Consider the following 1,061,708-nt stretch of genomic DNA (forward strand, 5'->3'; position numbering starts at 1 on the left):
AACGGGATCGGGGGTTATTACAAAGACATTTATTCCAGAATAAATTAGAGTTAAACAAGGTCGCCAGCCATCACAAGGGCGTTTATTTGGAAATAAAAAGCAAAGGAAAAACAGTCCGAAAAGCCACCAAGGATCATCTTCTATCAGCCAGATAGAACATCAGATCGCCCTGTCAGAAACAGTGCGATTATCCTGAAGAAGGCGATCTGGCATGGGCCACACTAGCTGCAGACCAGCTTTCTCCCAATCCTCCGAACGAATCTCCAATGCCCTAATCGTTTGTTCGACCTCATCCAGACGAGTGACGACCCTTCTTCTTTTCTTCTTCAGCTTAGCAATCAGAGTCTCGAGCTCCTCGAGACGAAAGTCCACCCTTCGTTTCTTGGTTCGAAAGTACTGCAGCTCGCGGCATTGATCCTGATGCAGAAATCCAACCTGAGAAGTCAAAGCAACGAAATTCTTTAAAAACATCCCGATATCCAAAACACAAACCAAAGCAATCCTTACTTGGTTGACGAAGTTCTGACACTCCGTGGTATCAGCATCAGTAGCAGCCGGCCCAAGGTAGAATAGAGAAGGCGTCCTGGGAATGAAGTCCCCATCAGCAATGATTGTTGGATGCTTCTCCTTTGAGACGGCAGCGGCGTCTCGATCACAGTCCTCACAATACGACAAAAGAATGCCCGGCATCGGAGCCAGAAGCTGAAAACCATTCTTAAGCCAATGGCGAGGATGTGACTCCAGCATAGCCATTTTTCGAGCGATGTCGGACCTTCGTTCGTCATAGTACCTTAGCATCTCGCGGTATTCCTTATGCCTAGACTCGACGCATGACAAGAAACCCTCGGCTTCACGTCTTTCCTCCGAGCTCGCCTGAAATAGGAGAGTCCAGGGAACTCGAAGGTTATTGAAAAACGGCATCCCTCGTTCAATCGCCTCAGCATTCGAGAAAGTCGGAATATTTCTGCCAACAAAGGGAGAAGATCCAACACTCTCCATCTTGCAAATAGAAGGAAGAAAGGGCCGATGAAACAATCGTCGATCAACAGAGAAGTATTTATAGGGGCAAATACAGAAATCGAATTGGGAATTTGCCTTAATGCGATCTGGAAATTCTCATTTTCCTCTTCCGAGACGTTAACGTTTCCATTTTCTCCAAATTGGGAAAATGGAAATTTACTTAGTTGCGGGTTGACTTCCTCAATTTCCTTTTCCAAAAAAATGACAAAGCTCATAAATGGAAGAAAGAACCATTCTGCTTCAGAAACAGGCAAGATAGAAAATCATCGAAAATAGAAGTTAAAATTAAAAACCGCCCTGGAAGTGGGTCCACGGTTAAATAAGAGTTTTGAGATCATCCCGAAAATTGGGTCCACGATCGATATTCCAAAATAGATTACAAAAGGCGACCTATTCAGGTCGTCTGGTTCGTTTCCTCATCGCTTACACGACGAATATCGCTTCCGCTAACGAGGTCGACATTTGAGCCAAGCCGATCTGGGGACATGTTCAGATCACCGTCCCCGAGCTCGATAACGTTCAAGGCATTGACTTCGTCGGTCGCCCTTTTTTGGTTAACTCCTTAAGGCCGCTGAGTTCAGATGCTACAATCTTCGCGCCTCTCTGCATAAGGATGCCCACTATCTCCTCAGCGCCTCTGGCTTGATTCTCAGCATCCACCTTTGGCCCGACGAGGTCCTCTGGCTCGAGATAAGCCTTCTCTATCAAGACGAGCTTAGGTTTTCTTTGTAGTACGGGCGACGTTAGCAGCTCGGTCATTCCACAACCTGTTGCACTCCCTATCCCCGTGCTCCCTTACAGCAACCAATGCGACCTGATAGCTTTCAACGTCGTCATTTCCTCGAAACAACGAACGTTTACCAGGTAACCTTCTTCAGCGCCGAAGGTCAGAGCGGCAACAAAATTGCAGATCGCCACCAGAGTAAGCTGGGAGAACGCCATACGACTTACGAGGTCATCGTTAATCTTACAAGATGCTTCGGTTCCTGAGCTTCACGCGCGCGTACAGACGCGGCAATTGGACACGTGTCAGTTACGAATCGATTCGGAAATCTAGTGATTAATTCACGCTTTCCAAGATTTAAATCGAATATTCAATTTCTAAGTTCGGATGTTTCGAATTAAGCAACTCGGATCTTCCGAACTGGGGGGGGACTAATTGTTGGTGCAGGAATTAGCACCTCCGACAATACCGATTTAAACCAAGAAATAACATGAATAAAATCGAGAATTCGATTGAACCGGGAAATCCCGGTTAGCCTGTTAATGGGCCTGAGTCATGAGCTCGCCCGAAATTTAGATCGACAATTGAGATCGCCGTAGGCGGTTTCTAAGGTCGTGTGAAGGAAAAACTTCTATTTTAAAGAGGGGAATCTCATGAAGAATGGAAGTAATGGAGATTTAGATCTAAGATAATTAGAAGTTTATCATATTTTGGTATGTTCGACCCATTGTATAAATAGGGGGGGGGGGTCAAACTCCCCAAAGGATCATCTTTAACCTAATACAAGAGACTACAATTATAGAGCAAACCTTAGCTTTTTATTCAAGCAATTTTGTTCTTTCCCTTTGATTATTTGTGAGCTAAGAGAGGAGTGAATTTGTCTAAATCCCTTAGTACAAATTCATTGTTTGATTACAGAATCAACAATCCTGATTCTGAAAATCACACAATAAATTTGTTTAAAGGGGATAAACAAATTTACTTAACTCTCTCGCTATTTAGTGACCAAAGATTCAATGAAAAGAAGAACAAGGTTGCTTAGAGACAAAGTTAGGGTTTTTGAAAGGCCCCGATCCGGACTGCCTAAAGTCCGGGCGAGTTCTCTCGACCCAAGCCACTAAGTGCCTCGGCCCTATCCGTTTATGAGGTTCTTTCCTAGTCTAATCCGTTTCATATGATTCCGAGATTCAATATATGAGACGAATAGAGTAAACAAACAATCGGATACTTTATTAATTAAGCAAAGGATTCGATACAACCTATGAGTTTGCATATAAGCTATTACAAGTCATATAATCGATCCCTAGACTATCCGAACTATCACCACCCATCATCCCGGCCTTGAGTCTCTCGCGCCTAAGCCAAGTCCTTCCCACGATCACCATTCGTTCCTGAAAGTCACAGAGCCATAAGTAATCTTATTTACTTAATCATATGCAAGTCTATACAATGCTCTATATGCCATACACTACTCGGATCCGTGGAGAGAATTCAGAGAGGGGAAGATCGCGCATCAGTCCGGCCGATTCTCGGCAGGTCAGTTAAGACCCGCCGGTCCTCCGCCGAGCCGCGTCCCCGCCTCAGCCGATCCCTACCCGGACTGAGTCTTGTGTAGGATGCACATGACCCGGATTCTACTCAGCCCTCTAGTCGGTCCTTTCAAGGATCCGACTTCTAACTCACATCCTAGAACCCTTAGACTCAAAGTCTAGGATCCCTTACCTTCCTTCTCGAGGTTAGGTCGATCCGACCCTCCTTCTTTATTGCCGGCCACAGCCCGGCTACCGAATCCTAAGACTATTTATTCTCCCAAGAGGGAGAGAGTTTTAATGGTGAGTTTCTTGTGTTTTCGGTGTGTTGTGGTGGGTGGAATGGTCCTGGGCGCCCTTCCTTATATAGGGGGCGAATGGATGCTTCCCGAATCAACACATCCGTTCCTTGCACCTTTCCGAAGAGTTGCACCTTTCCGAAGAGTTGCGCCCTTCCGAAGAGTTGCACCTTTCCGAAGAGTTGTATCTCTTCGCCCATAACCGCCCAGTTCGTCCGTCACTCGTCCAGCTACCTCGAGCTCGTCCGTCACTTGTCCAGCTACCTCGAGCTCATCCGTCACTCGTCCAGCTGCCCGAGCTGGACTGTCACTCGACCTGAGTAACTGTCACTCCTTCCAGCTGAGCTTGAGCTTTGGGCGAGCTGACCCAAGTGATTTCCTTACGATCCTAGCTTAGCCTGCATGATTTCCCCTTTGTCCGAGCTTATAGCCAGCTCTTTCTCACTTGTCCGAGACTCCACCTTCTTCTCCCGGACCAAGTCCTAGCCAACGATCCTATTGAGGATCGCGGGCGTTACAAGTCTCCCCCCCTTGAATTGGATTCGTCCTCGAATCCGCATCAAGTTGATCTTTACCCATCTCCTTGAACCACTCCGGAAAATTGGCCTTCATCTTATTCTCGGTTTCCCAAGTGTATTCCTCACGGCCTCCACAATTCCACAAGACTTTTAACAAATCCCTTGATTTTTCCCGAGTCCCTTTCGTCATTCGGTCCATGATCCGTACCGGCCATGCTTCCACCGTCATATTTTCCTTTAACCCGGGGGGTATATCTTCCACGCTTTCTTCTTGATCACTTAAACACTTCCGTAATTGTGACACATGGAAGACGTTGTGAAACGCATTTAATTTTGGAGGAAGGTCAAGTTTGTATGCCACCGCCCCTACTCGTTTGATCACCTTGTACGGGCCAACATACCTTGGGCTTAACTTTTTCCTTGAGGTGAATCGCCCTGCCCCTTTGTAGGTCATCGCCTTTAAGTACACCAAATCTCCTACTTGGAATTCCAATTCCTTTCGACGTTTGTTGGCGTAGCTTTTCTGTCGATCTTGGGCTTCCTTCAACTTGATTTTTAAGAACTTCATTCTCTCTGTGGTTTCATCCACGATCGTAGGTCCAAACAACCGACGTTCACCCACGGGCGTCCAACACAATGGTGTTCTACAAGCTCGTCCATACAACGCCTCATAGGGAGACATACCAATACTAGCTTGAAAACTATTATTGTATGCAAACTCTACTAACCTTAGATATTTCTCCCAGTTTCCTCCCCAATCCAAGACGCATGCCCTCAACATGTCCTCGAGGGTTTGAATCGTTCGTTCGGACTGTCCGTCCGTCTGTGGGTGGTAGGCAGTACTTAGGTTCACTCGAGTTCCTAAGACCTTTTGGAAAGCCTTCCAAAACTTTGACGTGAACCTTGTGTCTCGGTCTGACACTATACTAACCGGAATCCCATGTAGCCGCACGATCTCGTCTATGTACTTCTCGGCAATGATTTCTGCTCCATCCTTATCCGAGATCGCCATGAAGTGCGCAGACTTAGTCAATCGGTCTACCACAACCCATACCGCATTGTGTTTGGACTTGATCCCCGTTGGCAGTCCGGTGACGAAGTCCATCGTTATGTGGTCCCACTTCCATTCCGGTATAGGTAGGTTTTGTAACAACCCACTTGGTACTTGATGCTCTGCTTTGACCAGTTGACAAGTCGGGCACTTGGCCACCCATCTGGCCACGTCTTTCTTCATTCCTACCCAATGGTAGTACCTTTTAAGGTCGCAGTACATCTTGTTCGACCCAGGATGGATTGAGAACTTCGATTGATGGGCCTCTCTTAGGATCTCCTCCTTTAATGCCCTATCGTTCGGCACACATACTCGACCGTTCACCACGATTGTACCATTATTCGAGGTTTGGTACTCGGTCTTATTGTTTAGTGCCCATCCTTTTATCTCCTCGTCCCGTTCCTGAGCCAGCCGGATCCTGCTAAGCAGGTCGGCCTGATCGGCGGCTCCCAACCCTAAGGGTTCAACTTCTTTAGACAAGGCATTCACATGCAATGTCCCCATCATGTTAACCAAGTCCACTTGGCTCCGTTCCGCCTCAACTTCCGAACGCCTCCTACTCAGGGCGTCGGCGACTTGGTTGGCCTTGCCCGGATGGTACGCTATATCCAAGTCGTAATCCGCCACAAGTTCCATCCACCTTCTTTGCCTTAGATTCAACTCCGGCTGGGTGAATATGTACTTTAGGCTTTTGTGGTCAGTATAGATTTGAACTTTAGCACCATACAAGTATGATCGCCAAATCTTCAAGGCAAATACTACCGCGGCCATTTCCAAATCATGTGTAGGGTAGTTCTTCTCATGTTTCCGCAATTGCCTTGATGCGTATGCGATAACACTCCCCTTTTGCATCAGTACGCATCCTAGTCCCACTATTGATGCGTCCGTATAAACCGTATATGGCTCACCTTCCTCCGGTAAGACCAATACTGGTGCATTAGTCAACATGGCCTTTAACTCCAGGAAGCTTTTCTCGCATTCATCCGACCAGTTGAATGCGGTGTCTTTTCCGGTCAGTCGAGACAAGGGTTGGGCCATGCTCGCAAAACTTCTTACGAACCTTCGGTAATACCCCGCTAGTCCGAGAAAACTTCTAATCTCGGTGGCATTCCTTGGTCGTGGCCACTCCTTTATCGACCGTATTTTCTCCGGATCAACCGATACTCCTTGGTCCGAGATAACATGACCAAGAAAACCAACGCTTCTTTGCCAAAATGAGCATTTACTTAACTTTGCAAATAGCTCATGTTCCCTTAGCCGTTCCAGCACCGCCCTTAGATGTTCTTGGTGAGCTTCCCAAGATTTCGAGTAAACAAGTATATCGTCAATGAAGATGATAACAAACTCGTCTAAGAAATCCCGGAACACCCCATTCATCATTTTCATGAAGGCTGCTGGTGCATTGGTCAATCCGAATGGCATGACCACAAACTCAAAGTGGCCGTACCTTGTCCGGAAAGCCGTTTTCCTCACGTCCGTTGGCTCTATGGGAATTTGGTGATATCCTGAGGCCAAGTCGATTTTTGAAAACCACTGTGCACCTCCAAGTTGATCCATCAACTCATCTATCCGGGGTAAAGGATATTTGTTTTTCACCGTAACTTTATTCAATCCCCGATAATCGATGCATAGCCTAAAGCTACCATCTTTCTTTTTCACAAACAGAACCGGCGCACCCCATGGTGAGCTACTCGGCCTGATGAATCCTTTATCCAACAACTCCTCCAACTGTTTCTTTAGCTCCGCCATTTCCGCCGGTGCCATCCGGTACGGAGCTTTAGATATGGGGGTTGTCCCGGGCTCGAGTTCTATCGTGAACGGGTCTGACCGGTCCGGTGGTACACCACTAACGGCCACAAACACGTCCGAGAACTCGTTGACGATCGGAATGTCTTTCAACTCCGCACTCGCCCCCACTTCCTTGGTTGTGATCGTGGCTAAATATGCCTCACATCCTTTCCCGAGCATCCTTTCAGCCTGGATTGCCGAGATTACCAAGCTTCCCGAGGTTGTTCTTATTCCTTGGAATTTTAACATACCCTCGTCCCTCTCGAATTGTATCCGTCCTCGGTGACAATCTATGTGAGCCTTGTATTTCCCCAACCAGTCCATCCCTAAGATAACATCATGTTTCTTTAGTGGAACAATGATTAGGTCCGCGGGCATATTGACACCGTTCACTACAACCGAGATGCCCCGAACAAGTCCGGTCGGATACATTGCCTGTCCGCCGGCCGCTCGTACCATTCCATAATCGGTGTTTGGTTCTTTCCTGAACCCACCTATTTCAACCAATTCTGGACTAACAAAACAATGTGTAGCCCCAGAATCAAATAGAGTGTGCGTTACTACGTCACCTACTCTCAAGGTCCCTACACATTCCCTTAGAATGCTGAGTACCTCCCCTTTCCCATATGCATGATGCAATGCAAATGCAGTTATTGAAATAATGAATAGAGAGTTGTGAGAACGTACCAGTGATCGCCCTGAAGTTTCCGGCATCGTTAGCTTCCTCCGACAACTCATAAACTCGCGGTGCCACGGCTTGCCGCTTTGGGGGAGGCGGCAGTCCATTTCCCCCGCGGTTGTCCCTTTGTCCGGCCTGCTTCTCCGCAGTCAACTTAGGGCACTCTCGCTTTAGATGTCCGGTCTGCCCGCAATAGAAACAAGTCCTTGTCTCTTCACCGAGAACCTTGGACTGCCCTGGTTCCATTCTCGGGCAACTTTGGATCGCATGGTCCTTGCTTCCACACCGGCCACATGCACCTATGGCCTTCCAGCAAGTTCCGCTGTGGCTCTTACCACAGGTCACGCATTCCCCGGTCTTAGCATCGGACTTAGTGTTATCCACCTTGTCAAATTTCCTTTTCTTATCCGCGGGTTTGGTGGATTGATTGTTCCGGATCGGTGCTTTCTCCCGGTTCAAGTACCTCTCCTCCTCGATCCCTTCCTCAATCATTGCTGCCCTTTCAACCAATTCGGAAACCGAGTTGAATGTCCGGACCAAACAATGGTTGCGGATCTCTATCCTTAGTCCACGGATAAATCGGCGCACTTGAGCTTGTTCCTCCTCAAGTTCACGTCCCACATAACGCCTTAGGCGGTTAAATTCCTCATCATATTCACGCACCGTGCGGTTCCCTTGAACTAGGTCGAGGTACGCACATTCAAGCCTATCCCAAGCCTCTGGTGGAAAGTACTTCTTGTTAAACTCGTCTTCGAAATCCGCAAAGGACCGGACCTCGTCCCCTCTGCGTTTCTCGACGGTTAACCACCAATTATGGGCGTCTCCTTCAAGGAAATGGACCGCAATGTCCCTTTGGTAATCCTCAGGGCAGCGGGTAGACTTGAAGTTCCTCTTGAGTCTACTCCTCCACTCATCGGCCACAATCGGGTCCGTACTGCCCATGAAGTGTCTCGTGCCCAGCCTTGAGACATGTTCGAGAAGACTTAGATAGTCTCCCTTTTTCCGCCCATAATTCGGTTGTGGATTCACTTCCACAACTTCCGAGTCATCGTCCTTTTGGTTATCCCCTTTTAGGACCACCGGATCAGCTACAACGGCCTTGGTCAATGTGGCTAGTTGCGCCATCATTCCCTTCATCAAATCCCACTGTTCTTGGGCCGTTGGAGTATTGTTCCGGTTATCCGTGATGTCCCTTGCACCACTACTCTCCGGTGCTTCCTCATTCATGGACTTCTTCCCGGCCTCAGGTCCGGCCGAGTCTGTCCCATCGAACACTGTCCCGACTCTGGTTTTCTCGTTGATCATCGTTTCCTCCTCAACCAAAGTCTCCTCGACAATGCCCTTGTCCTTCTTACTCTTTCCCGTTTTGCTGCTCTTACCCATCTGCGAAACCTCTAAAGTTAATCCACATAACTCCTAGTAAAATCGCAAAAGAGTAAAGAACAACTACCGCGAGATTCTCAAGCCGACGAGTGGTGATACCCCTTAACCCAAACACCTAGTCCTAGAACCAAGCATGCTCTGATACCAACTTGAAAGGCCCCGATCCGGACTGCCTAAAGTCCGGGCGAGTTCTCTCGACCCAAGCCACTAAGTGCCTCGGCCCTATCCGTTTATGAGGTTCTTTCCTAGTCTAATCCGTTTCATATGATTCCGAGATTCAATATATGAGACGAATAGAGTAAACAAACAATCGGATACTTTATTAATTAAGCAAAGGATTCGATACAACCTATGAGTTTGCATATAAGCTATTACAAGTCATATAATCGATCCCTAGACTATCCGAACTATCACCACCCATCATCCCGGCCTTGAGTCTCTCGCGCCTAAGCCAAGTCCTTCCCACGATCACCATTCGTTCCTGAAAGTCACAGAGCCATAAGTAATCTTATTTACTTAATCATATGCAAGTCTATGCAATGCTCTATATGCCATACACTACTCGGATCCGTGGAGAGAATTCAGAGAGGGGAAGATCGCGCATCAGTCCGGCCGATTCTCGGCAGGTCAGTTAAGACCCGCCGGTCCTCCGCCGAGCCGCGTCCCCGCCTCAGCCGATCCCTACCCGGACTGAGTCTTGTGTAGGATGCACATGACCCGGATTCTACTCAGCCCTCTAGTCGGTCCTTTCAAGGATCCGACTTCTAACTCACATCCTAGAACCCTTAGACTCAAAGTCTAGGATCCCTTACCTTCCTTCTCGAGGTTAGGTCGATCCGACCCTCCTTCTTTATTGCCGGCCACAGCCCGGCTACCGAATCCTAAGACTATTTATTCTCCCAAGAGGGAGAGAGTTTTAATGGTGAGTTTCTTGTGTTTTCGGTGTGTTGTGGTGGGTGGAATGGTCCTGGGCGCCCTTCCTTATATAGGGGGCGAATGGATGCTTCCCGAATCAACACATCCGTTCCTTGCACCTTTCCGAAGAGTTGCACCTTTCCGAAGAGTTGCGCCCTTCCGAAGAGTTGCACCTTTCCGAAGAGTTGTATCTCTTCGCCCATAACCGCCCAGTTCGTCCGTCACTCGTCCAGCTACCTCGAGCTCGTCCGTCACTTGTCCAGCTACCTCGAGCTCATCCGTCACTCGTCCAGCTGCCCGAGCTGGACTGTCACTCGACCTGAGTAACTGTCACTCCTTCCAGCTGAGCTTGAGCTTTGGGCGAGCTGACCCAAGTGATTTCCTTACGATCCTAGCTTAGCCTGCATGATTTCCCCTTTGTCCGAGCTTATAGCCAGCTCTTTCTCACTTGTCCGAGACTCCACCTTCTTCTCCCGGACCAAGTCCTAGCCAACGATCCTATTGAGGATCGCGGGCGTTACAGTTTTGCCCAAGAACAATGAAGAAAACTAGGGTTTTTAGTATTAAATTTCGGATCCTTAGAATAGAGGACAAACCCCTCTATTTATACACTATTAAGACGGTTAAAAGAGTTGTTAAACTTTTATTTCTTCGAGGATTGAATCTTCTAATTTCCTTTATCTCCAAAGACTTCCTATTTTCAAAGGAGAAAACTTCTTTTTCTTCGAATTAGGAAGTCGGCTAGACGGTCTCCCTACTTCGGGCTAAAGTCGGCAAATGACCTCCTTATTTTGGCCCATTAACAGGCTAAACCGGGATACCCCGGTTTGATTGAAATCTCAGTCTAATTCGTAGTTCCTCTGGTTTAAGCCGGTATTGTCGGAGGTGCTAATTCCGGCACCAACAATTAGTCCCCCCCCCCAGTTCGGGAAAATCCAAATGCTAAACTCGAGTTTTTCCGAATTAAAAGAAGTGAATATTCGGCTTATACTTTAGGAAGATGCGAATTAAAAATTGATCCGTTGAACCTCCAAGATACGTCAGTTTAGCTTGGCACGCGTCGACGATATAAAACAAGGCTAAGCTTGTGGGTTAGGTAGTCTGATGGACCTCATGAGTTGTTGAGGAGCTGTGGGATGCTCTCCTAGATGATCTGAATGCCTAGCAGAGAAATGACCTGACTGATGAGCCGAGCAGTGAGATAGGTTACCAAATGATCTTGCTAACAAGCTGCAAGGCAAGCTATCAGATGATCTGACGAGCGATCTGGGATATAGGTTGCTAGATGGTTTGTCTTGCGATCTGCGAGATAGCCGGGCAGATGAGCTAAAAAAAACATAAGTTGCGATGAGCTGCAAACATGCCATTATCATTTGGTTAGCAAGATACGTGAGCTTTTGAGCTCTTTTTTTTTTTTTTTTTTTAAGGTGCGAGGAACTCTCGGCTTATCCTGTTTTGAAGACTTAAAGCAAGACGAGGTCTTGGTTTTTGTGAAACATTTTCACATAATAGCAAGCGTCGAGCTCGGCTCAATTTATGTGTGACTGCAAGCGTTGAGCTCGGATTAACTGCAAGAATTATTTTTATCTTTTGAATGTAGTTCGATACTAGGTGAACTAAGCTTTTTGAGTCGGGACTCAATTTAGAGCTTGACTTCAACAATCAAAAAATGTAAAGCACGAATACTTATCTTGATGGGAGAAGAAATGGCGAGAGGCTGAGCTCAGAATTGCTGTTCCAAAGGTAGAGTTGCATTGTTCGTCTATGAAGAGTCGTTCTTATCAAATAGTGATTACCTTGCAGCAGAGACAGAAATACTGTGATAACTCTTTGTCGAATTCGACGTTAAGGTGTAGGTTGGTCTTTCTAGAAAGCTGAGCCTCGGGGCTTCAAATTGATATGCAGATCGCCATGAAAATTCTTTTGGATTGCTAGAAATTTGCTTTCTAATTTGGTTGATCGTGCAGTGAGGATCTGCGTTTCGCTGGTTGCATCTGTTGCAAAGAAAGAGTCATAACCTTCAGTGTAAATTTCTGATTGAGGCGAGATTTGCTTCTTTTGAAAGCTAATTTTCGGGGCATTCCGTGGATAGGTTACACGCCACGCAGTTCGTCGGAATCTTCCTGGAAATTGATTTCAAAGTCGACTGGTTTTGTAACTTTTGACCAGTGTTTCGTCTTGCTGTATCTGCTGGAGAGAAGCGCATGTAACTTTCGGCACATAGCTTCGATTGGAACAATATTGGACTATATGGAGAGCTGTCTGTCTGGGCAATCTGTGGATATGTTTCCTGTCTCTTGGTTCGCGGGTCGTACAATGTCGGAAAATTGCTCACGAAGTTGGTCGTTTGCAAGTGGTGTCAGTCTGAATTGTCTTGGAAAAACGATCATAACTCTCAAACCATAACCTCAAATCGTGATCCGCTTTTTTCTGTGGCTTCGTGTGACTGTTGCTGATTATTCCAGAAAATATCGTAATTTTCCGAGTTGTTTTGTTGCTCCATTGGCGATCAGAATTCATGACGACGAAAGCAAAGGTTACTTTGTGCTGCTTCAGAACTTTTAACGAAGGAGGGAGACATGCGATGCTGCTCAAGTTGAGATCTGGAATTTTAGAGTCTTTGTAAACTTCTTTGGAGCTCTCCACATTGTTGACTTGTCTTGTAGAAAAAGCTTATTATTTTTTTTTTTTGGTGCTACGAGATTCTGTTCTTGACGGGTGTTGCTATCTCGAACTCAAAATGTTAGCTGTTGACAAGTTGAGCTAGGAAAGCTGCTAGGCGACTTGTTGAAGAACTCCAAGCTGTTAGGCGGGCAATAGCTAGCGAGGAAGGCTGCCGACGAGCTGTTAGCTGGGCGAACTACGAGCCAGAGAAACTGCAGACGAACTGTGAGCTAGGAAAAGTGCAGACTAGGTGCTAGCTAGACGAACTGCGAGCTAGGAAAGCTACAGACGAACAGGGAGCTAGGAAAGCTGCAGACGAGCTGTTAGCTAGGCGAAGTGCAGACGGGCTGCTAGCAAGGAAACCTACAGACGAACTGGGAGCTAGAAAGGCTGCAGACGAGCTGTTAGCTAGGCGAAGTGCAGACGAGCTGTTAGCTAGACGAACTGGGAGCTAGGAAGGCTTTAGGTCGGTTGACTTATGTCGACCACTCTTATCTTTCAGACTTTTATATTTGAATAAAATGTTTTTGCCCTTAAGAACAAGTTCATGTTTGTTTTTTTTTTGTGAACCTCCGTCGGTTGATTACGTATTAACCATATCGGATTCCCAATCTTGAAATTAGGTTTTAGATCGACTAAATTATAAGCCATCTGCAAGCTTTGAGCTCGGCTTTCGGGCGGACTGATTTTCCCAGCTTGGAGTTCTTCAACAGCTGTTCTTCTGAAAATCACACAATAAATTTGTTTAAAGGGGGTAAACAAATTTACTTAACTCTCTCGCTATTTAGTGACCAAAGATTCAATGAAAAGAAGAACAAGGTTGCTTAGAGACAAAGTTAGGGTTTTGCCCAAGAACAATGAAGAAAACTAGGGTTTTTAGTATTAAATTTCGGATCCTTAGAATAGAGGACAAACCCCTCTATTTATACACTATTAAGACGGTTAAAAGAGTTGTTAAACTTTTATTTCTTCGAGGATTGAATCTTCTAATTTCCTTTATCTCCAAAGACTTCCTATTTTCAAAGGAGAAAACTTCTTTTTCTTCGAATTAGGAAGTCGGCTAGACGGTCTCCCTACTTCGGGCTAAAGTCGGCAAATGACCTCCTTATTTTGGCCCATTAACAGGCTAAACCGGGATACCCTGGTTTGATTGAAATCTCAGTCTAATTCGTAGTTCCTCTGGTTTAAGCCGGTATTGTCGGAGGTGCTAATTCCGGCACCAACAATTAGTCCCCCCCCAGTTCGGGAAAATCCAAATGCTAAACTCGAGTTTTTCCGAATTAAAAGAAGTGAATATTCGGCTTATACTTTAGGAAGATGCGAATTAAAAATTGATCCGTTGAACCTCCAAGATACGTCAGTTTAGCTTGGCACGCGTCGACGATATAAAACAAGGCTAAGCTTGTGGGTTAGGTAGTCTGATGGACCTCATGAGTTGTTGAGGAGCTGTGGGATGCTCTCCTAGATGATCTGAATGCCTAGCAGAGAAATGACCTGACTGATGAGCCGAGCAGTGAGATAGGTTACCAAATGATCTTGCTAACAAGCTGCAAGGCAAGCTATCAGATGATCTGACGAGCGATCTGGGATATAGGTTGCTAGATGGTTTGTCTTGCGATCTGCGAGATAGCCGGGCAGATGAGCTAAAAAAAACATAAGTTGCGATGAGCTGCAAACATGCCATTATCATTTGGTTAGCAAGATACGTGAGCTTTTGAGCTCTTTTTTTTTTTTTTTTTTTAAGGTGCGAGGAACTCTCGGCTTATCCTGTTTTGAAGACTTAAAGCAAGACGAGGTCTTGGTTTTTGTGAAACATTTTCACATAATAGCAAGCGTCGAGCTCGGCTCAATTTATGTGTGACTGCGAGCGTTGAGCTCGGATTAACTGCAAGAATTATTTTTATCTTTTGAATGTAGTTCGATACTAGGTGAACTAAGCTTTTTGAGTCGGGACTCAATTTAGAGCTTGACTTCAACAATCAAAAAATGTAAAGCACGAATACTTATCTTGATGGGAGAAGAAATGGCGAGAGGCTGAGCTCAGAATTGCTGTTCCAAAGGTAGAGTTGCATTGTTCGTCTATGAAGAGTCGTTCTTATCAAATAGTGATTACCTTGCAGCAGAGACAGAAATACTGTGATAACTCTTTGTCGAATTCGACGTTAAGGTGTAGGTTGGTCTTTCTAGAAAGCTGAGCCTCGGGGCTTCAAATTGATATGCAGATCGCCATGAAAATTCTTTTGGATTGCTAGAAATTTGCTTTCTAATTTGGTTGATCGTGCAGTGAGGATCTGCGTTTCGCTGGTTGCATCTGTTGCAAAGAAAGAGTCATAACCTTCAGTGTAAATTTCTGATTGAGGCGAGATTTGCTTCTTTTGAAAGCTAATTTTCGGGGCATTCCGTGGATAGGTTACACGCCACGCAGTTCGTCGGAATCTTCCTGGAAATTGATTTCAAAGTCGACTGGTTTTGTAACTTTTGACCAGTGTTTCGTCTTGCTGTATCTGCTGGAGAGAAGCGCATGTAACTTTCGGCACATAGCTTCGATTGGAACAATATTGGACTATATGGAGAGCTGTCTGTCTGGGCAATCTGTGGATATGTTTCCTGTCTCTTGGTTCGCGGGTCGTACAATGTCGGAAAATTGCTCACGAAGTTGGTCGTTTGCAAGTGGTGTCAGTCTGAATTGTCTTGGAAAAACGATCATAACTCTCAAACCATAACCTCAAATCGTGATCCGCTTTTTTCTGTGGCTTCGTGTGACTGTTGCTGATTATTCCAGAAAATATCGTAATTTTCCGAGTTGTTTTGTTGCTCCATTGGCGATCAGAATTCATGACGACGAAAGCAAAGGTTACTTTGTGCTGCTTCAGAACTTTTAACGAAGGAGGGAGACATGCGATGCTGCTCAAGTTGAGATCTGGAATTTTAGAGTCTTTGTAAACTTCTTTGGAGCTCTCCACATTGTTGACTTGTCTTGTAGAAAAAGCTTATTATTTTTTTTTTTTGGTGCTACGAGATTCTGTTCTTGACGGGTGTTGCTATCTCGAACTCAAAATGTTAGCTGTTGACAAGTTGAGCTAGGAAAGCTGCTAGGCGACTTGTTGAAGAACTCCAAGCTGTTAGGCGGGCAATAGCAAGCTAGGAAGGCTGCCGCCGAGCTGTTAGCTGGGCGAACTACGAGCCAGAGAAACTGCAGACGAACTGTGAGCTAGGAAAAGTGCAGACTAGGTGCTAGCTAGACGAACTGCGAGCTAGGAAAGCTACAGACGAACAGGGAGCTAGGAAAGCTGCAGACGAGCTGTTAGCTAGGCGAAGTGCAGACGGGCTGCTAGCAAGGAAACCTACAGACGAACTGGGAGCTAGAAAGGCTGCAGACGAGCTGTTAGCTAGGCGAAGTGCAGACGAGCTGTTAGCTAGACGAACTGCGAGCTAGGAGAGCTACAGACGAACTGGGAGCTAGGAAGGCTTTAGGTCGGTTGTTTTATGTCGACCACTCTTATCTTTCAGACTTTTATATTTGAATAAAATGTTTTTGTCCTTAAGAACAAGTTCATGTTTGTTTTTTTTTGTGAACCTCCGTCGGTTGATTACGTATTAACCATATCGGATTCCCAATCTTGAAATTAGGTTTTAGATCGACTAAATTATAAGCCATCTGCAAGCTTTGAGCTCGGCTTTCGGGCGGACTGATTTTCACCTGACGTCACAGCCGATTTTTTCTGTCTAAGTTCGGGTTAGATGTTAAGTGCGAGACTGAGCTCGGCTTTATAAATAAAAGTATTCGGCGTGTACTGGGCGCGAGACGTCTCTCGGCTTATGCCCAGTAGGCCTATGTATAATTTAAAGAGGGAGTTCTGGGCTCTGTATAAAAAATAAGTGAGGCGGACTCAGCATATTAGTTGGGGAGCGAGATGCTGGGCTCGGCTTACTCCCCGTAGAGCATCTGTTCGGCAGATCGCGAAATACAGGGTTCGGCTTATATTTCTGTCCGAACCAGAGCTTAAGTGCGAGAAAACTGGTCTCGGCTATCCCTATTAGAAAAATTAAGTTTCTAATAGGGCGTGGATTATTTCACCACTGCATCCATGTGAGACGCGCATCGAACACCTGGCCAGGGTGCCGAGAGTTGATTTATTACAGATCTTAAAGCGAATTCCGTATTGAGAATGCAAACTTTAATTTTATTAAGTGGTATAGCTGCATCCTTACGAAGGATTGCCTACGTACCCAGTTAGGGATCAAGCCATTCGTAGTTCGAGTTCTAATGGAGAGGTCGGATTACCGAGCTCGTGCTTTTTTTTTTTTTTTTTTTTTTTTTTTTTTTGGCATAGACGAGTGTTTCGAAAATCTATGCAAAAGAAAATATAACAGATAATGCATGTATATGATTGAGTGATGTTTGTTAGATTATAATCGATAACACTTATCTCAGCGGTTTGGAGATGGAGATGATGACATCAACGACATGGACGATCTGAGTATCCGAAATTGTAAACGTCGATGGATGAAAATCTACATTTGAGATGTTGTTCGTTAGAGAAGATCTCATCTTTGCGCAGAAAGAGAGAAGCAATGATGAAAGCTAGTGATATAAGCGAAAATGTCAATCAAGCTTAACTAATATGTAAGAAAGTAATTGAACTTATCTTTTATGTGGGAGGTCGTCGAGACGGAGACAGAATTGGAGATCGCATCATTGATGAATGAGTGGAAGCCTTGAGCGATTGCTAGTGATGATCCATTCTGTACTTTCTTTTGCTGATTTACAGAAGAACTGATAACTTCCGTTTGAACCGTTAAATTATTGATCCCACCGTTGAATCTTTAGCTGATAGTCCCACGAAGATTTTGTCCGAATTTTAGTCAGATCGGATATTGCCTGAGGCTTCTACCGTCTTATGAAGTTGCTGTGACAGTGAATTTTTCTTCCTTTGGCTGATTCGGAGATGCATTAATAACTTTATTCTGAACCGTTGATTTCTCGATCCCACCGTTGAATCATTATCTAGTAGCGTCAAGAATCACTCTGTAAATTTATAGCTAGATCGGACGTCGTATGTATCTTCCATGATCCTCTGAAGTCACTACGACAAAGTCGTTTTTTCCTGATTTCTGCAGTTTGGATGATTCTGGGCCAACTTTGAAGGTGATTTGCAGATGTAGATTAACACTAATTGGTAATCCGCTTACGGAAAATGATTCCTTGTAGTGAGATATTTGCTAAGAGTACTTAGTTAGACCTTAGGTCTTTCTGATGCGTCGGGAAAATGTCTCGCAAAAGCTCTAGTTGCACATCAGATCTTGTTTCAGACTTGGCAGATAGGTATATCACTGCCTAGTTCATCAGGATTTTCAAGGAAAACGATCCCGAAGCTGACTGGTTTTATAGAGTTGGGTCTCATGACTGGTTGCACTTGCTTAAGGTAAACGTTTATATCTCTCAGCATATATCTTCGATTAAGGCGAGGTCAACTTCTCCGAAAAGACGACTCTCTGGGCGATCCGTAGATGTATTAACCCTTACGAGATTCCCTGTGATTTGTCGGGAAATCGGCCCCGTGGTGAGCTGGATTATTCAGACGGATTCGTAGTTCTAAAGATCGCATCTTCTGGATAGAAGCAGGGATAACATTCGATAGACAGCTCCGATGGAAGTGAGGTCAGCTTCTAGGGACACCTGACTCGCTGGAAAATCCATAGATGTGCTACTAGTTTCGAGAATCGTTGAGACTTGTGGGGGAATTGATCCCTAAGATGACTAGTCTTCTTAAGAAAGGATTCTATGTCAAACGAGATTGCATCCTCTGCAGAAACATGGAGATAATTCTCGGATGAGATATCGGATCGAAGGCTAGTTAGATTCCCTGGAAAGCTAACAACCGGGGCAATCCGTGAACATATTATTCGATGCAAGAGTCGTTGCGACATATCGGGAAATCGGTCCTGAGGTTGACTGGTCTATTCAGACGGATCTGTGTTGAAACAGACAGCATCGGCTTTACAAATACGGTGATAACTCTCAGAATAGATATCCGATTGAACCATGGTTAGACTCCCTGGAAAGCTGATCTCCGGGGCAATCCGGGAACACGTTACACGTCACCCGGTTCATTGGAACCTGACGGGAAATCGCCGAGCAAATAAACGGATTGGATTATCTTGGCTTGATGAGCGTTCACCGAAAACTTGGATGAGTAATATGCGAAGAGAGTTGTTTGTGTCCCCCTACCTGGCGCGCCAATTGTTGATTCTGAAAATCACACAATAAATTTGTTTAAAGGGGGTAAACAAATTTACTTAACTCTCTCGCTATTTAGTGACCAAAGATTCAATGAAAAGAAGAACAAGGTTGCTTAGAGACAAAGTTAGGGTTTTGCCCAAGAACAATGAAGAAAACTAGGGTTTTTAGTATTAAATTTCGGATCCTTAGAATAGAGGACAAACCCCTCTATTTATACACTATTAAGACGGTTAAAAGAGTTGTTAAACTTTTATTTCTTCGAGGATTGAATCTTCTAATTTCCTTTATCTCCAAAGACTTCCTATTTTCAAAGGAGAAAACTTCTTTTTCTTCGAATTAGGAAGTCGGCTAGACGGTCTCCCTACTTCGGGCTAAAGTTGGCAAATGACCTCCTTATTTTGGCCCATTAACAGGCTAAACCGGGATACCCCGGTTTGATTGAAATCTCAGTCTAATTCGTAGTTCCTCTGGTTTAAGCCGGTATTGTCGGAGGTGCTAATTCCGGCACCAACACCATACCGCATTGTGTTTGGACTTGATCCCCGTTGGCAGTCCGGTGACGAAATCCATCGTTATGTGGTCCCACTTCCATTCCGGTATAGGTAGGTTTTGTAACAACCCACTTGGTACTTGATGCTCCGCTTTGACCAGTTGACAAGTCGGGCACTTGGCCACCCATCTGGCCACGTCTTTCTTCATTCCTACCCAATGGTAGTACCTTTTAAGGTCGCGGTACATCTTGTTCGACCCAGGATGGATTGAGAACTTCGATTGATGGGCCTCTCTTAGGATCTCCTCCTTTAATGCCCTATCGTTCGGCACACATACTCGACCGTTCACCACGATTGTACCATTGTTCGAGGTTTGGTACTCGGTCTTATTGTTTAGTGCCCATCCTTTTATCTCCTCGTCCCGTTCCTGAGCCAGCCGGATCCTACTAAGCAGGTCGGCCTGATCGGCGGCTCCCAACCCTAAGGGTTCAACTTCTTTAGACAAGGCATTCACATGCAATGTCCCCATCATGTTAACCAAGTCCACTTGGCTCCGTTCCGCCTCAACTTCCGAACGCCTCCTACTCAGGGCGTCGGCGACTTGGTTGGCCTTGCCCGGATGGTACGCTATATCCAAGTCGTAATCCGCCACAAGTTCCATCCACCTTCTTTGCCTTAGATTCAACTCCGGCTGGGTGAATATGTACTTTAGGCTTTTGTGGTCAGTATAGATTTGAACTTTAGCACCATACAAGTATGATCGCCAAATCTTCAAGGCAAATACTACCGCGGCCATTTCCAAATCATGTGTAGGGTAGTTCTTCTCATGTTTCCGCAATTGCCTTGATGCGTATGCGATAACACTCCCCTTTTGCATCAGTACGCATCCTAGTCCCACTATTGATGCGTCCGTATAAACCGTATATGGCTCACCTTCCTCCGGTAAGACCAATACTGGTGCATTAGTCAACATGGCCTTTAACTCCAGGAAGCTTTTCTCGCATTCATCCGACCAGTTGAATGCGGTGTCTTTTCCGGTCAGTCGAGACAAGGGTTGGGCCATGCTCGCAAAACTCCTTACGAACCTTCGGTAATACCCCGCTAGTCCGAGAAAACTCCTAATCTCGGTGGCAATCCTTGGTCGTGGCCACTCCTTTATCGACCGTATTTTCTCCGGATCAACCGACACTCCTTGGTCCGAGATAACATGACCAAGAAAACCAACGCTTCTTTGCCAAAATGAGCATTTACTTAACTTTGCAAATAGCTCATGTTCCCTTAGCCGTTCCAGCACCGCCCTTAGATGTTCTTGGTGAGCTTCCCAAGATTTCGAGTAAACAAGTATATCGTCAATGAAGATGATAACAAACTCGTCTAAGAAATCCCGGAACACCCCATTCATCATTTTCATGAAGGCTGCTGGTGCATTGGTCAATCCCAATGGCAGACCACAAACTCAAAGTGGCCGTACCTTGTCCGAAAAGCCGTTTTCCTCACGTCCGTTGGCTCTATGGGAATTTGGTGATATCCTGAGGCCAAGTCGATTTTTGAAAACCACTGTGCACCTCCAAGTTGATCCATCAACTCATCTATCCGGGGTAAAGGATATTTGTTTTTCACCGTAACTTTATTCAATCCCCGATAATCGATGCATAGCCTAAAGCTACCATCTTTCTTTTTCACAAACAGAACCGGCGCACCCCATGGTGAGCTACTCGGCCTGATGAATCCTTTATCCAACAACTCCTCCAACTGTTTCTTTAGCTCCGCCATTTCCGCCGGTGCCATCCGGTACGGAGCTTTAGATATGGGGGTTGTCCCGGGCTCGAGTTCTATCGTGAACGGGTCTGACCGGTCCGGTGGTACACCACTAACGGCCGCAAACACGTCCGAGAACTCGTTGACGATCGGAATGTCTTTCAACTCCGCACTCGCCCCCACTTCCTTGGTTGTGATCGTGGCTAAATATGCCTCACATTCTTTCCCGAGCATCCTTTCAGCCTGGATTGCCGAGATTACCAAGCTTCCCGAGGTTGTTCTTATTCCTTGGAATTTTAACATACCCTCGTCCCTCTCGAATTGTATCCGTCCTCGGTGACAATCTATGTGAGCCTTGTACTTCCCCAACCAGTCTATCCCTAAGATAACATCATGTTTCTTTAGTGGAACAATGATTAGGTCCGCGGGCATATTGACACTGTTCACTACAACCGAGATGCCCCGAACAAGTCCGGTCGGATACATTGCCTGTCCGCCGGCCGCTCGTACCATTCCATAATCGGTGTTTGGTTCTTTCCTGAACCCACCTATTTCAACCAATTCTGGACTAACAAAACAATGTGTAGCCCCAGAATCAAATAGAGTGTGCGTTACTACGTCACCTACTCTCAAGGTCCCTACACATTCCCTTAGAATGTTGAGTACCTCCCCTTTCCCATATGCATGATGCAATGCAAATGCAGTTATTGAAATAATGAATAGGGAGTTGTGAGAACGTACCAGTGATCGCCCTGAAGTTTCCGGCATCGTTAGCTTCCTCCGACAACTCATAAACTCGCGGTGCCACGGCTTGCCGCTTTGGGGGAGGCGGCAGTCCATTTCCCCCGCGATTGTCCCTTTGTCCGGCCTGCTTCTCCGCAGTCAACTTAGGGCACTCTCGCTTTAGATGTCCAGTCTTTCCGCAATAGAAACAAGTCCTTGTCTCTTCACCGAGAACCTTGGACTGCCCTGGTTCCATTCTCGGGCAACTTTGGATCGCATGGTCCTTGCTTCCACACCGGCCACATGCACCTATGGCCTTCCAGCAAGTTCCGCTGTGGCTCTTACCACAGGTCACGCATTCCCCGGTCTTAGCATCGGACTTGGTGTTATCCACCTTGTCAAATTTCCTTTTCTTATCCGCGGGTTTGGTGGATTGATTGTTCCGGATCGGTGCTTTCTCCCGGTTCAAGTACCTCTCCTCCTCGATCCCTTCCTCAATCATTGCTGCCCTTTCAACCAATTCGGAAACCGAGTTGAATGTCCGGACCAAACAATGGTTGCGGATCTCTATCCTTAGTCCACGGATAAATCGGCGCACTTGAGCTTGTTCCTCCTCAAGTTCACGTCCCACATAACGCCTTAGGCGGTTAAATTCCTCATCATATTCACGCACCGTGCGGTTCCCTTGAACTAGGTCGAGGTACGCACATTCAAGCCTATCCCAAGCCTCCGGTGGAAAGTACTTCTTGTTAAACTCGTCTTCGAAATCCGCAAAGGACCGGACCTCGTCCCCTCTGCGTTTCTCGACGGTTAACCACCAATTATGGGCGTCTCCTTCAACGAAATGGACCGCAATGTCCCTTTGGTAATCCTCAGGGCAGCGGGTAGACTTGAAGTTCCTCTTGAGTCTACTCCTCCACTCATCGGCCACAATCGGGTCCGTACTGCCCATGAAGTGTCTCGTGCCCAGCCTTGAGACATGTTCGAGAAGACTCAGATAGTCTCCCCTTTTCCGCCCATAATTCGGTTGTGGATTCACTTCCACAACTTCCGAGTCATCGTCCTTTTGGTTATCCCCTTTTAGGACCACCGGATCTGCTACAACGGCCTTGGTCAATGTGGCTAGTTGCGCCATCATTCCCTTCATCAAATCCCACTGTTCTTGGGCCGTTGGAGTATTGTTCCGGTTATCCGTGCTGTCCCTTGCACCACTACTCTCCGGTGCTTCCTCATTTATGGACTTCTTCCCGGCCTCAGGTCCGGCCGAGTCTGTCCCATCGAACATTGTCCCGACTCTGGTTTTCTCGTTGATCATCGTTTCCTCCTCAACCAAAGTCTCCTCGACAATGCCCTTGTCCTTCTTACTCTTTCCCGTTTTGCTGCTCTTACCCATCTGCGAAACCTCTAAAGTTAATCCACATAACTCCTAGTAAAATCGCAAAGGAGTAAAGAACAACTACCGCGAGATTCTCAAGCCGACGAGTGGTGATACCCCTTAACCCAACACCTAGTCCTAGAACCAAGCATGCTCTGATACCAACTTGAAAGGCCCCGATCCGGACTGCCTAAAGTCCGGGCGAGTTCTCTCGACCCAAGCCACTAAGTGACTCGGCCCTAACCGTTTATGAGGTTCTTTCCTAGTCTAATCCGTTTCATATGATTCCGAGATTCAATATATGAGACGAATAGAGTAAACAAACAATCGGATACTTTATTAATTAAGCAAAGGATTCGATACAACCTATGAGTTTGCATATAAGCTATTACAAGTCATATAATCGATCCCTAGACTATCCGAACTATCACCACCCATCATCCCGGCCTTGAGTCTCTCGCGCCTAAGCCAAGTCCTTCCCACGATCACCATTCGTTCCTGAAAGTCATAGAGCCATAAGTAATCTTATTTACTTAATCATATGCAAGTCCATGCAATGCTCTATATGCCATACACTACTCGGATCCGTGGAGAGAATTCAGAGAGGGGAAGATCGCGCATCAGTCCGGCCGATTCTCGGCAGGTCAGTTAAGACCCGCCGGTCGTCCGCCGAGCCGCGTCCCCGCCTCAGCCGATCCCTACCCGGACCGAGTCTTGTGTAGGATGCACATGACCCGGATACTACTCAGCCCTCTAGTCGGTCCTTTCAAGGATCCGACTACTAACTCACATCCTAGAACCCTTAGACTCAAAGTCTAGGATCCCTTACCTTCCTTCTCGAGGTTAGGTCGATCCGACCCTCCTTCTTTATTGCCGGCCATAGCCCGGCTACCGAATCCTAAGACTATTTATTCTCCCAAGAGGGAGAGAGTTTTAATGGTGAGTTTTCTTGTGTTTTCGGTGTGTTGTGGTGAGTGGAATGGTCCTGGGCGCCCTTCCTTATATAGGGGGCGAATGGATGCTTCCCGAATCAACACATCCGTTCCTTGCACCTTTCCGAAGAGTTGCACCTTTTCGAAGAGTTGCGCCCTTCCGAAGAGTTGCACCTTTCCGAAGAGTTGTATCTCTTCGCCCATAACCGCCCACTTCGTCCGTCACTCGTCCAGCTACCTCAAGCTCGTCCGTCACTCGTCCAGCTACCTCGAGTTCAACCGTCACTCGTCCAGCTGCCTCGAGCTCGTCCGTCACTCGTCCAGCTGCCCGAGCTGGACTGTCACTCGACCTGAGTAACCGTCACTCCTTCCAGCTGAGCTTGAGCTTTGGGCGAGCTGACCCAAGTGATTTCTTTACAATCCTAGCTTAGCCTGCATGATTTCCCCTTTGTCCGAGCTTATGGCCAGCTCCTTCTCACTTGTCCGAGACTCCACCTTCCTCTCTCGGACCAAGTCCTAGCCAACGATCCTATTGAGGATCGCGGGAGTTACAAGGCCCTCCTCTACCTCAGCAGCCGTCTCCACCAGTGCCGCCTTCGTGGCGTACTGCGACACTCTACACCGCACTCTCAAATCCGGTCGAAGTCCCCTCAAGAACCTCCTCATCTGGGCCTGGTCATCCTCCATGCCCCGACCCGCATACGCCAAGAGTCGGTTAAACTCCCGGTCATACTCCCGAGCCGACCGCTCACCCTGTGTCAGCTCAAGAAAACGCGCCTCCATACGGTCGAGCGCCTCCTTCAGAAAGTACTTGGCATTAAACTCAGCCACGAAATCTGCCCAAGACATATCCGCCTGCCTCCTCCTGGCAGTCACACTCCGCCACCACAAATGTGCATCCCCCTCTAGAAAATGCACTGCCAGATCTACCCGATACTCCGCCGGGCATCTGCTCGAACCAAAGTTCCGCTCAACCCGCGACCTCCAACTGTCGGCCTCCTCAGGACTAGTACCACCAGAAAAATAACCGGTGCCAATCCTCTGCAACTGCTCCATCATCCTCAAATAAGATGGAACCTCCTCAGCAACCGCAGCCCGCTGCTGCACCTCCGCCACTCGTGGCGCAACTGGAGCCTCCACTGGTACCACACCTGGTAACCGCTCCAACAACTGCCTCAACAGGCCCGCCAAACCAACCTCTGGAACCTGGGCTCCGGCTGCGGCACCCATCACTCCTGGCCCCTCAGCACCAACGGCATGCACACCGGTACCGACACTAGCTCCACCAGCCCCCACTCCGGCTGCACCAGCTATATCGGCACCAAGACCGTTCCTAACCCCGGGCTCAACAAACTCAGGCTGCGAACCCACACTCTGCTCAACTGTGGCACTGTGGCCATCACTCTCGCCGGTACCCTCGAGGACTCATCCCCTACCGCGACCACGACCACGAATTCCAGCTCCTCTAACCATCTGCGCTACTCAAGAACAAATAGCTAAGAAACTAAAACAAACGAATATATCACGAACTCCTCGGAGAAGATGATGCTAGGACTCCAACAACACACAATTGACTAAACACTCCATAATCAATCCTCAATATGCTAACACCCTAGCTCATCCTGTGAGACCCCGTCCCGGACGTCTCGGCGTCCGGCGACGTTGTACTCAAGTTCGCGCCTCTTCCCGGCCGAACCTCTTAATTTTTCGCGATTCAACATAGAATTGCCTTTACGAGGCTAAATTCTATAATCGCTCTCTTATTACACAGCGGAAGTCTTTCTAACCTTGGTTTAATTCTAACCAACTCTTGTACCGGTTTCATCGTCTTTGTTCCTTAGACTTAGATCGATCTTTTACTCGGTCAAGACATGCATATGTTCGCTAACCATTCTAAGCCAAACAATCGCATATTCCTTTATCCTACTTTCACGGTCAATTACCAAACGTCTATCTTAACTAATAAGCTAGATCGTTACATACCTTGGTCAATATGCGGATTTGATTCCTTAGCCCGTTTGTCGCCTTACTCCATTCGTTCAACGACTCGTCATCGATCGTGAATTGATGAACCAATCCCTATCGTACTTAGCCATACAACCAACCAACCCCACTGGTCTAAGTACAACGATAGAGATTGGGGATCGTACGATTTCCTTGGTTCACGATGGCCGAATCAAGCTCTTGGCTTATTGGTCCATTCGTTCTCCAAACGTACGCCCCTCCGGCTACATGGTGGACGATTGAGCCCTCGGCTTATCGAACCATCCATGTTTCCGTTTCGGTCGTTTAACACTACGACCGCCCATGGTTACTAACCGTTTACCCGTCCGGTCCATGGTGGTCGATAAAGCTTTCGGTTTAATGATCCATCCATGCGGTCCGAACGATATCCTTATCACACCCAAGGGTCCGTGGATTCATCCACTGGATCATCGTAGGCTAGCCCATGAAATCTTTCTTCCGTCGGCCTTAGGTTTGCTCGCGGGTCCAACATCCGTTTTGTCCATCGGTTCCCACCGTGGACTTTCCCGTTGGTTATCCGTCGAGTCACCCTTTGGTCTTACCGATCTCTGATCGGTTTCACCATGGCTGAGGAGATAGATACATGAAGGCGGCCGCGATGTTGATCCTATATGGTGAATCATGTTCCTTACCCATTCTTGGTGCTTTCTCCCTTTATCAGTAAGATTGCATCCATGGGCGCCCCTTGGGTGTGTTCGGATGCACTTATCCTTGTGCTTCCTCGAACACTTTTCTCGATCCATCCCATCCGACGATCAGTCTGTCCGACCCGATCCGTCAGACGATCGGCCTGTCCCATCCGACCCGTCCGACGATCGGTCTGTCCGATCCGTCTGGCCGATCCGATCCGTCTGACGATCGGTCTGGCCAATCTGATCCAACGATCGGTCTACCAGATCCGATTCGTCTCTAAGACGAACGGTTTACCCTCTCCATCCTCTACACTCCATCGAACCGTTGGATTGGGAGGTAGCATGCGCATCAGTTCGGTCGAGTTATACTCGCCGAGCAGCACCCCCTTTCCGACCAACAACTCTAGGATGTGTTGGAACTCCTTTAAGAATGTTTTATGGTGTTTTGGATGTTGTGAGATGATGTGAGATGCCTTGGGCGTCCTCCCTTATATAGGAGGCGAATGGATGCTTCCCGAAGCATCACATCTGGTCCTTGCACCCTTCCGAAAGGTCACATCCGTTCTTTGCATCCTTTCGAAAGGTCACATCTGTTCCTTGCATCCTTTGGGCGATGCAACCGTTCGTTGGTACCCGCTCGACCTTACACCTTTGGCCGAGACACCTCTTCACCCGTGAGCTACCACAGTCCACCAGCTCGAGTGTCAGCTGACCGGACCACCCAACTGGGTCAGTACTTGATTAGCTCACCGAGCTCAGTCGAGCTGTCGGTCAGCTCACCTAGCTGAGCTAGCTAGTCTTACAGCTGGTTTAGCTCACCTAGCTTAGCTAGCTAGTTCATCCAGCTTGTCCAGCTCACCTAGCTGGTTCGGCTTGAACTTTCTCGTTCTTCCTACTAAGTATTTTGGTCTGTTCCTCGACCATGATCTAGTTTTCTCCTAAAACAAACCGACCTTTTTTATGAACGCGGGACGCGGTCGTTACACATCCCACATCAATCATCAGGAAAATAATTCATCAATTAATTTTTCTACACATCCTAGAACCGTAATCGCTCTGATACCAAATTGAAACAACCCGACCCATTTTTAAAAAAAAATATATAATTAAATATTCCCATAAATATCTAATTAAACCAACCAATAACATAATAATTAAACCGCAAGTCAGAAATACTATTTTATGAATAAATAAATAATTCGATCAAGAAAACCAAGAATAACCGGGTTCCAATAACCAAAAAGACCAAACATAAAACAAACGAGTTCCTAGATCATCCTCTCTTCCTTGCCATGATTCCACAATCACACTTTATCTTTACCTGCATCAACAACACAATGAGATGCGTAAGTATTATCATAAATACTTAGTGAGGCGATCCTCCCATCTACGAGCTATACACACAAGCAAATAAAAAGGTATAATCACGAATACAATACAAACAAACCAGTCATTGAACAATTCACCCAAAACACATTCACCACACCTACATATCATCACACAACCCAATCGCTCAGATAAGCTCATGGTCACGCACTCACCTTAATAAATTGATTCTAATAGCAATTAAACCCAGGAGAGTCTCTCCTTGCGTCTGAAACAGTCCAGAAACGTCCGTTAACTATTCAATCGCTCCGGTGAAATCCTAGCTGCAGACGTCACAAAGCTGCCCACAAAATCTCGTCTCGATCGAAAAACAGACGAGACCACGATCTCAGTTTCAATCTCCGCTGGTCCTAATTCGCGTCTGAGAAAACGTGTCTCACGAAACTTTTACCACGGTTTGATATGACGAAACTGATTTCTCCCAAACCCTAACGATTCTGCTCATTCTCCTTTTCTCTCTTTTTCTCCTTTACAAAACGAAAAGTGGCTAACTAAAGCCCTAATTTCGAGTTTCCTTCTTTTATAGGCATACTCTAGGGTTTCCAATTAACCCAACCAATTAAACCGGATGATTTAAAAACAAACCCTAACTGATTTTCCGGTTCACGGCCGTTACACATCCACTCTATAAGAATTATCAAACCCCAGGCCTCGACAGATCCTCTCTGCTCTGTTCCCTCCAGCATGAGTTTCGAACAATGCAAGCAGGTCTGTTTTATAATTCTTCAACATAAATCGAATTGCTCTTCGAAAATTGGGTTTATTCGCCCCCCCTGCAGTTCCAGAATAGACAATCCATTAAAAATTGTAGAGTTAAATACCAAACTACCGGGGAAAAACGTCATGCCATTCCCTCACTGGAATTCCCCACTTCCGATCCTTCATGACTCACAACAGCTATTTCAGACATCAAATCCTCCCGCTGGAACCGCTGAGACAAAGTCGACGATGAATCCAAGTCGAAACTAGCCTCATGGGCATGCGAACCCATCGCACTTGAATACACACCACCTGGTCTCCCAACATCTCTTTGTTCCACACGCAGTCGCTTCCCGTTGGATAACAAATCCTCCCCAACTGGTACTGAGTTTGCATCTTTAGTAGGCCCAAATATTAATCCCCTAGCAGGCTTATTTGCGGCCCCATGTTTCTGTTTTGGCCCAATGGGCTCCAAAGCCTTCATCCCTCCATTACGCTTCCATTTAAAACCACCTTTACTCCCGCCTTTCCCTTTCTCCATCTGCGTAGAACCCCGAGCTTCCTTAACTAGTGGGACACCCATAACCTTCCCCACATTCCTCCCATGATATTCATTTTCCTTATTTGGCCCTTCTGTAATGGCAACTTCCCTTAAATCAGGCAAATCACCATTACCATCCAATCCACCAAATCGATTTGCGAGATCCACCCCCTGATTTTTAGGGAGTTCCCTTAACCTCTGTTTTGACCTACCACCAGACGCACCCACCGCAAACACCATCTTCTGCACCGGTGCCGCCGGCCGTCTAGCGGTGCGTTGAACCACTGTGAACCCGTCATCTCCCTCCATCCCAACAGGCACCACAGCTCTATCCGTAACCGTCTCTGCCCCAGCCGAAACTTTCACCACCACATTTCTTGGACAAGAATGAACCAAATGACCGTAAATACCACACGAAGAACAGATTTTAGACAGTCCTTCATATGCTACGAAGTATCTATCCCCATTGATTAGCACAGTCCCTTTTAAAGGTTTTGCTAAGTTAACCTCAATACACACTCGAGCAAAACGACCCTTGTCAAAGTTAATCGTATTCATATCAACCTTGAGTGGTCTACCCAACCCACGAGCAATCTCCATGAGTAAACACCGATGATAGTAGTTATACGGGATATTCGATAATCTAACCCACACCGGGGTAGTCACAATATCATCCCTCAACGGATCAAACCTTGACGACCAGTCTTGGACCAACAGATAGTTCCCAAGAACTCTCCATGGACCTCCGGTTAAAGCAGCCATATACTCCTCTTCCAGTTCAAACCTAATCATGAAAAACTGGCGGGGCAAATCCATCACTGTCATCACTCCCGACGGTTTCCAAAGCTCCCTTAGCTTGCGATTCAACACCGAGATCGGAATCTGGCTCCCAAGCACCTTCACTATCATACACTTCTTCCAAAGCCCATTCATGGCTTCCAACACCTCCTCACCAATGGTAATAACTGGCTCCTCGTCCTCACCATCTGGAAACTCCAGCCCCACCCGCTCCCTCACAAACTCATCATCAATCACGTCTTCTGGTTTCAAGATACCTCCCCCAGCACTACCCTTCACTTTCGTAGCCCACGACTCCAACTTATCCGGAGGATCCCCTGGTGGACGCCCCTTTTCTCCGACGTCAAGCATCATAGCATCTTGCTCACCAGATCTCACCGCCGTCGCAGAATAATTATATTAAAATATACTGTATATAAATGTTAGGATCCCCATGATACTTTTATCTAAAGAAATGTTAGAATACTTACGGATTTAAGATATATATAAATCCAAATTAAATTTTCAATTTTAATATTTTCTTCAACAATTTTAAATAATTATATTAAAATATACTGTATTTTCATATTAATTACGAATTTATATATATATATATATATATATATATATTAATTAGATTTAATTTTTTAAATTTAATTAATATTTCAAAGATAAAATCAAAATAATTATATCACTTTCTTAAAAAAATGAACAGTTCAAAAATGTCCACTCTGTAGAAACTCGTGCATGATTGGTTGGGCTTTAAATCTGACTTACAGCCTTAATTTTTCTTAAAGCCCTATTTTCTTGCTAACTTACAAACCAATGGTGTTGTAGCTTTCTTTTTAAACTTACAGCCCAAATTTTTTTTATTTTGTTTTTAAGGCTGTACTAGAGTAAATTCTCAAAGCCCTATTTTCTTGGCTATAGAAATTTTAATTCATTAGATAAATACAAAAAAAATTTATCAAAATATATATATAACAAAAACAAAGATAAATTCTAAAAAAAAACTGATAATTATCAAACCTAAAAAAAAAAAATTATATTGCAATAAATTTATGGAATAATCATAGATAAAATTTAGATTTATTTTATTAAAAATTCATAGGAGTTTTTTTATTTTTATATAATCATAATAAATATATCTAAGTTAGTAATATAAGACATTTTATTTACTATAAAAAAAAAATTTTATTACAACTATTATATTTACTTATCATTTTTTTATAAATATTTAAAAATAAAAACCTACAGCAGTAATTCTACAGCAATAAAAGTTACAGCTACAGCCAACACAGCTACAGCAAAATCTCTACAGCGAAAATTCTACAGTTACAGCCCAACCAATCACCCACCAAATATAAGTCGACTGTTTTGATATAGTCGGTAGAGAAAAAATTAAGTCGATGAAAATAAAATATAAGTCTACTAAGATTAAACAAAAAGCTGATAATTCAAAAAGTCTATCTTATTAATAAATCAACGTAAAATAAAATAAGTCTACTAAGATTAAACAAGTCGGAAAAACAAATTATAAAATTAATAATTAAAATAATAAGTCAACAGTTGAAAAAGTCATCTATGTAAGAAAAACAATTAACCAAAATGTAAATCGACTGTTATAAAATAAGTCGATGAAAAATAAATTTAGTCGACAAAAATAAAAGAGAATATTACATCAAGGGGCACTTTTTAAAAACATTTGACGTGTTCCAACACTTAAAAAACATTAGACACTTTTCCTTGTTAAAATGACTATTATACCCCAAAATTATTAGTAAGGCATATAACTGACGATTTTCTTATTTTTAAAGTCCAATTTCTCTTTAATCTTTTAGAAAATCTCAATATTCAAAATCAAAATTGAATCTCTTAGGGTTTCTCATCATCTACCATATTTCTCAACCATCTATCGCTTCTCTTCTTCTTCTCTGGAGATCTTTAAATACATTCATGAATCTGATTCTAAATCTCTGAAAGTCTCCAACTTTATTACAAAATTTGGACAACAGATACATGAAACATATGACGGTTTCTGTGCACTTCTCCTCCTCGTTTGACGACGTCGTTTATGGCCAAAGCCAACAACTTTAATTTCATTGTGTCCCCTTCAATCCATTACAGTCTATGATCCAATACAAATTACGAACCATTTGCTTGTTATCAACAACATTGTATCATATTCTCAATAAAATGTTTGTTGATGGATCTTGTATTAAAATATATAAAACGAACTGTTTAGATAAGTCTATGTGGCCAGTTTATATTGGATACACAATTAGAGACATTTCAGTTTGTAGAGACCTCCACCTTCAAGATCTTATGAACATGGAATTTTGGTTTTTTTACAAACCACAGTTAATCGAATCTTCTGTTATTATGGACATGGTATATAGAATGGATATGGATCAGTAAAAAGGTTTCTGAATGAATATATCTTAATGGACTTGTTATTATGGATACAAAACTATTGTTTGTTGATTTTTCTTTCAGTTTGCAGAGACCTCCACCTCCAAGACCTTATGGACAAGAAAATTTGGTAGCTTTACAAACCACAGTTAATCGCATCTCTTTTATTATGTACATTGTATAATGAATAAATATGTATCAGTAAAAAGGTTTCTTAATGGATATACTTAAATGGACTCGTTTTTATGGATATATTTAAATAGACTCGTTATCTTCTTTTTGTCTTCATGGGATTTAATCGGACGACTATTGTTTAATTTTAGCCCTAGATCTCGGCTGAATGATATTTCCGACGGTACGAAGGCTATGAAAACCAGATCTTCAGGTAACATTTCGATCATCATCTTCCCGAAGAAACCGAGTTCGTCGGAGATGTCGTCTCCGAGTTTGCAGAGATGGTTACCAGCGGCGAGAGGTGTTTCCGGTAATTTAAGAAAGGAGAAGATGAGTATAGTTAAGGAAGAAGCAGTGATGAGAAGAAATAGGAAAAACATTGGATTCTTCAAAAAATGAGGTTTCTTCATCGTTTCTATTGCGTTGATTTCATGGATAGATGTCTGCTTAAGGAGAAAGAAGAAGGAAGAAGATCTGAGAGAGAGGAAGACCTTTTTCATCAGATATAAGATTAAAAAAAAAGCAAATTTCATTTCTTTTTAAAGAAAATATTACGTGATTAGACAGTTATTTGGAAATGATATAATTGTCCTTTTTACCTCCAAAAACAAAGAAAAGTGCCTCATCCCTGAAAAGTGCCTCAAAAAGAATAAGATTTTGTAAAAGTGTCTAAACGTGTCACATTCCCAAAATAAAATATAAGTTGTCAATTCAAAAAGTTCCTTATTACACTGATATACTAAGTATTTTCTTATAGTAGAAAGAGTGTTTTATATGAAAGCAACATTGTTTCTTAGAAAATATTAAATTTTTATTTTGTTGATCCAAAATAGTTTATTTATATTTGAGAAATTTAATATATGAGAACTGTAAAATACAACGTTTGGAGAGAACGTAACACTAGAAAATACCATAAAGAACACAACCCGTGCACTCACCTCATTACCGTCATCGACAAGACCATTCGAGATCGCATCACCAGTCTTTATTATCAAGGCACCAGCAAATATGCAAACCTTCAGAACGGTGCAGGCTTCACTAACGTGATAATTTGTAATGTTCTGTTTTGAGATCATCTCCAGGCCTAGCTAACTTTATGCTAGGTTATTCAGCTGTGTATGTTTAAATGCGGCATGCGTTACTGTTTTGATAAAGTAGCTTTAGAAGAATGTAGTGTGTTGGGAATAAGAGTAATTTTGTTTTGTGTTTACCAAATTACAGCACAACACAGACATATTCATTCTTCATGCTCGTGATAGTGCCTAGAGAATTAACGACTTGTGATCACATTATTAGAGGAAACTCCTAACTAATAAGGATTAGGATAAACAACACTACATGTGGTACACTCAACAACTCAAAGATTATCTCCTGAAACCTTATCCAACTGTTCTTCGGCCCCAAGCAGTGATGTAGATGGCTGGTCAAAGGCGAGGACATGGTCTGACTGATGGTAAGAAGTGTTCAAGCCTGATTCTAGTATTGGGTGACCCACTACAATATCAGGTGTATAACCAGCTGCACCTCTCACCAATCGAGGCTTCTTTGATAATCTCTCCTCTCCTGTGCTCTCATCTGGAGACCCAATGTTACACCCTGAGTCTGGTGTTAAAGGCTCCCGGTAAGATGAGAGAGACTCGTCAACTGAGAGACTTTTGTCTGGTCCACAGTCCTTGCCAGACTTGTCTTGAAGAGGAGACTCAGATGTTGGGGCAGGGGTTGCAGGATCTGAATCGCCCGTTACTGGGGCTGAGGGTTCGCCGAGTACTCCACTGAGTCGTTGTTGCTCTTCAATTATCTTCTTCAAGTACTTTCCTTGTGCTTCTATCCGTAGTTGCAGCTGTCTTTGCACCTAAGAAAAAATCACATCAAAGAATAATGTCATATGTAATGCAAAATTCAGTGCTACACTGAAAATCCTACTAATTGTTTCGTTGTTGCTTGTCTTTCTTAAGTAGGAATGGTGAAGCATACTTCTAGTTGCTCGTGTAATCGTTTCTGAACTTCCATCTGCAACTTGAGGGCTTCAGTTATCTGCATTCCCCTGTAATCTCGAAACGATATTGATCACTTAATCTGCGGCGCGAGGTAATATATATATAGCATCACAAATCAAGCTCAAAGAGGGAAATTTCACGTACGACGAGCCGTCCAACCCAGAGAGCATATCTCCAGATTCTTTCTTATCAGTTTTTTTCCCTGAAAATTGAAAAAACCAGTTTTCAGGTATATAGGAAACTGGTAGAATGAGAAAGAAGATGAAGAAAATCAATGTCCACACTACCTTCAGAAGACGAATCTGGAAGATACTTTGCAAGTCGATATTTCTGACTCAAAATACACAAATGCAAAAATCAGCAAGGGTAAGAGAAAGAGAGACGAGACAAGATGCCACACAGTTTGAGAATACCTGTAAGTGACTCTTGACATGATATATAGTTAAGCCTTGTACACCCATCACTCTAAGAACGCCTTTGGGTGTAGCTCCTTTGGAAATCAAAGGAAGAAAAATGTTTAGGAACCCTAAGCAAACAGACGATAGGCTTTCCCTCTCATGGATAGTAGTAAAGCATACAAGAAGAGCAATTTGATTATATTGGTGTGCATATTATTACCACAGATATTGATGAGGAAAACATGAGTTACTAAATTTACCATAGACTATACAAGAAAAAAGGAAACTTACTATCAGGGCCACCAAGTTGAGCAACGGCATCAACGAAGCGTTCATGTAGCTCATGCGTCCAACGCAGACGTTGTTTGGATGCATGACTAGAATTGGGGCCTCCGTTGTCTGCTTCCATCAGGGCTAAGATATAAACACGATAAAGGGAAAGTAATGAGTAGTGGCAAAGCTAGGAAATGATAACATATGAGGACTGGCCAGAGAGAAAGAGATAGAAATGGAAACAAGGAAGACGAAATAGCGCCCAGAATTAGCTAGTAAAAACAGTCCAAGTCAAGTTTAAGACTTGCTCCGGCAGATCCACCACAGGACACCAAAATCAGAGACATGTTCACTAAAATCGGAGGAATTTGTCGCCGAGAAAGCAAAAAGAAAACACAATCCAAGGTTATGGAATCTACGAACCTGTGGGTGGTGGATCTATACACGACGCCCCTCCATTTTCGGAACTTGCTCTTCTCCAAGCTAAATCTTATCTGAAATAGAAGATATTGTGTTACAGACTAGTTTACTGAGTCCGGTGGGTTACAGGGCGGGCGGCGATGGAGCAGAGTCCTCCTCAAAAAAATTCCAGTCTTCTTCTTATCGCTCGATCGACGAATTCCAGGCAGTGGCATTGACTATTGCTGCATTTCTTTCTGGGTAAGCCGGGCCTCTCGGTATAGGCCCAAACCATTCTAAGGCCCAAACCATTATATTAAGTTGGTTGGTCCACCAAAGTCAGCAGCAGCTAGAACAAGAGCGACTCTGCAGCTGCTCTTCTCCCGCTTCCTTCCTGTTAGTTAGCCTCAGAGATCCTCGTTCCCCGATAATGGATTTGGGAAAACTGATCCAGCTGTCTGCGCTGCTGTGCCCATTTCTTCTATCATTACACTTTAGAATCGCTGGGGCCTCCGCCCACATCTACTCTTCCCAGCCCTTCCACGATGTCGGTAATTCTCTCCTCCTCTACGGTGGCAGCGAGGGCATCTTCGCCTCTTCCCGATCTTTAATCAGGTATATTCTATGGATTACATTTTCAACTCTTTTGATGCTCTCTACTCTACTCTACTCATCCTCCCTCCTCACTGCAGGTTTGAGAACATCACTCTCTGGAGGACAATTACCGGTAAGGGCCACCGCAGCAATGGGTTAGTTCAAGCAGTGATCTTTGAAGCCTCCGATCGTAACAATATCGGTGGTTCAGCTTACGGAGGCCAAAGATCTATTTGCTGCACTCCAGATCTGGCCAAGCTTCAAGGCTGTAAGCAGGGTGAGATCATTAGGATTCCTTCTCCACATGACCCTCAATGGCCTATCCTCTTACCTGTCCGCTTTAAAGGAAAACGCTCGTCTGCTAAGATGGCAGACACTGAGATTCTTATCACCAAGACTGGAATCTATAATCTCTTATTCATATCTTGTGATCCACAACTTAAGGGCCTCAAAATGACCGGAAAGACTGTTTGGAAAAATCCCGACGGCTATCTTCCTGGTAGGATGGCTCCACTCGTGAATTTCTATGTCTATATGTCTCTCGCTTATTTGTTGCTCAGTGCCGTCTGGTTCTTCCAGTATTTGAGGTTCCGGATGGATATATTGCCACTTCAACATTGCATTACTGCCGTCATTCTTCTAGGATTGCTTGAGATGCTCTTTTGGTACTTGGATTATGCTAATTTTAATCACACGGGGATGAGGCCTTTAGCCCTTACTACATGGGTTGTTACCATTGGTGCCTTGAGAAAGACTGTTTCCCGCATTCTCATTCTCTGTGTTTCCATGGGATTTGGGGTTGTCAAATCTACTCTTGGTGGTCTCACTTCTAAAGTCCTCCTTGTTGGAGTTACTTACTTCATAGCTTCTGAGATCCTTGATATTGCTGAGCACGTTGGCATCATTGACGATATGTCCGGAAGATCAAAACTTTTTCTTGTCCTTCCTGACGCCTTCCTCGATGCATTTCTCATATTGTGGATATTTACCTCTCTTTCGAAAACACTGGAACAGTTACAGGTATCTCTTTCTTTCTAAATATAGCCATCAGACTCTGTAAGTTGTAAGGGTTTTGAGGCAAGATTCATCAGACCAGCTATAAAATTCTTTATTACTGCAGATGAAAAGGACCTCGGTGAAGCTGGAAATTTACCGCAAGTTCTCAAATGCACTCGCTGTGATGGTTGTTGCCTCTGTTGCGTGGATAGTGTATGAGGTACCATCCTGTCAAGCCTGATTTGATGCTGATTTAGTAAACTCAAATCTTACCTCTAGGAAACAAACTGCTCAACTAAAACTGGCTTTGTTTCAAGCTAGGAAAAAAGAAGCTCCTTCTTTCTTGGAATATACCCAGCTTGCTTGCCTGATGATTTGTCCCCGTGCAGGTGTATTTCAAAGCAACAGATCCATTCAATGAACGATGGCAGACTGCTTGGACTATAACTGCCTTCTGGGATGTTATCGCATTCTTGTTGCTATGTATTATTTGCTATCTCTGGACCCCCTCGCAGAACTCCCAAAGGTATGTTACATCAACTTAAAAGGTTTTGATACCTCTCGGGCATACCAACAAATAAGCATGGTTTTGTGGAAACGGTTTCAGCTGAGCATGTTGTGGGAAGTCTTGGCTACATGCTAGTGGTTCTTATGTAGTGGTCCAATTTTGGTGTTCCTGGGTGTGATAGGGATGCTAATATGAAACTAATGATGGACAGATATGCATATTCGGGAGACGTGGATGAAGAAAACGAGGAAGCTCAATCTCTGACAGGGGGGAAGCAAGATGGTGATATTAGCTTAGTTAAGCAAGAGAAGAATGCGGAGTCGGACAGGGAAGAAGATGTTGAAGAAGATAAAAGAGAGTGAGGAGAGTCAGTATAGAAACGACGTGGCATCTGTGTTTGATCAAGAGTTGACGAAAATATAAATATCAGCAAGAGGTCAGCTATATAGCACAAAGCAACGACGTAATACATATATATGATGTAACTAAAGGATAGTAACTGTGTGTTTGTATTTGTTTGTTTTTTTAATATCAGATCCAACATTTTTTGAGTCATCTCTAACCCTTGTCTGAGTGTGAGATTTGCCTAAAATTGCTGTAAATTACATTATTGATATTTTTATTGGTGGTTAAAATTGTGAAACATTAATTTGTCAATAATACTAGAGTCCAGACACGGAAACAGGGTCTCTCTCTCTTGTTGTGTATAATTTCAACACCGCTATTACAGAAGAAGAGTGAAAAGGGAGAGGGAGCTTCCTGCTTTCACTTACTATGCCTCCTCCTCCTTCTAGTTCTAGAGCAGGTCTCAACGGCGATCCGATTGCTGCTCAGAACCAGCAGCCGTATTACCGGAGCTACTCATCGTCGTCGTCGGCGTCGCTGAAGGGATGCTGCTGCTGCTTGTTCTTGCTGTTCGCGTTCCTGGCGCTGCTGGTACTGGCGGTGGTGCTCATCGTAATACTGGCGGTGAAGCCGAAGAAGCCGCAGTTCGATCTGCAGCAAGTGGCAGTGGTGTACATGGGGATCTCCAACCCAAGCGCTGTTCTGGATCCAACCACCGCCTCCCTCTCCCTCACCATCCGGATGCTCTTCACCGCCGTCAACCCAAACAAGGTCGGAATCAGGTACGGTGAGTCCAGCTTCACGGTCATGTACAAAGGCATGCCACTGGGGAGGGCGACGGTGCCTGGATTCTACCAGGATGCGCACAGTACGAAGAACGTTGAGGCCACCATCTCCGTCGACAGAGTCAATCTTATGCAAGCCCACGCCGCCGATCTCGTCAGAGATGCTTCCTTGAACGACCGAGTGGAGCTCACAGTCCGCGGAGACGTGGGGGCTAAGATCCGAGTCATGAATTTCGATTCACCGGGTGTTCAGGTTCTTCTCCCTTCTTTTCTCCCCGCATTTTGCTCGCTCAGCGATCTGGCCTAACCAGCGCAGTGTGAACACTTTTGACAAAGAAATTACCACACTTTTTGAGTAAAAAATGCGGGTAAAAAAAAAAAAAAGTGGTTGCTAAGTTAAATAGATTCCTTACACCACTAGTCATGCTCTTGTCTGTCCCCACTCTGCTTTCCTTTTGGCCTTTGCTTCTCCTTCACTTTTGATATTTTTTCTAGGATCATTCATCCACGTCTATGCCACCACCTAAAAAGCTATTATATGTTATATATTGAGGTGTAAATTACGAACAACGACACCATCTCCTTCCTTTCACTGGTTTATAGTGTATTGATTTAAACTAATAATTTTATCAAAAAAAAAATATATATATATATAAAAAGATTCACTCTGCTTGCTAATATATTGATGCATTGCAGGTATCCGTGAATTGCGGGATAGGCATTAGTCCCAGAAAGCAAGCTCTCATTTACAAGCAATGTGGCTTTGATGGCCTCAGCGTCTAATTCCAAAACTGTAACATAATAATATTATTATATATATATTTGTACTGACTACTCCCAACTGCAGAGGAGTTGCAAAAAAAGATCCAGCCAAACTGGTAAAGAAATGTAACAAGATCCATCCTTCCCCTGCCTTTTTTGGGAAATTTTTGTTTCTACTAGCAACAATGTTTGTTTACCATAGATACTAATCAGTAGTTTACTCACGCTGCAATCGCTTGGCCTATCTAAAGTGCATACATTTCTGTTAATCAATTAGAGATATGCACTCATTTTCCCACATGGACAGTTACGTCAACACTCAAGTTGAAATGAACTGCTCCTGAATTGACATATGGTTTTATTACTGATTTTCTTGACGAGAGCACCGGCAGATTCAAAAGTAGTCTCAGAATACTTAGTCTTGGTTAATATGTAACTGAAATGACCCGAGACTATTCTTTTTGGATTACATATATGAAGATAAGTGATCAGTTCCTACATCGACTATCCTTTTTTCAATCCTCCTATCAGTTTGTAGCTTTCTTTTTCCTCCAGAGCTTCCGTCAGTTTACCTTGTATTGCACACTGGGAAACCTATTCACAAGTCACAACCAACCAACCTCTGCCCATGAATCAAGAGAATATTGTGTGTATGTATCATATACAATCTAACTCGGCCTCTCCTCTCAACTCAAATGTTACCATCTTTCTTCTGACTTTTATTTTCTACACCATGGGCTTGAGGATGTTGGACATTAACGGGCTACTTAAAAATGTTACTTGGTACAGGCCCATATTGTTCACAACGGAAACGGCAACTAGACGTAGAAGAAGAGGAAGAAGAAGACGATGAAATTGGAGGAAATCGAATCGAATCGAAACATTTAGGGTTCCTCCTTCCTTGAGGTAATAATGTCAATTCTTTCTATGTATCTACTTTGGTACATAAAACATTGTCGCTCACATAAATTTTGATCCGTTGTTCTCTCAGAGTTCAGGTCAAGCTTTCTTTCCAATTTCGCCATGTAAGTTCCTTCGTCTTGTCTAGATTCTGCGTTATACCACCGTTAGGGATTTTTCTCACCAATGTCCTTTCTTTATTCTTTTGCTCTCTTCATTTATTAGATCTCTAGCAATTTCTCTCTAAATTGAGTTATCCCCTTAAGCTATCAGATAGTATTGGTATTCCCGTCTTGACACATAGTAGTAAGCACATCCTCTACAGTTTAGTTTGTTGGGTATTTACTTAATGGCACTCTCCGTTTTCTTGCTTTACATAAAAATCTTGAAGAGCTTTGTGTGTAACATGGGAAGCTTAGCTTCATCCCTTAAACAGCCTCCTACTTTGACAACAAAAATTGCTATGTCATAGTTATGAACGTTTTATTCGTTCCTTAGTTTGCTTATCTAACCTTTGATTTTCCATCCTACTCGATGGTTATAATTACAGGCCAGAAGAAGATGTTGTTGATCAGAAAAGATACTTTGAGGAATCTTGCAAACCAAAATGTGTGAAGCCACTACTTGAATATCAGGTGAATACGACTTGAGCTGTCACTGGTCATAACCTTGTTTTGCATTATACGAGTCATTTGACATAGAGAGAGAGTTGATTGCTTTCGGTGCTGCTTATCTATCTCACATCACATGGCTTCTTAGTGCTGCTCAGTTTTAACATCTTGTTGTTGTGGGTGGTTCAGGCGTGTGTCAAGAGGATCCAAGATGATGAGTCTGGCCACAAACATTGCACTGGGCAATATTTTGATTACTGGCATTGTGTTGACAAATGTGTAAGTGTGTGAGTGCTGTTTTTCTGTATACACCTAAAGTTTCGCGAAACTAAAATGACAAAGACAGCTACTTGGAGTCTATTTTTCTTTCCAGGGTTATATAAAATGATGTGGATGCTTAACATTACTACTGCAAACCATAACTAACACGGGCTCCGTCCGTGTGGGTTTTGTTTCTCTGGCAAACTGCGATTGCTTTGTTTTCGTACTGAGTTTGTGATGCGTCCATTAATGTTTAATGATAAGTGGAGTAATAAAAAGGAAGAATCCGATTCTATCTTAGCTTAGGTCCATTTTATTCAACTGTTTGGTATGAAATCATTGAATTAATTCAAAGCACGTTGGTGTTAAACGTCTCCAGTTTCAAAGTGCAAACATATTAACAAGGCACGATGACAAAACGGCACGCTGTGCTTTGGTTTTGTGCATAAACGGCACGCTAACCAAATGTGTACTGTATATAAATACATAAATACTAATAATTACAAGTCTTCAGAACAGAAAGGCAAATTTCTCAAAGGAAGCGAAGCCCTAGCGTCCTCTCTCTGTCTTCTCGTTTCTGCGCCGGTAAGCTCTCTCTCAGATTTTAGATCTCATCAAGATCTAACCCTTATATCTCTCACGGATCATCATCGATCTTTCAGATCTGTTTTCCAATTTTCCCTGCTGATAGCGTCTTGGTTTCTCTAAATCCGTTGATTTGTTTTCGTCTCTAGTTTTTTTTTTTTTTTTTTCGTTTTTACATGCCTGAGTCTAGCGTAGACTTTCTCTGACTTGACCCTCTTTTGCAGATTCGTAGTCTGTTGTGCGCTTGCCTCTCCTCTTTTGGATTAGCATACCTCTCACTCGCATCAGGTAAGAAGTTTGGTTCAGATTTAGTGAATCTCATTGCTTTAGTTTCAAAGCTTATTAGCTCTCTGTGTTTTTGCGTTGGTTATTACGTTGGAATACTTAACCCTTATAGCAACTACTGGAATTTTGCTGAAACATAGTTAGTCTCTATGCTTTGTTTGGATTGAATTGATTATGATGGAATGCAACATAGTTATCGCTGTGCCTTGTTTGGATGGAATGTTTTACCCTAATAGCAACAACTGTGATTTAGCTGAAAGTGTTTTTTTTATTCCTTCTGTATTAGCATTGTGTAGTGTTCTGTATTACCATCATGTAGATACTCTCTGTGCTTTGGCTGGACTGATTGATGGAAGAGCTAACATTGTTTTTTCTTCTCTTTTGTGAGATGCACTTTTGGTTATCCTCATACCAAAATGCAGATTTTCAGTTGCTTTTTCTATCCAAATGGACTGCAAGAAGTTCATCCAGATGGTCGAGGAGAAGAAACGAAGAGTTCTTGAGAAGCAAGAAGCTCCTTTGAAATGGGAGCAGAAGCTAGAGGCGGCTGCGAATGCCAAAGCAGACACAGAAACTAAAGTGAAGAGATCAAAGGGCCCTAAGAGAAAACAAAGGGCTGCGTCTGAATCTAGCTCAGAAAGTGATAGTAGCTCTGAGGTGAGAAGAAAGTCTAGAAGATCTCACAATAAGCACCGAAGACATGCACACTCTGATTCAGATGACAGTGATAGGAGGAAAGAGAAGAAATCCAGGAGGCAGAAAAGAAGGTCCTTGAGTCCAAGCGATGATAGCACTGGTGATTATGAAAGTGGGTCAGAGGATGAGCTGAGGATGAAGATAAAGCACCATCGGAGGCACAAGTGGCATAGCTCAAGAAAGACTTGCGATGATGACAGTACCGAAGATGTGAGAAGAAAACATTTAAAGCATCACAGGCGCAGTGAGGTGGTCACTTCAAGTGATAGTGAGGAAGAGAGTGGAAGAAGAAGGCGAGGCAAATATCACAGGCACAACAGAGGTTCAGCCTCCTCGAGTGGCTCGGAAGAAGATAGTGGGAAAAGTATGAAGAGAAGGCAACATAAAAGGCATCGTTTGGCTGAGTCTTCAAGTGAGGAAGATGGGGCAATGAGAAGGACTAGGCATCATAAACATGGCAGAGATTCAGCATCTGAGTCTGATGGAAGAAGGTAATCAGATGAGAAAAGAGAGCACTACTTCGACAAATGAAAATGGAAAATGTCTTTGTTTAATTCACATCATAAGAACTGAATCTTGTGGTAAACCATCAGCACATGATTACTACCCAGATGTTGGGACCCAAATACGATGAATATTGTGTTGAATTACTATGGTGGCACTCTGTTCTTAGATTTTCATTTTTACATTTGTAGCAAGAATGGTACACAACCAATTGAACTCTGAAATGCATGTGCAGATGATGGTTTTTATTTTGATTATACCTCGTAGTTAAGAGGAGTGTGTTACAAAATAAGATCAAATCATCTTGGTTTTTATACTCTGAAATGTAGTAAACTATCTTTGATTAACACCCCTTCCCTCTGCAGCGTCTTAATCATATCTTCAGCTTGTAGTTACCAGGATTGTGGTCTCTTGCTCTTGATACTCTCAGCTATGCCTATGTGTTGCACGCGAAGATGTATATATATGCCAACCGGCTGGTCCAATTTGAATTTTCTTCATTCTTCTGAATATGGAATCACTTGTATGTTTCATGAAATGCAGCCCACAAAGCCATCGCAGCATCTAAAGATTAGACATTCATCTCCTAAATCTGAATTATCATGTATCATATAATAGAAAATAAATGCCCCTCCCCTTAAACCTTGTTGCTGTTTTTGGTTGCTAAATTTGTACATATGAAGAAGATGAAGATTCAGATAAACACTTTGGGTACCAAACTGTGGTGGAAAGTGTGATATACTCTACAAGATACATGATTTATTTTCGTCTCTGAACAACCAAGTTTCTCACCGACCTGTGAGCTTGACCATCCATGCACCACCCAAGTAGAGCCCCAGAAGCGGTGTTGCTAGGAGCATTTGAGTGACAGGGTCTGTCGAGGGTGTGACAACAGCTGCTGCAACCACCGCACCTACCACCACATATCTCCAAATTGATAGCATTTGATCTCCCGACACAACCCCTACTTGTCCCAGGAGTAACTGAATGACTGGAACCTGTAAACCAACAAGAAGCAGCCAAAATTCCAGGTGAAGATGGCTAAAGCAACGTTTAGGAACATGTATAATATCATATTGCCACATACCTGGAAAGAAAGGCCTGTGCTGAACATAAGCACTAGTACAAACTCAAAGTACTGGTCGATAGACCACAGAGATTCTACCACACCTTCAGCGTAATTCACAAAGAAATTCAAGGCTGCAGGGGTTAAAACCCAGTAGGAGAAAGCAAGTCCAGCATAGAAGAGCAATGAGGAGCCAAATACAATTGGCCCCAGAAACCTTCTCTCAGCCCGTGTCAGACCGGGAAGGACAAAAGCTATAATCTCATACAGGATCACTGGGCTCCCTAGTAGAAGCCCGCAATAACCGGAGACCTGCACCGCAACACAAGAAAAAGAAAATCATCTATCTTGAATATGATGCTATCTGTCGTCAATCTGATCATTACCTTTAAAGTTGTGAAGAAAAATTCGCCAGGAGCAAGCTGGAGAAACCGTACACCCTGAGTTTTGACGGGAGCTTCAAGAAAGACAATAAGATCTTTGGAGAAGGCGAAGCATCCCAAGATTGCAGCTCCTACAGCCAAAACAGAGACGAATATTCTCTCCCGGAGCTCCTCGAGATGGTCGAAAATAGTCATTTCTTTGTCATCAGGGAGCTCCTCTTTACGGGGATACAGAAACTCATAGACCGAACTTGATCTATCTTCAGATGAATCTGCCACAGCAGCAGTGTGTAATTCATCACTAACTAACTAACTAACTATATCAACAACCCGGGGAGATGATAATAAAAATCAATCAAGAAAGTGGAGTTTCTCCTAATAATAAATACCTGGTGGTCTGTCTTCTACAGCAGAGCCAACGCCGGGGGTGGTCTCTGTTGGTGAATCGTCGTCATTGAGAGCTGACACCGGCCCAAAGCCTTTGCTCCGGCGTTGCGTGACGGAGTATCGGAGTCCAGCTTCCCTCCACGAATTGCAGAAAGTTACAGCGTAAGGACAACGCTGCTTTGTAGGCGAACCCAAGTTGCGAGTGGTGAGGCGGAAATGGTGGATAAGAGCAGAACTAGTGCTTGTGCTGCTCATCTCTCGAAGAATCCTCTCTCGTATCGTATGTTGTTGATTTTCAATTGCAAAGAGAGCTTCAGAGAAGGAACGATTGGTTCCGGTCGAGTTTCGTTGCCCACATTTGATATTTTCCAAAACAACCCAATCCTTTTTTTTTTCTCCGTTAAACCTTCTTCCATCACAAACTTGCTAACACAATGTAAACGACGTCGTTATTAGGAGAAAGCAAAGGAGCTTTATTGGGCCTTTTATTGCTTTATAAGGCCCATTACTACGGCCCATAGAGTAAGTTTATACTAGTAGTGATGATGGGTGTTCACTTCACAGTTCACACAGAGGGCTCGCTTGGCTTGTCAGTTTTCCCGCCAGTCCGATGGGCAAAGAGACTCCGGCGGAGAAATCCCTAAATCTGATTCGCGGGAGACTCTGTGATCCTAGTTATGTCTTCAGACCTCTTTCCGCTTCGTCAGATAGCAATTACAGGTCTGATTGCTTCACTCACTTGTCGCTTAATTTCTCGAAACGAATTTGCTTTTAACCTAATAGTACAAACAAATTTGTCAACACACAGTAAATTGAAGTTCATTGTATCAACCTCTATCACGGAGGGATGCAACAACTCGATGTTGCTTCTCGGCCCTCGCGGCTCTGGCAAAGCTGCTGTATGTCGAACCCTGCTTCCTTCTACTCTCTATCTCCGTCATTGGCGTYTGATTTCTTCTTTTATTTCAAAAAATGGGTTGATTTCAGGTCTTGGATCTCGKTSTAGGTGAKTTATTGGAGCAGTTTCCTGATTCAGTATCAGTAGTATGTCTGATTTCTTATACATTTGGAACTATCTCCTATATCTAATCTCATCGTTATGATCTTACTACCATCTCAATGTGATTGCAGATCAGATTGAATGGACTCTTGCATAGTGATGATAATTGTGCCTTTAAGGTCTAAGAGAGGGAGAGAGCCCACCATTCTCATTTCCTACACCTAATCTATTCATTCACTCACCGTCTTACATTGATTTTTCAGGAAATTGCCAAACAGTTGTGCATGGAACACCACCTACTATTCTCCAAAATGGTATGACATTGTTCTCTCCGAATGTTCTTTCTCTTTGCTGTGTAGCCAATGTCTCAGTTGACTTGCTTTCTCTCTTGCACTTCCAGGCATCATTCGATGACAATTCACAATTCATTATAGCCATGTTGCGGTCAGTATTTTTACCTTTACATAAATGAGCCTTTTTGATATTCAACGCAGACAAACTGATAGAGATATTTCAGGGCATGTGGACTAGCACATAAGACTATCATCTTTGTGCTTGATGAATTTGACATGTTTGCACAGGCAAGAATTCTGGTTTCTTTTAACCTTTGATGAACAAAGGAATTGGACATTGGTGTTTTCTATCCACTCACCCTATTATCTGCTTATATATATATAGGGAAAGCAGCGGTTGCTATACAGTKTGCTGGACGATGCTATGCAATCTGTAACCTCACAAGCTGTTGTCGTCGGTATTAGTTCTCGACTGGTATGAGCATCGCTATACAGATATATGTGCTTTGGGCTTTACAAACTGTTTCTTGTATGTATTTTTATGTTTGATGACAGCTGACTTTGGTTCTTGTTAATACTACTCTGGTTCAAAATCTTATAATATGCAATCTGTCACCACAGGACGCCGACCAACTTCTGGAGAAAAGAGTGAGATCTCGCTTTTCACACAGAAAATTTTTGTTTCTTCCTCCTTCCAGGGAAGAACTTGACGGGTAATGAGCAGCTTCTTTTCTGTAATAGCCAGTCAACTATTTTTCCAATCAACTTATTTAACTAATAGGAACTATGTTTCTAGTTTGTTTGTACACCTGCTGTCTCTACCAGCAGACTCAGGCTTCCCCAGTGGATATGTTTCTCGGTTCAATGATAAGATTAAGGTTCTAATATCCAATCCCAATTACTACTATGACATGCTTAGCTTTTAGATGATGTTGATTCTTGTTCTGAACAACTGATACTAACCAATTTCAAAAAAAAAAAACCTATTGTGCAGAATTTAACATCAGACACGAGATTTAAAGACATACTTAAGACATTGTTTAATGCTAATTCTACTGTGAACAGTTTCCTGAAGTTTATGTAAGTTCTTCGATTACAATCATGAGATGTTTCCTTAAGATATCATTTTCTCTGTGTTGAGTCTATCTCTTGATGTTAGATTCTGCGCTGTTTCTTTAATGAATTTGGAATCTGGCCTCCTCTCTCTTGAGAACTTCAAAGCAGCACTTTCAAGTATGCAAAGGCAACCAAAGTTGGAAGCCGTTAGAGGTATAATAAGCTGCGGTGTTGCATATACATTTTCCTTGGGAATATCTATTGACACTATCTTTGTTGAGCAGATTGTTCCGTACTGGAGCTTTATCTTCTGGTCTGTATGAGGAGGTTAGAAGTGAAGGAGCAAAGCTCATACAACTTCATCAGTGTGATGAAAGGTAATCTGTAAATTTGGTTTAAACCATGGCACCACTATGAAAATGACTTGAGATTCCATGTGTATTCCAGAGTATAAGGCGATACACGATTCTTTTCATACCTCAGACTACTACGCACAAAATGTCTGCCTAAGGGTATGTTTATAGCTCTCATGAGATGCCATGGTTTAAAGGTGGTGGTCTAAATGGTTGACATGACAGGCATTTGAGCACCTGAGAGAGCGACAAGTTATATGCTATGCAGAGAATAGAGGACAGTCTCAGACAGGAGAGTACCGTTTGCAGAAGCTTTTGATATCAGCCTCTGAGCTTCATCAGGGAATGAGATCTCATGCTTGTTGCCCCGTAAGTCTCTTTTTCATCCATACCCTCCTATTCTTCCCCTTATTTTTGTAAACAGATTTCAACTTTGTGACATTTTTCCCTCCGATGGAACAGGCCATCCTTCTCAAGTTATTGGACCATTGATCTCTGTGTTTTTGTCCCTTGGGAATAAGACAAGTCTCTCAAGGCCCTGTGATATGTATGTTTATTTCATGGTAAAAGCTACTTGGTTTACAAACTGTATCTTTAGTTTTTGCTTTGTGTTTACGCTATATATATATAAAGGGAGAGTGCATGTCAACACATACCCGTGATTACACAAACAACTTTCTCTACTACACACAAACCCATTTGAGTCTCAACATCAAACCCTTCAACTCATATAATTACACATCATGCTAACAGTTAAGACCCGCACAAATTGGAGATCTTAATTCACCATATCCAGATCGACTCTATCTCTCTCAGACTCTCACTTTTGTGCTTGCACCAACGAAGTGTGCTCCCCATCTCCACCCTTTCTGTGTCATATTATGAGCATTTATCTCCCTTCAGCTCCGTTTGATCACAAAGAGATGCTTGGAGTCTATCCTTTGTCTTCCCAGTTTTGCTCTGTCTCGCCCAGAAAAATTATGGACTCCATAAAAATGCCTTCTTTCTGATAAGATTTGCTTATAGAAAATGGTTTTTCATAGATAATAAGACCGATAATTACAAGACCTTGAGGAATTTGTTGATGGAGCTCCTCCCACTCCCCTAGATTACTCACTAAATACTCATAAAACTCTCCTAACTCTCTTAGACTTCTTATATAGATAAGACTCATGAGCACAACATAAGCTTAACCATAGTTACTTGCCATTACCCACACCAAACCATGGTTAATCTATAATACGTGCAATTCTAATAGAGCCTTTGAGCCTTGAAGCCCACTGACTGTATCACTTTCTGCATTGGTCTCAATCAGAGGTGATCTTTCTTGCCTTTCTTCAGCAGCTTTGACATATGATTCACCTGCTCATGACTTTCCTTAGCCCCTCCCTTCAGCCATTGTATAGCTTCAGCTGCCGCATCCTTCTCAGCACTCTTCTTGTTGCTGCAAGGCTGTCCCATGATCTGTGTCTCGTTAAACTCTACTGTTGTTTGGAACTTGTTGTTCTTCAACTGCTTAGTCTTATACATCGGTACTGTATAACCAGCCCTCGTGAGTATTGTTTGGAGCTGACTTTTGGAATTGTCACCCCCCGGCCCACTTTCGGTCCTTGAAAACAATGACGGTTTTGTTGACAACGCCGATATTTCCAAAGGCCTAAGTATTTGGTGACCAAACACAAATCTTCCATCACATCCATCCTCAGAGACCAACAACCGTATAGCTGATAAGAGTTCACGGTGTGCTTGCATATCCACTTTAGGATTAAGTAGCTGGAATGTTTTTAAAAAGTATCATAACTCAGATGTCCATTGCCTAACGAGATCTGATATCACAGTAGAAATACCTGACAGAATGAAAACAACAAAGGTGGGTACTTTTGAGATTTTAAGAAACTCACTTTGTTCTGTATTAGCTCGTCAAGCTCTTTCTTCAAGGTTTGGTATATCTCTGCAACATCAGGTTTCATGAAAAACTCCAAGTATCCTCCCAACATTTTCAGGTGGCCATCCTGCCAAAAAGCCCAAAAACAAAAGTTGACAATGAAATTGCTGTCAATCCTGATAACAAAAACAAGAGTACAAGCAAGTCCAACAGAGAAAAAAGGCTCACAGTGTCTCCTTTGGAGATGCTACCGCCAAAGAGGATAAGAGTAGAGTCAGAGCAGGCTGTCGAATCCCTCAAGAAAACGGAGTTCACTTTTATCTTCTCGTTGAAAACCAACCACGGATATGGTATTTTTGTCTCCCTTGCATTTTCAGAATTCTATGGGGAAAAAAAAAATGAATGTAACAAATTTCCAACCAAACTGTTATGTTAGGTATACCACCATCATTAATTTTAACTGGATGGATGCGTACTGAGTAAAGAAGAACTTGGCCATCCTCCATCGTCTTCAGGGAAAATGATCTCTCATTATGCTGCATGTGTCATATAGATGCTCAATAAAGCTAACTGCTGAATACAGAGAGGCCACTGCAGGGCAAATAAATTCAGGAGAAGTACTCACCACAACTGAGCAGATTCCTGGATACATGCCATAGCAAATAACTGCTCGGGTAAGATTTGCATCATTCCCCTCTGAATTGCAGATCGATGGGTTTCCATCTATAAGTCCAGTATCTTTGAGTAATGAGAAGAACTCTTTTCGAAGAGAATCAATAGCTCTCAGCGACTGTATTGACAGAAAGTTTTTCCAGCAGTAATCATATACAGCAGACTCTTCCTCAGCTTTTTTCCACCCCTCATATGCCCGAACAAGTGCAAGATGATCACTGTGATCACGTGAAAACTGGGACTTTGCGGCTTCTGCGAGCTGGGAAAGTTAAAAACGAAACATCATATTCTAAGGTCTTTCAGAAGACACGAGAATTCACAACACTTCATACCATCTGATTTCAAGACAAGATCTCTTTGGGAAAACTACGTCCATAATAAAAGTATTTTCAGAGAAGAAGATGGACGGTCAAGTCACCTTCACTAACAGAGAGACATGATGTGTTAAAGTTTAGTGGAAGAAGGGGCTTGCACGGGTATAACAAGAGACCAATAAATGGTATAACTATAAGTCTATAAAGTGCTAGATAAGACGTTGAACTGCATTTTATCTTATACATGGTGGGAGAAGGACTTACATCTTTCTTGTCCTGAGGTGTCAAGAAAGGATCTCTCACACTCAGGCCAGCCGCAACAGTCAATATGGGATCAAGGCAACCAAGAATAGCTCCTAGTATGAGCATTTTTCCAAGCTTTGGCTCCATGGGAAGCTTGGACAAATAACGACCTGCAAAGAATATCAACAACATGAGATAAATTTCAGTCCAGCTACCAAAACTGTCATGATTCAGCATATTTCCTCTAACCTAGAGTCGTGAGGTCTTCATTCTCATCCAATGCGCCAATTATCTTCAGAAATGCGATGGCCTTTTGAACCTGCGGGCAAAGGGGAAGAAACAAAATTACTGTATCATTGATTATTATAAGTTTGGTTCAAATCAAACACCTTCACTTGAGTAATGTTTAAAAACAGAAAACCTAACCAAAGAATCAAACAAATATGACGTACGGCTAGTAGTTCAGGAGATTGCAGCGCCCTTGACAAGAACTCGGATATGCTTCCGAGGTTTAAGCTTTTGATTTGCAGGCACAGTGAGTGTAAAGGCGTCCTTAAAATTTCAGGCAACTGATATTCTGCAAAAGCATCATATACGCACTTTGGGTAAAGATGGTAACACTGTCCAGGTCGAACACGACCGGCTCTTCCTCTTCTCTGCAATCACAAACAGAGCATGAGAATCAACAATAAATATCACTAAATGTAAGCCCACGGACCAGTCAGATAGTTAAGATTGTTGGCAGTGAATACTTATACTCATTTTTAGTAGTCCAGTGTATTTGAAATGCAACTACGCAAAAGACAAAGAAAGAAAATATAATAGCTAGTAGATTAACGTCTATGTAAACAGTACTACTAATCCCTGTCCTTGTTCCTGCGTTTCTTTTATTGAAAAAATTGACTAATGGTCATTCCTATTATGAATCTAGGGGGAAATGGCTCCGTAGTCTTATTAATAGTTTGATTCTCAAAAGCTAACAACTCTAACAAACTATAGCAATACCTGCTGAGCTGAAACCTTGGAAATCCAAGAAGGAAGCAAACAGGGGGTATTGTTTAATGCATCATAGGAGGTCTCTTTTGCCTTTCCACAGTCAATGACAAAAGCAACATCATTGATCGTGATGCTCGTTTCTGCGATATTAGTGGCTAGGACTATCTTTCTTACTCCACTTGCAGGTTCTTCAAATATTAACCTCTGCATTTACTCAAAATAAAGTCAACGGTTAATGATAAATATGGTATCTTTCAAATACAGGTTCTGGTTGCAAAGAACGGAGAGGGAAAAAGAGAAGAAATTGGTATCAGCTCTTCAACAGATGAACTCGGTTATATTCGACGGTCATTCTACAATGCAAACTACACTAGCATGTGTTGTCATCAGGAGAAAAACATTATAAATCACCTGCTCAAAAGTTTCCATAGAACCATGGCAGGCAAGCAACATAACCAAATCTGGGTTGCCAAAGATCGGATGAATCTGCAGTTTTTCTTTCAGAGAGCTGATATCATCCCACCCAGTCAAAAAAATTAAAATACCACCAGGACCCTCATTCTCACATATATTGCAAAGGAGAAATTCTATGAGGTTAAAACCAATGCAATCAGGATACCAACAAGATAAAGACTCTCGAGTCTCAGGGCTAAACTCCTTGAAGTCAGCTGCTCTCAGTGCGTCCTGTTTGCATAAGGGAAAAAGAAATGAGGACCTAACATGTAGAGTTAAGCTGCTGATATTCTTTTTCTAGATACCTCAACGACAAAGGTAATTTGGCTCTTCCGTTTTTTTGGGATCTGTTTGTTCATCTTCCACGTTCTTTCTTGACCATAATCATCAATTTGATTGTATGGAGTCAATCTGTACCGGGTCATCTCCAGAATATCCTCTAGGAAATGACTACGAACTGGATATGTAAATCCCTATAGTGAAGAAGACAATATTAGTAGTTTCACTGGGGTTAATCAGAGCATATAGATCCAAGGAATATTGAACTCAGCAAAAGATTAAATATCTTGAAATGTTCTAAAGAGGATAAACAAATATGTTTCTTACTTACTGGAATATAAATGACACCTGCCCCACCAAAGTATGACGAGAAAAGCTCCGCATCTAAAGTTGCACTCATCAAAATCAGCTTAAGCTCTGAGCGACGAGATAGCAGATCCTTAAGAATGATAAGAAGGAAATCTAAAATACAAAAGTAATATAGTAAGACACCTAAATCAAGTTAAGCTAAAAATGAGGAGCTGCTTGATAGCAAAAGTATACATACCTTCATTCATTCCACGCTCATGAATTTCATCCACGATAACATGAGTAACTCCTCTTAAATTTCTATCTACCAACAAGCGTCTCAACAAAATGCCTGTGGTGCAGAAGAGTAAGCGGGTATCTCTTCCTTTAACACCTTCCAATCGAACTTTATATCCAACCTTCACAAAAAAGTAAGAAAAAAGCAAGAGAGCTTAATCAGTAAAAAAGAGAGGAATTCAAAGTATAAGAAGGGTCCACGCTAACTAGATATAGGAGCATGCAGGGTGAAACTCACAGATTCACCCAACTGCTCTCCTCTCTCGTAAGCAACCCTCTCCGAAACAGACATAGCAGATATTCTCCTTGGTTGAGTACATATGATACTGGAAAAAGCTCCACGGTTTGCTTCAATCTCGGATTCTAAAATAAACTGCGGGATTTGTGTGGTCTTGCCGCAACCTGTTTCTCCAGAGATAACAATAACCTGCAATACGAAAATTTATGTGGGTAATCGGAACTAATACAAAACCAAGACGACCGTCAAGTTGATATTCGATTTTCTATTTGACACAGATGTCACACGACTGAGCTCAAGCATGCTTCCAGTTATCTTCTGTGCAGACCTGATTTTGTGAAATAGCTGTCAATACTGAATGCCTTTGCTTGAAAGCAGGGAGACTTGTACGAGAATCCAACATTCTTTGGCCTTCTACGGATGCCTAATCAATGGAACACATCAAAACTAAATGGACGATGAAAAAGCATAGATGAAGAATATATTAAGGACCTAATATAAACAGAACCTGCCAATATTGTTGTCGATCACGCAGCTGCAAACTCCTTTGCCAAAGAATTTTGGTGGCAGAGATGGGTAGTGGTTGCTCAGAAAACCATTCATCAGTACTGCTAATGCTACTAGTTCTTGAGACGGAATTGGCAGGGACTCTATCTATCCTATTAGAGCTTTTACTGAGGTATTCTGTGAGGTAAGCTTCAACTCTTTGAAGAAGGTCAGTATGCAAATTCACCTGTAAATATTTTTGTATATATCTGCTCTTTAAAGAAAAACAAGCCGTCTTGCGTTAAGTGTAAGAGAAGAGAGTGAGGAGCAGCGGATAATACCTCCCTCTGTGGCTTCTTGTCATCTAAATCAAACCTATAGTTGGGGAGTGGGATCTTACTGAAGACAACAACCTTAGCATATGCATGACTGCAAAAAAGAAACAGAAATGGTTGTACTAGTGAGAAAGAAGAAAGAAAGGAGCAGCATGATTGATGTACCTATACAATCCCAGGGTTGTAGCCAGAGCAGCAAGTTTATCAAAATCCCGTCTATCTTTTTTCTCCCTGGAAATAACTTCTTGCTTTAAAGAATCTTTCAAAAGCATTGAAAATCTCTTATTCCAATCATCCAAGTCGGCACAGTGAAAGGTACCCTCCTGCTGCAAATTGATATGGTTCCAGTAGAAAGATAAAGGGATTTTTATAAAATGCTACTCGAGAGCAAATCGAAAACTAGAATCGCCATTGTAAGAGCATCAATCAAAAAGCTCAGAGATGCATGAAAAAAAGATGAAGAAGAAGTTAACCGGTTGGCGATCCTCGGAAACGCGGTCATCATAAGCGGAGACATAGCGAACTGGAGAGAGAGGAACAGGATTGAAGCCGTAATCGGAACCAAGGCGCTGGTGAGGCGGAACGTACAGCGAAGGAGGAAGACGATTCGTCATCGGAGCCAAATTCAAAACTCTAAACTCTCTCTACTGTAAGTCAAAAGTAAACTATAAAGAGGGAGAGAGATCTCCGCTGCTTCTTCTAACACTGAACTTGCAACTATGCCAATTTTACCTAATCGCCCTCCAAAAATTTTGTAAACTTAAAAGAAGAATTACACAATTTGGTTTTGCAGTCAAACAGTAATCAGTCTTTCTGAGAGGAAATATAGATTTAAGAGGATGTTTTCACGTTGCTCACATACATATATGATATGATCGTGACTCGTGACTGTCTTTCTTTCTCAGAGACAAAACAAAAAAGGGAAAAAAAAACAAAAGACAACAATGGTCCTTAATCCTTATTACGATCTCTGAAATTAACAAATCAGTAGGTGTAACCCTTGACAAACATTCCTTTCTTGGCATCCTCGTTCTCTCCCTCGGCTGAGTATTTGCCGAGCTGGGCCAGTGAGTTGGCCTTTGCCCTCACCAACAGTGCCTTCTGCGAGGCCTCAATCTTCTCCGGCTTGCCTTGCCATGTTCTGAGCACGGAGTTCTGCAGGGCACGTGCGTATGAGAAGGACACATGCCATGGGTTTGGGCTCTGGTTCATGGCGTTCAGGTTCAGTGTGGCCTCTGCCTCTGATTGTCCTCCTGACAGAAACATGATCCCTGGGACAGCCGGAGGAACCCTCCTTTTCAGCATGGTGAGCGTGAAATCTGCAACGGTCTCGGGAGAGGCCTTGTTCTTGTGCTCAGCGCCTGGGGTGACCATGCTCGGCTTCAACAGAATGCCCTCAAACATGACGTTGTTCTGTGCCAAGTAGAAGAACACCTCTGACCACACTTTCTCTGCCACCTCCAGAGTCCTCTCTATTGGGTGGTCCCCGTCCAGAAGGATCTCTGGCTCCACAATGGGGACAAGACCATTATCCTGAGAGATGGCTGCATAGCGAGCCAGCCCCCACGCAGCTTCCTTCACAGCCAGTGCTGAAGGACCGCAGGGAACACTCACCACTGTCCTCCTAGACAAACACACACAAACATCAAAACTAGGAAGAGCATTTTCACATCAAACCAAAGAGTTAATACCATATGTAAGATAACATGGTGAAATATATGACATACCACTTGGCAAAACGAGCGCCTTGCTTGTAGTACTCAGCAGAGCGTGAGGCCAATCCATCCAAGCCTTGGCACCAAGACTCTTCGTTGGAACCGGCTAGGGGAGACAAGCCCTACGCGGTGGATTGCATTGTCAACACTTCACTCAACACACATAAAAACTCAACTACTTATGATGATGATGACAGAATAAATGGATAAAAAATACCTTGTCAACTTTGATGCCAGGGACGATGTTGGCATCGCGCAAGCAATCGACAAAGGTCTTACCGTCCTTGGTGGACTGGTAAAGAGTCTCCTCGAAGAGAATGGAACCAGAGATGTAATCGCCGAGGCCAGGAGTGGTAAGCAGAAGTTGCCTGTAGGCCTGACGGTTGTCCTCGGTGTTATCCAAGCCGATAGAAGCAAGCCTCTTCCCACAGGTTGCATTGGACTCATCGATCGCCAAGATACCTCTCCCAGGGGATGCAATGCTTTTCTATTACGCAATAATCAGAGAATCTCACTCTACGTTTGACTTTGAGAATTACGGAAACGAATCCAAACTAATAAAGCATCAAAGAGAGAGAGAGGATAAGGAGGATACTCACGGCGGTTTTAACAAGCTCGTCGGAGTAAGCACCGGCGCGGATCGCGAAGGAGACTCGAGGAGGAGGAGAAGAAGAAGCAGAGGTGTGAGCAAAGGAGCGTTGGCCGATCCATGGAGAAGAGAGGGTGTTAGGCTTAACGAAGCTAGCAGACGCCATAGGTAGTACAAGGAAGGTACAAAAGTGATGGTGATCAATCTCTCGGGGACTCCGCGGGACAGAGACAGAGAGAGATCTGGGATTTGGAGGAGAGTGTTAAAGCCAAAGGTTTTGTTTACTACTATTAGTAGTCGTCTACTTTGGCATCACCTACTCCCACCACCAAAAAGCCTCCTTCTCTTTACCATTTTATTCCCCAATTTACCGTAAATGACGCTTTTAACCTTGAGGGAGATACTGGTAATTTTTTCTAGTAGTTCATCAGTCTCTCAACAACAAGAATCTGAGAATAACCAAAACTCTACCGTTTCGTCTACCCAAACTATCCTTCTCCTACCATTGCCTCTTCGTCTAACTCAATCGTTTTTCTTAATTAATCAAATTACATGACCTATCACCTCTTCAAGGAGTGTGATGAAAGAGAATGGGCCGGATATTCCCTTTTTTATCTGTTGGGCCACAATAGTAAACAACTTATATAACAGGCAAACTCTTTTACGTAATTGATTTTTGGGCCCAATAGTAATAGGGCTTAGTTTCAGATAAACAATAAGAGCCCACGACAGCTTTGGTGTTCTTGGGTCTTTTTCTTTTTTTTTTTCCTTTTTATTAAGGCAACCATCCAATAAGTCCAAATATTGGTGTTACTCGTAACAGGCGAGGAAGGTGTAAACAAGAAGAGAGAAAATGCAAGTTCCGAGAAACGTTATATATATGCGACATGAGAAAGTGGCAACTTTTTCTTTCTTGTATCTTACACTACTTTTTTGTATTTTTAAAGTATCTTTGATTTGATAACAGTTTTCTAAAACTGTTGGCCACAATTTAAATGCATATTCATATGTATGTTCAAATTTACAGCAACTCAGTTTGACCCCACAAAAAAAGGGAAAAACAACAACAAAATTCAAGACTATATGACTAAATATGTTCAAGTGCTTCAATTATATATTAGGTACAAGAATATGAATATAATGCCAATCTTATCTTAATCAGAGTAGGAACTAGTAATTTTCATATTTTAAGACAAGTTTGAAAGTTGTTTTAATTAAACATGCGTAAAGTTCCATTCTCTGCTCTCAGATGAATGGCATATCGATCATAATTCACCTAGTACTTCTTCTAGAGTGTTCTACGCTGCCTCTACGTATTAGAATATAGTATATGTAAAAGGTGTTGGTGCAGATCTTTGATTAACACTTTGGTCAGTCACATATCTAATGATTTTTAAACGATAAACCCCAAAACGCGTCTTCATACAGTTCACATGCATATGTCACCCAGAAGAATTGACTCTCAGATCTTTCTAGGTGTTTGTGTTCACACTTCGCCACGCTCTCTCTGTTAGAAACGATTTAAATATACAAACAAAGCTAGTCAGTGTTTCCCATTCGAAAAAAGAGAAAAGACAAAAGAGAGTGTGTTATTTGTCTTGTAATGAAACCTATTGAGTATGGTTGACTGGTTGGTGCGTAGGGAGAAGCAGAAGGTGATAGGACCACGTTGTTGTTTATTTGGCAATTCTTTTACAAGCCCTTGGTCCTGTTTTCTCCATCTTCTCTACTTCATTTGTCATTTTCATTGTTTACTTATTAAATTTACATCCATGTTAACTATTTTCATTTAAACAACAACGTACGTGGACCTATCGACTGATCATCCCTTGGTCGACAAACAATGATGGATCGGAACTTGATTTGGTTTTCTTGAGTTATGTGAAAAAGCATCGCATTATCAATTTTAACAACTTTTCTATAGCTCTTAATTCTGTCTAGCTAATAGACCTATAGTTTCTAAAACAAATACTATAGTCTTGCAAGCCGCATGCTACCTAATGCAGTATATATTTGGATAATTTCAAATTGTCTTTATTATTTCCTCATATTTTTATTTAATTATTTAGATAATTTTTATTTATTGTTTTATGAATTTTCTAAAATTTTGGATTTATTATAATTAAGACTTTTGAACTTAAAATTGTATTCAGTTAATTGATTAATAAAATTAAGCTTTTACCTTTTCAGAGAAGAGTATTCTCTAATTCCTTGCTTTCGGTAGATCTTGAAAGATTTCAACGGTTATAAAAAGATGTAGGATTCGGTATTCGAAGAGAATCAACGAATTCCTTACGTTCTCTCGTTTCTGTTATTCTGAGGAATCAACAGATCCAAAAAATTCTAGTTTTCTGGTATTCCGAGGAATCAACGGATGTCTAGTTCTATCCATTAAAACTTCCGCTACTTCAGTTGGTATCAAAGCTAGAACTAGAGATTCGTTGATACACTTAACAAACAAACAAAAAAAACTTAAAATCAAAATTTGACACACACACCAAAATGAGTTACCTTTTACTCATTCATGTTCATACTATATAAAATATATTTTCGTCGAAACAATCACTCCTCCTAAAATATTTTAAATTTTTAATGCAAAAAATATTAGTTGTGTTTTGTTTATTTTATAATAAATGATTTAATCATATAAACAACGAGGATCGATAAGACACTCGCATGCTATTTTTACCAGGATTACATTAGAATGAGAGTCACAACCACATAATGAAGACGATCGTCTGCTAGCTATGTGACGAGAGATGGTAAGTGGTTTCAGATTTTATGATGTAAAGTGGAAGGAGTGGTCAAATAATTAGGTCAAAGAGAGTCGAGGTGGTTGTCACTGGTTGGCTATATCGATGACTAAACCACACACCTACACCTTCAATTTCTATTTTAATTATGTTTTCTGAATAACTTAATACTATCTTATATGATCGTTAGTAACAAATATTTTTTTAAAAAAAATTTATGTACATTCATAGGTAGCACGAAGTGAACAAATACTTGAATTTTCTTGCGTCAATATAGAACTAAGATCATACATACATGATACATAATGAATTTATGTTTATATTAGATATGCGTCACAAGGGAGACAAGAAGCGAAGCGAGGATCGTGCTAAAATCTTGGTCAAGTTCACAAATTATGAATTGCTTTATATATTAAACAATCTCTCACAAAGGATGGATAATTTAATTAGTTGGTTCCCTGTCAGTTGTTAATTAAGAATTAATCACAAACCGCCCACTTCCTTTTTATATTCCAAAAATGCTTCTCCAATGTTCTACACTTAAGTATATCATATAATTAAATGAAACTATGAATGAGTAAAATAATTGAAACATACTATTTAACTAGCTAGCTGGGGGATTTGTAAATAATATAACAAAGGTCGACAATTGATACTTTTTCCATGTTGGGAAATTCTGAAAACTGATCAATATATATGAGTAATCGACAAGAAAATAACTAAAACTTAGACTTTGAATGGTTATAGCGGTTTAAGAAGACAAAAATGTCTATATACCAAATCGTGTTTTATTTACTATTTATAAATTATATTATGTAATAGTGCGGATTCCAAAAAATAAAAAATAAAAATTGTTGTGGACTAACTACGAACCGTCTTTAAATTAAATTTGCAGCGGATTGTTGTTCGATCTAAAATTAGTATGGACTGAACCGCTAACGGATTAATCTGCACTAACCACAACATCCATTCAAAGACTTAATTATTTACTATCATGTTATATTTGTGGGGCATTAATAAGTGAAACATATTAATAGTAATTAAAATGAATGATATGAGCCATGATCTTAGGACTAAACATTGGGCATGCTAAATTGCTAATAATATCTATCACAAGAAGAAGCGCGACACAAAGGAATAGATGCGATCATGAAAGATCATTATGATGATTCAGTGTTTTTCTTCTTTAGGTTCTAAAGCTCAATGATTGAAGGCCTCTGTAAAATTTTGTTTGGTCTTTGGAGATAGAAAGGAGCTTAGATAGAGATATGAAATCAGCATCCAACAACATTTTAGAGTCATTCAATTTTGACTTTAGTATCTCTTTCCAATAAACCGAAAATGTGGGTGAGAATAAAGAAAAGTGAAATGTTTTGGGTCATATTCATCATAAAATGCAAATAGCGGGGCGAAAAGTATGAAGATGGGAAAAAACGAAAAGGACTGAAAGTGAAAGGGCTTAACCAAAAGCAAAATAATGGGTCCCACAACACGTGGCCTGTGTCATTTCTTCTTCTTCTCCATCCATATAAAGAAGAAGAAAGAGATGAGATGCAAGGTAGTATATGCAGCAAGAACAACAACAAGAACCAAAGTAACAAAAACAATCTCTAAAACCATATCAATGGGACTACAAGGTCAGCTCTCCGACGTGTCATCAGATTCGATCCCACTGATGCTACTGGCTCTCCTCGCAACTTTCTTCAGACACGTCCGGTCTCTTCTCCTCTTCCCTTCTTCTGCCCCCGTTGTTGTTGTTACTTCAAACCTCAGCGTCCTCGCCGACCAGCTCAACCTAAATCGCCTCTTCTCGTACCGCTACTCCGACAACGCAGCCTCTGACTGCATCGTGTGTCTGTCTAAACTCAAGACCGGAGAAGAAGTGAGGAAGCTAGATTGCAGACACGTCTTCCATAAGCAGTGTTTGGAAGGCTGGCTTCAACATCTCAACTTCAATTGCCCGCTCTGTAGATCTCCATTGCTACCTCATCATCATCAGGGACATGGCAGTGATGCGTCGATCTCAGCCTTCCCTCTTCGCTCTACCTCTACTGCATCATCTCATTGATTTTTATGTGAAGAAAGAAGAAAGAAGAAAGCAAGAGAGAAGAAGATGGAGGGAGGATGCTTTTTTATTTATCTTCCTTCTCCTCTTTCCTTTTTAGGAGAAGATTCTTATTTCTTACTACAGAAGATTGATTCTTCTTATATATCTATATATATAACCTTCTATATTTAGCTATGTTTTTGAGGAATCTCAGATCGGAAGAGAGGTCCTTTTGTTTTTCAGATTTCCACTCTGTAAATTCTTAGTATGAAAAGAATCAAATTAAGCTTCATGTATTCCTCCTTGGCTGGTAAATCTTTTTGTAGTATATTTGACAAAGCCTACTACTATTTAATTTTGCATTCTAGACAATCTTGAAGCTTTACACTATGGACTTTGTTCTGGTTTCCACACTTTGCATTATTGCTATTGACGTTAAAAGGTAGGTAACACTATTTATTGTGTCGAAATTCTACAAGAAAATATCATAGCACCTCATTTGGTAACAAACTACACTTGTATTAATTTTGTTATTGTAAAGACTGTCTGTGTCTAAAGTTTATCAAAAATATCCTATATGTAGTAATGTGAGTTGCAAATTCGTCCAATCTTTTAGTAACTAGTTGTAGCTCCGCTAAATAGTTTTCGTTTTCTATAGATCCGCCCATGATAACACCCACATTTCAACTTGAATAAAGTTGTACTAAGCGATCAATACAGTATTACAAGGTGTTTCTGAACATATGCTCAACTAACAGTTAACACATTATAATACAATATGAATAAGACTCAGTTAATCATTTAACATTTCTATTTGCGAATAAGAATATGCTCTAGTTTCGTAAACAATGTGTACCATATCCTTTTGAGGATTGAGGTCCGTTTTGGCAGTATTCCTAACGAATTCTAAAATATTTAGCTAATTCAGATAATCAAAATGCTGGAATAGCTCAGTTGGTTAGAGCGTGTGGCTGTTAACCACAAGGTCGGAGGTTCGACCCCTCCTTCTAGCGATTACTTTTTTTTTTTTAACTCGTCACGTAGTTTCCTTAAATGGGCTTCGTCGAGGCCCATGCCAACACTTTGTGTTGATTATTATTCCATTCGCTTTAAAGTTTAAAGTTGTGGCGATGAAATAAAAATGTGACAGATGTGTTGTTGCTTGTTGAATGTATAAAAGGGTAAATATCAGCTAGCTAACAATGGCTTTACTATAAATCAACCCCTGAAACGTTGTTTCAGCTAAGAATGTTGGAGATGGGACCCGTAAACCAGTGGCGGGCACTGAAAAGCCAATATGAGAGGGTTATGGCCACCAAACCAGCAACTGCCACCGGAGTGTAGTTGAGTGTCTCTGCTGTTATGGGATATGCCACGGGTAAGGAGAAGAGGACTGATATGGTTACAACCCACAGGACTGCCACCCACCCGACTACCATTCCGTATTTTCCCAGGCTGAATGGTCCAGGTACGAAGGTGTTGCGCGCAAGCGTCACTCTCAATATAATCGGGATTGCGTATGCTATGTACAGTCCAATCGTTGCGATCGACACCATTGCTTGGAACGCCACTATGCTCCCCAGTGACTGCCAGTTTCATCTCATCAATCAGCAATCCCAACACACAAAAGAGAGATACACAGAAAGAGAGAAGGGGACTTACGGTGAGGGCCATACAAAATGATATGAGAGCAGAGAGCCAAACCGCATTAATGGGGACCTCTCTGCTGTTCACTTTGTGCCATAACGGCGACATTGGCATCGCTCCATCTCTCGAAAACGCATACGCCATCCTGATTAACCAAACACACATATGATCAAGTCCTAAATGCAGACAGAATATGTTTTAACCAAACATGAATGTATATATATACCTGGAATTGCTGGTGACAGAGCTCATGCCACAGAAAAACACAGCAACCGCAACAACGCCTAAGCACACGATTCCACCAGTACCGCTCCCAAACCTATTCTTGAAAGCTAAGTAGAAGATCTCAGCAATGGCATACCCACCAGAGTTGTTGGTCTCACTCAGAAGAGAAGGTATGTCTGTGACGGCATAGCTTATGCCCAATATATAACCCCATCCAAACAGAATTGATATACCAATTGCACTGATTATTCCTCTGGGCCCGTTCTTGTCTGCGTCGACTGTCTCTTCTGTCTGCAAATTTACTTTTTGTTCAATCCTCAAGAAAAGCTAATCAATCATTAAAAACAGAATCCATTACACTCACCATGTGGGCAGAGGCATCATACCCTGTAATGGTGTACTGGCTCATGAGGAGTCCCAAAACGAATATGTAAGCGTAGCTGGTGATGCCAAGGCCATTATCAGTGTTGAAATTGGTAAAGACAAACTTAGTGGTTGCTCTTTCCGTAGAAACCAAAGGAATCAGAATCATGAGCACCAAAACCCCTGAATATAAGAGATGCTTGATTGATGATTGTTGTTGAGACATGACATGAAACACAGAGACAAAAGAGAGATTGGGTACCGAGGAGATTCCAAAGAGCAGCAAGCTGTCCAATGAAAGACAAGACGGAGATGGGGAGGCTGTTGAGAAGAGCGTGGATGAAGAGGATCCCACCATGGATACCAATCACAACAAAGTCTGATCCTTTATAACCGCCGCCGTTTCTACCGCCGGTGGAGAGAAGGACGATCACCTGAATCAACTGTGCCAGAGAGAAGTCAACGCTGGCCGTCACTGCCCACTGCAAACACACCACAACCTTACTTTTAGCCCCAATGAGAGATATATCTAATGAAAACAAGTCTGCTTGAATGAATGTTGCACCTGACCAACGATGTTGAACCTGAAAAAAGATTTGTGAAAATGAGTCAGAGAGAGACGCTCTCTTGCTTCCAATTCCAAATTAAGAAAAAGGTGAGAGAAGGGAGTACCAGCCAGTCATCCAAGAGGCAAGAGGAGCCCAACGAGGGCCAGCGAGCATAGCACTCCAGTAGTAGAGACCACCGGAGGTAGGGTAAGAGGAGCAGATCTCGGCCATAGATAACCCAACGCACATTGTGAAGGAGCCGGCCAGGAACCATCCGTAGACCAGAGTGACAGTGCCGCCGAATCTTAAGCCGGTGTTGTAGGTGGTGGTGATACCAGTGAGCACCGATATGATGGAGAAGGAGATGGCGAAATTGGAGAAGACCCTGAAATCTAACAATTGTTTAGCTAACACAAATCAAAGAAGAAAAAGGAAAGAGTGGCGGAGACAGACGAGAGATCGCGCTTGAGCTCTTGCTTGTAGCCGAGCTCCTTGAGGCGGACTTGGCCGGAATCCATGACGGGAACAAAGGATTGATCGCCGCCCAATCCCATAGTCTTCCTGGCCTGAGAGTCCAAAGCTTTGGTTGTTGAGAGCTCTCTCTCTGATTCAGACAAGATATTTATTTTTCTGTTATATTACTTTTTACATACCCCTCCAAACTGTCTTTTTATTATTATTTATTCTTTAAACTAAATAAATATGTAATTCAAGTAATATAAAAAAACTAATAAGCAACCCCAATGGTTAAGATCCTTAAGGAATCCTTAAGAATTTTCTAATATAAATTTTGACAAATATAAAGCTAAGGACTAGCTTAGGGACTCTCAAAAATATTCATGTCCAATAGTAGGAATTCTTAAGAAAGACAAATTTGAAAAAATATTTTGGTATTTGAGTTTAGATTGCTTGAAAAGAAAGATAGAGAAGACAAACTATACAAAAAATTTGATACATTTTTGATAAACACATTTTGAATAACAAAGATTCATGACAATAAATATGACAAAGTATACAAGATTCATTTGAAAACATATCAAAGACAAAAACTATACAAAAAAACATCATCCTCTTCTTGAAGATACTCAGAACATGGCCTACTCTTTGATACACAAACCTGGTTAATTTGCCACTGATGAGGATGACTGTGTAGAATGTTCAAATCATAAAATAGACAACTTTGTGGTTATGTTACCACGATCCACAAAATCATGTTAGTCTCGAGACTAACAATCAAAGATTTGCTATCCAAAACAAACTAAAAAAGATTTGATGCAATATTGAGAGGAAAAACTGAACCTGGTTTCTCTGATTTGAATTCCATTTTATCAGACTCTCATCCGTGCAACAGAATTTATAACACATTAACTAACTCTTGTTAACCACTCGTAATGCTAAAACATTATATAACCACAATCTTTGAACTCTCCTTCTTCATAACATTAGAGAGACAGAGAAGATTAAAGACTTGACACAAAAGTGTTTCAGAAGAAAGAAACAAACAAACCGAAGCCAAAAATCCTCTAACATGAGACACACAAAACAAATCTAGTGATGTTGTTCAACATTACATAACACATCTAAAAATACACTAATTTCGTAGACCACAAACATAAATCATATATGCTCATTGATTAAGAACAATAAATCATTATCTGAAGCCTTATGCAGAAGCAAGATATTTACCTTCTTTGAAAAAGGGGACCAACAAACCAAACAGCAGATGGATGATCAACGACATAATGAACCAAGTTATCACCGGCTGGTCTAGCAAGGGCTGCACAAGTAGCCAAAGAACCAAGAAACCCAAGTGCCCATAAAGCTTGAAGAGTCCTCTTAACCTCCATAACATATATACGAATTAGAAACAGAGATAGCCCCAAACCACTAGCACCAACAAAGTAAAACAAATCATGGTTCTGCTTGATTAGTTCACTTAATCAATGATGACAATCAAACATTAGCATCATCATTGGTCTCTTGTGTTCCCATACATACAACATCCGCTATAATTTCAGAGACACATCCAATTCAGAAATATAACCTTTGTTCTGATTATGATACATCAATCATCAATCGGAAGAAATCGATTGAACCTTCTCAGGGAGAGACAGCGCACGACTCTATGAGTAATATACAAAAGAAACGATTGAGAAGATTTACCTGGCGACACTGAGAAGAGACGATGAGGGAGGTATGTGACTATACAAGCTTTCGACAACTGCCGATGGTTACATGCGCTGCTGCTCCGATTACCTACCATCACCACTTACGAAACTTGGATTGATTCAATCGAACAAAGACCAGTGAGATCAGAAGCTAAGACCATCCCCATTGGTTAGGTCCTTAACCATGATCCTTAACTTTTTTTTTTTTATTAAAATTTTGCTTTTTGTAAGTTAAGAAACTAATAAGAGTCTTTAACAAATTTCTACTCCAATGGTTAAGAAACAATGGGTCCTTGAGTAAACAAAAATCAAATTTTTGCAAAATAATGTCTTCCAATACAAGCATGAAATTCATAATAACAAAGAGAAGAGATGAAATTTGAATTGCTAGTATCATCATTTGCTCAATAAAACACAATATAACAATACGCTAGCATGACAAAAACACAGTTTTCAGTTCTGTTCCAATATTTTCAGAAACAGAGAACCATTTTAATATCTTGAGTGCACAAAAGAAACGGTTTCCAGTTGTGCTTCAATATTTTCAGAACTGATTTAATACCTGCAGCATAGTTGGCAGCGCATGTGCGTAAGCACAAGTGTCAAACTTTGTTCTACACTAAAATAATAGCTACCCAGAAATTAAAAGAAGAAGAAGAATGAGAGAAACGAAGGGAGAAATAGAGAGAAAGAGAGATTACGCATGTGGAGAGCTCGAGTAATTTAGTGTTGTGGATGATTGAACCAGCTATGGCTATGCTAACAATGGCTTTGCCATCTTCAACCATCAGATTATAAGAGAAAATGTTAACCCAAGAATGATTACGAATTAAGAAATAACTGATTTCAGTTTAGATCACAAACATGTAAATACCGTGTTCACTAGAGCCGTATTAGTCTATTGGACGAGATTATTCGAGCGACCCAAGCCTCTCGGACACCAGAAAAACGTCAATTTCATGAAGAGTGGATTTACAAAAATGTAATGGTACAAGTAGAGTTTTGAATACACATACAGTATGTAGCTACACCATTCACAATCTCACGACGACGGCCAAATCAAAATGAAAAACCAAATAATGAATCAAATAATAAGAGAGGAGGATCATCTGGGAGCGGTGGAAGTGCCAGATTCCATGTTTTCGAGAGATGTTGAATCCATCTGCAGAGACATAGCCCTCAAGGCATCTCCGTTTTGGGAGGAGGTCACAGGGACTCCTCGTTCTTGAGCTGCCTTGAAATAGGCGTAGGGACCCCATCCTTCTTCGTGGTAAGGGTTGGGGTAGAACTGACGGTAGCAGAAGGCGGCTACAAGGGTGCCAATGAGAGCTCCTGCGAAGACATCTTGCCAGTGGTGCCAGTAGTCATCCACACGAGATATCCCCACAAGACAAGCGGCAAGCAGAGGGAAGATCACGAGGCAGAGTTTCGCCACATGTCCTTCATTGTTGAAGGCCTTGATTTTGCCAGAGAGGTAAAGGGAAAGGAATGTAAGCCCCGCAAAGGACCAGGAAGTGTGTCCGCTCGGGAAGCTCTTGTGGCCTTCCTTGACCTCAGCTGCCTTGCCGTGGCATACCACACCTCCCAACGCATCATACAGCTCTTTGCCGTCGGGGAAGCAGCGCCAGTAGAAGTTAGGACGAGGGCGTCCGGTGGCTACCTTGATGGAGTCAGTGATGACACCAGTTATCAAGACGGCGAAGAGCAGCCCGAGGATGCTGTGGTGCAGATCGTACACACATGTCCTCTTCAGGTAGAAGCAGACGAACACTATGATGGGAAGAAGCACAGCGTACACAGGGACAGACCAGATAGGTACGGTGTTGTCCTTGAAAGGGTACTTGAGGTCAGTCATCATGTCTTTTCCCACGTAGCGGTAGAAAGGAGAGATGAGGTTCAAGCCTATCTCGATGGCAATCAAGATGACGAGTATGATCCAATCGTGCTTGTGTTTAGAAGCGACTCTTCCTCCATGGGACTTTATAGTGTGAACACTAAGATCTATCTCCTGCATCCTCCCTCTCTGCGCCTCCTGGTCCTGCCACCAAAAACACAAACAATCATCACAGTCAACTAAACCTTCTTCTAATTGGATCTAAACAAACAAAGAATGGCTCTCTAAGAAATACTACTTGAGGGTTAGGGCTTGACATCTCCGGTTTGGATGATAGTAACAACGGAATGCAATTCATTCTATCGGATGAACAAATTGGTTTAGGCAAACAAAGAACTTTGTCAAAGACACGACAACACTTTGCTCTACGGATCCAGACACTTTTTGTCTGTCTGATTCGTTATGCTAAGCACACCACTGTTTCATTAACAATGTTTTCGTTGACTCTATTTAACTACTTTATTTTCAATGTTAGGATTTTTAAAATGATAAAGAAAAAAGGGAGTAGAACAGAGAATAGTCGATTGAGGTTACCTGAGAATTGCGCCAGAATAAGAGAGAAGAGAAAAACGACCCTATTGTCATCAGAAAGTGAAGATCTCGACTAAGAGATGAGATGAGGTTAAAGAGAAATGTGGATCTCGAAACTTAGGAGTAAAACAGAGGAATTGATCTAACGAAGACTATAGATAAATAGTCCGATGAGGAGGAGGTAGAAGACGCGTTGTTAAACTTGCGAGTTTTGTTTTGTTTCCCAACTTGACGGTTTGATAGAAGAATAAGAAGAAAACAGAGAGAGACATGATTAGAAACTCCTCTTCCTCTTGAATTTTGACTTTTGACTTTTCAGTTATCGCCGGTCTGATATGGCCTTCGTCTTTCTTCTCAGCCGCGTAGGTCCCACTTTTTAGGAAGGTTCGGAAATCCAAGCCCGTAAGTATATTTCTCTGTGGGCTTACCTTACTTATTAGGCCTTATTATGGGCCTTCCCTGCTCGTTTTGTCAGATGATCCAGTTTTCAAACTACATAGGGGGTTTATAATTTCTTTTTTGGACTTAACTATTTACTAATATGTATCCATTACACACATATCCAGAGCCAGCCCATATCTAAAGCCCAGCAAATAGAATATATAACTTTTTAGAATACAACAAATTTGTGTAAAAATAGGAAAGAATCCAAAAATGGAACTTATTGAGGAAGAAAGTGGAAACTACTGTTTGTGGGTGCCAAATAGAAGATGAAGTAAGTAAGTACATAATGAGGTCGAAAAGTCACAAGTCTAAAGTCTTTGTCTGTTTTTTATTTTATTTTGGAGAGTGCATGGCAACTTGCTCCGACGTGAGAGATGCTTGAGGACTCGGAACCTTTCTTTGTTTATTGTAAAACGAAATTTCAGAAAGAAAAAAAAAGATGATGATGACTTGGACGTTCAAATTATCTTGCTTCTATTGACTGACAATTATGGTTGAACTAGAATAAGGGTTTATGGAGCACGCAATTAGACCTTTTCTCATATTCTTTGCATCTTTTACCAACCAATAATAATCCTACTTAAAAACTGGAATCCAGATATGTGTAGAAAGAAAAGAAAAAAGGTGGACTACTATAATTGTGTATGGGTGGAAATGGAATTGTATACCCTGAGTAGGGGTTAGTGGGTCCAGTTTGGTGGTGGACTTAAAAATTGGAAACATCTTTTTTCCTCACAATTACACTTTTATGTGTGATTTTTTTTTTTTGTTAATGATGTGTGATTTATTTGCCTACGCTTTTGCACTCATCAACACACCAATTTTAATTTGATAGGGCAAAATCATGTCTTCTTTATTAAAAAAATAGCATAACGGCTTTAATTTTTAAGGTTTTGGTTTTGAATGGTAACCACTTAACACTTTAAAACAGTATAAATAGTTTGACATTTACCAATCACAAAATTGTTACCAAAAGTGTTATAAAAAATTTTATTCTCAGCTTTTTTTAACAGTTTTTTATACAGTTTTTTCTAACAGTTTTGCACTATTCCGATAAAATTAATAGCTAAAAAACTTGCACAACTTTTAGTTACTAATAAGATTTCTTTTATATATTTTATGGATATAAATATATAGTTTTAAAGTTAAAAAGTAAAAGAAGAAAAAAAAGAAGGACAATAGAGAGAAAGAGAGAATGTCAATAATCAATATACATCTTGAATGTTTTGACGACATCACGGTCTCCAAAAAAAGTTACCAAAAACCTTAAAGTAAAAACGAATTAATATTAATTAAATTTTAAAATGATTTAAATATTTTATTGCTGATTTGTTGTTTGTTTGCTTACTCTTTTAGGTTTCCTTGTTTCACTTTTGCATTTCTTGAAACATCATTTAGTTATCTCACTCGGTAATGCACAAACATCATCATTACGTCTCTCTATTTGCTAATTTGCATATTGATCGTAAGAAAAAGAGAGAAGATATACAAACTCAAAATTAATGTTTAATACCTAATTCCAGATATACACATTAACACGTCAATTCTGTAGAATGGTCTTTCGTACAAAAGAGATTCTGTTTATACATTACACAAACTTTACGCCTGTCTTTCCAACAGCTAGATCTTCGAATTTCATTCCCAACCATAAAATGTAGTCAAGTCACCTCTTCTTATAACTTAGGTTTCATAGAGTTCTTATTATAAGGGCTTTTCTTGAAATCTCCTTTTAATCGTGTTTCTGTATAATATGAGATCGACAAACATAAACCAAATCACGATCAAACGAGAAGGTTGATTATATTCATCCTAATGGTCGAACAAACCCCTTCGTACTCACCAAAGTTAAATAACGTTCTCGGTTCTCATAAGAACAATCCTTCTCTAACAACATTACCTGCTGATGTATCCAAGATTATGTATGTCTCGTACATGTTTTATAGTTTACTATTTATTGATCAAACAAAAACATGTTGCGGAACAATGTCAACTTTTGGAATTTCCAACCTCCCATCTTTGTCCAAAACAACCTCTTTTGGATGCATCTTATCGTGTTCCTATGTATGAAATTAATGAAAACGTTAGTTTTTGAAAGGGACGTTACTTACTTTATCTCAATTTATGCTTATCTATTTTTATATCTATTTTTTTTAAATGTCGTAATCTGCTACACACAACGAATTATATAATCGGTTATTGTCATAGCTATAGAGTTGACCCGGTGGAAAATATAGAAAATATGAAAATTAGTGTAAATTAAAGTTTGACTCAAGTCTAAAACCTTTTTTTAAAAAAAGATAATGGGATGGAAGAAAAAACTACTCTCGATTAGATCGGTAATGTAATGGACCATTTCCAATATTTAACTTTAATTTTTTCTATATTTTAGAGTTGATTCTATTTTAAAGAAAATATATTTAGTTTTGCTCTATTGTATGTTTCTAAAATAGAGTTAACTATAAAACATAAGAAAAGTGTAAAGATTACTCTATATATAGAGTAAAAAAAAGGAATTTCTACATTTTTTCTCTATTTTAGAGTTAACTTTATTTTACAGATATACAATGAAACAAAATCAAATATATTTCCTCTAAAATAGAGGACATTATAAAATTATGCATTGAAAATGCTCTAACTATATAGTTAATGTTTTTGTATTACTTGCAAGATTCGTTTGCCCCTGGAGACTTATTTCTTGATTAATCAACCTACACCCACCCACCAACCCACCTTCTTTGATTTCAATAATATGAATCTATGTTTCATAGCCCGACTTATTGTTTTCAATATTGAAAAACTTTATCCACAAGCTACCTTGTGACCTGATCTTATCATCCTCGTATTTATTATATTTTTAAGAAATGATGTGATATCATTATCATTTTCATAATTTAGGTCAGAATGAAATCGTACTTTTTTTTTTATGTGGGTGCATAAATAAAAAGGGCTAGCAAAGTGTAAATGACTAGAAAGGTGGTGGAGTAAAGTGCAAAAGATTAAGAGTAGGGTTTTATCGATGATTAACTTGTTCGTTAGGTGTAATTATCATTAGACTTTGCAAAATGCAAACTGTAACGAATGCTTGCATGAGCGCCGTCTGGAGCTTTGACGCGAGTCTTACCCACGACCCTTTCTTTGACTCTCCAACAGAGGTCGAATCCAATGCAAACCACTAGCTTCTTCATGTCTGTGGCAATTTCTTTGGTTGAAACCATTAATGTCATCTTATGTTATTCAATTTGTAAATATTATGATTTATGAAGGTGTTAGGCAGAGGGTGAATATTAAGAACACCTTCAATGGGGATTTCTAAACAAATAATAAAAAAATTATATGATTTAAATCTTACATGAATCTCTTAAATTTGATGAAACCTAAGCCAATTGTTTCTTAACTAAAAGATAATTAGTCTTGGTTTCACCAAATTTAAGAGACCCATAATTAAAAATATTATTTATCTATATTTACATTTTAATTTTGTTTAAGAAGGGTTTTTAGGTAATTCTTATTGCATATGAAAGTAGAATAGGAAGATAGAGAATAAAAAAAAACTCTTATCTAAAATTTATATAAGAGTCTAATGAGACACATGTCTCTTTTATATTGGTTTATTTTTTTTTCTAAAAATTAAAATTTAATTATTTAGTAAATTATATTAAAATAATAATATATAGGTATTTAGAAGAAAAAATTAAGAGTCCTCCATTGAGGATGCATCCCTAATGGTAGTTTCTAAACAAAACTCTTAATATATAATAAAAAATGTATATTATTTAAATATTAGATGGGTTTCTTAAATTTGAAAAAACTTAATTCAATTGTTTTTTAGTTAAAAAACAATTGGGCTAAGTTTCTTTAAATTTAAAAAATCCTTCATTAAAAATTATTATTTATCTATACTTATACTTTAATTTATTTTAAAAAACCTATGTTAAGAAACTCCCATTAGAAATATTAGAAATGGTCTTAACTCTTAAGCTTAGAAAACTCCATTGAAAATGTTCTAAGGACTTAATTTAAAAGCCATGAAAGGTATAATTCCTTTTGTAACTAATAAATATAGTTAAATAATACCAGTAGTAGTAGTACGTGAAGAGCCGTCGGATGCAATCTGAATCGCAAAATAAGGAGGAATCTACGGACAGGATCACAGTGGAAAGATGATACAGAGTAGAGAGATTTCTTCTTCTTCTTTGGCAGATTCCAGCGAGGAACCAATTAGTAGGCCTGCTGTCAAATAATGTGACCCACAACTTCTTTGATTCCTTAATTACAACTTTTGATTAGTAACGCTTATAATGTCTCACCTTTTACTAATCAAAGTAATTACGAATCAGCTTTCCATAATCATATCATCGTCCAATTTTATTCATTACTTTGCTTTAGGAAACTCTATTCATCTTATTCCTTTCTAAATTGTTGATTAAAGTGATTTGAAAAGGTAATAATCTCGTGCATTTGTTGCTAATGTGCCAAAATATATTTGTTTTGGGGTTATTCACCATTTTCATGTGACCTTGTTGTATGTTATAACTTATAACCGTTGGGTTTTTTTTATAACTCTTTTTGGTAATATTATATATTTATATATATTAATATACAGTAGTAGTAGAAAACTAAATTATCATCAGTTTGTTGCTTTTCTTTAACAAAATAACCAATTAACTAATTAAATTATATTAACATTGTTTGACTGTTTGTAGTGGGTATACTAGTTTACTAAATAAAATATTTTTGTCACCAGCCGTACTACAATAGCCTAATGATACGTTAAATTTAATCATATTTGCGATCATTATATTGTGAGTTTTTACATTCTAACTAATAACAAAAAAATACTACCTTTGTATTAAAAGGTAGGATGTTTTAGCTAAAATGCATACACTTGAAAAAAATAAATTGTTTTTGAAAAGAAGTATTAAATAATTTAATTCAAAAAAATTCAGCCAATGATATAAAGGCTGCATAATACAAATGGTCATAAAATATCAAAATATTTAAAATTTGCATAAAAATTGGTAAAAAGTATATATTATTTTAAAATTTTTCTAAAACATCTTATAATTTGATATAAGGGAAGTAGTGTTTATGGAAAATCCCGACATATATGTAACCACATTTATGGAATCTCCGTCTCTCAATTTCCAGTTAGCTCACATACACAAATTGTATTTACTCGTTGACAAACGGTTTATATAGTTGATAATGCATTAGATGTATCCATAAGAAAGTCGACAAAATAACATTGAGGCGATCATTATAGTGTGAGTTTTTATTTCCTAACTAATAACAAAAATTTTAAGATAGTGATAAATCTTACTCTCTTTGTATTAAAATATTTTTTTAAAAAATAATTATTTAATATTTAATTCAAGAAAATTTGTCAATGATATAAAAGATTGCATAATAAAAATGATCATAAAATATCAAATGTATTTAAAAATTTGTAAAACATGATATATATTTTAAAAAAAAATCCTAAAACATCGTATATTTTGATATAAAGGAAGTAATGTCTATGAAAAATCCCGACACGTATGTAACAACATTTTTGAGAACTCGGTCTCTCGATTCGCAGTTAACTCGCATACACAATTTATACTTACTGCTTGACGGATGGTTTATATAGTTGATCATACATACATCCATTTGAAAGAGCATGTTGGTCTTAATTGCATCAAACATTCTTATCAACACAAAATGATATACATGGCATCAGATAAACCATCACGAACAAATACAATTTTGAAAGGTAATACACACAAATTCACTAACACTATTAAGGTAATACACACAAACATTCTTATCAATTTCATGATTTTCTATTAAAATGTCATTATAAAAAAAAAAAAACTGAAAGAAATTGGACTGAAAGAGAAATAAATTTAACCATAATTGTTTGGTAAAAATAGTAAAATATGCCAAAAATGAGATTTAAGAGGAAAATAAAAAGAAGAAAAAAAAAACAGCTGTAGTCTACATTTACATACAAGTCGTGGACTAACAGCTATACTACTACTAAGTACTAACTCTTTCTCTCTCTAAATATCAAATTCAATTTAATTTTTCTTCTGCAAATGGAACCACCGCCTTCTTCTCTGTCCTCCACCGCGGTGGCTTCCACCTCCATCTCCGCCGCCACTGCTCCTGTTCCTCCTCCTCTACCTCCTCACGTGACTTCTTCTTACCCCGAATCTCTCGACTCCTCCCCTCGTTCTCGCACCACCGATGGCTGGGATGACCTTCCTGCTCCTTCTGGCGGCGGCGGTGGCGGTGGTGGTAGCGCCGTCTCTTCTAAACTTCGTTTTATGTGTAGCTACGGCGGTCATATCCTTCCTCGCCCTCACGATAAGTCTCTCTGCTACATGGGCGGTGACACTCGCATCGTTGTCGTCGACCGTAACTCCTCTCTCCCTTCTCTCATCGCTCGTCTCTCCAACACGCTTCTCGACGGTCGTTCCTTCACCCTCAAGTACCAGTTACCTAGCGAAGACCTTGACTCTCTCATCTCCGTCACTACCGACGAAGATCTCGACAACATGATCGAAGAGTATGACCGTACCATTTCCGCTTCCAATTCCACCAAACCTTCGCGTCTCCGGTTGTTTCTATTCACCTCCAAGCCTGAGGCTACTCAATCTATGGGTCAGATCCTTGAGAGCTCTGCCAAGAGCGACGATTGGTTCCTCAACGCACTCAATAGCGCCGGTCTTCTCAATCGAGGATTCTCAGATTCTGATACTAACGTCAATCGTTTACTTGGTTTGGATGATGCTCTTGCTCTCCGTTCTAATTCCGGTGACAACAACAATCGAGATGGTGATGATGGCTCTGTTAAAAGCGCCAAGCAACAGCAACCTCCACCGCCGCAGCAGCAAGAACAACAGCAAGGAGGCCAAGATGTGAACTGCTTACCGGATTCTCCGATGTTAGATACATCCTCTTCTTTCGGCTCCACTTCTTCGTCTCCCTCGCTCGCCAATTTGCCTCCGATCCGTGTCCATGTAGAGGAACCAGGCGGAGTAAGGACTTTGCCAGATCAGAGAAATCTGGGAATTGAAGAACAGTTCGCACGATTCAACGTCGGGAACAAGCATCAGCTACATGACGACGGATTTGCTGCGATCTCTTCACCACCGCCGATGCCTGTCACAATCGCCCTTCCTGCTGCGCCTGTGACTGCAGCCACCGTCTCTAATGAGTTCCAGGCCAGGGTTTACTCAGATGACGAGAGATCCGATCACGGCGTGCAGGCTGGATACAGGAAGCCTCCGACTCCGCGATCGCAGCCGCAGAATCTACCGCCTCAGCAGGCTCATCAGCTGAAATCAAATAGCGGTGGTGGACACGAGCTGCCATCACCCAATTCCGTTTCCAGGTACTCTTTCTTCTTATATTGGAACCCTCATGAGCCTTAATTTGATGCTATAGAAGAACTAAGATTGGTCAGAACTCTGATTGTGTGTTTGCTATATAATGAATGCCTCAGTGATAGCAGTATGAGCAACCCAATGTTTCACCAAAGACCATCTGTCTATCAAGAACCAATTGCTCAGATACCTTCTGGCTCTACCGTTGTTACTGGTATGATCAATCCCTCAGATCCAAGCACACTTTTGTCACAGCATCAGAATCAGGACCCAGCCTATATCCTTCACCCCCAGTTTGAGCAACAATCTGCACAATCTCAGCCACAGCAGCAGTTCATACACACTGCTGCTCCTCCTCAATACATTCATCACCATCCGTCTAGCGGCCTTCCTGTCCCGACTTACATCCAGGTTTACCCTTCGCAACAGCCTCAACAGTCCTTCCATCAACACGCAGGTCGACTGGATCAGCAGCCTTATCCTGTTTATTATGTCACTGCTCCTGTCCCACCTAGGCCCTACAGTATGCCTGTGCCACAATCTCCAAGTGTGAGCGATGCTGCAGGGTCTATCCCCTCTAACCATCCCAACTCTACCATGATGCCTCCACCTCCTAACAACCACATGAGAAGTGTTAGCAGTGGCAAACCTGAGATGGGACAGGCTGGGGTTTACACAACAGCCCCAGGTGTGGGCGGTGCTCAGATGGTTCACCAGATTCCCACAAACCAGCAGCAATTCATGGGGTATTCGCAGATCCGTCACCCTCCTCAGTCTGGTTCAGCTGGGAATCCAAACTATGGATATGAATATGTCGACAATGCTCATACACAGATATACTACACTCAACCTATGGGACATGCACAGTACCAGACAATGACTGGGCCTCCACCTGCCATGGTGATGCCTGATGGTTCTGCTGCTGCTAAGCTTCCAGCTGAGAACATGACTCAACAGATCCGGAGTTCACAGCCATTGTGACACACACAAGGAACACATGAAGATGAACCACAAAATTTTGGAGGAAGAAAACCCCGGGTTGGTTTTTAAACGTATAAATATATAACTTTTACTTCTTTTTTCTTCTCTTCTTTTACAAGTTGCTGCATCAAAAAAAGAGTCTGGTGTCATGTTAAGTTTGGTATTATGGGTTGTGTTTAAAAGTGTTGTGTGAGTAAATTAAAAAAACAAATAAATAGTGCTTCTTGGTGGGATTTTACATTATATAGTTGCAATTGATACATGTAGTGCTTTACCATTTTCCTGGATCTTATATCATATTATTATCATTCATTTCATTTTGTAAATGTATCACTTTTTTGATCATCATCTCTCTATCTTGTTTTTTCAAGAGACTTTGAAGGCTATAATATTGTTCAGAAAGATTCTGAAATGTTATGTATAACATTTAATATTTGGAAGAATGTATGTCTGGCTTCTTGCTATCCATGGGAGCATAGGTACAGATATTAAAACATGTGTGTGGTCTTGCAAAAGTACACACAAACCCTACAACTTCTAAGAGACAAGGTGTGGGTGAAAAAGGTAGTGACAAAATCGATCTGTCTTGCAATTTAGCAACACAACTATCTCTTTTGAAAGAGATAGGCATTTGTATCTTTACCTAAACACCAAACCCAGTCCTTTTTATCTCTCTCTCTATACATGACTCAAAGATATTTTACTCTTGCACTACACTATTCTCTCATAAGCAACACAGAGCCTCACTTTGAATCGAGTTGTCAATAGTCCCAGATAATATTTCTGCAGTGTTCACAGAGTTGAGATGTGACTTTGTGCATCAGAAGCATTGGCAGACCTGGTTGGATTACAAGATCTGAACCAAATCTCTCTCTGTGGTCAGCTCCCCATCCCTTGCTTCAAACCAACTGGATCTTAATGGGTTTTTCTTGTCTTATGTCTCTTTCATGTCTGCAATTCTGTCTTTTTTTCTTTAACTCTTCTGACACTCTTTTAGCATCAGCTCATACTATAAATCTTTAGAAGTGAGCTCTCTTTTTCTCATCTCACTTTCCCTTCTCTGCATCTTTAGAAATAAAAAAGCATCAATGGACCCAAACACACCTGCAGACTTCTTCAAAGGTTCTTCCAAGTTTCATACATATTACTCACAGACCAAAAAGGGTGGTGGGGTAATCGATCTAGGCCTCAGCCTTAGGACCATACAACATGAAACTTACCTCCCACCGGCGCGAAGTGAGTTTTTTTTTTTTGCTGAATAGCCGTGCTTTCACCTCATCATTAGTTAGTTTTCTTAATCCTCAACTTGCTACCTTCAATATCTATATGTGAATCAAAGTGATAGGTCTCGACGGGTATGGAGAGCTCATAGACTGGTCGCAGCCCAGCTATAACAGCATTACACAGTTGAAGAGTGAGGACACTGGACACCAAAGACTTGCCCAAGGATATTACAATAATGAAGGAGAGAGCAGAGGAAAATATGCTTACGTAAAGGTAAATCTGGATGGCCTAGTGGTAGGGCGCAAGGTTTGCCTTGTTGATCAAGGAGCTTACGCAACTCTTGCTCTTCAGCTCAATGATATGTTTGGTAAGCCGTGTTCTGACCCCCAAGCTTCCAGCTACAAGTATGTTTCAGAAGGTTTTGCCACATTAATTCGAATCTGCAGGGATGCAGACCGTGTCGGGATTGAGGTTGTTCCAGACTGAGTCTGAGTTCTCTTTGGTCTACAGAGACAGAGAAGGCATTTGGAGGAATGTTGGGGATGTTCCATGGAAGTAAGCTCTTACATTTTCTCTATACAAAAACTAAGCATTTTAAGTTAACCACTTTGTAATTTGTCTGAAACCTGTAGGGAGTTTGTCGAAAGCGTGGATCGGATGCGAATCGCAAGAAGAAACGATGCTCTTCTTCCCTTTTAAGCTTTTAAGTCCAAGCTTCTTCTGGGGCGTTCACTGATTATCTAAGATCCAAATTAGCTCACTTGTGGTTCTATTGTTCAATATCTGATGTAATGGAAGCTTTAAGCTATAAATACGATTATGAAGAGAGGGACATCTTAATAACCAACCACCAACAAGACTGGGACAAATAAAAGAACAAAATAAAACAAAACAAACGGTAACCACATTAGTGTCATCAGGCTTATGCTTCAAAATACATTGCAGCTTCAAATTTCAAAACAAGCTTTATGTGCAATCTCTAGATGTCTCAATCGCCGGCCACGGGTAATCTGTCGAGCGTATCAGAAACGTGCCTCATGGTAGGCCTTTTCTCTGGACTGCTATTCACGCAACTGATTGCAATCTTAAGAACAGCAACAATCTCGTCTTCCGTCTCTGCCTCAGGAGCCAAACAAGGATCAAGAACATCACACAATGGTTTCTTCTCCTCAATGCATACCTGTACCCACCGCACTAGATCCATTTCCGATGTCCCCACCTCCACTGCGGGAGACCTACCCGCTATCAATTCCAGTAAAATGATCCCATAAGAGTAAACATCCCACTTCTGTGAAGGTTTTACCATCTTGAGAGTCTCAGGTGCTTGATAGTAGGATCCAGAAGAAGAGTGAGCAGTGAACTCCGAAGATACGCTCTTGTGATGGTGTTGTTGCCTCTCTTGCGGCTGTTGATCCGTTTGGATGATTCTGTTAGACTGTATGGTCGGAGAAGATCCTCCAGCGATGTTAGCTAACCGTGCTAGTCCAAAATCTGAGATCTTAGGTTCCATGTCCTGTCCAATGAGAATGTTGCTTGGCTTGAGATCTCCATGGACGTATTTCTTGGGACTAAACTCATGCAGATAAACAAGCCCTGTAGCAATCCCTTTCATTATCCTCAACCGTTCAGACCATGTCAACGGAGCGATGGTCATCATCCCCGGCTTTCCTGCACATACACACACACACATTTACGATGATGTAACTGAATAATGCATCTTGAAATGAGAAAAGAGTGACTCACCGTGGAGGGCGGTTGCGAGGTTACCGTTGGAAACATAGTCGTAGATGAGAAGCTTTTCATCGACAGACCAATAATAAGCTCGAAGACTAGCAATGTTAGGATGTTTTAGTTTCCCTATGGCTTCAACTTCTGTCTGAAACTCCTTGAATCTCTGAGACCCTCCTTCACCCAATCTCCGTACGGCCAGTGTGAGCCCGTTCTCTAGAACCACTTTGTAGACAATTCCGATTCCGCTCTTCCCCAGAACGAAAGCTGACGCCTTTAGCAGCTCCTCCAGGTTAAACGCAACCTGAGCGTCGAGGGGAACAATGTCGCAATGCTCCACGTTTTCAGATGGCGTTTCGGATTCGTCTTTACGGAAACACAGACACTCAGAAGCCCTTTTCTTGGATTCTTTCTCGACTCCGAATTGGTTCTCGCGGTTACAAGCGCAGAACTTTGAGTAGCAGTAAGTGAAAAGCAAACCCACAAGGCAGATACCAAACACGTCGCAGAGAACAATGGCAATGACGGCGCTTTTGCTCAAACCACTTGATTTCTGTTTGGTTTCAGAGTTAGTACTATCAGAATCCTCAGGTGGGTTGTTGCTTGGGATAAAAGGGTAAGAGGCATTGAGGCCAAGTTGATATCCTTGGCAAAGGTCCTTCAATGGAGGCCCGCATAGACCAGTGTTGCCGATAAACGCTGTTGGTCCTCTGTTCATAAGAGCACCGGTTTGAGGAATGGGACCGGAGAGATTATTGAAAGTGAGATCAATGTAAACCTTTTCAGGAAGATCTCCAAGGGCAGGTGGGATTGAGCCGGTGAAGTGATTATGAGAGAAATCAGCAGTTCCTTGAAGGTTGGAGAGGTTTCCAATGTCGCTGGGGATGGAGCCGTTGAATTGGTTGAAGGCGAGGTCGAGTTTCTCCAGAGAGACGAACGCTGAGCCAAACCCATCAGGCAAAGGACCAGACAAGTTGTTTCTGCTGACATCGAGTGTTTTAAGTCTGTTGCATTGCAGAATCGAAAGTGGTAACGACCCGTTGAAGAGATTCTGTGACAAATCTAAGGTCTGAAGAAGCTTCAGCTTACCGATCTCTTCCGACAATGACCCATCAAAGGAATTGCCGTAAAGGACTAGACTTTGGAGTCCCTGAAGATGGAAAAGCTGAATAGGCAACGACCCATAAAACCTATTGCTCCGGAGATTCAAGTGACGGAGACTGGAGAGAAACCCTAGAGACGAAGGGAGAGAACCGTAAAGATTCTTCCTTGGAATGCTTAGAGACACCACCCTGAGTTCTTTGCAAGTTACACCGTTCCACGAACAGGCGTTCTCGTCTGATGAGTTCCAATTGTTAAGAGAACCTGTAGGATCATCGTGAACGCTTTGTTTAAACGTTAAGAGCGCAAAGCCTTCGTCGTTTAAGCCACTTATGACAGTCACATTGCAGAGAAGAGCAACGAAGATGATCAGCGAGGCCAACATTATCAGATGCAAATTAGAACAAAAAGACGAGTGTTGGCTTTGTACAAAGCAAAGAGAGATAGTAGCAAGAAGAGTGTGATATTGATGGAGTGAAGAGTAAAGTGAAAAAGATACTCTCGTTGAAGAAAAAGGAGAAAGAAAGAATACAAAAAGTAGAGAGAAAGAGAGAGAGAGCTCTGTTTTTGCATTGGGAGAAGAGAATTAACAAAAAAAAAAGAAATGACCAAAGAAAGAGGTGAAAGTTGGAGAAAAGAGAAGGCCATGGCGAAGTAATCCATACGCTAATTTGACCACTAATCTAATGGGTTTGAATGGTAACAAACTTAAGCTTTATACAGTTTTGAATCGATCATAAAAACTTTATTAAAAGTGTTACAAAAAGTTTTACTTTTAGCTTTTTTGTACAGCTTTTTTATACAGCTTCTTCTAACAGTTTTGCACTATTCCGATAAAGCTAATAGCTTCAGCTAACAGGTAAAAAACTTGTCCAGCTTTTGGTTACCAATCAGACCCAATATCTTTGTAATCTCTCCTATATACAAAATGTTACAAATGCAGATATCTTTATTCAAATAGTTACATCTTGTAATACCTTTTGTCATGATTGTTGTTTTATTCCGAAAAGTAATATATTGGGGTCCTTTGATTGATCTGTCAAGTGTCAATGTAGGTAACATTTACAGTGTTTGTCCTTTTCTATTAATCTATCTTGTCAATATATTACTACTACAGTAGTATCATTCATTTTTTATTTCTTAGATGATGTTGCTCTAGCACGAAACTCCATAAAATACCAAGTGATGCATATTAATAGAGTGTAGCAAGTGTAGTAACAAGTAGTAACAAGTGTAGTTTCAAATGAGCATTGAACAAACTAGTTACGATTGGGAGAGAGCAAACATAACAGTGGAGTTTACTAGAGAAGAAAGGTGCCACAAGATACCACCACGCTCTTCCTGCTTTCTTTATTCCTCGAGTCTGCTTTTACAGTACTAGTACTACCTCTTTTATATCTTACTTTACCATATAAATCACAGCTCATCTTTCTTATTTTACTTAGAATAGTAGCTTGACATGTTTTTTCGCAAGAAGAAGATTCATATAATAAACGATTATAAATGTGGTTTAGATTTAGCTAAAGCCTTAAAAGGGTAAAAGGAGAGGACATGTGTACAAACATTAGTCCGGCCCTTATTGTCGTTATGGTGATACGATAAAATTGTCGATAAGTAGACTTGGTGAAGTGTGATGTCTCCTAGTTTCTTAGGATAGAGAGCCCCAAAAAAACCTAAACCTAAACCCAGAGAGAGTGTGCCAGAGTGGGCCTATTTTCTCCTCACGGACTAACGGCGACGACTCCGAGGCTACATACTAGTAAATCAAACAACTTGGGTTTTAGTGCAATATAAAATTATTTTGGGCATAAATTGTAATTATGGAAACGTTTGGGCATGAATTGTTATTACGGAAACTGTTGGGGATAAATTGAAATTACGGAAACTTTGGGGGGCTTAATTTGGCTTTTTGCTGGCACGGCAATGGGAGGAGACGAAACCGAGAGAAACAATGGGAGACGCTGCGATCCGTACCGTCGTCGAAGCCATTCACTCATCTCCGACGCAGGCCGTCGTCTATCTTTGCGGCGGTGCCTCTCTGGTTTCACTCTCTCTCTTTATGATTGATTCGTATATACACAAGTATGTGATTGCTCTGTGCTTTTGAGTGATCGAAATTGAATTCTCTTTCAGGCTTTAGGTTGGTTGATGTCGGTTCCTGGAGCGTCGAACACGCTTCTCGAGTCCGTGGTTCCTTATTCGAGAGTATCTATGGTTCAATTACTCGGCAGGGTTTGTTCATAAACCTCTCAATTTCATTATAGCAATCGATGTTTCTCTTCTCTCCATTAATCAGCTGATTTTCGTTCGCTCTCTTTTAGGTTCCGAGCCAACACTGTAGCCAAGCATTGGCCAAGGAGATGGCCTTGTTAGCCTACAATCGGGCGCTTAAGCTCTCTAAACCAGGTACTTGCTCTCTTTCTTCACTTCACCATCCTTTGTTAGCAAGAAGTCCTGGAATATAGTAATGTGGATTGGTGTAACTTCCTTAATCTTGTGGATAGGATATCCGGTTCTCGGTGTCGGGTTTACGGGATCATTGGTAACTTCTCGTCCTAAGCGTGGAGATCACAGGTTATGCAATTTTGTTTCCTGCTCTTTATAGTAATATACTTGTTTGCTTGAAATGAAAGCTATCACAATAAGCTAGTTCTCTAGCATGGCCCTTTATTCTTTCTGTCACTCATAGTTTTTGTTTGTTGCGCGAGAGTATAGGTTCTTTTTGTCTATGAGAGCATCCGACCGGATTTTGGAATCTTCAGTCACTCTAACTAAGGTGATTGCTGCAACCTTCTCTCTCCCATATTGCTTTACTCTTTTCTATCAACTACTCAATGTATGTTATTCTTATTGTGGAAAACTTTAGAACTTACGGAGCCGAGAAGAAGAAGATAAGGTGTCAAGCTGTGCACTGATCCAGGTGTGTTACTAAGCTAATTACAACCTGGTACTAATCTGCCTAGGCCATTGCTATCTGATTTTCCTTTCTCTAGTTTTGTTAGGAATAGTGACAAGTTAGTTTGGTTACTGGTATTACAAACAAGTACCTGCAGACATTTCTTTTTCATAATTTTGTATTATTTAGACTATATATTCTTCTAGGCCAGTTTTAATCCAAAATTTCCACATTCTCCAAACGCATTGTTTTCTGAGGTTCATCATGGACTGAGTTGTTAAAACCTTTTCTGGTCATTATCTTAGGCTATGGCCAAGGCATGCCAAGTTTCTGGGACACTTGACTCTGGCTTGACCGAGTCTGAGGTGCCTTATGAGTCTGAAACCCACTTTACTGAAGAACAAGAACTAGAGCAGCTTATAAATGGGCACTTGTGCTGTAAGATTTATCCATTTTCTGGGGGTAAGATTTTGGTCATTTGTCCCAATGAAACTTTAGAATTTTTTTTTTCAAACTTCATCTGGCATTTGTTGCCACTAATGATGTAGTTCTAACTTTGTGGCAGAAGCACACGGGTCTGATGAAGACAGAAAGATTATACTACCTGGCTCTTTTAACCCATTACATGAAGGTCATCTCAAGCTGTTAGAAGTTGCTATGAGGTAAGCTAGTATTTGCTTAACGATAACGAGTACCTGTTTCTCTTTCGGGTGAACATGTTTAAAAGAATAACCGTTGTTAATGTCAATCATTATGTATAACCTGAGTCTTCTGTGTCTTTTGACTCTTCGCTGTCTCTATGTTTCTTAGTTAAATCTGATATGCTATATTATGCAAGAGTAGTAATTGATAATATCTTTCGTTGTGGCCACATGTTGTGACTGTATGAATTGATTCCGTTGTTGGATTTTGGAGAGGCCTCTGGCATTTTGACAATTTTACTATCTCCAAACAACAAATCAGATAACTGTTCTTTTTCTCTGGAAAATAAAATAGAAACAATCTCACAAGCAGATTTGTTGATGCAGTGTTTGTGGGGGCGGCTACCCATGTTTTGAAATATCCGCAATAAATGCCGACAAACCACCGCTTACAATTGCACAGATTAAAGATCGTGTCAAGCAATTTGAAGTAGTTGGTAGGCCGGATCTTTATTTTTCACTATCTATTTATCTTTTCAATCTTGTGCACCACTTTTTTGGTATCTCTATGATCCAATTGTTTCCAACTAGAGAAAGACCAATCAGTTTTATGATCCAGAGTCGAGCTATAATTGTTTCCAATGCATTTATTTTGTCTATATGCTTGTGCCATGATTTGATATTGGTTTAGTATCCGGTTGGCAGGAAAGACGATAATAGTTTCAAATCAGCCATACTTCTACAAGAAAGCTGAACTCTTCCCAGGAAGCAGTTTTGTAATTGGCGCTGACACTGCAGCGAGGCTTGTCAATGTATGTAAAAACTGAACCGTTCCCTGATCCTCTTTTTTTTTTTTTTTTTTCCTTACAGTTATATTTATACACTACCTGTTGTGGTGAGCGACCTGAAACTTAGTAAGACATTTGAAGTGCTCTATATCTTCCTGTTCCACACTATCAAAGAAGATTAAGAAACTGAATTTCTTGCAGCCAAAGTACTATGAAGGAAGCATCAAAAGGATGTTGGAGATACTTGGTGATTGCAAACGGACAGGTTGCACTTTCCTTGTTGGTGGCCGCAATGTAGATGGTGTATTTAAGGTTTGACCTAAGCACTAGAATCTAGAGCAATACAAATTTAGTCCCTTTGAGAGTTGTCTATGAGATTGTATGCCTAATGCCTTATCCTTGCTCCTCTGCAGGTTCTTGAAGATGTTGATATTCCAGAGGAAATAATCGACATGTTTATTTCAATTCCAGCAGATATATTCCGGATGGATATATCCTCTACAGAGATAAGAAAAAAACAAGGGGGTGGTACGAACTAATGACTTCTCAACCCGCTTGAAAGTCTTGGCTCGCAAGACAATTTATTTAGTGCAGTTACTTTTTGATTTGATATGTATTGTGTTGCATTCTGTTCTTATTATGGAATCCGGATCAATGGTATGAGCATTTGCACATGACATCGAAAGAGCATTGCAGAGTTGCATGGGAAACGTTTAAAGAGTGCGAATATTTGTGAATTGTGACAGAGAAGCCTTGTTAAATATTTATGAATGTGAGCTGATTAGAATCTGTAATCATATTACCAGGGCTCTACCTATAAGTAGGGTTAGTGAAAATCTTGTAATAGTAGTACCGAATGATCAAATTGTGCTGGTTATTTCACAGGTCTCTGCAAATATAACAGTTTAAGCTTCATGTACGAAAATGCTATCAGCGCTAATGAATATTAAAGCATTACATTGTGCTCTTATTGGGCTTTTCCAATATATGTAGGCCTATAATCGTTTGGAAACTAATCTCAATGGATACTTGGAAAATATAAAAGTCGGCCCAAAAGTGAAGCGCGTGATTTTTTAACTGCAAAACGCAAGTCGTTTACCGACCCTCAGATTGAGCGCGTCGACGCCACCTCCCCGAAATCTGTGGGCACCCATGCAGAAATTTGCCGTTTTTCGTAAAATTCTAAAAGTGGGCGCGTGTGGGTCGTTTTAGTTTGAGGCAAGGAAAAAAGAAGAAGTAAACTTGCATTTATCAACTACATATACTTTTTTGGTAAGGATTTTGAGAGATTTTGAGACAAAAATCTTAAAATAGTATTTAGCTTTTATTTTCTACAAAATCTTTTTAAGACAATTATTGTTCTAGATTTATATCTTTAAGTAAATTTTATCTTTATTTAACTATATTCAATTAATTGCTAATTTCCTAAAATCTTTTTATATACATTATATATAAATGTATGATTTTTCTTTCACTTTTATTTGTTCTGATCTCTAATTTATTTTGATTTTTATATAAAATACATATAGTTAATAAAATATTAAATTTATTGCGGCATATGTAATTTAAATTTTTTAAAACAAACATATATTACTTAATCGATGAAAAAGTGTATAAGGTCTCATATTGCTTAAAACATTGTGCAATAAATTATATTCATACTATTAAAAAGATCAAAATAATTTTGAATACGAATTAGCAGGAAGCTTGATTTATCAGAAATCCAAAATTAAAATGTTATTCGGTTTAGTCCGGTTCTTTATTTTAAAAAATAAAATCATTAAAAATTCAAAAGATTACAAATATTTAAATTTTATTAAATATTAAAAATTTAAGACTTTTAAAAAGTTAGACTTTATAAAACATTTTAAATATTTCTAATTTTATGAAGATTTAAATATTGAACTTTATAAGAAGTTTAAATATTAAAAATACTTAAAAATATATTAATATGAGACGGTATTCTACAAATGAAATCTTAGATATAACAATCAAAATAAAATTATAAAGTTTGGATCGATATTAAAACTTTTTTTTAAGTTTCAAATATTACTTTATAAGAAAATAAAAAATAATGTTTAATTTCAAGATATGGGGTTATATGGTGGGACATGTTTGAGTTGATATTAATACGAGATGGTATACTATGGGCGGAATCCTAGAATTAACAATCAAAATATAATTATACAATTTTAAAAACTAAACAAAAATAACAATATTAACAAAACAAAAATAAATTAAAACTTCAAATTTTTTAGTTATAAAAATTATTCCAAGTTGTATCATACATAGAAAAAAATAATAGCATATAACTATAGATCATCTTTAAAACAAAATTTTAATTTTTGTTGATAAAAATATATGTCCGTGATATACTTTTTATTATGTTATTTATATATAAATAATATTAATTAAAATAATTTTTTTAACTTTCTCACAAAAATATCAATCTACGGTGTATTGTAGATCAATCTCTAGTGTGTTATTATTGTCAGGGTTGTCTGATAGTCTCCCTCCAACTATATACTGAATGTTATATATAGTCTTCTTCATATTGTCTTTTCCTATGTGACTACCATTTTTTTTGGTGTTACTTTTTTGTTTCAATCCAGTAATAAAGAGGAATCAAACTTAATCAATCAATGTAAGAACTGCATACATCTGAATATCTGATTATGTAGCTCTATACTTTTTACACGGAATTTTACTACTAGGAATATGATAATAGCATATAGAGGTTGGTTGGCTTTCAGTCCGGTCATGAACTACTCCACCTTGGGGGCCCTAGGAATTTTAGAGACAACTTGTTTGAATACTTCAAGTAAATTGTTCTTCTCTTCTGATACTTTCCCCATGAAACTGTCAATGAGCTCTTGAAATTGCATGTAAACAACCGGGATTGTCATCGAGCAAACCAAGCCTGCAAGGATGTGCATGGTTATAATAATAGTTATTAGAAACAAATAGAAGGACGACATAAAAAGACAAGGAGATCGATAACAGGTCATGAGTTATATATATGTGGTCTTACATATATACAAAATTGTGAGGAGGCTGATGTAGCTCCCAATGTTGTATATGATGGCCACATAAAGGATGGTCTGCCACATGAATTTTTATATAAATGAATCTTTAAACTTGTATATGGAAACTAGAAAGTTATGATGTCGACTAGTGAAGATTCACACCTTTAGAAATGTTTTGTTGTCTTTCCCATATGCAATCTCATAGAGCATGAGGAGATGCCCCTCCATCATTGAAAACAAGGCTTTAAGTGGGGAATCTGGTTGATTTAACTCTTCTGGAGTTGGAGGTCTCCTGTGTAAGATCACATAATTGGTGAAACGTTAAGTAAGAGCTAGCTCTATCTACTGTTATATTGTAAAGACGTGTGTATTTGGTAGGTACCGAGTGAAAAAGACTTCTCCGAACTTGGCCCAAAGGAAGAGAATGAGCATGAGGAGTAACAAGATTGAGCAGAGAAGCGGAACTAATCGAGCTTCCATGAACTCCAAGAGGAACCAGAAGAGTGTGGCCATTACAAGTGTTATCCCTGAGTTTATCTTGTCCTTCCACAGACATAGATCTGCCACTACAACAACATTCCCAATTGGTTATTAATCGTAAGGTAAAGCCGGTTAGTCTCTTCTTTGAATAGATTTTGTTTTCCTCTACAAGAATGTCAGGTCTTAATCATATTCTACTAAGTGAAAGGATTGTGCATGGATTCATATTTAAAAATGATAAGTATTTGATAATGATGTAACCTGCTCCATCGCCAAGTATTTGATCCACAAGAGACATTTTGGTTGTGTTGTGATAATTCCTTAATTCTTAAAGGAGACCTGCAATATAATCTCCATAGACCATACTCAATCGGGATTTTATAATTAAAATAAATCACCATTTAATTTGATCTCTTCTTAACTTTTTTTTTGTTGGCATGCTTTTTAGTCTTAACTCTTAATTAAAAACAATAACCATTGTTTAATTTAACAAACAATAACCATTGTTGGCATGTTCACATTTAGAGATGATGATACGTGTTCTTTTTATTCATGCCACAAATTCATTTAAAAATATATATATTATCTTCTATTCACTATTAATCTATTATTAATACGATTAGATTTATTTAACATTTGCATGCAGAAATATGATAACATTTGTTGATATTTAGCTATATCCGGTCGCACATAGTTTGTAAATAGAAATATATTATTTTTTCATTTTATTTATTTCCATTTTAATTTATTTTATACTTTCAATATATTTTCAAATAAGTGTATATAAAATTTAAAATTATATAAATATAAAATATAACTTTCCAATTTCCTAATTAAATATTTATTTGTCTATTTTGCAAACAAGATTTTATTTCTCATTACTTCTATCCAGCTCTACATTTTGGTTCATTTTGTTTAAATAAGATTTTGTTTAGGGATGGGCTTACGGATTTTCGGTTTGGTTTCGATTCAGATTTTTTGGTTTTACGGTTTTTTTAGTTTTACTAAAACTATAACTATATAGAAACAATATATAATTCGTTTTGGTTACGGTTCGATTTTTATGGTTTTATGGTTTTTCGAATTTATAAATATTGAAACCATACAAAAACCATATACATATCGGTTTGGTTCCGGTTTGAACACAATTTTTTTGGTTATTCCATATTTTTACGAATGAATAAGTTAAATATAATATCTTTTTATAATTAAATTTTTGGTTTCTAAATTACTAAAAAGATCAATAATTTTAACCCTAACACTTTATTACTTCATAATACACGAACTATTGACTTCTCAACCCGCATGAAAGTCTTGGCTCGCAAGACATTTTATTTAGTGCAATTACTCTTTGATTGATAAAGTATTGTGTTGCATTCTATTCTTATTATGGAATCGCATTGCAGAGTTGCATGGGAAGCGTTTAAAGAGTGCTAATATTTGTATATTGTGACAGAGAAGCCTTGTTAGGTATTTACGACTGTCATTATACTACGAGCTGATTAGAATCTGTAATCGTATTATCCAGGGTTCTACCTATAATTAGGGTTAGTGAAAATCTTGTAATAGTAGTACCGAATGATCAAATTGTGCTGGTTATTTCACAAGTCTCTAAAGTAAAACAGAACCTTAAACTTGCTTTAATGAAAGAGAATAGTCTGAATGATTCGTGTATTGAAACAGAACAAGAACAATGGCTTTTATAAAAGCCTTACAACAACTGAAAGAGAGATTGCAGGAAATAAAAACGGAAACAAACTGCAACAGAAAATACTTATTCAACTCCTAAATAAACGCTTGACTTATTCAGCTTCAGACTTTGTCAAACATCCAACAGTCTCTGCAAATATAACAGTTTAAGCTTCATGTACGCAAATGCTATCACCGCTAATGAATATTAAAGCATTACATTGTGCTCTTATTGGGCTTTTCCAAAATACGTAGGCCTAAAATCGTATGGAAACTAATCTCAATGGATACTTGAACAATATAAAAGTCGGCCCAAAAGTGAAGCGCGTGATTTATTGAACTGCAAAACGCAAGTCTTTTACCCACTCTCAGCATGAGCGCGTCGACGCCACCTCCCCCAAATCTGTGGACTAACCCATGCAGAAATTTGCCGTTTTTCATAAAATTTTAAAAGTGGGCGCGTGTGGGTCGTAAACTTGCATTTAATCTGATCTCTTCTCAACTTTTTTTTTTGTTGGCATGTTTTTTAGTCCTAACTCTAAATTAAACAAACAATAACCATTGCTTAATTAAACATACAATAACCATTGTTGGCATGTTCGCATGAGAGATGACGATACGTGTTCTGTTTATTCATGCCACAAATTCAGTAAAAAAAAAAAAATATCTTCTATTCCATTATTAATCTATTATTAATACGCTTTGATTTATTTAACATTTGCATGCAGAAATATGATAACATTTGTTGATATTTAGCTATATCCGGTTATAGATAATTTGTAATTAGAAATATATTATTTTTTATTTGATTTATTTCCATTTTAATTTATTTTATACTCTATATTTTCAAATAGGTGTATATAAAATTTAAAATTATATGAATACAAAATATAACTTTTCAAATAGGAGTATTTATTTGTCTATTTTGCAAACAAAATTTTATTTCTCATTACTTCTATCCAGCTCTTCATTTTGTTTAGATAAGGTTTTGCTCAGGAATGGACTTACGGTTTTTCGGTTTGGTTTCGATTCAAAATTTTTAGTTTTACAATTTTTTAGTTTTACTAAAACTATAACCATATAGAAACCATACATAATTCGCTTTGGTTACGGTTCGCTTTATACAGTTTTATGGTTTTCGAATTTATAAATATTGAAACCATATAAAAACCATATATATCTCGATTCGGTTTGGTTTTAGTTTGATTCCAGTTTGGACACTGGTTTTTTGGTTATTCCATATTTTTACAAAAGAAAAAATAAGTTTGATGATATATAAATAAAAAATAAATGTAAAATAAAAATAATATATCAACCAATAAGTTAAATATAATATATAAATTTTTATAATTAAATTTTTGGTTTCTATATTACTAAAAAGATCAATAATTTTCACTCTTAACACCTTTTTTTTAATGCTACTATTATTAATCACATTATAAATTGGACACTTTTTTATATATAATTATTTCTAAATTAAAAAAACAAAAAAAAAAACTATTCGGGTTTTACGATTTTTAACCAAACCAAACCTCGATAGAAACCTTCTAAAAAATTATTATGAAACAGATTTTTATACAAAACCATAACTAAACCAAACCATTTATTTATGTTTGGTACGGTTCGTTTTTTTTGCCGACCCCTACTTTTTCAGTTATAATAGTGAAAAACAAAAACAAGAAAACAACATGTTTATGTGAGGGTCATTGGATTACTTAATCCAATGGGCCACAAATTAACAAAAAAAATACATTGCTCCAATTTAATGAACAAAAATAAACCTTCATACAAAGTGATCCTTGTTTTACTCCAAACAAACAATGAATTCGTCAACAAAATGAAGGCAACCATTTTGAAATTGTCCAGGTAAAGAGATTTTGAAGAAACAGTTTCTTAAAAATCCTATTAAAGAGAAATGTAGAATCACTTGCAGTAATCAAAGCACAAATTAAGATCCAAAGAGAACAAAAGAGAAGATTCAAAATGTCTTTTAACTTGAGAAAGAAGATCAAAATCCAGGAGGAGGCACATAATGAAAACGCAGAGAAGTTTGACATTGAAAACGATAACATTCTAATTCATCCTCCTGATAAGCTCATTGATGAAGTTCTCACGGTTTCCGGCATCACCACCTTCCACGTAGTGATTTCTCTTCTTCTTGAGGCCACCTAGTGGTGCCTTAAGCTGGAATGGCCAAAGGAAGTTGTTGGCTTCCTTGAAATGAGGTCCTACTGTTAGAATCTCGTGGATCAAATCCTCAGTGCAAATGATACCATGCTTTCCAAGAGCCTGATTTTGGTTTTGTATGGAAGAAGAATTCGTGAGTCTTAAACTTGATATCAGAACAAAACTAAAGAAGCAAGAGCCACAGAGAGACAGATCTCAAACCTGCTCTACAATAGAGTTGTCAGTCAAAGCTATCCTCTGGTGGTTAAGCTTTCCGTAACCTCTCTTGTAGATCAATTCCTTGACACTCTTCAAGTTAGGGAATCTGAAAAACAGAAGAGAAAAGTCACACTCTTCAAGACTCTTGTTATCTCATAGCATCAGATTAAAGGGTTTAGGATGAGAGTGTATATACATACCCGTAAGTGACATAGGGCTCAACACGGCGAAGCATGTTCATCGTAGCCTTGTTGACTTTAAGGAAAACACCATTGAAAATCTGCATTACACAATGCCAAAATCAATCAGTATACAACACTGATAGAATCATTTCATATACTAGTCTTTGCCATGAAATGTGACATTATCAAACCAACTGATTATCAACAAATTACATGGAAAGATTCCAACTTTCAAGACCTAACCTAAGACTAATAACAACATTGTATTGAAACAACCTAGCAGTTTATGCCAATTCATCAAAAGACTAATCTACACAAACACAATAATACACGAACCTGTCTCAAACGCAAGAGCTGGAGAATCTTCTTAGTCTTAGGGTCAATGGCATTGATACTGCAATATTAAAAAGAACAACAGATAAGAACAACAACATAGACACTGGCTTTAGAAATGCTTATAAGACAAACAACAACAGTATAACATACCCACGGATACGGATGATGAACAAGAGCTTAGCTTCAGGGTCAACATAGAAACCTCCCTTAAGCTTGGCCTCGCGTTTCAACGAGATCAACTCCTTCTCCTATCAAGGATAAAAGAGAAGATCAACTACAGTTTCCAAGTATTTGTATTTGGAGGATAAAAATGTTTACCTTCTCGGCATATTCCTTGGAGTATTGCTCGGCTCTTTTGAAGATAAGCTTCCTGTTCTCGGCGTTCTTCTTCTTGGCGGCTTCAACATTCTGCTTCTTCTCCAAAGCCCATTCCTCCTCTCTCTTCCTCTTCTTCAACACCGACTCTGGAACTACAACCTTTGACTCAACCATTTCCGAATCCTGCAGATCAACAACCCAGATTCAATGATTAACGACGATAAATCGATAGATGATGAGTGGAGAGAAGAGACTCGACGACACTAACCTCTGTGGAGCTGTAATCGAACGCAATTTCTCAGAGGCGGAATTATCAGCGGCGATGTGAGTTTTATATATATGCTTCTCAAATTAGGTTAACTAAATAACCTATGGGCCTCAGGAGCCCGTTTACTTAAAAAGCCCATGGTTTCTAAAGCCCAAGGATACTAAATTCTATAATCGAAAAACTGAAATCGAATGGCTACGTATCAAAAATATCCGAAATATAAACACATTTTCAAAAATATTATTTCTTTCTAGATTAAATAATTAAAAATAGTTGAAAATATTTATAAAATATTTAAAATAATTGAACTATCCGAAAATAACTGAAAATATCCAAAAATGACCGAAAATCTCCCAAAATAATCGAACTATCCGAAAATATTAAAAGTATAATAACCGAGTGGATACTAAATTTTAAAACCGAAAGAATCAGAACCGAAACAAATATTCAAAATAACTGAATGAATACTAAACTTTATAACCGAAAAACCCGATAACCGAATGAATATATACTAAAACCGAATGGATAACCGAACGCCAAGTTATTGGATTTTCTAAAAAAGATTAAAGGTTTCGAGCGAAATTATTATAGCTGTTTGGGATATATAGCCTAAGGGAAGGTCATGCAGCCAAAGTGAACTTTCTCATGGAGAGAACATATGAGATATGGCAATCTGTGGTTACTCTTTAACCAGACATTAGCATGTCCCAAATTCTATAACCGAAAAATCGAAACCGAATGGCTACGTATCAAAATATTTCGGATAGCCAAAAATATCTGAAATATAAATATATTTTCAAAATATTATTTATTTTTAGATTAAATAATTAAAAATATATATAAATATTAAAAATATTCGAAAATAACCGTAAGTATGCTGCTGCTAGATTGAACATTCACATTTTTACTCCAAAAGTTTCTATTGCAAGACAACATGGTATAGGTATACAACAACACGAGGTAAGCCCACGGTTCACATACATTATCTGACCAAACAAAATTCGTTTTATCTATAACTTACAGACATAAAAATCAACTCGTTTTTAAACCTGAATCTGACAACAACCCTCCATATCAACAGTTTTGAGTTTCTTTTTGAAACTCTCTCAAAGTGCGTCACAACTTCATACCCTACTCAACGACGGCAGAAGAAGAGGAAATCAGGGTGGCTGACATGACAAGAATGCAGCCATTTGTCAGCGGCTTGGAACAGAGAGTTCACGAGCTGGTGCTCCGAACCCCCAATGGGTGTCCATAATGAACCTCTGAACTTGTATGAAGCAAGCCCAAACACAGGCAATGACATCTTCTCGCTCTCCCTTGGTTGCGTAAGGCTCATTGATTGTTCACTGCCTTCACCTACAACAGCCAAACGTTGTCAATAGTTCTATCTACCAAACTATTATCCTACAAACAATTTGAATTCGCACCAACAGTCTCTATTTCTTCTAATGAACACACCTATTTATGTTGTCATTGTGATTGATAGTCAAATGATGCTACTCTAGCCACATGTCACTCTAATCAATTGGAACATTTTGGATCCACTCAAGTATTCTGATTAGATATAGTGTAAGTTGTGGAACAGTGTAAACCTACAACTTGTTGTTTTGATAAATAAAAGAGTTTTGGTTTACCTCCAAAAGATGTGTGTAGGGAATGATACGTCAAGAAACAAGCATCCAGGTCCTTCAGTGTCGGTCCTGTGGGTATTCTGTAAATTGGGTACCTGCAAAGTATCACATGAATTTTTAGAGACATGAACAACATATTGCAGCAAGCAAGTGCATGCAAAATACAAACAACAATACCATGCAACAGAAAACCAGCTTGACCGAAGTAAGTCACAGCTTCTCAGCGTCATTAGCTCGGGAAACTGAGCTGCGAGGTCCAAGACCTGTATTGCAACATAGGCAATAGTCAGGAGGAGGAGCCTAATATTAACAACAGACTCAAACAAGTTCCCAATTTTTTTGTGAGTTAGAATGTGGTCTAGTTTGTTGACTAAAACAAATAGAAAAGAATGTGGTTTAGTTTAAGTTGACGATGACCAGTCCCTGAGCAGATTGAACATTTCTGATTAGTTGATAGCCATCAGTTGAAGGTTAGAAACAACAAAGGCCATTTCTGAGCATTAGTTTTTAAATTTGAAGTTACCTGGTATGATATAAGAGCATAAAAGATGATAATAATATATATCATCATCTTAGTATATAGTATCTACACCATGCTTTCGGTTCTAGTAGAGAAATGAACGCACAAACCTTATCAGCAAAAGGTTCACGGATGTATGGAAGGTCTCTTTCAAGATACTCAAACATCAAACGACCTTGAGAGCCTAAAGGTTCGCCATCATCACTGGAAGAGTCTTCCTGATGTTGATCCCTCAATGAGATACAGTCTACTCTAGCAGAAACCCGCTCGGAATCACTATCGCTGCTAACATCGCTACTTGAATCCCGAAAATCACTGTCGCTACTATCACCAGGACGCCTGCCATAGGAACCGTACATGACATAATGAAAAACAGCTTGTTATACTATAATGCTGCTATGATGAGTTCACAAAGAATTAAGAACCTTGATTTAAGAGATGAATCCAAGGCATGAGAATGAGCATAGATTTGAATGGCTGACAAAGAAGGGACATAGTATTGGATAACACGATCCTTGTTGTTATTCAAAACAAGAGGCACACCGGTGCCGTAAGCACTCCACTCTGCAAATGAGTCCCATATATCACCAAGCACAAAATAAGGCACAAGTTTATTATAATCATCATCTGCTCTTCTTTCTCGTAGCAATGTCTACACAGAGATTATCACCATCACCATCAGAGAACAACACAGACTTAGATTAAAAAAAAAAAAACATAAAATAGAGATTGTAATAAACCTTGGATAAAAACTGAGCCGGTACGGATGGTGTGACCGACTCTAAAAACCGATCTAGATTACTGGAAGATAAATCGGACGGCTCGAGTTGTTGTTTATGCGGAGAAGGAGCTGATGATGGAACGTTAGAGACGTCGCTCTGAGCTCTACGGAGCTGATCGATGCGCTGATTGGCCCTGCGAGTTTTTGCGGAAGTGTAGAAAGGATCGTCGCCGTGTCTGCCTCTCGTCAACTGAAATCCAGCACCCAACATCTCCGAGTAGTCGTAGTTGAGTTTTTACCTATATATCTATATATCTATCTAAGCTTAATTTAGTTGATTTAGCGTGAATATGTGTTTGTCTCCGATGAGACGGCGAAGAAGCTTGGTCGAATCGGAGATTCCAAAGAAAGGGGTAAAAATGGATCGAATGAAGGAGAATTGATAGAACAAAAACCTTCTGATGATATCTAAGCTCCGATTAAACAGGCAAAAGATTAGTGGAAGAGGAAAATCTGAAGAAGAGATTCGCTGAAATGGAGAGAGATTTGGTAATTTCAAAAAAAGGGGTCAATGAAGAGAGAAAGACGATTGGTTAGTAATTGGAGGGGGAGAGACAAAAACCATTGAATAACACATGAATCCCTCATAAGTTAGTGTTTTTACATTTTGGTCCTTTTCATTTTGATGATTGATTACAGTTTTACCCGAAACTTCTTTGTAATTCAGTTATACGCTTACTTATAAACAAGTTAATCATACGGTAATGCAAGGTATTTTAGACTGCTCAGATGCATAATGTAGATGGTGCATAGGAATGATTTGGGGTTATGAATGTAACATTTTAAAATCTGATGAGAAATATGTGACTATGGGAAATATAAAGGGGTTAAACATTGGCAAAAGCCAAAGGCCATATGTATATTAGGAGGCTCTTTAATTTAATGGTTGATACTCGATGCTTGCTTGCTAGATGCTGACAAGATTATAAAGAAATAAAAAAGAAAGGCTGTAAAACATTTGGTCTTTCTTTTTTTGTTCATAGATAAGCTTCACAATGTTCAAGAGTAATCAAAAACTATACTACCATTGAAGATTCGACTAATGCATGTACACCAACTACATTCATCATTCATTGACAATGACATAAACGTATCAGAACATATATATTCATGTATTTAGTAACACTTATATGAGATTATAAGGAGTTTTTTGATAAGTGAAATGAATGAATTTTCACATATTATTGAGCACCTGACTCTGCATTCTGCAATAGGCGGCTAGTTTTTATCAGCCACATAAGTAGTCTTTTATTATTTGAAGATATGCACATGACCAACACATTATAGTGTTCTTTTTGCCTGGCTTCGATAGGTCCACAAATAATGGGTTTGATAGAAAACAATTCTTGCATAATGTGGGGGATTCGCCTAGCTAGACATGAAGCATTTTTTTGGAGTATATAAATGGGGATTTTAGCAATACTATGATTAGTATTTGGATTATGTAATCTGTGATACTTAAACACATTGCCTGCATATAAATCCATATATTATTTAAAATATATCATTTTTGATTTTTGACAGAAATCATAGAGATTACGGAAACAGATAAAAGCACACTCCAGAAAATTAGAGACAAATATTACTATTCAAAAAGATTCAGATCGCTACTAAGTGAGGGTCGCCAAATCGCGAGTCGAAACACCGATTTTGAGTCCGCGAAATTCGGAAATTTGCGTGGTTGCCACAATACCGAAGTACTGGAATCCTCATCGTGAATGGAATCTCTATATGTAATGTTTCAGTGTAGTAAAATTCAGGTCTTAGCATTTGCTTTCTAGATTTGTATGTCTAAAATAAGTGTTAAGCTTGAATGTTTGATAACAGTATCGACCATAAATCTCCCATCTAAGCCGATAATGTGTTTTGATCATCATTGTGAATTTTAAATCAGTGAACCATAAGATAGCCCAATTGGGCCCAAATAATGTTGTCTGAATAAAGCCCATTATCAACAGTAACGGAGTTCAAAGAGTGGGTAAGAGATGTGCGACGTCGTTCAGGAGCTTCTATATCACAAATCTTCCTTCATTTTCTCAGTGGAAGAGGAGGGAAGCTTTCTTCTGTAGATCTTCGCTTCCTCTCTCTATCTATCTCTGTTGAGAAGAAGAATCGAAACTTTGAAATCTGTGAGAGGAGGGGTTCATAGTTCGATTGGATTTGATGTCTTTGGTGCATCTGCTTTTGTTCGCCGGCCTTGTAATCGCCGCTTCCTCTTCTTCCCCGGGCTCGCGCTTGATTCTCCGGGAAATCTCCGATCAGAAAGACAAAGCTGTTGAATTGAACACTACCAACTTCGATTCAGTCCTTAAAGACACCCCCGCCAAGTATGCCGTCGTCGAATTCTTCGCTCACTGGTCAGTTCTTCGATTGCTTTTCACTTTTCACTTAAATCTCCACTTTTGGTTGGTGGGTTTTGCAGTTTATCTACTACCTACAGAGTTTGGTGCTGGATCTAGCGTTGGGTTCTCTTGCAAGTGTGTTCTTATAGGAAAAGATTTGAACTTTATGATCCTATTAGTGTGCTTCTTCTCTAATCATTGCTACTAGAAGGCTTTATATTTTCTTCAGTTACTAGTTTGGGCGTTTACTGATGCGTGTATCGTTTTCAATTGATTCTAGGTGTCCTGCCTGTAGAAACTACAAGGTAACATAAACTATTCAAAGCCTCAACTTTGGAGATTTCCGTTGCCTAAAAAGTGTTACTCTTATGCAGCCTCATTACGAAAAGGTTGCAAGGCTCTTCAATGGTCCAGATGCAATACATCCAGGAATCGTTTTGATGACTAGAGTTGATTGTGCAATGAAGGTATTTACTCCATGCTCCGAATGTTTTTATGAATCATGTTAAATTCTCTTGGTTCACTGTTTCTGAGCTAAGTCGGTCCATTTCCCTGGCAGCGCAGACGAATACCAAGCTCTGTGACAAGTTCTCTGTTTCTCACTATCCAATGCTCTTTTGGGGTCCTCCTACTAAGTTTGTCTCTGGCAGTTGGGAACCTAAAAAGGATAAAAGTGAGATACTTGTTATTGATGACGGCCGCACTGCTGAGCGTTTGCTCAACTGGATTAACAAGCAGATTGGCAGGTTTGTGCCACAAATCCACCGGACGTTTATCTTCAGCATTGACTCGAAATATATCTAGCAGATTCAAACTATGTTTCATCTTTGAAGTGTATCTATAATTTTCCTTACCGAGTTTGCCAATATCACATCTTACTTAGTCTGTTTTGTTTCTCAATAATTTGCAGTTCTTATGGCTTGGATGATCAGAAATTCAAAAACGAACATGCCCTGTCGAATCTAACCGACTACAACCAGGTTTCTAGACTTATCTCTGCCTAACTTTGCTGATATTATTAGCGTTTCGTCTAAGATTAAACAGCTTTAAGATAACCGGGTGTTGATTTGCCACAGATTTCTCAGGCTGTGTATGATGTCGAGGAAGCAACCGCAGAAGCTTTTGATATCATTTTAGCACATAAGGTTGAGAGATGTGTATGTATATGACCTTCTTCCATTCGCTCAGTTTCGTTAAAAAATAAGTAGTTTCATGTCGTGTACAGGCCATTAAGTCATCTGAAACAAGTGCTTCATTTATAAGATTTATCCAGCTTCTAGCAGCACATCATCTTTCCAGGAGGTAAATTAAAGTGTCATTATCCTAATGCCGTCACAAGCATTTTGATGATCACTTTCTTTTTCCACACTAATTGTGAAATTTATATTCTATAGGTGTCGGAAAGGAGCTGCAGAAATTCTAGTGAACTATGATGATTTATGCCCTTCTGGAAATTGCTCTTACGAAAAATCTGGAGGGAACGATACCCTGGGAAATTTCCCTATTTGTGGAAAGGATGTTCCGCGTGGATACTACGTGAGTGCTAGCAACCGACTCTATTACTGTTTTCCTGTATATCCGCATTAGAGATCTGATTGTCCTAATATCATATTTGGTAGATGTTTTGCCGTGGCAGCAAGAACGATACTCGCGGATTTAGGTACTGTAGTTTCTTTTTAAACTTCATACCATGATCCTTCACTTCAGTTTAGTGAACTATTCCTTAAATGCTTGACTGTAGCTGTGGATTATGGGTTCTGATGCATTCGCTTTCCGTGAGAATTGAGGATGGAGAAAGTCATTTTGCATTCACGACAATATGCGATTTCGTCAACAACTTCTTCATGTGTGATGAATGCCGCCTGCATTTCAATGACATGTGCTTGAGGTAAAAATAATAATAATAACTCACAGTTCGATTTATCGTGGTATTTGCTCAACTGAACCTCATATGCATGTGTTTCATGGACAGCGTCAAAACCCCTTTCAAAAAGGCACGTGATTTCGTATTGTGGGTGTGGAGCACACACAACAAGGTCAACGAGAGACTCTTGAAGGACGAAGCTTCCCTTGGTACAGGTGACCCCAAGTTCCCCAAGATTATATGGCCACCAAAGGAGCTTTGCCCATTGTGTTATCTTTCAAGTAATCAGAAAAGCATAGAGTGGGACCATGAACATGTCTACAAGTTCTTGAAGAACTACTATGGGCCTAAGCTCGTATCTCTTTACAAGGAAAAGAGTGTCAGCCGGAGCAAGGAAGAGACCGTCTCAGCCACTGAAGACTTAACAGTGGCCACCAATGCTCTGGTTGTGCCGATTGGAGCTGCATTGGCAATAGCCATCGCCAGCTGTGCATTTGGGGCGCTTGCTTGTTACTGGAGGACACAGCAGAAGAACCGCAAGTATTACTTCCATCTATCTATTTAAATCTAGTGGTAGCTACCAACTCCTGTTTTCTTACCATTTGTGGGCCATCGTTTATTTTCAGGCCGAGGAGAAGGTGAAACTAAACTACAAGAAGGTCTTGATGTTTTCATAACTTACAGACAACAAACACAAAGGCTCTTGTTTGGAGTTGATATACCAAAGTCGCTTCCTGCAGGTCCTTTCCTTGTAACTTTTGTCTCTGATTTTGAAAGATAGTCCAGATTCTTGTCTTGAATTTTGGGATACAAACACAGAGAGACACTTGTGAATGTTGGGATCTTTATAGGAATCTTTATAGTGGTTTATAAATTTGTATTGGATCATATGGTTAGAGTTGTTGTGTAAGAATTCAAGATGAGTCTTCTTTGTCTATCTATCTGCATTGCACAGCTGGGAAAACACTTGAGAAGAGAGCTTTCCTAATGAGATACTTTTTTTTGTTTCAATCTGTTAAACCAATCCAACATTTTACATGTATAAGCCAGAAGTTATATTTACAGTGTCATTTGACTTTGTGTGTGTGTGTGAAAGAAAAGAATGAGTGATCATCGTACGCCTATAATGTAAGATTGCGTTTGAGGCAAGCGCCATGAATCTGTTTCTTCATCAGATGAATCATCGGAGGGAGAGGTGTCTAAGGTCCGAGAATGGCGGCGGCAGGTGGCGACTGCTTTGGTGACAACGTAGATGGGTAGCATGATTCCGAGTATTCTCAGAAATAACAACTGAAACCAAAAATAACAACACTTAGGGTTCATTCATTCAAATTATAGTCCCTTGAATCTGTTGTGAGATAATAATAATCTCACCGTGAACAAAGGGAAGACATGAAGGTTTGATCCGGTGAGGACTAAAGGGAGGGTATGTCGGAGAATGAGAAGAGCCATGAACTGCAAATTACAAACATTATGAGTAAAGACAAAATCAAAGTGTTGGTTTGGTGGGAAAACAAGAAGGGTCCGTACAATGAGAACAAGGGAACGGCAACAGATGAAGCTTGTGGTGGAAGAAAGAGGATATGGTTGGTCAATAAAAGTGGAATCAGCAGGTACAACTGTGATGAAACGATGCTCCCGTTGAGAGATTCCCCAGTTTCCCCTGAAATGGAGAGGAACATGGCCTAACTCTAGCAACGGAGGCGGCGCTGTATAATCCGGCTTGAATTCCTGAACAAAAAAAAACATACTACTTATCATCAGATTTCATTCAGAAGGACAATAGAAAGAGAGGAGACAAATAGCTGTTGGTCCAGTGGTAAATCTTCCAGGTGGAAGTGCTGGATTCAAGGTGGGAGGGATCTCTTCTCCGAAAAAGAAGAAAAAAAAAAAAGAGAGGAGACAAACCTGATGGCAAATCTCGCAGGTGGTATCACCTTTCTCGTTACACCATCTCTGTACGCACCTCCTATGCGCATACTGCCAAGTTAAACCAACAACATTGATCATCCGATCCAACCAATGTTCTCTTAACTTGGGAAAAATGTTTCTAATTGTGTTTACCTTGACGCTGCCGCTGCAAGAACAAGGAGTCTCCATGTTGGAATCCAAGTCCTCGTCGTGACAGATCCTGCACTCAGCCATTGACAAATCTCCGTTACGCAGCATCTCAAGTGTTTTATCGTCCAAGATTGTACATTCCTCAACGGGTATATTAGCTTGCAACATCTGGTTCCTGCTCTGAATCGCAGCCTCAATCGTGGATTCTGTTATCAACCGATCCACCAGCAGCACGAAATGATCTCCCATGTTCTCTGTTCTCACGGTATAGAAAGAAACGTGCAGCTGAAGAAATGATAAATAATGGGTTGGGGTCAGAATTTGCATTTAATGCTAAGGAGATTCCATACGCAACATGAACATGTGAATTAGAAGATGCGAATTAATGAAGAAAAAGTTTGAAACATTGATGAGATCAAGGCGACTTAAAATAAGCTAAAGAAGTTTAATTTGTGGATTAATTGAAAGAGCTAATGATAGATGGTGGTTTAGGTAAAGCTGAACCAAACCTGGTTGGTTACCAGAACACAAAAGCTGTACAAACTAAATATGTTTCTTATTGTTTGACCAAACTAACTGCACAAAAGTTTATCAAAACGGTTTAGTGGAATTTCGCACCCAAAAAAAGAAAATTAAATCTAAGAATCTGAATTTACCGTAGTCGAATCGTCTATATAACGGTTTTCATAATTTGCAATAAATAATAAATTTAAGACGGTAAAACAAATTGGAGAAAGTTTTGAATGAATGAAGAATACACTTGAGACAAAACATAAGACAACCGAAAAGAGAGGGAGAATCGAGAGGCAGACCCAAATTTTAGGAGATGGAGGAGCAAAAGAGCTTTGTACCGTTTTCTTCTGCTTTTGAAAGAAAGAAAGAAGAAGAAGAAGAAGTGGAAAAGCGAAGAAAAAGGAGACTTAGAAGAAGAGAATCGTATTTAGTTTATTCTGACGCTAAAGCCTTAACAAAAGCTTCCTTTCTTTCTATCTGATTTCCGAATTATTCAGTCAGGTTATATAAAGTTATGTGTGTTTAGAGATGAAGCAAAGAGATGGAGTAATAGATTCTCGAATCTTTTGATTGTTTTCTTACTTTATACCACCAAAACAAAATTGACATTGGAGACGTATCCGTAGATGTACATGTATGCATACATATACACGTGGTTATTTCATCACTAATTAATATATGGGCAGAGAAAAATGCCTTGGAAAAACAAATAGATGAAATTGACAACAATCAATAGTAGTATGTTATGGATGAAAGAAAGAAAAGAGAGTAACCCACAACGATGTAACTTTTTCAGTGTAATAAAAAAGCAGTTTGACGACAAAAAAAAAGGGTTAACAATTGTTGGATTATTGCATGATGACACGTGTTAGTGTTGCGAGTGTGAAGCGTATCACGGTGGAATGAGGTGTGACATCATTTGAACGGTTGATAACTAACCACTAACCACAATCGTATCACTTTTTTTCTTTTTGTTAATCATAGTATTTGATTGATTGATTTATAATTCTGTGTATTTTTTGACGTTAAAACTAAGGTGTATGAGAGATTTTTAAAAGTGTACAGTTTCGTGTTTACTATTCTCTGCGATGTCGATTGCCGATTCTAGTAGGTTTTTTTTCCGGCAAACCAAATCTCAATCAAGCAAAGTGTCCATGGTACGATACGAAGAAGAAGATTAAGATTAACGCCGTGAAGTATGATCAGGCGATTGCTGCGTTTTTAACGCCGAAGGAAGCGTTTTGCCGATTATAATAAACTTTGTTTTTGTGGGCCAAATCCGATTTATTAATGGGCCGATTAATGGGCTTAAAACAAATAAAAGCTGAACTGTTGTATTGAATACTAGTATATATACAAAGGAAAGAGTGGGTTTAGTCGACTTCCAACTTTAGAGCGTTTGTGACTCTCAAATTTCTTCTTCTCTTCCTCTTCAATTGTGCAGAGAAAAACTTACGGCAGGATAATCTAGGCAACGTTGAGTTCAATTTCCGGTAAGAAAAGTTCAATTCTAAGTTTGTGAGATCGCTTAAAAAGTATCTGACTTTGTATGTATTTTTTCTTGAAGCCCCTGTCTTTGAGTTTTACTTTTTAGAGGAGGCCATGGTGTGGTGTAAGCATTGTGCGAAGAATGTTCCCAAAATTCGCCCCTTCGACGGTGGTTTGTAAGTGTTTTCGAGATTTTTAAACTCTTGCGGTTATGATTTCACTAGCTCCGACTTATGAATGATGAGCTTGTGCTTCTTCTTTTTGTTTTTGGTAGGGCATGTGATTTATGTGGGAGGATTTTGGAAAACTTCAATTTTTCTACTGATGTTACCTTCGTTAAGAATGCCGCTGGACAGGTATGTATACTCTCTTCACTATGATGCTATCTTTTTTTCGTGCCTTTTGAAATTATTTCTTGTGCCTGCGTCAGGTAATATAGTGACGAGTGTTGGGAATTCAAGCTCACGTGATAGGAGAAGGAGAAAAGGTATATAGAGATGAGCTTCCCTTTTTCTCAAGTATCAGTTCATTTGGCTCATCTTTTGTTGTTGGTAGCTATAGATGAGTTAAGGAATTTGAAAGATGCCTTAGGAATCGGTGATGAGAGAGATGATGTGGTTGACATGGCTGCCGTATTCTATGAAGTATGTTTAGTTTTTTTACATATTGATCTGTCACGATTCTTACACTATCAAACTTTATTTGTCTTCTGAAGGCGGCAATGGACCAAAACTTCACCAAAGGGCGCAGAGCTGAACTTGTACAGTCTTCCTGTCTCTATTTGGCTTGCAGGTTAGAATCATGCTGAGTTTATGTTACGAGTGATGCGTTATATTGCTGTATGTTAACCAAATACTTTCTATACCCGTAGGGACATGAAAATTTCTCTTCTTTTTATTGATTTTTCAAGCTACCTTCGAGTTAGCGTGTAAGATGAATTGTTTTTTATTTCCATACTACTTTTCTCTCTATTTGACAGCCTAATTATCTGTTAAGTCTACTGCAGAGTCGAGTAATGCTGGTATTGGTTTCATGTCTAGTTACGAGTTAGGTTCCGTGTACTTGCAACTCTGTGAAATGCTGTACCTTGTGCAAAACAAGAACTATGAGGAGCTTGTTGATCCTTCAATCTTCATTCCTCGATTCACAAACAGTAAGCATGTTGTCTTTTGGCTCCCATTCTTCTTCTTTATCGGGGTTGATGCAGAACATTCGATTTTTTTATCAGTTGGTGTGAACATCAGTCAAAATACAAAATAGTTGTATCAAATTCTTGTTTCATTATACACTGTAGGCTTATTGAAAGGTGCACACGCTAAAGCAAAAGATGTCGCAAACACGGCTAAAAACATTATATCTAGTATGAAGAGAGATTGGATACAGGTGTGATAGTTACCTACATGTTCTTTGTCTTAAGAGTTATATATTATGGCTTGTGTTAATGTTGGCCATCTATTCGCTTGCAGACAGGCCGGAAACCAAGTGGAATATGTGGAGCAGCAATTTACATGGCTGCACTTTCTCATGGTATCATGTACTCTAGGGCAGACATTGTAAGAATCTGATTCAAGCTTCTTTAAAGAATCTTGTTATAAGATGAGAGCAAAGATGTTTCGATTTGATGTGTTTTTCTATATAACTTTCAGGCAAAAGTTGTGCATATGTGTGAAGCAACAATAACCAAAAGATTGAATGAATTTGCTAATACCGAGGCTGGAAGTTTAACTGTGAGTAATTTCATTTGCAGGATTATGTTACAGATCGTTTCTAGTTGGTTCTTTTTTAAATGTTGTACAATGCTTGTCTAGGTTGATGAGCTTGATGAAAGCGAAGAGATATTGCGTAAAGAAACTTTTACCCCAAGACCAAATTCTGACAAAGGAGTAGTGAACTGTAAACATAAGGATTTAAAACGCTTTGGTTATGGATTATGTAAGAGCTGTCACGACGATGTAAGTCTCTTTCCATTTTATTGTTTTGATGCTTATGCAACTGGTGACAAATGGCTCCGAGAGTTGACAATCAGATGCTTCCAAATTTTTTCCGGCAGTTCATTATAATTTCTGGTGGAGTTGTTGGTGGGTCGGATCCTCCTGCTTATCAGCGAGCAGAGAAAGAGAGAATGGAAAAAGCAGCTAGAGAAGAAAACGAGGGAGGAATTGGTAACTTAAACCACGATGAACAAGTTAATGTAAGCAAAAGGGCAAAAAAATGTTCGGGTGAGTTTACTTCATGTCTTATCACTTATCAGCTTAAAGTTTTTATTTGCTATCGTTAGAGCTCTTGAGAATCTTTTGTGCGCAGAGAAAGGCGAAGGAGAAACATATGGGGGTGAAAGACATGCTGAATATTCGGATGAATCAGACATCTGTTCGGACGACGATGATTCTGAGGTCGAATGCTTAAACTTTTGAATCTGAAACATGAAATGGAGAAATGCTCTAGAGTCTTTTTCCCCTTACTAGAGTTTCACTTGTTCACTGTTTTCTAGGTGGAACATGTTCTTCTCGGTGAGGACGAAACGCGGTTGAAGACAACGGCCTGGAATTTACAAAACAAAGACTATCTTGAGGTGATTGATAGGCTATATCATTTATCTTCTCTTGGATTCGGACACTCGGTGAAGAATTTATATTGTTTGGTAGGAGCAAGCAGAAAAGGAAGCAGCTCTGAAGGCTGCTAATTGCCCCGAAGATGCAAGAAACCTTGTGGAAGCTTCTAAAGCAGCTGTGGCGAATTCTAGAAAGGAAAAGCGACGAAAACGTGCTGAGGAAGCTAAGAATGCACCTCCATCAGCTACAGCCACGGAAGCAGTTTGCAGAACACTTGAGAGGAAGATAAAAATATATAGCATCTTTTGAAGAAGTTTTTTCTTGGGTTTCTGATTTTGAGTCTTATACAGAGACTCAGCGGGTTAATCAACACCATGTTTTGGACGAGCTCTTGGATACTAGCGTAAGTTTATTATCCTCTCTTCTCTTGTCTTGTTGTTTCCTTAGTTGTCATCACTTTCAGGTCTATACAATTTTGTTCTTGTTTCTTCTTTCAGCCAACACAGAAGAAACCGAGAACCGAGACAGTAACGGAGAAGAAGAAGGAAGAGCATGAGATTGTTGAAGATGAAGAAGATGAAGAAGACTACGCAGCACCACACGCAGATGAGAACTTCTATGAAGACGAAGTGGAAGAGGAAGAGAATGGTTATGATTTTGGATTGTATTAATCATACTATTACTATTCACTGCGAGGTCGATAGTTTTAGTTTTGTCACAACATGGATTCACACCTAACACGATTCATGTTTCGGCGAAACAATAGTTTTAGTGTTTAGTGTGCCTATGATGATATATAACAAGGAGCAAAGCCCAACACAGGCCCAGTAGTAAAAGAAGAGCATTCAAACACAACAAAGGCAATGAAGAAGCAAAATGCTGTTTACAAGATTGATTGATGATGATGACGACGATGTCAATGCATCCAAAACTCTGTCAAAAGAAAGTCATTCATCCTCCTCACAGTGACATCATCCAAAACCTAATCTCATATCATCTAAACCATAGAGCAAACCATAATCCTCTGTCTCCTAATACATAAAGGCCAAAATCAACGAGAAGAGGTGTGGTGTGTGTTTCAGTGTTTGTTCTTGATCTTAACACCAAGCTCACCTGCAATGATAACAGTAGAAGCCATATCCAGAAACATCCCATGTTCCACTACTCCCGGTAGCCTCAGAATCGCATCACTCACTGCTCCCAAATCTCCCATATCCTCTTCCACATGCATATCCACTATGTAATTCCCATTGTCTGTCACAAAGGCCTTCCCTTTCTCTCCCAACCGAAGATTCGCTTCACACCCGTATCCTTCCAGCAGACTCCGGAGCTTCTCCGCCGTGAACTTCCAGCAAAAGGGCACTATCTCCACCGGAAGAGCAAGCTTGCTTCCACCAATATGCTTCACCATCTTGGAGTCGTCAACAATCACCACAAACTTCTTAGAAGCTCCTTCGATCATCTTCTCTCGAAGCAGAGACCCTCCTCTGCCTTTTACCAGGTTGAGAAAAGGGTCGACCTCGTCTGCGCCGTCGATGGAGAGATCGATGACAGGGTGTGCGTCGAGATCAGAGAGAGGGATGCCGAGAGACAGAGCCTGCTCCTGCGTCTTCTTAGACGTTGGTATACCAACGATGTTCTCGAGTTTGCCTTGACGGAGAAGCTCGCCGATTCGGTCGACGGCGTGTTTGGCGGTGGAGCCGGTTCCGAGACCGAGAACCATGCCGGACTCGACGAATTCCACGGCTTTGTAAGCGGCGATACGTTTGAGCTCGTCTTGTGTTAAATTCATGGGCTGAGGCGGTGAAGAGGCAACATCAAAGGCGGACAAAGATTTGTCCGATGTAATGAAGAGAGGATCATACGCAAGCGCCATTCGAAATCCCGACAGATAAAAAAACAAACAATCAGGATTGTCGGAAAAAAAATCGAAAATTGGACAAGACTAAGAGATGAATTTGGTGTAAAGGAAAACAAAATTGCAGAAAAAAACGAAGGAAGAAACGTTGTGGATTAAGGAAAGCAAATATGAAATCGATGAAACGTTCCTAGGAAGGAGATTAAGGAACCCTCGACGGGAAAAATGAGGGAGAAAGATAAGATTTTTGAGAAATTAAGAATGAAGAGAGGAGGTCGAATGAATATATTGAGGAAGAATAGCGTGAAAGTTACAAAGAATGAAGAATGTATTTGTGTGGTGGCGGAGAAAAGAAAAGAAAGTGAAGACTGAACGAAGAAGAAGAAGAAGAAAAGATAGGGTTTGTGTTTTGTGGGCGACAACGGTCTCACTTTCGAGGTTACACAGACCTGAATTCGTTTTTTGTTTCGGTCCCATATTTTGTCTTTATTTACATAAACTAACCCAACATTTATTTACATTTACCAAATCGGTGCTTCACTTTCCCCATGATTCCCAAAATATTCTGTCTTTTCTTTTCTTTTTTCTGACGCACCCTTAATTTTTGTTTGTACGTAATTAATTATAGAGTAACGTTTAAAAATATGAATGGGAGCTAGAAAAACTATAGACACCGTTCACAAAATGAAATTATCAACCACAACATGATGATCCTATTAAAAACAAAAACACAACATGATGATTACGTAGTATATTTGACCAAACATATCCGAATGTATAATTATAAACCTCATTTAAGTTATCAAGAAACACTTTTATAATTAGATGTATTTTATTAGTATTGTTTCATCGCATTGACATATCAAGAAAATATACTTATCCCACAAAATGAAAGCATAAATAACGATAATTAATTTATACATATTTTATTTTCTTAAACCTTTAAATTTTGAATGATAATAAAACCGCATAGTACAATGCAGTTTTAATAGTAACTAAAAAAAAAATATATATATATATATATATATATATATATATATATATATATTTTTCCGTTATTAGTTGATCTTTACCGTACTTTAACTGTAATTAAATCGCACGTTTTTATTCAGTAGCGAATATAAAAAAATATTTAGAAAAAATGATAAAATAATAAAAGAATATGGTGGTTTACATATCTATATATCCACATAATTAAATATATAAAGAGAATTTGTCAGCAACTAAAAAGATAAAGAAAAATATGAGATCAAGCCACGTGGGCTGATGTTGCGGCTGCGAGAAGCCAATGCAAAAGATCAATAAGGCGAAACGCGATCACCGTGGAGGAAACGGGAACGCTGACGAGGAGGAAAAGCAGCGTCGCGATTGCTACAGTGGGTCGAGAGTTCATGAGGAAGCTCTGAAGAAGACCAACGGAGTCGCAGATAACAGAGTCGTAGCTGTTGTAAAAACGTTTCTCCCAATCCATCCAGTGAGAAGGAGGCTCGTAGTTACGCTCGACCATCTTCATCTCGTGGATACGTTTCCTAAGAACGATCATGTTCTCGTCCACCAATCTTCCTCCTCCATAGTAATGATCTTTTCCTGATGACGCCGCAGCAGAGACTCTCATCGTCATCTTCTTCTTCTTGGGAATGATGGCTCTTTGAGAAAGAACCAGTGGATGGAATCGGAGTGGTGAAATCGAAGGCGGTGAAGAAAACAGTGTAGCTTCCATTGTGATATTGATCGTTGTTATTTTGGAATGTTGTTGATGGAGAAGATGATGGACAGTTGGAAATGTATTTATAACATTTGGATAATACTATTGTAACAATATTATAACAATAAAGTGGATGATTTATGATTAGCGCGTTGCCATTCGCAATTTGATTAATGGAACCCACTTGCCTTTACCTCCACGTCATTTTCGTTTCCCATCATTCATGTTTCAGTGGTTCTATTAAAATCTGTTTACACGTTTTTACTATTCACCATCTAATCAAACCAACTTGTATAATCTTTTATGGATTTTAATTCTACTAAATATCTGTTGGATATAGGGAAAAAATCCGAAAAAATCTTCATTTATTTTTAATTTGCCCGTTTAATACCTGTATTATTTAATTTGCCCGTTTAATACTTAAATTCATTTTTATGTCTTTTAAAAACCTTCATTTTTAAATTTTTTGGCAAAATCAGACATTCGAGTTAACGGCCGTTAACATTGATAACGGAATTACTAACCGCAGTTAAAACTTAACCCTATGATATTTATTGTTTATATACAATTGTTTTTCTAATAATAATGAGCATATTATCTTAGTCCAGTGGTTTATGAGAATTTACATTACGCATCAACTCGAGATCGAATCTCATATTTAACAAAAATTTTGGATTTTTTTTTTTGTCAGATTTTTTTTGGATTCCTCTTCTCAATGTTAGATTTTGATTCTAGGTCAATAATAGCCACCAGAGTTGACTTAATCTGTTTAAGACTCTTTTTTTGCTTCTAGGTTTATTTCTTCTAATTGAGATTAGATAAGAGATTGACATTGGAGACGTTTAGAAGCTCACCAAGGAAAACTCTCTTCTTGTTGAGCCGATCTTCATCAATACCCATCGCCGTCGAAGCTTTGCGTTTTGCTGCCGCTCTTGTAACCCTCACCCATATCTCTTGCTCCATCATGGTTGAATTGAGAGAGGGAGATAGAGAGAGAGATGAAGAGATAGAGAGAGAGATGAGAGATCGGATGAGTGAAAGAAGAGAAGGGGAGAAGAGGAAGAAAAAGGTTTCGAATTGATAGAATTAGGGTTTTTGGTCGCTTCAGATAATTTGTGGATTGTGGGTGAGAAGAGGAATTTTTGAAAGTGAAAAATACAAAAAAAAATATAAAAAAAAGAAAAATCCAAAAAGTTGGCTGGTTATGAGATTCGATTTTTGGTTGATGAGGATTACAATCTCTCACATAACCACCGGACTAAGATAATATGCTCATAACTATTAGAAAAACAATTGTATATAAACAATAAACATTATAGGGTTAAGTTTTAACTGCGGTTAGTAATTCCGTTATCACTGTTAACGACTGTTAACTTGAATGTCTGATTTTGCCAAAAAATTTAAAAATGAAGGTTTTTAAAAGACATAAAAATGAACTTAAGTATTAAACGGGCAAATTAAATAATGCAGGTATTAAACGGACAAATTAAAAATAAATGAAAGTTTTTTCGGGTTTTTTCCCGTTGGATATATGTTTTTATTGTAGTTTTACTTTGGTTTGTTTTTTTATATATAAATTTTATCGGCTGATTCGGTTAGTTTTAGAAGAAACGCATCAAAATGTTTTAGAGTTAGACTTTTCCTTGAAGGACCATAATACTATTTAGATGTGCATATATCTGACCTAGCTCCCGAAGTTGGAACATACTTGAAAAGTTAGATTCTATTTGTAACCGGTCGACAAATATTAATTCTATGAATTAGAAAGCGCAATTTAATAAAGAAATGTTAATGATAAACAGGGAAAGAAGAAGTTATAATTGATGCATTGAGAAAACTCCTACGGTACGTTAGATCAGCTTGTTGGAACGGGAAACACGGTTATCGGAAAGTGAAGTGAAATTGAGAGAACCATCCATGAATTATTAATGCACATGATTTGCCTAATGCGTATAACGACTCTTCTTCATACTAATCGTTTTTATAACTCGTTATATTATATTGTATCTATTCTTTATAGCGAAATTGACCTCCCATTACAATTTGTTTTATGTAATTGCACCTGAAAAAGCGTACAAGTCGGTGATCTTTTTAATTTTGTATGCGCTTACTTCTCTGAATATTTTAATAACCATTAGACATTTTAAGCAAATTAATGGGAGAGTTTTATATTGCGTTTCAAACTTTCAATGCTTTGATTTGTCTTACATGTCCATGAAGACTCACCATCACATACATAACATAAAAGTAGATCAGTAAAATATAAACAAATTCATACAATGCGATTATATACTCTTCAATTGTAAAATTATGGGTTTAGACTAAAAGAAATTATCAATTATTAAATGTCTAGAATGCAGGCAACGTAAGGTACGAGAATGTTTGGACCGGACGCCACGTCCCATTCTCACGAATCGGATGGTGTGTATTTGACTTTTTCCCAATGGGCGGCTTCTTAAAACTTATGATCATCTTATTTAATTAGGGAAATTAATTCGGTTATTAGTATAATAATTAAATAATCTAAAGTTTGAGTTTGGTTGGATCAGAAACTTCTTCAGACGTCGATCCTGACGTTAGCACAGTTGAGTTTTCAAGCCAATGTTCAAAGTTCCCCACATCTCTCTATACGTTTTCTCTCCTTCCTCACATTGTTTTTGGAAGTCACCGCATTAGACCTTTTCTTCTCTTAAATCTAATACAAACTTATGAATAATTAGTGCTAAACAGGAGATTAGTCGAGTCTTACATTGGTTTAAAGGCAAAGAGAGGTAAGAGGAGCAACCACTTTTATTCGAATCCCTTTATTCTCACACTTTGCTACCTGCTGAACAATGGAGATGAATCCATTATCACCACTAAGCTCGAATTTATTAACAGTAAGTGACAAAGTTATCACAAGTGTGTGTGTATGTATAGTGATCTTTCTTTCACCTTTAGTTTACTGTGTTGTTGTTGTTTTGTATTGGGATGATTATTAACAATTACAATTTTACAAACCTTCGAGGACAAAGGGACGGATTTCGTCAAGCTCATCATCCGAATCCGATGTTTGATTTTGATCGTCAAGTGGTTGATTGATATCATCGTCTTCAGGTTTCTCCGTTTGATCAACCTCTGCTTTATCCAGTTGGACTCCTGAATTACCAGTTTCTCCATTGTCAACAAGAAGCTCTAGCTTTTGATACTTTGGCTTGTTTTTCTCCAGGAGAAGGTACGTGGCGCTATACCAGAACATCAGAATCCGGCTTTGAGCTGCTATCGTCTCCCTTATCCGCCTTCCTCCAAACGACAGTCGTTCTAGCGCCTGCCAAACATAATGTAACCTCCAATTACCTTATAAACAGAGGCAATGAATGGGGTTTGACAGGAACTAATTGTTACCTGTTCTCCAGTTTGGACGTCAAAAGTGTTCTGATGATCAAACTTGAGGCCGCTGAATTCGTTGATACAGAGTCCCTGGAAGGCCCTGAACAAAGACGAGTGGATGCTAAGACTTAAGTGAGTTCATATATAAATAAGGTCATCATCGCTGTATAGTAATTTGGTATAAGGTGGTTCACCATCTGATCAATGAAGCACGAGGAATCCAACGGAAGATGATTGGGGTGTTGTCTGCATTGACATAGTAACCTCCAAATACGATGAAAACTGTCATGAGAGATGGTCCCACGGCCATTGCAGCTTCTGTGCTTGGGACCATAGCTCCAACAGTTAGACCCATTGCAGACGCAGCAAATGACTCCACAGTCACTATCCCACAAAATTTTCCAAATCTGGCAAAACAATTTCTTTGTTAAGGACATAGTTGACATGTGCATTTCTCACTGGGGTTAATGGGTTGGTCAAATATACGAAGAATGCTCAAGAATGGCTTATCAGTACCATTGACATTTACCTCATGGCCACAGGAATAACAAAATGATAGAAAGCTTACGAATTACCTTGACAAAGTGGGATTAAGGCGAGCCATGGGGTATAGTACAGCACCAAACATCAAAGGAAATGCAGCTCCAATAGGAATTTCAGCTATTGTTTTGGAGAGCAGGTAAGGGCCTAAAGAATAAGACCCTTTGGATCGTTCTCTATCCACTATGGCACGCTCTTTAGGAAAGACACCAACTGTCTTTGTAAGAGCTGCCATTGCCGTGTTTATTGCAGCAACCTGAAGTATACAGTTATCATTGCTTAGTATATATATAAAAGATATTCAACAAGACAGAAAAAGAGAGATGTATATAGCAAAAGCAAAATGTGTAAGACCTGAAGCAAACCCATTCTGTCCTGAATTGACGTCTGAGACTTCCCCATTCTCCAGAAAACAGACCCAAATATCACAGCAGATGCAACAGACATTCTTGCACGGACTTTGTTTGTTGGCCCATCCCGAGAAGCCTATGAAGTCAAGTGAAGAAATCAATCAGAAAAACTGTTCAAGTTAACCTTGAATAAGATCGTGTGTACAATTCAAGGACCCTTCTATGATGCCTACGGAGTCGGGTGAAACATTTAGAAACACAAAATGCTAAAAAATTGTCACATGACAGAAAGAGACAATTCAAAGATTTTCATATCGTTCTTAAGCAATCATTAGTAAAAATCATGCAACTATTTAAAACCATTATCAGATATTCCAGGACGTCAGAAAAGGTGTTCAAGCCCAACATGTTATAGAAAGAATTCTTCAGATCATGCATAGGAGAATACCTGCATCCATGCACGTTTAAGCAGCAAGAAAAACTGCCTCCACCAACCATCTGTTCTCTCAACAATGGCTTTTCTGCGAGGTCTCATGCCGTTCTTTGTTTCTTCTTTCATGCTGAGGGGAGTGGCATAAAGAACCGATGATGAACGCTGGGAGAATGCATCAACAAGAGCATGTACTCTCTTCTGCGAAGAGTAGACCGTTTCCGAAGAGCTATAGTCAACAGATATAAGATCAGCAAGAAACTCAGCAGGGTTCACATGCTCAGGGCAAAGGAACCTGCTCAACGATCAGAAGAACAGTTGTCAGTGGATAATCCTAAAGCACTTGCTTAATGGAGACATGTGACATATAAGGGGAAATGTTCATAAACCCAACCCGAAGTTCCCGAAATATGTCAGAGGTTCTTTTCCTGCAGGGCCGGCATAGACTAGAGTTCCTTCTGTAAGTAACACAATGTCGTCAAATTTAGCGTACACCGAACCTCTAGGCTGGTGTATGGAGCAGATCACAGTATGTCCATCCTGTGCAAGCTTTTGCAATGTCTCCATCACTTTCTCAGCCTGGAAGGCATCAAGCCCTGAAGACCACAAGAATATTTTATCATCCTCTAATTCTTTTTTAAAACAATCCATCAATGTTCAGAATCAGACAGACTAGGCATTTACCAGTGGTAGGTTCATCAGCAAATATGACAGAGGGACTAGCGATCAATTCACACGCAAGTGACAGCCGCTTCTTCTCTCCACCGCTGATCCCACGAACTTTAGCATCGCCAACACATGAATCTGCACAGCTGACCTTTTGGAGAGCCACAAAAGACGATCAAGAAACATAATTCCAGGATTTCAATCTACCACAATATCATCCAAAATGCAGAGATCAATGAAACCTCACCAGACCAAGTTTGAGCAAGAGGTTGTTGACATACTCATCCCTCTCCTCAGCAGAAGAGATCTCCGGAAGCTGAAGCTCGGCTGCAAAAGAAAGTGTTTCCCTGACAGTTAACTGAGAAAAGAAGAGATCCTCCTGTCTCACAAACGCAAGCCTGCCATTGCAAGAAACTCTCTCAAACAATGATCAGATTTTCACACAAATATAGACTTTGTATAACTCATAGGACATACTTATAAGCTTTGCTAGAGCTCGGTTTGCCATTAACCTCCAAGAGACCTGACAAATGCAAACGTGGAGATAAACTAAGCTGTCCTGCTAAAACATTGAGCAATGTTGTTTTCCCAGAACCAGAAGGACCCATAATCGCTAGCAACCTCCCAGGTTTTGCTTCTCCGGATACATTTTTCAACAAAAACCTCACCTGAGAATCACATAATCAACCAATTCTGATTCGGCTATTAACGTGAAATTGGAAAGACTAATATACGCGCAATCGAAACATGCAAAAGGAGAAGAAATGTGCTCACCGATTTGGAGGACTTATCGGAGAGCGAGCAGGTGATGTTCCTCCAACGGATTGTCACCGGACGAATTGAATCACCACCACCGTCTTCCGTCTCAGCGTAATCATCTTCAGCTTCGTCTTCAGGTAAGAGAGCGATGCCAGGTCCAGCGAAGAGGCGGACCAACAGAGCGGCGGCCACCGCAGCCAGAGCCCCGCCAACACCATTCCCTCCGATGCCAGAAACAACGTCCGCTAAAGATTTCCCGCCAAAAGGCGCCATAATTTGTATCCCTGTGTCAGTGACTCAGTGTCGTCTTCTACTTGGAAGCTCCGGTGAGGTAAAGCCTTCAAATCCGTACGAAGCAAAGTAACAAGTAAGAACCAACCAAGGCTCCAAACATTATCTCTTCTTCTAATTATTTAACCTTTGTTTAAATTTTCCCTCAATACTTAATTAACCTTTGACTCGGCACTAATCAGCACAACAGAGTAAATTTGACCATATAGATTTAGACACGTGTGCATTTCATGATAAGAGATACTCAAGCTTTAATACAAACAAGCCATTGTCAAATTAATATATAGAGACTACAACTTTCAAGGACGGTTAAAAAAAAAGCTTATAACGACAAGTCACTGAGGTTCGATATGCCACAAACGAACGGAAGCGTCTTCTCCGGAACTTGCTACGGTGCAATCATCAATGAAGGCGACTGCGTTCACTCCACCGAGATGAGCGTTTCTTGCGGTTATGCGACTTGAAGCTGGCTTGTCCACTTCATATACAATGACGCAAGTGTCTATGGACCCTGTGGCTACCATCTTGTTGTTTGGTGACCATGCCAAGCTGTTTATACGAGCCGTGTGGAACAACATGTTGTTTAGCTTCACCTGCAAAACAAAAACCGCACTTCCAGGTTAGCGTTTAAGCATGATTGAACATATAAGACATACAAGAACAACTCTAATCACGTCACCTGTTTGGTCTCGCGATCCCAGACTACAGCTTCGCGGTTGGCATCACCAGAAGCAAACATTGTTAAGTCAGGAGAGTAACGTATCACTGTCAAAGCACCTCTGTGTTTCTCCAGGACTGCTTCCTCTTTGAGGTTGTTGTCCCCTGAGACTGAGTATATGTGTAACTTCCCGTCTTGCCCTCCTACAATCGCTTCTTTCCCGTCAGGTGAGATCACAGAGGCTGCCACAGCAAAACCCAAATCGATCTTGCTCAAAATGTTCAGACCATTGAGCAATACAACTCCGGAATCAAACGAGACTAGTGCTGTGGCTTCGGGAGAATCAACGGCTATGCTTATGTCCAGAGGCTGATGGCCTATATCGACATGTTCTGCAGCTCCATATCCGTTGTCGGTTAAAGGAATTCTCCAAACCTGTCAAGAAGTGAAGATGTCATATGCGATGTAACATTGACTTTAACACAGTCCAAACCCATATCTCATTGAACAATTGTTTTGTTAGCAGAACTTGTACCATATTATCATATCCAGATATGAAAATGCTAGATTCAGTAGCCGCTAATCGCTTGATTTTGGTGTCTTTCATTTGTAACTTGCAACTGTACCCAACCCCTTTTAGCCATTTGACAATGAGACCATCATAGCTACAAGACAGAATCGTCTTCTGGTTTTCCCCAAGAACAGCCAAAGAAGTGACGTTCTTAATATGTCCAGATAACAGCAAGGGAGGCTTATCCATATCATCTGCAGAGAACAAGGACATAGTACCGCCAAGAGACACGGTAATGAGATGATCATTCTGCCAAAGACATCCCACAAGCATGTCTTCTGCTCCACCAGATTCCATAAACGACAATGTCTTAATTACAGAGCCAATAGTTCCATCTTCAGCTACCTCCCATACTTTGGCAGACTTATCAGCAGACACAGTAAGCACCTAAAAACTCATCAAATATCAGTACTAAACATTGCATAGCTTGGCCACACATTGATATCCTAACAACAATTACCCGTTTGCTGTCAGGACTCCAGCTAACAGCGTAGATACTGCCTTTGTGACCATCTTCTGAGGCCAATTCTCCAACTTTATCTCCAGTCTTGCCATCGTAAATCATACCCTTTTTGTCAGAGCTTACGGTAATGAATTTAGTACCATCAGGTGAATATCTGATGCAGTTGACGAAGTTGGAATGCTCCCTGTGTAGCAGATGGTACTATTAGTCAAGAAAACAAACTGTTAATATCTAAGAGACATATATGAATTGAGAAGAAGAAAGATGCCTGTGAGAAGAGTGAAACTTAAAAGGTGGTCCATCATAAAAGTTAACCAAGAAGTCTTCACCGCATGTGGCAATTCGGAAAGGTCTCGTTGGCTTGAAGGCACAACTCAAAACCCTACGAGAATGGCCATCAAAATCCCCCATTGTATTGCCAGAGTCCCATCTACATATATAAAACAAACACAAATTGATCAAGCCCTAGAGATCATTCCATTCTACAAAGTCATCATTAAAACCTAAATTGTTTGCCTAATTACCAAGGACTCGAAATTGAATCTCAAAATCAGGAAAGAAGAAGAAGAAGAAGTGGAGGAGAAACTCACGCGAAGGATCGAACAAGAGATTTGCCTTTTCCATCGCCGGAAGCAACAATTCGAAGTCCATCGAAAGACCATTGGAGATCATCGACACGACCAGCAAGGACTCTGAACTCGTTCTTCAGCACGAAGCCGTTGTGCGTTCCCCAAACGCGAACAGTACCAGAGACATCAGCGGAAGCGATCCATTCGCCGTTGGGAGAGTAGCGAGCAACGGTAACAGCATAGCCATGTTCGCCGTAAACTTGGACGTCTTGGAGTTGGCGGAGGCTCCGGATGAAGACAGAGCGGCCGTTGCAGTAGAGAATGGTGTCGGATTTGGAATCGCCGGAGATCAAAATGCCGCGGCCTCGTTCGGTGGAGGGAACACAAGGAAAGGTCTCGAGGAGTTTCGCCATCGTGGAATTGTTGGTAGGAAGAATCGGTGAAGGAGTGCGTCATTTCTTCTTCTTCTTCTTCTTCTTCTTCTTCAGAGGAGGAGAAAGTTTAGGAGGAAATTAAGGGTTGGGGATTTTGAACGATTCATCAAACATTTGCTAATTTTGAGTCAGCTGATGTCGAGAGACATTGTACCGGCTTTTTCTGGTCTGGTTTGATGTTTTTTCGGTTATTAGTTAAATCACAAATACTGAACCGGCAGTGGTTGGGTTGGGTTTGGTTGGGCCATAGCCCATAGCTAAATCTCTTTCCTAGGTTCTTTGCTCTTTTCAGCTACCAATTCTCTTCTCGCTTGTTAGGCCTGGCCAAATAAACCAAACTGAATATATCAAACCCAAACCAAAGTAAAATAATCGAACTGAAAAATTTAAAATAACTGAATGAATACTAAATTCTATAATTGAAAGAACTAAAGTCGAATCGGTACTATACCGAAATATTTGGATAACCGAAAATATCCGAAATATATTAGTTATTTCTATATTAAATAATTAAAAATATGTGAAATATATATATAATAGTAAAAATAATCGAAAATAACCGAAAAATATCTGAAATATCTAAAAATAACTGAAATGTACGAAAATTTTGAAAGCAAAATAACCGAATGGATACGAAATTTTAAAACCGAAAGAACAGGATCCGAACCGAAACCTAACCAAAATTTCAAAATAATCGAATGGATACTAAACTTTATAACCAAAATATCTGATAACCGAATGGATACAAACCGAAACCGAATAGATAAAAATCTGAACCGAATTGATAATCGAATGGATACGAATTGATAACCGAATGGATATAAACCGGAACTATCATTTGGTATGTTTTTTGTTTTTGTTCTCTCAATTGTTAAATCACACTACCTAGCATTAAATATATACTTTTGAGACACGTTTGATCATTTTTGACTAGTTAGTCACACATTGATATAATTGGTTTCTTAATTCATCATAGAAAGTAATCTGTACGTATATGATTGGTTCATTCGCAATCCATTTTATTTGGTTATCGGATGGGTCATCAATGGAGATTAACAAGGTTTTGAAATTTAATTAACTAGACTTGGAAATTGAATTATTTATTTCCCCCGGATAAGACACAAATTTGACAAATATGGATAAAGCACGTTTTGATAATGTGTATTCGAGCTGTTTAATTTGAACCACGATGTACATATGATTCATCAGTCAATACATAATATTTATACTACTAATACACAAATTGTGTGCAATATCGTATTAATAACAATAAAAATGGAATATATATATACTTAGGTTATTGACCAATATTGACGACAAAAATTTCAAATGAATGTATATATATTCGTCATTAGTGGACGAGGAAGGCAACTTCGCAGGAAATGATATTGCGAGCTTACATACAAAAAATATAAAGGCCACATGGTTTTCACGTAGCTATCACACTTAAACGTGATTACGTGACGTACCTTGTTTAACTAACGTAACCTTCATGGTCTTGCTTTTTTTTGTTCATAATTATTATCTTCATGGTCTTACCACGTTCTTTGAACGTTTCTTAACTCTTGACTTCTAATCAGTAGACAAATTATTACACATTAGACACATCATATATAGACAATAGGCACATTATTATTGTATGTAGTGATCAAAAGTTCATGGTAAATCTTTTGAATTAGTCAATAACTGTAGCCTAAACATTAAAAACAAAGATTCAAAGCTACATATTTCCGACTGACTTTTAACATTGTACGGATCGGACCGTCAAGTTGATTTAAACTATGATTAGTGATGATTTATGGAAACCCTCTCTAACGTACATGTGGAGATATTGTGTCAGCTGTTATGTCATTGTTTATAGCTTTCCAAGTTGCAAAGGAGACCATCATTTTGGACTTTTTTCTTTCTTTCTTGTAACATCTGTTAAGTATCACTAGCTAGACACTTGCTATTAGGTCCACAACCTCGTTAGTGGACGGACCAGACCATAATTAAGAAATTAGACACGAGTGACCGTAGTATAAAAGATTAAAAGTGAGTTTAGAAATGTACCTGACTAGTACAATTTCCAGATTTCATCGTGACATAAAAGGTGCATCTAAATTATAAATGATGGATAATAATTGTCTTAAGCATGCACCGTTAATTTTCCGTGATCAACGTAAAAAAGTAGCAATCGAGTAATAATATAGTAATGCAAAAGACAAAATGATTATCGCAAATAATTAACCAACCCATTAAGCTTATAATGCATGCGTATTATATCAATCAAATCAAAGCATTAATATGGTCCACAAGAGTAGAAGACTTGTACCGCGCATCCGCATGATGTTGTTAAGTTGAAAATTGCTTACAAAAGTCCTGTTTTTTTCAACCTAGAATCCATTTCCCACAAAAGTTAGCACTTTTATCACTGTTATTTTCCTTTTAAATACTAGCGACCCTCGATATAATCTAAAGAACGTTAGGTATTTGTAAAATACAATTTTGGAGTTTATGGCATATTTTTCTTTCTTACCTCCGCTTTATTATTTTGTCTTGTTCATATTTTAGCGAGTCTAAGATTTTGAATGGATGCAGCGGACAAAACGGTTTAATTTGTCTGCTATTCAGTCTACTTCATTTTTGGGCGGACAATAAATCGATGCGGATCAAATTTATTTATATGTAAAAACGGTCCGTAGATGGTCCGTTGCGGTTTTCTTCTATTATTTTTTATCCAGACCACTGCGTACTATAATTAATGAATGGTAAATAAAAAAAGGTTTGATCCATTGACGATTTTGTCCGCCTTAACCATCATAACCATCCAAACCCTAATTCTAAAATTTCAACGTGGCAGAAAAGAAGGTAATTGAATAACAAGGTGATATACTCTTGAAATAAACATGAATCTACAAGCTATACTTAATAGTTGCATGTGATGCGCACGAGTACCATCTTGTTGAAATAGTGGTAGTACAATTTAAGAGAAATCCAAATACTAATTAAAAAAGCCATCATGATTAAAATAATTAGGCTTGAAATCGTACGTAGTCAAAAGGTTTGTCCATTAATTAAGAAATTAATAAAAATGGACCATCATTTCCACGTATCTACAAATCTCTCTTACCCCCATATGCACATGTCTGCGAACCCCATCATTTAAAGCCCCAACGTAGCAACCTCACCGCCTTCAATCATCAAACATCCAAACTCTATCCTTTCGTTTTCTTGTCAGACAAAAACTAATACTAGATGGGTAACAGTTTAGGCGGCAAGAAAACGACCAAAGTCATGAAGATAGACGGCGAGACTTTTAAACTGAAAACTCCGGTGACGGCTGAGGAGGTCTTAAAAGACTTTCCCGGCCACGTCTTGTTAGACTCCGAATCCGTCAAGCACTACGGTGCCCGAGCCAAACCACTTGAGGTATGTTTTTTTTTTTTTTCTATCAGAACTATATGTTATGTTTCTTGTTAAACTATACGAATCATGTTTTGATAGACAAAGCGTTTAATGTTGTTTGGTGTGCAGGCGAAGCAGAGGTTGGAGGCGAAGCGGCTTTATTTTGTGGTGGAGCCGGTGAAAGAGTGTCCACCGAGAAGGGTAAGATCAGGAATTCACGTGAGTGCAAAGGAGAGGCTTGAGAGTCTCATGCTGGCCCGGAGATCGTCTTCCGATCTCTCCATACTCAAACCACCAGGAGGATGGACGACGGAGGAAGAAGAAGGAGCGGTGAGGAGGGTGAAGGTGAGGATTCCCAAAGCTGAGCTTGAAAAGCTCGTTAAAGAAGGAGCCACCGAAGCCGAAGCTACGCAGAAGATCGCTGCTCTCTTTATGGCCAAACAGAGGCAAGAGGAGGCATATCAGAACACACGACAGGACGAGCCCGCCACCACGGCCACCGCCACCGCCACCACCACCGCCACAAGAGGAGTCAAATCCCGTTTGGTGAGTTCCTTAATTTTTCTCCTCCATTTGTTTGTTTTTTTCGTACAAAGTAAATAAGCAAAAATATTTTAATTACATTAGAGTGGCATTTAGCTAGTCTTGACTTTAATAATATTGAAATTTTTTCACTTTTTATAGGAACTTTTTTGTGGTCAAATTTTGCATGCTAACACTTTTATATTGTTTCAAAGATATAGGACAAAATTTATTACACAACTTTTGATTTTGTCTTTCAAATAATCATTTAAAAGTTTCATTCTACAACAACAATGGTATTGATATGTTTAGTAATGATGTTGCAGAAACGAGTGAGTTTCATGGCGGAAAGAGGAGGAGGGAGCGAGATCACTGTAGCTTGAACCAATAAACATATGTATTAGAGAATGCTTCCCAACGTTTCTGCAAATTCTATGTACATAAAAAACGCAGAAAGTTTGAGAGAAAGCTTATTCAGATATTCATCCATGTCTCCACTCTATTGTACTCAAGAGTTTTACTATTATTACATTGTAGAAGAAACAGTCATTTTATAGGCAGATTCATTCGTTTGCCTCTCACCTTATTGATTACATGTTTCCCGGAAAATAAAAAGAAAGTAAGTATACGAGGAAGACGATGTTCTCTATGCTCGTTTGGTCCTTCTTCCCACCTCGAGAGCCAACTCTGTATCGATCTTCAGAGATATGTCTAGTGCTTTCACCGAATGCGTAAGAGCTCCACTGCATTCATATGATCTTTCAGTTTTCAGCTGACCAAAAACCAAAACATTTGTATCAAAAACAGATTTCGAAAGTATTCTTACCTGCTAATGAATGTAACTCCACTCTGTCCGATCTTGTGTACTGTCTCAAGTGTAACATTGCCTGATGCCTACATCATGAGATTTAGAGTCTGAGTTTCACTAAAAGAAATCTGTTATCTCTCTTTCTAACTCACACATACCTCTGTCTCGAATCTCCCGTTGATTAGCTCTACCGCATCTTTAAGCATTGTGACATCGACATCTCCATTCTCTAAGGGCACAACCATATTATCCAGCATTATTCTCGTCAACCGAGTCTCGGATCCACTAGCATACTCTAACACTTCCTTCACTTCCTCAAGCGTCCTCGTCTCCACCTTTAAGTAAAGATATATAGTGATTACAACTTGTTTGCCATTTAACTTGCAGCCACAAAACGGTTTGAAAGCTTTAGATTAGTTACCTCTACATCCATTTCGAGATTCTTTTGCTTTAGATATTCGTCTACGGATTTGACGGCGTTTACTATACCGCCTGCAGCTGAGATATGGTTATCTTTTATCATCACCATATCAAATAACCCCATCCTATGATTCCTCCCTCCACCAATCAGTACCTAAGCTAAGCAAGAAAACTTGAGGTGTATCATAATCCTAATATTCCAAAGATGAGACAAATATAGCAACAAATGTGTCTCAACTCTCAAAGGTTGGGTTTGAAATAGGTATAACAGTAGTGTGGAACGTACCGCCCATTTATCTACCAACCGCAAACCAGGAGCAGTTTTTCTTGTCTCCAGTATACATGCAGGGGATGCAGCATCTGCCATTAACTGCAGGAAACAGACTCATCAGCTGGACAAAGTTCACTACTAACACTGTACTATAAAACGAAATAAGGAATGGATACTGTTGAGTTACTATAAACCATGTACTAAGCCAACAAAGCCTTGTCATTATAAGATATAAGCTCACTAAGTTAATATGAATGCAACCACACCAATCACTAGAGAGAATCTATAGAGACACAAAAAAAAGACCTTGGTAAGGGTTGCAATTCCACTCATCCTCTGCATAAAGTTGAGCAAAACTCTTTCAGCAACAACAATCTTATGTGCATTCCCTGATACTTTCCCAAACTTCAATCCTTTATGAACATAATCTCCATCCTTTCGCATCCATTCAACCTGAGATATTAGAAACTAAATCACTTCAAGCTAAAAGACACATACAAAACAAATCAAAAGACTTCAAGTAAGATGATGGAAACACCTTCAAGGAGGGATCAACATGTTCAAAAATCATGTCAGCAAGAGCAACTCCAGCAACAATACCATCTTCCTTGGCCAAGAAATAAGCTTCCACTTCCATATCAAACGGTATCGTAGCCATACACGTTACATCTCCTTCACTCAAATCATATATTTTTGACCAACTCAATTTCACAAATTAAAAATCGAAACTTTAGAAGGTGAAGAGAGAACCTGTATGACCAGCATCTTCAGCTAGGGCTAGTTTGATAACAGCTTTCAAATCGTAAGTAGGGTGTGAAGGAGGCTTGATCCCCATTGAAACTTCTCCGGCCGTTTGAGTCGCTGAAGCAGACATTTTTACGAAGCTCCTGAAACAATTGAGATTGAGTTTGGTCGCCACGATTACAGAAATGAACAAAGGAGAGACTTAAAAGATTGGGTTTTGTCGGATAAAACCTTGGAATTGCGTAGAATTGAGGCGACAAGAATCGAGAGACAGAGATCATTGTAGAACTGATTCAACTCTGTTTCTTGTTGGTCTTCTTTGTGTGAATATAATAAACAGCTCTCAGAGAAAGAAATGATATTTGGGTGAACCAACATACTATTGGGCTCCCTACCAAAAAAACATACTATTGGGCTTTTATTTGTGAAGCCCATTCCATACTAACGTCTGCATTTTAGTTAAATTCAACATAAAACATAACACTCAAACATGTAACAAGTACGGAGTTCTAACTCAAAACATATACTCTTGTGTCTTGTGTGTGTTTTCTGTTGTGTAATATATTTCTGATTTCGTTTGTGTTGCTGATGGCTTGTCTTAGATTGTGGAGTTCATTCATGTCTTACTGAAAACTCGAAGTGAAGCAATAGGAAAAGAACTAGCTAGCTCAGGAGCTATTAGAAGAGTCCTTGATCTGTTCTTTGAGTAAATACACTCCCTGGATCGATTACAAAATTTTAAACTGTTTGTTATTCCTGCTTGGCTAAATTCATCTTTCAATTGTTTACTCCAACTATGCAGGTACCCGTATGGTACACCTCTGATCAAACATTTATGGCTTCTTGTCACACTATTGATGCAACTATCAGTCGTGCAGTTACACTTTCAGAATATTTGCTAGGTTGTCTTAGTAAAAGCATAGAGATATAATAGGAAACCGTCCAAACACTTTTGGGTTTGACAATAGTTGGCACAGTATCTAGTACTGATTTTGTCTCTTAATGACTACTAATAGTTGGCACAGTATCTTGGTTATTTACTTGGCTTCGTTGGCTCTTGATTGGAGCTTGGAAATGGGAATTCATCTTGAGAAGTCAGCGTATCTTGCGTTAGCTGGTAACTTTCTGAGATCAAACGAGCTCTCTAAAGTGATTGATGTGGTCAAGGAGATGGTGAAATCCCAACACTCGCTTGGTGTGTACCATGGAGCAATGCTGATCCACATGCTCGGGTTTGGGAGAAGACCTAGCTTAGCTGCAGAGGCTTTAGACTTACTTCCGGATGATCAAAAGGGTCTATCTGCTTACACTGCGCTGATGGATGTTTATATCTCAGCAGGGAGTCCAGAGAAAGCAATGAAGATATTAGGAGAGATGAGAGAGCGAGAGATAATGCCTTCGCTTGGGACATACGATGTTCTATTGTCTGGTCTTGAGAAAACCAGTGATTTCCAGAGAGAAACATCGTCATTGAGGAAGGAGCAGAAGAGTCTTGTTGCTTCTACACGTTTCCGGGAAATTGTTCATGTTGAAGACAAAATATGCATGTGATCTTCTGTTTGCTTGCAAGATAGACAAAATCTGTTGCTTCTGTTTGATTACAAAATCTGTGATCTCAGAAACATTGATGCTTGTTGACCCTAAGCAAAGTGAGAGGTATCTAACAAGAGTATTCTGACCAAAATTTAGACCATAAACCTTGACCACAATTGGATGCATTAAAATTTAATCTGCCGTTCTTCCATAGTGTTTTTAACAACACAATCCAAGTATCAAAAACCAATAACAAACCAAATAGAAAAAACAGACTCATATGGGATGGAAATGAAAAAGATGCATTAAACCTCTAATTCGATACTTGTCTAATTTGTTGCTTCAATGATCATAGAGTTGACCTTTTGCAAAAAACTTGTCTTTAGCCGTAGGTTTTCAGATTCTTCATCTTTCAACAGCTTGAACTTCTCTTCGACCTCCTTCTTCGTCTCTATCGGAACCATGCTCCAACTCTGTTTCATTACGTCTTCACTCACCCCTAACCTCGCAATTGATCCTACAAGATAAGAATTTACAAACCAATCTCCTACCTCCTCCACCTTAGTTGTAGGTTCCCAAATTACTTTGGAAAGTTGAAAACATTTCCGGTCGTGAGCATTTACAAGAGAGTTCTCATCTACACCATTGTTCCATTTCTTGAGGAACTTGTCCTTCAAGCGACGGATTTTGGTTGTGAATTGATGTTGATTCGCTTGAAAGCTAATGAAGTTCTTCACCGTATCAATAAAACCAGTCATATCATCATAAGGACTCTTCCCTTTATCATTCTCAAAATCAACCATGCCTTGCAGCAAAACAATCTCATCATCATCACTCCATATTCTTTGAAAATAATTCTTTTTGGTATCTGTTGACACCATCTCATCATCACTCGTCTTGGTTACAACAACTGAAACCTCCTTCTCCAGCGAATCTGAATCAGAGTCTTGACGCCTCTTCACCATCGATGGATCTTCCTCCGGTTTGAGACGCTTGTTCGTCTCTCGATGAATCTTCCTCCGGTTTTTCTTGGCCGTCAGACGTTTGAGAGAGCGGGAGACCAAAAGTTTTTTTGTTATTCCTTTCATTTTTTTTTTCAAGATAAAAAAGTTGTAGAGATAATATCAGAATAAAGATCTTCTATTTATATAGCCGCTTAGCATTAGGGTTAAGTGTTTGACAAAAAAAAAAAAAAGCATTAGGGTTAAGTAATTGTGGCTACAACTTCCAAAAAGAAGGGCTGTCAAGTTTTGTATCTAATGTCACTAATGATCGATCATTTGTCCCAATATCAATTTTTTCTTCTGTTTGGCTACAACTCAACACTCCTTCACGAACTAGTTTGAATGGAGGCTGTGACATTATCTTTGTGAGTTTCTAACTCTGATGGAACCTACAACAATCATGTCAGTGAAGACCCAACCCAACCGGTTGCTTTATGCATATTCAGTTTCAGGACACTAAGTACCATTTTACAGAAGAGATTTTTCCATATATATGAATCTCACCTTTTTCATTAAGGTAACAGCAGAGAAAATGGGTCCTTGGGTTCTATGACTGGTGGCTATGTATTTACAAAGAGCGTTTTCCATCTTACAAACGTGTAGGCGACAAGCAAAATATGGTATTCAAACAACACTGACTAGAACAACTTTTAGGTGAATCCACTTGCCTTGCTTGATTCGCCAACCAGTTCTAAAATAACTTACACGTACATACTTCCTCTGTTGTGCTACCATATTCCTAATAATAACGCCAAAGAGCAAAATGATAAGTACCTTTGTGAAACAGTACAACTTCTTGTCCTTTCCTTGCCACAATCTCCAAGCTAGTACGTACTCTCTTGACGTCAACAAGGGAAACTTTTTAATCTCAATTCCGCTATTACTATCAACCTGCAACTGACAGTCTTATCCCATAGTTTTCTATAATCATTGTCCATGTAAAAGTCCCTCACAATCTCCCTCAAATACCGTGACACTTAGGTTACTTCATAGGACCACCACCATCCTAAAAATAGAGCCTAAGGCTTATTCATACTCAGTAATCAGAATAATAAAGACACTTTTTAAGACGATTTAAAAAAAAGGACTTTGGGTTTGCAGCGATCGTTGCTTTTGTGAATAACATGTTCCCATATCTCCGTGGAATATCATTTGTTTCCCCCTCCAAATTCTCGATCAGAAATTTCAATAAATGTGTGCAAAATTTATTAGTGTATGACATATACTAGTGTAAGGTAGGTAAACATGTAAATAAATGTGTGCAAAATTTTAATAAAATAAAGAAATTGTTCTAAATAGGCTGCTAAAACTAAAATGAAGGCACTAACAAAATTCAACATAAAACGTAACACTCAAACATGAAACATGTACGTAACAAGTAAAGAGTTCTAAGTCAAACAATTACAAGAAGCTGCCTCGCTCTTTCGTTTACTTTGAATATTTCACAACAACATTCAAATAAAACCATTGTCTCTCTCCCTCTCCATGTATCTTTATATATTTCCTCCATCAAAACTTTTATCTCTCATCCTTCTTAATTCCCTCAAAAGATTCATTATTAGCTAACTCAACGTTTCCTCATACTAATCAACCACTAGACCATTCATCCCCGCGTTACAAGGCCGAGTTATCATGAGGATCATGTGGAAATTCATTATAGTGATGTTGTGTTTTATAGCTTTGGTGGGATCAAGAGGAACATCGGCAACGTCAAGGCTGAGAATGAAGAAGGAAGATATAGGTAGAAGGTTTGCTTTGCAGAATAAGCTCCAACGAGGTCCAGTTCCTCCTTCACAGCCTTCTCCATGTCACAACAAACTAAACCCTCTTTCTCATTCACAAGTTTATTCTTCCCACACTTATGTTACTTGCCCTTGAAGCTTGATCAACCACATTCTTTTATTTATTGTCTCTCTTCTCATACATATATGTATCCACGATTCGACTCCTCCAAACTCGAAAGAGTCGAAATTGTAATACCTTTTGGACATAAATTATACAACTCTTTGTGTTATTTAACCATTTGATCATTAACTAACTAATTCACACAATTTTGGTGCCAAGTATTTGTTTTTGTAACTTGAAAATTTCACAAGAAGATAAAAGTGGACAGATAAGCGAGTAAAACACAAGTCAAATTAGGCGTGGGCATAATAACTGAACCGAAAGAACCGAACCGGAACCGAAGCAAAAAGAACCGAACCCGAATCCGAACCGAAATGGTAAAATACTTAAATAGATCCTAAATTCTAGAACCAAAATAATAGGAACCGAACCCAAAAATATTTTAGATATCCGAAATATGATTATATTATCCAAAAATATTAGTTATTTTTAGATTGAATAATCAAAAATACCTAAAATACCAAAATATACTTGAAAATATATATATAACACCACAATATCCAAAAAAATACTCGAAAATATCCGAAATATCTGAAATAAAATATCCGAATAGATCCCAAACTTCATAACCGAAAGAACTAGAACCAAACCCGTACCAAACTGAAACTGTTTCGGTTCATATATGGATTCTACACTCAAAAACCGAAGGAATCGGAATCCAACTAAAACCGAAGCGAATACCCGAACGCCCAGGTCCTAAGTCAAATTATAAACCCTAACTTTATAATTGTGGTTAAAGATTTGCTTAGATTTTTGAATTTTTTTCTTTGAATCTAGATTTTTGAAATTTTACTTGAATAAAAAACGGCGTCTTATTCAAACAAAGCTTTCTAATACACTGCAAGGTTGGAGTTTAGAATTGGTTATCTCTCTGGGCAAAGCTTCATGCGCTTCTCTAGCATCTTCCGCAATACCCCAATCCAATTCTCCAATCGCCGGAGCTCCGTCAAGCTACTTCACTCTCTTCCTCGTCTAAAACCCACCAACTCCAAGCGATTCTCCCAAAAACCCAAACTTGTGAAAACACAGACCCTACCAGATCCCAGTGTTTACACAAGAGACATTGTATCCAACATCTATAACATCCTCAAGTACTCCAATTGGGACTCTGCTCAAGAACAGCTTCCACATCTCGGCGTCAGATGGGATTCTCACATTATCAACCGTGTCTTGAAAGCACATCCTCCGATGCAGAAAGCTTGGCTCTTTTTCAACTGGGCTGCTCAAATCAAGGGTTTCAAACACGACCACTTCACTTATACCACCATGCTCGATATCTTCGGAGAAGCCGGTCGGATTCAATCCATGTACTCTGTTTTTCACCTTATGAAGGAGAAGGGTGTGTTGATCGATACGGTGACTTATACATCGCTGATTCACTGGGTTTCAAGCTCCGGTGATGTGGATGGAGCAATGAGGTTGTGGGAGGAGATGAGAGATAATGGGTGCGAACCTACCGTTGTGTCGTACACTGCTTACATGAAGATGCTTTTCGCTGATGGGAGGGTGGAAGAAGCCACGGAGGTGTATAAGGAGATGTTACGGTCGCGGGTTTCTCCGAATTGTCACACTTATACTGTATTGATGGAGTATCTTGTCGCCACAGGTCAACTTCATTCTCTTGCACACTAAGTGTTTGTTAAAATGCTTAGCTGAAAATCCAAAACTTTTGCTTTATGTAGATGATTCTGGTATCTGAATGTTTTGTAGCCTTGTTGATGATGATGTGTTAGTTTCTTCGTTTGATTTTGCAGGAAAATGTGAGGAAGCCTTGGACATATTCTTTAAAATGCAAGAAATTGGTGTGCAGCCAGATAAAGCAGCTTGCAATATTCTGATAGCGAAAGCCTTGAAATTTGGGGAAACATCTTTCATGACTCGAGTTCTTGTGTACATGAAAGAAAATGGAGTTGTCCTACGCTATCCTATCTTTGTTGAAGCTTTAGAGACACTGAAAGCTGCAGGCGAAAGTGATGATCTGTTAAGGGAAGTCAACTCGCATATTTCCGTTGAATCGTTGTGCTCCAGTGACATTGATGAGACTCCAACAGCGGAAGTTAATGACACTAAGAATTCAGATGATAGTAGAGTTATCAGCTCCGTTCTCTTGATGAAGCAGAATCTGGTTGCAGTTGACATTTTACTTAACCAGATGAGAGATAGGAACATAAAGCTGGATTCTTTTGTTGTTTCAGCAATCATAGAAACAAACTGTGACCGTTGTAGAACAGAGGGGGCTTCGTTGGCTTTTGATTACAGCTTGGAAATGGGAATTCATCTCAAGAAGTCAGCGTATCTCGCGTTAATTGGTAACTTTCTGAGATCAAACGAGCTTCCTAAAGTGATTGAAGTGGTCAAGGAGATGGTGAAAGCCCAACACTCGCTTGGTTGTTACCAAGGAGCTATGTTGATCCACAGGCTCGGGTTTGGGAGAAGACCTCGTTTAGCCGCAGACGTTTTCGACTTACTTCCGGATGATCAAAAGGGTGTAGCTGCTTACACTGCGCTGATGGATGTTTATATCTCAGCAGGGAGTCCAGAGAAAGCAATGAAGATATTACGAGAGATGAGAGAGCGAGAGATAATGCCTTCTTTGGGGACATACGATGTTCTATTGTCTGGCCTTGAGAAAACTAGTGATTTCCAGAAGGAAGTGGCGTTGTTGAGGAAGGAGAAGAAGAGTCTTGTTGCTTCTGCACGTTTCCGAGAAAATGTTCATGTTGAAGACAAAATATGTGATCTTCTCTTTGCTACAAATCTGTTGTAATCTGGTTGCAGGTGAAAGTCAACATGTACATGTTTAATCTAGGCCCATTAAATATGAGGCCTATACTGTTTTTAAGCCCATTACTCATCATTTTTTATTATTATATTTAATTTAATTTCTTCATTTTATTGACATTTCTGATAGATTAGCGGTTGCTACTGACGCCGGAGAAGAGAGATGGCGAGATCGTGCTCTATCTGGACACCTGTTTTGATCTCACTTTCACCAGTGACCGGAGAATCACCTAAAATTTCACGGCGCCGGGTGATTTTAGCCACAAGTATAGGATCTCCTCAGGTTCGTACAAGTACAACAGCTTTCGAAGATCCATATAGTTAGTTTTCTTTTCGTGGAGAAATATGTTGTGCTATGTGTGTCAATGAATTCGTAGCCTTTTAAGTTTAGATTGAGCTATTAGAGATTGCTTTCTCAGAGATTCAGCTGTTGAGATTTTGATTCCTTTTTAAGCCTAAACTTGTGCAGATAATCTTTTCATTTGTATGGTCTGACAGATTTATGATTGCTTGGTCAATAGAAGAAGAAGATTAATATTGAGTCTGCATTGGTTTTGTTAGTTAGTGTATATCTCTGAAGTCAGTCTCTTATGCCTTGTCTTTGGCAGCCTTTACTTGAAGCAAAGATCAAGGAACCTCAGAAGCTTCAAGTCCTTGATTCCAAAGATGTTTCCAGAAGAAACACTATGCTGTATCTAGCTGCTGGATTTCTTGGAGGGATCAACTTTCTCAATGGTGAAGCCGCAGAAGCTCGAGTAGGGAGAAAGGAGAACAGAAAGAAAGCATTGGAGAAGCTGAGGGCCAAAGCTAAAGAGTCAGAGCCCAACAACAAGTCAGGTAACCAAAAGATAGAGAAAGAGTTAGAGAAAGAAGAAGTGTTTCCTCTACTTCCTCCACCTCTTGTCGTTGAAGCAAACTTGCTACAATAAGCTCTCTCTCTCTTTTAGCTACACAAATGTCAGAATCAATACCTTTGATTTCAACACTACATGCTGTTCTGTGCTAGGTTTCCTACTACAAAACGTGTAAGATGATGAAATACACAAGTAGAGAAGAGCTAAGTGATCTTCTTGTCCATGTTTGTGATGAGCTTCTTCATCTGAAATCTCCAGAAACAGAAGTAAGCGAAGCCAAATCCAATCAACACATACAACCAAATCTTATCTTCACCACCTTCCTTCTCCGACCAAACCTCTTCTATACCAAACCATTCCCTCGCTCCTTCTTCTTTGTAACTACTTCCCATTATCCCCTCCATCACTCTCCCATACAACACATATATCCTATCCCGTCCCGCAACCGTCACCGCGGTCGGAAAGCCCTCGATGTCGAGGTCAATTTCGTCGTAAACAACTCCTTCGCTCCAGCTATCTTGGCTTTTGAGTAACCAAAGCTTCTTCTGTGACACCACCATGACTGTGCCGTCTCTCCGTCTCCTCGTCATCCCGTCCGCCGCAATCAGATCACCGTTTAACAACACCAGCCTCGCATTCCCGCTATCTTCGTCAACTTTGAATACCTTCCCTGTGTTGCTCTGCACCACCAGGAGATAGCCTTTGCTGATGTACACGATCCCGTTCAAGCCGCAATCGCGGAAACTTGCGTCCGCGTCTGCCGCCACAGGCTGCGAATTGAACAACGGCGATTTGGAGAAGATCGAAGCTGCGCCGTCGCGATCGACTTTCCAGATGAAGTTTTTGGCTGAGTTGGTGACGTAAGCGTTGCCTTTGAAATCAACCGCCACGTCATTGGCGACATCACGAGCGATGTCTTCGTCGTCTCCGGGAAGAGACGGGAGAGGAGAGAGGAATACACGACGGCCTCCGCTGCGGAGATCGTAGGAGGCTAGGGCACTGAAGGGAGGGAGAGGCGGCAAACTCTGGATACAGGCAAGGAGACGGCGATTAGTAGAGTCAACGGCGAGACCGAGGATAGTGGAGTTCTCCGGTAGATCGAGATCGGAGATTAGGGTTTCGATGACTCCAGCGTCGGAGACGGAATGAATTGTGCGGCTGTGGAGAGAACCGACTAGAAAATGCTGGTCCCTTGGATCCCAGGTTAGTCCCTCCGGGTAGAGTCCCGGCGATCGGAAGTTGATAACGTGGCGGTTATCGGCGGAGGAGGGAATCAGAAGTCCCAGGAACAAGACGGCGAAGAGAATTGGGAAGACGAAGAAGGATCTGTATCGAGTGGAAGACGACGACGACATGTTCGCTTTCATCTGTGATTTCGATTTAGGAAAATAATGAATGGCTCATTTTTAGAAAAAATAAAACTTCGATGTATAAAAAGATATGACCAAGCCCATTTATGTAATAAACGGGCCACATTTTGCGTGTAGTATAAAATAGGGCCCATAAAGTTTATTGGCCTTCCTTCATTTGCTGTGTTGATGTCAAAAAGAGAAGAGTAGTGCATTGCTGTTTTATTGGCAGCTACTAATGATTTGGTTTTGCTGATGGGCTCTTAATAGACGTCTCTCCACTATACCCTATACTTAGACTATCAGGGCGAATCATGGATATCTTTGTTACTGTAATATTCTTAAATATAGGCCCACCTTTCAAATCTTGAATCAATCGGTCGGCTTTTTAGGCCCAAATAAACCTTTTTATTACTAGACCAAAATGAAAAAAATGTCAAAAAAATCATAAATTTTTAAATTTGAAGCGGAAAAACGTAAACTTTCAAAATGTTATTAAAATTCTAAAGTTTAGTTTGACTTTATTATAAATTAGTTAAATTTGATTGATTGGGTCATTTTAGGCATATTGATAAATTTCCATTAATAAAAAGATGACATAGTTAACTTTTCGTAGTTAACTTTTCGTAACGTTTGGAAAATCTTGTATGAGGTATAAATCAGGTATGGTGAAAAATCAATTTTATACATACATATGAGGTATCGTTAAAAAGAAAAACTAGTACAATGTATGGTGAAAAAGCTTGTAAAGTATCTTTCTAAATACATATAAGGTATTGTTATAAACCCAAACGTAACGGAAAATTAATAAAGTAAGTGATTTAGCCTCCTAGAAAAATACAGTACATGATGGAACACATCATGCTTTGAGGTGGTACGAGAGCCATTGATACCGCGACCAAGCCCGGTCATGACCTAGAGGCGAAGCCCATCAAGTGCTTTAGGCAGCAAATATATTTAAGTTTTAAGAAGCTAAGCACGAAATTTTGAAAAAATCATATAATACAATGGTTATTTTTTCACCTTTTAACATTTTTTGTATTTGTTTTTAAAAAACCAATAATTTTTTGGACCGGTCCTCATCGCGACCAATCAAATAAGCTTATTCTGATAATGTGTTCTAGAAACGACTAAATCTTGCAATGAACCTATGAGCGAGATACATTATTATGCAGAAGATTGAATATAGTCAATCTATTCACCCCATAAGCTGATGAGTGATGACCCGGTAACAAACCCAGTAAAAAGTAAATACTAAGATTAAGCATTTTATACCTCAAAAATGTGAGACTAGTCTAATCTAATCTCAAGGAAAGTAATATTCTAAGGCTACAAATATTCTACTAAACAATAAAAACGTATGCACCTAAGTTTGCTTCTTTTTTCCCTTATTTACAAATCAAACTCATCTAACTTGAACGACATAAGTTCATCAGTTAACATTATACGTATGTGCATTAGAATGATAAATTAAAACAAACAAAAGTTCTATATACTAGACGATGTTATGGCCACCACACGAGACATATAAGGCTTTAGTACTTGGTGTTTTGTAGTTTGTATACACACGCATGGATTTGTTATCCATAAGACATTAAATTGGAAATGATAGATACGTACGTGAGATGTGAATCTTATGCATGTTATGCAATTTGGACCTTTGCATCTAAATGTAAGGAGAACGACCCTACGACTAGACCAGTGTTCGTGGTTCCTCATACATTGCCCATCACCTTTCTCTCTCAATACCCCCATTAATTCATCTTTATTGTTTTATTCGATTTATATCTTTATCGATTGTGCTTTTTGATTTTGTTTCAATCCATTAATTCAAAGCATTTCATCTCACAGATTAAAGAGTCATATTATTAGATACTACAACAAAGTAGACATACAACCCCGGAAGTATGGAAATTTGTTGATAGTTATGATTCCTATTAGTATCCACTCTAACCTCAAATATGAATTTTTGAAAATATGAAAGTTCAGAAAGTTCAGATTCGTCGATGGCACTAGCTCTAAACACTAAGAGCATCTCCAATGCTCAACTCTATTTTTTCCTCTATTTTTGAGTTGATTTTATTTTAGAGAAAATATAGTTGATTTTGCTGTATTGTATGCCTCTAAAATAGAGGAAAAATGTAGATATATTTTTCTCTATTTTAGAGAATTACAATGGAGCAAAATCAACTATATTTCCTCTAAAATAGAGTTAGTCATTGAGAATGGTCTAAGTAATTCTGAGTGAAACGTGACGTCTATGGGTAAAATATTCTTGATTTGATTAGTAAATTTATCGAAACAGTAACTAAGAGTTAACGATTTATAGTCACAATTAAATCAGTTAAAGGAATAGCCAGCTGCTACTTTCAAAGTGAATGCATGATCGAAGTTGTTCAGTTTTGAAGGAATGAAAAAAACTTTTTGGTGATATTATCGATACTATGTGGGAATATGATAAACACAATATTTTGACTGTTGATTAGTTCCACGAAAATATGATAAACTCAACATTTTGACTGTTGATTAGTTCCACGAAGATATACATGTTGATATAATCGAAAATGTGGTCCATGTTGTTATAATACTTTGATGCTCGAATTTTGATGTTCGAAACACACGTGGGAAGTTTTTCTTTTTCCATAAAAGTTTGAACTCTATAGGTTTAAAAATGTATAGTTCAAAACGAATCCTTTAGAATTTCCCAAAATAAAAGAACTCACAACTTCTATGGGCATATAGATAAGAATAAGAATATCGGGGCATGTGTGTAAACGAGTAACACAACAAGTTTTACTTGCAAAAGATATAATATGGCAACTTTTGTCGTCAAGTGAAATGCGTCGTCGCTTTCGGGCGAAGCCTGCATGTTGGTCCATCTTAGATTTTGCATTCCATTGAATTTTCTTCACATCCACTCTCCCATTAGTTTTGATGTTAGTTTCGGAATATTTGCTTTGTTTTCTATATAGTATATTGATGCCTCGTTAAATTACTACTTGTTGGATGAGTAATCATACCGTATTTGAATGACCAATCCTAATACGAAAATCAGATGATCAATTCATAACATTAAAAATGTTTGAAAAATGAGATTCACACTACTTTGACATTATAAAGACTACGTTTGATAGTCTCGGGACCATTTTTTCTATAAAGGGTGGTCTTTAGATTCATGTGCGGAAGTTCACAGAATTTGAAGTTAACATAAACTTTTTGAGATTTTTTTCTGCTAGAGATCGTGTATTCTTAAAAAAACGGGACCGTAAACATGCATCGTATGATCATAGGATTAATTAATTAGAGATTAGGATTTTGCTTCTGTCGTAAAACAGTGTTTGTTATCAAGGAATATGCTTAAATTAACTGTAATAAAATAAAATTACTGTCTTTTGAAACTTTTGCTTCTGACTGTTCAGACCTGATTTCTATCATTGACAATCAAGACGATTGACCGACATTCGCAGCGGAATTGGCATCCTATCGCTCCTTAGTTTGTTTTTTCCTTTCTTTCCGTATTAGATTTTTTTCTCGTAGTTTTAACACTCGAACTGATTGTTTAGCTAAAAAAGCTCGGGGTAGAAATAATATTTTCTCCTATGTAAGCATAATGGTTCATGAATGGCTCTCTCTAGCGGAGAATCTCTTCCCGATGAATTAATATTAATGGTATTTGTGGAAAAAATAAATCAGTACGAGGGTGTATATATATAGTATAGGACTATTTCAATCCAACTCATAAGCTAGTTTCAGTATAAACCACTTAACTAGAAACTTCAATTAATAAAAAAAGGTGCATATTACATATCTGCTTAGCCAAAATCTACACATAAATTAACAAAAACAGAAAATGAAAAAATAAAGGTAAGGAAGAGAGATTTTTTCTTCTTGGCGTCTAATGAAGACAAGATCCTTAATCCATTCAAGTCTTGTTCACTAAATCCTAAGTACTTTTGTTGTGTTCCACAAATATTGGAACCAAAAACCAAAGGCATATCTTCTTCTTCACCTTCCACTCTTTCCCACGAAAAATAAAGGCTTTGCTTATTTCCTCGTTACCGAGAAATAAATAGCCCAATCTCCGAGGCTCTCTCAAAAGCCAGTTGATACTGAAGGGACCAATTCAAAGGCCAAGAAGAATATAGTAGACCAGAGTTATAGGTAAGGCTATTAACATTCCAAATATGACCCTGCATCCATATTTTTCACCATCATTCACACATTTGTTAATATATTGTAAGTTTGTAACAAAAATAAAAATGTGGCTGTAACATAAAATAAGTTTGGAACTTACCCAGTGCTTAGAATCGTGGGATGCACATTGTACTCTTTTGCAAACACAAACGGAACTATTCCTTGAGGCAACGCAGCCTAATAATTCATGCATTCATCAACATCATCATCGTGATCATGTAATATTTATAATAGACCTAGCTATATCATGTAACGTTATAAATTTGTATACCTGAACGATGGCTATACGGAGAAGGTCGCCGTGTAAGCCAATGGCAATCCCAGCAACAGCCATGATGGCCGGACCGGTTATAAATCTGACCGCCATGGCAAACGTGGCGACAGAGTTCCCACAAGCAATGATTTTGGGTTGAAGTGCCATGAATAAACCTTAAAATTACACCAAAAATAAGCAATTCATTAACTAAAAGGATTTGAGAAAATTGACAGCAAAGAGTTAGGTCATCTACTTGGTGAGACCCAAATAAGTAGACAGAGCCAGTGGGGACTCGGCGTGGGGACCGGACACACCAACATGTCTGGGTCAGAGGGTCAGGATTCTCTCTTTGGGTAAGTGCTTTGTACAGTTTATATGACTTTTACCAATTACAAGCTGGACAACTACGACTAATTAAACACACAGACCCACTTTGCATTAAATGAATCTTTTTTAACAGATAAGATGAGAACAAATTTGAACCCAACTTTAAAGATTAGATCATCATCAAAACAAGTCTAGATTTGCATGAAGCAAGGTTAGTGTTTACCTAAGCTGAACATAGCCATTCCAAGACCAGCATCTGAGAGTATGGAGATGGATTGTTGTAATATTTTGGGCATAGCCACATGCCACCTGCTTCCAAAAACAACCCATACTCATTATTAGTTCCCACTACAATTATTCCATGCATAGATGATTATATTATTTCCTTTTCTTATTATAACATTTATCCATAAAATCTGTAAGTAAGAAAATGATTGGACTCACTGACCGGTAAGCAACAAGAGCCCATATGAGACCGATTAGACTGGAGTACGTGTTTGGGTTTCTGATCAGCTTTCTCCACACCATTATCAATATCAGTCGTGTCATCACACTTGTCGGCGGCATATGTGTTCCGTTGTTGCCGCCGCCATCTCCACCAGCCGCCTCTAGCTCCGCCGTGGAATTAGACCCCATTTTATTCAGCCCTGCTGTAGCTTTCTCTATCTCTCTTTCTCCCTCTCCACTATCAAGACCGCCGATATCATCACCACCACCTGAGAAAACCAAAAATCATGAATACATACAAAAATAATAGTATTCGAATAATAATAAAATTAAACCAACAAACCTCTAGCATATTATTTATGTAAACAATTTTCCGCAATTTTAGCTAAATAATATTTGATGACAAAAAAAAAAAAAAAAAAGAACCTCTAGCATTACTCTTTCGAGGTTGATCAGAGACAACCATCCGAATCTCCTTAGCACCTTGTTCAGATTGTTCCGTTGCCACGTTGTCGCCTGCACCTCCGCCAAACACGTCGGAGACCGGAGAAGCGCTTGAGCTCCAAACAAACATGTGAAGCTCCTTAGCGTCATGGCTCGCTTTGCTATCTTTCTCTTGCAGTTGCTGTTGGTTTTCTTTAGGAATTTTATTCGGTTTAGTTGAAACACCCGTACCGGTTGAAAACTCCGGGTTCGGAGCCGGGTACGAACCGGCCGCCGGAACAGAACTGTTAGTGTTATTGTAAAATCCATATTTAACGGCGTTGTTCTCTTCGAAGTTCGAAGGCCGTGGAGTCGGACCACGAGAAGATTGAACGGAGTACAAATCCGCCGGACCAAAATTCGAAAGCCTCCCGCCGGGAAACCCCATAACAGAGTAAAAATCAGAATGGTTAAAGTTAGAACCTCTCGGAGTCGAACTAAGACTATAGATCTCAGCTCCGGTAAGATTCGAAGGCCGTGGAGTCATCATCAGTGACCGTCTCGATGCGTTTGATTTCCTCACGGTAACATGAAGCTTCCCGTCGTTTCCTATCTCAGCATCCGTCTCAAGAAAATCATGACCGTCGAGAGAAACGACGTCGGATTCAACTTTAAACGAAACAATAGACGCACCAGTCTCCGGGAACTGCTCCATAATAAGAAGCTTAGCGCCACGGTACTCGAAGAGGAAGAGAAGGAGAGTGTACCAAATGATACACTGAAGAACAACGACTTGGACCATTAGAGAACCTGCGTAGGTTCCGTACATGGCGATCAACAGAGGGATCCCCATGACAAGAGTGTTTGGGAGAGTGCTGAGAGAGAAGATTGTGATCATCCACTCCAAGCTACCGTTCTTGGTTAGGTTAGCCCATAGAGCAAGTAAGACGAGCATGATGATTTTTTGAAGCGTGTCGGCGGCGACGAAGCGGAAATTCATGGCGTAAGGATCGTTGGTGGAGATGAAGTGGAAGGAGAGGAGAGGGACGGCGAAGATAGCGACGAAGCGGTTGATGCCGGAGCACTGGTCTGGTGAGAATATCTTCCACCACTGTACGGATCCGTAGGCGAGAATCATAGCTACGTAAAGTGGTACCACGGCGGTGAGGACGGTGTACAAGTCGTGCCACGTAATCATTTTTTCCGGTGGGTTTTGGAGTTTAGTGAGAAGACAGTGGCATTTGAGGGGGAATTAGAAGGAAGAAGAGGGGTAGAATGGGAAGAATAATAAAGAAACCGTTAAGAGAGAAAAGTACAGTAATGATTTACAAGGATTCGGTGAAGAGGACTAATTTATAGAGGTTTTTGAGGCAGTGACAGTGTCATCATCATCATCAGCACACGATTACGTTTTTTAAGTTTGATTAATAATTTGATTTAAAATGGCTTTGTGTGTAGTTGAGTGGGGACACGTGGCAAATCGCATGTGGGGGGAGTTTTCTGGAGGGACGTGGACAGTTTTATGGAATAGTCGTGCTTTTTTGCTACTATCTTATTACGAAAAAGTGGTCTTGTTTTTGCACTTTTTGAAAGTTGCAAAAGGAACTTTGGCGAATACTACGAATTACTGTATCTGTGATCGTTTTTCTTGTAAATGTAATTTGAGTTTTGATTCCAAATAGAATCAAACTATTGTCTACGTACTTGGTACAAGAAGACAGCCACATAAAAATTACAAGAAGAACAAATGTCATTAGTGTTAGGTCCAAGCCACTGTTGGACCGTTGAATTAATTACACACATTTATTCCCTTTTCAAAAATTCTCACTTGCTATGACTAGAATAATATTTTGTTTTTTGTTTTTGTTTTGTTAAACTTGTAAATATCATTAAAAATAAAATTTGAGGTATTACAAAAAAAATATTACTTATAGTTACTTATATTACAAAAAGTATTTACAAGCTCACATCTCGTCATTTTCTCACTCTTAAAATTTTACTCTCCCTTATCTCTAAAACTTCAGCCGCCGCCTGCGTTTAGGGTTACCGGTTCCGGTGGCTTTCTCAGCACCGGAACCGAAGTCTTTTGTTTTGCTCTTATTCTATCTTTTTTCTTTAGACACATCTGAGAGATTTTTTTCCAACGGTTGTGAATCTGAATTTTCAGATCTAGATATTTAAAGTCTAAAACTTTTTCTTTTTAGGTTTTTGCTGTTTGTCTTTTGTCTTTTTCAAGAACAGAGTCAGATCTGGCCGATCCATCCAAGGCAGAAGCGTTTCTATCCAAATTTTCGCCTCAGACTTCTGAAATTCCACCTGAAGATCCCGATCTCGTTCTCTCCTTCATGAGGCTCTCACTCCTTTGGGTCTCTGGATGATGGTTTTATCTCATCGCCCATTCGTGTTTAGGTTGAGTTAAGTGAGGCTTCTAGTCTCAGATCTATCAGTTTATCATTGTTGTTTTAGACTTTGTATATTTCGTTTGAACTCTTGGATTTTGGGTCTGGGAAGTACTTGATCAGATGTGATGTAATTTGTTAGATCGGTTTTTTTCCCCTTTGTTTCATTTAAATATGTTTTTAGTTCCTGGAAGGTCCCATGTACTCTCCGGCTTTTAGAAGAGTGTTTCTCTTGTCAGCTCTTGTACTCAGATCTTCTATCAATGAAATCTATATTTCCAGTGAAAAAAAAAATAGTTATAGATAGATGTTGGTCTGAGACTCTCCGACTCATTAGACCATCCTCATCGAATAATTTTTCATAGATGTATTTCATATAAAATAATATTAAAGGTATAGATGTCTTAAATGTTTTAGGAAGATATAATTTTCATTTTAATGACCCTCATATTTTTTATTTGTTTTACTCTTTTATATTTAAAAATAGCCATCTAAAAACACTCATAAAAATAACCAATGTGGATACTCTTAAATCAGTTTGGACATAACCAACAAAAAGGAAAGAATAAAGAAGTAGGTGGTCGCAAAATCACTAGGATTTGATAGATTCAAGCAGAAACTAAAAGGAGCGAGATTTCTGGGAAATATCAGAGAAGCAGACGAGGTCAAGTCCTATAAATCTGATGGAGAGTAATGTATAGAGGCATCAATTGTACACTAGAAAATCCCTAATATTACTTACTCATCTAGCTCTAAGAAGTAAGAACATCTCAGCGAAATCTTTGTAACTTTATTTCGGTATATAAAAGTCCAGTTTGATTCTTAAAATTGTGATCATGTTTGATTCGATGGAGGACTAGTTATGCGATCTTGCATCCACAATAGAGTAATATTGACCAGAAAGAAATTACAAACAAAGTTACAATAGTATGACATGGAAAAATACCAAATCCAAAGGATCATCAACGTTGGAATGTAAAAATTTTGATTTGTGTAACTCATAGTCATAGGATGTGTTCGAGGAGTGAATAATCTCCCATGCTTAATACTAGTATATATCTGGATGCGAAATTCGCAATTTTTTTATTTTTGTAGCGAAATGGTAAAAAGAGATTCAAAACATTCATCCAGCAATCACTTTAATTAATCCGAATGATTGCAAATGAAAATAGATTCTTTATTGAACACATATGTTTACAAAACAAGAATAGTATTTTTTTCTCATAAGCCTTCCGGAAAAAGTCTACTTCATCATAGAAAAATGAGAAAAATGATCAATGATCATCTATGAGATCAACGATCATAGATGGGATTTGTAACACAACAACACAATAACGGGTTTCATCAATTTTCAAGTCTACTTCATCATCCATCAAGACTTTGGTCTTTAAATATACAATGGAAGCAAATTAAAATGATCGTTCAAAAATCTTACAAACCAGGAAACATAGAAAAGTGAGAATGTGGAGATCAGTTCAATGATATTGTAACTATTGAAAAACGGTTTTTGATCGGCTTCACTATCTCCGAAGGCAACGTTCAACTTGTCTTCGAGCTCCCTGCAAGCCGTCTTGACCCGTGATCATTGATCTCAACATTTTCGATAAAATCAAACTTACATCGTAGCCGACTGAAGAAGTATGGCATCCGAATGAATTGGTAATAACAAATTATAGTTTTGTTTCTCTCCACAATATATATGTGTTATTGTAACAATGATTATTGCTTGGTAACCAAAATATATAGTCGTAAGAATATCATTCACATCTTTATCTACCAGACCTGTGATGTAGATAAACTTGCTCAAATTCAAAGGATCATGGATTAAGCACTTGAGTACTGTATATCATTTCCCGTCCAAGATCATATTATTATTATTCCGCCCGCATAAGACACTTCAATTATATGTCCAACCCAATCATGTCTGATCCATATATTTATTTTCTAGACAAATAGAGTTTGACCTAACACTACTTGATAGTTGATACGACCAATCAATAATCATGGGATATTGTTTAGGAGATTTGAGTATTTTCGGACGAGGGGGTATATTTGTTATAATTAACGACATATTTTCTAACACACACCTAATCACATGGCGAAGACTGAAGAAACGAGAGCACGAGTCACACTCACCATTAATCGTTTTTTTTGTTTGTTACATTAACTACAAATAAACTAGCATTCAAACACATATTATAGTATCAAGATTACGATGATATAAATAGAATTATAGACCCTTAGATAGAAACGTATCGAGTTTGGCGTACCTACAAGATCAATGCTCTTTTCATATATATATATGCTTATAATAATAAACATATGCATGTTCGTTCGTTACATGTAATATCTCGCAATGGATCAAATCTTATGGTAAGACACGATGATCTGGATTCTGGTCCCATGCAAAAGAAAAGATCACAGCTGTGATTTTCTCAAAACTCAAAAGAGCTAAAGCGTCCTTATTATTCCCTAAGCAGACGCTTGATGGTTTAACAAACCAATGAGCTAGAGGGGTATGTCTGATGTCTTGATCAAGTCTGGTGTCTCGAAATAAACACAAACTAGTTTTAGGCCTCGGCCAAATTTATTTGGTACCGGACCGAACCGAATTTAACTAAGAGGTACCAAACCACTGAACTAGTCGAAGGCCCAAGTTATGATGGGCCACTAAATTTAACGGCTACAGTGTTTCGCGTTCTTATGACTTAGATCACAACATTAATGCAACTATAATTTGTCTTCAAAGAACACAAGTTTTCTTTTTTCCCCAAAAATCAACATATGTCATTTAGAATTTAATTAGTTAAAAATTAGTTTATATACAATGTAGCACTCCCTACATTTTTTGGTAAAATGTAAAGTATTTATACCATTTTTGAAATTGTGACAGAAATTACAAGAAACACAAGAAAAGGAAAAAGATCAAAATCTATAAAAAAAAGATGATAACAAAACAGTAAAAGAGGAGAACGAATGTTTATAGCGAAAACGAAAGAAGAAACACCAATTCAGAGAAACTCAGAAATTCGCGTGATTTCCACAACTCCAAAAAGCTGGAGTCCCATCCTAGTTACCGCGAGCAAACTCTAACAGAGACCAATACAACGAACAAATTTTACGGGTCAATATGGGAGTAATAAACTCAACAATTGAATTTAGTAGACTTTTGTGATAATGATCTGAGATATAATTTTTCTAAACAGTATCTTATGTTATTTCAAACAAGATTAAATGATAAGGGACTTCTGGTTAACAATAATAATAATAATATTTACAAAGCGGAACAGAGTCTCTTAGTATTTACACGAAATCATGTGATCGTTAATATTTTGTAGGCTCAATAGCAGACCTTCGTTGACTTCTAAACCATACTCAAATAATTAAGATACACAAATCAACGATCACGCTCTTGCGGCGGAAACGTTTTCTTAGCCGGAACCGGCACCACCGCCCTCGAAGGGCTCGCGGCAGGGGTAACTCGCTCGCAGCGAGGACACATAGTAAGGCTCGAGGCAGAGTTCACCGTTGTTGGGCCAACCTTCATGGCTCTAAGCTCTTCTACTTCTCTATGGAGCCTGTGGTTTTCTTCCGTTAATGAACCAAACCACCTTTTGAGATACTCGCATTCCATCTCGGTTTGCTTCAATTTGCTCCTAATCCAAACAAATCCAAAAACGTACAGTACGATACGTTATTTTTTGACATGTACGCGCGTAAACACATTAAACTCATAGATGTTTTTGTACAACTTGTAAATTATAACATGCAAGCAATGATCAAATGCTAGGTGACGATGCAAATATAAAAAATCATGGAATTAAAAACGCATGAACTGCCCAATGAATTATGAGTCAAAGGGCATTGATGAGAAAGCAAGTACACGAGGCACAAAAAAGAAAACACGTTGATTGATTTACTTAAAAATTTATTAAAAAATAAAAAATCAAACATATAAAAAATTCAAAACGAAAAAAGGCTTTAAAATACTTCTATTATAAAAAAGGGTGTGGTTATGATTATAGACTTATAGTTATAATTTGGGAAACCGTCATAATAGTTATACGACCAATGTTGAAATTCTTCTTATTTATTGCACCATACCTTTCCCATCTGCTCACAATTATTGTGGGATCTAGATAAAGGAACTATTTTTATATTGAGTCTAAAAAAGAAAAGACAATCTAACCAATTTTCAGTTTGAATAACAATGACTATCGGATTATATAGATTGATTACTAATATGTGTGTTTACACATGAACAATATATATTCATGCAGAAACTAAAGACATATAACCTATATACGTTACCGGGAAATTGTAATAAAACGACTGATGCGTAATGAGTTCATGAAACATTGAGACATATGCATTGACACGTGAATATTTAGGTAAATGAAATAATGTATACACGTATTGACGTACACGGGCCAAAGTGTTTTGTAAAACTTGCTCCAAGTTACATCACACATTAAACATGTAATGGATATCACAATTGGCGGCTCCAAAATGCTGTTGTCACTTTTGAAAGTAACCATGCAACAACACATATGTACGTGATGTTGATATATATAACTACTTCAACATTAACATATTACTTTTATTAATACGTGTGGCTGTTAATTAATCTCTTTCCGTAATTTCTTTGACTTCAAAAATTTAGGAATTGACATTTTCCTTCTCTATGTGTAACAACTAAACAAGTGGTGACTCTTCAAGAATTTAAGAAGGACCTAGAAGGAAAACATTATAAAACAAATATTTGATTTAGGACAAGATTAGCTTTTTATTATTTAAGGGTACGACTTATATATACACGTTAACGGGGTGGGTCGAATCCGATTCAGATTTCATTTTTTCTGCTTTATTTTTATATTCCGTCAACGTTTAACGCTTATATTTTTGTGAACTCTCTCGTTAATCATCAACCACCCACCAATGATGTAAGAAAACAAAAGTCTCTTAAGAAAGAAACAAAGAGGAAAATAAAACCGTACCTTGCTCTACGGTTTTGAAACCAAACTTCAATTTGTCTTGGCCGTAGCATCAAATGCTTGGCAAGTACTTCCTTTTGTTTCTATGTTTCACAAAATAAAAAACAAAATAGATTAACATTCAATACAATTCTTTTTGTTCTAAAATTAAAAGATATAAAAACAGCAGAAGTAGTTATGTTTTATTGTGAATAATAAATTACGGGATTAAGGGTATGATTCTGTCTGAAACTATCTTCAAGAAGACGTGACTGTTCTCTGGTTAGACGGAGTTTCTTTCGCGGAGGAGCAGAGCCATCATCGTGACTGAATTCTTCATCGTCTCCGTCTTCAGACGACGGTAACCGATTCATGTCTAGCCTTAGCTGGTCTCTTCCTCCGCCACTTCCTTCATCTGAAACTTATTGCGTGTATAAATTATATTCACAAGGACAAAATGAAAAAATATGTGATCATAAAGAAAAAAGACGATGAAAAAACTAATTATATTTTTATGATTGTCAATATCTGTTTAGAGATTTTGTTTGTAAAAACGAAATAAGATAATCAGATCATCCACCAAAAGAAACATAGAATCCAAACACAAGCCTCATCATAAATATATACTTGGTTGGTTCATATAGTAGTTTCTTTAATCATATTGAAGCATGTATATATGTGTCTTGTGTAAAGCTTACCGGAGAGAGGGGATGAAGAGAAGCCTGGAACGGAGATAGTAAGATCCAAGTTTGAAGAGTTTTCCGGCAAAATCGCCATTATTTTGATCAATGAATTATTAGGGTTCTTAAGAGCTAGGATCGAAGAAGAAAAGGTAAAGTTTGAGAGGAAAACTCTCAGTTTAATATAAAAGAGACAAACTTGAAGCGTGACGATGCCTTTATATTTATACATACACACGCATGCGTAATCCATATGATATAGAGCATATAGTTTATATGTGTATGTGCATATGTACGTAAATAGTAGTTTTATCATAGAAAGACATAACCAAAGTAAATTAAGGAGAAAATATTAAGATGCGTTTGGTATCTCATCAACCTATGAAATTATTTTTAAGAAGTTTTTAAAAAAAAAAAATAGTATGGAAAATTGGGTTTTAAATTAAAAAGCTAAAAAAAGTTTAGTCATAGTAATAAATAGAAGAGAGCGGGGCTGTTGACTGAAGTCTACCGGTCAAAGGATGAATTATGAGAAGAGTCGTCGGAAAATTGACACGTGTCAATCAGTGAAATGGAGGAGTAAAATGCTGACTCCGTGTGGGAGACTGACCCAGCAGGTTTTTTACATTCCATTATCTAGATGATTATGTTTGTTATTAATGGGAGAGTGAGAAATATATAACTGGTGAAGATTATTGAGATAGAAACGCATATTCAATCATCCTAATTACTTACATTAACTTGGGTTTGTTGAATTTTTGTACGGTTTAAAGTAGACGCATTTAAGACAACATAAGAATTTGTTTCCAGATTCAGTAATAGCTTATATATTAACTCTCGGTCAATATTCCAATGGCTAACCATGGAAACATGTAACGTTCCATCTATGGTTTTAAAAGTCTATTATCTTAACTACTCTCTAACTATATTGACTAAACTAGCTAGTTAACAATTCTACGTGTATCGTTCGTTTCATTAAGAGAATTAAAAAAAGATAACATACTTGACCGGTCTAGAACTTTTGTGGTGCATTCTTGGTCATTCATTTGCATGAGTCATATATTTTTATTTGCATATAATAAGCATTCTTGATCACACACGTTCCTTTAACTAACTGCTTAATTATTTAGTTGTGTCCACGATTAGATTAGTATATCAAAGTTTCGTGATTATGACAATCATATAGTATTTGCTCATTCATATTTCATATTCTATAAAGAGAAAATTAGTAAAAAGTTGACAAAAGAAAAATAGTAATCATTTTCTCTTTTCTGCTTTGAGAAACACCATGAGTCCAATATATTCTCCTGCTAGCTCGTGAAACGCATGAGAATAATGTTTCATTGTACAATCATACTGACCAAATTAATTACAGCAAAAAAAGCTTATTATTCAAAAGGTAAGGATTTATACTTATGTTTATACAAACATTAGGACTTATACACAACAAAATAAAGGTTAAATTAGGTTAAATAAAGCATATACCCCTTTATTAAGTAGTTTACTATGGTGGCAAAATAGGAAATAAAGGGGTATGTCATTTTTCGTGTGGATTGATGAAAATATTTGTATGCACTTTTGTGAAATTATGTTGTTCAAATAGTAATCAACAAAAATGTAGTTTAAAGGTCAAGGTCAATTATCAATATATTATAAATGCAGGATTATCTAGTGTACATTTCCAAAATAAATTGGTACTACTGATTATCATTATTATTTTCTTACTTTTTTATGGAAAGAATGATTCTACTTGTTGGTGCATGATATGATTTGCGTTTATTACGTTTCAAAAAGAATAGAAAATGTTTTAGACAGTTGTTACATCAGCCAGATTTGTGTAGTCACCACCACCATATTCTTTGTGCGGTCGATTAAACACATCTTACATTAATCATTGTCTACTTCTTTTACTGGAACAACCGAATACATATATATCTGTAAAACACAGTCTTCCAATCAATGTTCTCCCAAAATTTATGGTTAATGGCTTAAAAAGCAATGGTAAAATTAGACATGGGTATTTGGATAATTCGGATTCGGATAATTCTGATGAGGGAGTTTATTATCCGTTTGGATGATATGACTTTCGGTTCGGTTTCGGTTCGGATGATGTCGGATTCAGATCGGTTTCGGATCAGTTTTTGAAAAAAAAAACCTAAAAAATTGTTTAATTTTGTAAAACATTGTATAAGTATAACAAAGATAACTAATAATAAATCTGATATCAAGGTTATTTCGGATATTTTTGGGTATAAATTATAGCTAAATATAACTAATATTATATATATATATAATTTTATTTTGGGTTTAGCGGATATCCGTTTGGTTTTTGGATCGGATCGGATCAGTGGAAGAATTTATTTTTCGTTCGGGTTTTGTGACTATTCGGTTCGGTTTTGGAGCCGGAATTTTTGGATCGATTTTGAATCAGTTTTCGAATTTCGGATTTTATGTCCATCCCTAGTTAAGATATTGATAATTTATATAATTTAGTATGTTATTCAATAAATATCGCGGTAAGTGTAACAGTGCTATAGTGACCACTCTCTTTCAAGTTTCAACAGTTCAAAGAATTCATTTGTATGGATTTTATTTAAAGCGTCAATTATTAGTGTCATGGAAATGGAAGGAGCAAATAATTTGAAAGAGCATAGTAGTATAAAATATTAGGTCTTATAGAAAACGAAAAAGAGAATGATCCCCAATTTGTACAAACAGCTTTTGTAGCTTCCGATGAGCAAATCATTCGTCTTGGGACGTACACAGATTTAACTTCCGACATCGCTATCTTCTAAAGTCAAAAAAGTTTCTGTCTTGTCTCTTAATCATTTTCTTTCTACTCTTTGGATCCAAACCTCTTGTTACCTATTTCATCTTCTTTTGCTACTCATAAGCAGGTTTCAATTAAGGGATTCTTAAACTATAGTAGTTAACAAAACAGGGATTAAAAGCCGGCATAGTTATGTGTGATAGATAACTTTTGGTCTTGTAGTGTTCAAATTAAACATGAGAATTGTCTTTTCATGATTGTCTTTATCAACCCACCTCCCATGCTAGTTTCTCATATATCCAAAATGTAAAATTTTATTAGTCATCAAAATATTTGCCGACCAACACCAATTATTACACCTATAACAACAAAAAGACACCAAAAACATGTGAATATTTTGTATATGGTTCAATCTCAAACATGATCCTTGATTATACAAATATATGTTTGATCCCTTATAAACTCGATACAATCTCTAGATTTAGCTACAATGGAGTGTTAAGACACACACAACGAAGACGCAGAAGAATGATTAAGGCACAAGCAGTGTCAATGAGATGTGGAACAAGTTGCCAACACTACAAGTTTCAATATGGAAGAGAAAGAACAAAGGAGGAGACAAGGAGGTTAGTGGGTCCACTGTTTGATGATTGGGTAGGAAACATTTAGTGGGCCACCACTTGTCTCTTTGTCCCTCCCATCGTGAATCAATCTCCTCATTGGTTGCTACACAAAAAAAGAAACTCCTGTGGGTCGGTCACTCGCCATTCCTTATTCCTCTATTACCACTTTCTATATTACTTCACACTCCACAAAACTCTTCTATAAACTTAGTAAGAAGCATAAAGCTACCACTAATTTTTCTGCTTTTGTAGATCCCATTAGTTCACGTCCTATTCAAAGGCATCAATGCCAAGTCATACATGAATGGGTCTCTTGTTGGACATAAAACTTAAAGCGTAGACGACACCAAACATGTTGGATCTATGCTATTATGGCCACATAGGCTTCACCTGATGAATTTGAACACCAAAAGACTATACTACTACTACAACATGTCATAGTACCAAATTACTTAACGGACATACCAAGTATGTACTATGTACATTGGCCTGTGCAACCTTTCTTAGTCGCCCAGAAGACAAAGTGGCTGTCTCATGCTAAGCTCAGCTTTCAGCGCTGGAAACTTCTCCAGGTCATGAGAATCTCCTAGAACGTTCTGTGCAAACACAAGATCAAAATAAATCCAGAGACGTAGATATATATCAATTCACTGTAATGTCATGGGAGAATGAATGTATACCAAAGCGGCGATGTGGGCTTCCTGCAACATATTGCCGTCTATTTCTAGCCTAGCGACCGGGAACTCTGGCAAGTGCCCAGACTGTTTCTTCCCAAGCAAATCACCAGGTCCACGTAGAAGAAGGTCTATGTTTGCCAAGTAAAACCCATCTGATGATTTCCCCAACATGTTCAACCGTTTTAGGCTATTGGTACTTGACCCAACTAATAAGCACTTGGATTTTCTGGTTCCTCGCCCAACACGTCCTCGGAGTTGGTGTAACTGAGCGATTCCAAATCTTTCAGCATTCATTACAACCATCATTGATGCGTCTGGAACATCAACACCTATCTCTATCACCTGGGTGGACAGAAGTATCTGTGTTTCTCCACTTCTGAATTTGTTTAGAGCCTCTTCTTTGTCGTCACTCTTCATCCTCCCGTGTAACAGTCCGCAATTGTACTTTGGAAATTTTTTGGTTACTATTTCGAGCTCAGCAGAGGCAGCACGGAGCTGTGGCAGTTGCTCTGATTGGTCAATAACAGGATACACAACGTATACTCTGCCTCCAGACTTCAGGTCTTCCAGCATCATCTGTCAATGGAAAGAAGATATGTTCAGATATCATTTAATGTTGAAAGTTTAAAAATCAATGATGCCTTTTTCTATGATGAGAGTCAAGAAAAGAAATGTAGTTATTGTCATTGGCCTTACTGAGTAGACTTCTTTGATGCCAGTCTCATTTCCTTCAAAAATGTGCGTCTCAACTGGTATTCTTCCAAGTGGCATACCAGTAATCTGAAGAAACAAAGAGTTGCAGTCACAAAAACTGCTTATAGACGTGTAACACATGGAACAAGTGAGTTTCAACCAGATGGATAAAAGTGGAGACGTTTGACATACTTGGGTCAAAGATATATCTCCGTATAACGCTAAGGCAAGTGATCTCGGGATAGGGGTGGCTGACATGGCAAGAACATGAGGAGCCATACTGAGATCAGCTTTAGAAGTATCATCAGAGTCAGATGAGCCACTTTTTGATATCATAGATGTTCCATATAACTGCAGAAGTCAGGCCACAATAAACTTCAGTTTACTAATTATATGCTTACGTCGATAAACAAGAAAGAAAACTAAAGAGATAAGTTCATTTAAGGTCACCAATCAAATGATCACCATGGATCATTACTGTTTATTTTTTCGAAATAGTTCAACTAGAGTGATTAAAGCAATTATCTGATAGAATCAAAATATACTAGGAACCTGACCTTGCTGTTAAACTTTCCTCTCTGGATTACACCAAACCGTTGCTGCTCATCAACTACGGCAATACGTAATGCAGAGTACTCTATCTTTTCAGCTATCAGACTGTGAGTTCCAATTATAAACGATATAGCTCCACTTTGAAGATCCTGTTATCAATTATCAGCTATAAGGAATACAAGCCTCTTGTATCATTTAAAACGACATATTAGCTGCATGACTTGCCTGGCGAATCATACGTGACTGCTTTGCCGGGGTTGAACCTGTGAGCAACCCAATGGTTGGCTTGGAGCTTACCCCTTCCATATTCTCCAACAGATCACGACACTGTTCATAATGCTGGATGGCAAGTAATTCTGTGGGGGCCATGAAAGCTGCCTACAGGTGAGAAAAGAGTAACTCAAAAAACAAATTCAACTACATGAAAAGAATGAGTTATTAGAGGATTTATTGAGAAATTAACTTCACATGGTGCAATTTATAAAAGTCGTAGAGAGATTTTTATTAACCAACCTGGTAACCAGATCCTATGACCTCCATACACGCTAAGAAAGCAACCACTGTTTTGCCACATCCAACATCACCCTACATGATAAACCGATCTATTAAGGAACTTTTTGGTTAATAAACAAATTTGGCAACAGTTAAATCTGATTCTGAAAGTTTCACCCAATAAAAAAAATCTGATTCTGATTGTCTGGTAAGATTGGCTAAAAGCCAACAAAGAAAGAACTAAACTATAACCGAGAAAAAAAAGAAATACCAGCCAGCTCAGCTGACAAACTTACCTGCAAAAGCCGATTCATTGGAACCGGACGCTTTAGATCCCATATTATTTCTGAGACAGCGCTTAGCTGGCTAGGAGTAAGGGAATATGGTAGAGCTTTCAGAAAACTCTTCGTGAGAGTGGACCATTCTTCAATATAAACGGAATTAAGTACTGGCTTTCTAAACTTTTCCAGCAATACATCTTTCTCTATTTTTGTGCCAAGGCTTTGAAGCATTTGGTACAAGCGTGCCAACTGTATGAAAACCAAAGACAACGGATTAATCGCTTCTTCACTAACAAATTAATACTTAGAGTTCTGTTTATGAGAAGACAATTATTGAAGAAGCTAGTTACCTGTAGGTAAAAGAATTCGTCAAATATTAGCCTTTTGCGAGCTAAATCAGCCTCATCTAAAGTCTTGGGCTCGTGAATGCCAACGTAGGCCTACATTTACAGCAAGGAAGGAAACTGAGAATGAAAACAATTGAGAACATAAAATTTTGTTATGGATTAAAGAAGAAGTGAAGCAAAGAGCATGCTTCAAAGAGAAGCAAGACTTACATCATTAAGAGATGGTAGGCCAAACACTTTAGTAATTTCCTTAGGAATCGGATCCATATTGGCGGGGAGAACCCGCAGAGCCCTAAGAGATAAAAAGTGGGTGAGGTGTGATAAACAAGCAGACCAATCATCGAAATGTTGTAATGCTTAGTTCTGAGAAGTTCAGGTACTTTTATGATATATGAAGAAATATCCTTATACTCAGGCCAGTATTGAAACACTCAATCAAGGTGAGGCTTTTACTCAGAACTGCTGTTTCATTTACTTTTCAATTTTAGATATGGAAACGCATAATGTCATATTTTACTAACCAGTGAAGATCACGGAAAAGAAAAGAGAATCAAAACCTGGAGATGACATCGCTAAGGAACTTTGGGTTCAACCCTCCTTTTGAAGGATATATAGGATATGGTCTCCCCTGGGCTCGATGAGATGATTCTTCTTCATCTTTGAGTACATCTATATTGTATTCCCTCATTTCAAAATGATCTTCTGCACGCAATGACTTTACCTAGAAGTAGAAGAGATTATTAACAGATTATTGAATTAGCATAGTTGCCAAAAACTTTCTTCCTCGTAAATCTGTTTCTTTAGGGATCTTTTATCGTGCTAAAACAAGTCTAAGCTTGAAAAGTTGACTTGAAGAAGAGAGCTAAAGACTTATGAGGCAGTCTGATATGCAAGTAAAATACCAAAGCAAGCAATACATACACATACAAAGACAACTTTCAGGGAAGCAAAGGAATTACCTTCCCACTAATGCATACAAGGTCCCCGACTTTATGTTTCTCTTGAATAGAATTAAGAAAGGGTTGCCAGGTGAAGCGAGTCCCCCTAAAAAACTTCTTCAGATGCAAAAATATTGATTTTCCTGCTTTATCTTCAGCATTATGACTCAGATCCTCCGGAGTTCTGTCTCTGCCTGAGACTTCACAGCTGACAATAACCTCGAGAAATGAAAATGAAGAGCTAGCTCTAACTCCCCTGCATATTGAATCGCACAGAGTTCAAATTTGAATTTCAGAAACGTGTAGATGCGGCTCAACACAAAAGGCATAAGCAATGGTTGCTGAATTGAGAGATTCTCAACAGAAAAACAGAGGCAATAGAGACGATTTCTTGACAAAGATTTTTCTTTGATTATGTTTGAGATGAACTTTAGAAAGATATCAGAAAGAGATACTCACTTTGAAGACAAGACTTTCCCAACAAATATCAAATACTGTCCATCCTCAATATCAACCTGTGCATTCTGCAAATCTGCATAGGTTCGAGGAAAATGATGCAATAATTTCTTCATCTGCATGGAAAGACAGTTTGAAAATTGGTCTTAAGCCCTTTCATTGGGAAGAAACTGTTGTTTCTATGTATTCAAATGCATACCGTGTGAAAACCACAGCTGTCTAGCTGATTACTGTGCCTCTTACTTAACCCAGGCATAGAATCTATACTAGTAGCAAGAAATCGCTGAGCGGCAAAAACATCATCAGACGTTGCTTCAACTTCAGAAGTAGCAGTTTTGCTCGTAAAAGAAGAACCATCATCTAATATATCTTCTCTTGGATCAGAAGAATCATCATTCTGTAAAAGCTCAGGACAGAAGGAAGATAATGTTCTCGAAAGATTATCCGGATCAAACCATCCTCCATGCATAGGAGTAGGAAGGAAACTGTTATCAGTTGGCGTTTTAAGAATGCTACTTGATTCACCGTAAGATTTGCTATTGGAGTATAATTCCACGGGACGAGAATCACCAAGAATGATAGAAGGGAATCTCTTACACGCCAAAACAAGATCTTTCTTAACTTGTTCATCAGATTTCTTATCAATAAAATCATCAACATTATCACACTCCATCAAAGCTGCAACCTGATGCATAGGGAAAACATGAATCTCAAAATCTATATAGAATGTTTCAGATGAGACAATGAAACCTGGAGTTACCTTAGTAATCAACTTGGACTGATTCTCGAGCCGAGCAGAGGCATACTTCTCAACTTGCTCAAGAAGATTGTCAGAATATTTATGCTTTGAACGATAAGATATGTTCCAGACTTTGGAGAAGAAGAAATTACTCAACCTACAGAACCAGCTTGATTGATCAACAAAAGCAACCTAATTTCAACAAACAACAAACACAAGAACTCCTACAAGTACCTGATTCTGTTCCAGTTTCCTCTCTGAGCTTGGATTACAATGACACTACGCAATCTTCTACTACCACAACACTAATAACAACATTTCAAAACCAAAAAATTACATCAGGGAAACGTTCTACGACTACGAAGAAGCACCATGATAGATAAAATACAAGGGGACGAGTACCATGCTACAGGGTGATAGAGTCACTGCCGCCATTGGAAGAGATCAAAACATAGCTTGCTTCAAGTCTACAGACACGTCAATCGAGCGGTAATTGATTGATCAAACAAAGGATTCGAATTGGGTTTTAGGTTAATAAGAGGAACTCCCTGAGAAGGGAACCTCAAATTCCAAGTTCCTGAGCACGATTCGAGTTAAAGTTGGAGTCTTTGACAACTTTGTGAGAGTGAGAGAGAGAGGGACTACAAGGGTTTAATTTGTCTTATTTCTACAAGAGTTAAAGTTGGAGTCTTGGACAATTAAAAATTACTCATTTTGAGTTTTTTCATGTATGTTTATTTGATCGATTCATAGTCCAAGTTTGAATTTGTTTATGAACTCAAAATCATTTCTTATGAAGATAATAGCAAAAGATTATGCAAAAGATTTTAGTTTTGCTTGCTATTGTTTATTGTAGATATCAACATCTAATTTAAGTAAATGATGATTTAGGTAGATTGTGGTAATAAGAATATATATATGAATTTCAAGTTCCAAGAGAAACCATTACACACGAGATTCCAATATGAGCAGAGAGTAAGAAGAAGAAGAAGAGAGTTACAACAATGAAAACACTCAGGAGAGACATCATGATACAATAGGCAGAACACAACAATCAATGGTTTGCTGCTAAACAACTTGAGAAATCAATTTTTTTCTGACTATGACACTGCAGAGGAGACACCAACACATCTTGAAGCACAGATACTATCACTCCTCATTAGACATGCAGACCGTTTTACCGGAGTTGCTGCTTTGTCTACTTGTGACGCCTTCTGTGATGATAAGCCAGTTGCTGTGTTTGGAGTCTGTGGAGGTGTAAACACCACTGAAGCTGAAGACGATTGAGCATGAACTGAATCAGAACCTTCGTCTTCTGATGAGCACACCCGTTCTCTGCAACCAAACCCAAACATGTACTTATAGCCTGATTCGCTTAAAACTCATGATGGTTCAGTTTCAAGAAGTAGTAACTCACCTAGGGAGTGAAGTGTACTTTCTCTGATGTGGTGGGGAGTTGTGTTCCTCTTCATCGTCGTTGTGTTCTTCGAGTCGGGCAAACTCTTGTTTGAACTGATCAACTCCGCTGGATATCAAGATTGATTCACCAAAGTAAGACACACTTTCTCTTTATAAAGAACCAAGTTTATTGGAAAAATGAGTCAAACCTTGGGTATAGAAAATGAGAGTTTATGTTCTCTTCTCCTTGTAGATACTCTTGCAACATCTGTGGATGATACTCCAAAATCTGTTTCATATCCAGAAAGAGAACAAAAAAAAAAGTTTTAAGAGATTCCTAAAACTCAAACCATACTTTTCAGTCTCATAAGAACATGATGTCTTTATTTACCTCTCTGTACATGAGTTCCCTCACGTCATCGCGAGTCAATTTCCTCCTCTCAAACTCAAACTCAAGTTTCGAGATAGGTTGCCTCGATGGTTCATAGTCCACATTTGCCAATCCTTGAAAATACGGATCAGCCAATGCCTGCAGAAAGAAGAAAGCATCATTAAAATGAATGCAAGTAACACTGGACAAACCAAGATTTCAGTGTCTCTTTTTTCCTCTTAGTTACCTCTTCTGCAGAGGGACGGTCCTTTGGGTCAAAAGCGATCAAACGCTGAAGTAACTTCAGCGCCACAGGATCGATATTGGGGAATTTATGGGTGAAAGGTACAGGATCCTTTCGCCTCATGTTTCCCAAATACTTTCTAGCCTTCTCATTCCGAATCTACACAGATTCATTATAAACAACTTCATGACACACAAAGCTAATAAAAACACACTTGCGTTCAAAGCAAGTCTATCTCTCGGAGATAGAGAGAGAGAAGCCTCTGTATTGGGAGAGTTAGTTTAGCTTCCGGGAAAAATAAAAACAAAACAAACCCTGGATAGAGTTATCGGCGACGGAGTTCCAAGCAGATCAGTCACGAGTTCTAGCTGGTGCACAACGTTTTTGCCAGGAAACAAAGGTTTTCCAGTTAGCATCTCTGCAAATATGCACCCAACACTCCACATGTCAATCGCCGGCGTGTACTGCACACACACATCAATTCCATAAGCTCACACATCATCACAATATGCATAAGTATATGGAAACAGGACAAAGAACAAGGCTTTACGTTAGAATAGAAGGAACCACAGAGCTCTGGCGCACGGTACCATCTTGTAGCAACGTAGTCCTTGCAAAAGCACATGACAAGATTGGTTACTTAATGAAAGCATTGAATCATTTGAACTAACATACTATGCATTATTAAAGAACATATGAATTGAGAAAGATAGAGGAAGATACATACAGTCCAAAACACAGCAGAAGGGGAATCAGTAAAGGAGACACGAGCAAGTCCTAAATCACAGATCTTGATTTTGCAATCAGCATTAGCGAGGATGTTCTTAGGCTTCAGATCTCTATGGAACACATGAGCTATAATACAAGAACAAAATATGATAAGAAGCAAGATTCAAAGAAAAACACACAATATATCTTCAGATGAAAATGTAAGAGCTAGAGAAAACAACAAGGGAACAAAGAAACCTTACCTGAGTGCATGAATTTTAAGCCACGAAGAAGTTGGTACAAGAAGAATTGATGATGCTGAGGAGTGAGGTCGTCATTTACCTTAAGAACGTGGTGAAGATCAGACTCCATCAACTCAAAAACAACATATATATCTTTGAATTCCTTGCGACAAGGAGGAAGCATGATATGCTTGATCTCCACGATATCAGGATGTCGAAGAAGCCTGAGAAGCTTGATCTCTCTGAGGATACGAATAGCATCTGAGACATGTTCAAACACATTTGTCATCTTCTTGATGGCTACTTTGCCTCCCGTGTGTGGACATTCCGCAGAAGCAACAACTCCGTAGCTTCCTTTGCCAACAACTTCTTGGATCTGATATTGACTTGCTTCACCATACTCCGTGAAAAACTCTTTCTCCAACATCTTATTGATTTCTCACTGTTCACAACAACATCAACAACATTCCATCAATACAAATCTTCTTCTTGGTCAACAAAGAACCCAGAAATGCTATAATAAAACCCTAGATCCAAAAGACAAACCCAGATCCTGATTAGTTTCCTAGATCAAGCAATATTCACAAGGAAGAACCCTAATTTTAGGACAACAACAAAAAAAGAAGAAGGATAAAAGACGGACCTTTAAGATAATAATGGAAGAGAAAGAGAAAATAATTTCCACGAAGCTGCAACGAAGAAGAAGATTGTCTGAAATTAAAAGCAAAGAGGGCACACGCTCTTTTATATATGAATCCGCTTCAAGACAAAACAGCTAATTTCACACCTTTCGCCGATCACTCTATTATTAAACACCTTTTAATTATGGAGGAAAATACCTCTTTTTAGTCATGTGTTTTCGGTTATTTATTCGGTTTCCGTTCGTATCCATTCGGTTATTAATTTTTTCGATTTTAAAATTTAGTATTTCGGTTTGATTTTAATTCGATTCTGTTTTTTTTTTTTTAAATTTAGTATTCATTCGGTTAATTTGTTTTGAATATTTGTGAATATTTTTGGTTAATTTCTAATAAATTTACTATTTTATATAATTTTTCAAGAATTTTTAATTATTTAGTTTGAAAATATAATTATATTTTGGATATTTTTGGTTACCAAAATACTTTGGTTCGGCACCGATTCAGCTTCGATTCTTTTGGTTAAAGAATTTAGTATCTATTCAATTATTTTCTAATTTTTAATTTGATTTAGTTTAGTTTTATGTTTCGGTTAAATATATCGGTTCGGTTTATTTTTCCATTCCTATTTTTAGAAAACAAGTTGCCTTAAATAAATGAAAAAAATAGATAAGGACTTTTTGCTGAAATCAGAAAATTGAAAATCAGGAATGAGCTGAAATCAAATCACTGTAAATGAAAATTAGGAGAAAAAAAAAGATAAGAAACGCAACCGAAGATTAAACAATACCTAAAAATGCGAGCCATACCTTATCTTATCTTGTTGAGAATTATGGAAGACACGGCTCATTTGCCCTTCTGTCTTTTTCATCTACCCACTAATACGACAGCGTTTAGCAGGCGAATATAAGAAATCTCGAGGAAAGTCTCTTTGTTGTGCAGAGGTTCCCACCATTGTTGACCATCCTTTGGAACGACGCCGTTTTTGTGACGGTGCTCAAGTTGGGTCGCTTTTTGTGTTGCTTGCTTTTTGTCTCTTCATTACTCTAATGGGCCGTAACAACTGCGTAGACTTGGGTACTTTTTTTATATCTTATTATTGGTCAACTGATTTTAGTAAATGAAGAGAAAACAACCCAAGAAGGAGTGCATATAAATCCATGTTTATAGTAAGGTATAACAAACATTCTTCTACGAGTTAAGAAGCTCAAAAAATGGATGAAAAGTATACTTAAACCTATATCTAAGTTCTATATAGATTGGTTTCCTCGGTCGCCGATCACGAACTGAAGAGCCATTATATCTGAAACGCATTGTTTTATATTTTCTCGATTTCTAACTAAGTGTAATTTAAATATTTCTTTTTTTCTATTATAAGTGTTGTTCTCACTTTTCTATGCAAACAAAAATATATTTAATAGTTTTTAGCTAATTATATTTTACTTTCTTATTGGTTAGATTAGTTATAACTAATGATGTTTTTATAGGAAATAGATAAATTAAATAAAATTTATATATTTTCTTAATTTACTTGTAAAAACCTTAAATTACAAATATTAAGAAACAAAGGAAGTATGATTCAACACTAAAGTCAACGTTTTATTTTGAGTATTTCTTCTATACCAAAGGTCAAATATCTTCAATACTTATAACTTTCATCATTCAATTGAAATAAATGAATAAACTAATTGCGCTTTGCTACGCCACAAATTCTAATTGCAAAATCAACTTACATTGATTAAAGAGTTGACCTCACTTGAAAGTGATAATGTATCAAATGAAAAAGCTTCCTATCTTGACGGAAGATAATGTACGAAACACGATAAGGACATAAAACACATTCATATTTTTTTCTTATTTAAGAACTACACTAAATGAAATAATACTTGTGGAGGCAAATTATTCTGAATAACTCTTCCATAGGAGCTCCAAAGGTATTCGATCTCTGGACCTATCGATGTGGTGTCTTCTGAAAACACTTCTACGTACGTTTGCGTTAGTAGTGGATTAAAACTTACGTGGATCTCGCGGGCTTGATTTATTTACGTGGATGATATGTGGTTAGTACTTAGTAGGACTTAATGACGTGAATTGACCTTGTTATATATGGTGGCCGGGTACAACTTACAAGGCTAATACATATTATGGCTCTCAGTCACACATTTGACGTTTCTTTAGCTTTCCGAATCGTTAGATCCTCCAACACTCACCATATATAGACGATCACGACTATCTCCCCGATTAATGTCAGTGCGGGAAACCATACTACGAAGGTCTCGTCTTGCATGAATGATCACGTCACGTGTCATACGATTGATTTTTTTTTTTTTTTTGAATATCAGGAGATTCTGGGTCGAAGCCCGTAATTCCCCTGGTTCGAAACCACGACATGTAATATTAGTTTCGTCACAAACGTCAATCGAATCGGCGATTTTTAAGTTTCGCCTACGATCTTTACCAATTGATATGTCTTTATACAAAATTTAGTTTCGACAATAATGACTAGAAATTTTTCTCTTAAGATTTCTTAATCGTTAGGTGATGATCGCGATTACAAATAAAATGCTAATTAATGGTCGAGTCCTACCATTTCTTTCCCCACCTATCTAAGTTTCATCCCAATTCCAAATTCAACTCGTAGACATATGCCTTACTCTATGATTTCTCTATCATTTTTCGAAAATATGTTTTCAAGTTGACATCATTGTAGAGTTAGCTAATGGGCCTTCGACATTAACTCCTGAAAGCCTTATATGGGCCAATCTATTGAACTTTTTCTCCTTCCATTTTGGGCTGATTTATTAAGTTCACAACACACCGATTAGGACGTGCTTAGTTTTTACTTTTCTCCTTCCATTTTATTATCCATCACATAAAGGCATGTTTAAGAGATGAATTTTACATAAATCCTTTTTTCTCTGCAAATTCAAGCTCTTCTTTAAAAAAAAAAAATCATTTCATTTCCTCTAGTAAGAATTAAATTTATATTTAGCGTGTTCTTTTAGTGAACGCAGCCACAACAATAGCAAAGAAGAAAAACAGTTCTACGGTGAGAAGAAAATATAGTGATAAGAGAGAACTATCACAAAAGATGAACTACGATGAAGATTGAAGTGTCGCTGGTTAATTTCAGCGATTCATCGAATGCAGTTGCAACTCAATCGGCGACTCATCCAAAGTTGTTATTTTAAGTTCTAATGTCGTTTTACTTACCTGCTACTTCTCATGACAATTCGTCTTACTCCGTTGTTGCCGTTGTCGCAACGTTCAGTAAAAGCACACGCTAATTAATTTTTAAAAAAATGAAAAAATAGCTATATTCACACCTATAATCCAATCCCCTTAATAGAAACGTAACTACTTTTCCTTTTTTTCTTTTTTTCTTTGTCAACCATTGAAAATCAGCCTAACTTTAAATATAATTAATATTACAATGGAAATTAACCAATTAATTATAGAAATATAATTAATATTACATTGATTAATATATTTTTTTAAAAAATAAACCAATTAAAATGGTATAATAGTTACAAAATCTTAAAAATAGAGTTAATTTCAGCTAAAAATTTAATTTCTTTTTGGTTTGAGGCATTTTGAGTTTGAGTGCTGAGAGAGTTGAAGCGGACGGGGAAGAACAAGCGGGAGACTTGATGCTTGCAAGCAAAGTGTTCCTCCTAATTTTTACATATAACTAAACTCTTAATTAATTAGAAAAGCAAAAGAAAAAAGTTGAGAACTCTCTGTTTTTTTTTCCTTTCTTTTTAATTTCACTTTGATTCCTAATTTTTTTTGTTTGTTCGATCTTCAAACCCAACACTCTTTCTTCTCTCGATCCTTCCCATTTTCCGATCCTCGGATTCATCGGAATCGTCCTTTGATTTGCTCCGAAGATCATCCCGACTAGCTGAAGCCACATGGACGACGAGGTTGTTCAGCGAGTTTTCCAAGAAGGAGGACGAGATTTCTTCCAGCAACAACCTTCTACTTCTTCTTCCTCTTCTTCGATTCTTCAATCTCTTCCTCTTCACGTGGTACGCTTCTTCTCCCTTTCCTAATTTCCAGAAAAATTTACAAGTTGAAGAACATCAATCATCGCTTTTGCTGTAGGCTTTCGATCATGGCTATTATCTGTTGGTGAAGTCCATTCAAGAGCTTAGAGAGAAGAAGGACGGCATTGTTACTGTTGGTATTGGTGGACCTAGCGGCTCTGGTAAATCTAGGTAATCCATTGTTTATGTTTAGTGTCGAATTTCTCAAGAGGCATGCTCGATTTCATGGTTTTTTGTTTGGTTGCACGAAGCTTGGCAGAGAAAGTTGCATCTGTAATTGGCTGTACTGTTATTGCCATGGAAGATTACCGAGATAGTTTGGACGATGGTAATGAGTTGGAAACATTAGATTTTGATGCTTTAGTCCAGAATTTGGAGGTACTTCATTACTCAGAGATTTGTGTTTGTGAAACGTCTGTTGAGTAATGACTTAGGTTTGACTAACTCGACTCTTTCTATAAATAGGATTTGATCAATGGAAAAGATACTCTTGCTCCGGTTTTTGATTTCCAGCAAAAGAAGCGTGTTGATTCCAAGATGGTGAAGACATCCTCTGGTGTGGTAAGTCATAAATGTGATTTTGGTTTTGGTTTTGGTATGGCTCCTATGGTTTTACGTTTTGGTTTGTTGTAGGTTATTGTTGATGGGACGTATGCTCTCCATGCAAGATTGCGTTCCTTACTGGATATTCGGGTTGCAGTGGTAAGATTTTCTCCTCCTAGAGCAGTTATTGGTCTAGCTAATGTACAACCATGATATCATTTATTCTCTCTGTGGTTAGGTTGGGGGCGTTCATTTTAGCCTTCTCTCTAAAGTCCGTTATGATATTGGAGATTCGTGTTCGCTTGATTACCTTATCGACAGCATTTTCCCTTTGTTTAGAAAGCATATTGAGCCAGATCTTCATCATGCACAGGTTGAATTGTCTTCTTTTTCCTCCATTTAAGTGTTCAGAAGTTTGACTTCTCCGTTTGTTGGGCGTGTGCAGATCAGAATCAACAATAGTTTTGTTTCATCATTTCGGGAAGCCATATACAAATTGAAATGCAAAACTGAGGTCTGTAGTTTCTTCCAGTTGTTGTGGTTTCATGTTGGGACGTATGTTTACCACTTGACTAAGATTCATGTAACAGATAGTAACTTCCTTTCCTCAAGAAAGCGACGTGCAGAAGGATAAGTAAGAAGGATTCTTCTATTATGTGTGAATAGTTTAAGATTTTTAGTTGGTTTTCATAGGTATACTGACTTGGTGAGTTGGTTTTCAGTTTTATTGAGATGTACCTCAGACCACCTTCTGCAAGCGAAGAGGCACGGATAAATGACTGGATTAAAGTTCGTCAAGCTGGTATAAGGTACTATCTGTCACTTGGAGACCAAAGGATTGTTGACAAGCATTTCATTATCCGGCCTAAAGCTGAGTTTGAGGTGAGTTATTACATGTAATTGCCGAAGTTTCAGTATTTCTATGGTGTTTCCTTCTTCCTAGTTCTGCAATTTTTTATGGAATGTGAAGTATCGCTACCTCTTTATTGTTAGCGCAAAAGATAATGGTAGTAATGGGGTTATGTAGGATTATACTGTTTTGGAGACTGGTCCAATACTTTCCTTGGTTGTGTTAATTTCTCATATTATCTACAGAAGAGGCATGCCTATATTTGTGGAATCTGGATTCTGGTCAAGATGACGGGCCGCTTGCACACATCCTATTAAAAGATACCCCTTACAATCCTTCTGTATGTGACTTAATTTCTAATGTCTAGCAGGTTGGACGGATGACACTTGGAGGGTTGCTAGCTTTAGGCTATAATGTTGTTGTGAGTTACAAGAGAGCTTCAACTGCTGTCAGTTATGGTAATTTATCCCTATCACGTGAAACGATTGATACTCTTGGAGAGACTTTCCTGGTTCTGAGAGGGACAGATAGGAAGGTAATAACCCATTATTCTCTTTAAGAACAAGCGCATCGATCTTCAATGCAGAAAAGACTTTAGTAAACATATCTTTTAGCTGGTTTTCTCTCTCTCTCTCTCTCTCTCTCTCTCTCTCTCTCTCTCTCTCTCTCTCTCTCTCTCTCTCTCTCTCTCTCTCTCTCTCTCAGTAGTGAGGAGTTTAGCTTTGTCAGTATCCCTTTTGATATACATGTTTTAATAGATCTTTTTGCATAGAGTGTGGGAGCTGAAGCTCTGAGAATGGGCATCACTGGGCCCTGGATCACGAAATCATACCTCGAACTGATCCTTGAAAGCAAAGGTCAGGGAATTTGATATAGCATGTTTGTTTCCACTATCTATCCTTTCTTGTGCTCTGCAGTGCAACAGAATCTTAATTTCTGTAAGCTTACCCATTTTGCAGGTGTACCACGCTTGAATACACCTCCACTTTTGCAACCGTCTCCTGTAATCACTAACCAAGAGAAGCAAATTGTTGCACCAAAACCTATCCGAACTACCCCAAACATCGTTACCCGCCTTGAGGATTTATCGCAGCCTTGGACTAGATCTCCTACGAAATCCCAAATGGAACCGATGGTTGCAACTTGGCATTTCACCTCTTATGATCCACCTCATTCAGTAAGCTCTGTAGTAGGTATGTCCGAATTTTTTGAAGATTGATGGTGTTTTCCCTTTGATATTTTCCCTCGCTTAGTGTTATGGTCGATGAAATGTATTTCAGTAGCATTATTATTGCATTTATGCCTAGGCTTTCTCATCAAGCAGCTACAGATTCCTCTTTCAGGGATAATATGCGGCTTGTTCCTATGCCTGATTCATACGACTTGGATAGAGGGTTGCTACTTTCTGTTCAAGCAATACAGGTAATGGGGTTGCAAGAAGATAGAAGAAATAATCGTCTGTTAAGTAAAAAAGTTGCTACTTAACGCGGAGAATTTGTTCTTTCTAGTAAGGGTTCTTTTGCTTGTAATTTTCAGGCATTGCTGGAGAATAAGGGACCCCCTGTTATTGTTGGAATAGGTAATATTGCTTGTTTGCTGTTTGTGCTGTTTTGTTTTAACACGGAGCCTAAAGCTTATGTTTAGTATATATTGTCACACTGTTTCACTGTAGGTGGTCCTAGTGGGTCTGGTAAGACTAGCTTGGCTCATAAAATGGCAAATATAGTTGGCTGTGAAGTGGTTTCCCTTGAAAGTTACTTCAAGTCTGAACAAGTCAAAGATTTCAAGCATGACGACTTTAGTTCCCTTGATTTGCCTTTGCTCTCAAAGGTAATGCTTTGGTTTGCGAACGTAAACGGATAAGGTAACTTGTCAGCCTTTGGGTTACTTTTATTGGAATTAGAATCTCTCTCTACTTCATTTGCAGAACATTTCCGACATTACAAACAGTCGAAGAACCAAACTACCTATATTTGATTTGGAGACTGGCACCAGATGTGGCTTCAAGGAACTAGAAGTTCCTGAAGAGTGTGGTGTGGTTAGTGATCATAGTCTTCACATATCATATGGTGATTGTCTTTGTTGTTTTCTCAGCGTGGATGATTTTTATACCACATCGTTTTTTAGATCATCTTCGAGGGGGTTTATGCATTGCATCCAGAAATCAGACAATCTTTGGACCTTTGGGTTGCTGTTGTAAGATACTTTTCTACTTTATTGTTCCTTCTTTTCCTTCCATTCACAAATATTTTTCTTATCAAAAACATATTGATTTTTGTTTCTTTCACTAACCAGGTGGGAGGTGTTCATTCACATCTTATCTCTAGAGTCCAGAGGGATAAAAGCCGAATCGGGTGTTTCATGTCTCAGAACGAGATAATGATGACCGTATTTCCAATGTTCCAGCAACACATCGAGCCACATCTAGTGCATGCACATGTGAGTACACCTGAGATTTTAGATTTCACCTACTAGTGAATTGTTCTGTACAATCTTTCCTTGAATCTGTTACTGTTGCTTACTCGTTTTTGTGATTACCATTAGCTAGTGAAAAACAAAAAGCAATCTGAATTCTATAAACTTTTGAGTATATATGATCTGTATCGATACTTAACAAGTTTTTTTCCCAATGATACAGGTTAAGATTCGAAATGATTTTGATCCAGTTCTCTCTCCCGAGAGCTCTTTGTTTGTATTGAAGAGCAATAAACAAGTAAGGGTTAAAATATAATCACATTCTGAACTTCCTTAATTTACAGCAGCACTCACGACTCGTCATGTGGTTGATAAGGTTCCATATCAGGATATTCTCAGCATCCTTGATTCGACAAAATTCTGCAGTTCCGTTCAGAATTTTATCGATATATATTTCAGGCTATCTGGGCTTCCTGCGAATGGTCAGTTGTCAGATAGTGACTGCATACGCGTAAGAATCTGCGAGGGCAGGTTTGCAGTGCTTATACGTGAGGTCTGGCTTCTATTTGTAAACTCATGAATGCATTGTAAATTATTGAACTCATCACTTCTTTTTCTAATGTCTCATTAATCTTCTAACGTAACACAGCCAATTAGGGAAGGGAACTTCATCATTCAGCCCAAAGTAGATTTTGACATTAGCGTAAGTACTGTGGCGGGTCTTCTTAATCTCGGGTGAGCAAGAAATCATTTAAGTTTGTTTTTCTTCAGTCATCCTCGATATTTTTCTACGTTCTCTATATCCGAAACTCAATATAGTTTCTATTCTTGGTTTCAGGTATCAAGCAGTGGCATATATCGAAGCCTCTGCTTTCATTTACCAAGACGGAAAGGTGAGTATACACATTGCTATTAGTTTAAAATGAAAAACAAGCTTCTTGAGATTAGAAAGCCGATTTTTTTTTTTTTTGGTTGAGCTTTTAAAGATTCTTATTGAGGTTGATCATCTCCAAGATGTGCCAAGTCCATACATACAGATCAAAGGCGCTAACAAAGAAGCAGTGACGGCTGCTGGTTCAGCTCTCAAACTAGATGGTTCATACACAACAAAGGTTCCACTTCTTTTTCGAGACAACTTTAGTTCGAACATCGTTTACCTATTATATACATAAGTCAATATTTTTTCCGTTTTGTGTTTTCTTGAATGAAGAGTTACCTTCAAATAGTGTTGGAAAGACTGCCACCGGTCCAGAGAAGTTCAAGTGGAATACATACACAGCAAGCAGCGCGGTTGCAAGAGCTTGTGGAATTCATACAATCGCAGGTAATCAAAAGTCTCCTCAATCCTCTTTATCTCATTCTAGGTTTATTGTCTCTAAAATGGTTCTTCTATGCCTTTTTGACGACTTTAAGGGAAGTAGTAACAGTGTGTCGGAATCATCACCAAGAAGAGATGGTTCTTCCATAGACAACGTTTTAGAAGATATGCAATCAAGAATTAAACGACTCGAACGTTGGCACACCATCAATACGGTATCATATCAACATCATTGTGCTTTAAAAAAACTAATCACATTATGTTTATATCAATGATTAAAAGTAACCAATATGGTGAAATCAGGTACTATGGACATTTTTGATGTCTGCGCTCGTTGGTTACTCTCTCTACCAAAGGAAGCGTCAATAATTAAAATCTTTTCTCTGGTAATCTTCATTTCTTAGTTTTACCAAATAATCTAATCGCAGAAAAGAAAAAAGGTTACTAACCTGTGGGAATATTCAATATATAGTCTCCAGACATTGTAACTATCATTGTTTTAATATGAAAAAAGCTGCAATGAAAGTTGAAACCATATGTTTATTTTCTGTTCTTTAAGATTGATGAAGTGTTGAAAGAGTCTTACTGATCCATCATATGATAATAGTTTTCTAGTTTACTATGTCTACAAAAAAAAAAAGAGGAAACAAATTGTAACTTTTGCTGTTTTAGTGTTAGTTTACATGTTTTATTGATATAAAGCAAGCAAGTTTCTGGTAGATGTCAAACATAAAAAGCTAACTCAAAGCGTAATCGTATGATATGTTGGTTACAAGCCATTCCGCTGTATCGTCCTGTGTGGTCACTTAAAGGCCTTTCTAAGGTATGATACCCTTTGCCTTCATATAATAGTATGCAACCACGTATAGCAACACTATCAATAAAACCAGTAGCCACCACCTTACTCCAGCTGCAATTGCATCATCGAAAAACCACATTTTAGTTTAGTTTTCTATTGGAAACCCTTTTGTTAAAATGGAGAAGCAAGAGGGGAAACCATAAATATATACGTACGTTTGTCCCCCTTTTGTTCAATCATGGTCAGCCTTGCCCTTGAGTCAAAAGATACCGACACTAATCCCCTGCAAAACCAAACCCAAATTCAATCTATCTGCTTGTTTGGAACCATTCAATGATTTCATTTTCTTTGCTTCAGAATTTGTATATGTCTATTTGCTTGTTTGGAACCATTGAATCAATAGTTCTAGAGTAAATACTTGAGCCCCAATGAGTAGAGAAAAACCTTGAATCAGGAGAGAAAGTCAGTGCTGTGACCAAACCAAGATGCGCTTTCTTGACGACTTGGATAGTTTGCATTCTTGTCGATTCAAGTATTAAAACATCTCCTTCAAGGGTTCCTCTGCATTAAGAATATATTATGACTACCAAAAACAGTATCATCCTTATCTGTTGGTCCCAAAAGTGAGAAGACAGATACACTTACATTGCAAGAAGCTTCCCATCAGCTGAGACATTAAAAGCTGATATAGAGTTCTTTTTTATAGGCTTCGACCATTTTCTTTTCCATAATTTTGTATCACATGTTATAATACTCCCACCACGTTCTACGCAAAAAAATCAATCCTCAATCGTTAGCAGTGACAAGAAGGAAGGATTTATAGTTCAATATTCTTGTAATGTCAGAATATAAGTTTACCAGTGTTTGCAGCAATGTAAAGAACTTCATTGCCTGCACTGTCTACAGAGAATCTACAGGAGGCAAACATCTCGTCCTTCATTCAATATTCAAACTCATCAGATCCAATACAATAATGTTGGAAGTGTGTATGTAAAGTTGAAAAGACACTAAGAGCCAATTCCAACTGACCTTCTCTTTTGATAGACTGGCAACAGCAGCAGAAGCATTCACGTCCCAAACTCGACAAACTGGACCGCCAAGAGATACAAGAAATTGACCACTTTCGCTGCAGACGAAAATTATCATTATCAGGATATCTGTTTACAATCACTGTTCAAAGATGATTCCTTTGTCATCCAAGAGAATGAACCACTTTTCGGATAGCAAGTATTTCCCTTATTTGATAAGAGAAAGCAAACCTGAAAGTAAGGCATTTAACTGAAGAATGAGCCTGGGACTCATTAAGTAAAGTATTCATGCTAGGCCATTTAAAAACCCTCAAAGTCCCATCCTATACTGCATCAAAACAAAATGCATAAGAACCACTAAACGTTTTATGTCTCTGTTATTAAAAAGAGATTGCATCAAAGATCCTTTTTTTACCTCCGCACCAGCAGCAAGAACAGACCCCTCCGGATTAAACGCCAGAGCCAACTGTTGTCCAACATCTCTTAACTCTTTAATCACTTCCTCCGACTCACCAGCCTGATTATCCTCTCGGCTCATAATGTCTTCCCAATGAAACAGTCTGTGTATCAAGAGAACATCACTTATTACCACATCTCTTGTAAATTTCTCTCTACTCCAAACCATAAACTCACAGAACTTCTCTCTAAAATCTCATGCACTACGACTTTGTATACAGAAACTTCAAGATCATATGCTTTCATTTGAAATCGAATTGAGAATTACTCACTTGCAACTGTTAGGCAACGCGCAAATAAGACCACCTTCCCGAGGATGAACAGCCATCCGATAAGGCAGATCAGAGCCAACCACAAGCCTACCCAGCTGAAAATAAGTATCCGATCTAGTTATAGGAAATACAAAACCTTGCAAATGCATAAGATCTGCTCCTATACACTCATATAAGAACAGAATATAAAACCTTTCCTACTTACAGGTTGTTCCGAGAGAGAATTGGTGTTTAGATCAACACGGCATATTAATATGACATTAGAGATTCCACTTCGTCCCTCTCCGCCTCCGCCGGACAAAACGATGCAGCTCCGGGAAGAAGAAGAAGAAGAAGACGACTCATCATCATCTTCAGATTTCTCCGGATCCATTATGATTTTGGATCTGACATCTACCTCCGGAATCCAGTCGGCGGCGTAAATCGGTACACCGTAAGTCTGCATATTCGACGGTTGATTCGTCTCTGTACTCTGATTCGCCATCCTCCGTGTCTGTCTCTCGAGCTCAATGCCAAGTCCCCACTGATTCGTAAAAATACTAAATACAAAAAAAAATATTAATGGGCTAACTTAAGGCCCATTACAGTATTTATAGGCCCATCATAATATTTCATTTATCGCTGAATTCCGGTAAAGTGATAGCGGTTGGACCCGGTTCACGGGATAGAGACGGGAAAGAGTACGGCGGTACGGAGGTCAAACTCGGCGAGAAAGAGTACGTATACCGGATCCTTTAATTTTTATAATATTTTCATTTATCACCCCAATACTATTGATTTGATCTAAAAACACCCTATAGTTGTGTAAAATTCTTAAATCGATGTGTTGGTGATTTTTGACGTAGGTATCATCTGTTTCGGGACGAGGACATCCTTGGTACATTGCACGAGTAAAATGCAAAGGAAGTCTCTGAGTCAGCTAGTGGGTTTCTTGGTGGAATAATAATTTTTCAGTGACTCGTTTCGATACATGTTGTTGAAATTTGAAAGTTTTGTTATTTCTCATCATTTTGTTCCTCCTTAAATTTGGCCCTTTTATAACTGTCTTTATCTTATGTCTAATCGTTTTCTGTGATTTATATCTTTGTATTTAGTGTGCTACTTATATAAGTTAAAACTCTACACGAATAAAACTCAAGTAGTGAGATTTCGAAGATCAAATAGTTTGTAAACTACGACGAAAATTACAAAAATTGCAACTTGCAAGTGTCACTAACTATAAATCACGACATTCTTCCCTTTCGAAAAATCTTCATTTCTCGACAAAAAATTTAGGTTTCCAATGATGACCACAAAAAGTGGAAAAAAACGATTCTCGTTTCTGAAACGTTTCGCTTCCGCGTTTTCATTACTGTTTCTATGCTAGAGAGTATTAGTGCCTTGTTGTCATGGTCATATATCTCAATTGAAAATCTCCTAAAACTATATATAAAATGACATATAGTATTTTACTAAATTTAGGAATCTTTTCATTTATATAGTAAAAAAATAAAATAGTGTCGCTGTTGCCAACCACTCTCTATCCATCTCAGTTTGCACATGCAACACAACCACATGCTAATTGCTAGTGAAACTCTCATACTGTTTAATTAACTCCCTAAATATTTATCAAACAAATGATATCTACGTTTTTTAAAAAAAAAACATATCTTTAGATTATAGAGTTATACAATAATTTCCACATACATAAGCTTCCACGTATCCAAATTTAAATAAATATTTTTTGTGTATAAAATGTAATCCAAAGATGGAGATCTAAATCTACTAATTAACTCACAAGTCAACATTTAAATATGCTTAGAAAAATAATTGTTTTCGATCTATGAAATTATGTGGCTGCATTATAGTATTAACAAGCAATCATGCTTAGAAAATTATAATATTGTTATCAATACAATTACACCCTAATTCCTTACCAAAAATACGTGCCGTTTCAAGATTAGCTAAATAGAGCATGGAATCAACATTGCTTGTCGTGTTGGCTTTCTCTTCGGAGTTGTTAATTTTTAATTTAATATTTTTACTATTTTCATCACATTATTGAATACGAATAATAATTGTATTAAACAATCATTATTGGAATAAGACTTAGATGATAAAGATATTCTAATCATTTATAAAATACGTAGATGTTGACTTTTTTTTTTTGGCAACTATTTGAAATATATTTGTTTCCAACGATTATTATTTTATAAAAAATAATCATAAAATTTGTGACCTGCAATATGACATTAATAGTTAAAAAAAATTTCGTCAAAAGGAATAATTCACAATTTTAAATAGATAAAAATTGTAACCAGAAGATATACCATCATATATATTTACAAATTGTATTATTATCTATTCATAATACAAAACATGACAAAAGAAATTGGTTGAGTTCTTGTCGGGTATTTTCCATATCTCACACAAATAAATCAAAAATTGAAAAAGATTACAAGACACAAACAATCCAAAAAATTAAGTATCAAAAGGCAAATTTTTTATTTTTATCTTTAGTTTCTCGTAGTGCAAATATTAAAGCGGTTAATTTGATACGTAAAATTCGTGTTCAACCGCAACATATTATTTACGTAAACAACATTTTTCAAAAATTGCATTAATTAATTTTGGATAATAAAAAAAAAGGTATATACTACTAAAATATGGAGATTAACTAAAACTGTTCATCAAGAATCTTCAATATATATCTTTAAAGAGATTTATTTCGAATTTTATTAAAGAAAAAAATTTGAAATCTAAAGGGCAACCAAAAAAAAAAAAAAAAGACAAGAGGAGAAAGAAAAGCAAAGGAAGGGCATGTGACTGATCACGGCTTTGCCTCCACCGCATAAAGCTCCCTTCACAGATACATACACTCTCTTTCTCTCTCTTCCGGCGTTTATTCTTCTTATTTCGCCACCGTCCTCCGCCGCCGTGGTGGACTTATATCTCTGCGTTTCACGACCTGCCGCCACCGCCGGCGATAGGTTTCAATGATGAATTAAGGCGTTGGCCAGAGAGAGAAGAGAGATTGAGATCTGTCGATATGCTAGCGAAGAATCGGCTGCCGGGAAGCGGCCACACTACTCCGTCTCCTCCGGCATCTCCTCGCCGTTCTCCTCGTTATCGTCACGGTCGGTCTAAAGCCGCCGCCGGTAGTAGATTTCCTACGGTTCAACCAAGTCGGACCCTCGCTCATCGCCTCTCGTGGATCCTCTTATCGGTTCTTCTCCGTCGTCAGGGGATTTTCTTATTCGCTCCTCTAATCTATATCTCTTGTATGCTGCTTTACATGGGAACCGTCTCCTTCGACGTTGTTCCAATCATTCAGCGTCGACCTCCTCCAGGATCCGTTTACAAAAGCCCTCAGGTTTACGCCAAGCTCCGTCCTGAGATGGACGCCGATAATTCCACCGCTGATGCCGTGAGTTCTCTTTTTCCAGCTCCAACATTGTCTTACATAGAGATTTTGATTCTTAGTGAATCCTTAGCAATTTCTTCTGAATGATTAGATCATGATATGAGGTTGTTGGAAGAAGAATCATTAGCTGATTCGTTGCTCTTGTGCTAAATTAGTGTTTCGGATTTAGTGATTGAACTTTCTCTAGAGGAATTCTGGTGATGGTTCTCCTTATTCTGGGGACATTTAGGTTGATGAGAAGATACTGTGATATTAGTTTTAGCTCTATTTACTTGTAAAAACTTATCTAAGTACAAAGACACATTGAGAGAAAGAGCATTGACCAGGAGTTTTTCCTAGGTTCGTATTGGTTATGTTCCTTACCATTACAACCACTGTTAGATTGGGAGATTTTGGTGAGTGAATACTTCCATGTATCACGATCTCTACTGTTATTCTGTGGCTGCTTTGGCAGCATCTTATACTGTTTGATTGATAAGATGAGAATCTTAGTATAGAGTGGATTGCCACATAACCACTGTACGTGCGATCAATTTTCATGTATCATCAATGGAATTGTATTTACCGCAGATAACAACCATCTGGAAACATTCCTATAAAGGTGGTGAATGGAAGCCGTACGTGAACAAGTCTACTGGAGGTATTACATTGTTTTTGTAATAATTCTAAGCTTCAGCGTGTATGAAGCATATCTTGTCAAAAAGTGGAGTATGGAATTTAATATGCAATAGTAAAGTGTTCTGTACGTTCTGCAAAGTTTTGCCTGGAGCTCAGATTTAGTCTGTTGTTTGGAGCATAATTGATTAATTGGGTATCTGCTTTTTTTTGTTTATAATTGTAGACTTGCCTGAGTCAAACGGTTACATATATGTTGAGGCAAATGGAGGCTTGAATCAGCAGCGGACATCGGTGGGTTTGTTGATCTTTTCATGATACTTGAAATTTATGCACATCGCTCAATCATTTTAGCAATCTTGTTTATGTCAAAGCTGTTGACTTATCTCTACCATGTTATGCTTAGATATGCAATGCGGTTGCTGTGGCAGGATATCTTAATGCAACTCTAGTAATTCCCAACTTTCACTATCACAGCATATGGAGAGATCCAAGGTTTTAGATTGCTTTCTTCTGAAAATCTTGTTTGTGCAAATCAAAGCCATCTTTTGTAGATTGCTTTCTGACAGAGGTTTTTCTTTCAGTAAATTTGGGGACATCTACGATGAAGAGTTCTTTGTCAGTACCTTATCAAATGATGTGCGGGTGGTTGATACAATTCCTGAATATCTAATGGAGCGTTTTGACCATAACATGACAAATGTCTATAACTTCAGAGTTAAAGCATGGTCACCTATTCAATATTATCGAGACTCGATCTTGCCGAAACTTCTTGAGGAGAAGTAAGTTACAAATTGTTCTTTAGAAGTTTGTTTTCATGTGGTAGAGTTAGTTACACATTGTTGGTAGGGTTAAAAATATAGTAACAGGATAAACCACCTTTTTTCTAGCGGAAGATATGTTTTGGATCTGTTTAGCACTTGTCATTGAAGAACTGTTCTCTTTGCATGGCACAGGATTATACGAATATCTCCATTTGCAAATAGACTTTCTTTTGATGCTCCTCAAGCTGTCCAGAGACTTAGATGTTTGGCGAATTACGAAGCCCTGAAGTTTTCGAAAACCATACTAACCCTAGGAGAAACACTGGTGAAGAGAATGAAAGAGCAAAGTGCAAACCACGGTGCAAAATACGTGTCTGTACATCTGCGTTTTGAAGAGGTTTGTTCCATGTAAAGGAGAGACATCTATAGAATCCCCACTGGTCTTTATCATGGTTGTAAATTTTTGAATGGAGAGTTTTGTGTCTGAGTTGAAAGATTAAATAAGCTATATCTACATGTTGCAGGACATGGTAGCTTTCTCCTGTTGCATATTTGATGGTGGGAACCAAGAAAAACAAGATATGATTGCAGCAAGAGAACGAGGATGGAAAGGAAAGTTCACAAAACCAGGCCGTGTTATACGACCTGGTGCTATCAGGCAAAACGGAAAATGCCCTTTAACTCCTTTAGAGGTATACTATCACCACAATATATTAGCATTCTCGGATATTTTCTTAAGCTAATCATCCATCAGAATAGTTCCACAAACCCTTGTGAGCAATAGTGTGACTTGTTCTGTTTGGATTATACTTTTCTTGTAAATTATTCAGGTGGGTTTAATGCTTAGAGGAATGGGGTTCAACAAAAGCACATATATTTTCCTCGCGTCTGGTGAAATATATGATGCGAATCGAACTATGGCCCCGCTACTAGAGATGTTCCCAAATTTACAAACTAAGGAGATGCTTGCATCAGAGGAGGAACTTGCTCCATATAAGGTTTGCTTCTTTCCTGGTGTTTGTTCCAGAGTATATTTCTCGTGATGAATGATAAATCTGACTTGAAACTCTGTGTTCAGAATTTCTCTTCCAGAATGGCTGCAATAGATTACACGGTCTGTCTCCACAGTGAGGTATTTGTGACCACGCAAGGTGGAAACTTTCCTCATTTCCTCATGGGTCATCGGAGATATATGTTTGGAGGACATTCCAAGACCATTAGACCAGACAAGCGAAAGTTAGCAATCCTCTTTGACAATCCAAACATCGGGTACTCACTTCTTCTACTCTTCGTCTTCGATAAACCCTACCAAATCTCCACATGAATAAAATTTGAATTGTTACCTTTTTATTCACCATACCAGTGTTGCACTCACCTGCAAACCTTACACCCTGTTACTGTGTTATCACTTATTGCTCAAACGATGTTTTGCCCCGCAGATGGCGGAGTTTTAAACGTCAGATGCTAAACATGAGGTCTCATAGTGACTCAAAGGGGTTTGAGCTAAAACGACCTAATGACTCCATTTACACATTCCCTTGCCCTGACTGCATGTCCCGTAGGAACAAAACAACAACCCCAGAATCGAGACCACCTCCTGCCACCTGAAAACACACATTTGATTACCGGCCTTCCAGAATCTGCTTCTACAGGCTACGTTCATTCCTTGTAATTCTAATTCTTTCAAATCAGACACAGGACCTTAGTGACTCGGCCTGCCCAGAATTTTAGGGAAGACAGCGTTTGAATGGGCCGTGGAATCATCTATTTATTCTCCGGCGAGGAGTAACAGCCACAACATTGTTTGATACCTTTGACACATTGAAGCTGATGTATCTAACAGGAAAGACGAGATTGAAGTTTTAACACATTCCCTAGCTGCTGCTGGGCAAAGAATAGGACAGCGTTTGGATTTTGGTGTTTTTTTCTTGGGGTGTTTTGGTGGTTTGAAGAAGCGTTTGCGTTTTGTACATTTTGTGAACGCAGGCTTTGTGTTAGGAGATATGTAGAGAGAGACGGACAAGGGGGAGAAAAGAAGCTGCCCTAAAAGTTTTGTACATTGATTTGGTTAGAGATCATTGTCTCTTCTTTTCTTTTCTTTTCTCTGATCATAGGGTTTTTTAATTGTTTCATCATCATATTCTTATGATTCTTTTCTTTCACAAGATAATTTTTTCAATAGTGATTTAATTCATTTTTGCTTCTTCCAGTCGTGTTCATGTTTTTCATTTGTTCTTATATCAGTTTTAAATTTATTCACTTCATGTACAATGGGGTTTGCTTCATCTCTAATCCAACAAATACAAACAAACAAAAAAAGAATCACCTTCCTAGTTTATTTCTATGCGCTACTTAAGCGCGTGAGAAAGTACGATCCACGTGGAACTAGCTTCTTTCGCCAACACAACACAGAGTTTGGCTCACGAAAAAGTGTGCGCGTGGGGAAGAAAAGGGTCTCATATATAATTGGAGTGTAAAATGTTTGACCTTTTTGTTTGGGTTTATCTCTTTTAGACTCAACAACAGATAAATTTGTTGGTTTCAAGTATTATCAATTTCCCGGCGAAATCTCCACCAGAGTTATGGGAATCACCGGAAGTCTAACGCCAGATCAGCTCGATTTTTTCCACTCTCAAGGTTTGTTTCTCTGAAATTTCATTCCTCGTAACTCTCTATGAATGAAGAATGATTTTGTAATTCAATTCAATGGAATGGATATAAAAAAAAAAAAGGGTATTTGGTAATCGAATCGTTCGCGAGTGAGGATGAGATAAGAGGCTTAAGGAAGAGGATGGATGAGTTGCTTAATCAGTTTGATTGTTCCGTCTCCTCTATCTTCTCCACCAAAAATCAGGTTTTTATTTCTTTACCAAAGGTTTTGATTCAAAATCATCATCATATTGTTATAAGAATGGTTGTTTTGATTATTGTAGAAGCACACCACAGATAATTACTTCTTTGAGAGCGCTGAGAAAATCTCCTTCTTCTTTGAAGGTAACAATATTCCTACTTTTCTTCAATTGCTTAGATTCTTGATTCTGTTTAGATATAATCCAAACAATTGTTTGGTAGTGAATCCAAATGAGTATGTTTTTACCGGTTTTATGTTCATGTTTGTGTGCAAGTGCTTTGTTTATAACTATTTCTTTTGTTTACTACAATGGAATATGAATATGAATCTTAGTGCAATGTTTTGGCACTTTTTTTTATGTGTGGGAAGCTTCGGTCATCCTTTGATTAGGATGCAATTGTCTAGACTAATTCTATATCCTTGATTCATGTTCTAGTGTGCTTTTGTTCTACTCCAGCTATAAGCTAAAGGTTCCATGTGTTTGAATCTCAGAAAAAGCTTTTGGTGATGATGGGAAATTGAAGCAACCCAAACAACTCTCTATAAACAAAGTTGGGCATGGTATCTTTTTCTTTCTTTTGGCTCGCTTATTACATACTTTTCGTTGGATCACGAATGTTAAAATTGTTTGTTGGTGCAGCACTGCATGAGCTTGACCCATTGTATAAGGATTTCACATATTCGTCAAAGTTTTCAAGTTTGGCATCATCCTTAGGTTACAGGAGACCAGTTGTCATGCAGTCTATGTATATTTTCAAGGTACTTTTATTTACTTATAGACTTTTTGTTCTAAATCTAGGTTGAGTTTTTCAGCTTAGTTTTCTTATTTTGTGGGAACTTTCACTATGCAACTTTGTAATTTGGACTGCTGATTTTACTAGCAACCTGGAATTGGAGGCGAAGTTGTGCCGCACCAAGATAATTCTTTTGTGTACACGGATCCACAGAGTTGTACTGGTCTCTGGATTGCTCTTGAAGATTCTACATTAGTTAATGGTTGTCTTTGGGCAATTCCTGGATCTCATAAGAGTGAGTTTTGTTTTTACCTCTATTTCTCGTGTTCTTTCTTATTTACATAGGTTCGCTTAGCTAAACAGACTTATTTTTTTCCGCTGCTTTATTTCAGATGGTTTAGTTAGAAGGTTTATCCGTGGTGACAACGGTATAACCTTTGATCAGCCATCCCCATCTTACGAGCAGAAAGATTTTGTGTCTATTGAAATGAAAGCAGGCTCATTGATTGCCATTCATGGTGATCTAATCCATCAAAGGTTAATTTCATCTCCCATATGAAGTAGCTTGCTTGTAGTTTAGATTTGGCTGAGCTCTGAAAAATCATGTTCTCTTCAATGTGGATTTTGAGATGCAGTTTCGAGAATCTATCCTCGAAGTCAAGACATGCCTATAGCTTACATGTAGTAGAATCTGATGGATGTAAATGGGCAAAAGACAACTGGTAAGCCTATTATTTAAGTTTTCCTCATTTCATTCCAAGTCTTTTCAGTTTGTTCTTTGTTCTTTTAACATGGAATGTTTTACAATTTAACTATATGCTAGGATACAAAGAGCAAAAATGCCGGAGCCTCTCTATGTTCTTCCTTGATTCAAGCCAGTCGTGGAAAAACACTGTGAGTTACTGTTTATCAAATTTCTTTTAAGATCACTATCTTTGTGAGAACTATGAACAGTAATAAGAACATGGCTAAAAGGGCCTTCTTGTGTCGTTTACTTGTTGAAATACAATTTGTTTCTTCTTGGTCTCTGTAGTTCTGTCTTTAAATAACCAAACTCTGTGGTCAATAAAGTGTGACAGTGATTACTTGATGTTTCTTTGAATTCACAGTAATTAGACACAAGAGTAAGGACTCATAAACAGTTAAAGAGGTAGAAGAAAGTTTGAGAAATAAGTGACCATTGGATTTTGTTTGAAATGTTATTGTGATTGGAGGAATGGGACAAAACTATCTCTGTCCTATCGTAATTGTACCAGGGCAAAAGAAAACGTGGGACAGAGATCTTTTGAGTTGCAGAAACAATAGAGTCAATTAAAGAGTTATGGTCGTAGTGATAAATGCTTTGTGTAGTTGTCTTTTGGAAGTGTTCTTGATCCTCTCTCTCTCAGAAAGCAATTTGTCATACATTCATGATCTTAAAAGTACAAAAGATGGGTCGATGTTCTGTTTCTGTTAAATTATTATTTCAGAATTTTGCACAAAAACCCTCGGAAACTATAGACATTATGAGTAATCCTTTATGTGATTAAAGACCATTTGAACAACACATATCTATGAGTAAACTCTTTTGTTTCCATTAAATTCAAAAAATAAATGAGGAATAGGCAAAACATTAAAGATGTTTTGTCTTCATTCCATCAAAACTCAAATGTAGCCTCAACGGTACGCACTTTTTTGATAATAAACCTCACATTTGCTAAATTCTCTGAAAAATCTAAAGTGGTTCTAAACACAGTGCAATGTCAGCATCGAATGTCTCTCGGAGAGAGTCGCATATAAAATTGCAGTGGAACAAGAAAAGAAAGAAGAAAGCATGTGAACAAGTAGAAAAACATCAATTACTAACAAACATCTAATTAATATATATTCCTTACATTGACAAGGAACCATCGAAGCTTTCAGTTTCACTTTCAGACATATGTATAGATAGTTGCAACTCCAAACCCAAGCCCCAACATGGTCCACCTTCTCATTTGGGTAATAACTAACAATAATAATCTTCAAACGCTCCTATATAACATTTACTACACGTCTCCATCTTCAAACGCTTCTCTTCTATTATAAGAACACATCACTTACCATTCGTGGACAAAACAACAAATAAAACCTTCATTAAAGTCCTATTTATTATTCACACATGGGTTTTTTGTTTCAGTTCTTCAGAGGCATGAACTCGTAGTAGTAACAGTAGTTGCATGCTTTCGTCTTCTCTATCAACCGGCCTGTTTTCTCTTGGTACTCCCTAACCGGAAAGAGATTTAAAGTCCGGTTGTCCCTCGTTTCTTCTTCTTCTCCGTTGACATTTTCGTCGATATTAATCTCTTCCGGTTGTTGAGTTATCGACCAAGTAACAAGATTTCTCCATGTGGCGTATTTACCAACCTCTGATGCCCTCTGATCAGATTCTTCAGTCGTCCCATGATCTTCATTATTAGCATTGTTGTCTTTATTGTAACTCGCAGGATCTAATTCATGCTAAGCAGAAAAATACGAAATAATTAATTCTTTTAGGATGAGCAAATTCCTTCATGAGCTAGATACTACAACAAAATAATAAATTATTTTCGGGAGACGCCTATTAACTATTCTAAAGTGAAATGATAATACATATCAAGTCCCAACATATGATGAAATGGATTAAAAAAAAAAAAATTATGGCCTTTTGAAAACATCTTTGTTAATTTCCTTATTGTTCTCAAGTCCCAACATATGATAGAAAAAGCTTCTCTATAACTCTATTCTGCACCCTATTTACTTGTCTCCCCAACTTTCCACACATATTTAGTTATTTACACTTATATATACATCTATGTATTGTTTTGGTCACCTATTTATTTATGCATGCATGATTTGTGAGTATCTTTTTACATATAACTATTACACGTAAACATAATTCAAAGAAAATACCTGTGGCTGTGGTCGGTTTGTGTGTGGAAAAGATGGGCAGAGCTTTGTCTGATCAACTCGATGACCACCTGCAATTGTCACGTCATCTTACATATATCTCCGAAATTAGCATGTATATCCACTTTTAAGTTTTAAGGAACGTTCCATCAAATTTCATCAATTTTGATACAAACCAAAACTTTATATCCTCTTAACCATTTTTAAAGAAATATTCAGAACCGAAGGAGATGGGTATTTAAATCTCTAGATATAAACCGAACTAAATATTTATCGTACCTGATGATGAATCCTTGACGTCTTTATGTGGTTTGATAATAGCACCACCTTCACGACGGCGGCGTTTTAGTCTCTCTCTAGCCTTATGATTCTGAAACCAATAGAAAACGTTCTTCCCTTCGATTCTCCCATATTTACGAAGCTTAGATGCTATCTGTTGGATCTGTTCCGTCGTCGGCGTCCGTGTTCCGCTTCTGTAAAGCTCTTCTAGCGTCGTGATCTGCTCTGGCGTCGGATTCCATCTCAAAGTCGCCGCCGCAGGAATGTTGTTTTTCCGTTCATCAATATCGTGTTCTCCTGATGATGCGGTTATGAGCTGATGGTGATCATTGCCGTTAATATCACCTGAAAAAAACAAAAATATTAACACATTGATATGAATTAAGTCTATAAATGAAGAAGTAAGGATTTTATTACAGTGGGTGAGAAGAAGAGGAGGTTGAGTAGTAGAGAGGGGCAAATAGTTGATGAGGTTGTTGTTGGAGATGTAGCCCATGCTATGTAGAAATTTGCCCTAATAACTCTTAATTTAGAGAAAAGATTCACAAAATAGGTCTTTTGTTGTTGTTGTGGAATTCCGAACCTTTTAGCTAGGGAAATGGGATTCGAGAGAGCAAATGCTCGAGTTTCAGTGCTGTGTGGAAATGAATGATGAGAGGTTTACTTGTGATGCAAGAGAGATGAAAAGGCTACCAAGAGATTGTTTTTCGGGTCTACTATACTTTGCCTTTTGTCCTGTTTTATAGATAAACCAAAATCTTTATGCACATGTGACATATATGTATATATAGAGAGAGATATACACTTACACTCTTGTACTTGCTTGACAATAGAAATAACATGTATTATTATGCGTATAATTTGCAAGATCAAAAGGAAATGAGTAAACATGATTTCAATATGGCGCGAAAACTTTATCGAGTTATTACACCAAAATTTAATAAGTTAATAATAAGATTAGATTGGGTTTACGAATTACTTTTGGACTATGTAGAACTTTTGCATTCTTCTTATCAAACAACTCTCTCAGAAAATTTTATTACCAAACAAAAAAAAAAAATCTCACAAGTCACAACCTGAGAGTGTTTCAGGAAAATCCCACGCGCGGTCCTCACGCGGGAGGCGCGTTGCGTCATAATCGCCAGCTATAGTCCACGGATTTAGGCCACTTTTTAGCAAAATCCACAACTGAGCCCAATAGACGCGCGTGGGTCGAGTTTTTTCCTTTTCCCATCTTAAATGGGCTTTAAATTGGACTAATCAAATCAAACGGACCGAATGACTCGTTTTGTAGCCCATATTACATGTTCTAAAACAGTAATAAATAAATAAATATTCTTTCTGTTTTGTTTTTGATTTTTAGGTTTTCTATATAATATTAATTGATTATTATTGATGAATATCAAATTTCAAGATAAACAATTAAATATTATTGGTTTAGAATTAAAAAAAAAATATAAATCACAAAAATAATATATTTATAATCAGCTTTTAATATGTTTTTTCAATATGTGTGTTTTCTAGAAATTCAAGTATTAAGGAACAGAGGGAATCTATCAATATTAAAAATACCATCCAAAAAATTGAATTTTAGAAGAAATTTCTATAATTTTGTTAGGATGAATTTGTTTTGAGAAACAAAATGGAGATGGGAAAGGGGGGTAGTTGAATAATGAGTAAAGCTCCTTAAATCTCTCCATTTATGGCTCACCACACTGTGCAAACATTCATTCCACATTCAACAACCTCTCTCTGAGGATATTCCTCTTTAACCAAAATGGACCCAAATTTTAAATTATTGTATTCATAATGAGTAATAGATTTCAAGGATGAAGAAAAGAACATTTTTATTTTGATCTAATTATGTATACATTTTGATGTGTTTGTTGTTTATAATCAATGTATATTAGTTAATGTAATAAAAAAAAACAGGGACAAGTATCGAAGTTTGCATATATTTGGTCAAATATTAATTTGGTTGTGTATAATTGGAAAATTCTGTATTTAAAGACTCATATACCTTAACAAAATAGAATTTTAATCCGTGAGTGAATAGTAGTAAACAAGTATTCATATATGAGCATTACTTATGTTTGTACGTTTGTAAATAATACTCAAAAAAGAGAGAAAAAAATATAGAGGGGAGGCATCACCATCGAGAGAACCGTATGCATTAAGTTCAAACACATTCAAATGATACAAATTTTATTAAAGCTAAATGGCCTACTCTATTAAATAATATCTTTTTCCACACGTCACAATAATCATTTAGCAGATTTTTCGCATAAGTTTATTGTACGTTTTTTTAACTTATATCTTTGTGTATGGACTTGTTTTCACAATAGATTAGATGTAGTCAATCAGAATATGTAATTTTGATTAATCAAACTATACATTGATTATATTTACTACTAACAAAAAGAAAATACTTTGATTTACTAAAAATGAGTATGTTAGATTTAGTTTTCTAATAATTGCATTTGTAGGCTTTTTATGATATAAATCTTGGAAGTTCCGAATCTTTGATTCATAATCTTTTTCAATGTCCAAATTCAACAATTAACAATACTACGTGTAAGCTACAAATATAGTTGAAGTAGTGACCTTGAATACTTTCAAGAACCACTAGACCACCACATATTTTTGGATCCATAACTTTTGATCGATTTTATATATTGTTAGGAACTTTTAGGGCACCTACTCAGCATGTATATGATGATTAGGCTGAATTTACATCCATGGCCGTTTTAAAAAGAAAGATCGGATGCTTAATGCACGACCTAAGAAGTATTTTTCACCTAGAGTCTACCATATTCTAGCTAGCTTTATAATATGTAGGAAAAATCGAAAATGCATGAGTTTCACCCAATTTCAAGTCTCTGCTTCTCCCTTTGTCATGCTCGAAGGAGCAGTCAACACCTTCCATGTTCATGTATTTATAAATTTATCATTTAACAATACACAATTTTGGACCCATTCAACATTGATTTTAATAACTTATATGTTATATGGTTAAATAACAATAATTAATCAGTTTAACACAAAAAGACAACCTTCTTTTTCTGCATAGAACATGATCTTCGAAGAAATCCATGCATTCGAATCTTCAACCATTTTTTTTTTCTTGCTTACAATATTAGTATATAAAAAAATTACAAATTCCGAAAACATACTGATTTAAGTAAATAAATACAAAACTATATAATCAATAATAATTCATTGGATCTTGATGATAGCCATTGAAGCAAAAGGAGTTACAACAAGTGAGAAACAAGATCATTAACTCTTAGCCTCACAGAAAATTAAACAAGGCTAAGGATAATGATCCACATCTCATTATGACTAAAACATAAAGATTGATTCAAAGCAGAATCTCAAGGCAGTTTCTTGGAGAGAGACCAGACACGTGTTGCTAATTAGTGTTTCAGTTGTGAAGAGGATTTGGACCTGTGTGAACTAATCTCTTGTCGTCTTTATAAACTTCATCTCTGTTTTCTTCTTCTCGACGTTGACCCGTGAACGACACTGTAGCTTTCGGAGCTTGAAACGACGCCATTTCGTGGAAATGACCAGCCTTTCTCGGTAGTGAAGGATAGTGATCAGGAGCAAAAAGAGCTGATGAAGAAATACCAAACTGAGCAAAAACAAAGATTCCACAGAAGAACACAGCGGCGTAACCGGTGGTGCTGGTGGTGTATGCTCGTCTCCTTCTTCTTTTTCTGGAACAAGCTTCCATGGCTGTTTGATTTGAGTGAAAATAGAAGCTTTTTATGAGAAGACCATGAGGTAGTGAAAAACAGAGTGTTTTGAGTTTGTATCTATCTCTGTTTTCTTGTGGCAGAAATTGGTTTCTCTTTTTGTCGGTGTCTGTGAAGTGCAGAGCAGGTTTTGGATTCAAGAAATTGATGAGAAAAAATGGGCTTTTGAGTAAACTATAATAATAGTCTTTTGAAATAAAGTGAGTAAAGTGGTAAGGAGATAAACCCAAAAGACAAAACTCTTTTCTTTGTTTGAGTGAAGTCTAAGTAACAAAAAAGTTTGTCTGAGTCTCTTTGGATAATGAGAAAGAAGAAGAAGAAGAAGAAGTAGAAAGAGGAGAAGATGAATAAAGATTTTTATTGTTCAATGGAATTAGATTTGTGTTTCCTTATCTTATGGGTCTTATCAAATGATCTTGACCCTTGATTCCTGGGAGAACCTTCTCATATATCTGTACTGTGAAAGTTAATTTATTTATCTAACCTCCTCCAATGCTTTGATTGTTCTCTTCTCTTCTCTCTGCTCATATTTTTAATTTTATTAATGAAAAATTGCACATTATTTTTCAAAATTCAAGCCATGTTGTTGCTTGGAGATGGTGCAGTGGACAGTTCAGTATTAATAGCCGTTGTCCCCGGTAAGAAAAAAAAAAACGATTTTATGTTTTCTGAGAGGAGAGAAAGAGAAAGTGTATTGAGACAGTAAAAATCAAATTTGATGATACTAATGTAAAAAGTGTTTTTTACTAGTTAAAGCAAGTAGCTTTTAATGGGAGGATTGATTACCTTAGTTTTGCTAAATTGACCAAAAAAAGATACCGTTGTTGCAGAGTCTTTTTGCTTGGAATGTCTTGACGACAAGTGAGATAACCTCTCTTCTTTGTTTTGTCTCCATCTCTCTCTCTCTCTGTCTTTCACGAGAACTTTTTTCTATTTCTTGCTTCTTCCATGTCTCTGCTTTTCAACTCTCAGAGAAAACCATTAACAGAGGCAAACTCTGTTTTTGATCAGTGTCAATAGAGCAGCATCTAATTACTGACATCAACATTGAATTCTTATTCACAAATTTTGACCCTTCTTTATCTCCTGCAAAAAGGGTTCAATTTCAGTTGTTTTTACATCATAAGAGATACAATACAAAGGCCTGTTAAATCAGTGGAATATACTAAGAAAGATACAAAAGCCATTAGTTGGCAAAAACGTGTGGTCAGGTTTAATTAGATCTAGATATAATTAATGAGCAATTAAAGATCAAACAAGCATTAATGAGTATAGTGTGATTGACTTAGCTACCTTATTCAGGCTTCTGACTTGTGCAGAAGATTAAACAAAAGCTTCACGATTTGTTGCCATATGCAAGTTTAGTGGATCAGGAACTTGGTTTTGGATCAACTGGTCTTTTGATACTATTCAAAGCTTCAGATACATTTAAAATCTGTGGATGCATTTCTCATCAGACCTCTTTTAATAATAAGAGCACCAGTAAGTGAAGTCACCAGAACTCTTTGCAAGAGCAGACACCATTCCTGAAGTGGTGAAACCTGTTCTTGTCTCGCATGATGATTTCTGTCGAAGTAAGACTGGAAACAAACTTGGAGAAAGCGTGGCAATCATCACAGGTTCTCAAGTTCTTCATAACCCGTATAGGATGTCCCGGTCTCCCTTTAATGAGTCCAAATGCAATAGCGAGCTTCTCACTGTGATGACTCAGAGAACATTCTTTTTCCTCCATTTCCACATCATGAAATACTGAACACGTATCTGGAACATACCCCATTTTCCTTATCTTCTTCAAGATTTCATCCAATTTCTCATATATCGCCTTTGATTGCGGATGTGATTTGTCTCCTCTATTGAAAAAATGGATTTTGCCCTCGAATTCAACAGAACTATAGGCTGCAACCTTTTTAGTGCCCAGCTTCCTCATTTTACTCCTTACTTTGTCAACACAATCCCATTTACCAGCAGCTGCGTAGATATTAGACAGTAGTACGTGGTATGAACCAATATCAGGAGCTGTTTCAACAAGAACGTCTGCCACTTTCTGCCCTAATATCATATCACGATGAACTGCACAAGCACCCAACAAAGCTCCCCAGATACCGGTATCTGGTTCCACTGGCATCTTTTTGATAAATTCATAAGCCTCCTCTAGAAGACCAGAGCGTCCCAATAGATCAACCATACATGCATAATGCTCTTTTCTAGGCTCCAGATTCTTATCATTCGACTGAACCATGAGACTGAAATACCTTTTTCCTTCATTCACTAGTCCAGCGTGGCTACAAGCAGATAATACCCCGAGAAATGTCACGTAGTTAGGTCTAAGTCCCTCATTCTGCATCGTAGTGAACAATGTCAAAGCTTCTCTGCTATCTCCATTCATTGCATATCCTACAATCATTGTGCTCCATGAAACCACATTCCTCTGTTTCATTTCCTCGAATAATACCCTGGCAGCTTCAGTGTTACCACACTTTAAGTGCATATCAAGCCTTGCATTTTCGACTATTATGTTACAATCAATCTCTTCTTTCCTCGCACGATCATAAATTTCTTCTCCAATCTCCAAAGAGCCTAGCTGACCACAAGCAGAAAGCATACTCACGACAGTAAACGAATCAAACTGAACTGCATCCGCGCACATTTTGTTGAAATACTCAAGAGCTATAGCGGAGTTCCCCGTTTGAACACAAACCGCAAGAAACGCATTCCAAGCCACTAAATCTTTGACTTGCATTGACTCAAACAAAAACTCAGCCGAACTCAATTCACCAAACTTCATGTACATCATTACCAACTCAGTTGCAACAATCCCAAGACACCCAAAACCATATTTCACCACATGGGCATGAAGAGCAAACCCACAGGAAAAATCCCCAAGCTGAGAGATCGCTTTCACCACAAACGGGTAAGTAAATTCATCAGGACGGACACCAAGATCACGCATTTTCTTATAAAGTAGGAGACTTTCAAAAGGGAGCTGGTTTCTAACGTACCCTTTGAAAAGAGTGTTCCAAAGGAAGATCCTCGGCTTGTGCATTTCGTCGAACACCTGGCGTGCGTAACACATGTCACCAATAACTACAAGATTCTCTAACAGCTGAGTTAAAAGACTGTTCTTTTCAGAGAAACCTGTCCTTAGTACAATCGCATGGATCTTCTTAAGCTGCTTCGGCTTTGAAGAACTTGCTCGTAAGAGCTCGGAGAGCATTTGTTTTGTTAATGGCGTTTGTTTCGCAAGCATCTCTTCCGTCCTTCCTCCTTACTTTCAAGTGTCTTAAAATGTAATATACTCGTCTGATTTTTACAAAGCCCAATTTCTACAATAAAAGGCCTAATTAAGTAAGCCCAAATTAGATATATTACAACAACTATGGGCCTAAAGACCCAATGACCCAAAATCGTGAATTAGCTCGACGCCGACTGGATGTTCGGAAAAGGTTTAATACCTATCTAATTAATTGGATTTTTGATTTCTGTATTAATGTCTTTTTTTTATAAGTATTATTAGTGTTGCAATAAAATTAGTATGTTAAAATATATATTTTAATCCAGCCCTATATTCATCTATTTACTGTAATTTTTGTATTCATCTATATTTTAATATGTATGAATATATTTATAAATTCCATTAATTTCTTAAGAAAATAGTAGGTCCAATATCATGCCTTAAAGAATCTTAAAAATAGTAGAACCACAAAATAATGGTACAAAAAAATGATTTCTTTTGTTTTGTTTTGTGGTTCTACGACCATTTTTGCAAAATGTAAATAATTTTCAGTTGTGTGTATATTATATATCTAATTGCAGCTTCATTGTAAAATGTAAATAATCTTCGATTAATTTTATACTTTTATTTTTTTGGGACGGTTTTTGTGAACCAAAAATATTGTTTAGGTCTTGAACACTTTCATAGACTACATATAATCCATCAAGACTGGAGACCGGAGAACGTGATGATTATGTATGATAGGAAGACTGTAAATGAAAAAATAGATGACATGGACATTGCTAAGATTGAACATGGACATTGCTAAGATTGAACATGCACCATTCTTGAGTCACCTTGCCAGAGGTTGTTATGTTTCTTATACCTTATATTGATTTGATAAACTAAATGATATGCCGTAATTGTCAACACGTGATTGAGTTTTCAAACAATCTTTAAGAATGCATGTGTAAAAATTGTAGGTGAGCGGAGTCTGGGTCTCCAACCACTAGAGCAATTTGACGGCAAAAAGGAAACCACTGCACCTGATTCTCGGTAATATAATCTCCAATCTCTTTTCAATTTTTATTCCGCTGATTATTCGCTAAAATGTATATACTCCTTATTTGTTGTCTGATCGTTAATGAAGTGCTTCTTCACCCCTTTTTTGACCTTACAACAGTTATTGGAGATGCAAAGTAGAATGTAAAGCTAGATCGTAATTTCTTAGAACATAGCGACAAAAAACAGTGTAAAGAACTTGAACGCTCCAAATAATAGCTACATATATTTGATAAAAGATTACAAGTATGACAATGTGATTGATTTGTTAAGAATTATTCCCAACATTGTGCATCACTTTGGTTGACTCCCGAAAAACATAAAAGTATGTTATTTCAACTCTAATTATTTGTCCATATCTAGAACTAGATCGGAACTTTCTACACAAAAAAAAAAGAACTAGACGTGAAATAATGAAACAATTCAATGAGACCTTATTAGTGTTGTAATAAAATTTAGTATTATTACTTATTAGTGTTGTAATAAAATTAGTATGTTAAAATTTATATTTTAATATAGCCCTATATTCATTTATTCACTATGGTTATTTATCTATATTTTGATATATGTGAATATTTGTGGGTCCAATGTCCTCTTAAAGGCATGTTCTTTGATTGCTGGTTTGATTATAAAATCATTTTTCTTGTACCATTTTTATTTTGTTTTGTGATTTTTCTTCCACTTTTGCAAAATGTAAATAATCTTCAGCTATGTATATATTATTAGCTAATTTGGTCATATAAACGTAGCTTAGTCTATAGTAAATTAATCATCTACATATGACTTATACATGCATAAAGTGAGTATAAATGTATGTTTACATGCGTAAATCAGAAGAACCTAAACATATTTCATTTAGTACTACATGTTATTGATTTTTCTACCTAGACATGGACGTTGAACCCCATCAACATATTAAATTCATTGTCTGATATTTTCTCAGAACATATATACTTTTATTGTTTTTCTGCCGATGTGGACAACAAAAGCATGGAATACGTTCGACCAATAAATCTTCGTCTCTTATTTGATTAATGTGAGTGTATCACCAAAACTTGAATTATTTGCCATTTATTTTTATATCCGACCGTGGACTATAATTTCTTTTTATTATTTGGTTATATATTGTCTCCGTTTTTGGTTTAAACGTCGATTCAATTTTGATTGACATTTGAATCGAAGCCAAATCACGAAAACACACATTCGAGAAAGCTTAGAACTGAAATGAAAGAGTGCAAAAAAGTTACACCAATATAAAGTTGTTGAAATTTCGGAATCTTGTAAGATTAAAAGATTGTTAGTAGAAAAAACTCAACCTCCCAATCAAAAATTACAAAAATAGTAAAATATTCATCCACAAATTTCATTTTTTTAAAAAGAGAACATTCACACACACTTCTAGATTGATCAAAGATAAAACACTTATATAAGTTCGACTAAACCTAAAGATATTATCCTCATTAATTAGTCACAACTTCCCCAACCAATTTCTTAAGTCAAGTAATTCCTTTGCTCCGGTGGAGGCATTCTCAATGTTTAAGGAATTAGTGGCGGGACCAAGAAAAATCTTATCAAAGTCAAACAATAAAATGGAGACAAAATTAAGTGCAAACCTTAAACTTGAACGGGTCATACACAACCAAATCTGCCAAAAAAAAAAGTATTTTATTCAATGAAAAAAACATATATTCTATAAAATTTGAAGGCATCATTTTCAGTTTTTTCACCCTCTTCTCATAACGTAGGTCCCGACCATATTTGAGATTTTATCCATCATAATGAAAAATGAACTAAACGGCTCCCTTTCAACACCACATTACCGACACCCAATCAGCTTTAAAACTCAATTCTATGGTTCATTTATTTTGAATCTAACCATATTATTAAGATGTGGTTGGCTTACACAATCAATAGTTATGTACTATACCAAATAACTTATTGACCAATCCTATAAAGAATCGTTTCAAAACACTTTTAGAAAGATGCTTTACTTTCTAAAACGATCGTTTTCAGTCAGGTTTTCTATCGGTTCACCTATTTTCTCTTTTGTAGAAAGGCGATCGTGATTGTTACCGGCCTCACTAAATTATGGTTTATATATTATAATTATCTATGGATTGATTATGATTTCCTAGGCATGTACGTACGTAATATTTTTTTTGTGCGACGTTTCAGTGAAAGTGTAGTTGATAGTGAATGTTTCGAGTTCAAGTTATAAATCATATCAATAGTAATCCAAATCTTTTTTTTTGTGATACGAACTTGGTAAACGTGAATCACATTTTGTAATAATGCAAGATGACAGAATCGTGGTAAGAAAAAGTAACTAATGTAACTTATTTTTACGTTTTAACCGTTATATTCTCTATATAAACGAAGGAGAAATGAAAGTATTCATCAAGTAAAGAAACAAACAAACAAACAAAAAACACACTTCACTCGCTACACAAGGAAGAGAGATGGCGACGTCAGGAACATATGTGACGGAGGTTCCATTGAAAGGATCGGCTGAGAAACACTACAAGCGGTGGAGGAGTGAGAACCACCTCTTCCCCGACGCCATCGGCCACCACATCCAAGGTGTCACCATCCACGACGGTGAATGGGACTCCCATGGAGCCATCAAGATTTGGAACTACACATGCGGTAAAAATATACACTTATTTTAGTTATATAACTCACGTCTGAAAACTAGAGCTTGGAATAATACTCGAGGTTAATCACATAAAAATGAATATATAGTTGTACGACTTTGTCACAAGAATACAGAGAATCCATTTTTCAAAAGGTTTCACTGCATATATGTAAACTCATATCTCTCTAAATTTGATTCACTTTATTAATTTATGAACCCGACAAATTTATTCAGAAAGCTTCTCCAAAAGTAGATCTGCGGATTTTTTCGAAAGGAATTACAAGTAACAACTACACGTGATGGAATAATCTCTTTACCTTAAAATTTAGTTGAGTGTTACATATATTATATATATAGTTCCAACATATATATGCACTTTAGTACAGAAAAAAAAAACATATATATGCATGTTGCTAACTTATAAATGGAACACATATATGAAAAGATGGGAAACCGGAGGTGTTCAAGGAGAGGAGAGAGATAGACGATGAGAATATGGCGGTAACGTTCAGAGGACTCGAAGGTCACGTGATGGAGCAGCTTAAAGTGTATGACGTCATCTTTCAGTTCATTCAAAAGTCACCTGATGATATCATCTGTAAGATCACTATGATCTGGGAGAAGCAAAACGATGACATGCCTGAGCCCAGCAACTACATGAAGTTCGTCAAGAGCCTCGCTGCTGACATGGATGATCACGTTCTCAAAGCCTAAATATCCCTTTCACATCAACCCATCATCACCTAATATCATGATCATCATCACCCTCATACGTACATTGCTCCTTTTGTGTGTGTGTGTGTGTATCGTTTTTATGGTGTTTTCAATATAATAAATGGGGGTTTACATGTATGGTTTCATCTACTATAATATGCTTTGATGTTGTTTATTATGGTTGAGGTTTCATGTATGCTCATCTACGCATGTATCCTTGTTAATTAATGATTTTCAAGAGTTATCAATCAATACTGCCCTTTTTTAAAGTGTTGCACTACGTATGTATCAGCTTCCACAAGCTCACATTGTATACAGCATTTGTGGTTGTATTATTCATCATTTTGTACGTTCAATTATGGTTATTATTCATACACAGTATTCATTATATTTATAGTGGTTGTATAGTATATTTAGTTGCTGTTGCTGTCTTTGTATGTTCATTTAGTGTATAGTAATTAATGCTGACTTTATAAGTTCATATAGTGGTTGTAACATTTATCATTTCTATGAGTATATATTATTACTCATGTCCTCCGAAATTGGACAACATTTAAACGATACAAGCAAGGAAGACAATAAAAATACAAAAATATTTCCTTCGAAACTCTAGTAAAGAAAGCATATAATGAAACCAGCATTTAGCAAAGATGAGGGGTCTATGTGGGATGGGGGTCTTGTTGGTTCAATGATGTAAAAAATCATTACGATTTGTTTTAAGGCTATTGTTTTTAATGGGTTGATATATGAATGACGAGGACAATGGTCATGTATATGGATTTTGTCAAACCTACTAATTAGAATTGTGTTGTATGATAAGAACTTGGAAAACGTGAATTATGTATGGTATACAGCACAATCGCAAGTATCAGTAAATATCTATTAATCTAACATATAAATTTTGAGTTTATATGATTCTATATATCTTTGTAAATAAATAATGTTTATGCTGTGCTTGACAAAAAAAATGATTATGTGTACGTACGTATGCTAAGAGATGATCAAAATTATAACTAGAGACATTATTAGAGCAAAGTACCAGATAAGACTTTTAAAGATATTTGGAATATTATATGAAATATGAAAGTATCAGTTTAATAAATACTAAATGTAGAAAAATTACAATCGTGACAGTTAGCTTAACTCAAACTTTATACTAAAAACTATCTATACTATTAATTGGGAATCATCGGAAAATTTACAACCTTTTGAAACCCGCACGTATGTGCGGGTCAGGATCTAGTGATTCTTTAAATTTGGAAACTCGAATATCTCAAACGATATTAATTATTCAGGATATTGATATTACATGGATGGATCATGGAAATAAAGCGACAAATTGTTTGGAGCAGAATGGTACTATACATCATCAAATGGAGAGACGTCAACCATGAGAACTGCAAATCTTTAAGAAGTCTATCCTCACTACATGCAGAAGTGGAAGCGCTTCTCTGATGATGAGGTGTATGATTGGCGCTAACAATCAAGACGTAGCTTTTCTAATAGACTATTCAGATCAGGTGAAGATGGTGTCTTTCCTAACCGAATGACCAGCCTTCTCAGTGTATTTGGAGGATTTGAAAAACGACAATGAAGAATTTAAAAGTTTTCTTTTATCTTTAAATTTTAGTACAAATGTTAAAGCGGATAATTTGGCACGAAAAGTTCTATACCAAATCACATCATATCACATATGCAAACAACATTCTTCGGGAATGGATCTTTAATTTGAGTTCTAACTAATATCGGTTGACAAAAGAAAAAAGTTTAGAAATAATATTATCTCATTTAAACTAGATACATAAATGAAACAACAACACACCCATACACACAAAAAGCGACTCTATTTTGTTAAATAGATGAAGAGCCTCCTCTAGAAGATGAAGTGATATCTCTAGAACCAGCACTTTCAACCTAGCCACATAGTGATGGATTGATTAAGGACAACACCTCAGAAAAAGACTTGTCTATGCCATGTATACTTTCGCTAAGAAGTAAGAAGGGAGTGATTTGGCGCCAGGTAATTGCAATGTTTGAAGCGGTCTTTTTGGGGGTCTAGCTACTTCATCCTTCCAACTGTAGCTATCTTGAGTCTCAGGGAAGATCATAACCATTGTGAGCTTGTAGAAAAAGGCTTCTACATTGTCACTGTGGGCACTCGTGAACTGCCAGCCAATTTTAGAGGTCTATATAGAATCTTTTTTATCAAGAAAATGTGTATAACATATAAGAGCACCCTCAATAGTGTATCTTAGCAAAATCTTAGGATTAAAAGCAATTAAAATAAAGCAAACCAACAATCCAAAGCTAAGAAGTGTATTTTTCTTTAGATGTTTTTCTTAAGTTAAGATGTTTTTCTTAAGTTAAGATGTTTATATGTGTTATTTGATGATTGGTTTAAAAAATGAACAAAAATAGAAGATATTGTTTTAGAAAAAATGAACAAAATAGAAGATATTGTTTTAAAAATATCAATGAAAGTCACAGCTGGCAGGAAATCTACGGTATCGTTATCTGGTGGACTTTTCGGCATTCAAGGAACAATACATCATATCAACAAACAATAATTATGGTTTGTTTAAGGTTTAAATTAAAATTGATGTATGCATTTGTCTACTCTAATCCTTATCATTGATTCATTATATGCTTCTTTTTTTGTTGGTAAAACCATTATATGCATTTTGTCAAACCTATCCTTATCTTAATAACAAACAAAATACATTGTATGATAAGAACTTGGACAACGTGAAATATGACTCATTCTAAATATATTAGCAGTAGATATCAAATAAGTATAAAACCCGGCTCATCTATTTTACGTCTAAACCGTTACACACTCTATATATAAACGAAGGAAGATCACACGTGAAAATAGTCATCAACCAAAGTAAGAAGCGCACACACACAACATATTTCTTTCACTACCCAAAGAGATGGCGACATCGGGAACATATGTGACGGAGGTTCCATTGAAAGGATCGGCGGATAAACACTACAAGCGGTGGAGAGATGAGAACCACCTCTTCCCCGATGCCATCGGCCACCACATCCAAGGTGTCACTGTCCACGACGGTGAATGGGACTCTCATGAAGCCATCAAGATTTGGAACTATACATGCGGTAAAAATACATTTATATGGAATCCAAAGAATGGTGCTAACTTAATGAATGAAACAAATATGTACGCATATATGTGCAGATGGGAAACCGGAAGTGTTCAAGGAAAGGAAAGAGATAGACGATGAGAATATGGTGATAACGTTCAGAGGACTAGAAGGTCACGTCATGGAGCAGCTTAAAGTGTATGATCTCATATATCAGTTCAGCCAAAAGTCTCCCGATGATATCGTATGCAAGATCACAATGATTTGGGAGAAGCGAACCGATGATTCGCCTGAGCCTAGCAACTACATGAAGTTCCTCAAAAGCGTTGTTGCTGACATGGACGAGCATGTTCTCAAAGCCTAAATCCCTTTCGAACCATCGTCATCACCTATCATCATCATCATCATCATCATCATACATCTCCCTTTGTGTGTGTACTTGTATGGGTGTTTGAATCTTTCATTTGCGTAGTACAAAATCATTTTTAAATAAATTATGGTTTGAGTATACAGATGTTACAATGGGCCTGGGCTAAGCAGATATCTCAAATTATCCAAATGTTTTTCTTGATCATGCCATTGAAATGGTCATCAAGAAAACACACTTAATTGCTTATACATATATCGAAATAACTACAAAATTACAAATCATTCACAATAGAAAGGATAAAATAGTTCACTAAGTGACAAAAAATTTAAACGTCAGTCATACCCAAAATTTAGTCGTAACCGTATTTCAGAGAGTACCCGAACCGTTTTCAAAAAAGAGTAAATAATATTGCATATGAAAAAATTATAACATATTTTTATCTTATTAAAAGCAATAAAAAAAGCTCGATGATACGTAAAGTTTTGCGTCTATCTTATTATATAAAGTATGGTTTTCAAAGTTGCTAATTCATAGAATTTTGCCACGTGTCAAGTCAAACAATCAGATGTTTATATGTGTCATTCCAAATTTTACTTTTTTATTCTCTAAAAAAATAAAAAATCTTAAAAAGTAAACAAATTTACATATACTAATTTATATGTCTATATATTTATAAACAATTTACATTTATTCAACAAAAGGAAAATTAACAAATTTGTCTTTAACTCATGTAATCATAAGTGAAAAATAAAACGATCAGATGTTTACATGTGTCATTCCAAATTTTACTTTTTTATTCTCTAAAAAAATAGAAAATCTTAAAAAGTAAACAAATTTACATATACTAATTTATATGTCTATATATTTATAAACAATTTACATTTATTCAACAAAAAGAAAATTAACAAATTTGTCTTTAACTCATGTAATCATAAGTGAAAAATAAAACATTTTGAGAAAAATAGCTTAGCTTATAGGATTTAACTTTTCATTTATTTTTATTTATTAATTTTAACTCATTTAATATTAATTTGCATGATGTAAAATTAACTTACAAGATTACGACATATATACAAAATATATTTTCAACAATGTTTGGTTTCTAAATATTTTTGTGGATTTCTTTTTTTATTATTAATTATTAGCCCTAAGCGTTTGGGTATTCGGATCGGGTATTTCGGGTTTGGATTTTTGGGTTTAGAAGTTTAGGACCCGTTAAGGTAATTTAAGATTTTAGGTCGGGTTCGGGTTCGAGTTTATTTATATATTGAAATATCAAATTTTGTGTGCAAATCTATTAAATTACTTGAAAATTTCAAAAATTCCCAAAACAACACGAGTAGTTTTGCTTGAATATATCTAAAAATACACAAAATAACTAAAATATCAAAAACATCCTAATATTTTCTATATATAAGTATAAATATAACTAATATATACTTATATTTGAGATATGTTTGAATACCTATTCGGGTTCGGGTTCAAGTTTTTCGGGTTTTGAAGTTTAGACCCGTTCGAGTATTTGAAAATTTTGGGTACACCCGCCTAAATAGGCGGGCCTTATCTAGTTCTTAAATATATTGTAGTTATTAAATAACCATAAAGCATATTTAACCGTAATCGTTGTAACCATAACTGTATTCAACTGTAATCTTAACCGATGGTTAATAAACACCGTGGTCATGCCTACGCCTACGTCATAGAAGAGAATGCAAATTGCAAAAGACAAAACAAAATCAAAACAGAAAGTGAGAAATCAAAAAGATATTCAAATGAAAACATACAAAAGAAAGTCTCAAATTTTCCAGCTTTTCTTCTTGATTATGCCATTGAAAATGGTCATCAAGAAAACATACTTGAGTTGCTTATACATATGGAAACAACAACAACAGATTGATACACAACAACAAAAAAAGAAAGAAAGAAAGAACAATAATAAGTTTAGGTAGAGGAAGAGCCTCCACCTTTGGAAGAGGAAGTGATACCTCTGCAACCAGCACCTTCATGCCATTCAAGCATGATCTCAATCTCGCCACATTCGACATTGTTAAGTCTAAGGATCAAGTCTTGTGTGATCTTACCATTGTTCCAAACAATGCTACTCTCATCAGATAAACAATTGTGCCTTGATGGTTGAACCCTTTTGATAGCACACCCATTAGGTAGCCTCAAAAGCTCCATCCCCATTTTCAAAGCCTCTAAGTATGGTTGAATGTCTATGTTCGCATCTCCCATTTTGTCATCTCCTGTGAACTTGTCCCAATCAAACACTGTCTGAACGATTTCAACAAAAAAACAACAATGTTATCCCCAAGAACAGAACAAAACAAGATTTGTCTTTTGTCTGAATCAAAAGAGAGAATCTTTTTAAGTTTACCAAGCGGATTGGGACATTAGGATCTTTGATAGCAACAGTCATTTCTTCATTCCATACTGGGTTACAATTTTTTTTCACCACACGTGTCTTCAATGTCTGAAAGATTTCATTTTTGGTTTTGTATTAGACAAAACAAAACAGAGGATTTGAAGAAAACCCAAAGCAGAGGAAATAAAACAGAGGATTTGAAGAAAACCCAAAGCAGAGGAAATAAAAACAGAGGATTTGATAAAAAAAACCAAAGCAGAGGAGATAAAACAGAGGATTTGAAGAAAACCCAAATCCTGAATCTATATGAACAATTCAGGAACAGAGAAGAATCGTTATTCGGAGACTTGATTCATATAAGGCAATTTGTTCTCTATCGATTTCAAGGAGAAATGGAACCTGATCGGCGACGTTGAGAACGATGTAAGGATCGCTGCTACGATGGTCGCGAATGGCGAGATTAATCCCTCTCTTGACGTGGATCGTGAGCAATCCAAGAGGCTTTTGATCCATTTGAGAAGAAAGACTTTTTGACTAGGTCCGGTGCTGGAGATGGTAAAGGAGGAAGAAGAAAATTTTAAGAAGAATTTGGAGATGATGCTGAAGATGAATTGGTGCTTGTAATCTCGTCCCCAACTATTCAACACGTTCTCGTTCCCAATTGCTCTTAATTTTTCTTTTATAAAAAAGTTTAGCGAATTATAGTATCATTTTTTCAAATGATTGGGTAACTTGTTGTTCTTAAAATTTATTTATTCACACTAATCAAAAATGATTAGGAGTTTAGGACACGAGACTAATCTAATAATCGACTCGAGAGATAAAACAATAGTCATGGACTGAACAAAAGAAATATCTCGTCACAATGGGCTCGACGACTCCCTTTATAGATAGGAGACTAATCTAATATGGGTCTACTTTTGAACGTCAGTGAAGTATTACTACCAACTTGTAATAAAATCACAATAATGGGCTTGAGTACTTGATTAACAGGCCCATTTAAAAGATTTTACGTTTAAGAATCTTTCAAATTTAACAAACAAAGAGATTATTGCATGGAGAGACGGTTTTGGTGCTTGTAATTTTTTTTCTTTTTTTTAATAAAATGTTAAATTATACTCAAAAGAAAAAATGTCGGTTGTACAACGAGTGCATCATGGTGTTTAAGAGACTAAGCGTAGAGCTAAACTTTACAAGTTAACTACTAGATTTTAACCAAAACTGAAAGCCTTGGTCATATCTTCTATCACCCATAAGTTTGATTGCTGAAAGTTGATCACGTATTTGCTTATCTATCCATCGAACAAGTTGAGCTGCTTGATTCGGGTTGCGCCCATGCTTCCTCCTATTGCGCTCACGCCATATTGCATAGACTGAAACTTGAAAGATATACCGTGCGATAAAACTTTCTACTCGATCTTTCCAGTTTTCTTGAATCTTTGTGAGTAGGTGTCGCCAATCCGTAGAGTAGCTTGACTTGTAGATGCTTTTTGCTGACATTTCCCAAACTTCTGAGCTAAAGCTGCAAGAGAAAAATAAATGATCTCTTGATTCAGTTGCATTTCTGCAGAGAAGACATGTCCCCTGCAAACCTCTGTTCCAAAGAAGCATTTTATCTCCTGTGGAGAGCCTATCATAAACTGCAAGCCAAACACAAAAAGAAAACTTCGGTGTTGAGTGAGTGAACCAGACCCCCTTGTGCCAAGGGACCTCGATGCCCATTGTTCTGGTATTGTTCCACGTTTCCTTCGTCGAGAAACAATGGCGGTAGTCATCATTTTTGCCTTTCCAAAGAGTAACGTCATCATTTCCATTTCTACGTTGTCGTGTGAGTTCAAGAGCCTCCTCCATCTGATTGAGAACATTATCCCTGTGTCGTCTTTGACGTCTACCATTCCATGCCTCCTCAAGAGTCATCTTTCTACTGATCCCCATATCTATTGTCCCTCTATCTCCAGCAATTTCAACCAGCCTGCCCAAGGTAGACCAGTCATCATACCAGAAAAAAGTGTTGCGGCCAGTGTTTACTTCTTTTTTGCAAAACTGCTTCGCCATATCCTTGAACTTGATAAGTTTTCACCACATCCATGAACCTTTGCTTGTCGATTCTTTGATAGACCAAAAACTTTCCGTGTTTAAAAGATAAGTCTCAACCCATTTTACCCACAAAGAATCTCCTCGAGAGAGTATCCTCCATATCAGCTTTAAACAACTCACATCATTCGCCTCCTTTATAGACCTTAAACCGAGTCCACCTTCTTTCTTCGGCTTACAAACATCGTCCCAAGCTACCTTAGCTTTGTGAGAATTTAAATCCGGACCAGACCAGAGGAAAGTAGAACATAACTTATCGATTTCTCTGATACATTTTCGCGGGAGCCGGAACGCAGCAAGCCAAAAGTTACAAATGCTCCATAGGACCGAGCTTATCAAGTTTAAGCGACCGGCGTAAGAAAGAAATCTAGCTGTCCATGACCCAATCTTCTTTTTAAGCTGTTCTATGAGAGGTAAGTAATCTGCAGCGGTTAGGCATTTGGTTACTAGAGGGAGTCCCAAATACCTCACCGGTAGAGTCCCTACATCAAAACTGAACCGGTCTTTGATCCATTGGTGAGACACTTCTGAAGTTCCCGCTAGATATATGGTTGTCTTCTCCATACTAATTTTTAAACCTGAACTTTTAGCAAAAACGTCAAAAACTTTCACAATACCCTCTATAGATCAAACTTTTCCGTCCGAAAGGATCATGAGATCATCAGCAAAGCTCAAGTGGGACAGACCAATACTTTTACACCGCGGGTGGTAGCCAATTTGCTTTGCTTCTGTTGCTTGATCAAGCATTTTTGATAGAACATCCATGCTTATAACAAATAGATAAGGGGAAAGAGAGCAACCCTGACGTAGACCTCTTGAACTTTGAAAATAGCCTGCCAATTCTCCATTGACTTGCACCGAAAAAGAAGCCGTAGTAACACAAAGCATAACCCAATGAACAAACTCCGGTGGAAAGTCCAAAGCCGACAAAACGTTTTTAAGAAATGACCACTGAACAGAATCAAAAGCCTTTGAAATGTCGATTTTAATAGCACATCGACCCGAAATTGTGTCCTTGTGATAGTCCTTTACTAACTCTGTGGCTAATAGCAGATTCTCAATTAGGAGCCGGTCTTTTACAAATGCAGATTGGTTTCCCGCGATGAAATTCGGGAGAACATGTTTCAATCTATTTGCAATGATTTTTGAGATGACTTTGTAAATGACGTTGCAGCACGATATCGGTCGATAGTCTTTCATTTCTTTCGCCTCCAGTTTCTTTGGGATGAGAGCTAGAATGGTAGTATTAACACCCTTTGGTAGAAAACCCTTTTCAAAAAACGATTTGACTGCCAAAACAAATTCCGCACCAATTATATCCCATGCCCGCTTGTAGAATTCAGAAGTGTAACCGTCTGGACCCGGAGATTTATCATTTGGCATTGAGAATAAGGCTCCCCTTATCTCTTTTGCTGAAACTGATGCAGTGAGCATATCCTTTTCCGCTGGGGAACAATGATAAGGCAATAGAGATGTTAATTTCTCCACTGTTATTCCCTCATAATCATTCGGGATTAGCTGAAGAAATTCTTGAAAAAACCTTTCAGTCTCGTTCTTGATATCATCTTTAGTTGTGGCAGTACTACCATCTTCCTTCTGAATTTCGCGAATAGAGTTTTGAGCTGCTCTAGCGGTTGCTGCGCGATGGAAAGTTTTGTTGTTTTTATCCCCAACCTTTAACCAATGAAGCTTTGATACCTGCTTAAGATACTTCTCTTCAATGCTAGCTATCCTGTCCCAACGAACATAAGCTTCCGATTCTATTTCCATGGCTCTTTGAGATGGATTTTGTGAATTACTCTGTTGCGCCTGACAAAGACTGAGATAGGCTTCTCTCGTCCTTTTCACCAAATTTCCCATTTTTTCCTTCGCCAAGCCTCGAAGTTTTGGTTTAAGAGCCTTGAGCTTCTTAGTGAACCGGAACAGGGACGACGTGGACATGTGTATAGGCTCTGTTTCTCTCCAAAAATTTTCCACCAAAGGTTTAAACTCCTCCATATCGGCCACAGCATTCACAAACTTAAAAGGCTTATTTCCTCTCACTTGTGCACCAGAGTTCATATTTAAATTGATACGACACCGTAAATGGTCAGAACACCCTCCCGCTTCAAAAACATTATAAGATTGTGGGTAGACCATCTTCCAAGCCTCATTCACCATAACTCTATCCAGTTTTTTCCAAATTGGGTCATTATCTCTCTTATTGCACCAAGTAAAAAGGGGCCCGTGAGATGCCAAGTCTGAGAATGAGCAGTAGTTCACCAAAGACTGAAAATCTCGCATACCGGAGGTAACTGCTGGGTGATCTTCCATTCGAGAGTGCTCATCCATATCCAAAATCTCATTAAAATCTCCAAAAATTATCCATGGTTTATCACGAATGATCGGAGAGTCCATATGGTCTCGAAGATCATTCCACAAAATCTTTCGTTCCTCTGCAAAGTTTGAAGCATATACAAAAGAGTAGAAAAATTCTTCTTCTTGGCTTTCTAGTTTCACCGAACAAGTTATCAACTGGTCACTCTTGTAAAACGGAGTAAACCTTACATTCTCCCTCCACACTACCCAAAGACGACCTCTTCTATTAAACTCATAGTTAGTTAGCATGGACCAATCCTTGAACAACTTAGAACCCAACCACTGTGAATTTTCCTCCTTAACTCTCGTCTCAATGAGACAACCAAACTGAAAATTCTGCTCGTCCACCCATTTCTGAATTACGGAATGTTTATTTGATTTGTTGAGGCCGCGAACATTCCAAAAGAAACCCGACATTAATGATGTTTTGGAGGGAGCCCTTTACTCTGATCTTTAGGATTATTCCTAGTAGAAGGGTTTGATAATACTTTATGTGCTGACTTTGATCCCCTAGGCAAAGAATGACGCAAAATCATCTCCTTCTTTGCTAGTCGATTCTGATTTTCTACCTTTTCCTGAGGCGGGTCTTGAGTTGAGTTTTGTGTTTCCTCCGCTTGTTTCTCAACACTATCCGCTGTTATGATGTCCTCTCCACTTTCATCCTTACCATTCAGAGCAGAGTAACTATTTGATAGAATAGAGACCTCCCCAAATTGTAAACCTTCTTGCTTTTTCGGTGGACTACGACCAAATTTAGGGGTAATCCATGACTCAGCTCCTTTCTCTTCTTCCTTACCATCTTCAGAGATTGGTATGATTGGTATATTCTCTGTCACACATTCTGCAGTCACAGAGGCTGCAGTCTGAGAATTAGACAAGACCTGACCCGTCTCTGTTTCTTCAACATGAATTGGGTCTGGATTTGGCGTGTCTCGAGAGCAGGTTTTTAAGGCAGAGAGACAAGAGTCACGGAGGTGACCCCATTTATCACAACAACTACATCTTGGTGGTAACCAAGGGTAGGAGTATTTTATCACTGCAGCTAGTTCTCCCTCCTCCTCGCCGGTAAACACAAACTCCTTAGGTAACTCTTTCGTTAGGTCCGCTTCCACCAGCAACTGAGCTTCATCGAAACTCGAACAAGATTCAGTCTTGGGGTGCAATCGAATTGGCTTACCCACTGCACTAGCCAAAAACTCAAGACCTTTATCAGTGAATAGTGATGGAGGAACATCCGTTAAAGTGATCCAGAGCTGAATTGACTTCATAGCTGGCTGAGTTTCTTCCGCAAAAGGAGACCACTTTGACACCACCATTGGCAAATCCATGATATTCCACATGCCTCTGTTTAAAGCTCTTCGTCGCATGGCTTCGTTTCGGATACGAAACTTTATCGTCGAGTCATTGACGGCATAAACATCAATCAGATTTGACTTGTCCCCCAATCTCCAAATTTTATTAACGATCATGTGAATTTTCCCAACGTGTGGGGCCTTTGCATTGAGAAAGTGACCAATTAGAAAATCTTCCCATAGTGGTTTAGCACCGAGAAAGACCTCTTTTGGTACTACCACCGTCGCTTGACCATCAACTTCTTCCGATACGAACTTTTGTTGAGTGAAGGTGTGTTTTCGAGCAGCGTTTACCCACGATTTCTTCGCAGGCGGATGTGACATCCTTTGAGTCGTCTCTAAAGCACTCTGACTGAGTGCAGGAAACTGGTCTGAATCTGAGACAAGTAAAACCCTATATGTGCTTTGGTTTGAAACGATGAGATCACCGTCCTGTCTCTCCAAAGAGACCGGAGAAGATACAGGAGACCCCTCTCGCAACGGAACCTCTCCGGAGAGGCCTGGAGGAGCCGCCGCCGGCAGCATGCTTGTGAGAAACGTAAGAAAACCCTAGAACGCTTCTTTTTTCGCCCCTGCCACGTCAGCTGTCCTTCCGACCTAGTAAAGACACCCCTTTTTTAAAACTGGATTTCCACGACCACAAGGTTAAGAGCCTTGCGCTCTACCAACTGAGCTAGATGGGCTTTGTGGTGCTTGTAATGGGTTTGTCTTTCCTTGCGGAAGAAGAATCGGGTCAACCATTCTCATCCTTCCTCTACATCAAAACCCTAATTTCTATATTACATCTCTAACCTCATTCATATTTGATATATAACACCATTCATTTCCTTGATCTCTCACTCATCACCCTCACCCACCACCACCATCAAACCCTAGTTTTGTTTTTCCCCCAATTTCGTTTCCTTGATCGTGGATCATTCTTGCTCAGATCTCTGTTAGCGTCTTTGAATGGTAGAAACAACTCCGATCACCAGAGAATATATGCTTTCCCATTGCACAACCGCAAGGGCGAGCTTTTTCCTTCGTCGTCTCTCCGCCGCATCTTCTTTCAAATTTGGCTTCTCCAAAGAAGGCTGGTACTACCGTTGCATCGGCGTCGACCCTTGAACTCCTCAACACGGTTTGTTTTTTTAATAAACCTTTCTGATTTTGAAATTTGATAATGTTGTACAACAACAAGCATCAGAGAAACCAGAAATCGAAGACTACCAACAGGTTCCTTGTTAGCATCAATGTCTTAGGAAGTGCTGGTCCGATTCGTTTCGTTGTCAAAGAAGATGAAACTGTATCCAATGTCATAAATTATGCTCTCAAATGTTATGTTCGTGAAAGCAGGCTTCCACTTCTCGGATCAGATTCCAGCTTTTTCCGACTTTATTGCCCTTACTGTGCCTCTGAAGGTATCTACAGTTTCCTCTTTGAATTTGTGACTTTTCATCAGTTTTACTAAGGTTAATGTTTTTGAATCTCTTATGTAGCATTCGATCCATAGGGGAAAATCGGTTCAACGGGATCAAGGAACTTTGTGTTGTCTAACAAGTTAGAGACTCAAAACCTTGAAGACTCTATGATGACAACAACAACAACCCGGAAGACTTCAGGGAGATGGAAGGCTTGGCTCAACAAGTCTTTTGGCCTTATGGTTCCTTCTCATTAAGATCATGCATCACAACATTTTTGTTCTGGTTTTTGTTGTGATTGGCCATACAATAATATGGATTGAGATTTGATAGAATATATATACTGGTTTCTTCTCTTTTGTAATTGGTACATGGTAACGTAACCAACAATATAAAGTCTCATAGAGCTTAGGAATATATTCTGGTAATCACAAACTAAGCATGCTAATGTAAGAATATGCTCTCTATCAATCATATAGTGTATCTTCTTCGTTGGAGTTGTCGCTAGCTTGATTCCCCGGGATGTCCATTCTCGGCATTTCTTGTTGGACTTGTTGATTCAGATCATGAAGCATCTCTGCTTGTTCATAATCACCTCTCACTTGTTTCCATGATCTCTGTTTCTTGAGGGCTTTAGCAGCAGAAGGAGGTGGTCCAAGTACATTACTAAGTAGTTTGTGTACTTGTTCTATGATACTCTCAAGCAGTCGCATTCTAGTTGAAATCTGCTTCAAAATTATCTCAGCATCAGCAATAGGTACCTCAGCCCTCTCAACATCCGCAGAAGTCCCTCTTGCTAAAAGGAGACAAAGACAATAAATGTTGTTAGCAAAACAAACACAGGATGAGAAACTGAGGAAAAACAGAGAAGTTTTGATTACAAGGAGAACATGGAGCTTGTTGTGACTTTTCTTGTTTCGCTTTCTTTCGAGCCCTGAACCGCCTTGCTTTACTTGAAACCTTCTCCACAGGAATTGGGGTATCACTAGAATTAGCAGTAGCTGCTTCTTGAGGCACTTGTGATGATGCATCATTTGGAGCAGTCTCGATCACTAACAGAAGCAAAGACCATGTCAACAAACAAATTTATCTAGATTTCGGAAACCACAATAAGAAACAAGAGAAGTTTAATTACAAGAATGAATAGGAGAAATTGGATGTTGCTTCTGTTTATTTTTCCCCTTTGAACGCTTTGCTCTAGGTTTGTTATCTGGTTTTGTAAAGCTTGTACTTGCCTCTGCTAAATCTTCAAAAGCTACACAACAATAACAAGAGATTCAAACAAAAAGAACTCAAAACCGATTCTGATTATTCGTTTTTCAGGACTTACAATTTTCAATCTCTACATTAGACGTTACTTCTTCACCTGTACCCAACAAATGAAACTTGGGTGAGAAGAAACAAAGGGTTTTTTTCTAGGGTTTATTGGTTTCTGTTATAGCTTACTTGGTGCATTCTGAATATTCTCGCAATGTGTTTTGAAACATCTGAAGAAATCTGGATTTGCTTTTTCAAGAAGATACCAAACTACAACATTAAAGATTCAATTTTTAAACGTTTTGTCTCAGACCCATTGATGATCGAATAAAAATGAAGTTGCTTTTAGATGAAGAATTAACCAAATCTGGTAAACTTTAGTGAGACTCCAAATGTATCGAATATAAAACTCGCAGTTTCTTCTTTGCTCATGTAGCCTTGTATACATTCCTCGACTCTATAGTGAACCTGAAAACATAGCAAAGAAAGAAGAGAGAAATTGTAATTTGAATTTGGATCATTCAGATAAAAGAGATTTGGATATAATAAGAATGAATCTTACGAAATCTGTGAGATCGTTAGAGATTTCACAACCCTTAGGAAGATCTAAAACATGCGGACTCATTTTCTGAAAAACTATTTCTTCTGATTTCACAGATCAAGAAATCTCTTAGCGATCTTTTTCTGAAGTTTGAAGAAAGATCCAATCTTTGAGAAGGAAAGAGAGATTCTGATAAGATAGTTAGTCAAAGAGGTTTACCGAAGAAAAAATAGAGAGACAAAAATGTGAGCGGGAAATTATTTTGCTTCTTTGATTGATTGAATATTTATTGACTTTCTTATATAAATGTGTTGACTGTTGACTGTTGTTATTTGCAGGTTTTTAAACATCGGCCCATTTATTCTTATTGGGCCGAGATATTATTACACAATTAATTTACCGTATGTAGCAAGAAAGTATGGAAAGCGAAGTTGACTTTACATGATCATAATTTATAGGTAATCCAATGTATCTAATCCTTTTTTAATTACGCAAGCTATCATATTATTTAATACTAAATGTTATTTATATATGTAATTTTAGAAATCATTTTCCAATAGTTCAAAAATTAAATATAGAAGAATACTTCAGTTTTACAAAACAAAATGTTATTCATATTATTATTAATTTTAATAATTTTAATATTTTTACTTACTTATCCTCAGCAGTTGATTTTTTTTTGCCGTCTAAATTTATATTTATTAAAAATTATGAGAATTGTTATATAGACGATTTTACCACGAACATTTCTTTATATCTTTTATTAGATTTAGGACAAATGAACTTTTTTTTTCATTATGTTGATAGACATTTTCAATGAATTCTCTCTTGTACATCGTTGGATATATCCTACATATTTGTCTCAGATTCTACTAATAGATCGCATTATTTGAAATTCGAACCTCATACTTCTTGATATAAATTATTAATGAACTATGAGCCAAGGAATGAACCAATGAGACTTCCACATCCACATTAGTTAATTAAAAATCAGATGCTTTCAAATTATTTATCAGGTAATATTTTGGTCAAAATTTATTATGCCCTTTGTTACTTTCTAAATGTCTAGATAATCCGTCAAATTCTAGCAAAGACAACATATTTCTTCTCTTTTGTTCTTGTATATGGCGTGATATTTTATTACTTTTGCTGGTATTTTTTCCAATAAACGAGTGCAATTATTTTACATTCGAAATCAATGTCTTCAATAAATGTGAAATTGAATACAAATAGATCGTCATGTTTCACGGGCCATGGCAAGTAACTGCGATCGAAAAATATATATACAACTATGAAAGGCCATTAATTCTTTCTTATCTTTGTTGAAGGAGTTGAATTACTATTTCAAGGACTGATGACTAATCATAAGCCATGTTAAATAAAAATATCCAATAAAGTTTGAGGAAAAAGGTCATATCATAAGATGAAAAATTGAAAAGCAAATAAATATTAATAAATGAAACTGTTCGTCCGAAAAAGTAATAAAATAATTAATATTGGACCTCTCGAATATGGATAATTCAGAATTAGGTCAAATATTACATTCATTTAACTGGTCCTTGACATACACGAATAAAAACTTTTTTAGCTATCTTTAAAATAAACCTCTACAAATTTTTATTATTCTTATTTGAATTCACACATTTTATAAGTTACTGAGATTTATTTATACGTAAAATTAATCCATTTTTTTTTGGTGATATTACTCAATTTCACATGTTATATAGCTGCTATAAAATGTAACCCGTATGTCTTACAAAGTTATAATTAAAAGATATAAATAGAAAGGTGAGTAGTATATTTAAAAACCCAAAAAAAAGAAAGTGGCATTATTTAATCTGGTCCGCCTACTGTCCCAAATAAATTTCTGACGTTACACACAAATCAATGGATCGTTTTCAAATATTTTCTTATGCAAAAAATGATCATATGGTGTAAGTAAATTAGAGATTAGAATGGTGATGCGATCTTGACAGGGTTGTTATATCGGGTTTAAAGATTTGTTTTGTTTTTAAAAAACTTCTTTATTTCCTATCAAAGTTATTACACAAATAATATTAAATGAAAATTCGATTCACACTATTATAAAAATGTAGAAAATCGAATCTTGCAGAGAAATAATTGCAGAAATTCTGAAATTCAATGTTTCTATGTTTCTATATGGAGATGAAATTATAAATTTATAATAGTATACTCTGTGATGAAATATTTGAAAGGACAATGATCGATTAAAATATGGACCCTATGATATAAAAAACTTGAAACTCGATATGAAAGAAATATTTGTTTAAAATCAAGCGTGGGTCAATGGAGAATTTGAACATACACATGCAAGTTGGCAACTTGGTGGTTAAAAAGCATTTCATGCATGTGGGACCTTTCTTTTGTATCTAATTAAAATCGCATTTTTATAAGATAAGATTAATAATTCTACATCAGTGATTAAAAAATGTGGATTATTATTCATTATTAATCAAGATTAGTGGAAGCTCCTTTGGTCCAATAATTGACGAAGGGTTCATTAATGTTTCTATACCAAAAAGTAGAGGTTTGAATTTCAATTACTGCGATATATTAGCAAATTTGCAGATTAATGGAGGTAAGTATGCAAGAGATCTACAACAAAATACAATTCTAACCATTCGTTAAGATTTTACACAGAGAAGATATTGAAAGTGTCCATCAATCACATGAAGAAGAAGAATAATGTGTGGTCTATCGTGAATCTAATAAAGATTAGAAAAAATTGTTCGTAGTAAAATCGTCTATGTAACAATTTTCATAATTTATAATAAATAATAAATGTATATGGCAAAAAAAAACTGAGATTATTGATTTAAATTTTTGATAGGTCGGTTCAATACTTTTAAGACTGAGCTTCTACTAATTTCTGGAACCTTAATTATAATAATCCTCTAACTAAAAATAATTCGAGCTCATTTAAAATACTTAGGAGATTATCTTATTTCAAAAGTTGTTCCGGCGGTTTATAAAAATATCATGTACTAATTACACATAAACTATACATCTAGACCAGGTTATAGACTTTAATATATATCTCCTATGAGAGTCTACGAGACTACACGAGGGTTTGTTTAACATTAATAAGTTACATACGCCTGCAATTAGAAAATACTAAACATTTCTAAAGATTAAAACATCGGATCTAAAAGTTGATGTGTCGATCTAAATAAATATTTACTATATTCTTCACCACAATTCATAAACTTTGGCTTTTCGATATGATTACAGCCAATGAGAAATTAGTTAAAAATATGAGCCAAAATTGTTAAATCACACTCCACTAAAAAAAGTATCAAAACCTTTTTCATGAAATTATCGCTTAGTAGTTAGTACTCTTTGTAACAATAGTTATAACTCACTATCATCCCTTTCTCTTTCTCAACTTTACTTTATAAAATAAACCTCATTAACAAATTAGAAATATCTAAATTCACTAATTATTAGTTTATTACTGTTCATACTTAGTGAAGTCGATAAAAAAAAATTATTTTGCCAAGAAATTGAGATTAATAAAACTTGATATTAATTTTTTTTTAAATGAGATTAAAACATAGTTTTAGTTTAAAATTCATAAAGATAATTTATTAATAAATACAAACTCAGCCTATTAAAAATTGATCCCAAAAAGGCATAAATTAAAAATGACCTACCAAAACGATATATATAAGAATTTTAAACAAGTGAACGAAAATAAATAAAATAAACAAAAGGCAAAACGGTTCGATTCAGTTCGGTTTAGGTCTTGGTCCGAACATATGTCATCACCGGTCCACTGATCTCAATCTCAAATTCACTCGACTCGACTCCACCACCGTCGTATGCTTCGAGTCAAACTCAGTACGCCGCCGTCGAGAGTTTCCAAGCGGAGGTGGTAATGAGTGGACGAGTGTGCCAACCCAACATCAAACATCCATTACTCTCCTCCACACGATAACCTTGGCCACTATTAAACACAGACAAAAGCATACTCGCTTGCTTAAACGCGTTAGACCCAAGATGTGCCGGCGCTAAACCGGACGAACCAAACCGGTTTCCCCATTGACTCAACGTTTCGTGTCTCTCGACTCTGTCAGGACCTTCACAAGCCACCAGATTACAAATCTGTTTCCCTAAGTAAACTTCAGACATGACTTTGTCTTGACTATTCGGAACTCCTTCCAACGAATCAAACAGAGTCGAATAATAATGTAACGATTCAGTAAACCGGTCTAAGAAAACCGGTCCGTTATGGTTCGATTCTTGCTCAACCACCGTGAAAATCACCGGTTTAATCTGTTTCACAACGCCGAGAACTTTCTCTATCCCACCGGGACGACCTAAGAGCTTATGTAGCTCAAAAACAGAGTTCACCGCAACAGCTTCCGTATCGCTCGGTCTAAGCTCAAGCATCGAAGCATCGAGATCGGCTAAGCTGTTAGCAACGAATCCACGGTATTCGAATTCTACGTGAATCGCCTCCGCAAGCTGAGCTAATTTACAACCAACTTCATGAAGATGATCAGAATTATCCGGCGCCGGTGGACCAATTCCGGTTAACCGGAAAGTTGGAGGACCTCCTTCTCGAAGCGCAAGAGCTTGCATAAGTGCAGGCCATTGAAGACCTTGGTTCATCGAGAAATCAATGACGTGTACTCTCTTCTTACCTTCAAAAGCTTCGAGAATCGCTTGGTTCGCCGTGAAGTGAGCGAATTTAAGATAAGGACAAGTCTCGTAAAAGTGCATCTGAAGAGTATCGGAGAGACAATGATCGATCTGATTCTGCGGCGGAGAGAGACGGTAGATCCGCCGCGCTAAAGCTTCGGCGAAGTAAGTAGCCACTTTTCTCATAGCTCCGGCTTGAGACACAGCTAAGCATCCGATTTGCTTCACAAGAGCTTCCGCTAGAGTCAAATTGTTCTGCTGGATTGCTTCTGCACAAGCCATAAGCGCGTGGACTAAACGAACACCGTTCTCTTGCGAGTCAACCAGGATAACAGAACGAGTTGACTCACCCGCCGCCGTCGTTGTCGTGGTGGTTGTCGTCACCGTCGTTCCTATGACTCCACCAATCTGCGTACCCGTCGAAGTCGATGTAACCATAGAATCAGGACTCGAGCATGATTTCAAACGCTTGTTCTGATTATTCGACGAAGACGAAGAATCAATCGCCGGAAACTGATAAATCGCGTTTCCGGGAATGACTTTAAGGTCATAATCCGAAGCCGGAAAACCACAAATCTCCGGCGAAGGAAGAACCGGATCTAAACCGTTAGAACTCGCCGGAAGAGGAGGAGGATTAAGCTCAGAGAGCATATTATCAAGCCAAGAATAAAGCTCCGACGGATTATAATGAACAGTATCCGTCGCGAGATGAGATAAACCATCTTCTTGAACATTACTCATCATCGTCTCTAATTGTTCGAGTTTCAAAGCAACCTCCGCCATCTCCGATGACCTAACTTTGTAACCTAAAACAGCGAGAAGCTCGTCGTCCATGTTACCTCCACCGTCTTCTTCTTTTTTCACCATCATCATCTTATCTTTAGAGATTGATGATGATGAAGAAGAAGTCCCGTGGTTGGACAATCGACCTTGGAATTGGTGATGATCTCTCTTCATTTTTCAGCTATGAGTTTCGATTAGATTAGGTCTGATCTTGGATCTAGGGTTTTGCCTTTTTTTTAGTTTGTGTGTGTTTGGGGATGATGAAGGAAGAAGAAGAAGGAACATGTGACTTCTCTATGTGAAGAATCTTAAGAGCAAATGGGTTTGGGATTGGATTGCTTTTGTTTTTCACTGCTACTACCACTTCAATCATCATTCATACCAGAACTAATAATAATAATTTCTCAAAATAATAATAAAAAAATTTCTCAAAAAATATTTATTTTATTTACCAGAAAATATAAATTTATTAAAATAAAAAGATATTTATTCTGGATGAAAATTAAAAAAAGAAAAGAAAAAGAATGGTGGTGATGGGGCTCGACGACCAATGAATAATGTACCAGAAAGAGTAACATACATACACATCTAAAGTGATAAGGCTGTGAAATTACAACACACATTACTAATTTTATTTTTATTTTCATATACGTAAAAAAAAATAAAGTGTGTAAAAACATTTAGAATTTCTGTATATTTGAAGTGATATTTACATTCATTGTGATGTGTATTTTTTTGTTTTGATTTACAAGATCTGATGGAGTAATATAAAAAATTGTGGATCTACTGAATAGATATATTATGAGTTTGTTTTTTTAACTATATAATAATTTTAGTTTAATTGATGAAGAAAGTAATTACAAGTCTAAGAGAATCATTAAACTTTTGTCAAATCTATAAAATAGGAGATTTAGGGCTTTTTAGTTGATTCTTTTGATGGAAGAACTGAAGATGCTCTTTTTCAGAGGATAATTAAATTCAACTTAAAAAGCTGAACTCACTTCATGATAGCATGATACTGTTTTACTTCCCAGTTTCTTTATGGTAATAATAATTTAACCATATGTCTTGGATGTAAAAAAATAATGATATATAATCACATTTTGAATTGTAAGAGATTATTATTTTATTTTTTCCAACAAGTTGTTTGAAGCTCAGCCATCGAAAACATAAATCTAAAATTGCGTATGATCAGATAAAAGAATAGTAAATTTTGGTTTTAACAAAAGTACAGTACTAGTAATTTTACAGTAACTTTAAGTCCTACAGGTTCAGTTTATGTACAAAAAAAAATCTCTAAAAGGGATTCTATAATTGGGTATTGAAAAATCATCGGACCAATGTATTTTCAATTTTCGAGTTCTCTTTTATAGAAGTAACTTTCAAGTATTAAACGTTAATTAGGTCATATTTTTTCTTCTAATTTCCAAGATGCATATAATTTTAAAAGCTTTCATAATAATAATAAATATATATCGAGATTTCAGATGTTGTATCTTCGATCTTTTTAACTTGACAAAGTTAACTTAGGCTTATGCTAATCTACTGTTACTGTCAAAGTCTAAATAAAAAATATAACTAGCCACTTAAAACTTACGAAAACAACAAAAACTAAATAAAACACGAATGAAAACATTAAATTTAATGATATTTGATGACAATATTAAAGTTCCGACTATATAAAAAAATCATCAAGCAAACAAAACCTAATAGTGTAATATTACTAAGCATTCATAGCTCGAAATACAATTAATTAAAGGCAAAAAAAATGGTGTGACAAGAAAACCCGTTTTTAAGCATAACAGCCGGCGTCCGTCGACGTCAAATCATTCAAAGAGATTCCCGTTACATTGCTTAACGCCGTCATTAACGGCCTCTTTCTATCAACTGTATTAAAAAGAAAAGAATATATTCATTTGTATCCTTCAGGAAACTCAAACTGACAGCACGTGATGGATCCACGTGTTAATGGGTCCCACAATATAGCTTTCAATAACTATACGCGGTTGGAACTTTTGTGGTCTCTACTAAAATTCATGAGATTTGAACACGTGTCCTATTATTATTAGATCTAAAACGGTAGGGACCGAGTCTGCTTCCTTCATCTTGACGGCCGTTTTTACGGATCCGTTTTTTTTAATTTCATCTCTATCCATTTGTTACATGTTATATTGTCATGTTACGTCACTTTCTTTAACTATTTATCATTAAATTCACTTTTTTTTTTTTTTTTTTTTTGGGTTCATATTAATTTTGTTATTTCTTCCATGCAAAACCATGGTTTTGTTTCTGTACATAATATTTTTAAAAATGTTATATTTTAAGTCTTCTCCATTTTTTATAAACATATTTTTCAGTGATAACTCAAATATCCATAACTTTTCCACAATTTCTAGCAAACATCACTCCCCTATAAAAAGTCAATTACTAGTTACTCGTAGTCGTACACCTCGTAATATATAGTTTTCAAGGTGTCAAAATCGAATTTATATTTTTGTTTTTTTTTAAATTACGATATAGGTTTTCTTTGGCAAAAGTCGCACTTTCAGAATTGAAGGTTATGAACTAAAAACATTTTAGCAAAAATGCTATACACAAACAGCCATTAATGACGATCTAGATAGTCATGTTATTCTTATGGAGCTGTATGGTATAGATTATAGAATAATAGAACTATAGATGGATGAGGTTATAATGATCAAAGATTCAAAGTGTGTTGTGGAGCTAGATCGTTCTGGTGCGTGAGTTTTGAACATATACGACATTGATTTGGTCTGAGCATATTTGAATCGTTTGGGTTATATACGTCAAACAATTGTATACTAGCTTAGATTTTTTTATAAGAGTTATACGTGCATGAATCGCAAATCTGTGTTTATGATATCGATTGCACAATGTTTGTTATATGTGATCTAATTATTGTATATGTGCATGAGAATTCATCGACCTGCAAATCTGAACGAATCACCATTAGTTCATAATACACGTATTATCGTGTTTTTTCTTTGCCAACTACGTATTATTTATGATTTTTCGTTCGCGGATACATTGTATTGTTTGTGATTTACTTAATCACCTTAGATTTGATACACCACATAAGATTTGGGTAAATAATAATGAAAACAATGATACCGAGCAAGCATAAATATTGACCAGGTGTCTTTTCGATTTATAAAACCATTTACATTATACTTTCTAATATTAATTAAGAGTAATCAAAATGTACGTATAACAACAGACACATATGTGTTGGTTACGCTAAATAACAACTATGTTTAATACACAAACACTATATTCTTTAAACATTAATCATATGATATTATTAGTAGTACTAGTAATACCCGACAGAATAATTGATGTATAAATGCAATTTTCCTCGTTCACTGATATAGATTTTACCAAATACAGACGGTTAAGACTTGAGAAGTTGATTACTATCACTTTTGGTGTTGATCATTACTGTTGTGACGAGTTTTTACTGTAATAGATAATCATTTATTTTTGTTGCATTCGTTTATTTCATGTGCTAAAGGTGCCATAGCACAGGGTCTATTCCCTTTTTTTGTATTTTTCTAAAGAAAATAGGGTCCAAAAAATTTTAGTTCCAAAAACATAGAAGAAAATGACCAATTTTCCTTTTTCAGCTCAGGGTCCTAAATTTTAATGAGCCGGCCCTGGTTCCATGTAACGAAGAGCAACTCCTAAACATCTTTGCCAAGCTTCGTATACGTACTCTTTTTGAAAATTTTATTGTATAAACAGTAATTAGATTAAGAATTATCAATTTATGATTATTTCAGCTAAACGATTTTTTTTTTTTTTTAATGGATTGCAATCAAGTTCTCTCATTGATTTCTCCTTCTGGTGGAAGACATGAAATGAATATGGTATCAAATCATCTGTCTTTTTTTTTGTAACGACCAAATCATCTGTCATAAAAATAAATAGCATACCAAAAAAAAACTATAATAATTGAGAAACAAATACATATATATATATATATATAAATGGATTTTAAAAGTAAAAAAAAAAAACACATATAACATACCAAAAAGCTATAATAATTGAGAAACACACACAAATATAAAAATGAATTAGATAAAAAAAACTAATTTATACAAATAAAAATTATGAAATGCCATCAATTGATATGAGGTGGCAGAGAGACCACTCATAGTTGGTAGGGGGCACCTAAATTGCATGAATTCCAGAATTAGAATTATTCCCTTTACTTTTTTCTCACCTAAATTTGCATTCTATTTTATTTTGTAAAGAACTTTGCATTATTTAACACATTTATGTGTATATTTAAAAAGAGAGAGAAAAAAGGTTGACAATGGTGTGATTTGAAGGCATTTACGAAAGAAAAAAAGCATATAGCAAAAGCCTTTCAGTCATTTCATTAATGCAGAAAATTCATGATTATCGGAAGCATTATTTTACCAACTAATTTAAAACACTGACGATTGAATATGGACCCAAATAATGTATATAAATGTATCAGTTCTTATGATATTGTAATATTTATTCTTGTCGAAAAACATTCCATTTAATTACACTGCAGATTTTTTTCAATAAAACTTGTTAAGGAAATAAGAAAGTAGTTACATTATATTATTATCGTATGAAATCAAATTTATGTGGACAGACGAATAATTAGTACTACCTTAATACTATAATAAGAAGTGGAGGCGCGTGTTTTGTACGAAGCAATGAAAGTCGCGTCAAAGAAAGACAGCTTGAGACAGCCTGGAATTTTGCATACGTGTCGTCCAAACATGGAAGTGATCACCTTTCTCTCTTTTACCACCGCCGCTCCGGAGTTTGAACTGCACGCTCGGTCTCTATGCCACGTGGCAATTTCTGTAAATTGTAAGTAAACCGTAAAGTGATAATAATTAGTAAAATGCAGAAAACATGATGAAAAATTATCAGAAATGACACTATTCAATAATTCATTAGAAAAGTATCTTAGACTTAAATACAATTTGAGATAGCATCGCTGAAATTTTTAATCAAAGGACAAGATTATCTAAATTAAATTGGTTCACAACAACAAAAACTCATAATCATATAAGGAAATAACTAAGCTTAAACACAAGTAAATTTTTAGGCGTATTTTTTATTGTAAAGATAAAAAGTTAATGAATAATTTTATTGGCATATTCTTGTGGTTTGTGATCATTTATTCATTTACATTCTTGTAAATGGTGTTTAATATTCTCTTTTTTCATTATATTTATAGTTTAAGATTTTCTCACACATATTAAGAAAACACAAAAAAAAACTTATTTAATTTTTCTTTTGTTTATAAATATATTATTAACTATATCTAATTCAATCAATAAAAAAATATGCTGTAAAATATAATTGACCAAAAATTATTAAATATATTTAATTTTTGCATAGATAAATAGAAACAAAACTTATTTTGTGAAAAGTATTTGCTTAAACTACATACAATATAATCAAAAATAGAGGACAAAGGGAGTATGAAACTGCTTGATTTTTGTTTAGAGGAAAACTAATAAAAATGTATTTTTTCGAAAAGTAAAATCTTATGCAAAAAATGAAAAAATGAACATTATATTTTGTGTAATTTTACCATTAATATATTTTTTTGTATAAAGCTACTGTTATCCATATTTTTCAATTCAAGGAATCTATGCAGAAGTCGGAACACACTATCACTACGCCCATGTGAACTTCACATTCACATCTCGAAATTCGTTTCCCGAAGTCCTACATGCATGTGTGTGTTAAAAAATCTACAATATACAAAATAAAAGAATTGTATAATGTACGGATTACATGAATACACGTGCATGGTAAAAAAAGAAACATGGTGAAGAGAAGAATCGGTTGGCCAGAGAGGGGACACAAGGCTTTAAGATAATAAGATTTGAGATCTACGACGTCAAAACGAGTGAAAACAAAACTGTTTTATATATTTATCTTATCATCTTCGATTTGCTTTATGAAAACGACGATACGCAAAAGCAATAATAAGAGGAAGAGAAGTGAGGACTGAGGAGGAGGACCAACAAATCATGCTTTCGTTGGCTTCAGGTGCAAGAAGCATGAAGTCCACATGAATAAAAGATGGCTCGTACGTCTTATAGACTTATCCATATTGTTTGGTGTATTTAATAATTCCGTATTTCCGTGTGTGTTTTTCTACTTAGCCAATCAACATAGGTGACTTTTATCAACAGAACTCATTTTATTACATCATAATAGTATTATTACACACAGCAAAAAGTAATAAAAGCTGGTCTGAATGGAATTAAAAGACATTTATTTGCCGACATGTAGAAGATTGCGGCCCAAGAAGGCGACATGCGCAAATCTATTTGATAAGACTCTGACTCGGAATCTTTAGTCACAAGATTTTTGCTTGGTCTATCTTTCCTCTATTATTTCTTCTGATATGGTTGGTTTATCACTTCACTAGTAGCATGTCTGAATTATGTACGGAGATATTTTGAAACTGATCGATGAGATTCAGAATCCAAATCATCTCATGCATATTCGTTACTACGATCACTGACTACTTAGAATTCTCATTAACCGAATCTATTACACAACCCAAGAATGTATATACTGAAAAACCTAACCCACATATTGAATACTGATCGATATAATATACATATTTTTATCATCAAAAGGAGATTCACAAGATTGAATACTGGCAACGCTGATCACTACTTAACAAGCTAAACATTGTTTAGTAATTGATTAAAAAAAAGAACATGGTTTAGTAATCATTTGAATTTGTTCATGACCAATTTCTTATTCACTTGTACGTCTTTCAGCAGCTATTAATTATCTATAGCTTGTTGTCAATCTCCATCAACAATTTTTCAAGTTTCTTACGTTTGTATATATAGATGGATCTCGATTATCTACCATGTCTTATTCAAACAATCTGCATCAAAAGCCCCGTATCTTTTAACTTTTCATATGCTACATATAATTTGATTCAAAAGTATTCAATGCTTTTGCGTTAAATTAGCTGTTCTAATTCATATAACGCATACTATATATTAACAAAAACTCTCCTACTATCTTTCAATTGCTTTCACAAAACATTTTTTCTACTTTTCCACAAATTATAAATTCACGAATACTATGGTCTATGGCTGCTCGCGCTCTATGTAACTTTTGGAGCTAGAGCTTAAATGGTATGGTGTAAAAATGCAATGGTCTAAAGGCCATGTTTTATATAAAAAAATAATTTAATGTTTGGCGTCAAAGGGATGAAACCATTATATATATACGCTACTAATTAGTAAATTCATTATGCACGAAAGAAAGTCAAACATGATTGATAAGTAGCTTCTTGTTTTGGTAACGTATTTTTTTTGGATTTACCAAATATAGACCACCATATTCATGATTCCAAGTCATCAAAAAATGACTACAAAATCATGATTCCAAGTCTTTTATTTGGGAATATCTAATCATATACGTAATCGTAATGTACTAATGTGGATTGGAAATGTTAGTGCAAAAAAGTCTTGTGACACCTGATGTAACAAGTACCAACCGACGTCGTTTAATTTATCCATCAGAAACATCACAGGTAAGAAGCAACCCAAAAACATCGTCGTATTTGCCATCAAATGAGTAAAGGCAATTATGTGGGTCTTTAAGATTCAACCAACTACACAGCAATGGAACGGACGGGTTCGCACCCAAAGCCCACCCAAAGCCCAAAGGGTCTCGAGAGAGCTTCAAGGAAACACTTTGCAACGATTACCTAATTTCCAAAGATTACCTGATACCTTTGGTATGATCTTTTAGTCTCTACTGATGACCTAATTATCGAGTAGACATATTATATAATTGGTTTTGCAAGAGAATGGCCTAGTTTCGCAGACTTTTACATTCTCGGTAACAATCTTATCAACCGATACATATATGTTTGCATTATGTTTTTAAACATTATCGAGTAGACATATTATATATCGCTTATTTCACAACTATTTGTTACTCTACAACTATCAATCATTTCCTGAAAGAGTAGAACACTGTGAAGATATAAACACTGAGAGCAGAAGAGACCAATACCACAAGCACCAGCACGGTATGAATCGCCAAAGCATTGCCGCAAGAGAGAAGCCCCAGACGGAGTTGTATAACATCAACAATTGACAACAGAAGAAATACACAACCCAAGATAGATCCACCAGCTGCACCAACCACACCGAAACGAAGCACATCTCTGTTGATATTCGCTTTAAACACTTCGTCCGTTTCTTTGCTGTTCAAAAGGTTGATGGCTAGCTTCATCCCTTGAGCCACAAGGGAGGAGAAGAGAAAGAAGGCAAATGAGATGACTTCAAACACAACCAGGTCACGTTCCACGTCTCGTCCTGCACTGCACTCTGTTCTGTCCGTGAGGGTGAGGTCACTTGGCTGGTCGAAGGAGATTCCGACAAAGACTGCAACCGTGAAGAGAGAATTAGCACTTACAATCCCATCGAGAGCCGTAACATGAACACTCGTGGTTGAAGTAGTTGAATGGCTGGTGTTGCTATTGCTATTTTGGTTGCTGCTCGTCTCTATGTCGGAATCTGCCATTACCAATGAATGGATCTCTCTTTCTTTCTTTTTTGGGATAGCTAAAAGCTTCTTTCTAATGGTGGATCATAATCTTCTGTTGTGTTCTTATGATTCCCTTTTGAATATGATTTGGTAATGTTGTTTAAGAGTGGGTGGTGTTTGGTTTAGAACGATTAGCCTTTTGGAAAACGATAGCTCTATGTTAATTGATAATTTAATCTTTTTCAAGTCTTGGAAGGTACACACACCTTTCTCCTTTTGTTATGAAAGAAAATGGTTTCTTCTAGTAACCAAAATTTTGAACTTTATTCACATGTAAAACAACACAATCTTGTAGCAAATTTACACGTTAAATTTAAAACGGTGTTGCGTATTTGAAGAGACAATATCCTAAACGTTATCATATTAATATTATTTTTGTTATTTTTCCGTCAAACACCATTTTTATTAAGTTATCGAAAAGATACTATCCGTTAGAGAAAACTATTAAGGAACCGACGTGCTTACATGAGAGAAAATAACATTTTCAGTTTTAACTTTTTTGGCTAAAAGGTCTACTCGAGTGTTAAATTTTTGAGAAAAAAATCTAATACGAAAAAAAGAAAAATAAACAATAAAACACCGAAAAAGAGGCGAATTCCGCTGCAAAAGTTGGCTAATCTTTTTGGTTATCCAGAAGAGATATCAAATCGGAGCATAGTACTATTATTAACTTTGTTTTAACCTAAGCGATGTGGGATAAAAATCCTCTTAACAAAGACAAACAATCAATGACGTCATCAATCCAAAAATTGGCATGTCCTCAAGATTAAAAAGACAGTCTTAGCTGACGTGGCCTGTTCTCAAGTTTTAATTGGCTGGAGAATTCAAGAGGATGAAACATAGAAATCCTCTTTGACTAAAATATTTTAAACCACACAAGAGAAGGAGGAGGCAATGGCGGTGTTATCCACCATCTACTCCATCACCAGAGCTTCAACGCCTACTATGGCGTCTCTAACTAATGACTCACCGTCTCCACTTCCTTCTTCTTCACCGTCGAAGCTTCCCTCTCCTACTTCTCCGTCAAAGAAACCGTTAAAACTAAGACAAGTGAGCAAACAAATGGGAAGTCAAAACCAGCAACGACGAGGCAACAAGCCTTCGATAGCACAGATTGAGAGAGCTTTTGGCTCTGGATCATATCGTGATTCCGAAGGGTAATTAAAGACACTAATTACATTTTCAAAATGTGTACTTATATACAGTATCGTATATGCGCGGTTTTGATATTTGTTTTTTTTTGTCTCGTGAAAGGGAAATGGATATGAATACGGTATTCGATGAGCTTCTATTAGGCCATGCTAATAAATTCGAAAGTAAGATCGAGAAGAAGCTACGGGAGATTGGCGAAATCTTTGTAGCTCGAACAGAGCCTAAGCTTCGTTCCTCGGGTTAGTTTAGTGATTATAATCTCATACTAATCATATTCCATAGTTGCGTTGGCTTAGACACATCTACTTCATTGATATTGCAGGGAAACCAGTTTTGATGTTTACAATTCAATGGATTCTTCCAATATGGATTATGTCACTGCTCGTAGCTTGTGGAGTTATCAAACTCCCTTTTAGCATCCCTTTCCTTGATGACTTGATCATGTGATTCTTCTACACAGTTAATACACATGTACTCTTACCATATTTCGTTAATAATACTTTTAGTGTATTAGTGTAATACCATACCTCAAACAAACTCATCACAGATAAGTCTCTAGGGAAAGAATGCTTGTTATTGGTGAGATATACTTTTCAGCTCACGGTGCACTCGATATGGAAGGAACGGAATGGTCGTCGACATGGAGAAGTACCTATTCATATCTCCCAGTTAACTCGCGAACTCGACAAGCAAACCCGAAACAGAATCTTTTCTATTCGAGAGCTAGGTGATAGAAGATATGAAGATTCTATGGCAATCTGGTTTGGTTCAAAATAATCTAGACATCTTCTTAATTCTTGCTCAAACACAAGCTGCACTTGATGTAAAACAGTTTTTTTTTTCCGAATGATTTTACATAATATTCCAAAAAAAAAGTAATATACCATACCTTACCTATATAAAAATCAGTGGCCAATTTACGTAGTTAGTGTTAGGTGGCCAAACAATTCTGAATTCTCACTCTCAACATCTGTATTTTTTTTAATATCTAAAAGTTCAAATCTACATTTTCTAGAGGCGAGATCCACACATAAAGATTCCTCCCGACGGGCGTCGAACCTAATACTTCCACCTCTAAAATTTATCATTGGACCAACACAAAGTTGGTTCAAAATCTATATTATCCACAACATTTTAAAATTCTTTGCTTAGTAAAGTAGAGAAGAAATAATCGTCATCTTTATTTAAAATTGATGACTGTAGTATAAGCAATTAAGCATCTCTTGACTACATTATTGAAATATACTCCCTAATATACACATGGCTTTGTGATTTTATTATAGAAAAAAGTGCTCTATAATAGATGATAATCCAGAGGAGCATATTCGATTCTAATTAGGTCCATTACTGTCAGATTTTCCAGAGATATATATCATTACCGTTTATGCTTTTGCGTGACCTTTAATTATGAATCACATTGAGTAAAATAAAACATTATTATTATGAATCCGATTTCTCTTTGATCAATTATTATTCAAATTCTACCTTGTCTAAATTATTATTATTTTCGTTAGTCAAATAAAAGTAATTTTATAAACGGACAGATATTAAAGCCATGAATGATAATATAGATCGCATTCAAAACCGCACCGCAACAGTACTGTAACAATATCAAAAATTATATATATATATATGTATTTATGTATTTTTGTTAATATTTGAACTGTACCGCATTTCTCCAATACCGCAAAACGCAGTAACCATTCGAATTAAAGCATAAAGACAATTCAAATTTGGTATTTTCATATCATTTTTATTTTTGACTCGTTTTATATACAATTGTTTTTTGTCTGAACAAATTGACTTTTAAATGAAGAAAATTAGGAGAAATAAAATGAAACGGAACGAGTCATCATCATAAACCTCGCGTCCCTTTTTTTTTTTTGCTTCCTTCACTTTCTTCTTCTCTGTTTCTCGTGAATTTTCCCGTGAATTTTCGCGGAGCTTTTCTCGGGAAAATAATCTAAAGAAGATTCGAGATTAAGACACGTCATCTCCGGTTTCGTAGAGAGATCTGAAGAACGAGTCTCTTCTCTTCTCCGATGGGAACGCTACAGTCATGGAGAAAAGCCTATGGAGCCCTAAAAGACTCCACCAAAGTCGGACTTGTCCGTGTCAACAGCGAATACGCCGTACGCTCTCTTTCCGATTTCTTTATCTATTTCTTTAATCTTCTGAAGAAAATCTTCCGATAGATTCGGTTTTTGATTTGTGGAATTTTCAATTGGAATTTTAGGATTTAGATGTTGCCATAGTCAAAGCTACCAATCATGTTGAGTGTCCTCCCAAAGATCGCCATCTCAGAAGTGAGTGATTCAGTTAATTTTTCTGGGGGAATTCTTAGATCTGGTTTTATTCTGAATGAATTCGTTTCTTCTGTTGTTGTCTCAGAAATCTTCGCTGCAACATCAGTGACTCGTGCTCGAGCAGATGTTGCTTATTGTATTCACGCCCTTTCACGGCGTTTGCATAAAACCAGGAATTGGACGGTACTTATTGATTACTACTCTCTCTTGTGTTTCTTGATAACATGGTCCTTAGTATTGTCTCTTGGGTTGCTTCAACAGGTTGCTTTGAAAACACTAATTGTGATACATCGGCTTCTAAGGGAAGGAGATCCAACTTTCAGAGAGGAACTATTGAATTTTTCGCAGAGAGGGCGGATTTTGCAACTTTCTAATTTTAAGGATGATTCAAGTCCTATTGGTTAGTCTATTTAGTGTTTCTCCTTCATTTGTGGGTATATGTGTTAGAATCAAAAGAGTTTTCTATAGAGAGTGAATGTTAAATGTATGTTTTGTTTCTCTTACAGCTTGGGATTGTTCAGCTTGGGTACGTACTTATGCATTGTTTCTTGAGGAACGGCTTGAATGCTTCAGGGTTTTAAAATATGATACTGAGGCCGAACGTCTTCCGAAATCTAACCCAGGGCAGGATAAGGTATCATGTTGTTGGTTTGCTCTTTTTTCATTTGGTGTTCCTTCCTCTTTTTTTTTTCTTCTGATTGTTTCGGTTTTGTATATTGTGGATGACTAGGGGTATAGTAGAACCAGGGATTTAGATGGTGAAGAACTCTTGGAGCAGTTGCCAGCTTTGCAGCAGCTTCTCTATCGTCTCATCGGTTGCAGGGTACTTTTCTTATGTTATTTGTTTTTGATGGTGATTGTTTGTGGCTCCACTTGCTGATTAATGAACTGTCTTTTGCCCTTTTGTTTTTTTTCAGCCGGAAGGTGCCGCTAACCACAATCATGTTATACAATATGCACTTGCTCTGGTACGTTACAAATTATCTTTGGTCCTAGGATTAACATTTCCACAACTGGACACAGTCGGTGTCTTGATCTGCAAAAGCTTTCTGTTCCATCTGGAAAAGTGAAGCTTGAAAATTTCTAAAATCTAAACTTCTTTGTCATCGTATGATAGGTGTTGAAAGAGAGTTTTAAAGTCTATTGTGCTATTAATGATGGAATCATCAATCTCATTGACAAGGTAGGTCTAGTTTTTATGTTTGGCATCATAGCTATCATATCTCTCTATCTGCTTTCCTTTTTCCCTGCTTAATTATTCATATGTTGCAGTTCTTTGAAATGGCAAAACATGAAGCCATCACTTCCCTTGAAATATACAAGCGTGCGGGTCAGCAGGTGATATTTCGTTGGACTGTTTCAGTTGGTATATATTTTACTTGTCGCACATTTTGTGTGTAACAAGGGATAATGTGTTTTTTAGGCTCGTAGCCTTTCTGATTTCTATGAAGCCTGCAAAGGATTGGAACTTGCAAGGAATTTTCAATTTCCTGTTCTAAGAGAGGTACTAACTGTGGACAACTTTGATAAATTAATTTGGCAACCGTTGCTTGTTTCTGTTACTTGATGCATTTCTTTACATTTGTTTACTTCAGCCTCCACAATCTTTTCTGACAACAATGGAGGAGTATATTAAAGAAGCACCGCGTGTTGTCGATGTCCCAGCGGAACCACTGGTATGTATGCATATTTCTCATATTAGTGATCCAATATTTTTTGGCTTCTTTTTTTCTGTGTCTTATGTGCTAATGAAGTTTTCTACATTCAGCTTCTAACATATAGGCCGGATGATGGACTGACTACCGAAGATACTGAACCGTCGCATGAAGAACGTGAAATGTTACCTTCAGATGATGTCGTTGTTGTATCTGAAGAAACAGAACCTTCTCCCCCGCCTCCTCCTTCAGCCAACGCTCAGAACTTCATTGATACCGATGATCTATGGGTGAAAATTTTATATGATCACTTTATGACTTTGATTTTAATTTTGATTCTTCATGCGTTTCTTATGTCTCAATTTCTCTTTGTTCAATTTTCCCCACAGGGTCTGAATACTGGTGCTCCTGATACATCAGTGATCGAAGACCAAAATGCACTTGCTTTAGCCATTGTTTCAACAGATGGTGAGCTTCTTGTTGGACCATTTACATGTCCACTAATATTCTGCGAGTTTGGAGAATGTGTTACTTTATAATTTTTTCCCTTTGCTGACTCATTTCTGATCTCTGTGTTTCCAGCTGATCCTCCAACTCCTCATTTTGGTCAACCAAATAATTACGATCCTACAGGATGGGAGCTTGCCTTGGTGACAGCACCTAGCAGCGATATCTCTGCATCCACTGAGAGAAAACTGGTAAGCATTATTCTCTTTGTTATACATAATGCTATATGCTTAAAAACAGTAGATCACAGAAATCAACGCCAGTTAGTAGTTGCCGGCTAATAATTTGGCTGGAAATGGAACTTTTCCTGTTCAATCTTTAAATCTTTGAGACTAGGAACCTTGTTAATAGAAAATTGGTGTGTTCATAATGAAAGAGTCATCACAAGCATTGTTTTACCGAAATTTGTTACATTAAGACTAGGAACCTCGCTATTAATCTAGTTATGGAAGTTGGAAGTGTAACCGTGAGAATAGGAAGTTCATTGTTGTCTAGGTGTTTACATTGGAGGATGTTTTGTTAGGCTGTAAGGTAATCTTGGAAAATCATTGTTTTTGTGCTTAAAAAATGTTTAGGCTGGAGGGTTAGATACGCTTACACTTAGCAGTCTATACGATGATGGAGCCTACATAGCTTCCCAACGTCCTGTCTACGGTGCACCAGCTCCCAATCCATTTGCGTCCCATGACCCGTTTGCATCGTCCAATGGCACAGCTCCCCCACCTCAGCAGCAAGCGGTGAACAACCCATTCGGTGCTTACCAGCAGACATATCAGCATCAGCCCCAGCCAACGTATCAGCATCAGTCCAACCCTCCCACTAATAATAGTAATCCATTTGGTGATTTTGGGGAATTCCCGGTTAACCCGGTTTCACAGCAGCCAAATACCTCCGGTTATGGTGATTTCTCGGTAAACCAACATAACAACCCGTTCCGTAGCACTGGCCTCATTTGATCATGTTGTCTATTCATGTTTGTATCTTCTTCATTGGGTTGGTTGAGGGAAATGGTTTTATTTGTGAGTAATAGAACCACATGATTGGTTTGTTGATGATCTTTGTTGTTATTGCTTGTAGAAAGATTATATATATGGGATATATATAATGCATATATGAGTTAAATCCCCTAAACAACATTCGTAAAATTATTGTTTATTCTAAATGGGCCTGTTGGGCCTTTATCTTTCGTACTTTTTAATGCTTCAATCGATACGACGTGTCTCTCGTTTTAGGTTCTCATTTCCTATCATCCTTTTGCACCCATTGATATTTCAACACGCGTTGACATACAACACGCCCGAATCCATCGATTAATTGGCCCAAATAGTTTATCCTTTATTCTAGGGCTTCTGTTGCCAAAGCCGAGGGAGTATGGAGGCGAGTTGTTGAACCCCGATGAATAACCCTTTGATCTTGAGCTTTAAATATCCATTCCATACCGCAAGAGCCAGAAGATGCATTCCAGGCCGCATCTGTAAAACAGGAAATAACATCAGTCGGAGGTAACAAATTAGAAGCCTCAACACGAGGTAATAGATGAGAAAACTCCTCAACAAAAGGTAAGGGAGGTGGTAGTGCCTCAGAACGAGGTAATGTAGAGAGTCTGGGTACAGGGATAGCTTTAACTACTAACTGAGCGGACTTCCATTCCTTAGCTGCAGAAATAGCCTTTACCAACGAGTCAGTTTCCGAGATAGATGTATTCTAAAAAACCAGTAGATTCCTAGAAAGAGAAGTGAAGAGGGCTTAAAATCAATTTCTTGGACCGATAATGAACCTAGAGAATACAGTGAAAACGGAAGTTGACAAATACTTGAGAAACATGTTAGCCAAAAGGCATTCTAGCTACATATAGTATAACTTCAATAAATTAATAACTTTTTAAATATTTTAATAATAACACAGTTTGGCATAATAATAATAATAATAATAATAAATGTTAGACGAGCATACAAATATAGAAGAAACAATCTACACAATATAATTCTCACTTCTAGACTTCTAGTTCTATCTATATATTCTATCTAATATAGTTAAATAATAGTCAAATCTATCTACAACAGTACGTATAATTCATTTACAAACCTTGAACTCTTGATAATATTCCAAAGAAGAATATATATAAATAGCTTTCCAAGTTCCAATAAATATATTTTCTCATAAACAGTAGCTAATAACACCCTTTCCATATGTACCCAAAAACCGGCATGTAGTGAACAAACCAGTGTGATCAATTTGGAAACAGTGCAATCTCGTGAGTAAAAGACAGACGTTTTCTTTGTTCTTGTCCGGAAGGACTTGCGTGGGCCCATCAACAGAAATTTAGATCACACTCATAAAAAGTGTATATGAAATGAGTATGAACACATCGATCATGGTCTATATTGGATATGTGATATGTCCTACTCGTTTCACGGGTCGAGGGAGAAGAAGAAAAACACAACAAAACTTATAACCACTCCATGTGATTGTTGAGACATATATATCTACTATATATATTAAAGGGTCTTTATATTAATATCATCGTGCAGTTTGATTAGTAAATCAAAGATACAACATCTCTCTGAACCCTTTAAACATAAGAAACTCGGATGATACAAAAACAAATGTAAAACATGATGAAATCGACACATAACTCTAACTTAAACCCCACAATGTATTAAATTATATAAAGAGACACTTAAATCAAAGTTAAAACTCCTCATGGTCTCATGGTCTCATGGTCATGGAGCTCCATTGTTGGCGTAAGTGTTGACAAGGGCAAGAGCATTACTCGTTAGCCTCTTCACTTCCTCGAGCCGATCACAAACGGTCGTCTTAATCAATCCTCCTTCGTCCATATCTTCAAATCCATCCGTACACGTGTCCTCATCCGTCAATGCTGCACTCATCCACGTCTGCACGTTACTCATCTGGAACCTAAACGTTTCTACCGACCTCCGAGCTGCCGTGCCGCCTCCTCTGCCGTTCATGTCGCGTAGTTGACGGAGAGATCCTCTCATCTCGTCCACCGCGTCTTCGACGTTCGAAACGCAGTCTCGGATTACGGCGGAAGCTGTTTGGTGGCCATCACCGGAGTATTTAGCGGCAGAGCGTGAGAGTTTGGAGAGAAAAGCCGCAGTGGATTTGGCTTGTGAAAGTGAAACGCCGATTGCGAGCTTGGCTAGCCTCGCCGGACTGTCTTGAACGGCAGAGGCGTAGCCGGAGAGTGACGTGAAGCAGACGTCTGGATATAGAGTAGCGTTGCAGCTTGTTCGGATGAAATCTAGATCGTTGGTTGTTGTAGTGTTTGGTCGTGGAAGCAAACGGACGGCTGAGATTGATCCGAATATCAAGAGAAATGTGGTGAAGAAGAGAAACGTCGTCGTGTGACTTTGGCTTACGGTTACCATTTTCACTATTTTCAAAATTTCTTCTTTGTTCTCTTCTTTCGTAAGATTTTTAGAGGAGTGATTGGCGGTTTATGTAGGCCTTATAGGGATGGGTCGTTCTCATGTTACATTTTTACCCATCCTTATTATTTGGATTTGCTAGATTGCCACTAATCATTTTGTCTGATATGTGTGAAATCACGGATATTATTTTTTCGGTTATAATCTTTAGTCAAAATAGTAATAGTAAAAGAGTAAGACCTATATAGTTTCACATTACGATGAGCCATGTCGTTATGGAACTACATACTTTTTTGATAGGAGGAAAGTATATCTTTGGTTCTATCCTTAAGATATCATTTCAAATAAATACACTAGTTCAAATGTATTTTTACTATGACTGCATTTTGCGGTGCGATTCAAATAGTAACAAAAATACATAAATACATATGTATATGTAAAGATTTTGATACTGTTACAGCACTGTTGCGATACGATTTTGGGTGCGCCGTATATCACCATTCGTATCCATAATGTATCTAAAGATGGAGAAAAAGAAACATTAAGACTAAACCAGCTACTATTGTCGAACAATCTTGCGAACAAATTAACTACAACCAATTAAAAATCAAAGTTGATATTGCATCACATGGTCAATAGTATATATTATACAAAACAATGAATGTTTATATAATTAACTTCGAAATTTTATAATTGCGTAATAGATGTTTAAACTAGATGGTGGATATAAACTTGTAATAAGATGACACCAAAAACCTTAATATTCTAATGGGAGCCACAAAACTTGGGAGATTCCATGGAGATTCGCCTACCTTCTTTATTTTGCGATTGTGGGGATGGTGTTTTCATCTGTCGTACCAAAGTAATTAATACGTTAGTGTAATGTTCGGTCACGCAATACTTAAAAACCATTCATCTCCAATAATTTCAACGTTCAATCAAATTAGTGCGTACATATGATGTGAAGGTTCAAATATTGTAATCTAATACCAATGAATGTTTACGTGACTATATCGCATTAAATTTTTTTTTTTTTTTTTTTTTTTAAATTCAGGAGGTTCTGGCCGAAGCCCGTAATCCCCCCATGCCCGAAACCACAGTATGTAATATTAGTTTTGTCCCAAACGTCACTCGAACCGGTGACTTCTAAGTTTCGCCTAAGGTCTTTACCAATTAAGCTAACGACACTTGGTATCGCATTAATTTATTGATAACAAGCAAATCACTTATATCGTATATGAAACCTTATGATCAACAAATTATAAACCTTTTGTATACTGTTGGACATTTTGTTAGAAGATTATCAATTTGGAATTAACTTCTTATGGTATTGGACCAACCATGTTTTTAAGGAGACGTAGGAAACTCCGCATTATGGTATTTCTCTCTAAAGCAAATACTTTAGGGTTATGATGACTTATATGTATAGTGGGGAGGTAGCCGACTCATTGTTATTGCGTAAGACGTAGTGTATATACACACGCATACTCGTTATATATAGACTAATTTTCCTTTTATCCACGGTTAAATATATTTTCCAATTGATGTATATAAATATTTTTAGTTTGGTCTTTTGAAGAATGTTGGTTACGAATTGTGATGGAGATGGAGGTAACGACTTCTGTTGCCTTCTTTTAGAAGACGGTCCTTAACATTATCTGTGACTATGAGGAGGGTCCATATTGGTTTAGTCAACTTTTCAAGAACCAAAATAAAATCAAATACATAATCATGATTTTAATTGATTACGGACTTTTAACTTTGTAGGAATTCGTGGCGAGATTGGCTCAAAATGTACACTCGATTAGTTAAATTTACAAGAAAATAAAAATAAAAAAAGGATAGGACATAAAGATAGATGCCACATGGGAACATTTATTCTTTAATGTTACTGTAGCTCCAAGCTCTATCTAGTTAACTAATTTAACTACCTTTTTTTTTTTTTTTTTTAAATAACAACCTCGACCAATTAGTAGAGAAAAACGAACGATACTTTTATTGATTTTCTTTTGCCGTCTTAGATTTATTATTGATTGTAAATTATGAGAACTGTTAAATATACGATTTTATAACAGATAGGTTTTTCTGACCCTTATTAGATCCACGATAGACGACACCTCTTTCTTCATGTTCATGATAGACATCTTCAATGATCTTCTCTGCATAGATTCTTTGCGAACGAGTATAATTGTACATCGTTGAAAATTTCCTGCAAACTTGCCTCTATTAATCTACAAATCTGCTAATAAATCACAACATTTGGGACTCGAACACCAGACCTCTTGATGTAGAAAATTAATGAATCCTTACTCAACCAATGAGCCTAGATTTTGAATGAATATTGGATTATTAATGTTAATTTTACTGAGAATTGAATTTGTGTGGTCAAGTAAAAAAGTAAAATAGAAAAATTATTGACCAGCTATCGTTCATATCCACTTCATACGTTCGAACGCCGTGAATTATGGTAGCAAATAGATGATACAATCATGCATGAGTTGTTTAAAAGCTGTGGTTAGGTTTTGAAACAAAATTTCTCATGCATTATATAACTTTTTCTTTTTGAATTCAGACTCTTTTTCAGAGACAGTTTTTTTTTTTTCCTTTTCTATGGATATGCCCCCAAAAGTTATTAATTTAAGATTTTCTTTTTTGTCTGCAATATGATAATACAAGAAATTTAATTTAAATTTATTTGTTGAAATCTAAAAATATTCAAGTTTGAGATTCAATTTTGTTTTAATCGATTTTTGAGAAATTTGTGTATGTTACAATTTGTTATATTTTTCATTTGAATCGCAAACTAGAATCATTTGATTGTGAACAAAAGTTAATGAAGTCAAAAGTTGTTCATGAAGCCAAAACATTTTCTGTATAGTATATATTATCACCTTAAATGAATACCACATGATTTTTTTTAACTAGTATTTAAAAATCAATGAATGAATAAAATCTAATGATTGTTTGACCAAAAAAAAAACAATAAAATCTGATGACAAAAAAAAGAAAAAATAACAAATGATTACAATTTTTAATATTAAATAATAGATCGAATAACACAAATTTTACTTTGGAATGTTAAATCAATTAAATCCATGAACCAATAAATCATTTTAAATGGATCTGAAAGTGAAAAATAGAAGGATTTAAATCTATGAGTAAAAGAACATGCATCATTTGTAGTTATTGTCATTCTTCAGTTTACAGAATTTATGTATGGGCTTTAGGCCCAACGTGTTATAATCCACAAGGGAATTTGGGCTCAAAGCAAAGCAGCCCAAATAGCTTTCGACGAGTCAAATTATTCAAACATTTGGCTTCTTCGTAAGATAATGCGAGTGGCATTGATTCATCTGATCAATGACAAAGGATAAGAAAAACTAAAAGAGAGCAAATTCAGAAGCTGAGAATATGAAGACGGAGCTTGAAGAAGAAGAAGAAGAAGAATGGAGATCCGTTCACGAGGTTTTATTAATCGTTCTTCCTTATCTTCATTCTCTGTTCGAGCTTCTCTCTATGATTCGCGTTTCGCGATCTCTCAGAGACGCGATCAGAGACGAAACCGCGTTATGGACAAAACTCGTTATTGAACCACCGTTGAGCTCTCGTCTAACCGATGATATTCTATCGGAGTTCAGTTCCAAATCCGCCGGAAAGCTGAAAACTCTGATTCTCCGGCAATGTCTTATGGTCACCAACAAGGGACTCCGTCGTGTTGTGGATGCTAATCCTCTCATCACTAAGGTATATAAATGGATTTAACTCTTGATGAAACCCTAGATCTATCTGAAACGTTTTTTCTCTTAGATAATTGTGCCTGGATGCTCTGGATTGACTCCTGAAGGAATCATGGAATGTGTTGAAAGCTTGTCTAAGAACAATCATAAACTAGAGACACTTCACATCAATGGCGTCAATGGCTTTACCAAACAACATCTCTCAGCACTGTATACTTACCTTTCTTCCGAGGGAACGATTGACCTCGAGGTCTGTCCCAAATGCGATGAAGTAAGGATGATTCCGTCTTGCTCAAGAGAATCATGTGTAAGTATAACTCTGTAGATAAAGATCATTGAGAGTGTTTTGTGATTCTTAGTACTAATATCATGTTTTTCTTGGTTGAAGAACCAGAAGCAACGCAAGTGCCGTGGATGCTGGCTTTGTATCCCTAGATGTGCAGAGTGCGCAGTGTGCCTTGTTGGTTCAGATACTGAGAGTCAAGAAGCAGCGTGTGGTAATGATGATGTTCTGTGTCTTGAATGTTGGCTTGTGCTTCCCAAGTGCAGATTCTGCAATAAACCATATTGCACTAATCACAGTAGTCGTCGACATGAGATTGCAATCACTGATGCTGCATCTCGGCCTTCGTTTGAATGTGAAGCTTGTTACTATAGGGCAGGTACAAACCCATATGAAGTCGACTATCAAATCTAAACAAACACTTTGTTGTCTGCAACTTTGTCTATTTTGTATATGACAAGCTTGGATTGTGAAATATTCAGCCATAAAAAAGAAAGAATCAAGCTTTCAACACAGGAAATTAGTTACAATCATCCATGATCTTGAAGCCGAACCTACATGCTACCCTCAATGAACTCCATGTTAAAAGGAGATGATCAACAAAACTGGGTAGACAACTAGACACAGAGAGAACAAACCCACCGAGCTCTTTTGTCTCAAGTGTTGCAAAGAAAGAAGTTAAAATTTAGAGAAACAAGAATTGAGAGTTGTTGTTCTTTTCAGAGTTTCTACAAGAATACTAAGGCAATGATCAGTAGAAGGGAGAGTAATGTTAAGTCACCGAAAGATGCGTGAGGGTGATGATAGTACTTTGGGATACATCCAGAGGTTGTAGAGTTCGCTGAGGGGGCCAACGCCGAGGTGTTGTTTCCAAGTGTCTGATTGCTTTTTGCACTGCAAAATGTAGAGAAGTCGATGCAAAAGCGTTGAGCTTGATTCGTTTGGATATTTAAAGTTGAATCTTTTGTGAGAAGAAGAATAAGAATGTTACCTTCCAGGGAACACGCATGTTCCTCGACCTGCAGAGACAATCAGAAGAACACAAACCCCATTTTCAGACACAGATCAAATAGGTATACTCTTTGCAAAGAGGTGAATGATAATGTTTGAGAGATTCACATACTTGGATCAGTGGTGGTGACTGTAGCAACTCCTTTGAAATCACAGCTTCCTGAAGCTTTTCCCATCTTCTGGTAATAAGCATTAAACGCATAAGTAGAATGTGCAACCACATCGTCGGGTTCATAACATGACTCTCCCTGCATCAGTGCCGAGCAATCGACCTTCCCTGGACCGCAAGCCCAGTCAAGAGCTGCTTGAAGCATCTTTCTATCAACCTTTTCCTTCGCTATACAAAATGTCTGGTTTGTAGTATCATTTGCCAGAATCGCCCCTGCACCCGCTAAACGCAATGTGTAAACCGGAGTCCCGTTTGTATAAAACAGCCCCCAGTTCTTCTCAGATACCGGTCCTGGCCTCGTATCCTCGTTGTAAAGCTCGTAGATGTATGTAGTAACTGCAGTTCCCGGGTGTTTTGGCGTTCCAGTCTTGTTGATCACATGCTGGATCAAATTGCTATTGTAAGTGTTTGCATTCTCTACCGTTGCGTCGTGCTCAGAAGGGCCTCCTTTAGATGGCCATCCAGATTCTGTGACCACGATTGGAATGTTGGTGAAGTTAAGATAAGACATTGCAAAATAAGCAGCGTCTACGATTGCATCAAAAACGTTTGTGTAATGTAACAATGTGTTGGCGTCTACAGCTTCTTTGTTGGCTTGGAGAGGCTGGAAAAGCGCGTAGTCAAGCGGTATAACTCCATTGGACTGAACATAGTCGAAATACGGGTAAACGTTGAGCAGCAATGGCGATCCTGTGGACTGTAGGAATTTGAGGAGAGGGACAATAACTGGATCCCAAGTCTTGTTGAAGAAAGCTTGCGAAGGAGGGAAAGAATCAAGAATGATGGTTGAAGAGTGCGGTGTCGATACTTTGATCTGACGGTCGAGATTGGCCGTGACGAGAGCAGCTTGTATGTATTTGAGGGCTGAGACAAGGACAGAAGCTGCGTTTGTTAGGCTGGTTAGGACTTCTGATCCGACAGCAATTGTGGTAATGTTGGTCGCAGGGTAATATGCAGCTACATTTCTAGTCACCCAATTGGCTGCGGTTGCATTTGATTGGCTGATACCGAGAAGCTGGTCGTTAGGTACTGAGATTATAACTTGAACCCCGGTGTGAGCAAACGCGAGAAGCATTGAGCGGTCTGCGTCATAGAGGCGGACGCGGTTGATGTTCTGTGATTTGAGGAGTGCTACTACTTGTGTTGGACTTGGCATGTTTGTCACTTCAGTACCAATATTCACACCGATCAAAGAATCTGAAATAACATATTTAAAACGAAACAATTCACATGAAAATCCGTCAACTGGTCGGTCCAATTCTCAATAAGCATTAAAACCAAATGCAAATGCAAAGAGTCAATAGGACTAATCTAAAATCTAAGTATGTGGAAACACAAAAAGAGAAGCCATTGGCTTAGTGCGCAAAAGTCGAAAATGCCCTTAGAATGAAGTGTATGGTATTCAACCAGCTCCGAGGACAGTTTGGTCCAGTTAGATTGCTGAGTACTACTACTGAGCTGGGATGCAATATCTTGAGATTCTCATTCCCCATTAAAAAGAATGGGAACATTGGAATATTTATTAAAAAAAAACAGATTTTTCAATTAAAGTCTTCATCTTTTCTTGGGGAAAAGTAAAACCCTTAATGACATGAAGAATACACAGAAAGAACACATCTATCAAATTGTTTTTGCATTAATAGGAAACAAAGAGAACTCATCTATGGTTATGGAGTTGTTAACAAAAGATTTACAAAATGAAGGAAGCAAATGAAACAACACAGTTTCTAATTAGTAGAAATAGATCCTCTGTAGAAAGAACACACAAAGAAAGAGACAAACTTCAACCACTAAAAGTAGAAAGAAGATTCCACAAGTGAGAGTGAGAGAAGAAACATAGACAAATCAACCTTTAGAGAGAGCTGATTTAAAGATTCAAGTCAAGAAATTTCAGAAATTGTTTACCTTGAGAGAGAGCAGAGCTTGCGAAGAGGAAAAGGAAAAGGAGAAGAAGGGCAGCCATAGATGGAGCTTCAAATCTTGGAGAGATGCTTTGATTTGCTTCTGAAGCATAAAGACAAGACAGGTCTCGAGGTTCTCTCAAGTAAGTAACCCACGAGAACAAAATCCAACCAAGACAAAATATATATCTATAAAAAAATAGATATAGAGAAATAGAAAGTGAAAAATTAAGAATCAGTTCGCTTCAAAAGAGTAATATATATAACTTCAAGCCTAAAGGCTAAAAGTTGGGTTTCTAATTTTTTTTTATTTTTTTGCTGAAAAGATGTATCGTACCACTAAATATTAATAATTTATTTTTCGGTGGAAAAACAATTCTTTTATTTTCGTTTAAAACTAACCTTTAAATAAATGTTCTAGGATTTTTTTTTTTTTTGTTTCTTCAAATTTATGGTAAATAGATTTTCTTGGTGAATTTTATAGCCAATGCCCAATGTTTTAATTGTGTGGCAGTGAATCACACTTGATTCAGTTCAACGGTCATCTAAAAAAACAACAATTAAAAGAACTCGTTGTTTCTTTTTAATTTTGAGTCTCAACTATTTATATACCACACGAGTAATCATTCAATTTCTGTTTGTTTGTCAAAGCCAAACTACGTCAAAAAGAAAAAAGAAAAATAATAACTTATTGTTGGTCTAATGATAATGTTTTTAGGTGGAATTGTTGTGTTCGAAGCATATTGGAAAAATTTTTTTCTTTAAGAAAGATGAATTTAATCTGGTGTAAGTTTCGCCGCCTTTAAAAAATATAGAGTTTTTGAGCCTGAACTTTCAGATATTTTAAAAAATATACATATAAGTTTGTTTATCTTTAGTCAACAAAATGCAATGATCATTAATTTGTGTTTAGTAGTATGTGCGAAAACAATGACGTAATTATTTAACAATGACGTATTTATTTAACAACCTTTGGGCTCATAATGGGTTGAAAGATATAAGTCTGGCTAGGCCCAAACATTACTGATATAAACAAATTTCATTTTCCGGGTCGGGTCATAAGATCCGAATTTACAAAGGCATTCAAACTTTTACTCTCTTTGTTCAATCAAAAACCCTAAATCTTGTTCGATCAGAGCATTCGCCATTATTAACCCGAGTTTGAAATCGTTGAAGATTTGAAGACACAGAATGGGCAAACCAAGCAAAGGGTAAGGCTTCTCTTATCTTCTTCGAACAGTTATTCATCTGAAGTTCAGATTGTTTTGTTCTTGACTGGTTTTGTGTTTGAGATTTGATTTCGGACGTTATTTCTCAGATCGGAAGTGACAACGAAGTCTGATAAGAAGTTTGAGAAGAAGCTTCAATTTTACACAAGTAAGCTATCAAATTTGTCTCGAATTTGAAAATTTGTTCTGCTAAGCTATCAAATTGCAATGTGTCTGAAACTTTGTTTGTGAATGCAGAGGTCAAAGATACAGTTACTTCTTTGTCTGTCCAAAAGGAGATTGGCAAGGTAAACACTTCTCTATGATTAGAGAAAGTATCAATCTTTGTTAGAACTTGTTAAGAACGTTGCAATTTGAGTCCATTGTTTTGTTCAGGACTTGTAGTTGTTGGTTGCTACTTCTACAATGGAGTTGGTTGCTATTGTGAAAGCTTTGAACTTTTTCTATATACATATGATTTGCTAATGAGGGTAACTCTAATTACGGTTTAATCAGAAGAAGAAAATCCGCAGCCGACAAAAGAAGCTAAAGGCGTATGATCTCACCAACCTGTCGGAGTTTCTTCCCGAGTTCAATGCTCTGCAGAAATCAGCTCTTCCTGCACCCGAGCTGAAAATGAACTGTAAAAGGCGACAAAAGCTCGTGTAAGTCTCCGTTTCCTTTGTTGTTGTTTCTTGCGATTTTCATCTGAAAGGATTGTGTCTTTGTGTGTTGTTTAGATTGACAGAAGGGGAGAGATTGAATAAGGTTCTAGACCATCCAGCTTTTCAAGCTGATCCAGTTGGTTCGATATTTCAGCACTTGCTGAGTCAACAGCCACCGGTGGAAGAGAAACCGAAGAAGAAGACTAACACTAATGGAAGCAAGAAAAGGAATAAGAAAAAAGGAAAGACTGATTCCATGGATTTCTGATCTTGTCCTATAAGTTTACTTATGTTTTGTTTTTGTTGTTTTGTTATAGTAACATGATTTTGGAAATGAAGAATCTTCAAATTTGATTGTTATTATTGTTCAAATTACACAAGTTTTGATCTGTAACAAACTCGTTTACAGCTTTCCTTTAAGAACACAGTCTCGCCTGTGAGATCTCTCTATGCAGATTTATGTGATACAGGTCTCATGCTTGAGATTGATGAGTAGTAATCTAGAAAAGATGATGTTCTAGATTCATTGCTTCGATGAGTAATAAACGACGTCGTTTTAGACACGTTATAAACCAGGTGTTCGCAAACAAATAAATTTAGGTACAAATTTGTCTGGGTATGAAAATACACTCAGAATATAGTACGGTATGAAAATACCCTTCTCCCGATTATAGAGTGTAAGTTTTTTTTTTTCTTTCTCTAAAGATTATTCATCTGAAGAAAAGACAAAGGGAAGCAAGAAAAGAAATCGGAACAAGTGAACGGCTCAATCCATGGATTCCTGATTTTGTCGTATAGAGACATAAGTTCCTAACAAATGAAGGACCTTCAAATTTATGATCTATTTTGTCGTATAGAGACATAATGATCTATTTTGTTGTTTTGTTATAGTATTAACAAATGAAGGACCTTCAAATTTATGATTCTTCTTATTGTGCAAATGACACAAATTTCTTATAAACCTATAAAATGTGCTCGAATCACAAACACAAATCATCATCAAATCACACCATATAAGAGAGAAACCTAAATTTGTAAACTTATTTCATGGGCTCAAGCTAAATCATCAGTGGAACACAAATGATCACGAGAGTGGTTCACTGATCTCCAGGAGTTCATTGCGGAGTCCTGTAAAGACGAGAGAGTCTGTTTCGATCGGTCTGAACCTGATGAGCGCTGACGGAACAAGCTCTTCGTCCTCTAACGTTATCGGTTTCTGTCCCGGGGCTGGAGTATGTGGAATCACACGCCGTTTAACCAGCACAGGATCCAGAAGCTCAAACTGCAAACTTGGTTCTTTCAAAGCAGAGCTCACAAACTGAGAAGAAAACAAAAACCACAGAAATTTCAAAAACTTTGGCCTTCATTGAGTAAAACCCAAAGAGAATTCAGATGTTAACCTCATAGAGAGCAAAAGTAGGTTCCCATGGAGCAAACACACCTTGAAGCACAACTCCGTCAGGAAACTGCACTCTTATCATACTTCTTTTGTATCTCTTTCTAGCTGCTTTCGCTTGTTTCTCCTTATAAGATCTTGGAATCAAAAGCTGTGACTCCGCAATCTTTTTCCTCCGTAAATCCGCTTCTCTCTTTATTTCATCCGCCGAGAGACTATAGAACGAATCAGGTACCTCTATTCTCGATGCTACGTTTTCAGAAACCGAGAAAAAGACACGAATCTGAACCAAGAAACAACCATTCTAAGAACAAGTCACAAACTAAACATATTCATCACCAAAAATGTGATCAAGCAAAGAACTATACCTCTCTATCAATCTTCTTTGGAGCCACAGGTTCCATAACCTGAGCTGAAGATCCTGAACTCTCTGTCTTTCTCTTTTCTAGATATCCGACAACTTTATTGATCAATATAGATTGTTCTTCACTAGGAACATCCATAACAGCCCAAATCTCATCATTTTCCTCTTTCAATTCAAAACCAACCAACTCAAGAAGCTCGACACCTCCAGCAACATCACCAATAGCTTCTTTAATCTTAGCATTACTCATTCTAACTTTTCTAAACTTAGCATTCTCAGGTTCTTTCACTATGTTCTTAAACAACCTAAGCAAAACATCAATAGAGCTCTCACTTGGCTTCCCAGAGAGATACACAACCACAAGTTTCTCCATTTCGGATTTATCGTTATCATTATTATCCTTCTCAAATGAAGATTCGTCTCCATTAGTGTCCCCAAGACAGCTCTCGACATGAACAGAGACTTCTTCCTCTGACGTGAATGGATTTTTACAAATCGGACACTCGAACATGCTCAGAGAATATCCGTTCTGAGATCTGTTCGAAGACGTTATGAAAGCACCGTACGGGTCAAACCCATCTTGTGGAGCACGAACCGGGTCATGATCCGGGTTTCTCGTTGACCCACTAATCTTCTGATCGGAGGAGGATAAGGGTTTCTCAGGCAACGGATTTGGATTGGGTTTGGGTCTAGGAGTCGGATTGGGAGCTTGGGAAGAGTTAAACCGGTTCTGAATCGGGTTAACGGGTGGTGCAGAGGAAGAAGAAGAAGATCCGAGAACCCGACCTTGGCCTTTGAATTTGCCGGAAGAAGAAGAGAGATTGACTTTTTTCATGAATCCCTTTAGCTTATCTTTAACGTCATCCATCTTCTTCTTCTTCGTGTAATCTCAAGCTAAGGAAAAAGCTACAAACTTTATAAATTACAAATATGTGTCTGAAAAATCAGAGGATGATCTTGTTCTTTGGTCGTCGAAGACTTTTGTGTTTGTTCTGTTTTGCTTCTCTTCGCAATTAAGCCAAAAAAAAAATTGACCTCGTTGCGCAATAATTTTGATTAATGGGCCTTTTGGGCCAAATCATTGTATATTCAGTGCGCCATAATTTTGATTAATGGTCCTTTTGGGCCAAATCATTGTATATTCAATGCGCTTAGATATACATCTTTGCTAAAAGCCTTGTAATTATTAATACCACCAAGTATGTTTCTTTGGGTAATCTCATATTGGCCCAAGTAAAGTTAATAAACAACAAGCCTTTGCACTACATATCTAATTTGACTTTATTTTTTGGAGTTTTATTTAAGAATAATAGTATCTAAGACCACAAAAAAAAAGGTTTTTCTTTATCTGATATATTTTTCTGTATGCAGGAAAAAAATAAGAAGATATAAATGAAATTGTATTTAAAGTTTATCACTCTTTTTGGTTGATGATGATGGGAATGAACTCGTCCAACTTTGGAAAATGTAGTTTTGTTCCTTACTTCTTTAATTTATCTAAAACATTAGCAAAAATCAGAAAAATAATATATATAAAAATCAAGACTATGTAGATAGACATACATATCTAGAATGTATAAGTTGTTCTTTTTGGAAAGAATGGAAGAGAAGTATTCATATATGAATTTTGAAGTTAGTATAAATTGGCATAAACTTGAACTAAATGTGCATTAAATTCATTAATTGTCAAACATTTTAAAGACATTGGTCTTTTGGCATATGTGACAATCGTGGATATATGCTCAAAAACAAAGATGCCTTGTTTTAGATTGTATGATTTAACATAGCTCTTCGCGAGATTGTTTGTTTGCATTTTATGATATTTAACTGAAATTTGCTTAAATTGACTATAATTTTAACAAAAATAAATAGAATGACTCCTCTTACCAATGGTTAACTAGAATGACTCTATTTTTAAGTAAAAAGACTAATTATCTTTAATCAAAGTTAAAAGCATATTTTCCTTAAAAAAAACTAAGAAAAAAGAATTATGAATTAAGTGAAATAAAACTCAAAATGAAGTTACAAAGAGACTATAAATAAGTACTAGGTTTTTTTGCGGTCACTTTTGTTCTTCTTCTTTTTCGATATTAAGCGAAAACCAAAACCCAAAACCCCGATCTCGAAATCATCTTCTCCGACCACAACAACGACAGCAATATCATTCCGATTTGGCGATTTCTCTTCTCCATTGGTGAGTGATTTGTTTCTTCTCTTATTTCCCCCTTCCTCCTTGCATGTCTCTTCTTCTTCTTCGATCTTCAATCAAAATCAAAACCTAAAACCTAACTGAATCCGCCGTCCTTTAAGTGGCTTAAGCGTGAGAGGTCCTGTCATTTATGTCGACGATTACCATACGAGGAAGATTATGAAACAGAGTGAAATCATCACAGAGATTTGAAGTTAGCCTTAGGTTTTATGATGCATTACTTGTTCCTATGTTTCAAACATTTTCTTTGATTTATTATTTGTTTGCAATTGGTAACTTTTGGTATAAACCTAATCCATAATAGAGACTAGGAATATGTAACATTGCAATAAAGGAGAGACCATTGCACAACAATTTAGAGTTATCAAGAAGATTTGATTGATCAAATAAAAATGTAAGTACAAAGATCTCAATTTCTAACTGGTTATATGAAAAGACATGAATCTTTGGAGTGTGGTCTTACGAAACTAATTCAAAAAATAAATATATAAGATATTAATAAAATTGTATCCGAAGTTTATCACTCTTTTTGGTTGATGATGATGGGAATGAACTCGTCCAACTTTGGAAAATATAGTTTTGTTCCTTACCTCTCTGTTGTTTTATATAAAACATCAGCAAAAATCAGAAAATAATCTATATAAAAATCGAGACTATGTAGATAAACATACATATCTAGAATGTATTTTTCTTTTTTGGGCAAACATATATAGAATGTATAAGTTGTTCTTTTTGGAAAGAATAGAAGAGAAGTACTCATATATTTTGAAGTCGGTCAAGGGACAGTTTAGTAAAAATTAGCATAAAGTTGAACCAAATATGCAATAAATTCATAAATTGTCAAACATTTTAAAGACATTGGTCTTTTGGCATATGTAACAGTCGTGGATATAATAATATTGCCAAGTATGCAATATATTCATAAATTGTCAAACATTTTAAAGACATTGGTCTTTTGGCATATGTGACAGTCGTGGATATATGCTCAACAACAAAGACGCCTTGTTTTGGATTGTATGATTTAACATTGCCTCTTAGTGAGATTGTTTTTTTGCATTTTGTGATAAATTTAGTACTTCCTCTGTTTCTATATAAATGTAGTTTTAAGAGTTTTTATTTTTTTTCAAAATAAGTATTGTTTTCAACTTTCTATGCAAATAATAAATGTATTTAATATTTTTTAAACCAATTATATTTAACCCTATATTTTTCTATTGGTTATAATTAATGATACTGTTATATAAAAGAGGTAGATTAAATAAAATTTTGATAATTTTTTAATATGTGTGTAAATACCTTAACCCACAACTAATTTGAAACAGAAGAAGTAATATTTTATATTAGGATCATGAACTAGTCTTTAGAAAGTTTTTCTTGACGTTACTCAGCTGGGTCTTAATTGCATATGTCGTCTCTTTGGCTTGCGTTTGAGCCGCAACTTGTTATTCAATGGGAGGCTGTGACACCCTCTTTGTACAAGTTTCACATGTAAGACATAGAAGTCTTGAATCCAAAGACACCAACAAAGATGACAATGGTACCGACGGTTCTTGAAAAAGCCCTAGAAGCTGTGTGGTGATCATATTCTCGGGCTGATGAAAATATTGCTTCCTCCCTCATGGCCCCGCGCATCACACAACACTCACACCTCTTCGTTGCAGTCACCAAATTTATTAGTTTCTCCACCTTGTGCGAGGAACAATCCCAATTTTTCAATCGACGCTCCAGTCGAAAAGAAGAAGCCTCAATGAAATAGGCATACGACTGGTTGTCAGTTGCCTATTTAGCAGAATCCATGATATTGACACTGGGACCGGTGCCATTCCCGGATGAGAAGCTGTGATTTCCACCCGCGATAGCACTATAACAACTTTCCCTTGGTATCAGCGTTCTGAATCATCATCGTCATTGTCTTAAGAAGTTCTTTAATATATTATGTACGATAGCGTCTACAATCGCATGTGTAATCTCTATAGTAGACAATACTTTTTTTCTCCTTTAACATGTTTTGTTGGTGTCGATGTTGAGTCTAACTATATTCTTTCATTTCTTGGTAATTTTTTTACTCGATGTTTAAAATCGAATTTTATTTCATTTTTACAATGTAGTTAAATTAGCCAGTATGGCTACTTTAACATTGGATCGAAAACGCAGTGCCACATTGCCGCTAACACATAATTTTAGCAACTTTTTTTTTTTTTTTTAAACGTAAACTATAAAGGAAACTTAAAATCAAATGATCCACACACAAATTGTTTTATTAGTGTAGCTGCATCTATTTGGCCTAGGATAATATCGATTGCATAAAATGATAAGAAATACAAAATAATTAAAACATTTCAAACAAATTTTAATCTACTTGAGAACAAGTTTTATTTTTTTGGGCAAATCTAATATAGAACATAAGGCGAATAATTGATGATAGAGAATTGTGTCACGTAAGCCGATTGTTCCACCAATTAGGCAATTATGCTTGTATCCCCCCTTACTTTTGTATGAAACATAATGATATAAATTTGAACACTTTATAAAGTTCTACTTACTAAAGACGTATTCATATCTTTAGTATGATATATTAGTATCTAATTCAATCAAATATATACCTACCATTTGACATTATTTTACTTTAAATCATCGTGGATGCGAGAATTCGTTGTAACGAGTTAAGATTATATGAATTTAGAAAAGGGATTTCAAAACTTAGTTATACAACATGAATAGACTTCTTTGATTGATATATAGTAGAAATGATACACCGATGCGTTTTGCAAATGAAAAATCTAAGAGAGAAATTGAAGGTAGTAATAGTTTAGAAAGAACAAAATTCTATTTATATACTGGAAATAAGAAAATGTATAGCTAACTTTGGCTTTAAATTCATAGAACATATATATACATTGTTTTGTCACAAACAGTAACACAAAATCAACAATAATTCCTTTAAACTACAACGTTAAGTGATTATGATAATTAGAAATACATATCAAAGATAAATTGCATATGCGCCACTTTTAAATGTTCTTACGTAAAGATACGATCACAAATCTAAACGGCGTGAGTTTTCTATACATTTGAAAAATAGTAAAACTTCAATTAAAGTGGGTCAAAAAAGAAACATCCTTTAGGATTTTAGTGGAGAATATGAAGAATCTCTTCGCTTTTCTTTCTCCTTTACGCATTTGATTCTTTTTTAAAACCATAAATTGATGATACAAGTCAAAAGTCCCATAACGTTATTTACTTCCCACCTGATATATTAAAAACAAAAACATTAATAGATGATATAAACAACAACAACAACAAAAAAAGTCGGATCATAGTGCCTTATCTTTGGGCTCCATTAATTACATATTGATCCGTTAATCATAACAATATTTGATGATAATGTTCGATTAATTAGGGATGGGTCATTTCATTTACCTTTACCTCTCTCGCACGATTTTGCCATAAAAGAGAGAAATACGACGAGTAACGTAACTCCAGCAATTAAGCCAACTATGATTGCAAGTGTTTTCTCTATCTCATCGTCATCATTGTTATTACGATTCCCACCTAATTACATCCCAAAAATAACACATTTTTAACAATACAATTATCAAAAATATTATATGCATAAATTGTAAATTCTATGCAAAGAAGATGGAGAAAATAAACGAAAAAAATAAATCTTGAAAATAAAAATCTCACATAACCACATGACTAAGACAATACGTTCGTAACTATTCGATAATAAAATATATATAAATAGTAAATACTGTACAGTTAAGTTTTTACTGCAGTTATTGATTCAGTTACCACTGTTAACGGCTGTTAATTTGAATATCTAATTTTAACAAAATTTAATAAAACGAAAGTTTTAAAAAGATATAAAAATTAATTTAGATATTTTTTGAGAAAATTAAATAATAGAGGTATTAAACAGACAAACTAAAATTAGCCGGAGATTTTTTCGGGTTTTTCCCTTAATTAAAAACTTTAAAATCAAATAAAAATCTTTATAAAAGAAATAAAAAGCAACGGAGCAAAGAAGACATTACCATAGCCGTTGGCTCTAGAGTGACCTCCACGCGCAGAGTAACGCGCGTAGCACTTTGCTAAGTACACGTCACCCCAAGCAGCTCCTCCGCAATCCGTTCTCAGCCGTCCGATCGCTTCCATCAAACAGTCTTGACACTCAGTCGCACTAAGATCTCCGGTGCACTGCGCCACACCTTGCAGTTCCCCCGACACTCCTACTCTGTATGAACCACCGCTACTCGCCGCTAAAGAACCCACCACCGAGTCTCTACGAGTCATCTCGTCCGAGTTATAACCAACCGGTGGTCCACAACGTCGAACCACCACCGTCTTATCCTCAACACCGAGGAACGTCGTGTTGTCGTATTTAACGAAACAGCCTTCGAGCTGCAACGCGCCACCGCTTGCCATGGCGCAGAGACTCCCTAGACGGCTTACTGCTCGCGCGACGCATCTTGCACAATCTCCCGAGCCGGAGGAGAGATCACCGCGACACTGGTACAAACCGTAGACGGAGGAACTGTCGCCGGAGATTCCGTTGGTGGTGAAGTTGTTGTATGTGTAGAGAGAAGCTGAGCTAACGAACGAGGTGAGTAGAGAGTTAACGTTTGACTCGTAAGGCGATCCCGGAAAGTACTTTTCTTGTGAGCAACCACCGTAGATAAAAGTATCGACAGCGGCGGATGAAAACGTTCCGAGAAGTGACACGACGGCGATAAAGAGAACTGTTTTTGTAGCGAACATGACTTTCGACGATTGCTTCTTTTTGTTCTCTCTCTCTCTGTGGTATGATTCGAGAAAGAATGAGAACGTCGCGACTTTTTTTTATGCTTGGTGTTTAACTTTTTTTTTTTTTTAATGATTGGTGCGTTACTATATGATTATGAAACACTTTGATTATATTGTATTTTTATCATCTGTTTATCAGTTATATGGTTTGGTAATCGATATACTATATGTCAAAATTATTTATTTGGTAATCATATATATGAAAGTTGGCTAACTTTCTTCATATGAGTGACACATCATCACACTAATGAGTGTCACATGTTATCCTAAATTAATATTATTAGAAAAATAATAAAACTTGGTGATAAAATTTAAAAGTTTAACATTGCATTGAATCATTCATTAATCTTATTTTTAACAAAATATCTTCACTTAAAAGAAAAAAATATAAAAAATTATGTTAATATATCAAATACTATTTTCATTTTACTTTTCTTATTTTGCTATTTTTTTTAATAGTCAGTATTTGATAATGGTTAGAAACTTTTGGGTATTGCAACTTACCTGGTACTTAACCTTTTTTAATTTAGTAATTTTAACTTAATTTTTCTTATTATTACATTTTTTGGTCTACATGATATTATCATGGTCTTTTTGTACTTTATGATAAATTAGTAACATTAATAATAACATGCATGTTTTTTAAAGTAATGGTCTTTTGAGACGTTAGATATACCAAAAAATTTAATATACGACATTCTCTCCAATATAGCTAAATGCAAATGTAAAGAGAGAAACCTAAAAGTATTAACTTAAAAGACTGTTTAATTTTTGCTTTCTTTTTTTTCTTTCACGTGAAAACTTTTAATGCAAATGAGTAGTTAGTTATACATATGTTATTTATTTTATGTCAATCTAATACTTAGCCATGAGTTTATCATGATGTGATTGGGATATTAGATTAAGAGAGAATACATGAAACAATAAATTGTTTGCTTAGAATCAAATTAGACAACTTTCAAACTAAATAAGTAACATAATTGCATACCATTGTATCATATATTGTTGATGTAAGTAATTCATGATAGTTAAAAAAAGATTAGAATTTTGGGTATAGAGATAAAAAGATTTATACATAAAAAATATAATTGATATGTGAATCAAAAGTGAATCTAACTCTACAAATATAATTACATAAAATAAATATAACTTTATTAACTACATAATAACATATACGGAAAAAACATAAATTAGCAATCAAAATAGTTAAACATAATTATTTTTAAATAATTTTTAAAATAACAACCTATACGTAGTGTGAGTATTCACCTAGTGTAATTTTATTTTTGTTAAAAGTAGTTGGTATATGCGCACATCATGTCATCATCCTACACCGGGAAATTGGGAAATTCAGGACTGCCTAAATAATATCTTAGCTTTGGCCAAGAACCGTTACTATAATATATATAGTCGTAGAGAACCAAATGTAATGGCAAATACATTAGCAAGAGAGGCTCAACAAAAGCAGTATTATTCTACAAAATTTATGCAATCAACATATTTTAAAAATAATTTTATTCTACAATTTTTCATTTTACAAATTTTTATTTGGCAATTTATATTATTATGCTATTATGTAATGTTACCAATTGGAGTTATAGTCTCTTGGGTCTGTTAAATGTATTTCTGTACACACTTTCATTATCTAATGGATAAATTGGCCGACTAAAAAAAATATAATCATGCACTGATTAGTTTTGTTAAGTTAATTTTACACACATCTATGGACAACTCGAGGGCATTTTTGATTTAGGTGATCTTTGTTACATTGCAAGAACAATTTTTTCATAGATTGTAACTATTATCTTTTGATCCTTAAGATTATTTCAAACTATCTAAAGTTAATTTAAACTATGCCAGAAAAGAAAATTGTTAGTATTTTGTTACCAAAAATTTAAAAATTGCTAGAGGTCATTTTTATTTTTCATTATATTTGAATCAAATATCTATTATCAAAATTAGTAGAATCAATCTTATTAATTAGAAATAACTTTTTGCATAATAGATTAGAAATTTTCTAAGTTATAAAATTAATAATATATAAACTCTTTTTTAGTAAGATATTAGCTTAATTAATCTCTTTATTGGCTAAACAAAAAGATTGGAGTAGTTTGTTTTTCATGTCTATTTTTCTTGATTAATTTTATATTTTCCTAATATTGCCTGGTTACTCTCTTTCTCTAAAAGTGGTTGATATCAAAATCTTGTAATAAATTAAAATTTCAATTTTTTAATTTTTAATTACATGCAAAGAGTGTATCTAGCTGTCATATTTACTTAATCAAATCAATTAATTCTACTACTTGCAATCTTTGGCAAATAAATAAAATAAAATAAAAAATTTAATACCTAAAATTATTGTCCAAAAATAGATAAATCAAAATTTAACTCCAATTAGAAGAAAGTATTTTTAATCCATTATATAACATAGTAGTAACCCAATTTGATCTATACTAATTTTTTCATCAATACAACTCAACAATTTTAATCTTTGACCTTAAAACTAGCACTATGAATTGTTCAACTGTTTTCACCATTTGTACCATATTTTTGGTGTTTTCAATGCATTTTGAAACTTCTGTTGAAGGTATAAGGTTGCAATCGGCGGAAATGATGAACCAGAACCTTAATATGGCGATGAAAGATGACATTTCATATACTGTTCCTAGCCGTATTTCCCCTGGTAATACGATCTTACCTCATAAGAACCTAATTCACATTTTCTTATTATTAATGCTTATGTTATTATTCAAAACACAATTTATATTTTTTTCTTTCAAAGATTTAAAGTATCCCCAATCTATACAATGGGTTCATCTCTTCTTTTTCAACTTTAATTTGAAGGTAGCATATGAATATTATAATTAATTGTATATTTCTCACTACGTACAAAATCTTTTTGTGATAGCCGAAATGTATTTTGGAATGGAGGCGACAGTAGAATCCATAAACGATAGTGGGCCAAGTCATAGAGGAAGAGGCCACGACAGCCCACCAGCGAATGGCATCGTTTAATCCTATGTAATTTAAAAACATTTCTCTGTTGATTCATTGTTTGGGAAATAAATAAGAAAACTTTATATGACTTTGATTCATGTGAATATGCCCAAATTTAAATAACAAGCCTCACCCAAATGGAGCTGATCACAGACTCACGACATGGCACAATCCAAATTTTATTCAAAACTCATCAATTTGATAAAATTAAAGCAAATATGTGAATGAATATTAAAAATGACTAGTAACGAAAAAGCTTTAACGAACAGAAACATAAATAATTCAATATACAAAATTTTAAAAATATTTATTAGAAAAATGTGATAAATTACTTCTTTACATATGTTATATTAGTAAAAAGAACAAATTAGCTGCTATTAAAATGAAAATAAAAATATAACTAATTTAATTCTTCAAATGAACTAATAAAACATAAGAATTAATCAAAACTCTTTGTCAACCACTAGACCAAAGAGGCTTCCAGAAATAGAGTTAAGTTTTTATTTATTTGGGCAAACCTATGTAGTTAAGTTTAAGTCATGGATTTTTCACATTTTCCCAAAATTAATGGGACTAAAATCAACACTACCAAATATTGTTTTTTTTTTATTACGACCTTAAGTTTTTTTTTTTAAGCAAACAATCTTGTTATGATAATAATAGTAATTAATACCATCTAACTACATGGCTAAGATGTTGGTTGGTGACAATGAATAGGTAGGTAGCTGGGAAAAAACAAGTTACTCAAAATGTGAACCAAAGATTTTCCAAAAGATAAAGCCAATTTTGATGATGATGACTCGTCATCAACATTATTTTATATTTTCATAATAAATTTTGAAAATGACATGTTTTTTTTTTCATATGATTAGAGTAACTTATTCTTGCTTTGTTTCTTGTAAATCAATCACATCACGCCACGTATCATCTACTTGCATAATTTAAGTATCTCTGAATCACAAAAGCATCATGATGAAATCAAATGTCTCCATTGCAAATTCAAAGAGAGAGGAAAAATAAACAGAGGGAAACACAATTATACAGGTTTTGCTTGCACTCTAAGTTTATCATCTTCCCTCTTAATCATATCTTAAGAAGTTCTTGCAGAAACATTATAAACACAAACACAAGACTTCTTAAATCACATGATGTTAATCTTTCTGATCCAAAACTTAAAACTCTACCATCTTTTTCTTTGTCCATGCTCTCTGCATCGGCTTTTCGAAATAGATTTTTTTAGCCGTCTCAATAACTAATTGAGACCCATCTATTTAATACCTACAGAGATCCATATTAGCTCATAAAAACTCCCATCAACAATCAGCAATTTAGCAATCATCAGCTTCATCATCAACACATTGTTTCAATAGAGATTGACATAGTCTTCTCTTCCTTTGGTTGATTCATTGGTGATGAAAGTCTCTCAACCAAAACATCTAATGCTTCTTTCATCCACCAATCTCTACAAGCTTCTCTTGCTTCGGTTACATTCATCTGTTGTCCCCAATAAATTCATATCAATCAGTAAAACACTAGATATGTTACAAAATATCTAAAGAAAACATAGTTTTATTTAGCTACTGACCCAGATTCTTTGCCTAACATGTTGTTCAGGCCAAAGCTCAAGTTGTTCTGTAACAAGCATAGGGAACATTAGTCCTTCATAGTATGTTCCTCTGCTTTTGCTTAAAAAATCCCATTTTCCAAGTTGGTGCTGAAATAATCAAAACCAAACAAAATTAAGAACAAAACAATACAACAAATATCAAACAAAACATAACAACAAAAAGATTTTAACTTTAAAATACCTCAACGTTGCCAAGAACTCCAGCTTCTTCAAGACATTCTCTTGATGCAGCTTCTTCTACAGATTCATCAAGCTCCCAACCACCCTGAAATTTATTTGTAAAAAATCACAATCAATATCTATGAAATTTCAAATCTAGCTCATCAAACTTTAATATTTATAAGAAGATGATTATAATACCTTGGGGAACATTAAGGCGTGGCCTTTTTGGGAAGAGATAACAAGAACTTCTACTTCATCACTTATTTTACCATCATTAGATAGCTTGAATCTGTAAGGAACACATCTGCAAAATTTCCCCAAAAATTTACCATTTTAGAAACTCAACTTTTTTGGGTAAAATATGTGAGATCAGATCTATATGTATGTATATGAAGAAGAACGTACCCAACGACTTGACGACGACCTTTGTTGTATCTCTGAAACTGACGACCCGTACGAGAAGCTAAACACACCATTTTCTCAACACCCATTTTTTTTAGCAAGATTTCAAAGAACCCTAATGTTTCTTAGATAAAGAAGGAAGAGAAGAGAAGGGTCTGATGTATAAAAGCAAAGATGAGCGTAACAACTAAAACGGATCAAGAATCTGTCGAAACTAAGAAGAACCCACGAATCTCTATGGTCGGTTAAAAGATCCAAAGTTTAGTTTTTGTTTCTGCGTAAGTGTTTATGATTCGATTCGTTACGCCTGAAAAAAAAGATTTGAGAAGGAGAAGAAGAAGGAGATGAGACAAAAAGCGTTGTATCAACCTCCAATAGCTTATCTTCTTTTTATAATAAAACGGCCGCTCTTTTTTTTTGTTTGAAAAAAAAACAATTATGAATGTTTCTTTCTTTTCTTGGAATTTTCATCATTGGTCGAGAAGCTAAAGCTAATGTTGGGGTTTTTTAAAAGAAAAATGTATGTTAATTTTAAGTACCAATAAGCATAGCTACAAGTCTAAATTTATCTCATTTCGTAAATATAAATTATAAATTTATCCCTTCTCTATCATATCCATTTTTAGTTAATTTATGTTAAATATTGTAGACATATGTTTATCAAATTATCAATGATCTCATCTCATAACCTTTATTACATCTTTAACAAAAAAAAAAAACCTTTATTACATCATTATTCATTAAAATATCAATTTTGTTTCACAAATAATAATTTCAGCACACGGATCTGATTTTATACTTTAGTGTTTTATATACTCGGAAATTTAGTTTAAAGTTTATGTCTATCCCTTAATAAATCCAAATATGATGATGATTTGATCATGCTTAATTGCTTATTTCCATCATATATATTTTATAATTCATATGGGAAATAATTCGATTAGTTTGTAAATTTCGGGTGTAGACCCAAATAACAAGTGTTAGATATTAAATAATGAGGACAAACCAACAAAATTTTGGATTATAATTAAAAAACACTTCGTATTGCAAGTGTGGAGCAATTTTTCTGTGTATCATTTAACTTAACGACATATTTGCGTGCATCAGTACACTTTTAACACTATATGATACTCTATAGAATAATGCTACAAGTTGAGGTATTTAGTAAACAAATTGAGCTATGGTCATTTATTACTTATTAGTCAATAGTATTTTTTTTTGTTTCATTAGCTCTTACTGCAAAATTTACGTGGTAGTGCAGATTAATAATAGTAGCATGGGTTTCAACATTAAACGCCCGATGATACAACTTTGTAAATATATATTGGTAGGTCAACAAAATTAAGAAGTAGTAAGAGAATCAATTTAAGGCATAAAGGCCAATAATTCAACGTAATTAATAATTGGACGTTGTCTCTGTCAAAGTGTTTAAGGGGTTTCTCTGTCGTTTCGTGGTCTCTCGATTTGTAGGGTTTAATTGGTTAATAACTAGAGACATTTAGCCATTAGGTTAATAATTAAACACGTAAAATTTAGTATAAAATTAGAAACGTAGTAAAACAACAACAAAAGTAGTCTCTATCCTTACGCGGCACATTTATGTTGACTTTGGAAGAGACATGGTCACGTGAGTCGACGCCTCCTAACCTATGTCCTAGATCGATCAAGTGCGTGTTTGAATCGCGGTTAGTGAACGCGTCTGCGTTTGATGTATGTTCGATGTATCTACGTTTTTTTCTTACCTGAGAGTGATGCAGTCGTTGCATATATTACAAGTAATCCGATCGTTTTATTCAATATAAAACTCCTAATGTATAAGGCGTGGTTTGGACCGGTTTTTAATCCAAGAAGATTCATATTTTTGCTCCCTATTATATACCAACCTCATGGGTCGAATTTGATTATATTAGGTTCTTGTTTGACTACGATATATATAGCCCCATGCATCATGCATGGAACATACAATACGACACAAAAATAGGACCTACCGATGCCTTTAGTTCACTTAAACTAAAACCTAATGTGGTTACTTCAAATTGATAAACAATTTAATGTTCTCATTACTTCTATTCCTTGTTCAAAAAATCGCTAGGTGCTACTCGGGTGGTGAGAGTGGACATAGCGTCTAGCAGGAAAATAGGAGATTATAGGGGGATTAATCGTGGATTAGTTTTAGGGTTGTTTAATATTTTTAAAACATATTAATCCATTATAATTAAGAAATTTATATAATATTATTTTTAAAATAATATTAGACATATGAAAATAAGGTTTTAGGTTCAAATTTATAATTTTTCATATAAATTACGAATATAAGTTGGATATTTTAATATAAAACTTATATATATATATATATATATATATATATATATATATTAAGCGGGTCTAGCGGATCTATACGGACAAAAATCGGATAAACGATTAATCTTTCTGATTTGGACAAAATCGCTGCGGACTCTATCCGATTTTTTGAACAAAGCTTCTATTTAGTTGATAATTTTGTAAGTCTAATTGTCAAATCAGATCGTAGAAAAATACGAAAACAAACAATCTTCATGGTTGAGTAGGTATAATAACATAGACATATAAACTAAATGCACCATAAAGGTTCAATGAATTTCTAGATAAAACTATTATTGTAAGTTAGACTAATCGGGTGCATAAGAAAGAAGAAGTTAGAATTATCGAATATGAAACCTTCCTGCAAATGTGTCGATATGAATTGTTTTAATGGTTCAACCATCATAATTACATTTTAGCCACCGATTTAGAATCTTTCCTCTTTAGTCACCCAAAAAGGATTTTCTTTCATCACGACACATGAAACTTAACGCATAATAATGACCTATATTACGCATCATGGTTCTTCTGTGTTCTAATAATAACTAAAAATATATAATTCAAAATTGTCAAAGTTTCAATTAATCATATTCATTAAGCTTATTAATCGTCTATATAACAATTTTTAACGATATAATATTATATTGGTTTGCTATATATATAGATAAGTTTGAGGAATAATTTATTCTTTTTCACAATATCAGGCTAAATATAAGACAAACGACGCACATCAAATCATTAAATTATGTTACTACAAATGGCAAGTAGATTAGAAGAGCCCCACTTGGTGATGGATAACTAAAAGTGTAATACTATTCAAAACTTTATAGCTATGCGAAAATTCTAATATGCCAATCCAAAACACACGCCGAAATATTTTGTTACCGGTTAAATTGTGTGTCTACAAAATACGAAAAACATAATCAAATTCGAAGCTACTTCTCTGGATAAACTATGACAACCATAAATGGAATATAATTGGTCAGAGATAGAGATACCGCCGCACAATATGTTTCTCTCAGCCACAAAGACATTAAGACACTCGCTTACAAATTTACATGGACAGAAAATAGTCTTAATAATCATTAATCAATGATCATTTGATGTCTTTTTTTTATAAAGATTAATATCATTCTCATTTTTTGCTTGCCCTAATATATATGGATTCCATGCGACTTTATTACAAACACATTTGTTTGTTGGAATATTTAGCAAAATATAATTGAATTCTTATTTTTGGCTGAAATTATGGATATGAGAATAATTTCCTAAAAATTAGGAAATAGACACGACCACGAGGGTATCATGGGATTATAGATCGACAATATGGCATTATAATTAATTTATTTTTATTTTCGATTTAAAAAAAAACATATTTCTGAATAATCTAAGTTTTCGCACCGAACTTAAAGATGCAAGTTCAATTTGTTATGCAATAATTAACTAAACCACCATTTACCAATAGCAAAAACAGGCCAGCTCAAAAATAGCAAAAACAATTATGGTCCATGTTCAATTTTTTGAAATATAGATCCTAATTACAAATGTAAATAAGATTTTGACCTTTGTGTACACTAGTTTTTATGGTAATTTTATTTTTTCATATTTTTAGTATTTTTGTTGCTATTTCGTATCTTTAGTTCTTTTTTCGTTATAGTAATTTTTGATGCTATCTTATCATGTTGGAAAATTAACCCCATATGCATATATGTTTTATACTCCTCTTCTAAAAAGAAATTACTTATTTCTCTTCTGTTTTTTCCCACACTTTAATTAAAAACATCATTTTGTTTACATGCAACAATATAGCTAGAGATGTATATTTAAAAACCCAATTAAAAGTTTACATAGAAATTCATAAAATATCTAACCATATAAAGCAATAAAAACATTTGGAACATCGACGTATATGAAATAAGCATAATTGTTTTTTCCCTAATAAGTATACTTCATATAAATGTTCTTCCAAAATAATTTGGTGTAGTTGTTATGTAAAATATATATTTGGATTCGGCTTTGTTTATTATGACTTTATGAGTTTCTTTTATTCTTCTTCTAGAAATATTATTTGCAGTCTCTAGAAAACTAACGATTTATTAAAGAATTTTAATTTGCCGATTAAAGTTTTCTTCTAGAATTAACATTGAATTTTGGAATACTTTCTACGATTCCATGCATTTTAAATTAGAAAACCATAAGAATATCGAGAAGAAGGAAAACGACTTTCTAGAATTTGATTTGAATTTTAGTTGCTTCAAAAACATCGATTTTAATTCATTGTTGAGTAGTAGACTGAGAAGCTAAAATGTATGAAAATATAATATTTTACTCACAAAACCTAAACCTAACCCCTCTCCCTCTCACATACTATATTTATATTACGTACTATTATGAAAACGACGTTGAATCTTGAATGTAATGTCTATATATAAACAGTTAATATATAATTTAACGTGACATGAAAAAGCGTAGAAAATTGGTTACACGAGTTAAATATAACCATTTCTTTCGGTTGGTGGATCGAACTTTGCATCGACCTTTTACTGGATTTGTTTTCTTAACCACTACAAAGTTTATGCATCGATCGGCTGTAGATTTGTGACCTTAGTTTGAATTTCGGTTTAAAAAGTTAGTAGCTATATCAAAAATGTTAAACTAAAATATTGGTGAGATATTAATTATAGGACTAGAACCCACAGTCTATAAATTTAAGAGAAGAAAAAGAAAAAGAAAGAAGATGTCGGCATCAGAGGAAGACCGGAGCAAGTCGTGAGAGTTGAAATGGTCGGACACCACATGCTCTCTTTCCCTCTCTAATAATACATTATGCAAGTTATCAACTCTCTCTCTTTCTCTTTTTTTTTCATTTATCACTAATTGACAAATTATAATTGTTATAAAAATGCAATATAATTAATGGATTTCAAATATTATCTATTTTTTCTTCCGATATTTGATTAGAAAAATTACTTTTTAGTGTAATTTTAAGTTTTGGTGTTAAAAAAAACTATAATTTTAAGTATTATTTCAGAATATAATTTGATCTGAGATGGGGATAGTTATTGGGTAGGCGGATTTGCCCTACATATTGACAAATGCTAGGCACTTTTAATGGAGTTGTGGGGAATTTACTATGGTCTGCTGATTGTTTGGGAGAGAGGCTTAGGAAAGTGGATTTAGAGGTAGATTCAGAGTTGATAGTAGGATTTCTTCAGTCAGGGATAAGTGAGGCATATCCGATAGCTTTTGAGATATGTTTGTGTCATAGTTATTTTTCAAAGAATTGGTTAGTCCGAATTTCTCATGTGTATAGGGAGACTAATCGTCTAACAGACGAATTAGCAAACTATACGTTTTATTTGTAGTTAGGTTTTCATACATTTGATTTTTGCGCTGATGTAGTCCATTTGATTATGTTACAGGACGCAGTGGAAACAGACGTCGAGTTTGTTTATAAATTTTTTGTAATTTAATCTAATAAATGGTGAAAGGCAATTGTTTCCTCCACCCTACCAAAAATAAAGAATATTCCAAATGAAGTTCCATAATATTCTTCGGGGTGTAGAATAGAGGTGTTTTCTTACAATTTAGGACGTCTATACTAGTAGCTATGATTGAAACCAAGACAAATCCAACAATTGTGGTCCAAAACAATATTGTACATTGCTTAAGGAAAGCGTTGAAGATAATAAATCAGAATTAACCAAAAAGAAAGAAAAATAATAAATCATTGTTATGGTCGTCTTATGGATCCTAGTTATATACGAATTGAGTTTTCATTCATAGTTGAGAACGAATTCGTTTGCTCGCGTGTGAGTTTAGATCGTGGTTGTTTTTGTTTGATCGTCTACTAGTGTTAATTAAGATCATTATTTCTTAAACCCTTGAATGGTTCTTCTAAAACCTATGCAATGACCGTGAAAACGTTGATGATATTAGTTTTAACCAAAGAAATGTTATGCTAATAATGATATTGTGATGTTAAATTAATAAAGAAAAGGTTATGCTTAGCATGATCCCAAGCGATAATTCGTGTGTCCTATCATTAGGTTTGGAAAAACTCTACCAATCATAGACGATTAGACCAGTATAGTTGATTATAGTTTTCAGAATTCAGATTTCAGACCAAAGATAGAGTTGTGGACGTAGGTTTCTTGATTTTTGTTTTGTTTCTGTTTATGTTTTTTTGTCGTTATACATGGATAAAAAAAATTCCAACCAATCGTTACCTTGAGATGTGTAGTTGGACTTTTATTGCCTCATCAATACACTTATACAAAAGGTTCAATTTTCTGTCTAATTATGGACATGTTTATTTCAAATGTATGGTAATCTTCCAACACTTATAATACCATAATGAAAAATACTTCTGTTTATATATATATTGAACTGAGATTCAATTAGTGCCACCCATGTGACCTGATGGACTCTCCGTAGACAAATGTGGGGGCAATTTTGTTGGATCAACCAAACCCAACATTTATTTTATATCTGATTTGAAGATTACATTAGTAAATAAACAATGGTTAGAGTCAAGTTTATACAAATATATGGGACCCAACTAATAAGAAAAAAAAATTATTGACGTCAGATATATACTAATAAAGTATATAACAAAGGACCCTCAGTGCATGTAATTAATATATATTTTCCAATAAATATCAAACTATAGATTTTCTAATGTATTTAATGTTATTATTTCTAACTAGTAATTAATTGATAATTTGACAAATAAATTTTTGTTTCACATTATTCTTATATAAAACTGTAAATGATTTGTAGCAAAAATACAAAACTGTGTATATAATATACTTTATAAATAGTTTCTATGTATTGGATCCAAGTAGGATTTCGAAGACTTTGAAGGGCACATCTTTTTCAAAGTTTACTTATACATATTTAATGTAAGATAAAGTCATTGTTTATATGTTTTTTTCTAGAACACTTAAATTTCCACAATATGATAATTTAAATTAATTGAATTTTGTTTTACTTTGGTTGGTTTGTGGATAAAATCCAAATATTACAGTCACTATCTTTCGACGTGTCTCACTTGCAACCTAATCCTTTTCTGGAATGTAGCTTTTTTTTTGTTTGTCAATTTTATTTCTTTCTCTCTTAATCCATAAAAATTTTAGGCATTTTTGTATTACTGTCAAAGAACTGATTAGCTATGTCTTCTATATATCTAAAATAAACCATAAGAATCATAGTTCATACTCATTATGGTATTCTTAATTTTCTGAAACTATCGATAAAATGTTAAAACGTTATATACAAAAAAGGACTATCAACGTAGCAATAAAATGAATTTAGACTTATATGAAAGCTAATGGTGACGAAGAAGTTGACGGTGATGCCGGTCATTTGGGTCGGTGGTGGTTCCGTCACGGAGACTTTGACGGTGCATTATTGACGTCAACATGAAGTAGCTCTCACAAAACACAAAAAGGACCGTTTAGTTTGCTAGTTATTAAAAATATAATGGGCTTCAAGCCCATAATAACATGTCTTTTTACAAAACAGAAGCCACGTATTATATAAACCCATTTTTTAATATATAAATAATTGGGCTGTACTTGGGCTTGGACGGTTTCACTCTTTTATTTTTATTTTTTTAAAGTTTTTTCTATATTAGTAATGATATATTTACAGTGGAAGCCTTTTTGGCGGAAAGTTCTATTAATACTTATACACAAAGAAATTGAGGTTCAAGTCCCAAATACTGTGATTTATTAGCAGATAATGGAGATAAGTGTGCAAGAGATCTCGAACGATGTACAATTATAACTGTTTGCCAGGATTTGAAGATCTTTCAAGGTGTCCATCAAAAGCATGAAGACGGAGAAGAAAGTGTCGTCTTTCGTGGATCTAATAAAGATCGAAACAAATTACCCATAATAGAATCGGCTATATAACGGTTCTCATAAATCATAATTTGCAATAAATAATAAATCTAAAACGGTAAAAGAAAAATATATTTACATGAAAATAACATGTCATTTTAAATATTTCCAGAATTAAAATATAATTCCAACTGTCAACGGTCCATATACGTTATCTATAGACTATATAGTACATAAATTATTTTAAAAAGACAAATAATTTGTTTCGAGAAATAATGTTGCTGTCTCGTCAAAATTGGAAAAAAAATACATTTTAAAATACAGAGAAACGAATTATTGAGAGGAGAAATTTAGAGACCATTCAGGTTTTGATTGAAGAAAAAAAAGATTCCCATTTTATCATCTTTTTAGTTTTTAGTGTCAACTCTCCAACAAAAGCAAAAACCTTAAAGAATTTTGTTCTTTTTTTAAAGCAAAAGAACCAAACATGGTTTCACATGAATCCCAATTTCATTGCAAAGCATAACTAAAAATAAAGAAGAAGACTTTTTGGAGATCGAATCTGTTCATGTTGATGGGTTTTGGCTGAGCTTTCTAGAGATAGAGCTAGAGAGTACTGGGTCTGTGTAAAGTTGATAACTTTTTTTGGTTTAGAGAGAGAAAGGACAGAGCTTTACAGAGATGGAGATGAAGCAGATGAAGTTTCTTACTCACCAAGCTTTCTTTTCCTCTGTTCGATCAGGAGATCTTAGTCAACTTCAACAGTTAGTTGACAATTTAACCGGAGATGAGCTAATCGATGAGTCATCGCCGTGTTCTGCTGTGGCTGAGCTTATGTCTGTGCAAAACGACGCCGGAGAGACCGCCGTCTATATCTCCGCCGCAGAGAATCTTGAAGACATTTTTCGTTACTTGATTAGGTTTTCTAGTTTGGAAACAGTTAAGATCAGATCCAAATCCGACATGAACGCTTTTCATGTCGCTGCCAAGCGAGGTCACTTGGGTATGTCTCACTAATTCTGACTTCAAATCTTCAAACTTTGGCTCTCTGATTATGATTTTGAATCTGAAATTGCTGAAAATGGATTTGAATTTCGTAGTTTGAAGATATTTTGATGTGGCTCTGCTTATGATCTCCAGGAATTGTGAAGGAGTTACTGAGACTATGGCCAGAGCTTTGCAGAATCTGCGACGCTTCCAACACGAGTCCGCTTTACGCAGCTGCGGTTCAAGATCACTTAGAAATAGTAAATGCAATGCTTGATGTTGATCCTAGCTGTGCAATGATTGTGAGAAAGAACGGGAAAACATCTTTGCACACTGCGGGAAGGTACGGGCTTCTTCGGATAGTGAAAGCTCTCATAGAGAAAGACGCAGCGATTGTTGGTGTTAAAGATAAGAAAGGTCAGACTGCTCTTCACATGGCTGTTAAAGGACGAAGTTTGGAAGTAGTCGAAGAGATTTTGCAGGCTGATTACACAATATTGAATGAGAGAGATCGAAAAGGGAACACTGCTTTGCATATTGCTACTCGAAAGGCGCGGCCACAGGTATTACTCCACTCCTTTCTTAGCTTCTTGTATTGCTAGTTAGCTTTCAAGAACAGGGGTTGACACATAAATGCCTTTTGTGTTTTGTTTATTAGATAACGAGCTTATTGCTGACCTTTACGGCGATTGAAGTGAATGCGATTAACAACCAGAAAGAAACTGCTATGGATTTGGCGGATAAGCTGCAATATAGCGAATCTGCTTTGGAGATCAATGAGGCTTTGGTAGAAGCTGGGGCTAAGCATGGGAGGTTCATTGGTCGAGAAGATGAGGCGAGAGCATTGAAGCGAGCAGTGAGTGATATCAAACACGAGGTGCAATCGCAGCTTTTGCAGAATGAGAAAACCAACCGTCGTGTCTCTGGGATCGCGAAAGAGCTGAGGAAACTCCACAGAGAAGCGGTTCAGAACACGACTAACTCCATAACGGTAGTGGCGGTTCTGTTTGCTTCCATAGCGTTCTTGGCCATATTCAACTTGCCGGGTCAGTATTTCACGGAGGGGTCGCATGTGGGACAAGCCAATATTGCAGGGAGAACCGGATTCCGCGTGTTCTGTCTTTTAAACGCGACATCTCTGTTTATATCGTTAGCGGTTGTGGTAGTTCAAATAACTTTGGTGGCGTGGGACACACGGGCGCAGAAGAAAGTTGTGTCTGTAGTGAATAAGCTAATGTGGGCAGCTTGTGCTTGCACATTCGGAGCATTTTTGGCGATTGCATTTGCGGTTGTTGGAAAGGGGAACTCGTGGATGGCGATTACCATAACGTTGCTTGGAGCACCGATCTTGGTAGGGACATTGGCAAGTATGTGTTATTTCGTGTTTCGGCAGCGGTTTAGGAGCGGCAACGATTCACAGAGAAGGATTAGGAGAGGGAGTAGTAAGTCGTTTTCATGGTCTTACTCTCATCATGTATCCGATTTTGAAGATGAATCAGATTTCGAGAAGATTATTGCTCTTTGAATTAAGTTTCTTAAGCGTCTTTGTATAGATCGTCTCTTCTCTTTGCCTTTCTTCCAACGCAAGTCTGTGTTGTATTCTTAGAATAAATCTTGTTGGTACATATTAGTATCATATATAGCAATAAAGTCGCCACAGGCCATATCTGTATTGTTTCTTTTGTTCTACTACTGGAAGTGGTTAGTATATGTACAATTCATTCGAGTACTAGTGAAGTGTAATGTCTCTTATTAGCAAACATTGTATAAGATGTAAATCATTGTGAGATGAGGAAAATGTAAAAAGGAGCATCATTTGACATAAAATATCCAATAAGTGACCTCTACAAACTCATGTGGTTTTCCAGTTATAAAAAAACAACACAAAACCACATGATCACTTCTTTTTCTTACATCTCCACATAAGGTAAAAATATAAAAAGCTCCAAACAATGAAACAAATTCAAAGAAACGAGAAACCCCCAAAAAAACAATATAAAGGTAGACTGAGGGACTGAAGAAGAATCTCTCGTAAATAAAAAAAACCCGACAGAGAGAAAGAGATGATGGACACGACCGTAGCTTTTCCACAAGTTCCGTCGAAACTTGAAGAGTTACTAAAAAAGAGAGATATACAATTTTACAGGAGACAAAAGGGATCGGTGGTGTCCACACAAAGAAGATGAAGATGATGATTGTCGGGGATGGAATATTATTTATTATTTATGATTACCAGGTAGGTTAAAGCTGTAATTGACCAGGGCCTTTTCTTGAAGTTCTTGATGGAGGTCTATTGTTATCTGCAACTGATGATGATGTCGAAGAAGGTGGTGGTCGTTGTTGTTGTTGTTGTTGCTGTTGTTGTTGCTGCTGCTGCTGTTGTTGTTCTTCAGATCTCCTCACCTCCTAATACATCAAATTAAAGCACAATGAGACTATCCATATCTCTTAACACTCCAATTGCTAAGGGAAAAAACCGGTAAATCTTGCAAAAATGGCAATAATGTTACACCATCCTGTTATATTATACCGCAGGTTAACAGACAAAAATGTGTAGCGTTATGTGTACCTTTGATGTAGAAGAAGAGGAAGAGTGATATGAGTAGTTCACTCTAGTCCTTGCCTGGCCACGATGTAGATTCTGTACGTTTTCGAACTGTTGTAGCCGCACAGCAAAATTGATTCCTTGGTGAGAACTGTTGATGTTATCGTCTTCTAAGTCACCGTCCTCGTTTTGATGCTTATACTGAGAGAAAGGAACTCCTGAAGTTGCTCTGCCTATTTGGTTTCCAGTACTGAATGAGTACGTTGGCACAGTTTTGAGTCTTGTCCTAAGTATCTTGAACGCCGCACTTTGCTGCATATATTAAAAAACCAGGAACTATCAATTTTTCAAAAACAAAATAGTAATTATGTCATAAACCAAATATGTCTGATTCTTCTTTCTTTTCCTTTTACCTGAGGAAGTAACATAAGAAGACCATAAAGTGTTTTCAGCAACCATGTGTACCTTCCTGGTTCCAGAAGCTGCAGAAGAAAAGAAGGTTTTGGTGGAAACGAAAGAATCCGGAGAGGATACAGATTGTTTGAGATAATTCAAGCAAACCTGCAATCTAAGGTAAGTAAAGATTGGAGTTTCCAGAAGCCGGATCAATTTATCAAGCTGTACTAGAAATTTGACGTTAATGTCTTCTTCTACCAATGATTGAATCACGACACTCGCATGCTGGTAAGCCTATAAATAATCATTTCCTCGATATTCAATACAGATGGTCAACAAAATCATATTGTATCAAGTTTACATTTATTTTTGTTTATTTACCTGAGCTAATAAGCAGAGGCTTATAATTGCCATGGGTGAATGGCACCATGAAGTATACAAGGCAACGAAAAGTTCTTTCCCTTCGCGATTGACGAGTGAACCTTTTAATAGTTCTCTCAGTTTCGATAACTCCGGGGAAGTAAGCAAAATCAAATTCAATGCCTGAAACATTAGAAAAAGACATTCTATTGGTTAATACATCAAAGTGGGAAAACTATAATCGAAAAAGCCAGCCAACTCTCAAGGGGCCATATAAAACATGCAGAAAAAACCAATCAACCCACTGTAGTGACCTTAGAACATTCCTTAATTGAAGAAATGTAGGAAATGAGATAATACCTGAACCATGGTAGAAGCAAAGTCAAGATTATCTTCTCCCTCAAGAATTGTAGAGAGCTCTCGGTAGACTCTTTCGGCATCCAAAAGTACACACATTCTTCGGACAATAAGGGCACCGCGCCTATAACGAGATATGTTTTGACCAACTAAATAATATGTTCTTTCCAGATACCTAAAAGGCGGATTATTAGATGCAACTAACCTTTCCAAAAGAGAATTATCAGCTCGGAAATTGTGGACAAGAAATACGATGAGCTGGCGAAAGTGTTGTGGATCTTTTGCTACACCAGCATGAACCTCCAGAACCAAGAGCACCACCTAAAGTATATTTCCAAGTCCAGATAGTTCAAATATCAAATAAGTTTATTACTAGACAAAACCAAACCTTTATATTATAAAGTTCACCAACCAATCAAACGAACAGTCAGGGAGATAGAACTTACGTCATCAGAAGAATCAGATAGTGCTTTTAGAAGGGTGTCAAATATGTCATTCAGGAAGCACAAGACCTGTTGCAGCATTACCAATTTAGCTATAACGCGATAAACAAAAAGGCTAACTAGAAAAGAATGATGCCCAAGCAAAAACCAGTTTCTTCACCTCAGTACGATGCTTGTTTAAAAGTGTTGATATCCAATTCAATGCTTCAATCCGAGTAGCCTCAAACTCACTTGATAGCTGCCTGCTCAATGCAAAAACTCACAAATAAACAGGCGCGATTTAATAATATTCAAACGGATATAAAAACAACAATAGAGAAAAACTAACCTCCTTGCAACAGAGAGAATTGCGCCAACATCAAAACCATCTGAGGGTTCAACATGGATTGAACGAAGTTCTTCATTGGTTTCACGAGCAACCTTATGCAAATAAAAATCAAAAAACAAAGAAAGTAAAAAGATGCATACAAAACCTACAGTTTCCATCACTGAGGAGGAGAAGCAAACTTACCACCCTGATTTTCTCTTCTTTGTCAGATATGCAAGGCAAGATAGCCCCAAGAATGTCAGCATAATAACGCACGAGCTGGTCTCCCCCAAGTTTTACGAACTCGTTTATCTACAACATTTAATAAAAAGCAGATATTCTTAGTATATGAATCTCCCGAGAAGTCAAAATAGTACCAATCTATATAACTGGAAGACGCCAAGCAGAAGCATGGTTTATTCTGCTTACCCACGTGATGGCTGTTAATCGAGTGAATTCATCAGGAGAAGCAGCCCTCTGCACCAGTATTTCAGCCATGCGACCATAATCTACAGACTTCAACAATATTACTGCCCCAGTCAGTAATATACCATTGAAACATAAAAACAGTCTTTAAAAACAAACATGAACTAACAATATAAGATAGATCCACAGAAAATGGGATTTTTATAGCAGCATTTTTATCTTAGTCCCAAACTAAGGACGAAACAGAAGTCTTACTGGTGAATTTTTTATCTCTTGAAGAAACTCTGAAAGAGCTGAATCAGCTTGCTGTCGTATTTCATGACTAGAGTCGCTCAACATATTGAATAACCCTGGAAATTTATTACAAGTTGAGTCAGCTGAGTACACAAATAACTATACTTGAATACGGTCATATACATCTAGCTAAAGTTATCAAATTGCAATTACCATCGAGAAAGTCTGGCAGAAACCCAAGCATGTCAATGTCTGGAACACTATCAAGAACAGTGATCCATCCAACCAGAAATTGCCGGACGTAAGGGTTGAGAACGTTCATTCGCTCTTTTAAAAGAGGTATGAATTCCTCAATACTGCAAACCAAATCCCAAAAAATCGAGAGTCGAGTAAAGCTAATACTAACAGATTTATTTTCATAAACAGACAAAAAAAGCCAACTGAACACACCTGAACTGATCACTTTCCGTCACAATATCCTGCTTTACAAGGTATTAAATCTATTCAGCATATGTTTTAAATTAAAATACCACTCAAGTTTAAGAAACAAAAATGTCCACACCTTAACAAGGCGATCCAAAAGATGAGCAGCACTTTGGACATTGGCATCAGAATCTGCTGAGAGTTTGCATAAGGCATCAAATATCTTATTGAAGAAAATAATGAAATCGCCTCGCACAACCTGTAGCAAACCAGAAAAGAAGGCGTGGCGCATCAATACCTGTATAATACTACAAGTATACAGGTATAATACTACAAGTCTTTACCTTTGCAATGTTATAGAGAGCTTCACATGCATAGTACCGAACTCGGCTATCTTGATCAGAAAAGGAATTAATCACAGGTGGCACTATTTGCTTCACATGTCATAGATCAAAAAGAAAAATTAGAAAACATCCTATAACCCAAGAACGAAACTACACTAATACAACAGATGGATTTATACATAGAAAAGATTACACTAAACATAACTTTTAAAATCTTAATATGAGCAGATTAACTATGGGTTATAGTGCAAACGTTTGAATAATTTACAGTTATACCTCAAGATATTGAGCAGCTTCTGTAGACAAACCAACAGTTACAGCAGCTAAGCCAATTAGACCACCCTATACAACAACAAAGCAGCCGGAAAATGGTTCAATGATCAAAATCCTATTCTCAAAATCCTGGGATCTAAGTTAACCAAATGCAAATGCAAAGCAATAATCTCAAAATTTGGAGACCTTCCGATGATTAGCTTGAGGAGATTTGGCAAATTCCTTAATCAACATCTCAATGACTTTCGAGATCTTGTCATGATCACCCGAAGAAGTTAGATTCTTCACAATATTCTCAAGCTACAACAAAAGGCATAAAAAAAACACTATAATCTCAGATACTAGAAAAACCCTAAGAGGCAAAAGAAAGAAAGAGAGAGGAGATGAGAAAATTGAAACCTCAAGCGCAGCATTTTTGCGCTTCTCATAGAGTTTATCGGAGAGATTGCGATGAACTGCGGCCGGAATCGCAGAAAGAGCGTCTGACATGTCTGTCAGATGAAATCCACCGAAAATCAAACCTTCTCTCGGAGTCAAAATCCACAGCGAGAGAGGAGAGCGAGAAACCAAAATCGCGATCGGAGAAATCGATGAGAAGAAGGAGCGGAGGATTATTTCAACGGCAAAGACGAAAACAATCAGATCTGGTCAAAAACGATGAACTCATCTGTGGCTACCATAGTTACTCGGTTTCTCCAATTCGATTTCTGCACAAACTAATTTCTGATCTTTTTTTTTTATTAATTTGTTTTTCTTTCTTAGTGGATTTGTTTTTTGGTCACAAGTGATGTCTTTAAAAAACAAGGAAAAAAAACTAATAAAGAAGACAAGTGAAAAGTGCGTGATCACTGTATCAAATGACAACTTCACCCTTAATGTTAGTAGCAGCTAACCGGGGTAATATTGGTATTTACTAGAGTGGTATTTTTTACAATTTTAGGTTACAGTATTTGGTTATATTAATTTTTCTATTTTGAAACATTAGCTAAAACATGATTATTCTTTATTTATTCACATCACATTGAAAAGTAAATAAATTGTAGTTGGAAATAATATCATTTCTTCATATCAATATGAATATTATTATCAATATTGATAATTATATTTTTATTTTTAACATTTTTATAACATCTTCAAACACATACATTATTTCAAATACCATTAGATATTATATTATTATTTTAAACATTTATTATTATTTCATATCATGCTTTTTTATAGGTGACTTAAATATGGACTTTGTTTCCAATAATATAGTTATATCAAATTTTATTTTTTAAACATTTAATATCATTTCTTATCATGCTTTCATTGCTTTTGTTTATAGTTTGAATGAACGAAAAGAAAAAACGATAATCATGTTTTATTTGTAAAGTTTGTTGTGAGTAGTATTGCAAATAAATTTAATATTTTATTCGGCCGGCAAACGTTACAAATAAAAAATAATTATTATTTCCATTTTATTTGTACTATGTACAACAAATAAATAAATTATGGTAAGAGATAATATTAAATGTTTTTATAATTTTCATGTTTTATTTGTATTATTTTGTGAGTGAATCAAAGATGAACTTTTGTTTTGGTAGGTAGTCATAGATGAACTTTATTTCTGATTTTTTTTTTTTTTTTGTCAACAGATTTTATTTAGAGCTCAAAAGAGCCAATTGTGAGGAAAATTATTTATAAAAGTGACATGAAGCGGTTCAATATGAATTTTTCGTGCCAATTTGTCCGCCTTTACATTTGCAGTTCGAGAAATTAAAGATAAAGAAAACTTTGTGAATTCCTCCTTATATCGGTCTTTAGTTCCTCCAAATAAGTTGAAAACGCTGGTCATTCGGTTGGAGAAGACACCATCTTCACCAAGTCTGAATAGTCTGTAAAAAATGCTACTTCTTGGTTGTCGGCACCAATCATACACTTCATCGACCAAAGTAGTGCTTCGACTTCTGTATGGAGTGGATAAAGACTTCTACGAAGATTAGCAGCTCCCATGGTTGGCGAGTCTCCATTTGATGATCTGCAAAACCACCCTAATCCAGAAAACTTATCGCTTCCTTTCCAAGATCCGTCCACAAAACAACGCAAACCAGAATAAATATTATCGTGTGATATATTCTGAACCCGAATTTGTTTTTTCGATCCCATGGAACCGTTATTTTTGGTATTGAGCTCAAATTGAGCTAACTGCCATAATTCTGCCTCTTTTTCTGTTAAACATAATACGTCTAACTTTATTTCCGATATTCTTAGCTCTAGAAAATTTTCATTCTTAAAACATTTAATATTATCTTGACCATATATTTTTTAGTTATGTTGTCTGAATAAGATGAATAAACAATAATTATGTCTCATTTATAAATTATAACTCTCTAGTGAGTCAAATACCGACTTTATTTCCAATATACTATAGTAATTTTTCCTTTTATTTACCTTTTTAATGTAGTGTTAATAAAACCAATAAAGTATATAATCATATTATTTTTGTAACTGGTGACACAAAGCTGGATTTTATTTGCAATATTATAAATATGGCGAAATAGGAAACGAATTGTAAGTAGGTAACATTATAAAAGGGTGAAAAATAATAACATAAAATAAAATTGTGAAAAATAATAACATAAAAATGAAGAAATGATTTTATTACTAAATAAATTTGGTAACAAATAAAGTTTTAGTTTCCGTTTACTCCAATGTTACTATTTTTTTTCCCCCGACCATTTTTACACACAGCCAATCAGAGCCTTGTTTCATCGTCTCTTGTCGAGGCGATAATATTTAGATCTGCTCACCATTTCTCCGCCATCGCCGACGGAAGAAGAAAGATGGGAGACAACAACCCTAACCGATCAGAAGCAGAACGTCTTCTCGGAATCGCGGAGAAGCTTCTCGAGTCACGAGATCTAAACGGTTCAAAAGAGTTTGCAATCTTAGCTCAAGAGACAGAGCCACTCCTCGAAGGCACCGATCAAATCCTCGCCGTCGTCGATGTCTTACTCTCATCAGCACCAGAGAATCGTATCAAAAACCAACCAAACTGGTACAAAATCCTTCAGATCGAAGATCTAACTGAATCATCAACAGACAACGATCTAATCAAGAAACAATACCGTCGTCTTGCTCTTCTTCTCCACCCTGACAAAAACCGTTTCCCTTTCGCCGATCAAGCTTTCAGATTCGTGCTTGATGCATGGGAAGTTCTATCAACACCTACGAAGAAATCTCAATTCGATGGAGATTTGAATCTCATCTTCACTAAAGTAAATCTCAACACTCAGAAATCGAAGAAGAAAACAACAACGAATGAGAAGATGTCTACGTTTTGGACGGCGTGTCCGTACTGTTACAGTCTTCATGAGTATCCTAGGGTTTATCAAGAGTATTGTATTAGATGTCAAAACTGTCAAAGAGCGTTTCACGCTGCGAGTATTCCTCAGTTGCCTCCGTTGATACCTGGTAAAGATGAGTATTATTGTTGTTGGGGTTTTTTTCCGATGGGGTTTGTTGGTGGTAAAGGAGGAGAAGCTGCCATTGCTAATGGAGTAGATGCAGCTAAGTTCCCTAATTGGATGCCTCCGGTTTTCTCATCCGGCGGCGTTGCAGCTCCTCCAAGTGGTAATGGTGTTAGTTTTGATGGATGGTCAGGTGGTGCGGCGAAGAGAGATAATGAGGCTGTGAGGAGTAATAATGGTGTTGGAGTTAATTCAGATGGAACACCGAAGAAGAGAGGAAGAGGAAGGCCGAAGAAGAATCCGGTTTAGTGATCTCTTTTCAAACTCCGGTCATGATTGTTAAAATTATGGAGACAAAATTTTAAAGGCAAGTTTTTTTTAAGGCAAGGAAGTTTAGGATCAGCGTTTGTTGTCTTAGTGTAAACTTTATTATGCATTTGTTGTTATTACCGTTGTGTAATTGTGTTATCTTGATTTACTTTGAAACATTTTCCTCATTACATAATTTGGCAATTCGCTCTTTTCCACTTCACTTGTTGGATGGATTAAACACTTTAGATTCTCTGTAAATAAAATTGAGGAAAAATCAAGATTGGAGAGCAAAGTAGTGTCAAAGATATAACTCTACTAAAAGCAGCAACACCTACAAAGTTTAGTTCTTCAAGTGATGATCAAAAGTATTTTCTTTTACGAGTCTATAAGTGAAAGCGAAGGACTGTTGATAAGACTTCTACTTCCTGACGATATTGAGATCGATGTGTACATACGCAAGCGAAGCCACAAATACTAAGAAGAAAGCCGATACAAGCATGAATGGTTCCGCTAGCATGTATATTGGTTTGAATGTATAGTACACCTGCAAAATCGTCACACATGTTAAGCAATTTTGTAACTTATGGAACAAAATGAGCCTATTGCTAATAACACTAATACACTCAGATTTTTAGGGTTCTTCTAATACTACTACACATAGCAGAAAGAAAGGAATTGGCTCATTATGGTGATATAGTTAAGTCTGTGGAAATTGCTAGTTAGCTGTAAGTGTTAAGGTATTTTTTTACCTGGAAGGGTACGTTGTGAGTGGGAACTACGTTATCTTTTTGCAACACAACCACGGTTCTTCCCACAATGTCAAGGTATGAGTATTTGACCTGAGACAAGACCATTATAGATACATGTTGTTTTACTAACCATAGTTTGAAAATGCAATTCATGTATATGTGTGGCTGATGAAGTACCTGCAACTCTTGATTGACTGTAAAGGGCAAAACAGCAGAAGGGTCCTTTGATCCTTCAGGAAGCACGACCTGAAAATGATATCTTCCTGTGTTAAGTGTAATCTGCTAACAATATAAGGAAATTACTATTAGTAGAAAATGCTAATTAAACCCACTTTGATAGTCAACTTGTTAACAATAGTTTCGACGAGCGGGCACCCAAAGGTAAAGTTCAAGTAACGTCTGCCATCAGATGCTTCAAAGAGATAGTCTTCCAATGGAACTCTATAGCCGATGATAAAAGTTGCACTCCACCCTCCAAATAATGGGTAGCGGGGTTCAAATTCAAGTTCTGACTGCAAATACCAACAATTTTTTTATAAGAACTTAGAGAATAAGAAACCAATTAGAGTTATACAATTAGAGCCTAAGCAGAGTTTCTCAGGGAGGAAATATCACTGCCTAAATGGCTACAGATAAAGAGAAGTGGGCAATCCAAGCATACCTTTCTAAAGCCTGTACGCAAATGTGAAGTAGAGATGTTTCCTATCTCATCCCTGTAGTAGACAGAGTTCACTCTGGGAGGTAGGACTGCAAGGAGCGCATTGAAAGAGGATGCACCACTGACCGATCGTTTAGATTGATAATCAACCCTGCCAAAATTGAGAATTCAGAGAAACATTTTCAGCATAACAGCATACATATGAACACAACCTCGCCATTGACCTCTTTCACAAGTAACAGTAAAATAGGTAATTAAATAGACAGTTTTCCTTCAATAACAGAGAAAAGTTGCCTGCAGAAATGGAAAATGGCACCTTAACAGTTAGCTCAAAACACATAAATCGAAATTCTGCAACATCTAACTCCTAGAGATAAATTTTCAGATGTCACCTCATACATTATAGAAGTTATTAGTCCCATTACATACCTTGAGAAAACACCCTTATGCCTCGCTCCCCCATGAGTCAACCTATAATTTTCTGTAATCTGAAGGCTACCCCAGTGTGAAATCTCAATTTCACGCACAAGCTCCTCAACAACAGCAAATGGACTGTTATTCTCGAAGTGAATGATGACAGGTGTGTAAGAGTATGAAGCACGATTTTCATATGGTCCATATTTGATCTCTTTGCCAGCCCGGTTAGCAGGTTCAATGCTAGTGAACGACTCTACTCTAGTACTAGGAGTCTTAATAAAAGTTGTCTGTTGCTTAACATGATACGGTGACAATATCACTGCACTATCATGATAGTAAACCAATTGAGATTCTGACTGGGTTATCTCCACTGGGAAAGGTTCCAAGGAATGAGTCAATATGTAAAGCACCTCAAGTGAAACAGTTTCACCCGGACCTAAGGGGCTAATAAACGTAACACGGTAGTATCCAGTGTCATTTGGTGCATCAGGTTGTTCAGTTGGTTTTACATCTAATGGCAAATAAGTTTTCTTCTTCTTCTTGCCAGTAGTTGCCAGGGCTTGTACCATAGCCAAATTCTTGATCTGGGTAGGTGGGAAAGCAAGAAGCATTTCTGCAGCAGGATCTTTCCCAATATTTTCAACCTGAAGAAAGAAATCCAGACAAGAAAATGTCACCTCCTAATAGAAAAACTTAAAGATGATGAAGGAGAAAAGCGATAATATCAAATTAACTGTCACAACGAATCAAAGCCACTAAAGTTCCAACCTTTACAACAAGTATCACTACAATAAACTAAATTTGACTAAAAGAAAAACAGCTGCAGTTTCATATAACATATCCAAAAAAGCTTTAATTTTCCAATTCTAAGTTCCAACCTTCCAGTGTATATTCAATAGGAATAACTATTATAAACATTTGCTTATAAATACCTTGAGAGTCAAGAAGGCCTTCACGATATGTGAGCTTAAATCAATCTGTAGACAAAAACAAACACAAAGGAGAAGCATTTCAGTTTCGGGCAAGAAAATTTTGCAAACAGGTTCTATCATTAGACTTTCTAATTACTCAAATCAAACGTATAACTGATGAAAAGTCACACTATCTATCAATGTACATACATATGAAGCCTATCGATGATGATCAACCATGAAGTGACCAATCACACAGTAATTCTACAAACCGAGTATAGATCGGAGAAACAGCAAAGCCCAACGGCAACTTCATTAACTTGAATTTCCATAAATCGGAGAAACGGGATCCATTAAGGAAGTTTATGAATTGTAAGAAGAAGATAGATCGGAGAATCTTACCCTTCGCTCGGCATTTACGATCTGGAGATCCTGAGCTGAGGAAAATGCAGAAATAGATAACAATACAGCTACGAAGACGGAGAAGATCCCGATACGAGCAGCCATTTTCGTCACTGCAGTAAGAACAAAACTCAAATCAACGAAAGAGCTCAGAGATGGTGAATTGATAGGATTTGGAAGATCAGTAAAAAATTACTCACCGATGAAGACAGAAACAGCAAGAGAGATCGTGGATCGTAAATATAGATACCGACGGCGGAAGGAAGAACGTCGGCCGGCGAAGTGAGAATGATCCGGTCAACTACAAAGTCTCAGTGTCTCTCACTTCTCTCTTGATTTAGGGATTAGTTACGAGCTTTTTTCTTCCTCAGATTAAAAACGACATGAGACGTTGTCGTTTCAAACTTTTAAATTTAATGGGCCGTGAGAAGAACTATTATTGGGCTTCACACCACAAAAATATCGACGGTTGGATCAGACACGTGTAATAACTCCGAACGGTTCCGATGTCACTGAACACTTTGCCGCCATTCAAATTCGTTTGTCGACCTAACTCTGTTTCTTCTCTCGCCCCCTTCAAAATTTTCTCCGGTCACTTGAATTTGTGTTCTGATTCAACGAGTAAGATATTTTTGACCATCGACGAGTTTTGAAACTCAAATTGTTGTTTATTTCTTCAGTAACTATGGCTATCGATTGTCTCGTACTTGGTAACAGTTTTTGTTCTTCTTCTTCTTCTCTCTTTGCTTCTTCAAAGTTTCACAATTTCAATTTCTGTATAATTCTATCTTTTTTGTGTTGTATCCAGGTGCTGGACAAGAGATTGGAAAGAGCTGTGTGGTAGTGACGATTAATGGTAAAAAGATAATGTTCGATTGTGGGATGCATATGGGCTGTGATGATCACAATCGTTACCCAAATTTTTCTCTCATATCTAAATCCGGTGATTTTGACAACGCGATCTCTTGTATCATCATCACACACTTGTATTGATTCTTCAAACCCAGAATTTGTCCCTTTTTTAAAATTCACTTTTTTAGTTTTTGTGGGTTTTAATTGTGAGTGTTAATAGCCATATGGATCATGTTGGAGCGCTTCCTTACTTCACGGAAGTTTGTGGGTACAATGGTCCGATTTATATGTCGGTGAGTTATATTGTCCTCAAGGTGTTCGATGAAATGTTTGACTGACTGTTTTTTTTTTGTGAAGGTAAAGGTTGTTTACTTTGATTTGTCTCTTTTGTAGTATCCCACAAAGGCTTTGTCTCCATTAATGCTTGAGGACTACCGAAGAGTGATGGTGGATAGAAGAGGCGAGGAGGAGCTATTCACCACTACCCATATCGCAAACTGCATGAAAAAAGGTACTTGAATATTGGATTTAGTTCATTTGAGGTCTTTGTGCACGAATTCAGATGCAGTGTCTATAACTTGACTTCCTCTTGTTTTTTTATATGTAGTAATTGCAATAGATTTGAAGCAAACAATTCAGGTTGATGAAGATCTTCAAATCCGGGCTTATTATGCAGGGCATGTAAGACATTCGTTCTGGTTTTAGTGAATTTCTTTCTGTGTTTTTTATATTCAGAGTTTCTGTATTTTTTAAAGCTTATTTTGTATTGATCATAAGGTCCTTGGAGCAGTGATGGTTTATGCAAAGATGGGAGATGCAGCGATTGTGTACACTGGAGATTACAATATGACGACAGATAGACATCTAGGAGCTGCTAAAATTGACAGACTCCAGTTGGATCTTCTCATTTCAGAGTATGGAAAACAAATACAAACTTGTTCGCTGGTATTTTTCAACAAACTTAGAAAGAACAAGTTTACCTGATATAGGTTTAACTATGCCGTTTTAGGTCCACATATGCAACTACCATTCGCGGCTCAAAATATCCCCGGGAGAGAGAGTTTCTTCAAGCTGTATGTCTACTTGTAACTATTAACACATGGTTTCTAAATTTGTTCTTAAATGGTTTTTGATTATAATTACCCGCATCACCTTTGGCTTGTTTCTGATCAATATACCCCTTCAGGAAATGCTTAAGCTTTCGTTTGGTAATTGTCTGATATCTCAGAAAACTCTTCCAGGTTCATAAATGTGTTGCTGGCGGAGGGAAGGCGCTGATTCCTTCATTTGCTCTTGGAAGGGCTCAGGTCTGTCTTCTTACAGAGCTTTGAAGTCAGTTACTTAAACTTGTCTTTGCTTCTCTTATGTCTCATTGACAATTGCGTTTCCTTTTTCAGGAACTCTGCATGCTGCTTGATGATTACTGGGAACGCATGAATATAAAGGTTCCAATTTACTTCTCATCAGGTCTGTTAAATCACCACCAATCCTCATATGAAATCAATTCTGCAGATTAGTCAGCTCAACAAAGTCGTGACTCTATTTCATGAATAGTGATCTCTATCTTCTGAAAATTGCTGTCCCTGAAGATAAATTTGTACTTTTGCAGGTTTGACCATCCAAGCAAATATGTATTACAAAATGCTCATCAGCTGGACAAGCCAGAACGTTAAAGAAAAGCACAATACGCATAACCCATTTGATTTTAAGAATGGTATGTGTACTACCATTTGCAAATAACTTTAGAACGTTGAAGATGAAATTTATATCATATGGAACCGAAACTCTGATGTGCTTGAAAAATAAGAACCAAACTAGTGGTTCTAATACATCCTTTGCGTCCATTTTTTGTTCTTATCCACTACCTTAGCTGTACAACTCTGCTTGCTTTCTAACTACTACCTTCACATTCTGCAGTTAAAGATTTCGATCGATCTCTTATACATGCTCCTGGGCCATGTGTTCTCTTTGCCACACCTGGTATGCTTTGTGCTGGCTTTTCACTTGAAGTGTTCAAGCACTGGGCTCCTTCTCCCTTGAATCTTGTTGCATTACCCGGGTACTATACCTATTGTGTTTCCCCTTTATTAGCAATTCAGTTTTTTCCTAGCATAGCATCTAACACGAAATTGTATCTCTTTTCATCCATTTATGGATCCGTTTTTTACAGATACTCTGTGGCTGGGACCGTTGGGCACAAACTGATGGCTGGTAAACCCACGACGGTTGATCTCTACAATGGCACCAAGGTCGATGTCCGTTGCAAGGTTTGTTTACTCTTTCTTCTGGTTCTCACAAAATTTATGTAACCTTAACACGAAAACAGCAATGCGTCCAATTCACACGTTGAACCTAAACTAAAATGTCTTGTTGATTCTGTTGTTATCAGGTACATCAAGTGGCTTTCAGTCCTCACACAGATGCAAAAGGAATAATGGATCTCACAAAGTTCCTTTCCCCAAAGAACGTTGTACTCGTGCACGGCGAAAAACCCAGCATGATGATTCTTAAGGAAAAGATAACCTCAGAGCTTGACATCCCCTGTTTCGTCCCTGCCAATGGCGAAACAGTTTCATTCGCTTCAACCACTTATATAAAAGCAAACGCTTCTGATATGTTCCTAAAAAGCTGCTCCAACCCGAATTTCAAATTCTCAAACTCTACTCAGCTCCGTGTTACAGACCATAGAACCGCAGACGGGGTTTTGGTAATAGAGAAGAGCAAAAAGGCAAAGATAGTTCACCAAGATGAAATCTCTGAGGTGTTACATGAGAAAAACCATGTGGTCTCTTTAGCTCATTGTTGTCCAGTGAAAGTTAAAGGAGAATCAGAAGATGATGATGTTGATCTAATCAAACAATTGTCTGCAAAGATCTTGAAGACAGTGTCTGGTGCTCAGATCCATGAATCTGAAAACTGTTTGCAGGTTGCATCTTTCAAGGGCTCTTTGTGTCTAAAAGACAAGTGTATGCATCGAAGCAGTAGTAGTAGTAGTGAAGCTGTGTTCTTGTGTTGCAACTGGTCTATCGCAGATTTAGAGCTTGGCTGGGAAATCATCAATGCTATCAAACTAAATCACTGATTCTTGTAACACTGAGAAGTGTTTTCAGTTTTTGTCGTTTTTCTGTCGGCATATGTAAAAGTTTTGATCCTAGTAAATTAAATTAACCCAGTAGTAACTAAACTTACCAACTTTAGCGCCAATTTCTATCTAACAAAGTAACACCCGTATTAAAAACCGGAACCAATTACCCGAAACTGAATCTGAATCCGAAAATTTACTTGTGTCCTAAATTCTTCTACCCTAAAAACCAAATCTGAAGTCGAACCCAAAAATACATGAATATTTTAATCAAAAATTTAAATTTTATTCGAAATCCGAAAAATTTGCATATTTACCCGCAAAATCAAGTATGGTTCTAAAAAAGGCCTAAAATCTATACACGAACCGATATTTTAGATTTACCCTATAGAATCCTAAACTTCTCTACCCGAAAAACCGTATTCGATCGAATTTTACCCGAATCCGACCCGTTTATCCGAATGGCCACTCCTAACCGGATCCTTTAAGGTTAAAGACGTACGACTTATTGTGATAATGATAATTAACTTATAAGACTGTGTCTAATCTTCAATTAATGTTAATTAACTAAAACCATTTTTTAAAACTGTCCGCCATGGCTTAGCGTTTTCTAGAGCAGAGAGAAAGAAGAATCTCAATTCTCTTCGTTACTAATGTCATCGTATTCTTCAGATTCCACGGCGGCGCGTGATCAACATGCGCCTCTACTCCGTCCACGACACGACGGCTCTTTTTCTTCTTCTTCTTCATCAGCCAGACCTACAGCTCTCGCCGTTCTATTAGGACGGATCACCGGCCACCGAGCACCGTCGATGCTGGTTAGAGAAACAGCGGCGCGTGCTCTCGAGGAGAGACGAATCGATTGGGGTTACTCGAAGCCTGTAGTTGCTGCTGATATACTATGGAACGCTGCTTTAGTTCTTGCGTCAGCGGTTATGCTTGTCGGTACCGTTGAAGAAAGACCTAATGAACCGATTAGGGTTTGGATCTGTGTGTATGGGTTACAGTGTTTGTTCCATGTGGTTTTGGTTTGGTCTGAGTATTGGAGAAGAAACTCAACTCGTAGAGCTAGGGATTTGGAGTCTTATGATCATGAAGATTACAACATTGAGTATGATTATGAACAAGACAGTGATGACAATTCAACAACTTACAGGTTTTGGTTATTGAAAAATCTCAATTTCATGGTTTTATGATTATGAAATTGATGTTTTATTGTAATCAGTTTTGTGAAGAGATGTGAGTCGATAAACACAGTGATATCATTCATATGGTGGATAATTGGATTCTACTGGGTTGTTGAAGGTGGTGATAAGCTTTTAGGAGAAGCTCCTAATCTTTACTGGTAACATATTGCTCATTCAAAAGCTAAGAATTGCTTTTGTGTGTTTCCCAAATCTTACGGGTTTTTTTTCGCAGGTTATCGGTGATTTTCCTGGCGATTGACGTCTTCTTTGCTGTTTTCTGTGTTGTTTTGGCTTGCCTTGTTGGAATAGCTCTTTGTTGCTGTCTTCCTTGCATAATTGCTCTTCTTTATGCCGTTGCTGGAACGGTATGAAGCCATCTCATCGATCTTTGTTGTCTACTACTTTAAAGAACTTAGAGACGCCTTTTCTTGCGGGTTTTATACAGGAAGGTGTATCGGAGGCGGAGCTCGGTGTTCTTCCCTTGTACAAATTTAAGGCTTTCCATAGCAATGAGAAGAACATTACTGGACCTGGTAAAATGGTTCCTATACCGATCAATGGCTTATGCTTAGCAACTGAAAGAACACTGCTTGCTGAGGATGCGGTAAACACGAATCTAGTTTGACAACGATTTGTTACTTATGAACTCTGCTTTTGCTTAGTTTCAAAGGCTTCTTCTACTTGATTTTTCTTAACAGGATTGTTGCATATGTCTGAGTTCATATGAGGATGGCGCAGAGCTTCATGCTCTTCCTTGTAACCACCATTTTCATTCGACTTGTATTGTGAAATGGCTTAAGATGAGAGCAACATGCCCTCTTTGCAAATACAACATTCTTAAAGGAACCACTGATCAATCTTGAAGACAAAACTCAACCAACCAGAGGGAATAAGATTCTGCACATATAGAAACAGATTCCATTTCCTCAATTAAAAAGCTTCTGTATATATTTATTTACATAACTATCAAAGTCATGTGTCTTTTGTTAAAAGCATCCATTTTAAATGTAAAAGATCACACTTTACAAATGCCCTTTTCTATATTTGCCCATATTTGAGAATACAGCTGATGCTCATAGTCATAGCTCAAATCATAAGAAAGTTCACGAACAGTTCACTTCATTGCCACACTGTTTGCTGCAATCCGCATCACTTACTGCTGTTACAAGCCCCCTTCTCTGCATATCAAGAAGCAAATCCGAAGCAGCGGCCATGTTTCCCTCCTTTTCATAAGCTCTAATCAAGAGATCAAAAACAGCCGAATCAGGACTTATTCCGCTATTCAACATTTCATCGAAAACTTGTCTTGCCTCAACCATCAAACCCTTGCTAGCTAGCCCGTAAATCAATGTAGTATAGGCTAACAAATCAAGCAAAAGACCTTCCTGAACCATTCTGGTTTTTAACTTAAACGCATCCACCAAATTCCCTTGCTTACACAAACCAGCTATCCAAGAAGTGTACATGAACTTATCTGGAACAAGTCCAGCCTCTGAGATTTTACTAAACAATCTCTCAACTTCTATAAAGTCTCCTTCTTTGCACAAAGCATCAATAAGCACAGTGTACATAACATCATTAGCTTTCTCTATACAGAAATAAACTATAGCTTCATGTAGTTGTCCATTCTTCGCAATCCCATCGATCATAGTCGAAAGAGCTACAACATCGGGCTCAAAGCCTCTCTCAATTAATTTGTGGTACATGTTAACCGCAGCCTTCATGCGTCCGGATTTAAAATATGCATTCATCATTGTAGTAAAAATCACCATATCAGGAACTAAATCACTTTTCTCCATATCTTCTACAATCTCAGTTGCCTCCTTTAGTTTACCATTACCACAAAGGCCTGATATGATTACGCCGTAAGCTGTTATATCAAGTCTCATCCCTTGATTGAGCATTTTGGCCAGAAACTTCATGGCATTATCCGAATCTCCTCTCTGAAAAAAACCATCGATAATCGTAGTGTATACAAGAGAGTTTGGCTCAACTCTATCCTCGACCATCCTTGAATACATTTCCTCAGCTCTCTGCATTTCCCCCTTCTTGCAGAAACCATCTATCAAAGCAGTATAAGTAACAACATTCAAAGACATCCGAACGCGTCTCATTTCTTTGTATAACGAAACCGCAACCTCCAAGTCACCAGCTTTACAGTACCCATCAATCAAACAAGTGAAAGTAACCACATTTGGAGATAAAGCATCTCTCTTCATAGAGTGAAAACTCTTCAACGCCAACTGCAACTCCCCGGATTTGCAGAACGTGTCGATCCAAGTACTATAAGTAACAACATTCGGCGAACAACACTTCAACATAACACCCATATACACAAAAACCTCATCTAACATCTTCATCTTGCTAAACCCATTAAACAGAGAATTAAAACTAACTATGTCAGGCTTGCAGATAAACCCATGAGAGGCTCTTAAACTCTCTAAAACCAAACTAGCACTTCTGATATCTCCATTTCTACAATGCCCATCAATGAGAGAGTTATAAGATATAACATCTGGTTCACACCCGAATCTAGGCATCGAGTGAACGATATCTTCAGCGAATTTAACTTGCCCTAGTTTACAAACAAACGATACGACCGAATTGAATGAAGAACGATGAGGAGTGTAACCTCTGGAGACTAAGTAAGCTAAGAATTTGAGAGATAGAATGCCGCAATTGGAATTGATTAGCTGATGAATATGCTTGTTGCAGGTGAATGGGTCTGGGAGATTCGAGGATTTTCTCAGGCGAGAAAGAAATTGAAGAGCTTCTCTGACCATTCATGGACATGGGTTTCTTCAGAAGATTCGAAAGGTTACAACTTTGAAAAGATTTTTAAACATCAAAGCTAAATCTAACGGAGAAGGCTTAAACCCTAGAAGGTTAAAGAAGACCGTCGTTCGGTTCTAAACGACAGCGTTTAATTGTAAGCTTATTATTAAATAAACATGAAAATGTAAAAAAAATCTGAAAACGGTAATTATCTCTCTCTACTCGCTGTGACTTAGCATAAACCTCTTTTAAATCCTTCTCTACCAAAAAAAACTTGCTATTTCTCTTTTGTTTTTGTAGAATCTCCGGTGAAGCCGAATTCAAACCCTAACACTTTTGGTTCATCAGTTCTTCTTGACGATTCAGTGTTGTTGCGCGTCTTATTTCTACATTTTGCTTTCTCGATTTGAGAATGTGCTGATTTTAGGTATGTGTTGATTTTTTTTTTTTGTTTCTGGTGGATGGATTTGAGACTTCAATAGATATGGAACTTTTGATGCCTGTGTAGATTAGAGAAGTAAGGGTTTTATAGATCGGGAATAAATGGAGGAAGGTGGATATGCGTTTGAGGTTAACAATGGAAGACCAACGGCGAGTGAGTTTGGTACGACGGCGAGGATTTCGTCACCGTCATTGACTATGTCATCGTCTTTCCGTGAAGGAGGAGGAGGAGGTGGAAGTAAGGGTTTAACACGACGGAGGTCAATGAAGCCGAGTTTTGACGCCGATAATGAGTTCATTACTTTACTCCATGGCTCAGATCCGGTTAAAGTTGAGCTTAATAGGCTTGAGAACGATGTCAGAGGTACTCTATGATTCTCGATCTGTTTTATTCTATTGGTTGATTTCAAGTTTCCGTTGACATTTTTGATTTTGTAATTTGGTATAATTAGGTTTTTGGATATATGTTTGAACTTTTCCGTACGTGCATGAATGTCATTTCTTGGTTTTAAACTTTGACTTTTTGGTGCTCAGATAAAGATCGGGAGTTGTCTGAATCCCAAGCTGAGATCAAAGCATTGAGGTTGTCTGAACGGCAAAGAGAGAAGGCTGTTGAAGAGGTTAGTGTAATATCTGCACTTAATCTGTCTTTTTCCTTACATTTCACAATGTCCTGTAAAGGTTGTTTGGATTAGACTTGATTCAACTGAATATTTCACATGAACAGAAGATTGAAGATATAGCTTGACTTAATGGATTATTTGTTTGGGTCTAATCAATGGTTAGGAAGAAGTTAAATTTGTGAAGCACAATTTCAATATTTAGATTCTGAAAAATGTTATCCTTCGGCTCTAAGTTTTTGCGCAAGTTGCATTATGTAGTATAGGTGGTTGAACTGAATTACTCTTGGGTTCGTTTCTAGACCTTCATTAGTTTTCCGATATGTGGCTGTAGTTTTTTTCTGTTACCGTTCCTTTGTAAGCCTGGTTTCACTCTTGTTTGGCCTGTGGTCAGTCGCTCCACGAAGCATATACATATTCCTGAATCCTTGTCTTAAGAAGATGTATTATGATTTGGCTTTCATTATTGTTTATAGCTAGATCTTGAAATGCTTTGCGAGAAAAAATTGTGTTCATGCCTGCAAAATCTTATATGAAGTTTATATATTAGGTCACATAAATCATCTTTTTTTATCCATCTTTGTATATTCTGACGCTCTACTCTTTCATTTGATTGTTTAAGCTTACTGAAGAGTTGGGAAAGATGTCGGAGAAGCTCAAACTAACTGAAAACCTTCTTGACAGTAAAGTATGTTTGCAATGTTTCTCAGTTGCTTTTCATTTTCCAATCTCTTTTATTTTTCTGGATTCTGTATTTGATGATATCGCATCTTGTCACAGAACCTTGAAATCAAGAAAATAAACGAAGAAAAAAGGGCTTCAATGGCAGCTCAATTTGCTGCAGAAGCCACTCTTCGAAGGGTTCATGCTGCTCAAAAGGATGACGATATGCCTCCTATTGAAGCTATTCTCGCTCCTTTAGAGGCTGAACTCAAGTTGGCGAGACATGAAGTATTTTACTTCCTTTCAATCAACTATATCTCTTATTTCCTTGCTTATTGAGTCTTGGAACCTTTTTAATAACTGGGCATTGCATTCTTCATTTGTAGATTGTTAAACTTCAAGATGACAACAGAGCATTGGACCGTCTAACCAAGTCGAAGGAAGCAGCTTTGCTTGATGCTGAAAGAACTGTTCAGTCTGCTCTTGCAAAGGCTTCAATGGTTGATGACCTCCAGAATAAAAACCAAGAGCTAATGAAACAGATAGAAATTTGTCAGGTATCACTTTCGCCTCCTTTACCCAGCAGTACTATAAATTCCTGGATCTCTCTCCTTCGTTTTCGTGAGCATGCCTTGTTTATCGATTGTTCAAATTAGGAAGAGAACAGAATTTTGGACAAGTTGCACAGACAAAAGGTTGCAGAAGTTGAAAAGTTTACCCAGACCGTACGGGAGCTTGAAGAAGCTGTTCTTGCTGGTGGTACAGCTGCAAATGCAGTGAGAGATTACCAGAGGAAATTTCAAGAAATGAATGTAATAATTAAATTACACGTTTAGTGCCTCATTAGCCTATTGCTACCCTTGTACTTAAAATTCAATTCCTGTGCTAATCATAGCTATGGCCATTAATCCTTTCATTAGGAAGAGAGGAGAATCCTTGATCGGGAACTGGCTCGTGCCAAAGTAAGTGCAAGCAGGGTTGCAACTGTAGTGGCAAATGAGTGGAAAGATGGTAGCGATAAAGTGATGCCTGTGAAGCAATGGCTCGAAGAACGAAGATTTCTGCAGGTTACTTTTGATATTTTATTTTTGGGCTTCTGTTACTGCTTCGAGTTGTGATTCATATTCACAGGAACCATTGTAACTTGAGTAAGTGCATTCTTTAACCATTTTCCTGTTTCTTTTTGGACAGGGAGAAATGCAACAACTACGTGACAAACTTGCCATAGCTGATCGAGCTGCAAAATCTGAAGCTCAGCTAAAGGTAAGAATTCGGAGTTCAGATCCATATAGCTTTAGTCTTCTTTATGTCCTTATGTATCAAGGCTTTAATTAGAATTGCTGCTTTTGCCTTTTGCAGGAGAAATTTCAACTGCGGCTTAGAGTCTTAGAAGAGAGTTTAAGAGGGCCTTCAAGCAGTGGAAACCGATCGACACCTGAGGGAAGAAGTATGAGCAACGGGCCTTCTCGAAGACAATCCCTTGGCGGAGCTGATATTATTCCGAAACTGACATCAAATGGATTTTTCTCCAAGAGGTCACCAAGTTCTCAGTTTAGATCTTTGAATGCTAGTACAAGCACAATATTGAAGCATGCGAAAGGAACATCCAGATCATTTGACGGAGGCAGTAGATCTTTAGATAGGAGTAAAGTACTAACAAACGAACCCAGATCGAAGTTTCCATTGAACCAATCTTCTGAAGGAACAAGCGGAGGCGGGTCACCTAATTCAACAAAACAAGGAGATTCAGAGAAAGCAGCAGGGACAAATAATGATAGTGTCCCAGGAGTATTACATGATTTGCTTCAAAAGGAGGTGATAACTTTAAGGAAAGCTGCTAATGATAAAGATCAAAGCCTTAGAGATAAAGACGAAGCTATTGAGGTTAGTCATTAGTTTTACACCTTTCCAAGAAACGTTTGCTTATATTTATTTATATTCTCTGATCAAAATACTTGGGCTTGTGTTTGCTTTTAGATGTTGGCCAAGAAGGTTGAAACACTAACAAAGGCGATGGAAGTGGAAGCAAAGAAGATGCGAAGAGAAGTAGCAGCAATGGAGAAAGAGGTTTCAGCTATGCGTGTGGATAACAAAGGATCAGATAGTAGAACGAGACGTCACTCTACTAACTCAAAAGGAGCTTCAACAACTGCACAGTTACTTTCTGGAAGGTACCTGATGTTTTCTTATTATAATGACCCAATGTAACGATTATAAGTTGGTTAGGTTAGTTTTCTTTAACACTTGAACGTTTGCTTTGCATTGTTGTTTTAGCAGAGGCTCAGGACGAATGGGGATGACGAGGAGCACGCAGTGATCAAAGAAGTCGATTCCACGAGCAAAATATGAATCTCAATTCAGTGGTTAATAGATTGAAGGAATGACAAAAAGCATACAAATATAGAAATCCAATATGGGAGGTTTGTGTGCTTCTTAACATAGTAAGATTTCAAAGTTAAAAACTGATTTTTAATTTCTTGGCTGATGTTTATTGTTTTCCTCATATATAGAAAAGAGTTAGGTTTGTGTTTTAACTACTAACTTGAGCTTAGTGTGTGATTTATTGTATCTCTCTCTATCTTACCTTTGTCCATTTTTCTCATTTTGGGGTATGTTATAGATTTAAGAAATTAGTTCAGAAACAGAGGTGAGAGTTATTAGTGAAAAAATTGAAATTGTCATTAGTTTCATTGATCCAGACACAACATTCACTAACATTAGTTGAGTCTGGTCTCCTTGAAGGCTTGAAAAGAGATGTCCCTTTGAATATAATGAATCTGTGAAGGATCAAAAGGACCTCTCACTCTATCAATCTTTGTAATGACTGCTCTCTCCGGCAACACACTCCTCGCCGGATCCACCGCCGTTTCTCCGCTCAAGCACGACGACACTCCTTTAAAGATTACAACTTCCACTTCTTCATCGTCGACAATGGCCGTCACTATAAGCGCTTCTTCTCTACACGACTGGCTATATATCTCCAACATCGCCATTTCCTCGTTGTATCCATACATTTCATCTTCATCTTCACCACCTCCCTCGTCTCTCACCCTTCTCCGAGCACCGCACCAGAACATCTTCAAAGCTCTTCTTCTCTCCGCCACTGGAGGGACGGTGAAAAGTTTTTTCCGGTAGTTATACGAGTTTGTGAGCGAGGGTATTTTAGTCATTTGATCTTTCTGTCCGAAAACGAATAATCCGGCTATGCCACCGGATAAATTCGCCGGCGTGATAAGCATTCTGATATTGTAGTGCATGAGGACCGTGACTTTGTCTATAGATAAGATTTTAAAGGACTCGTGTATGTTTACAAATAAGGGTAGTACCAATTGGATTAATTACAACAGAGTGCCACTACAGCTATTACCAGTCGCTTTCGTTGCCTCTCTCTTCAAACCAGTGGCTACTTACTCAACACTGTACGTCTTCAATCATTTCTTCTTCTTTCTTCTCCAACCAAAATCTCTTTCTCAGTTCTCTAGGGTTTTCAATACTCACACCAAAGCTTAATGCCGATCAACGATCAGTTTCCTAGTGGGTTAAGAATACTCGTTGTAGACGATGATACTTCATGCTTGTTCATTCTCGAGAAAATGCTTCTCCGTCTCATGTACCAAGGTCTAATTCTTTATCAAAGTTCCCACCTTTTAATAGATTTTCTCAAGAAAGTTTTAACATTTTTGTTTTATCTTCTCTTTGTAGTTACAATTTGCTCACAAGCTGATGTTGCGTTAACCATTCTAAGAGAAAGAAAAGACAGTTTTGATTTGGTGCTAAGTGATGTTCATATGCCTGGTATGAATGGTTACAATCTTCTTCAACAAGTTGGTCTTCTTGAAATGGATCTTCCTGTCATTAGTAAGACTCTGTTGTTATGTTTTGTCTCTAAAGATTGAATCTTTGCATCAATGTTTCTTACATTTGCTCTGTTTCTAGTGATGTCTGTTGATGGAAGAACAACTACAGTCATGACTGGAATCAACCATGGAGCTTGTGATTATCTAATCAAACCTATTCGTCCTGAAGAGCTTAAGAACATTTGGCAACATGTTGTTAGAAGGAAATGTGTGATGAAGAAAGAGCTTCGAAGTTCTCAAGCTTTAGAGGATAACAAGAACAGTGGTAGCCTCGAGACTGTTGTTGTTTCGGTTAGTGAATGCTCAGAGGAAAGTTTGATGAAATGTAGGAATAAGAAGAAGAAGAAGAAGAGAAGTGTTGATAGAGATGATAATGAAGATGATCTTCTTCTTGATCCTGGAAACTCGAAGAAGTCACGCGTTGTTTGGTCTATTGAATTGCATCAACAATTCGTTAATGCCGTAAACAAACTTGGAATTGACAGTATGATCCTAAACACTATCTTATTGCTTGTAGAAGAAATTCAAAGTAATTTGTGCTTATAAGAATCTCTCTTATTGTTTCAGAAGCTGTACCAAAGCGGATTCTCGAGTTGATGAATGTTCCTGGTTTAAGCAGAGAAAACGTGGCTAGTCATTTACAGGTTTCTTTGATTGATTGATTGAATCTTTCTTCTTATTAGGGTCTCTATAAGGGTTATGACTGAATCAATACCATTTGCAGAAGTTCCGATTGTATTTGAAGAGATTAAGCGGTGAAGCTTCGCAGAGTAATGACTCTGAGTCTACCAAAAGATATGAAAACATTCAAGCTCTGGTTTCCTCAGGACAATTACATCCACAGACATTAGCTGCATTGTTTGGTCAACCAATAGACAATCATCACTCTGCTAGTTTTGGAGTTTGGATTCCTAATGACAATCTTGGTAGATCTCAAAATGAACACTTCTCGGTTGATGTATCATCCGCTTCTAACCGTCCTGTTTCTGTGGCGGTTCATGGTCTATCTTCCTCAGCAAATTTCAGACAGAGAGGTGACGTTAACAACAACAGAATCAGACAAGGGTATGGATCAAATGTCAATGAAGAATCTTGGATCTTGGAAAGATCTTCAAGACAAAGATAGTGACCAATATGGATACGCTTAAGAAGAGAAGGCTCTGCAACTGTTTCTTTTAAATCTTCAGGAATGGATTAATGTCAGAAGAAAACTTGTGTGTCTGCAATGTTAGCTTAGGAAAGTAATTATGTAACCAATATTTTGAATTGTTATCTCTCACTTTATTATGGTTGCCAAAAGTTTTAGCCTGATAATAACCACAAGACATGCAACAAACAAGTCTCAAAGTACACAAAACATCAAACGCAACACTAGTTTTGTTACTGCTAATGTTGCACAACTTTAGCCAAACAAAAAGCAGCAGCTGAAGCAATCGCTCCTATAAAGGCGGTTTCAAACGCACTTCTGAGGGGCTTGCTTCCAGTGAAATGCCCTTTTGCATAGCCAAATATGAAGAGCGCAAACAGAGTTATAACCACAGACGCCACTACCGCATCCATGGCATGCGGTATGAGCATGTAGGGAAGTAACGGTATAAAACCGCCAAGAACATAAGCGATTGCAATCGTGAACGCGCTTTGTAACGCTCTTTTTGGATCAGGCTTCTCTAATCCCAGCTCAAACCTGTAACGAAACAATAAAGTCTCACTTATATAACAAGTTACATGCTTATAGTAGGAATATAAACATTTTGTGATAGGTAAAGAGTGTTAAACTTAACCAAATCAATAAGATAAGTTTTTATATTCACGTAATTTGTTGTTTTCTGTTTGTTACTATTCACGTACTTTATTTGTTGCAACAAAAAAGATTAAAATTGGAAGTCGGACCATATAAGAATCTTGCCCACACCTGGAAAGTATAAGCTCAGCTTTTGCAGAAATCTAAAAGTATCCCTCGATTTTCTCTTTAATTAAGACTATATAATATACATAAAATAATACTAATGGACTATATAGTATACATAAAATAACACTAATTTTCATTAGTGAGACTAACCTCATCATAAAATCAAGCCAAGCTTGAGGATTCTTACGAAGAGCATTAACTACAGGTGAATATTCATGTGGCTCTATCCCGTACTGTGCCAGAATCTCTGCCACTTCAGCTGCCTCTGTTTTAAATCCATATCGTAATTAAAATGTGTTAAACCGGATAATTTTCTTATATATGGATGGCTTAGATTGAGTGTAATTTGGTCTTACCAGTTTCAGGAACGGCCACGATCTCTTCTTGTTCTCGTTTCATCTCCCTCGCGTAATGATCTTCTTCGCTCTTTGCCGCTAAATACCTAAATTTGTTATCCAGTTTTTAATCTTGCATTGAACTCATATAGTTATAACTCACTACTTTTCTTACAATATGATTACTCAAGAGACTAACTAAATATGAATTTTTTTTTTATTACATATGGATGCATGCATTGTATATGATCATGGTAACATGGTTGCATGATCTAGGACTATTTTTGTTTTGGTAAATTAGTCTAGGACTAATTTAAACCCAACAAAATTATGTGGGACTTACGTGTAAATTTAAACAAATTAGTATTCCATTGAACAACTTTTATACCACAACTTTATCATACGTTATTTATGTTAATGTGTAGTAGTAATTACACCACAAGTAGGAAATGAATCATCATTTGCATGTAGCCATTATTTCAAAACTATATAGAGAGTTTACGTGTCAATTAAAACGGAACTAGTAAAAAGAGAAGTACCCGCCGAGTCCCATGGAGATAGCACCGGCCGCGACTTCGGCGATTCCAGCGGTAAGGACTATAGAAGAAGAAGCATTGGCACCGGAGAGACCGGCGGCGAGGGCAAAAGGAACGGTTAAACCATCAGAGACGCCGATGATGATGTCACGTACGATTTCTCCGGCGGTGAAGTGTTTCTCGGTGTGATGATCGAGAAGTGTTTGCTTCTCCGGTTCGATAGAGATTCTTGTAATCTTATCTTCCTCCGACGACATTGTTGATGATCGATTCTCTTTCTCTCTCGTTTTTTTTCTTTCTCAAAGTTGTGAAGTGTGTGTGTGGGAACATGATATATATATATATATATATATATATATATATATATATATATATATATACGTAAAGAACGAGGGGAAACATATCATCACATCATATTAGTTATTTTGTAATTTGGTTTCAAATTTACTTAAAAAATTTTCCTATGAGTTTCATTTAAGTATAATATATATCATATTATTTAATTATTGATTTGTTACCATTATTTATAAGAAAGCCATAAAAGAAAACACTAAGCAATATGCCCACAAGTAGTTTCCATGAGTTTGCAATTAAAGTGTGTCAAATCCCTTACATATTAATTCAAACACATATTTTAAAGGAAAACCTTTATACTGTAAGTAAAAGTATTTAATCTTATAAATATTATTCCAAGTTATTTTCTAATATAATGAAGAGAAAGTAAATTGTATATTAATCAATTTTTAAATACGCTTTATTAATCAATTTTTAATTACGCTAAATCTAAGAGCATCCACATACCTTATACGTATCATTTTTTTTCCGTGTTCATGTTGAATTGAGCATCAAATTAAGTATCTTTAGAGTATTGGTGCTGTTATGCGCAAATTTCCAATAATCAAATTACGGATGAACAATATCATTATACCTACTCTAATGTTATTTTTCGCTTTTAATTAAACCATGTCTTTTTTTTTCCAACATGGAACCATCTCATATGAGTTAATTTTAACCGCGAGAAGTCTTGTGAGTTGTGACCTCATCTGTAAAACTTTATTCACCGATTAAGATCCTATATATGCTTTCCACACAAGTTCTATAAGACAAGGAGAAATAGGTTTGAGTTTTGAACTTTTTGATCAGAACTTCAGATAAAATTGAGCGTGTTTGCCACATGCTTTGCCCACGGCATGAAGCTGGCCATATGTATGCATTTTCTACGTGGACACGATAAATTTTCTGAAAATATAAAAGAAAGTTATATGAGAAAGCAACAAATCTTATATGAGTCTGCAAAAGAATAACGCATGAGAAAAAAGCTAATTTACATGAAGCCATATGCAACGCTCCAATTCACACACTTTCATGTTTTTCATCTTTAACTTCTGTGACCATTTATCAGATTATTAGAAACATTCAAAGTCTCATTTGACACATAACATATAACGAGAATGTTATATCATCAGCAAATTCCCAATGTTCACACGGTTACAAAATAGTTACAGTTGGGTAAATGTCATCTTCATTTTCTATATAATTAAGTATTAGATTGATCCATTTAAAAACTTTAGTTTAGCTAATTAAAATACAAAACCAAAAATATAATTAAGAAACTAATCTGATGTTTTATAATTTGATATAAGTACTTCCAAAAACTATCAACTAATTTGGTTGTTGATGTTTTCATTCTTGGAATAAGATAAGGAATTTTTTAAGATTAAAGTAAAAAATATTATTACTTTTGATATGTAATTAAATTAAATGCGTTGGACACTTTTTGGATACATAATTGGTTTTTTTTTTTTTTTGAAAACACATTATTGGGTTTCTATTAGTTAGTTTTGGATAAATATTATTACTGGTGCCAAGAACCAATCCATCTCTCTACTGTCTGGTTCCATGTCAAGCGCTGTAAAATTCCGGGAGGGCTTAGGTTCAATCTTGTGAAGATGCTGTCGTTGTAAGCCGTGAAACTGACCTCTTGTATGTCAGCTATGTAAATTTTATCACTTAGAAAAGTTTTATCCATTAGACTCTGTTCTTTTTGGTCATCCAAGGGGCCTGGTGGTACTAGAAGATCTTCATACATTTTGGTGGTATTCAGAAAGAGGTTAATAGAAGAACCAGTCCCGTACAGTCGGCCCTCATAGTTAGAAACGAAAAGCTCAGGGAAGCTTGAGGCAACATATTCCTCTCCTCATCTTTTAGGTTCGAGGTTTAGCGTGTAACTCGATTTGGACGGATTATCAGGGGTTTCCCACGCCACCAAATATTGATTGACGCCCCAATGAAAATTCCAACCCAATGCCATTTTTGGAAGTAAGTATCCGTCGGGAAATGGAAGCTTTGCCATAAGAAACCTCGCTGTGTCGTTATCCCCTGTGTTCTTGATAGCGAAGTTTCCGTCAGCAAGCAGTTTTTTTTTTAAATGAGTACATTACATACTTACACAAATTACAGAACAACAAATCAAACGACCGAGTTGAAATAACTAGAAAATGAATAGAACAACTGCATCAAACCAAATAGAACCGAACCGAAACCACATAATACGGAAATTCCCACTCTCCCCTTAACCAAAGGAAAAAAAAAAAAATCAAGATCGCCGGTAAATGAGCACACACCACACGAAAGACGTGTTGCAACAAATCAGCCAATGTCACGTAGTCCCAAACTCTCTCTGATTTGCTTCGGTTCATGCTTGGTTTCATATCAAAAGCTCCCATTCAGAAAAAGAATGCAATGGCACTTGTAGGCTTTGTAGCAATGTCTTTAGATCATGTTTCATTTAATATTCTTAGAGCTGATGAGAACACTGAGGTCTGCACATCCCCTGATCAGGAATTAGATGATAACGGATATGAATAGAAGCAAATGATAATGAACAAGTGTAATTATTACTTTGAGGCTTGTTCACGACCAAAATATTATTACTTTTGATATGTAATTAAATTAAATGGCAAAACAAAAAAAAAATCTAAGCAAATGATAATGAACAATGTAAAAGTACAAATTGTAGATGTTTAGTCAGTTTCACCGCGGAAGTCACTACTTTGTATACCAAATTTGCACTATATATAGAATATGTCATAATATATATATGGTCTATCTAGTTTTTTTTGTGCAAATATGGTCTATATCTACAAAAAGTTCTTGAACGTACAAGTGACTAACCTCTATGCCACCAAGTATCGATTGATTCCCCTGTGAAATTTCCAACCCAATGCCATACCTGGCAGTAAAGTATCAGTCAGGAAATCAAAGCTTTGCCATAAGAAACCAGCTGTGTCGTTGTCCCATGTGTTCTTGATAACAAAGTTTCCATCATCAAGAAACTCTTTAACCAACGATGAGCCAACAACTCCCATAAAATTTGTGCCCCAAACACGGATACCAGCTTGATCATCAAGGACAAGATTATTGTTGGAAAACTTGAAGGTTCCGAAAGAATTAAAGGGTTCACTAGACTACCTCCTCACCTACTTATGTAGTATAAGGCCGGGTTTTTAAGGTTTCTCATTTGTTTCAAGGGTGAAATACAAAAATGTACCTCACCTAACCAGTGAGAGGCTTTGCTCGAGTCATACAATCCTATGCCCTTCTTGCCGCTTACAGTTTCAAAGAGCGAGACTCTCAAGGCATAGACAACAAATTTAGGGGAAAACTTAATGTCCCTATCATTGCATCCACGTACCGGTGCCATGTAACCGCTGCATAGGTACAATGAAAATCAAGAGACTGGTTTTAAAACTAAATGATCGTTGTTGTTTCTAACGTGAATACTTACTTACTAAGTTTCATCCCTCTTTCTTTTGTTGGCTTTTATATCATCCTCTCAAATGAGCCTAGCCAAGCCTAAATCCGATATTTTTGGGGTCATGTCTTTATCAAGCAAGACATTACTTGTTTTCAAGCCCCGGCCAATGTTCTAAAAATATATAAGAAGAATATTTATCAGCAAATTCTCATTGTTCACACGAATAAAAAAAATAGTTAAAAGTTTTGTAAATGTCATCTTCAGTTTCTATATACAGAAGTATTCAATTGATCCATTTTTATTAAAACTTGTGAGATCCCAGTCCCGAACGTCTCGGTATCTGGGACCATGGACGCACATTCGTACTTATTTCCTGCCAAACCTCTATATTTTTCGCGATTCAACATATAAATGCTTTTACGAGACTTAATTCTATAATCTCTTTCTTATTACACAATGAAAGTTTTTCTACCCTGGGTTTAATTCCAACCAACCCTTGTATCAGATTCATCGTCTTTGTCCCTTAGATTGAGATCGATCTTTTACTCGGTCAAGACATGCATATTGTTCGTTTAACCATTCTAGGCCTAACGATTGCATTTTCCTTTGTCCGCTTTTTCTTTCTAACCGTTTAGATTTTTCGTTTTCTGCCACAAGTTCAGCATGTAGTCTCTTGATAGTAACAACATCAGGATCCACATTCTGCAAAGCACAAAAACACTCTTGAGTTGCTGCGAGCTTAATTTTCAACCTCTTTGATTCTTCTTCCTCAAAAGCTAGTTTTTCCTCAATATGTTGCATCTTACTTTCCAGCATCACTTTATCTTTGATAAGATCCAAATTCTCTTGGCTGACCTTCTGCCATCGCTCACATTCAAGATTATCACCTAACAAACAATGCCATATCTTTTGATATGGAACCAGACAAAGAATTGTGACATGGAAGGATTAAAGTTATAAGAAAATGATCCATCAAGTTGTGGGAGGATTCACATTAATTTCATTGGAATGTGATGTCACATGGAATTGGCTTTGGATCAAAGGAAACAAATATACAAAGTGGTCGGTCCATTTTTTATGGTTTATTTTACCAACAGTTATTTAAGCCTTAATGAGAAAAATATAAACAATATTTCCTCTATTTGGGAATTACTTTGGCATCTTAAAAAAATGATTAGACACTCTTAATACTGGATCCAAGTTTGAAGGTAAAATGCTACATTTCTGATTACTTGTTCATCAAGAAACAAAATGCAATACATAAAAATAAAACACAGCAAAAACCTCAACAAGTTCTCTTGATTTTCCACAGGATTGAAAAGACTCTGTTTCAAAACGAAGACAAAAACAAACAGACCAAAACACAAATTAGATCCAAACTCTGTCACAAGAAACATCAGCGCAAGAACTCAAGCAGAGCATCCATGTCTGCACACTTCACCTTCAAGTCCTTTAAATCTTCCTCAATTTCTTGCAATCGACTCTTACCAGTCTCTTTCAGTTTCTTCTCCAACCAATCCAACTTAAACCCTGCTTTCGTAACAAATCGTAGTGCAGAATATGCCTCGGCCAGATCACCATTAGAGAGTTCCTTAGTAGACTTGCACAGAATCTCATTCAGACTTTGTACAACATTTTTCTTTAAACGTGGGGTCTTGGGACAGAGTTTTGATGCAAAACATGGGTACTTTCCAAACAGACTGTTCACAGATTCTACCTACAAAGAAACAAAACAGACAGTTCAAGTGAAAACCATATCGAACAGCGGTTTTTGAAGACCTGAAAATAAACCAACAAAATACATGCAGCCTCCATCTATATATTGTACTCTAGTGAGAAACTGTTACAATTTCGTTTCATTGTTTGTTTTCTATGTATATAGAAGTATTTCTCTTACTTGTGAAGCAAGGACGTCAAACCCATTGCTATCAATGCTTTCTGATTCCTCTGATACATCTAATTTACCAATAACTTCAACAACATCTACTTCTGCAACAATATCGACTTCTCCGTTTACAAGAAACCCTTTATAACTGCTTTGAAACACCAAAAGGCGAAACATAGATCCAAAACCCTGGGTTGTGTTCTTTTCATCAAACCAGTATACTCCTTCTGAAAAACAAAACCACAAAACAAACTTGAAAGCATGACAAGAGCTATACTCCAACAAAGTGGAGAGAGTAGTAGAAACAATCACCTTGTTGTTGGGAGAGTTCTCCCGTAACTTGATTTACCATAGTGAAAGAAACTTTAGCGCGTCTTCTCCATCCGGAAGGCAAATACTCAGAATCAGGAACACATAGATACAGAGAGAAATAATCATAGATATAGTTATTGTTTCCCTCGGGAAGGGCGAGTAGACACCTACAAGCAAAAACCACAGAAACTCATTTGCTTGTAGCTATCGAACACAAATATATATCACTTGCAAACAAGAAATGTTCTTACCATTTGCAGCCACCGACCACGAATATATCAGAATAAACTCTATCGGAATCCAAAAAAGAGAAATTGTTAATCACCCACAACTTCTTAACAGCTTGATGATTCCCCATTGTTCTTGATGATAATGACTCCTATAAACACACAATTTTTTAACTCAAACAACCATATCGAGAAACAAAACCAAAATATAGAACTAAGACTACACTATGGAACAACATTGTAAAAAAAACAGTTATTTATTTCACATGTTACCAAGAGGAACGAACAGTCAAGGAAATGAAAGAGTAAGACAGATAGACAATGAACTAAATATTTTGGAGCCACAGCTTTTAAAGGCATGCATGTGTGTAGACGAGAGGAATGCGAATCGTTTCGACTCCTCGTAAGTCATACTATAGCTCATAGGGTTGATTTTATAATATTTTAAAAAATAAAAAATAATAATAATTGGGGTTTTTTTGTCAAGAATTTTTTTGTAATAGTTATTGCAAGACGAAAATTAAACTTTCTCATAAGTAAATTTAAAAGGAGTGGAAAAAAGATGTTCCCGAGAACAAGTGATGTGGATTATAGATGAGTTTTAAGAATACTAGAAATTGCAGCGATACAAAGCTATGGTGGATTTGACTACTAATATTCAGAGAGAAAAATGATTTTGCATGCCTCGTCAAAATACTAGAAATTGCAGTTGAAGGTACAATGAAGAATTGATGGATGTTATTTTATTTTTTTACATTTATAATTTAAACGGGTATATGAGAATGACAAGAGAGACATGAGTATAGAAATTGCAGCGATACAAAGCTATGGTGGTGTACCTATGTGTAGAGCCATGATATGGTGGTGTACCTTCCATCAGTGAACAAGGATATGGCGTGGAAGATATCATTTCTCTCCTATGGTTCAAATGTAATCTTTAGGCCTCGATTGTTTGTTTTCACATATAAACGCAGACAATTGGTATCTGAAACAGTTGACTTTTTTTTAAAGCAGCAGCAGAAACAGAACACATTCTATTGTGGAATGTTTTTCTTACATCTAATGGCCTTTTCTAGGATAAAGAGCAGAGACAAAATAGTGGAGCTGCTTCAGAAGTTAGCACGGTCTAACTTCCCTGCAGTGAAGTACATGGAATACGCAGTCCAAGTAGAGACACACACACTCTCTCTAAAGCTAATAACAGATATGATAAAAGAGGAAATAAATTGCTTAAACCGGAAAAAACATAAAGCATCAAATGTTCAAAAGACAAAAACCAAAAGTTCAAAAGAGAAGCGATGAATGATCCTGTTAAGTGATAGGAGACAATACTTAAGCATCCTCCTCCACAACGTTCAAAGACTGCTCCTCCTTGGATCTCTTGCTCGGCTTCTTCACAACTTTATCCTCATTCTCCTACGGATCTCTCGCGACACCATCTTCCTCAGCGTTCCTTGAGCTAGAAGCAACTAGACCATCTTCTTTAGTCGGAGTCTTGACTTTCTTTGCTCTTTTTTTCTTTTTAGGCTTCTCAGATTTAGCCTCCTCATCACCATCTTTTTCCTTGGCACTCATCTCAGTTTCTACACAAAATTCAGCAATTACGACTCAATGGAAATGATCCATTGCCTATTATGCCACAGAAGAAAAAGTATGTATATACAACCAAGAACTGAAGTTACCGTTCTCAATAGCTTCCGGAGTAGCATTAACAAGACCTATGATCTCTTCTTTCTCAGCATCATCAGTAGTTTGGTGTAATTCAGCTAGAAGATTATCTACAACACTTAAAGCTAATCAAGGCTTACTAGTGTGTACACAAGTAACATCTAGATTCTAGAAATAAGAATCAGAAACTTCTACTAATATAACAAAAAATAAAAAGAACAAAAGTTTACCCTTTTCAAGATCCTTGTCTTGGTCACTCATGACTAAATCAGCATTTGTTACCTCCTTTTGAAGGTCGTCTATTGAACACATAAATCATACATACTATACCATCTAATAAACGAACACAACACTCTACAATTGTTATAAACTATTTTACCTTGTTCCATTGTCCCTGAAAGATCAAGCTTGGCCTCAACATCAATGGTATGACCATCGACAGGATCAAGCTTGACCTCAACATCAATGGTATGACCATTGACAGGTCCCTCTTGATCTGCATCACAAATATGCTGATTCTCTCCCATCTTAGTGACATTTCCCTCACCACTTTCAAGGCCTTAAGAAAAACAGATATAACAACACAACGGTAAATAAACTGATACTCTTCAATAACATGATATAGACTATTCAATAACAGAGGTTACCTTTTGCTTCTGTTGGAGTCTCTATGGAGGGTTTCTTTATACTTTTGTTGTCACTTTTCGATTTTCTCTTTCTTGCTTTCTTCTCAACAACTTCACCAATCTGCAGCTCACCTTTCTCCTCGACACGTACTAGGTCGACTGATAGAAACCAGTCCTTGTTACGGAGGCCTTGAAGAGCGGTTTTTAAAATCGTACAATCTGACAAGTGATAATCATTACCACCCAAGTTAACCTACAAACCAAAAACAAGTACTCCTTCCTTAAGTTGTTGCTGGTGTTGTTTGGTAAACAAAAACGTGTTGTTAGAGAAAGTGTTGTTACCTTCAAGGCAGAAATAGTGATGTTGCCAACACTTGGGAAACATTGTTCATGCTCTTTGCAGATTTTCTCTGTAAAATAGACAAACAACAATAAACATGAGTTTTAGAGTTTAGTTACTACAAAAAGTTACCAAGGTAAAAAAAAGGAAGAGATTATGAAGAGTTACCTTTGAAAGCATATACACTATCATCACTATCAAGGAGGAGCGCCAGACGAGTGTCAATACTAGTCTTCACAAAGACGCATTGAGACTCGTTTCTTCCGGACATAGCTTGAAGAAGTAGGGTTTTGAAGTAAAAATAAGTTTAGAGGATATGAGACTTATTTCTAAGGCCTCCTGTAAATAGGAAAGGACCTTGATATTACACAAGCAAAACCCTAGGCATAAATATGAATATGGAAATATGACAAAACTAATAAAATGCAATAATGAAAACTAAATATTCTCTTGATCTTCTCCACGACATACATGCCTTTTCTCTGTCTCAATCCTTTTCCACGGTGCTGAAATCATCGGAACTTTCGTTCTCCTTTACACCGTCTTCTTCGTGACTCACACGTCCCGGTACGGACCCCTCTTTAAGTTCCGGTTTGCTGATTTTATTGGTTAGTTAGTAGTTAATGAGCCAATTAGTTCAGGTTTATATATAATAGACTACTTTCAACTTTTAATTAGTGTATGAGGCAATTAGTTACAGTTAAGACTAATAAATTGGTCATGATTCTTATATGTTAATGGTATCTCATATGGATCCATTTAAGACTAGTGAATTTCAGCCCATCTTAGTGTGATATGGAGGCCTGTTAAGGGTCTTCTAATACAGCTCAACAAGCCTTTTCGTGTAACTTCTTTATGATACGAATATGTTTTGAATAATTAGCATTGTGATGGATTGAAGAATAACTTTTATACGATTATTAGACTAATCTACTAAACTCATATTATCAATACTCACACGAAATGCCTTTTTATATATATATATATACCGAAAAATAGCAAATCAGTGATGTTTTGCATGCGTGGGATGAACAAACTACTCTGTAAACTTGTAAAGTGAGAAATGAAGTTAATTACCAAAGTGGATTACCCATCGGACTGCTCAAAAGCCCTTTCAAGTTGATCCTTTTGAGTTAGGTAAACATACAGCTACGATTTTTAATAAAATGCTTAGTATGATGTCGACTTTTTACTATAGAGGTTAGTCCGTTCAAGAACTTTTTGTAGATAGACCATATTTGCACAAAAAAAAGGGTAGATAAACCATATATATATATGGACATATTCTATATATAGCTCAAATTTGGCATACAAAGTAGTGACCCCCGCGGTTAAAATGACTCAAAATCCACAATTTGTACTTTTACACGTATTTCATTATCATTTGCTTAAATTTTGATTATGTTTTGCTTAGATTTTTTTATTTATTTAATTTAATTACATATCAAAAGTGATAATATATATATATATATATATATATTTTACTTTAATCTTTAAAAGTTTTACTTACCTAGTTATCTTGTTCCAGAGGTGAAAACATCAAAAACCAAATTAGTTGATAAATTTTGGAAGTACTTAAAAGCTTAATCAAATTTTAAAACATCACATTTGTTTCTTATAATTTTTTTATTTTTTTTGTATTCTTATTAGTTAAACTAAAGGGAAGATGGAGATGAAGATGACATTTAGCAAACTGTAACTATTTTGTAACTGTGTGAACATTGGGAATTTACTAATGATATAACATTCTAAACCTTCCCGATATTATGCGCGGACAACGAAATAGATTTCACATTGTTTATCTTTATGTGAGCAGACAGAACAGAAGATAATGATTTGATTTTCTCCATTATCCAACATTAGCTTCTCTTTGGTTTCCCTTGATTTGTTACTCCCATATACGAAAACGATTACTATTCAAGTTTTTAGTATCGGAGTAGAATTTGAGAATTTGAGAGGTATTTATACAACAGCAGTTGCCTCATAGGAGATAACAACGTATCGGAGTAAATATAGAGAAACAGAAGATTGACATATATCCTAAATCTAATACTATTTAACCTTCTATAAAGTTATTTTCATGAATACACCATATGGCCAACACGAACACATATTCAGAAATCACATTGAGCAAAATCGTCAATCCACGCAAACCCACACGAAAGACATGTCGCAACAATCAGCCAATGTCACGTGGTCACAAACCAAATTAAACCGAACCAAACCCTCTTTAACCGGAACTCCCACTCTTGCAATAAAATAACAAAACCAATGAACCAAAATCGCCGCCGAAAGGGCAAAAATCGTTAATAAACAAACCACACGGAAGAAGATGAGTCCCGTCACAATCAAATCAGGCCAATCTCACGTTATCCCAAACCAAAACCAAGTAAACCGGAAATTCCACTCTTACTTTTAACAACAACAAACCAAAAAACACGATCGCCGCCACAAGGGCAAAACCGTCAATTCACAAGTAGATCCTGTCACGTGATCCCAATGATAAAACCAATCCTCTCTCTCTCTCTCTTTTCCCGTAGTCCTTTTTCAGTCATGGCGATAACCGCATACGACGCTCTCACGGAGAGACAAAAAGCCCCCAAAGTCCTCCTTATTAACGATTTTGCCATCTCTTCTTCTTCATCATCACCACCTTTCTTCAACCTCGCCGCAACTTTCCGCGACAACATCAGATCGTTCCTCCGTGAATATGCCGAGATTGAAGATTACACCATCGACGGAGCCACCGTCTCTACTATTTTCCTTGGAAGCCAAGCAAATGGCGTCGTTTTCCCTCTTTACATCATCGAACAACAAATCTCTGATTCTTCTCCAAACCCTCTCTGCGATTTCTGTCGATGCTTTGGTAAATAATAAATCTTAGGTTTTGTTTTTTCGTTGTTCTTGGTAAAGTTTCGATTTTGGATCGTTTACGTGTGTGTATATATATAGGTTGGGGTCATCACTATGTAACGAAGAGGAAGTATCATATGATAATCCCAAACCGTGATGAATGGAATGAGCCATTGAAGAGAGAAAGCTTGACGCTTTCTTCACATTTGATGCATGGTTTGATTCATTGCAATGGTTTTGGTCATTTGCTTTGTATCAACACTGATCTTGATGATCCTAATCACCTCTCTGGTGACCAAATCATGGACTTTTGGGACCGTCTTTGCTCTACTCTCCACACTAGGTACCACTCTTTGTTCTCTAGCTACATTGATTACTTAAAAAGTTGTTTGCTTTACTACTTATAGGAGGAGAGATTGTGACATTCATGTTAGATATCTTTTTGCTAATCTTAGTAAAGATTTGAAGATGTTTTAAAAATGGACAAAACCAATTATAAACCAAAGTGGATAATGTTAAGTGAGTTGTTGATTAGTGTTTATGGAGTTGTTAATCAATGATTATGTATTTTGGCTGCAGGAAGATATCTTTGGATGATACATCGAAGAAGGGAGCGATGGATCTGAGGCTGCTCCATGGTGTTGCATATGGTCGACCATGGTTTGGGAAATGGGATTATATGTTTTCTCATGGAAGCTTTGGGGTCAAAAAAGATCTGTATTGGCGAGCTATTCTCACTCTTAGCTCAATAGAAGTTGACAAGATATTGGAAGAATTATCTGGAACAAGTAAAGGGAGAGTGATGAAGAAGATCATCGATTTCTACAGAGGATCCACTGAAAGCCCTTTGGCCACTCTCTCTGATTTGCTTCGGTTCATGCTTGGTTTCATATCAAAAGCTCCCATTGAGAGAAAGACTGCAATGGCACTAGTAGCAATGTCTTTAGATCATGTTTCATATCCTACTCTTAGAGCTGATGAGAACAGTGAGGTCTGCACATCCCCTGATCAGGAATCAGATGATAATGGATATGAATCTGGCAGAGACACTGTCCTTGATGATCATAATACTACAACATCGGGCATAAAACCTCCTCAGTATTACTCATTTGATGATTTGAGCAGGAGAGAACATTCTAGATGGCCTGGAAGGAGGTTGAATGATGCAGCCCAAGCGGTTCTCAAAGTGTTTAAAGAGCGAAATAGCACCATTAGTCGCCAAGACCTTCGGGAGGCTGTTAGAAGTAGCATTGGTGATACGGGATTGATTGATTTCTTGCTCAAACACATTGACAAAGTTCTAATAGGTGACCAGATAGTGCAGAGGTCCACAAACCCGAAAAGCAGGATGTTACAGTTCTCCCTCCGGACAATCAATTCCCGTGTTCAAGAGCAAAAACGGAAAAAGAAAAGGAAAGTGAAGCCGCAGGAAACCAGTGAATGCACATCTACCACTCCTGGACTGAGTCCGTACGATGATATTCTCTATCTATATCAGAATCTCTTGTTAACTTATCCTGATTCAGACTTATACAGTGAAGCGTCTCAGGTTATCTTGAAGTGCAAGAGCTTTGTAAAAGAATGGTCTTACCAGGAACAAAATCATTTAACAGTTAGCTGCCAGGTTCTTCCCAATCATGAAGAACTACTCAGAGACTTCACTCGGTTATTACCCCCTGGTGACCTCGTGGCTGTTCCGGAAAACGCAACCATCAGAGAACTGAAATCTGCAGCAGAGAAAGTTCTGAGGGACACTTACTGCATAACAGAGACATTTGAAGTGTTGGAGATAAGAAACAGGTATCTCGAGAAGCTAGACGACAACGTGAGTCTAAAATCACAAGGGAATACAGAGTTTATGGTGAAAGGGTTTGGTCTGGACATAGGCACAGAGTTAAGGTATGAAGGCGGATTTGATGACTGGACCGTTGACTGCAAATGCGGAGCTAGAGATGATGATGGTGAGAGAATGGTGGCTTGTGATGCTTGCAAGGTTTGGCACCACACACTTTGCAATTCCATCGAAGACGATGAAGCTGTGCCCTCCGTGTTTCTCTGTAACATGTGTTATGGAGATAGCTTGAGATCCAAGAAACGCAACCTCAGCATTCGCTAGCCCTAGCTTGCGCAAAAAGTCAGCTTGTGTTGCAGGAGATTATATATCACCCATTATTATGGTCAAAACTTACCAACCATAGCCATAGATCTAATTTTATAATTAAGACTTTTTTGGCATAAAATTTTATCTGCATAAATATATGTTTATGTAAATACAATCCGCACATTTTTCTCCAATTATTATGCTCCAAACATTGAAAACAACTCTTTATTTAAATTACATTTTGAAAAAAAAAAACATCATCAAATATGTGTATATATGTTCATATATACTTGATCTTTCTTAAAATTTATTTTTTCTTGATTTTTTTCAGTATATATAAATCAATCTTACTAGTTTTCTTATTTTGATTTCATGAATTTTTATTTATTTTTGGTAAAAAGTGAAATTTTATACCATTTTTGATTTGTGACAGAAGTTACAAAGAAAAGTAGAAACGGATAAAAGCACTACAGAAAATTTAAGACAATATTACTACTCAAAAAGATTCGGATCGAAACATAGTGAAAAATGGCCAAGTCGCAAAGTGAAACACCGATTCCGAATTCGTGAAACCCGGACATTTGTGTGATTGCCATAAAACCGAAACTTGGAATCCTCATCGTTGTTGCCACGAAGCTAACTATCTGAGGCCCGTCCACAAAACCTCAAAGATAGAAGTGTAAGACTTCTCCGAAAACTAACGCAAAAAAAACACTTAGATCTATGTGTCGCCTCTATTCAACATTCAGGAAACCTTGCCATAGCACCCAGGAGCTCACCTACACCAATTGAACCAATACCAACTACACCAATTGATTTCATGAATTTTATATACTGACATCATACATGATGAAGCCTGTTTACCATAGGTTTGATTTTCAGCATATTCAAGTCATATATACTAGTTAGTTGTGAAGATGCGAGAGTTAACACATTCGCTTTGAGGACATGGAGATGTAGTGGAGAACTCAACACGTGATTGGCACGAACTAAGAGGTGGTTGCTGAATTGGAAGCTTAGAAGAAACATTGGAAGATTTGAAGAGTTTTATTTGTCAATGAAGAGAGATGTTGTTATACATGGCATGTGGAACATGCATAACATTGAGATTGAAAAGCACATGCATTATTATTATTCTCTCGTCTCCTTCAGTTAAATCTGTGATATATATCCTCCAATTGGCTCACAGCATTCCTCTTTTATTCTTAACTTTTTGTCTGCCATAATCATACCCAATTAATAGTTTTTTTTTCCTGCATTACTTTTACTTCTATTTGATATTCTAATTTTCTAAAGTGGATTTTGCTGCCAAAACATTATGACCATCATTCTTCTTTATCTATTATTGATTTTTTTTGGCTTGATAATGCGACTCAATAATTATCAAGAACAGTGATCCAGCCATAAGACGAGGATGCTATATGATTAAAGATTTTTTTTTTTGTTGTTGAGTTGGTTTTAAAGATGATTATGGTATTGTTTTGGTTTTGTTTAATTTCATTTTTGTTCAAGACAAAGATACGCGACAAAGGTCTCTGGCCCCAATAAACGCTCCATGTTGACTAGTGAGCCCCAGGTGGTCAATATTTATTTTTCTTGTTTTCTAAAATGTTTTATTCTTTCTAACTAACACAATTAAGAAAATTTCTCATCAAAATATCTTTAAATAAAAATTTATGTATTACATAATATTAAAAGCAAGTATATGTTCATCTTTTTATTAGAGTTTTCAGCTAGGGGCGGGCATTCGGGTAAGCGGGTTGGATTCGGGTAAAACCCGATCGGGTACGAGTATTTTGGGTAGAAAAATTTAGAATCTAATAAGATAAATCTAAAATATCGGTTTGGTTTCGATTCGGATCTAATCGGATTCGAGTCGGTTCGGATATAGATTTTTGGGCCTAAATTGGAACCAATACCCGAATTTTTGGATAAATACCCAGATTTTTCAGGTAAATACCCGGATTTTCGGGTAAAATTTCGGGTTTCGGGTAAAATTTAGATTTTCGGGTATTTTTGGATTCGGGTCGGGTTTGGATTCGGTTTTTTGGGTAGAGGAATTTAGGATCCAATAAGGTAAATTTTTGGATTGGGGTTCGGTTTCGAATCTAATTTTTCAGATCGATTTCGGTTCGGGTTCTCGGTTCCGGATTTTTTGCCCAGTCCTATTTTCAGCTTTGTAATTAAATAAACAAATTTGTATATACTTAGATACTTGTTAGGTGTGATAATATTTTTTTATGGTGGTATTTACAAGTAACATAAAAAACTTTTATGGTGTCCTCAATTTCAGATATTTTATAAATTATAGCATAAATATCAAGTTAAACTTATATTCTTTCACAAAAAAATAATAATTAAATCTATATTATGTATCATAATCGTGAATCGTGATGCTTCCGTGCTTCATTTTTCTGTTTGTCAATCTCGGTTCTATCTCTTTAGTTATGAAATATTAACATTAGTATATTCAAAGATCTACAATAAATAGAAGAAATGATAATGATAGGTAATACTATTTAAAAGAAAAAATAAAGTTGTTTGATATGAAAAATATGTAAAACAAGTTGCCATAGACCCATTATCATGATCATTCATTCATTTGTTAAAATGTACGCTATATCTTCGTATACTTCTGTTAAAGAATGATTTATATTTAGTCTTTGTGATATACACCAATGATCATGGAATTTTCTCATATACTTGATACTTTATTCTTTTTTTACGGAAAATGACACATTTGCTAAACACCCAAAAAGTCACGATAACAACTACGGGCCATTGCTCCAATTTGTAACAATGCATATTGACATATTGAAAAGTCGTTAATTTAAAGAAGAAGAAAAACTACTACATAAAATGGTAAACTCGTTAGCCCGAATAACTTAAATGGAGTGTTGAATCGTATAATTTTTCATTTTTATTATAAACCAAAAAGAGAATGTTGCAAAAATACAGGAATAGGAATTGAAATATGGAGAAGTTTACCAAACCATGTAATTTTTACAAATGATAATATCGTAGAAAAATTATGACTTGGCTCCGAATGGTAACGTGCGGTTTAACTGTGGATAAAATGCAGTGCGGTTCTAATAATAACAAAAATATTTACATATATATATATATATTTTTGTTACTGTTCGAACCGCACCACATCATACCGTTCGGCCTGCATTCGGAACCTCAGTCTACGACGAATGATACCATCATTTGTCATTACAACGTGTATCTATCAATTCATCCCAAAAAGCGTTAAGAATATTGCATAATATTCATTTTTATATATTGTATTTCATTAAAACTGTGGGTTCCAGTGAATCAACACAATCTCATTCTCATGAACCAAAAAAACTTTTTGGGCCCATATCTCTCTCTCTTTTCTCCATGATGAATAATAAATAAATCACTCATACATACGCATTACACATCACTATTATTATTTTTCTTTGTATCACTATTTTTTTAGCCTATTAGCAAAAAAATAAAACATCACTATTTCTCATCAAAACTTATTAACTTGTTAAAATAATATTGATAGCCGATATAATATCTTTTTCATAGATAAAATACACATAATGTATGGCTTTGATGACAAATCCAAAGAAAAAAAAAAATCAATAGAAAGGAGATCTTCGAGAAATTCCTTTTCTCTTGAGTATTCTCAAGAGTGGTCTAAATGAAAAATCACTCAATAAAACTTCAGAATCTTCTGAAACATCAGTGAGGGACGATGTGCACGATTTTTTTTCTTCTAAGCTTCCTTCTTGAGTAGAGTGTTCTTTCTCCAAAACACTCTGTTCTAGTTTTGGAGAAAAACAAAATTTATGCTTTTTTGAAGGAGTTGAAATCTACAAAAAGAAAATATATTAAAAAAAATGTCTTTCAACTATTAGAGAGCATGCTCTAAACTCAAAAGCAAATTCTTATATTTGACTTCAAACAATATACGCAAATTTAACGTTTTAAAGCGTGTTTATACAACTCACATGTATTAAGTGATTTCAATTTGTATTAAATGATACTTGTTAATGTAGATTACGTTTTTCGAAATTATATATTGTAATTTCAAAACAATGATTTTTAAGAAAAGTATTAAAATGAAACACTTTTAAAAAATATTTGCGCATCTTCTAACCGAAAACAAAACTATACACATTTTTGAGTGTGAACAAGACAATGTACAGTTGAAAATGTGTACAATTCAAATCACTCATAATTTTCCTATATACTATGTCAAAACTATATGCCTCAAGACTAACTTTTTTTTATCATTTCAAGATTATTCTGTAAATGATTGTTTTATATGTTTGATAACTACCAATAAATAAAAGATTAAGAAAGGTAGATGACTACCAATAGACTAATCAACACAATTCAAAGGGAAATATAAACTTTAACAAAAGATACCATAAATTACCTTGCAGGAGATAGAGCAAAAAAGATTAGGATGATCCTGAATATATCTTTTACAAGTCACACATGAAGCACCATTCTTGGCTTTTGTTGAAGGTCTTGCATCTTTTGCTTGTGGCCTTGAATTCAAATGTATTGCCTTCTCTCCATTTATTTTATATGTCTTTTTCCCCCATACATAAATTATTGCCAACCAATACCAAAATTAAAAACATTAATTTGGAACTCTAAAACAAGAATTCAAATGATTATTTTATTAATTATTGAATGATTTAGATATTTAAAGAAAAAAAAAACCTGAATCTCGGAACAGTCGAAGTAGTTTTGGATTTCGAGGAGACGAATAACATCTTGGTAAACGTATTTGCAGATCTGAAGACGACGATGGAGGAAATGAGAATCTGTAACTGTGTTACAACAATGTCTGCATATTTCCACATTACAATCAATGCAAAACACATTCTTCTCGTTCTTTCTAAGATACTTATGATTCATACATATCCCAAAGAACTCTGAGTTCAGTAGTGTTTCAATCCAAACTTCTTCACTTCTTCTCTTCTCACTCTACAAAAATTATTGCTATTACTTTTTTAGATTTGCATAAACTTAATTATGATTTATAATGAATTACTATGAAGAAGAAAAAAACATGAATATTATCCGGAAAAAAACAATCTGTACAAATTTGAAACTTTATTGACTTTATTTTTTTTATATGAAGAAATTTAAAACTTGAATTAGAGAGATCAGTTTACAATTAGGAAAAGAAAAAAAAAATAAAACTACATTTTTGAAGGATATGGAATCTGCAGAAATTTTACTTTTTATTGAAATTTATAAAGAATTTATAAATGGGCTATATGAAGAAATCATAACTATAAATTTTGCAGAAATTTTCTTGTTTCTAATTTATATTGAAACTATGAACTTGAATTGAAGGGATTTGTTTTCAACAACAACAACAACAAAAACTAACACTGCAGAAATTAATAAGAAAAAATGAGCATGTACCAGATTCATTTTGGTATGAGAAACTGAGTTCCTTTGATAGATCAGATGAGAAGATTTTATATTTCTCCGATCAAAATCATCCAAAAATATTTTAGTGTTCTTGGAGGAGAAGAAGAAGAAGAAGAAGGCCAAAAGCAAAAAGAAGAAGAGAGATGTGATTTGATTTGTAGTGTGAATAAAAATAGTAGAAGAAGGCAAACGAAATATTAAAGAAATGATATTAGGAATGTTTCAATTAATTACATATTGTGTTTTGTGGAGAATAATAAATTAAAAAAAAGGAAACTAAATGACAATTAATATTAAAAATGAGGGAAAAATCAAAAGTCCACAGAGTCAACAATAACTGTGACTCTTTAATACCTAAAATGGATACCAGGCGGGAATATGAAGCATGTGTAACTTTTAAATTACTGTTTTGTCTCTAGATAAATCGATAAGTATGTTTTTAATACGAATGAAATCCACTAATTAGGTCATTAATATGCAAATTGTAATAATTAAAAATGAGTGGACATAATTTGACTTTGAGGGGCAAAAAGTTAAGTCTTTATAATTTAGATGGTGCGATAAAGGTAAGCAAAGCTTCCTATATTTACTCCGAAATTTCCAAGGAAACAACTTATCAAATTTAGAATTATATCATTTTCTACATATACATAGATAGGAATATTTGATGTCAAAAATAACCGTTCCAAAGTGCACATAATAATATCTTAGGCAAATTCAAATCCAGCACATACATACTATACTTATGGAGAGACTAGATTATTGCTTGATGTTCGCATACATAGACAATTGAAATTTAAATAGATTGGTGAAATTTGTTACAGATTTAGTTGAAAGTATCCTAAAAAATATCTTATCATTTGCTCATAATTTATAAATTAAAAAAAAAGTATATCACTTGAAAATCGTTAAGATGAATATTAAAACCAGAAAGTAATAGTAAAGTATTTTGATAATGAGCATAGTAGCATTTATAGATTATATAAAATTGAAATTATAAGTTTAGGTAGATGTTTCTATGGCATTCCATCTTCGATACAACATATGACAGAAAGTTTTCCCTATTCGAGATAATACGTATGCGGGTTTTCACGTTTTTACGTTTTAGAAATATGATTTAGTTGAATACATACCATTTGCAAAAACTTGCGATGATTATTAAAACGTGGAAATAATATGTGTTTGTTCAATTTATCTTGCACGTTTTAATACAGATTTTTCGTCTCAACGTTGTTGATCTATGCTGATAGTAGCACTGGATGAAAGATTAGAAGAAATACAACAAAAATGAACATACCACTTGGCATGGTGACTCAATGATGTCTTAACCCTAACTTTATTTTTTGTTCTTGAATTAATCTAGTGTAATATTGAATACAAATCCATAAGATAATAAAATAATATATATTTTTAAAATTATGTATTAAATGTATGATCACATCAATATTATAAGTTAATAATTATACAAACTTATCAATATATATCTAAAATAATTAGTGACATATGAGTATATAACTCTAGTATTGTTTTTGTTGTTGAATCTGCATTATATTGGAGCTCATATCTAATCTTTTTTAACTACATCAAAAGCTGTGAATGGTTTATAAGTGATAATTGGTTCCTTACATGTAAACGGTTAAGTTTGCCTAACTTAGTTCCAATTATTGGTGTCACCTTTGATGTTTAGATTTTATATCATATGATCAGTGAACCTAAATAGTAGATGCTTAATATTATGAAGATTGGATTGGACAGTGTGCTTTATAAAATGAGGGACACCAAAATCATGTATTTCATTAGAAGGGAAGGACCAACTGGCTCATAGCAAATTGAATGAATACGGAGACTGCTTTGATATTCCAGTGGGTGTATGGTCCAAAGTCCAAACCCATAAACACATGGCTTTATTGGACTTGTGGGCTTGGAATACAAAATGATTTCTCATAGAAAGTGTACTTATAGTAATCTACTTGCTTAAACCCCTAAACACATGTTAATAACTTAAACCGCAGTGAGTTCAAAATACTGTTTGGTTCAGCTTTTACGGTTTATGAGTTGGATTTTACTGACGAAATATTAAAATTTTAAGAACTCAAAGATTGTTATCTTTGCATAAAAACTACACAAAGTAGATAGATAAATACACTAACCAAAAGCTTGCAGTAGATAAAAACGAAGTCATAAGTAAATATGCTTCAGAGAAAAGCAAAAAAAGGGAGAGCGAGAGAGAGATTTATCACACAATGCTTCATCTTCTTCTTCTACTAAAACGTTTTACGCAATCTTGATTTTTTCAACGTCCATCCACAGAAGTGAACGAGTCAGCAAATCCAGATGGGCGAGTTGGGATACTTGTCTGCGTATTGTCTTTGCTTCCATAAGCCGAAGACGAAGATCCCGAGTCATCCGCGGTCTGGCTTAGTCCCTCGAAAGCTTGCCATTTCTTAAGCACCTGCGGAAGCGGCATATCGTAGTCTATCCCATAGACGTCATCAGGGTCGGTCTCAGTTGGTTTCCATTGGACGGTGAGTGAAGAAAGGACGTTAACGATGTGAGCCATGTCAGGTCTTTGGTAAGGCTCACGGGCACAGCAATGACCAGCAAGCTCCCAGACTTTTTCAATACTGGCTACGGTATCGTCGTCGAGGCTGATGTTTGGGTCTATTGCGTTTTTGAAGGCATTTTCGTCTTTGCTGGCTGCTACCCGACGGAACCATGTGACTAGATGGACGCTGTCTTCGGGTTGCGTCTCGTCTAGGGCTTTACGACCAGTGATTAGCTCCATAAGTATGACCCCAAGGCTGAAAATGTCTACCTTGGTCGTCACTCTTCCCGTCACTGCCAAAATCAGAGTATAGAACAATTGCCAAACGATCAAAGGATGAAACTATAACATTTAGGAAAATGCAATAAGATCAAAGCATGAAAATTTAAGTGCAAAACGGCCAAAGTATGAAACTTTGACACTGGGCAAGTGCAAATCAATTGAAAGGCAGAGACTTTAAAATTTGGGTAAGTACAAACCTGCGTATTCTGGGGCAAGGTATCCGAAAGTCCCAGCTACTCGAGTCTCAATGGAGTATTTGCCATCAGGGGCTAAACGTACTAACCCAAAGTCAGAGACTTTAGCGCGCATATCATCACCAAGAAGGATGTTTGATGGCTTTAGATCCCTATGGATAAAGCTCTGATGCGCAAGTGTGTGCAGATACTCGACACCTCGAGCTACATCCAATGCAATCGCCAGCCGTCTAGTCCAGTCTAACGGTTTTCGCCCTTCCTCTTTCCAGTGGAACAAATGCTGACTTAGTGTCCCCTGTGGCATGTACTCGTAGACAAGAAGCCTCTCGTTCCCGTCAAGGCAGTAACCGAGAAGCGCAACGAGATGACGATGACGCATTTTAGTCAGAACAGTGATCTCAGATTTAAACTCAGTAAGTCCCTTATCACTCACAACCGAAGACTCCATTCTCTTCACAGCTATTTTTGTTCCATCGTGGAGTTCGCCTTTGTAAACTGTCCCGAAACCACCTCTCCCGAGAATATTCTCTTCGCTGAAGTTATTCGTCACATTCCTCAAGACCTGTATCGATATAACCAAGTTCCCAGCTTCAACAACGTGAATATCACTCGCTGCACTTCCGCTGTGACTGTAGCTATCACTTCCTCCACCACTGTTAAGACTAGAAGCTGCAACAGTGAGTTTAATGTCATCGTTGTCACCCGAATGATGCGGATGAATAACCATGTTGCTGCTTGGACTTTGAACTCTAGCAGGTCGCTTCCTTTTCTTCGCATAAAGACACACACCAAGCCCAACCAAACACAATGCACCAACAACCCCACCAACCACAGGAACAATAATCTTGACATTGCTTGATTTCTTAGAAGTTTCACTGCCATCACTTCCTCCTGAAGGTTTACTTCCTGGTGAAGCTCCAGGAGCATCACTCGTTTTGTTAGGTCCATTCTTCCCCATGTTAGCGTTCCCTTCAGTCACCAAAGTCACAGTATCCCGAAACTTTGGCGGTATTCCATAAAAATCGTTGTTAGACACATCAAGTAACCTAAGCTTAGACAATGTGGTAAGCTCATCAGGTATATGCCCGGAGAGTTTATTATCAGCAAGATTGATAGTCTCCAATGAAGTAAGCTTAGCTAAACTCGGAGAAATCGTACCCGAGAGATCCTGTTTCCTCATATTAACAACCGTAATGTTACCTCCAGAACAAGTAATCCCAACCCAGTTAACACAAGGATTGTTTCCTTTCCAACTTTCCGCAAGCTTCACTGGATATCCAAATGATTCAGCTACAGATACCAAAGTATCCACACGAGGATCACAAGCCTCACCAGCTACATTAGTACAAAAGCTATTCATGTTGTTGACTATATCAACACCAACGGATTTGCCAAACAACGGAGTCGGTCCTTGAAGATAATTATTAGTTAAATTCACAGTAGTAAGCGAACTCAAACTAACCAAAGACTGTGGAACAACACCAGTGAGCTGATTCTCTCTAACATTAAACACACGTAGAGATACCAAACCAGAGAGATCAGGAATTGGACCTGAGAACTGATTTCCTTGAAGAGAAACCTCAACGAGCGAAGTCATGTTCCCCAATACCGAGATCGATCCATTAAGCTTCTGACCATTCAAGAACAGAGACTGAATCGAAGTACCAGCAAAACTCATCGGTAACTCTCCTTCTAAACCATTCTGAGATAGTTTCAGATTCGTCAAGCTCGGAAGTGACTGAGAACCGAAGAAATCTGGGATCTTTCCAATAATGCTGCAATTGGAGAGAGTTAGATTCTGCAGAGACGTAGCTTCTTTAACGGTGTCTGGAATTACCCAAGGATCAAACGGATTGTTCTCGAGATACATTTCTTGAAGAGAACTCATACCAGAGAAGAGATTCTTCGGTACAGAGGTAAAAAGATTGTCGTGTAGATTCAGAGTCTGTAAACGAGATAAGCCAGAGAGATCAGGAATAGGACCAGAGATACGATTGAGAAAAAGCTCGAGAATAACCAATTCAGAGAGACTCTGAAGATTAGTAGGAAGAGTTCCACGAATCCCTTTTTGTTTAAGCTGAATCTTAGTAACACGATTACTTCCATCGCATTGAACAGATTGCCATTTACAAGGGTTAGGGTTAGACCAATCGACGTCTGATGTAAGATTCAGACTTGATTTGAGAGATTGCATAGTCGAATCATCGAGACCGGTTTGAGAAAGTGAGAAATTGGCCAAACCCAGTAAAGAGATGATGAAACAGAGAGTACCCAAATGGGAATTTGACATTTTTTGTTGGAGAAAGAAACAGAGTGGAGGAGGTTAAAGGTGTCGCCTTTGAGAATTCTGAGTCTAGGGTTTTAGGGAGGCATTGAAGAAGAAGAAGAAGAAAAGGTTTACAGAGAGGAAAGGGAAAGACGAAGGAATCGGCGGAGATCGAGGAAGATAGAGAGACGAAGAAGATTAAAGGTAAGAGGATCATAAAAGCATTGCCTTTTTATTTATTATTCTCATTCAAATGAAATATTTATTCTTCTGTAATAAAATGGATGAACCATAATTAATAAAAATGCATACTTTAAGTTTTGCTTGTGTAGAGTGTGTGTGTGTGTGTGAATACAGCTGGCAAGGTGGCATAATTAGTGGTGAAAAACAATAGTGAAAATCGCCGAATAATCCATAATTATGAATAATGAGATTATCTACTAATTGTGTTTATAACTTTATATTAAAAAAAAATCAGAATTAGGAATAAGATACAAATTTTATGACATTTAGATGTTTTCAGTTTAGGTGAATATATTATTAACATTTGTAAAGTTTGTAAATAAAAATCACGTTTGAAATATTTTATTTATATATTCAATTAGAGAATTTTACTTTTTAGGAAGTTTTAACAATTGATTTGTGTCAAAATTGGTAATAATAAAAGTAATATCTCTATGATTGAGTGTATTTCGGCATTTTTCGGACTAAACTGCTAATAATATCGATTGTCTTTCCTAAATTTTTAAAATATTTTATTTTGTAATAGATCTTGGATTTTTGTTCACATTATTTCCATTTGCTTCTATAAAAAAAGGATATTATTTCCTCCTTATGAATATTTGTGGGACGAATACAATACGTGGAAACTTATCTGTATTTCTTAGAATAGAAAAAGCATTTAATACGGTGACGGTGGTTACCTATTGTTTAGGGTCAAAGATTAGTCGAAAATTGAAATTTCATCGTAACGTGCTAAAGACAGTTTAAGATTACACCGTTTTATTTAATTCATTTTTTGACTCATTGTGTCACGACTTCGTGAGTAATTATATACTTTGAATAAAAAAAATTAAAAGATTAATGAGTACTTTGCATTGCATGGTCTTAATCTTCTCATGACTAATTTTGACCAAACAAGATAAATGTGATTTTTTTGCAGTCCCGACAAAAAAGTTTTTAACTGTAAAAGACAGACGCCGTGAAATCCGGAGCATATTAGCCACGCATTAATCTTCATTCGGCTGATTTTTTAACGGTCGTTATCTTACGCCGTTTACCACAATTTTTAATGTTTGTTAGGTTGGAGAGTTATTATTATTACTTACCAGTTTCACTCTAACCTAGAACTATTCTTCTTCTTATGGTATTGAATGTCTGTTTTTATTCACTAGTAATAAATATTATAACTATACTATTTTAAAAATAGTTATAGTACGATATGTAGAAATTGGGACATGTATATTGTTGTTGTTAATCTTATAGAAAAATAGTAAAAGTAGCTAAAGATTGGTGTATTATACGCACCAACCATATACTATAAACTCGCACGAAATGTAGATCGAACACTTGTGTACGTAGAAAGATTACGTGACAACAACAACTAGTCCACTTTGCTGTTCGTTACGGTCACACATCAACCACATTTATTTCACTTACTTCTTTTTTCAATCATTTCTTAAATTCTCAATAATTCTAAAAATCAGATATTTGTCCAAACCTCTTTGGTGTAGTGGCACAAGGAAACTTTAACTCCTATACCTGAGTTTGATTTTTCATGAAAACAATAACAAATTTGTTTAGAAAGTCTCTCAGTTGTGATTTGGTCCAATTAATTTATTTGGTAGTTAGAAATGCAGACGGTATGATTATCCTTGGTATTAGTCGGAAGGCATTTCAAATTAGAACCTAACAGTGTGGTGATCCAATTCTACCTAAATCGGGAGAAATTCATTCTGTAGTATTTCGTTGCGTTCCTACTGAAACTGATAAAATAAGTCGATAGAGTATATAAAAAACAAACAAAAAGTCAGATATTTTCTATATACTCTTCTTGGACAAGTTCCTAATTCTTCTCATCCTTTATAGATTACATCGAGAGATCCGATTAAAGGGTTGTTGATTGGCTTTGGTTATCTCACTCGGTTTAGTGAGATCGACGAACCAATAGTAAAACGCAGTCGTTTTTAAGCTTTGCTCTGTTTCTGTTGTTTGAAAGCTCAAGTCGTCGACTGAGCTATAGCTAATGAAGAGTTGTTTGAGCTCTTTCTCTGATCTTCGTTCAACTAGCTAACCGATTTGGTTGCTAAACAAGCTCAAAAGATGAATCAAAATGGTCTCGTCTCAAGTTATAAGAAGATGTTATATATGGAAAAGTTATTATTAGAACATTACAATGTTTAAACGACTAACCAAATCTGATACAGTACAAACGATCCCGTGGGATTAATACTTACGCTAAGATCAACACTGAACCGTCGTCTTAGACGTTGTCGTTTAACAACATACACTAGTCATGGCAAGCTACATTACTTCGGTGAAAGAAAAAAAAACCTTCAAAATCTCTAGATTGTGAACCTACTGTATGTACAGAAACCAAAATGCATATCAATCAGCAGAATCGGTCCACTCTTCCGGCTGCGGAGAGAGAAAAAAAACTCGCCGGAAGATTGGATTACGACGAAGGTGAGATAGGATTAGGTTTGAATGATTTGGCAACGGATTTATAGAGATTCTCTTCTTCAAAAGGTTTGGAGACGTAACCATCCATCCCACTTTTCAGACATTCCTCGTAGGTCGCGTGTATCACATCCGCAGTCATCGCTAGAATCGGTAAATGCCATTCGAGATTTGTCTTCTCTTTAGTTTCCTTCTCCATCATTCTTATCTGACGAGTTGCTTCAAATCTGAGAATCAATGAAGTTTATAAAAGATTTTAACCGAATCCGAACCAAACCAAGTCAGTTATAATTTGGCGGGAAATTTTTCATACCGAACAATTCAAAAACCGAATAATCCAAAAATAGTATTAGTTGTGATTTAGTTACCCGTCCATCTGTGGCATTTGAATATCCATGAAGCAAGCATCGAAAGTGTGTGGAATCTGAAGCAAACCCAAAGCAACTTGACCACTCTCTGCACAAACCACTTCTGCTCCAAATTTCTTGAGAGCTCCTGCAGCTACTCTCCTGTTAACTATATTATCATCAACCACAAGAATCTTCTTCCCTGTAAGCAAGCTCTTGAGAGTTGCGGGTGATGATCCTTCTGGATGTTGTTGTCTTGTTTTTCTCAGCTCGAGAACTTGTTGCAGACACGCCCCAATCATGCTTGCTCTTAACGGTTTCATTATTACCGTATCTGCAAATCCTGCGGATTTAGCTCTGTCGAACTCCGAATTTGTGATGTTTGTTGCGAATAGAGCTAGTTTCGGAGACTTGTGATGAACGTTTCCGTTGGTTCTTGAATTCAATAAACGAATCTCTGAGTCATTATCTTCAGTTGAAATCCATGAATCTTTCTCTACTAAGATCATATCAAGTTGCGGTTTTGTTGGGAGAGGAGAACCGTTTCTTTCAAACGCAGCAGCTGCAACAACAGCGGTTTTGAGACTTGTCACGACATCAACATTGATTCCGAGTCTTTTCATATGGTATCTAGTCACAGCAGCTCTAACAGGCTTAGCATCAACAACTATAGCTTTCATTCCTTTAAAAGTAGAAGGCAAGTGTTCCACATTAGGTTTCTTCATATGGTTAATCGCACTGCATTTATCGCATTTCTCTAAAACAGCCGTGAACCAGAACGTGCTTCCAATATGAGGCCGGCTTATGAAATTTATCTGACCACGCATAAGTTCAACAAGACACTTGCTTATACTCAAACCAATACCAGTACCTCCATAGTTTCTTGAAGTCGAGCTATCTGCTTGCATAAACGGCATAAACACACGGCCTTGCGCAACTAAAGGGATTCCAATACCCGTGTCTTCGATTGAAACCATAAGCCTAACATTGCTAGAAATATCAAACTCCGATAATGACTGCTCCTCAGAGACCAAATGCTTGAATGAATCCCAGCTATTCCGACCATCAGCAGCTTCGTAACCGCTCAATGTGTTGTAACTTGACTGTTTGGAAACAACGATCATTTCTTCAGACACTCCACCATTCAATGCATTTTTCGGTTCAGATTCATCTTTTGATTGTTCCGCAAGATGGACTTTAACAAAGATATGTCCTTTCTCTGTGAACTGTCAAAAAGACAACATCTTGATCAAACAAAAATCATATACACAAGCTGCCAACAAAGGCAGAGATTGAAATAGGGACTAACTTTAACCGAATTTCCAACAAGGTTTATGATTATCTGTCTAAATCTCCCTGAATCTCCTTTGACTATCTCTGGTACTTTGTCTGAAACGAAAACCGCGAGCTGCCAAATTTGAAATCAAGAAATTAGCAGCCACAACTCCAAATAGATGTATCTTTATTCCTTGGATTGAAAACTTACCTCAATGCTTTTGTTCCTTGACTCCTCAGAGAATAGAGAAAGGACATCATCCAATATTGAACGGATATCAAATGGTACTGATTCCAACTCCAGCTTTCCAGCTTCAATCTTGGCGCGATCAAGAACCTCATTTATCAATGCAATCAAAGCTTTACCACATACTTGAGCGGTTTGAGCGTAATCTCTCTGTGTCGAGCTTAGTTCTGTATCTAGGAGCATAGCAAGCATTCCTGCAGAAAATTTTTAAAACAGAATCTTTGAGGCAGTTTGAGAAACCAAAGATGAAAGGCAACAGTACTGGAATTTGTTTGAAGATGTAGTACCGAGAATGCCATTCATTGGTGTCCTGATCTCGTGAGACACGGTAGCAAGAAACTGCGATTTAGCGACATCAGCAGCTTCTGCTCGAACTTTAAGCTCTTGCATTTCATGGAAATCATCTTCGACTTTTACTATGTGCATAGCTGCACCATACAGTATATAACCCACCAAGAAACCAATCGCAAAGAACAATGGCACAGTTGTGAGCACATTCAACGGTATTGGTGCCTTTTGGTGGTACCTGCACTCGAAATTGTTCAAACAAGATATCAGTTTTTAGATATCAGAGAGTATTTTAGCTTTAAGATTTTCTGTGTGGTACCTGCATATCATCTTATGTTTCCTGAAGGGGTCTCCAAAATCGAGCTTGCTCTCATGAGAGAGAGATCTGTCGGCTTCTTCATCTTGATTACCATACATGACAAGTGGATCTGATGCATTGGTGATATCATACACATGCACAACTATTGCTTGGTTACCAGCAAGCTGACCAAGTAAATTCTCGACTAGAGACTCCACATCAAACGCACCACCAAGGTACCTGCATTTCAAATTCAAGCATCAATCTTTACTTTACACACAAACCAATCTTGAAATCTCAAAAAACCTCTTTCCTTTACATGATCACACACATAAACCAATCATGAAATCTCGAAAATCTCTTTTTACATGATCACAAGCAAAAGTTTGCTCCAGTAATCAGATGGGAACTTTACCCTGCAGTGGCTGCAATACGCTCTTCGACAGTCGGATTTTCAGGAAGAGAAGACTTGTAGACAGGGAATGTCAACACAACTCCGAGATGGTGAGTTTCCAACAACCTAAAAGGGCTAGTCAAGACAGCTTTTCCGGTTTCTCTAGCTCGCAAAATATTCTCACGATCCTCCTGCAGAAAAGATAGCCAAAATTCAGAAGAGGTGCAGGTCGGATACTTAACCGAAAAAACAAAACCATAAGTGTCTGATAATGTTTATATTACCTCGCCTGACATCATATCGAGTGACTCAAGGTAAGAGACACTATCTTGAGAGAATATAACAGGAGCATACTCATCCCTAACCGGTGAAGGCTCTCCTCTATCCATTGTCTTTATAACCCAATTGTGCTGCCGCTCAAACATCTCCCTCTCAAAATTCACAACTTTTTCAGCATAAGCCACTCCACTTAGCAACGGTCTCTCAAATGCTGTTCTTGCCGTGTACTCCGCAAATGTCTCCTGCAAAATTAGCCACAAACCAATGAGTAAAGCAAAGGCCTAAATTTCCCTTCATTTACTCAATAACCAAACATAAAAGAGTAAATTTCAAAAACTTCTGGTTCCAAAAAAAGTCAACTTTGCATTTATGAATCAAAAATTTCACCAAAGCTTTGAGCTTTTAATAAAGCACACACTGACCTGATCAATTGCAGAAGGGTTCTTGTGGTAATGAAAAGTGGAGACGAGAATAGCCAAAGCATGAACATGATTAACACTAACACTAAATTGATCCTGCAACATTCTAGCTCTTTGATCACACATGCTGACCAAAACCTCTTCCCTTCTAATCTTATTAGCATCATCCATCCACTGATAAATCCCACTGCTTATAAACCCAACAATGATGATCCACAGAATCAAAGCTTTTGGTAACAATGCTCGATGTTCTTGTATGAAAGTTGACCCTTTTTTATTACCCATTAGATCGTTATTATTATTATTGTTCATCTTCACCGCCACTGAATGCTGAAGCTGTTGCTGCTGCTGCATCTTCGCAAAACCCATCAACCCCGAACGCCAAAAATCGATCTTTCTCGGCTTTTCTGACGAATTCAGAGCACCACCACCACCCAGTTGATAAAAATCGCTGCTTTTCAAGTTTTCTAGTGACTCGGAATCAGAAATTTCAATTCTTCGTGGCTCTTCTTCTTCTTCTTGATGATTGTTGAGTGCCCAGTTCATATCTGAGCTACAACAATAGAGAACAAAAGAAGAAACAATAGTGAAAGAAAACAAAAGTTAGAGCCTTTTTTGCATACATATAACATAAAAGCATTGGTAGTGTAGTTATGATTAAGAATGTTACCATAAACATAGTTTATAGTACAGAAACAAACCCTAGAAACCTGTAGACGAAAAAGGACATGTTTTTGCGAATTCAAGAACAAAAGAGAGAAAGAAACGCATGGTTCTCAAAAGAAGCAACTTTGCTCAGTTTCCAAAGGTTTCTTACAGAGAAGAATTAAAAACTAAGTAATTATTGTCAGAGAAATTAATTAATACTAAAAAACACACTAATCAATCATAAGCTCTTTACAGGCGTGATTGTTTATTATTGGAACAAGAACATAGCTATGTTCACTGTCTCAAATCCAACAATAGAAAAAAAATTAAAGCTTTGACCAAAGAAAGAAAGAACACAGAGAGAAACATAACATTAGGAAGAACGACTAATAAGCAAGCACATGGAGAAATTATTTTAGTTACCTGTAATGAGTTGTGAGAGGATTGAACATTGCATTATTATTATACACAAAATCTCTTCTCATCACTTCAAATGTAGGTATTCCATTTTCTTTCTTCTTTCTTCTTCTTTTGTTTTAGTGAGATTTTTTGCTTTTAAAAGTAAGAAAAAAATTGAATCGAATTTTTTAGATTTTCTTCAGATACGTTTCTCTCTCTCTGTGTCTCTGTCTATATCAGTTTTTTGCCATGAACTTTCTTTTCATTTTTATATCTCTCTAGCTCTTTTTTCTTTTTCTAACTTGAGTCCAACTTTGAAGAAGAAAAGTTTTGGACTTTTTCTTAATGGCTCATGATATGATCCATCCAACAAAAGTTATTATTTTACCCAAAATCTCCTCAAAGTTAACATTATTATACGAAATAGATATATTTTCTCTAACCGAATTGTCGGTATTTACTGTGTATTTAGAGAAATTGCAAAGCGACAATGAAGAATTCACAAACTTCTCTTTATCTATAATTTTTTATAATGCTAATATAAAAGCGTATAATTTGGCGCGGAAGATCCGCACCGAACCGCATCATATCACATTTGTAAATAATATCCCTCAGGATTGGTTTACTTGAGCTTTAATAATTTTGGATGACAAAAAAAAAAATATAATTATTGTGACACTAACTAGGTTTGTCTTACTAATTAAAACATCTTTAAAACTACATTTATTCAATTTCATTACATTTCTTATACATCATTTAACATTTAAAGTAACATTTACCATGTTTAAATTTCTTGAATAAGTGAAGTAATATATAGTCACCAACTTCTCAAAATTTATTATCTATTTTTTCCTTGGTATAAATAAGTTTTCTGAACTTTAGAAATAAAACGTTTTGTTTTGTTTTTTTACTTACACCAAAAGGAAAATAAAACGTTTTTTTGTTGAAATATAAGAAAACAAAAAATATAGGTGAGTGAGAGACTTTGTACGAGAGTCGCTATCGCATATCTTTGGCGATAATGACATCGCGACAAAGCGCAGATCTGGCCCCATAGACCTTTTACCTGAAATACCCACCATTCTAGTCTCTTAACTACGAAAATACCCCGGTTAAATGGGCCTGACTCATAAGCCCATGATTTATCCACGTGTAATTCTTAAGACAATTGCATGAGTTGATTCAGGAGATTTTAGAATTCAAAATTTATGAATAACAATCAAATTATTTATTTACTACTAGTATTATACGGTAAACTATTTTTTATATTATTTAGAGTGTTTCTTTTTTTTGTAATAGCAAATTGTTATGACCTAACCACAAATTTAAAATGCTCATGAATTTCTAAAAACGTTAAAAACAAAAAATCATTAAATTATTACATGTTTGAGGCAATAGTAAATCAATCCCATTAAATTAGTACCATATTAAATGATAACATAGTTATGAGTTTTATAATGAAAAATACAGAAAAAAACATAGAGCTATTATTAAAGATACATGAAAATATTATTATTACCTTATATGTGTAGATGGAAACTGACGTGGGTTGTGTAGCTTTCTCTCGTGCGCTTAGAGACAGTAGCTTCTATAACTACATGATATTTGAGAGAAGTTTTTGAATATTCAAATGGATTTTAGGAACACTTGTATGGTTCCTTTGAAATATGCAGAATTAGAACTTAAAGCAAGATTGATAAACATAGAGAAGATACGTGTTTGGGATACCTTAATTTCATGGCTTGATCAGAAGCTTTCAGTCATAGATGAATGCAGTGTAGTTTCTTTTTCCGCTATTGATTCTTTGATCGCTGCACATGTCACAGAATTTTAGTAATGATTTTTGTTACAGATTTCTATATATGTTTATAACAGAGGCCAGTGAAACTCACATTGTGCTCTTCCGAGAAAGAAAAAACAAACAATGAATCTGGAATAAAGTGAAATTAACCTAAGAAAAATAGAAGACAATAAACTTGGATCGAATACCATTTTTTCTATACAATTTCATATCGATGGATCTGGGAATGATTTTTTTTTTTTTTTGGAGGAAGCAAGAGCAAGAGATAGATTTAACGTGAATTGGATTTTTGTAGAGGAAGATAAAACGGTTTGGAAAATCTTGAGTTGGTTACAAATTTCCAAAGATAATGATGGTGTGGTGTGTGAGAAAATCTAGGAATATTTTTTTGTTTTTAAATATGTAGAAAAAAAAAATGAGCGTTTTTTTTTTAAAAAATTTTAAATAATTCTTTAAATTATAAACAAATCTTATGTGGCATAATTTTATTGGGCAAGGGACTTGTACTTTATATTATAAAGGAAAAAGAATTTATTTTATTTTCTTTTTTGTTCTTTTATTTTATTTTTTAATATATATATATATTAAAATTTAACTCAAATGGGTTTGGGTTAGACCTTAGAGAAACATAAATGGTTAAAACCTAACGAAAATAATTGAAAACAAAAATACAATGTGTGAATCCCTATACATTATTAGTCAATGCATTGAAAAAAATTGTTTGAAAATTGACAAAATGGGTCGATGGAAATATCAAATATCCTTTTTTTGTTATGTATGGTTAATTTAGGGAAATGTCTTATAAAAAAGGTGATCCGTTTGGCATTGACCATTGTTTCCTCTTTTTCTTATACTTCATTCTCTTTGATATCTATATTTCTACTACCTAGGATGGACATTCTTTTGTATGATATGGAGTCGAACCAATCTCATTTTACTTTTAGTTTCATCTTCGCTTGAACCATGTTCTACACAAATATTCTTGAACTTTTTCTTTTAATTTAAACACTCTTTTTCGCAACTTGTTGATGATCGATGTTAAATGTGACTAGATGAAGATGAAGATGGCGACGTTGGTGTGGCAATATTGCTACTCAGTTTCTATCAATTATAGTTTTCCGACGTGAGATTCATATAAAGCATCCATTTCATGTTCATGTAGGACACACTCTATTTTTTCGACAAGTTTGCTAATTTTTATCCTTTATTCACAAAGATGTAAAAAAGTAGAATATATGGATTTAGTAGTACACAAAGATAGGGGGAAAAGGGGGTACACAAAGGAAGTGGTGCTAACAAAATGTGTGTGTGTCGGCCATGTGAGATTCATGTTTGACTTTATATCATTAAATCATTTAGTGGTTACAATTTACAAATTCTCCTTATTTATTAAGATTTTATAAGATTTTGTAACATATTCTATTTTTCGGTGTTTGTATTTACTCTCAAATTATGTTTTTTTGTCACATGCTCGACAATCACTCCCATTCAACCAATTCATTTATTTAAAATAACACCAAAACCAATCCACTGTATTTCATAAATTAATTTGGTTATATTTTCGTTAGTTCTTATACTGCATGTTTATAACTTTTAACGATTCTTCATACAAAGTGTTCACTATTTTGAGTCAAAAAAGCAGACTAGTGTAATCGTCCTTTCTTCAAAAGTTTATATAAACAATCACGATTTAATAATTACTATCTCAATCAATCGTAATTCGAAAGTCCAATAGAATATTTTATAGAGATAAGATCAACTACATTCATTAAATAAGATATCCTATGTTAAACTATAATTATCACTCATAAATCAACATCGATCAATGATTCTTTGACCAAGATAAAGTTATTGTAATTAGGTGAAAAAATCCAAAGATTTCACACTCAAATGACACACAAAATCTAGCATATTTGTTTTCAAGAATAAAGATTGTCCATGTTCATGAACAAACACAAACGGATGCTTGAAATTTCATAAATTTACCTAAGATTAAGAACATTGTCACAAATCATTAAAAGATTATAAAGTTCACATATATCATTAAATATATACTAACAACATTGTCAAAAAGATATTAAAAATTAATTTTTGACTCACAATCATTAAAAACATGAAGCCATTTACTAATTTAATACTAATATATGATTTGGAAACAAGTCTTTGAATCTCTCTATACATTGTTTTGACACCTTAAATAGCGATTACTAGACTTTCCACATATTTCATGGAATCGTGTGGACTTTGGTACGAGAAATATTTTAAATCATATTTAATTTTTTAATGGTTTTATTTTCCATTTTTGAAAATATTTTCTCTTTTGAAATGTCATTTTCCAATTTAGTTTTAATAATTTATGCAAAAGAGAGATTAAATTTCTCTGATTATACTTTTTTTTATATAACCTAACTAATTTCTTTAGTTTTTCTTTTTTACCTTCTTACATTGCTTTGGGCCGCTAAATTGTACATTATGTTCGTAACAGAGTCATAGATCTAATACTTAGAAAATATTAGAACCATAAAACTACCATTAAGTGGGCTTTTACGTGAGATTTCATAATTGGACGAGTATTTCGTATTTGGGTTGGGTAGCCATATATTAAAGAACTTATTGAGCTGGGCCGGTTTGAAAAAGACGAATATAGTTCCTCTGAAATGTATATCAGATATTTGAGATAGTAGAAGAAGTATGGGCTCTACTGGGCTTGATAATTTAAGGCCCATATTCGTGCCCTGTTAGTTTTAATTTAAATGAGAACATTCCCATAAAATAGAGAAATTCAAACAACAAAACAAAATAAAATAGATTTTGTTGTTTAACGATAATAAATAATTTTAAGAATCCTACCCATAAAAAAAAATGTTTTTTTAAGAGGATGACTAATACCAGTATTAATTAAGAGATAATGATTTTATAGTGGTTGTCACTGTATTTGCCACAATTCTCAAAGCACTCTTCTCAATATTCTTAGTGCCTTTGTTAATCATTTTTCTCTTTTAACCTTTTACTTTACATAAAAAAAAAATTCATCAGACAAAATAAAACCAAACTATATTTTATATTTTATAAAATTCCGTATTTTCTAAAGTGATTTTTAATGACCACCATCAAGTTGATCAATTGGAATGGTTATTAATTTTCCGTTTTTAACATTTATACGTGTCCTACATATGATAATTGGTAATCATTTCTTGTTTGATCATTTTTTTTATCTACAACATCATCAACTAATGCGACAGCCTCACTAATTAGTAATTACACTAATCTTATCATCTTTAAAATGTTATGAGGAAAATGATAATGAAATTAAATAATCTGTCAAATATAATGATATTATTTTCCTAACAACTACTTACTCTATTTTTTTTTTTTTTTTAACATCTGACTTTATTAATTTGTAAAGGGATAGTACAAATAGAGTTGTAGCCATCTTGGTGGTACATGAAAGGTTTCATACAAAGAAGACATTGAGTTTGCATACTTTGTGAGTTTGTCCGCTGCCAAGTTTCTCTCCCGATTGACATAACCAATTGATGAGAAGGGTAACTTAGTCATCCAAAACCGAATGTCATAAAGCAGTGTTTCAAGGAGATGATGATCTTCAGTCTTGTTAATTAGGTTCGTTAGCTCCAGATTGTCGCCTTCAAACCACACATAACAGTATCCACGTATCCAAACCATTTGTAGGGCATGTAAGAATCCCAAGGCTTCTGCTTGTAGGGCTGAGTATGATTGTTGTAGTTTCGCACAACCTGAATGTAGTACACGTCCATTGCAGTCACGGAGTATCCAACCTGTGCTTGTATAATCCCTTCCCTGAACATAGCCACTGTCAAAGTTACATTTGAGAAATCCCTCCGGTGGTGAACTCCATTGTTTACTTCGGCTCAACGGTCGATCATTGGACTGTGCCGTGTTGTGTGAGATAGCCGTATCATTAACCATAGTTTCGACCCATTCGGTTGCTTCTTGTTCTGCTTTCTGTGCCACCTTCCAAGGGAAACGATCAAGCTGTTGAAAAAGGTATTCGTTACGTGATTTCCATAAGCGCCACATTATCCAAAAAGGCATCAAGCCATTAAGAATGGGAAGGTTTTGGTTTTTCTTCCCCTGCAATATTAGTCGTATATTCTCTTCAAGATTATCCGTGAAGCAAAGTCGATTACTCCCAGAAAAGTTTGCACTTCTCCATACAACCTGCGCATAAGAACAAGTAAAAATTATGTGGTTAATTGTCTCGTCGGCATTGCAGCATCTTTGACAAGTCGGGTCTGCTGGAATGTTCCTGTTCCGGAGTTGAGTGGTTGTGGATAAAGCTCCGGATAAACAGCGCCAAATGAAATGCTTGATCTTTGGAGTGATCTTCAATCTCCAGATTTCTTGTTTTAATGGAACGTCTCCTTCAAGGGGATTAATGATTTCCTCCTCTGTAAGATTGACATGAGTGGCAACCCAATACCCCGATCTCACCGTATATTGAGTATTGCGAGTATACGCCCATTTATAAGAGTCTCTAGCGGCATAGTTAGAGAGATACAAAGATTTAGCCAGTTGTTGATCCTCCGGATTAAGAACTCCTTCGAAAATCACAGGATCCCATTCTCGTTTATTTTCTCTCCATAAATCTGCTACTTTCATGTCCTCATCCAGAATTGGGCCACGAGCAGGTCGCGGGGGAAGTGTTGGAAGCCAAGGGTCTTCCCATATCTTAGTAGTTTGGCCATCTCCAAGCCTTACCCGTAAGCCTTGTTGTAGTAACAATTTCCCTTCTTGTATTGAGTTCCAGCCATAAGATGCATGTCCTCCCTTATTCGCTCTTAAATAGGTAGTATTGGGATAATACAATCCTTTATATAGACGAGCAAGAAGACTTTGAGGGTTAGTGAGAATGCGCCACGCTTGCTTCGCAAGTAAAGCTCGATTGAACTGATGGAGATCTTTAAATCCAAGATCGCCTTCTTTTTTAGGGAGAGTCATTCTTTCCATGCTACCCAAGGGATTTTCTTTTTACCATTCTCCTTTCCCCACCAAAACGCCGTTATCAAACTGTTTATCTCATTGCAAATTAAAGTAGGAAGTAAGAAGCAGTTCATCGAGTAGACCGGTAGCGCCATTGCTATTGCCTTAATAACAATCTCCTTTCCAGCTGGAGATAAATAATTATATGCCCATCCTTCTGTTCGCTCCTTCACCTTCGTTACAATGTATTCAAAAAGTTCCACTTTTCTACGACCTAACTGTTCGGGTAAGCCCAAATATTTACCTCCTCCCCTAACGTTATCGATTCCCAGCAATCTATGAAGTCGTTGTCGTCTCATGGTTGGAATTTTTTGACCAAAAATTATTGAAGATTTCGCGTAGTTTATCTTCTGACCCGAAGCTTCTTCATATTTCTTGAAAATCAACGCTAGCTGCTCAATATTCTGATTAGATGCTCTACAGAAAAACAAGGAATCATCTGCGAACAAGAGGTGAGATATGGCAAGGCAATCTTTGGTAATCTTCATCCCATGAATCTGTTTATTAACTTCAGCTTTACGCAGCATATTACTCAAGACTTCAGCGCAAAACAGAAATAAATAAGGGGATAGAGGGTCGCCTTGTCGGATACCTCTCGATGGGAAGATCTTACCATAGGGTGATCCATTGATAAGCACCTCATAAGAAACGGATGTTACGCAAGTCATTATCCATTTGACCCATCTCGGTGCAAAGCCTAATTGTATCATAACCTTTTCCAAAAAATTCCACTCAACTCGGTCATAAGCTTTACTAATATCTGTCTTAACAGCCACGTACCCACTTTGACACTCACGTCTTGATTTCAGAGAATGAAGGAGTTCATGAGCGACCAAAACGTTGTCTGATATATTTTGTCCTGGGACAAACGCTGCCTGAGAGTCCGAGATCACATCTCCAAGACACTGCTTTAAGCGCTTAATCAAAATCTTAGAGATAATCTTGTAGCTGGCGGTACAGAGACTAATAGGACGATAATCCGACATGTGTTTAGGATCGATGATCTTAGGGATGAGGCAAATCTGAGTTTGGTTGATTTGATTATCCATGACATCTGATTCAAAAAAATGTCGCACCATCAAACAAACATCATTCCCAATCAGATCCCAAAGATGATGATAGAACGCAGCCGTGAAGCCGTCAAAACCCGGAGCTCTATCTGCACCAATCGCAAACACTGCATCTCTAACTTCCTGGTCAGTTACACTCTGAAGAAGCTCATGATTCATCTGCTCTGTTACTTTAGGGGCTATCCCTGAAATAATCTCCTCCCAGTCTGAAGTCTGAGTTGTAGTAAACAAGTCAGCAAAATAGTTTTCTGCCACTTTACCTATAGTATCATCTCTGAAGTTTTCTATTCCCTGAGCATCAGTGATTGCCTTGATCCTATTGCGAGATTTCCGAAGCTTAGTGGAGGCATAGAAGAACATTGTATTTCGATCTCCTAGTAGCATCCATCTGTTTCTGCTTTTGAGATGCCAATAAAGTTCTTCGTCTCTATAAGCTTGGTTAAGATCCTGTCTGAGTCGAAGAATTGTTTGGTGTGGCAACGTGTGGTCCCTCTCCGCCGCATCTACTCTATATTTTAGCGTCTCAATTTTCTCCGCAGTATTCGTCTTTGTTCTTCTCTTCCACTTTGCTAGTTCTTGTCTGCAACAATGGAGCTTCTCATAGTATCCACCATGACTATCTGATCGGCCTCGATTCCAGCCTCTTTGCACGGAGTCAACAAAGTCTTCAAATTGAAAATGACGACGATCATATCGAAATTGTCCGCGTTTAGTGCACACTTCTTCTGCAATGTCGATTATGACAGGGGCATGATCTGATCCAGCAATCGGTAAAAACTCTGTTTCAAAAGCTGGAAATGAAGCTTGCCAGTCAGAATTGATGAAGACTCTGTCAAGGCAAGATTCAATGGTCTCGTTCTGCCTCTTTCCTACCCAGCTGTAAGGGTTTCCTTTAGACTTCAAGTCCTTCATATTGCAACAATTGATCATATTTGTGAAATTTTGCAGGCTGCCAATACTGCGACGTCGACCGCCTTTCTTTTCATTCAGATTAAGGATCTCATTAAAATCCCCACACATCATCCAAGGTCCTGAACGATGTGCTGACACTCTTTGGAGTTTTTCCCAGAGGTGGTGGCGTTCACTAGGTATTGGGTGCCCATAGATGCAAGACAAATAGAAATTAAAATTTTTATATTCAACATATAGATCTACTAGCCTTACATCATGAGAAATAACTTGAATTGAAAGATGCTTTTTCCAATACACAACTAAACCACCACTTAAACCTCTAGGTGAAATAATACACATGTCTTCAAACCCCATCTTAACGCCCAAATCCCTTGTGTAGTTGTCTTGTTGTTTTGTTTCAATCAGGAACAACATGTCCAAAAAGTACACTCTTTGTACTTCCTCTAGACGTCGAACTGTCAAAGGTTGTCCCAATCCTTGACAGTTCCAAAATCCAACTCTCATGGGACTTGTGGTGGTACCGGCCCCACCGCGGCTCTGCCCTGGTTCTGTTTGTTGATGTTGTCTTCGGATCCCACTGAATTCTCTGAGTCATGACCTTCAGAATCCTCTTGAGAAGTTATCTTCATGCGGCGAGAGGAACCAGAAGCTTCACCCACTTCAAAGTTATGTTTCCTTTTTCGCAGCTCTTGTGATAGGAGTTCCACAGGTCCCAGAATATCACCTGTCGCATTAGCAAAAGAAGGAACTGGGTTATAAAGAAGATCCTCATCACATGTCCATTCTCCATGGAACATGTTACGGTCATTGTCGGAGGAGATGTCCTCTAATGCATTATGGGTCGGGTCAATGTCGGAGACCTCCTCTTTTGCTTCATTGACATCAGCACCAACGGGACCTGGAACAATTTCTTCACCCACTTCATCACCATCTTGAATTGGTTGACCATCATCACCAATCTCCTGAATGTGTACTCCAGGATTTCCATGAAACTCTTGGTCACCATCGGCATTGTCATCATCGCCATCAGAATCATGGAGAGCTCCATTTTGGAGGACACAACTTCCAGCATCATGAGTCATTCGTCCACAAACATCACAGAAGCCACGAAGACGTTCATAATAGAAGCTTAGCACTGTGTTCACGCCAAGGGAGAACTGGTAGTTGCGTTGAAATCGCAGGGGGTGATTCACATCCCATTTGATTTGGATCCGAACAAATTCGACTCTGGTGGTTGTAAAAGGATCGAAGTCGACCGCTTTTCGCTCACCAAGGGACCCTGCTATGTTATCAATGACTTCGAGATTCAGAAACTGTAGGGGAATTTCTCGCACTTGGATCCAGAAAGGTATGAAATTGAGCACAAGAGGATCCATATCCGGTGTCCAGCGTTCCACCACCAGCATACGATCCGCAAAAGACCATGGACCGCGTCTCAGAACAGTGTCAAGAGATTCTTCAGATGGAAAGATAAATTGGAATCGTCGATTTTGAATGATTCTGCCACGGACGAAACCAACCAAACCCCAAGTTCGTGGAACCGTAGTGAGGATCTGACGGAGATTCTGATTTCGCGGCATGAGGGGTCTACCCAGGAGGCAAAAGCGGTTATCATCCACCGCCCTTTGAACAATAGCCTGAGGGAGAGCAACGGGAGTTTCGTCGATACCGAGATTGATGTTCTGAAGGGCACGACGAACATTATCAGCCATGATTAGTCGGAGAGGATAGAATCGAAAGAGATAATTGATTGGAGGGGTTAAATGTGAGGGAATGGAGAAGAAATCTGCAAGTCTCTTCTTTAAATAGATTCGAATCCATCGTGGAGTAACAACAGAATCGTGGGGAACTCCCACTATCCTATTATGAACAACCGCCTGATCATGGGAGAAGAGGAACCGCCCCACTCCGGCGTAAAAAACTGTCAGAATCTTCGAGAGAAGATGACGAAGAAGTAACCGTAGCGAAATCGCCTTAACAATCGCCATTTTTGTTTGTTTTTCTGAGAGTCTTTTTTTTTTTATCTAGCTTTTTGTTATCCTCTATTTTTTTATAAAGAATTTTTTCTAATTATAAATGTAAATATTTACTATCACCTAGTAATAAAAATAAAATCTCTAGGAAAACAATAGCACTCCTTTGAAACATTTTTTATTTTTTTTAAAATACGCACTAGCCATTTAAATTCATTCAGTTTTGGAGAAAAATCATTCAAGTTACATACTTTATAATAATCTGTAATCATAATTTCAAACTTTATTATTCCGTTGTTAGGTTGCATGGACCCATCGCCACAGGTGTTGCCCTATTTAAGAAGGTACTTCGATTAATCACGATGACATAAAAATCAACATTAATATAACGGAAAAACTATATTTGAAAATATAATTTTTCCATTTCGTTCACATATTCGAACTTTGAGGATAGATGTTTTGACTCTTAGGTACATAAAATGGACCCATTGGTGTCTTTGGTCCACACGAGCTACATTTCAAGCTATATATGGATAAGATAAACAATTTTTCATTTAAAATGTTTTAATAAATAAGCTTCATTGATTATATATTGGTATCAATTTATCGCACTGCTTTCCCAAATTTTTTTCTTTTCAAAATAAAAATTGTCATGAGGGTTATGATATTATTATTTATTTTTTAATATCAGGAAGTTCTGCGCCGAAGCTCGTAACCCCCTCAGACCCGAAATGACCGCATTTAATATTAGTTTCGTCCTAAACGTCATTCGAATCGGCGACTTCTAAGCTTTGCCTATACTCTTTACCAATTGAGCTAATGACATTTAATGAGGGTTATGATATTGCCACACAATGGTTCGAAAAATGAGGACGTGACAATATTAGATTGAGACAAATTCACATCCACAAAACAATATAAACAGTCTATCCATAACACGACTTCATACTTATCTTCGCTGTCTTTTTCTCTCTACCAAATAGTTTTTCATTAAAGTTACTTGCAATTGCACGTAAGTTTAACTATACCAACAACGACATTATCATGTTTATAAATGATCCTTATTCATATGACATAAGATACAATAAATCACTACGCTTTTATAAGTATATGTCAACTTCTATATAACAGTATAATTTACAAACAAAGCCTTGATAACAGTGATTAACTTAACCAGATAGATATACGATAAATAAGAGCATTCGTGCATGATCTAATACAACTAGTTTAGTTACACCCATTTAGAATCTAAATACATAAAATATTTTAGGATCATAAAGTTTTGTGAACTTTCAAGTTTTGGAGAAATAAAAAGCTTATGATTTGTCATGGGATCATCCAATGACCAATGTGATGAACCATACTGCTTAATCATAACTATTCATCCACTAGCACTCAGCCACTCACGTAAAGAAACAAAAAAAGGAACTACACAAAGAGCCACTATTAATAAGTTTAATCAATATATTTTTTGTCTTTTTTCATATATAAGCGGCAAATAAAATCCGCCATGGGGCCAGAGACAGATGTTCAAAATCACCATGTAATATTGTAAATTTGTAATCATTAAATATGTAAGCTTCTTATCGTGTATGTACATCATATATATGTGCTAGAAAATTTGTAATCTTTATAACTAATTAATTAAGAACTTATTATCTACAATGAACAAAAGAACTAGATACATCATATACATATAACAAAGATTCATAACATCTTTAACCAAAAAAAAAAAAAAAAGTTTCTATAGAAACAACTTTATTTTCTTCATCGGATTTTGAGAGACGTAAATTTTTCCAAGTAACTAAAACGTTCGATTCGCATAGATGATGCAAGGACTAATGATGCATTGGAAAGCTCACGCACGATTAGCCGTACCTGAGTTACACATTACGAGTTTAAGGAATTCGTAAATTGTGTCACTTACGTTTTATACAATATGTGATTCAAGGAAACTCAAACATATACCGCATTTGGAGATAAATTGATTAACACTCTAGTTTTTAGACATATTATATATAGATGAAGTAGTTGTTACAAAAATTGCATTGTATGTTTGTGATGTCGGGAATATATGATGAGAAACGGACCTACAAAGAAAGAACAAAAATTCTTCAAAACAAAATAAAATAATTAACAATTATGAATGAATCTTGTGTATATGTACTCAATTTGTTATTGATAAAATTGCACCCCACCACACTACATAACGTTTGGCCTCATTGCCATTGGTTCGGCGGAATCTAATGATTTTAAATCCATCCACTTGCATACTATACAAAATATAATTTTGTGGACTGGAACGTTATATATAACAGACCGAAGAAATTAAACAAATGAATGTCCATGTTCAAACTTTGAAGCTCGAGTGATAAAACCGCTTGAGAACACCAATCATCATTTTCCTACACTAACAACTATTTAAAGATATGGTATATATGATCAGGAACATGTTAGCTAAATACAAAGCAATAATTATTCACATGATGCAGTACTATACAACATTGATCAATATAATCACATGGTTATTAGCTTTATCATTTTTCGTTTGTGTCAAAAATATTATTATATAACTACACACCTCATTAAAATTTAGAAATAGTGAACCGGCTTTGTTGAAACTATAAAGTTCCTCAACAAATATTGACAAATAACAATGCCTTAAGTAAGATAACAAAATAAAAATCATCAACAAATATCTTTTTGATATAAGTGTGCCTCGTAAAAGAATGTTTTATACCATTTTATAGGTGATGATATTTTTTTTATTGACAGCTTGAAGGTAATGAATTTTTCATATAGTTTCATGTTATTGTTGATCATATGTAGTATAGTTTGTTTTTACGGCAATTAGTATAAATTTAGGAAGAAAAGATATGATAATATTTGTATTTTTCACGTAAAATATGATTTGGTTTGGTAAGCAATAAGACAAAAGACGTTGGTTGTAAAGTAGTAGGTGAATCCAACGGAGACAGGTAATATGACTTCACTGACAGGGGCAATTCAGTCATATTTTATTTTATTGACAAATTACAAGTGGCACTAATATTCGTTTATTCAAGAATATTGAAACAGTAGAATAAATTTTCACTGATCAAACTATATTTTTTTAATGTAAATCCGCATTTACCTAAACAATTTGTCCTTGTGTGTATAAGTAAGTACGTGTACACAAATTTGTATTTTAGTTTTATTTCCTAAAACAATTAGGATGATCGTTTTACTCTAGTTATGATTTGAATGGTAGGTGACAGAATCACAATTGTTTTGTGTGTGGCTCATAATACAACTGCATTTAATAAAAAATGGAATGGATAATATGTTCTTAATTAACTACGCCCAAGGAACATTTTTATTTTTGATAAAAAAATGTTTTTTTTTTGGCTTTATTTTGGAAATCTTTCTTACAATTTCATTCATAAAATATAAAGAAAAAGAATTACATTATTTAATTTTTTTATTTCGTTTTTATCATTCAAAATATGTACTTACAACTGTTTTTTTTTTTAAAAAAAAACTGTCTGTAGTTTGTATATTAAAGATAATGATTCAGAACTGTTTGATGATATGTATGACTGAGTGAACACAACATCTATAAAATCTGAATCTTTGGGTCCGATTATGATAATCGTCTTTATGTTTTCTTGCAAAAATTTGAAAGTTCACTACAAACGTACTTAATAACACTTAATAAAGTATGTAATTCATTTGAATTTGGTATTACTTCTTTAGTTTCTTCGATCTGAAATATACATGATTTGACACTGATTTTTTTTTTTTTTTTTTTTTGATAATATACATTTTCAGTTGTTTTAAAGGAAATTCAAATGTGTATTTCACTTGCACTCTCATCATCATTTAGCTAGGAGGTTTACAAAACAGAAGTTCTTGACCATGAAAACTCTCACCAAAGTGTGTTGGGACACCGAGAATCAAAAAAACTTCTCAATTGTTACATTTTGAAATAGATTTTGCTAATGTGGCCGATGATATGATCATGGAACAAATGGATAATTGGTTACTAAAAACTATAGATAATGGATTATGCACTTATGCAGTGTATCACCTCTGTTTCTAAAACAGCAAAATATACAATACTGAAATATGTAAAGTATTGGGTAAAATTGTCAACAAACATCTTGAGATATTTCTTCCAGAAAACTGCTACAAAGATTCTAATCACCATCGACAAGAACATTAAACTAATGTGATTATGTGAACAACCATTATTCAAATTATTTAGTTCCTATATCAATGAAAAGAAAGTTCAGAACGTCAATCTCGTTTGATACATAATTCTAATTTTCTTTCTCATTGCTTTATTTAAGTAAGATATCAACGGCTGTGATTCTCTCTGATGACATACTGATCCGTGCGGATTAAACCCATGCAAAAACCACACGTGAATATTCCACATTGTCACATTGGGATCTTCTAATTACTACTAGATTCACATGTGCTTATGCTAATTAACCTCGCACACGTTACACTAAAATACGCCTATCAAACTTGTTGGGACGATGACCGTTGTGACCTCAATGAAATTATTTTTTCCCATCCACCAAATATGAAATTAAAATAATACTGATACTGATTTTACATGTAGTACTAATTATTAGTATCTATTTACGCGTGAAGTATTGGACTTCTCTGACACGACTGTTACCAAAAATGGAGTTAACGGCGTTAACATTGCTGTTAACTGCGTGTCTGCTTACTAGATATGTTAGTGGGCCCAGTAGAGATTTTAACGGTTGTTATGTGCTGACGTGGACTCATCTTTCTTAACGCTGCTAATTAACTCCGGCACAGGTAACAGTAACCAGTACGACACCGTTTTTGGGGTTGCATTCATTGGCAGCACAGAGCCGCGTCGCCAAACGTTAGCGTTTTAAAATCCACCCGCTCCACATATTACTCACCACGTGTCTTTATTTAAAACCCGCGTTTCCTTCACGCGATTCTCATTTAACGGAGCCGTGACTTTTTCAAAAATTGTTTACCGTTGGACAAATGTCTTATTGTCCTCATAATGTCAGCCTTATTTACGGAAATACCATTGGACGGTGGTCGTGAATTTTATTAACAAAGAAGGGTATTTTGGAGAATTACATCAGGGACGGCGTATTGGGGCGGCTAACCCCATCCGACTTTATATGCACTTTATGGGAAATTTCAATTAATTAAAATATGTAAAAACTATAAAAATATGAATTAAAAATTTGAAAATTCAATGATACGCCTTTTATTTTTGACTGTGAAAGTCTTAAAAAAAATTGTTTTTAAAAAACCCAAATGATTCACCTTTTCTTAAAATGTACCCCGTTTGTCTTCGAGGAGAGATCTCTGGTCCACAACTTTTTTATTAGACAACTCAAAAAAATTATATTCTTTTCTTTTCTGTTTTGTATTATGAGTTTTTATTTGGTATTTTTGCACTTTATCCCTTCTCAAAGAAAGCTCTACAAAGCAAAACCCAATTTGAATTAAACTTCATATTTACCATAAATGATTACACCATGAGGCGATTTTTATACCATTTTCAAGTTTTGTGAAAATATTAGTGAGTTTGTAAGTTGTGATTTTATGGGTTTTTTTTGTTGAAAAGAAATTGTAGTGTTGGTAAGAATAGAGTTGAGCTGACACAGCACCTGTGACTATTTGTCGGGACACATGTGTAAGAAGCAAAGCCTCTCATGCTTTCTTGCTTCTCTTTGTTTTCCTCTCGTCGTCTTTTATATATCCTTCAATTATCATTTTTATGTATATATCTTTTTGCTAGAAATTTAAACATATATATATATATTAAACTAAAGAATCTGTATCTCCTTTTTACATTGAAAAGAATAAAAAATTAATTATGGTATTAGCCTAACAGTACCGATTATCAAATATAAATGTTGTTTTTTTTTTCGTCTGAAAATACCAAAAGCCCGCATTTATATTTTTATTTTGTCATCAGATATTATTTAAAACTCAAACGAGCTAAAATTGCGGGAAATTACGAGATACCGTATTTACATTTTACATTCTAATATTCTATAGAAAGGAAAATTTTGACAGGTATTTAGATTACTGTTTTTGCAAAATTAAAATCTCCTAATAAAAACCAATAATACAAATATCACCAAATATGATAGAAGACAACACAAATACACTAAAAAAGGAAACATATTAGGTAACATGATTTATTATAATTTTGCCATCTAAAATATGGTTTACTTTAAATATGTAGACTTCTGGACCATATAAAATTAACATAATTTTGGAAACTATATCCAATTATATCAATCAAATATTAAAAAACTATATAAATTTTAATTATTATATACTCTAAATATCTATACAGCTGGACATATAAAAATTTAACAAAATTTTGGAAACTAATACCCAATTATATCCATCAAATATAAAAACTAAATCAATTTAAAGATATTAAAAATTGTTGAGAATTCGTTAAAATAATTTAAAAAATCGAAATATAAACGACCCAAAAAGACAGATGGAAACCATATTCACTCTCTCTTCTTCATTAGCCTTTCGTCTCCTTCTTCTCTTCTCTATCTCTCTTTAGCTTCTCTACGCAAGCTTATTATCTCTTTCTCTTAAAGCTTTTTCTATATACAAACAGAAGCGTTTGATACTGTAAAAAAGATTTAGAAATGGAGACTCTGAGTCGTTTATTGGTTTTCATGTCTCTGTTTTCCGGTTTAGTTTCTGGATTTGCTCTGCAAAATCTTCCAATCACATCTTTTGAAGAAAGTTACACTCAACTTTTTGGTGACAAGAACTTATTTGTTCATCAAGATGGCAAATCTGTCCGGTTAACGCTCGATGAAAGAACCGGTACGGTTTAATCTTCCTCTGTTTTTTAATTTCCTTCTCATTTTCTCGGTTTAGTAATGATTTTGTTTTTGCAGGTTCCGGTTTTGTTTCAAATGATTATTACTTGCATGGATTCTTCAGTGCTTCAATTAAATTACCTTCTGATTATACAGCTGGAGTTGTTGTTGCCTTTTATGTAAGTAAAATCTCTAATTTTAGCTTTAGAACTAACCAATTATGATTAGTTTCACTATTTGATTTGGGTTTAGTATAAGTACTAATGACTTTTTTTTATATTGTGGGTTGTTGTTATGTATTCAGATGTCTAATGGAGATATGTATGAGAAGAATCATGATGAGATAGATTTTGAGTTTCTTGGTAACATTAGAGAAAAAGAATGGAGAGTTCAGACAAACATTTACGGTAATGGAAGTACTCATTCAGGAAGAGAAGAGAGATATAATCTCTGGTTTGATCCTACTGAAGATTTTCATCAATACAGTATCCTCTGGTCTGATTCTCACATCATGTAAGTAAAAAAAAAAGTACCAATTCTCTCTTAATCTTTGTTTGTTTGGTTCAATTTAAAGGAGGTTAGGCTATTGACCCCATTTGATTTAAAAGCTTTATGGATTCAATAATATGATCTTCTATTTAAGGAAACCCAAGTGGGGTTTTAATGATGGGACGATCTTTTTGTTGAAAAAATATGATTCAATTTTCTTTGGTGGATATTAATTCTTATTACTTCTTGTGGAAAGTTTTGTGATGCTTGGGACATTATTTGCTTTTGGTTGTAATGTTCCTGTCAATTTTCAAGTGTGTGTGATCGCCTAAAATGGTTTACAGCTTTCGTTTTTTGGCATCAACAATGACCCCATAGAGAGTATGTTTGGGGTCCAATTCACAAGTTGAGAATCTTTACTTAAGTTCATCAAAAGCTACAAATTTTTATGCCAATAATGTTATCTTTCTAAGCTTACAGAATCTAACTTACTTAATCCAAATAAATGTTTTTTTTGGTTATAATTATGTAGTTTGTACTAAACTACTGATCAAAGTTGTGAAATTGTTGTTCTTTTTGGTTATGCAGATTCTTTGTAGACAATGTTCCTATTAGAGAGGTCAAACGTACTGCGGAAATGGGTGGTCACTTTCCATCAAAGCCGATGTCTCTCTACACAACAATATGGGACGGTTCTAAATGGGCAACTAACGGTGGAAAGTACGGTGTAAACTACAAATATGCGCCTTACATTGCGCGGTTCTCGGATCTAGTCCTGCACGGCTGCCCCGTGGACCCTATCGAGCAGTTTCCGAGGTGCGATGAAGGCGCGGCTGAGGATATGCGTGCGGCGCAAGAGATTACTCCTTCACAAAGGAGTAAAATGGATGTTTTCAGACGGAGACTCATGACATATTCATATTGCTATGATCGGGCTAGGTACAATGTTGCTTTATCGGAGTGTGTGGTGAATCCCGCTGAGGCTCAAAGGCTTAGGGTTTATGATCCGGTCAGATTTGGCGGCATTCCGAGGCGCCACCGCAATGGAAAGCACCGGAGCAAGAGAAGCCGGGTTGATGGAACCGAGTCGATATGATAACATATATAGGCAAAATAGTATGGGTGAGATTTGGGGGTTCTATAATAAGTCCATTATTTTGGTTATTTATGATTCAATGCATTTTCACATATAGAGGAGGCATTTTTGTCATTTGTTAGTTGTATATCATTATAAGAAAAGAAAAAATAATTAATTTATTTATTTGTGATATTTTTTTTATATATGATAAATTGTTTCTTGTTTTTGTGAATACTTTACAGTTGTTTACGAATATTATCGGTGTAAATAATTTCAGATATCTTGGAATTTATATTTGTATTCAATTTTGTGTACTTTATGTGACGAGAGTTTTGTCTCGCTTGTACTTGTTTTATTCAATGGGTCCGACGAATATTGTTTTAATTTTGTGTGGTCATGTTCATGCACATATGTAGTATTATTATTACATACAACAAAATTTTTATGTGATCACACATGGTACCTTTCGCATTCGAACAAAATTTGAGCTTGAGTAAACAATTCATTTTTGTCAACAAAAATAATGTTTGTTTCGTTATTAACAAACGATTTAACTATAAGGAAAATATCAAAAGAAAAGTATGGAGCAAAAAAATTGTTTTTTATATACATATAAGTCGGATTTGGCAAAATTTTAGGGACCATCTAAAAGATAGAATTGTGAAAAACTAGACAAAATTGGCTTAGCTCATTATTCATTTGTGTTTAGTCGTTTTGAAGTTGATGGTTTTGCTTTTTTTGCCAGCTATTTTACAACTGTATAACACTCTACTTGCTTCCAAAGGTTTTGCCACGTAAGCTAATGTTTATCCGCAAAACTACTTTTAAATAAATTAACAAAAATATCATTTTCAATTGGGTCGGGTCATTTCGGGTCGTGTTTACCGGGTCGGATAATTGATTTCTTCTTCTTCTTCTTCTTCTTCTTCTCTCTATCTCAAGCTCGCTAAGATTCTCATCAAATTTCCTCTTTAGACTAAGATAGTTCTTTCGTATTCTTCAAGGGTTTTTGTTTCTAGACCTAAAGTTTAATCCTTTTTATAAGCTTTGTGTTTGATTTCAAAACCCTAGCTGTTCCGGATTCTATTGTAGAAACGATTACTTAAGGTTCAATCGGAATTAGGGTTTGAATTAGAACCGTAACTTCGTGTGTTTTTTAGGAATGATACTACACTGTCCTGTCTCTTTGTCACTTAGCTTTCACTTGAATCTTCGAACCAGTAGAATCGGAAACATAGGAGTAACAAGAGTCAACGCTAGTCAAAGGAATCACTCTAAGAAACTCACTAAGAATCTCCGTAATCCACGCCGTACCAAGCTTCCTCCTGATTTTGGTGTTAATTTGTTTCTTAGGAAACCCAAAATTGAACCACTAGTGATTGATGATGATGATGAGCAAGTTCAAGAATCAGTGAATGATGATGATGATGCTGTTGTATGGGAACCAGAAGAAATCGAGGCTATTTCATCGCTGTTTCAGAAAAGGATACCTCAAAAACCCGATAAACCGAGTCGAGTTAGGCCTTTACCACTTCCTCAACCTCACAAGTTACGACCTTTAGGTCTTCCAACTCCAAAGAAGAACATTATCAGATCACCTGCATTGTCTTCTGTATCGAAGCAAGTGTATAAAGATCCAAGCTTTCTCATTGGTTTAGCTAGAGAGATCAAGAGCTTGCCTTCTTCTGATGCAGATGTCTCTCTTGTTCTCAATAAATGGGTTAGTTTCTTGCGTAAAGGGTCACTCTCTACGACTATTCGAGAATTGGGTCATATGGGTTTGCCTGAGAGAGCTTTACAGACGTATCATTGGGCTGAAAAGCATTCTCATTTAGTCCCTGATAACCGGATTCTTGCATCGACTATCCAGGTTTTGGCGAAGCACCATGAGCTGAAACTGCTTAAATTCGACAATAGTTTGGCTAGCAAGAATGTAATTGAAGCTATGATCAAGGGATGCATTGAAGGTGGATGGTTGAATCTAGCTCGGAAGCTTATACTGATCTCGAAGAGTAACAATCGAATACTTGACTCGAGTGTTTACGTGAAGATGATTCTGGAAATAGCTAAAAACCCTGACAAGTACCATCTTGTTGTTGCTCTTCTTGAGGAACTGAAAAAAAGAGAAGATTTGAAATTGAGCCAGCAGGATTGCACAAGTATTATGAAGATCTGTGTGAAACTGGGAGAATTTGAGCTTGTTGAATCTCTCTTTGACTGGTTTAAAGCATCAAACAGAGAACCAAGCGTTGTAATGTACACTACGATGATACATAGCCGGTATTCGGAACAAAAATACCGGGAGGCAATGAGTGTGGTATGGGAGATGGAAGAATCAAATTGTCTTCTTGATCTTCCAGCTTATAGAGTAGTCATTAAACTATTTGTAGCATTGGATGATTTGGGAAGAGCAATGAGGTATTACTCTAAACTCAAGGAAGCTGGATTCTCGCCAACGTATGATATTTATCGCGATATGATTAGCGTTTATACCGCTTCAGGGCGATTGACAAAGTGTAAAGAGATATGTAAGGAGGTTGAAGATGCTGGATTGAGGTTGGATAAAGATACTTCATTTAGGTTACTGCAGCTCGAGAAGCAAACAATGTCTCTTTTGCACTGAAGACAAAGTTCCAATTTTGTTTTTACTATCAGTTTCATTTGTGTGAACATTTCAGTATTGAAAACAGTGAAGATGTAATATACACGAGATACACTAAGATTTCTACTGTTTGAAAGTGTTTTCAGGCAAAGATGAAAGTGGAAACTTAACAATGTCAGAATCAGACATAGCAACACTGTTTTCTTCTGGAACTGATTCTGGTCCATCCATGGATGGTTTTATCACTGTAATGAACAAAATGTTGTAGAACAAGGTAAGAGCTAAGAGAACAAAAGCTGAACTTGTGAGGAACGATCCGGAGATCTCAGGTGGTTCTTCAAACATGATTGGATCATTGTTGGTTCTGACCACATCTGATGATGTCTTGTTGATGATTCTTGGTTTCTCATCAGCTTGAGATTCTATTTGTTGATCAAGCTGTTTCAGAGCTTCTCTAGCTTTATCTCTATCGATTTGGAATGAATCTTCTCTTTCAGTGGCTTGGACAATACGCATCAAATGTCTCTTCTTCTTTGTCTCCATGATTCTTCCATGTGTGTACCATTTAAGAGACTGTAAGCCTAACACCACCACCATTATCAGTTTCCTCTGTTTCTTCTGCTACACCACTCTGGAAGATGATATTTTTTTCTGTGTGGACATTGTTGATGGCAAAGTTGTAGATAACTTTACTTCTTAGGGAGTTGTTTTTACATAAAAGTCTTATATCACCAGACATTCAAAATTGGGCCCATTTTTAATGTGATAATTCCAAGTATAAGGCTTTAAAGGCCCAATTTTAGTCCCAAAAAATGTATTATATTTCATATCAAGTATTTTTATAATTAGAATACTATGAAATTTAATATTTTCTTAAAAGGTATATAAGAGAAATACTATGAAAAACAGCTGAATAATAGAATAGATGAATCACATTTAATACCGGACAACAATTCTAAGCTGAATAAAAATGATTTTTTGTTTCAAACACCATAAAGTTTTTATTTCGTAGATTAATGAACTTTCTAAAATTTAGTAATAATTTTAAAACATGCAAGATAAACTGAAAATTCGCTTGTTATTTTCATATTCTATATATAATTAAACACAAGTTTTTGTATAGCCCTGGGTATGTGGATATTTGGGTCGGTTCGGGTCGGATCTTTTGGGTTCTAATTTAGAAATTTTAGACTCGTTGGGTTATATGTTCAATTTCGGGTTGGGTTCGGTTCGGGTTTACTTTGGGTCCGCATAATTCGAATATTGGTTAAAGAACCCATAAATAACCAAAACTATTTCGGGTTTAAGTACTACTTACCCAAATTTTGTTCAAATATACCGAAACATACATAAAAATATCCATAAAACCCAAAAATCTGAAATTATAACAAGTTTTTCTTTAAGACAATAATATAAAACAAGAAGTAAACCTTATTTTGAGCTTGTTCCATAACTCAAATCATTAAATATGTCACAAATTCAAGTTATTAGTGAATATATGTCCTATATGTATATATATGTTCGAGTAATAAATATTACTTACGAGTATCGGGTTCGGTTCGGATAATACCGATACCTACAATTATTTGAAAATAGAATCCGATCGGATAATTAACCGAAACTGAAATAGAACAGGTTCGGGTATTTCAGATCGGGTTCAGGTATTATGCCCATGCCTATTTTTGTAAATGATATGTATTCAACGGAACCACGTTTTCAGAACGTGAAAAAACTCTATATTATTCAAGACCATTGTGTTCAATAATCATACATCAATAAATTTATTGTAAATAAAAACTTAAATTAAATTGTGTGCAAATTTTATTCTTAGAAATGTTATTTAAAGATGAGCAGATCTTTTGGACAATGAGGATCGGTGAAGAACATTGCCGGAAACATCATAGTAGATGAATTTAGCTTTGGAGTGAGTGATGTGAAGAGACATGAAACCTTGTCCATCGTAATACAGTTTGAGTTCTTTTGGATCCCATGGCTGAACATGTCCTCTCCATGCCTTTGATCCTCCTCCACTTGTAAGAAATTGGGTTTTACTTCACCATTTCCAAAATATATGTTAAGTTTTCTTTCTTTCAACAAAATATAACAACTTAATAGAGAAAGAAACATTTTAAACTCAACAAATAAGTACTTATAATTTTACCCGTGAGAACCAATGTGTTGCAAGCAGTGATCATGTCCATTTATGTACAAGTCCACTTTATTCTCCTTCAGTAATAAGTGAAAAAAATCATGAAAAACTATCGTAGTTAATTAAATTGGGGTACATCAATGTAGAAAACAATAAAGATAATATAACATGTAATTAGCATAAAAGTGATATTATGAATTTTACCTCTAGAATTGGAAGAAGTTGATCTACAAGCTCTTGAGTCACACCGTGATTACCTGCGGTTTTGATCCCGTGATGTCCCACGACAAATTTCCATGTGGCACGCGACTTTTTAATCTCTAAATCTAAATCCTGATATTTCAATAACATAAGTTATAATTAGTAGAAAATTTCAAAAAGAAGATTGAGATATATATATGTGATTATGAAAGAAAATGTATTACATGTAAGAGGTTTGAGATGTATTTATTTCTTGGTAAGACATTTCTCCAATCATAAGTGTGATCTTCTGGTTCAGTGAAGTATTTTTCTACAAAAGGATTTGTGTCCGCGAAGAAAAAATCCACCATTCCTATAACCACAACAAAACATATTCACTAACTAAAACTTTGATTTAGTTATGATAGTTTAATTTTGTTTGTTTCTTTCCTTAAAATCTACCTGAGGATAAGACAAAAGATCTGCGACAAAACCATCTCCAATCTTTTTGGGTGAGAACTTTACTTAGTTGTGCTTCAACATTTCCTCTGTAATCATGGTTACCCAAAACTGCATTAACACATGAATCAATATCAGATTTTGCCATTTTTCTTAGTGGCATTTATAGATTTTGCCTTTTTTGAATAGTTTATGGATTTTGCCATTTTGCAAGCTAAAAAATTATAATTTAAACATGCATTTTACCCGTTATGTTTAGGTCAGTCGGTTCCATCTGATCTTAAGTTTAGTATTTGGTATAAAATATGTATTTTTAACAACAAAAAAATTGAAATACGTACGACAAATCTGTAAGATCTTAGTAAAAATGACATTTTCCAAAACAATTGCAAACTACACAATAATCCCATAACACATTTGAGTGTTTAAACTCAGTTAGGCATATAGATAAACAATTAAGTAACTAACTATTAAACATGTGTATAAACTTTGATTAGAAGGAAGTAAATTACCTGAATACCATTGTTTTTGGAGACTAGGATGAGTGTAGATATGAGAGAAAGAGGCTTCAAAGGAAGGATCATTGACTCCTTTTAATCCGTCGTCGTAGAAATTATCTCCTACTGATATCACAAAATCTATGTCTAATTTCTCTCCCACAACTCCCATCTGCCAATTTTTCAGTTTTACATTACATAAACAAAATTTTATTAACACTGGTTTGTTCATGTCGATATTATAAGCGTGAAATATTTTTGTAAATTGATTTAAGATATACAACAAAAAAAAGGATTTGTTGCCAAACAAAATGATAGTCAATTTTCTGTTACATCTCATTTTAATTAGGATTCTGCTTTCTAATGAAGCGTATCAATTTGTCAATTACAAGAATACTTTACGAATATGCTTTCTCAATTAGTACTTATTGCGTAGGATGCACGCAACATACGACTATGTACTCATAAATTAATAGATTGATGTTTACATTTTCATACATATTTCAACTTTCAACACTATAAACAATACGTACATTGTTCAACAAAAAAAATCAAATTCAAATCCTTTGGGTTGTATTACTCTATATTGTTGCCTTGAACAAATAATTGTCACTAATTAAGTTGTATTTTTGTTATTCAAACGAATTATAAATGAAATAATAAATCTTGTATTTTTATCAGATTTACAAAACACAAACCACTAGTCTACATATACTTGTTAAATCTTTCTAATACATTATAAATATTGAAAAAGTGATTAATATTACTAACCTGATGTGCAACGAGAGATTGATTAAAACCACCTTTGCGTCCCCAATCTCCGATAACAAGAAAACTCAGAGAGCCATCAGATTTCTTCTTCACCGGATGTTTCAACCTTTCAAGCTTCGACAAAGCACCATTGATGAAGAAGATGCTTAGAAACATCAAAATCACACTAAAACATACGTGCATCTTCATCTTCTTCTTACTTTGTTTTATCTGGTATGAGACAAAATCACAAAAGAAACAAATGATGCCTATATAAAGAGAGATGAAGATGCCTTGCTAACAATTAATATAGATGGATCCATAAGAAGAACATGGTCGATACATTATTTAATCAAGGATGTTTCTTTTTGGTCAACTCTTGAAGGAAATTATAATCATTTTACTAAATTAATTAAGAAGACTCTACAACTTTTTGTTTTGTAATCATATAGTATATATTTTGTTCAATGTATGGGCCAATGCTGCGTGTTACTTACACGTTTAGGTCAAGGGATATTTCCTCCTGTATATGTTTTTATTTGTTTCCTACTTTATTTCTTAATTATATATCTTTCCCCATAAATGTCTAATATTAATATCTCTCGGATATTTGATACAAATGTATAAATTTGGTATCCATAGTTTTAAAAAAATCAAATTAGTTGTCTTTTAATGTTTAAATCATAAAGAGAAGTATTAAGGATTTCTCTCTTTATGTGAAATATGCAAAAATAATTCTTTTGAATATCAATATATATATAGTGGAATATGATGGTAATGAAAAATGTGAACACGAGAACCATGCGTACAGTATAATTATATATTAAACAAGATTTTAACCCGCGGTATACCGCGGCACGATTTATTTTTAAAAGTAATATATATTAAAATTTGCAAATTTTATTTTTACAAAATATTTATATTTTACAGTTTATAATTGTAATTAAGTAACGATATACCACGAATTCATGAGACAATTGTTAAAAAAACTGAAGTTTTGACCCCTATTAAAACAGCATATTAATAATATTTTAAAATTTTATAAATATTGATTCAAATACATCCACCATATAACCCAATTCCAAAATAAAACACGTTTTGTAATTTCTTTACCCGTCCCATGATTTTTTTTTTAAGTAGTAATTTTTATAATTTTAGAATTATTTTTTATATATAAAAATTTTGCAAATTGTATTATTCTCTAATACATTTATATTTTATAGTTTAATTTTATATATAGTAACATTATACATACCACATAACATTTTTGGTTCTATATAATTTTTCTAAATTAGGATGATTTGATATGTTTAATATTAGTGGTCTTAAAAAATAATAAATTAAAGATTTAACCCATATTGAAACGGTAAATTAATTATATTTTACTTTTTTATTAATGTTGATTCAAAAACTCGTTCCTCCAAATCCGTCTTGCCAAAAAGTCATTTATTTTATTAATATTAGTTTTATTAATGATATGACTCTGAATTATAATCTAAACATTTTAGCTAATAACATAGGAGTGCACCATATTTATTTAATAGAGGAATGTACCATATGACCCGAATGCATTTTTATCCAAATCCACCAAAAAAGTCTTGCAAAAATACTATAGAGATAAAAAACGATAGTCGGTTTTGATAGATATAAGATTAGCAAATATATTAGTTAGCTTAAATTAGTTAAAGAATACAAATTAAAAAGGTATATTACACTTTATTCAAATATAGTATCAAAACTTATATAACACAGAGATTTGATAATTTTTTAATTGTTGAATACTTTTTTTTGTGCTAATTTTATGTGATTAAGATTTAATTGATTTCGTATATATAATATTAAATTGACTTATTTGTTTATAATTTGGTAACAGATAGATATTTGAATATTCAGTATATTTTGCTTCAGTTTAGGAAATCTTTGATGACCCGTCTTTAGATCCAATAAGTCCTATAATCTAGAGATTAATCTGCAGTATACCGCAGGTAGGCTTATATTTTAGTTAAACTAAAAACTTTTATTGTAAAGATGATTTAAAAATATATAATATTATTTTATTTAATTTTAAATGTATAGTAGACTGTGAGTTGTATATGTTTTGTTGATATTATCTATATTGTTTAGTGTTTAAGATTATACACTTGTAGTTTGATTGTTAATTTAAGAGTTTCACATGTAGTATACCATCTTGTATTAATATCGATCTAAATCCGTCAATTCTATGATTTTCCAGCTTGTATTAAAAATTGAATCACATCTAATATGTTATTAACTATTGTAGTATATAAGATTATAAATTTTCAATATAATATGTATGAAATTGAATATATATATTTCAAATTTATGTCCCGTTACTCAGTAGAAAGTTTTCTTAAATATCTTTTTCACCCGTTATAATATTATTCATGTATTGAACAGTTTATATTCGTTTTTAAAAATTCAAATTATGGCATATGCGAAAAAACTCTAATTATTTTTTTATAATGATGATATTATTTTTCCGTAAAAATAGAATCATATCAAGATGAGAAGTGAACTATAATAATTAAGAAAAAATTAATATGATAATTTAGATACCAAATATAGTTTGTTGATTTTAATTGGCTACTTTTTTGGAAATTAATAATGTATTTCGTTTTTCTAATTAAATTAAATTAATTAAAATTTAGATATCAAATCTTATGTGTTGATTTTGATTGGCTATTATTTTTAGAAATTAATAATGTATTTTGTTTTTTAATTAATTTAATTAATTAAATTAGTATTTGACTTTTTAATCTTTAAAGAAATAAATATATAATATTAATATCTCTCGGATATTTGATACAAATGTATAAATTTGGTATCAATAGTAAAAAAATCAAATTAGTTGTCTTTTAATGTTTAAATCATAAAGAGAAGTATTAAGGATTTCTCTCTTTATGTGAAATATGCAAAAATAATTCTTTTGAATATCAATATATATATAGTGGAATATGATGGTAATGAAAAATGTGAACACGAGAACCATGCGTACAGTATAATTATATATTAAATGTAAACGAAATCAAAACCAAATCATGAGAAGATATGTCTCCATGTATTAAGATACCATTAAGAATTCGAAAATAATCACACAACATTAAAAAATGTTTAACTCACATGAAATATCAACATAATAAACAATGGACTAATTAATATAAATAATTATGTCGTAACTCTTAACTACTTTTTTGTCTGACCATCGATTAGATATCGGAATAAACCCCATTCTTAAGAGTGCTCCATCGATGCAAAACGTGACCAAGACCATCATAGAAAACGACGCGTAGTTCAGCTTCGGATGTGTAAACCGACATGAATCCTTGTCCATCATAGTAAAACCTCATCTCTTGTGGGTTCCAATCATTCACATCTCCTTTCCACGCCTTGGAGCCACCTCCACTTGTCATAAATTGTATTCCACTATAAACAACAAAAACCGCATCTCTATCTTACGTTACTAATCCATAATTAATCGATTAATAAATTATACAAACTTATTATAATCACCTGTTGATGCTGCTTATGTGCTCCAAGCAATGATCATGCCCGTTTATATAGAGATCCACTTCATTAGCCTAAATATATCAAGAAAACCAATTAAATTGTTTTTTTTTCAATTTTTGGTATTACATAATTCAGTAGTTTATAATATAGTAAAAATTACCTCGAGGATAGGTAAAAGTTGTTTCTCAAGCTCTATGGTATTTCCGTGGTGACCTGCACTTTTGATCGTGTGATGGCCTACCACTATTTTCCATTTAGCCATTGATTCTTGCAATGCCACATCCACATCCTATATATCATTAAATTAGGTCAATGATAATCACATATTTTGACTATATTGTAATCGAGACAGGTTTTAGTATGATGCCAATTTAATTATTCTAATTTTCAATGAATTTGATGATATGACTAGCTTATGGTAGAGTAAGAAAAAAAAAGTTACCGTTAAGAGACTGTTAAGGTATTTATTTCTCGGTAATACGCCTCTCCAATCATATACATGGTCCTTTGGTTCATCAAAATATCTATCTACGAACGGTGTTGTATCCACGAAGAAAATATCGACAATCTCTACAAAAGAAAAAAGGGTTAACTAAAGAGAAGTTTTATTAACTTGTGTTCTTGGTAATTTACTTACCGGCGTTAACAACATAAGATCTTAAACAAATCCAACGGCAGTCCAAATCCCTGAGTATGGGGCTGAGTTGCGCATAGACGTTACCTCTATAATCATGATTTCCTAATACTGCAAGAGAAAATAAATGAAAATCTACTAATAAGTATATAAATTTTTGATAGTCAAATAACTTTTTCTCTGTAAGTGAAAGAGAGATAGTTTTATGCTCAGAGTATAAATACTATTAATAATTTACTTACCATTGTACCATGGTTTTTGTAAGCTAGTTGCTGTGTAAATATTGGTAAACGAATCTTGAAATTGAGAATCATATGGACTGATTATTCCATCATCATAAAAGTTATCTCCAGTCGAAATGAGGAAATCAATATTTAAGTCCTTCCCTATTTTTCCCATCTGATCAATGCAAAAAAATATAGACAATAATTAGAAATTGCTAGCTGCGACAAACCTATCCATTTAACTACAAACTAAAACAAAATAATAATAATAAAAATCTCTAGTCAGTGTCTTCCTTAATCCAAAGCATTTACTCATAGGATTATAGAAGCAACCAATAATTAAAGTGATGACGTAGAATTGCAACACTAATGGACAGCCTTAAGATGATTATTAGTTCCACGTAAGTTACGTAATGAACTAAAGATTATGTATGCAACTTCATCTTCACGGCTCCTTAATTAACAATGAAATATGCCTCATATATTATCATCAACTCACTCATTATATATTCAGATATTATTACATGTTAATACAACCCAGGCATTACTCAGTGCAGTTTTATTATTATTGTTCGTTACTTGCTAATATATAACTACAATAGCTAATTAATTTGTAATTTACTCAAACGATGAATTCGACGTCAAGATAACATATATATGATTTCTCTTATCATTTTCGTCTTCTCGCTTGAATTCTCTCACATATTTTCTAAACCACACCATTAAAAAGAACTTGAAACTAGCTTAATTACAGACAAGGAATAAAGTTTGATTGTTCATAAAAATAAGGTCATATCTACATAAACACACACATAAATATGTACCTGAAGAGCTACTTGGGACTGATTATAAGAACCTCTTCTTCCCCAGTCGCCGACAACGAGAAAACTGAGTGAACCATCGGGTTCTGGTGGTTGGACGAACCGCGGTAGCTCTGCCGTTGAATTACAGGCGGATAGTATAATAACTAGACAGAAAATAGAAAATATGAGTTTGATAGGCTTAACATCTCTCAAGCTATCCATTGAGAGACTTTGGAGAAAAAATGTAAGAGGTGATGGACCTGATGGTGGGTTTTCGTGTGGCTTTGTTTATTTATAGCTAGTCCTTATGTGGACAAGAATTAAAAATAGAAAAAGGCAAGAGAAAAAATAATGTAATGAACTTTGTCACTAGAAAAATAACTCTTCAAAATAATTAATAAATTTTAAAGTCGAAAAAATTGTTTTTCTTGTTTCAATCCGAGACTATATAAGACTAAAATGGACTTTAGACAATTACGTGAAAATTATTTGCACGTCAATGAAAAGGGGCGGTGGATAGAAGTAGTCTGAATATTCCATGTTTAGGTAATTAACGTGGTATATATTGTTCCACATATAAATAACATTTTTAGTTCCCATATATATTAACAAGGAAATTAAAGAGAATTTTGAAAGAAAAAAAAAAAAGGTTGACCGGACTTTTTGAAGGTGATTTTATTTATTTATTTGCTAATTGCCTTACATATGTGAAAGGCCATTGTACGAGTTGTTAATTTATACACAAAAGGTTTGATTCATAATTTTTAAAAAAAAATCTGTTTGTCATAAAACTTTGCTACAAGGAAAAAAAAAATTCGTGAATAATACACAAGTTTCGAATAAAAGAGAAAATTGTTTTTTGTTTTCCTTTTCCAACAAAGATTATTTGATTATGTCACTGGAAGAGTGACAGAGTCATTATACAAACAAATATGACAACCATGAAGGAGCTAGGAACCTCCTTTATAGTTTTAAAACTGTTATAATTTATAAAGATACAACTAATTATTAACAGTAATTGGAAATAGGCCTCTGCACCAATTGGAAATGTTTACTTCCTCGTTTAAACTTAATGAAAATAGTCGTTGTCAACATCAAAAATTATTTATTGTCAGTTAAAAATTCATATTTAGAAGCTTTTTTGGTTCATTGGTTGACCGAAGGTTCATTAATGCTTTTGTACACTAAAAAAGTCTGGGGTTCGAGTCCCAGATACTGTGATTTATTAGCAGATTTGCAGATTGGTAGAGACAAGTGTGCAGGAGATCTTCAACAATGTGCAATTATATCCATTCGGCTATGTAACAATTCTCATAATTTGCAATAAATAATAAATTTAAGACGGTAAAAAAAATTATATTTTTTTGATAGATATTTATTCATTTTTAGGAGTTTATCAGTTTAATTCCGGAATTATAAGATAAAAATATTAATTTATCATGGATGTATATTTCCTCCACCATCCGAAGTCATGTCATACAAGCCAAACGGGAACCCATACCATATTCTTCTTTAAGATTTGCAATTATTGAAATTTGTGTTCATGTATTGTTTTTCTTATCTAGACAAGATCCAAGAGGCGTCGACTACAAGAATATCCAAAATGCATGTGAGAGTCGACGAAAACTTCCAAAATCTTTTCAATTATTTTGAGATTCCATACATGAAAATACACATGCGAAAATAAATAGTATCCACGTATATATGATGTCCGATCTATCCGAAATCTCAAATGAGATTCTATGCTTCGGAATGATATGATCACGAGCGCGTATGATATAAAGTATGTTGAAACAAAAGAATGTATATAAAAATTGGTAAAGAGCATCATCATATGCTTAAGCAATGATATTTGTTTAGAATTTCTCTTCTCTTTTGTTTGTTATAACAATTACTTTAACCAACGGAAGCCCAAAACAATTTGTAGTAGTTAATTAGAAGCCCCAAATACTTGGTCAGATCACTAATTGGAAGTAGAAGCCCAACAGTAGAACAAATGTGTAGTTGCTTGTTGAAAGTTGAAACAGATTTTGAGTAAGAAGACCAAATTACCAAACTCGTTTTGGTTAGCTTTCATTGACTTGAACCAAAATTGTTTTCCCACTCGAATGAGCTCATACCAATAAAATTCAAATAGACTGTATAAAATTGATAGTATGGTTAATAAGTTCGAATAACCTTTTCCCATTTTCTCTTCTGATTTCCATTGTGTTGTTCTCAGTTTTACCAATATGATATAATATAAATCTTATAATTTATGTTGATTTATTTGTTATGAAATTAAAAACTCACAATTTTGGTAAGATTTTTTATTTATTAATTTTTAATAGACAATTTATCACTTATTTTTATTTATCCAACTTATGTGTTGTTTGAAATTAGTTTATTCAACAAATTTGCATACATAAAACAATCTTTAGTTTTCCATCTTATTATTTTATAATCATGATTATGTTTGAATTTTTCCATGTTATATATATCTTCTGGATCATTAAAACAGTAAAACTATAATGAATATTGGGTTGCATTTGGACATTTGGTATAGGATACCAAACTTTTACAATCCAAATTAAATATGTTATACCAAATCAAATATACAATTAATGTTATATGATTAAAAATATAAATAATCATGTATAGTGCCTAAAAGGAATTTATGATCTCAGTGGTCCCAAAATATTAATGAAATTGATGTAGCGTTGTTAGCTTAACCACTAATAGCTTTTTACGCAAATTTATCTACCTCTTAATAAGTACTGTATTTTTACAATCCATAATTAAGAACTACTAAATATCTCTCGAATGAAAGTAATATGTAATGCAATATCGGCATCTTAGATATTTATAATTGGACAAAAGATGAAGAAGATATTTGACATAATTTTTTCTAAAGTATTTGCACTTTCTGTCTAATTAGTAAATATCCTCTCGGCTGGTAGGAAGAATTTAAAATTGTACGAAAATAATCAAATATTGCACCGGCCAGCCAATGAGATTCAATTCAATATATATAAAAAATTAAATTGATCAAAGTTATACTAATATAAATTATATAGACATATAGTACGTATAGCTATTGTCTCCTTAAACTTGACACTATTACTAATTGTGTAAAATATTTTGGTATTTGACAGGTATCTATCGTTCACATATATATAGGTAACAATGTGAAATGACAAATCACATAAATAAAAATATACCAAACAACATGATATAAATCATTATTGACAAAAACTTGGCTAGAAGTTTACAAATGACATTTTTAGATATATTTATTAATTTATGAAATGATTGACATAAATTGTGACACAAAACTTATGCAACAAATAAATTGGTAAACTTGCAGGATAAAATTATTTGCGATGAAAAAATGCAATGGTTACATATACAGTATTTGTATAGATTACACTCAGTCAATATAAAAGAAAAAAAAAGATGACAAAAATAGGAATATTTGACCTTAATTCAGAACCCCAACAATTCTTAAGATTATCTTATAATTTTTTATTATTTTATTATTATTTATTATTTACTTTTTTATTATCTTATAATTTTTATTGATTATTGGTTATCAATATTAATAGACATGCCGCAAAAAGAAAATTAACCAAACCCTGCCTTGCGACAATTGAAATCCAACTTTCTTGGAATCTTTGTCAAGATACCATAATCTTTGTTTTTTCTCACCGGGAAAATATTGAAGAATCTATTTATTTTTAAGGAATCAACCTATTAAGAAAAACTATTTACAGTACTGTATTTGCTTGGTTAAACTTATCGAAGCAAAAAAAGTAGTAGATTGATTAAGATAATATTAGGGATAATGTTCCACATCGGAAGTTAAGTAGGATCTTAAGTGGTATATATAAGATATGGGCCTCTCCACCTATTGCCAATTAGTTTTAGGTTGGAAGCCCACACTCTAATATGGTATCATAGCCCGATCCGTACATACTCAACCCGATCCACATCGATCCGGCCCAATACTTGGCTCGCCGATCCATGCCCAAACATATCGAGATCAATGGCTAGAAGAGCCATCATCTCGAGGGGGCGTATTAGGAACAATATTCCACATCGAAAGTTGAATAGAATCTTAAGTGGTATATATAAGATATGGGCCTCTCCACCTATTGCCAATTGGTTTTAGGTTGGAAGCCCACACTCTAATAGATAGAAGCTTCGATAAAAGAAAAAAACAATCAAGCTATTTATAGGTTTATAATCTTATCACAATAAAACGAATGCAGGGAATAATGGACAATTTGTCCGGTTGTAATCTAAACATTAAACAATGAACTATGCTTCTAATTATATATTGTTATATATTTTGAAACAAATAAAAGGACGACATGTCGACATGTGCATTATAATACTAAACAACATCTATTTTCTTTACGACAAGAATACAAAATACATAGAAACACTGAAACGTTAACATATACAACTTACACACCTGAATGTTTCTACAAGGAGATGATCTTAGATCAGTGGTAAAACTATATTTTCTTTTTTTATATAATTCTTAACGGTTAATCCGATAAAAATATATAGAAGTGTTTCAGAATAGACTTTTCTTTAATATCAGCCGCCTATATTTCTGACTAGCATTTTAACCAATTAGGTCAAAAAACAACTAATAGATTTTCTAAACAAATATGTTTTTGTTTTTTCTTTTTTTTTTGAAAAATACAAAATGTTTTTGTTTTCTTTTAGTCTTAGTGAAGCAAGGGTTGTCTAGAACCAATTTGCCAATTTGTTGTTAGTATATAATTTTGATTTACATCATTGTAACTGCCACGTGTTGCATCCTTACTTAGCTTGTCTAATATGTCCTAACAATACAATTCTACCATAATTTTCTCACACCCCTTAAAGAACTTTTTGACTATATAATTCAAAAGTATATAAAAGTATGAAACTAATTTTGAACAATAAAAGAAAATTCATATCGTTCTTTTTCCTTGTTAAAGTAAAAAAATAAAAATCCAGATAATATTTCTCATCATGTAATGATCAACAAGAAACCAATTTAAGACTGCTAAACATCGATGATTAATGCTGAAAAAATTCTTATCGTGAAACTGAGACTACTAACATCGATGATTACGCTATTCTAATATTCGTTGAGACAACCCAATACTAATTATATTCTTGTGTTTTGTGTATGTATGCACTGATACATATAACATATATTGATATATATAGCTTTCGTGGAGTCACCATTGAGAATGGTTGGATCCAGTGCAAGTTCCATACTCGAAACTTAATTTGTTTTCATGCAAGTTGCTCCATAATAAGATACATTTATTTGTTTAATAGGGCAGCAATATTTGCTTTGTCAGATTTAAAATATTTTCAAATTCACAACAGTTAAACAAATATTGCCGTGATAAATAGTAATTATTAGATTAATTTTTATTTTTTACTTATTTTAGTTTGAATTGAAATCTTGATCCATACTACCAACAAAAATAAACCACTAACTAACATACTACGTGTAGTTATTTTTAAGTTTTCATAGTTTATTTTGTTATGTATTAATTACTTTTAATTATAAGTGTTGATTCGATATTTTCTGAGGAAATCTATATTAAAACTCAATTATATACCATATTTATTTATTTTATTTAATAAAACTATAAATTCTTACAATTTTATAAATAATACAAACTTGTGTTTTAGGAAGGGATGTTAAAACTTTATGGTTCTTTTGGAATTTTTTTAAAAATCAATGGTAGTTTTAGAAAACAAAATTTAAATAGTACTATTTGCGACCTTTGATATATCACCCTATATATATATATATATATATATATATATATATATATATATATATATATAGGTCATTTGATAAGAAGCTTACGAACAAATTATCTTCTCGTAACAGTTGCCATTTTAGAAAGAAAAAAATCAAATTCCATCTCTCCTACTGCCAATTGGAAAATTAAAATCTTATTATGCAAGTTACTAACTCCTCTGGTTAGTACATATACGAGTTGCATAACTTACTGTTATTGTTCTTTCTTAGTTAGGTTAGATACTATTGCAGAGTCATGTGCTTCTGTGTACTCCATAATATATAATTTGAGGGACCTATTAAAAGACTAACAAAATAAAACTGTTGAAATGACTTGCAAGTTACAAACAGAGCACCAAAGTGATACGACGAATATTTCCCATACAATGTCACCACTAGCCATCATTATTGGTGAATTGATTAGCTGCTCAAATTATAAGCCGAATAGAGAAATTAATAATATCGAGATTAATATATCGTTAAACAAATAAAAGTAAGCCTTTGAATAAAAATATGTAGAGGTCCACAGTGATTAGACCGACCAAAAAATAACAATATTTAATTTCACTGCTATAAGAAAGTTTATGACATAATGATAAGATTCAAAGACCAAAATAGTAGAATTCTATAATTAGAGGAAAATACTATTTTCTTTTCTCATTATACTATACTTGCCAGCCCATTTTGTCATTTATCATGAAAATTAAATTGTTTTACATATCTTCATTTAAATGTTTATAGTAACAAGTTGGACCCTCCTCGTTATCAAAGGTAATCGCCTTCAGTGTTTAATAAAGTAATACGATTGAGGACACAAAGTGAATGGTTTAAAATTAATTTCCGTGGGATTTAAAGACGAATACAATGTGATCAAGGTGGTTTGACGTCTAACTATAGCTAGTCTAAACTAGCTAGCTAGGCTAACAACCAGTAATAATAGCTGACCAATCATCAACATTCATTTCTTTGGATTTAATAAAGAAGCTCAATAACATCGACTGACTAATTATTAAAATGATAATAAAAACTATTTAGTATAATAATCGTCGTCCACGTCAGAGTTTCACCTCTTTCTCTCCGGCTTTGCATGGCTCTTTGTTTCTCCTTATCTCCCTCCCTTACCTATTATACTTCCTCTACAATTTCATTGCTTCTTGATAAGAGCTCTCTCTTCTTTCTATCTCTTGTTCTTTAATTTGTCTCTCTCTTTTTCTCTAGCAATGCTTGGAAGCTATAGAGAAGTGAGTATTAGTGTCTCTCTCTTTACTTTCACTATCTCTGTTTAGATGTGTGTGTCGGATATATAACCGGACTAATATACGTATAACTTATAGTTATTCTATCTTGACCATTGATATATGCGAATCACTCTATGGTATTAATAAGGTTATGTGGCCAAGACTTGTGGCCAACAAGATCCTAAGGAAAAGCCTCGGGAGCAACAACTTCGTTGCCGATTTCCCACCTAATACTGATCAGAAGCTTATAGAAGCTTCCGGATTAGCTGATGAACGATCTAAATCAATTCTCCACAACCAACACAAAACCACTCTTCTCAACTACAAGTACGTAATACATTTACCCTCTTTGATCACATTTTCCTTAACAAAAACCAGTTATCTTCGTTTATATTGTTAATACATTGAATACTTGGGCAGAGAAAAGAGAGGATCACAATACCGTTTTATTGCCATAATTAGTCACTTTTCTTGCGTCGCACTGCATTTAAACCTAATTCCGGATACGCATAAACCAGTAGAGCTTAACACGTAGATGACAAAATTGTAATCTTAAGGAAACCTTCATTTGATTCCTCTGTGTTCCATGAGTTACAATGTTTTTAAATAATGTAACGTTTTCTTTTTCAAAAAAAAAAACAATAGTGTAACGTTTTGACAATTTTTGTTTTAAATTTAATTTTAATTATCTGTTTCTAGGGTTTTTGTAAGCACATGGAACGTGGGTGGTATCGTACCGGACGATGGACTTGACATGGAGGATCTACTGGAAACACATAAAACACCGTGCGACATATACGTGCTTGGGTAATTGATAAACACTACAATAAAAAATTGAATATATATAGTTATATAACGTGTGGATTTTATGTCTAAAATTTAGTTTAAATGAAAATCTAGGTTTCAAGAGGTTGTGCCTCTACGAGCTTCGAATGTTTTGGGATCAGATAACAACAAAGTCTCTACAAAATGGAACTCTTTGATAAGAGATGCTTTGAACAAGAGAGCAAGACCTCATCGAGACGAAGACTTGTCGGAATCAAAGGGCATTAATGGTATTTCACAAGATTTTAGATGTATCATAAGTAAACAGATGGTCGGAATCTTGATCACCGTTTGGGTCCGAGGTGATCTCTGGCCGTACATCCGTTATCCTAGCGTTTCATGCGTTGGTTGCGGCATCATGGGTTGCTTAGGAAACAAGGTAACATATATTTAGAATTTTCTATCTTTTTAATTATATAAAATCTCACTGTTATAGATGTGGACTGATTTAGGTATTGACTGTTTATAGAAAATGAATACGTGCGTTTGCATTTGTATTCATATCTGATTATTTTAATTTGTGGTTGAAAATGAACTCACATTATGCATCTTTGACTAAGATTATAGCATAATGAGTTTGATTGATAACCAAAAGCTGTACAAGTTTTTTAGCTGTTATCTAAAGTTCTTAGCTTTATCAGAATAGTACAAAGCTGTTAGAAAGAGCCGTATAGAAAAGTTGTTAAAAAATGCTGAAAGTAAAACTTTTTATAACGCTTTTAATAAAAAATTTGTGATTGGTAACTGTCAAAACTGTATACACTGTTTAAAAGTGTTAAGTGGTTATCATTCAAAACCAATAGTTAAAAAAAATATATATATATAGCATAATAGTTTGTACAAGACTACTAGTTACCACCGGCATAGCCTAAGTTTAATTAGCCTGGAATTAGGTAACTAATATTTGCATTTTGATTAAAAAAATAGGTAACTAATGTTTTGTTTGCCCCGTATAATTTAAACTGACTTCTTACATTTTTTTTTCTTTCTTGATCAATTTAGGGATCAGTATCGGTTAGATTTCAATTGCACGAAACGACATTTTGTTTCGTTTGTAGCCATCTAGCTTCTGGTGGCCGCGACCGAGATGAAAGACAGAGAAACTCCGACGTCAACGAGATCTTAGCTAGATCTAGTTTTCCTCGAGGCTCATCTCTAGATTTACCCAAAAAGATCCTTGATCACGAGTAAGCTTATGTTATACTATAATTTTTCAATAATACTTGGTTCATATATTTTGTGTACGTAAATTAAAATATTCCAACTTGTTAGTAATTAACTATATCCCAAGGTCAGACAAAAATGATTATAATGTTAAATAGTTGACCGATTAATTATAATAAGACTTGATATTGTGAAGTGAAAAGGCTAGTTTGGTAAGTACTTATTAAGAAATTACCAACTTGTGGTATTAATTAATTTATTTTTGTTTTGTTTTTGTTGGATCAAATTCTATAGTCGGGTGATTTTTTTGGGAGACTTGAATTATAGAATTTCATTACCGGAGGAGAAGACAAGATTATTGGTGGAAAGCAAAAAATGGAACATCTTACTAGAAAATGATCAGGTAATTATTTATATATGTATTTTTTTTTACGTGTTGAAAGTTGTAAACTCGCTATTATTTTCTTATACATATATATGTTTTGTTATATTAAAATTAAGCTGAGGATGGAGATCATGAACGGCCAGATTTTCAGAGGGTGGCAAGAAGGAATTGTCAAATTTGCTCCAACGTATAAATACGTTCCAAATTCGGATTTATATTACGGATGCATTACATACAAAAAAGACGAGAAGAAACGAGCTCCTGCATGGTACGTATAACGTATTATAATTTACATGATACTTATATCATATATTTAAATAAAAGTTTGATCCCATGGATGCATATATTTAAATAGGTGTGATCGAATAATATGGTACGGAAATGGACTGAAGCAACATGAATATACAAGAGGAGAAACGAAGATATCTGATCATAGGCCTGTCAAAGCAATTTTCACCACAGAAATTACTGTAACACGGCGTGGTAAAAAGATTCGTAATTTCTTTTTCTCGGACAGATTTGAAGAAAGAATTGGTGACATAGATTCTAAAGACTACTCGTGGATATCTACATAGTTTTATTAATCGGGGTGATATCTTGTCACTTGTTAATATACAATTCACATAGATTTTATATAAAAAAAACTTATACATATGGAGTTTTTGTTTTATACATTTTTAGTTCTTAGCAGATTTTAGATTAAAAAAAGCTTATAAAAGTTGTGTAATAAGAGAATCTATAGAAGAAGATTTGTTAAATATTGATTATTTATGCAATCTTGGCGACAAGTGACAGTTGTATACTTGTATGGTAAAATATTATTCATGAATTTCGAGTTCTTACAATGCTTATGCAATACGTTTATGCAGTTCAACAACTATATGGTCCGCAGTTATATTATTCTTATTTCGATAAATAATTTTGTTGATGCGATTCGAGATAACAAAATCAGCATTTATTTTGTTCGAGATTAATTTCTAAATTCTAAATATAAATTATTAAGTTATATATATCATGCAATAGCATACAAGACTAATACTTAAACAACAAAACAAACTAAGGCTGTTGAACAAGCCATATGGTTGGTTAATTTGGCAATTGGCATTATATGTGGACATGAGGCTAGGAGCATGAACAATTTGGGGGTATTTTATATAATATTATATAATCATATTTTATTTTATCTTGTTTTCGCAAAACAAATAGATATGGTTTTGTTAATTATAATGGCAAGTGGTTTTAGTAAATGCTTGAGTTGTTGTCATTTGTCTACCAAAATTTTAGTTGTTGGAAATAGGATAATATCAAATATGAATATCGAATGAACTTTTTTTAGTATAAATGGGAAAAATACAAATGCAAAATATCTCATTACTAATAAACAAATGAATTGTTGTAAGAAAAAGGGAAAAATAAAATAGACAATAATCTCTTTACCAATACAAAATTGGATCGTTACAATAATTTTGTTTTCGCTAATCCATAATTATGTACTTGCAAAATACCAACAAAAAATTCGCTTATGAAAATTATATTTTTAGTGGACATATCTAAGATAATCAGAAAAATAATCAATTTCTTCAAACACAAATACTGTACATCTAAATGGGAAACATACAAATAAAAAATATCTAATCAGCCAATCACCAATAAAGAAGTGACTCGTTGTCAAAAATTAGGGAACAAAAATATCTCATTACCAATAAATAAATGGATCTTTGTAAGAAAGTTAAAAAAAAAAAAAAGACAAATGAATCCAATGTTCCACTAAATCACTAAAAAAAATTTTGTCGAAAAAAAATAAAAAAATTGTATATTATTTACTTGCAAATTGCGAAAAAGAAAAGAAAACTTGGGATTATGAATATCAAATTGTATATTGGGCCTATTTAAGATAACGAGCCCAGGCCCATCTAAATGATATGAAAATGAAATTATCGGCATTTCGAGTTTCAGCGCCATTGAAACGTTTCAAAATTTTCACGGAGAGCTCCAAAATCAGAGAGAGAGAGAGATGTCTACAGAGATCGGTCATCTTCGTCGGAGATTAGTCGAGTTCTTGATTCAATCTACTACTGTAAGTTTGATCTTCTTCTTCTCAATCGTTATCTGTTGATGTTTTTTCCCTTTCACTTCAAAATTTTCTCTCCTGATTTCTTCAAAAATTTTGTTTCTCATCGTGAAAGCTACTCGAACTTCCTCCGATCGTTAAATATTCAGCTCTATCGCTATTCTTCGATCGATTTCGTCCTAATTTAGTCAGGTATTACCATTTTCCTCTTCCAATGATTCCTGATTTGAGTAATTTTTAGTGAATTCGATTGATTTTAGGGTATAATTGACGAAATCGGTAATCAATGTCGGTGTATATATTTGGATCAGTGCTTGTTTTCGGAGGATTGATAGATTTACGATGTGTTAGTATTTGACTCGAGATCAACTAACATTAGGCTTATATTCATGTTGGATGATTTCATAATTTTCAGTTTATTAGCTTTGGATCAAGTCTTGTATAATGGATTCTAGAGTTATGGTGAAAACTATAGTCATGTTTGTGAATCTTTGGGTTTATAGGTTTTTACAGAAAAAGAAAGCAGAACATTGGCTATTGCAACCTTTGAATGAAAGCAATCTGCAGTTATTTGTGTTAATCTCCATTTGGATCTCATGTAAAGTGGGTCTACTTCTTTGCTTCTGCTATTGTTTTTTGTGTGTTTGTTCTCTTATATGTGTACCTAGAACTGAATTGTTTGCTTCTGCAGATGCATTGTACACGAGGTTTATCGGTTCATAGTTTGAAATCCTTTGGGGATAAAGTGATTACTGAGCAACTCTTCATGGTTCGCGATTTCTTGGATGCAGTAAGATAGTCTTGAAAACCTTAAATCTGTGACTGAATTTTGTTTGATGCTTTCAATGAGTTTTGAGGTTTCTTTTGCAGGAACTGGTTTTTCTGAAGGTAACCATTGTACACTTGTGGGAATGTTGTTTACGCTATAGAAGGCTAGAAGCTCATTCGAACTAAATGTCTCTCTTCCTCATTGAACATGAGGAGCAGGTTCTGAAATTTGAGATTGGCACTCTAAATATAGCTTATACACGGCTTGAAGATCTTCTTATTCAGTTCAAGTAAGTTGTTTCATCCTTATCAAGTATCTAAAGTCTTAACGCTCCTGAATGATATTGTGCTAGTCCATGTTGTTATTATCTAACTCCTTAACCATATTTTCTTCTATCAGAGAAGTTGCAAAAGTTGGGGAACAGTTGAACTTTGAAGCATGTATGGACATGATGGATCTTCTTTACGAGAAAGAGGACACATCCCTTCTTTATCAATCTTCAAAATCTCTGGCTGCTTCCATTTTGGTAAACTTATTTGCTCTCCATTACCCTCTGTTTTTTTTTCCTTAATTGCTCTCCATTACCATCTGTTTGAATAGACATTAAAAATGAAACTAAAATGGTGTTATTCTCTTGGCCACAGGTCTCTTCTTACATAATAACAGTGCCTAAACAGCAGTACGAATTCCCTATTCTCCCCTGGGGTAAGCATTCATCTTTCTGCTCTTTCTATCAAAACCATTTTATAAATACAATTACCAATGATAGATTTATATTAATCAAGTCATAGGATACTGAATAAGTTAGAAACAGGTTATAGCATATAGGATCAATAAGGCCCAATGTTCACCTTTTTGACAATGCATTTCAACATCACAAAAAAGAGTGTCTTGTTCACACTTCAAGGTCTTCTTCAAATTGCCCCTTAGACCTGGACATTGTATGTTCCTCACCTAATACTTAATTATTATGATAATGAGCCCATCAAGGTTGACTTATCAGTTCTGACCACCGGCCATATACGTATATACGGTTTACGGATCAATCAGATCTTTTGTGGTCCATAACATTTTGCTAAACCTAACATATCTCCGGTCCGGACCACTCAAATATTGTACCGGACCGTATAAGATATAGGAGACAGTAATAGTAGAAGTCACTAGTCAAACGTCAGCATTTCCTTTATCTTATTGAAAAAACATACCTCATTTTCATGGAGTTATAGCTGTTACACACTCACACACATACACAAAAAGATAGAAAGAAGAAAAGTCTATTTCTATTTATTTCTTCGGGTCCCTCTCCAAAATTTATTCTTCTTCATTTATGGAGTCTACACTACATTGTTCTGAGATTTGTTCTCTATATACTCCTTTTCAGTTTTTTTTCACATTTCATGGTAACAAATAGGATCTCTTTCGAACTATACCAAATTCTAGAAGACATGATTTCTGTCTAAATCTTTCACCTACTCTTTTATATACACATGTACATGTTGATCCACGTGGTAGAGTCTTTAGTATAAAGTTAAAAAAATGTTAGGCCTATCTTATTTATAGGGACCATTGTCGAAACTAGAAAGAAGTAGAGTGAGGTTTCTAAGGTTAGGAGAGGGTAGGCACTAGACATAGTTTTATTCTGCTTCTGTGTTACATGACTCTGTTACTAGAGAATAGAAACAACAAAAATTTAAGACTTGGAGGCAATGATGACCCTAATTTTTATGAGTAGGGGATGTATAGTTTAATTATTCATCAATATTATTTGGCCCTACTTCGACCACCTACCATTTTCATTTTCAGTTTGATTTTCAAAAAATGGATATGATGTTGTGAAATAACAACAACTTCAAATAAGTATTTTTGAAATTCAATAGATAGCAAAAGCTTCCATTGAGATTTTTAGTTCTTGGGATAATGACAAATATGAGCTATTTTCATAACAAACTTTAAAATTTTTCTAATTCCATTTTATATTTATGTTATCTTGCTTTCACTTAAAGCTCGATTCTTTGTTTGTTTGTTTAAGAGGCTCATACATAAAATATAACCAGAAATGTACACCAAAGATGTTTGTTGAGTTAGGAGTAGTTTCCAAGGAGTCCTTTTGAGTTTTGAGTAACAGTCCCATCTTAAATTGTCTCTTTATCTTTTTTAATATGATGATTATGAATTTTGTATTTTTGGCAGTTAAAATGGTGACAAATAAGGAAGAAAGGGAGGTGGTGGAGCTTGTTGAATACATACTTGCTCATGTCCTTTACTCGAACTCTCCTTAAACCCTACAGGTACACGCATCTTTAATCCCTTCCTATCTACTCCTTTTTTAAAAAACACAAATTAAAATTTAAAATAGAAATTGTATATATATTTTAAAGATATATATGAACATGTAGGGTCTATATACACACACACATGCTTATTATATACACATCAAATACGCATTTTCCTACTTTTAAAATTTAATTTTCTCGCCTTCAAACTGTTTTATATAGATCGTTAAATATAAATTCCACTATATCATTATCACCTATAATTAGAGTTAAATTCTGCACAATTAGTGATAGAACTAACAGAGGTTATTCAATTGAAAAAACTGTAGTAGAATGATAAGTTTTTTTGAAGTATGAAACATCCTAATAAAAATGACAATTCCGCACAATTACATCATTGCTATAATATTGCAAAATCTTTAGAGTCATTCCACTCTTGATATCACTAAAAAGTTTTGAGAGTTGGGACACGTGTATTCTATAACGTTTTATGAAATTTTAAATCGTATAAATGTGTATGTATATATGTAAATCGGATAGATTGATCGATATGCATAATACATGTGGATCTAATGATATGTGTATGCTTCACAAGGCAATGACGGTTGCGATGCGACATACCATGCATGTGAGTTACTAGATCCACTTCGAACCATCTAAAATAATTTTATTTTCACCTACATAAATGTGCGAATTTATTATATCTTCTCCTAAATGATATTGGTACTTTAACTCCGAATATTTGTCCTTACTGTACCCACATTAGGCTTTGTCTTCTCCAAATAATTAGTTTCACTATTTAACCGAAAAATCTCACCCAACATAAGAGACAAATAACTAAAGTTGACAAAAGAAAAGACAAAAAAATGTGAAAATAAAGAGAGAAATAACTAAGTTTGCTTGGCATTTATAGATTTTTGTTTGCAAGCTTTCTCTGGCGGAATCCTAACTTCACTGTAATATTTACTATTACACAAAACAAATGTGAGCTGTGCTATAACAAAAATTTCAATAAACCCTTCCAAATTGTATAGTTTTTTTAATTATTATTCTCAAACAATCAATAATTCAGGACTGTTGAGTTGTGAATTGGGTGTGCCATGTCGATGATAAAATCCAACCACTAGATAAGTATATGATTAGATGATATGATTAGATGATATGATTAGACACTTAATCCCAGTAGCATCCTAAGGGGGTTAAGCACATTATTAAAGTGATTTTATACCTCTTTTCAGTATTTAAATCTCATTTAGTTTTGTTTTGATAAATAATTCTCTTTGCTTTCTACTTTATCAATCTTAATATATAAAACGAATAATGTGATTATTAGTTAAGTACATTCCTCTTCTAATAGTATAAAAGTGATTATGTTTCTTCATAATCGTATCACGACTGTATCCAGCACGACGTTGACTTTTAATATTCAGTCTCCCACACATGCGGTATTAAATTGGGAGATACAGAAACAAATCCAAAAAAAACAAAAGTTTTCGTAAAGATTGTTAGTTTATGTGTCTAATTCTGTTTTATTAAGTTACCCAAGCCTAATTATTGAGAGAAGTATATATAAACTACTCCCATAATTATTTAGATCATATACTTAATGATAGAATCATGGAATTTAAATTGCTACGAATAAGTCTTATGGTTATTGACTTACTGTATAATTGCATGGACCGTATTAAAAATTTCATTACCCTACCCAAAGTTGAAACCTATTCTACTTGTTGTTTTCTGCCCAACCACCTTAAATGTTATTTTTCTGGTTCTTTATGTTAGGAGTTTATGTGTCATCTTTTGTCTTTTAATTCCAAAAAATTATAGAGATATATATAATTCAGTTAAACAAAAAAAAATTAATTAGACACTTACACTGTAGAAATATATGGTAAAAGAATTTGAATAAAAACTTATGTATGGTAAAATGATACGTATACTAATTTTATAAAATTATTAAGCTTGATCGTTACTCGTTTATAATAAAACTATTTTGGTAAAACAAAATCTAATATATAATATTGTATATGTATATATATACATATAATGATTTGCAGCTTGATTAGTTGGTACGGGGAGCGAGCAATAATTATGTTTGGATGGGAATGGGATACTAAAACAAAAGTTGTTAATTAAATTAATTTAAAAAATAGACATCTACTTTTCTCGATGAAACTGGTGGAGAAGAGCGGTAATGAGAGAGACCATACTTTTGATTAGACCAAATTGGCATCTTTCTTGTTATTAAGAGGGGTACATAGTATCATCATCATCCTTAATTAATTAGAGTCCACGCAATAACAATAGAAGACTCTGTCCTCCCCATTTGTGGTAAATCCTCTTCTCATGATTATTGTTTGGTTGAGTATATGTTTTATTCTATTACTACTCACCAGAAGAACATTTTCATATGTGATTCGAATACAATGTTACATTTCTAATATGAGAGATAACATATGCACCTACTTTTTATACATGCAGTTGTATATTGTGTGATGTATAGTTATATATTTTCGTCTAATTTCTGTTGAGTTCATATGTCATACCTAATTTGCTATAGGATTTTATTGACTGAACAAAAAAAAATGTATACATGGTCTTTATCTTAGAATAATGGATATATCTATTTCTTTTATTTGATTTGCTTCGCAAATGTACGAATATTCGATCTTTCTAAATCGAATTGAATCAAATAACAGATCGAAACAAATCTAACGAATATTTTGTCCAACCCTAATATTTTTTTTAAAAAAAATGTTAGTTGTTTAATTATATTACTAAAATCATGAAAATATAATAAATGTTGTAAATGATAGAAAAAAAAATTGAAAGAACGTTTTTCTGAAGAGTTTATATACCTTGTATACAAACATCTTTTAATAAAAAAAACAAATAATTCATATTAATGGTGACATAGACTGCACCCAAAACCGCAGCGCAACAGTGCTGTAACAGTATTAAAATCTTTACATATACATATGTATCTATGTATTTTTGTTACTATTCGAACCGTATCGCACTTTTTCGTAAAACGCAGTTACTAGTCAGAAATTAAAAATATATAATTTTAAATGAAAGCAAAAAATTATCGTAAAGTTTACACTTCACCGTCAAAACACAGCTACTTATGTCAGTGACTCTTCTTCTATCACCACTACACGACACCAAAGAAAAACACTAACACACTCTCTCTGATAACTCTCGCGTGACTCTCCTCCTTCAACTCTAACTGGTTCGTACCCTTCACGCTCCATTACCGGCAACGCGCTTATCGTCTGGCACACTCACCCGCACCGTACCCGTCGTCGGTCTTTTCGCCAATTTATCGTATTTTTCCGTGAAAGAGAATAATATAATACTCTAATAAAGTGTTATAATAAATTACAACGTTACTATTTACAACGATTTTTAAAAGAAGCTGATTATTATTTCTTCTGTAACTCTCTTCTCTGTTGCTCTACCTGTTCTTTTCTCTCTGTTCATTCTCTTTTCTTTAGCTTAATTCAGCAAAAAATTTATCTTTGTTTCTCTCTTTTGTTTCTTTCCTCTGCAAAGTAAAGTTATGAGAGCTTAATAATGTTTGTCTCATCTTCAAGCTTCAGATCTGATTCCTTGTTTCTACAAGTAATTGTCTCTTTCTTTTTCGATTAACCACCATTTCTGTGAAGAAAACCTTTTTGCTTGCTTCAAGATTCGAGTGAGGAAAATTTTAGCTGAAAATGCTGGAAATTGGAAGTCCCAATGCTCTGTTTTTCCGTACGAATACTACTTGTAATAATCTTCTCCGTGAGCTTCAGGTTTGTTTTTCTTCCTCTCTTTTTGATTTGTTGGTTTCTTGACGATGACGGTTGATGATAAAAAAAAAAGTCTTTGTTTTTTTTTAACTCTCAAGGGTTAAAGGATTGGACTCATAATGAGTTTGGTAGAGACAATTTAACTGAATTTTTAGTCTTTTGTTTTCATTATCTTTTCTTCTCTTAGGTCAAAAGGATTCCTGTGAATTTTGACTAAAACATGTCAGTTTCTGGAAATTTCTTTACTTTTTTTTTGGTCTTCATGTGTTGATGTTCTTTGGTTTTAATTTCATGCATAAGCTCTTGTACTAGAAAATCTCTGTTTTTGTGTTGTATTGTGATTGATTTCATGAGTTTAATGGGGTTTTTTTTGGGTGTATGAAACAGAAAATATGGGTTGAAATTGGTGAGACTGAGACTGAGAAAGATAGAATGCTTATGGAATTAGAGAGAGAATGTCTTCAAATCTATCAAAGAAAAGTTGATGAGGCTGCAAATTCTAAGGCAAAGCTTCATCAGTCTGTTGCATCAATAGAAGCTGAAGTTGCTTCTTTAATGGCTGCCCTTGGTGTGTTAAACATCAACTCACCGGTACATAGCTATCTTCATGATAGATCGATTTAGATTGTGTGTTTTAGCTTAACAACTATTGCTAAAAAATTTGTGTGTTTTCTTGCATTTTGATGTTCAGATTAAACTGGATAAAGGTTCAAAATCATTGAAAGAAAAGCTTGCAGCTGTGACACCTCTAGTTGAGGAATTGAGAATTCAAAAAGAGGAGAGAATGAAGCAGTTTTCCGATATAAAGGCGCAAATTGAGAAGATTAGTGGGGAAATCTCAGGATACAGTGACCATCTCAACAAGGCCATGAACATTTCATTGACTCTTGAAGAACAAGACTTGACTTTGAGGAACCTTAACGAGTATCAAACACATCTCCGCACACTTCAAAAGGAAAAGGTAAGAGCAATGAACAACAAATATCCATCATTTCTGTTTTCTTATAAACATGATTATGTTCCTTTTATGCAGTCTGATCGTCTCAACAAAGTGTTGGGTTATGTCAACGAAGTCCACGCACTATGCGGTGTTCTTGGAGTTGACTTTAGTCAAACAGTTAGTGCAGTTCATCCAAGCTTGCATAGAACAGACCAAGAGCAATCTACAAACATTAGTGATAGCACATTAGAGGGTCTTGAGCACATGATTCAAAAGCTTAAAACTGAAAGAAAATCCCGATTTCAAAAGGTAGACTTGTATTTATATACTTGTTTGAACAATACTATTCTTCTATGTCATATTCATTTATTGACTTGTCATTTTTGTGTTCTCAATAATACTTCTAAATCTGCAGCTAAAGGATGTAGTGGCTTCACTCTTCGAGCTATGGAATCTAATGGACACACCACAGGAAGACAGAACTAAATTTGGGAAAGTTACTTATGTTGTAAGATCATCTGAAGCTAATATCACTGAGCCGGGAATCCTTTCGACCGAAACAATTGAACAGGTTCAGTAGAAGCACTTATATAATTCTACATCTACATCTTTAACCTCGTTCTTGATTTGAGTCTTTGTTTTGGTTTTACAATAGGTATCTACGGAAGTGGACAGTCTCAGTAAACTGAAAGCAAGCAGAATGAAGGAGCTTGTAATGAAACGAAGATCCGAGTTAGAGGATCTTTGCAGACTAACTCACATTCAACCTGACACAAGCACTTCCGCTGAGAAATCAACGGCATTAATAGATTCTGGTATATGTGATTGAGGTTTGGTTTTTTTGAATAGTTGGTTTATTCTTGCCACTTCAACTTGTTTTTAAGCCTAGCTTCCTTATGTTTCTTCAGGATTAGTGGACCCTTCAGAGCTTCTTGCAAATATTGAAATGCAAATAAACAAAATTAAAGACGAAGCACAGAGTCGAAAAGATATCATGGACAGAATTGACCGTTGGCTCTCTGCATGTGAAGAAGAAAATTGGCTGGAAGAGTATAATCTGGTATGAGAACCTTAAAACAAAAAACTCATAAAAGAAAAATGTATTCTAAAAATTCTTTATTTGGTTTTAGGATGAGAACCGGTATAGTGCTGGAAGAGGGGGACATGTAAACCTCAAGCGTGCAGAGCGAGCTCGGGTTACAATCAATAAGATCCCCGGTACTTTGCTCCTTTCGCATTATACTAGTTTTTGAAGATTAAATCAAATGAATAATTGTAAGCTTATACCTTTGTGTGTTATTTACTTCAGGAATGGTTGACACTCTTATCAAGAAAACACTTGTGTGGGAAGAAGACATGCAGAAGTCATTTCTATACGACGGTGTAAGCTAAAACTATTTAAAGTAAGTGCAGAGTCATGAACTGCCAAAGTCCTTTCTTTGATTCTTGTGACTACTTTTTGTAGGTTCGATTGGTTAACATACTAGAAGACTATAAACTGACAAGGAAACAACAGGAAGAGGAAAAGAAAAGATACAGGGTTTGTCCCAAAACACTCTCTTAAAACCACTCAAGATTTTTTCGTTTTCCCGTTTTAAAACAAGCTCTATATCCTTTGTGCAGGATCAAAAGAAGAGGCAGGATCTCCTACTAACCCAAAGGGAATCCATTTACGGATCAAAACCGAGTCCAAGAAGAAGCAGCAGCTTCAGAAAGCCCAATGGTTTCAACATTAGCAATGGGAATGGTTCAGTGCCTCCCACGCCTCGTAGAGGCTCGGTAGGGACAACAACTCCTGACGTTCTTCTAACCCCAAGATCTTACTCTGGTCATCATCGCCAAAACGGGTATTTCAAAGAAGTTAGAAGACTCTCTACTACTCCCTTAAACTATGTGGCCATGCAAAAGGAAGATACTGTTTCTACTACCTACACATCGATTTATAGCTCTGAGCCAGACTCGCCTCTCCAAGGCTGACTTGACTCTCTTTTCCACCGGTAAGAGAAATAATCAAAACTTTAAAGCATCAATTGTTCTTGTGGTGATCTGAAACTTTGTGTAGACAGAGATTGATGTTAGAAGTTGGATCTATGATGCAGGATTTGTGGAGTAATGTTAATGGTAAAAAAAGAAGGAAGTGAAGAAGAAGGAAGGAGACTTGTGAATACAGAAGGTGACTGACTTTTAGGAGATATGGTGAGATAAGAGTAAAAAAAATAAATGTGAAATTTGTTATTCTTTAGAGGTTACAAGTTTTCTATTTTGAAGTGAAGAATACTATTGTTTTGTGTAATGCCAGTGTGAAAGTGTGTGAATGGTCATTGTTGTGCGTACGTATTTGTGTATAATATACGTATTTGCTATATTTTTGTGCTTTAAATTAGTCTTGCTTTTGAAATTTAACCATTTTGCGTGTACTTAAACTAGAGAATTAAGATGGATAGATTCATTATGTGTTGCTGTTCAGTTTTTGTCACAAAGAAAAAACAGAGCCAAGTTCATCAACAACTATGGAAATGAAGTTTTTTTTCTCGTACTTTAGAGATTCATGCGTAAACAATTCATTGTATTATGCATATTTTTTTCATTAAAATTTTACTCAATAACATTGTGATCACTTAACATTGCATTCTCTGTTAACCTTAACTTGAGAAGCACATTCATTTTTTGTTTTGCGAACATCTTTGGTTTGGTTATACGTATTTGCTTTGAGCTATGAAGATGTGCGTATGTGCTTCTAGTAGAGAGCTTTAGATATCACATAAAGCACATCTTTACTTCGCAACTCAAATCAAATGAATACGTAAACCTGGGCATAATACCCGAACCCAAAGAACCGAATCAAATCCGACCCAAAAATCTCGATCCGAATCCGAACTCGTACCGAAGTTCAAAATATCCATGCAGATCCTAAACTTCATAACCCAAAAACCTGAACCCAAACCCGAACCAAACGCGAACAAGTACCCGAACATGCCCGAAATATAAGTGTATAGTTAAATATATTAGTAATATTTATATTTGTAATAACCTAAGTGTCTAAAATATTTGAATGTAAAGTTTTTTCGAATCTTTTAACTACTTTTGGCTCTAAAAAGCACTCGGGTTTGTAGATTTTTTGGGTATTATCCAATAGTTTACATAGACTCGAATACAAAAATTCGATATTTGGATACTTTGGGTATACTCGATTCCAAACCCGAAATACCTAATCGAACCCGACCCAAAGCTGAAGTTTTAAAATATCTGAACAGATTCTAGATTCTAAATCCAAAAAAACTTAACCCAAAAAATCAAACCCAAGCCCGATCTGAATATCCGAACGCCTAGACCTATAAATACGTATTCCTCTTCACATGTTTACCAAAGACAGTAGCGAGCGTAAAAATATGGTGCAAGTCAGCAAGATCATAAAATTGATGGGAAAAAAAAATATATATAACAAATTATTTGAACTTAGAAAGTATAGCCCAGTTAAGCCCATATATTGACTTTCATAAAACACGGCCCATTCTAACGTAGGATTATACTGAAAATGCCCATGCACTCATAAGAAACTAGAAAAGTAGAAATTATAACATTTTTTAAGCTGTTAACCGAATCTGACCGGACCGGTTATCACCGAATAACAATATAAATAACAAGTATACCGAAACTTTGGTACTACATAGAACTACTACATTACCCCAACATAAACATCTCAAAGAGATTTGATATTTTGTTACGACTCGAACTCCTGAACTTGTTGAAGAACTCGGTAGAACGTGACGTTGGATCTTCGAGAGGTGGTTTCGTCATCATCATGAGATCTCGTGAAGAAATTGTTGTTCCCTTCCACGTCAAACGAGTTGTGTCTCTTTCGTACGTTACGTACATGATGACGTGGCGGTGGATAAACCGGAGTTTCGTAGCTGCTGGCTCTGTGTTTAACCCACCCCGGTTTCGATTTCTCCTTTGGTTTCTTCACAATTTAAAAGCTGTGATTTAATTGGTTATATGAGAAATTTTTGATTTGGTGTAATTATTTTCACTTACGTGGATGAGAGAAGATGATATTGGTACGGGACATTTAACCGGACGATCTTCTTCCTCCGGTTCAATAGGATGCTCAACCGGACAAAATTCAACGTCGAATTGATTGGTTTCTTCATCGTATTCCATCATCACTGTCTCCTCCACACTCTCTCGTTTGTCCTAAAGAAAACAAAACAGATAATAGGGTTTCCTTTTGTAATGTTCAAAAATTACGGTCCAAATTTGTAAAACAAATGAATTCAAAGGGTTTGTTTATATCAAAATTAATAAGTAGAGTAAAGATTTGGTTAGGAGAGGAAATAAAAACTCACTGCGGAATCGAAGTCCATGAGAGTTTGGTGAAGATGAAATGAAATGAGAGAGAGGAGGAATGTGAATGTGAATGTGAATGTGAGAAGAGTTTGTGTGTATAAAAGGGTAAAAATAAAAGAGAAAGCGAAGAGGTAAAAAATAAATAAACAAAAGTTGGTTTTGGCATGAAAAGGAGGGATTTTTAACCCCACAGTGAAAAAAGATGTGAGGCAGAAAAAGATTCCTTAACCTTCCACTATTTTTTCTTTCTTTTTTCAGGACCATTTTCATATCGTTCAAATGGCGTATGGGTGATCAAACTTTTTGTAGATTGTCTTTTTTTTTTTTTATATTAGCAATCGGTGCCAAACTTCAAAACATGCATTGTGTTAATGGAGTGTATAAAAAGTTACAAAACATATCACATTACAACCCTTATATAACCAACAGCATGTTGGTCCTGTGGTAAATTTTAGGATTTTCTAGGTGGAGGTGATGGGTTTGAGACACGTTGAGAGATATCTTTTTTTCCAAAGGAGATGAATTTAACCTTTTCGGTCCCGTCTCTTGAAAATGTATGGATTTTGGGCCTGAACTTTCAGATATTTTTAAAAAATATAGATATATAACCGCTATATATAAACAAATTATCAAATATATATATGACAATCACAATATTAATGTAAAAGAGTAAAACAAACAATTTATTTGTCTCCTTTGTAAATCAGTCAAACATTATAAAAAAATGTAATTTTTACTGTATTTGTGGAATTGTATCACTATTATGTTCAGGGTCTAAAAAGATGACAAGAACAACTACCATATATTATATACACTTTTCTTGCTTTTAACAAAAGGAGATGCTATCTTTCTTTGAAAATCCGAACAATCTTTCGCTTTGTTTCATGTCTTACTTTTTTTTTCCTTTCTTCTTTCCCTTTTAGGGCTTTGAAGAAGATTGGTGATGTAGAGAAAAGCTATTGATTTGCTCGTATTCCGTTAAAATTACAAATTGCAAAAAAGGAAAACCAAAACACACTAAAGCCGGCCGTTAAGGGGAAAGCATGAGGTACACCACTTTGCTTTACTTCAACAAGCCGTTTTTGTATGCGAATGGAAAAAGCAAGCTTACTATAAATACACCAATATAGTCTATATAAAATACCATAATTATACGGTAAAATATTAGCGGTATTTCTATAAGTAGCCACAAAATTTTCATACAAAACAAACATTGTTAAGCAAATTTTGCTAAATAAACACAAGAGATTTTATATTTTTGCGGCTCGAACTCGTTAACTTGTTGAAGAACTCGGTCGAAAGTTTAACAAAAGAAAATTTTGCTGAATTACTTATATACTGATTCTGATTTTATCAAAGGTCCAACAATTTGTTATGTAAAAATGTATATATGAATCTCGTAGTGATTTGAAAAGAGTGTTATAGGGTAATAACTCCTCGGGGATTGAGTTTAAGTAATTAGCAATGTTTTGAAGTTTAGCTTTTTTTTTTTTTTGAACGGTTGTTTGCTCACATATGCTATGATTTCTTTATGTAGGTAGGTAAGTTTCTTAAGATGACAAGATAAATCGTACAAAAAACATTTGCCAACTTTTTCTCTTGTCACTTGTATTTTCACTAGTGTTTTCTTTTGGATAGACAAGAAAGAACATGACAACAAATGCGAATCGATTGCCTAAACTAATATTATATTGTTCGAAATTAAATTCGAGGGAAGATATCATCGAGGATTGCAACAATATTAATATAGTACTCCAACACCTTAGTTTCATCTCCATCTCTAGCTGCATAATCCATCTACCATTTCCAAAGTATAGTTAATAAATTAATAGTAATGAGTATATAGTAATGAGAGCAAAATGAAGATAAATGTACCTTGGTGATTGAGTTAAAGAGAGAGGAATAAAGAGACCTAAAAAGAGGTCTATCCTTAGGAGGCTTTGCTTGGATGATTAAGTAAAAGTCTTGCTTCATGTTTGATGCACTTCTCCTTAGCTCTTTCCCTCCTTCTTTCCACAACTTCTTTTCTATCATAATCTCCTTGATTCTTTTTATATTCTCTGCATTTTTTCTTAATCCTTCCTATCAACCATATATACAAAATACACGAAGAATTCATAATTTGTAACTCTTGCTACAAAGAGTCTTCCAGAAACATATTACGGAGGATTAAAACCCCAATAATACAAAGTGATTGATAACTTACAAATCTACTCTCTTTGTTTCACAATATAAGTTGTTTTAGCTAAAAGCACGCAGATTAAGAATATTTACTTTTAAAAAGTTCAACCAATCACAAAAGAGACTACATAATATAAATAATCATAAAATATTAAAGTAATATATAATTTGCATAGAAACTTGAAAACAACTTATAATGAAACGGAGGGAGTATGTATCAGCCTTAGCATTTAATATCCTCTAAAATAAAGTTTTTGTAAACTTACTTTGGAATTCGGATAAATCAGTAGATCAAAATTCGGTAATCTTAAAAACAGAAAAATGTTTGAAGAAGAAAATTGAACCTTGTGACTTTAAGTTTACATTGGAATATAATTGTAAAGAGCTTTACCATTTGTCCATGTAAGTAAACAAAATTTATTGTTGTAATAACACATTGTCACTCAAATGTTTAGCAATTGTTGAGTCGAGACAACATCTAAATTCTAATATAAAACAATAGGATCAAAGTATCACTAAAGTGAGTTTTGATATAGTGGTGTTCTCTAAATTCTTGCAAAAGTTACATTCTCTAGTTTGATTTTCATTTAGGAGACTATTGAGATAGGAAAATGTATGGACCTCCAAAACTATTCAATGAACCACAAATAATGTAATTAAAGTAAAGACATAACTAGTTTAAACCTGAGCAAGTTCCACGGTGCGTTCAGGCTCAGGTGGAGGAGCTCCGAAGTTGAAAAAATCAGCGGCATTCGCAGAAGAAGAGCGTTTGCGATCGAAGAAGAACAGTTGAGGGATTAGTGTACCTGAAATTGTGAGCAAAACGTCTCTTCGTCTTCTAGATGTATCAATAGAAAGTGCTAAGTTTGAATCCGATGTATCAATTGAAGAATCTTGATTGTGAAAGAAAGTGAAATGTAGTGGTGGTGGCTTTGAAATCGCCATGTATTCACGTTTCAATGAAACAAAGTAGCTGCACCATTGAACAAACCAACCTCATCACAAGGATAAGAACCAGAGATTAATCCAACGGCCACTAGTGATAACACGTGTCAACTAGTGCAGATAACACTTACAACTACCCGCCAAATTTTCATTTTTTTTGTTTGTTATATGAATTATCTCAAAGGTGCTAATTGTAATTTACAGATACATAACGTAACACGTAAGATACTAAAAACTCTCAATTTGCGTTTTGACAAAAAATGTTTCAAAGTAAGAAACTAATTTTGTTACAACAACTAAAAGTCTAAATTGAAATCATAACCAAATCATCTTCGTAGAATAATTACAAAACATCAACAACTAAAACATCGTCATGAGACGAAAAATGAAGTTGTGGAGACGCGTCTCCGGAGCTATAAAGGACAAACTCAGTCTCATCACCGCGACGGATGAAAAATTCACGGCGGCGGTTATCAAAGCGACGAGTCATAACGATGTCTCAATGGACATCGAAAACGTTCAATTCATCTATAGATACATACAGAGCAACCCTTCCAGTTTCAAACCAATTATACGCGCCGTCTCGTTACGCGTGGAACACACGCGTAACTGGACGGTGGCTTTGAAATGTTTGATGTTATTGCACGGCTTGTTCTTCTCCGGAATCATGACCGTCGATTCGATCGGACGGTTACCGTTCGATCTTTCGGGTTTCGGGAGAAGGAAATCTCGGTTTAGTAGAACCGGTCGGTTTAACATCTTCGTTCGCGCTTATTTCATGTTTCTTGACGAAAGATCGATTCTCTATTATAACAAGAACATGATTCGATTAGAGATTATCGTTAAGATGCAACGAATAGTTGATTCATTGATGAGAATCAAACCAATTGGTGAAACACCTCTTGTAATCGAAGCTATGGAATATGTAATCAGCGAGGTTGTTTTGATTAACGGTCATATATGCCGCGGATTCGCGGGTTTCTTATCCGATGTACAGTCGAATATGCTCGAGATATCGTCCGCGGAGGCGGATTTGGCGATGAATATCGTGGCGAAATCTTTGTCGCAGAGAGAAAAACTCTTCAAGTATTTCGAATTCTGTAGAGGTTTTGGTGTCACCAACGCTCAAGAAACCTCTAATATCTTGCGAATCACGGAATCTCAAATGATAGTTCTCGACAAGCTTCTCCATATCGCCCCCGAGTTAGATTGGAAAGCCGCAAAAGTAACGCCGGTAACCGCGGCGGATATGGTGGATTTGGTGACCAGCGAGGAGCGCTCTAATACTCCATCAGATTTTCTTACCTTCTAATCACGTAATTAGTAGCTAATCATGTTATAGTCTAACGTTGTTTGTACATCTGTGTATGTTAATGTGTATAAGATAAGGTAAAAATGCAAATAAACAACCTTGAAACATCTTATAAAAAGATTTTCTTCTTCATTAAAATTGTTTAACATAACAACATTTTTTATCAAAACAACATCTAATGTTACAAGTCAACATTTCAAACCTAAAGCTGAATGAAATAGTTTCAAACAAACAAAACAGAATATGAATTAAGATATGATCAAGCCCTAAAAACGAAGAAGTTACCTTGAAGAAGAAGGAAAAACAAAGGTCACAGTTTTGTTGTTATATACACGATCAATGAAGAAAAACAAGAGCTTTTCAAACTTTATCTGATCGTGACAAACTTATTGGTTCCATGTCTAGCCCAATGAGACTTCAAATCAATCGCATTCCCAAAGCTATAACCTTCTGTTGATAACTTCTCAAGAACCTTCTTAAACGCGCCTTGACTCATCTTCCTACCCGAAATCCTTGCACCGCGTCGCTTAGTACTCATCGGTAATGGATACACCGAAATGTTAGTCGTACAACAAGCGGATTGCCATCCGCCGCAACCCCAACGGTAACATTGTTGAGGAGTTCCAGTACAAGTACAAACCGGTACAGGTAAACCAGAAATGTCCATACTCACACCGTTAATCACAAGATCAACACTCTTCTTAACCGGTTTCACACGCTGCTGCTGCTGCTGAACATTGTTGTTAGTAACATCTCTCTCTTCTTTCGGTTTACGCATCTTCTTAGCTTTCGGTACCGTTGGTGTTGCGATGCTGCCTCTCATCTTTCTCTTCTTACCAGTCTGCTCTTCACAAGGAGCAGGAGGAGGAATCGGATTCTCCTCAAACCGGGATGAATTCAAAACCGGTTGATGTATCATCTGAATCGAATTCGAACCAGATGTTTCCGACAACACATTACTATAACTCGGTGTACTTATAGGCAACATGTTGAAGAACTTGTTGTCCTTTGGTTGATTAATCCAGCTATAGTTCATGTCTTGCTCTCGAGAGTGATACGAACCGTTAGAACCGATCATAAGATTCGATTCACGACCGGGTAAAAACGGTTTAGTGTTCCGGTCAATAGTAGACATAAGCTGCAAACCGAGATTACCTTTAAACGAAGAAGCAGCCGCTGGTTCATAGTATCCCCAATTGCGAAATCCATCATCGTCCATTGATGATTATAAAACTACAAACAATGCCATTCAAAGTCAAATCTAAACACAATTTGATCCAAAACAATAACAGAACACAATTGTAAAAGTTTATAACTTTGTGGTTGAATCTGATTCTAAACCTCGAATTCATCGAAATTTCCATGAAATTAACATAAAATCTATCCATTTTCTAACGAAAGCACAGATCTTTGAGGTACCCAGAAACGAAAATTAGGGTTTTTGTAATCAGAATTCAATTTTTGTTTGAGACCCATATTGCAGAGCTCTAGATCTGAGAAACCCAGAACCAGATCTGAAGAAACAGAGCATAAAGTTTCGATTTTTTTTTTGAGAGAGAAATGTTTCAGATCTCGAGTTTTATTAGTCATAAGCTTCGATGAGAAGATCGCTAGAAATGGGAAAGACAAAGTAAACAGTACAAAAAGAGGACGCAAATGATAATTTTCGAAAGAGAGAGAAAGAGACATAGATTGATGAGAGAGAAATCTCTTACATGGGTTTGGTCTAAACGGCTCTTTAAAGAATTTTTTGACCTCCTGGAGAGAGGAGAGAGAAACCTGAGAGAGATTGAGAAAGAGAAAGAAAGATAGAAGAGAGAGGAAAGAGAAGCTTAAAAAGATCTTCCCTGTTTTTTTTTTCTTCTTAGAAAATCCTAAAAATGACACTTTAATATAATATTTTTGGTGAAGAGATTATTTTTGGTTATTTGTAGGGTAAAGAGATTTGGGGGAAGAAGAAGAAGAAGACAAAAACAAAATCAAAGCCCACTTCTTCTCCTTATCCTTTACATTGTACTATTGATAAAATATACAGTATTTGTCATAGCATTGAGAAGGCAAGCTCAATACCACTTTTACTAATGAGATCTTAGTCTTTAACCCATAGCCACAACTAAGCTTGACCAATATCTAATCCTCAAGTAATGAAAACATCAATTACCTTTTGTTTTCATTGTCTGACGTATGAGCTAACAAGACGAAGATTAACCAAATATTATTATTTTAATTGGTAAATATTCTAGGCAAAGCTTAGAGGTCGCGTTACATGTTGTACTTTTGGGTCTTCGGAAATTACGGCTTTGGTTCAGAATGTTCTGGTATTCAAAAAAAAAAAAACAAGAAGAAGATTAAGCATGTAACTAATTAAGAAGATGTACAACATCCAAACAGAGAAATTCAACACTTGATCAAACATCCAAAGATTTCCAATAGCTGGATTCACACTAGATATGAAGATAGAGATTTATGTGTATGAATCTCCGGAAGAAGCTTTTTTTTGTTAAAGTCTCTGTTTCCATGCAACTTTTTGATTTCCATGGATAATGCTCAACAACTGGCCCATATGCGACTCATTTAAGAGATAAGAGACCCAAATACTTAATATCAAAATTACGTCCAGTGGACTCATATTCAAGGCCGGTAATCATTTCGGCCCATAACCACTTTTTTTTTGTTTCACCAACTTAATTTGATTTTAAATTGAGTAGCCAACATTATAATTACACACGTACATTTTGACTAAAAAAATTTTGTTGACTGAAGTTGTATTTTATCTTAATTCGATTTGAAAGATTGAGTACAATTATACACATTGTGTTTATTTTCTTGGCAACATTTTATAGAGTTTATGGATGTATGCGAAACTTGAGAATGAAGGCATGAGACCAAAATATCCGAATAAAATGAGTAATGATGTATTGAGAATGTTCTTTTCAGATAAATAACTAATTTTATGTTTATATATATGGTTTTTTATTATTAAAAACATTAATAATTGAAGATAAAAAGAAAAGATAAAGAGAGAATCAAAGGGAGGAGTTGGGGGAGATGATGGCATTTCTTTGCTTTGTAAATTTGGAGCATGTGACTTGATCCTTCTTTCCAACTCAAATCTCCTACTTATATTATTTTATTCATTCTCTTGAATTAACTTCTAATAGTTTACCATTGTTATTCGAATTTATCTTGATTATATAGTTAATATTTGTGAGATATATCCTAGGTAAATATACCTGAATGTCCAAAAACTAGGTCTAAAGAGCTCAATATTTTTATACATTAAACTTAGATTTCAACTTTTATGTATAACTTTTAACCTTGGATCAACCACTAGGCCATTGTCGATTTATTTTTGACTATTAAAAATCAGACTATTGTATTTCATTTAACATGTTTTTGTTTCTTTTTGAATTTTTGCATTCATTTAAGATGTTGTGGTCTCTCAAGTCCATATATAACGATTAGAAACTACAAATTTATAATTTTGTAGCTCCGAAATAAATATCATGCATTATGTATCAGCTAGAAAAGATCTAATCAGTGGTAATAATCGATAAGCAAAGGGTTAAGTAAGAGATGGGAGAGTAATCTCATCTTAGGAAATGATTACAAACACGATCTCATTTCTTTCCTTTATACAAAGCTGTCACCGTAGTAACTCGATCACATCTTCTCGTCTAATTTGTTCTGTTTTTCCTTTCGGTCCATTTAGAACCAATTTTTGACAACTGACAAAAAACATTATGAGGTATCTTTTGTTTCTTTTATCTGCAAATTAATTTATTATTCGGCAATAACAAAAATAAAAACAACTAGTAGCGAATAGCGATCAAGCTAAGGAAGGAATACATATGGCATTTACAATTGAAACAGAGAAAATGTGTTAAAGTAACAAAACTTATGATTGAGAAAATTTAAACCATAATTGAAACAGAGAAAATGTGTTAAAGTAACAAAACTTATGATTGAGAAAATTTAAACCATAATAATGATTAATTTTGGTAGTCTACATATGAGTTCCATCAAAAAAAAAAAAATGTTTTCATATAAGATTCATTTCATTCTTGATCCAGTAACATTCTTAGATCTGTTAATGAACCTTCTTAAGGAATGACTGAGAAGAAAGGCAATAGCCTAAAAGGAATCGACAGTGGAGAGTGGAGGGAAAAAGAGGTCACGTGAGTAAGACATAAGGTCACGTGCGCGAGGGATCGAATATGAATTTTACTAAAATAGGGTTTTATAAAAACATACTAATACTACTTTCACATTTACTCTTGGTTTGAATTATTTTTATACGCATGTATAATTTGATATATTTGTCTTTTTTCTTCCCCTAACTATGTATGGGCACTAGTACATCCATTATATAAGCCAAATAGAAAGAAAAAATAATAGTTTGTCTGCATTATTGTAAACTTACAGAATTTGGTATTTAATGCAATAATGCATTTTTATCCTTGGATTATTCACAAGAACCATATACCTTTTTTTTTCTCTCCTTGTTTCCAAGTGTAATTCGAAAAGAATCTTAACATGTATGTGGACCAACGTTGGAAACATGATGACATAACATTCATATATAGTTAACAATGACAATTTTTCTTAAATTGTCTATATATTATTGGATTGCTTTAACAATAATGAAACGCAAGATGTATTAGTGATGTATAATCACACTATTTATAGGACTTGAGAGTGACAGTCAAAAAGTTAATTAGAAGTAATGAAGTATCTTAACCTTATTATTTAATTGCTTCTTACATCATCTAAGAGTTAGCACCGTATCGATATTCATAAATTCTCTCCTAATTTGCAGATACAATACAACTATTGCTATTTTAAGCCTCTAACCTGCATAATATTTTGATGAAAGGCAAGCCTTACATGTGGACGTATGATCTCATATATTTTTTTTTTTCATTTGTTAGAAGAAACTCATGTAGATAATCTCAAACATAAAATAAAATGTTTCAAAAAAAAAAAAAAAAATAGTTTGTGAAGGTTCAAGAAAATCAGACAAATTCATCAATCAGACAAGATATGGGTCCAAGCCAAAAAATTCATATATCCAACATGCTCAAAGAAACAAAGTCTAAAAAATAAATACAAAATAACAAAAAGAAAAATCTAAAATCTACATCTAAATCTAAATAAATACACCACCTTCTCTCTCTCTCTCTCTAGCTACACGAGTGTATGTATACATTTTACGCAATGATGGCATAGTGCAATGAGCTTTATAAGTAGAAGCAATATAGACATCAAAGACCCCTTATTTGCTCTCAACTCTCAAGTGTATGAGAGAGAAATAGGTTTTTGAAGAAGAGTCAAAATATATACCCAAAGAGAGAGCTAGAGAGAGAGAGACTCAAGAAAATTAAAAAGCTTTCATCATATTAACATAAGAGAAACTTTGAAGAGCCTAAGAAAAAGTTTTGAAAAGCCTTTGTTGCAGAAAGCTTAAAAGAACTTTTTCTCTCCCCCTATATCTCTCTTTATCACCCTTCCTCTTCTTTGTAAAGCTGAATCTCCCACTATCTCTTCTTCTTTCATTTTTTTTTTTTTTTGGTCTTTGGGCCTTGTTCTTTCATCAAATCAATCTCTAGAATCCAAATACAATAAAGTCAAAAAGAAAGATCAAGAAAAGTAGAGTAATTGATGAGAACAGATCAAGTGATGTTGTCCAACAAGAACACAAACACATGTTGTGTGGTTTCTTCTTCTTCTTCTGATCCTTTCCTCTCCTCTTCAGAAAATGGGGTCACCACCACAAACACATCCACTCAGAAGAGGAAAAGAAGACCTGCAGGTACCCCAGGTAATAATAAATCCCCACTACAGAAAATTTATTTTTCAAAATCTTTTTTTCTTGTTTTTATTTTCTTATGAAAATTTTCAACTCATGGGTACTATTGTTTTTTGTTTTTTTTTTCTCTTAAACCCCATTAGAAATACAGGTTTATTATAGGTTTAGTTTTAAAATTTCTCTTTTTCTTATTGCCAGTTTCAAAGTTATAGGTACAATTAATGGGTTTTCATTGTTTTTAATTCTTAAACCTCATTTAAAATCTCAACTTTATTAATCAACTAAGACATGTGTTTTGATGGGTTTTGCCTTATCTCCTTTTCAGATCCAGATGCAGAAGTTGTGTCTTTATCACCAAGAACTCTTCTTGAATCAGACAGATACATATGTGAGATCTGTAACCAAGGGTTTCAAAGAGACCAGAATCTCCAGATGCATAGAAGACGTCACAAAGTTCCATGGAAGCTTCTTAAAAGAGACAACAACATAGAGGTGAAGAAACGAGTCTATGTTTGCCCTGAACCCACTTGCCTTCACCATAATCCTTGTCATGCTCTGGGAGATCTTGTCGGCATCAAAAAACATTTCAGAAGAAAACATAGTAACCATAAGCAATGGGTTTGTGAGAGATGCTCTAAAGGTTATGCTGTTCAATCTGATTACAAAGCTCATCTCAAAACTTGTGGTACTAGAGGACATTCTTGTGACTGTGGTCGTGTCTTCTCCAGGTATAATTTCTTGTTCCTCTCTATCATTTGATTTTTTTTTGACCCATTTTATAAATTAATTATTGGTATTATTAATTCTGAAAAGATATGCAAACTTTTGGAAGGATTTGTTAAGTATTTCTAAAATATACAAGTAATTTGACTCTGTTTGTTTTGTATATTTAGGAGATCATATAGAAAGACAAATATAGAAAATTCTTCTAGGGACCAAAGACTAAGATTGATAGTTATAGTACTATTTGATTTGACTATCCTTCATGATTTTTACTAATTCTGTGTATTGATGTGTATGCATCAGAGTTTTTTAATATATCTCTTGACTATTTGTTTGGTTTTTGTGACATAAAAAGAAAGTTAAGCACTTAGATTAATGACATTGACCCCAATCTCTAAAGAAATATTTTATGTATTTAGGTTATTATTGGACCTTTTTTCGACACAAAGGTTATAATTGGACCTAAACTCATATTAATAATATATATTTTTGAGTTCAAAGGTATTTAATAAACGACGTTTAAACAGAAAAACTTAATATAAAATTATTAACTTTGTCACATTTTCATAATCCTACGTCATATAAATTATGTAATTGATAGGTTTCTTTTCTTCTTTTAGGGTGGAGAGTTTTATTGAACATCAAGATAATTGTTCCGCACGGAGAGTTCACCGTGAACCGCCTCGACCACCACAAACCGCGGTAACAGTCCCGGCATGCTCTTCTAGAACCGCCTCAACCGTCAGCACTCCGTCTAGTGAAACCAATTACGGCGGTACAGTTGCGGTTACGACTCCTCAACCTCTAGAAGGCCGTCCAATTCATCAGAGAATCTCATCTTCAATTCTCACCAACTCATCAAACAATCTCAACCTCGAACTCCAACTTCTTCCATTATCGTCGAATCAAAACCCTAATCAAGAAAACCAACAACAAAAAGTTAAAGAACCATCTCATCATCATAATCATAATCATGATACCACAAACTTAAACCTCTCCATTGCACCATCATCATCATATCAACATTACAACAACTTTGATCGTATAAAAGAGATTATGGCGAGCGAGCAAATTATGAAGATAGCGATGAAGGAGAAAGCTTACGCTGAGGAAGCTAAAAGAGAAGCCAAGAGGCAACGAGAGATAGCGGAAAACGAGTTTGCAAATGCCAAAAAGATTAGGCAAAAAGCACAAGCTGAACTCGAGAGAGCTAAGTTTTTAAAGGAACAATCTATGAAGAAGATAAGTTCAACGATCATGCAGGTCACTTGTCAAACATGTAAAGGACAGTTTCAAGCAGTTGCGGTTCCGGCGGCTACGGCTGATGAGACGTCTCTTGTCGTGAGTTACATGTCGTCAGCGAATACTGACGGAGAGTTGGAAAATGGTTTTTAAGTAAAACCGAAGAAAACATAAGATATTTAAATTGAGGTTAACTTTATTATACTTTTGTGTATTAATTACCGGTTGTGTTAATTTTTTCAACTACCATATATTATGTAATGGTTGTTATATAGTTGTTTCTTTGGTCCAACAATATTAGACTATGTTTTGTAACTATGTTACTGTCATTTCCGCCACATTACACTTTAAATTGTTGAAAAATGATTTTATCCTAGGTTTCATATAGAACCTTAAAATTAAATTTTATCAACAAAAAAAAAACCTTGAAATTAACTATTTAAATTTTTATATAGATATTTTTTCGTCTTGAACGTCTACAGTAGTTTAGAAGGAGTTAAGAGTGGAGATCCGTACATGCGTGTTTTGATCTTTGGCCTTAGATTCGCTTAGAACTTTCAATGGATATACAATTTTTTTAATAAAACATGTGATATGCGGATTTGAATTCGGTTAAATATACATTTGCTTATCCTTGATTTGTCTACATTATTTTTGGTAAGCTTGAGGTGATATATTTGAAAACAAATCTCACGTTTTAAGGATCAAAACAGTCCCTGCATGATAGAGATTATCGACATCTAATGTATACCAGTATATTTAGTAAGTTTGAAAGAGGGTAAGTAGTTGCTTGGCACGAGTTGATATATGGAGTGATGGGAAATGTACTATTATGATGTCGTTTTGGTCCGTGACCGTTACACTTATAACGAGGTTCATAAACAAACATCGTTTCATCTTTCGTTAGATTCGGACAAAAAGTGTTGATCTATAATGATGATAAAACAGCCCGACCCATTTTCACTTGTTGTTATTACAACTTTTAGCAAATTTTCTAGCTACTCATTTATTGTCTCGAAATAAATTTTTACAGAGACTTCTGATTTTATTTTAAGTAAAATTTTACAAGAAAATGCATGTCAAATAATTCTACTGTTCACACATATGACCAATACTCAGAGTAGTCCATATCAAATTTTATATAGAACTGGTCGTTGGATTCTAAGTAATTAAGTATTTAGTCTAGTTGACCTTAAAAATAGATAGTTAAAAACACCTAATATTCATGAGAGATAAATAAATAGCCACTCATCAAATTGTTGTGCATTATTCATGTGTGTTTAGTATAAAATTTGAAACCCAAGACTACACTGCGTTAAGAAGATAACTCCATCTGAAAACTTTGTGGTGATAAATAAAATTTGGTGTGCAAGTCATACAAAGATAATACATGTTTAAGCCACATGATTCATATAATATACCCATTTGAGATTTCTTAATTAATACATAATGGTGATTATTCATGTTTCTAGCCAAACATTTTTTAGATGAATTTTTTTCTTATAAAAAAAAACCCAAATATTTTTAGATTGGACAGGTCTATGATGTGTGAACATACATAATAAATGAATGTCGATACATGAAAGAGAAAGAGTTTGATTGGGGCAAGTATATAGATACATACATATACGCATATATAGCAAAGAAAATATAAAATAACAAAAATAAGACGATCTTTTGCGTATGAGATTGAAGAAGCTATACACTACAAAAATCTAAAATCCGAGGTGGGTTTGGTTTTTGTACATCTTTTGGGACCAATTTCGATGCAGAAATTAGGAGGATATAAAGACTTTAATAACGAGGACTTGAAGAAATGACATGAATGTCTGTCTGAGAGAACTAAAGAAGTGGGTTAAGTAAATAAGAGAGTGACAAATGCCTGCCCGTTACTCCGTTTCAACTCTATGGCACTGAAAACGATGACGTTTTTTTCCCGTCGCATTTAATGTGCACTCAATTGCATTGAAAGTGACTATTTATCTCTCTCTCTCGTTTTCATCATTTGTGCTAACACGCAGAGAGGTTTGCAGATTCTGCAGCTATGTTTGTCACATAAAGAGAGGTGGAGAGAGAGAGAAAGAGATAGCATATTAGGCTTTCTCTATACCAATGGCCAAACACATGTGTGTGTAATATAATGCATGTAGAATATGTTTGATGATGGTTTATGTCACAAACTCGTGAACGTAAAACAATGTACGTAATAATGTCTAACCATGTGTACATAAAATGATGGAATTCATGTAATAATGTTATAATGTATAAAAACGATTCGTTATGTCGCTATATGCATGCAATTAGCGTACTTTGAGATTATCAATTGTAATTGCTTCAAACCAAAAGAAATAGATTAATAATTATATGGCTCGGATCATCTATAATACATAGTTAGGTTAGGGAGTTGTAACGAATTAAAATATAGAAAAGGAAGAACAATGGAACGTGCAACACAAAAAAAGGTTTTAGCTTTTTATCTCTTAGCATTTTTTTTAAGAAGAGCATGTGCATACTTGCTTCTCTTCCCCCAAACTTTCAAATGCTCATGCCTTTCTCAACCCAAATGAATTGTTCCTTCTTCTCTTATCTTATTTATTTGCATGTGTTATATGATCAAAAATACCAAAGAATTCACTACAAAAACAAACCTTTTTCATCTAAATAAAGTAACTACATTATCAATTAGAAGTTTCATGGAAAAAAAAATCATTTTTAAGCCAGAGATCTTTGTTTGTCAACAATATTGAAAAAGAAACAATATTTAATAATAATGTACTTAGTTGTTGGATTTGGAATTGGCTTAGCATGAAAATCTCTCATCACATGCGATTGCCTCATACTTCCCACAAAGGAACAACCATATGCTTAACTTCTATGTCATGACAAAAATACCCCTCACTTCTTTGATGGGATGTATGAGTCGACACCCTTTACTCAATGGGTATTTCCGTCTTCTCTGATTTGTTTACTACTACCATATTCTATATTGATTATTTTTTTATTTTTTTATAAAGAGATCCAAACATTTTCGTTTTGCTTAGCTTCATCTTATATACAATCTCTTATTAAATCAAGATTTTTTTCTGTATTATTGTTTTATTTCCGAATTAGAATTGAACGTTTTATATCAATTTTGTTCAACAAATATTTGTTTTAATTACAAATAAATTTCAAAAACTATGCACATATAACATAAACGTTGTGTATTTGCTGGCTTCTATACTTTATTTAATTATTATTGATGAATATCAGCTGAGGTTTGTCTTTATTTGCTTAAATATGTGTAAGATAAAATATTAAATCTCCCTCTATTATATGGATGGACCCTTTTGCTATATCTGTGTTTTGCACTGAAACTTGAAGCATTTTATTATTTTGTCTTTTTCAGTTTTGTTCTTATATTAGCTCTTAGTAAATCAAAATTTGGCATTTTCCTTTCTCATTTAATTCCAAATATATATTTTAAATCTTCATAAATTGTTCAATCTCCATTATTAATATACGTGTACCTTGATAATTTTTGCCCATGACACAATATGTTCTTTGTTATCTTCCATTTAGACACTTTCCATTGTTTTCTCTAATAATTCAATCACTTTTTTTTTTCAGATAAGACATGCAACATGCACTACAAATATACAATAGGACGTGTTTAAAAGATAAGTTCATTTTAACCTAAGAAAATATTATGCTAGTTTTAACCGTTCAGAATAATTATCGGCATTATATGATCTATGAATCAATCTATCATCCATGATACTCATGAAAATGTAGTATTCGTTTGCTTTCATTTATTTCTTAACCCTTTTATACGATGTGACAAGTCAACTGTACTACCATTTATTTTCCAGAAGAATAAGGCTTATTTATATATATCGAGGATCCGAATGGTGACTGCGTTTTGCGGTGCGGGAAAAATGCGGTGCGGTTCAAATAATAACGAAAATACATAAATACATATATCTATATATAGATTTTGATATTATTACAGCATTGTTGCATTGCGGTTTTAGGTGCGGTTTATATCATCATTTATGACCTGAATTACAAAACAAATTTTGGTCCTTATAAAACAAATTTTGGAAACAAATTATGTTTAGTAAGACCAACATTTTTTTTTTTGGGTTAAAGACCAAAATTTGTTTTCAACAGAAAAGAGATAAGGCTGTGAGAAAGTGTCAGATCACACAGGAAAGGAAACATGCATTGTGGCATTGTTAGCTAAAAGAAACAAAATTCGAATTGTGACATATAAAAACAAAAGAAACATCAATATTCTTGCGAGGATTTGATACACATATCTTACTGTAATATTTTTTAACTTATATATCAAAATTGCAGGGAGGGGAGTGTTCTTCTAGATAAAGTAGAGCAAAAGGACGATAAAAAATTAAAAATATAACAGTAAAAAAAGTAAAGTAAGACAAAATTATTTACATAATTTTTTTGATGTAACAGAGGAAAGAGAAAAACTATTTGATTGCCAGTGTGGGTTTGCAGAGACAAATATACCCCGCGCCTGCAAAATCCTTTACTCTGTTTTGTTAATTTACAAGTTTACCCCTTAGATAGTTACTGGGATCCCACCGTCGAGATGTCTTGTCACACGTGAATTCTACTACTAAGATACTATTATTTCTCTGCTCTCCACTTTCACGTAACATCTTATACTATACAGTTTTTATACATTCTATACGATATACAATCTACGAAAAAAAAAACGATATACAATCTACCGAAATAGTATAGTTATAGGTCTGTTTATATAGTCTTATAGATTTGCACATTTTTCAAACAATGATGATATGAGACCTAATTTTCTTAGGGTATTTTCAATGGTCTTTCTATATTTTTCTTTATTTTTAAAGGTGATTCTATTTTAGAGGTATTGTATTCTAATAATCATCTCTAAAATTAAGTTTTCTTATAAAAAAAAATAGAGATATATTTTTTTTTAAATAGAGATGTTTACTTTTTGAGGAAACTCTATTTTATACGTGACTATTGGTGCACAATGCCTCTAAAATATAATCACCTCTAAAATAAAAAAAATTATAGTGGTCACTTTTTCAAAATATTTAGAAGTTGCATATCCGAAAGCATGCAACTTCTAAATATTTTGAAAAAGTGACCACTATAATTTTTTCTATTTTAGAGGTGATTATATTTTAACCTATATTCTCCTCCATATTCTCCTTTTATATTTTGAAAAAGTGACCACAGTTTTTGACCTATATTCTCCTCCATATCCAAAAACAACCGTTTGATAATACCGTTGTTAATGTGTTAATCATTTCTTTCAATTAGAATGGAACTATTGAAATTTGAAAACTCTAAATTACTAGACAACCACCTACTTGATTCACATCAACAAGTATAAATTCACACATACTAATGAAGTAACACATTGAAATATATTCTCTTTTGTGGTTTGAAATACTATTCTCACAAAAAAAAATATTCTACTCACGAATGTATAGTCTTATAGTGTTAGATGTTCATAGGCCTGAAGGAGAAAGAGTCATTATGGGCCTAATGTTTCTATATTCTAAATAGTTCTTTATGGCCCAAATATAATTTTGAAACTTCAGTTGTTGAGCCCATTTGTATGTTCTCTATCCAAAGCCTAATCGTGTGTATTCGAGCGTTTAATAAAGAACAATTTTTTTTTTTTTTTTTTTCTAATACCAGGAAGTTCTGGGCCAATGTCGGTAATCCTTTCATGCACGAAACCACATCGTGTAATATTAGTTTCGTTTCAAGCGTTACTCAAATCGGCGTTCTCTAAGCTTCGTTTACGGTCTTTACCAATTGAGCTAACGACACTCGGTAATAAAGAACAATTCACCAACTAAGACTCTGATTTGTTATAATCTGCATAGTTATTTATTAAAGGAATCAGAATTTAAATTACATTAATTAAGTCTTGATACATCATGAAATTTTAATCATTGATCAACCACACATACACATTCTCACAGGAAAAAAAAATGCATTGAAAAAGCCAGAAAAACAAAAAAAAACAGAGATCTTCATGTTGTTACAAGCTGTTACTGTGACTGTGACTATTATTTTCACTTCCACGAAGTTCTCTCAACGAAGCAACAACTTGTAACATATTAGGTCTCTTTGATGGGAAATCGTCAACGCACCGTAACGCTATCTCCAAATACCTCAACATTTCTTTCACAATCACTCCTCCTTCAAAACCTTCTTTCTCATTCAGAGACTCCGAAGAACCTTCTTTTAGAAGGTCTTCATCAATCACTTCCATGTGTTTCCCTTCTCTTGCCTTCATCTTCGACCAACCTACTAAATTCGTATCACCAAACTCTTCTTTATCCGTTGGTCTTTTCCCGCTTAAGATCTCGAGCATCACTACTCCGATTGAGTACACGTCGCCTTTTGCGGTACATCTGAAACTTTGGTAATACTCTGGTGGTACGTAACCTGGCGTGCCTGCCAAGGTACTTACACTCAAATGTGTGTCTAATGCGCTGATCAGTCTCGCCATTCCGAAATCTGAAACTCTTGCTTCCATGTCTTGATCGAGAAGCACGTTGCTCGATTTCATGTCGCGGTGGATTATGTGAGGGATACAATTGTGATGCAAGAAACAAAGTCCTTTTGCTGCTCCTTTTGCAATCTTTTTCCTCTCTTCCCAACCTAAAATCCTCCGTTTTTCGCCTGTTCTTGGTCCGTGAAGCACCTCCTCGAGGCTTCCGTATTGCATAAACTCGTAAACAAGCAATCTCTCTTCCCCGATTTTACAGTATCCCAAGAGCGGTACGAGGTTTCGGTGTTTGATCTTCCCTAAGGTTTCCATTTCTGCCATGAACTCTCGATCTCCTTGACAACTAAGTCTAATGAGCTTCTTGATCGCCACGGAAGACCCGTCTTTAAGCGTCGCCTTAAAAACCTCACCGAATCCGCCGTGTCCGATCATACTCGCGGCTGAGAATCCGTTTGTCGCCTCGATAAGCTGCGAAAACTTAAGCTTTCTCAACTGTCGCTGAAACGTCGCTACATTAATACTCAACGGCTCTTTCTCCTTCTCTATCTTCCATGTAGTGGCGGAATTAACCGCCTGCAAACTGTGAAGCATCTTCGCATCATCCGCATCTCTCCTCCTCGCACGAACCGCAATCGCCCAAACGATTAAAATACAAACCGAAGCAGCGGAAATCAACACTCCCAAAACAATGCTATTCGCCCAAGAAGCTGCCCTAGTTCCGTGCTTAGCACGTTTCCCTTCCTCTGTTCCAGCAGGAAGCTGATTGTTTCCATTCTTACATTCCGGTAAAGGAACACCGCAAAGCCCCGGATTATTCGCGTACTGAGTCGCCGGAAGCGTGCTTAACTGACCTCTCTGAGGAATCGGACCAGTTAACTCGTTATTCGACAAATCAATCTGCACCAAGAAAGACAAATTCGAGAAAGATTCAGGGATTTGACCCTGCAACCGATTATCCGAAGCATCGAAAACACCGAGATTCTTGAGCTGACCAATCGTAAACGGAATCTCGCCGGAGAGTTGATTATGAGAAAGCTCAAGAACTTGAAGAGCAATCATTTCTCCAATCTCATCAGGGATTTTACCTCTAAGCTGATTATAAGAAAGATCAAGATACTCAATGGTTTGATATCTTGTGAATAGACTCAAAATTGGACCTGAATACATTCTTGTGAAGTCACAGCTTTTAAGAGATGGAATCTGAAGAAGCCTCTCTGGTCTGATCCCTGAGAACTCAACCAAACCTCCAACACCTTTACATGAGTTTCCAACGTTTCTAACAAAAGCCATTGTGTTTCCTGAGAGTAAACCGGAAAGTGCTTTTGAACCGGGTTGACGACCTAACCGGGGAGGGATTTCACCGGTTAAGTGGTTTGTGTTAAGATCAAGCCAAACCAGAGTTGTGCATTTTCCTAGCTCCGGTGGGATTTCTCCGGTGAAATTGTTGTTACCGAGCTGAAGAACGGCTAACCGGGAAAGGATTCCGAAATCTTTAGGCACTTCTCCGGTTAATCTGTTGCTTGTGAATGAGACCCATTCGATGTTACTGCAATTGAAAAATTCCGGTGGGATTTCTCCGGTGAGTTGATTGTTGTTGAGGATCAAATCTTTTAGGTTTTGTAGTTTTCCGATCTCCGGTGGGATTTCTCCGGCGATGTTGTTGTACCAAGCTATGAATTGCTCGAGTTTCTGGAGGTTTCCGATCTCCGGTGGGATTGTACCGTTGAGATAATTGAGACTGAGATCAATCGTTCGTAGCTCAGAGCATTGAGATATCGCCGGTGGAATCTCTCCGGTGACGAGATTATCCGGGAGTCTTAGCTCTTCTAATGAAGCTGCTCCGGGACATAAATCCGGTGGAATCACACCGGAGAATCGATTCGAGCTGAAGTCAGCGATTCTCAAGCTCTTACAAGCAGAGATTGAAGTCGGAAAGTCACCGGAGATTAAGTTGTTGCTGAGAAGTAAGATTTGAAGAGATCCAAAACTCCGGAGGATAGTGTTCGGAAACGGACCGGAGATGTTGTTGTTTGAAAGGTCAAGACTTTGTAGCCAAGAACATGAGGACAACGACTCAGGGATCACACCAGTGAAGTTGTTGTAAGAAAGCCGGAGGTTTTGTAATGACCGGCAAGTATCTCCGATCTCCGGCGGGATCCAACCGGTGAGTCGGTTATGAGAAAGATCCAAACTTTGTAAGAGTTTAAGCTCACCGAAAGATTTTGGAATCTGCCCATCGAAGTTGTTGTAAGAAAGATTCAAGCTTTTGAGGTTGGTGCAGTTGATGAGTGAGTCAGAGATATAGCCGGAGATACTGTTACCGGAGAAATCGAGATAGGTCATGGAGACGCAAGAAGAAAGAGGAATGGTTAAACCGGAGATTGGACCGGTAATGTTGTTGTAAGAAAGATCAAGGGTTTGGAGTTTCTTGCTGCTTAAGAAAAGATCATTAGGTAACTTTCCGGTGAAGTTATTGTAAGAGAGGGTGATGGAAATAAGATTTGAGTATTTGGAGAAGAAATTTTCAGGGAGGGTTCCGATTAAACCGGAGGAAGAGAGTTCGAGATGAGTTAGGGTTAAAGGAAGAAGAAGAAGAGAGGTTGAGTTTAAGACGAAGAAGTTCTCTGAGAGTTTGAGAACAGAGAGAGAATCAAGAGAGGTGAAAGCATTGAAGGAGACGATTCCGGAGAGGCCACTACCGGAGAGATTAATCTCGGTGACTCTTCCTCCGAGACAAGTGACGCCGGAGAATTGACAAGGGGATTTACGAGGTGACCAGTTTGAGAGAATGTTGTTTGGATCATCTTGGATCATTGTTTTGAAAGAGAGGAGTGATAATGAGTCGGTTTTGAGTGAAGATTGGTCGGAGGAGGAAGATTGTGAGAGATGGGTAAGGAGGAAGATGAAGGAGATTTGGATCCGAGTCCGGATCCGAACCCGGATTGGTGAAGTAGTCATTGGAGGGAGGTTTTTTGAGTTTGAATGGAGAAGGAGAAGTAAGTAAGTTGAAACATTTAGATGATAAAGAGACGATGCTAAAGCAGAGGAAGAAAAAGGGCTTTTTTTGAAGAAAAGAAAAAGCTGCTTTTAGGTAATTTATTAAGTTTTATTAATTGTTGATGCTTATTATTTTTAAAACATCTTTGTCGAATCGTTTTTTTTTACATATGATGTTTTTCTAATAGATGATTGATTTATTAAATGGTTATGATCAATCTTATGATTTTGTGGAATTGTGATCATGACTTGTAGTGATTTGTGTAAGTGACATTATTAATCTAATAGAATACATGTTGTTTGATAATCAAAAAAATTAAGTTCAGTTTATAGAATAAAACTCTAATATTTAGAAAAATATGTTTTCAGTTTCATTTAGTCCTATATCTATTTGTTTCTAATGGTTTCATAATTTTAATTCATTAAAGCTCCATGTGGGGATTTTGAACCTTAGAAAGAATTATGATCACTGCTAATTTTCTAAATGGGAATTGTATCTATGAGATGTTTCACAAATTTCAATGAAGAAAAAGTGTAGTATTATATAAACTTCCATTTAAAAATTTAGCTATATACTATTGTTGTATAACATTTCTTAAAATGATTTAAATATTAGTTGTATAACATTTCTTAAAATAATTTAAATATTAGATGACAAGCAACTAGATCTAATAAGAGTCGGAAGGAATTGTCCGTTGTAGAATCGTCTATGTAACAGTGCAATAAATAATAAATCTAAGACTGGCAAAAAAAAATAATTGACAAGCAACTGAATATGAATATAGTTAGTGATATAGTGACAACACTAATAAAAACGAACATAATAGAAATTCTAGTCTATAATCACATCAAGTTTGGAATTTTGGGATAATTTGTTTTGTTTTTGTTGTGTATTGTATTAATACTTTATTTAAAAAAAAAACAAAACCTTTTACAAAAGAATGGCAATTATATTGAAAGGAATTTTGGGAGAAATTATTCCAAACCGATATACAAATATTTCATATGGTGGGGTGTGTGGTCAAAATAATTGGGACCCAATTTAGTCATAATATGCATCGCATATGAAATGGTCTTTTGTAAAATTTGGTTGATCCAATGTTCACTGTCGAGGCAGAGGCGTGGGGGAATGAACAGAGAAGTGACTTTACAAATTACAATAACAAACTTTAAGGTGTAACCATAATGTTGCTCACTTCTTTTTCCATTTTTATGTGATTTTAATTAGTTTAGTTTCATATAATATGCCATAGATGAGCCTTTATATCATGTTCCATGTCACACACTCCATCCTTTTCATCATTACACTGCCTTCTTCCACCAAGTTTATGAGTAGATTTGTATGACTTAAGCAAAATATTAGCTTGATTATTTCAGCCAACGAGAAAATGCTATTTTGAAATGTTCATTGATAAATAATCATATACACATATTAAAGAAAAAAATATACACAAGTCATATTTTAAAATGTTTCAATTGGTTATACCCTAGCTACCATTCAATTGCACAAGAGACTATTTCTTTAAGATCAATAGTTTCTAGTAAGAAATAATTATTCTTAGAACATTTTTCCATTGCAATTAATAGTGCAAATCTTATCACCTATAGTGTGATTTTGTGTGTTATAAATTTGTAATATATCATACTGTTGAAGACTATAGAGTATATTTTATTGATTCTGTTTAATAAATAAAGGACCGAATAGTGGAGAGTAATAGAGAAAAAGCCCCACAAAAGAAACAACATCAATTAGCTCGTGGTTTAGTGGCATGAGAGGTTATGATTCCTTTGGCCCCAATATTTTTAAATAATTCTTTATGTAAATTCTTCTTTTCACTACCACTAATCCTTATATCTGTTTTGTATGAATTTTGTTCTGTATTCTCTTGAACGTCAAGTTATTTGACCGCTCAACAAGTAATTCCAATCGAAATCAGACTAATTTGCAATTTTGTATGAGTAGTGAGTAAATACAGTATACCACAAAGATTGACTTCTCCCCATGGCCATAAAGAATCAACATTGAAAAATATTCGGTAAACGTTTTAGACTTTTAGTTATTTTTTTTTGTCCAAAGTGTGTAGTATTTGAATTCTATTTGCATGTGAGTTTTAGTGTGGAATCACTAAGTATTTGATGTGTTTACGAGTGAATTACTTTGACGATTCAAGTTGGTTTAATAGTGTGTTGTTTGAGGATTCATTCTATTAGATATGTGTATATAGTTAGTTGATTGTATATAGTATAGTTGACATTTACATGTGCGTATTGATACTTGTATATATAGTTCATTGTACACATACTTTACAATTAATGAGAATCAGAAGTTATTTAGCTAAGATCTTAATACATTAAAAAAAGACCACATCTCTATGACTCTATCGATACTTTCTTCCATCCGACCACTATAGTTTCAAATCTTTGCTTCCGTTAATTGAATCATTAGGTGGATTTCTGTGTGTTTTTATAGTAGATATAATACATTTGGGGTTACCATAAAGTTTAAGAGATCTTAAGAGCAAGATTTTGTCTTTATTAAAGGGAAATAATCCAAAATAGAAATAGTAGATGTTGATTTTTTTTTAAAATTTTTAATAATAAAAACGGAAATTACCATATATTTTAAAGAATGCGGAAAGAGAGGTTTTAGGCTTTTGCTTCTATAGGTGTTGCAACTCAATCTTTTTGTTTGTTGCTAAGCTTGTAAATATCATTTAAAACAAAGTTTGAGGTATATTACAAAGAACACTACTCAAAGTTATAATAGAGTAACTTTGGCAAAAAGAAAATAAAAACAAAGTTATAGTGAGATTTTGGAAAATAGAAGTTATCGAATCCAAAAGAGCATTAGTACTCGTTAATGCTTCATATGACGCCTTCGGAGATGATGTTGCGAATATCTCTGACAATAATCTTGAAGATAGATGTGTGAGGGATTTGTTGATCGTTGTGCAACACATTATTTCTTTATCGCCAAATATGGCACACAGAAGTTTGTCAACAAATATTACATATATGAATGTATACACATGTTTTTGATAATTTTGTATACGCACACGACCAAAAGTACTAATTACTCCTTAACGATATCATGTATTGATATATGTTAACAAGCGCATTTACACGTCTACCTATAACAAATAATTGAAAGATATGGTATATTATTCTTTTTAAAATCATGAAAAATATATAGACATGCTATTGTCTCGGTGGTACAAATCATTGGTGTATTATATAATTTTAAAAACCTGGTAGCGTCACACATTCTTTTGAGACCTGATAACAAATATTGTTAACAATGCAATGATAAAATTTAGAAATTGTGTAGCCAATAGAGCTGGTGGTTCTCACCTAACATTGTTACTTAGGCATGAAATGGTAGTCTTCCCACTTCCCAGTGTGATAAAAATATGTGGAAAGAAGAAAATACTGTATATATTGTTATAAAAACATTGAATTCAAAATAATGTAAATAGTAAAGGACTCTTTGATCATATTAGCAATTTTTGTATTTGTCTTCCTTTTTTGTCTAGCTGTTGTGGCCATTTAAGCTCTATATAGTGGAGAATATATTTTTACTAAAATGTGTAAAAGTCAATGGTCAACCAAGCATGACTTGAAGTTCAAATGATTAAAAAAACTATTTGAAGAATCATTGTTGTTCTAAATCATAGGTTCAGGTCAATAATGATAATTGGATAATATCTTTGAGTATGGAAACATCATAATATATATATACGTAAATGATGTCAAATTATATCAAAATTAAAAGAATATGGTGTATATTACTCGAATATATTCAATATCATTAATTACAGTCAAAAGCATAACCGTATCTTGTTTTTTCTTTTTCTCACTGAATTATATTTGATATTAGATTTGGAAAGGATACAATACATATGAAAATGAAGAGTTTAGACTTCAAAGAGACACAAAGTTCGACCTATGAGGAAGGGTTTTTTCGAGAACATTGCAAAAACCAAACTAATCTTAACTCGAAACTAAACGAAGCTTTCGAAGCTCACCACAAGGACTTCTCGCACAACAAACTGTGAAGACTTGCTTCAACACTTATGGCAATAACAAGATAGTGAAACTTGGTTTTCTCCGGAAATGATGCTTCTTTTTCAAAGAGTGCCTAAGTCAAGGGTTTCTCGGATGAACCGTAAAATAATCGAGAACCACTTAAACCTTTCAACGCCACAACGATCAATTAATTAAGCTAACCTTTGCTTAATACAACAAAAGAAGAACTGATAACGTAATCCAAGAGCTCAACCCCAAACTAACAAAATCTAAGTTAGTCGGGAAAGAGAAGCTAAACCCAAAAAAGGGAGACAATAGCCCAAACAAGAGAGATAATTTAACCTAAGCTGCTGATGTTACCAGATCTCACGAAGACAAACTGATCAGAGCAACAAGTTTCACAAAAGCAGAAGACATGAACCGTATCTTGGTTATGTGATTCAAAAAAGAATTGTCAATTATTCGATGAAAAATAGATAAAATATGACTTTATGCATTAACCGTAACTAATTTAGATATATGCTTTCAATTATTAAAATCATCCAAAAAACATAGTCAATCTGGTTCTGATTAAATAGTTTGAAAATTGTATGTCATGAATGGGTTTAAATGTTGTAAGAATATGTATAATATCATAACCTAATCGGCTAATCAAATTCTCCATTTTTAATTTGTACGAATCAGCTATAGTCATTAGTTAACCCGATCTGATTACATTTTGGACATTTACTCTCACACATATATATATCACTTAATATTATATACTTTTAAGAGTGTGAGTGTCTACAACAACTACAAATGAGTGAAAGAAATCCTCCTGTGGTGGCATGACTGTGACAATATAAGATTGAAGGACGTAAATGATTTTTGCTAAGATTTTGACTTGGAAATATGCAATATTTGTCTGATTTTTACTTTTGTAATGTTTCAAAAACATTTCATGTTAAAAAGTTGTTTTTGACGGGAGGCTCGAGAGAGAGGGACCAAAGATGTCGTGAATGGCACGCGTTTCTTATCCACTTTTCTCTTTTGTACTGTGTTCAAATGATTGGTAAGTACACTCTAGTGTTTTTGTTTCCTGTTAAATTCTTGTCAAAACATTCAGCTTTTTAACTTTTTTACTGGAAACAGTAAACACACCCACACACTCTCTCTATTTACACACACACACACTCTATCTAATTACACACGTGGCATAGTTATTACTTTAGGTGTTGGCCCGTCAAAACGATATCTTAATTATTACCATCGATCCCAAAGATGTGAATTTTGAAAAACTATAAACAAGTTGGAGAAATGATGATTTCGATCATCCCTATAAACAAGCATGCTTGTCTTTTTGTTAAGTCTTCTATCTCTGACATGACGTCAGATTGTTGTTTAGTAGACTATAAGGCCTATTACAATTTGGCCCAACTAAACGAACAAAACCGGCCCATATATATCACTGCCGAAAATATCAAATTTTCTTTAGTTCCTAATGCCTTATTGTTTTGGGTAGTCCTGGACATTCGGTTATCCATTCGGTTATCAGTTTTTTCGGTTTTAAAATTTAGTATCCATTCTGTTAATTTGAAAGTTTGGTTTGGTTTCGGTTCAGTTTTAAAATTTAATATCCATTCGGTTATTTTATTTTGAATATTTTCGGATTTTTGGTTATTTTTGGATATTTTTGAATATTTTCGCTTAATTTCGAATAATTTAACCATTTTGTATATATTTTCAACTTTTTTTAATTATTTACTATAGAAATAACTAATATTTTGAAAATATATTTATATTTCGGATATTTTCGGTTACCCGAAATATTTCGGTTATTATCCATTCGGTTTCGGTTCTTTCGGTTATAAATTTAGTATCCATTCGGTTATTTTTCACTTTTCGGTTCGGTTCGGTTAATTTTGTTTCGGATTCGGTTAGGTACATTCGGTTCGGTTTGTTAGCCCATGCCTAGTTTTGAGGTGAATTTGCCACATGTCAACACTTGATTGCGTAAGTAACTCCTACAAAAGGATATTTTTGTGGGGATAAATACTCGTATAGGAGATTTGATCATACGAAAATCAAATCTGTCCTTGAAGCTCTCCAATAATGAAGTCACAAAGCCATAAGCCATGGAATCTAGTCGCCGGAATCTTCTTTCCGATCATCACTTTCTTCCTCTCGGCTCCTCTTGTCGGCCACGCCTTGTATCTCTTCTGCATGCGTAACGACCACGTTTACTACCGCGACTTCCAAAGTACGTTACCACGTGTACAAACACTCGTCAGCGTCTCTCTCCTCGCCTTGTTCCTCCTTAGCAACATCGGTATGTTTCTCCGACCACGACGGCTCAGCTACTTCCTAGTTATTGTCTTCTTCATAGGTTTTGCTTACTCCGGTGTGTACAAGATGGAAAGCCGGCGGTTTTCTCCGACACCAATGTGTTTCAAGGGAGAATATAATAATGGACAAGGAGAACGTAAAACAGAACAATATCAAGTGGTTAAGATAGAACAAAGTCAAGGACGCTTGCAAAGAGTTCACTTGCGGTTTGTCAACAGCTATGCCTTGCCACCGTATGATAGAAGATTGTTACCATCTGTTAAGGTACTTACGAATCAATTACTCTTTTTTTTTTAGAATAATTATTATTTATTACTTAGATATATATCAAATCTAATATAGGTATCAACTTGTTACAATTTTGGTTGGGATTTAGATTTTATTTAGATATGCCTATTTTTTTTTTTAGTATTTTAGTTTGATTTTTATATCGTTGTTATTGTAAACAATTTGTGGATTTGAATTTTAATAATTTTGGAGGATTCGAGAGGATTTCTTTAGTTAAAAATATAGAAATCCAAATCATATGGTTTAAGGTGAGATTTGAATGGATTTTACAAAAATTATATAGACTTCCCTAAAATTATCAAAATCATTTAAAAACTCAACAAAATTCAAATCACTTTAAATTCTAATTTGAATACACCCGTAGTAGTTTTTAAAAGTATTGTTGGTTTTTGTTCCAAAAAAATCTTTTTATTTATCCAATTAAGATTTTGAAAAATTAGTTTATTTAAAGTACATATATTAATTTGTTTTAAATATTTGAAGCCGTGATATGCAAGATTTAATACCACTAAATCCTAATAAGATATGACGAAAGAGAAAATCTTTTCTTGATATATTTTTAAAAAAGTCATAATCTTTTGTTCTTGTTGTTTGTTGTGTTAGACTGGATGCTGCAATCGGCCAGGGAATTGCAAACTAGAGACGGTCAATGCAACATTGTGGGTTACAAGAAATCGTGAAGGACCACCTTTGGAAACGGCAATGATCTATGATCGTTACGGTGGCAATGCAGACATAAAGGATTATTACGATATGTGGAGACACGAGTTAAGTGTGTTGTACTATGATTGTATGACTTGTCAGGTTAGGATCATTAAGTCTCCAAGGCTGCGCAAATGGTGGCAGTTCGGTGTTTTCTTATCTTCCCTCACCTCTTTGTTTAGATAGATCACAAATTCATAGATGATTTTGATCGAATAGATTAGCGATTTGGTTCAAGAGAGTTGTTATTTTTTCGTCTTTAGAATATATATAGATCAATAAAAAAAAGGTTACAAAGTTATCTTAATTAATTACCAAAAAAAGAAGATAACTCTCTAAAGTAGTAGAGAAGAGAAAGACTTCACCTAAACAAACATAGTTTCGTCTATAAATCATATCACAGAAAACAAACTGCCACAAAACATTTTAACAAAAAGGAAAAAAAATGTGACCACAGAGCGATTTGGTATTCAGTTTCTGGCTTCGAAGAAGTCTTCTTCTTTATCTACCTAAGAACAGATTATCATCTTCTTTGTTCTACCAAAAATCGTAAGGGGGAGGGTGATTGGCAGCAACAGTTTTACTCGCATTTAATCGACCGGTAAATGTGGCGGACGAAGAGGAGAGCAGCGCGGAAGCCAACGGTTCCAAGCATGAGGAAGAAACCGTAACAAATGCAAGCCATGTACCCGAAGAAGAAGGATGTTTGCATGAAACCAGACATGTCTGATCTTGCGTAGTAGTAGTATAAGCAGTACGCATATATAAACAGACCAGTCGATCCACCACATAGGAATGATCTGCAACAAAGAATATTAATAACTATAACAATGTAATTTTATTATCACCAATCCAATTCAAATTCGAATTTAAAATCTACGGAAGGATTTAGTAGATGTGCCTAATCAAGCCAAACTGAAACCCTACGTAAGTAATCAGTTTGAAACTGATACTAAAACGAAACACAAACCATAGCAATTCTAAGCTATTTGTATTTGGTATTATCATTTGGTTTTCTATATTCCATATACCAAAAACCGAATTAAAAAACCAGCTTGGGTGGAAAAATTTACCTCCACCACCATTCATGATCTTCAGCAGCGAGTTGGAAGTAAGTAAGGGCAACTGTTATAAAAGCAGTGACGATCAACAGGATGATGAAGACGATGAAGAGGATGCTGTAAATGGTATAGATACGATGGCCCCAAACACTGGCAAAGATGTAATATAGCTCGATGTAGATGGCACTGAAAGGAAGAAATCCAGCCATGGCCATCTGCGGTACAGCACTCCTGTACCATGGGAGTGGCGGGATCTCCCGAGGATACTTAGTGGTGCGGACTGGAGCTTGGAACTCAGCTTTGCTGTTTTTACCGGCAATACCACCCAACACAAGTAAAGGCGAAGTGACTAGTGTCCATATGAGGACGATCACTATGATGGTTCCAAAGGGAAGAGCGGCAGTTGCACTGTATGCGATTGCAACGGTGTTTAGGAAGCAGAAGGTGAGAAATAGTGGGCCACAGAAGAGACCTCCAGTTAGCAGCAAATTTCTCACCTGAAGAGGAAGAACGGTGAGAAATGAAAAGCTTATCACTTTAAGTTGAAAAGAGTAAAGGGAAAGGGTTTACATACCCAATTCTTTCCTTCGAGTTGACAGTAGAAAGAGGAGGCAGTGTATCCGGCAATTCCAGATGTGAGAGCATAGATAACGACCAAAGCAGTGAAGAGTGCTCCACGGTTGTATGGATAGAACACTCCAACAAGTGAAAGCATGAAAATGAAGATGGTCCTGATGACATATGAGGTATATTACAGTTAGTAATGGCAAAGAATAACTAAAGATAAACGAAGGAGGCTGAAAAGAGACTTACAGAGTGAACAACTGGGTACCGCTACCAAGAGATGCAGCAAAGAGAGATTTGTTCTTTGGGAACCGGAAGACATCTCCATGAATGTATTTCCATCCGGTTTCCTCTTGATCATCAGCAGCTTCCTCATCTTGAGCATACCTTTGAAAGTTAGGGGAAAAGTTAATGGTTGGAAACAAAAGTGTGCATCGGTGAGTCAAGCACAAAGAGTTAGCATTCAAAACTTACTTCATGAAATCATTCTTGAGGACCCGCATCAGGATGGTTGCAAGGAAACCAGTCAAAAGAAGGACAGTGACGCAGGAGTTAATAATGGAGAACCAGTGGATTTCCAAGTGATGTGGAAGAGAAGAAGACATAGCATACTTATCCATTCTTTTCTCAAAAGAAGTCTCAGTTTCCTTCCACTTCACAGTGTACATAAACTCAGCATCGACTTCCTTATCCTCAGTAAGATCCACAAGCGAATGAGGATCCATTCTAGCATTGATTTCAATCACCCGATCCTTATTGTACAAAATCTCAAACTGGATGTGTTTGTAGAGAAAATATTTAAACTCGCTAGGATCAGATTTGCTCTCTTTGTCCACCTTCCCAATGAATCCCCAAATAGGCAAATCATCATAATACATCTGAAAGTAATAATCTTTTTCAACAGCTCTTCGAAAGTGTTCAACTTCTTCTCTACTAAGCTTCTTTTTACAGTACACCTCTGAGTCTTTCTCATCTCTAAAGTTAAGCTTGTATGGAGCACTAACAAGCCTATCCCCATTCAAAACCTCACCAAGAGCTTCCTTCTTATCTTTCACACCCTCTACACAAACCAAAACAAATGCATATTGACACCAAAATACACAAATCCGAAAAAAGTGAAAAACCACACATAACAGAGACAACATTGAGCGTGCTCGTACCTGGAATACAAAAGGGGAGATCGAAATAGCGATACGTCTCACTGCAACAATCATCAAACACAAGTAAAAATCAGTCATATAACAATGCAATCGAAGATCTATCACATTTTAAGAACACGAATCGAATTTTTTCAAGGTCAGATACAAAAATTCAATACCAACGCAAGCTTCTACAGAAATTTGCAACGATCAATTTATCACTCATCAAAGAGAATCACAGATCTAAGCTACCGACAAAGGAACTGAGATTAGAGAATTGGATTTACCTGGGATTGTGAAAGGGGCCGACCTTGTTGGCGTAGAGAGGAACGGAGTCACCGTCCTTGTAACGGTGGTCGGAGGCATCGGATCTGACAGTACCGGCGCCGGAGAAGATGAGAGCTCCGATAAAGAGGAGCAGCGTCGTTGGTAATCTCATGATGATGTGTGTTAATGTGAGAGGAAGAAGAAAATCGTGAGATCTGAGTTTGCTTTATATTTTTGAGAGCAACGCTTATGGCAAAAGGACGATTATATTACTTTTATTTATTTTATCTCTCTTTTTAACGAATTTTCTTCTACTAAATGCTTAAGAAAAAATATTGCGAATAAAAAGCATTATGTAAGAAAATAAAATCTGCGACATTTTAATATTTTTTTTAGAAATTGAAATGATTATTTTTATATATTTTATTTTTGGTTGTTTTCTTAAATCTTCTAAACAAAATTCGTATTAATTCACAAAATTTTAAATTATTTAATACGTTTCGTAAGAAACTTGTGAATGGCAGAGGCAAGTGATATAAACTGAAGCAAATAAAACTTTCTATAATCGATATTTTTTGTTACAATTGTCGTTTTTTTTTTAATAAGTAGCAATTTTCTATTGGTAGAGTGATTCTCTCGTTCTTGTGCTTTCTACTATTTATAGGAGTTTTATTGCATTCCATGTGACTATAACAATCAGTAATGTTCTTTTTACTCTTTAACAAAATCATGATGATGAAGATACAAATAAAAAGGTGGTCAAAAGAAAAAAGATCAATAGTGCCTCGTTTTTTTTTTTCACAATAGTATCTCGTTTATGAAATTGATTAAAGCAAAGCAAGTAAAAAGTATTATCAATTGGAATATAAACCAAATTTTTTGTACATAAAATGAATGATGTAGTAATTTATATACCTGATTATCTTAACTAAACTCAATTTTTTGCAACCAAACCAGATAAATAAGAACACTATAAAATTAAGATGTTAATTACACAGACAATAATTTTATTTATTTATAAAGTTTATTTTTGTAACAGCTCTGATACTTATTGATTTTGCACCTTCTTTGATGGTGGTGGCGAATCATACACTCATCAGCGACCATGATATGTAATCCATCAACGAGTTCTCTCTGAATCTTCTCGCCTGGAACCAGTTTTCCAGAGCATAAACATAAGCCTTAGAACAAAACAAACATCTACTATCCCCTGAACTACTAATGATAGAGTAATCAATGTAAACTCTTTTCCTATTGTAGAATTTACCATTAGACAAATTATTATGCATGTTGTTAGCATCTCTACTCTTGAAAAATCTTCGTAAGCTGATTGGAAAATCAAAGAATAACAAACTAACTAACTAACAATCACTACTCTATAAGCAAATCTTGAATACCAATAGAGATTCTTTATGTTGGATTCTATCTTTGAGCATTTCATTAGGATCGACGGTTGGTCGATTAATCAATACTAACCCAAACAGTCTTTTAACATGCACACTTGATACCTTGTAGGTGCTTCTGGGTAGCATGAAAATGATAATTGGTGTTATTCTGATATGCGAAATTGAAAATGTTGTTGTGCATCAGCTAAGCATAATTGAAAGTTTAAAAAATATTATAAATTTAACGTGAAGAATTGAAAGGTATCAGATTAATGTTTTGGATCAGCCGAATAGAGTCAGGCTAATCCAAATTCTCAAATATTTTCGAAACCTTAAACACATCAAACTCCACGAAGTAAACACACTCACACACATATCAAAATCCACATTATAAATGTATTTTTGGTAGGCTAGTCGTCTAATTCTAAAATAGCCAATTTACATTTGCAATTGTTTATTCAAAAAAGTACAACAGTAAGAGGTCTTATCAATTAAATCATAAGAAAAATATGTCCCAAAATGTCAAAAAACCAACTACGAATATTTCTTTTCCTTTTAAGGCCAAACCAGGTTTTGGAATACTTATTACAAATAAACTCAATTTCAATAAATTCTTGTACACAAATTAAGCACTAATTTCATTGTGAAGATACCATAGTCACATTCACATCTATATGACATCAATCTATAAAATCCAAAACAAACTATATATTATATTTATATTATTTTTTTGTCATCATTATATTTCCATTAATTTATCTAATTCTGGTTCTAATATACTCTTGGTCAGAAAAAATATAAACATTGAAGAATTGGTCGGCTGAAAATTGTGAAAAATATATAGCAGAAAAATATGATAATGTTATCATAAACAAAATTAATAGTAAAATTTAATTTTAATTTAACACTACAGTACTATACACGTGTGTATGTATAGCTCTATAAGTATTTACTCTCTTTCAGCTATTTATTTTTTCAGTGAACGAGCATTCTTCTTCTTCCTCTGTGTTGTTGCTTCTTAGATATATTCAAATAAAATGACGACTGTAATCGACGCGACGATGGCGTATAGATTTCTGGAGGAAGCGACCGATTCGTCTTCTTCTTCTTCTTCTTCCAAACTAGAATCTAGCCCTGTCGACGCCGTTCTCTTCGTCGGAATGTCTCTGGTACTCGGTATTGCTTCTAGGCACTTGCTTCGTGGAACTAGGGTTCCTTACACTGTCGCTCTTCTCGTTATCGGAATTGCTCTTGGATCTCTCGGTTCGATTTCGTTCCATGGAATTTCTGATTTCTTCATCTGTTTTAATCCTTGAAGTCAACGTAATCATGCTTAATTGCTAATTCATGTTGTTTGGTGTTTCAGAATATGGAGCTAAACATAACCTTGGAAAGATCGGCCATGGAATTCGTATCTGTAAGTTTTTAGTTTCGAATTTTTCTTCTCTTCCATGGCTGGCTTTGTAAGAACTATAGAATCAATGTTATTGTGCAGGGAATGAGATCGATCCAGAACTTCTTTTAGCTGTTTTTCTTCCGGCTCTTCTTTTCGAGAGTTCGTTTTCAATGGAAGTTCACCAAATTAAGGTTTATTCCTCTGGCTCTAATTCCTAGTTAAGCTTAAAGGTTAAGAGAAATAGGTACTGAATACTTGCATGATTCTTTAGAGGTGTCTGGGACAAATGGTGTTACTTGCTGTCCCTGGAGTTCTTATTTCAACAGCTTGTCTTGGATCGCTTGTGAAGGTATGAATTAGCCTGGTTGGTATTAAGTAGCTGTCCTGAAAACAAAGAAAGACAAATCGATTATTATGTTATGAAACTATACTTGCTATATGCAGGTCACGTTTCCGTATGAATGGGACTGGAAAACGTCCTTGTTGCTTGGGGGACTTTTAAGTGCTACTGATCCGGTTGCTGTTGTTGCTTTGCTAAAGGAGCTTGGTGCTAGTAAGAAGCTAAGCACCATAATTGAAGGGGAATCCCTGATGAATGATGGGTAAATGACGTTATCTTCTGTCATGGTTTGGTTAGTTTTGACATTTATGCTCACTCTTCATGATTTTTAACAACAATTCCAGGACGGCGATTGTTGTTTTCCAGTTATTCTTAAAGATGGCTATGGGGCAAAACTCTGACTGGAGTTCTATAATCAAATTTCTGCTTAAAGTCGCACTTGGAGCGTATGTCTTGATCTTTTTTCATCTGTTGTTAGTGATATCAAGTTGCTGCTGTGTTCTTATCAGTCCAACGTGTTCTTCTGTCTATTTAGTGTAGGCATTGGTCTGGCGTTTGGCATTGCATCAGTTATTTGGCTCAAGTTCATATTCAATGACACTGTAATAGAGATTACTCTTACAATTGCAGTGAGCTATTTCGCATACTACACTGTACGTCTTTCTGTAGACCTTGAATTCCTGTGCTAAGATATTCTCTTTGTAGTAAAACTGAGAGTTTATTGTGTGACAGGCTCAAGAGTGGGCTGGGGCTTCTGGTGTTTTGACGGTCATGACTTTGGGCATGTAAATTTCAGTGATCTCGTTATTTTTTTTTTCCCTTTCTTTTGTTATCATTTAAGAAGTCTCTTCTCATAAAATAACTGTAACAGGTTTTATGCTGCATTTGCAAGGACAGCCTTTAAAGGTGACAGTCAAAAAAGCTTGCATCACTTCTGGTATTTCCAGAACTTGTGGAATTTGGACTTGTTTTTTTATATTGTAACTCTATGTAAAAGGTTGATCTGTGTGATATAAATTTTCCCGGTAACTTGTGCAGGGAAATGGTTGCATATATTGCAAACACTTTGATATTTATCCTCAGGTAAGGGTAAATTTTATAGACTCATATCATGCTTGTGCTTGCCAACCCTAAAATAGAAGCTCATGGGTAGAAAAAAGAGCTATTTTACTGCAGTCTACTCTTTAGCCTGGTGTTGCAATATTGACTGTGTTTCTCGTTTTATGTTTGCAGTGGTGTTGTCATTGCTGAAGGCATTCTCGACAGTGATAAGATTGCCTACCAAGGTGCCATTATTTAATGTTGATAGTGTACAGTATTTTTTTCCTAGCTAAAGTAAATTTTGTGAACATAGTTTTGTCTGCATTTTCGACAGTTCACTGTTAATTGAAGATGAGATCTAAGTCATTACATAGGACTCCCACCTGTTATCATAGTTTTCTGTCGTTGTTAACACACCTTACTGTTCATGGTCTTTGGTTCTCGAAGGATCACTAATTCCATAACGTGAATCAGTTACAAGAATAAGAAAAAAACTGGCATTATTGGTTACGAAATATTGAGCGAAAGTTACCACTGTGCTAGGACTGAGACAATTGTATTCTTTCACCAGTCTGTTATTATTATTAAGTACCTGTTAGAGATGTACTGTCTTGGAACCATATATTTTTTCTCTGGAACCATATCTGCATAAGGCACATGATATACTTAACTTTAACTATTTTTTATATTTTGGATCTAACAACTCTTCACGACCCAAATTTCTTACAGGGAATTCATGGCGATTTCTTTTTCTGCTATACGTTTACATCCAACTATCGCGTGTTGTTGTTGTTGGAGTTCTATATCCACTTTTATGTCGTTTTGGCTATGGTTTGGATTGGAAAGAATCCATTATACTCGTATGGTCTGGTTTGAGGGGCGCAGTGGCTCTTGCACTTTCTTTATCCGTGAAGGTTAATTTTAAGAACATCTGTTAAAGTTGTTCTTCTCTCTTAAATTTCTGCACAATGTTTTTTTCCAGCCACATTGATTCTGTGCTGACTTACTCGCACTCATTTGATTCAGCAATCAAGCGGAAATTCACATATCAGCAAGGAGACTGGAACATTGGTAAGTTAGTCTAAAGATGTTATTGACAACTTAAAATGATTATGCAAATTATTGTTTTGTCTCTTCATATTCTCAGTTCTTTTGCAGTTTCTTTTCTTCACGGGTGGAATTGTGTTCCTAACTCTGATAGTTAATGGATCCACTACCCAATTTGTTCTACGCCTTCTTCGCATGGATATTTTACCAGCCCCCAAGGTCAAAAACTTCTCTCATACGAATAACTTTCCGAGTTTTAAGTAATCAAATATATGTGTAAACAGAGATTTTTTTGCTTATGCTTTGTATTCATGTGTAAGTGACCGTGTTAGCCTGAGTCTGAGCCTTTAAGCTGTATAGTTCAATAGGGTCTGTATGTTCTAGTCAGTAATGTATTCGAAGAACCTTATTAGAAACCACTTTCCTTTTGACAGAAACGAATATTGGAATATACAAAGTACGAAATGTTGAATAAGGCCTTACGAGCGTTTCAAGATCTAGGAGACGATGAGGAGCTAGGACCTGCTGACTGGCCTACAGTTGAAAGTTATATTTCAAGCCTAAAAGGTTCAGAAGGGGAACTAGTTCATCATCCTCACAATGGCTCTAAAATTGGAAGTCTTGACCCTAAAAGTTTAAAGGACATACGTATGCGGTTCTTAAATGGTAGTTATGATCATGTACCCTCCAATATACTATTTTACCTGGTAGATTATTGACACTTTGAAAATTGGTTGTGTCAGGTGTGCAAGCAACTTACTGGGAGATGCTTGATGAGGGCAGAATATCTGAAGTTACTGCTAATATTTTGATGCAGTCAGTGGATGAGGCGCTTGATCAGGTTTCTACAACTTTATGTGATTGGAGAGGTCTAAAACCACATGTCAATTTCCCAAATTACTACAACTTTCTTCATTCTAAAGTTGTCCCACGCAAGTTGGTCACATACTTTGCTGTCGAAAGACTAGAATCTGCTTGCTACATTTCTGCTGCGTTTCTTCGCGCACATACAATTGCACGACAGCAATTGTATGATTTTCTAGGTATGTACAATCCATACTCTGCAGTCTGCATCACACTTTGAAAACAATGACTAAGAATAAAACTTGTACCGTATCATCATTAATTGTCAGAGTTTTTGTTTGCAAGTATCTCAACTTAGTAAGAACAATACATTAACCCAACCCTAGTTTTGTCTCATACTTATCTATCTTCTCTACACAGGGGAGAGTAATATTGGTTCCATTGTAATCAATGAAAGTGAAAAGGAAGGAGAGGAAGCAAAAAAGTTCTTGGAAAAAGTCCGATCTTCATTTCCTCAGGTTGAGAGTCTTGTCATTTCTTTCGGGTGACTTATCTTTCTTGCGGTGAGGCACATATAATCTTTGATTAACATTGGTTTCAGGTTCTCCGTGTTGTGAAAACAAAACAAGTAACATATTCAGTGTTGAATCATTTACTCGGTTACATTGAAAACCTCGAGAAGGTTGGCTTGTTGGAGGAAAAAGAAATCGCTCATCTTCATGATGCTGTCCAGGTACCAAATTAAAGAATCTCATTCCTTCAACTATAGTCTTGTCTCTTTTGTCTTATGCTTTTGGTCAAATCTATCTCTGCAGACCGGCTTGAAAAAGCTTTTGAGAAACCCTCCAATAGTTAAACTTCCAAAATTGAGCGACATGATCACCTCACATCCGTTATCGGTTGCTCTTCCTCCTGCATTTTGTGAACCTTTAAAACACTCGAAAAAAGAACCAATGAAACTGCGTGGTGTCACGCTTTATAAAGAAGGTTCAAAGCCAACTGGAGTCTGGCTTATTTTTGATGGCATCGTTAAGGTAACCCAAAACTTATCTTTTACTTTTAACTCGTAAGTCTGTATGATCTATTACCTTCATAACTGAATGTTATAACAATCCTACAGTGGAAAAGTAAGATCTTAAGCAACAATCACTCGCTGCATCCAACTTTTTCTCACGGTAGTACATTGGGACTCTACGAAGTCCTCACTGGGAAGCCATATCTGTGCGACTTGATTACAGATTCTATGGTTCTTTGCTTTTTCATTGATAGCGAGAAAATTCTATCACTACAATCAGATTCTACCATCGATGATTTCCTTTGGCAGGTACGTCTCTATTAGAATCCATTTTAGAGAGACTCATTTCTTGATTGTTAAGTTGCTTCAACTTTTTTCGGTTTTTTTTGTTTGCAGGAAAGTGCATTGGTTCTTCTCAAACTCTTGCGTCCTCAGATATTTGAAAGTGTGGCAATGCAAGAATTACGAGCCCTTGTTTCAACTGAAAGCTCGAAACTTACAACATATGTGACGGGAGAATCAATCGAAATCGACTGCAACAGCATTGGTTTATTATTAGAAGGATTCGTAAAACCGGTTGGTATCAAAGAAGAGCTTATATCATCTCCCGCCGCATTATCACCTTCTAACGGGAATCAAAGCTTCCATAATTCATCAGAAGCTTCAGGTAATTAATTGCACAGTACAGCAGGATCAAACCTTTTTAAATGTCAGCGAATGATATAAATCGAATTAAATCAAAAATGTGTTTTGTTTTTTTGACCACAGGTATCATGAGAGTCAGTTTCTCACAACAAGCAACACAGTATATTGTTGAGACGAGAGCAAGAGCAATCATCTTCAACATTGGAGCATTTGGAGCTGATAGGACTCTACATCGAAGACCATCTTCGTTAACACCACCACGTAGCTCAAGCTCTGATCAGCTTCAGAGATCATTTCGTAAAGAACACAGAGGTCTCATGAGCTGGCCTGAAAATATTTACGCCAAACAACAACAAGAGATCAATAAAACGACATTAAGTTTATCTGAACGAGCAATGCAACTCAGCATTTTCGGCAGCATGGTAAAAAAGATCTCAATGTTGATTCTTTTAAAGGTTGTTATCGATGAACTTCTCGACTAACCTGAAGGTTTTTATCTTCTGATATTCTCGAATATAGGTTAATGTGTACAGAAGGAGTGTAAGTTTCGGTGGGATCTATAATAACAAGTTACAAGATAACTTGTTGTACAAAAAACTTCCACTAAACCCAGCTCAAGGTCTCGTTTCAGCCAAATCAGAAAGTTCAATTGTGACCAAGAAGCAGCTTGAAACCCGTAAACATGCGTGTCAGCTTCCTCTGAAAGGGGAAAGCAGCACAAGGCAAAATACGATGGTTGAATCAAGCGATGAAGAAGATGAAGATGAAGGAATCGTTGTGAGAATCGATTCTCCGAGTAAAATCGTTTTCAGGAACGATCTATGAGAATTGAGATGTTTGTAACATAAGAAAACAAAATTGTTAGCTTACTCTTACAGTTTTACTCATTCAAATGTAAAAGCAAAATAATAGTAATAGGCAAAAAAGAAAGAAAGAATAAGCTAGTGTATGTTGATAAAAGTTGTGAAAATCATTTAAAGTTATTAGAATGTATATGCAATTCTGCTTATATTTTCGAGTTGTTTTTTTCACTCAACCGATCAATTGTTATCTTTTCCCTATCTATCACTCGTAATGTAATAAATTTGTTTTTTTTTCTGGGTAAAAGTTTAAAACTATATCTGCCAATTTGAAAACAAAATTCGTATAATATTCGTTTATTCATATTTACATAATCAGTGTTTTAAAAAGCAGTTTAGGCGGACCTAGGCGCAAGACGCTGATGCGACGTCTAAAATCGTGTAGTTCGCCTAAAATCGTTTATACCTTTAGTTTTCAATTAAATTTATATTTATATAAATAGTTATAAAGATTCATATAATGTTTGATATAGTTAAATAAATATTTTTTCTAATTTTTGTTTATGATTTAATATATGTATTTTTTTTAGATATTTATATATAAAATTACATTTATAATATTTATATTATAAATGGTTTAAACGTCTAAAATCGCTTAGATCCTGATCACCACCATGTCTAGCGTTTTCTTAACATTGATCATAATATTTCTCCACTTTCTTTATTTCTTTGGCTACGGTCAATTTTCTTCTTTAATAAGTGGGCTAATAATTTTTCTGTATGTTGTCAAAAAGAAAACGTTGGACCCCGACTCCACTAATAAGGTCAAAACTTCAAAATTCGCATAAAATCTGTAACTATCCAACTAAGCTTATATTGCCACGGTTCGTTAAATACTTCACTCAAGACAAACATTCGAATGTTTTCATTACGATTTCAATAATAATTAGCTGATGTGGAAGTTTCAAATTGTAAACATATCTAATTAAGTCTCACATATGTTGGAGGTTAGTTGACATGTGAAAGATCATCCAGTTAATTCTAAAGTAAAAAGTATGGCTAATCCACCAATATGATAAAGAACCGAATTTAACTCTCATCACAAAAACAAGAAGAATATCACAAAATCTTAACCAGATCCACGATGAGCCACATGCATGCACTATCTTAGGCAATATATAGGCATATGACCACTTATCACTTTTCGTACAGAGCTTAGTGGCTCATGCCGACATAAGCATTACGTAAGTTATCGTATGTAAGCTTAAATCGTCACCGTTTCATCTATACATCGATCAAGCAACGGCTATGATCTTTTTTTTGTGCAACACAAATGTTATTATTGCCATATACTGGAATTAATGACATGGGCTTGTTATTATTGCCTACTACTATACAATGAACTTTGATTTTTAATAATCATTCAATTTAAAAATCCTGATACTTTTTCAATTAATGTATTCTTAGATATTTTCTTTCTTTTTGTTCTCTTGTAATATGTTGTATTATTATGAGTTTAGTAGAATTAATATCGATTCTTTTTATAAAAAAACTGAGACTGAAAGCAAACTAACAAATAATAAATTGTTGACAAACAAAAAAGAACTATTTAAAATATTTCATTCTCTTTATCTTTTTGCCTTTTACCCTTTTTATTTTTCTTACTTATTAAAAATTACATCTCTTCCTTTTCTTTTTTATTTATTAGTGGTTCTTTATTCTTTCTTTTTTTCTTTTCTTTATTCTTGTTTACCAATCATACTTTATGTATGATCTATTAGCTTGTGAATATTCTCCTAATAAATACCAAAATGCTTTGCTTATTGAAAAAAAGTATAAAGAGTAAAAATCTCAAAATGCGAAATCCAAGAAATTCAAAAGAAGATAATAAAACAATTCTCATTAGAATGATCCACCGGATATTGTACAACATTGATCTTCAAAATTTACCTCGCCTGATTTTTCTATACAAAAGTTGAAAGTTTCTCTCATAGCCAATGATCACTTTAGCTTTCTAAAACCTCATTTATGTTACACATATATAACAGCCCCAACTAATTACCAATATAACACAGTTTACCCCTTAGTTCTGATTATAGTAATTGTACCCCTCCCTTGTGTTTGGATCTTAGTAAGAGCCACCACAGCTTTTCCGGAGAGGCCCGGTCCACGGCCAGAGACACATGGTCGAGAGGCAAAGTCTCCTACCGGATGTCGAATCGGTCGAGATGGAGCCATCAAAATTCTCTCGTTGATATCATTTAGGGTTACATCATTTTCTCGACCACCTGGTTTCACCAATCCAAATGGGTACACTAGTTTCGTGATTAGTCTTTTGTTCTTATTACCACAGTTGGATGAGGATGGTTCGGTTGGAGATTTTTCTCGAACATAAATTTTGTCATAAGAGACAGAAGTGTCGGGAGACTCGTAAACATTCGATATCGTCTCCTGACAGTAACTGACTCCACTTATACGTTCACCTGTACATTAGTAAATTTTAAATAAAAGGCTTTATTATATTTGACTAAGTAATTGTAACAAAATTAAACTTATAAAGGCTGGAAATGTTTTGTCATTTGGATTCATTCAAGAGGTCTCAAACTATTTAAGTTTTGGGACCATAAATATGTTTTCAAAAAACAGAAATGTTTGGACGAAATTATTATCACAAAAAAAAACAAATCCTTTTAAAGTGCTATGCTATTTCCTTTCTTTTTTCGGACAAAAAATAAATAAAATTAAAGACTACTTAGCCTAGCCTATAATTAGTTCAAGCTATTTATTTTTCTTATTTGAGTTCTTAAATGACTAATATCAATTAAACTTAGGTTTCGAATGATAACCAAATCTCATAGTGCGGTGCGTTTTAAATAGTAACGAAATTTTTTGCATATATATATATATATATATATATATTTGTTACTATTTGAACTGCACTGTATCCGCAGTTGAACGCACGTCTCCGTTCGGAGCTTTAATAATAATAAACCAAAGCCTTAATAATAATAAACCAAAAGTAGGTCTCACCTGTGTTAACATGTGGAGTGACAAACTGACTATTCAAACAGCTATAACTCTCATGCAGGCCCCAATCGTTCTGCATATTCAACCATAAACAATTTTCAAATTAATTAGTTATATTGTTACCAAAACATTTGGAAATGATAATTGAAGAAAAGTTCCAAGAAAATTAAAGAAATCAAATAAACCTGCGAATCATCATCGTTAAAAGATTTGGACGGATCCTCGAACAAGAGACGTCTCCTTTTGCTTCTCTCACCGGACTCGATAAGTGCGTCTTCGAGGTAACCTGTGGAGACGTCGGAGTAATCAATCTCCGGTGATCCGAAAATATGTTCCGGCGATCTATTCATGAAACCACATGTATCTGCAAACATATTACACTTTAATAAGAAAGTTCTTGAATAACTTGTAAATAAATACATGCGCGTCGATTCATATATTACATATGCGTATATGTATCAATATTTTACGATTGAAAAAACACAAAATATGTTTGTGTCTATATATTAATGTATATATTACCAAGATTAAAATCGGGCTTGAAGAGTGATCCAAGGTTATGGATATCCCAAGTGGGGAGAGAGTAGAGAAGCTCACTCATCTCTTCTTCTTTCTTTCTTTTTCTTTCTTTTTTTTGTTGTGTTTTCTCTTCTGAATTATTTTCTGATTGTTTTCTATGATATTAACTTATATCACTGCCTATTTATGTTGGTGGATTGTGTGTCTAAAGTGAATGTAACTGAGAATAAACAATAAACTTGGAAGAAAAAAAAAGTTAAGTAAAAAGTAGTGGAGAGGTTTAGAAGATGAAGACGAATTTGTACTCAATACAGTCAACGGAAAAAGAAATAAAGCAAAAGAAGAAATGTTGGATGGATAGTGTTTTTCCTCCTTGAGAAATGTAAAGGTGCTAAAAAAAATTTTCTCTTTAACAAACACACATTTTATGAAAATTTGAATTTTTCGGATGGATACACAACCCCGAGATTAATACACAATCATTAGGTTATATATTATAACCATGCAATAATATATATATATATATATATATATATATATGTATATATATTTAGATTAGTAATATGTTTGCCATATATCATATGGTCACAATTACATAATCTGCATACTATATTAAATTTATGTGACTCCGCTACTTGGATGGTTTCAATAGTAATTAACTACTAGAAAAGACACACACACACAAAAAAAAAAAAAAAAAAAAAAAAAAAAACAAGTATTCGGGTGATCTATGTTATCTAACTTCGTAAATTCAAAAAACAAATGTATCAATTTTGTTATTATTTCAACGTTAATATTAGAGATGTTCCTGTCTAACTCCGTACATGTGTTTGAATTTTGTTAGGGTTTGGTTAGATGGGGGACCTTAATGCTAAAGGTTATGGTATCACATCATGCTGTTATTTTTACTGTTCCGCTTTAAGCAAATTTAGTAAATAATCTTATAATTTGACTCACACAAGATTAAACTAGAATAAGAAAATATCACATGTGAATAGTAAATAATGTCGGCAATTTTTAAACGTAATTGAAATTTAAATATATATAATGGTTGATTGCGTGATTAAATGTTATTAACAATATTGTGAAATCATTTTAAAAAAATATTAAGTAATCAATTTTTCGGAATTAATAATCATGTGTGTAATGAGCTATGTGCACATAATCTAAGATCATCTTCAAATTATAGTTGTTACAAATGATTAAAAAAAGGATATAAAACACGTTCATTTCACTGTTCCTGAGTTATGAAGTGGATGTTGTGTTTGTTTTACTAACGTTAGCTCAGTGGTAAAATATTGCTGATATAACTTTTGCTGATATAAGTTATAACTTTTACTGTTATATAACGTTTAATGTTTTACATTTTACTGATATCAACGTCATGAGTAAAAAGAACATATATATGGTCAGTCAAGATTAACAATATTTGTTGTAATTGGATTGTTAAGTCATAGAAATTAGGGATGACATTTTCAAAAAGTGATGTATTTCACAGTTCATTAAACCATTATCCTCAGTTTCAAACAAAAATAATGAACTATGTAATATCTTCTTTTTCTTCTTCTTTAGTTGATCAAAAAAGTCATGTATAGAAGAAATTCTGTCTAGCTTATTATAGATCTTGATTCTGTTTTGCTTCTGATTTGGTGAACAACCGTTCTTCTTTTGTATGCTTTTCTTCATTCTTCACAATGGTGGGGTCGTGTCACGTCCTATCACGATTACCTTCTTCCATTATTACATCCCTTTATTTCAATTTGTTTTCATATATGATTTTTTGACATGGTTTGACTTTATCGATTTGATTTGATAGGATGATGAAATTGTTCGGAATGGTGGAAACTGTTGAAGCAATGTAATCACTATAGAATAAGTTTGGTCGTGTTCGTTTAGTGTATTAGAATTGTTGTTATTAGACGATGAATTTATCATAATATATAGTAATGGTTTAGTATGGGTGAATATTGTTAGAGGTAGAGTAATTATATGATATTGTAATGAGATAATAAACTCTTTTGAGTTCATTTCGCTTCATGTTTTATTTTGTAGGTAAAATCCAAAAATTTTGATCGGAAAACAAAATTAACAAAAGAAAATGTTATAAATAAAACTGCTTTTGTAGAACCACGAGACAATTAACTATTTCGAACTGTACAAAATAGTGATGTGACTACAGTGTGTCTAATGCGATTGAGTGTATAATCATAATGTCAATTTAAAACCTAAAAAATATTTCTTTCTATAACTATACTACTATTCATTTATATTGTTTCCTTCATTATTTGTCAGTATGTATTACTTTTATCGATTTATCAGTTTCTAGACATGTTCCCCCGAGTACGATTATTTTCTTTAATGGGCCCAAATGTAGGCACGCTTGTGGGGCCCATTTATAAAAGACGAAAAAATTTGCGCCGATATTATTCGCGGGGACCCACATTCTTTAATTGGCCTCTACTTAAAATAGGAAAGTATTTTCAGATGCAGAAAAAAGAAACTAATTTTGTTTGTCTAAAAAAAACAAGAAACTAAAATTTGATTTTTACTTGTAGGGTTTCTTTAATATATTCCTCTCTTTTATTTTTATTTTCAAACTTGACAACATAATTAGGTTGGCTATAATAATAATTTACCTATAATACGTTTTTTTATTGAGAATAATAATTTACCTGTTATACGTGTTTTGCAAAAAAATAAAACTAAAACTAAAAATGTTTTTATTACAGTGTTTGAATGGTCTGAGATCGAATGGTGCTGATTTGCTATGGTGTAGTTGGGCCTTTAGCTAAAAAAAAATTTGTCTGCACCCAATAATTTGAATATACATTTGGCCCATCATTGATTGGTAATACTTGCTACTAACGGAACGCCGTTCTTGTCAGTCTTAGTGTCCACAAACTTCTTCCAGTAGGCCGTGACTTCTCTTTGCGTCTCCTCTGGCGTCTTCTTAACACCGTTAACTTTTCCACTAGCCATCTTGGCGTGAACCCTCGCGGGAAGCGTATCGAGCTCGTGTAGAACCTTCTCGAAATCGGCTACCAATCTCTCAGCTAAGGTTCGAGAGAAATCTTCTCGGATAACAACTCGAAGGACCGTGACATGTTGCGCATCCGCAGGCATCGTGTAGGCCGGAACGATCCAGCCGAAGCGACGAAGCATTTCGGCCACCTCGAACTCGTTGTGGCGGCTACTATCTTTGAGAGAAAACGCCACTAACGGAACACCGTTTTCTTTGGAGACGATGTTAAAACGTCCCGTTTTCTCTAATCCTTGTCTTAGTACCATCATGTTCTCGCGGCAATTATCCATCACGTTGCGATATCCCTAAACCAAACAAAAAGATTATTAGCTATTCTACAAAACCAAAACTTGTCAATTTAGGAACGTTTAATCTTATGGAATGTATTTAGTACATTCTTGGTTTTGAACTTTTGTAGTCATAAAGTATAGTAACAACTTGTATATTATACTAGTACGTATACGATTGGATTTAGTAACGTTTTAGTTTCTTTATTGAGTTATTATTTACCTCGAATCCAAGACGAATCAACTGGTAGTACTGAGCAATCACTTGACTTGACCCTGGTAATATACAAGAATTAACAAAACATTAATCTATAAATATATCTAAACTTTACATAAGATATGGTAATGTACCTTTAGAGAAGTTGAGGGTAAATGTGGGTTGATCAGCTCCAAGATAATTGATATGGAAGATAAGTTCATCAGGCAAATCGGTTTTGGTTCTCCATACGACCCAACCGATACCGGCGTAAACCAAACCGTATTTGTGACCACTCACATTTATGCTCTTAACCAACGGTAACCGGAAATCCCACTCCAAGTCCGGATACAAGAAGGGAGCAATAAACCCACCACTCGCTGCGTCCACGTGAATCGGCGTATCCCATCTACAAATATATTAAACCGGAACCAAACCGGTTAAATAAATTAATAATCAGTTTGTTGTTGTTTATCGGTTTGATATTAGAATGCTTGAATATCTCACATTATAAATTGTTATATTTTTAAGCAAAACATTTTTTAATCAGTATTTAAAACACCATTCGATACAAGGAAGCATATAATGTAAACATATATGGTTTTGTTTTGGTTAATAAGTTTTATATTCATTCAAAAAATAAAATATTTCTAAGCAAATATATCTCACGTTAGAAATTGTAATATTTCTAGGCAAAAGTATATAAAATTAATTTGTTAGTTGGTTTTGATTCAATTACCCGGTTTTCTTGTTTTTCTCGACTAAAAGGTCGTTGAGGAGCTTAACGTCTTCGAATTCTCCGGTTAGTGTCGAACCGAGGATGGCCACGACGCATATAGTGTTTTCGTCTACCATTTCAACCGCTTTGTCAGGGTCCATCACGTAATATCCTTCTCTCAGCTTCACTTCCTTAAGCTCCACTTCAAAATACCTTGCAAATTTCTCCAAGCAAACCTGTATTGAACCGGAAATTGAGTCAATGTAAACATAGACCTAAACCGGTTTAAAATTTAATCAATTTTTGTTTTGGTTTACCTGAATATTGGCTCCGGTTACAATATTAGGTCTATCATAAGGCAGCCCTAGGGCCTTACGCTTGTTCTGCCACTGTCTCTTAAAGGCCAGTCCGGCCAACATCACTGCCTCCGATGACCCCACCGTGCCAACACCAATGGCGGCTTCACCGTCACCTAAAGGCGCGTTGAAGAGACGCGCAATCATGTTAACGCATCGATTCTGAAGGTCGGTGGTAACAGGGTATTGGTCCATCTCAACGTTGTTCTTGTTGATGGATTCCATCATGAGCTTGTCACATTCTGGCTCCATCCAAGTGGTCACAAAGGAGGCCAGGTTTAGCCTCGGGTTACCGTCAAACTTGAGCTCGTCGTTGATGATTTGGTATGCTGCTTCCTTAGGGATCGAGTTCTTAGGTATTTCGAATCTGATGAAAAATTGATATATTTAGCTTAAGATTAAAAAAGAAAATACCTCTTATATAGTAACACACATTATGCTCGGATCTTTCAGTGCAAGTGGTTAATTTCGTTAGAATCTAGTATTCTTTCTTATGTACCCAAAAATTAAAATCTGGAACTATATCGTATATTAAAAATAAATATTTCTGTAATAAATATTGAATCTAGAATCAAGATGCTGTGTATCGTCGTCTAGGCTAAGTTTTAGAACTCTAGTTACCAATGAAAACATTAAACAAAATAAAATTGTGTTTCAACTTCTTACCGTGAGATAGAGTTGCGGACATAACGGGAAGCAAAAGTTGAATGGATTGAATCATCGGATTTGGAAGCTGTCTTAGATAAAACCATCTTCTTGAAATGAGCTAAAGAAAAGTAAAGGGAAAAATGTGCAATGTTTTTGTTTTGTAGTTGAATAATATGTGAAATTAGAAGAAGAGGAGCAAATGGTATATATAGGGACGAGAATGGTTCTCTTCGTTTTGTTTGCAACGTGAAAGGAAGCATCGCTGGTTTAAGGATTCCTTTTATAACTTTTTACTATCATTTAGTTTAAAAATAGTAAATAAATTATGGGCTACTTTAAAAAATTTAAAATAGTAAGACCAATAAATTATGGGCTACTTTAAAAAATTTAATTTTCAAAACGAATCATATCATTTAGTTTGCTATGTGTCTCTTTTCCCTTATTCTCACTCTCTCTTATTTTTCGTTAAGACGGACTGCTTAACCCGCTATTCTAAACCTTTATTTTCTAAAATTACTTTTGTATAACTGAAATCTGAAAAATACAAAATACTAAATATATACAAAAAAACACCTAAAACACTATTTTCTTCAAAGCAATTCTGTAATTAAATACTTTGTGTATTTAATACTTATTATTTTTTCCTATCAACTCGAGGAGAGGTGAAGAAACCATATGTATTTTCAATTAAACCATACTTTTGTTTGGTAAATTATGTTGTGTGTTGCAAATCATGTTGGTTAATTTTCTTCATATTAGTTTGTCTCCCTTTCTTGTTTTGCTTTGTGACGTAAAAATTGTCTCATTGTTGTATTGTTTACACTAAATAGGCCTCTTGTTTGTATATGTTAGGTCCCTATATCCTATCGAGATAGTTATGTTTTATATAATAGAGAAAAATCCATCAGAAGCAGTTGATAAATTTACAGGACTCATATATAGATCGGTTTAGACGATTTATAATATGTTACGAATAAAATAAAATAAAAATAAAAATAAAAACAACGGTCAAAAAATTAGCGGAAGCCAGTGAGTTTAGTACTTGAAACTGCCAAATTAACTCGTGCTTTTTAATTTGTAAATCAATAGTAATATATTTTTCTAAAACCAATTCAAAATCAAAGTTGAATCAAAAATCTGCCTAACCGTCCGAATTATTTAAAACCGCTTAAACTACTGTATAATATAAAATCAACATGTCCAACCATCGTACGTGTAACGTCGTCTACGCTGCGTTTTAGAACACTAGTTACTAAAAACATCATACAAGATAAAATTGTGTTTCAACTTTCTTACCGTGGAATAACGAGAAGCAACATTTATGGGCTACTTTTAAAAATTATCTTAAAAGTGAATCATATTATATCATATTCAATAGAATACTAAAATGAAATCTCTCCAACTAAGTGTCTCATTATTAGTTTATTAATTTTCTAAATTTGTTTGCAAAACGAATAAGAATAATACTAATTAAGACTAAATTTATTGTTATAGACTGATATGTCTCTTTGCCAAAAAAAAGACTGATATGTCTAAAAGTGGCTTTAACAGATTTCTGAAATAATACTGCATAGAGTGCCACTTTATCACCTTTTTAAAACGATATTTGATTCTTAAACTGCAAATATACAACAAATAATTAAATGTATATATAATTGGTGGTGACAGCATTAAAGATAAAACAAAGTTGATCTTATTTTTATCAGTGAAAAGTGAAAACCAGTGCGGAATATTACCATGTTAAAGCATATGTATCGAATAAACAAACATATTTTAATAAGATAAAATGTCATCAAAAAATATACTATGTTTTTTCGTTGAAAAAAATTCAATTTTGTATCTGGTAAAATAAATGACTATTTTTTTAAAAATTTTTTTAATAAATGATAATTGATTTTGCTGATTTAGACACAACGTTAAGTCATAAAACAAAATGGTCATAGGATCCGGGACCGGTCCAACAGATTTTGATGCCTAAAGCATTTAAAATTCTTAAACATTTTTAGCCCATTTATAATTAAAAATCACAAAAACAAACGAAGGCAAGGTTCAAATCAAACCGTTCACCAAGGAGTCATTAACATATGAAATTCAATAAATTTGTGAATTTTTGTGAAAGAAATATAAATACTTATACCTTTACTTTTTTATAATAAATATTGAATTAATTCGTGATTCTAGAAACTTGTTAGTTTAATGGTTAATCCAATTATGTGTCATTGTGTGTTCTTTACACAGAAAAAAATGTTGGTGAAAACAAAAACGTTTTTACATACCCACAAAAATATATATATATATATTTTTCATTGATTTAGTGTATATCCATTAAAAATCACTCTCCATCAGCAATATCAAATCCCAAAACTTAACAAAAAGAAAAACAAAAAATAATCCAAACAGCAAAGAAAGAAAAAGGTCCATAATTATGGAGCGCAATTAAGGACAAAACAAATAATAATATTAGTTTATAAAATAATCTTATTAGCAAATTGTGTTCTTGTTGGTCTTCTTAGTCTCCAACAACTTCTTCCAGTAGGCCGTGACTTCTCTCTGCGTCTCCTCTGGCGTCTTCTTAACACCGTTAACTTTTCCATTAGCCATCTTGGCGTGAACCCTCGCCGGAAGCGTATCGAGCTCGTGTAGAACCTTCTCGAAATCAGCTACCAATCTCTCGGCTAAGGTTCGAGAGAAATCTTCTCGGATAACAACTCGAAGGACAGTGACATGCTGCGCATCCGCAGGCATCGTGTAGGCCGGAACGATCCAGCCGAAGCGACGGAGTGTATGGGCCACCTCGAACTCGTTGTGGCGGCTACTATCTTTGAGAGAAAACGCCACTAACGGAACACCGTTTTCTTTGGAGACGATTTTAAAACGTCCCGTTTTCTCTAATCCTTGTCTTAGTACCATCATGTTTTCCCGACAATTATCCATCACATTGCGATAACCCTAAATCAAACAAGAAAAACATTATTAATTACACAATACCAAAACTAGTCATGTTAGGAACGTTTAATTCAAAGTATAGTAACAAGTAACAACTTAAATATAATACATTCTAGTTTCTTTATTGACCATTTGGTAAATATATTGCTATTTTGAGTTATTATTTACCTCGAATCCAAGACGAATCAGCTGGTAGTACTGAGCAATCACTTGACTTGAACCTGGTTTATACAAGCATTATCAAATGTTTAGTCTATAAAACAATTCCATACACCAAAAATATTATTGAAAGTTATATATGTTATGGACTTATGGTAATGTACCTTTGGAGAAGTTGAGTGTAAAGGTTGGTTGATCAGCGCCAAGATAATTGATATGGAAGATAAGTTCATCAGGCAAATCGGTTTTGGTTCTCCATACAACCCAACCAATACCGGCGTAAACCAAACCGTATTTGTGACCACTCACATTAATACTCTTAACCAACGGTAGCCGGAAATCCCACTCCAGCTCCGGATACAAGAACGGAGCAATAAACCCACCACTCGCTGCGTCCACGTGTATTGGCGTGTCCCATCTGCAAATTGTGTTTTAGAACGTTAAAACCGGACTCCAAACCGATTACAATCGATATTAGCTTGTTTCTCGGTTTGGTTTAATTACCCGGTTTGCTTGTTTTTCTCGACAAGGAGGTCGTTGAGGAGCTTAACGTCTTCGAATTCACCGGTTAACGTTGAACCGAGGATGGCAGCGACACAAATTGTGTTTTCGTCTACCATTTCGACCGCCTTTACAGGGTCCATCACGTAATAGTCTTCTCTTAGGTTCACTTCCTTAAGCTCCACTTCGAAATACCTTGCGAATTTCTCCCAGCAAACCTGTATTGAACCGGAAATTGAGTCACACATATAACTTAACCGGATTGATAAATTCAATTTTGTCTTGGTTAATATTTCATCAATTTTTGTTTTGGTTTACCTGGACATTAGCACCGGTTACGATATTGGGCTTATCATAAGGAAGCCCTTGGGCCTTACGCTTATTCTGCCATTGTCTCTTAAAAGCCAAACCGGCCAACATAATCGCCTCCGACGATCCGACGGTGCCAACACCAACGGCAGCTTCACCGTCACCAAGCGGCGCGTTGAAGAGACGTGCTATCATGTTAACACATCGGTTCTGAAGCTCAGTGGTGACAGGGTACTCGTCCATGTCGACGTAGTTCTTGTTGATGGACTCCATCATGAGCTTGTCACATTCTGGCTCCATCCATGTGGTCACGAAGGAAGCTAGGTTCAGCCTTGGGTTACCATCGAGCATTAGCTCGTCGTTGATGATTTGGTAAGCTGCTTCTTTTGGGATTGAGTTCTCAGGCATTTCGAATCTAATGATGAAATGATGATACATTAAGTTAAAATAACGAAACATGTCCTTCCTTATAGTATATAACACATAATAAATCTACAACATTAACCACGGCCAAAAAAAAAACTATCCAAGGTTTACATCATTACATGTTACTATTGTTGACGAAAACATTAGACAAAAGATTTGTGTTACAAGTTGTTACCGTGGAAGAGAGTTGCGGACGTAACGAGAAGCAAAAGTTGAATGGATTGAGACATCAGATTCGGAAACTGTCTTAGACAAAACCATGTCTTCTTTCAACTTCGAACTTTGATTTTTGGGTTTGAAATGAACAAGAGGAAAGAATGTGTAGTAGTGTTTTTGTTTTGTAGTTGAAGAAGAATGTGTGGAATTAGAGGAAGAGGAGCAAATGGTATATATAGTAGAGAGAATGTGTCTCTTCATTTCGTGTTTTGCATCGTGAAAGGAAGCATCGCTGGTCCTTATTTATGTGCTCCTTTTTCAAACCTTTTCCTTACCAATGACTTTTCCTCATTATAATATTTAGACCAATGAATTACTAACTTTTAGAAACACGAATACTTTTATTACTATCGTATACAAATTCCGACCGTCATCTTTTTATTGGATCTTTCTAAGTTATCGTGAACATTTTATTAGTGATTTTGATTTTGTTTATTTAGCATCTCCCGCGATTTGATCAATTTCACACTTACATAATTATGTGAATATTACAAACGCGTTACGCGTAAAATGTGAATATAGTACTAGATTATATTGTTTTCGTGATTCCTTTTTGCTGTCAATGGAATTTATACCAATAAGCTAGAAACCAAATTCGAACTTATATTGGTATCACCACTAAAGGACATTGACTTTTTGTTGTAAGATCTCATATTACCATCTCTAAAGTATAAAAATTCAAATAAACATCAAACCCATGGTCTGACCTAATTAAACAAATAAAGTTAGGCGATTTATCAAACCTCCCACATGTTTAGACTAGCTTTAGAATAGCCCTAGCTTGGGTTAATTTTGTTGAAAACTAGAATCCACTAGCCCTAGCTTGGGTTAATTACGTTGAATACTACAGCTTGATCAGCATTGTTTCTAGATTACCTTTTTTTTTTTTTTTTCAATTGTACATAGGATTTACTTATATTTTCGAATGGATACATGAAACAAGAATACTTCATCATATATGTTTATATTTTTTAAAAAATCAGATTTTATAGACAATTCTATTTTGACTATTCAGGATATTATTAAATACAGTTTTCATTTTCTTTATCTATCTTGTTTTTATTTTTTGACTGAAGGACTTGTCAGTAACAAAAGTAAAACAACAGGTTTGTTATATCTTGTTTTTTTTTGTCTCCCCCAAATGATTTTCAGAAATAAAAATATTTGTGAGTGGCACTCATACGTAATTAAGAGGCAGGGAATGGGGCATAACTGGCAGTAAGAAACAAAAGAAGAAAAATAGTAAAAGTCAAAAGTCGACCCATCAGTCACTCTCTAACGCGTTAGTCAATGGGAACCGGCAAATGGAGACCGAGACGCCACTCGCCGAACCGGCAATTATGGGTAACCGCCACCGGTTTACTTCTCTAAAGTTCTGACTTTCCTTAATTATTGCAACACGAATTTTGAAATGGCCAATTAATACATGCTCTGTTCGGTTTTGTTTGTACTAGTCAACTATTAGCGACCGAATTATTGACTATTCAATAGTTCAACGTTAAATTATTAAGGACAATTCAAAACTATTCCTTTCATATTCAACATTTTTATTTAGAGACAAAATCACCAATCCATAATTTAATTTATTTATTTATTAATCATTTAAGCGGTTCGAAAACTATATCACTAAAATCAATTGGTAAACCAATAAATTACAAAACGATCATGATTTACTAGAGCTTCTCGTTTTTGAGGTTGAAGACTGTTGGTCTCCCAAAAAAAAAAAATCAATTTACCCCAAAACTATTTTTATTTTGCATTAATTAATTATTATCATAAAACTTTATTAACACCATAAATTGCATTTGGTGCTTCAAAAAATAAAATAGTATTTATTTACTTAATTCCTTACCAAATATTTTATATCCAAGTTGTGGAGGTCATAAAATTGGCCCAACAAGTACAAATTAGGAAACCCACTAATATTTAAAGCCCAATAGGTCCACTCAATTTTGCAATTTCTTAAAACGTGTTGTTAACAAGAACACATTTTATGGTCCAGTGGTCACCGCCACCAACTTCTCGACTTCGAGAGAGACAAGAGTAATCCAACGATCTGGTTGATAGTGGTAACACTGTTCCAATGAGCATTTTTTGGCATATCCCTCAATATATCTTTATTGGGAACATCTAGCGTTTTGTTCTTTCTTAGTCGGCTTGATTTTTTCTATGAACAATCTCTAGATGCAAAATTTGTGTAGTGCTTGGACTCTTCACTCGGCTCATTGATTCTTACACTTGTTGCATATTTCACGACAATGAACCTTAGTAACGGTCATCTTGATTACTATTTTTGGCTTTTGGTCTGTCTTGGCTTTGTTAATTTACCGGTTTGGCTAGAAAGGTTTCGTAAGATTTGTTTGATGTCTTCTTTAAAACTTGAAGTCTCTAACTTGTTTGATAACTTTTGTTGTGTTAGGGGAAAAGTGTGCTATGGCTCAAAATTTGCTTAATGCTTAAGTCTAATCAGATTAATAAAGTTTGTGTGGTTTTATATTCCCTCTTTTTTTTTATAACATTTTTTAAAGAATGTGGTTCTGTGGTGAGTGACCACTCACACCACCAACAACAACTTGGTCAGTGGGAGGATCATTTTATTTGATCCTTCGTTGAGAAGCTTAAATCAGCTTTACGTGAAAATTGTCATGTTGAGGAGAAAGTAAAAAATGGCTTCCATTGATGAAGAAAGGTCACTTCTTGAAGTTGAAGAATCTCTTATACAGGTTCAACCTCATTGTCATTGTTTCTTTAGTGTTTTGGGGTCTAAATCTTTGTTGACTAATTCGTTTTTCTCCAGGAAGAAGTAAAATTATATGCTGAAGATGGTTCAATAGATATTCATGGAAACCCACCATTGAAGCAGACAACAGGAAACTGGAAAGCTTGTCCATTCATTTTTGGTAAACACTTTGTTTTATTTCACTTGTAATGTACTTGTTGTATTCTCTCATGTTCTGTCTTTAATCTCCAAAAACTGATATCTATGCTTTGGTTGGTGCAGCAAACGAATGCTGCGAACGGTTGGCTTATTATGGAATTGCCAAGAATCTCATCACGTACTTCACAAATGAATTGCATGAGACTAATGTTTCTGCTGCTAGACACGTCATGACATGGCAAGGAACATGTTACATCACTCCTCTTATTGGAGCTTTAATAGCTGATGCTTACTGGGGAAGATATTGGACTATTGCTTGTTTCTCTGCCATTTATTTCACCGTAAGCATTTTCTTGAAAAATAACTTTGCTTTATGTTCTGTTCTTGGCTTGATGTTCTGTTCTTTGATGTTGTTTTAAGGGAATGGTTGCATTGACACTCTCAGCTTCAGTTCCGGGTCTTAAGCCAGCGGAATGCATTGGCTCTCTATGTCCACCAGCAACAATGGTTCAGTCTACGGTTTTATTTTCAGGGCTTTACCTTATCGCTCTTGGCACTGGAGGAATCAAACCATGTGTCTCATCCTTTGGTGCTGATCAGTTTGATAAGACCGATCCAAGCGAACGAGTCAGAAAAGCTTCTTTCTTTAACTGGTTTTACTTCACTATCAACATTGGTGCTTTTGTTTCATCTACTGTTCTAGTTTGGATTCAAGAGAATTATGGATGGGAATTAGGATTCTTGATACCTACCGTGTTCATGGGACTTGCTACTATGAGTTTCTTCTTTGGCACGCCGCTTTATAGATTTCAGAAACCGAGAGGTAGCCCGATTACTAGCGTCTGCCAAGTTCTTGTAGCCGCATACCGTAAATCGAATCTCAAGGTCCCTGAAGACTCCACGGACGGTTACAAGAAAATCTTTTTCCCTCTCATTTCTTGTTTGAATTGAGCATTAGTCTATTAACGGTTAAATAAACGGGTTGTGATATCAATGTACAGGTTTCTTGACAAAGCGGCAATTATATCAGAAGGAGATGCAAACACTAACCCGTGGAAGCTATGTACCGTGACTCAAGTCGAAGAAGTTAAGATTCTGTTACGTTTGGTCCCCATTTGGGCCTCAGGAATCATCTTCTCAGTTCTCCATTCACAGATTTACACTCTCTTTGTTCAACAAGGACGGTGCATGAAACGAACCATCGGCTTATTCGAAATCCCTCCCGCAACTCTCGGGATGTTCGACACTGCAAGTGTTCTCATATCTGTCCCAATCTATGACCGCGTCATCGTTCCCTTAGTGAGACGGTTCACAGGCTTAGCTAAAGGATTCACCGAGCTACAAAGAATGGGGATTGGTCTTTTTGTCTCTGTTTTGAGCTTGACATTTGCAGCTATCGTTGAGACGGTTCGGTTACAGTTAGCTAGAGATCTTGATCTAGTGGAAAGTGGAGACATTGTTCCATTAAACATCTTTTGGCAAATCCCTCAGTACTTTTTAATGGGCACTGCTGGAGTTTTCTTCTTTGTTGGGAGGATTGAGTTTTTCTATGAGCAATCTCCAGATTCAATGAGAAGCTTGTGTAGTGCTTGGGCTCTTCTCACTACTACACTAGGAAACTACTTGAGCTCGTTGATCATTACCCTTGTGGCGTATTTGAGCGGAAAAGATTGTTGGATTCCTTCAGACAACATTAACAATGGACATCTTGATTACTTCTTCTGGCTTTTGGTCAGTCTTGGATCTGTTAACATACCTGTTTTTGTCTTCTTCTCTGTGAAATATACTCATATGAAGGTTTGATCTCTTCTTCTGGCTCTTGTGTGTACTTTCAAAATTGTTTTTTTTTAAACCAGCAAATCAGTTATATTAAATCATAACGGTTTACATGATACATACAACAACCATTCAAATATAACTATTGAAACAAATAAAGGAAATTGAACACAATTTTGATGAAGAAGTGTAAGTGACCCTGCTTTCGAAACGGAAGCCTTACAGGCAACAAAATAAATCTGTTAAGTCCTCTCATCATACACTCGCAAAAAGCTAACATCTTATAGATGAAACTCCTAAATGCTTTCTGCATTACTTTAATAAAACGAAGAATTTGGTAAGTTGCTCGAAATGGTTCTGAATCATGCTTTTTGAAACGCTCTGCACCGGTTAATGACTATGGATTTTCCTTTTACAAGACTCACTAACGGATTCAATCCATTAGTTTTCATTTTCTCTTGCGCCAATTTGTCAAATCTTCGAAGACATAATATTCCCGGAACCCATATTCGTCGACCGAAGCACCAGTTGTGAGGAAGAGTCGCTACGAGCCTCATTTGATCTTCGGCTAAAACCTCTTGCAACGGTTCACTAGGAAGCGCACCAGAGTCAATCGAAGATTGGCAATGTATTGCCAAATTGACATCGCAATGGGATGTTCCCATCACAGACATAAAAGATGCTTAGCGGATCCGTCGAACAACTTCTCCACACCGGCATCGAAATAGAAATTTACCGTTCCCATGAAGAGAAGGAGGCAAAGAAATCGGCTCCATTGTAATGGAAACCATAAGAAAATTTTATGAAAGAGAGACATGGCAGTTACTATGAAATGATTAAACCGCACCAAGAGAGAAGAGAACAACGCACTGGTCGTATGTTTGATGCAACATACGTTGGTGATGGTGCCCATGATGTTTGCGACAAGATCTGCTTCTTCATGGTGATGATGGTCACAACAAGTTATGTTAATCTTGCTTGACGACGGATCGTGATTTGTTCGAGACAGGCCCGTCTCTGGGGGTGGCAAGGTAGGCAAATGCCTAGGGTTACTAACTAATTTCAAAAAAATTGTTAAGACTAAAAGGCCCCAATATTTCAAAAAAAAAAATTTACTAAGAAATTTTATTTTATTTTGGGTTTTGCCATAGGTCCCATAATGAATTGAGCCGGGAGACTGTTTGGTCAGTTTCGTCACGACAGATTTTGGACAACCCAACCAATGGTGTAATGAGTGGCAAAACCAGTTCTCGCGGCCAACAAGATGAGATATCCGGCGAAAAACATGAACCGACACCAACGTAAGGAGAAGAGAGAGAAAGACGATAATCGCCAAAATAATCACTCACAAATTTGTTTTTATTTTATTTTAGGGGAATTTAGTTAAATTTTGAATTATTATAGTTCTTGGATTCAGAAGTTATTTACGTCAATCTAAGATTTGAGTTAATCTAGGCAAATCTTAGTATTATTTACTATGTAAATGAATTACATTATTCCAATTAGAGATTTGTTCTAACAATTTTGTAGTTATTTTAATCTTAAAAGTTTGAGGCTTTGAGCCATGGATAATAACGGAAAACAATTCTCAAATAAAAAAATAACAAAGAAACATTAAACTATATAGATATATACATCATAATTCACGTTGATTCCAGCCACTCTTTATGACGGTTACAAAGAAAATATGGAAACAGAACTTATAAATTCAGCGCACATTGAATTTCACAAGAGTCAGAAGAAATCGATGGAGAAACTCCTTACGATCAAATAAGTTTCTTTGTCCGCAAGAAAAGAAATCAAACGAAGAAGAAAAGAGTTTGAGAAGATCCATATACCTAACGAAATCGTCGAAGAAATCTTGGTGAGGCTGCCGGTGAAATCGCTCACGAGATTTCAAACTGTGTCAAAACACTGGAGAACTCTGATCACGTCGAAGTATTTCGGAAAAAGACACATGGCTCTTGAGAAAAGCAAAGGATGCAAACTCCTTTTTGTTTGTGATGATTTTGTAGATCGTGCAGAGGACACTCTGTTTTTAAAAACAGTTGCCTTGGAGAAGACGTCAGTTTCTGAGGGAGATGAACAAGCTTTCGAATTCGAAGGATATAAGGGGTTTCTCGATATTTCCGAGAGCTGTGATGGCCTTGTCTGCTTCTACGACACTACAAGAGCAGTGGAAGTAATGAATCCGGCCACAACAATGTTCATAGAACTCCCTCTATCGAGAATCCAACAGCTTTGTATATACAAGCCAAACCCGGAGGTGGAGCTGGAGCCAGTTCAAGATCCAAATCCTGTTCTAGACCCAGTCATGACATGTTCTCAGATTGGAGTTGGGAAAGACAGCGTTAGTGGAAGTTATAAACTAGTATGGATGTATAATACTTCTCCTGCTACTCCTCCTACGTGCGAGGTTTTGGATTTAGATGGAAAAAAATGGAGGTTCGTGAATACTACTTCTCTTGATCATCATCAGATCTTGTGCGATCAGAGGCCGGTGTTTGCAAACGGATCACTCTACTGGCTCACGGGAGATGAGGAAGGATATGCAACAACACAAACCAAACTCATAGTTTTAGATTTACACACAGAGATGTTTCAAGTCATCCAAACACCGCCTTTTATTACCCGTGATGCCTCTGGTGACAAGATTGGTTTATGCAATCTTGATGGTCGTCTCTGTATTTCAGAGTTGAAGAAAGATTGCAAGCAAGAGTTTTGATGGAGAGTTGAAGATAACAACACATGGGAGAGGATCTTCTCGGTTGATTTGGTTTCTACTTCCACTTGGTTTGGTGGTATCACCAAGCAGCCTCTCACACCTTTAACCATCTCCAGGGACACCAATAAAGTCATTCTCTCACTTCGCTGTCAAGATAATCTCGTTGCTCTCGATCTTGATCCAAACTCTTCAGTTTGCCATTTGTATTTTTCTGGTTACTACGGCTTAGTATGTCCTTATTTTCCAACTTTTGTCACTTGCCACTGAAATTTTAGCAAAGTTTGTAGCTCTTTTCTAGACAAAAATTAAAAACTGGCCATTATATTATATGGTCTTTATCCAATAACTTGAATGAAAATCAAATTGTATGACTTAATATATATACTAACTCCGTTAACACAATGCTCGGTAGGATTCTGAAAGAAAGAAACCAAAGAAACACTCACTACTATTAACTCCTTTTAAAGTAAAAACTTTGTCATACCAAATCAAACAGTATGTAGAGTTAACGGAGCATAAAATTTTGACAATATTGTCGTCACACCACTCAGTGTAAAGGCGAATGCTAGTACCAAGAGCAACTCCAACCATAACACACCAAATTAGGTGTTAATGCCATGGAGGCTCTTGTGAGATACACTCACAAAAAGGCTTGATCTCTCTTATCTGGCATTGGGTTAATGCCATGGAGGCTCTTGTGTGTACTTTCAAAATGTTTGGGCCTTTGTGTTGCAAACTGAAATTTATGGCCCTCTGTTTTGGCTTTAGGATATATTTACAACATAATAAATTACACAATTCCAATTAGAGATTTGTTCTTAGTTTTGAGGCTTTTTGACTTAAAATTTGAGCCATGAATAATCTTTCTTCTTTTTTCATCATAGATAATCATAGATAGAGTATAGAAATATTATATTTGATTTTTTTGTGTGTGTTTAAACCTGAATTATATTTGATCTAAGACTAACTATTTCAACTGATTATGAGTCCATCAAGTGAAACTACCTATACCACATACGACATTTATGGTTTTTTTTTTAATCAAACAAAAAAAATTATTGTATATTTTGGTTAAGAGATATGAAGTGAAATCACGTGTGAGTAAGAAGAAAGAGACATGAAATCATATATTAATTAATTATTGTAAATTTTGCACAAAAAAAAGAATTAATTATATATAAATATATATATATATATATATATATATATGTGTGTGGTATCTACATAATTAATTATTCTTCTTGTGATTGTAATATTTTGTAATATTTTTCACTATATGTAAATATGTGTGAGTTATTCGACATTTATGGTTTTATAGTTTCCAAAGGTATCAATATCACTGTTTGGATATTGAAGCTAAAGTAAAGAGAGAACGTAAACGAAAGAGTAGAGAGAAACTAACTCAGTTAACTAATAAAACCAATTGTACAAGTAGATTGATTAATTCAAGAAAACAACTAATTTGTTAACAACTCCGTTTAACAAACTAACAAACTCACAAAACTAAAACTAAAACAAATTTGTTAAATTATTATATATTTTTAACACTTTTATGTCTTTGTAGTATATATTATTGAATTTTCTTGTCAAGTAAAGTTTTTGGATTTGTTTGGATAAAACTGGGAGTTTAGGAAAATAGAGCAAATCAGCAAAATGCATCAAATGAAAAAAGATTGAAGATCACGACCGACCTTGACAATCGTAAGAGTCAGTACATAAGATGTCCAGAACTGATCGGTTACATACTTGTACCGATCATTATAAAAAATGTTTCTTAGTTTAGGATTCCGACTCATTGCATATAAATTCTTAACACTTTGTAATCGTATAGGCAGATTGTTTTGTTTTTTTTTCTGTGATTATCTAGTTTTTCTATATAAAATTTTATAAACAAAATGATCGTTTGAAGAATTAGAGCATATTTGTCATTTGTTATTTTGACTAATCCATCTCCATTCAAATTGTCCAATTATGTTTAGTCAAATGAGTTTGAAAATTTTGCCTAATTTAATCATCCAAATGAGCAAAAGAATAAAGCCACACATTACTTACTAATAATATTAAAGCCCACATTAAAATAATTTCTCACGTAAAAAACAAATACTTACACAAACCTATATAATCTAGACTCTACTTCACTTGTTTGCCCTAAACCATCTATCATCTCTCTTTCAATTCATCTACACCTTATTTTTATATTTCTCAAATACTTTTCGAGAAAATTATATACCCTTTTTAATATACGACGAATGAAATCGCAGGAAGATAATCTTCTACTTGTTCTTCTACTCGAGGGGATAAAAAATTACGGACTTAAGAGATGGGATAAGATACTAGCATCACTTCTTCTATCCCAGCGAAGTATCGCTAAATGTAAAAAAAAATTCTAATCTTTCGTTAAACGAAAGGTAAATTATTTTCTCGAAAAAATTTGTGTATAGAATTAAAGGTTTTCTTTAGTCAATAGCTAATCAATCTTATCATTTATTTTCTACTAGTTTCTTATTTGCACAATACATTTGAGAAAATTATGTTATGTTTTCAAGAGTTTTGGGTTTTTGTAGAGTATTAGATAAAATCAATATTTTCTCTCTTGAGACTAGTTTCTTCTTTGCACCATACATTTGTGTTCTTTTTCATTTTCTCAAAGCTGTTTGTTTTACCGAATTTTCTCTTGGGTTGTGGAGAATATTTTTTTTTTTTAGTTTTTATAACACCTTATCTTATATAAAAACAAAAGAGTTTGTTTTTACAAGGGATGATGGATGATGAATCTATAGATGGTCGTAGTACCACACTCTCTATGGACTCAAGTTGTGGAGAATCTTTTTTTTTTTAGTTTTTATAACACCTTATTTGATATAGAAACAAATGATTTTGTTCTTACAAGAGATGATGGATGATGAATCTATAGATGGTCGTACCACATTCTCTATGCACCCTATGAATCAAGTTGTGGAATCAATCAAAGTTGGCCACATATAGTTATGAAATGATTTTGTGATAAAAACACAAATTAATTTCTATGTGAATCACAAAGAAAATATATATATATATATATAATTCCCATTTGAAGTTTAAGCACAGACCTTAGAAAAATATGTAAACAAAGCCGATGTCTATAGTCCAATAAAAACAAATTTCGCCGGGAAAAGGAATATAAAAAATTTGTCACATTTACCAAAAAATAATAGGAGAGTTTATATAGTTTCAACGTACAATTAATGATCTAGGTTATCGAGTTTTAATTTCCATTTCTCCTAATTTTGCTGACTTGAGCTACATATTATTGAGCATTCTTGTTCTTTCAGGGTTTATAGAGAGATTGGCTGATAATTACTGTTTGTTATCTGAGTCCCCAAACGATTTACTGATATCAACAACGTATTGATGATGTATTGTTTTAGAAACACATATATGTAAAAAAAAAATTCTTGATTAGAGTGATATCAACAACTTGAGACATGGACAGGTAACAGGTTGATCCACAATTCTATCTTTACGTCATAATAATAACAAAAAATTCGTAAAAAGATGAGTTTTGTTAATTACTTCTCTTATTATAATCAAAGTTTTGATTTTTATTTTCCAATAAGTCGCCGGGAAAAGTAAAATAAAAAGCCGTCACGTCTCCGATAAATAATAGAGTATCGTTAGATAGGTAGCTTCAACGTAAGGAATCTAAATTGGTTCAGCTCAAAAAACGAAAACGATGGGTTCCATCGAAGAAGAAGCAAGACCTCTCATCGAAGAAGGTTTAATTTTACAGGTTTGTTCAATTTCAATTAATCACTTAGGTTAGCGAATTTTGATTTTACTCAATTCCAAAATCTTGACTTTAGATTGATCTTATGCATTTTCTTTCTGGGTTTATTGAGATCTTTTCTGGGCAATCACTGTTTTATCTAATTGATGATTCCAATGTTTGAATTTTGCAAGTAGATATAGATCAAAGTTTCGAGCTTTGATACAGTTATAGTTTAGTTAGCTAATCAAAAATGTTTTGTGAATTTGTTTTAAGTAGGAAGTGAAATTGTATGCTGAAGATGGTTCAGTGGACTTTAATGGAAACCCACCATTGAAGGAGAAAACAGGAAACTGGAAAGCTTGTCCTTTTATTCTTGGTAATGAATGTTGTGAGAGGCTAGCTTACTATGGTATTGCTGGGAATTTAATCACTTACCTCACCACTAAGCTTCACCAAGGAAATGTTTCTGCTGCTACAAACGTTACCACATGGCAAGGGACTTGTTATCTCACTCCTCTCATTGGAGCTGTTCTGGCTGATGCTTACTGGGGACGTTACTGGACCATCGCTTGTTTCTCCGGGATTTATTTCATCGTAAGCATTGCTTCTCTGTGTAATGTTTGGTTTGGTTTGTTTGCTCCTGATTACTGATAGGTTTTTGTATTTGTTTAGGGGATGTCTGCGTTAACTCTTTCAGCTTCAGTTCCGGCATTGAAGCCAGCGGAATGTATTGGTGACTTTTGTCCATCTGCAACGCCAGCTCAGTATGCGATGTTCTTTGGTGGGCTTTACCTGATCGCTCTTGGAACTGGAGGTATCAAACCGTGTGTCTCATCCTTCGGTGCCGATCAGTTTGATGACACGGACTCTCGGGAACGAGTTAGAAAAGCTTCGTTCTTTAACTGGTTTTACTTCTCCATCAATATTGGAGCACTTGTGTCATCTAGTCTTCTAGTTTGGATTCAAGAGAATCGCGGGTGGGGTTTAGGGTTTGGGATACCAACAGTGTTCATGGGACTAGCCATTGCAAGTTTCTTCTTTGGCACACCTCTTTATAGGTTTCAGAAACCTGGAGGAAGCCCTATAACTCGGATTTCCCAAGTCGTGGTTGCTTCGTTCCGGAAATCGTCTGTCAAAGTCCCTGAAGACGCCACACTTCTGTATGAAACTCAAGACAAGAACTCTGCTATTGCTGGAAGTAGAAAAATCGAGCATACCGATGATTGCCAGTAAATATCCGCTTCATTGCTTTCCAGTAATGTATAGCTTTACTTGGTTTAACAAGTTATTCTGGTATGATGCAGGTATCTTGACAAAGCCGCTGTTATCTCAGAAGAAGAATCGAAATCCGGAGATTATTCCAACTCGTGGAGACTATGCACGGTTACGCAAGTCGAAGAACTCAAGATTCTGATCCGAATGTTCCCAATCTGGGCTTCTGGTATCATTTTCTCAGCTGTATACGCACAAATGTCCACAATGTTTGTTCAACAAGGCCGAGCCATGAACTGCAAAATTGGATCATTCCAGCTTCCTCCTGCAGCACTCGGGACATTCGACACAGCAAGCGTCATCATCTGGGTGCCGCTCTACGACCGGTTCATCGTTCCCTTAGCAAGAAAGTTCACAGGAGTAGACAAAGGATTCACTGAGATACAAAGAATGGGAATTGGTCTGTTTGTCTCTGTTCTCTGTATGGCAGCTGCAGCTATCGTCGAAATCATCCGTCTCCATATGGCCAACGATCTTGGATTAGTCGAGTCAGGAGCCCCAGTTCCCATATCCGTCTTGTGGCAGATTCCACAGTACTTCATTCTCGGTGCAGCCGAAGTATTCTACTTCATCGGTCAGCTCGAGTTCTTCTACGACCAATCTCCAGATGCAATGAGAAGCTTGTGCAGTGCCTTGGCTCTTTTGACCAATGCACTTGGTAACTACTTGAGCTCGTTGATCCTCACGCTCGTGACTTATTTTACAACAAGAAATGGGCAAGAAGGTTGGATTTCGGATAATCTCAATTCAGGTCATCTCGATTACTTCTTCTGGCTCTTGGCTGGTCTTAGCCTTGTGAACATGGCGGTTTACTTCTTCTCTGCTGCTAGGTATAAGCAAAAGAAAGCTTCGTCGTAGTAATGCTGTTATCTATCTACTTTCATTACATACAAAAGTTTGTTTCTTTCAACTGTAACTGTCTCTGTATCAATAACAACATTGCTGTGTACTTTTCCTTTCAATTTCAAAAGTTTAAGTCGCATTTGCAATATTATAAACAATTCAGGGTTCGAATACTAAATTGAGAGAAATTGTCCATAGGCTTAGTAAATCAAATGGGCTTTTGGCCCATATCAAACGGGCACAAATATGACCCGGAGAAGAAGAATGTTCCGGGTCAATAAAATCGAAGAAGAAGAAGAGAGTATCGTTGTGAGGTTTGGGGATCGCGAAAATGGAGGTTCCAGGTTCATCGAAGAAGATGATCGCAACGCAAGAAGAGATGTCTGCAGCTAAAATAGCACTTGGATCTAGAGATATGTGCGCTCATCTCTTGATTCCGCTCAACAAATGTCGTCAGGCTGAGTTTTACCTTCCATGGAAATGTGAAGACGAGCGTCACGTTTATGAGAAGTGTGAATACGAGCTTGTTATGGAGAGAATGCTTGCGATGAAGAAGATCCGTGAAGAAGAAGCTTTGGCTAAACAGAATAAACTACAAGGAAACGCTGCTGTTCCTCTTATCCCTAAAACTGCTAATGCTTAGGATTCGATTCCTTCTCCAATTTGCCGATTCCAGATTCCGGTTAGTCTATAGTTTTTCGATTTCTTGTGTTTTGGTTGATTTGATTGAATTGGTTTGTTTCTTCTGCTACATGATCAGATCTTCGTGTTCTTCAAATTCCAAATTAGGGTTTCATTGGGAATAAATGAGATTGCTTGTTCAATTAGATGTCTAATGCATTATCTTGGTTTTGAATTGTGAATTCTCTCGTCTTAGCAATTTTGTTGCCTCTGTTGTGAACATTTGACTACAATTGGATTCAATTTCTCTTAGACTGCAATCACAATTGTTCTGTATCAATCATGTTAGAGAAATGTCTGGACTTTGTACTTCTTGTTGTAAAGTATCTCAATGATATCTGAAGTTTGGATAAGGAAAATTCCATCATTGACTGGATTTTCTACAGATTTTGTTTTTTCATGATGTTTCCTTTTCAAAGCTTAATAGATAAGTCTTTAAGTAATCAGTAGCACTAATTTGCTGGAACCTTTAGACTATATAAGGATTTAAGTGTGTTTTACTGATTAACAGGACACAATTCAATTCGTTAGACTATATCTTTTATGTTTGCAAGTTATATGTTCGATGAACTTGTAAATAGTGTCTCAGATATCATGACTAGCAATTGTTACAGTGACTTTGTGTTACAGACCCGTAGAGGATATAAGAGTGTTTCACTGCTTAACAGGACACAATTCAAGTCGTTAGACTATATCTTTTGTGTTTACAACTTCTTTTGCCCGTTCTCTGTTTTAAGATCTTGTAATCTGATATCATGACTAGCAATTGTTACAGTCGCTTTGTGTTACAGACCCTTAAAAAGGATACAAGAGAGTTTCACTGATTAACTAGACCCAAGTCTATTCGTTAGACTATATCTTTTATGTTTGATTTATGATCTCACACTTCTAGGCTTTGAAATTCTTATGATTGATATATATCTTTTGTGAACTTGTAAATTGTGTCTCAGATATTCATGGCTAAGAATTGGTACAGTCACTTTGTGTTACTTATAAATCCGTGAGAAGAATTGTATAATTACAGCACCAACTACATACCTGTGTCTAAACGTTTTCTGCTTTGTTGTTTTGGTATTTTATGTCACAACAGCTACAGAACAAATCTCTTAATGTCTCTCATCTTCTTGTTCTCACTTGCCATTGAGTACTCTTGCATGCTTGTGTGATTCTTTCCTTTTTCATATCGTTCTTATGTGTTTCACTACTTGTTCATTGTATATGCCATTATGATTTGACACCAATGGGTGTTTTCTCTGTTATAAAGATAGACCCCTAAATACTTGGTCTAAGATTCTTCAACATGACAATGATTTTGTTTTCTCCTGATTTGATTGTTTATTCATTCTTCTGAGTCCTAATTCACACTCTGAAAATATTTGGACAGGGATTCTCTGGAACTGTGAAGATGGTGGGGACTCTGCTTTTCAATCTTTTTCTTCTTGCTAGTGATGAAAAATTGTTGCTACATTTTCAGATGTGAATGTTCAAGATTCTCTATCTTTTTTTTTTTTTTGAACTCTTTTTAACTTGGAGTGGTTTCCCAAAAAATAAGATGCAAAACTCATCTTTTTGTTGGTTTTCTATCTTTAATCTGTGAGAAATAAAAAATATATATGAGATCACTGACACATTGCTTATAGAACCAAATCACTTCACTGGAAGAACCATCTAACGAAATTAGTGAAATACTAGAAGTCTAAACGGTAATGGTGATTAGAGGAATCCGACAGAAAATGAGTTGTCATTTATGATAGAATCAAAAGAGGATTATAGATACGAAAAAAAGTATACCACTTTGTAGTTATATATTCCTTGATATGTGGAAGGCATAAAAACATGGAACAAGAATCGTAGAAGTTACGATAGATTGGCTCTCATATTGAGAGTCATATTGATAGGAGGTGGTTGATGTTATCTTTAGGTTGGCCGCGAGCATTTTTGGTAAATCTCATCCGTAGTTGCTTCAGAAAAGAGGACTTGTTGATTCTAGAGATTAGTAGTTTAAAAGGGTTTGTGCCTTTGTTTCTGCTTTTAGTTGTTGGGTTCGACCTCTTTCGATTTAGGTTTACAAATCTCTGTTTTGTGTTTTCATTAATTACGTTTTCCTTCGGCTTTGACTCCGGAAACATTTATGTCGTTCGCCGGTTTTAGTTTTCCTTTTTTGGGGGTTGTATTCTACCTTGGTTGCACAACAAGTTTATCAATAAAATTTCATATGAAAAAAAAAAAAAAAAATTGCAAAAGTTACGCTTTTGAAAGAAAAAGAAAAAAAAAAGGAATAAAAGAGGTTATGCTAAGAAAACATATCAAATCTAATTCCAATCCTTAAGGATGAAAAGTCAAGAGTTGTTTGGTCCTACTTCCAATAATTATGCACTCACACTACTCTAAACCTTTTCACATAACCATGCAATGTCTATATCTATCCATGTGTACATTGTTGTATATTATATTCTCTGTCTTGTAATTTATATATTAGTTGTGTAATTTTTTTGGTGGCCCAACCATTCCCAAATCAAACTTTTAAACAACTCTCTTTCACTTTTGTTTAATGTTATTTTAGGTGTGAAAAGGCTAATTCTTCTCTGTTCTCTCTAGGTGTTTCATGGATTACACCTTTTATATTACTTTAACCATCTTAGAATTTGCCTTGTTCTTGCATGTGCTATGATTGAATTCAATCAATGGGTGATGAGAAAATTGACCCAATAGAATAATAAATTAACATTGATAATCGTCGAATGGTTCGGTGAGATTTGCACATCCAAATTTTCCACACACAAAAAAGAATGTTATGTTTTTTATAGTCCAAAATCCAGTTGGGTTACATTATCTTACATGTATGTACAAAGTTTTATAATATTAATAAAAAAACAAGCAAAGAGAATTATTGAATGTTTTGATTGTGGTAAAAGCCATGAATCATGGACCTCCACAGTCAATTACTCATTCAATTTCTCTTGGAGCTATTTGTCTCTGCCAGACTCATTTAATGTATTATTTTCATTTGCTTCCACTTTCTCTCATACATGTATTAGTACTAACCATTTTGATTTTTGAGACTTGAACTCTCGGTTAGACATTTTATCCATCCATGCAATTGTGTTTATCGATCAATGATCATCAGTAGGATAATAAAAGGCTTTATTAGTGAATATAGTAAAATTGTTTCACTGATAAAACCTTTTGGAATGTGTTTACTTGATTATTTTGATCAATGATCATAACCTAGGTAGCTTTTTGTATTATTCTTCTAGTCAATATATAGGTAATATAAGCAACTCGTGTGTCTTTGACAAGCTGGTGACTGAATATTATATTTTAATTACCGTCTAATCAAACACTAAACCATTTTTAAAATCGTTAAAGCGAATTTTGGCATATATGCAGAGAATTCCACGTTTTTATAATAATTTAGAGAATGTGCATAAATGAGAAGAAAATGCAAAGCACAATAGGCTACATTTTAAAGGTCAATGACCTCACTTTGTGTGTAGATTTTATTATTTGATTGTTTTTTTCGTTGGGTATAGAAATGTCTGATTTATGTGTGGAATAAAGACGACGACTTTGTTAAATTATAAATTATTAAATTTTGTTCTCTTAATTAATACTCAATCGGCTTTTTCTTATTTTTTTATTATTATGGCTGATACCACGTAAACCACGAGTAAGTATGTAGTACAAATCAATTACTTTCTAATACTACATAAAAATTATATACTAGTACTTAATTTCTTACAAGAAATACATACATCATTTAAAAACAGTATTTGATGTTAATATAAGTAGTTAATAGTAGAATAGCTGATAAAATAACGTGATTTATGTCCACAATTCGTTGATTAAAATATTGAATCCATGGTTGGAAAAAACTGGCGAAATCAGTAATTATTGTCGGCTACCATATAGGGACATGATGGTTTTGGTTCGTCTTCCATGTACACCAAATCAGCAATGAGAAAAAGAAAAATGGGGAAAATAAATAATTCTTGTTATAAATATTATCCTAAGATTTATTATCACTTATTATGGGAGTGAAAAAGAAAACAATAAGAAGGAAAATGAATGGGAAATGGGAGAAAATGTAAAGGAATTAGGGGAATGAAGTCAAAACGGTGGTCCAAAAGACATAACGAAGGACCATTGTAAAATTGTGTGATTTATTTGAAATCAGAAAGTTTAACACGAAACCCTAAAAAAACAAAACAAAAAACAAAAATAGGAATAATAATTATGCTATATGGTCAAAGCTAAGCAGTTGGGCTATTTTCATTTAAATTTATTCGTTTTGGTCTAAAACCTATCGTGAAAAAAGTGAGAAAGTAAAGTTTGAGGTACTGTGGAGGAAACTTCTTCATTTGGGTAAATCCCAAATCCCTATAAGGTAAATATTATGTGTTCTTACAAAATTTGGTTTTTCTATGACAAGTATATTCTTTTGACCAGCTAAGCTAACAAATGTATGTTCAATTGGTTATATATCGATCGGGGCAAGGGTAATACTCGAATCTATGTTCTTTTCATGCAAGTTATGTATGTAGCCTTGTGTAGTTCTCTGGTACGTTGATATGCAATGATTCTCTCGAAAACTATTTAAAAAAATTATTTAAGATAATAATGAATGGGGTCACGAGTCAAGACTAATGTAACCAAAGTCAAATGGATTTTCGTATGATTACTACTTTTGTAACCAAAGTCAAATGGATTTTCGTATGATTACTACAAGCTTGTAGGTCAAAAAACACATGTCACCTCTCTGTTTAGTATAATAAACCAATTTTATAACATCATTCTTTTTATTTGCTAGTTTAATCGTCTAAATAAGTGACCCAACCATAAACCATATCAGATTATGAAATTTTGACTTTACGATAGTTTACGTATCCTCAAATTCCTCACGTATATGTCATGAACAATTCTTAAACAACAAAATTATAACTCTCTTTTAATTAATGTAGTTTTTTCGTAAGAACTCAAATTGATATTTAACAAAAAAAATGAATGAAACATTTCTCAAGTTTTAATAATTATTTTTTGGAATTTTGCAAAACATATATAGAGAGATAATAATAAGTATGAATGAATCCAAAAAGAGACAAAAAGAATAGATGGAAAAAGAGACAGTCATCTTTAAGAAAGAAGCCAAAAACAAAAACTTGCTCTTTTAATCCCAACCCACACACCTCTCAAATCCTCCTCTCCTCGTTTCTCTTTCTCTCCTCTTCACAGAACCAAAACATATCAAACCTTTTTTTCTCTTGGGTTTAAGTAAAAATCGAATCTTTGTGTCGGTTTTTAGGGTTCTTGAAACGATATGGGTAAGTCTAGTGGTAGAAATGGTAACGGAAGCTTTAACGGCAATAAATTTCACGGAGTTAGACCTTACGTACGGTCTCCAGTTCCACGGCTTAGATGGACGCCGGATCTTCACCGTTGTTTCGTTCACGCCGTCGAGATTCTCGGTGGTCAACACCGTAAGTTTATTATACTTTTTTTCTCTTCAAATCTTTTGTGAAAAAAACCAAACTTTTGTGTGTTTGTTTGCTTCAAACATCCTAAAGTTACGATATAACTAGAAAAATTGGACTTTTCTCATTCTTTTGTCTCAATCATCGTAAAAAATCAGTTTTTGAATAAAATCTTCACACTTTTGTTACTTTGTTTCATTCTTATCTTCAAAGTTTGGATTTTTATGCTAAAAAAAAGGTTTGAAGTTTCCTTATTGTGTTGTTTATCTTCATCATCGTAATGAATCATCTTTGTCAAGTTACCGAGTCAAAACCTTCACGCTTTTGTTGTTTTGTTTCATTCATAAAGTTTGAGTTTTTGTTTTTTTTCATAAAGAATCATCATAGTCACCTTTTTGATATTTTGTTGGGTTTGATGAAACAGGAGCAACACCAAAACTTGTTCTTAAGATGATGGATGTGAAGGGACTTACCATTTCACATGTCAAAAGCCACCTTCAGGTAAATAGTAATTAATTTTACCAAAAACATCAATTTTGTTTTCTTCTTTATTCATATTTCATTCATAACACCTTGTTTTGATTGTTTTGAACATATATATAAACAGATGTATAGAGGAGGTTCAAAGCTCACTTTGGAGAAACCAGGTATTATTTTTTTCCTTATAATTATGAAATGAATCAATGATGATATTTGGAAAAAGAATGGGACCGTTGATTTTAATTTGAACTGTTAACATCAAACACATAATAATGGATGGAATTTAATTATTTTACTGTATCTGTTTGTAGTATGTACTATTGGTCTAGTGTCATGATTCATAAGACAAATGTCATAAATACATTTATATATTTTTCAAGAGTAATAGAACAGAAAATAAGAGAATATTCATTAACTAGTTTTTATTGTTTCTTACACAGAAGAAAGCTCATCATCTTCAATAAGAAGAAGACAAGACAGTGAAGAAGATTATTATCTTCATGACAACTTGTCTTTACACACAAGGAATGATTGTCTTTTGGGTTTTCACTCTTTTCCTCTTTCTTCACATTCTTCATTTAGGTATTTATTTTTATTTATAATTGTTTTCTGACAAAGTTTTTTAATTTTATTTCAGTAAAAAAAAAAAAAAAGTGTTTTGCTTTTTTGTTTGTCTGTATTTGAATTGTCCTTTTACTTTGGTGCAGAGGAGGAGGAGGAGGAAGAACAAAAGAGCAGCAGACTTCAGAGTCTGGTGGTTATGATGATGATGCTGACTTTCTTCACATCAAGAAGATGAACGATACGACGACGTTTTTGTCACATCATTTCCCCAAGGTATAAATAAATTTCTCTTTTGTCAACCGGTTTGGAAATTTAATGTTGCAAAACAAAATCAAGTCCGGTTATGAGTTCTAACCGGTCTGATTGAGACTGGTCAAATCCAAAGGGATTGAGTCCGGTTTAAGTACTACTTGTCATTGAATCTAATTAGTTTCATATAAATGGCATTTAACCGGTTTTAGTCCGGTTTGGTAACTAATTTTGTCTTTTGGTTCATTAGGGAACAGAGGAGTGGCGGGAACAAGAACACGAAGAAGAAGAAGAAGATTTGTCGTTGTCTCTGTCGTTAAATCATCATCATTGGAGAAGCAATGGATCATCGGTGGTGAGCGAAACGAGTGAAGCAGCAGTCTCGACTTGTTCAGCACCATTCGTATCCAAAGATTGCTTTGGTTCTTCAAAGATTGATCTTAATCTGTCAATTTCTCTCCTCGGTAGCTAAATAAGTTATGCAAGATTTAGGTTCAGAGAAACTATTCGGATGTGTTTTTGAAACTAGGATATTGAATGTTAGTAGAGAAACCTAGAAAATGAAGTTTAGATAAATTATCAACGCAGCGTTTTGATCGCCTTTGAACGGAAAATTAACAAACAGAGCCAAACGCAGTGTTTTGATCTTTGAAGGATAACCCCTAAACGCAGCGTTTCTATATCAAGATCCTACGGTTTAGAATGTTCATTGTTATTTTGGTCGGCAATCCTACGGTAGAAAAAATAATCTCGCAGATAAAACCCATTAAACGCTGCGTTTCATCGTTGGAGGGTAAACTCATTAAACGCCGCGTTTTACATTCAAAAAACTTGAAACTACCTTATAACCGCCCAGACGATGACCAACGTCGTCAACGTCGGCGAAGATGAATCTATCGAACCGTTTTGGCTCCAATTCCAAGACGGCGATACTCAACGATTCTTACTCCGACGAGAATCATTCTTCCTCCGCCGCCGCCGCCGTAACTTCCGTCGTAATCCCACCGTGCTCCGGCAATGTACTCCGAGCCGTTCTCTTGCTCTTCTTCATCTGCTTCTGCTTCTCCCTCTACAGAACTTCTGGTTATCTCCGAATCGTCTCTGACTCTTCCTCCACCCTCTCTCGCATTTTCCCCTCTGTCAACGATTCTTCTTCGTCTCCGTCTCCATCTCCGTCTCTGTCTCCGGTGAGTATTCTTCTTCTTCCACATTGTTTCTATATATTTGGTGTTTATTCATAAATCCGATCTTCGACTTCATTAGACTTCGATTCTAGGGATTTGATTTGGTAATCGAAATTGAAATTGGTTCGATTTTGATTCTGATTCTGGTTTTGGTTTCTTAGGAGGAAATTGAGGAACCTAAGCTAGAAGAAGTATTGCGTAGAGCAGCAACTAAAGATGGTACAGTGATTTTGACAACTTTGAATGAAGCTTGGGCGGCTCCAGGATCTGTGATTGATCTTTTCTTTGAGAGTTTTAGAATTGGTAAAGGAACAAGAAGGCTATTGAAACACTTGGTGATCATTGCTTTGGATGCTAAAGCTTATTCACGTTGTCAAGAACTGCATAAGCATTGCTTCAGACTTGAAACAGAAGGTGTTGATTTCTCTGGTGGTGAAGCTTATTTCATGACTCCTTCTTACTTGACAATGATGTGGAGACGAATCTCTTTCCTTCGCTCTGTTCTTGAAAAGGGTTACAACTTTGTTTTCACGGTATAAGTCTCTCTTTCACTCTTGAAAAGAACTTGTTGGTTGGTTGTTCTATTGAGTGATCTATTGTCTTTGTTCTCTAGGATGCTGATGTGATGTGGTTCAGGAACCCTTTTCGACGGTTTTACGAAGACGGTGATTTCCAGATTGCTTGTGACCATTACATAGGAAGGCCGAATGATTTTAGGAATAGACCAAATGGAGGATTTACCTTTGTGAGAGCCAATAACCGAAGTATAGGCTTCTACAAGTTCTGGTATGATTCAAGGACCAAGTACCCCAAAAACCACGACCAGGATGTTCTAAACTTCATCAAGACAGATCCTTTCCTTTGGAAACTAAGGATTAGGATTAGGTTCTTGAACACAGTGTATTTTGGTGGATTCTGTGAACCAAGCAAAGATTTGAATCTTGTTTGTACAATGCATGCGAATTGCTGCTTTGGTTTGGATAGTAAGCTTCATGATCTTAGAATCATGCTTCAAGACTGGAGAGATTTCAAGTCTTTACCACTTCATAGTAACCAATCCTCTGGTTTCACCTGGAGCGTCCCACAGAATTGCAGGTTCTTGTTTTGTCATTTTTATTATCTTTGAGATTGTTAGAGAGGATCAATGACGTTTTTGTTTTTGCAGTCTTGATTCACTTAGGCCTGTTGATTCTAAGGATGAAGAAGAGAGTGAACCACCAGGAGAATCTACACAGTGAAGTGTGTGGTGTTAACATTGTATATAGAGAAACTGGTTTGAGATTTTTTTTCACACGAAGAAATAGAAATATAGAAGATTAAAACTGTAGAATCATCAATCATTCTTAAAGAGATATACATAACACTAATGACTAGTTCTCTCACTTAGTACAATGTTCTTGTTGTAGTTCATGAATGGTGTCTGACCTCATACGCCTCACACTTGACTCGATTCAATTCTAATATCACTTAGTTATTATGCATGGGTTAATCTAGTTCACGGGCCTCCATTCACCCATTCTTTTTATGTGGGCCTAGTCTCGTCGCGGCAATCAATACATTATTCTAAAGTGGTCGTAAATGTTGTGATTTGTTATGCATATCGCATACCACAAAAAAAAAGGTATGTTCTTTTGATAAATATGATACTGATAGTTACTTACTAATCCTACGATATTATTTGGGAAGTACATTTTAAATGTAACCTTAATTTTTGTAAGTAATTATATAGGTATGCCATTAGAAATAAAATTTTAAAGAGTAAATTAATTTATCTCTTTAAGGATTAAAAAGTCAAATACTAATTTAATTAATTAAATTTAATTAAAAAACGAAATATATTATTAATTTCCAAAAATAATAACCAATCAAAATCAACATATAAGATTTGATATCTAAATTTTAATTAATTTAATTTAATTAGAAAAACAAAATACATTATTAATTTCCAAAAAAGTAACCAGTTAAAATCAATAAATTATGTTTGATATCTAAATTATCATATTAATTTTTTATTAATTATTATAGTTCACTTCTCATCTTTATATGATTCTATTTTTGCGGAAAAATAATATCATCATTATAAAAAAATAATTAGAGTTTTTTCGCATATGCCATAATTTGAATTTTTAAAAACAAATATAAACTGTTCCATACATGAAAAAATATTATAACGGTGAAAAAAAAATTTAAGAAAACTTTCTACTGAGTAACGGGTCATAATTTGAAAAATTTATATTCAATTTCATACATATTATATTGAAAATTTATAATTTATATATACTACAAATAATTAATAACATATTAGATGTGATTCAATTTTTAATACAAACTGGAAAATCCTAGAATTGACGGGTTTAGATCGATATTAATACAAGATGGTATACTACAGGTGAAACTCTTAAATTAACAATCAAACTACAAGCGTATAATCTTAAACACTAAACAATATAGATAATATCAACAAAACATATACAACTCACAGTTTACTATACATTTAAAATCAAATAAAATAATATCATATATTTTTTAATCATCTTTACAATAAAAGTTTTTAGTTTAACTAAAATATAAGCCTACATGCGGTATACTGCAGGTTAATATTTAGATTATAGAGCTTATTTGATCTAAAGACGGGTCATCAAAGATTTCCTAAACTGAAGCAAAATATACTAAATATTCAAATATCTACATGTTACCAAATTATAAACAAATAAGTCAATTTAATATTTTATATACGAAATCAATTAAATCTTAATCACATAAAAATTAGCACAAAAAAAAAGTATTCAACAATTAAAATTTTATCAAATCTCTGTGTTATATAAGTTTTAATACTATATTCCAATAAAGTGTAATATACCTTTTCAATTTGTATTCTTTAACTAATTTAAGCTAACTAATATATTTGCTAATCTTATATCTATCAAAACCGACTATCTTTTCTTAGCTCTATATTATTTTTGCAAGATTTTTTTGGTGGATTTGGATAAAAGTGCATTCGGGTCATATGGTACATTCCCTTATTAAATAAATATGGTGCACTCTTATGTTATTAGCTAAAATGTTTAGATTATAATTCAGAGTTATATTATTAATAAAATTAATATTAATAAAATAAATAGTTTTTTGGCAAGACGGATTTGGAGGGACGGGTTTTTGAATCAACATTAATAAAAAAGTAAAATATAATTAATCCACCGTTTCAATACGGGTTAAATCTTTAATTTATTATTTTTTAAGACCACTAATATTAAACATATCAAATCATCCTAATTTAGAAAAGATTATATAAAACCAAAAATGTTATGTGGTATGTATAATGTTACTATATATAAAATTAAACTATAAAATATAAATGTATTAGAGAATGATACAATTTGCAAAACTTTTATATATGAAAAATAATTCTTAAATTTTAAAAATTACTACTTTAAAAAAAAATCACGGGACGGGTAAAGAAATTACAGAACGTGTTTTATTTTGGAATTGGGTTATATGGTGGATGTATTTGAATCAATATTTATAAAATTTTAAAATATTATTAATATGTTGTTTTAATAGGGGTTAAAAACTTCAGTTTTTTAACAATTGTCTCATGAATTCGTGGTATAGTGTTAGTTAATAACAATTATAAACTGTAAACTATAAATATTTTATAAAAATAAAATTTGCAAGTTTTAATATATATTACTTTTAAAAAATAAATCGTTCCGCGGTATACCGCGGATTAAAATCTAGTGACCATTTATTCATAAAGTTTTTCACTTCAAACACTCTAAAATATAGAATTTTTAATGATATAATAAATTGTCAATTTTTAAGCATCTTTTCATGATATTGTTGTTAAAATCAATCACTTCAAAAATTCAAATACGTTTCAAAAATTCAAAAAATCGAAAATTTTTATATGTTTATTACTCTTTACTAAATTCAAAAATATATGCACCATCTTTTAATATTTCATGATATATATTTTATTTTTAATGATATCAATCACTTCAAAAATTCTGCAATTATTTGCTTTAGTTAAACTAATAAATATACTATTTTTAAAATATTTTAGTATTCAAACAAATGTTAGTTATACTTAAAATAAATATAAGAGATTTATAAAATCTCAATGACTTACACACAAACAAATTCATAACTGTATTTCAGATAGCTATAAAAGATTTATAACCTCGCCATGACATACACGTAGACTAATATTTATTAGTCAATAAAAAAATTCAACAGTCATTATGGAGAAATTTTTTAAAAGTAACTTATAATTGACAAATATTGATTTTTTATTATTTTATTTTTAAAATTCCTTAGTTTTTTAATTTGAGTCATTTTACAACCACCACTTTTAAAAATAAATAAGAAACCCCTATGCTTATTAAAATTTATGTAGTCTAGTACTCTTATTTGTTTAAAAATATATATATACAATTAGCATCAAAAACAATTGGAAAATTATAGTAAAAATTATTGGTTTAAAGTGGTTAATAAAAATTTTGATATCTTATGGATATATTATCTAATCATTTGATTGACCTATATATGATTGCATTTGATATCTTACTACATTGGCTATATATCTTTTCAAAATTTGCTAAAATCTATTAGGAAAATTGTCATTGGAACTGATATTTACATGGTGTATATATGAAATGGTTGATTTGTTAACAAGCCAAAATTAAGAGTTAGATTTAAAAAGTAAACGAATTGATTGGACCAAATTAAGGGACTTATTCTGTGATTTTTTTTCATTTTCTTTTGTTCTCACACTTGGAGGTTAAACTGGTAAATACTAAAATAACTAATTATTTTATTATTATTTTAAAGTAATTTAATTTATAAATGGTAATTAAGTCTAACACCTTTTGTCCAGTTATACAATTAGTCAATAATTTACTTTCTTTGAAAGTAATTAATTAAAGTAGTTAATGATTTTGCAAAACTGCCTAAATAACACCTAAATTTATTCTTAACCCATCTATGTATATGTTTACTATGTATGTATATATATTTATATATATATATATATATATATATATGGCCCTCTACTTCATACTTAGAAGCAAGAAGCTCATAGAAATTTACTTCAAAAATTGACCTCAAACGACAAGCTAAAAGAGGTGAAGTTCTTTTTCCTATCTTTTATTTTAAATATGGCTCTGTTTATATATCTATATTTATATATTACTTACTGTTGATTTGAAAGAAATTTTCTATTCGAATATGTATGTGAGAGGAAAGGATATGGTTCAAGTGTCATTGTTATCGGGAATGGCAAATTATATTCCTTTCCTCAAAAAATTTAGCATAACAAAACTAATTATCCATCATATAAAAACAATCACATCGTATTTGTTTTCTATTGTCTTATGCTAAACAAGTTTTATATATAACTCATGCTCACGTTAACGAAGACCCATACAAAAATGGGTTGATTTTCTTGATCTCCTTCATTGGAGAACATGACTGATTTTCAATAGTCACTAAAGTATATACATAGATATATACTATATAGTTGTTTTTGATATTTTAAATGGATAAAAAAAAAGATGACGGGATCTATCATTTGGGAAATTATTCATAGATTTATTTAAATAGTTCCTAACTAATTGCTTGAATATGGGAAGAGACGACGAAATATAGTTAAAAAATTGGAGTATCCTTTTTGGTTTTTACTTTACCATATACATGAAAAATATATACAATCATTCTTCTTTTTGTCTTCTTTTATCTTTGGAATATTTCTTTTCACATTCAATCTTCCATGACACACAGACAGACATATATATATGTGTGTATGTATGATATGATAGGAACTTTTTAAAACCAAAAAAGAGAGACCCATATGAGATGATGATGACGATTGAGACAAATAATTATTTTGACAATTTAAGAAAAACATAAGATGCTTTGTGGATTAACTTTTGAAAATTCAAGAAATCTGTCCCTATATATATGAAAACATTAGCTTTAGAATACAATTTTATGAGATTTATTTAGTTTATAGTTTATAGTTTTAAATTTATATTTATGTGTTATTAAAATTGTAAAATTATATGAAAACATAGTCGCTTAGTTTTACAACCGCTAATTTATTTCAAACTCAAAATATTATATTTTTATTCCTTCTTCGGTTACGTATTTTTCTTATGAGATATTATATGGTCAAACATTTAAAATTAGTTAAATGTTACATACACACAAATTCCAACATTTTCATTTCTTTTTAAGGAAAAAACCATTTCATTTCTTTAAGATATATAAAACCAAAAAAATTATGTTTTTATATAGCTTAGATCGTGATGCTAAACTTTTCTTGTAAGAGCAATCTCGTATAGATATTTTATGTTAGTGTCAAATATCTTCTTCTACAATTTCTAAAGTCATATTACACTATGGTAATTGTTTTCTAAACCCTTTTAGATCCAAAAAAAAAAAAACTTGAAATTTATTATTCACATATGTTAGCGAGAGAGAGGAGCTGTTGAGGGTTGTCTCACGCACCATCCACTGTCGTTTTGTGGCAAATGGATTGGGTCCACCGACCTCTGTAGCTCTCATAGTTTCTTTTTTTTCTAAAATTAATTACATATTTAGAAAAAATGATATCAAAAATAATTAATAGCTCTGTATATGTGTTAGTGTCTACAGGCGACACCAAAATTATATAAATATTCTTATTTAAATGCGTTACAAACAAAAGAAAAATTATATAAAATTTTACAAATAAATGTATAGAGTTTTTAGTATCATATGTATCATACATATGAAATTAGAGCTATACCAAACTAACCAAGCTAGATTTAAATTCAGTTTGATTATCTTACCCTATTTTTTTAACCGAATATGAACTTTTAACACTCTAGGCTATAACATTGGGTGGTGACTTATATTTCTTCTTTCTTTTTACTAGCCTACACTCTTTTTCACCTGTCACTTTCAACTTCTCTCTTCTATTACCTCACAAGAATTTCTATGTTTTTTTAATAATTTTATATCTATTAAAAAAAGTATAACCAATTAATTAAAAATCTGGAATATCCCAATTTTAGGGCTTTATTGAGATAAGATATCAGTGGAAGTCAAAAAAGAATTTAATGTTAAAGAGTTTCTTCTCTCTAATTTCATTTCATTTCTCTTTTTTTTTTTCTTTTTCTTCTTTCTCTCTCTCACCATCACATAGAACACAGAAGAATCCATGGCTGCTTCTTCATCCTCCGCTGCTTCCTTCTTTGGAGTCCGACAAGATGACCAATCTCACCTCCTCCCACCTAATTCCTCCGCCGCTGCTCCTCCTCCTCCACCTCCTCACCACCAGGCACCGCTGCCACCGCTTGAAGCTCCACCGCAGAAAAAGAAGAGAAACCAACCAAGAACTCCAAGTAAGTTAATTACCTCTTAATTCAAATCTTTTATAATCATGTGATCATTTCTTAAAAGAACTTATTGATTGGTGAAAAAGATAAATCCCTTTTCCATGTCCTTTTTTTTCTTCTCCCTTTTACATTTTTTAAAATCTTGAAATAAGCAAATTAGCAAACCCTAGCTTGTAGTTGGTTTTTCAAAATTCAGATTTCAATCAATTTATCTTCCATGCAATATAAGACTTTTAAAATTTAGTTAATAATTTTCCTCTTGATTAGATTCCGATGCGGAAGTGATAGCTTTATCTCCAAAGACACTAATGGCTACAAACAGATTCATATGTGAAGTATGCAACAAAGGGTTTCAAAGAGAACAGAATCTACAACTTCACCGAAGAGGACACAATCTTCCATGGAAGCTCAAACAGAAATCGACCAAAGAAGTGAAGAGAAAAGTGTATCTTTGTCCGGAGCCCTCGTGCGTCCACCATGACCCGTCACGTGCTCTCGGAGACCTCACCGGAATCAAGAAACATTATTACCGTAAACACGGTGAAAAGAAGTGGAAATGCGATAAATGCTCTAAGCGTTACGCTGTTCAATCGGATTGGAAAGCTCACTCCAAGACTTGTGGTACCAAAGAGTATCGTTGTGACTGTGGTACACTCTTCTCTCGGTTAGTAATCCAAATCTTTCAAACTCTTTAAATTATAATTTAATCTATTGAGCTGCTATAGTGATATGTGTGTGAATATGTGTCTGTGAGTCATTCTTCATGAATTAGGGTTTTTTTTAGGTTCACTTTCTGTTTCGCCTCGAAGTCTTCGATGCTCTTATCGCTTTCTTTCGTGCAGTAAATGCAACTTTAGTTTTTTTTTTCTTTTTTTTTTTATAAAAAAAAATGATACAAGAACACACGTGAATGTGTGTGTGTGTCTATATAACTATATCTATAGATGACACTGAAACTGCCATATTTCAATAGATGCTTTCTAGCAGAAACTCAAAACCAAAGAGGACCAATTTCAATTTCAGTTTTTTTTTTAAATATTCTTTTGCCTTGGAAACACCGCCCTATTTTCTGTCATAAAAATAAATTAATATATTTTTCTCAGGATTTTTTTTTCTTGGATATGAAATTATACTTATACTATATGGGCAATTCACGTGCTGCTAAACTATATAATATCTAGGGAGGTTGTTGTTACAGTGTTTGTTCTCTTATGTGTAAAATTTTACGAAAATACAATTATTTCATATGATTCGTTTGTACTCTGTACCATAGCCACATATTAGTTTGGTTCACTACTCTACACATTTTGCATAAAATGGCATAAATTTGCATAGACGTGATAACTAATAGACTAAATAATTATTTCGAATATAGAGTTTTTTTCTCAGTCTTGGCTGGCATTGCTGTGTTTGTGTGTGTGCGTGCATTTAGAGGAGTTCTATAAATAGAATGAAGTAAATAAATATGTGGTGCTGCAAATATATATAAGTAGCTAGTTTTCTTAAATAAAAATATAAGTAGTTCATTGAATACATGCTCAACTTGCATTTATTGAACATACAAGATCTTGAATTAGGACAAACTCAGATATTCATTTGACAATCATTCTCTATACATTAGTGTGAAACTTAACTTTTTCCACCTACCTTTGGAATTCGTTGAATACCACATTAATTTATTATATAGATAGCTATATTCATAGTTTCATACATAAATTATAGTGAATTAAGCATAATAGTTTTCCGGAGTTGATTAATAATGTTTATGTTTATTATTATTGCATAAACTGATATTGATAAGAGTTAGATTTGTTCGTACACATAGTCATATAGACAAATACATCATCATAGTTGAAATGTGACACAACATTGTACTCCTATTTATGTGTATGCGTGCAATTTTATTGTATGCATCAAACATGTGAGTGTGTAAGCTTGTTAAGAGTTTACACAGGTGAATAATAATATGATGTATAATAGAGTAGTAGAGTGACTTTCTAGCCATCTATCTACTTTTCAAGATCCCATAATTACACGCGAATCTATTTGTAGCTACGTGACATGATGAGTCTCTCTCTCTACTTACATTTATATTTTTTTTCTTTCACTTTTCCCAAAATATGTCTTTTATTTCATCATTTTATATGAATAGTATAGAGATATATCTGACGATCCAATAGATTCCATTGTGAAATTGATTTTTATTTATTTTATTTTGTGTCACAGGCGAGACAGTTTCATCACACATAGAGCTTTCTGTGACGCGTTGGCTCAAGAGAGTGCGAGACACCCAACTTCATTGACTTCTTTGCCAAGTCATCACTTCCCGTACGGACAAAACACAAACAACTCCAACAACAACGCTTCAAGCATGATCCTTGGTCTGTCCCACATGGGGGCCCCACAGAATCTTGATCACCAGCCCGGTGACGTTCTCCGTCTTGGAAGCGGAGGAGGAGGAGGAGGAGCCGCTTCACGCTCTTCTTCTGATCTCATTGCTGCGAATGCTTCAGGCTACTTCATGCAAGAGCAAAACCCTAGCTTTCATGATCAACAAGATCATCATCATCATCATCAACAAGGGTTTTTGGCTGGGAACAATAACATCAAGCAATCACCAATGAGTTTTCAACAGAATCTGATGCAGTTCTCACATGATAACCATAATTCTGCTCCCTCCAATGTCTTCAATCTCAGCTTCCTCTCCGGAAACAACGGAGTTACTTCTGCCACAAGTAACCCTAATGCTGCCGCCGCTGCTGCTGTTTCTTCTGGTAATCTTATGATATCAAACCATTATGATGGCGAAAATGCTGTTGGAGGAGGAGGAGAAGGAAGCACTGGTCTCTTCCCTAACAATCTGATGAGCTCGGCAGATAGAATTAGCTCAGGATCAGTCCCTTCACTCTTTAGCTCATCAATGCAAAGTCCAAATTCAGCACCTCACATGTCAGCCACTGCCCTTCTACAGAAAGCTGCTCAAATGGGTTCAACCTCAAGCAACAACAACAACGGAAGCAACACCAACAACAATAACAATGCCTCATCGATCCTAAGAAGCTTTGGGAGTGGAATCTACGGAGAAAATGAGAGTAATCTTCAGGATTTGATGAATTCTTTCTCTAACCCCGGCGCAACGGGAAACGTTAACGGAGTTGATTCTCCTTTTGGTTCGTACGGAGGAGTGAACAAAGGATTAAGCGCTGACAAACAGAGCATGACTAGAGACTTTCTTGGAGTTGGACAGATCGTAAAAAGCATGAGTGGAAGCGGAGGGTTTCAACAACAGCAACAACAGCAACAGCAGCAACAACAACAACAACAACATGGAAATAGTAGAGAAAGAGTTGGCTCGTCGTCGGATTCCGCTGATAGAAGCAGCATGAATGTGAATACCGGAGGTGGTCCGGCAAGTACTTCACCACCTTATGGAATCCATCATGCGAGTTTCTAAGAAGATAAAAGAAGTTTCTAAGGAGAAATTTTAAAAAAGGTTTTTAGTTCATCAAAGTACATGCTATATCTTTCAGGTATGCATGTCGTCATCAAAACCCCATTTGAAGTAATTAAAATTTTAGTTGCAATTTATCTAAACTCAGTTCTTTTTTTTTTTTCTTTTGTAAAAGATTTTGCCTTTCATTGTTTATATAAAATGGATTCCCTCCTGAAAAAAACAAATTTCAGAGTTATAGTTTATGGTTTCACAATGAAGAAATTTTCATATTATTATCCGTAGATTTTTTTCTTCTTGCCTTGTGACATATTAGATACTTTAAGAAATTCAATATATTTCTGGCTTATAGTTTTAGAGTCAATGCTTAGTCTTTGTTCTTGTATGTATTATTTCTTATAGGGTCAAAGGCTAAAAACAACATTATACTAACGGGTTTAACTATAAAAAATTTGGGTGTGAATAATTGTTTTTGATAGGAAAAAAATGTTTTTTTATATTTGTTTTTGGCTGACACATTTATCGTCTTATCATTGCATGGGGCAGTCAATGAGTTGGAGAGTACAAGCAGCCTTTGCTAAGTTTTTATTTGTCTTTTTGTTTTCATTTTCTTTTATTTGCCTTTTTATTCTTTAATTTCTTTTCATTTGTCATCTTCACTAGCTGGCAATGTCACGAGTGTTTGTCCTGTGATCTCCTTTCTAAATATCTCGATACATGTATACATATACATGTCACATAGGTGTCACATGTGCATATATTTATGCATTTGTATAGTTCTGTATGTAACATGTTCCTACCATATCCTCAAAGGATTGTCCCCATCATATTTTAAATTTGACGGTCCAAAATAAACAATTCTGTCTCAACATTCACGCGTCTTCATTATTGATGCTAATTTGCGGTTAAAAGTTGTAGCATCAATTGAAACTGCATCTAAGGTACAATTTCGATTTTTGTATGGAATCGTGTATATATTAGAATACATAAGAATTACAGTTTTAGTTTTTAAATTTTGTTGTTACTATTTTTTTTAGATTGGATATTGTATTGTCTCTTACAAATATAACTATTCAAATGATTTAATAGAACTTCATTCAAGTATTTTGATATTTCGGTGTATGATGGTTGATATTTTCTTGGATTTTTAGCTAGTTTTAGATATTTTTTTTGTTAGAGATTTATTCTATTGGTGTGCGTATGTGAACATATCATTACACTATTGTGAGTGACAACATCTACAATTGTTGAAATAACGATATTAATAATGGTAATATAATGTCTTTGTCGTAATAATTTATAAGGGGAATAACAATAATAGTTAAATTTCGTATATATAATGTAGGGACATACATGCAAGTGATGGAAGTAAGGAGGCCCATCGACATGAAACGAGAGGGAGAGATTATATCGTTGTCTCACCAAAAACAGACAGCTCTTCTCTCATCTTCTTAATTTCCCCTGTTTCTTTTTCTGTTCTAAAATTGTTTTGCTTATAACCTATTTTTTTCTTGGTTAAATAATCCATGTAGAGAAAGTAGATTTTTACCATCAACGACACCCTGCTTTAAAATTAAAAGCGTAAATTTGTTATATTTTATCGTTCAATTCTATCTTTTGTAAACTAATGCACATTTACCAATTGGTTATTTTAATTTTTTTCGTCAATTTACCAATTGGATGTTTTATTCATGAATCTGAATGTTTTGTTTGTAGTAAGCTTGTGCAAAACTCTTTACAAAGAGCATGTATATTTTTGAAATTAATTGATTTTTTAGAAAAAAAATTGTTTTAAAAAATTATTTTTTTAGGTTCTCTATACACTATTTATTAGTTATCCCTTTATTATTAAAAGGGAAGTACAAATTGAAATTTTGTCTAATTTGGCCTCAATTTTGATTTTAATTTTAGATTTTGTTCTTTGCTATTTAAAATCATTAAGGATAATTTGGTCTTAACAATCTCCTAAACTTTATATGATCCGATTGAATCTAAACCGTTCAATAAAATTAATTCCCTTTTAATCTAAACCGTTCAACAAAAATAATATACAAATCATATATTACGATTCTTCACTAATCACTAAAAATTTATATTTATAAGTTTAGGATATCAAATTTATTCAAATATTTAGTATAAGAACCAAATAAACCGATTGCCCGCGGTAAATTGCGGGTTAAAACCTAGTTATTAATGAATTTTAAACTTCAAGATAAATAATTGAATATCATTGGTTTAAAATTATAGAAAAATATAAATCACAAAAATTAATACATTATTTTTAATATAATTTTTATATTTTTAATTTTTTTTTTAATAGGTGTATTTTTCTAAAAAACTAATTTAAAAAAACATAGGGAATATTGTGTTAAATCTCATTATTAAATGACCGTTTAAGACATATGTCTCGGTATTGTAAACCAATCAAAATAATTTTTATACTGAAAAGTGTTGTTTCGAACGAGTAATAATCAAATTTATAACTTCAAATTCTTAAAAAAAATATATATATTCATTATTTTCACTTAATTTCTTAAATCACCTTCTGATTTATCGATTTTATACCTTCACCAACTGAATATACTAAAAAAAAAAACAGATTTCATTAGTCTTCTTACTATACACTTCCTTTTGATAGATGTTAAAGTTATATGCCAATGGATCCAAATTTGTGATTGATTCAAATGGAATATATAAGCATATTATCAATGCATCTACTAATTAATAGTTATTGTATGGCCCAATTAAAGATTTCCCATAATGAAGTGGACCAAGAACAAGCAGAAGAAATCTCAAGAATTTTTGTAGTATTCATAAACTTTTCTCGACAATCTCTTCACGGGCCATTTTTTTTTCTATCTTTCACATGAACGACAACTCTGTCATTCACATGCTTTACCCTTTTATTTTTCTTATCCATTTCAATTAATATAAATCCACATAACAACTTTATATATATATATAATCTCTCCGATTCACAAACTTGATTATTGTTTCTTTCTTTTACTATTGAAGAATCTCCCTGAGAAACATAACCCCTGTATTATTTTCTAATGGTTGGAACTCCATACGGAGCATACCCCACTAGAGAAAAACACACACAAAGAGCTTCAAGATCTATCATATGGATTTGGAATTGTTTCTTTTTTCCTTTTGGTAATTAAAGACTAGTATGAACCAAAAGAGTATTTATCAAGTGAGATCAGTTGTTTATAATGCTACTAGAAATTTTGGTTAATTGAAAGTTTATAATAAAATATTCTAAATTCTCATTAAAATTTTCCACATATATTTTTTTATATAGAATTTGAAATTTATACGGGTTTATTTACATGTTCAAGTAAAAAATAAAATATAATCAAATTGACTTACAGTTATAGTTGTTAGTGTTAATTCTTAGTCCATTTTCTACCGCTAAGTATTTTTATTATATCAAATTTGGAGTTCCAATATATTTATCTTGTTTCATTCTATTACAAAGAAAAATGGAGCACGAAATAAGCAAAGAAAAAAATTGAGTGCAAACAAGCATATATATATATATATATATATATATATATATATATATATATGCCGAAAATCTGAGATATCCTTCAAAACATTCAAATTGATTCGTGTTTTACTCAATTGTTAAGTTAAAAAACAAATATGAGAGATATAACTCAACAAAACTAATTTGCCTTATCAAATAAAAAGCAAAGGATTAAAAAAATATATAAAAAATTGAATATTAAAGGACAAACAAATTGACTTATTTTAAAGTTTTTCCCAAATTAATTTCTTTTTAAAATTTATTGATATATTAGATCATTATAATATAAAATAAAGAGATAATATTTTAAATCATGAAGACTAAAACTTTGGACAGAAGCAGGTCGAGAGTCCAGTGTTGGTTGCCCTAGCGACTGTGGATATGACCATGTCTTAAGTTTGATCAATCCTACATATACTCAAAAGAAAGTATGAGTAACCAGTAAAAAAAACCTTGTATACCAACTTTTTATTGTTAGACATATATTTTAAAACTTAACATTGTCTTCTTTGAAGTTCAATTTCATTAAAGATTATTTTTTAGATGTGTATCTTATATATTTGCAAAAACATAGTCTTCTTTGATATTCTTTGGACAATTTTCCAAACATAGATTTTATGGATCTCGGATCAGAAATACCTCTGCATTATCCTCTTCTCGGTACGTACCACTTCGTGAACCTGATTCAATTGGTTTCTTATTAATATCGTATTTAAACAAATTTCGATCGAGACACATTGTATTTATTTTAATTTATAAAAGAAAACCGTTTAACTATTTTTTTTTTATCGCTTTGTTACATATTACATGTCATCTTTAGTGTTTATAACTTTATATATTACTACCACCTAGAATAGACCATCAAGAAATGGTGATGTAGTGGTAGATTTCGGGCATATATATATACTTTTTTTGTTCTGTGTATATATACTAATCTACACTATTAATATTTTCGTTGTCACTCTAAACATATAACAACATGATAAACATTCCAATTTTACAGATTTTAATAGTTAATATGATCCGGTGGTGTACGTCATGTTATATATATTTTGGATCGGGACATGTGAAATTGAGTAGGTGTAGAGATAGTCAAAGTTGGGAAAGTAACGATAATGACGAAAAGAAACGATTTATGGTATGTCTTCGGAGTGTCAACAGCATTTTTCCTTAGCTAGCTAGTGTTAACAAAAAGCCTAGCCGAGTTGAAAGTCATGTTCATCTCCTGCCAACGATGCTTGCACCTATCGACAAAGCTACAAGAGACTCACAAAACAACTCTCTCTTATGAGATATACATGGATACCCCCAAGAAATTGTACATGTTTGTTAAACTTTACGAAAAGATGACCGCATCAACACCTTAGCATCTTACTTGAGAGGTTTGTAGATATGTGAAAAGGGTCCCATATCAAGCATGCAGAATTAGCTCTACATTGGTTTCATCAATCTTTCTATAGGAAGAACAACATATTACTTTCATCAGTTATTCATATTTTGTGGAAAACCTTGCTACTTGCTACGTATCCAAAAGCTGAAGAATTATTAGATGACCTACATCAATTTGTGTAGAAACCGGACCTAAACCAAACTCATAGCAAACAGAAAGATCATACTAAAAACCCCAATTCGGCAACATATACATGGAGGGGGTTTGAAAGAGGGGATAAACTGCTCAAATACTCCAATGAGCTAGCTCCCACAAAATCTTGAACATTGAGTTTTCAAAAGAGCATGTAGGCTGTAGCACCATCCTATTAACATATATAATTTTATGGAAGATATTCTCAAATCATTTTGAGATCAACCTCTAACTTTAGTGTAAAAATGTACCGCTACGTATTACCCTAATATCTTAGTATTATCACGGTTTTTAACTAGGCACATGTTTATCTACTTTTCAAAATTGCCTATCCTCAAAATACGAGTTCAAAACTTTAAAAAAACATCCAAACTTTTTGTTCGAGAAATATATATTCTTTATACACACACATACATTTATATATATATATATATATATATATATATTTAAACACAGTTCATAAATAATTTTTCGGAAACGTAGTACATATATATTTATATGCATTATTATTTAATCAAAACTTTTTGGAAGTATAAAACTAGAAATAATACAAAAAAATACAACAGAAAAGGAAAAACCATAATTAAAAATAGAAACAAATGTAAATTACTTTTATTATGAAAACTTAATTATCAATACAAATATATATATCATATGATCAATCTAAATATATTGAAGTAACATTGGTTAACCAATGCAAGTACTACTTTTGAAATTTGGTTTCTTCTTTTCGATATGATACTTCAAAACTTCGATTAATATTTGATGTATTATACTGAATTTATTTAAGAAATTGGCATTCTATCTACTAAACTAATATGCAATATAAAAGCCAAAATATTTTGCAAAACCAGTAGGAATAAGTCAACATACTAAATGCATATGCAATATGTATTTGACTCCCCATTTTTCACCAAATTTTGATTCCATTAAATCGTGTTATATAGTAAAGATTGGCTATGGATTGAATTTTATCTATCCAAAAATGTGAAAAAATCAATATATTAAAATATCAGTAAGGAAAAATCAATTCCCTTCTCTTTGCTCCAACTTGTTATTATACAACATAAATATTTCTTTGATTTTGACATTCGCTATGTATCTTCACTCACAATCAATATATCTAGCTAGATATAGAGTATAATTATTTAGTTATTATGTATATGAATATTCAATTACAACATGATATTAGATAATATGAAGATGTTGGATGCTTGTGTTTGGACTATGCTTCGTATTGGAATATATCCGATACGATTGGCGTATTATTGTCTTCAAATATGCTCATATATATATATATATCGTATTTGCATGAGCAACGTGGGATGTGTAATCTAGTTTTATGAATTAAATTTAGTATCTATGACATGGTACGTATGCATATATACATATACTATACAATTAAAATATTCAAGTGGATGTTTTATTTTCGTTCATAATACATGTAGCGAGAAAAGCACGATTTTTTATTTTCAAATAATAAATTCAATTATTTTAAATACCGGACATCATATAGTATACGGTTACGGTACCACTTGAACAGATTAGACCCATCTAATTAATCCTAGTTATATTTTAGTCGTTCCTTATACATATATTTTAAATATATAAACTTTTTTAATCACATATGACCAAAACAAAATATAGTTCCAAACAAAAAATATCTCCCTCAACAAATAATAACTAGTTTGAATTTGGGTGGTAACATAGCAACGATAGATACTAAATAAATTATATTATGTTATATTTTTTGCTTCATATACTTTTTATATTCACTTTTTATAATTGATTTTTTAATTTTTAATTAACATAGGTCATTATTGATTTAAATTTTGTATTATTTTCTAAATGATATAATTCATATAGTTATATCAATATTGTAAAAGTGATGCAAACTGATATAGATTTAAAATTGATGTCACATGCACAAATTCATAATGATATCAATTATTGTAACTGATTAAATTATAATTTTGTATTGATTATAAATAAATAATTTAAATGAGTATTATGTACTTTTTGAAGCTAATTAATTGATGGAACTATTAGTAACATCTATAAGTTATTAAACAATTGAAATATAAAATATTTCATTAGTTTACACATAAATAAATTAAAATAAAAAAATATTTAGACATATATTTTATAGGGATTTTAATGAAAAGAACCCTCAAGTATCGGTAGATCCATTTTATACCTTCAACTATATTAATAATGAAAAAGCCTTAACTAAGAGATTTAAATGACAAAAACCTTTAAGTACTAATCAGTCTATTTAAAACTTCTAAATTATTAACAACACAAACCCACAATTATTTACGGATATATATTAGACTCCATAAGTAAATATCTCTTAGCCAAAAAAACTCATTCGTCTATAGTATTGTCACAATCCTAAATGACCGTTATCAAAGAAATATTATTAAATTTTGAGTATTTCAAAGATGTGTATAGTTTTTTAGACATAAATTGTTTTAAAATAGCATTAAAACGTCGTGATACAATAGAATGCAAAACAAAAACGATGAATTAATATAATTAAGATATCGGGTCAGATTGGTAATAGTGGTTGCTTTGCATTTTTTGATGTAGAAATATGATTGTAGGTATTTTGGCTATAGAATTTAAAATTTTAGAAAGACTAAAAAATTGTGCTTTAGAAAGAGAGGTTTTCTATAGCAAAAAAAATAAATCATGTAAATATTTTGAATGTGAGAAAAAGTCAAATCTTCTAAAACTTGATTGGTTCTATTTCAAAGCTTTAGATTTTTTTTTTCTTTGTAAAGACTCTAAAGCACTTGCCAATTATGCCCATCGCATTATATATTGCGTAAAACAATGAAAATAAACAAATTCATGTAAAAAATTAGAAACTAAATCTATTTAAAATAAAATATAAGCATGACGGTTACACGATCTTAGAATTATAAATGAAGGGTTTTTTTATTATAATTTTGTACTTAAATGTTATTTTCATTAATAGTTTAGGTAGAGTTTTATATGGACCGACTATTAAATGAGAGATTTTTTCATTAAAATTTTTTAGTTGAGGGGTTTTTCTATTAAAAAGTAAGTTCAGGGTTTTAAAATAGATTAATCTTGATGGTTTATGATCAATTATTAGTGGTTTATGATCAGAATATATTTGTTAACATGTCCTCTAATCATATCAGATTCATTTAGTCTCGGTGGAAAGCCGAATTTGATTTATCTGAATATTCAAACATGAAAAATTAGAGAGCTAGCTTTCGAAACTTAAAACACTTTTGTTGGAACACCATTTTAGATTATATGGTAGTAAATTTTAGATTAAGAGATTGTGGGATGTAACTATGATATCTTCTGTCCCGTTACGGACCAGAGCGGGATCGGAGACGATTAATCACAATGATCTGCTGTACCTTCGATTTTGGGAGTGTTTCTATCCCATCAACATCGGTATATGAGAACATGGACTTCATATTATGGTGTCAACCGAAGCATGACGGTTCAGAACAATAGACAGAGACATTCCTTTGGATTTTTTAGTATTTGGATAGTTACAAACGATAAAATATTCCAGGTAGTTATTGGAACAACTAGACATGTTAAAATATGCTTTAAGTGAACCAAAACATGGATTTAACCTCACATCATGTTGAAACATCCCGTTGAGAGGGTTGTTTTTAAAAACACAGCATAGATTGCCTATGGTCAGATTTGTGTGTATTCTTCCTAAACTGAGATGTGTAATCCCAAGTTTCTACTATTTTTTAACCATTCAACCCCATTTCTTCGTTCTTTATCCACTTCGTTTAGTTCCACCCTCTTCATTCGAAACCATAATATTTATCATTCTCTCGGTTATAAACAACACCACATAAAATCATATTGGAGTTGTAAGTCAGTACAATAGCTAGCAAACTTACAATCTTTTTTATTATATAAAAGACAGACTCTAACCAAATCCAAACCTAAAAAGCTCTCACTAAAGATATACTATTATTATATAGTGATTATGAAAACAACAAGCGAAGATAACAAAATTATCACCTAATTAAGTTATACAATAATAAGATATTATCAACCTCTTCCAAATGGATAATTTTGCTCAGGAAACTTCGCCTCACCATCCAAAGAAACTCCGCCACGAGCACTGCCGCGACCACCACCACCACCACCGCGATTTACATTTCTCACCATTCCTCCAACTCCAAGAAAATCTAACGTTAACTTGTCCGAGCCGCTCATATTTCCATTGTCTCCAAATTGAACGTCGAAGATACTGCCACCGGATCCGCCACCTCCATTAACGGCGGCTAATGAGTTCATTAGACCTTGAAGGTTTCCATTATTATCATTCTCCATAATTCGTCCTCCACCAAAGTGATTAGCGATAACACTTGATGAGTTAGACGAAGAAGCTAAGCCTCTGAACAAAGCAGATGGGTCGTTGCTTGTGACTGAACCCATTTGTGTAGCTTTCTGAAGTAGTGCCGTGGCTGACACGTTAGAACCCGCGTTCAAGTTTTCTTCACGGTGATGAACAAGAACGTCGGTGCTATATAGAGAAGGAAGACTCGTCTCTGAGTTCTTCGTGTTTTCTTGAAAGAATCCGAGGTTGAAGAAGCTGTTGTTGGTGCCGCTACTCTTGAGGTTGATGTTGTCGACTGGATCAAACTGTATCAGACCATGCTGGTTCATGAAACTCTGGTTATTGTTGTTTGGCGTTGTATTCAACATTCCTTGGCTCGAAGCGCTTTGGATTAGGAAGTTAGGGTTTGATGATTGCGGAATAAAGTCTCTCCTATTATCAGAAGATGCAATGTTCAGATTGTAACCCACGAGAGGGTTAAATCCAAAATTTGGATGGTCACTCAAATGGTGGTGTGAGAGAGCACTGCCACCGCCAAGTCTCCCGTAGATTCCGCCGGAGCCGACACCACTACTAGCAGCTGTCATTGACGTAAAGCTCACGGTAGGGTTTCTTGCAGTCTCTTGTATCAATGCATCGCAGAAAGCCCTATGCGTGATGTAACTATCACGTCTACAAAGCAAAACAAAAAGAAATGTAAATAACACAACGGTCGATAATAAAGTTATTAATTCATATATATGAAAACTTTATACTATATTTATTCCGTGAGTCATAATCAATAAATGCTATAGTTATTGTGGCTACCATTTAAAGGAGAGAATGAAAGAAGAATATAGAGGTCGAGTCAATTGCTAATTTAGTGAAAGACCTTCTTCATTTAATGCAAAACCCATGAATGTTAATATAAGTCAGTCACATTCTGCAACAACGTATATTACTCAAACCATGAAAATATAGAAAGAAACCCTAGAAGAGCATTAAAGTGTTCACCAGAACACTGTAATAAATATAAGTAACGCACTCTTACCAAATATGTATGTATCTATGTACGTATATATAAACATACATAGAGAGAGAAAGAGATAAGAAGAGGGTCCACAAATGAAGAGGAGTTTCGTAAAAAGGGGAACCTGCAAAGTGAAGAAGAAGAAAACAAAAGTAGAAAATAGAAAAACAAAATCCAACTCATGCATGTGAGTATGTGACCAAATTTAGCATCTTTTAAATTTTCTTACTTTCTATTCACTGTCTTTCTCTATTCACTACTCATCAACAACCAAACAAATACATTGATAGATCCTATGTACATTGTGACTACATACAATTTATAGGCGGTGTACTCGAGGTTCAAATTCCGTGGCCAAATATACAATATTTCAGTCACAGATGGTTATATATATTTGGTATTTTCCATGTAAATTAGTAAATAAGCTAAGTTTTACATGCAGTGTTGAATGCAGCTTTTACTTAGAATAGTTTTGCATTATAATACAAAATAAAGGTGGTCCATTAATTGTTATACTTTACCAAGATAAGAAGGTATATCTAGATGCCACACACACTGACACATATATTATACGTTTCATCACTTAAATCAAATACGAACAAATTATTTAAATGAAATGGATAGAGATTAGTTACCTAGAGAAGATGGTACCACAGTCACATCGATACTCTTTAGTACCACAAGTCTTAGAGTGAGCTTTCCAATCTGATTGAACAGCGTAACGCTTAGAACATTTCTCACATTTCCACTTCTTTTCGCCATGTTTACGGTAATAATGCTTCTTGATTCCGGTGAGGTCTCCGAGAGCACGTGACGGGTCATGGTGAACGCACGTTGGCTCCGGACAAAGATACACTTTCCTCTTCACTTCTTTGGTTGATTTTTGTTTCAGCTTCCATGGGAGATTGTGTCCTCTTCGGTGAAGCTGTAGATTTTGTTCTCTTTGAAACCCTTTGTTACATACATCGCATATGAATCTGTTTGTAGCCATTAGTGTCTTTGGAGATAATGCTACCACTTCCGCATCAGGATCTGTTTCATATAATTAAAGAATTTAATCATTTAAATTAAGTCACCAATTAGACCCAAAATGTCAATCTATGTAGACTATATCGAAAAAAATGATACACACACATGTAAACATAAATCAAATGACATATACACGTATAAACATATAAGATATACTGGCCTGTCAATATATATGAAATCTTGATACTAGCTAGATATACAAAACAAAATAGAACAAATGATTAGGGTTCTTTTTCTTCTTGGTATTATCTTAAAGCTTATATATAGTGATTCTTATAGAAAGGTGATAAATATATAGAGATTTATATGTAAGAGATACTTGCTTGGGTTTCCGGGTTGGTTTCTTCGTTTCTTGGGTGGTGGAGCTGAGGAGTTAGGTTGTTGAATCATTGACATAAAAGTATCTTTCCGGTTAAAGTCGTTATCTCCGGTGCCGGAGCTGGTGATGAAGAAAGGCTGAGCAGAGGATGATGATGAAGGAATAACGCTTGTGTTATATGATGATGACGACATCTTTAGATCTTCTTCTTTGCGTGGAAGAGAATAATCTACAAATAATTCGTAAGACAAAAAAGTTAAGAAGAAAACGAAGGGAGGAATTATAAGAACAGGAAAAATCCATAGAGATTGACGACATGAAGAAATTTTATAAAAACCATTTCACTAGAAGACATAAACAAAGAAAAACAAATTAAGAGTTTATACTTTTGTTTTTTGTTCCTAAACTTTTGAAAGAATTAAGAGGAAAGATTTCTAAGTTGTATTTTTCTTGTACCTGAGATCAAGAGAAAGAAACCAAGTAGAAGAAGGAAAAAAAATAGTCAAAATTAAAAGCTATAAATCGGAGCTAAAGAAAGAACCAAGAAGAAGATGATGCATGATGATGATGATGAGATAGAAGATGATGATGAAGAAGAAGACACTATTCCTATATATTATGTATTATAATACAAACACAAACCTCAAAGCCCTATCTCTCTCTATCTCTATATCTCTTTCTCTCTCTACTGTTTTGTGTTCTTCTTCTTTTAAAAATAAGCCATATATGAAATGATCTTGAAAAGTATGTCTCTAAGGTCCCCTCTCTGTCTCTATCATTTTATTTTATTTCGATTAATATAAAATAAAGCTACTTTTTTTCTTTCTTATAATTTAATTTGACAGAATTAAGAAGGATGGTTACGGTTTGGGTGTCACTGTTAAAACGGTGAAATGTGTCCACATGCGGGGGTGTGTTGTGGGTACCACATTTTTCTCATTCGTATCTTTCTGGTGAGCTTTAAGACAAAACCCTCGTTTTCTCTTCATTTAACTTGATTAGGTTTTGTTGTACTAACTTTTTTTTAATTGTTTTTATCTAATAAAATCGTTTATAATATAACATATCGTATATTAATACACATGATACACCAATCAATAGAGAATTTTTTAAAATTTGTTAGATTCTTGTATGAAAATTAATATATTGCTTTTCTTCTTTGGTTCAATTCTTCAACCTTTCAGAATGTTCAATGCAAAACAATCGAACCGATTGGTTTTGAATCAAACCTAATTAATCCTGAACGAGTAACCAACTCTCAACCGATCTGAATAGATTTTAAAACGATATATCACAAAATCTCCAATATCACTTTAAGAGCTTTGAGAAAATATTATTGATATATTATTATTCGACCGTAAAGTTTGATTTTCTCCTTTTCACTTGGGCTTTTTAATCTTATACAATTTAGTTTTATTTTAGTTTACAAACGACAACATATTTAAGTAACAGGTGACTTCTCAACTTGATCCTCTCTTCATTACCATCGATGCTTTTTAAGTTATACTGAGATCGTACCAACTGCAATGGGTCAGTGCCGGGCCATATTCAATCAGGGCCTCCCTGATTGGGTTGTAATATGATTTCAAGTTAGTAATATGAAATAGCACACAGTCACGCACACAAAAGAGCCTATATAAGGAGAGATATACCACAAACAGCCCAAGACCCAGTTGTTTTAGATGAACCAAAATTGTATGGAAATATTTAGTATTTGAAACTGCCGTCACCAAGATGGCAAGGTCAGAGAAACTCAATAACAACTCTGTTTCTGCCATTCCGAGAGTTAATATTAATTTTCAGAGTTAATGGATTAGCTAGTAAACATATATATACAAATGATAATAACCTGTAGAATGAGGATTAAGATCGAGAACGACGAGGTTATCTTTACCGCAACATTCCAAACGTAGCCAAAGCTCTATTACCATACCCCTCAATGTACATATCCAGCTTATAAGACTCCTATCCAGTATCCACCATCCAACGAAACACACTCTCAGATTCTTCCACATTATGAATACATGTCAACCAAATAATTTCTCACCTCAACCATCATTTCAAAACCAAATCTTCAAGCAAACCCCATGGATTTAAAAACCCTTTTCAAGTGCGTCAAACAAACCACAAGCTTTTAGATTTGTCGAGAAAGTGAAGTCGTTGGGCCCATTTCTTCGGATCCCTTAAGTTCACCATTAAGTACTCATTAGAGCCCATTTCTTGGGGCCCATTAAGAGATTAAGTCCGCGCGCATAGCTTTTGGAGGATGCCGCTCTTTTGTAAGAAGCAACACGTTGTTGAGTCTCTAACCTTTCTTTGAAATCTTGACCTTTCCCTTCCTTCTCCGCTAAATTCGTTTTAATTTCATCTTCTTCTTCTTCTTCAATTCGATGCAATAATAGTCACTTCAATCTCAATCTAGGGTTTTCAATTTTCTTCATGTGAATTTTTTTTCCCCTTCTTCTCAATTTCAATTCAATCTGGGATTCGTAAATTCTCGGAAGATGAAACGCGATTTCGACGAAATCTCCGAGGAAGAGTGGTCTCAACACTCGTTTAACGCTTCGCGAGTTCTTAAACGACCACGGACTCCGAAGAAGACTCGCGCGGCGACGAATCCAACGCCGTCGATTGAGTCTTTTGCGTTTAGGAGACCTTCGACGGCGATGACGATTGAGAGTAATAGCAGCGATGGTGATTGTGTTGAGATTGAGGATTTGGGAGATTCGGATTCGGATGTGAAGATTGTGAATGGTGAGGATTTGTTGTTAGAGGATGAAGAAGAAGTGGAAGAGACTAAGGTTGTGATGCGCGCTGCGAGAGTTGGTAGGAGATTTGTGATTGAAGATGAAGAAGCGAGTGATGATGATGATGATGAGGCTGAGAGTAGTGCTAGTGAGGATGAATTTGGAGGAGGAGGAGGAGGAAGTGGAGGAAGGAGAGGAGAAGATGAAGATGTTGTGGGGAAGGCATTGCAAAAGTGTGCTAAAATCTCAGCGGATCTTCGAAAAGAGCTTTATGGTACTTCTTCTGGTGTTACTGATAGATACTCTGAAGTTGAAACTTCTACTGTCAGGATTGTCACACAGGTACTGGAAATTATCACTTTGGTGTTCTTAAAGTAGTTGCTTTGAGACGATTTAGAGTGTCTTCCTTATACAATTGTGAAGTAACTTTTGATTAGATAGCATATTTTGGTGGTAAGCTTTGATTGGTTTGGTTAGAGTTTACTGTTTTGTTAACTAAAACTTGTTTACTTTTGGGTTGAATCTGTGATGATCGCAGAATGATATTGATGATGCATGTAAAGCAGAGGATTCTGATTTTCAGCCTATACTCAAGCCGTACCAGTTAGTTGGTGTTAACTTTCTTCTTCTGTTGTATAAGAAAGGAATTGAAGGAGGTATGTGTTTTTACTAGTTTCGATCTGTAAACCTTTTTAGCGTGAATGTCACTTTGTAACTCACTTTCTATTGTTTGTAGCCATTTTAGCCGATGAGATGGGTCTTGGAAAGACCATTCAGGTGCATTTTGCTCTGTTATTACTGGATAAGTTTTCTTTGTTTCTTTATCTTATAAAGAACTAATTTTGTTCTCATTTACCTTAGGCAATCACATATTTAACCCTCCTAAGTCGCTTAAACAATGACCCTGGTCCTCATTTGGTTGTATGCCCTGCCTCTGTCTTGGAAAACTGGGAGAGAGAGCTCAGAAAATGGTGTCCGTCGTTTACTGTACTTCAATACCACGGAGCTGCGAGAGCAGCCTACTCAAGAGAATTGAATTCTTTGTCAAAAGCTGGGAAGCCACCACCATTCAATGTGCTTCTTGTGTGTTACTCTCTGTTTGAACGGCATAGGTGCAACTCTTGATGCTTTTATTTGCTTTTTGGCTTTTCCTGTTACTCACAGATGTTGGAATTTTACAGTGAACAACAGAAAGATGACCGAAAAGTACTGAAACGGTGGCGCTGGAGCTGTGTTTTGATGGATGAAGCCCATGCGTTAAAGGATAAGAATAGTTATAGGTGGAAAAACTTGATGTCTGTGGCCAGAAACGCAAACCAGCGTCTTATGCTTACAGGAACGCCTCTACAAAATGATTTGCATGTACGGTTGGTTTCTGTTGATTTTTTCAGGATCTAATTACCTAATATAGACGACATTTCTTCATGTGGTCATACAATGCTTATTCCCTGCATATGTTTGGTCTATGCAGGAACTATGGTCGCTGTTGGAGTTCATGTTGCCTGATATATTTACGACAGAGAATGTTGACTTGAAGAAGTTGTTGAATGCAGAAGATACTGAGTTGATTACTCGAATGAAATCTATCTTAGGTCCTTTCATCTTGAGGCGTTTAAAATCTGATGTCATGCAGCAACTTGTTCCGAAGATACAGCGGGTATGGATATATCTATGCACAATTAAGTACACGATATTAATCTTCTAGCTGCAAATCTCATTAATTTCCCATCAATCCAATGCAGGTTGAATATGTATTAATGGAGAGAAAGCAGGAAGATGCATATAAAGAAGCCATAGAGGAGTATCGTGCTGCTTCTCAAGCACGGCTTGTGAAGCTTTCATCAAAATCCTTGAATTCTTTAGCCAAGGCACTTCCAAAGCGTCAAATTTCAAACTATTTTACTCAATTCCGGAAGGTAATTCTCAGCTACTAATACAAAGCCCCTTTTGTGCCAAATGAGTGTGTTATTCATGTGTTATTAAATTTTGGTTGTACAGATTGCAAACCATCCATTGTTAATTAGGCGGATATACAGCGATGAGGATGTCATTCGCATCGCCAGGAAATTGCACCCAATCGGTGCATTTGGATTTGAATGTTCCTTGGATAGAGTTATCGAGGAAGTTAAGGGTTTCAACGATTTCCGTATCCACCAGGTAAATGTTTCTCTTTCCAAAAGCAGTTGAATATCCATTAACAAACATGTTATGCAATTGAAGAAGCTAACTAACTTGTTTCTTTCCATAGCTTTTGTTCCAATATGGAGTTAACGATACCAAAGGAACTCTCTCAGACAAACATGTCATGCTCTCAGCAAAATGTCGGGTACGTGATATTCTTCTTCATTTCATAAGTCTTCTTTGTGAAACTGATTAAGTATAACTAAACCTGTGAGCGATCTAAATCTCCCTTTATGTATCAGACATTAGCTGAGCTTCTCCCTTCAATGAAGAAATCCGGCCATCGTGTTCTAATATTTAGTCAATGGACATCGATGCTCGATATCTTAGAATGGACACTTGATGTCATCGGCGTTACATACCGAAGACTTGACGGCAGGTAATAAAAGAAAAAAGAGTAATTTGTCACATTTTTGACGATTCTACAAAAAGGAAGAAGCTTAAGTCATTTTCCTTTTGTTTTCAACAGTACTCAAGTTACAGATAGACAAACCATAGTCGACACATTCAACAACGATAAGTCGATATTCGCATGTCTCTTGTCAACTCGAGCAGGTGGACAAGGTCTTAATTTAACCGGAGCGGATACAGTCATTATTCACGATATGGATTTTAATCCACAGATTGATCGGCAAGCTGAAGATCGTTGCCATCGTATTGGTCAAACAAAACCAGTCACTATCTTCAGGTTTGAGCTTTAAATCCTTGAATCAGTTTAGATAACTTTCAGAACAAAATTGTGGTTTGGATTGGTTTATGTGTGCTCTGTTTTGTATTCTCACATATATCTGTATTAACTCTGGCAATGCTGGTGCAGACTGGTGACGAAATCGACGGTTGATGAGAACATCTACGAGATAGCGAAGCGGAAACTAGTTCTTGATGCGGCGGTTCTAGAGTCCGGAGTTCACGTAGATGACAACGGAGACACGCCTGAGAAAACCATGGGAGAGATTCTTGCTTCTCTTCTCATGGGATAACATTATTGTTACCTTTTTTGTTTTGAGGTAAAATTAGTCAAGAAACGAAGTTAATGTGTTATTCTAAACATGTGTAACCACTAGCTATTATTAGACTTAAATTTAATAGATCACGATAGTTATATTTTCTTCTACGCATGTAAATTATAACCCAAAAATTTCCTTCTTTAGACCTAAAAGTCACAATTGTTCCAAACACTAAAATGTGGATCAGTGATCAAATGAAGTGAACCTTCAGGATAGTTTAGTCTTCGATCATCAAAGATTGTATAAAGGAGTGACTTAGCTGTATTTGTAGGTATCAAAATTGAAAACCTCACGCAATGATTAAAGGTCTCAAGTATCTTTATTCGTCAGAGTTGTATAAGACACAAATCTCACTAGATTGTTTTCCCATTGTCTTTGCCGAAACCTAACAATGAACAACTAGTTCTATTAGGATTGGTTCAAGAATGTCACATAGTATAAGTTTTTCTTAGCTGAAAAATTCTAGATAACTTGGAATAAATTCTAGATAGTCTTTTTTTTTTGCTACATTTGAAGATAAATATCTATGAAAATGTTCAAATTCATGATTATATTATTGCGATTAAATAATTGAATATGACTATACAAAATAATTCACTAGTAAATCAAAGCCATACTAAGTTTGGATTCTTTGTGGTAACTGCCATTGCCAAGTCACGTTTTGAAGGTGTTCTCATGGTCAATTTACACTTAAAATTGAACCTGAAAACTAAGGCCAACCGGAAACTTGTTGAATTGTGTGAAGTGAGAAAATGATAATCGTGTATAACTTATAAAGTCACATGATAAAGAGAAAGCAACCAGCTTTTTGTCTGCCATAACAGTTCTTTAAAATATAGCCACAATTATACTACTTAATTTAGAGTAACTAATCCCAAATATTACTTATCTAAGTAATAATTAGAAAAGTATTCGATATTTATTATCAATTGCGTTTTAACTTGCTATATAAATACAAAGTTTAATTTTTATATAACCCACTAACTTTTTCATTTTGGTATATGATAAAAATACTCTATCCCGTGACTATTCCACTTGTTGTTACTTTTTAGTTTTTTTTTTACATAGCCATTATCATTGTGGACTCCACAACATCCGCAAACTCAATTATTTACTTTTCTATACGTTTATTTGTTTTTTTCTGATACAAAATTTGGTGCATGAATGACTTCTCGAAACGGTAGATGGACTCCACAACATCTGCGTGTCTTGTCACCTTACGTTACGGACCACAATTTACACCTATGAAAGTGTCGGTAAAGCAAATAAAATCGAGAAACTCACACCACTCTTATTCAAATCCAAAGTGAATACTCCAAAAATAAAGTAAATGATATTTATCCAAAAATATCTAACAAACGCGTAAAATGTGAATTATCTTGAACGTTTTAATACCTCTTTACTCTCTTTATATAGTGCCATTTTCCTCACTAGCAGCAACACACTTGAACACTACTTTCGAACTCTCTCTTTATCTCTCTTGCAATGAAGCTCTCTATGCGTTTGATCTCAGCTGTTCTCATCATGTTCATGATATTCGTCGCCACTGGTTTGTTTCTCATAACCTAATATCTAATTTTCACACATAACCCATGTTTTATGATAACATATTTTAACATATATAGATAGTTTCATTTTTTATAACATTCTGTATTTATGGTTTCTATCGATTATTCTTGTGAATGCTCATTTAATTATAGTTAAGTTCACTTCGAAAGTTAAGTAATATGCATCAAGCATGAGACACATGAAACTAAGCTATGGTCTAAACGAAGTGTTCGTTTTGTGTTTTGATTTTGTCTAGGGATGGGACCAGTCACTGTGGAGGCACGCACTTGTGAGTCGCAGAGCCATAGGTTCAAGGGTACATGCGTGAGTGCATCAAACTGCGCCAACGTGTGCCACAACGAAGGCTTTGTCGGAGGTAACTGCCGTGGATTCCGTCGTCGTTGCTTCTGCACCAGACATTGCTGATCTACCCATTCTCATGCATAATTCAAGCTTTGATCCATCGTCGTGTGTCACTTCTTTCTTATCTAATCTTCCGTACAGTACCATGAAGTACCGTACATTAGTGTGTTCTCAAATAAGTCTTTGGATTTGTGTGTTTCCGGTTTAAATGTAATGTTAAATCAACTAATGACTTTGAGCCTTTGACTAGTAATAATCAAAATCTATGTTCTGATAACAAAGCTATTTTCCTTCGAAAATTATTTAACGCATCACTTCATGTCTCACCTTGAAGAGATCAACTATGATGAAACTTAAAAAAAAAATGAACATCAATCTTGTTATCTTGAAATGCGTTTTTTTTTTGTTGGCATTGAAAGAGTTTGTTTGCGATGGCATGGACTTTTCCGACGTGTGGGACAGTATCAATAATATGACCGAAGATAAAACATTTCCAAAGAGACTGATTATCCTCTAAATATCGGTATAACATACCAAAATTTACTTTTTGGATGTAATTGGTGGAGTAATAAATTAAAGTAGCGAGGAAAGAATAAAGAGGGAAAAAAATACGTGTGTATTTTTCTTTTTCTTTTCTATATATAAATACCAAATAGAAAATAAAAATTTAGTTTTTTTTTGCATCAGTGAGTATATAAAATACCATATATTAAGTTTATACAACCAGTAATGTTTTAATTTTATTTTTTTTGCCAACTTGGATTATATTGATATAGGATTAGATTAGGATTACAACATGACTTGAGTGAAGCCACCAAAAAATAGTCTCAAATGGAGACTCTGCTAGAATAGCATCAACACCGAGGGGATAAAGGATACCACTAGGGTCCTATATATACATAAATGGTTCTAATCAAAAGCACAAACAAACACAACACGATAATCATCAAGAAGAGAACAACACTCTCTCATCAATAAAGAGGATAAGCCGGAAAACTAGAAACCACATAAGATTGTAGTCCACAATCCATGGTAACACTTTGGACAATAAATTGATCAGCTCCTCTATTTGCAACACCTATGTTACATTTCTAACGAAAGACACTAAACCAAGCTCTCTTCTCAATCTTAATGAAAAACACTAGATGAGAAAAAGGGTCCTATGTCCAGAAAAAGAGAATTTTTAAAAATTATTGAAACTTTAAAAAATAGGGTCTGATTGGTAAATAAAAGCTGTATAAGTTTTCTAACTGTTAGTTGGAGTTGTTAGCTTTATTGAAATAGTACAAAACTGTTAAAAGAAGCTGTACAAAAAAGTTATAAAAAAAATTAAAATAAAATTTTTTATAACATTTTTAATAAAACTTTTATGATTGATAACTATTACAACTGTACAAACTGTACCGCTATTATAGTAGTTACTATTTTTTTTCACTGAAAAGTTGCCTTCCATTTCAAATTCCACTGTGAAGTTACAAAAAGTTTAACCAGTGGACTTTCCACTTACAAGTCTTAGGCAAACTGAAAATGAAAAAACATTGCTGAAGTAAAGAAAAAACAAACTGAAGCATTACAACAAAACAGAACATTAGAAAGAGTATGTCATAACCAAAAACCATACCCTACTAAGCAGGCTTCTTCGTCTTGAAGCTGTGATGCTTCTAGTCCTGCAATCTTTCCCAAAAAATGACAGAAAACGATCGAGTGGTTTAGCGTTTTTTTTGGAGGTTTCAGAATCCCTCCAGAGCGTTGAACATGATCAAAATGAGTTGGAGACCTCATCCTTTCAGTAGGACGTCTTGGTTCCCTGTTTTCATTTTGTCTTGATGCTTGACCACCTTCAAAGCACCTTCGATGGTCTGTGAAGTGAGTAGTTCTCCTTGCCAGAAAGTTGTTTGATCCTGATGACATATCCTGTCTGGAGGTGCTTGATTCTCCTACATCCCTGTGATTCTCGTTTGTTGCTGTTGCAAGATGAGGATAGGCAGCTGTAAATTCAGCGTGATTCACTGGTGGAGGATCCACTCTTGGAGGTGGAGTCAAGGGCACCGGAAAGGAGCTTTCAGTCATCTGAGATTGTGAGTTCATTGAAGATCTTTGAACACTATCACAGAAGAGGGCTCTTTCTCTTGCGATGCTAAGAGGACGTTGACGGTAGGGACAGTAAGCTCGATTGTGAGTAAATCTGAAACAGCTACTACATAGTCTTCGGAGTCGTTCATATTGGAACCTGATGGTTGCAGTTTCACCAGAGTCAAAGATGACTCTTTGAAAAAACCTCAGTCTGTCCGTTATACCAAAACGAACTCTAACTCTAATAAAAGCAATCTGAGGAGAGGTAGCCTCATGAAAGTCCAATGAAATGATCTCTCCTAGATCGTGAGCTATCTCCATAACTGTCTCTTCAGAAACATAAGGTAAGGGAATACCTCGAATTTGCACCCAGAGATCAATGGTAGTGACAAGGTTGTGAGCTGGAGCCACCTGCCATCGAGTTGCTGCAACGAACCAATTGTTGAAAAGCCACGGTTCTCTTCTTTGCACCATCAGTAGATCAATTTCATTTGCAAAAAGGAACTGGACATACGTTGCATCAAGAATTCTTCCATGCACCTGAGTCGTTAGTCCCCATGATCTTGGAAGTGCTACCACAACAGAGTTAAGATTTTGAACTCTTGGATTCAGAGGCCTAGCTATCAGACTTAGGTTATTTGAAGCTTCGACCATCACATAAGCTTCATGGGGAATGAAAAGGGCCGGATCCTCTTGTCCTAATTCTAGGTTTTGAATCTCATCCCACAACTCATCAGCCATATTGTTACTAGAGAAAACTACCTAAGCTAAAGGGATGGGAGATAGAATAACTAAGAAGAGAAGGAAAAGTATATAAAGAGATAAAGAAAGACAAAACCGACTGAGACTCTATTAAAATAACAAAATACTAAAAAAACTTCGTCTAAGTTAATTTAAAAAAAAAAACTAACCTAGATAAAGCTAATTAGACAATATTTATAAACTTAGGAATAATAGGACTTAAAGAACCGACTTATGAATAAGACAAAGAAAATAAAGCATCCCAATCTCCTATCACCCATAGGATTGAACAACTAACCTCCTTAATAGCAATCATAAACAAAGGCCACGTTCCTTTAATCATGATTCTGAGACCAACATCTGTCACTAATGAAGAAATCTGGAGAGCTAAGTCATTAGCTTTTTTGCTGAGTCATGTCTGAAACAGTCGGACTTCCTTACCAAAAGGGCGCTTAGTAACTGATGGATCATGCTGAAACATTCCCAATAACTTCCTCTTTCTTCCTCTGAAGTAAACGTGTTGTGATGTAGAATAAGACAAAACCCAAGTGAGGCTAATCACCAAATCAGCATTCTGATGTTGACTATCTGATAAGAATTCCTTCTCATGAGTCAATCCTATTCTTTATCCCTTCAACATAAAAACACTCCAATATTGAAGACATTCATCTTCATCTCTGCTGAATTAATTCAGAGTCAAAAAGATAATGTAACCACTGAGGAGGTCCTCTAGCAACATAACTTTGCCACCTCAATCCTGTTATCACACTCTTTGCTATCTCATTAGCTCCCATGTTACACTGTCTTAATTCCATTGCCATATACCAATGCGGTTTGTCCAAAGTGAGATTTAGCAATGCATCCAAATGTCCTCTCAAGGCTGGCCATTCTTTTGGTTTATTCATTGCTTTGATAATATCATGAGAAGAAGCTCCAAAAGTAACTCTATCTAAATGTAGTTTATCCATACTCTCTAAAGCCTATTCCCAGCTTTTTAGTTTAGCATCAAAGTTAGAATGTACCTGTGAATAAGAGCGTCGACTGTGAAAAAGCAATTTTCCTGTATCATTTCTAACTACCCACGAAACACCAGCTAGTTGAGATTTTCTTGACCAAGCCACACCAATGTTGCATTTCAATTCATTCCACGGAGGAGGGATCCAATTTATTTCAATTTTTGAATCTTCAGATTGAGTCTTTGGATCTTGAGCAGATAGCCAATGGTTGCAATCTTCAAATGCTTTCTGTACTATGCCATGAGAGACAGAGATTTCACCTTCAAAGAGAACTTTATTTCTATTTTTCCAGAGAGTCCAAATAATCCAAGGACTAACATATCTTAGGAGCTTAGAAATACTTTGATTCTTACAGTTATGAAGCACTTGGTTCATATTAGTAAAAATCGATTTTCCAAATCCAGAAGAAGGTGACTGCATCAAGGATAGAGCCCATACCTGGCGGGCCAAAGAGCATTGAAACAATATATGGTGTATTGTCTCATTCTCATCAGGACACATAGAACATCCATCATTTATTAGAATTCCTCTTGTTCTTAACCTGTCTTCCACCGCCACAGCCCCTTTAACTGCTTTCCATAAGAAGACTTTGATTTTTAGTGCAGTATAAAGACTCCAAATACCTTGGAAAATAGGATTGACAGATGGTAGTTCTTGTGCATTGTGAAACATCTCTTTATGATTCTGTCTACTACACAAGTCATATCCTGATTTAACTATGTATAACCCATGATTTGTGCCTGACCAACAATAAGAATCCTCCTTTGAAAGCATCGGTCTTTGATTACGAATTATCTGAACATCTTTCCATGGAAATAAGTCTCTGAGCATGTTCAAATTCCAATTCTTTGAAACTAGATCGATTAGTTGACTGACTTTTAAAGTAATATCCACCATCACATGAACACTCTCAGGTCTTCTAATCTGACCCTCAAAAAGCCAATTATCTATCCACACGAAGGTTTTTGCACCATTTCCTATGATCTTTTTCAGACCTTTTGTCAATAACTCTCGACCATAAAGGATACTCTGCCAAGCATAGGAAGGACGAGTACCTTTTGTCGCAGTGAGGAAATCCGAATTGAGATAATATCTGCTTTTGAAGACCTGAGAAAGAAGACTGTCTTCATCATTAAGAAGGCGCCACGCTTGTTTAGCTAACAAAGCCTGATTAAAACACTGAAGATCTTTAAATCTAAAGCCTGCCAGATTTTTTGGTAGCATCAAATTTTCAGCTCCAATCCAGTGAATTTTCTTTTTTTCAGGCAACATATTCCACCAGAAATCTATCATGATAGAAGTTAGTTTTGAACATAGACTCTTTGGAAGTTTAAAACAAGACATGACATAAACTGGGAATGCCATAGCAATTGATTTTAACAACACTTCCTTCCCACCTTGAGATAATGTTTTTGCATACCAACCAGTGAGTCTAGAGGTCAGTTTCTCTTTAAGAAAGCCAAACAAAACCTGTTTCGATCCACTGAAACATTCTGGTAGTCCAAGATATTTTCCAGTACCTCCTTCAACAACAATTCCAGATCTATGCATAATCCAATATTTTGTTTCTGCTTCAATCTTGTTTCCAAAGGTGACTGAAGATTTTTCCACATTGATCTTTTGGCCTGAAATATGCTCATATTGTGATAAACAGTGCATAATCTGAGAACACTCCTCTTGTTTTGCTTTACAGATGATCAAAGTATCATCAGCAAATAATAAATGATTAACTGAAGGCCCTGCATCATTAAATTGAATTCCAGTGATTTTTCCACATCGTTCAGCTTGGTTTAAGATATGAGTAAGTGCTTCAGTACAGATGACAAACAAAAACGGTGATAACGGATCTCCCTGTCTGATACCTCTTTGTGGTAAGAAATGACCATAAGGTTGACCATTAACCAGTACTGAATAAGAAACAGAAGAGACACAGCCATTAACCAACCTATCCATTGGCTACTGAAACCCAAAGCCTTTAGAATACCTTGAAGAAAAGGCCATTCTACTCTATCATAAGCTTTAGACATGTCTGTTTTAAACATCATAAATTCTCTAGAAATCTTATCATTGGTTCTTAAATTATGGATTATCTCATGAGCTAGAAGAATGTTATCAGAAGCTAACCTCTCAGCCACAAAAGCAGATTGAGTTGGTGAAACTATGGCAGGCAGATGTTTCTTCAATCTAGCTGATAAGATTTTGGAGACAATCTTGTAAAGAACCGAGCATAAACTGATAGGTCTTATGTCACTCATTCTCTCTGGATTTGGAATCTTTGGAATCAAACATAAATGAGTGTGATTCCATTCTTCAGGAAGGATACCTGTGTCAAAGAAATCCATAATGTCTGCCATAATTTGATTCTTGACCAAATTCCAATGAGTCTGGAAAAAAGCCGCAGTGAAACCATCAGGACCTGGCGCACTCTCAGCATTAATGGAAAAGACTGCATTATAGATTTCCTGTTCTGTAATTTTCTGAGTAAGGTCTTCATTCATAGCCTCTGTAACTCTCGTTTGAAAGCCTTCCAAAACTAAATCCATATTTGCAGGATAAGATTAGGTGAACAGGTTCTCAAAGAACTGTTCTGCTATTTTCCTTTTTTCCCTATTGAGAGTCTGCTCAATACCATTCTCATCAACAAGAAAACTCAAGCAATTTTTAACTCTATTAGCTTTTACAGAGGCCTGAAAAAACTTAGAGTTCTTATCCCCACGAGACATCCATTTATCCCTGCTTTTCAACCTCCAAAAAGATTCCTCCTCTCTAAAAGCAATACCCAGCTGATTTTGAATAACAGAAATCTTATTCCAACAAGGAAACTGGTAACTCTTTTCTTCATCCAAATCAAATCTTAACTTTTTAATTCGACTCTTTGCGTTATAATCCTTTCCTTTTTTCCAGTGACTAATAGATGACCTACAGTCAACCAGACGGCGCATAGAAGAAGGATTATGAGAAGAAAAATTACCTATCCATGCTTTGTGAATAGCAGCTTGGTATAAAGGGTCTTCAGCATACCTTTTATCAAACCTGAAAGTTCCTCGGAAAAGCTCATGATCATTAACAAACTTCACCAAAACCGGTCTGTGATCTGATCCAAGTTTCTCCAAAAACCATTGATGAGAATTAGGAAACAAAGAAAACCACTGTGAATTTCCAAAACAGCGATCTAATTTACATTGGATCCATTCTTCATTTCTTTTGCCTCCCCAAGTAAAACTATTTCCAGTGCCCCCCAATTCATGCATATCACTGGTTGATATCATATTCTTGAAGTCCTGAAAGGAAGATTCCACTCTAGATGGGCCACCTATTTTCTCCTTATTAGACAAAATATCATTAAAATCCCCTATCAAGCACCAAGGAGCTGTTCTGTTCACTCCAATGTTACTGATTTTATCCAGGAGCAAGTGTCTTAGCCTCTGTCTTGGATTATCATAAACACAAGAGATAAACCATCTCTTACAACCTTGAGATATCTCCAAATCCAGCAAGTTTTTGTCTTCAACAAGGAAATCTGTATGAAGGTGATGTTTCCAAAATATTGCTAAACCACCACTCTTTCCATCCGGTTCAATAGTATGAAAGTAATCATAACCCAACCACCTAAAGACTTTCAATATGAACATGTCAGAATTCATGGTCTCCATGAGGAACAAAATGTCAGGGAAATATTTCTTTTTCATTTCCCTCAAGTGTCGAATTGTCCAAGAATTCCTCAGTCCTTGGCAATTCCAACTAAGGATGCCTTATTGATACTGCGGTGGTTCTTGAGGAACCACCGTAATGACAGCCTTTTCCATACAATCCACTCTTTCCAAGTCTGCAATTTCCTTTTTTCGTTTGATAGCATTAGCAAACTCAACATTAAGACTAACCTCTTTTTCTTTTGAACCATCACGAGCTGCTTGCTTATTGTGAACTATAGAAGCCTTTCTTTTTCTTGGATTCTTCTGCTTAATACTTAATCCTGATGCCCCCGATTCATTAAATCCAAAAGGGAACCCTTCCGAATCTATTGAAGATGCTTGATCAGCGGATAAAGAAGGTAACTTGGTAGGAACAATCTTCTCTCCTGGATTCACTAAACAACTCTTTCCATCAAGAAATCCTGAATCAGAAAAACTAAGATCTTTCTTTGATTCTTTAGAGTTTCCGAGGCTAACAAAGGGGCAAACACTTTTCTCATGTGTGAGTCGTTGACAGAGGAAACATCTTTTTCGAATCCTTTCATAATCAAAGGAAACTGAAATCAATTCACCCGATGGAATCAGGACTTCCTTAAAGTTACGCAAGGGATTCCGAACATCAAAGAGCACTTGAACCCTGATATAATTTTGTGCCTGAGATTTTTCTAAATCTAATTCCACAGTCAATACTTTCCCAACACATCCTGCAATTTCTTTGATAGTATCTTCTGTGTAGTAGTTGATCGGAATATTTCGGAGTCTTATCCAGACTGGAAGAAACAAAAGAGAATCATCTGAAGGTTTTTCCACCCAACGCTCCATCAAAACACACCACTCATCCTGAGTCCAAACTCCAGATTTTAAGATTTCAATTAAATCTTCTTCTGATTTGAAAAAGAATTGAAATCTCTCTTGGGATAAAGCAACACCTCTTACCCTTGAATACAACCTCCAAATTCTAGGCATGTCTAATATCCAATTAGACATCCTTTGGAGTGACAGATTCAAAAACCTATCCACTAAACTGCAATTATTTCTGTCAATCGAGCAAAACTGCGCTTGATTAGACAAAATAAGAGGCTATCTTCGTTAATTGACATTTCCTTTATCGCTTGATCCAAGTCCATGTTCATCTCCACTGATAGAAGAAGAAAGCACTTTCCTGATACCTAAACTTGGTGAATATATCTTTGCCGACAGAAAACGGGGATATCTTCGGTACTTACCTCCTCTCAAATATCAAAAAACTGATGTAGAGGGAGAAGTTCTTATGGTCAAATCGATTGGGACGGCTTTATTAACGGCGAAGGAGAAATTTTCCAGAAAAGCTACTATGAAAGAGAACAGAGAGTTTTTTTTTTTTTTTTTAAGTACTATTGGAGACTAATTATTCATAGTAGTTACCATTTAAACACGTAATGTTTTCATTTAGATACGATAAAAAAAGTTAACAAAACTCTAGTGTCCTTGACTACACTTTTCTTACTTTTGACGTGGTCACTATTATTGTGGACTCCCCAATATCTGACTAACTCAAATTTTACCTTTCTTCATACGTTTTTTTTATCTGTTTGTTAATTAATTCCAGAATGAGTTGTCAAACCAGTAGGATTTCTCTGCATGTCGTGTCACTTGCATTTTAAGGACAGATTAACGGTTATGACTAGGGTCGGTAAAGCAAATAAATCGACAAAATTAGAAAACAAAGAAAATGTGGAAAAAGCAGTCAAAAGAAGAAAAATGTTGACAAATGTTACGAATTTGGTTTAAATCAAAAGTGAATTATCCGAGAAAGATGATATTTACCCCCAAAATATCTAAACAAATACTTAAAAATGCAATTCTCTAATAGACTATCAAATATCCCGATACCTCTTTATATAGTGCCATCTTCATCCTTAGTAATGTACACACACACACATAACACTTATTTCCAACTCTGTCTCTCTCAATTTTCTTTCTCTTTCTCCAAACATGAAGTTCTCTATGCGTTTGATCTCAGCCGTTCTTTTCTTGGTGATGATATTCGTCGCCACAGGTTCGTTTACTCGTTACCATATATCTAACTTTGCACACCACCCATGTCTTCTTCTATTTTCATCATTTGGTCATATATATATATATGCACATATTTAAGTGGTTCTTATCGACTGGCCTTTCCATTTATACGATTTTAGTTATATAGTTAGCCATAAATGGATGCCTTTATTAAGTAGCAATAATATCAAATTCTAACATTAACTTTCAAGATTAGTTAATATGTATCATGCATGAGAACATGAAACAAAGCTATATATAGTCTTAAACCAAGTTTCTTTTGTACTCTAGGGATGGGTCCAGTCACGGTCGAGGCACGCACGTGTGCGTCGCAGAGCCAAAGATTCAAGGGTAAATGCGTGAGCGATACAAACTGCGAAAACGTGTGCCACAACGAAGGCTTCCCCGGAGGTGATTGCCGTGGATTCCGTCGTCGTTGCTTCTGCACCAGAAATTGCTGATCCATCAATCGATTCTCATGCATGACTCAATCGTCGATCTATTGTGTTTTGTTACTTCTTTCCGTCGTCTAATATTCCGTACGACAACATATCGTAACGTGTATGCGTGTTTAGTGTGTTCTTGAATAAGTCTTTGGTTTGTGTGTTTTCAGTTTTAATGTAACGTTACATCAAATAATGGCTTTTATAAAAGAAAATAAAGGGTTCGAATATATGTTCTTGTTGCAAATATGCCAGAATTTTAATTCAAGTTAACAATATGAAGTATAAAAACGTTTTTCTTAAATTATGGATGTCTGTAAAAAATTTTATTTTATTTTATTAATTCTTTCATTGTGGTTCTCTGTTTTTTTTTTTATGTCTATACTTAAAACTCTAACACAATCATTTTATTTATAAAGTTATGATTCTAACACACAAATAGTAAATTACTAATTTCTATTGTAACAGTTTTCATTCATGATTTTTTTCGCTCTATTTTTTTTTTTGTTTGATTTTTTTTTCTGCTTAGTTTTTTCTTTAACTTGATTTTCTTCTCTCTTTTTTTAATTTTATTTTGCTTGATGAAAATATTTCAACAAAATCAGATGTGATTTATGCAATCATAGAGTTAAGTCTTGAATCTAAAATACCAATGAATCGGCGATGATGGAAGTCTAGGAGCAGAGCTTGGAACATACGAACAAACAAAAATTGTTTTCGCGAGATGGCTAGCACAAGTGTAGTATATTGTTGACAAAAAAGCAAAAAAAAGTGCTGCGTTTATAATACCAAAAATCTATCATCGACTCAGTCAGTGTGGACTCCTCATTATCTGACTAACTCAATTATTTACTTATTTTATAGGTCTTTTTTTTTGTTATTTTAAATAAAATAAAAATTGCTTTAATCTTGTCACTGCCATTTAAGACCAAAAATTACATTTACTACAGTGTCGGTCAAGCAAATAAATCGACAAAATTGCAAAACAAGAAAATGTGAAAAAATCAGGAAAAATAAGAACAAGAAAAAAAACGACAAGTCGTCGTCACACCTCAGTGGCAGAAATAAAAAGTGAATACTGTATAATGGAATAAAAAGATATTCGTTTTCTTTTAGTAAAAGTTCAATTATCTCGAGCGTTCTTATACCTTTCCAGTCTCTTTATATAGTGCCCACTTCCTCATTAGCATTCTACAGTCTGCACACTTATCACTTCTTTCGAAATCTCTCTCTATCCCTCTCAAAAATGAAGCTCTCTGTGCGTTTTATCTCCGCTGCTCTTCTCTTGTTCATGGTATTCATTGCCACAGGTACTTCATTACTCGTATCTTAATATCTATGCAAATCTTTTTGAAACTAAGCTATGGTCTAAACAAAGCTTTTTGTGTGTGTGTGTGTGTTAATATTCTCTAGGGATGGGTCCAGTCACCGTGGAGGCACGCACGTGTGAGTCAAAAAGCCATAGGTTCAAGGGTCCATGTGTGAGCACACACAACTGTGCAAACGTGTGCCACAACGAAGGCTTCGGCGGAGGTAAATGCCGTGGATTCCGTCGTCGTTGCTACTGCACAAGACACTGCTGATCCATCCATTCTCATGACTCAAATCTTCGATCCATCGTCAGTGTGTTACTTCTTTCTTATCTAAATCTTCCGTACGGTACCATGTCGTACCGTACATGAGTGTTTTCTCGAATAAGTCATTGGTTTGTGTGTTTCCGGTTTTAATGTAATGTTAAATCAATTAATGGCTTTTAATATATTGTATTATGGATCTCAATCTAAAAGTTTTTAATAACCGGAGTCTGCAAAGTAAATCACAATAATGCTCGAATAGAATTGAGAGAACCGATCGATTATATAGAGTTAATCTGGTTAGAAATTAAATTGGTAACAAAAAGTCGTACAAATTTTTTAATTGTTAGCTGTAGTTGTTAGTTTTATCAAAATAATGCAAAACTGTTAGAAGTAGTTGTAAAAAAAAACTGAGAGTAAAACTTTTTTTAACGTTTTTGATAAAACTTTTATGATTAGTAAATATCAAACCTATATACACTATTTTGGAATATTAAGTGATTACCATTCAAAATCAGTATATAAAAAGATCATTCACTGTGTAGATGAATAGTATATAGCATTGGTATTTGTAATGTAGATGTTGGTTAAATAATACCTCTTTTAAATAACGACCTAGGGAATGAATAAAATCCAACATATCTAATTTCGCAGTGTAAAGCAACAAATGGAGAGTTTGCTACTAGCCTACTACACGTGTCTTTGGTGTTACCTACAACTCAACACATGTACTGCTTAATGGTATTGTTAAAGAAACATAAATGTAGCTGTCAAAAAATACATAGTGGCGTTAGCGACAGAAGAAAAGACACTATTGAGTATTGAGGTGAGGAAGAGCTTTTTTTTCCATTAATTAGACTCTTATTAAAATAGGTTAATTATATTGGTGACACTAATTTTACCCATGCATGAAAAAGTCAAAGTCTACATGCACAATGACTCTGTTTAATACCACTATATTAAAACTAATACAATCAAAGTAGTATTTAGTTTTCCCAAAGTTGATAATGTCGATGTGATATTTATTTGATGTCGATTACCTAGAAGAGTCTTTCCATTTTCATCTATCAAGCATTATAATGAACGTCTAAGTTCAAATCAATTGTTGATGAGTAAATAGACTCATGTTTATATATTAGTGTATATTGATCTTTCCTCATTGTCTATGAAATTCTTGGTATGCTTCCTCTCGAGATGCTAATAACATATATGTGTATTATCTTGTTATTCATGGTTATGTATGTATATGACCCTATGATGGTAATTCTTTTTTGATAACCAAAGTAGAATATTTTAAAATCATGAAAAACGAGTGGACAAAACATAAAGCTTATAGTAAGCTTGTAGTGTGTCTATATAGAAGGTAGTTTTGGTAAGCTACTGGTAATAGTTTTCGTATTAATTTATACTATATATCTCGTGTTTGTGTAATTAGAAAACAAACGTATATACTGAAACCTAGACTTATCCATCACACATATAGAAAGTCAAATATTCTATGATGATTCTTGTGAATGCATGTATGCAACATACACAAATACACTCATATAAACATGTCTTGTTTTTTTGCCTTGTACGATATTCTATATGGTTTATATAATTCTTTAGGGGGTTCGGTCACGGTGGAGGCAAGGATTTGCAAATCGAGGAGCCAAAAGTTCAAGGGACCGTGCGTGAGTGAAGACAACTGTGCCAACGTTTGCCACACCGAAGGTTTTCCCGATGGTGATTGCGACGGACTCCTCCGGCGTTGCTACTGCAACACACATTGCTGATTCTCATTACATATATCAAATTAAATCAACTATATAGTAAACTAACTCTATATATTTACATGTTTATTTTCTTCGATCTTATTGACGTACACTTTACTTTAAATTCGGTTCATGCAACTTATGTGAGGAAAAAAATCCTACTATATTATTTGGGAAGTACATTTTAAATATAACCTTAATTTTTGTAAGAAATTACATAGGTATGCCATTAGAAATAAAATTTTAAAGAGTAAATTAATTTATCTCTTTAAGGATTAAAAAATCAATTACTAATTTAATTAATTAAATTTAATTAAAAAACGAAATACATTATTAATTTTCAAAAATAATAACCAATCAAAATAAACATATAAGATTTGATATCTAAATTTTTATTAATTTAATTTAATTAGAAAAACGAAATACATTATTAATTTCCAAAAGAGTAACCTATTAAAATCAACAAATTAGATTTGATATCTAAATTATCATATTAATTTTTTATTAATCATTATAGTTCACTTCTTATCTTTATATGATTCTATTTTTGCAAAAAATAATATCATCATTATAAAAAATAATTAGAGTTTTTTCGCATATCTCATAATTTAAATTTTTGAAAATTGTGAATATAAACTGTTCAATACATGAAAAATATTATAACGGGTGAAAAATAGATTTAAGAAAACTTTCTACTGAGTAAGGGGTCATATTTGAAATATTTATATTCAATTTCATACATATTATATTGAAAATTTATAATCTTATATACTACAATAATTAATAACATATTAGATTATTTTATGTGTATGATATGATTCAATTTTTAATACAAGATAGAAAATCCTAGAATTGACGGGTTTAGATCGATATTAATACAAGATGGTATACTACAGGTGAAACTCTTAAATTAACAATCAAACTACAAGTGTATAATCTTAAACACTAAACAATATAGATAATATCAACAAAACATATACAACTCACAGTTTACTTTTAATATTTTATATACAAAATCAATTAAATCTTAATTAAATCTTAATCACATAAAAATTAGCACAAAAAAAAAAATTCAACAATTAAATTTTTTATCAAATCTCTGTGTTATATAAGTTTTGATACTATATTCGAATAAAGTGTAATATACCTTTTCAATTTGTATTCTTTAACTAATTCAAGCTAACTAATATATTTGCTAATCTTATACCTATCAAAACCGACTATCGTTTCTTATCTCTATAGTATTTTTGCAAGACTTTTTTGGTGGATTGGGGTAAAAATGCATTCGGGTCATATGGTATATTCCCCTATTAAATAAAAATGGTATACTCCTATGTTATTAGCTAAAATGTTTAGATTATAATTCAGAGTCATATCATTAATAAAATTAATATTAATAAAATAAATGGCTTTTTGGCAAGACGGATTTGGAGTGACGGGTTTTTGAATCAACATTAATAAAAAAGTAAAATATAATTAATACACCGTTTCAATACGGGTTAAATCTTTAATTTATTATTTTTTAAGACCACTAATATTAAACATATCAAATCATCCTAATTTAGAAAAGATTATATAAAACCAAAAATGTTATGTGGTATGTATAATGTTACTATATATAAAATATAAATGTATTAGAGAATGATATAATTTGCAAAACTTTTATCTATAAAAAATAATTCTTAAATTTTAAAAATTACTACTTTAAAAAAAGAAATCACGGGAGGGGTAAAGAAATTATAGAACGGGTTTTATTTTGGAATTGGGTTATATGGTGGATGTATTTGAATCAATATTTATAAAATTTTAAAATATTATTAATATGCTGTTTTAATAGAGGTTACAACTTCGTTTTTTAACAATTGTCTCATAGATTCGTGGTATAGCCTTACTTAATAACAATTATAAAGTGTAAAATATAAATATTTTATAAAAATAAAATTTGCAAATTTTAATATATATTACTTTTAAAAAATAAATCGTCCTGCGGTATACCGCGGGTTAAAATCTAGTTATCATATATAGTCGTAATTTGTAAACAAATTAACAACCAAGAAAAAGTTTATTAAAGCAAATTAACAATTACTAAACAAAGTAGTAATTAAACACATCCTGATTTTTTTAAAAAGTATTTGGAGGGTCGAATTTAATAATTAATCAGGATTTCATTATGTAGCTTAATTAAGATTTAAGGGTGCAAATTTACCATAAACGTGTAAAATTTATTATTCATCTCTTGTCATTAAGTAAGATGTATAAAGAAGAGAAAAATTAGAAAAGTTTTATTCGTTGATCAAGACGATTATGCATTCTTCTTTGTTATAAGTTTTTTCCTTGTTCTTTAGGATTAAATACTAATTTGATTATTTAATTGATTGGTCAGCCTTTAATTACGACTGCATCTATATGGGTAAAGGTTTTAACTGGTTCACGTTTTGTTTCTATTTTTTGTAAGGCCATAAATTATTTATATTAATTTGTAAAAACAAAACCAAACATTTTACCAACAAAAGAATTCATCCCCTTTATATAGTGTCATCTTCTTGATCTTCTTAACTACCATTAGCTTTCTCTAAACATTTGTATCTTAATCTCTTTAAAAATGAAGCTCTCTCTGCGTTTGATCTCAGCCCTTCTCATGTCGGTCATGCTCCTCTTCGCCACAGGTTCATTACTAATTCTCATAATAATATCTAACATAAGCAATTTTTGTGGCCTCAAATATCTTATATATGGTCTAATGATTATATACATACAAATTATAACACATGCATGTTTTTGTAATTCCAAATTTTGATTATAGTAACAAACATGTGCATGGTTTTTAATTATGGTACGTGCATGGGTATTGTGATTTAGGAATGGGTCCTGTGGAAGCAAGAACTTGTGAGTCACCAAGTAACAAGTTCCAAGGAGTTTGTCTCAACTCACAGAGCTGTGCCAAAGCTTGCCCTAGCGAAGGTTTTTCAGGCGGTCGATGTAGTAGTCTCCGTTGCTACTGCTCCAAAGCCTGCTAATTTATCAACAAATCATTTTATTCGAAATCAAAAACCAATCAATAATATTATCATATCTTTCATCGTTTTCTAATTTCAATTCGAGAGTAATATAATAATCTTGAAAGGGACCAATTGTTTTGTGTTCTTGTATATATAATGTTGGTTTTTTCGTAAGAATTTTAAGTGTTTATGTATTGTTTTAATTTTGGCTTATTATATCATTCGCCATGTAAATATACTTTGCATTGATTATATATCATACTTTATTGATATTTACAGGATTACATACAAGTTTACGTAAGACTATGGTTAAAAGTAAATAAGTAATGTACATTGTTTTGTCAACGTACGTTTGAAAATAATGTACAATGTACTAATTAATTATGACTAGCTCTTTAAATTTTGGAGTTTCAGACTTTCAGATTCTCTACAAACAAAATATTATTCAAAATAATTAAAATAAAATAAAATTATTCAGAATATATCGATATTTCTTATAGTACAATTTAGTTTATATATAAATTTAAAACAAAGAGAGAGAATTTTTTAGAATAATATAAATATGAGATATGTGGTAAAAAGAATTAAAGAAAGATTAGAATGTTTTATATGTTCATTTTTTTAACATAAAGTAATTTGATATTTTAAGAGAAAAACAGAAACAAATTGTAGATATAATATGCAATATGTGGTAAAAAGAAGAAGAAGGTATTATGATATCTAATATCTTGAAATTATTTTAGCATAAAGTAAACTGATATTTAATTTTGATTTTAAATGATAGAAAAATGTAGAATAATGTGTATCTCGGATATTGTTTAAATATAATAATATAATTAAATGAAAAAAATATAAGGTGTATAGAAGGGATGCCACGTTTAGGAGAATTCTTAAATTTTTAGATAAGATTTATCATAAATTTGTTAGTTTTTTATTTAAATGGAAAAACAAATCAAGGAAAAAAAAGAAGAGAAAATAAATAAATCTAGTTTAACATGTAAAGGAACACTATTTGAAAAGCACAAAGTAAGAAATCTAGTTTAATTAGAATAACATTATAAATAATGTAATAATAATGTCATATAAACTATGTTTATCAAAATAAAGAGAAAATAGAAGTAAATTATAGGACAATATGCCATATGTGGTAAAAAATATAAAATAATTATTATAATGTTTAATATCTTAAAATTATTTGATTTTGATTTTTTAAATTTAAATGATAAAAAAGAAAACAAAGATAACATGTAGGAAAATATGTTTTAGATATTTTCTTAATAGAATTATATAACTATATCTAATGAAAATGGATAATGATGATGTATTTGGATTTGTCAAAAAAAGATACAAAAAAGCATGTCATATGTCAACTTGTCAAAGATTGTGTTTAGGAGAAACATTGAATCCCATGTATATATATAGTGCCATCCACTTCTTCTTCCTACACCACCACTTAGTAATTTCCAACGATCTCTATCTACAAACATTCATAAACTCTTACTCTCTCCAAAAATGAAGCTCTCTCTGCGTTTTCTCTCAGTCCTTCTCCTGATCGCTTTCATGGTTCTTGCTACCACTGCAGGTTCATCATTACTCTAAATTTTCATACATATCTACATTTTATACGTATAATCTATAACATATTTCTCGATATTCCTCATTTTGGTAATGTATTCAAATGTTTTTTTTTTTTCTTATATAGAGGTGAGTCCGTTGGATAATAAAATATGCAAGACAAGGAGTGATCGTTTCTCAGGAGTGTGCATAAGCACAAACAATTGTGCCATCATCTGCCAACAATTCGAGCACTTTGATGGCGGTCACTGCGAATTCGATGGAGCCTTCCGTCGTTGTATGTGCACCAAACAATGTTGATTCAATACTCTCTATTTGATCATTGTTTCTATATAATAATAAGGGACACACTTTGTTAATTTGTGTCCTCTCTCCATATATACTATATACTATCTCATTATTTAAGAAATTTAATGGATTTTTAATAATAATTCAAGTCTATGTGTTTGGTTTAATTATATTCATCAAAATCTATCCAATTATACATTTTTACATAGCCAAAACCATTCAAGCTTTAATTAAAATTAGGTTAACTACTTCCGGGCCAAGTAAATATATACTAGCTCAGACTTCACCAACCTGAAACACTAAACTTCTCGTAAAATATGTGCCTCAAAACGATATTTCAACCCGAGACTCGAGCAAAGATTTGTCTCTCTTCACTATATCCCGAGTCTCTTGGAACCACACTCTGAGCAGAATTTGGATGTCTCTCTCAAGTACTGTGCTCCACATTGGTCACAAAATTTCGCCGGACTATTTGGCTGTGGAAAGACAGATAAACATACGAGGACCTTAATGGAAATCGAAATTATACTATTAGAAAATAGATATAGCGTAGATTTTGTACCATTACATGGCCTCCAGTGAGGGGTTGCAAGCAAGCCATTTGTGTGTGAGATAGTTCAGGGTCACATTGATGGTTCTGACTGGGATAGTGTGTGGCTGCGTGTTGACTTTGGTATATAGATTGATGGTGTTGGTGGCTCTGGTGAATAGATTGATGAAATTGATGAGACAAAGATGACATATGATGTTTGGAAGGAGAAGGAGTGTGTTGTTGTTGGCTTTGATCCTGCAATTATGACAAAGATGGTTGATAAATTCGATGAACTCAAGATCATTTCCATTAGAATTTGCCATTGATTGTAGATTCCGAAAGAGTATGCACTTACTTCGCGAAATCCTTGTGTATTAGCTAACGTTGAAGAGTCTATACCTGGAAATGTCTACAAAACAAAAACAAAAACTGTCACTTTGTTCTTCAAACTCAGATAAAAGCTATAAACAGAGTGTTGATTGGTCTTACAGGCAAGCCATTGATGCTGGAGACAGAATTCTGAAGACGCCTATGCTTGCGTCGAGGGCAGTAGAATTTATAATCTCTAGCAGAGATAGCCACTTCATTACGGCCTGTTAATCGCTTAAACCTGTAGTGACAATATCCAATTATATTCTGATGTAAATAACTCATACACAATTCACAATAGTAAAGATCTGATGATGTATTTTCACCATTCAGCTTCTTCAATAGGCAAATCACTTGGCTTTTCAACAATATCCAAACCATTAACCACCACAAAGCGAACTCGTTTCTCTTCATGTATTACCAATTCTGGAAATCTTGTCCTTGTTTCAACTGAAGTTGCCAGTTCTCTTCTCCTGTACATGCAAGTACCTGGGACAATCACACATATCAAACTAGTGCTCAAAAATATCACTTTTGCAACACATCAGAGCAGATACAAAATACCTTTCTTAGGAAACTTCTTAGTTAATTTCCTATACAAGCCACCAGCAGCTTCAAGAGCTACTCCAATAGTCTTATCCCTTATTCCATTCAATGAAGCAAGCCTCACATTTGCTTCACCAACTAAAGTCTCATACAAATTTGCAATATACATCAACGGTAACGCAAAACTCGGATCACCTTCATATCGCGTATCATCCGACTTCCTCTTCACTTTACTATTACTATCACGTCCTCCTGAATCCACATCATGATCACGTTTGCTCTCACAGACTTCAATCACATGTTGGCTAATAAAGTAGTCCAATATGATTTGCAGAAACCTCCCTCTTGCTGCTTCAATCGGTGAAACATCTAAAACACAATAAGAAGATGATAACGAATCAAGAAACTCAGTGCAAGAGCCAAATCCAGTACTGAGAATGATGATCCTTATTATACCTTCAATGTTTAACATAATGTAAGCAGATCCTTTGTTCTCCATGTTAGATCCACCTTCTTCTACTCCGATTTGCATAGAGTTTCTGTATGATTCATGCATACAGTCCTGAAGAGAGACAAAATCCAAATCTATTGATAACTCTCAAAATCATAAACCCTAATTTTGATTCATTTCGCTAATTTGAGCTAAGTTAATCATAAACCCTAGAAATTGAGACACACCGCAGAAGAGGAATCGCCGTCATTATCTAAACTATCGCCGTCACGACCAACGGCGCCTCCGATACCGTCGATATCTCTCGGCGGACCATCGACGGAGTTGAGATCGTGGAGAGAAGTAGCGATGTAGGAATCAGATGATCCTAAATTGTAATGTTGTACTTGAACCCTAGCTCCCATTTCTTCCTAAACCATAAACACACAAATTCCGAAATCAGAATCGATTTAGTAACAATTCAACCATTTTCGATCACAGATTCAACTCGAGAAGATGAAGAATCGTCTAGAGATTGCATCTTCTAAGCTTTGAGTTTGCTCTCTCTACTGGAGATTTAACGACTATACGAACCTTGACGAAGAGAGAAAGAGAGAGGAATCCGAACCTGGATCCGTACCTGAGAATTATCGTACGGTGACAGAGATCTCCGAACCTGGCTCCAAACTCCACACCTGTTACCGAGCCACTCAGTCTTGTGAAACTTTCACAACTAAATTTGCCCTGAATCTAAATAAGCAGCTCTTTTAAATAATTAAATATTAAACATAACATTTTTTTTGTTTTAAACTTCTCTATGACTATTTTTGTTTTATTTGTAGTTTATATACATGAATCTGAAACTCCTCAGCATTGAGAATTTTTTTTGTTCAAAACTAATTATTCAATCATCAGTTTAAAAAAATTACATTTTGGGGGAATGAGAAAAAAAAAATATGTACACAACAAAAGTTAGGGATTTTGATTGGTTCCTCAATGCAATAATACAAAACAACAATGAAGAACCCCTAAACCCATGTGTAAGTATGATTACTTGATACTTGACAGTCTTTCACTCTTTATTCATCTTTGCCATATGCTTCAGAGCTTTAAAATCTGCAACAAAAGACTACATTTTTATCCGAGACCGGTAAACAGATTTTCATATCAAATCATTCAAAGTAGTGGATTTGTTTCATACCTCAGCTCTTTTCGATGAACAATATATCCCATCGATAAGCTTTCTCCTCGGATCAGTCCTGAGCAAATCAGGGAAACTACAGCTGCAATAATTGTTTACGATGAATGGCTAGCTTATAGATTCCCAGGAGAAGCTTAGGCTGAAGATTCGATATTCTTGTTTCTTGTTCTTCATGTTCTCTAGAAGAAACAAGGTTTTGATCCGAATATCTGAATCCATTGATAAGAGCAAAGAGATTGCATGAGTATCACATGTTTGGGAGTGCATTATCGTTGTCACTGGTCAAAAGTTGATGCTTCATCAGATAACTCTGCAACTCTACAGCTTCATCTATACATCCAAGCTCATAGTGTTTCTTCAAGACACTAATACACAAGACCTCATCAGGGTGAATTCCTTCCCCGATCATTTCCTCGAGGAAGGATCTCGCTTTTTGCAACTGATTGCAGTGCGATAACCCCCAGACTAATGAAGTGTAAGCAAGCAAATCAAGCTTCATACCAATCTCAGCCATTTTGTCTCGTAAAGCCAAAGCCTCTAGCACATTCCCTTGCTTAAAGTTGCCATCCATTAACGATGTGTATGCCGTTCTGTCAGGAACTAACCCCTTCTGAACCATTTGTTCAAAAAGAGTTGTTGCAGCCTCAACTTGGTTATCTTTACAGAGACCATCAATCATCGCTGTGAATATCGCTGCATTAGCCTGTAGACCAAAATCGTTACTTATCCTATTGAAATAATCAACTGCTTTAGAAACCAACTTGTTTTTGCACAATCCATCAATCAAAACGCAAAAGGTAACAACTGTGACCTCAATATCAAGTTCTTTCATCTCGTCCAGTAGGTGCAATCCCTCAGTTGGGTTTCCCGACTTAAAGTACGCATCCATTAACGTTGTGTAAATCAGCGAATTCGCTTTGATCCCACATTCCTTCATTTCATTCATCACTACCTTAGCAGCCTCTATCTTTTCTAAACTGCACAAACCCCAAATGAACGTTCCATAGAGCAGCAAATCCGGTTTAATACCTCTCCCCTTCAATTCGTTTAAAAGCTCTAATGCTCTGTCCATATTTTTCGCTTTTACAAATCCATGAATCAGAGCATTGTAACTTGCAAGATTTGGAATCACCCCAGCTGTATCCATTTTTCCAAAAAGTTCTTCAGCTTCTTTCATTCTCTCCGCATCACAAAGGCCATCAATAAGCGCAGTGTAAGTGACCACATTCCATTCTACACCCACTTGCAACATCTCATTCCCTAACCTAAAAGCATCAGAGAGATTACCAATTTTACAATTGGCATCAATGAGGGAAGTATATGTATACTCATTAGGCACAAGACCAACTCTTCTCATGTCAACATAAAACTTGATGGCTTGTTGCATCATACCCTCTTTACAAAACGCATCAACCAAAGTGCTATAACTCACAACATTCGGTTTCAACCCATTTCCCTTCATCTCTCTATAAAACTCCAAACCTATAGGCAATTTCCCGAATTTACAGAAACAATTGATCAATGCATTATATGTTATAACATCAGGCTCGCAGCACATATCCTTCATTTCCTCGAAAAAGCAAACCGTATCATCTAATCGACCAACCTTCCCAAAACCATCAATCATAGAATTATATGTAACAGTGTCAGGAACCAACCCTCTAAACTTCATTTCTTCAAACAAGCCTCTAGCAGCTTCAACATCTCCTTCTTTACACATACAATCTATCATTATATTGTAAGTAAACACAGTCGGTCTCGCACCAGCACCAATCATGTCTTTGAAAAACCTCTTCACATCATCAGTCTTCCCTAATTTCGCAAACCTATGCAATAAACCGTTGCAAGACCGAGTTTTTGGGAAAACTCTAAATCTCTTCATCTTAGAGAAACACTGAATAGCTTCCTCAAGCATTCCTAGATCAATCAAAACACTAAACAAAGCATCAAACACTCCAAAACCAGGTACACACACATTCCTTGTAGACCACAGAACATCGAAAACATCGCAGTCCGCCTTTGACAAAACCATCTCTTTAAGGACACTATTAGCATCATAATACATTCTAGCACAAAACAGAATGTGAGCTACTATACAGTAAGATTCTACAGAGTGCTTAAACCCATTACGAGTCATCGACCATTTGAAGAATTTGAAAGCTAATTTAGGGTCTTCTTTCAATTCAACGAGAACCCTTGGAACCCAAATCGGAGCTAATGTCAAATCAAAAAGCTTTTCGAGTCCAGGATCATCCCATAGATCATTGTGAACAACTTTACGGATCCAATCTCTATCAAAATCTTCGGAATAAGTAGAAGTACCGCTTTTGGTAACGAAAGGGTATCGAATGATACAGAGAAAACTAGTGAACCAAACGAAAGGGCAAGAGATAAAGGAAGATTGAGAAGGAGAAGGAGAAGAGAGAGGGAAACAGAGAGGTGATTGGATTTGAGAGAGGGAAGAAGAAGAAGGGCTTACATGGCGAGGGAATCTGCGATTAACGTGAAGAAAATTGCGAAGAGAACAGAACATTTTCAGGAAAAAAGTTAAAAGTGAATAGAATGAGCCTCATGGTTTAACTCAGAGACATTGTATTCTATGGTATTCAACTATTCTACTGAAGAGGAAGGAAGGAGAAGAAGAAGAAGAAAGTAGGGTTTATGAAGAACTCTGGGTTTTGTTGCTTTTTTCCACCAAGTCTATTTCTTTACCTGTTGTTGTTCTTGTTTGTAAAATAATGATTTATGGGCCTTTGGAAACGGGCTACATAGGCCCAAAAGTTATAATTCTGGGCCCAGTCTTCTTTTTCTCATAACATTTTTTAACTCAGGGTTAATTAGATTGGTCGACTAAATTCGTAAATACTTTAAAGTTGATTGGTGGAAATCAGTTACATAATTACTCATGTTATGGAAAGGGCAAAAACAATAATGCTAAAGTGGTATTACATCATTCATGGTATGCAAGTGCAAAAACAATAATGATAAAAGGTGTTAAAAGCTAAAATAAGTTATTTACTGTAAATACTTTTTAATTTGAGGAAAAAGTAATATATCAAAACAGATTAGAAAACAGTAAAACTCAGAAATATGATATGGTGTACTTGTACCATTGTTTCTTTTCTTTCTTCTCTAGTGTTACAATTTAAGAAATCACAGTAAGAAAAAATGGCGACTAAAACTCAGTGCCAAGCCAAAGATAAAAGCGACTCGTATTATTTGCTCTACGACTTCTTCTCTCCATTTGCATTAAGCAGAGAGAGAGAGAGAGAGGAAAGGAGCAAAAGCTTTTTTCTGTGTTACTCTTTCTTCTTTTATGACAACATCTCAACGGTCTTCTTCTCAATGTCTTCTTCACCCTCACCTTCACCTCCTTCTGTTGCTTCTTCTTCTCCTTCCTCAGCCGCGTAAACTACTTCTTCACCTTCTTCGTAAGCGTATTCTCCTCCCTCTTCTTCATATCCTTCTTCGTAATAGTACTCTCCGTTTAGCTCATCGCCTTCATAAGCTTGCTCGTCTTCATTTCCTTCATACACTTCCTCCCCAACAATTTCTTCTTCCTCCATAACCGTTCCTTCTTCTTCTACTTCAGCTTTGGGTTCAGAGACAACCTCGGTTTTCTCTTCGGTTATGAGTTTGATCTCATCTCCAGCTTCCTCTTTCGATATCGTCTCGTCCTTGTTGTTGTTTCTGCTACCACCAGATGCGGCCGCTTTTTTTCTCTTGAGAATCTCACTGAAAGGCAATGGAGCTGCAAATGAATCCCTTGATCGCTTATGACTATGATGATCCTCTTCAAAGCTTTTCCTCTTCCCAAGAGATGGCTCTGGCTTACTTTCCTCTCTGCTGCTTTTAGGAGCTGATTTTCTTTCGTCTTCCATTTCTCTTCTTCTCGCCCATGGAGCCCCGAAACCTCTTTCCTGATTACCACTATGGTTTTCCTCTAACCTACCCTTAATTCTATCTCGGAGTCTACCCTGAGAAGGTAACTCGCTTCTGTCCCTTCCCCTCTCACTTCTCCTGTCAAAGTGGTGACCCTCTTCGCCATTGCTTCTCTCACGAAGCTTAATTCTACCCTGAAGACGACTACTGCTAATGGAGTTTTCCCTCGGTGTATCCCTACGAGACTCTCTATATCCTCTGTCCATCGAAGAGTCAGGAGCAGCATAGTCATGGCCTCCTACTGATAATCTCATACCATTGCCTTTTCTCTGCTTAGCCAAACGATATCTCAGATCCGATTCCAGTATGTTCTCTGATCTCTCATCTTCTGCGTAAACCCTTCTGTCCAAACGATCCTCTCTCTCAGAAGAAACTCGACGATGGCCCCATCCCCTGTCTTCCCTCCGATCATATGAATCAAAACGTTGTTCACGTAATGCTTCTTTATCACCATCAGCAATTGCACTGAAATCAGGGTCATACTCTGAGTTCCCTCTCTCCTGACTTCTACGTCCATATCGATCTTCAACATGATAATACTCAGAATCTCCAGCCTCATTATCCACAAGAACATCAAACCCAGGAGACGACTCTCTTAAAACGTCATCTGCATCCTTACCATTGTGGAAACTGTTATTATCATCAGATCCATATTTCTGAAGCAACTGAGTAGAATGGCCTCCTTCAGTAAAAGAAGGGAATCCTGGACCCTTTCTCTGCACAACAGGCTCATATCCCACATGGTTTGGAATGTATCCCTCTACACTTCTACTATCCCTTAGTCCAGTAGAAGCGACTCTTGGTGCAGCCGATATGTCAGTATGTCCTTTAACCACCTTTGAGAGATTAACATCAGGAAGTTTCTTCTCCTCAGTGTTATTTTCAATTGGCTTTTTAGAACACTGAGGATCAGTAGCAGGCTTAGCTTCTACAGGATGCTGTTTTTTATACGCAGCAGGATTCGGCGTGTGCAAGAACGAACACATATCTCCTTTCATACACATGCCTTTTTGAAAGAACAGACATGGAACAGGCTGTTTTGCAACACTAGGATGCTGCGCGGTTGCATGTATTGGCTGTACAGAAACAGCAGGAGCACCTCCTTGATTTCCCAACAATCCCTCCAAAGGCTGTAAGAAAACAAAACCACAAACATAAGCACACTTTGATAATACAACTCAAGAAGCTCAAGCAGAGACTATCTATTGAGGAAGAAAGTAAACTCACAGGATGCCGAAATCCACATTTGGGATTCAAACAGTTTCCATTCAACCAATAATAGCAATCCCTCGGGTTCATACGCGCATACTCACTGTGGCGATACTCGCATTCAGGTCCCTGTAAGCAAAAAAGGAAGAAACCATAAGAATCGTTCTTCAGCATAAACATACACATCGAGCAAAAATCATATTCACAGAACATGAAAATCTCCTTTATCAGAACATCCTTATAAAGCTTTGTATATGTAATTTTCAATCTAGCTAACAAGAAGCCCTAAGAAACAACAATACTTAGAATCACGAGGTTCGAAATCACCAGATCTAAATCTCGCACCAAAATTAAGCAGATGGAGAAGTGAAGTATGTATAGATAGCTTCGAGGGACACAAAAACACAGAGAAACTTGAAATCGGGTGAAAGAAACTTGAGATCTCAAATCCAAAACCCTAATTGAAGCAGAAACTGGATAAGATCTAAGCGAAACAATAATCAAAAATCAATTACCTTCTTGCAGGTTAAAGGAGAAGCGAGAAAGTAAACGCAATCGGTGTTCCACTTCAAAGCATCTTCTTCAGCAGATGAAACAGTCTCTGATTGCTTCTTCTGCTCATGTTGCTGTTGCGGTTGAGTCGCAGGCGCAAACATTATTATTACTTGGAAATTTCTGAATCTCTCTTTCAAGTAGATCGCAAGGTTTCAGATCGAAACCCTAGGAAGATCGAAAATCACCGATTCAGAGAGAGTCCCGTGGAAGAAGAAGAAGAAGACGAGCCGCCACAAAGAGCGCACCAGAGAGAAACTCGCGACTGTGTGTGTGTGCCCTTTAAAGCTAAGCCTAAAAGTTTTTTTTTTTGGCTCTTTTTTTTTCTTATGTGATGGGAAATATCAATAGATCAAGTTCGGTTTATTTGTAATCAATCAAATACTGACACGTGGGGATTTATTATTGGTTTATTTGTTAGCCATATTGTTTGCCTTGATATTATAACTTCTGATGGAACCAGCGACTTTGGAATGTTGTGAAATAGACAATGATAAGGTGATTTAAACCGAACTTGAACCAAAATTGTAAACCGATTGGTAGATCTTTTACAATCAAACATTGGTAAGGAAATCTAACCAAAATTAAATCCAAACCAAAATCAAAACTTTGGTTTTCACTTTGGTAAGGACATCTTGAACCGAGTAATTCGAAGATCTCTCAAAACCAAAATTTGAAGATGTACAAAGCAACTAAAAGATCACAAGAAATAAGTTTTTCAAAGCTTTTATTATACAAATGATGATAGAAAGATGTGTTCTTGAGAATTAACAACATCACATTCACAATAGGATTGGATTTAAGAACAAAAGCTAAAGCAAGAGAACAACAATGAAGGTACTTTGCCTGTTCTTCGGATTTGTTCAGCTTGTTTCTCTGTTTTAGCTGCCTGATGATCCTTCTTTGCTTCAGCCGCTGCTCGCTTTTCCTCTGCTTTGCGCTCGATTGTAGCGAGTTTCTTCATCAACCGGTCTTGTGCTCGTCCCTTAATCCTCTCAACTTTAACCTACAATATCAAGAACTCCACCATCATCATTCATGTTTTTCCAAGTTTGTTCACAATCATGACTTGAACTTACGTAGCTATGTTAGTGTAGTTTACCTCGGTTTTCTTCATCTCGGCTTCAGATTTCGCCTTCTGATGATTCTCCCATGCTTGAATCTTCATCTCTTCGCGTCTGAACCTGGAGATTACAGAACTCATCATAAGCTTAAAGTTTCGAGAATAACTAGAGGACTATGACAAACAATTCAACTTTGGACTACCTAGCCATGTGCTTAGCTTTTTCCGCTTCCTCCCACGCTGTAGCACGAGCTTCAGAAACACTTTTAGAAGTTTGTAGAGAAGCTTTGGTCTTTAATGATGTGGATGCGTCTTTATCTTCATCCTCCTTGCTAGCCCAAGCAGCAATGTTAAATTTACCAAGTTGAGTACCCAACACCATTATCTCTCTCCTAGTTTTCATTTGAAGCTCTTTCTCTGACAGTTCCTTGTTACTCATAGGAGAAGCTGATGCTTGTCTGCCTGGACTTGAAGGTTCAGAAGATATAGGACTTCGTATTGGCGTTGTTGCCCTAATCGGTGTCCCGTTTCTAGAAGGTTCTTGGCTCGCTATAGGAGTCATTTCAGTTCCCATGTCTCTCATTGACACAGACCTTGCCGTTGAAGGCGGTTGAGCAAACGCAGTTGCGACTGACGAGTCATGACGGCTGAGATTAACTGCAAGAAAGCAAGTAAAATTGGCTTTAGAAGATAAATAGAGCATACAAACTGAATAACTCAAAGAGCTAGCTAACACCACCTTCAGTTGCTGATTCTACAATAGAGTTCTCAACCATAAGAACCGGTTTGACATATGAATCCACGGTAGTGTACGAATCAACTTCCCAGCTACCAAACTTGTTTCCCATATCCTTTTTCACTTGGCTTACATCTATTCTCTTTGTATCAGGCTCTTCAACCACTCTATGTTCAGCAACTTCAACAATCTTCATAGAAGACTGACGACCAAAGCTAGGCCCTTTCTTCGAACCCGGAACCTGAACCTGTCCAGTCTTCGGTCGGTTAGCCGTAGGACTAGCAATCCATTTCTGAGCATCATCCCATTTAGATGGAGCTGGTTTAGAGAATGATCTAATAGGCATTCTTTGATTAACTTTTTCCTTCTCAGTCTTTTGAAACTCAAAGACAGATGATGCAGAAACACTCTTGATCTCATTCACATTATCATAATCAGAATACTCTTGAAGACCCAAACTAATCGATCTAGCTATCCCTGAAGTAGAACAATCAGTAATCTCACTCACAACATCAACATCTTTGCAATCATCTAATCCACTAGCAACTACAACATTTGAAAACAACAAAAGCAAAGAAAAAAAGATGCAAACTTTAGATTCAAATAGAGACAAAAGGCGTTATTAAAAAGAGTATTAAGAAATGATTAAGGGGCTCCACCATAAACCCTAGGGTCATCAATTTGATTAGACCCAGATCTCATTGTAGGAGTTGATTCTTCTTCTTCATTCTTCTTTCTATCAACACCTAGAAGAAGCATACTCCTTAACTTCCCCGGAGAAAATCCGCCGCCGCTACTAGTAACCTATTCATCGGAGGAAACAGAGTTTATCAAATCAAAAACAGAGATGATGATGAAGTGATTTGCAAAAGGAAAGTTTGTACTTTGAAGTAAGAAATCAGAAAATTGACAAATCTGGCTTTTGATATCCCTAATTTTACGCAAAACCCAGTTTCGGTAAACGTGAAACCGAAGCATTTTCTCACCTGGGTCTTTCCGATTCGTTCGTAATCCATCGAAAGAGAATCTCAAAAATCTTCACTTTTTTCTCGAGAACCAAAAATCCTGAAAAAGAGTGATGCAAAATGTGTAAGAAAATATAATAGTAGTAGTAGATTGTTGGTGTTATCAGAACTCAGAAGCATTATTTGAAAGGAAGAGTACAGTGAATGATAAGAGAGCTTGGAAGCTTGTGAAAGTACAGAGATTGATACACACTGTGTCTTTCTTTCTTTCTTTCTCAAAGCTTCTCTCTTTTCTTTTCTTTTTTTTGGTTTTTTTTTTTTTTGGTCTTAAGCTGACATCAAAATAAGGGACATTCACAGTGATGGAGCCTTTAAGTTAAGCAACTGTTGTACCATCTGCCAAAAAAAGAAGAAGTTAAGGGACATTCAATAATCTTGATCTATAGTTCATAAATCTTACATAATTCTTCACATCCAAATTCGTTGTTGATTATAACGCAGGACTTGCTATTTGAATCGAAATTTTACCCAAATAATACTATAGTTATATTATTTGGTCAGTTCTCTATATAGACTAGAGTTTGTTGTAATTCTTGACCCCCCAAAAAAGTATTAATTCAAAATATTAAAATCTTAACTTTTGACCCCCAAAAAAACACATCTTATTTTAGTTAATTACTTAATTTAATTCTGTTTTGCTTTTGCACTTCTTAATTTGTACTTAAATTATTTTACAACAAATTAATTTTTTTTGTTGATACCTAAAGTGATAAAAATTCGATATCAAAAATGCAATTTTTTTTGAGAAACTTACTAGATTTTAGGTTATATATATTTTTCACTAAACATTATTTCTTGATTAGAACTATAGAAGTATATTACAATTTGGCAACAAAAAAATATATATTAGTGTATTTAGTTATATATGTTATATATGTATATATATTCTTTTAATTTTTTAAAATGTCTAATTCATAAATTAACTCATGTTCGTTAAAACTCGTTCATATAATTTGTACTCTAAATTATACTTGATTATATAACTCATCTATTAAATGAATTTCATTCATACTGATAAAAAACCAAGCTGAGTTGACTCATCTCATGAGCTAACATATCATTTCGACACCTCTAATTAGGACTATAGAAGTATTTTACAATTAGGCACACAAAAAAAAGTATATTATCATTACGAAGAAAAAAAAGTGGTGGCCTGGCCTCCATAGGATGCTCATGCTGTCTTTGAAGGCCCATAAGTAAGGCCATGCCTATTTGACGGTCAAAGACAAAAATGGTTCCATTTGACCAAGAAGATGATCATATAGTATTATGACAGCTATTGTACTCCCCAATCCAACACAGCAACACACGAATGCCTAGTCGGTGATTCATCATGAAGATTAATTCCTACATAATTAGTATTATCTTCTAACAATTCTCATTTTTCAAAGATTCAAGCCTGCAGCTCCAAAGTGAGAATCACGGATTGTACTTAAATCGAGTGCGAATATAGCTGATGTTTAGAATTTTTGGAAAATTTCTACGTTTCGTAGATATAATTTTTTGGGATTACTAGCAAAACCCAAACCTCCAAAAATTCTTAATCTCGAATTAATTATATTTTTTTTATCGTCGATTTATTATTTATTACAAATTATATAAACTGTTATATAGTCGATTATACTACGAACAATTCCTTCCAACCGTTATTAGATCTACGACAGCCGCCACCACCTTTTCTTTTTTCATGCTTTTGATGGACATTTTTTCAACAATTTTTTTTGCGTAGAATCCTAACAAGCAGTTATAATTGTACATCGTTGGAAATCTCTTACATACTTACTTCCATTAATCTGCAAATCAGCTAATAAATTTCTATCGTCGAAGCTTTTTGTAGGTATACGTTTTTTTATTTCTCTCACTTTAAAAATAAAAACCAAAAAAATTTTTTATGCAAAAACAAAATGATCTCATATGAGGACTCTTGTATGTTGGGCCTGGCCCTGAAGATATCTATTGTAAGAAAGATCAATTAAAAAAGTAAAAATTACCATAACTGTCATTCTCTAATCATAATAGCTTACTTTGCTTCACTTGATTAGGCATAATATTTGAATTCTCTTTGTGTGGATCAAGCCAGCTTTGGTTTGCTCTTTATCCACATGTGCCACGTGGAGCAGCGTGTCAGTCAACTTTCAACAACTACTTGACTCTCCCGACGATAATTACCGGCTATCTCCGGTTCTCGTTTCCGACGTCGGCCGTTTCTTTTTCATTTTTGTCGTTTTTTTTCCAAATTTTTTTATTTCGGGAAAATAACAAAAAAAGAAAGAAATAAAAAGAGGTGATTCAAATCCAGAGAGTTCTCATTATGTATATTCAAAATCTGAATCGAGAAGGAATCTGACTCGTGTAGATGAGAATCGGCGGCGTCGAGGTTACGAAATTTGCGTCGGAGATGATGTCGTCGTCGTCTTCGTCGGCGGTGGAGATGTTGAATCTCAAAGAAGCTTCGAATTGGTGGTCAGACGTAAACGAATCTCCGATTTGGCAGGATCGTATCTTCCATGTTCTCGCTGTTCTCTACGGAATCGTTTCCCTCGTTGCTGTGGTACGTTTCGTTTCTGGATTTGATTGATGATTCTTCGATGAAATTGGTGTAACATCTTATGTTTGATTTTGGTTTAGATTCAACTTGTGAGAATACAATTGAGAGTTCCTGAATATGGTTGGACGACGCAAAAGGTCTTTCACTTTCTCAATTTCGTTGTTAATGGAGGTTAGTGTTGCTGCGGATTTTGATTTCGTGTGTTCATGTTGATTGATTGATTGATTTGGCTCATCTTGTATCTGGTAGTTCGTGCTGTGGTGTTTGTCTTCAGGCGAAATGTTCAGTTTATGCAACCAGAGGTTTAGGATCATTCACCATCATTGTAATTTTAATCTTATTGACTTGTTTATTGTGTCAACCTTCTAAATTTGCAGTGTTATCTTTGTAGATTCTGCAACATATCTTGCTTGATATTCCAAGTCTTGCTTTCTTCACCACCTATGCTCTTCTGGTTCTTTTCTGGGCTGAAATTTATTATCAGGTAGTTTCTAATGAGTATCTATGGGTTTCTTTTTTTGTCAATGCTTCTTTGGTTTTGATATTTTACTTAACACTCTTTTGATTGGACAGGCGCGTGCAGTATCGACTGATGGACTCAGGCCAAGCTTCTTCACAATTAATGCAGTTGTATATGTAGTTCAGGTATTCTTGCAATCTTTAAGAAATTTAAGTTTGGTTTTTGTGGGGTCATGGCATATCTTATTGGATGTATTACTTCCAGATTGCTCTATGGTTGGTTTTGTGGTGGAAGCCTGTTCGAGTTATGGTAATCCTATCTAAGATGTTCTTTGCAGGTAATTAGCTTCGATCCTATCGATACACTCTTTCTATATAATCCATAGTGCCTGTCTCACCTCTCTTGCGAATTTTATATTTGCAGGTGTTTCATTGTTCGCTGCCCTTGGATTTTTACTTTATGGTGGAAGGTAAATCTGTTGCCACTCTAATATGTTGACATTTGACATTACCATAGTTTCTATCACTACCACTAAAACTGTGTTGTCATTTTTGAGGAATTAGATACACAAAATTGTGCTCATATTTCTTGCAGTCACAGTCACTTGCATTTTTTCCTGCTTTGATTCCTAGCTAGACTAGATTCTCTTGGTGCTAAAGCTGAGTACCATTAAAAATGATTATATTCTTGCATTTGTGCTTAATTATGTCTCCTTTTATATTGATCTTATGGCAGGCTTTTCCTAATGTTGCAACGGTTTCCAGTAGAATCTAAAGGGCGGCGCAAAAAGCTGCAAGAGGTAAACCATCGATTGTACAAATCATAAGTATAGTCAACTATTTATTGCTTCTCGATTGTTTACTTTCACTCTTATGTATGGTAGGTTGGTTACGTGACAACCATATGCTTTACGTGTTTCCTCATCAGATGTATCATGGTAAAGACACACATGAACAAATCTTTATGTTGATATCTATCAATCCTTACCTTCTTGGTTGGATTATCTTCTCTACAACAGGCTATAGTCAGTTTTGGAATTAAATCTAACCAAAGCTTTTGTCATTTAATATTTGTTTAGATGTGCTTTGCTGCTTTCGATGAGGGGGCAAACCTTGATGTGTTAGATCACCCCATCCTTAACTTCATATATTACCTGGTAACCTCTCTCTTAGCTTAATCATAGAATCTGATCATGAACATTAGCTTAATATATGTAACCTGATTTCGTTACTTGATTACAGTTGGTAGAGATATTACCCTCCTCTCTGGTCCTCTTCATCTTGAGAAAGCTACCACCAAAACGAGGCATTACACAATACCATCAGATTCGCTGAAATGTAAAGGCACGACAACTAATGATCAGATGAAGAAGACAAGACTATGGTTGTTTATGCTTTTCTGTAATCAATAGAGAGAAAAGCATAAGATGGAAATGAAATAGATCTAAAGCTGATAAGGCCTTTTGGTTGATGATGGGAATGGATTCTACTTGATTTTTGGTAAACGGTAAACTGGGGTTTGTTCCCTTTATATAAAGGTTATGTTGTAAAAAATTTATTATAAAGTACATGTAAGAATTGTGTAAATTTATGTTGAATCATGTGGTAAAAAAAAAAAAAAGTTTCTTTTTATTGTCTTCAGTCTGAGAATTTAAAAGATGAAAGAATGAGAAGCAAGTTTTTATACCATGAGTTTTGTGTGTGTGTTTCTGAAAAAAATACAGATGTAGTGAAGTTTGAAGTACCTCATATTTATTGAAATAAAATCAGTTGATTTCGTTGGTCTTTTCTAGGAATTCAGGATAGATCACTCTTGAACACATTAAGGCTGCAATGATTGACATTTTAGAGCAAGATGAAAAAGTTGAAAATACAGGTTTGAAGTGGATATTTTTAAAAAATGTATTATACGTAATGAATGTATTTTGTTTCCAAAACATATAGTTGAATGATTGAAAATGTTTGAGCTGAACATTATTCAACTCATTCCTCTGCAAAATAGTAGATGAAAGGATTGAATAGTTTTCCTTTACAGTTTGTTCATTTTTTCATTATTTTGGTTGAATGAGTTGAATCAATTTTTCAACATATTCATTTAAATGGTAAAAAGTGAGATGAATAGTCATTTAACATTTTCAACCTTTTATTTTAATACAACCATTTTCATAATAAATTAAATAAAATCGTAATTCAGCTGGAAATTGTTCCTCCACAAAATAAGAGAAGAACGAATGAATAAAAATTATTCATTGTGTCCAAATTATTCATTTTGATTTACTAATCCATTTTGAGAACATTTCGACCATATCATTTTGATCATACCAAATCCACAAATCAGCTCTATCCATTGCTGATTTTTAAGAATATGTATTGCTATTAATCATAGTTGTTTTGAAAATAAGATGGATATCATTTTGTATAAGATATATACGTAAATTCATATTGCTATCAATCATAGTTTAGTGTGTATATTGATTAGTTGATTCTTGTAAACTAGATTCTTTATGATTGAAAGCCATATATAAACTCTTAGAAGACCATTAATGATGCATGGCAGAGTTAAACAAAAAACAATAATTTTTCTTAAGAAAAACATAGTGTTTTTTATTGCCACAGTTATTAATGTAGTGGTATAGTTTAGTATGGTGGAGATTCAATCACATTTACACTAAATAATCCAGATGAGATTGTGAATTTGTGATATAATCAATGATCCAATTTTAAAGATTGGAGATTTCTTCCCTCATGGAATGAATAAGTCCACAAGAGACATAAGAATATCTTGCCTATAAGAAAGTATATATCACTTACAAACAAAAAAATGAAAGGAAAACAGTTGAATTTATCATATTTTGAGTGCTTCAACCATAATTGCATTTTGATGATAGATACTGATATAGTCACACGTCTTTGGCACATTGACACCAATAACATCAGGGAGAACGTTAGACCATCTCCAATGGTTAAGAACTAATTGATTCTTAACTTTGCATTTAAATTAAAATTTTAAAACATGACATATTATAGTTTTTTTCTTATGAAAACATCTTAGCTAAGAAATAAATCTTATTTTCTAAGCAGTTTTGATTTATTTTTCAGAGTTTAATTCTAAAATATTAGTTTAAGATATACAACCTAAGATATATCAATGGAAGTAAAAAAGGTAAGTTTGAACCGAGCAATAACTTTTCTAACCGTTGTGAATTATTTAATTAGAAACTCCCCATAATTAGCAAACGGTAACTTTTCTAACCGTTATGAATTATTATTTATTTCATTCGAAACTCCCCAAAATTAGCAAACAGTAACTTTTGTAAAATATAATATTTTACCCGAACCTGTAACTTATTCGACCGTTAGAAGTAATCTCTATATATACACCTTCGTCTACCATCATTCAGCCATGAAAAATCTTCTTACTTACTCTGAAACTCGTTTCGTTCAAAAGTCCAAACACTCTCTGTTTTTCTTCTTGTGATATGTTTTCATTCCACAAGCTACTCAAAGACATCACCCTACAAGCCTACAAAGGTAACGTTTTTGTTTACTTTGCTTAAACTACAATGCTTACGACATCTTGCATATGTTCTTACGAAGTTTTAAGAAAAAAGCATTTGAGATATGTATCTGATAGGTCACAAAATACTGATAAGATGGGTAAAGAAGTTAATGAAATTAACTCTAAAACTGAGGTTCTGTCTTTTGATGTTTTAGTGAATCTCTCACCGTTCGTTGATTTGATAGAGTACTCTTAGAATTTAGATCATACTCTGTCTCGTTCTAAGAAATACATTGGTTAAAGATCACTGAAAACGATTTTGTTATAATGTACATAGAATTTTGTTTAACTTGTACCAAAATTTCAGAAATGGATTGAAACGGATGATCATTAATCTGATTTTGTCATTTTGCAGCGGTTTATGTTGAACACAAAATCAAATGGAGTGTGTTACTTACGTAAAGGCTTAAAAAGGGAAAATGATCTGATCCGTCACATTCATATCCTTTAAAAGTGGTAGACGGAGTGATGATAATGGAGTCATGGAGGGAGAATGTTACGGAGCAGAGAAATCTAAATTTGAAGGTGCTAGACAGGCAATAATGATTTGAGTATAGGGATATGCGCAGAATGCTTGTAAGATGTATGTGTAGGGTGTGATATGCTTGTATAGATGCAATAAATGTGTAAGATGTGAATAGTGTACATGAATGTGTAGGAAGTGGATGGTGTAGATGAATGTGTAAGAAGTGAATAGTGTACATGAATGTGTAGGAAGTGGATGGTGTAGATGAATGTGTAAGATGTGGCTGGCGATGTGGATGGCGTAGATGAATGAGGGTGGTGTAGATGAATGTGTGGGATGTGGATGGTGTAGATGAATGTATAGGATGTAGTATCTAGAGCAAAATTGACTGAGATATTTTACGACTAGAGATATATATATGTTCGCATTGTCCAAATATTTAGACTACTTAAAATTAAAAAGAAGAAAAAAATTCGATAAAATCTAATTTCAAACATTCAAATCTAGATTGATCGCAAAATTTGATAGTAAAAAAAAAGAACAAGACACATATAATTAGAATTTAACCCGACGTTTACCAGACAATAGAGATGTGTGACCTGAGAGTATTAGATTGAAACGGCATGGATCACCGATAAATCATCCATTGCCTGAGAAACACCTCAACGCTATTCAAAAACAAATACTAAATATGACCACAGAAAACTAAGTGTAGAGCTTGATACTCTGAGTATCACTTTTATTGAAAACCTCACTGCATCTGCATCTCCTTTCCCCAACTCGGTAGCCACCCGGACACTACGATTATATTTGCATAGAAAAACATTAATTTGTTACTTAATATGTGTATGAATATTTTTCAAGATTGAAACGGTTAATAAGAGAGCATTACCAAGCCGCACCCAAGAAGCCAAGGCATATGTTGAGTTCCTATTTATATATGTATTTGCTGCAAATTTTCAAGATGATTGATTTTTTTTTTCTAGCTAATTTAGCCTTTTGAACTGAAATTTATGCAATATCTAGGAAGGTTTTGACTTTAACCATATTAAGAAAGCAAAGATTGTGATTTTCACATCTTTTGTATACCCAGCCATTAAGACAAGAATAATTCACTTTAATGCCCTTTTCTCAATGCCCTTTTCTCAATGCCCTTTTGCAACTCTACCCTTTTTTTTTCCCATTTTCATTTCTACCCTTTCTAATACTTTTCTCCCCAAATTACCCTTAATGAGCTACCCACAGACCTAATTCATTTCTTCACTCTCTGTCTTCTTCCTCCATCAGAAATTGTGAATGCCGTTGAATCCCATACCGTCGGAAATAATGAGTTTACTCGCCCTGAAAACCCATCTTCGCCGTCGTAAGTAGAGCTGTGTGTCGTCGTCGAATCTCTTGCGTTTCCCAAGTTTGATTTTATAATGTTAGCTTAAATCTTCGTTTTCGAATTGGTTTATTCGATTTTTGTTGTTGATTATGTAAACTCGTTATTTGAATCCTGATTCAATCGACAGTTTGACATTTGCTTCAGCTTCGAATTTGAATTTTGTTTGAGATTTGATGATTGAATTTGTTTCTAAAATCCTTGTACATTCGTTATATTGTTCTAAAATCCTTTTGAATTCGTTATACTGTTTTGTGATAGATTTGCTTATGTGAATTCGTTATACTATTTCGTAATAGATTTTGGTTCTGATTTAGTGTTTACCTCTTTTGCATATGCTTTCGTGATAGATCTATGTCACTTACGCTATAAAACGATTTGTAAACCATGTTAACCATTTTTCAAAGCTTTTAAAATCCCTTGTAAATTATTCTATGCTACTTACGCTTTAAAACGATTTGTAAACCATGTTAACCACTTTTCAAAGCTTTTAAAATCCCTTGTAAATTATTTTATGCTACTTACTTACGCTTTAAAACGATTTGTAAACCATGTTAACCACTTTTCAAAGCTTTTAAAATCCCTTGTAAATTATTCTATGCTACTTACTTACGCTTTAAAACGATTTGTAAACCATGTTAACCACTTTTCAAAGCTTTTAAAATCCCTTGTAAATTATTCTATGCTACTTACTTACGCTTTAAAACGATTTTGTAAACCTTGCTTCTCTCTGTAGTGACAGTTTTTTGTGGGTGTTGATTTTGTTGTTATTTATCTTATCAGGTTATAATGCTAGAATTGTATTCTGTTTGTGGCTTGTGGAAGTTGACAAACAATATGACTTGGGAATTTGAATTAGACATTGATTTGGGAGCTTCTTTAGTGCTCATTGATGAGCACATTACCTATCACGCGTTGTTTGATATTCTTGTAGAGGATTTTCAAATAGATAGTTCAACCAATTCTTTGAAGCTTAGTTACAAGTTAGTCTCCACGTCTACAACCATACAATCTCATCCTCTTTATATTAGGAACGATAGACAGCTTGCAACTTTTATGCACAAATTCTCACAGAGTGGAGGATTGCTTCAGTTATGTTTGACTGTAGAGCAAATTTCTGTGACAGTTGAGCAGGTTTTTCAATAACCTTCTTGTGTTATAATTTAAAAAATCCTTGTAAAATCATTATTAAGTCAGTGATTGTGCTTATTACAGGCTGAGACTACTTCAAATCCTTTTGTTTCTCATTCTGTCCCTAATGCTCAGGTACTAATCGTTTTAAAAATCCTTGTAAAATCATTATTAACGTTTTAAAACCCCTTTTAAAAATCCTTGTAAAATCAAATTATTAAGTCAGTGATTGAGTTTATTACAGGCTGAGACGACTTCAAATCCTTTTGCTTCTCATTCTGCATCTACTACTCAGGTAATAATCCTTTTAAAAAATCTTGTAAAATCATTATTAACGTTTTTAAACCCCTTTTAAAAATCCTTGTAAAATCATTATTTAAGATAGATTGATGTTTGAGGTAAGCTTTTTATTTTGGCAGCCGAGGTTAACCTCTAGGATTATTGAGGCATGTGTATCTGAAACATCTAGTATTCTTGATCAACAGTATTCTAGTTCTGCGTTTCCAACTGGTCTAAGTGATGCTGATTCTTTGTTTATTGGAAAATTTTTCAAAGACAAAGATGAGATGGTATTCACGTTGCGGATGTTTGCAGTGAAGCACAGCTTTGAGTTTCATACAGTGAAATCAGATCTCACGAGGTATGTTCTTCATTGTATTGATGAAAACTGTAGTTGGAGACTACGTGCAACTAGGGCTGGTGGATCCGAGAGTTATGTTATTCGGAAGTATGTTAGTCATCACAATTGTGACTCTTCATTAAAGAATGTTAGTCATCGTCAAGCATTCGCAAGGACATTAGGAAGATTGATAAGTAACCATTTTGAAGGAGGAAAGCTTCCCCTCAGACCTAAGCAGCTGATAGAAATATTTAGAAAAGATCATGGAGTTGGAATCAATTATTCGAAGGCTTGGAGAGTTCAAGAACATGCAGCAGAACTTGCGAGGGGTTTACCTGATGATAGTTTTGAGGTTTTACCGAGGTGGTTCCACAGGGTACAAGTGACGAATCCAGGTTCTATCACTTTTTTCAAAAAAGATTCTGCTAATAAGTTTAAGTATGCGTTTCTGGCTTTTGGTGCATCAATTAGAGGTTATAAGTTGATGAGAAAAGTCATATCTATTGATGGTGCCCATCTGACATCAAAGTTTAAAGGGACTTTGCTTGGTGCCTCAGCTCAGGATGGGAATTTTAATTTGTATCCTATTGCTTTTGCAATAGTTGACTCTGAAAATGACGCGTCATGGGACTGGTTTTTGAAGTGTTTGCTGAATATAATCCCTGATGAGAATGATTTAGTTTTTGTGTCTGACCGAGCATCCGGAAGAAAAAGAGGATACCTTCTGTTTGGGAGCATGGACGGTCTCAGCCAAAACCAAAATTACACAAATGCAGTAGGTGTGGTCAGTCGGGTCACAACAAATCAACTTGTGTTGCTGCAATTTAGATATATCTTTATCTCCAAAGAATTGAATATTGTTGGGTTTTTAATATTTTCTTCATTGTGTCGTGTCATTACTCTCGTTTGTTAAAATTACTATCAAACTTTTACAAATAATTTTGAAGGTTATTCCAATATTTTACCTTTTAAAATCTCTTGTAAAATCCTGTTTAAAACGTCTGTTTAAATCCTTTTAAAATACCTTGTAAATCTTTCGTTATGCCACTTAGATATACTTTAAACGATTGTAAATCAAGTTAAACACTTTTACAAGCTTTTAACTTGAATCTTTTAAAATGTCTTGTAAGTCGTTTACTAAAATTACTATCAAACTTTACAAGTAATTTTAATAGTAATTCCAATAATTTACCTTTTTAACATATTTTGTAAAAGCCTGTTTAAAACGTCTTTGAAAATCCTTTTAAAATACCTTGTAAATATTTCGTTATGCCACTTACATATACTTTTAACAATTGTGAATCAAGTTAAACACTTTTACAAGCTTTTAAAATCCCTTATAAATCATTTTCTGACATTAACTTATTCTTCTTAAACGATTGTTAATCAAGTAAACCCCTTTTAAAAGCTTTTAAAATCCCTTGTAAATCATGTTTTACCACTTTATTATCCTTAAAAACCGATAGCAAACCATGTAAGCTGTTTATGCCTTTAAAATCACTTGTAAATCATGACAATTCTTATAAAACCATAAACAGTTGACAATAGTAAAGCATTTTGATTAGATTTGACAGTCATAATTAAAATACAAGTACAATCATAGATTCCAAATAACAAAAGTAAAATAAACATGTTTGAAATAAGTCAGTATAAAAAACTAAATCCATTTTTGCCTTAGTAGCTCTGTCCTTCTCTACCTGCAAATAAAATTCAACCTGTAAGTTATTTTTTGCATAACAATAATATTCAAGTTTTTAAAGATATATCGTTATACAAAAGAAGAGTTTAACACTAACCATTATTATCTTGCAGATTTGTTCAGCTAGGTATTTCACTTCTGGATGAGCTCGAGGCAGTTTGTCAGGATGAATGAGTAACGTTGCTTTCTTTAATGCTAATTTGTATTTCTTCTCGTCCCACATTTTCCAAATTTCGACTTTTTGCCATTTACTGTCGGACCAAAGAATCTGAAATGTAAAAATTCCAAAATGATTAGAATTAAAATCTTTTGCAGCAAAACAATGATGTAATTTAACTTACTTCTTCAAGTGACGATAGTAGATCTCTTATTAATTTGTTTTTCGCCCATTTTTTAACTTTTAGGTCAATTTCTTCCATTACTTCATGACTCAACATGATCGGCGTCAAAGGAGTTTGAACTGATACAAAAACAAAAACAAAAATATTTAGAAGTTGTTTATCAAGGCAAATCATCTGTGAATGTAAAAAGAACTTACGACTGCTCTGTCCCTGGGTGATTTCTTCTTCTTGCGTAGAGAGTGGTGTTTGATTAACATCTTCATCATCTTTCTTGGTCTCTCTTGGAACCTGTAACAAAAACATCAAAACAAATTTTTATTTTTTGACAATTTTATCATGTCTTTTTAAACAATTAAGGAATGCAGACCTCTTTTATTTCTTCTTTTTGAGGTTGTGATTCTTTCTCTGTGGGTGCAGTCCCATTATCTTCATCATCTGACAAAATTACATATGCTTCTTGATCTTCAGTCTCATCATGTTCATCATGTTCTTCTACGTTTTCTTCTTTTGCAACCTGTAAACCAAAACATCAAAACAAATTTTTATTTTTTGACAATTTTATCATGTCTTTTTAAACAATTAAGGAATGCAGACCTCTGTTGTTTCTTCTTTTTGAGATTCTGATTCTTTCTCTGTGGGTGCAGTCCCATTATCTTCATCATCTGACAAAATTACATATGCTTCTTGATCTTCAGTCTCATCATGTTCATCATGTTCTTCTACGTTTTCTTCTTTTAAAACCTGTAAACCAAAACATCAAAACAAAGTTTTTATTTTTTGACAATTTTATCATGTCTTTTTAAAAAGTTAAGGAAAGCAGACATTTGTTTCTTCTTTTTTTTTTGTGATTCTTTCTCTGTGGGTGCAGTAGCATTATCTTCATCATCTGACAAATTTATATACGCTTCTTGATCTGCAGCATCATTATATTCATCATGTTCTTCTACTTTTTCTTCTTTTCCTTCTTCTCTTTCCATTTCTTCATCGCCTTGTTTGGGATTCTCTTGTTTTTCTGTTTCTTCAACATTGCAAGTAGAATGATGATCTCTGTATTCAACCTGTATAAATAATTACAAGTTCCCAAATACAAGCCAGGACACACTTATTAGTCATTTAAATCACTTTAAAAAAGCTTTTAAAATCCGTTGTAAAATCTTATCGAGCACTGTCTACCCTTTAAAAACGAATTTCAATCTTTTAAAACCCCAATAAGAAGTCTTTAAAACCCCTTGTAAATACATATCTAACACTGCTTATCTTTTTAAAACGGCTAAAAATCTTTAAAACACGATTTATAAGCTTTTAAAATCCCTTGTAAAAACACATACCTTTTCTTCTTCCTCTTCTTTTCCTTCTTCCTTTTGCTTTTCTTCTTCCCCTTCCATTTCTTCATCGCCTTGTTTGGGGATTTCTTGTTTTTCTGTCCCTTCGTCGCCTCTGTATTCAACCTGTATATAAAATTACAAGTTTTATAACTACAAGTTACTCATGTAAATCACTTATAAAGAGCTTTTAAAATCCGTTGTAAAATCTTATCGAACACTGCCTATCACTTAAAAACGAATTTCAATCTTTTAAAACCCCATTAAGAAGTCTTTAAAATCCCTTGTAAAAACACATACCTTTTCTTCTTCCTCTTCTTTTCCTTCTTCCTCTTGCTTTTCTTCTTCCCCTTCCATTTCTTCATCGCCTTGTTTGGGGATTTCTTGTTTTTCTGTCCCTTCGTCGCCTCTGTATTCAATCTGTATATAAAATTACAAGTTTTATAACTACAAGTTACTCATGTAAATCACTTTTTAAAAAGCTTTTAAAATCCGTTGTAAATACTTATCGAACACTGCCTATCCTTTAAAACGAATTTAAATCTTTAAAACCCCATTAAGATGTCTTTAAAATCCCTTGTAAATACATATCTAACACGGCCTATCTTTTAAAAACGGCTAAAAATCTTTAAAACACGATCTATAAGCTTTTAAAATCCCTTGTAAAAACACATACCTTTTCTAATTTCTCTTCTTTTCCTTCTTCCTCTTGCTTTTCTTCTTCCTGCTCCTTTTTTTCGTCCTCTTCTTTTTGTTCTTCTCTAGTATAACTGGCAGGAACTCTTTCGATGCCTAAATAGCCCTCCAGCCTTCCAACTTTCTTCTTAAGAACCTCACAATTTTCATATACCAGTTTTACCTTCTCACCAAAGGACATTGATTTCCTTTTTCTGCTTTAATGCACAACTGTTTCAATTGCAGGTTTCAAGACATGATCAATTCTTCCTTGATGTCCTTGTTCCACTTGAATCCATCCCTGACACCAATCCTTCTTGCTCATTCTTTATCCTTTGATCACAAGATCAAAAACATCCAACAGATCCTTGTCTTCAGGATTCTTCTGTGAAACCAAGTGCTCGTATTCATGATTATGAACACCAACTATTGGTGTCACTTCAACCTGCAAAGATAAACAAAATTCCAAACTGTGTAAAAATAATGCACAATTCTTAATTAACCTTTTAAAATCCGTTGTAAATAGTTTAAATTGCTTTTAACCCTTTGTAAATCTTTAAAACTTGATTGTAAAAACTATTGTAAAACATACTCTTTATTTATAAACAGTGTTTAAAACATAAAAAAAAAACCATAACTAAGAAAATGTACCTTGTCACCATCTGCTATCATTGTTATAGCTTTTGCACTTGGAGACGATGTTGATCTCCATTGGAGAATTAATGGAATATTTCCACTAGATGATTCATCTCTAGTGCCAAACTTTTCTCCCAACTTCTGAACCGATGATAATGCCCATATCTGAATTGATTGAACAAATCCAAATAGACCATATTGTTTCCTTAACAAATAGTCATTACCGATTCTCTTCACTTCAGTTACCAAATATGAGTACACAATCTGCACCCATGGATACTTACAGAACTTTTCGAAATCAGTAGCTCTCTTCAGATTCTCAATTGGCAGCATGGTAGTCGAATTTCGAGCTAGCAATATGCCCTCCACTAGTAACGAACCCGCCAATCTCAGTCTCTCCTCTGGCTGCATTTTTTTGGAACGCTTTTCCAAAACATATGTAAGATCTAAAAAAGTCATTTCCTTGTTAATCCACACATCTTTTTTCTGCTTTCCCTTCAAAGTCTGATTATCTTTTATCCACCGCTTTTCTTTCTTCTTTTCTCTTCACATTTGGACTGCTTCCTGATGCATCATCCATTGGAAGTCCTGTTGTTATGATAAACTCTCTCAGGGAGAATCGCATAGGTTGATCAGCAAATACAAACCACAATTCGTCATTGTTGGTTAGTATTCTTCTCTGGAGTAAATGATGAACGATATGGCTTGAAAATGCTAAGTTCATTTCAGCGAATTCCACTATAGGACCCAAGAATGTGTCCATTAATGTGTTGAACTCTATCGGCTCTAAAGCTTTCCTGACAGTCGAGACAATTTTGAAGGATGAATGCTTTGATACCCTTGTAATATTATCTACTTCGCTGCCTGGTTGGAACAGTCTTTTAGGGAAGAACAGTTTCTTTGTACTCATATTTCTCAAAACCTGATTAAATACATTAACACAGTCATTAAATTAACACAGTTTTTTGAAATGGTTTTAAAAACCATTTTTGTAAATCTATTATGCATTTGTTGTTTTCGAAACATAAACATAGTCATTACAAGTCGTTTAAAGAACTTTAAAAACCCTTGTAAAACCATTTTTCAAAGTCATTAGAAGTCGTTTTAAGACTTTAAAAACCCTTGTAAAACACAGTCATTACCCCATAATCCTTTTTAAAGACCGTTTTGAAACCATTCCAAAAACAAAATTTTAATCATTTTCAAAGAACACAACCGCTGAAAATAGAAACAAAAAGCCCTTTTCCAAACCAACTCCAATCAACTGGTAACCCATATATTAAGTGAGGATCTATAAATTAAAATACAAACCCAAACATCAATCTATTTACTGTTAAAGTTTCAAAACGAAAAAACTTTGAAATTGCTACAACAGAGAAGTTAATCGGCATTTGAAATCTTCTTTGAAGGTTTTTGAAACCCAAATATCAAACTTTAAAACATAAATCTGTCAAAATTATATAACAATTTTCAACACTCCCTCAAAATCCCAAATATCAATTTATTTTACTTGTTTCGTTTTCAACCGAAAAACCTAGAAATGCTAGAACAAAAAAGAGATTCGGCAAAAATCAAACAAACCCAAATGTTAAACTTCAGTTTCGTAAATTAGTTACCTTCAATTGCTTCCTTTTTGCTGGATAATCAGATTTTCTTCAGATTGTTGAAAGGAAGAAGACGAAGACGACATTTATTCTTTTTTTTTTTTTTTTTTTGGTTACTTTTTTGTTGTCTTTTCACGGTTCCCTTCCTTTTTTGTTTTTGGGTTATAGTGAATTTTTGGGCTTTAGTGTTTTTTGGGCTTTTAGTGTTTTTTTACTAAAACAGTTTGTTTTTCTAAATAACAGGCCTAGGCCCAATTAGTAACAGATACAGTGTTTAACATTACTGTAACTTTTTCAACGGTTGATATTCTCTTTTAAAAACGGTTGTAAATCATTTTAAAAATGGTTGTAAATCTTTTCATAATAACAGTTACTACAGCTTTTTCAACACTTTTAAAACGCTTTTAAAACAGCTTATAAATCGTTTGTAAATCTCTTTTAAAAACGGTTGTAAATCATTTTAAAAACGATGATTGAACACTATCGGGTTTAGGCAACCCAGCACAACCACAAGGACTTGCTGGATTAGCATCATGGTTTGAGTGTTCTTCTTAATGTTGTTAACACTATCGGGTTTTTTTTGTGTCAAAACTAAGGCATTATCACGGCTTGAGTGTTCCTCTTAATGTTGTTAACACTATCGTTTTTTTTGGTGTCAAAACTAAGGCATTATCACGGCTTGAGTGTTCCTCTTAATGTTGTTAACACTATCGTTTTTTTTGGTGTCAAAACTAAGGCATTATCACGGCTTTTTTGGTTGTATCAACTTAAGCTTGTTTCAGCTTTGACTTTGATAAAGAGCATGACATGTTTGCCTCTTGTATGACATTTTTTGATTTGCACTAAAAATTTGTCTTTCAAGACAACAACATAAAACAACATTTTGATTAATAAAGAGCCATCAAGACAATAACATGAACAGCATTTTGATTAATAAAGTACCATGTAGACAACAACATCAAAGATAGAAAAAAAAACATTTGGATACCAACACCACTAGTAACCTAGAACAAGTTTCTGATTTTTGGTTTTACCGAACATTATGAAACCAAAGACAATGACAATCAAACCAAGACTCACCAAACACACTTTGATCATCAATTTGCATTTCTTGATTTCCCTTGAGCTCCACATTCCTTCTTCCTTCAGTACTACGATCATAGCCTATAACTCATCAATTTCGGCTGCAACTTCAGATTTGGCAATGTTAATCTCATTGTCAATGTTGGACAACTTCGGTAAAGCATCAACAACCTCTTCGTACACACCATTTTCGACCCATTTAAACAGATGATCCTACATTTCAATCCAAAACAAATTATCAACCAAACCAAATTCAAAACACAAAATCAATTAAACTTACATCTTTCTTCGTTGGACAGCGGAAGAAGGGTCTTCCAGGGTTTGTCTGTGAACCCGATGTGTAGACAACGACGTCTAACCAACAAATACACTTGGAAGGTAACCCACGTCCCCAACGACCTCCGTCTTCAATACTCGAATTCGAATTCGCGGAATTTGAACTCATTTCTTGAGCTCAGGATGGAGAATTCCGAAGATAAGAAGATTTGAAGCTCCAATCCCGTATAAACAATGTAGAAGAAGAAGAATAAACAAAATCTGGGAATTGGAATTGAATTTCAAGTTTAGGGATTTCAAGTTCGATTTTGGGGATTTATCAGATATGGGATTTTCGATTAGGACCAAAACGTGGTCGTTTCGCCACTAACAGAGAAGTATTAACGGATCTAAACGTCTGTTAGTGGGTCTGTTAACAGAGTTTACGAGATGTCTTAATGGGCCTGGTCAACGATATTCCATGTTTTAAAAGTTTGGTCAACGATAAGTTGATGTTTAATATGGCCTTAGACGAAGTTGACGTATTAAACGGCCACTTTTTGAAAGTTCGGCAATTATTTGACATTTTCTCCCTTTTAAAAACGGTTGTAAATTATTTTAAAAACGATTGTAATTTTTTTTCATAATAACCGCTATTGCAGCTTTTTCAACACTTTTAAAATCCTTATAAAGCAGCTTGTAAATCGTGTTTAAAAACCCTGTTTAAAAGCATGTTTTTAAAAACCCTGTTTAAAAGCATGTTTAAAGTCGTTTTCTATTCAAATCAAAGCACCTGTTAACCCAAACAACCATTATACAGTAATTTTGTAAAACAGGAGTTGAACTAAATAAACTTCATAAATCTTGTTCCATACAGATGTTCATAAAATATTCAAATGACAAAGTTTTATGAAATAAGAAACAAAAGCTGATAAATCTATCTTATACTCCACTACTTTTTGATTAGAAGTCTGCTACTTCTACAAAGTGACTGACCCTAATTCGGTGAAGATGTCAGCAGCCAATTTATTCCTAACGTTTTGAATTATGTTCCCTTCAAGGTTTGAATGGCTGGTATACATTGAGTAGCATTCCATAAACTTCAGCATATAGATACCAGACTCTTCATTTCTAGGAGCCTACAACCAAAAACCAAAAGAATTACTTAAGCAAAGAAGTTATAGAAGTCAGGACTTACGGAATATTCATTTCTAAGACTATGATATATTTAAAGAAGTTACGTGAGGAAAAGTGGTCAGGACTTTGATGCTAAATGGAGAGACATCCATGTCTTCTTTTTTGAGGATGTTCCGAACAATGTATGGCATAGCTATAGAGTAGGCAGTAACATATTTTTTCTTGACTTCTTCTGTTAAATAAGAAGCTGCACATTCCCATATACAAACTGTCTTCTGTTCCAAGTGGATGAGCAAGGCAACCCAGCATTTTCCTTTGATACAGAAAGGAGCCAATATGCACTTGGTTTCTTCCTCTATTATCAGCTTACTGATTTCTTCAGACTGAAACTGAAATCCCTCTTTGTTATCCAAAAACTTCATGTATGACTCATCAATCACATTTAAGAAAGACGATCCAACAAATACAACTGATTTGTTTTTGAATAATTCTGGATTGCTTTCCTTCCTCGTTTTCATCAACTCCAAAGCTGCATCAACATGCTAAACACAACAAAAATAAAAATTATCATATTAGAAAACCCCTTTAAAAACGATTGTAAAAAATGCAAACCCTTTTTAAAATACCTTGTAAATCATTCTACGCCACATACTTATGCTTTTTAACGATTGTAAATCAAGTTAAACACTTTTAAAAGCTTTTAAAATCCCTTGTAAATCATTCTATGCCACTAAGTTCTGCTTCTAAAACGATTGTTAATCAATTAAACCCTTTTTAATAGCTTTTAAAATCCCTTGTAAATCAATCCTTACCACTTTCTAATCCGTTAAAAACGATTGCAAGTCATGTAAATCCTTTTTAAAATACCTTGTAAATCATTCTTTACCACTTTCTAATCTTTAAAAATTGTTTATAAACCACGTAACCCTTTTTAAAATCCCTTTTGTAAATAACTTAATGATGCTTTAAAAACTATATGTAATTCATGGGTTACCAATTTTACAAGGATTTTTAGACATATCGTTGCTGTGATTGCTTTCCCTGGCGTCTCTAGGGTTGTAAACCACTTTGTATCTACATTATTTCCCGCGATTGATAGTGGCCTACAACAACAAAACAGTCAACAATGATGCTTGTTCCATTATTAAAAAAAACTCACTATCTTACTAACAAAACTCACTTGTTTTTCCTTGACTTCTTCCATTCAGCCAATTTCTCAAGTCTTGTGCCATCAACTTTCGCAAATGGATGCAAAATTGGATGTTTCTTCTTCTCAGCTGTGAAAGGTGCTTGGGTATGAATGGAAGGAACCGTACCCCACTTACTCTTTCTTTGCGGAGCGGGCTGAAAATCATCATTGTCGCCATCATTATCAGCGTTATCACCATCATTGCCAATAATTTTCCTTTTCTTACTCTGTGCCTATCAAAAATAATAAAAAAAATAGATGTTTAAAATACCTTGTAAACAAAATTTTCAAAATCATAATAAATTAGATACTAACCTCTTTCCTTGTTGGAACATCAACATCAGCACTATCAACTTGTTTCTGCCTCTTTCTCGGCACTTAGAATAGTAAAAAACACCAATTAAAAGTACTCTTAAAATCCGTTGTAAATATCATAACAAGACAATTGACAAATTTTAAAAACAGTACTGTTGCAAATACTAACCTGTTTTCTTGTTTTAAGATTATCCTCAGCATGAACACTTGCTTTAACTCTCTTGTTCTGAAGTTGCATGAAAGATAAACTTTTAAAGATTTGAAAAAAAATTTATAAACACTTGGTTAGATAATACAAATTTTTTTAAATGCTAACCTCATTTCTTCCTCTGCTAACTCTCTTCTTATCCTTTTGAACATCCAGACTTTCTTCAGACAAAATATTGAAATTTGGTGTAGAGGATCGTGGAGTAGGAGACTTATCCTTGAAAAGATAACAGAATGTAAAAATATAAAAAAGATACTAATAATTTTTGTAAGACTTTTAGAGATATAAATTACTGTACTTTTGATGATTCTTCAGCTACTTCATCACCAACATCACGTTGGGTGTTTTCATCATCACCCGGATAGCTCCCATACTGTGTGTTTGGCTCTCGGATTGAATCTTCAAATGATTCATTGTCATTCTGCAACAAAATAAAAACAATAAGTCAATCATTAATATAATTAGTATACCTTTAAAATAGCTTGTAAAGATTTTCAATTACCTCTGCTTTTCTTTCTAGTCCTCCTTCTTCTTCAGCCTGCGAAAAAAAAGAGTATATTGTAAAGGTTTACTACGTATTTAACCTTTAAAATACATTGTAAAACCTTTCCTTTCAAATAGCTTTTAAAGAAACATTTACAATTACCTCTGGTTGTCTTTCTACTCCTTCATCTTCTTGTTTTCTTTCTTCATCTTCCTCAGATCTCTAATTATTCTTTTCCTCCATTCTAATGTCCAAAATCCTCTCAATCAGCTCGACTCTCTTGTTAAGATCTTCAAGGATTGTCAAAATCCTGTCAAGCTTCTCGCTATCAGATATTTTGTTATTGATTTTGTTTTGACCTACTTCTTCAAGGGCAGCACAAACATCAACGCATCTTGTATTCCATTCAGTTTTCTTCAATCTGTAGCCCATATTAACAAGTCCCAAAATATGTTGGAATTCTGTGTCGTCTGTGTGGAAATCAGGAACTAAAGACTTGAAGTCTTCTGGGTTTCCAATAATTGTATTCACCTCCATCTGCGAAGATACAATAACATTACAAATTTTGAGAAAGCAGAACTTCAAATCTAAAAACCATTTAAAGAATTCTGTAAATAGACAAAAGCTTACCTCAGAAACATCATTTACAAGGTTTACGATCTTGAAAAACTCTGGAGTAGTAGTGCTTTTTCACTTCAATATCAATGGATATTCAGATTGGAATTCCTTATCTTTAACTCCATATGCTGCACCAAATGCTGGAACTGCGCTCAACACCCATATTGTTAGCGCTAGTCCAAATCCTCTCAAATCATATTTCTCTTTTGCCCAAGTTTTCTCGTCCATTCTCAGAATTGAATTTGATAGAACACTGAATGCTTCTTTACCCCACGGTTGGGCTGTGTACATCTCAAAATCAGAAGCATGTTGCAATCTTGGCAAAGGTATCTTCTCTTTTCCATATGGTGTCAAAAGAATTCCTTCAGTCAACACTACTGCAGCAAGACACAACTTTTCTTCATCTTCAACAGCAGGTTCACCTTCCTTAGGTTTTAAAAACAATCGATCTTCGAGATCACCAAGAGTATAGGATCCTTTACTAGCCCAAAAGTATGGTTCTTTTACAGGATCTTTCCCCTTTCGTCGAAGTTCCCTATGAACAGGTTCACATTGAATTCCTGTATGAACAAAAGACAGTGTAGAGACTATTATTACAGGTTTTATAGTAAATACTTTAAAAACGATTGTAAATCATGTTTAACACTTTTAAAAGCTTTTAAAATCCCTTATAAATCATTCAATGCCACTAACTTATGGTTTTAAAAACGATTGTAAACCATGCAGACACTTTTAAAATCCCTTGTAAATCATTATATGACACTTACTTATGCTTTAAAAACGATTGTAAATCATATTTAACCCTTCTAAAAGCTTTTAAAATCTCTTGTAAATAATTCTATTCAACTTACTTATGCTTAAAAAACGATTGCTAATCATGTTTAACCCTTAGAAAAGATTTTAAAATCCCTTGTAAATATTCTATGCCACTTACTTATGTTTTTAAAATCGATTGTAAACTATGCAAACACTTCTAAAATCCCTTGTAAATCGTTTTAAGACACTTACTTATGCTTTTAAAATCCCTTGTAAACGTGTTTAACACTTCTTTAAGCTTTTAAAATCCCTTGTAAATTATTCTATGCTAGTTACTTATGCCTAAAAACGGTTGTAAACCATGCATACCTTTTTTAAAATCCCGTGTAAATCATTATCTGCCACTAACTTATGCTTCTTAAACGATTGTTAATGAAGTAAACCCCTTTTAAAAGCTTTTAAAATCCCTTGTAAATTATCTATGACACTTACTTATGTTTTAAAAACGATTGTAAACTACGCAAACAGTTATGCAAATGCCTTGTAAATCATTCTACGACAGTTAATTAAGCTTTAAAAACGATTGTAAAACTTTATTACCTGTTGTGAGATAGAACTCTCTCAAGGAGAAACGGATAGGTTGAGAATCAACTCTAAACCAAAGAGTTGATCCTTTTGTTTTCACTCTCTGCTGCATGAGATAGTGAAAGATTTTTCCAGAAAATCTAATTCCCTTCTTAGCCTTCATTTTTAGTCCCAATTCAACTAGAGGACCAAGAAACGAACTTCTAATCTTCTGAAATTAACACTCGCCTAAAGCTTCCTCTACTTTACTAACTAAATTCCAATCCGAGTATTGTTGAACGGTTCCCAGTGCAATAGATTCCTCACCTTCTTTGTAGATTTGTTCAGGCAATATAAGGATTTCGCTCTCTGAATCCATCTGCAAAACATGTTATGAAACAGCGTCAGATCTACTATAAAATTGACTATAAAATCGATTATAAAAACGGTTACCGGCGGATCTATCGATATCTCTGGGGATTGTTTGCGTCGTAGAGAAATGATCTGAATCCTTCAGCGAAGAACAGGTTTATCGGAGAGGAAATTCATCGGCGATTTTGGGGTTTCTCAGAAAGAAAATTCGTCGGCGATTTTGAGTGAAATCGGAGAGGAAATTCGTTGGCGATTTTGAGTGAAATCGGAGAGGGAATTCGTCGGCGATTTTGAGTGAAATCGGAGAGGAAATTCGCCGGCGAGATTGAGTGAAATCGGAGATGAAAATCGGAGAGGAAAACGAAGAAGTTTGTGCCGAAGAAGTTTGTGAAACCAACGTGAAACCTAATCATTCAGAGGGTAAGACAGTCATTTGGCATATTAGAAGGGGTAGTTTTAAAAATGGACTTCAGGAAAGGGCACTTTTACAAAAGGTTATTAGAATAATGGCAGTTTTGCAAATCTCCCTTAAGACAAAGATGCTCATGTACCAATACTCTAAGGGGGAAACGTAAAAAAATGTGTAAACTTTCAAATTTAGAACAAAAAAAAAGTGTAAAATATTATTTAAATCACAAAGTTTAGTTTAATTTTTTGCTAAAATGGTTAAGTTTCTTTGACTTGGCCATTTTTTCTTCTATAATTTAGGAAAGAATAATTTCCAAATATAAAAAAAAACTTTATTTATTAAATTAAATATCTGAAATTTCAAAATCTATATTATGGTAAATATATTTAATAGTATATATTTGTAATTTTATTATTTTTAATTTATTGTATTTTTTATTAGTTGTATATTGTTATTTTTTAGTATATATATATATATATATATTGTTTGTAATATATTAAATTGTTGACATATCTCAGCGATGGGGTATCTCTTATGAGTACAAAAGGCCAACAGTACGATTATCCTAGGAAGCATTTTCCATTTATTTTCTATTAAAACTACGTTGTTTGGTAAACTCCAAAACAAAATCGTTTTAATTTAACGGAGAATTGTAAAGGAAAGTTATCCCCGTTAACGGAAATTTAACGACTTGCCGAAAATGGCAAAGTTGATAAAACTTCACTTTTTTTGCAAAAAGTCAAACTAAACCGTATGATTTAAATGACATTTTGAAAAGTTCATGCTTTTTTGTCTCAAATTTAAAAGTTTATGCATTTTTCGATATTTTTTTTTATATTTATCATCATACATAAGTTTTAAACTTTTAATGCTCTTTTTCTTTTTCCTTGTATTTTATTTGTTATATTTTTGGCTGTTTTCATGTAGTGTGGAAGAAAAGCCAGAAGTGAACATCTTCACTATCGAATCTGTAGTCAATCTTTGAAAATTTTTAAGGAACCATTATAGGAAGCGTACTAATCTATAAATTTGTGGTCTTTGGGGACTGAGAAATCGATATATAGAAAACCTTTCTAATGAAGCAAATATTATATTTTGACCTTACAAAGTCATAATCTTTGAATTCTTTTGGTCAAATGAGTTGAACAATATTTTCACACCCATAAAAAATAAGTTAATGTAATGGATTCTTAACAAAAAATTGACTATAGTTGGCCAAAAGGAATTCTTTTGTTGAAGACCAAAAGGAATTTAGCTACCAAATATATATATTTTTTAATTAAACCAAAAATCTCTAAAAGGTATAACATAATCAACAGAGTATCCACAAAGCAAATCACAGAATAAAGATGTAACACAAATTATTAATCTATGTTGCTCATTTAAATTGCTTGAGACATGTTTTTTCAAGAACTCATTATTTCTGAAACACTACAAAAAGATTTTTCATTTTTCTGAGACAGTATATGTTCTGTCTAGTATCTTTAATGTCTGAATCTGAATCATAAACTGAGATAAAAAAAATGGAAGAAGAAAACGAAGAAACAAATTATTATCTGAAAACTATTTACATTGTATCTCAAAAGTATGAAAATCACTCCCTACAAAATGTATCATAGTGTCTCTGATATTGTTCCTCTTTCTTCTAGACATCATCAAGCCAAGAGACTAACTGTTGAGTCGTTGGCCTCTGTTTCGGGTTTTCGCTTAAACATAAACAAGCAATCTCGAGAACCCGAAACATCTCTTTATCATTCTCTTTACTGTATATTAACGGATCGAAAACCTCGCTTGCTCGACTCTCATGCTTCATCTTGACGACCCACGAGATCAGATCCCTACACCCTTTCGGTTTACACATATCCACCGGTCTTTTATCGGTTAAAAGCTCGAGAAGCACAACTCCGAAACTATACACATCGCCTTTGTAAGTAGCAACCGAAGCTTGCCCGTATTCCGGAGGAATGTAACCTAAAGTTCCAACCAAATCAGTACTTACATGCGTCTCGTAAGGACTCATCAGCCTTGCGAGTCCGAAATCCGCTAAATGAGAGTTGAAATTCTCGTCGAGAAGAATATTACTCGATTTAATATCGCGGTGTAAGATATGAGGATCACACCCTTCATGCAAGTAAAGTAACCCTTTTGCAGCACCTTGAGCGATTCTAAGACGTGTTTTCCACTTCAACAACGCTGGACCGTCGTTACGCTCGTGTAGCCAATAGTCTAAGCTTCCGTTTTCCATATACGAGTAGATTAAAAGCCGGTCGTTTTTGTAGAAACAGAATCCTCGGAGAAGAACAAGATTTGGATGCTGTGCTCTTGAGAGTGTTTCAACTTCTGCTTCGAATTCTCTTTCGATTTGACCGCAATCACCGGATAACTTCTTGATCGCAACTTTCTTACCGTCTGGTAACGTTGCTTTGTAAACCATACCAAACCCGCCACAGCCAATGATGTTAGCTTGATCAAAACTATTTGTTGAGTCCAAAAGGTCATCATAAGAGAGCTCTTTATCATTGCTCTGAAACAAAACCACAAGCTTAGATCCAATCTCTCCGAGTTCTTTACGATTCATGCTCTCGGATTCTTCTATCTCCGGATCAACTTCTCCTGACCGTCTACGAGCACGCAACACAATCAACGAGAGAAGAGTCAAAAGAAAAACCGAACCAAACGCTATCCCAATCGCCATTCCAATGTCACCTCCTCTGCTTCTTCTTGACCGTTTGATCAATGCACTCTCAGTACCTTCAGAACAGGGGAATCTGTGTTCCCCGCAGAGATGGTTACTCTCAAAGCTCGAGTTTGGAAACGTCTGAAACTGACCACCGGAAGGTATTACTCCCGAGAGATTGTTATAAGCAACACTGAACTTCGACAGAAACGAGAGCTGTTGCAGAGAAACCGGGATCGAACCCGAAAGACGGTTATTAGAGAGATCAAGAGCTTCCAAGCTCGTCATACCAGAAAGCGAGCTAGGTATTGATCCAGATAATGCATTCCATTTCAAATCAAACACATGAAGCTTCTTCAGATTACCAAACTCCTCCCAAATAGGTCCAGAGAGATTGTTATGACCAAGCTCAATCGTTGGCGGGAACCCGAAAATCTGATTGTATTGCAACGCTCTCGCGCTCTCGTTTCTTTTCATAAAGAACGGGAAATCAGGAGATGGCTCATTGACTGAGATATTACGGCTAGTGAGACTCTCTAACTTAGTTAAGCTCTTAGGGATCTCTCCTGTAAACGAGTTGTTAGATAAATCCAAGTAGAACAGAGCCTTGAAGTCACCAATCCAGCTCGGGATAGCGCCGGTTAAACGGTTCCAAGAAAGATCCAACAACTGAAGTTCATTACTCGAGCTTAACCACCTCGGCATCGAACCAGTAAGCCTACAATTCGCCACTACAAGCACCTTAAGCTTCTCGAAATGAAGACTTGAATCATCGGGTAAAGCCTCTCCATGGAAATTCAATGTAAGAACCAAAGTCGTCAAGTTCTTGCAATGCTGAAGTATCCCAAGCGCTGAAGAGATATTAGCCAAACTCGAATTCGATAACGAGAAGTAAGATAAGCTCTCGAAGTTCTTGAAACTCTCTGGTACTTGTCCATGGAAGGTGTTCCTCGCGAGGTTAACGTTCTTTAACCGCTTGCAATCCGGTAGATTCTCAGGTAACCTCCCATTGAATCTATTGGTACCTAAATCAAGAGAGTTCAAAGCAATCATCGCCGTACAATTCAACATCAAACGACCCGATAAAGAATTGTTCCTCAAGTTAAGCAGATTCAAACTCGGTGAATTCGCCAACGATTTAGGTATTCCTCCAATGAATCCATTGGTCTGACCTAAGAAAAACTTTAACTGAGGCAATTCGTCGAACACATCAGGGATTTCACCGGAAAACAAATTCCAAGAAACATCAAGACGAACAAGACTTGAGAGATTCCTAATCTCACGACTCAACGAACCAGAGAGACGATTCTCTTGAATCCCTAAAAGATTCAATCTTTTGAGATGAAACAAATCCTCAGGGATGTTACCAGTAAGATCGTTCATACCAAGACAGAGATGCTCAAGCAAGACACATTTCCCAAACCCGGAAGTGAAGTTTCCGGCGAAGTAGTTCACCGCAAGTTTCACAACCCTAATTTGAGTAGAGTTATGGCAGATATGAGACGGAAGCGACCCATTGAATTTATTTGAAGAAAGATCAAAACTTTGCAGAGCTGGGAGATTTATACTTGTTGGGATTCCGCCGGAGAGATCATTAGAGCTCAAATCAAGAGTTTGTAGATTCTTCAAGTTGAAAATCGAAAGAGGGATCGAATCTTTGATGAAGTTTCGAGAGAGATTAAGAACCCTAATCTCATCTAGCTTCCCGAGAGATTCAGACAACTTCCCCGACAGCTTTTTGTTCCCAAGCTCCAATCTAATAACTCTTCCGGTGTTGTTTGAATTGCAGGTGATTCCGGTCCAGTTGCAGCAGTCTGTAGAAGAAGAAGAATTGATCCAACCATCTGGTTTTGGTTCGAGATGTGCTATGAAGTCACGTAAGGCTTCGAGGTCATGTGGATGGCACCTGGAGGTGGTCTGAGATTCCGAGGAATAGAAGAAACATAGTAACTCTGTGAGGAAGATGACGATCACACAAAAACGATGAACACGCATTTCAAGAACAGAGGAAGAAGAAGAAGAATATAAAGGAAGAAACTTTGAGAGAAGAATTAAGATTCAACAAAAACCCTTGAGAAATCTGAGAGTATACGAAACGGGTTTTCTGATTATTGCCATTTTAGATGATGATCAATGAAGATGAAGAAGCAAGAGAGAGAAAAATGGCGACTTTTGACTTCAACACGCAACAGCAAGTAGTGGGTGTTGTTTTAATGCAAGCAAAATTCTAGAGAGAGATAGAAAGTGGAAGAGTTGTGTTTGGTCTTTTTTCTGATACAGAGCAAACAGTAAAAATCTTTAAATAAAGAAGAAGAAGAAATAAGAAGCTTTGAATAAATATTATTTTTCCAAATATTTTGTGAATTAATTTGTGTTTTTGGAAAATTTGTTATAGACAAATCTTTTCCGTGTTTTGTCAATTATAATTGAGTGTGTTTAGTCATATATGAAGTCTTAATCAATAACATTGACTTAGGAAAGTCTTTCTCTAAATATTTTTTTTATTTTTTTGTCTAAATCTTTTACTTTGAATAGTTTGTCGTTCAACGGATAGGCAGAAGAAAATTTGGAACGATTAATGAATAATGAATGATGAAAGTGATCGAATTTAGAAAAATATATGCAAAATTATGTGACTATAAATGTTTCTTTATGGTTTTTTGCCGATTATTCTGCAAATGGTAGATTTATATTTTAGTAGTTTCTATGCAATAAAAAGGTAAAGGAGTAGCTTTTATTAATTATATTGATTTTATTTTGCAAATGGTTAATTTTTATATTAAAATTTGATTATGGGTTAATTGAATAATAATTAAAGATGACCGGAGAAGAAGGGAGTGACCGGTTAGGTCAGCTTTGAGGATTTAAGATGAGGACAAGAGAAAAGATAGAAGTCAAAGCACGGACGTTGACACCTTTGCATCTCTCTCTCTTCTCAACTACAATTTTTTTTTTTTTCTATTTACATTAATTATTGACATTGTTTCTCTTTTTTCGCAAGTTGATAATGAATGAAAATAGACCTACTAGATATTCTTTAGTTTCCGATAAAAGCTTCGGAAAAAAATCTTGAGTTTTTTCCATAAAATCTTGAAATACTTCAAAGAGGAAGGTTATCAACTTAATTGTTGTATTTGTTGGTTAAAAGAATCTAATATAGGAGCTATTTTTTTTTAGCTATTTACATGTCCAAATCAATACGTTATAATTCCAATCAAATTACTAATATTAATTTCATATGACCGGACTTGTATAACTTGAAGTTTATAATATCACTATACAATAACTTGACTTCTAATTTAGAAGTATAACTATAAAAGTGTAACGTATGTGAGTTGTAGACGATAAAAAAATAAAAGAACGGTTATATATAAACTATTTTATATTTTATATAAAAGAAACTAAAAAATAGTCGGTATAGGAACATAAATTTCATTGCTTTTTTCTTCAGTTTTTTTATCACCAATTTTCATTGCTAAAGGATTATTTTTTGTCGTTAATACTTTTTTCTTTTAAAAACGACAAATTTAGGATGCGTTAATATTACTTTTATATGTAACGCTATCCTAAATTTTGTCGATAGAATCCGTTATTAATTAATTGGAAAGAATCGAAAAAAAAAAATTAATCTTGGCAGTTAAAAAATGGATTCTCTTATACCTTTGTAGTAATATACACGTTATAGATTGTTCGAAAAAAAGAAAAGGATAATAGATTGTCATTTTAACAAAATAAAACCAAAAAGTCTCACATTTTCTTGCCATGATTTATTTCTTAAAGAAAAATAGGCTGTTTACACAACTTTCTTTGATGGTTTACTTGATTTATAAGTAAATGAGGACAATATGGGTGAATGGTGAATTGAACATAGACATAAAAGACTATATTGCTTAATAAACTAATTAGCCTACATTCAAAGTTGGTTTACCATATAAGAAATCACTTATATAGTTTTCCTAGTGTGTGCATGATCTTTCATAAAGAGATTAAATATTGTTTTACGTGGAAAAGTTAAGATACGATTCCATGTTAATAATAAAATATTAATGTCGATATCTATAATGAAGGAGACAGTCAAAGCATGTGACATCGACTATTCAACTCTATAATTAATCTTCAATACCATGTGGCTCGTAATGGCTTCGATATAATCGGCTTTCGTTAGTCTTTTATAGGTTCTTTTTTTCTTCTGAAAATTGACTTACTAAGTTTTATAGTTTATTATAGCTAATTTTGATATATATGATATTACAAATAGTGTGACTTTGATTGGTAATAAACTAATAATACTCTTGCTGGTTGTTGCTAACATACAACGATTTTTTTTGGTAAAAAAGTATAAATTAGAATGTAAATAAAGATGACTGATATTTACCCTTTCTAATATTTTCCTACCTTTCCCGTATGTCTCTAAAACTCCTAAAATATACTACGATCCTAACTACTAAATTTATAGGAAAAATACCCAAAATAGAAAAAAACTTTGTAGTTTGACCCAAAAAAACATTGCAGTTTAAATAGAAAAACGAAACAAATGTGAAAGATAATATTTGAAAATGAAATAAAAAAATGCTCTTGCTTTGTTACACAACACAATTCACAATCTTTCAGAGTTTAAAAGCTCAACTATTTCTATTCACTAAAAACCCAAGGTTGTTGTTTTCGTAATGTGTGCAACAAAGCCCATAGTATAGTTTTTCTTAAAAGCCTTCGAAGTTAGATTAGAACTGACCCAGTTTTACTTGCTTGGGTTTGTTGTATTCACATCACAAAAAGCCTTGATCTTTTCTGTTTTCTCAACAAATCAAAATAACCATATACACTTTGTTCACAAATCACAAGAGATCATTCAGCTACACGATGTCTTCTTTTTCCAGGCGTGATCTAGAAGATGGTAGTTACTAGGTAGGAATATAAACGTTTTAGACATTTAACTGAGCGAATGTGTGAATCATGGACAAATGGTTTCAGCTACAGGGCATGACTAAGCAAAAGAGTGTTGAACCAAGACTCAAGATGACATGTATGGATGTGGAAACAGGAAACAGAAGAAAGATAGTCACAATGGTGAAATGAATGGGAAACATAAGAATCATGAACCATCTTTCTTCTTGCTATTCAGACATTAGTACACAAGATAGAGAATTATCAACTTCTCTGCTATTTCATATCAAGAACTCCAAACTGTAAGTAAACTCGAGACATTAGAAGACATGTTTTTAAAACTGTGTTTCATACTTCAAAATACACAATTTGATCAAAATCAGTTGCTTCTTTCAGGCCTGATCTCAATTCCCTGAATAATCAAACCACTCTTCCAATTTCCATTCTGAGTCTCCATTATACTAATCTCAATCTCATCACTACCATCATCACCACAACCTCCATTGTTAATGTAAAACTTTCCAAGCTCCACTTCACTCCACCCATCTACTCTCTCCTTTGGCCCCACCACATTCATACCACGCTCCCTTTCTCCTTCAACTTCTTCTTCTTCTTCTCTCTGAACCTGCATCCACGGACGCCTCATCCTAAACGCTCTAGAAACCATCGCATACGAAATCCCCGAGTAATGGGAAGTAGCGCTCCGTGAATCCGCATTACCGGATTCAAAATACACTGACTTCTTGGTAGCTACTTTCCCCACAAAACCAACTCCAGCTTCCACAGGTACGAGATCAAACCCATATGATCTACCATTTGCTGTCTTGAACACTACGTAAACCGAGTAATGAGTCCCTTTTGATAACATTCCACAACTTATCTTTCCCCGAACCTCAAACCAACACACATTACGCAACTCCGCTACTTTCTCAAACCTGAATTCACATATAGACAAGATTAAGTAAACAAACTCCAATTGCACAAAATCAGAAACAGAGTAGTAAGAACAAAAAAGATGAGATCTTTACTTAGATTCAGGAACTGTAATCCATTTCCAATAAGCAGGAGAATCTCCCCAAATGATCGTCAATTCCATCGCTGATAACATATAACACTTCTTCCCACTAGCTTTCTCCACCCAAAAGCTCTGATTTTTTCACAAAAATCAACACACAAAATCAGATAATTATACGATTATAAACAAAACCCTAGTTTCACATTCTCGAATCAGATTCAAATTCGTTACCTTTTTGCCATTTTCAACCAAAACAGAGTTATCAGCGAGAGATAAAAAGATCTCCTTTTTCGATAAATGATTCGCTGATTGAAGAACAAGAGACGAGTACTCCGACGGAAGAAACATCTCCCAAACCAAATCCGATTGCGCCGCAGATTTCACCGATTTCGAAACCGAAGCCACAACACAAGCGTCCCGAGGACTCGTATGTGAAATCACCTTCGAGATACAATCTTCCGGCAATGCATCGAAACGCGACGCTCTCGTCACAGAAATCTCATCGTTCCGGCTACTTCCTCCTCCTCCGCCGCCGGAATTCGAATCGCCGCCGTGAATTTGTTCCATTGTTTTCGAATCTGAATTTTGGAATCGTATCTTATGAAACGGTGTGTTTTGTTATGTAGTGAGCGTGGCAATGAAGTGGATATTTATATCCTTCGTGATTCGCGAAAGACTTAGAGGTTAAGATTTTAATGTGATATATCGATAATACCCTTATAAGTGTTAACGTTTTTTGATGATAGAATCTCAAAAGTTTTGCCTTTATCTAATCAGGCAAAGCAAGTGACTTTTGTTACGTGTTTAACTTACCTATGAAGTCTTTGTTACGCGACTTGTGACGAGATATTCTTCTATAAATTATATATAGAATTATATTCCAAAGTCAATAACAATTCTATGTCTTTATCAAGACCAAGTACATGTAAATAGATTTAGACTTTTAGTCATGTAACATTCTATTTCTATAGATTTTTCTCAACACTCCTAAGTAAAGTCATACAAAAGCATTTTTAGATGATAAGAAGAATATAAAACACAAGGATCCAAAAAAACTACTTCTATATTACTTCTTCTTTCTAAGTAAAAGTCTACAAAAGCATTGTAGATGATAATATAAGAAAATTTGTTGGAGTTTTCTCATTTGAGAATGATGACAATAACACTACAATCCAAAAAAAACCGATCAAATAACCCAAGTTCACAAAACATTACAATCCAAAACATAAAACAATTCATGTTACAATACAACAAAGTTTCTCACTTGCTTAGATATAGAAGTGATGAAGCACAACATATACCAAAATCATCGAAACCGGGTAGTACTACTTTACTGGCTTTTCGTAGGGCGGAATTCGATTCCTTGAATGATCAAACCACTCTTCCAAGAAGGGGACTTAATCTCAATAACACTAAACTCAATTTCATCACACCTTTCTTCATTGAAGAATTCACCAAGCTCAGCTTCCATCCACCCATCTTCTCTTTGATCTGGTTTTGTTACATCTCTCGTTTCCCTCCTTCCCCTTCGATCCCTAGGCCCTATGAAATATATGAATCTTTTAGAAGATTCTTGTCCCACTAAACCAAGTCCAACTTCTACCGGCAAATGCCCTAATCCAGGACATCGATCTTTCGTCTTGAACACAATGTAAGCCGAGTAACGAGTTCCAGGAGATAGCACACGAGCGCTTGTCTTGCCACGAATCTCAAACCAACACACATCAAGAAGCTCTGCTATTTTGTTGAATCTTTATAACAACAATGTGTGCAAATCATCATATTGCCAATTCCAAGGATTTAAAGAGGGGGAAAAAAGAGTTACCTAGATTCAGGAATTGAAATCCATTGCCAATATTCAGGACTACTTCCCCATGTGATCCAAAGTTCCTTTGAAGATAACATGATACACCTTTTTCCACTCGCTTTTTCTAACCAAAAGCTCTTTGATTTTTCGGAAAATAAAATAAAACATCAAAATAATCAGAATTACAACTACACCAAAAATGTTCTATCGTAGCAAGAATCAATTTTCTTAAATTAGGTTTTTAACAAATCTATGCGAAAACTCGTTGATTTAACACATGATTTTCAATTTGATCATTGTTCTCCAACGTATAAACCAAAGAATAGATAGAATCATATAAATACCTTTTTGCCATCTTCGATTAGAACAGGATTGTGGCAGAGAGCGAAATAAAGTTCCTTCTTCGATGCAAAAACTCGAGATCGAGAAACCAAAGATTCATACTCCGGTGGAAGAAACTTGTCCCATACGCAATCGGAACTAACAGCTGATTCAAAGGTTTTGGAAACCGATGCAGCAACGCACGCATCTCGTGGACTTGTGAAAGAGATTATGTTGGAGATGCAATCCTCCGGCAAGACATCAAAAGGTGACGTCCCCGGAGAAACGATCTCTCCACCGCTATGATATTGCCCCATCATCGATCGGTGCCTTTGATCAAATCGTTTGTGTTTCGAAAACTTGATAAACTCGTGAGTTCTGACTCTTTCAAAACTCGCTTCTGTTGTAATAGAGGAAATAATAGACGTGTAATGTTGTCCACACATATTTACAAGACTACCTTACATTACACGCTTCATGTTTTCAGTGTTGGTTGGTTTTTGCACTTTTTTGGTTATGAAAATTTCCAAAATAACCGACTACGATAAATTTATTATTTCAGCAAAAATAGAACATGTAAATGATTTTATGATGAAAATGTCAATGTGATAATACAAGAGAGAATAACTAAAGTTGTTACATACAATTGAAATATAAGTCCATTCATTACGAATATGATTTTTGTTAAGTAATGGAGCATGATCTAAGAAACGGTGAATAAAGCGTGGAAACTAGGCAGATATTTTATATCCGTCAGTGATCGTTACAGGATATAATGTAATTTTCCGATCCTAGCCTTGTAAAATGAATCGTCTTCAGAGAATCTCAAAAGGTTTTTTCAAAAAAAAGTTTTGCCTTTATTTAATCACCCAAATCAAATAATTGTTTCGTGTTTAACTTACCTCTGAAGTCTTTGTTACATAATAATAAATTATATTAGTCAGAAAAAGTCAATAATTTATAAATTTAGTGAGTCTTTGTTTAAAATCAGATCATGTAAATAACAGCTCACCAAAAAAAAGATTATGGAAGTAACAAATATATTCATTGTTTTTTTTGAACAAATTTAATTTGTTATTCTATCTCTATTGTTTTTGGCTAAATGGTAACCGAACCGCACAGTGCAGTGCGTTTCAAATAATAACGAAATTCTTTGCATATATATGTATGTATATATTTTTGTTACTATTTGAACTGTACCGCACTTTATTCGCAGTTGAACCGCACGTCTCCATTCGGAGTCTAAGTAATCTGTGCAAAAGCATTGTAGATGATATGAAAACAAAAAAAGACAATTCCTTTATTGAAATATGTTCATGTGAGAATGATGAACATCCAAATCAAACAGTGCAATATCCAAAAATTAAAAACAGGTAGTGTTACCCATACAACAAAGTTTTTCACTTGCTTATATAATGAACATCCAAATCAAACACAGTGCAATATCCAAAAACTAAAAACAGGTAGTGTTACCCATACAACAAAGTTTTTCACTTGATTATATATAGAACAGGCTTTTGGTGGGACGGAATTCGATTCCTTGAATGATCAAACCGCGCTTCCAATAAGGAGTCTTAATCTCAAGAATACTTGTGTCAACAACATCACAACCTGACTCATTGAAGAATTGACCAAGCTCAGCTTCCATCCAACCATCTTTTCTTTTAGTTGGTCTCGTTACATCTCTCGTTTCTCTGTCTCTCCTTTGATCCGAAGGCCCAACAAAGTATATGTGTCTTTGAGAAGATTCTTGTCCCACCAATCCAACAGTAGCTTCTACTGGCACATCCCCCAAATTAGGACATCCATTCTTTGTCTTGAACACAATGTAAGCCGAGTAACGGGTTCCAGGAGATAGTTCTTTAGTATTCATTCCCCCTCGGACCTCAAACCAACACACATTGAGCAGCTCTGGTACTTCTTCAAACCTGCATGAGTGCATCATCATAATCATCACCATGAGAATGAGTGATTATGCAATCGAAATGAATGACCAAAAAAGAAGTTCTACCTAGCTTCAGGAATCGAAATCCATCGCCAATACTGAGGAGTACTAACCCATGTGATCCACATAGATTTCTTCGGAGATAACATGAAACACTTTTTCCCATTCTCTTTCTCTAACCAGAAGCTCTTTTATTTTTGGAAAATAAAAGAAATAATTCAAAAAATAAAAAATCAAAACAATCATAAATATTTCAATAGATGCATGAAATGTATAACTTGACAACTACACCAAAATTGTATCAATAAAGCAATATGTATAAAAACCGATGTAATATATATACCTTTCCGCCATCTTCGACTAGAACAGGATTGTCGCATATAGCGAAATAGAGCTCCTTCTTCGATGAGAAAACTCGAGATGGAGGAACTAGAGATGAATAATCCGATGGAAGAAACTTGTCCCATACGCTATCGGAATTAACAGCCGATTCAAAGGTTTTCGAAACCGAAGCTGCAACGCAAGCGTCACGAGGACTCGTGAAAGAGATGATGTTGGAGATGCAATCCTCCGGTAAGTTATCGAACAGTGACGGTCCGGAGATGATAGCTCCTCCGCTAGATTCAACTCTATGTTTTTGCACCATCGACGAAGAACCGGGAACTTTTCGGCCTTTGCCTCTAGAGTCAACGCTTTGTTTGTGTCCCATTGTTGATTGTATCATCTTTCTTCATTTGGAAACTCAGAATTTAAAGAAATCTTCTAAAGTCGGCCTATGTTGTTAAAAAATAGAAAATGACTCGTTTATAGTCGTCCACACATATTTACGAAACTACCCTTATTCGCATCATTGCCCTGCCGCGTGCGTCCTTACACGTTCACGCAACGCTGCCTGTTTTTTAACTGACTATTGGTTTATTTTTTCAGAAAGCAAATTTTACTCTTGGGTTTGGTTTTTTCTTATTAACAATGGTCTACAAAATCTGAGAACTTTACTAAGACCAGTTGATGTACAGACACGTTCATGTACATAAATTTATTCATATGTTATCCTGTCTCTATAGTTTTTGCTAAGTAAAGTGTACAAAAGCATTGTAGATGATTAAAACACGTTTTGATTTATTTATTGTAATGTGTTCATGTGTGTGAATGATTTGCATAAAAATCATACATTAAAAATATCTTAAGAACTAAAATAAGTTAGTGTTAGTTTTTCACTTGCTTAACGTGATTTTCCGATAATTGCATTTTTTTTTTTTTTTGAATAGAATGTTAAATTATACTCAAAAGAAAAAAATAACGTTGTTACAACTCGTGCATCGGGTAATTTATAAAGAGAAGGTTAAAAACAGTTTGAAAAATTGATCTAAATATCAAGAGCGGCTGTGGAGCCACGCTTGGAAACATGCTTCGTATCTATTATCCTTTTGCCTTTGAATTGTGGTGATTTGGTTCCTGACTTGTATGTCGATCCATTGAATTATTTAGCCTGCAGTATTCGGTGTTTCGCCATGTCTCCTTCTGTTTCTCTCCCTCCAAATGGTGTATGCAGTGGCTTGAAGGATGTATTTGGTGAGGAAGCTCTCGATTCGACAACGCTTGTGCTGCGTAGCATAGGTGATGATTTGGGACCAGTTGTTTGAGTGGTTTGTGTTGAAGACGCCTTTGGCAAGAGCTGTCCAGACTTCCGATGTGTAGCTGCATGAAAAAAAAAGGTGGTCTCGAGTTTCAATGCCTTGGCGACAAAAGGTGCAGTCACCTGTTTCTCCTCGGTTCCACTTGATCATGCGGGCTCCAGTGGCGAGGCGGTCGTGTGCTGCAAGCCATAAGCAGAAAGAGTACTTTGGTGTAGCATGTGGGAACCAAACTCCCTTGTGCCAGGCTACCTCGTTTGATGTTGTCCGGAGATAAAGTCTTTGGTGGAGAATTTATCTTTGTAGATGTCATTCTTCCCTTTCCATAAGACACGATCCTGCTGCTGCGTTCTCTTTTGATGTTGAGTGGACAACACTTCTTCAATCGTGTTTAAGATCTCTTGCCGATGATGTCGTCTTCGACGAGAAGTCCATGCATCCGCTACAGACATTGTGCGACTAATCCACATGTCAATGGTGCCTCTTATCCCTGCAACATCAATAAGTCGACCCAAAAGCGACCAGTCATCAAACCAAAAGGAAGTACTTTCACCATTTCCCACCTCAGCCTTACAAAAACGTTTTGCAACCCCTCTGTATTTGAGAATTTTCTTCCATATCCAAGATCCTAGATTTGCATTCTCTTTGACAGTCCAAAAAATCTCGCGCTTTAACAAGTTGTGTTCTACCCATTTGACCCATAACGAATCACCATGAGATATAATTCTCCAGATCAGTTTCAAACAACAAACATCATTTGCTTCTTTCAAACTCCGGAGGCCAAGACCTCCCTCTGTTTTTGGCTTGCAAACTTGGTTCCAAGAAATTTTTGCCTTTTTTGAATTCAAATTTGTTCCTGACCAAAGGAAACTTGAGCAGAGCTTCTCTATTTCTTGGATACACGCACGCGGAAGTCGGAAAGCACTTAACCAGAAATTACAAGTACTCCAGATGATTGAACTGATCAAGTTAAAGCGTCCTGCAAAAGAGAGAAATCGAGATGACCATGACCCTAAGTGTAACGTCTTGAAAAAATATCAAAAGGTTTTCAATTTCACATAGAAAGGTTTTTGCCTTTTAGTAATCAACTAAACTGAATTGCAAAGACCAGACCAATAAAACATAATTTTATTCATTGTTATTCTAGTTCTATTGTTTTTGGCCAAGTAAAGTGAACGAAAGCATTTTAGACATATGATAAGAAAATCAAACACAATTTCTTTATTAAAATATTTTCATGTGAGAATGATGAAAATCAAAATCAAACATTACAATAAAAAAACCTTAAGATATTTACAATACAATTTTTTTTTTTCACTTGCTTATACATTAAACTGAAGCAACCAAACATATACCAGAATCATCGAAACCAAGTATCAGTTTACATGCTTTTTCGTAGGGCGGAATTCGATACCTTGAATGACCAAACCACTTTTCCAATAAGAATTCTCATCAATAACACTTACTTCAACATCACCACAACTTGTTTCATTGAAGAACTCACCAAGCTCAGCTTCCATCCATTTATCTTCTCTTTTCTCTGGTCTCGTTACATATTCTCTCTCATACTTAAGATCCGTAGGCCCAACAAAGCGTACGAATCTTGGAAAAGGTTCTAGTGTCACTCCGGGATATAGATCATTTGTCTTGAACACAATGTAAACTGAGTAACGAGTTCTAGGAGATAGGTATTTAGTACTCAATCTACCACAAACCTCAAACCAAGAGTCGTAGAGAAGCTCTGGTACTTCTTCAAACCTGCATGCAACATTTTTTCCCATCTTCATCGTCATCATCAACAGAACGAGTGAATACAACACAATCTAGCTAGCTAATGGATAAAGGGAGTACCTAGCTTCAGAAATCGAAGTCCATCGTCAAAACTGAGGACTATTAACCCATGAGATCACCATTCCCTTTGGTGATAACATGATACACTTTTCTCCACTCGTTTTGTCTAACCAGAAGCTCTTTGATTTTCGGAAAAAGGAAGATATATAACTCAACATACTTACAAAATATTGAATTGATGCATGAAATTAGAACTTCACAATCACACCATTGCTTGATGAAGCCAATTTGATGACGTGGAGATGAAATGAAGTATAAACATATGAATTGAAACAATCCGTTGCTATCCAATCATATATCAAGGAACCCATTAGACTTTTTCCTTAGAGATAGGACTATAGGAGTAACTTCCACGTTTACCATTTTTCGTTTAATTTGTCAATTTAAGAAAGTGAAATAACAAGGAATAAAACATAGCTAATTATCTACAAAATTGATGTTGTCTTAAGATTTTTGATTGGGACCTAATATTGCTCCATTGTATCAAGAATTATAGAATATTGTAAAATAAGGTTTTGCATTAGATCCTTGTAATTGCCATAATTATCTAACAAAACTCGATGATCCAACCCAAAAAATTAAATTGAACCTAAGATTAATCAATATTCTCCAATAGTATTAACACATGGAACTTTTTTCTTATGATACATATATACATACCTTTTTGCCACCTTCAATTAGAAGAGGAACACGGCAGAGAGAGAAACAGAGCTCCTTCTTCGACAAGAAAACTCGCGACTCGGGAACCAGAGAGGAATAATCCAGCGGAAGAAACTTCTCCCATACGCTATCGGATTGGACTGCCGATTCAAAGGCTTTCGAAACCGAAGCAGCAAAACACGCATCCCGTGGAGTAGTAAAAGAGATTATATTGGAGATGCAATTCTCCGGCAAGCCATCAAACGGTGACGGCCTGGGAACGATCTCTCCTTGCGCCATTGGTGCCTTTTTCAAATTGTGACCTAATAGTCTCTTTCTAGTTTCTAAGGTGGCCTATATATACATTCAAGGGTCTTTTCTTTTATGTGTTCAACGTTCACGCGGCAAGTGTTTTAACTAAATTACTTGTTGTTTTAAGTTTTAAAAAACCCTAGTATATTACTCTTGGCTTTGGTTTGCAAATTGAACATATGTTAAATAAATGGTCAATCATATAAAAAAGGTCTATAAAATAGACAATTGGCTCTCTTTTTATTTTTTAAAATAGTCACATGATAAGATTATAGTTTTGGATGGACATGTGCATCATCTCCTCCAGCACAGGTATAGAGCAGGACGTGTCTATGATGAATGACATATATATAATTTAATCAGTTGTATCACCACCAACAGTATTCAACGGTTTGTTTTAACCATATTGTTATTAAGAATAATTGGATTTGAAAACTATACTAGGATATATAATTTCTTTCAGGAAAATGGTCAATCATATTTAAAAAAAGTAGGTTTATAAAATAGGCAATTGGCTCTCTTTTAAAAGTAGTTATAATAAGATTTTATTTCTAGAATTCTAATGAATGAATGACATTTATATAGTTTAATCAGTTTTATCACCACCAACAGAAACCATTATTCAACGGCCTGTTTTAACCATATTATTATTCCCTAATTAACCATTTACAGCATCGCAATGCGAAACCTAAAAATCATCAAAACTATTGTAGGTTCTCCCTCTCTTTTTAGTTTTTTTTTTTGAAATTGTCCATATGTGGAAATAGAATAGTCCTTATTCTCTCTTTTAATTGATTTTTCTCATGAGAGAATCTTAAAACCTCAAAATCTAAAATCTAAAATCACAAAAGTTACAATAAAACAAAAATTATATTCATGTTTTTAGTACTTGCTTAAGATGGAAGATTGATACAAACAACAGAACAATCAAAGCTCCCTTCCATGGTACTACATTATGGGCTTTTCGTAGGGCGGATATCAATTCCTTGAATGATCAAACCACACTTCCAATAAGCATAATCAATATCGATAACACTCAACACAATTTCATCACAATCCAATAATCCTCCTCCTTCAGCGAAGAATTCCCCAAACTCTGTCGCCATCCACCCATCTTCCCCCTCCTCAAGTTTTATTAAGTGGGTGATTGGTTTGTCTGTAAATGTAGATTTATTGCTGTAGAATTTTTGCTATAAGTGTGATGATTGTAGTTGTAGGTTTTATTACTGTAGAAATTAGGTTGTAGATTTTATTAATATAATATTATTATTTAAAGAAAATGGTTGTAGAAATAATATTTCAGTTGTATGTATTTTTAAACAAAAAACAATATTGGTAAATTATACTTATGTATTATATAATAGAATTCACAAATATCAATTTAATTTATATATATATATATATATTAAAAAAACAATATGAGTTATATATATGTCATAAAGTAGATATTTACCTACTAATTTTATCCATAAAACTAAATTTAATATATATATATATATATATATGAAAATTATAGTAATGTTTTTTAAAAAAATGAAAAAATAAAATGAAAAGAAAAAGAGAAAAAGGTAAAGACCTTCTTAAGACCATAAAATTGTGTTTTGTAAAAACTTGTACTTACTAACAAAATAATTTATAAAATATTATTTGGGATGTGGAAAAAAAAAAGTTACAGCATGATTGTTTCAATTTTGGGGCTGTAACTTTTTTAGAAGCTTTAAATTTTTTTTTACAACCCAACCAATCATTCCCTAGATCCTTTCTTTCCCACCTTTTGGCTTTGGGAGTTCCATGTCCAATAAATCCAACTCCAATGTGTTTAAAGCCATGAAATCTATATATTGTCTTGTACACAATGTAAGCCGAGTAACGAGTTTTTTGAGATAGGATTTGAGTATTCATCACACCACATATTTTGAATGGAACTTCAACGAGAAGCTCTCGTACTTGATCAAACCTTCACAATCCATTGAATGCATTATTATCAGAATGATTCCATATCAATCAAATGTAACGAAAAAAGGAAGTACCTAGATTCATGAATTGAGATCCATTGACAAAAATAAGGACTAAGAGCAGGTCCAATGGAGGGTTTTAAAGGGCTCTAGAACAAAAGACTCTTCCCATTTAAGTCCAAAATTAAATCAAAATTATATTAAATTAGAAGAAACGTTCCTAAATTTAGAGATTTTTGTGAAGCTAAAGTAACTTGACGTGTCACGGCCTGATTGGTCGTGAGTTTGAGAAAACAATTGTTTTTCTGATATCTGTGAAATCAATTGATCTTCAACACCCATCGATTGATCATCAAATCCGAAGAGAACGACTAATTGGGTCTCTTATTTCATCCACCGTGATCATCAAATCGGTTAACAATTGATTTTTTTTTTAAGAGACCCAATTTAAGATTCCACCATTGGAAACCCAAAAATACAAGGACCCATCATAATCTCTAAACTATACAAATTCTCAAAATTTATTACTATAAAATTTTAAAAAGACTCTTTCAAAGGCTTACCATTGAAGATGCTCTTAAATGTGATCTCTAGTTGCGTCGCTGATAACATGACACATCTCTTCCCGCTCTCTTCATCTAAGCAGACACTCTTTGATTTTCTTTTTTTAAATGCAAAGCTTCAATAACCATATTTAATTCAATAACAACATTAATTTTAAAACTCAATAAGTCAATAATTTTTAAATTAAAGTAAAATTTTCATTTCAAATACACTATATTAAAAATTATAAAAATCAATAGTGTTTAAGAATTAAATTTAATCAAAAGAATCATAAATCCGTTTTATTTTCTCATATTTAATTGGCTGTCAACACCTATGTCTTCGTGTTTTGTTTCATACTTTTCATATTTCTTCTTGTCATCTTAATTATCAATTTTCTTTTGATCATTATCATCATTACTTTCACCATTCGCTCTTTTTCGTTATAGTCTTCATCTTCATCTTCATCTTCCTCTTTATCTTTTTTCACTTTCTTCCTCATCCTCTCCATATTATTATATGTAAAATATTCGTTATTATGTTGTTAAAAATAGAGGAAGAAATTTAAATTTACTAACCTTAACCAAAAATAGTTCAATAAGCATGTGAATTAACTATCAAAACAACTTAATTCATTTCACCCTCTGAACTCGAAATTTGAACCCTTAGTTCTCACATCTCCCAAATACTCTACCAAATTTTAGAATATTCCGAGTACGTTGGATGTTTATTTGTTGTCTTCACATATTTATTCAGATATGAAACTTTAAAAGAAATCTTCTCAAATCTGTTGAAGAAATTGTTTAAATCTATATCCAACCATAAAAACCTAGTTAGAAAAAAAAAAGATGAGATCGTGCGCTAAATAATCAAAGGATGTTATGTGAAACTATAAGGCTTATAGTTTCAAGGCCTCATTGCATTTAATAAGTACTAGATTGATAACCCGTGTTTTACCCGAGGTCCTATGTTTCGATATATTTTTTTTCTAAATTTTTAAACTATATTATTAATTTAGAATGAAGATTTTATTTTAGTATTGAGTATAATGTTTTGGATTGTTAGTTTAGTGTTTGAGTTGAATGTTGTATATTAATTTTGAATAGTAATATGTGTGTTAAGTTTTGAGTAAGTATTTTAATTAAATGGATAAATTTTATTCTTAAACATTTGAATTTCTATTTAAAATTATGTGTAAATTTTAATTCTAGATTTTTTTTCTTATGATACCCAAAAAATCACTCTTGTTTTTCTTTTGGTAATAGAAATAGTTAAGGCACTGAGGGAAGTCGGAGTATAACGTCTTCTTTCCAAAATTGTATTCGAAGATCTTCTCAAGAGTGAACCGCCACCAACGTCGTATCAATTAGAGGCCTTCTCAAGAGTGAACCGCCACCAATGCTGGATTGGGTAACCGAAAGCTGAAAACTCACAAGTAGTCACAACATGTGACAGCCCTAAGAACCTTACTACATGTTGTGGTTTCGGGCTTGGGGATTATGAGTTTTGGCCTACAATCTTCTGATATTCAAAAAAAAAAAAAAAAAAAACATAATAATGGGCTCTTAGATAAAAGATAGCATAAAGACGAAAAAAGGCAAAATAGAGGTATTCTCTATGGTCTTAGCAGAAATCTTACCTGAAGACGCTAAACCCAACATCAAGTTTGCCTTCAAGCTGATCCATTTCTCATCCAAAATATTTCGTTCGCTTAAATACGTAACTTTTCAAAGATCCTTCACCTCCACAACACACAGATATGTCTCTAAAACCTGTGGACAATTTAGAAAATGTCACTTGTGGTAGAATACGCAGAGGCTTCAAACCAAACCTGCAGCTTATAAACCAAAACATGCAATTTCTCAACCAAAATCTGTGCCATAGTTCACCAAAACCTGCAATATATAACTTAGAAAGCCAAAATCTGAAATTTCTCAAACCAAAACACTTTACACAAAATAGTACAAAAAGGAAGGGTAGTCAAAGACAAAACAGCAAGGAAACTAAACATATGGACTTACAATCATATATACAGAACTTGGAGCCAAGGTAAGAGGAATAGCAACAGAGGTGATCTTGTCCATTGGTCTTTGTAGACTCATAAAACAAACAGAGATCCTTGTCATATGCAGAAACTCAAACAACCGATAAAGATAGGAAACTGAGGGTATATTGATCGTTTCCAATGACGAGGATGGGCCTTTTGGCCCGTCGAGAGCGACGGTGCTTTCGCAGAAAAAAGGAAATTTCTATTGATTCGCCACTCTCTTCTCCTATATAAACCTCAATTACCAAAGCCAGATTTCAAAAAAATTCGCAGCTTTCTAATTTCACTCTTTGCTCTCTAGGGTTTGCAACTCAAAAAAAAGTCTAGGTTTTTGACTCGATTTCATAAGCTTTTCAGGTGATTCGAAAACATGTCTCTAGTTGAAAACCTTTCTCTTGAGCCACAACCCAAAAGACGTAAGATCGATCCAGAGGTCAAAGAGTCTCCGTCTCGTAACTGCAGTCACTGGTTCGTCCGCAATAAAGTCTGTGCCTCTTGCAATACAATAGTGGACAATTACCAAGGCAGATCTTTCGATTACCTCTACACAGGGATTCAGATGAGTAATGAAGCTTTAGGTTTTACAAAACGGCTCATCTCTCAAACCTCTTGGCTTGAAGACAAGAAGCTTCACTTAGTACTTGACTTGGACCACACGCTTGTTCACACCATTAAAGTTTCACAGCTTTCTGAATCTGAAAAGTATATAACAGAAGAAGTGGAATCGAGGAAAGATCTACGGAGATTCAACACTGGGTTTCCTGAAGAATCTTTGATAAAGCTGAGATCTTTTGTTCACCAGTTTCTGAAAGAATGTAACGAGATGTTCTCTTTGTATGTTTACACAAAGGGTGGTTATGACTATGCTCAGCTCGTGTTGGAGATGATTGATCCGGATAAGATTTACTTTGGCAATCGGGTTATAACGAGAAGAGAGAGTCCTGGTTTTAAGACGCTTGATCTTGTGTTGGCTGATGAGCGTGGAATTGTGGTTGTTGATGATAAGAGTAGTGTTTGGCCTCATGACAAGAAAAACTTGCTACAGATTGCTAGGTACAAGTATTTTGGAGATCAGTCTTGTTTGTTGTCAGAATGTAAGAAGAAGATAGATGAGAGTGATGAGAAAGGACCATTGAACACTGCTTTGAGATTCCTCATGGATGTTCACGAAGAATTCTTCTGTGACTGGTCGAGAAAAGACTTGGATTCTGTGGATGTCAGGCCTTTGCTAAAGGAGATTTCTTTGAGATGGAAGCGTAAAGCAGACGGTGTGGTTTGAAATCAAAGTGATGATTCATTGTTTATGTTTCTATGTGTTTGTTTATTATTTTAGATATTGATTTGCAGCTATTGTAATGTGATGAGACTTTTGATTCAGATTCAATCTATAATGTTTTATTGATGATGTATTAAGGTTCTTCTGGATGGTACTTACAGAAACTTACTCACAATAAGGATGTTGTTAGTTCTAACAATATTTAGTGAGACAAGAAACATGTAATGAGATAAGAACTTGAAATTGAAAGGTGACTCCACTCTAGACTCTCACTCAACTTCCCAAAAGGCCAAAAGAGAAAGAGCACCTTTGTGTTTCATCCTTGATACAATCATTAATGATGTTTGTGTTTAATTCCCTCAATGTATGTGACATGAAACATCTCTAATTTGGAAACAGTCCTTGTCCTGTAACAGTGACAGACGAGTGAACAACAAACATGGATAGTCTTATAGACATGAAACAGCCTTAGCAACAACTTTCTGTTGGAGGTTATTTCTTTCCATAAGGATCTCAATTATCAGCAAAACCTTTGTACATGCATGATTCAATCACTTATTCAATTCAGTAGGTTTTAAATTGCTTATGTTGTAACCATGTTGTCTTAATTGAGTGAACAATATATTCATCTATTGTTATATGGTATCGAACCTTTCATGTATGAAAAAAGGGATTGTGTCACTGTAGCAGTCGTTTTGTAACAAACAAGAATAAGAAACATAAACTAGATACCTTATCCCACTAATTACTGTTGGATTAGTGAAGGACTTTTGATAAATATGAAACAGAGAGACTTGACGAGAGAGACAGAAACAGAGTTATGAAATTACACTGAAACTTCTTATTATTGAAAAACTGAAAATGTGTTACAAACAAAGACAACGTGTTTTTATAGTATTCAATAGACACGACCAAACAACACTAAGAACAAGAGTTGCAACTCTTCTCTTCTAACTATTAACATAACTACCCTTAAGGCAAGACACAATTCTTAATCTATAAACTTTTACTAACCTTTCTAAATAAAACAAGCGACCAAACTCAATTACTCTAAATCACATAAACCTTTACCCTATAACAAAATTAGTCCAGTTGTTGTAATGTAACAAAAACAGTTCAGTTGTTTTTCTCAAAAAGATTACAACAAAAACATAACCGAAAATCATAATAGCGTTCTTCCACTACAGTAAACTGGTATCAGTTTACCGACTATCCTTTGGCCGGAATTCAATGCCTTCAATAATCAAACCACTCTTCATATTCATATGAGGGTAGCGAGCAACGTCTACAACACTCACCTCAATTAGATTGAAACCTATTAATCCTCCTTCATTGTAAAAATCCCCAATCTTTGCCTCCATCCACCCATCTTGCCTCTTCTTCGAATCAAAACGTATGAATGTCTTAGACATTCCATGTCTCTGAAATCCAACTCCAGCTTGTATGGGAGAAGTTTGAAAGCCATTAAAATGAGATGTTTTTGTGTACACAATGTAAGCTGAGTAATGAGTTCCTGGAGATATGATTCGAGTATTCAACACACCACGTATATCGAAAGAATCTATATTGAGAAGTTCTGGTACTTCATCAAACCTGCATTACACAATTCGTGCAGCATATTAGTAAAGCTTCATAATTCATCTTACACAGTTCGTGCAACATACCTTTTTTTTGCACCCATAATCAAAATAAGTCATTAAGAAGAAGGAGTTACCTAGATTCTGGAATTGAGATCCATTTCCAATACTTAGGATTTACTACCCGACTGATCAAGAGTTTCTTTGCAGATAACATTACACACTTCTTTCCACTCGCTTTATCTAATCTGAAACTCTATAATTTTAACGGAGAGAACAAAAAAAAAACTCAAAAGTAAGAAATGTTAAACAATGCATGAATTAGAACTGAAATCATACATTTTAAACAAACAAGATAACATTAAAAATAATATAAGAGATTAAGACCCAATACAACTAGTTTTAGTAGAATGAAATAGACTTAGTACAATTACACCAAAATTGCTCCATCATTAAATAAGTTTATTCAAATCCCTGTTGCCATAATTCTCTAACAGAATCCATACATAAATTCCAATTACTGTATAAGGATATATAAAATATACCATTTTGCCATTGTGGTTTGGAAACGGATCGCAAAGAGCGAAATAGAGTTCCTTCTTTGAAGAGAAAACTCGCGATTTTGGAAGCAGAGATACATAATCCGGCGGTGGTAGAAACTTCTCCCATACGCTATCGGAATTGAACTGCAAGCCAAAGCTTTTCGAAACCAAAGCAGCAAGGAACGCGTCCCGTGGAGTACTTGTAAAAGAGCTTATGATAGCTAAGCAATCGTCTGGCAAGTCATCGAAAGATGCCGAAGAACCATTGATAAATTCAGTGAGAATCTCCCAACAACCACAAAATTCTGCGCCTTTCCCTCTTGTGTCAACGCCATGTTTTTGGCCCATTCGATAGTTTTCTTCCTCTGCAAGCTGAGACTTTCAAGAAATAGTCTCAGCTGCTAAATGTTTTAAAAAGAAAGACTCGTTGTAATGTCGTCCACTCGTTAACGAAACTATCATTCTTTGCGTCAGTGTGCACGTTTGATGTTCGTTTTGGTATTTGGAAATATTCTAACTAACAAATCATGTTATATAATTTAGTCAGATTAGTATATAATTAAGATCATCGTGATATAAATTAATTATCTATATAGCCGACTTCTCATGTCTATCTAATAAATTCGATCTATAATAAAGTCCATAAATGATATATGAACGTACAAACTTTGACTTTTTTACGAATTTTGTTCACTTGAACATTAACTTTTAACAAAATAAAGAAAAAAGAGAGAATCATGATGAACAATTGAACATCATAATCAAAAACCCAAATCCAGTATTGTTACAAGGTTTCCACGATATACAACAAATTTATAACTTACGTAGACATTATAGTCATACAAAAACATAACCAGAATTTACAATCCAAAAACTTGATTACAAAATGTTTTTCCAAGATATACAACAGTATTTTTAACTTAGTCATGTAACTCATACCAAAACAACGTAAGCTGCGTAATGAGTTCCATTTACAAGAAGGGAAGACAAGCTGGTCTGGCTACAGGTAAGTCATTGCTTCTCCCTAAACTAAACCTATTGTTGAAACTCAACAATATCTACCTCTTACACCGTTAAAATTTGATGGTTTCTATTTTAACGTCATTCTGCTTTTCAGTGCAAATATTTAGGTCCAGTTTTAAAGGACATAAATAGTATTTACTTGAGCTGATTCACTTTCTGATTCACAAAGTATATTTCATTTTTTTCAAATAGACAACATAAACATAACCTGAATTCACCAAACCGTTTTTCCACTATAGTAAACCGAGAACACTTAATTTACTGACAATCCTTTGGCCGGAATTCAATTCCTTCAATCATCACACCACACTTCAAATTAGGTGAAGTAACGTCTACAATACTCACTTCAACTTCATCAAAACCCATTAATCCTCCATCATTGAAGAAATCCCCAATCTCTGCCTCCATCCACCCATCTCCCCTCTTCTTTGATTTCATTAGCTTCTTCTTTGGCCACTCTTTGGTTTTATCGGTAGACTCGTCAAAGCATATGAATTGTTTAGGCATTTCTTGGCCTTTAAATCCTACACCAACTTGTATAGGCAAATCTCGTAAGCCATGACGTTCATCTTTTATCTTGTACACAATGTAAACTGAATAATGAGTTCCTAGGGATAAGATTTGGGTACTCATACTACCACCCATCTGGAAAGAACGATTATTGAGAAGCTCTGGTACCTTTTCAAAACTGCATAACACATTTGAGCAACATTTTTTCAATCATATGTTCATGAATTGGAAATATAAATCCGAAATACGCAATATAATGACATCTATATACATATTTTTATTATGTACTAAATGATTGATCGTCAATTCGTCATTATAGTAATGTATTGTCTTAAAATTTTATTTATATTTTGAAACAATAAAGCCAATTGATTTACAACTAAATTTCGGTTCGTTTCAAGTTCAAGCATTTCGATTTAGTTATGCTCAGTGTTTTTTTATATAATAAAAAGGAGTCATTACAATCGAATTTAAGTAATAAATACCTAGATTCACAAAGTTCAATCCATTGCCAATACTCAGGATTATTCCCTCCTGTGATCCACAGTTCCTTTGCAGCTAACAGTACACACTTTTTCCCACTTGCCGTCTCTAACCAAAAGCTCTTTTATTTTCAAAAAGAAAGAAAAAAATCTCAAACGATCAATCTGAATAGATAGTTTCCCACTTGAAGGCAAGAGACAGGTCATTATTCTCAAAATGTAGAAACAAAGTGTAAAACTGATAAATGGACAAATATAAATACCTTTTTGCCATCCTCAACTAGAACAGGATCGTAGCAAAGAGTGAAATAGAGGTCCTTCTTCGATGAGAAAACTCGCCACGGAGGAATCAGGGATTCATACTCCGACGGAAGAAACTTCTCCCATATACTATCACACTGGACCGCATGTGCGAAGGATTTTGAAACTGAAGCGGAGACACACACGTCCCGTGGACTTGTAAAAGAGATTATGTTGGAGATGCAATCCTCCGGCAAGTCATCAAACGGCGAATGACCGGGTACGATCTCTCCCCCGCCTCCACCGATAGATTCCACGTCGTGTTTTTGCACCTTGGATGAGGAACCGAGAACTTGTCTGATTTTTTGTCTAGAGTCAACGCCGAGTTTTTGTCCCATTGTTGCTTCTACCTGTAATGTTTTTCTTCGTTTAGATTCGAAGATAAGAATTTAAAGACTCGTCGAAAGTCGTCTCCGACGCTAAATACCTATAAGAAAAAGCCGTGCACACGTATTGAAACTGCCCTTCTTTGGCCATTAAGTCAACGCCCGTGTTTTCGTTTTCCTCACAAGTCACGTTCCATGTGTTTCATGCGTTTTTCTTTGTTTGTAAACATTTGTTTAATGTGTTTAATGTCGGTTCAATATTTTTTGACAACATCTTCTACTCTTATAGCAAAGGTAAAACTTAATTTTCGCAAAACAATTTATTTATTATACCACACTCAACCGAAAACACTCTTTCATAAATTGGAGTTTAACTCTTTACTTCGTTGTAAAACTAATTGACAATAATACCGGTTCATCAGGTAAAAGGGAGTTTAATTTCTAGGGCATTTCATTACCGGGTTTTTTCGTAGGACGGATTTCAATTCCTTGAATAATCAAGCCACGTTTCGTATTGCGCTGAGTAGTCTCTGAAACACTCATCTCAATTTCATCATTATTCCTAAATGCTCCTTCATTAAAGAATTCCCCAATCTCTATCTCCATCCACCCATCTTCTCTCCTCTCGGGATTCACTAGGTTCTTCCTTGTAAGAAACTGCCACTCCATAGCCTCATGAAAGCATACATATCTTCTACAAGATTCACTTAATTCATGTCCCACCATTCTAACTACAGCTTCCATGGCCACATACGCAAAGCCATAACATATATCCGCTTTCAAGAACACAATGTAAACCGAGTAACGAGTTCTTGGTGATAGAAAACGAGTATTCGTTCTGCATCGAATCTCGAACCAACGTGTTGTGAGAAGCTCTGGTACTGTTTCCAACCTACACATGAGCAACATATTTTTATCATTACCATCATCTTTTGAACCAAGTCATTACAACCGAACTAAAAAAAAATCATGAAAAATTGGTACCAAGCTGATACAGGGTTTGTAATCCATTTCCAAGTGTGATGAGTGGAAAGGTTCAAAGCTGAAGCTGATAACATCATACACCTCTTCCCAGTCGCCTTTTCTATCCACAAGTCCTAATTTGGAATAAACCAAAATAATCATTTATTTATTATTTCAATGATTTGATTAAAGTCATTAAAATTTTTGTAAATTAGATACCCATAACACTCCCTAGAATTCAAATAGCAGCACGAATTTGAACTTAAATCCTTCATCAAATTGCTCCAAATTAGCATAAATTTTTTGAGTTAAGCTCGAATCTCATTCTCGTTGCCATAATTCAATACAAAATTTTCATTTTATAATTAGATAGATATACCTTTTTGCTAACGTTGATTAAAACAGATTCGTCGCAAAGAGCGAAAAAGAGCTCCTTCTTCGATGAAAAATGTTGCGATCGAGATAACAAAGATTCATACTCTGGTGGAATAAACTTCTCCCACACTATATCGGATTGGACAGCAGATTCAAAGGTTTTTGAAACCAAAGCGAAAACACATGCGTCTCGAGGACTTGTGAAAGAGATTATGAGGGAGATACATTCTTCCGGTAAATCACCCAAAGACAACGGCTCAGTAACGCCTTGGCTTTGTTGGTCGGAAGCTGAGAGTCTAAGAGTCTTCTTAACTCGTTGTAGAATTTTACGAAAATGCACATGCATGCACCTTGTTTTGGTCATTATCGTCTCTCACAGGAGTCGTTGGTTTCGGACTTTTTTGGTTTGGAAACATTGTTACACACAACCCCAAATTATAAAGAGTCAAGTAAGATAGGCGTTTTGGATGAACCGTGTTGCGGTTGGCAATAATAGTCCCTTTTTTATATAATATAGTCTTGACTCGTTATGCTAACAAATAGAAGAATGAAAAATGAAAAGGTGAAAGCAACTCTTCTTTTCTATTTGAACTTTCCGAGGAAAAAACACAACACGCAAAAAAAATAAAAATTAAAACCTTTTGAACAACCAAAATGTTCCAAGATAGTGGAAACCTTTTGAGTTAATAAGTTTAAATCACATCATTTGAAGCCATAATTCTCTAGCAGAAGCTGATTATTTATAGATTGCAGTTAGAACTTAGAATACGAGACATTTCATCACTAAGGAATTCCACATCAGAAATAATTAAGATGAGTCATAAAGATATTATATAAATAACATGTACTAATCTACCCACCATCCATTGTTTGTTTTGAAGCTATTAGCCTAACAACTATTCTATAAACCTTACTAACAAAGTTCAAAGCTTATGGACAGACAAATATATATATACGTAACTTTTTGCCACTTTCGATTAGGAAATTATCACAGAGAGAGCTCCTTCTTTTAATGAGTGTCAGTATATGCACGAACAATAGAGTTTTAGATCATCGAAACACATTTTTTATTTGTCGAATTTGTTCGTGTGAGAATCATGAACATTACATTCGAGAACATTATGGTCCAACAAGTTGATTCTATTACAAGATGTTTTTTCAAGATATAAAACAATGTTTTCACTTATATCAGCATTAGCCATTTTTTTTTTTTTTTTGATATACCCTATCGGCTGATCCGGTTAGCTTTGGTAGGAACGCACCGAAGTGATACAGAGTGGACTTCTCCCGATCCAGGTAGAATTGGACCACCACACTGCCTGGTCCGAGTTTGGAATGCCTTCCGACTAATGTCAGAGGGTAGTCAGGCCACCTGCATTTCTGACTACCAGGTAAACCAATTGGGCCAAAGCCCAACTGACAGACTTTCCAAACAAATGTGATTTTGTTTCCAGGAAGAATCGAAACAAAATGTGATTTTATTAGCCATTTATACTAATAGCAAAACATAACAGGAATCATACACCAATATGGCAACATCCTTTATATACTAGAAGAACAAAGTTATAACTTATCTTATAACACACAGTTGAACAAACTTTTAGCAGTTGGAATTTACCTCTTCATTCCACGGCATAAGCAGTTGACAATAATACCAATAGATGAGTGGTTACTCTGGTAAAAACCAGCGTTAAGTTCTCGGTATTTCAGTACTGGATTTTTGTAGGACGGATTTCAATTCCTTGAATGATCAAGCCACATTTCCAATAAGGCTGCTCAGGACACTCTAAAGCACTCATCTCAATTTCATCACTATTGCCTAATCCTCCTTCATTGAAGAATTCTCCAAGCTCTATCTCCATCCACACATCTTTTCTTCTCCTCCTTCCCCTACCTTTTCTTGGAAACTCATCAAAGCATATAGATCTTCTAGAAGGTTCATGTCCCACCACTCCAACTACAACCTCTATGGCCAGATCTCCAAAGCCAAAATAATTTTCCGTAATCTTGAACACAATGTAGACTAAGTAACAAGTTCTTGGAGATAGGTCACGAGTATTCATTCTGCCATGGATCCCAAACTCACGTACTTTTAGAAGCTCTACTATATTTTCAAACCTGCTTAAACCACTAGGAAAAATATATTTAACATCACTTATTTTGCATATTTGTATCAGTTATAATTGATGCAAATGACTTCACTTATATAATGACCCTGAAAGTGGTACATATTTTGCATTGGTTCAAATAATTATTTGCATCGTTTATTATAATTTTAATGTTAATTTTGCAATTAGTCAGTATAAATAATAACGGTTATAATAAGTGATGTTAAGTGTTTGCATAAATTATAAATAATTAATGTTAAATTTAATAAACCTATATTTAATTATTTTTAAAAATAAGTAAAAATTTAATTTCATTAATTAATATGAAAAAACAACAATTAAAATTTGTTTTGGATAATAGTTGCTTATTAAATTTTATAATTTTTTAATTTACCACAAAAAAGTCAGTATATATTAAAAAATTATGAAATTTGGTATGAGCGTGCCAAAACAGGATATCACGCGGCTGGATTACTAAAGAACAACCAATACTAAAGAACAGCCGAACAAACTAGCACAAATATAATGGAAAAGGGTACCTAGATTCATGATATGGTCTCCACTCACAATAGCGAGGAGAAACTCCCTTCAAATTGAGAGGCTCATCACTGATAACATGATACACCTCTTACCACTTGCTCTCTCTATCCAAAAGCTCTTTCATTTTTGAAAAAATGTTAAACAAAATTAGTTAAGAAAATCATAGATATTCAAAAGTAGCACGAGTTAGAACATTTTCTTGTCGCCATAATTCTGTAAACAAATTGCAAAACTGATGGATATATATATACCTTTTCGCCATCGTCAATTAGAAGAGAGTTGTGGCATAAATCGAAAAAGAGCTCCTTCTTGGATGTATAATACTGCGATCCACGAACCATAGATGGATACTCCGGTGGAATAAACTTCTCCCATGCAATATTTGAGTTGGCTGCCGATTCAAAGGTTTTAGAAACCAAAGCAACAACGCATGCGTCTCGAGGACTTGTGAACGAGATTATGAGAGAGATGCAGACCTCCGGTAATGAATCGAACGGCGAAAACTCCGAAACGCCGTGACTTTTTTCGGAAGCTAAGAAAAGTTTGAGAGTCTTAAGTCGTTCTACAAATTTATGAAAATGACCTTTGATTGCCAACAATGCGCGCGTCTCTTGCACGTTCCTTGTTTTGTTCATTGTAGTCTTTCAGTTTCAGGATACGTTTGGTTTTGGATTTGGTTTAGAAAAATTCTGACTAACGTACAAACTCAATTTATATAGGGTCAATTCACGTAGGTCTTAAGACGTTAAAATTATATAGTCTCACACGTTAACATGAACACTTTTTGGTCTTAGTCATGTGTTAGTAGTCATTTAGTCTTCGTTAGTTTTTTTTTTTCTCTTCGCTAGGTTTTTGTTTTTATATCGTCAGTGAGGCTTAGATAATAAGATATTCAAATTATTATCGGAACAATATATTCAAACAAGATTGTACGTCCTTTAAAGAAACATCGTTGTGGTTGTATAATGGCCAACTACAGTGGCGGATCGAGAACATCTTTTAACCTAGGGTATAATTATATAAACTAAATTTAATTAAAAATATATAGTACTACTTAAACAAAACAATTTACAATACAAAAAAAAATTCTACAAATGCATCATATGTTCTTCCTTATTTCTGAACTTTTTCATCACTTTGTTAAACAATTTTGTTTCACTAAGACTTACTAAACAATGGTTTAGAAATTGATCACAAATTCGGTTATTTAAAGTAGTTTTCACATTTTTTATTACATAGAAGCATTTTTAACATATTAGAAATCAATAATACAGTAATCGAAAAACTGTTTTTCCACATTTAATAAAAAAAATTGAAAAGAAAGAGCTAACAAATACAAAAGGAAAAGCAAACTCTTTAGTTGACTCTGGAATTTTCTACAAACAAAAACAGAAAACACGTTTGGACATTTTTGAACCATATCACCAACATTACCGACTTATATTATTGTAATAAATGTGATTTAAATTAAAGTCGACATTAGAGTTTTAGATGATCAAAACACTATGTTTTTAGTATCGAATTTTGTTCATCAAAGAATCATGTACATTATAATCACAAACATTACAACCACAAATATCTCTGCCTTTGCCTCTAGAGTCTTGCTTGAGTCAAAGAAAAGACTCAAAACCGTGTTTTGTCTCTACAAGCGTCTTTGCCGCTAAAATATTCAAAAGAAAAAGACTCGTTTTTTGAGTCACCCACACATATTTACGAAAATACCCTTATATGCATTAATGTCCTTTAATCAGAACCATCAAATCATTCTTTGAACTGCAAGACACTGGTTTACATATAACAATAGGGCAACATCCTCCACTACAAGGACAAAGTTGGAACTTAGCTAACTTAGCTTATCACACACACAACGGAATACACTTTTATCATTTAGAATGACCTTTTCACTCCATTGCATAACCAGTTTAACAACAATACCAATTGATGAGCGGTTGATTGATAAAAACCAGCATTCTCGGCACTTAATTACCGGATATTCGTAGGACGGATTTCAATTCCTTGAATGATCAAGCCACGTTTCCAATGACGCTGCTTAGCCTCTAAAGCAACCATCTCAATTTCATCATCGTTCAATAATCCTCCTTCATTGAAGAATTCCCCAATCTTTATCTCCATCCACCCATCTTTTCTCCTCTCTGGTTTTACTAGGTTCTTTCCCCTATCTCTCCTTCGAAACTGCTCATCCATAGTCTCATCAAAGCATATATATCTTCGACAAGATTCTTCTAAATCCTGCCCCACCACTCCAACTACAACTTCTACGGCTACATTCTCAAAGCCATAACATATATTCAATTTCTTGTACACAATGTAAGCCGAGTAACGAGTTTTTGGAGATATCACACGACTATTTATTCTGCCACGAATCTCAAACAAACATACTTCAAGTAGCTCCGCTACTGTTTCAAACCTGTATAAGGCATGGTAACATTTTTCAGCAAGAAAATCATCTAAACGAGTCATTAAAACCAAATTAATTACGTAAAGACGATGAAAAAAGATACCTAGCTTGAGGATCTGGAATCCATCGCCAACTCTGAGGAGAATTCCCCCACGCGATTGCAAGGTTCATCGCTGATATCATGATACATCTCTTCGCGTTCGCTTTTTCTATCCATAAGCTCTTCGATTTTCAAAAAGAAAAAAAAAAAACAAATGATCATAAAATTCACCAAATTGCTAAAAACTATAGCACAAAATTTCTTATTTAAACTTAAATCACATCATTATTGTCAAAGTTCTCTAACTAAATTTGATGATTCAAAAAAAAAAAAATCCCATATTAAAGATAGATATACCTTTTTGCCATCGTCAATTAGAACAGATTTGTCGCAAAGAGCGAAATAGAGCTCCTTCTTCGATAAGAATTTGAAAGCTCGGGATTGAGAAATCAAAGATTCATACTCTGGCGGAATAAACTTCTCCCATACAATATCTGACTTGACCGCCGAAGCAAAGGTTTTCGAAACCGAAGCAAGGACGCACGCATCTTGAGGGCTTGTGAAAGAGACTATGATTGAGACACATTCTTCCGGTAAGTCATCCAACTCAGCAACGCCGTGACTTTTGTCGGAAGCTGAGAGTCTAAGAGTCTTCTTAACTCGTTGTACAATTTTACGAAAATGCTCATGCATGCACCTTGTTTTGGTCATTATCGTCTCTCACAGGAGTCGTTGGTTTCGGACTTTTTTGGTTTGGAAAAATTCTAACGAACAAACCCAAATTATAAAGAGTCAAGTAAGGTCGACTTTGTGGAATTAAACCGTGTTAGAGTGGAATAATATGTCATTCCCGTCATTCTTATTATAATATAGTCTTGACTCGTTACGCTAACAATTACTAGAAAAATAAGACTTAAAAAGGATATCATCACATAAACAATTTAGAATGATACATCCATTCACCTATCTTACCTTTCTTCGGGTTTCCTCCTTAGAAACTACTCATCGGAAGCCGGATCAAAGCATACGGCGGCCCTGGCTAAGACCATACGGATCCACCACTCTACCTTCAGCTTATAAGGGGACATCCCAAATCCAAAAATATAATCCAATTTCCTAAGCACTAAGTAAGTTTGAGTGACGATTTTTGGGGACAGAAGACGAGGATTCAACTTGTCGTGAATCTGAAGCCAATTTGTACATCAACCTCTCCTACTCTTTCGAATCTACGAAAAACATGGGCAACATTTTTCGGTGTTGATCATCAAATGATTACAAAATAGATTTGTACACCAACTTTTTCCCGCTTGCTTTGTCTAACCAGAAGCTCTTACACTTTCAAAATAAGAAAGAGCTAAAAGACTATCAGAGTATTTCAATCTCTAGAACTAAACGCTTTGTTTTGGCCTCACAAACGACAAACCGAAAACTCCTCGAGGATTTTCGCAGGACGGATTTCAATTCCTAGAATGACCAAACCACGCTTCTGCTGGGCGTATTTACCCTCTACAGTACTTATCTCAACCTCATCACTACTCATTAATCCTCCTTCATTATAGAATTCCCCAATCTCTGTCTCCATCCACCCATCTTCTCTCAACTCTGGTTTCGCCACCACTTTCCTCTTTCGAGCCTGCCCCTTCCCATGCGTATCAAAGCATATGAAACTTCTAAAAGACTCCTCTCCCACTATCCCAACTACAGCCTCTATAGACACACCCTTAAAGCCACACCAATTATCCGCTTTCTTGAACACAATGTAGACCGAGTAACGAGTTCTTAGAGAAAGGACACGAGTATTCATTCTGCAATTAAACTCAAACCTATATGCTTCGCGAAGCGCCGCTACTGTTTCAAACCTGCATATCAGTATATCACTTGGCAACATAATTATATGATCGGATTGAGTTGAAATAACACAAAGATAATGAAAAAGGAGTACATACCTAGATTCTGGACATGGAATCCATAGGAAACGCTGAGACATATCTGCCATGCTTGATAGATTCATCGCAGTTGCAGATAACATTATGCATCTCTTCCCACTCGCTTTCTCTAACCATAAGCTCTTCGGTTTTCGACAAATAATCAGAGATATTTAGTATCATCAGCACAAGATAGAACTTCAACGTTAATTCAATGACTCTAACATACCAATTGTAATTTCCCATAACTTCTACATTGCTAATTTGTAGTACATGATTCTCAGATCGTGTAAACATAAATAGGTTAAGATTTTTTACCATTTTGCCATCTTCGATTAGAAGAGGATCGTTGCAGAGAGAGAAATAGAGTTCCTTCTTCGATGAGAAAACTCGCGACGGAGTAATCAGAGATTCGTAATCCGTCGGAAGAAACTTCTCCCATACGATATCTGATTTCACCGCCGATTCGAAGATCTTCGAAACCGCAGCAGCGACGCAAGCGTCTTCAGGACTTGTGAAAGAGATTATGTTTGAAATGCATCCCTCAGGCAACGAATCGAGAGTAGAAGAGACGATCTTTTTTCTGCTTTCGCTTCGATTTTTCTCAATCAGTGTCCGTAGCCGTATCATCGTCTCCGTCGATGCCCCTGATTTGTGAACAATGAGCGCGTCTACTTCCCGCTCCTTTGTATTTTGGGGTCATATGGGCCTTTTACAATAGAGAAGCCCATAAAAGAGAGCCGTTGATTTGGGCTTTCCGGCAAACACTCGTAAGAACCTTGTGAGTGATCAAAACACTATCTTTCTTCTCAATATACTGAAATCGTTCATGTGAGAATTATGAACATTATAACATCAAAAATCCAAATTCAGAAACATTACTATCCACAAATTAGAGGCCAAGATATACAACACAGTTATTTAACTTGGTTTGACATCTATACTGAAACCAAAACATAACCCGAATCATCCAACCGTTCTTCCACGGGAAGCCGGTTTACATAAACATACCATGATACCAACATCCTCCACTTGAAAGAACACGGTTGGAACTTAACTTTTGTTGTTCACCACATAAAACCTAACATAACCAATCAATACAATAAACAACCGAATATACTTTTATGAATTTGAATTTACCTCTTCGGTCTTCACTCCACCAATAATACCAATAGATGAGCCGATAATCGGGTTGTTCCGCCGCATTACTTCAGAGGATTTTAGCAGGTCGGATTTCAATTCCTTGAATGATCAAGCCACACTTCCGATTGAGCTGCTTAGTCTCTAAAGCACTCATCTCAATTTCATCATTATCCATTATTCCTCCATCATTGAAGAACTCCCCAAGCTCAATCTCCATCCACCCATCTTCTCTCTGCTTAGGTTTCACAACGTTCCTCCTTCCCCTCCTTATAGCTTCACTAAAGCATATTAATCTTCTAGAAGGCTCCTGTCCCACCACTCCTACCGCAGCTTCTATGGCCACATTCTGAAAGCCATAACATTTATCCACTCCCTTGAACACAATATAAGCCGAGTAACGAGTTCTTGGAGATAATACACGAGTATTCGTTCTGCCACGAATCTCGAACCAACATACATCGCGAAGTTTCGCTACTTTTTCAAACCTTCATAACACAGGGCAACAATTGTCCATCATCATCCCAACGAGTCATTACAACCAAACTAACGCAAAGATAATGAAAATTAGAGTACCTAGATTCAGGAATTGGAATCCATTGCCAATACTGAGGATTATCTCCCCATATGATTGAGAGGTTCATCGCAGATAACATCAGACACCTCTTCCCACTCGCTTTCTCTAACCATACGCTCTTTGATTTCCAAAATAATCAAAATGATTCAATAGCAGCAAACTTCAAAATTACACCAAAATAGAGATACAAATTGCAACTTTAAGGCGATGAGATGAGACAGATCATTCATTATTCATAAATTTTGCTACCTTTTTGTCATCGTCGAATAGAACAGGATCGTTACAGAGAGAGAAATAGAGCTCCTTCTTCGATGAGAAAACTCGCGATGGAGGAATCAGAGATTCATAATCCGCCGGAAGAAACTTCTCCCATATAATATCTGACTTCACCGTCGATTCAAACGTTTTCGAAACCGTAGCAGCGACGCACGCATCGCGTGGATTTGTAAAAGAGATTATGTAGGAGATGCAATCTTCCGGAAATGAATCGAACGGAGACGACTCCGATTTAACTCTGCGTTTTCTCCCCATCGATCGACGCTTGTATCTTCGTCTTCGTCTTCCACGGAAGCTAGTGTAAAATCTCAAGTCGTTCTATTAATTTACGAAAGTACCCCTAAGGATTACGAAAATTTCAAGTCGTTCTACATATTGACGAAAATAGCCCTGATTTGTGAACAATCCACGCGTCTACTTCACGCTCCATTGTTTTTTTTTGGTCATTATTGTGGATTCGTTGGTTAAGGATTTGGTTTTGAAAATATCCAAATTCCAAACTAACAAACCAATTAAAAAAAGGTCAAGTCAGGTATGCATTATGGATCAACGGTGGGAATATTATTTGTTTTGAATTTTTATAATATAGTCTGACTCGTTATTCCAGAAAAGTAAAGCTTAAGCTAACGAATACGAAAGAAAAAATTGATAAAAAATGAAATTAAGTAAAAGCAAACAATCTATTTTTCATTTGAATTAAAGAAAAAAAACAAACACAAAACACGCTTCTCTTGTTGAGAAGCTAGCAAAACAACACTAAACCTGAAACAAACGTAAATCCGCCGCAACAACCCAGTTTTTTCCGACGGCGTACAAGCTTCCTCCGCCGTAACGCCGTCGTTTAATACCAAGAAGCTTGATTAGGTTTCCGTAGTGTGTGATTTGTGAGATTCGTTAAACCCTAGCTCTACTACTTTATAATTCCTGTGATGATCTTTAGCTAGATTGAGAGATCGAAGTGATTTGATTACTCTAGTGATGTATTTGATCGTTTGATTTTGGGTTTGAATTTTCCCCTTTTTAGACGTAATCGGAAATTTCTATGTTCGGAGAGTTTTGATTCTTTCTGTAATTAACTTTACTTTTTCGTTATCGTTTACTTGTATGTAATCTCTTTGTGTGTCTTTCAAGTTGCTGAAGTTTTTTCAATACTTTGATTTTTAAGCTAAGCATCTTTATCATCTCTCTGTTTATCTATTGATATAGCTATGTTCTAGGGTTTGTTTCCATTATCCTTGATCGGTTTTGGTTGGTTTAATGTATAGAACAGTGATTTTTTCCTGTTTTGATGGCTTACAAATAGTGATTTTATGTCTCTGATATTGAATTTTGGCTTCAGTTTTAAGGTTCTGAACACTGATGTCAAACCCATTGAAAGAGTCAAGAGAGGATATTGCAAATTCTACTCCTCACATGAGGGATAATGAGTATGTTCGGCTAGTTGTGGCTCATGAAGCCTCCCCAGCTGAAACCGTGTTGTCTCTATCGCAATCAGAGGTGCAGAGTAAGAAATTTATGTGGTGGTTAAAAGCTTTGGGAATATGTGCAGTTGCTCTCTTGCTTACGCTTGTTTTCGGAAAATGGGGAGTTCCGTTTGTGTTTCAAAAGGTAATTTCTTTACTCAAATCTCAAGTTTCTGATGATTATTTCCTTGTGATGATCCATGTCACATACTCTGCTCTTTGGATTGTAATAGTTTGTTTCTATTGAAGGTTCTTATTCCAATTTTGCAATGGGAAGCAACTGCGTTTGGCCGTCCTATGCTCGCGATTGTCCTTGTTGTTTCCTTGGCTTTGTTTCCTGTGTTCTTGATACCTTCTGGTCCTTCCATGTGGTTAGCTGGGATGATTTTTGGTTATGGTCTCGGTTTTGTTATTATCATGGTTGGAACCACCATTGGCATGGTTCTCCCTTACTTAATCGGGCTTATGTTCCGTGATCGCCTCCATGTAAGAACCCTTCACTTCTCTTTTTCTCATGTCATATGATCATTTTTTACAAGCTCACTGACTTGTAGATATGATTTGTTTTTTAACAAAATGCAGCAATGGTTAAAAAGATGGCCTCGTCAAGCTGCTGTTCTAAGACTAGCTGCAGAAGGAAGCTGGTTCCATCAATTCAGAGTCGTGGCAATCTTTCGGGTTTCCCCATTTCCTTACACGATTTTTAACTACGCAATCGTCGTGACAAGCATGAGATTCTGGCCTTACTTCTTCGGATCCATAGCAGGAATGATACCAGAAGCTTTCATCTACATTTACAGGTCAGTCTTACTCTCCTCGTATCAAAACAGTTAAAATCAGAAGAATCGAAAACCTAATTCTAAATTCCGATTCATATGCAGCGGTCGGTTAATCAGAACATTCGCAGATGTGCAATACGGACATCAACGTTTGACAACAGTGGAGATTGTGTACAATGTAATCTCCTTAGTCATTGCGGTTGTGACCACTGTTGCTTTCACTGTGTACGCGAAAAGAGCTTTGAGAGAGCTTCAAAACGCAGAAGCTAATGAAGATGAAGAAGTTCAAGTAAGAAAAGTGAGATTCGAGATGAAGAACGTAGTTCAGCACGAAGAAGATAATCATCAGCGTTTGCCTTAGCCGAAAGTTGACACAAAGCTAAGATAGGTTTGTATAAAGCTTTGAACGTTGACATGTTCTTCAGCAGGATTTAGAGTAAATAACAAAAGGGGTAAAAAAAGTCTGATATAGTAGGAAGACTAAGACTAGTCAAGATTGGATTTATATTAGTGTGACTGATTCCAATTATTGAAACAAATAAAAGAAGCATTTAGGCTAAAATAGTGTATGAAAATATGGATGCTCATGCTCTCTTTGATCTAGTAGTGTATATTTTAATCTACGGTTGTCCAGGAGTTTTTAGATTTGCTTTTTAGGCATTACTTAAACCACATTTGTACAATTCATTAGACAATTGATTATTCATTTCACTTCTTAGCCATGAAACAATGTTAAGAGCAACCCCAATGGTTGGGTCGTTAATAGTGTTCTTCCGATTTTTTTAATCTTAAATTTTGTGAATTTTAAGTTTAAGAGTTTTTATTGGTCCATTATTTTTTTCTTGCTTAGTTAATTTTTTCGTAGTCGAGTTTTTAAGTGGATTTTTTACAAAAATTATTATTATTAAAATAAAATTATAAATATTTTATTTCATAAAATTGAATAATTAATACAAATACTAAAAATTTAAATATACAAGACAAATAATGAAAACTGGAACAACAATTAGTAGTTGGCTTGATTCTCGCCAAATTTGTGTCATATATTCTCAATTAAATCACCTTTCAATTGTTGATGCATATTCCGATCATGAACTCGGGCTCGAGACACCATACTATTACCGATTTGATGATTACGCAGGATGATAAGGAGCTCAACAGAGATCATCTGTCATCGCCATCGCTGGAGACTACACGAAAGAAAATGTTCAATCGAAATAAAATATCAAGGGACATATTTTTTCTTCTCTTTCCTCTCAACTAATAGCAACTTGCCACGTAGGGGTCCTTAGTTGTCGACAAAATCCCTAAACATAGAAACGTCCCTCTCTAATAAACTGATTAATGATTTAATTTTTTGCTATATTACTCAAGAGATCAACCCTCAAGAGCCCATTAGGAACTGCCGTTGAGCTTGGTCTAAGATTTCCGGTTCAGTTTGATAGTATTAAAATTAAACCGAGTGTATTTGGATTACCAAAATAACATTTAACGTTCACATTTTTAAAATTTTACATTAGCATTGTACTATTGGGTTTTAATATATGGATTTTTGTTTTCAACATATTATTACATAAAAAGCATTCTAAACTCAAATCAAAAGCTAAAACAAAAACAATTGAAAGACCCAAATCTGTCATGGCCATTAGGCATGACTCGACGAAGAGAACTACAAGCTTTGTCTAGAACATCGTTGATAGCCTAAAGAGTTTTACCATAAATAAAAGGTTGAATTGCCTTCATAAATGAAGGGGAAAAAAACACTTTTCTAAAGAAACTTCAACATATTTGAGCGTTCGACCAAAGTTGGTCACAACTTAATCCTTCTGAGTCATCAGAGAGAAGCTACGCTAATGTATTGATCAATCCCACCTTCTCATGACTAAGCTTCACGCATTCAAACAAATTTTAATCAGCTTATCAAGACATCGTATTGTTGCTCGGATCTCATCTTTAGAGGTATTACAAGAAAAAAAATATCATATCACACTATTTCTATAACAAGTTGTTAATAATACATGTCGAAGTTTAACATACAGTGTTTCAGATAGAATCTCTAGTCTCCTTTAGTTCCTTTCAAAATATGTTCATACATGGAGAAATATATGTCTTCAAAGCGTTTGCATCTTGACTATCATGAACAAATGATGAACCGGACAATGCTACATCCTGATCAAAACTAGATGAATCATGAGTTTCTATGATCACCTCCATGTCCATAACCAAAAGAATCATGGGCGTCAAAGAAAAGAAAAAAAAAAACACTTTATTTCATATGATTTGTAGATTTGGTTCTTATAATATACTCTTTAACCAAATTACAGCGGCAAAATTTATATTTTTGTAGAATTTACACTCTAAAAAAATACAATTTTCTAACATTGATAGAACATTTAGTTTTAGTATAATGAATATTCAAACAAATTTGGAACATGGAGCAAAGCGTAGAATGCATGTTCCAAATATTTTAAAATTTTGATATTCAGACTTCTAAAAACTTTAGAAACGAAAACTTGTATAAAATTCGTAGAACATGTACAAAAATATAAAATACATACTCTATTTTTCGTAGAACTCTAGAAAATGTGTTCTGATAAAATTAGACGAAACATTTTCTATCAAAAAATCAATTGCATCTAATCTTCAATGATTTCAAAAACTTTTCCATTCAAATTCTCTATGTAAATCAATCATATTTTTCTGATTATTGTTTTAAAAGTCTGATTAAAATTAGAACAATTCTTGGGTTTACCCCCTAAAGGGTGAATCCATTCATTCACCCCCTTTTAATTGATCAATTAGAATTTTACATGTAATCTATTTAAAGAATAAATAAATTAAATCACAAAATCTAAATCTTAACTACAATTTTATCAACCCAAACCAAAATATATTTCGTTTAATCACAAAATTTAAACTTTAACCACTATTTTATCAACCCAAACCGAAATATAATTTCGTTTTAATCACAAAATCTAAACCCTAACCACTATTTTGTCAACCCAAACCGAAATATAATTTTTTTTTAATCACAAAATCTAAACCCTAACCACTATTTTATCAACCAAAACCGAAATATAATTTTGTTTAATCACAAAATCTAAACCCTAACTACTATTTTATCAACCCAAACCAAAATATAATTTCGTTTAATCACAAAATATAAACCCTAACCACTATTTTATAAACCCAAACCAATAATTTTCTTAATAAAAATTCTACAGAATTTGTTTCCTTAATTTGTTTTGTTTTACTAATTTTAATTTTTATTTATTCTTTAAATAGATGACATGTTGATTTCTAATCAGTCATCAGGCTATCAACAATGGTTTTTTCATTCAACACCCTCCACGTCATCTTCTTTTTTCCACATCATTTCTTCTCTCTTCCACATAATAATTCAATACCCACTTAAATTTTATACTCTACTATGGTTTGCTTAATAAAATTCAACACTCTACCCACTATTTTTATTTCATTTTTCTTTCTTTTATGTTTTAAATGGATAATTAGTAAAAATAGATGTATTTTTTTGTATCCAAATCAAATAAAACAAGTCTTTATTTATAGAGTTTGAAATATGGTGAATTTTAATATAAAAAAAAATTAAAACAAATATATATTTTATAAGATAATTGATCTATAATAACTCAGAGGAAAAGTAAATATCAGAAATTTCAGTAACAAATAAAAGAATAACACATGTCCTATCTATATTTAACTCTTCTCTCACAATTTCTGTCTCCAATTATTTAATGACAAATAGCAGTAAGGGGTTCATTTTTAACAATTCAAAATTGTTGAATCCGTTCAACACCGTTGAATCCACATAAGATTCATTTCTTTATTTAATATTCCACTGTAAGCATTCAATTATTGAATTAATTTTTTCAATAGCCCATTGTATATAGTCTTAAAAAGGGGTGAGTGAATGTGAATGAATGGATTGTATTTTCTTAAAATAATGTGTAAGTCATACGTGACAATTTCACAACAAAAATATTTATATGGACAAAAGAAATTTGGTAGACATATTTGATATTCCCATTAAAAAATTGCATGAGAAAAAGAATATATATGAAATGGTTTGGTTTCCTTTCTAAACAAGAAAAAAAAAAGTAATCTCCGAAGAAGAACAAATTCCTTGCTGAATCATGGTTAATTTCGAATCTCTTTCTATCTAATTTTATAAATGTGATGATAACAGATCATCGTCTCCACTCAGTTTCCGTTTGATAGTCTTATGTTACCGATTTTTATCAGGCGAAGTTGAAGCTCTACTCTTACTGGAGAAGCTCATGTGCTCATCGCGTCCGTATCGCCCTCACTTTAAAAGGTACCAGCCAATGATTTTATTCTTTTCTTGTGAGCAATTCTTTGATCTGAATTTGGTTCTTGTTCGATTTTCATTAGGGCTTGATTATGAATATATACCGGTTAATTTGCTCAAAGGGGATCAATCCGATTCAGGTGCGTAGTTTCTAGGTTATATTGAACTTTATTTGAAGTAACATTGTAAAGATAAGAATGGTAAGTAACTGAGATTTCTTATGTTAGACTTAGAAGTTTATTCGTTTTGGTTCTCTAGATTTCAAGAAGATCAATCCAATGGGCACTGTACCAGCGCTTGTTGATGGTGATGTTGTGATTAATGACTCTTTCGCAATAATAATGGTCAGTAGTAACACATCCATTTAGTTTGTTTGGTTTTGTTGATGAAAAGGAACATTCGTTTATTCGTCTTGTTGTTTTTCAAATGGACAGTACCTGGATGATAAGTATCCGGAGCCACCGCTGTTACCAAGTGACTACCATAAACGGGCGGTAAATTACCAGGTATCTTCGATCCTTTGTCTTCAGATGATGATGTGTTGCCATCATCTGCAAAACCATGTAGTTAAGTCCAAATGTAGTGAACATTATCAGCTTTAGATTGCGAGTGTGATCGTTGTTCTTATTTTGTATATTTCAGGCGACGAGTATTGTCATGTCTGGTATACAGCCTCATCAAAATATGGCTCTTTTTGTGAGAAGATGAGATTAATGTAATGGATTCTACTAATGGAGGTTCTATAACAAAGCAAACATAGTTACATTTTGTCATTTTTTTTAACAGAGGTATCTCGAGGACAAGATAAATGCTGAGGAGAAAACTGCTTGGATTACTAATGCTATCACAAAAGGATTCACAGGTATGATATCTCTAATCTACCTATACGTAATCAAGAACCAAGACATATGTTCAAAATGTGATTTTGTTGATATTGTGGTTGTACAGGTTTATAACGACCTGTCTGATAATGTCTCATATGTCCTTCAGCTCTCGAGAAACTGTTGGTGAGTTGCGCTGGAAAATACGCGACTGGTGATGAAGTTTACTTGGTATGTCTCTAAATCTCCCTGGATAATCTCTATGGTACTACTCTCTTCTTTATTACAATGAAGCATTGTTTTGCAGGCTGATCTTTTCCTAGCACCACAGATCCACGCAGCATTCAACAGATTCCATATTAACATGGTACTTTTCCTCAGCTAATCTCTTCTCCTGGTACCTAGATATTGCATTGTATATCCCCCCAAATTCCATGGAATCCTTGATCAGAGTTTTAAGGTAGCATGAACCAAATGTTATCTCTGTCTCACACTTTCACATTCACAGAGTAACATAGACGTAATACTCAGTTTCATAACTTTTTTTCCTCGCATCACTTGGTTTTCATCTCTACAATTTTGTTGTATAGGAACCATTCCCGACTCTTGCAAGGTTTTACGAGTCATACAACGAACTGCCTGCATTTCAAAATGCAGTCCCGGAGAAGCAACCAGATACTCCTTCCACCATCTGATTCTGTGAACCGTAAGCTTCTCTCAGTCTCAGCTCAATAAAATCTCTTAGGAAACAACAACAACACCTTGAACTTAAATGTATCATATGAACCAGTTTACAAATAATATTTCATTCCAAACATAAACATGTTGTATTCATCAGAGAGATTCAGTGAAAGCTTACATAAACCGAAAATCTCGGTTTGATCGGGTCGGTTTGATCGGTTTCCACCGAAATCAACAGGGCTCTCAGATAGACTCTTTTGACTGAAAAGAAAACAAAAATATTTGCATCTGATTTACGTTGACCGTAAAAGACAAAAAATAAAAATAAAAAAAGTCTAGTGTCGTCGTCGTCGTCTTCGAATTCGCCACTTCTTGTATATACAAAACAAAGTAATCGCGAAAACACACAACAATCGCTGGACTCTGCTACTGCGAAGAACAACAAATTCCTTGTTTATCATGGTTGGTTACAACATCTCTTTCTATGGTGGATAATAGATCATCGTCTCTCCACTCAATTTCCTCGTAATTTTTGGTTTTTTTTTTCGATTTGATCAGGCGAATTCCGGCGAAGAGAAGTTGAAGCTCTACTCTTACTGGAGAAGCTCGTGTGCTCATCGTGTCCGTATCGCCCTCGCTTTGAAAGGTCTCAGCTAATGATCTTAGTTTCGGTTCTAGTCATTTTGTGAGCAAAGAGTGTTGTTCTTGGTCTGAATCTGGATCTTGTTGACTTTGTTTTAGGGCTTGATTATGAGTATATACCAGTGAATTTGCTCAAGGGTGATCAATTCGATTCAGGTTCGTAGTTTCTTGTTTTTGATTCGGATTCAAAGGTTATATTGAATTTGATTTGAAAAAAGTGTAGAAGCTATTATAGTAAGTAAGTAAGTAATCATGTGGATGAGAATGTTGAAATGTGCTTATGAATCATTTACTGATGGTTTGGGTTCTTGTGTTGAAAGTTTATCGTTTTGATCTTCAAGATTTCAAGAAGATCAATCCAATGGGAACTGTACCAGCTCTGGTGGATGGAGATGTTGTGATTAATGATTCTTTTGCGATAATAATGGTCAGTAGTAACACATCCATTTAAGTTTTTTTTGGTATTGTTGATTAAAAAGAACATTTCATCGATCTTCGGTTTTGTGGTGATTGGGTTGACAGTATCTGGATGAGAAGTACCCTGAGCCACCTTTGTTACCTCGTGACCTCCATAAACGAGCTGTGAATTACCAGGTATTTCAAGCTTTCTGTCTTTTGGTATTTCGGGTCAACTCTTGGTTTCTCGGTTTCTTTCTTTGAATCATACTTTGTTACATGTGTTTCCATGAACAATATCACCTTAGATTGTCCTGCTTCCCACTCTGATGCATTTTTTATTTTGTATATTGCAGGCAATGAGTATTGTCTTGTCTGGCATACAGCCTCATCAAAATCTGGCTGTTATTGTGAGGACATGAGATTGATGTCAGTTTCTTAGATTCTACTGTTCTAGATAGAGTAAACTTAGCTACATTTTTCGATTTTTTTACAGAGGTATATCGAGGAAAAGATAAATGTGGAGGAGAAGACTGCCTGGGTTAATAATGCTATCACAAAAGGATTTACAGGTATGCGATCTCTAATCTACCCTAATCTGCAACACTCTGTCATTGGCATGAGTAGTAAGATACAGAGACGTGATCAAGAAAAAGACATATGTTAGTGTTTTTAGTTTTATAGTGACCTATCTAATTATGTCTCCTTTCTCTTTCAGCTCTCGAGAAACTGTTGGTGAATTGCGCTGGGAAACATGCGACTGGTGATGAAATTTACCTGGTACTACTCTAAACCTCTCTGGATTTTCTTTATGGTGCTATCTTCGTAACATTTAAGATTCAAGTCAGTGATTCTTTGGTAACTTTAGCATAGTACCCTTTATTATACAAACCAGCAAGTAGACAATTGTTAAAGCCATGAAGCATTGTTTTGCAGGCTGATCTCTTTCTAGCACCACAGATCCACGGAGCAATCAACAGATTCCAGATTAACATGGTACTTTTCCTTCTCTGAATTTTTCTTTTGCTACCCAACACTATTTCAGGCTTAGATTTTTGCGTACTATATTCCCCCGGAATCCTAGATCAGTTCTATGGTAGCATAAATTATATGTTGTCTCTGTCTCACACTCTCACTCACAAAGATATTCATATTGTAGTAACATAGACGAATTCCTCAGTTTATTAACTTCTCATTTGCATCATTCGGTTTCTGTTTCTACAATGTTGTAAAACATGTATTTCTCTTTTATAGGAACCGTACCCAACTCTTGCAAAATGTTACGAATCATACAACGAACTGCCTGCGTTTCAAAATGCACTACCGGAAAAGCAGCCAGATGCTCCTTCTTCCACCATCTGATTCTGTGAACCCATAAGCTACTCTCACTTTAATAAAACCTCAGACAACAACAACAACAACAATGATAATAATAATACCTTGTACTCATACATGTATCATATAAACCAGTTACGTATATTATACCATCTCAATTGGAGGTATCTCATAAGAGTTTCTCACAATTAAAAAAATAAAAATAATGAAAATGAAGGAGAGAGAGTGTAGAAAGTTTCTCACTTGAGAAACTCTAAGATACTCTCAACAACCTATCATGACAATTCTCATCTCACTATTGGTTCAATTTTTTAATAAAAATATTTTTTTAATCAAATAATCAAATTATAATATAATATTAATATTTTTTTTGTTTGAGAAACTTTATGGGTTTCTCATGAATGGAGATGCCCTTAGTTTCTCTACTTGTATCATACAATAAAGGTCACAGATTTTGAAATTTGCAAAGATATATCATACATTCTCAGAGGAAGCCTTTGTCTCTAAGACTCTGGACCGTCTCCTTAACCGCATCTTCAACCGCAGTAAAAACCAGCCCGAGCTCAATCAATCGCTTAGCCGCATCATTACACGACGTAAGCCCAGGTTGAGTCTCTTTATCAAACTTGTGAACAGCAAACTCAGGGAAGAGCTTAGACACAAGAGCAGCAAACTCACTGAACTGATAAATCCCATTAGTGCATAAAAACCGTCCAGAAGCGTCAGGTGTTTCGAATAGCATCACATGACCTTTAGCCACATCTTTCACGTGAACCACACCGAGCCAGTGATGCTCTTGCGTCTCGGTCGAGCCTTGTAAAAGCTGTAGCAGAACAGCACAGCTTGCGTTTAGGTTCGGTTGCAGAAGCGGTCCGAGACATGTTGATGGATGAATCGTCACAATGTTGGTTCCATGCTTCTCCGAAAATTCCCAAGCTGCTTTCTCAGCTAATGTCTTCGAAATTGGATACCATTTCTAAAATCAAAATTATATACCAATCGTTACAAATATCATATAAATCATCACTAACCATTTTAAACCGAAATTTAACGAACCTGCCTCGACTTGCAAAAATCAAGATCGGACCACGACGACTCATCGACGGGAACTTTTTCCGGCCAATTAGGGTTAGGAACCAATGCGGAGATAGATGACGTGATCACCACGCGTCTCACATTAAACCTCTTAGCAGCTTCCAACACATTGATCGTTCCCTTAACCGCCGGTTCGACCAGCTCCTTCTCTGGATCTACCGGTGGATCCAACGTACAAGGTGACGCCACGTGGAACACTCCCGCACATCCATCAATAGCTCTGGAGATTGCATCAGAGTCTAAGAGATCCGCTTCAAAGATCTTGATCTTAGAATCGGATCCGGGTAGTTGCAGAAGATGAGTCGGGTCGGATCCTGGGTAAATCGAAGCGTGGATTTTAGTATATCCTTTCTCAATTAACGTTCGGATTATCCAAGATCCGATGAAACCATTAGCTCCGGTTACACACACTGTCTCTTTCGCCATTGTTGATCAATAAGCGCTCACTGAGAATTTTTTTGTTCTCTCTCTCTATCGCAATTTATCTCAGAAGATAAGAAAAAAAAAACATCTTTCCAGTAAAAAAGGATCCTTTGTTTTTTTCTTACACGTAAAAAATGGATTTTTTTTTCTCTCTTAAAGATATAATGCGTTGATACAAAAGCGTAACGTTGACATGATATTATCCACTAGTTTTATAGACTTTTCAAAAAAAGGAGAGAATTTTCAATTCTTCAGTAGTCAAATAGATGAAGACCGCCGGAGCGCCGCCGCAGAGAGGTGGTTCCTCTTCCTCCTCCGCCGTATACTTTAACTGGTCTTCATCATCTTGTTCTTACGATAGCTGTAGAGTTTTGGTGGTGAAGATGGGAGGAAAAAGCAAGAAGCCTCATCAATCTTCTTCTTTTAAGGTCCACACATAGATGCACATTTATGTAAAGGTTTCTTCTTTGAGAACTAAAAGTCTCTTTTTAATCCAAAATAGTTGAGAATTCGAAGCGGGGGTTTGTGATCAACTAATCCATCATAACATTCATTGTTTTGAATTGATTCTGAAATGGATTTGCCAGTCTTTTCTTCTTGGTTTATGATCAATTGGTTTACTGATTTGAATTGAATAATTGAATTCTGAAATTCTTCTCTGTTTGGTTCCTTTTAGATCTCTAGTATCGGAGTTACGGATATGATGAATTGTTCATTGAGCATTTTGCAAACCATTCACTTGATTTTGGTTTTTGATGGCAGGAGTCAGAGCCAGAACCACCGAGAATCAAATCCAATGTTAAGCATAACTTGCAGCTTCTCAAGTTATGGAAGGCATGTAGTAGTAGTGTGATCTTTTTGTTTCATTACTACTGTGTCTAAGTCTAAACATTATTAGTGTTCAAGAATTTGTCTAAGTTACAATCTTTGGAATTGTATGATATATATTGTAGGAGTTTCAGAGCAGAGGATCTGGCATGGCTAAGCCAGCGACTAGTTACAGGAAGAAGAAAGTAGAGAAAGACGAGTTACCGGATGATAGCGAGCTCTACCGGGATCCTACAAATACGCTTTACTAGTAATTACACTCTATTTTTACTATCTTCATATTGTTTTTAGAATGTATTTTGAGGTTTGAAAGTTTAAGGAATGTTTGTGATTCCCTGAAAGGGGTTTTACAGCACGAACCAAGGTCTATTGGATGACGCAGTTCCGGTTTTGCTTGTTGATGGTTATAATGTGTGTGGATATTGGATGAAGTTAAAGAAACATTTCATGAAAGGAAGGCTTGACGTTGCTCGGCAGAAGTTAGTTGATGAACTTGTGTCCTTCAGTATGGTTAAAGGTACAAACTTTGGACGAATCTACATTTGATTTCATCTATGGCTAATGAGTAATGAGACAATTTGATTTGAAATTGTTGTAGAGGTTAAGGTAGTGGTTGTGTTTGATGCTCTCATGTCTGGTCTTCCTACTCACAAGGAAGACTTTGCAGGGTACAGTCATTTGGCCCTTTTCTGTCTGTTTTCGATATCCTTATTTACTTTGACAACTCAAAAAGTTTTATCCTTTTTGGCCAGTGTTGATGTGATTTTCTCAGGAGAAACTTGTGCTGACGCTTGGATTGAAAAGGAGGCAAGGAAAAATGATCTCTTTACCCCCAAAGCCTGTTCAAATAGACGGCTTTACGAGAATAATTGTTGATGTTTCTTCATTTCTGATATTGATAGGTGGTTGCATTGAGAGAAGATGGATGCCCCAAGGTTTGGGTTGTAACATCTGATGTCTGTCAACAACAAGCAGCACATGGAGCGGTATTGGGGCATCATATCGATGTTATAAACTCGTTATGTTCATATCTTGTTTTTGATTTTGGTGACTGATTCTTGACAGGGAGCTTATATTTGGAGTAGCAAGGCATTGGTTTCTGAGGTATGAAGATCATCACCAAAGCAATTTGCTTCTTTTTTTTTTGTTTGTGATTTTGATTTTGTGAAACATGATATTGTAGATTAAATCGATGCATAAGGAGGTTGAGAAAATGATGCAAGAAACAAGGTCAACATCTTTCCAAGGGAGATTGCTTAAACACAATCTTGATTCTGAAGTCGTTGATGCTCTTAAAGATCTTAGAGACAAATTATCAGAAAACGAAACAAAGAGATGACAAAAAGACCAATCCGGATTATATAAACAATTAACAAGGCTTGGTCTCTCCATGTAACTTCTGTCCCAAGTAAGTAAGCTAATCTGACTTGTAAAAAACAGAGGCTGCAGAGGAAACGAGGGAGATAGAGAGAGAGAGAGCTCAAATGCTTTGTTATTGTTGTATTTGTGTCTGAATTCTTTTTGACTAATCTATATATAGATTCGTTTTCTTTGGTCCAAACATATGGTTAAAAGATAGTTCTGAATTTTTCTTTTAGCTTCATGCATAAGAATCATCTTAACCTAATAACCTATGTTTATTATTTTACAATAATGTAAAAATGTAAATTTTTAGTTGAATAATGAACCAAATTTTTATGTAAAAAAACTTGGATGTTTATTTTCAAACACAAACATCAGTAACACTTGAAGCAGTAGAGAGAATTGGAGGCAGAGCAAGTCTACAAATTTGCAGATAGTTCCAGGGTTTGAGCTGTTTGTTCTGGTCAGTCTCCAATCAATCAAAGCATATGGTTTATCGAGAATGGATAGAGATTCAAGAGAAGATTGAAGAACTGAGTTTGCAAAGGCTTATCAATGCCTTCGACTTCGAGTTGAGATTGAAGAAAAGGTAAAGAAATAGCAAGTGATCTTTTGAAAATAGATCTCATATATTAATGACTTTCCATGTCTGTATTTGCTGAAGTTGATCTGAATTTGCATATTGTTCATGTCAATGGATTGTCTGCTGTTACTAAATTTAACTTTGTGTCAGCACTCTTTACGTTTTGAATTGTCGAACCATTCACTTGTTCAGTTATTATTTGGTCTATCCATCCTTATATGTTGTTCTCTGTTTAGATAAGGACAAAGAATAGACACCAGAGGAACTGAACCAAACAGCTGAGGCAGTTGGATATGGTGCGGTGAAGTAAGTATACGTATCATCTCTATTCTACTGGTCACATGTCATGAGCAGGGAAATTACAGCCGTTTATCAGAAAGTCTGGCAAAGACATAGATGAGCTGAAACAGGTACTTTAGCTGCACGAACATTAATCACTTTTTTAACTTTATTCTTTGTTCCTCTTTGCTGCACCTGAAACTTTCACATTGTCTCTATCAAAGAAATGCTATTAGGTCCTACCAAACACAGTTCGATAAAGAGTAGTTCTTATGTTTCAACAACATCTGCTTCATTGCATATACTTGTTTCATATTTGACTTCTTTTTCTTGGTAACAAGATGAACAATTGCATAACTCATGTGTAAATGATTTGCAGACGGTTGAGGAAGCTTACACCAACTTGTTACCGAGCGTACTGTGCGAGTACCTCTACAGATTATCTGAACACTACACGGACTAGCGTACCATGAAATTTGTGGATTGGCCTCTGCAGCTTTGTTTGAAATTCACTATAGCTTAGATGGCGAATTGGATTTAGACATGGACTTCCGGATTGTATGTTGTCTTTGAGTCTCAAGGGATTGATTAATGTGATGATATTTATACACCATAGCTGAAATGAAATTTGTACTTAAAACTGATGGATAATTAATAACAGAGACGGTTAAGGAACATAATCCAACTACCAAACGACATAAGTACCATGAACATAAAATAAACTACTAAGATATGTAAGGGATAATACAACTTAATCATCTCTATCAGTTTTCGTGTTTCCTTTTTACTCACTGAGGATACCACTGAAGATCTGGTGGAGGAAATGTAAGATCTTCCGGCTGATAAACAGGCTGATCCGCAAGCTCCACGTATTCGTCGTCGTTGCGAAACAAGTAGCGGACCACAACAGCTAAACAGACTATCGAAGCAATAACACTAAGTCGTTTTTCAACAAAAACATCCCAGAAAAGATTAGAGACAAAAGCACCGAGCTTGGGGAGGATGAAGAACGTGAACAAGAATGAAGCAGCGGCCTTGTAATAGAACTGAATGGCATGGAATGCCACTAAGCGGCGGAAGGAGATCGGCCCGCCATTATCGTCAGCCATCGTTTCTTTCTTCTCTGTGTTTTCGATTTCAGATTTCTCTGTGCTTTAATGTCCGAACCACTCACTCTGATACCTGACAACCTGAGCTAAGGACTTTTTTCCCACTCGTAGGTAGTTACACTCCATGTCATTAATTATCTTGGTTTATAGGATATAGGTTTGGTAAGTATATACATTTCCGGTTGGATTTTGGTTAAACTATTTCGTTTTGTTTTACAGATCAGAAAAACAAACGGTTTATGAATAACTTCCGGTTTGGTTTTCTGTTTAAGGTGATGTTATTGGTTCCTAATTTACAAGGAATTTTGATGACTTCAATCAAATCCTAAAAAATAAAGAAATGAAAGATTTTTAACGATTGTTAGAAAGTTTTTTTATAATTTTGTTGATTAGTTTTTCATAATTTTGTAAAGTTTCTCAAACAATCTCTCTATTTTGATAATATTTTTCATAATTTTCCATGACTTCATTTTGTAAAGAAAAATGTCGAAAGTCATGAACCAATAACATAATAATTTAAATCATTAACAATCAAAGATTCTTTGTTTTAATTGAATAACACAAAACTTTCAATAACTTTATAAGAGTATGAATCTAATAACCCAAAATTTATGAAGATTTTAGATTACTTTGTACAAATCTTAAATGAATAACACAAAACTTTAACATACTTTAAAAAAAAATTTATTGAATAACAACAGATTTTACATGACAGTTTAAATTACTAAAACTCTTTTGAAATCATAAACGAATACCACCCCCTAAGTTTTTTTTGATGAAATAGAAAAAGAGTTGTTTTGATTTAGTAGAAATAGAGTTTGTTTGATGTTATATCAAAAGAGTTTGTTTGATGAAGTAGAAATAGAGTTTGTGGTATGAAGAAGAAAAAAAGTTTGTCCGTGTGATAGTTTATAAGAACAAGTAGCAAAAGAGAATCTACTTATACATTTTTGGTAAAGGTTTGTGTAAAAAAATTTTAAATTTAATATTATTTAGTTTTTAATCCCTACAAAAAATATCTAAACAAAATATTCTATAGTACAAAACTTACAAATCATCAAATAATATTTAATCCTTACTTAAATAGTTTCCTTTCGTGAGGTCCAACTTCTTAATATTTACACTTGAGTAATTGCATAATATGTCTATAAAAACTTAAGGCCCAATAACCATCCAAAAACTGCAAACATATCCAACTCATCATATGTCTAAAGAAACTTAAGGCCCAATAACCATTGAAAATTCGTGTTTTGCTCCCCAAGCAAAATATATATGTTATCGAAAGCCGTATTTAGAATACAATAACTGCGTTTCTGCGTAGCAATTAATTCGAAGTCCAAGCTCAAACTAACACAACTAGCCATCCTAACATAATCACCTTGGAAGAAGAATTTCCAAGGTTTCATGTTGACTGGTGGTGGCGGTGTAGAATGCAGACATGAAGAATTTGACAGTGGAGATGAAAGAAGATCGGAACATGGAGAGGAAGGCGGGTACCACTCTGTTTGCTCAACAAGCGGAGAGGACGGTGGAGAGAAATTCTGGTAAAACTGATACGACTTTGTTTGCTCCATAGGCGGAGTGAGCAGTGGAAAACAAGTCTGGTGAAACTGATACGACTCGGTTAACAAAAATTTATGATAAAAAAAAAAGTAAATTAAATTGATAAAAAGTAAGCAAAACATAAGAAACAAATGGAAAAAAAAAAACAAAAATTATAGATATAAATTTGAGATTTCAGTATCACTTGACTCGGCTTCTTGGACTTGTGTCTCTTCCAAATTTATTTCAGCCTCAGCATCTTCCTCATTCATAAACTCAAGATCCATGCTGCAACATCAATAAAAAAAACCTTTGTAAGTTCCTGTTATATTGCAAGATCACAAAAACCTCACGTATTAAACCATTTTCAGCTTTGCTCAATCAAATCAAAAGATAAAACTTAGACACTTCTAATGCCAAAGTGGATAATTTCAAAGCATTCAACGTGTTCTAAACTGATATTTTCTTTTATATATGGAATGCTTTGAGAATGGGTTAACCGGGCAGCCCATTTTCATTGGGTTTTTTAATTTTCATTGTTTTTTTGGTTTCAATTATGGACTTTACTGTCGTATTTGCTCGGCAGCTCATCATCCAAACCCAAACCCAAAAAGTTTGTAAGTGCCAATCCCCATAGTCTATTTGGTGGTGGTGTAGACCTTTTCTCCTTGGTGATCATTGCTGTGATATTCGTGGTGATTGTGCATGTCTTCCTTAGGTGAATAAGAGCTTGATAAAACCAATTTTTTAGAAAGAAAAAGCTTAATTAGGCAACAAAACATTATGAGAAAAAGAAAATAAATTAAATTGATAAGAAAATAAACAAAACATAAGCAAAATTTAAGAAAATATATAAATTCAAAAAAAAGACCAAAAATGTAGATATAAATTTGAAATTTCAAAAACTAGGTACATTGGCTAATATAATATAGTCTCATATGATAGAGACCATGGTTTATAAATCAGCAGATCATAACCAGTAGGGTCATAATTCGGAACCTCATATCATAGAATTGAAGGTCGAGGCGACGGTGGTGACAGTGAGAATTATATGTTGACAGAGGATCAAAGTACAAAGACGACTGATAAAAAACCGGACACGGAAGCTTTGATGGCGGAGAATCAGAGTACGAAGACGACTGATCATAAGCCATAGAGTCTCTTAGAGCATGAAACAGAGTGGAGGAATAATGAAAAGGGTAATCAGTATGGAGCACAGCAAGGCGTAGAAAATTTGAACCCAAGTGTGGCGATCAAAAATGCGACGACTCAACGGCTTTGTTCTTTCGTTTATACTCTGTTTTTTATATTTTTAATATAAAAAAAGAGCTGTGAGAAGAAGAATGAGAGTAATAATAATATTCATGTTGCAAAAGTAAAAAAAAAGACTTGCGTAACAAATATTATATGGAGCTCATTTAATTTATCATTTATCACTTATTGTAATATTTTTGTATTTTTTGTGTTATATATTTGCTCTTTCATTCAGTTGTAAAAACATTCATCTTCATACAAAGAAAACCAACGTAAAGCTTTTTTCTATTATTACTCTTTTTTCATGATTGCTTTCCTTCTCATATTTCTTTCTCTTATAGTATATTTATTATTATTCCCTTTAGAACATGAAAAAAAAAAATTGATAGATAACTTACGATACAAAATTCTATTAAATTACAACATGTTATTAGCATCATCACTCGGCCACGTTAATCTATATTTTTATCGGAGCGTGGCTCTAACGCCCTTTATAAATATAATGCTTTTATGTGGTTGTTTAACGCACCATCTTATTTATTGTTTTTAACTTTTTAATATAGACAGTTTTAATCATCATAATTTACTTCTTGTTTCTAAGGATGATTTTAATCACCATATTTCATTTAATACTCTAATTCACAGTTTTAACATGGATGATTTTAATTACCATATTGTATTTAGTATTTTAAATTATTATTTTAACATGGATGATTTAAATCAACGTATTTTTTATTTAATGCTTTTAATTTATTATTTTTATATAGATGATTTTGTTATCATATCATTATCATATTATCATTTATATTATATATGAGGCTCAACCATCTAATCTTATGTATAAATTAATATATATTTTTCGATTATTTAGTTTTAGACTAAAATTTTATATTTTAAATCTCAACGATCTTAAAATAAATAAATGAAATTAATTAGAATTACAAGTTTGATCGTTCTCAAAATATAACTTACTCTATAAACGGTAAGTTAGAATTACAAGTTAATTCATCTTTCTAACATTAATTAAAGATGAATTGAAGTACATAAAAAATCAAAAACAATATTCCTTGATGATCCAGTTTTCGTTTGCTTCTATTATTTCCAAGACTCGTTGACCTTAATAAGAAGATGAGGTCCGTGAGAGATTTCAATAATGCACAAAAATACACGAATCCATATATAAGCTATATATACAGAAATACACAGAAAAAAAAAGTTAAAATTGTCGTTTAGAACACGTTGACTTTCAATAAAAAACTTCCATATATAAAAACACGTGTATAGACAAAGTTACACACACGTAAAGATATATCATCATGACAGAACAGAAGATGGATCGGATGTACGAGAGAAGTGACGATAAACAGAGAATAATAGATCAAAAAGAACATGGAAACATTACAGAAATAAATTTACGAAAAAACGTACAAAATAAGAGAAATTATTTTGGTGATAATTAATAAAATTAAGTCAACGGAAGAAACAGACGAAGAGATTCACGAGATATCCGCCTTGTCATTTATTTATCTTTTGTCCTACAAAGAGACATTTCATGGCCCGACTTCTCCGACCATTATATGTCCTAATAGTACTTCTTATTTATTTCACTTTATTAGTTCTAACAAACTTAATGGACACTCCATTCAAAAAATTTAGAACGTTTACCATCAATGAGAACAAACATTTTGAATCGAGATATAAGTTCTTAAAACTAAATTTAGAATTGATTTAGATAATATTTATATTGTTGGATAACAAAATCAACTCGTAGATCCATTGCAAAATAGTCTTAGATTTCGAATGGAGACGTGCGGTTTAATTGCAGATAAAGTGCGGTGCGGTTCAAATAATAACAAAAAAAAAAATATATATATATATATATATATATATATAAAGAATTTTGTTACTATTTGAAACGCACCGCACTGTGCGGTTTGGTTACTATTCGAAGCCTTGCTCTCTTTGTTTAGTCTTATAGTATGTCTAATATTATTTGTCTCTTCAGGATATTTGTGGAGATATACACGTAGTTGTGTCGATTCTTATGAAAAGAACTAAGATAAGAAGGTCCCCTACAGCGTGATTCTTGGAGGAGAACTCTAGATCTAAAATGAATTTGGTAAAAAATACTCAACGAGAAGTTGGTTTGTTGTTATTAAAAAAGGGAAAAACACATTTCTGGTAGATATGTGTAATCAAATTACTTTTAAAGTCAGAGAGTCAACGGACTGTCAGAGTCGAGTCCTGGGTCCGTCTAGTCAGAGAGTCAAGCATTTTTTTCATTAACCCCATCCTCATTAAATCCGACGGTGCTGGTGGGCCTCTTGTCTTGTTGTCTATCGTCCGATTAGATCTTCCTACGTCATTTATCCATTTCCATGAGGTCACGCTCATACTCTTCGTTTTCTTCTCTATGTTTTTGAACTTTCAGTCTCGAGTTCTCGACATTTTGACATCACCAAACCAATAGACTTAATTTCTTAATTATTTTAGAGAAGACTTTGATTCGTTTGTTGAACATAACGTTTTTTTCAAATCCATTTCATCAATGTACTCGCGTACGTTTATAAAAGCGATACAACAAAACAAATTTCATAAATTTCCACTAATGAACTCTATAGAATTTATAGAAACATTTATCATCGCAATCTAACGTTCAAAAATTTTTCATTAATGGACTTAGCTCTCGGATCTCCACGAGGTCATGCTGCCTGGTCGGTCCAAACAAATTCTTGAGATTCTCTATATGAATGAAAATATCGTTACCTATCAAAAGTATTTTTATTTTGAAGGAATGGATCGTAGAAGAGATGCGACATACGTCATTTTCATGCATTAAGTTTTGTCCCCACAATTAAAATTAAAATAAAAGTTAAATTTTGTAATTTTGTGTAAATGAAGACAAATCATTCTTCGATCAACTTGTGGCTGCATTATTGGCTGGGCGGTCCATACAACACACACACAAGATAAACATAAAATTGTACGTCGGTCTTATTCTTCCATGCAATTTGGTTGGTTTTATTCTATAGAATAGCCATCCCTCAAAAAAACCCATATTTTGGTTTATTTATTGTTTGACATACCAATCTTTTCACTTTCATACCTTTTAACATATCGTTTCAACGTGAAATAATTATTTAATTTAATATTTCTATCATTCATAAAATCTTCAGGTTTTCGTTTTTCTTTCTAAATTTATAATTACCAATTTAGTTTCATTGTTTACATTAGTGGTAATTATACACAGTTTAATTATCTTGTAGAATTTTAGCACTATATATTGCAAGTTGCAACTGATTGATACCAGAGATTTATATCCCGTGTATATAAGTCTGGAGATCAGCTTGAAATATATTAATATTGGCTTTTGACTCGTGTTGTGGTGATATAGAGTAAAAATGTTATAATAAGAAGCACCGAGAGGAATTGACAAAAACAAAAAACACAGAGAGGAAAAACTTATCTTTATTGTAAGAAAAAATTAAGAAACATACTTTTGGAGCTTAGTTAACTATTTAATCAGCTTGAAAATAGTTTATATAATTATATTATCCCTATATTTGTTTGTCCAATAATACCTTAATTTTAGTTTTCCTCCTATCATTTTCTAACAACTTGCAAATATCTTATCAATCATGGACGATGCCTTTGTATTCATAGGCCGGCTCATGATGATATAAGACGTTGGCGTCACCTATTGGCTATTGAGCATAAATATATACTGTATTTCATTTTTTCTCTTTTCTTAAAATGTAGAATATTTTTTTTTATTTTTTTTGTGTGGCTGTAAATTTATTATCTTGTAAATTCTTTCGCTTGAGCATTTAAGGAAGCATTTCATCAGTTTAAATGGCTCATTTATGAAACTTTCAAAATCAGTTAGACGAATAGGTAATTCTTGTATGTGACGTAACTATTCATAACTCATAGAAGGATATTTCGTTTTGGATATGGAAACCCAAATGTGAGATATGCAAAAAAAATATGAAAGTGAAATGGGACATATATGTAAGATATTAATTAATACATAAAAATACAAACAATTGAGTAAATGCAAAAAGAGCCAAGAGAAAGGGTTGACAACCGCCAAGAAGGCCAAGTCCACGAAATGCCTGTGGCTCCCAAGACAGGATTGTGTGTGTAATTTACACGATCTTATATTGACATATTTCTACCCTAAAGTAGAGTCAATATCATGTATTTAGTGAAGTTTTTTTTTGTTACAACAGTTGCGTTTTAGAATTTAAAAAAACAATCATAAACATGATGCAATTACAGTATGATTGACTTTAAAATTGAAACGAAAAATCCATTTTAGATTATGATCAACAATATATTGTTTTAATTATGATTAAAACCTTACAGAAAGTTTCTACCAACAAGAGTCTCTTAGCAAAACTTAAATCATTAGTAAGTAACTCATGAAAGTATTTTAACTCCCACCATAATCTTTTAATCTAAATAATATGATTTATTTTGCTCGTTTTTCACAGTACATAGTTACATACGGTATATATGTGTAGAGGCTCTTTGGTAATTTCTCTGAACATAAGATATCTAAATACCTATGAAGAAAAATCAGTTACTGTTCTAGATATTTTCCGACTACGTGAGACCAGGACAAATATAGCCAATCACGAGGAAAAATATAGTCTTATTAACATAGTCATTGGTTCAACCAACAAAAGCTAAATATGAATGATTTTATTGGAAGTTAAAAATGTCTCTTTTAACTACAACATTCTAGTAAGAGATTATCCCAAAAAGAGAAAAGAAAAAAAAAAAGTAAGAGAGATTTGATAGTGAAGGATACTCAATATAAACTTAATAAGTTTGACTAATATACTAATATAGTATTAATTTGAAAATGATGTTTGTGGATTACATAAAATCTAATATCCAAATTATATTATCACTATAAATTTAATTATTTTAAGTACACGATTTGATGAGAAACGAGATAGTGTTGTTGGTTAACCGATTCAAATTTCTGTTTTATTAAGTTATCGAAAGTTTAATAATTAATAGCACACAAGAATGTAAAAGATACGATCCAAATCTTGATTTGGAGAGCATATACTTTTTTTATATTAAAACAATCTGTCCATACATGTCATTGGAATCTAGATACATCCCAAAACAATCTGAAATATATTTATTATTGCGAAAAAGAAGGGTCAATAATCATAAGAGTGTGCCTATTATACTAGTATATAATAATAAAGTTGGTGGAATAATGAAATACTAAAGTTCAATTATTACTTGTAAAAGTAAACTAAAATCACCTAACTACAAAAACTGATGACCAATGAAATTGTAATGATGGTAACCAAATCCAATTAAATTCTATTCTGGGCAAAAACGAATCGATAATTGGTTAAAAGTGTTATTTTAGTTAGGACAAGACTTGTGATAGTGATCGCATAAGACTTTTAGGGGTTTTATTACTGGACCTATTCTAGCATCATCCTATTTCAAATCCTTAAATTCTTGTTCTCGAACCCGCTTTAAATTTTTCCTCGTTTCATATTATAATTGATTTAAGCAAAAGTATGATCGGTAGGAAATTCTTACAGCTATTATGCACTTTTATAACATTTGTTTTCCAATCAGACTCAAGTGTATATAGTGTGTCCCTTCTAAAATTCACAACTTCTATAACTATATTATATTTTCTCACCACGTTTTGTATCTTTCCTTTTTTGTTTTGGTTTAAAGCAATATGAGAATTTTACATGCTTTAGGTGTTTTTTTTTTCTTTTTACAGCAAGAAAAAATGAAGAGTACAACCCAAAGTTTACAGAGTAATGGTACAACAATTACCAGACGAATTATCTTCTTACAGCTTGGTTAAATCAATTGCTAAAGCACAAACTAATGGCGTGTATATATATTGCATATTTAGCCAAATAGTAAGCTTGAAGATTCTAAGACTTTCAAAGTAATCCCTTGCTGAGTTGCTATTATGCTGTATATGTACAATAGTATATAATAATTAAAACTTTAACGAAGACAAACTCATGTGAAAATGTAATAATCAGAAGACAAAATATAAGTTAATAATATGTCATATATATAATAATAGAAATATATGTTCTTTTCGAATTAAAATTAAAAGGTCTTAATTTTTTACAATTGCAAAAACTTTAAACTGAAAAAATGATTTAATCTTCTGGAATGTACATTATATAATATCCGCCACCCTACTTGCTACCCCTAGCTAAAAGCCAAACCGATGGAAGACTCGCTTGCATTAAATTATGCACTAGCTTAATCTACTTTTAAACTCTCTTATAATACATTTAATTCCTAATTTCTATCGCCATTTTATATTTTTACTGATATCAATATTCGAAGGGTCCATGCCTATGATTCCATGTCATACATAATATTTCCTTTCATACCTACATTCATTTTAATGAAAACCTTAAATATATATCCAAAAGCTATACATTTATGTAAACTAAACTGGTATAATAATTTTTGAAATATGTGTATGTCTACTGATTTACTATTTGATTAGTTCGTAGTAAATATATTATAAATTGTTTAAACATAAAAACAAAAAAAATCATGTAACTAGATAATTTTCTTGACGAAGATTCGAATTAACAACACAAAAAAGTTCATTTTCTGATATCGCAATGGTCTAATTAATGGTTGTTGAATAGTTTATCTTTTCCACGTTTCATAAGCTTTTTTGGTACGCGACATCCATATTGAAAAATGTCTGTCTACACTGAGCTCAATCCAATGAAATTTGTTGTGAATGAGATATATGCATTCACGGATTTCTAAAAAATATGAAGTCCATGACATCCATTGAAACATTTGACAAAATAAAAATATAAAATATGAAGTCATTACAACGTAGAGTAAGGTTTCTAAAAACCCCACTCTCGTTTCGTAGAAGCCCCACTACCACCTCACTTTAATTTCATTCATTATCTCATTTACGTTGATACTTTAAATTCATTTTTCCATATAAACTTGTAAGTATGAAATTTGTACTTAGTATATATTTTATCTATCTTTCCATGATGAACTTAAATATATTACAGTTTGCCTAGCCTTTTTAGCTCAGCTATATATATATATATATATGCTAATGTTGTTACGATGTTTATTGTTTTGTGTCTATATCTTATTTACTTTTTTGAATTATTAATAAAATGGAACAATTATACATATAGATTATAGATACATATATCTAAATATAATATATTGTATCTATATATATTAATACAAATTTTAAAGAACTGGCGGGTTTCTAAATTCTAACATATGTACTGTAAGTTCAGCTTCTTACTAAGTCATAGGAACATGGAGAGCGTTGGCAAAATCATGGTCAGTTTGTTTTGCATTCATAATTGAAGACATAGTAGTATCATGCAATGAAGATATGGTGGGCCAAATATATCATAAAAAAAATAGCGAAACAATAAGAGAACGTTCGTGAAGCTGAAGCATATGAAAAACACGTAAATATATTTATGACGAGTGACATAGTAAGCATACGTGATATTATTATTTAATTAGTAATATAGGCCACCAATCAGAATTCTTTGTCTCAACGATGAATAAATTAACTATAATAATCCAAATTTTTAACATTGTTTTAAGAATATCCGTTATTCAATTAGTCTACCTATAACAATGAATTATTATGGATCCTTTATCGCTATGCCTTGATCAGGAGAATTAGATTAGTTACACTTTCGCAATTTTTGTAGCGATGGATTGGAACAAAAACCAAAACAAAATATAGACTATTTACACATAAATTATACATGAAATCAACTTAATTTGTTATTCTCTAAAGTTTAGATTGTCTTTATAAAATACCAATCATATACCTAACTAAAACTAATGAATCTTTAACGTGCATGAGATGGTGCATGTGCAAATAAAACTATAAAGAAAACCATGATATATTTTTTCTAAGAATGATAGTTTTTGGGAATTTTAGACTTTCGGTCTATATTTTTCGTATGTCCACACCAATTGTTGATATTGCATTTAAAACATTAATTATTATTTTTTCCAAGTATAATTGAACTAGTAACCATGAGGTCCATGACATCCATTTGAAAGATGTCAATTCGTAATATTGTTTCAAAATATTTTTTCGTTTATAATACATAAACTTTAATTTTTCCTGTAAAAGATATCAACTGTTCTTTTCATTTGTGTTACAACCCAATAATTATTAAATATTTGAAACTTTAGTATTTAGAAAAAATACATAAAACTAATAGATAGATATTTTATTTTATTTTGAAACAAAAAGCTAGAAATGGAGAGTGAGAGAAAGGTCCAAAGGCACGGCTAAGAAAACAAAACCGTGGACACCCTGTCCTCAATTTGACAAGTCTTTGTCTCCTCCTTAACTCTCTTCTTCTCTCTCTTTGTCTTATTCTAGTTTGGTCTCAACTCCCAAAAACGATGACGTTTCATTCCTATATAGTCGTCCTCTCTTCTTCTTCTCCTCCTCTTATCTCTACTCAACACCACTCAATTTCATCTCTCTTTTTCCCTTCCATTGTTAGTATAAAAACCAAGCAAACCCTTAATCACTTTTCATCATCATATATCACCTTAATCCACATGCATACACATATCTAGTCTTTTTGATATATGGCAATTGTATCCTCCACAACAAGCATCATTCCCATGAGTAACCAAGTCAACAATAACGAAAAAGGTATAGAAGACAATGATCATAGAGGCGGCCAAGAGAGTCATGTCCAAAATGAAGATGAAGCTGATGATCATGATCATGACATGGTCATGCCCGGATTTAGATTCCATCCTACCGAAGAAGAACTCATAGAGTTTTACCTTCGCCGAAAAGTTGAAGGCAAACGCTTTAATGTAGAACTCATCACTTTCCTCGATCTTTATCGCTATGATCCTTGGGAACTTCCTGGTAAATATACATTCACATAAACACACATAAATCATCTCAAACTATTTGGAAATCTTAATTTCTATTCATATGTTAAGATCTTTCTTCTCTCTTATCACTTTCTCTCTCTATTTCTTTTTTTTTAACCTATATATGTACCTACCTCCTTATGAAGTATTACTATGTCGATCGTTAACAATTCTCAATATCTTTAAACGCTTCTCCCTCTTTAGTTTCTTTCTTAAATTAACCTAATTAAACAACCTACATATATATCATAAGATATACAAATATGTGTATGTTTTCATAATTAGCTTATGTATGTTTAATCATAGATATATGTATATGCAGCTATGGCGGCGATAGGAGAGAAAGAGTGGTACTTCTATGTGCCAAGAGATCGGAAATATAGAAATGGAGATAGACCGAACCGAGTAACGACTTCAGGATATTGGAAAGCCACCGGAGCTGATAGGATGATCAGATCGGAGACTTCTCGGCCTATCGGATTAAAGAAAACCCTAGTTTTCTACTCTGGTAAAGCCCCTAAAGGCACTCGTACTAGTTGGATCATGAACGAGTATCGTCTTCCGCACCATGAAACCGAGAAGTACCAAAAGGTATAAATTCTACTATAACTCTATATATATCCTATTCATACATACATAGATATAACCCTAGCTAGGTGGTGAGGCCTTTAAAATTGAAATTAATCCCTAGACAGTTTGAATTTTTTCTTTTTTGACTAGTTTTATTTATTTATTTTGGAATTGATTCGATAAGATCAAAAATACTTGTGAATGGACTAAATGTCAGGCGGCGTTTGCGCTTAAATCCAGAAAAATGTTCATGTCATATGCGTGAACTCTTTAAATTGCTAGACATGGCCCATATGTTATAGTAGAATACATTAATAGATAGATGCATACACATATATATAAACACACAAGTATCACACTCGACATTCATATACCTTAATTCTGCAGAGACATAGTTAGTTTTTCTTACAATTTATGACATGAATGTTCCTGCTCTTCCTCACATTAATTCATGTCTTCTATTTAAGTTACCCAACATTTTTTGAAATAATTTGGCATATATGAATTATACCAACATATTTATATGCGAACATTTAAAATCTATACGAATGATAACGGTTTATGGAGTAGACCGAAAAAATATTATGTATACGGAAAATGACAATGGATAGATAAATACATTTTTTGGGCTCTTTCGACTTATATGTCGTCACCATTTGAAACCATAAATTTATAAAATTTTCTATGTATATATATGATATTATGATGTATGCATAAGACAGCTAAAACAACAGGGTTGACATAATTATCTATGTGTATGTATTGCACATTCACTTGTACTAATAAAACTAAAATTACGCAATTAAATATATAAAAAATAATAAATATAATCATCTTAATTATATTTGCATTGTTACGTCATATGATAGTACTCTAAATTTCTTCTAAACGTGCTATCTTTTTTTGCTAATGCTAACTTTACATAGTTTGTGAATCTTCTTTCAAAACCATATCTTCGATAAATGATATTTTTCATAGATATTGTTAGTCTATATTTGATAATTTGATATATGTATCAAGTCTCTAATCAATGTGCTCATGTATAATTATAGGCTGAAATATCATTGTGCCGAGTGTACAAAAGGCCAGGAGTAGAAGATCATCCATCGGTACCACGTTCTCTCTCCACAAGACATCATAACCATAACTCATCGACATCATCCCGTTTAGCCTTAAGACAACAACAACACCATTCATCCTCCTCTAATCATTCCGACAACAACCTTAACAACAACAACAACATCAACAATCTCGAGAAGCTCTCCACCGAATATTCCGGCGACGGCAGCACAACAACAACGACCACAAACAGTAACTCTGACGTTACCATTGCTCTAGCCAATCAAAACATATATCGTCCAATGCCTTACGACACAAGCAACAACACATTGATAGTCTCTACGAGAAATCATCAAGACGATGATGAAACTGCCATTGTTGACGATCTTCAAAGACTAGTTAACTACCAAATATCAGATGGAGGTAACATCAATCACCAATACTTTCAAATTGCTCAACAGTTTCATCATACTCAACAACAAAATGCTAACGCAAACGCATTACAATTGGTGGCTGCGGCGACTACAGCGACAACGCTAATGCCTCAAACTCAAGCGGCGTTAGCTATGAACATGATTCCTGCAGGAACGATTCCAAACAATGCTTTGTGGGATATGTGGAATCCAATAGTACCAGATGGAAACAGAGATCACTATACTAATATTCCTTTTAAGTAATTTAATTAGATCATGATTATTATCCATGACAATAATTATTAATGCTGCTTTGCCATATTTTCATACTCCTTATATATTGTTATGGCGATAGACAATGATTGATTACTGCGAGTTTATGTAATGGAACTGATTCTCAACATATATAGTCAATTAAGTAGTTTTTTTTTTCTTGTGTTAAAGTTAATTTCTTTAAGCTAGATTCAACGTAGTTAAAAAAAAAAAATTCACTGTAATATATGAATACAAAATGACTAAGGAGTGCAATCCGTATCAAAAGTTCTCAAACAAACCAAAGAAGAAATAAACTTATTGGATTAGATTTTCATGTACGAGCCCTAACCGAAACCAGACTAAAACCAAACACTAACTAAACCATAACAATAGTAACCGTAAATCCAACCTAGTGATATTTAATTTGGTCTTCATTCCATTTCAAAATTTCAAATTGAATGTTGATATTTTTTGTTGTTTATTCATCACTTATTAGAATTCATTTTGCATTGTCATTTACATGCATTAGATCCAAGATGTTTAATTTTAGTTACCTGTTAGTGCGACTTTATAGATAAACAATCCACTAACTCTTAAGAATTCAACAACTAATTTTGAGATAGAAATATATAAAGATAAAAGATGTTAGCTAGTTTTTTGTCTTTGTAAATATAAGACTAATTAGGGTTTGACAAAAAAAAAAAGCATAGGACGTGCAATATTTGGTAAGAGCAGTTGTTCCCGTGATTTTGTCAGATATGACCAGCATGAACAGTTGTATGTTGTAAGAAATCAGTTCCCTTTTTCTCAATGAGAAAAACAAATTTAAACTTGACTTAACTCTCATACTAGTCTTTTTAATCCTAATTATTAACAATCTTTAATAATATATGTAATGTGGCAAAATCCTAATATATACTGACTTGAATATGATACGAAAGTACTAATTTTAAAGTTTTTTCCCTTTCTAACCGGTCGATGTAACCGTATTTGCATGTTTTCTTAGATTATTTTAAATAATATATGTCTATCACCTATATTAGTAAGTATATATTCATAGATTATAGTTGATTTTGCCCAAAGAAAAAAGAAGATTATAGTTGATTATACCACATCATTGATATTCTGTGACGAATTAGATTACAGTTGCGGTAAACGTATTCGCTAGCTAGTACGACGTGCTTAACGCAAAAATATTCAAAGATAACGAATCCGATTAATATTGGTTCGTTTCTTAATTCTTACATCTAGAATCACACATAAAAACAATAAAATAATTAAAAATTTGATGAATTTTTTATTTTTTTGAGTGATAAAAGGCAAAATGTTTTCCGTTTTTTAGTAGCTTTCTCTTTCAAAATATCTATTTCTGGTGTATATCGTGAAAAAAACTTTCAAAATACGTGAATGTGATGATCGTTGAAAACTTCAAATCTCATTTCCCCTAGGTTACTATAAAAGCCCACTATCCTTTAATGGGCCAGGCATGCTATTTCTGTACAATACAAGATGGACCTGAATGTTTTAACTTTTAACTTTTATCTTTAAGGTCAAGTTAATTGAAAACAAAAACCAAATTTGTGGATCAATTTGGATGCCTCAGCCTACGTATAAAAACATGTTTTTTTTTCGTAATATTAATGGAAATGAATATGTTAAAAAAAAAAAATACATGTTTTTTTCGTCGACACTTTTAAAAATAAAATAAAATTTAAATAAATGTCTTTGACCAAAATAAAAATAATGTAAAATTTGGGAGTGGGGAATGTAGCTCGGAAAAAAATAGGGTATGTAGATCGGAATTAATAAATAGATTTTATATTATTACATAAACAATAATAAAATACACAATGTTGTCTTTATTTAATTAATACAAAAATAATAAAATAGACAATGTTGTCTTTATTAATATTACTTCTCAGCCCCAAAATTAATCTTTGATCGGTCCCTTTTGTTTTATCGTTTTAGGGTTTGTAGCTCCTTTCTCTTTTTTTCTTTTCTCAATTTCCCCCAAATTAAAAAAAAACTCTCTCTTTCAGAGATTTACAAATTTCATTTCTCCAAATCCGAAACCCCAAAGTGAATATTTTTCCTTCTGGGTTTCTTTTGTTTGCCTGGAAACATTTGTCTCAGATTTTGATTTTGACCGGAGTACTCATATTCTCCGGCGATTTCTCCGGCGACATCGTTTGTGAAATGGAGGGAATTACTCATCCAATACCTCGTACTGTTGAAGAGGTCTTTAGCGACTTCAGAGGTCGACGAGCTGGTCTTATTAAAGCTCTCACTAATGGTCAGTTTTGGTCTGATTCTTGTTTCTCACTTGCGAATCAGAATGATAAGTATCTACAGAGTTACGATTTTGTGGCATTTGGGTTTTTCATTTGTTAAAAAAGAAGAACTTTTTTTATTTTGGGTTTCTTTTGTGAGATTTGACGATTCTGGGTTTTGTGTTTTGTTTATGCAGATATGGTGAAGTTTTACCAAACGTGTGATCCTGGTGAGTTATTTCTTCACAACTTTTAAAAAATTAGTCTTGCTTAGCTTCTATAGTTTCTAGTGAAATGTTTTGTTGAAGTTGTTGAGCTTGTATGTTGTTGAATTGTGTTGGTTAAAGATTGAGTTAGTTAGTCCTCCTCTGTGTGGTTTTTCTTTAAGGTGTTTCATTCTTGTTTATGTAGAGAAGGAGAATTTGTGTCTCTATGGACTTCCAAATGAGACATGGGAGGTTAATCTACCCGTTGAGGAAGTTCCTCCTGAGCTTCCTGAACCAGCTTTAGGCATCAATTTCGCTAGAGACGGAATGCAAGAAAAGGACTGGGTATCTTTGGTCGCAGTTCACAGTGATTCATGGCTGCTTTCTGTTGCATTTTACTTTGGTGCACGTTTCGGATTTGGCAAGAATGAGAGGTAAGGGTCCTTCTCAAGCTCAGTGTTTTTGAGTGTTGCATCTCAATTATGACAATATTGGGTGTACTCATGTGTGGTAAGGTTATAATGATCATTCTAGCATCCTCTTGTTTTGTCTATTTGTCTGATACAACAATCTCTGTGTGGATTTTTGTAACTCACGTGATCTTATTTATAGGGTCGGTTTCTGTGTAACTCTTTTTGTAAGTGGTTCCCAGTTTCTATTTTGAAGTGACTAGAGTTATGAATCGCACCAATCTGGATCAATGTTATTGAGATAGATATATTAGTCAATAGATGTGATATGTGCCTCTAAGTCTGATTAGTACTTCTTGTATTAGTCTTGTGCAGGATCACTGTAATTAGCCTAGGTAGTTTCCACTGCATTGTACCTTTGTTGAGAGCTCAGCAACAATCACTGAATCCATTATTTGATACTGGTAGCTGACAGGTTAAACGAAAAGCTTGAGCAGAATGAGTTGTTGATTCTGAATCTCATCAAATTCTTCTCTGGCATTAGGTTTGTTTGAACAACTTAGCTATCACTTGCCTTTAAGCTTATGCCATGGACCGATTCTTTTTCAGGAAGAGGCTGTTCCAGATGATTAATGAGCTGCCAACCATTTTCGAAGTTGTGAGCGGCAATGCAAAGCAGTCCAAGGATCTATCTGTTAACAACAATAATAGCAAAAGCAAACCTAGTGGCGTCAAGGTATCTCTTCTGTTTCACCATTTTGTTTTATCAATCTCTGCTAAGTTTTATCTCTTTGTATTCCTCACAAACAGTCTCGCCAATCCGAATCTCTCTCAAAGGTTGCAAAGATGTCATCTCCACCGCCAAAAGAAGAAGAAGAAGAAGAAGATGAGAGTGAAGATGAGAGTGAAGACGATGAACAAGGTGCGGTTTGTGGTGCTTGTGGAGACAACTACGGTACAGATGAGTTCTGGATTTGCTGCGACGCGTGTGAGAAATGGTTCCATGGAAAATGTGTGAAGATAACACCTGCAAAAGCAGAACACATCAAGCATTACAAATGCCCAACTTGCAGTAACAAGAGAGCTAGACCTTGAAGTTAAATAACCAAATTATGAAAAGGTAAAGCGAGTTAGGAGAAAATTATGAAAGAAGAAGGTGAAGTTTCCAGTTTATAAGAAATGCCAGTAAAAGGGACTTAGAAGATGTAAGCAGGTAAAAAAAAAAATTGTATTGCTTAGTCTTTATTGTTGGATTGAGACTATCTACAGTTGGTGATGTCTTTTCTTTTCTTTTTTTGGATTTTTGTTGTTGTTAATGTTAATTCTACTACTAATTTGTTTGGTCTGTTTAAGATATTTTAGTTCTGATTAGTAATTTTTTTTTTTTTTTTCTGATTAGTAATTTGCTAAAATTGTAAAAACTATTATGTCGTTATGTAGTCTTTTTATTCATCTTTTATCTTACTCTCTCTTTTATTTAGCTATTTATTTTGTTTCATATGATTGGTAGTTAAGTTGATTATATCACCATATATTATGAAATTGGTATTGGTCAAAAGGTATCAGTCAGGATTAATACTTCTAATTTTTTTTAAAACTGTTTCATTATTGTCAAAAAGAAAAACTGTTTCATTTGAAAAAATGGTTCAAGTATTAATTATCTAATACTTCTATTGTTTTTTCATAGTGCAAATATACATTGCCATCAATCTTGTTGTCTTTTGAACTTTTGCTATATATATAAAAAAAAAGATTGAAGTTGATAAATTATGACAGCCCAAATTATTACTTGACTAGATCTATTTGAGCCCAATGTTAGACAAGGATGTGTGTTTGGGCATGTAGCTTATATATCATGCCACTCATTTATTAGTTTACTTTTTTTTTTTTGGGTAATATGACTATCTATCCTCAGAATAATGATAATTAACTGACAAAAAAAACACCGTTGTCTTCTACTATTTTAATTTTATGACAATTATACCCCTAAATTAATTAAACTAAAAATAAAAGGTTCGATGAAACATTAGTACGTTAAATGAAACATTTAGTACGTTCAAATAAATATTATCCATATATCGATTATCTTACCGTGTTAAGACAAATATTATTTCGATATTTAGTATGTTACCATGTTATTATTCATATATCGATTATCTTACCATGTTGAGACAACTATTATTTCGATATTTAGTATGTTAGCATGTTATTATTCTATGTAAAATGTTATTATAATCGTTATCATTTTAATTATATAACATGATGTATTTTTATTGTGTTGATATATATAAAAATAATAATATTGATTCATAATTTTAAATCGATAAACATTTATTTAACATAGAATATGTAAATTTACCACGTTATTATATATGTTAGCTTGCTAAACAAATAGTTATATACTTATTTTTAAATATTAAAGTTATTTTGAATCGATGATATTTTTGTAATTAATCTAAACAAGAAGGATATTTCTAGTTTATATTTTATTTCTCTTGTCTATTTACCTAAATAACAGATTTTTATGTATAAATTCTTAATATTTTGTTTATTTTGTTCATCCATGTATATATTTTTAACTCACCCTTTTTTCCCTCCATTTATTAGTTTACTATATTTTTATGGATTTAAACATAATTTTTGCTCATTGACAAAAAAAACATAATTTTTGCTTTTCATAAATTATCTAAAGGGACACAAGTGTGTGTGTCATTCTCATGCATTATGCAACATATTCTCAACATGCAAAGGCTAATCTTGGATACATTAACTTTTAATTAAGATACACTCCCCAAGTTAAATTTTATTTAATATTTTTCTTCCTCTTGCATATATTATTAACTTTTTCTTATGTAATAAAAATTGTCTAACCATTTTCATTTTGCCAATTAAAGTAGTGTTATGTTCTAGGTCCATTATAAAATTTCGCGAGTGTATTATTCGACAGCTACATTCACCCAAAAAGATTAATCTTTTGATAAAAGTTTGGATTACTAGTTGATTATAAAATAACTAAATAACTAAAAGTGATGAAATAGGATAAAGTGAAGTTTTAAAAAAAAAATTATGAACAAGATAAAGTGAACTTGTTAAAAAAAATACATGAAGTAAAAGACTATAAATATATGGGCCACAGGGACAGGGGCCTTCCTATATCTAACAAAACCGTTGCATGTGCTTTTATTAGGTATTTTGTTATTTTGCATGCAAACTATAAAAGCATTATTTAAAGAAGTCAAGAACCCAACCTAAAAAAAAAAGAATCCAACCTATAAGTAACCATAAGCTTTTCTTTAATGCAAGTTCAAAATAAACTCAAATAAGTACACAAACTTTTCATTGTCAACATCTTTCGTTTGGTGATTACCATTAAAAGCAAAATCACTGGATCGATCAATGTTGTAACCTAATCATTCTCTTTTAATGCTTAATGCTTCAAGCCAAAATCAAGTTGATAGATATAGAAAAAGGTTACCAAATTAATCCGTTAAGACTTCATTTTAGTGGATATAATTTTTGTTCCTTAGTCTTGCTTAGTACGCATAGATTTTAATATTAAAACTCACAATACATTTATTTAGTTTATATTTATTTACGAACCTTTGGGTTCTATTTCTTAATATCAAACCGAAAATAGAAGTTATGATTAATTTAATTTTGTTCTAATTTTGGTATATAGACGAATCAAACTAGACTTAATTAAAGCATAAGCATTCTAGTCAATATGTTTTTTCTTTGTTAAAGATTATATTTAATATGTTTTGATCATTGGAATTATCGGATTGCAGGCGCCTTTAACATTGGTGACTATGCGTTATAGGTAATGTCGTCTAATCTAAGATTCGTCTATTCGGATGGTGGGATTGTTATTTTTTTCTTTGGAAATTATACGTGCATGGGATGTATCAATTTTTTTTGGGTGCATTGTCAAAATAATAATAATTAGTGTTGATAAGAATAAGAGATCGAGTCTCCAAAGTCCAAATCCATATTTCGGTAATGATGTTATGAAAAAAGTATGATACTATTAAAATAAAAATTACGGCGCATTATCCTTTGTAGAGTTGACAAAACAAGAAAAAATTGTTATAATTTGATTGGAATAAATTGATTTAAGACATGGTTTGGAAGTGGTGAATTTTCAATGTGTCCACATGATTTTCCATCTAATCCTTTCTTTAAACTTTCTTAGATATGTCTGACCAATTACTTATCATTGAAAGTTAGCTCAACATTTGTTTTTTCTTAGCAGCTAGCTAGCTCAACATTTACCTCAGTGATTATTATTCGTAATTTGTTTCTGTTTGTTAGAAAACTTAGGAATTATTAATTTTACAGACCAAGTATTTAATACTTAGCATTTTGGATTATTATAAATGATTAAATTTACGTTATTAGAAATGTTCCTCTATTCTTTTTTCCTTTTTGCATTAAAAATATTCCTTGAATAATAATTTCTTCTCTATGCACGTAGATACCTTGATAACAACAACAACGTAGTTGTCACTACCAAAAAAAAAAACCAACAACGTAGTTGTGATACAAATATAACTGAATCAATAATAATAATAATAAGGGACCGTAATAATAATAAAATACTAATAATAGCAACAAATAGTCATGTGATGTTATACATTTTCGTCGGCGTATCCAACGGACCAAACATTAAAACAGCTAACACATACGATTTTATTTTACAGTAAAGACATTTGTCAGGACAAAGATTCGGCCTTTCATTGCTCATAAAACACTGGTGAGATACATAATTATCGAATTTTATCAATCCATGTCGTACTTATGGACATTTGTATGTACAAGAATTGAAGTATATAGCCAACTAGTTTTGTTGGAATTGAATGTGCTAATTAACATGAGAAACTAAGTTTAGTGATCTCTAGAGCTCTTGAATCATGAACAAAATAAAATGATCATAAAAGTGTTGTTAAAGTTATAACAAGCTAATTTTTCAACTTTCAAGATATGTTTTTGATTTAGTTTCTTTTTCTATTTGCTGCAAATTGTTGTTGTTGTTCTTTTTTTTTTTCTTGCAAATTGTTTTTACATATATTTACTAAGTAGGAGAATAAGATTTAGGGTTTATGAGAAACCCTCTCATCTTTGCATAAGTTATTCGGTGTCTGTTAACAACAAGAGAGAATTTTATCGATGATGGTATTATAGTATTGATCACATTAATGGAAAAAGCTATATAACACTATATACTGATGTTTTAAGGCTTAAAAATATGGCCAAATTATTATTATTATATATATATATATATATATTTATTATTTTTTTTGAACGGAAAAAAGCCAGAACTGTAGTCATATACATATATCTGAATATAGCGTTTAAAAAATAATTGTGTTATCATTGTATGACACTCAAAATTTTCATTTTTTGCCAATTTTCTTTTTAGGGTACATTGATAACATAAGATCAATAAAAATATATTATGGCATCAGTTAGGTAACATACAGTATATAAACAAAAGCCACATGTTGAAAATACGTAAATAAGTATGCAACAACACTATATCGTGATAAGAACTAATATTCAACAACACTACTTTATTATCGTAGCAAAGTATGATAATCATAAACATTTATTTTCACACAGTAACTATTTTTTTAAAGATAACATCATAAAAGTCAACATTATATTAAATATAGTTATAACATAATGTATATTCTTTTTTATTTATTGTACTGTAAATTTATTCAACAACCAAAAAACTTCCTTTTATGAATATGAAAAGAATTTGAGAAGCTTTGAAATGGTAATCTTTATATTCTACAATAAATCTTTATATTCTACTATAAAAAAATATTTTCACTGATGATCAGATGATGCATCAAACTTTTTTTTTTTTTTTTCCTTTTGCAGAACTCAATATACTGATATTTCAAATCTGAAAAATACGACCAATTTTTTTTTATTTTTTTTAAACGAAAAAGTGAGAATTGTAGAATTGTAGTGATATAGTGAAGATCGGATTTTAAAATAATTATATCATTATACGATATTTAGACAAATCACTTTTTTTTTTGCAAATGTTCTTTTAAGTTTACATCTAAATTTGAAGATATAAACTCGATAAAAATATATTATGGCATTAATAAAGTAACATATTTAAACATAACGCACATGTTGAAAACACGAATGTAAGTATTCACCAACACAATATAATATCCTCCAAAATGCGATTCAACATTTTTCTGCCAAATACGATTTCACATTTGTTTTAATAAAACATGATTTCATATTTTTCCACGAAAACATGATTCCGTGGTTTTTCCACTAAAAATATGATATTAATCATAACTATTTATGTCACTAAATATTATTCAATGGTAATAATTATTGATTAATTATTCTATTTAATTAATTAATTATTTTATTTTCAGGAATCAACTCATTTAACCATTAAACCATCAAATAATTGGATTAATGAATTGACTCAATCCGTTCAACAAATGAATTGAATCAACTCATAAACCATTTCAGCCTAAACTTGGATTATGGATTGGTTTGAATGAGTTTATCCATTTTGACATCTCTAACAATACATATCTACATATGAACTAATATTCAACAACACTATTTATTCTCATAGTAATGATAATCTTAAATGTTCATTTCCATACCAAACTATTAAGAAAAGAAAAACAGTATAAAATTCAACATTATTCCTATAATAAAGATAGTTATATTTTTTTTTTTGCAAAATAAGAAATATAGTTATTTTGTTTTGTGAAATTAATAAATATAGTTATCACATAATGTCTGTCCTTTTTTCTTTATTCCTGATAATGTAAAATTTGTTCAACAAAAAAAATACACTTCCTTACGAAATAGAGATGTAACGTCTATAAGTCTGCAAAGAATTACCTTAATGTATAGTTCTTTTCATTAAGGTAAGCATTCTATTCTACCATATACAAATATTCCCATTGATAATTCACTAATCTTTTCTCTATTAGTATTCATCATGATGTTTATTTTATTTTTTTGACTAAATTTGTTAGTATTTTTTTGAGAAAAAAAGAAAGAAAAAACTAAGTGTGACGAGACACGAAAACACTAGACAAGGAGGGGCTTTGACGAGACCCGAACAAACAAATGTGAATTTAAAAAAACCCATTAAAATAATTAAAAATAATGGAAATTTAAAAATAGAAAATAATAGTGTCTCTCGCTTTCCTTCATGCGTTCTCTCGCAGTCGCAGGCGACTATCAAGTTTCAGAACTCGAGATTCATCATTCTCTGTTCCACTTCCGGCGATGTATTATAATCCCTAGACCTTAGTTCCGGCGAACTCTCGAAGAACAAACAAGTATATATTATTATTTTCTTCTTAGTGTTTCGTGCTGTTTCCACGATTCCTTCGTTTTATCTTGGATCTACAGTTTTACATTCTTCTGTTTTTCTTCACTTTCATTGTTTCCACTGCGTTGTTCTGATTAGGTATTGCACAGGTTTTGAAATGTCAGTGAAAACGCGAAGCTGAGAGAGGAGAAGGAAGAAATCGAAGGAAGCTGATTCAAATTTAGGAAGAAGAAAAAATGTCAGGTTCGAGAGTTTCGGATCTGAGTAAATTGCATCTGAAGAAGGAGCTGACTCAAATCAGAAAAGCTGGCCGTGTTTTACGCGATCCAGGTACTACTTCCTCCTGGAAATCTCCTCTCGATTCGTCAAGATCCGTCGCGCTTTTGGAGACTCCGGCGAGCAGAAACGGTGGCAGTTCGAGTCAGTTTCCGATTCGAGGAGAGAGTAGTACTAATCGTCGTGGGAAAGAGAAGAAGGTGTTTTTGTATAACTGGAAGACTCAGAAATCTTCTAGTGAGAAAAGTGGATTAGCTAAGAATGGTAAGGAAGAAGAGGAAGAAGAAGAAGATGCTTCTTCGTGGACGCAAGCTAGTGTTAATGATGATGATGATGTGAGTGATGCGAGGAATGGTGGTGATTCGTATCGTAGAGAAATACAATCAGCTTCGATGGGTTTTAGGTGTAGAGATACGAATCTAGCGTCACAAGGTGTGTCAAAGATGAGGAAGAGTAATGTTGGTAGTTGTAAGAAGAAGAGTAAGAAAAAAATTAGCTCTTCTCGTTTGGATTGTTTGTCAAAGTATCAACCTAGAGATGACATTGTTGCTAGAAATTGTAATGCTGGATCAGATGACACAGAGGAGGAATTGAGTAATTCAGAGGATTTGAGGAAGGTCACTGGTGCGTCTCCTTTGCTTTTGAAGCTTAAGCAGAAGAACTGGTCACGTTCTTCGTCAAGATTGTTGAGAGCTAATAATAGAAAAGAGGATTCTTCATGTACTTATAATAGTACACCGGCTTTATCCACTAGTTCGTACAATATGTATGCTGTTCGTAATCCCAGCACTGTTGGATCTTGGGATGGTACCACGACTTCGGTGAATGATGGTGATGATGAGTTGGATGATAACTTGGATTTACCAGGGAGGCAAGGATGTGGTATTCCGTGTTATTGGACGAAGAAGGCGATGAAACATAGAGGCGGATGCAGAAGTTGTTGCTCTCCATCGTTTTCGGATACTTTGAGAAGAACCGGAAGTAGCATTTTGTGTGGGAGTCAATCTGTGTATCGTAGACATAATAGACATTCTTCTGGAGGGTATAGTAAACAAAAAATTGCTTGTAGAAGTGCACAAGGTGTTTTACCTTTACTCAGTTACGGTGGTGATGGTAGAGGAGGGTCTTCTTTAGGAACCGGGCTTAGTGATGATGAGCTTTCTACCAATTATGGAGAGCTTGATTTAGAGGCTCAGAGTAGATTAGACGGGAGGAGGTGGTCTACTAGTTATAGGAGTCAAGATGGTTTGGAGGCTGTAGCGTTAGATGGAGAAGAAGAAGAAGGAAGTACACCGGAAACAATCCGAAGCTTCAGCCAAAAGTACAGACCAATGTTTTTTGAGGAATTGATTGGACAAAGTATAGTGGTTCAATCGTTAATGAACGCTGTTAAAAGGAGTAGGATCGCTCCTGTTTATCTTTTCCAGGGTCCTAGAGGAACTGGTAAAACATCAACCGCAAGGATTTTTTCAGCCGCCCTGAATTGTGTGGCCACTGAAGAAATGAAGCCTTGTGGGTACTGTAAAGAGTGCAATGATTTCATGTCTGGGAAAAGTAAGGATTTTTGGGAACTTGATGGAGCTAATAAGAAGGGAGCTGATAAGGTTAGGTACCTTTTAAAAAACCTACCGACGATACTTCCACGAAATTCCTCAATGTACAAGGTTTTTGTGATAGACGAGTGTCATTTGCTGCCATCGAAGACGTGGCTGTCTTTTCTTAAGTTTCTTGAAAACCCTCTGCAGAAAGTTGTCTTCATATTTATAACTACTGACCTTGAAAATGTTCCCCGGACCATTCAGTCAAGGTGCCAGAAGTTTCTCTTTGACAAACTCAAAGATTCTGACATAGTAGTGAGACTAAAGAAAATTGCTTCAGACGAAAATCTTGATGTAGACTTGCATGCGTTGGACCTGATTGCTATGAACGCGGATGGCTCACTTCGAGATGCTGAAACTATGTTGGAGCAGCTGAGTTTGCTGGGAAAACGCATCACCACAGCTTTAGTAAACGAGCTAGTAAGTTTTTCTAGTTCTTTCTGTAACTGTGCACTGAAAAAAAGTAAAATTTATTAAAGTTAAAAATGTGGCATTATGTGTTTGTTCAGGTTGGTGTTGTTTCAGATGAAAAATTGTTGGAACTCTTGGAATTAGCATTGTCTTCTGACACAGCAGAGACTGTTAAGCGAGCTAGAGAGTTGTTGGACCTTGGAGCTGACCCAATAGTCTTGATGTCTCAACTCGCCAGTCTTATTATGGATATCATTGCTGGTACATACAAGGTCGTAGATGAAAAATACAGCAACGCCTTCTTTGACGGAAGAAACTGTGAGTTCCCAGCAAAGTATTTACATATTGGTCATATGTGCTAAAAAAGTAGTTTAGTGAGGCGTTATGATCTGGTAGCTTGTTGAGATCATTGCCCGTTTCATATTTTCTAACACCCTTAAGCTAATATATCCTGTAAGAGCAATTTTACTCCCTACGATGAGTCATAAACCACTTGGTTTGATTTTCGAAAATTCTTGCTTCGTTTTTGTAGTGACTGAAGCAGATATGGAGGGATTAAAGCATGCTTTGAAACTTCTTTCTGAGGCTGAGAAGCAGCTGAGAGTTTCTAATGACCGTTCAACATGGTTCACAGCGACTTTGCTTCAGCTTGGGTCAATGCCTTCTCCTGGCACCACACATACAGGCAGTAGTAGAAGGCAAAGCTCTAGAGCAACTGACGATGACCCAGCAAGCGTTTCAAGGGAAGTGATGGCTTACAAACAGAGAATAGGAGGACTTCACTTTAGTAAGTCGGCATCTCCAGCTTCGGTTATAAAAAGGAACGGGAATCATTCCCATGAAGCGAAACCATTCTCCAGGGTTATCGATAATAACTGCTATAAATCCTCCTCATCTAGCCAAATGATAGAGAGCGAAGGTTCCATTGCCTCACATGAAAATAGCATCGCAAGCACCATGATGCTTAATCAAAGAAGTTCAGAGAAACTTAACGATATATGGAGAAAATGTATTGAAAGATGTCACTCAAAGACACTGAGGCAGCTGCTCTATACTCATGGGAAACTTATATCTATCAGTGAAGTTGAGGGTAAAAAGCCTAAAAGTTTCTTCTTTTCTCACTTTTTTGGTTTTCTCCTTTCCAAAGATTCTAATAAAATGAACATGACATGATTTGCAGGTATTCTCGTTGCTTATATCGCGTTTGGAGAAAACGATATCAAACTGAGAGCTGAAAGGTTTCTAAGCAGTATCACAAACTCGATTGAAATGGTACTAAGGCGAAGCGTAGAGGTCAGGATAATTCTCTTGCCTGAAACCGAGTTACTCGTTGTCCCTCACCAAACCCGGAAACCAGAAATGACCAACAAAAGTGGGCATCTAAATAACATCGCTGGTTTAAATGCCGAAACAGATGTTGAAGTTGGTAGCAGCGTGGAAAGCAGATCAAAACTCCCGATGCAAAGGATAGAATCAATCATCAGAGAACAAAGATTAGAAACCGCTTGGTTACAAACCGCTGATAAAGACACACCTGGATCGATAATACGGGTAAAACCCGAAAGGAATCAGATTCTACCTCAAGAAGACACTTATCGCCAAACTAACGTAGCTTCTGCTATTTCTTCTTCTGGCCTAACCACTCACCAATGGGTAGATGAGCTAAACAATGAAGTTAAGCTTTTGAAAATCGGCGACAATGGTGAGCTTCAGGAGAATCTAACCGGTACAAGAGGACAGCATTGTCCTCTTTCCCCAAGCTTACTTCATGATACTAACTTCGGAAACAACAAAGACAATCTGTAAGTTCCTCACTCTGATCCTTTTCGATACAAAACCGAAAAGAAAAAACAAATAAGATCTTTATAATCAACGTATTGTCGTAATGATGTCATGTTTGGCTTTGGTTGTGTAGAGGAGGATACGAATCAGGATCAGGAAGAGTTGGTTGTAATATATTATTTTGTTGGAACACAAAAAAGACTCAGAGACGAAGCAAGGTTTGTGCTAATAACTCGAATCTGTTCCTCCTTTTCGATGTTTTCTTTGTCTCATTTGTTTTTCATTTGCGGATTTGATTAGTCGAAACAGGTCAAGGGAACTCCTGTTCGTTCGCGGAGAAATCGGAAGAGTCGGTTCTCTCTGTTTAATGGATGTGCTAAGCCAAGGAAAGCAGAAGGTAACATTAGAAGATGAAACTAAGTTCTTTAGTCATGAAAAACAAAATTGTTCCCTCAAGCTCTAATTTATCATCTGTTCTTCCACTTCCACATAGTTTTCCCTTAATTATGTTTGATAATGATATGTCAAAGGACAGTTTTAATATATTCACTGTAAAGTTCCTATCCATTTTTGTTATCTATCTTATAAAAACTTCAAAAATGTTACTGTGAAATAATCGACGAATTGGTTAACCTTGCACATTAGTTTATATTTTTCAATTTTTTTGTGTTGCATTTGTTGGAAAAATAAATAATATTTATTATTTGTGATTTACCTTTTTCAGTTATTGTAATTTTTAGTTTCATATTTACTTGGTTTATGACACATATTGAAACTATTGAAACAAATCAAAATTTCTATTGTTAAACTCTTTTCAAGTCTTAAAAAATATTAAAATTTTAAAATGAACAAAAAGGTTATGTAAGTTTTGTTTCACCTAACTTAAGCGGGGAGATGAAAAGTTGAAAAGTTAGTAAATGTAATAGACCAAAGGGTTTGTCGCGGAGAATAAATTATAAAAGAAAACAAACTATAATTTTGATATTTATAAATATATTTTTTGGAACAAATATTTATATTTATAATATTTTATGTAATTTATTTTCTATATATATCATCCAAAAATTTAGTGGAGTATATTTTAAAAAAAAAAAAATCAAAACTATTTAATACTTGGAATTTCAACAAATATTATATTACTCTATGTTATATAACCTTAAATCGGTTTGGACCTTCCAGTTTTACGTAAATCAAGTTAATAATGTAAACTAGGAAAATTAAAATTTAGATAAAGAATAGCTGAGATCAAACTGTCTCAGATTTTGTTTTTGTTTTTGATTTATTTTAGTAATTAACGAATCATCACGATATAGTAGTGATAAAATTATAAATTTATAATATTAAGCTGTTGAAAATAGAATATTATTATATATAATATTCAACATAAGCAACCTATTCAACACTTCGGTATTTTAGTTGATGAACAAGATAAATGGATCATGAAATTCCCTTCCACACCCTTCCATAGCATTTCCTCATTTAATATAGAAAGATATTGAGGGGGATAATTTGTTGTTTAGGTGTCTTTATCTTTTAAATTATATAATAATTATCAATACGTTTTATGTTAATAATTCTATCTTCAGTAATTGGATATTTTTCTTAATGTTTAAAAAGTTTTATGTGATGGACTAGGAAATGCATTAAAATTTCATCACAAAAATATCATTTTGTCTTCTTTCCTTCGGCATTGCTACAAAAGGTTATTTTTCAAATGTAGGTGATTCTTTCTTTGTAAGTTGATATATTTTTAATGTCTAAAATATCCGGCTAAATTGGTGAAAAACAAAACCGGTTAAATTATCCCAAATAAAGAAAAAAAACTAATTTCTAGAATATATCTTTTCGACATCTTCAGACTTCAATAGTCACCAACGGTCTGGCAAACTTCACATACACTTCCTCCAAAAAATAAAATACATGTACAATATTTCTTTGAAGGAAAAGATTTATTGGATATGTACATCAAAGGAATGGAGGTATCTATATCTGGTGAGAAAAAAAAATTGTAACATATATCAACTAATATAACTATATTACTTTATTTAGAACATACAATTTAAGTTAATTTTTTATCATATTTCCTTATGTTTCTGGTCATCATATAATTCCAGTCAACCAAAATAATTATATTGCTTCATGTTATTTATGCCACAACAATATAAATAAGAAAGGTAGGTTAAACATTTATAATCACAAACAAAAATATGAAAATGATGGTGAAGCTCTCTCCAATAACAATGATGGTTACTCTACTCTTTCTTGCATTTGGCCTTGCGCAGGCTAGATACTCGATTTTCCCAACCGAGCATTTCTTTTTCCATCACACCATATCAGTGAACCAATATCCAGGAGTATTTCCAATTCCTCATCCAGTTCCACCTTCGCCGGGACATCCACCACACCAAAACGCGAAGATATCAGTGAACCAATATCCAAGCGTATTTCCAATTCCTCATCCAGTTCCACCATCACCGGGACATCCACCACACCAAAACACAAAGATATCAGTGAACCAATATCCTGGCGTCTTTCCAATTCCTCATCCAGTTCCACCATCGCCAGGACATCCACCACACCAAAACGCAAAGATATCAGTCAACCAATATCCAGGCGTATTTCCAATTCCTCATCCAGTTTCACCATCGCCAGGACATCCACCACACCAAAACGAAATATCAGTGAACCAATATCCACACATATTACCAATTTCTCATCCAGTTCCACCATCGCTGAAACATCCACCACACCAAAACGCGAAGATATCAATGAACCAATATCCATGCGTTTTTCCAATTCCTCATCCAGTTCCACCGTCACTAGGACATCCACCACACCAAAACAAGAAAATATTAGTGAATCAATATCCACGTATATTACCAATTTCTCATCCACTTCCACCATCGCAGGGACATCCACCACAACAAAACGTGAAGATATCAGTGAAGCAATATCCGGACGTATTTCCAATTCCTCATCCAGTTCCACCATCACCGGGACATCCACCACACCAAAACAAGAAAATACCAGTGAACCAATATCCACGCATATTACCAATTTCTCATCCAGTTCCACCATCACCAGGACATCCACCACACCAAAGCGCGAGTATATCAATGAACTAATATCCATACAAATCTCTTTGTCATTCGGGTTATAAAAAATGTATCCCATAAACTAGTATGTTTTTAAATGGAAAATTTATAATATAAGACAACATAAGATATGTTGTATTATTGTGAATTTTTATATTATAAATCTATATTACTTCATCCATAATTAGAGCTATAATATTTAGCATAAACATATATATGCTAATGGTACCTTATGTTTCAATATTAATGTCAAATTTGAATGGCTAGGATGCTTTGGTAACGATGAGTGATATTATTTTGATAAAATATTTTGGCTTTCTCTTGAATTCTGTTAAGATTTTTTTTTTCTTTTTTTCTTCATGAGAATCAATATTATGAAAGAATAATGACTTTATGAGTCTGAAAACACCTCCAATTTGAATTTGATCGAAAATAAAGGTGTAAGGAAGCTGGTTCTTTTTCTTTTAAATGTAGTATATGATTAAATTTTACATCTAATAGATTTCTTTTAAAAAAATATACGAATTTAGATTACTTGTCAAACATATAATCACTAACTCAAGCACATGAAGTTTTGGTCTCTCAAAACTTTGAAAATCTTAATCAGTTCCTAAACATTGGCTTCTATTGCTCAATTCCCACATTTCTAGATTTTGTTTTCCAACTTAGCTTAGTAATAATCCCAGTATTAATCGAATCTAGCTTGCTACCAAACACAACCTCCTTTTTTTAAGCTGAAACCAAAATAACTCAAGAAACTGAAATTTTCTATTACATTGCAAAGTATGAGTTGAACATATGTATTGTCAATATAAAGCATATAAATCCACAGTAGGAAAATAACAGCCATTGTTGGTCACATTTTATACTATGTTCTCACTGAGAACTCTCGAGTCAAAAACTAATAGAACTGTTCCATGTGGTGAGAAGTTCGCTAAATGACAGCAAATAAAAATCAAACTTTTCAACCGAAACTGATCCAAAACCTGAAGAGCCAAACAATGACTCCATTATAATCCGACACACATATATCAACAATGATTAAGCTATGTAATAATTTTAGTGAACTCCTAAAAAGCTTTATAAATATTTTCTGAATGATACCTCATGAGTCCTCGCTCAAGATTCTCTCAGCAAGTAGTAAATCATCAGGTGTTGTAACCTGCAATGGATGAGAGACATTATTAGCAATACATATTGTATGTATAACTGCAAAAACATAACCAAATATTAGAAAAAGCATGCATTGAAGTGGTTTGAAACCAAAAATCAATCAACAAAGCATGAGTATACTTTAAAACCTGTGGTGTCTGCATTTCCCATAGGGTTTTTCTGTCGAGAGTTTTCATCACAAGCGAATCAGAATTGACCTGCATATCGCAAAATGGAACAAGTCGAAACGGTCACCAACGGTCTTGCAGTTCACATCAATTTTCTTTGCAAAATAAACTACAAAATATGTTGTACAGTCATTATTTTAAGGAAAATATTCGTTGGATAAGTACATGAAAAGATAGGAGGTATAATATATAAACTATCTCGCAAAAAAATCATAACATATATTATATTCAAGAACTATATAAGTATATTACTATATTTAGAAAATACAATTCAATTAAATATTTTATCATATTGCCTTATTTTTGGTCAACATATAATTCCAGTCAAGCAAAATAATTATATTGCTTCATGTTACTTATGCCATACCAATATAAATAAGAAAGGTAGGGTTAACATTTTTAATCACAAACAAAATTATGAAAATGATGGTAAAGCTCTATCCAATAACAACCGTGGTTACCTTGCTCTTTCTTGCATTTGGTCTTGCCCTTGCTAGATACCCGACTTTTCCAACCGAGCCATTTCCTCCTCCACCAAACCAGAATGAGAATATATCAGTAAACCAATTTCAAGTTATCCCACATCTACCATGGCCTCCAAAACGCCCAGGACATCCACCCCACCAAAATGCCAAAGTCGCAGTGAACCAATACCCGGGCATAATTCCAATTCCTCATTATCCAGAACCTCCAAAACATCCAGGACATCCGCCTTATCAGTATCCGAAGATATCACCGAACTAATACTCATACATATGTTTTTCTCATTTGCGTTGTAAAAATTGCAGCCCAAAAAGTTATATGTTTTTAAATAAAAAATAAATATAATACATAACATTGGAAACCCACTTTCGTATTATTGTTTACTTTTATATCATAAATCTATATTACTTCATCCATAATAATTGTTAAACATTTAATTTTAATTTTACAAAAAGTATCGTTTTATATTGGGAATTTGATGGAAAAAAAAACTCTCACCATTGGGCGGATCCATTTTTAAACCCTGAATTTTTTTTTTCTAGTAAATAAAACCCTAAACTAAAATCCGATAATCAATTTAACCATCTGTTAATAAATTTAATCTTGTACCTGCAGGGTATATGAATTTAACTTTATTTAATTAAAAGTATATAGATTTTGTTTCCTTAATTAATGTATGGCATGACATAATGATTGGCTTAAACTAAAGAGGGTGAATACAAAAGTTTACCCCTAAAGATGAATCCAAATACTTTTTATTTTAAAATCATATATGTATGATTCTGACTTTTCATCTTACAGTGGAGTTCTTCTCGCTTCCTCTTTGTTCCTCGTTCTCTCTATTTCTTCTTCATCTCATGCGAGTGTATTTTGACAGCCCTACTTGAACATAACTTGAGATATAAATTATGATATATTTAGGGGTTATTTAAATATAAGTTTTAATAAACATCATTAACAAACTAATCTCTTGGATCCATATTTGTGCTCGCTCGTGGCACCCTTATTGCCTTAGTGAGAACCTTTACTACAATATGCAAATTCTACTTCGAATTGGCTCTGTTCGAATCCATATTCACAGCAAGTAGTTTTCAGTGAAACAATTATCTTGCACATTTTATAAACCACCAAACTAGGATGCAAAGATTTCAATAAAACATTTTTCATGCATACCCTTGACACGTCTTCTTACTAAGTAAATGATATAATATCTCATGAGTCCTCGCTCAAGATTCTCTCAGCAAGCAGTAAATCATCAGGTGTTGTAACCTGCAATGGATGAGAAAGTTTGTTTTCATTCTACGGCTGCGAAAAAACACAAAATTAGTGTTTTGTTACCTTGATGTTTGTATAAGATCCTTGAGAGACATAAACTGGATGCTTGAGGTATTCAACAATCGAAACGTCATCTGTTACCTCTAGACCTTCACTGTTTTAGATATAGAACACAAATAGTAATCAATCTTTTTATATTCTAATCCACACTTCAGAAAATCATTTGAAGGTTCACAAACCTTTTTACAAGCTCGAAACCCTTTTTCAATAGCTCTGGTTTGATCACCTACAGAAAAAGCATGCATTATTGAAGTGGTTTGAAACCAAAAATCAATCAACAAAGCATGAGTATACTTTAAAACCTGTGGTGTCTGCATTTCCCATAGGGTTTTTCTGTCGAGAGTTTTCACCACAAGCGAATCAGAATTGACCTGCATATCGCAAAATGGAACAAGTCGAATATCGAGAATGTGGTGATGACAAAAAAAAAAAAAACTAACTTAAGATTTTGTACCTCTTTGATTGTAGCTTTAGCAGGAACACCAAGTACAGCTGCTCCAACCGCGGAACCATCTTTAAGGACCTTAACAAAATACAACAGTGCAATAAATTCTAAAGGGACTTCGAGAATTTTGTTTCATTCTCCTTAATCTTTTGCTACTTCTCATAAGTATACCTTCTCGACATCTTCAGTATTCACCAATGGTCGGGCAGAGTCGTGGATACAAACAAGCTCAGAGTTCACATCGATTTCCTATGAGAAATAAACTTGAAGCTTATATGAACTAGAACAGACAGTATGTTGTAGAATTATTTCTTTTGAGTAAATGATTCATTGGATATGTTAATCAAAGCAACGGAGGTATAAACCTGAAGTCCACTGTAAACAGAATCTTGTCTTTCTTTGCCAGGAATAGCGAATCTAAGATCAACATCAATTGATTCTTCGTATTCTAGAACACCACAAAACAAAAAGAGGCTCAGAGAAATCTTTGGAACATCTCTCAACCAAAAACATAACTAATGAGAGAAAGAGAGACTAAAAAACCTTCAAAAATGTCTCTGAAAAAAGGATCACATACAACTACAATTTCCTTCACTTCAGGCATACGTGAAAACGTGAAAAAGCTGCAACAATGAAACATAAAATTCAACGAACACAAAGCAAAGATGGTTCAATACTAATAGACAAGTAGATTCCGCAGAATGAAAAAACAGTCAAATTACAACTCTTCCATCAATCAAACGAGACTGTAATTAGTTATCAGAAACAGATTCAAACAACATACAAGACTTAACCAATCAACTGACTTTCAAGTAAGAAATGTTACCTATACAAAGCAATTGGCTGACCAAGAAGTGGTATGTACTGCTTTGGCATACTCATCTATTCACATTACATAGAAAAACAAACAACTCAACAGAACAAACAATTAAAACTCGAGCATAAAGTTTGAAACTTTCATCCCAAAAACACTTACTTTCATTCTCTTGCCTTGACCTCCAGCTAAAAGAATCACAGATACACTCTTCTCCTTCACAACAACATTGCTCTGAAAAACATTAGAGATAAAAAAAAAGCTTCAAAATTTGAGTTGATTCAAAACTTTAAACTTACATTCACAGCATTGCTCTGAAAAACAAAAAAAACTTAAACTAGAGATAAAGCTTCAAAACTAAGTGATTCCAAGTTTTGAACTAACACTTACATTATCAAATCCAGTCGATGAAGAACACTTGATTGACAATAATAAAGCATCTCTTTTGTAGCTTCTATTAACCCTTTTCGAAAAATCCAGTTTTTGAACTGAAAAATCAACATTCAGAAACAATCAAAAATCTCCTCACCGAACCAGAGATTCATTGGTTTGAACGTATATAAAGAGTATGAGAAATTGCCTTGAGAACGATAGCTAAACCACAGATAAGAGTTCAATTTGACTTTAAGCTTCGGACACAGAAATGTCGGAGAAGTAATGAAGCCAAGATTCGTCTGAAGCATCGCCATGTTTTATCTCGCCTGAGAGAAGAAGAAAGCTCCGGTTCCTCGGAGAACCAATATATATATAAGGCCAACTAAAAACAATAAGCCCATCAGGCCCATTAAAAACTCAGTAATACTAATGGGCTTTTAATAAGGCCCATAATTCAATACAGTAAAACAACACAACAAAGCTAAAGAGAAAGAAAAAAACGTAAAAATCGAAGAAGACCGGAGAAAATGGCGAAACCGTTGGGAACAACCGGTGAATTTTTCCGGCGAAGGGATGAGTGGAGGAAGCATCCGATGCTATCGAATCAAATGAGACACGCACTTCCAGGTATCGGAATCGGTGTTGGTGCCTTCTGCGTTTACCTCGTCGGTGAACAGATCTATAGCAAACTCATGGCTCCTTCTTCTCAATCATCGCATCAGAAACAACCCGCTCCATCTCACTGAGAGAATCATTAGGTAAAATAAAAATCAAATCTTCTCGAATTTGTTTTGCTTCTCGGAGGTTTATATCCTAAATCGATTTGACTTCTCTGTGAAAGATTGGATAAACAAAAACTTTGGCAAAGTTCTTAGAATGTCACGTTTGAGGAAGATAGAGTAAGATTTTTGCATATGGTTAGAATCAAGTTTTGGGATTAGTCAAAGTACATGTTTTTTGTCTAATTTCAGTGATTGAAATTTCAAAGTTAGAAGCTTTATTGTCAATGGCTAATGTGTATTAGTCTGAGATGAATCCATTCCTTGCAAGCAAAGATGAATAAACACTTTGAGACTAATACAAATAGTTATGAGATTTGAAGTCAAGTTTTGTGGAAGATAGAGTAAGATTTGTGCATATAATCTAGGAATATGGTTAGAATCAAGGTTTGGGATTAGATCATGTTTTTGTCTAGTTTCAGTGATTCAATGTTAGAAGCTTTATTGTCAATGGCTAATGTGTGTATTAGTTTGAGATGAATCCATTCCTTGAGGTAATGTATAGAGCAAAGCTGAATAAACACTTTTGAGACTAAAACAAATGGTTATGGCTTTTAGAATCCTGAAGTATTGGGATTGGATCGGTCACATGTTTATGGTTACGGCTTTCAGTGATTATCTTTATGTACACTCTTAAAAGTTACCAGCTATTATTAGCATATTGCTAATTAGTATCTGTTATCTTTCAGATCAATTTCAAAATGTCTATACGTATCTGTGATGATTAATGTGTAGCATTAGCTTTGTCTGATTTCTGTGTTTGTTGGTTCTTTGCTTTAATACTAATGATCTGAAAGATAGGTGTCATTTTTTGTATCTTTTCTTCTATGAGACCCTCTTTGGTGTTTGGCTCTGAATCTTTTTTTGTAAAAGGTTGTATACTAAAGGAAATTACTCATGTTGTTGCAGATTGTTTCGATGATGAAAACCGTGGCAGATAAAGAGCTGATGGATTCACAATTTGCTGTTTTTTTTGTTTCTTGGATTGTCTCAATAAGCTGTGAATGAAAGACAAAGACTCTGATCTCTATGTTGAATGTTATAATCTTGTATGACAGTTTCCAGTACATGGTTTCGTTATGTGATTTCTTTGCTTAATAGTAGTTCTTCTAAGATGACACTGGAGAATAAAGATTGCCTCTTATGTGATACAAGCAGTCGTTTTTGTGCGATATCATTAGCAAAGGCTTTTTAACAACGTCAATGATCCTCCTTATTGGCTATGGTTAAGACGAATGTAAAAACTCGAGTGGTTTGAAACCAAAAATCAATATCATATGAAGCATGAAGCATGAAGGTTGTTATATGAAGCATTTACACGGTACAGTTTGTTTATCCTTTTACTTACATCACATGTATGGTTAAATTGTATTGGTACATAACTACATATCAATCCTAATGATTTATTTCATATTAGAAATTAAATCTTGCCAATGAAATTAGTCAAATCACCACATTTATTCAGTTACATATAACTTTCTTTCTATATGAAATTATCTAGTCAAAATCTTTTTTTTTTGGACAGAAATCTAGTCAAAATCTATGATATTAATTGTCTTTTTTTTTGTCACAGCATATAATTCTAGTCAACAAAAAGATAAGTATATTGCTTTATGCTATTTTTGTCACAACAATATAAATAAAAATCTAGGTTAGACATTTGCAAACACAAAACAAAATATGAAGATGATTCTGAAGCTCCCCGCAATAACAATGGTGGCTACTTTGCTTCTTCTTGCATCTGGTCTTGGTCATGCTAGGATTGAACCTTTTTCTCCTACGCTAAAGCCAAAATTTCAAATCGATTCTAAACCGTTTAATCCACCGGTTATTCCAACCGAACCATTTCCTCCACCTCCACCGAACCATGACGCGATGATATCAGTGCAACAATTCCCAGTTATACCTTATTGTCCTCCAGGTTATCAAAATCCCGGATGTCCACCATCATCTTAGACTGTCTCCAAAAAATGATATTAATCGCTTAAATAATACATAACAACATAAAATATGTTTTGTATTAGTGTTTTTTTTATATCATAAATCTATAAAAAAAGTTACAAAGTATGTCATTTAGTATTTCTATGTTGAATTTTGGACAAAGTTTCTGTTTCAACTCTATTACTATAGTATACTAGAATATGACTCACACATTTTATAGTAATATCATATTTTTTTGAGAGGTCAAATTTTTATAATCATAACAGTTTGAAGATAATTCTTAATGTTGAAAGTTTGACTATATCTATATTGTATCTTATTTGAAAAATACAGATTGGATATATTTTGAGAATTTGTCTTTTATTAAATTGCATAATCTAATTTTTAAATGCACTTAAAAGCTTTCTATTTAAATGCACTTCATTTTATATGATATTTACATATTTAGCAAAAAAAAAATTATATGTATATATATATATAACAAGTACGAATTTGTATTCTTATACATTATGTCCAACCATGTCCACTGAAATTATTTATAATTTATATATTCGCAAAACCGTATTGTTAAATAAATCATAGTATGTTCTTTAATTTGAGAAATCATTATTTTTGAACCGAGAGTTGAATTCAGATAATATATCCTCCTTCAATATATATATTATATAAATATATATATACGTTAATACAAATTTGTATATATATATAATACAAGTACAATCCTCCTTCAATATATATATATATATACGTTACATGGTTGGACGTAACGTATAAAAATACAAATTTGTACTTGTTATATATATATATATATATATTATATATGTTACGTTACGTCCAACCATGTCCACTAAAGTTATTTATAATTTTTATATTTGCAAGACCGTATTGTTAAATAATTATAGTATGTTCCTTAATTTGAGAAATCATTATTTTTGAACCGAGAGTCCAATTCAGATAAAATATTTTTTTTTAATAGAAGTTAACAAAATTTGGAAATAAAACAAAACTATCAACGAAGGATGCATGAATCTTTTGTATTTTAGTATTTATAAAACAAATAAAACCTTTAAAGAACTATATAATGGACTTCTAGCCTAACTATTTCTTTTTTTTTTTTTTTTTTTTTTTTTTTAAACTTACCTTCATTAAAACGAAAAGAGGTTACATAGTGCTTCCAAACTGAGTTACACCTAATAAGAACTGAAACACAAGACAACAACAACAATAATAGAGCACATTATCAATCAAAGAGACCAAACCAAGTGGCGAGAAAGGAAATTCTATTAGGACCTAATCTTTGAGCTCTTGAAAGCGGATCCAAGTGACACCGAATAACTGACTTAATCTCCAAAATCAGAGCTGCTGCAGGTCTTGAAGCCGAATCGTGAAGTCGAGCATTTCGTTCCTTCCAGATCGTGTACACCGATGCATGATGGGAAAGCCTAAGAATCGTCGTCACATTCTTGTCCTGACAAGGATTCTTTAGCCATCTAATTCCATCTTCAAACAAAAGAGGAGGAAAAACATGGACCCGAGAAGTGAAATAGATCCAAACCTCCCTTGCAAACTCACAATCAAAAAACAGATGTTGTCTTGTCTCATCATGAGTATTGCAAAATAAGCAAAGGGGCGGAAAAATAAATCCCCAGCTTATCATTCTATCCTTTGTATGGAGCCTATGTCTCATATTAACCCAAGCAATGAAGGCATGCTTGGGAATTTTTCCTTTAAACCAAATCGCCTTAAACCAGTCCACTCTCTCTCCAATAGGGTTCAAGTGAAGCCAAGTTGCAGCTGAAGAAAACTCATTAACTGTCTCTTTTTAGCTTTTATCTTCTGACAAATAATTATATATTTATTGTTTATTGCACAAAAAAAAATTAGAATTGCTATAAATTTGTAATTTTCTTTTTAATTAAATATTATCTTTAATAAAAAGAAATATAAATAATTAATACACAAATAAAATGTATCAGTCATATTTTCTTTTTCTTAAAGCTAAAGATAAATTTACCAATATGCCGTAAAAAAAACAAAAGATTTCCCGTTCATACTTCTACAATTACAAAATAACTAAAAATCTTTAAAGTACAACAGAAAAATCTAAAGCTACCGTTGTAATCAATCAGATCCAATTTAAAAGCTATGAATGCTTGACAATCCTGTTCCAAAACAAGAGAATATGATCTTTGCACTTTGGTCCAGTCAAAAATTTATCATATTGCCTTTTCCTTTTGGTCACAACATATAATTCTAGTCAACAAAAGATATCATACTACTGTTAGCTATTTTTGTCACAACAATATAAATAAGTAAGTTAGCCTAAACATTTTCACTCACAAATCAAAATATGAAGATGATTGTGAAGCTCTCTGCAATAGCAATGGTGGTTATTCTGCTTTTTCTTGCATCTGGCCTTGCACAAGCTAGGATCGACCCTTTTCTTCAAACCAACACAAAACCAATCCTCCTAACTGAGCAAATTTCTCATGCACTTAACCAGTATGCGAAGATATCGGCTGACCAAACTTACTGGCCTCCAGGTCAATTTCCTTGTTTCTTTCCAAAATGGGATCCGCATTGTATCCAATTCCTATCTCCATCTGCATCTCCATCCCCATAAACACATGTCTTTTGTTTTTATTTTGTTTTCAAATAGTACTAAACGCTTAAATGAATAAAAATAAGACATGGCAACATTAATATTGGATTGTATTATTGTGAATCTACACATATATTTCACAATAATAATTGTATTTACACTTAATTTTTGTTTCAAAAAATATATTATTTTATATTGTTGATGTAAGAAAGCAGCTTATATCAACCCAAAACAAATTCATTATGCATTATTAATACACCAACTATGATGTCATACCGAACTTCAAACTTTTTTGTGTGAATATGATTGATTGTGCGACTAATTTCTAGACACATTGACTTGTCATTGAGTTGCTTGTTTATTTCCTAGAATTTTTGTTGGTGTCTGACCCCAAACCTAGTACTTAGATCCAACCGAAGATTGTCATGTAAGCATAAGGTATGAAGGAAGATGAGTGAACGGAAAATTAATGACGAACCGAAGTCCATGCTCTTACTCCAACGAGGTGAGGAGTTCGGTAAAGTCAACAACGGTTCGAAAGTGAACAATGGGCCGAGCTTCGGAAAGCCCATGAAGAGGATAAAAGAGTTCAAATAAAGACGTTAAAGCATTGAATAGAAAATCAAATAGACACATTTAAAAGTATTCATTGTATTCAATAGCCAATAAATGTGAATCATATTGTATAAATATGAGGTTGAAAAGCACCTAAAGAGAGGGGGCATCTTTTGTATCAAGAGCTAATACTATACTCTTTTGTTATCCACATTTACTTACATTTTTAATACTATTTGCTATTTGAATTTATCTTGTATTTTGATCTTGAGAGTTTTATCCTACAAATAAATAAATACTTAAGTGTGGAATCCGACATTCACAATTTTAACTTTTGAAGATTCATTTGCAAGGCTCAAAGATTCATCTGTGTTAATTGTACTAGAAACTTGATCGTAGGACATCGCCTTATCAGATAAAAATGTAAAATGCCCCATAGGCTGTTAAATACTGAAAATGTGAAAGTAACTCTAAGAAAGAGTATTATTTGTTTTTTCACATAAGTTTTAAAAGATATTACAAATTTTTTAAACAAATGTAGATGATTTTTAGTAATTATTGTTTTATTAATATAAATCATAAGTAAATAATCGGATAAAGGATTACTTCTAAAAACAAATGAAACAAATTCTTCACGAAATAATATTTTTATGTCAATAAATATTATAGACTGGAATTATCTCAACTAAATATAGAAAACTGATTTATAAACTATATCTTACCATTGCATCACTACATAATCAACTAATACAACCATATTGATATATATCGAATAGATAATTCTAGTAATAAATCCATCATATGTATTGCCTTCTTTTTTGGTCACAAAAAATAAAAGCTAGTCAACAAAAAAGATCATATTGCTTTTTTGTTATTTTGATCAAAACCGTATAAATAAGGAAGCGACGGTAAACGTTTTTATTCCCAAATAAAACATGAAAATGATTGTAAGGCTCTCTGCAATAGCAATAGTGGTTACTCTGCTCCTAGCATCTCACCTTGCCCATGCTAGAACCGAGCCTTTTCTTCTTTCACCAAATTCAAAATTCCAAGCCAATTCAAAACCAATTCATCGATTACTAGCTTCTCTAACCGACGCGAAGATATCCGTGAACCAAATTCAAACTCCTTGTTTTCCATGGTACAAGCATTGCCCTCCAGTCCTATCCCCATCCCCATAAACGCATATGTTTTCTGTTTAAAATAGTATTCAATGTTTCAATAAAAAAAATATAATACATGACAAAAGCTAATTTTGTTGTGTAATTGTGTATTTACGCTATGTTATAATAATTTTCGTTTTCACATTTAACTCTGGTTTCACAAGATATATCATTTTATATTGTCAATGCGAAACACAACTTATTTCAACCCAAACAAATATGCGCTTTTATATACCAATTGGTGTATTATACATAAACTATTCGAGTGTAACTAAAACCTATCTTGACTCAAAAGACTTGAGTCAACATATTAGTATGTGTTAATTCAGAAACCACGTATAGTACTATAATAAAGTGACATTATTTTACTTAGCCAATATTGAATTCTTAAAACGATGTCGATGTTATGAAGTCGATATCGTTTCAGTATAACAACGACGTTTTACTGAAATACGACACGACCGAGGTAGCATTAGCAACTACCAACATGTTTACTCACACCGTTTGGAATAATGTAGGTTTCGGCTACATTCTAATATTTTATGTAGTTTAGTTTTAGGAAAAATTGTTTATGTTTGGAATAATATGAGTCGTTTTTCACTGTCAGTGCAACCAAAGTTTATGTTTTGTTTTGTAAAAAAAGAAGAAAAAAAAAAGTTTATATTTTGTTTGATATTTTACTTCTATAATAATTAGAGAGATAAAATAAAGTACTTTATTAATAAGAGAAATGGTATAAATTTTAATAGTTTTCGTAGTATGTATTAGTTTTTTTAAAAAAGATATATAAAATAAAACGTAAAGACTATATATAAATTTATTTTTCTTGATTAAAGTGTTTAATATTTTAGTTTTTACTTTGACCATGATGGAAAACATCATTGTCTACAAATATCGTAAGCCTCAAAATCCAAACCAATATTAATTCAAAATATTTTATTTAAAAAAAAAAATACCATATTCAGTTTATAAGAAAAATGGTTATGATTAGCTAGAACTTCAAAAGAATCAAACATCCATCCCAAACCAATCGAAATCCCAAAGAGCAAAACCATTTTTCATCCTACACTCATCAACAATGATACGTACGTAATTATGCGATATATAATTAGAACTTTTCATAAGGATAATATACTATCTATTTATTTATTTCGATTGAAATATATGAACTTCTTACATGCCGAAACAGAAATTAAATTTGATCCATGTAAAAAACGGATAATATTATAGGGAGAGTTGTACCATAAAATCTTGTTCGTGAAAACTGTTTATCTCAATCACGTAAGCGGCATATAATTAAATATCGTAGATTATATTTTCAAAAAATTATATAACTAACGACACAGGAAAAAATATATATTAAATAATTTACCATTTTCATTAATTATGTTTTTTCTTAATAATTGAATAATTTGAAAAATATTCTTGTGGTCCCTTTTATTTTATTTGTTTCTTATACCTCGAATACAAGTCGCTTTTTTTTTTACATCACCTCGAATAAAAGTCACTTGACGTGTGAATAAATACATAGTATGGACGACGGGAAATTAAATTAAATTATATGGAGTATGCATTTATTTGCCATTATTCTGATGATATCGTAAACCGTAAGGTACAAAGAAAATAAAAGAGTTGTTTTTGAAAAAGCTGCTACAATGGAAGGAATTTTACCAGAGTCCAGAAGAATAGACAACACATAGAAACAAGAAGAAAACAAAAGAAAAAGATAAAAGTATCTCAATTTTTGTTTTTTTTGTATTATAAAATAAAAGCCCACAAGGTCACAAGGAAATTATAAACTAAGAAAGTGAACTGCTCTTATTTCTTAATTGTGTTTTGTGTAATTAAGACTTGAATGGTCATTAGCAATTGCCGCAATTTGGTAGTTAGTGCTTCTTTTACGAATCAATAAAAATGAGATTAGTCCCCACTCACCTAGAGGAACAACCGCCACCGTAGTTGAGACAACAACTTGTCGTGTTTGTTAGAACTTTTCTAAAACGAATTAAGTTTGTCGATTAGAACAATTATACCTAAAAGGTCAAAACATGAAAATGAAACATATTTTTTGACCGTCAAAAAGAAAAATATATCTTAAAACATTAGTCATCAAGAAGCAGAAATAATAATCTTAAGCAAGAAAGTAATAGTTTTCAGGTAAAATCTTAATATGTATTGGTGATTTGATGTTTTCATTTGTTTGATTTTAAAGAAATATAAAAATAGGGATTAGTGATAATTAAGTCGAAAATGTAAAGCAATAAAAAAAATCTATTTACCAAGACTTACTATATATACTTTTAGGCCAAAATTTACAATTCTGCCACCCAAGAGCAATTGTTCATATATCATCTATAACATAGAGTCTAATTTTACAACACTGATAGCCCGCAATATAAACCAAAAACTTTATATTATCAAAACTTAATAATAATCGAGATTTTGGTCTTAACAAAACTCGTAACAAACTTTGGTTTATGAATATATTTCAGTAACTATATTATCAGTTGATTATGATATTTTTATTTTATTGTTTATCTTTTGATTCTTTCTCACAATTGTATGTTCCAGAAAACGGATGATCATGGTATATAAGTGCACATATTTGGTAGGACCAATAATTAATAGTAACTTCAAGTAAATCATATAAATTCACAAGCATGACATGACAACCTCTTGAAGCTAATATCATACGTGACATAATTAATGGCGAAGGCCGAAGGGTAAAGGAACAATATGTGTTTTTAATTAACTAGCTTAACAAGTTAAGGCTTTATAGTAATGTTTAGAACATTCTTTCGTTTTGAATTAGTATCAATCTCACACTTTTAAATTTTAAGATGGTAAAAAATATTATTATTATACCTTACTACCAAATTTTTAGTTATTTAATGTTTTGGAACAAAGATGAGATATTGTTATTTATTATGACTTTCTCTTTGTTATCTACTTCAATACTCTTCCCACTAATTATCTGACACGTTTCTACACTGTTGTAAATTTGATGTCTGATAGTGCAAGACAAGCAATCTCCCATAATCCTAATTCTTGGCTCTCTTCTTTTTTTTCTTTCCCTTTACTGATAATTTGTTTTGGGTGAATATGAAAATCTTAGAGCATCCACATTACTCATACCTTTGTAGATATCTCAAAAATAAATTAAAATTAAATTAAAGACAGCTTCTATTTTAGAGATCTAAAATGTCTTTCTAAAGACACTATTACACAATTAAAAACATTAAATTATCTTTTTCTATTATTTTTAATTTAAAGACACCCTCAAAGTATCACCAATGAAGAATGAGGATGGTCTTATATTCAATATAACCTTCAATTCATCAATGACTGCGATATATCAATATTATAAAATGACATTTCATGAGTAAAAATGTATATAAAAATGAATAACTACTTATCTTATAAAGTCTAATTTAGTGATTGTTGTTGTTTCTTCAAATTTTAAATTAAATGATGTAGCTTTTTTTGTTTCAAATAATTTAGCTACACTTTTTCTTTTCCATATTTTGATCACAATTGTATTGTTTTTGTCTATATATTATCACCCAAATTTTAATTTGGTAGAGACATTATTGAATAAAATATCCTATATATGAATTAATAAAATGAAAACTAGGTGTAATTAATTAATGATCTTTTTTCTCTTTGTCTGTAGAAAAGTGAGGAAATAATTAGCTATGGCTATGGCTCTCATGTGTCTTTCTCATGCTTTATTGGCTTTCACTACTAATACTCTAAGCCCTTAGTTTAAGAAGTGCCTTCACATCCAAAACCCACCTGCAATTCTCTCTTTCTCTCTCTCTCTCTCTCTCTCTTTATCTTCTTTCTTCAAAGTCTATCACTTTATAAAACCCTAATTAAATCTCTAAACTCCTTAGCCTCTCTCTATTCTCAGAACCTTGTGGTTATTCTCAAGAAAGGTTTCATTTTGAGATAAAGTTTGCTGCTCTTTCTGGTTGTGGGTATGTGCTCTTAACTTCTTCAGTCAATTTTTTCATTTGGTTTAAATAGAACAATTTTGTTTTGGTGATACAATAAAGATTGTCTTCTTGATTATCATCAACCTCTCACTTGGAATAAGACCTTTCTTTCTCAAGTGGGTTTGTCAGCTTTTGCTTAAGCAGGCTTGCAATAAGTTTTTCTTTTCTTTTGTACTTTTTCGTTTTGTTCTCTATCTTTATGGACCTTCTAAAATTAGGGTTTTTCTTTTTGTTTGGAGGAAATAATTAAAAAAATGGGGTTAATGAGTAGTGAAGAAAGCTCTTGCCTTTTTGTAGCTTAATCATTTGAATTTTACTCATTAATTATCTTTACTCTTGTTTTTTTCTTCCTAACTAGTTTCTTTGTCCCCAAACCAAGAAACACTTTGCAAAACCCAAAAAAAGTTTTAAATATAAAATCGTGTTTATTTCCTTGGCAGATAGATCAAAAGAATGGAGATTGCAAGTCAAGAAGATCCTATTCCAATAAACACTAGTTATGGTAATAGTGGAGGTGGGCATGGGAACATGAACCATCATCATCATGCCAATTCTGCACCATCATCTCTCAACATTACTACTTCAAACCCACTACTAGTCTCCTCAAATAGTAATGGTCTTGGTAAAAATCATGATCATTCTCATCATCATCATGTGGGTTACAACATCATGGTTACCAACATCAAGAAAGAGAAGCCTGTGGTGATAAAGTACAAGGAATGCCTAAAGAACCATGCAGCTACCATGGGAGGCAATGCCATTGATGGTTGTGGAGAGTTTATGCCAAGTGGTGAAGAAGGTTCCATTGAAGCTCTCACTTGCTCAGTTTGCAACTGCCATAGAAACTTTCATAGAAGAGAAACCGAAGGTGAAGAGAAAACATTCTTTTCCCCTTACCTCAACCACCACCAACCACCTCCGCAGCAGAGAAAACTCATGTTCCACCACAAGATGATCAAATCACCATTACCACAACAAATGATAATGCCTATTGGCGTTACAACCGCTGGATCCAACTCAGAGTCAGAGGATCTTATGGAGGAAGAAGGCGGAGGAAGCTTGACATTCCGGCAGCCACCACCACCACCATCACCGTATAGTTACGGACATAATCAGAAGAAAAGGTTTAGGACAAAGTTTACACAAGAGCAAAAGGAGAAGATGATTAGTTTTGCGGAAAGAGTTGGTTGGAAGATTCAGAGACAAGAGGAATCTGTTGTTCAACAGCTTTGTCAAGAGATTGGAATTAGGAGAAGAGTTCTTAAAGTTTGGATGCACAACAACAAACAAAATCTCTCCAAGAAGAGCAACAACGTTAGTAACAATGTCGACCTTTCTGCTGGTAATAACGACATTACTGAAAATCTTGCTTCTACTAATCCTTAGTTAAGTTCAGATTGTTGTTATATAACTTCACTCATGTGATTACTTAATTAATTAAGTACTTTCTTATCGTATGGTTAATGTTTTCTCCTTTCTCGGCTAATCATTGTTTAGGTAGCTTTATAAACATGTGTTTTATTAGGGTACCTATAATCTTGGTTTTGGAGCGTGTAAGATAAGTTTTTGATGTTTTCTTATAATGTATGTTTAAGAAAATTCTTGGCGATTTAACCAATGCATTGGGATGTGCACTGTTATTATTTACTTCGAATCATTAGACTTTGTAGTTCGTGATATCATTTGTCACGTTTACTATTTATGTGAGTAGCAGAATTTTAGATTCTCATAGGTAACTCTTTTTGTTTTTGTTTTTTGAATTCTGATATTTATTAAAGGAAGTGTATCATACAAAGTCCATAACAAAATTAATACTAGTTACCTAAATCTTACGCCGGTCTTGTTTTGATTTGTCTTGTTTCTTTTTTGTCGTTGTTTTGATTTAACAAAATATTTTTTTTTGATTTGTCTTGTTTTTTAAACATCCGGTCTTGCTTTGATTCTATTATTTTGTTTTCTAGTTTGAAAAAATATTTTCATTCTCATGATCGAAAAATAAATTGCACGGAAAACAAAGAGAGCAATAAATTACGATTTCTATCAATGGAGAGAGTTGGAGATTGTCCTGGCGAGTGTAAGTCAAGTCCTAATATGTATGACGTATTAGGTTGAGTAAATGTTTGGTTGGTGTACTAGTAAACTCATTTATGGACCTTTTCTTTTATTTGAACAATTATGTGCATTTACTTTATGTGACTTCTTGGCATATTGCAAGTCGTGTAATGTGATATGGGATAAAATATGTCATGCATCAAAATGGAGTTACGATTTTAAGATGTTGTTGTTCCTTGTGATATCACATGTTTCATTTATTGTAATATTAAATGTAACATTTTCACTTGTTGTTTTATAGTAGTATAATTTTTTATGCCTATAGTTTATCACTCGATTTCAGTAAAACATCAATAATGAATTGCGTATTGCGTATTTCGTGGAAGATAAAAATTCAATTAACTGACATAGTTTATTGATTGCCATTACTATTATTTTGTTATTGAAACGTCATTTTATTCAAATATATTTTTATCTCCTTCAAGATTGACATAGCATTATAGCACTATAACAATATAAAATATATATATATATATATATATATATATAAATTATCCAACTCTTTACATATGATCGATACATCATCACTTTAACATTTATCATGTGTCTATTAAATAATTAATGTAAACTTTTCAATTTTTAATTTATAAGTTAATGATAAATTTATTATTTAATTTTATATATGATTTTATTTTACATATTTACTGTACTATTACTAAATTTATTTAAATATTACATGATTTTTCAATAAATTTTTCAATAAATTTATTTAAATATTTTATTTTAATAGTTTTTTCATACTCGAAGATTTTTTTGTAATCCAAACTCAAAGTATGAGTGTATAATAGTCGTGAATTAGTTAATGATTTGAGTAGTTTATTTTTTAAATTGATATTTATATAATAAATCATCGAGGGTACATAATACGTACGGAGCTCCGATCCATCATCAAATTCTTATGTTTCTAATTACGAACACTACCCTCTGTTAAATTGGTTTAAGATGAACGTTGTTTATGAATGATGTGTATGATGCATTATTGAGAATGTTGTTAGAAAAAAAATATTTTAATACTGAAATAATTTTTTATTGCATGAGTGAATGATTAGATAAATAAAAATTATATTTAAATTAAACAATACAAAAGAATCCGAAAAAACTGCGACGTATCGAGAGTGATCACCTAATATATATTATAGTTAATAGAAAAACTTCCAGAAAATATAATAGAAATACAGTTGAACCAAACCGAACCGGGTTAGGTCCGTACGATGAAATCGGCCAGCAAAATCAAACAAAATTATGGAAATATATAACAATAATAATATAGAAAAATGTAAACTAGGAAAAAATGAAAATAGCAGAAATAATGGAAAGGAATAGCTAACGGGAAATTTTGACTCTTTTCATCACACTATATATATTGACACACACTCCTTTTTGTTATTGCTTCAAAAAGAAAAAAAAAGAATAATTGTAAGCTATGGGCTTCACAAGTTTGTACTCTCTCTATGGAAAATCCAAGGTTCTGAAATCAATTAGTTTTTCCGCTCTCAACAGTAAAACTCTCGCAATTGACGCTTCAATGTGGTTATACAGAGGTGCTTTAAATAATGCCCGGAAATTCTTGGAGGAACCAACTACACCCAACTCTGAACATATAATGTTTGTCATCAAAAAAGTCAAACAATTCATCGACCGTAATGTGAATCCTATTCTTGTTTTCGATGGACATCGTTTACCTATTAAGTCACCGCGGAACCCAATAAAAACTCTAGAATACGCAAAGGATCTTGACGCATCAGCACAACTTATGGCTCCCGATGACCCTAAGAGAAAGGACAAAGAGAAGAATGCTACTAAGATCTTTCAAAGTCATATACACATCACGCCTTATGTGATACATGTTTTCATTGAGGTAACATTTACGGTAAATAATTATTTTTAAGAATTTTCACTTCTTTCTAATTTTTTATTAACCTTTCTTTTTTCTCCCATTGAAGGTTTAAAAAAAAAAAGTATCCGAATATTGAGTTTATCGTTGCTGCTCACAGCTTGTATATTTGGCTAATAATAAAGATAAAAGCGTTTATGCGGTTCTCACTATTAACACTGACCTCATACCATTTAGATGTTGAAGAGTAAGTTCTTTAATACACTTATCAATTATTATTATTTTAAAGGTTTTTCTCATGTAGACATAACATTAATTTTTACTACCACTTTAAACTTTTGTGTGATCACAAATTATTTTCGCCAGTAAAGACTTTGAATTGCTTGAACTCGAAATGATAGACTTATTGAAGCGGTTTCATAGTAGCAAGAAAAATAAAGACAACGAAAAAGAAACTAAAGAAGAAGCAAAATCTTACGATTTTTCAGAATTCACAGACGATAATTTTCTGGAGATGTGCATTCTTTGCGATTGTGACTATTTTAAATGGCCATTAACGGAGGGATCCGAAAGAGCATATGAAATAATTGGTACTAAAACTATACGTGGTAGAGAGGTACTTTTTACTTGGTTTAGTTCAAAATAGTAGTATACTATACATTTAGATTTTGTATTTGCATGTATGATGACATGATGTGTGTTATTCATTTTCTTTCAGGTAATAGAGGAACTACTAGAGGACAGCACTGACCTAACTTCTCATCTGAAAAAATTCATAATTTTGTTGCTTTTCAAATATTAGTATGTCTATAATCAAGTAATTGAAGAGCTTCAACACTTGAATGTGCCTGAGGTGTCTAACCTTCCATTCTTGCGTGACCGTGAGTCTGGCGATGAATTTGTCATTCGAAAGTATGAAGATTCTACGGGCACATATTTGTCAACAACTAAGACTAAGGAAATAGCATAAGGAAGACTTAATCCTGAAACCCACGAAAAATTTACACACGTGGAAGTGGAAGAAACAGATGACGAAGAAACTACTTAGACAAAAGTATCTAATAATTTGAATTTCGAAGTTCTAGTTCAAAATAAAGGAAGTCTAATTTCGACAAAAAATCTCACATCTATACCATATTTTACGGTTTTAGTTTTTTTTAGTCGTTAGCAACAATGACAATCAGTTATATTTTGTTAACTTTATAATCGTTAGCGATGACTATCGACAATGAAATCATGTTTATTTGGTAGTCGTTGGGTCGGGAACATTTAACAAATGATTTTGATTCAATTTTTTTTTTTTCTTATAAACCTTATCGGCTGATCTGGTTAGCCCTAGTAAAAACACACCGAAATGTTTTCGAGTGGACTTCTTCCCGAAAAACCACCATACTGTCTGTCTGTCACGAGTTTGAAATGCTTTCTGACTAATGCCAGGGGGTAGTCAGGCGGCCGCCTACATTTCTAATTACCAAGTAAACCAATTAAACCAAGACCCAACTTATACACTTACCAACTTTCAAGGAGAATCGAACTCGGGTCTAAGAGTTTCATCCTTCCCAAAGCTTCCCCTACCACTAAACCACATATACTTGGCCTAGGTTGAAAACTTTCAGTGATACAATTTTTTACTTGCTAATCGTTCAAAAATATTGACCATAAATTGTCGATGAACCAATGGCTAACACTATTTAGTTGGTTGGTCGCAATCGCATAGCATGTCCCTGACACAAAAAAAGCAAACAAAAAAAGAACTACTTGGATCAAACAAAGAAACCCATGCTTGGGCTCAGACTGAAAACAAAGTAATTGGGCCAAACCCATTTAGTATTAACCGACTAATCAAGTCCAACAATGTACAGCATGAAATAAACGCTACCCATTAACCGACTCAAATCGCACCAAGTCAGGCCCAATTAATCCTACACAGGCCCATTTAGAAGAAAGTTAACTTCCTCCTTAAGAAGAGAGAAGGGCTAAAAATCAAGCTTTCACGAGTACGGAAATTTACAGTATCTCCTCCATCTTTTTTTACTTTCCTCAGAGCTCTCTCCTCTCCGCAACTTCCACCACCACCAAATCGGAACTCTCGGCGTTCTACTCCGTCTCCGGCGTTACCTCCGTCGATTTCATCTTCTCAGGTTACTTAGGGTTACCTCTTTTTTGCTTTTTGATCGATAAAGTGTGATGATGTCTAGCGTTAACTCTTTTCGTCTTCGTAGTCGTAGTCTTAGGGTTTTGGTGGCGACGATACTTTGATTTATCAAACCGAACTTCTTCTTTGTGATCTTCGATGAATCAAAAGTTTTCTAAGGGATATTAATTAGGTTTTGTTACCGGCGATAATTAATCCATCTTCGATGCTTCTTCTTTACACTTCTGACTTTGTTTCTGATGTTTTAACCTCTGTGGAGAGCTTGATAGAGTGACATTGCTCTGACTAAGCGTTTTAGTTCAACGCATGGTTGATTCTCTTTTTACTAAGTAATGAATTTTGAGATCCTTGTTTGATTGCAGTTGGAAGGAGTGAATTGAGAAGGTCGGGCCAATATGGCGAACTTACAAGTTTCTGGGATACTCGAAAAGGTCTTTTCATCATCTGTTTCTAATTAAGCTTAATTTTGTTTTTGAGTATAGTCACCTTTTCTCATTGCTGTATTTACTATAGTTTCAGATGACGGGTAAAGATAAAGATTACAGATACATGGCAACCTCTGATTTGCTTAATGAGTTGAATAAGGATTCCTTTAAAATCGACCTGGACTTGGAGGTGAGATTGTCGAGTATCATATTGCAACAGCTCGATGATGTGGCTGGTGATGTTTCTGGATTGGCTGTTAAATGGTTAGCTTTCTGCTCTTAGCAACTTATGACCTAAGCTGATGTTATACTTTTACATTTAGCTGATCTATCGTCGACCTTTGATGTTATGATTTTGTTCCAGTCTTGCTCCATTGGTGAAGAAGGTTGGAGAAGAACGAATTGTTGAAATGACCAACAAGTTATGTGATAAACTGCTGCATGGGAAAGACCAGCATCGTGATACCGCAAGCATAGCTCTCAGGACTGTTGTCGCTCAAATTGCTCCTACGCTTGCTCCATCTATTCTTGTTACTCTAACACCACAAATGATAGGAGGAATAAGTGGCCAGGTTAGTTGTTGGGAGGTCTATTCCTTATTATTTCGATTGCATATGCGACAGTGCTTAGGGTCGTCCTAGACAATTTCGGATCCCATCAAAATCATATTGATTGACATCTATTGGAAAATTAGTTGATTTTACGTTTTAAGTTTTATTGGATCTAATACAGTTAAAGAACTCTGTCTGAAAAACTCTTAGTAGACCAGAGCACAGTATATGCATATAATTATTTGTCTACTCTAAGGTTCTATCATCTTATTTTACAAGTAACTAATTTTCTGCGTATTTACTGCTGAAGGGAATGAGCTCAGGGATCAAGTGTGAATGTCTTGAGATCATGTGTGATGTTGTTCAAAAATATGGAAGTTTAATGACGGATGATCACGAGAAGCTATTGAATACATTGTTATTGCAATTGGGCTGTAACCAAGCCACAGTCAGGAAGAAGACTGTTACATGCATTGGTAAGTTCATAAAATTGAGTCAATATGATTGCTGGGTACTGTCGGTACTAATGTCAATATTTAGCTAATTTGAAACCAACTTTAATCTGCCGAGACTTGAGTGGTAGCTTTCCTTATCTATATTAGAAATATGGTTTTCAGCTGTTTGCGTCAATTCTTGTGAAACCGATGCTAGTTCAAATGATATATTCAATGTCATTTTTTTCCTAGTCGTATATAGAACTCTTAATTCGATGGTATATAGCCTCTTCTAAGTTCAAAATTTTGTGTGGTGTCAGCTTCTCTTGCTTCCAGTCTGTCTGATGATTTGCTCGCGAAGGCGACTGTTGAAGTTGTGAAAAATCTAAGTAACAGGAATGCAAAATCGGAGATTACACGTACCAATATTCAAATGATTGGAGCTTTATGGTACTTCCTATCTTCCTTCTTATCGGCTTGTTATATATCTTTAACTTCTTACCATACGTTACTGTAGTGTTGTAGTATGCTTCGGTTAGTTGTACTTGTGCTACCTATTTATTGATTGGGATGAATGGTTATCTACGACTAGGCTTGCCATGGTTGTAATGCTATTTAATGCGTTTTTGTTTCAGCCGTGCTGTTGGTTACCGGTTTGGCACTCATCTAGGTAACACTGTGCCAGTATTAATCAATTACTGCACTAGCGCTTCAGAAAATGACGAGGAGCTTCGCGAGTATAGCTTACAGGTATCGTGCAAGATTCCCTAATGTTCCTACTTTCTCACTACGCTTGCATTTTTTGTTTTCTCATCTAATTTTTGTAATCAGACAATTACTTAGGCGTGCTTGTAGTCTCTTTTCTTTCCTATGCTATTAAATTGGAATTCTAATCTTAGGTTCAATAAAATTGGTATGAACAATGTAGACGATAACATGTCTGTTCTGAAATTTGACTGCAGGCACTTGAAAGTTTCTTGCTACGATGTCCCAGGGACATCTCACCATATTGTGATGAAATTTTAAATCTTACTTTAGAATATATTAGTTATGACCCGAATTTTACGGACAATATGGAGGAAGATACTGATAATGAGACTCTTGAAGATGAAGAAGATGAGTAAGTTCTGATTTATTCATTGGAACAGTAGCCTAGCTCCTTACGGTGCACCATTATCTCACTGAAATAAGTCTTTCTTTCTCACAGCGAGAGTGCAAATGAGTACACAGATGATGAAGATGCCAGCTGGAAAGTTAGGAGAGCAGCGGCCAAATGCCTAGCAGGATTAATCGTTTCGCGTTCTGAGATGCTCACTAAAGTATATCAAGAGGTATATCTTTTTTAAATGATCAAGCGTATTATCTTTCATGACGGGAGTGTACAAGATTCCCTTACACAAGAGTTTTTCATTCTTTTACCTGTGTTTGATTAAATATGAAACAAGAATCTACTATAGAATTATTGTTGAGGAGTTTAGTCTCTTCTTGTGCAGGCCTGCCCGAAACTAATTGATAGATTTAAGGAAAGGGAGGAAAATGTGAAGGTATGTAATTTAATCCATTAATGCTCTATTCTTGCTTTGCAATATGGTTATTGATCTAAGACTGAGGTACTGTTGTTACAGATGGATGTATTCAACACATTCATTGATCTGTTGCGGCAAACGGGAAATGTTACAAAAGGTCAAACTGACACCGATGAATCAAGGCAAAAATTCTGAGTCCTTTCACTTCAATATGGATGGTCTGTCACATTTCTGATGAAACCCTGCTAACTAAATATGTATACCTTTGGTTTATGCAGTCCAAAATGGCTACTGAAGCAAGAAGTCTCAAAGATTGTGAAATCCATAAATAGGCAACTGCGCGAAAAGTCTGTTAAGACAAAGGTATGAAAGTGTTAAACATTCTTTTTGGTTTGGTTCCTGTTTGATACTTTCATAACTTCTTTCATATCTGTAGGTTGGAGCATTCTCTGTTTTGAGAGAACTTGTGGTTGTCCTGCCTGACTGTCTTGCTGATCATATTGGTTCACTTGTTCCTGGAATTGAAAGGGCGCTAAATGTTAGTGGATATATTCATTACACTTATTTATGGACTGTCACTGTCAGTGTTGCTCTTTTTCAAGTGCTCATGTTTTCTCTATTTTTTACTTCTCCAGGATAAATCTTCTACATCAAACTTGAAAATTGAAGCTCTTGTCTTCACCAAATTAGTCTTGGCATCACATGCGCCTCCTGTTTTTCACCCTTACATTAAGGTTGGGAAACATTAAGTGGTTTTCAGTCTATTGATATATTGCCCAAATGTTTGACTCCCTACACTTCAAAACCCAGTTTTTGAAAGTAAAAACTGACTCTTGAACTTTTTTGTAATTCTAGGCTCTTTCAAGTCCTGTTTTAGCTGCTGTTGGTGAACGCTATTATAAGGTGACTGCTGAGGCATTAAGGGTTTGTGGGGAACTTGTCAGAGTAGTACGCCCAAGTACTGCGGTGAGTATCTCATTGCATTTAGATGTCATGTACACATTTACTGATTTCAGTCTTTCCTCTTCATTTATTTAGAAGTTTGAACCATATATATATACCCATATACAGACTCACAATTTTTTTGCCGTTTCTTATTTTGTGCCGAAGCTATTTATAAATCACAGGCTGAAACATCCGCTGATATTTTTTCTTCTGTGGTTTAGGGAATGGGCTTTGATTTTAAACCGTTTGTTCATCCAATCTACAATGCGATAATGTCCCGCTTGACAAATCAAGATCAGGACCAGGTCTGTAGCATAAATCCCCCTTTTTAGTCTTGTTTATGAAAATCCATACTTCTTCGGGCAATAGACTTAATAATCTTATTTGAACTCTTTCTATTCGTCATTATGTTTAATTACAGAATTGGAAAAGCAGATTTCTGCGTTTGTATTTGTAATTTTGTGTTATTTACATTTCGTAATATCTCTTCCCTTCAACAGGAGGTCAAGGAGTGTGCTATCACCTGCATGGGTCTTGTGATTTCAACATTTGGTGATCAACTGAGGGCAGAGTTACCTTCATGCCTTCCTGTGCTTGTTGATCGAATGGGAAACGAAATCACTCGCCTCACTGCAGTAAAGGTTGTTCTTGGGCTTCTGTTGAAGCTTTTATTTTAAAATTGTTTTTAGCTCAAGTCTCTGATTGTGTGGGTGTATGCAGGCATTTTCTGTCATTGCCACTTCTCCGCTTCACATTAATCTATCATGTGTCTTGGACCATTTGATTGCAGAACTAACAGGATTCTTACGGAAGGTATATGGCTTCTTAGCACCATATCTTAATAGGCATCAAATATGTACTTTTCTTTGGTTTACTTTCTCATAGTTAGTGGAAATTTCCTTGAAGACATTATCTGGTATTAATGTTTTTGTAAAACAGGCTAATCGGGTTCTAAGGCAAGCAACACTGATTACTATGAATACCTTGGTAACAGCCTATGGTGATAAAATTGGTTCAGAAGCTTATGAAGTTATTCTTGTGGAGCTTTCATCTCTGATAAGGTTTGTTTGCTTCTCGAACAAATTTCCCCTGATTTTTGTTGTTTCTACTTTCTAGGTTGGTATATATATTAAAAGATGACTTCGTCTGTGTTTTTTCAGTGTTTCAGACCTGCACATGACAGCTCTTGCACTCGAACTCTGCTGCACTCTGATGACTGGAAAGAGTTGTAGTGAAAATATCAGTTTGGCGGTCCGCAACAAAGTTCTTCCGCAGGCACTAACTTTAGTTAAAAGCCCATTGCTCCAGGGTCAAGCACTTTTGGTAAATTTTTTGTTACTGATGGAATTGTTATATACTTTGCCTGACCTTAAAGATTAGAAGGCAATGATTTCTTGGATGTTTGTCACAGGATCTGCAAAAATTCTTTGAAGCTCTGGTGTATCATGCAAATACGAGTTTCTACACCTTGCTGGAATCATTGCTATCTTGTGCTAAGCCTTCTCCTCAGTCTGGAGGTGTCCCAAAGCAAGCACTATATTCAATTGCACAGTGTGTGGCGGTTCTTTGTCTCGCAGCGGGTGATAAGAATTGTTCGTCTACAGTTAAAATGCTCATGGAAATCCTTAAAGATGACAGCGGCACAAATTCAGTAAGCACTTTGAATTTTTGTTAGTTTGAGAGCCATTAGGGAATTAGATTCAGGCTTTATCTTCCTTAGTAGATCTACAGCTACTTAAAGGCTTATTTTTGTACTGATGTTTTCTCGTGCAGGCAAAACAACATCTTGCCCTGTTATCTCTTGGTGAGATTGGGAGAAGGAAAGATCTCAGCGCACATGCTGGCATTGAAACAATCGTCATTGAGTCTTTCCAATCTCCTTTTGAAGAAATAAAGTCCGCAGCTTCATATGCTCTTGGAAACATTGCCGTTGGCAATCTATCCAATTATCTACCGTTTATATTGGACCAGATCGATAATCAACAGAAAAAACAATATATTCTCCTTCATTCACTCAAGGAGGTATGTTTTCCTTAACAAGTATCCATGTTATAATATCAGATTACATAAACTGCTTGATTTCATATCCTGTTCCTTGTTTTTTTCCAGGTTATTGTGAGACAGTCTGTTGATAAAGCGGATTTCCAGAATTCCAGCGTTGAGAAAATACTTGCTTTACTGTTCAACCACTGTGAAAGCGAGGAAGAAGGTGTAAGGAATGTTGTTGCTGAATGCTTGGGAAAAATGGCTTTGATAGAGCCTGAGAAACTTGTTCCAGCACTTCAGGTAGAGAACAGCTACAGAACAATCTCACTTTTTGCATTTTGCTCATTTGCTGTTATGCTTAGAGATGCATTCTGAATTTTATAGGTCAGGACAACGAGCCCAGCTGCTTTTACCCGTGCAACTGTTGTTACTGCTGTGAAATATTCAGTAGTGGAACGACCTGAGAAATTAGATGAAATCATCTTCCCTCAGATTTCTTCTTTCCTCATGCTAATCAAAGATGGTGACCGTGTAAGTGAAATTTTTTAACCCCTTTCTCCTGATACAACATAAAACATCAATAGACATTGGATAATAATGACACTTTGCTGTGTAATCCTAACTTTTTCCTTCTGTTGTTGCAGCATGTTAGGCGTGCAGCTGTCTCAGCTCTGAGTACTTTTGCTCATTATAAACCAAACCTTATTAAAGGACTTCTCCCTGAGTTGTTACCACTTCTTTATGATCAGACCGTTATTAAGGTAAGTTCTTCAGTGATTCAGCACAGTTGTTATCTGTGTCATATAATACATTAGAAGGTTTTATCTTCCATCGCCTGAGACATTTATCTTTTGCAGAAAGAATTAATCAGGACGGTTGATCTTGGTCCATTCAAGCATGTTGTGGATGACGGGCTCGAGCTGAGGAAAGCAGCTTTTGAGTGTGTGTTTACTCTGGTGGACAGCTGCCTTGATCAAGTTAATCCGTCTTCTTTCATTGTTCCTTTCCTCAAATCCGGATTAGAAGGCGAGTGTTTTGGTCTTCCTCTGATGATAATTAATCTACTGTTTAGCCATTTTCTTTTATTAGCTTATAACATAATCTTTGTTTATGCAGATCATTATGACCTGAAGATGCTTTGTCATCTTATACTCTCCTTACTAGCAGATAAATGCCCATCAGCCGTACTTGCAGGTATGTTTAATATATAGTTTCCAAAATCATTATATCAGCCACGGAACATAAAGCAGATTTGCTGATCCGTTTTAATAATGTATATGATGTTTGCAGTACTGGATTCTCTTGTGGAACCACTGCATAAAACAATAAGCTTCAAGCCAAAGCAAGATGCAGTGAAGCAAGAGCATGATCGTAATGAAGATATGATCAGAAGCGCTCTTCGTGCTATATCGTCACTGGATCGTATCAATGGGGTGGACTATAGCCACAAGTTCAAGGGCTTAATGGGTGATATGAAGAGGTCTGTACCATTGTGGGAGAAGTTTCAGACAATCCGGAATGAGTAAGTTTTTGTGTATGTTGTCTTCATTAAACAGTGATCGATGATGATTTTCTATTCCAAAAAAGGGTACAGCGAAAGAAAAAAAAAGACTCGATAACTTAAATTTCTCAATCGGCGAAGAAGAATTTTTTTAATATATGCTTTCTTCATTGGACCTTTGTTTGTTTGTTGTTGCCGTCTCGCTGTTTTATTTTTGAGGGGTTTTAGCCTTTTGTTTTGCCTTTCGATGATTTTTTGAGTTTTGAATATGTTTCGTACATCTTAAAATTGAGTACAAACGGCATGCAGTCGTCTGTCAAGCGGTGAGACGCGCGATGGCCTAACATGAAACGGTGCGGTTATTTGTCAAATAAACTAATGAGTCAGCTTGACTAATTTAAAACGGCAGAGATTTTACCGACCAAATTACACAAAACAGTATGAATTCAGCACTGAATTCTTCGCATAATTCAGCACTATTATTTTTTATGAGATGCATGCAAATAAGTGTCCTTCGACATGTTTATTAATTAACTCTAGTTTCTTTGGTTATATGATGTACAAACCATTAGAAACCCCATACAACATAGAAAAATACTCAATTTTAATCAAAAGGAACAAAAACTACGCCATGGAAAATATATACTTAACAGTTAACACCATTTTTCATTATGAAACTTGATACAAATACATTAAAATGGTGGGTCTAAAGTTTTTCTGAATTAGTATTTTAAACATAAACCGTATGATGCGGCACAGTTCAATATGAGACAGTGAGAGTGATTCATCAATAGACAACTTACCATCCGAAGAAGAAACAACAACAATGTTAACGGTAATGCCGTTTTGGCTGTGGCTCTATTCATCATAGTCACTACAAAGAAATAGAAAGATAAAACTAATCTTTAATTCATCTTACAAAAGAGCAGAAGTCCACAAAAAAATTGCGGGTTTAGGTCCTTTTGTTTTTAGAGGTTACTGGAGACAGAAGAAAGACTTTTTAAGTACCTGAAAATCCTTACAAAAGCATAAAAATCTCTCGTTCATTCATCAGTGCCCTCAGCATTACCAGACTTGAGATGAAGATGCTTCTCTCGCTTTTGGAAATCTGTCAAACCTTTCCCACTTCCAGTCACACCCACTTTTCCAAATGGATCCTCAGGTGATTTAAATATACTCTCTTTCTTCCTCCCTGTGAAGAACCCTACCTGCACAACCAAAACCCGTCTCAGAATCCCCACCAAGAGAACAAAGAGCCATATGAATTCCGTATCTAACAAACCTTTTTAGTTTTGGCTTTAGTCGTCTGAAACTGTTGCCAATCATTCTGTTTCTTGTTCTGCACAACCTCGAGTTGCTCAAACCTTGCCTTGGATTTGAAAGCATGTATCTTCTTACGCTTAGCTATTTTCTGTACCAAAACAAAAAAAAAGTAAAGACCTCATAACACGACCTCATGGGACCAAAATGGGTGAAAAAGAATCTTGACTTACTACATCCTCGGGATCATTAGGATCGATTTTGAGCTTTGCTGGTAGAGTTTTTGTCTGATAATCAGAACTCGCAGCTTTCTCAATCTTTCTTTTGAGAGCATTTTTGGTAGCTTGAGCTAATCTCTCAGCTTCGACAATAGCATTTTGCTCGATTGGCCTCACATTATCTGGATCCACCTAGATTATAACAAGGCAATCTCAATATTAGTTAGTGTTTTAAAAACAAAATAAAACTGGAATAGAAGCATTACCTCTTCCTTGTTTCCCCACTCATCATAAGCAACAAAATAGCCATTTGCAGTATGTGCCTCAATGGTCGCATCATACCTGAACATTTAACTAATCAAACAAAGAAAAAGGGAGAAAAAGACGTAAAGAATACAGTAGATACATCATTAATTACAAGTAACCCGAGAGTTTTTCAACATACCACTCGCCATCGTCACTAAAGACAGCTTGAACTTTAGTTCCAACAGGGAACTTACCCTCATGGATTGGGTCATTCCTTAAACCCTGAACAAACAATGAAATACAAACACACGTTAATCACCAAAATAGATATTTAGTAAGCTCTGGAGTAGCATATGTTTCTGTATTCAAATTTACGAAAAAAATCACATGGCAGCATCTGAGAAGATGATGGAGATAGAGAGAGGAAGAGAGAACAAAAAACAGCCTAAAATGGTAAAGAAAAGAGAAAAGATGACAAAATAGACATACCGTCTTTTCCCAAGCACCCTCTAAATCGGGTGAGCCAGGAGTTGCTTCAGCACTAACTCCGGCATCTGATAGAGAAATCTCATTTTGCTTTGCAGTTGCAAGAACTTCCTCTGTCAATGCAATCACCTATATGGTGCAAAAACAAAGTTTCAGAGAATTGAGGATTTCTAGCAATTATACACAATATATCAGTAAAGATTTTCAGAAGTAGAACTTCAGGGATCAAACACGAGAAATCAGGAGATAGAAGCAGGCTGGCCATCATGACCCATATAAGCACACCTGCACAACACAAATAACCAAGATAGAAATGATGAATTCTTTGCTAACTCTCCTACTTTTATGTATACGCCAACAACTGCTTTTGGCTGACCCAAACTCCACTGCCGGAGTTACATGCCACTCAAAAACATACTCACCTTTCAAACCCCAGAACTGAAAGAAAACTCCACTTTATCTGCTAGCTGTTAAATGATGTTGCTATTTCAAACAACACGCAGATTCCTTCAAAAGAGGCAGGGAATAGAAACATAAAGAGCACCGTATGCAAAACCTACATGCTAAGTAACCTAATCATGTTGTGTATGCCGCAAATGCTAAAGACATAAGGATCAATGAATTTCACTCAAACTAAGGGAGACTAATAAAACGAATCCACAACAAAGATGAAAAGATTTGATCACACAAAATAAGTGATTAAAATAGGGATTGATCACCTCTTTAAGCTCCTTTTCCATGTCTGCATATTCCGAGTTCCTAGGATCCTCTGACAAAAGCTGCCTAACCTGAGACCAAAAGAGTCAAAACTTCTATCAGATAACCCAGAAGAGAAGCAAGTGTATGATCACATTCCATCACCCTACTAAAACTAAGCCAAAAGACCTATCAGAGAGACTAAAAAGGAACATAAAAACGCAGACTTTGAAATAGAACTCGCAACCCTAGTATAGTGATTAATCCGTTCACAAATCTGATTATTAATTCACAAAGGAAGAAGATACAATGAAACTTAACAACAACTCGTCAAATCAACGAATCCCTAAAAAACTATTCCTACGAACCCTAACTCAGGAACAATCACACAAAATTCAGAAACCTACATTCAATTTCTCTTCACCAATTCGAAATTCTAATCCACATACAAAATTCTGAAACAAAGAGAAGAAAGAAATCGTCTCGAACGAACCTGTTCGAGTTGTTCTTTGTAGGTAGAGATACTCGAAGCTAACTGTTCAATACTCAATTCTTCTACTCCTCCTACCATTTTTTACCCAAACTCAAAACTTCGATCTCAATTTCAGTTTCCTCTTCAGATAAATTTCCCGATAGCTCTACACTGATCTTCTTCCTCTTCTCCGATGGTTCTTTGTCGCGAAGATATTTTAAGAGAAAGAACCAAAAAACGAAGAAGCTTTATTCTAAAACAAAACAGCACGCCGTTTTTGTACCGTCCTATGGATCAAAAACGCGGCGCGTTTCTTTAATTTCATAATTAGCTCTATACTTAAGTAACTCTCATAGTTGTATCCCAAATAAATTAATTATTCAATATACCCCCTCTTCCGATCAAATTTGCAAGAAAAAAATTATGTAGGTCCATTTTGGAATTCCAACTCTTACATATCCGTAATTTAATTTAGTCCTATATCCATTTCATTCAAACATTTTCTATTGTTAAAATCACATTGAGTCTAAATAACAAGTGGCCCTTACATACATATATCGTTGACGTGTTATTTTCAAGAGTATGACCAAGTAACAATGAGACCTTCGTTTTTTTTTTTGGTTAAACAAAGAGACCTTAGTTATATGAATTGTTTGAGCTAAGATAAAGTCAAGCTTAAATATTCATAAATCTAGTAGTAGGCGATATTTAACAACATTTATATATTCGCCTACTATATTTACATGTGGTGCTAAGAAATACGACTAAGTTTTTTTTAAAAGGCAATATTTAACCCAAAAACTTATTACATAATTATTGAAATTTATAAATTTTGTTTATGTAGTGGAGACCTAGTGGTAAATCTAGTTACTAGAGAAGAATTCTTTTCGTAGTTAGATAAGCTGTCCTTGTCGCTTGCATAGTTGCATATTAAAAGACCGATGACTTTGTTGTGTACTCATTAACCAATTAATTGGGTTTCGTATATTAATTAGTAAAAGACAAGTAATGAGTACTTAAAAGACAAATTTAAAATGCAGAACAAAGATGGAGACACGATTAAGAGAAGGTAGGTCTTCGTCATTTAGACGGCTTCTTGATTCTGGTATGCATTTTTCTTTGAAATTTCCAACAAAAAATGTAATCTTTTTAAAGAAATATTGAAAACGAAATTAAAAGAGTTTAAGACAGCAATAAACAATAATGTAAGAAATGTGTATATATTTAAAGCAGGAGCTTGATTCATCAATATCACAAAGAAAACTTGAGACGTACGTTAATACGGAAAAATGGCTACGATTTGGTTTCTTTCACTTCTCTTTCTCTGTTGTATTCTCCTCGCCGCCTTTAAACACAAGAAGCGTCGGACAAATCAGCAGCAACCACCGTCCCCTCCTGGCTTTCCGATCATCGGAAACTTGCATCAGCTTGGAGAATTACCACATCAATCTCTATGGAGTCTTTCCAAAACGTATGGTCCGGTGATGCTTTTGAAGCTTGGAAGTGTCCCAACGGTCGTAGTTTCTTCTTCTGAGACGGCAAAACAAGTTCTGAAAATCAATGATCTACATTGTTGTAGCCGTCCTAGCTTAGCAGGTACTATAACTCTAACTTAACACATACAATTTTCTTTCTTTCTATTTGTTCCTTTGTTCATAGAACTCAACAAAAACCATGATTTTGATCATTCGTTAGGGGCAAAAGAGCTCTCTTACAATTACTTGGACATTGCTTTCTCTCCTTTTGATGATTATTGGAAAGAATTAAGGAGGATTTGTGTCCAAGAACTCTTTAGTGCTAAGCGAGTTCACTCTATTCAACCCATCAAGGAAGAAGAAGTGAGGAAACTGATCGTTTCAGCCACGGAATCAGCCTCTCAGAAATCACCAGTTAACTTGAGCGAGAAGTTTCTTGATTTAACTGTAAGCGTGATATGCAAGGCAGCATTCAGTCTAGACTTCCATACTTCAGTTCTCAATAATGATGGATTTGACAAGTTAATCCACGATGCGTTTTTGTTTTTGGGGAGCTTCTCGGCCTCAAACTTCTTCCCAAATGGTGGCTGGATCATCGACTGGCTCACGGGTCTACAAAGGCGGAGAGAAAAAAGCGTCAAGGATCTTGATGTGTTCTATCAACAAATGTTTGATCTGCATAAACAAGAAAACAAACAAGGAGTCGAAGATTTCGTGGACTTGCTCTTGAAGTTAGAGAAAGAAGAAACTGTTCTTGGATATGGCAAGCTCACAAGAAACCATGTCAAAGCCATCTTAATGGTTAGTACTATACAAATATGTGCAACACATTAGATACCTTATGATTCTAAACTTTGTTTTCTCATCTTATCACAGAACGTTCTTCTTGGGGCCATCAATACTTCTGCAATGACAATGACATGGGCCATGGCAGAACTAATAAGAAACCCGCGAGTGATGAAGAAAGTACAATCCGAAATCAGAAACCAAATGATAAACAAATCAGTGATCACCTTAGATGATATAGATCATCTACCTTACTTGAAGATGGTGATCAAAGAAACATGGAGGCTACATCCTCCAGTACCTCTTCTACTTCCAAGAGAAGTTATGTCTGAATTTGAGATCAATGGCTACAAGATACAACCCAAGACATTGCTTTACGTGAATGTTTGGGCTATAGGGCGTGATCCTGATTCCTGGAAAGATGCAGATATGTTTTATCCAGAAAGGTTTATGGATAATAACATTGATGCTAAAGGACAGAACTTTGAGCTGTTACCGTTTGGAAGTGGCCGGAGAATCTGTCCTGGAATGTACATGGGGACAACAATGGTGGAGTTTGGTCTAGCGAATATGTTGTATCAGTTTGATTGGGAAGTACCAGATGGTATGGTGGTCGAAGATATTGACATGGAAGAATCTCCTGGACTCGCCGTGGGCAAAAAAAATGAGCTTCTACTTGTTCCTGTCAAGTATTTAGGTCATTGATGATCACTTAAAGTACTAATTTTCTTCCTTTGAGTACAAAACTAAATGTGTTCCCTAAATAAAACTAAATCTTGTATTCCATTGTCTCTCGGAGTGGATCAATCCAACGATGTTCTTTGTTGCCTTCAATATTTCATATAGATAATCTATTTATTTTGACTAAAATATGAACCACCTTTCAAGTAAGGCATGTTCGTTTGTACATGAGAATGATGCATATAGATGACCTATTTGGATGTTGCACATTTTTGAATTTGGTAGTACATCTGGATAGAGCATTTGAATGAAGTTTTGTTCGTTTGGTTTAGGTTTTAACAATTTGTTATATTTATTCAAACATATATAAGGAATATGCCGGAAAAACCAAGTATCTGAAATTCCAAATTCCGAATTAAACATTTGATTATTTAAAGTTCTAGTATGATTGAAAATCCCTAAAATTTATCAAAATTTTCTCATAATTTTTAGATATTTCTCAAATTATCCGAATACCACTATCTAAATTAAACTTATATTGAAATTAGCAAGTGTTTTTTACCAAAATTTTTCGAACATGGCCAATTACGCGAATTTTCCATGCGGTATTTTATACGAAATAGTAGTGGTAGATTTTTTTAATACTCAAAACTATTTGCAAAGGGGGGTGCAACCAAATCTTATATTGTCAGTGATTTGATTTATTTTGAGAGTTTTTATATGATTTGAAGAATTTGGGTAAATTTACGGAAGTTGTTAGGATTTATTGTAAAATCCTTTCAAATTTCACGTAAAGGCTAAAACCATGAGATTTAAAATTCTATATTTTTAACTAAGTAAATCTACTAAATTCACTTAAATATCTTAAAGTCACTAAAAATCCAATCCTTAAAATGTTTTTTAAGAAGATTTTGAAGTAGATTTTAAAGTAGATTTTAAAATCACTAGTCCAATAACATTAGATTTCATGAGACTTTTAAAAATCCATGATTGAATAACATATGATTTACTATTTTAACACAAATCACTTCAAACGTTTGATTGAATATACCCCCTTAAGTGAGCCTAAGGTTTTTTCGGTTTTATTTCATAACATGAGATTTTTATCTTGAATTATATAATCTTTGATTTAGATTTTAGGAAACCATGAATATATTCAAACATGTTTTATCAATTAAATGTTAAACCAAGTATTACAGAGAGTTTCATAGTCTTTACTCTAAAACCACGTATGAGCAAACCAAATTGAACGACCAAACAATTTCAGGCATTTTTGCTGCTTCTGGAAATAATATATCTATTGAGTCAACAAAGATCAGATCAAAGCTGAACTATAAAAATGGCGATTTCTACATTACTCTCAATCTCTTCTTTCACTCTATCTTCTTCCTCATCAACAAAAACCCATCTCCTTACTTCAATACCTGCTTCAAGGGTTTATTCTTATCCAATTTCACCCAAATGGAAGCAAATTCGTTTCCTGCAGAGTCAAAGTTCCAGTCTTTTCTATCCATTACGCCGCAATTTCACCAGATTCTGTTCTTCTCCAGATGGGTTTCTCAGAAACACCAAAGACGACGAAGAAGGAAACGAAATCATTCAGCTTCCGTCTATTGGTGTAAACCCTGTGAAATTCGCGATTTGCGTTGTGTTGTGGGCTTCTTTCTCTCTGCTTTGGTTTGCTAGGTCTGGAGATGCCAAAGCTGCGACTGATTCTATCAAATCTTCGAGCTTTGGTCTCAGAATCGCCTCCACTCTTCGCCGTTTTGGTTGGCCAGACGAAGCTGTTGTGTTTGCTTTAGCTACTCTTCCGGTTATTGAACTCCGTGGTGCCATTCCTGTTGGTTATTGGATGCAACTAAAACCGGTGGTTCTCACTTCCTTCTCTGTTCTTGGGTTAGTCTCTTAGATCTTCACTTCTTGATAATGTTGTTGATTTGTGCTTAGACCAGAGTTTGCAAGTGTCTCTGATGATTATGTATGATGATAAAAATGTGAACTTTGAGGTTGACATTTCTCTGAAATGTGATTTTATCTTTGAGGGTACACGTTTCTATTGCTAAGTTGATTCTATAATAAGTTTAACAAGTGTTCTCATTTCTGTTGAATTTAAGGTGGATTGGTGATAACTTGTGTGTGGAAATGGCAATGTGTCTTGTTTGAGGGTACACGTTTCTGTTGTTTAGTTGAATAAAAGAAAACGTTTAACAAGTGTTCTCATTTCTGTTGAGTTTATGGTAGAATGGTGATAACTTGTGTGTGAAAATGGCACTATGTCTTTTTTGGGGAACATCTTTCTGTTGTTTAGTTGAAGCTATGAGGTTGAATAAGAATATGTGGCATATGATGATAAGTTAGAGCAAACATTCAATCCTTATTCATATGATTTCATTATGTAAGCAAGTAGAAGTGACGCTGATTTTGGGTTCTTTTCCGCAGCAATATGGTTCCAGTTCCATTCATCGTACTTTACCTCAAAACGTTTGCATCTTTTGTGGCGGGTAAGAGCCAAACAGCTTCTAAATTACTTGATATCTTGTTTAAAAGAGCTAAAGAGAAAGCTGGACCTGTGGAAGAGTTCAAATGGTTAGGGCTAATGCTCTTTGTAGCTGTTCCATTCCCTGGAACCGGTGCTTGGACAGGAGCTATAATAGCATCAATCCTCGACATGCCGTTTTGGTCTGCTGTTTCGTCTAATTTCTGCGGTGTAGTGTTGGCTGGACTGTTGGTGAACTTGCTGGTAAATCTTGGTTTGAAACAAGCCATTGTAGCTGGTATTGCTCTCTTCTTTGTATCTACGTTTATGTGGAGCGTTCTCAGAAACATTAGGAAGTCTATAAAACCATCGTTGCCTTGAATTCGTTATTAGATACTTAGATGTAGAAGAAAGAGTTCTTCACACTATTGGTTCTTTTTTTCTTCAACTGTTAATAATGTTTTTAAGGGATTTGTGTTGGTCTTAATTTCCTCAATTCACTCTTCTCATAAATCCCTTATTGTGATATACAAATAATGCAATTTATCATTACTCATTTTATAATATGGAAACTTGTAAGACCATTGTGAAATTGAGAAAACACTGAAAAAGTGTGTAATTTTCCAAGCACTATGAAATAATACTGGCTAACTTATATACTGTACACTTAATTGTTCGACATGGGGATGTAGCTCAGATGGTAGAGCGCTCGCTTAGCATGCGAGAGGTACGGGGATCGATACCCCGCATCTCCACTTTCTTTTATGCATTTTGTCTTACATTAGTGTGGCATTAGTGTAAAAGCCCATTACTTTAATTAAAAGAAGCACAATAGTGCCCATTTCTGTCATGTAGCTTTAGTGTTAAAAAGCCCATTCAGAGCCCATTTCTTTTGGTCATGATTAAATGAAATCCGAACGTAGTAAATATTAAATGGTCATGATTATAAGAAAATTTAAACTAATAATCATCACGTGGCTAATACCAGCAACGTTCAAATTCTCTACTTGTATATATCACCTACAAAAAATTTAAATGTTTTTTTATACATAACTTAAAAAATTATAAATTACTTTTAAAACGATACTATTGTCACAATAATTATATGAAACAAAGTGAATTGTATAATAGTGACATGCTGTCTTTTAATCATTAGAGATGAACATGCATGTTCAACTTACAATTTTCAGTATAATATAGATCACTCGGTTTCTAAATTGATTTGACAGTAAAATTTCTCATTTATCCACATTAAGATGATTAGTTTGTTTCCGTCGTTATTGTACATTGTGATTTGTGAAGATAGCATTTAGTTAGCCATTTAGCCCATCCTACTATATTATCTAGAAAATACATTTTAAATATAACCTTAATTTTTGTAAGTAATTATATAAGTATGCAATTAAAAATAAAATTTTAAAAAGTAAATTAATTTATCTCTTTAATGATTAAAAAGTCAAATACTAATTTAATTAATTAAATTAATTAGAAAACGAAATACATTATTAATTTCCAAAAATAATAACCAATCAAAATCAACATATAAGATTTGATATCTAAATTTTAATTAATTTAATTTAATTAGAAAAACGAAATACATTATTAATTTCCAAAAAACTAACCAATTAAAATCAACAAATTATATTTGGTATCTAAATTATCATATTAATTTTTTTTATTAATTATTATAGTTCACTTCTCATCTTTATATGATTCTATTTTTACGAAAAAATAATATCATCATTATAAAAAAATAATTAGAGTTTTTTCGCATATGCCATAATTTGAATTTTAAAAACGAATATAAACTGTTTAATACATGAAATAATATTATAACGGGTGAAAAATAGATTTAAGAAAACTTTCTACTGAGTAACGGGACATAAATTTGAAATATTTGTATTAAATTTCATACATATTATATTGAAAATTTATAATCTTATATACTACAATAGTTAATAACATATTAGATGTGATTCAATTTTTAATACAAGCCGGAAAATCCTAGAATTGACGGGTTTAGATCGATATTAATATAAGATGGTATACTACATGTGAAACTCTTAAATTAACAATCAAACTACAAGTGTATAATCTTAAACACTAAATAATATAGTTAATATCAACAAAACATATACAACTCATAGTTTAAAGTCAAATAAAATAATATCATATATTTTAAATCATCTTTACAATAAAAGTTTTTAATTTAACTAAAATATAAGCCTACCTGCGGTATACTGCAGATTAATCTCTAGATTATAGGGCTTATTGGATCTAAAGACGGGTCATCAAAGATTTTCTAAACTGAAGCAAAATATACTAAAAATTCAAATATCTATCTGTTACTAAATTATAAACAAATAAGTCAATTTAATATTTTATATATAAAATTAATTAAATCTTAATCACATAAAAAGTAGCACAAAAAAAATATATTCAACAATTTAAAAAATTATCAAATCTCTGTGTTATATAAGTTTTGATACTATATTTGAATAAAGTGTAATATACCTTTTTAATTTGTATTCTTTAACTAATTTAAGCTAACTAATATATTTGCTAATCTTATATCTATCAAAATCGACTATCGTTTCTTATCTCTATAGTATTTTTGCAAGACTTTTTTGGTGGATTTGGATAAAAATGCATTCGGGTCATATGGTACATTCCCCTATTAAATAAATATGGTGCACTCCTATGTTATTAGCTAAAATGTTTAGATTAGGCCTGGGCAAAAAAACCGCTAACCGATTAACCGAACCGAACCGAACCGAAAAACATGGTTCGGTTCGGGTTTGGATAGCTTAAAATAACCGGCTGGATATTATATGTCTTAGATTTCGGTTTCGGTTTCGGTTACGTTAGTAACCGATAACCAAAGGATAACCAAAGCATATATGTATGATAGATAATATATCATATATATTGTATGTATTGACACTTAACTATGTTCTTCTCTTTATTAGTTTGCAAGTTGAATTTCGTGAGTTGTGAATGGACCATATTTGCATCTTTGTGAGTTGTGAATATGTCTTTTTTACGTACGTTCTATATCGGTTATTGGTCAATTTTTTTGGTTGTTCAGGTTTTTAGTCGGTTATTTCGGTTTTAGGTTATTTATGGTTACCAAGTTTAATATCTGAACCGAACCGAACCGAAAGATAACCGAACCGAACCAAAATTCCTCAAATATCCAAATGGTTCTTGTATTACTATAATCGAAATAACCGAAACCATGCGCAACCGAACCGAAACCGAATGGTTAACCGAATGCCCAGGGCTAGTTTAGATTATAATTCAGAGTCATATCATTAATAAAACTAATATTAATAAAATAAATGACTTTTTGGCAAGACGGATTTTGAGGGACGGGTTTTTGAATCAACATTAATAAAAAAGTAAAATATAATTAATCCACCGTTTCAATATGGGTTAAATCTTTAATTTATTATTTTTTAAGACCACTAATATTAAACATATCAAATCATCCTAATTTAGAAAAATTATATAAAACTAAAAATGTTATGTGGTATGTATAATGTTACTATATATAAAATTAAACTATAAAATATAAATGTATTAGAGAATGATACAATTGCAAAACTTTTATATATAAAAAATAATTCTTAAATTTTAAAAATTACTACTTTAAAAAAAAATCATGGGACGGATAAAAAAATTACAGAACGTGTTTTATTTTGGAATTGGGTTATATAGTGGATGTATTTGAATCAATATTTATAAAATTTTAAAATATTATTAATATGCTGTTTTAATAGGAGTCAAAATTTCAGTTTTTTTTAACAATTGTCTCATGAATTCGTAGTATATCGTTACTTAATAATAATTATAAACTGTAAAATATAAATATTTTGTAAAAATAAAATTTGCAAGTTTTAATATATATTACTTTTAAAAATAAATCGTCCTGCAGTATACCGGATTTTAAAATCTAATAAGTTATTTATTGCCACTAATATGCTTCAATAAACAATCACGATTAGATTATTTCATAATATCATTACAGAACATGGATTAGAATGTCCAATGACACAATTTTATTAAAGAACTTAATCATCCATGTGCAATAGCAATAAACTGATCCATGTGCCTTGTATTATATGTTGGAATCTATCTCATCAACGACGCAGGATTTCTAACAAGGACTGATATAAGAAGTCAACTTAATCATCCAACCAAGGCCAGCCAATTCGGTAACGCTACCATTACTTTTAATTGTTTCGAATCAAATTTTGGAGTATATTTTCGTTTTTGTTTGACAATACTAATTAATTGCAAAAATTTTGTTTGACTATACATTTTCGATTAATCTGGTGACGTCACGCTACACACTAAACATGAGCGTAACAAGCCAACAAACTTTTTTTTCGGTCCAACAAACTTGATTAGTTCATTTGAAGTCCACCTTTTGCAAGGTTTTTTTCTTTCGTGTAACTAATTATTTTTAAATTGAACATATGAACTTATATATAAATTATAATATTTTGCTAATATGTGTATATATCGGGATGAAGGAGAACAACAATATATATCCTAAACCAAAGAGAAAAAAAAAGAAAAAAAAATCTCCGATTGAGCAGCCACATGGACTTGTTCGGAGAATTTCACAAAGTGGAATTCAATGGGAAACCATTTCTTGTATACCGCAACGTTATAAAACCATTACCACAAACACAAACCTCAAACTCCTTTGATAAACAATCCATTGATTCCGTCTACGATCTCCCTCCTCAACCTCTTTTCTTATGCCCTAGACTCCGAACCCGTATATTATTGAATTCTCTTGATGATGAGGTGGAAGATGAGGTAACTAATCATATCCTTTCCAAGTACAGTTCTTCCCCTCTCTTTGATGAGACCAGCAACAATCATCATGTACTCCCTCTGTTTTGGTGCAACAACAAAGAAGTTGATCCGGAAGCAGAAGAAGGCGATGAGTGCTATTCCTGCTCTATCCAAACCATCGGTACAGACTATTATTTTTGTGCCACGTGTGATAAAAGGTTCCACAAAGAATGCGTCGAGTGTCCACTTGAGATTAGTTATCCTACCCACACCAAACATTCTCTCCAACTCTTCTATTCTAAATATAGATTTGACCATTGCATCTACTGTAGAAAAAGAGCAACCTATATGATTTATTTTTGTGCTCTTTGCGACAGTTATATGCATGTCCTTTGTGCTCAGTCAAAAATACCCTTTTTTATAGACCAGCCAAAAAGACATGACCATACTCTCACCCTTTTCCCTAGACAAGCTTCCTTAACCTGCAATATTTGTGGTTTGATAAATAAACTCCATTTCACCTACGTTTGCCCTATATGCGATTTCGTAGCCCATAGTGATTGTATTTATATCCCACAAACCATAAGAATATCCCGTCACCACCATCGTGTCTCTTTTATTTCTTCCCTTCCTTTTGAAGAAAAGTCTTGTGGAGTTTGCCGTCAAATGGTTGATAGTGATTATGGTGCATACACTTGCAATGTGTGTAGTGGCTATGTCGTTCACGTAAGATGTGCATTACGTAAGGATATATGGGATGGTAAAGAACTCGCGGAAGTACCAGAAGAGTTAGAAGACGTTGAGTCCTTCAGGAAGATAGCTAATGGAGTAATACTCCATTTTTCTCATCGCCATCATCTGAAATTTGACATAAGTGGAGTTTTCGTTGGAAACAAATTTTGTCAAGCGTGTGTCCTTCCAATCAACGAAGGAAATGTTTATGTTTGTGTGGAATGTGATTTCATCCTACACGAAACATGTGCATATGCTCCACGTAAAAAGGTCCATCCATTACATCCCCATCCCCTTACACTAAAGGTTGATCATGGAGACGCTTTATTCCAATGCAGTGCTTGTATGCGTAAGAGTAATGGTTTCGGATATGATTGTACTAGCCGAACTTGTTACTACATACTAGATGCAGTGTGTGCCTCGACTGCTGAGCCGTTCAATTATCAAGGCCATCGACATCCCTTATTCCTATCGTTAGACCCAAAAGAGAAGCCAATGTGCCACATTTGCAAGTCAACGAAAAATAAGAAGGTACTTAACTGCATTGAATGTGACTTTATTATATGTTTTGAATGCGCCACCTTACCATACATGGTAAGGTACAAGCATGACGAACATTACCTCACATTTTGTCATGGAGATGAGGCAAATGGATCAGATTGGTGTGAATTATGTGAGGGAAAGTTAGCAATTGGAGGAAAAGAAGGGTTCTATAAGTGCAAAGATTGCTGCACCACGCTTCATATTAATTGCTTACTTGGTCCTGATCCATATTACAAGGCTGGTCAAACTTACGAAATTGGTGAAATTGCAATTCTTTTGCAACACAACAATTCTGCTTCTCGGCCTATTTGCTATTTTTGCAATATCCGTTGTCCGTATCCAATATTTTTGGTAGCCACAGTGGATAGGATTGCTTATATTCTATGTTCTAGTAAACACTTGAAGTAGGGGAAACCCTACAATACATGTCGACAACCATTGAGTTATCTGTTTTCTTTTAAATTTTTTCTGCAACGCTTTTTCTAATATGTTGTTGTTGTTTTTGTTGTTGTTGTTGTATATATATATATATTGTTTGTTTTTTTTGTCAACGTTTTTCGTGTGCTTTTGATGTAATATGTTTACAGTGTGTAATAAAGCAATCACTTTTTTTATCAAAAAAATCCATCTGGTTTATTAGACTAAATCATTAATTTTTTATAAGAGATGTCGTGAAATTCCTCTATAGGTGAAAAATATGGAACTTATAAAGTGAAAAACCGAGATATATAGAGACGATGTAACGTCAAAAAGACTTGGATTTTCAAAATTTGAAACATTTCATTAGAAAGTCAAAAGTAGATATTTTAAAATTTGAAACTTAGTTCTTGTTATCTATCCAGTATCAACATTCAATGAATGACATTTCAATACGCGGAGTTATGTCCTCCCAAACCCACAAACTCCCTATAGCAAATCTCACAAACTACTAATTTTTTCTCCACAATTTCACTTAATCTAACTATAATCTTTCTACTTGATAATGAAGCAAAAGCAACTATTTCACCATAAAATTTCTGATTTAAGAAAATAATTCTTTCGATTTTAGGATAAAATTAAAATCAATTTCATTCCTGAATTATTTCGGTTTTTCTTCTTAAATTTCTGATTTTTTAAATATTTTATACATATTTAAGGAAAAGAAATAGGGAAAAATGTTATTTAATACCTGAACTTTCAAAAAATGGCCAAATTAACCGTGAATTCTTGAAATGGCCGTTTTATACCTCAACAAATAGTTGATTTCTAATTTAACCTATAAATTATCGTTGATCCGGCCAAATCGACTCACCGTTAACACTTCTTAACAGCTCTCCTAACAGCGTAACTAACAATTGTTTTCGTCCTTAAACCAACGACAACGGCTGTTAGGCCATGTTTTGTAATGGCTGTTAGGAGCGCTATTAAGAAGTGTTAACGGTGAGTCGATTTGGTCGGGTTAACGATAAATTATAGGTTAAATTAGAAGTCAACGATAAATTATAGATTAAATTAGAAGTCAATTTTTTGTTGAGGTATAAAACGACCATTTCAAGAGTTCACAGTTAATTTGGCCATTTTTTGAAAATTCAGGTATTAAATAACATTTTTCCTAAAAGAAATATATTTCTTTCATGTAATTTGGTTGTAGAAAAGTTAAGACACGTAACAAAAAAAAAGAACAGTAGTTTGTTAGTGGTATTTTGGTCTGAAATAACATAATTAGCGAATTTGTGAAAGCTCCATTTCACTTTGTCAAAACATGAGAACAAAAGTCGTAATATGGGTTAATGTGAATTTTTTTTTTAAAATTATCATGCTACTTTGTTATTCATAGTTGAGTGAGTTTCACTTTGCTATACTTTTGGCAAGATTATTTTCAAAAGAGACACTTTCATCTTTTTTTTTCACTATTCAACATTTTTTAATACAATTTTGCCCTTTTTTCTTTATTTCTCTTTTTCATTTTTATTATCTTTTTATTATCATTTTAGTTACCTAATATAAAATATTTCGTCTGTTTTTTTATATAATAAATTAAGATTTAATTTTTCTTATATTTCGAAATTTAATTTATCCATTTCCGATTGGACATTTGTTTATTATTAAATAGATATTAAAAAGTACTTAAACAAATATGCTTTACCAATATTTAGATCTTGGTGTCACAAAAAGAACAAACAAACATTATACTCTATGTTAGAATCGATCACACTAACGATGTTGGATTTTACGAACGACCAATAAGAAGTCAAGTTAATCAACTATCCATCCAATTCAGTATAGCACTACTTTCCATTATATTGTTGTTTATTGATAATGAGAAATGTTATATCGTGCTAGAGCTTTACTTCTCATTGTCTCAAGTCAACTCTCACACGATTTAACACATCCTTGAGTTAAAAAAAGTATAAACAAATTTTGGTTCATTTATTAGTCTAATTGGCCTCATCGCTCAATGAAGCTATACTATCGCAATCCAAAATGTCTCAATGAAGATATCCTACTATCAATGAAGCTATACTCTCTATAAACTATACCGAAAGTTTTTTACTAGAGATTTCTTAATGAAATCTCTATCCCTTCGATTCATATATGTAGGATATCATGTAAATTATAATACAAAAAGACCGTTGAGCTAAATATTAATACTCAATCTGTATCATTTTAAATGATGTTTACAAGAGAGAAAAATTGTTTCATTTAAATAATGTAATACAGTAAAAACCTTAAACATTCCTTGAAATGAAGAGAGTATATTATTATGGGCTATATTAATGTATATGCCTGAAAGACTTGAAAATTAGATATTTACTATAAATAGTTTAATATTAGGTAAGAATAAAAGAGAAAAAAATTAAAACTATAAATATCTTTTCTATTTATTTAATTTACCAAATTTGCCATTGTCTCACAACATTATTTATTACCGGATACTTTAGGCATGATACTGTTCATCATATACCTGACAACTCTATTCATCCAAAATTTACAACACTATTCATCATTGGATTGCATAAAATATTTATGGTTTATGTAGATAACTATTTGATTAACATGTTAACTAGTATGATATCGTGCTAGATACAGATAAATGTTTGATTAACATGTTAACTAGTATAGTATCACGATAAATTTATATATAACGTATTAAACCATTTACCATATTATACAAATTAATATGAAAGAATCAAATTCGGTTGACAAAAAAAAAAAAAAAAATCAAATTCAAATTAGAATAACATATTATACTGAATATAACGTGCTAACATATTAAATATTTGAATAATATTTTTATATAAATGTGGTAAAATATTTGATATATAGTGAAATTATAACAATAGTTTATACACGACATATTTGGTAAATTAAACAAAGTAAAAAAGACAGTTATGACTTTAATTTTTTTTCTCTTACATACTTACCCAATATTGAATTATCAATGGTAAAATCTAGTTTTCACATTTTCTGGGCATATCCATTAATACTAGATGAGTACCCACGCTACGCGTGGATTTATTTTGAAAATTGTTAAAAAAAATATTTACATTGATTGTTATTTTTGCTAATTTTTGTTTATTCTTTGTTTATTCTTGTATTGTTAATAAAATTAGATCCATAATATGTACTTATAATTTTTATGGTTAGATTCATTTGTGACTAATTTATTTATAAAGCTGATTATTTATAAAATTTTAATATTTTCACTTCATGAATACATATAACAACAATATCTGATATTCTGATAGAATTATGTATAATTATGTTACTTGTGTGGTTTAAAATTTGCTTAACTCGATTATAAATAAATCAATTCCTTGTTTTATGTACTTCAACGATATTGTGATAGGTTCATGATTAAAGTTTGGATTGACATCAACTGAATAAGATCTGAAAAATATTCATATGTAAAAATAAGAAGATGGCAAAAATTGAATATCATTTAAGTCAACAATTTTAGATTTTCTATCATTGCATATATCAATATTAGAAAAATGATCATGTCTTGGATGATTTGAAAATTGTCTAACTTGATTACAAATAAACTATTTCTGGTCTTATATATTCTCTTGATATAATAATCAACAACATTGTTATAAGCTCATGATTAAATATATAAAATTGATATAAACTAAACAAGATTTCAAGCGTATTCATATGAAAAAATAAAAAGAAAGCAAAAATTAAAATATCATTTAAGTCAATACTTTTAGATCTTCTCTCATTGCATATATCCATATAAGAGAAATAATCATGTATTAAATTATTTGGTAGGTCTAATGTTTCAAAGGTTTATTATTTGAAAAAATTTGAATGTTAATGTTATCAAAGACTCAAAATAAAATTACTAAACTAATAAGAGGTTAGGTAGCAAACATCTTCAATGCAAAACATTTTAGTCATTAAAATAGTGATTATTGATAATAAAAAATTAGTAAAATAAAAATAATATAATGTAAGTAGTGCTTAATTTATTAACATAATTTTTATTTTTTATTTTTATTTTGAAGAAATCAATTAAAATTAGTATTGATGATACATTTAATTTACTTATTAAATTTTATTAAATTTTAATTTAAAAAATATAAAATGACACATGTCATTTCTTGTGTAATGACGTGTCATTCATATGGAGAGAGTTGGTCAACTTTTATATATATGATTTTTCTATTATATATTACATTAAATACTTTTTGAAACAGAGTCAAAACTATTACAGTAAATATTATAAACTAACGTTAGTTGGATTTAATTATTTTTAATTTCAGCTTAGCTGTATTTTTTGTCAACCAACGTCAACGTGGTAACGTAGCTGTAATATATAACAAAAATGACTTCTACATTAATATAACTTAATTCGTAATAATAATGTGAAAATTAGCTAGCATTTAGCGCCCATAGTTTATTTGCTACTATATGAGTCATTAAACAATTACGACTAGATCATATCATTCTAAAATAATATCAAACAAATTGCAAACTGGAGTTGTTTAATCCTTGGGAAGCTAAAAGTGAAATCTTAACGAGGACAACACCTTTCAGTCTTTATATATACACATATGTAGGGGCAAGAAGGATAACAACATCCCAAAACCCTAAAAAATACTCTAATCGAGCAACCATGGACTTCTTCGGAGAATTTCAGAAGAGAGAAATCGAGGGGAAACCATATCTCGTATACTAAAACGTTATAAAGCCACAAATACAAACCCCAAACTCCTCTGATGAAAAAACCACCATCGATAATCCATTATCAATCCAAAATTTAAACTCCATAGCCATTGATTCCGGCGACAATCTCCCTCTTGCACCTCTTTTCATATGCCCTGATTTACGATATCGATTAACAGCGACTGTCGATAATATTACAGTCTCGGGTGAAGATGGGGGTATATTACTTGACCTCTTTTTCAAGCTCAAGACTTCCCCTCTCCATGGTGACAGTACGTCATATTATCATGTCGTACTCCCTCTGTTTTGGTGCAACAATAAAGAAGCTGATCCAGACATGGATTGCGGTTTTTGCGAAGGCGATAAGGTCGGTACATGCTATTATTACTGTGTCACGTGTGATGAAAGGTACCACAAAGAATGTGTTGAGTCTCCACTTGAGATCACTTATCCTTCCCACCCTCAACATTCTCTCCAAATTTACCTTTCTACAAAACCATTTGAGCATTGCATCTTGTGCTCAAGAAAGGCACATAATATTATTTATTATTGTGATGTCTGTGATATTTACATGCATGTGCTTTGTGCTCAGGCGACAATACCCTTTTTCATAGACCAACCAAAAAGGCATGATCATACACTCACCCTTTTCCCTAGACAAGCTTCCTTAACCTGCAATGTTTGTGGTTTAGTTAATAAACTTCATCTCACCTACGTCTGCTCCATATGCAATTTTGCAGCCCATAGTGATTGTATCCATATCCCACAAACCATAAGAATGTCTCGCCACGACCATCGTATCTCTTTCACTTCTTCTCTTCCATTAGGAATATGGTCTTGTGGAGTTTGCCGCAAAGAGATTGATGGTGATTATGGTGCATATATTTGCAATATTTGTAGCGGCTACGCTGTTCACACAAGATGTGCATTGCGACTCGATATATGGGATGGCATTGATCTCGAAGGAGTACCAGAAGAAGATGAAGAAGTTGAGCCATTCGAGAGGATATCAGATGGAATAATACTCCATTTTTCTCATGGTTGTCAATTGAAACTTACGACCTATGAAGTTAACGGCGAAGAAAAGTTTTGTCAAGCGTGTGTCCTTCCAATCAATGAGAAGAATTTGTATGTATGTGTGGAATGTGGCTTCATCCTACATGAAACATGTGCAGATGCTCCCCGCAAGAAGTTCCATCCATTGCATCCCCATCCACTTAAACAAAGAGTTGCTACAGCTGACCTTGAACGTGGATTCTCCTATCTTGCATGTAAGCGCCTAAGTAATAGTTTCAGATATGAGTGTGACAAAGAGGGTTGTGACTGCGTTCTTGATGTAGTATGTGCTTCGGTTTCTGAGCCGTTTGATTATCAAGGTCATCCACACCCCTTATTTCTAGCTTTAGACCCCAAAGAAAAGCCAATTTGCAACATTTGCAAGTCAACCAAGGTTCATAAACTATTGAACTGCATTGAAGTCGAGTGCAATTTTGTTATATGTTTTACGTGTGCCACCTTACCATACATGGTAAGGTATAAGCATGATGAACATTACCTCACATTTTGTCGTGGAGATGAGGCAGGTGGCTCAGACTGGTGTGAGTTATGCGAAGGAAAATTAGCAATTGGAGGAAAAGAAGGGTTCTATAAGTGCACTTATTGTTGTACCACGCTTCATATTAATTGCTTGCTTGGTCCAGATCCATATTTGAAGCCTGATCAAACTATCCCAACGGATCAAATTGAGGTGGTTTTACAACGCAACAATTCTGCATCTCGTCAAATTTGCAGCAAATGCAATATTCGTTGTCCGTATCCAACATTTGCAGTATACACAAAGGAAATGGTTTCTCATATTAGGTGTGCTCTAACATGTTAACAACCATTGAGAAATCCCTTTTATTTGAAATTTGAATTGTAACTAAGTGTATCTGCACTTTTTTAATATGTAATTTGTTTTTTTGCTTCTTGTTTGTTAAACCTTTTCATTGTTTACGTTCCTTTTAATTATATAAAACGTTTACTGTATATAAAATGTCGTAAAATACTTTTATAGAGGTGAAAAATATGGATTTTGTGGAGGGAATAACGAGATCATATAGAGACTGTAACTTCGAAAAGACATAATTTTTCCAAATTCGAAACACTTCATCTACATACTCAATTCATTAATATGATTAAGTTGACGTCAGATTATATCTTCAAATCAGTTCTCACTAGTTTTTGACATCTCTATCCGCATTCAAGTAATGACCAATTTCAAATACCCAAATTCACGTTCTCTTGAGAACACAAACTCTTGCTAACAAAACTGAAAGACTTTGTTCACATACATTGATTATACATATAGAAAAGATGTAGGTCCAAATCACTTCATACTCTTCTAGACTAACTTTCTCAGACGCATTCTTTCGGGCGTATATTAGCATGCCACCACCAACGACCTCCTAATCGCAACTCTAACCGCACCGACTACACTCAGTTGCCTCGTCTCTGGTCTTAGCTCTTTACATTCGGTATTTCTACAACTTGCTTCCACCTGAACATCCACAAAATATTATCTATGCCGGTTTGTGATGATCGAACGTTTCCAAAACATGAGTGAGCGTAGGAATAGGATACATCTTTAAGATGAATTTTTGTGATGATTTTTTCTGATGTTGCCTTTGTTTTTTGTTTTTTTTAGAAAAATATTAAATTTATTCAAAGAAAAAAATTTGTTTTACAATATATGCAGCCATTAGTCAACTTGGTTTAGAGTTTAGATCAAAAGGTAAAAGAGCTCAAAAGCAAAACTAGTGATTTGGCGTTTTGTTGTCTCTCGTTGCGAACCATATTCCTCCGACCACACATTGCTTCATATCCATACTTCACTTATCGCATTCACATTCGAGTAATAACCATTTTTTGTTGTGTGGCTTTTTAATGTTAAAGCCCATTTTCGTTTTCTTTTTTTCGTCGGATTACAAGTCAAATCAAGTTAATTAACCACAGTAAAAAAATCCGAACGTTGTAAAAATTCGACAACGGCCAGGAAAGTTAGTAAATTTAAATTATAAATCGTCACGTTACGTGATTAGAAAGCGCAACGACTAAATATATAACGACTACCAAATTCTCTACGTCTATATAATAAAACAGAACATGAATTATAATGTCCTATGGCACATTTTTTTATTAGAGACATTAATTATCCATGTGCAATAAGCAATAAACTGATCCATGTGCCTTATATTAGATTTTTAACAACGACTGATAAAGAAGTCAACTTAATCATCCAACCAAGGCCAGCCAAGTCGGTATCGCTACCACTACTTTTCATTATTTCTATATACTATAAAAAAAAATTAATCTGGTGGCGTCACGATTAATTGCAACATTTTTGTTTGACTTTTACATTTTCGATTAATCTGGTGGCGTCACGATTAAGGATTGGCCCCATTAGCTAGGTGGATACTAATTGCTTAGTTCATTCGAAGTCTACCATTTTCCAGTTTCCTTTATATATGTTATTGAACTAATTAAATTTAATTAAATATTCGAGCTTATGAATGAAATTCTTATGAGAAACGATTTTTTTTTAAACTAGAGATTAGAAACGTTTTGGAAACGTATACAAATATATATATATATATATATAACATTAACATAAAATTAGATTGAAGAAAAAATGGTTTAAACCATACAAATCTAAACTATCAATATTAAATAAGTTAACTAAAACTCTAAAGATAAAGATTAAAAGGTTTAAGTTCAAATATTTAATTTAGACCAACATTTTTATTCTTATTTTCATTACTTTCATCAAAGATAATTTAAATCTCTCTTCAAATCTGGTTTATCAAAAGAAATATCTTAAAACTGAGAGTCTTCCAAAATTAGTTATATGTATTAATAATTTTAAGATTTCTATTTTTTTTGTTTTTGTAATCCGAAAATTAATTAGGGCTCAAACGAGCCAAACCTGAGAAATGTTGTTTACAAATTTAATATAAAGCGGTTGGGTACGAACTCATATTTCCAGTTTTAGTTATTAAATTTTTTAAGTCAATAAAAAATATTTGTCGTATGTCTATTTTAGAAATATAAGTTTCTATTTTGGAAACTTGAGTTTCTATCGTGTTTCCAAAAATAAATTTTTAAAAAATATGTTTTCGTGACGATTTTCGTATTTCCGAAAAGTTTCTGTTTCCGAAATGTTTCGAAATATAAAACAGATCTAAGAGCGAATTTTCATGCAACCTAGATATACACTGCCCTTTTAATTTGCTAAGTTGTAAATTTCCTCAACCGATATATGGAACAAAATTAAAATTAGATTTCTGTTATTTTAGGTATAATCTCCGGGTATACGTGATGAGTTAGTACTTTTACGCAGTAGTGATATACAACAAAGATCTCTGATACCGAACGTGAAAAGTAAAAGTCCTTTTACATCATCGTTTTATATCTTGAATTAATATAACACACAATGACTATTTTTTTTTTAGAAACACAAAAAGACTGTTGAGAAAATTAAATAACTAAAGTCTATCAACCATCTTAGCTGTACTTAATCGTATATATGAAAGTTGGCCAACTCTCTTCATATGGATGACACATCATCACACAAGAAAATGACATGTGTCCTTTAACATTAATTAAATTAAAAATCAGCAAAATTAATTGAGAGAAAATCAAAAGTTTCATATTCTGTTAAATCGTCCATTAATTCATTTCTTTAACTATTTTTTCAAAATAAAAATAAAATTATAAAATTATTTATTTAAATAAATCAATTACTACTTTTATTTTACTTTTATTATTTCTATTTTTTTTTAAATTAATGGTCAATGGTCATCACTCTATAATGACTAAATAGTTATTTGTGTTGTAGTTTAGTTGTTTGCTACCTTATATTAGTTTAGTTATTTTACCTTGATTTTTTTATTTTTACGTTATGGTTCATATCTTATCATATGAAATTCTGTCTTTTCATTTTTGTATCTTTAGGTAAGTTCGTAACATTGACATTCAACATTTTCAAGTAATAGACTTTTGAGACTTTTGGTAAGTTTATAAATTCACCTTAGTTGTATATCAGGCTACTATAGTTAATTAATTATGTACCACATTAAGATGATTAGTTTGTTTCCGTCTTTATTGTACATTGTGATTTGTGAAGATAGCATTTAATCATTTAGTTAGCTAGCTAACCCATAAGTTATTTATTTGCCACTGAAGCTATATGCCCCAATTAACAATCACGATTAGATCATTTCATAAAATTATTACAGAACATGAATTATATATAATGTCCTATGACACATATTTTATTTATTAAAGAACTTAATCATCTATGTGTAACACTACCTTTCATTGTTTCAAGTAAAACTTTTGGTGTATATTTTCGTTTTTCTTTGGCAATGTTAATTGAAACATTTGCGATTAATCGGGTGGCGTCACGAAATCCGATTGTGAACCGGGTAATAGCCGGATAAGACGTTAATTTGGTGACGCTATCACACGTAAAAAGCCAACAAACAGTCGAATTTTAACCGGTCCAACTAGTTCTACTTGATTAGATCATTTGAAGTCCACCTTTTGCAAGATTTTCTTCGTGTAATTTACTTATCTTTAAATCGAACATATATATATATATATATATATTATATATTTTTGAGTACTAATATATTGCCTTTATAATTTGATAAATATACTTGTATGTAATTAAATCTTCCTCCTCACTATATAAATTCATGACTTTTAAAACTGTTTCTGTTTATATATATATATATACTAGGATTTAACCCGTGGTATACCACGGGACAAATATTTTATTTATATATAATAATATTAAATTTTACGGTTTTAAATTTAGTATTAAAATTATATAATTTTATATTAATATTGTAAATAAAAAAATTGGTGATGATAAAATAATAAATAAGGATTTAACTCGTGTTATATCAATCAAATCCGTCCCGCTATACAACTCGTCTCATGATAGTTTTAATATTTTTTTATAAGGATAAATATTAATAAATTGTAGGTATGTAACCTAGCTGTAGGTATGTAAAGAGTTAGTTTAATGAATTTGTACGTTAAGATTAGACTATTTATTAAAGAAATTTAAAAACACAAATTGCAAAGAAAGCTGGAAAAATTAAAACGTCATCTCTGTGAACGTGTATATATCGGAAAGAAGGAGAAGACCAGTATCAATCCTAAACCAACCAAAAAAAAACACCAAAATCTCCGATTGAGCAGTCATGGACTTATTCGGAGAATTTCATAAGGTGGAAATCAATGGGAAACTATTTCTCGTATACCACAACGTTATAAAACCATTACCAAACATAAACAATCCATTGATTCCGTCTACGATCTCCCTCCTCAGCCTCTTTTCTTATGCCCTCAACTCCGAACCGAAATATTATCAATTGATATCGATAATGCGAGGGTTGGTGAGAGGGTATCTAAACAAATTCTTTTCAAGCACAATACTTCCCCTCTCTTTGATGACACTAGTGACGGTCATCATGTACTCCCTCTGTTTTGGTGCAACAACAAAGAAGTCGATCCAGAAGCAGTAGACGGCGATGAGTGCTATTCTTGCTCTTTCCAATCCATCGGTACAGACTATTATTTCTGTGACAAGTGTGATAAAAGGTTCCATAAAGAATGCGTCGAGTGTCCACTTGAGATTAGTTATCCTACCCACACCAAACATTCTCTCCAACTCTTCTATTCTAAATATAGATCTGACCTCTGCATCTACTGTAGAGAAAGAGCAACCTATCTGATTTATTTTTGTGCTCTTTGCGATAGTTATATGCATGTCTTTTGTGCTCAGATGAAAATACCTTTTTTTATAGACCAACCAAAAAGACATGACCATACCCTCACCCTTTTTCCTAGACAAGCTTCCTTAACCTGCAATATTTGTGGTTTGGTAAATAAACTTCATCTCACCTACATTTGCCCTATATGCGATTTCGTAGCCCATAGTGATTGTATCTATATCCCACAAACCATAAGAATATCTCGTCACCACCATCGTGTGTCTTTTATTTCTTCCCTTCCTTTTGAAGAAAAGTCTTGCGGAGTTTGTCGTCAAATGCTTGACAGTGATTATGGTGCATATATTTGCAAAGGGTGTAGTGGCTTTGTCGCTCACATAAGATGTGCACTACGTAGTGATATATGGGATGGAAAAGAACTTGAAGGAGTACCAGAAGAAGTAGAAGAAGATGACGTTGAATCCTTCAAGAGGATAGCTGATGGAGTAATACTCCATTTTTCTCATCGCCATCATCTGTATTTTGAGATAAGTGGAGTTTACAATGGAAACAAGTTTTGTCAAGCTTGTGCCCTTCCAGTCAATGAAGGGAATTTGTATGTATGTGTGGGATGTGATTTCATCCTACACGAAACATGTGCAGATGCTCCACGTAGAAAGGTCCATCCATTACATCCCCATCCCCTTAAACTAATTTTTTATGAAGACAATTGCTTCCACTGCAAAGCTTGTTGGCGTACGAGTACTGCTTTTGGATATAGGTGTATCAACCACAATTGCAAGTACATGATAGATATAGTGTGTGCCTCGACTGCTGAGCCGTTTGATTATCAAGGCCATCGACATCCCTTATTCTTATCGTTAGACCCAAAAGAGAAGCCAATGTGCCACATTTGCAGGTCAACAAAAGATAAGAAGGTACTTAACTGCATTGAATGTGACTTTATTGTATGTTTCGAATGCGCCACCTTACCATACATGATAAGGTATAAGCATGATGAACATTACCTCACATTTTGTCATGGAGATGAGGCAAGTGACTCAGATTGGTGTGAATTATGTGAGGGAAAGTTAGCAATTGGAGGAAAAGAAGGATTCTATGAGTGCAAAGATTGTTGTACGACACTTCATATTAATTGCTTACTTGGCCCAGATCCATATCTTATGGTTGGTCAAAGGCTCCCAGTTCCTAACGGTGAGATTTTTTTTCGACACAACAATTATACTACTCGGCCTTTTTGCTCGATATGCAATATTCGTTGTCCGTATCCAACATTTGTTTCATACATAAAGGATATGTTTATATCTTATATTCTATGTTCTAGTAAGCACTTGAAGACGAGATACCATCATTGAGTTATCCCTTTTCTTTTAAAATTTTAGTTGTCTTTTTACTTTTATTTTGGATGTACACCTGCAACCCTTTATGTAATATATTGTATTTTTGGTTGGATCTTTTTGTTAACCCTGTTTATGTGTGTTTGGTTTAACAATATATACTTAAAATTTTAACTTATGCTTTAAAACTTCATCTGATTCTTTAAGACTAAATCATTGAATTTTATTAAAATACAGTGAAATTCTTCTATAGGTGAAAAATATAGAACTAGAAAGTAAAAGGTCGAGATTATTATATCTAGGTGTACCTCCAACGCTTTTTCTAATATGTATTGTTGGTTCTTTTTGCCAACCTCGTTTGTCTGTGTTTGATGTAATATCTATTATACATTACTAGGCCGAAACCCGCGCCAAGCCGCGAGTTTTTTTTTTAATGTAATTTTGTTAAGTTGTATGTAGGTATTGAATGTCATTTGTCATAATATATGTAGAATAAAAAGATTCATTTGAAAGTGATTGTGAACACAATGCATTTGTTGAATTTTTTTAGTAATATAGCCTTTATAAGTTTTAGAAGCTAATTTTTTGCTTTACGAACATCTATTTAGAAGAGTCATTAAAAAAACAAAAGTAAAAAGAGTTAAAAATCACCATGTGCTAATTCTGATGAGGTTAAAGTCATTTTCGATTCTTAAGAATATGTTATACGGAGTTATCATCTTTGATTTTAATGTTTTTCATATGTTGAAGAACAAAAATGACATCTTAGTTATAACCATTTTTTGCTTGTTTCGTATTACATCAACAATGTCATTTGTAACATTTTTCAGCGTAAGCTTCTTTTCCAAAACTTCCATATATGTTGGTGATTTATCTTAAACGCTAGTTTTTTTCTCTATTAAAACCATAGCATCAAACCAAACTGAAGAATGATAAGATACTAACTAAGTATTATAATAATATTATTAATCCGGAAGATACAAAATTGAAAATATTTTTTTTAGTTTGTCATCTTCTTCTTTTTTATAATTTGCATATTATTTGGTGATTTGTTTTATGAACCAAATGAATATTTGAGTAGAAAATTTAATTAGTTTCAATAATTAGGAAGGATTTTATTTTATTATTAGTTATATTTAAATTTCACATTTTATCATAATAATATAATATTTTGGTATTTTTATACTTTGTATAATTATATATTATTATTTTTTGTTATTTTTCATTTCACCGTAATATCACCCATTGGTTAACCAGTTATAAAATCTTGGAAACGCTCCAATTTTTAACCATTAAATCAGTGGTTCAAAATATTTCATAACGATTGAAACCGCAACCGTCCGCTTCCGCAAACTCTTTTATTCATAACCGCAAACGCTATGTTTAAATCAGCGAGGCCTTTAATCATTATTACCCTCTCATAATATCATACTACTATCACCATCATCATCATCATATAAATATATCATAGTCATAATAGCTATCATCATGATAATAACATTTTCATAAAGTCGTAATTTTTCCGTTAAAAACATAAACTCTTAATTTTTGTCCCAAAAAGTAAACCTGTAATTTTCCCGCCAAAACACGTAAATCCGTAATTTTCCTGCCAAAAAAGTAAACCCATAATTTTCCCGCAAAAAAAACGTAAACCCGTAATTTTTACGCAAAAAACGTAAGCCCGTAATTTTTCCGCAAAAAAGTACACCCGTAATTTTTCTACTATAAATGTAATTCCGTTAACCAGTCATAAAGCTCCCGCAAATGCACCAATTTTTAACTGCTAAACAAGTCGTTCAAATTTATAACGCTTAAAACCGCAACCCTCTGATTCCGTAAACTCTCGCAATCACAACCGTAACCGCTGCGTTTCAACCAGTCAGGCCCTTAGATAAGTTTTCTTAGTCATGGGCATTCGGTTATCTGTTCAGTTTCGGTAAGTACTCATTCGGTTATTTATTCCTTCGGTTATAAAGTTTAGTATCATTCAGTTATTTTGAAATTTTTGTTCGGTTCCGGTTCTTTCAGTTTTGAAATTTATTATACATTCGGTTATTTTTCTTTGAATATTCTCGGAAATTACTATTATCTATATATTTTTAATTATTTATTCTAGAAATAACTAATATTTTTGAAAGTATAATTATATTTTGGATATTTTCGGTTACCCAAAATATTTCGGTTTGTATCCATTTGGGTTCGGTTCTTTCGGTTATAGAATTTAATATCTATTCGGTTATTTTCATATTTTCGGTCCGATTTGGTTTGAGTTTTTTTTTTTTGCATTGATTTTGGTTCAGTACATTAGGTTCGGTTTATTTGTCTAAGCCTAAGTCTTTTAGATTAGGAAGTTTAGGCCCATATTTTTATATAGATTTTAGTTTTGAAAGTAGTTTAGTTGGGTTAGACCCATGTGTAATTTTAATTTTGTTAAGTTGATGAGATGACATGAAAAAATAGTATGTTTTTATTGGTTGAAGTAAATGAGCTGTATTAATCAAAATATTCTAATTGGTTGTTGATTTTGCAGAGATGTCAAGCTGAGGTTCACTTAAAAAGCTGATGTGTTTGCACATGAGAGACTTTTAACACTTTTAAAGTGTTGATTATGTATTTAAAGCATTAACTTTTATATTAAAAAATCCATCTTATTTAATAGACTAAATTTTTAAATGCTGATAAGAGATGTGTGAAATTTCTCTATAGGTGAAAATTATTGAACTTGTAAAGTGAAAACCAGAGATTATATAGTACGATGTAACAGAAAAAGCCACTCTTCTGTTAGAGCTTTTTAGTCCTATTCCTAATAAAAGACTTGGATTTTTCAAAAGGATATTTTCATCTAAACACAATTACACCACGATTGCATCTACAAAATCACAATTTTAATAGATGCATATGTCATAAAATCGCTTAATACAAAACCAATTCAAGCTGACATTGGAAATCCCTCTGATCCATATATAAGGAAGGGAGAGAAAGATGAGGTCTAAAGAGAGGATATATTGTTTCGTTAGTTCTTGGTTGAATTAACATGTTTATATTTTGTAACTTTTTAAATTCTTTCTAATACCACCTTTAAAAGTGTTATTGTTTTTTTTTTTTTGGCAAAGCAAAGTATTATTGTTTTGTTTTTGTTTTTGTTTTTGTTTTTGTGCTAAAAAGATATTCAAAGTCTCTCCAAATTGGTTTTCAATATTGTTTTGAAAAGGATTTGTTAAGTTTCCTGGTCAAAACTTTATTGCTTACGAAAATATATTGTTAAAAATGTGGCAATTGAGTGAAATATCGATCAAACGTAGCGTTTTTATATGCTGTAGTTGGGCTGTGAGATTCAGTCGAAATTGATACAGTCGCATATGATAGATGTCGCATATGATAGATTAATTGATAGTTCGAATGTTTTATTGGTTAATCTAAACTGATGTGAACTCTAAAGCACTCTATAAACTATACAAAACGTTTTTTTTTTTGTCTTTTTTTTTTGTGTTTTCTAATTTCTATGCCTTTGATTGATATATGAATAGGAAGATATTAGCTCTGATTGGTAATACATATAATGACATAATGACGTTTTCTAAGGCGATTATGCAAGAAATTTGTCAATCAAGAAAATCTGCTTAACTGCATTAGAAAACACAAAAACCCATGATTTTTATTTTCACCTAAAATTACAAGTACAAATTTATTATGCAAAAAAGGTATATAGTTGTTTATTTGCATAATGATTATTATTATTATATACATACTAAATATTAGGAAATGTAAAATAAAAAATATCATTGTTTACACAAAAATTATATCGTTAATAATACAAAAAAATATTTTTCACAACTTTTTAATAAACTCTAATAATCTTACAGTTTTTAGTATTGAGAATTACTCAAAATTTAACAAATTTTTTAAAATCTTTATTTTGTTTATTTAGTATAAATAAATACAAATATATCTATATCTATGTATATATTGTTAATATAATATTTATTTTGTTATTCTGTAAAATATATCCAATCAACCTATTTTAATAATAATTTCATTCTATGGTTTTTTATTGCGTAAGTTTTCATTCTACGAATTTTTATCTGCAACTTATGTTATTATGATATTATGCAATGTTATCGATCGGAATCATGTAAATAATAATAAAAACGACTGTTGAGACTTTGTAAAAAAAAAGACCATTGAGATATTTAGTGGCCGATATATAAAGATTTTTTTTAAAATGGAGTACATTAAATATATCAACAACCAAAGCTGTATTTTTATTATTTTAATTGGGCTTATTTGTTTTCGTCAACCATCTTAGCTGCATCTTGTATACAGAATAAAAAACAATGACTCTCTACATTGATGTAATATATTTAATTTTTGCTTAACGTTATCGTAATAATAATATGAAAATAGAATTTAGCCCATAGTTTATTTGCCACTAACACTTAAGGACTCAATAAACAATTACGACTAGATCACATCATTATGAATTAAATCCATTAATTATTTACACAAATTGCAGATGAGAGTTATTTAACTAAAAGCCTTATTGGGAAGCTGAAAAATTAAAACGAAGAGTGCACATTTCAGTCTGTATGTGTATGTTTATATATACACATATGTAGGGTCCCATACCCATCTCTGTAACGTTTATTGTGAAACTCACTGCACTAATTAAATGGACATGTTTGAGAGATTGTATAAGCAACTTAGCTAAAACGCAAATCCACATATCCTCAAAATAAACTTGTTCAGTAAAAGCTTCAATCAAATCACCAAAACTCATCCTCAGAGCAATCTCTATATATGTTCCATCTCAAACAAATCACAGAACTCCTTCTTTTTATTTTACCAAATTTATATATAAATTTGTGGGATCATTGGTTTCTTAAAACCCCTTACCAAGAAAAGATGACTGAAATAAGTGTTGAAAGCACTCACAAAAGTTAGTTCACTCGTTTAAGAATTTAGAAGATTACATTTCTTACTAATAAAAGAAGTTCATTGAGGCTTCTCAGGCTAGCCACATCAGCTTTCTAATCTTTTCCATTAAGCTGCCACATCAGCCTAATTTTGCTCGCAATGTTTCTAAACCCAGCCACATTAGCCTAATTTATTACTAATAATCAAGGCTTTGGGCCTCTTAATAATGTAATCAACGTTTTGGTTTCCCTCTTAGATAATATACATCTCATACCTCTCTAAGGGTTTTACGTTCCAATTCATCTCCCCCAAATCGACTCTCTAATAGTCGCCTCTCCTTCAAAAATACGATCACCTTCCCGTTCATCGTTCACTTCATCCTAATATTTCTAAACTCTGCATTTAATAATGATAGACTGACAAAGGTGAGACAAATTGTTCTTTACGTCTTATTATTAAATCGAGATATATAGCATGACTCATGTTATCTCTGTATAAGGCCTTTTAACAAAAAAAAAAATGTGATTTCTGTATATGCATGAAATATGGCCACAACTCTCTAACTTCTTCACTTAAGGTATATGTCTTCTTTTCGCCCGTCTAAATATTTCTGTGGTTCATGGTTGGGAATTGACGTTGCAATCATAATATGTTCCTTCATGTTATATGAATATATTATGACTTGCAGGCTTACAATGGAAACCAGAGACTACCTTGGCAGCAGTTTGGAGGAGGTAAACTCTAGAAGGTTGTCTCGACATGTGCACGTTTTGGTTTTCATCTATTGATTCTCCCATGTGTTATACTTAGGTGTTATCAATTCTAGATTCTCATTATAGTAGAAACAGAGTAAAATTTAGGTTTCTGAGGTCTTAAACTTGGTGAATGCATGATATGTGATGGTCAAGGATTTCACTATGTAAGTGAACAAAGTAAATTAATTGTCATTAAAGGTCTTTTTTATATGTTTAACTTTTGACGAGATGCATCTATTATATGGATCATATTCATATTTCTCCTGCAAATCTTCAAAAATGATAAATGTTGTTTCTTAAAGCACAAAAAGATTATATATGAATATATATCAGAAGAGGAGGGTTCCGTTTGGTTATATATATGCACTTCCAAGCATGTTGTGACCAATAATATACTGTGGTTTAAGGGAGATCTTACATATGGCGTTCATTATCAAGGTTTCAGGCTTCAAACGTTCATTGATCCACCATTATACACATCAGCTGCTTAAGATAAGCATGCAACTCTCATTCTCTTCAGCTTTTTCTTATTAAGATTCTTACATTCTTTAGTTTAGTTTCATTTTATATATAGAAATTGTTGTATTACTATTATTCTAAAAAGTAAAACAATATGTGCGTATAAAACCATAGTTCTTTACGTTACCATAACCACACATATTCTTCTCATTTTTTTCTGGTTAACCATATTGGAAAAATAAAATAAAATAATGTACTGTAATCACCGTTATTTTTACTTGCTAATCTATTGCTTGAAAAAAGTACATCATGTAATTTCAAAAACAAAAAAAACTAAAACAAAATCACATGAATTATAGTACCAGTATATAGATGTCAAGACTATACTTTGTTCACATATTCAATGATAGTATTAAATATATTAAAACTTGCTTATAAAAAGTAACCGGCGCGTAGAGCCGACCAATCCCTAGTGAAAAAATAAAATTTGTAATATTTATTCATCTAAATAACTAAAATATCAACCAGCTGTATTATTAGCTTAGTTGTGTTTTGGCTTTTTCAACCTAGCTGTATATGAATGTAGAGAGTTAATTTAATTAATTTGTACATTAAGATGTATTAGAATATTTATTAACGAAATTCAAAAACACAAATTGCAAATGAAAAGCTGGAAAGTAAAACGTCATGTCTGTGACTACTATGTGTATGCATCTGTATATATCGGAATGAAGGAGAATAACAATATATATCCTAAACCAAAGAAAAAAAAGAATCTCCGATTGAGCAGCCATGGACTTGTTCGGAGAATTTCATAAAGTGGAATTTAATGGGAAACCATTTCTTGTATACCGCAACGTTATAAAACCATTACCACAAACACAAACCTCAAACTCCTTTGATAAACAATCCATTGATTCCGTCTACGATCTCCCTCCTCAACCTCTTTTCTTATGCCCTAGACTCCGAACCCGTATATTATTGAATTCTCTTGATGATGAGGTGGAAGATGAGGTAACTAATCATATCCTTTCCAAGTACAGTTCTTCCCCTCTCTTTGATGAGACCAGCAACAATCATCATGTACTCCCTCTGTTTTGGTGCAACAACAAAGAAGTTGATCCGGAAGCAGAAGAAGGCGATGAGTGCTATTCCTGCTCTATCCAAACCATCGGTACAGACTATTATTTTTGTGCCACGTGTGATAAAAGGTTCCACAAAGAATGCGTCGAGTGTCCACTTGAGATTAGTTATCCTACCCACACCAAACATTCTCTCCAACTCTTCTATTCTAAATATAGATTTGACCATTGCATCTACTGTAGAAAAAGAGCAACCTATATGATTTATTTTTGTGCTCTTTGCGACAGTTATATGCATGTCCTTTGTGCTCAGTCAAAAATACCCTTTTTTATAGACCAGCCAAAAAGACATGACCATACTCTCACCCTTTTCCCTAGACAAGCTTCCTTAACCTGCAATATTTGTGGTTTGATAAATAAACTCCATTTCACCTACGTTTGCCCTATATGCGATTTCGTAGCCCATAGTGATTGTATTTATATCCCACAAACCATAAGAATATCCCGTCACCACCATCGTGTCTCTTTTATTTCTTCCCTTCCTTTTGAAGAAAAGTCTTGTGGAGTTTGCCGTCAAATGGTTGATAGTGATTATGGTGCATACACTTGCAATGTGTGTAGTGGCTATGTCGTTCACGTAAGATGTGCATTACGTAAGGATATATGGGATGGTAAAGAACTCGCGGAAGTACCAGAAGAATTAGAAGACGTTGAGTCCTTCAGGAGGTTAGCTGATGGAGAAATATTCCATTTTTATCATCACCATCATCTGAAATTTGACATAAGTGGAGTTTACGTTGGAAACAAATTTTGTCAAGCGTGTGTCCTTCCAATCAACGAAGGAAATATTTATGTTTGTGTGGAATGTGATTTCATCCTACACGAAACATGTGCATATGCTCCACGTAAAAAGGTCCATCCATTACATCCCCATCCCCTTACACAAAAGGGTGATCATGTAAACGCTTTCTTCAAATGCAGTGCTTGTATGCGTAAGAGTAATGGTTTCGGATATTCGTGTTATAACCGAAATTGTTACTTTAAACTAGATGCAGTGTGTGCCTCGACTGCTGAGCCGTTCAATTATCAAGGCCATCGACATCCCTTATTCCTATCGTTAGACCCAAAAGATAAGCCAATGTGCCACATTTGCAAGTCAACGAAAGATAAGAAGGTACTTAACTGCATTGAATGTGACTTTATTATATGTTTTGAATGCGCAACCTTACCATACATGGTAAGGTACAAGCATGACGAACATTACCTCACATTTTGTCATGGAGATGAGGTGAGTGACTCAGATTGGTGTGAATTATGTGAGGGAAAGTTATCAATTGGAGGAAAAGAAGGGTTCTATAATTGCAAAGATTGCTGCACCACGCTTCATATTAATTGCTTACTTGGCCCAGATCAATATTATAAGGCTGGTCAAACTTACAAAATTGGTGAGGTTGATATTAGTTTGCAACACAACAATTCTGCTTCTCGGCCTATTTGCTGTATGTGCAATATCCGTTGTCCGTATCCAATATTTTTGGTAGCCACAGTGGATAGGATTGCTTATATTCTATGTTCTAGTAAACATTTGAAGTAAGGGAAACCCTACAATACACGTCGACAACCTTTGAGTTATCCGTTTTCTTTTAAAATGTTAGTTGTACCTGTAAGTCTGCACCACTTTTTCTTTATGTATATATTTTTGTGTTGTTGTTGTTGTATATATATATATATATATACATATATTTTTTGTTTGGTTTTCTTGAAAACATTGTTCATGTGCGTTTGATGTAATATCTATACATTATTATATATTAAAGCGAACACTTTTTATCAAAAAAAATTCATCTGGTTTATTAGACTAAATCATTAATGTTTTATAAGAGATGTCATGAAATTCCTCTATAGGTGAAAAATATGGAACTTATTAAGTGAAAAACCGAGATATATAGAGACGATGTAACGTCAAAAAGACTTGGAATTTTCAAAATTTGAAACATTTCATTAGAAAGTCAAAAGTAGATATTTTTAAATTTGAAACTTAGTTCTTGTTATCTATCCAGTATCACCATTCAATGAATGACATTTCAATACGCGGAGTCATGTCCTCTCAAACCCACAAACTCACTATAGCAAATCTCACAAACTACTAATTTTTTCTCCACAATTTCACTTAATCTAACTATAATCTTTCTACTTGATAATGAAGCAAAAGCAATTACTTCACCATAAAATTTCTGATTTAAGAAAATAATTCTTTTGATTTTAGGATAAAATTAAAATCAATTTCATTCCTGAATTATTTCGGTTTTTCTTCTTAAATTTCTGATTTTTTAAATATTTTATACATATTTAAGGAAAAAAAATATATTTTTTTCATGTAGTTTGGTTGTAGAAAAGTTAAGACACGTAACAAAAAAAAAGAAAAGTAGTTTGTTAATGGTATTTTGGTCTGAAATAACATAATTAGCTAATTTGTGAAACCTCCATTTCACTTTGTCAAAACATGAGAACAAAACTCGTAATATGGGTTAATGTGATTTTTTTTTATAAAATTATCATGCTACTTTGTTATTCATAATTGAGTGAGTTTCACTTTGCTATACTTTTGGCAAGATTATTTTCAAAAGAGACACTTTCATCTTTTTTTTCACTATTCAACATTCTTTAATACAATTTTGCCCTTTTTTCTTTATTTCTCTTTTTCATTTTTATTATCTTTTTACTATCATTTTTATGCGGAAGAGGATACGTTTGAATGAGATTACACTCAAAATGCCGAATATACAGTTCGCTCGGGTTATTGGGTTGCAACACATGAGGATCTTCTTGAGGAGGAGGCAATACAACCCCCACCTGGATCGACTGAAGTAAAACAAGCGATTTGGAAACTCCATGTTGCCCCGAAAATTAAACACTTCTTGTGGAGATGTGTAACAGGAGCACTAGCAACAAATACACGACTGCGTTCAAGAAACATTGATGCGGACCCAATATGTCAACGGTGCTGTATTGAAGAAGAAACGATCCATCACATAATGTTTAACTGTCCATATACCCAGTCGGTATGGCGCAGTGCAAACATTATTATTGGCAACCAATGGGGACCACCAAGCTCCTTTGAAGACAATCTAAATCGTTTGATCCAGCTGAGCAAAACACAAACAACAAACTCTCTTGACCGGTTTCTTCCCTTTTGGATTATGTGGCGACTTTGGAAATCGAGAAACGTGTTCTTATTTCAACAGAAGTGTCAATCGCCGGACTATGAAGCAAGGAAAGGAATTCAAGATGCAACAGAATGGCTCAATGCCAATGAGACAACGGAAAACACAAATGTGCATGTGGCGACAAATCCTATACAAACCTCAAGACGAGATAGCAGCCAGTGGAATCCTCCTCCTGAAGGATGGGTTAAATGTAACTTTGATAGTGGCTATACGCAAGGGAGCCCTTATACACGTTCTGGGTGGACAATACGGGAGTGTAATGGCCATATAGTTCTCTGTGGGAATGCAAAACTTCAGTCATCGACCTGTTCATTACATGCGGAGGCCCTCGGGTTTCTCCATGCACTCCAAGTAATTTGGGCTCATGGACTGCGTTATGTTTGGTTCGAAAGCGACAGTAAGAGTCTTGTTACATTGATCAACAACGGTGAAGATCATAGTCTGCTCGGCACCCTCATCTACGACATACGTCATTGGATGCTTAAGTTGCCGTATTGTTCGCTGGAATTTGTCAATCGTGAAAGGAATTCTGCAGCTGATGCTTTAGCATCTCATGTCCATGCAAGAGACCCTCTGTTTCAGTCTTATACTACACCACCATCTTGGTTGGTTAACACTTTGTATTACCCTTATACCATCTAATATAAGAGTAAAGATGTTAAAATAAAAAATAAAAAATCTAAACTGATGTGAACTTTAAAACACTTTATAAACTATACAAAAAGTATTTTTTTTGTGTTTTCTAATCTCTATGCCTTTGATTGATATATGAATAGGAAGATATTGGTTCTGATTGGTAACACGCATAATGGTATAATGACGTTTTCTAAGGCGATTATACAAGAAATTTGCCAATAAAAAAAATCTGCATAATTGCATTAGAAAACGCAAAAACGCATGATTTTTATTTTCACCTAAAGTTATAAATACAAATTTATTATGCAAAAAGGGTATATAGTTGTTTATTTGCACAATAATTTGTTATTATTATACACATACTAAATATTAGCAAATGTAAAAAAAAAAATATATTGTTTACACAAAAATTATATCGTTAATAATACAAAAAAACATTTTCACATTTTTTTAATAAACTCTAATAATCTTACAGTTTTTAGTATTGAGAATTACTCAAAATTTATTAAATTTTTTAAAATCTTTATTTTGTTTATTAAATAGAAATAAATATAAATATATCTATATCTATGTATATATTGTTAATATCATATTTATTTTGTCATTCTGCAAAATGTATCTAATCAACATATCTTAAAAATAATTTCATTCTATGGTTTTTCATTGCGTAAGTTTTAATTCTACGAATTTTTATCTGCAACTTATGTTATTATAATATTATGCAATGTTATCGATCAGAATCACGTAAATAATAATAAAAACTACTGTTGAGACTTTGTAAAAAAAAAGACCATTGAGATATTTAATGGCCGATATATAAAGATTTTTTTTTAAAATGGAGTACATTAAATATATCAACAACCAAAGCTGTATTTTTATTATTTTAATTGGGCTTATTTGTTTTTGTCAACCATCTTAGCTGCATCTTGTATACAGAATGAAAAACAATGACTCTCTACATTGATGTAATATATTTTTTTTTCTTAACGTTATCGTAATAATAATATGAAAATAGAATTTAGCCCATAGTTTATTTGCCACTAACACTTAAGGACTCAATAAACAATTACGACTAGATCACATCATTATGAATTAAATCCATTAACACAAATTGCAGATGAGAGTTATTTAACTAAGCCTTCTTGGGAAGCTGGAAAATTAAAACGAAGAGTGCACATTTCAGTCTGTATGTGTATGTTTATATATACACATATGTAGGGTCCCATACCAATCTCTGTAACGTTTATTGTGAAACTCACTGCACTAATTAAATGGACATGTTTGAGAGATTGTACACAAGCAACTTAGCTAAAACGCAAATCCACAAATCCTCAAAATAAACTTGTTCAGTAAAAGCTTCAATCAAATCACCAAAACTCATCCTCAGATCAACCTCTATATATGTTCCAACTCAAACAAATCATAGAACTCTTTTTTTTTTTTTTTACCAAATTTATATATAAATTTGTGGGATCAATGGTTTCTTAAAACCCCCTTCACAAGAAAAGATGACTGAAATAAATGTTGAAAGCACTCACAAAAGTTAGTTCACTAGTTTAAGAATTTTAGAAGACTACATTGATAATAAAACTTGGATACAATCTTACACAACACACACACTTACTTGTACTACTTTACTTTAACTAAACTTCAACCTCAAGCTAATTAACCAGAAACACTTTCTCTTGCTTGTCCTTAACCAAAGCTGCAGCCCATTTACCTAAAAACACAAAGCCCAACTTTTCCTTACAAAGGCTCAAACTCCAACAAGAAGATCCAATAGCTAGTGCCTAGTGGCCCACTTGAAGGTTAAAATTAGCCCAGTTTTGGAGCTAGGTGTCGTATTGCTAGGTTTTCTCTACGTCGTTTGTTCATTGGTTTTTCTAGGGCTTACTACTTTTTAACAGATCTTTCCTTCTTCGTGAATTCATCTTTCAGAACAACTTATCTCATCCAGGAGATAATGTTGAGATTATCTTCAAAGTCAGTGGCAAGGTTTCGTTGCGTGTCGAAGCAATGGGCATCAATGTTTGCTAGTCCATACTTCAGGAAGTTGTTCCAGACCAGGTCCTCCGCTAAGCCGAGTCTCTTATTCGCCATCGCAGACTACGGAATTGAAGAAGATTACAGTATGAAATTCTTCTCATCGCCTCAGCTTGAGAATCCATATGAGAAATCGTCGCCAACTCTTGTAGCAGCCGCTGAATTTCATGTGAAGTTCTCTCCAGACAAGTTAATACCAATCAATCATTCTTACGACCCAAGATATTTTTCAATTGGCTACGCCTCTGGCTTGATATATATCTATGGTGATCGATACGTGGCTAGACCTCTAATATGTAACCCCAACACAGGACGGTATGTGATCTTACCTAATCGGTATACTTACAGAAAGGCGTATAGCTTTTTCGGGTTTGACCCGATTGGCAAGCAATACAAGGCATTGTCCATTGCTTATCCATCTGATCCTGGTCGTCATAAAATACTTACATTAGGAGATGGAGATCTGACATGGAGAAAGATCAAATGTCCCGTACCACGACCTGGTATTAAGGGTGATGGGATATGCATCAATGGGGTTTTGTATTTCTTAGCTGAGAGAAATGAGCTAGAGTCTGATTATGTGATAGTTTGCTTTGATGTTAGGTCTGAGAAATTCACATATATTGACGTAGAGAGGATTTGTCGATTGATAAACTACAAGGGCAAATTAGCTATGATTTATTGGGAGGATGATGTCGACATTTATGAGATTAATCATATGGCTGGGAAGAATCTTGATAAGTATTTGGAGGAAAATCTCGATGTTGATGCCACTAATGAGTTGCATGTGTGGGTTCTAGAGGATGTTGAGAAACAGGAATGGTCTAAATATGCCTACACTTGGACCGATGATACATTCTTCCGTCGTCACCTTTCCATTGCTGGAGCCACTGTTTCGGGTGAAATAGTGTTTTCGATACGCAAGTACACATCTAAACAACCGTTTTATGTTTTCTACTTCAATCCCGAATCGAACACTCTCCAACGTGTAGAAACCCAAGGTTTTGGTGAAGCATTTAAGGCAGAAACTTGTAGCGTTCGCACCTTTGTAAACCACGTAGAGAATCTTGATGTTAACGATTTAAAACAACTCAAGTCAGGCCATCCTCCATTGGTGCAGCCAGAAAATTATTGTCTATCAGACTCAGATTCAGAATCAGACGGACAAGGAGATGAAAAAAGGTAGAGACGATCATTTTGTGCTCTTATCAGAATCAGACTTTGTTTTTTGTCAACCTTATCTAATTGACGGTCTCTCTCTCTCACTTTAACTAGCTTTACACATCTATTCTTCATTTTGTTTGGTCTTAAAAACATGGTTTTGTTGTTTCTATTAGTTCGCTGTCTTTAGTTGGAGTATATTTGCTCTAATTTTCAACATTGTTTCTTCTGGAGGTGAATTTTCCTGTGTTCTTTCTTCTATTTGTCAACATCTTGTTGTCTTTGTCATTTGTGCGTAATGGGACTAATTTATTGAAATCATGATGAAACTTTGGACTAAAATAGTTTAATGGGATTTGTGAAAACGTTCACAGATTTCTCACATTCACATGTTCAGCCACAGTCTTCCATGTTCTATAATAATGCAGCAATTTCTTGTAAGCTTAGTTTTGAAAGGTTGAAAGTTTTGGTTCTCTGTAACACAAATGGGTCTTGTCTTAGATGTTGAATCTTGTATATTTTTATAAACAAAACAATTTAGTACATGTGAATGAATTGGGAAATGGATTAAAGTGATTACTGTTGTTTGAGCAAACAATAATTCTCAGAATCATTCCTACTTTATATAGACGAAAAAATGATATGGCCCGTAATAGCAATCTCTACCATGGTTGGTTTGGTCTATGTCTTATCTGTGAGTCTTTATCGAGTAATTGGTGAGGAATCTAGGGGGAGTGAGAGGAGTCAACTAAGTATCAGTTTCAGTAAACTACTCGTATCTCTTTAAAACATAAAGAAGCATGAACTCTTTGTTTCTTCAATCTATAATCCATCACTCTATCTAAAGCCTCTTGAACCACACTCTTTTGGATTTAGGGTTTAGGGATCTTTAAGAATTGCTCAGGCAATCGCTATCCTCTGTTTCTGTACTCCAGAGAGCTGTGTCCCGTGCTCTCCTACCATTGTATCTAACCCCCCTGAGGCAACTTATTCAAGAACCTTTCCACTAAAGTCATAAGCATCAATCAAATGCTTTCTTTTGATCGTCTCAAACATCTTGACCCGCTGCAAATGTGGCTACAGATATATGAATAAATAGAACAACACTATATTAAGATTCTAACATATCTTTAAGTAAAAGACATAGAAGTGATATTGTCTAGGCTTTTACTTACATTGAACCTGCAACCACAAGATATATATCCCCATAGCAATCTCTGTAACGTTTATTGTGAAACTCAATGCACTAAATGGACATGTTTGAGAGATTGTACACAAGCAAATCACAGATCTTCAAATAAGCTTGCAAGTTGTAAGTGAAAACTAACATCAAAATCACCAGAATTCCCCATAACAATCTCTCGTGTATTTTTGCAATTGGGGGATCAATTGTTTCCCAATAAAAGATGGCCGAAGAAGATTCAATAGCTAGTGGCTCACTTGAACGTTAAAATTTGCCCATTTTTGTTTTACTTAACCGGCTATCATGAGATAATAAATACACGAAATATATAATGGTAGCTATTTAGCTATTGCTAGGTTTCTCTACGTCTTTTCTTAATTGTTTTTTCCAAGGCTAATATATAAGCTTTTACAGATTTTTGTTTTCTTATCAATAAAAGATACTATATATTGTCAGATTAATTATGTATAAACCTATGTTAATCGTCTAATAGTGAAAATAAACAGAACGTAACATCCTATCTTTTGATCATTAGAGATGAGCATGTTCGACTTATTTTTTACTATTATATAAATCACTCGGTTTCCAAATTGATTTGACGATAAAATTTCTCAATCGTTCATCCAAACCCCCAAAACTTCTAAAATCACGTAATTTACAAAACCGTAAAAGAATAATTTTTAAAAAATGATACAATTGTCGGTTCAATTATATGAAACTAAGTGAATCGTGTAATAGTGAAAATAGACAGAGCGTGACATCCCATCTTTTGATCATTAGAGATGAGCGATCATTAGAGATGAGCATGTTCGACTTATTTTTCTCTATTATAGAAACCACACTGTTTCTGTATTTATTTTTAGATATTATAGAAATCATTAGGTTTAGTGAGCCTGGACATTCAGATTTCGAATCTGATTCGGATCGGATATATGCAGATTTGGGTAGAAAATTTTATTGTACGTTCTGATTTTATGATTCTTTTGTTCTGTTTTGGTTTGGATATATTCGGGTTTAGTAGGAGAGTTTATTATTTGTTTGGATTTTATGAGTCTTCGGTTCGGTTTCAGTTCGGACAAATATCGGATTCAGATCAATTTTGGGGAAAAAACTAAAAAATTGTTCAATTTAAATAAAAATTAGTTTAACCTTCCTAAAATTTGGTTAAAATTTGCAAAAATATATATAATTTCAACAAATATAACTATTTTTGTTTTTTGAGATCTAGGTTATTTAGGATATTTTGATTTTGTTATAAAATTACAACTAAATATAACTAATATTTTTGGAAATATAATTTTATTTTTGGTTTTCGGATCGGGTAATTTGGGGAGAAAATTTTATCATCCGCTTGGGTTTTATGACTATTTTGTTCGGATTCGGTTCCGTATGTTTTGATCGTTTCAGATCGATTTTCGAATTTGGGTTTTATGCCCGGTATAAGCACGATGAACAATACCTCACATTTTGTCTCGGAAATGAGGCAAATAGCTCACATTGGTGTGAATCATGTGAGAGAAAATTAGCAATTGGAGGAAAATAAGAGTTTTATAAGTGCAAAGATTGCTGCACCACGCTTCATATTAATTGTTTACTTGGCCTAGATCCATATTATAAGGCTGGTCAAACTTAGGAAATTGATGAGGTTGAGATTATTTTGCATTTGTTGAATGAGATTTCATCCTACACGAAAAATATGCATTTGCTTCTCGTAAAAAGTTCCATCAATTGCATCCACATCCACTTAAACAAAAAGCTGCAAATGTGGAAAACGTATTCACCTGTCATGCTTGTAATCGCTGAAGTACTAGTTTCAGCTATGAGTCTACCAACGAGGATTGTTACAACAAGGATACCATCTACTCTCTAAATATAGTGCATGCCTCGATTTCTGAGCCATTAATTATCAAGGTCATTAACAACCTTTATTTCTAGCTTTAGATCCCAAAGAGAGGCCGATCTGCCACATTTGCAAGTTAATGGGCGTTAATAAGGTTCTAAACTCCATTGAATGCGACTTTATTATATGTTGTATAGTAAAGTATAAACATGATGAACATTACCTCATATTTTATCATGGAGATGAGGCAAATGACGCAAATTAGTGTGAGTTATGCGAGGGAAAATTAGCAATTAGAAGAAAAGAAGGGTTCTATATAAATGTTGCATCATGCTTCATATAAATTGTTTACTTGGCACATAAACATATTTGAAGCCTGTTCTAACTATCTCATTGGCTGGTGGTGAACTGCTTTTTCAACGCAACAATTTTGCATCTCGTCCAATTTGCTGTGAATGCAATATCCGTTGTCCGTATCCAATATATTTGGATTTCAGAAACGAAATGGTTTCTTCGTTTCTATGTGCCGGTTCAAACCATTGATTGATTATGGTGTATATACTTGCAATAATATTTTTAATGTGTTTTTTTCTTTGTTGTTGGTAAAACGTTGTTTTTTTATTTTGGTTCTTGTTTGTTTGCGTTCCATGTAAACATATCAAATTAAGTATTAAATTTATATAAATGATTTATTGACTAAACAAGAAACGGTCCATGTGCCTTGTATATTCTTATGTTAAAAATTAGAATCAACTTCGGTGTAGCACTACTTCCCAATGATTTATTAATATTTAGAAATATATATATCGTGGTACATCACCACTTCTCATTGTTTTCAGTCAACTTTCACACGATTTAACACATCGAGTTACAAAAAAAGAATTGGTTGTTGGATTTTAGTTTTTAAATTCCCAATTAATGAAACCAATTATAAACAAACATTTTCACTTATAAAAGTTGGGTTTAGTAAGTCCACTTGCAATTATGTTTGTTTGTTTTTCTCAAACCACATTTTACTTAGAAAACTACTCTTTAATGTCTAATCAGGAGGATATAGATCGACCAAAAAATGTTCAAAAGTCAGCCTTTAAATTAGTACGTTGAGAAATAATATTTCCGCTGTTCTAAATGATAGATTTTTTTTAAAAAAAGTTTATTTCAAAAAATAAACTTTTTAGGTTTTTAATGCAATATTTATTAATTATTATTGATGTATTGTAAATTTCGAGAAAAATAATTGAATACTATTGGTTTAGAATTATAGAAAACTGTAAATTAAAAATAAAATAATATATTTATAAACAACTATTAATATAATATATTTTTTAAGAAACATACTTGGGTTCACCCCTAAGGGGTGAATCCATTCATTTCACCCCCTTTTTATTGACAAATTAGAATTTAACATATCATCTATTTAATGAACAAATAAATTAAAATCAATAAAACAAAACAAATTAAGGAAACAAATTCTGTAGAATTTTTATTAAAGAAATTATTGGTTTGGGTTTTTAAAATTGTTGTTAGTGTTTATATTTTGTGATTGAACGAAATTATATTTTGGTTTAGGTTGATAAAATAATGGTTAGGGTTTAGATTTTGTGATTAAAACGAAATTATATTTTGGTTTGGGTTGATAAAATAGTGGTTAGGGTTTAGATTTTGTGATTAAAACGAAATTATATTTCGGTTTGGGTTGATAAAATAGCGGTTAGAGTTTAGATTTTGTGAACAAAATTATATTTTGGTTTGGGTTGATAAAATAGTGGTTAAGATTTAGATTTTGTGATTTAATTTATTTATTCTTTAAATAGATGATATGTCAAATTCTAATTGGTAAATTAAAAAGGATGAATGAATGGATTCATCCCTAAGGGGTGAACCCAAGAATTGTTTTTTTCTTCGTATGTGTGAAAACACTAAAAAATAAATTATTTGGAAACAGTAGGAGTAAGAAACAAATTAGAGAAAATGACCCCTATCATCTAGTAGATTGGAGAAACTATACCAATCTTCAGGAAGCTATATCATTGGAATTAGCTCTGTACAATCTATTTCAAACATATGACAATCTATTAAAAAATATTCTTCATGACCTATATTACACTTTCGATCTCCGAATCAAAAAGAAGTTGAACTCCTCCGTTGAGACATTGCCCCTAATAGCATTATTTATGCGTTTACTTGCAATCAAATCCAACCTAAACCACTAATGAAATCAGAAAACTTCCAGAAGCCATCAATTTGACATGTAGTTACTTCGAAAATACCATTCTAAAACATAAATAGTAAGCTGGATCAACTTGACCCACATGTATCTATGAGAAAATATCTCATCAACGACTAAAGGTAAGGGTTATAGTATTATATATGCTGTAGTTGGGTTGAGAATCAGTAGAAACTGATACGGTCGCATATGATGATTGTTAGAAATTTTTGATTTGTTAAATTTAATGGATGTGAACTTTAAAACACTCTAGAAAAGATAAATAAGCTTTTTTTTTAATGGAGTTTTCGATCTCAATCCTTTCAATTAATATGTGTAGTAGAATATCATGTAAATAATAAAAATACAAAAGACCGTTTAGATAATATACATAAAGACTTTTGAAGCAGAGTAAATTAAAATATATCAACCAACCTTAGCTGTGTATTAATTTTTAATTTCTCAACCGTACATAGCTGTATCTGTTTTTGTCAACCAGCTAAGCTTAGCTGTATATAAAATGTCAAAACAATGATTTTCCTTACGCTACCGTAATAATAGCATTTAGCTCATAATTTAAATATTTGCCACTGAAACTAAATGACTCAATAAACAATTACGACTAGGTCATATCATTATGAAATATATCGTAAAGAAATTGCAAATGGGAGTTGGAAAGCTTGAAAATTAAAACGGGGACAGCACATTTCAGTGGTTTGTTTTTATATATAGACATATGTAAAGGCAAAAGGATACCAATATCCCAAAACCCTCTCATAAACAATCTCCGGTTGAGCAGCCATGGACTTGTTCGGAGAATTTCGTAAGGTGGAAATCGATGGGAAACCATTTCTTGTATACCACAAAGTTATGAAACCATTACCACAAATACACACCCCAAACTCCTCCGATGAAGAAACCACCATCGAAAAACCATTATCAATCCAAAACGAAGAAACTTCCTCCGATGAAGAAACCATTGACTCCGGTGACAACCTACCTCTTCCACTTCTTTTCGCATGCCCTATTGTACGACTCACCTCAACAGTGATTATTGACAATATTACATTACAGGATGATCAAGGGAAGTCAGTAGAACACTTTTTCAATCTCAAGACATCCCCCTTCCATGGTGACAATACGTCAGTTGATCATGATCCCGTACTACCTCTGTTTTGGTGCAACAATAAAGAAGCTGATCCAGAGAACGATTGCGTTATTTGCAGAGCCGAAAAGGTCGGCACGGACTATTATTACTGTGTCGAGTGTGATATGAGGTACCACAAAGAATGTGTCGAGTCTCCACTTAGGATCAATTATCCTTCCCACGCCAATCATTCTTTCCAACTTTACTCTTCCAAGAAAAGATTCAAGTATTGCATCATGTGCAGAAAAAAAGTAAACGGTCTCGTATATTATTGTGCTCTTTGTGACATGTATATGCATACGCTTTGTGCCCAGGCGGTAATACCCTTTTTCATAGACCAACCAAAAAGGCATGCCCATATCCTCACCCTTTTCCCAAGGCAAGCTTCCTTAACCTGCAATATTTGTGGTGTACTTGATGAACTTCATTTCACCTACGTTTGTCCTATATGCGATTTTGTCACCCATGCTGATTGTATATATATCCCACAAACCATAAGAATATCTCGCCACCACCACTGTATCTCTTTCACTTCTTCTCTTCTAAAAGGAAAATGGTCTTGTGGAGTTTGCCGTCAAGAAGTTGACAGGAAGTATGGTGCATACACTTGCAATGCGTGTAATGGCTACACTGTTCACACAAGATGTGCATTGCGTAATGATATATGGGATGGAAAAGAACTTGAGGGAGTACAAGAAGATGAAGAAGTTGAGCCGCCGTTCAAAAGGATATCAGATGGAATAATACTCCATTTTTCTCATGGCTGTCAAATGGAATTGGAGACCAGTGGAGTTCACGTCGGCGGAAACAAGTTTTGTCAGGCATGTGCTCTTCCAATCAACGAGGAAAACTTTTATATATGTGTGGAATGTGACTTCATTCTACACGAAACATGTGCAGAAGCTCCGCAAAAGAAGTTTCATCCATTACATCCCCATGCACTTCAACAAAAGGTTGTCCATGAAAATGATTTATTCTTATGTGATGCATGTGATCGCTTATGTAATGGTTTCGGATATGAGTGTACGTTCGAGGATTGTGATTACATACTAGATGTAGTATGTGCATCGGCTTCTGAGCCGTTCAACTATCAAGGCCATCAACACCCATTATTCCTAGCGTTACGCCCAAACGTAAAGCCAATGTGCCACATTTGCAAGTCAACGAAAGAAAACCAGGTACTCAACTGCATTGAGGGTGACTTTATTATATGTTTTGAATGCGCTACCTTACCATATGTGATAAGATATAAGCATGATGATCATTACCTCACATTATGTCATGGAGAGGAGGCAAGTGACTCAGATTGGTGTGAGTTATGCGAGGGAAAATTGTCAACTGGAGGAGAAAAAGGGTTCTATAAGTGCGATGATTGTTGTACTACGCTTCATATTAATTGCTTACTTGGCCCTAATCCATTTTTGAAGCCCGGTCAAACTTTCACGTTGGGTCGTAACGAATTTCTAGTTATACGCAACAATTCTCCTCGTCCAATTTGCGGCACCTGCAATATGCGTCGTCCGTATCCAGTAATGTTTTTCTGGGAATCGGTAAGCTCATATCGTTTTCTATGTTCCCCTACTGGTTGTATTACTATTTGAGTTATCCTTTTTTTTTTTTTCTTAAAGTTTAATTTTGTTTTTTTTTTTGTCCTTTTTTCCATTGTCTTTGATTTTGGCTCTATGTTTTTGAGCTCTGTTTTTTCATTTATTTGGTGACTTGGTTTGTAGCAGACTTTTATTTAATTCAGTATTTGGTGACTTTATTTGTATACTTTTTTTGGTGACTTGGTTCTTGTTTTTGTTCTCTACGACAATGAAACAGTAACAGAGTGTGAAAGACAGAGAGAGATATGACAAACCTTAAAGAGTGAAAGAGGTGAGAATTATAACAAAAAAGGCATCACTCGCGTAAATGATAGGCATGTCGGGTAAGCATGGATTGGTTCTGAATAGTTAAAGAAACAATGTCATGGGGATAATCTATAGTAGCAGACTGTAATTCCATAGTAAAACGAACAAAATAACCCAAAACACACAATACGAAACTTTGTTTGCTAATTTCTTCTCATTCATCCACCCAAAAAAGCCACATTCCTTGAGATTTTTTGCTAAAAAAAAATTTTGAACATATAATATACTGTTTTAGACCAAAGATAGAAAACAAAAAATGAAGAAAAAAAAACAGATGAAAAACAATTCACAAACAATAAAAGGCACCCATTTTTTATGCAAACGGTTTTGGTTGCAAGGTCTTTTATTTTTCAAGACAAATTCTCACTCACAATGCACATGTTGAGATGTCCATTCCAATTGAGGTGATCATAACCAAACCAAAATAATTATTGAAACCGAACCAAAAAGAAAATAAACTTTTATAGTTGTAATTTTTTGTATCAGGATCATCGATCGATAACCAAACCAAAAGAAAAATCAAGTAAAACGTTAGTGTAAAGGCTACATATAATGCAATGTATAAGATTTTAACAATCCCGTTTGAGAAGAGGGTGGATACTAGTATTATGAAACAGGAAGAGTCAACTGGATCAACTAGGCATATGAATATCTACTAATAAAATTTTATATTTTACAATTCAAATTTAATGGTCCATGTGCCATATATAATATAATTGATCTGACGATCTCATCAACGAACAATAAGACCATCTCCAATGGTTTTTCAACTTTGAAAGTGAGTCACCCATTTCACTGATTGGGTTCCTAGAAAGAACTGCATGAATTCAATAAACATTTATGTACAATGACATTGGGTGTTAAAGAACATACCGAGACTGTTCAAGTCTTTCAGTAGATCGAGCTTGCAAATGGAGAAGATTCATTGTCTACAAAAAGTGAAACAATAACGAATAAGTAATCAATAGTAGCTTGTGACGCAAAGACAAAAAAAACTGTTGATTCGTGTCTTATAACTCACCATTCAAAATCAAGGTCCGTAAATTGACAAGAGAAGAGGTCAACTTAATCATCCACTCATGTCCGTATAGCACTACTTTCCATTGTTTATTGATATTCAGAAATATTAAATCGTGTCAACAACTCTCCCACGATTTAACACATGCTAGAGGATTTTCCTATTAATACGGTTGATATGATCTCATATAATACAAAAAGACCGTTGAGAAAATAATTAATACATAAAAACTTTTGGAAACAAAGTTAATTAATACTCCCTCTGTTTCTCAATAGTTTAAGGTTTTTGTACACAAATTAATAAAACATATAAATTTCATTTAATTTATCTTTTTCCTATAAAAACATCATTAATTACAACTAATCCAACCAATAAAAAAATATAATGTAAAATATAATTGGTTAAAAACTATTAAATATATTTAATGTTTACATAGAAAAGTGAAAACAACACGTATATTGAAAAAATAAAAAACCTTTAAACTACACTTAATTAGAAACAGGGGAGTATATACTATGAACCAGCCTTATCTTAGCTGTATCTAATTTTTTTACTTCAGCTTAGCTGTATAAAATTATAACTAAAACAATAACTTTCTAAGTGAAGATGGATTAATTTATTTCCTTACGATATCGTAACCAATAATCTTGTGAATATAGTTTTATAACCCAAAGTTTATTTATGAGAAATACGACCACTGAAACTGTATTACTCAATAAACAATTACGACTAGATCATATCAGTATGAAATAAGTATTAAACTGATCGCAAATGGGAGTTGTTTAAGTCTTTGGAAAGCTTGGACAAAGCACATTTATATATAAACGTCTTCAGGATAAAAATATCCCAATATCCTCTAACAAATAATCTCCGATTGAGCAGCCATGGACTTGTTCGGAGAATTTCATAAGGGAGAAATCGATGGGAAACCATATCTTCTGTACCACAACGTAATGAAACCATCAACACAAACACACACCTCAAACTCCTCCGCTGAAAAAACCACCATCCAAAAACCATTATCACTCCAAAACAAAACAAACTCCTCCGATGAAGTAACCATCGGTGACGGAGACAACCTCCCTATTTCACCTATTTTCATCTGCCTTAATTTACGATTGCAAAAATCAGCGAGGATTCAGAATATTGCATTAGGGGATGAAGACGGGAAAGCCTTACGTGATAAATTTTTCAAGCTCGAGACTTCCCCTCTCCAAGGCCATGGTGACAATATATCGGATGATCATGTCGTACTCCCTCTTTTTTGGTGCAACAACAAAGAAGCTGATCCAAAGATGGATTGCAATATTTGCAGAGTGCAAAAGGCAGGCACAAACTATTATTACTGTGTCGAGTGTGATGTAACGTACCATAAAGAATGTATCGAGTCTCCACTTGAGATCAGTTATCCTACCCACGCCAAACATACTCTCCAACTTTGCTTTTCATCTCTGCGAGGAGTTCATCAGTGCATCATCTGCAAAAACAGAGCAGATCTTATCATTTATTATTGTGCTCTGTGTGACATTTATATGCATGCGGTTTGTGCTCAGGCGGCAATACCCTTTTTTATAGACCAACCAAAAAGGCATGATCATACCCTCTCTCTTTTCCCTAGACAAGCTTCCTTAACCTGCAATGTTTGTGCTTTGGTCAATAAACTCCATCTCACCTACGTTTGTCGTTCTATATGCGATTTCGTAGCCCATAGTGATTGCATCCATGTCCCACAAACCATAAGAATATCTCGTCACCACCATCGTGTCTCTTTTACTTCTTCTCTTCCATTAGAAAAATGGTCTTGTGGAGTTTGTCGTCGTGAGGTTGACCATGATTATGGTGCATACACTTGTTGTGTGTGTAGTGGCTACGCTGTTCACACAAGATGTGCATTGCGCACAGATATATGGGATGGCATTGAACTCGAGGGAGTGCAAGAAGATGAAGATGTTGAGCCTCCGTTCAAAGGGATAGCTGGTGGAACAATACTTCACTTTTCTCATGGTTGTCAACTGGAATTTAAGACAAGTGAAGTTTACGACCAAGAAAAGTTTTGTCAAGCATGTGCCCTTCCAATCTACGAGAAGAATTTTTATGAATGTGTAGAATGTGACTTCATCCTACATGAAAGATGTGTAGAGGCTCCCCGTAAGAAGGTCCATCCATTACATCCCCATCCACTTATACAAAAGTTTACTCACGTAGAAGGCGGCTTCTCATGTCAGGCGTGTAATCGCATGAGTAATAGTTTTGGATATGAGTGTCTCATGGAAGATTGTGGCTACAATCTAGATGTAGTGTGTGCCTCTATTTCTGAGCCGTTTGATTATCAAGGCCATCACCACCCCTTATTTCTGTCTTTAGACCCCAAAGAAGAGCCAATCTGCCACATTTGCAGGTCAACATAAATTCAAAAGGTATTGAATTACATTGAATTCCAATGCGATTTTATTATATGTTTTAAGTGTGCTACCTTACCATACATGGTAAGGTATAAGCATGATGAACATTACCTCACATTTTGTCGTGGAGATGAGGCAAGTGGCGCAGACTGGTGTGAGTTATGCGAAGGCAAATTAGCAATTGGAGGAAAGGAAGGCTTCTATAAATGCAACGAGTGTTGTACCACACTTCATATTAATTGCTTACTTGGCCCGGAACCATATATGAAGTCTGGTGAAACTCCCCCAAAGGAGGGAGGTCAGGTTCGAGTTTTCTTGCAACGCAACAAGTCTCCTTCTCGGCCAATGTGCGCTAAATGCAAAATCCGTTGTCCGTATCCAACATATGTGGAAATGAGAAAGAAAATGTATTATCCCTATTTTCTATGTACCCTTTTTCATCCATAATATCATAATGTAGAAAAGCCATTGTGTTATCCTTTTTCATCTATAAAATTTTTTCAATATGTATTTTAATTTGGTTTTCTGTTTGTTTTGTTTTCTTTTTTTTTGGTTTTTGTTTGTCAATATTGTTCATGTGCAGTTGATTAATCATTTAAACATTTATCACATATTTAAAGCATCTAGTTTCTACGAGAAAAAAAAAAGAGATCATGAAATTCTTTTTTTTTTGTTAAAGGGTTTTCTAGATCGTGAAATACTTCTATATGTAAAAGATATAGAATTTGTAAAGTAAAAAACCGAGATCATATAGAGACAATGTAACTTCGAGATTTTTTTACATTAATCAAATTAGATCTTTCACTCGACACTAACTAACAAGTTAACCACAATCAGTACCTCGTATAGTACTGAGGAATCAGTATCAACTCCACTCAGAAATCTACAGTTTTGTCCGAACACTTCCTGTCTTTTGTAACCTACAAACATTGATATAAATAAGAACAGTGACCAAAATCAAATAAAGGTTGCTTCTATTTCCAAAGTCTCACTGTAACAACTCGTCCCGTGGGACCCAGCTAGCGCTACAGCACATCAACCCTAACCTCTTTCATGTGAGCCTGTGCGTTTGGTATTCCTCGAACCCAAGACCTCACCCTTTAGATTAATTGGTAACAGTTTGTCCTGTGGGAAGGTTGTTAAAGGGTGAGGTCTTGGGTTCGAGGAACGCCAAGCGCACCAATAACCTACCTGGTGGGCTAGAAGGGCCCACTGAAAAGAGGTTAGGGTTGATGTGCTGCAGCGCCAGCTGGGTCCCACGGGGCGGGTGGTTACACCCACAATTTCTAAACCCAAACACACTCACATGTTAGTGTCAAAAAGGCATCACTCGCCTAGAAAATAGGAATGTTAAGCATGGATTGGTTTTACAAAGTTACTAGAACAATGTCAACATAAAAATCGATAAATATACTCCATCATCAGACTTGTAACTCCATATTAAAACCAAGAACATTGAACTCACAATACGAAATTTGTTTGATTCTACCGAGAGAAATAACTAACGACAAGCTTAGACAATCTACCCCTCGCAAGCAGTATCGCTTTCCGCAGACTAATCTACCACTCAACTATGTTTCCCGTTATCACCGGTATCGTGCGAGCAACTTTGATCTCCGCCATCGCTTCCGAGGACACAAATGGCTCTGATACCAGTGATAACGAGAAACAGAGTAACGAAATAGAGTATTTCGATTAATGTAAAAGATAGATTGATACAACGTTCATAAAACACGATATCAATTTCTCATCTACAAGAGTTCAACATGAAACTCCGGCGAACGATGAGGAACAATTCTCAGAGAGAATCGAAAAGGAAACAATAAACAACAAATCCAAATCTTCTTATCTTTTCTACAAATGATCCTCTTTAGCTATATATCTATGCGTCTCGATTCTTCCTCTTACGACTTCCATCGACCAATCTTCTCTTGCCACTTCTCACAGCTACAGTCTCCACTCATATACTGCCACGTATCTAACCATATATCAATGCCTAGTTTCCTATATCACGTTAAAATATATAACACATTGTTAATTGCTTTCGCAGCTTTCAGCTTCTCGGACTCACTTGCTTCATAGTGTTCCCAATCCTCTAATCCTACAATACAACAATGCTTTAGAACCCTAGTTTTGGAGGCAAGAGATAGTCCACTGCAATGATTTAGAACCCTTAATTCTATTGTTAGAACGTCCATGAAGCAATTAAGCAAAGATTAAGCTATAGAATAAACTTTTCTAACTGATTCAAAGCTCTAAGACGAATTTCACAAACAAGTAATACGCATAACTTTAAAACCCCAACCTTGTTCATCATCATATTCCACCGGCAAAAATCAATCCTGATGCACGAAATTACCAAAACAAACCTCTCTTCGACAAGAACCAATCACCAATTCAGTTTTATCCAACTCAATTCTCAACCTCCAATGATGTACTCGTCCCGAAATTAGGACATAACTTGTGATTGTGAAATTGTGAGGAATCTCTTATAATGCTGGATCTAAAGTGTCTGTGATTGTGAAATTCTTACAGTCCTCAATTAATCACACACGTCCCCGAGCCCTAACTTGCACAGCAAACAAACACACAGAAAAAGAGGGGTGAACCAAAAAAGCCGAGAAACGGTTAGTCAACTAACAAATCCTCTAACCACGTTACTTCCTAGTGTTAAAGCCCATTTAGAGCCCATTTCTGTTTTCATTTTCGGATAACAATAAGTCAAATCAAGTTAATCAACCACAGTAAACAAATCCGAACGTTGTAAAAAAATCAACAACGGTCATGAGTGAATTTAAGTTAATTTTTTATCACGTGATTAAAAGAAACGTAACGGCTAATACCAACAAGTAACAACGTTCAAAATTCTCTACTTCTATATAATAAGAAGGAAACTCAAGTACATTCTTCCCCAACCGAATGGCCGACTTTCTCATCATATTTGGAAGAGTTACAGAACGATAAAAATGAGTTCACAAGCTTTTTTTTTTTATCTTTAATCTCTCGTAGTGCTAATGTTAAAGCGGATTTTTTGTCACGAAAAGTTCGTATCCAACCGCTTCATATTACATTTGTAAACAACATTCTTCAGAATTGTCTTTTTTGAGTCCTAATTAATTTTCGGATGACAAAAAAAAGAAAAAAACTCTAAGTACACTCCTCTCTTGTTACAGCCAAATAAAATGTTTGAGATTTTTCAAAATTCAGTCTAATTATATCCCTCTGCTAATTAGATTGTCGTCAATCACGTGATGTTAATGTTTGTAGGAGATACTCAATTTCAAGGTTAGATAGCCTCTCTCTATCTTATTCATCTCAGATTTGGATTTACTTCTTTTTTTTGCAGATTTACTATTTGCAGAAATTACCTGATCACTGTTTTCAATATGTATTTTTGGTTTTCTCTTTATTTTATCTTCCAACAATTTTTATTATTTTTAAATATTCCAACAAAAAATTTGGATTCCCAATTCAACTTCAATGGTCCATGTGCCTTCAATATTATGTTAGAAGTCAAAATATTCCAACCTGTGTACTTTCCATTGTTTATTAATATTTTGAAGTATTAAATTGTTTTTCTTAAAATATCACATTTATAAGGTTATTATCAAAAATATCACTATATATTAGTTTTTTTTGTCATCGCGATTTTAATTAGAGCACAAAACGAGGCAAATTTGAGAAATGTTGTTTATATAAGTGATATGAAGCGTTTCAGTGCGAACTTTTCGCGCCAAATTATGCGCTTTTATATTTACATTACAAGAAATTAAAGATAAAGAAAAATTAGTTAATTCTTTCTTGTCGCTCTGTAGTTTTCCAAATAAGCTGAGAACGCCGACAATTCTTTTGGAGAAGACACCATATTCACCAGATTTGAACAGTTCGTAAAAAAATGCTACACCTTGATTATCGGCCAATCATACACTTCATCACCTAGATTGCAGCTTCTACTTCGACTTCACTATTAATTTAATATATCAAAACTACTATCAAAACTTTTGGATTTATCAGAGTATCATAGACACAAAACATTAAGGTTTGGATTAACTATTTTGGTTTTAGAGTATAGTTTTAAATGATATGGTTTATAGTTTAGTGTTTAGGGTTTAGGGTATAAATTTAAATCTTAACAAAATCTTCTAAATATAATAATTAAAAATTTAATACTTTACCAAGTGTCATTAGCTCAATTGGTAAAGATCCTACGTGAAGTTTAGAAGTCGCCGGTTCGAGTGACACTTGGGACGAAATTATTATTACATGTTGTGGTTTCGGCCTTGAGAGAATTATAGATTTCGGTTTAGAACTTCCTGATATTTAAGAAAAAAAAATCACATTTACGGATTAGAAAGATTAAGTTAATTTTCCGGTTTTTGTTAAAATCCGAAAATATTCTGCTAAATTAATACTCCAAAAACAATAAAGCTTTTATACCTTTTAGATAAAATAGGAAAATGGTCTTAAAACCAATGGCATGAAAATTTAAATTTCTCAATTATTAGTAGATATACAAAAAAATCGTTGAGATAAATAATACAATAATAAAGACTTTATAAAACAGACTAAATTAATATTATAGCTGTATTTTGCCTTTTTAAAATAGAAAGTTTCAGCTTAGCTGTATTTGTTGTTTTTATCAACCAGCTTTAGCTGTATAAGTTTAAACAATGACTTTCTTACAGAAGATGCATTAATATATCTCATTATGTTATCGTACATAAGATGCATTAATATATATCATCATGTTATTGTAATAATACTGTGAAAATAGCATATAGCCCATAGTTTATGTGCCACTTGAATTATATGACATGTTCACTCATCAAAAACTCACGACTAAATTATATCATTATGAAAGAAATATTAAACAAATTGCAAATGGGAGGACATCACGTTTCAGTATGTATGTGTCTATAGATATGTAAAGGCAAGAACGATAGCAATATCCCAAAAACCTCTTAAAAATAGTCTCCGATCTAAGCAGACATGGACGTGGTCGGAGAATTTCAAAAAGGAGAAATCGATGGGAAACCATGTCTCATATACCAAAACGTTATAAAGCCACAAATACACAGCCCAAATTCCTCCGATGAAAAACACCTCATTCAAAACCCATTACCAATCCAAAACATGACTAAAGTTGCCATTGATTCCGGCGACAACCTCCCTCCTCCACCTCTATTTATATGCCCTTCATTACGATTCAAACTAACAATAACGATCGAAGCTAAACTATTAGATGATGGGGGCCCAACGCCTGATGTTGATGGCAAGCTAAGGATTTCCCATCTCCTTGGTGACAATATGATGTATGGTCATGACATACTCCCTCTCTTTTGGTGTAACAATAAAGAAGCTGATCCAAAAAACGATTGCAGTATTTGCAATACCCGAAAGGTCGGCACATGCTATTATTTCTGTGTCGAGTGTGATCAAAGGTACCACAAAGAATGTGTTGAGTCTCCACTAGAGATCAATTATCCTTCCCACGTCAAACATTCTCTCCAACTTTATAATGTAAAAACATTTGAGCATTGCATCTTGAGCACAAAGAAAGCAGAAGTTTTGCTTTATTATTGTGCTCTTTGCGACATTTATATGCATGTCCTTTGTGCTCAGGCAAAAATCCCTTTTCTCATAGACCAACCAAAAAAGCATGACCATACCCTCACCCTTTTTCCTAGACAAGCTTCCTTAACATGCAATGTTTGCGGTTTGGTAGATAAACTTCATCTCACTTACGTCTGTCGTTCTATATGCGATTTTGTAGCCCATATAGACTGTATCCATAACCCACAAACTATAAGAATCTCTCGTCATTTCCACGGTGTGTCTTTCACTTCTTCTCTTCCATCAGGAAAATGGTGTTGTGGAATTTGTCGCCGAGAGATTGACAGTGATTATGGGGCATACAGTTGCAATGTGTGTAAGGACTACGCTGTTCACACAAGATGTGCATTGCGTAAGGATATATGGGATGGCATTGAACTCGAAGGAGTACCAGAAGACAAAGATGTTGAGCTTCCGTTCTACAGGATAGCTGATGGAATCATACTTCACTTTTCTCATGGTTGTCATATGAAATTTGAAACCAATGGAGTTTACAAAGAAAACGAGTTTTGTCAAGCTTGTGTCCTTCCAATCAACGAGGAAAACTTTTATGTCTGTGTGAAATGTGACTTTATTCTACATGAAAAATGTGCGGATGCCCCCCGGAAGAAGGTTCATCCATTACATCCACATCCAATTGAACAAAAGGTTGTCCATGAAAACCATGAATTCGAATGTGCTGCTTGTATGCGTAAGAGTAGTGGTTTTGGATATGTGTGTACCATCAATGGTTGTGACTACGAGCTAGATGCAGTGTGTGCTTCGGCTTCTGAGCCATTTAATTATCAAGTCCATCCACACCCTTTATTTCTGGCTTTAGACCCAAAGAAACGACAGTATGCCACATTTGCAAGTCAACAGGAGTTCAAAAGGTAGTAAATTGCATTGAATGTGATTTTATCATATGTTTTAAGTGTGCTACCCTACCATACACGGTAAGGTACAAGCATGATGAGCATTACCTCACGTTTTGTCGTGGAGACGAGGCAAGTGGCTCAGATTGGTGTGAATTATGCGAAGGAAGCTTAGTCGTTGGAGGAGAAAAAGGGTTCTATAAGTGCAACGAGTGTTGTACCACACTTCATATTAATTGCTTACTTGGCCCAGATCCATATTTGAAGCCGGGTCTAACTTTCCCATTGTGTGGCGGTGAGATTCTTTTTCAACGCAACAATTCTGCTTCTCGCCCAATTTGCCATAAGTGCAATATCCGGTGTCCGTATCCAACAGTTTTGGAATACAGATTGGAAATGTCTTCTACTTTTCTATGTTGCATTTTCCACCTATAAATCTTCGTGTTTTTGGAATACAGATTGGAGATGTCTTCTGTTTGTCGAATCACGAGCAGAACATTTTCGATTGTAATATTTTTTTCTTGTTTGCCGATACCAACCTTGTTTCTTACATTCTATAAACGATGTTGCATTCTCCTGAAGGTGAAAAATACGGAATCTGTAAAGTGAAACCGAGATCATTTGGATTTTCGACATTCGGAACACTTAATAATATACTCATCTAATCATATTAACTTGATGAAACTAACTAGTTCTTACCTCTTGATACTTATCCGCATTCAATAAATGACCTATTTCTAACTCGATTCACGTTCTCTTGAGTGCACATACTCGGTAAAATAAAGACTTATATTAATGTAGTATGTCAAATGATTATACATATAGTAAAGATGTATGTCCAATTCACTTTAGACTCTTCTCTAAGTCGACGCATTTTCTTTCTGGCGTATATTAGCATGTCACCATCAATGAGCTTCTAACCGCAACTCTAACCGCACCGACAACACTCAGTTGTCTCGTCTCTGGTCTCAGCTCTTTAATTTCAGTATTTCTACAACTTGCTTCTACTTGAACACCCACAAAATATGCTGTCTAAAAAAAGCAGAAATCAGTAACTGTACTAATTACTTTCAGTTCTACATGTCATATTCGGGTTTTGTATCAAGGCCAAAAAATGAAAGACAAAAGGATTTGGTAACAGGAAGTATGTAGTCATGAAGGGATATGTACCTTGCCTGAAGCATTACGAACTGGTGAGATGTGAAGAAGATTCCAAAATGAGCTCTTATCTTTTCTGTTACTGATAAAAAACATATATGATCAGCCCAAAACAAATCAAAGAAACAAGATTCGATCGCAAAAATGTTTTGAAGAAGTAAATCTTCAACCTGTAATTTAGTATTTGCACTGTGCATGATTGTCCCTTTAAGATGCATTCCTTCATCTGAACCAAATAAAACATTCACAATTATCAATCATGCCATATACTAATTAACAAGTTAAAACGCAATCTCTACCTCGTATAGTACTGAGGAATCAGTATCAACCCCACTCAGAAATCTACAGTTTTGTCCCAACACTTCCTGTCTCTTGTAACCTACAAACATTGATATAAATAAGAACTGTGACCAAAATCTAATAACGGTAACTTTATTTCTTCAAACCTAGACACACTTACCGGTCAGTGTCAAAAAGGCATCACTCGCATAAATGATAGGCATGTCTGGTAAGCATGGATTGGTTCTGCAAAGTTACGAGAACAATGTCAATATCAAAATCTATTGTAGCAGACTGTAACTCCATAACACAATAAAAAAATAATGTACTCACAATACGAAACTTTGTTTGATTCTACCGAGAGAAATAACTAACGACGAGCTTAGACAATCTACTCCTCGCAAGCAGTACCGCTTTCCGCAGACTAATCTACCACTCAACTCGCTGTAATGCACTAAGATAGATAACACATTGTTAATAGCTTCCGTAGCTTTCAGCTTCTCGGACTCACTCGCTTCACACTGTTCCCAATCCTCTAATCCTGCAATACAACAATGCTTAAATCAATACTTAGAACGTTCATTAAGCTATAGGATAAGATTCTGACTGATTCAAACGCTCTCTGAGGAATTTCATCAAACAAGTAAAACGCATAACTTTAAAAACCAAACCTTGTTCATCATCATCACATTCCACTGGTAAAGCTCGATCCTGACACACGAAATTACCAAAACAAACCTCTCTTCGACAAGAACCAAATGTCGGAGAAGTATCCGACGACAAATCTCCGACATTTCTCAACTTCTTCCGATGATGTTCTCGTCCCGAAATCGGGACCTGAACCGCCACAAAATTGGTGACTTTACCATCATCTTTCCCAAAAACAGGACACATATGAAACAACATCCAAAACGGAGACCCAGATTTACGATAATTCAACAAGCTCACTTGCACTGATCTCTCTTCACGAATCGCTTCACGAATCTCCATGATCGATCTTCGATTAGTCTTAGGTCCTTGAAAAACTTTACCGTTTCTTCCGATCACTTCTTCTCGTGAATAGCCAGTCATTTTCAAAAACCCTAAGCTCGCGAAAACAATCGGGTGACCCGAAATAAACGGGTCGGTGATTGTGAAATTGTGTGGAAGCTCCTCTAATGCTTCTTTGATCCATAACGTGTATCGACCGCTAAAGGAATCTTCTTCTTCTTCTTCAGTGAAAACTGATTCTGAAGATTTCGTTAAGGACATAATCGTAATAAACACTCGATGATGATTACTCTTCTTCTTCTTGTCAGTCTAGTGTTTAGTTCCAATCCCATGTGGGTTTTCAGGCGAAATTGAGAAACTTTTTCTTCAAAGTGAATTCGAAACACGAAATCCAGATTGTGAAATTTGAAATCAGGAATCAAGAAAATGTTTTCATTGAAAAAAAGCGTAACTTTGGAGAAGATAAGACAGAGGAGAGAAAGAGAAACCAGAGATCCTTAAGTAAAGGAGAAGAAGAAGAAGATGAAATGAGAGATACGGAATTGAGAAATTAAGAGTCAATTTGATTGTAATCTCTATCTGTTAGAAGAAACGTTCTTCTTTCTTCTTGTCTGATTTTTGTTTTGTGGCTATCGGAAGAGGACGATTGGTTTTGTCGCGTTTCTCAGTTCTTCGAGTTGTTAAGATATTAAAAATAAATATTTTCAGATATTTGTTTTCCTAATTTGGTAAATACAAAATTTATAAATTAAATTTTCAACAATTTATCTAAAGTGATTTAGGGATAAGTACAAGGTTTATGTAGGGTAGACACAAATTGGATAAGATAAGTGAACTTAATAGTTCATTTAGTAACTAATGTGTTGCGAAAAAAAAAAAAATGTTTTTGATAATAATATCTTAATTTGCCGACCAAACAAAATAATTAATTTAAAAATTTATAATTTGTGATAACATTAAACAATAGTGTAGGTTAAAAAAATTTTAATTAATTAATTTGGACATAAATTTTTTTGATCTATTAATTGATTAAAAGTTTATTAATAATTTTATACCAAAAAATTTAAAATTCGAATTTCAAATATTATAATTTATTACAAATTTACAGATTAATAAAAATAAATGTATAAAAAATTTACAACAAAATATAATTATAATCGTTCACCAAAATTTTATTAAAAACAAATTTTATTAAAAATATTTATAACATAAAAAAAGAATACATTGTATATCATAAATCTAATAAAATTAAAAAAATTATCTATAAAAAAATTATATATAACATTTTTTATAATTTACAATAAAAAAATAAATATTCTAAAAACCAAAAAAAATCACTCCGGATATTTGGACTAATCTAATGCTAATTGTATTTGTTAAATATAAAATTATGCACCTCTTATTTAAGGAGTGTAGTGGGTCCTAGAAACCGAGATTCCACGTAAACAAAGGCTGGAAAAAGACAAAAGCTGACTGTCCATACTTATCTATTTCTCTTGTGTCGTGTGGCTTTGTTTGTGTTATCAAATCGATGCAACCTGGCTTACGTGGCATTTATCATTTGTACGTTACTCTCCGGTGCTAACATGTGTCATTCACTCATCGCTTATTATTGATTCGAGTAAGGAGGCCCATTGGGCTGTATTAAGCTGTTTTGTTTTTAAAACAGGTTCGCAGACGAAAATAACAAATTGTCGCCAATGTTCATATCGGCCAACTCAAATCTATCATCTAAGAGTAAGACCAAAATTAAAATTCACAGTACATTGCTACACTACTACTATAGAAAATGGTGAAATACCTAAAATGTGAAGTCTATGTTCATGTTTGCAGTTGCTAAAGACTGATACCAACGATTGCGATCATCAAAAGTTATTGCGCGCAACACATTTTTTGTTCGTTTGGTAGTCGAACAAAAAATTTGGTCGTTGGTCGTTATATAACATTTTAGGGTGAAGGATTCGAAAGAATTTTTTATAAAATACTAAAATGAAACACTTTAATTGCTCGTTATAAATCAACTTTTAATCAGAATTTTAATTTATGTTTCAAAAGTTAAAAATCTCAAAACAGTAAAACGAAATACTGACTAGATATTTGTTTAAACGGAATCATACGTTTTTTTTTTTTTTTTTTAAATATCAGGAGGTTTTGGACTGAAGCCCGTAATCCCCTAGGTCTGAAACCACAGCATGTAATATTAGTTTCGTCTCAAGCGTCACTCGAATTTCGCCAATTGAGCTAACAACACTTGGTGGAATCATACGTTTATCTGTTTATATTTTCAACAAAAATTATCATTCCGTAATCTTATGATTTCTTTGTAAGTGCAAGTGGTCTTTGAAGTTTTTGATTGAATTTTGTTGGCTTTTAGTAAGAAATGATTTGTTACTGAATTCATTTTGTAATCAATCCTAAGTTAATCAAAAATTATAAACAAGAAAACCCAAATAAGAGTAATATTTAGGTTTAAAGACAAAAATAACTGAATATATTCCACAAAAGAAGGACAAACAAAGAAAGAACAATAAAAAAAACCACACAAACTATAATTGGTTTACAGGAAAAGTAACAGAGATATTTACAAATCAATGGTAACCTAATAATTACTCTGTTAATCGTTAAATCCTCCATTAATGTCTTTCATTTTCCCTCTCTCTTTCAAGTTCCTTGTTATTTAAGAAAGCCATGAATCCGATTATCTATTTCTAACCCTGGGCCGACCAGAAAACTTTTTGGACGACCCAAACTTCAAGGGTTCTAATAAATTCATCACCGGAAAAAGATACATATAAAATAAAAATCTCTCACCACTGCTGATTCAAATGGTGAATCTTGGGAGCTACGTTTTCGTCTTTGTCGCGTTGTCTCTCACCGTGGTGGTTCCATCGGTTCAAGCCCACATCGCCGAATATGATGAATACTGGACGCAGCGTCAAACCAACGCATTGCGAGAAACTTTGGAATCTTATGACCCGAACCCAGAGAACGTCACGGACCACTTTAACTACCATGCCGCCTTGTGGGTTCTCTAAAATTTAACCTAGTTAGGGTTTTTGATTTGTTATCAAAACCTAACTTCTTCCGGAAGAAACTAATGTTTTCTTGTTTTCTTTCTCAGAGCTATGGAGACGACAGGGATAGTAAACGAAACAAGGAGGGATCTCCGTCAGGTCGGACGCGGTAAGAAAACAACTAGACGTGGAGGAAGGTTTGAATCCCTAAACGCGATCGATAAATGCTGGCGAGGCGACAAAAACTGGGACAAAAACAGGAAAAAACTAGCAGATTGTGTCCTCGGATTTGGCCGGAAAACAACCGGAGGCAAAAACGGACCGATCTATGTAGTCACTGACCCATCCGACAACGATCTACTAAAACCAAAACCAGGGACTATAAGGCACGCCGTGACAAGGGACCGACCACTCTGGATCATCTTTGCGAGAAGCATGATCATAAAACTGCAACAAGAACTGATCATAACGAATGATAAAACAATCGACGGTCGGGGAGCGAAAATTTATATCACTGGGGGTGCAGGTTTAACGTTGCAGTTCGTCAGGAATGTGATAATACATAATATTCATATCAAACAGATTAAAAGGGGAGCTGGTGGGTTGATTATAGACTCCGAGCAACATTTTGGGCTTCGGACAGTGAGTGATGGCGATGGGATTAATATTTTTGGAGCAACGAATGTTTGGATCGATCATGTCTCAATGACGGATTGTTCTGATGGGATGATTGATGCGATCATGGGATCGACTGCAATTACTATCTCCAATTCCCATTTTACCGACCACGACGAGGTAAATAAGGCTACAAATAAATCATAGAAGTATCTGTGGTCCAAACAATACACACTGGATACAAACTTCGAATGCAGAAACTATTGAGGTCTAAGGTCTCTCTTAATGCAGGTGATGCTATTTGGGGGTACAAACAAGGATGTGATCGACAAGAAAATGCAGATAACAGTTGCGTTTAACCATTTTGGTAAGAGATTGAAGCAAAGAATGCCTAGAGTCAGATTTGGTTTGGTCCATGTTGTGAACAATGACTACACTCACTGGGAAATGTATGCAATTGGTGGAAACATGAACCCTACCATTATAAGTCAAGGCAATCGTTTCATTGCTCCTCCTATTGAAGATTCCAAGCAGGTAAAAACTACGAAAACTTTCTCTAATCAACAAATCACTACAGCTACACTTGAGAGACATAATTGAGAGAAATTTGGAATGCAGGTTACAAAGAGAGAGTACACACCTTATCCTGAATGGAAATCATGGAACTGGCAATCAGAGAAAGATTATTTCTTGAATGGAGCTTACTTTGTGCAATCAGGAAAGGCGAACGCGTGGAGCGCAACCCCAAAAAATCCAATCCCTAGAAAGTTTGCAATCCGGCCACAGCCAGGAACAAAGGTCAGAAGACTTACCAAGGATGCTGGTACGCTTGGCTGCAAACCTGGCAAGTCCTGCTGAGAAAAGCTTGTGCGTGTGTGTTCATGTGTTATGGTAACAAACAAAAAAAAAAAGACAAAAAGAATTGTATGTGTTGTGGATGGTGTTTGTAACAAATTGTGCATAATGCAGTATATTATTAGAAAAAATATAGGTTTCATTTTTTGTTGGATGCGAAAAAATTGAAGGAAAAAAAAAGCACATTCTTTTTATTTTTCTCAATCTTCTTACTTGCCTCAAAGGACACACTATTCTAAATACCAATACATAATAATCACTCCTATTAATCCTATACCTTCTTTCTATCCAAATCCAGGGTCATTCTCGTCAATGCTATCAGACTCGTGGCTTCTTGCTTCAAAAGAGTAAACAACAAACGTTTTAGACAGATTTGGCTTTGTCCCTGTTCATGAAAGAAAGAAGTAATATGACCTCAAACCTTGATGATATATTGGCACCATTTGAATTAGCAGTCATCTAGTAGCTGTATCTTATCGCTTTCTTTTAAACCCTGAAACATTTCAAGAGACAGATCGGATGAGTTTTGAAGGTTTAATACAATCATACTGCAATGCTGCATCTGATTCTATCTGCGAGTGTACTTGATATCATATATATTGATCCAAAATACCTCTGAGCTTGAAGTTTCTTCGGTTGTAAGTACTATACATGTGTTTGACTTCCCTGAAAGCCGAAGCTTCTCCTGCAAGACCACATGAAGCAAGTTATCATAAAAGTCTATGGACAAGATGTAGGAAGTTCAGAGGTGAGACATCTAGATTATTGTTAGGTACTAATTCTCCATCTAAACGTTTCTCCTCACAAGATTACATACCTGCATCAATATATCCGGCATCTTGTGATTTTCTCCACCCAAAGAGTCGCACAGATATATCAAACCCATGTTCGCAATATTCTGCCCAGCAAAAAACAGTAACCAAAGAAAATAAATTAGTAAATTTGATCTTTTACTTCATTGACTCCATGATTAGCTGGCAATGATCCCTTCAAGTGTCTTTGAATACATTAATAATAACAAGATGTACCTGCTTGTACTCAATGCTATCTAATTTCCCACCCTGAAAAATAGGGATATAGATGGAATCAGTAAGCAATAACGACCAGTAGAACCTCTGTATCTTTTGTTTGCTATATTCATGAATTTCAGTTAATGTTAACAGTTATAAGCAAGGAAAAGAGAAAAAGTCTTAGTGGTGGTCACTTAATTCTGGTAGTCAGACATGTTTTTGCTCGAGATGACAATGAAGAAACAATAAAAAGGAAATTTTTAACAGCAGTATACGCACCATACCACCAAAGATGCTATGCATTGCGTCAAAATCATCTCCAATGTTAGCAAGATCCTCAAGAGCCAAACCCACCTGTTCCATAGGTCTGAAAATTGTTAATACCACCCTCGAAAGAAGAACTCTTAAAACCTATTAATATTCAATGCCATATTCATACATTATCCTGGACTCCCTTTAAGAGATCTTTCTGCAAGTCTAGCTTATCGTCCACCTTCTGAAGCCGCTGGCTCAGGTGCTTCTTAGCATTCTAAACAACAACAAACGCAAAAGCACAATACAATTACAATCCCTTAAACATTATACATAAGGCCTGATACAAGTAGCAACAATTGTTCGAAGAAGCACCAACCAAAATAGCTTCTGAAACGGTATCCAAATGCTTGGTCAAGTTCGACACTGCATTTTCCATGTTCCGCTTCGTTACACACATGATATCAGAGAATGAAATTCCCTACCACAGAAACAAACATCAGCTTCAGAGAAAATTTATCCTACAAAAGACTTTAGTGATATAACTGTTATTGGAACTCTATAAGATACCTTGAACCACATATAGCCATAGCCTAATGCTCCCAATGTCGCTGCCGGGACAATAAACGGTGTAAAATCAGCTGGAAAATGTAGAAGTGAGAAAGTTAGAGATTAACAATCGTTCATCAAAACTACCAAATCAAAAACTAGCCGAGAGACAAACCTCCCTGAGCTCCATTCATAACAGTTATCTGCCGCGACGAAGCCAATTGCCGAACCTCCATTGCTAATCGTTGCATCTACAAAATACCCGCACATTTATATATGATTGTTCCAAAAATTTGATCTTTTTTAACAAACAGATGCACAAAATATACCTGAGTAGTCATGGCATCAGAATCATCATCTACATGATCTCCAGATTTCTCAAATCGCTTAACCAAAGCCTTCGAATTTGAAGTCAAAAGAACAAACTTTTTACTATGTCCCTTCTAATCCAAAATTGAGAAGAACAAAGAAACTTTTACTAATCGTACCTGAAGCTCACCCAAAATATCTGCCATCTTCCCATTCTTAACCAGAATCGTACTAGTATAACCTTCAGATTCAAAGACAACAAATTAGCCAAAAGGGTCTTTTAAATCTTCAAAATTGGGGAAAATCACAAGCTCGAGAAACCCTAGATACCTGCTCCAGCTAGAATCAAAATCTTCGATAACCCAATACCAGATTGCATAGCCATGGTCGCAGACTCACAGGTGCAACAAAAGGAAGTTGTCTTCTTCGTCGAGTTCGCTCGCCGGCGTAAGAAACTGTCAGGTCAATGTCGGTTTCTGTTGAACGGTGTCGTTTCCTACTTTATAACTCAGTTATAAACTCTTTGACCTTGCACTAAACGTAATGAATAAATCTGTACCGTGCATTAAAGTATCTTAGTCAACTTTCTAGAAATATTGGGTCAATTTTGTAAGGTTTTTAATATTGTCGGGTAAAAACGAATTAACGAAAACTCATCTCCCATAAAAACAATTTATTTGAATCTGGGAGTATTTTTTTTTTTGAATCAATCAAATTTTCTATAAAAATTAAAATATATATAATGCTAGGAACCAACATCAAAAGTTTAAAGGATCAATGCTAATATATAAGATACATTGACTAATCTACTCATTGTCAACACTAATATATAAGATACATTAAAATGTTGTTGATTTTTAACTTTTTAATGATTTTATCAGATTTTAGGTATAAACAAATGAATCATATTTACTATTTTAATTAGAATTTAGATGTTGATATAAGACTACACTAGATTTAGATTCAATTTGGTTGATTAGTTTTTCTTTCAAATATAGTAGTTGATTTGGTCACGATTAAATGAAATTATGGAGTTGTTCAAAAAAAAAATATGCAGAATAATTTTCATTTGTTGATGCATATCATCGTAGATTATATAAATACATCTATTGTTTGAATGTTTAATTGATAGATCAAATAGTGAAATATGTATAGAAAATGATTACAAAGCAATAACATTATAGCCAAAAGCAATAAATTTATATGCTACTCGATGACATGTTAGAGAGAAGAGGCAAATTAATGACACTTCGACTCTTGAAGAACGAATTATTCAGTAATTATCTGTTGTTTACAGAAGTTTTTTTCACGTCGAATACATTTTTTTGGAAGTTACAGTTTTATAAAAGAACTTTAATCTTAGAGAGACTTTGTTTTTGTTTTTAAAAAAAATACATAATTAAGATTTTAATATAGTTTCTGAATGTTATCTAATACTTTAACGACACAAGAAATTTGTTAAGTCATACATTTGTATATAATCAGATTTAACTATTTTCGAGATTAGCAAACTTTTGACTTAGATGTTGAAAAACAACAATCCATCCATTAGAGTATCTCACGAAACTGAATAGTTATCGTGTAAGCCTAAATCTAGTTAGAGGATGTAAAATTGTTACTTTTTCTGCAGTTGAGGTACAAAAGTTCAATCAGTTTAGTTTTGATGTGTCTGTAGATTTCAATATACACTTTTTTTTTAATTCTTTTTAATTTCAGATCCTTGGGAATGAGTCATCTATAACGGTTTAATTGCATGGTTCCCCTCATTAAAATTGCTTGGGAGAGGACTTACTTGCTGAGTGGATGCATCAAACTCTAACGTCAATAGTTTTTTTTTTTTTTTTTTCGCAAACACCATTTTAAGTCAATAGTTGTAACTAAATACAACAAATACATTTTTGTTGAATTAGATTATATGTTTTGCAAGATTTTTTGAAACTCTGGAGTAGCTAAAAAAAAAATAGTATGCAATATATTTTTTTCTATTGATGCGTATCATCGTACATTATATATTTATATATTGTTTGATTGTTTAATTGATTTATCAAATAGTGAAAATATGTACAGAAAATGACTTAAAACATTATAAGTTAGAATCAAGAGCAATAAACTCATATGCTACTGGATAATATGTTCAAGAGAAGAGACAAATTAATGATGCACAAACTCTTGAATATGAAATTACTAACGTCGATTCTTTTCTCGTTAATGTTTATTTTCATGTTTCGAAAATGTTTATTTTCATCTCTTGTTAATGTCTTGCAAAAGTTGGAGGGCTTTCTTATAAACGTTGGTTATATTGGGGCACATTTGTAAGATGTTAAATATGATTGGGTAAAAAACGAATTAACAGAAAGTATTCTCTCCTAAACCCTTTTCGTCATCGTAATCCCGCGGTGAAGAAGACGAAGAAGCATTGAGAGTGAAAAGAAAAACAATGTCGCAGCTGTTATCTTCTCCTCCAATGGCGGTTTTCTCCAAAACCTTCATAAACCATAAGTTTTCAGATGCTCGTTTTCTCTCTTCTCACTCAATTCTCACCTCCGGTGGATTCGCCGGAAAAATTATTCCTTTAAAACCGACGGCGAGGTTGAAATTAACGGTGAAGTCTCGACAAAGTGATTACTTTGAGAAACAGAGGTTTGGTGACTCGTCTTCTTCGCAAAACGGTAGGGTTTTCACTCATTGTTTGAGCTTTGAAAAATGGGAAGCTTTGAAATTCAGAAAGTTTGAAATTTTGTTTGTTTGTTTGTTTTGGTTTTATAGCTGAAGTATCTTCTCCTAGATTTTACGTGGGTCATTCGATTTACAAAGGGAAAGCTGCTCTTACGATAGAACCACGAGCACCAGAGTTTGTGGCTTTGGAAGTATGTGTCTTTGTCGAAGATCAAAAACTCTATTGTATTGTTTGTTTGATCTTAGATTGATCTCCATTCTTCATGTTCTGATCCAGTCTGGTGCGTTCAAGCTGACAAAGGAAGGTTTTTTGTTGCTCCAATTTGCTCCTGCAGCTGGTGTTCGTCAATATGATTGGAGTAGGAAGCAGGTTTGGTTTTTATCTTTCACTTACTACTTCATAGATTGTGATAGAAGAATTCATGACTTGATCTGGTGAAAGCAGCAGCCTTTTGACTTTCTATAGTGTTTGTGGTTAGTTAGATATGTTTGATTTGAAATGTTGCAGGTCTACTTTTTATCATGAACTTGGTATTTATAGATTGTGATGATGAAAATCAATTGGTTTGGTGAAAGATATTATGATTGTGGTAAGATTATGTTTTGATGTAGAAAAGATGTAGGTTTGGATCTTTAACTTGGTAGTATATGGATTGTGATAATGATCATGATTTGCTTTGGTGAAAGAAACAGTCTTTTGCTTAATATTGTGACTGGTTAAATCATTTTTTGATGTCGAATGATGCAGGTCTTCTCGTTGTCGGTTACAGAAATCGGTAATCTAGTTAGCCTTGGGCCGAGGGAATCATGTGAATTCTTCCATGATCCATTCAAGGGAAAAGGGTATGATTTAGGATTTTATTTCATTACACAGATAGTGTTGTTCTCTGTAGTTCTGATTCGTAATCAATGTGGTGTTGGTGTTGAGTAGTAGTGATGAAGGTAAAGTGAGGAAAGTGTTGAAAGTTGAGCCGCTCCCAGATGGTTCTGGCCGCTTCTTTAACCTGAGTAAGCAAAAGCTTTATTCCTCTCTTCTTCTTTATTTTCGTCTAGCTCTTCTGATTTCAACTGTTGATTTTTCATGAAGGTGTTCAAAACAAGCTCTTGAATGTAGATGAGAGTGTATACATACCAATCACTAAAGCAGAGTTTGCTGTTCTTATCTCTGCTTTCAACGTAAGTTCTCTCTCACACACTCTTTGTGAGAAGCTTTCCCCGTTGTTCTAACTGTATACTTGAATTGCAGTTCGTCTTGCCGCACCTTATAGGCTGGAGTGCATTTGCTAACTCCATCAAACCAGAAGACTCTAACCGCCTTAACAATGCTTCGCCTAAGTATGGAGGAGACTACGAATGGAGTAGATGATGGAGATTAGAGGCAATCTTGCAAACTCGGTTTTTCGGTCCATACCATCTTTTTGTTGTTGCAAATCAATGAGTCACCAAGAGCTGTTCGAGATAGAGAACGGAAAGAAAAGCAGCAGCAGAGACTGAAGTAGTTTAGACCAAATGGAATGTGTTGTTGTGTAGGAAATAACTTATATTTTGTGTTAGACAATCTGTATTCATTCAAAAGCAATCAATTACAATTTTGCTAATACAAGAATCAGATACTCATCCTCTTGTCTAGTGTTTACATATAATATTTGATCACAAAGGATCTAATACTCTGATCTCTTTAGGGAGCATAGACATGCTCTCGATTCAGAGGTCATAAACCAGCTCATCCAATACAGGATTGGATTCACGGTATAGAAGAAACTAAGGGACCTAAACAAACAAAGATAAAGAGATCATCGTGCGGATTATCGCATTCAGACATTAAACCGAGTGTAATACCCCGCACACTGAGCCGTTTACCTTTGTTAGTTTAGGTCCTTCAGTGTCTTCCACACTGTGGATGTAAACCTAAATTGGTGAATCACCTGCTTTACGAGACCCGAGTCAAGAGCAAGTCAATACTCCCCCAAAGAGATCCCTGCCTTTGCTCATATTCGACCAGTCGGCATATACTTAACCAGACAAACTAAGACCTGGAAGTTTCACCAGTTGCTTCTGATCTATTACCTGCCTGATACTTTCCACATCTTCCCATCTTTCTAATGCAGCATATATACTGGACAAGATCACAAATGGAGCTGGATTCTCTGGCTCTAACTCTGCTAGCTTCATTGCCGCTTCCTCTCCAAGAACTGGATCTAGGTGTTGCCTACATGAACCGAGCAAGGAAGAGTAAACCGAAGACGATGGTTCTGACATTTGATCTATTACCTCCTTGGCCTCTCTTAATCTCCCAGACCGACCCAAAAGATCAATCATACAACCTATGTGCTCTGTACTAGGTTTATATCCATATTCTTCCTGCATCAACCTAAATATTTGAGAACCCTTCTCGACATTGCCACAGTGACTACACGCAGATAGAACAGCAGTAAAGGTTGCTAAACTCGGTTCTACTTTCTCCTCTCGTAATAGTTCGAATATTTCAATTGCAGACTCACACTCTCCATGTTTACCATATCCAGATATCATAACGTTCCAGAACACGGGATCCTTGGGTTTCGGTTCAAATCGATCAAAGATCCGGCGTGCCCACGAGGAGAGCCCACATTTCATGTACATGTCAATGAGAGACGTTAAAACAAATATATCCCTTTCCGCTGCAGCTTTAATGACATGCCCATGGATCTCTTTGCCGTTCTTCAAAGTCCAAATATCTGAACAAGCAGATAAAAGGCTAGTGAGACATTTCAAACTAGGAACCATAACTACTGATAGCATTCTCTCAAAGAACTTGAAAGCTTCAATTACTTTCCCTAATTGTGAAAAGCCACTGATCAGTGAATTCCACGTCGCTGAATCAGGCTTAAGTCCCTCGGAATCCAACTTTTCAAACAACTCAACTGCTGTCTCATGCTGTCCATTAATCATCATTCCAGAGATAACAGAGTTCCAAGATATCAAGTTCCTGGTATCTTTCAGCTCGGTGAAAACAATGTAAGCTGATTTCCAACACCGACATTTCGAATACATATCAATGAGAGCAGTACCAACCATTGTCTCAAACTGAAACTCTTTTTTCATGACAAGACCATGAAGTTGCCTACCATACTGGAGATTCAAAAGACTAGCGCAAGCAGTTATTGCATTAACAAAAGTAACATCATTTGGTTCTTCACTTGAAAACTTCCTCATGAGATTGAAAACACTAGGAACCAAATTCATAACTCCATTCTCCATCAATCCAGAGATAAAAGCATTGTAGGTAACAACACTCTTATGAGGAACCTTTTCGAACATTCTCGCAGCCAAAACCCACTCTCCACATCTCGAATACATTGAAACAAGAGAGGTTCCAACGTAAACTTCCATCTCAAAACCTGATTTCATCGCCAAACAATGCAATTGCATCCCTCCTTCAATATCCCCACAACCACCCAAAACACTAGCAACGGTAACCGAATTCATCCCAGACCCAGAAACCCTAGCATCCCCAAACATCCTAAACGCATCTCTACAAAACCCATTCTCCAAAAGCCCAGAAACCGCTGCATTAACACTCGCAATACCCCTCTCAGGCATTTCATCGAGCACCTTAAGAGCATCCGTCACCTGCTTCACCTTCATATACATACTCACCAAAGCCGTTGCCGTGAACACATCAACGAAAAACCCAGTTTTGACGACTTGGGCATGCAGAATCCGACCTTGTACAACATCTCCAAGCTTCGCGCATGATTTAAGAAGAGGCGGGAATGTGAACTTGTTAGGAGAGTGAGACAAAATCACATCCAGCGAAGTTCCACCGGTCACGAGATTCGAGACTCGGTATCTCTGTCTCGTTAGGTTTATCATCTAGAAAGATACAAAATGTAAACGAGAGAACGAACACATCAAAGCTCCTCCATTGTCGTCGACAACAAACAATGAACAAAATCAAAATCAAAATCACTCTTTTATTTGGTTTACAAATCTGGTTAAAACCGGTTTAATTTCGGTTAAGTGCCACTCGCATGGCCTGAACAAAAAAATATCTGAAGTCTCTCTGACTGTACACAGAGAGAGAGATAAATAGATATGTGTTGATTAGATCGAAGCTTCTAGAAGATCACACCACTGCGTGCGTTATACGAACTTCTACATCATTTCTCTTTTCTCTCATCGCTCGGTGAATTCGAGGATCCTCGAGCTTTTTGATCGGAGACTTTTTCTCTCATCGTCGTTGTTTGAATTCTCCGGCTGAGAGATGCTTGCTTGACGACGAATCTCCACCGATCTTTTACCTTTTCGCACAACAGTGAGATCTCTCTCTTGTTCTCTAATTTCTGTTCTACGATGATTCGTTGCTAGATCCATTGATTTTAGTTTCTTTTCAGATGTTATCATCATCCTTTGGACATTTTCGTGTGAATTGATCTCAAAGCTTCCTAGGTTAAAGAGAATTGTGTAGTTTTGTATAGAATTGATCTCAAAGCTTCCTAGTTGTGCTTATAAGCTATTTAGGTGATGATCATTAGGTTAGGTTATAAACTTGCTTGGCAGATTCAAATGGTTTGAGATAATTGCATATCCAAGCTCTGAGATAGTTGGTTTTTGAAATACTGTAATGGTTGGTTACTGGGATTTGATAGAGTAAGAGAAGGATGTCGACTCCAGCGAGGAAGAGATTGATGAGGGATTTCAAGAGGTTGCAGCAAGACCCACCTGCAGGAATTAGTGGTGCTCCACAAGACAACAATATCATGTTGTGGAATGCTGTTATATTCGGGTAATTGAACTAAAGTAACAAAAAAAAAAAACGATACTTGATAGGTTTCTCTGCACTGTACTTATTAAAGCTTCTGATTGTGGATTTGCAGGCCTGATGATACCCCTTGGGATGGAGGTAAAGTTTTGTTATTGTAATCACTTAACTTGAGAATTTTGGCAATCTTTTATGTATCTGGTCTTATGTCTCTTTTGTATGGTCTTGTTAGGTACTTTCAAATTGTCACTGCAGTTTTCGGAAGATTATCCAAATAAACCACCAACAGTGCGGTTTGTTTCACGGATGTTCCATCCAAACAGTAAGTTGGAGATTATCACATCATAGTTTCTTACTCTGAGTACATGTGATCAACGAAAGCTCACACTTGGTCAATGTTGTGCAGTTTATGCTGATGGGAGTATATGCTTGGACATTCTCCAAAACCAATGGAGTCCAATATACGATGTCGCTGCTATACTAACCTCCATTCAGGTATATATACAAGAAATGTCATATCGAAATGCTTCTCAGTAAAACCGTTGATGATTGTTGTTATTCTGCTTCCTCCCCTGATCTTTTACACGGATCTTTGATCTAATCTGATTACATTAGTGGCTAAACAATCGCCGTCCTTTTTTTATCACAGTCATTGCTATGTGATCCTAATCCGAATTCTCCTGCAAATTCGGAAGCTGCACGAATGTTCAGTGAAAGCAAGCGCGAGTACAACAGAAGAGTCCGCGAGGTTGTCGAACAAAGCTGGACTGCCGACTAGTAATTATATCATTGTAGCATTTGTCTTCAAATAACATTAAACCTCCTCTCTTGTATCTGATTTCGACCATCACATCTCTGAGAGAAGTTTACTCTCCCTACCACTCTCTTTTATGTCTTTCTGTGTTTTTCAAACTCTGTGATTTGTTGCTCTTCATGTTTTTTTTCTTTGTATTTTCGTAACCACATTCATCTTCATAATTATCATATGTATTTCAGTCGCAGATCTTCTTCTTTTGCTTTATATTTGGTAAAACAGTTTACAAATTTAGCTAATAGAAGATATGTCAAGTTCTCCCTGAAACTGCATATTCATTTGTTAACACTTGTCACTGTTTCTACATTTTTTGTTGTCTCTCATTATGATCATTTGTTTAACACAATGTCTTCATAGATGATTTTCATGATTCCCACTGCTTGGCCTCCATCTTTTGCTGCACTTGAATTGTATACTGCAGATTCCAAGAGAGTTGATAGCAAATTCCACTGTTGTCCTCAATGACTGAGCTTATGATCCTTTCACAGAGGATCTGCTAAGCTGTTCAATACTGATGGTATATCTCTCAAACCGTTCTCCAGCTGCAGGAAATAACATAGAGGTTCCAAACTTTTAAGCCGTGTCGGATTTACAAAGATGAAAAGGTTCTGACTAAAACAGAACAGACCTGAAGCTTCAAACTTCCCATCTCTGAAGAGCCTGCAGCCACTACTTGCCTGTGATGAGCTGTAGTAGTATCACTCCAAACTGGTACACATTTCCTTTCTCTCCATCTTCGTTACTGCAATCAGTTCACAAACAAGTTTATATTCAACCTTATGATGGGTTCTGCTCGTGAAAGGATTACTGGTGATTTTCCAAGAGTCACAAACTTGGTACTCAGATTATAAGCTTTGATATTACGCTTGCACGAAATGCACTACAGAGGTACGTATTGAAAACAAAATGCTTACAAAAATCTGATGGTGAACTTAAAGGCTACACTGCACTAAAGATTTTTGTTCTCAGAAATAAGTTCATCTTCAACAAACGGGATGGTTTTCCGAACAATTACCCTCATAGGAGCTCCTGCAAGAAGGACAAAGTTGTGATGAAGAAACCACTAAATGAACAATTACCCTCATAGGACCTATGTCAACTGTAACTGCACCTCCACTAGCTTGATCATCTTCAATACAGATTGCAGCATAATGAGAATCAGCCAACTCCAATAGGGCAAACTTCCATTCTCCGTTGCATTTCTTTGTCTTCTCCTGTGAATCGACAGACATTTCAGATGTCTAAAGAAAACAATTCAAGCGTCTCAAAATTATATCGCTACTGTCTATTTATACACTATACTTGCAAAAACCTTTTCTTAAAAGGAAATGAAAAAGACACTGCAAAGGAAATTTTTACAAAGTGTACAATGCAACAACTAATCGCATTTGATAAAAGCACCCTATTCAATTCCAGAGTGTGATGAAAGTCTAAAAAAAAACTTGCAAAGATTGTAGCCTCCATTTGTTCCAGCCTTAGACTGGATTGTGAAGGTATTAAAAGGTGCACCAGAGAAGCCTTTTCCTAATGCTTTCACATATGCTTCCTGGAAACAGAACCATCACAACAGTTTTTAACTTTCGAGAAGAAACGATTTACAGAATCTTAAATATAGTATTATCTGTTGTTAGTAGAAACTACCTTAAGAGTCCATAACTTAATAAACTCCTTTCGCTGAACTTCCGGGTCTGGTATAGCTGACAAAAACTTCACTTCATCAGCAGAGTAAAATCTTTCTGCTAATGCTAAGACATCATGTTTTATCTTCCTTTCCATTTCTTCAAGATCAATACCAACCTACAATCGTAGTAAACTGCAAGTGTTCAAATTTATAAAACAAGAAAACATTGACAAAACTGTATGTATTTGCCTTAACAAAAGACTTACAGGAACATGTACAGTCACTCCACAGGAAATCAATGAATCTGTGTGGGAGATGTTAAAATGCAATGGTGGGCTATCACAGTTCTTATAACTCTGCCAATCTACCTGTAATTGAAAGTTAAACACATATAAGCCGAGACGATGAGTCTAGTGTAATCCCAAATAACTGTCCCAGTCTCACCTCAGGCTTCCCATACATGTTCTTCTTGAATATCAAGGTCCTAGGATCGACCACATTGTTTGTCTGATCTAGAAAATAAAAATATAAACATTACAGTCAATGCTCTGCAAACAAAACTTAACTAGGAAACTCCAATGGCTAATAACATACATCTAGCAATGGTGGTGCGAACCAATGTGCGAGCAAGCAAAGCATTCTTCTGAAGCTTATTACCTCGCATCTGAAGAACTTTATCATTCTCAGATGGTGACAGAATTTGAGAGTAGTGTTTTAAAAGAGATATACTTTTCACTTCATCTGGAACAACATACCATAGATGAGTCTCCCTACATGAAATGAATAACAACACAATTCATTTCCACAACTCTGCAACCTGTGATAACAGTGGAGCGACTTACATCCGAGATGGAAGTTGCAGAGGAACCAGTGAAGGCAATTCGATCGAGAAGATTCTCTGAATTTGTGACATGACACTATTTCTTATCAGCTCCGACACGTTGGTCGGAAGTTTCTCCGGCGATTTCTTGCCGCACCAGAAGAAGACGAATCTGTTTGGTTGTACGTATAAGTCTATTCCCTAAATTTTACAATGCACTAAATGGCAGATGCAAATAATCTGGGCCAGGCCCATCGGTCTTACTCCCTTATATGTTGGACTTATGCGTCGCAAATACTTTGGGCCAGGCCCATGGGCCTTACTTTCATATAAGATCGAAGTACAGTATACGTTTAACCAAACTAGTCATCATCGGCGGAGAACCCATGACCGTCGCTGCGGTGGCTTCTCGACGCCATGGAACTCGCGTCTGAGAGAGCTCACATATCAGAGGAGGTTGCGAGGCTGAGCCTATCTATCTTGGAGGCTCAGGAGATTGGTCAAGAAGTAAGAAGCTAGTAAAAGCCAATGGCATCGTTAGTTCGTTAAAATATGCTTCATGGGATCAACTTTACAACTTCAACACATGACAAATAAGCATTAGATACATTGACGTTGAGAAAATCCTCATAGGTAATACCAAAAACCTCACGAGAAAGAAGAAACAAGTTTCTTAAACTAGAAAAAGCACTAAAGTTCAGCAACGTAGAGGAAAAAATAAAGGAAGAAACGAGAACAATGATGCATCAGATGACAAATACTTAAGCCTCCTCTACCACAATGCTCGAAGACTTTTTCTTCTTTGACTTCTAACTTACATTCTCCTGCGGCTCTCTGATAACAACATCGTGATCAACGTTCCTTGAGCTAGAAGCAACTTCAGTATCTTCTTTAGTCGGGGCTGCCTTGTCTTTCTTTGTCCTTCCTTTCTTAGCAGCCTTCACAGATGTAGTAGCCTCATCAGCATATTTTCCATCAACACCATCTTTGTTGAGCCCTTCGTTCTCAACATCAGCAGATTGATTGATGTCTAAAAATTCAGCAGTTAAAAGATTTTTCGAAGCACTTGGAGCTAATCAAGGTATAATAATGTACGAATATCTAGATATGTAAATCAGTAAACACAAAAAAAATGTTTACCTTCTACTATTGCTCCTACACGAACATCTTCTTCATGACTCTCGTTCTCATCATCCACAAGTGCAAGATCATTCTCTTGGTCAATCGTAGCAGCACTTTTTTCTCCCTTTTCAAGATCTATGGAGCATAGAAACAGATTAAGGGCACTCTCACAGTCTCACGCCTCTCAGCTAATTCAGTTTCGAACGTTACTTCAAGAATAACATCACCCTTATAATGTCTTAATAAAAGCTGATCGTACAATCAAATGTAACTTGACTAATACTCTCCAATAACATCAGCTATATACTCCATAGACCACAATAGAGAAAGAAAAAAAAACAGATGTTACCTTTTCCTGTTGGTGACATTGCCAAAGACTCAACCTCTCCTTTTCCACTTGACTGATCCCCAAGAGATCGTTTCTTATGACTTCTTTTGGTACTATCCAAACTTTTCAGTTTCCTCTTTTTAGTTTTATCATCACCAGCTTGGGTTACCGGAGCTTCCTTAATAGTCAGATCATTGGTCTCTCTCTCAAGTAAACTAGGGTTTGACAAAGGAGTTTCTCCAGTCAGCATTTTACCCTTCTCCTCAACCCTCAGCACATCAACAAAAAGAAACGATTCGTTGCTTTGGAAAGCCGTGTTCAAAGTCAGAGAATCAACTAAATGATAAAGTTGACCGCAACAGTTAACCTATAAAACAAAAAACAAACCTTCCTTGAGTTGTTGTTTCTTAAACAAGAAAACTGTCAGTGTGTATGAAGAAAACATTGTAACCTTCAAAGCGGAGATAGTGATGTTTCCAAAACTAGGGAAACACTGTTCATGCTCTTTGCAGATTTTCTCTGTATATAAACAAACAAAAAGAAACATTAGTTTCGTTAGAAAAGATGCAAAACTCAAAAACAAAAAAAAACAGAGATTATGAAGAGTCACCTTTGAATGTAGATACAGTATCATCCTTGTCCATGAGAAGGCCCAGACGAGTATCCATATTAGTAGTTACAAAGACACATTTCATGCCGGAATCTTCCATAGCTAAATCAGAAGGATTATTGTAAGAATAAACTAGGGTTTTGAATAAGTTTAGAAGAAATGAAAACTTCTCGCTATGATTGAGATTTATAAGCGACTTTCTTTATTAGAGAAGAAATATCAAAAGTCATTTGTATTGGGAAATGAAAACACTTTAATTACGAAACCAGAACGTCATCAATACTATCGTAATGCTATCTTTTCGTCTTCTTTCTAGTTTACGATGACTCATAATTACTTCTTCTATGAGATTTTCCCATTTCTACACCTTCCACGACTGAGACTGAAGATACTATTTACTAGGGAAACTTATATTCATCAACACTCTAATGCTTCAACATGTTTTTTAAACCTGAAAGTAAAAAAGCCTCACCATTGCCTAACAAAAAGACCAGTTTTATAAGTTTCACAATTCTAAGAGCATGATATGGGGTGATACTTATATAGTATCATGAGTAATTTTTTAGTATTATTTATAATATTTGATTTTTATTTGAGATTTTTTATGATACTCCTACTAAATATGATTATATTGGTGAGACCGGTTAAGTATAAAAAAATTTTTTTTGCAAATTCAAAAATTAATATATTATAACATAAGATTACTAAAGATTTTTTTTTTCTCTGATTTGAGCGAAAATATTGACCAACCGTATGCTGCAACGTCACATGATACTGAGTATCAAAGATATCAGTCCACTGATACAAATCAGACCCAAATTTATAATTTGATATAATTTTTGGTCTACTGATATCCAAAATAAATCACCCATTGGTCCATTTGGTGTTCTAGTGGCGGGCCCAAATGAAGCCAATAACAACACCTACAAGGCCACTACAGGCCCAACTCAACAATTATAGGCCCATCTTTATACTGTACCGTTAAGATAAACCTTGTCAAAATGGAATAAGAGAGAAACATCTCTTCTGGCGAAAAAAAAAAAAAGAGAAACATCTCTTCTACTATTGTTGTTGTTATTTTTGATGCTACAAACTACAAAGTACACTACAATACGAGGATTGCTATAAACAATTCAAAATCAACATCCTTTCTTTACAAACCTGAGAAATCAATGAGTCAATTGGTGTTTTTTTCAAGTGTCCCATATCATAACAATGGCAATGACAACAACTTCAAACAACACAGCCAAAAACTTATAACCAGGCTCATCCACATGGACCATCTTGTTTGGTCGATACCCTTTTGCCAATAAATGGTTCATAGACACATAAACAAATACCCCACACGCCAAGCTCATCGAAAGTGCCAATATCCATGACCGTCGCTGCGGTGGCTTCTCGACGCCATGGAACGTGCGTCTACGAGAGCTCACATATCAAACTCGAATGAAGGAAGCTGGTGTGTATGTGTTTGTGATCATCGAGCGTTTGTCATGATCCTGTCTTCTTGTGCCTATCTATCTTGGAGGCTCAAGAGATTGGTCAAGAAGTAAGAAGCTAGTAAAAGCCAATGGTATTGTAACAAAATTTGTTTTGTGAGCGAAAATGCATTGATCAGTAGTATGTATGCTAGGTGAGGTAACTTGGCAAAGCCACTTGCTGTTTTCGACATCTTACCTAACCTGGGTATAGCTATGGTTATTATAGTTATGTGGAACACAAGCACTTGTTTTTAGCTAGCGATACAAGTCATAACAAAGGAAGTTTATAGAATGCTGGATGAGGTAGAGACTTCTGTATTGGAGATTGCCCGAAACACGGAGTGTGGTTGAGATGGAGAGGTTAGACGTGAGCATAGTGAGAGGTTTGCAGTAACTTTTGGGATTTTCTATAGTATTCCAGGCACAGAGATTCTTGTTATAAAGAACCTGTGAAGGTTTTTGAAGATTTTGATGTCTTCATCAAGCAGGTTAGCAAGATTGTAGACTGCTGATTTGTTTTAAGAGATGCACGAATGTTCAGCGAAAGCAAGCGCGAATACAACAGAAGAGTCTGCAATGTTGTCGAGCAAAGCTGGACACACTCTCTTACATGTCTTTGTGTGTTTTTCAACTCCTTTTGCTTTTTATTCACAGATTACTAAGTTAGCTAATAAAAGATATTTCAGGTAGTCCATGAAACTACATCTTGACTTGTTTGAAACTTATTATTGTTTCTACAGTTTTTGCCTCTCTTTATGATCATTTCATTCATATATTGCTTTCATGGATGATTCATGATTCCCACTGCTTGGTCTCCATCCTTGCTGCACTTGAATTGTATACTGTAGATTCCACACAACGTCTTCTATGGAAGGACGCTTGCTCTGATCTTCGCAAAGACAGTTGATAGCAAACTCTACTGTCGTCCTCAACGACTCATAAGCATATGATCCTTTAACAGATGGATCTGCTAAGCTGCTCAATACTGATGGTTCATCTCTCAAACCGTTCTCCAGCTGCAGGAAATAATAACATTGAGGTTCTAAATTTGTAAGCCGTGTCGGATTCTTAAAGATGAAAAGGTTCTGACTGAAACAGAACAGACCTGAAGCTTCAAACTTCCCATCTCTGAAGATCCTGCAGCAACTACTTTCCCTGTGATGATTTGTAGTAGTATCACTCCAAACTGGTACACATCTTCTTTCTCTCTATCTTCATTACTGCACATTATTCATTAACAAGTTTCAAAATTTGATAGAAGAGAACACATTTGATCATATCTTAAGAAACAACAACAACCTCCGAGGTTTTTTGGCTTGAGGCCTCTCTTCTCCAACCTAGAAATGCCATTAAATTTTCTTAGATTCAATTAATAGAAGAAGAAATAAAACAAAGTTTTATACCTTGGATGGTAAAGGAATAGTATAGCCACTGATTTTTACTGTGAGTGTTTCATCAAGCATGATGTTCTCTATCTTCAAATTGTTCCCAAAGATTCCTGGTGCTACTCCCATATGCAAGAACTGTATCCCTCGAGCGACTCCTATTGCTATCGCCATTCTCTGAGGCCATTTCAGTACCTCTTTCTTCCTACAGTCTGATCACAAAAATTCCCATAATGAATAACCATTTGAGTCTATGGAAACCTGAATATATATTCTAATCTTTTTCAGGTTATTATTACTTGTGAGAAAGTCCCGCAATGATCCACTAGAGATGTATTCTTGAACAATGAAGATGGTGTGTCCAGCGTGTTGATTGTGGTCTTGGTTACTGGCAATGGAGTGTCCAAGAACGCTAACCAAATGCATATGCCTTAGCTTTGATAAAACTTCCATCTGTTGAGCTAAGCTTTGTGGCAAGCTCTTCTGCTTCAGCTTGATAACTCGCACTGTCACTGGTATGCCTTCTCTTAGACAACCTCTATACAGCTGTTCGAATACCAAATATATTAAGTAATCTATTAGGTTCGTCGCCAGAGTCTCAAGTCAAGTTTTTGTTTTTACCTGTTCGCAGAACAGGCTAGCTGCATCAAAGTCGTTAGTCGCTTCTTCCAGTTCCTCCAAGGAGAAAACGCGGTACGGTGGCAAACCAATCACTGCAGATCTCATTGTCTGTGGTACACGTCCTACACTCAGAAAGATCCTGTTAATGGTTTTTGCTAGAGAAAGACTCAGTTTCAAGTGTCCAAGTATTAATAAGATAAGTCATTGTTTACTTGAATCTGGTAATGACTTAGAGCTGGCAGTTGTGGTGCTGCAAACAGAGACTTTATCAGAGGCATGTCTCTCATTGTTGCTGTTGTTCACTTCAAAAGGATCATCTTCTGATCTTGATCTTCTTCTTTTGAGGGCAATCAAAACCAACAGAACCAAAATTGCTGCAAGGATGATCACACCGATGATTATCAAAATCACTAACCCGAGTTTGATTCTTGCAGAATCTTTATCTTTAGCCTTGGGGATAGGTTCCACAGCTATTGCCTTGCTTGCTTGGTTTTGACAGAAAGAAAGCGGACGCTGATACTTCGCGTTAGGAGTGCCAATCAAAGACAAGCAGTTGAATGAGAAAAGCACTGTCTGATTACTGAAACTCTTTGAAGAGTAGCAAGAAGGAAGCTTTCCAGTTAAAAGATTGTGAGACACGTCTAAAGTTATAATCTTTGAGGAGGTGCAAGAAGAATTTGGAAGTGACCCGCTTAACAGATTCTGATCCAAACTGAGAATTTGAAGAGAAGGAATCGAAAACAGAAACTCTGGAATCGACCCGGTGAATTCGTTGGAAGAAAGGTCTAAACTTTGAAGGTTATTCAGCTTCTTGATCTGTTCTGGAATCTTGGATCTAAAGGAGTTGTTCTTCAATGAAACAGTGGTGAGCTTACTTGGGAGTGAAGGAACTTCAGGACCGAGTTTATTACCTCCCAAATCCAGCTCTTGAAGATTTGATAATCCTCTGAGATCATCAGAGACAAAACCCCAGAACATATTGTCTCTTAAAACAAGGCTTTTCAGATTCTTCAAAGACACAATCTCTTCTGGAATCTTCCCAGAGATGAAATTAGAGCTAAGATTGAGAGACTCAAGAGACGGTGATAGCTTAGTGATGATCTTAGGAGAAAGAGAACCAGAAATTCCGAGAGAAGTAAGAGACAAAGTCTTTAAGCTCGATAGTTGTGTAAGAAGAGTGAAGAGTTTATGAAAACTTCCAGAGAGCTTACTAGTTCTGTTCCCGGTGACGGTTAACTCTGTTACGTGACCATGGAGGCAGATGATTCTCAAGGAAGGAGACGGACGAATGTGACAGAAGTTGGTTGTATCAGTCCATGATTGAAGAACCTGTGGATATTGTAGTTGCTTCTGGATTTCAAGAAGAGTTTGTGATTCACTTGAAGCTACCTGAGACTCAGAGAGTACTGGAAGAAGGAAAATAAGAAGAAGAAAAGTGAAGGAAGATAAATGGATTTGAAGAGAAATCTGCATAGTGAAGATGTGTTTTGCCTTTAGAGAAACAGAAACTCACTGAAAGTTATCATTTTTCTAGGAACAAAGACAGATCTATAGGTAGTGTAGAGGAAAACTTTGGATCAAGAGAAGAAGAAGAAGAAGTAAATGAAAGTAGAAAAGCCAATTAAGGTGGAGGCAATAAATGCAATCTTTAAGTTCTTAAACTTGGTTTGGTTGTTTGTTCATTACTGCACATTGCACAACCTCAACTTGACAGACTGTTTTGCAATGAATCCAAGAAGATGAAATGTTTATTTATTTGATTTGATTACTACTATAACAAATTAACAATAAGAACTTGTATTTCACATGATTTTTGCTTTGTTTTATTAGTAAAACAAGTGCTTTTGGTTATATATGATTGATCAGATAAGATTATAGAGATGTTTCATTACTTGTCGGTGATAGGTAATGAGGATTAAGAAATTTATGTCGTGTTTTGTCTTCGAGAGAGAGAGAGAAGCCATTAGGTTTGTGTCTTTTCTTTAAAAGTGTGGTTAGAGATTCTACCAAATGTCGAGCTGTTTCTTTTATTCTGATGAACTGTTCATTTACTAATGTTAGAAAATTTGAATGGATTTTATATGATCAAGCACATCTGCACATGCAAACGGCCTTGGAATAATCGTCACTGCGAAAGTATCATTTAATATTTTCTGCAACAGACATTTTTTTTTTATCGAAAAATATGCATTTAAAATTCAATTATTTAATTTTTATTAAAATTCAATTATTTAATTTTATTAAAATTCAATTACAAATCAAGTTTGACAAAAAAAAAGAGAGGTTATTTTGGGCTTCATACGTGTAACATTTAGCCCGTATATTATATATAATACGGTTAGGCCCAAAATTGTACAACCTTTGAGTCCATATATATTTCCAAATATTTTAGTTTCTATATGATTTTTTTTTTTTTTTTTTTTTTGACAAGTAATTATACAAAAAATGATTTACTTAACATTGGGACATATATGTACTATGCTTATTCCTTGTGAATGCTAATACAGTAAATTATTTATAAACTAATCCTCGATAAATTACTATTTTTACAAATTAATAAATTCTTGACGTTTTCAATGTAATAAATAACACAAATCAATGAAATTATAAAATAATAAGTTTTTAAAAACTCTTACGTAAACATATGATCTCATCAATATCATAAATTAATAATTTTACACTTATTAATATATATATATATATATTTAATTAAATTAGTGGGATTTAACTCTAGTATTGTTCATTTTTCTTAAATTTGTATAAAATTTTTAGTAGAGTTCATTTCTAATATTTTTACTATATTGAACAAAGTGTTTTTTGTTTACTAACTTAACAATTGGTTTTTTATTTGTAATTTATTTTTGAAAGACATTGATTATAAAGACAAAAACTACTTCTCACATAGAAATTTTAAAAAATTACAAAATTAATAAAATCTCTCTATAAGATTTATTAATAAATTAATACCTTTATAAATTAATTAGAATTTATCGGTTCCGAGATTATTAATTTATTAAGGTTTAAAACTGAGCCTATAAACAAAAGAGGAGGAACAAGATCGTATTTCTAGGGTCTCAAACTACAAAAATGTAATGTATGAATTCATTGTAATCTATTTCAGTTTGTTTTTTACTTAGCTATTTAGGATCCTAGAATTTATTTATGAGCTTCTTTTGATTAAACAAAACTTTCGATTATTGTGTTTCAAGAAAAGTAAACTTCTCGGATCCTAAAACTTTGATTAGACGTCATAACATGTTTTTTATTCAGAATCTGATTTGCAGCTTTTTTGCCTTTCATTTACTGTTTTACACTAAATATATAGACAATCATCAAAATTTAAAATCTTCTATTTAGTTTTAGCTCATTTATTAAAGATCAACTGTACAAAAGTTGTAAAACAAATTCCAGTGAATGATGGTAATAAGAAATAACTTAAAATGATTATAAAGTATTACATGTTTATAGCTAAACCACATGATATGACACTTAACATTCTAATAGTTTAATTTGAATTTGGATGGTGACAAAATGATGACTCTAATACGATTTAGTTTATCTTTTGTTAATTATGTGTGTCTATCTTTCTTAGATATATTTATGTGAATGAAATAATTATTTATATGTTTTTATTATTTGATTAAAATCAATAAAATTTGTTGTAACTTAGAAATCTAGGCTTATTTCGAATTTATCTCAAATTGAGATCTAAGATTAAGTATGAGTGTTTTTGGATTGATGACAAGAGTTTTAACCATTATAATACGTTTCTTTATAATTGTAGGATTACTGCTCATGGAGGCTAATTGATCGGCATTGAGACAAAGAAAAAGTTAGTTTTCGTTTCAGATTATGATTCTATTTTTTTAGTTAGTGTTTTTTCTTTGTTGCTTTTAATTGAATATAGACATTTGTTGGGCAATTGTTTATGTAAGTCAATATGAGATAGACTTAGAGGAGTAAACACAATTGTTTATGTACGTCAACAGAGCGATTTGAGTAACGAGAATGAAAAGAGTCTTTCTGTTGTTTTAATCAGCTTTTGATAATATTTATAAAATATTCGACTTGATCTGTTAATTAAATAATTTGAAATTCAAGTATCAGTTGTTCTTATACCAAATTACAGTTTTAGCAGTATATTTTTGTAAATGAAGTGAAGATTATAAAGTATTATATGTTTATAGCTTCTTTTTTTGGTTAACTATTTATAGCTAAATCATATGATATGACACTTAGCATTCTAATAATTTAATTTTAATTTAGATGGTGACAGAACGATGATTCTAATAAAATTTAGTGTGTACTATAGATAATGTCATAGTTAACGTAGTAATAATTCATTACTACAATAAAAAGAAAAAAGAAAGTTTCTTTTTTTTTTGGTCATTATGTGTTCATCCACTTTGGTTGATTGACTTATTGTACCACCCTTACACAATTTGAATAAACGTAATTAACAAACATTTAATGCGTTTCAAAATCGGGAATTAGCAGATTAACCACTTGAATAACGACAGCATTAATTCTCAATTAAATTTTTTTATTAACTCAACTAGAAAATAAAGATATTTAAATAAATTCCAATACATTGTACAAATAATTGGGCTCATACCACCAATAAGCCCACTAATAAAGCCCATTATTAAAAATCAGACAAAACACAGTCGTTTCATCATGCCTTTATTGTTCCGCTTTCTCTGCTTTTGTTTTTATCTCTCTCTCACATTACAAACGGTGAGTGTAATTTCTCACTGTAACCACTTTTTGGTTTTTTAGGTCACTGCTCCGACGAAGACCCTTCTAACAAGACAACATTTTGAAGAACATAACAGTAACGATTCGCTACATTGTGAGCTCTATTTCAGATTCTACATTTTAAATTCTTGTTTTGTACACTTTTTAGGAAAAAAAAACTCACAACAAAAAAATGTTTCCGCTTTTGATTTCTTCTACTCAGATCTGAGTATTCACTGTTACTCCATCTTCTTCTTCGCTTTGATTTTGGTTACAAAGTATCTCTCTTTTCGATTTTGTATCTCTATTTTGTTCGGGGAACGAAACGGTTTTTGTGTGTTTTCTGGTATTTGTTCATATGAAATTTAGGTTTTTTCCCGCTAAATCGACATGGGTTTTGGTTTGTAATCTTCAAAATCTCTGCTTTTGTTCACTTTAGTTGATGGGTTCTTTGGCTTTCGTTACTTTTGATTTTCGGCTCTCTCTTTTGATTCATGCCACTTTTGCTTTAATCACTGCACCGTCGATGTCTGTGTTCGTCTTGTTTGTAACTGTTAGGTTTAATCTCCCTCTCTCTCTCTCTCTGATTTATGTCTTGTGTGTGTTTCTAGGGTTTCTAGTTATGGAATATGTTTCAGCCTTGTGTAAAATTGATGCTTCCATGACTTTTGCGACCGTATATTTGATGTGTGTTACTTGAAAGTGTCAGGCTTTTTTCGTTTTAAGACGAAATGTGTGTTTTGGTTTTGCAGGTTTCTATTTTTGTAGCAAGTTTCTAATTGTAGCCATTAGAAAAGATGGGAAAGACTCCAAGTCCTGGTAAATGGATCAAGTCTCTTCTTGGAAAGAAGTCATCGAAATCGAGTTTGGAGAAAGGAGGCGAAAAATTGGTAAGAAGAGTGAATGTTCTGTTTTTTTTTTTTTGTTCTGTGGGAAAATTATATGATGAGTAATTGTAAACATTGTTCATGTTTTGGAAGAGATCTGCAAAGAAAGAAGAGCTTGTGGTGAAGGTGAAGGATAATAATGTCTCAAAGTTACCTACCGAACCACCTGTAGTTTCATCACAAGAAGTTGCAGCTACTCAAACTGTGGTCGTTCCTGATGTTGTAATTGCTGAGAAGCAACTAAGTGGAGACATTGAAGGCGATGAGTCATCGAATGTGAATCTTGAGTCAGGGAATGACTCTGAAGAAGTCAAGCTTGAAGAAGCTGCTACAAAGGTTCAAGCTGCTTTGAGAGCTCAGCAGGTGAATGTGTATATCTTCGACATTCTAGTAATGGTTTTTGTGTGTCTTGTTTTGCTGATACTTTTGTTGTTTTCTTAAAGGCCCGTGAAGAATCTCAGAACCTCAAAGGTATCACAAGGGTGCAAGCAGTTATCCGTGGTCACTTGGTCAGAAGACAAGCTGTTGCTACTTACTCGTGCATTTGGGGAATTGTGAAAGTACAAGCACTTGTTCGCGGGAAGAAAGCTAGATCTTCAGAAACCGTGGCTCAACTTCAGAAAACAAATACGGTATTTAGTGTCTGTTAGTTTCGTAGTTCCACACTTTGATAACCATTGCTCGATTTTGCTTTTAAAACTGTAATTTCTTTCGTCTATTAGGAAACCGAGACTTCTGAAACTTTGCAAGGAAGCACATACAGTTGGATGGAGAACCCTACAAAGCTCTCAATGATTGATAAGGTAACATCAATATTTGCTATGTGATTCTGTGACAGGCTCTTAATTATATGTTTCTGTGACTTCTTCAGCTTTTGGTTTCGTCACCAACAACATTGCCTCTGAAGATCCAGTATAGTCCTGAAGATCCTAACTCAGCCAAGGTGTGGCTTGGACGCTGGACGCAGTTGCAGGTTTGGGCTCCTGGTCCATTGGTGGTTAAGAATCTGGTACCAAAATCTCAGACAAAGAAGCGAAGTTTTCAAGCAGTCGAAGCGGAAAAGGGAAAACTTAAGAGAGGTGTCAGGAAACCAACCGGTGTTTCAACTACTGCAAACAGCTCTACTAGCCGTTCAACAGCTGACAACGAAAAGCCTAAGCGAACTGTGAGGAAGGCCTCCACACTTGGTAAAGAACTTTCGAAAATCGAGAACGACAAGTCTAAGCAGAGTTCAAGAAAAAGTACTAGCGCCATAAAGGAAGGGTCTTCAGTGGAGGTTAAAGATGAGAAGCCTAGGATTAGTCATAAAAAGGCTTCACTTTCTAATGGGATAGGGAAAGCTACCCGCAAATCAGCTGAGAAGAAGAAAGAGATTGCAGATGCAGTGCAGAAAGAATTGCCTATTGAAGAGGTTTCAGTTTCTTTAGTTGATGCTCCTGAAGATGAAAAGATGAATCTTATCCCTGTAACAATTTCGAAAGAGTCTGATCTCGATAAAGATGAGAAGTCACTGGTCCTGGATAAGCCGGAGCAAGATGAACTCAGGACTGCCGAGAGAGATGATAAAGCTGAAGAGGAACTCAAGACTGCAGAGAGAGATGATAGTGCTGAAGAGAAAATCCAGGAGCCAGACGCGCAGATAAGCTCTGAGAATGGAAATGTTGCTTCTGAGAACACAAAGCCAAGCGATAGACGAGCTTCATTACCTGCAAAGATTGAAAATCATCATCAAGACGATGGGCTTACACAGAGTGGGAGAAAAATCCCAAGCTATATGGCTCCAACTGCATCTGCAAAGGCAAGAATAAGAGGACAAGGGTCTCCGAGGATAGCTCAAGAGAAGCCTGAGAAAAATGGGACAACACGGCGCCACTCTCTTCCTCCTGCAGCCAATGGTAAGCTGAGTACAATGTCTCCAAGAGCTCACAGACTTCTCATAGCTTCAGCCAAAGGATCAATGAACAGTGACAGATCTTTTTCATCTTCCAAGGACATTGGTGGTAAGAGGTTTAAACCTATAACTATACACAAGCCTTTTTGTCAATTTCTTTTACATTATCTACATCCTTTTAACAAATTTAGTTCATGTTTATATCAGACAAGTCGACGAAAGCTGAGTGGAAACGGTGAGTCAACGAAAGCTGAGTGAACAAAAGAGAAATCAATCCATAGAGGCATCGTCATCATCTTACAGTGTTGAACAAAGCTCTGAAACCTTTTGGATCACTTTTAACTGTTTTTTTTTTTTTTTGTTTTTTTTTCTGTTTTTATGTTGTTTTGGTTTGGTTTGTTTTTTTATTTTGGTTTGGTGTGATGAGTCTTTTGACATGTTGTCTTCAGTTTACTCTCTGATGCTGTCTTCACAAACTAAGTAGGGTTTAAGTAAATAGTTCTTAAAAGTTTCTTTTATCATTTGCAGTTTGTTGTTGGATTTTGCATTTCAATTTCAGCACCGAACAAGGAAATATTAGCTTTATTTGTTAGACATTCGCTTGTGCAAGCTCAGCAGTTTCTCCTCTTGTTTGTTGCAACTTGTCGTCTCACACTGCCCACATACTTTCAAAGGTCCATCGAGAACAATCAAATTTTATAAAGTCTCCTCATTTAGTAAATACTAGTATTCAACCTGCGGTTCACCGCGGGCATCAGTTTTATGCGGTTTTCTGTTAAGTATTTAATAATGTTTTATATTCATAATTTATAAAATATGTTTTTTTTATTTGTTGATATATTTTTAATTAGGAGAAGGGGTTTTATTGTGGTTAACCATATGTATTATTATATATATATGTATCAAAATTTAATATCGTATAAACTAAATGATTATGTATAGGATCCAATCCGCGGTGTTTTCGGGTTGTTTTTTTATTAAATATTTAAAATGTTTAATTTATAATTAATATATATATATATATATATATATTTGTTAGTGGTTATTATATATTTATTATGAGAATGTGTTTTGTTGTGTTTAAAAATGTGTAGTAGTTAATAAGTTTGTATCTAATTTTATTATAGTTCGTGTTTTTAAAAATGTGAAAATCTATAAGGTTGATTTTTCATATTATATGATTCATAATATTTAATTTTTTATTTTGAAAAAGTGTTTATATGTTTTTTGATGGTTGTTAAATTTTTAGTTAGGAAAAGGTAAATTTATTGGGTTACCCATGTGTATTATTATAGTTAAAGTACAATTACAGAAATGCGAAAAAATTAAAGTTGTATTTTTGGCTCATAAAATTTTGAAAATCTTGAAGCCGAATCCAAAAATATAGGATATATTAACTTGAATATCTTCTTGATTGTTAACATTATTAATGATTCACGAATTTAGGGGGAAAATAGGATATAAAGTAGTAGTTTATGGTTAGGATTAGATTAGATCATATTTTTCTGGAAATTTGTTTAGTAATTAATCGAGATTTAGAAAATATATTTCATATTGCGATCGAATATATGCCTTAAATTAGATACCAAATTTTACCAATGTACAAAATCCAGCTTTTGGTTTGGTCACCAATTAACGACATTGCCTCAGAAGATATATGAAGATTTACTTTTAAAATGTTTTCTGTAAGAGATGGTTTCAAATCAATTTGCAGTTTGTACTGTTGGATTTTGCATTTTAGTTTTAGCACTGAACAAACCAAATTTTATAAAAGTGATCCGTTAGACATAGCAGCATACAAGCATGACCAGGACCTAGTTTCTATTTAATGACCATTCAGCGTATAAATAATTGAGTAAAAACCATGAGAAAGACGGTATACCAAAACAGAGAGCAAAGATAAGAGAAATTGAATAGAGGAAGAGAGTGAGTAAAACAACGCCGCACATATGAGAAATACTCATGGCACCGCCTTCGTAAGGACTTTCGGGGATCTTCTTGAACATGTAAACCCATATAGCCACACCAGCAATGGTTGTTACGCCGTAGAGAGTAACGAAAAATTCGATCATGTGGTCTTTTTTTGCAACTAAGGGAAGCTTGTAATGTCTTATATACAAGAAAGCTGCAATATTTAATACTATCAAGACCACGTTCATGGCAACGTCGTAAATTACGAATTTGTTTTGCCTGCATCCACCCACCAAACAATGTTATTATATTTTTTAGTTACAAAAAAAGAAAATCAACGTTAAGAAAATTCGTTGATGGTACTCACCACCATGGACGCCTCCGGCTCGGAGATTCGTTGACGATATTTGTGGGTAGTGAGATGTCCATACTTCAAGTTTTACTGGGATTATGAATTTTTTTCTTGTTGATGTTTGAACAATGAAACCTTTTCCAGTTGTATTTATAATTCACGGTGATATTTAAGGGTTTGGATTAGATCAAATATTACCAAAATATATTCTCTTTTTCCCCATTCTTATCTTCTTCAACTATTATAAATTAGATTATTAAACAAATATTTTATATTATAAACCACAAGTTATAAACTAGGTAGACATGCTTCTTCGATTGATTATGTGTATCATCTTCTTTCTATTCCTCCTCCTTGGTTGATAAACTTGTTCTATTACCCATTTACTATCTAAATAAATTTCAGGCGTTAAAAAAATTCTTTATATTATAGAAATATTTACTCAGCTGTTATAAAAAAGTAAAAATATTATATGTCTGTTTTTACAAATTTGTTTTTATCGATATTATACCCTTGTACACTTATTTGTTTTTATAATATTATACCCTTGTATACTTATTTTTTTATCGATTGAATATTATATGTCTGTTTTTACAAATTTGAATTACACCATATGCAGGAAAAAAACTAATATTTTATTAACTATATGTATTTTATATATAAGTTAAAATAAATTAGATATAATAACAAATATAGTGACAGACAAATTATATATTTATATTTAATTTCAATATAGAAATTTTAGAAAATTAGCCTTAATCGAATATAAAATTTAGTTAAAGATAAAAATTTAAGAAAGAGTTAATTCAAAGAATTAATGCAATTTAACGATTTGTAAGTTTTTAGAAATAAAATATTTGATTGAGATAGAATTTGTAAGGAGCAGAATTTTAATAGTAAATAGTATAGACATTTTTGACCAAAAAGTCTACCAAAAATGTATATTTAGATGGTTCTTCCATATATAACTTTAAGTACTTATTGCTCTGAATTATTTTAGTTCTTGATGTCAAAAAAAGATAAAAAATAAATAAATTATATTTATATATATATATATATATTAATTTGTTGGCTTTGATCCTTTGAAGCTCTCTAGGAAAAATGTTTTTCAAAATTAACACAGGCTCCTTTGGATACATAAGATGGGAAACTGGAATTGGTATATAGGTCAAGTCAGGTAATTCTAATTAACCCGTCCGGAAGGTAGCTCTTCATATGATTCTACGTTAACCTAGTTTAGAAATATTATTCTACTATATACTTTGTTCATAGGATTATGTATTATATTATAGGTAACTACATTATCCTGTGAATAAAAAATAATAAAAAGTAACTACATTATCGATTATTATTATATTGAGATGTAAATGTGATCTTTCACAATTTAACTAAATATAAAATACACGAAAATGTGAAAACAATTTGAAGCCAGAGAATAAAGGTTCTCTGACATGAAGCCACAATTAGTTTTTACAAAAGCCCAATAAGAGCCCAAATAATATATATGAAAGTTGGTTAACTCTCTCCATATAAATGACACATCATCACACAACAAAGTGACATATGTTATTTGATGTTTTTCAAATTAATAAAACTAATAAAATTAAATAAGCAAATTAAATATATCATCAATTCTACTCTTAATTGATTTTTCCAAAATAAAAATAAAAAATAAAATTATGTAAACAAATTAAGTACTACTTTCATTATACTCTTTTTATTTTATTAATTTTTTTTATCAATAATCATGACTAAATTTTTTATTGTGTTGTAATTGTTTGCTACCTAACCTCTTATTAGTTTAGTAATTTAATTTTGATTCTTTGATAACATTGACATTCATGTTTTTTCAAATAATAAACCTTCAAAATATTAGACCTACCAAATAATGTAATATAGATCATTTCTTTTATATTAATATATGCAATGACAGAAGATCTAAAAGTATTGACTTTAATGATACTTTAATTTTTGCATTCTTTTTATTCTTTTCATATGAATACTCTTGAAATCTTGTTTAGTTTATATCAATTCTATATATTTAATCATGAGCCTATAACATAATTGTTGGAGTATTATATCTGGAGAATAAATAAAACCATAAATAGTTTATTTATAATTAAGTTGAACAATTTTCAAATCATCCAAGACACGATAATTTCTCTAATATTGATATATGCAATGACAAAATATCCAAAAGTGTTGACTTCAATGACATTCAATTTTTGCTATCTTTTTATTTTTTTGTACGAATACTCTTCAGATCTTTTTCAGTTCATGTAAATCGAAACTTTAATCATGAGTCTATTACAATGTTGTTGAAGTACATAAAACAAGGAATTGATTTATGTATAATCGAGTTAGGAAAATTTTAAACCACAAAAATAAAATAGTTACATAGAATTGTATCAAAATATCATTATTATTGTTATATGTATTCATGAAGTGAAAAAATATTAAAATCTTATAAATAATCAGCTTTATACACAAAAATATATAAATTGATATTTCAAGTCACAAATGAATCTAAACCATAAAATTGTAACTACATATTATGAATCTAATTTTATTAACAATACTAGAATAAACAAATAGTAAATATAAATTAGCATAAAGAACAATCAATGTAATTTTTTTTTAACAATTTTCAAAACAAACTCACGCGTAGCGTGGGTACTCATCTAGTAAAATTAAAGCAGAAAGAGACTCATGCTGTCAAGAGTCGAGACATAGTACGACACAATGGTCACAATGGTGTGGTGAAGGAGGACGAAAAATTCAGAGCTAGCACAGAGATTCAACTTTTCTCAGAGGGACAGCTGGATAAGGTTCCAGATTGTTCTGCTCGTTTTATAAAAGGACTCGTTTTTGTAGTATCAAAAACATGTAAAAAAAATAAAGCTTGAGAGACTTTCTTTCATTCACAGAGAGCTAGAGTTGCAAAATGAAGTTTAAATTAACCATATGGCTTAACTGCTACACTGATGGTGAGTACACCATTGTCTCCACCATTCTCAAAGAACTTGCTTTTAGGGTTCTTGCCATTCTCCTGCTGTATTTCAATCTTGGTGTATAAGATTACATCACTGCTCACCACCACGAGCCTGCTCGACGTGCTGCTGGTTGGGCAGGTATGATATTCACTTCTTTCTCTGCCCTTGATGCTGCTTTGAGGGCCAAACACAAGAAGCTCAGGTTATTTGATGAAATCTCTATAGTCTCCATCTATGTGGCTCTATGGGCTATGCTTTTCTCAATGTTTCAGCAGATAAGCATCTTGTTCATGTGCATTTGCGGGGTCTCTGCTTTTATGGGATTATTCAATTATATCCACCGGCTCTCTGTTGGGGTCTTGAATGAGCCGCCCAAGCCCAACGAAGCTATGACATCCTTGCTCAATGCAATGAAGAATGAGCAAGAAAGTACACAATCTCTTCTTGCTGCAGCAATGATTTTGGCTGTGACTGAGCCTGAGAATCCAAGCATCCTCACGTTGGTTAACGCATTGAAAGAACGTTATGCTACCGCTCCTTCCATTTAACACTTGAAACACCCAATGTTTGCTTCTGTTTATGTATTTTCTTCTATCTAGTTGACTTTTTGGATTTTTGTTTCTTAGGATTATTGTGTTTCAATCCTTTGACTCTTTTCGGATTTGTGGTTTTATTTATGAATTTGTGTTTCTTAGGAGTCTCTTGCGTTTAACCTATGTATGTCTCTGCATTTACATTAATGATTAATAAAAAACTTTGGGTTTAACCCTATGTTCGTGTCTCTGTCTTTACGTGGATCGGTACATATCTTTCAGTACCAAACAAACCATACTGAAACCAAATTTTATAAATTGAGCCAAGAATGAAACTTTGGTCCATTACACAACACATTTTACAAACAGCATACAACAGACAAAGACAAAAGATAACTATTACAGTGATTCCTATCTTACACGAGGAGAGTGATTGTGAGTAGGCAAAGGAGAAGCACCAGGAGTTATGTGTAAGAGAGGCCGATCATAACTATACCTCCTTGGAGATTTCTGTACAATAGATCCATTACTACCTCTTGGGGAATCAATCTGTGCTTGTCTGTTTCCAACTCCAGTTCCAGGTTTCGTTGATTCAAGCTGATCTAATTTGGCCAAAACTTCCGACATTTTCGGTCTCAGTTTTGCGTCAGGGTTTAAGCATTGCAATGCAAGACTAGCTGCTGTGTATGCTCCTTTTTGAGGATACTGACCGCCTAATCTCGTGTCCATTATTCTAAAGAGCTTCCGCTTGTCGCCGAGATACGGTGTTGCCCAGTCCACTAGACTCTGTTCCATTCCCACTTTTGATTTGTCCACCGCTCTTCGTCCTGAGAGTAATTCCAGTAGTACCACACCGAAACTGTATACATCGCTCTTAGCAGTTAATCGACCTGTAGATGAAAATCAGATATGAGCTAAAGAGTTCTAAGAAGATAGAAGTGAAGTGTATAAGCTGCAAAGAAGAAAGCTTTTGAAGCAAAGTACTAAGAACGCTTTGAAACAAAGTGCTTAAATCCTTTTGAAGCGAAGCTAAGGGTATTGAGGAAAAGGTCTAAAGCTCTTAAAGCAATGGGATAAAGCTTTTTAGAAGCAAAGGCCAAAGCTTTTGAAGTAAAGGCCAAGGCTTTTGAAGCAAAGAGAGACTAATGTTTTTGTAGCGAACAGGGTTTAAAAGCTAAATCCAAAGTTTCTCACCTGTTGCTACATATTCCGGGGCAGCATATCCGTGAGTACCCATGACTTGTGTGGACACATGAGTCTTGTCACCGGTAGGACCTGCTTTAGCTAGACCGAAGTCTGAAAGTTTACTGTTGAATTCCTGTGATTAAGATCGATATAGAAGCTAGTTAGAAAATAGAATCAAATCATCACGAATAAGGGGTTAAAGAGAGGCTACTCGTCAGGTTTCTCAGGTTTATTACCGCATCAAGTAGAATGTTAGCAGCTTTAAAGTCTCTGTATATCACTTGCGATTTCGCATCATGGAGAAAAGTAAGTCCTTTGGCAGCCCCTATTGCAACTTTCATCCTTATAGCCCACGTAAGTGGCTGAGCGCCACCTGGAAGATCAAAAAAGCATTTGACAAGGATTACAAAACAAGAGTATAAAGAAGAAGATAAGATTTGCTGATTCTGAAAAGGATTGCTTTGGTAATCACAGGTTTTACATACGTCTAAAAAGATGATTCTCCAAGCTTCCTTTTGGCATGAACTCGTATACCAGTAACCGGTTTTCTCCCTCTACACAATACCCAACAAGTTTGACGAGATTTGGGTGACTAAGCTGACCAAGATAGTTCACTTCAGTCTAAAACCAAACAAATCCAAAAAAAAAGTATGTCAGCAAACAATGTTAACACCATTCATGATCAAAATCAATAAGAGAATGAAGGAAACAAAGACGTACCAACCACTCTTTATGACCTTGATAACCTTCAGTTTTAAGCTTCTTAACCGCAACAACAATTCCAGAACCCGGTTTTGAAGCAGTTAAAGTAGTTCCATCAATCCACCCTTTAAACACATAGCCAAAACCTCCTTCACCTAAAAGACTATCGGGTCGAAAGTTCCTCGTAGCGTTCTTGAGCTCGTTAAAGGTGAAAGCTTTAAGATTTGGTGATGACAAAATCTCTCCTTCTGTTCTTGGTGTAGGTAAAGACTCAACACTGCTGTAAGAATTTATGCTTAAGCTTGAAGGAACTGTGGAACGACTTGTCTTGCTAGAAACTCTTGAGCTCAATGAAGCTAAAAGAGATCCCAAATAAAAATATCTATGTCAGATTGATTTCTAACTTAACAATTCTATAAAAATTGATTACTAACTTAAAGCATGATCATAACTTGATTTCGAATTTCAATCCTCAACGTTAACCAATTCAACAATCTAAAACCAAATTTAAGATAACTATTGAAGATTTAACAATCCAAACAGTCAAATAGTGAGATAATGGAGTAACATATAGATTCAAACACCAAATGTTTCCATATCTAACCCCAAAATTACTAAGAGAAATCAGACATAAGCAGAAATTGGTATTTCGAAAGGTTTGATTTTGAAGATGTCAGACAAAGAACAAAAGCCTAAAAGTCGAATCTTAACCATCTTAGAGAATAAGGAGAAATTTTCAAAAACAGAAACTTACGCAGCAACGAAATTTGGATAAAGGAAGAAACTTTAGAGGTATGGAGAAAATTAAAAGAAAGTTACCAGAATTAGCATGAGGACTGTGGCTGCTACTATCCACTTTAGCTGATGAATCTAAGCAATTACCCATTTCTCACTCGATAAAACAATCAACAGATTCAAAGGAACAAAGCCAACGAGCTTTTTTTTTGTTTACTCTGCGGCGCAAAAGCTGATTGTAATAATTATAATCACTAAATTATCCAACTAAAGAAAAGAAAAAGAAGATTTTTGAAACCAGAATTAGAGAAGAAGAAGAAGAAGAAGGAAGGAAGAAGGAACACAGAGAATCACAGCACAACCATACATACAAAAAGTCGTGGTGTTGGTGGTGGGGTTTTGAGAAAATTACGATTCTGCCCTTTGTTTGCTTTTGTTCGCCGTGGTCCGTGGCTTTTTCTCTTAAATGACTATACTACCCTTCCTTTCGGCGAATATTTTTGGTTTAACGCGGGTATCAAATAAGGGGAATCAGGGATAGTTTGGTAAAATACTGTGTTAGTAGATCTGGACCACCTGGCAACGTCTTTGCTTGCGTAAGCAGATCCACGTCAGATTTTTTCTTCAAAGCTTTTTTACATTCACCTTTAAGCAAAAGCAAAACTCCTAAAAGATGCATCAAATCTAAAGATTAATTTTTGGTAAAAGATTCCATTAAATTTTTGTCATTTTTAGATAATGTAAAATTTTTTATTAATTAATTCGAATTGGAGTACAGATGGTTTAGTACTGTTTAATTATAGAAAGAGATTAGTTAACACGCTTTTGGAATATTTTAATTTCAAGTGTATCAAAACTTTATTCATATTAACCAAAAAAAACTTTATTTCATGCATTGACCCCAAAAAGAATTCCTCTATCATTCACATTATGTTTGACCGACAAATCCAAGAGCTTTTTTTGGACACTACACATTGACACGTGGAAATGATATTCGAATAATGATTTTTTTTTGCAAATTACTATTTCCTCAGTTTCTTTTTAAGTGATGTTTAAGGTTATTACACACAGATTAAAAAAATATATAATTTTTCTCTTTTCTATACAAATATTATTAAATAGAATGAATTTAACCAATAAAAATAATTGTTCAAAAATTATTAAATATATTTAATATTTGCATAAAAAGTTAAAAACATCACTTAAAATGAAACAATTTTTTTTGAACTAAAACATCATTTAAAAATAAAGAAAGAGAGTATCATAAAGCATTGTTTACCAGAACAATCACTAAAAATAGATTATCAAATGAGTAAAATGTGTTATTTATTCGTCCATTTTATGGAATTGTAAAATTTGTTAACACAAATCATGATTCCACTAAAAGTTGTCATAGAAGAAAGGCAAAAAAAAAAAAAATTATAATTGTAAACATGTAATATACGGGGTAGTGTTGAAATCATCCATTATGAGTTGATGAAGTTAAAATACATATCATGGTCATCAGTCATCACTCATCACAATTTAAGTTTACATTTTACTTTTTCAGTGAGACAAGTTACGGTTGTGCCGCTCAGATTACTAAAATTGTACTATAACAATTCTTTTGTCGGCAATTGAATAGCATTAAAAGTTTAATGTCCGTATTTTGCAACTTGATACATATATATCTCCAAGTGATTTATATAAATATCCTAAGGTTTTAACACGAAGCATGTGAATAGTATAAACACGACAAAAAGAAGCATTCAATAGTAATCTTTTGACTATTTCAAACTCTTCTTATATATAGATTTGTCAACCATATTATCTATCCATGCCATCGATGCATTATGATATTTATGGATAAAAAAGATCATGGACTAAAAAAGTAGTAAACGTAGTTTATAGATTATGTTTGAGTGCATATTATTTTATTTGCTATCATATTTATACTTTCAATCTTTTCTTTGTCAACAATTCTATCTTTGCTTTACACTCTTTAGTATCTTATCATCTTTGGTTTAATATTTTATCAAAATCCATAAATTGAACATACGAGTTTTATTCAGTTTGTCGCTTTGAAGTTTGGATGATTCAATCAAAACACTTAAGTAGAGATTAAAACTCTTAAAACTCCATCTAAATCAAAGATTAACGACCCTTAAATGATGTGACTCTACTTTTTGTCAACTTCAAAGCACCCACCGAAACTTTCCATCATTTTGCAACTTACAAAGACTAGCGTGTGGTTTTTACGATTAGAAAACGGCGTGTAGTTTATATTTATAATTCAAACACGGAAACCATTTCACGAGCTGCACTCCAAAAGTACACGCGTCATCGTTAACCAATCAGAAACGTCAAGTGAGATCATCAGTCCAGTGATTAGCTTCCACGTGGAACATCGACGTATCTATTTTCGCGCCTTTGTAACAGCTTCATCTTCCCAAATCCAAAACAAACATTTTTAGTTTGCGATTCTCGGATTCGATCAGTGAAATTCGAATCGAAGCGCCGCCGGAAGAATCATCGCCGGTGTGGGAGCGTTTCCCGGAGCGGCGATGGAGGTCCATGGCTCCGGATTCCGTCGAATTCTGTTGTTGGCGTTGTGTATCTCCGGGATCTGGTCCGCCTACATCTACCAAGGCGTTCTTCAAGAGACTCTGTAAGTAAAATTGTTAGGTCATATCGATTCTCGTCGTCTTCATTGCTCGATTCAGCTTGTTGTTGCGAAATAGTTGCTACAGAGTCATTGATTCGTTTCTATTCGCAATCTGTGGTTTGAATTTCTATAGACATAGCTGCCGGAATTTGTTCTTGGTACATGGACTAATGAAATTCGTTTATCTGATTAGGTCCACGAAGAGATTTGGTCCAGATGAGAAGAGGTTCGAGCATCTTGCATTCTTGAACTTAGCTCAAAGTGTAGTCTGCTTGATCTGGTCTTATATAAGTGAGCACTTGTGCAATTCCATCTCTACTTTGTTATCATCGAATACAGACTAATGGAGCTGAAATGTTGTATTTGTCTGTAATGTGATAATGTCCAGTGATCAAGCTCTGGTCAAATGCTGGTAACGGTGGAGCACCATGGTGGACGTATTGGAGTGCAGGCATTACTAATACAATTGGTCCTGCCATGGGAATTGAAGCCTTGAAGTATATCAGTTATCCAGCTCAGGTAACTTTATACCTCATCAGTAGTAATACTCAGATTATGGTTTATGAACTGTTTCTTAGGTAAATGATGGGTTGAATTCTGATCTTGCTTATTGCAGGTTTTGGCAAAATCGTCAAAAATGATTCCAGGTAAGGTATCTATCTATTATGATCTCGAATAGATGATGATGAAACTCTATTCTAAGAAGATCTCTCTGTTTATCTTATTCATGATTTCCTTTTTGTGATGTAGTTATGCTAATGGGAACTTTAGTTTACGGAATAAGATACACTTTCCCTGAATACATGTGCACCTTTCTTGTCGCTGGAGGAGTATCCATCTTTGCTCTTCTTAAGGTATGTAAATCTACTCATCCAAAAACTTTGATCACAGCACATTATTGATCTTTTGATTTTTTTTATTTTTTTCAGACAAGCTCTAAGACAATTAGCAAGCTAGCACATCCAAATGCTCCCCTCGGTTACGCACTTTGTTCCTTAAACCTCGCCTTTGACGGATTCACAAATGCCACACAAGACTCCATTGCCTCAAGGTATATATTGATCTGACATTGCAACAGAACATAGAACTTACAATCTTCCATCTTTTATCAAGTCACCACACAATGAATTTTTATAGGTACCCGAAAACCGAAGCGTGGGACATAATGCTGGGAATGAACTTATGGGGCACAATATACAACATGATCTACATGTTTGGCTTGCCACAAGGGATAGGATTCAAAGCAATTCAGTTCTGTAAGCTACACCCGGAAGCGGCATGGGACATTCTAAAGTATTGTATATGCGGTGCCGTGGGACAAAACTTCATCTTCATGACAATAAGTAACTTCGGGTCACTAGCTAACACGACCATAACCACGACCAGGAAGTTTGTTAGCATTGTTGTATCATCAGTAATGAGCGGAAATCCATTGTCGTTGAAGCAATGGGGATGTGTTTCGATGGTCTTTGGTGGTTTGGCATATCAAATTTATCTTAAATGGAAGAAATTGCAGAGAGTGGAGAAGAAGAAGCAAAAGAGTTGAAGTTTTTCCCTCATATCTCTAAATTACGTATCAGTTATTCTTAGTTTATTTATGTCACTAGTCAATACAAAGAAACTCAAACCAGATTAGTTAACTGTATAAGTAACATTACTAATCACTAAAATATATGATTTGAATTTTGTGGATAAAGAAGTTATTGGTATTCAAGTCAGCTCACTATTGTAGGCTTTTAGCGTATAAGAGAAATTTGGGTTGGTGTAAACCGGACCAAAGAAACGAATCTTGGTCGGATTGATACGACCGGTGTCGTTCAATTTTGAAGACAATGATTTTAATTGAAAACCGGATTAGTAGAGTACAAAAGGAAATGGAGGTTGAAATTTTCAAATTAAAACAAAAGTTAGGAAGAAAGTGATGATTACGTTTTGTCTTCCACTAACTAACACACTAACAACTTAAAAACACCTCCCATTTTATAAGAGAAGCAGATTCAGATCCAATTAAGAAAACCTCTTCTTCATTGTGCTACTGTAATCACAGAGGAAGGAGAAGATGATCTTGAAAAATCATAGGTACGTTTATAATAATAATAATGAAACACTATGATTCACACCAAAATCAATTCATTTCCACTCATAATCTCTTTACAAATCACATGATTCTTCTGAGAAGTGAACAAAGGGAAAGAATTTATGACAAACAAACATAATTTTTCTTTCCTTTTATGTTTGTTTGTCTTCTTCTTCTCAAACCTATGAGAAGTTATACACTACAACAACACTACAATGTTTTGCTACAAAAACCATATGAAAAGCTTTGTTTATCTTTTTTCTTCTGTGTATTTCATTACTGTATACAGAAAGGCGACATGCCTCTCTCTGAAGTTTCTTTCTTTCTTCTTTTTCCTTTAGTTTACACTCTGAAACAAAAACTCTATTTTTTTTTTATGTAAGAATATAGGTTCTGTACAGAGAATCAAGAAAACAACAAATCAAGAATTCATGGGTGGGGGAGACAAACCCAAGATTATGTATCTGGGTCTGACCCTTGAAGACAAACGAAAGAATTTTTCTTAGACACACAAATCATGAATGGAAGAAAAAACTCATACTTTTTTAGCCCTTTTTATGGAATGGCTTTTGAGTATGATGATGGAAAGAAAACTCTCCTAATGAGTGAGGATAAGATTAGAATCCTGAGTATCTGAGAGAGAAACTCAGCTTCTGAGATGGGTCTAGACTTTAGAAATGTTACCTTTAACATTCTAGATTCTAGAGGGAGGAAAAAATGCAGATCATGGCACGCCCGCTTCACTAAAACTTTTCAGGCCGATATGGCTGCAAACCTATGGAGAAAATCTAAGCAAAAAGAGGGAAGAAATGCAGGTTATGCCCACCTCCATGAGGACATAACCGAGGTTTTTGGGACGTTTTTTTTTGGTTTAGAGAGCTTGGTTTGGTCTGGTTTACAAGCTATCGAGAAGGACTCTTTTGCAAGGAGGTGGTTGTGAAGGATTAGCACTTGGATATGGAGATGGGGACTCGACACCAAGTGTTTTTAGCAGAAAGTTCCTCTCCTGCAAAAACAGATCAATCAGGTTTCTTTTACTATAAAACTAAACCAGAAAGTTTTCCACAATTCAATTTGTTAGGTGGATACTTACACTTTCAGAGAATTGTGGGCTTGGGATGCCTGCTGCTAGAGATCTGAACAATGGAGTGACTTGAACAGGCGAGTTAAACTCTTCTTCACCCGGGATAGGCACAGTCTCATTAGAGTTCTTTAACACATCATGACCAGTTGAGAGTAAACCCACTTGTTCCACAGTTGCATCAGACACAATCCCATTATCTTGTAGTAACTCCCCACCATTTTGCTGATGTGATGTTGTCTGAGTATCAGACATAAGTTGTTGGGTTTTATCACCAGAAGGATGCGTCATTATGGTTGATCCTGATCCTGATCCTGAGCTATATTCAGAGCTTGCTGGTGAATCATGGAGATCAGGTTGCCTGTAAGTGACAACAATGGCTATTTAGACGATCAAAAACCATAATCATTCATATATGAAAATATGTCCTTTCAGAACCTCCAAGATGATTGACTATCTTCATTACTACTCCTCAAGTCCTCAACAAGATCTTTAAATTCATCGAGTTGGAAATCAATATCTGGGATTCCATATCTAAATAGATCATTTTCTTTGCTCTTATTCAAGAAATCCTGTAGAACCTAAAAATATTAGGAACAACAAACAAAAGCTTGTTATTAGAAAGCTCATAAAGGATCGTGCAAGACTATGTTCATTTACAGAAGTTACAGAACAAAATGAGTCTAGAATCACAGCAGGGCTGCACATTGTTTACCTTCCAGGCATTCTCCATGCTTTGGTCTGTGTTGTCTGCATTAACTTTCTGGGCCAATGAACTGAGAAGTTCAGCTTGTTGCATCAAAGCTGTCACCTTTGAATCATCCTTCTTAAGAAACACCTCTTGGTTACTTTTATCCTCACCTATTTAGCAGAAACACAACTTAATAGAATAAGACTCTCTATGTTTGCAACTTAATAGAAACACAACATGAAGAAGAATTTTGCGCACCGTCACTCTCTTTCACATTGCCTATTTGTTTCTGCTCCTCTGTACCATCACTACTTGTGGCATTGTGGGCTACTACAGAAAATGGATGTCTTCTCTGTTGATTCATAGTCGATTCAACCTTTATATGTGATCTATCCCCATAGCTCTTAATCTCTGTAAGATTTGGAATATGACTTCTCCTGGATAATGAACATTACCATTTACAACTATAAGTCAATATAACAGTTCCAAAAGCATTCTTCTTTGGATCAATCAATGGTCCCCAGAAGATAAACAAACACAAGGTTCTCTCACCTCATTTTCTTAGTAAGAGGAGATTCACTTTCGGCTTTTAGCGGTGTACTAATACCATCTGGGAACAACAGTCTCTTGTTGTCTGAGTTAACACAACAAGCAATCCTGTTCTCTTTCGCCATAGCTTCATGCTTAGCCCTCTTCTTGCACAGTGTAGTAAACCTGTTCTTCACAGCATTATCCGTTCTACACAAACAATACAGAACAAAGAATGAATTCTCAAATTTCATTTTCATAATAACTTCATTCACCATTAAAGCTTGAATCTCTTCGTTTCAATATACCTTCCTGAGACCACTTTTGCTATCTCAGTCCACCTATTCCCAAACAATCTCTGTGCCTTCAAAACCAAACACACACAAGATCAAACACAAACTCTATAATCTCTATGTGATTAGAAAAAGAAGAAGTCTAACCTCACACAAAAGTGTATCTTCTTCAGGGGACCAACCTCCTCTCTTGAAATCAGAGTTCAAGTATGTATACCATCTGCAATAAATCAAAAACCCACATAATCAGATCAAACACACAAAAACACAACAGAAAACAATCGTCTTGATATTTAATTAACGAAACCAAACCTTCTTCTACACTGCCTTGTGCTCTTATCATTAAACTTGGATGCAATGATCGCCCAACTAAAAACCAACCACAACAAGAACAACAACAAAATCAAAACTTTTCATCAGAATCAACCAACCCAATAGAACAGAAACATAACCCAGAAATCGAAATTGAAAACTAACTTTTCAGTTCCCTGTAAACTGATTTGCTTCCTTAGTATATCATCCTCCTGAAAATCTCAAAACAGAGATTCATCAATCATCAATACTAAAAAAACAGAGATTGATCAATATTATATAGAGAGGAGAGAAGAGAAGAGAGACCTCAGGAGACCAAGTAACAATATGACGCTCCTTCTTCTTGGAATCATCGGAATGAAGAAGAATCTTCTTCTTCTTCTTCATGTTGTTCTGCTTAGTTGTCTCTTCCATTAAAAAGTTTTGGCCTTTCTCTCTCTCTGACGCTCTCTCGTCTGTAAAAAATTCTTTAGTCTAATCGTTAATTTTAGCTTCGACGCTCCTTCTCCTTTATTATAAAAAACCCAAAAACTATCTCTATCGATCCCACAAAGAAGAGAGACCCCTCCTCACACTTTTTTTCTCTTATCCGAGAAAATTAAAATAAAAATCCAAACTTTTTCCAGAAAACTAAAAAGAAATCAAAAACCCTTAAAGGATCTCGTTTTTTGCATCACTAATCGGCAAATTCTTCTGAGTTTTATAAGAGAGATTGAATTGCGACTGAGAAAACGGTAAAAGGGAAAGAGATTTCTTATAGATAGAAAGAAAACAAAAAGTTGAGATTTTTTACCCAAATAGAGAAATTAGGGATTTTGTTTTTGAGTTTGTGTTGATTAAACGATTCATGAACATTTGGTTTCGTTTAAAGAAACTTCTCGTTACCATTTGCAACTATAAGAAAATTTGTTCTCATTAGTCATTACTCTCTCTATCTCTCTCCTCCACATGATACCTTTTTTGAACTCTCTCTCTCTATCTCTAGGTTTTTTATTTTCAATCGGCCAACGTATGGATGGGTTAGTGCGCGGGTATGAAGTGAAGTTTGAAAAATAACGCTGAAATTCATGTGTCCTCTTCCTCTTCTTTAATGCCTTTTATTTTTTATGTTATTATTTCATATTTTTGTTATTATTACAACTCTATAGAAATGTATATGTTTTTGGTTTAATGTGAAAATTAGATCTGTTATAGAATACGTGAATGCAAAAAAAAGTATGATATTTTCAAAAACTTGCCTTAAGTTACACACAAACGAACGTGGTGATTTTTATTATATTACGGTTTAGAGTTTTGTGGGGAATATGATTACTTTTTATGATTCTCTAATTGCTGGCACACACAAAAAAAAATGATTCTCTTATTGAATATAATACTTTTTTTTTTTTATCACAGTCTTAAAATTTTCAAGAGATTTTTTTGAAAGTGGGATCATATATGGTTTGATCTATTAGAGTTTGGTTTATGATAAACCATAAATGATTTGGTAATTGTAATCTCGTATTAATAAACAGGATCTTGGTTCTCATTCTATGAAACGAATGTAATCAGAACAACATTCATTAATGAGAATAACAGAATTTCTTGATTCTCTCTCTAACAAACTTTCTTCTAACATGGTATCAGAGCCAAGTTAGAAGAAATTTGTTACAGAGAGAATCAAGCTTTGCTAGTTACTCCAAGTTTAAACAGATGCAGATTGGGCATCTCGTCTTGATTATAGACGATCTACATCTGGATTTTGTATGTTCTTGGGGACCTCTTTTATCTCCTAGAAATACAAAAAGCAACAAACTGCATCACATTCATCTGCAGAATCATAATACAGAGTAATGGAGTTTGTTGTTCGAGAAGTAGCTTGGCTTGTAAACTTGTTAAAGGAGTTTCATGCGCCTCAAACGAAATATGTGGCTTTCTTTTGCGACTCAACGGCTGCGATTCACATCACCAATAATGATATTTTCTATGAACGCACAAAGCACGTTGAGCTAGACCGCCACATTGTTCGTGACAAAGTAATAAGCGGTTTGATCAAGACCTTACATGTCAAGATTGATCAACAGCTTATTCATGTCTTCACAAAACTTTTATTCCCTACTCAGTTTATTAGTAAGATGTCACTTAAATCGATTTACTTGTCATCTTGAAGGAGGATATTAGAGTTTGGTTTATGATAAACCATAAATAATTTGGTAATTGTAATCTAGTATTGATAAACCAGAGTAAACCGCATCATAGAATTCTCATTGTATAAAATGAATGTAAACAACATTCATTAATGAGAATAACATATTTCTTGATTCTCTCTCTAACAAACTTTTTTCTAACATGATCTTTAAACGATATAAATATTTAAAATATTATCTTTTTTACTCTCATTAAATGTTTAGTTTGTCTTAAACTTTATCCCTCATTTGAAATTTATAAAATAGTTTGAATTAATTTGATTCAATTATAGCTTTCTTTCACAATAAACATCTATTTTAGTGATTTTTCTTTAGACATTTAAATTGTTTTCGTTTTGTCTCGATTTTTTAATGTACAACTATTCATATATATCAGTTACCACTTCAAACTAAGATAAAATTTGGGTTTGATCGAGTATCTTTTTAAAAGCCTGAAATAAATATATGAAATAAGTAATTAAAATTTGGATATGAACAATTATTGCAAAGAGATTTGACAATGTTGTTGTTGTTGTTTTGTTAAAAGAGTATACGACAATTTACGTGACTCAACCATCGACCATTCCTTTTGGTTTCAATTCTTTGGGGCCTTACTTTTTTTTCCTATATATTTTTTAGAAAATTACAACTATAATTTTGAAAGTTAAAACAATCATGCAATATGAGCTGCTTTCAGTTAAAATTTAACCAATCTATAACTTACTTTTGGCGACCATTGTTAAAACAAATCGAGAGAATAATATTTTTTTTCTTGGACTTATGTTAGTATGGGTAATCTCATGGGATAAGATAATTAGTTATTTAATTAGTCTAGTTTGGTACTTTGGTTAAAACTAAAACATAGAGTAGTAATTAAAAAATTAGTTGGGGATTAGTTCAAAGTTTGACCGGAAGGTTTGGAGTGCACGTGAGACGTGAGCGCGTGATGTAATGTTTTGAGATTCAGTCATAACGGAATTTAGACAGCGAAGGACTCTGACAAATCACAGTTCCATATTCTACTGTGTATGTATTAATAATATTTACTTCTTATCTCAAATAATAAAAATTAGTTGGGGATTAGTATCCATTTTTCCATATTATTTCTTTCTCTTTTTTTTTGTATATGTGAAATGAAAAAGGTTATCTTGCCTAGGCCTATAATTTAATTTGTAGAAATAAATTAAAATATAAAACTATAACTATTGTTGTAGAAACATATAATATAAAGTATTTTAACCAAAAATACATACAATATAAAGAAAAAATAGGTGAGATTTTCGTACATGACTAGTTGACTACATTATTTAAAATCTCTGGTATTAAAAAAATGTTTTGAAGGATATTTTAAATCATTAATTTAGTTCGAAGGCTTTTTATTTTCAACTAATTTTAAGTTTAATATAATTGTAAGTTTAATATGATATGCTACTCTATTTTGTATGCTACTTGAAAATGGTGGATACATTTGGTGGAATTTATGATGTAAGCATGCCACGTGAGACATCGTCCTACATGTATAAAGCACGCGTACATATACGATATGTGTATTTTTCTTTTTCGATCTTCTGTGTATGTATTTTTCAAGTATATATTTTTAGTTTTTTAGTGTATAGTATTTATTAAATACGATACCAATTATTCCGCATGCATTTCCACCAATTTCACTTCAACTATTAAGAACCCGCGATTAATGTCTCTTTCCTGGTCACAGTAGAATTATACAAAGAGCCTTCCGCCAAAACGTTGGACTCGTTCCACCGTAACGATATTGAAACCGTAAAGTCATTGCTCGTGTTCTTTTTTCTGGACATAAATCATATTTATTCACCAAGTTTTTGAAATATGTTAGAGAAGATAAATAGATCATCTTTTTACAAGATACAGAATATTATCGGAATGACATGTCGAGGAATGAGATAAGTGAACTATTATCGGTGATCTTTGCTTAAACAATTGATGATGATCGGTCTCTTCGATATATGAACAATAGAACTACAGAATATTATTGGAATAAATAAAATATCGAAAATATTGAAACTGCATTTCGTGATAACAAAATACTATACTAAAGATCTCGGTTATTATCATTTTTCACTTCTTTTACCTATATTTTTTAAAAATGCATCATATCTATATCGAATCAGTTTTAAGAAAACATAAATACATAAACATTTGATCAATATTGTGGATAGTAAAAAGTAGGGTAATCACTTTTTTTTTAGATGTTGTGAATGGTATATCATTAATCACTGTTGTATCTCAATGGTTTTAAGTATGCAATGGAAGTAAAAGAAGGTCGGTGAACTGATGAGAAAGGCCCACAAGCAGCCACAAAAAGGCCAACTCTATGATATAAAATGGAACCCAATGCAAAAGTTTACTCTTTTCTCTTCTCATTTTATCAAATATTTTTTTTGTTAAAGTATCAAAAAAAAGGAAATTACACTAAAGTTTACATTTTTCGTTCTTTTCTATCTGCCAACAAAGTTTTAGTCTTTACAATATTCGTTCCCCCTTTCGAAATAGAATAAATTATGAATTTGTTATCTTTTAGATGGTATTTTCGGATTTTGTTCTTTTTGAATACTTTGTGATTTTTTTTTTTAGGTTATAGAAATATGATCTAACATGCGTTTTATTTGTTATGTTTCAGTTTAGTCGATTGCAGTTGTTTTTATAGTTTAGTACATATTTTTGCCAAAAAAAATCCTAAATACGTATAGTTTTAAGAGTTGAGAAATGGCAAATCCATAAGATTTTAGTATAAGTAGCAATTTCAAAACATTTTGATGAAAAAGGAAAAATCAAAAATAATTCCTTCGAAATATACATATATTTTCTATTTTAAAACTTTTATAAAAAGTAAATGGATTTACGTGATCAAAAAATTGGAAATAAATATCTGCTGTATGTCGAAATTTCTCTCTTTTACTATGTGTAGAAGAAATTCATCAACTAATTAAGTATGATATACTATATTGTACGAAATCTCAGATTATCTAAGTTTAAATTTGTCAATTCAGTATTGAAAATAATTAATGTCTTTTCATTTTTTTTATGAAAATAAAAAATAAAGAACTAATGAAAAATAATATACAAAACCAGTTAACAATTAATAATATATTATTATTACTTAAGTATGAAATAAAAATTAAAGACAATGAACATCCAAAACAATTATTTATCACTACTTCAAATTTTCTTTATAACTACTTAAAATTTAGAACTACTTAATATTTATAACTACTTAACATCCATAACTCTATTTATAAGTACTTAAAATTTTATTTTGAAAAATTAAAAATGTTAGAAAGGAAAAAGGATTCCCTCCATAACATGGGTCGTTCTCAATTCTTTATGCCTCACAAATTTGTCATATTGTGGAATTTGGGCTCTACTTTGAAAGAGATTGAACATTTTTCTCATCATTTCTACATAATATTCTCATTGGATAAATTATTGGTAGCCTCCTATTTTCTAAACCTATAATGCAACTTTACCAACACCAACTACATATACATGTTCTTCTTTTTTCTATCAGTCAATTATATTTGACAATTTTGACATCATATACTTTGGGGTTTTCATAGCAAAGTATCTACATTCATAATATTAATAGTTTGTATGCCATAACATTAAGTCTTACTCTTACGACATGTTTTCCACCAAATAACCAAACTATAACAACCATAGCATATTAACTAATCTACTAAAAGTAAAATTAATAAGTAAAATACATGGAATTTTAAAGTATGATGCATTAAATTGGAATTCAAGCTAAGACGTTAAGAAATTAAAACAGGACTTGTACTAGATTTATCTTTTTGTCAATATATCTAAACGATTGCATAGATAGATTTACAACACATTTCATGATTATGGTGGGTTTTATATTGATGATGGAAGGAGTTGAGAGATAAAATTGGAAATTTAAACGAAATGTGTAAAGAGATTGATTGATTGATTTTTTTTCTTTCAAGGCTTGGCCAACTCTTATGGACTTTGCAGCTAATTTTTTTTGACTAAACCCCTGACACTATTGCCTTATATATATTCATCCCCCACACATTTTTAAAAACACTTTACATATATACACTAAATAGGGTCGCATATTTATTGCTGTTTTCTAAAGAGTTTCATTCTCATCCCCAAAAAAAAGAAAGCAACACTATTTATGTATGGTCTACTTAGCATGCTTATCAAAGAAAAAGGAAGAAGAAAATGAATAGTGAGTCCACATTTTATTAACATTTACAATCAAAATATTTTGCAACGTAACAAAAAGAAAGATCAGAGATAGCTAAGAGCTTATGTGTATTGTGACAAGGAAATATTTTATCAAATCATTTAAAAAGAATAACATCAGTTTTATAGATCATATGTTTTATGATCGATGATATTCGACAAAACCCACTACAAGTAATCTTTAGGTTATTACTTTCTAGAAAAATATAGAAATACTTATCTGCATTAATATGATACAGCTAGTCCCATTGTTTTTATTTCTTAAGTTCCTCTAACTAAAAATCATTATATTTTAGATAATCACTTTCAACTATTCTATTGGTTTGATGAGGTAGTGGTCCAGTGAAGATGGTGGCAAAATTAGTGAGTAAAACGACTACTTAAAGTCTTAAACGACTATTAAAAAAGCTTAATCCATATATATTGAATGATTGGTTATGTAACAGAACTAATGTTAAGTGGGAAGTGGGAACTGTGGGTTTTGTTGTTGGAGGAATGGCCCAATTTCCAAAAGAGATTTATTGTTTTTTAATTCACTATTGTATTATATTAATGCTCAATAGAATGAAATATGTGTATGTGCTCTCTTTTCCTACATTCATCTTCTTTAACATGATCTCATCATGCCAAGCAGAGCGGCCTCTACTCCAATCAAGTAAAACCACGTGTCATCATGTTCCATTGTAGTCTCCACTTTAGCACAACCGAATTTAGAGAAATGTAAACAAGAAATTAAAAAGGTATTACGATTTTGATTAAATGGATTGGAATGGCCGTAAAATAGTGATAAAAAAAAACGTTTTTATGGCTTTTGAATACGTGTTCCTCTGATGATATAATGAAAATTAATCACAGTAAGTTAGATATTTTCTTAATTATATATAAACATAATTTGAATGGTTATGGTATTGGATGATTATGAAGCTCCACTAGCTCTTATTATTATGTATCTCAAATAATCAACTATTTCGTGAGAAACGTGAAACTTTATAAGAAGTTCAAAAGGATACAGTAATACGGTGGCTAAGTAATGATGATCATAGCCCATTAATCACTCTATACTAGGATTTCTATGTTCAAAATACGTATTAGTAAACTTGACATTATAATTAATTCGATAAGAATGTTGACAACAAAGAAAAGAAAAAAAATATATATGGATGCAACCAAAACTGGCCAAACATATGGTCATGTAAAATTGTTTATATCTTTAAAGTCTACATATACTTTTTACTTGGGAAAATATATCATTTATCAGAAAGTACGTATAAGGGTCACTTGAAAAACCAAGATTTAAACCCGGTGTTGGTGATTAGATTCGGAAACAAGGAGTTTACTTACACGCACATATTAAAAACTGGTACATGTAAATTTCATAGAGTCTTCAGGTCACCGATTCGGAAGACCTCACACATGCATAATGGCCTTCACCAAAATAATGAACATAAACATCGTCGCTCAAAGTCCCTATAAGTTCAATATGTTTATCAATACTTTCCAAATTTTCATGAAGACCTCACACATAATGGCCTTGTAGGTCATCGTCAAGATTTTTTCAATATGTTTGTCATTTAAGATCCTTCCCAGATGCATGTAACGAGAGGTGTTTCTAAGATTTTTGCACCTATAAGTTCCTCTCAAGCAGCCCCTTCTCAAACATTCCAACATTTTTTTTTGGCCTTTAGTTATTGACCACCTCTCTATCGATCCTATAAAGCTATATATCACAAAACGGTAAATCCTAAAAAACATTATGAACAATACTAGACCTCATACTTTAACTAGTGGAGTATATATGAACTCATATAGTTACATTGTTATTGTTTTACGTGTTTAATTCTGAATGGTAACAATAGTAACAACACAAATTACTATGTTACAAATCTGGATATGCTATGTAATACATATAGAGTGGAAAATAGAGTTGTGTTGTACTTGATATGTAAACAATTTAATAGTTATATATGAATATTTATGGATATACTGTATGTTAAAGTATAAAGGTGTTCTAGAAGAAAATAACTCAACCAATGTTTGTTTTCGGTCTTACTTTCTAATCAAATTTGATATCTTTTGACCAAAATATTAAATGGAATTTTTTATACACTCTAATCTACTACAGAAGGTTATATTTCTCTTGAATTTAGGTATTAGGCCGCTCCCTTATCATCATGAGTATGTCTTTTATTTTTTTCTACCCCATTCATTGACAAAGAAAAAACCGTTATTAAAAATCTACATATTAGAAAGATAACACTTCTTTTATTTAAATTTAAAATATAGTAATAACTCTTCAAAAAGCCAAAAAAAAAAAAAAACTATCATGCTAGCAAATAGCAATTTTGTTCCTATGAAAAACATGAAGATAAATCGGAAAATTCTTAAATCTGCCCCACGTGTGCAAAGAAAATAATTTGATCATTCTTAGAATCTGATTAAAAATGTCAAAATGGATATGTAGATGTTGAATTGCTTGGGATTCCTACAACCGTGTGGGCGCCTAACTTTAGAAACTTGAACCCGACTTTTCTAAAACCCTAACCTTTTTCTTTCTTTCTTTCTTTACTTATTTAGCTTTTAAAATATTCTTTCATGCACGCTCTCCCTACTCCCACAAGCTTCTAGGAATCCGATGCTTGTATTAGCCTTGCTAAATTAAACTTGGTTTTGGTTGATTGGGCCAATAGTATTACAATTTTAGATCCAATAATATTTGGCTGTGATCCAAGCGAGGAAGTTTGTGTATGGGTATTAATAAGGTTTCTAACAACTTAGATATTGAGTATAATTATATTTCTTGTATATATTAAAATATAAATTAACATTTTAAGGTATGTTTCATACTAATTTTAATAATCTTCAATATAGAAAATTGTAGGATTAAGAAAGAATAAAGAATAGGATATAGGAGTTTATGACATAAGTGCACAATTTAAGGTTTGGTTCTCACCTTGACACTTGACCAGAGTTTTTTCTTTGGAAATTGCGTTAGTAAATTGTCGAGGTATACAAAAAAAACACTATAGTATTTTATAATTTTGAAGTTAAACTATAAAACAAATTATCTTTACTTTAATTTTCACATATGCATGCATGCATTTGACGTACGAATATGTACATGACCGCACGTAATACAATACGTATAAAATTAGATAACAAAGATATGATAATAAAATTTAAGTGTATGTATGTACGTAGAAAATGTGGACATGCATGTGGCTTAAAGGTTTAAACCATGATATAATTCTGCAAGTATTTTATCTTTATCGAAAGTTGAGAGACATCTCTCTCTCTCTTTACAGTGACAATTTGTTAAATCAATCCTACATCATTTTGTTTTTTGCTAAGATCCCACCGCCCATCCACTCTATATACACACTAACACACACACACAGTGTTTAACATTTTACGGCATACTAGTAGTAAGTTGATCTAATACTTCATCAATAATACAATAGTTATCATATATTTCAGTTCATTCTCTGCTATAGGAATTAATTATACAGAGAAAATGATCGTTTGTTTGTTTTACAAAAAAGATAAGATGATATCGTTTGTTTTATATCTATTTCGGATTTGTCATTTGTGGATCGGTACCAACTTTTGTCGGTAGAAATTTTTAATAATTTGTGTGATGAAACATTTTTACTCTATAATATTTGTATGTTTTTGAACAACTAAAGAGAAAGAATAATGGTCAAAGTCATGGAACTGGAGAAGACTGCCTCAGATTTGGTGAGAATGTGTCAGACATCAAAGCAAAGGCTCGACTAAACTCTTTTTTTTTTTAATAGCTATATATATGACCTATCTACTTACTTCTTCATTCAACTATTTTTTATCATTAATTCTGTATCATATATATTGGAATCCAATGGAGTTTGAGGTCATCTTTAAATGGTTCAAACCTAACAGATTACAGATATGATCAACACAGCATATATAATGATCAAAATTAGTTTATGGTTTGAATGATAATAACGGGTTAGACGAACTGTTCGATCGGTTTAATGTTCTATTGACGAGTCGGATAACGATTTATGTTGTATCAATTTTTTTTTTATAAATCTATATGTTCTAGATATATAAAATACTTTTGTTGATATGAAAATTATTCATTATGTATGTACAAGATTAATCAAAGATATCATATAAATTAATATTATACACAAATTTATGGACAGCGATAATTAATTAGTTTTTTAAAGAAAATATTGATTTTGCTGGTATGATTGTTTTTTAAAGAAAAATATCATGGAGATTGAGTTTTATCTGATAGGATGATTGTTTTTTTTTTGGACAAACATCTGATGATTGTTATTTGTTAACATCAATTTTCACTGAAATCTGTAGTTTTTATTTCCTTTTTTAGATCTCAGAAGTGCGGCGATTACATCTGAAAAATCAGAAGAATTGGGTTGTATTTTTCATTTAGATAATGCTGCATCATAGTTTCATTAATATTGACTTATATAATATGAAATTATAATTATATTCACGGTTTTATTTTGCATTAGTTGTTTATATATATCATGGTTTTATTTGCCGTAGTTCTTTGTATTATCTATCCTACAGTAATTGTTTATATCTTTGGAATTTTTGAAAATCTGTCTTAAACTCTGAGTGTTTTTTCTTTAAAAAAAATTGTAATGAAATTGGATTTCTTCCTTAAATTAATGTTAATTTTGAATTGAAAAATTATTAAAAAAATTTATAGTGTGAGGTCGTACTCATTTGATATGCACAGAGCGTGTGACCCGAAGCTTGAATGGTGTGTTTTTGTAGTAGGACCAAACAATAACATAATTTATACTTTAAATATCTCTTTTGTTTCATTTAAGTTTGGCTGTCACATTATTGTCTGATTTATAATCATATACGACAATATCATTATTAGTTGCAGACTCTCGCAGGCATATATATTCATAAGAAGAAAAAGAAAATTATATAGCTAGTAACTGTCCAAAAAGAAGCAAGAAATTCTATAAGAAACTGCAATAAATAAGAGATATATCTATTTTAATAATACAAACAAAAACCATCATAAGTCATAACAATTAACAAGCTGAAAAAAAATAACAATGTAACAAGCTTAATTAATGGGCCAGTGAGCAATTGTAATGTCTGGGTTTATGTCACCACAAAGCCCAAATCCAAGTTCAGTTTACATATATGACATTTAGGCCCAATGACATTAACTACATGGACTTGTTTTGGATATCATATGACTGACTACATTGTAGCTTAAAATTTCTTTCAGAAAACTGAAAATTTAGAAATGATAATTTAGGATATTATTTTATGATCTACGAATGTTTTTGACATCTTGCAATGTACAGATATGAAGTTTGAAGTAATACATTTTTATGCAATTATGCTCGACGAATTTACCTCTACACATTTTCTCAACACTAACAAACATATTAGTATCCCATTTTTTCGTTTTTGTCAACAACTTTTACAACCAAAACGGTTCTCTGAATTACAAATCTGAACCAAGTTTTATATAAAGTTAAACAAAATCTTTCAATTTATGTGAAAACAGTAATCAGGTTATTTACATGACTCGGTTTTAAAGGCGTGTGTGAACTGTATAAAATCTTTGAGTCCTCCAACTTTTCTTGATCCTAACATTTTGTTTGCAAACTGAAAAACTATAAATGAAAAGAAAACTACAAAAATCAGGTTTGCTTAAAGAGGAAGAAGCTAAACACATCACGTGTAGAAATGCTGACATGTGTAGATTTTCTTACATAATTAAACTTTCACTTATATATTTTTTTCATTTTTATGGTTTATTTATAGGGGCATTAGATCGGTTAGAGAAAGCACGAGGTGGTCTGGACGAATCAAATCGTGGTAAGTGTCATTCCACGGGAGCTCCGAACACTAATTAGCCTCCGATTGGTTCCTTCCTTTTTTTAGTTAAACATCATCCAAAAGTGGATAAGCACGACCTTAAATAATGAACGGAATGTGGATAACCTTTGGCCCTAACCTACGATCTGTCACCGGACCGCAAGAACATTGAGACGGCATTCTCCGTCACCAATATCTCAAGAGGTCGTGACACAACTTAAGGCTTTCTAAGGACTATAATATATTTCGCGCCAGAATAAATCGAGCAGGCCAATTATCATTACTTATCCGCATTGTCCGATTAATCCACGATCTACACGATCCATTCTCATATCGGACTGTTCCAAATGGATTTCCCTCAACCTTCTAAGTTTTTCCCGACCTTCTAAGGTTTCCTAGACCAACACTAAAGTTTCATTAAGCTACACTAGTTCTTAGAGCTAACCTAATGGTTTTGGGGTTTACCGGCAGTCGCATCGTACATAAGCTCGGCCCGACTGATGGAGAGTCATTCCTTTACATGTGGACTTGATCATATCTAATGCTCCTTACCCATGATTTACCACACTAATTGGCCGGACTGATCTTGCCTTGCATTGGCTTGATCTTGCATTTTATCCGACAGAATGCACGTCCGGCCGTCCAGGTCATAGTCAAGGTCAGGGGCATTACATTCTTCCCCCCTTAAAATTATTCGTCCTTGAATTCTAAGGATTAAGGGAGTAATTAGCCTTAAGAAAAACTGATTTCTTCGTTGGCTTCATAAAGCTTCTTATACTAAGGATCTCGTTTTGGGTAACAGGTCTTTTTGTAGGTATGGTCTCCACCATTATTTCTTGCAACCTCTTCCTCTACTTTTAGGAAGTTGATACAAGCCTTTAAACTAACAGACTCCACCTCTCTCTTTTCTTTGTATGTAAATTTTTTTTAGCGTCACCTCATACGGTTAGCTAACGACTTTAAATTCTCGGCTTCCTAGTACTACTAGGCTTGGTCTATGATCCTAAGGTTCCATCCTAACTTTTATGGTTCTTTCCTAACTCTTTTGAAATGGTCTTCCCGTTTTCTAGACTTTCTAATTCCTTTGGGCAAGGCTCCTAGGATTTGATACTTGGTTAAGTACGAAACGAAACACACACACACAAACGCATTAATAACTTGAAAGTAAATTAAGCAATCACACAAAAGAACATTAGCATAAACATAATAAAACATAGCATAAGTTAACAACCATAAGGGAAAAAGGTGGTTTTGGCTATCGTACACACACACTTATTCAAGCCTACAGACATCATCAAAACGATATCACAATGTAACCGAAGATTACTATTGGCTCTCCTATAGCCATCGCTATACATCAAAAAATGAGGTTAGTTTCCTAATATTTACTAAGGTTAGGACTCCTAAGGGAATCACAATAACCTTAAACTACACTTGGATCAGGTACAACCAAGAAAAAGATCATCATCGGTGTCGGGAATCGCTGGGGATGATGGACCAGCTGCGTGAGACGGGGGAGTACGGATTGGTGCAAGAATCTGAGCATCATCTCTCAACAGCATACATGTAGCAGCGTAGTGTCCGTACTCACAACAGTAGAGACAGATAATGGTCATGGGCATGTACTCTGTATAGAACTCACAATCCTGCGGGTAATGTCCATCTTCGCCATATATAAAGCAGTATGGTATCTGAATACCTTACCTGGTGCCGTCACCAACTATCGAAATAGTGTTAGCCCTCCTGTCAACCGCAAAATGGAGTATGGGGGACGTGCCCTACCATAACAGTGCAAAAGGGCTATCAGGAGAACGAAGGACAGCCTCCGGGATGTATGGAGAAATCAGTGAATCCTCATATTCCTCCGGGTCTGACTCATAGGATATCGGTGAATACGAGGTAAGAGTAAAGGATGGCATGGTAGGACTGCCCGAGGAATCACTCACATAATCATAGACCATCACGATCTCATGTTCCTTCAGGGCCAGCTTCTGCTCCACCGTCCTCACTGCCATGATCACACAATCATCCTGACTATTGATCATTATCCCATCCCCTATCTGTACATCCTCCCGGATAATCCGCTCAGGCATAACGGCTATCCCTACAAGGCCATCATCAGTAACCGTAGCGCTCGATCCTATCTTTGATACAACTCGGGAACACTCAGCCACATCTCTTCACACACACCTACCCCTAACTCTCTCACGGAGGTCATATCATCTGGACGGCAGATCCAAGGACCGTCCCTCCTCTTCCACAGACTCCGTACCACGAGATCTCTTCAGCGGCATACTATAATACAAACAAAAAGGTTAAGATACAATAATACAAACAAAAGGGTAAGCCTTTTGTTTGTATTATTGTGTTAGTATTATGGTGTTACCCATTTGTTTGTATTATTGTATCTTAACCTTTTTGTTTGTATTATAATATGCCGCTGAAGAGATCTCGTGGTAGGGAGTCTGTGGAGGAGGAGGGACGGTCCTTGGATCTGCCGTCCAGATGATATGACCTCCGTGAGAGAGTTAGGGGTAGGTGTATGAGGAGAGATGTGGCTGAGTGTTCTCGAGTTGTATCAAAGATAGGATCGAGCGCTACGGTTACTGATGTTGGCCTTGTAGGGATAGCCATTATGCCGGAGAGGATTATTCGGGAGGATGTAAAGATAGGGGATGGGATGATGATCGATTCGGATAGTCAGGATGATTGTGTGACCAAGGCAGTGAGAACGGTGGAGCAGAAGCTGACTACGGAGGAACATGAGATTGTGATGGTCTATGATTATGTGAGTGGTTCCTCAGGCAGTTCTAGCACGCCATCCTTTACTCTTACTCCGTATTCACCGATATCCTATGAGTCAGATCAGGAGGATTATGAGGATCCACCGATTTCTCCATACATTTCGGAGGCTGTCGTTCATTCTCCCGATAGCACTTTTGCACTGTTATGGGAGGGCACGTCCCCCATACTCCATTTTGCGGCTGACATGAGGGCTGACGCTATTCCGTCAGTTGGTGACGGCACCACGTCAGGTATACATATACCATACTGCTTTATATATGGCGAAGATGGACGTTACCCGCAGGATTGTCGGTTCTAGACAGAGTACATGTCCATGACCGTTGTCTGTCTCTATTGTTGTGAGTACGGACACTATGCTGCTACATGTATGTTGTTGAGAGATTATGCTCAGATTCCTGCACCAACCCATAGTCCCCCGTCTCACGCAATTAGTCCATCATCCCCACCGATTCCCGCTACCAATGATGATCTTTTCTTGGATGTACCTGTTCCAGGTGTAGTTTAGGGTTACCGTGATTCCCTTAGGAGTCCTAACTTTAGTAAATATTAGGAAACTAACCCCTTTTTTGATGTATAGCGGCGGCTACAGGAGAGCCAATAGTAACCTTCGTTACAATGTGATATCTTTTTGATGATGTCTGTAGGCTTGAATAAGTGGGTGTGTACGATAGTCAAAACCACCTCTTTTCCACTTATGGTTGTTAACTTTTGTTATGTTATATTATGTTTATACAAATGTTGTTTTGTGTGATTGCTTGATTTACTTTCAAGTTATTAATGCGTTTATATGTGTTTGTTTCGTTTCGTACTTAACCAAGTATCAAATCCTTGAAGCCTTGCCCAAAGAAGTTAGAAAGTCTAGAAAACGGGAAGACCATTTCAAAAGAGTTAGGAAAGAACCATAAAAGTTAGGATGGAACCTTAGGATTCGTAGACCAAACCTAGTAGTATTAGGAAGCCGAGAAGTTAAAGTCGTTAGCTAACCGTATGAGGTGACGCTAAAAAAAAGTTTTCACAAACAAAGAAAAGAGAGAGATGGAGTCTGTTAGTTTAAAGGCTTGTATCAACTTCCTGAAAGTAGAGGAAGAGGTTGCAAGAAATAATGGTGGAGACCATACCTACAAAAAGACCTGTTACCCAAAACGAGATCCTTAGTATAAGAAGCTTCATGAAGCCAACGAAGAAATCAATTTTTCTTGGAGGCTAGTTACTCCCTTAGTCCTTAGAATTCGAGGACGAATTATTTTAAGGGGGGAAGAATGTAATGCCCCTGACCTTGACTATGACCCGGACGGCCGGACGTGCATTTTGTCGGATAAAATGCAAGATCAAGCCAAGGCAAGGCAAGATCAGTCCAGCCAATTAGTGTGGTAAGTCATGAGTAAGGAGCATTAGATAGGATCAAGTCCACAGGTAAAGGAATGACTCTCCATCAGTTGGGCCAAGCTTAGCTACGATGCGACTGTCGGTAAACCCCTAAACCATTAGGTTAGTCTTAAGAACTAGTGTAGCTTAAGGAAACCTTAGTTTTGGTCTAGGAAACCTTAAAAGGTCGGGGAAAACTTAGAAGGTCGAGGGAAAGTTAATTTGGGACAGTCCGATATGAGAATGGGTCGTGTATGATCGAGAGATTTATCGGACAATGCAGATAAGTGACGATAACTGGCCTGCTCGGTTAATTCTGGCATGTAATGTATTATAGTCCTTAGAAACCCTTGACTTGTGTCACGTACCCTCTTGAGATATTAGTGACGGAGAATGCCGTCTCAATGTTCTTGCGATCCGGTGACAGATCGTAGGATCCTCCGAAATGAGAGAATGGATGGCAAGGATTGAATCGCGGCTCAAGCTTATCCGTTAGGGCCGATGCTTATCCACATTCCGATCATCTTTATCCTTTTAAGGTCGTTTTTATCCACTTTTGGATGATGTTTATCCGAAAAAATAGAAAGAACCAATCGGTGGCCGATTTGTGTCCCGGAGCACCCGTGGGACGACACTTGCCGCGATTTGATTCGGCCGGGCCACCTCATGCTTTCCCTAGCCGACCTAACGCCCATATATATACCCCCTCTGCTCATTTGTTCCTTGGGCCAAAAAAAACTCGTTAGAAAAGCTTAGTTCGCGGGTGAAACCTTCAGAAGCCTAAACCGCTAGGGAAATCCAAGTGAGTCTCAAGTCACGTGAAGTAGCACGTGAATAGGATATTTTCTTCATTTATTTCCCTAATCTAGCTTAGGAGGTTAATTATAATTACTTAGCCTAATTGTTTGCTTAATCCTAGATTAAGATAGTTAATTAGATTTAGTAATTGTTAATTATGATTAGTAATGGCTAATTAGGATTAGTATTTACTAAGCATGATTAGTGTTAGTTAAACTATGATTAGCGGGACTAATCGTGATTATTAGTATTTAAGTACGATTAGTTGTTTGATTAGTAGAATTTATCATGTAGGATCGAATGCATGATATTTCATGAGTTTATTGTCATGTTAGTTAGTCAACTAGCATTAGCCGAATCTTGTTATCCCATATATATGATGTGCGTCGCGTGTAACTCCTTCCGTTATGGCATACAAAGGCTCCAGACTGGTTCGCTACCGACCGGGCGCTACATGACGATGTAGTATAAGGAATAGCAATTTTCTTTAGACTTTGTGTCTAGGAGTGTGTAGGCCATTGCCTCGGGATAGCATGGTTTCGTAGAAGGCCTTACCTAAGTTATCGGAAGCATGCTTGCATTAGTTTTCCGTTGCATATTAGGAATTCGAGTCTGCATGTATTATGCATTGTGCATATTAGGAATTCGAGTCTGCATGTATTATGCATTGTGCATAATGTTTTACTTGTATTGTATGTTGCGTGTTATCTTTGATTATGTGTTGCTTGTATTACTCGTATCTGTTTATGTTAAGTCGTAGTATTATTACGTGTTGATTGCTGCTTAGGGGTAAGGGTAGTAGGTTAACTCTGTCTAGATCCGAGGTTCACTAAGTAATGCTAGATTACTTATAACGCTACTTATTTTGCAGAAAATCTTAGTTGGCCAGCCTTGTAAAGGGCGCAAATGACTTAGGACGAACCAATGTAGGTTTTATGGCTTTTTGCAAATACTTACTAAGTATATTATGTATGGTTTTCAAAGAGGATCCGAAAACTATATGCGATTTGGTACCCATTTTCCGTACGATATATATGTAATAAGACTCGAATTTCTAAAAGTTAAATGGTTAGACCAACTGATATTAGTCTTGTCCGACTTACACAATTCGCATTCGCGGTACGGGTTGAAAAAACTTAGGCCACAGACGGGAGGCTAGACACTTGCGGTGGTACGACTCAGGCAAACGAATTTGTTTCGGAAACCTGGGTTTGGCCGACTGTGGACGTCTATCGTGACGCTCCAATTTCGTCTATCTTTATATAACGGGATAGAGATGTTACAAGGTGGTATGACAAAACTTTCATTTCGAACAAATAAATATGTTTTTTTCTTCTAAGAGTAACATTGGATTTTTTTTATTTTTTTTTGAGATTCAGTGTATGAATCTGTAAACATTTTATAGTTCGGATTTATTTGTTACCAATAAATTAATTTGGGTTTTGTTCCGGAAAAAAAAAAGTTGAGGTTTTTTCTATATCTACATATACATTTTTGCAGCCACTTTGTAAAATAAATCCTGGAGTTGGGACTTATTTACAGTGGCTGCCACTGGCATTTAATTAATTGTATTAATTTTTGGTAAGATGTTCTCTGACCAGCTCCATTCGTTCGAAACTTTCAAAGATTTGGGCCATTTGATTTTAATACGTGTTGTGATTTTCATATCACTCTTTTGGGCCAAACGGTACACCGCTATTGGGCTTCAAAATAAAACTTCCCAACGACTAAATTATTTGCGGCTACGAACACATATTTTAAACGAATCAACCCTATTAAATACTAACGTGTATAGCACATTTGTCGAATCCCTTAAAATGTGCAAAATATTCCTTAGCTATTCACTCAAACAAAAAAAGTTATATGTAGATCCCTTAAAATGAGCAAACACACAACAAAAACATTTCTAATCTATTCACTAAATCTTAATTTTCCAAAATTTGAACTAGAGTTTCTGAAATTATTTAAAACAAAATATGCAAAAAAAAATCGGTGGTATCGTAAAATCCCTTAAAATGAGCCTAGATTTTGGCAACTATTTAAAACAAAAATTTGTTTGACAAATCAAAATAAAATTGCAATCTGGTAAAATATTTATTTTAATTATATATTTAAATTAGCGATGTGCCGCAGGTTTTTTTTACGGGACAGTTTTGGCGGGACGGGTTTGGCAGGACGTTACTTAATAACAATTGTAAACTATAAAATAAAAATATTTTATAGATAGATATTATTTACAAACTTTTATATATACTAATTTTAAATAAAAAAAAATTGTCTTCTCGGTGTACCGTGTGTTAAAATCTAGTAAATTTTACATAAATAAAGTTATTTTTTGGGAATTTTCCCCAAAATTAAACTTCCATTTCTGTTTTTTTCATTATTATGGTTGGCAACCTCATTCTTTTTTCTTTATATCATTTTCAGTATATATATTTTTTGAAATATATTTTTATAACTATATTATAATAAATATAATAAGAGGTCCGTTTGAATCTTCCAAACTACAAAACCGACTCTGGTTCTCTAGAGAGACCGCACCGGATACTTTTCAGAAAACATAAGAAAAACAAAAAAAGTTTTGATACGAGTTTTATTGCATACTTCAATAGTTTCTTAAGAACATAACAAGTTATCAAACTATTTTCATTGCTAGATGTTCGATCAAACCGCGGTGACTGCGATTTTCATATCGCTTTCGCAATGGTTTGGAAAATTGCAGATGAAAAAGTTTTGTCCTTTAGACAAAGTTATACGATCTTTGCCTGAAGTGTAAGGTTTTGCCCCTGTCGGTGTTTTGCAGTTGTTGTAACTTCCGCTATCTACCTTCACTACGTTGTGCATCCTCGGATTATAGTTAAACACTGCACCAAAGTTTTGGAAAATATAAAATTTTAAGTTAATCATATAATTTTTTTTTTTTGGTCTAACGTTAAATTAGTTAATCATATAATTGATTACTCGACCACTCTTAATTGATTCCATATATTGACACTCAGATTATAAAGTAGCTGGAACTGTTTAGGAATTTCATAAATCTACATACTATAACGTTGGTTGAGATATTTCTTCATGCGAAAACAATTTTAATTCATCACTCAAGTATACCAAAATAAATTAAAAATTAGGTTAGTGGTACTATTTATGATATTTTAAAATATTTTTTGTTAAATTTAAACGCACATGAATTTTTGCTATACACATAAATCAGCGTTTGTGAATAATCGAAACTAGAAAAAAAATTTTGGAGAAGGAAGATGTATACATACATATCTATAATATAGTAAAATATATCACAGGCTCAATCATGTAAAAGATATACACTATTTAAACTGTGTATGCAAAACATTTATCAATCATATTTGTAACCTTTAAACTATAGGAAGTTTTTTATTTGTCGTGTGCTTTATACAAAAGCACATCTTGCCCATACTTAGAAGCAGCCATGATATGGATACATCCCTAGTGGATATGAAGATTAGAAAGCTTAACTGCTTGTGGTTTAAGTGTAACAAGATAGTATAATAATTACTGAAGCTTGATTAAAAGGATGTGAAGTATATACCAAGAACGTCGCCGGCTCTAAAGTGTTTGCCTTTAGGCCAACCCACAGCGTTAAAGGTCCAGATACCAGAGTCACCGACCGTGTACGTTGCAGCTTGAACGTAGTCAGCTTGAAGCAACAACACTGACACAGCCATGAGAGTCACTATGGCTCGAGCCGACCATGATGCACTGCCTCTTCCCTTGGCCATTGATCGATCTTAGGTGAAAGTTTAGAGAAAGAGAGAGAAACTATAGAGAGTAAATGAGGATGAATTGAAGAGTAAATGTACAAAGGGTTTTTAAAGAAGAAGAAAATAAGACATTCAATGTTTTTATTTTATTAAATTGGGTGTCTCAACAACCCATGATATATGTTCATTTATTATTTTTGGCCACATTGTCTATGTAGAAATTGATTATAGACTTAACTTCGGTTTCTTTTGTCTCATTATTGAAGATAAGAGTTTGGTTTTGACATTGTTACACTAAGTTGAATTTTGTTTCTTTGTTTTGAAAATGCTTATATCAACTAAATAAGGAACTTGTGGACAAAGACTATGTCATCAACAACCCACGATATATGAGCATTTATTATTTATGGACACATTGTTTCTATTGGAGATATAGTTTGGTTATGATTTTAGTACATAGTTTATAGGCGAAAATAGGTTTGAATTTGTGTTCTTATTGAAATGCTTTGTTATATTAGTATGGTAATGTTGGGAAAACGTACACATCATAGGTTAAAGAACCAACAGTATTGTGTTATTAGATTGGACTATTGAGTTTGGAATATGTTGCTTCAAGTTTCTATTTGTGAGGAAAGGAACACACAAATATAAAGTGATTCAAAATAACGAAGATATATTCTACGTGAGAAGAGAGGTACTGTAAATTTAGAGTCACATTGCTGTGTATAACATATAAGAAAACTAGATGTACAAAACCTACTTACATATACGCCGAGAGGAGAACGTGGTCAAAAAGAATCGGGTAGATCTAACTGTGAATTTTATGTCTGTGGTATAAAGATTTTAGCCGATGTGGAAACCGGTGGACTTGAAAGAACTCGATAGCGTGGGAAGCCTTTGCAATGCAATAACTCCAGCAGCGAAAGCAGCAACAGACGCCAAAACAAACGCCGGTAAGTTTCCTCCTCCAAACAATTGATCCCATGGACCCGCTCCAAGTGATACTATCATCTGTTTAGAGCCAAAACCATATTCAGACACTATTTACGGGTCAAGACTACACTCGAAGTGAGTGGCATTATACAAGAGAATGAAATTTATCAGTGTAATTAGATTTGAGAGATTGCCTGGGGAATAACGATTGCGAGATTCAACACTCCTATAGCCAAACCTGGAGTGAGGAAATGAAACCATTAGGGATTACTGAAATCTAAGATTTAAGTACAAAAACTATGAATATAGTGAAGATATGAATCTTTTCACAGACCTTGACCGCCACCGGAATCAGCAGTGACTTCTGCTGTGACAGAGAAAGGGACACTGTATGTGATCTGCATTAAAGAATGGTTTTATCACATATTTTAGAGAAATGTTGCAACACGAAAAGAATAAAGAGAATTACGGTTGAAAGAAAGCACATACAGCTAGGGGAAAACCAAGGAGTGCAAAAACGATTACGGCTGCGGTTCTTGTTGTTTCGTTTCCACGCATTATGTATTCAATTCCATTTTTGTCATCACTGAGAGACATCAAGCTGATTACAGCTGTTCCCGCCATGCAGGCAAATACAGTAAAATTGCTCAAAGCCCATACAACCCGAGCACCCATCCGCTGACACATTGGTTCAATGAGAAATGAGCTGATCCCAAGAACAACCTACGGAAACAGGGAAGAAGAATATTCAATAACGGGCGAGTAATTGAATTTTGAAGAGCAGTGCAGTTAAAAAACAGGTTATTATAACGATTCTTACAGAGTTTAGTAGCAAACCAAGTGCACCTTCACGTACACCTTGATCATAGAGTTCCATATGCAAACTATCTCCTGTTGGATCCCCATGGTAAACTTCTCTTCCCATCCAATCTGTATCGAACAGAAAGAAGGGGAACCAGGATAACTGCAAAGAACAAGACCACAATCAAAAATATAACAGAAGCAAATAATTTTAAAGATCATTAAAGAGTTTAAGAAAAGAAACAGTGTGAAATATGTAATAACTGATCATAATTTTTCTTTGGCACTCACCCATGTAAGAGCCATGACGATAAGAACTGAGTGCATAGCCGGTGGCAAATGCCTTAAACTAGTTAGCAAATTCACTAAAACAGATCCAGGGCCATCAACGTAGGTCTCATCTTGATGCTCATTCTCTGAATTGCCAAACTGTTCATCCGTATCACGTTCCACTCTCTCATACTTGATTCCATTGGCAGTACCATTATTTAATTTTGAATGCTCAAGGCCTTTGGACTGGAGATCATCCAACAAAGGTGCAGAATCTTGTATGCGGGTGGGCTTGTTGCTTGTAAAAGGAATCTCTTTAGCAAAATAGATTGTGACAAGAGTACATATAGTGAGAAAGACCTGAAAAAATGATTTAAACTCTTAAAACATATAGAACAATATATTCAGATTTTAGACTATGAAACAAGAACAAAAGCCACTGGGTGCAATAATATAATTTCACTTTCAAAATCACCTCAAAAATAATATAGACATACAAACAGAACGCATTGATTTGCGACATATATGAATCACAAGTCACAATGTACAAACGTGAGAGTGTTTCGTAAAGACCAGCCCATTCCATTGCAATTTAGAAAGCTTAGTAAGATGCATGTGTCAGAAAATTAAACATACTGCTTACCACTGCAAGAAGAAACGCTGCTTTGAGATTTCCACATGCAGCACAACATGCTCTACTAGTTAAAAAAGGGAACCATCTGCGCAGTAAAATTGCCTGATCATTTAACAGCTGGCGGAAAATGCAAAATTGCAAATGAGGAAAAAGAATACAAGATTTTGAGAATAAGGATCTCAAAGATTACTCTTGCCATTTTCCGCTAGCACCGGCAGAAAACCCAAGGATGTTCCCAATAGCCATCCACAAGCAGAACACAGCATTTGCAGTATTCCGCTGATCAGGACCTAGGGACAGCAAGAGACATCTCATTAGAAGCACAGCATATTCAATCTGATTCTAGAGTTTGAATAGAAATTCTGTTCTGTTAAGTGTATGGTTATATTCCATTATTACCTGATAGATCAGCTAGAAGAGCACGAGCAGGTCCCTGAAAATAAAAAAGCCGAAAACATCATTCCTGGATACAGAGGTAATGACTAGTACCATTCACTCAAGTACATTGCAGAGGCAGATCTGAACCTGTACTGTATTGTTTGCTAGATCCAACAACCAAAACCCAATGATAAAGACAACAGCTGCCCTGGTTCGTGTGCCTTTGAAAGTACTGCATTTCAAGATACACATCAAGTCGTCAGTTACTTTAATTTTGATACATTCCATAAAAAACATGCCATTGGCAGGGGAGCAGGAGAGTTACCTGCAATGTTCCTTTGAATCTCCTAACAGATACCCAATGTCTGCAGAAAATCCGATTATTATCACCTAAATTGCAAGCTTTTGTTTAGCTTATATAAAACACAATGTAGCCAGCTATCTCCTAAAAGAAAATCAAAACAGAAATCATATCTTCTATTGGCACTTACTGCTATTGAGATCATGAATGATCCAACTAGAATAAATGGTCGTCTTCTTCCATACTTTGAAGTACATTTATCACTCCAAATGCCAACAAAAGGCTGGACCTAAAACCCAACAAACAAATAAGTATGAACAAAATGGGGCAGAAAAATAGTTTCTGATCCAATATAAATCAAAACTTGAACTCTCGTGAGATCATTACGTGCAAGATAGTAAAACTGCTAAAATTCTTAAAGAAACTTTTAACCTACCACAAGGCCTGTAATTGGGCCGCACAGCCAAATAAACGAAGAAAAAGCATGCGATATTCCAAGGGTCTGCATCAACCAACCAAATGCAACACTGTTAGATAAAACTCAAAAGGGTTCTTCAGCAACAAGAAAATCAAAATACTTCCAGCAAACAGATATTTAACAATAGTTCTATCTACCACCATAACTACCCACCTGATACATATATGACCAGTACAATACTATTCTAAACACAGTCTAATCTCTGATTATACAATAGTTCCGAAAAAGGCTAAGGTCTTTTATATTTTTACAAATGCTTATGTAATCCAATGAACATAAACAATCTAGCTAAATTCCAATGTCATATACTCTTCGATAAGCCAATGCTATAGAGTTCCATACGAAAATATCTCATGGCTATGTTGGTGACAACAACTACCTAACCTAAGTATTAGAATTCATTGATTCACCTACAAAGTACTCGACTTTCTCGTACAAAGCTACACAAGAACAAAACCCTCGAATCTAAATTGCTATAGAGAAAGCCACAAGTGATAGAAATGGTAACAATGACAAGAGTAATAGTAAGTACCTGAATATAAGGAGTAAGAAGAGAAAGTTGCAATGCCCAACCAAATTGAACTCCAGCGGCAACTGTACAACTAAGAACCAACGTCACTAAACTACAATTCTTCGACACAGATTCACCATCAGCCGAATCAGAATGATTCGAAGGAGAAGCAGATTCAGAGAACGACGAAGAACCAGATTCGTTTTGACGATGCTTGGTGACCGTCTCAAGTTCAATTTCCTTCCTCAAATTCCTATACGGAACCGAGATCGACACCGAGTCACTCATCGTCCTCAACACACAGATCCCTAATTCGTATCAAAATCAATTTCTCATTCCGATTTAGATTTCTAGGGTTTTGATCTCGTCGATCTAGATTCGGAGACGATGATCGGAGAGTCAAATTCGGGCGGGTGAATATTTTGATGAAATCGATTTTTTTGAGGTGATTGAGAGAGAAGACGCGGAAGTGAAGAAGGAAGGAAGATTCGTTTTACAGGGAACCGTTGATTTGTAGATTAACGGATGAGATTAAAACCTAACTTAATAGTCAACGTTTTCGTCTCGGGCTTTGTGTAATCAGCACCGTTGGATTTGATCGGATCAAAACCGTTGCTTCAATTTAAAGGAAGAGCGGACGAAACTCACCGTCACCGACACCAAACAAAAAGTGTGTGCTTTTAAAAAAGTAAAACGGTGTCGTTTGATAAGAGTTGAGAGTGGGCCTGTAGTTTTTTGTAGCTCGGCCCATTTTTGTAAGAAATTCACAACTGTGGTACATTTAGCCCAAATATTAAGTCTATTAGAAGAAAGCTGTCTCATTTTTTGTTAGCATACACACCTAAAACCTATAAAACATGTGTCAAGATTATATGATTCATAGCTATGTCCCTTCTTCTATTTTCTGATGCCTTACACTGCGAACACTGTGATTAGTGATTACATTGGTTCAAGTTTGACTTCATGAAATATGTTTGGTTCAAGTTTGCTTCTAATGCTACCATTCAAATCCAAACTCTCACAATTGCATATTATTAAAGAAAAAAGGATAAGACGTCTCAAAGAAATTTTTTTATATAAAATCATATAGGGTATGTTCTTATTAACGTATATATGAACATGTGTTACTAATTTAAAAACAAAATCATTTTGTAAATTTGTGTTTTACAACAAATATTTTGTGGGAGATTTTAGGTGCTAGCAATAATAAGTAATGTTAATTAAGAGAGTTATAAACATTTTTTCACTATTTAATAGTGTTTTTTTCTTCTTACCAATGTCACTATTTACAAGTATATGTATTTTCTAATAACTAATGTAAACATGTTTGTAAAAAGATTATATAACATATATGTGTGTGATTGTGAAGGTGATAGAGTTCTTCTTACCAATGTCACTATTACAAGTATATGTATTTTCTAATAACTAATGTAAACATGTTTGTAAAAAGATGATATAACATATATGTGTGTTAACGTGATAGAGCCGGATTAAACGAATAAAAGGAAGAAAGTTAGAAATAAAAAGGAGGAAAAAGGAAAAAGACGTGTGCCTAACAAATGTATCATGTATTGGTACAAAAATGCAAAGATGATACATAATTATTAATATTATTCTTGCTTGTGGAAAATGAAAGCTAATAGGGCACACAATTGAATTAATACTTACGTCTCTCTTTCTCCATCTCTTCCCTTGTCCCTCTCTTCTCCTTTCCTTATCCACGTGTACATGACTCTTATGTCCCATCTTTTTTTTCTTTTTCTTATCATCAAAAGTTCAAAAACAAATCCTTTTGAGTTTAGTTGTTATGGTGTGCATGCATGTATGATGTATCCGAACCAAAGTATAGTCGAAAATCCAAATTTTGTATTCTTTAATGGTTAATGGTTAATTGAGAAGTTATAGCCGAGTCTCATACACTTGTTGTCCATCAAAACTGATACCATTCTCAATAGTATTTGAACCAGAAAACCACTATTACTCACTTTTGTAAAAGAACTATACATACGCGCCGTTAGACCAAATATCACTTATTACAAAACAAATTTTTTATCTATACCATGTTATAATTTTACATAAGAAAAAATAAAATAAAAAATCGGATTATTCCATTCAAAAAAGCATTTACATAAAATTCAAGCCTATATAGGCAATTTGGTAGCATTGACTCGGTTTCTCCACAAAAAAATGAACCTTATTACACCTTTGGTTTTATCTTATTTGAGATTGATGATTTGATCATGTGCCAATTTTTATTTTTATTTTGTTATAAAAAAGATCAAGGTTAATAAGTTGATTGAAAAACAGTAATAAGTTTTTTTAGTTTAATCATGTAATTACATTTGACAAAAAGCACGTGTTGAACGCGGCTATGACCCAAATAAAAGAGAAAAAAACATATGTACCATAACTTAACACGTCATCTCCTTAACGTCGAGCACGTCAAATGCTTACGCCTGAAAATAACTCCTTCGTCATTTCTCAAACGACAAATTCAAATATTAATAATATAAAAACTATATGTTTAAAAAAAAAAAAAGAGATGCGTTATTACAATAAATTTAATTTTCTAACTTAGTGATTGGTTGGCAATTTTGTCGTTCTCTGTCGATAGATCATAATTTATAATGTGATATTTACATATATACATAAGAATGGGGCTTACACTGTTTCACATAATAACTCCATTAAAGTTGATAAAGAAAAATTATAATGGTCATTAATCATTATTGAGAATGTAACCATCGATATTGAAAGATAGAAATGTGGAAAGAACGTGAAGAAATAAAAAAGAATCACGTCACGTGGAGACAGCTCTTTTACGAACTCTTATATCCACTCACTTCATTAAATCATTTAAAAAGTGGACTATTTTTTAAAAAAGCAACAATGGTTTGTGCATATATTTGTAATGGTTTTTTTTCTAAAATCTTTGTGTCATTTAATTGTCCCAACAAAACCAATACATCATCTTGCTTTTTTTTGGGTCCGATTTGTGCATATATAGAGTGTTCATATAGAACGGAGTATATGCGAAACCTTAACTCGACTAATTAAGTTCGGAAGCTACGTCCAATTATAACAAAGTTGAGTCAAAAATGCATCATCCCCTGAACATCGTCTCGTTGACCGGACATCGAGACTATGTGCTATCGCAAACAACATGTGATCAAATTCAAGAGACATATTAATAGATGACAATACGTTTTTAGGTTAATGGTAGATGAAACATTAGCTTTGTTTTTTGAAATATATGAAGAAAAAAAGAGTACTATAGTTGTTTATGGTTCTCGACATCATGCCTTTGTTTTTGTCGAACAATTGTTTCGTGAATGTCATGGGATAATACGGTTTCGTGTAAGTTATAACGAACGAGACATTAGGAAGATAATATTGACTAGCTACAGTAAATAAAGTTAGATTGGTTTAAAAGATGGATCTTGGATTAGTCGTAAAATCACTTTAGCATGCACCGTCCAATAATACTTCCCATGGGACATATAAGACTTACTCTCACACAACCCACACGTGCCTGTTACGTTCTTGATTGGATAAGAATGGCCTCGTTCGATGGTCAAAGCCTATAGTGGCACGATATGTAATCAAATTGTGTCGATCCTTTAATTTTTACTTTATAAGATCATATCAATAACAAAAATTAAACATTAGATTTGATCATGGCAAATTTCATTGGTGCATAAATTTCGCAAAGGGAAATTGACCTGATCAGTAGTTCTGCAGTTATACACAAATGCTATTAACCAGTAATGGCACTTGTTGAAATAGTAATAATAAACGTACTTAACATGTAAAAACATCATAATAGTGACATGATAATGTATAGACAGCCTCACGTGCATAGTCACATGTTTCATGGCCCTAGATTACTCGTCGCCAGCTTTCTCGTATTCTTACTTGTTCCAGTGAACCTGATCTAACAAATATTCTCTTTCCCGTACAATTCGTTGAAAATATATACAGTATAAAAAACAGTTAATCGATCGTTAACGGAACCACATAATGTTAAACGTATTGCTAAGCCAACAATTAAACGTTTAAAAAATGTTTAGCGCTAAGCCAACAATTAGAGGATAATTTATTTTGGTTACCCGCGTTATATACTTTATAAATGTGTATTTATTTGATGTAAAACTTAGGTATATGATGTTAAATGTACTTTAAGTAAATAAGTCTCTCCTCAAAAAATTAACAAATAATACTCACATATAATAAATTTTACATGAAAATAGTTGTATATGTATTAATCGATTGGCTAGACAAACACATTTGTTATTTTCAGGTAATCTACAATTTTGATTGCCTTCAGTCATAGAAAATACCATCTTATCAAAAATAGTATCACATTAAATTAGCAATCTCAGCTAATTACTCTTCAGGTTTTTTTTTGGAGAAGATGGTTAGAAAACAGAAGGTTAAAAACAGTAAAAATTAGTGATAAAAGATGACAGTATGATACTATAATGAGGTTAAAAATTATATATAACTGGTAACATTTTGACAGTTTGAATAATAAAGTGATAGAAATATAAAAAACAAATATAAATATAAGCAAAAAGTAATTAAAATATCAAATTCCCCCTTTTTTTTTCTTTCTTCTAACCACCTGTTCTGGTAGTTTTCTCTAATCATGTCATTTAATTGTTCCATTAATTGATAATTTTTAAGACACGACCATCAACAGTTAAAATTACAAATTAAATTCATATAACAACTTGAAAATAAATAGATGTTTTTTTTGTATATCTACAATATGATCATTAAAAATGGTCTTAGAACTAAAAAAAATCGGTAAACTGCTAAACACGACTACAATACTTAACCAAATTGTAAATCACTATGATTGATAAAAAAAAAAAAAAAGTAAAACAACACTAACATTACTGTACTATTTTTATAAAACAACACTAACACTGATTCGTGAAAGAACAACAACAAGTACTTGGTTTGGTTATAATCACTGACATTTTCTATATATTATCATTTATTATGATTTTGTCTATTTGTTTCAAAATACAATGTACTTTCATAATATAGAGGTGTTAATAAAAAAAGAAAAAGAAATGAAAATTTAATGACGTGGGATTTTGTAAACAACTTTTTCAGTAAGTAATTAAATTCCTTTTGACCACTGAAATTTAACAGCTGAAGTACTCTGAAACATCTGTGCATTCAACTCTGAAAAGTAGATTGTTTCTTTTTCCTGATTTCCTCACGCTCATAAAAGAAAAAAATACTATATATTTCTAGTTAATTTTCCATAAAATATCAATTATCCAGAATATAAAATATCCTTATCAGTAGCAAAAATTGGAAAAATATTTATATTGTTTTAGAAAATTGGACCAAAACATCTCTAAAGGAGATTAGGCCTTTCTACTAGCTAAACAATGGTTTAGGTCTCCAGATTTATTTAGAAAGACATTAAATGTGAATTAAAAACCAAATCTAACTCTTTTTTTGGTTCTTTAACCAAAAAATAAAAACTCTTTTTTTTTTACAGCTAACCAAAGCAAATCTAATTTATTGGAAAAATACCCAAAATTAATATACTTTTTTTTTTTTGCGTTAGTTGATATAGTTTTGGTTCTCTAATTAGTAATTCTTAATTTTCAACTTTATAATTGGTGAATGAAAAAAAGAAATTAAATATTATTATTATTATTTTTAATTTTTAATTTTAATATTATTATTTAGTCAAATTGATTTTCCGTTTAAATTTTTTTATTTGACTGCATTAAAATTTGCATATTAAAATTAAAAAGTTAACAAAAGAGGAATAAACAAGAGAGAGAGAGAGAAAAAAAGAATTGTTCCTCTCAAAAGATTTTAACTTTGAGCTCTCTGAGAAACCAAAGCTTCACTCTGATTCGCTCTCGAATCAAAAGAGACGACAGAGAAAGAAGAAGAAGAAACGCGAAGAACAGAAACAGCTCTCTTAAGCTTTTCTTAATTATTATTATAATTTTCTCTTCTTAATCCCCAAATCTCGTAAGTCTCTCTTCTCCAATCTCTGATTCGTTTCTCTGCTTATTATAATAATCTGTTAATTATCAATCAAACAAACCAAACCCCTTTTGATTTTATCTCTAAAGTATCAATTTTTAATTTCTCTTCAGCTGATGGATTCATGAACCAGATCGGCTGATTTGAGTTTCCGGGTTTGATTTTTTTCCCTTTTTGTGAAATTGGGTTGGAATCTGGAGATCTGGATCTTATAAAGCTGGAAACTTTACGTGTGCTTGATGAACCGATTTTGATTAGGTGATTGGTTAGATTCGGAAATTTGAAGACTTGTTAATTTGGGTTTGGGATTGGGATTGATCTGAAAATTTGTAGTTTTTGGAAGATATGTTGGAAGATCGATCACCAGATTCGTGTTTGAGTACAAGGGTTTTCTCAAGCTCTCGTCTTTCTGAATCAAACTGGTCTAACTCTTACATGTATCCAGAGGATGATGATAAGCTCCTCGGTAATGGTAAAAGAGCTTTGGAGGTTGTTGGTGAGGTTAGACAGACCAAATCACTTAAATTAATGGGTTTTTCGATTATCTATGATAGCGATTCTTCTGACTATTCATTGAGTGGTGGGGAGGAGCAAGCTGATGCTGCTATTGGTGATGGCTCATCATCAAGGCAGGAGCAAGAACAGCAATCTGATTTTAATGACAATGGTGGTGATTCTTCGGATTCTCACTCTCTTATCAATGAGATTGGGAGGGACAATTCGATCGACTGTTTGATCCGTTGCTCGAGGTCTGATTATGGTTCTATTGCTTCCTTGAACCGGAATTTCCGTTCTTTGGTAAAGAGTGGAGAGATTTATAGATTAAGGCGACAAAACGGGTTTGTTGAACATTGGGTTTACTTCTCTTGCCAGCTCTTGGAATGGGTTGCGTTTGATCCTGTTGAGAGAAGGTGGATGCAGTTGCCAACTATGCCTTCCAGTGTTACCTTCATGTGTGCAGATAAGGAGTCTCTGGCCGTTGGGACGGACCTGCTTGTCTTAGGAAAAGATGATTTTTCTTCTCATGTAATATACAGATACAGTCTACTCACTAATTCTTGGTCTTCTGGTATGAAGATGAACTCTCCGAGGTGTTTGTTTGGATCCGCGAGCCTTGGAGAGATTGCTATATTCGCTGGTGGATGTGATTCCCAGGGAAAGATTCTTGATTTTGCGGAAATGTATAATTCTGAGCTTCAAACTTGGATAACTCTTCCAAGGATGAACAAACCGAGGAAGATGTGTTCGGGAGTTTTTATGGACGGGAAGTTCTATGTAATTGGAGGAATCGGTGGTGCTGATTCTAAAGGCTTGACCTGCGGTGAAGAATATGATTTGGAGACCAAGAAATGGACTCAAATCCCTGACTTGTCGCCTCCAAGAAGCCGTGCTGATCAAGCTGATATGTCACCAGCAGCGGAAGCACCGCCTCTTGTTGCGGTTGTGAATAACCAATTATACGCTGCTGATCACGCCGATATGGAAGTGAGGAAGTACGATAAGGAGAATAAGAAGTGGTTAACTGTTGGAAGATTGCCTGAAAGAGCTGGCTCGGTAAACGGATGGGGACTTGCTTTTAGAGCTTGTGGAGAGCGGTTAATTGTTATTGGTGGACCGAAGTGCTCAGGAGGTGGTTTCATAGAGCTAAATTCTTGGATACCGAGCGACGGTGGTCCACCTCAGTGGACACTACTTGACAGGAAACATTCTCCTACTTTCGTATACAATTGTGCAGTGATGGGTTGCTAAAAGAACACACATTCATAATACTACGACTATCCATTTGAAGACCCTCCAGATTCTTGTTGATGGGTTTTAGCTTACAAGTCAAAAGACACCATTGAAGGTCCCACGCTCCAACCTTTATGCTTCTTCTTCTTCTTCCTTATTTGTTTCCCTTACAAAATTTTCAATTTGAATACAATCATCTCTGTATTGTTAGAAACCAGACAAAAGTCCCAAGGAGATTCCAAAAAAAAAAAGGAAAAAAAAAAACTGAAACAGGTTTATAATAAGTTCGTTAAAAGTTGAAGCTTTTTAGAGTTTGCCAGATCTGGTTAACATTGTTGTATGTGTTTTTAATCAAATTTGTTTTCTAATAATCTTGCCATCTTTTTGGTCTTTGTTCACGGTTTTGCTTTTGAGTTTAATTCTTTTTCTATTTTTGTTTTGCTTTACCTTTCTTTAATTTTACAGGTCACTTTACAACGTTGAGTTTGAAGTGTTTGTCAATTTTATGACGACAAACAAAAAAGTGTCACTTTTGTTTTTTTGTTGGGGTAAGGAGGGGCAAATGTTATGTCTTTATAGATGTGTCCTTTAAGATATCTCAATCTGTTGCTTGCAAGTTATACAATTTTTTGTTAAGAATGTTTTTGGACTCTTGTTTTAGTTCCTTCAGCTTTTAGGGTCTTTAGATTTTTTGGTGAAGATAACAACATATTACAATCTAAGTTAGTATTTTACCAATCGGAACAACTCATAGTATAAGTAACATTAACCAAAGTAAATTTTTTTCAAAGAGTAGTTAAAATTTCTTAATTACAAGATAACCAAAGTAATATGTTTTTAGTGTTTCTAATTTTCTGATGATATATTTTTTTTTGTTATTTAGATATTTTTTCTTATATACGATTATCTAATGTCTTTTAACTTTATCGTCTACAACTCACACACGTGTACTGCTTGATTTCAATCGAAGTTCGGACACAATGACATCACTAGCATATGTTATGCTTGAAATTTTAGACATGTAAAAATCTCATAGACATAGATATAAATACTAGAAATCAAAAATTGAAACTGAAATATAAAATATTTAGAAAAATATAAAATATTTAGAATAGAAAAATATAAAAAATTTAGCAGAATTCTCTAAATTTTCTTTATCTTTATTTTTTCGTAGCGTAAATGTAAAAGTAGACACATTAGTATGAAATATTTGTATCGAACAGCATCATGTCACATATATAAACAATATTCTCATGATTTTGAGTTCTAATTAATATTGGTTGACAAAAAAGAGAAAGAGTTAAAGATGCCTCTTTCTTCAACATATCAGTATCACCCTCTCAATTCGATTTTTTCTACAAAGAAATATGTTATGTTCTAAGCAAAGCCCAACTACAATAAATTTGGGCCTCATAATGTTAAGGCCCATTTACTCTAAATCTCGCAGGGTTTTAAGTTTTGATTTATTCTCTACTCAGCAAACGCCATTATCGCTCTGTAGAAAAGCTTCCATTTTCGTAGACCACTCTCACTGAGAAGATGAATTCTCTTCATCGTGTAGTAGGATTGATCAGCAGAACGACGACTACATCTCCAATTTCTCATACCCGTTTCAATCTCCCATCGATTCTCGTCAATTTGATGTCCACAAAATCTGGAAACGATGAAGACAAATGGAACGACGCTTGGGAATCAGCTTGGTTACCAGATGATCTCACAGATAAAATCCGAGCACCATGGGAGAGAGATGTGAACTTCCCTGTAAAAGAATCAACGGCGACGGCGATTGAAGAAATCGATGTGGAAGCAAAAGCGTTCGTAGAGGATATGAATGAGCATTGGGACGAGAGGAGAGGGAAGAGTGGGAAAGTGGAGAAGAGAGAAGAGAAGAAGAAAGAGATTGGAGATGGAGAAGATGAATCATCATCATCGCTTTATAGTTTGGAGACGATGAAGAAGGATTATAGGTTGAAGAAACAAAGAGTTCATGCTTCTCTGTGGGTTAAAGAGATTGAGAAATTGGAAGAAGCTAAATTGGATGATTCTGGATCTGGTGGTGGAGCTGATGATATTGATAGGCTTCTTGATAGTTGCTCAGAGTAAGTAATGATTCTGTTTTTGCCCTAATTTCGATTTTGATTTAGGGTTTTTGTTGGATCAGTCTTGTGTTATAGTTTACTTCACTAGTTTTGTGGTTTAGCTAATCCTTGAAATGGTTCTGTGACTTGTTTTTGAGATTGCTCTGAGGATGATTTCTAGTGTTGATTTGGTTGTAAGTACATGCCTTAGGTTTGAAGGAACGTTTTAGCTAAATACATGAACAAGATTTGTGATATGCTTTTGTGTACGATCAATCTCACAAGCATGTTTATTTTGTGTATTGAGTTTTACAAGAAACGTTAGAGTGATTGTTATGGGGAATTCTGGTGATTTTGATGTATGTTTTCACTTACATTCTTATGTTTGAAGATCTTTTTTTTTTTTTTGGCAAAGATGTTTGAAGATCTATGATTTACAATTTAGCTAGATATGTGATTTTCTTATGCACAATCTCTCAAGCATTTTCATTTAGTGTATTGAGTTTAGAGAGAATGCTATGGGGGATTCTGGTGATATTTTGATTGAAGCTTTCACTTACATGCTTATGTTTGAAGACCTGTGATTAACGTTTTAGCTAAATACATGAATTAAATTCGTGACTCTCTTGTGTACAATCTCTCAAGCATGTTCATTTAGTGCATTGAGTTTCAAAATAAACGTCACAGAGATTGCTATGGGGATACCTTGGTGTTTCAGTTATCTTTGCATGCTTTAGTTATGTTTATATATGATTGTGGTTGAAGATCTGTCTGCTTGTTGGTGATTTTGATCTTTCAATGCTTAAAAACGTTCAGGATTTTCGATTCGGTAGACCATGATTTTGACAAATTAGAGGTTTCGAGTGGATCTGAATTGAAGAATAAGCCTGATGGTTGGGAATCAACAGCAAAGGAACAAGATGGAAACCTCTGGGAGATGTCACAAAGAGAAGAAGACATTCTTCTCCAAGAATTTGATCGTCGCACTGCCTTCTGCAAATTTCAGGTACCACCACACAAATCTTCATACAAATGTTCTGTTCTCTTGCAATAGAACCTACCAAACTTGAGACTTTCTAGATTTCATCAGCATGTTCTTGAAATTTGATGCGCAGATAGCTAGTTTTATAAAGCAACACATATTCAGTAGGAGAAGACCGATTGATGGGTGGAAATACATGATTGAAGTGATTGGTCCAAATGCGAGGAAAGGGAAAGGAAGTGTTTCTAGGCTCCCGGCTTTATCGGATGTGTCGACTCAGCCGTTTAAAGAAGAAACCAGCAGTCTCACTACCTTGAAGCGTCGGTAGAAGAAACTAGAGGAGTTCACAATGTTTGTTAGATTGTTAAATGATCTTCAACTACTTGCACTTGTTAAAGGCCGGCCATGTCCTCTGTTCCTACAGTTCTACCATTTCGGGTTTTATATTAGCATCAGTTCTTCAATCATGCAATTTCTTGTTAGCTTAGTTTTGAAACGTTGAAACAATGGGTCTTGTCTTAGATGTTGATCAAGAACAGAGGACAAATCTCACCCAGTAGAAACTAACAATGTTGAAAATTAAAGCAAATATAATCAGATGAGAGACAGAGAACTAAGAGAAACAACAAACCATGTTCTTGAGACCAAACAAAATGAAGAAACAGATGTATAAAGCCAGTTAAAGAGAGAAAAACCGAAACATAGATCAGGTTGACAAAAAAAAACGCATAGATAAAGCGCACAAAATGACATGCCCATTGGAGGACGCCTGACTTGAGTGTACGAGACACATTGAAGTAACTCAACAACACATTGAACCTATTTTGAAGGAGGAGCTCAACTTGGTTTTTACATAGGCGCTTACACATTGTTATATAGGAGCCTAGGAACAATCTAGAAACTAGGGCAACCTTATCTAGAGTAGACAGCTGTATTGTAGCCTAGTCATCACATCCAGACTGTAGAACATTGAACCTATCTTGAAGGAGGAGCGCCTCTGCTTTTGGTTTAACGTTTGTTGCTTCTTTTGCAGGTACAACAGGTTTTGTCATCTTCTGTGTATTGCTGATGGACTCTACGCTTGGGCTTTTATCTTCTTGTCCCAATGTAGTTGAGTTGTTCTAAATCGTTAACATCAAGATCCTCTATGTGGTTTACAAAGGTGCGAACACTACAAGTTGTCCTAAACGCTTCACCAAAACCTTGGATTTCAACACGTTGGAGAGTATTCCTTTCGGGATTGAAGTAGAAAACATAAAATGGTTGTTTAGATGTGTACTTGCGCATCGAAAACACTATTTCACCCGAAGCAGTGGCTCCAGCAATGGAAAGGTGACGATGGAAGAATGTATCATCGGTCCAAGTGTAGGCATATTTAGACCATTCCTGTTTCTCAACATCTTCTAGAACCCACACATGCAACTCGTTAGTGGCATCAGCGTCAAGATTTTCGTCCAAATACTCATCGAGATCCTTCGCAAAGTAACAAATCTCATGAATGTCGACATCATCCTCCCAATAGATCACATCTAACTTGCCCTTGTAGTTGATCAATAGACAAAACTTTTGTACGCCAACAAAGGTGAATTTCTCAGACGTCACATCAAAGCAAACTATCACATACTCATAATATCTGTAAGATATGTCTTCAGTGTGAGCTAAGAAATACAAAACACCATTGATGCATATCCCATAATGTACATTTAATATTTCTCCATGTCAGATCTCCAGCTCCAAATGTAAGAACTTTACTACGACCAGGACCATCTACATAAGGAAGGGACAAGGCCTTGTATTGCTTGTCAATCGGGTCAAACCCGAAAAAACTATACGCCTTTCTATAAGTATAACGATATGGTAAGATCGCATACCGTCCTGTGTTGGGGTTACATATTAGAGGTCTACCCACGTATCGACCACAATAGTTATAGATCAAGCCAGAGGCGTAGCCAATTGAAACATATCTTGGGTCTTCAGACAGATAGATCGGTATTGACTTGTCTGGAGAGAACTTCACATGAAATTCAGCGGCTGCTACAAGAGTTGACGACGTTTTCTCATATGTATTCTCAAGCTGAGGCGATGAGAAGAATTTCATACTGTAATCTTCTTCAATTCCGTAGTCTGCGATGGCGAATAAGAGACTCGGCTTAGCGGAGGACCTGGTCTGGAACAACTTCTTGAAGTATGGACTAGCAAACATTGATGCACATTGCTTCGACACGCAACGAAACCTTGCCACTGACTTTGAATGCAATCTCGACAATATCTCCTCGATGAGATCATTCGTTAAGGAAGATGAATGCCTGATTCTTTTTTTTGAACTGAAAGATGAATACATGACTGCGGATCGAACGAAGAAAGATCTGTTAAAACTTATATATTATGTAATAAGCCCTAGAAAAAACAAGTAACAAAAGACGTAGAGAAACCTAGAAATACGAGACCTAGCTACCATTATATATTTTCCGATTGTAGTCGGTTAAGTAAAACAAAAATGGGCTAATTTTAACCTTCAAGTGGGCCACTAGCAATAAGAGATCTTCTTGTTGGAGATCAAACCTGCAACAAGAAAAGAAAGAATCAGTGTGATGAAGATGAGAAGCAAAGCAACAGAATAACAAGCGAAGAAGAAGATGGGTCGGAGATGACTCGTCAACAGAGGACTGCAGCTTTGGTTGAGGCCTAAACAAGAGAAAGTGTTTTTTTTTGGTTAGCTTGAGGTTGAAGTTTAGTTAAAGCAAAGTAGTGTGCAAGTGTTGCTGTTAGAATTCCAATGTAGTAATTATGTGTTTAAGAGCATGACTGTGTGTAAGTGCGTGTGTGTTGACAGTGTTGTGTAAGATTGTTTCCAAGTTTTTTTATCAATGTAGTCTTATAAGTTCTTAAACGTGTACACTACAAACTGGAACAAAAACAGAGTGTGAGAGATAGAGAGAAGAGCGAACTAACGTTTGTGAGTCCTTTCAACACTTCTTTCTAACCACCCCCATTATTCTTTTGAACCACCCCCATTCTTCAAAATAGCTGCTCTAATATCAGAACCAATCTCATTATCACTAACTTGCCTCCTCCAACATAGTAACTGAAGCATTCATGTGATTTTCCACTTCATAACCTTTTAGGCTTCCAAAAGTCTCACAGAAACAGAGCAAAGCCGGAGCATAAGCCGAAGCTAGAGAAAAGACTGAGAAAGCTGCTGTAGAAGCTAGAGAAAGGGTAAATGCTGAAGCAAGGGTTAGGGCAGAACGAGCCGCTGCTGAGGCACGTGGAAGTGCAGCTGCCCAAGCTAAAGCTAAGCAGCAGCAAGAAAATAACAATGATCTTGAATCCTTCTTTAGCTCAGTTTCTAGACCAAGCAGTGTGCTCCGGTGGTCTAGATGAGGAATATGGTGAAGCGACAAAGTTCAGAAGCATTGTTTGTGGGCTCGTGTGACCAGATTTAATGATTGCATGCTCTTATCTATCACGGGTCATGTCTGTGCCACTCATCAAGCACTACCAAGAAGCCAAGAGAGTTTGAAGATATGTCAAAGCTACATCTAACTTTTGAGTTCAATTTACAAGTGTAGAAAATCCAGAGTTGTTCGGTTACTCAAGACAGTGATTGGGGTGGCTCAAATGAAGATACAAAAAGAACACCTCTGGTGTATGCTTTCACTCTTGGATCAGCAGTGTTTTGTTGGCAATCTAGCAAGCAACAAACAGTGGCTCAATCACCAGCGGAAGCAGAGTCTTGTTGGTGTTTTTGCTCTTGAATAATTGTAGAAGCATTGCTTCCAGTACAGAGCATGGTAGAGAAAACAAAGGATGAAAAAGTGGAAAAACTTCTTTTATTATTCTCGACAATTTTTATTTCCACTTCTTTATTATTCTCGACAATTTTTACTTAAGACAACATACACACTTATCTATATGTTTACATAGCTTACTCTACGTAACCGTTGGTAAAAGTTGTAACTTCTCCGACAAGTTACGTCTCTTACTCACACCCTAAGCCACATAATGTTAAAACAAATGCAAAAAAGAAATGGAGATGCGGGGTATCGATCCCCGTACCTCTCGCATGCTAAGCGAGCGCTCTACCATCTGAGCTACATCCCCATTCATATCAACATGTTTTGTATATTTATTATATTTATATGATCAACAAAATTGAAAAAAGTGTGTTTTTTTCCCAGCTGAAATCTACTTTTATTTAGAAAAAAATTCACCATATTCTCAATTAGAGGTCTTCAGAATTGGTACTTCTTTTTTTCCAGTTTTTTCCAGTCAAAATCCCTACTGTAGTTGTGTTTTCCACTAACCTTAAGCAGTAACTGGTTCAGTGCTGTTTTTTTTGGTATATATCTGCAGTGAATTTTGCTGTAAAGTTACTATAATGGCTCATACACAATGTCAATTAGGTTCCTCTTCCATGTTTCATCTCCTTCAAAGTTAGACTAAAAGTATAAAGAGGAGAAAAGTACAAAAATTGTAGAAACATAAGAACACTATCTATACTTAATCAATCAAGTAGGAGGTGAAGGAGGCGATGAATCTACGCGATGGTGGAAGAGCTTAGTTAATGCTCGACGCTCACAATCCTGAAATGAAAACCAAGTTGATTATGATTTTTATGTACTCATGAAAGAACTGAGACCAATGATCACTCTCTTATATACTTTTTTTTTTCTTTCTATTTTACCTTGAACATGTTTAGGCGCAAGGGTCTATCCGAATTCAGTCTCTGAAGTTTAAGGTATGTGTATGCAAAACTCAACTGATCTCGTGAGGTAAACCGATCAACTTCATTGAACCAAAGGCAAGTGAAGAGGTTTGACATTGGTGTATGAGCCCTTACAATAAAAGAACCTTCCGGTACATCTAACAACAACAAGACATAACACTCAATAAACATTAAACAAACAAAACTAGTAAATGTGTATGGTGTGAGAGAAGTTAAGGGTTGATTGATTACTTACAACTTGGAAGAGGAGAATTAGGATCTGAAGGATCAAATTTCTTGAGACCATCTGATCGGTAAAACATAAACTGTTCATCAATGGCCGAATGGTTGTACTTATTCAGCCGTTTGTTCTGTAACACTTCATCCCACACACAATGCCGGTCATAATGGTTGGAGATAGCGAATTCTGATTTTGTTCTCCATAAGAAGAAGTCAATGATCAGCATAGGATCTGTAGTGAGTCTCATCTTACTATCTAGCCAAATTGAATACCTGAAACAAGAAATGAGGATAGGTATAAGACATTTAAGTCACTGATTCAAGTCTCAGAGCTTGAGTACTAGCCAACTGACCTCACCTAGAAGAAGGAAAAAGGCGGTGTGACAGAAATTTCGGAACCTTGCCAGTCTTTCGCATATCATTATAAGGCAAATTGCTCACTACTACAGTTTTCCACAAACCAACAAATCCTTGCTTGTCAGGAACATGCCCTTCACTAGCCAGTTTCGATAGCGTTTGCTCATCAACAAACATCACAAAGCAAACATTTCGCTTCGAAAACTCACTAATCTGAAGAAAGAAACAAAGCAAAATAAAGCTCCACATGACTGATGAGTCTCACACAGTCTAAAGCATAAGCTAATATCTACTAAAATGATAAAGTTTTAACCTTTTTGGTTGCAGGTCTCCTTAGAAAATCAGAGCTTCCAAAAATGCAAGAAGACACAGAGACTACACAGTTCTTCATATAGGCCCTATCCTTTTCGCTCAAATCAAATCCAGTTCCTTTGACAAAACCACAGTGAATTGTCTGATTTACTGCAGAGTAAGATCTCTCTCTTTCACTGAGTGTTTGATGCCCTCCAAACCTAGGGTTATCATATGTCTCAGTCTCTACAAAGCCTAACGAAAACCGAGTGAAATTCAAATAATCCTGAGGCTCAAGTATGCGATCAGCAGATTCAGCAAGTGGAACTTCACAAGGTAAATCTGCATTATATGTAAACAATCTAGCCTTAGAGTTGAGAAACCAACACTAACACATTAATTGAAAACCTCTAGAGATACAAAAATCCATACGCTTGGTTCTCTTCTTGCTTCCAGGTGGTCTTTCGATGTTGGATTTGTTTAATCCTATATCAATCTCCGATGAAACCAACATATGACTGTTCATGTAAGCTGCATTTGAAACCAAATCCACTTAATACAATAAGCTTTTGTAGTAGGTTTTTACACAAATTCAATCATTAAGACAAAGTAAAAGCTTACGGTTTTGCTCAAAATGAGGTAAGAACTCAGAACCTACACCAAATTCAAAAGTGTTGAATTAATAATCTCCAAAACTGAGAGAAAACAAAAAGAAAGACATTTTCTTTAGTTCTCAAAGCTTACCATGAAAGAGTAGTTTATGGCCAGAGAACATGCAAGAGAAGAAAAAGAGTGACACAAAGAACAAAAAGAAATGTGAAAGCTTCAATTTCACAATACGACCAAACTTTTTGCCTCTCCGAAGAAGTAAAAAAGAATTATCATTGTGACCAGATGGATTCAGATATGAAGAAGAAGAAGAAAACACCGTGCTTCTTCTCTCCGGTAACATTATCTAATCCTTAAACACTGCAAAAAATCAGACCAAATCAAGATTTCTATGTCTGAGAGAAGCTTAAGCTAATCAAACATAGACAAAATCCAAGATGCAGATTTGGAAGAATCTCTCACACAAACCCAGAAAACACCAGATTAGAGAAAGGAAATAACAAAAACTCTTTACCTGAAGCGAAGATCTCTAGCTCACCATGAAACCTACCTGGTGGCGATTTAGAACTGTATTTATTCCTTTATTACAGTGTTAATTAATTAATAATGTATTAATGTCCAAATTGTTGATTAATTTGTACGAAGGCTAAAGAAAAGGCTTTGGTGTTTTTGTCCCACATCGCTAAACTATGAATCGCTCGCTCTTGGAGTTGGTGTATATAATAGAAGCTTGATGGACCGAAGAATTCATACCTTTCTCGGCCTTTTGGCTAAGATCAAGTGTAGTATCTGTTCTTATCAGTTTAATATCTGATATGTGGGCCATCGGCCCACACGATATTAACTCTATTTTTTAAGGGAGAAAGCCCGTTAAGATAGCTTGCTATCTGGGCTTTCATGAGTCGCCCATGCGTTGCACTACTGCACGGGCCTGGCTCAACCCGCCAATTTTAAAGTCCTAATTTGATCCTCTAATAACTTTATTTCAGTCTTTCTTAAAAACATTTTACTTTAATATTATTGACCACTCTTTCGATTTTGGTAGTTAATGTATATATCGTTGATCTGATTGAAATGGCTGGGAATGATTTTGAGTTTATGGAACTTTGATGGTGCTACTTATATTGCCTGCTCTGTGAGGCCTCTCGTTTTCATTGTAGTTCAGAAACACTTTGATTTGAAGTGGGAAACGTTTCTATAGTGGAAGAAGTGTCAAATATTTCTGTCTCATTTTGGGTTGATTGACATCAGCTAGAAGAAAGACACCTTTCTCTGTAATCTAAGTTTTCTGGATCAACATTTCAGAGTTTGGTTAGAATTATGGTAGGCAAGCAGCTGGAATATGTGGTCAGAGGAGAAACCAAATTCAAGAACTTGAGGAAGAACAAGACAACTGTTGGAGGGTCAGTGACATTCTTGGGAGAGAACATCGCCACTGGTGTCAAAGTTGTATTTTTGGTTCTGTTGAGAGGTTCCGTCGGATTTATCATGTATCAGTAATTATTCACTTTCAGTAGCTGCTTCTCTTACTGTTCTTTAGATAATGGAGCCTAGTTCAGTCTTCTTTTGGTTCTACTTCTCATGCTAATGATGTTGCTTGGCTTGAGTTTGCTAATTTGTTACTTTAAAATCCTGCAGAAGATACTAAACGCTCGTTGAAAAATCTTTAAAGCAGGTGCATACCAATTCAGTTTAATCGATCTGATGGCTTAGGATTTATTTCTCTCTGTCTTTTCCCGTTGCTGAGTCAAGAAAAGATCCGTCATTGATGGTGAAAAGCACAAACTTGCTGATGTGAAATCTGATGTGTTTTGTTTTATCTGATTTGAAGCTACCGTCTATATATTTTACTTGTCATTTTCAGACCTGACAAAGCGATGAGAACGTTTCTCCTGTGTTTTGTTTTGTCTGATTTGAAGCTATCGTCTCTATTAACGTCTATAATTAAGAGCGATTTCTCAGTACCCGCCAAACTTTAAGGATAAGAACGTCCAAAGTCGTCCTATGTCTACTTCTTTCCCTAGGAGAAAACGTTCTAAAGTAAGATTTCCACAATACTAAAGTCCTTGTACACTGTACGCACTAATAAGTAACTCCATATTAGTTAACTAGTTGGTTAGAAGAGCTTGAAGATTAGATATATAGTTTTTGCCTAAGATACTCTCAAGAACGTACACACACTCACATAAGCTGAAACAAAAACAGAGGATACAACAGAAAGAAAGTACTGAGAAACTGGGCAATGAGGCAGACGCTTATTTACTTGTAGCATTATTACTGTGACTGAAGCAAAACCACTTTTGTCCTTTTAGAAATTTCTCACAGAACCTTCTCTGAAGCTGGCCTCTTGGTGATCTCAGCCACCCACTCGTTGACACGTGGACGCTCCGTGAAGAGCTTCTTGGTGGGAGTTCCGAGCAGGTATTGAATCACGGGAATGTGGTGAAGATCGGTCAAAGTGAAAGTTTCACCAGCCAAATACTTGAACTCCTTCAGCCTAGCCTCGTAGACATCAAGGACCTTGGCTAACTTAGCTTCTTCTTCTGCAACAACGGCTTGGTCTGTGTTCAAGCCATAGTTGAACTTGAATACTTGTTCCCAAGCAAGCTTTGAAGCCACGGGATCGAACTGATGAGCTTCTACTTGTATTCCAATGGACATGATTGCATACTGAGCTATGTTCTTGGAGTCAGCTGGGAGAAGGTTGGTTCCTTGGTTTTCGTATCGGTGAGCTATGTACTGAGTAATCGCTCTTGATTCGAAGAGCTTGAGGTCTCCATCTTCAAAGGCTGGAACTTGACCAAAAGGCTGAAGATAGGAAAGAAGTTCAAACACAAAAAACATTTAAGATTCCGATCAGTTACGTACATCAAAAAAGTTTGGTCTCTTGTCTTACAAAACAACACATAGATAGATAAATATACTTACGTTGCGGGAGAGGAAAGGCTCCTTCTTGTGCTCACCGTCTTTGAGTTCAACATGAACGAGCTCAAAGTCGAGGTTTTTCTCATGGAGGGCGATGAGGACTCTCCTGGTGGAAGTGGAAGCTGGGTGTCCGAAAACTTTGATACCTGCCATTGATTTGGTAACTAAGAAACTCTTTGAAGACCGAGAAAAAGAGATAAAAGAGAAAGAGATGTGATGTTTGATGTTGAAGGTGAAGGTGATGAAATAACACACAAGTAAAATAGTGATGGTATTTTTTGTTTTGATCAAAAGTAGTGATAGTATTTATACAGAAGCATTTCTGCTTTATCCCTCACTGTTTATAGTAATATTATCTAACAGATAATAACGCCTCTACAAGACCGTCGCAACCAATATTGACTAGTCTTCTTCTTGGTGGATTTTTCAAAGCTAAATTGGATTGATTAACGTTTGAATATTTGTTTTTACACTGGTTATGAGATAAAGTTTTTAATAAAGCATTCAATGAATCAGAGAAAAAAATTAAACAAGTCGTAGTAGTAACGGCCAAATGACTCAAACTTCCACCTACTAGCTTCATCTAGTAACTTTCTCCCTTTTGTGATGACGGTTTTAAAGCTTTCTCTTGATGTGAAATTCGCATCTTAACCAAACTAGAAAGGTATGCAGTTTATTCTTTTTAGTCAGATCTATTGAATTGGTTCAGACCGGATCAATTCGGATTATGCTGATCAAGATTAAAACATTTGGTTAAGATAACCGAACCTAATTCAATAATGTCCAAATTGTTCTTTTGTCCGAAGGCTAAGAAAATGTTTTGGTATTGTCCCACATCGCTAAATAATTAATCGCTCACTCTTGGAGTTGGTGTATATAAAAGAAGCTTGATGGACTAAACCATTCATACCTTTCTCGGCCTTTTGGCTAAGATCAAGTGTAGTATCTGTTCTTATCAGTTTAATATCTGATATGTGGGCCATCGGCCCACACGATATTAACTCTATTTTTTAAGGGAGAAAGCCCGTTAAGATAGCTTGCTATCTGGGCTTTCACGAGTCGCCCATGCGTTGCACTACTGCATGGGCCTGGCTCAACCCGCCAATTTGAAAGCCCAATATTGTTCTTTGTTTCATATTTTTATTTAATCATTGTTAAATACTTACTTTGCGTCGATACTTATCATTAACCACTCTTTAGGTGCCACGTGTGGAATATGTCCCTCCTCAATCAAATTCAAAGGTGAAATTTTTACACGGCGCCGTCTCCTTGATCTCGCCGTGGACCGTCGTCATTGATCACAATTTAGTGATTCTCTTGGAGCGGTTTTAGATGATGAATTGATTTGCTTTTGTTATGTTTATGTGGCGCTTGTTCGTTTTGTGTTTAGGAAAGAGACACAAAGAAGAGGCTTTTTTTTTTTTTTTTTTTTTCCAAAGAAGAGACTTTGTTTTCGATGTTTTGAATGTTGATTTATGGGCACATTGCCACATTCCTGTTGATTTCATTGAATTGGATACTTTAGAGAGACAGAGATTTCAGACGAAACTGGACTACTTACGACATCTAAACAATGGGTTCTTCAAAAAAGAGTGTAGAGTTTATGATCTTCTTGAAATAACTGGTAATGGTTTCACTCGGGGCAATTGAACATTAAACGTTACTTGGTAATCAGAGGCAGAGCACTGTGATTGTTATCTTTGTGAAAATCGAGTGATCTTTCCTTTAAAGGTTTATTTTTCTCATGTTATGATACACTTAGGGGTGCTTTAAAAAGATTTGATTTTCTTTATGTTGGCATATGATCATTATTTCCTTCTCTCTGTGGAAGATATTAGGAACTGACACATAGCTAGAGACAGTCAAGAATCCTAGTTTTGATGTACTGTTACCACTTTGTTGTCAGATAATATAAGATTGTTATTTCTATAATCATCATCTGTTCCTGAACCTATGTTTGGGGTTTTTTTGTATTCTTTTGGTAACATGAAGTAATGGAGATGCAGCAAACGACCACACAAGACTCTTCTCCTTCTCTTGGTGGGCTCCTGAGGAACGAACCCCTTTCACATCAAGACAGTGAATGTTTCACCACAAACTCTATGGAATTAAATAGAAACTTCTCTCAGCCATTTTTTGTCATGTGGGATCAGAGTCTCATCTCATTACCAACTTGCCTTTATTCACTTGACGAAAGAGAGCAAGCGGATGCTTTGAGGCAATGTCCAACCAAAGAATTCAAAGATGAGTAATCTTGTTTTGCTTTCTTAACACAAAATGTCTTCTTGCTTTTGTTGTTCTTCTCTCATCCACATATGAAAACTAAGTAGTTAGATGATTAGATTTTTATATATAGTGTGGTCAATTATTTTCTCATATCTTTTGAGAAGGGTACAATACTTATCTTCAAGATCTGTATGTTTCTTGGTTTTAAGCCCATACTAGCTATACTAGCTTTGATGTCATCATCTTGGTTTCATTTATGTCTTTTCTTGAAATCTAATTAGCCCTTTTTGAAATATCTTACAGAGAAATATCAGTGAACTGGATAAGATCATTTGGGGTAAATTCGATCATTTCCCTTATGAGTAGGCTACAGAGACAAACATCTTTGATCTTTCTTTGCATTTATTGTCTTAGTAAGGCACTTTGGTTCTTTTCTCTCATATTGTCAACTAGCAATTAAGGTTTTGTCTACCTTACTTTTATTTCAGACATATACATGGCCTTTAGATGAGTTTCAGGACCAGATCTTAGATATGTTAGGTAATATGACACTTTCATTGATTTAAGTTTCCTCATTAATAGCTCTTTCTGTCAATCTAGTGTACGTTTGATTTAACCCTTTCAAGCTAAGACAAAACTCATATCTCTCTCTCTTGAGTCTTGAGACTAAATCCAAAAAAGGTAAAACTTGGTGGAGCCAATTTTTGGAATGTCTCTCTGCTTATTTTGCTGAATTTGAGATCTGTGTTTTTAACTGACCATAATGTTTTGTTTTCACTCTCCAATCATTTGTCACTCTTTGAGTAACTTTTTCTTAGGTGCAAAAGGTCTCTAAGAAACCCTTTTAAATTGATTTGATCATGGACTCAACAAGACATTATTATAAGTTTACATATCTTTCTCACTCAGTAGAAATTATAGATAAAGAGAGATCAGAGATTGAAATCTTTTTCTTTTACTTTCTTGCAATCACTGACTATAAAGAAGAGATGATTGTGTGTGAGAAATCGAGCTGTTGCTGATCCTTCTTCGTGTTTCGAAACTCTTAGGTTTAGTAGTCTCCATTGGGAATCTAGGAACGTAACTCGGTTGTGTCTTGTTCATGCTGCTTCTTCTGTCTAAATCACCAGAAACCATAACAGATTTATGACTCTTGCAGCTCATCAAGAAACCATTCCCTCCGCTGCTGCTACTCGATTTCCGTCTCTGCGGTGCTGATTTAGCGGTAATAGGGATTCGAGGAATCTGAGTAGGTCGGTTTCTTCTTACAGGACTTGTTGCACATTCTGACATAACAGAGAAATCTGCTGCACTTGCTGTCACTATGCTCCACTCTACGCTTACTTCACTTGGCGCATAACACGTAGGTGAAGCTGGATCACTTCCTTGCCTCGTAAGAAAAGGTTTAGGGTTCCCTGTAAGACCCTCTATCTCGAAAAGATCCGAGCTTGAATCACTCCCTTCACTCTTTGTGTCGTCCTCCTCTGTTCTCGATTTCCATGGAGGCAATGGTAGTTTCTTCTGAACAACACTACTCTTCTTCTCAATAGCCACTGGAGATCCAAAAACTTCAAGAGACTTCCTCTGTGATAACTCCTCTTGCTTCTGAATCTTGATCAGTTCTGTGTTCATATCCGCAGAAGATCTCATTGTGATAACAGAGATATTCGGATCAGCGCTTCTCTTGACCGAGGTTTTCTCCTCGACATCTACAGAATCCCCATCAGAGCATGCGCATTTACACCCCAAATTTGCGAGAAAACTCTTCTTATTATTGGTCACCTTTTGAATCTGACCATTACTGTTCTTCTTTTCCTTGAAGGAACTGTTGCAGCTATTCACCAGTTTGTTCTGAAGCAACACGCTCTGACTATTCCAGCTTGATTCAGACCGGACACTCGGAGTACCAGTAGATTTCTTCGCGCTCTGCTTCGAGTCGACGACGGTTCTCTCAACTTCTGGGTTTGTCAGAGACAGAACACTAGAACCTTGGTCTGAATCCATGTCTCCATTGAAGTACTTCTCAGCTCCAAACACACCAATCTCTGGATCTTCAGGAGCTTTCTTCACCATTTTCTTCTCATCACCAAACTCCTCTTGTTTTGGATTAATGCTCATGTTTAGTGTTTTGCTTGGTTCCATGAGCTTCTTGGTCGTGACAAGAGCATCTTCCTTGCTGCTCAAGTAAGAAGAAGAAGAAACATAGAGACTGCTGTGACTGTTGTTATTCTTCATGAAATCAAAAGATGTTTTTGGGGTACTAGCAGAAGATGGTGTTAGTGTCACCATTTTCTCTTTGGTAGCTTTATATTTTTTTCTCTCTTTATTGCTTGTGTGTAGATATGTGGAATTAGGGTATAAATAGAGTAACAAGACGATATGTTTGATAGCTGTTTTTTTTTTTTTTTCTGAAGCTAAAAGTGTTATGATCTGATCAATGTGAGTGGGTTCCAGTTTGAGTCATTGGCCAGTTGTTGTGTGTGTGAACTGATTTATTTATATATTTGGATAATGAATCTTTGCCAATCAATGGAGAATAATCGAAAAATAATGTTACCCCCGTGACCACAAAAGAAAGGAATTATAATGATATGGTCTTAATTCGATTAGGACTTATTAATACAACAGTACTAGTATACTACTCACATTGCAACTGGATCTCTTAAATAATTTTCTAACCTGCAGATTTCAGAAAGTGTTTTTTTTTATACGTTCAATATTCGTATTTTGTACGTAGACGTTTAGCACTACTATACGTTTTTAAGATTCCGATTTAAAACACATTTGCTACTATATTTGTAGCAACTAAAACCAACTCCAACCGTAGTTTTTTAGTAGAAACTCATACAATTACAAAAAAAAATTATAAATTAAAAAAGAGATGAGAGAGAATCTCTAAAATTGGGAGGATCGTTTCTATTATTCATATAGGTTGTTTTTTTTTGTTTTTTGGATATAAAAATAAAATATTAATACTTTTTGTTTTTTTAGAAACTATATGAATCCTATACATTGGAGGTGCTCTAATGTACAATCCGTTCGGACACGTTAATTACAGATGGGGGTGTATGGCTATATACTTCACATTCATACGATTGTTGAACCTTGTGAGATAATTGAGATGATTAGCTTTAGCAAGAAGAGATGATTTTGTTGGATTGTGTGCAGGTTTAAAACAATCTGATTTGCATTGAGGACTCTCTGTTATAAACCAACATTTTTTTATTATTCTTAAAGGACTCTCTGTTATAAACCAACATTTTTTTATTATTCTTAAAGGACTCTCTTAATTACTTAAACTAAAATTTTGATTAGCATTGTATGTTAAAATAAAATAATACATTGGATAAATAAATTAAACAAAAACATACATTGGATAAACTTATTAACCATCATACAATTAACAAATTAATGACATCGTCAATAAGATCGGAAGATAAATGATTGGATTTTACCAATGGTGTCAAAGAGTTTTACATGAGAAAAAAAGTAGATTTAATGTATTGTTTTTCTTAATTACTTCAAATTAAAGTATTGTTTCACATACTTAATAATGGGCTGACAAGTTTTCGGACACACATTTTCAAAGACATGTTAGGATTGAGCTGACAAGTGAATCTGGATTTACTTGTATTTTAACTTCTAACTTTTTTCAACTAGAAAAGTAGTGGATATGGATTTCACTTGAGGAACAAAAATACAAAAATAGAAACTTAGAAAGCACGAGGGATGTACGTATTTTGTTGCATGGGGAGATATTGACAAAGACCATCGAGTTGGGTTTTGTTAAATATAGTAATATTTTATGTTATGATTTGACGTACGCTCTATAATTTATGTGTAATGTATATTAGAAAATTCATGGAATCGTATCTTGTCATATAATACATATCAAATAATGTGTATTGTTTTTGTTAAATATAACATAACGAAAGATTAATTAATTCAAACATAAAATCTATGTATCTGTCAATCAAGAATATTGTGTAATGTAGTTAATAAAATATGCTTATTAGTTGCTATAGTCGACGTATCACGTATGAATGGTTCGAATTGATCCCACAGCATACGTGTTTGTTTCTCAACCACAACCTTTATTCGTCCAACTAAAACAAAAATGATCATTATGAGATTTACCACAAACCACAAGCATGACTACAAATATCAAAACTAATAAAAATTGATTATATACCAAAACGGTATCACCAATTTATGATGTACTACGTATACTTTCTAGTACCGTTATCTGATTTTTAATTATCATTATATAGGATTTTTTTTTAAATGTCTCTTTTACAATATTTATATAAAATCATATTGTAATTTACAAAAGCTGAGGTGATTGGTAATCCTAAAGGCTTCCATATGCATATAAAATCATAATTTACAAAATTCTTAGATATCTCGAGAGTTTTGAAGATTGCAAACCGGAATGTGTTCCAAAAAGTTGTAATCAAGCGGCAATTAAAAAACTCTAATTAACTTAACTTTAACTATTTTTGATATTGTTCAAAGTTATGGATTTAAGGATTGATAATTTCGGTTTGAGTCAACTCTCCCAGTAAACAAATGCTAGCAATATAGGGGCGTTTCAAGTTGCAGAAAAACACACTAATTGTCTCTAAAGTCTACAGCCAGAAACACAATCTGATAGGTCCCAAAAGCAACAAACACACACAAAATCCCTTTTTAATGGTAGTTTAAACTACCTATTTGTTTTGATTTTCTGATCAATATATGGAAACAAATGAACGATGGAAATGGAATCAATCATGATTCTTACAACTTAGGGGAGACGGAGAGATGGTGAATTGCATAAACAACTAAAAGAAAAGCACTCATTCAAAATCAACGTGAACCAACTCAACCTTCATGTCCGCGTTATCCCTTTTGGTCTCACAATCTATTCCATGTTATGCCCATTATTGTCTATGGATAATGTTTGGCATATACCAGTGAAATTTGTTGGACGAAATGGTTTAACATCCCGTATATTGACAAAGAGGTCGTGGGTTCGGAACCTTTGTTTTGCAAAAAAATACGTTTTCTTAAATTTAAGTATAAAATTCATATAAAAATACGGTTTAGGTATGAAAAATGCCCTATAAATTTATTTGGGTATGCAAATGCACTCAGAATGGGTATTAACTCTTTTCACCAGTCGAGAGACTAGAGATAGAACAAAATAGAACAATAAAACAATTTAGGGGCTTTTTTGCAAATATCAAAACCCCTCCTAATTTAACTCTTCCGCCGCCAAATGCTAAACCCCCAAAGGCCAAAGCTTCTCCTCCTCCTTCACTTCCTCTTCGTCTACATCAATCTGATTTGAGGGATCATCTCCTGACGAAGTTTAGGGTTTAGGGTTTCATTTATCCCTCCCAAAGTTTCTTTCTAGTCTCTTCAATTACGATGATCTGCACGGAGTGCGAAAACGACGCCTTTGACGAAGAAGACGACGGATATTACTACTGCCAACGATGCGGTGTTCAGGTTGAAAATCTGATCCAAACCGGCGTCGACGACGGCGATTTAATCGGTGAAGGTGGAGGTACTCAGGGCGCTCTGTATAACCCCAAACATCGCCGGACTGAACCACAACCAATCACTCCTTCACAGCCTCGTTTTACAGATGACACAAGCCGTTACTCTCAGTTTAAATCTCAGTTTGAATCTGAAAACGGGAATAAGGAATTGCCCCGGGAAGTGAAGAGAGCGCCTGACAGTTATGTCGATAAAGAGCCAACGGAGCCTGTGGATTTTGCAGCAGAGACTTTGAGTTATGAGAATTATTACGATGAAGCAAGAGATAGATATGTTAAAGCTTTTCTTATGATGATCACTTATCAGTGTGATGCTTTGGTTGACAAGTTTAATGTCACTCCTTTGATTATTGGTTTGGTTGGACCTATCTCTTTGCGTTATGTGGCTCTCTCTGGCGTCTACCATAAAGATTGGGCCAATAACGCCATTCGTGATTCCGAGCATCAGTCAGAAGATGGTAGAAATCTATTGACAATGTTGTCTTGTTTGGTGTGATTCTATTTGTTACTAAGTTTCACTCTTTTTGGTGTCTTGCATTGCAGGTGAAGTAAAAGATGCTAAGAGGCTTAAAAGACACAAAGCTGAGCCGCGTAACATAGATGGTAAAAGAGCAGTGACGATATGGTTTGGTATACTTAAAAAGACTATGCCTTTATCGAGTTCTTTGGTGATATCTTTCCTTGCTTGTCACCAAGCGGGAGCGCCTGTTCTACCCACGGATATTGTGAGATGGGCACGAGAAGGAAAGCTTCCGTATTTGTCTTGTTTTCTCGATATTAGAGAGCAAATGGGAGAGCGATCAGCTGCGTGTCCGGTGAAAGTAAGTATAATGGCTAGGCCTTTTCAGGTTATTTCTGCTCAGATGTTGGAAGCACGAGCCTCTGTGATTGCTGATACTATTGGTTTGCCTTTGCCTCCTGTGAATTTCTATGGTATAGCTTCAAACTATATAAAGCAGTTATCTATTCCTGAGGACAAGATTCTTGATCTGGCGCGTCTTATACAGAACTGGTCATTGCCTCCTGAGTTATATTTATCGACGAATGAGCAGAAGCTTCCTAGCCGTGTGTGTGTCATGTCTATTCTGATTGTAGCTATTCGGATGCTTTATAACATAAATGGTTTGGGTGTGTGGGAACGGAGTTTGGGGTTTGTCAATGCTAGTGACGGTGATTCAGAGACAAATTCAGGTACTGCAGAGAAAGCAACTGAATTCGATACTCAGGAGCTTCTGAAGAACCTTGAAGCTAAATATCATGAGGTCGCTGCAGAAACCCTTGAATCCGAGAAGGATCTGGTGTCATATCTATCGCTCGGGAAAAACGAGTTCTTTGCTGGTTTAGAAGAAGATTCACCTGACGATACATACAGAATTGTTGATAACTTGTGGAATGGTTATCCAAAAGACGAGGTAAGAACCTGCTTCAAATTCTTATTAAGATAATCTGAAGAACTAAGTTCTTCAAAGGTTCAATATAAAGTGTCTCTTTTACATGTATGTTGTAGGATATTGAATGTCTACCCAAGAGGGGGAGAGACTGGGACGATGATGTATCACTTAACCAACTTTCATTATACGATAGCAGATTTAGCGATGGAAACAATCCTTGTAGTAGCTCTTCAAGGAGAAACGAAAGTGTATCAATAGGTCTTGATTTATCTTCTTCAGAACACCGAGAATCATCATCACCAGAGAAATTAAAAGAGATAGCGATAAAAAGACTAATTACAGACATGGGAGATGACTTGTTCTGTTACATACCACCTCGTGTGAAGGTAAAGAGACTAGACTATCTTCAGTACGTGAGGAAAAAAGAAGATGGAGCATTGATATACGCGGCTCATGCAGATTACTACATTCTTTTGCGGGTTTGTGCTAAGGTAGCTGAGATTGATGTGAGGAATATGCATAGAGGTGTGTTGAGCTTTGAGAGGAGATTGGCTTGGATTGAGAAAAGGATAGATCAGGTTTTGCATCTAACTCGACCTCTTATGACATGTAAACACTGTTGTGATGATGGGAATATTGGAGAAGATCAAGATGATTGATAAGTTCATAAGAAGCAGAAGAATACACGTGCAAACTGGTTTGCAGATTTTGGGGTTTAAATCTCATTGTTTAGAGATCTTGTATACTGATTGATGTAGAAACTTCTCCTGCGTGAGAATGGTGGATGATGAGCTAACAACGATGAAGTGTTAGCCGTCTCCTTTGGTTTGACGATAAGGAATAAGAGTTTGGTGGCTTGTTACTTATCAATGATTCATATATACTAACACACATTGTTCATAATTTTTGTTGTAATATGTTCGTAGAGTATTTTGTATTCTTCTGGTAAATCAAGTTAATGGTCTCTTCTGTTCTTCCTTAAAGACGAATTATTTTTAAAAAAAAAATACACTCAAGTTTCAAGACAATGTGTGAAAAATAGTAAAGCAGAATTTACAAATTTGTGCAAAACCTATTTGACATTTTTGGCTACAAGTAAAATGAAAGATCTAACCTTCCACGAATTCAAATGATTTCAATCCTTTACTCATACAATTTACGGACACCAAATTCTTCATTTGATTTACATCGTACCTTGTAATGGCTCCATGCTTGTGACATTAGATCAGAATTCAGACAGGATCGTCATGCTGTTGTTGTGTAGATGTAGTCGCATGAGCCACGGCGGATGATGATATTCCCGGTGATACCGTGAAGTGAACTGTTCTAGGCTGCCCTGACTGAAGCACCAACGCAAACTGTGTAGCCAAAGCTGCAGCTTCCTGTTCAATCGGGTTACATTAAGTCGATACCAGTGACTCAGTTTGATTCATAAAACAGTAAGAAAAAAAAAAGACTGTCCGGAAAAATCCTTGCATGAGTTCTTATACTACTAACCTGTCTCTGTCTTCGGCGCTGTAGAATACTGATGGCCCAAGCCATGATATAGCATGGAAGAAGAAATCCAGCAGCTCGGAGCAGGACAAGCTAAAATAAGAATCAGACAATTTTGTGGTTTGGTGTTACAACTTAAATGCAACTGAGACAAAAAATAAAAGAAAAAGAAAAAAGGAAGAAGCTTCAATGAGCTTACAGATAGTATCGAAGATGGGTCGTCTTCTTCGCCATCAGTATCATCTGTTATGGTCAGTGCGTGTCGTAAGAGAAGAAGAGCCATTAACTGTGAAAAAGAAAAGTGTGTTTTGCGGTTATCACAAGCGAGGGATTGTGTTGAGACTTAAAATAGAAATCTGTCAAGAAGCTTTAAGGCTTACTATTAGAGCAGCTGAGCGACAGAATGCGGCCCCGCTTGCACTTGAAGCTGTATATTCCACATATTCAGACTCTAAATACCGACGTTCAGCTTCAGCAATTGCAAGGAGACGAGGATCATGCACATCCAAACCTGAGATTGTCCATCCTCCACTGCAACGCACATGCCAAAGTCAGAAACATAATAATAACCAACCTCAGATAAAATTCTGAGCAGCAGAAACATGAAATTAACCATACCCAATGTCAATAGTTGTTTCTTCAGGCTGAAGTGGAGGTGGTGGAGCGGTATATCCAGGTTGATAAGGCTAGCAAGAGAAGTTAAAGACCATCAGATATTGATAAACCCAATCAGAGTCACATAGAGAATTCTACTAAGTTGGTGATACAGATGCATGAACGTTGCTCAGCATTCAGATATACTTAATGTGAGCATCATTTATCCATATTCATACCAAATCATGACTTGAAAGTGACAATTGGTGTATTAAAAGGTGGAATGCACGATCTTAAATCATTCATCATGTGTGATCTATCATCGAATATATGCATAGTCATATTGCCACATCGATTCAAGTCTATAATCCTAAAGATTACAACAAAAAAGGTAACATACCTGGTGACAAATCTCGCATATAATGTTTCCCTTTTCATTGCACCAACGCTGAACACATTTTCTATGAGCATACTGGTCAAAAACATAACAAAAAATTCGTCAACAGTCAATTATTCTAGAACAAAGCCATTGCTCAATATAGACCAAATGGTTTAAGAATTAGATGATGATGAAAACTAACCTTTAGGCTGCCACTGCAAGCACAAGGGCTCTCAAGATTCTCAACAGGAGACTCATCAGAACAAATACGACATTCACCAGAAACAATAAGCGGTTCATTCTCATCATCATGATCATCATCAGAAATATCTAACGCCTTATCATTAACCACCGGCGACTCTGATCTCATCTCCTCAACCTCCGCATTAACCGGAGACATATGACTGCCATATGACTGCTGCTACTCTCAGTTAATAAACCTATCATTTCTCCTTCCTCCTCCAAATTATTCAACGAAAAAATCGAACAAAAATCCAAATGAAATCCCTAACGAAATCAGAACCATATGAGATCTAATCTAATCGAATTGAATCGATCTGACATATTCGAAACCACATAACCAATAATCTTTCCGGCGATCAAATCGGAGATAGGAATCAGAAATTGAAACTCAGATTTAAGATACAGAATCGAAGAAAATCATCACCTGTAAAAATGTTGTTTATAGCGTTTTGTCGTCTCTGAATTAGGAGGAGAGAATCTGTAGAAACATTAACCAAAGAGAGAGAGAGAGACGAGAAGAACTAATTGGTGAAAGCTCCCCAGAAAATTTTCTGAGGCAGATGCAAGATTTTCCCGCAAATCGAGCTACAATAGAAAAATCGCTTTTTATAGCGGAGAAAGGAATAAAATGAAAACTACGACGTGTGAGAAAAAGTTTATGGCCGTTGACCAAAGCGATGTTGTAATTTACACAGATTCTAAAGGGTATTTTCGGTATTGTATAAAACTTTGTCGCGCTGTAACGTTAACGACATGTTTGTTCCCTGTAGGATAACATTCATTAATTATTTTAATCTTTTGATTACAATAATGATGTAATTTTCTTTTATTTCTTAATAATGTGATTTATAAATCATGATTGGGCAATGCATGATCTAGTTGTTCAATGACAAACCAAGGCATAATTATTGAAAATATTTAAGCTTATGGTATGATATTAAACAGATATGTGAGAATAATTGTTGTGTAAGATAAAAAAATTTAGTACCATAATATCATTAGGACATTATGATTATGGAAATAGCTTAAAATTCTAGTACCATTATATCATTAGGGGATTTCTCTTTTGATAAGAACGTATTCTCAATAAGTTAAAATACTACTAGGAGACAACATTTGTTTAGTCAAACAAATAAAGATTAGATGAGACAAGTAAACATTATCTAAAGTATTTCGAAACTGCAAAACAGCAAAGACCTCTCAACTACATCAACATCTAAGAAAACGATTGAAGACTTGAATGATTCCCAAAGTAGACGGATAATTTTATATAAGATTCAAAAAAAACTATATTATCGAAGTTAATTATATATTTTGATCATACAAGTGTTAATAATCTAAACAGGACTTCATTGAAATCATAAACCCTCCCCACACAATATACGAATTACTCACCTACCCCATGACTCTCAAGCAAATAGAAATTTCTAAACCAAACCGTTGATACATAATTTCACTCAGATGCTGGCTTACTTTACCTCTACTCCATTAGAGAAGATATAGAAACTTTCAGAATCATAAGCAATTAGAGAGGCAGGAAGCTTTGCGGAAAACCGGTTTATAAACCAAGATCATCTAATTCGAGTCACTATGTACCGACCTTTCTCAAGGTCGTAAATCGTTTTCAGCTGCGGTTTTCTCCACTTAGTTACCAAATATACCAAAACTGTCATAAGGATCGGTATCCCGATGAGATAGTGAAGCGTCTTCGGGTGATTACTGAAAAGAGCATGGAACCAATGGAGATTACCAGAGGCTGCATGTTGAGAGGTCTCTGTTGCAGTCTGTTGAATGAATGCACCTAAAGCCCAATCGAGCGGTATGTCTCCTGCTTGATTCGCATATCCGATTCTGCCCAAAAACAAAAAACGGTTTTTATTTGATTGAATCATGTTTACAGCCATTAATCTAAGTCTTTGGTTAGGGCTCTTTAATTTTACCAACATACCTTTCATCATCAAGAGGAATGCCAAGGGTATCGTGAAGCAATGACACAATATATGCAGATGAGAAACAATACCGAAGAAGATCCTCTTCATGGAGTGATGGGTCTTTTACTCTCAACTTTGACCAATCTTCTCCACAGAATCTCTCTCCGGCTGAAATCATATTAGATAGCCACGCTTTTTCTCCCAACCCAAAGAACTGTTATCAGGAACAAAAACCATGTTTATAAATTATAACATTCTCCATAAATAGCAGGGACATTGTGTTGTTGAACTAACTGGGTAAATTCTATCTACATTAGGAGCGTGATAACAGATATGAGAGAAAGTGAATACCTTAGAGGTGTAAAAGAAGTTTTCTGTCGCTAAAAATCTTCCTCGAAGCTTAGGCGTGAAAGTTGATCCAATAGAACAATGCTGATACGAGCATTTCTCTGCACTCAAAAGTTTGAGTAGAAATCAGTATCTATTAAAGACAACAAATAAACTAATACAAGGAATGAAAATCCAGCAATAATGATTAATATTCTACCATTTCCATCTTGCAAGATTGTTAGTGCAGCAGATCGACACTGTGAGTAATTACCCCCAGCTTGAAAAGAATCTGAGAGTCTGCTTTCTTCAGCTAAAAGTCCAGACAAATGCTTTTGTGTGTTTGCGTCGAGGTTATACCCTTTTGGAGCACAAGGGTCTGTAAATATTTTTTCCCGTGTAGGTTCCACAGCTTCAAGAAATAAAACACTGAATGAGTGGAAAGGAAAAGAAACTTTGCTATTGACTTGAAAACGTAATCTGAACTTTAGAAAATTCCCAATCAGTAATTTGATGATCCATCAATTATACTTATATAATCATCAACAGCTTACCTGAATTATGGTCTCTTGAGAGAAGTGAACCCCATAACTTATCATGTGCAGCATTCTGAAACGGAAAAAAAAATTAATAGCCTCGAGGACATTGCCAAAAGATGAAATCCTTCATTCTAAAGATTTCAGGGAGGGAAACAAAAGATCAGAAACAATAGTTACGGAGACAATTGTTTGGTCAGTTGGATTAAGTTCCCATTCAACGATTTTAAAAAGGAATAAACTTGTTTCTTGTGTCAAGTTGTGAAATCTATTCCAAACACATACACTGCTTAATAGAAAATACCTGCCCAAAATGAAGGAAGCTGTGACTGTAGAGATTGTATGTGACATTTCCAAATGATATTGTACGTGAGAACTCAGGAGGCATTGGCTCACTAGACACAAATGTCACCTAAAAGAACATACAAACACTCATCGTCTGTTGCAGGATAGCTTTTGACTCAAGCATAAATCTGAAAGGGAAAAAAAAACAACTAAACCTGAGCAGAAGCCCCGCCAAGTTCAACAATTCCGGTTGTTTTAAGAGGATCACCTCCAAGTGAACCGAGAGCAAAGTTTGCAACAACCCAAGCATATACACCCTCGTCAGATCCTGGCAAATTTAGTATCCAATGATTAGCTAGTAACAATAAAGGAGCAACAAACTCTCAAATCAAAAAGAGCGAGACAGAAACTGATACAACTCCAATGGCATTAGATAAAAAGACTCACTTTTGAACAAAAGAGAAGATTTTGAAAACTCACCAGAGATAACAGAAGCCCATTCATCTCGAAACAAGAACCCAGAAGATTTAAGAACTCTTCTTGCAACTCCCAGAATCTTTTCCTGAACAGGTAATTCAAGCAATCTCATTCCCGCCGTCGCCATTAACCTAACTTCAGTCTCAATCCACATTCCTTTCGGAACTCTCCCTTTCGCAAACTCAACCAGCTCCGTCAATGACACACTCGCTCCATCAGGATCATCAGCAAACGCCGATAAACCCGGATGCAACTTCAAACTAGCGTAATTCGCTCCTCTGAATTCAAAAACCGGTTTACCCGACTCAATCCGGTACCCAAACACATGGATTCGTGTCCCTGTACTTCCGCCGTCGATCACGACGCTATAACGAAGCGATCCTCTCAGATTACCGCCGGAGAACAAAATTGAATAGCAAAGAAAGAGAACCCCCAACACTACAGATATAGAACCAACTGTTAACAAGAGATTCGATTTCGCGTGTTTCGAATTCGGTTTTGTTAGCGTATAGGTCGATGAAGAAGACGGTGCTCGGTTCCCAGAACGGATCTGGAACTTAATCGGATCCATATCGGATTTACTACTACTACTATTCTTCACCCTAGAACGGGCATGAGATCGTCGCATCAACAATTCAAAAACCGCCACGAGAACGAAGAACAAGGAACCATAAGATCTGGAAGAATTCAAATATGGAAAATTGAAATTAATATATATTTTCGTGAATTTTCGATTTTTTCTTCTTTTTTTGAAGCTTTTATTGAACCGAGAATACTGGAGATTGAGAGGGCCGCCGTTAACCAGCGCCGGTGAAGCTCGCCGCCGCTCTCAAGTCTCCGATGTCGTTCTCGGTGATAGAAATAAAAATAAAAATAAAAGAGATTAAAAAGCAAAATTAAATTGGAAAATAAATTGGTCGTTGTAGCGCCTTTTACGATTTTTATACCTAATTATTAAATTACAATTCGGGTCGGGTCGGGTTATTTGATTATTAATTTTGCAATCGGGTCATGATCACATAACAGGCTTATCGTTATCCTCAAGATTTGTCAGTTTGAATAATGAGAAGCTCAAAATCAGAGCTTTAATGGCGATATCTTCAGCTTCACTAATATCATCATTCTCACACGCAGAAACGTTCACTAAGCATTCGAAAATCGACACTGTGAATACACAAAACCCGATTCTTCTGATTTCCAAATGCAATTCTCTAAGAGAGCTGATGCAAATTCAAGCTTACGCGATCAAATCTCATATTGAAGATGTTTCCTTCGTCGCTAAGCTGATAAATTTCTGCACTGAGTCTCCAACGGAGTCTTCAATGTCATATGCACGCCACTTGTTCGAGGCAATGTCTGAACCAGATATTGTCATTTTTAATTCTATGGCTCGTGGGTATTCTCGCTTCACGAATCCTCTTGAGGTTTTTAGTCTCTTCGTTGAGATCTTAGAAGATGGTATTTTACCTGACAACTACACTTTCCCGTCTCTTCTCAAAGCTTGTGCAGTAGCAAAGGCGTTAGAAGAAGGTAGACAATTGCATTGTTTGTCGATGAAACTAGGGCTTGATGATAATGTCTATGTTTGTCCAACGCTTATTAATATGTACACTGAGTGTGAAGATGTGGATTCTGCTCGTTGTGTGTTTGATCGGATTGTTGAGCCGTGTGTTGTTTGTTATAATGCTATGATCACGGGTTATGCGAGAAGAAACAGACCGAACGAGGCTTTATCTTTGTTCCGTGAAATGCAAGGTAAGTACTTGAAGCCGAATGAGATTACCCTTTTGAGTGTTCTGTCATCTTGTGCTCTGTTGGGATCGTTAGATTTAGGGAAATGGATACATAAGTATGCTAAGAAACATAGTTTCTGTAAGTATGTGAAAGTAAACACAGCTTTGATCGATATGTTTGCGAAATGTGGTAGCTTGGATGATGCAGTGTCTATATTCGAAAAAATGAGGTATAAGGATACACAAGCTTGGTCAGCAATGATTGTAGCTTATGCGAATCATGGGAAAGCTGAGAAATCCATGTTGATGTTTGAGAGAATGAGGTCTGAAAATGTTCAGCCTGATGAGATCACATTTCTCGGTCTGTTAAACGCTTGCAGCCACACTGGTCGAGTGGAAGAAGGGAGAAAGTATTTCTCACAGATGGTTAGCAAATTTGGGATTGTTCCGAGTATTAAGCATTATGGTTCTATGGTAGATCTTCTTAGTAGAGCTGGAAATTTAGAAGATGCATATGAATTCATTGATAAGCTCCCAATTAGCCCAACACCAATGCTATGGAGGATTCTTTTAGCTGCTTGTAGCAGCCATAACAATTTGGACCTAGCTGAAAAGGTTAGCGAGAGGATCTTTGAGCTAGATGATTCACACGGTGGCGATTACGTGATTTTATCAAACCTATACGCGAGAAACAAGAAATGGGAATATGTAGATTCTTTAAGAAAGGTGATGAAAGATCGAAAGGCGGTTAAAGTTCCCGGTTGCAGCTCGATTGAGGTAAACAATGTGGTTCATGAGTTTTTCTCAGGGGATGGTGTGAAGTCTGCAACCACAAAGCTTCACAGAGCATTAGATGAAATGGTGAAAGAGCTAAAGCTTTCAGGTTATGTTCCTGATACATCAATGGTAGTTCACGCCAATATGAATGACCAAGAGAAGGAAATTACGCTTAGGTATCACAGCGAAAAGCTTGCGATAACGTTTGGATTATTGAATACTCCTCCGGGAACAACGATTCGGGTTGTGAAGAATCTTAGGGTGTGTAGAGATTGTCACAATGCAGCAAAGTTGATATCTCTTATATTTGGTAGGAAAGTTGTTCTTAGAGATGTTCAAAGGTTTCATCATTTTGAAGATGGAAAATGTTCTTGTGGGGATTTTTGGTGACGTCATCTCCAGACCAACAACATAATTTTCCGTAGCTAAAAATCATATAACTGTGTATTGTTTCTTATAGTTTTATAAATTGATTCAAAATATGATTTAACATGGTAATCGATATGGTGTCACCTGTTCAATAATTTTCATAAGTGTTAGAACTAATAAAATAAAATAAAATAAAATCTAATAAGCTGATTTAACCTCAGACTAGTTACAATGATTTGTTGTAACAAACCATTTTACAACTGGTGAAAAAAATATTTTCACTACATTGATTTGTTGTAATTAAAAGTTAGGTGATATGGCAAATTTAGTGTTGATAAATATCAACATCCCTGAAAGTAGAAGATAGAAAATAAGTGTGACAAGTGTTATATTTTGATTGATTGCTTTGATTTCTATTTTTTTTTGTTTCATTTCAATTATATAACTTCAATTATTTTATAATATTTATACATAAAAATATCAAAATTTATAATTTTCATTCTCTATAAATAGATACTATTTTCATTTGATTTGAATACAAAAAATAAAAAACCGTGTTGGCTATCATCATGAGATCGTGTATCATATTGCATAATATGATTGTTGAGGATGAACGAGAGACATATGCTCAACATTGGACGGATTATGATCAATTTGAGGCAAGTAGGTCGAGTACACAACAACCATTCTCGACCGAAGTGCTACCCGTATTTACAAATCATGTGCGTGCTAGGTCCGAGTTGCGTGATTTAAATGTACATCACGAATTGCAAGCAGATCCAGTCAAACACATACGAGCACAATTCGGAATGTTCCATGGTGAATGAAATTTTTAAGTTTGTGAGTTGAGATTATTGTATTAATTAAATTATTAGTGTTTTCTTACTTGTTGTGTGCTTATTGTATTTTTGCATTTTAAATTTATGTTCATTGTATGTGTTTTAGTAATAATAATTTCTATTTCTCGTTTTTATTATTTATAAAAGTTTTTAAAAATATTATATAAAATAAAAACAAATATTAACACAAAAATAATTTATAAAATTATTTTAATTTAATTTAATATTAACAATGATTAATAATATGTAATCACAAAAACATAAACATAAATAAAATGAAAAAAATGAAATAAAAATGGTGGGGTAAGGTATTGTAATTTTATTAAACAAAACTATTGTAAATATAAAAGGGAGATTTGCAAAACTACCCTTTTTTTACTACCTTTTGCAACAATACCCTTTCGTGTTGTCCATTTTTAAAAATACTCATTTCCTTGACCAGAATGACCAAATTATCCTCATCTAATAGGAACATGTAATTGGAAACTGAAATTTTCCCGCCAATTTTTCTTTCCCCGCCAAAAAAAAAAAATTTCGTCAAACATTTTTCCCGCCAAAAAAAAATATTCTCGCCAAAAATTTTTACAACCAAAAAATTGCTTCTAAAAATCCTTGTAATTTTTTTTTTGCGGGAAATAGATTTACAAGGGATTTTAAAAGGGTTTTAAAAGATTTACAATGGATTTTAAAAGGTTTTAAAAAATTTTACAAGAGTTTTTAAAGAATCTTCTTGTAAACTCTTTAAAAATCTTTTAAAAACCCTTGTACATATCTTAAAACCCTTTTAAAATCTCTTGTAAATCTTTAAAACCCTTTTAAAATCCCTTGTAAATCTTTTAAAACCCTTTTAAAATCCCTTGTAAATCTTTTAACACCCTTTTAAAATCACTTGTAAATATTTTAAAACACTTTTCAAACAATTTTGAACCCTTTAAAAATCTTTATAAAACCTTTGTAAATCTTTTAAAGCCCTTTAAAATCTCTTATAAATCTTTTAAAACCCTTTTAAAATCCCCTGTAAAACTTTTAAAACCCTTTTAAAATCCCTTGTAAATCTTTTTAAACCCTTTTAAAATCCTTGTAAATATTTTAAAATCCCGTGTAATTCTTTTAAAACTCTTTTAAAATCTCGTGTAAATTTGGCGGGAAAAATATTTTTGGAAAAAAAAAATTGGCGGGAAATTGTTTTTTCAAAATTATTTGGTGGGAAATTTATTTTGGAATATTTTAGGCGAAAAATATTAATATTTCATTTTGTTTACCTAAAACAATTTCCAAATAACGGTAAATGGTCATTAAAATTTAAAGAAGGTAAAAATAAAAATGACAAATAGGAAAGAGTAGAATTGAAAAAGGGTAATGTGAAAAGGGTATTCTCAACAATTATTCAAGATAAAAATTGTATAGGTGTTAAATAATAATGTGTAAAAGAGAAGACGATGTGAAGTATTAAAAGAAAAAAAAAATGGATGTTGTATATAAGTAACCATTGTAGATAGTTTAAGCAAGAAAAATTGATGTTGCATTGGAAATTAAAAAATTTCAATAAAATTAGAAAAGCAACTCTAAATCATTACTTATTTTATTATTTTCAAGAAGTTATAAAGTATTAAACAATTCGTTGACAAATAAGTTTGATCGACATTGTGTGACAAATTTAAAACACATCATTAATAACAACGAGGACAAATACAGTTCAGATATCGTCTACTATTAAAACACTTCTTCTATAGGAGCAAAGAAAAATTGTCGGCAACGAACTGGGGACCAATAATATTCCGAGTTTGAGTTCAAACTGAGTAATTTTATTTTGAGAAAATTTGCCAAGTTAACTTATAATTCTGGTTTACGTGTAGTAATTTATTAAGTTGTTATAGGAAAATGAGAAAATACTAAGACACATCCAAGAAAGTTTCACACGAAATTTACTTACAAAAAGATTGTTTATTTAATACTTCCGTATATAGATATATAAATATTTAACACATTAATTATAAAGTTCAAGATAATTGATTATCTATCTTTTTTTGTCATCTGAAATTATTATCGCTCAAACGAAGTAATTCTGAGGAAAGTTGTTTACAAACTAGTTATTTCATTATTGTCTACTTATATAATAGAATTAAAAAAAATTATTGCTTAATGCAATTTAGTTTTAGATAAAATCATTAAACTTAATAGATTATATAAGTTAGATATCAATAATTGGGCTTGCTTAAAAACATAAATATAAAATATTATTGGGCCGTTACGTGCATACAAAACGAACCTTCTAACAAACAAGTGTGAACGTTACGACTTCAAAATTAAAAAAAAACACAACAACTATGTCCACACGTAATCTCATATGATTCAGATTCCAAGGAGAACAAAATTAAAAACAAATCTCGTAAACATACATACACTTCACATAAAACAAAAGGTACAGTATATACCATAAATCTCCGAGATTCTTTTGATGTATCTGTCCATTTCATTATTACACAAACTAGGAAACTGATATCTCTCTATTCACATTCCTCTGATTCTATTTCTCTTTATATATATTCACCCATTAACCATCTCAATCTTATAACCCTCAAAATCACAATCTTCTCTTACAAAAAACTTTGAAAGATGAAGATTCTTCTAGCATCATTGTGTTTGATCAGTCTTCTCGTAATCTTGCCTTCTGTCTTCTCTGCTTCTTCTTCCTCTGAAGATTTTGATTTCTTCTACTTCGTCCAACAAGTAATAAAATCATTCTAAGAATGTTTCTGATGATTTTTTATAATCATCTAATATTGTTTTGTGTTTTATTGTATAGTGGCCAGGATCATACTGTGACACACAGAAGAAGTGTTGTTATCCAAATTCAGGCAAACCAGCTGCTGATTTTGGCATTCATGGTCTTTGGCCTAACTACAAAGATGGAACTTATCCATCTAACTGTGATGCCTCTAAACCATTCGATAGCTCAACGGTAATAAGATCAAACATTTCTGTTTTAAGGTCAAAAATATGGTTTAAGGTAAAAAATATGGAAAGTTTTGTACATAACCGGTTGGTTTGATTTGGTTTGGTACAGATATCAGATCTTCTCACTTCAATGAAGAAGAGCTGGCCAACACTGGCTTGCCCAAGCGGTTCAGGTGAAGCGTTTTGGGAGCACGAATGGGAGAAGCATGGTACTTGCTCTGAATCGGTTATCGATCAACATGAATATTTCCAAACCGCTCTTAACCTTAAACAGAAAACCAATCTCCTTGGAGCTCTAACCAAAGCCGGTACGTTTTGATGTCAAAGTACCTTTTTATTTTCCCGGTTTGGATCTCATTGGTCTAACTATTGGTTTATTATGTAATAGGGATTAATCCGGATGGAAAATCTTACTCTTTGGAGAGCATAAGAGATTCGATAAAAGAGTCAATTGGTTTCACTCCTTGGGTTGAGTGTAACAGAGATGGTTCTGGTAATAGCCAATTGTACCAAGTCTATCTTTGTGTTGACCGGTCTGGTTCCGGTTTAATCGAATGTCCGGTTTTCCCACATGGGAAATGTGGAGCTGAGATCGAATTCCCTTCTTTTTAGTTTCCAATTTCTAAATTCAGTCTCTTGAACCGGCATCGATCTTTTGTTCATGGAGATTGGTTTGGTCAAAAAGAAGATTTAATGTAATAAAAATTTATGGGATATTGGATAATGATATAGTTCAATTTCAATAATATTCTACGTATCCGCATGGTTTAACTCTAAAATATATAGTGAAAATAGTTCAATTTTTCTCTAAAACTAGAAAACAAATCTTTCACAAAAAATTGCTAACACTTTTGTAAATCAGTTTTGATATGATAAATTTATTTTTTATGATAAAGTTAAATATTCAAAAAAAAATCTAGAGCATTAACGAAACTGTAACTCAAAAGTCGAATCTAAACAACAAAAAGAGTATGTCAAAAAAACAATCAACCATAAAGAGTTTAATAACAAGCGCCGAGAAAATCTTATCTATAAGGTTTTCGTTCTCCATAATTTAGAACTCTCGATCTGTTTTATTTCTTCTTAATAACAAGAGATGACGACATACAAAAAAACCTTTGATCTCTTAATATAATCTCTATTTCGTTTTTTTTTGTCCTTTAGGTTTTGAGTTGCAATGTCCTCGGATATGCGTGACGAGCGTTTCTTTTATCATCGATATCTTTCCGTTACAAATAGAACAACTCCAACTACGGCAACAAACTTGCCAACATCGACATCGAACATGCGATCTACGAGTTTGATGACACCAAGGGTTGCACATACTTCAATGTCATCTGGAGGAGATTTTCCCGACGACCGTTTTTTCCATGCTCGTCATCAGTCCGCTACGGATAGAGCAGCTTCAAATAGAAGCAGGGCGATCATGCCCATATCGACAACAAACGTGCCATCATCCACATCAAACTCACCTAGGGTTTTGCAGACCTCAATGTCGAGACGAGGTACCTCGCCAATGTCCTCGTCGACGAGGAGGAGTGTGCAAGCATCCATGTCAGCACGAGAAACCGTACCATCGTCGACATCAACGAGGAGCATGCAAACGTCTACGTCAACCCCGGAAATTATGCCTACATCATCAAGAAATGTGATAACAAGCAGCGAAGAAGTAGCAAATACATTCACTCAAACTTCTTACATACAATTTGGGAGCCTGTGGGAGACGAATACAACTCCTTCAACTAGGAGTTGGCCGACCGTGCCATCATCAAACTCACCTAGAGTTTTGCAGACGTCAATGTCGAGACGAGGTACCTCCCCAATGTCCTCGTCGACGAGGAGGAATGTGCAATCATCCATGTCAGGACGAGAAACCGTATCATCGTCGACATCAACGAGTAGCATGCAAACGTCAATGTCAACACCGGAAATTATGCCTACATCATCAAGAAATGTGATAACAAGGAGCGAAGAAGTAGCAAATACATTCAGTACTCAAACTCCTTACATACAATTTGGGAGGCTGTGGGAGACGAATACAACTTCTTCAACTAGGAGTAGGACTACCGTGCCCACATCGACCACAAACGTGCCTTCATCAAACTCATCTAGGGTTTTGCAGACGTCAATGTCGACACGAGGTACCTTCCCAATGTCCTCGTCGACCAGGATGAGTGTGCAAGCGTCAATGTTGGCACCAGGAACCGTATCATCGTCAATGTCAACAGTAGAGATTATGCCTACATCGGCAAGAAATATGATAACAATGAGTGAAGAAGTAGCAAATTCATTCACTCAAACTTCTTACATACAATTTGGGAGCTTGTGGGAGACGTTTAAAACTGTAACAAAGTTGTCGCGTGTAGCGATGGTGGAGAATGGAGAGTGTGTGATATGTCTGGAGGAATGGCGCAAAGGTGATATGGAGACGGAGCTACCATGTAAACACAAGTATCACTTGGAATGTGTGAAGAAGTGGTTGAAGATTCACGCCACGTGTCCTCAGTGTAGATACAAAATGCCTCTTGAAGCTGAAGACTAGTGATTATGATTTCTGAATCTTCTGACTCAGCATGAGGGTTTTGACGTCAACTTTTGTTTTTTTAGGAGAAGGTAATGAATTCAATTGGAATCATGTTTTGTAGAAGCATGATTAGGATCTATTGTTGAATTCGTATGTGAAGATCATATTCCCTTCGAATTTTGTCAATATTGGTTTACATTACCAAAATTAAAAATTTGAAACATAACCAGTTGGTAAAGTATGATCACTTCATCGATCAGAAACGTACGTAACATCATCGACATCGAACATGCGGACATCGAGTTTGATGACACTAACGAGGTTCATCGATGAGCAAATATCTTTACGAGCAACCGTTTCGTCGACGAGGACGACCGCACGGTTGTTGACTAATGAATCGCCGGCAACGATACGGGCGGTAGCGATGTTACCACGTGTAGCGATGGTGGAGAAAGGAGAGTGTGTGATATGTTTCGAGGAATGGAGCAAAAGTGATATGGAAACAGAGCTGCCATGTAAACACAAGTATCACTTGGAGTGTGTGGAGAAGTGGTTGAAGATTCACACCTCGTGTCCTCAATGTAGATACAAGCTTTCTTGTGTATATAAAAGCTTTTTGATGTTGTGATTTGAGAGATTACAAATTTATAATTGCAAAAGTTGTGTAATTGGAAATGTTTTGTTGCTTTCAAGGTTACATCAGAAGAAAGAGGCTTATTGACTTGGTTATCACAATCACCTAAAATTACTCTACTGGTTTGAATTATCCATCCACTTGTGTTGATTGATTTGAATCTTCCTCATTGGTTGTGTTATCCCTCTGTGCTTCATTAAAGACTTGAGTACTATATGATTCCACTATATTCACCTATTCAATAAGCCCCTTTATGATGTAACCCAAATTTTTCTTTTTGTCTCAATATCGTTTCTACTATATGACTTGAGTACTACTTGTAAATTTTTCTTTTTTGGTAGGCCCTGGTAAAGAATGTCACTCACAATTTATTCATAAACTAAAAGAAAAAATATCATATGTGAATGCTTCTCGGTCTCGTGGACCCACGCGTATCATTTACAAAGAGCAAAGTAACAATATCTGGAACATAAGTAGAAGAATGAAATCTTGGCGACAAACTAAACGCATAATTAGCTAACCCATATGCTAGATAGTTAATTAGCTTCTCGATATACGTGAAAAAAATGAACTATCCAGTCTCTCGAAAGAAAGTCATGACACAAGCATACCAGAAAAACATTGAATTATACTCGCTTATTCCTGTCTTAATTGTTATTTTATCATATTCTTTCAACAGATATAAGACGAAATTCTAAAAACCAATTGTTAAATTGACCAACACAAAAGAGCTTTAGTAATAGTAGAGACAAAGTGAATATATTAGTTTTTTGCATGAAAAAAAAAAGAAAAAGAAAAAGAAAGTTAAAAAAATAAACATTGGGGAAAGAAAAATATTCGTTTAGGTTGAGGCATGGCGATATGAAGACGATTTGACCGGGAGGCTTGTGATTGGTGGATTTTTTTCCTACTGTCCGATTTCTTTCTTCCTGTAGGTATGTCTATTTCGTTCGTGTTGGTCCACCGGATTCCCAGAAACAAGAGTAGCTATCAAACTGTCATGATGATGCTAAATGTGGGGAAATATTTCCAATTTAGTGGAGCAAAAGTCAATATTAAAATGCTAACAAGAGAAACAGTGAGAAGCAAGATTTTGATTCACATGAGGCTACCAAGAGACCATGGTACAAATAGTCATAGTCTTGGCTGAAAAAGTATCTATATATACATTTTTAATAAAGTTTTTGGTTGAAAAATCTCTCAAATATTTACTATTTTCAATATTAATCCTAACAAAATCTATTTGACAAAATATTGTCTTTAAAAAAATTTACAAATCGACTTTATCAACTAACAATTTATAATTAATTATTTGTCTTAATCTTGCACATATTAATTACGTATTATTTGAGAAAATCTAAACAATTAGAAAAGATCTATACTAACCATATATATGTTGTTCTTTGATCACAATATTCATTTACTTGATTCTAAAGCAAATTAGTTATTGACTTTTCCGATTTTGTTGCTAAATTCTCGATTTTATGATACAAATTTATCTAATCACAACTAATTAATACTAAATATTATTGTTTTAATATTAACCATTCATTTTATTTGTATGTAATTAAAAGCTAATCAAAGGCATATTCTCTCTTTTATTCAATTATATCCTATACGATTTTCATATATTTCTTAAACAAAATAGCATATTCGAATCATTAAATTATTTTCCCAAAATAAGATTATGTTAATCATGCATTAATTTTCGGAATTGAGAAAATTGCTTGCTCACAAAGCTATTTTTTTATTCGAAATCAAAACTAACCCTAATTGTGTATGAGCTCTATCTATATCCTCACTAGCAAACAAATATCACACCTTCATTGTGTCTTATGATAACCTTTATAACCTCTCATTAGCAAAGCCAACAAAAACTCAATTGGGTGATACATTGCTAAGAGAGAAACCAAACCTCAATTAAAGTCATAAGGTATAATAATGTAGATGAAGACAAATATAGATTAGGATATGGTGTTGCTGGTAAAGGTGTGAAGCGTCTTTGCCTCCTTGGTACCTTGAGAAATGTAATGATGGAGATGATAGTGTTCGCGGTGAGGATGATGATGGTGGATATAGAGGTGATGAAGCTGAGTGGGAAGAACAGTTATTTGCCTATAATTCTAAAAGTATACGACAGCCATTTTGAATGATTTCAACTAAACATACGGTTAGTTCCGGTTTATATTCATCTTTGAATCTTATGTTGAAAGCGAGAGAGATTCTTGTTAGTGAAAGCCATGAAGAAGTAGCGATGATCATCGATCATCTCTTTAAGCGTCAAGACTCCGAAGAGTATAAAACATCGCGTGCGCTTTACGACATCTGCGTTTCTTGTAACCCAGGTTGCTTAACCCTAAAGCTTCTTAAAGTCTATCAATCTTCTTCCAATGGCATTCTCAGACTCCGATCAATCTCTCAACTCTCTGAGACCCTCACCTATCTGAAAAATCAAATCGTCTCGACTCTCTCTATGAAATCAAACCCCTTTTGATTTTATGCCTTACAATGCAAGAAACCAAAGAATCTGACATCAAGATCCTCAGGAAAATCGTGTCTTTTGTAACTTACAATGTCGTGGAGTTGCATAAAGACAAATGGGACGAGCTCGGTGATTGTATATTATCCCTAGCGAGTAGCAAAGAACCTGTCAAGGCTTTTCACGTCTTCATCGATCTGCCACCAGTCTACAAGAGTTTCATCGACAATTTTTTGGACAAAAGCTAGTAATGTCTTTCTTTATCCTTATAGAGTCGAAGATTGGAGCTTGGCTTTACAAACTTTTGTTAAAATGTGGATTCAGCTTGAGAAAACAGGGATGACAGTAGAGTTACTAATGGCGTTGATGGAGATTCGGATTTCGAGAGGTTCTTCTCAGGAGACATGAATCTGTATCATTACACTAAAGATCAATGCCATTTTGTGTTGGCTTCCATGAACGAGATCGAAGGAGTAGTCGGAACAGAGACCAAGGAGATTGTGAGGAATGCCAAAATGTTGATTACAGAACCACATGATGATCTTAAGAATGGTAGAGAAGAGTTTGAACGAGCTACGAGATTATATTGCATCGAGTAAAACAGAGTTTCATAGAGCGGTTTATATCTTCCAGTGCTTAAGAATGGCGCTTATTGATGACGATTTTGTGATTCCTGTGATGGAGAATCTTTTCCTAGAGATAACCACAAGGCTAGACCCACCAAGAGATAACAGTAGCTGGGTCTTGGCGTTTATGGGTGGCTTTTGTTTAGCAATTCACAATTGATAGAGAAGTCAAGTAAAGCTGAATCCGTTGCACATAAGATGATAGATTCTATAAGAGAGCTTGTGGAAAGAGAAATGGAAGTTGGTCTTGTGAGGAGAGGTTTCAGAGATGTGGAAACAACTGGAATGATACAGTACTAGCCAATACAAATTCATTGCTTTGGAGACTGTATGCAATCAAAGGCAATGTAATTGTTGAGAGAGGAGTGAAACAAGTTGAGAAAGAGCTTCCAGAGAATGAGTTTGATTGGCTCAACCTTAGTGCTGAATAGAAAAACTAGTGTTTTGGTGTTTATTGGGCCTAGAATTATCAAAATATCACGTAATGGGCTCAATGGGCCTCAAAGTTAAATATCAATAACTTGGGCTGCAAAAAAATCAATTCCGATTCCGATCAAGTTTTATTTTCCGTTCAATTCAATTTCATCGTTTGAAAACCCTAATTTTGTTTGGGAAGATTAAGCCATGGGAGGTCACGGTGGTTTGAATATTCTTCCACAGAAGAGGTGGAACGTTTACAACTTGGACAGTCCGAAAGGATGAAGAAGCTGCGGCTAGAGAAGAGCAGATCAAACGCGAGGACGCTAGAAAAAGAGATGCTGAATCTCGTCTCGAAGTGCTTCGTAACGTCCGTGGTTTAGCCCCTCTCACCGGAGGCAGAGAAGGGTAAGGATGAGACGGTGGTGGTGGTGGCGGCGGCTGTTGTTAAATCCACGGATGTTGTTGTGGAGAGTGTTGAATCGGAAAATGTATAGATTGGGATATGGAGTTGCTGGTAAAGGTGTGAAGCGTCCTTGAGAAACGTAACGATGAAAATGATAGTGTTCGAGGTGAGGGTGATGATGGTGGATGTGGTGGTTATGAAGCTAAGAAGAAGAAGATGAGTGGGAAGAAGAGCTTAAAGGAGTTGAAGAGGGAGAGGGTTGAGAAGGAAAGAGAGAGAGCCCTTTTCATGAAACAGAGCCAGAGAGCCGGTGGTTTTTCTCGGAGGTGAGTTTTGGGATGAAATTATACGTTATTTGCATTGGGTTTGTACAAGTTAGTAGTTAACTGTTGTTACTTGATTCATATCCAAAGTATTGGTTTATTAACGCTACTCGATGCTTAGTGCTGATAGAACCATGTACATAGTTTGGAGTGTGATAGATAGTTTATCAGGGGAATCAATAGTTTATCAGGTCCTATCCTTTAGCATGTTTTAAAGTTTAGTGAAGCATGGCTGTCTGTTAGTTTGATGGTAGCATTTAGACCCTAAAAGTTGGAACTCTGTTTACTTGTTTACTTGTTTCAACATTGGGTTGGTAGCTGATAATCCCATTGGTTCTAACTAGAACAGGAACTGCAACGTATTGTCATCAGAAGAAGAGTATGTAATTGAATATACGTGTAGAGATGTTTCAATAGATAGAAAAAAGAGGAAATGATGTGAAGTGAATTTGGTGATAGTTTATTGCTTCCTGCTCAATAACTAATACTGCACGTCTCTGAACCTGGTTATTGCATAGTACTAGTTCATTTGTGCTGATAGAATCATGGTATATAGTTTAAGAGTGCGTTTTGAAGACATCACAGTCTATTGTCCTGTCCTAATTGTCACAGGTCCTGGAAGTTTTCAGTGCCTACACAGCTACTCTTGTCTTGATTCATTGATTGTTTCTCTAAGCCTGTACGGGAAATGTGGTAGATTTTAACACAATATGCATTTGAATGTTAAGAGTTTTCTTGAATCAAGCTGCTGTTTGTCCCACTCATTGTCCTAGGTATTTCCCTCATCGACCTAGAACCTCCTTTTTGACAGCTCAATACTTGTTTGCACTACCAATTCCAGAGTTAGTATTAGGCAGAGATTTTTTAGTGAGTGTGTGCATATATAATCTTAGCCTCGTAACCACTTTAAACAACACACTAGTTTTGATTCTGTGGCATATCAGTGTTAGGGCCTCAAGTTAAAGAAGTGTTTTGGTAGCTAAAATCCCATTGTCCCCTACTTGAATATGCACACCAAACTTTTAGTTTTGAGAACAATCGATGATTGCTAAAATTAGTTTGTGAAATCACAAAGATGACAAAGAAGACTTGATCCAGAGATTCAAAGGTCTGAAAATCCCCTTTTGTCATCTATATATATGTGTGTATAGAGAATTAGAGATGTTTCAACAGATAGAAAAGTGGAAAGGATGTGTATTGAGTTTGATAGTGGAAATCATTTGGCATTGCTTCATGCTCAAAAGAGTTATGTGGCCCTTAAAGTTGATACTCATAGCAAAACAGACTTTGGAAAATGATAACAAACTAGCCAAAAAGTCGAAACATACCAAAAATAAGTTGCGTCGTTGAAACATTACCAAAATAAGTACTGATAAAACGTAAAACGACACGATCCACAAAACAAACGACACCATCCCAGAGAAAGGGTCCACCATACTAGAAAGACAAAATAGTTTCATCATCAAAATGGAGGGATAAGGAGACGAATGACACCGTTCTTGGCGATGGTCTTGATCCGACGGCTGGGAATGTCAACAGGAGTGGAGAGCATAGCGACGTCACCAGAGTAGAAACGGCCACTTGAATCATGGCTAACCGCAGGAGCTTGACCAGTCACCTTGACTCGCCCATTCGTGACAGAGACAGTGAAGTTTTCTTTGGGAACACCCGGCATGTCTGCACGCACGAATAGTTTGCCGTTTGGGAGCTGCTTCGACTCATAGGCCATAGTCGGTTGTGGGAACGCAAGTGGATGTGGCTGCAATACCGGACCGGTTAACGCCGGGTCTGATCCACAAATACAATTACTCTCATTTTAAACACCCAATCTCTCAATACTAAATATAATTACTAGCTAGGACCAGAAAGTTGTATACCATTTGGATCGGTGCCACGGAGATCTACCGACCACAAACAAAGAGAAAAGACAAACATTTAAAGATGAGTAAACAATTTTCGAAAGTTTGTGTAGGAAAAAGCCAAACTTTTAGATATTGAAAGTTTCTGGAAATGGAAATGGAAATACCTTCACGGAAACCTGAGCAACCAAGAACTGTTGACAAAAGCATAAACTTTTTATATCAGAAAAATGATCTATAAACACTGACCGGTAATACATTAGATGGGTAATAGTACTGACCGGTGCAAGGAGAGCGGTGTGGATCGATGCGAGTCTTGGAGAGGATAACTCTAAAAACACCGTCGGACATGTGGGTGGTGATGCTTGAGATCGCACAGCAGCTACAGCCAATTCCAGTCATCGTTTGGTAACGACGTTCGGTGGAGTCGTGTGTGTGAACCTTGGGTGCTTTGGCGAAAACAACCACAGTTTCCTGCGACCGGTTATGATAAACACTCAAGCCGCCTTCATCAGGAACTCCAGGCAAATCCATCCTCAAGAACATGTCTTCGTTCGCTAGAATCTTGATCTCAGAGAACCCTTTTGGCCCATTCGTCTGAAACTGGTTGTTGATTGCGTAAAAACCTTCTGCTTTCAGAGAGAAAAACCAAAAAAATCAGAGAAATGAAACTCGAATCAGTGAAAATCTGAACGAGGTGATAGAGGAATCATACCGGGAGACTGAGGACGAGCACTAACAGGAACGGCCATTGCCATGATTCAACAAAGGTACAAGCTTTCTCAGTGCTTTAGGGTTTTTGCATTTAGTGGCTTCTGGAACTTTATGGGCATGGATGGGGAGGCTACAAATGGAAATATCTAATGTTCTCACCCTACGTGGCATGTTTACTTTTGACCTTTGACGAAATGTATCAAAGAGAATCTCACGGTACATATTATTAGCTGACATTGAAACCAAAATCACAGCCGTCCAATCTTATCTGTTTGTGAGGACCATTGCTGAAAAATCAAGACTTTTATTTGACCCAAATAAAAAATGAAGACTTATAGTAATAATTGTTGAGAGACGCGCGACGATATATCAAAATAGAAAGTTTGGTGAAAACGACAGATCGAATAAAACACCTTCTCTGAAATTAGAAAAACACAAATTCATCAAAAGTTTTTATTAGATAAACTTGAACCACGGAATATAAAACTTAATATTTCAATGCCCAATCAAAATGAGCTTGAGTTTGTAAAAATTATACTGTATTTTGTTCTACCCAAGATATGGGAGAATATATTTTACATGAGCATCTTTTATTAAAAAAAAAGTAATCATAACAAGACGATTTTCAGCATAAAAAAAAAGTTTATCCCAAACCTGATTAACCTTTAATTTTGACAAACGCGAGTTCATTTGACTGTTGAGTTATTTATTAACAGTTTGATATGTAATCTTTTTTATTAAATAATAAATATTTTAAAAATTTGTGTATATATTAAAAAGCTGTTAATATTTAATCCACAATTCAGTCAATAATAGAACAAGTCTTGAAACAATAAAACAATTATTTTACGTTAAAAATGTAAAACATTGTGGGTTTGTTCCTCTACCAACATCATTTAAAATGAAACCATTTTTTAAACTAAAACATAACTTTATATAATACGGACGAAGTATACTTTGTATCAATGTGGTTGTATTAGTTTCTTAAAATATTTGTAGACGTTAAATCCAGTAATATCCAAGGAAAAGCTCATATAAAACTTTAAATTGTATTTTATCCTTAACTTTTGGTTGTTTTCAATATTATCATTCAGAGGAGGGGCTTGTCTCTTTGTTTGTTTTTTTGTTTTTCTTCCCAAACCTTCTCATTTTGTCTCTCAAACTTTGATGCAACTCGGGCTTGTCTCTTTATTTATAGGGGCTTTGGTACAATCCTAAAAATCTGAATTGATAAGTTAACATTAAAACAAACAAAAAAGTTTGATAGTTAAATAATTAATTTGACGAGTAGAAAAATCCTTTTTATCCTTTTTATCATTAAAACAGAAAAATCCTTTTTATCATTATCATTTTTATAAATATTCTAACTTTTCTATAATTGTATATTATCATATATTTCATAGATTATTTATTTCATGACCTATTTAAATATATTTCCAAAAGAAAAACTATTTAAAATATTCTTATTTTGTAAGTTTTAGTATTATAATTTACAAATATTCTGACTTATTAATATATCTATATATTATCATTTTATAAAAATGTAAATAAAAATTAAAATCTGAAAGATAATTAAAAAAAGAAAAAGACATGAACAAATTAACCCAAATAAATTTGTAGAAAACCCAATGGTAAAGACGATAACCCTGAAAACGGCCAAACAACTCCTATCTCTCTGTCGACACAAAAGGGGATACTGATAAAACCGTTTTTCCTCTTTGGTTTTCGGGCCGCCGACATTTGCCGGTGGTTCTATTTTGTTTCTTGCTTTATTTTTCTTCTGTTTTCAATAATTGTGATGGGGAATTTTCTGTTATCTCAGATTGTTCTCAGATTTATTTTCTTCATTCGATTTCTCTTCACCTTTATGGTGATGATTGTAATTCTCTTTGTCGATGATATGGTTTTCTTGGGACATCTCTCCCACCCTTCCGCAGTTATCCCCACACTGAAACCCATGATTCGATGTGATGCAGTCTTGTTCTCGCAGATTTACAAATATAAATGGAGATCTCGGAATTTGGTGTCTTTACAACTATACAAACAGATCTACTTTGGAAAATGGAAACTACCATGGAAAAAGAGACAATTCGGGATGAATGGATAATGACAATAAGCAACTATCTATGGAGGAGAATGATCGGAAGATGGTTTATGTCATGTACACAACAATGGGTTTTAAGCACAACCAAGACCAATGACATCTCATTCTATATGAGAGTCTCGATCAATCCAAAAGCTTTGTGATGTAACATATGGATCGTTGCATATGACTCTCAACTGCATTACCGGTATTTTATCAGTAAAAAGAAGAAGATCCCTAAGCAAGAAAGTCACACCAAATTGACGGAAATGACGAAGATGATAAAGTACTTGACTAAGAATGCGGCATGTATTGCTTCATCATTTTTTCGTTACAAAAACAATTGGTTGTATTTGTAATCTCATTGATAATCATGTATACTTTGATTCACATTAATAAAGTTTGTTTAGATGTTAAAAAAAAAAATGTAGAAAACCATTACCAGTTTATCATGCATCAAACCTAAGATTGGTCATATACCAACTAAACAAAGTGATAAATGTTATTTTCTGTATGGCAACCCTACAGTTGTCTTAAACTTAAGAAAATTTTGTTTAGGACTAATACATTTAATATTTTTAAAGAATATCATAAATATTTAATAGATTAAAAAATTAAAAAATTGTAAATACTCTAATTTGATTATTTAAAAATAGATATATAATTAAAATATTTATAGCATGTGACATGTTAAACGTAATGTATTATATGCTTGTTTAAATAAGGTTTGACACTTCTAAATATTTTAAAATTTGATATTGTAAGCAAATTTTCATTAGAATTCTAAAATGAAAACATGGATTCCATGCATGGGTTGAATTTGGTATTATTATATACCAAACATATGTTCATACTATATTGGACTATGTAAAATTCCGTAATTATATGAAACAAACTTCTATTTCAACAACCAAAAAAGTTAAAATTCAAAAAAGATCTCCTAAATTAACTAAAAAAAATAGCTAACTAGGACTTATTGCTATTGATTCCATGATCCCTATACTTCCTTAGTTAATACATTTTAGATATGGTTCATTTATAATATTTAGACTTTTGATATATGCAATCTTATTTTGTTGTTGCTATTTTTTTTTTTTCACTTACTATTATAATATATGAAAATTTGATTCTGGAATATATAATATATTAACAAAAAAAATTTTAACCCATGTTGTAGCATGAGTCATAATCTAATATGTATATATATATATATGTATATATATATATATATATATATATATATATATGAAAAGAAAATCTTTATGTTGAGTCATGGCAATAATAAATATTGTTTGACGTTGGTAGATTGTTTTTTTACCGTCTGATTTCCTTATCTTGTGCTCATCCACCGACTTCTCAAAAACAAGAGGAACCAAAGACTCATGGATTTTAATGGGAGTACGAATCTGGAGATTGCGAATTCCAAAAAGAAAGAATGTACCCACCGTTAAATACATCTTTATGCAATTTGTAGCACACATAGGGAACAAAAGAGAATACGCTGTCACTAAGTCACATTGGTTGATTTTCATCTTAAAAAGTTTTATGAGTCTCTAGATACGCTACATATAGGTAATAAAAGCATAAAAGTTGCGACTAAAAATTTGTAAGATACACCATAATCATCTCTCCAACAAAAGATGGCAAGAATAACCACAATATGAAGATATGATGAGACACAATCCATGGGATGTACAAGTTGCGCACACTGGCAGGGCCGGAATATCTATTCATTGATGTCAAATAAATTTTTACAAAAACTGCAATTTTCTTCTTCATACACTTGTAGTATGCAATTAGTATATGGCATCCACAAAATACTAAACATTTATACCCTATTTACTTCTGAAAACTGAAATTTCTATAATAGATTTTTTAAGTAATAACTTGTTTTGGAAAGAAAAAAACATAATACTTTATATATATTTCTAACATTAAATAATATACAATTAATTTTGGATTTATTCATGATTTACATGTTAGACCCAATCTTAACGCCTAACAATTTATGGAGAATTAGTGCTAAATAAATTTACATTAAATATCCATATATATACTACGGTTCAGATATTGTTTAAAATTCGGATTATTTTTTGCATGTAATAATTTAAAATAATTATAAATAGCAGAAAATAGAAAAATTTTAAAATTTATTCCAAAAATGGCCACTATAAAAAATATTTTCCTCGTTATTTGTTAAAATTTGATAGGTTAGCATTAAAACAAAAAAAAGTAGTTAAATAATTAATTTGACGAGTAGTAAGAATATTCGATCAAAATGTATTTAACATCTTTTAAACAGAAAAAATCCTTTTTCTTATTATCCTTTTTATAAGTATTCTAACTTTTCTATAATAAAAATTATGTATATTATCATATATTCATAGATTATATTTTTCATGACCTATTTAAAAATATTTCCAAAAGAAAAACTGTATAAAAATATTATTATTTTTGTAAGTTTTAGTATTATTTTTCACAACTATTCTGACTTATTAATATATATATATATATATATATATATATATATCAATATATCATGTTATAAAAAAGTAAATAAAAAATAATTAGTGAGCGAATTAAAATCGGAAAGATATTAAAATACAAGACATGAACAAATTAACCCAAATAAATTTGTAGAAAACCATTACTGGTTTACCACGCAACAAACCTAAGATTGGTCATATACCAACTAAATAAAGTGAAAAACGTTATTTTCTGTATGCACGACCCTACACTTGTCTTAAATTTAAGAAGGTTTTGTTTAGGACTAATACAAGAGGGGAGGCAGAAAAAGGAGTATTGGGTCTAAGAGGCACCGCAAGAAGGAGACGATCTTTATGTGCTGATATGCATATGCTCTTTGGGTAGCTTGGATTCACAAGTTGTTGTTTAGGAGACGATCCTTTTGGCCTAAAAAAACAGAGGTTATTAATTAGTTATAGATTTGGAGATCTCTACTTTGCACCGTGATATGACAATGCAATTTAGCAAATGCCACTAAAGAGAGTTGTGACCAGCATATTTCTAATTTTTATTTTTTGTCATGGGACCAAATCCTTAGGTATCGCGTGTAAAACATAAACATTTTCATTTTATGAATACTTACATTCTTAGGAAGGAAAACAAAAATTCTAAGTGTGTAGTTTCATTCAATCTTGCAGCCTATCCTCTTAAGGAAGTTTCGCCATACATTACGTTAAAGTATGTGAAAACAAAGAAAGCAAGACTTCACTTTGGATGATGCAAAATGTTAGAAAACAACAAAAACATGATGCAAAATGTTAGAAAACAAATCTTATAAAATAGTCTTTAATATAATGTACACTGTGCAAGTGTTATCGTCGGGTGATGTCGGGTAATATAGTGTACGACTTCGCTCGTATTGTAATTTGTTTAATTATTTTAATAAAAAGGAGACTGTTCTCCCCTTCTCTACCAAAAAAAGTATATATATATATATATATATATATATATATATATATATATATATTTATTTTCGTGTTTTGTCTCCAGATTCCAAGATGATGGATTCGTACTATAGTGTTTTTAATGCAGACGTCATGTTGCAAATAAGACACTTTTTGGTGTTTAAATAACAGCGCATGTGTTCAATTTCATAGGTATCTCCCAAGTCCGAACGATGACATTCTTCTCTCCCACTCAGGTGTTTTTGAACTACAGGGGAGAACAACTGCGTCGCAGCTTCGTGAGCCACCTCATTGATGCCTTTGAAAGGAATGAGATCAACTTCTTCGTAGACAAATACGAACAGAGAGGCAAAGACCTCAAAAATCTCTTTCTTAGGATCCAAGAGTCGAAGATCGCGCTTGCCATCTTCTCAACCAGGTTTGTACTATTCTTTCAAATTATTCAGAAGATTCAAGAAAATTAATCATCCTTATTTTGATTTCAGATACACGGAGTCAAGCTGGTGTTTGGATGAGTTGGTGAAGATAAAGAAACTTGCTGATAAAAAAAAACTCCATGTCATTCCAATTTTCTACAAGGTGAAGGTAGAAGACGTTCGAAAACAGACAGGTGAGTTTGGTGACAACTTCTGGACGCTGGCAAAGGTTTCAAGTGGTGATCAGATCAAGAAATGGAAAGAAGCCTTGGAATGTATCCCCAACAAGATGGGTTTGTCGTTGGGAGACAAGAGGTACTTATCCACTTACATTCACTAAATCTTCTTCTTTTTGTATAGAATTAAGTTATATATTCTTTTTTTTGGCAGTTCTGAAGCAGATTTCATCAAGGAAGTTGTTAAGGCGGTTCAGTGTGTTGTAGCAACGATTGGACTTGAGGAAGAAGAAGAGAATCATTTTGGGAAAAAGAAGAGAAAGGATTGCAAATGTGAGCTTCCTGATTTGAAGAAAAGCAGAACCAAAAAGTTGTGACGTAAGAAAATGTTTTGCAATTTGTATGGATATGGACTCTCCTTTCTAGTTGTGTTATTTATTTATTGAAGGTACATTAATTTTCTCTAAATGTTGCAAGATTAATCAATTAATTAAGGTCTTATATCACCATTCTCCGTGTTTCCCCTGTACCACAAACATTATATTACAATAAAAAAACAAAATCCAACTTCCTCAAGATTCCTCATTTGATCATACATAAGATGTGACATGCTTGCTTTCTGAACCTGGTAGATTTTCTTAGTTTCACGCAGTCGGATGTTTACATCTTCTAACATTTCAGAAAGCATCCACTATAACTAAGATTTTCTTAGTTTCTCTTTTGATATCCACTATAATCCAACGGAAATGTTGGATTTTGTTTTTATTGTAATGAGAAAATCCGAAAGTCCGAAAGCAACACTTTTGATAGCATTTTGATATTTATCAATTTTTGATGTTTATAGAGCCTAGAAATCGTTATCTGATAAAAATACTTTTGATGTCTATTGTTTTTGTTTTTATTATATATACTTTTGATGTCTATTGCGTAAATATCAATTTTTAAGAATGAGATGAGAAAATCCGATTACTCTACTTTTGATATCTATCATTTTTTATTTAAATGCTATCAAAACATTTCTCATTACATTACAATAAAAACAAAATCCGAAAGTCCGAAAGCAACACTTTTGATAGCATTTAAATAAATGAATGAATCATACTGATTACTCTACTTTTGATAGTAAATTCTGTGTAATGTTAACTATATATCCATCAGCTATGATTCGTAAAAATACCGTAAAAATTGATAGATATACCGTAAAATGAAATGATAGGTGATGGATATACCTATCAGCTATGATTTTCTCTGCAATGAAATGATAATTAATTAAGAACAATTAAAAACAATGACTATATTATTATAATATATATTATATAACAATTAAAAACAATGACTATATTATTATAATATATAGGTACGTAGGTACTACTAAGATTACAAATTAGAAAGCTTTGAAAAATACTAGTAGTAAAAAGGGGCAGATGATTGGTAAATAATAATTTAAATTGTTTTTAGTAAAAAAGGGCACAGACACTCACACACACACTGCTTTCACGACCCATGTGAGTTTTCTTTCTTCTCCATCTTCACTTTTTTAAGTAGCTAGATGACAAGACAGACAGCTATCTCCTTTTTTTTTTTACGAAGAAGAAGATCAAGAAAAAAATGAATTTTAAAAAGGGACCTTTAAGAGAGATGGTGGGAGAGAGAGCAATAGAGAGAGAAGGAAATCCACCCCCACAAATAGAAAGTTAGGGTTTATTGGAAAGAAAGAAAGAGAGTGTGTCTCTGTGTGTGATTCTAATAGAGGTGTAGTACGTCGCTTTGCTTTCAGTCCATTAAAACCATTCCATAACCTTACACAGAATTTACTATCAAAAGTAGAGTAATCAGTATGATTCATTCATTTATTTAAATGCTATCAAAAGTGTTGCTTTCGGACTTTCGGATTTTGTTTTTATTGTAATGTAATGAGAAATGTTTTGATAGCATTTAAATAAAAAATGATAGATATCAAAAGTAGAGTAATCGGATTTTCTCATCTCATTCTTAAAAATTGATATTTACGCAATAGACATCAAAAGTATATATAATAAAAACAAAAACAATAGACATCAAAAGTATTTTTATCAGATAACGATTTCTAGGCTCTATAAACATCAAAAATTGATAAATATCAAAATGCTATCAAAAGTGTTGCTTTCGGACTTTCGGATTTTCTCATTACAATAAAAACAAAATCCAACATTTCCGTTGGATTATAGTGGATATCAAAAGAGAAACTAAGAAAATCTTAGTTATAGTGGATGCTTTCTGAAATGTTAGAAGATGTAAACATCCGACTGCGTGAAACTAAGAAAATCTACCAGGTTCAGAAAGCAAGCATGTCACATCTTATGTATGATCAAATGAGGAATCTTGAGGAAGTTGGATTTTGTTTTTTTATTGTAATATAATGTTTGTGGTACAGGGGAAACGGAGAATGGTGATATAAGACCTTAATTAATTGATTAATCTTGCAACATTTAGAGAAAATTAATGTTTGAGGAATTAAAATCGAAACATACTCAAGAGAAGTCATAAGAATGAAAGATGAGATAGAGAGCAAAATGAACCTTTTTTGCATAATGGATTATCAAACTCACAAAATGTATGGTTTAAGTATTAATTAACCTCATCATCTCTCTCTCTTCCGACCAAACAAAACTAAGGCTTAAAAGGTTTGTTCTTTGTCTGTTACCTTTCACGAAGATAATACATCTCCTCATGTATGGAAATAACAGTATCCATCAAGGTCTTAACCTGATACTCCATCATCTACAAAAACAACATCAAAGATCCAACAACAACTAGGTTTAGTAAATAAACTTTTAAAAGCTACAAACTCTCTACACTATCTTCTCTCATTTTCACATTCAAAACCAGACAAAACCCTAGCTCCTAGCTTACATGCTCAAATTTCATCAAACCAAACACAAACTAAAAAAACCACTTACATCAACTTGACTCTTCTTAGCCACATTGGTCCACTCCTTAGAGTGAACACCAGTCTTCCAATCAAAATCAATAGTCAACGTGGTCTCCGGCTTATAATCAATGGCAGTGATGCACGCTACGTAACTCCCATTTTCATAAGCAGTAAACGAGAACTGACCAGCCTCTACATTATCGGCTTCGTGCAAATTCTTCCCTTGTGGTGGCATCACCTACAATAACCACAAGATAACACATTAAAAACAAAAATCTATCAAGTGAGATTTGTGATGAAATCTATACCTTGACGATGATCTTGTGAGAATCAGGAAGAGGATGATGATCTTCGTTAGGGTTTACGATGAAGTATTTACCAATAGACATGGCGTTTTCGTGAATCTCCTCACCGATGCATTTCGTTTTCGAAGACTTTAACTCGTAACGCATTGATAGTGTCCTGGGAGATAACAACGCAATGATCAAAAGCAAAATCGAGCTTCGACGAAGATCCATGGCGTCACCGGAAAAGAGAAGAGAGAGAGAGATAAAATCTTGCAGTAGTCAATGTTTTTTTTGCCGTTTCGGGTAAGACAAAAGAGTCAAAGACGTTCTTTGCACACGTGTAATTATTTTATTGGTGAAGACACGTGAGCAAGTCTTCTTTGTCATGAGCATAGTATGGGCTTTGTATATGGAACTGGGCTTAGTTTTGTAATGAACTTTCACTTGGCACAATATTTGGGCTTATATAGATTAATATATCCGAAATTTAAATTTTAAATTTTCAATATAGGTCCGGACATTCAGATTTCATATCGGATTCAGTTCGAATTTTTTTTATTTGGATAATTCGGATGAAAAAGTTTATTAACATTAGGATTATATGACTATTCGGTTTGGTTTCACTTCGGATGGTGTCGGATTTGTATGGGTTTCAAATCAGTTTTTGAGAAAAAAAAACTAAAAAATTGTTCAATTTTAATCAAAAATCGTTTAATTTTACTAAAATTTGGTTTAATTTTGCAAAACAAAGTAAAATTATAACAAATAGAACTAAAAGAAATTTGGATATTAAGGTTATAGCGAATATTTTTGTTATTTAGTATTTTTTGGGTATAAATTATAACTAAATATTACTAATATTTTAAGATATATAATTTTATTTCGGATTACAGATATCCGTTTGCTTTTCGGTTCGGATCGGATTCAGTTCGGGTAATTCAGGTAGGAGAATTCATTATCTGTTCGGATTTTGTGACTATTCGGTTCGGTTTCGGAGCCGGATTTTTCGGATCGGTTTTTGGATTTCGGATTTTATGTCCAACTATATATACATATATATATATATATATATATTTTTATAAGCTACAAAGATGATGATGATGATCCAAAAGAGAGATAAAGATGAGATCAATCTGTTGGGATTTTCAAGTTTTTCTAATTTTGAAAAATACCATCTTTGCAAAAATTTCGATAGTTTTCGAATAATCTTATATAAAAGTAGGTGTATTATAACAAGACGATTCTCAGCATAAAAAAAAAGTTTATCCCAGACCCGATTAACCTTTAATTTTGACAAACGCGAGTTCATTTGACTGTTGAGTTATTTATTAACAGTTTGATATGTAATCTTTTTTATTAAATAATAAATATTTTAAAAATTTGTGTATATATTAAAAAGCTGTTAATATTTAATCCACAATTCAGTCAATAATAGAACAAGTCTTGAAACAATAAAACAATTATTTTACGTTAAAAATGTAAAACATTGTGGGTTTGTTCCTCTACCAACATCATTTAAAATGAAACCATTTTTTAAACTAAAACATAACTTTATATAATACGGACGAAGTATACTTTGTATCAATGTGGTTGTATTAGTTTCTTAAAATATTTGTAGACGTTAAATCCAGTAATATCCAAGGAAAAGCTCATATAAAACTTTAAATTGTATTTTATCCTTAACTTTTGGTTGTTTTCAATATTATCATTCAGAGGAGGGGCTTGTCTCTTTGTTTGTTTTTTTGTTTTTCTTCCCAAACCTTCTCATTTTGTCTCTCAAACTTTGATGCAACTCGGGCTTGTCTCTTTATTTATAGGGGCTTTGGTACAATCCTAAAAATCTGAATTGATAAGTTAACATTAAAACAAACAAAAAAGTTTGATAGTTAAATAATTAATTTGACGAGTAGAAAAATCCTTTTTATCCTTTTTATCATTAAAACAGAAAAATCCTTTTTATCATTATCATTTTTATAAATATTCTAACTTTTCTATAATTGTATATTATCATATATTTCATAGATTATTTATTTCATGACCTATTTAAATATATTTCCAAAAGAAAAACTATTTAAAATATTCTTATTTTGTAAGTTTTAGTATTATAATTTACAAATATTCTGACTTATTAATATATCTATATATTATCATTTTATAAAAATGTAAATAAAAATTAAAATCTGAAAGATAATTAAAAAAAGAAAAAGACATGAACAAATTAACCCAAATAAATTTGTAGAAAACCCAATGGTAAAGACGATAACCCTGAAAACGGCCAAACAACTCCTATCTCTCTGTCGACACAAAAGGGGATACTGATAAAACCGTTTTTCCTCTTTGGTTTTCGGGCCGCCGACATTTGCCGGTGGTTCTATTTTGTTACTTGCTTTATTTTTCTTCTGCTTTCAATAATTGTGATGGGGAATTTTCTGTTATCTCAGATTGTTCTCAGATTTATTTTCTTCATTCGATTTCTCTTCACCTTTATGGTGATGATTGTAATTCTCTTTGTCGATGATATGGTTTTCTTGGGACATCTCTCCCACCCTTCCGCAGTTATCCCCACACTGAAACCCATGATTCGATGTGATGCAGTCTTGTTCTTGCAGATTTACAAATATAAATGGAGATCTCGGAATTTGGTGTCTTTACAACTATACAAACAGATCTACTTTGGAAAATGGAAACTACCATGGAAAAAGAGACAATTCGGGATGAATGGATAATGACAATAAGCAACTATCTATGGAGGAGAATGATCGGAAGATGGTTTATGTCATGTACACAACAATGGGTTTTAAGCACAACCAAGACCAATGACATCTCATTCTATATGAGAGTCTCGATCAATCCAAAAGCTTTGTGATGTAACATATGGATCGTTGCATATGACTCTCAACTGCATTACCGGTATTTTATCAGTAAAAAGAAGAAGATCCCTAAGCAAGAAAGTCACACCAAATTGACGGAAATGACGAAGATGATAAAGTACTTGACTAAGAATGCGGCATGTATTGCTTCATCATTTTTTCGTTACAAAAACAATTGGTTGTATTTGTAATCTCATTGATAATCATGTATACTTTGATTCACATTAATAAAGTTTGTTTAGATGTTAAAAAAAAAAATGTAGAAAACCATTACCAGTTTATCATGCATCAAACCTAAGATTGGTCATATACCAACTAAACAAAGTGATAAATGTTATTTTCTGTATGGCAACCCTACAGTTGTCTTAAACTTAAGAAAATTTTGTTTAGGACTAATACATTTAATATTTTTAAAGAATATCATAAATATTTAATAGATTAAAAAATTAAAAAATTGTAAATACTCTAATTTGATTATTTAAAAATAGATATATAATTAAAATATTTATAGCATGTGACATGTTAAACGTAATGTATTATATGCTTGTTTAAATAAGGTTTGACACTTCTAAATATTTTAAAATTTGATATTGTAAGCAAATTTTCATTAGAATTCTAAAATGAAAACATGGATTCCATGCATGGGTTGAATTTGGTATTATTATATACCAAACATATGTTCATACTATATTGGACTATGTAAAATTCCGTAATTATATGAAACAAACTTCTATTTCAACAACCAAAAAAGTTAAAATTCAAAAAAGATCTCCTAAATTAACTAAAAAAAATAGCTAACTAGGACTTATTGCTATTGATTCCATGATCCCTATACTTCCTTAGTTAATACATTTTAGATATGGTTCATTTATAATATTTAGACTTTTGATATATGCAATCTTATTTTGTTGTTGCTATTTTTTTTTTTTCACTTACTATTATAATATATGAAAATTTGATTCTGGAATATATAATATATTAACAAAAAAAATTTTAACCCATGTTGTAGCATGAGTCATAATCTAATATGTATATATATATATGTATATATATATATATATATATATGAAAAGAAAATCTTTATGTTGAGTCATGGCAATAATAAATATTGTTTGACGTTGGTAGATTGTTTTTTTACCGTCTGATTTCCTTATCTTGTGCTCATCCACCGACTTCTCAAAAACAAGAGGAACCAAAGACTCATGGATTTTAATGGGAGTACGAATCTGGAGATTGCGAATTCCAAAAAGAAAGAATGTACCCACCGTTAAATACATCTTTATGCAATTTGTAGCACACATAGGGAACAAAAGAGAATACGCTGTCACTAAGTCACATTGGTTGATTTTCATCTTAAAAAGTTTTATGAGTCTCTAGATACGCTACATATAGGTAATAAAAGCATAAAAGTTGCGACTAAAAATTTGTAAGATACACCATAATCATCTCTCCAACAAAAGATGGCAAGAATAACCACAATATGAAGATATGATGAGACACAATCCATGGGATGTACAAGTTGCGCACACTGGCAGGGCCGGAATATCTATTCATTGATGTCAAATAAATTTTTACAAAAACTGCAATTTTCTTCTTCATACACTTGTAGTATGCAATTAGTATATGGCATCCACAAAATACTAAACATTTATACCCTATTTACTTCTGAAAACTGAAATTTCTATAATAGATTTTTTGAGTAATAACTTGTTTTGGAAAGAAAAAAACATAATACTTTATATATATTTCTAACATTAAATAATATACAATTAATCTTGGATTTATTCATGATTTACATGTTAGACCCAATCTTAACGCCTAACAATTTATGGAGAATTAGTGCTAAATAAATTTACATTAAATATCCATATATATACTACGGTTCAGATATTGTTTAAAATTCGGATTATTTTTTGCATGTAATAATTTAAAATAATTATAAATAGCAGAAAATAGAAAATTTTCAAAATTTATTCCAAAAATGGCCACTATAAAAAATATTTTCCTCGTTATTTGTTAAAATTTGATAGGTTAGCATTAAAACAAAAAAAGTAGTTAAATAATTAATTTGACGAGTAGTAAGAATATTTGATCAAAATGTATTTAACATCTTTTAAACAGAAAAAATCCTTTTTCTTATTATCCTTTTTATAAGTATTCTAACTTTTCTATAATAAAAATTATGTATATTATCATATATTCATAGATTATATTTTTCATGACCTATTTAAAAATATTTCCAAAAGAAAAACTGTATAAAAATATTATTATTTTTGTAAGTTTTAGTATTCTTATTCACAACTATTCTGACTTATTAATATATATATATATATATATATATATATATATATATCAATATATCATGTTATAAAAAAGTAAATAAAAAATAATTAGTGAGCGAATTAAAATCGGAAAGATATTAAAATACAAGACATGAACAAATTAACCCAAATAAATTTGTAGAAAACCATTACCGGTTTACCACGCAACAAACCTAAGATTGGTCATATACCAACTAAATAAAGTGAAAAACGTTATTTTCTGTATGCACGACCCTACACTTGTCTTAAATTTAAGAAGGTTTTGTTTAGGACTAATACAATCTCCACTTTATTGAGTTTACCAAAAATGAAGGCCACTGAGAACACAAGAGGAGATGACAACATCAAGATGTGCTAGAGGTAAAGCCAGCGCCTCGAGCAGGACAATTCAGATGGCTAACACCAACACCAATTACTTCCTGAGCTTTATGTACGGAAATGAATCAGTATTTGAGGATCGTGTATTCGCTTCTCGTTAATCCGACTTTAAGTTATTGGTTTCCAAGCTATATGGTTCAAAATTATGGAAGGTTACAGTTTTCAGTTTGAGTCAACTCTTAACAATTTAGGAGAGAATTTGAAGGCCCTGTTCTTTTTCCAGACGCTGCGATCAAATCCAGCGACCAAAAAAACAGTTGTTTAACACACAATTACGTTGAAGTCTATAGAAAGTTATGTGGAGAGGAATCACTCGATTCTAAAAACAGCGACCTATAAGGCATATACACGTGTTGCCAAAAATAACAGCGACTCAACATCTTCACTAGAGACGTCGCCGGCGTCCATATTGAGCGACTGTTTTTGTATCTCTGTTAAAAAATTTGTCTTCGTCGGAGTCGTTGTCGCTGTCGCAGCGATTAATAAACGAACATGCCCGAAGTTACAGAGAACAACACCACACACTATTTGTAAAATTATGAAGCAAAAAACACATAAGCTAATGAATACTCAAGTCTTGTGAATTACAGAGTACATTGAAAGAAGCTAACAGAACCATTGAGAAAGATTCAAAGTAATGGACATAATTTGAAATTTTGAATGGTTAAACGCAAAACATTTCTAATTCACTCAGCTAGGGATATGTGATCATCTACTGAAACCCACGTACTTGGTGCAAATCATCACTTTTGCAGTCAATTACCATCTTTCTCATGTAAACTTTAAAGCAACTTTCATTCCTCATCAACTAGATTCTTAATTACCTTACCAAAAAAAAAAAACTAGATTCTTAATTACACCTTCATGATCTAACATATTGAAACAAAAAACTATATACAAGCTCATATGAAAGTGTCTTAGCATGTCCCAAAGTACAAAACTTCTGCAATTTTCATCTCTCAAATCTCAAGTACCAAGAACAAAGAACATCAAAAAGCTTACATTGTTGTTGTTGATCATCATCTTCTTTCACGATCTCAAGTTACACATTACATGATCTAACGAAACATGTACTCAGCCTAATCATTGAAACAGAAACTATATACAAAACTCATGTGAAGTGTCTTGACATGTCCCAAATCTCAAGTAAAAAGAACATCAAAAAGAACGTTGTTGTTTATCATCATCTTCTTTCAGCAGACCTAAGACGAAGTTCTAAAAGCCAATGGTTAAACTGACCATCACTAACCTTCAACATCTCAGACAAAGGCATCAAAATCCCATGTTCCTTAAGCAATCTATGCCTTGGCTTTATCTTCCTCTCCAAGCTAAACGAAAAATACTGAGGGAAACGTTTCAGCTCCTTAACATCTCCACGCATCTCCTCAATAAAAAACTCAACTTTAGGAACTAAATTGTTATCAACACTATAAGTCAACAACGCCGGAGATCTCACAACCATCTTCGCTACTTCTTCTCTTGTAAACCCTAACCCTTCTTCAAGATACTCAATTTTGGGGATTAGGGTTCGTTCCACATTCGATACAAGCAACACCGTGTTCCGTGACGTAATCGTGTCGCGACCCACGAATCCTAGGGTTTTGAGGAACGTTAATGCAGGACGAAGCTGATAATCTACAGATGAAATTAGCAATCGAGGACAACGAGAGATCGATTTAGGTATGTCTTGCTCTGAAATTGAAATCTCATTGGATAAGAAGCGAAGAACTGGTAAGATTTCAGATTCAGGATCAGAAGTTAACAAATCTGGAAACATGTCGAGGATACGACCAACGGCGGGTCTTGAGAGTCCGGTGGAAGAGAGTAGAGTCTCGACGGAGACGACGGAGGAGATTGGAGCAGAACGGAGAGATGGGTTTACTCGGAGAGCTTTGTGAGGATCTACGTTAAGGTCTTGAAGGTAAATAAGCTTCTCCCGGAATAGAATCCCAGTATCTGAAGTTTCTCCGGCGAAACATCTAATCCTCACGGCGGAGAAACACGGCGGCGGAAAAAGAGAACACCTTGCTATCATCATCGTCGGTGAGGTAGAAAAAAAAAGTTTCAATCTTTAAAGTGTGGATAAAACAATGGAAGAAGGGTAAAATGGTAATTCTGGTGTAACGGTCAGATAAAGATTAAACGACGTAGTTTTTTGGTTGAGAGTTGTTTCTGCTTGTTCTTCTTCTTCCAATGAGGATCCCTATTCTCAAGCGGCTTAATCATAAGACCGGTTTTTGCGCAGAGTCTGTTAACCGCAATCATCTTCTCTGTCTCTATCTCTACCTCTGGTTTTCGATTCTTCGTTTCGAAGTTTTTTTTTTTTTTCCCTTTCTTCTTCAAGAGGTCCTTTTTAAGATCTCGCTCATGGTTAGTATCAGCTTGGCGTTTGAATTTGCCTCTTTAGGTAAGTTTCCTTTTCTTCTTCTCTTTCCTTATCTCTTCTTAATAAGGGTTTTCACAATCTCTCTGTTTTCTTCAGAAAAAGATTGAATCTTTATTGAAAACCCAAAGTGATGAAATTGAAATTCATGATCTGGGTATTATAGATTGCAGATTCTGGAAACGTATTATGTTAATGATTCATTTCAAGTTTTGATTTTTTGTGTTGGATTGAAGAGAAGAATAGTTTATTGATGTTTTGTGAAGAAGAAGAAGAAGAGATTTTGATTTTGGTTTAATATATAGTTGGGGATTAACAGGATGGGAAGGGTAAAATTGAAGATAAAGAAGTTAGAGAACACAAATGGACGCCAATCTACATTTGCTAAAAGGAAAAATGGGATCTTGAAAAAGGCTAATGAGCTATCTATTCTTTGTGACATTGATATTGTTCTTCTTATGTTCTCTCCTACTGGCAAGGCTGCAATATGTTGCGGTACACGAAGGTAATCTATCTAATGTGTCTTCCTTTGTTTTGTTTGTTGTCAACATAATCATTGTCTCTCTTGGATTGTGTTATCTGAATGTATTATGATTGTTCTTCAGTAGCATGGAAGAGGTGATTGCTAAGTTTTCTCAAGTAACACCGCAGGAAAGAACGAAAAGGTTTGGTGTTTTCTTATCGATATGTTTTTGTTTGTTTCTCCGGCAATGGTTGGTCTTGTTTTACTCATTGGTTTCATCTTTTTTGAATACAGGAAGTTCGAGAGTCTTGAAGTAAGTTTATTTTCACATAATCAAATGAAGTTTTTGGTTAATTTTGATCCTTGAGAATCTCTGATTTTAGATGTTTCTCTTTCGAAAGCTCAGAACTTGAAGAAAACTTTCCAAAAGTTGGATCACGATGTAAATATACGCGAATTTATAGCCTCAAGGTATGTCCGGAAACAGTTTTATATCAAAATCTCTTGCAAGAAACTCTATATGAATATTAACTTCTTTTCTTCTCTCTTGTTTGCTTTTGGTTCTTTGGTTTCAGTAATTCAACAGTAGAGGTATTGGTTTTAAGACTCTCTTTCCATTTCTAACGTCTATGACATTTGCCAAAGCCTAAATTTATACAAAACAACCTTTTTTCAGGACTTGAGTACTCAAGCAAGGATTCTGCAGGCTCGGATTTCTGAGATACATGGAAGATTAAGGTAAAGATCTTGCTGAGGATGATAGTTCTTTGTTCTCTTGATGTCTGTGCTCTTTTTTATACTTGTTAGTGTCATGTTCTGCAGTTATTGGACGGAACCAGATAAGATTAACAATGTTGAACACTTGGGACAGCTCGAAATTTCGATTAGGCAATCCCTTGATCAATTGCGTGCACACAAGGTATCTTTTGTTTAAAACTTTTCCATTTCACTTCATCCGCGAAACAAAAAACTAAAAACTCTTCTGTTGATAGGAACATTTTGGGCAGCAGCAACAGGCAATGCAAATAGAAAACGCAAACTTTGTTAAGGATTGGTCAACATGCTCGGTAATTTACTCGAATGACTCTTCTTTAGTTCTCATTTGTAACAAAACAAATTGTAAACCCGGCTGTACAACTTTCAGATGCAAGATGGGATTCAGATTCCTTTAGAACAACAGCTTCAATCTATGTCATGGATTCTTAATAGCAACACCACCAACATTGTCACCGAGGAACACAATTCAATCCCGCAGAGGTTAGTGAAAACTCTCACCGAGAGAACTTTTCTTTCTTTTAATATTGAATCATATCTTAAAACCAAATCTTTGTCTATCCTCAAAAGGGAAGTCGAGTGCTCAGCGAGTTCTTCATTCGGGAGCTATCCAGGCTACTTTGGAACAGGGAAATCTCCTGAAATGACAATTCCGGGTCAAGAAACAAGCTTTCTTGATGAACTAAACACCGGACAGCTGAAACAGGACACAAGCTCGCAGCAGCAGTTCACTAATAATAATAATATCACAGCATACAATCCCAATCTTCACAATGATATGAATCATCACCAAACGTTGCCTCCTCCTCCTCTTCCTCTTACTCTTCCGCATGCTCAGGTGTATATTCCAATGAATCAGAGAGAGTATCATATGAATGGATTCTTTGAAGCACCACCACCTGATTCTTCTGCTTACAACGACAACACCAACCAAACCAGGTTTGGTTCTAGCAGCAGCTCCTTGCCTTGCTCAATCTCAATGTTCGACGAATACTTGTTTTCCCAGGTAACCAAAACAAAACTTTCTCAGAGATTCTAAATGGGTTTTTGTTTTGTAGACTGATTTGACAATTTGTTCTTCTTTCTTATAGATGCAGCAGCCGAACTGAGAGAGATTTGATGAATGATGATAAAACATCTCACTGAAGAAACTCAAACCAATATTTTTTTTCAGAAACAGCAAGAAAGCTAAAACTCTGCCGATTTCTGAATTGGTTCCAAGAAGAAAAAAACCAGTGGTAATCCCTGGTAGATTGTGCAACCAAACCACACACAATACGTGTTCATTTATTTTTTCTATATCTTCAATAGATGTCACTTAATTCTTTTCTATACATAATTTCTCAGTCAGATGAGATTTTTTGAGGTTTTCCATATTTCTCCGGCGATAAAAGTTAGTAGTGTCTTTGGAGGGCTGTCAAAGTAACGCCATGACAGCCAAAAGATGAGAAACTCTCTCTTCCTTCCCTTCCCACAAACTCTAGCCTCTGTATCTATTCTTTTTCATTCTTTCAATGTAAAACAAACAAACAAAACAATGTTTACTACATTTTTGTTTTTGTTTTTGTCTTCAAAGTACTCTTGTTTATTAAGTGATTTATACAAAAGTTTACAAGTTATGTAGGATGAACTAAGGAAGCTTATGTTTATGGGTTAGAGAGACTACATTGGATGATTCTTCTAGGATTTTGAATCACCAAGAACCATCAACAAAGCCAACAGTATCTTTCACACAAGTTACTAATATCTTCTTAAATAGTTTTACTTTGTAAGAACCATTTCCTTGAGTGGGTTTACAATGGGACGGACTAACTTGCGTACAAAGACCGTTTTTTATTCACTATTCATAATTTTGGTCCGCAGTTTAGTAAATAGGAAAAAATATAAAAACTCTAGGGGAATTGGAAAACTAACCAAAAAAAAATATAATTAAGAAACTAGCATAAAAAAAAAAGCAATGATATCCTCTATATTTTATATATTAATTCCAAGTTTACCCCCTCTATCTCTTTCCGTCTACCTCTCTCTTCCCTTCTCTCTCCCCTCTATCTTTTTCTCTCTCTCTCTTTCTCTCTCTTTCTTTTTTTCTCCCCCTCTCTCTTTCTCCTCCCAATAAAGTTCCTACACCTACCTCGTTACTTGTTTTTTATTTCAAATTAGAGTCTCTTAATTACTTTAGGGTGATATTTGATTTGGGGGTTTCGAATTACAGAGCGAGGAACACAAGTTAGGTTCAGGGAATTGACTTTCGTTGTTGCACTTGATGATGAAATAGGGTTCCGTTGTTGCGCTTGGTGTATTGGTGATGAAATTGAGTTCCGTTGTTGCATTTTGAGAGATACTATTCTATTTTGTAAATAGTATACTATTTACGTATACCTTGTTCTATATACGTTTTAAAATGAATTGTTTGTTTTGATTAAAGATGTTAAGTGATTTCATTAATGTTTTAGATTTAAACCCTTGGGTTCCCTATATATTATCCCTTTAGGGTTTAGTATACTTCCATCAAAAAATATTGTCAATTTATATAGAACGTTATGTTATTCATTGACAACACTATTCACATCTAAATTATTTTGTGTCTATTTTCAAAAATTTAAGTCATGATATTTGTAGAAAACTATACAACTTTTTAATAGATATATCATGAACTTGAATTAAATTTTTTAAGATCAGATAATATGAGTTACAATTGAAAAGGAGTAAAGAAAAAAGAAAGAGAAAAGAGAATTTCTCTCCTACCACCTATTTCTCTTCTCACCTCAACACCAATAATAAAGTCACGTCAGCTCACACTAATCATTCTCCTTCTTCGCTGACGAAGCGTAACACCAGGACAGTGATGTCTTTTTACTCTCCTTGAAGGTTATTTACTACATTTACAAATTTATGGTGTTAGTTGGTTAATTATTTAGTAAAAAAGTGTTATATCTACAAATCACGCAAAACTCTATTACGGACCAACAAATAGTTTATTTGAAAGCAAAAAAACAAAACTTGGTCCGTAACGGATTATTGTCCGTCTTAGAAATATAATGGTCTACTCCGCAAACAGATTTGTCCGTCTTAGCGACATATTGGTCTAGTCTGCAAACGGATTTATCCGCTCTGTCTATTTGTTGCAACCTTGTAAGTTTTCAAAGAGGAAACACATATATATGTTATGGATTCGGTATGTTATTATATTTCCCGGTTCTATTTCTCAAACACACTCTCTCGTCTTCTCCAATAACTAACTTCTCCAAATCAAAGCCTTCTTCGAGATTTTGCGCATTCCTCGTTTTCTAATTCGTAAGTTTCTCTTTTGTGTGTGTTTCTAATCGAAACTTTTGTGTCAATTTCAAATCGGAAACCTAATTAATTTGTTCAATTCGCTGTGATGTTAAAAACCCCTAATTACGTTAAATTTGGAATTAGGGTTTGTGTATTAGCTCTGTGTTATCAATGGAGACACAGCCGCAGCAACCACCTCCTCCTCCGGTAGCTGAGAAGCTGAATCCAAAACTGGAGAAGGAACTGAATCTGGAGTCGTTGAAGACACGAGCCGTTAGCTTGGCCAAAGCCATTGCTCGAATCCTTGAAGATTTCGACGCTTATGGTCGAACCAACACTACTCCTAAATGGTTCATCATCATCGAATCCAGAATTTGATAATATTTTGATGTTTATGAATTTTTTGTAACAAGGATTGATTTTCTTTTTGTTTTGAACAGGCAGGATATTCTAGGGCAGTATTCGATGGTAAATCTCGAGCTTTTTAACATTGTGGAAGAAGTAAAGAGAGTTTCAAATGCGTTTGTTGTGCTTCCTAAGAACGTCAATGCTATGAACGCTGCAAGTATGGTCTTTTTTTAGTTGTTTTAGTTGATGAGTTAAATGAATTGTGAATGTGATGAACTGGTTTAGCTTAGCATTTATCAGTGAATCTGCAGTTTTACCGGTTATGTTGTCTTCGAAATTACTACCGGAGATGGAAACTGATGACAATGCCAAGAGAGAGCAGTTGCTTCAAGGTGTTCAGAGTTTGCCTATACCAATGCAAATCGAAAGGCTTAAGGTTAGTTTTGTAATGTATTTTTGTTGTGATTTGTTTGCTGGTTTTTGAAATGGTATCTGTTATTACAGGCGAGGATGGATATGATTGCAGCAGCTTGTGAAAATGCAGAAAGAGTATTAGCTGATACTCGTAAAGCTTACGGATTTGGCACTCGTCAAGGCCCGTCTATGCTTCCTACTATGGATAAAGGTCAAGCTGCAAAGATTCAGGAGCAGGAGAAAATGCTACGAGATGCTGTAAATGACGGTAAAGGTAAGAGGGTTTTAGAATTTATTGAGTCATTTGATAGTGTACGAAACTGCAGTTTTCTGTTTTGCTGAATTCCTTCTCATGTTCTTTTACAATGGTTGTTTCTAGGAACACAACTGCCTCCAGACCAGAGACAGATAACCACTGCACTTCCACCACATCTGGCAGATGTGCTAATTATCAATGATGCAGGTAACGATTTCATTGATCTGTCTGGTAGAAGTAAACCCAATGCTTGAATCTTCTTTATTTTGTTACTACTACCAATGGTATTCTCACGTTGTTAATGGCTCCAAAAATTCTCTTTCATTAGGTAAGATTGCATTACCTGGGCAATCAAACAACATTAACAATCAAGGAATGATGCAGGTTAAACTAGTTTATTCTCTCTAGTTGTGATGATTATTACTTTTGTTAGTATCATTGTCTTTCGAGGTTCATGTCTTTGTGTGTTTTTAGGTTTCCGGGACTCAATTTGTGGGAAGATCAGCTGCATCTCCATCTGGTCCTAATTTTGATAACACAACATCTCCCTTACCATATTCCAATTCTCCTCGCGCTACGGGTATGGTTAATGTGCCTTCGCCTCAGCATCAAATCCAGCAACAACAGTTTCAACAGCAGCAGCAAAGGTCAAAATTAATGCAGTTGCCTCAACATCAGCAGCAGCAACTACTTGCACAACAACAACAACAGCTCAGGCAATCTTCTATGCAGGGATTGGGTCAAGTAGGCTTTGACATTTTGCAGACGTAGCAATTGACTGTTTTTTCCTACCATACTGCTTTATTGAGCAACATGCTAATTCTTTGTGTAGAGTCAGATACCAGCACTTCATGATATGCATGGGCAAGCTCAGCAAAAGTTTCAGACGGTAAGATAAATAGAACTACAACATAGTTAGGGGATAGATGTGTGAAGTGAAAAGGATCAGACACTACCTTGGTCAATTATTTGTATCATTATGCAGTAGTTATGGCCATAAATGAAGATGACTAGACGTATTTATACAAGTTTACATATACCAAGTGAATGATTCATACTCTTGAAAAGTTATCCTAGATCTTGGGACTTGGCAGAAGCTTTTATATAAAAGTAACTGTGACAGTTCGTAGTTTCAAACAGTAGAATCAAATGAAATTATGAAACAAGCTTTTGTCTTTTAAGTGTGAGTTTTATCTTATTTTTCAGTCACATGGGCAACATCAAATGCCATATTCCCAGCCAATGGGCGCGCACCAACAATTCCAAGCTAGACAGCTCTCAGGTGGACATATTCAGCATAGCATGTCTCAAGGACAGCTCAATCCAGCGATGAACCGTCACTTAAACCAGTTTTCAGGTGGAGCCAATAGTGCATTGTTTACTTCTGCACAAGGCTCCCCAAGTAGCCAAATGGTCAGTCACCTCTCTTTAACCTCTTGAATTGATGATTCGAAACAATTACTAATCATATTTTCTACGTACTTTTTCTTTTAATTCTAGATACCAAACATGTCATCTATGCAATCTCAGACACTTGTTCCTAGGATGCAGGTTAGCTCAAAAACTCCTCTACTCATTATGTTTCCCAAATCTGAACGATGAACATTGTCTTAATCTGATGATCTCTTTGGATTTTTATGGTTGTCAGCAATTTGGAGTTTCGGGTACCAATCCCCAAAGAAGCCATTCGTCTCAAATGTTGGGTGACCAGAGTAAGTAAACAAATCTCTTCTAAAACATGTTTTCTTACATCAAAATCGATTCCCTGACTATTTCATTTGTCCTATCTTTACAGTGTTTAACACCAGCGGAATGATGCAAACACAGCAAACACAAATTCAGCAATCGCAACAGCAGCAGCAGCAGCAACAACAAGGAGGCTATGGAAATATGCAGACGAATCAGCAGAGTCTACAGCCTAATAACATGATGCAGAATGCTCAACAAAGGCACCAAAATCCTCAATAACCCCTTTTAAATAATTTGGGCTTGTAATGGGCCGATGCCTGTATTTTGTAGTACCAAAGGCCTGGCCCATTCTTTAACATTAATACACTCACCAGATTTCTCTAGTTGTATGGTACTTTCACACTACACTAGTACACTTTGTTTACTTGTATCATTGTATGAGGTTAAAAACGTGAAGCAGAGATTGGACGGTGGAGGATTGTTTTCGTTCTGACATGTTTATTGAGAATTCGACACGTGGCATCGACGTGAACATCTCGACGCCGTTGATGGGGTTATAGAGACAAAACGAAGACGCGTTTCTGTTGTACACGGGACTCGAGAGAGCGACGTGTCTATGAAGTTTACCTGTTTTCTGAACTTTAAACAGAGAGCTTTAAAACTGCGACTCGAAAGCTATTAAATTTTCTGACAATTTGTTTTGTTTCTTGTCAACTTAATTTTATATACTCATTTTTTATGTACTTATTTAGCTCAACGACTCGTTTAGTTACCTCAATCAAATTTTGAAATTTAGTTACCATTTCTTTTAAATTTTTTGTTTGCTTTTGTTACAAATATGAAAAACTAGTTTACTTTGGTTTTTAGGAATTTGCGAAAAAATCACTCAAAATCGCTTATTTTTACAATTTATTGTGCACATTCAAAAAATGCAAAATAAATTTATAAAATTTAAAATAATACACAATATAATTTATTTGTGCGATTTTGCATATGTTATAAACGTTTTCACTATAACATATATTTGTATTCAAAAGTTTTAAAGATATAATTGAACTCATCATCTCAAAGGCTTTGATTTGATATATTATTTTCTTTAATATAAATATTCAATGCATAATTTTCTTTAAATTAATTTTATATAAAATAAATATTTTACTATATATTATATGAAATAAATGCTTTATTATAGGGAAAAAACCCAAAACAAACCTCAACTTGTTATGAATAAAGATGGATGCTCATTATAACGCCCATCATCTAAACTCATCATCTAGATGTTTCTAAGGTTTTACCCTTTCCTTGTAATCCTATATAAAGAACCCTTTACCTCAATGGAATAACACACTCATTTTCTTCTATCTCTTTCTCTGTTTATAACACGTTATCAGGACGCTCTAAAAGGTAGATATAGAGATTCTTACATTTTTTTAAGAACCATGTTTACTTATCGACTCATGGTTCATAGTATTTATTTTCTATTATTGAAACAAAACAATATGAGCCGATCGATGATTATAGTATAGATCGGTAAAAGCATGTTTTCAATGATTCAATAAAGAAGAGAATCATGCTTATCATTTGTTTCTATAATTACTATCGCATGATTCAATGATTCTACAAAGAAAATCGTTAAAGAAGATAATCATGCTTATTAATTGTTAATTTTTGTGATTTATTATTACAATAATGAATATATAAATTACCAATTTTATAATTATATAACTAATTTTGTAACTATTCATAACCCGGTGGTAGGTGATGCAAACATGTATTAATGTTTTAGCATTCCAGTTTTGAATAGTTGCATCTATATTCAATATCATTTTATAAATATTATATTGTCTAAAATCCATTTATGATTGATATGATATCCCTTATTTAACTCCTTTGATTAAAACGTTATACATATCTTATCACTTTTAGATATTGACTTTTCCATATTAAATATTTGATTTCCATATATTTGATTGTGTTATTATTATTTTTACTAAAAATGTTGCAAGATAATTTTTCTTTTTATAAGATTCCATATATCTAAATCTTTGTGTTATTATTATCTAAAAATTTTTATAAGATTTCCATATATTTGATTGTGTTATTATTATTTTTACTAAAAACGTTGCAAGATAATTTTTTTTTTTATAAGATTCTTTTCTCTAAATCTTTGTGGTATCTAAAAAAAAAAAAAAAAAAAAAACAAAAAAAATTGTTCATGGTTTTGCCCTAATTTTGCACGAAATCATTTTACCCAAATCTTGCACGAATTCATATTAGCCTAAATAAAAGTTTTGTCAAGATATATGTAAAATCCAGATTTTGCACAAAATAGTTTTATTCTGATTGGTTTTACAATATTGCATTAAAATTGTATTAGTATATCATACTTGATTATTTTATGAAATAAATTGATTGATAAATAACTTAATTTAAAGGTATAATCACTTATAGAAATTTTCATGAATGACTAGTTTAATGTATCTTAAGAAGATATCATATTTTTGATGGTCAAAATTTTTTCAAGAACTTAAATTATCACCAAAAGTTGAGAAAATAAATATGGTAAAAAAAAATAAGAAATTTTGAAAGAACTATTATAAACTTAAATCGAGTGTTTTTCAAAGGCTAAGAAAACAGATGAGTTATCGATGATAAGTAGTACTCATATTCTGAAGTGAATATAAGATCTTACATAGTTAGTCAAATTTAATATCGTTTATACTAGAATATAAAAATTTAATTATTATCTCGTTATTGTTTTATTAGCATATGATTGATTATTAAAATACATGGAAGTAATTTTGATTATAAGATCTTATTAAGGGAGTAACTGATAAGCAATGAAAAGTAAATTAAAAGTTTTGAAAGAACTAGAAGTTTCAAAAGAATTAAAAGTTTCAAGAGTATATTTGGCTTAACCGGATTGGTCATCCTGGTTTAATGATGATGTGAAAGTATTGAGAATTATGTGGACATTAGGTGAAAAACTAGAAGATTCTCCCTAATGATTTATCAAATGTTACTTGCTCAGAAAGCAATATGATAATGTGATTTTTACCAGTGTAAGTAATTTGGACTTTATCTATTCGTAAGTATATATACAAGGAGATGATTATGGGTTGATCACCCACTATATGACATTTAGATACCTAATGGTTATAAAAGATGCATCGATTCAATGGACGCATTGACTCGATTGTTGCATCGACTAGAAGGTCATATTTATCCTTGTTATAAACCCGCAACATAGAGTTTGCGAGATTACTTTCTTGATTAAAGTACAAGAGTATTTCAGTGTTTATTTATAATAACCATTATTAGATATCCGTTGGGATAAGTGTTTAACATTTTGAAATTCATGTTCATACACAAAATGGTTTAGTAACATCGATACACATCAAGCCAATGAATAATTAATACTTTTCCCCATTATTATTGGTTTTGGGTCAGAAACCTAATAGTTTTCATCTAAAAGCTTTGAATGTGAAAAGTGCTCCACCACAGCACGCAGAGATGAACCCTCAAAGGAGGATAAGAATACATGTTGGATATGAATGATAACTAAGCCATCCTAGAAGGATTTATATACCGCTCGTTTTGAAGACTATCATATTATATAGTCAGCTATTCCAACATAAGGGGGAGAATGTATACAGCTGGTGAAAAAGATAAATAGAAATGAATTATCAATGATCCTCGGAGTAAAGAATGTATATTAAGAGTCCAAAAGATAATTCAATTACAGAATTTAGCGTTGTAATTGCCAGACGCATTTGCTGACCCAAATAAAGTGATGAAGTCACTTATACCAGTTGTAAATTAAATGCCCCAGAATATAATGAATGTCCTGTAAGGACCAATTTCAAACTGCTATTGAGTCTTAAGATTGCATGAAGCGTAATAGACCTTGGTTCCAAATATAAATATCCTCGTAAAAGTGAAGGAGCACAAAATTAAAAATGACCAAATTGAGGAAATAAATATTTTGATAATCTCTTGAAGAGAGTGAATGATCTCTAAAAGAGACATAGACATGACAAATGAAACATTCAAGTACTTGACAATGAAGAGATCTAGCTAGCTATGTCATGTCAAAATATAATGGAATCAAAAGCAAATCGACAAAAAGAAGTTGATATTATAGACAAAAAGAAGGATCATGAAAGAAAGTCTATTGAAAAGTGTACACAAAGTAATGATTAGCCAAAAATGAAAAAGAAGAAATAGACATATAATTATAATCTCTAGTAGAGATATTTGGACTAGTAGTCTATGCACATGATGTGTAAAACCAGTGGAAAATAAATGAGTCTTTATGTGAAAGAATAGTGAAATTAATGAGATTTTCACAAAGATAAGAAATGTATTATGAAGAGATATATTCTCTTGTGGTGGATGTAATATTTTTTTAAGTATCTAAAGTCTGGCAATAAGAGACGGAACACTGGATATGACATTTATATGAAATTCTTGAAAGATATAATCTCTGAAGGATTAATTATATGAGAATTATGTTCTCTAGAACTCTACTCGATCGAATAAAAAGAAATATGTAACATGACATACAATCATATAAATGTATATTTACGTTGAGTTTGTCAAAATATATTGATCAAACTAATATTTGTTTTGAAAATCATTAAAACTCCTACAGAGTTATCATAAGTAATACGATGACAATAATCTATGATAAAATATCACTAGATAATGATATTTATAAGTCTATATGAAAACCATATAATTTTTATCATTAAGATTATGGTTATTAATTCCAACGAGATATTGTATTTGATTGAAAATCATCTCCTGAAGAAGATGTTTCCGAGGGGGAGATTGAATGATATGCGTGGATGTACCCTTTTTCCTTATCATAGTTTTTATCCCACATGATTTTTCTATGACAAGGTTTTTAACGAGACATTAAAGAACACGCAAATAATACACTTGATGAATATTAAGAAATTCTATCAATCATCCAAATGAATATTATACACTAATGATATTTAGAGAAATAAATAAGATGGTCAAGATGAATCATCTAAAAGATTCATGAGCAGAAGAATGACGTTGTACTTTATCCAGAAATTTGTTCAAGAGAAGATTTGGCAGACTTATTCTCAAATACTGTTTATTCTCTGCCACATCTTCTAATCATGCAGAGATTTTACTAATTCATGAATCTAGCCGCGAGTGTGTATGGCTAAGATCCATAGTTCACCATATACAAGAAGACTGTGGTATGTATGCAGGGAAAAAGACTCCAACAATTATGTATGAAGACAATGCAGCATGCATCGCACAACTCAAAGACGGATACATCAAAGGCGATAGAACAAAGCACATCCTACCAAAATTCTTCTACACACACGATCTACAAAAGAGCGGCGATGTACGAGTTCTACAGATCCGTTCGAATGATAATCTGGCTGACTTATTCACCAAGGCGCTACCTACTACTACTTTCAAGAAGTTAGTCTATCGTATCAGATTACGCCGTCTCAAAGATCTCGACGAATATACTCATAAGGAGGAGTAATTGTATGTTGCACTCTTTTTCCCTTAACCATGGTTTTTCCCATTGGGTTTTCCTGGTAAGGTTTTTAATGAGGCAGCATTTCAAATACTTTACGAGTTATGGTACTATAATGGTCATCAGGGGGAGTGTTATGAATAAAGATGGATGCCCATTATAAGACCCATCATCTAAGCCCATCATCTAGATGTTTCTAGGGTTTTACCCTTTCCTTGTACTCCTATATAAAGAACCTTTTATCTCAATGGAATAACACACTCATTTTCTTCTATCTCTTTCTCTGTTTATAACACAACTAATTTTTATTTGGACGTTTAATACCCAATTGTTTTTGGTTGGAAGGTAAATACACGAAGTAATAAAACCGTGCAATTTAATACACAAACAATTAATCGTTGTTATTTTCATACTCACGATCTCACAACAAAAATAAAATTCTAATTTTACCCTTACCATCTCAATTAACTATTAATTTTTTATAATATGATATTAATTTTATAATTTTGAATAAAAATTAATTTTATTAATATTTTAGTTTATGGTCTCCAATTTTTATTATTATTATATTATTTTAAAATTTAACATAAAAATTATAGAAAATCAAAAATATTTTAAAATGGCCGGTAAACATTCTTCGTAGTGAGAAACTTTCTTTTCGATTGTATATCCTTCACGAATCAAACTATTTTCGGCAAAATCTCAACCTGAATCTCATCGTATTTCTCAAGATTTATCAATTCATAAAAATGGCTAATTTTATTTTTAGTAGCAAAATAGCTAATCTCAACCCAAATCTCAACGAATTAGATTAATCTTTGATTCTAAATTTTTTCAAAGAGAAAACGATTCTTTGATATTGCGACGATAGAAGAAGATTGTAAAAATGACTATTTTAAAATATTTTTGATTTTCTATAATTTTTAAGTTAATGTTTAGAATAATATAATAATAATAAAAATTAAAATTTTAGAGACCATAAACTAAAATGTTAATAAAATTAATTTTTATTCAAAATTATAAAATTAATATCATATTACCAAAAAAATAATAGTTAATTGAGATGGTAAAGGTAAAATTGGAATTTTATATTTGTTGTAAGATCGTGAGTATGAAAATAACAACAATTAATTGTTTGTGTATTAAATTGTACGGTTTTATTACTTCGTGTATTTACCTTCCAACCAAAAACAATTAGATATTAAACGTCCAAATAAAAATTAGTTGAGGTTTTTTTTAGATTTTTTCCCTCAACTATATACCAATTCTGTACTATATACCAAGCGCCGAAATAAATCAAACTGAACCAAATAATATACAGTTTCTATCTCAATTTTTTTCTTTTTTTTTATCTATCTCAAGTTCGTATGTAACTAAATCGAAAACAAAATTCAACCCCCAAAAAAGTAAAAGTTAGCAATGATAATATAATGATAGCCCATACTGATTACGTAACCCTCAACACACGATCAATTACAATTTACAAATACTTAGTGTAATAGTATTAGCTAAGAATGAGATTGGCCAAAATTATACTAAATGATTAATGACAAAGAAAGTCTCCGGGAAGATTCTGACAAATGGCTTGAAAAATAAGAAAAGAATCTGACAAATGGGGGACGTGCAAATTCTCTTGTCTAGCTCTCTATAATACTTTTGTCATGAAGTAAATGCAAACAGCAAGCGAGAGAGAGAAGTAACAGCTTCAGAAATGAAACGGACAGATAGATAAAAGAGACAAAGCAGAAGTTGTGAAATGTCTCTTTAAGCTTCAAATGTTATAATCGAATATGGAATACAGCTTTTGCATTGTTTCATTTCATCCACCGTCTTTTCATCTATAACATGACACATTTATTATCATAGTACATGGAATTCTTATTAACTTTTACACGTGTTTACGTTTTTTCAGAAATATTAAATCATGATTTTTGGTGTTTTTTTTTTATAAATATATGTTTGTCACCATTTTTATGATATATTTCAATATATTTTGTACATATTAATCTTTATTTGTTTATCAAAATTCATCTTCTCATGTGACTTTTCTATGATTACATTCTACACATGTAAACATGATTAGAAAAAATACATATACAAATATGAAACTTAGATTTTTAAACTGATAAGTCAGCAGATAATAATAAAAAAGTTATTAACACTAAAAAACTACTAAATTCTAAATCAAATAAACCCTTCAGCATAAAATAATTCTTAGATTGCAAAATTTACATCCTCCACAAGCCAACAAAGCAAGGCTAATCACACTCATGATGTTGAATATATATGAAGAAATGGCACTTTTGATATCATTATGGCAATTATGTTTCCATCAAAACCATTATACAACAAAAAAAAATTTGTTTTTGTTAAATTATAGACCATAACATAGTAGATCATTTTTTTAGGCTTTTAATTTTTGATTATTAACAACCAATAAAGGTTAACACTTACTAAAGAAAGTATAAACAAGTTTGTCACCATTAAATTTATTTCTAAGTGGAATACTTACAAGCTTTTTGCAGTTCCGTTGATTATTTATCCTTCCTTAGAATGTTCAATAATCACATGGGCATTGATATTATTCTCCACTACATTTCCATTACTCAAAAGAAGCTGCTCGGGTTTCAATTTCAAATTCAAGTTTTAGTATTCAATAATCTTTACATAAAATGTTCATAATCACATGCACATTGGTATTATTATATTTTCATCTTGGAGAGATATTTGTTCTCACCTCAATAATTTTCAATTATTCAAAGTGAGTTTCAAAGTCAACATTATTTGTGTTCTTTAAAAAGAAAAGCATAAATCACACAAAACAGATAAAATTCATAGTATGGTAACAAAACACTTATCAAACCCATTGGTTGATCTACATTACAATTACAACTTCATAACATAAACCAAAACGACCCAAAAAGAAAAACACATAGGCGGGTGGTGAAATTCCTCCTCTGCCCCTACCCACTTCTGCTTTTTAAACCACAAGACAGAAGCTTGAAAAAAGAAGATAAAACAAAATAAAAAAGTGATAAAACAAAGGAACCCATTGGTGAAACATAGAGGTCCCTTAAGACACACCACTCTACTACTCAACACCCACTTACTAAAACCCTAATCCTTAACATGACTAAAAGAGCCCTTATAAAACAAGCTCTTTTCTCCATTTTAACCCTCAAGAGTCAAAGAAGAAGTTTCAAGGCTCTCCACTTAAAAACCCTAAAAAGCCTTAAACCCTCTCTCTTTCTCTACTCTTTCCTCAACCAACTACTACACAAACCCTAAAACTATATAAAACCGAACTTGACTCAATTTTAACGGAATTGACGGCCGGTGAAGGTTTGTCCAAAGGACCAACTAGCTGGAGCAATGTTGTTAGAGACGACGGTACGACCATCACTAGCAGTCACCTTAAATGACAATGCTTGACCGTTTAAGAGATTGTTGCTTTGCCAGTTCTGTCCCCAGTTTCTTGACATTTGTTGCCACCTTGTTCTAGAACCTTTAACCGCAACCGAATGAACATCTCCAGCACCACCAACATTGGTCACCAAGACAAGGTTGAAGTAAGAGTGACCGTTGATTGTGAATCTTATACCTCCTCTTCTCATACACGGAACCCTACACATGAAGCAAAAAAAAAAAAAAAACCATCAGTTAAATAACAGAGTCATTTAAATAACGAAACCATTAACAAGTTACGATGACCCAGATACGAAAGTGAATAAAGATTGAAACTTTTATCAACAAACAGAGCAATTATGAAGACCCATAACAAGAAATTTGACACCTAATCAAGAAACTGCATAAAAGATCAAGACTTTGTAACAGTAAAGACTATAGATTTATGTTTTACCTTCTGTAGGAAACAGGGACAACACCAGCTTTGTACTGAGCAATGCGTTGAAAAACAGGCTGAGAGAGATCGAAATGATGAAGCGGAGGGTTACACCAACCACCAGCGTTATTGGGAAGAGCGTTGTTAGGAGGACAGAAATTGGTGGCTGTGACAATGATAGCACCAGGTAAACACCACGCGCCGTCGCTCTGACACTTGATCTCAAAACAAGCCCCGCAGCTAAGACCGTTGTTGAACAGAGCAGTGCTCAACGCCGCCGTGTTGGTCCCGTAACCTTGACTGTAGAGGTTCCCGTAGCCACAAGCTCCACCTAGAGACAACAACATCAACAAGATTGTAAATATCCTAGATTTTCGTTTTCTCTGAGACATTTTAGAGAACAAAGTGAGAAGCACATACCCATTGTTCCTGAAGCATCACTTCCACCATAGAAGGTAGCATGAGCATTGACCCATCCAGCGTCATAGCCATGAACAGAGCACACCATTGCAGCAAAACAAAACAGAGCAATTCCCAAAAGACCCATCTTACCCCTGCAATAGAACAAATTTCAAACAAAAATTATACCTTTATTGGTTATTAGAAAGATAGAAGAAAAAAAACAGTAAAAGAAAGACTTTGAAAGGAAGATGTTATATTACATGAACATTCTCTTTGAGAAAGTGCAGAGCTTTAATGGAGGAGAGTGAGAGAAAAAGGAATGAGAAGGAGAAAGATAGTTTTGCTTTGATGGGAGTGAAGAAGGTTGATGGTTGAAGTGGAATTTATAGAATGTTCATTTACTGCTTTAACTGTTTTCCCTACCTTTTATTTATTTTTTACTTTTTGATCTTTCTTTACTTTAAAAAAAAAAACTCTGCAAAAAAAAAGTTATATTTAGGGTTTCAATGGTGAATTTATTATTTTGCAGCAAAACATATGGGCACAAGCGCATGTACTTTGAAACATGGTTTTAAGAAAAAGAAAAAAGAAATGGTTATTTTGGTAGTTATTGGAGTATATAAACCCAAACATCATTGAATGTTTTGTTACATTTGTTGGCTTGTTCACCTGTTCTTACACGTTTGACATTAACTTTCATATTTATTTTTATGATTCGTTTCATAATTTATTGTTACACATATATAGAGGTAAACTTTGATTTTTCAACAAAATTTTAAAATTTCAAAAATTTTAGGTTTTTATCAATGGTTAAATTTCACAAAAAGTTGGATTCCTGCACCAAAGCAAGAAGAAAAAAAGGTCGGATTCTTTTCTTTCTTGTGATGATTTCTACTACTATATTGGAGGTATTTAGAAGAAAAAAAGTAAAGATTTTAAAATGTAGCTGCAAAGTTTTGAAATAATCACGAGCATCCCTAAACAAATTTGGTAGTGAGCTAGAGGGAGAGAGAGAAAGCACATGGGAGGGTCGCAGGCGGTTTTGATGGTTAGGAACTTTGGAAGCGTGTGACTTTTCTTCTGCAACCTTTTCTTCCTTTAGTATCCAAATGGGCCATCTCTACTTTTTAGTCTTTAATTAACATCACTTATTCTAAATAATTTTAGTAATTTATCGGAGGTCATTATTAAAGTTTTAAATGGTTACCGCGTTTCAGTTGGGCAAAACTTTTTATAGACCGGATCGTTTTTCATTTATCATTCACAAATTATAATCCGTAATGGTGTGGATCCAAAAAAATAAAATAAAACTTTTGCGGACAAATCGTCTTTAAACTAAGTCCACAGCAGTTTATTGTCCGCTTATGAAAATAGTATGTACTAAACCGATGAAAGATTAGTTCGTATTAACCACAACATCTATTCAAAACCTAAGATTATTTATGTTAACCTAAATATTATCTCTATAGCTAATAAGTGTATCTATAAAATACATTCGTGTATTATTATGTGCATATCTCGGTGTAGTATATTCCCTCCATTCCCTCAGTAAGATGAATTTTTTAGAAATTTCACATTCTTTAAGAAATATTGTATAAAGACAATTTTATCCTCTAATATACTTTAAAAATAATAATAAATATTTATCTAATTATTTAGTAAGGGTAAAACAGGAAAACAGTTTTAAAATTTGCATTGAAAATATAAAACTTCTATCTTTGAGATAATCATTGAGCCAATCACATTACCATGCATGCTTTGATAATGTGGTATAGAAAACATATATATAATCATGAATAAAGAATTTTGCTTCTTACTATTTAGTAGTATTAATTCAGCAGCATATTATCAAAATAAATGAAGATTCGAAAAATCAGTCTTTAATTCTAACCGGCAAGTTTGGGACTTTGAATTATAGAATAATTGCACCACATTGCATAAAGCATGCAAATGTATTTTAAAATAATACTAAACATATCTTTTCCAACGCTGCGTCACGGTTAACGAGTATCTACTAGTATGATTTGTTGTCTGGAGCCTAGTCATTAACACCGTGATTTTTGGAGAAAATCATGTTTATATTTTTACTTTTTCTAAACCCTAATCAGAATCAGATTCACTAGCTCCAATGCGGTCAAAACAATTTTACTACGGAAAAGGTCATTTCTCCATCTTCTCATCAATAAAATTAATAAAATCTTAAAAGAAAATTGGCTTTCTCAAAAACTGTGAAAGTTCGTTTGCTCTTATGTCTTCCTTGCAGTATTTTGCAGAGTCTTCAATTCCCAAATTTGTTCTTTTGTCTTAAAAAAAAGTTGTCTTAATATAAGTTGTCTTAATATACAACCCATGTTTTTTCTGACATTATGTTTTTTTTTTTACTGTTGGTTCGAGTATGCTTTGACTGTGTTGCTGTATTACCACTTTTCATAGTACTTTTCAAATATGATATTAGACCTCTAACTTTCAAAATTTTAAAATATAAACTAGTAAATTAAAATAATTACGAAAATAAAATACATTTCAGTCTAACGACCACTAACCGTTCAACTACATTTCAAGATTTCCAAAGGCAGCTTTTTGGTATTCCTCTTCTTTTGAGGTAATTGTCTACAACTTTTTAAGAGTTTATCTAGACCGTTGATAATATTAAATTTAACGGATAGGATTGATACATGTTGCACGAGCACATATGATTCGTTGTCTGCACAATGCAAATAAATTCGAACCAAAATCAAACAAAAAAAATCCAAAAAAATCAAATATTAAATTTTATAACAGAAAGAACCAAATTTGATGGATTCGTACCGAAATATTTCAGATAATCAAAAATATAAATATATTTTCAAAAATATTAGTGATTTTTAAACTAAATAATTAAAAATAGTTGAGAATATATATAAAATAGTAAAAATACTCTAAAATATCAAAAACAGTTGACTGAAAATATCCAAAAATAACCGAGATATCCGAAAACATTTCAAAGCAAAATAACCGAATGGATACTAAACTTTGGAATCCAAAAAACCGATAATCGTATGGATACGTACCAAAATAGAATGGATAACCAAACGTCCAAAACTATCTAAAATTTTGATTATTTTTTTTGCCAAATTGTCACTTGCAAGTGCTCTGAGTTTAGCATAATTTAGGATTTAGTCTCTCTTAATAATGATGGGTCAAATTGATAAGAATATAAACTCGGTAGCAGATTATCAATTTTAGAATAACTTCAAGCTACCGACAACTATATGTAGGTAACTAAATCCCTCGAGTGTTTTAAGCCTGAATCAGGTTCAATAATTGGAGAAAAGGTCATCTACTAATCATGATTAAGCACATACTATCTATCACTTTTGTTTCACTCCTCGTGGAAACCGTAGTGGTCAAATTATAAGACCACTCATTAAAAAAAGAAGTAATCTAAGTTAATCAATGACAATCACATAATACACGTTATTTTTCGTTATGGCCTACCTCTATATATCATTGTGATTATATTTTCTCAAGAAATTGTATGCCATAATTTGTTTCCAACTAATCGCATCAGTGTTTCTAATTGAGTTCATATTTATATTTGTTTGTCATTAACATATTAGCCTACATATTAGTAATATCAATTATAATGTGAATTTCACCATTACGTTTACAGTTTGAACATGTTTTTTTCTTAGACTAAGTACAAAATACAAGTACAATGTTTAAAATAATCAACATCTTTATTTTATTATTTCTCTTAAGTTCATTTTTCTAATCCATCCACTAAAATTTGCTATAATTTTTTATAATTGTGCCTCACGTAAAATTAATTTAATGTCGTTATGTTCTTGTTTAAACATTACTTTGGCATGTGCAATTGTTTTTGCTTTCTTACAAAGTTACAATCACGATATATTGCATGATTTTATAATCATCATATTATTGTATAATATTATGTATGTATACATGGTTACGAAAAACATAGATAAGGGACAAGCTTAAGGTAGGTATCACGAGAGATACGACGAGACTCTAAGGTCGTCTTAAGATATGATTAAACTTAAAATCAAACCATTTAGGTTATCTCTTTGTATTATAGGCTCTACCATTTTTTCTTGATAAGATGCATATCTTCCCTGTTTGTAATATTTAACTACATTCCTAGCGGATGTGTTTATTAATATTTTCAGGTTTAATCGTTTTCGGTGTATGTTTATCCCAAGATCAGTCAATGTCGAGACTGACTTCCTTGCAAAAACAAGATCAGTCAACTATAAATTATAATTTACCCTTTTAATGATTATAACATTCGAATCATATTAATTCATTAACAAAAAATAAAATATTCGAATCATATTCCACTAAATCCGAAAGTGACATGGTAACCAAAAAATCTAACGAAATCGAATTATGCTATTTCTTTTTGTGAACCCGTCCCTAGCTAGCTCTACTCATAGAACGATTATTAATCTGATTTGACTCATAGATGTCGATTATATGGTTAACAAATCGTTTCAATTATAATGCTGCTCTTAATTAGTACCCTTTGTTAATTAATTAATTAATTTATTTATTTACGTTGACAATTCTACTGTAATCAAATTGAATTAGGAAAAAATATGAACAGGAATTAAATATTTTCTAACAAACTCTATTTAGCTATCTCAAAAGATTCATAGTTGGTTACTTCTTAACTCATAAAGACATTTTATTTTTATTTTTGATAAAGAACTCATATAAAACATTGCTTGTTCGAAAGATATCTACATTCCAATTTGAGTTGTTTTTATACAATGTACTATTTTTTATTTTTGTATGTAAATCCTAGCTAGCTTATTCTTTTTTTTTGTTTTTGTTAAGTAGTTATAACGCAGGTTGGTGGAGGCTTGGAGAGAAAACCTTGTAAGTTTACACTAAGACCACAAATGGTTATATTTGTTGAGTTTTTTTTTCCTCTTGTTGTAAACCTAAAAATAAATTGAATGATCCTAACAAGGTCTTTGCAAAAACCTTAGAGTAACATTAACGTGAAACAGATGGAGTATATATTTGCAAAGGTTAAAATTTTATCTTATTTCAATATCTTAGAGAAAAACAGAACTTTTCTTACCACTAATAAATTCTTTATTTCTGTTTTCTTAATATATATAGAAACCAACAGAAAATTCATATTTTACTGTAAAATCAGAAAAGCTTTATACCAATCAATTTACGTAGAATTTAAACCCTTACCGAAAATCCCAAAAAACTCATATAGTATATAATTCAAAGGCCTTTAAAACTATAAAATGTAGAAGTGTATAGTTTAGTTATTTATAATTTATACTAATAAAAAGAGTAATGGATTGCTAAGACATGCATTTTTAGTAATTAGTATTCTTATTATGGTAACATTTCAACACGAATAATGCAGACGCTGTTGGAAAAAAGTAAATTAGCCGACACCTACTCCTAAGAGATGCCTAATTGCCTACTATAACATGGGTAAAGCGATGTATGTCGAGTAAAAGCTTGAAATCATAAAAGTATCATGTTTCCAAATTGTATATTATTTATGTTTTGTGCTTTAAGAAAATGCTATTAAAGTTCCAAAAACACTTATCTATACAAAAAAAAAACTATCTATACAAAATTTTACCCTTTAGACTTGGATGTTTTTTGTTCTACAACATCATTATATTAAAATACAGAAAACAATAGTTAAACTTGAAAAAAATAAAAAACATATCCAATTTAGATAAGCAAAACATAAAATAATAAAAATAAAGAAATAGAAAACTAAAATTTAATCTATCTAAGAAATTCATTTTTATATGAGACGAGAATTTGAGAACAAGTACGAGAGTAACGAGACAAAACATAACGAAAAAGAACTATTCCTACTTCTATCGGAAACAACTTTTTTTTTTTTTGTTAAAAATCGGAAACAAATTTTTGAAACGCTTTTCCTCAATAATATTTTTACTGAAATTTTAGAAATAGTTATGAATGTTGAAAAGAGGTGATCCTTTCGAAGCTTAGCAAAAGAAGAAAAGATTAAAGAAATTGTGATTATAAATATGAATATTGGGATTTCAAATATTTCATACTCTGCCGTAAAAAAAATAGCAAAAAAGATTTCAGACTCACTTTCTATAACTACTAATATATTCGGAATCGTAAAGTACAACAATATTGTGAAACAATTGGAAACTTTCATCAGAAATTACAATTAATTAGACTGATAAAATTCAGCAATATGGGTCCGTGGCTGTGAGCTTGAGACTAGCCCCACTGCCGACAGTAAATTTAGCAGGCTTTACTATTTAAATTTATCAAGTTGGTCGTATTTATCTTATTTCAGAAATAAAATTCAACAAGAATAAAGTAGCAAGTTGCTATTTACATTGATCGAATTAGTAAGTGTAATGACTAATCATGACTAGCTGATCTTTAGTTTCACCGATATTGAAAAGAGTTAATTTATTATATGCCGAACTTTATACATATATAGTATATTAAATCTGTAAAAAAGAAACTAATATATAGTATATTAAATGTTGATTTAAAAATATTAGCTTAAAATGAACAAATGATGACAAAAAAGAACAAATATTTTATTACACGTATATGTCAACCCATCTATTAAATAAATAAAAAATTATATTTTTTAATTTATTTTGTTATATTATTTATTGTATATTTTGTTATTAGTTTTTGTGAAAATTATGTAATTATTATTATTTTTATTTGTTTATAAAAAGAAATGAAAAAAATATATTATTTGGTCAACATCGGTCAATACTGGTCAACGCCGGATTCTAATGATCGAAACATCAAAGTAGGATGGTTATGATGTAACATGACTTATGTTTGTTCGTGTATATCTGTATGTGATGACTATATTTCGTGTAGCAAACGAAACATTTTTAAAGTTTTCATGTATGCCGATGTGTTGGCTTATATTTCACGTAACTGATAAATATTTTTCCAATATTAAATCATATCGTAAGAAAATACATTTTTATTTTATATGATTACTTATCATTATATATACTAATTTGATAAAAAAAATTTTTTTTACCAAAAAACAAATTAGACTTTAAACCAATCAAACATGCGCTTTCGTGGTGTCAAATTACCTTCTAAGTAAATTCCATCAAGTTTAGCAATCCATCTACGTATCTGACCACATCGTCGAGTAGACCCTCCTCTGTATGCTCTCCATAAGATATGATGATTTTGCATGTTAGGACCTTGTCATAAGAGACACTTCCATATTGTTCTATCGAACGGATTTTCGTTGAATCTCCATTCCGTAATTTTCATGAACGCCACATCTCTAACTTCCGTTTTGTCGCTTTTGGATATACAATTGACTTTGAGAATGCTCCCAGGTTTGAGTTCATTTTGAAATGCTAAAATGCTTTCGTCACAAAAAAATTCTGCTTCATTCAAACAAAAATACATCGAAAGGAATGACATGATGAAAACTATGAGATGATTCATTTTTTTTATTTTTATTTTAGAGTAACATGAATCTAAAAATATCAAAGTGAGTTTATATATAGTTTTGGTAGTGATACTTTCATTTTTTATTAAATCAATTTCTTAAAGAATTAGCTAAAGTTAAGGAACAAATATTAACCTGTTAATTCTCTGGTTGGAGGAAAATTTACTATCGAAAACTAAGGTTGGCCGATATAACTCTAAAATCAATGCAGATCATTTAAACTTAAGAAAAAGCCATGACAATGAAAAGGAAAAATATCAAAAGAAAACTTTCAAGTTGAAACACTTTCCCAACTAAAACTTCTATATTTTGGTGTTTTTTTAAAAACCAGCAACTAAATAACTTACCTAGAAAAACATTCAAGTAACCAAACTGTGAGGATTAGAACGTTCTCGAGTTGTACTTTGTCTAATCTCAGACCTCTCAACTCACTCTGTTGTTCACTCGTTTGTAAAAAGCGGAACTTGAAAGTAAGAACACACAGGAATTAACGAGTTCAGGATTCAAACTTGAATCCCTACGTCTCGCCGAGATATTCTCGGAAATCCACTAAGAACTTGCTCTTATCTTGAGCCTTTAGGGTTCTACAACTTTCTCTCTCTGTTACAAACTTCTCTCACCCCTTACAAAGCAACACAACACAACCAACTCCTTTAAAGAGACAAAGAGAAGGATCTAGAGCTACCCGACACGCTCGTGCTTGAACCTTACACAAGTCAGGTGCTCCAGCTGCAATTACGGGCCTGAATTGCTGCAATCTCTTAGGCGGCTTGATTGAAGAAGCCATTCTGGTTGTCTGCTCTTGTTGCTTGTACGAACTCGACAATGTGATGTCATGAGAGAGAGCTGAAGAGATCTCCTTTTGTTTCTCAAACTTGGCGCATAAAGTGAACCCTCTAAGCGACCCAGAAACTCTTATCTCTTCCTTGCTTTTCATTTGAACTTCGAACCCTCTATACCGAATAGAGTCTTTCTCATACTTGGTGAATTTAGACCAAAACTCACAAAACTCCTCCTTGGTATAAAGTTCACTGAACTCATCTTCTTAGTGTTACTTGACTTCCAATCTCGGATCTGTGGTCTCCCTAGTTACTTGAGATTTCTTTAACAAACAGACTTTTTCTGTGCTGTCCTCATCTTCATATCCTTCAGGCTGACTCATCAATATATACTCATCCAGATTCCCATGTAAAAACGCAGTCTTAACATCAAGTTGTTCTAATTCCATGTCAAATTGAACCACAATGGATAAAAGATACCTGATTGACACGTGCTTGACTACAGGTGAGAAAATCTCCTGATAGTCTATGCCTTCTCTTTGTGAAAATCCTTTGGCGACAAGCCTAGCTTTGTATCTTGGTGGTTCTACTCCGGGAATTCCTGCTTTTCTCTTGAATATCCACTTACAGCCTATAACTCTCTTTCCTTCAAGCTTATCAATGACATCCCATGTGTCATTCTTTTTCATGGAGTCCATTTCTTCTATGGTAGCTTGCTTCCATTTCTCACATTCTGGACTTCTCATGGCTTCTTCATAGGTTTCTGGTTAATAAACTTCTCCATCTTCTGTCATTGTTAATGCAAACCCAACAAGGCTGTCATCTTCCTCAACGAATCTCTGTGGAGCTCTGATCTGTCTTCGAATTCTATCCCTGGCCAGTAGATAGTTCTCTAGACAATCATCATCAGAATCAGTTTCCTCTACTTGTTTGTCTTCACTTGCAGATCTTGTTGTTGAAGCTTGTTCTTGGTTTGACTTATCTCCTCCTTCACTCTGATTTTCATCATCTGCAGACAAATTCTTTAGCTCTATGAGAGTCCTTTCTACTTCAGTGAGCTGTTTTTCTTCCTCAGACATATCATTCTTCTGCAGTTCCTTGTACATCTGATTTTCTTGAAAAACAATGTCTCGAGAGACTACACATTTCCTGTCTTCTAGCAGCCACACTTTGAATCCCTTTACACCATCTGGATATCCGAGAAAAATCCCCTTCTTTGCTCTAGGATTCAGCTTTCCTTGATCTGAATGAATATAAGCGACTGATCCAAACTTCTTGAGTATCTTGTAATCTGGTGGATGACCAGTCCACTTCTCTTCAGGAATATCAAACTCTATTGAAGAGCTTGGGCTTTTGTTGATGAGGAACACGGCAGTAGACGCTGCTTCTGCCCAGAACTGTTTCCCCAACCCTGATTCACTTAACATGCATCTGACCTTGTTCATGATGGTCCTGTTCATCCTTTCAGCAACACCATTCTGCTGTGGTGTGTAAGCACATGTCCTGTGCCTTATAACTCCTTCTTTTCTGCAGAATGAATCAAACTCCTGGTTACAGAACTCCAGCCCATTATCTGTTCTGAGAATCTTGAGCTTCTTGTCCTGTTGGTTTTCAATCAATGGAGAATGGTACATTCGGTGATCCCCATAGATCAGAATGCACATAGTCGAGTTTATCTTTTGTGACATGCTTTGCAGCTCCAAAGCTAACCCTGCGTGTTTTTCCATACACACAATCTTCACAAAACTGCAACTCTTTAATCATGTTCTTATCCAGATGACCTTTACTGACCAAAACCTGCAGCCCTTTTGCACCAATGTGACCAAGCCTGCTGTACCATAAACTTGTTTCATCCTTTTCTTTGTCTATGACATTGGCTTCACCTGCAAGTGTCGTTCCCTCGAGAAAATACAAAGTACTTTCTTTCTTTCCAGTTAGTACAGTAAGATCATTCTTAAAAATAGTCAAAATACCTTTATTCGATTCGAACCAGCAGCCTTTATCTTCAAGAGTTCCAAGTGAGATGAGGTTCTTTGACATTTCTGGTATGTACCTGACATCAGTGAGCAAGATAGTAGATCCATCCTCATTCTTGATTCTGACATCCCCAATTCCTTTCACTTCAGAATAAGTATCATTGCCCATCCTTACTTTCCCGCTTGCAGTCTCCTTGAAGTCTATGATCCAATCCTTTCTGCAGGTCATATGGAAGGAACACCCTGTGTCTAGAATCCATGTATCTGGGGTGACTTCAGCAAAGCCAAGTAAAGCTCTTGAAACTACTAGTGTAGCTGCATTAGTGACTTGAGCAGTTACAGTAGAAGCCTCTCCTCTTTCAGATGTGGAACCTTGCTTGTTCCTCTCCTTCCATACATAGCATTGCTTCTTGAAATGACCCTCCTTGCCACAGATCCAACACGTTTTTCCTGCTCCCTTTGACTTAGATCTGCTCTTGTTCTTGTTCGGTCCTTTCCCCCTGGTTTCTGATCTGCCTCTGTCTTGAACAAACAACCCATCTGAGTTATTCTTGAGAAGCTTACCACTAGCTCCCAACTCCAAGATCTTAGACCTTATGGCACTTGTGATTTCTTCGAGATGAAGTGTAGTCTTGCAGTACTTCAGTGTCTCCTTCAGTTGATCAAACTGTCTTGGTAAAGACATGAGCAAGACTATGGCTTGATCTTCATCTGGGACTACAACCTTTACGTTTTCCAAGTCCGATATTAACTTGAAGAAATCATTAACATTCTCCTCCATCGTCATATTCTCACTCATCTTGTAGCCATACAGCCTCTGCTTCAAGTAAATGCGATTTGGAAGAGATTTTGCCATAAATAACTGATCCAGGACCTTTATCATACCTGCTGCTGTCTTCTGTTTGATGACCTTTCTCAGAACATTGTTTCCCAGGCTCAAGATGATGGTAGATCTGGCTTTTCCTCTTTTTTCTTTGAGGATCTTGTCTTCCAGTTTAGAAGTTGCAGTTTCTGGGTCTTGGTTTCCTCCATCACTAATCTCAGTGGTAGAATCTTCAACCTCTGCTTCCTCTTCTTCCCCGAGACCCTCCAGAAGTCCCAACATCTCCATATGAGCCAGTAACTTTTCTTTCCACAGGATGTAATCCCCATCTCCGTCGAACTTCTCCACCTCTGCTCTGCCCGAAGACATCTTGAGCAGATCTTCTCGCTCCTAGGTAGTAACCTGGAAGCTCTGATACCAAACTGTGAGGATTAGAACGTTATCGAGTTGTACTTTGTCTAATCTCAGACCTCTCAACTCACTCTGTTGTTCACTCGTTTGTAAAAAGCGGAACTTGAAAGTAAGAACACACAGGAATTAACGAGTTCAGGATTCAAACTTGAATCCCTACGTCTCGCCGAGATATTCTCGGAAATCCACTAAAAATTTGGTTTATTTTGACAAACCATTAAACATTTGAACTTATTTGATGAATCGTTGTAACTTTTGGGTTATTTGATTAACTGTTGCAATATTTGGTATATTTGATTAACTGTAGCAATCTTTAGCTAATTTGATGAACTATTACATTTTTTGGTTTTTATTGATAAAGCTTTGTAACATTTCTACTCTATAAAAGTGTTTTTCTGTGCATTAATTAAAGTTACATATGTTCATTTGGAGTTATATTTTTTTCTCATGTTTTGTTTGTGTTTTTTAATCAAGAAACTATACGTATACTTATCATAATGTTTTTTTTTTAACTTGTGTCAACTCCCACTCTTTTCACAATGATGTTTTCTAATAATTATAAAAATGTTAATAAATGCTTATGTGAGTTATATCTCACTATTATAATTTTTTGTAAAGTATATCTTGATTTCTTGTTAAAATTTTTGTAAATGTTTTTCTCTTATTATGATTGTTCGTTTGATATTTTTTTCTTTGAAATATTTTGACATTATTTCTGCACGAAGTTATAGAGGTGCCCATCACCTTATTCTACATATACTATTTAGGTTTATACTTCGGATCCCTCCATTGAACAAAAAATGAATCAAATAGCTTTACTCCCTAAATCAACAATTTCGGAAATTCAATCGTCCAAAGTTTTGTTGGCGAAGAGGTTTGTAAGACAATTCTCTAAATTAACGACGAGGAAAGAGTGTCAAATCCATGATGTAATTGACGTGAACATGAGACGATGATGCTATGGAACATTCAAGGAGGTCATACCGGTGTTGTTTGGTTTACGAATCTTGGTTAGTCAAATATCGTCGTCAAAATCTGATTTAACTCCTTGAGATTAACTCTTACGTTTCCAAATATTGTCTAATGCTCTACATGAAAATTTCTTATGTTTTTTGCTTTTCAACTCTTGATTCATATATACCTAACTTTACTATTAGAATTCCAAATAGGCTAGAAATAAACTTCTAACCAAAATTAAGTAGATTTTCATGACACGTTTACGTATATATATATATATGGTGATTTCATTCACATGCTTTAAGGAAGTGGTGTTGTGATTCTACAAAGATCAAAAAGAAAAAAATCAAAAGAGGGTGCTCCCGTTTAACTTTAGGATTAAGACCATTGTAAACTTTGAGATTCAAAGACAAAGATGTTTTTCTATGGAACTACTTTCATATATTTGTTTGTTAAAAAAAAAAGTTTGTTCTCTCTTTCTCAAATTCCTCTCTAATTCTATCACAACTGAAGATGAAATCCTCTCAATTTATACTTTTCTCAGGATTCTGGTATTGTAAATAGGGGCTTTCATAAGAATGGGCACATTATGGCCCAATAACTAGAGAAAGAGAACTTTTAGGATGGGCTCATGAAAATAGGCATATATTAAGCAAGGGATTTGACCAGTTTGCCTTCGCTTCAGTTCATGGTTTTGATAAATGATAACGATACTTCATCGTCTTCAACAAATTTCCCTGCAACAAAAATTTCCCTCACTCATTTCTCACTGCTGCACTTGCTTCATGGACGCCATATTTGTCAACACCGTCACTTTTAATTCCATCAAAACACTATCTCTTTCATTTCCAACTCTCACCGCTACCAACACGTCTTCTCCGATTAACTCGATCAATCAAATTAAACGATTTTTGATGAAAAAAATCTAAACAATTAACAAATTTCGAAGAGGTAATCCTTTCCTTCTCTATTATACTTTGTTAGGAAGAGAGAGAGAGATCGAGAGAGAGAGAGAGAGAGTTGTAATGAGATTTGTTTGGATTTTGTGAGGTGGAAGATGATGTTTGGACGCAACAAACGCAGGAACTCCGATCTACTTCAATTTAGAATTTAGGAGTGACAAGGTAAAACAGTCATGTTTGAGAGAGAGAAGTGCCATACTCCACAAAGACTATAAGAAATGCCTAATTAGACAATACCCATCACTTTCTAGTACCAATCTCATAATTGATCCATTGTAAACATGTAACCATATGTTGCTACTTCTTAGTTTCCTGTTTTTATAAATGAATCTCTAGCATATATGTCTCTCATCTTTGTCTTTCTAGAGTTGGAAAGAGATGATCATTGTGCGGGTCATTCATCTTCAAGTATACAAACTACCAATAGATTTCATTCCTAGACAAACAGATTATACTTTAAGCTTATAGTGTTTCAATAGTCTTTGAACTTCTAATCCAATTTATTTTCAGGCTATCACCTATATTATATATTGTTGACGTTTCAAGTGGTAACATTAGGAAAGAGAAGCAGAGGAGTTGATGGTTATGATGAGGATGATGTAAGGTGTAAATGATGATTCTTGAGTTTGCATTATCAGTCATGGATAAGATTATGATCAGAGGAAATAAGTAACTAAGTATGTAGGAGTGGCGTACTAGAAGGATATATCATGTCATATGCTTAATTCACTAAACAAACAATTAAAATTAGGGTTTATTAGCAAACTAGACACTTTTTCAAAAGTTATTTGAGAAGTAGGTAGTTTTTTTTACATATTAGAGAAATAGATACTTCTTTTGCTATTGTGAGATAGAAAATATGTGAGATAGAAGGTATATGACTGAAAAACAAAATAAGTGTTAAATACAATTGTACCCTTTTGTGTTGTGAGAAATAACTTTTGGAATAGGCCCAAATCTTTTAAAGATAATGGATCAAATACTATTTTCATAGCCCAATTAATTTAACATGTTATTTGGCCCCAAAAAAAATTCCAATCGTTTTTGTTTTTTCAGTTCATTTCTTCCAACGGTTAAATTTAACATTATATCACTTTTGTCGATTAAAACAAAATTTTGGAAAATCCTATGGTGTACACAATTTTTAATGGAATACGGAATGGTGTACACCATTAAAATCATGATATTGGTGACAGGATGGTGTACACAATTTTAAATGATTTAATATAATTAAACTTAATGGTGTACATGTTGGTGTACAATATTATGATATACGAGATTTGTGACAGAATGATGTACACAATTTTAAATGACAGCGTGTGAAATTGGTAGACATAACGTACAACATTTAGGGTATACTAATAGGAAATGTATAAACCATTATTTTAATTTACTGGTGTACATCATTTTGTACACTGGATTTGTACACTATTTCAAAAACTTTCAAATACACCAAATTATTCTCGATTTTATAGATTCGGTGTACAATATTTTTAAATATATAACCTATTATTTCAATTTATTGGTGTACATCATTTCGTACACTGATGTTTGTACACTATCTCATAGACTTTCAAGTATGCCAAATAGTTCTCTAGATTCGTGTACAATATTTTTGAAGGTGTACGATAGACGATTTAAAGATGTTACATACCCGCAATAGTAAAATTAAAATCTTAGTATTTTACTATTAAATTTAGTTTAGCTAAATATAACAAAATTAATATTTTAAAATGTATTAAAATTGAAAATGTTAGTATAGTAAAATGTTATAATATTACATATCCGCAAAATGTAACAAAATTAAAATCTTTACAATAAATAAAAAGATTAGTATTTTAAAATGTATACAATGATTGAAAGAAAATATGGGTTTTAGTTGATATCAAGCTCATGAGCAATTCGAAATTGGAGATGTTATTGAGCTGCTTTTAGTGAGGCCCAATTTATTTCATCAAAACAACAGAAGAGTAAAATTGTACTTTACTAAAAACTGTATTAGAAGAGGAGTTCTATTAGAGAAAAGAGATAAAAGTACTCATTCTTCCTATTTCTAAAAAAAGTACCCATTCCTCAAATTACTTTTGCAAAAAGTGCCTACTCTCCAACTTATCTCTTAAAATTATTAAGAGTATTAGTATCTTCTTAGGGAATTAATCGATAATTTTTTCTTAACATACAACTACAAACATATGATTTCTACTTTTAAATTCAAGAATCTGGTAATTTGTTTCTGGAAAATCTAATTTACTTCTATTCATATTTAAAATGTAATAATTCATTTGATATTAGCTTATGGTTAACTAACTTAAACATTCTATCGTTCAGTATAGATCGGGTGTAACCCGGACTATCCCCTTACAAATGGTCAAAATCAACCTAGAATATTTGTTGGCGGTTTTTTCATACCTAAACTACAATACCTAGTAAATATCAACCTAAACTCACTAAAAATTCAGGCTAGACTATATAAAAATAGCCAAAATCCACATATGCTAAAATGGTGTTAGTTAACAGCATAAAGCGTTGAGTCAACCAATACCATGGCAATGACGACGCATCGAAGTTGAGTAAAACAATGTCGTTTCGTGAGTTTAGGGTTCTCGAATCAAAGACTCTTTGGCGATTGCTTTAGCGATTCTTTGATTTGAGAACCCTAAACTCACGAAATAAAGTCGTATAATTACTCATCTACGATGCCCCGTTATTGCCACAATGTCGGCTGACTCATCGCCGTAAGTGATTGATTAACACTGTTTTGGCATATGTTGATTTTGACTATTTTCATATAGTTTAGGTTGAAAATTTAATTTTTTTAGTGAGTTTAGGTTGATATTTTTCAAATATCGTAGTTTGGGTATAAAAAACTGTCGGAAAATAGTGTGAGTTGATTTTAGCTATTTTCCCTTCATTAATAGAAAACATATATATACCACATAGCATCAATTCAAATATATATACCATATAGCATCAATTCAAATAGTAAATTTGACATTAATATCGCTTTATTTTATAATGTGGCTACGTGTTGTCACGACGCAAGAAAAATTTGAAAAGCCCTTGCTAGGCCTTTTAGATTCCTATAGACGTTAATGAGCCCAAAGACTTTCTTCATCTTTCACTACTCTTTTCAATTTCAAATTCCAAAAACCACAGAAAGAAAAAGACGGAGAGAGGCCGTTGCATTTTCCGGCGAGACGACGCTTCTTCGGACGGATTCACCGATCATCGGTTGTTTCATTCTCTGGTAACAGTTTACTGTTTTCGAGTTTTCCGTTTTCTAAGCAATGTTCAAGTACTATCAAGATTTATCGATCGGTTGGTTGCGTGAGAATTGATTTTCGTATTGATCTTCGTTGATTAGGTTTCTTGATGTGAGCTTTACATAATCTATCTATAGAGAAACGAAGAAGGATTTTGGTGTTATGAATGTTTGTTTCTGTTGCTTATTTGAAACCTAACTTAAACCCTAATTTTCTGTTTCGTATGTTCTTCAGCGTCCTCTGGCTTTGTGATTTCAGAACTTGTTTCACTAAATCGTTGCTAAAATGGCTCATTCAAGGAACAATTATGGTAAGAGATCTTGTTTTAGTTAGTTTTCATATTTGATAAGAGGTAAGAGAGTTTTTTTCTGATGATACAGATAATAATGGTGCTGGATTAGAAGATACTGTGTATCGTTACTTGTGTCTTGTGAGAAGAGCAGGGAGTTCTTGGGAGAGGTGGTGAGATTGCAAAATAGATTAGGTCTGAGACTAAAGCAAACATGAGGGTAAACGAGGCATTGCCTGGTTGTGATGAGCGTGTTGTGACTATATATTCTAATAGCGAGGAGAGAAATCGTATTGAAGATGACAATGAGGATTTTGTCTGTCCTGCTTTTGATGCTCTTTTCAAGGTTCATGATATGGTTGTTGTTGAAGAATTTGACGATGATGATGATTATAATGACAATGATGAGTATAGTGAGGGACAAACAGTTGTTACTGTGAGGATGCTTGTGCCTTCTGATCAAATTGGTTATCTTATTGGCAAAGGTGGACCAATTATTCAAACGCTGCGTAATGACACTAATGCTCAGATTCGTGTTAGAAATGATAATCTACCCATGTGTGCTTTGGCATTGAGTCATGATGAGCTTCTTCAGGTAATGTCTTCGAGATTTGAGTTAGTGTGTGTGGTTGTGTTTCGGATTTAGCTTATGAATGTTGTTGTTGGTTGACTTTCAGATAATTGGAGATCCTTCTGCTGTTAGAGAAGCTCTTTACCAAGTTGCCTTTCTGCTTTATAATAATCCGTCACGATTTTAGAACTACTTTCTGTCTTCCTCTAGTAGTACACTGCAACATCAACCTGGTAGAATTCTGATGAATCCTGCAGTAACGACCTCTCATAAAAATTGCTCGTGAGAATGAGGAGATGGTCCAAGTAATAAATCATGACCACCCTTTATTGCCTAGTGCTTGTCGATTTTGTGTGTTTGAAAGAGACCCTTAAACAATGTTTCTTTATCTTGTGGTTTTAGATAACAGGAAGTCTTGATGCAGCAATCAAAGCTCTTACACAAGTGATGCTGCGTTTAAGAGCCAATGTATTTGACATGGATCGTGGTCTTGTCTTGCTTCCAACTTTATTTCCTTATATTTCTCAAACAATATAGACTTCGAGCAAGTCTAGGCACAGAAAAGGCGAGAACCATCCTCATGGTTCAGAGGAATTTGCTAGGAATGAAGACTATGGTCAAATGGTATGATTGTCATAAAAAAATATATGATTCTGGTAACCAAATTTACTCATAGAGATTCATTTTTGATGATGTCTGTCTATTTTCTTCTTTTGCAGAACGTAAATTCCCCAATAAGAAACCGAGTTTATTGATCACCAAACCATGTCAAAAGGTTATCTTTCTATGTTCTAAACACTTAGATTCTGGAATATACTTTTTATAAAATACTTGGGCGTTTTTTTGGAATCCAAGAAAAAAGAGGATTCGAGTAGTTTTGCGCCTCAAGAATCTACAAATGCAGGAAGTTCTTAAAAGAATGATATATATATTTTTTTGTTTTTGTCATCTTCATGAAAGAATACAATGTTTCTTTCATTTTTCGTATTCGTATTTAACTATATTTGAGTAATCTTGTTCATCATTAGTGGTTCCAAAGCACTGTTATGAACTCGGACGCGTCTTTGCTACTAAGTGTGTCTAACTTGCAGCCAATTGTTCCAATGGTATGATCCACTTAAAAGTATAGTTGATTTTCATGTATTTTAATCAAATGGACCAAGACCAGTGGAAAGAGTCACATATAATCGGCTCCCTTCTTTTCTTTCCGTTTACTGTACTTCCATAAGTCAAATTTTGTTTAGATGTCACACTAATATTTTGTTTTTTTGTGTGTAAAAACTTACTAAAAGAGAAAAAAAATACTAAAAACTATACAATATAATACTTTTACATTGATTATTTATTAGGTCTTTAGCGAATTTTTGACATTGATTTATATGTTTCCAGTTTTGTTATCCGTTGAAGGAGAAAAGTATCGGTTACCATTGTATTGACTAACCATAAAAGAAAACAGATATGCATGTGTGATGTGGTGATGAATGCAATAATCAACCAATTAAAATGCGAACGTAATGTCATAGACACGTGAGCGTTACCAATGAAATAAGTCTGTCACGTAATTAGGTCACAGTCCCGTAACTTTCGTGGTCTTCGAGTATCTTAATTTTCTTTCCTTAACTCTTCTCTTTCTCTTCTTCTTCTTCTTCATCTTTTTTTTTTTAACAGATCTGGTGGAAATTTTATCTTTTGACCCCACCACTGGATCTCTCTATATACACATTCATCTGAGTAATAGAGTAAAAACGAAACACAAGAAGCAATTATGAAGAATTGTGAGAGATTTGCTAATCTCGCTCTCGCAGGTTTTTCTCTCTTTCACTCTTACAATTGTTACAATTCGTCTCGTGAATTTCAATTTTCGATCGATTTTTACGATCATGTGATTGTTTCGCGTTATGGGTTTCTTCTGATTGTGATTTAGGCTTCGAATTTGTTAACTTTTTCGGTTTTAGGTTTGTTCTTAGAATTTGCTGGAAAATATTTATTTTTTTGTTCGTTTTAGATCAGTTTGGTTTCTCTAGGGTTTAGGCTTGATGGGTGTGATTGATTGTTTTTGATTATGGTGTAAAGATTCAAAACTGAGTGGTTTTTGTTTTTGTTTTGGTTACAGGTTTGACATTGGCACCACTCGTTGTGAGAGTAAATCCAAATTTGAATGTTATTCTCACAGCATGTATCACTGTTTATGTGGGTTGCTTTCGTTCGGTCAAGGATACTCCTCCAACGGTAAGACAAAGACGCAATCAGATTGTTTTTTTTTATTAGTGAAACAATTTTCCAAATTCGATCTAAATTGTTTCTTTGGTTTGAAATGGTGTAGGAGACGATGTCAAAAGAACATGCCATGCGTTTCCCATTGGTTGGGAGTGCTATGCTTCTCTCACTTTTCTTATTGTTCAAGTTTCTCTCAAAGGACTTGGTTAATGCTGTGCTAACAGCTTACTTCTTTGTTCTTGGGATTGTCGCTCTTTCGTATGTCTTATCTAAATCATGCCTTTTGTTTTTTTATTTGTTTATCTGTGGTCAAGTCATGACACGGTTATGTGTGTTTGCAGAGCGACATTGTTACCAGCCATCAGAAGATTTTTACCAAATCCTTGGAATGACAATCTTATCGTCTGGCGTTTTCCTTATTTCAAGTGTACGTAACTAAGATTACCTTCAGTATTCTTTGGTAGCCATTTTTCTCATTATATAAGTTATGGGTTTGTTTGTTATCGTTTGCTTAGTGCTAGTCTTTGAATACTTATTTGGTTGATGTAATGATCATTCAAGATCCTAGGTGTTTGTCTCATTTTCAAATCTGTTTTTACTTTTCTTACTCTATCCAGTTATTGTTCTATCCTTCTGGTTGAGATGTGCTTATTTTCTTTGATGTCTAACACCTTTTTACTAAACAGCTTTGGAGGTAGAGTTCACAAAGTCCCAAGTTGTTGCGGGAATCCCTGGAACATTCTTCTGTGCGTGGTATGCGTGGAAAAAACATTGGCTGGCTAACAATATCCTCGGCCTTTCCTTCTGCATTCAGGTTACTTCCCTTGCACTTTATGGGAATACATAAACTCTGAAGCTTCACTGTTATAACATAATATTTAAGTTTAAAGTGAACTGGAGTCACTGTTGTTGAGTGTCTCTTTTTTTACTAATTAATGCCGTTGCCAATACAGGGAATTGAGATGCTCTCTCTCGGATCATTCAAGACTGGTGCCATCCTTTTGGTAAGAACTGCATCTTTTGAATGCTATTCTTGAAAACTTGTTTGGACTTCTAGATGAAAAGAAAATTCGTTTGAAAATGACTCAATCATTCGGTGTTTGTTATGCTTGACTTGCAGGCAGGACTATTTTTCTATGATATCTTCTGGGTTTTCTTTACTCCAGTTATGGTTAGTGTTGCCAAATCCTTCGATGCTCCAATTAAGGTTAGTAAAAATGCCTCAAAAGTACACACCATACCAAATTGATTCTGATTTGTTCTTAGTCAATTTTTCAGTAATCTCATTGTTACATATTTCTTTCAGCTCTTATTCCCTACGGGTGATGCTCTAAGACCCTATTCTATGCTTGGTCTTGGTGACATTGTCATTCCGGGTATGTTCTCTAATGCTTAACCCAATAGCTATATTCAGCTTATGGTTATGCATTCTTGAATCATATTTTTGGATATGATATGAATATAAGATATTAATTTTTGTTTTCCTTTAGGTATTTTCGTTGCACTAGCTCTAAGATTTGATGTGTCAAGACGTAGACAACCACAATACTTCACAAGTGCATTTATCGGATACGCTGTTGGTGTGATCCTCACGATTGTAGTCATGAACTGGTTTCAAGCAGCACAGGTCAGTTTTTGTGTCTTAATTGTTGTCATCTATTTATTGCAACCTTATTTTGGGATTTCTCTCTGATAGGTTTTTGTTTTTGTTTTGCCTTTGTTTCAGCCTGCTTTGTTATACATTGTCCCAGCCGTAATTGGGTTCTTGGCTTCTCACTGCATTTGGAACGGTGACATCAAACCGGTTTGTTTTCTAGTCCTTCTAGATTTCGATGTATCTATTGTTGTAAACGCAATTATGCAACCCAAACAGAAGAACCTTCCTGTTACCTTCTGTTTGCTTATCGTGTTTTTGGTTGTAGATTAAGATGTAAAGGATTAGTGAGCTTATGGTCTTCTTCTTCTTCTTTGTTTTGTTGCTGTTGCAGTTGTTGGCGTTTGATGAATCAAAGACAGAGGAAGCAACGACTGATGAATCAAAGACTAGTGAGGAGGTTAATAAAGCTCATGATGAATGAGGAAAAATCGAGAAAGAAGGGCAGAGGAGAAATATATACACATAAATGTGTCTTAATATATGGAACAAGAAGGAAAACAATTTTGTTTCCAAATGATCATCAATCAGTCCCTTCTAACCCCTTTTTTGTTTTTTTAGATTTTCAAACTTTCTTTTGGCCAAGACTTGTGTAAGTTACTATAAGTTACAACAAATTTTCTTTGACTTTTCTTTCTGTTTTATGTTAAATTCGTTAGGAGACTGGAAGTTATATATCATTTCGAACAGAATTCGAAATATGAGCTTTTTAGCTATTGTAGACAACGTGGTAAGGATATGAACAGTGAGAGGCAAAGAATAGCACATGATGATGATAAAGTTATGAACATAATCTGTGCTGAGAAAGGGACATTTTTGCTTGGGGAGCTATTTGGAGACAAAAAAAAGCTAGATAGAAACTCTACACTTAATGTTTTTTTTTTTTTTTTTTCTGACATCTAGTACAATTATTGCTTGGAGAGCAAGTTGTGTGTTTAATAATATATAACGTATATGTAAGTTGAATAAAAATGTAGAGAAAAATCTTAATGTTAAAAAAAAAGAGAGTAGGTTTGGGGTTTAAGTTTGTGATTAGGTCTAGAGCTAAAGCCAAGGAACAAGCACGTATCAAAGATCAAACAAAATGAGAGTACTGAGGGACGGCCAAAGTGGTGGTGGTGCCAATGAGGGAGCTAAAGCGGAGAAGACTGTGTTTGAGGTTAAACTTGAGTCTTTCGAGGCACGTGCGAAAATCAAGATCATTAAGGAGGTAAGGAGAATCATTGGTGTGGGTCTTAAGGAAGCTATGAAATTGGTGGTGAAGGCTCCTACGGTTTTGAAAACAGGACTTTCAAAAGAAGAAGGAGAGGAGGTCGTTGAGAAGTTGAATGCACTTGGTGCTGAAGCTGTTTTACAGACTAGAGTGAGTGATATTCCAAGTCTGTTTTGGAACAGTTTGTTCCATCTAATAAGCTGATGGATGATGATACCGTTAATAAGAGCTTATTAGCTCAATTAGGCTTTCTCATTGCTAATGTTTTTTTTTTATAAAGAGATTAACTAAACCAATGTATCTTTGCTTGTTTAACATGTATCGCAAGTCCTTCTTCTTGGCATAATAATAATCGATAAATTTGGGAACTTTGTTGTTATTCCATGGCTTTAATGATCTCCAGTGAGAGTTCTCTTACTTTGCTCATTTATTTGGCCTGACTCCACAGCACAACTAATTTGTGTTGATATCAAGATCTTGCAAGATATGCAAGATTAGAAACTGAAAAAATGTAGCAAACACAGAAAAATGTCATTGTACCTAAACACAAAGGTTACAAAACTAGGGACATACCAAAAAAAACAAACCTCCAACACTTTGTTTGCGTGTTGAAAGTTAAAAGACATATAACAATAGATTTTACCAAGAAGTGAAATATTCTCACTTGGAGATGTCAATATTTACATCTCCGAACTTAGGCCTAGGAGGATCCGTTGCCATATCCACATGACCCGACCAATTAGTTTACTAAAACAGTGTGATTGTTCATTTCCTTCTACCATCTTTGGTTGCTATCTCAAGTCAAATCTTGAACTTTTATTTCCCATCAAAAATATTCAGCTTCTCTGTTTCAAGCACTTACACTAATGGGCTATATGAGCCCATTTAAAGTTGGTACATTTGACAATGTGCGTGTCCTTTTCTTTTTTTTTGTTTAACAATGTGCGTGTCCTATTTAACATCGTTGTTTACTCCCAACAAAAATTAAAAAACTCTACAATGTTGGAATCGAGTGTATTCTTCTTCACAAACAAACTTATTATCTTCAACAAATTCGGAAGATTCACAATTGCTTGTTCCTCTCTTATGTCTACTTCCCAGAAAAATTTCTGCTTTTGAAATTCAAGATGTACTCGTCGTCGTCCTCTTCTTCTATTTTTCTTCAATTTCCACCGGCGAGAATAACCACCGCGTCTCCATTTATACTCCGCCGTAGCAGGAAGCGAGGAGCTCGTTTTAAACGACAGAGTCGGAATTTAGTTCTTGTGAATTCGTCAATTTTCCCTCCGCCTTTCGATGGCAGCGTTCCTCTCGATTCCTCCTTAGCTCCATCTCTCGCCGGAATCGCTTCCGGCTTAGCCGTTTATTTATCGTCGAGGTTTTTTGGAAAGTCTTTGGAGAAGATTAGTGATAAAATCGTTGATGATGTTGTTGTTGGGGAATGGATTCTTTTCACCACTCCGACGCCGTTTAACAGATTTGTTCTTCTTCGTTGTTCTTTGCTCTCCTTTGATGATGACTCTGAGAAGAGTTTAAGCGATAGACTTGTCACAGAGGAGAGGCATTTCGTTACTTTGGATAGTGGGAAGATTGTAAGAGACGGTGCTGTTACGGATGAGAAGACTCCGTTGGAGTATCAGAGGGTTTGTATCACTATGGAGGATGGTGGAGTTGTCTCGCTAGATTGGCCTGCTAATTTGGACATTAGGGAGGAGCGTGGATTGGATACAACGGTGGTTTTCATCCCGGGAACGCCGGAAGGCAGTATGGAAGAAGGCGTTAGATCGTTTGTATGCGAAGCTCTGAGGCGAGGCGTGTTTCCTGTGGTTATGAACCCTAGAGGCTGTGCTGGTTCGCCTCTCACTACACCTCGGTGAGAGCTAACACTAATCTTTGTTGTAGATACTCTAAGAGTTCCTTATCTTGAATCTATTTTGATCACCTGAATTGTAGGTTGTTTACAGCTGGTGATAGTGATGATATATCCACTGCTTTGCGATTCTTAAGCAAGACAAGGCCATGGACGACACTTACGGCCGTTGGCAGAGGATATGGTGCAAATATGTTGACGAAATATCTTGCGGAAGCAGGGGAAAGAACGCCTCTTACAGCTGCTGTATGCATTGATAATCCCTTTGACCTTGAGGAGATCACACGGACATCTCCGTATTCTACTAGTTTGGATCAACAGCTTACAAGGGGATTAGTTGAGATACTGCTGGCAAACAAGGTTGGGTATTGCTTATAAAACGCAACAATAATGATTTATGAACTCATTTAGAGTGAGTTCTTTTTATATTGACTGGGATATGCATATGGATACACTTTCTAGGAGCTTTTTCAAGGCAGAGCAAAAGCATTTGATGTTGGAAAGGCTCTGTGTTCAAAGTCAGTTCGCGAATTTGATAAAGCCTTGTCCATGGTGACATATGGTTGCGAGAGTATAGAAGATTTCTATTCCAGTTGTGCCACCAGAGAGGTGATTGGGGAAGTAAAAGTTCCTCTCCTCTTTATACAGGTGAATATTCGGCTATGCAAAAATGTGTAAGGTTATACCTTTCTATATGACCTGATTTGTAAACTTAAATCAGATTTCAATTTACATGTAAATATTTAGATAGTCAGATACTGGTCTCTTGAATGACTTTTGTGAACAGTGTTGTACGTATTTTGACTCTGGAAGTTGCCTGTCTTGTCAGAATGACGATGTAGTACCACCTTATACAATACCACGAAGTTCAATAGCTGAAAACCCATTTACAAGCCTGCTTCTGTGCTCTTCTTCACCAAATCTGATCGATGGACGTACAGTGGCCGTGTCTTGGTGCCAGGACCTTGCTAGTGAGGCAAGTTTCTCTTCCTATATTTCTCTCTTTCACACAAACATAGTCACAAATACTCACAAATGTTATGAATTATACTTGAAAAGTTATCTAAGAATCAGTGATTATTAGTCAATTCCACCTTGGTGGAACTTAGATTCTCGTCACTACTGAATAGATAAAAGACAGGCATGGTACTCTCTATATCCAAGATGCTCATTATTACGGTCATGGTGTTAGAAATTGATGATTTTTTAAGTTAGTCGTTAGTATAAACTTTTTGTTAGTTTACTGGTTTTAATGCAAATAATATGCAAGTCCTTCTATCTTACATGAAAAAAATTCTTGTTTACGTTTCTTTTTATGTCGGAGAGATTGATTTTCCTATGTTGGCCATGCAGTGGTTGACTGCTGTAGAACTTGGGCTTCTGAAAGGTCGTCATCCACTTTTGGAAGACGTGGATGTTACTGTTAACCCTTCAAAGGGATTAGTTTTTTCGGAAGCCAGAGCACCTGAAAAAAGTATCGGTGCCAAGAAGCTGGTACAGGCAGCCCATGAAAAGACGGTGAATGGTTACCATCTAGATCCTTTCAGGGAAACACTTGAAGACAGTGACATGACCCCAAACTCGAATTTGTCGCCTGAAACAGATTTAGAAAAGAATGTCAAAATCGATTATGGATCTGATGAAACAGAAAATAATATAGTTTCCACAAGAGTTGAATCAATCGAAGATAATGAGTCCAACGTAGAAGAAAGTGATAGAGGGCAGGTGTTGCAGACTGCAGAAGTTGTTGTGAGCATGCTAGATGTAACCATGCCTGGGACCCTAAAAGCTGAAGAGAAGAAAAAGGTAACACCCACCATATCAAAGTACAAATAATTTTTACAAGTTTTACTGTGGTCGCTGCATTAACAATTGCTTGACAATTATTCAGTAAATGTTTAGGTTATGGATGCTGTTGGTCGGGGAGAGACAGTACTAACAGCACTGCAAGATGCTGTGCCAGAAGACGTTCGTGAGAAGCTTACAACAGCTGTAACTGGGATCTTGCAGTCAGGTGGCACTAAATTAAATCTTGAAAATCTTAAGCTTCCTAGTATAGCACCAGGATTAAAGAAAGCGGAGGAAGAAAAGAAAGAAACATCAAGTGCCATAGGTCAAAGTGATTCTTATTCTCCTGATCCGAAAGATAAGAGCGATGGTTTGGTGAGTGGCTCAGATGAAACTATTAGTGGCTCGGATAATTCTCCAGGTGGAGTAGAACTAGAGCATTCCCCTTCAAAGGTTTCTCAGAGAAACAGTGATTCTGGAAAGTCCCAACCCGTTGACAATGATCAAGATGATAGTCCTGGAAATCACGAGTCACATACTAATGAAAAGACCAGTGCAGCTGATGATTCTGAGATGGCTTCCGAAGCAAAAAGTGATAGTGCTAACCAGGGGCCAATTGGTGCAGAGGCGGTCACTAATAATGATGACAAAGTGGAGCAAGGTTCTGGAGTAGCTACACATCAAGGACAGGTAGAAACTAGTAAAAACGATGAGAAAGGAGCTCCAATTGCCAATGAAAAATCCAGTGTAGCTGATGGTTTCGAGAAGGCTTCAGATGCAAAGAATGATAGTACCAACCCACAGCCAGTTGGGGCAGACGATATAACTAGTGATGGGGACAAAGTGGACCAAGGTGTTGTACTAGCTCAACAACAAAGAAAGGATGAAACTAGTAAAAGTGATGAGAATGCAAAACAGTCTGCCACAGATCAAAACAAGGTGACATCTACCGACAATGAAGGAGATGCTGGAAAATCTTCTGCTTCACAGCCTGTAGAGAAAGATGAAAGTAATGATCAGAGCAAAGAAACCAAAGTTATGCAGCCTGTATCAGACCAAACTAAGCCAGCAATTCAGGAACCAAATCAGCCCAATTTTAATGTGTCCCAAGCATTTGAGGCATTGACAGGGATGGATGATTCAACCCAGGTAGCTGTCAATAGTGTTTTCGGTGTGCTCGAAAACATGATTTCTCAGCTGGATGAAGAAAAAAAAGAAGGAAATGAGGTAAGTGATGAGAAGAATCTCAAGGATGAGAAGAATCTCAAGGATGCGAAGAATGTCACGAATGAGGTAGTGTCTCCATCTGAAGAGGAAATTCCCTACAAGAGAGAAACCAAAAGCCTTATGCCCTCTGCAAAATCACGTGATCCTGCATGCAGTGTGAGTGAAACTGAAAAATGTTCTGACAATGATAAGGTAACAGGGGTAGTGATTGAAAAACAATTGGGCAGAGATGAATTTGTGATTGGTAAGCATTCACCGAAGATTCTGCCAGAAAGAAAAACAGATTCTATCGAAAATTCTTCTCATGATGGATACCTTGGGGAGGAACTTTCAAAGGAAAAGATTGCAAAACAGTTAGATTTAGATACAACCACTGCTCTCATGCTTGACTATTATCCAGAGGAAGGTAAATGGAAACTCCTTGATCAGCAACCAAAACGCTTGGATGATGACTATTACCCAGAGGAAGGTAAATGGAAGCTACTAGATCAACAACCAGAATACTTGGGTAACGTTGCTGACAATGCAGCAGCCAGCAGAAATACACACGATAATGTACAGGTTCATTCCCTTAGTGTAGATAATGAAGAGACCATTGAGCCTTCATATGTGATAGTGGACCATGAACAAGAGTTGGAGCTCTCTGGAATGCATGATGCAGCAGACAATCAAAATGATGGTCCTCACAAATTAGACGAAGGATGTGAGGAATTAGAGCACCTCATTAATGTTATTGTATCAGACTCTTTGAATGTAGAAATTCAGCGCAGGATGGGTTCAGCTGGCATGAGGCAAATTGAGTCTCAACTCAGTCGAGATATAAAAAAGGTGGCAAAGACATTTTCTTATGCTGTTGTATACTCAGAGCCTACTTGGACTTTCAAAAGGAATAGCAAAACTTCCAATGTCCCTGCTGGAAAAGTAGGTAAACTTCGTGGGGACGCTATCATTAGGGCAATTGCATCTGCTGTCCAGGAGGCGCATTTTCTCAGACAAGTACTGCCAATTGGTGTTGTTGTTGGCTCTGTTTTAGCTGCTCTGAGAAAATATTTCGATGTATCTACAACAACCAACAATGCTAAGAGAGATGTTGTCCCGGGTAGAAGACAAAAGTACGAGAACAATGGTGCAATGGCGAGTGTTTTGCCAGACAAAGTGAGCAAGGAGACCAAACAAAACAACTCGAGCATTGGAGAAATGGTGGAATCTGGCTTGCAAAGTATTAACAATAAAAGTGCTATGGTTGGTGCTGTAACAGCTGCTTTGGGAGCATCTGCTATGCTGGTTCAACACGAGGTATTGACTTAACATTAGCATTCAAATGAATGTATAATCAAAAGAGCATACAAATATGTTCGTCCTTGTAATCAGTGCTTCCTGCACAGGATCCACAAAGAGGTGGCATCATGTCAAAATCATCGGATAAAGATAGTCAACAGAAAGAATCTGGACAACTTGATCAGAGTAGTATGGTGGGAAGTTTTGCTGAGAAAGCTATGTCCATAGCTGGTCCTGCTGTTCCGACAAAGGAAACTGGTGAAGTGGATCAGGATAGGTATTCATAGTGAATAAGTCAATTCTTATCTATCAGTGCCCTAAGATTCTTTTTAATCTGAAATCCCTTGGTTTTCATGTGAACAGGATTGTGGCAATGTTGGCAGACTTGGGTCAGAGGGGTGGCATATTGAGTTTAGTTGGAAAACTTGCTCTGCTTTGGGGTGGCCTTCGGGGTGCTATGAGTTTAACTGATAGGCTAATCCAGTTTTTGCACATGGATGAGTGGCCCTTGCTCAAGAGGTAAGTTGCTTTCTCTCTAAGCATTTTTGTAGATTCTTTCCAATATCATGGAACTTATGTGATTGATTTTGAAGTAGTCTCTTATGAACATTTTCCGTTGATATTCATATTTGTATTACTATTAATTTTTACTACCGTTGACGGAATGTTTTTCACTAAATCAATTTATGTGGTTTACTTGGCTCTTAAATGAAATGAATGCTACACTATGGATGTGTGTTAACTATTTCCTTAAAATCAAAGAGAGATATGAGAACTAACGTTCGTCACTGCAGGTTTACGAGTAAATTCCCCATTCTCAAAATTCTACATTTTTCAGTACATGTTTGCTAGTAAATTCCTCGTTTATAAAATGTTAGATTCTCTTCTGATAACAATCATATTAAAGATTCCATACTTTTGTGATTTTAGTATTATAAGTAGGGTCCTTTGATTCTTCTTCAGACTAGCTTGTTCTAATAATTTTCGTATCATATTTTTTTTTGCTGTTTATTAGGGCTGTGGGCTTTATTGGCATGGTGCTCGTTTTATGGTCACCGGTTGTGATTCCATTGCTTCCAACACTTCTCCAGAACTGGTCTACAAGTAATCCTTCTAGAGTGGCAGAACTAGCTAGTGTAGTCGGTCTCTATGTTGCTGTATTCATTCTTGTTATGCTGTGGGGAAAGAGAGTACGGAAGTACGAAAACCCATTCAAGCAATATGGGCTTGATTTAAAGGCATCAAACAAAGAAAAGGTAAAACCTTTAATGTAACACGGAGATTAGAATATTAGAATAGTTTGGTTTTCGTTGCACTGCTGAAGAAAATTTCTCGACCGTCAATACTTCATTAGCCACTAGACTAACCTTATTCAACTAAGAACTTGGTGGACGTTTTTCAAACAGCAACAGGAGATGGCTTAGTTGTGATTTTTCTTTTCCCTTAATTTCACATGTTCTTATTCTCTTCACTTCCATACATTCAGGCTATTAAGACAGTAGAAATGATACTGTAAGTTCATTCCTTGCAGATTCAAGAGTTTTTAAAGGCCTTTGCAGGGGGCATCACGGTCGTTCTACTAATTCAGTTCATAAATGCAATATCAGGAGCTGCGTTTCTTTCTCGGCCACCATATTTTCCACATTCTTTTGATGCCATGAAGTGGCTTAAGGGATGTGGGCAATTTCTTCTGCTGATAATTAGAGGATTTACAGCTGCGACATTTGTAGTGCTTGTGGAAGAGTTGCTCTTCAGATCTTGGATGCCTGCCGAGATTGCTATAGATCTGGGCTACCATCAAAGCATTATCATTACAGGACTCATATTTGCCTTGTTCCAGAGGTATATATCTTTGTTAAGTATTTTATTGTTAAGAACTGGCTATATGTGTATGTCATCTTGTAGTTATACACAATTATTGTTCATGGAAAGTACACTAGCGTGATGCTTAACTCTTTAGGGATTATATACTAATTGTTTTTAGTATCTTGTCGAATTCTCCAGATCCCTGAGATCAATTCCAGGGTTTTGGCTTCTGTCGTTGGCGCTTACTTGGGCTCGTGAAAGAAGCCAAGGAAATCTAATTGTTCCAATTGGGTTGCGGGCAGGAATCATAGCATCAAGCTTTATACTACAGTCAGGTGGATTCCTCACTTACAACCCAAGTTCCCCGGTTTGGATTGCAGGGAGCCGCCCATCACAGCCTTTTAGTGGAGTTGTTGGTCTTATGGTCTCTTTGGCGTTGGCACTTATTCTTTATCCGAAACGTTCTCCAGAAACCAAGATGCAGAAATATAATTAAGAAGAAGAAGGCAAACAGTAAGAAATGACATGTTGTGCTCATGCCCTTTCTATGATTTGCAGAGGGAAAACTGATTTACTATGCACAGAAGAATAAAAAAAGAATAGGTGAAAGTATAGAAAATGAGGACAGAAGAAGAGCTTCGGATCTGCATGCTTGTAAGTAGGACGCATAAGACCCCTTGTGTACATCTTCTGTACCTAGTAGAATATATGCTTTTGTTCAATTACAAGTATCATAATAGTGTATACATGATATATGGAAGTTGTATGTGATCTTTTGGGTATCTCAAAGCTGTTGTGTCGGTCTTGTTATTGAGGCAGAGATGAAAACTAAAGTTATTTCAGATCATACAAAAAGAAGTTTAGTATTCATTTCAGAATCATGTTGACTATGCGTCTATAGTCTATACGATTCAGTGGGTAGGGAAAAAGAGTTGGTAACAACGCTATAACACGACCTGAAGCTGCATAATGAGATGGGGTCTAGTTTTCTACAGTCAGAGTCAGGAAGTTGGAAGTGCACGCAGGTAACGACTAAATTTGTTGACCCATTGTGTCATAGTCCATAGTCCAGAACTTCAAATTGTAACTTTATTTTAGATGTTTAAAGCAACTCTTTGTTTTGGTGGTATATACTTCTATCATTTTAGGGTGCACATCTGCTGCGGCTACCTGTAAACGGTATGAACTAAAGCACAATAAGATGTTGGAGTTTTCTCGCAAGGCCGGAATGAGGAGGAGACTGATCTTTAGTTGCAGGATTATGCAGTTGAGAAAAAATGTAAATAAGTTGAATACAGAAATCACAAGACTTGCACATGGGGGTTACTGAAAGTGTTGTTAGAGATATATACGAGCATATAAGAAAAGTGAGCTACCGATGAAATTGAAGGTCCCTATTTCTGTATTTTTGTTAAGATATGATATGTTTTTCCTTCTTTACCCATGAATCTTGTAAAATCTATGCAGACTCAAGAAAGGAGCTTAGTGTATAACGAGACTGTGGTTGACCTTTTAAATCGTGATACTGAGCCCGTTGGACTATTAAATGATCTAGAGGTATTTAAAGGGTTGGAAGCTTTAAGCCAATTGCTGAAATAGACATACACTATCTCGGCTACTTGGAGAATGTTGTCTATTTTGCAGAAAGGAACCATTTTGCCATTGAGGAGAATCTGATGGAGGAAGTGGTTGAAAGCAGACAGCATTTACATCATTTAATTGGCATTTGTGAAGGTTATACTTCCTATCGCTTGTTAATATACTTTTTATGCATTTGATGGTGATGGTATTCTAGGTGCATACGTTTGGCAAAGCCTCAAAGTGTGTTGATGACATTTTGAAGATATGACTCATTGTCTCTTTAATGAGACACATGGTAATCATCTTTTCCATCCATGTATGTGATTTTCCATTTGCTTTTATAGCTCAAAGGCAACTAGAAAACTGCTTTGAACGACAAAAGTTCAAGATCACATACAGGATCTAGAATGAAGGAATTCTAGAAACTAAGCATTCTACGAAAGTTTTACCTGTAAAGATGTAGTGATATCAAATTCGCTCTCCTATTAACATTACTCCTATTGCTTCAAACTTGTCTGTGTTTGATGATGTGCTTATTAGAAAAACAAAAATGGTTTTGGTTGTTCTTGGTAAAAAAAGACACTCTTCTGATGGTCTTCATTTTAGGGGTTTGATTTTAGCTGATTTTTTGTTTTAGGTTGTCTCAGACAAAAAACATCTGCAGCAAAAGTAGCGAAACTCGAGTCAGAGTAAAGGAGCCTGGAGTCCAGTTCATCTACCTCCTTGAAGTCGCTTTTAACTGAGAATGAGATGAAAATCCAACAGCTATGACTTCAAGCAGGTTGACGAACTGGACTCTTAACTCTGACTACAAGCAGGATTCACATCTTGAGTGATCTCTTCTGAAAATATTTAAAATGTGGACCTCACTTGACAGACTACAAGCACTGTTGAATTCAGTTTTATTAACAAAAACAACATGGAGATTGATTTATCACTTGCAATTATTCATTCATGTTAAACTAATGGCAGAACAGCTTAGGAGAAATGATAATGTGATGTGAGGCAGTTAGTCTTTAACTTAGCTGGTGCCTATTGTGCTACTCCACTGATGCTATACCTCTGTTGATAGAATCATACAAAGAAGAGTAATGGATCTTGACATTATATTTTTGGACAAAACCACAAGCCTCGAGTAAAGTTTCCAATTTTTTTTTTGATATTTAGACAAATATATCAAAAATGGTGATTTACTAAATCTTATACTAACTATAAAAAATTCATTACCATCTAAATTTTTTAATGCTAGATTTTCATTTTTTTTTTCATTTTTTTTCTTCACAAATGTAACATTATATTAAACATTCGATACAATACATAACCAAAACAAAGGCCCTTAAAGAGATACAGAAAGTGGAGGCTCAAACTAGCCTATAACGGGCCAAATTTGTTTTGAAAATATAAAAGAACGGGCCTATAACGAACTTATAAAAAGGCTAATATATAAGCCCATTAAAAGATAATGCATGCGTGTCCTCTAACTTGAACCCTTACTACTAACAAACATATCGTTCTCTTTACTTTCTCTTCTTCACAGCAAACTAATCCTCAAACCATTCTCTCAAGCTCGTCTTCTTCCTCTATCTGTGATTTCTAGGGTTTTGTTTTTTCCCTTTTTAATCTCTCAATTGCTTAGTCTCTTCCTCTTCTCTCAACACGTAAGACACGCAAAGAAGAAACAATTTTTCAATCTTCTTGTAGGTAAAGTCCGTCAATTTAATTTAATTTTACTCGCTTGATCGAATCATGTATGTGAATTCGAAATTGTAGTTTAGGGACGTGAAAATTTCGGTTGATTCATGTTGTTTTTTTGATAAATCTTTGTTATTGTTCGTTCTTCGTATTATCTCTCAAAGAATGTACTAACTAAAATTACAAAATTGAAACCAGATGCATAGAGATATGTATTCTTCAAGAGGCACTGGCTACGGTCAACAGCAATACGGTTCGCAATCTGGTTATTCTCAGAATGTAAGATCATCAATTTCAATTGAAACCAAATTATGCTTAATTATGCTTAATTTATGTGTAATTGTTATGTAGCTTGGATCTGGCTATCCTGGAAGTTCAGTGAGTGGTGGCGCAGAAGGAGGCTCTCAGATTTCTTTGAGTTCTCGCCATCCATCAATTACAGGTGCTCCTCAAGAGACTGACATTGGTGGTGGATACAGATCTCATTTATCTACAGCTGCTAGTCATTACGGAACACAATATGGCTCTGTGTATGGATCAACTTCTCTTAGCAGCTCTCAGCCTTTAAGCACCAATGGTTTAGGTTCATCAGTTTTGGATAACCGCTCGGGATATGTCCCTACTTTACCTGATTCACCAAAGTTTGCATCTGGAAGCTATTTGTCTCCCTCGAGCCATGGTTATGGTCAAAAGACGGACGATTTGTATTCCGATAAGCTGTCTGGTTACATTCCCGTTGATAGAAGGCAGTATGGTGAACAATCAAGCTCTTATCTCGGTAGGGAGTTGCAAAATGAACCAACTAGGCGATATGCTGATCCATCTAATTTTGCTCGCCAGGTGCGCCTACTCTCATATTTTTAAGAGAAAATCTTATGAATTTGGTTGGTTTCTGTTCAATGTTGTTACAATTGGCTTGATGATACTCGTTATTATATGATTTTGGCAGACTGACTTGTATGATCGCATTGATCAAGCATCGCTTCTCCGAGGAGAACAATTATTAAAAATGCAGTCGCTTCATACCTCTTCTGTTGATGCAGGTGTCAACAGGTATTTTTCGATGATTGATTCTATTATATCGGTAGCCAGATTTCTTTCTAGCATAGATTTCTTTTTCAAATAGTTTGTATTTTTTGGTACATCTGTTATCTGTATTGTTTTCAGATCTGTTCTCTCAGGACCTTTGTTATAAAGCTACTGTAACTTCTTGTCAAAACTTTCAATAACGATTGAAGAAAAAACATATCTTATTACACTGAGTAGCATACATTTCTGGCAGACAAACCGATTATCTTACAGAACGAAGTTCTACTGTGCGTCATTCTGACCAAGAAGCAATGCATTATGGAGGAAGGCTTGAGTCTGATCCTCACGGTTTATCAGTACGCAACACATCTTCTTATGCCAGCCAACATACCCCATCGTTATTAGGAGCTGTTCCTCGGCGAAACTTAGATGACTATATTTATCCGGAGAGTTCTTCAAATCCTGGTTATGGTGTTAGCTTACCTCCAGGCAGGGATTATGGCACCGGGAAAGGTATCCATAGTGCAGCGTCTCTCGACTTGGACTACCCTGGTGGCATGCTGGCTCGTGGTACTGGCGCTGCTCCTCGTGTTGATGATCTCCGGAAAGGTGACCGGGCAAGTTATCTCAGGGAGTTTGATCTAAGAGAAGAAGAGCGTCGTCGTGAGGATCAACGCGCCAGAGATAAGGAGCGAGAACGAGAGAGGGAGCGCGAACATGACAGAGAACGAGAGCGTCAGAGGGAACGAGAAAGGCAAAGAGCTAGGGACCGGGAGAGGGAACGCATATTGGAGAGACGGGAGAAGGAAAGACAAGGAGAAAGAGAACGTGAGCGAAAACGTGCTCTCGAAATAAAACGAGATCGGACTCCAACAGCAAGAGCTACGTCCAAGGACACAAAGGAGCGGACTCCAGTGCCCAAATCTATTTCTAGGGATGCACGTAGTTCCTCTTTGCGGCGGGATGCACACCATCGTGAAGCATCAATTAGGTTTTATTTTTGATCTCTGTCACGTTCTTCATCTGGAATACAGGGCATTTTATGTTCCTGCACCAGGCACTAACCTTATTTCTGTTATACCTGAAGGCGTTCTTCACCGATTAAGCCAATAAGAAGAGATTATGTCTGCAAGGTAATAAGTGTTCCAAGAGATTCCTCTTTCAGTGATTTTTTTGCCTACTCCTCAGGGTTACCTCATCTTCCTTTCCATTCCTGCATTCTCGTTGTTTTCTTATTGATTGACTTGGACATCTCTTAGTCCCTCCTCAATTACTATATCAGCCTTGCCATTTATCAAGATAATCCTTTCAGCTTTCTCATTCTTTTTCTGTCGACGGGATATCTTCCTGTACTTGGGCTTGTTATACTTCCTCTTTCCTTTTGTGGCGAATTTACTTGGCCTTTCCTAGTTGTGGGTTTATTTGTCCAAGCTTCTGTCTTCTTGCCACCTCTGGGTGTTATTTTGCCTGCTTTTAAAATTAGTGACATATATCAGGTTCCTCATTTTTGTGTCTCCAGTTAGTTTACCTGATTACTAGTTTTTTTTCTGATGGACTTCGTATTGAATTAAATGTGGAAATGTTTACAAGGATGAGACACTTGATGCTTACCACTTTCTCAAATCAAGGACTTTTTGTTATATTTCCCATTAATAAGATTGATGGTGACAGAGATAGGAGGGGCAGAGTTACCTTACACTCTGTATGTGTGATGCAGTGCTTAAGCGCAGTGTGCATTATTCTTTATTAAACTATTGGGTGACTTATGTGCAGGTTTTATCTTCGCGATTGGTTGACATGGAGAGGGATTACGTGACACTAGATAAAAGATATCCCAGGCTTTTTGTGCCTTCTGAGTTCTCGAAGGTTTCTGTTATTCTATCTCCCAATTATTATCTAATCCTTAGTGGAGTTCTAAATGATTGTTAACCTCAAATGTACTATATGTTTCAGGTTGTTGTGAACTGGCCGAAACAGAAGCTTACACTTTCTATGCATACTGCTGTGAGGTGAATTATTCTGCTTCTTATTTACATTTTGTCAGTCTTAGGATTGTAATCCTTCTTAACTGGTTTAAATAGATCTGTTCTGGATTTTTGTTTCCCTTGCCCAGTCCGTATTGTAGAGTTACACACATTATTCAAGTTTTGTGGATTCACTTTTGTTATATACTATCTAGTTAAATGTATTTGTAGACCTAACCATCTTTTTTTGAGGACGACAGTTTTGAGCATGATTACATTGAAGATGGTGGAGCTGATGTGAAAAGTACTTCCACTAAGCCTTTAGCTTTGAAAACTGGAGGAAAAAGTGTTTGGAACGCCAAGGTTGGCTGTTTTTTTCTTTCTCATTGATAAAGATTGCCTCTTTAATTATGTCATTGCTCATGTTTGCACGATGTATCATTGCTGCTATTGTTTCGGAGTATATTGAAAGAATTGCTCATGTGTTATGGGTTTTATGTGCTGTTCAGATGGTTTTGATGAGCGGGCTGAGCAGGACTGCTCTGGAAGATCTTGCTTCAGATAAATTCTTTGAGGATCGTATACCTCATATATGCAACATATTAAAATTCGCTGTTCTTAAAAAAGATCATTCATTCATGGCGATTGGTGGTTCCTGGGATCCCACAGATGGCATGGACCCATCAGTTGATCAGTCTTCCTTAATTCAGACAATGCTGAGGTTTGTCTCTTCACGTATTCTTTTGTCATTCTTTGCTGCCGTTTTGTTCATTGTCTGAGACTTGAAAAACCTTTTCCTTTGCAGACACTCAAAGGATAAGCTTCATCTTGATCTGAGTAACTGCCGTCACTGGAATCCATTCCTAGAGGTAGGTTTTCCTTCTCTTGGTTTAAGACTGCATTGAGATGTTGGACGTGTGGGGACATTACACTTGAGTATTGTAGCTAAGATAGTATATATACCGTACAATCTCTCTTATTTTCTATAGGTAGAGGTCGTTGAAGATGATATGATATTGGTTTATCCAGAGATTTGCTCTATGAATACTTGCAAAAATTGTTAATTTGTGTCCTGTTTTACTGCAGTTTCACTTTTTTGTCAATATGGTAGACCTAGGATAAGTTATAAGCTAACAAAGCAATGTTACTTTCTTGCCAGTTTATATGGAAATCTAAGTAGCTTAGCTTTGCCTCTCTTTTTTGGAATTGACAGATACATTATGACAGAGTTGGTACAGATGGAGTGTTTAGCTACAAAGAGATCACAGTACTTTTTGTCCCCGATTTATCAGAATGTCTTCCTTCATTTGATGTTTGGAGAACCCAATGGTTGGCACACAGGAAAGCTCTTACTGAAAGAGATCGACTACTCTCTCAGGAGGTTAAGAAAGATACTGTTGAAGTAACCAAGGATGCAGAGAAAAAGTCACCAGGAGATACTTCCGGCACTCCGACAACTGGAACTAAGAAGACTGTTAAAAAGATCATTAAAAGAGTTGTTAAGAGGCCTGTCAACGATGGAAAAGCAACTGGTATGAAAGGTGAGAAGTCGGATGTTCCTGAACATGTTGCCATACCAGAGACCACAGTCCCAAAAGAAGAGTCCACTGGTACATCTTCTAACAAAAAAATAGTGAAAAAGGTAGCTGAAACTGGAGATACCTCAGATCCCAGTGCTAAGGCTAATGAGCAGACTCCTGCAAAGACAATTGTAAAGAAAAAAATTATTAAAAGGGTGGCTAAAAGGAAGGTTGCTGAAATAGACAACAAAATGGACGGTGACTCCAAGAAAGACGGAGATAGTGATGAGAAAAAGGTGATGGAGGTAGGCAAGAAATCCTCTGATTCAGGTAGTGTGGAGATGAAACCGACGGCCGAATCTTTAGAAGATGTGAAAGACGAGAATGCCTCCAAAACTGTGGATGTAAAACAGGAAACAGGATCTCCGGATACTAAGAAAAAGGAGGGTGCCTCTAGTTCAAGCAAGAAAGACACTAAGACAGGTGAAGACAAGAAGGCTGAAAAGAAAAACAACTCAGAGACTATGTCTGAGGGGAAGAAAATTGATAGGAATAATACTGATGAGAAAGAGGTAAAAGAAAAGGTTACCGAGAAAGAGATAAAAGAGAGAGGTGGAAAAGATGAGTCCAGGATTCAAGTGAAGGACAGGAAAAAGTGTGAGGAACCTCCTCGCGCTGGATTTATTCTACAGACAAAACGGAACAAAGACTCCAAAGTAGGTGGACAGGAAATTAGAAGTTTCATTACATTTGGTAATGGCTATATTATGGTCGTAACTGCTTTTTTTTTGGCAGTTGCGTTCACTTTCGGCCTCTTTGGATTCGCTCTTGGATTACACTGACAAGGACCTTGATGAGTCATCATTTGAGGTTTGTTTTTCCCTTACGTTTTGCTTAGCCTGTTTTCGTTTTCTTTATACTGGAACTTAGTGTACCACATTTTGTTGTTACATCTGAATAGTTTTCATCAAACTATCTTCTATGTTCTTGCAGATTTCATTGTTTGCGGAATCGCTATATGAGATGCTGCAGTATCAAATGGGTTCCCGTATCTTTGAATTTCTCAAAGTTAGTTTTTAATTGATCTTTGACGTTATTGTGTCCGAGTCGCATGAACAGTTTTCTTATACTTAATTTTTTGTTTCCTTCAAGAAACTACGTGTAAAAATTGTGAGGCAAAGAAATCAACGGAAGAGGCATCAGGAGGAGTTGTCTGTCAAGCAAAACGAAGCAAAATCCCAAGATAAGCGTCAAAAGACAGCTGAACATGAAGACAAGGAAGCCTCGGTGATAAGCGAATCTGCTCCTGGGAAGGATGATAAAGAAACTTCAGGCAAGGAAACCGTGGACGGTAGCCGGGAAATTGCAGATAAGGAAGCTGTAGCAAAGACCAAAGAAACTTTGGGCAGTAAAGAAGTTACTGTGGGTGAAGCTGTTAATATGGAAGTGGAGAATCAGGATGAGGAGGATGACGATGGTGATGACGACCCAGAGGAAGATCCTGAGGAGGATCCTGAAGAAGACCCTGAAGAAGATCCGGAAGAAGATCCAGAAGAATGCGAGGAAATGGACGTTGCAAATACTGAGCAAGAAGAGCCTGCTGAAGAGGTATGATTTACTCATTTGACTCTTTCAAATTGAATCCAACAACAAGATGTTTTCTTCATAAATCTTCTCATTTTGTTTCATGTCTCTTCTTCAGCCGCAGAAGAAAGAAGAAAACCTTGAGAAAACTAGTGGCACTGTTGCTGATCCTATAACTGAAGCCGAAACTGATAATAGAAAAGAAGAAAGAGGTCCTAACGACTCAAAAACTGAAATCAAACCCAAGTCGGAAACGGAAAAGCACGGGAAACAAGATGGAGGAACATCTGATGCAGCAAAACGAGAAGAAACAGTTGATAAAGAGCTGTTGCAGGTAAATAAATAATCCCTACAAAACTTGAGAAATCGGTTTAAATGATACTGCGGTTAAGGTGCTAAATCTTTCTTCACTTTGTTTCTTTGGCTCAGGCTTTCAGATTTTTTGACCGTAACCAGGCAGGCTATGTTAGGGTAAGAAGAAGACTAATTTGTCTTGTACATAAAGCCATCTCATAGTCTCTGTGAATGCAGCTGAAGTACTGTTTCGTGTAATTTTACAGGTTGAAGATATGAGAGTAACCATTCACAGCTTGGGAAAGTTTCTATCTCACCGTGAAGTCAAGGTAAATGTAGAGTTTTGTCATCATTCTTTTAAACACATAGAATTGTGTCAATTGAATAAAAGAATGTGTAAATGATGTTGCAGGAACTTGTGCAGAGCGCTTTGTTAGAGAGCAACACTGGAAGAGATGATCGAATTTTATACAATAAACTTGTTAGATTGTCTCTATAGAAAACAAAATACTTCTAATAATGTTCTCGTCTTCTGTCTTTGGAACTTCCTGAGACATTGTTTGTTTCCTCAGTAGTTTAATTTTCGACTGTTTTGAATCAACAACAAATTCCTATTGTTTTCATTGATAATAACAATGGATTCACGATCGAGGAACTTGTACAATAACCAGTAATCTTGCGAGTTTCTTTTTTTTTCCATGAATAATAATACCAAAAAATTAGATGTTTAAGGTTTTGTTAGATTCTACATAATCTAATATGCTCTTATATCATAATTAAATTAATAATTAATCCCACGTCAAACAAAATTAGAAGATTACAGAAAATGTTATAAACTTTGCATCGAAAAATACAAATCAAGGAACAAAAGGAGTATATTAGTATATTGCTAAAGAAGTTTCTAGAAATATATATATCTTCCACTAAACCCTAGTTAAAATAGGATTTGAGTCTATTTTCCTTATTTCTTTGTGAGAAAAGGAAACAACATGAAACCCAATATCTAATTGTGAAAAGGAAAACACAATTGACTGAATCTTAGGGTTCTATAAATAGACTGATTCAACAATCTCTCATCAAAATTTCTCTTCACAAACAATTGACTCTTGTTTTTCGTTCAACACACAAAGCAAAAAACAATGTCTTCGAAAAAGATTGTGTTGACAAGCTCCGATGGTGAATCTTTCAAGGTTGAAGAAGTGGTGGCAAGAAAACTGCAGATCGTAGGACACATTATCGAAGACGACTGTGCTACAAACAAAATCCCTATTCCAAACGTTACCGGAGAGATTCTCGCCAAGGTTATCGAGTACTGCAAGAAACACGTTGAAGACGATGATGACGTGGTGGAGACGCATGAATCATCGACGAAAGGAGATAAAACAGTTGAGGAGGCGAAGAAGAAGCCTGATGATGTGGCCGTACCTGAATCAACTGAAGGAGATGATGAAGCTGAGGATAAGAAGGAGAAGCTTAATGAGTGGGATGCAAAGTTCATGAAGGATTTCGATATTAAGACGATCTTCGACATTATTCTGGCTGCTAACTATCTCAACGTCCAAGGTCTTTTTGATCTCTGTAGCAAGACCATTGCAGATTACATAAAAGATATGACGCCAGAGGAAGTTCGAGAACTCTTTAACATCGAGAATGATTTCACACCTGAAGAAGAAGAAGCAATTCGCAATGAAAACGCTTGGACTTTTGAGCAAGATGGAAAACAACAAGTTCCAAAACCCTAGCTTTTTGCTTCGTTTCTTTTTTCTTTTTTCCTTTTACATGTATGATTTGTTTCTGTTTTCTCAAGTGTGTGTGGGATTGATTGGTCTCTTTAATTTCGTTGTTAAGTCTTTCTTTACTTAATTGACCAATTTTCTTGCACTATTATGATGAATGATGATCAATAAATATGCTTTAGCTTTAGCTATCTTTTAGAGTGAAGCGGATTAAATCTCAACTAATGAATCGTCCACCAAAATTATGAAAAAATTAAAGAGAATCGTCCACCCAAATCCTCCGGCAATTCCGAATTCTTTCTCCGGTTGTAACGTAGTAAAAAAAAGTCGCCGCCGTTAAAAAACTTCCTATTATTTTCTCTTTTTCTTAAAATTATTAGTTCGTATGAATCAAAGTTTTTCTTTTTTTCTTTTCTTATGCTAGTTATCAAGAATTTCTTATATACAAACATGTATATATATTTACGAGGTTATTTATGATTTTTCTTAGAACAATTTATTTTTTTATGTACTGTTTTGATCGAGGCTCGAATCTAGCTAGATCAATAGAGATTATTTAATTTGAGATTTACTCTTCTAATTAGTAGTTATTCAAATAAAAGTAGAAAATTAAAACCTAATAAACTAAAAGAACGCAACTGATTACAAAACTTAATTTATAGACTCTTATCCTATAATTAGATTAATAATTAATCAATTAAATTCAATTCTAAGTAAGATGGACAAATTAATTAAATAAATAAAATGTCATACAAAATTTTCATAGAAAATAGCCATGTTTAGGAAAAAAACTCTTTTTGTATGTTAAATAAGTTTCTAGAATCTCCTGATAAACTCTTTTACTAAGACGTCGGTTTTTACTTTTAAGCCCAAAAGTTTTAAGGCTAAACACTAGAGATTTGGAAGATTTGCTTTTCTTCTCTTCCAGTATTGTGAAAAGGAAAACACAATTGACCGACTCTTAAAATATTTTATAAATAGACGCCTTCATCGACTCCTCTCTATTCCATTCAATATCTTTGCATAAATCATAACCAATATTATTCTTTTCATCACCCAAAATCTCAAAAACGAACAAACATGTCTTCCAACAAGATTGTTTTGTCTAGCTCCGATGGCGAATCTTTCGAGGTTGAAGAAGCGGTGGCAAGAAAACTGAAAATCGTGGAACACATGATTGAAGACGACTGTGTTGTTACCGAGGTCCCTCTTCAAAACGTCACCGGAAAGATCCTCTCCATTGTTGTCGAGTATTGCAAGAAACACGTCGTTGACGAAGAAAGCGACGAGTTCAAGACTTGGGACGAAGAGTTCATGAAGAAATTTGATCAGCCTACGGTCTTCCAACTCTTGCTCGCTGCTAACTATCTCAATATCAAAGGCCTTCTTGATCTCTCTGCTCAAACCGTTGCAGATCGCATCAAAGATAAGACTCCAGAGGAAATTCGAGAAATCTTCAACATCGAGAACGATTTCACACCCGAAGAAGAAGCAGCGGTTCGCAAGGAAAACGCATGGGCTTTTGAATAGACACCAAAACCCTAGTTTTTGGTTTCGTTTCTTATTGTCGGTTTTAGGGTTTTGATGACTTTCGTCTCTCTTTTTTTTTTGGTTTTCCATATTTCGATTTCGTGAATGATTTTATATTTTGGCTTATTCAAGTGGTGTGATTGATGACTTTGATTTCGTTGTTAGTTCTTTACCTTACTCTCTATTATGGTGATCAATAAATAGATGCTTTAGCAATCTTGTTCGTTTTAGAGTGAAAATCGAATCGTCCACTAAAAACCTCCGGCGATTCGGAATCTTCTCCGGCGTAGAATAGAACATAATATCGCCGCCGTTCTCTTTTTTTTGTTGGGAACTAAATGATTGGCCCTGCCTAGGGTTTCTCCGTATCTTTGAATATCCTTCTTAATTTGTTTATTAAACTATATAATAGCGATAAGAAATTACTATTTATTTTTAGGCTCCTATTTAATATTTATATATAGTTATACGTACAAAATAATTTAGTTTATATTATTATTATTTATTTTTTTCCTTTTCCTTCCCAAATCTAGGATGGGAATAAAATACTTCGTTTTAATATTCTTTTTTTTCTTTTCGGGTTGATAATTGAGAGGTTAAGATTTTCTTAGAGCGATTTATTATTTTATGATATTAAAATATACGGACGATATACTGAAAGAAAATTCATGCGAGAGGATGTTAATATGCAAATTAATACTATTCAGTTGAATTTTGCCATGCAATCTTTTTGGTCGTAAATTTTGTTGAAAACTTATCCAATCTCATATGAAGCGTCCCAAGGCCCATATCAACACTTATTACGTAGAAAACATCATAAAGCGAGAGAAAAAGAGAGAGAGGCAGAGAGATAGGAGCGTATGGGCTTTCTTTTTTGTTTTGTCAAACAACTTTAATTTACTTAAAACCTAAAAGAGGGATGTTCATACAAATAGAAACTGAAAAAAACACAAAAGGAGGAGAGATAATGGCTCCATGAGTTTTTCAAAAAGATGCTCATCTTTAAAGAGTTTGCAAAGATTAAAAAATCTGTTGAAGCAAAAATTGGGTTCGCCCATAAAGACAGACTTCACAAATTCCTCGACCACCATGTGGTTATAGATGGCTCGAGCGAACAACGCATACAAGCTTTTAAGAAAACGTTCCACGGAAGAAGCTGCCGGATAAGAGAGATTGTCGAAGATTCGGTAACTACTTCTCCTTGGAGATGCAGTCAAAATGCCGTTATTCTTCAAACTTTGAAAGGTTTGCAAATTGATCAAGAGCTTGTCGAGCCTAAAGAGTTGCTCACCTTAAGAATTACTAAAGATTGCTTTATAATCCTAGAAAAACCACCAATCGCAGATGTTGTGTAATGTCATATACATGAGCTCAGAATTCAGAGGAAATGGATTTAAAGGATTGAGAAAACTTCGGTAATCATCGTTCCGTAAAGACGGGCTCATAATGCTGAATTTCTTCAAGCTTTTGGTTTCATGAATTAATTTCCGTAGAGAAGGAGCGTATGGCTTAGTTCTAGAGAACTTGTTCTTGTCTTTGATGCCTAAAGCAAAAAAAAAAATTAGCCCATTAACAAGTAATAGAAAAAAAAATACACAAAAACTGTAGACTATATCGAACTCGTCTAATTGAAAGGCAACATAACCACTGTGCCAGAAAAACTTTTTGGAAATTGATGCCCTCTAAATCATTAATACCGTTTGGCGCCTAAAGCCCATGCTTCACCAGCTTTAGCTCAGGGCCGGCCCTGGACATCATAGTGCTCCTGGTAACTCGTTTCTGTTTTGGAGTACCCCGGTAAAATTAAGTTATGAGTCTGCCACTACATAACTGCCATAATAAAAAAGTCAAAACATCTAAACCACATTTAATTACTTATATAAACAATATTCCTCAGAATTAGATTGTTTAAATTAATCTAATAAAGTTATTGACAAAAAAAAAATTGTTGCTAAAATGCTAAATGTTGAAAAAGTAAGTATCTTAGAACAAAGTACATGTCATCAAATTAATTATTTCTAAAACTTATAAATAAAAAAATCTCACTATATTATACTATATTTAATATTTACATTGAGTTGATAAGAGATACCAAAAATTAAATTTTGCTTTTAGGTGAAATCCTATCTATAATGGTTAATATTTTTAAAATATTAAATTACAATATTAGTATAACTTATATAAAATCTAATCAATATAATTTTATTAGCATGTGTGTAGTATATGTATGGGTCAAATATTAAAAGAAAATATAAGAGCCTAACAATTAATTATATAGTAGGATTTTGTTATATTTATTTTTCCTTACTATATTTCCTAAATTAAAGATTTGACCCACTCTCAACTCATTATAAAAAGAGAGACATTATTTCATAGCTTCATCAATTTTATTCAACAATTTCTCTCATTTCATTTCTTCCATAAAATCTCTCAAAAATCAACAAAACAACAAAACAAACAATGTCTTCGAACAAGATTGTGTTGACTAGCTCGGATGATGAATCGTTCGAGGTTGAGGAAGCGGTGGCTCGTAAATTGAAGGTCATAGCACACATGATCGATGACGACTGCGCCGATAAAGCAATCCCGCTTGAAAACGTCACCGGAAATATCCTCGCTTTGGTTATCGAGTATTGCAAGAAACACGTACTTGATGATGTTGATGATAGTGATGATTCTACTGAAGCAACAAGCGAAAATGTAAACGAGGAAGCCAAGAACGAGCTCAGGACTTGGGACGCAGAGTTCATGAAAGAATTTGATATGGAAACAGTCATGAAACTCATTCTCGCTGTTAATTATCTCAACGTCCAAGATCTTCTTGGTCTCACTTGCCAGACCGTTGCAGATCACATGAAAGATATGTCGCCAGAGGAAGTTCGAGAACTCTTTAACATTGAGAATGATTACACACCTGAAGAAGAAGACGCGATTCGTAAGGAAAACGCTTGGGCTTTTGAGGATCTAAAGTAAAACCATAAAGTTCCGTTTTCTAAGTGTTGATCTCGATGTTCTTTAATCTTTGTTGATTGCATTCGTTTCTTTGAATTCATGGTTTGTGGTTTCCTTTTGTATTTCATCATGTTATAATGTTTAACAATATTTACTTATATATGCCAATGTTAATTAATTCTTTCCAACCAAAAAGCCTCTGGCGATTCTGAATTCTTTCGCCAGCGGAACAGTATAAAATATAGCGTACATCGCCACCGTTTGATGAAGACTTGGGCACTGGAAATTTATCAAAATACATGTGCCCTAGGGCTTCTCTCTGTTAAAAAATTAAACATTTACGATTTCTTTTAGCCACGTAGTGAAAATTCATAATGAAATGATAATTCAATGCATACCTACACATATCGCATATGTATTATTTTACATTAAATGTAATAAATTAAATCATTTCATATTTTCTAAATAATGTAATGGTATTTTTCTATCATAGAAAGTTATTTGTGAAAAGTATGAAAGCATTTAATTACATTTAATGTAAATTAATACATATGGGATTTGCACCCAAAATTAAAATAAAATAAAATAATAATAATCCATATGGGATATGTGGCTATGTATGCATGCATTGAACTATAATTTTCATTATCTACATTTATAAATTAGTTTTAAGAGAGGCTTCACAATGGGTCGATTTAGCAAGAATATATAAATTATTACGGGCCCTTTAAAGCCCATAATATACTAAACATCCCGTGAGTGTCAATTGTCAAAGGCTAAAAGCTAATTCAAGCAATCACATTTTAGTCTAATCCTTTTCATGTTCCGAGATATCGACCAAAGAACATTCGACACCAAATCCACATATGCTCTAAAGTTCTATATGAGAGAGAAATATACAATCGTAGAAGGAACAGATCTAAAATACTATCTAAAATACAATATATCTTTTTTCCTTCTAAAAACATATGTTAAAATTTAGTGAATCAGTATAAGATAATAAGATACATCAATATATTTCATGGTTTTCAAACAATTTGATTTAAGAAAGAAAAAAATAGGTGAGATGGTTAGGGCTTAATTATGTTTGTTAGGCGACGTGTTTATAATTCCAAATTGATAAAAATTGCATGACGCATGCATTTCATCTCTTTCTCTCTCGAGTTGCTTGGAAGTTGAGCCAACCCCTTTACTTTGCTTCCAAGTTTAATAATTTTAATAATAATTAGTGTTCATTATTGTCAATAATTCTAATATTGAATCATCATATCAATGTCTATATCAAAGTTGTTCATGGTGGAACAAGACCTTCCAAAACAAATTACCACTCTTGTTACGTAAATATTAATATATATATATTAATTAGAAGATTCTCCAATCTATGGTTAACAATTTATATAGATTTTAATAATCAAAAATAGACTACTTTTTGTTACAAAATGTTACCTTATTTAGAAGTTTTTCCAGCTTTAACTCACACATGATGCGGCAAAAAAATCCAAGCACATGATAATTATCTTTGTGGTTTCACGGGCACATGGAAACATATACAATTACTTAATTTTTAGTCTAGTTAGGTTCATCAATATGCAAATTAAAATGATTTTTTTTCCTTTTTGTGGCAAAGAGACTTCTGTTTTTTCATACCAGCAAAACAGTAAACCAATATTTTCTATGTAGTCGGATATATAATTTACTCGGATAAAACTATTGAAGCACTTGACATTGTCACAAAGTATAAATTTCATTTATAATAAAAGAAAAAAAAAACAAATTAAAAATCTACAATTTTCCACATTCAGTGGGAACAAACGACACCGTTTCTTTCTCAAGATCATGAAGTACATTAAAATTCTGCTGTTGAACATTTCCGAAAATAGACATCCCATTAGAACTTCCCATGGCCAAACACAAAACGCCGGTGCTTGAATCCGCCACCATGTAGTTCTCTCCGGGAAGCTCCAAATCAGCACCTTTAAAATGAAAAATCATCTTAGGAACAGCAATATTCTTGGCAGCATCAGGTAACTTGAAGCACAAGTCAAGTCCCGTGGATCCAGAGTCATCTACTGGTAAACTCATCCGAGAAGTAAACTCCTCTTTCAACACTTTAAACGCGGTCTCCTCGAGATACGTGATGGTCGTGCCTGAGTCTATGATCATACCTCCGGTTCCATCTTCGGCTAGTTCAAAAGTAGACTTTTCAACAGAAAGGCGTTTTGCTCCAACGGTGATGCCTTGTAACTCAAGGTAATAGAACGAAGGCTGATCTGGATTTCGTAGCAAAGACATCGTTTTGGTGACTTCACCATCTAAACTTGCACCTGTTTTGTTGACGATACCCGAGGCTAAAGATCCAATAAACAACGAGCTAGATGCTTCACTATCCTCAATCGAGGTCAAGCAATAAGAAAACTTAGTCTCTTTGAGCTGAGAAATAAGCGAGAGCGGTCCGCGACCAAGACCTACAAGACCTGACCCTTGAGAGAACCCGTCGCCTTCGTTCTCAACCCCACACCCAAACCCGATACCAGAAATCGAGTTCTCGTCCTCGAAAGTGAACGTTTCCGTGGCCAAGAGCCCTCTTGTAGATGAGTAATCTCCATAAGTATACAAATACTCACAAGCATCTTTATCTTCGTTACAGTTTGATCGAGGCAATGCGTTACAAAGACCAGAAGAGCATCCTACTTTCGAGTAAGAGGAAGATTTCTCCGGGTCAAAAATCGGAGTTGGTTGATCAAAACATTCAGTGCAAGGCTTGCATTGAGTCCAAATAAGGTCACTTCCGGTATCAACAATAGCAGAGTATTTAACCGCCGGGTTTCCAATAGACAACTCCATAAGAAACTCACCGCTTCCTCCATGAGTAGGTGCTTTAATGTTATTAGTATCATCAGGCTTAGAGGCTACAGCTAAAACAGCTACAGCTCCTAATCTGTTTAATCTATGGAATCCACGGTTAATCCCTCTCTGAATCTTTTGGATCTTGGTGAGGTTTTTACCGGAATCCACATGTCGAAGACTCAATCGAAAACCGGATCTCGGAAGGTTTTTCGGAAGAGTACGGTCGATTAATGATCTTCTTGACGATGAAACCGAGATTAAACATGAAAAAAGAATAAGAAAGAAAGGAAATAATAAAGAAGAAGAAGAAGAAGAAGCCATGGTTTGTGTGTGTGTGAGTGGATAGATGAGAGATTAAGGGAGTGTAGATTAGTGTTTATAAAGAGTTTTTAGGACACAAAAAGAAAAGAGTTACAGAACAAAGTTAGGCGTGTAAGAAGATAGACATTGATGTAACTTCCCTACTTAAAATGAGGAGACACTGTTTAAGAGATTCACTCAAACAAGCAAAGCCCTATTCTTCCGTTGTTAGTTGAGAAAACTTTTGAGTTTCTCTTTTTCTCACTTACTGTTGGGAAAACAAAAACACAAGAAAATTATTATATGGGCCTAATAGTGATTAAGCGCACTAAAACAGAGCCTATTACAGGGTTAAGTAAAAGAAGTCATTAGTGAAAGACAATAATGGAAATGGCTTGGTTCTTCTATCTTTTAATATCAACTGAAACATTCAGAAAAAAAGGAAACATTACAATGTTGATTATCTAAAAGTTGTCAACAAGCTTAAGTCCCCAGCTAATATCTTCACAATGTCTAACATGCGGGACAACATTACCAGTGTCAGTTCCTTTCTTTGCTTTGCAATCATAGTAAGGAGGAGCATGGAAACAAGGATCTGGTGACATAGCTCTACCGCAAGGTGGATTTGGGTTGGTTTGATTCTCTTGTTTATACAGAATCCAAGCTCTTAATCCTCCAAGTCCTTGAGCTACATAACCAAATGTAGACCAAGCACTAATAACCAACTTATCCGTTAAGCTGAGTAAGTACATCTCTGCCCAAGCTTTCCTGTTATGCATTAGCTTCTCTGTTTGTTGATGTCCTTCATGACTTGGCTGATGTATTCCAATCACATCTCTTGTTACAGTTGGATTTTCCCAATACATTGTTTTCAAGATCTCAAAGTATCCTGTTGTTAAAGAGGTGACCAAGACAGATTTGAGTTTCAACTCTTCTTCTGATGGCTGCTTGTATTGTTCTTCACCTTTGCTTAGTCTCGGTAACAGATTCTCGTTTTGAACACACGAAATGATTTGCTTTGTGACTCGAGGAGATACGCCGGATTTCTCATCAAAGACTCTTATTTGAAGACCAATCCTTTCATCAGCTTTGGCTAAGTAAGCTTGATAGTATCTTGTGATTAGTCCCCAGACTTGATTTGAAGGATGGAAAAGGTAACGACCTAAATGGTGAAAAACCGTTCCTTTCTCGGGAAACATCATACCGAGCTCTTCTTCGAAAGAAGAAATCAAGAAAAGAGACGGTGCAAAGAAGTTGTTTGTCCTCATGATCAACCAAGGAACATTCTTTAAGAGATTTTGATCTTCTTCACAGAAGAACATTTTGTCGTGCTCATTGTAGTCATGAGCTAGATGAAGATAGAGATGAGACAGAGACGAAACAGAGGATTCATTAATCAGTTTCCTCTTCAGCATATCTCCATGGCAGTGAGCTGAGTTTTGACCAAAGCCACTGAACTGACTAGCTAAGGTGAAATCTTTCGGTAGTAACCAAGTGGTATCGAGGAACGGTTCGCAGAATAAATCCGCGAACTGTTCCCCTCCTTCAACAAGCAAGACTCTATCTGTCAACATTGCATACAGAAACACAGAAGCAATACTGATAATCCTGTTTCCTAATCCGCTAAACGACATCCAAACAACATACTTGCATCCTTGTGATTCCATCTCACCTGTTTGTTTCTGTTTAAGCAATCTTTCTGCATTGGTATACTGTCTTGTTCCCGGTCCACATCTTTTATGAAGCTCTTCGTAAGCTCTAAGCTTCGAAAGTAGATGCAACGAAGGTTTATACGGTGAAGCTTTACGGTAGAGGTAAGATTGGTATCTACTCAAGCAAGACTCTTTCTTGAAACCAGATACAAGTAGCCCTCCAAGCAGAGACATATCTACAGAATCTGATGAAACATTCAAAGAAAAATTTAGAAACATTTCAAAACAAAAAGAAGAAAGTAAGTTTACCTTTTTGTTCTTGATCTCTCTGCACTAGTGATGAATCATCTGATGAGGATGTCACATTTGGTTCCATTGTTATGAATCTAGATGCTTGTACAAAGCCATTTCCTTGATCATATCCAAACATGGCTACGATTACTAGCGAGACAGGGACTAAAACCATGAACAAAGCTAAGATCTCTGTGATTCTCATTGCTCCTAAGAATCTGCAACTCTTTTCTTGGACTCCTGATTGATCTTCCGGTTGTTGATCAATGGCTCTGGAAAGAGATAATCTTCTTCTGGAGGGATACATTATTCAGAAACCCTAAGATCTAAACAAAAATGGAAAAAGAAATCAAATCTGATCTCTCCCTTTTACTTTCCTCATTTGTTACATAGGAAGAGTAAGAGAATAAGCAAAAGATCATCAAAAAAAAACTGAGACTTTGGTAATAAAAACTCAACCTTTATGCTCTTGTTTTATCTATTTTAAGAGAAAATGTCAAAAGCACAAAAATTGACTTTATTAAAGCTAATTTAAGAAGTTACATGATACATCAAATAATCAAAAACAGAGTAAGGCACACAAAAAATCATACTAGCTTAAGTCCCCAGCTGATATCCTCACAATGTCTCACATGAGGAACTAGTGTTCCCGTGTCAATACCCGTTTTCGCTTTACAATCATAGAATGGAGGCGAGTGGAAACAAGGCTCCATCGACATAGCCCGACCACACGAAGGATCGGGAGTTGTACGGTTTTCGGGTCTATAGAGTATCCAAGGCTTTAAACCTCCAAGACCTTGAGCTACATATCCAAATGTAGACCAAGCACTTGTCACAAGATTATCTGTCAAACTCAAAAGATACATTTCCGCAAGAGCTTTGCCATTATGCATCTTTTTTTCGGTCTGCTGATAACCTTCTTGGCTCGGCTGATGAACACCGATGATTTCTCCAGTTGATGTCGGATATTCCCAATACATACTCTTTAAGTTCTCCGCGTAACCCGCGTTCAAAGATGTGACAAGCACGGCTTTGTGTTTGGGGGTATTAACATGGCGAGATCTCTCCACTAGTGTGTCTACTTCAGGTAGAAGTTTCTCTTTTTGAGTACAAGATGAAATCTGATCCATCACATGCTGAAATGGACCCGGGTCTTCATCGAAAACTCTTACTTGAATCCCAATCTTCTCATCCGCATGCGATAAGTAAGCTTCGTAGTATCTAGTGACTAAGCCCCATACTTGGTTAGTTGGGTGAAAAAGATACCTACCTAAGTGATGAAAGACAGTCGCTTTCTGTGGGAATAGCTTGTTTAGTTCATCATCGAAACCCGGTATTAACCACAGAGATGGAACAAAGTAATTGTCTGTTTTAACAATCAACCAAGGGACTTTCCCGATGAATGTTTGGTCTCCTTCACAGAAGAACATCTTATCATGATCTCCATAATCATGAACAAGATGAAGATAAAGATGAGACAAAGTTCCCTCAGTATCAATCACCTGATTCTTCACCATATATCCATAACAACGAGATGATTCTTGATTTAATCCATCAAACTGATCAGTCATAGGGAAATCTAAAGGTAGCAACCACGACATACCGAGAAACGGCTCGCAAAAGAGATCATCCATGTCTTTCCCTCGGTCAACAAGCAAGACTCTATCCGTTAAAAGCGCGTAAAGAAAAACCGAGGCTAGAGAAAGTATCCTGTTCCCTAAGCCGCTAAAAGAAATCCACACAACATATTTGCATTCACCATCACCATCAATATGTTCTTGATCAAGTTGTTTTAGAGCTTTCTTGTAAGATTCAGTACCCGGACCACATCGCTTGTGAAGCTTTTCGTAGTTTCTAAGCTTAGAGATGAGATAAGAAGATGGCTTGTAAGGTGAAGGTTTACGGTAATGAACTGATTGGTACCTACTAAGGCAAGAATCTTCATCAAAACCAGAAGCAAGTAGCCCTCCGAGAAGCTTATCAGAATCTACAAAACAAAACAGAATCAGAACAAAATCTAAAAAACTCGGAAAAAACGAATGTAACAGTCTAAGCTGAGACCAAAACAAAAGAGCACTTTTTCACCAAAACAACATCAAACCAAAAATAGTAGTCTTGTGACTGACAAAGACTCAATTTTTATGAGTATAGATCTCAAATTGAAATCGACCAAGAGCTATGGACATACAGAGGCAAATGCGTAGTGTAAAGAACGAGATCTAAAGTAATAAAGCTCAAAACTTTGACTTGGAAGAACACATACTGATGTTAGTAACATTTGGGAAAACTCCGGCGTCGAGAACTCTAGCTTCGGCGAAACCCATAATCCGATTTGAATCAGATGGGTGTTGGTGAAAGATCATTGAGAATGCTACTAGTACAGAGAAGACTATCAAGCAAGTAGTGAAGGTTCTCGTGAGCTTCATCGTACCGGAGCTGAGATACTTCATTTGAAGTAGTTCGGAGAAATTAACGGACTTTGAACCGCCGGTAGTGGTTCTGATCGGAGACGATCTTCTCCTGTACGAATTCTGATCCATTGATTGCTCTTGAGGGAGACTCTAAAGTCACTCACCGACTTCATAACTTTATTTCAGAACATGTCTCCACGACATGGTTTAATTGTAATAAAATTATATTTCAATTGAATATCTTCACTTCTACATTATTACTTTTTACACCATAAACTTTGTAATGTTATATTTTGACCCCTATTGTAACAAGTGAATATTAGAAAAAGTAAACCATGTTAAAATTTAATTACTTCTAATTAGGACTGTCAAATTTTTACTACAGTAATCTTTAAAAAATTACAAATGTCAAAATTTTATAAAATAATGTATATAATTTTAAGTAATAAGATAATTAAAGAGAAAATATCTTAAAATACCATTTTTAAAATTAAAAAAATCTTAAAATACCATAAAAGAAAAATTGTTCTCCAAGAATACCACCACTTGTTCTCCAAGAATAGGTTTTAACGAAACTATTTCCTAAAACTTAAAAGCCGACATAACTAAAGGGTTTAAGAGGAGGGGTTTTAAGCTTCCCACTTGTGTTCTTGACTCTCAAACCTAACTTCGTCTTTTAAAATCAAACAACCATGTCTTCTATGAATGCGAATGCTGAGAATTCTGAGAGCAAACCAAAAAGCGGTAACGACCCTTTGGATCATGAAGGAGGAGATTCATCTGCTGCTTCGGAAGATCCGAACAAATCCAAAACAGTAAGTTCTGATGATGATTTGAGTGAGACTAACAAGGAGAAAGAGGAAGAAGATTGTGAAGAGTGTTGGCTTAGTCGGTATTTGAAAAAAGGTGATTGCAAAGATGCATTCATAGAAGTTGATCATTGTAGGGAAGTGAAAGATGACGGCACGAACTGTCGAGATGCTAGATTGAAGCTGATTACATGTATGTATACTAACGTCGATTACTACGGACCGTTTCTAGCAATGCAGAAAGAGATGCGGACTCAGTCGTTAAAGGAGTTGGAACAAGGGGAGGAGGCAGCCGCTGCGGCGAAGAAGAAGGAAGAAGAAGAAGAAACCAAGGGAAAGTGAGCGATTATTAGAATTTATTTGGTTAAGTTATTCTGATACTTTGAATGTTTCTGATTATTACTTTTGTTATTGTGGGAGAATTTGGTTTTTAAGTCATTGCTTTGTTGATGCCCATGAATTTCATGTTTCTCTCAATGAAACAAATTTTAAGTGCAAATCAGTGACCCTAATTACTATGGCTAATCTAGCGAATATCCGTTATCCTGAGTGAAACATCTCCTTGATCTCAATGAACCAGCTTTAGTCTAGTCCATCTTCCTCCTACTCGTTGTGGATGAATCAGTCTTTACAGAATCTAAGACTAGAAACCGAGAAAACTAGTTGCCTTTATCGTCATCCTCGTCGTAGTTAAACGGTAATGGAACCGTCTTAAATGCTCGATACTTCCCAACATTGTTCAAATGCTCATTCTCTAACCTGTTTTTTTGCATAAACAAATCCCCAAGAAAGTTATATCATATGTTGTGTGACAGTAAATAGCGCTAATACATGGTGAAGAAAAGTTGCAGTAACTTATGTTTTCTCACCTGAAGAAATTCCATATCCCACGGCGGATAATCTCTAGACTGGCAACAACAGCAACCATCGTCTGTCTGTGCATGAAGGAGAAATTGAAATCAAGCACGGTCTGCAGCCACGCGAACCTGAGCAAGATGTTCAAGATCTGCATATGTTTTTAAAGTTAAGAATCAATTTTGCACTAGGATTCCAAATGTTGTGTTACTCTATAGTTTGTGCTTACCATCGCGATGAAGTATACTTTCTTCTGCGGGACAAGGAGTTTATCACGGAGCCAAGGGTTCTTAGATGTTCTGTTTAGAAGACCCCAGTCATAGACTAAGTCCCAGTAAGTACAGAAAATGGCAGCAATAGCTGAGAAGATCCCAGCTAATATTCTCCATATAAATTGATTATCCTCGTCGACACTGTAAGTCGTCCTCAAGCAGACAGCCACTATAGTCAAGAAGTACTTGAGGCCATTGTATCCTTGTTCTGGGTTTTTCTCTTCAAACAGTCGCCTCAAGCACTGCAAATATATAGTGTTCTTTAGCAAATATTATATGAATGAAGAGAGTTTCGAATGGTTGGATTTCGTATGAACTCAACAAGCTTTGTACCTGAAGGAGACGAGAGACGTATGGGATGACAGCAACAATGAATAAGAAAGCATTGTAGGCATCTGACTCTGTGCAAGTGTTTATTCGATGTTTGTAATCTCCCCAACCGTAATGACATATATAAAACTGGATACTTCGAAGAGCTTGCACCTGACTTGTTAACTGATCGCCCACCAAGAAATCAGGTAATGTTACCTGCAGGAGAAGTCGAATATTAAGATTTGGATATGTTGAAGTACAATGATCAAATTTTTATTTTTCATCATCAATCATCAATGAGACGTTCAGTTTCTGTTCCTACCTTGTATAGAGGAGCAGCAAGGCAGTGAAAGAGGCAAGTGAGGAAGAAGAAGCGACTCGACCGGTAGAAGATGTTGAATGGTAAGACTAGAACTACAAACATACCCTATATCACACAGTCATTCCGTTATTATTGTCATATCGCTAATTTTCGCATTAAAAGCTGAATATTGGATTTATAGACTTACAGTGAGCAGGAAAAGAGGAAGAAGTTCGGTTAATGCTTGATAATCTTTAGTTTCGGGGTCAACCTCCATGTCAAGATTGGCAAGAATACAAAGAAGTGCAAAGACTCCAATGCTTAATCCCACAAATAGAACTTGTCTATAACCAAGTTCAGTACCGTGCTTGAACCCAAATATGAAAGAGTAATTCACTCGATACCGCCTCCAGTAGTATATGTTACCAGCATACATAAGTATGTGCAGAACGACGAACCCGAACAAACTGTACGAAGATCAAAGAAGGCAGAGTGCATCAAAACATTAAGTTCCACCTTAAATATTCATGAGAACAGAAGAAACATTATAGTCAAACCTGTAAAGAGGGAACATAGTGTTCATGTACTGTTTCTGGCCTTCCTCCTGCAAAATGTTTCGTGTTCGTATGATTGCGAATAGAGCCACTACTAGAGAAAACAAACATCCACCCAAGAAACCTGAAACCAAGTTCTGCATTAGCAATTGAAGGAGAATCGAAATCAGTATAAAGTAGTAAAATGAAGTCCACCTGTGGAGAATGTAATTCGATGTCTCTCTCGTTTAGCTTTGGGTCTCAAGATGTTCATTCCTTTTGATCTGTTAGCATTGGAGAAATGCTTAATAAACGTAGCTTCAACACGCTCAACGAGTCTAGTAACCTCATCAGAGCTTCCAAGGTAAGAGTTATCAATCATTTTCATGTAAGACTTTGAAGCATGCCTTGAAGTTATCTGTTTCAGAGGAATTTCATCGAACACCTTTCAGTCATACTTCAAAAAAATCCCCAAATTCAAAAACCTCTCAAACCTCAAACCAAATCTTTACCTTATCATATTTCTTCAATATCTTCGAAAACGCTAATTCATTCAAAAAGCTGCATCGAATCTCAAATCCATCAATCATAAAACTCCATGAATCCGCTTTGATCATCCAATTCAACAACATATACGAGTACGTACCTGTAGCTTTTGAGTAACCGAAGCTTCTGGTAAAACTCAACGAAGGCGCGTCTGAGTTTCGCCTCCACTTTCCTCAGATTCTCTCTGCTAAATTTAAGCTCCGTCAAATTCGAGGCCTGGAGAACACTTTTAATGGTGGATCGTGGCGTTTCCTTCGTATGGTTAAACTTGACACGATCCAAAACCTCAATCGGAGGTGGTCTCCCAGCTTTCATCTTCCTCACGTCACCGGACACTTCGCCGGAAACACCGTTATCTTCTTCTTTCTCTGCATCATCATCATCTTCTTCGTCAGAGGATTTACCAGCTTTGCTTGATCCTCCTTCTTGTATCGCTTCCATGTGAGCTTGAGCTCCAACTTTCACTGCAACCAAACCAAAATTTCAAATTTCAAATTACGGTTTAACCAAACCGGATAGTGCCAAATACTGAAAATCTGCAACAGAATCAATTTAACCGTTCGATTTAACCAGAATTAATAATCGAACCGGAGAGAGTGCAACAAAACTAGAGAATTTCAACTAAACGATTCAGTAACGGTTACGGTTTGGTAAAACCGGATAAATCAATCAAACGAGAGAAAGACACAAATCAATTTCAGTTTGGCCATTACGGTTCGATAAAACCAGATCAACAAAACCGGAGAAAGAAACAGATCAATTTCAATCCAACGACTCGGTGTACAGTGACGGTTCAACCAAACCGGAAAGGTAGGTTTACTTGAACTTACTAGATCTAGCACCGGCGGGAGTAGAAGCAGCGACGGCCGCCGCAGAATTAGCAACATCAGAAGCTAATTGAGTCATCTCCACCGTACGTTCCTCCCAAGGCCAACCATCAGGATGTTCAACTTTAACCCTAAACGCAATTAAAGCATCCATTTGCTTCTCAAGCATCACAGCTTCTTTCATAACTTCTTCAACTTTCTCTTTATAAAACTTCTCAACTTTATTGAACTCATCGTCTAGTCGCCGGAAAAACACCGTCTCGTACTCTCCTCCTTCCTCCGACGCCATCAAAAACGTCGTCTCGTAACCATGACTCGCCGAGTTTATTAGAATCGGCGCAGTGACATGCTTAATTCCCTCCTCGATGTCATCATCGGAATCTGAGAAATGTCCGATCTGATGACCACCACCGTGTCCGCCGCCGTGTCCGTGGTGTTTCTTTTTTTTCGGTGATGTGGAGATTAAACCGCTGAATGCTCGGTGAAGAGTCATTTTCCTGTGAAGTAAGTGATGATGATGATGATGAGGACCGTGAGGATTGGTTTTGCGTTTGAATTTGATGATTTCTTTAAGTTGAGATTTGAGATAATCATAATCCATGTAAGCTTCATGCCATTCCGGCACCATTTGCGACGAGAACTCTTTCCCGAACTTCATTTTTCTCCAATCTCGAGAAAATCTTTGTCCGAAGAAATCTAATCTTTTTAGTTTCACTGTTGTGTCTGTCTGAAGAGTGAAAGAGAAGACAGAACAAAACTTAGTTTAAGTCTTTAAGATGGGTAAAATAGTGACTGGTCAGTCCAACAATATATAATAAAAAATTCATTGGGTCAATTTTCCTTGATTTTAGCTTTGTTATAAAAACGAGTTTCTTTTTCATCAAATCTTCGTTGGTTTATAGTTGAAAACACATTTACCAATGTGTTCAGATTGGGCAACCAAAGCGCGTGAGGAATGTCCCACGACGGACATCAATAGATGGAACCGAATAGAACACGTACAGCTCATAATATTATAATATTGACATACCAATCTGAATTATTCTAACATTATAAAATAAAAGAGATAGAGATAGATAAATTGGAGTGATGTAGCAGCCTTTTATTCTACGTGTAGACTTAAGTTTTTTTGGAGGTGGAGGTGGCAAAAAGACATGTGCATCAAAGGCCGGTTATGGACTTGTGGTTTGTATCACAGCTCGTCACAGCTCGTCACGACATATATATAAGTTTGAAACATTAAGATAGAAAGAAATTGAAGAAAAGGAATCAAAGTTAGATAATTGATAGTGAAGAAAATCAACAAGTCTTGAAAGTTTCCAAAAGTTTGTAAAAGATTTTCAACATTTAGGCGAAAGTTTCCAAACATATTTGTGAATTTTTGAAAGAATTTGAAAGTTTCCAAGACTAGTTGCTATATTTGTTATATTACTGTATATCACTCAAAACATATTTGTTACGCTTGAAATAAATCATGCAACTTGTGAAAGTATCCAATTTTTTGCAAGTTATCAATAAACATGAAAAAAATCAAATTATTTTTCATACCACCAATAATTAATAACTTAAAACGTGAGCTATAACACACTTTTAACGTTCTGTTAATTAATAGTACAACTACAATTTGTATCAACATAGGTATGTCTAACTTGTTACGTTGAAAAAAAAAAAAAGAGTTGTTTGTTAAGAAAATGAAAGTTCAACAAACTATAATATAAAAACAGATTATCTAGCAAATTATCCCTAAAAGTATTGGCTAAATCGTCTGCATTGGTCCGGTTTTTCCTGCACCGATTATATCGCCTATCTTACACATATTTCATAGCTTATTTTATTTTGTTAGTTAAATATTTCACATCTTATTTTGTCCTACCAGTACCATCTAAATCATTAGTTGATATAAAAATAATTATAAATGTACAGTCCCCACTTGACTTTCTCAAATTATGAAGCTGCTCGTACGTATATACTGTGATTAGTTTATTGTTTGTATATGCTAAATCTTTTCTTGAAGATCTCAAATCTAAACGATAAGATCTTACTCTGGCTGGTCTTAGCTTTACAGCTTTTCATATTCTTATGTGACATCGAAGTTACAAACATGAACCTATCTATTTGGACTTAAGAAGTCACCAGTCAATATACCACATGCATGTTTCTTTTTTCGTTTACCATAGACAAAAATATGGTTTAAGTATTCACAAAGATTACGATCTAAGAAGAACGATCCACTTCGTTAAATTCTGAAGATCTTTATGTTGGTTGAAACTTGAAAGTACTTAGCCACTGAATAGAACTTATGATGATTTCAAAGTAAAAATTCCAAACAAGTATTTTTATTTTCAAATCAACTGAAATTATATATTGAGATAGAAAGACTTATTATTAATTGGACGATCAATATAACTTGTAACATATATAATTTTAACTTGACATTATTATTGAGTAATAAAATTATATTTCTCATAGTTTTTGACTTTCTGTCTATTTGAAGGACAGCCAGTCACGCCGCGTCGTCCCCTTTCTCTTCTTCGTTGTCGTTTGTTTTCTTAATTCTTTTTGCATGTGTTGAATGGACGCATTCATGCATTATATTTATTGAAATGGAGTTTTGTTTGTTTTTTCATTTAGTGCGTTACTCTTTACGTTTGGTATGCACTCGTTATCTCATCACTATAGTAAAGCCTCTTTTTATGGTGGACACGTTTCCATTCCAAACGTTTACTTGCTTTGCCTTGGATGCCAAAACCTTTTTGATTGTTAGGCTTCAATGGGAGATACCAATTTTGGCTGCTACTAGAAAAGTTGTCCCCGAGCTGGATTGGGAGACTCTCGTGAGTCGTGTCGAGCCATGACTCAGCTGCGGGTTTTCGTGACCAATGTCGACTTCTCTCTTGCGTTAGTTTCTATTATTATTTGAGGTTAATTGACGCACCCTAGCATTAAATTGGCCTGTAAATCTCAAAAATCTTACCTGAACAAATTTATCTTTTAAAAATGAATAATATTTGAACAACAATATTGAGACTTAACCCAAAAAATAATTGTTTTAAAATTAAAGAAATAATATTTTATTATAATGACAAATTTTACTAAGAACAATCGGGTTTTCGGATCATATTGGCAGCATCATAAATATATGCTATAACTAGATTTTAACCCACGGTATACCGCGGGATGATTTATTTTTTAAAAGTAATATATATTAAAACTTGCAAATTTTATTTTTATAAAATATTTATATATTTACAGTTTATAATTATTATTAAGTATTTATATATATTAATTGTTATTAAAAAATTATAAATTAAAGATTTAACCCGTATTGAAACGGTGAATTAATTATATTTTCCTTTTTATTAATGTTGATTCAAAAACCCGTCCCTCCAAATCCGTCTTACCAAAAAGCCATTTATTTTATTAATATTAATTTTATTTATGATATGACTCTGAATTATAATCTAAACATTTTAGCTAATAACATAGGAGTGCACCATATTTATTTAATAAGGGAATCTACCATATGACCAGAATGCACTTTTACCCAAATCCACCAAAAAAGTCTTGCAAAACTACTATAGACCCGAATGTACCATATTTTTTTGTGCTAATATTTATGTGATTAATATTTAATTGATTTCGTATATAAGATATTAAATTGTTTTACGAACTTATTTGTTTATAATTTGATAACAGATAGATATTTGAATATTCAGTATATTTTGCTTCAGTTTAGGAAATCTTTGATGACCCGTCTTTAAATCTAATAAGCCCTATAATTAAGAGATGAATATTGTCGTTAAATAATTTTGGTAATCTTAATGATGTCATTAAAAAATTTTGTTTTTGATTAAATTTTTCTAATGGCATTGTCATGTAATTAATTACAAAAATTAAGATTATATTTAAAATGTACTTCCCAAATAATATAGTAGGATTGTCACATTGTTGGTTATATATGCTAAATCGCAACTCTTATTGTCTTGTTGACAAGTCTAGTTCTCTAGTGTCTTTTTAGATTCAACGCCAACATAGCCATCAACTTTGATTTGGAATATGTGACATGAAACCTTTGTTATTAAATATATTTTTACTAGTAAGAAAATTTCGGGCCTAGATTATATATTTTGTAGAGTTGAGACCAGTATTTAATAAATTATTCCCTTCCAACGATCGAACTCGTGTTCTATTAGATATCTACATTTTCGACTTATCTAGAATTCAACAAAGCAGAACTTGACCTAAAGCAGAACCTCCTATCAACTCTACCGGTAGAAATAGGAACCATGATTTTGCGTTGAACCACCATAAAACGATAAATAAGGAGAGAAGTTTCCAGTTTCCTTCCTCGTTACCACTCCGGCGAACCAACTGACCCACTACAAAAACCCCATATTGACAAAGATTTCGACTTTAAAAGACTCAGTGATATTGGATCCCATACCTAACAATCCAACATACTCGGATATTTAAAACCATATATTTTAAGTTTTTATAAAGTATGTGAATTTTTTATAATAGATAAAAAGAACAAAAGAATTGACTCAGTTAACGAATAAAGTTGACCCCAAAAACGTTTTGTTTTTTTCGTTGTTTCTAATTATTTATGTAATTTGTTTTCGTAAAGATGTATACAAAGTAAAGTGAATTCATTTAAAGTTTTCTAATTTCTATGCTTATGAAAAAATTATATACAAAAAAAAGTATATACAAAGTTTGAAAGGAAATTATATTGAATATGATTATTCGTTTATATATATCAGCCTTCATTGTATCAAAGGACCTAACAATAACTATTTGAAAACTATTTCAATACAAGCATGATTTTCATGAACCCATTAATTTATTACCACCTTCTTTGTCCAATAATTGATTTACACTTTTAACGCAAGGAATAAAAAAAAAAATTGAATCTGTAAGACCACCATTATTAGTGGTATCTTAACCAAATCTTAGCTTAAAATTTGTGAAAAAAAACTTAAATATAAGCATAAAAACTTTTATATAAGAGCTCTTTCTTCACAAATCTTACCCTAAAATTTTGGATAGGATACTATCAATAATGATGCCCTAACACTTTAATCATGTTAAAGATAATTCCGTACCTTGTGAATCTCAACTTTACACGTCTCTTTTTTTTTGTAGTATTATTATATGACTTTGGGATTCTCTTTTCAAGTACATGATATAAAAGAACCGAAAAGAAAGAAGATAAAAAGTTATTTCAGTACACGACGACAAAGAGAAAAAGTAAAGTGTATGGTGCAGAAAAAGAAGGAGAAAAATTATATGAATATTACGAACAAACAAATATTAAATTATTAACACGACTACAAATATAGAATGGTTGAATTTTGTTGACCATTTGTGAGACAGTAGACTTGACTATTGTCCTTGTCATATATACATGGGATAATATCATTATCAGCTAAAGCTGATTAGATAACGACGAAGAGCAAGCAAGGATGGCTACAATCTCTATTCAACGAACATTTAATGGTCCACTTCGTAGTTGAATGGTAATGAAACCGCCTTGAAAGCTCTGTACTTACCGACATTGTTTAAATGTTCGTTCTCTAACCTGTTTTTTACGTACCATGATTAGTTTTATTAAATGCGATTGAAAAGTCTCGAATATAGTATCATTAAGAAAAACGAGTCATTTAATGTATAGTACGTAGTAGTAACCTGAAGAAATTCCATATTCCACGACGAATAATCTCAAGACTTGCCACGACTGCGACCACTGTTTGTGTGTGTATAGACTCGAATTTGAAATCTAACACAGTTTGCATCCACGCAAATCTCAGCACCACGTTTAAGATCTACGTTTAGTTTAAATATCAGTTACTTTTCTTAAAACTTTTTTAAACTAGTACTTACTGCCTAGCTAGGGTGTTGTGGTCTAAGCAGAACGAGGTGATACCAAGACTTGGCTAAGCACCGACCACACCCATGCCAGGTGGTCCATCGCAAAATCGTACTAATATTATCACTCACCATTGCAAGGACGTATACTTCCTTGTGTGGGATGAGAAGATTATCGCGTAACCATGGATTCTTGGATGTTCGGTTAAGAAGTCCCCAATCATAAACCAAGTCCCAATATGTACAGAAAACCACTGCCATAGCCGAGGTAATACCACCTAACAATCTCCAAATAATTTGACGATCTTTTTCGTCATCCACTTCATAAGCCATCCCTAAGCAAACAGCAACTACTATCACAATGTACTTGAAACCGTTATACCCTTGTTCTATGTTTTTCTCTTCAAGCATCCGCCTCATACACTACACATAAAATGTCAGAAATTCTTTTTTTATTGAACAACCAAATTATAATTATTGAGTTAGTAGAGATCAATATATTGTACCTGAAGGAAGCGAGAAAAAAATGGGAAAGCAGAAACAATGAATAGGAAAGTATTGAAGACTTGTGAATCTTTACAAGTGTTTTTTCTTTGTTTGAAATCTCCCCAACCATAGTAACATATGTAGAACTCGATGCTTCGAAGAGTTTGCGCTTGGCTACATAACTGATCTGCCAAGAAGAAATCGGGTAATGTCACCTGCATGAAGAAAGCAATAGTAATATGTTTGTAAAAATATTTCATGTTCATTTACGATTCAATTGAGTTTTGACGATTTACCTTGTAAAGAGGAGCAGCAAGCATATGAAATAAGGTAGTGAGGAAGAAGAAGCGACTCGATCGATAGAAGATGTTGAATGGTACGACTAGAACTACGAACATAGCCTAATTATTTACATCACAAAGTTATGATGTCATGCATTATCGTGGAATCACTATAAGTATTTTGCATTCAAGAGCTGATATTGGATTTGTGGACTTACAATGAGGAGGAAAAGAGGAAGAAGTTCGGTTAATGCTTGGTAATCTTTGGTTTTGGGGTCTGTTTCCATGTCAAGATTGGCAAGAACACAAAGAAGAGCAAGCGCGCCAATGCTGAATCCCACAAAGAGAACTTGTTTGTAGCCAAGTTCAGTTCCTTGTTTGAAACCAAATATGAAGGAATAATTTACTCGATACTGCCTCCAAAAATAAATATTAGCAGCATACATAGTCATGTGTAACATAATAAACCCGAACAAGCTGCAAGAACAAATAAAAAAACCAAACAAACATTAGCCAAGTAAAGTGTGGATTATTTCAAATGTAATTTCTGCGTTTGCGTTTAGATGAGTGAAAAAAACGAGAAAAGAGAACTTTTCAATTGTGTTTAACTTTTACTATACTTTTAACAAATCTGATGTGTTTAACATGTTTAAAGTGGTGAATTCATTAAGAAAGAATACGTACTAAGTGTAAACGCAAACATATATACATGCCCGGCTCTTGGGAGGTGCTGAGTGTGCTAGTGCACCGGGTCCCACTTCTTTATTCAGTTTTTCTTTATATTTTAGGGTCCAAATGTTCAAATAATTGCAAAATAGGATCTAGTTTTTAAATATTTAGAGTTTTAGGTAAAGAAATTTGGAGCATAGCACAGGGTCCAATAATTTATTGGGCCGGCCCTGCATATATATGATTGAAGCATAATAAGGCCTACCTATAAAGAGGGAACATCGTATTCATGTATTGTTTTTGGCCATCATCTTGTAAAATGTTTCGGGTGCGCACGATAGCCACAAGAGCCACTATGAGAGAAAACATGCATCCACCCAAGAAACCTGAAACATCATTTCTCATAAGAATGTGTAAAACATTAAGAAGCAAAGCATGAAAGAGCAAAAAAGTACCTAAGAGAGTAAGATTTATACCTGTGGAAAATGTTAGTCGGTGTCTCTCTCTTTTAGGTTTTGGTCGCAAGATGTTCATTCCTTTCGTTCTGTTACCATTCGTGAACTGCTTTATGAATGTAGCTTCAACATTCTCCATCAGTTTCATAACCTATGACAAAAGAGGAGCAATAGATTATCAATATTAGAATAAACAGAAACGCTATGAAACTGGTTAATAAGTTGATATTATAGTAATTTGGGTTGACTCAACAATTATCACTGTTGAATTTTAGAAGATAAAATGTGTTTTCATCAAATCTCATCGAATGTTGTTTATATTTCATATCTCATATAGTCGAGTAAGTAACATATATATTTTCCTCTATAAAATTATTTACAACATTTAAACTAATTAGCTTACCTCATCAGAGCTTCCAAGGCAAGATTTATCAACCATTTTCATGTAAGACTTAGCAGCATCCCTCGAAGTTATCTGATAGAATACATTTTCACTTATGAAAACCAACCTTATACAAAAGACAATGAAATAAAAATATATATTCTCTAACCATCTAACCTTATCATACTTCGTCAATATCTTCGAAAGCGCCAACACATTCAAGAAGCTGCATATATTTTTGATAATTCAAAACTCAAATCCAAAAAAAAAAAAATTCTTTAATTTATCTCAAGTCGGAGAATAAAAAAGATACGCATGCACCTATAGCTCTTGAGATACCAAAGCTTCCTATGGAACTCGACAAATGCGCATATTAGCTTCTCCTCGATTTTCCTTAGATTATCTCTGCTGAATTTGAGCTCTGTATGGTTCGATACTTTGAGAACGCTTTTAGTGTTGGACTGAAGAGCTTCCTTTGTGTTGTTGATCTTGATGCTATCTAAAACCTCGATAAAAGCCGAGCTTGAAGATTTCATCTTGCTCAAGTTATTGGCTGGTGTGAAGAATACATCATTGTGATCTTCTTCGTCTGTGTAATAGTCATCTTCATCGGATCTTCTACCAGCTCTACTGGAACCTCCTTCCTCTATGGCCTCCATATGAACTTTCACTACAATTAACACCAGAAGACAAAAAAGGTCAATTTTAAAATTTGGCGAGTTTGATATATATTGTTACTGTTCATTTGAATATAACTATAAAAAAATATGGCTTTACTATGTGTGTTTAATCAGCTTTTGATAGAGGTGGACAAGCTAGAACTTGGAAATAAAACTTTTAGTATCAATTCGTTTTCATTTATATTTTGTGATGTTACAAGAATTATTTTCTTCTCGTCCTGGAGGATTCATATTCTAACTTTTAGATCGTTTATCACTTCAGCTGATATTGTGAGCTTCATTGCTTCAATGGACTAAATATTAAAATTTGATATTTTTCTGTTTTTCTAATAGAGAGTTTTACACCTAAAATTTGATTTTGCTTCCATGTTTTTCATCTTTTTTTGCCAAGTGACAAAATTCATAGGTTATTCAATCATGTAAAGTCTAAACAATTTCAATTTCAATGAATATTTACATTATTCGCAAAAAAACATTTTTTGTCAAATATTTGTCTCGAATTTCAAACACAAATGAATACATGAAAATCATAAAAAGTGATATCTTTAGGAGATTTTGATGATATCTTTATTATTATTATCATATGTTATTTCAGGGCTTTTAGATTATCAAATTTTCGCTTTATTTCTATCAAATATTTGATATAATTTTTTGGTAAAAGGTTAAAATATTTCATATTTCGCTTACTAGATGGATTTTTGGCGAGCTCCGCCGGAGAAACCACTCCATGCAAGGCAAAGCGAGCCATCTCCACTGTACTCTCTTCCTTCATCTTTAACCGAAATGCGATCAAAGCATCCATCTGTTTGTTAAGCACCGCCGCTTCTTTCACCACCTCATCCACTTTCTCTCTATAGAATTTCTCCACCTTGTTGAATTCATCGTCTAGTCGCCGAAAAAACACCAATTCATACTCTCCTCCTTTCTCAGCCGTCATCAGAAACGTTGTCTCGTACCGTTGACTCGCCGTAGAACTAACCTGAATAGTCGCCGTCGTTATTCCATCCTCAATCTCGAGCACCGTCGACGAAAGGCTTATCTGACCGCCGTGAAGATTGGTTTTGCGTTTGAAGCGGTTGATGTCTTTGACAAGGGTTTTGAGATACTTGTAATCCACGTAAGCTTGTTGCCACTCTGACGAAAAATCTTTTCCAAATTTCATTTTTGTTTCTCTGTTTTTAATTTATTTAAAATAGATAAGAGTTGTTTGTGAACATTCGTCAGTGTGTGATATACATATTTATAGATTGTGTCAAAATGTTGAATTGACCAGACATACTGAAACTCTTTTAGTGCTAAGTCAATGACTATATCAAGATGATTCAAGTCCAATTTGCGAATAATTGTTTTACCAAAATCAAACTAAAACGTGGTTTGGTTCCGTAACGATGGAAGTTATGTCTAAGTACGATGTATTCACAACAAACTATTATACAATGACATTTTGAAAGACTTGAATCGAAAATTTGAAGCACTCTATAGAGTATAAAGTATAAACCATTCTGAGCAAAACCAGTTGATAAACACTTTATTAATTATATTTTTGGTGTTTTAGGTACTTTTACGAAGTATTGTTATTAGGTTTGTGTACCTTTAGAAAGTGCTATTAGGTTTACTACTTTTAAAAGAGTTTATCATCTGAAAGACAATGTTTTCACTGTTTTAAGTATATTATGAAGTGTTATTAGGCACTTTTAAAAAGTGTGATTAGGTTTAGCAAGTTTTATAAGGTGTTTTAAAATTTGATTTCGTCCACAAATTATTGTAACAAATAATATTTCATATTAAAGAATACACTACCATATTAAATGTTAATATAAAAAAAAGAATAATTTACTAATAATAACAATATCAAGAAATGTTTTTTACTCTGAACGTTTGTGTTTTTAATCGCAACTTACCGTAAAAATATTGACGATTATTATTTTCGTTCATGTCGTTTCATCGTAACTTTCCGTTAACATTGACGGTTATTTTTTCGTTAGTGTATTTTTATTGCAACTTTTTGTTTTTATATTTTCATTGTAACTTTTCGTCAACATTAACAGTTATTTTTTCCGTTAGTATCTTTTTATCACAACTTTTCGTAAAAATATTGACGGTTATTTTTCCTCGCTAATGTTTTTTATTGCAACTTTCCTATATTGCAATTTTCTGTGAAAATATTGGCAGTTCCTTTTTTGTTCGTATCTTTTCAGTTTTCATCGTAACTTTCCGTTAATATTGAAGTTTGTTTTCTGGTTATTGTCTTTTTATCGCAACTTTTTGTTTAAATATTTTCATCGTGACTTTTTATTAACATCGACGGTTATTTTATTCCTTAGTCACTTAACTCACTTCCGTCGATTCGTCAGACACGTTTGAGACGCCCCCTTTATATGCGGCTTTACATCTAAAGCCGATTATAGTAATGACTTGAGCTCATTGGAATATCACGAAGGCCTACTTACCATAGAAAATCGGTATACACTGCATTGTACTGGTTAGTCAAAGTGTTCACATTTCTATTGGTTTTGTGTAAACACTAGACGCTAACAATTTGTTACAAACTTCATTTTTATGTTCACATGTATAAGAAAAAGTTAAAACGTTCTTCTGCCAACATTTAGTCGTCCTTTTCATCGTCTTCGTCGTAGTTGAACGGTAATGGAACTGATTTGAAAGCTCGGAACTTCCCAACATTATTCAAATGCTCATTCTCTACCCTGTTTTTATAAAGAAGACTTTCAAAAACCCATGATAGAAAAAACGGTGAATAAGAAACCAAAGTAACAATGTGTATAGTAAGTAAACCTGAAGAAATTCCACATCCCACGGCGCATAATCTCAAGACTAGCCACAACCGCAAGCGTTGTCTGCTTGTGCAAGAACTCGAATTCGAAGTTCAGTATCGTTTGCAACCACGCGAATCTCAACACAACGTTCAAGATCTGAAGTTTAGTTTTCAAGAATTCAGTTGTTTTTTCTATGGTTTGGAGATTATATAATCGAAGATGTTTTAAATGCGGCTTACCATTGCGATGAAGTATACTTTTTTCTGTGGGATGAGAAGTTTATCCCGAAGCCATCGGTTTTTAGATGTTTTGTTCAGAAGTCCCCAATCATGAACAAAGTCCCAGTATGTACAGAAAACAGCAGCAAGAATCGAGGAAGAACCAGCTAACACTTTAAGGTGTGATGTAGGATTCTTCGTGTTTTTTACTTCATAACCATAGGCTGTTCTTAAAGAAACAGCTATGACTGTCAACAAGTACTTGACTCCGTTGTATCCTTGATCAAGGCTTCTTTCCTCAATCATCCGTCGCATGCACTGCACCAATTGAACAACAGAGATAATATTATCGAATTGCTCTAGAGATGTATGTGTCTTTTGAAGAAACTTTAGTACCTGAAGAAGACGGGAAAGATATGGGAGTGATGCAACAATGTATAAGGAATATATGTAGATTTCTGAGGCTTCGCAGGTGTTTTGTCTTTTTTTGAAGTCTCCCCAACCATAGTAGCATATGTAGAAGTTGATGCTTCGAAGAGCTTGTACTTGGCTAGTTAATTGATCTCCTAAGAAGAAATCGGGTAACGTTACCTACATTGAGAAAGCATTAGTAACCATACAAGATTATCAACATTGATAAGCCGCTAAATTTAAGTCTTTTACCTTGTAAAGAGGAGCAGCAAGACAGTGTAACAGACATGTGAGGAAGAAGAACCGAGTTGAGCGGTAGAGAAAATGGAATGGCATGATTAAAACTACAAACAGAGCCTAAAACAAACATCATATAGAGTTAGTGCCATCATATAGCTGAGTTGGCACAAAAAAAAGCTTAAATATTTGGATTTACGAAACTTACAACAAGAAGGAAAAGAGGAAGAAGTTCGGTTAATGGTTTGAAATTTTTGGTTTTGGGGTTTACTTCCATATCAAGATTTCCAAGAACACAAAGCAACGCAAACGTTCCAATGGTGAATCCAAGAAATAGAACTTGTCTGTAACCAAGTTCAGTTCCTTGCTTGCACCCAAATATGAAGGCATAATTTACTCGATAACGCTTCCAATAGTATATATCAATAGCATACATAGTTATGTGAAGCACGATGAACCCGAACAAGCTGCAGAAACAACAGAGAAGGCAGAGAGAGTGCGTCTAAACAAAAGATTCACCTCAAAATAAGATTTGTACAAGAGGCAAACTAAGCTTTACCTATAGAGAGGGAACATAGTATTCATGTAAGTATTATGCTCTGCCTCCGGCATGGTTTTCCGGGTGCGTATGATGGCAACAAGAGCCACGATAAGAGAAAATATACAACCAGCAGAGAACCCTGAAACCCAAATTCCTCATAAACACCAAAAGCACTAGCAAAACATTAACCAACATACTGAATATAATATGATTCTACCGGTGGAGAATGTAACTCGGTGTTTCTCTCTTTTCATCTGAGGTCGTAAAATGTTCATTCCCTTTCTTCTATGACCATTCGCAAAATGCTTTATGAATGTGGATTCAACACGTTGTATGAGTTTCATAAGCTGCAATATAGGAGCAGGTCAAAAACAGAGGAGTCCAAAACAGAGGAATCAATGGAGTTACTAAACTAGTCAAGTTTACCTCATCAGAGCTTCCAAGGTACGAATTATCAACCATTTTCATGTAAGACTTTGAAGCATTTCTCGAAGTTATCTGTGTTTGGCATTTCATCGAACACCTTTCAGTCATACTTCAAAACAACCTCAAAATCAAAAATCTCAAACTTTAAACCAAATCTTTACCTTATCATACTTCTTCAATATCTTCGAAAACGCCAACACGTTCAAAAAACTGTAGCTTTTGAGGAGACGAAGCTTCTGGTAAAACTCGACGAAGGCGAATTTGAGTTTCTCTTCGACTTCGTTTAGATTCTGTCTATTGAATATGATCTCGTTTTGGCTTGAGGAATTGAGAACGCCTTTAATGGTGGATCTAGGTGTTGCTTTAGTGTTGTTGATCTTAATGTGATCTAGAACTTCGATTGGTGCTGGCCTCGCACCTCTCATCGTGTTCAAGCTGCTCGTTTTCACGTCGCCGGTTGCTCCGCGGACGGAGCCGTGATCTTCGTCTTCGTTTTCTCTGCTGAAGCTTCCTTCTTGAATTGCCTCCATGTGAGCTTGAGCTCGAGGATTCACTGTAACCAAACGCGCGGGAGATATATAAATTCATCAATTTCAAATTGGCGATCCGGTTACGATGATAGCTTTTATAAACCGGAATTTTTTAGTGAGATCAATTTTTTCTTTTTAGTATATCATTTTTACTGAAAAAGAAGTTTATACTTAAAAGCCGTCTACGATTGTGAAAAATGAGTTCACAAATTTTTCTTCATCTTTAATTTTCATTGCGCAAATATAAAAGCGAATAATTCGGCACGGAAAATACGTTCCGAACCGTATCACATCACTTATGTAAACAATATTCTACAAGAATGACTCTTTTGAACTCTAATTAAAACCAAATTACAAAAAAAAAAACAACTGTATAGACCCCGACTAAATGCTAAACACTCAAACGACACCTAAACAATCGTCTTGACATCTTAAACTCGCTTAAAATTTCGTTTTAATATAATTTTTTCAGTTTCGAACTAAGTTTTATGTCCATACACATAGCTCTATTTAGTTTCTATTGGTTGGTATAAACTAAATAAATCTTTGATCTAATTTTTGTTTAAGACTTAATATTTTTATTTCTCTAATAGATATTTTTATGTATGATCTTATATTTATAAGATTTATGTTAAAAACGCTTAAATCGTCTAAAATCGCTTAAATCAAATTAGACATTTTAGACGCTGCTTAACACATCGTTTTCTTGAACATCCATAGAGAGTATTTATGGTTAGTAATTTAAATGTGATTTAAAAACTGATTTTTGAAGAAAAAATATTTAAAAAGAAACATTAGAAACGGTCATAAATTGACGGAGACTAATTGTTGTCACATAAATTAAAGTCAAGTTTGATCTATTCAAATTGTAAATATGTAGTGTTAGGGAGAATCTCAAGTTGCAACTGTTTTAGTTATGTATGTTAAAATACAGAATTAACTGCTTTAATTGTCTTACTGGTTCGGGTTCTGGCGGGTGTAGAAGCAGCGATAGCCGCAGTCGAAGTCGCGATATCGGAGGCCAAACGAGTCATCTCCACCGTCCGTTCCTCCCATCCCCACCCAACAGGATTCTCCACCTTAACCCTAAACGCAATAAGAGCATCCATTTGCTTATTAAGCATAATTGCATCCTTCATTACTTCTTCAACTTTCTCTTTATAGAATTTTTCAACTCTATTAAACTCATCGTCGAGTCGCCGGAAAAATACCAATTCATACTCTCCTCCTTCCTCTGCCGTCATTAGAAATGTTGTCTCTAATCCATGAGTCGATTTGCTAACAAGTATTGGAGCTTTACCTATTAGGAATCCCACATAGGAAATGCAAACAAACTTACATAAATACATTAAAAACATGGACTAATGCACTCATTACCATTTTAGTATTAAGTTAAAAAACTATATGAAACTTGAGATTACCTTCTTCTATGTCTATTTCCGAAGAATAGTTGGATTGACGAGAGCTTTGTCTTTTCTTTCCCGGCGTTTGGACAAGACCGCTAAATGCTCGGTATAGAGTCATTTTCCGACTAATTCCTTCACCGGGGACGGCATGATGTGGAGGTGGAGGAGGGTTGGTTTTTTCTTTGAGTTTGATGATTTCTTTGAGAAGGGTTTTGAGATAATCGTAGTTTACGTAAGCTTGTTGCCACTCTTGTACCATTTGTGACGACAATTCTTTACCAAACTTCATCTTCCTCTTTCTTTGTTGTGTCCGAAAGAAATACAAAAAGGAAGTTTATATATACAGAAACAGAAGCAAGTGTAATGACTTATGACCAATTAATCGTATAGGAATTTAGTTTAAAAATAAATTGTTAGCTGGACAATACGACATGGTCGTTATTTTTGTGAAAGGTTATCTTATTTTGTACATTAAATATTAGTATAAAACATTATTTCACAAGAAATTGAGCCACTTGTAAATTTGTCGCTCGAATGATGCAATATCAATAGAGCATATGAGTAGAGAGATATTACCGATAATGTGGAAAGAAATGATCAATGATATATTAATCGAAGTTTCAATCTATATATCTTTTCTTAGTATCCATTTTAATATTAAAACCACATGATTGTTAAAATGTCTCAATTTGAATTAGATGTTAGTACGTTTACCAAGTCATTAATCAATGTTATGTGTCGCTGTAACCTGCAGTCTTTGTAGATGTGTATATTATATATTGCAAAGGCTAGTCTACACTTTCAATAGAAAACAATTGAAATATTCGAGTTTTGAATCCATCTCTATACATTATGCCGTTTATCATTCTAACAAAGTCTTCACAATATTATTTAGTACAACACTACCCATTGGCCATTGTGGACAAGTCAAGCAGAGAAAAGTTGTACTTTCATTATTATTAGTAGAAAAGAGAAAAAAGTATGTTTTCGTTGGCAACCAAATGTACTCTTTTCTACTAATTATGAGTAAATATAAATATATAATGTACAACCCGCAAAAAACTTATATACGATCAAATTAATTTTTGTACGTTTTATATAATATGTTTTCTTGTTCGGAAAAAGGAAACAAGTTTGCATGTCTTGGCAACATGCAAAAACGATGACCACGTCTTATATGATATGGTTTCTATGACGAGGTGTTGAGGACTGATTTCGAATAGATATGCTCGTGGCAACAACGATGATGATTGTAGTGCTTCAATATTGTGGTAACCACGCAAATTCTCGGGCTTTGTGATTTCGGAATCAGTGTTTCTTATCGCAACTTAGCCATATTCGCTCAAAATTGATTCAAAATATTTTGAGTAGCAATGTTGTTTTTATTTTTCTGTAGCGTACTTTAATCAGTTTCTAGTAATCTCTGTCAAAAATTAAAATGATATAAAATTCCAACTTTTATTTTGGTAAAAGAAATGTCTTGCACAAGTTTATTTTGCTGAAATTAAATGGACACCAAAACTGATCCAAAACTGACATATATGAAGAAAAAAAACATTTAAAATAGGGACATATATGAAGAAAAAAAACATTTAAAATGGGCCTAAACGAAACGTTAAAGCCCAATTATATGATAAAATCTAAGCCCATTATAACGTAACGCTTGAGAAGAGTTTGAGAGACAAATGCGTGTGCTCGTTACCATCTTCTTGAGTTCTTCTTCATCTTCCAATTTCCACAACCATTTCTCACTTCGTCTTCCTCGTCGGTGATTTCTAGGGTTTTGTTCTTCATCTTTCAATCTCAACCGAGAAGAACAAATCCTTCTTCTGGTAAGTAGAATCATTACGACATCATTTATCTCTCCGGCTAGATTAATATCAATTCGGATTCCTCTGAGTTTCGCTTCGGTTTCGTAATTTAGAATCTCAATAGTTGTTGTTTTGTATAGTATCGCTCAAATGTGTACTAAACTCATTACAATTGAAATCATGTATTTTCACTTTCAGAGAAATTAACGCTTGCAAATGGCGAGGAAGATGTCTCTTGAAGCTTTTGTGTCAACAATGGCTCCACTTATAGACATGGAGAAAGAAGCTGAGATCTCAATGTCTTTAACCTCCGGTGCTTCAAGGAACATTGAAACTGCTCAGAAGAAAGGCACAACGATTCTCAATTTGAAATGTGTTGATGTTCAAACAGGTCTAATGGGTAAATCTCTTATTGAGTTTCAATCCAACAAAGGAGATGTGCTTCCTGCTCACAAGTTTGGTAACCATGATGTTGTTGTTTTGAAACTCAACAAATCTGATCTTGGTTCGTCTCCTCTTGCGCAAGGAGTTGTTTACCGGTTAAAGGATTCTTCGATTACTGTTGTGTTTGATGAGGTACCTGAAGAAGGGTTAAACACGTCTCTTAGGTTGGAGAAACTTGCGAATGAGGTGACGTATCGTAGGATGAAAGATACGTTGATACAGCTGAGTAAAGGTGTGTTAAGAGGACCTGCTTCTGATTTAGTGCCTGTCTTGTTTGGTGAGAGACAACCATCAGTGTCTAAGAAGGATGTTAAGTCCTTTACGCCTTTTAACAAGAACCTTGATCAATCGCAGAAAGATGCGATTACAAAGGCTTTATCCTCAAAGGATGTGTTTTTGCTACATGGTCCTCCTGGTACTGGGAAGACAACAACGGTGGTGGAAATAGTCTTGCAAGAAGTTAAACGTGGTTCAAAGATTCTTGCTTGTGCAGCTTCGAATATTGCAGTTGATAATATTGTTGAGAGACTTGTTCCACATAAAGTTAAGCTGGTGAGGGTGGGACATCCTGCACGGCTTTTACCTCAAGTGCTGGATAGTGCTCTAGATGCTCAGGTCCTAAAGGGAGATAACAGCGGTCTAGCGAATGATATTAGAAAGGAAATGAAGGCCTTAAACGGGAAGTTGTTGAAAGCGAAAGATAAAAACACAAGGAGACTAATCCAGAAGGAGCTTCGAACTCTGGGCAAGGAAGAGCGTAAAAGGCAGCAATTAGCTGTATCAGACGTGATCAAGAATGCTGATGTAATTCTCACAACTTTGACTGGTGCATTAACACGAAAGCTCGATAATAGAACTTTTGACTTGGTGATCATTGATGAAGGAGCACAGGCTCTTGAGGTAGCATGTTGGATAGCTTTGCTAAAGGGTTCAAGATGTATACTTGCAGGAGACCATCTCCAACTCCCACCTACAATCCAAAGTGCTGAAGCTGAAAGGAAAGGATTAGGGAGAACACTCTTTGAACGACTAGCGGATCTTTATGGAGATGAGATCAAGTCCATGCTTACTGTCCAGTATCGTATGCATGAGCTTATAATGAACTGGTCATCCAAAGAGCTTTACGACAACAAGATAACAGCGCATTCAAGTGTTGCCTCACACATGCTTTTTGACTTGGAGAATGTAACAAAATCTTCTTCAACAGAGGCGACTCTACTCTTAGTGGATACCGCTGGGTGTGACATGGAAGAGAAGAAAGATGAGGAAGAGAGCACCTATAATGAAGGTGAAGCAGAGGTTGCAATGGCACATGCCAAAAGACTAATGGAGAGTGGAGTTCAACCTTCTGATATTGGAATTATTACGCCTTACGCTGCTCAGGTTATGCTGCTTAGGATTCTGAGGGGCAAAGAGGAAAAGCTAAAGGACATGGAGATCTCTACAGTGGATGGTTTCCAAGGTCGAGAAAAAGAAGCTATCATCATTTCCATGGTCCGATCAAACTCGAAGAAAGAAGTTGGATTCTTAAAGGACCAAAGACGAATGAATGTGGCTGTTACTCGCTCTAGAAGACAGTGTTGTATCGTCTGCGATACAGAGACAGTGAGCAGTGATGCGTTTCTCAAACGTATGATCGAATACTTTGAGGAGCATGGCGAGTATCTCAGTGCCTCGGAGTACACCAACTAGTAGCCGCAAGTTTCTTAAAATCTCAGGCCAGTTGATAGATACAAGTTTCCCGGTTTGGTTAGCTAGCAAATCATCTTCTTGAAAACCATGTGATAATGTAACTAAACCTGATTTTATTATCATACCAATTCTTGGTACAACGATGACACAATCTTTTTAGCTTCATCTTACTTTACAGAAACTGAAAAAGGTCTATAAACAAAGAAAGAAACAAGAACTAATCAAATCCTGCTCTAGTGGTTAGTGATCTATATCATTTTAACTGATACATTCTTGAGGATTGGCATAGAAGTAATCTTCTTCCTTCGGTCTAACGGAGATAACTTTCCGATGTGTTGGTTCTCCCATTCGTCGTCCTTGATGGGCATCCTTGACAGCTACTGCAAACTGATCCCAAGAGAGCGTTTTGTTGTTATGCAAGTCTAAAAGCTCCACAAGTCTCTTCCGGTCTAGCAAGATTGTTTTCTTAAACCCAAGGTACCTGCAAAAAGATGTTCATTTCAAGAATCTTGCTGGGAATTAGCTTGAATCAGATTTTCATAATACCTCCGATGACCTTCGACAACTTTTGCCATGTTTCCATAATAGGTAGGAATAAAAGTGTTGCTGGCTACAGATACTATGAAATCTAGAGCTGCCATTTGAGATGAATGGTTCTGAAACTGTTGCAATTCTGTTGGATCTAATAGCATTTCCTTTTTCACCTGAAAAACCAACAAGTCACCATCATCACCAAATCGTTTCCAAAGTGCGTAATGTTGAAAGTGATAAAACTTACAATTCGTGGAAATGATTCCTTTAGAAGGGCTAATCTCTTTGCACCACCAAAAATCTCACCAGCTGCAATGTATATCTGTGTATCCTTTTGAAACCCCAATGCTTTAAGAACCAAAACCGCCTCCTCCGGTGTCAAAGGACACAGTCCTTGCACTCTCCTTTCTTCTGAAACTATCTCTTTCTCTCTCCACCATGGATATGCATACCTAGAACACAGAAGTGAACCATGAAATCAAAATTTTATAAAAGATGAGAGCATCCAGCTAAAATAATAGTTTCACCTCATCTTTTTGAGTTCTTCAGCTTCTTCATCGGTACAACCATGAGTGCAACCAGAGAAAGCCAACATGTCCATCTCATATCTCAAATGCAAAGCCACAAAAGACCCTCTTTGTTGAAGAATCCGAACTAACTTTGATCCCAAAGCCTCAATCCGTGGAGTGAATCTCAGTCCTTGGAAATTCACTCGGCATCTCAGCCTTTGAAGGTCAAGAGAAAGACCATTGTTCGCCAATCGCGTATCACTCCGAACGAAATGTATAACTTTACGTTTACTAAACCGCGGCAATACCTGAAACAAACAAAAAAATCCGATCAATCATAAGCATTTCAGATTCATCACATAGAGGCAAAACAGAACACCAAAGAAACTTGCAAATAAACCTGTTGCAAGTAATATTTGTCGTTGGACCAGCTCACAGGCGGCATTTCGAACAATTTGAATCCATACTTCTTACTATACCGTTTAGGAAGTCTCCTTATGATCCTAACTTCATCTCTTAACGAATCAATGAAATGCTTTATATCAAAAATGTCCTCAAAGTCACTGTAAAAGGAAGAAACAAAAGAATGCTTTAAACTACAAACAAATCTTGTAGGATCATTGACATGAGACACAAACATATACCTTGTATCAGCCCAGAATGATTTTTTATCAAGCTCAGGAACAACAAGAGTCAAATTCAATAGCCTAGCAACAGTCACCATATCACAAATCTGAAACAAAACAAGCATCAAGATATTGCAAAACCCTAAATTCAGCAAATGAGAGAGAGTTACACGAACCGCTGCACGCATTTGATTCAAACCGCCATTACAGGACACTAGTAAAATTCCATTACTTGTGTAATTCCCTGCAAAAAAAAAAATTCAAACTTTCCTTCAATCTCTCAAATTCTCAATAACCAAAACAAAACCCAATGAAGAAAACAACAAAACTAACTTGGAGGAAGAGGAGGAGGTAATGGAACTGACTGAACCGGGAGAGAGAATCTAGAAATGTGATTGGTTAAACCAGTGAAGATTTGGGAATGCCAAAAGAGCTGAATCAAACAAGTCCAAACCAAAATGCAAGAACAAACTCTAAAGAACCAAACTTGTAATCGAGCTTTGGGAATAGCTTGACTCGGAGGAGCTTTATAGTCACTCCGCATCAGAGTACTCTCCGATCTATCTCCGACGACGACACTCATCGCCGCTTCATCATCGGAAAAAATAATTAAAACCTAACAAAAACCGCTTAATTTGCCAAAAGTTTGAAACTTTTGTGGATTTTTTTCTCCGAAATTATGAAATTAGTGACCGAAACAAGTGCGGACAAAAAATACAGATACGACCGTACGAAGTTTTGTTTTTTTTCTATATGTTTATGTTTCTTTTCCCGTGAGAAAATTGAATTTTTCTTAAGAAATACACCTACTTTTATATAAGATTATTCGAAAACAATCGAAATTTTTGCAAAGATGGTATTTTTCAAAATTAGAAAAACTTGAAAATCCCAACAGATTGATCTCATCTTTATCTCTCTTTTGGATCATCATCATCATCATCTCTGTAGCTTATAAAAAAATATATATATGGCTGGGCATAAAATCCGAAATCTAAAAACCGATCCAAAAAATCCGGTTCCGAAACCGAACCGAATAGTCACAAAACCCAAACAGATGATGAATTCTTCTACCCAAATTCCCCGAACTGAATTCAATCCGAACCGAAAACCGAATGGATATCTGTAATCCGAAATAAAATTATATATCTTAAAATATTAGTGATATTTAGTTATAATTTATACCCAAAAAATACTAAATAACAAAAATATTCGCTATAACCTTAATATCCAAATTTCTTTTAGTTCTATTTGTTATAATTTTACTTTGTTTTGCAAAATTAAACCAAATTTTAGTAAAATTAAACGATTTTTGATTAAAATTAAACAATTTTTTAGTTTTTTTTTCTCAAAAACTGATTTGAAATCCATACAAATCCGAATAGTCATATAATCCGAATGGTTAATAAACTTTTTCATCCGAATTATCCAAATACAAAAAAATTCTAACCTAATCCGATATGAAATATGAATGTTCGGACCTATATTGAAAATTTAAAATTTAAATTTCGGATATATTAATCTATGTAAGCCCAAATATTGTGCCAAGTGAAAGTTCATTACAAAACTAAGCCCAGTTCCATATACAAAGCCCATAATATGCTCATGACAAAGAAGACTTGTCAACGTGTCTTCACCAATTAAATAATTACACGTGTGCAAAGAACGTCTTTGACTCTCTTTTGTCTTACCCTAAACGGCAAAAAAACATTGACTACTGCAAGATTTTATCTCTTTCTCTCTCTCTCTTCTCTTTTCTGGTGACGCCATGGATCTTTGTCGAAGCTCGATTTTGCTTTTGATCATTGCGTTGTTATCTCCTAGGACACTATCAATGCGTTACGAACTAAAGTCTTCGAAAACGAAATGTATCGGAGAGGAGATTCACGAAAACGCCATGTCCATTGGTAAATACTTCATCGTAAACCCTAACGAAGATAATCATCCTCTTCCTGATTCTCACAAGATCATCGTCAAGGTATAGATTTCATCGCAAATCTCACAATTGATAGATTTTTTTTTAAAACATTATTTGTTATCTTGTGGTTATTGTAGGTGATGCCACCACAAGGGAAGAATTTGCACGAAGCCGATAAGGTAGAGGCTGGTCAGTTCTCGTTTACTGCTTATGAAAATGGGAGTTACGTAGCGTGCATCACTGCCATTGATTATAAGCCGGAGACCACGTTGACTATTGATTTTGATTGGAAGACTGGTGTTCACTCTAAGGAGTGGACCAATGTGGCTAAGAAGAGTCAAGTTGATGTAAGTGGTTTTTTTAGTTTGTGTTTGGTTTGATGAAATTTGAGCATGTAAGCTAGGAGCTAGGGTTTTGTCTGGTTTTGAATGTGAAAATGAGAGAAGATAGTGTAGAGAGTTTGTGGATTTTAAAAGTTTATTTACTAAACCTAGTTGTTGTTGGATCTTTGATGTTGTTTTTGTAGATGATGGAGTATCAGGTTAAGACCTTGATGGATACTGTTATTTCCATACATGAGGAGATGTATTATCTTCGTGAAAGGTAACAGACAAAGAACAAACCTTTTAAGCCTTAGTTTTTGTTTGGTCGGAAGAGAGAGAGATATATGATGAGGTTAATTAATACTTGTTATTGTGTTTTGGTTTTGTGGGAGTAGGGAAGAGGAAATGCAAGAACTGAATAGATCCACAAACTCGAAGATGGCGTGGTTGAGTTTCGGGTCGCTTGTGGTTTGTTTATCGGTGGCTGGTCTACAATTCTGGCACTTGAAAACTTTCTTTGAGAAAAAGAAACTCATCTAAGTAGTAGACATGCACACACATACTCATTTGCTGATCATAAGACCATTAGAGAGCTATATATATAGCTTTGGGTATACAACTGATTTCATATTTTATTTAAGGCAAAGAGAAAGCAAATTCTTGTGATGATTTTTGGTGTCTCTCAATTTCGTGTTTGAGTTTTGGGTTGGTAGTTATCTGTCTTTTAAGTTTCCTTGATATGCTCCAGGAACAACAGCCATATACTCTAGTTCATGTCTCATAATGAATAAAAGTTAAGCTTTTTTTTTTTTTTTTTTCCGGCAATCAAATCTATTACATCATAAAAAGTTTTACAAGATATATAAACCACTCATATACAACCATTGACACAAATAAAAGAAATTGAAAACAATTTCGATAAAGAAGTGGAATTGACCATGCTTGCCGATCGGAAGCCTTACAGGCTAACAGATAAATCTGTTACGTCCCTCCTTTACATACTCGTAATTGGCTATCACCATATAGATGAAACTCCAAAATACTTTTCGCATTACTTTAGTTAAAAGAAAAACCTGAATTGTTGCTTGATATGATTCTGCTTCTTGTCTTTTGAAACTCCATATGATATGCTGGAAACACCTAACGCATCGTTGCCTATTTGTGATCTTGATTTCTCCTTTCATTGCAGTTAAATTTTCCAACCCAGAGAAAGAGAGAACATCACTATCACGGTCACTTGAGGCCATCTTCCTTCCCGTCACGCTCGTGTCTTCTTTGGGTTTATACCAAAGACAATTCAATTGAACAAAACAATCTCCAACCGGTAAAAGAGAGAGGCTTCCGTCCATGAAAAGTAGTCAACATCATCATCCTCAAAGAAAGTTGCCACCTTAATTTTAGAACCATATACTCCACATCCCATAGAATCAATAGACGAGAGCAAATATTCCAACCATGGTAATGAGTAAACATCACCATCTTTAGACAATGTTAGCGTCATAAGAAATTCAATTCGATCTAGAATTCTGATTCCATCAAGTAGATTGATTCCTCCATTGATTTCGGGATCAAAAACCAATGTAGAAACTCCATACCATTGGGTAAGAGTACATTACCCGGAAATTCCACCGGCAATGAACAAGCACACCGGAAACAAACTTTCTATGAAGAAAGACAACATGATTCCATCGAATCAACATTATAAGATGGGAGTGGCAACGGATGTGGGATGACTCTATCATATTAATCACTGAAATCCCAAAAAAATGAGAAATGAACCAAACCACGAATGGCCCCAAAGGCGTGACCCAAGTCTGATTTGGAATTGACATCGGTTTTTCTGTGAACCGGTGGCTTTAGAGAAATCGTCTATGGCGAGAGAAAAAACTGTTTTTTCACCAACACAATTGTCTTTATGCCCGACTTTAACAAAAAAGTTAAGCTTAAACCATACATTTTGTGAGTTTGATAATCCATTATGCAAAAAAGGTTCATTTGGCTCTCTATATATCTCATCTTTCATTCTTATGACTTCTCTTGAGTATGTTTCGATTTTAATTCCTCAAACAATAAAAGATCGTATGTTAATTAATCTACGATCAAATTTTATATTTTACTGAAGTACTCTTTGAATTGATTCTCTCTCGCTGCTCACTCGCAAAGAAGAAAATAGAAAAATATCATTTTAAGTTTCTTCTCGACTATGAATTGTGATCGAGAGTTCTTGGCATATCTATGAGATTTTCACTAAAAGCAGAATCAAAGTTCTGAGTGTTACAAAATCTAATCCTTCTAATATTCTTCAATCCTTCTTTAAAAGCAGCCTTAACGGAATAACTCCTACTTCTAAAGCGACTTAGTTGAAGTTTTAGTGATCCGGATAACAGCGATCTTATTATATAAAGTAAAATATTGTTAAAAAAGAAATTATTATTTAGATTTTAAATATTATCGGTAAAAATTTATAATTATTTTTTAAATCTGCTTATTTAGTCGGGTTTTACCTAATATATATATATATATATATACATATATGTACGTGAAAGTAAATATATATACAAATAAAAATAATATTTTCACGATTAACATAAGTTTAAATCGATCTCTTAACAATATTGTAATAAAATAACAATTAGAAATAAAACATTTGAACTGTAATTTAAAACGATTTCTTGTGAATTTGAACCGTACAATCAAACAAAATGGTGAAATTTCATTATAACCATTAATTAGTAAAATCTAACTATATTAATTAAATCAGTTAGTCATTTCAAGTTGTGCGAGTGATAAAACTGCAATGCTATAAAAGGATAAGTGTGCGAGTGATGTTAAAAGAAAAAAAAAAAAACTTTTGATAGTGAGTAACAATTTTATAAAACTCCTTACATCACTCGCTATCAAACTTTTATGCGGGTGGAAATAAACACTTTTATAAAACTCCTTACATCACTCACTATAAGACTTTTATTCCCACCCTTCTTCACTCACTATAAGACATCAGGGCAAAGTCTTTATGCGGCAAAGTCTATTGACGCATCATCATCATATATGACAAAAGTGTGGTTAAACATAAATAAATCAAGATGACCAAACTCGACAAACAAAAGTATTAGAAAAATATTCTAAAGTATTAACTTTTTAGGATTTACAAAAGATCACTAAAAGTCACATATCCAAAAACAGAGGCTCAGAAGATTGTAGTCTATCTTTTTGATTACCGTTGGATTCAACTTTGGATGTCGTCAGTGAATAATGAATATATAACACAAACTTAAAAAAGAAAATGAGGAAATTGTAACAAATCATTTCACACTAGATTGTATTTTAGCAACATATAACACAAACTTAAAAAAAGCAAATGAGGAAGTTGGATTTTGTTTTTTATTGTAATATAATGTTTGTGGTACAGGAGAAACGGAGAATGGTGATGATATAAGACCTTAATTAATTGATTAATCTGAATATGTTAAAAATTAATAAGCAACACATAGAGAAAATTAATGTCCCTTCAATAAAAAACACAACTAGAAAGGAGAGTCCATATCCATACAAATTGCAAAACATTTTCTTACGTCACAACTTTTTGGTTCTGCTTTTCTTCAAATCAGGAAGCTCACATTTGCAATCCTTTCTCTTCTTTTTCCCAAAATGATTCTCTTCTTCCTCAAGTCCAATCGTTGCTACAACACACTGAACCGCCTTAACAACTTCCTTGATGAAATCTGCTTCATCACTGCCAAAAAAAGAATATATAACTTATTCTATACAAAAAGAAGAAGAAGATTTAGTGAATGTAAGTGGATAAGTACCTCTTGTCTCCCAACGACAAACCCATCTTGTTGGGGATACATTCCAAGGCTTCTTTCCATTTCTTGATCTGATCACCACTTGAAACCTTTGCCAGCGTCCAGAAGTTGTCACCAAACTCACCTGTCTGTTTTCGAACGTCTTCTACCTTCACCTTGTAGAAAATTGGAATGACATGGAGCTTTCTTTTATCAGCAAGTTTCTTTATCTTCACCAACTCATCCATACACCAGCTTGACTCCGTGTATCTGAAATCAAAATAAGGATGATTAATTTTCTTGAATCTTCTGAATAATTTGAAAGAATAGTACAAACCTGGTTGAGAAGATGGCAAGCGCGATCTTCGACTCTTGGATCCTAAGAAAGAGATTTTTGAGGTCTTTGCCTCTCTGTTCGTATTTGTCTACGAAGAAGTTGATCTCATTCCTTTCAAAGGCATCAATGAGGTGGCTCACGAAGCTGCGACGCAGTTGTTCTCCCCTGTAGTTCAAAAACACCTGAGTGGGAGAGAAGAATGTCATCGTTCGGACTTGGGAGATACCTATGAAATTGAACACATGCGCTGTTATTTAAACACCAAAAAGTGTCTTATTTGCAACATGACGTCTGCATTAAAAACACTATAGTACGAATCCATCGGAATCTGGAGACAAAACACGAAAATAAATAAATAATCTGGAGAATAGTCTCCTTTTTTATTAAAATAATTAAACAAATTACAAATACGAGCGTAGTCGTCGAGCAGATCCAATAACGTCATCACTAAAAGCATGTACATAAATTTTTCACTAAGAACAACTTTTTAGTATTAATTTTAATATTTATTTATTGTTTGAGAATTTTTATGATATTAGTAATAAATTTGTTTTTAATGGAGAGATCGATATTGATACTATTAAAGAAAAAATAATTGTAAAATTAAAAATAAATATATAAAAATATAAGATTACAAAATTAATGCAAAATTATATCGCATAATCACGAAGAACCTGCAAAATTAATCACTCCTGAAAAATATAGGTAGTTAGCTAAAATAGTAAAAAGACTATGAAAGAAAATGAATAAAAAAAAAAATTTCAGAAAAAAACGAAATTCACATATAAATCATAAGCCTCCACATCATCATAAGCCTCCACAGAAAAAAACAAATTCCTACACTATTTTTATATTAAAGACGGCCCCATGGGTGACGTACTTACGTCAGCTAAGAGTTGCCATATTAAACTATTTTTATCTTTTAAAGAAGAAAAAACGTGATCTCGTCCCTTTTCTTCGTCTCCTTTACTCGTAAACCATAATCCCTTAATTGCCAATTGGCACTTTTGCTAAAAATAGATCTCATAATCCCTTAATTGCCAATTGGCATATGTATTGGTTTTATTGTAACTTACTAACTCTATACAATTGCTGTTATTTTGGTAAAAACATGAAAAAACCGGAAAAAAACGTAACCATACCGGAACTGATCCGAACCAAAATACATATGGTTTTTAAATGGTTTTAATTTTTCTAAAACCAAAAAAAAGTTAAAACCAACCCGTAACCAAACCGAATTTCATATGGTTTTTATATGGTTTCACTTTTCTTACAACCGAAAAACCGTAAAACCGAAAAACCGTAAAACCGAAAAAACCGAACCGAAAAACCGAACGCCCAGCCCTACTTTATACAATTGTTTTCACACCCTGACACCCATATATATAATTTTAGCAAATTTGTAATACTATTTTATAAGATTTGTTTTCTAACATTTTGCATCATGTTTTTGTTGTTTTCTAACATTTTGCATCATCCAAAGTGAAGTCTTGCTTTCTTTGTTTTCACATACTTTAACGTAATGTATGGCGAAACTTCCTTAAGAGGATAGGCTGCAAGATTGAATGAAACTACACACTTAGAATTTTTGTTTTCCTTCCTAAGAATGTAAGTATTCATAAAATGAAAATGTTTATGTTTTACACGCGATACCTAAGGATTTGGTCCCATGACCAAAAAAAAAAAAAATTAGAAATATGCTGGTCACAACTCTCTTTAGTGGCATTTGCTAAATTGCATTGTCATATCACGGTGCAAAGTAGAGATCTCCAAATCTATAACTAATTAATAACCTCTGGTTTTTTAGGCCAAAAGGATCGTCTCCTAAACAACAACTTGTGAATCCAAGCTACCCAAAGAGCATATGCATATCAGCATATAAAGACCGCATTCCTTCTTGCGGTGCCTCTTAGACCCAATACTCCTTTTTCTGCCTCCCCTCTGACAATCAACTTTAATCTTGCATGCGACTATTGGAAATGACTCTACTTTAAAGGTAACAGAAGCTTCAAGGTCTCTCAGAGAGCGTTTAGGTAGTGTCAAAACAGAACATCATAACTTAATGGTGTTGTGTATGACCAAAAAATCATTTTTAATCTCCCTTCAAAAGATAATGTCTTATTGCCAAATGCAATATCTTATGCATTTTGACACTCAAAAAACCTTCATGTATTTCTCCATCGACTCGGAATTCGAGCTTGTGACCTGATTGTTCCAAATGCAATATCTTATGCATTTTGACACTCAAAAAACTTCATAACATTTTAGTTTTTTTAATCAAACATGAAGCAACATATATAAAACAGAACAATACATCAAGCATAAACTGTATCCCACTCTATTTCTCTTTGATATTTGTATATCTTCTTACATACACGTGAAACTATATATGTCTGTATAATAATCACACAACACATAGCAAATGCTCTTCTAATACATACATATATACACTCGTCTCGTTACACGATTCGAACCACTCGAACTCTGCGTCGTGATGATAACAACTCGTTCAATCTCCCAATTTCAACCATAAGTTCCTTTATTCTCTACAAAATCACATAATTTCCAATAAAAAAAACTTTCTTAAGATTACTATAGCTCTATAAGCTCAGAATTAGTTAACACAAACCTGATCTTTCTCTCTGAGGAGAAGAAGCAGAAATCTCAGTTTCTCTTCATGTAGCCGTCTCCACCATCTCACGAGCTTCACATAAACAAGGCTCAAGACCAACGAGAAGCCTCCAATGATTGTTAATGACCAAAATACCCTTTTACGAGTTAGGTAACTACAACGCACCCTTTCGACGGCCTGAAAGATGCACACTGAGTTCTTGATTAATCGCTTCTTGGTAGTCTCAATCACTCGCCACGGAAGCCAAAGATTCACGGTGGAGGGGACAACAGAATCTTCATCATCGTCGTTGATCGTTGGATTTTCACGGCGGTGGCTTGGTTGTAATATCGGTGAGTTTGGAGGGGTAGATGCGTCAGTACGTGGGGATTTGGGTGAGGTTTGTATAACAACTACCCATTCACTGAATTCTTCTTCTTGCTCTGCCTCTGCTCTGTTCATAATTTGGATAATGTTCTGTTTTTTTTTTGTTGTTGTTGTGTTCAAAATATTTTCATTTGCTAGTTGAGAACAAAATATCTAATAGAATGATAATGACACTATTGGTTTCTACACTCTCGTATTTTTATATTCAAAATTAATGATTTTCTTATTTATAAATTTTAAAATAAATCTATAAATATTTTAGTAGTAATATAAACTTCAAAGTACTTTCAGCTGATATATATATATATATATATATATTCATATTTAATAAACAGATTAATTGTAAATGAAATTTTAAACAATCAACATGTTAATTAATTTAATTAAAATTAATACTTATACGCATGTTTATTATTTCGTGCTGTGCATGGGTATGATCAGAATTAAATTCCATGCATGATTATATTATTATATCATTAACTTATGTTCCAAACTTTTCTTATACAACGTCTTCTCTACATTCATAATTTAGATAAAAACTTAAAGGTGAAAATGGTTCCAAGAATATTGCATGAATGGTTAACATATATCGGTACCTTCTCTTTGTGTTTTATTTTATTATATATCACATTACATATATATAATCCTTTGTATAGTTCTGCTCTTAATTTATCTTTTATCCTTTTCAGCTTCAAAAGTTTCTGAAAAACTTAGCTTCCGAAAAGCAGCAGAGGAACCAAACCTTCCTATTGCTGCTGCTACTACTCTGATATCACCTCAAGGTCGAGTAGACTTTGTCTTTATGGACAATGAAGCACAAGAGATAAGAAATGTTTCGCCGACATCACAAGAACTTCCATCTTCTTCTACTACTTCTATTTCACATAGTAATGAACGATCTAATTCTCTACGATCTATCGTTATTCAGTAAATGTATATAGATTTTCTATCTTATACTACAATATTTAAAATTACAAGATAATATATAAAAAAGGGTGATCCTTAAAACAATATTTTGTTTGAACTCAACGGATTTTCCTACATTTTTACTCAATCATATACGTGGAAATGATGATAAAATTATATCATATGATAATAAAATTGATGGGCTTAAATATATTATTTGGACTTTATATTCAGGACATTGTTTTGCGTGGTAAAAAGGTGTGACCCTTGCAGGATTTAGGGTTTGTAATTCGTAGTTTGACAGAGACAAATCCATCATATATATTGAGATGATACTCATCAATAACATTGTGTTAGAAGAAATAATGGTGAGACTTCCCGTGAAAACCCTAATTGGATTTCAAAGCGTGTCTAAACACTGGAGGTGTACGATAGAGTCGAAGTCTTTCAAGGAGAGATTTTGACTTTATTAGGAAACCCAAGAACCCAAATTTCTCTTAATCTATGAAAGCGAGTGTGAGAGTCTTGATATGAAGACTATGAGGTTTGAGTGGTCTTCTACTAGAGCTGTCGAAGAAGGCCCGGTTCATCACATCCAACATCGATTCAAGGAACGTGTCAGAGTTATGGGTAGTTGCGACGGGCTTGTCTGCATCTTGGACCACGACATTTTGATAAGTCCAATTATTGTGACAAACCCATCTATGCGACGGTCTCAAAACCTCCCTCTTTCCATGACTCAGCTAAAGTATTTGGACAATAAGATGCCACTTCCAAAGGTGTTCCCTTTCCTAGGATTTGGTAAAGACAATGTTACAGGAACGTACAAACTAGTTTGGTTACATGATGACAAAAGTAACAACATCTCATCATGCGAGGTTTTCGACTTTGAGGTCAAGAAATGGAGGTAGGTGATAGATTATACGCCTTATGATCATGATTTACACATAGATGAAGAAGGAACAATATGTGCAAAGGGATGGGTTTATTGTCGCACTCAAAATAAGATGGTTCTTGCCTATAATCTTCACACAGAGATGTTTCGAGTCATCAAACTTAGTATTCTTTCTCAGGCGTCATGTCTTGAAGATATTAGTATGATCAATGGAAATGACTATCTGTGGATTACAAATATGAAAGGAGATAATGGCAAACAACACTTTTGGAGGATCAAAAACGCATTGGAACTGGAATGGGAACCGGATGCATACGTTCTCTCGGCAATTCTTAATTTCTTCTCTCCTTATCTAGCATTTGTGCTTGCCTCCTCCCTTCTTATGTTCTGTTTTAAGTCTATGGTTTAAGGCTCCTATGTAAACTTTGATTTCTTTTAATTCTAATGCAAGAAACCCCTTTAACAAAAAAAGAAATAGAGTGAGTAAAAACATGATCACACTAAGTTAGTCATTGGTAATAAAAAAAATTAGGTCATGAGAATGGCAAAGAACTAGAGTGAGTAAACATGATCACACTATGTATTTGGAGATTACGGAGAGCAATACTAAAATTATTACACAACACTTCAAAATCATGTCAAATATAACAATAAACCAGATTTGGTTTCAGCCAAAATATTCCTCACTGACTCAACCTTGAAGACACGTAGCTTATACAACAATGTTGATTGATGCCTAGTAGATTGTGTTTAGAACAGAGGACATATAACCATTAAAATATCTTATCTAAGTTAATTAAGACTAAAAAATAGTAAATTTTGGATCAATCTATATTGAGACTATACGTCTCATGTAAAAAATGGCAACTCGATACGTACGCCACAATCATTTTAAAGAAACATCACACAAACTCACGAATTTGATGTTAAGCTTGGTCATTGCAATATATCTGATGTTTATAGTTTCTTGTATCTTTAGCAGATCTTTAGCAGTAGTTAATTATTACGTTTAGAACTCTTCACATGAAACAATACCAAAATCTTTTGATATAATTAAAAAATTAGTGATGAAGTCAAGTCACTATAATCATATTTCACTAAATTGTCTTAATTATATTTTTTTAAACATATGTTTATAAAAGTTTTATCGTATCTACAACTCTTCATGATATTTTTGGATACAGTTTTAAGAAAAAACAAACAACATAATGATATCATAGTTCACTAAATTGTCTAAATTATGTATATATTTGTTTTTGGTCAAATGTCTCAATTATATTTTGTATATTTTTTTTTTTGCTCAAATGCCTGATGATATAAAGCAAATAAATATTCTCAGCATTGAACATATAAATTCCGATAAATATCACAAAAATAAAAATAATCAAATATCTTATATCGGATAAGAAAATACAAAATCAGTCAGTACAAGAAAAAAAATTAGGTCCAAAAAGTTTTTATAGAACACAAAAAAAATTATTATAGGTTTGATCCGATCCGATTTGACCCGACTCAACCTTACCCGAAATACAATATCTTGAAGCATGTTTTAAATGATTAAAATAAAAAAGAATAATAAAAACTAAAGAGAGTAAAACTCAAAACAAAAGTTTTTTTATTGCTTTCTATTTCTCTTCTCTTTTCTTTGTAACTTATAAACGAATGAATGAATAAAATGAACTATATATAATAGAGTTTACTTAGTTAGAAAATAAATTAATTAGCGAAAAAATAATAAATAAATATCATCCATATTTTAGTGAAGAAGTAATAAATAAACATCATACATATTTGAAATAATTACTAGAATAGAACACAATTGTATGTTTATTCCTATAATAGAACACATCTTTTTTTTTTATTCGTATGTTTTCAGTACTTGTGTAATTACACTTAATACCCTTGATTAGTTTTAATTAAATATTATTATTAAATTCGTTTCTAATTAAAAAATAAATAAAAAAACAGTGATTATCCATGTCATCAGTTCATGTCATTTACCCTAATCCACGTCATCCGAAACCAAAAATTCCCTTAAAACTTTCAGTTTCTCATTTTTTCAGCACATCTTACTGTTCATCCGCGCAAAAAAAAAAAAAAAAAAAAAAAAAAAAAAAAACTGTCGCTCTCTTCTCTCGTTCAGTCGACGGAACCCTAATTTCATCGCCGTTCTCTACTTATCTCGTCTCTTTCGGCCGAAACTCTTTCGGTGGTGTCGAATTTCAAGTCATCAAAAATCGAAACCCAAATCAAAGAGATCTATGGAATTTTATGTGATTTGTTACAGGTTTTAGTTGAATCAAGAATAACTACTCTTTTACTTTGATTTTATATGTCTATCGTTTAGTTTTCCTCTCAATCGATCTATTTAGAAATATTTCTACTTCTATCAATGTTTTGATTCATATGGTTTCGTCTTCCTCCTATGTATCCCTCAAACAGATTATTACGTTTCTTAATTTGATTGTTGTTATTTGGCCAATAAATTTCATATTGTCTTCCCCAGAAAAATGTTGCTTTCCGATCTGTATTATAAATCAGCCGTAAAGTGATGTAACTCAGCCGTAACGTGATGTAACTCAGCCGTAACATATAATTTACACAACCATTCGTCTTTCCTAAATGATAACTCAGCCGTGACATGTAATTTACCGAACCTTTCGTCTTCCCTGAAGCATATAACTCAGCCGTAACATATAATTTACACTCATCTTTCGTTTGCCCTTGAACATATAACTCAGCCGTGACATGTAAATTTATAGATGTCTTCCCTTAAACATATAACTCAGTCGTAATGTAATTTTACCGAACCTTTCGTCTTCCCTGGAACATATAACTCAGCCGCGACATGTAAATTGACTGAACGTTTCGTTCTTCCTTAAGCATATAACTCAACTGTAATGTAATTTTATCGAACCTTTCGTCTTTCTTGGAACGTATAACTCAGTCGTGACATGTAAATTGACTAAACCTTTCGTCTTCCCTTAAGCATATAACTCAGCCGTGACATGTAAATTTGTCGTGAAACAATAAGAGATACAACATTTTGTCTAACTTTATCATCGAGCACCAACTTCACAAATTTGTCGTGCGTTGTTTTCGCATCTATCTGCACAAGTTTACACCCTCTTTCATTAGTGTTAAATATGTATTTTTGTTTCTATACCCAATTCCTGGAAACAACAATTACCAAAACTAGATCAACCATATCGGGAGAAAGATGAAAGAAATTGAAGAAAAATGAGGAAAACGATGAGGAATTAGAAGTTCCGGTGATGTGAAAAACTCAAGTGAAGAAGACGAGTTGAAAAAATTTTACCCTATTTTTTTATCCTTTGATGATGCACATGGAATGATGACATGGAATATTACAGCCGACGTCGTTTTGAATTGATGAGGTGGCAACTAAGCCACCAAACGAACATTTGATAACTCAGCCATCAAGCAAATCTATACGTCAGTCGCAACATGAATACTATTACAGTAATTAAAAAAGGAAAAAAAATAAAGTTAAGTCAGCCGTGTAATGTCGTAACTCAACTAACTCAACCGTAACGTTCAACAACTCGGCCATAACTGCATGATATTATAGTAATTAATCTTTTAAAAATAAGTCAGCCATAACATGGCTGAGTTATATCGTAATCCAGCTATTGGCGGCTGATTTATATCACTCGACCATAACTCAGCTGTCACATCTTTCCATAACTAAGCCAATCAAAACTATAACTCGGCCGCGTCGAGGAAATAAGTCAGCCTTTTTCTCATAACTCAGCCATATTGTTGGCTGGGTTATCGTATAACTTCTTATAACTCGGCCGAACATCCTTAACTCAACCATACCGTTGTCTGAGTTATACTATAACTCAGGCAACATTTTTCAACTCAGCCGTAACGTCTGGCTGAGTTATACTTATACTTCGCCGTTTTGTTATGACTCATATATTTTTGACGTAAGTCAACCGCAACATACCGTAACTCAGCCGGCTGAGTTCATTTAATCCACGTCAGCAAATTCTGACGTGGCAGTGGCATTCCCTGTAATTACGTTTTTTCCGGTAACGTTTAGTAGGGGCACGCTGGATAATAAAAAAACACGAAAATATAACAGTAATTAAAAAAATTCTGTCGTGTTCTGGTAATAACACCTAATTTCTTACCCATCACAGTTAATCTCTCTATATATTTTAGAAAAAAATAATGTGTCCTTTTTATCTTATAGATAAAGAGAAGTGATTGATAATCATATCGATACTTATCGTTATAAGTAAATTCATCGTCATTAACCTTTCGATTCTTCTTCTACTAACTTACGCTTCAATGGCGACTCCATCTCTATCTCCTCCTCCATTGAATCTCTGGATAATCTTATCAGAATCAAAACGAATCATCAACGCACACTCTCGTCACTTCCTAGATCTCTCCGTTCGCTTCCTCCTTCCTCTCAGCGTCTTCATCACACTTTACCCTTACGTCTTCCTTCTCATCACCGATCAAACCTCGCTACTCACAACAACGATGATGACATCGATACCAAAACAAAGGTCTTAATTCTAATCGGTTTCATCGTTGTTATCACCGTCTTCTATCTCTTAGCTATTGGATCAATCGCTTATAGTGTGTTTCAAGGATTCTATGGTAGACCTGTGACATTGAAATCTGCAGTGAAATTTACCTCTTCTCGCTACTTTGACCTCATCGAATCTCATCGTTTTAGGGGGTTTTCTGATTCCAGGGATTTTAGCTTTCTTGTTGGTTAAGCTTATTGAGATCATTCCCGGTGTAGAATTCGATTACGCCTCTTCGTATTTCCAAGGTTTCGTAACCCTAGTAACGATTATCTCGATTGCGGTTGCGGTTAAGCTCTATGTGAATTGGATTCTTGCTTGGGTTGTTGTTGTTGTTGAATCGGCTTGGGGTATAACACCGTTGAAGACAAGTAAACGCTTGGTTAAAGGAATGAAATGTGCTTCTTTGTCGATTATCTTCTTCTTCGCTTCAACGGAATCGATTCTCGTTTGGATTAGTACCTTAGCCGCCTATGCTCTGCTCAACGATAATGAGAATGGTGGGAAGTCGTGGAAAGGTTCTTTCTTTTTTGTACAGAATTGGATCACGTCCGCGTTGCTAACGCTATTGATGTTGTATAATCTTGTGGCGACTACTGTGATGTATATGTATTGTAAAGCTGTTCATGGTGAGCTTGTTGGGGAGATAGCTGAAGAGTTTGCTAGAGAATATGTTAGCTTGCCTTTTGATGATGGTAAAGTTCCTCACTTGGTCTCTGTAGCTTACAACAACATCTGATCAAATGATGATGATGATGATGAGTTTAAGGTCTTGTTGTTATGTTTTAAGGTAGTGTTTGAAAAACTTGTCTTCTTGTATGATAATGCAAGTTTGTAACCCTTGTATATTGGTCTTCTTTACTGTTCTTGAGACTTGCAAACTGCTGTAATCTGAATCAGAATTGGCATATTTCTTATTAATTTAGCTAAGGTTAGATTACTCAGAATCCCACTAGAAGCATTGTTAATCTTCGGTGAAAGGTTTCATTTGTATAGACATTGTGATACAAATGACTAAAAGAAACATACATCCACAAATGTAACCTATTACAACAAGAACAAAAAGGATACCTGTAAATTTTGTTTATCCCATGTACAAAAGAATTCACATAAGGGCATAACTTTGAATCTGGTTTTTTACATTACCTCCTAAAGCTTCTTAAGATTACACAGAAGATTCCAACATGAAATAAAAGAACATACCTTTTGAAACTGTAATATCAGAGATTCTGTCCAGAGAAACCTGTGGTGTTTTGAGGCAACAAAAACAGGTTCATTAACCAAAAAGAAGATTCATTAAACTCACAAAAGCTCAAGCGCCGTCGTATTCTTCTTCTCTGTCAAGTGATTTGCTCTTCTTTAAGCCTTAAACGTGCAACAGGCTGTTGATGATTGAAGTTAACCGTTGAGGTGTTGTGTTGATTGTTTGGTCTTAACTGATGGCTGCTGGTTCTAGCAGCTGGAACATCATGGTTATGTTTACCTTCATATGTTGTTACAACAGCTTTTGGGTCAGTTGCTGCTCTCTCTACATGTTTCCTTACTCCGCAATCTGGTGTTGTACACTTATAGTAGCTCCTGTGGATTAGATCAAAGAGCATTAAGGAAACAAGAAAGACCAATGACTATCTTGAACTAGATGACCAGGTTTTAGTCTTACCTCGGATAAGGATTTCCTTTGACTACTTTCTGACCATACTTGCGCCACCTATATCCATCATCTAAGAGGTCAACTTCACTCGTCGTTTGGACAATAATCCTAGGCTCTGTCACAGTTCTATGCGATGAAGCAACTGGTTCTGAAACCCGAACTTCTGTATTTCTGCAACATTCAAAGATTGTTTAAATCTCATCAGAATAACCAAAACCACACAAGAGATGAATGTAAGAGGAACAGTAAAGTCTCATGAGTTTTTCTTATTTACCTTCGCTTGGGATCAGGCTCATCCTCATGTCTTTCTCCCACACTAGTCTCTGCATTCCCAACCTCCTCGCTATCACTTGCTTCAGACATCTGCTCTGTTGTTGTAACTTGGCTTGTTTCCTGGTCCCTCTTACTCTTGTTGAGACTGCTATTACTTGTTTGAAACTGATTTGCAATATCAGAACTTTTACAACTCCCGTTATTGTTACCGCGCTTTTGAGGAAGCTCATGATTGTGTTGACCCTTGTAGATGATTTCCGTTACTTGTCCATCGAGTGACCTCTCCACTTTCTTCTTGACAGGACAAGCTGGATGCGTACATTTGTAATAACTCCGAGGAAAATCGCTCCCCTTCACTTGCTTCTGCCCATATTTCCGCCAGTTGTATCCATCATCAGCTGGTTTGTCAGCATTTTGAGGCTGTGACCGATGCTCAAAGACAGATATTTCCGAAGTCTCTCTCTGACCCTGCGATGTTTCTTGAACCGAGGCTCGAATCTGAGACCTAGGTGCAGAAGAAAATGATGGAATCTCAGTCAATGAAGCTTGTTGTTGTTGTTGTTGTTGTTGTTGTGTAGAAGAAGGATATTCAGATTGTTGTGATTGCTGCATATGAACATTATTGCCTTGAACTGCTTGTGCAGTGACTTGTGCTAAAGCTTGTTGATGTGTCATACCAAATGTTCCCTACACATAATTCACATTTCTATTATCAGCTAATAGCCCAAAAGACAAGGTAACAAATTCCAAGCAAATACATTTAAAGATTCAACATTTAGAAAAGAAACAATACTAATGAGTTCTAAACGACAACTCTGTTTCTCTCTTTGACATTGACATTGTTCTTTGTCTGAAAGATTCCTACTTTCTAAATTCTTCCATTCAAAGATTCAGATACCCAAAAAAGCATCCATAATGTCTCAAAGTCAAAACTTCCCAATTTTGACCTAAAAATGAAGAACATTTGTTTTTGTTTTTTGTTTCTCTTACTCTATCCAGCAAAATGGTTTGGATTTGCATCCATAAAGACATAAACCGAAAGAAAACAAAAACCAGAAACAGCAACAAAATATCCAAACAAAACTTTCATTTACCAAAAACAGAGTTTCGAACAAACAATGAGCAAAAAAAAACAAAGCTTTGAGTTTTTTTAGTTGTTAACGAATTTCACACCTGAAGAGGTGAAAAAAGACCAAAGAAGCTCGGAGAATCCAAAAGAGTAGCCGGACTTAACCCCGGCGGTACAGTAAACATCCCCGGTGGTTGAGTTATCATCAATCCCGTTGGTCTACTCTGCTTAAACCTCGGGTCAACATCACCACCGCTTCCACCGCCATCACCGACAGAGCTCACAGGTGTCTGATGATGAGCAGTAGCAACCACAGCAGCGGCGGCAACAGCAGCTGCCGCCGGAGAAGCCATAGCTCCAGCTAAAAGCTGAGAGAAAGACTTGAACTCATCAGGATCAGAGAATAAATTTGAGACGAGAGTCATTGGTCCAGGACTAAATCCAACGCCACCGCTAAAAAACATTTCACCAAACGGTCGAGGAGGTAGTGAAATCGTTGGCCGTGAAACTCCGGTGGATGATTTTAACTTCGATGGTTCTTTTTCTTCCTTCTCCGCCATCGATTCTTGATTTTGAGAACAAAAAGGATAAAACTTTAACAAACCCAACTCACACAGAAAAAAGAAGAAGATATTTCTCTTTCTAACACTTTTTTTTGTGTAATCTTAATTATACAAAATTCGTGTCGTGTTTCTCTCTTTCATTTTGTATAAAATATTTCTTTGTGCAGTCTTTTAATGGGAGAGATTTTTTTTGTGATTTTCTTGTGTTTGTCTCTTCAAGCAGATCTCGAAAAATATGAATAAAATTTTGTTTACAGTATAAAGTCTGCGGTGCAGATATGATAGAGTAAAAACTCTCTGTCTTTTTCATTTTATCCATTTTATTTTTCTTATTAATTTTTGATTTTCAAAAAAAATGACACATCGTAATGAATGCTACAAAAGAAAGTAAAGTATTTCATGAATTTAAATTTGCATTGGTTGCTTACATAAGAAATTAAACAAAAAAAAAATCATAAAACATTTAAGTTAATTTGGAAGATAATTAAAATATAGAGATTTCTTTGCAAAATAACATGTAATAAAATACAATAACATGATATCATATTATTTGTAAAATATGCACAAAATCAATTATTCATTTTAGTTATAATTTTTTACCGTATCATTTTATACACAAACTTTAAAATTTCAAAACTTCGATAGATTAATAGAGACAAGTATGCAGGAGATCTCCAACGATGTACAATTATAGTCATTCGTCAAGATTTTACGCAGGGAAAATCATTGAAAGTGTTCATCAAAATCATAGAAAATGAGAAAAAGGTAACGTTTGTCGTGGATCTAAAGAGAGTCAGAAGGAATTGTCTATAATAAAATCGTCTATATAACAATTCTCATATTTTATAATAAATAATAAATTTAAGACAGAATAAAAAACATCAAAACTTCAAATGTTTGATTTTTTTAGCGAATTAACCCAAAAACAAATGCATAAGCTATAATAACTTTTTTGGAAGTATATAGTGGTTTATTGAAGACAAGGATCTAACAGATTTCCTTTTTTATTTCTCATATTTATTTATTCATTATGTCTTATTTCGTCTATTTTTGTAGTAATCGTTGAGTTATGATTGGCTAATAAGGGAAAGTAGTTTATAAAAAGCGTCGGTTTAATGTGTTATATTACAATTATGTCCCTTGAGACAACGATGGTTTGTGCCTCGCAAGTCAACCAGCAGCTCTAAGCACGACTCGACGGGTTATAACCAATTTGTCTTCACCACGTTCTACAAATTGCATTTCGCCACGTATACATAAAATGAATCGGAAGTTATGGTCGATTTAAGCCTAATCGTAACTCACAAGAGCTGTTTTATGTCCTAAATGAAACAATTTATGGATTATATTTTTTTCTCGTCATGATTTTATGGAGTTTATTGATTTGGTAAATAATAAGTAACTTTTTTTGGTAAAATGGTGAAAGAGGAAACGTGAGAAGATGGAGTAAACAAAAAATGAAAACACAACTTGACTTTATGGAGGGCCCAAGTAACTTTGAAAACGGGCCAAAGAGACAATACATCCTTAATATCTGTAGGACCCAAATGGGGCCCTTTTCATTCATTGCCACAACGAATCGCGTCTTTCACTTATCACATCGAGAAAGCCAAGCAAATATTTTATAAAAAATCACTATAAAACATGTGAAAAAAAAAAAAAAAAAATCACTATAAAACATAGAAACGGAAACAAAGGTGTAAATCGAATATGTAAAAAAATAGAGAGAATATACGAAAGGAGTAAATCGTGTAATAGTGCAAAATCAGATTCTTAGTACAAAGCTTCATGTTTTAAAATCTAGCCTGCAGGGCCGGCCCAGCACATTTCTATTAAAAACAATTATAGAAAAAAAGAAAGGAGTATGACGACAATAAAAAGGACTGATAGATTTTGTGTGAGTTTCATATTTAGCCGAACATAAAGCAAAGCAAGAGTGAATTTTTTTTTGGTGAATGATAGAAGGCAGTTGCCCCCTATGTTTTATTCAAATAAAAAATGTAGAAAATTACAATCGGACATTTCTGGAGTTTGTGTGCCCATTAGTATCCTCCAACAAAACCGGCTTAACAATATACGGTAAACAACAAACGAATGAAAATTAAGCGATAAAGAAAACGCTTAGTTTGCTAAACCATCAGCAAAAGTGAAGTTTGAGCTCGGTAAGATCACTTAAAAGATATTGTTTTTAAGTTTCCAAATATTTATTTGAAAATCAGTGGTTTAAATCTTATGAATTGGGTGCACAAAAAAGAATCTTATGATTTAAAGCTTTTCTTTTTTCGGTTAACAAAAATCTTGAGTAAAAATGAGCCACAAATATTGTTTAGGTCTGGCCGTTTGGGCCAGCTCAATCTAGGGGGAGCTAAAATAAAAAGAAGAAGAAGATCATCACATAAAATTATGTACTTAAAGGTTGATAAAATTGTCACCTCCACGTTTATCACAATTTACCTAGGCCATGGTGATGGCATCTTGAGACCCATTGTTGGTACAAACAATATCTTTTACGGTTAACATGTGGAACCTTATTACCACCAATTCAAGAAACCAAACAATACTCTATACAATGGTTTGATATTGTTGTTATGGTACTACCGATTAAAAATCATTATCAAAGTAATATTTAGCGGTACTATGGCTTGATAAAGATTTGTGATTTCTTGCATATAAAGGAGGAAAATGAGAGTTATATAAACACATTTCCTTTAAGTATACCTCTTCCCAAAATGCAAATAACCCCAAATAAATTCATGAATCAAATATGATAATAACCAATTGTGAAAAAAATCCTTAGAACTCTCCAATGACTTTGATAGCATCATGAGGTGTGTCATAAACATCCTTAGATCGAGATTTCTTGACACCAGCAGTGAACCAGAGCTTGTCAGACTTGGAGCTCTCGACTGAGATTGTTGTGACTTTAACCCACACCAACACTTTTGTCTTCATTCCTTCCACACCCATCAGCTTCCCTCTAAGCAAAATCCCTTTCACACGCGTTGCATATCTTATCGCTGATCCATCTTTGAATGTGACTTCACATGGTGAAGAGAAGAAGACGGTGAGTTTATTCTTCGTCTCATCGAATTCGTAGCAGATTATGTTTTGTGGGAAGAGTCCTGGTGGTAAGTTGTATTCTTTGAGGAGGTCTGGTAAGCTTTTCAGTGGTTTTCCTGTTATAAAGAGAACACAGAAAACAAATTCGCAAGTTAAGAATTTTCGCATCTTCTTATATATAAGCCATGAGATAAACAAAAAATGGTGTTTGTTACCTTTAAGCTTGTTGAAAATCCATTTTGCTTTCTCTTCAACCGTACTGGAGAATGTCTGGAAGAGAAAAATGAACATCATATAACCATTTGAGGCAATGCAAATCAACCAAATATCGAATAACTAGCCTACGAACACACTGATACTTAGTTAAGAAGATAAATCGAATGATACGTTCGAAAAATGGTCTTAGAATAGATATCTTGGCACAACTATAGCAAACTCAAGAACACAAATCCAGTGAAACTGGTTTTCTAGGCTTATCTTAGTAGAGCTCTTAGCCCAAAAAGCAGAACATGAACACATTATTACCAAAAAGGATTCATCTTTTCTAGTAAACAATGGCTTAAAATGGAAACTTTAAATTGAGAAACAAGCTTAGTTGAGTTAACTAGTATAAAGACTCTCTAATGCTAAAAATCTCAATTTGGTAAAATTGGAACTTGTTTCTACATCAAATTGCTAAAAATCTCAACTTTATATCAAAATTGGTCTGAGATAAGGACTATGTATCAACAATTCTAATGATGTTAACTAATTTTCATCTTTAATTGGTAAAACCCATCTCAGATCTTCATAGATCTGTGATTCTTCTACGATTTCGAAACATACAAGTACAAGATTTCACAAAAGAATCGCCTTTTAATCAACACATTACACCAAACGTAACAAAAAGCCATCGATTTCACAGAGGAAACGCATGCAAGAACATCAGAGACAAAGCAAAAAGAAGATATTCGATTTAAGGAGCACTCACAGTGAGGTCATTGGTGATGTTTGAGAGCTCTTCTTTAGCTTTCTTAGAGATCCATGAACTTCCCACTTTAAAGCTCGTCACTTTCGTTAATGCCTTCTCCATTTCCCTTCCCCTCGCTCTCTCTCTCTCTCTTTCTCTCTCTGTCTCTGATTCTCTGAGTAAAAGACAAAGTGACAGAGCAGAGTGATAGCTGTGGCGACTCTCAATTTTTCTTTCTCCATTGGCCAAAAACTGTTTTGAAGAAATATGAAAGAACCGGGGGCATTTACGTAACTTCGTCATTTACTTTATTTTCCAACTAAATTTCCGTTTTGATGGCTAAATGTCAAATTAAGGAAATGTTTAAACAATGATGAAGACTCTCTAACCGTCTAATGAATTTTGAAATTACTAAAATTCAAGTTTCCATTTTTCTTTGAAAACTTGATTATTTGAAAAATAGAATAAAAATTAAAATTTGTTTTTTTTTTTTTTGATAAGAAAAATGAAAAATAGACGGAGAAAGTTCTACCGGAATTTATTATTAAAAAATATAAAACGAATTACAACGGAACTCGTTTCAGTCTCGTAGATCTAAGCAAATATTCTTTTACAATCGAAGCAAAATCAACAGGAACAATAAGTAAAACATGAAAATTTAATGGTAAAAAAAATGCATAATTTGGCAACATTAAAATTTGTTTGTTAAAGTGCATCTGTCTTTTTCTGATAAATGAAATTATGGTCGGAAGGTAGAAAGAAGATAAAGAAAAGTGCAAGCTTAGTTTCAACGCCAAATAAACTTGGATAATAAAATAGATGCGTTGGGGTCCAATTAAAAAACTCATATAAGAAGCTGACAATAATTTCAAGCAACACTAATTACATCGCAATTATGAAAAATTATTCAAAAATCATTGAACCAATCTATAGGTCACCAATATGACACAAATGATTTAAAATATAAAATTTCGTCTTAGTTTTGGTTCACTTTATTAAGATCATATCAGTTTATAAGAACATCAAAGCATCATTATTGTTAGTGTCTTAGATTACTGTTAACTTAGTTCTTAGAATTTTTTATGAATTGATTTTTAATTTTTTGAAACGAAAACTAAGAATACTTCAATTTGTCTCTTATATAAGAGACTTTTTTAACAAATATATGATTAAAAACATTAAATTTATAACCAAACTTTTCTAAGAATTAACCTAAGCAACTACCAATAATTAATGGTGCTCTCATACCCACATAGTGACATAGACACAAAAAATAAACAAACATATTATTTTACAGCTTAAAACTTACAAATCATTTCGATAAAACACAAAAATCAATCAACCGTTTAAGTCCATAAACGACTTAGCTTTCTTGTATGCTTCATTCATATGTTTCCTAAACCGATTCACATCTAACCTCACATCTTGATCTTTTAAATAGACTTTCATTTTAGTCACATTCCAATCCATTCCTCTATAAGCAATAGGATCTTTCAAAACCAAATCATCTCTACTATACTTCTCTATCAAACTGCTTTCTTCCACATTTACTCGATACTCCGTATAATCCAACTTCATTGCTTTAGCCGGCGTTTCGAAACACGTTTTAGACACCCAACCTAGTCCAACCGGAACAATTTGAACCAACACTGAACCTGGTCGAAGAAACAACAACTGGGTTAATGCTGCACCATGAACCCCGATCATCCCGTGGCTTGACTTTATAAGTTTATACGCTTCTCTCAAACTCGTTGTTTTTGATGGTCTAAATGTGATTACCTCGAATCCAACATCTTCAAGCATCTCTCTGATCTCTTCCTCGTTTAATATCACTCGACCAATGTTACCATATCTACGGACCAATATGAGACGAGGCTTGTTAATTTTGATAATAGATAGGTTTGGGTTCAAGGCTTTGTCTAGGAGATTATGGAAGTCTACTAATGATTTGGAGTTGGGTATTTGGGTTGGGTCTATTGTCATAGGCCCATGTGAAATTAGGCCCACAGTGGCTGAAGTGAAGCAATGTGTAATAGAAGCATTTTCTTTGTCTAGTAATATGGTTTTGTGTTTGCTAAACGTACCTAGAATATCGATGTATTTTGGCATCCACCATTCCTTAGGATTCACAACCACGAGGATGAAATCGCGGTCCGGGTATACCGAGTTGGCCGTGATAAAAAGTGGGATGAAACCATCGATAAAATCGTGATAAATACTTCCGGTGTAACCTCCAGCACTGAACACAATGGCCGGCGAATCATGTGTTATATCACATGATCGTGTCAGGTCCGATGGGCCTGAAGTTAGTTTTAGCTCTCTGATCCTAGGCATGATCCAGTTTTCTGATTTTCTTGGGTATGGCCTGATTTTCTCGACAAGTGGTGCTGATGTGGTAAGTGTTCGGTCCATAAGAGTTAGAGTTCCGGTTTTAGGGTTGAGAATACATGAGCCGTTGATGGAGCAAAGATCGTAACTAGTGTGGGATCGGTCACATGTGATTTTTGCTGATGCAGCCATCACTTTTGGGTTTTGCTTTGTTCTTCTTGATTCCCATCTTTGTTGTAACGTACCTACAGAGGAAACTTTTTTCAATTTTTTGGTCAAAACGCAACGTAAATATTTGTAAGAAAACAATAAGTAACTATTAAAAAAGTTTTATCAAGAAATTTTTTTACTATAAAAATATTCAAGAAAAACAAAAGTTATTAAATGAAGAAACACTTCACATGCTTATAAGTAAATTATTGGCAGGAATTTAATTCCCATGCAATAGATTAACTTGTATTATTCTATTTATAGAACATTCCGGATTAACTATATAGCAGTCTATCACGTAACCTTTTAACAAAAAATTAAAAGAAGAAAAAAATTATCACGTAACCCTTTAACTCATCAAGAAAATCCCGTGGAAAAAGGCAATTATAAACTAACAAGAAACAAATTTTCATTAGACTAAAAAATCATTATCATTTACTTTTAGTTGCTTCTTTTGACCGGAGTTTAGAATTAGTGCGGTTTCGTAATGTTAGCATTTAGATTCAAATCCAGCCAAGTATGTGTGAGTTATTGCAAAAATGTTGACTCGATCGTTAAAACATTAGGTAATATAAAAGTAAAAGTGTTTGATCGTAGCCTACGACTCAACCAAGAAGTTTAAGATTTATATGGTTGAATCGAAGAGGTAATTTGATATATACATACCTTGAGAGAAACTTAACGAACGAAACAATTGACGATCGAAGACGGAGGAGAAAGCAACATATATAACCATAACGATCACCAACGCCACCGAATAACTCTTCGACGTCGTTTTCCTAACCATGGTTTATATGCAAATCAACCTTTAAGAATCCTTCAATGGAAGAGAAAAGAAAGAAAAAAATTGTAAGTCAATTACTGGATGAAGAACAGAAGAAGATAGAATGTAAACGAGACCACTGATTCAGTATATGTGTATTTTTATCAAGAAGACTTTTCTCTTACAAAATATTTTTAATTGTTTGAAAGTTTTTTTGCCAAAAAAACAAAACACTTTTCTTAATGCTGAGGTATGGGAATACTATAATAGAACAAATAAGTCATAACATATCTCAAATGGAGTGTACGTTTACAGCTGTTTACTCTCTTTGCTAGATCATAAAACAGTGAAAGAGATAGTTTTTTTAGGTTTTAAGTAAGACAAACACAAAAAAAAAAAAAAAAAAAAAAACATCTTATTCTACAGCTCAAAAGTCACAAATCATTACAATAATACATAATCAATCAACCGTTTATGTCCATAAATATTTTAGCTTTCTTATATGCTTCATTCATATGTTTTCTAAACCGATTCACATCTAAACTCACATCTTGTTCTTTTAAATATACTTTCATTTTAGTCGCATTCCAATCCATTCCTCTATAAGCAATAGGATCTTTCAAAACCAAATCATCTCTGTTATACTTCTCTATCAAACTGCTCTCTTCCACATTCACCTTATACTCCAGATACTCCAACTTCATTGTCTTAGCTGGCGATTCGTAACACGGTTTAGACGCCCAACCTAGCCCAAGCGGAACAACTTGAACAAATATTGAACCGGGTCGAAGAAACAACAAGTGTGTTAATGCCGCACCATGTACACCGACCATTCCGTGGCTAGACTTGATAAGTTTATATGCTTCTTTCAAATTCGTCGTTTTCGATGGTCTAAATATGATTACCTCGAACCCGACATCTTCAAGCATCTCTTTGATCTCTTGCTCGTTTAATATCACTCGACCAATGTTACCATATCGACTAACCAACATGAGACGAGGCTTGTGGGTTTTAGGAGTAGATATGTTTGTGGTGAAAGCTTTTTCTAAAAGATTGTGGAAGTCCACTAATGATTTGGAGTTGGGTATTTGGGTTGGGTCTATTGTCATGGGCCAATGTGTAATTAGGCCCACAATAGCTGAAGTGAAGCAATGTGTAGTAGCAACACTTTCTTTGTCTAGTAGTAATATGGGTTTATGTTTGCTAAACGTACCTAGAATATCGATGTATTTTGGCATCCACCATTCCTTTGCATTTACTACCACCGGGATGAAATCACGGTCCGGATATACCGAATTGGCCGTGATGAAAAGCGGGATAAAACCATCCATTAAATCGTGATAGATGCTTCCGGTGTAACCTCCGGCACTGAACACAATCGCCGGCAAATCATGTGTTATGTCACATGATCGGGGCAGACCCAATGGGCCTGAGGTTAGTGTTAGCTCTCTGATCCTAGGCATGATCCAGTTGTCAGCCTTTTTTGGGTATGGCCTGATCTTTTCGACAAGTGGTGCTGATGTTGGGTCCATTAGAGTCAAAGTTCCGGTTTTAAGGTCCAGATTACATGAGCCGTTGATTGAGCAGAGATCGTAATTAGTGTGGGATCGGTCACATGTGATTGTTGCCGAAGTAGTCTCTTGCGGTTGTTGTGGGGCTTGCTTGATTCTTCTAGATTCCCATGGTTGTTGTAACGTACCTACAACTTCTCTTATTTTTTTAGTTAAAACTTAAAAAGAGAAGAGTACGTAGCCAAAAAAGATAATAAAAAAACATTTTTAGTGGATGTTAAAATCTTACTAAACATTTTTTTGTTTCTATTCTTTTGTACGTCAACCGCTAAAATTATGACAAAAGATTTGAGTCATTTTATGATTTTAAAATTATTGCGCAAAAAAAAAAATGTGAGAAGAAATCTGTGTACCATTTTATGATTATCATTTCTAACCACACTTAAATCATTTTAACAATATCAAAATTGAATTTACTAAGAGAAAAGCAAAAAGAGAAAAGAGAGAATCATATTTTGCGAAATTACAAAATATATTTCTCATGATGTTATGTGACAATTTGATCATTGATTCGCATGTAAAACATTTTTTGAAAAAGAGGAAGAATCATATTTTAGGCGAAATTATAAAACATACTTTTATGATATTTTGTGACGATTTGATCATTGATTCGCATGTAAAACATTTTCTGAAAAAGAGGGAGAATCATATTTTAGGCGAAATTTAGTAATTTCGGAGATTTGACAATAATAATAATAATAATAATGATGTATATATAATTTGGCAAAAAGTTTTGGTGATTGATAGTTTAATTTTACTAGACTATTATAATTTATGTTACAATAAATTTAAAATATGGAAATGAAAATTAATTTATAAAGGAGAAAAATGAATATATAAACAACTTTTTCTAAAACAAAAATATATTTTATTCCCCAAATAGTTTCTACTCGCAACAAATTTTTAATTATAATATATACTACTATTTTAAAGTGTAAAAGTGTTTGATCGCAGCCTCAAAAGAAGAAGAAGATGTTGAAGATTTTTATTTGCTTAATCGAAGAAGTAATTTGAAATATGCATACCTTGATATAAACTTGACGATTGTAACAATTGACGATCAAACACGGAGCAGAAAACAACATATATAACGATCACCAACGCAGCTGCTGCCACCGAATAAATCTTCGACGACGGTTTCCTAACCATGGCTTTGACGATTCTTCAATGGAAGAGAAAAATAAAGAAAATGTTGTTGTAACTCAAATTACTAGGTGAAGAACAGAAGACGATAGAATACAATCAAAATTAGTGTGTCAGTATATATATCTTATATCAAGAAGACGTTTCTCTTACAAAGTAGTATTTTGGTTGTCTACACGACTTTTTGCTATTAAAAAACACATTCATTATTGTATAAAGAATCTTGAAGTAAGAAACGCTTATGCATGGGAATACTACTACTAATAAAACATTTAATAACATCTTAACAATAAACATTTAATAGCTGTAAACAAACACTCCAATTGAGATATATTATTGTTAATTTAGTTTGTTCAATCATTTTTTTTGGACAACATCCATTGATTAATCAAGCTCAAACGAGAGGTTGGTGAAATATTGTTTACATACATAATATTGTCGGTTCGTTCGGAGAGAATTCATGAAAAGTTCATAAAATCGTATTCTACTGATGTGGGTGGAGTCCCTGGTTGTGTGCTATGTGTGTTTTGCCGTTGACGGTTTAGTGTTTTTTGGCCTACCGGTGAAAGGCTTCCATTCACTTGGTTTTTATTGTTTCGACATTTGCCGTTTGACAGCATTATCTTCCTCTTTGAGATGTTTTATATGCGATTCATCAAAATTTTTGTACCGCTTCATTGATTCCAGAAGCTTAATTACTTTTTTTTATGTCAATGGACCGAATGATATTTGCTTTCATAGTTTTTATTCTTTTTTACCATAGGACCAAACTATAAATTTTATATTCTTGTAACTCTTAACTTTTTCATTTTCTAACCAAATATTAACATTTTTAGCAAATAAAAAAAGAGAATGATACGTCTTATTATCGACGCTTATAATGTAAAAAATGTAACTTCTTAATTATATGTCTTATAATATTAAAATATAACATTTAATTAATAATTTATTTCAATTGACAATTGGAGTGTGCGTTTACAGCTATTTATTTACAATTTGTTTTGTTGTTTTGCCATATTATAATTTATCAAATATTAAATAGTGAAAGAGACAAAAACTAGAAAAAACAAACAAAAGATATAGTTTTTTTTATAGAATCAATTGTTTTTATGCCATGATTTTTTTCTCCAGCTCAACATGATTAAATTATGAAATCTTGATTACGATTTGTGATTTTTTGTTATATGTAGTTGCGAAACACATCAACGGCTTTAGATCTTTATAAGCCCATTTAAGGCCCATTCAGATTTTTCGTTACAAAACGCTGAGACCAACAACCTGGCGGGAAAGCCACGCCGCCGGTAAGTTGTGAACGGCGAAGAAGATCAATGCTACGCTCTATCACTCTTTCTCCGACTAGAAGATTCGGGTTTCCACCGAGATGCGTCTCTTTTACGACTATCAAAGAATTGATTTTGACTGAAGAGAATGATGGGTCTTCTCTGCATTACGCCGCTTCGAGCCCGTGCTTTCTCCTTCTAAGTAAGTGCACGAACATTGATTCTCTAAGGCAATCTCACGGAGTTTTAACGGGAAATGGACTCATGGGTGATATCTCGATTGCCACCAAGCTCGTTAGTCTATATGGTTTCTTTGGGTATACTAAAGATGCACGCTTGGTGTTCGATCAAATTCCTGAACCAGATTTTTATTTATGGAAAGTCATGCTCAGATGTTATTGCTTGAATAAAGAGAGTGTAGAAGTCGTAAAGTTGTATGATTTATTGATGAAGCATGGATTCAGATATGATGATATTGTTTTCTCGAAAGCTTTGAAAGCGTGTACTGAGCTTCAGGATTTAGACAATGGGAAGAAGATACATTGCCAGCTCGTTAAGGTGCCGAGTTTCGATAATGTTGTGTTGACAGGTCTTCTAGATATGTATGCTAAGTGTGGAGAAATCAAGAGTGCTCATAAGGTGTTTAACGATATTACTTTGAGGAATGTGGTTTGTTGGACTTCGATGATTGCTGGGTATGTTAAGAACGACTTGTGCGAAGAAGGGTTGGTTCTGTTTAATCGGATGAGGGAAAACAATGTTTTGGGTAATGAATATACTTACGGTACTCTAATAATGGCTTGTACAAAGCTTAGTGCTTTACATCAAGGAAAGTGGTTTCATGGTTGTTTGGTTAAGAGTGGTATAGAGCTCAGCTCATGTTTGGTGACATCTCTTCTCGATATGTATGTTAAGTGTGGTGACATAAGCAATGCACGTCGGGTGTTTAATGAGCATTCTCATGTGGATCTTGTCATGTGGACAGCTATGATTGTGGGGTATACCCATAACGGAAGTGTGAATGAGGCGCTGAGCTTGTTTCAGAAAATGAAGGGGGTTGAAATCAAGCCTAATTGTGTTACCATTGCAAGTGTCTTATCGGGTTGCGGTCTGATTGAGAATCTTGAACTGGGAAGATCAGTTCATGGCCTCTCCATCAAAGTTGGTATTTGGGATACAAATGTTGCAAATGCTCTGGTTCACATGTACGCCAAGTGTTACCAGAATAGAGATGCTAAATATGTGTTTGAAATGGAGTCAGAGAAAGATATAGTTGCTTGGAATTCTATAATTTCCGGGTTTTCACAAAACGGCTCTATCCATGAAGCTTTGTTTCTTTTCCATCGCATGAATTCAGAATCTGTGACGCCTAATGGTGTAACAGTTGCGAGTCTTTTTTCAGCCTGTGCTTCCCTTGGGTCTCTAGCTGTAGGTTCATCACTTCATGCCTATTCCGTGAAATTGGGTTTCCTGGCATCATCCAGTGTTCATGTTGGTACTGCACTCCTGGACTTCTATGCCAAATGTGGGGATCCCCAATCTGCCCGTCTCATCTTCGATACTATAGAGGAGAAAAACACAATCACATGGAGTGCTATGATCGGAGGCTATGGAAAGCAAGGGGATACAATAGGGTCCCTTGAGCTATTTGAGGAGATGCTGAAAAAGCAACAAAAACCCAACGAATCAACCTTCACATCTATTTTATCAGCTTGTGGCCACACAGGGATGGTTAATGAAGGGAAGAAGTACTTCAGCTCAATGTACAAAGATTATAACTTCACGCCTTCAACAAAACACTACACATGTATGGTTGATATGTTAGCTCGAGCAGGTGAGCTTGAGCAAGCCTTAGATATCATCGAAAAGATGCCAATCCAACCAGACGTGAGATGTTTCGGGGCATTTCTACACGGATGTGGAATGCATTCAAGATTTGATCTTGGGGAGATTGTGATTAAGAAGATGCTTGATTTACATCCTGATGATGCCTCTTATTATGTTCTCGTCTCTAATTTGTATGCATCGGATGGACGGTGGAATCAGGCTAAAGAAGTGAGAAATCTGATGAAGCAAAGAGGTCTGAGCAAGATTGCAGGCCATAGCACAATGGAATAGCAGTAAGTTAGTTGTCTTGGCTTTTCTGGATAAGTCAGTTAGGATGAACAAAGAAGCATTTATACACAAAGCATTCTTGAATAAAGTTGACTTGTTTCAGTGTATATAGCAAGAACAGTCGTGCTAACTGCTAAGTGATAACTACATCTACATGGGTATAAAACCAACAGAACATCTCTAAGTTGGATGCTAGATGCTTTGAGCTATGCTAGAGTTCTGTTTTTTTTGTGGTTTGTGCTCGAGTCTGCGGTTGTGAACTCTTAGGTTTTCATCTTAATCTTCGTCTTGTGAATCAAAAGGAACTTCATGCCGAGGTCTGTTGTACTTCTCACGCAATTGTTTGACAGGGATGAAATCTCCAGCTGTGTCAGCTCCATAGTAGAGAAAAGAAATGTATGGATGATCAAACCTTTCCTGCAGATACCAAACAGAAATATGAGTCAAACAGTTGCAATGGGGATTAAATTGTCCATATTGAGACTACTCACCTTATCGGGTTTTTCAGGAGCTAACAGATTGTCTTCAGCAACTGCAATATCAGATCCATTGTCAAGTAATAGTGAGATTGTTCAGTGGTTAAAGTTGTGCAGCAGGAAGATGTTGAGATCCAAAGGACTTGAAAACTCAGAGCTTACCATATGCCACTAGTAGATCTGGGTGCGTCCGAACATCGACTAGAACCTGCTAGACACATGCAAGAGATTAAGATATCCATGTTTCTTCTGTAGATTGTTCATATGTATATGAATACACTTTAAATCTTAATGAACATTTGCTTCAGAACCAGAACCTGATAAAATGGCTGATTGGATCCACGAGGTAACTTTTCAACCTCTGCAGCTTCCATCCAAGAGCTTGATTCACTGCAAATTGGATCCATACCACACACTACAGCCCGGTAACCTAAACGAAACGAAACCAACATAAGTTCCTCATTATGAATGTAAACCAAAGTGAGACAAGCACTGAGATAATACATATGAACGATGTACCAAAAGTTTTGTGTCTAAGTTTCTGTCCCAAACGAAATGCATACTCTGCTTTCTCAAAAGCCAAGGCTTTCGCAGATACAGCTAATGATTCTGCCTCAAGCTTTGAGATTTCATCTCGTAACTTAGCTGCCAAACCGTAATCCTCACTGTCAATGGCATTCTGGAGATCTGCACTGCAATGATATCAAATAAACAGTGAAGATGGTATACTCCAATGTTTACACATACACAAGAGAAACAAGATGATGACGAATGAAACTGCTCACCGTAGCCTTATAATGCTAATACCCTTGTCTTGAGCTTCACTTTTAGCTGATGACCCTCTTTTCCCTTCCTGCAGCCTTATCGACTCCTCTTCCACCTACCAACCACAGACTGTTATTCACTCCTCCGTTGCGATTGCGGTATACAAGAATACACAGATAAGTCTAGCCAAAAGCTAACATCTTTGAATGATCAAATAGTTCAAAACTTATTGCACTTAAAGATCATATCATAGCATTTCATATACCTCAGTTAGCTTTTCTCTTAGTTGTTGCGCAATGTCGTACTGCTCCAGATTCATTGCATACTGCCATTTCAAAACACACCAATCCACATATCATTCAATATTGTAACACATCAAAACCATTAGCAACCATCTTGAAAGAGATAAAAACCCTGCATTTAGTCTTAACCTGTACACGAGTAGCCAAATCCAGCTGAAAGAAAAAGATCAATATATCTTCATTAGCACTCTCGCTTCTCTCAGAGCTCGGGTCTAAACCTTGTTCACCACCTCCTTGAAATGGCCATCTAGCTTCAACCCTCAACAAATTTCTTTGCTTTAATGACTTCCAATGGCTTCTAAAGGACGGTGATTTACGCAAAAACTGACACGAAACACATCGATCACCGATCAAGCTTGAAGCTTTCACTGAATTTAAACGATTCCTCAACAAGCTTGAAACTTTTACACTTCCACAGATTGTTAATGTGCTTAACGACTGACTTTGAACCATTTTATTTTATCAAGACCGATAATATTCCTACAAAACTCAACAAGAACTTGTCTGAGATAGCAAACTTGTCTAAGATTCAAAATTGAAATCGAAACACGAGTCAAAACCTTCGAGTAGACAGCAAAACGTTTGTTGAATTGAAATTTCAAGAGACTTACTAATTGGTTTAGAGAAATTCAATAGATGCCGGAAAGACTTTGCCGATCACTGGAGAAACTCGCCGGAACGACGGAGAGTTTTCGTCCTCACAGATTTTTCTTTCTTTTTCGTTGAAACTTAATGCCTCTGGATAGATTATTTATTGTTTTTAACTCTCCTTGGGCTCTAAGGCCCAATTTAGGCCTCATAAAGGCCCAATGTTTGGAAAAGAAATACGGCTGAAGGAGACAAGCCGATTACGAAAAAAATAAATACATATCCAAACACACATCAACAATCTATGCTAAGTAAGTTAAGTTTTGGTTCATGCCTACAATATGGTGCTCAACTGAATGTCACATGTCTTCTTATATAGAGAAATCCATAATCTTTCAAGCTAAGATCAATTTTCGTAGATAGAGAGTCGAGATCACTCTGCATCATACGTGATCTCATTCTCTATCTGCAAAATTTGTTGAGTCCGTGAATTTTTTCAAATTTAATATGATATAAGCTAATAAATAGTTTTGAAAGTATAGAAGGAATGTAGTTATTTAAAAATCAAACATATATATGAATATACATTCTAAAAATAAATTTCATGAAAAATTTGGTAATTGTCTAAAATTATAAAGAAAAATAGATAAAACCTTTTTAAAAACATGAGTATTAGATAAACATATGATATATGCAATAATCTAAAAGAGAATTAAGATATAACAAAAAACTCCAAACATAATTAGCAAAACAATTGTGGTGAAAAAATGCAACTATTTGTGAAAAAGTATGAAAACAAAAGACTTTTAATGAATAGACACAATTTTAAAATATTAAAATTTTGAAGAATTATTAATTTAGAGAAAACATAATTAGATAATTAGTTGACTAGAGATATGGACTGTGTAGAATAATAAGCTTCAAAAAATTGTTTAATATCTAATTGACATCAAAGATTCTTCAAACTAACCACAACGAAAATTCAGCGCGGCAAAATTAGCCAATCAAAGACTCCATTTTTAGGTTTTGTTGTCTCTTTCTTCTTCCTTTCTTCAAAGAAGAAGATTTCATAGAAACAACATTTTTGGATTTCACAGCGAAACCCCTGAAAAAGCTTTTGAACAAACCCTAGAATAAAAAGATAGAGAAAGGCATAGATTTTGTTTTTGCTCTGTTTTTCTTTTTGTACTTTGTTTTGAGGTCAACAAAAAGGAGAAACATAGGTGCGTGTGTCTCCATAATCGGTGGTGCTAAACGACACGGAAGCTCCGATTTAGCTCCGTCGTCAAAGCACCGCCGTACACGGAGCCATCTACGCGTCGGATCCACCGATGATGAATCCATCATCAACATCACATTTAGCGGGAAGCTTAGCAGTTTAAGCGGGAACCTCGGAAACCATGGAGGAAGCACGAGAATGAAAGGTCTCTTCAAGAACAAATCACGTCTTCCTGGTGAAATCGTACGTCAGACTCGAGATCTCATCGCTTTAGCGGAATCCGAAGAAGAAGAAACCGATGCGAGAAACTCGAAAAGGTTAGGGATTTGTGCGGAGTTGTGTCGAAACATTAGAGATTTGAAATCGATTCTTTATGGTAATGGTGAAGCTGAGCCTGTTCCTGAAGCTTGTCTTTTGTTAACTCAAGAGTTTTTCCGAGCAGACACGCTTCGTCCTTTGATCAAATCTATACCAAAACTTGACCTAGAAGCAAGAAAAGACGCGACACAGATTGTCGCGAATCTTCAGAAGCAACAAGTCGAATTTCGACTCGTTGCTTCTGAATATCTTGAATCGAACTTAGATGTTATCGATTCGTTAGTCGAAGGTATCGATCACGACCATGAGCTGGCGTTGCATTACACGGGAATGCTTAAAGAATGTGTGCGGCATCAGGTTGTTGCAAAGTACATACTCGAATCGAAGAATTTGGAGAAGTTTTTCGATTATGTTCAGCTTCCGTATTTCGATGTAGCTACCGATGCTAGCAAGATCTTCAGAGAGCTTTTGACGAGGCATAAATCGACTGTAGCGGAGTATCTTGCGAAGAACTACGAATGGTTTTTCGCAGAGTATAACACCAAGTTGTTGGAGAAAGGAAGCTATTTTACGAAGAGACAAGCGTCGAAATTGCTTGGAGATGTGTTGATGGATCGTTCGAATTCAGGTGTGATGGTAAAGTATGTGAGCAGTTTGGATAATTTGAGAATCATGATGAATCTTTTAAGAGAACCAACCAAGAACATTCAGTTAGAAGCATTTCATATCTTTAAACTCTTTGTGGCAAACGAGAACAAACCTGAGGATATCGTGGCGATTCTCGTGGCGAATCGGACCAAGATTCTTCGTTTGTTTGCTGATTTGAAACCTGAGAAAGAAGATGTAGGTTTTGAAACTGATAAAGCATTGGTTATGAATGAGATTGCTACACTTTCTCTTCTCGATATCAAAACCGCAGATCGATAAGAAAAAGAAAAAACCTGTTTGTACACGATGCCTACATGTATTTTTGTTTTGTAACCATTTGGATTTGGATTGTGACTTAAACAATTAGCATAGATGATTCTCTCTAAAGCCATTCTTGCAAACAAAAAAATACAATGATGTGTGTTTTATTCAACACCAGTCTTCTTTTTCAACATTGTGATGAATTTCTCCTTTTCTTCATCTGTCATTCCTGTGGTTGAGCAATCTCCTACTCCCCATTCTGCTCCTCTCAGACAATATTTGTCTTGAATCTCTCTTTCATTCCTAACCAAAACAGAACACCAAAACCAATGTTACATGTTACAATGTTACATCTTATAAGACCAAAAGGGTATATGTAAAGTTTCAAGATTTGCACATTGTTGGCTCTGTTACATCATAAAAGACCAAAAGGGTGTGTGTAAAGTAACTTACTTTTCTTTGTTGAGTTTGGAATTCTCAAGTAATTTCTTGAGAAGTGGAGAATCTTTGAATCTGGCATCGTTCTCTGCGTAGAACTTCTGGTTTTTTGCTGCAATTAGCAAGCTTTTTCTTAGAGCAGAGAAACACAGTTTTTTTGTTCTTGAATTCAAGAAATTGAAAGATTGGTACCATTGAAACGGTCAAGGAACTCGATTTTTGGTAATTCAGGACCTGGAACTGATTCTATACCGGGAGATCCCGACATTAAGCCTGCTTCAGCTGAGGACCATCCATACATATACATATGATGCTGATGATGATGACACGCATATACATTGAATCACAGGAAAAGTATTGAGTAGTAGTGTAGTTACCGGTACAAGGAGAGAGGAGAAGGGTGAGTGAGGCAGCGAGAGGGAAGGTGGACTTGCAGAGAAGATGGTGAAACGGGGATGGTGCTGATGATGATAGAGCCATGGAGATACGAGGATGATGAATTACTCTTGGTTCATAGAGACTAAAGCTTGGTCGAGAGAAAGAAGAGATTTTTGTTTGCATCATTTTGCCTTTAGATTTTTGTGAGGAGGGTAAGTGACTCTTAGGAGATAAGAAGGATATATATAATTTTTAACCAAACAAAAAAAAAAACTTTTTTCTCACTTGTTTCCAAAATTGCTTTTGAGAAAATTTCTAAAGACAGAACATGAATTGATAAGGCAGAAACATTTTGCAAACATGATACAGTAAAGAAAAATCCTTTTAAGTAACTAAACAACTCTCAGAGTTAGTAAGTTTTAAAGTAATCCAGAGTCATTTTATCCTTCAAGCATGGCCTTAGCAGCATCGATAAGTGCAGGTCGGAATTCATTGGTAGCTCGGCCTAGAACAGTGTAGCCTTCCTTGTCTTCTACATCCACATCTGCACCATGTCTTATAAGCAGGAACGCAACCTGATCCATGGAAACTTTTAACTTTAAAGAAATGTTGCTTTTAAGGTTGATTAGATTGAAAATTTTACCTGTTTGTCATCGCAGATAACTGAATGCATGAGTGCAGTTTGACCCATTTTATCCGTAGCATCGATCTCTGCTCCTTCTTCAATAAGAAATTCACAAACTTCTAACTTTCCCACGCTTGCTGCCCTGTGAAGCGGAGTGCAACCAACCTAAAAGCCACACAAAAAAAAGTTTGTTTGTGTGTTGATGATCACAAGCAACAAGACATTAAGAAGCTACAAAACCTTGTCTGTGATGTTAATCTTTGCACCGTGTGTTAATAAAAGCTGAGCAATCTCCAACCGGCCTTTGCTAGCAGCATAGTGAAGAGCAGTGCGACCACCGTTATTTTTGGCATTGACATCAGCACCTAAACACAAAGAAAATGTCATCAAATGTATCCATCTTCTCATACATGCAATGAATTGAAGTTAGAGCTAAACACTGGAAGAACTACTTCACAGTAGGAACTTATATGTCCAATTCCAATGGAGGACTATTAGATATTAAGAGATCAACTACTCAGGACTGATAAAGATTACAGCTTTATGATAGCAAAACAAGATTTTACCACCGTTTCAACAACAATAAGGCACATAAGATTATGTAACATACCTCTGGTCAAAAGCACCTCAACGAGCTCAGCATTACCGATGCTAGCAGCGGAATGCAAAGGAGCCCATCCTTCATCATCCTTGCTATTGATTACAGTCTTTGCTTCATCTGAACTTGATAACAACTTCACTATCTGCAAATCCCACATCCATAAACATTTTTACACATACTGACACTGTTCCTAAAACACACTAATCTCAAGAACCCAAACAACGCAGATTCGTGTGGTTTTCAAAGCGAGACTCAAAAACTTCCCTTAAGGCTTTCTCATCAGTTAAACAACCTATTTACTGCAGCTATAGTAATCAAAGAGGTTATCTAACCACAGATTAGTTCTTAATATGATTGAAAAGAGAAAGGAACAAACTTGAGAATGGCCGAAGGAAGCAGCGACATGGAGGAGAGAGCGACCATCTTCGTTTCTGAAATTGAGAGATTTAGAGAGCTGTTCTTCAGATAATGACATGAACAACGATGAATCTCCCCATTCCGCTGCTTTGAACAACTCTTCGTCTCTCATCTGCTTTGCTGTATCGGTTGCAATTTCCATGATTGATCAAAGCTTCTTCTTCTTCCAAAGTTCGAATTCAGAAAATCCAGAGAAAGTGTACAAAAGATCAAAGACAAGAGACCCTAAATTAAAATTAAAACAATTTCTCCTAAAATAAGCAGAAAAAGATTAATTTCCCAACAAGAAAACAAAATGGATTCGCATATTGGGCCCGTTTATGGGCCTTTTACACAATCTCAGGACTTGCGTTTGGTTTATCTATCCGCTTTCAGTTCGTATTCATTCGGTTTTCAGTTTATTTTTCTAAAATTTAGTATTCATTCGCTTATTTTGAAATTTTGTTTCGCTATCGGTTTTGGTTCTTTTGGTTTCAAAATTTAGTATTCATTCGGTTATTTTGCTTTGAATATATTCGGATATTCGGTTATTTTTGGATATTTTCGGACATTTTCGGTTATTTTTGAGTATTTTTACTACTTTATCTATTTTCAGGTATTTTTAATTATTTTATTTGATCCAAAAATAATTAATATTTTAGAAAATATAATTATACTAGATTTTAACCCGCGGTATACCGCGGGGACAATTTATTTTTTAAAGTTAGTATATATAAAAATTTGTAAATTGTATCTATCTATAAAATATTTTATTTTATAGTTTACAACTGTTATTAAGTAACGTCCTCCCAAACCCGTCTCGCAAAACCCGTTCTGCAAAAAAAACCATTTATTTTATTAATGTTGATCTTATTTATGAATCATTGTCTAAATATTTTAGTCGATGCGGGATGTTGAACCCACACATTTTTTCGCCAATTGGTTAATATATGTTCATTTTTAAAAATTTTAATCACAAAATATGACGGAAATTTTTTTGAGATTTTTTTAAACTATATATTATATAATGATGTTAAAATTTTTGATATATTAAACTTTTTATAAGTTTAAATATTAATAATGTTTTATAAAGTTTAAATATATAAATATTTTAAAATATTTTTGCTTTTTAGATAATGACATAATAACTCTAAAAGCAAAGATTTAGAAGATTTAAATCGTTAATTAAATATTTTTCTTTCTAAATAATTAATTTCAGTAGCATGACATTGTAAATAAGTTCAAATACATGATTTATTTATTTAAACAAAAAACGTTTAGTAAGAATAATATTTATTTAAACAAAAAACTTTGTTTTAAAATATTGTTAACAAATACGTTTATGCTAATTTTAAGGGATTGATGTGAAGTTTGTTTGGATTAAATTTGATTGATAATGTGGTTGACAATTTAAATTAAGAATTTAAAGTAAAATTAATTATTTCGGAAAAAAAAAATTAATGCTAATGGCATTGAGTTGTAAATAAGTCCAACTCTAAGATTTATTTGTTAAAATGGCTGCAAAAATGTATTTATAGATTTCGGATATTTTTGATTATCCAAAATATTTTGGTTCCGTAGTAATTCAAGTTTCGATTCTTTTGATTATAATGTTTAGTAATTATTTTTAAATTTTTGTTTCGATTGACTTTATTTTGCTTTCCTATTTCAGTTCGATACATTAGGTTTAATTTATTTGCCAAAACCTAAAAATTATCATTTTCTTGTGTTTTTCCTCCTTCTTCTCAGGATAATAATTAGTTTATTTATTTTTAGACGGTCCATTTAAATTCGATATTAATTAGTATTACTTCCCATAACTTAAAGTTCGGTTCTAATTATACAAATATTTGATTAACGCAATCTCGAGTGGTCAACAACATGATACATGATCTTTAACATCATAATTTCCTCCATCATACACAAATGACAAATCCAACAGTTAATAATAATTCAGAAAAAACAACAGCTTACTAAAACAGTAATTATAGAAGATAATTACTAACATAATTATTTTTAGAAACTAAAACATTACTCACTTCATAAAACCTTGAGCCATCTTAGCATAATCTCCAAACCCATGACCACCTCCGGACTTCTCATCTTCTTTCTTAGCCGCCGGTGCTCCAGCTCCACCACCGTGTCCTCCAACATTACCGTGGCTTCCAGTTCCACCGGTGGAGGAGTGAGAGTGGGAAGTTTCGTACTTGTGAAGATATTGTTCAGCCTTTTCAAGGTACTGACCAACACCGCTCTTTTCATCGAGCTTACCGTATCTAGAAGCGGCGTCTAAGATATCAGCGGTGGCTCCGGCGACTTTGGCTTTGTCAAGCTTGTCTGACTCGTGACGAGCAGCGGCTTGAGCAGCTTCGGCTACGATCTTGGCACTAGCCATGAGCTCAGCGTTCGTAGCCGGTCTGTGTGTTGTTGGATCGGTGTTGGAGACCGGTTTATGTGTTGTTGGCTCGCCGTGACCGGGTTTATGTGTTGTTGGCTCCGTGTGACCGGGTTTGTTTTTGTTGTGGTTTGGCTCCGGATCAGAGCTCTCCGGTTTCTTGTCGGAGAATTTCTTCTTTACTTGATCGGTGAAGAAATCCATGTTTCTTTGTTTCAAAGGAAAAGTTTTTTCTTGTTCTTGAATTTGGTAAACGTACAATAACAACTTATCCGGAGGATGATATTTATTGAATTTCTTGAAATTAGGTTTTTGTTCTTTTTCTTTGTCCACTAGTTTTTGGTCTTCTTTTTCTTTATCCACTAGTTAATGGGATATTTATAGTCACGATTCTTACGCCTTAGATCTACTTTTCGACTTTAGTGAGTGAATTTTATTCTCTTCCTACGTAAAAAAGATGCTTGATTACATTTGACCATTTCGCAAAAGTCGACCCTCATAACCGGTCTTGATAAATTCTTTCTTATTATCTTTGATTCTTGATCATAGAGTTACTTTTATTGGTGGATGGGTACTTTTAGTTTTGGGTATTTGTTTACCTATGTAAATGCTAGTATAATCTTGGATTCTTCATCATAAATGTAGAGTTTATACTTTATAGGGAAGTAATATTTGGTGTATTTTACTACACTTAAAAGTTTTAGTATTGGTTGAGGTTTTGATGAGTGGCACGGAAAAATGGGTCCTCATGCCACGTTCGTCCGACTATCCAACTCTTTGACCATTTATGATTTTGTCGGCAGAATAATTAAACTATTTGAAGATTGGTAGCAGAGTTTAGATGAGTTTTGGATGGGCCTATGAGAAGAGAGCTCATATGGGCTCATTAATAGCCCATTATTAGATATATATTCTGAGCCCAACTTTGTTTGATACATTCCATTGAACGTTGTCGTATGTGAAGAAAAGGATGTGGTCATTTCCATCACACTTACTAATTTTTTGTCAACAAGATGACCACATTATTATGACAGAACAGAAGTGAACAAAAATCTAAGTAAGACCAAGAAGAGTAAACTGTATTTATATATGTAGAAACTTGTGTAGTATAGTATATATAAGAAGCAGTGAAAGCAAAGTATGGAGAAGAAGAGAAGAACAACAGGAGGTGAAATTTCAAAGGAGTGGCATGTGAACACATATCCTATGGTTTCTTCAAATTTCCATTGAAACCATTGAGTTTTGTGTTCTCAGGTCACCCCTTTGAATCTCCCCTGTTCCATTTTTTCACCTTACTAATTTTTTTTATTCATACTCTAAATTTGTGAGCTTTTGTGCTTTCTTTTTTTTTGGTCATAAGTGAGATTTTATGCTTTTTTGATTACACATTTATTATAATGGAACCTCTATTTTGTATCTGAAACAGAGACAAAGCATTAACCATATCCTACATATATACCTTAACAAATTAATGACAACTCTGGTTTCCAAAACAATAAATTATGTATGATTTGACAATTAAACTGGTTGATAAAATGTAAATTTGGAATAAATAATTAGTTCCATAATATATGTTTTTTATATCTAAAATAGCATAGTCTTTTGAAGGTGAAAAGTCATAAATCAGGTTTGGTTTCAAACAATGACTTCATAATCACTCAAAAAACTCTTCTTAATTATCACCAAAACCCCAAAACCAACTAAAACTGAAAAAACAAACGTTGACTTTTTGACTAACCACCATCCTCCGCCGTAAATCATGATCGCCGCCGTTTACACTCTCTTCTTCTTCTTCCTCTTAATCTCCTCTGTTTATTCCAAAGCCACGATTTCAATCTCTCCCCAAACCTTAAACCGATCCGGCGACATAGTCGTGATCAAATGGTCCGGCGTCGAATCACCGTCCGATCTCGACTGGTTAGGAATCTACTCGCCACCGGACTCTCCTCACGATCACTTCATCGGCTACAAATTCCTCTCCGATTCACCCACGTGGCAATCCGGGTCGGGTTCGATTTCACTTCCCTTAACCAATCTCCGATCAAATTACACTTTCCGGATCTTTCATTGGACCCAATCCGAAATAAACCCGAAACACCAAGACCATGATCACAATCCTTTACCCGGAACTCGTCATCTCTTAACCGAATCAAACCAGTTAAATTTCCGGTTCGCTGTTAACCGACCGGAGCAGATTCATTTAAGTTACACAGATAACATCAACGAGATGAGAGTAGTGTTTGTAACCGGAGATGGAGAAGAACGAGAAGCTCGCTACGGTGAGGTTAAGGACAAGCTCGATAACATAGCGGTGGCGCGTGGAGTTAGGTACGAGATAGAACATATGTGTCACGCGCCGGCGAATTCTACAGTCGGATGGAGAGATCCAGGTTGGACATTCGATGCCGTGATGAAGAATCTAAAACAAGGGATTAGGTATTATTATCAGGTAAGTAGAATCAAAAAACCTTAAAGTTTGAATTTTTAGGGGTTTTGAGAATCAAAATGTTGACTTTTTTTTTTGTTATTGATTAGGTTGGGAGTGATTTAAAAGGATGGAGTGAGATTCATAGCTTTGTTTCTCGAAATGAGGGTTCAGAAGAAACATTAGCTTTCATGTTTGGTGATATGGGATGTTATACACCTTATACAACATTTATCCGTGGAGAAGAAGAAAGTTTATCAACTGTGAAATGGATTTTAAGAGACATTGAAGCTTTAGGTGATGATAAGCCTGTGATTGTATCACATATCGGAGATATAAGTTATGCACGAGGTTACTCGTGGATTTGGGATGAGTTCTTTACTCAGATTGAGCCTATTGCTTCTAAAGTGCCTTACCATGTATGTATTGGTAACCATGAGTATGATTGGCCTAACCAGCCTTGGAAACCAGATTGGGCTGCTTATGTTTATGGTAAAGATAGTGGTGGTGAATGTGGTGTACCGTATAGTGTTAAGTTCAACATGCCTGGTAATTCAACGGAAGCTACTGGTATGGTTAAGGGACCTCAAAGTCGGAACCTTTACTATTCTTATGATATGGGTTCTGTTCATTTCGTTTATATTTCGACAGAGACTGATTTTCTTAAAGGTGGGAAGCAGTATAGTTTTTTGAAGAGTGATTTGGAGTCTGTTAATAGGAGTAAGACACCGTTTGTTGTTGTCCAAGGGCATAGACCTATGTACACTACGAGTAGGAAGATCAGAGACGCTGCTATAAGAGAGAAGATGATCGAGCATTTGGAACCGTTGTTAGTGAAGAACAATGTGACGGTTGCTTTATGGGGACATGTACATAGATATGAAAGGTTTTGTGCGATTAGTAACAATACTTGTGGTGAACGTTGGCAAGGAAATCCAGTTCATCTTGTGATTGGTATGGCTGGAAAAGACTCACAACCGATGTGGGAACCGAGAGCTAATCACGAGGATGTCCCGATCTTTCCTCAGCCTGCTAACTCAATGTACCGTGGAGGCGAGTTTGGGTACATTCGTTTGGTTGCTAATAAGGAAAGACTTACTCTTTCTTATGTGGGAAACCATGACGGAGAAGTTCATGATGTTGTTGAGATTTTGGCTTCTGGGGAAGTTATTAGCGGTAGTGATGATGGTACTAAAGACTCAAACTTTGGATCAGAATCTGACTTTGCAGTCTTGTGGTACATTGAAGGAGCAAGTGTGATGGTTGTGGGAGTGATTTTTGGGTACTTTGTCGGTTTTCTTAGTCGTAAAAAGAAAGAATCTGGAGTTGGATCATCTAATCGTAGTTGGATCCAAGTGAAAAACGAGGAGACATGATTCAACTGATTTGTTTTTGTTTGTTTGTTTGTTTGTTTGCCACACAGATTTGTATATCAAATTATTAGAAGTGAAACAAGAGACAAGACTCATTCATCAGAAGTTACATTCACCAAAAGAACACACAAGTATTCCAAAAGAAAACACATTCAAGTTTCATCAAAGAGTAACATCAAGAACCTTCTCCAAAACAACATATCCTACAGGTTCGGTAAGCACATCACCAAACCACTCAACAATCCCCCAAATTTCACAACTTTTGCGCCTTTCAAGCGCAATCTCTGCACACCGAATCATCTTCTTATAGCCGCTATCAGGTCCACGAGAAGGCAACTCCTCCTCCCACAAAACCGTTAATTTTCCTCCATAATCAGCCAACTTAACATTGGCACCAGAACCGAACATAGGTAGTCCTACCAAACCCTTCAAATCTCTCCACATCATTGCGTTAGTGTCATACCATCTGAACACTCCATGAGTACAAGAGTACAAAACATTCTGTATCTCGCAAGAAGCTGAAAACTTATAATGATCCATTTGTTGGCCAACCATGTCCCATCTACCTTCCTTGGAATTGTAAGCAACCGCCTCTCTTTTTTGACCTACAGGCACCACATGGAACTCTCCGTCAATGCATGCGGTTCCGCATCCGTAAAAATCGCCTTCCGTCTTGCTGCAAGTAATGGTATCAGGATCCCAAAATTGTGTTTCAGTGTCAAACACCTCGAACGAATTCTTATAGGTGTAAGAATCACCATCCAAGCAACTTCCTGCTACGTATATCTTTCGATCAAGGACACTAGAAGAAACAGAACATAGCCCCTCACGCAAGCTTGGAGCCTCGCGCCACGTGTGAGACCGACAATCAAGAATGGAGACGCTTGAAGAGGACTCTAGGTAGCTGGATCCTGCAATGTTATAGATATTAGAACCAACAGCTACGAGACTAGAAGAGTGCAAAGGAGGAGAATGTAAATTTGAGACTCTAGCCAAAACATACCCGCTTGACTTCTTGATGGTGCCATTGGTTAGGGTTTGATCAGGTTTCCGACAGAGGGTGAACCAGGTAGTGTTCGTATGACGATCTTGGAACCGTGAACACACATAAAGACAACTCTCGGTGTTGCCTAAGAGTGACCGGACCTTGTATAGCTCTGGTGAAGCTAAGAGACATCTAAAGCTCTTGGAGACGAGATTTAGAGTCGGATAGTACAATCTTGAGACGCGTGCAAAGATGCTCACTAGCACATCATCGGGAAGAAGGCTAAGTTATCTATCTGAAAGTTCGTGGAATTTATTAAACCGCGTGCAAAGATCCTAAAGTTGTCCACAATTATAAGCGAAATATTAGAACTGGTTCATGTTTATAACTTCTCTATCTTCTGCTGCAAATTTCTTGGCTGGTTTAGTTTGGTGTCGTCATAACTTAAAGGAAAGAACAAAAAAGCAGAGACTTATTAATTGATAAAATTCTCAAGAGTGTCATTAATTTTCAGTGGAGCTGATACATGTATTTGAAAATACTTTCACAAGCTCCTTCATTTATCCTTGGACTTTGAAAGCTACTCTTTCACACCTTTTTTCTTTTGGTGAGGACTCTTTCACACATTTTGCCTATTCATGTAAAACATATCCATTAATTTGGTAAATTGCATCAACATGATTCACCTGTTTGCTCTTTTGTGTGGAAGTGAACCTGGTTCAAAGAGAGCTTCTCAATTGCTAATATATATTTTTGAACAATTTTGTTGTCACAATTCTTATTTTCTTTCATTTGTCATCTTCAAAATATGCAAAACATATCTAGAGAAGATTTTCACTGTTAAGACATTTGAAGCTGCAAACAAAAATTTGGATAACTTAGCATTTTTTTTTCTTTTCTTTTTATACCATAATAATGTACATTGAGATCTTGAGGACTAAAACAACTAGAGAAAAAAAGGTTCATGGATTTGAATAGCATTTTTTACAGAGTCAAATCAATCAGGAAGTCCTTTCTTCTTCAACCTTAACCAACACAAAACTCCTAAAGATGAAACTTTCAAACTTCTGCATCTTTATCTAATTCACTTAAGAAAAAAAAAATCTGCAGAATCCATGAAAGAGGAGAAGAAAACTTTTTATTTACTTCTCCTTCAAGTTATTATCATCTTTATCTCCCCAATCGTCTTGACCAAATATCTCCTCAATAATGTTTGAAGTTGGTAGTAGATCGTTGTTCTTGTTCCAACAATCTGATGTGAATCTCTGATCATCAAATGAATATGAATCTTCACCAGATCTGTGGCACTCTCTGTTTTTGATTGGGTTGTGACTGAAGATCAAGTTGGAGTCTTGTAACTCGAAGGACATACATGAGTCGTCTTCCACATTTACTTCTTCACCAAAACCGTCTCTTGAAGCCTTATCCGTATCTACACAATGAGCATCGTTACTTGATGAGTCGTCTTCCTCTTCTTCTTCTTCATCATCATCATTGCTGCTGGTTTCTTCTTCTTCCTCGTTATCTTCATATGAGGAGCGATTTCCATTGTTGTCTTCCTCATCTAAAGATTTGGTGCTGTTAAAAATGTTGTATTCAACTTGCCACTCGTCATCATCACTGTCAACATCTAGGGCTTTGAACCGATTCTGAATACCCCGTCTCCGCAAGATGAAGACATTGAAGTAGTAGCTAACCAACTCCTTCATGGTTCTTGAAGGAAACGTTCCCTTTAATTGCTTCCAGAAGTCACGACCCGCTGAGAAAGGATTGGAGTATACAACCTTGTGAAAGAGATCTTCTTCTTCCTCTGTCCATAAACTCGCAACTTCCTCCCCCATCTCACATAACCCTAGCTCCATAAACCTTTCATATCCAATAGTTTCAACCAAACTCTCTCTGGCTTCAATGATATGTCGCCGCACACATCTAATAGAGCCTTTATCTAGGCAAAGACATTCCTTTCTTCCTTGACCGGTTCCACAAAGGTCAGAGTCAGACATTGGTATCACACACTTTCTCATCAGCTTCCCTTCTAAGTCCTCCTTAGTTCGAGCCTCTGACTGATCAAGAATCTCTTCCTTGACAAACTCGGGAATATCCGCTTGATGATTAGACCCAACAAGAACTTGTTTCCTAGGAGGTTGATTCATCAAACAAGTATAAACATCTTCCACTGGCTTCCAGGTGAAATCTGAACCAGAAGATTGATGAGAAAGATCTGACTGAGTCGTCACTCCAGACTGAGAATCTTCCTGACACAAACCGGTTGTTTCAAAACCCTTGTCAACGTGATTTGCATCATTAGTCCACGTAGGATTCTCACAGAGACCAATCAGATCCTCTACTGCAACAAAGTCACGTCCAAAGTTAAAACTTAGCAGAACAAAGTATATGAATTTAAACATTTAAAAGGGTTTCGGGTTGTTACCTAAAACATTTGTCTTCTTCTCCATAGAAGCATGATGATATGGAATAGCTTCGTCAAATTGGTTATGGTTTTTGTAACTAAGCTGTCTTGCATGCTTAGCATTGCACTTTTGCATCTCTTCAGCATCATAAGGTCGCTTTAATCCCATTTATTTTAACAACCTGAATTGATTTAACAATCTAGGGTATTAGTGTAATTTTTTAATTTTTAGTCAAAAAGTCAAACTTTAAACAGATATTAAAAATAAAAAAAAAACCCCAAATTCGAAAACCTAACCCTAGATTTTTCAATCCACGGCTAAAAACATGAAATCAAGAGTCCAAATTCAAACAATCGATTAACTTTCAGCACGAGGAACAAAAGCCCTAAATAAATTTGCAGATCTGATGAACACATAAATATTAGGGTTAAGAAAATTGGGGAAAACTTGAAATTAAGGCATGGATGTTGAAAAGAATCGATACCCAGAAAAACGCCTAAACAGATCTGTCGATTTGTGATCTAAATCAAAAACTCGATTGAAAAAAAAAAAACTAGACTTGAAGATATCGAAACAGGTATCAATCGAAAGATAGAATTATAAGAAACAAGAAACTTACAATTGATTTGAAGATTGATCCCTAAGAAGAAGAGGATCTGAGCAAGTTTGTTTGAAAAAACAAATTGGGAATTTTTGAAGGCGGCTAGGGTTACGGGTTCGTGAACAAGGGAGAGAGGTATAAACTTATTAAAAATCCTCTCAATAGAAAGTTACAAAAATAGCCTCAACTTTTAAACTAGCACGTGTAATCAACTTGCATTGGCAATATCTAGACATAATTATTGGTTCAAGTTAACCGGTTTATAAACCGAATTGAGAAAATAATCTTGAACCTTAAACCACCTAAAATAATCTTGACAATTATGGAAATCAAACATAATGTTAAATCTATTGTGTAAAAAGAGAGTTATGCCTTGTAAAAAAGGAAAACTTATTTGATGACATATCAATTTAAAAAAAGAAAAAATTAGAAAAAAATAAAAAAATAAAAAACAAGTAAAGATTTTCAAAAAGTATATTTTCATACAGTAACTAAAGTTAGATCTTTTGACTTATTTCCACTTAATGAAAGTAGATACATCTAATATTTTGTTATATGATTAGAAAGATTTCTATTACTTTTATTTGATGGTCGTTGCTTAAGTTGTTAAGCTCGAGCTCTAAGTAACATACTAACATGATATGGATTGCATTTCTTGGCAATATCTTTGTTTTTCTTGCCGTATCAAAGCAATGGTGACAGTAGTGATTTGTGGACAACCCTGCAGTGAGAAATCAACGGTTCAATGATCTTAACTTAAAAGAACTAGAAGAGTACCCACGCTACGCGTGGGTTTATTTTGAAAATAGTTTAAAAATAATTATATTTTAACTATTTTTATTGGTAATTTATGTTCATATTTGTGTATGTTATTATATAGTTAATAAAATTATATTTATTTTCTATAATTTTTTTTTTTAGTTAGATTTACCTTTGATCAAAAATCAATTATACTTTTTTCATGTATAAATCTTCTTATCTATATATCCAAGATTCTATTCTTTTTTAACTATCATAAAATATTACAACAACAATATATAATACAATGTTATGCAATTATATTACTTATGTGGTTTGAAACTTATCTAACTTGATTATAAGCAAACTATTCTTTGTTCCATGTATTTTCCTAATCTAGTACTCTAGTCACATCATGATAAGCTCATGACTAAATATTGAATTGTAATAATTTGAATAACAAATGTATAACTATCTACTCATTTATTTCAAAAGTTCTATCTACTCATTTATTTCAAAAGTTTTATACCAAAAGAGAAAACAAAAAGCAAAAAATTAAAGAGTCATTTAAGTCAACACTTTTAGGTATCTCTCTTTGCATTTACATATACCCATATTGGAGAAAGTGTCTTGTATTGAATGTTTTGGTATATCTAAGATCCCAAAAAAACTTACTTGAAAAATGTGTATGTCATTATTAATATTACCAATTTATCATAAGGTACAAAAAAATCATATATCATGTAGACCAAAAAATGTAATAATAAGAGAAGATTAAGTTAAAATACTAAACTAAAAAAGGTTAAATAGCAAACAGCTAAGTTACAAATATCAGATAATGACTATAAAAAATAGCAAAATAGAAAAAGTAGAATAAAAGTAGTGTTTGATACATTAACATGATTTGTATTTTTTTCTTTTATTTTGAAAATAGTTAATTAAGAGTGGGATTGATGGATGGTTTAATGCAATATGAGAACTTTAATTTTTCGTCACTAACTTTTGTTAATTGTTAAATGATATTAATTTAGAATGACATGTGGCACTCTCCAGTGTGATGATGTGTCATTCATATGGAGAGAGTTGACCAACTTTCATATATATGATTTGTGTCCAAGCAAGATGTTTATCATGATCATTAAAAACGGTTAATATGATTTTCCACAAACGGTCTATCACATTTTAATGATCCATATAAGCAGGAGTGATCCGTCTTATTGTGATAATTCCTAAGAAGTTGTATTTTAATCATGCCTTCATTTCATGGAAGTCTACTAGAAAAAAGCGAAGCTTCGTAATTACATATTTGGAGATTCAATGAGAAGATTTGTGAGAACTTGAGTGGGAAAAACTAATAGAATTTCTTCTCTTTATGAGCTATACCCATCTTCATAGAATCCTATATTATGATCACAAACTCTTGCAAAATATCTAATCAAAACGGATTATTCCAAAACTCGAGACATCATCCATGAGACGTTGTGCAAATGGATTTAGATTACTCGAATGGAGAGATTGAAGGTAGTAAACGCTTATATTTGATCATGCATGTTGTTCTAATGATCTTATCTCATCAAGACATCAACCCAAGTTCGATCGTTGTCCTGAGATTTTGATATCTTTGTTGGTTTTTTAAAAATATTATTTACGACTAAAATATCAGTGTTGTGTTTAGATTTGTTTTCTTTCAAAGTTGTTAATGCGACATAATAAGAAAACGATTGCTTTGACGTTTTGTTGCCTGATTTCTTTCTTTTTTTTCCTCTTCTTCCATAAATCGTAACAAGGACAATTTATTTCTTTTAAAAATAGGACTCTTTTCTAAGTACATATAATAATAATAGGACCATGTACATAGGTGATATTTTTAGAGTATCACAAGTCCTAAAATTATTTTTATATTAATAAAGCAATTATAATATGTTTGATCAGTATCAGTCCACTGATATTTATGATACCAGTATCATCTGACGTGGCTTCTTCTGATTGGTCACATTTGACAAAAACAAAAAAAATTATATATATTTATTAAACAAACATTATAAATAATACTAAAAAAATTCTTAATGATACTTTGTGAGTATCACCTATGAACATGCTCTTATAATTGAGTTACATAATTCTATGTAGTACTCAAAATTTTATAAATATACTTAACCTAACACGTATAAAATAAATTATTTAACCCATAAACATGAAAATTAGGTTTTCTTTTATAGTAGTGGATTGTTATTGCTCACCACCAACAACATAATCATACAAATTAATAATAATAATTAACAAAAACCTTTTTGATATAGAGAATTTTAGAAAAATAATAAAATAAAGAGACCAAGAGACAAAGAGACCAATTTAATAAATGCACAAAAAGCAAAAGTGCACCACGAATTTTGCAATTATTCTCCTCATGACTGTTTTTTTGCTGGAACCAAAACTAAACAATTCTTTGTTTTAAAAAGTTTACTTACACATACTTTCTTAATTAGATCTAAGTTTAGGATTATAATCTTCATCATCATTATTTGTTATTATTAATCTCCATATTCAGAAAATTCGATTAATAAAAAAAGAAGCTTACAAGAGAGTGCCCATATAATTGGAATATCTCTCTCTCTATCTTTCTTCTGAATCTCTCAAAAATTTCGCCATTGTTGTTGCTCTGAAATCTGTTAACTTTGGTACGCATCTCAAAAACCCTAATTTGATTATCGTCATTTTGTCTGCATTTAATTTATTTGATCTGATCTTCTTCGCCATTCTCGAGATCTCAATCATGGGTTTATCCATCAGAATTATTATCAAGCTTTTCTTTTTCTTGAATTTTCGCCGACAAAAAAGCAAAATTCGCTTAATGTATAGATTCACTAGAAATGGTAATGTTTCTTTTTTGGGAAAATTTCGATTTTTGATCTGTGAGATTTGATTGCAGGTGATTTGATTGCATTTGCCTTTGAGAGTTTTAATCTTCAATTTTTGGCTACATCGAGATTTGGTTCTGAATTTTGGCATCTCTATTAGTAGTGAGGCCATTTCCTGATTTGGATCATAAAGAGTGGAGAAAAATCTTGCCTTTGTCTCCTTAGGATTGTGGCTTGATCAGGTAATGAGACTATGTGCTTCAAAATTGAGACTTGTTTGGTGAAAGAAGCGGATGAAAAAGTTTCTGTGTACAGCGAGAGGAATTAGTGGTTTCTGCTTACGAATGATATGAGAGGTTCTTGGTACAAGAGTGTTTCCTCTGTTTTTGGTCTCAGACCACGGATCAGAGGGTTGTTATTCTTCATTGTTGGTGTTGTGGCTCTAGTTACTATTTTAGCACCATTGACATCTAATTCGTATGATTCTTCGTCAAGTTCGACACTTGTGCCGAACATTTATAGTAACTATAGGAGGATAAAGGAGCAAGCTGCTGTTGATTATCTTGATCTGAGGTCTCTTTCTTTAGGGGCTAGTTTAAAAGAGTTTCCTTTTTGTGGTAAAGAAAGAGAAAGTTATGTGCCTTGTTATAACATAACTGGGAATTTGCTTGCTGGGCTTCAAGAGGGTGAGGAGTTAGATCGACATTGCGAGTTTGAAAGAGAGAAGGAAAGATGTGTAGTTCGTCCTCCGAGAGATTATAAAATACCACTTAGGTGGCCACTTGGTAGAGATATCATATGGAGTGGGAACGTGAAGATTACCAAAGACCAGTTTCTTTCTTCAGGAACTGTGACAACGAGGTCTTTTGACATACATTTTCTTCAAATTCAGTTTTCCCCATGTATATGGTTTCTGTTCTGTGATGTCTTATTTTTCATTGTCATCATTATTAGGTTAATGTTGCTTGAAGAGAATCAAATAACCTTTCACTCGGAGGACGGCCTGGTCTTTGATGGGGTCAAAGACTATGCTCGTCAAATTGCTGAGATGATAGGTTTAGGAAGTGATACTGAATTTGCTCAAGCGGGTGTAAGTATTCTTAATCTTATTATCTTACACATCAAAATTTTCAGTTCCAGCTTCTGAGATTTCTTCTGATGCTTGCAGGTACGGACTGTGTTAGACATTGGTTGCGGATTTGGTAGCTTTGGTGCTCATTTAGTGTCTTTGAAGCTGATGCCTATATGTATTGCTGAGTATGAGGCAACTGGGAGCCAAGTTCAGTTAGCTCTAGAGAGAGGCCTTCCTGCAATGATTGGCAATTTCTTTTCAAAACAGCTTCCTTATCCAGCACTGTCTTTTGATATGGTCCATTGTGCTCAATGTGGCACTACTTGGGATATCAAAGGTAATCACATCAACAGGTCTTGCAAGCGTGTCTAGTTGTTTTTGAACTTTTAAAGTTGAGATCTCCTAATATGTTTAACTTTGTTCTGATATGTTGACGTTCTGTTTGTCCCTTAAGCAGATGCAATGCTACTTTTGGAAGTGGATCGTGTTCTGAAACCCGGGGGATACTTTGTTTTAACTTCTCCCACAAACAAAGCACAGGGAAACTTACCAGATACCAAGAAAACGAGCATCTCAACACGGGTGAATGAGTTATCTAAGAAAATCTGTTGGAGTCTAACAGCTCAGCAGGATGAGACGTTTCTTTGGCAGAAAACTTCTGATTCAAGTTGCTATTCTTCTCGGTAAGTGTGATCCTGAGGCATATTCTTGGCATTTAAAGCGTAAGCTTGGCTTTCCTGTATTGATGCTTTTTCTTTCTTTTCTGGTTGGTCTAGTTCGCAAGCTTCTATACCTCTTTGCAAAGATGGAGATAGCGTTCCGTATTACCACCCATTGGTTCCATGTATAAGCGGAACCACGAGTAAACGCTGGATTTCTATACAGAACAGGTCTGCTGTTGCAGGAACAACCTCTGCCGGGCTTGAAATTCATGGAAAGTATTTCTTTGGATAACCACTTCGTTGTTTCTTTCTCATTGTTTAAATTTTACTTGATACTTTCAGAATTTAATATGTTGTTTTGGATATACTGAATACAGGTTTAAAACCGGAAGAATTCTTCGAGGATACACAAATATGGAGATCAGCTCTGAAAAACTATTGGTCCTTGCTTACACCTCTAATTTTCTCTGACCATCCGAAGAGACCCGGTGATGAGGATCCTCTCCCGCCTTTCAACATGATACGCAATGTGATGGACATGCATGCTCGTTTTGGGAATTTAAATGCCGCTTTACTCGACGAAGGAAAATCTGCTTGGGTAATGAACGTCGTCCCAGTCAATGCACGTAATACTCTTCCTATCATACTTGATCGTGGTTTCGCCGGTGTTCTACATGACTGGTGAGTGTATGTTTTTCCTTCTGTCACCTATAATAATGGTTAAAGAAGATCTTTTTAGATATTAAGCAACATTTGCAGCAAACTGAAGAATTATATCGATTTTTTTTTATTGATTCTTAAATGTTTTTGTCAACTGCGTAGGTGTGAACCATTCCCGACATATCCTCGAACATATGACATGCTTCATGCCAATGAACTTCTCACACATCTTAGCTCAGAACGATGCAGCCTAATGGACTTGTTCTTGGAGATGGACCGGATTCTTCGCCCTGAGGTTCATATATATAAACACCACTCTCTTTTTTTCCCCATAAGATCCCAAAAAATCAACTAACCAAAGTGATCTTTGTGTGATTGATTCAATAGGGATGGGTTGTTCTAAGCGACAAAGTGGGAGTAATCGAGATGGCTCGAGCACTTGCAGCTCGAGTGCGTTGGGAAGCAAGAGTCATTGATCTTCAAGATGGTAGTGACCAAAGACTTCTCGTCTGTCAAAAACCATTCATCAAAAAATAACTCAAAAGCAACATCAAAATATTATATGCTTCTTTCACCATAAACAACACTCACTACACACAGTCTTTTCACTGGTAAGTTCTCTCTTACTCTCACAGTCAAAATGTCAAATCCTGAGCTTGTAAGTAATCAAAATCTTATTTGTTTTTATTAAAACAGATCCAAATTATGTCTCCTGCAAATTCTGGAGATAAAATCAATATTTTTGTTGTTGCTCGGATGGCTTTTTAAAACTTGTGAAGGGGCTATGTAGTAAGTGGAAGCTGTAGAGCTATGAGTAGAAGAAAGAGTTTAGATTCAATATTCTTTCATTTTTCTTTTTGTCTATCTTTCTTTAATTTTTGATATTGAACAAAATTGTAGCTATATATATATTTTTCATTCATCCAATTTTTGTTTGCTCTTTAATTTTGTAAACGAGATTGTTTCTTTTTATTTTATTTTCCACTATGCATTTTTTTGAAGTTTTGAGATGTTTAGTACAATTGAGTTATATACATGAAATATCATGATGTTTGTCTTGATTCTTAAGTATCTGTATTTTATCTATGCGAGAGCAATATATTATTGCTATTTGCTACATTATGATTGATGTCAAAATCTAAAATAAAAAGAAGTACATAAAAATGGAGATGCGGGGGATCGAACCCCGTGCCTCTCGCATGCAAAGCGAGCGCTCTACCATTTGAGCTACATCCCCAATTGATTATAATCATCCATTGTTTATAATTGAACTATAATCTTGGTTTACGTTTTTGTTTTGTTTTTATGTCATTAAAGCCTATACATTTTATGTTGATGCTGGACTAACCAAATGTGCCAATTCATGCTGGGAATATTGTGTTCCCTTTAGGGTAATTCCAATTGTTGAATGCCAGAAATCTTATGTCGGTTCACAAGTATTCATATAATTAATCTAGTAGGCAAAACAAGTTTTTTTAGATTTTTGGAAACACAGATGAATATATAATTAAAACACAGGTAGCTGAATTTGAGGCAAACTAGGTTCCATGTAGAACCAACTTATAATTCATATCGATATAATATCGTACAAATTAAAATCAGAAAAACAAAAACAAAAAAAAACTTAATCCCTTTAAGACTAAAATTTTCTGAATCTATGTATAGTTATTCTAAAACCTATATACAAAAATCAAAATAGATATACAATTAATCTATATTATATACAGGCAGCCACGAATATACACGTATATTTGTGTTGGTTTGTTCGCTCATGTGTTCTGTAAAAATTATCATGCCAGAATATGCAGATAATATAATAGGATAAGTGCAATAAAGAACTTTGCCTGAAAGTTAAAGCTAATAAAAATATATTTTATATTATAAAAAGAATGTTCTTAAAAAATAGAAGGTACCTAATTCCCTCTACATATTAACCAGTCATTGTGGTATTATTCCCTTTGTGTATATAATTAGTCTTGAATCCATCATTTATTTCCTTTAAATAAACCCTTTTTTTAGTAAAAAAAAACTAATAACGTTTACCCTCCAAAATTAGAATCCGAAAATTAACTTATTATCTATTTTGACCCAAAAAAAAAGGGAAATAACAACATGAGGAAAACAAATTTTGGAAGGAAAAATAAATAATTGGTTGGTCGCATTTGTTCAAACCAATTAAAATCTTCATGTGCAAGACTCCAACCCTTAACTTTTCTAAAGATTCTTATTTAGAATCCAACTTTAGTTACCACTTTTTCTTTTCTTTTCTTTTATTTCGGGAATGTATTACATTTTGGTTAATAAATTTGGTCGAAAAGTAAAGAGTTAGTTCTTTTTTAGCATCCCATGCAAAGCACGCACAAAAGAGGATTCTCTCGTGACACGTTTCGACTAGCTTCTTAACTTTGATTTCTGTCTGAATATCCCCTTTGTCTGTATTAAATACGGACTCTCGAATATTTCTCCACTTTCTTTTTTTCTTATATTCTTCCTCTTCTTTACATGTTATTCTTGGAGATATTATATATTTTGTATAACAAGTGTCTTGAAATCGGGATGTCAGATTGGCAACCCGCAATCCGATTATTAGCCTAGTCCTGTTATACCTAAAAACCCAAAATGTTTACCAAGGTTATACACTAAAATATTCGACAAAAACTTAAAATGTGAAGCCAGTTTTTCTCAATAATGCTTATACACTAGTAAATCTATAGTGCATGGTTTTAGAAATTAGGTACGTTTTTAAAACAAGAGATTTAATAATAGAGAAATACAAGAATATACCTAAGTCACTTAAAACTTATGTCAATACTATGCATTTTTTAAAAGCCTTTTTTTTTTCTTTGTCGGCTCGCAAAAGAATTCAATTTTCTACTTTTCTGGCGTCTAAAAGAGGATAAAGATACGAGTAGTCCAAGTTACGTTCCGTTCATCGTTTATATTATTTTCATGGTTTAGAATCACAATTTGTTTGATTATTGATGTGGTCTAATATATTCAGTCACATTGTTTTGCGGTCGGTTCTGAATTGGATCTAGGTTTGGTCTGGTTCGGTCCTATAGTTTTTTAATGATCAGTTTTATAAGAAATCATTGGCATAGTTTCTCCCATATAGACCATATTTGACCTAATATATAGTAATATTTGTTTCGGATTAGAAATCCTGTTTATATCCCCTATAATACTAATCTGACTTTAACTGAACCAGGTCGGTTCAGTCTGCAAAGTTTTTGACACTACAACATCTCTATTTGTTATTGAGATCACCATTGATTTTGTAAGAAAGGAGATATATAATTCCACTCTTATTTCGAATCATAGTTTAGAGGTCGTGATGACAAGGATGTTCAAATAATTGTTATTTCTGAATTTATAGAAAGTAACTAAAAATTTCAAATTTTTGGTTAATTAACAAGAGTTAAAGAGAATAAGGTACAATGATATTTGTACTTAAGAAAATATTAGCATATAGAATAATACACCATCACTTGAATTGAAAGAACTTTGAGGAAAATATGAAATATATATGAATTGGATATCCAAAATTTTAGGATATGCATGTCGGAGGGTCTGTCCGAAAATTTGATGTGTGGCATTAGATGCCAATTGGTTGCTTGAAACTATATATTATAAAAAAAATTATAAAAGAAAAGACAAGAGTAACAAACTTTTAAAATGCGATATCATACAAAATAAGTGAGTTCATTACTTATACAGTGATGAAAAACTGATTTTATTTGATAAGATTTTAAAATTAACTTGATCTTTTTCATCATAATTTTCTCAGAATTAATATACACATGTAACACAGAGTTACAGATATTGACCTCACTGGAACAACTAATAGTAGAATATTAGAAATAAGAAACATTTTTTGTAGGATCACTCTTACTGGAGTATAATTTATTGATTGAATGCGATGTTCCGATTAATTTTAGAAATTTAATTGGTCAATGGTATAATTGATAGTAATTAGAATATATATATTTATTTCAGCTTTTTTATCTATACGTCTAGACTATAATATCGTTGCAAGCAGGTTCTAACGTCATGTGTAGATCCTTTAAGCAGTTCTTGTAGCATCACTTGCATTTTCACGATCACGTAGCCTTATTGCTTAGTTCAATTTTTATTTTCTTTGACTGTGCCTTTAGAAAGGTCTGAGGGTGATCCTACAAAAAACTAGATAACTCGATATATAAGACCACATGTCAGAAACTTGGAAGGGTTTAGTGATTAGACGACTAAAACATCATAAGCTATCCAATTAGGAAAATTAAGTACTAATAAGAGGACGAGATTCTCACATCTCAAATACACTTTACATATGTAAAGCTTATTTTTGCTTCATTAGTTTTTAGAGATTAATGTTCTAGAAATGTTATTATATGAAAGCATAGAGCAACTAAACAATTACAACTTCTAAATGCTCTCTTATTTGCCTTGAATATAAATTTGATTGGGTAGAAAAAATCTTGTATCATCAAATCAAATTGATATATCCGCCCCGAATTTGTTTTAATATGCATATATCTAATAATTAATTTGTATTACATATGTGCATCAAATATTAAACAGAAGCATTTTAGAGAATTAATTTTATCAGGTCCACAATTAGTTCATCGGTTTTCAATGAAACCTAGATACGAAAAGAAATTTTGATAAGACTTTGAATTGCAAAAACTCTTTAAAAAAGTTTAAAATATTTCTAAGTAAGAAGAATCTTCTACCTTCCTGGCCACTTCACTAAAGTCCGGTGGGAAGATTCTGCGACTCTCAAACTTCTGTCAATATTATTTACTTAAGTGAATATCTGTCCTAGTTTATGGTAATAAATTAAATCAGATATTCCCTTTCTTTCTCTTTTTTGCATCCACTAAAATTTAGAATAATTATTCAACTTTTTTAAGAAATTCAATTTACAAAAAAATATTGATCAATCGTTATCTCTGTCTCTCTCTCTCGCCGTCGTGCAACTATAAATATAAAAATCTTGTGGCCTAATATGTGCTTCTTTGATTTATATTGAATCTCAATTCCTTTTGAAAATTTAAAATAATTAACTATATAAATTAAGAAGGTGGTAGAAGAATATTTGTTTTTCTGGCAACGACTATAAATTTCCCAAAATGTACTAAAACGTTCACAATTTATTCCTTTCACATAATTGCGTTGGTGATTCCATAATTTTATTTTAACTTTGTCGAATATATAAGATAATTAAGAACCAAATACCTGAAATGTTAGCTTAGATCTATTTTTCAGTCAACATGAGCTAAGATTTATAGGAGAATTAGGAAACATATTTTATCTTAAGAATTATGAGACTGAATTTACGAAAGTATAAGCTATGTGAAGTGGTGAACCAACAAAAGCAGAATCTGAGATTAAAAACAATATATCGCTTTATTAGAAATAATTTAAAAGTTTGTATTCTTACCCATTTGTTCTTTATAACAAGTTTCCATATATTCCCTTTTGCTCTGCTGCTTTATATCTTCCTCTTTTCTCCTTTAGCCTCTCTTTTCTCTTTCTTTCATATGGAATTATACATAGATTAATTTTCTGAAGAAGTGATTAAAAACTAAGCATTATAAGAGAAGATAAAAAAACAAATCAAATGGTTACTAATTTAATGATTTTACTAATATTTACCAAGCCATAGTTTTTTATATATTAACTATTTTGTTTAAGATTCATGAAGCCATATATGGTAGCATCAAAAGCCTTGATTATAAGCTTTTTGAGAAATGAGAGTCACACATGATACACCTTTAGTAATATTGACTCATTAGAAAATAAAAATAATTTATCTTTGTTATATTTTCTCAAATTTTGCTCAAACACAAGCAGCACTTGATGTAAAACAGTTTTTTTCCGAATAATTTTACATAATATTAAAAAAAATAAAAAAATATTGACTCATTAGAGAAGAGGAACGACTTCTAACAGTAAGAAGCCTCTCACTCTCTCTCTCTAAAAAATACACCTCCTTAGTCTCTCCCTCTCTCGATAGATATATGTGTGTGTGTGTGTGTGGTGACAGATCACATTATTCCGTTCCTTTGAATTGAGCCCTCTAAAAAGGACAGGAACCTCCTTGTGATCCTCCTTGTGTCCACAACCTAACATTTTATTCCCCTTTTCCTCTATCTTCTTCTTCATTCGCTCTTCCTCTCCAAACCCTAATTTCCAAAAACCCTGAAAATCTTTGAAATATTTCTGAAGAACCATATAGCATATACATATATCATCTGAAACTTGAAGGCACCACAAATTCTTCTTGATTCCTTGATCATCTATATTATATTTATATAATCAATAAATATTCTTCCTATACAGCGAGAGAGAGAGAGTATATAAGCTATAAATATGGCGTCCTCATCAGAACTAAGCTTGGATTGCAAGCCACAAAGCTACTCTATGCTTTTGAAATCCTTTGGAGATAACTTTCAGAGCGATCCAACCACACATAAGCTTGAAGATCTTCTCTCTCGCCTAGAACAAGAACGTCTCAAGATCGATGCCTTCAAACGCGAGCTTCCCCTTTGCATGCAACTCCTTAACAATGGTACATATATCCATTTACAATATTTAGATCTACGTATATATACTTGTGTATAATATGATCTTCAAATAATCCCTTTATTACCAAAAAAAACCTAGTGAACCATTAGTTTTTTGAATTTCTTTTCACTTTTTTTTTTTTGAAAAGATCTTTATTCATTAATTTAAGAATTTATTTCATAAAAATCAGAGCTTGCTTTTGATTTCTTTGAATCACAAAACTTTTGTTTCCTCCCAACACTGAAATCAACAAAACTAACTAAAGTGATTTTAAAGGTTATAAGGTTCATGTTATATCTGTTACTTTCATATTTTAAATTACTTTACCATCTTTAATTAGTTTGATTTTTTTTTCCAGCTGTGGAAGTTTACAAACAACAACTAGAAGCATATAGAGCAAATAGTAATAACAATAACCAAAGTGTTGGTACAAGACCAGTTCTCGAAGAGTTCATACCCTTAAGGAACCAACCCGAAAAGACAAACAACAAAGGAAGTAATTGGATGACGACTGCTCAGCTATGGAGCCAATCCGAAACCAAACCAAAAAACATTGATTCAACTACTGATCAATCTCTTCCCAAAGACGAGATTAATAGTAGTCCGAAACTCGGACATTTTGATGCAAAACAAAGAAATGGCAGCGGTGCTTTTCTTCCCTTCTCTAAGGAACAATCTTTGCCTGAATTAGCTCTATCCACGGAGGTCAAGAGGGTCTCTCCGACCAACGAACATACTAATGGCCAAGACGGTAATGATGAGAGCATGATCAACAATGATAATAACTATAATAATAATAATAATAACAATTCGAACAGCAATGGAGTTTCTTCTACAACGAGTCAAAGTAATAGAAAGGCACGACGTTGCTGGTCGCCGGACTTGCACCGGAGATTTGTCCAAGCTCTTCAAATGCTTGGTGGCTCGCAAGGTACAGATACACTTATTCTAATCAACTAAGTATTAATTTGAAGTAGCTTTACCATGGTTAATCTAAAAAAATTGTCAACTAATTAAAACGATTTTTTTAGTAGACATGATATTTGAGTCACCAAATACATACATCATTATCGTATACTGCATATTTTATACATGGCTAGTATTATCATTTGTGGTTTATTCGATATTTAGGTAATAATGAATATGGTATGGCAAATTGCCATGATTTCCATTTTGCTATTTTTATTTTTTTCAAAAGGCATATTATAAAGTTTTAGTTGGCGTTTTCTATAGTTTTTTCGGTTGATAAAAAACAGTACATAAAGTGAAATTGAATATACGATAGATCAACTTGAATCAACAAAAAAAAATGAGAGATCAACTTAAGTACTTAACAATTATTCAAATATATGTAGTTAGTTTCCAAATAAATTCTAATTCTAATTCTATTTTTTTCCGGTTTAGATATGGATTTAGTTTATTAAATATAGATTAAAATAACCTTGTTAACCTAATAAAAAGTGTTTAATTTTTGAATCGAACTTGTATCCGTATTTATATGTTGGTTATATCATTGCAGTGGCTACACCTAAACAAATAAGGGAACTCATGAAAGTTGATGGTTTGACCAATGATGAAGTCAAAAGCCATCTCCAGGTAACTTAAATCACAAGTCACCACAATATGCTTTACAACTTTTTTTAACTCATATTTAAGTACTTTACTGGTGTGTTGATTTTAAACAAACAGAAGTATCGGCTTCACACTAGAAGACCAAGCCCAAGCCCACAAACGTCAGGTGGGCCAGGTCCACATTTGGTGGTCCTAGGTGGCATATGGGTTCCACCGGAGTACACCTCCGCACATGGTGGCACTCCGACTCTCTACCACCACCAAGTCCACCACCACCATACCAACACGGCAGGGCCGCCTCCACCACACTTTTGCTCCTCTCAAGAATTCTACACAACTCCACCGCCTCCTCAGCCGCTCCACCACCACCACTTTCAAACGTTTAACGGTTCATCCGGTGGCACCGCCTCTACCGATTCTACTCATCATCAGGTGACGGACAGTCCCACAGTTGAAGGGAAGTCACCGGAGAGTGGTGGTGGAGAGAGAAAAGGGTTGGCTGCTCTTAGGGAAGAATGTGAAGATCACAGCAATATTAATGGAAGTGAAATAACTCTCAAATTCTAAAAAAAATAAAGATTCTTGATTAATTAATTAGAGTAATGAGATTTTAGGGTTAGGGTTTGTGGGTGCCTACGTAACTTATTTCATTGCTTGTATCTCTCTATATATTTTCTCAGTAGAAAATGAATCACAGGAGGCAGCGAATGTTTTTATCGAACATTATGAATATCATATCATCACTTAGAAAATTCATTTTGATCATGTTACTCTTATCGTTAGATAAAAACATGTATTCAAACTGGTAATCTCAAAGGGACTATCGTGTCTGTGTTTACTTTAGTTGGTTGATTATATGAATGGATAATGTGGATTGATCATATGAACTTGTGTAGGCGTTAACTATGTGTAAATTGATTAATTCATATGGCCTTTGTTTGTGTTATCAATGATATATATGAAAATTGTAGTGATGTTAAACATTTGAGCAGCTAAATGCTATATGTAAATTAATGATTTAATCGTTGTTTCCATTGTATATATATTTAGGTTCGATCATAACACAAGTCAAAATGACTTGCCGTTTAAAATTAAGACCATCATTAAAATTAGATTGTTGGAATCTCTTTGGTATTGCGGCAAATTTTCTAGTAATTGGCAATGTATAGTCTTCTTCGGTTTTAACTATCTACTATTTGTCCACAAATATTGCATTAAACGCCACAACAAATCTGAATATTTGATTGGCCGGTATGATGCATCTTCATGTGCTAGATATGGAGTGGTGGTCCTTGGAATTTTGCTCTAAAAGTCAGCGATATTCTTTATTTTCATTACATAAACTAGTCGACGCACCACTTCTGCATTTAGTTTTTCATAATCATATTATATACTCTAATATTTGCAACCTAAGAAAAAACCATTTGATGGAAAAAAATTAGGAAAAAAGAATGTCAAAAATTTGGAAGGTGTTAGAATCATTTTTGTTATGAGACAGTATTTAGGTTGGTGTAAATCTTGGTTTGAAACTTGATTGGTACATCTCCAAACATGTTTTAGTTTAGTCAGAATAATTTTAAATGAAGAATGATAATTGATAAAAGATATATTTTCTAGAAAAGGCCACAAAGAAATCGAAACTTTATTCGCTATTTCTTCTTCTTTTAAGTTAACAAAATAAGAATATTCTCATTCAATATCGGTGGCTAATTCAGCTTACAAAAGAATTTTGACCTTTCACATCTCTTGAAAACACTTTCATAAACAAGTCCATTTCAAATTTTCATTTGTAAACTAATATAAATTATATGTGACAAACTGACCAACTAATCTAAAATTAGTAATTTAGAAATTAAGCGTTGCAAAGCATGAAAAGTTAAACGACGATCAAATCGAGACAACAGAATCTGCAGAAGAAACCATCAAAACCAATGTTGGGTTAAGTTTTGACCTGACCCTTGGGTTAATAATTACCGTTTTTAAGTATAAAATAAAAGACACCACTACCTACGAAAAAATAATTATGAATTAACTGATACAAATAGAAAGTTTTTAATTACCAAACTTCGAATGTATCGTGCACCAACCACAAAGGACTAGAGGACCAGGTCAGCATTAACTCATAGGTTATGCAAAAATTTCTATAATTTGTCAATTCCCAACTTTCATTTTCCTTCGTACATTATCAGATGAACACTAAAACATATTGATTTGCTTTTATTGAGTCTACTACCATTATGGTCTCACGATGAAATCACGACTATTAATTGGTTCTGCTTTTATTTTGACTAAGAATAATTAAATTGTACCAAACGATAAATGAAATAATTACAATTTTTAGCAACAAAAAAGAAAAAGAAAAAAACAAATGTTGAGACCATATACATTTTTGGAGTTTGGACACTGAGATTTTCAGATTCTTGTCTGTGGTTAAACCTCGGAACCAGAGAGAGATGGTATGGTCTTTATCACTCTCTTTTATTAATAAACTCATATCTCTCTCATCTAAAATCTCATCTCTTCTTCTTCTTCTTCTTCTTCTTCTTCTTCTTCTTCTTCTCCTCTGTCTTTGAAGCTATCTTCTTGGATTGTGTTTAGGAGTTAAAAACTTGCTTTGGTCCATCATGAGATTGCTTCTTAGTCTCTTGTTTCTCTTGGCTTTAACCACCTACTCAAGTAAGCTTTTTGTTCAAAATGATTCTCTGTTCTTGAGGTTTCAAACAAAACCAACTCTCTCTCACTTTCTCTGTTTCTAGGTGCAACTTATTGTCTATGTAGAGATGGTGTTGGAGAGAAAGATCTTCAAACATCGATAGATTATGCATGTGGAGTTTTAAAAGATTGTAATCCTATTCATGAGAAAGGTCCTTGTTATCAACCAAACACCATCAAGAGTCATTGTGATTGGGCGGTTAATACTTATTTCCAAAGATTTGGTCAAATCTCTGGAAGCTGTAATTTCTCAGGAACTGCTACTACCAGCCAAAATCTTCCTTCAAGTAAAAACCAAAATCTCTGAAACCTAAATTTGTTGGTGTTATGATGCAATCTTTTTGATGTTTTCCTCTGTTCTTTTGCAGCTGTGGTTACTGGTTGCTTATATCCTTCAAGTCCAGGGTATGTTTGTTTCAAGATTTGGTAAAGAGATTGTTTGGTTAAAACTTGTCTTTCTTTATGTAACGTGACTTAGAAGTTTGGTGTTCTTTTACCTGTTTTGTCTTCCACAGAAGTGCAGGGACAACTCCCACGACAGGTACTCCTTCAGGAACACAGACGTTTCCGGGACCTCCTGCGTTTGGTCCGGCCGGAGATTTTGATCCTTCAGGCAATAATGGTGCTCCGAGTTTGTTCATTTCAATCGCTCTCTCACTTGGTTTCTCCGTCGTCATTGCGTTTCTATAAAAGGCTAGTGAGTGATTAAGAAAGTGAGGCTGACGTTTTGGATGTATGGATGAGATTTTGTCACGTGTGAATGCAAGTTCTTTGAGGCAGACATCCATTTAGTGGTTGGCTTTGTTGTTTAGGCTATTTTAATTTTATTTCATGTATGTAAGAAATGATCTAATGGAATCTTTCTATAAGTGTTTACATGCAGAGTAAATAGAACATGTAAACATAAGTAGAATGCAAACAATATATAGGAAGTGGTAGAGTTATGTCTAAGAGATGTTGTGGTGACTGGTGAGGCAAAAGTTTTATTTCGATATGAACCTGACTTGATATTTTTTTTGTATCTATTCCAGCTTTGAATCATTAGAGACAAACTTATTATTCATGTTGTTCTATATCTTAAGTTTGAAAAAACATATAAACCTCAAATCAAATTTAAATATTAGATTAGCGGTTTTAAAACAAGACCAAAGATTTCATACATATACGTGCTAACTATTAGGGCTATTCTCTCATATTGGAAGTTAAGTATGATTTTAATCTTCATTCATTGCCAATTATTTTGAGTTGGAAGCCCACAATCTAATATGATATCAAAGCCCGAACATATCGAGATCAGTGGTTAGAAAAACCATCATTTCGGAGAGACGTTTTAGGATAATGTCCCACATTAGAAGTTGAGTAAAATATAAAGTGATATATATATAAGATATGAGTCTCTCCACTTATTAACAATTGATTTTGAGTTGGAAGCCCACATTCTAATACTAACGTACACCTAAATACTTTCTATATCAAAAAATCAAGGTTACTAAAACTTATTAACACACAATTTAGTAATTTACTCATAATAAGCCCACATATAAATCAAACCTATAGAGTGAAAAAATTTACGGGTCGGATTTGCAATATTTGCATCAAGATTTAAGATCATCAGCGTTGTTTTCACCGTATGTTAGTTATCTCGAAGATTTAGAGAATTATCACTGTTTTTATCTTCGATATTCAAATCGTTGTTTTCATTGTTATTATTCCTTAAATAATTGTTTCCACCAACAAAAATCTATATAAAAACAAAACATATTATAATTATATACTTTTTCATGATAAACTATTGTATAATATAACTTATTTTATGATTTCTATCAAAAAATAAACCTTTTGTCCCACCATGTACCTTTAGTTCAATCCTAATTTACATATATATATATATATATATGTATGTAATAAATTGGTACTAACTTGTCTAAGATATATTTTTTTCTTTTTTTTTTCAAGACTTAACTAGTAATCTCTATTGTATTTTTTTCATATTTATAACAAGCTAATACAAATTATTTAGTTTGATACTGGAAAAATATAGTATTTGTTTAATATTTGAAGATTTGTTTTAAAAAAAAAGTTATAATGAAATATAAATTTTGGAAGATTACTCCCACATCTAAAAAAATACGATCCATTGATTCTCCTCTATTCAACGGTTCGATATCAATTACACACACGAAGTTAAACTCTTCCCTCCCACACCTTATAAAACCCTATACATGAAAAAAACCTTCATCTTGAAAAAACCCCTTTCCAAGTTTTGCAATTTCCACTGAACAGAAAACTTTCCCGGTTAAGCAAAATTCGCCATGGATGCTCAACAACGGAGAACTGATATTCCTCGAGCACCACCGGTCGGAGAACCCGGTGGCGATATATCTTCGATTCTCATTGCTTTCGGTGTTTTCGCTGCAATCGCCGCCTTGGTATGATATCTCCTCTCTTCTCGTTTGATCTCTGTGTTCAGATTAGATACACGTATCATCACAAACTGAATCGGTTCTCTTAAATGTTTCATCTTTCGATTCTGAGTCAACCCTTTTCTAAATGTGTAAGCTTTGTATCTGAAGTTGACTTAAAGCTGATGACTTTGTATTCTTCTCGACCTAGATTTCACTTGTTTCTTTTTAGATTTTGGATTAGTGTAGTGTAATGTCACAAGTACACTTTTTTAAAACCTATTTGAGTGACACAAAACTCTAAAGACACTCGCTTTGGGTTGTATTTGTTAAAGATTTTGTTTATGGAATGGACTATCATCAGGTTATGTTTCCCTCATCGTTGGTGCACCAAGTTCCTGAAGGTCACGTTGGAGCGTATTGGAGAGGTGGTGCTCTTCTAAATATAATCACAGAGCCAGGTATTTATGATCCCTTTTCGTAGTTTCATTGCGATTTCATTCTTTTGTTAGTTGGAATTAACTTTTGTGTGTTTCAGGTTTTCATCTGAAGCTGCCTTTCATAACCAACTATGAGCCTGTTCAAGTTACTCTACAGACAGATCAAGTGAGTTTTCTACCATAAAAAGCTTGGATGTGTTTAGATTGTAGTTTTTTTTACTAATTGATTCTCTACTCTTAGGTGAGGGATATACCATGTGGTACCAAAGGAGGTGTCTTGATTACCTTTGAGAAGATAGAAGTAAGTGTCTTAAGATTTGCTTTTCTGCTGGCATCACCATTGCTTTTTTAATCTTAATTATATGTATTGATCAGATTAAACATGTTTACAGGTTGTTAATCGACTACGTAAGGATTTTGTTTATGACACTTTGCTTAACTATGGTGTGAACTATGATAACACATGGATTTATGACAAGATTCATCATGAGATCAACCAGTTCTGTAGCTCTCATTCACTTCAGCAAGTCTACATTGACATCTTTGACCAGGTACTTGACTATAATTTAAACATATAAACTTTTTGATCTTAACAGTTTGGAAGCTTAAGCTCATGTCATTGACTGGTTCATGTTTTTGATCCATATGGAGTGACGTTTCCTTCCTCTTTTTAGGAAAACAGCAGTGATTAAAGCTTTCTTTAGATAGTTTTCTAATTGCGTCCAAAATCTGGAAAGTTTACGATGATTTCCGCTAATTCATTTGATCACATGTGTTTCAGATTGATGAACGAATGAAAGATGCTCTTCAAGCTGATTGTACACGTTATGCTCCAGGAATTGAGATTCTTAGTGTGCGTGTCACCAAGCCGAAAATTCCAGAGAGTGTAAGGCGTAACTTTGAGCAAATGGAAGAGGAACGTACCAAGGTAAATTCCTTTTGAACCTTGTCCTTGGCAATTCAATCTGCACTGGTTTGCTCATATCATCAATTCCGTTATAATGGACTCTGGACGCTTTAAGATTGCTTATACAATTGGAATGAATGATTTTGAAGGTCTTGATTGCTATTGAGAAACAAAGAGTTGCTGAGAAAGAGGCAGAGACAAAGAAAATAATGGCCATTAGTGAAGCTGAGAAGAACGCCAATGTAAGCAAGATTCTGATGCAACAGAAGTTGACTGAGAAAGACAGTTCAAGGAGAGAAGCTGATATCGAGAATCAGATGTACCTTGACCGTCAAAAGAGTCTCGCGGATGCAGATTACTACCGGTAATAGCCCGTCTTTTTTTCCCATTTAGTTTCCTTATGAATCAAACAAACAAAGAACATATACAGAATAAATGGCTCTAATGTTTAAATTTTTCCCCTGATCAATGTCCTTAGTGTACTGAGAGAAGCTGAAGCAAATAAGTTGAAGCTCACCCCTGAATTTCTTGAACTCAAATTCATCGATGCCATTGCTCGTAACACCAAAATATTCTTCGGGGACAAGGTTTTACTCGACTCTATCTCATTTCTGAATTCACATATCTCGTGTCTTATCTCTGTTCTGCTGTTCTGAAGAAAGTATATCTCTTAACTGTGCAGGTACCTAACATGGTGTTGGATCAAAGGCTGCTTGGGAATTTCCTCAATCATTCGACAAAAGACAAAGATGGAAGCTTGGAAATGGCCACTGATACATAGACTAGATGTTTCAGTCCCACAAAAACAAATTTTCTTTTGTTTTTATTGCATAACATAAAACACTTATCAGTGAAATTTGGAAGCTTCTCCCGTAGCTTTCATTTAGTTGCAACCCAGTCTCCTAGTAACCATGTTTTTGTCTAAAAAGAAATCTCATTAAGACTAAGCTAATTCGGTGTAACACTTTAGCCATTTTATCAGATTCAATGCTCCACAAAATATTAAAAATGACTAAGAGATTCTCTGTCAGTTTGAGATTCAAAGTCCAAACATATCTGAGCTCATTTTGGTCTTATTAGGCTGAAAATGAATGTGTCTTGAAATCCTTCATTGACATTATCTTTTGATATACACATGTAACCCTCTCCATACAACCGTCAACAACACACATGCAAAAACAGAGAGAGGAAATGCAGGGTTGGCCAAACATTGTCCAAGAAGATCCGGTTTAGATAAACCGAGAATGCATCCAAAGCGGTGGGGTAAACCGGGTAAGAGGCAAAGTCCATAAATGTTACAAGAAAAGAAAGTGTTTTTGTGTTAAAGAAGAAGAGTAGAAATGTATGTGGTTGAGAGCAAAGCAGGAGCTATAGGATGTATGATACTCTCATTGTGTTGTTTGGGAAGTTGGCCAGCGATTCTGACTCTATTGGAGAGAAGAGGTCGTCTTCCTCAACACACGTTTCTTGATTTCGCAACCGCGAATCTCTTGGCTGCAATCGTGATAGCATTTTCGCTCGGTGAGATTGGGAAAAGCACGTTTCTAAAACCTGACTTTACCACTCAGCTACCTCAGGTTTGGTTCGTTCTATATACTTCTTGAGATTCCTGATAAAGTTTATACGAACTTGATTGGTAATATGAGGTTTTTTACAGGATAATTGGCCGTCGGTATTGCTTGCAGTCGCAGGCGGTGTGCTTCTTAGCATCGGGAATTTAGCGACTCAATACGCTTTTGCGTTTGTCGGTTTATCGGTTACTGAAGTTATAACCGCAAGCATTACCGTCGTCATTGGTATACTTCCTTTGGTTTGTGATGAATCAAAAACTTATGTTTCTATGGTTTCTTGCGTATCACGGTTGAATTTTATAGGTACAACATTGAATTATTTCTTGGACAACAAGATAAACAAAGCCGAGATCCTCTTCCCTGGCGTAGGTTGCTTCTTGATCGCTGTTTTCCTAGGCGCTGCGGTTCATGCTTCTAATGCAGCTGATGTCAAAGAGAAACTCAAGTCTTTACCTAGCGAGTATAAAGCTGAGACAAACTAAGATGTTGCTCTTTCTTTTGCCTTTGTTCCATGTTTTAAAAATGTTTTAACAAAACTCTGATCTTTTTCAGAGATTTATATTCTTCTATTGAAAATGGTGAAGACAAGCCTGAAATAGGTAAAACCTATATATATATTGATTTGTGTGAAGATATATGCAAAGCAAAGGAATGAAAATTCAGTTAAAATTAGAAACTTTTGGTGGAACTTTGATCAAAGTTGTGATGTTTTCTTGTTTGTTCTTACCATGAACAGAGAAAACTGATGTCGAATCTCAAGAGAAACTCGCGGAAAAGGCGAAAGCAGGGACGGCAGGATTCTATGTAGAGCTAGAGAACAAAAGAGCAATCAAGGTTCAATTACAATGACCAAGAGAAAAACCTTTAGCAAGATTACGTAGCAAAGGAGAGTATACAACTACTCTCGGTGCTTAAAACCTCATCAATGCGCAGGTCTTTGGAAAAAGCATAATGATCGGACTATTCATAACGCTGTTCGCGGGAATCAGCCTTTCTCTATTCTCTCCTGCATTCAACTTGGCAACAAACGATCAATGGAGTACATTGCCAAAAGGCGTACCTAAGCTCGTTGTCTATACCGCCTTTTTCTACTTCTCAATCGCGGGTTTTCTCATTTCTTTGATTCTAAACCTCATCTTTCTTTACCGGCCAATGGTAGGCTTAGCGAGATCATCGCTTAAGAAGTATATATATGACTCCAAAGGTAGAGGTTGGGCGGTTTTCGCTGGATTCTTGTGCGGGTTTGGTAACGGTTTGCAGTTCATGGGAGGTCAAGCCGCTGGATACGCGGCTGCAGACTCTGTCCAGGTTATTTTTTGCTTCTTCAAATTTAGTAATCTCAAAGTTTACATTTTGGTTTTTGCAAGTACATGAGCTCTGTTTTTGGTTTAGGCACTTCCTCTTGTAAGCACATTTTGGGGTATAGTTTTGTTCGGAGAGTATCGAAAATCGTCGAAGCGAACTTATGCCCTTTTAGTTAGCATGTTGGCCATGTTTGTGGCGGCCGTAGCTATTCTTATGGCCTCTTCCGGTCACCGGAAATGATGATCTTATCATAGTTGTATTATACATGTAAGATTATAAGTGAATGAAGAATATATGTTCTGTTTCAAAAATGTTATGTTTTTTCATTCTAATTGGAGAAACATAATTTTTTCGTTTCGTCTCTACTTAAATGAATATTCAATGAAAGAAAGGAGAAAGAAAAAGAAATGTTAGGTACTTGTCTTTTTCCAGAATTAATTTCTCTAGTATAAACGAAAATATTAGAAAGGTCAAAAAGTATCCAAAGATTGGAACCTCACTATGAAGATTCCAAGGCAAATCAAAAATTTTGTATATCAATTTGAGTCAATGTTCAGTATCTTTACATTCTCTGGACAAAAGATCTAAAAGATATGTGGTGGAAACTCTCTTGAACTTATTTGCAGAAGTGATATTATCCTCTGTTCTTGCAGAACCTAGCAAAGGTAGTGTCTTTTTCATATACCTATTTTGGATGATTTGGTTCTACTTATCTTTTAAATCTCAAACTCTCTTGTCATGAATAGTTTATGGACATATGTATCTTCCATCAACATGAGAAACAATCAAGAATCTTCTCTAGTCTTATGTGGATTGTTTATCTGCTTTTAAGGATTAGATAATTCTGAAATTCTCCAAGCATATCTTTTGCCTAAACCAACATTTTTGCTTGCAGGGCTGATCCATTTAGAGCCCGAGAATATGTATCTAGTGGAGAGCAAAGGAGGTGCCATAGCTTGTATGCTTTTAGCCTTACTATCTCTAGGGACTTGGCCAGCAGTTTTAACACTTTTAGAGAGACGTGGCCGTCTTCCTCAACACACCTATCTTGATTACTCCATCACTAACTTGTTGGCTGCTATTATTATAGCTTTCACTTTTGGTCAAATTGGGTCTACAAAACCCGATAGCCCAAACTTCATCACTCAGCTTGCTCAAGTATACTTAAATCACTTTTGGAGATACATGCAAAGAGAAAGTTATAATTTGTTGTTGAGAAACCACTTATTTTGTAGGATAATTGGCCGTCTGTTATGTTTGCAATGGCGGGCGGTATCGTGCTTAGCCTCGGGAATCTATCAACTCAATATGCATGGGCTTTAGTAGGCTTATCAGTTACAGAAGTCATCACATCAAGCATCACTGTAGTCATAGGTTAGATCATGAAGTTATATACTTTGGTTTGAAAGTGGTTAGTTTACAATTCTTGTTTTCTAACTTTCAGGCTCAACCTTGAACTATTTCTTGGATGATAAGATCAACAAAGCCGAGATCCTTTTCCCCGGTGTGGCCTGTTTCTTGATCGCGGTTTGTCTTGGTTCAGCAGTTCATAGATCCAATGCAGACGATAACAAGGCCAAGCTAAGAGACTTTGAAACGGCTAAGCAAGAGTAATCAAGATTCAGTCTCTCACTTTATTTTCCTAAACAATCTGTTTTCTTACTAATATCCCAATCTTGTCTCATCCAGAGCTTCAGGTCCATCTACCGAAATAGGAACAAACTCATCAAAAGACCTGGAGACTAATGTTACGACAAAACCTAAAGAAGGGACAGCAAGATTTCTTATAGAGCTTGAGAACACAAGAGCCATAAAGGTAATGGTTTCTTCAAGTCCATATACTTTGAGAAGTTGTTAAAATTCATTCTTTAAAATTGCAGGTGTTCGGAAAACGAAAGATAATCGGACTAGCGATTACTTTCTTCGCAGGTCTTTGTTTCTCCCTCTTCTCTCCAGCATTTAACTTAGCCACTAACGATCAATGGAACAGATTGAAACAAGGAGTGCCAAAGCTAGTCGTTTACACAGCATTCTTCTACTTCTCTGTTTCTTGTTTTATCATTGCATTGATACTCAACGTTGTATTCCTCTACTATCCTGTTCTTGGTCTTCCAAAATCTTCTTTTAAAGCTTACTTAAATGACTGGAATGGTCGTTACTGGGCCTTTTTGGCGGGGTTTCTTTGCGGTTTTGGAAACGGTCTTCAGTTTATGGGCGGTCAAGCCGCAGGATACGCGGCTGCTGACTCCGTTCAGGTTCATATATTCACATTTCTTTCAAAATATTTTGGCAAAATTCAAGAATCAATCTTTATGGTTTTGAGTATTTTGTGTCTTATAGGCTCTTCCACTTGTGAGTACATTTTGGGGAGTGGTTTTGTTTGGAGAATACAGAAGATCGTCACGGAAAACTTATCTACTTCTCTTCTGTATGTTGTTTATGTTCATTTCAGCTGTTGCAGTTCTCATGGCTTCTTCTGGACATAGAAAGTAAAAACTCAATAGATATAAAAATGTAAATTAGTTTGTCTATTTTTCATAAAATGAATATAGTTTACATGTATCACTTGTCATGAGTCTAGATAATAGTTGTTTGTCACTTTTTTTAACTTTCAATCGTGAGATAAACTCTTTTTATCAAAAATGAAATGACCAAAAAGTCTCTGAAGATGACACACGCTTTAGAATTTCCATATAGGTGAAAGAGAAGTAGCCACCGGAGATAGAGGGATGATTGATATGGGGATAAGCAGAACGTCGACAGTTTTGGAGGCTTGGACAAACCGTAGACGGAGACGGCACCGTGTGGACTGTCTTAGATCAATGGAAGAAATGTTGGCTCTGAAACGGAATAGCAGAACGAATGAGCAAGACAGAGTACTCTGGAAAGGAAAGAATGGTGTGTTCCGGCCAACGTTGTCTACCAAGGACACTTGGAATCACACACGCACAACGGCGAACAAGGTTTCTTGGCACAAAAGGGTCTAATTTGCGCAAGCTACACCGAAACATGCGTTTTGCATGTGGTTAGCGGTTCACAATAGGCTCTCCACGGGGGATAGGATGCTTCAATGGAATAGCGGGGTCAATGCAACGTGTGTCTTATGTAACCATGAGCTTGAAACCAGAGATCACATTTTCTTTTCATGTGGCTATGCAAAAGAAATATGGGAACCTCTGGCCAAGAATCTTTTCAGATCGAACTACTCAACGGACTGGCTGGCATTCTATCATCACTTGTGTTTCTAATCAGTGGCGGGACAAGGTCGATGGCTTACTTGCTAGATACGTGTTGCAGGCAACGATATATACCATTTGGCGGGAACGTAACGAGCGCAAACATGGCACTGGTCTCAACTCAGCTAATCGACTTATCAAATGGATTGATCGACACATTCGCAATCAACTTTCGGTTCTTAAAATCAGTGGAGATCATCGATATAACAAGGGTCTCCAAGTATGGTTCACATCAAGAGGGATAAACTGAGAAAAGTTCTTATGATTTCTCATTCAAATTCTTAACTTACTATCAAAAATAGTTGCACAAACTGTAAAAATGTTATGTTTTCTTTTTGAATCTAATTTAATATTAAATTCAAAAAACAAAAAAAAGAAAAGAAAGAGAAGTAGCCACCCACATGTACGATCTCTATACTATTATTTGTGCAATGTTGTTAGCAAAATAACCAAATGTTATTTGCCATTGAAAAATATTTCAGTTCGCATTTAATTACTCTTATTTAAAATGACAAAAATTATATATTCCATACATTCAAAGTCATTATTTAATTTTACAAACTATTGAAGCATAGCAGATCCCATGTATAATGGCATAAAACAACAAACATCTATAACGTTCTTTAAACCAAAATTGATATCCATAAATAATTTACAGATATTTGAGTTTTATGTGAAAAAATAAATATTAAGCATTCATATATGATAAATTCGAAAATGCGTTGTTGCTATATTAAAGAAACAATTTAGTGAAATAAAATTATTGTTAAGTTTAAATTTATTATATTAAAGATTTCACACTATCTTCTAAAACAATATAGACTAAAATATATGCAAACCGTTTACTGTATATTTTACATTCAATAATTTAGAAAATAATTTCTATATATATAATAGCAATACTTGAATGTGTATACTGTTTTATATGGATATTTATTATTGTTTTATAAACTTATTCAATATTTGATTTGTTTTGTTTTTTCTTTCGAAAAAACATATATGAATATGATCCAACGGATTTTAACATTAGATGGATTACTGTAAGATCGTCAAATTTAGTGATCTGATTGCGGGATTACATTGGAGTATGACACAATAAATTTAATATATAAAATTATGCTTTTAAATTTTGTGATTGATGTGATAGACGTGATGCTTTGAAACTAGGAGGACACTTGTGTTTATATGTCTACGAATCTAATTCATTTTGATGTTATATTCTACACAGATATCACATATGTATTTGAAGCCTCTACTTACGGTTGGCTCAATGCTGCCTAGTGGACTACTCTATTTAACAACCATTACCTATTCAATGCAGTTAACAGATAAATCCCCGTCCATAGACAAAACAAAAAATAAGAATTTGACAAAAATAGATTAGAATTATAAATAAACAAAACCAAGATAGCTAGATGATTTGTTGTGAAATAAGATTAAACAGCGCAAATAACAAGCACAATGAAAAGGGAATGATACACTCATTAGATTTTCATGTGACTCCTTTCCTTTTAATGAGAATGCCGGAAATAGAAGGGATGGTGCGTGTGGTTGCATGTTTCTTATTATTATTACTAGGTGATCATCCGCGCTACGCCGCAGTCTTTCGGATTATTTTGTATCGTTTAATTTAAATAATTTTATTTATCTAATCATTCACTAATACAATAAGAAATTATTTTTAGTATTAAAATATATTTTTTCTAACAACATTCTCAATATTTCATCATACACATAATTCATAAACAACGTTCACTTTAAACCAATTTAACAGAAGTTAGTCTTCGATTCTAGAAATCTAAGAATTTGATGATGAAGCTTCGTACGTATTATGCACCTTCGGAGATTTATTATATAAATATCAATTTAAGATAATAACCTACTCAAATCATTAATTAATCCACGATTATTATATACTCATACTTTGAGTTTGGATTACAAAAAAAAATCATTTTTTTTAATATCAATTTTTTTAAATATGTAAAAATAAATAATATGTAAAATTAAATAATAAATATATCATTAACCTATAAATTAGAAGTTGAAGAGCTTTTATTAATTATTTAATAGACACATGGCAAATACTAAAGTGATGATGTGTCAATCATATGGAGAGAGTTGGCCAACTTTCATATATATGATTTGGCAAAAGATCTCAAAATCTAGATTCTCTATTTTTGTAGGGAAACAATTTTTTTCATAATCTTCAAAGGGTTTAAAAAGCAATTTTGGAAGAATTAAAACCACTTTGAAAACCACAACTATTCAAAACCATAATTTCCTTGGAAAAATAAAGATTTTCATAAAAACCTCAAAACCATGGTTTTTAGTTTCTTTTAGAAACTTGGAGAAATCACTAGAAAACTAGTTTCCCAAAATTTTAAATAAAAAAATCATTTTTTAGAAATCTTTGTAAAAACTACCTTGGTCCATTGGTTAACCAAGTATTAAATAATTTTTCTAGACCTAGAGGACCGCTTAAAACTAGTAAAACATTGAATGCCAATTGTGTGAAAGAAAACCCATTCCATGCTTTGCTCTCAATGGATATATAACCATGATTCATTTGAACATGTGATTTGCTTTCCTCCATATAATACTGAGGACATCGAATTGTCATGTCATTGTCACATCCATATGAGTCAGGAGACTTATTAGAGTCCAACCATTTGCATTCAATTATTGTTAGTAGCAGAGACCCCATCATCACTTTCACGCTCTACATCTACGCTTACAAAAACACTCTTCTTATCTTCTTCTCATCGTCTTCACTCATCTCTAACGTTTCTTTCTATCTCTAATCCAAGCAACAATATGGATTCCGTAATCGCTTTCGACAGATCTCCGATGTTTCGAGTCTACAAGAGTGGCCGCATTGAGCGTCTCTTAGGAGAAACAACCGTCCCACCATCTCTTACACCACAAAACGGTGTCGTCTCCAAAGATATCATCCATTCACCGGAGAAAAACCTCTCCCTCCGCATCTACCTACCGGAGAAAGTCACTGTTAAAAAGCTCCCAATCCTCATCTACTTCCACGGTGGTGGTTTCATCATAGAAACAGCTTTTTCTCCACCCTACCACACTTTCCTCACATCCGCCGTCGCGGCCGCTAACTGCTTAGCAATATCAGTAAACTATCGCCGTGCACCGGAGTTTCCGGTACCTATTCCGTACGAAGATTCATGGGATTCACTCAAATGGGTGTTAACTCATATCACAGGAACCGGACCGGAAACTTGGATAAACAAACACGGCGATTTCGGAAAAGTGTTTCTCGCCGGAGATAGCGCCGGTGGAAACATATCTCATCATCTAACGATGCGAGCGAAAAAAGAGAAGCTTTGTGATTCTTTAATATCAGGGATAATCTTGATTCATCCATATTTTTGGAGTAAGACTCCAATTGATGAGTTTGAGGTTAGAGACGTGGGGAAGACGAAAGGTGTTGAAGGAAGTTGGAGAGTCGCAAGTCCGAATAGTAAACAAGGAGTTGATGATCCATGGCTCAACGTTGTCGGATCGGATCCATCCGGATTAGGTTGCGGGCGGGTTTTGGTAATGGTAGCTGGAGATGATCTGTTTGTGAGACAAGGTTGGTGTTACGCGGAGAAGCTGAAGAAGAGTGGATGGGAAGGTGAAGTTGAGGTAATGGAGACTAAAAATGAAGGTCATGTTTTTCATTTGAAGAATCCTAATAGTGATAATGCTCGTCAAGTCGTGAAGAAACTTGAAGAGTTTATTAATAAGTAATATTAATGAGTACGTTTGTCGAAGGAGATAACAATAACTAATGAATAAATTGGTGTATTTGTCACTGATTACATATAGAATTATGCTATCACATTTAGGGTTAAAGCCAAGAGGAGTCAGTTAAAGTTTCAGTTACTTTTCTTTCAAGTAACTGATAGAAAGACGATTAATTGTATTAGTTTGTGGTAAATAAATGGTTTGGTTTGAATATTATGTGGTGCAAACTTATATACAGTACATGTAAATTAGTAAATGTAAATTTATTTTTAGTTAGTTTCCTATTTCGTTATATTTACGTATATATAGAATAGGAAAAGTTTTTAAAAAAAATTTTAGTTAGTTTCCCTGTTTCGTTATATATACATAGATATGGTCTATACTCTATAGAATAGGAAAAGTTTAAAGATTTAAGCTTGTAATAGTTAGTAAACAAAAAAAAGGAAAAACATTAAGGGGGTGTTATTGGTTCCTAATTTACCAAGAATTTTGATGACTTTGATAAAATCATAGATAATAAAGAAATGGAAGATTCTAAATTATTCTTAGGGGGTATATCCAATTATATTTTGAGTGATTTGAGTTATTTTGAGTTTTTATATGAGTTTGAAGAATTTGGGTGAATTTAAAGAAGTTGTTATGATTTATTGTAAAATCTTCTCAAATTCCACCTAAAACCATGAGATTTAAAATTCTATATTTTTAACTAAGGAAATTAACTAAAATTCACTTAAGTCTCTTAAAGTCACTACAAATTCAATCCTTAAAATGTTTTCAATAACAAGGGATTTTTAAGTAAATTCACATACTTTTGGAGGAACTACAGAGCGACAGGGAAGAATTCCCATGCTTTTTTTTATCATTAATTTCTCGTAATGCAAATGTAAAAGCGGATAACTTAGCGCGAAAAGTTCGCACTGAACCGTTTCATATAACTTATGTAAACAACATTCCTCAGTTTTGGCTCGTTTGAGTCCTAATTATAATCGGATGACAAAAAAAAAAAAAACAAGGGATTTTTAAGTAGATTTTAGAATCACTAGTTCAATAACATTAGATTTTATGAGGCTTTTAAAAATCTATGATTGAATAGCATATGATTTGTTATTTTAACACAAATCACTTGAAATGTTTGATTGAATACAACCCCTTAGAGAGTTTTCTATAATCTTGTTGATTATTTTTTCACAATCTTTTAAAGTTTTCAAACAATCTCTATATTTTGATGATATTTTTCATAACTTTATTTTGTAAAGAAAAATGTAGAAAGTCATAAACTAATAACACAATAATTTAACTCATTAAAAATCATAGATTATTTTGTTTTAATTGAATAACACAAAACTTTTAATGACTTTATTAAAGTATAAATTCAATAACTCTAGATTTATAAAGATTTTAAATTAGTTTTTATAAATCTTAAACTAATAATACCAAACTTTAACAAACTTTTTAAAAATCTTGATTGAATAACAACAGATTCTCCATAACATATTAACTCATTAATACTCTATTTAAATCACAAATCAATAACACCTCCTAAATCAGTAGCAGATTTTCTAAGAACCTTAATAAAAACCAAACCCTAGATCCATAGAGTGCTCGGCAATTAAACGTATACTCATGGGTATGACAACCGATTCGATGAAGAAAGAGGAGACACAAAAAATGTCTGAGAATCATGATTGGTCCAAGCTTTGTCCTGATATTTTGAGAAAGATCATCGAAAGCTTGAGCTCTCTAGATTTTTACCGAGCAAAAATTGTTTGCTCAGATTGGTACTCCGTTTGGAAAACATGCGTAAAGCGGCCTCTGCGTCCATGGCGGATCATATATAGAGCAAAGTATTATATTAGTACTTCATTGATGTTGTTCGATCCCGACGAAGACAAGATTTATAAGAATCTTGTCGGAGTTTCTGACGAGAGCTATCGTTTGGCTAGCTCTGGAAACTGGCTCTTGATGGCAGATTCTCGTCTTGATTTCTATATTGTTAACCTGTTAACGGGCAAAAGGATCAATCTTCCACCAATGGAGTCTAAAATTCGTGGTGCACAAGCGAGATTTGTGCAAAGCAAATATTTTTACAAGTCGAGGTACATTTGCTTTGACAATTGTAATTCTATTCGTATAAGTGAGAAAGAAGTATTCGAATCCAAAAGAGCAGCTGTTCTGTGGATAGACGAGAGGACGGGAGATTATTTCGTTGCTTGGATTTTTAATAAGCATTATTTGTTCACACACAAGAAAGGAGATGATTCGTGGTGTTGGAATAGGAAGTGGACTAAACCTGGTTATTTGGATTTGGCTTATAAGAACAACAAGCTTTATATCTATAATACCGATAACTACATCAAGATTTTTGATTTCTCTGGAGATTACCCTAAAGAAGATATCGAAAATAACCCGTATCATAATCGTCCTCTTCAGTACATTCGGGGACCAGGGGAAGTCCTTTTGAGCAAGAGAATAGCGATTCAGAAATCGGGAGAGGTTTTGATCATCTTGAGAGTTATAAAAGGTTATAACTTTTTGTTTTGGATCTTTAAAATGAATTTTGAGCGTAGAAAATGGGAAAGAGTAGATTCTATTGGAGATGATGAGATGATTATCTTCGGTCATGGGCTTACAGTAAGAGCACCGGTTCAAGATATTGGTGATGGAGTCAAGAGTGGTTCAATCTGTTTCGTTGAATATGACCGTCAGCCATTTTCCGGTGTCTTCGATCTTGCCACTGGTAAAGTTACAAGGCCAAATAAATTTCGTTATCATATGAGTTATAGTCATTGGTTTCTTCCAGGATTTGCTTAGTCTTTTGTTTGACTAGCTCTCTTCTCTTGTTATTAAATTCAATTATAAATTCAATAACAGGTCTAAACCCAAATACTAATACTGTATGTTGTTACACAATCGCTAGTTTGAATCATACATTGATATTTATTTCTGACGAATCTTAAGTTAGATAATGCAACGTTACACAACCTTCTATATACACGATATTCATACAGAGATGTTCCAAGTCATCCAAACCACACCCATTTATTACCCGTGATGTCGATGGTCACAGAATCGGTGTATGCAATCTTGATGTCCTCTCGGACGCAAACTCCAAGTATCCAGACGCCTTGAGCAGCAAGTCAACAGCATCTATCCTGCAACCTGTGTGAGAGTGGCAGAGTAACTAGCTAGGTTTGTAAATATAGCAGAATATGAAGTGAATAAAAGTGTGAAGATTGAAGAGAGAATTATGAGAGACTGCTTACAATCAAACAAGCTCCTTGGTTCTTAGGTTGAGAAACCAAACGAAATAGAAGACAGTGGAAGATTGAGGTTCACAATGATGCCGTCCGAGAAATCATGATGAAGCTTCTGGAATACTGGAGATCTATCTGATTAGGTCCAGAGGTTTTCAGAAAAGATCCTAAAGGCGTGCTCGTTGTAGACATAATTGCCTTGGAGACCACGTTTGCTTCTGAAGAAGAGAGCAAGTTTTTGATATTCGAAATATTAAAGGATAATCTCAAGATTTCCTTAAGCTGCGATGTCCTTTTCGGCATCTATGGCTTGACGAAAGCTATGGAAGTGATTAATCCGACCACGTTAACGTTCCAAGAACTAGTCCTAGCGAAAAGTCACCGACTATATGCAGCTGCTCCGTTCATATCATTTAATTGTATACTAGTACTTGTTTACTTGGCAAGAGGAAGAAATACAAAAGAAACAAAACAAACATGACAATATGACATAAGGCGTAAGTAATTAATATAAAGCCCAATTCCAGCCCATTCAAGCCCAACCATAGTATCTATATTTCTTTGGTTATAAAACGAAAAACGAAACCCTAGATCAATAGAGAGTGATCGGCAGGTTATCATCATGGATTCGCCGACCGATTCAACGAGAGAAGAGATGGGACGAAAATTGTATGAAAATCAAGATTGGTCCAAACTCTGTCCCGATCTTCTGCGATCGATCCTCGAAAGATTGAGTTTTATTGATTTTTGCAGAGCAAAAACGGTTTGCTCAGATTGGTATACCGTTGGGAAAACATGCTTAAAGACGATATAAATTTAATTATTCATTTGTTACCAATTTTGTTAAGAAGCACTGGTGGATGATAAAATATATTTTTAAAATAGTGATGGGTCTAAAAGGTTAAAATAGTTGTTTAACTTAATAGCAATTTTAGAAAAGTATTTTTTTTTAAGATTAATAAGATTAAGCTATCATATTATTAGATGAATTTTAATATAATATTTTTTTTACGGCATGCAATATATTGATTTAGTTCCAGTGGTGAGATAATAACAACACTTTCACAAACTATTATAATATAATATGCATTTTTATTTTTAATATTGCATTAGATGTACTCAAACCAAACTTACCAAATTAGTTTCTTATTTGCCTTGTGTTTTTCGGTCAAATATGTTTTTATATTAAATTTAAAGTTTAAACACAAACAAATAACCTAAACTAATTGTTAAACAATCTTATTATTTTTTATTTTAAAATCAAATTTTAAGAAAATAAAAAATTTGGTATATACGAATTTGCCCCATTACTTTAGGTATTTACAAATTTGCCCCAGTACTTTAGGTATACTCTAATTTGCCCCAGTACTTTTAGTTATTTCCGAATTTACCCCACAACTTTTGGTATTTACGAATTTGCCCCATGACTTTCGGCATTTACCAATTTACCCCAGAACTTTAGGTATATACGAATTTGCCCCATAACTTTCGGTATTTACGAATTTGCCCCACATCTTTCGGAATTTACGAATTTGCCCCATATCTTTCAGTATTTACGAATTTTCCCCACAACTTTCGGAATTTACGAATTTGGCCCATAGCTTTCAGTATTAACGAATTTGCCCCACAACTTTCGGAATTTATGTATTTGCCCCACAGCTTTCGGATTTTACCATTTTTCCCCATATCTTTCAGTATTTATGAATTTGCCCCACATCTTTTGGAACTTACGAATTTGCCCCACAACTTTCTGTATTTACGAATTTGCCCCACAACTTTCTGTATTTACGAATTTGCCCCTCAACTTTTGGTATTTGCGAATTTGCCAAATAACTTTGTATATTTACGAATTTGCCCCACAACTTCGGTATTTACGTATTTGCCCCACAACTTTCTGTATTTACGAATTTGCCCCTTAACTTTTGGTATTTACGAATTTGCCCCACAACTTTCGTTATTTACGAATTTCCCCCACAACTTTCGATATTTACGTGGTTGCCCCACAACTTTCGTAATTTACGAATTTGCCCCATAGCTTTCGGTATTTACGAATTTACCCCATAACTTTCGGTATTTACGAATTTGCCCCAAAACTTTCTGTATTTACGCGTTTGCCCCACAACTTTCGTTATTTACGATGCCCCGTAACTTTTGGTATTTACGAATTTGCGCCGTAACTTTGGCAATTTTCCGTTTCCTCACAGTCTAGCTTTAGGTGTTTAGTTATCATATAAATTGATGAATTTTAATATAATATATATTCTTAACTAATTTATTGACTACAATAAATAATATTTATAAAATGACTTACGTGTTTGTAAATATTATTTGTAAAATGGTTTATATATAAAGAAAATATTTTTTATTGACTACAATATTTATAAAATGGCTTATGTGTTTGTTATTATTAGTTCTTTTGATTTACAATCAATATCATGAAAATAAATAAATAAAATTAAATATCTTTAAAATTATTTATATAATAAATTGAGGTTTTAAAATGTAACAGCTTATAATATTTTGGACTCTACTTTTTCATTATTTGAAGTAAAAAATGCTAAATAATCAAACAGAAAAGTTTGGAAATTTTATTTCATGACTTATTTGTTTGGAGTTTTAGAAATAACAATTGTTATATAACTTAAATTACTTATATAAAAATTAAAGGTTTCAGTCTATAAAAGCTTATATAATAGACTAATAGTTAACTTAAGACATATAAGCTTAAAAAATTAAAGTCATACTATATTTATACTAAATAATTAAAATAAAACAAAATTGGAATTTTATTTCATGGCTTATTATAATGAAAATAATAATTTATATTTTCAATTAGCCCATATTGAAAACTCTTGTGTAATGAATTCATGGAATATCTAATAAAAAAAGAAATTTAACAATATTCTTAAATTGTTGAAGCAAATAACCATAATAAAAAAAATTAATTTGTATAATTTAAATGTATTATTATACAAAAATATATTGCGCATTAATTGTTTTAACATCATAACTTTTAAGGGTAAATCCTGTAAAAAAAACCTTCAAGGTGACAAAAAATTTCTTTGCTCTTAATTTGTTTTACAATATATACAAATCAAATTTAAGGAAACAACTCAATAATATGATATTTTAACTTTAAACTCTTAATTTTACTATACATTATATGATAAAACATCAATTTCTTTTTGTTGTTTTAAGTTCTTAAAGAGAATAATTTATTTACATTTACAAGTATTGTTGATCATTTAAAAATTGGGTACTAACATGATGTCTTTCGACTTTCAAGACAATTTACATGCATTTCAATTTTTGCAAAAAAAAAAAAATGAATATTTTAAATTTTTTTTTTAATAGTAAAACATACCATATTCACAAAAAACAAAACAATTAGTGCATTCAAAAATTTTAATTAACTAAATTGTCTTTTTAAAACACATCATTATTTGTAAACATCAAAATAAATATTTTTAATTATTTGAAGGACAGATAAACAATTATAGATAAATTTATATATAATCTGACGTTTTTCATTACATTTAACCGATTTTTATATGATTTCTTTTTTCTTTTGAACCGACATTCTGTGAGATCTTTAGTCAAGTTGGAGGGGTTTTCATTAAAAGTCATCTTAAATCATAGGCTTTCAATTTTCAAAAATTTCCAATAAGATGTAGAATTAAATTATATTTATTAAAGTAAAATAGATATTGAAATTGTATTGTAAAATCGAATTTGTAAGTTTGAAATTTGGTTTAAAGAAATACTAAATTAAATATTGAAAAGTATGTGAATTATTATTTAAACTTCAAATATCATCAATAAGTTTAGTTTATAGATAGTTCAGATTACTCATGTGTATAGAGACTGACTAGTTCAGATTACTGATTATAGAAGATATATATTTGTTATTTATATCAAAATAGTAAAATTATTAAGGTATAATCAGTATGGGTAATAATTATAAGAGAATATTACACTATGGGACACTTTTACAAAAATATTTGTCGTTTATGCACTTTCAAAAGAGAAGGCACTTTGGCTTGTTAAATGGTCCAATTTGCCCTTAATCTTATTTTCTCTTTCTCTTTAGCAATATTTATTTTGTTCTTCACCATCTCTTACTTCTCTTCTTCCTCTCTCTCTTTTTCCAGAATCAAAATCAAATATTAGAGGACAACCTCAATATTCAAAATTCAAATTTAAATCTTATAGGCTTTATCATCATCTTCCATATCTCTCAACAATCTAACAGTGACAATAAACTACACTATCTTTGATTACCAAACTCCACTACGCCTCCTCAGTAACTTCCAGCGCCACCTCCTCCTTAGCCACATCCCTCACGGCCACCACCACCCTATCCTTTTCCACCACAACCTCCACCAGATCTGTAACCTCTGCTATGTCTCTCGTAACCACCACCTCCTCCGTATTCATTACCGCCTCTCTTGCGATATCCGCCACCACCTCCGTCACAGGCTCCTCCACCGCCTTGAGCAAATGTGTGGCTCTGGTAATTTGATTTTTGTTTTGTAATTTCAATCTCAAGTCAAAGAATAAATTATCTTAATTGGAGAGTACGAGCCCTTGGTTTCTTTCAGATTGTGATTTATTTTGCAATTTAAATCTAAGTTTTGACATAAATTTGAGATCCAATTCTCTAAGAAACTTCTTCTTCTTCAACAATGGCGGATTGATTTGATTTTTGCTCTCTCTCATGGGTAAAACTCGTTTCACCTACGTAGCATCGAGATTTCTGTTAATCAAATCTCCTGTTATTATGGACATAGATTAGTAAAAAGGTTTCCGAATGGATATATTTAAATGGACATAATATGGATACCAAAAAATTGTTTGTTGATTTTTCTTTCAGTTTGCAGAGACCTCCACCTTCAAGACCTTACGAACATGAAACTTTGGTTTTTTTACAAACCACGGTTAATCAAATCTCCTGTTATTATGGACATGGTATATATAGAATAGATATGCATCAGTAGAAATGTTTCCGAATGGATATATATAAATGGACTCGTTATTATAGACACCAAAAAATTGTTTGTTAATTTTTCTTTCAGTTTGTAGATACCTCCACCTCCAAGACCTTGTGGACATAGAACTTTGGTTTCTTTACAAACCACGGTTAATCGAATCTCTTGTTATTATGGACATGGTATATAGAATGAATATGGATCAGTAGAAAGGTTTTCGAATGGATATATTTAAAAGGACTCGTTATTATGGATACCAAAAAATTATTTGTTGTTTTTCTTACGGGTTGCAGAGACCGCTACCTCCAAGACCTTATGGATATAGAACTTTTACCAAATTTCTGAGATAATCGAGATCGAATTTTTGAAGAAGCTTCTTCCATTTGTTTGCAGAATTGGTACTACCGATATCTGGTGAGCCGCCGCCATAATCGATAAGAGGAATCATGGAAGGGGGGAGAGAGAGAGAAAGAGAGAGAGAGAGAGGGCTAGAGAGATTTCCTTTATTTCTAATTACGTTTAATTGAATTGAGGGTTAGTATAAAAAGTGTCAATTCCCTAGAAAGTGCCTCAAACAGAATAATATTCTCTAAAAGTACGTAAACGGGTCACATTCCCTAATTATAAATAAATATGTAAACGTTACATGTAGTGAGTTAGGCCATTAACATGCAATTTAATAAATGAGTCAATTATATGTTTGTTTGAAACTTCAATTATACATTATGAGGTTTAATTTGAGGTTTCATTCCAATTTTCTTCCTCCTATAGCTCTCATATGTCTCTCTCTCTTCTTTTTTTCCTATTTTTTTGTGGTCATTAGAATCTTTTATTTTTCATTCAATTATACATTTGTATTGACAAAGGCAATTGAATCTGTTTTATGTAATTATCTTTTTTTTTTAAAATCTGTATTATTTAATCTTGGGTAAATGAGACATCATAAGTAAAAATAGTGTAATAAAAATCACATTATGTAAATTATTTATTTTATAATAATGAAAATAGGAAATAATTGTAGGGGAAGCACATGTTTTAAATTAATTTAATGTTAATTTTTATTTTAAACCATCATTTGTATAGTATTTTTGTAACAATTTTTATATAAGATAAGTTGAGTTATTTTTTTTAGTCAAACATTATGGGAGTTAAACATTTTAAAGAATAAATATGCAATAAATTATGATTATGATTATTATTAAAGAGAAATAAATATCATATTTTCAACAAACAAATATTATAATCTATTCATATATTTTAAAGAAAAATTATTTGATCTTTGGCTTGAAAGTTATAAAACTAACATTTTATTCTTTAATTCCTAAAAAATTATTTTGTTGAGAAATTATAATGTTATTGTAATTATATGAAATATTGAAAATTGATACATTATTAGAAAAATTAATATTATTATATAAAGTACGGTTTTGAAAGTTAGTAACTCACGAGATTACGACACGTGATACGTCTAACGAGAAAATGTTTACATGTGTTATTAAACATTTAAAATTTTTATTCTCTTAAAATAGAAAATCTAAAAAAAGTAAACAAATTTACGTATACTAATTTTTATGTCTATATATATATAATTATTTTTATTGATCACAAAGAAAATTAACAAATTTGATTTTAGATGTGTTGTTGGTCAATTAAATAAATCTATAATGTATTAATGTTTTAAAAAAATCATTAGTATGAATAATAACTAATTAAAAAGACCTCTGAACTTTAAAATAACAAAATAATTTATTTAACATTAATTTAATTGGATAAAATTGTATTTTTCAATGTAATGTAGTATTTTATTTGAATACTCAATGAGAATATTTTTATGGTTATACTTATTTTTTAGTCTAAGAATTTTAATGCATGTGGCCATTAGTGAAAACACCAAAAATTAGGAAAATAGGGCTTAGAGGGATTGATTTTTTGATTATTTGATGAAAATGTTAATATAAAATTTTAATGTTTTATTTATAAATTTGAAGTCATTTTATATGAGTTTGACATTAGGTAAAACTAATTTATGAGATTATAGAATATAGCAAAACTATATCTTAAACAATATTTATTTTCCAAAACATTTTTTTTTTTTTGGTTAATTATCTTTTGGTATTTGTTAATTATTGTAATATGAAGTAATTATATTGATTTGATACGATATATGTATTATTTTGATATAAAATTTAACACTTATCCATTAAAATAACGTGTGCATAATCAAAATCAGGATTATTATGATGAAATAGATAGTTAAATTGTATAGTAAAATAGAATGTGCAATATTAAAATTTTGGTTTTTAGAAAATTACTAAATAAAATATAGAAAAAGTGTGTTGACTACTATTTAAAATTTAAATATCATTAATAAGATATAGCTAAATTCATTAAGTGTATAGTAAAATGAAAATTGTAAGATTAAAATTCGATTTAAAACAACTTTACTAAATTAAATATATTTTTTTAAAAAGACCTGACAAAGAAAAGAATTAGAAGCGTCTCTCATAGATCCACCAATTTATTGACTCTTGCTAGGTAGCCCGATGTCTCATCGTAAGATATTGGTGAGTCTTAGACCAATTGGGACCAAACGATCATTTACTATTTAGAATTTAAATATCATCGATAAAAATTTATAATTATTTTTTAAACCCGCCTAGATAGGCGGGCCTAACGTAGATAAACTATTGTTTTCAAAAATTAAAATACTATATTACATTGAAAAATACAAAAAGTACTATATAAAGTAGGGTTTCGAAACTTAGTAACTCACGAGATCATGACACGTGGCAAGTCTAATGATAAGATGTTTACATGTGTCATTAAAGATTTACCTTCTTTATTCTCTTAAAACAATAGAAAACCTAAAAAAAAGTAAATAAATTTACATATACTAATTTTTATGTCTATATACATATAAAATTAACAAATTTGATTTTACATGTGTTATTGGTCAATTAAATAAATCTCGCATGTATTAATTTAAAAAAAAATCATTAGTATGGATAATAACTAATTAAAAAGACCACTGAAGTTTAAAATAACAAAATAATTTATTTAACATTAATTTAATTTGTTAAAATTGTTAAATAGTACCAATTTGAAAAATAAATTATTTATACCCATTTGAAAAATCTTATTATATAAAGTACGGTTTTGAAAGTTACTCATTCACGAGCTCATGACACGTGTCAGGTCTATCATTGAGATGTTGATATATGTCAAAAAAGTTTCTTTTAAAAATACTAATTTATATTTCTATATCTAAAAATTTAACTTATAATTTTCTTAATTAAAAAGGAAAACTAACAATAAGATGGAGTGTATATAATTAAATTGTATTTGTATTGCAAAATTGGATTGTATTTGAATTATATACAATCGAATTAAATTGTATTGTATTATGATAAAAAGATATTTAAATTGTATTGTAAAATCGAATTTGTAAGATTGAAATTTAGTTTAAAGAAATATTAAATTAAATACTGAAAAATATGAGTTACTATTTAAAATTCAAATATCATCAATAAGTTGGAGAGTATAGAATTAAAAGGCAGTTTAATATGATGAAAGAGATAGTTAAATTACTTAATTAAATATTAGAAAAAGTAGGTGGATCACTATTTACTATTCAAATTTTTAATATTATCGATAAATATTTGAATAAATTTATATCTAACACTCGCCTATTTAGGCGAGATTTATCTAGTTTCATTATAAAGTATGGTTTTCAAAGTTAGTAACTCATGAGATCATGCAATGTGTCAAATCTAACAATCTCAGATTTTACCATGTGCCAAATAACATTTTCCTTTTATTTAGCAAAACATTTTAAAATATGTAAATTTATTATTAAAAAGTAAAGAATCTTAATATATAAAGTATGATTTTCAAATTTAGTAACTTACGAGATGTGCCACGTGTCAAATCTAACGATCTCAGATTATCCATGTGCCAAATAACATTTTTCTTTTATTTAGCAAAACATTTTAAAATATGTAAATTTATTATTAAAAAGTAAAGAATCTTAATATATAAAGTATGATTTTCAAATTTAGTAACTTACGAGATGTGCCACGTGTCAAATCTAACGATCTCGGATTTTACCACGTGCCAAACAAAATTTTCCTTTTATATAGTTAGAAAATTTTAAAATAGTAAATTTATTTTTAAAAAGTAAAGAAGATAAATATAAAAAAAACTAGGGCAATTGACAAAAATAGCACCAAAAGAAGTTTTTCTTCCAAAATTAGCACAACATTTTTAAAAGTTTACAAATAGTACTATAAATTCAATTAAACTTAACTAAATAATAAAAGAAAAATAATAAAAATGAGAGCAAACACTAATCTAATATTAAATTGAATCAAAAGTTTTTAAAAATAATGGAAATATATACCCTAAATTGGAAATAGAGAACCCAAATATAATACCACAAACTAATACTAAAATGAAAATTCTCTTTTAAATGGTGAAAATATATACCCTAAAGTAGAAATAGGGAACCCAAATATAATATTTTCAATTTATTTTTAATTATTTAGGTTGAATATATTTTATATAAAAATTGTGGTATTATTGAAAAAATAAAGGGAGATTGACACAAATGGCACAAAAAAACTTTATTATTCCAAAAATGACACTTTCTTTTGAAACTTCCAAAAAAAGCATATAAAAGTTTTTAATTCTCTATAAATTAATTAAATAATAAAGTTTTTTTACTACCATTTGTATCAATTCCCCCCCCCCCCCCAAATAAAAATGAGAGCAAACACTGATATTAAATTGAATCAAAAAACTTTTAAATAGTGAAAATATATACCCTAAATTGGAAATAAAAAACCCAAATATAATACTACAAACTAATTTAAAATGAAAAATCTCTTTAAAATGATTGAAAATATAAACCCTAAATTGAAAATAGGAAACCCATATATAATACCATAAACTAATATTAAAATGAATCAAAATTTCTTTTAAATAGTTGGAAATATATACCCTAAATTAGAAATAGAGAACCCAAATATAATATTTTAAATTTATTTCTAATTTATTTTGGTTGAATATATTTTTATATAAAATTGTGGTATTATTATTGTCCATAAAACTTGTTTTTGTGTTACTTTTAAGAATTTCTCAAATAATTATTTGAGTGCTATTTATGTCTAAAAAACTTTTTAATGCTATTTTTTTCAAAAAACTTAAAAGTGTGCTATTTGTGGGAATTTCTCAAAAAGTAAATTAGTGATAATATTTTTAGAACAAAAACTTTAGAGTAAGTCAATTAGTGCTATTTTTGGAAGTTTATGGAGTGTGTGCTATTATTGTCCATAAAACTTGTTTTAGTGCTATTTTGAAGAATTTCCCAAAAAACTATGTCTCTTATAATTAAATAATAAAAAAGATTCAAAAGTAAAGAAGATAAATTTATAAACAAATGTGTAATCAAAACAAGGATTTTGCAAAATGGAAAGATATGACACAACAATTAGACAATACATATACTGAATTTCAAATTTCAAATTTCAAATTTCAATAAGTTGTTTAATGTTTATAAATTTATATATTAAACAAATATTTTTGATAAATCTGATGTTCGTATTCATGATACATCTATCATAAAATAAATATTTTCTTTAGTTAAAATTAGCAAAACAAAACAAGGATTTTGCAAAATTGTAAGATATGACACAACAGTTATAGGTACATATACTGAATTTCAAATTTCAAATTTTAAGTAAGTATAGATTTATTTAAATTTAATGTTGTTTTGTCATACCGATGTAATTGGCTATATAATATTTTTTGAGAAATCTGATGTTCGTATTCATGATACACCTATCCTAAAATAAATATTTTCTTTAGTTAAAATTAGCAAAATAGAATGTGTAAGATTGAAATTTGTTTTTTCTTTTAAATATTATATTAAATATAAAAAGTGTGTTAACTACGATTTAGAGCTCATATATCATAAATTAAAATTAGCATTTTTTTTTTCTCACCCGCCTATTTAGGCGGGCCTTATCTAGTTAATTATAAAAAGACAATTGACAAAAATAGCACCAAAAAAGAGTTTTTTTCCAAAATTAGCACAATATTTCTGAGATTTCACAAATAGCACGATAAAGTTCAATTAAACTTAACTAAAATATAAGATTGAAAATAAAAATGAGAGCAAACACTAATCTAATATTAAATTGAATAAAACAATTGTAGAAATATATATCCTAAATTAGAAATAGATAACCCAAATATAATACCACAAACTAATATTAAAATGAAAAATCTCCTTTAAATGGTGAAAATATATACCCTAAATTAGAAATAGGGAACTCAAATATAATACCATAAACTAATATTAAAATGAATCAATTTGTTTTTAAATGGTTGAAATATATACCCTAAATTGAAAATAGAGAATCCAAATATAATATTTTAATTTATTTCTAATTTATTTTGGTTGAATAGATTTTATATAAAAATTATGATATTATTCAAAAAATAAATTAGTGATAATACTTTTAGAAAAAAACTTCATAATAAGTCAAGTAGTGCTATTTTTGAAAGTTTATGGAATGTGTGCTATTATTGTCCATAAAACCAGTTTTAATGCTATTTTTAGGAATTTCTCATTGTAAAAAGAGCATTGCAAAAATATTAAGACAACAACAAAAGTAAGCTCTTTAGCTGATATACGACCACCAACTATCTGGCTATCGAGAAGATCTAATATGCAGGGAAGTTATTCACTAGAATAATTCAATAGATTTGTTTAGTATAAAACTATTATTAGATTGAGTAAATATAAAAATAGTATATTTAAATTTGAGAGGAATGACATATGTCAAATGAATCAAACACCACTTGTCAGTTTTTTACGGTATGAGTTTGAGGGAACCTTACTTATATGTAAATGTATAAAAATAGTTAAACTTAATAGGCGTTCGTTCTAATCCCTAAAACAAAACCTTAGTTACTTTAGCGTATAGGGCAAGTAGGCGCAGACATGGATATGTCGATGAGAGAAGAGAAAAGACCAAAAGTGTTTGATAATCACGGTTGGTCCAAACTTTAATTTGTCCCGCGCGATCTTTGCAAAAGACCATGAAAATATTGATCTTTATTTACCTAAAGATCATCAAGGTGGATGCGCGTAACGATTTGATGAGAGAAGAAAACTGACCAAAAGTATCTCATCATCACGACTGGTCCAAGCTTTGTCTTGACCTTTTGCGAAAAATCATTGAAAGCTTGAACTCTATTGACTACCACCAAGCAAAACTCGTTTGCTCAGATTGGTATTTCGTTTGGAAAACATGCGTGAAACGGCCTCTGTATCCATGGCGGATCATATACTACGATGATGATTCTTCCAGTTTGTTTGATCCCGGTGAAGACAAGATTTACGGGACAAAACTCCTCGGACTCTCTGACAATAGCTATTATATGGCTAGCTCCGGAAACTGGCTCTTGATGGTAGATTCTTGATAGGTTTATAAGGTCGACTACTAGAGAAAGAAGCTGAGAAGATTGGGCTAAGCGAAGCTGAGAAGAGAAAAGAGGAAGTCAACTACTGTGTTGACTGAGTTGACTTAACAAATGAGGGCAAATACTCTTTCCAGTTAGAGGCCTTGAAACTCTTCTTCTATAAATACTGACTCTGTTCTTATCTGGGGATTTTATGCTTTTTATGTTGTGATATTTCTCGAGAGAGAATTGGCCTTGTGATGTGCCAGAGGAAGAGATCAATGTTGATCTCTTGGTCATCGGTTGCTTATATCTATGTTGATCTAAACATAACGATTCTTATCTTCTCTTTGTAGTTACGTAATCGATTCTATCATTACGATCTAGAGTTTCTAGAGTTTAAGGATTTGAAACTTTAACAAGTCTCGTCTTGATTCGAATCTTATTAAAGATCAATCTTCCGTCAATGGAGTCGTCAGTTCGCGGTGGAAAAATAAGATTCGAGCCAAGCAGATACTATAATAGACAAGGCAAGTGGGGATGGTTCGTCCTCCATCCTTTTGGTAAGTATTGCGTGTCCAAACACATGTTGGGAATAACAAGATCAGTTGGTCTTGGATAGATGAGAGGACAGTGGATTATTTAATTGCTTGGACTTTACACAACAGTTATTTGTTCACATACAAGAAAGGAGATGATTCTTGGTGGAACTGGAATGATAAGTATGGGACATCAGCTCCGATGTTTGGGGATTTAGCTTACAAGAACAGCAAGCTTTATCAGTATACTTTGCGCCACTACATCAAGATTATTGATTATTGTTACATACTTTTACTTCACCTTTTTGTTTTGAATTTTTTTTTTTATAATGATTTTAAGACAAGATTGTGTCAGCCGTTGACTTATGATCAACTAGGAACCTAATCGGAACGCAACTCGAGATTCATTTTATTTATTTTATACTACAAAATTATCTTGAAAAATATATCGAGGAAGGTGTCATATCTCATGGAATCCGAATCTGCCAATAATATGAGAGCCACTAGCAATTATTCTGAATCTCCCCAAAGGGAAGAATCAAAAGTTGTTCTCTCTTGTTCTGTCTTTGTTCTTTGTTAGAGTTAGAACAGAAGCTTCCAAAAGGTAATAATAATCTCTTTCAAGAAACTCATTATTAGTCAAAGATGTTTACTTTTTAGTACTCTCTCTGTTCTTCATTGCTTCTCTAGAAACCCAATAGATTTTGACTCTTGCCTTGCCTTTGCGGTTGTCTAAAGATCACAATCCTCAATTTGAGTTTGATCGATCATTAATGTGTGTCGAAGATCAGATAACCAAAAGAATCTTGTTTGGTGCAGAGTTTTTTTCATGATTTTTATAAGTATATAAAAGAGAGATAGAAAGATGTATATGATAGAGAGCAAAGGAGGAGCAATTGCATGTATGCTCTTGGCTCTTCTCTTCTTAGGGACATGGCCAGCAATCATGACTCTAACCGAAAGACGCGGTCGACTTCCTCAACACACTTATCTTGACTACACACTCACAAATCTGTTAGCTGCAGTGATCATAGCGTTGACACTAGGAGAAATAGGTCCGAGCAGACCAAATTTCTTTACACAGCTCTCTCAAGTCAGTCACATCTTCTTACTTCTCCTTAGACATCTTGTCGAAAACTATTGTATAACCGCGGTTTTTTTTTTTATCATAGGATAATTGGCAGTCAGTGATGTTTGCAATGGCTGGAGGAATAGTTCTTAGCCTTGGAAACTTAGCAACACAATATGCTTGGGCTTATGTTGGTTTATCAGTTACTGAAGTCATCACAGCTAGTATCACTGTTGTTATCGGTACACTCTTCTTTCTTCAACTACTCTTAACTGATTTTTTCCTCTGTTTCTTCTCTGTTCTTATGACCATTTCTGTTTTCTAGTACAGGCACAACTTTGAACTATTTCTTGGATGATAGAATCAACAGAGCTGAGGTCCTTTTCCCGGGGGTCGCTTGTTTCTTGATCGCTGTTTGTTTCGGTTCCGCTGTTCATAAATCCAATGCTGCTGATAACAAAACCAAACTCCAAAATTTCAAAAGGTTTGAAAAAGATTCATATCTATTGTTGTTTCCGTTTGGTTTGGTTTGGTACTAATCTTGATCTTGTTTCAGTTTAGAGACTACTTCTTCCTTCGAAATGGAAACAATTTCTGCAAGCAACGGGTTAACAAAAGGGAAAGCGAAAGAAGGGACTGCAGCTTTTCTCATAGAGCTTGAGAAGCAAAGAGCTATAAAGGTTGAAACATACTACTCTTCCTTTACCCTAACAGATATAACTGATATGTATATATGTTCTCTGAAGATTCATGATTGGCATTGAGGACAGGTCTTTGGCAAAAGCACAATAATCGGATTGGTGATAACTTTCTTTGCCGGTATCTGCTTTTCTCTGTTCTCACCTGCATTCAACTTAGCAACAAACGATCAATGGCACACATTAAAACATGGAGTTCCAAAACTAAATGTGTACACTGCCTTCTTCTACTTCTCCATCTCTGCATTTGTAGTTGCTCTGATACTTAACATCAGATTTCTCTATTGGCCTATACTTGGTCTCCCAAGATCTTCTTTCAAGGCTTATTTGAATGACTGGAACGGTCGAGGCTGGTCTTTCTTGGCTGGATTTCTATGTGGATTTGGCAATGGTCTTCAGTTCATGGGTGGTCAAGCCGCAGGCTATGCAGCTGCAGACGCTGTTCAGGTTTAGACAATAAACAAATCCTCTGTTCCATGATTTAAGAGTGAAATATGTTTTACTTATTATGATTTGAATATGTTTCAGGCACTTCCACTTGTGAGTACATTTTGGGGGATATTGTTGTTTGGAGAATATAGAAGATCATCAAGAAAAACATATACACTTCTCATCAGTATGCTTCTTATGTTCATAGTCGCTGTCGCGGTTCTTATGGCTTCCTCGGGACATAGAAAATGAAATTCACTGAAACTTCTTCAAGTTAAACTGCTAAAAGGATCCATTGAAGGAAGAGTTACTTCACCAATGGCTGCAACATGTTCAAGTCTTTGTTTATATTTAACCAAAGTGTTTTCTTTGTTGGTTTCTGTCTTAGGGCTTTGCTAACAACAATTGGTTGTATTGTCTTTGTTTACACATCAGAGAAAGAAAACTATAGTTTATGGCAACTTGAGATTTATTTATTTTATAGAAAATGGGAAACTAACTTCTTCCTGAATCTGGATCTGCCAATCAAATGAGAGACTAAGTTTTTTTTCTTCTGTATCTGTTGTTCTCTGGTCTTCCTCAAAGTCAAAGTTAAGACAAAAGCTTTAATAAGGTAATCTCTTTCAAGAAACCTAGTCAATAGGGAAATTTAATGGAATATAAGGTTTGAGTTTTATAGAGATCTTCTTGTATCAGCATGTGTCTTGTGTTAATGTTCTAAAGAACCTTTCTTAAGACAACTAGCTTCATTTTTATCACGAGAGATCAATGATATGATAACAGAAGAATCTCACTTCTTTACTTTGATGCAGTGGGATTTGGTGATTTTATAAAATGTATGTGATAGAGAGCAAAGGAGGAACAATCACTTGTATGCTCTTGGCTCTGCTCTTCTTAGGGACATGGCCAGCAATCATGACTCTAACCGAAAGACGCGGTAGACTTCCTCAACATACTTATCTTGACTACACACTGACAAACCTGTTAGCTGCAGTTATCATAGCGTTTACACTAGGCGAAATAAGTCCAAGCAGACCAAATTTCACCACACAGCTTTCTCAAGTCAGTTACACATACATTCATACACATATTTGTTGTTGGTTTTTGAAATGCAAAGTTTTTTTGTCACAGGATAATTGGCCGTCTGTGATGTTTGCAATGGCTGGAGGAATATTTCTTAGCCTTGGGACCTTAGCAACACAATATGCTTGGGCTTTTGTTGGGTTATCTGTCACTGAAGTCATCACAGCTAGTATCGCCGTTGTTATCGGTAAACTCTTCTCTTCAACTACTCTTAACTGATTTTTTTCCTCTGTTCTTATTAACTCTTTTGTTTTCAACAACAGGCACAACTTTGAACTATTTCTTGGATGATAGAATCAACAGAGCTGAGGTCCTTTTCCCGGGGGTCGCTTGTTTCTTGATCGCTGTTTGTTTCGGTTCTGCTGTTCATAAATCAAATGCAGCTGATAACAAATCCAAACTCCAAGGATTCAAAAGGTTAAAAAAAGATTCACTATACTAGGTCTTTGTTTTGTTTTCTTTTGGTTTGGTTTTTAACCTAATCTGATCTTGTTTCAGTTTAGAGACTACTTCTTCCTTCCAAATGGAAACAAGTTCTATAAAAGAAGGAAAAGCAAAAGTAGGGACTGCAGATTTTCTTATTGAGGTTGAGAAACAAAGAGCCATAAAGGTTAATAATAATACACACAGCATTTTCCTAAACAGAAATAACTGATATTCACTGATACTCAAGATTTGCGTTGACAGGTTTTTGGGAAAAGCACAATAATTGGACTGGCGATAACATTCTTTGCCGGTATCTGTTTCTCTCTAATCTCACCTGCAGTAAGCTTAGCGACAAACGATCAATGGCACACTTTGAAACATGGAGTTGGCACACTTTGAAACATGGAGTTCCAAAACTCAATGTGTACACAGCCTTCTTCTACTTCTCCATCTCTTCATTTGGGGTTGGTCTGATACTAAACATCATATTTCTCTATTGGCCTATACTTGGTCTCCCAAGATCATCTTTCAAGGCTTACCTAAATGACTGGAACGGTCGAGGCTGGTCTTTCTTGGCTGGATTTCTCTGTGGATTTGGTAATGGTCTTCAGTTTATGGGCGGTCAAGCCGCTGGTTATGCTGCTGCAGGAGCTGTTCAGGTTTAAGACCTCTTTTCTGTTCAATGATTTAAAGATTGAAAATAAACATTTTGGGGGATACTGCTGTTTGGAGAATACAAAAGATCATCAAGAAAAACATATACACTTCTTATCAGTATGCTATTTATGTTCATAGCTGCAGTCGCGGTTCTGATGGCCTCATCGGGACATCGAAAATGACTAAAAATGCATTCCACAGAAACATCTACAGACTAAAAGCTTCACAACTTTGGTTTATAAACTTGTAAGATACGGTACTCTTGTATGAAGGTAAAGTGAGCAACATGTTCAAATATATCATTGGTTAAATTTTAATCGATGGGTTTTGATGTTATATCGTCAGTATAAATATATACGTCTCGCATTAATTAGGGTTTCCGTGGTTCTTAACCCTAAATCCAAACATTAGGTCAACTAGAGTGTGAGGCACGTAAGCGCAGACATGGAGACGCCGAACGATTTGGTGAAAGAAGAGAAGAGACAAGGAGCTTCTGAAAATCAAGATTGGTCCAAGCTTTGTCCTGATCTTTTGCGACCGATCCTGGAAAGCTTGAGCTCTATTGATTTTCATCGAGCAAAAACCGTTTGTTCAGATTGGTATTCCGTTTGGAAAACATGCGTGAGTCAGTCTCTGCGTCCATGGCAGGTCACATACCTTAACGTTGTTTGATCACAAAGAAGACGAAAGTTTCAAAACAAGAGTCCTCCGTCGTCGCTTGAACGGAAGATATTGTATGGCTAGCTCCGGGAATTGTCTCCTACTGGTAGATTCTGGTCTCGATTTCTATATTTTGAACCTGTTAACGATCAAAACGATCAAGATTCCATCTATTAGACGAAAGGGCTGTAGGGAACACTCTTTAACGACGACAACGAAGAATGCAAAACAACAGCTGTTCTGTGGATAAACGAGAGAACAAAGGATTATTTCGTTGCTTGGATTAATTTTTCAAACAGAAATACTTGTTCTCACTCAAGAAAGGATATGATTCGAAGTGGAATCAAAACAGTGGAAGTATTTTCGATATGGCTTATAAGAACAGCAAGCTTTATCTGTATACTTTGGATCATCACATCAAGATTTATGATTTCTCTGGAGATTCTCCCAAAGAAGAAGGATTGACAAACCCGTATTCGAATCATCCATTTCGCTTCGATGAGAAACCGCAGGAATACATTTGGAAGAGGAAAATAGTGATTGCAGAATCAGGAGAGGTTCTTAAAATCTGAGCTTAAAAAAACGGAAACAAAAGGAGACTAATGAAGAGGAACTTTTGTTTTACATCTTTAAGATGAATCTTGAAAGTGGCAAATGGGAGAGAGTGCATTCTATTGGAGATGATGAATGAGATGTTGATCTTTGGTCATGGGGTTACAATGAGAGCACAAGTTCATGATGTTGGTGATGGAATCAAGAGGGATTCAATCTGTTTCGTTGAAGATGATCTTTGGCCGGATTTTGATCGTCCTTCAAATTGCGGTATCTTCAATCTTGCCACAAGTAGAATAACATGGCCTAAGAGATACGGTGTTTACATAGATCAAAAACAATGGTTTCTTCCAGGATTTGCTTAGTCTTTGTTTCACTAATGCATGTTCTTCCAAAGTTTAAGGATGACGGTTCAATTTTCTTCTCTGTCTTATTTTTTCACTAGTTTGAATTTGCTTCGACATAGAATGTGATGGTGTCTTCTGTGTTTTGCTTTTCTTTCTCTTAAACTTATTTCTTATCATTAATCTTAAACACATCCAGTTGTTTCACTATAGAGGTTAAGCCTAAGCTCAGCAAAAGACATTAGTTGTTCATCTTTACATTAGAAGCTACTACATGCGTCTTCTTCTTCTTCTCTAACATAAGTTTTCAGAGAGGGAATACTTTCTTGTGCTTGAAGTATAACACAAAACCAAAATACAAAAAACCGCATCCAATACCTGTTATCAGTAAAACATACTGGAAAGTCGTCGGATTCTGGAAAACAGAGTCTTGCAAATTCATCCCGAAGACAGCGGTTACAGCGGCAAAAATAGCTGCCACAAAGGTTGCCGCGGTGAGAAGCAGTTGAAACTGAATCAACTGATTCTGCACATTCCCCTACAAAAACATGGACAAAGTCAGAGACCCAAAGAGAAACAAGAACATGATTACGAGACTTGATTTTGTCTGTCCTTACCAGCTTAATGTTGATCAGATCCTCTGTATCATCTATATACTCTTTCAGCTGCAAACACAAGAACATGATCAAAATGATGAAACAACATGTAGTTGAGTTTAAAAGAAAGATTAAGAAGAATCTAACCGATGATAATTTGCTCAGAGTGTTATCAACAACGACAAAGTAAGCTTCTAGTAACATCTCTAGTTGATCAATGTTCTCTCCGATGCTAGAGGAGCTTAACAAGCTTTTATGTGAGCCAACAATGCTGCTAAAGGCTCTTTGAA

The 1,061,708-nt window shown here is 34.9% G+C and overlaps 265 protein-coding genes, 39 long non-coding RNA genes, 12 other non-coding genes and 25 pseudogenes across 562 annotated transcripts in view; 172 read left to right on the forward strand and 169 right to left on the reverse strand.

Moving 5' to 3' along the window:
• Positions 1-159: 159 nt before the first annotated feature.
• On the reverse strand, positions 160-999 carry AT2G01031 (annotated as a pseudogene; the record flags this gene model as incomplete). The annotated part of the gene is made up of 2 exons: positions 160-417; positions 508-999.
• Positions 1,000-4,067: 3,068 nt separating this feature from the next.
• AT2G01034 lies at positions 4,068-8,991 on the reverse strand (annotated as a pseudogene; the record flags this gene model as incomplete). Its single annotated transcript has 1 exon — positions 4,068-8,991.
• A 1,937-nt stretch (positions 8,992-10,928) lies between these two features.
• AT2G01035 (uncharacterized protein) lies at positions 10,929-12,128 on the reverse strand (the record flags this gene model as incomplete). The annotated part of the gene is made up of 3 exons (NM_001335030.1): positions 10,929-11,208; positions 11,703-11,900; positions 12,004-12,128. 3 exons carry the CDS (start codon positions 12,126-12,128, stop codon positions 10,986-10,988), a joined length of 546 nt encoding a protein of 181 aa, NP_001323474.1. The 3' UTR covers positions 10,929-10,985.
• Positions 12,129-13,909: 1,781 nt separating this feature from the next.
• AT2G01045 (uncharacterized protein) lies at positions 13,910-15,109 on the reverse strand (the record flags this gene model as incomplete). The annotated part of the gene is made up of 3 exons (NM_001335031.1): positions 13,910-14,189; positions 14,684-14,881; positions 14,985-15,109. The coding sequence occupies 3 exons, from the start codon at positions 15,107-15,109 to the stop codon at positions 13,967-13,969; spliced, it is 546 nt and encodes a 181-aa protein (NP_001324766.1). The 3' UTR covers positions 13,910-13,966.
• Positions 15,110-19,345: 4,236 nt separating this feature from the next.
• On the reverse strand, positions 19,346-25,513 carry AT2G01037 (annotated as a pseudogene; the record flags this gene model as incomplete). Its single annotated transcript has 1 exon — positions 19,346-25,513.
• A 563-nt stretch (positions 25,514-26,076) lies between these two features.
• AT2G01040 lies at positions 26,077-27,780 on the reverse strand (annotated as a pseudogene; the record flags this gene model as incomplete). Its single annotated transcript has 1 exon — positions 26,077-27,780.
• Positions 27,781-28,977: 1,197 nt separating this feature from the next.
• AT2G01050 (zinc ion binding / nucleic acid binding protein) lies at positions 28,978-30,525 on the reverse strand (the record flags this gene model as incomplete). The annotated part of the gene is made up of 1 exon (NM_126167.1): positions 28,978-30,525. One exon carries the CDS (start codon positions 30,523-30,525, stop codon positions 28,978-28,980), a length of 1,548 nt encoding a protein of 515 aa, NP_178215.1.
• Positions 30,526-32,922: 2,397 nt separating this feature from the next.
• On the reverse strand, positions 32,923-33,263 carry AT2G03885. The gene has a single exon (NR_139973.1). It is a non-coding gene; the product is annotated as an other RNA (long non-coding RNA).
• A 585-nt stretch (positions 33,264-33,848) lies between these two features.
• AT2G01060 (myb-like HTH transcriptional regulator family protein) lies at positions 33,849-36,150 on the reverse strand. Of its 2 annotated transcripts, NM_126168.5 has the most exons (7): positions 35,831-36,150; positions 35,426-35,548; positions 35,150-35,226; positions 35,024-35,066; positions 34,881-34,938; positions 34,714-34,783; positions 33,849-34,591 (listed from the first exon to the last, which is right to left on the reverse strand). In NM_126168.5, the coding sequence occupies exons 2-7, from the start codon at positions 35,541-35,543 to the stop codon at positions 34,097-34,099; spliced, it is 861 nt and encodes a 286-aa protein (NP_178216.1). In that variant the 5' UTR covers positions 35,544-35,548; positions 35,831-36,150; the 3' UTR covers positions 33,849-34,096. The 2 variants fall into 2 exon arrangements, with proteins under 2 accessions (NP_178216.1, NP_973385.1); NM_201656.2 differs by having other exon boundaries at positions 33,899-34,591; positions 35,150-35,548; positions 35,831-36,019.
• A 10-nt stretch (positions 36,151-36,160) lies between these two features.
• On the forward strand, positions 36,161-38,506 carry AT2G01070 (Lung seven transmembrane receptor family protein). Of its 2 annotated transcripts, none has more exons than NM_001124773.1 (5): positions 36,161-36,421; positions 36,499-37,420; positions 37,521-37,616; positions 37,786-38,041; positions 38,116-38,506. In NM_001124773.1, exons 1-4 carry the CDS (start codon positions 36,237-36,239, stop codon positions 37,939-37,941), a joined length of 1,359 nt encoding a protein of 452 aa, NP_001118245.1. In that variant the 5' UTR covers positions 36,161-36,236; the 3' UTR covers positions 37,942-38,041; positions 38,116-38,506. The 2 variants fall into 2 exon arrangements, with proteins under 2 accessions (NP_001118245.1, NP_178217.3); NM_126169.4 differs by having other exon boundaries at positions 37,786-37,922.
• Positions 38,507-38,528: 22 nt separating this feature from the next.
• AT2G01080 (Late embryogenesis abundant (LEA) hydroxyproline-rich glycoprotein family) lies at positions 38,529-40,014 on the forward strand. Its single transcript, NM_126170.4, has 2 exons — positions 38,529-39,287; positions 39,731-40,014. Exons 1-2 carry the CDS (start codon positions 38,679-38,681, stop codon positions 39,815-39,817), a joined length of 696 nt encoding a protein of 231 aa, NP_565250.1. The 5' UTR covers positions 38,529-38,678; the 3' UTR covers positions 39,818-40,014.
• A 405-nt stretch (positions 40,015-40,419) lies between these two features.
• AT2G01090 (Ubiquinol-cytochrome C reductase hinge protein) lies at positions 40,420-42,351 on the forward strand. Of its 4 annotated transcripts, none has more exons than NM_001335032.1 (5): positions 40,420-40,446; positions 40,586-40,702; positions 40,788-40,821; positions 41,247-41,331; positions 41,497-41,857. In NM_001335032.1, coding segments are annotated over exons 3-5 (189 nt in total). In that variant the 5' UTR covers positions 40,420-40,446; positions 40,586-40,702; positions 40,788-40,819; the 3' UTR covers positions 41,599-41,857. The 4 variants fall into 4 exon arrangements, with proteins under 4 accessions (NP_001318168.1, NP_001325276.1, NP_178219.1 ...); NM_001335033.1 differs by lacking the exon at positions 40,420-40,446 and adding an exon at positions 40,484-40,493 and having other exon boundaries at positions 41,497-41,841; NM_001202563.1 differs by lacking the exon at positions 40,420-40,446 and adding an exon at positions 42,303-42,351 and having other exon boundaries at positions 40,630-40,702; positions 41,497-41,611.
• AT2G01100 (FAM133-like protein) lies at positions 42,077-43,931 on the forward strand. Of its 3 annotated transcripts, none has more exons than NM_179588.1 (3): positions 42,077-42,153; positions 42,378-42,441; positions 42,827-43,858. In NM_179588.1, exon 3 carries the CDS (start codon positions 42,886-42,888, stop codon positions 43,627-43,629), a length of 744 nt encoding a protein of 247 aa, NP_849919.1. In that variant the 5' UTR covers positions 42,077-42,153; positions 42,378-42,441; positions 42,827-42,885; the 3' UTR covers positions 43,630-43,858. The 3 variants fall into 3 exon arrangements, with proteins under 3 accessions (NP_849919.1, NP_565251.1, NP_973386.1); NM_126172.2 differs by having other exon boundaries at positions 42,078-42,153; positions 42,861-43,931; NM_201657.2 differs by having other exon boundaries at positions 42,081-42,153; positions 42,378-43,858.
• APG2 (Sec-independent periplasmic protein translocase) lies at positions 43,901-45,899 on the reverse strand. Its single transcript, NM_126173.4, has 4 exons — positions 45,477-45,899; positions 45,091-45,359; positions 44,726-45,016; positions 43,901-44,636 (listed from the first exon to the last, which is right to left on the reverse strand). The coding sequence occupies exons 1-4, from the start codon at positions 45,727-45,729 to the stop codon at positions 44,427-44,429; spliced, it is 1,023 nt and encodes a 340-aa protein (NP_565252.1). The 5' UTR covers positions 45,730-45,899; the 3' UTR covers positions 43,901-44,426.
• Positions 45,514-45,727, forward strand: AT2G03895. Its single transcript, NR_139974.1, has one exon. It is a non-coding gene; the product is annotated as an other RNA (long non-coding RNA).
• A 142-nt stretch (positions 45,900-46,041) lies between the features above and the next one.
• Positions 46,042-49,040, forward strand: ORC4 (origin recognition complex subunit 4). 2 transcript variants are annotated; one of them, NM_126174.5, is made up of 16 exons: positions 46,042-46,194; positions 46,283-46,373; positions 46,462-46,518; positions 46,606-46,653; positions 46,738-46,788; positions 46,875-46,918; positions 46,992-47,055; positions 47,153-47,242; positions 47,389-47,480; positions 47,564-47,645; positions 47,762-47,847; positions 47,927-48,036; positions 48,108-48,200; positions 48,271-48,335; positions 48,402-48,545; positions 48,639-49,040. In NM_126174.5, exons 1-16 carry the CDS (start codon positions 46,085-46,087, stop codon positions 48,666-48,668), a joined length of 1,257 nt encoding a protein of 418 aa, NP_178222.4. In that variant the 5' UTR covers positions 46,042-46,084; the 3' UTR covers positions 48,669-49,040. The 2 variants fall into 2 exon arrangements, with proteins under 2 accessions (NP_178222.4, NP_001189493.1); NM_001202564.1 differs by having other exon boundaries at positions 46,057-46,194; positions 47,909-48,036; positions 48,639-48,822.
• Positions 48,961-55,394, reverse strand: AT2G01130 (DEA(D/H)-box RNA helicase family protein). 2 transcript variants are annotated; one of them, NM_126175.4, is made up of 19 exons: positions 55,136-55,394; positions 54,828-54,988; positions 54,669-54,756; positions 54,350-54,574; positions 54,170-54,265; positions 53,842-54,030; positions 53,566-53,725; positions 53,350-53,480; positions 53,045-53,212; positions 52,698-52,970; positions 52,296-52,490; positions 51,743-51,946; positions 51,540-51,609; positions 51,312-51,460; positions 50,687-50,992; positions 50,538-50,597; positions 50,290-50,442; positions 50,078-50,188; positions 48,961-49,949 (listed from the first exon to the last, which is right to left on the reverse strand). In NM_126175.4, exons 1-19 carry the CDS (start codon positions 55,274-55,276, stop codon positions 49,488-49,490), a joined length of 3,342 nt encoding a protein of 1,113 aa, NP_178223.2. In that variant the 5' UTR covers positions 55,277-55,394; the 3' UTR covers positions 48,961-49,487. The 2 variants fall into 2 exon arrangements, with proteins under 2 accessions (NP_178223.2, NP_001325246.1); NM_001335034.1 differs by lacking the exon at positions 55,136-55,394 and having other exon boundaries at positions 49,130-49,949; positions 54,828-55,010.
• On the reverse strand, positions 55,368-57,504 carry PDE345 (Aldolase superfamily protein). Its single transcript, NM_126176.5, has 4 exons — positions 56,977-57,504; positions 56,595-56,864; positions 56,390-56,499; positions 55,368-56,286 (listed from the first exon to the last, which is right to left on the reverse strand). Exons 1-4 carry the CDS (start codon positions 57,130-57,132, stop codon positions 55,647-55,649), a joined length of 1,176 nt encoding a protein of 391 aa, NP_178224.1. The 5' UTR covers positions 57,133-57,504; the 3' UTR covers positions 55,368-55,646.
• A 3,620-nt stretch (positions 57,505-61,124) lies between these two features.
• Positions 61,125-62,207, forward strand: RHA2B (RING-H2 finger protein 2B). Of its 3 annotated transcripts, none has more exons than NM_001335036.1 (1): positions 61,125-62,165. In NM_001335036.1, exon 1 carries the CDS (start codon positions 61,197-61,199, stop codon positions 61,785-61,787), a length of 591 nt encoding a protein of 196 aa, NP_001324450.1. In that variant the 5' UTR covers positions 61,125-61,196; the 3' UTR covers positions 61,788-62,165. The 3 variants fall into 3 exon arrangements, with proteins under 3 accessions (NP_001324450.1, NP_565253.2, NP_001318169.1); NM_126177.3 differs by having other exon boundaries at positions 61,204-62,136; NM_001335035.1 differs by having other exon boundaries at positions 61,275-62,207.
• A 498-nt stretch (positions 62,208-62,705) lies between these two features.
• AT2G01160 lies at positions 62,706-62,779 on the forward strand. The gene has a single exon. It is a non-coding gene; the product is annotated as a tRNA-Asn (tRNA).
• A 17-nt stretch (positions 62,780-62,796) lies between these two features.
• On the reverse strand, positions 62,797-65,215 carry BAT1 (bidirectional amino acid transporter 1). Of its 2 annotated transcripts, NM_126178.4 has the most exons (8): positions 65,003-65,215; positions 64,674-64,934; positions 64,567-64,585; positions 64,264-64,483; positions 64,003-64,184; positions 63,640-63,929; positions 63,429-63,558; positions 62,797-63,352 (listed from the first exon to the last, which is right to left on the reverse strand). In NM_126178.4, exons 1-8 carry the CDS (start codon positions 65,101-65,103, stop codon positions 63,005-63,007), a joined length of 1,551 nt encoding a protein of 516 aa, NP_565254.1. In that variant the 5' UTR covers positions 65,104-65,215; the 3' UTR covers positions 62,797-63,004. The 2 variants fall into 2 exon arrangements, with proteins under 2 accessions (NP_565254.1, NP_973387.1); NM_201658.1 differs by having other exon boundaries at positions 62,852-63,352; positions 64,674-65,156.
• Positions 65,216-65,524: 309 nt separating this feature from the next.
• Positions 65,525-66,932, reverse strand: AT2G01175 (uncharacterized protein). The gene is made up of 2 exons (NM_001335037.1): positions 66,713-66,932; positions 65,525-66,436 (listed from the first exon to the last, which is right to left on the reverse strand). The coding sequence occupies exon 2, from the start codon at positions 66,399-66,401 to the stop codon at positions 66,213-66,215; it is 189 nt and encodes a 62-aa protein (NP_001318170.1). The 5' UTR covers positions 66,402-66,436; positions 66,713-66,932; the 3' UTR covers positions 65,525-66,212.
• Positions 66,933-67,261: 329 nt separating this feature from the next.
• Positions 67,262-69,470, reverse strand: PAP1 (phosphatidic acid phosphatase 1). Of its 8 annotated transcripts, none has more exons than NM_001335040.1 (3): positions 69,146-69,470; positions 67,592-68,755; positions 67,262-67,495 (listed from the first exon to the last, which is right to left on the reverse strand). In NM_001335040.1, the coding sequence occupies exons 1-2, from the start codon at positions 69,194-69,196 to the stop codon at positions 67,823-67,825; spliced, it is 984 nt and encodes a 327-aa protein (NP_001323950.1). In that variant the 5' UTR covers positions 69,197-69,470; the 3' UTR covers positions 67,262-67,495; positions 67,592-67,822. The 8 variants fall into 8 exon arrangements, with proteins under 8 accessions (NP_001323950.1, NP_001323948.1, NP_001318171.1 ...); NM_001335039.1 differs by having other exon boundaries at positions 68,850-69,470; NM_001335038.1 differs by having other exon boundaries at positions 67,371-67,495; positions 67,582-68,755; positions 69,146-69,451.
• Positions 69,471-75,566: 6,096 nt separating this feature from the next.
• PDE331 (Octicosapeptide/Phox/Bem1p family protein) lies at positions 75,567-78,391 on the forward strand. Its single transcript, NM_126180.4, has 2 exons — positions 75,567-76,964; positions 77,076-78,391. The coding sequence occupies exons 1-2, from the start codon at positions 75,664-75,666 to the stop codon at positions 77,935-77,937; spliced, it is 2,163 nt and encodes a 720-aa protein (NP_565256.1). The 5' UTR covers positions 75,567-75,663; the 3' UTR covers positions 77,938-78,391.
• A 218-nt stretch (positions 78,392-78,609) lies between these two features.
• IAA32 (indole-3-acetic acid inducible 32) lies at positions 78,610-80,736 on the forward strand. 2 transcript variants are annotated; one of them, NM_201661.2, is made up of 5 exons: positions 78,659-78,815; positions 79,010-79,173; positions 79,277-79,528; positions 79,608-79,716; positions 79,794-80,736. In NM_201661.2, the coding sequence occupies exons 2-5, from the start codon at positions 79,026-79,028 to the stop codon at positions 79,858-79,860; spliced, it is 576 nt and encodes a 191-aa protein (NP_973390.1). In that variant the 5' UTR covers positions 78,659-78,815; positions 79,010-79,025; the 3' UTR covers positions 79,861-80,736. The 2 variants fall into 2 exon arrangements, with proteins under 2 accessions (NP_001318172.1, NP_973390.1); NM_001335044.1 differs by having other exon boundaries at positions 78,610-79,173; positions 79,794-79,973.
• On the reverse strand, positions 79,911-82,621 carry AT2G01210 (Leucine-rich repeat protein kinase family protein). The gene is made up of 2 exons (NM_126182.4): positions 80,905-82,621; positions 79,911-80,829 (listed from the first exon to the last, which is right to left on the reverse strand). The coding sequence occupies exons 1-2, from the start codon at positions 82,373-82,375 to the stop codon at positions 80,150-80,152; spliced, it is 2,151 nt and encodes a 716-aa protein (NP_178230.1). The 5' UTR covers positions 82,376-82,621; the 3' UTR covers positions 79,911-80,149.
• Positions 82,622-83,522: 901 nt separating this feature from the next.
• Positions 83,523-83,727, reverse strand: AT2G03905. The gene has a single exon (NR_139975.1). It is a non-coding gene; the product is annotated as an other RNA (long non-coding RNA).
• Positions 83,664-87,252, forward strand: AT2G01220 (Nucleotidylyl transferase superfamily protein). 2 transcript variants are annotated; one of them, NM_179589.4, is made up of 12 exons: positions 83,664-84,031; positions 84,124-84,222; positions 84,312-84,396; positions 84,495-84,564; positions 84,706-84,766; positions 84,857-84,910; positions 85,192-85,348; positions 85,452-85,548; positions 85,915-86,024; positions 86,233-86,339; positions 86,517-86,627; positions 86,729-87,252. In NM_179589.4, exons 1-12 carry the CDS (start codon positions 83,942-83,944, stop codon positions 86,852-86,854), a joined length of 1,167 nt encoding a protein of 388 aa, NP_849920.1. In that variant the 5' UTR covers positions 83,664-83,941; the 3' UTR covers positions 86,855-87,252. The 2 variants fall into 2 exon arrangements, with proteins under 2 accessions (NP_849920.1, NP_178231.2); NM_126183.2 differs by having other exon boundaries at positions 83,917-84,031; positions 85,455-85,548; positions 86,729-87,048.
• A 1,679-nt stretch (positions 87,253-88,931) lies between these two features.
• AT2G01240 (reticulon-like protein B15) lies at positions 88,932-89,773 on the reverse strand (the record flags this gene model as incomplete). Its single annotated transcript, NM_001335045.1, has 4 exons — positions 88,932-89,235; positions 89,347-89,416; positions 89,504-89,633; positions 89,724-89,773. 4 exons carry the CDS (start codon positions 89,771-89,773, stop codon positions 89,081-89,083), a joined length of 405 nt encoding a protein of 134 aa, NP_001318173.1. The 3' UTR covers positions 88,932-89,080.
• A 3,445-nt stretch (positions 89,774-93,218) lies between these two features.
• Positions 93,219-95,096, reverse strand: AT2G01250 (Ribosomal protein L30/L7 family protein). 2 transcript variants are annotated; one of them, NM_126186.4, is made up of 7 exons: positions 95,000-95,096; positions 94,732-94,914; positions 94,564-94,661; positions 94,414-94,471; positions 94,096-94,175; positions 93,899-94,001; positions 93,219-93,799 (listed from the first exon to the last, which is right to left on the reverse strand). In NM_126186.4, the coding sequence occupies exons 2-7, from the start codon at positions 94,903-94,905 to the stop codon at positions 93,584-93,586; spliced, it is 729 nt and encodes a 242-aa protein (NP_178234.1). In that variant the 5' UTR covers positions 94,906-94,914; positions 95,000-95,096; the 3' UTR covers positions 93,219-93,583. The 2 variants fall into 2 exon arrangements, with proteins under 2 accessions (NP_178234.1, NP_001077863.1); NM_001084394.1 differs by having other exon boundaries at positions 93,338-93,720.
• A 767-nt stretch (positions 95,097-95,863) lies between these two features.
• AT2G01260 (hypothetical protein (DUF789)) lies at positions 95,864-98,557 on the reverse strand. 3 transcript variants are annotated; one of them, NM_126187.4, is made up of 6 exons: positions 97,894-98,557; positions 97,579-97,805; positions 97,264-97,492; positions 96,811-96,896; positions 96,637-96,728; positions 95,864-96,358 (listed from the first exon to the last, which is right to left on the reverse strand). In NM_126187.4, the coding sequence occupies exons 1-6, from the start codon at positions 98,143-98,145 to the stop codon at positions 96,135-96,137; spliced, it is 1,110 nt and encodes a 369-aa protein (NP_565257.1). In that variant the 5' UTR covers positions 98,146-98,557; the 3' UTR covers positions 95,864-96,134. The 3 variants fall into 3 exon arrangements, with proteins under 3 accessions (NP_565257.1, NP_001318174.1, NP_973391.1); NM_001335046.1 differs by having other exon boundaries at positions 96,811-97,492; NM_201662.3 differs by having other exon boundaries at positions 95,868-96,728; positions 97,894-98,447.
• A 1,392-nt stretch (positions 98,558-99,949) lies between these two features.
• Positions 99,950-103,201, forward strand: QSOX2 (quiescin-sulfhydryl oxidase 2; the record flags this gene model as incomplete). 3 transcript variants are annotated; one of them, NM_126188.4, is made up of 12 exons in its annotated part: positions 99,950-100,291; positions 100,557-100,581; positions 100,651-100,743; positions 100,841-101,022; positions 101,187-101,256; positions 101,353-101,421; positions 101,502-101,578; positions 101,671-101,812; positions 101,896-101,936; positions 102,018-102,164; positions 102,249-102,680; positions 102,767-103,201. In NM_126188.4, the coding sequence occupies exons 1-12, from the start codon at positions 100,098-100,100 to the stop codon at positions 102,780-102,782; spliced, it is 1,488 nt and encodes a 495-aa protein (NP_565258.1). In that variant the 5' UTR covers positions 99,950-100,097. The 3 variants fall into 3 exon arrangements, with proteins under 3 accessions (NP_565258.1, NP_001324094.1, NP_001324093.1); NM_001335048.1 differs by having other exon boundaries at positions 99,972-100,261; positions 100,357-100,581; positions 102,767-102,782; NM_001335047.1 differs by having other exon boundaries at positions 99,950-100,581; positions 102,767-102,782.
• AT2G01275 (RING/FYVE/PHD zinc finger superfamily protein) lies at positions 103,139-105,165 on the reverse strand (the record flags this gene model as incomplete). Of its 5 annotated transcripts, NM_001335050.1 has the most annotated exons (7): positions 104,858-105,165; positions 104,711-104,777; positions 104,205-104,486; positions 104,049-104,120; positions 103,671-103,871; positions 103,515-103,595; positions 103,251-103,430 (listed from the first exon to the last, which is right to left on the reverse strand). In NM_001335050.1, exons 3-7 carry the CDS (start codon positions 104,448-104,450, stop codon positions 103,251-103,253), a joined length of 780 nt encoding a protein of 259 aa, NP_001324096.1. In that variant the 5' UTR covers positions 104,451-104,486; positions 104,711-104,777; positions 104,858-105,165. The 5 variants fall into 5 exon arrangements, with proteins under 5 accessions (NP_671763.1, NP_001030936.1, NP_001324096.1 ...); NM_147230.4 differs by lacking the exon at positions 104,711-104,777 and having other exon boundaries at positions 103,139-103,430; positions 105,014-105,165; NM_001035859.3 differs by lacking the exon at positions 104,711-104,777 and having other exon boundaries at positions 103,140-103,430; positions 104,858-105,030.
• A 26-nt stretch (positions 105,166-105,191) lies between these two features.
• On the forward strand, positions 105,192-105,878 carry AT2G00350. Its single transcript, NR_143604.1, has one exon. It is a non-coding gene; the product is annotated as an uncharacterized misc_RNA (transcript).
• Positions 105,879-106,316: 438 nt separating this feature from the next.
• MEE65 (Cyclin/Brf1-like TBP-binding protein) lies at positions 106,317-110,035 on the forward strand (the record flags this gene model as incomplete). Of its 3 annotated transcripts, NM_126189.4 has the most annotated exons (17): positions 106,317-106,378; positions 106,477-106,562; positions 106,633-106,689; positions 106,758-106,846; positions 106,918-106,994; positions 107,113-107,130; positions 107,243-107,355; positions 107,497-107,585; positions 107,669-107,755; positions 107,849-107,929; positions 108,011-108,154; positions 108,253-108,421; positions 108,507-108,595; positions 108,694-108,774; positions 108,848-109,015; positions 109,095-109,157; positions 109,252-110,035. In NM_126189.4, 17 exons carry the CDS (start codon positions 106,317-106,319, stop codon positions 109,423-109,425), a joined length of 1,647 nt encoding a protein of 548 aa, NP_178237.3. The 3 variants fall into 3 exon arrangements, with proteins under 3 accessions (NP_178237.3, NP_001325196.1, NP_001325195.1); NM_001335053.1 differs by lacking the exons at positions 109,095-109,157; positions 109,252-110,035 and having other exon boundaries at positions 108,848-109,063; NM_001335052.1 differs by lacking the exons at positions 109,095-109,157; positions 109,252-110,035 and having other exon boundaries at positions 108,694-109,047.
• AT2G03925 lies at positions 109,516-110,134 on the forward strand. The gene has a single exon (NR_139976.1). It is a non-coding gene; the product is annotated as an other RNA (long non-coding RNA).
• On the reverse strand, positions 109,560-111,226 carry RPI2 (ribose-5-phosphate isomerase 2). The gene has a single exon (NM_126190.1): positions 109,560-111,023. The coding sequence runs from the start codon at positions 110,628-110,630 to the stop codon at positions 109,833-109,835; it is 798 nt and encodes a 265-aa protein (NP_178238.1). The 5' UTR covers positions 110,631-111,023; the 3' UTR covers positions 109,560-109,832.
• A 471-nt stretch (positions 111,227-111,697) lies between these two features.
• AT2G01300 (mediator of RNA polymerase II transcription subunit) lies at positions 111,698-112,612 on the reverse strand. Its single transcript, NM_126191.3, has one exon. The coding sequence runs from the start codon at positions 112,330-112,332 to the stop codon at positions 111,862-111,864; it is 471 nt and encodes a 156-aa protein (NP_178239.1). The 5' UTR covers positions 112,333-112,612; the 3' UTR covers positions 111,698-111,861.
• Positions 112,613-112,938: 326 nt separating this feature from the next.
• Positions 112,939-113,468, reverse strand: AT2G01310 (uncharacterized protein). Its single transcript, NM_001335054.1, has one exon. The coding sequence runs from the start codon at positions 113,281-113,283 to the stop codon at positions 113,122-113,124; it is 162 nt and encodes a 53-aa protein (NP_001318175.1). The 5' UTR covers positions 113,284-113,468; the 3' UTR covers positions 112,939-113,121.
• A 1,269-nt stretch (positions 113,469-114,737) lies between these two features.
• On the reverse strand, positions 114,738-118,845 carry ABCG7 (ABC-2 type transporter family protein). Of its 8 annotated transcripts, none has more exons than NM_179590.3 (12): positions 118,447-118,823; positions 118,150-118,340; positions 117,920-118,070; positions 117,691-117,823; positions 117,401-117,602; positions 117,025-117,301; positions 116,581-116,712; positions 116,262-116,482; positions 115,881-116,093; positions 115,702-115,786; positions 115,318-115,624; positions 114,738-115,141 (listed from the first exon to the last, which is right to left on the reverse strand). In NM_179590.3, exons 1-12 carry the CDS (start codon positions 118,702-118,704, stop codon positions 115,128-115,130), a joined length of 2,184 nt encoding a protein of 727 aa, NP_849921.1. In that variant the 5' UTR covers positions 118,705-118,823; the 3' UTR covers positions 114,738-115,127. The 8 variants fall into 8 exon arrangements, with proteins under 8 accessions (NP_849921.1, NP_849922.1, NP_178241.1 ...); NM_179591.2 differs by having other exon boundaries at positions 114,772-115,144; positions 118,447-118,845; NM_201663.1 differs by having other exon boundaries at positions 115,069-115,141; positions 115,252-115,624.
• On the reverse strand, positions 118,824-121,511 carry AT2G01330 (nucleotide binding protein). Its single transcript, NM_126194.6, has 6 exons — positions 121,005-121,511; positions 120,683-120,844; positions 120,412-120,598; positions 119,916-120,338; positions 119,402-119,815; positions 118,824-119,315 (listed from the first exon to the last, which is right to left on the reverse strand). Exons 1-6 carry the CDS (start codon positions 121,394-121,396, stop codon positions 119,058-119,060), a joined length of 1,836 nt encoding a protein of 611 aa, NP_178242.3. The 5' UTR covers positions 121,397-121,511; the 3' UTR covers positions 118,824-119,057.
• Positions 121,512-124,594: 3,083 nt separating this feature from the next.
• At17.1 (plastid movement impaired protein) lies at positions 124,595-125,931 on the forward strand. Its single transcript, NM_126195.3, has 3 exons — positions 124,595-124,828; positions 124,934-125,350; positions 125,653-125,931. Exons 1-3 carry the CDS (start codon positions 124,655-124,657, stop codon positions 125,707-125,709), a joined length of 648 nt encoding a protein of 215 aa, NP_178243.2. The 5' UTR covers positions 124,595-124,654; the 3' UTR covers positions 125,710-125,931.
• On the reverse strand, positions 125,782-127,900 carry QPT (quinolinate phoshoribosyltransferase). 4 transcript variants are annotated; one of them, NM_126196.3, is made up of 9 exons: positions 127,801-127,900; positions 127,576-127,712; positions 127,364-127,497; positions 127,132-127,278; positions 126,841-126,924; positions 126,556-126,708; positions 126,293-126,469; positions 126,153-126,220; positions 125,782-126,069 (listed from the first exon to the last, which is right to left on the reverse strand). In NM_126196.3, the coding sequence occupies exons 1-9, from the start codon at positions 127,848-127,850 to the stop codon at positions 125,973-125,975; spliced, it is 1,047 nt and encodes a 348-aa protein (NP_565259.1). In that variant the 5' UTR covers positions 127,851-127,900; the 3' UTR covers positions 125,782-125,972. The 4 variants fall into 4 exon arrangements, with proteins under 4 accessions (NP_565259.1, NP_001077864.1, NP_973393.1 ...); NM_001084395.1 differs by having other exon boundaries at positions 127,132-127,260; positions 127,801-127,894; NM_201664.2 differs by having other exon boundaries at positions 127,364-127,712; positions 127,801-127,888.
• A 671-nt stretch (positions 127,901-128,571) lies between these two features.
• On the forward strand, positions 128,572-129,120 carry AT2G01360 (pentatricopeptide (PPR) repeat protein; the record flags this gene model as incomplete). The annotated part of the gene is made up of 1 exon (NM_126197.3): positions 128,572-129,120. One exon carries the CDS (start codon positions 128,572-128,574, stop codon positions 129,118-129,120), a length of 549 nt encoding a protein of 182 aa, NP_178245.3.
• A 151-nt stretch (positions 129,121-129,271) lies between these two features.
• On the reverse strand, positions 129,272-130,283 carry AT2G01370 (DNA-binding storekeeper protein-related transcriptional regulator). The gene has a single exon (NM_126198.2). It carries the CDS (start codon positions 130,188-130,190, stop codon positions 129,432-129,434), a length of 759 nt encoding a protein of 252 aa, NP_178246.1. The 5' UTR covers positions 130,191-130,283; the 3' UTR covers positions 129,272-129,431.
• Positions 130,284-130,607: 324 nt separating this feature from the next.
• On the reverse strand, positions 130,608-131,254 carry AT2G01372 (annotated as a pseudogene). Its single transcript has one exon.
• A 484-nt stretch (positions 131,255-131,738) lies between these two features.
• Positions 131,739-132,113, forward strand: AT2G01379 (uncharacterized protein; the record flags this gene model as incomplete). Its single annotated transcript, NM_001335059.1, has 1 exon — positions 131,739-132,113. The coding sequence occupies one exon, from the start codon at positions 131,739-131,741 to the stop codon at positions 131,982-131,984; it is 246 nt and encodes an 81-aa protein (NP_001323839.1). The 3' UTR covers positions 131,985-132,113.
• AT2G03945 lies at positions 131,798-132,074 on the reverse strand. Its single transcript, NR_139977.1, has one exon. It is a non-coding gene; the product is annotated as an other RNA (long non-coding RNA).
• A 703-nt stretch (positions 132,114-132,816) lies between the features above and the next one.
• Positions 132,817-134,778, forward strand: EMB3111 (Tetratricopeptide repeat (TPR)-like superfamily protein; the record flags this gene model as incomplete). Its single annotated transcript, NM_126200.3, has 2 exons — positions 132,817-133,617; positions 133,766-134,778. The coding sequence occupies exons 1-2, from the start codon at positions 132,897-132,899 to the stop codon at positions 134,776-134,778; spliced, it is 1,734 nt and encodes a 577-aa protein (NP_178248.2). The 5' UTR covers positions 132,817-132,896.
• Positions 134,779-134,808: 30 nt separating this feature from the next.
• On the forward strand, positions 134,809-136,258 carry AT2G01400 (uncharacterized protein; the record flags this gene model as incomplete). Of its 2 annotated transcripts, NM_001335060.1 has the most annotated exons (3): positions 134,809-135,075; positions 135,401-135,629; positions 135,799-135,821. In NM_001335060.1, exons 1-3 carry the CDS (start codon positions 134,956-134,958, stop codon positions 135,819-135,821), a joined length of 372 nt encoding a protein of 123 aa, NP_001323794.1. In that variant the 5' UTR covers positions 134,809-134,955. The 2 variants fall into 2 exon arrangements, with proteins under 2 accessions (NP_001323794.1, NP_565260.1); NM_126201.3 differs by having other exon boundaries at positions 135,401-136,258.
• On the reverse strand, positions 135,681-137,048 carry AT2G01410 (NHL domain-containing protein). Its single transcript, NM_126202.3, has one exon. It carries the CDS (start codon positions 137,011-137,013, stop codon positions 135,850-135,852), a length of 1,164 nt encoding a protein of 387 aa, NP_178250.1. The 5' UTR covers positions 137,014-137,048; the 3' UTR covers positions 135,681-135,849.
• Positions 135,843-136,971, forward strand: AT2G03975. The gene has a single exon (NR_139978.1). It is a non-coding gene; the product is annotated as an other RNA (long non-coding RNA).
• A 2,552-nt stretch (positions 137,049-139,600) lies between the features above and the next one.
• AT2G03985 lies at positions 139,601-139,844 on the reverse strand. Its single transcript, NR_139979.1, has one exon. It is a non-coding gene; the product is annotated as an other RNA (long non-coding RNA).
• An 829-nt stretch (positions 139,845-140,673) lies between these two features.
• On the reverse strand, positions 140,674-144,405 carry PIN4 (Auxin efflux carrier family protein). Of its 3 annotated transcripts, none has more exons than NM_126203.3 (6): positions 142,658-144,405; positions 142,221-142,488; positions 141,996-142,081; positions 141,461-141,618; positions 141,290-141,366; positions 140,674-141,185 (listed from the first exon to the last, which is right to left on the reverse strand). In NM_126203.3, exons 1-6 carry the CDS (start codon positions 143,838-143,840, stop codon positions 141,119-141,121), a joined length of 1,839 nt encoding a protein of 612 aa, NP_565261.1. In that variant the 5' UTR covers positions 143,841-144,405; the 3' UTR covers positions 140,674-141,118. The 3 variants fall into 3 exon arrangements, with proteins under 3 accessions (NP_565261.1, NP_849923.1, NP_001323732.1); NM_179592.2 differs by having other exon boundaries at positions 142,646-144,405; NM_001335061.1 differs by having other exon boundaries at positions 140,709-141,185; positions 141,461-142,081; positions 142,646-144,280.
• Positions 144,406-144,580: 175 nt separating this feature from the next.
• AT2G01422 lies at positions 144,581-145,375 on the forward strand. Of its 2 annotated transcripts, NR_143714.1 has the most exons (2): positions 144,581-144,846; positions 145,109-145,375. It is a non-coding gene; the product is annotated as an other RNA (non-coding RNA). The 2 variants fall into 2 exon arrangements; NR_143713.1 differs by having other exon boundaries at positions 144,581-145,375.
• Positions 145,376-148,248: 2,873 nt separating this feature from the next.
• Positions 148,249-151,010, reverse strand: HB17 (homeobox-leucine zipper protein 17; the record flags this gene model as incomplete). Of its 2 annotated transcripts, NM_126204.3 has the most annotated exons (4): positions 148,249-148,697; positions 150,039-150,118; positions 150,239-150,429; positions 150,713-151,010. In NM_126204.3, 4 exons carry the CDS (start codon positions 151,008-151,010, stop codon positions 148,439-148,441), a joined length of 828 nt encoding a protein of 275 aa, NP_178252.2. In that variant the 3' UTR covers positions 148,249-148,438. The 2 variants fall into 2 exon arrangements, with proteins under 2 accessions (NP_178252.2, NP_001324758.1); NM_001335062.1 differs by having other exon boundaries at positions 148,249-150,118.
• Positions 151,011-153,804: 2,794 nt separating this feature from the next.
• AT2G01440 (DEAD/DEAH box RNA helicase family protein) lies at positions 153,805-159,921 on the reverse strand. The gene is made up of 17 exons (NM_126205.4): positions 159,665-159,921; positions 159,497-159,567; positions 159,284-159,419; positions 158,723-159,208; positions 158,527-158,639; positions 158,089-158,323; positions 157,687-157,850; positions 157,340-157,421; positions 157,133-157,222; positions 156,798-157,031; positions 156,523-156,594; positions 156,235-156,387; positions 156,015-156,158; positions 155,650-155,808; positions 155,461-155,544; positions 154,768-155,340; positions 153,805-154,683 (listed from the first exon to the last, which is right to left on the reverse strand). Exons 1-17 carry the CDS (start codon positions 159,695-159,697, stop codon positions 154,591-154,593), a joined length of 2,922 nt encoding a protein of 973 aa, NP_178253.3. The 5' UTR covers positions 159,698-159,921; the 3' UTR covers positions 153,805-154,590.
• Positions 153,935-154,314, forward strand: AT2G03995. Its single transcript, NR_139980.1, has one exon. It is a non-coding gene; the product is annotated as an other RNA (long non-coding RNA).
• A 210-nt stretch (positions 159,922-160,131) lies between the features above and the next one.
• Positions 160,132-163,767, reverse strand: MPK17 (MAP kinase 17). 4 transcript variants are annotated; one of them, NM_126206.4, is made up of 10 exons: positions 162,868-163,038; positions 162,246-162,666; positions 162,002-162,129; positions 161,825-161,884; positions 161,589-161,738; positions 161,278-161,433; positions 161,052-161,189; positions 160,870-160,949; positions 160,680-160,787; positions 160,132-160,597 (listed from the first exon to the last, which is right to left on the reverse strand). In NM_126206.4, exons 2-10 carry the CDS (start codon positions 162,649-162,651, stop codon positions 160,363-160,365), a joined length of 1,461 nt encoding a protein of 486 aa, NP_178254.2. In that variant the 5' UTR covers positions 162,652-162,666; positions 162,868-163,038; the 3' UTR covers positions 160,132-160,362. The 4 variants fall into 4 exon arrangements, with proteins under 4 accessions (NP_178254.2, NP_001030941.1, NP_001030940.1 ...); NM_001035864.1 differs by lacking the exon at positions 162,868-163,038 and adding an exon at positions 163,672-163,767 and having other exon boundaries at positions 160,152-160,597; NM_001035863.1 differs by having other exon boundaries at positions 160,152-160,597; positions 162,246-162,751; positions 162,868-162,933.
• Positions 163,768-166,415: 2,648 nt separating this feature from the next.
• On the forward strand, positions 166,416-172,604 carry AT2G01460 (P-loop containing nucleoside triphosphate hydrolases superfamily protein; the record flags this gene model as incomplete). 3 transcript variants are annotated; one of them, NM_001335063.1, is made up of 26 exons in its annotated part: positions 166,416-166,893; positions 166,970-167,082; positions 167,163-167,289; positions 167,377-167,472; positions 167,545-167,613; positions 167,693-167,827; positions 167,900-167,968; positions 168,045-168,088; positions 168,177-168,336; positions 168,675-168,839; positions 169,077-169,161; positions 169,264-169,497; positions 169,635-169,726; positions 169,841-169,883; positions 169,977-170,134; positions 170,232-170,342; positions 170,432-170,500; positions 170,600-170,743; positions 170,943-171,017; positions 171,096-171,272; positions 171,369-171,454; positions 171,558-171,612; positions 171,706-171,831; positions 171,930-172,043; positions 172,133-172,252; positions 172,341-172,604. In NM_001335063.1, 26 exons carry the CDS (start codon positions 166,777-166,779, stop codon positions 172,404-172,406), a joined length of 2,850 nt encoding a protein of 949 aa, NP_001323614.1. In that variant the 3' UTR covers positions 172,407-172,604. The 3 variants fall into 3 exon arrangements, with proteins under 3 accessions (NP_001323614.1, NP_001189495.1, NP_178255.5); NM_001202566.2 differs by having other exon boundaries at positions 166,482-166,893; positions 169,222-169,497; positions 170,232-170,373; ... (2 more) ...; positions 171,734-171,831; positions 172,341-172,560; NM_126207.5 differs by having other exon boundaries at positions 166,777-166,893; positions 169,222-169,497; positions 171,558-171,616; positions 171,734-171,831; positions 172,341-172,560.
• On the reverse strand, positions 172,554-175,114 carry STL2P (SEC12P-like 2 protein). The gene is made up of 10 exons (NM_126208.4): positions 174,798-175,114; positions 174,593-174,687; positions 174,280-174,424; positions 174,096-174,187; positions 173,866-173,962; positions 173,695-173,770; positions 173,482-173,602; positions 173,281-173,397; positions 173,052-173,119; positions 172,554-172,947 (listed from the first exon to the last, which is right to left on the reverse strand). The coding sequence occupies exons 1-10, from the start codon at positions 175,074-175,076 to the stop codon at positions 172,856-172,858; spliced, it is 1,182 nt and encodes a 393-aa protein (NP_178256.1). The 5' UTR covers positions 175,077-175,114; the 3' UTR covers positions 172,554-172,855.
• A 2,131-nt stretch (positions 175,115-177,245) lies between these two features.
• Positions 177,246-181,643, forward strand: AT2G01480 (O-fucosyltransferase family protein). 2 transcript variants are annotated; one of them, NM_126209.3, is made up of 10 exons: positions 177,246-177,998; positions 178,566-178,635; positions 178,837-178,904; positions 179,017-179,105; positions 179,195-179,392; positions 179,567-179,771; positions 179,899-180,066; positions 180,205-180,372; positions 180,453-180,643; positions 180,814-181,630. In NM_126209.3, the coding sequence occupies exons 1-10, from the start codon at positions 177,621-177,623 to the stop codon at positions 180,980-180,982; spliced, it is 1,704 nt and encodes a 567-aa protein (NP_178257.1). In that variant the 5' UTR covers positions 177,246-177,620; the 3' UTR covers positions 180,983-181,630. The 2 variants fall into 2 exon arrangements, with proteins under 2 accessions (NP_178257.1, NP_001324124.1); NM_001335064.1 differs by having other exon boundaries at positions 177,336-177,998; positions 180,453-181,643.
• A 10-nt stretch (positions 181,644-181,653) lies between these two features.
• Positions 181,654-184,450, forward strand: PAHX (phytanoyl-CoA dioxygenase (PhyH) family protein). 2 transcript variants are annotated; one of them, NM_001335065.1, is made up of 10 exons: positions 181,661-182,011; positions 182,107-182,228; positions 182,308-182,368; positions 182,718-182,786; positions 182,866-182,984; positions 183,107-183,254; positions 183,352-183,496; positions 183,595-183,681; positions 183,783-183,853; positions 184,069-184,436. In NM_001335065.1, the coding sequence occupies exons 1-9, from the start codon at positions 181,957-181,959 to the stop codon at positions 183,826-183,828; spliced, it is 852 nt and encodes a 283-aa protein (NP_001325094.1). In that variant the 5' UTR covers positions 181,661-181,956; the 3' UTR covers positions 183,829-183,853; positions 184,069-184,436. The 2 variants fall into 2 exon arrangements, with proteins under 2 accessions (NP_565262.1, NP_001325094.1); NM_126210.4 differs by having other exon boundaries at positions 181,654-182,011; positions 183,783-184,450.
• A 346-nt stretch (positions 184,451-184,796) lies between these two features.
• PFS2 (Homeodomain-like superfamily protein) lies at positions 184,797-186,875 on the reverse strand. The gene is made up of 4 exons (NM_126211.2): positions 186,560-186,875; positions 186,143-186,487; positions 185,867-185,934; positions 184,797-185,434 (listed from the first exon to the last, which is right to left on the reverse strand). Exons 1-4 carry the CDS (start codon positions 186,636-186,638, stop codon positions 185,111-185,113), a joined length of 816 nt encoding a protein of 271 aa, NP_565263.1. The 5' UTR covers positions 186,639-186,875; the 3' UTR covers positions 184,797-185,110.
• A 2,342-nt stretch (positions 186,876-189,217) lies between these two features.
• Positions 189,218-190,540, reverse strand: CLE16 (CLAVATA3/ESR-RELATED 16). Its single transcript, NM_001335066.1, has one exon. It carries the CDS (start codon positions 189,876-189,878, stop codon positions 189,567-189,569), a length of 312 nt encoding a protein of 103 aa, NP_001318176.1. The 5' UTR covers positions 189,879-190,540; the 3' UTR covers positions 189,218-189,566.
• Positions 190,208-193,181, reverse strand: AT2G01510 (Tetratricopeptide repeat (TPR)-like superfamily protein). 2 transcript variants are annotated; one of them, NM_001335067.1, is made up of 2 exons: positions 191,194-193,181; positions 190,569-190,986 (listed from the first exon to the last, which is right to left on the reverse strand). In NM_001335067.1, the coding sequence occupies exon 1, from the start codon at positions 193,145-193,147 to the stop codon at positions 191,393-191,395; it is 1,755 nt and encodes a 584-aa protein (NP_001324437.1). In that variant the 5' UTR covers positions 193,148-193,181; the 3' UTR covers positions 190,569-190,986; positions 191,194-191,392. The 2 variants fall into 2 exon arrangements, with proteins under 2 accessions (NP_178260.1, NP_001324437.1); NM_126212.2 differs by having other exon boundaries at positions 190,208-193,159.
• A 3,384-nt stretch (positions 193,182-196,565) lies between these two features.
• MLP328 (MLP-like protein 328) lies at positions 196,566-197,894 on the forward strand. The gene is made up of 2 exons (NM_126213.3): positions 196,566-196,819; positions 197,254-197,894. The coding sequence occupies exons 1-2, from the start codon at positions 196,633-196,635 to the stop codon at positions 197,520-197,522; spliced, it is 456 nt and encodes a 151-aa protein (NP_565264.1). The 5' UTR covers positions 196,566-196,632; the 3' UTR covers positions 197,523-197,894.
• Positions 197,895-199,321: 1,427 nt separating this feature from the next.
• On the reverse strand, positions 199,322-199,696 carry AT2G04005. Its single transcript, NR_139981.1, has one exon. It is a non-coding gene; the product is annotated as an other RNA (long non-coding RNA).
• Positions 199,697-200,309: 613 nt separating this feature from the next.
• On the forward strand, positions 200,310-201,328 carry MLP329 (MLP-like protein 329). Its single transcript, NM_126214.5, has 2 exons — positions 200,310-200,642; positions 200,722-201,328. The coding sequence occupies exons 1-2, from the start codon at positions 200,456-200,458 to the stop codon at positions 200,988-200,990; spliced, it is 456 nt and encodes a 151-aa protein (NP_565265.1). The 5' UTR covers positions 200,310-200,455; the 3' UTR covers positions 200,991-201,328.
• Positions 201,329-202,681: 1,353 nt separating this feature from the next.
• AT2G01540 (Calcium-dependent lipid-binding (CaLB domain) family protein) lies at positions 202,682-204,290 on the reverse strand. The gene is made up of 3 exons (NM_126215.5): positions 203,761-204,290; positions 203,374-203,469; positions 202,682-203,270 (listed from the first exon to the last, which is right to left on the reverse strand). The coding sequence occupies exons 1-3, from the start codon at positions 203,872-203,874 to the stop codon at positions 202,938-202,940; spliced, it is 543 nt and encodes a 180-aa protein (NP_178263.1). The 5' UTR covers positions 203,875-204,290; the 3' UTR covers positions 202,682-202,937.
• Positions 204,291-204,558: 268 nt separating this feature from the next.
• On the reverse strand, positions 204,559-209,690 carry AT2G01550 (annotated as a pseudogene; the record flags this gene model as incomplete). Its single annotated transcript has 1 exon — positions 204,559-209,690.
• A 637-nt stretch (positions 209,691-210,327) lies between these two features.
• AT2G01554 (uncharacterized protein) lies at positions 210,328-210,822 on the forward strand (the record flags this gene model as incomplete). The annotated part of the gene is made up of 3 exons (NM_001124776.1): positions 210,328-210,415; positions 210,501-210,565; positions 210,658-210,822. 3 exons carry the CDS (start codon positions 210,328-210,330, stop codon positions 210,820-210,822), a joined length of 318 nt encoding a protein of 105 aa, NP_001118248.1.
• A 63-nt stretch (positions 210,823-210,885) lies between these two features.
• AT2G01560 (Plant protein 1589 of unknown function) lies at positions 210,886-212,447 on the reverse strand (the record flags this gene model as incomplete). Its single annotated transcript, NM_126217.3, has 7 exons — positions 210,886-211,361; positions 211,447-211,617; positions 211,701-211,820; positions 211,896-211,931; positions 212,012-212,092; positions 212,185-212,290; positions 212,385-212,447. 7 exons carry the CDS (start codon positions 212,445-212,447, stop codon positions 211,033-211,035), a joined length of 906 nt encoding a protein of 301 aa, NP_178265.2. The 3' UTR covers positions 210,886-211,032.
• Positions 212,448-215,887: 3,440 nt separating this feature from the next.
• On the reverse strand, positions 215,888-218,209 carry RGA1 (GRAS family transcription factor family protein). Its single transcript, NM_126218.3, has one exon. The coding sequence runs from the start codon at positions 217,983-217,985 to the stop codon at positions 216,222-216,224; it is 1,764 nt and encodes a 587-aa protein (NP_178266.1). The 5' UTR covers positions 217,986-218,209; the 3' UTR covers positions 215,888-216,221.
• A 1,429-nt stretch (positions 218,210-219,638) lies between these two features.
• On the forward strand, positions 219,639-219,966 carry AT2G04015. Its single transcript, NR_139982.1, has one exon. It is a non-coding gene; the product is annotated as an other RNA (long non-coding RNA).
• Positions 219,967-225,662: 5,696 nt separating this feature from the next.
• On the reverse strand, positions 225,663-226,589 carry AT2G01580 (uncharacterized protein). Its single transcript, NM_126219.4, has one exon. The coding sequence runs from the start codon at positions 226,395-226,397 to the stop codon at positions 225,822-225,824; it is 576 nt and encodes a 191-aa protein (NP_178267.1). The 5' UTR covers positions 226,398-226,589; the 3' UTR covers positions 225,663-225,821.
• Positions 226,590-227,199: 610 nt separating this feature from the next.
• CRR3 (chlororespiratory reduction 3) lies at positions 227,200-228,567 on the forward strand. 2 transcript variants are annotated; one of them, NM_001335068.1, is made up of 4 exons: positions 227,271-227,578; positions 227,676-227,812; positions 227,896-228,016; positions 228,121-228,439. In NM_001335068.1, the coding sequence occupies exons 1-4, from the start codon at positions 227,316-227,318 to the stop codon at positions 228,122-228,124; spliced, it is 525 nt and encodes a 174-aa protein (NP_001324709.1). In that variant the 5' UTR covers positions 227,271-227,315; the 3' UTR covers positions 228,125-228,439. The 2 variants fall into 2 exon arrangements, with proteins under 2 accessions (NP_565266.1, NP_001324709.1); NM_126220.4 differs by having other exon boundaries at positions 227,200-227,578; positions 227,896-228,567.
• A 787-nt stretch (positions 228,568-229,354) lies between these two features.
• On the forward strand, positions 229,355-233,317 carry AT2G01600 (ENTH/ANTH/VHS superfamily protein). The gene is made up of 15 exons (NM_126221.4): positions 229,355-229,705; positions 229,810-229,879; positions 229,965-230,062; positions 230,141-230,279; positions 230,386-230,513; positions 230,610-230,702; positions 230,797-230,847; positions 230,997-231,062; positions 231,152-231,217; positions 231,303-231,383; positions 231,475-231,555; positions 231,648-231,824; positions 231,924-232,002; positions 232,117-232,232; positions 232,617-233,317. The coding sequence occupies exons 1-15, from the start codon at positions 229,616-229,618 to the stop codon at positions 232,995-232,997; spliced, it is 1,716 nt and encodes a 571-aa protein (NP_565267.1). The 5' UTR covers positions 229,355-229,615; the 3' UTR covers positions 232,998-233,317.
• A 2-nt stretch (positions 233,318-233,319) lies between these two features.
• Positions 233,320-233,773, reverse strand: AT2G04055. The gene is made up of 2 exons (NR_143717.1): positions 233,620-233,773; positions 233,320-233,513 (listed from the first exon to the last, which is right to left on the reverse strand). It is a non-coding gene; the product is annotated as an uncharacterized misc_RNA (transcript).
• A 762-nt stretch (positions 233,774-234,535) lies between these two features.
• AT2G01610 (Plant invertase/pectin methylesterase inhibitor superfamily protein) lies at positions 234,536-235,643 on the reverse strand. Its single transcript, NM_126222.4, has one exon. The coding sequence runs from the start codon at positions 235,431-235,433 to the stop codon at positions 234,765-234,767; it is 669 nt and encodes a 222-aa protein (NP_178270.1). The 5' UTR covers positions 235,434-235,643; the 3' UTR covers positions 234,536-234,764.
• Positions 235,644-238,764: 3,121 nt separating this feature from the next.
• MEE11 (RNI-like superfamily protein) lies at positions 238,765-239,937 on the forward strand. Its single transcript, NM_126223.3, has 3 exons — positions 238,765-239,177; positions 239,241-239,477; positions 239,559-239,937. Exons 1-3 carry the CDS (start codon positions 238,845-238,847, stop codon positions 239,865-239,867), a joined length of 879 nt encoding a protein of 292 aa, NP_565268.1. The 5' UTR covers positions 238,765-238,844; the 3' UTR covers positions 239,868-239,937.
• On the reverse strand, positions 239,923-242,764 carry AT2G01630 (O-Glycosyl hydrolases family 17 protein). 3 transcript variants are annotated; one of them, NM_126224.2, is made up of 4 exons: positions 242,539-242,764; positions 240,577-241,830; positions 240,445-240,472; positions 239,923-240,347 (listed from the first exon to the last, which is right to left on the reverse strand). In NM_126224.2, exons 1-4 carry the CDS (start codon positions 242,594-242,596, stop codon positions 240,182-240,184), a joined length of 1,506 nt encoding a protein of 501 aa, NP_565269.1. In that variant the 5' UTR covers positions 242,597-242,764; the 3' UTR covers positions 239,923-240,181. The 3 variants fall into 3 exon arrangements, with proteins under 3 accessions (NP_565269.1, NP_001077866.1, NP_001323752.1); NM_001084397.1 differs by lacking the exon at positions 240,445-240,472 and having other exon boundaries at positions 239,966-240,224; positions 240,733-241,830; NM_001335069.1 differs by having other exon boundaries at positions 239,966-240,347; positions 240,445-241,830.
• On the forward strand, positions 242,239-242,562 carry AT2G04065. Its single transcript, NR_139983.1, has one exon. It is a non-coding gene; the product is annotated as an other RNA (long non-coding RNA).
• A 706-nt stretch (positions 242,765-243,470) lies between the features above and the next one.
• On the forward strand, positions 243,471-245,239 carry AT2G01640 (ribosome biogenesis protein). 2 transcript variants are annotated; one of them, NM_001202567.1, is made up of 6 exons: positions 243,610-243,745; positions 243,853-243,911; positions 244,001-244,050; positions 244,259-244,407; positions 244,483-244,717; positions 245,090-245,239. In NM_001202567.1, the coding sequence occupies exons 1-5, from the start codon at positions 243,726-243,728 to the stop codon at positions 244,673-244,675; spliced, it is 471 nt and encodes a 156-aa protein (NP_001189496.1). In that variant the 5' UTR covers positions 243,610-243,725; the 3' UTR covers positions 244,676-244,717; positions 245,090-245,239. The 2 variants fall into 2 exon arrangements, with proteins under 2 accessions (NP_565270.1, NP_001189496.1); NM_126225.4 differs by lacking the exon at positions 245,090-245,239 and having other exon boundaries at positions 243,471-243,745; positions 244,483-244,952.
• PUX2 (plant UBX domain-containing protein 2) lies at positions 245,150-247,170 on the reverse strand. 3 transcript variants are annotated; one of them, NM_001335070.1, is made up of 4 exons: positions 246,172-247,156; positions 245,808-246,086; positions 245,317-245,725; positions 245,150-245,233 (listed from the first exon to the last, which is right to left on the reverse strand). In NM_001335070.1, exons 1-3 carry the CDS (start codon positions 247,033-247,035, stop codon positions 245,492-245,494), a joined length of 1,377 nt encoding a protein of 458 aa, NP_001318177.1. In that variant the 5' UTR covers positions 247,036-247,156; the 3' UTR covers positions 245,150-245,233; positions 245,317-245,491. The 3 variants fall into 3 exon arrangements, with proteins under 3 accessions (NP_001318177.1, NP_565271.1, NP_001323562.1); NM_126226.4 differs by lacking the exon at positions 245,150-245,233 and having other exon boundaries at positions 245,238-245,725; positions 246,172-247,170; NM_001335071.1 differs by lacking the exon at positions 245,150-245,233 and having other exon boundaries at positions 245,287-246,086.
• A 2,585-nt stretch (positions 247,171-249,755) lies between these two features.
• On the reverse strand, positions 249,756-250,106 carry AT2G04075. The gene has a single exon (NR_139984.1). It is a non-coding gene; the product is annotated as an other RNA (long non-coding RNA).
• On the forward strand, positions 249,756-250,393 carry AT2G04085. The gene has a single exon (NR_139985.1). It is a non-coding gene; the product is annotated as an other RNA (long non-coding RNA).
• Positions 250,394-251,213: 820 nt separating this feature from the next.
• PDLP6 (plasmodesmata-located protein 6) lies at positions 251,214-253,329 on the reverse strand. 3 transcript variants are annotated; one of them, NM_126227.3, is made up of 3 exons: positions 252,414-253,329; positions 251,797-251,928; positions 251,214-251,624 (listed from the first exon to the last, which is right to left on the reverse strand). In NM_126227.3, exons 1-3 carry the CDS (start codon positions 253,135-253,137, stop codon positions 251,614-251,616), a joined length of 867 nt encoding a protein of 288 aa, NP_565272.1. In that variant the 5' UTR covers positions 253,138-253,329; the 3' UTR covers positions 251,214-251,613. The 3 variants fall into 3 exon arrangements, with proteins under 3 accessions (NP_565272.1, NP_001324707.1, NP_973394.1); NM_001335072.1 differs by having other exon boundaries at positions 251,214-251,928; NM_201665.2 differs by having other exon boundaries at positions 251,244-251,624; positions 251,797-253,265.
• A 2,766-nt stretch (positions 253,330-256,095) lies between these two features.
• On the forward strand, positions 256,096-256,197 carry AT2G01667 (uncharacterized protein; the record flags this gene model as incomplete). The annotated part of the gene is made up of 1 exon (NM_001124777.1): positions 256,096-256,197. One exon carries the CDS (start codon positions 256,096-256,098, stop codon positions 256,195-256,197), a length of 102 nt encoding a protein of 33 aa, NP_001118249.1.
• An 808-nt stretch (positions 256,198-257,005) lies between these two features.
• NUDT17 (nudix hydrolase homolog 17) lies at positions 257,006-258,856 on the reverse strand. Its single transcript, NM_126228.5, has 5 exons — positions 258,374-258,856; positions 258,167-258,272; positions 257,988-258,071; positions 257,765-257,893; positions 257,006-257,673 (listed from the first exon to the last, which is right to left on the reverse strand). Exons 1-5 carry the CDS (start codon positions 258,457-258,459, stop codon positions 257,530-257,532), a joined length of 549 nt encoding a protein of 182 aa, NP_565273.1. The 5' UTR covers positions 258,460-258,856; the 3' UTR covers positions 257,006-257,529.
• Positions 258,857-266,891: 8,035 nt separating this feature from the next.
• AT2G01680 (Ankyrin repeat family protein) lies at positions 266,892-269,908 on the forward strand. Its single transcript, NM_126229.4, has 3 exons — positions 266,892-267,559; positions 267,697-268,106; positions 268,202-269,908. The coding sequence occupies exons 1-3, from the start codon at positions 267,238-267,240 to the stop codon at positions 269,066-269,068; spliced, it is 1,599 nt and encodes a 532-aa protein (NP_565274.1). The 5' UTR covers positions 266,892-267,237; the 3' UTR covers positions 269,069-269,908.
• AT2G01690 (ARM repeat superfamily protein) lies at positions 269,334-274,446 on the reverse strand. 2 transcript variants are annotated; one of them, NM_126230.3, is made up of 20 exons: positions 274,051-274,446; positions 273,838-273,951; positions 273,655-273,720; positions 273,379-273,468; positions 273,174-273,293; positions 273,062-273,090; positions 272,825-272,967; positions 272,633-272,727; positions 272,381-272,467; positions 272,156-272,263; positions 271,973-272,064; positions 271,805-271,886; positions 271,648-271,713; positions 271,407-271,522; positions 271,205-271,325; positions 270,866-271,027; positions 270,650-270,778; positions 270,502-270,570; positions 270,113-270,400; positions 269,334-269,949 (listed from the first exon to the last, which is right to left on the reverse strand). In NM_126230.3, exons 1-20 carry the CDS (start codon positions 274,138-274,140, stop codon positions 269,785-269,787), a joined length of 2,232 nt encoding a protein of 743 aa, NP_565275.1. In that variant the 5' UTR covers positions 274,141-274,446; the 3' UTR covers positions 269,334-269,784. The 2 variants fall into 2 exon arrangements, with proteins under 2 accessions (NP_565275.1, NP_973395.1); NM_201666.1 differs by having other exon boundaries at positions 269,343-269,949; positions 273,062-273,093.
• Positions 274,447-275,484: 1,038 nt separating this feature from the next.
• Positions 275,485-275,799, reverse strand: AT2G01700 (annotated as a pseudogene; the record flags this gene model as incomplete). The annotated part of the gene is made up of 1 exon: positions 275,485-275,799.
• Positions 275,800-276,288: 489 nt separating this feature from the next.
• AT2G01710 (Chaperone DnaJ-domain superfamily protein) lies at positions 276,289-277,634 on the forward strand. 2 transcript variants are annotated; one of them, NM_001335073.1, is made up of 1 exon: positions 276,289-277,634. In NM_001335073.1, exon 1 carries the CDS (start codon positions 276,345-276,347, stop codon positions 277,410-277,412), a length of 1,068 nt encoding a protein of 355 aa, NP_001325329.1. In that variant the 5' UTR covers positions 276,289-276,344; the 3' UTR covers positions 277,413-277,634. The 2 variants fall into 2 exon arrangements, with proteins under 2 accessions (NP_001325329.1, NP_565276.1); NM_126232.3 differs by having other exon boundaries at positions 276,353-277,634.
• A 36-nt stretch (positions 277,635-277,670) lies between these two features.
• AT2G01720 (Ribophorin I) lies at positions 277,671-280,949 on the reverse strand. Its single transcript, NM_126233.6, has 9 exons — positions 280,753-280,949; positions 280,553-280,665; positions 280,172-280,216; positions 279,252-279,883; positions 278,826-278,973; positions 278,497-278,676; positions 278,342-278,410; positions 278,165-278,254; positions 277,671-277,959 (listed from the first exon to the last, which is right to left on the reverse strand). Exons 2-9 carry the CDS (start codon positions 280,655-280,657, stop codon positions 277,834-277,836), a joined length of 1,395 nt encoding a protein of 464 aa, NP_178281.1. The 5' UTR covers positions 280,658-280,665; positions 280,753-280,949; the 3' UTR covers positions 277,671-277,833.
• Positions 280,950-281,073: 124 nt separating this feature from the next.
• On the forward strand, positions 281,074-284,604 carry CPSF73-II (cleavage and polyadenylation specificity factor 73 kDa subunit-II). 2 transcript variants are annotated; one of them, NM_126234.3, is made up of 13 exons: positions 281,074-281,262; positions 281,361-281,538; positions 281,625-281,697; positions 281,798-281,915; positions 282,012-282,085; positions 282,182-282,318; positions 282,414-282,477; positions 282,646-282,711; positions 282,802-282,871; positions 283,014-283,118; positions 283,322-283,463; positions 283,575-283,671; positions 283,794-284,604. In NM_126234.3, the coding sequence occupies exons 1-13, from the start codon at positions 281,238-281,240 to the stop codon at positions 284,484-284,486; spliced, it is 1,842 nt and encodes a 613-aa protein (NP_178282.2). In that variant the 5' UTR covers positions 281,074-281,237; the 3' UTR covers positions 284,487-284,604. The 2 variants fall into 2 exon arrangements, with proteins under 2 accessions (NP_178282.2, NP_001325256.1); NM_001335074.1 differs by having other exon boundaries at positions 281,361-281,697.
• A 401-nt stretch (positions 284,605-285,005) lies between these two features.
• Positions 285,006-286,735, forward strand: RIE1 (RING-finger protein for embryogenesi). 2 transcript variants are annotated; one of them, NM_179593.4, is made up of 5 exons: positions 285,006-285,642; positions 285,712-285,831; positions 285,906-286,038; positions 286,119-286,277; positions 286,372-286,735. In NM_179593.4, exons 1-5 carry the CDS (start codon positions 285,140-285,142, stop codon positions 286,534-286,536), a joined length of 1,080 nt encoding a protein of 359 aa, NP_849924.1. In that variant the 5' UTR covers positions 285,006-285,139; the 3' UTR covers positions 286,537-286,735. The 2 variants fall into 2 exon arrangements, with proteins under 2 accessions (NP_849924.1, NP_001325257.1); NM_001335075.1 differs by having other exon boundaries at positions 285,906-286,277.
• Positions 286,736-286,776: 41 nt separating this feature from the next.
• Positions 286,777-288,516, reverse strand: AT2G01740 (Tetratricopeptide repeat (TPR)-like superfamily protein; the record flags this gene model as incomplete). The annotated part of the gene is made up of 1 exon (NM_126235.2): positions 286,777-288,516. Exon 1 carries the CDS (start codon positions 288,454-288,456, stop codon positions 286,777-286,779), a length of 1,680 nt encoding a protein of 559 aa, NP_178283.1. The 5' UTR covers positions 288,457-288,516.
• Positions 288,517-288,665: 149 nt separating this feature from the next.
• On the forward strand, positions 288,666-293,513 carry MAP70-3 (microtubule-associated proteins 70-3). Of its 2 annotated transcripts, none has more exons than NM_126236.4 (12): positions 288,666-288,875; positions 288,957-289,253; positions 289,424-289,509; positions 290,132-290,197; positions 290,290-290,460; positions 290,559-290,729; positions 290,829-290,984; positions 291,093-291,239; positions 291,364-291,435; positions 291,532-292,056; positions 292,150-292,343; positions 292,450-293,513. In NM_126236.4, the coding sequence occupies exons 2-12, from the start codon at positions 288,992-288,994 to the stop codon at positions 292,487-292,489; spliced, it is 1,890 nt and encodes a 629-aa protein (NP_178284.1). In that variant the 5' UTR covers positions 288,666-288,875; positions 288,957-288,991; the 3' UTR covers positions 292,490-293,513. The 2 variants fall into 2 exon arrangements, with proteins under 2 accessions (NP_178284.1, NP_001189497.1); NM_001202568.1 differs by having other exon boundaries at positions 288,730-288,875; positions 292,447-292,754.
• Positions 292,829-293,449, reverse strand: AT2G01755 (uncharacterized protein). Of its 2 annotated transcripts, none has more exons than NM_001335076.1 (1): positions 292,829-293,449. In NM_001335076.1, exon 1 carries the CDS (start codon positions 293,427-293,429, stop codon positions 292,890-292,892), a length of 540 nt encoding a protein of 179 aa, NP_001323453.1. In that variant the 5' UTR covers positions 293,430-293,449; the 3' UTR covers positions 292,829-292,889. The 2 variants fall into 2 exon arrangements, with proteins under 2 accessions (NP_001323453.1, NP_671765.2); NM_147232.3 differs by having other exon boundaries at positions 292,835-293,422.
• A 29-nt stretch (positions 293,514-293,542) lies between the features above and the next one.
• RR14 (response regulator 14) lies at positions 293,543-295,401 on the forward strand. Of its 3 annotated transcripts, NM_126237.3 has the most exons (5): positions 293,558-293,790; positions 293,875-294,030; positions 294,109-294,513; positions 294,597-294,673; positions 294,754-295,401. In NM_126237.3, the coding sequence occupies exons 1-5, from the start codon at positions 293,682-293,684 to the stop codon at positions 295,153-295,155; spliced, it is 1,149 nt and encodes a 382-aa protein (NP_178285.1). In that variant the 5' UTR covers positions 293,558-293,681; the 3' UTR covers positions 295,156-295,401. The 3 variants fall into 3 exon arrangements, with proteins under 3 accessions (NP_001324402.1, NP_178285.1, NP_001324401.1); NM_001335077.1 differs by having other exon boundaries at positions 293,543-294,030; positions 294,754-295,337; NM_001335078.1 differs by lacking the exon at positions 293,558-293,790 and having other exon boundaries at positions 293,854-294,030; positions 294,754-295,347.
• VIT1 (vacuolar iron transporter 1) lies at positions 295,304-297,103 on the reverse strand. The gene is made up of 4 exons (NM_126238.3): positions 296,813-297,103; positions 296,295-296,380; positions 296,089-296,203; positions 295,304-295,713 (listed from the first exon to the last, which is right to left on the reverse strand). The coding sequence occupies exons 1-4, from the start codon at positions 297,064-297,066 to the stop codon at positions 295,416-295,418; spliced, it is 753 nt and encodes a 250-aa protein (NP_178286.1). The 5' UTR covers positions 297,067-297,103; the 3' UTR covers positions 295,304-295,415.
• A 1,561-nt stretch (positions 297,104-298,664) lies between these two features.
• On the reverse strand, positions 298,665-300,512 carry AT2G01780 (Curculin-like (mannose-binding) lectin family protein; the record flags this gene model as incomplete). The annotated part of the gene is made up of 5 exons (NM_126239.1): positions 298,665-298,870; positions 298,934-299,005; positions 299,039-299,153; positions 299,995-300,276; positions 300,360-300,512. 5 exons carry the CDS (start codon positions 300,510-300,512, stop codon positions 298,665-298,667), a joined length of 828 nt encoding a protein of 275 aa, NP_178287.1.
• An 899-nt stretch (positions 300,513-301,411) lies between these two features.
• AT2G04095 lies at positions 301,412-301,646 on the forward strand. The gene has a single exon (NR_139986.1). It is a non-coding gene; the product is annotated as an other RNA (long non-coding RNA).
• A 316-nt stretch (positions 301,647-301,962) lies between these two features.
• On the reverse strand, positions 301,963-303,121 carry AT2G01790 (TRAF-like family protein; the record flags this gene model as incomplete). Its single annotated transcript, NM_126240.1, has 4 exons — positions 301,963-302,283; positions 302,464-302,678; positions 302,764-302,930; positions 303,015-303,121. 4 exons carry the CDS (start codon positions 303,119-303,121, stop codon positions 301,963-301,965), a joined length of 810 nt encoding a protein of 269 aa, NP_178288.1.
• Positions 303,122-304,202: 1,081 nt separating this feature from the next.
• On the reverse strand, positions 304,203-305,895 carry AT2G01800 (COP1-interacting protein-like protein; the record flags this gene model as incomplete). 3 transcript variants are annotated; one of them, NM_126241.1, is made up of 7 exons in its annotated part: positions 304,407-304,573; positions 304,673-304,768; positions 304,889-304,957; positions 305,038-305,217; positions 305,306-305,537; positions 305,627-305,694; positions 305,793-305,895. In NM_126241.1, the coding sequence occupies 7 exons, from the start codon at positions 305,893-305,895 to the stop codon at positions 304,407-304,409; spliced, it is 915 nt and encodes a 304-aa protein (NP_178289.1). The 3 variants fall into 3 exon arrangements, with proteins under 3 accessions (NP_001118250.1, NP_178289.1, NP_001118251.1); NM_001124779.1 differs by lacking the exon at positions 304,889-304,957; NM_001124778.1 differs by lacking the exons at positions 304,673-304,768; positions 304,889-304,957 and having other exon boundaries at positions 304,203-304,573.
• Positions 305,896-308,177: 2,282 nt separating this feature from the next.
• On the forward strand, positions 308,178-310,820 carry AT2G01810 (RING/FYVE/PHD zinc finger superfamily protein; the record flags this gene model as incomplete). The annotated part of the gene is made up of 3 exons (NM_126242.2): positions 308,178-308,490; positions 308,577-308,820; positions 309,057-310,820. 3 exons carry the CDS (start codon positions 308,178-308,180, stop codon positions 310,591-310,593), a joined length of 2,094 nt encoding a protein of 697 aa, NP_178290.1. The 3' UTR covers positions 310,594-310,820.
• A 3,164-nt stretch (positions 310,821-313,984) lies between these two features.
• Positions 313,985-316,235, reverse strand: AT2G01818 (PLATZ transcription factor family protein). 2 transcript variants are annotated; one of them, NM_001084398.2, is made up of 4 exons: positions 316,003-316,235; positions 315,289-315,555; positions 314,996-315,154; positions 313,985-314,426 (listed from the first exon to the last, which is right to left on the reverse strand). In NM_001084398.2, the coding sequence occupies exons 1-4, from the start codon at positions 316,009-316,011 to the stop codon at positions 314,193-314,195; spliced, it is 669 nt and encodes a 222-aa protein (NP_001077867.1). In that variant the 5' UTR covers positions 316,012-316,235; the 3' UTR covers positions 313,985-314,192. The 2 variants fall into 2 exon arrangements, with proteins under 2 accessions (NP_001077867.1, NP_001325035.1); NM_001335079.1 differs by having other exon boundaries at positions 314,098-314,426; positions 315,289-315,363; positions 316,003-316,201.
• Positions 316,236-317,993: 1,758 nt separating this feature from the next.
• Positions 317,994-321,565, reverse strand: AT2G01820 (Leucine-rich repeat protein kinase family protein). The gene is made up of 2 exons (NM_126243.4): positions 319,036-321,565; positions 317,994-318,849 (listed from the first exon to the last, which is right to left on the reverse strand). Exons 1-2 carry the CDS (start codon positions 321,320-321,322, stop codon positions 318,305-318,307), a joined length of 2,832 nt encoding a protein of 943 aa, NP_178291.1. The 5' UTR covers positions 321,323-321,565; the 3' UTR covers positions 317,994-318,304.
• A 2,058-nt stretch (positions 321,566-323,623) lies between these two features.
• Positions 323,624-330,348, reverse strand: WOL (CHASE domain containing histidine kinase protein). 6 transcript variants are annotated; one of them, NM_201667.1, is made up of 11 exons: positions 330,300-330,348; positions 330,091-330,165; positions 327,528-328,077; positions 327,111-327,347; positions 326,848-327,017; positions 326,454-326,672; positions 326,134-326,372; positions 325,811-326,040; positions 325,634-325,732; positions 324,346-325,550; positions 323,624-324,204 (listed from the first exon to the last, which is right to left on the reverse strand). In NM_201667.1, the coding sequence occupies exons 3-11, from the start codon at positions 328,068-328,070 to the stop codon at positions 323,973-323,975; spliced, it is 3,174 nt and encodes a 1,057-aa protein (NP_973396.1). In that variant the 5' UTR covers positions 328,071-328,077; positions 330,091-330,165; positions 330,300-330,348; the 3' UTR covers positions 323,624-323,972. The 6 variants fall into 6 exon arrangements, with proteins under 6 accessions (NP_973396.1, NP_001324427.1, NP_849925.1 ...); NM_001335081.1 differs by lacking the exons at positions 330,091-330,165; positions 330,300-330,348 and adding an exon at positions 328,596-328,998 and having other exon boundaries at positions 327,528-328,072; NM_179594.2 differs by lacking the exons at positions 330,091-330,165; positions 330,300-330,348 and adding an exon at positions 328,596-328,998.
• Positions 330,349-333,765: 3,417 nt separating this feature from the next.
• Positions 333,766-339,088, reverse strand: AT2G01840 (annotated as a pseudogene; the record flags this gene model as incomplete). The annotated part of the gene is made up of 1 exon: positions 333,766-339,088.
• Positions 339,089-345,811: 6,723 nt separating this feature from the next.
• Positions 345,812-348,119, forward strand: EXGT-A3 (endoxyloglucan transferase A3). The gene is made up of 4 exons (NM_126246.4): positions 345,812-346,198; positions 346,273-346,373; positions 346,499-346,707; positions 347,272-348,119. The coding sequence occupies exons 1-4, from the start codon at positions 346,015-346,017 to the stop codon at positions 347,777-347,779; spliced, it is 1,002 nt and encodes a 333-aa protein (NP_178294.1). The 5' UTR covers positions 345,812-346,014; the 3' UTR covers positions 347,780-348,119.
• Positions 348,120-348,695: 576 nt separating this feature from the next.
• On the forward strand, positions 348,696-350,559 carry EMB975 (Tetratricopeptide repeat (TPR)-like superfamily protein). The gene has a single exon (NM_126247.3). It carries the CDS (start codon positions 348,924-348,926, stop codon positions 350,382-350,384), a length of 1,461 nt encoding a protein of 486 aa, NP_178295.2. The 5' UTR covers positions 348,696-348,923; the 3' UTR covers positions 350,385-350,559.
• Positions 348,721-348,954, reverse strand: AT2G04125. Its single transcript, NR_139987.1, has one exon. It is a non-coding gene; the product is annotated as an other RNA (long non-coding RNA).
• Positions 350,111-351,046, reverse strand: AT2G01870 (uncharacterized protein). The gene has a single exon (NM_126248.3). It carries the CDS (start codon positions 350,958-350,960, stop codon positions 350,487-350,489), a length of 474 nt encoding a protein of 157 aa, NP_565278.1. The 5' UTR covers positions 350,961-351,046; the 3' UTR covers positions 350,111-350,486.
• AT2G04145 lies at positions 350,816-351,095 on the forward strand. The gene has a single exon (NR_139988.1). It is a non-coding gene; the product is annotated as an other RNA (long non-coding RNA).
• A 966-nt stretch (positions 351,096-352,061) lies between these two features.
• Positions 352,062-354,825, reverse strand: PAP7 (purple acid phosphatase 7). The gene is made up of 7 exons (NM_126249.5): positions 354,420-354,825; positions 353,664-353,820; positions 353,155-353,262; positions 352,938-353,065; positions 352,717-352,845; positions 352,525-352,589; positions 352,062-352,414 (listed from the first exon to the last, which is right to left on the reverse strand). The coding sequence occupies exons 1-7, from the start codon at positions 354,606-354,608 to the stop codon at positions 352,204-352,206; spliced, it is 987 nt and encodes a 328-aa protein (NP_178297.2). The 5' UTR covers positions 354,609-354,825; the 3' UTR covers positions 352,062-352,203.
• A 2,571-nt stretch (positions 354,826-357,396) lies between these two features.
• On the reverse strand, positions 357,397-359,979 carry PAP8 (purple acid phosphatase 8). 3 transcript variants are annotated; one of them, NM_126250.5, is made up of 7 exons: positions 359,609-359,979; positions 358,803-358,959; positions 358,564-358,671; positions 358,369-358,496; positions 358,087-358,215; positions 357,930-357,997; positions 357,397-357,842 (listed from the first exon to the last, which is right to left on the reverse strand). In NM_126250.5, the coding sequence occupies exons 1-7, from the start codon at positions 359,807-359,809 to the stop codon at positions 357,626-357,628; spliced, it is 1,008 nt and encodes a 335-aa protein (NP_178298.2). In that variant the 5' UTR covers positions 359,810-359,979; the 3' UTR covers positions 357,397-357,625. The 3 variants fall into 3 exon arrangements, with proteins under 3 accessions (NP_178298.2, NP_973397.1, NP_001325278.1); NM_201668.2 differs by having other exon boundaries at positions 357,409-357,842; positions 358,648-358,671; positions 359,609-359,849; NM_001335083.1 differs by lacking the exon at positions 359,609-359,979 and having other exon boundaries at positions 357,409-357,842; positions 358,803-359,207.
• Positions 359,980-366,402: 6,423 nt separating this feature from the next.
• AT2G01900 (DNAse I-like superfamily protein) lies at positions 366,403-369,844 on the forward strand. 3 transcript variants are annotated; one of them, NM_001335085.1, is made up of 8 exons: positions 366,403-366,628; positions 366,774-366,952; positions 367,325-367,432; positions 367,526-367,829; positions 368,453-368,637; positions 368,909-369,017; positions 369,116-369,267; positions 369,355-369,844. In NM_001335085.1, the coding sequence occupies exons 1-8, from the start codon at positions 366,608-366,610 to the stop codon at positions 369,572-369,574; spliced, it is 1,278 nt and encodes a 425-aa protein (NP_001323555.1). In that variant the 5' UTR covers positions 366,403-366,607; the 3' UTR covers positions 369,575-369,844. The 3 variants fall into 3 exon arrangements, with proteins under 3 accessions (NP_001323555.1, NP_178299.1, NP_001323556.1); NM_126251.3 differs by having other exon boundaries at positions 366,403-366,952; NM_001335084.1 differs by having other exon boundaries at positions 366,403-366,952; positions 369,143-369,267.
• A 1,117-nt stretch (positions 369,845-370,961) lies between these two features.
• Positions 370,962-376,641, forward strand: CYCJ18 (cyclin J18). The gene is made up of 9 exons (NM_001035867.3): positions 370,962-371,076; positions 371,186-371,262; positions 371,574-371,673; positions 371,762-371,860; positions 371,941-371,958; positions 372,058-372,128; positions 372,239-372,365; positions 372,484-372,544; positions 374,030-376,641. The coding sequence occupies exons 1-9, from the start codon at positions 371,014-371,016 to the stop codon at positions 374,116-374,118; spliced, it is 705 nt and encodes a 234-aa protein (NP_001030944.1). The 5' UTR covers positions 370,962-371,013; the 3' UTR covers positions 374,119-376,641.
• A 20-nt stretch (positions 376,642-376,661) lies between these two features.
• On the forward strand, positions 376,662-381,302 carry ATMAP65-6 (Microtubule associated protein (MAP65/ASE1) family protein). Of its 2 annotated transcripts, none has more exons than NM_126252.4 (12): positions 376,662-377,909; positions 378,294-378,497; positions 378,598-378,867; positions 378,940-379,155; positions 379,262-379,417; positions 379,502-379,661; positions 379,755-379,906; positions 379,977-380,064; positions 380,156-380,229; positions 380,312-380,386; positions 380,470-380,843; positions 380,946-381,302. In NM_126252.4, the coding sequence occupies exons 1-11, from the start codon at positions 377,832-377,834 to the stop codon at positions 380,821-380,823; spliced, it is 1,827 nt and encodes a 608-aa protein (NP_178300.3). In that variant the 5' UTR covers positions 376,662-377,831; the 3' UTR covers positions 380,824-380,843; positions 380,946-381,302. The 2 variants fall into 2 exon arrangements, with proteins under 2 accessions (NP_178300.3, NP_001030945.1); NM_001035868.2 differs by lacking the exon at positions 376,662-377,909 and adding an exon at positions 378,068-378,128 and having other exon boundaries at positions 380,946-381,229.
• Positions 381,303-382,248: 946 nt separating this feature from the next.
• On the reverse strand, positions 382,249-383,284 carry AT2G01913 (uncharacterized protein). The gene is made up of 3 exons (NM_001035869.3): positions 383,193-383,284; positions 382,882-383,040; positions 382,249-382,807 (listed from the first exon to the last, which is right to left on the reverse strand). Exons 1-3 carry the CDS (start codon positions 383,208-383,210, stop codon positions 382,568-382,570), a joined length of 417 nt encoding a protein of 138 aa, NP_001030946.1. The 5' UTR covers positions 383,211-383,284; the 3' UTR covers positions 382,249-382,567.
• A 1,416-nt stretch (positions 383,285-384,700) lies between these two features.
• On the reverse strand, positions 384,701-386,451 carry PQL3 (PsbQ-like 3). The gene is made up of 3 exons (NM_001035870.4): positions 386,059-386,451; positions 385,069-385,275; positions 384,701-384,990 (listed from the first exon to the last, which is right to left on the reverse strand). Exons 1-3 carry the CDS (start codon positions 386,317-386,319, stop codon positions 384,895-384,897), a joined length of 564 nt encoding a protein of 187 aa, NP_001030947.1. The 5' UTR covers positions 386,320-386,451; the 3' UTR covers positions 384,701-384,894.
• Positions 386,452-386,692: 241 nt separating this feature from the next.
• Positions 386,693-387,732, forward strand: AT2G01920 (ENTH/VHS/GAT family protein; the record flags this gene model as incomplete). Its single annotated transcript, NM_126253.2, has 1 exon — positions 386,693-387,732. The coding sequence occupies one exon, from the start codon at positions 386,693-386,695 to the stop codon at positions 387,629-387,631; it is 939 nt and encodes a 312-aa protein (NP_178301.1). The 3' UTR covers positions 387,632-387,732.
• Positions 387,733-387,754: 22 nt separating this feature from the next.
• On the reverse strand, positions 387,755-389,541 carry BPC1 (basic pentacysteine1). 2 transcript variants are annotated; one of them, NM_126254.3, is made up of 2 exons: positions 389,347-389,541; positions 387,755-388,864 (listed from the first exon to the last, which is right to left on the reverse strand). In NM_126254.3, exon 2 carries the CDS (start codon positions 388,848-388,850, stop codon positions 387,999-388,001), a length of 852 nt encoding a protein of 283 aa, NP_565279.1. In that variant the 5' UTR covers positions 388,851-388,864; positions 389,347-389,541; the 3' UTR covers positions 387,755-387,998. The 2 variants fall into 2 exon arrangements, with proteins under 2 accessions (NP_565279.1, NP_973398.1); NM_201669.2 differs by having other exon boundaries at positions 387,755-389,541.
• Positions 389,542-392,835: 3,294 nt separating this feature from the next.
• On the forward strand, positions 392,836-395,741 carry SGR5 (C2H2-like zinc finger protein). Of its 3 annotated transcripts, none has more exons than NM_126255.4 (3): positions 392,836-393,452; positions 393,766-394,168; positions 394,784-395,741. In NM_126255.4, exons 1-3 carry the CDS (start codon positions 393,293-393,295, stop codon positions 395,556-395,558), a joined length of 1,338 nt encoding a protein of 445 aa, NP_178303.2. In that variant the 5' UTR covers positions 392,836-393,292; the 3' UTR covers positions 395,559-395,741. The 3 variants fall into 3 exon arrangements, with proteins under 3 accessions (NP_178303.2, NP_001077868.1, NP_001030949.2); NM_001084399.1 differs by having other exon boundaries at positions 392,916-393,452; positions 393,766-394,152; positions 394,765-395,718; NM_001035872.3 differs by lacking the exon at positions 392,836-393,452 and adding an exon at positions 393,488-393,652 and having other exon boundaries at positions 394,784-395,718.
• Positions 395,742-401,264: 5,523 nt separating this feature from the next.
• BRL2 (BRI1-like 2) lies at positions 401,265-404,965 on the reverse strand. Its single transcript, NM_126256.4, has one exon. It carries the CDS (start codon positions 404,875-404,877, stop codon positions 401,446-401,448), a length of 3,432 nt encoding a protein of 1,143 aa, NP_178304.1. The 5' UTR covers positions 404,878-404,965; the 3' UTR covers positions 401,265-401,445.
• Positions 404,966-411,019: 6,054 nt separating this feature from the next.
• On the forward strand, positions 411,020-412,551 carry TET14 (tetraspanin14). Its single transcript, NM_126257.3, has 2 exons — positions 411,020-411,531; positions 412,159-412,551. Exons 1-2 carry the CDS (start codon positions 411,034-411,036, stop codon positions 412,441-412,443), a joined length of 783 nt encoding a protein of 260 aa, NP_178305.2. The 5' UTR covers positions 411,020-411,033; the 3' UTR covers positions 412,444-412,551.
• AT2G01970 (Endomembrane protein 70 protein family) lies at positions 412,499-415,600 on the reverse strand. Its single transcript, NM_126258.3, has 7 exons — positions 415,309-415,600; positions 415,043-415,083; positions 414,357-414,942; positions 414,132-414,269; positions 413,893-414,049; positions 413,331-413,815; positions 412,499-413,057 (listed from the first exon to the last, which is right to left on the reverse strand). Exons 1-7 carry the CDS (start codon positions 415,458-415,460, stop codon positions 412,838-412,840), a joined length of 1,779 nt encoding a protein of 592 aa, NP_178306.1. The 5' UTR covers positions 415,461-415,600; the 3' UTR covers positions 412,499-412,837.
• Positions 415,601-416,299: 699 nt separating this feature from the next.
• Positions 416,300-416,729, reverse strand: AT2G01973 (annotated as a pseudogene). The gene has a single exon.
• A 913-nt stretch (positions 416,730-417,642) lies between these two features.
• Positions 417,643-424,049, forward strand: SOS1 (sodium proton exchanger, putative (NHX7) (SOS1)). Its single transcript, NM_126259.4, has 23 exons — positions 417,643-417,936; positions 418,040-418,090; positions 418,169-418,260; positions 418,341-418,418; positions 418,514-418,671; positions 418,754-418,855; positions 418,945-419,062; positions 419,142-419,194; positions 419,281-419,346; positions 419,448-419,492; positions 419,643-419,695; positions 420,180-420,364; positions 420,477-420,521; positions 420,609-420,716; positions 420,932-421,163; positions 421,241-421,540; positions 421,722-421,819; positions 421,903-422,034; positions 422,117-422,335; positions 422,422-422,625; positions 422,713-422,983; positions 423,085-423,383; positions 423,481-424,049. Exons 1-23 carry the CDS (start codon positions 417,711-417,713, stop codon positions 423,784-423,786), a joined length of 3,441 nt encoding a protein of 1,146 aa, NP_178307.2. The 5' UTR covers positions 417,643-417,710; the 3' UTR covers positions 423,787-424,049.
• A 1,585-nt stretch (positions 424,050-425,634) lies between these two features.
• AT2G01990 (XRI1-like protein) lies at positions 425,635-427,596 on the reverse strand. Of its 2 annotated transcripts, none has more exons than NM_001335086.1 (4): positions 427,311-427,596; positions 426,974-427,152; positions 426,792-426,861; positions 425,635-426,244 (listed from the first exon to the last, which is right to left on the reverse strand). In NM_001335086.1, the coding sequence occupies exons 1-4, from the start codon at positions 427,387-427,389 to the stop codon at positions 425,838-425,840; spliced, it is 735 nt and encodes a 244-aa protein (NP_001324929.1). In that variant the 5' UTR covers positions 427,390-427,596; the 3' UTR covers positions 425,635-425,837. The 2 variants fall into 2 exon arrangements, with proteins under 2 accessions (NP_001324929.1, NP_178308.2); NM_126260.3 differs by having other exon boundaries at positions 425,642-426,244; positions 427,311-427,365.
• A 2,414-nt stretch (positions 427,597-430,010) lies between these two features.
• On the reverse strand, positions 430,011-432,711 carry GAD3 (glutamate decarboxylase 3). Its single transcript, NM_126261.2, has 6 exons — positions 432,553-432,711; positions 431,848-432,253; positions 431,552-431,766; positions 430,968-431,221; positions 430,840-430,892; positions 430,011-430,634 (listed from the first exon to the last, which is right to left on the reverse strand). The coding sequence occupies exons 1-6, from the start codon at positions 432,636-432,638 to the stop codon at positions 430,146-430,148; spliced, it is 1,503 nt and encodes a 500-aa protein (NP_178309.1). The 5' UTR covers positions 432,639-432,711; the 3' UTR covers positions 430,011-430,145.
• Positions 432,712-434,748: 2,037 nt separating this feature from the next.
• On the reverse strand, positions 434,749-437,638 carry GAD4 (glutamate decarboxylase 4). Of its 2 annotated transcripts, none has more exons than NM_126262.2 (6): positions 437,051-437,291; positions 436,459-436,864; positions 436,144-436,358; positions 435,804-436,057; positions 435,649-435,701; positions 434,749-435,483 (listed from the first exon to the last, which is right to left on the reverse strand). In NM_126262.2, the coding sequence occupies exons 1-6, from the start codon at positions 437,134-437,136 to the stop codon at positions 435,016-435,018; spliced, it is 1,482 nt and encodes a 493-aa protein (NP_178310.1). In that variant the 5' UTR covers positions 437,137-437,291; the 3' UTR covers positions 434,749-435,015. The 2 variants fall into 2 exon arrangements, with proteins under 2 accessions (NP_178310.1, NP_001324150.1); NM_001335087.1 differs by having other exon boundaries at positions 434,806-435,483; positions 437,051-437,638.
• On the forward strand, positions 437,333-437,652 carry AT2G04155. The gene has a single exon (NR_139989.1). It is a non-coding gene; the product is annotated as an other RNA (long non-coding RNA).
• Positions 437,653-439,617: 1,965 nt separating this feature from the next.
• On the forward strand, positions 439,618-441,826 carry PTR4 (Major facilitator superfamily protein). 2 transcript variants are annotated; one of them, NM_001202569.1, is made up of 6 exons: positions 439,742-439,814; positions 439,889-439,991; positions 440,093-440,310; positions 440,390-440,876; positions 440,971-441,032; positions 441,125-441,826. In NM_001202569.1, exons 1-6 carry the CDS (start codon positions 439,758-439,760, stop codon positions 441,770-441,772), a joined length of 1,575 nt encoding a protein of 524 aa, NP_001189498.1. In that variant the 5' UTR covers positions 439,742-439,757; the 3' UTR covers positions 441,773-441,826. The 2 variants fall into 2 exon arrangements, with proteins under 2 accessions (NP_178311.1, NP_001189498.1); NM_126263.3 differs by having other exon boundaries at positions 439,618-439,814; positions 441,000-441,826.
• A 281-nt stretch (positions 441,827-442,107) lies between these two features.
• On the reverse strand, positions 442,108-442,471 carry AT2G02023 (uncharacterized protein; the record flags this gene model as incomplete). Its single annotated transcript, NM_001161014.2, has 1 exon — positions 442,108-442,471. The coding sequence occupies exon 1, from the start codon at positions 442,417-442,419 to the stop codon at positions 442,108-442,110; it is 312 nt and encodes a 103-aa protein (NP_001154486.1). The 5' UTR covers positions 442,420-442,471.
• A 76-nt stretch (positions 442,472-442,547) lies between these two features.
• Positions 442,548-442,727, forward strand: AT2G02026 (uncharacterized protein; the record flags this gene model as incomplete). The annotated part of the gene is made up of 1 exon (NM_001124780.1): positions 442,548-442,727. One exon carries the CDS (start codon positions 442,548-442,550, stop codon positions 442,725-442,727), a length of 180 nt encoding a protein of 59 aa, NP_001118252.1.
• Positions 442,728-442,975: 248 nt separating this feature from the next.
• Positions 442,976-444,470, forward strand: AT2G02030 (F-box family protein; the record flags this gene model as incomplete). Its single annotated transcript, NM_126264.1, has 2 exons — positions 442,976-443,046; positions 443,537-444,470. The coding sequence occupies 2 exons, from the start codon at positions 442,976-442,978 to the stop codon at positions 444,468-444,470; spliced, it is 1,005 nt and encodes a 334-aa protein (NP_178312.1).
• Positions 444,471-444,715: 245 nt separating this feature from the next.
• On the forward strand, positions 444,716-445,243 carry AT2G04175. Its single transcript, NR_139990.1, has one exon. It is a non-coding gene; the product is annotated as an other RNA (long non-coding RNA).
• Positions 445,244-448,038: 2,795 nt separating this feature from the next.
• On the forward strand, positions 448,039-450,582 carry PTR2 (peptide transporter 2). The gene is made up of 4 exons (NM_126265.4): positions 448,039-448,239; positions 448,495-448,812; positions 448,891-449,447; positions 449,523-450,582. Exons 1-4 carry the CDS (start codon positions 448,183-448,185, stop codon positions 450,346-450,348), a joined length of 1,758 nt encoding a protein of 585 aa, NP_178313.1. The 5' UTR covers positions 448,039-448,182; the 3' UTR covers positions 450,349-450,582.
• Positions 450,583-450,592: 10 nt separating this feature from the next.
• AT2G02050 (NADH-ubiquinone oxidoreductase B18 subunit) lies at positions 450,593-452,699 on the forward strand. Its single transcript, NM_126266.5, has 2 exons — positions 450,593-451,015; positions 452,399-452,699. The coding sequence occupies exon 1, from the start codon at positions 450,665-450,667 to the stop codon at positions 450,974-450,976; it is 312 nt and encodes a 103-aa protein (NP_565280.1). The 5' UTR covers positions 450,593-450,664; the 3' UTR covers positions 450,977-451,015; positions 452,399-452,699.
• A 2,686-nt stretch (positions 452,700-455,385) lies between these two features.
• On the forward strand, positions 455,386-458,501 carry AT2G02060 (Homeodomain-like superfamily protein). Of its 3 annotated transcripts, NM_001335088.1 has the most exons (7): positions 455,386-455,401; positions 456,317-456,491; positions 456,910-456,986; positions 457,093-457,132; positions 457,406-457,547; positions 457,673-457,802; positions 458,029-458,419. In NM_001335088.1, exons 2-7 carry the CDS (start codon positions 456,332-456,334, stop codon positions 458,248-458,250), a joined length of 771 nt encoding a protein of 256 aa, NP_001324905.1. In that variant the 5' UTR covers positions 455,386-455,401; positions 456,317-456,331; the 3' UTR covers positions 458,251-458,419. The 3 variants fall into 3 exon arrangements, with proteins under 3 accessions (NP_001324905.1, NP_565281.2, NP_001324904.1); NM_126267.3 differs by lacking the exon at positions 455,386-455,401 and having other exon boundaries at positions 456,022-456,491; positions 458,029-458,501; NM_001335089.1 differs by lacking the exons at positions 455,386-455,401; positions 456,317-456,491 and adding an exon at positions 456,686-456,723 and having other exon boundaries at positions 458,029-458,411.
• A 128-nt stretch (positions 458,502-458,629) lies between these two features.
• On the forward strand, positions 458,630-460,200 carry AT2G02061 (Nucleotide-diphospho-sugar transferase family protein; the record flags this gene model as incomplete). Of its 2 annotated transcripts, NM_001124781.1 has the most annotated exons (4): positions 458,666-458,965; positions 459,124-459,495; positions 459,576-460,057; positions 460,128-460,200. In NM_001124781.1, 4 exons carry the CDS (start codon positions 458,666-458,668, stop codon positions 460,198-460,200), a joined length of 1,227 nt encoding a protein of 408 aa, NP_001118253.1. The 2 variants fall into 2 exon arrangements, with proteins under 2 accessions (NP_001325345.1, NP_001118253.1); NM_001335090.1 differs by lacking the exon at positions 460,128-460,200 and having other exon boundaries at positions 458,630-458,965; positions 459,576-460,089.
• A 5,815-nt stretch (positions 460,201-466,015) lies between these two features.
• Positions 466,016-471,422, forward strand: IDD5 (indeterminate(ID)-domain 5). Of its 2 annotated transcripts, NM_001335091.1 has the most exons (5): positions 466,016-466,347; positions 466,609-467,005; positions 468,568-469,871; positions 470,339-470,733; positions 471,138-471,422. In NM_001335091.1, exons 1-3 carry the CDS (start codon positions 466,164-466,166, stop codon positions 469,793-469,795), a joined length of 1,809 nt encoding a protein of 602 aa, NP_001324413.1. In that variant the 5' UTR covers positions 466,016-466,163; the 3' UTR covers positions 469,796-469,871; positions 470,339-470,733; positions 471,138-471,422. The 2 variants fall into 2 exon arrangements, with proteins under 2 accessions (NP_001324413.1, NP_178316.1); NM_126268.3 differs by lacking the exons at positions 470,339-470,733; positions 471,138-471,422 and having other exon boundaries at positions 468,568-470,106.
• A 7,297-nt stretch (positions 471,423-478,719) lies between these two features.
• IDD4 (indeterminate(ID)-domain 4) lies at positions 478,720-482,378 on the reverse strand. Of its 6 annotated transcripts, none has more exons than NM_126269.3 (4): positions 482,260-482,378; positions 481,622-481,846; positions 480,905-481,301; positions 478,720-479,932 (listed from the first exon to the last, which is right to left on the reverse strand). In NM_126269.3, the coding sequence occupies exons 2-4, from the start codon at positions 481,809-481,811 to the stop codon at positions 478,969-478,971; spliced, it is 1,551 nt and encodes a 516-aa protein (NP_178317.2). In that variant the 5' UTR covers positions 481,812-481,846; positions 482,260-482,378; the 3' UTR covers positions 478,720-478,968. The 6 variants fall into 6 exon arrangements, with proteins under 6 accessions (NP_178317.2, NP_001325406.1, NP_001325405.1 ...); NM_001335094.1 differs by having other exon boundaries at positions 478,760-479,932; positions 482,074-482,348; NM_001124782.1 differs by having other exon boundaries at positions 478,800-479,932; positions 481,618-481,846; positions 482,260-482,348.
• Positions 482,379-483,141: 763 nt separating this feature from the next.
• AT2G04185 lies at positions 483,142-483,346 on the reverse strand. The gene has a single exon (NR_139991.1). It is a non-coding gene; the product is annotated as an other RNA (long non-coding RNA).
• A 517-nt stretch (positions 483,347-483,863) lies between these two features.
• On the forward strand, positions 483,864-487,709 carry ETL1 (SNF2 domain-containing protein / helicase domain-containing protein). The gene is made up of 12 exons (NM_126270.2): positions 483,864-484,706; positions 484,903-485,020; positions 485,101-485,141; positions 485,226-485,476; positions 485,546-485,726; positions 485,836-486,021; positions 486,107-486,280; positions 486,363-486,521; positions 486,613-486,690; positions 486,788-486,924; positions 487,015-487,233; positions 487,363-487,709. The coding sequence occupies exons 1-12, from the start codon at positions 484,122-484,124 to the stop codon at positions 487,523-487,525; spliced, it is 2,292 nt and encodes a 763-aa protein (NP_178318.1). The 5' UTR covers positions 483,864-484,121; the 3' UTR covers positions 487,526-487,709.
• Positions 487,710-488,819: 1,110 nt separating this feature from the next.
• LCR69 (low-molecular-weight cysteine-rich 69) lies at positions 488,820-489,827 on the forward strand. Its single transcript, NM_126271.3, has 2 exons — positions 488,820-489,101; positions 489,357-489,827. The coding sequence occupies exons 1-2, from the start codon at positions 489,038-489,040 to the stop codon at positions 489,524-489,526; spliced, it is 234 nt and encodes a 77-aa protein (NP_178319.1). The 5' UTR covers positions 488,820-489,037; the 3' UTR covers positions 489,527-489,827.
• Positions 489,828-490,881: 1,054 nt separating this feature from the next.
• Positions 490,882-492,277, reverse strand: AT2G02103 (Ta11-like non-LTR retrotransposon; the record flags this gene model as incomplete). The annotated part of the gene is made up of 1 exon (NM_001124783.1): positions 490,882-492,277. The coding sequence occupies one exon, from the start codon at positions 492,275-492,277 to the stop codon at positions 491,066-491,068; it is 1,212 nt and encodes a 403-aa protein (NP_001118255.1). The 3' UTR covers positions 490,882-491,065.
• A 683-nt stretch (positions 492,278-492,960) lies between these two features.
• Positions 492,961-496,982, reverse strand: AT2G02110 (annotated as a pseudogene; the record flags this gene model as incomplete). Its single annotated transcript has 1 exon — positions 492,961-496,982.
• Positions 496,983-498,890: 1,908 nt separating this feature from the next.
• Positions 498,891-499,764, forward strand: PDF2.1 (Scorpion toxin-like knottin superfamily protein). Its single transcript, NM_126272.4, has 2 exons — positions 498,891-499,023; positions 499,314-499,764. Exons 1-2 carry the CDS (start codon positions 498,960-498,962, stop codon positions 499,481-499,483), a joined length of 234 nt encoding a protein of 77 aa, NP_178320.1. The 5' UTR covers positions 498,891-498,959; the 3' UTR covers positions 499,484-499,764.
• A 774-nt stretch (positions 499,765-500,538) lies between these two features.
• LCR68 (low-molecular-weight cysteine-rich 68) lies at positions 500,539-501,348 on the forward strand. The gene is made up of 2 exons (NM_126273.4): positions 500,539-500,775; positions 500,879-501,348. Exons 1-2 carry the CDS (start codon positions 500,712-500,714, stop codon positions 501,046-501,048), a joined length of 234 nt encoding a protein of 77 aa, NP_178321.1. The 5' UTR covers positions 500,539-500,711; the 3' UTR covers positions 501,049-501,348.
• Positions 501,349-501,681: 333 nt separating this feature from the next.
• Positions 501,682-501,883, reverse strand: AT2G04195. The gene has a single exon (NR_139992.1). It is a non-coding gene; the product is annotated as an other RNA (long non-coding RNA).
• Positions 501,884-502,537: 654 nt separating this feature from the next.
• LCR71 lies at positions 502,538-502,814 on the forward strand (annotated as a pseudogene). Its single transcript has 2 exons — positions 502,538-502,559; positions 502,648-502,814.
• Positions 502,815-505,287: 2,473 nt separating this feature from the next.
• Positions 505,288-506,205, forward strand: LCR72 (low-molecular-weight cysteine-rich 72). The gene is made up of 2 exons (NM_126274.3): positions 505,288-505,459; positions 505,653-506,205. Exons 1-2 carry the CDS (start codon positions 505,396-505,398, stop codon positions 505,808-505,810), a joined length of 222 nt encoding a protein of 73 aa, NP_178322.1. The 5' UTR covers positions 505,288-505,395; the 3' UTR covers positions 505,811-506,205.
• A 1,031-nt stretch (positions 506,206-507,236) lies between these two features.
• LCR73 (low-molecular-weight cysteine-rich 73) lies at positions 507,237-507,797 on the forward strand. The gene is made up of 2 exons (NM_001035875.2): positions 507,237-507,374; positions 507,495-507,797. The coding sequence occupies exons 1-2, from the start codon at positions 507,305-507,307 to the stop codon at positions 507,665-507,667; spliced, it is 243 nt and encodes an 80-aa protein (NP_001030952.1). The 5' UTR covers positions 507,237-507,304; the 3' UTR covers positions 507,668-507,797.
• On the reverse strand, positions 507,748-510,310 carry AT2G02148 (PPR containing protein). 5 transcript variants are annotated; one of them, NM_001335098.1, is made up of 9 exons: positions 510,173-510,310; positions 509,781-509,963; positions 509,559-509,664; positions 509,121-509,471; positions 508,883-509,045; positions 508,677-508,797; positions 508,543-508,596; positions 508,218-508,442; positions 507,771-508,131 (listed from the first exon to the last, which is right to left on the reverse strand). In NM_001335098.1, exons 2-9 carry the CDS (start codon positions 509,955-509,957, stop codon positions 508,030-508,032), a joined length of 1,299 nt encoding a protein of 432 aa, NP_001323690.1. In that variant the 5' UTR covers positions 509,958-509,963; positions 510,173-510,310; the 3' UTR covers positions 507,771-508,029. The 5 variants fall into 5 exon arrangements, with proteins under 5 accessions (NP_001323688.1, NP_001323690.1, NP_001323689.1 ...); NM_001202570.2 differs by having other exon boundaries at positions 507,783-508,131; positions 510,161-510,257; NM_001335099.1 differs by having other exon boundaries at positions 507,817-508,131; positions 509,781-509,959; positions 510,173-510,257.
• Positions 510,311-510,467: 157 nt separating this feature from the next.
• On the reverse strand, positions 510,468-513,497 carry EMB2794 (Tetratricopeptide repeat (TPR)-like superfamily protein; the record flags this gene model as incomplete). 2 transcript variants are annotated; one of them, NM_001335100.1, is made up of 2 exons in its annotated part: positions 510,734-513,497; positions 510,468-510,648 (listed from the first exon to the last, which is right to left on the reverse strand). In NM_001335100.1, exon 1 carries the CDS (start codon positions 513,264-513,266, stop codon positions 510,981-510,983), a length of 2,286 nt encoding a protein of 761 aa, NP_001318179.1. In that variant the 5' UTR covers positions 513,267-513,497. The 2 variants fall into 2 exon arrangements, with proteins under 2 accessions (NP_001318179.1, NP_178323.3); NM_126275.4 differs by lacking the exon at positions 510,468-510,648 and having other exon boundaries at positions 510,981-513,424.
• Positions 513,498-513,726: 229 nt separating this feature from the next.
• On the reverse strand, positions 513,727-516,772 carry AT2G02160 (CCCH-type zinc finger family protein). The gene is made up of 3 exons (NM_126276.4): positions 516,400-516,772; positions 515,903-516,013; positions 513,727-515,805 (listed from the first exon to the last, which is right to left on the reverse strand). Exons 1-3 carry the CDS (start codon positions 516,538-516,540, stop codon positions 514,048-514,050), a joined length of 2,010 nt encoding a protein of 669 aa, NP_027420.1. The 5' UTR covers positions 516,541-516,772; the 3' UTR covers positions 513,727-514,047.
• A 301-nt stretch (positions 516,773-517,073) lies between these two features.
• AT2G02170 (Remorin family protein) lies at positions 517,074-519,687 on the reverse strand. Of its 6 annotated transcripts, NM_001335101.1 has the most exons (8): positions 519,661-519,676; positions 519,400-519,596; positions 519,222-519,300; positions 518,895-519,039; positions 518,239-518,781; positions 517,703-518,156; positions 517,539-517,620; positions 517,074-517,442 (listed from the first exon to the last, which is right to left on the reverse strand). In NM_001335101.1, exons 3-8 carry the CDS (start codon positions 519,249-519,251, stop codon positions 517,236-517,238), a joined length of 1,461 nt encoding a protein of 486 aa, NP_001318180.1. In that variant the 5' UTR covers positions 519,252-519,300; positions 519,400-519,596; positions 519,661-519,676; the 3' UTR covers positions 517,074-517,235. The 6 variants fall into 6 exon arrangements, with proteins under 6 accessions (NP_001318180.1, NP_001077869.1, NP_027421.1 ...); NM_126277.2 differs by lacking the exon at positions 519,661-519,676 and having other exon boundaries at positions 517,118-517,442; positions 519,400-519,533; NM_001335103.1 differs by having other exon boundaries at positions 517,134-517,442; positions 519,222-519,596; positions 519,661-519,687.
• Positions 519,688-521,335: 1,648 nt separating this feature from the next.
• Positions 521,336-524,008, forward strand: TOM3 (tobamovirus multiplication protein 3). The gene is made up of 11 exons (NM_126278.3): positions 521,336-521,811; positions 521,889-521,979; positions 522,058-522,110; positions 522,200-522,292; positions 522,382-522,453; positions 522,533-522,605; positions 522,692-522,737; positions 523,004-523,067; positions 523,152-523,205; positions 523,347-523,424; positions 523,510-524,008. The coding sequence occupies exons 1-11, from the start codon at positions 521,617-521,619 to the stop codon at positions 523,600-523,602; spliced, it is 912 nt and encodes a 303-aa protein (NP_027422.1). The 5' UTR covers positions 521,336-521,616; the 3' UTR covers positions 523,603-524,008.
• Positions 524,009-526,022: 2,014 nt separating this feature from the next.
• On the reverse strand, positions 526,023-527,078 carry AT2G04205. The gene has a single exon (NR_139993.1). It is a non-coding gene; the product is annotated as an other RNA (long non-coding RNA).
• AT2G04215 lies at positions 526,241-526,576 on the forward strand. Its single transcript, NR_139994.1, has one exon. It is a non-coding gene; the product is annotated as an other RNA (long non-coding RNA).
• Positions 527,079-528,513: 1,435 nt separating the features above from the next.
• Positions 528,514-530,339, forward strand: AT2G02190 (annotated as a pseudogene; the record flags this gene model as incomplete). The annotated part of the gene is made up of 1 exon: positions 528,514-530,339.
• Positions 530,340-531,079: 740 nt separating this feature from the next.
• On the reverse strand, positions 531,080-535,009 carry AT2G02200 (annotated as a pseudogene; the record flags this gene model as incomplete). Its single annotated transcript has 1 exon — positions 531,080-535,009.
• Positions 535,010-536,699: 1,690 nt separating this feature from the next.
• Positions 536,700-537,231, reverse strand: AT2G02205 (annotated as a pseudogene; the record flags this gene model as incomplete). Its single annotated transcript has 1 exon — positions 536,700-537,231.
• Positions 537,232-538,021: 790 nt separating this feature from the next.
• Positions 538,022-542,691, reverse strand: AT2G02210 (annotated as a pseudogene; the record flags this gene model as incomplete). Its single annotated transcript has 1 exon — positions 538,022-542,691.
• Positions 542,692-544,437: 1,746 nt separating this feature from the next.
• On the reverse strand, positions 544,438-548,042 carry PSKR1 (phytosulfokin receptor 1). Its single transcript, NM_126282.3, has one exon. The coding sequence runs from the start codon at positions 547,763-547,765 to the stop codon at positions 544,739-544,741; it is 3,027 nt and encodes a 1,008-aa protein (NP_178330.1). The 5' UTR covers positions 547,766-548,042; the 3' UTR covers positions 544,438-544,738.
• A 2,543-nt stretch (positions 548,043-550,585) lies between these two features.
• PP2-B1 (phloem protein 2-B1) lies at positions 550,586-552,330 on the reverse strand. The gene is made up of 3 exons (NM_126283.5): positions 551,901-552,330; positions 551,683-551,801; positions 550,586-551,589 (listed from the first exon to the last, which is right to left on the reverse strand). Exons 1-3 carry the CDS (start codon positions 552,234-552,236, stop codon positions 551,034-551,036), a joined length of 1,011 nt encoding a protein of 336 aa, NP_178331.2. The 5' UTR covers positions 552,237-552,330; the 3' UTR covers positions 550,586-551,033.
• Positions 552,331-552,800: 470 nt separating this feature from the next.
• On the reverse strand, positions 552,801-554,365 carry MEE66 (F-box family protein). The gene is made up of 3 exons (NM_201670.2): positions 553,821-554,365; positions 553,495-553,613; positions 552,801-553,420 (listed from the first exon to the last, which is right to left on the reverse strand). The coding sequence occupies exons 1-3, from the start codon at positions 554,241-554,243 to the stop codon at positions 553,000-553,002; spliced, it is 963 nt and encodes a 320-aa protein (NP_973399.1). The 5' UTR covers positions 554,244-554,365; the 3' UTR covers positions 552,801-552,999.
• Positions 554,366-555,124: 759 nt separating this feature from the next.
• Positions 555,125-556,510, reverse strand: PP2-B2 (phloem protein 2-B2). Its single transcript, NM_126284.3, has 3 exons — positions 556,086-556,510; positions 555,809-555,930; positions 555,125-555,725 (listed from the first exon to the last, which is right to left on the reverse strand). The coding sequence occupies exons 1-3, from the start codon at positions 556,464-556,466 to the stop codon at positions 555,296-555,298; spliced, it is 933 nt and encodes a 310-aa protein (NP_178332.2). The 5' UTR covers positions 556,467-556,510; the 3' UTR covers positions 555,125-555,295.
• Positions 556,511-557,094: 584 nt separating this feature from the next.
• Positions 557,095-558,401, reverse strand: AT2G02260 (annotated as a pseudogene; the record flags this gene model as incomplete). The annotated part of the gene is made up of 1 exon: positions 557,095-558,401.
• A 351-nt stretch (positions 558,402-558,752) lies between these two features.
• Positions 558,753-560,166, reverse strand: ATPP2-B3 (annotated as a pseudogene). Its single transcript has one exon.
• A 965-nt stretch (positions 560,167-561,131) lies between these two features.
• On the reverse strand, positions 561,132-562,080 carry PP2-B4 (phloem protein 2-B4; the record flags this gene model as incomplete). The annotated part of the gene is made up of 2 exons (NM_126286.1): positions 561,132-561,368; positions 561,883-562,080. The coding sequence occupies 2 exons, from the start codon at positions 562,078-562,080 to the stop codon at positions 561,132-561,134; spliced, it is 435 nt and encodes a 144-aa protein (NP_178334.1).
• A 3,013-nt stretch (positions 562,081-565,093) lies between these two features.
• AT2G02290 (Haloacid dehalogenase-like hydrolase (HAD) superfamily protein) lies at positions 565,094-566,002 on the forward strand (the record flags this gene model as incomplete). The annotated part of the gene is made up of 1 exon (NM_126287.1): positions 565,094-566,002. The coding sequence occupies one exon, from the start codon at positions 565,094-565,096 to the stop codon at positions 566,000-566,002; it is 909 nt and encodes a 302-aa protein (NP_178335.1).
• Positions 566,003-566,822: 820 nt separating this feature from the next.
• PP2-B5 (phloem protein 2-B5) lies at positions 566,823-568,560 on the reverse strand. The gene is made up of 3 exons (NM_126288.3): positions 568,122-568,560; positions 567,714-567,832; positions 566,823-567,592 (listed from the first exon to the last, which is right to left on the reverse strand). The coding sequence occupies exons 1-3, from the start codon at positions 568,464-568,466 to the stop codon at positions 567,202-567,204; spliced, it is 855 nt and encodes a 284-aa protein (NP_178336.1). The 5' UTR covers positions 568,467-568,560; the 3' UTR covers positions 566,823-567,201.
• Positions 568,561-569,226: 666 nt separating this feature from the next.
• PP2-B6 (phloem protein 2-B6) lies at positions 569,227-570,924 on the reverse strand. Its single transcript, NM_126289.2, has 3 exons — positions 570,397-570,924; positions 570,137-570,255; positions 569,227-569,829 (listed from the first exon to the last, which is right to left on the reverse strand). The coding sequence occupies exons 1-3, from the start codon at positions 570,769-570,771 to the stop codon at positions 569,400-569,402; spliced, it is 924 nt and encodes a 307-aa protein (NP_178337.1). The 5' UTR covers positions 570,772-570,924; the 3' UTR covers positions 569,227-569,399.
• Positions 570,925-571,068: 144 nt separating this feature from the next.
• On the reverse strand, positions 571,069-572,484 carry PP2-B7 (phloem protein 2-B7). Its single transcript, NM_126290.2, has 3 exons — positions 572,102-572,484; positions 571,744-571,856; positions 571,069-571,651 (listed from the first exon to the last, which is right to left on the reverse strand). The coding sequence occupies exons 1-3, from the start codon at positions 572,459-572,461 to the stop codon at positions 571,201-571,203; spliced, it is 924 nt and encodes a 307-aa protein (NP_178338.1). The 5' UTR covers positions 572,462-572,484; the 3' UTR covers positions 571,069-571,200.
• Positions 572,485-574,365: 1,881 nt separating this feature from the next.
• AT2G02330 lies at positions 574,366-575,233 on the reverse strand (annotated as a pseudogene). The gene has a single exon.
• Positions 575,234-576,728: 1,495 nt separating this feature from the next.
• Positions 576,729-577,963, reverse strand: PP2-B8 (phloem protein 2-B8; the record flags this gene model as incomplete). Its single annotated transcript, NM_126291.2, has 3 exons — positions 577,562-577,963; positions 577,268-577,386; positions 576,729-577,173 (listed from the first exon to the last, which is right to left on the reverse strand). Exons 1-3 carry the CDS (start codon positions 577,913-577,915, stop codon positions 576,729-576,731), a joined length of 918 nt encoding a protein of 305 aa, NP_178339.1. The 5' UTR covers positions 577,916-577,963.
• A 91-nt stretch (positions 577,964-578,054) lies between these two features.
• Positions 578,055-579,779, reverse strand: SKIP3 (SKP1 interacting partner 3). Of its 2 annotated transcripts, NM_126292.3 has the most exons (3): positions 579,448-579,779; positions 579,151-579,272; positions 578,441-579,063 (listed from the first exon to the last, which is right to left on the reverse strand). In NM_126292.3, exons 1-3 carry the CDS (start codon positions 579,757-579,759, stop codon positions 578,613-578,615), a joined length of 885 nt encoding a protein of 294 aa, NP_565282.3. In that variant the 5' UTR covers positions 579,760-579,779; the 3' UTR covers positions 578,441-578,612. The 2 variants fall into 2 exon arrangements, with proteins under 2 accessions (NP_001318181.1, NP_565282.3); NM_001335105.1 differs by having other exon boundaries at positions 578,055-579,063; positions 579,151-579,732.
• A 184-nt stretch (positions 579,780-579,963) lies between these two features.
• PP2-B10 (phloem protein 2-B10) lies at positions 579,964-581,434 on the reverse strand. The gene is made up of 3 exons (NM_126293.4): positions 581,096-581,434; positions 580,846-580,964; positions 579,964-580,757 (listed from the first exon to the last, which is right to left on the reverse strand). The coding sequence occupies exons 1-3, from the start codon at positions 581,375-581,377 to the stop codon at positions 580,340-580,342; spliced, it is 819 nt and encodes a 272-aa protein (NP_178341.1). The 5' UTR covers positions 581,378-581,434; the 3' UTR covers positions 579,964-580,339.
• A 264-nt stretch (positions 581,435-581,698) lies between these two features.
• Positions 581,699-584,167, forward strand: AT2G02370 (SNARE associated Golgi protein family). 3 transcript variants are annotated; one of them, NM_126294.4, is made up of 5 exons: positions 581,699-582,006; positions 582,462-582,730; positions 582,835-583,071; positions 583,168-583,385; positions 583,467-584,148. In NM_126294.4, exons 2-5 carry the CDS (start codon positions 582,482-582,484, stop codon positions 583,723-583,725), a joined length of 963 nt encoding a protein of 320 aa, NP_565283.1. In that variant the 5' UTR covers positions 581,699-582,006; positions 582,462-582,481; the 3' UTR covers positions 583,726-584,148. The 3 variants fall into 3 exon arrangements, with proteins under 3 accessions (NP_565283.1, NP_001324972.1, NP_001077870.1); NM_001084401.1 differs by having other exon boundaries at positions 581,821-582,015; positions 583,467-583,926; NM_001335106.1 differs by having other exon boundaries at positions 581,786-582,730; positions 583,467-584,167.
• Positions 584,168-587,482: 3,315 nt separating this feature from the next.
• GSTZ2 (glutathione S-transferase (class zeta) 2) lies at positions 587,483-589,317 on the forward strand. Its single transcript, NM_126295.1, has 10 exons — positions 587,483-587,521; positions 587,604-587,700; positions 587,778-587,834; positions 587,953-588,038; positions 588,129-588,200; positions 588,337-588,390; positions 588,481-588,556; positions 588,685-588,746; positions 588,823-588,882; positions 589,106-589,317. Exons 1-10 carry the CDS (start codon positions 587,519-587,521, stop codon positions 589,208-589,210), a joined length of 672 nt encoding a protein of 223 aa, NP_178343.1. The 5' UTR covers positions 587,483-587,518; the 3' UTR covers positions 589,211-589,317.
• Positions 589,318-589,370: 53 nt separating this feature from the next.
• GSTZ1 (glutathione S-transferase zeta 1) lies at positions 589,371-591,806 on the forward strand. 4 transcript variants are annotated; one of them, NM_126296.5, is made up of 10 exons: positions 589,371-589,658; positions 589,755-589,842; positions 589,938-589,994; positions 590,180-590,265; positions 590,361-590,432; positions 590,591-590,644; positions 590,731-590,806; positions 590,953-591,014; positions 591,171-591,230; positions 591,489-591,806. In NM_126296.5, exons 1-10 carry the CDS (start codon positions 589,656-589,658, stop codon positions 591,594-591,596), a joined length of 666 nt encoding a protein of 221 aa, NP_178344.1. In that variant the 5' UTR covers positions 589,371-589,655; the 3' UTR covers positions 591,597-591,806. The 4 variants fall into 4 exon arrangements, with proteins under 4 accessions (NP_178344.1, NP_973400.1, NP_849926.2 ...); NM_201671.3 differs by having other exon boundaries at positions 589,518-589,658; positions 590,159-590,265; positions 591,489-591,785; NM_179595.5 differs by having other exon boundaries at positions 589,540-589,658; positions 591,171-591,510.
• AT2G02400 (NAD(P)-binding Rossmann-fold superfamily protein) lies at positions 591,781-593,278 on the reverse strand. Its single transcript, NM_126297.5, has 2 exons — positions 592,626-593,278; positions 591,781-592,545 (listed from the first exon to the last, which is right to left on the reverse strand). The coding sequence occupies exons 1-2, from the start codon at positions 593,088-593,090 to the stop codon at positions 592,054-592,056; spliced, it is 957 nt and encodes a 318-aa protein (NP_178345.1). The 5' UTR covers positions 593,091-593,278; the 3' UTR covers positions 591,781-592,053.
• Positions 593,275-595,635, forward strand: AT2G02410 (yacP-like NYN domain protein). 13 transcript variants are annotated; one of them, NM_001202572.1, is made up of 9 exons: positions 593,275-593,545; positions 593,850-593,925; positions 594,044-594,165; positions 594,269-594,432; positions 594,514-594,583; positions 594,668-594,722; positions 594,818-594,901; positions 594,981-595,019; positions 595,099-595,560. In NM_001202572.1, the coding sequence occupies exons 2-9, from the start codon at positions 593,884-593,886 to the stop codon at positions 595,252-595,254; spliced, it is 732 nt and encodes a 243-aa protein (NP_001189501.1). In that variant the 5' UTR covers positions 593,275-593,545; positions 593,850-593,883; the 3' UTR covers positions 595,255-595,560. The 13 variants fall into 13 exon arrangements, with proteins under 13 accessions (NP_001189501.1, NP_001324005.1, NP_001324002.1 ...); NM_126298.4 differs by having other exon boundaries at positions 593,281-593,515; positions 593,850-593,921; positions 594,041-594,165; positions 595,099-595,635; NM_001202571.2 differs by having other exon boundaries at positions 593,455-593,545; positions 593,850-593,921; positions 594,041-594,165; positions 595,099-595,635.
• A 130-nt stretch (positions 595,636-595,765) lies between these two features.
• Positions 595,766-597,028, forward strand: AT2G02430 (annotated as a pseudogene). Its single transcript has 3 exons — positions 595,766-595,866; positions 596,097-596,270; positions 596,519-597,028.
• A 1,624-nt stretch (positions 597,029-598,652) lies between these two features.
• Positions 598,653-599,946, forward strand: AT2G02440 (uncharacterized protein; the record flags this gene model as incomplete). The annotated part of the gene is made up of 3 exons (NM_126300.1): positions 598,653-598,792; positions 599,377-599,508; positions 599,802-599,946. 3 exons carry the CDS (start codon positions 598,653-598,655, stop codon positions 599,944-599,946), a joined length of 417 nt encoding a protein of 138 aa, NP_178348.1.
• Positions 599,947-608,178: 8,232 nt separating this feature from the next.
• Positions 608,179-611,461, forward strand: LOV1 (NAC domain containing protein 35). 2 transcript variants are annotated; one of them, NM_180655.2, is made up of 4 exons: positions 608,179-608,976; positions 609,307-609,575; positions 610,607-611,036; positions 611,142-611,461. In NM_180655.2, exons 1-4 carry the CDS (start codon positions 608,685-608,687, stop codon positions 611,288-611,290), a joined length of 1,140 nt encoding a protein of 379 aa, NP_850986.1. In that variant the 5' UTR covers positions 608,179-608,684; the 3' UTR covers positions 611,291-611,461. The 2 variants fall into 2 exon arrangements, with proteins under 2 accessions (NP_850986.1, NP_565284.3); NM_126301.4 differs by having other exon boundaries at positions 610,607-611,461.
• AT2G02455 (uncharacterized protein) lies at positions 608,521-609,328 on the reverse strand. Its single transcript, NM_001335118.1, has 2 exons — positions 609,119-609,328; positions 608,521-608,973 (listed from the first exon to the last, which is right to left on the reverse strand). Exon 2 carries the CDS (start codon positions 608,856-608,858, stop codon positions 608,646-608,648), a length of 213 nt encoding a protein of 70 aa, NP_001323825.1. The 5' UTR covers positions 608,859-608,973; positions 609,119-609,328; the 3' UTR covers positions 608,521-608,645.
• Positions 611,462-613,204: 1,743 nt separating the features above from the next.
• AL6 (alfin-like 6) lies at positions 613,205-615,626 on the forward strand. Of its 3 annotated transcripts, none has more exons than NM_001202573.2 (5): positions 613,205-613,574; positions 613,749-613,781; positions 613,963-614,191; positions 614,777-614,903; positions 615,005-615,626. In NM_001202573.2, the coding sequence occupies exons 1-5, from the start codon at positions 613,478-613,480 to the stop codon at positions 615,260-615,262; spliced, it is 744 nt and encodes a 247-aa protein (NP_001189502.1). In that variant the 5' UTR covers positions 613,205-613,477; the 3' UTR covers positions 615,263-615,626. The 3 variants fall into 3 exon arrangements, with proteins under 3 accessions (NP_001189502.1, NP_178351.1, NP_001323925.1); NM_126302.3 differs by having other exon boundaries at positions 613,217-613,574; positions 614,978-615,626; NM_001335119.1 differs by having other exon boundaries at positions 613,217-613,574; positions 614,777-615,626.
• Positions 615,627-621,295: 5,669 nt separating this feature from the next.
• On the forward strand, positions 621,296-626,276 carry STI (AAA-type ATPase family protein). 2 transcript variants are annotated; one of them, NM_001335120.1, is made up of 7 exons: positions 621,296-621,504; positions 621,636-623,791; positions 623,881-624,100; positions 624,315-624,872; positions 624,963-625,584; positions 625,698-625,782; positions 625,865-626,276. In NM_001335120.1, the coding sequence occupies exons 2-7, from the start codon at positions 621,734-621,736 to the stop codon at positions 625,976-625,978; spliced, it is 3,657 nt and encodes a 1,218-aa protein (NP_001324706.1). In that variant the 5' UTR covers positions 621,296-621,504; positions 621,636-621,733; the 3' UTR covers positions 625,979-626,276. The 2 variants fall into 2 exon arrangements, with proteins under 2 accessions (NP_001324706.1, NP_565285.1); NM_126303.3 differs by having other exon boundaries at positions 621,647-623,791.
• A 1,405-nt stretch (positions 626,277-627,681) lies between these two features.
• AT2G02490 (uncharacterized protein) lies at positions 627,682-628,925 on the forward strand. 2 transcript variants are annotated; one of them, NM_001335121.1, is made up of 2 exons: positions 627,682-628,132; positions 628,220-628,925. In NM_001335121.1, the coding sequence occupies exons 1-2, from the start codon at positions 627,772-627,774 to the stop codon at positions 628,687-628,689; spliced, it is 831 nt and encodes a 276-aa protein (NP_001323687.1). In that variant the 5' UTR covers positions 627,682-627,771; the 3' UTR covers positions 628,690-628,925. The 2 variants fall into 2 exon arrangements, with proteins under 2 accessions (NP_001323687.1, NP_178353.3); NM_126304.4 differs by having other exon boundaries at positions 627,682-628,925.
• AT2G02493 (uncharacterized protein) lies at positions 627,783-628,696 on the reverse strand (the record flags this gene model as incomplete). The annotated part of the gene is made up of 2 exons (NM_001335122.1): positions 627,783-627,946; positions 628,208-628,696. 2 exons carry the CDS (start codon positions 628,694-628,696, stop codon positions 627,848-627,850), a joined length of 588 nt encoding a protein of 195 aa, NP_001323686.1. The 3' UTR covers positions 627,783-627,847.
• A 635-nt stretch (positions 628,926-629,560) lies between the features above and the next one.
• Positions 629,561-630,696, reverse strand: AT2G02497 (uncharacterized protein; the record flags this gene model as incomplete). Its single annotated transcript, NM_001335123.1, has 4 exons — positions 630,461-630,696; positions 629,961-630,029; positions 629,854-629,868; positions 629,561-629,593 (listed from the first exon to the last, which is right to left on the reverse strand). The coding sequence occupies exons 2-4, from the start codon at positions 630,006-630,008 to the stop codon at positions 629,561-629,563; spliced, it is 96 nt and encodes a 31-aa protein (NP_001323685.1). The 5' UTR covers positions 630,009-630,029; positions 630,461-630,696.
• On the forward strand, positions 630,401-630,845 carry AT2G02498 (uncharacterized protein). The gene has a single exon (NM_001161015.1). The coding sequence runs from the start codon at positions 630,417-630,419 to the stop codon at positions 630,741-630,743; it is 327 nt and encodes a 108-aa protein (NP_001154487.1). The 5' UTR covers positions 630,401-630,416; the 3' UTR covers positions 630,744-630,845.
• A 256-nt stretch (positions 630,846-631,101) lies between these two features.
• Positions 631,102-633,968, reverse strand: ISPD (Nucleotide-diphospho-sugar transferases superfamily protein). Of its 2 annotated transcripts, NM_001335124.1 has the most exons (13): positions 633,657-633,968; positions 633,467-633,564; positions 633,239-633,310; positions 633,089-633,144; positions 632,806-632,885; positions 632,628-632,710; positions 632,434-632,511; positions 632,272-632,340; positions 632,120-632,188; positions 631,997-632,043; positions 631,821-631,911; positions 631,656-631,751; positions 631,138-631,361 (listed from the first exon to the last, which is right to left on the reverse strand). In NM_001335124.1, the coding sequence occupies exons 1-12, from the start codon at positions 633,763-633,765 to the stop codon at positions 631,695-631,697; spliced, it is 909 nt and encodes a 302-aa protein (NP_001325418.1). In that variant the 5' UTR covers positions 633,766-633,968; the 3' UTR covers positions 631,138-631,361; positions 631,656-631,694. The 2 variants fall into 2 exon arrangements, with proteins under 2 accessions (NP_565286.1, NP_001325418.1); NM_126305.3 differs by having other exon boundaries at positions 631,102-631,751; positions 633,657-633,892.
• AT2G02510 (NADH dehydrogenase (ubiquinone)s) lies at positions 633,901-635,627 on the forward strand. Its single transcript, NM_126306.5, has 2 exons — positions 633,901-634,209; positions 635,140-635,627. Exon 1 carries the CDS (start codon positions 633,979-633,981, stop codon positions 634,195-634,197), a length of 219 nt encoding a protein of 72 aa, NP_178355.1. The 5' UTR covers positions 633,901-633,978; the 3' UTR covers positions 634,198-634,209; positions 635,140-635,627.
• A 231-nt stretch (positions 635,628-635,858) lies between these two features.
• Positions 635,859-636,328, forward strand: AT2G02515 (uncharacterized protein). The gene has a single exon (NM_126307.2). The coding sequence runs from the start codon at positions 635,911-635,913 to the stop codon at positions 636,184-636,186; it is 276 nt and encodes a 91-aa protein (NP_565287.1). The 5' UTR covers positions 635,859-635,910; the 3' UTR covers positions 636,187-636,328.
• A 1,083-nt stretch (positions 636,329-637,411) lies between these two features.
• On the reverse strand, positions 637,412-638,786 carry AT2G02520 (RNA-directed DNA polymerase (reverse transcriptase)-related family protein; the record flags this gene model as incomplete). Its single annotated transcript, NM_126308.1, has 2 exons — positions 637,412-637,965; positions 638,705-638,786. 2 exons carry the CDS (start codon positions 638,784-638,786, stop codon positions 637,412-637,414), a joined length of 636 nt encoding a protein of 211 aa, NP_178356.1.
• AT2G02525 (uncharacterized protein) lies at positions 638,522-638,844 on the forward strand (the record flags this gene model as incomplete). Its single annotated transcript, NM_001335125.1, has 2 exons — positions 638,522-638,714; positions 638,831-638,844. 2 exons carry the CDS (start codon positions 638,522-638,524, stop codon positions 638,842-638,844), a joined length of 207 nt encoding a protein of 68 aa, NP_001325358.1.
• Positions 638,845-639,142: 298 nt separating this feature from the next.
• On the reverse strand, positions 639,143-639,356 carry AT2G04225. Its single transcript, NR_139995.1, has one exon. It is a non-coding gene; the product is annotated as an other RNA (long non-coding RNA).
• Positions 639,357-644,265: 4,909 nt separating this feature from the next.
• HB21 (homeobox protein 21) lies at positions 644,266-646,137 on the forward strand. Of its 2 annotated transcripts, none has more exons than NM_001335126.1 (2): positions 644,266-644,471; positions 644,934-645,950. In NM_001335126.1, the coding sequence occupies exon 2, from the start codon at positions 644,943-644,945 to the stop codon at positions 645,873-645,875; it is 933 nt and encodes a 310-aa protein (NP_001318182.1). In that variant the 5' UTR covers positions 644,266-644,471; positions 644,934-644,942; the 3' UTR covers positions 645,876-645,950. The 2 variants fall into 2 exon arrangements, with proteins under 2 accessions (NP_001318182.1, NP_178358.1); NM_126310.3 differs by having other exon boundaries at positions 644,276-644,471; positions 644,930-646,137.
• Positions 646,138-648,024: 1,887 nt separating this feature from the next.
• AT2G02550 (PIN domain-like family protein) lies at positions 648,025-649,405 on the forward strand (the record flags this gene model as incomplete). Of its 2 annotated transcripts, none has more annotated exons than NM_001161016.1 (2): positions 648,025-648,459; positions 649,238-649,405. In NM_001161016.1, 2 exons carry the CDS (start codon positions 648,025-648,027, stop codon positions 649,403-649,405), a joined length of 603 nt encoding a protein of 200 aa, NP_001154488.1. The 2 variants fall into 2 exon arrangements, with proteins under 2 accessions (NP_001154488.1, NP_178359.3); NM_126311.3 differs by lacking the exon at positions 649,238-649,405 and adding an exon at positions 648,545-648,726.
• Positions 649,406-650,424: 1,019 nt separating this feature from the next.
• On the forward strand, positions 650,425-658,348 carry CAND1 (cullin-associated and neddylation dissociated). Of its 2 annotated transcripts, none has more exons than NM_001035877.2 (28): positions 650,425-650,576; positions 650,953-651,021; positions 651,110-651,279; positions 651,380-651,587; positions 651,877-652,042; positions 652,321-652,450; positions 652,636-652,750; positions 652,963-653,120; positions 653,208-653,331; positions 653,494-653,544; positions 653,626-653,708; positions 653,805-653,889; positions 653,963-654,064; positions 654,162-654,260; positions 654,382-654,492; positions 654,693-654,776; positions 654,972-655,112; positions 655,192-655,284; positions 655,411-655,532; positions 655,632-655,794; positions 655,883-656,122; positions 656,245-656,493; positions 656,581-656,757; positions 656,842-656,988; positions 657,102-657,218; positions 657,315-657,483; positions 657,574-657,651; positions 657,748-658,348. In NM_001035877.2, exons 2-28 carry the CDS (start codon positions 650,986-650,988, stop codon positions 657,981-657,983), a joined length of 3,654 nt encoding a protein of 1,217 aa, NP_001030954.1. In that variant the 5' UTR covers positions 650,425-650,576; positions 650,953-650,985; the 3' UTR covers positions 657,984-658,348. The 2 variants fall into 2 exon arrangements, with proteins under 2 accessions (NP_001030954.1, NP_178360.2); NM_126312.3 differs by having other exon boundaries at positions 651,104-651,279; positions 657,748-658,237.
• Positions 658,349-658,583: 235 nt separating this feature from the next.
• Positions 658,584-661,616, reverse strand: AT2G02570 (nucleic acid binding/RNA binding protein). 4 transcript variants are annotated; one of them, NM_001035878.2, is made up of 10 exons: positions 661,358-661,558; positions 660,888-660,956; positions 660,172-660,297; positions 659,882-659,964; positions 659,703-659,778; positions 659,452-659,628; positions 659,343-659,369; positions 659,241-659,306; positions 658,967-659,166; positions 658,592-658,832 (listed from the first exon to the last, which is right to left on the reverse strand). In NM_001035878.2, exons 1-9 carry the CDS (start codon positions 661,433-661,435, stop codon positions 659,002-659,004), a joined length of 867 nt encoding a protein of 288 aa, NP_001030955.1. In that variant the 5' UTR covers positions 661,436-661,558; the 3' UTR covers positions 658,592-658,832; positions 658,967-659,001. The 4 variants fall into 4 exon arrangements, with proteins under 4 accessions (NP_849927.1, NP_001030955.1, NP_178361.2 ...); NM_126313.4 differs by having other exon boundaries at positions 659,241-659,369; positions 661,358-661,593; NM_001084402.1 differs by having other exon boundaries at positions 658,740-658,832; positions 658,981-659,166; positions 659,241-659,369.
• Positions 661,617-662,572: 956 nt separating this feature from the next.
• CYP71B9 (cytochrome P450, family 71, subfamily B, polypeptide 9) lies at positions 662,573-664,439 on the forward strand. Its single transcript, NM_126314.3, has 3 exons — positions 662,573-662,932; positions 663,032-663,612; positions 663,688-664,439. The coding sequence occupies exons 1-3, from the start codon at positions 662,626-662,628 to the stop codon at positions 664,300-664,302; spliced, it is 1,503 nt and encodes a 500-aa protein (NP_178362.1). The 5' UTR covers positions 662,573-662,625; the 3' UTR covers positions 664,303-664,439.
• Positions 664,440-665,476: 1,037 nt separating this feature from the next.
• Positions 665,477-667,327, forward strand: AT2G02590 (small multi-drug export protein). The gene is made up of 2 exons (NM_126315.5): positions 665,477-666,174; positions 666,718-667,327. Exons 1-2 carry the CDS (start codon positions 665,618-665,620, stop codon positions 667,133-667,135), a joined length of 975 nt encoding a protein of 324 aa, NP_178363.1. The 5' UTR covers positions 665,477-665,617; the 3' UTR covers positions 667,136-667,327.
• A 109-nt stretch (positions 667,328-667,436) lies between these two features.
• Positions 667,437-667,509, forward strand: AT2G02600. The gene has a single exon. It is a non-coding gene; the product is annotated as a tRNA-Ala (tRNA).
• A 3,749-nt stretch (positions 667,510-671,258) lies between these two features.
• AT2G02610 (Cysteine/Histidine-rich C1 domain family protein) lies at positions 671,259-673,460 on the forward strand. The gene has a single exon (NM_126316.4). The coding sequence runs from the start codon at positions 671,363-671,365 to the stop codon at positions 673,244-673,246; it is 1,884 nt and encodes a 627-aa protein (NP_178364.1). The 5' UTR covers positions 671,259-671,362; the 3' UTR covers positions 673,247-673,460.
• A 4,436-nt stretch (positions 673,461-677,896) lies between these two features.
• AT2G02620 (Cysteine/Histidine-rich C1 domain family protein) lies at positions 677,897-680,030 on the forward strand. The gene has a single exon (NM_126317.5). It carries the CDS (start codon positions 678,327-678,329, stop codon positions 679,866-679,868), a length of 1,542 nt encoding a protein of 513 aa, NP_178365.2. The 5' UTR covers positions 677,897-678,326; the 3' UTR covers positions 679,869-680,030.
• A 197-nt stretch (positions 680,031-680,227) lies between these two features.
• Positions 680,228-680,610, reverse strand: AT2G04255. The gene has a single exon (NR_139996.1). It is a non-coding gene; the product is annotated as an other RNA (long non-coding RNA).
• Positions 680,611-684,205: 3,595 nt separating this feature from the next.
• On the forward strand, positions 684,206-686,261 carry AT2G02630 (Cysteine/Histidine-rich C1 domain family protein). Its single transcript, NM_126318.2, has one exon. It carries the CDS (start codon positions 684,804-684,806, stop codon positions 686,124-686,126), a length of 1,323 nt encoding a protein of 440 aa, NP_178366.2. The 5' UTR covers positions 684,206-684,803; the 3' UTR covers positions 686,127-686,261.
• Positions 685,717-691,819, reverse strand: AT2G02635 (uncharacterized protein; the record flags this gene model as incomplete). The annotated part of the gene is made up of 3 exons (NM_001335127.1): positions 685,717-686,269; positions 691,595-691,677; positions 691,736-691,819. The coding sequence occupies 3 exons, from the start codon at positions 691,817-691,819 to the stop codon at positions 686,257-686,259; spliced, it is 180 nt and encodes a 59-aa protein (NP_001323692.1). The 3' UTR covers positions 685,717-686,256.
• AT2G04265 lies at positions 690,726-691,664 on the forward strand. Its single transcript, NR_139997.1, has one exon. It is a non-coding gene; the product is annotated as an other RNA (long non-coding RNA).
• Positions 691,820-692,931: 1,112 nt separating the features above from the next.
• On the forward strand, positions 692,932-694,912 carry AT2G02640 (Cysteine/Histidine-rich C1 domain family protein; the record flags this gene model as incomplete). The annotated part of the gene is made up of 1 exon (NM_126319.2): positions 692,932-694,912. Exon 1 carries the CDS (start codon positions 693,029-693,031, stop codon positions 694,910-694,912), a length of 1,884 nt encoding a protein of 627 aa, NP_178367.1. The 5' UTR covers positions 692,932-693,028.
• A 1,139-nt stretch (positions 694,913-696,051) lies between these two features.
• AT2G02650 (Ribonuclease H-like superfamily protein) lies at positions 696,052-697,187 on the forward strand (the record flags this gene model as incomplete). The annotated part of the gene is made up of 2 exons (NM_126320.1): positions 696,052-696,067; positions 696,106-697,187. 2 exons carry the CDS (start codon positions 696,052-696,054, stop codon positions 697,185-697,187), a joined length of 1,098 nt encoding a protein of 365 aa, NP_178368.1.
• A 1,957-nt stretch (positions 697,188-699,144) lies between these two features.
• AT2G02660 (F-box associated ubiquitination effector family protein) lies at positions 699,145-700,475 on the forward strand (the record flags this gene model as incomplete). The annotated part of the gene is made up of 1 exon (NM_126321.2): positions 699,145-700,475. One exon carries the CDS (start codon positions 699,145-699,147, stop codon positions 700,408-700,410), a length of 1,266 nt encoding a protein of 421 aa, NP_178369.1. The 3' UTR covers positions 700,411-700,475.
• Positions 700,476-702,998: 2,523 nt separating this feature from the next.
• Positions 702,999-703,943, forward strand: AT2G02670 (annotated as a pseudogene). Its single transcript has one exon.
• A 2,371-nt stretch (positions 703,944-706,314) lies between these two features.
• Positions 706,315-709,214, forward strand: AT2G02680 (Cysteine/Histidine-rich C1 domain family protein; the record flags this gene model as incomplete). Of its 2 annotated transcripts, none has more annotated exons than NM_001335128.1 (2): positions 706,315-706,602; positions 706,689-708,807. In NM_001335128.1, the coding sequence occupies 2 exons, from the start codon at positions 706,525-706,527 to the stop codon at positions 708,360-708,362; spliced, it is 1,752 nt and encodes a 583-aa protein (NP_001325067.1). The 2 variants fall into 2 exon arrangements, with proteins under 2 accessions (NP_001325067.1, NP_178371.1); NM_126323.1 differs by adding an exon at positions 709,161-709,214 and having other exon boundaries at positions 706,416-708,311.
• A 1,307-nt stretch (positions 709,215-710,521) lies between these two features.
• On the forward strand, positions 710,522-712,556 carry AT2G02690 (Cysteine/Histidine-rich C1 domain family protein; the record flags this gene model as incomplete). Of its 2 annotated transcripts, none has more annotated exons than NM_001335129.1 (2): positions 710,522-712,109; positions 712,225-712,556. In NM_001335129.1, exon 1 carries the CDS (start codon positions 710,577-710,579, stop codon positions 712,098-712,100), a length of 1,524 nt encoding a protein of 507 aa, NP_001324084.1. In that variant the 5' UTR covers positions 710,522-710,576. The 2 variants fall into 2 exon arrangements, with proteins under 2 accessions (NP_001324084.1, NP_178372.2); NM_126324.4 differs by having other exon boundaries at positions 710,554-712,090; positions 712,184-712,541.
• Positions 712,557-712,779: 223 nt separating this feature from the next.
• Positions 712,780-714,786, reverse strand: AT2G02695 (uncharacterized protein; the record flags this gene model as incomplete). The annotated part of the gene is made up of 3 exons (NM_001335130.1): positions 712,780-712,797; positions 712,935-713,014; positions 714,748-714,786. 2 exons carry the CDS (start codon positions 714,784-714,786, stop codon positions 712,970-712,972), a joined length of 84 nt encoding a protein of 27 aa, NP_001324086.1. The 3' UTR covers positions 712,780-712,797; positions 712,935-712,969.
• A 2,259-nt stretch (positions 714,787-717,045) lies between these two features.
• On the forward strand, positions 717,046-718,610 carry AT2G02700 (Cysteine/Histidine-rich C1 domain family protein). Its single transcript, NM_126325.2, has one exon. The coding sequence runs from the start codon at positions 717,084-717,086 to the stop codon at positions 718,581-718,583; it is 1,500 nt and encodes a 499-aa protein (NP_178373.1). The 5' UTR covers positions 717,046-717,083; the 3' UTR covers positions 718,584-718,610.
• Positions 718,611-719,333: 723 nt separating this feature from the next.
• PLPB (PAS/LOV protein B) lies at positions 719,334-721,705 on the reverse strand. Of its 4 annotated transcripts, none has more exons than NM_126326.5 (7): positions 720,670-721,705; positions 720,332-720,539; positions 720,180-720,244; positions 720,019-720,098; positions 719,890-719,945; positions 719,732-719,801; positions 719,334-719,593 (listed from the first exon to the last, which is right to left on the reverse strand). In NM_126326.5, the coding sequence occupies exons 1-7, from the start codon at positions 721,247-721,249 to the stop codon at positions 719,453-719,455; spliced, it is 1,200 nt and encodes a 399-aa protein (NP_565288.1). In that variant the 5' UTR covers positions 721,250-721,705; the 3' UTR covers positions 719,334-719,452. The 4 variants fall into 4 exon arrangements, with proteins under 4 accessions (NP_565288.1, NP_001318183.1, NP_001324185.1 ...); NM_179597.1 differs by having other exon boundaries at positions 719,335-719,593; positions 719,732-719,795; positions 720,670-721,654; NM_001335131.1 differs by having other exon boundaries at positions 719,334-719,801; positions 720,670-721,665.
• Positions 721,706-723,567: 1,862 nt separating this feature from the next.
• Positions 723,568-725,668, forward strand: AT2G02720 (Pectate lyase family protein). The gene is made up of 4 exons (NM_126327.4): positions 723,568-724,010; positions 724,110-724,797; positions 724,909-725,151; positions 725,236-725,668. Exons 1-4 carry the CDS (start codon positions 723,814-723,816, stop codon positions 725,473-725,475), a joined length of 1,368 nt encoding a protein of 455 aa, NP_178375.1. The 5' UTR covers positions 723,568-723,813; the 3' UTR covers positions 725,476-725,668.
• AT2G04285 lies at positions 724,492-725,281 on the reverse strand. Its single transcript, NR_139998.1, has 2 exons — positions 725,258-725,281; positions 724,492-725,158 (listed from the first exon to the last, which is right to left on the reverse strand). It is a non-coding gene; the product is annotated as an other RNA (long non-coding RNA).
• On the reverse strand, positions 725,188-728,141 carry AT2G02730 (GRIP/coiled-coil protein, putative (DUF1664); the record flags this gene model as incomplete). Of its 3 annotated transcripts, NM_201673.1 has the most annotated exons (14): positions 727,923-728,071; positions 727,772-727,833; positions 727,613-727,681; positions 727,459-727,534; positions 727,305-727,375; positions 727,114-727,215; positions 726,922-727,011; positions 726,762-726,836; positions 726,501-726,533; positions 726,290-726,370; positions 726,086-726,157; positions 725,894-725,965; positions 725,750-725,805; positions 725,188-725,471 (listed from the first exon to the last, which is right to left on the reverse strand). In NM_201673.1, the coding sequence occupies exons 1-12, from the start codon at positions 727,975-727,977 to the stop codon at positions 725,921-725,923; spliced, it is 831 nt and encodes a 276-aa protein (NP_973402.1). In that variant the 5' UTR covers positions 727,978-728,071. The 3 variants fall into 3 exon arrangements, with proteins under 3 accessions (NP_973402.1, NP_178376.1, NP_001324283.1); NM_126328.4 differs by having other exon boundaries at positions 725,245-725,809; positions 727,923-728,141; NM_001335133.1 differs by lacking the exons at positions 725,188-725,471; positions 725,750-725,805 and having other exon boundaries at positions 725,921-725,965; positions 727,923-728,124.
• A 1,833-nt stretch (positions 728,142-729,974) lies between these two features.
• On the forward strand, positions 729,975-731,876 carry WHY3 (ssDNA-binding transcriptional regulator). Its single transcript, NM_126329.4, has 7 exons — positions 729,975-730,261; positions 730,359-730,459; positions 730,546-730,638; positions 731,017-731,111; positions 731,200-731,276; positions 731,356-731,444; positions 731,515-731,876. The coding sequence occupies exons 1-7, from the start codon at positions 730,030-730,032 to the stop codon at positions 731,632-731,634; spliced, it is 807 nt and encodes a 268-aa protein (NP_178377.2). The 5' UTR covers positions 729,975-730,029; the 3' UTR covers positions 731,635-731,876.
• Positions 731,792-734,193, reverse strand: AT2G02750 (Pentatricopeptide repeat (PPR) superfamily protein). Its single transcript, NM_126330.3, has one exon — positions 731,792-734,181. The coding sequence runs from the start codon at positions 734,121-734,123 to the stop codon at positions 732,282-732,284; it is 1,842 nt and encodes a 613-aa protein (NP_178378.1). The 5' UTR covers positions 734,124-734,181; the 3' UTR covers positions 731,792-732,281.
• MIR840 lies at positions 731,978-732,203 on the reverse strand. Its single transcript, NR_139970.1, has one exon. It is a non-coding gene; the product is annotated as a microRNA ath-MIR840 precursor (primary transcript).
• Positions 732,192-733,001, forward strand: AT2G04295. Its single transcript, NR_139999.1, has one exon. It is a non-coding gene; the product is annotated as an other RNA (long non-coding RNA).
• A 92-nt stretch (positions 734,194-734,285) lies between the features above and the next one.
• UBC2 (ubiquiting-conjugating enzyme 2) lies at positions 734,286-736,543 on the forward strand. Of its 4 annotated transcripts, NM_001335136.1 has the most exons (7): positions 734,325-734,565; positions 734,645-734,785; positions 734,900-735,036; positions 735,128-735,153; positions 735,245-735,334; positions 735,419-735,507; positions 735,662-736,012. In NM_001335136.1, exons 3-7 carry the CDS (start codon positions 734,912-734,914, stop codon positions 735,788-735,790), a joined length of 459 nt encoding a protein of 152 aa, NP_001325162.1. In that variant the 5' UTR covers positions 734,325-734,565; positions 734,645-734,785; positions 734,900-734,911; the 3' UTR covers positions 735,791-736,012. The 4 variants fall into 4 exon arrangements, with proteins under 4 accessions (NP_001325163.1, NP_565289.1, NP_001325162.1 ...); NM_001335134.1 differs by having other exon boundaries at positions 734,286-734,565; positions 734,645-735,036; positions 735,662-736,543; NM_126331.4 differs by lacking the exon at positions 734,645-734,785 and having other exon boundaries at positions 734,286-734,565; positions 735,662-736,543.
• On the reverse strand, positions 736,455-738,470 carry AT2G02765 (L-aminoadipate-semialdehyde dehydrogenase-phosphopantetheinyl transferase). Of its 4 annotated transcripts, none has more exons than NM_001335140.1 (8): positions 738,290-738,470; positions 738,042-738,188; positions 737,892-737,959; positions 737,714-737,815; positions 737,468-737,623; positions 736,938-737,372; positions 736,741-736,855; positions 736,455-736,568 (listed from the first exon to the last, which is right to left on the reverse strand). In NM_001335140.1, the coding sequence occupies exons 2-6, from the start codon at positions 738,109-738,111 to the stop codon at positions 737,229-737,231; spliced, it is 540 nt and encodes a 179-aa protein (NP_001325165.1). In that variant the 5' UTR covers positions 738,112-738,188; positions 738,290-738,470; the 3' UTR covers positions 736,455-736,568; positions 736,741-736,855; positions 736,938-737,228. The 4 variants fall into 4 exon arrangements, with proteins under 4 accessions (NP_001325165.1, NP_001325167.1, NP_001325168.1 ...); NM_001335139.1 differs by having other exon boundaries at positions 738,042-738,217; NM_001335138.1 differs by having other exon boundaries at positions 736,741-737,372; positions 738,105-738,217; positions 738,290-738,469.
• Positions 738,471-738,985: 515 nt separating this feature from the next.
• On the reverse strand, positions 738,986-740,427 carry AT2G02770 (4'-phosphopantetheinyl transferase domain protein; the record flags this gene model as incomplete). The annotated part of the gene is made up of 5 exons (NM_001335141.1): positions 738,986-739,297; positions 739,408-739,524; positions 739,739-740,084; positions 740,169-740,236; positions 740,328-740,427. 5 exons carry the CDS (start codon positions 740,425-740,427, stop codon positions 739,077-739,079), a joined length of 852 nt encoding a protein of 283 aa, NP_001318184.1. The 3' UTR covers positions 738,986-739,076.
• A 1,158-nt stretch (positions 740,428-741,585) lies between these two features.
• On the forward strand, positions 741,586-742,003 carry AT2G04315. Its single transcript, NR_140000.1, has one exon. It is a non-coding gene; the product is annotated as an other RNA (long non-coding RNA).
• Positions 742,004-742,314: 311 nt separating this feature from the next.
• On the reverse strand, positions 742,315-745,585 carry AT2G02780 (Leucine-rich repeat protein kinase family protein). 3 transcript variants are annotated; one of them, NM_126333.4, is made up of 7 exons: positions 744,027-745,563; positions 743,815-743,936; positions 743,493-743,739; positions 743,212-743,405; positions 743,108-743,145; positions 742,914-743,028; positions 742,315-742,824 (listed from the first exon to the last, which is right to left on the reverse strand). In NM_126333.4, the coding sequence occupies exons 1-7, from the start codon at positions 745,285-745,287 to the stop codon at positions 742,573-742,575; spliced, it is 2,229 nt and encodes a 742-aa protein (NP_178381.3). In that variant the 5' UTR covers positions 745,288-745,563; the 3' UTR covers positions 742,315-742,572. The 3 variants fall into 3 exon arrangements, with proteins under 3 accessions (NP_178381.3, NP_001323484.1, NP_001323483.1); NM_001335142.1 differs by having other exon boundaries at positions 742,337-742,824; positions 742,914-743,145; positions 744,027-745,585; NM_001335143.1 differs by having other exon boundaries at positions 742,338-743,028; positions 744,027-745,521.
• A 2,940-nt stretch (positions 745,586-748,525) lies between these two features.
• Positions 748,526-751,930, forward strand: IQD29 (IQ-domain 29; the record flags this gene model as incomplete). 3 transcript variants are annotated; one of them, NM_001335144.1, is made up of 7 exons in its annotated part: positions 748,526-749,109; positions 749,304-749,441; positions 749,532-749,801; positions 749,882-750,070; positions 750,161-750,241; positions 750,310-751,438; positions 751,537-751,697. In NM_001335144.1, the coding sequence occupies exons 2-7, from the start codon at positions 749,349-749,351 to the stop codon at positions 751,566-751,568; spliced, it is 1,794 nt and encodes a 597-aa protein (NP_001324495.1). In that variant the 5' UTR covers positions 748,526-749,109; positions 749,304-749,348. The 3 variants fall into 3 exon arrangements, with proteins under 3 accessions (NP_001324495.1, NP_001324494.1, NP_178382.2); NM_001335145.1 differs by having other exon boundaries at positions 748,540-748,666; positions 751,537-751,930; NM_126334.3 differs by having other exon boundaries at positions 748,556-748,666; positions 750,310-751,587.
• A 1,251-nt stretch (positions 751,931-753,181) lies between these two features.
• Positions 753,182-753,447, reverse strand: AT2G04325. The gene has a single exon (NR_140001.1). It is a non-coding gene; the product is annotated as an other RNA (long non-coding RNA).
• A 2,708-nt stretch (positions 753,448-756,155) lies between these two features.
• Positions 756,156-760,232, reverse strand: APK2B (protein kinase 2B). Of its 2 annotated transcripts, NM_201674.2 has the most exons (7): positions 759,825-760,083; positions 759,024-759,361; positions 758,789-758,924; positions 758,540-758,676; positions 758,313-758,436; positions 757,486-758,008; positions 756,156-756,170 (listed from the first exon to the last, which is right to left on the reverse strand). In NM_201674.2, exons 1-6 carry the CDS (start codon positions 759,889-759,891, stop codon positions 757,530-757,532), a joined length of 1,281 nt encoding a protein of 426 aa, NP_973403.1. In that variant the 5' UTR covers positions 759,892-760,083; the 3' UTR covers positions 756,156-756,170; positions 757,486-757,529. The 2 variants fall into 2 exon arrangements, with proteins under 2 accessions (NP_973403.1, NP_178383.1); NM_126335.6 differs by lacking the exon at positions 756,156-756,170 and having other exon boundaries at positions 757,321-758,008; positions 759,825-760,232.
• Positions 756,493-757,313, forward strand: AT2G02795 (uncharacterized protein). Its single transcript, NM_001335146.1, has 2 exons — positions 756,493-756,723; positions 756,858-757,313. Exons 1-2 carry the CDS (start codon positions 756,577-756,579, stop codon positions 757,131-757,133), a joined length of 423 nt encoding a protein of 140 aa, NP_001318185.1. The 5' UTR covers positions 756,493-756,576; the 3' UTR covers positions 757,134-757,313.
• A 1,935-nt stretch (positions 760,233-762,167) lies between the features above and the next one.
• UTR1 (UDP-galactose transporter 1) lies at positions 762,168-764,162 on the forward strand. Its single transcript, NM_126336.3, has 7 exons — positions 762,168-762,387; positions 762,578-762,675; positions 762,773-762,903; positions 763,001-763,031; positions 763,135-763,238; positions 763,314-763,435; positions 763,522-764,162. Exons 1-7 carry the CDS (start codon positions 762,284-762,286, stop codon positions 763,928-763,930), a joined length of 999 nt encoding a protein of 332 aa, NP_565290.1. The 5' UTR covers positions 762,168-762,283; the 3' UTR covers positions 763,931-764,162.
• Positions 764,163-764,296: 134 nt separating this feature from the next.
• MYB88 (myb domain protein 88) lies at positions 764,297-768,536 on the reverse strand. 3 transcript variants are annotated; one of them, NM_001035880.3, is made up of 11 exons: positions 767,673-768,536; positions 767,532-767,578; positions 767,367-767,423; positions 767,202-767,274; positions 767,070-767,125; positions 766,786-766,971; positions 766,492-766,670; positions 766,258-766,403; positions 765,981-766,123; positions 765,555-765,903; positions 764,297-765,467 (listed from the first exon to the last, which is right to left on the reverse strand). In NM_001035880.3, exons 1-11 carry the CDS (start codon positions 767,778-767,780, stop codon positions 765,357-765,359), a joined length of 1,455 nt encoding a protein of 484 aa, NP_001030957.1. In that variant the 5' UTR covers positions 767,781-768,536; the 3' UTR covers positions 764,297-765,356. The 3 variants fall into 3 exon arrangements, with proteins under 3 accessions (NP_001030957.1, NP_565291.2, NP_001325364.1); NM_126337.4 differs by having other exon boundaries at positions 764,297-765,903; NM_001335147.1 differs by having other exon boundaries at positions 764,346-765,467; positions 765,555-766,123; positions 767,673-768,397.
• A 476-nt stretch (positions 768,537-769,012) lies between these two features.
• AT2G02830 lies at positions 769,013-769,513 on the forward strand (annotated as a pseudogene; the record flags this gene model as incomplete). The annotated part of the gene is made up of 1 exon: positions 769,013-769,513.
• Positions 769,514-771,011: 1,498 nt separating this feature from the next.
• On the forward strand, positions 771,012-771,629 carry AT2G04335. The gene has a single exon (NR_140002.1). It is a non-coding gene; the product is annotated as an other RNA (long non-coding RNA).
• Positions 771,630-779,476: 7,847 nt separating this feature from the next.
• Positions 779,477-779,914, reverse strand: AT2G04345. Its single transcript, NR_140003.1, has one exon. It is a non-coding gene; the product is annotated as an other RNA (long non-coding RNA).
• Positions 779,569-779,881, forward strand: AT2G04355. Its single transcript, NR_140004.1, has one exon. It is a non-coding gene; the product is annotated as an other RNA (long non-coding RNA).
• A 1,163-nt stretch (positions 779,915-781,077) lies between the features above and the next one.
• AT2G02835 (nucleic acid/zinc ion-binding protein) lies at positions 781,078-781,932 on the reverse strand (the record flags this gene model as incomplete). Its single annotated transcript, NM_147235.1, has 4 exons — positions 781,078-781,189; positions 781,343-781,381; positions 781,421-781,816; positions 781,883-781,932. The coding sequence occupies 4 exons, from the start codon at positions 781,930-781,932 to the stop codon at positions 781,078-781,080; spliced, it is 597 nt and encodes a 198-aa protein (NP_671768.1).
• A 261-nt stretch (positions 781,933-782,193) lies between these two features.
• Positions 782,194-783,499, forward strand: AT2G02840 (nucleic acid/zinc ion-binding protein). The gene has a single exon (NM_126339.2). The coding sequence runs from the start codon at positions 782,274-782,276 to the stop codon at positions 782,739-782,741; it is 468 nt and encodes a 155-aa protein (NP_178387.1). The 5' UTR covers positions 782,194-782,273; the 3' UTR covers positions 782,742-783,499.
• A 594-nt stretch (positions 783,500-784,093) lies between these two features.
• Positions 784,094-784,727, forward strand: AT2G04365. The gene is made up of 2 exons (NR_140005.1): positions 784,094-784,300; positions 784,395-784,727. It is a non-coding gene; the product is annotated as an other RNA (long non-coding RNA).
• A 2,212-nt stretch (positions 784,728-786,939) lies between these two features.
• On the reverse strand, positions 786,940-788,635 carry ARPN (plantacyanin). Its single transcript, NM_126340.3, has 2 exons — positions 788,172-788,635; positions 786,940-787,470 (listed from the first exon to the last, which is right to left on the reverse strand). The coding sequence occupies exons 1-2, from the start codon at positions 788,359-788,361 to the stop codon at positions 787,271-787,273; spliced, it is 390 nt and encodes a 129-aa protein (NP_178388.1). The 5' UTR covers positions 788,362-788,635; the 3' UTR covers positions 786,940-787,270.
• Positions 788,636-788,919: 284 nt separating this feature from the next.
• SUT2 (sucrose transporter 2) lies at positions 788,920-793,260 on the reverse strand. 2 transcript variants are annotated; one of them, NM_201675.2, is made up of 14 exons: positions 792,671-793,260; positions 792,097-792,162; positions 791,851-791,949; positions 791,685-791,724; positions 791,507-791,591; positions 791,381-791,414; positions 791,172-791,271; positions 790,991-791,066; positions 790,369-790,707; positions 790,097-790,240; positions 789,766-789,999; positions 789,611-789,674; positions 789,471-789,514; positions 788,920-789,354 (listed from the first exon to the last, which is right to left on the reverse strand). In NM_201675.2, the coding sequence occupies exons 3-14, from the start codon at positions 791,915-791,917 to the stop codon at positions 789,187-789,189; spliced, it is 1,395 nt and encodes a 464-aa protein (NP_973404.1). In that variant the 5' UTR covers positions 791,918-791,949; positions 792,097-792,162; positions 792,671-793,260; the 3' UTR covers positions 788,920-789,186. The 2 variants fall into 2 exon arrangements, with proteins under 2 accessions (NP_973404.1, NP_178389.1); NM_126341.3 differs by having other exon boundaries at positions 791,685-791,749.
• Positions 793,261-798,441: 5,181 nt separating this feature from the next.
• AT2G02870 (Galactose oxidase/kelch repeat superfamily protein) lies at positions 798,442-801,039 on the forward strand. Of its 3 annotated transcripts, NM_001035882.1 has the most exons (3): positions 798,481-798,658; positions 798,787-798,931; positions 799,007-800,794. In NM_001035882.1, exon 3 carries the CDS (start codon positions 799,019-799,021, stop codon positions 800,420-800,422), a length of 1,404 nt encoding a protein of 467 aa, NP_001030959.1. In that variant the 5' UTR covers positions 798,481-798,658; positions 798,787-798,931; positions 799,007-799,018; the 3' UTR covers positions 800,423-800,794. The 3 variants fall into 3 exon arrangements, with proteins under 3 accessions (NP_001030960.1, NP_178390.1, NP_001030959.1); NM_126342.4 differs by having other exon boundaries at positions 798,452-798,658; positions 798,787-801,039; NM_001035883.2 differs by having other exon boundaries at positions 798,442-800,875.
• Positions 801,040-801,886: 847 nt separating this feature from the next.
• AT2G02880 (mucin-like protein) lies at positions 801,887-804,270 on the forward strand. The gene is made up of 3 exons (NM_126343.5): positions 801,887-802,503; positions 803,299-803,488; positions 803,598-804,270. Exons 1-3 carry the CDS (start codon positions 801,944-801,946, stop codon positions 803,790-803,792), a joined length of 945 nt encoding a protein of 314 aa, NP_178391.1. The 5' UTR covers positions 801,887-801,943; the 3' UTR covers positions 803,793-804,270.
• A 283-nt stretch (positions 804,271-804,553) lies between these two features.
• On the reverse strand, positions 804,554-807,257 carry AT2G02890 (F-box family protein; the record flags this gene model as incomplete). Its single annotated transcript, NM_126344.1, has 4 exons — positions 804,554-805,122; positions 805,166-805,807; positions 806,529-806,840; positions 807,185-807,257. The coding sequence occupies 4 exons, from the start codon at positions 807,255-807,257 to the stop codon at positions 804,554-804,556; spliced, it is 1,596 nt and encodes a 531-aa protein (NP_178392.1).
• A 238-nt stretch (positions 807,258-807,495) lies between these two features.
• On the reverse strand, positions 807,496-807,568 carry AT2G02900. The gene has a single exon. It is a non-coding gene; the product is annotated as a tRNA-Ala (tRNA).
• Positions 807,569-807,779: 211 nt separating this feature from the next.
• AT2G02910 (transmembrane protein (DUF616)) lies at positions 807,780-810,344 on the reverse strand. Of its 2 annotated transcripts, NM_126345.4 has the most exons (9): positions 810,184-810,344; positions 809,805-810,029; positions 809,682-809,714; positions 809,493-809,591; positions 809,083-809,402; positions 808,771-808,982; positions 808,429-808,685; positions 808,152-808,330; positions 807,780-808,050 (listed from the first exon to the last, which is right to left on the reverse strand). In NM_126345.4, the coding sequence occupies exons 2-9, from the start codon at positions 810,010-810,012 to the stop codon at positions 807,976-807,978; spliced, it is 1,383 nt and encodes a 460-aa protein (NP_178393.2). In that variant the 5' UTR covers positions 810,013-810,029; positions 810,184-810,344; the 3' UTR covers positions 807,780-807,975. The 2 variants fall into 2 exon arrangements, with proteins under 2 accessions (NP_178393.2, NP_001325113.1); NM_001335148.1 differs by having other exon boundaries at positions 809,805-810,344.
• Positions 810,345-810,418: 74 nt separating this feature from the next.
• On the forward strand, positions 810,419-810,613 carry U2.10. Its single transcript, NR_140006.1, has one exon. It is a non-coding gene; the product is annotated as an other RNA (small nuclear RNA).
• AT2G04405 lies at positions 810,562-811,421 on the forward strand. Its single transcript, NR_140007.1, has 2 exons — positions 810,562-810,805; positions 811,311-811,421. It is a non-coding gene; the product is annotated as an other RNA (long non-coding RNA).
• A 375-nt stretch (positions 811,422-811,796) lies between these two features.
• Positions 811,797-812,962, reverse strand: GSTF3 (glutathione S-transferase F3). Its single transcript, NM_126346.3, has 2 exons — positions 812,598-812,962; positions 811,797-812,477 (listed from the first exon to the last, which is right to left on the reverse strand). The coding sequence occupies exons 1-2, from the start codon at positions 812,745-812,747 to the stop codon at positions 811,989-811,991; spliced, it is 639 nt and encodes a 212-aa protein (NP_178394.1). The 5' UTR covers positions 812,748-812,962; the 3' UTR covers positions 811,797-811,988.
• A 534-nt stretch (positions 812,963-813,496) lies between these two features.
• On the forward strand, positions 813,497-813,986 carry AT2G04435. The gene has a single exon (NR_140008.1). It is a non-coding gene; the product is annotated as an other RNA (long non-coding RNA).
• Positions 813,501-813,695, forward strand: U2.10b/12. The gene has a single exon (NR_140009.1). It is a non-coding gene; the product is annotated as an other RNA (small nuclear RNA).
• Positions 813,987-814,593: 607 nt separating the features above from the next.
• Positions 814,594-814,906, forward strand: AT2G04465. Its single transcript, NR_140010.1, has one exon. It is a non-coding gene; the product is annotated as an other RNA (long non-coding RNA).
• PKS1 (phytochrome kinase substrate 1) lies at positions 814,718-817,366 on the reverse strand. The gene has a single exon (NM_126347.3). It carries the CDS (start codon positions 817,107-817,109, stop codon positions 815,790-815,792), a length of 1,320 nt encoding a protein of 439 aa, NP_565292.1. The 5' UTR covers positions 817,110-817,366; the 3' UTR covers positions 814,718-815,789.
• A 2,715-nt stretch (positions 817,367-820,081) lies between these two features.
• On the forward strand, positions 820,082-822,717 carry MEE12 (maternal effect embryo arrest 12). The gene is made up of 3 exons (NM_147236.3): positions 820,082-820,821; positions 820,907-821,775; positions 821,871-822,717. The coding sequence occupies exons 1-3, from the start codon at positions 820,233-820,235 to the stop codon at positions 822,411-822,413; spliced, it is 2,001 nt and encodes a 666-aa protein (NP_671769.1). The 5' UTR covers positions 820,082-820,232; the 3' UTR covers positions 822,414-822,717.
• On the reverse strand, positions 822,670-825,093 carry AT2G02960 (RING/FYVE/PHD zinc finger superfamily protein). 6 transcript variants are annotated; one of them, NM_001335149.1, is made up of 8 exons: positions 824,889-825,088; positions 824,424-824,728; positions 824,243-824,314; positions 823,867-823,934; positions 823,629-823,779; positions 823,448-823,534; positions 823,252-823,341; positions 822,670-823,136 (listed from the first exon to the last, which is right to left on the reverse strand). In NM_001335149.1, the coding sequence occupies exons 2-8, from the start codon at positions 824,619-824,621 to the stop codon at positions 822,987-822,989; spliced, it is 816 nt and encodes a 271-aa protein (NP_001324224.1). In that variant the 5' UTR covers positions 824,622-824,728; positions 824,889-825,088; the 3' UTR covers positions 822,670-822,986. The 6 variants fall into 6 exon arrangements, with proteins under 6 accessions (NP_001324224.1, NP_178396.1, NP_973406.1 ...); NM_126348.4 differs by having other exon boundaries at positions 822,682-823,136; positions 824,424-824,636; positions 824,889-825,093; NM_201677.3 differs by having other exon boundaries at positions 822,682-823,136; positions 824,424-824,661; positions 824,889-825,093.
• Positions 825,094-825,637: 544 nt separating this feature from the next.
• Positions 825,638-828,933, reverse strand: AT2G02970 (GDA1/CD39 nucleoside phosphatase family protein). The gene is made up of 8 exons (NM_126349.3): positions 828,024-828,933; positions 827,759-827,871; positions 827,563-827,670; positions 827,277-827,331; positions 826,943-827,134; positions 826,747-826,844; positions 826,413-826,609; positions 825,638-826,315 (listed from the first exon to the last, which is right to left on the reverse strand). The coding sequence occupies exons 1-8, from the start codon at positions 828,646-828,648 to the stop codon at positions 826,036-826,038; spliced, it is 1,668 nt and encodes a 555-aa protein (NP_565293.1). The 5' UTR covers positions 828,649-828,933; the 3' UTR covers positions 825,638-826,035.
• Positions 828,934-828,999: 66 nt separating this feature from the next.
• OTP85 (Pentatricopeptide repeat (PPR) superfamily protein) lies at positions 829,000-831,073 on the forward strand. Its single transcript, NM_126350.3, has one exon. The coding sequence runs from the start codon at positions 829,109-829,111 to the stop codon at positions 830,918-830,920; it is 1,812 nt and encodes a 603-aa protein (NP_178398.1). The 5' UTR covers positions 829,000-829,108; the 3' UTR covers positions 830,921-831,073.
• Positions 831,074-834,146: 3,073 nt separating this feature from the next.
• On the forward strand, positions 834,147-835,527 carry RNS1 (ribonuclease 1). The gene is made up of 4 exons (NM_126351.3): positions 834,147-834,468; positions 834,545-834,700; positions 834,806-835,004; positions 835,085-835,527. The coding sequence occupies exons 1-4, from the start codon at positions 834,355-834,357 to the stop codon at positions 835,306-835,308; spliced, it is 693 nt and encodes a 230-aa protein (NP_178399.1). The 5' UTR covers positions 834,147-834,354; the 3' UTR covers positions 835,309-835,527.
• A 346-nt stretch (positions 835,528-835,873) lies between these two features.
• On the forward strand, positions 835,874-837,848 carry AT2G03000 (RING/U-box superfamily protein; the record flags this gene model as incomplete). The annotated part of the gene is made up of 2 exons (NM_126352.1): positions 835,874-837,113; positions 837,481-837,848. 2 exons carry the CDS (start codon positions 835,874-835,876, stop codon positions 837,846-837,848), a joined length of 1,608 nt encoding a protein of 535 aa, NP_178400.1.
• Positions 837,849-839,887: 2,039 nt separating this feature from the next.
• Positions 839,888-842,112, forward strand: AT2G03010 (hypothetical protein (DUF577); the record flags this gene model as incomplete). Its single annotated transcript, NM_126353.4, has 7 exons — positions 839,888-839,960; positions 840,068-840,199; positions 840,379-840,549; positions 840,763-840,928; positions 841,165-841,359; positions 841,620-841,784; positions 841,908-842,112. The coding sequence occupies 7 exons, from the start codon at positions 839,888-839,890 to the stop codon at positions 842,110-842,112; spliced, it is 1,107 nt and encodes a 368-aa protein (NP_178401.4).
• A 1,173-nt stretch (positions 842,113-843,285) lies between these two features.
• AT2G03020 (Heat shock protein HSP20/alpha crystallin family) lies at positions 843,286-844,805 on the reverse strand. 2 transcript variants are annotated; one of them, NM_126354.3, is made up of 5 exons: positions 844,680-844,805; positions 844,246-844,593; positions 844,132-844,158; positions 843,983-844,006; positions 843,286-843,893 (listed from the first exon to the last, which is right to left on the reverse strand). In NM_126354.3, the coding sequence occupies exons 1-5, from the start codon at positions 844,720-844,722 to the stop codon at positions 843,568-843,570; spliced, it is 768 nt and encodes a 255-aa protein (NP_178402.2). In that variant the 5' UTR covers positions 844,723-844,805; the 3' UTR covers positions 843,286-843,567. The 2 variants fall into 2 exon arrangements, with proteins under 2 accessions (NP_178402.2, NP_973408.1); NM_201679.2 differs by lacking the exon at positions 843,983-844,006 and having other exon boundaries at positions 843,328-843,893; positions 844,680-844,789.
• A 5,599-nt stretch (positions 844,806-850,404) lies between these two features.
• AT2G03030 (Toll-Interleukin-Resistance (TIR) domain family protein) lies at positions 850,405-851,161 on the forward strand (the record flags this gene model as incomplete). The annotated part of the gene is made up of 3 exons (NM_126355.1): positions 850,405-850,610; positions 850,678-850,923; positions 850,999-851,161. The coding sequence occupies 3 exons, from the start codon at positions 850,405-850,407 to the stop codon at positions 851,159-851,161; spliced, it is 615 nt and encodes a 204-aa protein (NP_178403.1).
• A 2,145-nt stretch (positions 851,162-853,306) lies between these two features.
• Positions 853,307-854,229, reverse strand: AT2G03040 (emp24/gp25L/p24 family/GOLD family protein). The gene is made up of 3 exons (NM_126356.2): positions 854,004-854,229; positions 853,724-853,933; positions 853,307-853,544 (listed from the first exon to the last, which is right to left on the reverse strand). Exons 1-3 carry the CDS (start codon positions 854,211-854,213, stop codon positions 853,464-853,466), a joined length of 501 nt encoding a protein of 166 aa, NP_178404.1. The 5' UTR covers positions 854,214-854,229; the 3' UTR covers positions 853,307-853,463.
• A 6,101-nt stretch (positions 854,230-860,330) lies between these two features.
• EMB93 (Mitochondrial transcription termination factor family protein) lies at positions 860,331-861,640 on the reverse strand. Of its 2 annotated transcripts, none has more exons than NM_001335150.1 (1): positions 860,331-861,640. In NM_001335150.1, exon 1 carries the CDS (start codon positions 861,587-861,589, stop codon positions 860,735-860,737), a length of 855 nt encoding a protein of 284 aa, NP_001324457.1. In that variant the 5' UTR covers positions 861,590-861,640; the 3' UTR covers positions 860,331-860,734. The 2 variants fall into 2 exon arrangements, with proteins under 2 accessions (NP_001324457.1, NP_178405.2); NM_126357.2 differs by having other exon boundaries at positions 860,331-861,587.
• Positions 861,641-861,701: 61 nt separating this feature from the next.
• Positions 861,702-864,790, forward strand: AGL30 (AGAMOUS-like 30; the record flags this gene model as incomplete). Of its 7 annotated transcripts, none has more annotated exons than NM_001335153.1 (12): positions 861,702-861,958; positions 862,254-862,439; positions 862,540-862,599; positions 862,692-862,710; positions 862,804-862,868; positions 862,973-862,988; positions 863,074-863,135; positions 863,220-863,316; positions 863,390-863,464; positions 863,542-863,654; positions 863,742-864,177; positions 864,263-864,790. In NM_001335153.1, the coding sequence occupies exons 2-12, from the start codon at positions 862,255-862,257 to the stop codon at positions 864,278-864,280; spliced, it is 1,146 nt and encodes a 381-aa protein (NP_001323519.1). In that variant the 5' UTR covers positions 861,702-861,958; position 862,254. The 7 variants fall into 7 exon arrangements, with proteins under 7 accessions (NP_001323519.1, NP_001323523.1, NP_001323521.1 ...); NM_001335157.1 differs by having other exon boundaries at positions 861,784-861,958; positions 862,171-862,439; NM_001335155.1 differs by having other exon boundaries at positions 861,784-861,958; positions 862,240-862,439; positions 862,540-862,710.
• Positions 864,791-866,153: 1,363 nt separating this feature from the next.
• Positions 866,154-869,913, forward strand: MED8 (mediator subunit 8). Its single transcript, NM_126359.4, has 13 exons — positions 866,154-866,465; positions 866,592-866,797; positions 866,888-867,012; positions 867,107-867,231; positions 867,300-867,483; positions 867,589-867,672; positions 867,794-867,849; positions 867,940-868,209; positions 868,298-868,354; positions 868,672-868,878; positions 868,966-869,016; positions 869,114-869,177; positions 869,261-869,913. The coding sequence occupies exons 2-13, from the start codon at positions 866,619-866,621 to the stop codon at positions 869,431-869,433; spliced, it is 1,575 nt and encodes a 524-aa protein (NP_178407.2). The 5' UTR covers positions 866,154-866,465; positions 866,592-866,618; the 3' UTR covers positions 869,434-869,913.
• A 2,419-nt stretch (positions 869,914-872,332) lies between these two features.
• Positions 872,333-874,690, forward strand: AT2G03080 (annotated as a pseudogene; the record flags this gene model as incomplete). Its single annotated transcript has 1 exon — positions 872,333-874,690.
• Positions 874,691-877,446: 2,756 nt separating this feature from the next.
• On the reverse strand, positions 877,447-879,312 carry EXPA15 (expansin A15). The gene is made up of 4 exons (NM_126361.4): positions 879,188-879,312; positions 878,946-879,079; positions 878,544-878,856; positions 877,447-878,308 (listed from the first exon to the last, which is right to left on the reverse strand). The coding sequence occupies exons 1-4, from the start codon at positions 879,193-879,195 to the stop codon at positions 878,002-878,004; spliced, it is 762 nt and encodes a 253-aa protein (NP_178409.2). The 5' UTR covers positions 879,196-879,312; the 3' UTR covers positions 877,447-878,001.
• Positions 879,313-885,951: 6,639 nt separating this feature from the next.
• On the forward strand, positions 885,952-886,400 carry AT2G04475. Its single transcript, NR_143718.1, has one exon. It is a non-coding gene; the product is annotated as an uncharacterized misc_RNA (transcript).
• Positions 886,401-887,449: 1,049 nt separating this feature from the next.
• Positions 887,450-890,345, reverse strand: AT2G03100 (annotated as a pseudogene; the record flags this gene model as incomplete). Its single annotated transcript has 1 exon — positions 887,450-890,345.
• A 5,082-nt stretch (positions 890,346-895,427) lies between these two features.
• AT2G03110 (putative RNA-binding protein) lies at positions 895,428-897,503 on the forward strand. 3 transcript variants are annotated; one of them, NM_001335158.1, is made up of 6 exons: positions 895,438-895,553; positions 895,804-895,879; positions 895,950-896,453; positions 896,536-896,734; positions 896,832-897,053; positions 897,149-897,503. In NM_001335158.1, the coding sequence occupies exons 3-4, from the start codon at positions 896,073-896,075 to the stop codon at positions 896,614-896,616; spliced, it is 462 nt and encodes a 153-aa protein (NP_001318188.1). In that variant the 5' UTR covers positions 895,438-895,553; positions 895,804-895,879; positions 895,950-896,072; the 3' UTR covers positions 896,617-896,734; positions 896,832-897,053; positions 897,149-897,503. The 3 variants fall into 3 exon arrangements, with proteins under 3 accessions (NP_001323851.1, NP_001318188.1, NP_178410.2); NM_001335159.1 differs by having other exon boundaries at positions 895,428-895,553; positions 895,804-896,453; positions 897,149-897,398; NM_126362.2 differs by lacking the exons at positions 895,438-895,553; positions 895,804-895,879 and having other exon boundaries at positions 895,977-896,453; positions 897,149-897,280.
• Positions 897,504-898,023: 520 nt separating this feature from the next.
• SPP (signal peptide peptidase) lies at positions 898,024-901,192 on the forward strand. The gene is made up of 11 exons (NM_126363.7): positions 898,024-898,234; positions 898,543-898,658; positions 898,753-898,904; positions 898,988-899,073; positions 899,333-899,460; positions 899,600-899,650; positions 899,767-899,853; positions 899,953-900,022; positions 900,137-900,273; positions 900,373-900,450; positions 900,635-901,192. Exons 1-11 carry the CDS (start codon positions 898,195-898,197, stop codon positions 900,722-900,724), a joined length of 1,035 nt encoding a protein of 344 aa, NP_565294.1. The 5' UTR covers positions 898,024-898,194; the 3' UTR covers positions 900,725-901,192.
• Positions 901,193-901,247: 55 nt separating this feature from the next.
• On the forward strand, positions 901,248-901,717 carry AT2G03130 (Ribosomal protein L12/ ATP-dependent Clp protease adaptor protein ClpS family protein; the record flags this gene model as incomplete). Its single annotated transcript, NM_126364.2, has 1 exon — positions 901,248-901,717. Exon 1 carries the CDS (start codon positions 901,385-901,387, stop codon positions 901,715-901,717), a length of 333 nt encoding a protein of 110 aa, NP_178412.1. The 5' UTR covers positions 901,248-901,384.
• A 752-nt stretch (positions 901,718-902,469) lies between these two features.
• On the forward strand, positions 902,470-912,194 carry AT2G03140 (alpha/beta-Hydrolases superfamily protein). Of its 12 annotated transcripts, NM_001202574.1 has the most exons (16): positions 902,553-903,386; positions 903,467-903,743; positions 903,846-904,031; positions 904,213-904,359; positions 904,737-905,189; positions 905,286-907,694; positions 907,784-907,953; positions 908,040-908,195; positions 908,692-908,932; positions 909,208-909,518; positions 909,681-909,943; positions 910,041-910,136; positions 910,478-910,507; positions 910,631-910,748; positions 910,816-910,872; positions 910,950-910,969. In NM_001202574.1, exons 1-15 carry the CDS (start codon positions 902,641-902,643, stop codon positions 910,862-910,864), a joined length of 5,652 nt encoding a protein of 1,883 aa, NP_001189503.1. In that variant the 5' UTR covers positions 902,553-902,640; the 3' UTR covers positions 910,865-910,872; positions 910,950-910,969. The 12 variants fall into 12 exon arrangements, with proteins under 12 accessions (NP_001324745.1, NP_001324744.1, NP_178413.2 ...); NM_001335163.1 differs by having other exon boundaries at positions 910,631-910,872; positions 910,950-911,225; NM_001335164.1 differs by adding an exon at positions 911,701-912,152 and having other exon boundaries at positions 902,470-903,386; positions 909,681-910,507; positions 910,631-910,849; positions 910,950-911,358.
• On the reverse strand, positions 912,178-912,424 carry AT2G04485. The gene has a single exon (NR_140011.1). It is a non-coding gene; the product is annotated as an other RNA (long non-coding RNA).
• Positions 912,425-912,528: 104 nt separating this feature from the next.
• Positions 912,529-919,877, forward strand: emb1579 (ATP/GTP-binding protein family). Of its 2 annotated transcripts, NM_126366.5 has the most exons (19): positions 912,529-912,764; positions 912,954-913,034; positions 913,107-913,595; positions 913,705-913,808; positions 914,038-914,775; positions 914,872-914,917; positions 915,558-915,650; positions 915,738-915,793; positions 916,009-916,111; positions 916,258-916,469; positions 916,554-916,617; positions 916,962-917,984; positions 918,064-918,138; positions 918,262-918,336; positions 918,421-918,876; positions 918,971-919,186; positions 919,282-919,323; positions 919,413-919,475; positions 919,559-919,869. In NM_126366.5, exons 2-19 carry the CDS (start codon positions 912,954-912,956, stop codon positions 919,643-919,645), a joined length of 4,023 nt encoding a protein of 1,340 aa, NP_178414.2. In that variant the 5' UTR covers positions 912,529-912,764; the 3' UTR covers positions 919,646-919,869. The 2 variants fall into 2 exon arrangements, with proteins under 2 accessions (NP_178414.2, NP_001323719.1); NM_001335170.1 differs by having other exon boundaries at positions 912,571-912,764; positions 919,413-919,877.
• A 408-nt stretch (positions 919,878-920,285) lies between these two features.
• On the forward strand, positions 920,286-920,888 carry SK19 (SKP1-like 19; the record flags this gene model as incomplete). Its single annotated transcript, NM_126367.1, has 1 exon — positions 920,286-920,888. One exon carries the CDS (start codon positions 920,286-920,288, stop codon positions 920,886-920,888), a length of 603 nt encoding a protein of 200 aa, NP_565295.1.
• Positions 920,889-921,948: 1,060 nt separating this feature from the next.
• Positions 921,949-922,412, forward strand: SK14 (SKP1-like 14; the record flags this gene model as incomplete). Its single annotated transcript, NM_126368.2, has 1 exon — positions 921,949-922,412. The coding sequence occupies exon 1, from the start codon at positions 921,963-921,965 to the stop codon at positions 922,410-922,412; it is 450 nt and encodes a 149-aa protein (NP_565296.1). The 5' UTR covers positions 921,949-921,962.
• Positions 922,413-923,404: 992 nt separating this feature from the next.
• AT2G03180 (uncharacterized protein) lies at positions 923,405-923,767 on the forward strand (the record flags this gene model as incomplete). The annotated part of the gene is made up of 1 exon (NM_126369.1): positions 923,405-923,767. One exon carries the CDS (start codon positions 923,405-923,407, stop codon positions 923,765-923,767), a length of 363 nt encoding a protein of 120 aa, NP_178417.1.
• A 1,087-nt stretch (positions 923,768-924,854) lies between these two features.
• SK16 (SKP1-like 16) lies at positions 924,855-925,542 on the forward strand. The gene has a single exon (NM_126370.2). It carries the CDS (start codon positions 924,873-924,875, stop codon positions 925,383-925,385), a length of 513 nt encoding a protein of 170 aa, NP_565297.1. The 5' UTR covers positions 924,855-924,872; the 3' UTR covers positions 925,386-925,542.
• Positions 925,543-927,030: 1,488 nt separating this feature from the next.
• AT2G03200 (Eukaryotic aspartyl protease family protein) lies at positions 927,031-928,689 on the reverse strand. Its single transcript, NM_126371.3, has one exon. The coding sequence runs from the start codon at positions 928,530-928,532 to the stop codon at positions 927,147-927,149; it is 1,386 nt and encodes a 461-aa protein (NP_565298.2). The 5' UTR covers positions 928,533-928,689; the 3' UTR covers positions 927,031-927,146.
• Positions 928,690-928,909: 220 nt separating this feature from the next.
• Positions 928,910-930,873, reverse strand: FUT2 (fucosyltransferase 2; the record flags this gene model as incomplete). 3 transcript variants are annotated; one of them, NM_001335171.1, is made up of 2 exons in its annotated part: positions 928,910-930,408; positions 930,473-930,873. In NM_001335171.1, the coding sequence occupies 2 exons, from the start codon at positions 930,759-930,761 to the stop codon at positions 928,976-928,978; spliced, it is 1,722 nt and encodes a 573-aa protein (NP_001325360.1). The 3 variants fall into 3 exon arrangements, with proteins under 3 accessions (NP_001325360.1, NP_001325359.1, NP_178420.1); NM_001335172.1 differs by having other exon boundaries at positions 928,976-930,399; positions 930,473-930,857; NM_126372.1 differs by having other exon boundaries at positions 928,976-930,408; positions 930,473-930,659.
• Positions 930,874-930,885: 12 nt separating this feature from the next.
• On the reverse strand, positions 930,886-933,057 carry FT1 (fucosyltransferase 1). The gene is made up of 2 exons (NM_126373.3): positions 932,718-933,057; positions 930,886-932,441 (listed from the first exon to the last, which is right to left on the reverse strand). The coding sequence occupies exons 1-2, from the start codon at positions 932,992-932,994 to the stop codon at positions 931,042-931,044; spliced, it is 1,677 nt and encodes a 558-aa protein (NP_178421.1). The 5' UTR covers positions 932,995-933,057; the 3' UTR covers positions 930,886-931,041.
• A 339-nt stretch (positions 933,058-933,396) lies between these two features.
• On the reverse strand, positions 933,397-938,172 carry AT2G03240 (EXS (ERD1/XPR1/SYG1) family protein). The gene is made up of 11 exons (NM_126375.6): positions 937,324-938,172; positions 936,594-936,957; positions 936,460-936,508; positions 936,164-936,365; positions 935,972-936,092; positions 935,623-935,881; positions 935,436-935,540; positions 935,135-935,329; positions 934,759-935,043; positions 934,544-934,680; positions 933,397-934,433 (listed from the first exon to the last, which is right to left on the reverse strand). Exons 1-11 carry the CDS (start codon positions 937,976-937,978, stop codon positions 934,334-934,336), a joined length of 2,472 nt encoding a protein of 823 aa, NP_178423.5. The 5' UTR covers positions 937,979-938,172; the 3' UTR covers positions 933,397-934,333.
• On the forward strand, positions 933,558-934,016 carry AT2G03230 (GCK domain-containing protein; the record flags this gene model as incomplete). Its single annotated transcript, NM_126374.1, has 1 exon — positions 933,558-934,016. The coding sequence occupies one exon, from the start codon at positions 933,558-933,560 to the stop codon at positions 934,014-934,016; it is 459 nt and encodes a 152-aa protein (NP_178422.1).
• A 122-nt stretch (positions 938,173-938,294) lies between the features above and the next one.
• Positions 938,295-938,542, forward strand: AT2G04505. Its single transcript, NR_140012.1, has one exon. It is a non-coding gene; the product is annotated as an other RNA (long non-coding RNA).
• Positions 938,543-942,574: 4,032 nt separating this feature from the next.
• Positions 942,575-947,397, reverse strand: AT2G03250 (EXS (ERD1/XPR1/SYG1) family protein; the record flags this gene model as incomplete). 2 transcript variants are annotated; one of them, NM_001335174.1, is made up of 11 exons in its annotated part: positions 942,575-942,901; positions 943,009-943,145; positions 943,321-943,889; positions 943,971-944,075; positions 944,174-944,432; positions 944,890-945,010; positions 945,101-945,230; positions 945,483-945,554; positions 945,639-945,687; positions 945,783-946,131; positions 946,829-947,397. In NM_001335174.1, the coding sequence occupies 9 exons, from the start codon at positions 947,301-947,303 to the stop codon at positions 943,671-943,673; spliced, it is 1,779 nt and encodes a 592-aa protein (NP_001323487.1). In that variant the 3' UTR covers positions 942,575-942,901; positions 943,009-943,145; positions 943,321-943,670. The 2 variants fall into 2 exon arrangements, with proteins under 2 accessions (NP_001323487.1, NP_001318190.1); NM_001335173.1 differs by having other exon boundaries at positions 942,624-942,901; positions 943,009-943,611; positions 943,695-943,889; positions 946,829-947,303.
• Positions 947,398-948,574: 1,177 nt separating this feature from the next.
• Positions 948,575-952,973, reverse strand: AT2G03260 (EXS (ERD1/XPR1/SYG1) family protein; the record flags this gene model as incomplete). 2 transcript variants are annotated; one of them, NM_126377.2, is made up of 12 exons in its annotated part: positions 948,575-948,846; positions 948,935-949,071; positions 949,155-949,451; positions 949,530-949,724; positions 949,797-949,901; positions 949,990-950,248; positions 950,341-950,461; positions 950,540-950,669; positions 950,749-950,820; positions 950,910-951,301; positions 952,237-952,578; positions 952,700-952,973. In NM_126377.2, 12 exons carry the CDS (start codon positions 952,971-952,973, stop codon positions 948,747-948,749), a joined length of 2,424 nt encoding a protein of 807 aa, NP_178425.2. In that variant the 3' UTR covers positions 948,575-948,746. The 2 variants fall into 2 exon arrangements, with proteins under 2 accessions (NP_178425.2, NP_001324493.1); NM_001335175.1 differs by lacking the exons at positions 952,237-952,578; positions 952,700-952,973 and having other exon boundaries at positions 950,910-951,334.
• Positions 952,974-954,388: 1,415 nt separating this feature from the next.
• AT2G03270 (DNA-binding protein) lies at positions 954,389-956,769 on the forward strand. Its single transcript, NM_126378.4, has 2 exons — positions 954,389-954,516; positions 954,694-956,769. The coding sequence occupies exon 2, from the start codon at positions 954,712-954,714 to the stop codon at positions 956,629-956,631; it is 1,920 nt and encodes a 639-aa protein (NP_565299.1). The 5' UTR covers positions 954,389-954,516; positions 954,694-954,711; the 3' UTR covers positions 956,632-956,769.
• AT2G03280 (O-fucosyltransferase family protein) lies at positions 956,729-959,096 on the reverse strand. Of its 2 annotated transcripts, NM_126379.4 has the most exons (8): positions 958,631-959,096; positions 958,474-958,541; positions 958,316-958,404; positions 958,072-958,234; positions 957,690-957,979; positions 957,410-957,614; positions 957,178-957,335; positions 956,729-957,112 (listed from the first exon to the last, which is right to left on the reverse strand). In NM_126379.4, exons 1-8 carry the CDS (start codon positions 958,878-958,880, stop codon positions 956,890-956,892), a joined length of 1,446 nt encoding a protein of 481 aa, NP_178427.2. In that variant the 5' UTR covers positions 958,881-959,096; the 3' UTR covers positions 956,729-956,889. The 2 variants fall into 2 exon arrangements, with proteins under 2 accessions (NP_178427.2, NP_001030963.1); NM_001035886.3 differs by having other exon boundaries at positions 958,072-958,404.
• Positions 959,097-960,046: 950 nt separating this feature from the next.
• On the forward strand, positions 960,047-961,329 carry AT2G03290 (emp24/gp25L/p24 family/GOLD family protein). The gene is made up of 4 exons (NM_126380.5): positions 960,047-960,272; positions 960,350-960,559; positions 960,739-960,815; positions 960,931-961,329. The coding sequence occupies exons 1-4, from the start codon at positions 960,063-960,065 to the stop codon at positions 961,073-961,075; spliced, it is 642 nt and encodes a 213-aa protein (NP_178428.3). The 5' UTR covers positions 960,047-960,062; the 3' UTR covers positions 961,076-961,329.
• Positions 961,330-961,369: 40 nt separating this feature from the next.
• On the reverse strand, positions 961,370-962,382 carry AT2G03291 (annotated as a pseudogene). Its single transcript has one exon.
• Positions 962,383-964,108: 1,726 nt separating this feature from the next.
• AT2G03300 (Toll-Interleukin-Resistance (TIR) domain family protein) lies at positions 964,109-964,863 on the reverse strand (the record flags this gene model as incomplete). The annotated part of the gene is made up of 3 exons (NM_126381.1): positions 964,109-964,268; positions 964,345-964,590; positions 964,658-964,863. The coding sequence occupies 3 exons, from the start codon at positions 964,861-964,863 to the stop codon at positions 964,109-964,111; spliced, it is 612 nt and encodes a 203-aa protein (NP_178429.1).
• A 2,033-nt stretch (positions 964,864-966,896) lies between these two features.
• AT2G03310 (uncharacterized protein) lies at positions 966,897-967,827 on the reverse strand. Its single transcript, NM_126382.3, has 2 exons — positions 967,287-967,827; positions 966,897-967,203 (listed from the first exon to the last, which is right to left on the reverse strand). The coding sequence occupies exons 1-2, from the start codon at positions 967,728-967,730 to the stop codon at positions 967,117-967,119; spliced, it is 531 nt and encodes a 176-aa protein (NP_178430.2). The 5' UTR covers positions 967,731-967,827; the 3' UTR covers positions 966,897-967,116.
• A 355-nt stretch (positions 967,828-968,182) lies between these two features.
• AT2G03320 (uncharacterized protein) lies at positions 968,183-968,586 on the forward strand (the record flags this gene model as incomplete). 2 transcript variants are annotated; one of them, NM_001335176.1, is made up of 2 exons in its annotated part: positions 968,183-968,247; positions 968,345-968,586. In NM_001335176.1, the coding sequence occupies exons 1-2, from the start codon at positions 968,208-968,210 to the stop codon at positions 968,584-968,586; spliced, it is 282 nt and encodes a 93-aa protein (NP_001318191.1). In that variant the 5' UTR covers positions 968,183-968,207. The 2 variants fall into 2 exon arrangements, with proteins under 2 accessions (NP_001318191.1, NP_001324006.1); NM_001335177.1 differs by having other exon boundaries at positions 968,196-968,233.
• Positions 968,587-969,100: 514 nt separating this feature from the next.
• AT2G03330 (uncharacterized protein) lies at positions 969,101-974,763 on the forward strand (the record flags this gene model as incomplete). The annotated part of the gene is made up of 3 exons (NM_126384.1): positions 969,101-969,468; positions 973,874-974,073; positions 974,174-974,763. 3 exons carry the CDS (start codon positions 969,101-969,103, stop codon positions 974,761-974,763), a joined length of 1,158 nt encoding a protein of 385 aa, NP_178432.1.
• Positions 974,764-974,990: 227 nt separating this feature from the next.
• On the reverse strand, positions 974,991-977,863 carry WRKY3 (WRKY DNA-binding protein 3). The gene is made up of 4 exons (NM_126385.4): positions 977,122-977,863; positions 975,950-976,635; positions 975,685-975,846; positions 974,991-975,602 (listed from the first exon to the last, which is right to left on the reverse strand). The coding sequence occupies exons 1-4, from the start codon at positions 977,575-977,577 to the stop codon at positions 975,365-975,367; spliced, it is 1,542 nt and encodes a 513-aa protein (NP_178433.1). The 5' UTR covers positions 977,578-977,863; the 3' UTR covers positions 974,991-975,364.
• Positions 977,864-980,175: 2,312 nt separating this feature from the next.
• AT2G03350 (DUF538 family protein (Protein of unknown function, DUF538)) lies at positions 980,176-981,827 on the reverse strand. The gene is made up of 3 exons (NM_126386.3): positions 981,611-981,827; positions 980,856-980,910; positions 980,176-980,756 (listed from the first exon to the last, which is right to left on the reverse strand). The coding sequence occupies exons 1-3, from the start codon at positions 981,710-981,712 to the stop codon at positions 980,374-980,376; spliced, it is 540 nt and encodes a 179-aa protein (NP_565300.1). The 5' UTR covers positions 981,713-981,827; the 3' UTR covers positions 980,176-980,373.
• Positions 981,828-982,830: 1,003 nt separating this feature from the next.
• Positions 982,831-985,138, reverse strand: AT2G03360 (Glycosyltransferase family 61 protein). 2 transcript variants are annotated; one of them, NM_126387.3, is made up of 2 exons: positions 984,794-985,138; positions 982,831-984,162 (listed from the first exon to the last, which is right to left on the reverse strand). In NM_126387.3, exons 1-2 carry the CDS (start codon positions 984,912-984,914, stop codon positions 982,928-982,930), a joined length of 1,356 nt encoding a protein of 451 aa, NP_178435.2. In that variant the 5' UTR covers positions 984,915-985,138; the 3' UTR covers positions 982,831-982,927. The 2 variants fall into 2 exon arrangements, with proteins under 2 accessions (NP_178435.2, NP_001118256.1); NM_001124784.2 differs by having other exon boundaries at positions 982,831-984,174.
• A 145-nt stretch (positions 985,139-985,283) lies between these two features.
• Positions 985,284-987,773, reverse strand: AT2G03370 (O-linked-mannose beta-1,4-N-acetylglucosaminyltransferase-like protein). 2 transcript variants are annotated; one of them, NM_001335178.1, is made up of 2 exons: positions 987,487-987,773; positions 985,284-986,595 (listed from the first exon to the last, which is right to left on the reverse strand). In NM_001335178.1, the coding sequence occupies exons 1-2, from the start codon at positions 987,608-987,610 to the stop codon at positions 985,355-985,357; spliced, it is 1,365 nt and encodes a 454-aa protein (NP_001325194.1). In that variant the 5' UTR covers positions 987,611-987,773; the 3' UTR covers positions 985,284-985,354. The 2 variants fall into 2 exon arrangements, with proteins under 2 accessions (NP_001325194.1, NP_178436.2); NM_126388.3 differs by having other exon boundaries at positions 985,306-986,589; positions 987,487-987,755.
• Positions 987,774-988,868: 1,095 nt separating this feature from the next.
• AT2G03380 (Pentatricopeptide repeat (PPR) superfamily protein) lies at positions 988,869-991,002 on the forward strand (the record flags this gene model as incomplete). Its single annotated transcript, NM_126389.2, has 1 exon — positions 988,869-991,002. The coding sequence occupies exon 1, from the start codon at positions 988,933-988,935 to the stop codon at positions 991,000-991,002; it is 2,070 nt and encodes a 689-aa protein (NP_178437.1). The 5' UTR covers positions 988,869-988,932.
• A 40-nt stretch (positions 991,003-991,042) lies between these two features.
• On the reverse strand, positions 991,043-993,359 carry AT2G03390 (uvrB/uvrC motif-containing protein). Of its 7 annotated transcripts, none has more exons than NM_126390.4 (9): positions 993,154-993,359; positions 992,672-993,022; positions 992,506-992,565; positions 992,261-992,355; positions 991,995-992,167; positions 991,793-991,905; positions 991,638-991,683; positions 991,491-991,531; positions 991,043-991,416 (listed from the first exon to the last, which is right to left on the reverse strand). In NM_126390.4, the coding sequence occupies exons 2-9, from the start codon at positions 992,993-992,995 to the stop codon at positions 991,276-991,278; spliced, it is 993 nt and encodes a 330-aa protein (NP_178438.2). In that variant the 5' UTR covers positions 992,996-993,022; positions 993,154-993,359; the 3' UTR covers positions 991,043-991,275. The 7 variants fall into 7 exon arrangements, with proteins under 7 accessions (NP_178438.2, NP_001189504.1, NP_001325261.1 ...); NM_001202575.1 differs by having other exon boundaries at positions 992,672-992,866; positions 993,154-993,266; NM_001335181.1 differs by having other exon boundaries at positions 991,491-991,683; positions 993,154-993,270.
• Positions 993,360-994,197: 838 nt separating this feature from the next.
• On the reverse strand, positions 994,198-996,610 carry AT2G03420 (uncharacterized protein). The gene is made up of 4 exons (NM_126393.3): positions 996,392-996,610; positions 996,207-996,296; positions 996,030-996,126; positions 994,198-995,879 (listed from the first exon to the last, which is right to left on the reverse strand). The coding sequence occupies exons 1-4, from the start codon at positions 996,576-996,578 to the stop codon at positions 995,741-995,743; spliced, it is 513 nt and encodes a 170-aa protein (NP_565301.1). The 5' UTR covers positions 996,579-996,610; the 3' UTR covers positions 994,198-995,740.
• AT2G03410 (Mo25 family protein) lies at positions 994,239-996,650 on the forward strand. The gene has a single exon (NM_126392.2). The coding sequence runs from the start codon at positions 994,548-994,550 to the stop codon at positions 995,592-995,594; it is 1,047 nt and encodes a 348-aa protein (NP_178440.1). The 5' UTR covers positions 994,239-994,547; the 3' UTR covers positions 995,595-996,650.
• On the reverse strand, positions 996,649-998,316 carry AT2G03430 (Ankyrin repeat family protein). Its single transcript, NM_126394.5, has 5 exons — positions 997,995-998,316; positions 997,628-997,760; positions 997,258-997,382; positions 997,036-997,182; positions 996,649-996,967 (listed from the first exon to the last, which is right to left on the reverse strand). Exons 1-5 carry the CDS (start codon positions 998,175-998,177, stop codon positions 996,833-996,835), a joined length of 723 nt encoding a protein of 240 aa, NP_178442.2. The 5' UTR covers positions 998,178-998,316; the 3' UTR covers positions 996,649-996,832.
• Positions 998,317-999,728: 1,412 nt separating this feature from the next.
• Positions 999,729-1,000,825, reverse strand: NRP1 (nodulin-related protein 1). Its single transcript, NM_126395.3, has one exon. The coding sequence runs from the start codon at positions 1,000,611-1,000,613 to the stop codon at positions 1,000,050-1,000,052; it is 564 nt and encodes a 187-aa protein (NP_178443.1). The 5' UTR covers positions 1,000,614-1,000,825; the 3' UTR covers positions 999,729-1,000,049.
• Positions 1,000,826-1,001,578: 753 nt separating this feature from the next.
• MIR398a lies at positions 1,001,579-1,001,683 on the forward strand. Its single transcript, NR_139971.1, has one exon. It is a non-coding gene; the product is annotated as a microRNA ath-MIR398a precursor (primary transcript).
• A 345-nt stretch (positions 1,001,684-1,002,028) lies between these two features.
• Positions 1,002,029-1,004,308, forward strand: PAP9 (purple acid phosphatase 9). The gene is made up of 2 exons (NM_126396.2): positions 1,002,029-1,002,858; positions 1,002,945-1,004,308. Exons 1-2 carry the CDS (start codon positions 1,002,169-1,002,171, stop codon positions 1,004,208-1,004,210), a joined length of 1,956 nt encoding a protein of 651 aa, NP_178444.1. The 5' UTR covers positions 1,002,029-1,002,168; the 3' UTR covers positions 1,004,211-1,004,308.
• AT2G03460 (Galactose oxidase/kelch repeat superfamily protein) lies at positions 1,004,262-1,005,633 on the reverse strand. The gene is made up of 2 exons (NM_126397.4): positions 1,005,211-1,005,633; positions 1,004,262-1,005,118 (listed from the first exon to the last, which is right to left on the reverse strand). Exons 1-2 carry the CDS (start codon positions 1,005,233-1,005,235, stop codon positions 1,004,370-1,004,372), a joined length of 774 nt encoding a protein of 257 aa, NP_178445.2. The 5' UTR covers positions 1,005,236-1,005,633; the 3' UTR covers positions 1,004,262-1,004,369.
• AT2G04525 lies at positions 1,004,407-1,005,249 on the forward strand. The gene is made up of 2 exons (NR_140013.1): positions 1,004,407-1,004,617; positions 1,004,819-1,005,249. It is a non-coding gene; the product is annotated as an other RNA (long non-coding RNA).
• Positions 1,005,634-1,006,086: 453 nt separating the features above from the next.
• On the reverse strand, positions 1,006,087-1,008,385 carry AT2G03470 (ELM2 domain-containing protein). 2 transcript variants are annotated; one of them, NM_126398.4, is made up of 3 exons: positions 1,008,223-1,008,385; positions 1,007,624-1,007,784; positions 1,006,087-1,007,539 (listed from the first exon to the last, which is right to left on the reverse strand). In NM_126398.4, the coding sequence occupies exons 2-3, from the start codon at positions 1,007,769-1,007,771 to the stop codon at positions 1,006,335-1,006,337; spliced, it is 1,353 nt and encodes a 450-aa protein (NP_178446.1). In that variant the 5' UTR covers positions 1,007,772-1,007,784; positions 1,008,223-1,008,385; the 3' UTR covers positions 1,006,087-1,006,334. The 2 variants fall into 2 exon arrangements, with proteins under 2 accessions (NP_178446.1, NP_973409.1); NM_201680.2 differs by having other exon boundaries at positions 1,006,093-1,007,536; positions 1,008,223-1,008,325.
• Positions 1,008,386-1,011,346: 2,961 nt separating this feature from the next.
• On the forward strand, positions 1,011,347-1,015,254 carry QUL2 (QUASIMODO2 LIKE 2). Of its 3 annotated transcripts, none has more exons than NM_126399.3 (10): positions 1,011,347-1,011,620; positions 1,011,872-1,012,661; positions 1,012,755-1,012,890; positions 1,012,969-1,013,209; positions 1,013,330-1,013,555; positions 1,013,649-1,013,810; positions 1,013,955-1,014,215; positions 1,014,357-1,014,489; positions 1,014,582-1,014,805; positions 1,014,891-1,015,119. In NM_126399.3, exons 2-9 carry the CDS (start codon positions 1,012,150-1,012,152, stop codon positions 1,014,729-1,014,731), a joined length of 1,821 nt encoding a protein of 606 aa, NP_027543.2. In that variant the 5' UTR covers positions 1,011,347-1,011,620; positions 1,011,872-1,012,149; the 3' UTR covers positions 1,014,732-1,014,805; positions 1,014,891-1,015,119. The 3 variants fall into 3 exon arrangements, with proteins under 3 accessions (NP_027543.2, NP_001324362.1, NP_973410.1); NM_201681.2 differs by having other exon boundaries at positions 1,011,483-1,011,620; positions 1,013,649-1,013,734; positions 1,013,912-1,014,215; positions 1,014,891-1,015,254; NM_001335184.1 differs by having other exon boundaries at positions 1,011,388-1,011,620; positions 1,013,649-1,014,215; positions 1,014,582-1,015,254.
• Positions 1,015,255-1,015,358: 104 nt separating this feature from the next.
• AT2G03490 lies at positions 1,015,359-1,015,431 on the reverse strand. Its single transcript has one exon. It is a non-coding gene; the product is annotated as a tRNA-Ala (tRNA).
• A 4,754-nt stretch (positions 1,015,432-1,020,185) lies between these two features.
• Positions 1,020,186-1,023,320, forward strand: AT2G03500 (Homeodomain-like superfamily protein). Its single transcript, NM_126400.3, has 4 exons — positions 1,020,186-1,020,765; positions 1,021,120-1,021,692; positions 1,022,281-1,022,357; positions 1,022,451-1,023,320. Exons 1-4 carry the CDS (start codon positions 1,020,567-1,020,569, stop codon positions 1,022,898-1,022,900), a joined length of 1,299 nt encoding a protein of 432 aa, NP_027544.1. The 5' UTR covers positions 1,020,186-1,020,566; the 3' UTR covers positions 1,022,901-1,023,320.
• Positions 1,023,321-1,024,583: 1,263 nt separating this feature from the next.
• AT2G03505 (Carbohydrate-binding X8 domain superfamily protein) lies at positions 1,024,584-1,026,112 on the forward strand. 4 transcript variants are annotated; one of them, NM_001335185.1, is made up of 5 exons: positions 1,024,656-1,024,789; positions 1,024,932-1,025,009; positions 1,025,090-1,025,332; positions 1,025,414-1,025,450; positions 1,025,561-1,026,112. In NM_001335185.1, the coding sequence occupies exons 2-5, from the start codon at positions 1,024,958-1,024,960 to the stop codon at positions 1,025,733-1,025,735; spliced, it is 507 nt and encodes a 168-aa protein (NP_001324361.1). In that variant the 5' UTR covers positions 1,024,656-1,024,789; positions 1,024,932-1,024,957; the 3' UTR covers positions 1,025,736-1,026,112. The 4 variants fall into 4 exon arrangements, with proteins under 4 accessions (NP_671770.1, NP_001324361.1, NP_001324359.1 ...); NM_001335187.1 differs by having other exon boundaries at positions 1,024,691-1,024,789; positions 1,024,909-1,025,009; positions 1,025,561-1,026,068; NM_147237.4 differs by having other exon boundaries at positions 1,024,584-1,025,009; positions 1,025,561-1,026,104.
• A 1,106-nt stretch (positions 1,026,113-1,027,218) lies between these two features.
• AT2G03510 (SPFH/Band 7/PHB domain-containing membrane-associated protein family) lies at positions 1,027,219-1,029,827 on the forward strand. The gene is made up of 9 exons (NM_126401.5): positions 1,027,219-1,027,474; positions 1,027,812-1,027,908; positions 1,027,986-1,028,053; positions 1,028,129-1,028,188; positions 1,028,280-1,028,438; positions 1,028,669-1,028,815; positions 1,028,944-1,029,158; positions 1,029,273-1,029,381; positions 1,029,477-1,029,827. Exons 1-9 carry the CDS (start codon positions 1,027,358-1,027,360, stop codon positions 1,029,573-1,029,575), a joined length of 1,071 nt encoding a protein of 356 aa, NP_027545.1. The 5' UTR covers positions 1,027,219-1,027,357; the 3' UTR covers positions 1,029,576-1,029,827.
• Positions 1,029,828-1,030,131: 304 nt separating this feature from the next.
• On the forward strand, positions 1,030,132-1,032,062 carry UPS4 (ureide permease 4). The gene is made up of 7 exons (NM_126402.3): positions 1,030,132-1,030,371; positions 1,030,452-1,030,590; positions 1,030,669-1,030,825; positions 1,030,918-1,030,964; positions 1,031,102-1,031,199; positions 1,031,299-1,031,673; positions 1,031,758-1,032,062. The coding sequence occupies exons 1-7, from the start codon at positions 1,030,135-1,030,137 to the stop codon at positions 1,031,908-1,031,910; spliced, it is 1,206 nt and encodes a 401-aa protein (NP_178450.2). The 5' UTR covers positions 1,030,132-1,030,134; the 3' UTR covers positions 1,031,911-1,032,062.
• Positions 1,032,063-1,032,093: 31 nt separating this feature from the next.
• On the forward strand, positions 1,032,094-1,034,657 carry UPS2 (ureide permease 2; the record flags this gene model as incomplete). Of its 5 annotated transcripts, none has more annotated exons than NM_126403.4 (7): positions 1,032,094-1,032,335; positions 1,032,566-1,032,828; positions 1,032,906-1,033,044; positions 1,033,115-1,033,280; positions 1,033,360-1,033,486; positions 1,033,551-1,033,925; positions 1,034,011-1,034,207. In NM_126403.4, the coding sequence occupies exons 2-7, from the start codon at positions 1,032,592-1,032,594 to the stop codon at positions 1,034,161-1,034,163; spliced, it is 1,197 nt and encodes a 398-aa protein (NP_178451.2). In that variant the 5' UTR covers positions 1,032,094-1,032,335; positions 1,032,566-1,032,591. The 5 variants fall into 5 exon arrangements, with proteins under 5 accessions (NP_178451.2, NP_001324121.1, NP_001324119.1 ...); NM_001335189.1 differs by adding an exon at positions 1,034,368-1,034,657 and having other exon boundaries at positions 1,032,150-1,032,828; positions 1,034,011-1,034,098; NM_001335188.1 differs by having other exon boundaries at positions 1,032,566-1,033,044; positions 1,034,011-1,034,163.
• On the forward strand, positions 1,034,400-1,035,156 carry AT2G03540 (annotated as a pseudogene; the record flags this gene model as incomplete). Its single annotated transcript has 3 exons — positions 1,034,400-1,034,568; positions 1,034,598-1,034,695; positions 1,034,923-1,035,156.
• A 2,347-nt stretch (positions 1,035,157-1,037,503) lies between these two features.
• On the forward strand, positions 1,037,504-1,038,989 carry AT2G03550 (alpha/beta-Hydrolases superfamily protein). Its single transcript, NM_126405.2, has one exon. It carries the CDS (start codon positions 1,037,721-1,037,723, stop codon positions 1,038,657-1,038,659), a length of 939 nt encoding a protein of 312 aa, NP_178453.1. The 5' UTR covers positions 1,037,504-1,037,720; the 3' UTR covers positions 1,038,660-1,038,989.
• Positions 1,038,990-1,040,279: 1,290 nt separating this feature from the next.
• On the forward strand, positions 1,040,280-1,041,467 carry AT2G03560 (F-box only protein (DUF295); the record flags this gene model as incomplete). The annotated part of the gene is made up of 1 exon (NM_126406.6): positions 1,040,280-1,041,467. One exon carries the CDS (start codon positions 1,040,280-1,040,282, stop codon positions 1,041,465-1,041,467), a length of 1,188 nt encoding a protein of 395 aa, NP_565302.5.
• A 765-nt stretch (positions 1,041,468-1,042,232) lies between these two features.
• On the forward strand, positions 1,042,233-1,042,762 carry AT2G03565 (uncharacterized protein; the record flags this gene model as incomplete). Its single annotated transcript, NM_001161017.2, has 2 exons — positions 1,042,233-1,042,312; positions 1,042,524-1,042,762. 2 exons carry the CDS (start codon positions 1,042,233-1,042,235, stop codon positions 1,042,642-1,042,644), a joined length of 201 nt encoding a protein of 66 aa, NP_001154489.1. The 3' UTR covers positions 1,042,645-1,042,762.
• Positions 1,042,763-1,046,165: 3,403 nt separating this feature from the next.
• On the forward strand, positions 1,046,166-1,047,248 carry AT2G03567 (uncharacterized protein; the record flags this gene model as incomplete). The annotated part of the gene is made up of 4 exons (NM_001335191.1): positions 1,046,166-1,046,423; positions 1,046,791-1,046,847; positions 1,046,993-1,047,049; positions 1,047,192-1,047,248. Exons 1-4 carry the CDS (start codon positions 1,046,313-1,046,315, stop codon positions 1,047,246-1,047,248), a joined length of 282 nt encoding a protein of 93 aa, NP_001323640.1. The 5' UTR covers positions 1,046,166-1,046,312.
• On the reverse strand, positions 1,046,201-1,046,629 carry AT2G03570 (uncharacterized protein; the record flags this gene model as incomplete). Its single annotated transcript, NM_126407.1, has 2 exons — positions 1,046,201-1,046,420; positions 1,046,580-1,046,629. 2 exons carry the CDS (start codon positions 1,046,627-1,046,629, stop codon positions 1,046,201-1,046,203), a joined length of 270 nt encoding a protein of 89 aa, NP_178455.1.
• Positions 1,047,249-1,053,904: 6,656 nt separating the features above from the next.
• On the forward strand, positions 1,053,905-1,055,122 carry AT2G03580 (F-box family protein-like protein; the record flags this gene model as incomplete). Its single annotated transcript, NM_126408.1, has 4 exons — positions 1,053,905-1,053,956; positions 1,054,193-1,054,374; positions 1,054,817-1,054,928; positions 1,055,034-1,055,122. The coding sequence occupies 4 exons, from the start codon at positions 1,053,905-1,053,907 to the stop codon at positions 1,055,120-1,055,122; spliced, it is 435 nt and encodes a 144-aa protein (NP_178456.1).
• Positions 1,055,123-1,055,342: 220 nt separating this feature from the next.
• On the forward strand, positions 1,055,343-1,057,617 carry UPS1 (ureide permease 1). 2 transcript variants are annotated; one of them, NM_001335192.1, is made up of 7 exons: positions 1,055,343-1,055,508; positions 1,055,724-1,055,997; positions 1,056,077-1,056,215; positions 1,056,304-1,056,457; positions 1,056,530-1,056,653; positions 1,056,744-1,057,118; positions 1,057,200-1,057,617. In NM_001335192.1, exons 2-7 carry the CDS (start codon positions 1,055,770-1,055,772, stop codon positions 1,057,350-1,057,352), a joined length of 1,173 nt encoding a protein of 390 aa, NP_001324930.1. In that variant the 5' UTR covers positions 1,055,343-1,055,508; positions 1,055,724-1,055,769; the 3' UTR covers positions 1,057,353-1,057,617. The 2 variants fall into 2 exon arrangements, with proteins under 2 accessions (NP_001324930.1, NP_565303.1); NM_126409.4 differs by having other exon boundaries at positions 1,055,343-1,055,997.
• A 7-nt stretch (positions 1,057,618-1,057,624) lies between these two features.
• On the forward strand, positions 1,057,625-1,059,467 carry UPS3 (ureide permease 3). 6 transcript variants are annotated; one of them, NM_001335193.1, is made up of 6 exons: positions 1,057,625-1,057,713; positions 1,057,913-1,058,162; positions 1,058,232-1,058,370; positions 1,058,447-1,058,600; positions 1,058,682-1,058,793; positions 1,058,871-1,059,467. In NM_001335193.1, exons 2-6 carry the CDS (start codon positions 1,057,935-1,057,937, stop codon positions 1,059,006-1,059,008), a joined length of 771 nt encoding a protein of 256 aa, NP_001324264.1. In that variant the 5' UTR covers positions 1,057,625-1,057,713; positions 1,057,913-1,057,934; the 3' UTR covers positions 1,059,009-1,059,467. The 6 variants fall into 6 exon arrangements, with proteins under 6 accessions (NP_001324264.1, NP_001118257.1, NP_001118258.1 ...); NM_001124786.2 differs by having other exon boundaries at positions 1,057,632-1,057,713; positions 1,057,913-1,058,037; positions 1,058,871-1,059,416; NM_001202577.1 differs by having other exon boundaries at positions 1,057,683-1,057,713; positions 1,058,885-1,059,467.
• A 243-nt stretch (positions 1,059,468-1,059,710) lies between these two features.
• AT2G03610 (F-box family protein) lies at positions 1,059,711-1,060,843 on the forward strand (the record flags this gene model as incomplete). Its single annotated transcript, NM_126411.1, has 3 exons — positions 1,059,711-1,059,887; positions 1,060,247-1,060,483; positions 1,060,607-1,060,843. The coding sequence occupies 3 exons, from the start codon at positions 1,059,711-1,059,713 to the stop codon at positions 1,060,841-1,060,843; spliced, it is 651 nt and encodes a 216-aa protein (NP_178459.1).
• A 122-nt stretch (positions 1,060,844-1,060,965) lies between these two features.
• The window catches only part of MGT3 (magnesium transporter 3), a 3,171-nt gene continuing 2,428 nt past the window's right edge, over positions 1,060,966-1,061,708 (reverse strand). The window contains exons 5-7 of one of the 2 annotated variants that reach the window (NM_126412.6): positions 1,061,566-1,061,708; positions 1,061,440-1,061,487; positions 1,060,966-1,061,360 (exon numbers count right to left, since the gene is read on the reverse strand). The exon at positions 1,061,566-1,061,708 is cut by the window's right edge and continues 202 nt beyond it. In NM_126412.6, the coding sequence (NP_178460.1) occupies positions 1,061,130-1,061,360; positions 1,061,440-1,061,487; positions 1,061,566-1,061,708 (422 nt within the window). In that variant the 3' untranslated portion in view covers positions 1,060,966-1,061,129. The remainder of the gene's footprint in view (positions 1,061,361-1,061,439; positions 1,061,488-1,061,565) is intronic. The other variant, NM_001124787.1, reaches the window with a different exon arrangement.

The sequence above is a fragment of the Arabidopsis thaliana genome, chromosome 2 (assembly GCF_000001735.4).
Source record: "Arabidopsis thaliana chromosome 2, partial sequence".
NCBI classification, from domain to species: domain Eukaryota; kingdom Viridiplantae; phylum Streptophyta; class Magnoliopsida; order Brassicales; family Brassicaceae; genus Arabidopsis; species Arabidopsis thaliana.

Coding starts and splice junctions, on each gene's coding strand:
- PP2-B7 (NM_126290.2), bottom strand. CDS start 572,461: ATGACCAAAACAAGGTGCATGCATGTGCATTTTCGTAAAATTCTACAA. Junction 571,857..572,101: donor TAATCAACGTTAGCAAAAAG/GTATATCTATCT, acceptor ATTCCAAATTAG/GACTTGTGGATAGAAAAGGC. Junction 571,652..571,743: donor ACAAACCCTGTATCAGCTTG/GTACCAATTTTT, acceptor GCTCATGTGTAG/GTTGGAAACAGTACCAGAGC.
- EXGT-A3 (NM_126246.4), top strand. CDS start 346,015: ATGGAGACTCTGAGTCGTTTATTGGTTTTCATGTCTCTGTTTTCCGGT. Junction 346,374..346,498: donor GAGTTGTTGTTGCCTTTTAT/GTAAGTAAAATC, acceptor TTATGTATTCAG/ATGTCTAATGGAGATATGTA. Junction 346,708..347,271: donor TGGTCTGATTCTCACATCAT/GTAAGTAAAAAA, acceptor TTGGTTATGCAG/ATTCTTTGTAGACAATGTTC.
- PP2-B1 (NM_126283.5), bottom strand. CDS start 552,236: ATGGAACAAATTCACGGCGGCGATTCGAATTCCGGCGGCGGAGGAGGA. Junction 551,802..551,900: donor TGGTTGAAAATGGCAAAAAG/GTAACGAATTTG, acceptor TGAAAAAATCAG/AGCTTTTGGGTGGAGAAAGC. Junction 551,590..551,682: donor ATTACAGTTCCTGAATCTAA/GTAAAGATCTCA, acceptor ATGTGAATTCAG/GTTTGAGAAAGTAGCGGAGT.
- AT2G01510 (NM_126212.2), bottom strand. CDS start 193,147: ATGCTTGCGAAACAAACGCCATTAACAAAACAAATGCTCTCCGAGCTC.
- AT2G02060 (NM_001335088.1), top strand. CDS start 456,332: ATGGGTAAGTCTAGTGGTAGAAATGGTAACGGAAGCTTTAACGGCAAT. Junction 456,492..456,909: donor GATTCTCGGTGGTCAACACC/GTAAGTTTATTA, acceptor TTGATGAAACAG/GAGCAACACCAAAACTTGTT. Junction 457,548..457,672: donor TCTTCACATTCTTCATTTAG/GTATTTATTTTT, acceptor ACTTTGGTGCAG/AGGAGGAGGAGGAGGAAGAA.
- PDF2.1 (NM_126272.4), top strand. CDS start 498,960: ATGAAGTTCTCTATGCGTTTGATCTCAGCCGTTCTTTTCTTGGTGATG. Junction 499,024..499,313: donor GATGATATTCGTCGCCACAG/GTTCGTTTACTC, acceptor TTTGTACTCTAG/GGATGGGTCCAGTCACGGTC.
- SUT2 (NM_126341.3), bottom strand. CDS start 792,937: ATGAGTGACTCGGTGTCGATCTCGGTTCCGTATAGGAATTTGAGGAAG. Junction 789,675..789,765: donor TCCTTGGTTTTCCCCTAGCT/GTATGTGCTTTC, acceptor TCTTTAATGCAG/ATCACATACAGTGTCCCTTT. Junction 789,515..789,610: donor TGATTCCGGTGGCGGTCAAG/GTCTGTGAAAAG, acceptor TCCTCACTCCAG/GTTTGGCTATAGGAGTGTTG.
- AT2G01640 (NM_126225.4), top strand. CDS start 243,726: ATGGGCAAACCAAGCAAAGG. Junction 243,912..244,000: donor GAAGCTTCAATTTTACACAA/GTAAGCTATCAA, acceptor TTGTGAATGCAG/AGGTCAAAGATACAGTTACT. Junction 244,408..244,482: donor AAAAGGCGACAAAAGCTCGT/GTAAGTCTCCGT, acceptor TGTGTTGTTTAG/ATTGACAGAAGGGGAGAGAT.
- SPP (NM_126363.7), top strand. CDS start 898,195: ATGAAGAATTGTGAGAGATTTGCTAATCTCGCTCTCGCAG. Junction 898,905..898,987: donor CTTGGGATTGTCGCTCTTTC/GTATGTCTTATC, acceptor GTGTGTTTGCAG/AGCGACATTGTTACCAGCCA. Junction 899,074..899,332: donor GCGTTTTCCTTATTTCAAGT/GTACGTAACTAA, acceptor TTTACTAAACAG/CTTTGGAGGTAGAGTTCACA.
- PP2-B10 (NM_126293.4), bottom strand. CDS start 581,377: ATGGGGAGAAAACGCAGAGTTAAATCGGAGTCGTCTCCGTTCGATTCA. Junction 580,965..581,095: donor TATTCGACGATGACAAAAAG/GTAGCAAAATTT, acceptor TGGAAATCAAAG/AGCGTATGGTTAGAGAAAGC. Junction 580,758..580,845: donor ATTCCAATTCCTGAATCTAG/GTACTCTAATTT, acceptor TGTGTTATGAAG/GTTTGAAAAAGTAGCGAAAC.
- AT2G02515 (NM_126307.2), top strand. CDS start 635,911: ATGAAGATGATTCTGAAGCTCCCCGCAATAACAATGGTGGCTACTTTG.
- AT2G02720 (NM_126327.4), top strand. CDS start 723,814: ATGGTGAATCTTGGGAGCTACGTTTTCGTCTTTGTCGCGTTGTCTCTC. Junction 724,011..724,109: donor TTTAACTACCATGCCGCCTT/GTGGGTTCTCTA, acceptor TTTCTTTCTCAG/AGCTATGGAGACGACAGGGA. Junction 724,798..724,908: donor ATTTTACCGACCACGACGAG/GTAAATAAGGCT, acceptor CTCTTAATGCAG/GTGATGCTATTTGGGGGTAC.
- PAP8 (NM_126250.5), bottom strand. CDS start 359,809: ATGGATAGCTTGAGAGATGTTAAGCCTATCAAACTCATATTTTCTATT. Junction 358,960..359,608: donor AGTCCCAAGTAGCTCTTCAG/GTACATATTTAT, acceptor TGCATTGATCAG/ATGGGAAAAATAGGGAAGGA. Junction 358,216..358,368: donor ACCTTAACAGTCTCTTAACG/GTAACTTTTTTT, acceptor AATGATATATAG/GATGTGGATGTGGCATTGCA.
- AT2G02498 (NM_001161015.1), top strand. CDS start 630,417: ATGAAAATGATGGTAAAGCTCTATCCAATAACAACCGTGGTTACCTTG.
- AT2G02148 (NM_001335098.1), bottom strand. CDS start 509,957: ATGGGAGCTAGGGTTCAAGTACAACATTACAATTTAGGATCATCTGAT. Junction 509,665..509,780: donor ACGGCGATTCCTCTTCTGCG/GTGTGTCTCAAT, acceptor GTCTCTCTTCAG/GACTGTATGCATGAATCATA. Junction 508,798..508,882: donor CCTATTGAAGAAGCTGAATG/GTGAAAATACAT, acceptor TTGTCACTACAG/GTTTAAGCGATTAACAGGCC.
- AT2G03430 (NM_126394.5), bottom strand. CDS start 998,177: ATGGAAATTGCAACCGATACAGCAAAGCAGATGAGAGACGAAGAGTTG. Junction 997,761..997,994: donor CTTCCTTCGGCCATTCTCAA/GTTTGTTCCTTT, acceptor TGGGATTTGCAG/ATAGTGAAGTTGTTATCAAG. Junction 996,968..997,035: donor TTATCTGCGATGACAAACAG/GTAAAATTTTCA, acceptor TCCATGGATCAG/GTTGCGTTCCTGCTTATAAG.
- AT2G01680 (NM_126229.4), top strand. CDS start 267,238: ATGGAGATGAAGCAGATGAAGTTTCTTACTCACCAAGCTTTCTTTTCC. Junction 267,560..267,696: donor TGCCAAGCGAGGTCACTTGG/GTATGTCTCACT, acceptor TATGATCTCCAG/GAATTGTGAAGGAGTTACTG. Junction 268,107..268,201: donor CTCGAAAGGCGCGGCCACAG/GTATTACTCCAC, acceptor TTTGTTTATTAG/ATAACGAGCTTATTGCTGAC.
- BPC1 (NM_126254.3), bottom strand. CDS start 388,850: ATGGACGATGATGGATTTCGCAATTGGGGATACTATGAACCAGCGGCT.
- PDE331 (NM_126180.4), top strand. CDS start 75,664: ATGGAACCACCGCCTTCTTCTCTGTCCTCCACCGCGGTGGCTTCCACC. Junction 76,965..77,075: donor TCACCCAATTCCGTTTCCAG/GTACTCTTTCTT, acceptor TGAATGCCTCAG/TGATAGCAGTATGAGCAACC.
- BAT1 (NM_126178.4), bottom strand. CDS start 65,103: ATGGGATTGGGCGGCGATCAATCCTTTGTTCCCGTCATGGATTCCGGC. Junction 64,185..64,263: donor TGCTCTTTGGAATCTCCTCG/GTACCCAATCTC, acceptor TCTTATATTCAG/GGGTTTTGGTGCTCATGATT. Junction 63,930..64,002: donor ATGATGCCTCTGCCCACATG/GTGAGTGTAATG, acceptor GTAAATTTGCAG/ACAGAAGAGACAGTCGACGC.
- GSTZ2 (NM_126295.1), top strand. Junction 587,835..587,952: donor AGGGGATCAATCCGATTCAG/GTGCGTAGTTTC, acceptor TTGGTTCTCTAG/ATTTCAAGAAGATCAATCCA. Junction 588,201..588,336: donor AACGGGCGGTAAATTACCAG/GTATCTTCGATC, acceptor TGTATATTTCAG/GCGACGAGTATTGTCATGTC.
- AT2G03040 (NM_126356.2), bottom strand. CDS start 854,213: ATGGATCTTCGTCGAAGCTCGATTTTGCTTTTGATCATTGCGTTGTTA. Junction 853,934..854,003: donor CTCACAAGATCATCGTCAAG/GTATAGATTTCA, acceptor TGGTTATTGTAG/GTGATGCCACCACAAGGGAA. Junction 853,545..853,723: donor CTAAGAAGAGTCAAGTTGAT/GTAAGTGGTTTT, acceptor TTGTTTTTGTAG/ATGATGGAGTATCAGGTTAA.
- STI (NM_001335120.1), top strand. CDS start 621,734: ATGTCAGGTTCGAGAGTTTCGGATCTGAGTAAATTGCATCTGAAGAAG. Junction 625,585..625,697: donor GGAAACAACAAAGACAATCT/GTAAGTTCCTCA, acceptor TTGGTTGTGTAG/AGGAGGATACGAATCAGGAT. Junction 625,783..625,864: donor AGACTCAGAGACGAAGCAAG/GTTTGTGCTAAT, acceptor GGATTTGATTAG/TCGAAACAGGTCAAGGGAAC.
- EXPA15 (NM_126361.4), bottom strand. Junction 878,857..878,945: donor TGATGCTTCAGGAACAATGG/GTATGTGCTTCT, acceptor TGTTGTCTCTAG/GTGGAGCTTGTGGCTACGGG. Junction 878,309..878,543: donor GTCCCTGTTTCCTACAGAAG/GTAAAACATAAA, acceptor CTTCATGTGTAG/GGTTCCGTGTATGAGAAGAG.
- At17.1 (NM_126195.3), top strand. CDS start 124,655: ATGGGTAACAGTTTAGGCGGCAAGAAAACGACCAAAGTCATGAAGATA. Junction 124,829..124,933: donor CCCGAGCCAAACCACTTGAG/GTATGTTTTTTT, acceptor TTTGGTGTGCAG/GCGAAGCAGAGGTTGGAGGC. Junction 125,351..125,652: donor GAGGAGTCAAATCCCGTTTG/GTGAGTTCCTTA, acceptor ATGATGTTGCAG/AAACGAGTGAGTTTCATGGC.
- AT2G01300 (NM_126191.3), bottom strand. CDS start 112,332: ATGGAAGCTACACTGTTTTCTTCACCGCCTTCGATTTCACCACTCCGA.
- CAND1 (NM_126312.3), top strand. CDS start 650,986: ATGGCGAACTTACAAGTTTCTGGGATACTCGAAAAG. Junction 651,022..651,103: donor TTTCTGGGATACTCGAAAAG/GTCTTTTCATCA, acceptor TATTTACTATAG/TTTCAGATGACGGGTAAAGA. Junction 654,261..654,381: donor TTTTTCACCCTTACATTAAG/GTTGGGAAACAT, acceptor TTGTAATTCTAG/GCTCTTTCAAGTCCTGTTTT.
- AT2G01250 (NM_126186.4), bottom strand. CDS start 94,905: ATGGTTGAGTCAAAGGTTGTAGTTCCAGAGTCGGTGTTGAAGAAGAGG. Junction 94,662..94,731: donor CCAAGGAATATGCCGAGAAG/GTAAACATTTTT, acceptor TATCCTTGATAG/GAGAAGGAGTTGATCTCGTT. Junction 94,176..94,413: donor AGCTCTTGCGTTTGAGACAG/GTTCGTGTATTA, acceptor TGTGTAATGCAG/ATTTTCAATGGTGTTTTCCT.
- CYP71B9 (NM_126314.3), top strand. CDS start 662,626: ATGGCTACGATTTGGTTTCTTTCACTTCTCTTTCTCTGTTGTATTCTC. Junction 662,933..663,031: donor TAGCCGTCCTAGCTTAGCAG/GTACTATAACTC, acceptor ATCATTCGTTAG/GGGCAAAAGAGCTCTCTTAC. Junction 663,613..663,687: donor ATGTCAAAGCCATCTTAATG/GTTAGTACTATA, acceptor ATCTTATCACAG/AACGTTCTTCTTGGGGCCAT.
- AT2G02610 (NM_126316.4), top strand. CDS start 671,363: ATGGACTTGTTCGGAGAATTTCACAAAGTGGAATTCAATGGGAAACCA.
- RR14 (NM_001335077.1), top strand. CDS start 293,682: ATGCCGATCAACGATCAGTTTCCTAGTGGGTTAAGAATACTCGTTGTA. Junction 294,514..294,596: donor AAACAAACTTGGAATTGACA/GTATGATCCTAA, acceptor TTATTGTTTCAG/AAGCTGTACCAAAGCGGATT. Junction 294,674..294,753: donor ACGTGGCTAGTCATTTACAG/GTTTCTTTGATT, acceptor TACCATTTGCAG/AAGTTCCGATTGTATTTGAA.
- AT2G02960 (NM_201678.1), bottom strand. CDS start 824,621: ATGTCTCCGGTTAATGCGGAGGTTGAGGAGATGAGATCAGAGTCGCCG. Junction 824,315..824,423: donor CTTGCAGTGGCAGCCTAAAG/GTTAGTTTTCAT, acceptor GTTTTTGACCAG/TATGCTCATAGAAAATGTGT. Junction 823,535..823,628: donor GTCGCTCAGCTGCTCTAATA/GTAAGCCTTAAA, acceptor TCTTTTTCACAG/TTAATGGCTCTTCTTCTCTT.
- AT2G01630 (NM_126224.2), bottom strand. CDS start 242,596: ATGGCTGCCCTTCTTCTCCTTTTCCTTTTCCTCTTCGCAAGCTCTGCT. Junction 241,831..242,538: donor AAGCTCTGCTCTCTCTCAAG/GTAAACAATTTC, acceptor ATGTTATTTCAG/ATTCTTTGATCGGTGTGAAT. Junction 240,473..240,576: donor AGTCACCACCACTGATCCAA/GTATGTGAATCT, acceptor TTGTCTCTGCAG/GTCGAGGAACATGCGTGTTC.
- STL2P (NM_126208.4), bottom strand. CDS start 175,076: ATGGCGAATCAGAGTACAGAGACGAATCAACCGTCGAATATGCAGACT. Junction 174,188..174,279: donor TTCTTGCTGCTGGTGCGGAG/GTAAAAAAAGGA, acceptor GATGCAGTATAG/GATGGGACTTTGAGGGTTTT. Junction 173,398..173,481: donor GATGGGAAGCTTCTTGCAAT/GTAAGTGTATCT, acceptor TTCTTAATGCAG/AGGAACCCTTGAAGGAGATG.
- GSTZ1 (NM_201671.3), top strand. Junction 590,645..590,730: donor ATCAAAATCTGGCTGTTATT/GTGAGGACATGA, acceptor ATTTTTTTACAG/AGGTATATCGAGGAAAAGAT. Junction 591,231..591,488: donor ACAGATTCCAGATTAACATG/GTACTTTTCCTT, acceptor TCTCTTTTATAG/GAACCGTACCCAACTCTTGC.
- OTP85 (NM_126350.3), top strand. CDS start 829,109: ATGGCGATATCTTCAGCTTCACTAATATCATCATTCTCACACGCAGAA.
- AT2G01870 (NM_126248.3), bottom strand. CDS start 350,960: ATGGTGGTGGTGTTAGGCTTACAGTCTCTTAAATGGTACACACATGGA.
- PP2-B6 (NM_126289.2), bottom strand. CDS start 570,771: ATGGGACAAAAACTCGGCGTTGACTCTAGACAAAAAATCAGACAAGTT. Junction 570,256..570,396: donor TAGTTGAGGATGGCAAAAAG/GTATTTATATTT, acceptor TGAAAATAAAAG/AGCTTTTGGTTAGAGACGGC. Junction 569,830..570,136: donor ATTGAACTTTGTGAATCTAG/GTATTTATTACT, acceptor TGTGTTATGCAG/TTTTGAAAAGGTACCAGAGC.
- AT2G03460 (NM_126397.4), bottom strand. CDS start 1,005,235: ATGGCACCATCAAGAAGTCAAGCGG. Junction 1,005,119..1,005,210: donor ACCATCAAGAAGTCAAGCGG/GTATGTTTTGGC, acceptor ATAACATTGCAG/GATCCAGCTACCTAGAGTCC.
- ABCG7 (NM_179591.2), bottom strand. CDS start 118,704: ATGGCGCCTTTTGGCGGGAAATCTTTAGCGGACGTTGTTTCTGGCATC. Junction 118,341..118,446: donor CCGATAAGTCCTCCAAATCG/GTGAGCACATTT, acceptor TGTGATTCTCAG/GTGAGGTTTTTGTTGAAAAA. Junction 116,483..116,580: donor ACAGAATGGGTTTGCTTCAG/GTCTTACACATT, acceptor TGTATACTTCAG/GTTGCTGCAATAAACACGGC.
- AT2G01540 (NM_126215.5), bottom strand. CDS start 203,874: ATGGATCAAAAGCCTCTTGGATTGCTCACGATCCACGTCAAGAGAGGG. Junction 203,470..203,760: donor TTCTCAACGTCGCCGATCAG/GTTCCATTTCTC, acceptor GAAATCTTTCAG/ACATTGAAGACACGTGTGGT. Junction 203,271..203,373: donor CTAATGTCCCAATCCGCTTG/GTAAACTTAAAA, acceptor GAAATCGTTCAG/ACAGTGTTTGATTGGGACAA.
- LCR73 (NM_001035875.2), top strand. CDS start 507,305: ATGAAGCTCTCTCTGCGTTTTCTCTCAGTCCTTCTCCTGATCGCTTTC. Junction 507,375..507,494: donor GGTTCTTGCTACCACTGCAG/GTTCATCATTAC, acceptor TTTCTTATATAG/AGGTGAGTCCGTTGGATAAT.
- PUX2 (NM_001335070.1), bottom strand. CDS start 247,035: ATGGATGACGTTAAAGATAAGCTAAAGGGATTCATGAAAAAAGTCAAT. Junction 246,087..246,171: donor CAAAGAAGATTGATAGAGAG/GTATAGTTCTTT, acceptor TTCTTGGTTCAG/ATTCGTGTCTTTTTCTCGGT. Junction 245,726..245,807: donor CTACTTTTGCTCTCTATGAG/GTTAACATCTGA, acceptor TTTTCTTCTCAG/TTTGTGAGCTCTGCTTTGAA.
- AT2G01710 (NM_001335073.1), top strand. CDS start 276,345: ATGTTACTATTTTTTTTCCCCCGACCATTTTTACACACAGCCAATCAG.
- PP2-B5 (NM_126288.3), bottom strand. CDS start 568,466: ATGGGCCAAAAACATGGCGTTGACACAAGAGGGAAAGGCGCAGAATTT. Junction 567,833..568,121: donor CAAACCACAATGGCAAAATG/GTATATTTTATA, acceptor TTAAAATTATAG/AGTTTCAGATTAGATAAAGC. Junction 567,593..567,713: donor ATCTCAATTCCAGAATCTAG/GTAACTCCTTCT, acceptor TGTGTAATGCAG/GTTTGATGAAGTACCAGAAC.
- AT2G03420 (NM_126393.3), bottom strand. CDS start 996,578: ATGATGCAAACAAAAATCTCTTCTTTCTCTCGACCAAGCTTTAGTCTC. Junction 996,297..996,391: donor TCTCCTCTCTCCTTGTACCG/GTAACTACACTA, acceptor GATGGTCCTCAG/CTGAAGCAGGCTTAATGTCG. Junction 995,880..996,029: donor TCCAAACTCAACAAAGAAAA/GTAAGTTACTTT, acceptor TGTTTTGGTTAG/GAATGAAAGAGAGATTCAAG.
- AT2G03240 (NM_126375.6), bottom strand. CDS start 937,978: ATGAAGTTCGGGAAAGAGTTCTCGTCGCAAATGGTGCCGGAATGGCAT. Junction 936,366..936,459: donor TATTGAAGAAATATGATAAG/GTAAAGATTTGG, acceptor CCTCTGAAACAG/ATAACTTCAAGGCATGCTTC. Junction 935,882..935,971: donor ACTATGTTCCCTCTTTACAG/GTTTGACTATAA, acceptor ATCTTCGTACAG/TTTGTTCGGGTTCGTCGTTC.
- AT2G02840 (NM_126339.2), top strand. CDS start 782,274: ATGCCGGAGAGGATTATTCGGGAGGATGTAAAGATAGGGGATGGGATG.
- WRKY3 (NM_126385.4), bottom strand. CDS start 977,577: ATGGCGGAGAAGGAAGAAAAAGAACCATCGAAGTTAAAATCATCCACC. Junction 976,636..977,121: donor GTCTTTTTTCACCTCTTCAG/GTGTGAAATTCG, acceptor AATTATGTGTAG/GGAACATTTGGTATGACACA. Junction 975,847..975,949: donor GAGCCTGATCCCAAGCGAAG/GTAAATAAGAAA, acceptor TGAATGTTGCAG/AAATACAGAAGTTCGGGTTT.
- AT2G03290 (NM_126380.5), top strand. CDS start 960,063: ATGGATCTTTGTCGAAGCTCGATTTTGCTTTTGATCATTGCGTTGTTA. Junction 960,560..960,738: donor CTAAGAAGAGTCAAGTTGAT/GTAAGTGGTTTT, acceptor TTGTTTTTGTAG/ATGATGGAGTATCAGGTTAA. Junction 960,816..960,930: donor ATGTATTATCTTCGTGAAAG/GTAACAGACAAA, acceptor TTGTGGGAGTAG/GGAAGAGGAAATGCAAGAAC.
- AT2G02510 (NM_126306.5), top strand. CDS start 633,979: ATGGCGAAACCGTTGGGAACAACCGGTGAATTTTTCCGGCGAAGGGAT.
- CRR3 (NM_126220.4), top strand. CDS start 227,316: ATGGCGGTGTTATCCACCATCTACTCCATCACCAGAGCTTCAACGCCT. Junction 227,579..227,675: donor TCATATCGTGATTCCGAAGG/GTAATTAAAGAC, acceptor GTCTCGTGAAAG/GGAAATGGATATGAATACGG. Junction 227,813..227,895: donor GCCTAAGCTTCGTTCCTCGG/GTTAGTTTAGTG, acceptor TTGATATTGCAG/GGAAACCAGTTTTGATGTTT.
- AT2G02050 (NM_126266.5), top strand. CDS start 450,665: ATGGAGGTTCCAGGTTCATCGAAGAAGATGATCGCAACGCAAGAAGAG.
- ARPN (NM_126340.3), bottom strand. CDS start 788,361: ATGGCCAAGGGAAGAGGCAGTGCATCATGGTCGGCTCGAGCCATAGTG. Junction 787,471..788,171: donor TAGAGCCGGCGACGTTCTTG/GTATATACTTCA, acceptor ACTTTGGTGCAG/TGTTTAACTATAATCCGAGG.
- PIN4 (NM_179592.2), bottom strand. CDS start 143,840: ATGATTACGTGGCACGACTTGTACACCGTCCTCACCGCCGTGGTACCA. Junction 142,489..142,645: donor TCGAAAGAGTAATGCTAGAG/GTTCTTTTTTTT, acceptor TGGTTTTCTCAG/GTGGTGGTGATGATATCGGC. Junction 142,082..142,220: donor TGGGCTCTTGTTGCTTACCG/GTCAGTGAGTCC, acceptor TTTTGGAAGCAG/GTGGCATGTGGCTATGCCCA.
- MEE11 (NM_126223.3), top strand. CDS start 238,845: ATGAAGACGGAGCTTGAAGAAGAAGAAGAAGAAGAATGGAGATCCGTT. Junction 239,178..239,240: donor CTAATCCTCTCATCACTAAG/GTATATAAATGG, acceptor TTTTTCTCTTAG/ATAATTGTGCCTGGATGCTC. Junction 239,478..239,558: donor CTTGCTCAAGAGAATCATGT/GTAAGTATAACT, acceptor TCTTGGTTGAAG/AACCAGAAGCAACGCAAGTG.
- AT2G02880 (NM_126343.5), top strand. CDS start 801,944: ATGAATTCTCTTCATCGTGTAGTAGGATTGATCAGCAGAACGACGACT. Junction 802,504..803,298: donor CTTCTTGATAGTTGCTCAGA/GTAAGTAATGAT, acceptor AAAAACGTTCAG/GATTTTCGATTCGGTAGACC. Junction 803,489..803,597: donor CTGCCTTCTGCAAATTTCAG/GTACCACCACAC, acceptor TTTGATGCGCAG/ATAGCTAGTTTTATAAAGCA.
- AT2G01580 (NM_126219.4), bottom strand. CDS start 226,397: ATGGCAGATTCCGACATAGAGACGAGCAGCAACCAAAATAGCAATAGC.
- AT2G03350 (NM_126386.3), bottom strand. CDS start 981,712: ATGGAGAAGGCATTAACGAAAGTGACGAGCTTTAAAGTGGGAAGTTCA. Junction 980,911..981,610: donor ACATCACCAATGACCTCACT/GTGAGTGCTCCT, acceptor TTTCTCTTCCAG/ACATTCTCCAGTACGGTTGA. Junction 980,757..980,855: donor GATTTTCAACAAGCTTAAAG/GTAACAAACACC, acceptor TCTTTATAACAG/GAAAACCACTGAAAAGCTTA.
- SK16 (NM_126370.2), top strand. CDS start 924,873: ATGTCTTCGAACAAGATTGTGTTGACTAGCTCGGATGATGAATCGTTC.
- AT2G03270 (NM_126378.4), top strand. CDS start 954,712: ATGGCGAGGAAGATGTCTCTTGAAGCTTTTGTGTCAACAATGGCTCCA.
- LCR69 (NM_126271.3), top strand. CDS start 489,038: ATGAAGCTCTCTATGCGTTTGATCTCAGCTGTTCTCATCATGTTCATG. Junction 489,102..489,356: donor CATGATATTCGTCGCCACTG/GTTTGTTTCTCA, acceptor GATTTTGTCTAG/GGATGGGACCAGTCACTGTG.
- AT2G02870 (NM_001035883.2), top strand. CDS start 799,019: ATGTTGGAAGATCGATCACCAGATTCGTGTTTGAGTACAAGGGTTTTC.
- PFS2 (NM_126211.2), bottom strand. CDS start 186,638: ATGGGCTACATCTCCAACAACAACCTCATCAACTATTTGCCCCTCTCT. Junction 186,488..186,559: donor TCCTCTTCTTCTCACCCACT/GTAATAAAATCC, acceptor TGTTTTTTTCAG/GTGATATTAACGGCAATGAT. Junction 185,935..186,142: donor CGTCAAGGATTCATCATCAG/GTACGATAAATA, acceptor TGACAATTGCAG/GTGGTCATCGAGTTGATCAG.
- TOM3 (NM_126278.3), top strand. CDS start 521,617: ATGAGAATCGGCGGCGTCGAGGTTACGAAATTTGCGTCGGAGATGATG. Junction 523,068..523,151: donor GGCGCAAAAAGCTGCAAGAG/GTAAACCATCGA, acceptor TATGTATGGTAG/GTTGGTTACGTGACAACCAT. Junction 523,425..523,509: donor TTAACTTCATATATTACCTG/GTAACCTCTCTC, acceptor ACTTGATTACAG/TTGGTAGAGATATTACCCTC.
- TET14 (NM_126257.3), top strand. CDS start 411,034: ATGAAGTCACAAAGCCATAAGCCATGGAATCTAGTCGCCGGAATCTTC. Junction 411,532..412,158: donor GATTGTTACCATCTGTTAAG/GTACTTACGAAT, acceptor TTGTTGTGTTAG/ACTGGATGCTGCAATCGGCC.
- WOL (NM_179594.2), bottom strand. CDS start 328,657: ATGAGAAGAGATTTTGTGTATAATAATAATGCAATGTTCAATCCTCTC. Junction 328,078..328,595: donor CCTCTCACAACTCATTACAG/GTAACTAAAATA, acceptor CTATTGTTGTAG/CTCAGATATGAACTGGGCAC. Junction 324,205..324,345: donor CAAATGCCACAGATGGACGG/GTAACTAAATCA, acceptor ATTGATTCTCAG/ATTTGAAGCAACTCGTCAGA.
- UPS4 (NM_126402.3), top strand. CDS start 1,030,135: ATGTATGTGGTTGAGAGCAAAGCAGGAGCTATAGGATGTATGATACTC. Junction 1,030,372..1,030,451: donor TTACCACTCAGCTACCTCAG/GTTTGGTTCGTT, acceptor GGTTTTTTACAG/GATAATTGGCCGTCGGTATT. Junction 1,030,965..1,031,101: donor TGAAGACAAGCCTGAAATAG/GTAAAACCTATA, acceptor TACCATGAACAG/AGAAAACTGATGTCGAATCT.
- MYB88 (NM_001035880.3), bottom strand. CDS start 767,780: ATGGAAGAGACAACTAAGCAGAACAACATGAAGAAGAAGAAGAAGATT. Junction 767,424..767,531: donor AGTTTACAGGGAACTGAAAA/GTTAGTTTTCAA, acceptor GTTGGTTTTTAG/TTGGGCGATCATTGCATCCA. Junction 767,126..767,201: donor AAGATACACTTTTGTGTGAG/GTTAGACTTCTT, acceptor TTGGTTTTGAAG/GCACAGAGATTGTTTGGGAA.
- HB21 (NM_001335126.1), top strand. CDS start 644,943: ATGGAGATTGCAAGTCAAGAAGATCCTATTCCAATAAACACTAGTTAT.
- GAD3 (NM_126261.2), bottom strand. CDS start 432,638: ATGGTTTTATCTAAGACAGCTTCCAAATCCGATGATTCAATCCATTCA. Junction 431,222..431,551: donor GAGAAAAACAAGAAAACCGG/GTAATTGAATCA, acceptor ATATATTTGTAG/ATGGGATACGCCGATTCACG. Junction 430,635..430,839: donor TGATTCGTCTTGGATTCGAG/GTAAATAATAAC, acceptor TGTTTGGTTTAG/GGATATCGCAACGTGATGGA.
- AT2G01070 (NM_126169.4), top strand. CDS start 36,237: ATGGATTTGGGAAAACTGATCCAGCTGTCTGCGCTGCTGTGCCCATTT. Junction 36,422..36,498: donor TCTTCCCGATCTTTAATCAG/GTATATTCTATG, acceptor TCCTCACTGCAG/GTTTGAGAACATCACTCTCT. Junction 37,421..37,520: donor AAACACTGGAACAGTTACAG/GTATCTCTTTCT, acceptor TTATTACTGCAG/ATGAAAAGGACCTCGGTGAA.
- WHY3 (NM_126329.4), top strand. CDS start 730,030: ATGTCGCAGCTGTTATCTTCTCCTCCAATGGCGGTTTTCTCCAAAACC. Junction 730,460..730,545: donor CAGAGTTTGTGGCTTTGGAA/GTATGTGTCTTT, acceptor GTTCTGATCCAG/TCTGGTGCGTTCAAGCTGAC. Junction 730,639..731,016: donor ATGATTGGAGTAGGAAGCAG/GTTTGGTTTTTA, acceptor CGAATGATGCAG/GTCTTCTCGTTGTCGGTTAC.
- AT2G02910 (NM_126345.4), bottom strand. CDS start 810,012: ATGTTACCGGAGAGAAGAAGCACGGTGTTTTCTTCTTCTTCTTCATAT. Junction 809,592..809,681: donor ACCTCATTTTGAGCAAAACC/GTAAGCTTTTAC, acceptor TTTCAAATGCAG/CTTACATGAACAGTCATATG. Junction 808,051..808,151: donor TGCGCCTAAACATGTTCAAG/GTAAAATAGAAA, acceptor TTTTCATTTCAG/GATTGTGAGCGTCGAGCATT.
- AT2G01210 (NM_126182.4), bottom strand. CDS start 82,375: ATGTTGGCCTCGCTGATCATCTTCGTTGCTCTTCTCTGCAATGTGACT. Junction 80,830..80,904: donor CCTCGCAACCGCCCTCCACG/GTGAGTCACTCT, acceptor GTGTATGTGCAG/GAAAGCCGGGGATGATGACC.
- AT2G03470 (NM_126398.4), bottom strand. CDS start 1,007,771: ATGGGATTAAAGCGACCTTATGATGCTGAAGAGATGCAAAAGTGCAAT. Junction 1,007,540..1,007,623: donor GAAGAAGACAAATGTTTTAG/GTAACAACCCGA, acceptor ACTTTGTTGCAG/TAGAGGATCTGATTGGTCTC.
- AT2G01080 (NM_126170.4), top strand. CDS start 38,679: ATGCCTCCTCCTCCTTCTAGTTCTAGAGCAGGTCTCAACGGCGATCCG. Junction 39,288..39,730: donor TCGATTCACCGGGTGTTCAG/GTTCTTCTCCCT, acceptor GATGCATTGCAG/GTATCCGTGAATTGCGGGAT.
- APK2B (NM_201674.2), bottom strand. CDS start 759,891: ATGGGTAATTGCTTAGATTCATCAGCTAAAGTGGATAGTAGCAGCCAC. Junction 759,362..759,824: donor CAGTCCTCATGCTAATTCTG/GTAACTTTCTTT, acceptor GATCTCTTTTAG/CTTCATTGAGCTCAAGAGTT. Junction 758,925..759,023: donor AAGGTCATAAAGAGTGGTTG/GTACGTCTTTGT, acceptor GTTTGGTTTTAG/ACTGAAGTGAACTATCTTGG.
- MEE12 (NM_147236.3), top strand. CDS start 820,233: ATGATCTGCACGGAGTGCGAAAACGACGCCTTTGACGAAGAAGACGAC. Junction 820,822..820,906: donor CGAGCATCAGTCAGAAGATG/GTAGAAATCTAT, acceptor CTTGCATTGCAG/GTGAAGTAAAAGATGCTAAG. Junction 821,776..821,870: donor ATGGTTATCCAAAAGACGAG/GTAAGAACCTGC, acceptor TGTATGTTGTAG/GATATTGAATGTCTACCCAA.
- MPK17 (NM_126206.4), bottom strand. CDS start 162,651: ATGTTGGAGAAAGAGTTTTTCACGGAGTATGGTGAAGCAAGTCAATAT. Junction 161,434..161,588: donor CGCCGATAACTCTATCCAGG/GTTTGTTTTGTT, acceptor GAATCTGTGTAG/ATTCGGAATGAGAAGGCTAG. Junction 160,950..161,051: donor GGGAACTCATGTACAGAGAG/GTAAATAAAGAC, acceptor GATATGAAACAG/ATTTTGGAGTATCATCCACA.
- ATMAP65-6 (NM_126252.4), top strand. CDS start 377,832: ATGCTGGAAATTGGAAGTCCCAATGCTCTGTTTTTCCGTACGAATACT. Junction 379,156..379,261: donor GAAAATCCCGATTTCAAAAG/GTAGACTTGTAT, acceptor CTAAATCTGCAG/CTAAAGGATGTAGTGGCTTC. Junction 380,065..380,155: donor TACAATCAATAAGATCCCCG/GTACTTTGCTCC, acceptor TATTTACTTCAG/GAATGGTTGACACTCTTATC.
- AT2G02970 (NM_126349.3), bottom strand. CDS start 828,648: ATGCGACGATCTCATGCCCGTTCTAGGGTGAAGAATAGTAGTAGTAGT. Junction 827,332..827,562: donor GCTTCCTTCATTTTGGGCAG/GTATTTTCTATT, acceptor TTTCCGTTTCAG/AATGCTGCACATGATAAGTT. Junction 826,610..826,746: donor ACTTCTTTTACACCTCTAAG/GTATTCACTTTC, acceptor TCCTGATAACAG/TTCTTTGGGTTGGGAGAAAA.
- MLP328 (NM_126213.3), top strand. CDS start 196,633: ATGGCGACGTCAGGAACATATGTGACGGAGGTTCCATTGAAAGGATCG. Junction 196,820..197,253: donor GATTTGGAACTACACATGCG/GTAAAAATATAC, acceptor ATATATGAAAAG/ATGGGAAACCGGAGGTGTTC.
- AT2G01900 (NM_001335085.1), top strand. CDS start 366,608: ATGCTTGGAAGCTATAGAGAA. Junction 366,629..366,773: donor TGCTTGGAAGCTATAGAGAA/GTGAGTATTAGT, acceptor GGTATTAATAAG/GTTATGTGGCCAAGACTTGT. Junction 367,433..367,525: donor TGCGACATATACGTGCTTGG/GTAATTGATAAA, acceptor ATGAAAATCTAG/GTTTCAAGAGGTTGTGCCTC.
- AT2G02630 (NM_126318.2), top strand. CDS start 684,804: ATGCATGTCTTTTGTGCTCAGATGAAAATACCTTTTTTTATAGACCAA.
- RPI2 (NM_126190.1), bottom strand. CDS start 110,630: ATGGCGCTTGCGTATGATCCTCTCTTCATTACATCGGACAAATCTTTG.
- AT2G03500 (NM_126400.3), top strand. CDS start 1,020,567: ATGGCGTCCTCATCAGAACTAAGCTTGGATTGCAAGCCACAAAGCTAC. Junction 1,020,766..1,021,119: donor CATGCAACTCCTTAACAATG/GTACATATATCC, acceptor TTTTTTTTCCAG/CTGTGGAAGTTTACAAACAA. Junction 1,021,693..1,022,280: donor AATGCTTGGTGGCTCGCAAG/GTACAGATACAC, acceptor ATATCATTGCAG/TGGCTACACCTAAACAAATA.
- AT2G03505 (NM_147237.4), top strand. CDS start 1,024,958: ATGAGATTGCTTCTTAGTCTCTTGTTTCTCTTGGCTTTAACCACCTAC. Junction 1,025,333..1,025,413: donor CAGCCAAAATCTTCCTTCAA/GTAAAAACCAAA, acceptor GTTCTTTTGCAG/CTGTGGTTACTGGTTGCTTA. Junction 1,025,451..1,025,560: donor TTATATCCTTCAAGTCCAGG/GTATGTTTGTTT, acceptor TGTCTTCCACAG/AAGTGCAGGGACAACTCCCA.
- AT2G01330 (NM_126194.6), bottom strand. CDS start 121,396: ATGGCGAAACTCCTCGAGACCTTTCCTTGTGTTCCCTCCACCGAACGA. Junction 120,599..120,682: donor AAGTTTCACTCTTCTCACAG/GCATCTTTCTTC, acceptor TCTGCTACACAG/GGAGCATTCCAACTTCGTCA. Junction 119,816..119,915: donor TATCTGGATATGATAATATG/GTACAAGTTCTG, acceptor ACTTCTTGACAG/GTTTGGAGAATTCCTTTAAC.
- RHA2B (NM_001335036.1), top strand. CDS start 61,197: ATGGGTCCCACAACACGTGGCCTGTGTCATTTCTTCTTCTTCTCCATC.
- VIT1 (NM_126238.3), bottom strand. CDS start 297,066: ATGTCGTCGGAGGAAGATAAGATTACAAGAATCTCTATCGAACCGGAG. Junction 296,381..296,812: donor ATCTCCATGGGACTCGGCGG/GTACTTCTCTTT, acceptor TAACAAATTTAG/GTATTTAGCGGCAAAGAGCG. Junction 295,714..296,088: donor TGGCTTGATTTTATGATGAG/GTTAGTCTCACT, acceptor GTTTCGTTACAG/GTTTGAGCTGGGATTAGAGA.
- AT2G03390 (NM_126390.4), bottom strand. CDS start 992,995: ATGGTTCAAAGTCAGTCGTTAAGCACATTAACAATCTGTGGAAGTGTA. Junction 992,356..992,505: donor TAAGAGAAAAGCTAACTGAG/GTATATGAAATG, acceptor TGTGGTTGGTAG/GTGGAAGAGGAGTCGATAAG. Junction 992,168..992,260: donor ATTAGCATTATAAGGCTACG/GTGAGCAGTTTC, acceptor ATATCATTGCAG/TGCAGATCTCCAGAATGCCA.
- AT2G01410 (NM_126202.3), bottom strand. CDS start 137,013: ATGAAAGCGAACATGTCGTCGTCGTCTTCCACTCGATACAGATCCTTC.
- AT2G03550 (NM_126405.2), top strand. CDS start 1,037,721: ATGGATTCCGTAATCGCTTTCGACAGATCTCCGATGTTTCGAGTCTAC.
- AT2G01370 (NM_126198.2), bottom strand. CDS start 130,190: ATGAAAGGAATAACAAAAAAACTTTTGGTCTCCCGCTCTCTCAAACGT.
- PTR2 (NM_126265.4), top strand. CDS start 448,183: ATGGGTTCCATCGAAGAAGAAGCAAGACCTCTCATCGAAGAAGGTTTA. Junction 448,240..448,494: donor AAGAAGGTTTAATTTTACAG/GTTTGTTCAATT, acceptor TGTTTTAAGTAG/GAAGTGAAATTGTATGCTGA. Junction 448,813..448,890: donor TCTCCGGGATTTATTTCATC/GTAAGCATTGCT, acceptor GTATTTGTTTAG/GGGATGTCTGCGTTAACTCT.
- AT2G01610 (NM_126222.4), bottom strand. CDS start 235,433: ATGGTAACCGTAAGCCAAAGTCACACGACGACGTTTCTCTTCTTCACC.
- QPT (NM_126196.3), bottom strand. CDS start 127,850: ATGATCTCTGTCTCTCGATTCTTGTCGCCTCAATTCTACGCAATTCCA. Junction 127,713..127,800: donor CAATTCTACGCAATTCCAAG/GTTTTATCCGAC, acceptor CAATTGTTTCAG/GAGCTTCGTAAAAATGTCTG. Junction 126,709..126,840: donor GGTTGGTAGATAAATGGGCG/GTACGTTCCACA, acceptor TGCTTAGCTTAG/GTACTGATTGGTGGAGGGAG.
- AT2G02410 (NM_001335114.1), top strand. CDS start 593,354: ATGAAGACCGCCGGAGCGCCGCCGCAGAGAGGTGGTTCCTCTTCCTCC. Junction 593,922..594,040: donor AGCTTCTCAAGTTATGGAAG/GCATGTAGTAGT, acceptor TATATATTGTAG/GAGTTTCAGAGCAGAGGATC. Junction 594,723..594,817: donor ACGCTTGGATTGAAAAGGAG/GCAAGGAAAAAT, acceptor TGATATTGATAG/GTGGTTGCATTGAGAGAAGA.
- SOS1 (NM_126259.4), top strand. CDS start 417,711: ATGACGACTGTAATCGACGCGACGATGGCGTATAGATTTCTGGAGGAA. Junction 417,937..418,039: donor AATTGCTCTTGGATCTCTCG/GTTCGATTTCGT, acceptor TTGGTGTTTCAG/AATATGGAGCTAAACATAAC. Junction 422,984..423,084: donor TAATTCATCAGAAGCTTCAG/GTAATTAATTGC, acceptor TTTTGACCACAG/GTATCATGAGAGTCAGTTTC.
- AT2G03200 (NM_126371.3), bottom strand. CDS start 928,532: ATGGCTTCTTCTTCTTCTTCTTCTTTATTATTTCCTTTCTTTCTTATT.
- CPSF73-II (NM_126234.3), top strand. CDS start 281,238: ATGGCTATCGATTGTCTCGTACTTG. Junction 281,916..282,011: donor CGCAAACTGCATGAAAAAAG/GTACTTGAATAT, acceptor TTTTATATGTAG/TAATTGCAATAGATTTGAAG. Junction 282,086..282,181: donor GGGCTTATTATGCAGGGCAT/GTAAGACATTCG, acceptor ATTGATCATAAG/GTCCTTGGAGCAGTGATGGT.
- CLE16 (NM_001335066.1), bottom strand. CDS start 189,878: ATGGAAGCTTGTTCCAGAAAAAGAAGAAGGAGACGAGCATACACCACC.
- PTR4 (NM_126263.3), top strand. CDS start 439,758: ATGGCTTCCATTGATGAAGAAAGGTCACTTCTTGAAGTTGAAGAATCT. Junction 439,815..439,888: donor TTGAAGAATCTCTTATACAG/GTTCAACCTCAT, acceptor GTTTTTCTCCAG/GAAGAAGTAAAATTATATGC. Junction 440,877..440,999: donor CCCTGAAGACTCCACGGACG/GTTACAAGAAAA, acceptor CAATTATATCAG/AAGGAGATGCAAACACTAAC.
- AT2G01060 (NM_126168.5), bottom strand. CDS start 35,543: ATGGAAGCAGACAACGGAGGCCCCAATTCTAGTCATGCATCCAAACAA. Junction 35,067..35,149: donor ATGTCAAGAGTCACTTACAG/GTATTCTCAAAC, acceptor ATTTTGAGTCAG/AAATATCGACTTGCAAAGTA. Junction 34,592..34,713: donor GATTACACGAGCAACTAGAA/GTATGCTTCACC, acceptor ATTTTTTCTTAG/GTGCAAAGACAGCTGCAACT.
- AT2G01220 (NM_179589.4), top strand. CDS start 83,942: ATGGGAGACGCTGCGATCCGTACCGTCGTCGAAGCCATTCACTCATCT. Junction 84,223..84,311: donor TGGTTCAATTACTCGGCAGG/GTTTGTTCATAA, acceptor GCTCTCTTTTAG/GTTCCGAGCCAACACTGTAG. Junction 85,549..85,914: donor CTGTTAGAAGTTGCTATGAG/GTAAGCTAGTAT, acceptor TTGTTGATGCAG/TGTTTGTGGGGGCGGCTACC.
- PLPB (NM_126326.5), bottom strand. CDS start 721,249: ATGTCCTTAACGAAATCTTCAGAATCAGTTTTCACTGAAGAAGAAGAA. Junction 720,245..720,331: donor ATCAAACAAAGTTTCGTATT/GTGAGTACATTA, acceptor GTAACTTTGCAG/AACCAATCCATGCTTACCAG. Junction 719,802..719,889: donor GTGCAAATACTAAATTACAG/GTTGAAGATTTA, acceptor GTTTTTTATCAG/TAACAGAAAAGATAAGAGCT.
- IDD5 (NM_001335091.1), top strand. CDS start 466,164: ATGGCTGCTTCTTCATCCTCCGCTGCTTCCTTCTTTGGAGTCCGACAA. Junction 466,348..466,608: donor AAACCAACCAAGAACTCCAA/GTAAGTTAATTA, acceptor CCTCTTGATTAG/ATTCCGATGCGGAAGTGATA. Junction 467,006..468,567: donor TGTGGTACACTCTTCTCTCG/GTTAGTAATCCA, acceptor TTTGTGTCACAG/GCGAGACAGTTTCATCACAC.
- SKIP3 (NM_126292.3), bottom strand. CDS start 579,759: ATGATACGGCTACGGACACTGATTGAGAAAAATCGAAGCGAAAGCAGA. Junction 579,273..579,447: donor TAATCGAAGATGGCAAAATG/GTAAAAAATCTT, acceptor CGAAAACCGAAG/AGCTTATGGTTAGAGAAAGC. Junction 579,064..579,150: donor ATTCCATGTCCAGAATCTAG/GTATGTACTCCT, acceptor ACTGATATGCAG/GTTTGAAACAGTAGCGGCGC.
- MLP329 (NM_126214.5), top strand. CDS start 200,456: ATGGCGACATCGGGAACATATGTGACGGAGGTTCCATTGAAAGGATCG. Junction 200,643..200,721: donor GATTTGGAACTATACATGCG/GTAAAAATACAT, acceptor ATATATGTGCAG/ATGGGAAACCGGAAGTGTTC.
- PP2-B2 (NM_126284.3), bottom strand. CDS start 556,466: ATGATACAATCAACAATGGGACACAAACAAAGCGTTGACTCTAGAGGC. Junction 555,931..556,085: donor TAGTCGAAGATGGCGGAAAG/GTATATATATTA, acceptor CAAAAATAAAAG/AGCTTCTGGTTAGAGAAAGA. Junction 555,726..555,808: donor ATTTCGATTCCTGAAGCTAG/GTAGAACTTCTT, acceptor GCACTCATGCAG/GTTTGAAGAAGTACCAGAGC.
- AT2G01175 (NM_001335037.1), bottom strand. CDS start 66,401: ATGTTATGGAGGTTAAGAGGACTCTTCAAGCTTTATGGGCACTTGGGT.
- GAD4 (NM_001335087.1), bottom strand. CDS start 437,292: ATGAAGAGACACATTCTCTCTACTATATATACCATTTGCTCCTCTTCC. Junction 436,865..437,050: donor GTCCGCAACTCTCTTCCACG/GTAACAACTTGT, acceptor TTTCATCATTAG/ATTCGAAATGCCTGAGAACT. Junction 435,702..435,803: donor TACACTCAACTTCTCCAAAG/GTACATTACCAT, acceptor TGTATAAACCAG/GTTCAAGTCAAGTGATTGCT.
- ETL1 (NM_126270.2), top strand. CDS start 484,122: ATGAAACGCGATTTCGACGAAATCTCCGAGGAAGAGTGGTCTCAACAC. Junction 486,022..486,106: donor TTGTTCCGAAGATACAGCGG/GTATGGATATAT, acceptor AATCCAATGCAG/GTTGAATATGTATTAATGGA. Junction 486,925..487,014: donor TACCGAAGACTTGACGGCAG/GTAATAAAAGAA, acceptor TGTTTTCAACAG/TACTCAAGTTACAGATAGAC.
- AT2G03110 (NM_001335159.1), top strand. CDS start 896,073: ATGAGGGTAAACGAGGCATTGCCTGGTTGTGATGAGCGTGTTGTGACT. Junction 896,454..896,535: donor GTCATGATGAGCTTCTTCAG/GTAATGTCTTCG, acceptor GTTGACTTTCAG/ATAATTGGAGATCCTTCTGC.
- AT2G03310 (NM_126382.3), bottom strand. CDS start 967,730: ATGAACAGAGCAGAGGCAGAGCAAGAAGAAGAATTCAGTGAATGGGTA. Junction 967,204..967,286: donor TCCTCAGAGAGAAAGATCAG/GTTTGTGTTAAC, acceptor GTGATTTTGTAG/AGAATAAAGGAACTTATGGT.
- CYCJ18 (NM_001035867.3), top strand. CDS start 371,014: ATGTCTACAGAGATCGGTCATCTTCGTCGGAGATTAGTCGAGTTCTTG. Junction 371,263..371,573: donor TTTCGTCCTAATTTAGTCAG/GTATTACCATTT, acceptor TTGGGTTTATAG/GTTTTTACAGAAAAAGAAAG. Junction 372,129..372,238: donor GATCTTCTTATTCAGTTCAA/GTAAGTTGTTTC, acceptor TTCTTCTATCAG/AGAAGTTGCAAAAGTTGGGG.
- AT2G01755 (NM_001335076.1), bottom strand. CDS start 293,429: ATGCACTACAATATCAGAATGCTTATCACGCCGGCGAATTTATCCGGT.
- AT2G01818 (NM_001084398.2), bottom strand. Junction 315,155..315,288: donor TCGACTGTTCCGAGATTCAG/GTTTTTTTTTTC, acceptor TGGGGGAAAAAG/ACATATAAAATAAATGGAGA. Junction 314,427..314,995: donor TTTGCTCTATCTCCTGCAAG/GTAATTTATGGT, acceptor TTCTTTTTGTAG/ATTTCAACTCCTTCAAAAAA.
- PDLP6 (NM_126227.3), bottom strand. CDS start 253,137: ATGTTCGCTACAAAAACAGTTCTCTTTATCGCCGTCGTGTCACTTCTC. Junction 251,929..252,413: donor CTCTAGAGCCAACGGCTATG/GTAATGTCTTCT, acceptor GGATGTAATTAG/GTGGGAATCGTAATAACAAT.
- LCR72 (NM_126274.3), top strand. CDS start 505,396: ATGAAGCTCTCTCTGCGTTTGATCTCAGCCCTTCTCATGTCGGTCATG. Junction 505,460..505,652: donor CATGCTCCTCTTCGCCACAG/GTTCATTACTAA, acceptor ATTGTGATTTAG/GAATGGGTCCTGTGGAAGCA.
- AT2G01990 (NM_001335086.1), bottom strand. CDS start 427,389: ATGAGTGAGCTTCTCTACTCTCTCCCCACTTGGGATATCCATAACCTT. Junction 427,153..427,310: donor CAAGCCCGATTTTAATCTTG/GTAATATATACA, acceptor ATATGTTTGCAG/ATACATGTGGTTTCATGAAT. Junction 426,862..426,973: donor TTAACGATGATGATTCGCAG/GTTTATTTGATT, acceptor TTGAATATGCAG/AACGATTGGGGCCTGCATGA.
- UTR1 (NM_126336.3), top strand. CDS start 762,284: ATGGAGGTCCATGGCTCCGGATTCCGTCGAATTCTGTTGTTGGCGTTG. Junction 762,904..763,000: donor ATATCAGTTATCCAGCTCAG/GTAACTTTATAC, acceptor TGCTTATTGCAG/GTTTTGGCAAAATCGTCAAA. Junction 763,032..763,134: donor ATCGTCAAAAATGATTCCAG/GTAAGGTATCTA, acceptor TTTGTGATGTAG/TTATGCTAATGGGAACTTTA.
- UBC2 (NM_001335134.1), top strand. CDS start 734,912: ATGTCGACTCCAGCGAGGAAGAGATTGATGAGGGATTTCAAGAGGTTG. Junction 735,037..735,127: donor TGGAATGCTGTTATATTCGG/GTAATTGAACTA, acceptor GTGGATTTGCAG/GCCTGATGATACCCCTTGGG. Junction 735,335..735,418: donor ACGGATGTTCCATCCAAACA/GTAAGTTGGAGA, acceptor AATGTTGTGCAG/TTTATGCTGATGGGAGTATA.
- PDE345 (NM_126176.5), bottom strand. CDS start 57,132: ATGGCGTCTGCTAGCTTCGTTAAGCCTAACACCCTCTCTTCTCCATGG. Junction 56,500..56,594: donor CTGGCATCAAAGTTGACAAG/GTATTTTTTATC, acceptor TCCACCGCGTAG/GGCTTGTCTCCCCTAGCCGG. Junction 56,287..56,389: donor GGCGCTCGTTTTGCCAAGTG/GTATGTCATATA, acceptor GTGTTTGTCTAG/GAGGACAGTGGTGAGTGTTC.
- APG2 (NM_126173.4), bottom strand. CDS start 45,729: ATGAGCAGCACAAGCACTAGTTCTGCTCTTATCCACCATTTCCGCCTC. Junction 45,360..45,476: donor TGTAGAAGACAGACCACCAG/GTATTTATTATT, acceptor CTGCTGTGGCAG/ATTCATCTGAAGATAGATCA. Junction 44,637..44,725: donor GCACAGGCCTTTCTTTCCAG/GTATGTGGCAAT, acceptor GTTGGTTTACAG/GTTCCAGTCATTCAGTTACT.
- MEE66 (NM_201670.2), bottom strand. CDS start 554,243: ATGTGTGGACAACATTACACGTCTATTATTTCCTCTATTACAACAGAA. Junction 553,614..553,820: donor TAATCGAAGATGGCAAAAAG/GTATTTATATGA, acceptor GAAAAATCAAAG/AGCTTTTGGTTAGAAAAAGC. Junction 553,421..553,494: donor ATTTCAATTCCTGAATCTAG/GTAACTCTTTTT, acceptor GTTGTTATAAAG/ATTCAACAAAATAGCAGAGC.
- IDD4 (NM_126269.3), bottom strand. CDS start 481,811: ATGTCGTCATCATCATATAACACAAGCGTTATTCCTTCATCATCATCC. Junction 481,302..481,621: donor AAACCAACCCGGAAACCCAA/GCAAGTATCTCT, acceptor TATATGAAACAG/ATCCTGATGCGGAAGTGGTA. Junction 479,933..480,904: donor TGTGGTACCATCTTCTCTAG/GTAACTAATCTC, acceptor TTTGCTTTGTAG/ACGTGATAGTTACATCACGC.
- AT2G03140 (NM_001335163.1), top strand. CDS start 902,641: ATGTACTCGTCGTCGTCCTCTTCTTCTATTTTTCTTCAATTTCCACCG. Junction 904,032..904,212: donor TTCCTCTCCTCTTTATACAG/GTGAATATTCGG, acceptor CTGTCTTGTCAG/AATGACGATGTAGTACCACC. Junction 910,508..910,630: donor GAAGTTGGAAGTGCACGCAG/GTAACGACTAAA, acceptor CTATCATTTTAG/GGTGCACATCTGCTGCGGCT.
- PAP1 (NM_001335039.1), bottom strand. CDS start 68,909: ATGAATTGCATTCCGTTGTTACTATCATCCAAACCGGAGATGTCAAGC. Junction 68,756..68,849: donor TGTCAAGCCCTAACCCTCAA/GTAGTATTTCTT, acceptor TTTTGGTGGCAG/GACCAGGAGGCGCAGAGAGG.
- RIE1 (NM_179593.4), top strand. CDS start 285,140: ATGTCATCGTATTCTTCAGATTCCACGGCGGCGCGTGATCAACATGCG. Junction 285,643..285,711: donor GACAATTCAACAACTTACAG/GTTTTGGTTATT, acceptor TATTGTAATCAG/TTTTGTGAAGAGATGTGAGT. Junction 286,039..286,118: donor TTTATGCCGTTGCTGGAACG/GTATGAAGCCAT, acceptor GGTTTTATACAG/GAAGGTGTATCGGAGGCGGA.
- AT2G01310 (NM_001335054.1), bottom strand. CDS start 113,283: ATGATGGAGCAAGAGATATGGGTGAGGGTTACAAGAGCGGCAGCAAAA.
- AT2G02455 (NM_001335118.1), bottom strand. CDS start 608,858: ATGGAATCTAAATCCGGGCATGACCATGTCATGATCATGATCATCAGC.
- MAP70-3 (NM_001202568.1), top strand. CDS start 288,992: ATGGAGGAAGGTGGATATGCGTTTGAGGTTAACAATGGAAGACCAACG. Junction 292,057..292,149: donor ATAAAGACGAAGCTATTGAG/GTTAGTCATTAG, acceptor GTTTGCTTTTAG/ATGTTGGCCAAGAAGGTTGA. Junction 292,344..292,446: donor GCACAGTTACTTTCTGGAAG/GTACCTGATGTT, acceptor TTGTTGTTTTAG/CAGAGGCTCAGGACGAATGG.
- AT2G02570 (NM_179596.3), bottom strand. CDS start 661,435: ATGGTAGGAGGAGTAGAAGAATTGAGTATTGAACAGTTAGCTTCGAGT. Junction 659,779..659,881: donor TTTAGTGACGATGGCGAGTG/GTATGTTGAAAA, acceptor TTAAATGTTCAG/GTATGATGCGACCATTGAGG. Junction 659,370..659,451: donor CTAATGATCCCGAGGATGTA/GTAAGTCAAGAT, acceptor GTTTTGGTACAG/AAAATAGCTAAGCGTAAGAA.
- AT2G03020 (NM_126354.3), bottom strand. CDS start 844,722: ATGGCAATGGCCGTTCCTGTTAGTGCTCGTCCTCAGTCTCCCG. Junction 844,159..844,245: donor ACACCGCTCTCCTTGCACCG/GTCAGTACTATT, acceptor TTTTGTCAACAG/TTCTTGGTTGCTCAGGTTTC. Junction 844,007..844,131: donor TTGCTCAGGTTTCCGTGAAG/GTATTTCCATTT, acceptor TGTGGTCGGTAG/ATCTCCGTGGCACCGATCCA.
- AT2G03410 (NM_126392.2), top strand. CDS start 994,548: ATGAAAGGTCTCTTCAAGAACAAATCACGTCTTCCTGGTGAAATCGTA.
- AT2G03370 (NM_001335178.1), bottom strand. CDS start 987,610: ATGGTTAGGAAACCGTCGTCGAAGATTTATTCGGTGGCAGCAGCTGCG. Junction 986,596..987,486: donor ATCGTCAAGTTTATATCAAG/GTATGCATATTT, acceptor AAATAAGAGAAG/TTGTAGGTACGTTACAACAA.
- FT1 (NM_126373.3), bottom strand. CDS start 932,994: ATGGATCAGAATTCGTACAGGAGAAGATCGTCTCCGATCAGAACCACT. Junction 932,442..932,717: donor CCCAAATGTTACTAACATCA/GTATGTGTTCTT, acceptor TTTGTTTTGTAG/ATTCTGATAAGCTTCTCGGA.
- PAHX (NM_126210.4), top strand. CDS start 181,957: ATGGGAATCACCGGAAGTCTAACGCCAGATCAGCTCGATTTTTTCCAC. Junction 182,369..182,717: donor AATCTCCTTCTTCTTTGAAG/GTAACAATATTC, acceptor TTTGAATCTCAG/AAAAAGCTTTTGGTGATGAT. Junction 183,255..183,351: donor AATTCCTGGATCTCATAAGA/GTGAGTTTTGTT, acceptor GCTTTATTTCAG/ATGGTTTAGTTAGAAGGTTT.
- SGR5 (NM_001084399.1), top strand. CDS start 393,293: ATGAGAACAGATCAAGTGATGTTGTCCAACAAGAACACAAACACATGT. Junction 393,453..393,765: donor AAGACCTGCAGGTACCCCAG/GTAATAATAAAT, acceptor TCTCCTTTTCAG/ATCCAGATGCAGAAGTTGTG. Junction 394,153..394,764: donor AGGACATTCTTGTGACTGTG/GTCGTGTCTTCT, acceptor TGTAATTGATAG/GTTTCTTTTCTTCTTTTAGG.
- AT2G02780 (NM_126333.4), bottom strand. CDS start 745,287: ATGCAGATTTCTCTTCAAATCCATTTATCTTCCTTCACTTTTCTTCTT. Junction 743,406..743,492: donor ATTGCGGGACTTTCTCACAA/GTAATAATAACC, acceptor TTTTGTGATCAG/ACTGTAGGAAGAAAGAGGTA. Junction 742,825..742,913: donor TGGGAAGTTTGAAGCTTCAG/GTCTGTTCTGTT, acceptor TATTTCCTGCAG/CTGGAGAACGGTTTGAGAGA.
- LOV1 (NM_126301.4), top strand. CDS start 608,685: ATGGCAATTGTATCCTCCACAACAAGCATCATTCCCATGAGTAACCAA. Junction 608,977..609,306: donor TGATCCTTGGGAACTTCCTG/GTAAATATACAT, acceptor ATGTATATGCAG/CTATGGCGGCGATAGGAGAG. Junction 609,576..610,606: donor AAACCGAGAAGTACCAAAAG/GTATAAATTCTA, acceptor GTATAATTATAG/GCTGAAATATCATTGTGCCG.
- AT2G01720 (NM_126233.6), bottom strand. CDS start 280,657: ATGGCTGCTCGTATCGGGATCTTCTCCGTCTTCGTAGCTGTATTGTTA. Junction 280,217..280,552: donor TCGTAAATGCCGAGCGAAGG/GTAAGATTCTCC, acceptor TTTTGTCTACAG/ATTGATTTAAGCTCACATAT. Junction 277,960..278,164: donor CTCACAACGTACCCTTCCAG/GTAAAAAAATAC, acceptor ACGATTTTGCAG/GTGTACTATACATTCAAACC.
- AT2G01440 (NM_126205.4), bottom strand. CDS start 159,697: ATGGCGGCAGTGACTCTATCACCCTGTAGCATG. Junction 157,851..158,088: donor TTGTATGCATTAGTGGGAAG/GTAATTCCTTTG, acceptor TTCTACTTCTAG/GTAAAGTCATTGCGTGCAGA. Junction 156,159..156,234: donor AGTCACGTATGATTCGCCAG/GCAAGTCATGCA, acceptor AATTGATAACAG/GATCTTCAAAGTGGAGCTAT.
- MED8 (NM_126359.4), top strand. CDS start 866,619: ATGGAGACACAGCCGCAGCAACCACCTCCTCCTCCGGTAGCTGAGAAG. Junction 867,484..867,588: donor TGCTGTAAATGACGGTAAAG/GTAAGAGGGTTT, acceptor GGTTGTTTCTAG/GAACACAACTGCCTCCAGAC. Junction 868,879..868,965: donor GCTCCCCAAGTAGCCAAATG/GTCAGTCACCTC, acceptor TTTTAATTCTAG/ATACCAAACATGTCATCTAT.
- IAA32 (NM_001335044.1), top strand. CDS start 79,026: ATGGACCCAAACACACCTGCAGACTTCTTCAAAGGTTCTTCCAAGTTT. Junction 79,174..79,276: donor TTACCTCCCACCGGCGCGAA/GTGAGTTTTTTT, acceptor TGTGAATCAAAG/TGATAGGTCTCGACGGGTAT. Junction 79,529..79,607: donor TCAGCTCAATGATATGTTTG/GTAAGCCGTGTT, acceptor TCGAATCTGCAG/GGATGCAGACCGTGTCGGGA.
- AT2G01480 (NM_126209.3), top strand. CDS start 177,621: ATGCTAGCGAAGAATCGGCTGCCGGGAAGCGGCCACACTACTCCGTCT. Junction 178,905..179,016: donor TGAATCAGCAGCGGACATCG/GTGGGTTTGTTG, acceptor TGTTATGCTTAG/ATATGCAATGCGGTTGCTGT. Junction 179,393..179,566: donor CCGAAACTTCTTGAGGAGAA/GTAAGTTACAAA, acceptor TGCATGGCACAG/GATTATACGAATATCTCCAT.
- AT2G02490 (NM_126304.4), top strand. CDS start 627,772: ATGAAAATGATGGTGAAGCTCTCTCCAATAACAATGATGGTTACTCTA.
- AT2G02765 (NM_001335139.1), bottom strand. CDS start 738,360: ATGTCACAAATTCAGAGAATCTTCTCGATCGAATTGCCTTCACTGGTT. Junction 737,960..738,041: donor TCGCACCACCATTGCTAGAT/GTATGTTATTAG, acceptor TTTATTTTCTAG/ATCAGACAAACAATGTGGTC. Junction 737,624..737,713: donor GAGTGACTGTACATGTTCCT/GTAAGTCTTTTG, acceptor CTACGATTGTAG/GTTGGTATTGATCTTGAAGA.
- AT2G02170 (NM_001335101.1), bottom strand. CDS start 519,251: ATGGATTACGAACGAATCGGAAAGACCCAG. Junction 518,782..518,894: donor TGATGACCCTAGGGTTTATG/GTGGAGCCCCTT, acceptor CAAATGTTGTAG/TTGCTAGTGGATTAGATGAT. Junction 517,443..517,538: donor CCGAGATGAAGAAAACCGAG/GTAAACTACACT, acceptor TTGATATTGTAG/GTTAAAGTTGAGAGGATTAA.
- PSKR1 (NM_126282.3), bottom strand. CDS start 547,765: ATGCGTGTTCATCGTTTTTGTGTGATCGTCATCTTCCTCACAGAGTTA.
- EMB93 (NM_001335150.1), bottom strand. CDS start 861,589: ATGATGATAGCAAGGTGTTCTCTTTTTCCGCCGCCGTGTTTCTCCGCC.
- emb1579 (NM_126366.5), top strand. CDS start 912,954: ATGCATAGAGATATGTATTCTTCAAGAGGCACTGGCTACGGTCAACAG. Junction 914,776..914,871: donor CATCGTGAAGCATCAATTAG/GTTTTATTTTTG, acceptor TTATACCTGAAG/GCGTTCTTCACCGATTAAGC. Junction 914,918..915,557: donor GAAGAGATTATGTCTGCAAG/GTAATAAGTGTT, acceptor ACTTATGTGCAG/GTTTTATCTTCGCGATTGGT.
- AT2G01690 (NM_201666.1), bottom strand. CDS start 274,140: ATGTCAGACGCTCTTTCTGCGATTCCGGCCGCAGTTCATCGCAATCTC. Junction 272,065..272,155: donor AAGAAGAGAAAATCAGGGTG/GTAAGTTTGCTT, acceptor TATTTGCATAAG/GTTGCTCGTGAAACCAATGA. Junction 271,714..271,804: donor TAAACAAGCATCGTACTGAG/GTGAAGAAACTG, acceptor ATGCTGCAACAG/GTCTTGTGCTTCCTGAATGA.
- AT2G01600 (NM_126221.4), top strand. CDS start 229,616: ATGGGAACGCTACAGTCATGGAGAAAAGCCTATGGAGCCCTAAAAGAC. Junction 230,063..230,140: donor ATAAAACCAGGAATTGGACG/GTACTTATTGAT, acceptor TTGCTTCAACAG/GTTGCTTTGAAAACACTAAT. Junction 230,848..230,996: donor TACAATATGCACTTGCTCTG/GTACGTTACAAA, acceptor ATCGTATGATAG/GTGTTGAAAGAGAGTTTTAA.
- AT2G02795 (NM_001335146.1), top strand. CDS start 756,577: ATGGTGAGTACACCATTGTCTCCACCATTCTCAAAGAACTTGCTTTTA. Junction 756,724..756,857: donor ACGTGCTGCTGGTTGGGCAG/GTATGATATTCA, acceptor TCAATGTTTCAG/CAGATAAGCATCTTGTTCAT.
- NUDT17 (NM_126228.5), bottom strand. CDS start 258,459: ATGGGTGTTGAGAAAATGGTGTGTTTAGCTTCTCGTACGGGTCGTCAG. Junction 258,273..258,373: donor GGTCGTCGTCAAGTCGTTGG/GTACGTTCTTCT, acceptor GAAATTTTGCAG/ATGTGTTCCTTACAGATTCA. Junction 257,894..257,987: donor GAGTTCTTGGCAACGTTGAG/GTATTTTAAAGT, acceptor TGATTATTTCAG/CACCAACTTGGAAAATGGGA.
- AT2G01090 (NM_001335032.1), top strand. Junction 41,332..41,496: donor AGCCACTACTTGAATATCAG/GTGAATACGACT, acceptor TGGGTGGTTCAG/GCGTGTGTCAAGAGGATCCA.
- PKS1 (NM_126347.3), bottom strand. CDS start 817,109: ATGGTGACACTAACACCATCTTCTGCTAGTACCCCAAAAACATCTTTT.
- LCR68 (NM_126273.4), top strand. CDS start 500,712: ATGAAGCTCTCTGTGCGTTTTATCTCCGCTGCTCTTCTCTTGTTCATG. Junction 500,776..500,878: donor CATGGTATTCATTGCCACAG/GTACTTCATTAC, acceptor AATATTCTCTAG/GGATGGGTCCAGTCACCGTG.
- EMB975 (NM_126247.3), top strand. CDS start 348,924: ATGATACTACACTGTCCTGTCTCTTTGTCACTTAGCTTTCACTTGAAT.
- AT2G02620 (NM_126317.5), top strand. CDS start 678,327: ATGGATTGCGGTTTTTGCGAAGGCGATAAGGTCGGTACATGCTATTAT.
- GSTF3 (NM_126346.3), bottom strand. CDS start 812,747: ATGGCAGGTATCAAAGTTTTCGGACACCCAGCTTCCACTTCCACCAGG. Junction 812,478..812,597: donor AGCCTTTCCTCTCCCGCAAC/GTAAGTATATTT, acceptor TCCTATCTTCAG/CCTTTTGGTCAAGTTCCAGC.
- UPS3 (NM_001202577.1), top strand. CDS start 1,057,935: ATGTATGTGATAGAGAGCAAAGGAGGAACAATCACTTGTATGCTCTTG. Junction 1,058,163..1,058,231: donor TCACCACACAGCTTTCTCAA/GTCAGTTACACA, acceptor TTTTTGTCACAG/GATAATTGGCCGTCTGTGAT. Junction 1,058,794..1,058,884: donor AGAAACAAAGAGCCATAAAG/GTTAATAATAAT, acceptor TTTTGGGAAAAG/CACAATAATTGGACTGGCGA.
- AT2G02160 (NM_126276.4), bottom strand. CDS start 516,540: ATGTTTGCGCCTGCGACTCAACCGCAACAGCAACATGAGCAGAAGAAG. Junction 516,014..516,399: donor CTCCTTTAACCTGCAAGAAG/GTAATTGATTTT, acceptor TTTTGCTTACAG/GGACCTGAATGCGAGTATCG. Junction 515,806..515,902: donor AATGTGGATTTCGGCATCCT/GTGAGTTTACTT, acceptor GTTTTCTTACAG/CCTTTGGAGGGATTGTTGGG.
- AT2G03280 (NM_001035886.3), bottom strand. CDS start 958,880: ATGAGTGTCGTCGTCGGAGATAGATCGGAGAGTACTCTGATGCGGAGT. Junction 957,336..957,409: donor AGGAATCATTTCCACGAATT/GTAAGTTTTATC, acceptor TTGGTTTTTCAG/GTGAAAAAGGAAATGCTATT. Junction 957,113..957,177: donor GTTGTCGAAGGTCATCGGAG/GTATTATGAAAA, acceptor ATCTTTTTGCAG/GTACCTTGGGTTTAAGAAAA.
- ISPD (NM_126305.3), bottom strand. CDS start 633,765: ATGGCGATGCTTCAGACGAATCTTGGCTTCATTACTTCTCCGACATTT. Junction 633,565..633,656: donor GTTTAGCTATCGTTCTCAAG/GCAATTTCTCAT, acceptor TTGATTTTTCAG/TTCAAAAACTGGATTTTTCG. Junction 631,912..631,996: donor GGTTTCGAGCTTGTAAAAAG/GTTTGTGAACCT, acceptor TATCTAAAACAG/TGAAGGTCTAGAGGTAACAG.
- AT2G02400 (NM_126297.5), bottom strand. CDS start 593,090: ATGGCGAAAGAGACAGTGTGTGTAACCGGAGCTAATGGTTTCATCGGA. Junction 592,546..592,625: donor ATTTTTGCAAGTCGAGGCAG/GTTCGTTAAATT, acceptor TTTTGATTTTAG/AAATGGTATCCAATTTCGAA.
- PAP9 (NM_126396.2), top strand. CDS start 1,002,169: ATGATCGCCGCCGTTTACACTCTCTTCTTCTTCTTCCTCTTAATCTCC. Junction 1,002,859..1,002,944: donor GGATTAGGTATTATTATCAG/GTAAGTAGAATC, acceptor GTTATTGATTAG/GTTGGGAGTGATTTAAAAGG.
- QUL2 (NM_126399.3), top strand. CDS start 1,012,150: ATGAGAGGTTCTTGGTACAAGAGTGTTTCCTCTGTTTTTGGTCTCAGA. Junction 1,012,891..1,012,968: donor CTGAATTTGCTCAAGCGGGT/GTAAGTATTCTT, acceptor TGATGCTTGCAG/GTACGGACTGTGTTAGACAT. Junction 1,013,556..1,013,648: donor TCAAGTTGCTATTCTTCTCG/GTAAGTGTGATC, acceptor TGGTTGGTCTAG/TTCGCAAGCTTCTATACCTC.
- AT2G01820 (NM_126243.4), bottom strand. CDS start 321,322: ATGTCAAATTCCCATTTGGGTACTCTCTGTTTCATCATCTCTTTACTG. Junction 318,850..319,035: donor CCTTGCCCCAGAATACGCAG/GTTTGTACTTAC, acceptor TGATTTTGGCAG/TGACGGGAAGAGTGACGACC.
- AT2G03360 (NM_001124784.2), bottom strand. CDS start 984,914: ATGGTTAGGAAAACGACGTCGAAGAGTTATTCGGTGGCGTTGGTGATC. Junction 984,175..984,793: donor TTCGTTAAGTTTCTCTCAAG/GTATGTATATAT, acceptor AATTGAAAAAAG/TTTCCTCTGTAGGTACGTTA.
- NRP1 (NM_126395.3), bottom strand. CDS start 1,000,613: ATGGATTTCTTCACCGATCAAGTAAAGAAGAAATTCTCCGACAAGAAA.
- UPS1 (NM_126409.4), top strand. CDS start 1,055,770: ATGTATATGATAGAGAGCAAAGGAGGAGCAATTGCATGTATGCTCTTG. Junction 1,055,998..1,056,076: donor TCTTTACACAGCTCTCTCAA/GTCAGTCACATC, acceptor TTTTTATCATAG/GATAATTGGCAGTCAGTGAT. Junction 1,057,119..1,057,199: donor CAGCTGCAGACGCTGTTCAG/GTTTAGACAATA, acceptor AATATGTTTCAG/GCACTTCCACTTGTGAGTAC.
- PAP7 (NM_126249.5), bottom strand. CDS start 354,608: ATGAAGATGCACGTATGTTTTAGTGTGATTTTGATGTTTCTAAGCATC. Junction 353,263..353,663: donor CCAAAAACAATGGTATTCAG/GTAATTTACTTC, acceptor GTGTTAATGCAG/TTTTGGGTAACCATGATTAC. Junction 352,590..352,716: donor AACTTCTTCCAATTCTAGAG/GTAAAATTCATA, acceptor TTATTACTGAAG/GAGAATAAAGTGGACTTGTA.
- BRL2 (NM_126256.4), bottom strand. CDS start 404,877: ATGACTACTTCACCAATCCGGGTTCGGATCCGGACTCGGATCCAAATC.
- AT2G02750 (NM_126330.3), bottom strand. CDS start 734,123: ATGATAAACCTAACGAGACAGAGATACCGAGTCTCGAATCTCGTGACC.
- AT2G03510 (NM_126401.5), top strand. CDS start 1,027,358: ATGGATGCTCAACAACGGAGAACTGATATTCCTCGAGCACCACCGGTC. Junction 1,027,909..1,027,985: donor AAATATAATCACAGAGCCAG/GTATTTATGATC, acceptor TGTGTGTTTCAG/GTTTTCATCTGAAGCTGCCT. Junction 1,028,054..1,028,128: donor TTACTCTACAGACAGATCAA/GTGAGTTTTCTA, acceptor CTCTACTCTTAG/GTGAGGGATATACCATGTGG.
- RGA1 (NM_126218.3), bottom strand. CDS start 217,985: ATGAAGAGAGATCATCACCAATTCCAAGGTCGATTGTCCAACCACGGG.
- AT2G02700 (NM_126325.2), top strand. CDS start 717,084: ATGGACGTGGTCGGAGAATTTCAAAAAGGAGAAATCGATGGGAAACCA.
- AT2G01913 (NM_001035869.3), bottom strand. Junction 382,808..382,881: donor TATCATCTTCTCTCATCCAC/GTAAGTGAAAAT, acceptor TAAATTGTGAAG/AAACCAAAGGAGAAATCGAA.
- AT2G02590 (NM_126315.5), top strand. CDS start 665,618: ATGGCGATTTCTACATTACTCTCAATCTCTTCTTTCACTCTATCTTCT. Junction 666,175..666,717: donor ACTTCCTTCTCTGTTCTTGG/GTTAGTCTCTTA, acceptor TCTTTTCCGCAG/CAATATGGTTCCAGTTCCAT.
- AT2G01130 (NM_126175.4), bottom strand. CDS start 55,276: ATGACGAATCGTCTTCCTCCTTCGCTGTACGTTCCGCCTCACCAGCGC. Junction 53,213..53,349: donor CAGGTGTCATTTATATTCCA/GTAAGTAAGAAA, acceptor TCTTCACTATAG/GGATTTACATATCCAGTTCG. Junction 51,947..52,295: donor CCAAGGTTTCAGCTCAGCAG/GTATTGCTATAG, acceptor TTGTGATTGCAG/AGAAGAGGAAGAGCCGGTCG.
- AT2G01100 (NM_179588.1), top strand. CDS start 42,886: ATGGACTGCAAGAAGTTCATCCAGATGGTCGAGGAGAAGAAACGAAGA.
- AL6 (NM_126302.3), top strand. CDS start 613,478: ATGGAGGGAATTACTCATCCAATACCTCGTACTGTTGAAGAGGTCTTT. Junction 613,782..613,962: donor TTACCAAACGTGTGATCCTG/GTGAGTTATTTC, acceptor TTGTTTATGTAG/AGAAGGAGAATTTGTGTCTC. Junction 614,904..614,977: donor GCAAACCTAGTGGCGTCAAG/GTATCTCTTCTG, acceptor CCTCACAAACAG/TCTCGCCAATCCGAATCTCT.
- AT2G02370 (NM_126294.4), top strand. CDS start 582,482: ATGTCAAACCCATTGAAAGAGTCAAGAGAGGATATTGCAAATTCTACT. Junction 582,731..582,834: donor TTCCGTTTGTGTTTCAAAAG/GTAATTTCTTTA, acceptor TTTCTATTGAAG/GTTCTTATTCCAATTTTGCA. Junction 583,386..583,466: donor GCTTTCATCTACATTTACAG/GTCAGTCTTACT, acceptor ATTCATATGCAG/CGGTCGGTTAATCAGAACAT.
- RNS1 (NM_126351.3), top strand. CDS start 834,355: ATGAAGATTCTTCTAGCATCATTGTGTTTGATCAGTCTTCTCGTAATC. Junction 834,701..834,805: donor AACCATTCGATAGCTCAACG/GTAATAAGATCA, acceptor GGTTTGGTACAG/ATATCAGATCTTCTCACTTC. Junction 835,005..835,084: donor TGGAGCTCTAACCAAAGCCG/GTACGTTTTGAT, acceptor ATTATGTAATAG/GGATTAATCCGGATGGAAAA.
- AT2G01970 (NM_126258.3), bottom strand. CDS start 415,460: ATGAGATTACCAACGACGCTGCTCCTCTTTATCGGAGCTCTCATCTTC. Junction 415,084..415,308: donor GGCCCCTTTCACAATCCCAG/GTAAATCCAATT, acceptor TGATTGTTGCAG/TGAGACGTATCGCTATTTCG. Junction 413,058..413,330: donor GATCATGAATGGTGGTGGAG/GTAAATTTTTCC, acceptor TCTTTGTTGCAG/ATCATTCCTATGTGGTGGAT.
- AT2G01260 (NM_126187.4), bottom strand. CDS start 98,145: ATGTTGGGTGCTGGATTTCAGTTGACGAGAGGCAGACACGGCGACGAT. Junction 97,806..97,893: donor CGGCTCAGTTTTTATCCAAG/GTTTATTACAAT, acceptor ATCTCTGTGTAG/ACATTGCTACGAGAAAGAAG. Junction 96,359..96,636: donor CCTACACACATCTTTTGGAG/GTAAACCAAAAC, acceptor TGGCTGTTGTAG/GTGAAGGCAGTGAACAATCA.
- PQL3 (NM_001035870.4), bottom strand. CDS start 386,319: ATGGCGATTTCAAAGCCACCACCACTACATTTCACTTTCTTTCACAAT. Junction 385,276..386,058: donor GCACCGTGGAACTTGCTCAG/GTTTAAACTAGT, acceptor TATGGTTGATAG/GAAGGATTAAGAAAAAATGC. Junction 384,991..385,068: donor TCTTTAACTCAATCACCAAG/GTACATTTATCT, acceptor TGGAAATGGTAG/ATGGATTATGCAGCTAGAGA.